General features: G+C 38.3%; 30 protein-coding genes, 2 long non-coding RNA genes and 1 pseudogene across 63 annotated transcripts; 14 read left to right on the top strand and 19 right to left on the bottom strand.

Moving 5' to 3' along the window:
- Positions 1 to 4,010: 4,010 nt before the first annotated feature.
- LOC132103221 (delta-type opioid receptor-like) lies at positions 4,011 to 8,942 on the bottom strand. Its single transcript, XM_059508142.1, has 3 exons — positions 8,575 to 8,942; positions 6,229 to 6,584; positions 4,011 to 5,846 (listed from the first exon to the last, which is right to left on the bottom strand). The coding sequence occupies exons 1-3, from the start codon at positions 8,772 to 8,774 to the stop codon at positions 5,317 to 5,319; spliced, it is 1,086 nt and encodes a 361-aa protein (XP_059364125.1). The 5' UTR covers positions 8,775 to 8,942; the 3' UTR covers positions 4,011 to 5,316.
- A 5,696-nt stretch (positions 8,943 to 14,638) lies between these two features.
- On the bottom strand, positions 14,639 to 26,285 carry LOC132103218 (transcription elongation factor A protein 3-like). 13 transcript variants are annotated; one of them, XM_059508128.1, is made up of 17 exons: positions 26,051 to 26,284; positions 25,311 to 25,373; positions 24,861 to 24,966; positions 24,133 to 24,241; positions 23,777 to 23,941; positions 23,595 to 23,690; positions 22,739 to 22,825; positions 22,092 to 22,175; positions 21,867 to 21,974; positions 21,680 to 21,769; positions 21,374 to 21,463; positions 21,109 to 21,228; positions 20,946 to 20,999; positions 20,412 to 20,471; positions 20,190 to 20,255; positions 20,033 to 20,104; positions 19,382 to 19,886 (listed from the first exon to the last, which is right to left on the bottom strand). In XM_059508128.1, exons 1-17 carry the CDS (start codon positions 26,117 to 26,119, stop codon positions 19,736 to 19,738), a joined length of 1,590 nt encoding a protein of 529 aa, XP_059364111.1. In that variant the 5' UTR covers positions 26,120 to 26,284; the 3' UTR covers positions 19,382 to 19,735. The 13 variants fall into 13 exon arrangements, with proteins under 13 accessions (XP_059364124.1, XP_059364114.1, XP_059364122.1 ...); XM_059508131.1 differs by lacking the exons at positions 23,595 to 23,690; positions 23,777 to 23,941 and having other exon boundaries at positions 19,369 to 19,886; positions 26,051 to 26,285; XM_059508129.1 differs by lacking the exons at positions 20,412 to 20,471; positions 20,946 to 20,999 and having other exon boundaries at positions 19,381 to 19,886.
- LOC132103219 (uncharacterized) lies at positions 15,911 to 17,852 on the top strand. Its single transcript, XR_009423349.1, has 2 exons — positions 15,911 to 16,198; positions 17,760 to 17,852. It is a non-coding gene; the product is annotated as an uncharacterized LOC132103219 (long non-coding RNA).
- Positions 26,286 to 44,533: 18,248 nt separating the features above from the next.
- Positions 44,534 to 50,142, bottom strand: LOC132103216 (terminal nucleotidyltransferase 5A-like). The gene is made up of 2 exons (XM_059508127.1): positions 49,739 to 50,142; positions 44,534 to 46,191 (listed from the first exon to the last, which is right to left on the bottom strand). The coding sequence occupies exons 1-2, from the start codon at positions 49,892 to 49,894 to the stop codon at positions 45,166 to 45,168; spliced, it is 1,182 nt and encodes a 393-aa protein (XP_059364110.1). The 5' UTR covers positions 49,895 to 50,142; the 3' UTR covers positions 44,534 to 45,165.
- Positions 50,143 to 60,273: 10,131 nt separating this feature from the next.
- Positions 60,274 to 71,516, bottom strand: LOC132103215 (palmitoyltransferase ZDHHC18-A-like). 3 transcript variants are annotated; one of them, XM_059508126.1, is made up of 10 exons: positions 70,816 to 71,516; positions 70,433 to 70,593; positions 70,192 to 70,341; positions 68,373 to 68,510; positions 67,617 to 67,716; positions 67,081 to 67,183; positions 66,823 to 66,932; positions 66,436 to 66,538; positions 65,102 to 65,172; positions 62,190 to 62,330 (listed from the first exon to the last, which is right to left on the bottom strand). In XM_059508126.1, exons 1-9 carry the CDS (start codon positions 71,040 to 71,042, stop codon positions 65,131 to 65,133), a joined length of 1,134 nt encoding a protein of 377 aa, XP_059364109.1. In that variant the 5' UTR covers positions 71,043 to 71,516; the 3' UTR covers positions 62,190 to 62,330; positions 65,102 to 65,130. The 3 variants fall into 3 exon arrangements, with proteins under 3 accessions (XP_059364107.1, XP_059364108.1, XP_059364109.1); XM_059508124.1 differs by lacking the exon at positions 65,102 to 65,172 and having other exon boundaries at positions 60,274 to 62,330; XM_059508125.1 differs by lacking the exon at positions 65,102 to 65,172 and having other exon boundaries at positions 60,274 to 62,330; positions 67,617 to 67,668; positions 70,816 to 71,515.
- A 1,357-nt stretch (positions 71,517 to 72,873) lies between these two features.
- LOC132103214 (GPI mannosyltransferase 2-like) lies at positions 72,874 to 75,071 on the bottom strand. The gene is made up of 3 exons (XM_059508123.1): positions 74,790 to 75,071; positions 73,436 to 74,581; positions 72,874 to 73,349 (listed from the first exon to the last, which is right to left on the bottom strand). The coding sequence occupies exons 1-2, from the start codon at positions 74,877 to 74,879 to the stop codon at positions 73,730 to 73,732; spliced, it is 942 nt and encodes a 313-aa protein (XP_059364106.1). The 5' UTR covers positions 74,880 to 75,071; the 3' UTR covers positions 72,874 to 73,349; positions 73,436 to 73,729.
- Positions 75,072 to 75,276: 205 nt separating this feature from the next.
- LOC132103213 (AT-rich interactive domain-containing protein 1A-like) lies at positions 75,277 to 106,325 on the bottom strand. 2 transcript variants are annotated; one of them, XM_059508121.1, is made up of 20 exons: positions 105,132 to 106,325; positions 94,962 to 95,159; positions 92,574 to 93,188; positions 89,931 to 90,041; positions 88,364 to 88,571; positions 87,963 to 88,052; positions 87,682 to 87,852; positions 82,556 to 82,880; positions 82,239 to 82,387; positions 81,987 to 82,090; positions 81,667 to 81,876; positions 81,359 to 81,563; positions 80,623 to 80,755; positions 80,380 to 80,543; positions 80,156 to 80,297; positions 79,929 to 80,051; positions 79,738 to 79,834; positions 78,789 to 79,623; positions 78,559 to 78,689; positions 75,277 to 78,471 (listed from the first exon to the last, which is right to left on the bottom strand). In XM_059508121.1, the coding sequence occupies exons 1-20, from the start codon at positions 106,029 to 106,031 to the stop codon at positions 76,552 to 76,554; spliced, it is 6,831 nt and encodes a 2,276-aa protein (XP_059364104.1). In that variant the 5' UTR covers positions 106,032 to 106,325; the 3' UTR covers positions 75,277 to 76,551. The 2 variants fall into 2 exon arrangements, with proteins under 2 accessions (XP_059364104.1, XP_059364105.1); XM_059508122.1 differs by having other exon boundaries at positions 80,380 to 80,537.
- Positions 106,326 to 112,819: 6,494 nt separating this feature from the next.
- On the bottom strand, positions 112,820 to 115,960 carry LOC132103212 (smad nuclear interacting protein 1-like). Its single transcript, XM_059508120.1, has 4 exons — positions 115,669 to 115,960; positions 115,364 to 115,493; positions 114,006 to 114,574; positions 112,820 to 113,637 (listed from the first exon to the last, which is right to left on the bottom strand). The coding sequence occupies exons 1-4, from the start codon at positions 115,818 to 115,820 to the stop codon at positions 113,382 to 113,384; spliced, it is 1,107 nt and encodes a 368-aa protein (XP_059364103.1). The 5' UTR covers positions 115,821 to 115,960; the 3' UTR covers positions 112,820 to 113,381.
- Positions 115,961 to 116,767: 807 nt separating this feature from the next.
- LOC132103211 (axonemal dynein light intermediate polypeptide 1-like) lies at positions 116,768 to 119,356 on the top strand. The gene is made up of 6 exons (XM_059508117.1): positions 116,768 to 117,006; positions 117,130 to 117,266; positions 118,091 to 118,260; positions 118,344 to 118,522; positions 118,984 to 119,148; positions 119,233 to 119,356. Exons 1-6 carry the CDS (start codon positions 116,926 to 116,928, stop codon positions 119,272 to 119,274), a joined length of 774 nt encoding a protein of 257 aa, XP_059364100.1. The 5' UTR covers positions 116,768 to 116,925; the 3' UTR covers positions 119,275 to 119,356.
- On the bottom strand, positions 119,324 to 160,035 carry LOC132103518 (nucleolar GTP-binding protein 2-like; annotated as a pseudogene).
- A 21,921-nt stretch (positions 160,036 to 181,956) lies between these two features.
- On the top strand, positions 181,957 to 197,547 carry LOC132103210 (R-spondin-1-like). The gene is made up of 5 exons (XM_059508116.1): positions 181,957 to 182,373; positions 185,821 to 186,012; positions 188,545 to 188,685; positions 190,644 to 190,853; positions 195,841 to 197,547. Exons 1-5 carry the CDS (start codon positions 182,277 to 182,279, stop codon positions 195,993 to 195,995), a joined length of 795 nt encoding a protein of 264 aa, XP_059364099.1. The 5' UTR covers positions 181,957 to 182,276; the 3' UTR covers positions 195,996 to 197,547.
- A 23,838-nt stretch (positions 197,548 to 221,385) lies between these two features.
- LOC132103209 (four and a half LIM domains protein 3-like) lies at positions 221,386 to 261,077 on the bottom strand. Its single transcript, XM_059508115.1, has 6 exons — positions 260,721 to 261,077; positions 228,303 to 228,482; positions 226,802 to 226,976; positions 224,261 to 224,430; positions 223,195 to 223,381; positions 221,386 to 221,756 (listed from the first exon to the last, which is right to left on the bottom strand). The coding sequence occupies exons 2-6, from the start codon at positions 228,456 to 228,458 to the stop codon at positions 221,605 to 221,607; spliced, it is 840 nt and encodes a 279-aa protein (XP_059364098.1). The 5' UTR covers positions 228,459 to 228,482; positions 260,721 to 261,077; the 3' UTR covers positions 221,386 to 221,604.
- LOC132103207 (protein dopey-1-like) lies at positions 229,731 to 660,022 on the top strand. 5 transcript variants are annotated; one of them, XM_059508111.1, is made up of 39 exons: positions 229,731 to 229,744; positions 635,188 to 635,236; positions 636,659 to 636,851; positions 636,964 to 637,145; positions 637,226 to 637,396; positions 637,957 to 638,146; positions 638,284 to 638,382; positions 638,652 to 638,751; positions 641,032 to 641,141; positions 643,537 to 643,651; positions 643,752 to 643,872; positions 643,975 to 644,094; positions 644,169 to 644,280; positions 644,724 to 644,753; positions 645,314 to 645,547; positions 647,725 to 648,277; positions 648,592 to 648,863; positions 648,946 to 649,098; positions 649,208 to 649,308; positions 649,430 to 649,695; positions 649,790 to 651,887; positions 652,885 to 652,996; positions 654,475 to 654,657; positions 654,770 to 654,895; positions 654,982 to 655,116; positions 655,234 to 655,289; positions 655,366 to 655,470; positions 655,829 to 655,895; positions 656,018 to 656,162; positions 656,276 to 656,355; positions 656,622 to 656,731; positions 656,831 to 656,980; positions 657,085 to 657,146; positions 657,270 to 657,422; positions 657,738 to 657,874; positions 657,997 to 658,052; positions 658,201 to 658,365; positions 658,639 to 658,768; positions 659,177 to 660,022. In XM_059508111.1, the coding sequence occupies exons 3-39, from the start codon at positions 636,714 to 636,716 to the stop codon at positions 659,477 to 659,479; spliced, it is 7,440 nt and encodes a 2,479-aa protein (XP_059364094.1). In that variant the 5' UTR covers positions 229,731 to 229,744; positions 635,188 to 635,236; positions 636,659 to 636,713; the 3' UTR covers positions 659,480 to 660,022. The 5 variants fall into 5 exon arrangements, with proteins under 5 accessions (XP_059364094.1, XP_059364095.1, XP_059364096.1 ...); XM_059508112.1 differs by lacking the exons at positions 229,731 to 229,744; positions 635,188 to 635,236 and adding an exon at positions 634,878 to 635,058; XM_059508113.1 differs by lacking the exon at positions 229,731 to 229,744 and having other exon boundaries at positions 634,878 to 635,236; positions 641,059 to 641,141.
- Positions 276,739 to 282,086, top strand: LOC132103679 (probable U3 small nucleolar RNA-associated protein 11). Its single transcript, XM_059508777.1, has 9 exons — positions 276,739 to 276,792; positions 276,887 to 276,958; positions 277,234 to 277,295; positions 278,562 to 278,664; positions 278,764 to 278,877; positions 278,967 to 279,060; positions 281,053 to 281,183; positions 281,533 to 281,643; positions 281,853 to 282,086. Exons 2-9 carry the CDS (start codon positions 276,899 to 276,901, stop codon positions 281,934 to 281,936), a joined length of 759 nt encoding a protein of 252 aa, XP_059364760.1. The 5' UTR covers positions 276,739 to 276,792; positions 276,887 to 276,898; the 3' UTR covers positions 281,937 to 282,086.
- LOC132103206 (POU domain, class 3, transcription factor 1-like) lies at positions 313,362 to 316,275 on the bottom strand. The gene has a single exon (XM_059508109.1). The coding sequence runs from the start codon at positions 316,027 to 316,029 to the stop codon at positions 314,923 to 314,925; it is 1,107 nt and encodes a 368-aa protein (XP_059364092.1). The 5' UTR covers positions 316,030 to 316,275; the 3' UTR covers positions 313,362 to 314,922.
- LOC132103205 (ras-related GTP-binding protein C-like) lies at positions 574,616 to 580,843 on the bottom strand. Its single transcript, XM_059508108.1, has 7 exons — positions 580,481 to 580,843; positions 579,215 to 579,418; positions 578,116 to 578,315; positions 576,253 to 576,367; positions 575,822 to 575,964; positions 575,490 to 575,638; positions 574,616 to 575,408 (listed from the first exon to the last, which is right to left on the bottom strand). The coding sequence occupies exons 1-7, from the start codon at positions 580,664 to 580,666 to the stop codon at positions 575,257 to 575,259; spliced, it is 1,149 nt and encodes a 382-aa protein (XP_059364091.1). The 5' UTR covers positions 580,667 to 580,843; the 3' UTR covers positions 574,616 to 575,256.
- On the bottom strand, positions 582,757 to 586,135 carry LOC132103204 (gap junction alpha-9 protein-like). The gene is made up of 2 exons (XM_059508107.1): positions 585,640 to 586,135; positions 582,757 to 584,634 (listed from the first exon to the last, which is right to left on the bottom strand). The coding sequence occupies exon 2, from the start codon at positions 584,624 to 584,626 to the stop codon at positions 583,130 to 583,132; it is 1,497 nt and encodes a 498-aa protein (XP_059364090.1). The 5' UTR covers positions 584,627 to 584,634; positions 585,640 to 586,135; the 3' UTR covers positions 582,757 to 583,129.
- Positions 588,313 to 593,709, bottom strand: LOC132103678 (rhomboid-related protein 2-like). The gene is made up of 8 exons (XM_059508776.1): positions 593,001 to 593,709; positions 589,999 to 590,147; positions 589,578 to 589,690; positions 589,129 to 589,229; positions 588,971 to 589,031; positions 588,789 to 588,850; positions 588,460 to 588,653; positions 588,313 to 588,411 (listed from the first exon to the last, which is right to left on the bottom strand). The coding sequence occupies exons 1-7, from the start codon at positions 593,217 to 593,219 to the stop codon at positions 588,471 to 588,473; spliced, it is 888 nt and encodes a 295-aa protein (XP_059364759.1). The 5' UTR covers positions 593,220 to 593,709; the 3' UTR covers positions 588,313 to 588,411; positions 588,460 to 588,470.
- LOC132103203 (akirin-1-like) lies at positions 597,815 to 620,783 on the bottom strand. The gene is made up of 5 exons (XM_059508105.1): positions 620,412 to 620,783; positions 603,993 to 604,139; positions 598,516 to 598,650; positions 598,351 to 598,422; positions 597,815 to 598,247 (listed from the first exon to the last, which is right to left on the bottom strand). The coding sequence occupies exons 1-5, from the start codon at positions 620,614 to 620,616 to the stop codon at positions 598,237 to 598,239; spliced, it is 570 nt and encodes a 189-aa protein (XP_059364088.1). The 5' UTR covers positions 620,617 to 620,783; the 3' UTR covers positions 597,815 to 598,236.
- On the bottom strand, positions 623,860 to 626,959 carry LOC132103677 (cannabinoid receptor 1-like). Of its 2 annotated transcripts, XM_059508774.1 has the most exons (4): positions 626,717 to 626,959; positions 625,467 to 625,559; positions 624,830 to 625,212; positions 624,606 to 624,737 (listed from the first exon to the last, which is right to left on the bottom strand). In XM_059508774.1, exons 2-4 carry the CDS (start codon positions 625,546 to 625,548, stop codon positions 624,720 to 624,722), a joined length of 483 nt encoding a protein of 160 aa, XP_059364757.1. In that variant the 5' UTR covers positions 625,549 to 625,559; positions 626,717 to 626,959; the 3' UTR covers positions 624,606 to 624,719. The 2 variants fall into 2 exon arrangements, with proteins under 2 accessions (XP_059364756.1, XP_059364757.1); XM_059508773.1 differs by having other exon boundaries at positions 623,860 to 625,212; positions 626,717 to 626,942.
- On the top strand, positions 629,524 to 633,427 carry LOC132103202 (proline-rich nuclear receptor coactivator 2-like). Its single transcript, XM_059508104.1, has 3 exons — positions 629,524 to 629,696; positions 630,245 to 630,462; positions 630,655 to 633,427. The coding sequence occupies exon 3, from the start codon at positions 630,676 to 630,678 to the stop codon at positions 631,141 to 631,143; it is 468 nt and encodes a 155-aa protein (XP_059364087.1). The 5' UTR covers positions 629,524 to 629,696; positions 630,245 to 630,462; positions 630,655 to 630,675; the 3' UTR covers positions 631,144 to 633,427.
- Positions 660,023 to 662,269: 2,247 nt separating the features above from the next.
- Positions 662,270 to 709,662, top strand: snap91a (synaptosome associated protein 91a). Of its 7 annotated transcripts, none has more exons than XM_059508099.1 (28): positions 662,274 to 663,100; positions 673,803 to 673,945; positions 677,514 to 677,589; positions 677,792 to 677,894; positions 678,996 to 679,089; positions 679,241 to 679,352; positions 679,464 to 679,570; positions 679,664 to 679,705; positions 682,342 to 682,403; positions 683,170 to 683,182; positions 684,018 to 684,154; positions 684,263 to 684,345; positions 684,786 to 684,800; positions 685,193 to 685,312; positions 686,892 to 686,972; positions 688,872 to 689,114; positions 690,510 to 690,590; positions 690,835 to 690,903; positions 698,234 to 698,305; positions 698,849 to 698,920; positions 701,235 to 701,417; positions 705,202 to 705,438; positions 705,534 to 705,558; positions 705,844 to 705,937; positions 707,176 to 707,262; positions 707,361 to 707,468; positions 707,921 to 708,015; positions 708,099 to 709,662. In XM_059508099.1, the coding sequence occupies exons 1-27, from the start codon at positions 662,971 to 662,973 to the stop codon at positions 708,005 to 708,007; spliced, it is 2,676 nt and encodes an 891-aa protein (XP_059364082.1). In that variant the 5' UTR covers positions 662,274 to 662,970; the 3' UTR covers positions 708,008 to 708,015; positions 708,099 to 709,662. The 7 variants fall into 7 exon arrangements, with proteins under 7 accessions (XP_059364086.1, XP_059364082.1, XP_059364081.1 ...); XM_059508098.1 differs by having other exon boundaries at positions 685,127 to 685,312; positions 705,217 to 705,438; XM_059508097.1 differs by having other exon boundaries at positions 685,127 to 685,312.
- A 198-nt stretch (positions 709,663 to 709,860) lies between these two features.
- On the bottom strand, positions 709,861 to 715,040 carry LOC132103200 (inactive serine protease 35-like). Its single transcript, XM_059508095.1, has 2 exons — positions 714,794 to 715,040; positions 709,861 to 712,223 (listed from the first exon to the last, which is right to left on the bottom strand). The coding sequence occupies exon 2, from the start codon at positions 712,208 to 712,210 to the stop codon at positions 710,930 to 710,932; it is 1,281 nt and encodes a 426-aa protein (XP_059364078.1). The 5' UTR covers positions 712,211 to 712,223; positions 714,794 to 715,040; the 3' UTR covers positions 709,861 to 710,929.
- A 19,057-nt stretch (positions 715,041 to 734,097) lies between these two features.
- Positions 734,098 to 824,469, top strand: me1 (malic enzyme 1, NADP(+)-dependent, cytosolic). Its single transcript, XM_059508094.1, has 14 exons — positions 734,098 to 734,255; positions 780,982 to 781,115; positions 783,453 to 783,602; positions 802,638 to 802,713; positions 803,689 to 803,850; positions 811,549 to 811,652; positions 818,258 to 818,367; positions 819,570 to 819,667; positions 819,993 to 820,106; positions 820,851 to 820,956; positions 821,034 to 821,176; positions 821,262 to 821,435; positions 823,960 to 824,058; positions 824,167 to 824,469. Exons 1-14 carry the CDS (start codon positions 734,127 to 734,129, stop codon positions 824,332 to 824,334), a joined length of 1,767 nt encoding a protein of 588 aa, XP_059364077.1. The 5' UTR covers positions 734,098 to 734,126; the 3' UTR covers positions 824,335 to 824,469.
- Positions 824,470 to 826,259: 1,790 nt separating this feature from the next.
- LOC132103676 (melanin-concentrating hormone receptor 2-like) lies at positions 826,260 to 838,443 on the top strand. Its single transcript, XM_059508772.1, has 5 exons — positions 826,260 to 826,615; positions 831,338 to 831,547; positions 836,405 to 836,599; positions 837,156 to 837,275; positions 837,984 to 838,443. The coding sequence occupies exons 1-5, from the start codon at positions 826,398 to 826,400 to the stop codon at positions 838,294 to 838,296; spliced, it is 1,056 nt and encodes a 351-aa protein (XP_059364755.1). The 5' UTR covers positions 826,260 to 826,397; the 3' UTR covers positions 838,297 to 838,443.
- A 52,102-nt stretch (positions 838,444 to 890,545) lies between these two features.
- On the bottom strand, positions 890,546 to 895,627 carry LOC132103675 (PR domain zinc finger protein 13-like). Its single transcript, XM_059508771.1, has 4 exons — positions 895,337 to 895,627; positions 893,786 to 893,917; positions 893,587 to 893,707; positions 890,546 to 892,284 (listed from the first exon to the last, which is right to left on the bottom strand). The coding sequence occupies exons 1-4, from the start codon at positions 895,475 to 895,477 to the stop codon at positions 890,846 to 890,848; spliced, it is 1,833 nt and encodes a 610-aa protein (XP_059364754.1). The 5' UTR covers positions 895,478 to 895,627; the 3' UTR covers positions 890,546 to 890,845.
- Positions 895,628 to 905,271: 9,644 nt separating this feature from the next.
- zgc:172323 (uncharacterized protein LOC564165 homolog) lies at positions 905,272 to 914,821 on the bottom strand. Its single transcript, XM_059508093.1, has 11 exons — positions 914,236 to 914,821; positions 908,463 to 908,616; positions 907,955 to 908,104; positions 907,606 to 907,725; positions 907,432 to 907,527; positions 907,215 to 907,349; positions 906,657 to 906,767; positions 906,380 to 906,490; positions 906,154 to 906,278; positions 905,702 to 905,995; positions 905,272 to 905,471 (listed from the first exon to the last, which is right to left on the bottom strand). The coding sequence occupies exons 1-11, from the start codon at positions 914,457 to 914,459 to the stop codon at positions 905,384 to 905,386; spliced, it is 1,608 nt and encodes a 535-aa protein (XP_059364076.1). The 5' UTR covers positions 914,460 to 914,821; the 3' UTR covers positions 905,272 to 905,383.
- Positions 914,822 to 922,808: 7,987 nt separating this feature from the next.
- tstd3 (thiosulfate sulfurtransferase like domain containing 3) lies at positions 922,809 to 927,784 on the bottom strand. Its single transcript, XM_059508092.1, has 4 exons — positions 927,513 to 927,784; positions 926,993 to 927,181; positions 923,847 to 924,006; positions 922,809 to 923,338 (listed from the first exon to the last, which is right to left on the bottom strand). Exons 1-4 carry the CDS (start codon positions 927,637 to 927,639, stop codon positions 923,272 to 923,274), a joined length of 543 nt encoding a protein of 180 aa, XP_059364075.1. The 5' UTR covers positions 927,640 to 927,784; the 3' UTR covers positions 922,809 to 923,271.
- A 1,410-nt stretch (positions 927,785 to 929,194) lies between these two features.
- On the top strand, positions 929,195 to 966,268 carry LOC132103195 (ubiquitin carboxyl-terminal hydrolase 45-like). Its single transcript, XM_059508091.1, has 18 exons — positions 929,195 to 929,485; positions 930,426 to 930,525; positions 930,720 to 930,889; positions 931,738 to 931,838; positions 932,421 to 932,521; positions 941,488 to 941,627; positions 943,139 to 943,234; positions 943,972 to 944,102; positions 952,805 to 952,892; positions 956,252 to 956,333; positions 959,157 to 959,248; positions 959,577 to 959,633; positions 959,775 to 959,903; positions 961,319 to 961,979; positions 964,231 to 964,328; positions 964,443 to 964,529; positions 964,617 to 964,758; positions 966,014 to 966,268. Exons 2-18 carry the CDS (start codon positions 930,432 to 930,434, stop codon positions 966,142 to 966,144), a joined length of 2,400 nt encoding a protein of 799 aa, XP_059364074.1. The 5' UTR covers positions 929,195 to 929,485; positions 930,426 to 930,431; the 3' UTR covers positions 966,145 to 966,268.
- Positions 954,022 to 954,757, top strand: LOC132103197 (uncharacterized). Its single transcript, XR_009423348.1, has 2 exons — positions 954,022 to 954,233; positions 954,324 to 954,757. It is a non-coding gene; the product is annotated as an uncharacterized LOC132103197 (long non-coding RNA).
- Positions 966,269 to 970,697: 4,429 nt separating the features above from the next.
- Positions 970,698 to 978,887, top strand: pnisr (PNN-interacting serine/arginine-rich protein). 5 transcript variants are annotated; one of them, XM_059508090.1, is made up of 13 exons: positions 970,828 to 971,168; positions 971,271 to 971,436; positions 971,606 to 971,788; positions 973,064 to 973,299; positions 973,396 to 973,564; positions 973,657 to 973,847; positions 974,269 to 974,418; positions 974,504 to 974,603; positions 975,199 to 975,252; positions 975,555 to 975,737; positions 977,128 to 978,172; positions 978,428 to 978,450; positions 978,525 to 978,887. In XM_059508090.1, the coding sequence occupies exons 2-12, from the start codon at positions 971,346 to 971,348 to the stop codon at positions 978,447 to 978,449; spliced, it is 2,424 nt and encodes an 807-aa protein (XP_059364073.1). In that variant the 5' UTR covers positions 970,828 to 971,168; positions 971,271 to 971,345; the 3' UTR covers position 978,450; positions 978,525 to 978,887. The 5 variants fall into 5 exon arrangements, with proteins under 5 accessions (XP_059364069.1, XP_059364068.1, XP_059364071.1 ...); XM_059508086.1 differs by lacking the exons at positions 970,828 to 971,168; positions 978,428 to 978,450 and adding an exon at positions 970,698 to 970,789 and having other exon boundaries at positions 971,318 to 971,436; XM_059508085.1 differs by lacking the exons at positions 970,828 to 971,168; positions 978,428 to 978,450 and adding an exon at positions 970,702 to 970,789.
- Positions 978,888 to 979,547: 660 nt separating this feature from the next.
- Positions 979,548 to 984,247, top strand: coq3 (coenzyme Q3 methyltransferase). Of its 2 annotated transcripts, none has more exons than XM_059508083.1 (6): positions 979,548 to 979,941; positions 980,096 to 980,260; positions 981,799 to 981,898; positions 982,863 to 983,105; positions 983,634 to 983,793; positions 984,031 to 984,247. In XM_059508083.1, the coding sequence occupies exons 1-6, from the start codon at positions 979,778 to 979,780 to the stop codon at positions 984,219 to 984,221; spliced, it is 1,023 nt and encodes a 340-aa protein (XP_059364066.1). In that variant the 5' UTR covers positions 979,548 to 979,777; the 3' UTR covers positions 984,222 to 984,247. The 2 variants fall into 2 exon arrangements, with proteins under 2 accessions (XP_059364066.1, XP_059364067.1); XM_059508084.1 differs by having other exon boundaries at positions 979,562 to 979,941; positions 980,108 to 980,260.
- Positions 984,248 to 984,356: 109 nt separating this feature from the next.
- faxcb (failed axon connections homolog, metaxin like GST domain containing b) lies at positions 984,357 to 997,774 on the top strand. Its single transcript, XM_059508082.1, has 6 exons — positions 984,357 to 985,374; positions 990,184 to 990,319; positions 990,610 to 990,806; positions 993,767 to 993,984; positions 995,614 to 995,730; positions 996,928 to 997,774. Exons 1-6 carry the CDS (start codon positions 985,115 to 985,117, stop codon positions 997,233 to 997,235), a joined length of 1,236 nt encoding a protein of 411 aa, XP_059364065.1. The 5' UTR covers positions 984,357 to 985,114; the 3' UTR covers positions 997,236 to 997,774.
- The last annotated feature ends 13,536 nt before the right edge of the window (positions 997,775 to 1,011,310 follow it).

The raw sequence follows: 1,011,310 nt of genomic DNA, 5'->3' as shown, positions 1-1,011,310 counted from the left end.
AAAGTTTTGAGAATTACATAAATATTAGTTTTCAAAAAGTTTGCTGCTAAACTGCTTTTAGATCTTTGTCTCGGTTGTTTCTGTGATGTACTGAAATATAATTACAAGCACTTCATACGTTTCAAAGGCTTTTATCGACAATTACATGACATTTATGCAAAGAGTCAGTATTTGCAGTGTTGGCCCTTCTTTTTCAGGACCTCTGCAATTCGACTGGGCATGCTCTCAATCAACTTCTGGGCCAAATCCTGACTGATAGCAACCCATTCTTTCATAATCACTTCTTGGAGTTTGTCAGAATTAGTGGGTTTTTGTTTGTCCACCCGCCTCTTGAGGATTGACCACAAGTTCTCAATGGGATTAAGATCTGGGGAGTTTCCAGGCCATGGACCCAAAATGTCAACATTCTGGTCCCCGAGCCACTTAGTTATCACTTTTGCCTTATGGCACGGTGCTCCATCGTGCTGGAAAATGCATTGGCACTCCGATCCCGCAGCTGAATCCTGAATCCAAGGATCGTGAATCCTTGCTGGACTTTCTTGGACGCCCTGAAGCCTTCTTTACAAGAATTGAACCTCTTTCCTTGAAGTTCTTGATGATCCTATAAATTGTTGATTTAGGAGCAATCTTAGTAGCCACAATATCCTTGCCTGTGAAGCCATTTTTATGCAACACAATGATGGCTGCACGCGTTTCTTTGCAGGTCACCATGGTTAACAATGGAAGAACAATGATTTCAAGCATCACCCTCCTTTTAACATGTCAAGTCTGCCATTCTAACCCAATCAGCCTGACATAATGATCTCCAGCCTTGTGCTCGTTAACATTCTCACCGGAGTTAACAAGACGATTACTGAAATGATCTCAGCAGGTCCTTTAATGACAGCAATGAAATGCAGTGGAAAGGTTTTTTGGGGGTTAAGTTCATTTTCATGGCAAAGAAGGACTATGCAATTCATCTGATCACTCTTCATAACATTCTGGAGTATATGCAAATTGCTATTATAAAAACTTAAGCAGCAACTTTTCCGATTTCCAATATTTATGTAATTCTCAAAACTTTTGGCCACGACTGTACATTAAATATGTTTGAGAGGGATGTCCTTATTCTCAGTATAAGGGTCTCATTGTTTCCATCATGCAGTTTTAAAAACACGAAAAGGAAGTTTCACAGCAGACAGTTCATGAATTGTTTAAAAGGATTTTCTAGAGCTCATTAAAGCTGCACACAGTATTTTATTTTTCCTTTTCCTCATTACAAAGATTTACATGTAAACACTTAAAAAAAATTAAAATTATGGACACCACATTACCAGCTAGAGCATATTGTACACACAAAATGAATTGATCAAATTATCAGTTAATTTTCTCTGGTGCAATGTAATTTCAATAGAAAGCTGTAAGACTGGGAATTTTGTGAGAGGGCTTAACATTTGTTCAGATTTTGTACCAGGTTCAAGTTGATCACCTGGATTTGACATAATGATCGACTTGCTGCTGAACAATTGCTGGTGGGCTTTGACTTCCAATTTTTTTCCCCATATTACAGAAGTCAGGGCCACCAGCAACTGTTTGGTTAATAGCCTTCTTAATAATATCTTTTGTGTTCAACAGAAGAATGAAACTCTTAAAGATTTGGAACAGCTTGAGGGAAAGTAGTGATTATCATTTTTGGGAGAACTCTTTAATTGCCTTCTGGTTGAGAGCTGTGCCACACTGACAATACATGGACCTTTTTTATCCCCAAATTTTTAGGTTTCTGACACATTTTTAGGTGTGTGGTGCTTCATTAGTGTTGGTAAAATCTGCATATTTGGTGGCCCAATTATTTTTCGTTTGAAACACTGGGCAACTGAATGTCGCGTTGGTACCATAACTGAAAACTGGCACGTCTTTAGTTGTTGGAGTTCGATATGTTTTCTGTTCTTTTAGGCATGAAATTTGCATTGTTTATAATATCAGCATGCCTTTAACCATTAGACCAGTCGTTATTAATTAGCATCTCATCTTGATGGGTGAACAACCCCATCACCATGGAACTAAACAGAGCAACCACTAGATATGCAAGGTTTGCTTAGACTGGTCTTACTGGAAATGGGTATGATTTTCATCATATTCCCCTGAGATAAATTAAATGGGAACTGCTAAGCTTAGATCATGACTGACCAAATATATAATGTTTAATAATTATACACATGTATTTTGTTTTGGCTTGTGTGGGACCATTAACAGTCAAATAAAAATGAATATAATAAAAAAGTATGTTCAAACTGGAGCATTTCCCCGTTTTTGATTTTAGTATTTTACCCTGTGGACATGTTTAACATCACTTGCCTGTATTGTGTACAACAGGGATCCTCAAATTTGGTCCACGAGATCCACTTTCCTGCAGAGTTTAGCTCTAACCTTAATCAAACACACCTGAGCATGCTAATCAGTGTCTTCAGGATCATTAGAAAGTCACAGGTAGGTGAGTTTGATCAAGGTTGGAGATAAACTCTGCAGTGCATTGACCCTCCAGGACAAGATTTGAGAAAACCCTAGTGTATAAGAATGTGAGTTGAGTGTAAAATCCACACTGACTTTCTGATTTAGGCCGCAGCTTGTTTACATGTTTCATGAGGACTCTGAATGGAGTTGAGCGTAATTTAGTGTGATGCTTCCCTCCACCAGATGTAAACAGCGCGGCTCTCTGATCCACTGTAAATGCCATTATGTAACTGACACTGCAAACCACAATCACAAGGAACCAGAGAAGCACATCAACAACATTTGCTGAACATGATGATATTCATTATTAATGCCATTTGCTTATATAAGATTCTGTATTTGTCTCTGCTGGCTGATTGAGACTCTGTATCTTTCCATAGCCATTTCCAGACTCCATTATCCCTACTATGGCACAAGGTGTACTCTATAAACCATTGCTTTAAATGTCAGGGTGCTGCTTTCAAATATAACAGGTGGATTGCTTCTGCTCCTCCCGCATGTAGAGGCAAATTACACAGGATCCCTTTTTTCAATTATGCTTTGAAAACAAACCAGCTTGGACTTATTAACCGCATAGTTCCACTCTTAGTTTGACTTCTTGTGGTTGACAATCAACATATAAGAGTTTGAGGACCTTTTTAATACCCAGATTGTGAAAAATGCAAATAAAAGTATAGGATAACTATTTCATTTGACCAAATTAATAAAAAAAAATTGTCGTAAATATGGCACTGTCTTGTTTACAGTGGATAGATGTACGTACATTTGTTGCTGTTGTAAAGCGGAAATGTTTTTGCAGAATTTCATAACCAGTGGGGGAAAAACTGAAGCCATTCATCTTTTTAAAAGTTAGTGTCTTATCAAAGTGATTTTGAAACTGATAATTCAAAAAATTAATAAAAAAAAAGTTGCTTTAAGTTTGAATGTGGGTATGATGAATAGATTTTTACCATATTGTTTTTCCATAAAATGGTAGAATGGTGACTTAATTGTTCATTAATAATAACTTTTAAACTGAATGTCTCTACTGTTTGTAATTTCAACAAAAACTTACTCAGAGAAGCACACTGGACTTGGTGAAATGACATTTTGTTTCATGGGATTAGAAAGACAACAAAAGTTAGCAAAAACACAAAATACTATGTATCAGGAGGTTTTGTCTTTACACAATAGTCGATATACAACAGCCTTTTTATTCTACCCTGATTCAAAAGCACTTATCCAGTGTATTTCATAATAGGTTGTCTTCTGAAGAGATTATGTAACAGTGCTTGAGTCTCCAACCTTTACAAGTACCTGCAGAAAATTTGCATAGTAGTTTTTCATTTCTATATTTTAAGGCTTTTGTGTTATATTTATACCAAACAAAAATGAAATCTTTAAACCCATTTAAAGGTGACATACGTATTTATCACTCAATATATAAAATGAAGAATGTACATCTTCAAGAGATGAATGTTTAACTTTTTTATCATGTGGGTTATGAACATTTTTAAAATAAAGTTTTTTTTTGTTTGTTTTTTTGCCAACATCCATGCAATCTACAGAACAATTTTAATTTTTTTTTCTTCCACAATATAAACAAATTGTGTACTTTGTGATGTCTAATTGCCATGCATCCCTTAAAAATATAAACATGAGGAAATATGCGACAGTTGCACAAAAGTACATACAGGTTCTACAGCAAAGCAATACTCACTGCTAATACATAATCCTTGACTGGAAAAAGTTTGTCTATAACAGCTCAAGAAACTAAACTCTCTCTCCTTTTACAAAACAGCTGACATTTAGAATCAAACACTAATATCACAAAATGATTCATTAAATGTCACTTCGACTTTGGAATTTGAAGAAGGTCAAAAAACAGCCATTCTGAGCAAATGACAGTGAAATGCAAGAATGGTTGCACTAAATACTTCAGTACAAGAACTAAGATTAAAATATCGAAAAGCCCATCTTTGATAATCTCAGAGCACATCTACACATATTGTATGCCCTTAGTATGAACACTGTATACTTCATAGTCAAAGGTCATCAAACACCTTTATTAGCAGCACAAATTACAAAATTACACTTTAACAAGCACCATGAAATGAATAATGTGTTGAGAGTTTATGTAACAGTGTGTTTTAACAGCCTTCCTGAGGGAAGTAACCTTGTCATTTGTGCAAATCTATCCTGCAAACCTTGAGATGAAATTTTGGTTCATTCTCTGTCTTTCTCCATATAGCTTTATCCCCAGGTTTAAAGAAATCCTGTTTTATAGAGTAGAAAAGGGCCTCTGTACAATTTCATTGGTCAGTGAAACAAGATTGAGTGAATCTAAGAGTCTTGAATCTTGAGAAAATGAATTTGTGTATTTAGTACATTGTTCGGACACTTGTATTTCAGTTACAAAATCCCAGGAAAAATGCGTTCACTTTCATTTAAAAATCTGATTATGGGAATCCACTTTGATGGCTCATATACCACTAATGAATGTAAATTTCCCGTTGACCATTCAAGACCACATATTTGATGTCTTTCCCAAAACATGATTACAATCTTGATGGTCCGAATGATCTCGTTTCCTCACTTAGGAAAAAATTTCATCAAATCATTTTAGAGCCATCCTTCGCTTTCCCACACAGTGAAATTAATTAAGAAAGGTAGAAAAATATGACTAATGAACCCACAACATGCATTTTACCTTCAGTATATGGGCTTGTCAGGTTGCATTTACCTCAAAGGAGCTTAAAACTCAGTGGTGGAGATCAGGGTGACATCAGACTTCAGATGTTTCTGTGTGCTTGGATGTGTATCAGAAGGCATCTGTTCCAGGTCTAGTCATGTGGGTGGTTTCATCGATTCAGACTTGGCGCACACCGAGATGGGCTCTCTCGTGACATTACGAGCTCTGGAAAAGCTGATCTGCTCCATGTGGGAGCGAAAGGGCAAGCAGAATTCTCTGAAGCACCTCTTGAAGTTTTCATCCAGAAATGCATACAGGACTGGGTTGAGGCTGCTGTTCATGTAGCCCAGAGCAATACACAGATGCCAGCAAGCGACCACAAGCAGATTCTTCTGGTCGATCTCCACCATGGTTTTGATGATGATGAAGATATGGATGGGGGTCCAGCAGATGATGAAGGCTGCCACCACCACCAACACCATGCGGGTGATGCGCCGAAGGTTCCTGTCTTTCTCTTTGGAGCCGGACAGCAAGCGCACACTCCTGAGGCGAAGGATCATTAGGCCGTAACAGATAGTGATGATGAAAACAGGAACCACAAAGGCAAAAATTAAAACACAGATCTTGGTCACAGTATCCCAGTACCAGTCTGGGTCTGGGAACTTCAACGTGCAGACTGTTTTACCTGTGGAGAATATATGTAAAAAGAAGATAAGAAGGTGAGTATAGACTAATTTCTTAATTGAATTTACTGTACCAATCAGTTCTAATTTGAGCGAGTCATTGAATTATTCATTTAACCAATTCTTTCAAAAAGATAGATTCATCCAGGAAATAAACACTGTGTGTTTTCTCTGGTTTTGTTTTAAACTATTATCTTAAATATTATTCAATATTAACATCTGGTTAACAGAGCTTAAACAAAATTAAATTACATTAATTTGTGGCTATGATTAGGTGCAATCGAATCGATAAATTCACTGAATAGAATCGGATACTTACGGAACGGAAACAATATAAGCTGGAAAGCAAATACTTGTGCTTTTTTCCTCTCATTTTGTCCTCACCTGTGTCTGTCACTTTAGTATTTGCCATAACCATGACTGGGAAGCCAACAGCTGAGGAGAGAATCCATATGCATATGTTGATGATCTTTGCTTTGATGGGTGTGCGGAAGTCTAGGGCTCTCACTGGATGGCACACGGCAATGTAACGGTCTACACTCATCATTGTCAGAGTGAAAATACTGGTAAACATGTTGTAGTAGTCAATAGCAATGACTAATTTACACAAGAGCTCCCCGAATGGCCAGGTGCTCATGAGGTATTTGGCACTCTGGAAGGGTAAAGTACTGGTGGCTAATGCATCGGCCAAAGCAAGGTTAAAGATGTAAATGTTGGTAGCTGTCTTCATCTTTGTGTACCTGAAGAAAACAAAGAGTAAAAGTCAGTCTAAGAGAATCAGCGAGATAAGCAATTCATAATTTTCGAATGTTGATCCGCTGCACCTGGGTTCGCAGTGATGATGTGAATATTGATAATACAGATGCAAATGAATGGGATGCACTTATTATGCATGATTTGAAGTTCTTCTCTGCTTTGTCCTTTTCATTATAAATATCAGATATGATTAACATGATGATCAGCTCAAAAAATGGGGGGAAAAGAACCATATTTGCTCTTTTAAATATTTTTTTTGTATATAGTTATTTCCTATTTTTATTATCTTTGTCTTCTCACTGTCATTCTGTTTGTGCTGTGGAAGCTTTTGGTTCAATTTTTATTTCAAGAACTTAAATGTTAACCTATCAAAATTATGTAATGCATTGGTACATTCATTATTTTTTTATATTCTGGTGATGTGATAAAACATTAAAACCTTTTTTTTCCAGAACTTGGTTTGTTATCCTATTTGCAGAGTTTTCCATTAAAAGCAAAACATTTACAAAATACACTATTTTCACAAAATAGTATTTTTTTATTTTTTTTGGTAAAAATCTTAGTGTTTATTTTAAGCTACTAATAAAGATTTTTGAGCCAACTATTTTTTTTAACTATTTTACATGCACAGAAATATTATTATTATTAAGGTTATAATAACCCTAACCCTGAATCAACAAACAGAACTAACAAATATTGCTACAAGTGTGACTGCATCATATAATAACTGCTGTTAATAATGTTCATCGTCTGGCTGACTACGTCTTTTTTGAAAAATCCTGTCATGCGCGCACAAACTGAGAGTCACCACTTATAAGCTACTACTAAATATTGTAGAAACGTAATTTTCTGTAAAGTTGCTTTGTAATGATTTGTATTGTAAAAAGTGCTATACAAATAAACTTGAATTGAATTGAATTATAATACATGATTTAACTATAATGGCTGTCAATGCAGAAATATTGATAAAGTGTAGTTACAACATCTAACAGCAGATGCTAACAACATGCTTTCATTAAATGAAGGTGTCTCAAGAGTCTCTCTGATATCATAAAACATGGGGTATCCTTTGAAAGGATGCAACCACAGCTACTAAAGAAAAGCCCAATGCTAAAGGCACAAATTGTAATCCGTTGATTATCCTCTCTGAGATTTGTCTGGTGCCCACACACTGCGAGCTCTTTTGAGGACTTGACATTTGAAGTCTCACAGAGAAGAAGAGAGAAGACAGCACATCCATTAGTGACTACAGTTTATTCCTCTCTTTGTAAATGGCTATACATGTGGTTAGATGAATAAATCCATTATAACAAGTTCCATGAAGTCTTTTGAACCGAGTGCATAACATGTTTTGTTGTATATCCATGCTGTTATTCAAAACATTTTAAAATATTATTTAATCCTATAACCAATAAAAAAAGTAACTGTGATCTGATTTGAGTATTTTAAAAAGTAGCCTAATATAAACTAATTACAAGTGTTTTTTTATGTGATTAGATAATCCAGATTTCTGTTAGACACTGTAAGGTGCAGGAAAAGGACATGAAATCAGATGATAACAGCAGTTTTCACAACTGAGCTTTGAATTGTACATGCTCTGAAAATGGTTCTTCCTCCAAAAACTACCCCTGAGCTAAACTGGTATATCTGTGAGTGATATAATTTCAGCCCTCAACCCGGTCTTTCATCTTCCAGCACTTGCTCAGATTCCTAACAAAACTCCATGTCCACAACATTCTCTGTAAATACAGGTTATATTCCAGAGGTTTTTAATTATAGCCTACCTAATATGCATATTTACATTCTCGTATTTTTCTCTTTAGACTTTGTGCACTTATTACAGTGAACCAGAAAAGTTATGGCAAAGTGAGTTTTCTGTGCTTATTAATGTCAACGTGTGGTAAATGTATAATGATCATCCCACTTTCAGAGACTTCTAAAGTACATATTCACTGAATAAACAGTTTCTCTTACCTGACCACACCGTACATAACCAGAATATTTCCAAACAGTCCCACCACGCAGATGACAGAGTACAGCGCTGTGATGCACACAGCGATAGCGACCGCAGCGCTGCCTCTAACCGCCTTCGGCTCGCTGCCTCCGCTCCAGTTGGTCAGAAGTCCAGCAGGTTCCACCATAAAGCTCAAGTTTTGCAGAATTGGAGGCTCCATGCGCTTCCCCTGTATAATGCCAAACGCCTTCTAAATAAGTGAAACGGAAAGATTATAAACGTAGCCTATATCTTAAACGTAATATAGAGAAATATAGAGAACAGCAGCTGTAAGGGCAACAACACTGCTCACTTTACGCAGCCCTCCTTTTCTCCTCTCCTCTCCTCTCCTCTCCTCTCCTCTCCTCTTCTCAGGAGTGCAGTCGACTTCCAACCGCGCGTGTTGTGCACGCGCTCGTACTTTCTCCCGATACAGCGGAATGGCAGCTGCTGCGCCCGCGCACAAAAGTGTCACTCGACAAAGCCCACTGTGCACGTGTAGACATGCCTAATGCGTTTGTTATATTTTCCATTAAATGTCTACATAGCCTAGTTCAGGTAAACATTTTAACCATGAAAATTTATTTGGCTTATTGATTACATTTATACAACCACAGTTTTACTACAAATATCATGGTTAAATTAAGGTTAGTGTAGCAAAACCATAGTTAATTTGTGGTTACCATGGTTGTTTTATTAGTTTTATTTGTGGTTAATTTTGTAAACATATGTTAACCTGGGAAAAAAAATCAGTTGTTTGGAAATCTGTACAACATGAAGCCTCTGAGTGCCTATCTATCTGTCTGTCTGTCTGTCTGTCTGTTTGTTTCTCCAGAACCACACTGCTGTAGGTCTTATCAGCCTGAAAGAGGAAATTACCAAAACACACATAAATCAGTGATGTTGCAAATTGCCAACATTATTAATATTAATGTAAATGACCCTAATCTTTGCTGATTTTGCATTATAAGGGTTATAAGTTCTTGACCTCACTGCTTTGAATGGACAGATTTGTCAAGACTGTGGTTTTGTCAGGCTTTGCTCTTGGCTTAATTTCCTGTAAAACAGGACACCTTCTGGAGGCTTTGTACCTAAGTCATAGTAGCAAGCTGTTACTGCATTTTTTTTTTGTACTGCTTAAGACATATTATTGAGTTCATTCAACTTGTAGTAGGTTTGCATTCTTTATCTACATTACGTCTGTGTTCAATACTTTCTGTCTACATCAATGTACCAAGTCACATTCCTCATAAGTACAAACTTCAACTGATATAGTCAACAACACCAATGATTATCAGGTGCTTGTAGACATAATATCTATAAGTTATTTCCCCACTGAGCTCACATAGAAAAAGAACACTGACCTTCAGGGGTCAATTTGCAATTATTCCACATTTTGATAATGAAATCCTGTTCAAGTGATTACATAATCAGTTCAATCAAGAAGAATCTTGACTATTCCATTGCTTCTAATCACAGGTGTTGTGCCGAAATGAAATTATATAACAGAGGAGAATCAAATTCAGACACTTGACACTATCCTCTCTGATGACTCTAATGGCTCTCTGCTGTTGTAACATTGTACTTTTTTATCCAAAATTCATAGGATAAATATTAAAGTTACCTTTTGTGTAAGCTTTGTATCACTCAGGAAACAAGATGATTTTTGGAGCCTGTTAAAAGATGTTTTATGATTAATCAATCTGCAACAATTTAACAGAAATCTACCATGATTTAATGTGCTATAAGATTCATTTGGAGTGAATTATTCTGTTTCTGAGTGGCATATGAGCATGTACAACTTTCAATGAGACTGAAATTACATTTATGTGACATTTATAAATGAATGACACTGTATTATGGTTGTTAGACAGTGAATTTTAGAGCAACCACAAGCTGTGATCTGGACTCTGGCCATTTTGCTTAATGCCTCATAGGTCCCCATTTTAGCTGGCCAGTAGAAATCTAAACTGAGAGAGCATCTGTTATTACAGATGGCTTTATAATATGCCTTGACGAGAGAACTGACCAAATGCCATTCCAAAAAAAAAAAAAGGCTTAATATTGGCAAAATAAAATCTTGAGCCTTTTAAAAGTTTTGAAATATTTAAAATTGTTGACGAGAGAATAACAAATATTTCTTGAATTTCTGACGGTTAACGTGCTTTTGATGTCAAGCCATAAAAACTGAAGCCTTGCCAAGAAAAAATATCACACAACCTGCCATTGTGTGCCACCATGATTGTGAAAAGAAACAATTAAAATGTCTTTGTTTTCAATATAACAGTGTCTCTTATGGTTTAACACTAGATCAAAAAACACGCAGTGTTGGGGAAAGTTACTTTTAAAAGTAATGCATTACATTACTTAGTTACTTTTTATGGAAAATAATGTGTTACGTTACTTTTGTGTTACTTTCGCGTATCTTTTTAAATATGAACAGGGCTTGATTGTTTTTTATATAAGAAGTTCTATTTATAGCAAATGTAAAGACCCTTTCACACCAAAAGGTGTAATGAATAAACCTCAGGCTGAAGGAAAAGTAAATTCACGTCTGTACAGTAGAACACAGGAGAGGAAGGTTCAACACTCTTCAGCAATAAAAACAAAAACAAAACAAAAAAAACAATGAAGCACAATTGTTAGTTTAATATTTTTGCTTATTAGTATGGTTGAATTGGATCATCAAAGGTCAGCAGCAGCAGAGAAGCTGAGTATTTGTATCATCAAGACATTTTTAACATCAAACCATTGATTCAGGCTCATCTGAATCAAGAGAGAAATTTGCACAGATCAAGCACCGTTTACAAGAGAAAACGGTACACTGATGGATTTTTACATGAGAGGACAGACTTTTTCGGGCAGAGAAAATGTTATTATGGATGATAGACTCCTATTTTGTCCAGAAGCAATGGTTTGAAGTTAAAACATTACAGTCAGGAAAGAATATAGCATTTGTTGAAGGAGAAAATAGCTTTGTGATGATAACAGCATCAAAACTTCTGAATGCTTCAATATCTTTAAGCGTAACAGCAACAGTATATTTTTTCTGCTGTTATATATCTTAGATGGATCAATATGCATTTGAGAAAGCATTCTTAGCGCTGACGTATTACTCTATTTAGGGAGTAATGGGGGAGGGGTGTAGTGCTTCTCTTTGTTTGTCTCTATTGCACATGTCTGCAAAACAATCGTGACTCATCGTTTAGTCATACTATCACAATCGTCTTATAGTTATACAATCGCAGGTGTCCTTCTATAGCTCATTAAAGTGCCTCCTCCATAAAAGCATGTTGACATTGTTGTAAGGCTTTTCATGCCATGAAATTTTAGGGATGAAAAGAGGCCTGAGAGTGGGTCAGTTATGTTCTTGTTTGTCATTCATCAGATGTGGTGGCTATAAGCATCATCATGTCTTCTAGGTGTAACTTGCAATTTAATTATTTTCATCCTTAATTAGGACTATTAATTCAGAACATCTGGTTTGTATTTCACACTTGAGATCTCGTCATCTCTCTCCTGCCAGACTCCAGTCTAGTCATAGTTTGTACCAATGATTTATAACAATTAAACTCCTTAACTGATTTTGAGTACAACAAATGTACTTATTTTCGGAACCAACTTTATAGGGAGGATTCACCAAATCAGGTTTTAATATTTTATAAAGATGAGTGGGCACTAGAGCAATCATCCACCTTCTAAAGTGATGATGGTTGAAGTCTAATGGAACACATTGGATGTTTGATAGAATGAGCCTCAGTTTTTTATTTTCATCTGCAAAAATAATCCAAGAGGTCCTAATGGATTCTCTCAGTGAAATGTAGTTGTCATGGAAACAGCGGACTCACTTCATCATCAGCAAGGGGACTTGAGCGCTACAGCTAGGATTGGTTGTGTTTGTGTGTGTGTGTGTGTGCGCGCTATGGAGATTTTTGTTTTGTGCTCTTGTGTGTGTTTTATCGTTTGTTTATTGCATTGCAGCAAAAGGTGCAAAAAATTATCAACTTTGTAACAAATATTCCAAGTCCACAACAGAGGTATTCTACCTCATAAATTTCTGAATTTAAGCTATTACATATAAATTTAAAGATTTCAAGTTTACTGCATTTGTGTATATAATGCTGTGTACTTTCTATATATCAGTTTTTACCTCAGCTAGTGGAGCTACTCCACTTGTGATGAACTTTGCTTCATGGTGTGTCTTTCTCTTTACAACCTGTGTTTTTAGGATGGCTGTCAGTATCTTTAACCATCAAGAGTGTCATGACTTTGCCAATACACCAGAAAAGGGCTGTTGGATTTACTGGTTGACATTTTTTTTAAGTTCTAAAAGGTAAAAAAAAAAAAAAAGAAACTTTATGGGTTGTTCCGTTAAGTTATTTACATATTAATAATTTATAAATTATTCTGGCTCCCAGTTTGTTCTGTAAAAACAACAGGATTAATTAATAACAGGATAATGACTTTGACTAATGACTAAAGCTTCTCAAAAAATATATATGTGCATATTATATATTGATTTTAATCTTTTTTTTTTTTTTTTTTTTACCTGTTTAGCTATTATATTAAAGCTCATTACAGTTCATTCAAACAATCTGCCTAGTAACAAGGTGAAGAACAATATTACAGTATTATTTACAATGTTTTTTTTTTATTCTTATTATGCTATAATCACGACATCACTAACTGAGTCTTAGTTGTGAACTTTGGACAGAAAAAAAAGTGTATAGGGAAAAGAAGGAATTGTCTTGCACCACAAAAATTATTTCTCGAAAGCAAAAAGATGGTTTTACGAAACTATTTTGAATTCAAAACTATCTTTTCTACTTTTACTTAAAATTTTAAGTCAACATGTTACTAGCTGTGTCTCTGTAAGCATTTGTGAAATTCAATTAGAGAAAATTGTATTAAAGTAGATCCTACACCAATTTTTCTGTGCACTCTTGAGGAGTCAGTGAGCATATTTTAGTCTTACCTTGATCTGTTTTTGTATTCATTTGTCAAAGCCTTCATATAACTACTCAATCTAAGCATCAAAATGACTGAGGAGCTTTCTTACCTGCAGGGCATCCAATTATCTCCTCAAGCCTGAGAGAAATAACTTGTGCTTTCTGGGAAGCTGAACACTGCACAGCGCTGGCATAGTTATCCACTGCTTCATGCTGTCCTCTCAGTGGCATTTCCTTTTTTACCACAGGAAATGCTGTCAAAAGTGTAACATCCATTAACAGCCTTTAATTCTATTTGTTTGTAATGAGTGAGCACCCTGGTAAACTGAGTAATGAAACTTGAGTGAGGATTCAGTGCTAAAAGGGATAATTTCACACAGACTTACTCATCTCATTTCAAACAGTGCATTGAGGATAGCAGAGACCAGAGTACTTATTAAACCCAAAATATAGTGACGGGGCATCATTAGCGTAGCTAAATGTGCGTTAGTAGGAAATGCCCATGAATAACGACACACGGGGCAGACTTTGACATTATAATGAAATAAACTTCCCACTATTATAGACGAGGAAAAATGGCTCTCACTCAAACTTTATTAGTCTTCTTTTATGCGAGTCACACGGTACAACGGCAATTTATTTCTATTGTAAAATACTAGATAATTTAGGTTTCAAAATATAGCTTGTTTTAGTAATAACGTGAGCAATTGTGACAATGGATTCCATCATAAATGTATGTTGTTTAACATACGTAGGCATTATAACCGTCTACAGAATAATAAAGTTGGATAATTTAATCTAATAGTGACTCGCTCTGTATTTTTGAGAATTTGACAGCATTATGTGGAGCTGTTGAATCAATCAGCACTGCAGTTCTGCATCTCATAATTTAATTATTTGTGTGCAGGTGTGTGTGTGTGTGTGTGTGTGTGTGTGTGAGAGAGAGAGAGAGAGAGAGAGAGAGAGAGAGAGAGAGAGAGAGAGAATGTGTGCCGTCTACATGTGTGGGATTTTCTGCTTCCATAGGGCCAGCAGATTGACAAGCACACCAATCATATTTGATGAGCTTTATGCAAAAATACTACTACTACTACAACAAAAAAAATCAATAACAATTTATTCAAAGCAATATTACATTTATTATTTGAAGTAAAACAAGTTTTTGTTTTTTTTCCCCCTCTACAATATTTTATTTTATCTTAATTTATTTGATCAACATTATTAAAAAATAAAAATACATCCATTTAAAAGAAATATTTGTGTTGTAATATATAGCTGCTACATATGAGATAGATCAGGATTCTCTTCATAAATGTCATGTTCAATTTTCAAATTCAAATTTCAGTCTTTGCCGTTTAATATCTAATTCCAATAAGATTCTGTATAATAAACGGATTAATCACATAAAAAAATGAATTCTGCCATTTTAAAAACAGTATAAAAGCGTACAATTTAAACAGATTTACATTTCCTAGGTAATGAATTTTCACTTCAATTATGAATAAACAGAACACATTCTTTGCAATGCTGTGTTCCTCTGTAAAAGTTGAAGATTTAATTTACATATTATGAATTTAGGGCCATTTGCTGGTGGAATAGAATATTATATTACTTTATCTTCAAAATAAAATAAAAAAAAGAGGAAGAATCCTACATGGTCATTGTTCTTGGAGTCCTTGCTTCAGGTTAGCAGAACTAGAAAAAAAGAGACACTTGTGTTACTTACTACTGTACAATGATTTGTTTCTAAATACAGTACATAGCAAATACATAAGCTAAAACATAATTTTCTGACCTTCCAGCGATTACCACATTCATTGCACAACACAAAGGTGGTCATTGGTTCATCAGCACTGCGGGTTTGCACCTGTGAATGTACAAAACATTTATCAATATATTTATTTTCACAACTAATGAAAGAAACAAATCAAAAATGGAAGCAGGTGTTAGTTCATAAGCACATTTCACTTCCTTTCTTATTACAAAGGAAATTTTTAATAAGAATTTTCTTTAAATGACCACAGGCTCATTTAATGGTTCAAGCAGGCTCAAGAGGACTCTCAATTTCAAAGGTTCTCCAAAGTGACAACCTGAAAAGTGAAACCTTTTTAAAGAGTGCATGACTCAGATTATGATTAGTCATTCTACTAGGTTCTTATGCATTATAAATATCTAAAGCTAACAATCGCAAGATAAGTTTGATTGATGTACCTGGTTGTAGGTGCAGTTTTTCTTCCTGCACTTGCCACACTGCAGCAGGTCAGTGGTGGTTCCTCCAGTCTTTGCCATTTGATGTTCTCGGATGGCCTCCTGGGTCAACACATTCCTCAACTGTTTCAGCTCATCACTAGCCATCTCCTACAACAGCAAGAGCACACTATTATTTATAAACAGTGGATGAATGCATTGACTTCAGATATATCATCTTTCTGAATGGAAAATATCTGTTTGACAACACAATTTCAAAGGCTAACTCCTGTGATATTGCACAGTATAAAAATATCTGAAAACACTGTTTTTATGGTTTTAAGCATAAATATAATAACATTTTGGGCAAATACCTTACTTAATTTTAAGGGTAGGTAGGTAAAATGAATACTTTCAAGAATCCATTAAATTCATCAAAAAAAAGTATTGATATTCTCTGAAAACAATTGTTAAAAAATACAGGTCCTTCTCAAAAAATTAGCATATTGTGATAAAGTTCATTATTTTCCATAATGTAATGATAAAAATTAAACTTTCATATATTTTAGATTCATTGCACACCAACTGAAATATTTCAGGTCTTCTATTGTTTTAATACTGATGATTTTGGCATACAGCTCATTAAAACCCAAAATGCCTGTCTCAAAAAATTAGCATATCATGAAAAGGTTCTCTAAACGAGCTATTAACCTAATCATCTGAATCAACTAATTAACTCTAAACACCTGTAAAAGATTCCTGAGGCTTTTAAAAACTCCCAGCCTGGTTCATTACTCAAAACCGCAATCATGGATAAGACTGCTGACCAGAAGGCCATCATTGACACCCTCAAGCGAGAGGGTAAGACACAGAAAGACATTTCTGAACGAACAGGCTGTTCCCAGAGTGCTGTATCAAGGCACCTCAGTGGGAAGTCTGTGGGAATGAAAAAGTGTGGCAAAAAATGCTGCACAACGAGAAGAGGTGACCGGACCCTGAGGAAGATTGTGGAGAAGGACCGATTCCAGACCTTGGGGGACCTGGGAAGCAGTGGACTGAGTCTGGAGTAGAAACATCCAGAGCCACCGTGCACAGGCGTGTGCAGGAAATGGGCTACAGGTGTCGCATTCCCCAGGTCAAGCCACTTTTGAACCAGAAACAGCGGCAGAAGTGCCTGACCTGGGCTACAGAGAAGCAGCACTGGACTTTTGGACAAATTTTGCATGTCATTCGGAAATCAAGGTGCCAGAGTAGAAGAAGAGTGGAGGAAGACTGGGGAGAAGGAAATGCCAAAATGCCTGAAGTCCAGTGTCAAGTACCCACAGTCAGTGATGGTCTGGGGTGCCATGTCAGCTGCTGGTTTTGGTCCACTGTGTTTTATCAAGGGCAAGGTCAATGCAGCTAGCTATCAGGAGATTTTGGAGCACTTCATGCTTCCATCTATGAAAAGCTTTATGGAGATGAAGATTTCATTTTTCAGCACGACCTGACACCTGCTCACAGTGCCAAAACCACTGGTAAATGGTTTACTGTGCTCAATTGGCCTGCCAACTCTCCTGACCTGAACCCCATAGAGAATCTGTGGGATATTGTGAAGAGAAAGTTGAGAGACCCAAGACCCAACACTCTGGATGAGCTTAAGGCCACTATCGAAGCATCCTGGGCCTCCATAACACCTCAGCAGTGCCACAGGCTGATTGCCTCCATGCCACGCCGCATTGAAGCAGTCATTTCTGCAAAAGGATTCCCGACCAAGTATTGAGTACATAACTGAACATAATTATTTGAAGGTTGCCTTTTTTTGTATTAAAACCACTTTTCTTTTATTGGTCGGATAAAATATGCTAATTTTTTGAGACAGGCATTTTGGGTTTTCATGAGCTGTATGCCAAAATCATCAGTATTAAAACAATAAAAGACCTGAAATATTTCAGTTGGTGTGCAATGAATCTAAAATATATGAAAGTTAAATTTTTATCATTACATTATGGAAAATAATGAACTTTATCACAATATGCTAATTTTTTGAGAAGGACCTGTATATGTACATTTTAGAATTATTATTATTATATTTGATCAATTTCTTAAGGAAGTCTGGATATTTTTACTGGAAAACAAGACAATGCCTTTAAAGACAAACTTAGATTTTGATTTTTGATTTAGATTTTTTAGATTTCCGATTCGTTTTAACTGACTAATGCATATTTTTTTTATTAATTTAAATTAAGAGGTCTAAAATGTGCAGTTCACCTCAGCAGTCATGGTGGCAATGCGTCTCAACTCGATGGCTCCAGCTAAGACATTTTTACGCAGATTGGGATTTTTGGGATCTTTGAGATTACTTATGCGGCTGCGAACTCTGTTCTTGTATTTCATGTCTAAGGCTTTTATCTCCTGGTAGATATGTAGCCAGAGGAAGACAGTTAAGGACATCACCTTGCAAACATTACACAATATATTCAAGAGGATTCTGCACTTAGTTTGACTTAGTCAACACATATGTTTCCTAAGGATATGATCCTCAATTTCTGCTGCCATGGCCTCACAGTTTGCCCCATATTCTTTGTAGTCATCTAAGAGGAAAAGCATATTATGAGTATTAAAACAATATATGTCAGCATGTCTGTGTGGTTGTGAAATGTTTGTCATTGTTTTGTGTACCATCTGTACGTAGAGCAGCAGCCAGCATTTCAATGCATTTGTCCCTGATGGATTCTCCAGTTTGCAGGTGAGGAGATAAAGGACCCAGACCAGAGCTCAACGACGGGGAAAGGGGGCTTGTGGGTGTTGTGGGCGTCCTTGGGGTTTCTGGTTTACTCTTGCTGTATGGGGAATACAGGAAGAAGTCTTTAGTTCTTTAAATGTCCATGTGATGTCCAATTGGCTTTCAGTTAAACCAAGGCATAAAAAAGGACAATTCTATTTCCTTTAAACTTAAAGCTGGATTACACTACACGACTTTTGTGTAAATATACGCCCCTATTATCAGTCTGGTTCAGTGAACTCTAGATGCCAAAAGACTGTGAAATTTGATCAGTTGGGGTTGACAGATCACAGAAAATCATGTCATGTATGATGGACACAGACGATTTTAATATACTTTTTTTTTCATTTGTCATGCATCTCCTAGCAATAAGTCCCATTTTCATGCATAAGTTTGTAGTCTTTGGAACAACTTTAAGGTCTGGTAATGTATGTGATCGTCAGTCGTTTAGTGAATGATGTAAAGTTTTTGTCTGCAACTAAATGATTCCTAGTGTCATCAAATCTACTCAGATTTTAAAAGTTGTGTAGTGTATTACAGCTTTAAAACATGCAATGTGCTGAAAAAAAATGTGTTCCTGGTCAAAAATGAACAGCCTTTTAAAACTAGATTGTAAATCTTGGATCTAAACTTTGTCAACTTGATTTCTTAAAAAAAAAAAAAAAAAAAAAAAAAAAAAAAAATTATATATATATATATATATATATATATATATATATATATATATATATATAATTTATTTAGTATTAATATAACATAATATGAAATGTGTCATTTTTTTTGTAGAATGGTCTTTTTTTGACAAGGAACACAAGTGTAACAAGATTAGGGGAAAAAATTCCCCCCAAAAAGTAAAAGAAATATCAGTTTTGGGGAGGAAGTTATTCTCTGTGTATGCAAAGTCAGTAAGTTTTAGTCCAATGTGATAACATTAACTAGTATTTTCGGGAAAAAGAAAATCCTCTCTGGGTTCAAATGACCAGTAAAAAACATGAGGGTTAAATGTAATCAAATTTAAGCATTTAGTGTGAAAGTCATAGACTAAAACAACAGACTTAAATAAATCACACATGCCAACAGTATTATGTATTACTGCTATCTGTGGAACCGCATTATTTTTCTGATTTGTTGATTTATCATTTGAATGGATTTTGTGGTGTATTACAACTGGGACATTGAGTCGGCAGAATTTGAAGTATATCTGAGCGCATCCAAAAGCATAAGAGTGAGAACATAATGCCACTATTGGCAGAGAACTCCCTGAAAAATAATAAAGCCATATGAAATGCTGCTGGTCACATCCAAATGATGCTTCTGTAATTTTAGTTCTTGCCTTTCACTAGATTTCTTGCCCTGAGGTGAGCTGCCAGACCTTGAGTTAGTAGAATCTCTCCTGCAGAAATAAAACATGAGAGTTTACAACAAACATAAGTGAACATGAATGAAGATGTATTTTTGTTAAAAAAAAAAAAAACAGTAAGTTAAAAAAAAACTTTACTGTTGCATTACAAAACTAGCTGCATTACAACCACGGGTTACCTCTCCAATTTAAGTTCACTTGATTGTCGTTTCAAAATGTGATGGCTTGACTTGGAATCAGTAGAGTCCTTACTGCAGTGAAAGAGTAAAACACAAATGCCTGAAAATGTCACACATCTTTTCAGCATTTTTAATGATGAGTGATGCATGAGCAGACCTGTCTCTCCGTCCATCCAGGCTGAGCTTTCTAGAATGGAGCTTTTTGGACTCTGTGGAGTCTTTTCTAGAAATAAAAGTAGAATTGGGAATAAAAGTGACAATGTGTATTGTTTTAATGAACACAAAGAAATTCGCCACCATCCTCAAACTCCCAAGTCTAAATGGGAATAATGCATGCACTTCTGCTGCCTTCACTCTGCTGCAAAACATTTTTTTGAACCTCTCAATCTTGATCTTCATTGATGGCCTTTTGAGGGGTTTACTGTCTCTTGTGTCTTTTCTGAAAAAGAAGCATTGTCTCAGTGCTATGGAATGGTGACCAATTATTATCACTACAAAAACGTAACTCAAATTAAATTGTAAAAAATTTAAATTCTGTCATCATTTACTCTCACTCCTGTAGTTCCAAACCTGTATGAGTTTCTTTGAATATAGCGCACAACTAGTATGAAATACTTTTATACTTTAAAGATGCTTTTTAAAGCATGAAAGCTCCAGTCTCCATTCAATTGCACAGAAATAGCAACAAGTGCATTGTTTAAGAATTGTCTTTTGTCTTCCACTGAAGAAAGTAAATCATACCGGTTTGGAATGACGCGAAGGTGAATAAATTATGTCAATATCCCTATTTTCGACTGGACTATCTCTTTAAATTCATAACATCAACAATTTAGTTTAGATGTAACCCTGCAACTTCAAGTTTAATTTCACTCAACAATGGCCTTTTCCAAGGCTTAGTACTCATGCTTCTGACCTATCTTTCTCATTGTGTTCAGAGGTCTGTCGCTTTGGGTCTGATGTGTCTTTCCTAAAGTGAAACAGCTTTAGTTATTTTTCAGATGATGGTACTAATCAAGTAAAAACACAGATGCACAGCCTTTAATATCAACATGCTTTTCAGTTTGCCTGACCCTAACCTTTCTTTCTCTTTGTCTTTCTTTGTGTCTAATGCAGGACGTTTTGTAGGTGTAGGAGGCTGAAGATGGAGAGGAGCAGGAGGGAGATGGAGAGGAGCACCGGGTTCAGCTGTTTCTTTTCTAAGCATAGAAAGTCACTGATTATTTATGTGATCAGGAACATTGTGCACGGTTAGAACACAGTGTTACGCTGAAATGATTCTGCAGGGACTGAAAGATTGGCAGTACTTTCTTTACTCAAAAAGACAACACACCAAGCGCTGACCTCTCTTTCTTCATTTCACGTTTCTGAGGAGGATGTAGATGAAAAGGTATAGGAGGAAGAGGGGCGTTCGGATCAGGTGCTTTTTTTGCCCTAGGCAACATATATACAATTTAAATGTGGCATTACGAAGAGAAACTTGAAGCACATGTTGTGATACTAGATCATCTAGTGAACTAAAAATGCCAATTTATCGTTTTCTATCAATTGAGCGCAGAATAATTTAGAGCAATGACTGCTATTTTAATGTATTATACTGTGCTTTATCACAAAAGAGGTCAACGATCTTGAACTCAAAGGTGCTCAGACCTTTCTTTGGGCTCTTCTTTTGATAGACGTTTGGGAGGAGGAGAAGAAAGAAGAGGAGGAGGAGGTGGTAAAGTTTCAGAAGGAACTTTCCTGTGAAGATAGATATTTGGTGGTGACTCTGTATGTTAGCTAATGACTTTTATAAAGAATACAGATTCTTAACACATTCTTGAGGGCAATCTCTGACCTTTCTTTCTTCATGTCTGATGTAAGCTTAGGGATAGGAATAGGAGGAGGAGGAAGTGGAGGATGAGGGTGATGATGAAGAGGAAAAAGAGGATAAGGTGCATCTCTCCTGCATGAAAATAAGCAAGTCTCATTGAAATGTTGATTCAACATGAAGAAGTTTGCTTATATAGAAGCTGAAGTTTTCACGTCACACAGTGCATGCACTTCTAGCACAATGTCCAACCTTTCTTTCTTTCCATCTATGAAGAGACGTTTATGAGGATGAGCCTGAAGAGGAGGAGACTGTAAAGAACCCTGAGTGTCTTTTCTGTACAAGAAATACAAACATCCTAATTCAGAATTTAAACTTGATATACACTAAAGTTTGCTGTGATCTTTTTGAAAGAAGTATCTTATGCTCATTGAGGCTGCATTTCATTTTAATATTATTTTAAAACGACATTTAATCTTGTGATGACAAAAGTGAATTTTCAGCATCATTACTCTCTTCAGGTCTTCAGTGTCACATGATCCTTTAGAAATCAGTCTAATATGCTGATTTGGTGCTCAAGAGATGTTTTTCATTACTATAAATGTTGAAAACATATTTGCTGCTTAATATGTTAAAATCCGAGATCATTTTTAATCAGGATTATAAAATATAATATTTGTACTGTCATTTTTTTTTAATCAATTTATTTGTACTGTCATTTTTTTTTATCAATTTATTTTTTATTACTGAACCAAACTTTTGAACTGTTTCTGTTCTAAATCAACTATCACTGTAGGTAATATGCAATAAAACCAATAGACTACATCAGAAAACAAAACTATTTGCACTCAAATTACATGTTTGTAATGGACATATATATGTATGCAACACGCTCTGACCTCTCTTTCTTTGCATCTATCGATGAGCGTCTTAGAGGGTGGGAATTGACTGAAACAGGAGGGAAAAAATCAACAGGAGCATCTTTCCTATATAAAAAAAAAAAAAAAAAAAAAAAAAAAAAAAAATTTCATTACTGTTTCCACTTGTACACTAGACAACTAGAGCAGCAAAAGAAATCATTACTCCAGGGTCATGCACCATTCAGATCTGAAAACAACTTTTTTTAAAGTTAATTCCTGAACTTGAATTGATGTAGCAAACATGATGCAGAACTGCAATTCGAAAAATACAAAATACACTACCTTTCAAACTTTGGGGTCAGTAAGAATTTTATTTTTATTTTTTTTATCAGAAAGGATGCATTTAATTAATCAGGTGACAATAAAGACATTTATAATGTTACCAAAAATATATTTCAAATAAACACAGTTCTTTTGAACATTTTATTTATCAAATCCTAAGCATTACAGACTTTATTCAAAAACATAAAAAAAATCTTACTCAACCCAAATTTCTGAACTGTAGTGAATGTCTAATCAGTCAGCTTAAACGTGTATTTTCAGCAAAAAAAAAAAAAATTGGTAAAAAAAAATTATGATGCAATTATTTTTGTTTTGTTGCGTTACCAATTAAATTTCTCTGTTGGGTGACTGTTATGTTGATTTTGTTTTGTAAATTCCACTACTTGTTTATTTGAAATTTAATTCAACATCCTACTGGACATGAATTGAAAAGCCAATTCTTAAATTCCCCCAACAGAAGAACCACACAGTTGCAGAAAAAGGGCATGGCTGCGTGTTTTGTTGTGTGCTATGAGTGCTTCCTCTAACCACAGTCACATGCACAAGCCCTAACCTCTCCCTCTTCACTTCCACAGACGGTGAACACTTGGGGGGTGGAGATGAATGCGTCATTGGGGAAGGAAGTTGATCACTGTTCATTTCATCTTTCCTAAACAGAATACACATAAAATTTCTCAATCTAAAGGCAGAGTTTTGCAGGGATAGAGGGGCTTTATAAAGCATCGGGCTTCTCACCTCTCTCGCTCCTTTTTATTGTCAATAGTTTGTTTCTCTTTTTTCTGCTCACTTTCTCTTTTCTCAATCCTGAGCTCTGCATCAGGTTTTTGTCTTCTGTGTTTTTCATCAAGTTTCTTGTTAGAGTTTATGTCTGGTTTAGTTTCCACTGTTGACTTTCGTGGACTGACGAGACAAACAGGTTATACTTCTTTACGCAAACAACAAGTCTTTACTCACATCCTCTTTTGCAAAAATCAATCTAAGTATAAAAAACAGATCAACCCCTGGTATGTTTAAAGGAAGAGATTCAATTACACTGTATAATAAGCCGTGTCTAGAATACTTCCATATTTTACCGTTATCAGCAAACGTACCTGGACTCTCTCTCAGGTGAGGTCCTGCTGGGTGACCCTGATGTCTTGCTTGGATGTTTGCCATTCTTCACCTCATTCAACCTCTCAGACTTCTGGTTTTGAGCTGATTCTGACAAAGACAAAAAAGCATAAATGCATAAAAACATAACATTTTAAGACAGCTATATGTGAATGGCATGATACAAATGAGGGCAGTATGAACCTTTTTAAACTTAAATTTTTTTTAAGAAGCCTAGATTATGATATCGCTGACTTTTGTCATTGTTAAGTGTTACATTAGGTCAGATCTGTTACTGTCAATCGTTTTAATCAAGTTCGGATTGTTTTATTGTGTTAAAGAAAATCTGAAAAAAAAGAAGCCTAGAAAAAAAAAAAAAAAAAATTATATATATATATATATAATTTTTTTTTTTTTTTTTTCTAGGCTTCTTTTTTTCAGATTTTTATCAGGCTCCTATATTTATATTCAGTTATTTCACTTTAATAGCCTGGAAAAGGACCTGCACATTGCAATAAAAGTAAAATGACTCAACCTAAGCATAGGAGCTTGATAAAAATCCTAATTTTAGAAGAAAATTTCAGATGGCACTTAGAGGCTTTTGCATCTGAACTCTTCATATATATATATATATATATATATATATATATATATATATATATATATATATATATATATATATATATATATATATATATATATATATATTTCTTTACAACATAAGCCCTACCCAAAAGCTTCTTCCAGTTTTTGATTAGCATCTTTGCCAAGTTCACAACATCTTCGTCTGTGCAATGCTTTCTTATTCCGTTGACAGACATGCCAATTCTTGTATCCTGGAACAAAGTAAATCTTAAACGTTAGACAAACAAAAGCAAAAGCAGTTGTCTGAGGTACCAGACAACCACTTACTGTGATGCTAACAAGAACAGCTGCATTTATGTAACAAAATGTACTAATCTAGATGATGTGTCATATCTTTCTCATTCTTTGCAAGTCTTTTAAAAAAAAATCTCTATTACATTTCAAATTTAACTTTAATTATAATTCTCTCCATATTATTCTGACATGGATTTTTAGGTTTTGCACAGTCCAAACTGATTGCTGTTTGTGATACAGCTATAATTCCCTAAAGGAATCAATGTATGTCAACACAACCGATCCAGCAGAGATACTGTACCTGAAGCAGCTTCAGTGTCATGTTGAAATCTTTCAATTCTCTCAGAAGATCTAGAGCTCCGTCCTACACAGAAAGGGGGACAGATAATTCTTTTAGTATTTTTTTTTCAATTATTTAACTACATAATAATTGCATTCATTTTGTTTTTAATATAATTTTGTGTTTTTTTTTACGTTATAATAACTCTCAGGCATTTTTGCATTTGTGTTCCAGAAATGCAAGCACTAATTCATACTGGAACAACACCAGGGTGAGTAAATTATTGTTTTCATTTTCAGTTTTGTGTGAACTATCCCTTTAAATTCTGTGCGCGGGCCCCGTGCGCGTGAAAGTATGTGTCGGCCAAAACACACACCGTCTTCACGACCTTGTGCCATTTACTACAATACATACATGCTGTTAAGAATTAACAAAAGGTGTCAACAAAACTCCGTCTGTACGGATCACCTTCGTCCTCGTTCTTGTCGCTGCCCTGAATAAATCTAAAGTAAATCTGCGCAATCCTCAGCCAACACCTGTTGTTACAAATGGATCTCTGTAGTCCTATTACACACACATTATGGTCTCTCACACTTGAAACAAAATTTAACAACACTTGTGCACGCCTGTATCTAAATTAAATATGATTAAAACAGCATAATACACATGCGAAAAAGGTTAAATTAGTTATTCTTTAGCAGCATGCACAGAGATCGCACAAACAAACAGCATAAAGCGTTGCGTCAAAATTAGGATCTCACCATGTTATTTCTAGACACCATCTTGTCTAGTTTTTTAGCAATCCGCAACAGGTCCTCCTCTCGCGTCATTATGTGCGCATTAATGTGCTTTTAGTGAAAACGTGATGTGTTTATAATACGTTATGGCACATAAATCTTAATCCAGCGTTAAATGTACTAAGTTTTGTTCACACGCATAAGTTACTCCTGCACGTCAGTTGAGCTCGAGGGGGCGGGGCCTTCGGGACAGTCGGAGGTGTCAATCAATTCATCTGGATTTACGACAACTCCTAAATATAGACGATACCAGGGGCGATAAAAGTTGTGTTTTTCAAGAAAGACATTTGCAGCAGACATTTTTTTTAACTTGGGTCCGAAGTATTTTGTAGTTTTAATCGCTAATCAGACACGTTTGTAAGCATCATTTTCCATCGGGGACACATTGTGGTGAGTTAACGCTTTATGAAAAAGACGTTACGTGTTGCTATTTTAACATTCTTGTAGTCTGTTATTTGTATGTTTACTGAATGTTATTTAAATGTTTATTGAGAAGCTCAATCTTTCACAACTCTAATTTGTCTGGACATTTGCAAGCATATCACTTGCCACGTTATTAAGTCAAAGCATCAGGCAACGTGTGAAGAATAAAGACAGTTTTGGGGCATTTGGTTTACCACACACACACACACACTCACGATGCGTTACATGAGTTGAGCAGCAGATGGCAGCACGGTGTAATATAATATCAATATCGTGCTGTAGGAAAGCACTGCAGTGAACTCAAAATACATATAAAATATTAAGTTCACCCAGAAATTATAATTTACTCACCCTCATGTCGTCTCATGACCTTATTTCTTCTGTGGAACACAAAATGAGATGCTTAGCCCTGACAGTCTTGGTACCCATTCACTTTCATTGCATCTTTTTTTTCTATATAGTTAAAGAAGCAGTCAACATCCTCTTTTGACGAATTTACATTTTATATTTCTTGTGGTAAAATAGATAATTTTCATAGACATTAACCCAGAGTATTTGTATAAAATGCACAATTTGGATTTATTTTGCAGTTTGTGGGAGGGTGATGAACCCTCCTACACTTTTCATCACACTCTTTCTGTAGGAATATTGTGAAGCAAGGCCTGGAGGTTTTATTGTCACTCACTCAAATGTGCAAAGCATGTTTGAGAAGCTAAACTAAAGCTCATTCCATATGGGGTGACCTCAGATTACATCTGTCTAAAATAAGGCAGCAAATATATTGTGGCATTTTTCCCACCAAAATGTGCACAGAATGCACCCTCACCATAACACCAGCAACATTTCATGGACCCTGTATATACACAAATATTCACAGCTTACTCTTAACTTACCTTTATATGTGTACACTTCCTGTCGTCCTCCAATGCCTTCACCCTAAATAACCTCTATGGCTTCTATGGTTGCACAAATTATATAAAATTATCAACATACATTTAAAATGTGCTGAATTACAGCAGGTTTCTGGAAAACAGATCTATCATTACCCTCCGAAAACACCCCACATCAGTCAGCAACTGCAACCAACAGCAACAGACAGACAACTTGCCTCGAAGGCCTAGTTTTCAAACCACAAAGTAAAAAGGAGGAGAAAAAAAGAAAAGACTTGAAAAATGGTTTTCGCTTTGATGACCTCCCGCTTCAATTTTATGACAAAATAATGAATCCACCAGTACCCACCTACAGTGTCTTCTCAGAGAGTTTGTGGTGTCTTTACCAGTTATAGACACAAGACGCCGGACTCCGGCAATTATGGAGAGTCTGAGATGACATCAGACCAGAAAATGAATGATTTCACCGTGCTTCAGGTTTTTTTTGGGTGCAGAGAGCCCCTGTAATAAAATGCAAAGATGCTAGGCTGGATTGCCATGGCATGCACACCAGCCTCTGGTTAAGGGTGTATTTATAAAATCTCAGCAAAAGAACATTATTTTTTTTTTGGTTACGTTGGATAGTTCTGAGCATGTTCGTGTGCCAGTGTTTTTAAAGGAAGTGATATTGAGGATTGGAGGCACTCCCACGCCAGAGACAGAACTAGTGCTTTGTATACAGCATGCCTGGTTGAAACCACAAAGGTGTGATTGTCATTACATCTGAGAACAGATGTATATTACAGGAATAGTTTACCCAAAAATAAAAATGTGCTCAAAATGTACCTTAAAGTTATTTGCTGACCAATGGATTGGGTGTCGTCAGAATGAGAATTCAGTCATCTGATTAAAAACATCAAAATAATCCACAAGTAATCCAAATGCCTTCAGTCCATCATTTAACATCTTGTGAAGTGAAAAGCTGCATGCTTGAAACAAATCCAGTATTCATGCATTTTAAATATTAACTGTTTTAGACTATTTTCACTTATGCTTGATCTGTATATTTTTTAACATTTGAACATCTGAACATATTTTTTCTCAAGAAAAGAAATCAATATTAGGGATAGAGGACTCTCATTTTAGCCTGAAGTAAGATGAATTGGTTTATTATACACACACTGCTTTTTCCTTCACAAGATGTTAAGTGATGGACTGAAGCTGTGTAGATTATTGTTTATCATTGTATTATTTATTTTAGCAGCTGTTTGAACTCTTATTCTGACATGAATGATGAAATCTGTTTGGATGAAGAAACAAACTATTCCTTTAACAATGTTTCATTCAGCATAATTAGCCTGATGTAGCTCGCATGCTGCAAACCTTTTTGAACAACAAGATCAGACACTGCAGTTCATTAACATACAATGTGTGTCCATGCAACTACAGCCTTTTAATTAAACGTCACTCACTCATGATTCCTGCATGCTGTCATTATAAGCAGTCATAGACATCATTTGCTTCAAAAAGGGAACTTGCAATTGGCAAGACATGCCTTTGTGACTCCACAAACAATAAACGTTATAGAGAGTTAAAGGCAGAAGTGTGTTAGTGTGTAAATCCCCTCTTAATCTCATTTCCCTACCTATCTGCCATTAATCCTTCAGTGAGAACATCCACATACATAGCATACAGTTTTCCTGCTGCCAAATGTAAAGCATTTTTACCACCTACAAACTCAGTTTCACTTATTTCTTAATCAGCTTAAAAGCTACTAATTAGCTTGAGAGTTTCACTAAGGTGAAATCTTTTAAACTGGCATTGAAAACAACTTCTAGTCTCACACTGTTGTCTCACAAGGCAGTTTCTGGAAATATTTATTTGCATTTTTTAATAACACACACACATATATAACATATATATAAACAACTATATGTCTTTTTTCATGGTTTCAACAAACATATTAAGAAGCAGATCTGTTTTCAACAATAATAATAAGAAATGTTAATTGAACACCAAGTCATCAAGTGATGTCTGAGGTATCATGTGACACCGAAGACTGGAGTAATAATAAAAAAAAAATCAGCTTTACCATGACAGAAATTAATTACAATTTAAAGTATATTAAACTAAAACAGTTACTTTAAATTTGAATAGTATTTTCACAATATTACTATTTTTACTGTAATTTGAAAAGAAAAATGCAGCTTTGTGAGCATAGGAGAGTGTTTTGATTGATGTCATTTTGACAAAATGTGTAGTTACTGCAATTGTAAAGCAATACAGATAATTATTATTGCCGTGTGTCAGTTTTTAATGCACCAGCTCCCGTTTGTTTTTGCAAACTTCAAATCCAATTTTGGATCTTCTTATCTGGATTCATTCAGAGAGATCAGCAGAGTTCATCAGACTTCGTTTATACTCGAGTCTGTAGACGTCTCACTGTCATTCACACAAATCTGATGGCACAGCATTTCATTAGTTGCATTAGCTCTTTGCTGATGTGAGAGAAAACTGAAAAGCTTTTCTGCCTTCTCTGGGCTGATGCCAGCATATTTTGTGTTAGGAGGATAAATGCAGACCCCTAATGCATGTGTTGAAGTTATCTGCATAGGCTAAGTATTGTACTGACCACTAAGAGAACCATTTGCTTAGCCTTTAAAACATGTGTTAGTTTTGACCACTGATGCCAATCATTTAAAAAGAGCACTTGTATCCTAGCAACACCTCGAGACTAGACGTGCCCTGTGAAAACACACTTAGCTCATTGTTATAATCTGATTAGCTCACTTTAACTCCTCTCCTGTGTTTATGACCCTGTGAACACTCTCTTCTATCACCATGACACACATCCTCCCCAAGACCGCTGTCAGGTCAGTAAAAAGGAAATGAATATTTTTATTCAGCAAGGGTGCATTAAACTGATCAAACGTGACAGTAATTAGATCAAGCAAATATGTTGTTTTGTGCAATATTATGTTTCTATTGATATTAAATAAAAATATAAAGAAGCATGACTGTTTTCAACATTGGTTTCTACAAATGTCATTCTTTTTTTTTTGAAAATTTTATAACTGTGTTTTAAAACGTTTTACTTCACTTGAAGTGGGCACTTCATTGCGCTCAATTCAACTTTTTTAATAACTACTTTTCCCTACAGAACACGGAAACTTGACCCCTGGCCTAGTTTTTGTACAATTAGAATTTTTGTGTTGAATATTAGAATCTTGAATTTGGAGTTCTATATTTCTATATTCTAAAACCTTTTAAATTTGCAGCAATTTTAAAATCAGAATATTTACAACTAATTTTAACTCTAAATATATATATTTTTTTCGTTTTGTTGAATGACACATTTAGAGTTATAACTAAAAAAACAAAACTTTTTTTGTCATTTTTCTGTCTTCCTTCGTGAAATCACTTCATACCTGGATGCTTGAATAAGAGCGTTTTGGAGGTTTGCATGGTGATTGGCAAAGACTTTTTCAACATCTTTTAGAGGCTTACAGAAAACAGACAGTTGGGAATAACTCACAAAATCCCCAAAGATACTGGATCTGTTGAAACAAAATGAGCTTAAACAGCATGCTACCTCTCTTCACAAATGATGCCTAACCCTTGTAAATCGCTGAGCTTATGACTGTGTCTAAACTTTGGCAGTAACAAAATGAAAAGAAAATGCGTTGTTGTAAAATATAAATGATGACAGGGACCCCAAACATAGTTAAACTGTTCTTTCACATTTGCACAGGATTTATAGATACCACATGATCCTTTTAGTCTAGAGGAAGGGGTCCCCTCTCCAAAATCTCTGATGGAAAATCTCCATAATGGCTTTAAGTTCGATCCCAGGTCAGAAGGAAAGAGCCTGTTAAACGGGGGTACGGGTGATGTCACTAGAGAGAGGCCCATGGTAGCTGATGTCATGCGAGAGGCTGTTGGCAGGGTAACTGTCTAAACACATCCACAGACCAGATGAGATGTAGTCCGTAGTGACTTTTGCACATTGTGCTACCTCCTTTAGCGACCCAGACGCTAAAAGACGAGGTCCTGTGACTCGCCTCCATGGTCAATTTGCTGAGGGTGTTTTCCAAATCAGCGCAAGTGGAGAAAGAGGCCACTGAGCACAGAAGCAGAACATTCTCTCAGTGCTTAAGAGGAAAAAGAAGCAAAATAATATGTTGTTAATAGCTTACTCCATTTTTCACCCTTTTATGACAGAAAGAAAGCTTTGTGATGAGGTTTTTTTACATGCCTTTTCAAAATTACATTAGCGACTAAGATTATAGTACTAGATTATTCAAGGGGCTTATGGTTTGCAGCTGAAGTTTAGATAACTTCTCTCAAGCAATGTTTCACACAATTCCATTAATGACTCATAAGTTGGCCATTGCAGTAGCTGTTTCTGGTGAAATAGTTCACAGTTGGAAGAGAAGCATCCTCTCAGTGGACCTTCCAGAACTAAAATTAGAATCAGTGGACTAATGTATAAAGCAGATTTTATTAAAGGCAGAGGTGCCTCTGGAAGCTTGACTCCAGGGGAGCAGTTAAACTCGGTTTGTGATCTGATTATAATGGTTGAAACAGTGTTCTGCTGGCCATCTTCTAGTATAAACATAAATTAAAGTTTCTGAGATGGTCATTAATTAAATCAACAGCTGCAAATTTATTATTGACATGTCGATTCATAAATAATATGTGATTTTTCAGAGTTTTCTTGTGCAAAGTTCAAACTGAAAACGTTTAAGGCCTTTCATATGCAACACATTTTTTGCATAAAGAGAAGTAAGAAGAAAAACAAGAAAGGCTAATGATGCTCTTTATTCAACGGTCAGGAACAGAAAAATAGACCTAATGGAGTCGACAAGAAAACAGGCAGAAGTAAGGATATAACAGAGGGTGATTAGAAAGAAACAGGCAGAGATGCAAGAGGGAGAGGAAGACATATCTGATCCGATCAAATCCCCCTTTGAGCTCTCAAGCGGAGGAATCCAGGGTGCAGCGTTGCATCATCACTTTGAGTCTCTTGGATATCAGCAAGTGGTCTCATTATCTTCTGAAGGCTTATCCGTTCTCTGCAACAATCACACAGCTGCAAAGACTGAAACTTGCTTGCTCTCTAATTGGCTTTGTCTGGAATGGAATTTAACCAAACTGCACTGCATACACTCTATACTGACTACTTTTTAATGTACATGAATCATGCAAAAAGAAACATTTCAAACACCAGTATATACAGTAAAAAAAATACTATAGTGTATTATTGGCACATGACCTCATTGTTATTATTTCAGCAATGGATCTATTTATTTTGAAAAGATTTTTAATTTTTTTGAAAGAAGTCTCTTAATGCTCACCAAGGCTGCATTTATCGGAGCAAAAACACAGTAAAAACAGTGATACTGCGAAATGGTATTTCAATTTAAAATAACCGTTTTCTGTTTTAATATTTTAAAATGTAATTTAATCCTGTAATGGCAAAGTTGAAATCATTCTAATTTGGTGTGCTGTTATTAATAATGGTTCTTATTATTATCACTGTTGACAATTGTTTTGCTGCTTAATATTTGTGGAAACTGTGATACATCCAGTATCCTGTGATGAATAGAAAGTTATATGAACAGCATTTATTTGAAATGGAAATCGTTTGAAATATTATAAATGCCTTCATTTTCACGTTTTATCAATTTAATGTGTCCTTGCTGAATAAAAACGTTATTATTATTGTTATTTATTTATTTATTTAATAGTAGTGAATCACAGATTCCACAAACTTATTAAGCAGCACACATACTGCTTAAAATTAATAATACAAAGAAATATCTCTTGAGCATCAAATCAACCTATTAAAATGGTTTCTGAAGGATCATGTGACACTGACAACTGAAGTAATGAATGCTACAAATTCAGCTTTGCATTACAGGAATAAACTATTTTAAAATATATGAAAATATAAAACATTATTGTAAATTGTAATGGTACACAATATTACTATATTTACTGTATTTTTGACCAAATAAATGCAGCCTTGGTGAGTATAAGAGACATCTTTCAAGTGGTAGTGTAAATACAGTGTATCAAATAACACATTTTGTGTAAACACTTTGCAGTCCAATCAAATAATGAGTTATGAAGGAAATTTAAAAAAATGAAATGAAGTAGATATTATTTCCAGTTCATTTTTTACAATAATAATGGAAGCACAAGCACATTCCATTGTGGGATATAATGGTCTGCACACTTGCAGCTCTACATCCAAAGTGCACACACACAGCAGTGAACACACACAAACCGCAAACACACACCCAGAGCAGTAGGCAGCCATTTTTATGCTGCAGCACCCGGGGAGCAGTTGGGGGTTCTGTGCCTTGCTCAAGGACACCTAAGTCATGTTATTGCCAGCCCAAGGTTCGAACCCACAACCCTAGGATTAGGATTCAAACTCTCTAACCACTAGGCCACGACTTCCCAAGAGATTCAGTGTTCCCACCCAGTTAATAGATGGACAGTATTACTATTCATACTGAAATTTTCAAATACAATATTTAATATACATACTACATACTACATACCCATTGTGTGCCTATATGGATGCCTGTCTCTTCATACATCTGTTTGTAATGCCTCAGTCCAAAACGTGAGTGTGCATGTTACTAGCAGATCGCATTTAAATGCTCCACTTTCATTTTGTACCTGCATAGGTAATGTGTTTCTATGCAGTGCTTTAACTCAAGGCTGTTTTTGGCATCTGACCACTAACTACTGCTGGAAAGAAATGATTACTGTATGAATATATATGTGTCACATATGTGTAGTGTAAAGTATTTTTTAAGATAGCAGAAGAGAGGAGCTGTCTAAGCACTTCAGATTTGGCTCACGCTGACAACGAATCTACGGTAGCTGTTTCTGTTTCTCTCATTCGTTCTGCAACATCCCGCCCGAGGCACGGAAAATCCCAGCATCAGCCAGAGAAAATATTCCAACAGACAAACTGAACTTTTCAACAAAGCATAAATTTAAGTCAGCAGGCCAAGAGGAAAAGCAGTGCAGTTCAATGCTGTAATTAAAATATGACCGGGTCAAAGACATCATTTAAAAGATTGTATGTGAAAACCTTTTCATCGGGTCTAAAGAGTTTAGCACACCTTCTCCAACTGATATCACATTTAAACAGGATAAACAACATGATAAGAGCACATTTCAAGAGGGGATATATATTTTTCTGAATTTATTACACTCTAAGCACATGTTCATATTAATCAGACTGCACAACTGCTGGAAAGGAGAAGTGTATGAACTATTTGCATGGATAACAAAAACATTTCCCTTTATTCCTGCTAAGATTAATGAAATAAATAATTCAATGTAAATTTACATTAAACCATTTAATAACACAATGTAACAAAATGTTGTTTCACTTAAGTTTTTATGGTTCTTCTGTAATTATGTGGTGGTTATTATTATTTTCATGTAGCATCAATATTTTTGGTAATAATTTAAGTCAGGTAAATTCTAAAACTTCTGGTTTAGTAAAGATAATTTTCAATTAATTAATTTATTTTATTTGGCACACACTTAACACAATACAATAAAATAATAATAATTAAATGTATGGTTGCAGATGGACTTCCCTGTAATAAATTCTGACAGTTCAGTCTCCATGGGGCTTTACTGTCATTTCTCAGCTGTCTGGCTTAGTGACAGATTTAGTATTGGCACACAAATCTTGGCAATAACCTAAAGTTAGACTTCAAATGAAAGAAATGCAAGCCATCTCTAAAGTGTCAACATTGCACTTTAATCTCACAGGTATTGAAACACTGTAGGTGGGATGCGGTTATCACACAACCGAACATTTTTTACTTAATTTATTTCATTATTTAGAATTGGCTTATTGCTAACTGGCATGTATTTTTTATGTCTTATTGTTTATGTCTTATTATTATTTTTAATTTTTTTGAAGGTATAGACCACCAGAGAGTAAACAACAAAGCTTTTGTTCCAGCAGTAGCCCCCCATTGAAAGCTGAGACCTTTTTTTAAAAAAAGAAAGAAAGAAAGAAAACCTGTTGTTCTCATCACAGACAGGAAGGGTCCTGAGCTGACCACCCTTGTGATTGACCTTCTGCTAGAGATGGGGCCTTTTAACTTCTGGTTACACAGGAAATTAATTTTTTGAGAAAAGAATTCTGGGTCTGATAAAGAATGATAAAACTGGCCAAGCTTTTGTATTTTGGCAGAATGAAGAAAACTTTCAACTATACATCAATCTTTTATGTGACAGAAGGTATGGTTTCAAAGGAAGGAACTATTTACCTCTAAGTTATCCTAAAATATCTACTCCACCCACTAACATGTCAGTCACCAATTCTCTGCGGTTTTCTTTAGTTTCCTCCACACATAGAGCTTTTGTGTGTTTTACATAGAATATAGGAAGTTCAAGCTAACAAGGGAATTGTGGGTGGACATGATGTCACATTAAAGCTAGTGTGGATGATGCAGGCTGACACAATAGTGAAATGTTGAGCTCCCTACAAACAGTCACAGGGAGATATCATTTTATTTCAGCCAAAAGTTAACTTACAATATGGACATCACATTAGGATAACACACTCCCATTCATTATGTAACACAGCATTTGACTAGTCGAAGCTTTATGTTCAAATGAAGCTCATAAAAGATCCCACAAATTCTAAATTACAGTGAGCTATAGCTGGTGCTTGCTTCTTAGTTTGCTAGTTTTGTTCCACCCTCCAAATCTATAAGCTTCAACTTACATTCTTCTGTGGAACATAAAAGATGATATTTTGAAAAAACATATCATGTTCTTCTTCAAAACAGTCAAACTATCCATTTACAAAAACCAAAACAAGAACTTAGAAGTCAATTTTAGCATATAGATGGCCTCTTTCTTTTTGAAAAACACCTGGGATTGAGATGAACAAGTGGAACTTCAGGAAAGGGACTGATGTCAGGGTGCCTGTATATTTTTTCAACCTTGATCAAGGACTAAGAACACTATACTTCCCAGCAGCCCTTTGCAACTGCTTCTAAGGAAATGGGATCTCCACAGAGTACCTCTGAAGCCAAATCCAAATCACACCCCACTTACTGGGGCTTTGCCTGTGATGAGTGATATCTCTCTATAATTACTTTCCTGTGAATGTCCTCAAGGTCACCCATCTGTATAAATGATCCGAAAATACCCCAAATCTACAAAGCTGAACAAAAAGAACAAAAACTGTGAACATACCATGGATGCACAGACAGTTCACTGCACTACTGTAACCAAACAACTCTGGCCAAAATAAGACCTACAGTGAGAAAAGGAACAGAAAGTACATTTAAATATATATATTTTTCTATATAAAATATATCATAAACTATTCAACATTTTAAATATCCGCTATAAAAGGTTCAGAAAACGGCTAAATACAAATAATTTAGAAAATTAGTAAAAGTACTTTATACTTTATAATATTTATAAAGTAAAAATATAAAGTAAATATGCATGATTATGTGAATAAAATAAAGTTTACTGTATGTGTACTATAAGTAAAAGGAAAGAAGGAACAAATATGTGCAGGCAAACAGTCAGCCAAGGAGCTACAGACAAAAATGAGCCGCAGAAACCCTCATATCCTCAAAACAAAGCATACAACTAAAACCAAACAAGCACAATACAAATTAAAAAAAAATGTGCCCATGCACAAGTGAAACAATGAATGATTTTCTATTTGTGATTCCTTCTAAATTACATTTATTTAGACACAAAGCTTTGCATGTAAGCATCAGAGTTCCAGCGTTGCCGTAAAATTGTTTTATTGTGAAAAGGGTGGATGTTGCTGAATTATGTGTGCTTTGAAACAATTTAATGTGGACTTACATCTGTTATTTATAGAAGGCGAGCTTCTGAGTGCGTTCCCGAGGTCGTGTTTATTTTGTTTCTCAGGGAGGGTAAGAAACCTTATAAAGTCTTTTGATTGAAGACAGCGAAAGAAACTTGAGACAATGGAACACTGTTGCACAGACAGTGGGATGCACTGTGACCTTGCCCATGGTCTCCGCTCCCCGTGCTGGGAACAGAGGATGTCTGAGATCATAGCTCCACAGACAGCCTTGCATCCCACCAACACACCACAGGCTGCCGCACTTGGCTCAATCTCCAGCTAGCGATAACATCCGAGGCTAATTCCTCTTAACATGAGAACTTCGTGTGGGGCGAGACGACAACCAACAGAGCATCTCTCCAGCCAATCGGCCACCCTGAGCACATCTGGCCCTGGGCAGAACGACCTGCAGCTTTCATCTGGCCTTGAGAATCAAGGGGGTGGAAAGAGTGACTTTCTCATACTGTAAGTCTAGGACAGCTCACTGTTTCCTCAAAGCATCATCTGCGTTAGCGTATACTATCTAAGGATCATGCGCTGCTTTGCCATCGTTTGTTATCCATCCTCATACAGAGTAACAGTCTCAACCAGAAACATCAAAACTGTTCTCAGATCAGCTTTTATACTTGCCAGCACCTGTCACAACAGTGAGCTTATTCAGACCGAGTCTACCCTAGATGGCTTGGATGGATGTGTCCCGTTTATTTTAAGCTCTGTCTCTCAGGATGTTAGGTTGGACAGAAAATAACTTTGTTGTTTCTAACTTTTAAGAAGGGTTCTGCCAAGTGCCCCAAGACTGGGCATGTAGCCTGCTTGGATAGCATGAAGCCATTAAAGATACAACAGGGGCTCATTCACACAAAATGTGTATTCATGCAAATCAGTAAATACAGAAAAAATGCTAGGAGCTTCCTGTATTCCTGAATTATAAACAGTCATATTTACAATGCTATATTTAGGATTAGTCACCAGTTCTATAAAAAAAAAAGGGTGGGGGGGGGGGGGGGGGGGGGTTGAAAATTTTTTGTGGTTCTGTTAAGAATTTGAAGTTGCATTCTTCCCCCAATGCAAATGGAACACTAAATACTGTGAAAATGTTCAGAGGGAAACACACAGCACAACCTGTAATGTCCAATTCCCAAGCTAATGACTCTTATGAACTGGTTCTACGACTCTTATGAGCCAATTCTTTTGAGTGAATAAGTAACATACAACACAATCTAATCTGATGCCCAAGCTAAATAGTTCATAGTTTATTTTTCTGAATCAAATGAATTGAGCACAGCCACTAAAATATGATTCCTGAATGAAATACTGTTATGAACTGGTTCTTTTCCACAAACATTTACGAATCATTCGTTTTTCAGTTATCTGAGTCACTTACTGAACAACGAGTCATTCATAATGTCATGTGAACAACAGTAAACCAAGAGCTGATACAGTTATATGTGTCAGGCTTTGAAATAAAGTAAGTTAAATGTATGCATTTAGCAGATGCTTTTATCCAAAGTGACTTACAGTGCATTCAGGCTAACATTTTTTACCTAACGTGTTCCCTGGGAATCGAACCCACAACCTTGTGCTGTTAACACAATGCTCTACCACTTGAGCCACAGGAACCCTAAAACCTTTAGAATCACCTATTTTAGAATTTAGAATGATCTAAATCAGAATGGTTACTGACTGGTTCTTCATTTGACAATTTGCAATTAAAGAGACAGTAAGGATCTTAAAAACAAATAAGTAATTAATTAAATATGTTGAAATATTGAAAATATGAATCGTTAATAAAACTGTTAATGAAATCATCAGAAAAGAAATGATTAAATTCTGAAAGTTTCCCATCCCTGGCTATATTTAGGAGTGTAACACCCTGCAATTTTGTTGTTCCAATTCAAATGGACTGCCTAGGCAAGCAGAATGAGTTAGTTTTTGCCCTTGGCTCCTAGCGGCCCATCCTCTGCCAGCACTGTGCAGTGTCCAGTCAGGCTTACAGTAGCACCTAAGCTAGGCCTGTGTTTGGTTTGGGAGCAGGGAAGTGTGGTGGGGCGGTACGATTTGGTCTGGCCGGCATTGCCCTCCCCCCTCCTCCACTGCAAAAAAAAATCCAGAGGCCTGAGGCCTAGACACTGCTGCCATTCAGCTGCCCCGTGTATTGGGGATAAAGTTGGGATTGTTTGTCAGCGGACTGCAATGTGAGGAATGCAGAGCTCCAATTCCCCTCTGGGAAAGGAACACTGAAGGATGGACATTCTGTCCTTTTCTCTCTCTCTCTCTCTCTCTCTCTCTCTTTCTCTCTCTCTCTCTCTATCTAAATAACTCTCTCTCCAAATCACCATTTCTCCTCAGAAATGATCCATATACCACATCCAGCAGCAGCCTTAGTCATAACGGTTGTGACTGAAGTGGAATAACAGATTGGATCTCTCCCTGGTGAGCTATTCTGAGTTCCTAGCAACAGTGAACTGAGAGGCCCACAAGCCCCTTCACATGAGGATTCCATATCCACAGTCCACCCCACTCCCACTGGCATTTCCTTTTGCAATCCATCATTCCCTGTGACATCACATTCCTGTCACATACTCACGCAATTTCCTCCATGTATAAACCTACTGCACACCCAGCGCCACCGGCTTTGCAGCTTGACGTATGGGACCGTCATCAAGGGGCGACGTCCTTAATGAATATATTCCTGAACTAAACAACCTCAGTGAAAGGCCTCTGCTGAGATTTTTAAAACTCCCTTTGATGTTTCTCCCCACAAATGAGCCCACAGACCTGCAGTAAGAGGCTGATATGAGGAGAACTTTCTTCCTAACTTGTTTAGAGACCACACAGCCCATAAAGAAAGATGGTGCTTGCTCACATTTGTAGGCCCACTGGGCCAGTCCAGTGATTTAGCCCAGCAGTAGCATATGTTAACCTTTAACTTTCATAGAATAATGTCACTTTATGACAATCATGTGACTACCAAAACAGTTTAATTAAAAACTGCAGTCTAACTACATCTGCTCTTCTGGCCAGCTGTGTGCTCATATGGTTAAGGAAAACTATGCTTTCTCCACCAAGACTCAAAGGCTGGAGGACACATTACACCAAGTGCTTGCAAGGTCATAGCCATTTCATATTTGAAGATAATTTGAGGATCCAGCTCCCTCTTCTCAGCTTTGCATGTGTTAATCCTTAAGTAATGAGCGTGTAATTACGTTGTGTTCGGACACAATAGTGACGCACAAAAACTGTGCAATGCAAGTATGTTTTAGTTCAATATAAGTTAAACTGAGCTTGTAAGTAGGTTTTGGGCCTAAGGCATCCTAAGCGCATGTGAGCTGTTCCAGTTTCTTTAGACAAATTTTTAGAAAGCACTCCTGTTTTTTTTTATATGTTAAAGATATGTTTAAACTTGACCCATTTCTGTACGGTCTTGCAGTACTATGTTAAGTAATGCCACTGATTTAATAGCAGATAGACTTAGAGCTGAAAGATGTCTGGTGTGACTGTGCTGACTGTGTTGTTTTGAGAGTTGGGCAGCTCTGTGCTACGTCTGAGGGTTCACTTCCTGTGCTTTATGACCCAAGTCGACACAGGCTAGACCAAAGCCATTTGGGCAAGTAAATAGCCTATCAATATCCTTCCTCCCTTGTCTGTTTGCTATATATATAAATATTTTTTTTTTTTTAAGGAGAAGGAAAAATATCAGATACTTTGCAACTAAGGAACATATGGAAACAAAGGAAAATAGCCTCAACACATAATGAGTGACCTACCTTTTGTGGTCTGTACATCTTCAAGTTACAATGTTATAGCATTCCTTCAAGAATGGAACTTATTTGGTTTCTACCTATTGAAAAGAGACTCGCCCTGTTCATTTTTCCATTTTTCTTTGTGCCCTGATTCAAATGACGAAACATGTGATAACTTTGTCTTTGCCCCCTGAGGCTTCGGTGCACATATCAATATGCATTCCATTCATGAATTTATGGTTGCTCCGCTGTTTCTCCAACAATTTTCTGGATACCCATTTCAGCGATGTTCGGTTTATAACAGTGTTAGGTTTGAAGCAAAGATTTAATGTTAAAATTCTCCATTTATGGAGCAATGGTGTTTGAGGGAAAACTTGTTCGTATGGTTTGGTGCTGAATTGGAAACTGCTTTTAGATGTTTTAGACAGGTTGTAATTCCTCATTAATGGAGATTGATTCAGCTATTTTGTGTCACACAGCATCAGAATCATCGTCTCTGATGCTGCTGTAAATGTGGCAGACGTTATCATTTAAATAGCTCATTAATGGAGAATGAATCATCTTTTTACTAACACATCATTAAAACCATTAGTTGTAATTTAGATTGAACTCTACACTGACCTTAATTCGGCATGAGATCACTGTCAGTAGGACTGCACAAGATCAGGAATATTATCCAGGATGAATACATCTGACTCTCTCAAATAGAATAAACACATTCATTAAACTTCCATGAACAGCAGTGAATATTGCACTTGATCTGTGTTGCGCCGGCTGTCCGGTTGACCTGCCCTCAGTGATTCAAGCATGAAGACAAGGAGCGTCATTATTCCAGGGGAAACAAGCCAGACAGGAATGACTCACACACATGGATGTTATTGGCATGGACAGAGGAGAAATATTTCCCAGCCCTACCAAAATATTAAACATCATATTCGTTTTAAAGGTTTTCATTTTTACAAGAGGCACTCAAACTGTGTAGAATAAACAGTTGACCCAAAGGTATTTGGACTCTTTTGGACATTTAAGTCTGACAAAATGTCTAAATGTTGTTGCATAAAAACAAAATATCAAACCAAGTGGCATTTTACAATTTATTTTAGCCAAATGGTGTCAAGGTGATTTTTAGTGGATGAATGTTGGCAAACACTTCCATTTAAAGTCTGGGTCGGTAAAAACACAGTAAAACTGTGAATTGTTATTACAATTTAACCGTTATCTGTTTTAAAATTTTTACTCCTGTGATGTGAAAGCTGAATTTTCAGCATCATTCTCCAGTCTTCAGTGTCACATGATCTTTCAGAAATCATTCTAATATGCTGATTTAGTGCTTTAGAAACATTTTATTTTAATATTATTAGTGTTGAAAACAGCTGGGCCAATTACTATTTTTGTATTAAACTGTGATGCATTTTTAGGAATGTTTAAAAGAACATTTAATTTAAAAGAATTTGAAAGAACCAACAAGTCTTTACTGTTACTTTTGATTAATTTAATGCGTCATCGCTAAATGCAATTTGTTTTAATAAACCTGAACCCAAACTTTAGAACGTTTTAGAATGTTTTATCATTTAAATCCAAACAAGCTTATTTTTATTAAATGTTTGAAAAGAGTGCTTGTTCTTTAATTTTAAAATGTGATCTTGGTGTCAAACCTTTTTGGGTCAGTGTATCACTGGAGCCAAAGTTGTTCACAATAACATCATATGTGACATATAATATTGCCATTTGGTGCCATGAAAGGACTCACAGATGAGGTGTTGTCCTCATTTTGAAAGCTGTATTAAGTTTCTGGTTTAATGTGTTATGTACTTTTGTGAACGGGATTCTGTTTTTTATGACAATTTATACTTTTTCAAAAACTTTTTTTATATTTTAACTTAATGGTTTCATCTGCCGTTACACATGTAGATTAACATAAAAATGGTAACAAAAACGGTTACAGGTAAAGATAACAGGTATAGATAATAGACAATAGCTGGATATAAATTACATCATAGGCTAAATAAATGTCACAGCTTGTCCAAAACATGTCTCAACATGTTCGAGCATGTCCTTATATATCCCTGCATGTCTGTGGTTCAAGTCCCACTGAATTAAACAGCACTACCTCATCCTAATTTTTTAAGCCACTGTCTGACGGTCTGTAGGTTTTGCCAGGGACACTGTTTGCACAGGCTGGGACATTACACATGGTTTACCAACGGCTGTGTTTTTCTTCAGGGCTCCTTAGTCTTTTAAACTTTTTATTTATATCCTCTCTTTTAATGTGAGGCCTAACATGAGGGAATAAGTGGGGTATTGTTCTCCAGTTGTTCTACTTCAGCTTTGTGACAGTAGTTGCTCCCCTAATGCATTTTGAACAGCGAGGGCCAAAAATAAAAAGAAACTTGACCTATGTCTCTCACAGACACTGCAATGACATGTCACCTTCACTTAAAAGGGTAGTTCACTTAAATTTTAATTCTGCCAGTGAATCTCACTCTCAAAAAAAAAAAAAGATAAATAAATACAACTATTGGTTATATTATAATTAAATCTTAAAGAATAATGCTAGAGGTAAAATACTTCATATTTATTCATCACTTTATTCAATTTTTTAATTGATTTAATTCATAAAAATACATATTTACAGAAAACAGGTCATATTATCTTTAAGTATGCTTTTTTCACTCAAAATTGCAAAAACTTAAAAAGAAATAATCCATATTCTCATACACTCCTAAAGTTTGTGCAGAAGAGTTTCTTAATAGATTCTTTATTGATTGATTCCCAAAAGGCAATGACACAAAAAACTCAAGAGCACAATGGTGAAAGGAGAATTCATGGATCACCACTTAAAGAAACCAGTCCAATAACTATGCTACCATCACAAGAAAAGTGATGTTGTGTTCTTTAAATTAAATAAACCTGAACCGAAAGAACGAACCAGTTGCAGTGACAACATTAAAATTAAATATTTATGTCTATTTAAACTTGTATGCATAAAGCAATTTAAAAAAAATGGTAAATTACAGCCTATATTAGACTACTACTACTATCAGTAGTACTAATTTTTAACATCACATCCCTAGATCTGTTAGCTAACATCGCAATACCAGTTCCTTGATGTTTACAAAAACAATGACATGGATATGGCATCATGAAAGGAAATCGGATTCTATCACCAGGGTCAGCATGGGTGGGTTAACAAAACAGCCTTTGTCTGCTACCTTTAGTCACACTAAAAGAGGGGCCATTGTGCTTTAGAAAGGATCCTTATGGTTCATGTCCTGGAACTGCAATGGATCCATTTCCTCAGATTGAGAGACAGCGCACATTCAGACCACAACACTGCTACACTTGCAGTTTCACCATTGACCACTTTCACCTCTTATGTCTCATGATAAACGGTCCATTAATATGGAAACTCCTTACCATTTGAAATTATTTGCCAAAATACCAACTCAGAGACAATAAATATATATGCTTTTATATAAATATAAGTAAATAAATAAATATAAGAGGTCCAGAACACAAGAAGTTAGGTTTTGTGCTTTTTTTAATCACATGGAAATACATGCCTCCATCCCTGAAAATAGAGTTTTACAATTAACATGGAGACAGAAAAATGGTTTTAGAAAGCACAGGTCTCACTTTCTTTTTTTTTGTACAATGTTTTTAGGCACTTGGAATTACAACAGCAAACATTCCTTTCTTTTTGAACAACGAAAATAAAATATATTTGGTCCTTAAAAAAACCAAGCAAAACAGAGGTTGACTGAAACCACAGTCTGGCAATAAAGGAAAAAAAAACATGTATAGCTTCACAATGCAGAATGCAGCCTTCTTTCCCCACTTACATAACCTGCAAATCTATAATGAGTTTAGAGAAGATTTTTTTTTTTTTCCTGCTACATGTGAAAAAGATCTTCATCTACTCTGCAGAACAGAATATGTAAGGATCGGCTCAAATCAGACATACAGCAGTGAGCAGTCATTCTATATATCTCACATTTAACATAAAAACAATTGCCATTGTTTGGAAAATCTCCTCCTAAACATCCATTTTTGTGTTTGCGGAAAAACAGTTTATATATTCACTTGCTTGCATATCGTCTTCACCGCATGGGAAGGTGCGAGGGCTGAACTTGATTTTTATCAGAGGTCCTTGGGTCAGTTGCAGGGCAGCCACGTTGGGTAGGAACTACTGCAGGTGTGCACCAGCGGCTGCACGTGAGCGATGTAGTAGTTATTGAAGTTGATGTCTCGCACATAAGCTGCCGGCTGGTAATAGCATGTGACGTTGGTAACTGTGGGGATGGCGTTCTGTTCAGCAAGCACCCTCAGTGCAAGCATAGAAATAAGATTTAATGTCTGCCGTCGTTCGTGTCCCATCAAGCACACTGTACTCTCATTGACCACGTGGTATAACGTGACCAGACAGTCGTACCGTTTGTGCTCCATTCCAGCAAAGTGATTCTGCAGGTACGCCTCCAGCTTTCGCTGCTGTTCCCCTATGTCCGGAAAGTCAATGAAGAACCGAGAGCACATGTATCGCTGGAGCGATTTCATCTCTGTTTCTGAGGTCGGCTGAAACCCTCGAACCAAAAGGTGGGAGTATTTTAAAAGCCCGCCTCCTCGGATCTCCTCTGGGTTTCTCGTTGCAATGACCTTGTTGCAAAGATGGCCGAGCGCTTCCTCGAAGTCCCCGTACATGCTCTCACCCAACACCGTTGGGTGAAAGCACTCCGACATGGGAGTCTCTGAGCAGCGGTCAAACAGAAGAAGGGAGTCCAAGACTATCTGGAAGGAGTCCACGCTGAACTCAAACTGGCGCCTGAGAGAGTCCACAAACTTAAGCTCAACATTCTTGCCGGTGTTGTTGGAGAGCGAGATGAGGCTCCAGCGGTCGTTGTCGTTGCAAACCTTCACTAACTTCTGTACGTAAGCCTCCTTCAGAGTAAGTGCTGAGATTCTCTCCTTGCTGACACCCTCGGGGAGGAAGTCCAGCAGGCTGTCGAGAACCACATCCTTGACCACGCGGAAGGCTTGGTCATCTGACAGAGAAACTCCAAAAATCAGGTCCAAGTCCTTGTATCCGAGCCCCGTGTCCTGGTGCAGAACGTGACTGGCAGCCGAGCCATTCAGTCGCACATCTCGAACAGTGATTCCTTGCTCCTCCAACCGTGTTCGAACCACCTGCAGAAATAGTTTAAAATCAAAATTAAAAAAAAAAGATATATATAATTTATATTATATATTAAAACACTAATATTTAATAAAACTGTTAGAAATTCTCCTTTATAAATAAAAATAATAATAAATGATTGATTGTTTTTTTTGTGCTTTGATTTAATTTATTTAGACAAAACCAGTTAAAAGTTAACCACCATAAAATTATAATATTAATCATAATTTAAATATGGGTGTATCCCTAATCAGTAACATGACCACTGCAAATATAATACCACACTAAACACTTCCTTATCTGAACAATTAGAAGATACTTTGTTTCGCCACCAATGCAATTAGATATTTACCTTTTATTATCTAAAACGCCTAATAAGACACATCATTTTATTAAGCTAGGCATCAGTGTTGTTGACTCAAAAACTGCTAAAATAACAGATTTCTTGCATTTATTCTCCCTTACACTGTGAACACCTGGGAATCACAGTTGGTTTATAGTCAGTGATTAACAACACATCGATTCACTGCAGTTATTAGCCATTTTAACATTTTCTCTCTTTGTTGCTATGATTCTAACTGTTGTGAGGTAGAATAATGTCTCCAACTAAACCACACCTGAGAGAATTTGAACATGCCACATACACACATTTAACATCATTTACTGTAAAAACTGTCAATCTTCTGTGCTGAATGCCCTTATTTGCAAATTCGAAGTCATTTAGGTTTAACATTTTTATTTTACTTAGATTTTTCATTACCTAGCATCACTATTATGTTCCCAGTAAATCTTTTCATGCATAAAGTTGAGCTGAAGCTTATCGTAAAGATCAGTATTAATCTATTTACAAGAAATGTGCACTGTAGAGATTGACACATCTGTGCATCGACAATAATACATTCACAGTGACTCACTTGGGAACATGCAGCACTGTACAGCTGCACAACATTCTAGAAGGCCGAGCTATTCAAAACTGTTCACTTATGAAAATAGATAGAGGCAGTTGCAAGACTTCCCATTTACATGAAGGTCTCATAAATCTCAAATGGTAAATCAGGAACACGTTCATAAATGCCTAATTCAATAAAGACAAAAATATTGATTTGGGGTGGATTGGGAGTCCACATTTTATGCATGCAAGAAGTTTTGTATGCCATTTATACTGTTTTACGACCATGCAGATATTAAAATGTGCTTAAATCAAACTCACTATCGCTGTCCTGAATGCATGTAACCTACATTTTCCACAGCTCTGTCAGATTAGTGTCAATCAGATCACCTACACTCACTGCTGTCAATCAAATCATTAGTCTTCTTTTTTTACACATTAGGTCAAACTACAGCAATTGACCAAGTGAACACAGTGAAACTATGCACGACGTGTGTCTGTATACATACGGAGAACACGTTATACAGTTTTACAGGTTTGCAGCACATGAATCAAGGTGAAATTGCAATATGGCCAATTGCAATTTATTAAAGCATAAAGGGTGTGAATTATTTAAACAAAAAGTGTATTTACTTTATTTAATAATAGACTATTGTCTGTATTAACATTGATCAATGGTGTTTCAAAATATATTGCCAATGACAAATAAACTCAAAGGTTCTTCAGTTTTTACCAAAGGCTTGAGGGTTGAACCGGATCACCTTGCAACACATGTAAATATTGTACGAAGATGATGCCAAGTCAAGTATACACATTGCATTTTATGGTTTAACTGTACATCACAGCACAAGGTGCAAATGTGCAATCATAACACCATTATGATGATAATGAAAACAGCTACAAAGTCCATGCAATGAGATGGTGCCGTGGCAAATCATAAAGGTTAAGGAAAACGAGGCTGTGTAATAAAACATCAAAGTTGTTTTTTACAGGATTTCCATTAAATATAATGGGCTTCTTAGTCTGGTTTTATTGACAGGGCATTACTATCTGTTCAAACCCAGGTGGATGTTGCATTATGAAACAGAGACTGACACTCATCACTGCCCACTCCATGTACAGCAGAACTGGATCAAAACAAGGGAAACTGTCAGATTCCACAGTTCATAGTTACTTTCTATCTCCAAATAATTAGAGACAATAGGGGCCATCTTTGGCCAGTTTTTAGGATCTAAGGCATGTCACTGCATAAAGCACTCACAGTATATGAGAACACTGAAATAAAAGATATCAGATGTAGACATGATTAATGGACAACTTCCCTCAAACTGCTGCCATATGGGATCGCACACATATATACATAAATGCTAAATCTTGAACACATTGTCTGACCAACTGCAAGAGCATTCTACCTAAAACACTTGAAACAAACCCTCTCTTGTTGGGTGAAGCCGCACTGAAGGAAGTGATCTGAAGAAAAGATCAATATCTGCTTGCATGTGTAGATGTAAGCCCACACTGCTTGTGTATAAGAACAAGAATTATTTTCATTGAGAAGGGGGGCACTGATGCAGGTTATCACTGGACTTACTCAAGCAGTGTTACATTGCATGGGATTAGAGTCGGTAATGAGTCACACACAGTGAGGTTTTCGTGAGAACATCCAAGTCATTAACAACTCTCTTAAATTTGCCAAGTGCACAATTTTCTGTATCTGCTGGAGGGCCAAAGGCTAAGAATGTTTTGCTTATCCTTGGGGGATTGAGACATTACACCAATAGCTGGTTGTGCAGTGACAGTTATTCCTTATAATTAACTAGCATCTATTTTTGGCTTACCAAAGATTTCTTATCTCATTAGAACTTTTTTAACTTGTAGCATCTTTTACAATTTAACTAATGTATTCGCACATTTTTGCCACTGAATTCTTTAAGAAACGGTGATTCTGATTTTAAATATTCACTTCTGATTAGTATGCATTTTAGATTTTTCTATAATTCTTCATTAGGTTCTAGTTTCTATTGTCCCTACAGGTATTAATCTTTTCCAGTTTTACTATGCATGAAACACTTATATCAGTTACAATTATTACTATTGCTTTTTACATTACAATTCAGATTTAAATGTTACAAGTACACAGTAAACTGAAATACTAGTACCAGTACACTGAAATACACAATAGTGTTTGATAAATGGGTATGTATATTCACTTAGTACTGGCACAGCTGTAATAGATACTAGTTACTTATTTAATAGTTACAAGAAACTAAGGAATAAATACTCCATGGCAAATAAATAGAAAAATTGGATTAAGTACCAGTTTCGACCTTAATACATATAGTGACTAGTAGCAAGGGTCCTATAACTAATTGAATAGTTATTCACTACTGGAATACTAACTAAACACTAATGAAAAATAGTGAACTACTGAAATGGAGATAAGAAATGCTGCTTGAATTATTCACTAGTAATTAAAAAAAAAGAAGTAAAAATAACATAGTATGATTTTAGTAGGCTATCGAGAAATGCATTTAAAAAAAATCTAGCCATATTATGAAATAAAGCAAATAAATGTCAAATATTATTTATACCCATAAATTGAAATTGTATAACTTAATGTAGTAATGCAGAAAGCATATTCAGATAAAGTTATGTGCTTTCATAATAACCTGAACAATTTGTCGCGGCTGAACCGAAAGCGTCGGGAAGTTTCCACGTCCGTGAACTGGAACCGTCTCGCCAAGAATAGAGTCCAAACGTTGCACCTGCTCCCAAGATAACACGCAAAACCGCCGACACTGCTCCGACACATCACCGGAGGACATGGCGATGGAAAGAACAACCAGCTTAAAAAGGCAAAAACTTCTGGTCTACTCCCGCACAGATATCGCTGCCTTTCAAAACAGATGAATTTCCAACGCAAAGTCGTTTGTGAAAAGCGTTGTTATTTCACAGTTGCACTCGATATCAGGTATATAGCTTATAGATCGACACGGTTTGTAAAGTCATCCAGCTGCGCTCGTGATTCACTATTCCCAATCCACGCACAACCGAGAAAAGCCTTAAGTATTACAGTAATACTACATACGCACCATCTGAATGGTCTTTATAGCCAACAGATTTGCATACGCCCGTCTTATTGGTCGAATATCTGCTCATGAATAATTTCACAGCACTCTTTAACTGGATTGGCGGAGGCGTGCAGCTGTAACACACCCACCCTGCTTGTTGACCTCGGTTATCAAAGCAGCACTAAGACATTTTGAGTGCAACTGTCTCACTTTTGAAGAGAGGAAAAAGAAACAAAACAACATAAGCATAAACCCACTTCTTTACTATGAAGTGCTCCGTATCTGTGAATTTTTTTTTACATTTAACTTACAGTCTTGTCACATACATGCATGTATGTATGTATGTATATTTATGTCATTTACCAAGCAAGACCATAAGGTTCAAAATACAAAATCTAAACGACACACACGCATGCACGCACACACACACACACACACGCACGCACGCACGCACGTACACACAAGATACAAAATACTACTCACTTGTGGATCATCCGCTAGTAACATAATACTATTAATGGAAATATATATATATAATTTATATTTTTTCTTTCTTTTTATATGTACACATTTTTATTTGTATCTTAAACGAAACCAGATTTGAATTAGCTTTTTCACAAATAAATGTGAGATGTTGAGCCCATCCAACAGGCTTTTTTTTCCCCACTGGTCCCAAAAGAGAAAGAAAAAAAAGAAAGAAAACCATAAAACCTATAAATCTGAAAATAGGGATGTTTATAGGGAACCAAGTCAGAACCATCTACTCCCACAGTACTGATGTTAAAACTGCAAATACTGTGAGACTACCCAGAAATAGCTTATTACCACCGGGACTGTCCTAAATATGAACTCTCATATCTATTGGGTATCTAATGAAGGATACATGGTTAAATATGTCTTAATTCTCAACTGTATCATATTAACAGTGTGTTTGTGTGGACTGCCTAAGAAAACATCCAAACATGTGTTCTGATTGGATTTATTTTGGTTACACAGAGGATGAAAATAATGACTCTCTGCAGCGTTGCATTAGTGGATGACTCACAGCTCGCAAGCTGTTGATCAGTCTTGGGGGCAACAGCAGCGGGGGGTGGGTGGGGTGTTTAGTCATGATAGATCAGTGTGTATGTGATCAGAGAGCTGAACTACATACCATTTCAACAGTGGAGGTTCTGGCAGTGTGTGATGTCAACCAATTTCTGTTCCCCTGGCAACAGCATCCCTGGTTGCCAAGCAGCAAGGGAAAGAGGGAGCCCTCATCGGTGTTCTGAGCAGGTGGTGATATGAGACACCTGCGTCATTGGCCTAAAAATAGCTTGCCTTGAGGTAGGAGAGCATTGTTGGTGACAATCCAGGCCTGAAGTGATTTAGAAGGGTCGCAGGACATTCAAATGGAGTGAAACCAAGGAAACACTAGATTTTCACCTCGTCAGAAGGCTCTGCTGGGTGGATGTTCTGCTGTAATAGCACCTCTTCTGGGTGTATCCATCTAACCTAATGCAGGTAGACAAATACCTTTAAGTAAAACATCTCTTTTTGCAAACAATCAGAAAGGCTGTTCCCAGTTTCACACCCAAAAAAGGTGCATCTAAATCCCGAAACTGTTTATTAAGGATACACAACTAATCTTTTTGTTTGTAAAGCAATTCTGCCGCCCTTGAATCTTGAAACACCTAAGAGTAGTGGACGTGGATTTATTTGTATTATTTGATTACACTGCACACATATTCGCTGACTAGGTGCTGCAATAGGCAAAAGTAGTCAGGGCCATAACATTGGTCAGCAAATAAGTTCAGGACTGTGTTAAAATAAGTCTAGAGTGCATCAACCCAACAGATTCAGGTCATACTGAGTTTTACAACCCACATTCTGGTCTTTTTGGGCTTTTGTGCTAGGTTCTAACAATGACTAACTCAAATCATCAAAATAATAAACACAAAGGGCATCATAAAATGTCATTTACCATAGCTAGTTTACAGTAGCCTATAGAATGCATCAGACCACATCAGGCACTTTAGTGTATTTATTGTCCAAACAAGCCATTTATGATTAAGAAAATTAATATAAACTATAAATAAGGCCATTCTTGAAGGCAGAAGGCCTGTAAAAGAACACAGATCCCTCACTAGTATGACACAAATCCTGGAGAATGTCACAAGATTGACATCTCAATGTGACTAAGCAAGGTTGACATGGTGATCTTGAGAACATATTATCCATACTTCATTAGCGCTTGGGTAAGGCATGAGGCTTTGTGAAGAACAAAAACACAGACTTGTAAGTATACATAACACTGCAATCTATAGTTGTCTGTTCATCAATTCACTTCAACTTCCTCATTCATCTTCTGTGTCTGAGTTTACTGGAGGTCAGAACCATATTTCATGACTGCAAAGCTAAAAAAAAACAAGCCGTCAGTGTGAGACAGGTGTAAAAGATGTCTGTATGTTTTCCCCTCCTTGTCTTTAAATAGTCTATGGTTTGTGGGACATGTTAATCACTGGACACATTTTGATACTACTTTTTGTCACTGTTATAATATTAGAATATTATCAGTTATATAACTAATTAATCATTTAATTGCACTAGATAACAAAATATCAAACATGTGGCATTGACTTTAAAGATAAATTTAAATTACAAACACATTTTAAAAGTTACAAAAATAAGTTGTAAAAGATAAAACAACAGATATACTGTTCAAAATACTAACATTTATTCAGTCACTTTCTGATGGTTCACTGTTAATTAATATGACACTTAGTATGTAACTTGAGAAGAACTGACTTAACACTTACAGTAATATTGTGAAATATTATAACGGTTTAACTGTTTTCTATTTTTGGAATATATTTTAAAGTGTAATTAATTCCTGTGATGCAAAGCTGGATTGTCTCCATTATTTTAGCCTTCAAAAATCATTCTAATATGCTGATTTGATGCTCAAGAACTATTATTGTTATCAGTGTCAAAAACATTTGTGGCGCTAAATATTTTTATGGAAATGGTGATACAATTATTTAATCAATAGAAAGTTTAAAAAGAGCAGCGTTTTGGATTATTACGAATGTTTTCATTGTCACTTTTGATGAATTTAATGTATCCTTGCTGAATAAAATGATTAATGAAATGCTAGTGAACAGTGGTGTATGTTTTTGTAGATATTTACTGATGCAGAGAGTATTATCTGAGAGATTACCTATGTCACCGTTTGTTTTTTAGTTTTGATGTTTCTAGGTTATTCAGCTGTTGTATGCCTTGCTTCGGTTAATGTTTGATACAATCCACAGGTTCTTATCTAGAAGTCCGAGACAACTTATAGAATCACGTTATGTAAGTTTACCTGTGTTGTAAAAAGAATGGATTCTCGCTCACTGAGGGACTTTTACGGAAATTAATGATGTTGTTTAAATTGAACATCATTTTTAAACATTGGCTGCAGTAGCTTAATATGATCTGCTTGAATAAGTATCTTGTCTTAGGGTTATCCGTGCTTTTATTTCCATATTGTTACACTACAGTCAAATGTAGACAGCCAGTCATTGAATTAGCACAGTACACACAGGCCTCTTGTCATGGTCATGCTGTACAAAACACTAATTCTCCATTAAACCATACAGACAAGGAAGAGCCCAACCCTTGATAATCTCCCTCTAGGCCCTGTAATACTCACCACTTAAAAAGTGGCCTCGCTCTGTGATTAATAACTTTTTTGTCATGTTCGCTTTACATTTGCGTCATAGAAAACAAGGTGTGTCACTCACATAGTTTCTTCAGTTAAATGGTCTTATATATGTATTTACATAACCAAGATTTGTTTTCCTCTATTAAATGATTGCAAAAATAATTGTGTAGGGAAAACAAGCTTAGCACTGGTTTTAAGACAGATTATAGCTTGTAGTTCAGCCCTATATCATGTTCAGTGTTGGTGGTGGGTGGATGGTTTGCTCTTTTTAGCTCTTTTTAGCAAGGGTCAAATTTACTGCCAGGCCTCTTGTTTTGCGTAAGGACATCTGCATTTGTATGTCGCAGTAGAAATGAAAAGTGTGGGTGGATATTCACAGATGAAAAAAAATTCTGGTGCAGACACAAGCCATTCTCGGAAACTTTTTATTCTGTCTCACAGCAAAGACAATTTATGTAATACACCTTAGGAATTCAACTGGTTATTTGAAAGAGCTCGAAAGAACCTCGAAAGAGACATGAATTTATTCTGTGCCACATATCACACATTTTACAGCACTCTTCCTAAGAATGGAGAGTGAACCTAAGAATAAGATCCCAGATCAGTGAGAGAACCCCAGCCTTAACAGGAACCATATCAGGAGTTGCGCAACAAGCGCCCATCTGTCTTCATTTGAACTGGTTCCCTGGAACAGCAGTGGTGTAGAAGGAGAAGCAATGGTGGATACTAAAGACCAGAACCTGCCATGCAATGTCATATGTCAGCAGTACAGTATGTTAAACTTTGACGCTTTTACTTATATAGTGATGCACAGACACAGATAGATACACAAACAGGCAGACAGAGGTTAAATTACTTAATAATACAGCATAATTAACTTCCTTTTTTCTTGAATTGCTAAAGATGTTCAGCCTTCAGGGTTTCTCTTCAGATCCTAAACCAGAGAGCACATCCATTTTTGTAAAGCTGCAAATGCCAAAGTCTATGACGACAATGCATTGTCTTCCAATAAAAACAGTGAGACACTGTGATTAGAGATCTGAGTTCCATCTTTAGTGGAAAAGCCATAATGATCTACAGCAGTTGCTTGGCCAATTGAATGCTTCGTAAATCTTCATAAGGCATCCATTTGCGTAGCCCCGTGCTATCTATTTCTGTTCAACCACCATGGATTGAATACATTAGATAATATATACCTTCATCATTTCACTCCTGAAAGACAAGACTTTTTAAAATCATTTTAAAATCAGCATTTTTGACTTTAGTAGTTAGCTCTGAAGTAAATTAATATATATATATATATTAGCCATTTTTCCTGGAAATCAGGACGTTTTTATGAGGTTTACGTTTAGTGAACCTATGGAAATTCAGCTGATCAGTTTGCTAATCTCTTCAAACCAACATCACGGCAGCATTGAGTTTAATCAGAAAGATATGATTAAGATATGAGTGACTTTATGAGGTCACTTTATGAGTCTTGGTACACTGTTTAGATTAATTTACTATAATCTTTAATGCCGTTTTGAATGAAACGGATACTATCTGCATGTACACAGATGAGCTAAATGCACTCACCATTAGTAGCTTGTGTTCAAGTGCAGTTGTTTGTTTGACAGGATGCTGGTCCACACATGGATTCAGCAACCACTTTACTGGAAGTTAGCTTGACTTAGCCTGTATTAGACAGCTAAAAACTAGGTTAAGGGAAACACTTATCAGGCCTTCCTTTATTGCTGTTGCCTCTGCTATTACCCATTTAATGCATAATGTGACTGTTATGTAACCTATTAACGTAACCATTATTTACTGTAAACAGATGTGCTGTTAAAAAGATTTTATCATATATGTTCTAAAAGAAATAGGGTAATAACCAGATAAGCAGATACTTAAAACGTCATAACACATGTTGGGAAATTCACTCTCACAAGCGTTTGGAAGCTGACCTTTTAAGTGTGATTTTATGAGGATTTTGCAGGGTGTTATTATGATAAGCAGATTGTTTTGGACGTCAAAAGGGAGTTTGTTTAATGTGTCACTCTCAGATTCATGAGCTGTCATCATGGAACTTGTGTGTTCTCCATGAATGCACTGAACAAAAATTCAGGAGGATTTTAATATCCTGCTGAACTATCATAATTCACCCAGCTATGACTCGCAAAAAAAAAAAATACATTTTAAAATTTTAATTAAACAAATTCTGTTATTTACTTACCCTCATATTGTTCCAAACTAGCATTCCTGACTTTCTTCTGTGAAACACAAAAGGAGACATTTTTAATAATGTGCTTGTTACTCTTTTTCAAATAATGAAAGGAGGTCAAGGATGTCAAAATTATGCTCCAAAAATGACAACTACAAAAAAATCTCATAAAAGTGGTCCCTAGGACTAGTGCACTTCTGAAGTCATATGATCAGATAGCTTTAGTGTGAGGAACAGACTAGAAGTCAAACAGTTTGAAAAAAAAAAAGGAAAAAAAAAGTTGAGTAAAATATGACTGATTATAATGTTTTTACATTCACAGACCCTAACACGTATTGTAACCGTTGTATTTACAGTTACCTTGCAGAGAAATATGTTCTGGTGAGTTCAAATGAACACCATTAGAGATGGAGGGAAAGCATATCAGCAAGAGTCTTGTGATTACAGGATCCTGATAAGATATGACATGATAACAAACCAAAGGTACGTATTCATGATTCTCTTGAGTACTTTCCACTCCTGTACAATGGACCAGTTTTTACCAAAATCTTTGTGCATTCATAAACATCCCAAAATGTTTCCCAACTCCTTAACCTATTCTATAGGGCAGTTTTACCTGTCAGACTATTAATCCAATTACAAATGAAGGGTGATTTGAGTCTCACAGACAAAGCTATTAACAAATCTGGTACACACACTGCCCCTAAACACCATGGCTTACCTTTGTCCCATTCATTAGCATTGCTTTCACTCCGATTTGGCTGAAGACAATATAGCACTAGGATCTGTTTCAGGGAAATGATTTGATAAGCAGTGCAGAAGCTGTGACTGGGTGGAAATACTATAAACTTACACATTCCTTTTTAATCCTCTCCATGTGCTTGAAGCAGGTGCTCTCCGAGCACTTATGACACATGAACACACAATGATGTGATACTTCACTCTTCCATGATTTATTGTATTTCCCTCTAGGCCTCTAGCTCACAGAAACTAATTGAAAACTCTTCAGGAAAAAAAGCATGCCGGAAAGCAACGTGATATCTTGCTACAGTAAATGAGATGGTTGTAATGGTTTTGGCAAGTATAATGTTTTCTAACAAACAGTGTTTTAATGTTTAGCGACTAGTGGTATTGTTTTTTAGGAGATGTAATCTGATTTTTGTTAACGGGGTTGTATATCATGATAAATACAACTTACTCATTCTGCCTTTGTGTTCCATAAAAGTATTTATGTAGGCTTAAAGTGACATTAGGGTGAGTAAATAATTATAGAATTTAAATGTTTGGGTTAATTTTGCAGTAAAAAAGCAGAACACTAAAGAAGTTAATTTAAAATATACAAATATTTCACAACATTACACTTATACTACACTAAATAATATATATATATATAAATAATATATATATATATATATATATATATATATATATATATATATATATATATATATATATATATATATTTATTAGGTCAAATAAATACAGCCCTGTTGATCATAAGAAATTTCTTTCAAAAACATTTTAAAAAAAATCTTTTGAATGGTAATGTGCTTATATAAAATTTACTCACCTTCATGTTGTTTTAGACATTCATTGATGGAACAAAAAGAGAAACTGCTGCCTTTTTAAACAGGGGAAAAAGTTTTAAGTACAGTAAGTTTATGTTGTTTACAGCACATTTTTCCGGAGAACAATAGCATGTTTAAAATTATCATGAAAAATTAAATTATGATTTGATTTGGCACTAAAAAACCTTGAATTACATCTGGAGGTGTAATATGGCCTTTTTAAATTGCATTTAAAATAAACCACAAATTAAATACAGTTTAAGCCTGGAATAGATGTGCTCCCACTACTGCTATTTTTAAGCAAACATTATAACCAGCCTGTTAAAAAAAAACAACAACACCAACACAAGCCTTTAAATGTGAATCTTGAATCTTCCGACACATAAACTATGGCTAAATCAATGCAGGCATGCTATCTTGGCTCAGAAAGAATCAGGGATAGAGGGCGGCATGAACTCAGATCTTTGAAGAGCTTTACCTCCAACCCTTACATACATCTGAAGAGCATTATGGTTTTGCCTTATCAATCACTGCCCTTGACATCTTCAATAAAATACTGCCCTCTCCATCTGACCTGTGCCAGAGAACCCTTTGTAGTTCTCAAAAGACTATGAAACACAATTATGAGATGAAGCATAAAAGCGCTGGTATATGATTTCTTGACTGTTGATTAACCACAACTCACCATGACATGAAATCCAGTGTGAAAACTGAATCACAACATGACTACATAAATAATTAAGTTCCAAATATATGAATCCTTACCAGCACGATTAAGATAAGATGTTTATTATGAAAAAAAAATGCAAAAATGGCTTTTTGTCAGATCACTCTGAACTTCAGGTTTTTTTGTTCAGAATCAGTCAAATTTGTATTCCTTTAGATGTTCCTGTAGCTCAAGTGGTAGAGCATTGTGCTATGAAGCGCAAGGTTGGGGGTTCGATTCCCCGGGAACACATGATAGGTAAAAATTGATAGCCTGAATGCACTGTAAGTCGCTTTGGATAAAAGCGTCTGCTAAATGCATATGAATGAATCATGGGGTGAGCTTCAAAATGCCAAGAAACTATGTGACACTGACACAAACATGAAAAGACCAGTGATTGAAAAAGATAACAAAAACAAGATCCCATTTTACCAGGTTCCTTCAGTTAATTTTTTCCCCCCACATTTTACTGTCTGTAAAGTGAAAATGCTTCATGTAGCACAAATGGTGCATGCTGAAAGTTCAATAAGGGTTAGAGGTTTGTTCAAATCCCTAGCCCCTAAGTCTAAGCAATAGAAACAGCTTTAGGAAGCGCCACTAATGTCGTAAAAAGATGGAACTTTTTTCTGTTTGGCTCGTATCTACAAAGAAGATAAACACCTGTAAGTGCCTGAGAGGAATGTTTTATACCTGATATGCAAAAATAACTACATAATGACCATTTTCATTTTGGTTTAATTGAGATTCGTGTAGGTAAAAAAAGAAAAAAAAAAGAAAACCGTTTAGGTTGAAAAATATTTTTTGGTCAAATGTACTCCAATAATCTTTGTTTTAATTAGGGGTGGCTCGATAAAAATTTTTAAGAACCGATACCAGAAATTCTGAGTATCGGACGATATACCGATATTGATCCAGTGCAGTTTTTTTTGTAGAATTTCTATACCTCATTGTGTATTGACCTGTATAGGACTAAAGCTGGTTAAACGTTACACATTGATCTTTGTATTGTAGTAAAATACATTCATATAAACAAATAAATAAATATACTATAAAATTAAAAAACATTTAATGTATAAATGTATAGAAACTGATTTTATTTACTTAAATAATTTACTTAAAAGATTTTAATTACTTAAATATTCACCTGAACCTCACATTAAACTATGGAATGGCTTCAGAAGACTTAAAATATAGTGCACAGAAACTCTATGGTGCTTTATAATGTTGTTGTGCCTTTCTTGGGGCTTAAAAATTACACAATAGTATACGCACAATATCGGATTTGAATCAGTCTCATCTGACTGATAACCCGATCCAGCAGAAACATTTATCGGAACGTTTTCATCCGGAGTCCCTGAAGGTTGGTTGGATGATGGATGGCTGTATTTTTAATGACAGAATCTTAAAGGCAAGAGATGTATTGAGGTAACTGAGGTTAGTTCATAAAAAACCACTTTGAAATTGATGACTACACCTTGGTGCTTTCTAATTAAAGAAATCTAGATGCTGAGTACTAACAGAAAAGTAACAAGCTCCTTCTAATGGAAAGAAGAGAAAAAAATGGAAACTCAGCTGATGATTGTTGTTCTCTACTGATCCCACATCTTTTTTTTTAGAATATACTAGTTTACACTGAGAGATTATACAGCCACCCCACAATTATGCATTTCCCATATCCAATCCGGTTACATCCAGCATAAACCAAAACAAATGTCAGCTTGATGGCAGTGTGGTAAAGCCAAATATCACTTTCAAGTACTAAAAATGTAAATGCTTGAATCAGTCAAGCAAGCAATTAATCCTCCCTACAATTTCCTCAAATGACACATGCAAACAGCAAGTGGAAAACTGTGCCATCTACTGTTTAAATGAATGTGCCCTGTCTGGCATGCAGCGGATCACAGAAGGAAACAAAAGACGTGAGAATGTGTCCTTCAAAATCGGATGAAAACATTCAGGCAACTAAATCACAAGTGGAAAGAACATTTGTTTATTACGTTGTCTTTAAATCTTTAGGTAAAAAAGGACAATAACACAAAACACAAGTCATTATTCATTTACTTTCCCTCCAATGCTGCTGGCAGTGATCAACTTCTAGAAGTCTAAGTTCTTAAATGAGCAAAACATTATCAAACTTATACTGTCAACTTTATGACTGTGCCAGAATCTGATTTATTAAAAAACGTGATGATCATCTTATTAATGATGATATAAATAACTCATTAGAAATCCATCAATCTCAAGGCGGAAGGTTTCAGTTACAACACTTCTTCTTTCAAGCTTAGTAGAAACACTTTAATAACAATCAGAAAACAATCTTTGACCCACCAATGAAAAGTCGGAAATACTAAAGGGTTTTTCCTAGATTAAAAATGTTTTTCGGTGGCTGCTTAAATACATGTGCAAATTTGATTATAAAAATTAATTGCATTTTGTGTAATTACACATTATAGATAATTTGTGCCATAATATGTATTCTAAAAGTAATTACAATTAAGACTGTTTGGTAATCTTAAAATTATAATGAAAAACACCTTTTGAAATAATTGATTCAAGTTAGAATTAACTAATGTTTGCTCATAATACATTATAGTTAGCTGATTCAACTTGAAATGTTAAAAAGTATTATAATGTAGAATCATTTATCACATTAAGAAATGCTGTAAAAACAATTTTCATTGTAAGTTCACGATACCTTAATTGAAATTTTTTTTATTTTCTACCTCAAAGTGCTATGGGAAGTCAACATCCACATTTGTATTCCCAAGATTACCTTTTATGCATTTAGGGCTAACTAGTTATTTAAGGTATTTGACTTCCTTGACAGTATTTTAAAGTAGAAAATTCTCAGTAGAAATTAAATGGATCACACAGGTTTTGTGGTCTGTGGTTCTTGCTGTGCTCTAACACTTTCAACCTAAAAATGCAGAACTCAAGATGAAGACTATAGATCAAATAATATTGCATTTCCTTTAAGATGCCCAAACTTCACTTGGAATGCCACCGAAAAATTTTCAATGAAGGAAAGACCCTGTATTAAAACAACACAAAATAAACCTAAATATGGCCGCTGTTAATTCATTTGAGGCCACAACATTATACAGGAGAAAATAAACCCTGGACCAACAGTAACACTGTATCACATACATAGATAACTCATTAACCCTTGAATCCCGAGCTCTCTGATACCCATTCATAACTGCTGTTAATATACTTGGCTGGTGGTGTGAATACTTTTTTTTTTTTTTTTTTTATACCAACAATGACTTCAATGTAGAGGGTCTTTAACACCACATAAAATGAACAGAAGTGACTCTAAAGTAAGGCTTTTTTAGACTTAAGTGACCTTTCAAAGCATATAATTATTGCATTAGGTCTAAATAGATGGCAAAAGGATTAAAAAAAAACAAAAACAAACTTGAGGTTCTGTTAAACACTGATCATCTGAAGGTGTTCTCTCCACTAGGTGTATGTTGTTGTTAACGGAACAAAAATAAAATAAAATCTCCAAATCTCTGTTATTTAAGAAGTCAATGCAGCCTTATTCCCATTTGTTGAAAGATGCCATGTTTCCTTAGAGGATCCTGAGTGTAGTATGTACAGTACAGTTTCTTAAAAGGTGTAATGCTGTTCTCAAAGTGTTTGACAGTGTTTGCACAAGGCTGCTGGTGGCAGGGGAATTGTGCTCAGTTTAGTGGGATAAAGCCCATGTCGGGAGCATCACTAAGAGTGATTGGACTGTGGCCAAGGGAGTAGGGAGGGCTGGATACATGCAACATGGTTTTATGGGTGTGAAGAGTGGCCTGTTTGTTCCCTCTCTGGGAGCAGGGAACGTCAATGGGGCGCCGGGCCTGGCGGCCTGAGCAGCCAGCAGAAGGAGACTTGCTGGAGGGAGAGACAGTGATAGAGACGGTACTTGGTAGACTCTCTTGGATGACTGGGGTGGTTTTAGGTGTACCCGGAGTGCAGGTGCTCTGGATCACTTCGGAGTGTGCCAATGATTCTAAAAGCTCCTTTGTGCCCTGTGTGCACTGCGAAAAGAATGGCAAAAAAAGTAAAAAAATATGACTGCTCTAATTTTGTTTTTCTGCAATATACAGTCGTGGCCAAAAGTTTTGAGAATTTCATAAATATTGGAAATTGGAAAAGTTGCTGCTTAAGTTTTTATAATAGCAATTTGCATATACTCCAGAATGTTATGAAGAGTGATCAGATGAATTGCATAGTCCTTCTTTGCCATAAAAATGAACTTAATCCCAAAAAAACCTTTCCACTGCATTTCATTGCTGTCATTAAAGGACCTGCTGAGATCATTTCAGTAATTGTCTTGTTAACTCCGGTGAGAATGTTGACGAGCACAAGGCTGGAGATCATTATGTCAGGCTGATTGGGTTAGAATGGCAGACTTGACATGTTAAAAGGAGGGTGATGCTTGAAATCATTGTTCTTCCATTGTTAACCATGGTGACCTGCAAAGAAACGCGTGCAGCCATCATTGCGTTGCATAAAAATGGCTTCACAGGCAAGGATATTGTGGCTACTAAGATTGCACCTAAATCAACAATTTATAGGATCATCAATAACTTCAAGGAAAGAGGTTCAATTCTTGTAAAGAAGGCTTCAGGGCGTCCAAGAAAGTCCAGCAAGTGCCAGGATCGTCTCCTAAAGAGGATTCAGCTGCGGGATCGGAGTGCCACCAGTGCAGAGCTTGCTCAGGAATGGCAGCAGGCAGGTGTAAGCGCATCTGCACGCACAGTGAGGCGAAGACTTTTGGAAGATGGTCTGGTGTCAAGAAGGGCAGCAAAGAAGCCACTTCTCTCCAAAAAAAACATCAGGGACAGATTGATCTTCTGCAGAAAGCATAGTGAATGGACTGCTGAGGACTGGGGCAAAGTCATATTCTCCGATGAAGCCCCTTTCCGATTTTTTGGGGCATCTGGAAAAAGGCTTGTCCGGAGAAGAAAAGGTGAGCGCTACCATCAGTCCTGTGTCATGCCAACAGTAAAGCATCCTGATACCATTCATGTGTGGGGTTGCTTCTCATCCAAGGGAATGGGCTCACTCACAATTCTGCCCAAAAACAAAGCCATGAATAAAGAATGGTACCAAAACACCCTCCAACAGCAACTTCTTCCAACAATCCAACAACAGTTTGGTGAAGAACAATGCATTTTCCAGCACGATGGAGCACCGTGCCATAAGGCAAAAGTGATAACTAAGTGGCTCGGGGACCAGAATGTTGAAATTTTGGGTCCATGGCCTGGAAACTCCCCAGATCTTAATCCCATTGAGAACTTGGTCAATCCTCAAGAGGCGGGTGGACAAACAAAAACCCACAAATTCTGACAAACTCCAAGAAGTGATTATGAAAGAATGGGTTGCTATCAGTCAGGATTTGGCCCAGAAGTTGATTGAGAGCATGCCCAGTCGAATTGCAGAGGTCCTGAAAAAGAAGGGCCAACACTGCAAATACTGACTCTTTGCATAAATGTCATGTAATTGTCGATAAAAGCCTTTGAAACGTATGAAGTGCTTGTAATTATATTTCAGTACATCACAGAAACAACTGAAACAAAGATCTACAAGCAGTTTAGCAGCAAACTTTTTGAAAACTAATATTTATGTAATTCTCAAAACTTTTGGCCATGACTTTACATCGATATGATTACTCAAATAATGATTTAGAAAAGATTAATTATTGTAGAATTAGTGGGGTGACTGTTAGGGAGTGCACCTACAGGAAATTAGTTAAAAAATCTCTTTGTGAGTTTTTTTTTTAAGCCACATTCCTATTGTTTTTGACCAATTCAATATGACTATAAAATAATAAATGTCATGATATTAATGTGATTACTAATTAGAATATTGAGATTGTGATATTATGAAACAAAGATATTGAATAAGAAATGTATTGTTCTAATACTGTAAAATAAACTGAGCATAAAAAACATTTTATACTCAATTTCTCAATTTTCAAATGGTAAACCATCAAGGTTTTATTTTAACAGGTTGCCGATTTGAGAGTGAAGTTCATTTACATGCATACAGCTGTCTCAGAAGGGCTCCATTTACAGTAAATAAACCAAGAACGTGTCAACTGATTGCTGTTAGACAGCAGAGCAAGTGTGAGTATGAGGAACTAGAACCAGATTAGAATAAAGATGAAAGTAGTTTAGTACTGTGAAGGAACTAATAAGATGAAAATGTAGTGACAAATAGAAACAAAGCGTTTCACTTCAGGGTTCCTGATTAGTTCAAGCAGTGCAGCTGATGTTAGAAGGGGATCTCCAGGGGTTGCAAAGATGAAAACACCTCCTTAACCTCAGGATGATAGGAGACCCATCATGAGAGAAGGTGACAAAGAAAACGTGTGCATGAGAACTAGTGAGCAATAACATGACCTCAGTCAACAGAATCCTGAGAGTGGACGAGTATGAGATAAGCACAGATGAAATGTGATTACGAACGATGATACATTAATTAGGAAACAATGACATAATGGAGGAAAAACAAAACAACTGCAGACCTCTTGCGAACACTAATATATGAACATGACCATTACGAAATGGACTAAAAACAGGTGTCAGCCAAAAAAACACTCATACAGGAACAAAGAAGGAACAGAGACAACAAGCCCAAGTCAAACTTCCTCTCACATGATGGACATGTCTAATGATAATGGTTTTAAAGCAAAGAAATTGAATCCAGTTAGACAGTTCAAATAAAAGTCAAAGTAAAGGCCAAGAGTCATGAGAAGGCAGCCATGGAATGGCATGCAGGCAGCCCCATAACACACCCTTACCATCGAATGTGAAAGAGCTGCAGGAGCCTTCAGGCAGTGCAGGAGTGAGCAAACTCCTGACAGTTCTCCTCCTGTGTGAAGTTCAGAACTTGAAACATCAGGGCTTGATGCAAGTCAATATCAAAACAAACTAAAACTAATCTGGAGTGGAATTTGTGGACTTCAAAATATACAATTAAAAACTTTTTTTTTTTTTTTACAAATCTATCCTTCTCTGCATGATTTCACTCGAGTCTAGCTTTGTGACTAGCAGTGACAAAAACGTCTTAAAATAGCATTTGTAACCTTGATTGACATCTTGTTTACATTTTTACTGAAACGAGACTCCACAATCTTAAGTAAAGTTGATGTGCTGTTCTTATCTTCACACATCAACAGAACAGGTGCAAGCCTCATTAACTGTAAATATGGGCTTTTCATTCATTTTCACATGCTTTTCTGTGACAATTTTTATGTTATCAGATTTTTTAAAGTCATTGTTTCTGTTCATAATTACGCAACCATTCAAAAGTCTGGGGTTCAGTGAGATCTTTTTGAGATATGTCTCTTATGCTCACCAAGAATTTATTTATCCGATCAAAAAATTGTCATAATGTGAAACGTAAACACAACAGCATTTCACTTAAATACATTTTTGTAACAATGCAAAAGTCTTTACTTTCACTTCTGATCAACTTAATGCATCCTTGCTGAATAAAATAATTAATTTGTTTAAAACAAATCTTACTGAATCCTAACTTTAGGGGTAGTGTATTGAAATGCTATGGAATGTTTTTTGACTCACTAATGTATCAGAATTTTAAATTATAACTACAATGCTTAAACTATTCAAAAAATAATTGTAGTGTTAACATGATCTTGGAACTAATGCTCTGCCTTGATAGGGTGGCCATATGCACGTCCCGGCCAGGATTTTGATATTGCCTAAAATGTCCAAGTTTAGGCTATTAGCACTGTGCAGGTCGATCATTGTGTGACGTTCGTGAGAGCTATAGAGAGCAGAGCAGACGGCTCCTTATGCTTTCGAATCGCTATCGCACCTACTTTAGTGTCTTTTTTTAATGGTGCACATCGAAGCTTTAAGTCGAACAAACAAACAAACAAACAAACAAACATGTACACAAATTTGCATCGTTACGATCATTCCCTGTAGATCTCACCTTCTCACGCAAAGCCCGACGATTGGTCGATTATGTACAATACCTGCATGTTATTGGTCAAACTGCTTTGGATGTTTTAGGCAATATTAAAATTCTGTCCAGGATGTGTCCCATATAAACGCCGCATATGGCCACCCTACACCTTAAAGACACCACATGATGAGGCACACTTACCATATTTGTGTCCTTCTTAGCCATGAAATGAGTGAGCTCAGTGTCAGAGGTCACAATAGGAGGTGCGTCATCTGGAGGTAAAAAGCCTCTTCTGTCAATCAAGCTGCAAAAGATGACAGGATGAGTAGATGACCTATTGTGACCTGACTTTCAAAACACAGCACAGAATGAATAGGGAAACATGGGCCATAATGTCAAAGATTGGTAAAATTAACATTTCAGATCTGACTTAATGTGTTCTTGTTTGTAACAGTATGTACTGAGCCAGGATGTACATCAGCCTTGAGCTAAATGACATCCTTTATTCATTCACCCACAAACAAATATTTGCTTCTTTAGCAAAATCTCAGATGTGCTATGATGTTGGTATAAGCATGCAGTACAGACCTGGGTTGCATCGGCCCACAAAGCACCACACAGCAGTTTGTGAAGATGTTGTTATAGGTGTATGGATTCCCTGATGCTTCTCGTCTTTTACTGGACCAAGAGCCTTTGATCTGCAATCGTTAAACACAAAGAAGCTGTTCTTCATTCTGACTATATAAAACACCACAATTAAATGATAATTGTTGATTACTTTCTAAAATAATTAATGATACAGCTTTTAAAATTAAACATTAACTTAGCATTCACTGTGATATTTACATCTTCATTGGTTGTGAGATTGGAGGCCACAAGATAAGTATGGAAACCTGACAGACCCAGAATGGACCAGATGGAGAAAAAACAAATGACTAGCTCGACAACAGTGAAGGAAGGGTTAAGGATGCAAATCTGCTGTAAATGTGTATTAATGTACAAAATATACATAATAGTACAGTGATTTTTGAACAATAATACAAAATCAATCCACTGTTGAACCTTCTCCCCAATCACATGAACCACAAGGAAGTTCATTAACTGACAGGTTGTGGTGGAAAACTGTGACCTCAAGCCAGTCTTAAAAAGGGACACCAGCAGAATCTGTATCTAGGGGCATACATGTTTACATCCTGACAGGAAAGCAGGGCGTGGTGGAATCCTTGAGCCGATTAGGGACAAATGGGATTAGAAAAAAGATGGAACTAACAGCAGTGGGCCTGTAAACAAATAGTGAAGTCTATTGTGTGGTCCTGGGGAAAGGGGTGGTGCAGACATCCCAGGGATGGAGACAGGGGTCTGAAACACAGTAAAAAGGATATCTGGCCGGGCTCTCCTTTATTGCCTGGATGATACCATTCACTCTTTGTGATCCTGTTAATGAGAGTAACTGATAAGAGAACAAACCTGCTTCAGACCTGACTGAAAAAAAAGTATCTGTTGTTTTTGTATTTTGAATCTCATCATATACATCTACAGTACTGCGTAAAGGTTTGGGTATTGGGTAAATACAGTAAAAACAGTAACATTGTGAAATACACTACGATTTATAATAAATGTTTTACATTTTTATATTTTTTTAAATGTAATTTATTCAGCAGCCATTACTCCAGTCTTAAGTGTCACACGATCCTTAAAAAAATAATTCTAACATGCTGATTTGGTGGTTAAGAAACATTTGATATTATCAAAATTAAAAAAGGTTTATTTTTGAAGAAACCATGAAAAATATTTTTTTTTTATGATTTAGGATGATTAGGAAATAATTTATTTGGATCTCATTATGACATTATAATTGTCTTTACTGTCAGTTGTGATCAATTTAATGCATCCATCCATGCAGAATAAAAGTAGTCATTTCTTAAAAAAAACAAAAACAAAAAAAAAAAACACTTAATTAACCATGCTTTTGAACATGTCTATATAGAACGTATTTAAAGGTTTCTTGGTTTTGAACAATCATCATTTCAACATAGATACACTTATTTATAGCTCTCCCACTTACAACTATCATAGATAAGTATTACGATTTTTTCTGATGAAGATGGAGACGGTGCAGAACGTGTTGTGAAACTTACTTAATGTGAGGTGAGTAATCACACAGCCAAAGATAAAGGAGGTCAGAAAGGATAGTGACACTATGAATGCATAAAAAAAACGATAGTTTCTCTTCCCAACACAGTTCCCCACCCAAGGACAATGATGGTCGAACCGCTCTACAAAGGGAACAGACAGGAGATTCTCAGACACAGCTACACTTACAAATAACCACTGTGCATTCTCATGTAATGATTTTAAGGAAGTGATTTGTATTAGAGGTTAAACTATTACACGTTCATTATCAAAGCAACATATTTTGTAAATTTAAAGAAACAGTTCCGTCATTATTTACTGAACCTCATGTGGTTTCAAACCAATATGACATCCTTTCATCGAATCACACTAAATGGGTACTAGAACATTTAAGCACCCTAATGGTGCTTTCCATGAGGTTAGATTATAGAAGCTGCATTGAAAGGTTTGTGAAAGAAGCTGATAGATCCAGGTATAAATGATTAGCTCATGACTCTGACTCTGGTTGTAGAGGTAAACAGCCCACTAAAGATTGGAAAAGAGCACTCAAGTTGTATGGACTGCTTTTATGGTTCTTGTTGAAGCTATAAAGCGAGTTCACTGGAAAATACATTTTGTGTTATAATTTACTAGCCCTCATGTCTTTATAAACCTGTATGATTTTCTTTCTTCTGCAAAACACAAACATTCTGTAGACTGTTGATGACCATTGACTTAATTTGTATTGAAGGGATAAAAAAAAAAAAAAATCTTCAAATATCTTCATTTATGTTCCACAGAAGAACAAATGTCGTGTCATACAGGGTTTGAATGACACGAGAGTGAGTTATAGTTATTTCTGGGTGAACTATCCCTTTAAAGCTTCAGTCCCTATTCACATTGCATTCAAAATTTCACCATATAATCTGAGATTTAGAATGATTTAAAGTTGAGTCAGTGAGAGATAGGGCTGTGCAAAAAATCGAATGCGATGTTCATGCGCATCTCATCAGTAAAGACGCTCCTGTAATTAGAAGTATATCTCCAGCACGTGCGTTCAGATCAGGGTTTCCACAACAAATCCTACCAAGTTTTATCTCAAAACTAGTCCAATCGCTTTTTCCAGAAGGTTCCCCGATAAAAATTGCTTCCCGGGGTTAAAATAGTTTTTTGGCAGGGTTGCCTTGGTAAAATCACATTTTAGAGGCTAAATATCACGTTATTGGCATTGTCGCTTCGACCCGCTGACATGAAAAACAACCACAGATTTGGCAAATCTGGTTGGCATTTACTACAGAGCTGTAATTCACCAACAATCTACACTAAATCGATTTTAAAATCGTAGGCGATTCTTTGTTGATTTTGTGTTAGTTGTCGGTAGACTACGGCTCTGTGTAGTAAATGCCACTCCACCTGAACCAGTTTTGCCAAATCTGCGGTTGTTTTTCATATCCGCGGTTTGAAGCAACCCCAATACCAATAACGTGATATTTAGTCCCTAAAATGTGAATTTTACCAAGGCAACCCTGCCAAAAAATGTATATTTTAACCCTGGGAAGCAATTTTTATTGGGGAACCTCCTGGAAACGCGATTGGGCTAGTTTTGGACTAGTTTTGAGAAATAACTGGGCAGGATTTGTTGTGAAAACCTGGCAACCCTGATCTGAACACACATGCTGGAGATATATTTCTAATTACAAAAGCGTCTTAACTGATGAGAGGCGCATGAAAATCGTATTTTATTTTTTGCACAGCCCTAGTGAGAGATAATATTTACATTTTTGGATGAACTATTTCTTTAAACACAGAAACTTTGTTTGCTGAAATATAGAGTTCCAGCCTTACCAACACAGTTATCACACAGGCTGCAATGGGATGTCCGAGGCGGACGAAACATCTTGCATGTGAAGCAGTATTTAAGCTTGACCACCTGGTCATTTATAAGGATCTCCTTAGTGCGGGGAGGTGGACGGTATGTTGAAGATCTAGAATTATCTTTAAAGAAACCCACAACTTTCATATCAACACACACAAAAATGTTAGGACACAAAATAATGAAAAATAAACACCACAATCAAAGTCTCACCAATCTGCTTCTCAATGTCTGCCGCCTCATCCGGCAAAGCCCTGGGTAAAATCCCTGGGTCTGTAAAACTGGTTTGAAGGAGGGTGATGACGACAAATAAAAATAACACCCCACCAATAACTGGAATGAAGACCGTGAGGTGATGCACCAGAAAGGGGCAACTGTTATGATTCAAACACAAAGACAACAACAAAGTTAGAACTCGAGGCGTATATTGCAAGTGTGCTTTCTGATTACTTTGTGGGAGGAACTGTTTTCAGACTGATATAATGTCAAGAAGGGCTACATCAGCTGGGGGAGATGTCTCTATTGTCAACAGTAGTTGTAGTATTGTCCAGCAGTGTGGACACTTATGTCTCTGTGTGTAAATAAACCCTACTCACTCAAATCTGAAGAAAAGGCCACTGGTCATGAAAATAAGGACGATGGTCAGCGGGAGCACACCACACTGCCTGGCCAACATAATACGCCCATCACAGTAGAAGCGGTTTTTTCCAGGGAAAACCTCCCATTTCCTCCGTACACGCTGCGAGGTTTTGTTGGTGGAGGTCTGGGTGGTCGATGTTCTGAGCGCTCGTAGGTCTATTTGTCGATACTCACAGTTTTTCATTTTTAAAAACAAAAAAAGTGACTAATAGTATAGCGGTAGGGGAGTATAGATGTAACCTAAAGAACACGTTTAACCACAAGCCAAGCCCCAACAAAGAACAAGCTAGAGTGACACTGCCAAATCACCTGGGTACTAAAATGATTCCAGCTATCGAACTCAGCTAACTCGAAAGTCCTCATATAATCCTCACATAATATGTTGCTCAACGCATTCGTTTAAAACTAGGCATCCCCTACAGGGGATATATTGACTAGCAAATACTATATTATCATGCCATGGTGTCGCTTTCGATAAATCAGGGGTCTTAGCTACGCTAATTAACTACGTTAGCTTGTTGACTAACGTTAGCTGTCAACAAGCTAACATTTCTCAGCCGACGATGTTGCTCCTTCACTGGCTGCTCAACCGTCATTTGAACGACATTCGGCTCCTCGAGTTACCAAGCCGTCAGATCGCTGTAGATATCGAGTTGTCCAACCGAAATTAATCTGTTAGGCATTGTAAATCAGATCATATTGTTGTTTATAATTCTCTAAGCGTATTAATATAGCGCAGCGTTCAACCACGGCTACGATACAACAATATTTACATTAGTGCGACCAGTTCCCGAGGATTAACGTTACCTGAAGGGACCAATGACTCGCAAGGAGTACGTCATCTCAGGCAAACCAATCAAAGATCACTTCCCAGAGCGTAAGTGACCTTTAATTTTACCTTCACCAACATTACGAATGTATCAGAATACATCCACAACCATAAATGTAGAGAAAAATGTCGAGTAAGGGGCGAGCATGATACAAATCTATATATATATCTATATATATATATATATATATCTATATATATATATATATATATATATAAATAAATAATAATAATAAATAACAAACCTATTTAATTACTTTCGTTGGCCGAAGATAATCAATTTAGTTTACCTTTTTAAAAATCATAAAACGTATTTTTTGTCTGTCTGTTTTTACCTTAGTAACTTAAGTAACAGTTACTAAAATACTATGGGAACAAAATGATTATGAAAATATTCTAAAATATTTTTTTAAGATCCAGTATTAATTCACTGTAGTTTTACAGTAGTAACTGTTTATATTAACTAAAACTATTAGAAATGTTTTTGGTAATTGAAATAAAGCTGAAAATTACATAAAATATAAATATGTTAAGAAAAACTTAAACTTCATATATTAGAAATGTTAAGTTGACAAATTATTGGAATAAGTGTGAGTTGAAGTACTAAAAAAAAAATACTTAAATACAAATAAAGATATAGACATATATATAGACATTTCTTAAAAAAAAAAATAGCCAAAGCACACAATTACCATAACTTAAAATAATAAAAGCTTACTCAATTGATACTATAATACATAAATAATACTAAAATAACACTGGAACGAACACAGACCACTTATGACACTTTGGACCGACTAGATGGTGACATAAAATCACAGGGGTCTTGCGACAAGACCATGTGCAATCCGTGCCTAGAAACCCCTTTTATTTGACAAACTGCAGTGGCCTTACTGCAGACAAAATTCTGAATGTCTCATGTTTTTACAGGTCATACCATCTCCAGTCTTCAGTCACATGATCCTTCAAAAATAATTCTAAAACACTGATGGTGTTTATGAAACATTTATCAACATTAAAAACAGTTGTGCTGCTTTTGGTCAATATAAAATGTCCTTGCTGAATATTTTTTTTTCTTAAATTGAAAAAAAAAAAAAAAAAGTACTGACCCCGAACCTTTGGATGCTAATATATAACTCCACTTTTTAGCAAGTTTCAAAAGAGAAAAATTCAAGAATAATTTTCAATGTTCCAGTAAGGATATTCATTAAATGCTAATTCAATACAAAAATATATATGCCTTTTAAGGAATACTAGAAACCATCTTATTACAATAAAATACATTAATTATAACAATGTCAAACAAGCGTAATAATTATGGCACGGAATGTCATGAAGACTGAAACAAGCTCTTCAGAGTTATCAAGTCCATGAAAGGAAGTTACAATGCAGAGCCAGACCTAAAAACCAATATGATATGAAATTGCCCAGGATGCATCGTGTATAAATGGAGCAAGTCTGCCAGTGCATCAAGAGGTAAACAACTTGATTATTTCCCCACATCCCGGCTAAATTTAAGCCGGGTTTGTTATCCCTTTGCAGTTTTATTTGGTCTGGTCTGAATAGCTTTTCATCTTGCAGCAGAGGTTCATACTGAAAAAGCAGATGGGCACTGATTCAGTAGAGAACAGGTGAGGATGAAGCAAGAAAGCGTTTCAACACCTGAAAGGACATGATATATAAAAAAAAGACGTTAGGCAAGCATACTACATATAATATATGATAATGATCCATTTTAAGAGTCTTACCTGCACATGCATGCAGAATATTCCAATTAGAAGCAGGACGGAACTGTGCACGATGTAAACAAAGACTCTTGGGTTACAGAAACCATGCATTTTTCTGTCTTTTCCACTATCCCCCAAACCCAAATACAAACAAAACACTGGGTTAGCCATTATGTACATATATGAAGCTATGAATCCAAGAATTGCAACAGGCATTGCCAAGATAAAGTTGGTAATCTGCTTCCACTGAAAGTATCGCAGGAAGCCCACATCCCAATAAACATCTTGTATGTATGAGTACAAAACTGGAATCCACTACTGGCACCAATTTGGTGTTGGAGATGCTGCATCAGCCACACGGTATCCTTTGTCCCGGGCCACATTAAGCAGCACAGGAGGAATTTGAGTTGCAGTCGGATGACAAAATGTTTGGTGGCCATAGAACTGAAACAAACAAAAAGGCAGTGCCACTGATGCTGCATAAAATGCTCCTGTGTGAGCAAAACGAATAAGTTCCCAGGCATAGTGATGATACTGAAAGCCCCCTGCTCCTTTGTGAAGAGCCCTTGCATGGACAAGACTCCATTGCAAAGTGAGATACAGCAAAAACCCAGCATTCATGAGTCCATTGGCACGAGCACCAGTAGCAAACCCAAGCAGAAAACAAGCTCCAATTGTGAATCTTGTCTCTAGTAGCCAGAGGCCTGAAAAGGTTAGCACTGCAAAGAGAGTCTCTGAGTAGCCTGCTACCATAAAAACATTAGCTGGTGTCAGACAGTACATTAAGGCCGCAACATGGGCAAGTTTACCATCTTGCAGCACCAAACGACTCAGTCTGTATAGTGCCAAGGCACTTAAGATAAAGAGAACGCTATTCCCTATAACCACAGCTAAAATTGAACGGCCATGCAATGTGAGAAATCCACACAAAAGCCAAAGGACAGTGGCTGCCAGGAATCGCAGGATGAGAGGAAACAAAGGAAAAAATGCAAAGTTGTGTTCATACAAGTAACCACGCTCTGCAATAAAGAGGAAATGTTCTGCATCCCAGTGACTAAGTCCACCAAAAAATGCTTCGATGACAGGGTCGAGCAGGAGAGGAGTCTCTGATCGTGGAGGGCTGAAGGCATCTGCCAATTGGTCTGGAATCACAGCATTGAGCACAGCCTTCAAGAGAGCACAAGATACAGTCATTTGTAATATGCCTTGTTTTCAAGTTGTGCGGTGGGTGTCACACTAATATCAATTTCACATATACGGCGGCCAGGTATTGATTTTATGGAGTTCTTTATTTCTATAGTATTTTAAGTAGGCATCAAAATACAAACACATAATTTTAGGCTATTTTAGCCATTTGTGTATGTCAATTGCTTACCTGTAGAAAAAAGGAAAGCAGCCGCATGAACGTCGCAAACCGTACAACTGTCCACGCGTCTTCATTTAAACAACTGTTTAAAGACGACATATTTGACAAAAACTAACAGTAGAAAATGTCCATTGAAGAAAAAAGTAATCATATTAATCCCAGTAAAGTATCAGTTAAGACACGGTGAGTCATCATTAAAACAATAAGCCAAAGGGCAATATGCTTTTTTTGGAATTTATAACAACTGCAAAAACCCGCGTCCAAATGCGAATAATTAATCAAAGCAAATTATATACTTATGGAGAGCTTTTTAGCGGACAATTATCTTTGAGCACTAGTATAAGAGTAATATTAAATCTTACAAATTTAGTTAATTTGTTACATGCATTCTGATTTCACCTTCCACTCATAATTACAGAATTCTAGGAAGAGGCCTGTTATTCATTTTCTTTCTTTATTATATAATCTAAATGAAAATAATCACAAACATCTTACCAAGATTTAATGTACATTTATTTTTACCACGTGGAACATATAGTATAAAGATTTCATAGCGAATAAATGATATTCATTGAGCCAAAAAGGGAAAAAACAAGGAATTTACATTAAGCTACATAGTCTGAAATACAAATATGCAGAATTCATATCACTGGAGAAAAAAATATCTCAGCTGTGTTTCTTCTTCTAGAGTTATTTTGTTGTACCAGGAGATGTAATTTTAATATTTCAGTTGTTTGATGCACTATGGAGGAACCGTGAAGGCCAAAAGATGGTTCAGTTTATATACCTAGGTATTTTGATGCAATTAACCCAACTTGAGTGTCCGCTCTCATTCTTGATAGATAAAAAGGGATAAGAAGCAATAGAGTGTGAAAGAGGGAGAGAAGGAGAGAGAAAAGGAGGTGAAAATGTACAACATCTTATATACAGTACAGTCTCGGCTGCATCTTAAGTCGAAAACCAGTCCTAGGAGGTGATTTCTTTATAGGGGGTCAATTCATACAATCAAGGGTTAAAGAGAAGAGGTCAGGGTGTTGTACGTCCTTGATACTTTGGGGGTATTCTCCTCACCAGCAAACTAATGGTTTAAAAACGGTTTAAAAACGAAGCCAACTGAGCCAACATTTTCCCCATGTGGAACAGTGCAGTACGTTTGCAGTATGTTTACAGTTGTGGAGTACTGTACAGAAAATGATAACTCATTTCTGCTGTACACGCATCCAGAAAGATTGACCGTGTAGCATCAAAATACAACCACCAAACAATGAAGAGTCCACCTTTCAATGTGAACAAGAGCTGTGTATTATTTGCACCCTCTTGGGGAGGACAAAGGAACAATTAACCCTAAAACTCACTGTAAACAAGACAGCAACTTTGGTAAATAGTTTGTTTTTTCAAGCTATTTATTTTATTCATTTATTTATTTTATTATAAAAAGTAATTTCCCCTCAGACAAGGACCCAAAAGTTGGGGTCCCTGTCCATGTCATCTAATTGGCATCAGTGTTACAGTTTGTGTCAGTGTGTTGAAGCTCTGGTTCATGATCCACAACAAAATCGTGACAACCTTCCCAAAGTGAGACGCAGAGAAAAGGGCGACCAGTTGTTGTAATATGAAAGGGCTTGCATAAATAAAAAAACTAAACAAAACGGAACAAGAAACATGAAACAGTCAGTTTTCTCTGCTTTCAATTCCCACTCGCCAATGGGGAGGACAGGCAAGGGGGAAGAACGAAAACCAGAGAAGGTGGAGCCATAGCTCCGCACAGCTGTCATGACTGGCCTATTAAAAAGAGTACATCACAGATGACATGGGACACCAGTGAGTTCATGAGCGGAGACACAGAAAGGTCCAGTAGCCGCGATTCATAGAGGGTAAACTCAGAGTGGTTCTCCTCCACCTTAGCAAGAGCGAGCAGAGCCCGAGCAGCCCGCCGCATCATGTCCACACTTGTCGGCTCAAAGTGTGACCCCTGCATGTGCAGTAGGGAACCTTGGCTCTGCTGGAACTGTGTAGCCGCTAAGCTGTCCTCCAAGAAGCCCAATAGATTCCCTACACTGGCCTTCTGTACCGCAATGGCACGGGCCACCAGGCTGTCACCCTGTGCAAGATTGGCCAGAAGCACGACCGCCATCTCCCGACAAACAGGCACCTTTCGCTCTCCAACTAGACGCACAAGGTTACCAAACAGCTTCTCTAATCTACTAAAAGGTGGCGTTGCCAGAATGAGGTCCACATTGTTGTCCTGAATGCTGAGCTTACAGAGGGTCTCCAGGACTAGTTTCTGGGGGGACAAGGCGCCATTAAGCCCGAGACTAGGGAAAGGGTCATGGGCTTCTGCTGAAGGACAAACGGCCCAATGGAGCAAGCCATCCAGCAGAGGCAGGCAGATGCTCTCAGTGTACACCGAGAAGTCAAGCTGGCCTGAGATGTTGGCAAGAGTGACCAAGCAATTTTCCCGCAGTACCTCCAAACAGTCCCACCACCACTCGTCTTTCTTGCTACCAAGACTCTCATCCACCTCCTCTTCTTTCTCGTAGGTTAATGGTGCCTGCTTGCGCTCTGGATGCTGATGGTGGAGAAGCAACAGGCGGCCCAGCAATAGCAACAGCCCTGGATGCTTTGACATCTCCGAGTCATTGCCCGGGATGAACGAGAGGCTGCGGACAATGTTGGAGACACAGATGCAGCGCCGTGCAAGGGAATCTTGCCAGTCAGAGAGTGTGATGAGAGGAGCTTCATCCTTGCTGTGTGGCTCATCTTCTAAAATGGCAATGGAGCGCTGACCCTGTAATGATGGACTTGGAGCTGTTGGCCTGAAGTCTTCTGAAGTTGTTGTCTCCGTTACTTGGTTCTCTTGATCTTTCTCGAAGTGTGAAGTCCCCTCAGACACAGTTTCTAAGCAGTCAGCAGGTCTGTCGTCCCTCAAATCTGAAATTCCATTGGTCACATTCTCAGTGGATGACTCTGGAGAGGGCTGCAGCTCCACTTCTTTCCCATGCTCTTCACTGGATGAGGGTAGTGAGTGTGCCTGGCTGTCCTTCTGAGCTCCTCTCTTCCTGTCAGGAATCGGTGCAGAAAGACGCTTCCGTTGGTGCAACAGATCCATTTTGCTTTCAAAGTGGGTCTGAATGTGTTCTGTTGTATCACCTCCACCAATACTCCAATGCAGGAGGCCGCTGTCAAATTCCTGCACACGACCAAGCTTATTTGAGCAGTCCACCACAAATGGATCCTTTTTTCGCACAATCTTCACGGGAAGCTTATCAAACTTGCTAGCCTGTTTAGGCTTTTCTTGAGTAACAGCTAACTCGAGACATGGTGGCTCTGAAGTTTTGGGTTCTGCAAATGACTCTCCTTCAGTCGCTTGGCAATCTTCTTTCTTCACAGAGTCTTCAAGTGTCCTTGGCTTTTCTTCCTGTTTTATCTGGAGAGGTCCTTGTGCTATGTGTTCCTGATGCTTTGACCTGTGCATTTCCTCTCCTTCATCTTCCTCCTCTGTTTCTCCATCTTCCTCCATGCCCTCAACTAATGCCTCATCATCCACAGCGTTTTCTTCATTTTTGAGCATGCTGGGATCTAACAAAGCTCTTTGTCCTGGATCACCAACTTCATATTCCCTCAGAATCCCAAAGATCTCAATGAGGCAACGGCGGAAATACTCAACGATTAGTTCCAGGAAACCAGGGAGCTTCAAAAGAGAACATTAGTATGTTATCCAAGATGAAACTTTAGTAATGTCAATAAACATTTTTGTAATTTCCCTAAAATGACTCACCTGTACAAGGTTGAAATTTGAAATACTGTTGTCATCATATAACAAAATGTTGATGGTGTCTAAAGCCCATGTACTCTCCGCCAACAGTCCTGATTTAAGGGACATCATGACTCTCCATGCTTCTGGAGTGCCTACAAAAGTAGTATACAGTTATCTTTCCATATCTCACAGGTTTGAACCTGATAAATAACCCAAAATGTAAATTCACTACATAAACAATTATTTCTTACCAATTTCTTTCATGGTAAGACGCCTACGTGATTTGAGAACTGGTGACGTTGCCTCTATGGAACCTGGAGGAAAGGACAGGTCTCTTCTCATCATTGGAGGCTGTACTGAAGAAGGTACAATGTGAGATGCAGGAACTGGAGGTCCCGCCTTCTGCATTTTGATATTGCTGGATATGTAGGTTGATTTGCTGGGGGAAGTCCTGCTTTCCATAGGACGAGGCATGGGCGTGGGGCTTGACACCTGTGGAATGTGGTTTTGCATGGTTTGGGGAGACTGGTAATTTGACGGCAAGGGTCTGCTCATTGGTGGACCTGTGCCACTAGGGCCATATGGGGGTTGTCGTGGCCCAGGCCACTGGCCCTCATGATTCATGCGTGGTTCAGATGTCATCATGTCTTCAGATCGATTCATTGCATGGTAGCCAGGGCCCTGACCGGGACCTGTAGGAGGTCCCTGGCGGTTGGGGTAACTGGAATAGCTCATATCACCTCGGCCCTGCCACATGCCACCTTGTGGACCGTCAGGACCAGACTGCATTGGACTGCCCATCATTTGAGGTGGAATGGAACCCTGGGAGTTTGGGACTGGGGCTGCTTGCATCCTGTCTCTTCCAAAGGGGAAAGGGAACTGATTCTGAGGGCCAGGTGGACGACGGTCCGAGCCAGGGTAGGAACTGTTATACTGGTTGTATATTTCCTGACCACTTGAGGGACCACTAGGGGGAGCCTGCACCGGTTGCTGCGGCTGCTGAGCATTGTATGGCCCACTGAACATCTCACCATCATGATGCCTTTTAGCTGGTGGGTAACCACCATCAGCTGGTCTTTTGTAGTTCTAAAGGCAACAAATTACATTTTAAATATGTGATAAGGCTTTCAGTAACATTTATTCATTATAAAAATGTCATTAAAATTAAATACCAAAACGTTTTATTAACTGCTTTCCTACCGATTGTTGTTGTGGGTACATTCCAGGCTGCTGATTCGGATAGGAGCCACCAGGAGGCACACCCTGACCAGGATACTGATTACTATAGGAATCATGCCTGCACAGAGCACCATATGCAAGAGAAATGAGAACTAGATATAGCAGATATACATATACAATCTACATAAAAATAAACCAATTAGTTGACTGACCGCTGTTGCTGAGAAGGGTAACGATTTGGTGAATACATCCCAGATTCAGCATTGGAAGTCATCATATTTGGCTGTGGCACTCCAGGCCCAATGCTGCCATCTGGGCCTATCCCTGACTCTGGTCTACACAACACAATAGAGGTTAGATTTCATTGTAGCATTTAAATAACACCAATGAAAGCAAAAGAATTAGTTTCTTTCCAAAGTAAAGAAAAGATTGAGTGCACCTCCTGTCATAGCTGGGACCATATGGATACTGGTGCCGCTGGCCCATGGGCATGTTTCCTATAGGGCCTGGTGGTCCCCTGTTGTACTGATCACCAAGACTGTTGTTGGGACCCTGCCCACCAGGCATGAACTGTTCTCCAACTATGATCACAAGCACACAGCTCATTACACCAGGTAGCTTATGAACTATAAAGGCTCATGATTACATGAGTACAATACAAACCTTTACGCATACCACCAAAGTGGTCTTTATTGGGTTCATAGGGACCCATGCGACCAGGCATCTCTGGGGTGCTCATGCCTGACTGGTAGCCAGAGTTGGGTGTCAAAGTGTTTCTCCGAGAGAAGTCGCTATCAGCAAATGGATCTTGCAGGTTTACACTGCTCCTAAGAAACAGGGCAGGTAAGAAGTGGTTCACAGCCAAATAACGCAAGCAGTACCACAAGACAAGTCAGCAAAACTCACCTGCCACTTGGCATTGGGGGCATCTGACTGTGTGGGGTGGAGGCAGGAGTAGGGGGCTTTAAGTCTCCGCTTTCCGCCATGGAGCTGCTGGTGGACTGTGGTGTTTGGGGCCCCTGGAGAGAGCCAGATCCAGCTGTGCAATGTGTGTAAAAAAACAACACACACACACACACACACACACACACACAAGATGGGGAACATTATTCATCTATGTTCATTATATTTACATGCAAGTGCTACAACAATCAGTTGTACTACAAGCCAAATTCTTTGGCAGTTAAAGTGTTATAAAACACAGGTTTCATGAACGAGTTTTTTCATGAATAATGCAGAGAAATGCTCAGAATCTAATGACATAACGCACACATTCTCCACTCTGTACAGATCTGTTAGCATCTGCAAAATGTGTTTAAGGGTTTCATGGCCTGTTTAAAGGTATACTTTGCAACCGTTCATTAGATATAGGCAATGCTTCATGTGTAATGTTATAATCTATCCTTATCCTATATTTCCTATGTGGTTCTAAATAAAGAGTTTAAATTGCACATGCAGTATTAATTCATGAACCTATGATGGTGACGCTTCAGTAACTTGTTTTTAAACTTAAAAAATATAAGCCAATTACAGTACATTCCTTAATTTTGGTATAGGGGTTTTGTTGCACTGGTTAAATTAAGATATAGCTGAACAAGCTTCCGTGCATGGTATAATAGAAATCCAAAATGCCAAAACTCACCTGGGGAGGGAGGCTGAATCTTGGCCTGGTTCTTTTTGCTATCTCCACACATAATGTCAGGTGGTGGGTCTTCTCCACGCTCAATCTTACATTCAAAAGCATACAGACACTGAATGTACTGCTTTTTCAGAGAGCTGGCAGCACTGCTGGAGGTGCCCACATTTAGATTTGTGGACAACTCCCTCCATTTTTTGTTCTTATTAACCTGCAATTACAAGGATGCCAAAGGATATAAGCAAACTCTCTTGAAAGAAAATAAGGTGAGACCTTCAACATTATCATAATGTGTATGAACAGCTTGAATATACCTGTGTCAGACCCCCAATCTCCTTTACAGACACATAGAGGCGGAAAAGATCAAGGGGTTTGCGTCCCACAGCTGGTAGGTTACTCATACCCATGGCTTTTTCTTCTATGAAAGCCAAGTAACGGTCTACCCACATCTTTCTTTCTGGCTCTGGGCCTAGCTCATACAACCGAGTGATCTTCTCATTGGTTGTTGTGGAGGAACTTGACTTCTAGGCAGAAGCAGTTTATATGGAAGGAAGGTATTAAACAGGAAGTGCAACAAAGGATGACTGATTTCTGCTGTAAAGACAATACACTTCTATCTTAATGTTAAGCAAACCTTGGATTTTGATTCTGTCTTGGGTGTCCCCTCAACTTTGTTATTCATTTTCTGGGCTTGGTTAAGTTTCCCATCCATACCAAAGTCTGGACCTGGGGACATGCCTGAGAGAGAGAGAGAGAGAGAGAGAGAGAGAGAGAGAGAGAGAGAGAGAGAGAGAGAGAGAGAGAAAAAAGGTACATAATCCGTGATTTTGACCAAGCAAGTAAAAAGTAATTCAGCTATGTTATGTATCGGAAGAGACAATCTTACCACTAGTGTTGTTAGCAATGTTACCACCCATAGGGTAGGGAGAACCCTGGGTATTCATCATCCCAGGCATGTTGTTCATGGAGGGGCCATACGGAGGTCCTGAGCCCATCATACCGGGACCAGGAGACATGTTGGGGTAACCTGGTAGCCTGTGAGGCAAAAAACAATTAACTTCTAATTACCTGACTGGATCCAGTTTGTACTCAAAAATGGAGAAAAGGCTAACAAAATCAGACATTTTAAATGTGTACTTGTTACGGAACATTGATAATGCACAACTTTAGTTCTATTTCAGTTCTTGTATTCACACAATATACCTGTTGTGTATCGAGTTGGTGGGACCGTGCTGCATTGATGCAACATCCTGCGGCTTTCTGTTGAGTCCTGGAGGCGGGCACATCCCAGTTCCCACTTGAGGGGGCATATTGGCCATATTAGGACCCATACTCTGACTCATGTTGGGGCCCATGTTGGGGCCAAAGGGACGTGCACCCATCTGTCCATGGGGCATCCTTGCAGAAGGCATTCCAGCAAACATTGGCCCTCCTCCTTGTCCAGACATAGGGTTCATAGACCCACCCATTCCAGGGCCTGAGTAACTGGCATTAGGCATGCCACTGTAACCAGGCTGCCTGGGGTAACCTGAAGAGGAAGACAGAAGTTGTTCTTTGATACAAAGTTCCCTGGATAGTGTATGAACAGAGTCAAGGCTACCAAAACAGTACTTATTCTGTTTTAAAATATATGCATGCAAAGAAATGTAAAACAAACCTATATAAGGCTCTAATAATTACAATTATACAAGGACATTTAAGGCAGTCAAGTTATCGGTGCTTCAGAATACACAATTTCTTTGTTGGTTACAACAGTCACTGTGTCAGATTATGTGATTTTGACTCCTAAAATCTTGTTGTGTCATCAATAAGAAACATGACAGACCATACGTTGCTACCAAACCATTCATCGCTTGCCAATGTGCATGCGGTCATCAATAGGACGGGACTAGACAGAAGGTGTCATGAGCGTAAACAATAGGGGTGCAACGGATCGTAGATGATTTGTATGGACCAGGCTGCGCGGTTCGGCAGGCATGTGATTCACGGATTAACTGTTAATTTTAATCAACATAGACTTAAAGGTTATCATTTGCACATGTTTTGTCTTGCCAGTTTTCACATTCAAGCAATTTTTATCTTGCACTCTGTTTTCTGTGCATTTAGCCGCTGCCACACCCAAAATGCACATGCAGAGAGAGAGAGAGAGAGATAGAGAGAGAGAGAGAGAGAGAGATAGAGAGAGAGAGACACCGTGTGAACATCGAATTGATTCCGGTTTCACATTAGAGGTCGACCGATATATCGGGCCGATATTTGTCATTTTTTAATATATCGGCATCGAGCGATATCCGTGTTTAGTAGCGCCGATTTAAAGTCAGGCACGTCGGCGGGCAGCCCCGTGTTATTGGTGCGGTGGAAAGTGCTGCTGCTGCCACTGAAGTTGGCAGCTCTAACAAACACTGCAGCGTGACGTTACCAAAGTAAACTGTCTCTGACGTTACTCCGCCCCGCTCACAGACAGCAGCGTGCTCGGAGAGACAGCTGTCCTGGAGCTGCCCAGAACAGTGAATGACATTTGTTCGGAAGCATGGTTTGATGCAGACAATAACCAGTTTTCCATCCAACTCATTTGTATTTAGGGATGTCAATATTCGATCATTTCCATTATCGATCGTCGTTTAAATTAATGATCAATTAATTACTTTAATGCTGCAAAATGCGTCTGCAGCGGTATTATTATTATGTGCAAAAGCCACTTGGAAAAAAAGCTTTCTCACCCGAATTAAAGGGGTTTTAGTCTGAATAAAATGCTAGTAGCAGGACTGTAAAATGAATAGATGTGATTATGATCATTTGATAAAATGAAGAGAGCACGCCATACGTTGGAGATCATTTTACTTTGTTGACTGTTTCCCGTCAAGGAGACCGCTGAATGCGCCTCTTTAAATGGTTTCGTGGTGCTTGTTGTTGTATTTTAAAACGCATCTGCAATGTTTTCAAATGACACACTATAGTAGTCGTGCAACGGATCATTATTGATCCGTGATCCGTTCGGATCAATATCTTCGGTTCGTCACACACGTGACCCGCGGATTGATTTATGAAAAAAAAAAAGTTTCACATGTTCAGTCCACACTCAGTGGTCATGGCGAACGGAGGAACGGAGGAGCTTGAACGGCCGGTTCATTTTGAATTCCCTGTCAGATATAATGATGAGGAAAGAGGTTGGAGTGAAAATATTGTGCCAGATCTTTATGAACAGGAGAAGAAAACAGTTGTGGATGAACTATCCCGAGCATCCTCTGTTGCGCTCACGACAGAAGGGTGGATGTCCAGGGGGACGGAGAGCTCTGTGACGATAACTGCTCACTTCATCACAGCACACTGCAAGATGAGAAGTCGGGCTATTATGTTAAAAAGAAGATATTATGTGCACTTTAAGTTGATTTCATATATTTTAATTTAATAATTTAATGTTAATAAAAAAAGACAAAACGTATGTTTATTTGTCTTGGCCTTTTTACTTTTTTTTTGCTGATCCGAAAAATTATCCGATCCATACGAGGACGAACGAGTGCGGGTTTGGCTAGATGTATTTGGAGGTTATTGCTCACGTCTCGTTCTGCACATATCCACATGTTTCCATATTCGCAATGTATCTGAATGTTAAACTATAATATTTTTTATTTATTTAATGTAAACTAGACGATAAAGATCATCCTCTACACATGAGCAAAAACCTCCTTGGCATAACAGCAGAGTGGACCGGTATACAGTCTATTTAAACTGACCAGTGTAACCTTTTATATGTTTGGTTGAGTGTTCTTTATTTTAATAATGAACAGACTGTGATGTAAGTTTGAAATTAGAATGCACTTTAGATGTTGTGTTTCATTTATACCAAATACAAATCTTGCTGGTTGCTAGTGTGTTTGCAGCACTACTGTTATTTATTTTTTATATTTTTATTTTTAAAATTGTATTTATTTAAATGTATATTTAAGTTTACATTTATGTTCCAACAAACTTGAAAATTCTACTTGATAAATGCTCTAAAACTTTTATGTAAATGATTGACTTTTATTTATATATATACATATATACATATATATACATATACATATATATACATATATATACATATATACATATATATATGTATATATGTATATATATGTATATATATATATATATATATATATATATATTACGTTTTATATATTTAATACTTGGTCAGTTTATTGATTTTGTTTGGTTAACTTTGGATACATTTTTTATTTTAATACCGTGCAGTGCACAAAATTAAGATTCGAGAGATGGTTCAAGTCAGTGCTCAATAAATGATGATAAGTTTAGAAATGTGCATCCACTTATTATTAGTATGACATTTTTGCATGCAAATGAAGGGGAAAACTTCAAGATATCGGCCCTAAAAATCGGCAGCACATATCGGCCATCGGCTGACCCTGACCTCTAAACATCGGCATCGGCTATAGAAAAACCCATATCAGTCGATCTCTATTTCACACAAAGTTGTGTTAAAATACCCGTTTTGGAAAGTATTCTAGTATCACAGTTGGTTATGTCTTAAATGAACAAACAGCTGAGAAAAAAAACAGATGTGTGTCAGTATTTATTAAGTCTGTGCATTTGGTCTTAAAGTGACAGCAGCCAATAAATACCTGTTTCTGTCTGCTAATAAAGTAACACCACAGCTCTAACAAAGATTAATCTGTATTTAACTAGTGCAATGAGCACCATTGTGTTATTTTACACTTATTACATTTCTGCACCTGAATGCTACTGTAACTAGGGCTGTCACTTTTTATTTGATATTCGAATATGCATTCGAACATGACGTGAAATATCCATAATCGAACTATAAATAAAATATTCGGTTTTTAAAATGCCATGTGTAGCGCATTTTTTACAGTCTATGATTACACCGTTTGTTTTTTATTTTATTCTTTGCCATCTTATCCAGTAGAGGGCACTCTAGACGTATTGTAGCGTAGGCCCATGACCAAATCAAGCGAATAATAGCTATTAGCCAGCCACGTCTGTGCGCTCCGAACGTGTGTTCTCCACCGCGGGGAACATTGTAAATAAAAAGAGAGCTGGACTTAATCCAGATCAAGTTGATAGACTGGTGTTTCTTGCAAACAATATTAAGAAATTAATTAGGCTAGGCTATATACCTTACTCCCGCTGCTATGTAAGTTGTCACGTTATTGTTTGTGCCTGTTCTGAATCTTTTTTCTTTTTCTTTTTTCATTTAGCCTAATGTTGTGGGATATGCATAATGGCACTTCATATAAGTTGATATTCTAAGTTGATAACCTGTTGTTTCAAACATTAAGTAAAAATAATATTAATCCAGATAGTCCTGTTTATGACACTCCATTAGGCCACGGTGTTTTTTTTTTTTATGCGCGGGGGGGGGGGGGGGGGGGTGTTGCGGGCACATAGATATTCGAATACATTTGCATGATATTCGATATCCGTTCGAATTAGATTTTTCTCAAAAGTGACAGCCCTAACTGTTACTGACTTTATTTGTAACAGTGTTTTGTTTTATTCCACTATGATTGTATTTTTTTAAATTGTACTTGTTTTATTACTTGCTTTATTAGTTAAGATAGTAGTTTTGCTGTGGAACAGAAGTACTTAACAGTAAGCTTTTACTAATTATTTATTTTTTTCTGCTGATCCAAAAATGATTCGATCAGAAAAATGAATCAAAATCCACAATATGATCTGAACCGTGAGTTCTGTAATCCGTTGCACCGCTAGTAAACAATGGCTAGCAGCGTGTTCTGCTCCGTCTTGTCATCAGAAAATCCCAAAAAAAGGAAAGAAAAACTGAAAGTGGACACAAATCTGGATTGAATGATGAGGATAGTATGGATAGATTTAATAAGCAGCCTTATCCAGGACTACATGTTGGGAATGAAACCCAAGGTCAGTTTGGTCAGTTAACAGATAGCATTGGCAAAATGTGGTGGTGTATGGATGCCTCATTGGTGGGCTTGTTAAGAGACTTCCCAGGTTCTTGAGTCTTTTAGCAGCATGTAGCGCTGTAACCCACAGTCACTGTAGCTGTTCAACTGACGTGAGCCATGCTACGTCAACTACTTTTTTTTTACTGACGCTAAAAATAACCACACTGTGATCCACTGGTCGCACAGAGAGAAAAAAAGGGAGAGAAAAAAGGATTTGGAGGGACAGCGAGAAGAGAGACAGAAGTCCAATATCTGCACCTCCACTACAGTCACTTCTCTCAACATGGGACCCATTTTTAAAATGTATATTTTTCTTAATTTTTCCAAAATAAAAGATATGTTTTGCCTTAACTTATAGTCAACTTATATCACTGAGCCACTTACCCTGTGGGCCATATTGAGCCCCTTGTGGCCCATAGTTTGCCATGGAGTTGTTCTGCTGAAAAGGGACCATTCCTGCATGCACCTGGCCTCCAGACGACTGACGAGGAGACAGCGCAGAGCCAGACTGTGGAGACCCATAGGGTGCCATTGGAGGATTTCTCTGCATATATCCTGTGCAGACAACAAGATTAATTTGTTGAGACAATAAATGAAAAAAAAAAGCATCAAGATGTAAAACAAGTCCTGTCTTTTTAAAGTAGAACTCATACAGACTGAGTTACCTCTCTCTTGGCCCATGCCAGGTTGATTCATTGAAGGGTGCATCATCCCATCAGACTGTCCACTTGAAGGACGAGGAGGCATCTGGTTCCCTACAAATGAGAAATTCAAATATAGTGGTTAAAAAAAACAACAGTAAAAACTAAAATGAAGAACGACATTCTTTAACTTGGAGAACAAAATTTTTTTTTTTTTTTATGTTTTAAGCACTTCACCATCTTCAATTAGAACTGGTAGTTGAACCACAACTTGTTCTCAAAAAAGCAGATTGCAATTAGACCCACAAAATATTATATATATATTTAATCTTTATAACTATTCCAAACCATTTTCATGATGACTGCCCCATAAAGTGCCAATAACACATTTGATTGTTTCAACATAGTTTAAGGTATAGCCATACCTGGCATCGTGGCAGGGGACAGTGGGCCAGAACGAGATGCCGAGGCACTGGCAGGTGAGCCCACCGGGGGAGAAGTGTGGGGGGAGAAGGGTGACTGTGCTGGATTGCTCTGTTCTCCTTGACTGCTGGATACTCCAGATGTGCTGACTCCAGGGCTCAGAGCACCCTCCGTACCAGTAGGTAAGTCATCAATAGAACCGGATAGGTCCTAAGCAAAGAGAACCGTAGAAGGAATGTCAGAAAAAACTAAGATTAAAAGTCCCAATGTAAGTAGTGACAGATCTTTTCTTCCATATTTTTGGTAAAGAAGAAAAAAAAAAAACAGGAGGACGGGGATCTATCCAATGATGGTTGATTAAATGAATGGCAGATCTGAACGTTAGCTTGCCATCGGGTTTAAGCAGACTAAATGATTGGAGTCTGGCATGTGTCACCAGAGAAAAGTCTGTCGTTTCACTGAAAGTCTGAGTTATGATGTTGATTATGAATTACAATAAAAACATTTGAAAAAGGAATCGGTCACTGTTAGACCAATAACATGCATTTAGAAAATGCATGTCATATCTATTTTATGCACTGCAAATATGAACATACTTGGAAAAATGTATCAGTGTTCCCATAGAGAAAACAAATAAAAAAATAGACTCAGCTGTTATCAGGTATTCCAGCATTTCTGCTAGGGCTTTAAAAATGAAGCTGTCAGCTGTCTCAAAGAACTCTTCATGGCATTATCTTATCTCACTAATATTTTCCTATCCAATCAGCAACATTCAGCTTTCACAGATTTTAAAGAATATTGCGGAAAAAAAAAAAGATTCAGAATCACAAGTATGTCTTGCAGGCTCTGAATAAGGTTTGTAGCTTAATTGTTAGTCCAATGCAAGATACATATTCTGTACTGAAAAAACAAACAAAACCAAAAAAAACTAAACTAAAATCAAAATGTAATTATAGCACAAAAATGTTTCTTCTTTAGAATAAATCTCCTGATGACAGCTTCTTCCACTCGGCAACAATGAACTCTGGTACTATTTTTTTCCCCTCTCTGAGACACACACACTTAAGTGCTCTCGGTACACATACAATCACACAACCAGAGTGCTGGCCTTATTTATCTTATCTAGGAGGTGGAAAAAAGTGAGATCACGGCGTCCCTGAGGTTGCCATGGCTACGGCAGTCGACTGCACGTGTGCTGAGTCAGCGCAGCTGGGTGTCTCTCTGTGTGTCCTTTTCAAACACAGTCTCACAAGTCATAACACACACACACACACAAAAACGGTACAGAGAGAACTGACAGCATATATTTTCGTGACAGACCGCATGAAGTTCTTCATTTAGCAACAACCCCAAAGGTCCTACATAATGACTCCTGAGATAAAGGTGCAGCTGAGGCTGAATTATGCTCACATCTCCAAGCTAATTACTTTGCTCTAAAAGTCTACATAAAATAGAGCATTTGACAAACAACTTGATTGTGCATTTGTGAATCTGTCAAATTCACAATGCATGTTAAAATGTGGTTGGACGCGGTCAACAGCTTGTGTGAAATGAAAGTGTCAGACTCACTGGTAGACTGGAGGGTCTGCCCTGTATGTCCTCTGTGCTGCTCTTCGATGCCAAAGGCGGACCGGAGGGGGGAGCGCTGGACTGGGAGCTAAATGACTCCTGGGAAATCTCCTGTGGATGGAAAAAGTCAGCCCAGGTCAGTCTATATAGGTATTTAGGGCAGTGGATGCATGTACAGATGTTTTAGCTGACAGATATTACATGTAGGTTTAGGTCAGTCTCACTGTTAGTAATATACGTTTCTGTTTTTGTACTTAATAATAAACCAGTTACAATAATGCTTTTATTACCATACAAGTCTGTAAATGTGGTAGGACTGTGAAATGAAATGCATTCCTAATTTAAAATAAATGCAAAAGAAGTCATCCAATTTAGTTCAAACAAAGAAAGTGAACATTAAACATGCTATTAACATCCCATCTTTAAATTTGCATAGGTTCACAAATAAACATGGTTAGAAGAATGAAAAAAAAAACATTCAGTGGAGAAAACTTATGCATTTACACATTATTTAGCAGATACTTGAGTAACACTAGGATAAGATTTCTTATCATTAATGTTTTAGGTTTAAGCTAACCAATATTTAATTTCATTTTGACTAATTGTTTTATTTATTTTCTTAAACTAGATAAATACTGTTGATTCAAAAATGTACCATTGTTCACTGTAAACTAATGTTCTATATATTATAAAAATATAAGAAAATACAGAACACAGAAAATATGAGTTTTTCATGTTTTTCACAGCGGTCTCTTATGCTCACCAAGACTGCATTTATCTGATCAAAAATTTTAAAACACATAGGTGTGATCGACAAAGGACAAAAAAGCAGGAAACTATACCGTGCACAAAAATCTGTCAATAACTTGCTTCTGATGTGCACGAAAACTAGCCATTTATTGGGCATTTCTTGTCCTCCCAGATGTTTTGTTTTTCCTTATTTCTATGGTGTCCTTTACATCTATTAAAAATAACATCTTTATTTGCCTCTATATTTTTGAAAGGTATCTTTTCTCATGTTTTTGTTCAGCCATTTTGTCAGTGCTTTATTATAGACTTCTATGATTGCTAATTCACAACAGAAGACGATTATTAGGTTGAACGTTCAGAATACGATTCCATAGGTTATATTTCAGCACGAATTTCGCGAATGGACAGCGACTCTTAAGTAGCACGTAGAACGCGTTCATGTCAAGTAAAGTTTTTGGGAAAAGCGCGTGGAATTGCGGCGAGCGTTTATAACCTTGCACGTAGAGAGCGCTCTTCAGAGCTAAGATACATTGTTATCGGGAAACTCGACCCAGAACAGATTTAAACATTCATTAAAGTGAATCGGTTCAAAGGAGTCATTAGTTCGCAAATCGGACGAGTCATTAGTGGACAGATATGCTCATATGCTCCGCGCATATAACGTTACTCCCAAATATATTTTTAGGTCGCACAGATTAAATTTCAGGAGCATATGCGACAAAAATGTTGGCAATTTCGAGCCTTGTAGAAGCTGCTAAACTTTCTAGCTAGAAGTAAGCAATAACCAACATGGCGTTACTTTGCTAAGTTAGCCCAGAATTGTTCAACATTAATGTCATGGAATCATGACAAAAGTGATCAATTGATTGGTCAAATTTGACAAGACCTGCATATAAAAATGAAAGACAATATATTGGATTTGCTTACATGAATCACCCGTGTTCACGGTCTTCGTCAGTCAACTGAAGCTGTTCACGTGAGTAGATGGTTGGGTGTGTGGCATTCAGAACGGTGCGCGTACACTTTGAACTTCAATCGTGACAAATTATTGGACTACTTGCGGAGTGACATGACGACATGATTCAAAGGCACAAAAAACGTTGACAGCGGTGAGCGATCATTATGTTTACCAATACCCGACCCATCGCAACCGCCTACACCCCCCCCCCCCCCCACACACACTTTTTTTTTTGCATGATTTACGAGAGCATCATTTTCGGGCCGGAAAAGCCGGATTTCCGGATTTTTCCGGAAGAATCACACCCCTGAAAACAGTAACACTGAAATACTTTTTACAATATACAATAATGGCTTTCTATTTTTAATATGCAATTTATTCCTGTTAAGAAAAAGCCGAATATGGAAAAGCCATTACTCAAGTATTTAGTGTCACATGATCCTTGAAAATTAATTAATGTGCTGATTTTTTTGTGCAAGTAACATGATCAATGCTAAAAACAGCAATGTTGCATAAAATGTATGATAAAAAAAAAATCAGGAATGAGAAATCATCTTCAAAAGAATAGAATTTACTTGGGAATAAAATAATGTTTTCCAACTCTATAAATGTCTTTAATTTCACTTTTTATGAATTTAATAAATACACACTGGAAGTATCAACCTCTTTCAAAAAAATAAAAATCTTACTGACCCCAAACCTTTTGAACACTAGCGTATGAAAACATTAACATTACCCAAAGACAATAAATGCTGTAGAAGTGTTGATCATTGTTAATTTATGATACTTAATGCATTAACTGTTAACTAAATTTCTTTGTAAAGCATTACCTATCCTTTTAAACCATTGCTGGAGGACAGTCTCTCACTTTTATTCTCTCATTTTCATCCACCCTGAACCACCACTTTAATACAAAAGCAGAAAGCTTAAGTTACCTGAGGAGGAGGAGGAAAACGCTGAAATGGCGATTGTTGCTGCTGCTGCTGCTGTTGTTGTTGTTGTGGGGGATTTTGAGAGTATGCTGTAGGCTGTCCCTGCGGCATCGGTCCGTGTCCCGCAGGCGGCTGAGAAGCAGGTGTGGGTGTCTGCGGTGGCTGCTGTGATGTTGGCGGTGGCTGCTGCGGTTGTTGTTGGGGGCCTTGGCCAGACGGGTAACTGGGTTGGGATGCAGGAGGAGCCTGGGAGCTCCCCTGCTGCGAGGGCTGGGACTGAGGCACCTGTTGCTGTGGATAGGGAGACTGGGTAGACTGGGGTGCTGCCGAGGATTGTGAGTACGGGGAGTGGGATGGGCCAGGCGAAGGGCCGGTCATCTGCCCCTGTGGCATGTGGGGTTGTTGGTAAGGAGGGCCAGCCTGTCCATGTGGGCCAGAGGACTGCGGGACATGGGGTTGCTGTGAATAAGGTCCCTGACCTCCTGGTTGCCCAGGGGAAGGCTGGGGGTATGGCGACTGCTGCTGGCCCGAGTGAGACCCCTGACCGTGCTGGCCGTAATAGGGCTGCTGTCCCTGCTGCACGTAACCGCCTGGTCCCTGCTGTCCATATGATGGCATCTGCGGAAACAAGTAGGATGGCACTAAAGATCATTGAACTCATGGCATTTCCCCACATCGATTTATATCATGCGGGTAAATAGACAAAGAGAAACACTTCCTTTTATTAACATGCTACGGACAAGGCTTCCACTTCTTTTGACAAATGAATTTGTGACACCGACTGTTTTTCCTGTTTATGGTTGTAAAACTGCTTTGAAGCAATCTGTGTTGTATTAAGCCTTCTAAAAGTAAACTTGAGTGACTTGAATATCCATTACTTCTCCAGTCGTTCTTTATTAAAGGATAGGATACAACTTATAGTTGTAAATTGCTACTTTTTAAGAATGTACAAAATGTCATCAGTAAGACAGAAAAGATGGCCTGAGATTTAAATGTGACAAAACGAAGTGTTTTAGCACTCAGCATTAGCAGAATCAACAGAAATTTCAATGGCTCTTACAAGCTGTGGAAATAATCATGTTAAAATTCCACTGATATTGTTAATATGAGTTCAAATGAATAAATATCAAAACAAGGAGAGAAAGTTTATTGCTAAAGAAGATAAGATTGGGTTTTATCTATAACCTGTACCCAATATACCTCTACAAAGTCCTACAACTTCTTACCCTTTCTATTCCCTGTATAAGGCATGGATAAATTGTAGTTATTGTACCAGAAAGTGTGACCTTGTCCAGCATCACATTTGTAATTATTTATTAAGGCTAGGAAGGGCTAAAGATCCCATGATACAAGGGACACAAAACGCTACATATTGCTAATTTATATCAAGCTTTGTAACACCAAACACTATGATACAATGTGATTTAACGTTAAATTAAAGCCCCCCAACAATCTTTTTACTTCAAATTACTGTAACAATTCTCATTCTTTCTTTCTTTTTTTCCACAAAATGGTGCATTCTGAAATTAAACAGAACATATCCAGGCAATATTTGGTGCATAAACATTTGAAAACAATGTTGAATTTAGGTTGTAATTAAATAATATAATTACAATCAGTATAATCAGAAATTATGTCTCCATTGGTTGCAACAAATGCCTTGTTTATAAAGGGTTTTTATTGTTTTTGTTTCGTCACACCGGGGCACGGCATCACAGATTGGTAAGGGCGTAACATTTCCGTCACATGCTTCATGTATTCGCCCAATCACAATGCACTGGATAGCTGTCCAATCAGAGCACACCTCGTTTTTCAGGCCAATGAGCTTTGTAAAAATTGTTTCAGAAAGGCGGGGCATAGATTAGCAACAATAAATGTACATTATACGGATTATAATGTGTTTTTTCAACTTTAAACCGCATAAACACCAAATACAAAAAAAAACTTTAGCAACATCATATTACACCTTTATTATTACTACAAAGTTTTCTATATGCATCACTGTTAATATTCCTTTTTCATTTAACTGAAATTTCGCGTTACACTATTATCAAACTGACTTCATACAAAGGTTTTCCCCCTCAATTCTTGAGAACAGTGTGTCTGTGTATGTATGCTGCTAAACTAACTTTAAAATCTTAAAAAGCTTGCTAAAGTATATATAAAAAAGACACACTGATGCCAGCACACCAAAGTCATGATAAAAGAACACCTCAAAACTCTTCTGTATTTTTACCTCGCCTCTAATAAAATTAGAAAACACATTGCAACAGGTTACAAAATCTGCATTAGTTTCACAACTTATAATTACCAAGATATTCACTCATTTAACTACAACAGTGCAGTGTAATCAAACTGTGAAGCCTTATAACATCGAGAAAGAGCACTGACCTGCTGGCTGTACTGCATACGCCCTTGCATGCCCATAGGGTATCTCTGAGGGCCAGGGGGCCCGTAGCCCTGGCCTGGGTAAGTAGGCCCCTGCTGGGGCCCTGCAGGAGGCCCTTGATGGGGCTGCTGGGAGTAAGGCCCACCTGACCCATAAGATTGGCCGCGCATTTTCCCCATTTGATCCATGGAGCCTGGAGTCTGTGGAGCAAGTGTGACAATATGATTTCAGCAAGGGTATCTCACAAATAATGACAGAGAAACATAAACTGAGTTTAACACTAGGGCTGAAACGATTCCTCGAGTAACTTGAGTAACTCGAGTACAAAAAATGATCGAGGCAAATTCCTCTGCCTCGAAGCCTCTTTTAATTTATTTTAAATCTCACGTCAGGTACTTTCGCAATGTTTTTTTTTTAATGTGACAACGCGTTTACGTCACCCACAAAGCGGAAGGAGACCAGCGCTGCGTCCGAAATCGCCATAGGAAATCGCATACTGCAAGGAGTCAGCAGTGTTTTGATTTGAGGACGCAGGCAAACGTAAAAGATAAAGCTGGCATACCACAACTAGGGCCCTATGATTTCCGCGATGCAGAAAACGTGGAGGGAATCGCGGAATCCAGTCATAAAAACGGAATTTACAGTTTAACACAGAATTGCGCGGAAATTTTGAAAGGAATTAATCAAAAATAGGTCATTGCACTTACATCAAATCACGATATGGACTAATATCTGTAAATATTAAGCCGGAACAGTCTATTTAAATATGAATCCTGCATGTTCTGTGTGTCTCTGTTAATGAATGGAGCAGAAGCACGTCTTCCTTTATCACACACACTGAAGCGCACGTGACGCTCGCGGTGATTTCAGCGTCTGCTGTCTCACTAAGTAAGGACCCGAACACATGAACCTCATCTCCAGAACTGCTCTGACAGTCACTACATGAGCATTTTATCGTTTGATTTGAGTAAAACTAGCGTCACATCACATACACAGAACTGTAAAGGTACGTCAACCTGTCAAAATAAAAGTCCGGTTAAAGACTATTGTTCAGCAGAATCAGTGTTGCCAACTTCTTTCAATGGAAAGTAGCTAAACCCTGCCTGAAAAGTCGCTAAATGTCGCTAGATGACGTCATATGCTAATTAGCATATTCATGACATAAGTGCGTCATATTATCTTGCCCTTTCTGTGCTCATGTACTGCATTTTAATGCAGCCAAAATTCTCAATAAAAGTTTTTTATTTTTATATTTTAATGTTTCTGTTGTCCGACGATGGAATTAATATTATAATGACTGAAACGCGGTCCATTAAGACTACCTAACCAGCTCTCAAAGATGTTAATCTCAGAGACTAAATAAGGTCTGTCAAAAAAAGTCGCTAGATTTGTCGCTAGTCGCTTTTTTGGAAAAAAAGTCGCTAAAAGGGTCTACAAAGTCGCTAAATTGGCAACACTGAGCAGAATGTACATAGCCTACTACTAAAAAAAGTAGTGGTACAATTTAATCACACAACATTTCTTCCATGTTTTATTTTTAATAGTCAATCCCCTTTGTTTACCAAAAAGTTAAGTTAATGTTCAATAATTAAAAGATAAATTAAATTAATGTTTTATGTGTTTAATGTTTAATGTGCATCTCAGAAAATGCTTTAGTTAAAACCCCAACTGAATGGCACTTAAATGCACTTAATTCATCTGTCAACTTTATTGTCATTGTTCACAGTACAAGTACAGACAGAGAAACAATGGGTACTAATTAAATGTTTATTTTTGATGTATGCATTGCATTCTATGAATTTAAAAAATAAATATTTTTTTTCTAAAAAAGGAAACCTAGTTGTTCATTTTAAGAGACATAGGAGTCTTATTTTCTCTTGCATAATTAATATTGCACTTTAATTAAGCAAAAACACATTTTATCCGATTACTCGATTAATCGATGGAATTTTGGTAGAATACTAGATTACTAAAATCGATAGCTACAGCCCTATTTAACACAAGGCATCTACAAATCTTTTAACTCAAGGACACATTTTCCAAAACCATTAAATCAAACCATTACTCTGTACTACTGCACTCCCACACTTGAGAATTTGATTTGAAAAAGCCAGGGTGGAAATGAAAGAATAGCTAGGACAGAATAAAAATGCAAGAAACCACAAGAGAAGAGAGAGAGAGAGAGAGAGAGAGAGAGAGAGAGAGAGAGAGAGAGAGAGAGAGAGAGAGAGAGAGAGAGAGAGAGAGAGAGAGAGAGAGAGAGAGAGAGAACTGCCAGAGGGGGAAACGATAGTGGAAAAAGGAGAAGGAAAAGGAGAGACAGCAAATAACCCTCTGCTACCGATTCCCACGGTTATTAACCTGACAGTTACCTTGCTCAGCCTTAGTTAAGGAAGTCAACAGTGCTATATATAACTCATTTCAAATGGAGGGCAGTCTGCCGAATATTTAACACATCCCAGCTGTAGCTCTGCTTGAGCCTCGGCCAAGCCAGCTTTTCCTTTTTTCAAAAAAAGACTGCAATCTTGGCACCGAATGAATGACACCAGGCTTAAATGACATGTGAGGAGAGGTCCAGCTTGACTTGCAATGAGATGAGTGCTGGTGCATAGAAGTCCAATATGAAGGGGGTGGTCAAGTAAATATTGGAGTTGGAATATCAGTCATTTTGTTGTAAGCTAGCAAATATTAGGAACAAAACAACTGCACAAACAGATGAAAAACTAAATACAGCAAGTTCCCAACATTAATTTCTGATAAATGCAAAACATGGCACTATGTTAATTGCATCAGCTTATAGACTTTCACACTGACAATGTGTCTGATTCAAACATCGATCGCTTGCGAACTCACTTTAAATGCAAAAATACAAATTAGTCTTCAGTTTCCTTTTACTTCAGTCCCCACAAGCGGACAATTTTTCTGCATGAACATGAAGTTATATTCATATTTTTGTGTGTCCTTAAACAATTACTTTTTTTTACTGCGTGTATTTAACATTATTAAAATATTAGCAAGCGAATGTTAATAAAATAAACATCCTTATAACGGCTTGACAGCAATGAGACTACATCCTGTTCTCCTCTGTGTTAAAAGTGAGTGCAGTTTAATTACTAGTGTTGCATTCAATTAGAGTATTTCATTCAATAGACTTACAACTCAACAAATACTTGCCATACTTGAGAATACAAAACTCACTCAGGCCATCCTTAAAAATAATCTTGTTTGCCGTAAACCGACCGACCCCGTCAATTTAGGACCGACTCAAATTTTTATTTTTTTTGCTTTTAGTCTGACCGACTTGCCGGTCATAAATTTGCGTTAAGTCCGACAAATCTTTTACTCTTCAAACAACTAATACAGAAACTATAAAATAATATTAATTATATTTTAGTAAGTATTGTGAATATATAAATTGCCTAGGCCTACATACAAACGAAGGCTACGCTCTTTCTTTAAAAAAAAAAAAAAAAACCTGTGACGTTATCTATGTTTACACGGATGTCACACTGTGGCCTGCCGTTCGCTTCATCTCCTCTCATTCACTGTCAGAGTCAATGGTTCGCGCTTGGTAATGATGGCTGCGGCTGCAGTTAACAAAATGTTCGCGGTCACAGTTCAAAATCATACGGGTTCGGGCACGATAATACATCTAAGAAATTCATTAAAACCCATCCCATCCCTTGTCCCGTCTAGACTAAAACCGCGACCATGTCGACTGTCACTTTATGTTAGAAAATCTATTGCACGAATCGACTGGAACAACCAACAAAAGTTTCGAAAAACGAAAATAGGAAATTGATTTTAACGACCTTCTCTCGGAGCGCGACCAGTTTTTTTTTTTGGAACACGCGTCACAGCAACTGCAGCTTCGAACACACGCATAACAGCAAATAATACTTCTGCACAATGTTTCTCTTTTTACAACAGAAATGTGAAATCTGCCGGTATTCAGACAGTTTCATGCATACAGACTCGGGCTAAAATTGATTTTTTGTTGTTGAAATTTCTAATCGTAAACACAGCGATGTTGAAGACTGCAGTAAATGTTTTGCATTATGGCAGTCCACTCTGCTTATTGTTTTTCGAGAATGTTGCACTCCTGTTTGTCATTGTGCACGAAACTTCATGCCAATAAATCATCAGAAATATTGATCTTTACCAATATATTGAATTTTTACATTCGCCCTGCCTGTTGTCCGTGGATTTACCTATATTTGGTGTTATTTGCTGTATAAAACGTATTTAGACATGCAAAATCGATTTTACAATCGATTCAATGAACACTTGTCTCAAATCAAATGACAAAGATTTAAATTTGTTTGTGGTCTATATAGCCTGCATCAAAATTAGGTTTGCAATGATGAGCCCGAAGGCACAGGTTGAAGACCCAATCAGTGACGTCACAATATGCTAATTTGTTTAAATTCATACCTACATAAATCACCAAAATTTACTTTTTTTTTTTTTTTTTTTTACATTGAAACGTGAAAAAAAAGACCTACCTACAGACCCTTTAAGTTTTTTTTACTGTTACTGCAAACCAAAATATTTTTAAGGATGGCCTCACAGAGTGAAATAAAAGAAGTGTATGCTGTCTTTTCTATCATAATTCCCCTCCGTGTATGTTTAAACAGAAAATAAATTAATAAAAATAACCTCAGAAACATGAACCATTAAGTATACTTTCATCCATAATGTCCGTTGTTTCATGATTGTTAAATCTATTCAACATGAAAAGTTAAATCCTGAAGGTCAGCTTAATACATGTTTACCAATCAGCCAAATAAACTCCTCTCCTGCTTTCACCTACACAAAACATATGATATATCTAAAAACAGTTCAAAATGCTGGGGTCAGTAACATTTGTTTTTGAAAGATATTAATACTTCTTTTCATAAAGAACGTATACAATTGATCGAAAATGGCAATAAAGGTATTTATAATGTTACAAAAAGTGTAAATGCCTTATGATTTCTATTCAAAGAACCCTAAAAATAAAAAAAATTCTGTTTTTAACATTGATCAGAAATGTTTCTTGAGCACCACATTAACTTATAATGATTTCTGAAGGATCATGTGACCCTGAAGACTGGAGTAATGGCTGCTAAAAAAAATCAGGAATACATTTTAAATATTAAAATATTATATAAAAACAGAATGTTTAAATGTTATAATATTGTTATTATTTATTTTGAACAGTAGTAACTGGGTAATATGTTGAATATTAATAATAATAAAACCTTGTGAATTTGGTGATGACTTTAAAAACCTTTTGAATTGGACAGCATCCTAAAGAATACATCACAAGTGTTTCATCATCCTTTCTGCAACTCCAAGTATAAGAGTTAAGAAAGATGTTTTTAAAAGATGTCCTGATATTTTTAAAAATGGATAATTGATCATTTTATGTACAAAATGGCTCAAATTAATATGTCCTTCTTTCCATCTTTGTATCTGATGAAACAAACACTGATTTTGGTTTTACAGTGTCTAATAACAACCTACAAACGATGCATTCATGCATAAGCTGGACAATGAAGTTTTACAATGACAAATATGAAATCCTTGTTAATATAAAGTGTTAAACTGATGGAGGCAAAACTAGGAACCAAAGTGACAACATTCAAATGTCAGTCACCACTTTAAATGTCCCTTTGTTTAGTAATATATAATCATTTTATTCTAGTAATGTAATGTAAGTCACACAGTATAAAAATGGCACAATTGTTCATTATTCACAGATGGGCACTGACTCAAACATGACCAAAGCTTAAACATCATTGCTGAACAACCCAACATGAAAAATAAGAAAATACACTGCATCATCCTATCTGATTTGGGCCAGTGAAACCTCATCTAGGATGTCTGTCTGTGTAATATCTAGGAGGCTTGTTTTGAATCTGGCTTGAGTTCAAACCTAGAGAAGAGGTCTATGGCTGAAAACGCTCCATAGTGTGAAATGACTGCAAGCTGCTCTTGACATTTTCCAGTGTCCGAATGGAAAAATTAAATAAATAAAAGCAGCACATGGCTAATCTGCATAAGATAAAGTGAGGGCTCCCTTGGCAGGAGAGGCTACTGGACGGGCGCTGTGATTGGCCATGGGGGATGGGGTGGACACCAGAAGACTTAAAGACCGACTGAAGGCAGGACGGCATTCAGCCACTGCAGTAAGCATAACTCTGTCTGAGATTAAATAAAACATAATTATAGCAGAAACTTCAAAGCAACATGTAAATGAATTGATTAAGCAAATATAATTAATAACCAAGAACTTCTGTACAAAATCTGAAAGACCTACATTAATGTTTGGAGTCAGAAAAGTTTTTTTAATTAATACTTTTATTCAGCAAGGACGCATTCAACTGATCAAAAGTGACAGTAAGTGAAAAATCTAAATGCGGCACTTTTGAACTTTTTAAATCACAGAAACCTGAGATCAATTGCATCACAGTTTACACAAAAATTATGAAGCCACACGACGGTCCTGAAGGATCATGTGACACTGACGACTGGAGAAATGATGCTGAAAATTCAGTTTTGTCACAGGAATAGATTACTTTAAAAAAAAAAATAGATATTTTAAATTGCAACAATATTTCACAGATATTACTAGTCAATTTGCTCAAGTTAAAGCAGCCTCTCTGTGAACATAAAACATTTAACTGACTCCAAACTTTTTAATGGTAGTGTATAATCAGAATTTTAGTTAGTGGTAGAGATGCACCGGTTGCAATTTTCTTGGCCGATTCCCGATTTTTTTGTTTTTTTGTTAGTGTGACCTGCCGATACCAATTTTTGCCGATTCTGTTCTTTTTTCCTTAGAACTAAAATTGACAGCATATACAAACAAAAATCTACTTTTCTTTAACACAAAGTTTTTTTTTCATTAAAAAAACACAAGTAAAAAGTCAATAATAAAATAAGAACAAATAAAAAAAATTGCAAACACCAGAACAAATTAATGCAATAGAATAAAGAGATCTATGAAACTATGTTCTTCAATTTAAGTAAGTTTTTATTCGGGTAAGAAATACTACAGAAATTAAAGTAATCAAATATAAATTATCAAACTGAATTTCTGTAGTCGTCATTGTAAAAATTGAATACAAATTAATGCTTACCATTAAAGTTATAAAACATATTCAGTCAAGAGCAGAAGTGATTTTCTTTGTCTTTTGTTCTTTGATTAACAGGACAGACAGCCGCAGGAATATTGGACAGCGGTCCTTTTAAGAATTTATCCACCGACCCAATATACTGTTACACAACTTACCTTCTCTTTCTCAACTATTTAACGTTCCAAAACTGACTGTATTTAACTGTATATATGCCAAGACAGTCATTTTGACATAATTTTGTATGTATTTGAACGTTTAAGTGCAGTTAGCCACTCATTTTGGTATGTGCTGCTCTCAAATTGTTCGAGACGGAGCGTGGCTTGTGAGCTCCACTGATATAGATCAGTGGTGATGTACGCGCTTTTGGTTTAGGCGCGAAACCTGCGGGAATGACTAAAATGATGCGTACAAGCACTATTTAACTGGAGCAAATGAGACGTGTGTAAGAGAGAAGAGTCGTCGGAGAGAAGAGAGCGAGAATGCACAGCTGACAATATTGCCTGTGCCGCCGGTAACAAAAAGGATCGACTCGAAATCGGAAAGAAGCGAGACTGATCGGCCAGTTGCCGATCACGAGGAAAATCGGCCAATTCCGATCCCTGGCCAATCAATCGGTGCATCTCTAGTTAGTAGGGTTGCTTACGTCACATGGTTTGAAAATCAATCAACATTTTTATGACGATACCTGACATATGTGTGCCCATATACAGATGATGTGGAAATTCTGAGGACCAAACCATCAAACAATATTGCAGATATTCACTGCCTGTAAACTCACAGATCAGTCTTCACCTTGACAAGGATTTCCCTAATAAACAGACATTTTCCAAGAAAAACTTATTATAAAAAAATGAGCAATCCTATAGAGATCATAATCATCTTTAACAAGAAGGAAAAATGCTCAGATTATAAGGACTTTCCCAAAGAAGGCAGGAAAAGGGGAGGATTGAGTTTCTGGTATAAAAACTATTTTTTACAGGTTCTCATTTCACAATGTCATATAGTAGGGCTGGGCGATATACTGCATGTGATTGTCACACGCAATTTGTCAGTAAAGCCGGTTCCCTGATTAACGGTAAATCGCTATCACCTGCTTTCCGATGGAGCGGCATTTAATAGACAGAACCGTAGATCACTGACTAGCTACACAATAATCATTATCGAAGGCAATTCATCTGCAATAATGAACACGATATTGCATAGCTTGTCAGTGAACTTTGACTCTATTAAATGCTGCTCCATTTGAAATAAAATGATGCCGATTTAGCGGTAATTATAGAACCAGATTTACTGACTAGATGCGTGTGATCATTGCGTTTGATATATCGCCCAAGCCCTATCATATAGTTATTCATAAAGAAACATTTTAAACAAAAGAAAACAAAATCGGGAAAAAAATTCTGGCAAAAAGAAAAACTTCCAATCCCCTTATCCCCAACAAAACTGAAGCATGTTTAGCCTCGACCTAGTATGAGAAACTAAGTTAACTGTGATAAACAGATGTTGTTCAACCTTGAAATTGCACTTAAAAGTGTTTAGACATATGAAAGATAAACAAACATGATAAGCGCCACATGAACAAGCATTTAGCATGCAGAGGACAAACAGACAGGAAACAGTGTACATCATCATACTGTAAACAACTGGCATGAGTTTAAAAGAATCCAAAAAGATTTTCTCCTTCAATATCCAACAAGCTAGAGGAATAAGACTTGGAGTATTCAAGTGTCTTCAATAACCGAAACGTAAAACCACTAAAGATTCCCAGTCACAGAGTGACATGAAACCAGAAAGCTTCCCATCACAAATGTTGCTTTGAATAAAATCTTGGTCTAACACACCATGACAACAGATATGAACAATAGGATCTGCAAAAATTTGCATTTTTAGTTAAAATTTATATATTTTTTTCTCCTATACAATAAATATTCTTGACATGATGACTGACATGCATCCTTTTTATAAATGCATATATTTGCATTTTATGTTAATATTATACATGCATTATATATATATATAATACACATTATAAAACATTTACTGTTCAAAGCATCAATGTCTGATTGCAATCCTAAGTTATTTCATTAATAAACTCCTACTTCCCAGTATGTAGAATTAAGTAATTGCATATTAAATTAATATACAATACACCAGTGAAAGGGTGAGGGAGGTAAGCAACATGAACTAATCAGCAAGTGTTTCAGTGTTACATCATATGCAATTATAAATGGCCAAGAGCACAGGATGCAGAGCCAATCAGATCTCAGCGAGCATGTCAACCCAAGACCAACTGTCTCCTGTCTTTGACAGGAGGATTTTACCTCCACAATTCAAATCCCACTGCAAACCAATCTGCACTTACTCAAATCACTGGGCTTGTGTTTACAAGCTGCGCGCATCCAGACCGACAATCAACTGAGTCCACGCTTTCAAAATGAAGCTTTTCCTCATCAAATGTGATAGTACGTCAATTTAAAGTGTGTTTAAATACATTATAGACCACAATAACGATAACTAGTATATGTTTCTCTACTACAAATGTGTGACACACGTTATCGGTTTACACAAGACGGGTTTTTCCACATAAAATATCCGCTTATATTATGTTAACCACCCTCATAATTAACATCAGAACTGACAAACAACACACCAACCGGTTAAATATAGCCTATTAGATGTATATACAGAACAATACAGCATATAAAACACAAAGGCGTATGAGGGAAAAGCTAAATGCGTTTAAGCCTTCTTGGTGGAGAAGCAGCCTGAACTAAATACGCATTTTCAATCGGAGATTTACCTTCAATTCGAGCAATAATAGTCAACAGCTTTCAACTCACAACACACGTCCTACTACGAAGCTTGTGGCTTTTCGAAAGTTTTTTTTTAACTAAATATAAACAGTAAAATTATGAGCAGCTATGGAAAATCAAGGAGGCAGCCATTTTATGGTCTCTTGCTCAGACAATAGCAAGAACAGTGCGTTTCAACCACTTCAGCAAAGCGAGAGAGAGACCGTTTTTGAAGGCAATAGGGTTGTAATTTTACCTGATTTCTACCCAAGGGTTGCCCGGTACTTCCAGGACTCATGGGTGACGGGTGATGGGTCCTTTGTTGCCAACCCGGATGGCCCCCACCGTACTGCCCGCTGCTGCTACCCATATCTGCTGGTCCCTTAGCACCGTCCTGGCTGTTGTAGTCGCTCGGTGGGTAACTCGGGTAGCCCCGGGCACTGCTGGGTGAGGTGAGGAGCTGGTTGAGGGTCGGGGTGGATGTTGGCTGCGGGTTTCCCATGTTATACCGCTGATTGCTGTAAGATGCAGCCGCTGCTGGCTGTTGCTGCTTGGCTGACTGCCCCCCTACTGCCTGAGCTTGAGGAGCGCTGCGCGGAGAGTTCATGCCGTAGCTCTGGCCCGGGTACGGGCTTCGGTTCCCGAACGGACTGTAGTTGTTGTACTGGTGGTTCGGGAAGCCGTGATCATGGGAGTTGGGCTGATAGGGGTCCATCATGCTGCTCGATAGCGCGCCTGGCCCCGCTGCAGCTGCCATGCCAGGGCTTTGTTGTCCGCCATGTTGATGAAAAGGGGCCCGGCTGTAGTGCTGAACGTAGTTATAGGAAGCTGACTGAAACCCGGGTGCGTGATGGTGTACCATCCCGGGGTGGTTGTTCCCCTCCGGTCCGGTGGTATCATTTTGATTATTGTTCACCCTCGACGGATTCCCGTTGCCGTTCTTCATATCCGACTCCCCTCCTCCCCCAGCATTTCCCACATCGGCCCGGTCCTGCAGTTCCCCGCGAGCCGGAGATCCACTCTCGAGTCCCTGCTCCTTATTTTCCTGGTGCTTCTCCCCCGGTACCGACTCCTCCTTTGGGTCTCGATCCGGTTTTTTCAGCTCGGAAGGCGGGCTGGTGTTGAGAGAGGTAGCGCTGGCGACCTGAGCGGCCATGATCTCCCCCTCTCCCTCTCGGCGAGTCGGTCACAATCAAACGCGAAACATTGAATGTAAATACAATAGTTTTACAACAATTTACCCGTGTCCCGACTCATCCCCACTCCTTACGCCGGACCGAATCCGGACCCCATCTTCGGCTCCGTTTTTTTAGACTTTATCGCACCGAGTTCCCGGGAAATGAAATTTAACCGACACGGAATTTGTGGGGGTTCTGTTGCAGAAGTAGACTACAGACGAGGAACGGATCACACCAGCACGAGGCTCACTTGGATACAGCCATTTTACCGAGGTGCGCCGAGATCAGTAAAACACGGCTTGGACTCTTCAGAGTGCGGAATGGATTCAGAGACGGGGGGCTGGGTAGAGGGGAGTGTTAAATTGACGTTGCATAACGGCAGGGTTAAAAACTGCTCCTCAAACAGATTTTGGTGGGAAAACTGTTGCTGTAGTGAACTGAATGAAACCATATAGCCAGACATGACAATTGCATTAGTTGCATGCAATCTCTCCCTGAAGGAAGCTCGTCTTACTGGTTTTGCAGATGAACTGCCTATAAAATACCAAAGTCTGCATACACACACACACACACACACACACACACACAGGCATCGTATGTAGGCCTATTTCTGGTGTTCAAGAGGTTGATTTTTGACTTGCCTGGTTAAATAAATGTTAATGAATGAATCTAACATCCCAACAACTTATTTGTTAACTGATGTTTTAGGGCAGTACGGTAAAAACAATAACAATGCAACATTTATATCATAACATACTATATGCATTTGACTATTGTAGCTCTTTTGCACTACAATTATTGTATCTACACTGTTTGTTTACTTCACTGGATTGCACTCTATCTGCCATGTGCTGCTTTATTTGATTGGATTTTTATTTATTTAATTTTTTACATGTCCTTATTTGAATAGTTGTATTATATATTTAATCTGTATCTATCTGTATTTTTATGCTCTGTTAGTGTTCTCTGTATGCACCAAGGGTCTGAGAGTAACGCAATTTCAATTGACAACAAAACAGACGTTGACTTTGACTTGATTTGATACATGAGGAAAGATAGCACAGTAAAATACATTTCTTATATATACTGTATTTCTCATAGCTTATATATTAAACTTTTAAAATTAAGGAGAAATGTTTCTCATACCTTTTTCAGGTTGTTAGAAGCTGTCCATTTGGTATTTTGGTACAAATTCATCTGTCACTTGGTAGAAGCGTATGCCAACATCATCAAAACTATGCAAGGTAAAATGAAATACACTACAGGACACAGTAAATGCAGCTTATGCACGATGGTGGGTGTTTAATCATTTTAAAATAGCAAATTTGACCTTTTAGCCAAAGTTATGTTAATACATGTATTTATCAATGCATTGCATTATTATTTTATATGAAAAACAATTTTAGCGTGGTGTTGGGTTAGTCAAACCGGTTGAGAAACACTGTTTTAGGGGGATGTGCTGATTGAAATGCGTTAGAAAAGTAAGAGAAGGGAGGGTTGGTGGTGGGTTGAGCTAGTCTGCGAGCAGGAAGTGAAAATGAAAAAGAGAGGGAGGGAGAGAGCACGAGTAAAAAAGAAAATCAGATAAACCACACAAAGTGGTTGAAAGGCAGAATACATTATCATCATTCGTCACAAAATAAGTCCATCTATTTATACGGTGGTTCAGTTTGGAATCTAAAAAGACATAGAGAAAGGATCTCTGGGGAAAAATATCTTTTTAGGAGAATAACACAGCGTCTCCCCTTCTCTTCAACCCCCCACCCCTCTCTCTCTCTCTCTCTCTCTCTCCCTGCCTGCCTCTCACTCGAGCTGAAGCTTTGCTGCTTGCAAAAGCAGCACAGCTCTGCTTTGGTATCTCAGTGTGGGGGATGGGCAGAGCAGAGCAGAGCAGCACACAACCTTAATGCAATGCAGAGTCGCTAGCCTTTCTGGCCAACTCTAGCTGTGTCCTGTGAAGTAGGGAGATCCTACAGCATATCGAATCTGGGGAATGTTTTTCTCCCCAGCAAAGAAGTTGGAAATAAATTAATTGATGGGAGCTGTGATATAGTGTTTAATATCTTTGATTTTGAGATCTAACAGCTCTTTGTTAAATAAATATTTGAAACCTTTGCCAGTCAATATTATAGTGAGATTTAATGTATTTTATAGATGTAGAGTATAATACAAAAAATACAAAAGATAATAATTATCATTTTATTTTATACATCAAATTCGCAGAGACCTAGAGACTAAATTATCAGAGCTCTTTGTATATAGGCAAAAAATGAATTAGAATTTTGAATTTGATGTCATTCTGTCATTTCCCCCCTTTTTTATTACATTAGCAAATGATTTCCATTTTATACCTTCAGCTAATGCTTATATCAAGTAGTATTTAACTCTTAAAAAAAAAATTTAGTCAAAAGTTTTGTAATTTTATGTTTTTGTCATTTATATATATATATATATATATATATAGAGAGAGAGAGAGAGAGAGAGAGAGAGAGCTTTTTTTTAAGTTTAAGGTTATTTAGTTTTAGTTATTTTAGTACTTCACATTAATCTAACCATAAAGAGAAATGTTACCTTGGCAACTAGCTGTAATAAAATAATTTAAAGCATTTATTATTATTATTATTTAAGTTAACATTTATTTAATTGCAAATAATGACAATTTTTGCTATGCAGCAAGATCTACCAGTAGAGCTACAAGAAGGCAAATCGATACAAAACACACAAATCAGTCTTGAATTATGATATTTACTGTGAGTAGACATGTAAGTTCACATTTACATGATATTTAGAAAATCTTAATATTTATTCGAGTGCTAAACAGTGGAAAATTAGTAGTTTAGATTTTCCGTCTTCCTTCTCAAAATGGCATGAAATGCTGTCATTTTAAATATGTTGCCTAAAATCGTTGGGAAAGGAATGAAATCTGGAAGACATAATGATTTTGCTGAGATTTGCAAGCGAGAAAATGAATGCCAAACAATCACGGCTTTCATCTGTCCTTGTTTGTCAACAGCTTTAATGAGGAAGAGTACAAAGTATAGCACATTTTCTGTGTAAACAAAACCATGTGTATTCAAACCCTTTCATGACCCTCAGCGCGCCAATAAGCCACATGTATACACTGCTGGTAAAGGGAGGAAACTGCTCAGCAGAGCCCTTCATTCAATCAGAGTTTCATTCAATCCCTTGTTCTCAGACACACCCCCACATGGGAATCCATAAAGTATCTTGAGCAGACACAAGGAAGTTGGTCCTCAGCCAGCAGGTTGCCGAGCAGCCTTCACACACACAAAATGACTCTGAAGTGTGCTAGGGAAGGAAGTACCACTCCAGAGAGTCATAGGAAACCATAACTGGGGCATTATTGTTTGTTCGGCACACACTCATGAAATTCATAACAATGAAAAACTCTAACAACTCTTTGTTAAAGTTTCAATATGTCACATTTCATTTTCAGCTTTGAAAAAAAAAACATATTATAAAAAACCTATATATAACTAATATATTTTTGTACTTTCTCTCTCTACACACACACACACACACACACACACACACACACACACACACACACACACACACACACACACACACATATATATATAGTCATAGGACCTTTACAAACACATTGTATTGCCTACTTTTTGAAAGTTTTGAAACTTCCAAGGATTTCATGTAGCATACAGTGTACATATAATTTCTAAAGTTAATTCAATCCTATTTTATAAATTTGTACATTCAGATCAGCAAATAAAAAAAAATGCTCTAAATTTTACAAGAATTTGTGTCCCGGTCAACTTTATTTCTTTGAATTTATTTTGTCAAAATCAAATCATGAAATTGTAGGCCCAAATAGAAGGAACTTTAGGAAAACAACTGAATAAAGAAACAATTTAATATATTTCCTATACAGCAACACTATTTTTTAGTTAAATAGTCTGTTCCTGTGACACTGAAAATATATAAACTTCTTTTATCATCCTAAATGATTTCTAGAGCAAATATAGTCTCAAGCTTGCACACACTCAGACCCTGTAAAGCAGAAACAGATTTCACATAGCCAACTCCATTCCCTGTCTGCCTCCTGTTTTTACACTGCGGATTCGACAAAAATATGGACTGGACTTTCAACTGACATCAATAACGCACTTTAGGTTCTAACGACATCGTGTATTAACAAAGTACGGTGTTTGCACTAATTACAAGAATATTATAATATTCAAATTCTTTTTCAGCTATCTATAAATGTATATCGCAGCAAATATACTCCTATTTAAATGATACTAAGTCATCTGACTGACACAAGCGTTTTTATAATGCAATATAATGATCGTACTCCATCCCGCGTTTTCCACTTTCCTCAAACCGAGTGCGCTAAGAGGCGAATCACTACTTTCTGGTTACCGAAATACTTCCGTGCCTCACTCAAGTATGTGCTAAGGTGAATGTTGTGGAGAATTAGTCCTGCGGGATGCTGTGGCACTTTCATAAATAAGCTTAAATTACTAGATCATATTTAATTGAAATAAGCAAGAAAAACATGACCAAAAAGACAAGTTCAACAAACACCGAGCACTATCTAACATAGTTGTCATGTCTCCCTCTCGTGTACAATGCATTCCTGTGTTCTTCCGCGGGTGAGAAGGCCTTTTCAAGGTCCAGACTACACATGATGGGAAAGGTGATCCGGTTTGATCAAGATTTTCTGCCACAAGTTAGCAAAATACGCACCATGTATCACGAGAGCGGCTGAGAAAACCTGTGCACACGAATAAACAAAACCATTTATATTATTTTACGAGTGTGTAGCAAATGATGAATACTAGCAGCGTTAATTGATTTCCAAGCAAATTGTTGACCATTTCACACATGTAAGCACGTCAGTAACTGGTTAGACAGTAAAGTGTGTGTCATCTGTCTTAGTTTTTAATTCAGTCTCAAAATAAAATTTCAGGCGACTGCAGTTTCTTAAAATTCAATGACAACGAAAAAAAGCTGACTATTATATTGTGTGTGCAAGTAGCCGTTACGACAGTGACCTCTAGTGGTGCTACTCTCTATTGCACTCACACTCTGATCAGCGCATAGAAGGAAGCTCAGCAATTTATTTACGCATCGTCTTTTAAATTGTTATTTAAAAAAATAAAATGAGGTCTTCAAAACCCAGAACAGTTATTCTCAGTTTCCTTCTATCACTGCAACTCAAGCTGAAATAAGTTTTTTACTGTGGACAAACAGTAATTTGCTTAGATACACATGTACAGTACAAACAGAAACAAAATATTTTTTTGTTACAAAATAAGCTTTATAGTGAATTATTCACCTTTTGAAATCACATCTGATAAAATTAATTGTCTCATTGCTTGTGTAGAAAACATTTTGCACTGCATGAATCTAAAACAACTTTTATATTTTTACAATTTTATCCTTGACACTGTAAAATGTAAATTTTAGTGCTGTCAAATGATTAATCGCGATGAATCACATCCAAAATAAAAGTTTTTGTTTAAATTATATATGTATGTGTGCTGTGTATATTTATTATGTATATATAAATACACATGCATGTATATATTTCAGAAAAAATAGGTTGTTAATATATGAAATATATTTATTTATGATATAAATTATATGAAAATAAGTATAAACATGTAAATATTATCAAAGTATACACTGTATGTGTGTGTATTTATATATACAAAATAAATATACACAGAACACACATATTATGCAAACAAAAACTTTTATTTTCTATGCGATTAATCGTGATAAATCCTTTTTCAGCACTAGATTTTAAAAACATTTGAACTGTTCTGACAATGTAAATTCTAATTTGTCGAATAAAAAACATGTATTATTTATTTTAATTATTTTATTTGCTCATTTGTTGTATTTCAACAGCAGTGTGAGTGTGTGAAATAAGACCTCTGGAAATTGTTTTGCTTTTTGTAATCAATATAAAAACAGTTATAACTCCATAACTTCATCGTTCACAGTTTCCCAGTGGCCTCCATGTATTTCCTCCTGTACACTGAGAGTTCTGAGATAAATGGTTAAGGACAGAAATGAATAGAATAATGTTAACATATCGACAGCAAATAACAACAACAAAAAACTATACAGTATGATAAGGATACGTGCTGAACTGGAAGTCTGCTTCAACAGTAGCAGACATCACGGCCTCATGGACTCCATGTGCTGCACTAATGTATGAAGACAAAAAGAAAAATCACTGAAAAAACATGATCATTTGTAACCCCTGGATTTAGTGCGAATTCTGTGAAATAATGACCTTCATGGAAACATGCACAAATGACTTGCATGCAAGAGTTTTGTATCTCTATTGCTCTTTTATTTAATAACTTTTTTGTATGTGTGTTTTAATGTAAAGTGTTAAATTGTTGCATTTCTTTTAATGCTGCTAATTAGATAGCTCATTTAACATTTGCAATGACAATAAAAACCAAACTTAACCTAACAAGGTGTGTTGACAATTTTCATTTTGTGAACTTATCTTTATTGAAGAATAAAAAGGAGCTTTAATAAGTGATTTCATAATTTAATTTTCGGATATTTATATGTTTTTATCATTATACTTAAATGTAATTTAAGTAATTGAAATAAAATATACTATACTAATATACTATAATAATGTATAAAATGTTTAATGATAAAACACTATATTCAATGCATACATAATTAGAAAGTTAGAATGAGATCACGTTCAGATTTCCTCATTTACTGTATGCTGTCAATGAAAAGGCCAACATTCATCATTATCCATGTTTATTTTACAATACAAAACATCTAAAAATCAAATATGAATGTACTGTGAGAGAAAAGAAAATATCTAAAGACGCCATCTTTTTCAATATGCAATATTCAAATGAATCTCAGATTTTTCTTCATAACCATGAGGATGATAATCTGGTGCAAAAAATCTGGTTCAGCTAACCAGGACCCAGTATGTGTCTAATCGCACAGAATACAAACTAAAACAGAAGCGCTCACATCAAATACATCCAGAATATTTACAGTAACCAAATCTGGACATTATATTCACTACTTCAAGAGTATCCAAAATATATGCTTTTTGAAGATTAAGTTCTGGCATTTGCTTTGAAGGACAACACTGTACACAGTTTGATGGGATACAAAAGCTATCCACCTGAGAATAGTCATACAGACAACTGGGCAGGCTAAAGCAAGATTCTTTCATTGTCCAAAAGGAAATTCTGAATTAAAGTCATGCTGGTTCTGATCCTACGGATGAAACGCTTTCGAAGAGTCCAGCACACAACGGGTAACTGTGGTAAACTCTGAGGCGAGAACTACTCATCCAGGCCCTCATCCTCTTCTTCCTCCTTCTTTGCGTCAACCTCAGTTGTGTCAGAGAACTCATGAAGGAGCACATACTCTCTGCTGCTGAAGCCAAACTTCAGCACATCCTTCTCTTTGAGCTCGTAGTAGCGTTGAGGTTCTATACGCTGATTGTTCAGATAGGTTCCATTCCCAGAACCCAGATCGATGATGTATGGCTTCACCCTCCGGCCCGTAGTGCCATCAGCCCGCGTGAACTCCACTAATCTGGAGATGAGAAAAGTCAAAGCAAAAGTTCAATCACAATGAGAAGGAATTATCACTTGAATTCAACAATCTCTCTTTACATTTCTTTTTTTTAAAGTTGCAATGTAGCAAAAAAAAAAAATGATGTCAATCAATTTTTTTTCCATACTGTGATGTACATTGGCCTCATAAAAAATATTAGTCAGTGGATACCATCAATTGTTTGGTTGCCAACATTCCTCAAAATATCTTCTTTTGAGCTCAACAGAAGAAACAACGTCATTCAGATTTGGAATGACATGAGGGAGAATAAATAATGACAGAATTTTCGTTTTTGGGCTAACTATCTCTTTAACCATTTAATAAATCTATTTTCTTGTTGTTCTGACCTGTACTGAAAAACAGCATGCTGTTTGGAACAAGAAGGGTGGTCGATAGGAATGTCTGCAATCTTCCTCTGTCTTCCAAGTAGATACGCACTCTGTCTGTGGATGTACATGACTGGAAGTGGCTCATCATTCTTGAACGGGTATAAACGCCATCTTCGTTTAGGTATTCGGGCCTCGGGAGGCTCATTATACTTGATCACCTCCCCCCTGAACGTATTGGTATCTTCCACCAAGGCGCCTGATAGTTCAAAGTTGGGCTTTTCCTTCTCCACTGCAGGTGCAGAATCATCTGCCTGTTTACTGCCGAACTCTTGTGCCTCATCACCACTTCCACTCTGAGCCTCTCGTCTGAGCCGATTCTCCTGCCGCAGTTCATTGTGCCGCTCCCTCTCAGCCTGCTGTTGTTGCTGTATGTGGGCATCCCGGACTCTTCCCCGATTCCTGTCCTGTTCTCGGTTTCGCTCTCTTTGCCGAGGCCTCTCTCCCTCCCTTTTCATCCTGTGATCATGCGAGTCATCCCTTCTCTCTCGATGCCTATGACTTTCGGAGCCTCTGTGATCATCTTGCTCCTGTAATGAAAGCAAAATCTCCATTATTTGAAACACATTTTTAGTTGCTCCCAATAATAATAATCATAATAATGATTATATTTTTAAAATTATTACATCGTAATAAATTTACATTTGATATAAATGTAATATAAAATGCCTTAAAATTATATATATTCTAAACAATTTAAAATGTGTAAATATATACATAAAAATATATATTTCTTGAACATGCATGTGTTTGTATTTATATATACATAATAAATAAACACATTACACACATATTATGTAAACACTAACTTTTATTTTAGATGCAATTAAATGAAATAAATCATTTGACAATCCTTTATGTATAAACATACATATTTCTTATACATATATATATATATACATATATATATATATATTTCTTATACATTTATATATATATATATATATATAAGAAATATGTATGTTTATACATTAAAAAATTTATACAATAACATTTTGTTAACAATAAAAATTGCTTAATATAATAAAATCATATACACACACACATATATATATATATATATATATATATATATATATATATATATAAGCAATAATAATAACAACAATATTAATGTTTTAAATTAATATTAAATAAGATATTGTAGCCTGATACAAATGAAAAGGTAAAATTATGTTTAATCGCATATTTCTCCATGAGGTCCCCCCATAAGTATTTGTGCCAAAGCCCTCTTTGCTCTCTAACTCTATTAATGACAGCTTTTTCGTCGATTTATGATAATGCCTAGTTTGTTAGCAAATATGTTTAGTTTAACTCACCCGCTTAAACCTCACGTCAGTGCTGCGCTGCGGGCTTCTGCTCCTCCGAGCTCGAGGTGACCTCTCCTGCTGTCTGCCCGAGGAACGCGCGCTCTTCGCGGGCGACCTGGCCTTTCTTCTGTCGGGTGATCTACAAATACAGTTCACGAAGCATTTTGTAGGAAACTTCTGACTACAGATAACTACAAAACTAAAATGTGGTTAACGTAATATCCAGTTAAAGAGGCGCACTCTTGTTTATTCGACTGAGCTGTCATGAAGATAAACACATCTGTCAGGCTGTGTGTGGGGTGTAAGGCGCTCACCTGCTGTCTCGTCGTCTCGGGAGAGGGCTGCTGCTGCCTCGGCTGGAGCCTGAACTGGATCGGCGGAACCGCGTGGGACTCTCTTTTTCTTGCTTAATTTTTGTCTTTACATCCCGGACAGGAGATTCTCTGTGTCGTCTCCTGTTGTCCATTACGAACTGAGCTTGCCTATTAGCTTCGTAAAACGTAAAAGTCGTTCATACCAAAGGGGAGTAAGAAAACAGATTCAAACCGCGTTTACGAAACTTCCATGAACACTTCCGGTTCGAAGCTTGTTCGCTGAAAAAATGTGTCCCTCCGTCTTTGAAAAGCAATTTAGTTCCGCTTTCTTCAGAGCTTTAACCATAGAAGCTTTAAAGTACAATTTTAAGATTAGAGTTTTTAGATAAATTAAACAAGATAAATATTAACAATATAAAATGAACAACATACTACAAATTTTAACTTAAATAAATTAAAGTATGTAAATAGCACAATAAAAATGCATACATTAAATTAAATTAAATTTTTAAATTGCTTAAATTTAATTTAATTTTTAAATTAAATTTTAAATATTTTTTAATTTGGAAATAGAAAATTAAAATGTGTCAGAGCATATACAGTGCTGTTCAGAAGTTTGGGATCAGTAGGGTTTCTGATGTATTTAAAGAAGTCTGTTCTGTTCATGATTCATGATTTCTGAAAGATCATGTAACACTTAAGACTGGAAATTCAGATTTGGTCACAGCAATACATTATATTTTAAAGTATATTAAAATAGAACAACATTATTTTAAATCTCAATAATATTTCACAATATTACTACTAGTTTTTCTGATGAAATAAATGCAGCCATGATGAGTAGAAGAAACTACTTAAAAAAACACACATTACAAATCGTACTGATACCTAACTTTTGAACAGCAGAGTGTACAACTTAACGTTAACTTACTTGTTAGTTGCTTTAACATTTAGTGCCACCCAGTGGCTAACTTAGTTCTGTCTCGTGCTTTAGAATCTAAAATAAACAATACAATATATTTTTATGTAAATGATTTTTGAACACTTAAAAAAAACCGTAATAATTATTATTGTTTTCCCCCGTTATTTTGACGACTCTGCTTGATGGGAACGAGCAGCAGTTGTCATAGCAACAGGAAACAACAAAACGAAACTTTTGCAGCGTGACGAAGTTGCTCGAAGTCTTTCAAAGCATAAAAAAACCCATAGAATTTGAAACATTTGTTTACATTTTCTTGACACTTCCACATTATAGCCATGATTCTCCCGACTGACTCCTTGCTGAAGTATGATAATCCGGTTCTCGTGAGCAAGAATACAGAGAGGAAGTCTCCAAGGGTAAGTACAGTTCTTGGATGTAACGTTATATGACTAAAACCTGTAACCACCGTAAAGTACACCTTGATTTTGTAATGAAGCCTGAACGTTAGTTTTTCTTATCTCCTTTCACATTTTACTCAGAGTCGCCCTTTGAAAGTGAGTCCCCAACAGATGGTAGAGAGCGGCCCAGTGCCACCTCCACCTAAACCCAAGAGCCCCACAGCGGAGGCCAGCAAACAGCAAACCGAAGAGATCCTGAATGCCATTCTACCACCAAGGTCAAATAAACGAAGAGGTTTATTACTGTATTTATTATAACATTTTTTTAAACTGGCTGCTGATACTGTGTAGCTGCATATGTGTTTAATCACGTCACACACTGCCTTTAAAAAGTTTGGAGTCAGTAAGATTTTTGACAAATAAACATTACTAATTAAAATATATGCTGTTGTCAATGCTGGCTTCCACACAAATATTAAGCAATGTTAAAAAAACCCAGTGACCACCAAATCAGGCTATAAGAATGATTTCTGAAGGATCATATGACAATTAAGACTGGAGTAATGACTGATAAAATTCAGCTTTGCCATCGCAGGAATACATTTGAAAATATATTAAACTATAAAACTGTGTGTGTTGGCTCTTGATGCCTTGACCCCAGCATTTCATGTGAAGTTTACTCAAATTCTTGAATTATTTTTGCTTGACAATCCTCATAAGGCTGCGGTTCCTTTGGTTGGTTGTGCATCTTTTTCTTCCACACGTTTTTCTTCCACTCAACTTTCTGATAACATTCTTGGATACAGCACTCTGTGAACGGATGTTTTAAAAAAAAGTTTATTGACCACCAAATCAGGCTATAAGAATGATTTCTGAAGGATCATATGACAATTAAGACTGGAGTAATGACTGCTAAAATTCAGCTTTGTCATCACAGGAATACATTTTAAAATATATTAAAATATAAAACAGTTGTTTTAACTTTAACAATATAGTTTATATTGTATTTTTAATCAAGTGTAACCTTGGTAGGTTAAAAATCTTTTAACAGACCCCAAACTTTTCAACAGTTTTATATAAATCTTAAAAATGGTTGTTGCAGGGAATGGACGGAGGACAACCAGTTGTGGGTGCAGCCGGTGTCCAGCACTCCATGTACACGCATGGATGTCATTCATTTGCAAGAACAACTGGACAGAAGCCTGCAGGCAAGGCAGGCCAGAGAGACGGGTATCTGCCCTGTGCGCAGAGAGCTCTACTCTCAGTGCTTCGGTAAAAATAGACACATTGCAAATTAAGGGTCTTATTAATAGCTCTTGAGTTTTACATGGCATTGCCTCTTTCAAATGTCTTAGATGAGTTAATCAGACAGATCACAATTAACTGCGCTGAGCGGGGTCTCCTCCTGCTGCAAGTAAGAGATGAGATTCGCATGACCATCGCTGCCTATCAAACACTGTATGAGAGCAGTGTGGCCTTTGGCATGAGGAAAGCACTTCAAGCAGAGCATGGAATGGCTGACATGGAGAACAAGGTAAATTATTACTGAAAGCATTATTCCAACTTTTTCTAACATTATTATACTTATATTCTAAAATAATTCAAAAATGATGAATACATATTTTTTACTATTCATATATACATACAAAAAAAATATACATAAGTGTAACATAACTTAACCGTAAATAATATATTTTCTAAACAAAAAAGTTGCTAATTAAAACTACAAAGCAAGCTACAAAACTAAACCTATACAGTGACACAATTAAAAAAAACTTGTATCTTACCCTATATTTATTAAATGAAAATATACTATATGTAAATCATGTTATATCAACTTGTTAGCTTAAGAGAAGTTTAGGTGATTGACGTCATCTTGTAACAGAAAACAAAAACTATTACATATACACAAAAGATATTTTGAACTTATAACAACATTAGATTCCACACATTAAATGTCCATTTTCTGCTCGCTGAGATACAAACTCTTGATAGATTTTAGAGTTAGAGAGTGAGAAGCGAGATTTGGAGAGGTTGTTGAATGAGCAGAAGGCTAAATGTGAGGCCACTGAGAGACGGGAAGCCGATCGGCGGGAAATTGAGGAAAAGAAGCATGCCGAAGAGGTCCAGTTCCTCAAACGAACTAATCAACAACTCAAGGTAAAGCAGGGATCATCATAATCATGATTTCTGACATTATTTTTAAGACTCATGTGCTTCCATTTATTTTTATTTATTTTTTAGGCACAGCTGGAGGGCATAATTACCCTGAGAAATAAGGCTTAAATATTATTAGAATAATAAAACACTGAACACTGTTTCATTGAATAAAACATTTATTAAAGCATCTGTTCTGAGTATTTTTCCCCCGCCAAATAAAAGAAAAAGAACATATGTAGATACACAGAAACATGATCCACATTTCAACACTGCAGAATCAGCACACTGACTTAAGTTAAAAAGCTTTAAAAATGCACAGTACTGAAATGAATTAGTTGTAGTCATAATGTTCAGGATGATGGCTGGTGCCACAGTATGAATAAAAAGCATTTGAAAGACTGTATCACAGATAAACTAAGCCTTCACTTTTTCACAAATCACCGTGATTCCACACCAAATGCTCCAACCTAGCCACCGAATTGACCTTGGAAACGGATTGATGTGACTGGGTATCTGGTCAGGTTTTATCGCTTAGCTCGTCTGGCTTTCTTGCCATCCAAGTGCATTTTTCTATTCTTATTCCTGTTCTTGACATTGTGCGTCTCATAATAGCGGATAATCTTCACTTTCTGGGCACACTCCAGGCTTCTTTTCTGTTGAGGTGAAAAAGTTCAACAGAGAGAAGGAGGTAAGTTTTGGTTTCAAATTTATGTGAGATGTCTGGACTGAGTAATCAAGATGACTGAGCTGGGAGAACAGTGCATACCTCTTTAGATGTGAGGTTTGTAGGCGGTGCAGGCTCCTCATCTTCCAGAGCTTTCCTCTTTTTACCCACATTCACAGCTGGAAAACCAAAACAGGGAGGGTGTCATTACTTACTTATTTGAATCTCAACACCCCTAATCATTGACACATCTCTGAAAAGATTCTGTGAACTTAACTTATTTAGTGAATTCAACTGGATTTGCAAGCCTACTTTAAATATTTTAATACTGCTGTCAATGTCAACATTTAATATTATTGTCAATTTTTGAAATACTGTGAATATACTCTTTTTAAAAAAGAAATTTGTTGTCCTTGAAATAAATTATTTTATTCAGAGAGGATGCATGTAATTATTAAAAAATGGCAGGAAAGACTCTTAAAAAGAGTTTTATTGCAAATAAATTATGTTCTTTTAAATCTTCAAATCAACAAATAATCCTTAAAATGTGTACTTTTTTCCCCGCACAAATATTAAGCAGAACAACTGTTTTTAACATTAATAATAAAAACTTCTTTTAAATCAGCATATCAGAATTATTCTTTGAAGGATCACATGGCACCAAAGACTGAAGTAATGGCTGCTGAAAAACCAGCTTTGCCATCACATTAAAAAAAAACAAAAAAACAATATATATATATAAATATATATATTTAGTTATCTCGTCCTTTGTGGTCAGAGCTTATACTGCTTCTGGACAAGCATTGTCTGCTCTGCACTCCATGGCTGTCCTGCAGGTATTCAGGCCAGGGTCTGCACAAGGGTGGTCCCAACCTGGAGCATGCAGGAACTGTGTTCAGTGACTGACTATGCCCTCTGGGTTACGAAGGTCATGTTGCAGGCTCTTGGGAGGGCGATGTCCACATTAGTGGACCAGGAGCGCCACCTGTGGCTCAATCTGGCAGAGAAGCGGAATGCTGAGAAAATGCATTCTCTCAACGCCCTATTTCTCAGGTTGGTGAAACTGTTTTGCACTGCAATCCTCCACAGTCAAAAACAAACAGAGGCCATTAAATACTTGCCTCAAACTCACCCAGAAACTCTTACTGGAGAACACGTGTGGTTGGAGGAATGAGTGGTCCCTAGGAATTCATCCGGCAGAACTACCCCTTCAACTCCCCAAGCAGTAGCCTCTGTCTGTTCGTCACCAGGGACAACCCCCTGCTAGGACTGCTGAGGCAATGCAACATTCTGAGCCGGCAGTCAAGTCTGAACAGAGGCCAGTCAATTTGGCACAGTCAGTCCTTACCTCAGGATGCTAAGAACCTACGAAAGGCTTCGTACAGAACCTGAGAAGGGCGACCCAGTAAGGAGGGACCAGCTTAGCTCCACTTCCGCTGGGAGGACTGGAGGTGGATTCTTCTGGGCTCTGGTTGTCTGCCACATGGCAGAGCAGTCACCAGATAGTCATTAAAAGAGCTATTTCCTCCTTCCCTATTCACACTACCTGCATTTCTGGCCCTTCCATTTGCGACGGCCAGGTGATAAGGTCTTGCATCAGAGCCTGTCTGGATGTAAAGTCTCTGCCACATCATATCCTGATGCAACATGTCAGAACAAAACAGGTGAGCAAATGACACACTGGTCTATTTATATCTGTGATGTCCAGGGCGTGGTCAGGTATGCAAATTTCATTGACCTTTTCATAAATGATATCAGGTGTCTGGGCCCTCAAGTGGGACCCCTAGAGTTGGAACTTTGATACACATCTCCGTTCCCTCCATCAGGGAACGAGGGTTACCATATGTAACCGAGACATTAGCTGGTTGTACCTTTCTGTTGCACATTCTTTGCACCATTCTGCTTTGGTATTGTTTCACTGAACACCTTCTCAGAAAGGCCATTAGGAATTCTGTAAAACATCAAGAAAACATTATAATATCAAGAGATAAAAGCTAAACAGTGAAAAATCTGTTAAACAGGCCACTGCTACAGGGTAAGAGTTAAAGGGATAATTCACCCAAAAATGAATGATTTTTGAGGTGGTAAATTTGCCGCAAGTCGCCTCTGTCTGTTCGTATTACTTCATAATTGAGATCTCCTACTCGCTGTGTGACCTCAAAGGGTCCTTGCCACTTTGCTAATAATTTGGAGCTGGAGGTTGGCAGTAATATGAGCACTTCATACAGCTGGCTTTGTCTGCCCTGGGCCTGAAGCAAATTCTCCATAGAGAGCCACCCCAGTGTATGGAGTTTTGCTCTCAGGTCCATGACATATTGAATTTCGTTCTTGCTATCCGAACGTCCATCCTCCCAAGTTTCTTTCAGGATGTTCAGCACCCTGCGGGGCTGGCGTCCGTAAAGAAGCTCGAAGGGGGCAAACCCCGTGGAGGCTTGGGGGACCTTGCGCACAGCGAATAAGAGGGGTTCTAGCCATCTATCCCAATTTTTTGCATCTTCTTGTACGAATTTATGAATCATTGTTTTCAAAGTGCGATTAAATCAAAACGATGTTCCGTGCTGATCGTTATAAGGGCCCGATGAGGTCAATTCAATTCAATTCAAGTTTATTTGTATAGCGCTTTTTACAATACAAATCATTACAAAGCAACTTTACAGAAAATTATGTTTCTACAATATTTAGTAGTAGCTAGTAGTTTGTGCACGTTTGACAGGATTTTAGAAAAATAAAAATAATAATACAAGACGTAGTCAGCTAGATGATGAACTATCAATATTATTAATTAATAGTAATTATAGGATGCAGTCACACATGTAGCAATAATTGTTAGTTCTGTTTGTTGATTCAAGGTTAGGATCATCTGGGGTCCTCTGAGGGTCAGCATCATCTCTTCTCAGGTGTTCTGGATCCAGACTGGAGCTTGTGTAAATCCTAGTTAGCAAAACATAGAAACAAAATAGAGACATCATTAGCATAGCTGCTGATCCAACAAAGTAAAATTAGTTTAACCCAAGCTAAAGAATAAAAATGCAGATGCAACTACACTCACAATTTAAGAGATACATTATTCGAATGCTTGGCGAAAGAGATGCGTTTTTAATCTAGATTTAAACAGAGAGAGTGTGTCTGAACCCCGAACATTATCAGGAAGGCTATTCCAGAGTTTGGGAGCCAAATGTGAAAAAGCTCTACCTCCTTTAGTGGACTTTGCTATCCTAGGAACTACCAAAAGTCCAGCGTTTTGTGACCTTAGGGTGCGTGATGGGTTGTAGCGTGGTAGAAGGCTAGTTAGGTACGCAGGAGCTAAACCATTTAGGGCCTTATAGGTAAGTAATGATAATTTGTAACAGATACGGAACTTAATAGGTAGCCAGTGCAGAGACTGTAAAATTGGGGTAATATGATCATATTTTCTTGACCTGGTAAGGACTCTAGCTGCTGCATTTTGGACTACCTGTAGCTTGTTTATTGACGAAGCAGGACAACCACCTAGAAGTCCATTACAATAGTCCAGTCTAGAGGTCATGAAAGCATGAACTAGCTTTTCTGCATCAGAAACAGATAACATGTTTCGTAGCTTGGCAATGTTTCTAAGATGGAAGAATGCGGTTTTTGTAACATTGGAAATATGATTTTCAAAAGACAAATTGCTGTCTAATATAACACCCAGATTTCTGACTGTAGAGGAAGTAACAGTACATCCGTCTAGTTGCAGATTGTAATCTACAAGATTCTGTGTGGTGTTTTTTGGTCCAATAATTAATATCTCTGTCTTATCCGAATTTAATTGGAGAAAATTATTTGTCATCCAATCTTTTACATTTTTAACACACTCTGTTAGCTTAGATAATTGGGAAGTTTCATCTGGTCTCGTTGAAATATATAGCTGAGTATCATCAGCATAACAGTGGAAGCTAATTCCGTATTTTCTAATAATATTACCAAGGGGCAACATGTATATTGAAAATAGAAGGGGACCTAGGACGGATCCTTGTGGCACTCCATATTTTACTGATGATAAATGAGATGACACCCCATTTAAGTAAACAAAATGGTAGCGATCGGACAGGTAGGATCTAAACCATCTTAGAGCCTGCCCTTGAATACCTGTATAGTTTTGTAATCGATCTATGAGTATGTCATGATCTATGGTGTCGAACGCAGCACTAAGATCAAGTAAGACTAGAAATGAGATGCAGCCTTGATCTGACGCAAGAAGCAGGTCATTTGTAATTTTAACAAGTGCAGTTTCTGTGCTATGGTGGGGCCTAAAACCTGACTGAAATTCTTCATACAGATCATTTTTATGCAGGAAGGTGCTCAATTGAGCAGACACAACTTTTTCTAAAATTTTAGACATAAATGGAAGATTTGAAATAGGCCTATAATTTGCCAGTACACTAGGATCTAGTTTTGGTTTCTTAATAAGAGGCTTGATAACCGCCAGCTTGAATGGTTTTGGGACGTGACCTAAAGATAACAACGAGTTAATGATATTGAGAAGCGGTTCTTCGGCTACAGGTAACAGCTCTTTTAGTAATTTAGTGGGTACAGGATCTAATAAACATGTTGTTGGTTTAGATACAGTGATAAGTTTATTTAGCTCTTCCTGTCCTATATTTGTAAAGCACTGCAGTTTATTTTTGGGTGCGATGGATGAAACTGAAGTGTTAGACGCTGTAGAATCTACATTCGCTATTGTATTTCTAATGTTATCTATTTTATCAGTGAAGAAATTCATAAAGTCATTACTATTTAACGTTGGTGGAATATTTGAATCAGGTGGCGTCTGGTAATTTGTTAATTTAGCCACTGTGCTAAATAAAAACCTTGGATTGTTTTGGTTATTTTCAATGAGTTTGTGGATATGCTCTGCCCTAGCAGTTTTTAGAGCCTGTTTATAGCTGGACATACTGTTTTTCCATGCAATTTTAAAAACTTCCAAGTTAGTTTTTCTCCATTTGCGTTCAAGACTACGAGTTACTTTCTTGAGAGAGTGAGTATTACTGTTATACCATGGCACAGTACGTTTTTCTCTAACCTTTTTCAATTTGATGGGGGCAACAGCTTCTAATGTATTAGAGAAAATAGTGCCCATGTTGTCAGTAATTTCGTCTAATTCATGTGTATTTTTGGGTACAAATAGCAGTTGAGATAGATCAGGCAGGTTATTTGCGAATCTGTCTTTGGTGGCTGGAACAATAGTTCTGCCCAGACGGTAACGCTGAGACATATAGTTAATATCAGTTATACGCAGCATGCACGATACAAGGAAATGGTCTGTAATATCATCACATTGGGGTACAATATCTATAGCAGTAAGATCGATTCCATGCGATATAATTAGATCTAGTGTATGATTAAAACGATGAGTGGGCCCGGTGACATTTTGCTTGACTCCAAAGGAGTTTATTAGGTCAGTAAACGCAAGTCCTAATGTATCATTTGCATTATCAACGTGAATATTAAAATCTCCCATGATTAGCGCCTTATCAACTGTAACTAGAAGGTCTGAGAGGAAATCTGCAAATTCTTTTAGGAATTCTGTATACGGCCCTGGTGGTCTATACACAGTAGCCAGAGCAAGAGATACATTAGATTTCTTTTGCATGTCTGACAGTGTAACATTTAGCAGAAGTATTTCAAAAGAGTTAAACCTGTATCCTGTTTTCTGGGTAACATTGAGAATATCACTATATATTGTTGCAACACCTCCTCCACGACCAGTCTGACGGGGCTCATGCTTATAACAGTAGTTTGGTGGAGTAGACTCATTTAGACCAAAATAATCATTTGGTTTTAGCCAGGTTTCAGTCAAGCAGAGTACATCAAAACTATTTTCTGTGATCATTTCATTTACAATAACTGCTTTGGGTGTGAGTGATCTAATATTTATGAGCCCAAACTTTAAAAATTGTTTTTGTTCATTTACTTTACATTTTTCTGGTTTAATTACGATAAGATTTTTTCTAGATCCTACATTATATTTTGACCTCACTATTCGGGGAACAGACACAGTCTTAATAGTTTTTACAGCACAAGTACTTTTATCATTTAAGCGGGTGGAACAAAACTCATCATAATAGTTATTAGAGAATTGTCTTACTAGTCACATGGAGCGAAGTGTCCTGGAGATGTTGTCAGAGAGCAGCTCCGCTCCGATTCTGCTGGGGTGTAATCCATCAGCGCGAAACAGCCTAGGACGCTCCCAGAAAAGATTCCAGTTATTAACAAATAGCAGTTTCTGTTCTTTACACCATGACAACAACCATTCATTTAAAGCAAAAAGTCTACTGAACCTTTCGTGTCCTCGTCGATACGTGGGCAGTGGTCCTGACACGACGATCGTCGCCGCGGGCGTCGTGCTGCGAACCGTCTCGATCAGGCTGCTGAAGTCCCTCTTCAGCGTCTCCGTCTGCCGCAGCGTGGTGTCGTTAACCCCGGCGTGAAGCACGACCGCTCTGGGGCTCTCGTCGACCTTCAGGATCGCGGGTATCTGCGCAGAAACATCGAGAACACGAGCACCAGGCAAACAATGAGTGTGCACTTTACCTTCGGCTAACGTAGCACTTACGTGTCGGACGATGGAGTCTCCGATGATCACAGCGTCGCGTCCTGTCTCGCGGAGGGGAGCGAAGCGGTTCCGGATGGAGATGTCGAAGGCAGGAGGGGGAGAAGTCGTCGCCCGGGACCCGGCTCGCGTCCTCCGCTGTGGATGCACCCATTGTCCGTGGTGTCCCGGCGTCGCAGTGAAGGACATCTGGGAAGATCGCGTCCTGGGTGCACCGGGCCTGTGCAGAGAAACACACGGAGTAGACGTGGTGGGACTGTTAACAGATCGCTGTATACTTACCCCGGACTTGTGAGCGTCAGCCCGGGATGATTCCAGCGCGGTTCTCCGCTCTCTCAGCTGGGCCTGCCTCACCTCCAGGTCGCAAATCTGCTTTCCCACGGCCTCGAGCTCGAGCTGCACAGAGTGGAGACATTCATCCGCCATTAAAGCAAGTAACAGTGAGTACAGCAGTGGTAATGTGTGTGAATAGAGTATTAGCAATGTTAGCGCAGTTAGCTGCAACCACGCCGCTGATGCTAACGGGCTAAAAGCTAATAGCGGACCCGGGAGATCAAAATAAAACTAGTGATAGCGAGGCGCTCTGATTGTTTTTGTTGTAGAATACAATAGAGGATATATTCACACGTTATATAAACGGAAACGATGATGTATACAATTGATTTTTGAGTTAAAAATAGTCAATGAAAAGAATATAGTGACGGAGCTCAAACGCAGTACAGCCGCCAACCATACCAATTCGTTCGAAGGGGAACTGCACTAGAGGAAGAGGGCGCAATGGCGCTTTTGGGGTGGCCGGTGGGTTCACCAACTGACATTCCCGACAAGACGCGCACCATCTGTGCACGTTCTCGTGAATGCCCGGCCAAAAAAATCGGGTCAATAGACGATTTAATGTGGCTGTCATACCTAAATGCCCTGCCATTGGATTACAATGCGCCGTCTGGAAAAGCATTTCCTGACGGCTCCGAGGTACTAATAATTAGGTGGATCTTCTTTTGTCTGAGCGTCATGGGTCACTCGATACAACCGGTCCTTAATAACGGCAAAATACGGATAAGAGAGCACGTGGTCAGGATGGAGGACCTGCCCATCGATGGAACGGACCTGTTCGAATGCATGTTTGAGGGTCTCATCCTGGGGCTGCTCCAGAGGAAAGTCATCGCGACTGGAAAGGTTTAGCCTCGCCAAATCGCTCGGTTCCCCTGAAGCTTCACCACTGGGTCCTGGCACAGATTCTCCCACCTGAGTGCTCCCCCCGCCCTCCAGCCCTCTCTTCTTCCCAGAGGCATCCACTGTTAAACACCCCAATAATTGTTCAAAAGCTGGCCAACTGGTCCCCAAGATTGGTGGATGCTGGAGGCACAGACTAACGGCCACCTCCACATAATGCTTTTGTCCCCTAAATTTGATGGCTATGGGGTTTACGGGGTATTCCACTATGTCCCCGTGCACACACCTCACTTTAACCATGCGGTCTGTATCCAATGCCCTGGATTGTATCAGGCTTTGATGGATGGAGGTCTGGTTACAACCTGAATCCACCAAAGCCTGATAGGTCCACCCTTAATACTCACGGGTATTTGGTACAACCTGGCTTGATCGGGGGCAGCCTGCGGGTCATCCGGGATCCTCCGCCAGTTGGATGGCCAGATCCAGTGGCGCCGGCCGGTGGCACTGGACCCACTGGGTGGTTCTCTTCGGGAGTCGCGAGATGAACTGCTCCAGTACCACTTTGTTGATGATGGTCTCGGCGTCGCTTCCTCCGGCCAACAGCCATTTGCGGCACGAGTCCCGGAGCTGCTGAGCTAAGACAAAGGGCCGGCCCGCTTCAGTCAGTTCTAACGACCAGAAGCGCTGACAGTGCTGCTCGGGGCTGAGGCCGACCCTTTGGAGCACTGCTCTTTTTAAGTCTGCATATACAAGGAGGTTCTGGATGGGCAGTTGTTGAGCAGCCTTCTGGGCCTCACCCGACAGCAGAGGAATCACCCGCACCGGCCAGCTGTCTGTCGGCCACCCACACGCCTCGGCCATCCTCTCAAACAGGTCGAGAAATGCTTCTGGATCATCCGTTGGCCAACCTCATCCGAACCTCCCGGTCCAGCAAGCTCTGGAACAGCTCGCGGTCCTCCTGCTGGACCTGCATCATTGCCTGAAACCGATGTTCATGGTCGGCCCGCAAGTCCAGCAAGGCTTGATGGTGTTCCTGATGCAGGCCCGCGAGCGATGTGATGATCTCCGCAAACGGCGTTCCCAATGGTCCTGAATGAGGTTGCATGGCGGTGTCGTTCTCCTTCCTTACCGGGTTTCGGCACCAGTGTGATAAAGTTCTTATGTAAGAGAAGGAAGGAGACCAGGGTCGCCATTTCTGAGGCTCGTGGTTTTTTTTATTAATCAACAAAAATAAAACAAAGTCGTGCCACCTGCGCATTCACTTAATTCAAACCACTGCTGGGCAATTCACAGTCTTGCTTTTCACGTTCCTGCTTGAGTCCCCACTAGTCCTCAGCTCTCTCTGCCCTCGCTGGTTAGCGGCTGGCTTAAATACCGCTTCCCCACGCCAATCACTGCAATGAGAAGCAGGTGTCACTCGTTTTTCACTTGACCCACTTACCACCGCTCGTCTCTTCACTCTCTCTCCCGTCACAGATCTCGCTGAACCACGCCTCCCCTGCCACACCGGAAACAGAGGATTCTTCTTCCTGTGGTTCTCCAGTCTGCTCTTCCACTTTTTCCTCATCCTCCTCATTTTCCACGTCTTGCTCATCTTCTGACCAGGAGGGATCCAGTATGTCAGGTATCTCAACAGGCACAAGGTCCTCCTCGCTGAACTCCGGAGCGATGTTTATTTTGCCAAAGTTCTGCTTGACGTTGCTGGAGATATTCTGCATCTCCTCCTTTTTCTGTCTCAGCAGCTTTTGATCTTCCAGCTGGCTAGATGAGGTCCCCTCCAAATCCTGAACTTCAAGTCTGTTTCCCAACTCCAACTTCTTGGTCTCCATCTCAGGCATTTCCAGCATTGCTTGTACTTTGTTCTGAGTAGAAAGATCAAGTGTCCGTTTAAGACTATAAATGTTTAAAAGTGCATTAGGGTCTGCCAGTATAAAGTCATAAATAAAATTAAAGTTATTTTGTTGGCCACAATGACTTAAAAGAGGATTTGTACCAAGTAATTCAATATCCATTAAAGAAGTTACATAGAAAGAATATCTTCTGAGGTCTTTAAAAACAACAAAGCTCTAATTTTAGCAAAACATTCAACAGTGATGATATTGGAAAACATTTTTGAATATTAAATTGACATTTCCAAAGACTGAGCAATTGTTTTGGCTAAAAGAAACTAAACTTTGTGGGATATTAAGAACAAATGTCCATTTACCTCTTCATCCATCTCGCCTCCTGGAGGTTTGACAAAAAAGGGGATGTGTCCCCTCTGCCAATCATTCAAAACCATTTTAGACACGGTAGACAGATCTGGCTCTCCAGCCTATAGAAGTGGAACAACACAAAATAACAATCATTACAGCACCTACATGTACAGTGTTTGGACAGAGATGAAGATGTGGACAAAAAAAATACAACCTATCCTTTTTTTAAATATCTGATTCTGTACTAAATCTTAGTGGTTTTGGCATTCGAGTATAGTAAATTGGCTATCCAAACTTAAAACTAAATGTTTTTCACCGGCTTAAAGTAAGCAAACTGTCCCATCTCAATCGGCCACTCTAGAGGAAAGAATAAAGAAATGTGCCACAAGCACCAAGCTGACAGTTCATTTTATCAGATACTCCACAATCAGGCCAGACCTTAAGCAGTTTTCCGGTGCTTTTCCAGGAAATCCTCGGCAGAGCTCCAGGACGGAATACGGTATGTCTTCTGGATGTACTCTGCTTTGGCTCTCTCCAGCACTGCTTCGATGTGATCCTCTGGATTTCGGATCTTCTCAACTTGAACCTAAATGCAACAGATACAAAGTGAGCAGATAAAGCTGCTGGGATTGCCAAATGTGAATGAAATGTTGAATTTGAGTTTCAAGGTCATCATACCACTCCCTTAAGCACAATGTCAGTCTCACTGTCTTCAGAGGGATAGACAACGTCAAGACAGTCAATGAGAAAAATGTGTCTCATTAGTGTGATATACTGCCATACCTTTCAGAAAGAAAGAAAACATTGTTTATGGCATAAAGGTTGAGCTTGAGCCATCTGACAGAATGCCCATAGATTCATCCATTAACTCCATTTAAGAAACCACAAGACCGAAAACATTTCAATATAACAAACTGCATTTGAATATACGCAATTTATAATAACTTTTGACAAGTTAGCAAGCAGTCAATTAACTTTTAAGTTTATAAAACTAAATAGATTGTTTATGAATATTGCTGCCTGGCCAAAGGCCTAAACAGTGATTCAGGCAAACGTAACATTTTAACAATGGAAAAACTAGATAAGGAAGCACAACAATTTTTTTAACTATTAAAATCAAATCAAACATATCTAGCTATCTATCTATCTATCTCATAATTAAACTAGAAAGACTGTTGTAAAAAGAAAGGACAATAGGAGACAGAAAATGTCTACTAATTGAAGAATCATTCAAATCAGGGCACACATGGGAAATTTTTAAAGATACAATTTATCATTTAAAACATAAACACAAGATTTGTTTATAATTTGATTTTAATCTGGCGTCAGTCAGTAATGTTTTTCATTTGCTGTGCACTTTCACTCGCTCTCTGAAAAACCATTTCTCAGTTCCATGTTTGTAGAATAAGAGGAAAAATTTGACAACATAAAAAAGTAATTTCACGCAAAAACATGGATACACAAAAGTAGCAGCCAAAACCAAAATGCTGAAAACTTAAGCCATCCAAAATATTGCCACATGTCAGGAGATGGCAGGTAACCTTACACTTGCTAAAAATATCTGAATCATTTAATGTCATGTACAAGAAGAATCCCTCAATCGTCTGATGTTCATGATCAGTATGTTCGTCTCATCAAAAATGAAAACTCTTAAATAGAAGATTACTTAAAAACAGTGTAATGAGTTACTATTAATAGTGTTTTTTGTCATATTTGGCTCCTGGTATACAGCTTTTGTCAACATTCATATACACTGTATGGAAAATGAACATTGTGCTAAAATTATACTTTTGTGTCTTTAGGGCGAAAAAAAAATGTCACTCAGGTTTGGAATGGGATTAGAGTAAGCAAACTGATTAAAGACTTTTCATTTTTGGGTAACTATGCCTTTGGCGGGGGGGGGGCATATAGAAATCCATATAGATATGTTAAAATCACATTCCTGAGATGGAAAGAAAAAGCTTCTGAGGTCTAACCTTTGTCTCACCAGCAAGTGGTGCCACGTTACAGACTCTTTTGGAGCGCAGGGTATTGATAACAGAGCTCTTTCCAACATTGGGGTAACCAATGAAGCAAACACTGATCTGCTTTTTGTCTGAGCTGAGCTGAGCACAAATCAATATGGACATGTCAAGACTAGGCAAACGTCATTTTGAAAAGGTAATTAAATAGAAGAAAAACACACATACAGTCAAGTCTTCTGATTTAATGTCGGTTTCATGATATCAAGGTCAGGAAAACAAGATCATCTTGGATCAACCCTTCTCCCAATAATTTGCACACATTTCCTTTCATTATACACATTTAAATAGGGGGCCCAAAAAATAAAGACTTCATACACAACCTACAAAGGCCTCTTAAATGCCATTACACCTGCAGATTTATTTTGCACCCATAGCAACCGGGATATTTTTGCACCGCTGTTTTCTAACTCTTAAAAGAGTGTCTTCTCATATAACTCTCAACAAAATTTATGTTATGTGAGCCCACTCTCCTTTTTAGTATTTCCAATTTTTTGTTTACTGTGCTCACAAAAATAGCTATGAGGCAGATGTGAAGACAGGACAGGAGCCCAGTAGCATGTGAGGATGGGGTATATCTGGTACCCAACCAAACCACTGCTTTCTACATCTGCGGCCATTCTGTACTAAAAAACAGAACGACCTTGTCCTAAAACTGCAGCTGATGTAGATTGAAACTGCTGTGTGTTTAAAACCTGTTGACCCCCACCCCAGTTTCCAAGGCACAATAATATGTATGAGCATTTAAAAAAACGCTGTAAATGTTTAAAGGCTGACCTTGCCAAACTGCCACAGGAGCTGGATAAGGAAGCCCTTGCCGAAGGAGTTGGTAAGGCTGGCATGAAAGGCCAAAGTGGGGTATTCCTGAGAGAGAACCGCAACCCAGCATTTCTACAACACAGACACAAGAATAAGCAATAATTAAATAACATACATAGAATTATCCTATAATGTGAATGAACAACAGTATTCATTAACGTTCCTATGAATGATTTATAAAATGCCTGAATGTACAAAAAATGCTCCTAAAAGCATCCCTCTTTATAAATCACATTACATCAAATTCAAAAGCACTCTAAACATATAAACATATGTGACCCTGGTCCACAAAACCAGTCTTAAGTCGCTTAGGTATATTTTGAGCAATAGCCAAAAAAAGCATTGTTATCTATCAAAATTATAGATTTTTCTTTCATGCCAAAAATCATTGGGATATTAAGTAAATATCACGTTCCATGAAGATATTTTGTAAGTTTCCTACCGTAAATATATCAAAACTTAAATTTTGATTAGTAATATGCATTGCTAAGTATTTCGATTTTTTGCACCATCAGATTCCAGATTTCAGAAAGCTTATTTATTCAGCTTTCAGATTCAGAATTTTTAAAAATTGACACTTAAGACTTTTTGTTGTCCATGGTCACATATTAGTACTTATATACTGTATAATACCTACCACTATATAGACAAATGTTTTGCAGATGTTTTGAAACATCTCTTAGAATTCAATTGTTTCTATTACTACAGGTCTATTTACAAACATTTGTGGAAAAAATAGGTCATTCGGAAGAGCTCAATGAATTCAAGTGTGGTATTGTGCCACCTTTGCATTAAGTCATTGCCAATAACGTCCATAGCATGGGGAAAAATGCTACGGAAGATAATTGGGACTACCAACAGTTTGTTTACCAACATTCTTCAAAATGTCTTCTTTTTTGTTTATCCGAAGAACGAAATTCATACAGGTTTGGAACAACATGAGGGTGAGTATAACATAAGAGTGGGCATAATTTGCCTATTTATCTTTCATACTTTTCATAATTGATGTTGAATTATTTTAATAACCGGTATGTGAGAATACATTTTTTTTTTTTACACATGCTCTTCAGATGGAATACACATATGCTTTTCATGTCAGTTTGTACCTTTAGAAATCACTTTTAATATAGGAAGAAACCCATAGGATTTAGATTCAAATCTGGAAACACGTGCTAAATTTCTACAGTCTAGATTCTAGAAGTGATCTATGAAATTGTTTTTGATAAGCAAGAACAGATTAAAACACACACACACACACACACAAGGGCACAGGCTGCCAAACAATAAACACCGCAGAATGATTAGTGATTCCGTTTCAACAACAAAATGAATGGGTTTCCCAATCATTCCCAGTCAGAAATCTAAAGGAGGTAGGCAAATGCTTTGTTGGCTTGAATGCAAAGGGCTGCAGCTTATAAAAAGCAGGTATAACTCCCTCATTCCCTCATGTTGTTGCATTTCAGAATCACCAATAACATGAATTACAAACAAGAACTACAGATGGTAAAGACAGAAAAAATATCTGGGAAGGAGCGTTTAACTGGTTAACTAAATTTTAAACAAGGCAAGATAAACATGCCTGTCTGTTCAGTGAAACAAACTCCAGAAACGGTAGAATTGATAACGACGTCTGAAGATTCGATCACCTGCACAAAACATTGTTCATTTTAGGATATAACGTCATTGAGCAGTGCTATGGTTTTTTCCCCCCTATAACTTTTAATGGTGTTGGAAGATGGTAATAGCTACCTTATAAATCTTCTTTGACTGCCTTTTCTTAAAGATTTCCTCCCGAGCCTCTTCCCTGCAGTGAAGGGAAAATTAAACAGCTTTAAATCATTTATAGAGTCTTCTCATGATATATAAGTCATGTTTGCTAGAAAAACAAGGCCTGTTTTTTCTGTAGTAAGTACAGAACTATATATTTATATAATCTCTAGAAATCATTTACTCACTTGACTCCGCTGTCCTCAAATACCAAATCACGGTCTTTGTCAGCACTGTAGCTCTGAGCAGAGACCTCTGCCTGTTCAGCAAACTCTCCCACAGAAAAGGTGGGCCTCTTTCTTTGTGCCTTTGGGCCCAAACGTGGTTTCAAACGTCTCTGTGTCCAGAATGTGCACCTTGGAGTTCTACAAAAACCAGAGGAAGATCATTTGAGAAACGGATTTCATGACAACTTTTATCATCTTCATCCGAATCTTCTTAGCTTTTGTAATTTATTTGATGATGCATCTGATATTTCAGCTCTTGCAAGCAATACGACAGCTCTCTGTGCTGCTATTAATAGGAAAGAACCCCCAATGATTTATGGTAGAGCAGAGTGTACTCACTGCACATTCTACAGCTAAGAAGAGTGTGTCATAAAATGTTGTGCCACGCAAAACAACATGATTTCTTCTATAAAGCATATACGAATTTGGCTTTTTTCACATTGCACATTTTGTTTCCTTATCTTATATTGAGGATTGACATTCTGTGTGATGAAATGGTGAAATCAGTTTGTTTAGACAGTGTAGCCTTCACTTTATCTACTATAGTAAAGATTTATACCTAACATCATACTAAGTGACATAATTCACTAAAGGAGGGTAAATTAGTGTATTTGGCCACAGCTCCAGAAAGCACTGCACACTGTTGAATCCTGGACATGGAAAACTTTAAATCTGATCTGACAGTTTAAATACTTTACAAAAAAATCAGATGGTAATCTACAGTTCTCAAACTAAATGCAGATGTAGTTTACATTTGGTAAACATCAGCTTTCATGCATTCTTTTAAATATATAGAATGTTATGTACAGTACTGTTCCAAAACTTGTGCTCAGTTTTTGTTTTTAAAGAAATTAATACTTGCATTCATCAAAGATGCATTAAATTGAATAAAAGAATATAATTCATATTACAGTTTTTACTGAATTTGTGATTAAATTATTAAATAAACAGCCTTACGAGCATAAGATATTTCTTAAAAAATACTTTTGAATTTTAGTGTATATAGAACATATACTTTAACAAAAAGACAACTAAAAATGCAAAAGTCAATGAATAATGACAAAACTTCTTACAGTTGAAGTATGTAACTGGACCAGGCCAAATTGCAATCTATAATGACCTAAAAGCAAAAGGGAAGCCATACCACTGTTGCAACAGAGGATGGAATAAAACAAGCAATTTACAGATCTTGTCAAAGCCAGTTACATTTCTCGTAAGAAATTCTACTTCTTGTAAAACTGCATTTCTTCGAAACAGTTGACGTGGATGATAAAAAAACAACCTGATTTGAGTCTAACCACAACATCACAACATGTTCAAAATATTTCTGAGAAAGAGAAAAAATGTGCACAAACAATGGGCATTATGGCACATGCTGGAGAGGAGACTCAAACACCACAAATCAAAAAGAGTGGACGAAAATCAATAACTGACACAGTTTTGCCAGCTCCCTAAAAAATAAACAAGAACATAAACTGTGTCACAGTCCTGAGACATAGAACAAAAGTAAATTGGGACATTCATTATGCATAGCCCTAAAAGGTTTTGCTCACACATGGAACAGTTTAGATGCTGAAGCAAATGGACAACATTTGCAGATGGAACAAGAAGAACAAAGCATAACCTTACATTTTATTCTGAGCTCATATTTTTTGCTCTGTTCTTTACTACTGCTAGACAGCAGGCCCTCAGGTGCCAAAGAGCAAGTTCTACCACGGGTCAGGCTATGTCCTCGCTACACCATCAGACTAATAAAATCACTGTACCATTATCATGACACAACAATTGTACTTATTGTGTTCTTACTATAGTGCCGCATGCGTTACGTAAAGTCCACAACTTACAAGATGTTTAGCCAAGAGGTGATTTGGCTAAACAGAAAAACTGTTTTCTCATTTATGAGCAAGGAATTCCAGAAATGAGCAGCTGACCATTCAAGTCAGAAATTAACTCTGTGAAGAGGCAATTTTCCCCTTGGAGTTTAATGTCTGAAACATTTTTGTTTAAATAAAGCTATATTTTTAAATGACAACACACAGTCATATCAATCATATCTGACGCTAACTTTGGAACGATCTACGTAGACAGAAACCATGTATCATAAAATTTAATTGTTAATGTCAAGTTAATGTCAAGCCCTGCTTGTGACTGTCCATAGACTGCCAAGTAAGTTACACTGTCAAGGTCCAGAAAAGTATGAAAAGCATCGTCAGAATAGTCCATCTGCCATCAGTGATTCAACCGTAATGTTATGATGCGACGAGAATATTTTTGTATGCGAATAAAACAAAAATAACGACTTTATTCAACAATTCCTTTGTCAACAGTCTCCTCTGTGTCTCTCCACATCACTCAAACTGTCTACACTCTTCTGTGTCAGCCGCGCCACAAGAATGCTGACAAAGGGATTGTTGAATTAAGTCATTATTTTTGTTTTCTTCGCTTACAAACAGTATTCTCGTCACTTCATAACGTTATGGTTGAACCACTGATGGCAGCTGTACTTTTCTGACAACGTCTTTCATACTTTTCTGGACCTTGACAGTGTAACTTACTTGGCAGTCTATGGGACAGTCACGAGCCTTGGATTTTCATCCAAAATATCTTAAATTGTGTTCTGAAGAAGAACAAATCTTTCACAGGTTTGGAACAACATAGGGTAAGTGATTAATGACAACATTTTTAATTCTGGGGTGGAGTATCCCTTTAACTTCGGATCACATTCTGAGGTCATGTGATCACTTATCAATAAAATATGCAAAACAATTAAACGTGAAATACTACTTTTTATATAATAAATAGTTTATTGTGAGCAGTGTAAGAAATGAATCAGGATCTGGATCAAAATGGCACTAAAAGAAAACAAACATATACTTAGAATATTTAAAGTGTGACAGGTATTGTAAGTGACATTGTGAAACATTGTGGTGGTAATCTAGTACGAGTTTGTAATTAATTTATTCTTGAACGCTTATAAATGTAATTTAAAAAAACGGCACTTTGGTACACAAACATGATAAGTCTTAATAATACAAGTGTCAGCAGCCATTGATAGGACACCTGAAGCATGACAGAAGTCATGGATGCACGAAATCAACGAGTAACCCTGTAAACATAGAATAAAGTTGCTCTAACAAAAGATAACAGTGAAAACAACTACAGAACGTCTCGTATTCCTCAACAAGAGTTGGCTATGCTTTAGCTATCTATCAATTAAAAGCCAAACTTTTTATTAAATCTTACCGGGATTACTGCTGGAGTTTGAGGAATTTATGGAGCTTTTTCCCTTGAATTTTTGTTGACTTTTGTGGTAGATTATTCCGGGACAGTCCTAATACTGTAAATAATTAAATATAACAGCGTCTTAGTCCACTGTAGATTTCCACGTTACAATAAACCACAACCCCGGAGATGAGTCATAATTCAGTAGACGACTATTCACTGTTTTTTCTCTCTCTCCACGATTAAAGCAAAGCTGTCAGTGTCTTATCAGACCAAAATCACAGTAAATTACAAGCATCTACAAAGCCACAATTTAATTTAGCCATATTTATGTCAATGTACGCAAGGTAATAAACCTGTCTATGGGTGGTTAACATATACCGAGGAAATAAAACCGTTTCAAACAACATTAAACGTCTTTTATAGTACATGAAGTTTTATGACCTTATAACAGTTTATTAACTACATGGAGTATTTGTAATTTTAAAAATGCCTGTATAACACAGCAGAACCACTAAATGAAAAAAAGTGGTAAAAAAAATTCTCATTGCTTCATTATTTAGCCTAACAAAATCTTGATGTTGTTAAAAAATATCATGCGCCAGTCAACATGTTTTACTTTCCAAGTCTTTTTTAGAAGACTGAAGCAGCACAAATCTGGTAACCCTGAGCTATTTGTTTTACTCAGCATTAAAGTTAAGTAAAAATATGTCTTCTTAGACAAACACAGCATCAGTACAGTTATCACTCACATATTGTTTAATTAACAGGACAAACATATTTAATTGGGAAAACTTTTATTTGCATTTTATTTTAGAATGACTTTATAATGTACACATACGATTCATGCAGGACTCCGCATACCCAGAAGAGGGCATGCCGGGATAATTGCTGCTTCAGTTGCATTGTCCTGTCCCATGTCTTTGAGCTTCGACCAGTGTCTGTTTGTTACATTGAATCAAAACTTTGTCTTATGCTTTTAGACTGATTAAAGAGAGCCATTTGAATTCTTAAATTTGACATTACAACAAGATGTATGACTTACCTGTTTTCTTACAGCACATGTTCTACTCTACAAGATTACATTCCACTCAAGGTAAAGGAAACAAATTGGAAAAAGGAACTATAAACTTCCATACTGTCAAAACAGATTTAAAGCAAACATTACACAGATGCATTTAAACAGTTTTCAGCTTGGACCAACAATACATGTTATGTTGCCAGCCAGTGTATCGTGTAAACTTAAAACCTGAACAGAGCCTGTGTGGAATGCATAGATAATGGCTTCTGGGGCGGCCCGCACAGTCAATGAGAACCAGGCATACCTTGAATAATACTAGTATTCTATAAACATACCACTGGAATCTCGGAAAATACCAGAGATTGTCTTTAATGGTTTGATGTTTTCACTAAGCTAAGATTTTTATTTACAAATTAAACCCTGTCCTTCTTTTCTTTTCTTGCATTTTCTTTTATTCCAACAAAATAAACAAACAAAATTATCATTTTCTACCCTTCTTAGGCGAAAGAAATGAATTAAAAAAAAGTACAAGGAATGAAACTCAGTATAAAGAATGTCTTAAGTTGCATAGTCTTTTAAGAGCAATGGAAACTTGTGCACTGATTTGCACTAATTTTGTAGAAACAGTGCAGTCTCTGTTTTTTTGTTTTTTGGTCATGTTTTTCTCCAATTGTTCGCTTTCACTAAAATCAAATGTGACAACATCAGATATGCACTGCAAATAGAGGTCAACCAAGAAAGAAAACAAAAACAATGCATACATTTTAAGACCCACATTTCACTGACATCCAGCTTGCTTAAACTAGAAGATGACATCATAAAAGAAAATGAGAGGCAAATTTCTCAGAGACGTTTTCTCAGAGGTCTTTGAAAGGCTGTTAAATTTGAATGGAGTTGCTGTTGCATGAAATTCTATATTTTGTTTCAAATCCTTTTATGAAAGCTCCAGACTCTTTGCTAATTTTGTGATAAATACACAATAAAAACAATCCTCTTCAAAATTGCTGTCTATGAAAAACTGTCATCAAGTAAGTAAGATACAAACAAGTAGAACTATACATGATTTGGCTGCATTGAATATTTGAATATTAAAGATCTAGATATTTAAAGAATATCTGGAGAATCATTTTTATTCCAGGAAGTTGTTGAGCTACTTTTGATGTGCAATTGTCCATTTAATACATGGTTACACTTGCCAGATATAATCATAATAAATAAAATGTAAACAAAACTGTGGTTCCCATTGCACTGGAATGGTGAATCTTTTTTTCTGACACTAAAAGTCAAGTGAGGACACCACAGTTTTAAGCACTAAATAACAGCCCAGGTTGCATTAACTCTTCTTAGATAATAGACGATACTACACAATGTTATCCTAAAAAAAGGATTCAGTATATTTTATCGAGCAATTCAGCAGCAGTTGCAAACAGGTGCTCCAACAATGGATACCAGAGTGAGAGGTATTTTTTAAGATGGCTTGCTGATAGGTCCACTTTGTTTCAGTCAGGGAGGGAGAATTTGCTTGTTTGATTTTTCCGTCAAGATTAGGTAAAGTTGCAGGGTCATGCTATCACTTCAGGTATTCACTTAATCTGTTCTCAGCACTGCCAGTAAACTGCCCGGCATCCACACGGGAGAAAGTAATGATGGATCGATACCATAGAACCTCTAGTGCTGCTAAACCAAGTCTGTTTTAAGTCTAGCCAAAACAAACAAGCTCTTCCATCTCCAAAAAGTTAGACAAGCTGTCATGAAGTTCTCGTCTTTCATTGCATCACATTAGTGCATCTGGTTTTCCGATGGTCCTCAGGTATTTGAAGGGGGGTTGGGTCTAATTTGAATGGTCAGGCATCAAATAATGAATTGTGGTGAAAAAAAATGAATAAATAAACGAATTTGAGCTTATAAAAAGCTCACATCACAAGGCAGCCCAGGAGCCACTGAGTCCAGTGGTTATCTTTTACCCTTTAACATAGATAGAGACAACAGTGCAGGCCATTTAGCTCTCAGTAATGTTCTTTCTGACTTAGACCTCTGTTCTTTGTTCGCTACCTAGGCTGTAAAGTGTGACGCAAGCCCATCTCTCCAGAGGAAGTTACTCAGTAAAGATCAAAAGGCGGCACACTACTGTAATCGATTTCATCTCCTTAAAAACATTCAGTTTCCACCCTTTCATTTAGTGGTTAGAGGAAAAGACAATCAGTTCACGTAAGAGCTTAAGAAAAGTTATTTGCTGAATGTTGATTGAGTGCATAATGTTCAAAATGAACACATCTGTGGTCAGCTCTGATCACCGGCTCTGCCAGTCTGGCTGAGTAAGAGCAGGTTGAAAAGAACCACTAAATCATGGAAAAGTTATATAATCTCATTCACTTGTAAGAAGTTAATGTGTAATTGTGTTACAGAAGCACTATAAAATATAAGAAAGTTTCAAAATTAAATTAGTCATGGAAGAATTGTTGGCTATGCTACGGAAATATTTTGAAGAACTGAGAATTTGTTTGAATGTAATTGAACCAAAATCATTACACTCCCTTTACAATATGATTCCTATTCACATAACTCCAAGAGGCCGGAAGATCTATACCCTTTTGTTTAGAAGTTACAGAAGGTCTTTAGTGTTCTTTTACATCTGAATAGACCAAACAGGTAAGATTCAGATTATTTTACCTGTACATTCAATCTCTACATCTAACTAGGATGTGAATATGTTTTCATGTATCTTGTCAAAAACTGCACTTTGTGAAAGATTTTTGATGCTTTCTCTTTTCCTTATGTACACATATATATAAAATGAGTGTATCAATACAGGCCAAAAAGCATGTTTATTTAAATATCGACTTTGAGTGTCAGCAAAATAGTATTTTTATAGGATAACAGGGAAATTTGTTAAAAAAAAAAAAACTATCCTTAGATTCCTCAACGCCTTTGACTGTGAAATCAAATGTTTTTTTTTTCCCATTTCTCTTCTCTACTCTTCACTCAAGCCCATGTATGTTTGACATCAAACTTACCAGAGATAATAAGCGTTTTGGTCTGATCATGTTTATTCAGAAAGTTTTCAGCAGCTGTTTCCAAGAGACTCATATGTGGTTAGGGTAAATATAGGTCTATGACTTGTCATATGTCATCTTCAATCCCACCTTTATATTCCTTTATTGCTGACAGAATCATAAACCAGCCAGCATTTGCAAGGTGAATCACTACATACTCCTCTTTCAGTGTTACAGGGTGGGCATGTTGTTTGTGTGCCCTTAAAATTCAATCAAGTATATGCCTAATGTAATTAGGTTTCTATGATCCTTGGCTTTAGCTGAAGAGTCTTCTGATGCACCTAGATGGCACGGTTTATCGATCCATCACACTTGATGTTCTCCTGGGATGTAAATTTACATGAGTTATGGATGCACTTTAGATACAGTGTGTTGATACCTAGGTTGTCCAGGGTAAGGGCCCTTCGTAACCACAATCCAACAATATAACAGACCATCTCCAAGGTGCTTCTGCTGCCTTCTAAGGTTACACATTCACTTTCTGTTGAGTGTTTTCACACTACCTCTCCAGACACAGGTCCTAATGTCTAACCTGCATCAGCCACAGTCAAAACAAGAAGCCAGAGGTTTGTTTTAACATCTAACACACATGGCATGTTTACCCAGCACAATACAACAAAACAATGTTTTATACTGCTGCTCTCAATTCATTTAATAAACTCGGCCAATGTGGTCATAAAAAGAGGAATTTAACTTATCATGTAAAACTACTATATTTCTTATTCATATATGAAATTTTCCAAAATTTTGAAACTTTCTGTTTATCTTCAGGAAATAAATGAGATTTTAAATGTAAGATTTTCAGTGTGGATCTGTGTTTACAGGTTTTTTCTTTTCTCTTTTACAATGATGAGTAATCTCTCTTGATCAGCTGTAGGCTAATGTAAAAAGTTAAACACAAATTAAACAAATGTTTATTTTATGTAAAAAAAAAGATGCCAAAGAAATTAACTCAAGGTTTATTGACTTTTGATTAAATAAAGCATAATGAAATAAGTGAGATTTTTTTTCCAGAATATGGATAAGGGATAGGTCTTCCTAAAAATATCAAACTTAATATGCTAAAAATAAAAAATAAAAATATAAAACATTATTATCTTGATCTGATTTGTAAAACATAAAATGTCCCTGCTGTTTTTATTTTTATTTATTTTTTTATAAAAGTGAATGTGGTCCAGAGGCATAAAAAAATTAAAAATCATCATAAAACCAGTTCAAATGAAATTAGTGTTCTATATTCTAACTATTCCATATGATAGGCTTTATGAAAAACAAACTAAAATTGTATTAGTTTTTTTAGACTCATATTTTCCCCTTTGTAGTATAGCTCTCAAATTTTATTTTGCATTTGTATTCCATTTTTTTTAAATTTTCTGTGTGCCAAGCCGAGTCATATTACGCAGTGGAAAAGTGCCAATAGAACATTTATTTTTTTTCCACAGAAAGAAGAATATATTGGCATGTAACAACATGAGGGGAATTTTAATTATTTTGGGTGAACTATCCCTTTAAACTTTCACATGGGTCAAGGTGACCTGCAGTATTAAAGGTGCTGTATGTAAGATTTTGACTCTACTAAAGTATAAAAATACCATAATATGTTTGCAGATATTTAAGAAACATGTTAAGTTAACATGTTTATCTGAAAAACAATGCTACTTAGTTATTCTCCTTTGAAAATGTGTGTTCCAGAATTTAAATTTAGAATTAATTTTAGATAATACATTACTTTTAAAAGTAACTTTCCCAACACTGATGATTTATGAACTTCCTAAATTGAATAAGTGTGTATATCAGTGTGTAAGAGTGTATTATTGAAGAAAAGCAGATTCACAAAGAACGTGCTTGTGTTTGGCTGCACAGCTTTTTAGTTATTTTCTATGCATAAACGTGATTTTGACTGTTGTGCCAAGTCTTGCTGATTTTTTTGTTTCATGTATGTATGCCAAAATGTTACTTCCATTCTGCTTCTCTCATTTATAAACAAGTACGGAGTATGCATGAAAGTGTCAGGATGTGTTCTTGATATTAAGGATGCATTGAATGCAGACTTGAGAAAAATCGAACTGTAAGAAATCCCAGAAGACGCTGCTTGTGAAAGTAAACATTTGCCGTTTTTGTTGTGGATAATTTTCATAGTCATGAAGATGTGGAGAAAGCCTGGCACACTTTTTATTGCCATATTTAACAGAATTTTAACATTGCCAAAGCATATACTGTAGGTAATATTGTATGAATGTAATTCCTCCTTACTGTTAGGAGTGACAGCTGGCTGTATCACAATGTGATTAATATGAGAGAGCTCGTCTGGCACAGCAATATTAATATATTTCCATAGAATAATGTGTATTTTTGTCATATGATAAATACTAGGCATGTACTGTACTGTGCACTCACACACAAGCTGGTGTGTGATGAGAACATAAGTATGCAATTTACTGCCACCTCACTCGCACATCTGGAATGGATCAGTTGAGAAGGTTGAAGAAAAATTAAGAAGCACAGCAAAATATTTAAATTGAGCCGGCTGATATGATGTTTGAACTATGCATGCTCCTGCTGTAGGGACGCAGCTTGTGAGAGCATCTGATGCAGATATAGTATAAGTAGGATGCACAAAGAAAGGCCATGCTCACAGGCCATCATTCAGTCATCATTCATATGATAAAGCTCCACCAGCAAGAGGTCTTATCATCATATGGAGTGTTTGTCACTGCAGTGTTTTTCATTTTGTGCTCATTAGTTACACTGGCAGCCTGCAGCTCTAGGGCATTGGTATGTACGTGGAAAGCACAAGGTCTTTGGTGTGTTTTAGTAGAACAATAAGGAGAACAAAAAAGTACAGTTCTGGTTAGTTTATAGGTTCACAAGAGTATTTGATGTTATAATGAGACAGCAGGTCCATATGGGTATCTGCAAACTTCATCTTGCCACTTCACCACACTACATGAAAATGAAAAACATCAGAAATTCCTCGAGGCATACAAGATAGATGGCTGGTGTGTGGAAATATTCCAATTAAAAAGTAATACATTAGAACATACTTATGGCATGGAGAGGCAGTATTAACATTAAATGACTTGGCATCTGATGAACGAAAACCATTGGCACATCCGGTGACACGTCCCGTTTTTACTGACATGTGTCAGTGGAGATTGGCATGTGCCAGTGACACTTATTGTGACATGTGCTGGTGGATTGTATCAGTGTCACTGACATTGTCACAGAACATGTCACCGTATTTTGCAACAGTGACACTGCTGCCAGCTGGAGTATAACGTAGACTGTGTAGCACACACACTTAATGGCAGAACGATAGCCTATTTATTTGATGATACATATTGGTTTCTGTCAAGCATATTAATTACACCGCAGATTTAATATGTATAACAACTATTCTGCTTGTTTCCTAGAATGGTAAGCAAACACTGTGTCTCCACCGGATGCAATCATTAACACATCACATCATGCCGCAATTGCTAGAGTGTTGCAAATACCTGCATCTAGTGTGAATAGAATCACTGATTACGATGGGTTCTATTGTCTTTTGCCATGTCACGCCACGCCACTTGCATCCGATGTAGACACGGAAGTCAGTTAAAATTTGCATCAGACAGAAAGATGCATTCACTTTTTGATAACTTTGATAACTTACTCTATTGTATAGACATAATCAGTATTTGTCCTGTGATAAAAATGCAAGCAGTCTCTTTGTTTCTTTTCCCAGTTTCAGCAAAGTCAGTGCCAATTCACCTGAGCCAAACGATATCAGCACAAATTCAAAACATTGCTTGTTGCGCATGCTCTAACCTTCCTTATTTCTTCTGTTGTTTTGTTGCACATTAACAGCATACAGTATTAGTGCAGTGCTGCCTCTCATTGGTGTATTAAATGTAATTGGTTCTTTTGTGGCTACTTGATTATTTTAAGTAAGCATCACTCAAGCAGTAAGTTGGTTGTCTTATTCGCTTTGAAATTAGCTGTAACTTAATAAAACCTAGTAAGCATAACAACTAAGTAAAGATGATTAATTGAATCTAAGTATAAGGTAAGCTATTAGATTTTAAAGTGTTGATAAAGGGAGACACTTTGCACATTCATCATTTGATTTGAGGGCTGTGCACTTGTAACTGCCATTATACAATATGTTACTGCCAGTGGAGCAGATTTAAACCTGCTGTTCAAAGAGGAAGAGGAGGAGGAGGAGGAGGAAAAGAGAGCCGGAAACTCATCAAAACTCTTGTTTATTTATGAACTTTTGTTCATGCTACTTAGAGCAATGCTTTTTGGAATTGTGGCATGGAGATTAAGTACTACTTGCATGCATCTAATATTCTACCAGTTTTGTCTTATCTGAAAAGAAATTAGATTTTTGATTCATGGTGTTCACTGCAAAGTGACAGACTAATTACAAGCATACTGACATTTCCAGTACACAGGGCATGTTTAAGGTCACAGATTTAAGTCACATATTTGTAAGGTTTGTCACAGTTCACATCTTTCTATTGAATGACTCCACCATTTTGACATTAGCAGGTTGAAAGGATTTATGCAATGTAGAGACATTCCCTTTGCATAATTCCGCTTGCTTTTAAATGTCAGACACAATTATTTTTTTTTTGTTGGTGATAAAAATAAGGCAGAAAATCTTCTTGTAATGTCTTTTCTTTTGACTGACACAAATAAACCATTAAAGTGGGATCTGACATCGCTTACCATAAGGTGGCTCAATAAATACACCTTTCAGATGAGACCTTTACACTATCTGTTTCAATACCACTTATCTAACAAGTCTCAAAGAATCCAGACATTTTGGGGATTGGGCTTGTGACACCCCTCCTATTGTAAATGTGATGTTTAATTATGTATTAATTCTCAATTGCACACTCATGATACCAACTACTGATTTATTGCTGTTGTTAAAAGGATTATATATATATATATATATATATATATATATATATATATATATATATATATATATATATATATATAATTTTTTTTTTTTATCATACATTTTTTTTTGGTAAAGACCTGCATTTTGGCAATGGTCTCTGCATTTGACTAAAACCAGTCCTAATTTGAGTGTATTCCTCAAGTATTTTAAACATTAGGCCGTGGAAAATCAGAATGAGTGTTTTTGGTGCGGTTATAATATTGCGTCATAATTTATTCAGGTTTGTTTTCTGGTTAAAGTGTTTTTTTTTATTATTATTATTCAAAAGCTGGATTTTGTTGAACTTCATAGAAATGAGCTTTGGAAATCATTTTTTTTTTTCATTTGGCAAAAACAAATGAAACCATGGAAATGTTTATTTGAAAGTGCTGTAAGTGTTTGAAAAGGTGAAAGTGTTTATTTGAACAGCGAGAAAGTGTTGAACTTACCCTCTCCATTTCTAAATTGCTTTTATTGGTTGAATTGTATTATTCCTTCTTCTTTGCTAATGCAACGTTAATTTCATTTATTGATGCTTTTACTGTCTTTATGTTTGTACCCTGTTTGATGAATGTTACCCATTAGTAAAGTATCAATCCATTTTAGATCAAATAATGTAACTTTTTATTGATTCCTTCTTTAATTTGATATGTAGCATATATTCTGTGTGGCAGAATATTTTGAGCATTAGCAATATGCTGATATGTGATTGTATCAGTAAAATCCTAGTCTACAATTGCTTTGGATAAAAAGTAAAAGCTAAACACACAATGTTTCCACACACTGAAAGAATATGAGCTAACTTTTTTTTTTTTTTACATTAAAAGTGTTTTGCTAGCACTTACAAAATGTCAGTTTTTAAACACTATTGGAGTATAAATCTGGTGCCATGACCCATAGGATTAATATACATTTTCATTTTGTCAAATGAAAGTTAACTCATGCAATCATTTAGATTGATCTATGATCTATGAGGATCTACACATACTAATGTAAAGATTTTAAGAAAGTATATATATATATATATATATATATATATATATATATATATATATATATATAAATTGGTATAATAGACTGGTGCAATAGTCAGGTGCAACACTTGCTCATCATCTGCCCCAGTGAAACCAGGAGACAAGGCTGACAAACTTGTTACTTCTTCTTCTTATTTCTTTTTTTTTTCTCTTGATGTCACATTAACTTATTGAAAGGTATATTTATGGAGCAAGAATGTAAGAATTGTTTCAGATGGTTTAAATTCATCCGCTCATACATCTGTTCCTGCTTCAGTGAAAAGAAAAAAAAATGCTTATCTTACAAAAAAAATGTTTATTTTGGATTATGTTTGCAACAGCCTCTCCACTCCTAACAAGTTGTCAGATATGTCCGATAACCAGATGTATTTGTGTATTTGCAGATGCTGAAATCTGCAATGTGAGCAAAGGACTTCATCTGCTATTGACTGGCATCAAGTATATTGCTCAAGCTAATGCCTTCTTTTTATAGTTCATTATATTTTGTCATATAAATTGTTTTGACATCAAAATAACAAGATTTCCATTGTGACAAACAGTTGATCAGTTAAAAATAGTTAATCAGCGAAGCAGGCAGGTAGAGTTCAGTGTTAAAGCTATATTATTTTTTTGTAACACAGACTTTAAAAAAATACCAATGACCTGAAGTAACACTTTGTGAGAAGATCACGAAATGAAGCACGAAATGAAGGCAAATAAATACATATAGATCAGTATGATCTATCTACATTTCTATCAGTATTTGTTCAGCATTACTGGCACACAATAAAACATCCTTTCTGCATCAGCAGTGTGATCTTCTTACTGGTTTGAATCTATATTTTATACACACCCAGAGCTCCAAAAACAACCAGAGCTGTCTAAAACATCTAAACAAAAAAAACAACAGCAGATGAAAACCTCAAAGTTGCCAGTCAAACGCAATGATGTTAATGAAATTTGTGAGTTGAAATCCAGTTTTTGCATTTTCTATTGAATTGGTCAGTTTAGAGTGCTGAATATTTGACTGAAAACAAAGAAAAAATGAGCTGAGGTGCAAAACTGTACAAATTCATGCAACCACATGCTCATTTAGCTAAAGCAGAATAGTTCTCGCAATCACTTCCACTTTATGTCAGTGGAGTCAAATAGCCTCGTAAATGTAAAAAGCACAAGACTTGATATAGCAGGACAGAGATGAGACAGAGTGAAAAAGAGGACACTTCCATCGATTAACACCATTAACAGCTACAAAACATCTGTGGAGAGGTTTTAAGTAAAACCAAAAATCTGTGGAGAGGTATTAAGTAAAAATAATAACAATAAATTCATGATAACATAAAAATATATATATGATTAGTCAGATTTTTATTAGGTAATACATCAAGCAATTAGATGCTCTTTGCACTAGTTATGATGTGAATTCTTGGAATTTAAAATTTATTGTATCTCCTTGGGCCTATAAATAATGTTTTGAAGAGCAAGTCTTGCCAAATGTCCTGCTAAAAGTGAATAGTGTTCATCAGTGACAGAAATGATTTGAGAACGAATAATTGGCCATACTGACATAAAAACAATTCAGTGGTTTCCAATTTACAGTAGTATAGGAAAATGTCTAAACAACAAAAAACTAACACTGCATGTATTAAAACCTTTTTAAAGTGACCACAAAAAAACCTGAATCTTTCATTTCCTTTCACAGAAATTCCTCCTTTACCGCTCCACCAGATGCCAGGACATGTGATGTACTACCCAGCAAGATAAGATGTCCAGCTTTTTCCTTTCCAATTTCACTTACCGGTATATCATTTTAAAAGATCAAAGCATTGAACATTGTTCCACTTTTCAAAGGGCTTGAGACCAGAGATTTTATTCTGTTAATAACCACACATTTGGAAGCATTAAATATAACTCAAGGATTGCAGCACAGTCTGTTCCAAGCAAAACACATTTAGGAAATATTAGCCTGGTTTCTTTGATTTTGTCTAAAGCAGTGGAAACATGATATATATAGTACAAAGAACAAAATTAGGGAGTATTAAAGAAGTGCATATTAATATACTATTTTTTAAGTTGTCTATATTTCAATAAAATAAAATGTATATAAAAAAGCAACAACTTTTTTTTTTAATATAACCTAATTATAATAGTGGTACAAGACATATAAGAGCTTTCCTACATTTTGGTATTGTTCTCATTACAGTGGTCCTACATAACTCATGTAGGATCATCTTGATGAAACAAATTTGTTTTGATTCTGGTATAGGTTATGTCTAGCCTTGTTGTATACATATTACTTTAAATTGACTTCCCTTTCACTCACTGATTATATTCCTATCCACCTTATTTTTCTCATAAGGGTGGGAGTGGCCATTTGGAAATTTTATGAGACTGGTTTCAGGTGCCGTTCGCTTCCAGTTATTTTTAGATGTACAAAACAGCTAATTTTGTTGCTTGATATTGCAAACTGAACTGGTGTGTCAAATTTCAGAATGTGCCAGTCATTTAGAAATATCCTTGCTTAAACTCTATAACACTTGCACATGGCTTAGCTGATACCAAAACTGTGTCTTAAATCTGTCTGGGACAAGTAAAACCCATTTGAGGCCATGTTTTGCCTATATTATCTTGGCTGGCCATCATCCTGCGGGAGTTTGAAAGCCAAGAACATTAAGGTCTGACCATGAATCACTTCAGTATAATTGCTCTGATACACTTTCAACAGTCAAAGGCAAGGTTTCCTTTCCTAAGCACTCAGGTCTCAAGGAAAGTGCAATAACAAACTGCTTTCAGATTGAATGTGGGCTAGCAGTCAAGAAATTGATTTGAAAATTCATGCTTGCACTACAGGAGCTTTTCTTTCGGGCTTTGATGCTATATTTACTTTACTCTATAAATATCAATCCAGAGCTATTTTCCGGTACAACTGACAAGCATAACGATTCTCAACCTGATCCCCAGAAAAGAAATCCTCAGAGTTATTTTACTTATTTTTAGGCTACATTATAGAATCATTTATAATTATCTGAAAGGGTTTAGACAAATAAACATAAAGTACACCGGTTCAATACAAAGAAACTTTAAAAGAATTTCTGTGGTGTTCACTACCTTTCTGCATGTGTCAGTTTATGATCAACGGAGTCTCGCTGATACAGGATTGTTGACTACGCCTACATCAGGTTGGCAAACAGTAACCTTAGCTATTGTTTTATGCTCCACCAACCAGTACAGATCATCCTTTTTGCACAAAAGCCAGGCAGTTCCTTAGCTTTATGGCTTCGATCTTCAAGGCCTTACCTTCACCTCAGGCTGCCTTTGCCTCCCAGAGATGAGTAGTGTTGGTGAAATAAGGGCACAACCTTTGAGATCAAAGCCAACGAGCTCATTCCATAGGACATAAATTGCACTGCTTGTTAGGGCTCTGAAAAAATATCTGTGTATCTGACTGAATATAGAAACAGACAAAACAAAAGCTAAATATTGAACTATTGTCAGTCTATGAAAGAGATGAAGATGTCCTGGAGAATTTTCAAAGATTTGCAGAAGTCTTTTCTGAGATTAGATGCCAAAACCATTTGGTCTAGTCCCACTAATAAAAGAAGCAAATATTGTATGACCGATGCGCATACCAGCAAGACAGGAATCGGCCTAAACTATAGAAATAATTAGGCTATTGATATAATTTTGGTTGTCGACTACGCCATCTAGGGACTTGCACCCTAAAAACATATTACCAGTCACCAGCTTTTAGGTACTCAAAGCACACAGGTTCGTTATCAGCAAATAACTGGACAGAGTCATGGGTTCTAAAAAAAAAACACTTTACTCAACCTACTGCAAGTACATTATAAAAGTCACCCCTCAGAGGAGCAGTATACAGAATACTCAATTGTAACTGAACCCACAAGAATTGGAAAAAAAGAAAGAAAGAAAGCACAAAAAAAAAAAAAAAAATGTCAAGAGACAGCAAAGGTAAATTACAAAAAAAAAAAAACAAATCAAAATAAAACATACACTCCAAACACCTTCATCAACACAACCATACAGGGCTGAAGGACATCTACTTCGGGCACCTCTGGCTTGAAGTGACCTCCAAAGAAAACAAAAATAAACTCCACTCAATACTCAGACCACACCACACCGGTGAAATACACTACTCTTAAGTGAACGGGAGACCAAACTACCACAGCCATAGAGCACCCGCCTCAGTGACCCTCAGCTCCTGCATAGAAATACAAAAGCAAGCAAACAATACAATAACCAATGTCACGATCAACATTATACAAAACAAGAATTAATTCAATCAAGCTGGAATAATCAGCTGGACTTCCACTCCCCAAACCCAGCATTTAATAATCTATATATATATATATATATATATATATATATTAATATATTAAATTCACCATTGCATTTTTAGGCAAACAAACCCCAACCAGGTTGACTGAAAAAAAGAAACACTTAAAATCCGGGCGAGACAACAGCGCCGACCGGGCTGTTCGCGCTACTGCCAGATGTAATGCCCAGTCACAGACGACGATTTCCCTTTTGTAGATGAACTGCAGCTGGTGTATAGCCACCACTAATGGCAACGCCACAGAACGCTGTAAAGATACACACTATAAGCGCACATACGTGAACCCTGAACCCACGTGAACACCACTCACCTGATTAAACAACCAGACAACCCCAAACTATCGGCACATCAAAGTGGTCCAACTCCTTCGCATGCTACCAGCCTATACCAGCGCCAACAAATAATATTTATAGTCATATCCCCAGCAAACAGATCGAACTGCAGCTGGTGTACAGCCACCACTAACGGCAACGCCACAGAATGCTGCAAAGATACACACTATAAGCACACATACATGAACCCTGAACCCACGTGAACACCACTCACCTGATTAAACAACCGGACAACCCCAAACTATCGGCACATCAAAGTGGTCCAACTCCTTCGCATGCTACCAGCCTATACCAGCGCCAACAAATAATATTTATAGTCATATCCCCAGCAAACAGATCAAATGCAAACACTTACACATACCTTTTCTCCTGCAGCACGTCGAGCCGGAAATAACAAACCAATAGGGCGGGTATTAGAACCGATCGCATCACCCAACTAGTGCAACCCATTTAAATACGCACTTCCTAAGTTAACATAACCAATGGGTGATCTGTACGTCACTCACACACTACATTCGCATATTTGTACTTCAATTGTACGCTTTCAAGATGGTAAGATTTTTTTAAACTTAATGGAAGTTTTAAAAATGTTCACCAAGGCTCTTATGGTCACCAAGGTTGCATTTATTTGATTGAAAATACAGTAAAAACTGTTATATTGTGAAACATTATTACAGTTTAAATAAATATTGTCTATTTTAATCAATGTTGAGGTGTAATTTATCCATGTGATGACAAAGATGTTTGTTTTTTTTAGAATCCAGTACTCCAGTGTCATATGATCCTTCAGAAATTATACTAATATGCTCATCTGGTGCTCAAGAAATATTTCTTCTTATTATCAGTATAGAAAACAGTTGTCCTGCTTAATATATTTTATGGAAACCACAATACACTTTTTCAGGATTCTTTGAAGAATAGAAAGCTCAAAAGAAAGCCATTTATTTAAAATAGTAATGTTTCATAACATAATTGTCTTTACTGTCACTCTTTGATTAAAACGTGCAAGTTTTATTTTAAATCCAAAAATAGAAAAACCAGGGCTATAGAATCAACTATCAAGCAAGAAGTCGCTGCCTCGTGACCAGCAGAAAAACAAATCTGAAAAAGATCAAGAATGGACCTGAGCCCACCATCTTTCTAGGGAATGAAAAAGAGGCTGTAAAAACTTGACTCGCTGTTTGCAGTTAGCTGGCTCCTTTTGCAAGGAAAGTTTGCATTTTGGACCGGACAATGTGGGGTTTGAATAATACCTCTGAAGAGAGGTGGACTGCGAGTGAACTGAAGCAAGTAACCTCGCTTTGCTGCCTGAAAATAGTGTGCAAGCCCAGGCCCAGATTTGGATTGAGTCTGGGTCGTGGTGACTTCTGCACTTCCATAATGCATCCCTGATCTCCCCAAAACTGATGGAGGGCACAGATGCACAGCCATTGCCTCTTCAAGAGGGGGGAGCTTGCCATATCCTGTTTTCTTCAGTGCCATCAATGGTGGTAAGAGCGGCAAAAGTGGAGGCTGGGATAACGTCACGTCCTGGTGAGTTCGCTGTGAACTTGTTTGAACTTTATAGAGATCCTCTACAGCAGTGGTCGGCACCAGGTGACCAGCCAAAACTGGCCCACCAGCAATAATATCTGGCCCATGCCCGCAGACAGATTATTTTGATAGCAGCTGGTTTTGAAATAGATCTTTCATGACAGAAACAGTTACTGACACAATCTGAGTACAGTATGTGAGTGGAGTGGAGTGGAGCGCGAAGTGGAGAGGTGTGATTTTGACTGGAGCAAGGAGCGGATTTTTTAAAAGTCAGAGCATTGTGGTTTTCACTCGCTCCTAGAGCGCTCCACCAAACCGCTCCATCACAAGTGCAATTCATATAACTGCACATGTTAAACATTTAGCTTACTTGATAGAGATGGATCACTCAAATCAGAAAGAATGTTAAAGGCTATGCTGACGGCAATGGACATGAGCGGGAAGTTATAGTTCTCAAGGAATTTGTTTGTTCCTTCTAGATACTGAATATTTTCAGCTGAAAGCATGATTTAAACAAATACTAACCTACAACACTTATTCACACGCAATCACTCTCTCAATAATGCAAGACACAATCTTTGAATGCTGACAGCCATGTTATTAGCTTGTCGTGTATTAGGAAAAAAGTTTGCACTCTAGTGTTCCGATAAGCCTCTTTGAAACTCTCCTGTTATTTTATATATTTTATTTTTTAATACAGGTTATGAACAGAACTGTGATATTTCAAACATACTGGAATACTTTAGCCGCGGAGCGAAGGCATTGTCACAGAGTTTTTGAGATCAGTGAGTGTGGAGTGGAGTGGAGCAGAGCGGGAGCAGGAAATGGTAAAACCGGAGCAGAGTGATTATTAAATGCTCAGAGCGTGGAAGGGAAATTGTTGACGCTCCACTCCACTCACATACTCTGCTGGACACCGCCACACAAATGTGCATGATGCATTTGATAAGATTTTTTTTTTTAAACCTAAGAGCACATCACTCACACCTGGCCATATTCAGTCTGAACAATTAAAACATTCATAACTACACACTGTCCATTATAACTGACACATTTATGCATAGTATTTGGAAATTGTATATTGTAAAATACATAAACAGTACACTTAACATTTCTGTAAATTAATTTAAACAATTATATGTTTTCTCTATATTTATATTTCTGTATACAGTGCATTAGTTATTTTTGTGTTTTTCTTATATTAGTGTTATTTCATCTTTACTGTGTAATTCTATGTATATCTGCATTATCATGCATGATTGCATTATGTGTGTACCTTCTTCTGCACTGGAAGCTCCGGTCACCAAGTCTAATTCCTTTTGTGTAAACATACTTGGTAATAAAGCTCCATCTGATTCTGATTCTGACAGTGCTGAGTCATTTGTGGAATGGAATGGAAACCATGATAGATTGGGTTGCATGATTAAGGCCCTTATGTTCTTGACTAGACATCAGACAGATAGGTGTTCTTAGTACATGTTTTCTAAAAGGAATCTTAAAAGACTCTTTGATTTGTATGCCTAACAAGTCATAACGAAGTGAAATGTGTTTGCAGTATCCAAAGCACATAAGCACCCCTCGACAGAACAGCACCTGAGCAACGGATGATACCCATTCATCTTAACCATAACAAACAGCTAAGTGCTACTTGTAGCCAGCCCTAATCTTGCATGGTCATATGAGTCATAAAATGGCCAGCACATGTTGGCAGTTGTGATGTTCTGGGCACATTGCTTCCAGCATGATCAATCCTTGAAGCAGTGGGAAGGGTTTCAAAGAAAATACTTCCCATAACATTCTTGACTTCCACATTTACTCTGATAGCAAGGCAGGATTTTATTTAAATGTTCTCAGTAGATTTTGGATGACTTTTGAAAAGTAAGAAAAATTGTAACAAAAGGATAATTTGCAATAAAAACATAACTGTCTTCTATATTACTAAACTTGCTAAACTTGACCTTATCCACAGATAGCAGTATCCACCGATCAGTCTGAATCTACTGCAATAATAAATTTCAGAAAAAAAAGAAAGAAAAAAAAAGATTTATTTATTTATTTACACAGGAATTTGCCATTTTCCTATAGTACCTCCCTTTACAGGTATTAGCAAACAATCTGCAACATTTAGTGAAGGTTTATAAAAGAGGTAATAATCTGAAAAATTTGCAAATGATTCATACTATAAGTATATTGTAAATAAGGGATAGCCTACCTATTGTAATATTACATAGTATGCAGATCTGGTGTGCTGAGAAATCGAGTCCCCTCGAGAAATGGGACCAAGGCGGTAGTACAGCGCTGACAAGCGGGCGGTTGAGGTGATGAAAGGCGGCGATGACATAGCAGAGAGTAAAAGTAAAAAAAAAAAAAAAAAAAAAAAAAAAAAAAAAATATATATATATATATATATATATATATATATATATATATATACACCTTTGTGGCCCATTCATGTTTGTCGGACCGATATTAATACAAGGTCACGAGGCAGGTCAGTGGAGGTGTGTTTTTTATTTTATTTTTTTCAAAGTGCAAGGTCTAGAGACGTGTTTTAGAAGCTAAATTTATTTGAATTTGAGCGCCGTGTTTTTGAATGATGTAGGCTATTTTGCAGGAGAATTATGCGCGAGAAGCTGCTAAAGACCTGAGCACTGATCTATAGGCTAATAGAGATACATAACGTTATAGATCAGCGGACCTGAGATGAGAGCGCCGTATTCAAGACGTCGGGTTGCGCATTTACATTGAAATACAACGGAAAAGTACAGCAGTGGAATGAAAAATGCTCATTGCTTCCCTGACATACACATTCATTGCAACCCATTTAACAGATGCATCATTTTAAATTAGAACAACTTGAACAACAACAAATAATAACATTACAGCGAAATAATTAAACTACGATCATCTAGACCTCTATTAAACATGAAAAAAAATATTTCATCATAGCTGTAGTGGTGCTTAGTTGCACCGCTTGTGCGGGAATCAAAGTAACGAATCAAATGTGACTTTGTGAAACAGACTGTCCTAAATTGTTGCTATAGTAAGCATCATACTAATGCTAGAAAGCTTTTGCATTCGGCAACAATACATATTTGTAACTATATATATATTTTTTTTAAATAAACCATTATATTTCATAATTAAAATCTATTTTCACACCCATCTTGGGTGAGGGGGCGGGATAGTTAGAGTGAGGGGGCGACGTTGCAAGTTGTCGTCATGCACACTGACCATCAGAAGTAGTTTTTTGGTGATAGTGGTGTGGGGAAGTTGCTGTGACTTAGTCTGCTGTGAATTCAATGAATAAAATATGCTTTCATTCAAGATTTTTGTTTAGTAGGTCATACATACCATGCAATATTAGAAAAGGTAGTTTCAAAATACTTACAGTATAAATTATTTGTGATTTTTCAGGTTGTTACCCCTTTATTACCCAAACTTCACTTACTGTTCCCTTTATACACTATAATTTAAAATAAGTTATGCTATAAATTCTGTTTACTTATGCCTTAAATCTAAATCTCTGGAATCTAAAGTGTTGTTACATTTTCTTTTATTAGGCTACGCCATTTTTTTAAATTAAGCTATTGGATCCTCTGCAGTTAATAGGTGCCATCAGAATGAGTTTTTTTTTATATATATATATTTTTGGCACTTGCGATGTAAAAAAATACCCATCACTGACATGATTCAAAAAGGTTAAATGGTCCTGAAAAAATCAGTCACACTTGTACTCCTCACGGTAAAAAATGACTGCATTGGAAATTAATGGGAAACAAATTTCATCTATAGTGTGGTACAGAACTTTAGATTTATGGGTTTGATTTTCTTGCAGTTTTTAAATAAAACATGTTTAGGAAAATATACATTTAATTTAAAATTATTCATAACAATAAACATAAACCTCTCTCTCTATATAAATTATCTACATCCCTAGCATTACTAAGCAGTACCCTTTGATTCCCACACTTCAGCATTAGATGATGGCCATGTTCTTTTTGGGAGAGGATTAACATTTCTGCAAATGCTGCAGACCCCCAGTGAGTGACCCAACTGATGGCAGACAATGTATGAACTGTGGAGGGATTAGGGTGTCTGCTTTGTACCCTGTTTATACCACCCTGCCTTTCAGACTAAATGTGCAGAAATGGTGAATCAGTCAAGATGGAATGTTGCCCAGCCATAAGAGAGCTGTAGGATCAGGTCAAACTCCTGGTGCCAGGCTGTATCACGTTCTGTAGCCTTAAAAGGCCACTTTGGTTTGATTTCAGAGCCGATTTGATTTGACTCTCAGACAGCATGCCTCTCATATACACTTCACGCTGTTGCTATTATTGGTTTCTTGGTTTGAAAGAAGAGGAGGATGGATGGGCTTTTATTTCCTTTATATATTTAAATGATACTATTGTAATGCAGTAAGAAAGTCGATTAACACAAAGTATACAGATAAACCATATTTCTTAGTAAATGTAGACAAATAAATGTATGAAATCTGAGTTCAGGAATTTCTAAGTTTATTGCATTTCTTTATCATCATAGTGGTTTGTTTGCTCTGATGTATTGCAATGATGAAAAGATAGGAAAAGAAAAGGAAACAAATTAATGGCTGCTATATAATATCAATTATTCTAAATGAGTCTTTCATCAGTAACACATGTACAAAGAGTATGTGCCAATGACTACCATATGAAGAAAACGAACAAGTACTGCGTCTGCTAAGACGCTAAGGGGAAAACTCCTTTTTCTTCTAATACTGAAGCCATTTCAATAATGCAGTATAACTTTGACTGACGTGACGACTGAGTCATGCAGCTACAGCACGGCCATCAACGCATTACTTGTTCCCGTATCTTAGGAAACGAGGTTACGTTAGTAACCGAGTACATTCTCTATCGATACTTCACTCATACTCTGTCTGATTAGATGCTATGGGGAACCAGCACAACACTGCTGTGCTATGCTAGAGGAACGACTAATACTTGAACTTACTTTGAGCAGCAATGGGGCCCAGACGGACTAAGTATTTTGCAGGGAAGCCCCACAGGAGGCAATAGGGCCAAACTCGCAGAGATAGCATCAACTATCCATTTGGAAAGTCTCTGCTTTGTGGCCAAAGACCCTTTGGTGTGGTCACCAAAGCAGAATGCTCAATATAAAGTAAATTCATCTTTTGGTCCTGCTCAGAAGTAGGGAGCAGCGTAAGAGCTGTTACCTGTGCTCTGAATGGAATGGAGTAACCATGCCTCGGCTTCAGGATGACCTTGGAGTCATTGGGCCCGAATTCAAGGCAGGTGGGGCTCACCGAGAATGCCTACAGATCTCCCAAATGCTTTACGGATGCTAACACCATTAGCAGAGCAGTTAGAATCAGGGGGCGAAGAGACTGTAGTGGCTCGAAGGAAAGGCTCTTCAAAGCCCTCAACACCGTGGGCAGATTCCTTGTGGGATCAAGGCGATTGGGGGAAATGTGTAAATGGGGGAGGTTGGGCAAGTGTGCCAAAGCATCCATGTCCTTTGAAAATATAGCATGCCTGCTCCTTGGTTCAACCTGTCCGGCACATGCGCTGCTCTTAATGAACACAAGTTGAGCTGAGCCCATTCCAGGAGGTTCTGCCAGAATGAAGAGGCACTTTGAGGAGAGACCGCCTTGGCGATTTATATATGACACCACTGTCATGCTGTCCGAGCAGACTAGCATGTGGTGCCCCCGTAGGTCTGGCAGAAAACTGCGAAGGCCTAAAAATACTACCAGCATTTCCAGAAAGTTGATGTGAAACTGACTCTCCTCTTTCGACCAATGGCTGAAAGCTCGTTTGCATCGCACAGCGCTCCCTAACCTGTGTTGGAAGCGTCTGTCGGGACCACCTTCCTTCTGCAGATCATTCCCAGGGGCATCATCCATCCATGGAGAGTCTTTACAAGGGGCCAGAGCTGCTATGCAGGCCCAGTTCACATTGACATGCATCTGTCCGTGACTCATGGTTTAAGCCAGTACTGAAGGGGCCGCATTCAAAGCATGCACAGCAAGACACAGAGGCCATAAGGCCCAACATCTTCTGAAATGCCTTCATGGGGCAAGGTGCTCTAACTTTAAATGAGACTGCGAGCTGCTGAGTAGCCAGTGCATGATCTGGTGCAACTATCACCCTCATTTGGGCTGAGTAGAGATCTGTTCCAAGGAACAATATCCAGTGCCTGTGGAACAGTGTGCAAAATTGACCCAGAGTCCCAGGCAATCTAAGTTGCTGAGGAGGAATGATCTGTGAGATAATAGCTCGTTCTCCGACTGGGCCAAGATGAGCCAGTCATTGAGATAATTCAGAATGCGGATTCCCATCTGTCTTAGCGGGGAAAGAGCCACATCCATGCACTTTATAAAAGTTTGAGGAGCCAGGGACAGTCCAATAGGAAGGACAGTGTATTGATAAGCCACTCCATTGAAGGTGAACCTCAAGAATTGCCTGTGGTGGGGGCTATCTGGATGTAGAAGTAGGCATCTAGGGCGTAATTCAGGTGCCTGAGATCGAGGATGAGCATTAGGCCGCCATCCTTTTTGGGGATGAGGAAGTATTGGCTGTAGAAGCCTGACTTGCTCTGAGCTGGGGAACCCCTTTCTATGACTCTGCAGAATGCTGGGGGCAGGATCGAGAGACAAGCCCACAATTTGAAGCAGGCAGAAATATGCCAGGTATGAGACCCCTTTGTCGCCATAGGCTTGTGCAGCTCTGCTGCTGAGCCATTGGTTTGTTTTTAATTCACTGCATGAACCAATTGCCATGCAGTTTTCCTTATAGCGTCTTAGCAGACGCAGTACAAGTGATGTATCGATAGGGAGCCATACAGGCACAACTTCAGAAACCACATAGTGGATGTACTGAGGAGCCCAAAGAACAAAAGTGTCACTTCACAATTTGTGCAAGTTCTGATGAGAAGAGCTTTTACAAGAACAAAAGAATAGTGTAGAGGTGAAGACAGGATGCAATCATGCAGAGCACAATATATCATTGGGAAAAGACAAAAAGGATGATACCATTTTGAGCAAATAGAGGATTTACCAGTTCACCCAAAAATGAGAATATTTTCCAAGGCAGTTACTGTTATGTTCCAAAAAAAAAAAAAAAAGGCACAGTTAAATTAGTCAGTATAACATACTGTATATCACATACATTCTGTAGATTTGCAAATACAATGAAACATACTATTTGGAAGCATTGACAGCATCTAAAATGTAAAATGTTAAAAGCATTAAAACACACACACACACACACACAGATTATGAGTATAAATGACAGAAAGGACTACTACTTTATTATAAAGTATGTGTTTTAAATAAATGCTGTTTTAAACTTTTTCATCAAATATTAATATTAAACAGCATAATGGTTTCATTAATTAATAATTTTATTTCATTAAAAAAAATAATAACACCAAAATGCAGCTTTGTTAAAACAAACTATTCTAAATTAAATTTTATACAATTAAAGTTATCTTAATAGTGATTTCATAATATTGCTGTTTTAATTTTTTTTGTACAATTAAATAAGTGCAGCCCTTGTGAGCATACAGTAAAAGACAATATTATATTGATATTTATTTTTATTCAAATTTGAATTCCTTTGAACAATAAGAGAAGCAAAATAAATCACATAGGACAGAATAAAATGTAGGTATATGTGTTAAATAAATGTGATTTAGAATTTAAAACTGATTAAATACAATAAAATCAACCTAACTCTATGAATTCAATGTTCTATAAAACGCCGTAGGGATAATAAACGTTTGTAAGTTTTTCATATGTAAAATGGACTACATGTGGTTATTTTCTGGTGTTATTTTAAATAAATTGCCTAATGTGATTGAAAATACGAAAACAATTTATATTTGCACACTGCAATTCTGAGAAGCAGCTTAGATTTACATATCTCATGTATGATTCAGAGTACAGAGTCACAGGTTCATGACAGACTGATGGTCTGTCTTGCTCAACAGACATTATACAACATTTCACATGGTTTTTTCTCTCCCTGGACAAACCAGAAATGTTTAATCCATTAACCAGTGACAACGGGGCATTGTACTTTATTTTATTTCTTACTCCGGTCTATTTTTCATTTCCCTGTTTTAGCCAAAGGAATGTGATGATGTTTTTTGTTTTTCATTTTTTAAGCCATGATGGATTTGAAGAACATCCATATGTTTTATTTTGACGTTCACATCCTGCTGCCATAAACCTATCTTTAAACATCATTAATCCCCAAGTCCCTCGTTAAACTGGCCATTCTGCAGTCTACCCTGGAGGTATTAAAACAACCTTAACTACCACTGGCTGATATACTTCAGCAAAAATTATTACCTTAATAAAGTCTATTGTATAATATTTGCGTGTACAAGAATCTTCTATCTGACACTGCAAAGGCTGTCTGGCTCATTTTAAGTGCTCCCGTGGGGAAGTGTCTTGGCAGGCTAAGTGATATGTGGCACTGCCATTTGGAGAGGGACCGCAGTGATGCCGTTTGAGTAAATATGGGCTTTTAACTCTGTTCCAAGTCATCTCATTGCATTTTAGGTTAAAATCCATGTAATTGCCTTCACTATCCTTGCCTTCTCCGCCATTCTCTCTCTTCTAGCTCTCTCTTTTAGCTGGAAATATGAAAATAATACTGCAACGCTGCATCATGCTGCAGACCTCTGGAGACCAAATACAGCTGGAGGCAACTGCAATCACCAAATTTAAGAAGCGTGTTGTAAATTTAATTAACAAGCACAGCAAAGCTAGTAAAATTCAATGTCCAAGAACACTGTTTATGGGTATTTAACTTTAACATTTAATAGCAATGATGGTGGGAGCTGGGAAAGCTTTTTAATTTGGCATGGAAAGTGTGAAGAATCCTGCTGATACTTGCACCACAGGTTAACAGCACAATTTCAGTTCACACCAAAAAAATTAATAAAAAGCTAATGAAAAAAAAACTGTGTCATTACTTTTGCAACAGTTGGATTACCCACATTGTTCAAAATAATTTAAAGAAAGAAATATATACAGGAATGACATTAGGGTGAGTAAATGATGACATAATTTTTATTTTTAGTTTGGACTACCCCTTTAAGTATATGTACAGTGTACACTCTTATTTGAACACCTAAGGCACTATTGAAAAAAAAAAAACTAAAATACATCTGAATAAACTGGCAAATGCAAATTAAGGTCAGATAATAAAACTTCCGTCTTTAAGATCATGACTCTGCACAAGATAACCGCACAGTCAATACTAAATCATTCCATGTGAGAATGACAAATTGTACAAGACACATGATTGCTTTGACCATTACAGAGATTTGCTTTCTGTTTCCCACTAAGGAGGAGAGTCTGAAAGGATAGCAAGCAGACACTTTGCCATAAACTTCACAAGTCCTTCTCAAATGAAAACCAAAGGTCATAAAACCTTATATGACTCTTGTTTTGCTGTTTAACTTTACTATTTTATGTTTTTTAAGTTACTGAGGTACATATCTTGTGATATCTTCCCCATGTGACAACTAGCCCCAGACTCCCCTATGTGGAATTGTATCGGGTATAAAGTAGCTCTCAGACAGGATTTATTCCCTTGAATGAACCCCCCAGTCCAGAAAACCCTTTTCCCACCATTTCTTTAGCGCTAATGCTTTCTTTAATGTCTTGCATCCACTGTGATTTCTTCACCCTTCTTGAAGACACTTATTATACTTGTCTATATAAGTGAGACCACCACTGCTTTCCTTTCACGTCTGTGTTCAAGGGGAGTGCTGGATTAAAATCCTGGGGTGTGGATTATGGCAATAACAGTTTATTAATTTCTACAGGCTCAAAGGTACAATACGATCTGTGAGAAAAAGAGAAGGACTAAAGAACTAAATCTCCTGGTGTCTGCAAGAGTCATTGCCGTGTGTAACTCTACAAAGCACCAGTGAAAAGAAACAGATGCTATGTATCTGATACTTTTAAAAACAGTGTAAATCATCGCTACCACTGAGTACATTTTTAAGATGATCAATGGTACCTATACTCAAAGCTTTTCAGGTTCCCCTGAGAACAAAGGCTTAAAGATCAGGTTTAAAGATAAAAATTAATAAGCAATTCAGAGCAGAAGAATTACAACTGATTCAGAAACGAAATTAATCAAGCAGCGATTCTGCCCATATCTGGACAATATGTTAACATAATAAACATGGATTTCTATATATTGAACTTATTTACAGTAAGATAATTATTTACAGTAAGATAACCTATTGCCAATGATAGCATATGTTGTCCAGGTAATTTCATAAAATAGATTTACTTAAGGTCGAGGGCTGTAGGGCTGTATAGTATACACTGCAAACACATTTAATCAAAAACAAAGCTACAGTCCATTTCAAAGCTTTTCAAAACCCCTAACCCCAGTAGGGCTGCGCGATATATCTAACGATATAATCATGTGCATCTAGTCAGTAAATCTGGTTCCGTGATTACCGCTAAATTGCCATCACCTGCTTTCGAATGGAGCAACATTTAATAGACAGAGCCGTAGATCACTGACAAGCTATGCAACATCGTGTTCATATTGCATATTCATCAAAGGCGATAATGAACGCGATATTGCGTAAATCCATTAATGATATTTCAAATAATTTGAATTGTTCAGTGTACTTTTCAAAACAACTGGACTTGGCCAGGTGGTTGAGACAACCACTTAAACAACCACCTAGCCTTTGATGTGTCACAATCCTCAGTGACCAGTCCATTCACTATCCTCAGCAGGGACGTGCGGTCAGGGTAGGCAGGGTAGGCAGTGCCTCACCAAAGGAAATGTTGACATTACATTTATTAATTCCAAGAGCTTTATTAATTCACCACATTATTAATTGCATTAATTTTATTCCAAATATTATTTTTTGTAACAAAAATTTTCAAGAATACACATAATATACTCATTTTGCCATTGTTTGCTCCTAAAAACCGTTGTTTCATGCAGGAAATTCAAAAGCCATGGCCATTGAGGCAGAGGTGAGCGGTGCCTCTTCGGTCCATAGAACGTAGTTTATGTAGATTTGCGCATGCGCAGTCAGTTCTCATGCTGTCTTGAATTATTAACATTGAGGCAGAGACCGAGCTTTCTTCATGTCACGTGATCTACTCGCTCTCACTCAATCCGCGCGCTTCCTGAATACTAGCATCTAGTATACTTGCATGTCGGGGTGTGCGCCTAGCAGTTTGTAGGAGCGAATAAGCTGTTTTTGTACTTTAAAGCTGTACTGCTGACGCAATGTTTTCTGACTGTAGCCTGGTGCGCCGTCACCAGACCAAAAGTGTGTGTGTGTGTGTGTGTGTGTGCGCGCCGTGGCTGTCTGTGCGCGTTTGCGCATTTTGATGGAGTGACTAGGCTGCCGCGCCGCCTCCTTCCCTGTGTCCCGCACAAAACATTTGTTTGTTGTATAAGTCATAAGATAGATGTGTCCATTAATTTGATTATTATATTTGATTGTGCATTAGCCTCACATGACTGACTTTGCTGAATGCAGACAGCGATCTGATGATGCCTGATATGAACTTGGGTTGCTAAATTAACTGAATGAATATATGAACATATATTCCACACATTGATAGGTCACAGCCTACCCATGACAAGATTTCACCGCACGTTACTGATCCTCAGTCACCAGCCTAGTCCACTGGGAACTACAGCATCCCTTCTGGTCAACACCTGCACTCAGTCAGCCATCACACCTGCCATAGATGATCTCATCAAGCAATAGCAGTTTTTTCATTTTTTTGGACAATCCATGGACACTCCTGTTTCCATCGCTCCCTCGATGAACAGTTAGAAGATTTTTCTGGCTAACCTATCAAGCTTCCCGGATAACTGCCTCGTTTCTGTATGCCAGCATAAACACCGCCACTATATATATATATATATCAGTGGTTCCCAACCTTTTCAAACTCACGGCCCACACAACCACACACATATGTTTGCGCGGCCCACTGCAAAAAAAATAACTGACCCCGCTATTGTTGGGTTAACAACTTAGTATTCAGAAGCTAGATTGTTAACTGTATTTACTGAATGAAATAGGGCTGTGTGATATGGACAAAAAAAAAACTATCGCAATTTCTTTGATCAATTTTGCGATTTTGATTTTAATCACGATTTTGACACACACAGATATGCTTTACAGTCATAAATGCATTCAGGATGAATTTGAAACATATTTAAAAAACAACAACAACAACAACAACAACAACAATTAGAGCTTTATCAAAAAGTTATAACATGTCTCTAGAACAGACATAAGTCAAAATAATCACTAAGTAAAGGTGTAATAAAATTTCTAGACTTATGGCAAAAAAATATAAATATATAAATCCCGTGTCCAGGGGCTTTTTTTTCTTTTTTGCCATGCCATGTTCATAGAGCTCATTGTTGCGGTGCCTGTTGAAATAGATTTGTTATACATTATACAGTGTAACAACAAAAAACTTCATAATCACGGGAAGAAGGAGGCGGGAACCTGCGGACAGTCAAATGAAACTTTAATAACCAAAATAAACACAAAACACAAACAAAAACCAAACACAAAATAAAGTCCAGGCCTGGTCCTCTCTCATCCTTCATGGTCGTCGCTCCTCTTTTGTATCGTTCCAATCTCCTCAGTGGGACTCGAGACCGGTGAGTGTCGCAGGTGTCACTCATTTCCAATAACTCCAACGGCCTCGCTCTGTTCCCACGGCTCTCGGCCCCGTCCCACTCATCACATACAGGTTCACACGTACTCCGTCTGCAGTGTGTATACAGTATGTGTATGCGGTGCAGAACCAGCAGCGAGAGCGCGTTATTGTAATGCGAAAGCACATTAAAATAATGCGCAAGCGCGAATCTCTCTGTTCGCGCACAGATTTCCTTTGCTCTGTCACAAAACCAGACGTTCTTGCTCAGATACACGCTGCTCTCATCCGGAGAGAGTGCAAGCACTTAAAACCTGTCTCCTCTCACTTAAACTGCGTCCTGTGCACTCACAACTATCTATGCTCATGTGCTAGATATTAATTATTTTCGCACGTTTTTATTTCTAGCCTTTTACCGCGTGCAGTGTGAACGCTCTGATCTGTTAACATGGACTCAGAAAATAGGCGCATTATAGACAGTGTGTGAACCTGAATTAGGCATATTTCCAGTCTGTTCTGTTCTTGCACTAGGCGCGTTGCATTCTGATTGGATTGGATAGCATACTGCGGGAGGTCAGGTCTATAAAGCCATTTAGAAATCGTGCATGCTCAAATCGCGATTTTATGACAATTTCGATTAATCGCACAGCCCTAGAATGAACTGGCAATGAACAGAAAATAATTTGGGTTGGTACCGCTAGCAAAACGGGAAAACCAGATCCAGGCAGAGCTCGGCAGAGGGTAGACAGTCAGCAGAGCAAGCAGTCAGGAGGAAACATGTTGACAGCCATTTATGCATGTTTGAATTTGTTGTTCTGTAGCAAGTGCAGCAAAAATATCTAAGATAAATTGGTGGTTTATTCTTAAACCAATCAGTGAGCTTGAATAGTGGAAGCATAGTTATATATATTTTTTTTTATTTAATTATATATATGAAATTATGTTATTATGTTATGACTTAGACATTTTTACATATATTAACAATATTATTATTTATTTTAATAATAATTGGCGGCCCACCTGCAATACCACCGCGACGCCACGGCCCACAGGTTGAAAACCACTGATATATATGATCCTTTAGTGTTCTTTTGTCTCCAAGAGTATGTATCCAAGAGATGGTGATTGCAATTGATTTTAATAGTAAATTACATTTTATTTACTATTAAAATCAATTGCAATCACCATCTCTTGGAAACATACTCTTGGAGACAAAAGACTACTAATGGTTTTATATCTCACTCCAAATTAAAAGACATTGCAAAGTTGTAACGGATCAAGGCAACCCAAAATACTTAACTTTAAACCTATCTGAAAGCAAATTTACACTGAATGCCAACAAAAGCTGTAGATGGGTCAAAGTTTTCATGATATCTGGTTAGAGGAATTGCCAGTAAGTGATGTTTATGGCACCCTGCTCGATGGTGAGAAAATGGAAAGTGCTTTATGATTGATGTCAGCTTCATATGCAGTCAGGTAAACACTTAGCTGCTGTGAATAGACCATAAAATACCGACTATTGATTTGAGAACTGCACACACATATTTATTTTCTTTCACTGTCTCAATGAACATTACATTAAAAGATGGAAATCAATTGATTTTAAATTATATAATGATAATTAGAGCCCGACCGATATAGATTTTTGGGGGCCGATGCCGATATTAACTCGAAAAGAGCCGATTTATAAGACGATATTTTGATTTTAAAAATAATCTGGATATTAGACCCATTTCCTATAAACTGCCCTTACACAACATTCAATAGCAAAATATCTGCCTGTTCTATGTATGTGGGCTGTATAAACCATTTTCCAGAAGGGATTATGTTAAAAAAAAGCCTTAGATTACAGTCTCAATTAGAGCCCGACCGATATAGATTTTTGGGGGCCGATGCCGATATTAACTCGAAAAGAGCCGATTTATAAGCCGATATTTTGATTTTAAAAATAATCTGGATATTAGACCCATTTCCTATAAACTGCACTTACACAACATTCAATAGCAAAATATCTGCCTGTTCTATGTATGTGGGCTGTATAAACCATTTTCCAGAAGGGATTATGTTAAAAAAAAGCCTTAGATTACAGTCTCAATGACTAAACAATTGCACATCAAAAGTATATATTTTTTAATGATCAAAAAACAGTCTGGTTTTAAACATTTAACACTTTTACTTTCTTCCAGTTGAAGCTGGTTTTAACAGTCTGTGTTTACTGTAAATAAATTATAATACTAAAGTTTAAGTATTTGCAGAAGTAGTCCCACACTTTGCTGCTACAGCATTCACCTTTTTCAGCCATCTGTAGGCAGAAAGAGAGACGGAGAAAGAATAAGCATGTGTATTAATATCACCATGTATCATTACTGATGTCATCATTAGAATTATAGTAATAATAAACTGGGATCTCCTACATAGGCAAAAATGAGAAATATATTTTTTTATTTGTCAAGCAATATGTATTACCTACTTACATTTAACAATATTATTTCAACATTTTCCTGTTATGTCTGTAAAGCTGCTTTGAAAAAATATGTTAAAAAAAGCGCTTGTTCAGCTCACATTTATTTACATGTCCCCTCTGGTTTAATCATTTCTGACGCACCTACTGTAGTTACTGTAACTACACTATATTTGCTCTCACAGACACATTCACAACAGACCCGTATATCTTCTCCTCTTCTCTTTGTGCAGTCTGAATCAAAACATTGTCTTGCCTACTATTACCGGAAGATTACGGAATCAATTCGAAGTTGAATGGTTAACGTTAGTGTCATGAACACACCGCTGTCAATTTTGAGAAGAACCACCTTCAAACAAGTTAATAGCAAGCATTTAAGGGGCCTGCTAAAAAGGAAGCTATATTAGCGTTAGAGTAACGTTACCAGCCTGAATTCACCAAATTGTTCTCTGGACCTGACGGTAGCCTCTTCTTCCTTGCTTCTCTCTTAATTCTCATCAGCAGGACTAGCGCTATCGCTCATTTCTTACAACGGGACAGATACATGTTGGCTGTGACCGAAAGGAGGAACAACAGACTATGAAAGAGCACCCGCTAAACATTTTTAAAACTCCGCCTACGCCATAGCACAGCGCAACCCAAATCGCGTTGTATCTGAAGGGCAACGCTGAACCCAGCGTCAAGCGCCGTGCATACCGCGTCCTGTGTGAAAGGCCCAATTACGCGTCATTATGTGGGAAACACACCGCAATAGAATAAGAATAAGTTAAACGCTAACGTTATAGTTTGACCTCCTATTAACGTTCGCGCTCTTCCACTGATAAACATGGTATTAGCTTTGTGGCTAATCTAATATAGCAATGCATTAGCGGCTGTAAGTGATGTTACTGAATGTTTAGAAGTGATAATGATAGGACCGTTAGCTAGAACTACCACACAGTTTTTATATACAGGGTATGAACTAAATCTACAATCATTTCACATGACGAACAACAGACTCACCGTCAAAACAGTAAGTTACATCTCCGTGGCTTAGCTGCTCGCTTTCTTCTGTAGTGGACTTCTGGCGCTGTTGTTAACTCTGGAGCTGCAGAGCTCCCTCTGGTGGGCACACTATGCAACACTCATAACATGAGTGAAGCATGAGACTCTGTTTCTCATGTTTCATCGGCCGTTATAAATGCCGATGCCGATTTAAATGCAATTAGCTTATATCGGCCGATAATATCGGCCGGCCGATATATCGGTCGGGCTCTAATGATAATCTGACTATTCTGAACCTCCCAGTTACAGATGCTGATAGATAAAAATATCCAGAAAAGCTTGTTTTAAATTCTTTCCTTTATATACCGATCCCTCTTGATAACAATAAACAGACAGGAAATGGCTCTCAATTATCTACTTTAAAAAAGCAACACCTACTCCTTGTTTAAACTCACAGACTGGGAGAAAGGAGGGAAGCTGTGCTGGGGGCTAACTGTTTTTCAGTGGAAACTTCTGATAAAACATTTATACTTGAACTAGGAAAGACTTTTAGAATGATTCCGTGTCATGCAAGATTGGTTTATATGAGGCCAGATCTGGTGTAAACAAAACATATTTTCTTTTATATTGGTTGCTGAGCCAAAACTCATAAGAAAACTCTCCTGCTCTTTATTAGACTACAGCACGCACACTAAACTTTGTCCTAACAAGCAATCTAAGGATTGGTCAAGCAGGAGACAAGCTAAAACCATGGTGAAATCTAGATGATTTAGAGATCATCATAATATATGTAAGTTGCTAACACAAACACTGCAGGCTCTTCCCCATGTGGGGGTGGACCAGGACAATACACTATCATGATCATAATTTTCTTAGATCAGGATGTTCATTTGAAAAAAAAACAAAATTTATAATTGTAAAAAGAAATTTGTAGGTTGTGTACTAATACAATCAAGCAATAGTAAGCTTTAAAACACTGTTTGTCACAAAGCAATAAGCGTTTTACTGGAAAACAGTTGGGAAACAAAAAAATGCAAACAGTTCTTTGTTTTACATTTAGTTTTATATTTAAATGTTTTATTAAAATCTTATATTGCCAAAGTAAATAAATAAATGTAAATAAATAAAATCTGGACACAATGCTTTCCATCATCCTTATAGTAGCAAAATTGTAGCTGGCAAAGGGGAGTTATGAATTAATTAACTTACTTCAACATTTCCATCACAGATTGAGTATGAGTACAGTGGTAGTCACTCACGGAAAACACTGACAGTCTTGCACTTTTTTACATCATTAGCCACAGTTGTTTATAGCAAAATGATGCTAATAATCTGCCCAGTTTCACATAAAACTATCTGGGGCTTTAAGAAGCTCTCCACACCTTTAGTCAAAGGTGGCACTGAATTGTAGTGAAGAGACACCATTGCTGGCGTGGCTAACTGAATTCCACTTATTTAAATATTTTTTTCAGCAGTGCTACCAATTTACAACATAATGACCCTCAAAAACGAGGCGAGAATCAAACCCACAACCTTAGGGTTAGGAGTCAAACTCTCTAACCATAAGGCCATGACTTCCCCACCCACTATAGTAGGGTTCCTCAAATCTTGCCCTGGAGGGTAAATGCCCCACAGAGTTTAGCTCCAACCCATATGAAACACAACTGAGCAAGCTAATCAAGGTCTTCAGGATCACTAGGAAATCACAGGTAGGTGAGCTTCATCAGGGTTTGAGCTAAACTCTGCAGGGCAGCGCTCTCCAACACTGGATTTGAGGAACCTTACTCTAGACCTCTCAAGAACAAGTACTCACTATAAAGACCTTCAAAGCGAGGGAGAGGCACTCTAGGAAGTGGATTACTCAGCATAACAACTCTTCAAATGACAGGAGTACTAATACTCAACATTCTGCAGAACAGGGCAGCGAGTACTCAACATAACAACGCTCTGGAATGAGGGGAGTATGAACATGCTTACCTTTGTAGACATTATAACAACCCTTTAAGTGAGTGGGACTATACTGCCACACTGAACCCTAAAGGCAGCTCATTAAGGAGCCTAAGCAACCTGACATTACTGCAGCACAGAGCACTAGGGAGCAGAGTACTAAGAATAACTCTCTAAAATGTGTGCATAAACCTTTCTCAACCTAAGTGCAAACAATTCTTGGTTGCAAGCACATAATGACCCTCAAAACAAGGGGAGTAAAACATGCCCCTTACGAAAGGAAAATATATTCCAATATATTTCTTAAAATATATTGTGATATATTGTAATATATTAATTTTCCTTTTTATTTTCTAAAATATTATATATTTGAATACATTTAATAATATATTGATGATACATATATTACATAATATATTGCAAAATATACAAATGATTGCCGCTTTCAATATATTGCAATATATTGGAAAAAATAAATATATATAAGAATATATGCCTAATATATTACATGATATTTTCCAATATACTGAAATATATTTTTGTTTCATAAGGGGCTCAGAGGGGAGAGGAGAGTACTGCCGAGCTCTACCTAAAGGTGGCTCATTAGGGAGGCTTTCAGGGAGCCTAGCAACCTAATAAAGCTGCAGAATATCAGGCCTGAGAAGGCCTAAGAGCCTTTAAACCTAACAACCTAACATAACTAACCTTAGCGTTGCTTAATCAGGAGGCTCTACTATAGCCTATCTACTGAAAAGGCCACTACCTGAATGAGCTCCAAAGCTTTTAGTGTAGAGGAGGCTAAAGGGAAGCCTTACTACTTGCTATTCAAGACACTGCAAAACAGTCTATCAGGTTGGCCAATGGAAGGCTTGGCAATCTGATAATGTAATATGACATTTTTTGGTTGACAGCAATTTGTCAAGGAGGCTCAAACAGAGCCTACCAACTTATCATAATGCAGTCATGTCCAAGCTTCAGGAAGACAGGGAGGCTCAGAAAAGAGCCAGCAACCTGCCATCCACAAAGAAAGAGCTCTTAAGTGCCCTGGACAAACCTTATCACCATTATGGATTGTGAAGTACTCACAAACAACTCCAAGGAGCAAGAGGGGAGTACAATCAAGCTTCTAGCCCCAGGGCACAAAGCATTTTGCAAAGCATGCTTGAGAAGTGAGGAAGTACTAGCTAAACTCAACATAGTCAACCTGACACAAGCCCCTTTCACACTGCGATTCCGGCAAATACACGGGTAAAGTGTTCCGACAATTGTTCCAGGGTCGCTAGATTTTGCACTTTCACACTGCCAGTGATTACCCAGGATATGTGTGTGCTTTCACACACATCCGTAAAGATCCCGTTACGACACGAGACATCAAGGCGTGACGTGTAATGTACGAGTCGAAAACGTTAGGCATGTTATTCTTTCACTCAAGCTAGTAAACGATCTCAGCGTCAGCGCGGAAAGTGAGGAACAAACTGATCTCTGCTTCATTAAAATTTGCACATATTTTTTTGTCGCGAACATTGATCTTCCTTCAAAACAGCCGGTAAAAGAGTTGTGTGATAACGTCATCACTACGACACGGCCTTAGATCTGGCTTTTGTTCACACAGCGCTCGTCCCGGGATTGATTCCGGCATTGAACCCGGGTCGGGGACCTAGTAACATTGCCGGGTTCAATCCCGGTGTTTGCTTTCACACAGAAGGCGACCCGGCAATGTTCCGGCAATTTGCCGGGTCCGACATGCAGTGTGAAAGGGGCTACAGAGATGCACAAATTCTGAAACGCTCGGCTGGGTGTTTCATAGTAGTCGCATTCTTAGCACGTACACAAACAAACAGTCTCCTGACTGTTGTAACCTCAAGAGGATGCAGTGCGAATTCCCATGAAAGGGAACTCTTTTGTGTCACTACTTTGTGTGATTTCTTGCCCATCAGAGTTTTGATCCACAATAAGTTTGGTGCTGTTGTAACGTGAAAAAATATTTTGCTATACTTGGAAGCATGTTATTAGATGTATTCCTGAAAGAGTTTTGTAATGAATGAGCTATCTTCTTAGTTTTATGTTAGCGTGACTTCAGTTCCCAGTAAAAAGTATATGCAGACTAATAGCTCATTGGCAGGTATAAAGTTCCTTTATTTGCTAAATGATTTGACAAAGTTTAATAATGTCACCCTTGTAACATTCTGATTATGCTGTTTAATGTGTTGCTCTGGATGCTGTCCATGTGTTCTGGGCATAGAACCATCATCAGGTGCCACCCAGAAATAAAAGCTAGAATGTGACTATGTAATAGTAACACCAAAGTTATTTGTTTACATTATGAACAGTGTGCCTTGGGGACAAAGGATCAAGATTTCTATATTGCAATATTCTATAATGTGCAAAATCAAATACATTTGGAAATAATTTAAATAAAGAGGTTGTTTAATAGCCAAAGGTTTTGGCAGTGACATAAATTTTGTGTTTTGCAAAGTTTGCTGCTTAAGGTGTTGTGGTGTTCATTCACATTGTTTCTAGATTATTGTGTAGAGTGATCAGATGCATGATAAATAATTGATAAAAGCTTAATTGGCCAAAAAATGAACTTTTCACACACAAAAAAATAAAATAAAATAAAATAAATAAATTCACTGTTTTTTTATCCTGTTTATTTTTTGTCAATAAAGCCTTTAAAACTTATGATATGCATTGTTTTTTCAGCATACCACAGAAACGCTGAAAAATTATCTACAAATACTAAAGCAGCAAACTTTACAAAACACAAAATTTGTCACTGCCAAAACTTTTGACCAATTAACAGTCTATTCATAAACAAAGGTGACATAAAAGCTACATCTGAAGCTACATATATTCCATGAAAAGGCACTTTCCTTTCTTTTTTTTTTTATTCCACATTGAGGTAGCAAATACAGTATGTTTGCAAAAAAGGAAAATATTCAGCTCAGTGTCTGTGAGTTTATAGATTCTAATGCACAGATGACAGAAACAAGACACTTGCTGTCAGAACATTGGCCACGTTTAATCATTTTTTTTAATTAAAGGTGCAGTAGGAGATCTTGGAAAATGCTAACATTATCCTGACAGCACTGAAAACGAAAAGTCCCACCCTCCCTGCAATTGCAGTCCAAAGCCACACCCCCTGAACGCATTTATGCTCACAGACCAGAATACCAGAGACAACATTACTACAATAGGCTACATCAGTGGTTCCCAATTCCAGTCCATGTTCCGAAGTGAAGTAAACCCCTGCTCAGGGAGTAGGGAGCAATGAACATGGTATAGGGATCATATCGATCGGAACACAGTTCATTCACGTAGCTCACTTCTAACAAGTTGGTCATCTGAATCAGGTATGTTAACTAAGTGAGCCATGCAAATATGTGCACGAGGACTTAAATTGGGAACCTCTGGGCTACATAATGTGTCATTCACCAGTGAGAAAACTTTAAAAGTACTACAAATCCAGGAAAGAAGACCGGGTTGTTGATGTTTGTCTGCCATTCTAGCTCTGTCTGCACAGTGTGCGTAAATGCGCTAATGACGTATTCGGTCTGCGTGAACAGGGTGCGCAGAGGTATGCAGATACATACGTTGACAGGCAGAGAGTGAGGAGTCACGTGCTGATTTAGGTTGATTTGGGCCGGGTCAGAGCCGGTCGGCCATGACGGTAGGATACGCTATCGGTTGCCAGGGACAACGCCTTAAGAACTTTACAGAGGCGTGACTAAACATTCCAGAGCTCTTTAATTTTTGTGCATTTATTATTTCGGCGGGACAGAGACGGATCTACGAATACGAGAAAGAAAAGGAAGAAAGTAAAGCAATGCAAAAAGATAAGGTGAAAGAAAAGGGACCTTACAGGAACAAGCTCACACCAAGTGCAAAACAGCGGTATTTGGAGAAGCTCTCAGGCATCCAAAAAATCGACCCATACGAGCTCCCTGCAGCGGTATGGCACAGAGACCTGGACCATGCACATATATGGACATTGTGAATTATCTTGTTTTTTTGTGTAAGTTACTACACAATGCAGGAGTTTAAAAGCCACACGTTTTTGGAAATTTACGAGGCTTTCTGCTGTGGCTGAGTGCAGAACTTGGTCATCTACAAGCCTCCAGGTGATGAAAACAGCTTGTACTGGCCAAGGTAACGTTTCTTCACATGCGTTTTAGTGTGTTGTAATTACATTTCATTTAGCAGACCCTTATTGACCAAAATGAGAAAGTAATTAACTGCGATTGTTTCGTAAACACTAGATGTTCAATGTACACAAACGTTTCCAACATGTTTTGATGTAGGCCAAAGCAGTGTAAATTAAGGTATTTAGTTGTAATTTGATTTTATCCCAATGACACATACGTTACTGTACCAAGTTTTTGTGTTGGGGGCTACAAAGTGGACAAACCAGTTCTGGGTTAGCTAGGGTGGTTAAATGTGTGATTGCAAGATGTAAATGTCCTGGTTAGATTAAAGCCATTAACAGTGTGAATGCAAGGTGTATGAGATTCAGACGAGGGTGCAGACTGATGCTGTTTCTATTTCGGGGAACCTAAAAAACTATTCCACTGTTCCTATTTTTTCCATATGTATCGTGTGAGGTACTGGAGCAGTTTTTAATGCAGCAGTGACTTTCAGGCATGGTAAAACAGTGCAGAATTGCGATAACCTCCTCTACCAAGTTAACAACACACGTAAACAATCATATTTTTCCGCCGGTATCCTGCCATCATGGCGGAGAGGGTCTTATCGAGGGGAGGGGCTCTGTACTATGACGACAACTCCTCACTCTCAAAGCTATTTAAAACGATCGAACTGAGCGTTTTGATTGGATGTACATTTCTTGGTCCTATGCCTTCCAGAGAATATATAAATTCAGATACATAAATTTACATTTACAATACATTTAGACCACTTAATTTAATGATTGGTATCGGGATGTGAAGAGACTGTCAAACAGCATAACAGAAAATGTTTCTGAAGACAATCACCTATTGGACCTTTAATTTAATAAAAAACATATTTAATAATATTCCTCAAATATTAGAATTTACTACTTTTATAATAGCTTGGAGGATTCCTTACATCATAGAATAAAGATGGTATTTGAAGGTCTCAGATGTTTTTATTTATTTTGTTGTTACAGACAGACTAAAGGTGAACTTCTACATAAACAACATTTCGACACAACTCCATTACAGGTTTTTTCTCTCTCAGTACTGTGTGTTTTTGAGGGGTGGGGACAGCTCAAACTTCAGCACTCCGAAACGGCTCTAGATGGAGGTGGATGCAAACATCGTGAGGTAGAAGCTCTCCTCAATGACTTGGATGCTGTCCGGAGTTTAAAAGTGCATTTATGTGGGATTTGCTTCAGAATTACAGCAGAGAACCGCAAAATAAACCAGGCCTCTGACGGCTCCATTGTTAGCGCAGTTTATTAGGGGATTTATCCTTGGGATTTTCTATTTTCCTTTTTTTTTTTTTTTTTTTCATGCCCACTATTGCTCAGAATACGCACTGGGACACTGATGTAAACTGTCATGATATGTTAACCGAAGTCAAAGCAAGTCGATAAGCACTATTATAATCACAGTAAACGGTCTTCAGACGCTGGTGTCTGCTAGCAGCGCGAGGAGAGGCATTACAGTCACATTTACAGTCGAGCCTCGCGCTCAGTGGATCAGTGTGAGGCTCGCGATACTATAGTAAGTAGGTTTTACGATCGGCTTACTTACGTCTGAGAGATAGCCAAGAAATACATTTATTTTAACACCTTAAATATGTCTACAGCTAATTTCAGTGGACCATGACTCAAAACGCAGAACGTTTAATTAATTTAATATCGACTTCTTTTTATTATCTGACCTAGGCTATATCATATTTTTAAATATTTTTATTTTTAATAATCTATCGACATGTTTACTTTGATTATGGTGGCTGAAAGTCTAAGTTTGAAACTTAAGTTTTATTATTATCCTTTTGTGATAAAATATTTTATACTTAGACTGATACTTAAACTCCCCTTCCTAAATATAATCATTGTAATAATAATGTTAAATAATACATATTAATAATATGTATCTTAATCTTAATAACTACGTTTTAAAATAAAAATATAAAAAACATTGATATTTTTATATTGTTTTAAAATGTTGATGTTTAAAATAACCAGTATGCCTTTTCTTAATGTTATTAATAATAATATTAAGAAAATGTATATTGTTTATTTAGAATCATTATTAATACTAAATACTAAAAATACTTTTCTTATCTTAATTACATTATAAACTAAAATATTAAACAACAACGATCATCATCGTCATCATTGTTGTAAGCAGTGTTATTGTTATTTTTATATTTTATTTAAAATTTGAATTATCAATAATAATAAGAAAATAAATTTTTAGTACTGATTATTTGGAATTAATATTATTATTATTCAGTCATTCAGATTTCTAGACCAAAAATAATGCTTATAATATTTAAATAATTAATTTTGTATTAGGGAGAAATTACGAAATAGATATAAAGACAGGTGCAGTCTGACAGCTGTACGTCTGGTGCCAGTACACAGATTCAACAGCATCATTTACTGTCATAGATAGATATTTCGATAACACTGCTGTGTTACTGATCATTGGTTAGTTTTGTAGTTTTATATGTTTGGCTGCCATGTATGCTAAAAAAATATTCCAAAAAGTACTTTATTTGCCAAATACACACTCCATTCAACCATTTTAAACACCAGCAATAATTCTTTGTCTGTGCATTACCATTTCTGATCTTGAGGCTAGTCCATAAGCTTTTATAGCAAGCCGTTTGGGAGGGATATTGAACATTTAATTGTCTTTCCTCATTTCTTTGGGTTTCCTGGAGTGAAGGATTTCCAGGGGGTCTGAGCCATGGTTCCAGAGCAGGCCAGACAGACATCCACTCTGCTTTTGCTCTGCTTTATTGCATACTCTGTTTATGGCCTGTTTACTGCTCTGACTTTTATCATGGTTCCGTCTAAATTTGCTGCCTAATACAACAGCTCGAACATATGTTCTGTGGATTAAGCAGGGCTGTTGGCCTTTGTCATACAAGATTGAAAAAGGCAGAATAAAGAAACAAAGGAAAACAGTTGTGGCTATTACTGAAAAAGACTAGAGCTGAGAACACTGGTGATCATGAAGGATTCCAGGTGGACTTTGAGTTGATTGGCTGAGTGAAATAAAATATAAATATCATATTACAGTCATATATTTTATTTCAATATAAAACATCATTATGATTGTATTTTATACAGTGACATATAAAGCTGATTCTTTTTAAATACATAAAGCATTCATGTAGTTCGAAGTTTAGTCTAATTTCTCAGAAGGTTCATTAGATGCCATTTAAATAAAAAAATAGCAGTCAAGCAAAATAACAGATCAGTTGCAGACAGTGGGTGAAAAGGAATGAAATTCATTATTGTGACGTGAAGCTGTATATTCTTAAGATAATTGCTGCAGTTTGCAATTGATGCAACGAGAGATTTTACACAACAGGCAATTCAATATATTTACTATTAAATGAGACTTGAGTTTGGTTTGTTGTTTAGCTGAATGAGCAAAACAGAAGAACAGAACTGTGTATCTGCTGTGCTGTCTGTTAATGGATGAGAGAGCAGAAATAGAGTTTAATCAAAACATGAAGAGTTGTCACAGTACCCTAAGAAAGGGATAATGAGTCAGATGGTGGGGATGCCCCTCGTGTCACACTCAGACTATAATTTATTACAGATTTTCTTGGATTCAACTTCATTGTAGATAAAGAATATTGGTAAAATAGTAAGGCTTTATGCATTGTATTTGATTTAGATGGACAACTTTCCTTTTCAGTTTTTCCTTTAGATTTTAGATCTCCAGAAATTTTTTCTATTTCAAGTTCACCTGAGCTTTCTTGCCTCTTGTGAAAAACTTGAACATCATCTTTTATTTTCTGGATAAATCCCCTTTCTTGTTCCAGGGCGATGGCATATCTGTGCGTCAGACCTAACATATCTCTCCTAATTAATATTGCTGACGAGTGCTACGAACGGCAGGCACCAGGAGGTTTTGGCTCTGTCTGATAAATATGGAGAAAGTGTCGAAGACATTGGAATATTATTCATTGTCTAAGATAAATAAACTTTGGGTAGAGAAGACATAGTAACTTTTGATGGAGAGAGAGGAGGTGGTAAAAAGATTTCTTCTTGTTCCTTCTAGAATAGAGATCATCTTTTTAATGCCTGATGTACACGATAAATATTATTTCCTTATTTTTCCTTAATTTAAACCATATCTGCTGCTACCACATCTGTGTATGTGGTTTATCAATCTTTGCTGTCATTTAGTTTTACCACATCACTGTAACCAAAAGATCATGTTAACAGCCCTTTAACAAAAAGAAAACATATTTTTGTTGTTGTTTGTGATATATATCATGCTATTGTTAGACACTATTACAGTTTTTCTTAATAATGTTTTACAATTGCATGACATATTTGCACAAAGTGTCTTTTCCACCCGCTGTACTTTCATCCATTGGAAGTCAATTCAAACCAAATTGAGGGAAAATCATGTTTGTCTTAGATTTTGGATCATAAATTACAATTTATAGACTCAGCTTCTCATATTTGAAGAGTGTTGAATTGCTAAAATGAAAAATAGATATCTGTAGAGTTTTTGTTGGCATTTAAAAGCACTTTTTGGTATGCTAAGAATGAACAAATAACATGATACAAGATCCAGAGGACCTGTGGCCAAATATGGCCCTGCTTTCCTGATACTTCCAGGCATGAGGTCTCTCTTGCGTAAATCCAGAACGCTCATCCATTTCTGCTGGAATGTGATTAAGAATCATTTTATAAACATATCTATTTGTCATAGTGAGAGGCGTAAATGTAATCACCTTCACTGCTTGAAAGACATTTTTCAGTTTATTGTTTTCTGACAGATGGGGTAAACATGTAATTTTTTTTCCATTCCTTACTTTTGGATGTGTATCGACCGAAGGTTATTGGTATTTGTTTCGCGGTGCCCAATTTCTGGTCGAATCAACTTTAGCGGCTGGACACTTCAGCTCTTGTCAGTCTTAATTGGAAATTACATTTAAAATGAAACATTAAGTTTGCTTTCCTGGCTCATGAATTTATCTGTCCAAGGAAAAAAATAAGCATTGCAGGAATATGTGGTTTAAACGGACATAATACCAGTTTCGGGTTATGTTACTCAAAATATTGTGTCCGCATTCATAGTTCCAAACCAGACTTCCAGGAATCAATTTAACAAATTGAAAGTGCAGAAATGCTGTAGTTCATTGAGAAAGAGCAGCGATAGAGATGAAAGAGTGGAGTTATGTAAACCCTGCGTAAGGCTATTTTCTTTCCGTTGCCTTTTCCTTGATTCCAAAAAGTATTTTTATGACAGTTTACTAAAAATGTAAAAGTTGCTTTTAAAGTACTCACTTTTGAAAGCACAAAATTGAAAAACATGCATCTCTTCCCCTGGGCAAGATATTTGGACTTTCTTTTGACATACTGACTTAACAAAGCACTGTTTTATATACATGTCTCATTGTGCTTTTCTCCCCCCATTCATCCACTCCTCTCCACATCCAACTCCCTCCTTCCCTCGCTCGCCCCTTCTTGTCTGTCTCTCTGCAGCAGATCTTGGCACTGAGGGATGCGTTGTCACGCGTAGGAGTCCAGAACCTCTCTCCATCTCTCCTTTTTTTTGGCACTCCCCCTCCCCCTCCTCCTCCCAGCATCCCTAATAAGACACATGCTCCTGGGCTGTGTTGCTCACTCACGTTAGGATCTCCTGGCTGAGACCACCACGAGCTGCTTTCTCGTCTTGGTTTCGCCCCCGGCTTCATGGGTTGAAGGGCAGGCTGCGTTGTCCACGAGATCTCATCTCGCCCAGTTCTGCGCACCCAAAATTCATCATTCTCATCTTCAACTTCTTGAGTGCTACGGTTTGTTCTCCAAACATGTACGGACTTGCAGCGGCAGAGGCCTCCAGCCAAGGGCGCCGCCACCGGCTGTAGTCGACTTCGTTCCACCTGCCACAGCGTGAAAGGGACCACCTCAGCTGTGATCTGTCTGCCTGCAGACGGGACCCAGTTTGACTGGGCAGCAGGGACTATGCATTTGGGACTGGTGGCGCTGGTAGTTGTCTTCCTCAGCTGCATGGGTCACGGCGATAACCTCAAGGCCTCCAAAGCAAGAAGACAAAGACGAAGTGAGTGTTGAAGTCTCTTTCTGTTTCTTTCTTAACATCACCTTAAGTAGCTCACTGTCCCTTGAGACAGAGTGCAACATTTCACATTTAATTTATATGTCAGTTCCTATTCCTTGGGGCTCATTAGAGCATTTCTTAGTTCCTTGAAATGTTTTTTTTTCACCCAGTTTTGTGGGGTTTTGCTTGTGAAGAACTTGTTCTGTAGCTTTTAATAGCAACTTTGCTTTTTAAGCATACATTTTAAATAAGCATATCATGTTCCTAAGCACTTCCAAATTTCACCCATTAGAGTTTTTTTGACCGAATACCTAAATATACTGCCTAGCACACTTTATTTATGTAATTGGTCTGGCTTCAAAGCAACTCTTGCCTTTTTATGACTTTTTAAAAATAGTTTCTTCATCTTTTATGGAAAAGTTAGTATTAAAACCAATACAGTGCAGCAGAACTCACTCTAAAATATTGCATAAGTTCTCTTATGTGTGAGTGAGCACTTATGAATTAGTATTTTTTACTTTAAAGCACAAATGTATTTTTATTGAAAGTCTTATTTATATATATATATATATATATATATATATATATATATATATATATATATATATATATATATATATATATATATATATATATATATATATATATATATATACAAGTAAATATTTTGAGGCTTTGGAGTAATGGTAGGAAATCCAAATGGCAGCAGAACTCACTCTGAAATATTGCATAAGTTATTATATATGTCTGCACACCTTTTAGCAAGAGCGCTGATATAGGTTTAGTATTTCAAATTTTAAAAAACATGGTTATGGTTATTGCAAAGTCTTATTTTTGTGCTGTTATCAGACACTCAATAATGCAATCTGTGTAATTGTAAAAAGTCAACCTGACAATCAAAATATTTTTTTTTCTTTTTCATATTAAGGGTTGAGATTATTCAGTGGAAATTGTACACTGACCACTGCTGGCAGTGTTGAGGAGAGTACAGCCTCCTCTAGAGGAAGCTGTAGGTAATGCAGTGACACTCACAGTGGCTGGACATGGATCTGCATTGCATTTGCTACTGGTTAGGCTGCTGTTGTTTAACTTTGCTATTAAGAGACAATAGTATTTTTTACATTAGTACACCTGCCAGAAACTATGAGCAACAAAACAAGCATATATTGTGTTCTGAGAGTTATAGCGTGTAGCTAAAGCTAGAAATCAAGTAGCACGAGGAAGCCTAGAAGTGCAAATCAAAACACAACGCCAGTGAGAATGAAAAACTATCTGAGGAGAAATAAACAGTGATTTACTTGGTGAAATAAATCTGTTGATGCTTCACAATCTGTTAAGACTTCTTGACCTCACTGTAAGCTGATCTGAGTAGTGCTTCTTGATAGTGGAGTTTTCTAGCAGTTTTATCAACAAAATGAAAGCAAACACCTCTGACAGCTGTTTTTATACAGTGATTGATCAGCAGTCACACTGCTTTTCCCCCCTCCCTCTAAAATATCCAAACCATTCCAGCAATCATTTTGTATAAGTGTTTATTTTTGTTCGTTATAAACTATTTTAAATTATGATACCACTCTGTAAATTCATTTAATGGCATGGCTCCTAACATGTCAAAAAAGTGATTCAGCTATTCTGCCTACTCATGTGCATTGCAATATCTTTATTTATTTATTTTACCCCATTAGCAAATTCAATTTTTTTCTTTAAGCGTAAACCTCTCTAAATTTTGTTAGGCAGTTTTAAACAAGACAAAATGTTTTTGCCAATACGATAAGAAAATTAAATCAATTAAATAAAAATCAAGATGTATTCTCTGAAAACAAGTCTGTTGCATTATATGGGATATTTATAATTTAGTTTTTTATTTCTTTTAAAATATTACTGTTTGATATGCTCTCCAAGCATATTTTAAGACCAATTTTAAATTGCTCAGTATCTACCCCAGATTCTCCAAAAAAATATGAAAATGTCCCTGTGTTTGTTTTGAAATACAAACCAGAGATTAACATGATGTAAATGCATAAACAATGAACACGCTAATGTAAAAATTAAAATAGAGCAATAAATGCAAAATCTTTAGACTTTAATTGGCTACAGTCATCTGAGAGGCAACTAAAAAGCATGGAAAATTTTCTTTGTGGACTGTGCTGTTAAGTTCAACTAGTTGGATTGATGTCAGATGTTCAGTCACATGGATTGATCCATTATGTAAATGCTTGTTTATTGATGCTGCGACTACATTGACTACTTTTATATTTTGATTCTCTGCTAATAAATTACCTTTAAAATAATGAGGTGTTTGGAGGGCATTTTAGATTGTATGATGATCTCACTGTAATTTTGGTCATAAAAAGGCCTTATGTATTACTTTCTGTCATCTTTACCTTGAAAAGGAAAATCCAAAGGGGACATTCTGGTCATAATGATATATCACTGTGTAGAAGTGCTGTGGCAACTGATGCTATCTTTTTTACTGTGCAACCTAACCAACCTTCCTGCTGTGCAAAACAATCATTCACGTTCATAATTAATAATTCTGGTTTCATATTTGTTGTTCCTGGTGAGAGACCGTTTCATTTATTAATGGATAAAGGACACCCCAGTGCCTGAAAATGATCCAGGATCCTTTCTCAGATTTTTTTGGGTTGATTTTTAGCTGAACCCACTAATTACATCAATAATACTGATATTAGTGATTAAAAGCAGTTTTTTTCTTCAGTTGTTTTTTGCTTGATAAATGATTATGTGATCTAATGGGTATTTGTGTCATGTTTTCCAGTAAAAATATTTAAACTTAAGGGTTCTATTTATCCATTACGTTGCATCAATTGCTGTACTTGCAGCTTATTTACAGTCGGATGGCCGTTTTAACACTTTTCAGCATTGACTGCCCTGTGAGAGTTTATATTTAGAGCTAATGCTACACACATAGACCCGTAAATTAAAGCAGATGACCGCAGTTTTGACTCCAGTCAGCCTACCAGGAACAGGATGTGCACTCTGACATGCTTTCAGAATAATCTTTTATTTCTTCTTGGCCTCGAACGCAGACATTTTTGGATGCTACAAGCAAGGCACGGAAATCACAAGGGATGAGTGAACTTTCTTAGATATCTGTGACTGATTTTATTTCGTCGTGTGTCAGCGTTTTGGGGCACCTGAACGGAACAAGTGCACACTGTCTGTCTGTCTTATATGAATTTATTTCTCTTGATAATTAGAGGTGATGGAAAGTGCATCTTGGTTGTTTAAGCAAAGGATATTGGTTTAAATCCAGGTAGCAGTAGCTGAAAAGTGCCATTGTAATCGAGCTGTCTATTCCTGTGGAGCACGTAACTAGTTTACTTAACTAGTCATAGTAAGCACTTGGGATTGCAAAGGTCTACTAAACTGTAAGGAAGTGCTGTCAGTGTCATGCTCACTCCTATTTCTCTTTATTTCTTCCATCAGTAAGCACTGAAGTACCACCATCGTGCTCGACTGGCTGTGAACACTGCTCAGAGTTCAACGGCTGTCTTAAATGTCGACCCCGGCTCTTCATCCTACTGGAACGGAATGACATCCGTCAGATAGGCATTTGCCTTGCTGCCTGTCCTGTTGGATATTACGGCATTCGGAATCGTGATATGAACAAATGCACACGTGAGTCTTTGCACTACTGGTATATTTTCATAGTTTCAAAACTATAAATAAGTAGGAGATAATGAGGAAAGATGTGCCAATCAGCACATTAAAATGATTTCTGAAGGATCATGTGATGGTGAAGGTTGACGATAAATTACATATTAAATGAAAATAGAACAGTTTTAAATAGTTTTACACAAAATAAATGTTTTCTATATGTATCTATTATTTAGATGTATTTGCATAAAAATTAGTAGCTGTATGTTATCACATGACAAGAATGTGCAGTTTCTTAAATTAACAGGAAGTGACACAGCTTGCCCACTGATACATCTTATCCTGCTCCCTTCCTGAAAAATCAAGGTGAATTGTCTGAACAGCACAGCGTCATAAAATGACCTTGCTTAACTCATCTACAAGGCTTTGACGTCAGTTACACAGTGTTTAAAGTCATTGGAAAGATGGCAACAAATGCAATCACATTATTCACCACATTCTGTAACCACCAATGACATTAAACTAGTGCATCTGACCCGTGGATGTCAAATGCTGATCCAGTGATCTGTTTTCTCTTACTCTGTGGGTGAAAAACAGGGTTGGGGGATGTAATGCAAAGCAAAACATTTATAATACGTGGCTGTCTGTCTGTTTCTTCTAAGAAGTCTCTGTTAATTATGCAGAGCTCATGGTAGTTCGTCCCTTTCTGCGCAAACCCAGAGCAAAACGCATTACGAAGATTTACCTTTAATCATCCTCCTTGTTTAAATAGTGCTCTCTCTAGGTTTCAGCCAGAGACTCTGTGTCCTGTTCCCATCATGTGCGTGAACATTTTTACTGTGATAAAGGCAAAGCAGGGGATCACTTTGGATAAACAAGGAAATACCTCTCGTAAATCGATTGGTGGTACCTCTTTACTGCTGTTTTGGGAGGAAATTATAGCTTTATTTAAGTCTTTTCTAACTTCAACCTACCAGATCTTTTCCAGTTGTAAATTGAACATCCTGCTCTCTTTTCAAGCATGTTTTGAAAGCCAATTAGTGTGAACTACAGCTTGGAGTCATTATATTTTGTTATAGGAAGAAAATACTTTTGTTACCAAGATACACTCTTGCATCACTCCGCCTAATACCTCTCAGATGGTTCTGATTTAAACTTCCATTCTAGATAACCTTAAATTTAAATGTTAGCATCAAGGGAAGTGAGAAATTAGCCGAGCAGTTTTTATTTCACAACCCTCTGGAGCCTTTAATTCATCATTTCTTGACTGTATATTTTACACTTGCTTTGAAATACCACATGCAGCTGTCCGCTTGTTAGTTTAAGTATTTTATGACCCACACATTGAGACCAAAATACGTAGTATCCACAGGTGTCGACTCCAAATTGCTTCGAACGTCACCAGACGTTATTGTCAACATTTCTCCTTGACGTGTTCGGTTTTTTTTTTTTTTTTTTTTTTTACATTTTGAGTGTTCTTGTTTTGAAGATGGCTGTGCATGTGAACGCTTCCTTCCTTTTAGGCCTCAGAGTGGCTGCCTCATTGCAATTATTCAATTAGCTGCGTGCATTTGTTTTGTCTCCAGATCCCCATGATGTCTTGTTAACAACATTTGTCTTGCATCAAGGGTACATTTGTAAATGCAAAAGAATTTGCTCCAAACATTACTAATTTAGTTGTCAGGCATTTAAAGTAGTAATTGAGAGCAGAGGTTATAACAAAAAAACACAGATCAAGTATATTGTTAAGCCCTCTTTAGCAAAATCTGAGATATCTGATATCTGTGTGCTGCTGCTCTCAGAATGTCCCAGGTAATTTAAGAGCCTCATTTTTGCACATTTTCGCATATGTCACAGTAATTTAGCATTTAAATCTGTTTTGCAAAGTATTTTCAGTCTTTCTTGATTTAACGTTCAGTCTATGTCAATCAGAACACTTTGAGGGGAAAAAAGGGATTTCAAATCCTATTTGAAAACGGGAAATCTGTTTTAGGATCTTAACAATTTTAAAACAAAGAAATATGACTTAAAAAGAGATACACTTACTCATGCTTCAACTGAAGTACTTTGAATAGTCTTAGATCATTCTGGATGACACGATAATCAGGTTTTAGACTTTTGGACCTAACTGAAAATTCTTTCGGGTTTTACAGCACCAAAGGAAAAGACTGAGATGGACATTTAAGAACTAGATCCCTTGTTTATAAGAATGAGATGATGAAAATTGTGAAGGGGTTATGGGGTGGGAAGTGAATTCTGTTTCATTTGGTAGGAGTCTGGTTTTCATTCTGCCAAAATCCATAATTGCCCCCAATTTGTGGCAGTTTGTATGTTTGATCAAAGACGGCAGGCTTTTAATGAGACAGAGGTGTGAGGAAGCCATATGAGAGTCCTGACATTTTTGAACTTACTACTTTTTGGGTAAGAAACTGTAGATCCTTAATAAGTCACCAGACGGTGGTCCACTTGTTCAATGAGAAAATAAGCAGAATTATAAAAAAAATTGTCTTGATAAAATCAATATGTAAATGTTATTGTCTTTCTTTATTACAGAATGTAAAATAGAAAACTGTGAGGCTTGTTTTAGCCGAAACTTTTGCACAAAATGTAAGGAGGGCCTGTACTCACACAGAGGGCGGTGTTTCTCCAGCTGTCCTGAAGGATTCACCATCAACGGTACCATGGAGTGTGTAGGTGAGTGCGCTGCACACACCAGGGGTTTACAAACTTTCATTGACAGAGAACTTATATAAGGTTGTTTCAGTTCTAATATGTTGTACAACAGCATTTCATAAGTATTTATTGCTTATGTGTCTTTTTCAGTCAGAAAAATGAGTGCCTATGTGGCATTTAAAACTGATTTGTGATGTAAATTCATGCCAACATTTTACCAGCAAACCTGAACAGCAGTTTTCTTCCTCATACTTAATCATGGGTATGTTATGCTGTTACTGCATGCTTGACAAAATTCGTAAGTATGAAAAACAAATTGTGAATGTAAAATAAAAATAGAACTTAACCATTTATTTATACTGAAAGTAATAATATTATATTTTATCTAATCTGGTTTTATATTGTATATATCCAGTATATAAGATTTTTTGTTTAGTGTATGTCATCAGATTTTGTGGGCACATGGTATTTCTGTCAAAGAATGACTTCTATATGGATATGGTTGATGCGGCTCAGTTATGCTGATGAAATGATTAAAGTTCTTGAATACCTTGTTTTCCATTTCTTCAAATTCTGTTTTCCTTTTTTCCTGTGGTTTCTCAATCGCTGTTGAGAGGAACGTTGGCACAAGGCCTGTTGGATGATCAGGGTTTTTAGTGATTTCTTTTGAAAATATTCCTGTCAGGAGCAAGCAAACACATCAGTAATAGCATTGCTCGCAATGGTGGTGCTGGCTCCTCCAGGCTGTTTGATATTTAAATGGAGAGCCTTGACTTCCAGTGTGACATTTTCTCAAAGCTTATGATGCCTCACCTGTATCAATGAGTCAGTCCACCCCTTTGTTATGTGCATTTTTCAGTCTGTGATTGTTTTTGGCAGAGATGAGTTCCCTTTGACCTTCCTGCCTCTAAACACATTAAACCAAAAAAATTGGATACTTAGAAAAGACTTGAAAAACACTTGAAACCGCTCAATGCAATTAAAAGTCTACAGCCTGACAGCTTGTCATTACCTTGAGCCTACCTCATAACAAATGCTCTGCTTTTTAGCTAAATGTAATTGGAAAATTTGAGTGATGCTGGATATTTGCAGTCTGAAACTCTGCTGTGAATTCTTTGGGGTTTCCTAATGCAGTTTCTTCAACTTTTGATTGGAGTAACTTATTTCTCAGACCCCCCGTCATTCATTCTACACTCTAAAAGAAGTAATGAAAGCTTCTAATGAAATTATGTTAAACCAAAAAACTATATTGGGTTAGAAGAACTTAATAATAAATTGTAACATAAGCACATATTTTTAAGCTGATTACTCTAAAGTACTAAAGGATTTGTGGGCCTGGAACCAATTTATATTATCTTCTTTCAGTTCAAATCCACATAATTTCATAGCACATGCTTAATGTAACTTATTTAGCATGCATATTTAATGAACAAGTAAGATATTATTTGTCTGAATTATTGAGTCACTGTACAGTTTGTTTACCTGTGGTCTACTCTTTGGCACAATGGTAACTACAAAAACTTCAACATAACAGAAACTCTTTAAAATGTCCAACACAACAGCATTAAACACTAACAGTTTTTTTCCCCTTTACTAAAAAACACATAGAATAACTTAACGTCAACATTTACTCTCCTTTTCCAGTCCTATGCAAACCATGCTGAGAACTAGAAATCCACTCCAAAGTTAACAAGACATTTTTATTGAGCTACTACAACTTAATTTTTAAAGAAATTCATTTAACACAGAAATTTGAGTTTAAATTACACACAATTTTAAGGTAACGTAATGATCAACATTATTATGTCAACTGAACGCAACAAAATATACAAAGGTTAAAAGGTTTAAATAAATTGTTAAATTAGATTTTTTAACTTGCAACCACACATTTATTTAAGTTGTGGTAACAGGTCCCCTGAATCATTTTTTAGAGTGTAAAACATTGGTTATTCTGTTGTTGTTTTTTCTTTGTGTTGCAGTCCAATGTGATCTAAGTGAATGGAGTCCATGGGGCCCTTGCATGAAGAAGAACAAAACATGTGGCTTTAAAAAGGGTAACCAGACCCGTACCAGGGAGCCCTTACAGCTTCCAAGTCCTGGCACTTCCACAGGGGCTGCTCCGCCCTCGGGCTGCGTCCCAGAGACACAGACCCAAAGATGTACCGTGCAGAAAAAGATCCCTTGCAAAGGTAATTCACAGAAAGAATAAAAGCACAGAAATATTGGAAAGTAGATAGATAGGAAAATACTTGTGCTGAATAAAATGTGTGAAATCTGTTATCCAACCTCAATATACGTGTTTGCAAATTACAGATTTGTTGATTTATTGATCATTTATATTTTTTGGCCACTCTGAAATAGTCTCCTGGATCTAATTTTATTTAGTTAATTTATGGTTTTTGACATAATACGGTGTAAATAACTTCTTGAGTGTTCCCAGTAAATACACAGAAGCCCAGCTGGTTTGTAATCTTTTCGTTGCTTGCTGCGGATCTGAGGGCCGCATTTTGTTTGTTGCTTTAGCTTACTGGAAATTTAGGTTAATATGCTCTTTGGGCTCTTGAGCAGGTAAAGAACGTTAGTGGACCTGTAGTGGACCTTGTAAAAGTCTGAATATGTTGTTTCTCTCTACCATTTTACTCTTCTGGATGGCTTGTGTAGATTTCAGCCTAAAATATAGGAGTTTGCATGAACAAAAAAAAGCTTTTAATGGCCCAAAGAAGAATTCTCAGCTCATTGGTTACATCACCATTCAAAAGTTTCGGGTCAATTAGATTTTTTTTTCTTTTGAAAGAAATGTTACTTTTACTCAGCAAAGATGCATTAAAATAACAAGTGACACTAAAGACTTTTACATATATATATATATATATGTATATATTTATATATTTATTTATATATATATATATATTATATATATATATATATATATATATATATATATATATATATATATATATATATATATATATATATATATATATATATATATATATATATATATATATATAAAATCTATTTCAAATAAATGCTGTTATTTTGAGCTTTCTATTCATCAACAATGAAAAAATGTCAAGGTTTCCAAATAAACAAGTAAAAAATTACGACCGGTTTCAGCTTTCTCATAGCAGTAATAAATTACAGTTTAAGTTAAAATAGCAAACAGTTAATTTAAATTGTATTATTATTATTATTAATAATATTATTTCAGATATATCATATAATTTTAGTCTTGGGGAGCAACTTAAAGTGCATTCAGGCTATCAATTTTTACCTATCATGTGTTCCCGGGGAATCGAACCCTCAACCTTCCACTTGATAGCGCAATGCTCTACCACTTGATCTACAGGAACACATGCAGAATGTATGCAGAAGTAATATGCAAGGAATCATTTGCCCAAAATAAAAACTTTGTGCTGCTCTACACCTGAATGAAAAGATGACCATAAACTGTTAATCTCAAAAAGCACATAAAAGTATGATACATAGTTATTATAATTTGCATGCATACAAGAATGTCTGTTTATTTATTTTCATTATTTTTGGAACCTTTATTTGTTGAAAAAAGTTTTGATGTCTGCTGGTGAACAAGATTTGAGAACTAAGCAAGGACCTTTAAGCAATATTTTCACTTATGTTTCATGAAATGTACAACTGAATAACTTGCAGCAGAACTTTCAGTGTCATTGCCAATTCTGAAATCAATCCTAATCAAAAGTGTTTGTGTGATTGTGATGGCTTTCACTCATAGTTTATTTTCAAACCAGAGATCTTCTTTAATTTAATCATGTATGTGGACACCAAATTCAAATTTTTGTCAATTTATGAAGTTACATGACTCATGACTCGGTTACTCGTAAGCTTATTGTAATATCACACTTTGAGTATTTCTTAAAATACTGTAAACACCTGATTATACTTTCTAGAGCTCTCAGTTGTATTCACACTGAGAAACAGTGCTTTTCCTGGAAATTACATATTATTCTGTGCGAACAGCCTCATAAGACCTCACAGCTCACTGTCCTTCGTTCAGGAGAATTAAGCTTCATTCTTTTGCTTTGTCAGGTGCCGTTTGAGAAATGAGAGGCAAATTTACTCTGCATGACGCCCGTATTTGTGGAAAGAATTTCCACCTGGGGTCCATAAGAATAATTAACAGTGAAATATTATAAACTGCCCCATAAAAGTGCTATGACGCCTGCCAAATTTCTAAACTTAGAGAGTCCACTTGTCGGAAAAGCTTTTGGATAGAGAGAGAGAGAGAGAGCTATGGTGAACTAATAGTCCTGGACACATGTAAAGTCATTTGTTTGTAGCTCAGTCTCATAATATCAAGCTTTCCCAAAACCATGTAAGATAGGATCAGTTATGTGCCGGCTCGAGTCAAAACATGTTTTTTCCCTGAAAAGCAAAGCAGATCTTACTTCTCAGGGCAAAAAAAAATACTCCGGCGCCTCAAAAAACTCACAGGTTATGGGTTGCATGACCCTATTGCCCTCTTTTTTTCTCAGTGCGTAAATGTGCACCTCGTGCTAAATTAGCAAGGCTGTGAATGCATCTGCAGGAATTGGCTGACAGTGCTGCTGTAAAAATCACAGGGGGCAGAGCTTGTATAACAGCGGTGATTTACTGGTCTACAGATCTAACGCTTTGTGTTGATTTAGCCAAGCCCCCCTCCCCCCAAACACTTTCTCTTCTCTTTCCTGTAGCTTAATAAATGTCTTTGCATGAAACCTGAATACGCTAAATGCTTGATTGCCTTTGTCAGGCGATGGTGTTTAGGTTGGATTGAGCAGCGCTGTGATTATTGCTGTCATAAATAAATGGATCCTCCCCAAGCACTTTTAACTGCTTTATCAAAGCTAACAAGTCTCCATGTGGATCCAAAGTTTAAGGCTCCATTTCCTTCCATGTTTTTTTTTCATTTCTCCTCGGTGAAAATCATGATTGACACCCGAGAGGCATTTTGTAAACTCTGACTCTGAATTCTTCACATGAACAGGATTGCTGTTCTCAAAACAACGAATACTAAACAACTGAACGGAGTTCTTTTGTTTGATTTATGGTAATCTTCAGAAATCTTCTCATTGATAAGACTATGATATTATGCTTTTATACAATACATACAACATTTATCTCTGGTCCTCTGATCTGACTGGATGAATCTGGGATGTTAACAGCAAGTGAATTTATGAGTGATGAGTGAGTCAGTGAATCATTAATTCAAATAATTTGTTCAAAACACTGATTCAGTCAGGAACCAAACAAGTGACTCACTGCGTTCCATTCTGAAGAGCTTATCCCAGTTTCTTGGACCCTAATCCCTTTGAAATTCCCCTCTTTTGTTTGGAAGGCACTTTGCGTCATTTTGCCAAGCCAATAAAGGAGGCGCCATCGCACAATTTAACCTGTGCAAAGAATCATGGAAGCAAAGTCTTTCATTCCGAAGGGCCTTTTGAATTTGCCAGTTTTGACCTTTCAGTATGGCAGCCATGATTGTTCTCACTCCAAATTGCCCTTCATAAGGGGATTTAGTCAATGAGTGAGTCGTTGAATCATTCATTTAGCTGATTTGTTCAAAACATACTGATTCATTGTTGTACAAAACATGCAAATGTCTTTATGAGTTAGTCACTGAATCATTCATCCAGTCGACTAGTTCAAAACAAGCTTCTGATTTGTTTAGGAACAAAATAAGCAAGTGTCTTCCTAAATGAGTCATTGACTTATTCGCTCAACCAATTTGCTCAAAAACAGTTACTCATTTATAAACAAAACACCACTACTGTGTATTACTCTGAAATGCGCAGCGGCTCTATTGTGGCTTTGTTTGAAACCATTTTCGTTAGTGGAGCAAAACGAACTAAATATTTGGCCATATTGTGTCAAGTAACATATCATTATAATATTAACGTACTGTTTATTGATCTGTTGTGTAGAAGCAAAAGCACTCCCAAAAATAATCCTGAACAGTGTTTGCGATTTCCTGAAGCAGAAAAACAGTAAAACAGAACACTTTCTCTTGTAATATTGCAGAAATATTTAGTTGTTGACACTTCAATGTAACAATTGCAAACAACATCATACCTCTGACATATATAGGCTTTTATATATTTACAGACTGAACTGCTGTTTGTGCTTTACAGGGCTCGGTAGATCTGTTAAATAAACTAAGGGAATGCTAATTATTGCTTGTTATTAGATTCAAGTCCCTTAAACTCGTTAATGTTTGCCAAAGAAAGTTGTCTTTTATGGGTTTACGATGATGCCATTTCAAATCAAAAATCTGTAAAGTGAAACTGTTTTTTATATAACTTACTAACAATCAAAGGTTTAATTAAACAAATATTTGTTTGGGTCATTTTCATTCTAATTTTAATTACGCATTTTATGTAGAAACAAATGCAACAGTTTGTGCTATAATATCAGGGCCTTGAGATGAGCAGAGAGCCAATTTCAGGAGCCACAGAGCGGCTGTGTGTGTGGCTTATGTTATCAAGTGCAGAGTGAATGCTCTCCAGCACCAAATGAGTGTTGACTTTGGTTTCCAGGGAACAATGAGACTCACAACACTAACTTCATAACAAATATCAGTCAGTCTGGAGGCCCTGACTCCCCCTTGTAGTAGTGCAAGTGAGGTTGATGGGAAACAAACCAGTCCGTTTTTCAATGCTGCTTATTGGAAAGTACTACAGTTCAGCATGACCTAATCAGTATTTATAATCATAACGTTTATGCATACATTTTTGTACAGTTGTATATATGCTTAAATGTTCACAGATTTTGAAAAATATATATTTTTTTATCAATCCTTTATTTACATTAAATAGCTACATTTTACTATTATATATATATATATATATATATATATATATATATATATATATATATATATTACATTTTTTTTCTAATGAACTTGCAATACAAAATTACATGTATTAAAGCTTAATTGTATACAGTTTATTGAATTAAGTTATTAAATTAAAAATATATAAATTTCATCAAATGTGGTATTTTAGGTTTATTCTGTAAACAATAAAAAAGTAATAATGTGTCAGAATTATAAATCTTATGAAAAAATATGTATGGTTTTGTCTCAAGTATATTTACTTATATTTATGTCGTTTTTTACTTAAAAACAAGACAATAATACATCTTGGGCTTTCTTTTATTCAGGAGAAAATAGGAAGAATCCAGAAAACCGTGGAGAAAAAAATGGCAAGAACCGCGGACGAGATTCCAAGGAAAGTGGCAAAGGGGGCAACAAGAAAAAAAAGACCCTGAACCAGTCCACCACTGTTCCCACCATTACAACGAGCATGGTGACCTAATCTTATGTTGGTGTCAGGTGGGCCTAAGAAAGGAGAATGCCTGGTCCATCTTCGTATGCTGAAGACAAACATTTTTTGATTATGACAATACCAAAATTAAGCAAAAAAAAAAAAAAAAAAAGTAATAATGCTGCTACACAAAAAACATGCTCAATGAGAACTGGAGGATTGCTGTACTGAATAACGAACTGTGTAAATTGAGTAAAGTTTTAGGGAACCAAAGAGCTAGGTTGGTTAGTCTCATGCTATTTGGAAGCACACAGAAAGACTGCACTGTGCACTGTGCGTGTACAGAGTTGTCTTTTGTAAGCCTTCCCACAGGAAATAACATTGTTTGTGGTTGACAAAATGTTCCATATGTTCCTCCTTAGACCTATCAGGAAGGTTTCTAAATTATAGACGACATTGCAAATGAGGCCCACTATCCTAACACTGTTTAAAGAACATCTAAAATACATTCAAATCTCTTGTGGTTCTCCTAATCTAGCTGTAATTGCATTTTTTTTCTCCAGAGTTAGATTGTTCGTGACAGGTAGCAAACAGTCTAGAGTCTGTCTGTGAGTCTCAGAGTGAAAAGTGATTTTTTTTTTTTTTATGTGTTTTCTTTTTTTTTCTGTTGTTTTTTAACAAAAGAAGGCACTGGAACGGTTATTGTGGTTTACAGAGAGAATATGAAGAAAGAAGAACTTTAATGATCATGAAAGTATACAAATATAATGCAAAAAGTGTTATTATATACCTAGATATTATAAGAACTGATTTGCGGCTTTACTTGTTTTAATGGTCTATGTAAAATAAAAGTCTTGCGATTAGGGGGAAATAAATACAGTATTTTCTGCACAGAAGGCATTAATATGAGGAATGTACAGTGCTGACATATGTGTATGAAAGATTGTGTCTGTGTGTGTGTCAGATGTGTTTTTGAATCTGTGTTCTTATGTGCACCTTTATGTTGTGAGGCGGGGGGAAGAGAGAGGTCAACAGAAGTCTAAACTACACTTCTTGTGACCAAGCCATTGAGGAACTAAACCAGCATAACACTTAAACTGCGTTGATTATATGCTTTGTATGTTTTTTATTGCTCCGATATCATAGTTCCAATATATTCAATATATCACAATCATTCATAATGCTTTGCAACATACAGTATCAATATTTGAGGAAGTAATGCTGTACATCATACAGTTATTTACATGTAGCACCCAGTCACACTTTTCATAGTCTGTTTTCTATAGCCTATTGACCAGGGCTGCATTTTCCAAAAGCAGAAGCAGACCGTAGAACCACTGGTGCTAATGGTTTCTATGATCTACTTAGGCTTATGATTTTGGGAAATGCAGCACAGATCGGTGGGTATTCACCATATACACCCCTAATGAGAATTATGACACTGAAAATGTCAGCTTCTGTTAATCTTGACGCAATACATATTGTTATTATATATCTATTTCTATAAAAGTCTACAAGGTAAATAAACATCTAAATAAACATTTGGTTGCAGTTTATATAAATGTTTTTTGTCAGTGTATTTAATGTATATTTGTATGGAAGACTGGGGCTTGTTGTCACATCTCTTATCTATCTATCTATCTATCTATCTATCTATCTATCTATCTATCTATCTATCTATCTATCTATCTATCTATCTATCTATCTATCTATCTATCTATCTATCTATCTATCTATCTATCTATCTATCTATCTATCTATCTATCTATATTTATTACAGATATGGATATGGATTTTAGTAGCCATGGGATATGGCCCAGGGCTGGACTGGGACAAAAAAATCGGCCCGGGCATTTTTGCCCAGACCGGCCCACTATATGATCATAAACACCACCCATCTTTGCACGCCCTTAATTATATGCATACCAACTCCTATTCATTAAAACCACTAATGCCATGTAATGAGTGAGTATAGGAACGATTGAGAGTTAACAGATGAAATAAGTCAAAATTTTATATTTATTAATACAGTTGAACTATACTCCACAGCGGTGAATCCTAAATCAAGCTATAAGCGGCTCTGGCATAGCAATACCAGTGTTTCTTACAGGATTTTTGTTAAAACTATGGTGGTGTGTCCTCGGTCCTTCTAGGGGGGTTCGGGGGCATGCCCCCCGTGAGAAAACTTTGTGCATTTTAATGTTAAATTCATTAATCTGTTGCACTTTGAGAGTTCAAAATTAAAAGCTCCAACCCATATTCAGTGTGCAAATTAAACAAAGAAAAATTCAAACCTCTTTTAGTTACAGTGTCTATTTACATTACACCTCAGGGATTCCTGTACATTGTTCGGTTCCGGCAACAGAGCCCCAGCAGCAGGGCAACTGGGTGACGGTGAGGCAGCGTAGTCGTGGGTCAAAACACCGCTCTTCTGTTCCGATCAAAACATTAAACAGGTTCTCCCCACTCAGTGATGCACCCACTGAGAAACCTGATGAAAGTGCTCTAGTTATTGGTGATTCTATTGTACGGAACGTGAATATAGAGACACCAGCCACCATAGTCAAATGTTTACCGGGAGCCAGAGCGCCTGACATCTTAGCAAATTTAAAAGTGCTGGCTAATGCTAAACGTAAATACAGTAAGATTGTTATTCATGCCGGCGCTAATGATGTTCGACTTCGCCAGTCGGAGATCACTAAAAATAACATTAAAGAGGTGTGTGAACTTGCAAGTACGATGTCAGACACTGTAATATGCTCTGGTCCCCTCCCTGCTTACCGTGGTGATGAGATGCATAGCAGATTGTCATCACTCAATGGCTGGATGTCTAAGTGGTGCCCACAGAATAACATAGGTTTCATAGACAATTGGACGAGCTTTTGGGGCAGACCTGACCTGTTTAAAAGAGATGGTCTTCATCCCTCCTGGGGTGGCGCCACTCTTCTCTCTAGAAATATGGCAAATAGTCTTAGTGTTTATACTTGACTAACTGGGGCCCAGGTCAGGAAGCAGACAGACTGGCTAAACCGACCGTCTGCTAGCTGCCTCCCGTCACAGAGGTCAGTTAATTCTCAGCACACATAGACTTTTTCACCTAGATATCACACTATAGAGACTGTGTCTGTTCCCCGAACTAGAAAAAACAAAAAACGTCCAAACCAAGTTAAGATTAACAATTTAATTGAGGTTCAACAAATAAAAAAACAGAAGCAATATGGATAAACAAATGATAAAGCTTGGCTTATTGAATATCAGATCCCTTTCTACGAAAACACTTTTTGTAAATAATATGATCACTGATCATAATATAGATGTACTCTGTTTGACAGAAACCTGGCTAAAACCTGATGATTACATTATTTTAAATGAGTCCACCCCCCAAGATTACTGTTATAAACATGAGCCACGTCTAAAAGGCAAAGGTGGAGGTGTTGCTTCAATTTATAACAACGTTTTCAGGATTTCTCAGAGGGCAGGCTACAAGTATAACTCGTTTGAAGTAATGGTGCTTCATATGACATTATCCAAAGAAACAAAAATGGAAAGCGCAGCTGGAGGAAAAAATGGAGCGCAGCTGGAGGAAAACAAAACTAGAGGTATTTCGTATTGCTTGGCGGGAAAGTAACATATCCTACAGAAAAGCATTAAAAACTGCTAGATCCGATTACTTTTCTTCTCTTTTAGAAGAAAACAAACATAACCCCAGACATTTATTCAATACAGTGGCTAAATTAACGAAAAATAAAGCCTCAACAAGTGTTGACATTTCCCAACACCACAGCAGTAATGACTTTATGAACTACTTTACTTCTAAAATCGATACTATTAGAGATAAAATTGCAACCATTCAGCCGTCAGCTACAGTATCACATCAGACAGTGCACTATAGACCCCCTGAGGAACAGTTCCACTCATTCTCTACCATAGGAGAGGAAGAATTGTATAAACTTGTTAAATCATCTAAACCAACAACATGTATGTTAGACCCTATACCATCTAAGCTCCTAAAAGAGGTGCTTCCAGAAGTCATAGATCCTCTTCTGACTATTATTAATTCCTCATTGTCATTAGGATATGTCCCCAAAACCTTCAAACTGGCTGTTATTAAGCCTCTCATCAAAAAACCACAACTTGACCCCAAAGAACTAGTTAATTATAGACCAATCTCGAATCTCCCTTTTCTGTCCAAGATACTAGAAAAGGTGGTATCCACACAATTATATTCCTTCTTAGAGAAAAATGGTATATGTGAGGATTTCCAGTCAGGATTTAGACCGTATCATAGTACTGAGACTGCTCTCCTTAGAGTTACAAATGATCTGCTCTTATCATCTGATCGTGGGTGTATCTCTCTATTAGTTTTATTGGATCTTAGTGCTGCGTTTGACACAATTGACCACAACATTCTTTTGCATAGACTTGAACACTTTGTTGGCATCAGTGGAAGTGCATTAGCATGGTTTAAATCGTACTTATATGACCGCCATCAGTTCGTAGCAGTGAATGAAGATGTATCCTATCGATCACAAGTGCAGTATGGAGTACCTCAAGGCTCAGTACTAGGGCCGCTACTCTTCACGCTTTATATGTTACCCTTGGGAGATATCATCAGGAAACATGGTGTTAGCTTTCACTGTTATGCTGATGATACTCAGCTCTATATTTCTTTGCAGCTCGGTGAAACACACCAATTTGAAAAACGAATGGATTGATGGATGGATTAACTGGATGACGAGTAATTTCTTACTGCTAAATTCTGAAAAAACAGAGGTGTTAATTATAGGACCTAAAAACTCTGCTTGTAATAAACTAGAACACTGTCTAAGACTTGATGGTTGCTCTGTCAATTCTTCGTCATCAGTTAGGAACCTAGGTGTGCTATTTGATCGCAATCTTTCCTTAGAAAGCCAAGTTTCTAGCATTTGTAAAACTGCATTTTTCCATATCAAAAATATATCTAAATTACGGCCTATGCTCTCAATGTCAAATGCAGAAATGTTAATCCATGCATTTATGACCTCAAGGTTAGATTATTGTAAAGCTTTATTGGGTGGTTGTTCTGCACGCTTAGTAAACAAACTACAGCTAGTCCAAAATGCAGCAGCAAGAGTTCTTACTAGAACTAGGAAGTATGACCATATTAGCCCGGTCCTGTCAACACTGCACTGGCTCCCTATCAAGCATCGCATAGATTTTAAAATATTGCTTATTACTTATAAAGCCCTGAATGGTTTAGCACCTCAGTATTTGAATGAGCTCCTTTTACATTATAATCCTCTACGTCCGCTACGTTCTCAAAACTCAGGCAATTTGATAATACCTAGAATATCAAAATCAACTGCAGGCGGCAGATCCTTTTCCTATTTGGCGCCCAAACTCTGGAATAACCTACCTAACATTGTTTGGGAGGCAGACACACTCTTGCAGTTTAAATCTAGATTAAAGACCCATCTCTTTAACCTGGCTTACACAAAACATACTAATATGCTTTTATTATCCAAATCCGTTAAAGGATTTTTAGGCTGCATTAATTAGGTAAACCGGAACCGGAAACACTTCCCATAACACCCTATGTACTTGCTACATCATTAGAAGAATGGCATCTACGCTAATATTTGTCTGTTTCTCTCTTGTTCCGAGGTCACCGTAGCCACCACATCCAGTCTGTATCCAGATCAGAGGGTCACTGCAATCACCCGGATCCAGTACGTATCCAGACCAGATGCTGGATCAGCACCTAGAAAGGACCTCTACATCCCTGAAAGACAGTGGAGACCAGGACAACTAGAGCCCCAGATACAGATCCCCTGTAAAGACCTTGTCTCAGAGGAGCACCAGGACAAGACCACAGGAAACAGATGATTCTTCTGCACAATCTGACTTTGCTGCAGCCTGGAATTGAACTACTGGTTTCGTCTGGTCAGAGGATTGCGGTAATCGTCAACTATGCAGATGTGGAAATAATCTACACTCATGACATGGCCTAAGTGTTTTGAAAGTAGTTATGCTTACCGCAGGCTCTACACTTTCTCATCTCTCTCCTGATCCTCCGTCCTCACTATCATCATCTGCCACAGGAGCTGATGAAGGTCAGAAAACATATATTTTGACACAGTTTACAGTGTCTGCTTTAAGGGCCTGGTTCTATTTTTTCACGCTATTTATCTGCACATTCCTTGCATTTCTTCTCCATCTTTTTTTACAGATACACACTGACACTGCTGCCGCTCGCTCACTCGTTTAAAGTTGTGATTGGGCCAGCCCAGTGTCAATCAAGAAAAGAGCCAATGGGCCGCTGATCTACGCTGATCACACTTCACTACGTTCATGGGCTGGTCTGTCAGAAAAAAAAACTAACACTGACTTTGACCAATGCATTACACCGGCACAAACCCAACGCCGCCAATTAAGCAAAACAAAACAAAACGAATGGGCCGCCGATGTACAAAATTCATACCGGCCCACCCGGTATGCCCAATGGCCAGTCCAGCCATGATATGGCCTAATATAGATGGAATTTCAAAAATACCAACACTCAGAAATATTCTCTGAAGTAAAAAGTGTGACAGCTAGTCTGCATCTCATTGAAAGAAGACAATTTCATTTTTTTAGGGAGTCTTACATACACACACAGACACACACACATATATATATTTATTTGTGAAGCATTTGGACACATACTATTACCAGGTGTTTTTAGTCTTTCAGTAGCTGTACTGAAACAGGTTCCCAAAATTTTTATAAACAGATATGCATGGACATAAATTGATTACACGCAGTACAGTAAATCAAAGTGAATCAGACCTTTTTGCAACCCCTTTGACCAATTAGATCAAAAGTGTGCTCCATTTGCAAATCTGACATGACTAATTATGCCGCCCTTATGCCGCGTTCCAGGCAACCCGTAACCCGTGTTTTTCCAACTGTCTACCCGTGAAACTGCACTGGAACAGCAGTCAAAGCCGTGACTTCCCACCCGTGAACTCGTACTAGATAGATGTACTCCGAGTTACGAACTCTGATGTCACATAGCCTGCGAAACAACAATGGCAGCCTCTACGGATAATATTGCCTATGGATGCAGTGTTTACGCAAGTGGTGCACGTTAAAAAAACGATTTTAGGACAATATAACATTGCAATAAAATTAATAATCAAATGGCGCTCAGGAAGTTTGGCGTGACTTGCCTGGAACGCTATAAAGTCGTGAGTCATGGTTTGAAATCGTGACTTACGGGCTCAAAAACATGCCTGGAACGCAGCATTAGTCACAATGCGAAGGCTGAGGTTAATTTTTTCACAGATGTTTAATGCACTCATCGATATAGACGCCAAACATAGACAGCAACATAATCACCGTAGAACCGAGTAAAAAGGACAAAATATAAAACAAACACCAGTCACACATTCAGTTACTTGTAAAACACACATCACATTAAACTAAAAAGATAACACATATGGCGTGGTTGTTGAAATATTGTAAGGGAAAACGATTCTCAGATTGATACACGTAATCTCCATTGCCATGTGAGGAATTATGAATTATATTTTACTGGGGCAGAGCACAGCAGTGTTTCACTGGTGGTCTGAGTCTCGACAATAGAGGAGACGTTATTTGGGCGGGAAGGTACGGGATTCGCATTTAAAGAGGATAGCCATTGTGGTTCAGAAAGTATGGTGGTTAGTGCCCGGCCAGGGCATAAAAAATAATGTGTCATCTCCAGGGGGAGGAGCTTAAACAGGCTCGCACCCTCTAACCACAACAGCCGTTTCTAGTTACAGAGGGGAGGGCCAGTGTTGCCAATTTAGGGATTTTGTCACCAAATTTAGCTACTTTCTCATTGTAGCTGGGACCTTTTTTAATTTATTTTTGCGTCAAGGAGCTATTTTAGCTAAAATACAACGAGATTTTTTTTTTTTTTTTTACTTTGCCACACCCAGTGACCTCTTCTTTGCTCTCAATTATGCCAACGAGTCTGCGCAATGAACACACAAGTACGCCATGTCTGCCATGACGCACACCACAATTTCATTGATTACATAAGGGCAACAACTACTCCATGCATGAACATCTTGTTTTAACCACGGACAGAAAAAATATAACCTACCACAGTTCATGCACATTCATGTCAACTAGATACTGAGAGAGACAGTGCATCGTTGTGTCATGTGTGTTGGGATGTAGTATTTTGCACTTACTTTGGAGTAATTCAGTGTGTTGACTGAAATAAGTTTGTATGAATAAAGTTTTTGTTTTTGGAGAATCATAATATCTCTGTTGTATTTGAGCTGGACAGGGATGCACTTTGGTAACACAAAACAAATTCCCAACATTATGTCTTAGCAGAATTTTTGATGCGCTTGCATATCGCAAGCATTTCCTAATTTCTCTTCAGAAAATGCAATATAATTTTCTTTACTTTTACCCAATTTACCTGTATTTACTTTGTTTTTAGTCTTTTTGTGAAAAATTTTTACTTTTGAGGGTGATTAGAGATTTTCTGAGGGAGGGGTTTTGCAAAACTGGGGAGGGCAGAAGAACTTTAGAGAGTGGACAGTAAATTCCACTTTCACTCTTCCTGACAATAAATTATTGCGCTGGCTCCTGGAGACGGAGCTCACCCTCTCTTTCATCTTTTCTCTCCAGCTTTTCATCTGTCGCATGCCTTCGGTCCCCCGCTCTGCATTTATTCAGCCACGTTTCCATTTTATCAGCTCTTGATTAATCCAGATCCTCGCGACCCCCTGCTCTGCATTTTGTGTTTTTCTTATCGCTTCAGAGTTTTGTTCCATTCGACCGGATAAGTGACGTGACATTCAGCCAAGTATGGTGACCCATACTCATGCTCTGCATTTAACCCATCCAAAGTGCACACACACAGAGCAGTGAACATACACACACACACTGTGAACACACACCCGGAGCAGTGGGCAGCCATTTATGCTGCTGCGCCCGGGGAGCAGTTAGGGAATCAGTGCCTTGCTCAAGGGCACCTAAGTCGTGATATTGCCGGCCTGAGATTCGAAACCATAAGCCTAGGGTTAGGAGTCTATAACCACTAGGCCACGACTACCCCAATTTTTTTATTTTTTAAGTGCCCTGCGAAGAGGACATCACAGGATATTCCGCCATGATTCCAGTTCAAAAGGTGTGTCCCATTCAAAGGGCATTAAAGTGCGAGAGAAATGACTACTATGCAAATCTGATTACGGTGAAAAATCCCTTCACACTTCACACAATTTTTTGTTTTCTGGTAAACAGCCAACTGAATTACTGTTTTTCATCCTTACTTAAATTATTTCTATCACAAACGTTTTGCGAGTAAACGCAAATGCATTTAAATTAGTTTTTTTTCTCCCTCTTCAAATTATTTTTATTAAAGTTTTGCGAGTGAATATAATATTTCTCGGACAAGGAACGTGCTGGGTACGCACCAAAAGATATTTGGGCTGATTCCCCCCCTTCCGACAATCCTATGTACCGATTATCTTGATTGTTCTACAGATTATTTTATCAGATTTTCCCTTGGTGTGAGGTGAGTGTCCGAACCTGATCTGAAGAACATCGGAGCCGCCCCTATTGCGAATCGTAAAAATTCAACATATTTAATATTTACGATCAGAAATCCTGATGTGTGGGGGAACCCAGAGGACAAACGCGTGCACGCTCTGGAGATTATCACGTGCAATCAGAAAGCGAGATGATGGAAAACAGAAGCAGTCATGACCAATGCTCACCTCTCACTCTTGTACAGATCATGTTCCCGCCGTCTCTACGACTTCACCCAAATTATTTTCTTTTTTTTCCGTGAATTATCTGTGAAAATAATTCCACACACTATCATTGCAATTTCTTCCTGCATTTCGTCCGCCATGCTTATTCTGAAGTCTAGCAAGATTTTGAGAGATTTCCTGTGTTCACAGTCGAGACTGGTTGAAAATCTGTTCGTGTGTGAACACTATAGGAGCAAAACGGCTAAAACTGGGATTTGTGTAGTCATGTTTGTGGTCTATCACATTTTGAAAATCTTATTAGATGTAAAAAATCTTTTGGTGTGTACCCAGCATAGCTAAATGGAAATTTTCTCCCAAGATAGCGTTCCCTTGCAAATGTATTGTTATCTCTCTAGATAGCTACTTCGTGTTCATTTGCAAAAATATGTCGGCCTACTTTTTTCGCACTAGTTAAATCACAAAGATTTCGCGAGCTAGCTAATTTCTCTTGTGGAGATCTCCAATGTTTTGCGAAAGAACGCTCAAGGAATGAAATATAGCCTAACATTTCGTCCCATCTAATTTTTCCCCCTTTCCCCTTTAGGGGCTCCGTACATTAACAAACCATTATAATGTACAATGAAAACTTCAAGACATGAAAAACATTATGCATATGCCCTCGTCTGAATATTTCACCTCGTGAGTGACGAGCATTTGTGCTTAGTCACAGAACTCCTCCCTCTCAGCTCACGGACTCCACCGGGGTAAATGAGGCCACGAGTCTCCCGCATGTCATATAGCCTACTATCTGCATATAAGCCACGTGCTTTCCCACTGTTATTACCAATTACCCAATTTCTGTCTTTCAAATCATAACCGAGTCCAGCTCTCCTTGCATGAACTCAGGGATTCCCCATAGAGAAAACCGCGCCACGTTTTCTTCTCTCCTGCTCTGAAACACAACCTCTCCCGTATGGATCGAGATCTGAGGCCAGGGAAAATGGGGGCCAGAATGGGATGTTAAGGGGTGCCTCTGGAACAGCGCGTGATGGAGTGTGGGTGGTGGGATTTATAAGCTGGCACCTTGTCTGTGGTGTCTACCAGTGAGGCGTTGTGCCAGTGCAGGAGATATCTGACCTGCTGGAACCCCAGTTTTATGAGACTCAAACATGCATGCTATATATTACCGAATAAATAGCCTACAGCACAATTCATTACATTCCAAATGGAAGCATTAAAACATTATAACGACGAAACCTTTGTTTTCGCGTGAGCATTTGAGATGATTGGCATTCACGCTAACAGAAACAGCCCTCGGTCAGCAGGTGCAGACAGCGTATAAAACTCCTGTGCGTGTCAGGATGAGAGCGCTGGAGCCAAGAACTGTGCCTGACTTGCCTGGGAACTCCAAAACATCTGTTTCCACCCATCGGAGCAGCGTTTGATTCACAATTTAGGCACTCTCTTATTTGCTCGTATTAGCTGCATTGTTCTTGTCGCTTTTTATATATATATATTTTTTAATAGCTATTATTATTTATCAACCTAAGACTGATAAAGATGCATGTTTTTCTTGTTAAAATAATTACATTCTGCCTATATTATATTGAAATGACCGTAACACAAATAATGGCCCAATTGTTTAGAGTACAATTGTTTGCTCAATAATAGGTCAGCTAATATCAACGAGGTAATTAAATAACTTACATTAATTCAGGTAATCGCAGATTTTGTTTTTCATTGTTTATCTTTGAAAGCCACCAATCCAAGTAGTAGGCTAGGCCTAGCCTAAAATGTGAAGTCCAGTTGTAAATAAATTTCTTCCGGCGACTTCATTACTTTTTAGCATTAAACTATATTGCAGATAAAGGCATTTTTAAAAAGCATTAGAAAACGCACGTTAGGTCTACCGTTTGATTGTGACGAGTGTCTTAATTAAGTTTTGACAATAATAGAAAAGTGCTGCCACCTGGTTGTTGTACTTCAGCACTAGGGGTGTTTCTTGACCACAGTTTTATATTATTTCGCGGTTTAATTATTATAATTATTTAGATTGATTTGGCTTTAACAGTTTATATGGTTATAGAACCGAATCTACCTTCTTAATAATAAAAATTGTACCAAGTATCAACCAGATTAACAAGATTTCTAAAAATAAAATAAAATAGACACTATTCTGAAGTGAAATAAGTATGCTGACAGTGTCTGACTGTTAAGCTTATTGGAACATATCCACAATTAATGGGATGATGAACCATTTATGTAAATTTGAGGGGAACTTAAATCAAATACCATCTTGCATGGGAGCATGGTTTAAGGAAAGTGCGAAAACATGGCACCCGATTTATATTGACAGCCAATTTACTTGAGGTCCCTAGAAAGTCACAATTTTGTTTGTACAACTTTAAAATTTAAAATTTAGGACAAAGAAATTTGGCTATAGGCTCTATCAGCAGCACAGAATGATAATTATTTCAAGTTTCCAATCATTGTATTCATATTGAAATGGAAATTATTTATTTCACCTTGAATAAGATGCAACAAATAACAGTCAATCCACAAAGATGCATTAATGATATAAATTTAACAATGAACACGCAGAAACAAATATTTTGATCAACAGAGGGCGCTGTTCGCTATCAGCTTTTACACGCTGTTACATAAATTTTGTGTTTTGCTAAGTTTGCTGCTTCAGTATTTGTAGATTATTTTCCACGTTTCTATGGTATACTGATTTTGACCCTTGATCGTCATAACCTCTGTAATTCACTCTGGCATGCTGGAAATGAGCTTCTGGGCCAAATCCTGACTGATGGTGATCCATTTTTGCCTTATTTGTTCTCAGAGTTGATCTCAATTTCTGGGACCACAGGTTCTCTATTGGACTGAGATCCGAGGAGTCGCCTGGCCACAGATCCAAAAGTTCAATGTAATGATCTTCGAGCCACCTCTTTATCACTCTTGATTTGTAACATGGTGCTCCATCATGCTGGAAAATGCACGGATCGTCACCAAATTGCTCATGGATCATTGGAAGAAGTTGCTCTTGCAGGACGTTTTGATACCATTCTTTATTCATGGCAGTGTTTTTGGGCAGATTTATAAGAGATCCCACTCCCTTGGTTGAAAAGCAACCCCACACATGGATGGTCTCAGGATGCTTCACTGTTGGCACATCACAGGACTCATGGTAGCATTCACCTTTTTTTCTCAGAACAGTTGATTTTACAGATGTCCCCAAACAGTTGAAAGGGAGCTTCATCAGAGACAATAACTTTGCACCAGACTTCTGATGTCCACTCCCTGTACTTCCTGCAGAACTTCAGTCTGTCCCCAATGTTTTTCTTGGAGAGAAGGGCTTCCTTGTTGCCCTTCTTGATACCAGGCTATTGTCCAAAAGTCTTGGCCTCACATGTGCTGCTATGATTAGTCAATTAATGTTAGCTGGTTATTTTGTGTCAGAATAAAAAAAATAAAAGTCTTTTTTTTTTTTTTTTTTGGCCAGTTAAGCTTTAAGAAACACCACAACAGCTAAAGCAGCAAACTTTGCAAAACACAAAATGTATGACTGCCAAAACTTTTAGCCACGACTGTAGTTTTGCCACTTTAACTGGACTGGTATGAACAATCATAATGATATTATTATCAATCATTGTGTCATAATTATCATTTTCAAAGCCACATAGATAACAAAACGTCCAATATACCTTACACGCAAGTTAACTTTTCAGACTGCGATTAATACTTTATTAACATTAATGCTAACTGAAATATTTAATCAACGTAATGAACGTTTTATTTATATACATGTCCATATTTGAATATTCATGAACTGCTAAAATCAGATTGTGAATTATTCTTTTCCCACTAGAGGGCGGCGGATCATATAAAACGAACGTTCTGATGGAGAAATTCACTCTGGACTGTTACAAATTATGTGAAAAATGCTCGATACGGTTATCATAGCCTATATTACGGGTGAAAATAATAATTATATTCTTTCCGTCTGCTTGCCAATTGGACTCATGAGACTTGATAAAGTGGGAGTAATGTTTAATTAGGAAACTCACGTTGATCGTAATGTGTGAAAACTGCCTCACTTAGGATAGAGGTCAAGACATCAATGTCTCTATTGTGTACACCTCTTGGCCTCATGACAGGTTGTCATGCAGAGTAAATTTTAGCTGCTACCAACGCGTTTGAACTCTAAAATGCTTAATTTAATGGAGTAATTAACACGACCATTCTGTTTCAATATAGATTTGGCTTCACGTGACCTGAGGGTGCACAAACCGAAGTAACCTTAAAATAGAGACAGCAATACTAAAAAAATAAAATAGAATTTAACAGCTAAAAAGAAATGTTAAGGACCTTTCCTACCTTAGAATAGTTGCTGTTGAAATTTTTGAGACAGAGTATGTTTTTTTTTTTTTAATCATTCATAAAGTGTCAACATGACACTTAGCCGAAGTCAAATGGCTTTATGGCTCCGATTATTAGTTTGAAAAATTAAAAAATTAAGATTAAACTAAGCAAGTATTAGCAAGTACAAGCTTTTGGCAAGTATTACAGACCCCTTGTCTTTAATCTCTGGCTGAATAATTTGGAAGCATTAGGGTGTTTGGTTTCACATTTGCTTTTCAATCTTACACAAGTAAACATTTGTATGTCATAGCCTTAATTTGTTACAAAAATGTTTTTAACTCCTAAAAATAGTTTTTTGCGTCACAATTGTTTTTACCTCCTAAAAAATTAGTTTTTTGCGTCACAATTCTACACACAAAAAAATTAAGCACATACACGCCAAGTTACACAAAGAATGTTGTTATTTGGATTGTATTGGTTTTCCACCAGACATTTTTTGTATTGAAATAGTTAAACTTTAGTCTCATCTGCATCAGAATCTTCTGGGGGAGTTTTGGCAAAGCTCAGTTGTGACTGCATGTGGCCTTGGTTTTTTATTTTTTTTTGCAATCCTCACATACAAGCTACATTTTGTGTAGAATTAGTGATAGTGTTGTCATGTGCACAAAATGACCTCTATATGTCACGAATTCCTGAAACTGCTTCTGTAGGCCTCTTTGACCAGTTTCCTCCTGCTCTTTCATCTAGTTTGGAGCGACGTCCTGATCCAGGGAGGGTCTGTGTTGTACCAGATACCTTCCAATTCTTAATCACAGACTTCACTGTTCTACTTGGCATTTATAAAACCTTTGAATTTTTTGTATCCATCTCCTGACTTGTGCCTGTCCACAACTTTAACCCGGAGATCGTTTGACAGTGCTTTGCCACCCATAGTTGATTGTTTGAATCAGTTGCACTACCAAGGGCTGAAACGCTCCAGGAAAGCTCTATTCATGCTTAGCTAATCAAAATGACTACAGCTGATCACAAACTAGGGTTGATTAGCTACACCTGATTGAGTTTACAAGTCATTTTTGGGAGGAGGATGATCCCTTTTCTAAGTCACTGATTCTGTGAAATTATTATTATTATTATTATTTGACGTGTTGGTGCACTGAGTAGATACAGCTGAATGTAACAAAAACTATGTCCATCTTCATTTCAGGCTGCAAAGCAACAAAATATTATTATATTAAAGGGGGTGATTCTTTTCTCTGTGTGATTACACACATAATGTAATCATCTATGTACCTATCTATGTCTGTATGTATATGTATGTATGTGTGTGTATATATATATATATATATATATATATATATATATATATATACACACATACATTTTTTTATATATATATATCAGCAATATAATGTTTATCAGCCATGAAAATAAATAATTAGCAGTTTATAGGCATCGGCCAGAAGGTCTGTGCATCCCTATATAAATATCTTAAAGGAAAGGTCTGATAAATAAGTAAATGCAAATAAAGGTTTAGTTTCAACTACTGCAGCTTGACAAAATGTTGTGTATAATATACATTGTTATATTTAGACATCACAGCCCTTTTTCACCCACAGAAATGGCTCCTTCAAGAATGGAGTGTAAGATAACCATTCAAACCATCATAGTCCATCCACAGGAAAGAAATGTCTTGACTTCAGAGTGAGAGAGAAAGATAAAGACACAGAGAAGGAAGGAAGAATATATTTTGGGGAAAGCCAAACCACAGAGGCAACTTCCAGACCTTTACCATTAAACATTGAGCCTGAGGATGTCACTTAAAGACATTGTATTTAGCCATTGAGTTACAAATTCTCTCATCTCTCATTTCGGCCTTTTGTGATGACAGCAATCGAGAGTGAAGAGGTTTTTGAAAAATGTCTACAGCAAAAATATATCTGGCTGTTTACCGAAAAAAACTTAATGATGTCGTCCCTGACAGAAATATTTTAGATACATTGACTGTACTTTTGAACTGGATTAATATTGATGGAGAAACATCCCATGCAACCACTTTTAATTCCCTCAGGAATAGATTGCGACCAAAATCATCTTTCTTTATGCGATCATAATGTTTGTCCATTAGGGTTTCCGTGGGGCATTGAAAAGCATTAAAAGTCATTAAATAGATTTTGCAAAAATTAAGGCCTTAAATAGCATTAAACGTAATTTCATTTCTATTCCTTCAGGCATTACAAGTTTTAGATGGTTCTGAAGAAAAATGCTATATTACCAGTTTTGTTTTCAATAGAGTCTACATAAATGAAAAACTTTAAAATTTGCAGTCGCAAAATATGATTATTTCTGTGATACACACGTGGAACCAGTTTGGTACTTGCCTCCGGCTGGTGTAAAATTGCCGTTACACTGGATGTTTGGTCAGCAGCAGGCTGGGGCATGGAGGAGTACATTTTAAAGCAGAGAATGTAAATTTCATAAAGTCAGAAAGAAATGGGGAAGTGCAACTGAGCAATTTCGGTGAGAATGATTCTGATTTTATTACTTTCAGAGTAAATGATGATTGATGATAATGAATAATGTATTGACAGTAACAAGGCCTCACAAGTTGAGGCTTGCATGTGTTAGAGATTGTCATGGAGAAATCAAAACAAATGAGCACAACAGAACAAATTTTTTAAGTTTATAACATATAATATAGCCTAGTTAAGCAACACCAAACGACTAAGAGAGTGCTGTTTCCCGAATATCAGCACGATTGCAGATTTGACATTGATTTTATTAATTCAATAAACGAGTAGTGAAAATTAAGTGACTTTCATTTTTTAATAGAATACATTTTAAAATAGTTAAAAAAATATCACAGCAGAACAATCCAGTAGCCACAAGAACCACAAGATTGCAGAGCACAAGATCCAGCGGGCGTGGTTAGATCCACATTCGGGGGGTGGGGGGTATGTTAGGGATCAGGGGGTGGAGACTGGTAGGTTTAGGTATAGGTGGGAGGTGTTGGTGTCCAACCACTCCCCCTGTATCTTGTGTTCTGCAGTGAGGACCACCTGAAACAATCTTGCATCTCTGAGCAAAAAAGGTTTCATAACTGAATGATTCAGTGTTCTGGAATTAATCGTTTGAGTTAGTGATTCAGTGATCCATTCATAAAGGCAGGCAGCTGGCTCAGTTGCTCACTCATTAACACATTCACCTACTGCCACCTAACACAAGTATTGCACCCCTCCCCCCCCACCCATTATTTAATAAACCAGGCTTTTTCCAGCCATGGTCTGACTTTCAGTATGTCTATCGCTCAATATTAAGGAGCCCCGCACATGACATGCAAGAAAAAAATAAATTGTGCGTACTATTTACTAATTCATTCCCTCAATGTACTAACGATTTAGCACGATTTAGCAAATCGAGGGAACGAACTAGTAAATCGTGCACGTTTTAATACATTGAGGGAATGAATTAGTAAATCGTGCACACGATTTAGCCTACTAATTTTTTCCTGCATGCCATGTGCAGGGTTCAGTACAACATCCGTAGGCTACTTTGTTAAATCAATTTTGAAATATCTGCAAATGTATTTTGACATTTTAAGTTGTCTGCTGATACATTTCTAACTTAGTTCAGACTGTGATACAGTTTATTTAAATTTTAGATTTTCTCAAATATCCAAGATTATTTTCATGGCATCATTTTCAAATTGAATGGTTATTTAAAACATATAAATGGTCAAATATGGGAAAAATTTTTTTTTTTTTTTCAAAGAAGTCTTTTATGCTTACCAAGACTGCATTTATTTGATCAAAAAATACATAAAAATGGTAATATTGAAAGTGAATTGAAAGTGAAATGACGTGTGGCCAAGTATGGTGACCCATACTTGTAATTTAACCCATCCAAGTACACACAGTAGTGAATACACACACCGTGAACACACACCTGGAGCAGTGGGCAGCAGTTGGGGGTTTGGTGCCTTGCTCAAGGGTCTCACCTCACTCGTAGTATTGAGGGTGGAAGAGAGCACTGGTTATTCACTGAATTTTCAGCATCATTATTCCAGTCATCATATTTTAATTTAAATTAATCAAAAGTGTCAGTAAAGACATTTATAATGTTACAAAATATTTTCGTTCAAATAAAGTTTGTTGAACTTTCTATTCATCGAAGAATCCTGAAAAGTAAAATGTATCACGGTTTCCACAAAAATATTTTCTGTATTGATAATAAGAACAAATATTAATAATTGAGCACTAAAAATAATTGATCATTATGCAGCAGCAAATCAGCATATTAGAATGATTTCTGAAGTATAATGTGACACTGTAGACTGGAGTAATGATGCTGAAAATTCAGTTTTGCCATCAGAGGAATAAATTACATTTTAAAATGTACTAAAATAGAAAACAGTTATTTTGAATTGAAATAATACTGTATTTATCAATCTTACTATTACTGTAGCCTGAGCGGAAGAGACTTCAAAAACTTTTTAAAGAAATTAAAAAAGAAACTCTGTCCATTATTTAATGTTGTGAGTCGCTGCTCAATTTGCATATACAATTAAGCAACTCAATTAAGCATCTTTGTCTCCAAATGTTGACTGCACAGATGTGTCTGTGGCTTAAGCAACACCAAGCACCGCGTCAAGTGGACACCCGCACTAAATTGAACGCTGATGGAGATCTGTGGAGAGCTTCTCTGGGATTATGAGGAAACCCTAGGAATGCACTGCCTGGTTTTACACGGCTCCTCTGCTGCACATGCCTAGTGCCACGTTTCACAGCGGCAACAGTGAAAGGTCATCCCTTTTTTTCCTTTCACAAGTCCTTTTTCCTCCTCCTCTTCTCGCTCCATTTCTTAAACACACCAACCTCTAAATTACAATGTTGCATATTTTCTAGAGATCTCAACTGTCCAGATATGAGGTTTATACATGAATGGGAAGCAAATAATCAACTCAGTAGTAAATTCTACTGTTTCTACCTGAGATTGTACAACTTCTAGATGGGAAGGATCACTTTCTCTGCCTTGGTACACAGAATGTGATGACTAAATGCAGATGATGTGTTGAGACTTGCTGTGTTGAGACTTTTTAAGAAGCGATGAAGTTCAAGTTTGTCATTGATTTAAGTTTAAGTAGTCAAAATTGCAGCACTGCATGTAACCTAGTCAGATGCCATTGTTTTACGATGGTAATGAAAACAAGCTGTGAGGGATGCATATGTGTTAATTCCTTGCATGTCCAGCTGAAAAAGCCAAAAACCTCTATATAACCAGTTTTGTTTAAAATCCAAAATCAAAACAATAAATAAATAAAAAAGCCTAAAATATATAACTTATAACTAAAACTATTGACCTGGCATTTATAAACTTTAGACCTTAAATTATACCATTATATTAATTACTATAGAGAGTTTAAGTCAGCAGAATCTGTAACATCATATTTAATATGTTGTAAGGAAAATGTATATCACCATATACTGTCAGAATTAAGAAAAACATTTATATCATGGTACTTCTTTTGTAAGTGTTAGAGCCTATATGTCCCTTCCCCAGCTTCTTAAAATCAAACAGCTGTGAACGTATTAGTGCCAGTAAAATCAGCAAATGTTCATGTCAGTTGTAACCACATATTACTTCATATTTTGTCATCTTGACCTTAAATGAAATCAGACTACAGTCCAGTAATTGACTTTTAAAGGGTTATTTAGGAATACTCACACAGTGCAACCAACCAAGCTGACTAATCCTGAAAGCTTGTCTAGATATCTATAGGACTCTGTCACAGTGTAAAGTGCAGCTGTTTTGTGAGTAATGGGAAATCAGCTGACATCATTAATGACTGTAACAATTATGTTTCTCTCCCTCATTGTTGAGACACATGGAAGAATTAAGCTGAAATGTGCAATCAACGTGAGTCATAAGAATTCTCACTGACTGTGAATCTTCTCAGCTCCCAGATAGGATGTTGACCTTATTTAGCCATCTTATACCCTGTTTTGGGGTTTCTGTTGTGTTTGCCTGAAGAACAAGCTGACTACTTTACTTGCAACAAGGACCTTGATTTCTCAGGTCATCCACAGATTTCATGAAAGTCATTCAGGTACACAAGATGAAATGCACTTCTTGGAAATTCATTATAACAGCATGCTGACCTTGTTCAAACTATGTTTAATTTGGCTGTCTGAAATATTGGCCAAAAATATTTTTTTAAATTGTGGTCAAGTGTTTGTTGGTGTGACCTACATGCTAGCATAACGTGGATGCTGTCTGCCTGATCTGTGCTTTATAGAGCAACTTTCTGTTGAGTCCCAGTTTCAATGAGCATTTAAGTTCCAAAATGTCACTTGAGAATAAAGTGAGATGACATCACATACTTTCTCATGGCTAGACTTTTTCTCCTGATTCTCTGGGCATGAATTTTTGCATCAGTTACATCAGTGATATTATTTTAGTTTAAAATCTATGTTTACAGCCTCCAAACATCAGTGATGTCTTATTATTTATTATTTTTTTGCAATTTCTACTTTTAATGTTCACTGTGATTTTGGATACAAACACCATTTTTTTTTTAAATATATACATTTAAGTAATAAAAGTATACAAAAAATGTATTTATATGTGTGGATATTTGCTGATTTGCTCGAACCAGTTCACAAGAGTCAACTGCCCTAAACTACACAACTACACATTTCTTCTGTCAATATCAACTAGCAATAGAGCACCACAATGACCACTAACTGTTTGGTGGTACAAGTTCCCGAAGTATTGTTTTTCTATTAATTTCCATAGGCATTTCAATTACTAACTAGCTCTAAAATTAATCCAACGACCTTGCAGCTCCTGATAGGTTTGGTTCAAAAGTCCTTTGCAATAAATCATTTTATCCGATGAGAAAACTAACAGAATATTACTTCTGGAACCAAACCTTTGTGATCTTTAAATCTAGAACACTTTAATATTAATATTATTAATTCTCTGTACTAAGTTTTTGTACTTTAAGTTTCACTTTTAGTCTGTCCTCTATTGTCTTCTTTAATCTAGTACATTATCTAGAGTACAACATCCCACACTCATTCTGTATCTATTCTCCCTTTTTTTGTGAGATACTGTATAACTAGTGTTGTCATCCCAAACCTGAAGAGATCCTGCAGATTTAAATAATTACATGTATCTTACATCTCCCTTTTGAAAAAAAAAAAGTTGGAGAGAGTTTTTCCGTCAGCTTCAGTTCCAGCAGGTTTCAAAAAAGCCTTTCCAGTCTGGATATCATCCTTGACATAGCACTGAGACAGTTCCCCACAGGTAGTTAATGACCTCTTCCTTTCTGTTGTTTCAATCTTCTCAATTTGAACAGTCAACCATGAATGGGTTTGCATGTGATACTGTCTGCAGTAATATACTTAAGCAATTTGCATCACTGACACAGTTCACTTCTGGTTCACCTCTGGTTTTTTTCAATAACACAATCCCTCCAGCCCTTCTTACAAGAGGTGTTCCCCGGGGATCTGTTCTTCATCCTCACCTTTTTGTAAACTGATAAAATATCTACTATATAATAATAAAATGTTGTCAGTTTGCAAACAATACATACAACCCGAATTCCGGAAAAGTTGGGACGTTTTTTAAATTTTAATAAAATGAAAACTAAAAGACTTTCAAATCACATGAGCCAATATTTTATTCACAATAGAACATAGATAACATAGCAAATGTTTAAACTGAGAAAGTTTACAATTTTATGCACAAAATGAGCTCATTTCAATTTTGATTTCTGCTACAGGTCTCAAAATAGTTGGGACGGGGCATGTTTACCATGGTGTAGCATCTCCTTTTCTTTTCAAAACAGTTTGAAGACGTCTGGGCATTGAGGCTATGAGTTGCTGGAGTTTTGCTGTTGGAATTTGGTCCCATTCTTGCCTTATATAGATTTCCAGCTGCTGAAGAGTTCGTGGTCGTCTTTGACGTATTTTTCGTTTAATGATGCACCAAATGTTCTCTATAGGTGAAAGATCTGGACTGCAGGCAGGCCAGGTTAGCACCCGGACTCTTCTACGACGACGCCATGCTGTTGTTATAGCTGCAGTATGTGGTTTTGCATTGTCCTGCTGAAATAAACAAGGCCTTCCCTGAAATAGACGTTGTTTGGAGGGAAGCATATGTTGCTCTAAAACCTTTATATACCTTTCAGCATTCACAGAGCCTTCCAAAACATGCAAGCTGCCCATACCGTATGCGCTTATGCACCCCCATACCATCAGAGATGCTGGCTTTTGAACTGAACGCTGATAACATGCTGGAAGGTCTCCCTCCTCTTTAGCCCGGAGGACACGGTGTCCGTGATTTCCAACAAGAATGTAAAATTTGGACTCGTCTGACCATAAAACACTATTCCACTTTGAAATAGTCCATTTTAAATGAGCCTTGGCCCACAGGACACGATGGCGCTTCTGGACCATGTTCACATATGGCTTCCTTTTTGCATGATAGAGCTTTTATTGGCATCTTCTGATGGCACGGCGGATTGTGTTTACCGACAGTGGTTTCTGAAAGTATTCCTGGGCCCATTTAGTAATGTCATTGACACAATCATGCCGATGAGTGATGCAGTGTCGTCTGAGAGCCCGAAGACCACGGGCATCCAATAAAGGTCTCTGGCCTTGTCCCTTACGCACAGAGATTTCTCCAGTTTCTCTGAATCTTTTGATGATGTTATGCACTGTAGATGATGAGATTTGCAAAGCCTTTGCAATTTGACGTTGAGGACCATTGTTTTTAAAGTTTTCCACAATTTTTTTACGCAGTCTTTCACAGATTGGAGAGCCTCTGCCCATCTTTACTTCTGAGAGACTCTGCTTCTCTAAGACAAAGCTTTTATAGCTAATTATGTTACAGACCTGATATCAATTAACTTTATTAATCACTAGATGTTCTCCCAGCTGAATCTTTTCAAAACTGCTTGCTTTTTTAGCCATTTGTTGCCCCCGTGCCAACTTTTTTGAGACCTGTAGCAGGCATTAAATTTTAAATGAGCTAATTAAGTGGATAAAAGTGTAAAATTTCTCAGTTTAAACATTTGCTACGTTATCTATGTTCTATTGTGAATAAAATATTGGCTCATGTGATTTGAAATTCCTTTAGTTTTCATTTTATTAAAATTTAAAAAATGTCCCAACTTTTCCGGAATTCGGGTTGTATCTTGTTTGCAGTTAAATGTATTTTGATACAATACATGGCTACTTTTGAATTGTTGTACCATAGTATGCACATCTATCAACAGAGGCTAACAGCATTATGTCAACCAAAATAAAATGTTATGCTCTTTGTTTGTCTTATGTTGGTCTTGTTGTTGATCTACTCTTATACTGTACCTTGAGTATCAGCCACAGTCATACTCATTTATGCTTAAGTGAAATCCATATGAGTTTCATAGTTTGAGTCAGATGTCTTTATTATGGTTGGATTGCTTATTTAATGCAGACAATATAATGTCAGACAAAACTGGATAATAAAAGAGGTTTCACCATTCGTCTGAGTGCTTTTCAGCAGTTGCTTTTCAGCAGAGTGACTATATCAGGTTTGTTGGCCTCATCCCTTGATGATTAATTAAATACAGGAGCCACTTAAGTCGGTGAAGCTTTGAAACACTTCAACTTCACAGTGTCGGGTTTTCCCACAGGCCTTCCCTGGTAATGATTCACTCACCACTCATGTGATTGTTCTAACTCTCCTCCATTGCCTCACTGCCCCCCCCCCAAGCCTCTTGACTGTGTATGTAACTGAACCCCAGTGGAAGTGCAATGGACCAGCTCCAAAGGCTTCTATCTTCCCTCCCTCTCTCCTCTGTCATCCTTTCTTTTTTGTTTTCTGGTGTTCCACCAGAAGGCCTCTCCCCCACCACAATCTACTGTTCTCCTTTTCCATTTCCTTCTTTGGTGAAAATGCTGAAAAAGAGAAGTGTTGAAAGGGAGCGGATTTGGCCACGTGTTTATTTTAAGTTCTTATGCCTCATCAAGGTGAAGAAATAGCACACTCAGCACGTTTGCACATAAACACACCCATCTAGAGGCACAAGGTAACCCTGAATAAGACTGTAGACGTAGTGGATACTAGTAGGCTCTTAGTCAATTGAATGTCTTTGACAATTGGTTTAATTTATAAAATATCAACAGACAATAAACAATTTTTTTTACATTTAAACAAAAGAAAATATAGATTTTTTACCACACCTCAAACTTACAAAGCATGAATCATTTTAATTAAGAAAAGATTACACATTAGCCAATTCTTTCTCTCCTGGGTTAGGGTTAGTGATTATACACTTATATAAAAAAATATACACAAGGTGAAACTAGTAAAAGTGGCATCAATAAAATAACAATACTTAATGGTTCAATTTGACAAAGTTTGACAACATGCATACTATAACTGTTGACACACAAATATTGTTTCATTTCATTCTCTCTTAACACGGAGGAGACATGTTTTTTTAAGATGAAAGAAATTATGACTGAAGAAGTCAATGAATTATCAAACAATTAAAAAACAGGAAGTGAACAGGAAATAATATGTAGTTTGCAAATATACAATGTAATGCATGCTGTATCTTGAAGTTTTTGTGCTTTTATATATAATTCAAGCTATAGTAGTGCAAATGCAAGTCTGTCTTCCACCTGTATACAAAATACATTTCAAACTTCATTTTCCCACATATCTCTGGACTGCAGAAAGATTTCAGCTGTTATTTTTTCTGACATTGCTATTCATTTTGGAAGACTCCCACTGAAATGAATGCATACATGTGCAATGCATCAAAAGTTGTTTGATGCTGAATTTCTGCTAAGAAAGACAAGAGGTTTTAGTGAAGTTCTAGAATAAAATGCTCACTAACTACAGAAGTCACACACATTTGTGTGACATATGGTGTGTGAATGCTTAGATGTTCAGCTTTGGGTGGCTGCTTCTCAAAGTGTTACTTTCATTGTTCCCAAAACTAAAAATCAGTCCTGTCTTCATTTATGTACACTTTGATTGGCATAGACTGTTTGGAACAATTCTACATGGGCGTTCAGTCACTTCAACAGAGCACCAAAACTTTGACCTTTTAGTGTTTATGAAGGAATCTGTTTAAGTTCTTTCACAGGCTGTAAACACAGACTACATCCACCCATTAATGACCATTACCAACCTAATGACAGTTCTGGCTGGCCAGGAAAAATAAAGATGGGAATAACTAGTAGGCAGATCAGATATTTTTATCTGTGCATAGAGACCTACACATTTATGGAGTGTTGTTTCTGGATTGTGCAGTGGATGGACTGCACTTGGAACTCAGCATTGTGTGGCTTTAACAACATCTTTTACTGGTCTTAAACCAGTAAGCCTATTCTTTGAATATTTTGATGAAACTCATTGTGTGTGGGGGCAGATTGCTGGTTTGCTGAAATCTCAAACAGCAGTACCAGCATAGGCATCTTGAGATGTGAAGTTCTCATGTGAGGGCACAGCAGTGTAAAATAGACGTGTGCATATGTATGCATGTATATGGGAAGGTAAAGTGTGTGGATAGGGGTTGCGTTCTATAAGCTGCCATTGCAGTTGCGACAGAGTATCTCATCTTGGTCAGGGAAGAAGCCAGCACCCACCAGCGACACGGAGCATCGAGAGCAGGAGAAGCAAGGCTGGTGCCATTGCCGTTCCTCAAACGAAATGTACTTTCCTCCACCAAAACCTAAAAGGAAATAAAAAAACATGTAAGATCTCTGTGACATTTCAGGTGAGTTCATCACATGACGCCAAAACTAGGGATGCACTGTTTGACCATCCATAAATCGGAACCGGACGTTTTTTGCTTAAAATACCCGATCGGCAATCGGACGGTTTTTGGTCTTTTTTCGGCCGATTTTTTCGGAAGAGCACCCACATGCACAAACTACATTCGCTATCATGTCTTTTGTATGGACGTATTTTGAAATCTGTGCGCAGGGCACGGGCAGCCGTTCAGCACTGGAAGTGCAGAGCTACATGTCTGAGGCACAGATAGCAGGAAGCGAACAGCCTACTGCACAAAATAAGAGCCCCTTTCCTGCGCTCACTGAAGTTGCACTGTACCTGTCCGCGCCCTGCACAAGCGGAGACAGTGAAGGGATGTTAAGCTCAACTTCTCGCGTGTTGGATGAGAAACGAAGCGGATTAAACTGTGACAAAACTGAAATGCCTTATTTTTTTTTTGTAAAGTAGAACTTGCATACACGTTTGAAAAGCCAGAAGTAAACGTCAGTTCTGCATTAGCATGATTATTTTTATTTTACCTTAAAATTACATTGACTTAATTTTATTTAAAAATCACCTGCTGTAGCACACTGAAAAAAAGGGTTTCATTCATCCAATTAAAACATTTTAGGGTAATGATTCATATCTGTATTTTTTAACTTGAGATAATAGTTATTTATTTTTCATTGGCTCAAGTAAAAAAATATAGAGGTGAATCATTACCCTCATTTTTTTTTAATTGGATGAATGGAACACTTTGCATCTTTGTTTTATTCTCACCAACATTATTTGATTTTAACATTTTGGTATAATTTATTTATATGGCATACTTTTATTTAGTGTCACTGGTAAAGACTTTTTTGTATTTAAAACCACATTTAAAAACTAAAACAAATACTGAATGCGGATTAAGAAACATCTTATTGAATGTGTGTTGTTTGGACTGTAGAACTATGCAGTTGTTGCCTTTAATTTCACATGGTTACAGTTAATCTTTTCATTTAAGGCCAGTTCTCTGTAGTTTCAACCCAATTCAAAAACAAAAGATAAATGCTGAAGTCTGTACCATCTATGATTGTATTGAATGCAGGCTACTTACTGTGCAGTTACTGACGTTAATTTCAAATGGTTACGGTTATTATTTTCAATAGCCAAAAGCCAGTTTGGCCTATTAAATACCAAATAAACATATTGTTTATGTATACTTTCCTTTTTTCTTGTTTATTGCTTAAAGAAAAAAAAAATTGTAATCTGTATCGGAATCGGCCATAAAAAAAAATCATGATCGGTGCATCCCTAGCCAAAACTAACACATATGTAATCCCTGAATTCAACCTGTTGCTGCACCACTATCTCTATTAATTTTTAAACCAAAATGACGTCCTTGCACATTTTACCTGTAATAGGTTTTTTGCAGGCTTCACACTTCTTAGCATACAGATTCCCAAAACATTTGAGGCAGTATGGGCTGTCATCACGGGAGGTGAAGTGCTGGCCAGCTAGTTGGACTTTACAGCTTGTGCACACAAAGCACTCCTTGTGCCATGGTTCATCCCTATAGGTCACACCACCTTTAGCCAAGGCCTGAGGTGGAGAGAGTTCATCAGAGACACAAGCGGTAACCTGTCAGCATGAGCTTCTGTATACTTGACCTAAATAAAGCTACCTGGAAAAAGGTATGACATTCAAATGTATTCATTTACCATTGTTTGTTATACATGAGTGTACATTGTGAGTGTACAGTACATATAATATCATATAATATTAATGTGTAATTTACTAGTTTCCAACAATTGAGGTTGGATAGTTTTAAATAGATTATTAAATGATTGATAATATTAGAGTGCCAAATTACATATTAGAATGAATTCTGGAGGATCATGTGACCCTGAAGAATGGAATAATGGCTTCTAAAAATTCAGTAATGCCATCAAAGGAATCAATTATATTTTATAATACATTAAAATAGCATAATATTACGGTTTTTACTGTATTTTTTGTTATCAAAAAAATGCAGCCTTAGTGAGCACAAGGGTCTTTAAAAACAACAAAAACAAACATCTTATCTATTGAATTTTAAATTCTTAAATTTTACATTTAATAGAATAGCAGCTTTACTTAATTTATTTAAAACACAGCTATTAGATGGATGTGTTTGCTTGTTGTGTTGTGTTTTGTGTTGTTTTTCTGAGCGGCCCGTAATAAATTAATTAAATTTCTTTTCTTTTTTTTTGTATTTCACAGAAGTATAGAGCCAAGACTGCAAACAGATGGTGGTGTAATTGTAATGGTGAAATTGACAGCCAGAGTTAACCAGTGACCAGCAAGAATTCTGATATGCAACAGGAAGGAGAGATGATGTCAGAATTCTGACTTTTTGTGGAGGGAATGTGTGTGTGTGGACTGATGAGTAACACATGGTTATGTATTTCAGGCAGAGAAGCTTGTAAAACCACCACTGACCTGTTTACATCGAGTACAGCGCGGTGCGAACTTGTTCTCATAGCAGGTTACACAATAGTGGTCATCTTTATCTGGGATAAATGACTTGGAGCCTATTGGTTGTTGACAGCTGTTGCAAATGAAACATCCCTCATGCCATGTGGAGCCGGCATACTCAAGCTTCCTGGATCCTGAGAGAGAGAGCGAGAGAGAGAGAGAGAGGAAAGGAAGCCTTTAAAATAAGGCTAATAAGTTTCCTTGTTTTCGACAGCTGCTCAGACCACGTTACCATAAAATCTATAACTTAGTTGGTGATGTAATTTTACATAACTAGGTCAGTGAATTGATTATATATTTGGATCAAGTTAAATCATATATGAAATCAATAAATATAATTGATTAACTGCTCTAATTATTATATATGTGATCATTAAAGTAAGCATATTATATATATATATATATATACACATACACACACACACACACACATACATACATACATACACACACACACACACACACACACACACACACACACACACACATACATACTTCGGGCAGTATTCAAAGCTAGACTATGATCAAGATACTGAAATATTTTCTCAAAACTAGAAGAAAGACTTAAAAACAAAGGCCATGATGAATAGTATTTTTTTGTGGGTAGGTTATTAAGTAAACATGTCAGTAATGCCATTGTTTGGTCCTCAAGGCAGGGGAAATGTGTGCGTTTCTAAGAAATGTCAGATCTCCCATTTTAGTAATGGCATAATTTTTGTGGAAAAGGGTTCTAATATGCCTTATTTTCTGATAAAAAGTCTTGCCACCTGTAGGACCACCATTGCATTATCCCATTGTAGGACCTGCTGATGAGCAAGTCACCAACAGTCACTTTACCTGGTTGGATTTCATGTTTCTTAAGCGATCTCACGAGATTCACACGTTACCCAGATCAAAAGACTTCTTAAAGAGGCCCCACTGCCAAAATCACTAAAGCTTTACACAGAGCAAAAGAAAAAAGTTCGCAATCCACTGAATAACAAAAGACATTTTGAAGAAATATCAAGTTACAGCAAGGCTTTCTTGCTTAAGTTCAAGACTCACCCCAAAATATATCACAACATTCATCAAAGCAAAGTATTAACAACGAAACAGAGCCCTCCATCCTTTCTCCTTCCCTTGTCATCTGCACATCACAGACAAAGGTCCTTACCACTAACAATGTGTTACATGCATGAACTGGGACTTTTGTTTTTGGAGGTTGTAATACAGCTTGATTTGTTCACTAGATTTATCTGTGAAAATAACAGCTACAAATTTTAATGCCAGAAGCCACTGGATTTACATTTCCAGGACGAAATAAAAGTACGTGCAAAATAAATGTTAAAGTAAATTTTTTTGATACACCTCATCATAGCTGCTTTCTCATTGCCATGATACTCAGTGCACAACTTTGCAGTCTAAAGGTGACTTATATCCAGTATGCAAATAAATGTCAGGAAGAAGATAAATCAAGATTCAGTATTCAAATAATATGACAACATCACATTCGGTTACATTGTCAGTGCTTAACATTCCAACAGTGCTTAAAATCTACAAAAACCAAGTAGACCAACACACCTGAGGCTAAAATGGTTAACAAAATGCCATTAGATTATAGTTCAAAAGTTTGTGGACATTAACATTTTTGTAATGTTTTGGAGGAAGTCTCTTATGTTCACTAAGACTGTGATGGTAAAGCTGAAGTTACAGAAGCCATTACACATGAAATCATTCATGCTGATTCGTGCTCAACGTTGAAAACAGTTGTGCTGCTTAATATTTTGGTGGAATACATTTCAGGATACTTTAATGAATAGAAATCTCAAAAGAACACGAAATCACTTTTATGGTGATTTGCTGAAAAAACAAAAATCTTACTGACCCCAAATTTGTGAAGAGTAGTGTGAGTGGTTCAGGCTGAATAAATTGCAGAAGTTTCATAGTTAAATTAAAAACAAACTCTAACCACAACTCTAACTGAATTTATGGAAAATCAATGCCTGGCAGGAATTTAGAAAAATACATAAAAGGACTTTCAACGCAGGGCTCACTTTGCAAGCAAAACTTCTTGGAATTGTTACCTGCATTTCAGATGGATGCAGCCTTGCTGAAATAGTTTACTGGCTTATCTCCTCCTATCATCAGATGTTTGGATGGCAGCCATGTGCAATGATTTGGCTGAGAGACAGTAAGCCAGGCTGACTGGCAATTATTTTGTCACATTTAACCTGGTCCTCACTGCTCAACACTCCCTCTCTCTCTCTATTTTGGTCATGCTGTTGGTGCTACTTTGGCAGAACTTTCCCCCTTTCTCTGTTTTGGCTCCTCCATGTTTGTGAATCTAACATTACCTGCATACCTATGGCCATGTCAAGCTGTCTTTTTCAGACTTGCAGTCTTACACAACAAAAATGAGAACAAACTGAAGGAACTGTGCCAGATTGCGAAGGGACTAGATCTGAGACCAGTCTGAACAAGATTTGTTGGGTAATGACTGATGAGGTGTGCTGATGTCATTCATACCAGGCATGACAGTTTTATCGCAGGCCACACATTTGGAGGAGAACTCATTGCAGTAACAGTCATTGCACAGAAGAGCATCATCCTGGCTGGTGAAGGGCTCGTCTGCCAGCGAACGGTCACAGCGGAAACAGCGGAAGCAGTGCTCGTGGTAGTGACGGTCCTCGTAAAATAGCTCCTGAATCACACGGACACAACACAGAGATGTTATGAACCTTTAAAGATAGAGTTCATGCACAAATCATGTTGTATGACCTTCTTTCGTCAGTGGAACACAAAAGGAAAATTGCTGAAGAATGTACTTTTGTTTTCCACAGAAGAAAGAAAGTCATAGGGGTTTGTAGCGACACGAGAGTAAATCATGATACATTTTTACAGTGAAATCTCTCTTTAACCAAGAGGTTTTCAATACAAACTTGAACTAACAGCAGATGGTGCACTGGGGTCTCCATATAATAATATTAAACAATTGTGGTTAATGTTAAAGACAAGTTGACATACCAACAGATTAGCTGTGTTTATGAGAAAAAAAAGTCAAAATAGGCCACAAATTAAACCTCTTTTCCTCGATCACAAGTTCATTTCTGATTAAGATCTCAAGTAATGGCAATTTAGCCTCTCAAATGCTAGCACATGTGCATCTAGTTATAAGTGTCTCTGTGGAGAACATGGCGCCTGGGTCAACTCCTCATGTAAAATATGTAAACACATAGTAATAAGACAGGGAGGGTGAAATGTATGGCCTGTGGTGGAAATGGCCAAGACAAACAATGACTTAATTTAGCATCTGCTGTCCCTTATTGTCAATAAGTCACCAGACTCTTTGTCTGTAAGCGCATGAACTTGCGATTTCCTGTGGGGAGTTTACTACTGTGGTAAATGAACTGCATTGTTTGGTTTTATTTCATTTTGAAGGGATTAGTTACCCTTGAAATGGGAAGGATTAAAGACTCAATTGTTAATATTTTGCCTTAGGTTTTTAACATTGTTGCTCTTACTGAAGTTGAATGACATTTCTAATTGGACAATAAATGCCTCTCTCAAAAGAACTGCTAAATGGACAGTTTCAGCCTGAAACCACATTAAAATGCTTTTACAGTGTAACTGAGCCTCAAATTTTTCCAACCACCGTGGATATGCTCCTGTAAAATCAACATTTTGCTGTAGTAAGTAAACCAGACACTATTTGCATGGCTTTTCAGGGAATAGTTTGTTCTTGGTTGTTAGGCAAATTAGTTATGTTGACCAACAGAAAGAAAGATCTGAAAGTGACTTCTTTGTGAGCTGTGCGATTGACCTTCTTGTATGCAAATTTTCATCAAAATGCGATCGCATCTTAAAGCAACAGTCCATATTTCTTTACATTGTATTTCAAAGAGCTGCCTAAACATTCTGCAAAAATATCTTCTTTTGTGTTCCACAAAAGAAATAAAGTAATACAGGTTTGGAATGACACAAGGGTGAGTAAATTAGAAGAACTATCCCTTTAATAAATGCTACTCACTCTTGAATCATGGCCAATCAGCTCTTTGCACTCATCACAGGTGTTGGCGAACAGGCTGTCGTAGCAAGGGATGCAGTAAGGGTTGTCCTCCGCCTGGATGTACTTCCTGCCGTATAAGGACTCTTTGCAGTTGTCACAGTCAAAGCGCTCGCTCATGTTGCTCCTGATCCGAGTCAGTCCCTGTAACACACATTCAGACAGATGAGCCTTCAAGTCATGGCTACATCGCACCGAGAGACAGAGTCACACACTAACAAACACAAACAGGCTGATCTGTCATGAAGCACTGTGCAAAACGTCTATTAAGTTTTATAGCTCTGTGATGACAGCTGGGAAATGAGAGGAAGGAAGCTGGAATTTTAACCAGCGCACAACTCTGTGCTGCATGTGACGTGGCAGCTGTAGCGGAGCTACAACAAGAGCCCACTTTTAGACATTTCTAAGTTTGACCCCCACTTTTTGAGAGATGATCATTGTGTTTTAAAAGCTTTGTTTGCTTGGCAACGGAGCAAAGACCCATGTTTCTCAATGTTTTTTTTTTCACTCACTGTGATGACTTTTTTTTTACGCTGTAGCAAGATAAAAGTACTTTAATAAATAAGAATATCAAAGCCTTTTTCCCCCAAAATGTTGTCTGTGTCTTGTTTTTGCATGAAAGAAAACGACACCTTATTATAGCTAGCCTTTTACATAATCAGGCCAACATTACATCAAAATTTTATATTCACAAACCAGAATTATAGCTGAATTATTATTAATAAATTTAAAGTTATTCATGAGCCCAACTTTTCAAACAATTGCTAACACATATGACTAAATAGGCTAAATAAATAAATAAATAAATAAATGTGACTTGCAGGCATTTTCCTCTTTATTATAGGTTCATCAAAATTTCTTTAGATTATAAATATCGGAAACACTTTAAAATAGGGTTCAATTCTCACTAATAACTAGTTGCTTATTAGCATGCCTATTATTAACCTATTGCCTATTGTTTATTAGTGTTTATAAAGTACATATAATGCATGACATCTATAATCCTACCCAATACCCTAAACTTAACTACCTTATAAACTATTAATAAACAGCAAATTAGGAGTTAGTTGAGGCAAAAGTCATAGTTAATGGTTAGTTAATAGTGAGAATTGGACCTTAAAATAAAGTGTGATCTAAATATCTAACCCTGACTTTCTCACTTAGTCATCCATGTGCCGAAAACACTTCTACCTTGGATGTGCAGACCACCTAAGGAGATTGTTTAGAGAACCGCAAATTTGACAAGGACTCTTCATTTTTTTTTTTTTTTGGAAAGAACAAGCACTGATCCCAAAACAACATCAGATGCACTAGGGGAGTACAGATCAGATTTGTTCACATTCGGTACAATAACATACCCCACGTTCACAATGCGAGGTGTTAAAACCAAAACAAAAACTGACAGTGTAATAAAAACACCAGCTTGACCTTAACATGAGCATACGGCTCTGCAAATAATATTGTTACAGCATTGCGGCAACGCTATCGGGTTGCCAAAACATTACCGAAATATAGGAGGAAAGCCTTATGATAAATGATAGGCCTTCCTAGCAGAGATGAGCTCAGTGTATCAGTTTCAACCCAGCTAATAATAATAATCAGCCACCACTGAAATGATGAATCTATTTGCATTTCCTGTCTTACACACGGCCACAGGAAGGGTGTAATCACAGGATGCCAGATAAAAGATATCAAGCACCATGTTTCATCTTTCCACTTTCCCCTGGCATGACAAAAGGCTTAAATGATCGTGGGTGTGAAAGGCTAAAATAAAAAAAAGGGCAACACACCTTCTGAAGCTTCATAAATAATCAGCTGACACTCTTTTACTATGATGATACCACTTACCCTCAGCTGAGAGCTGCTTTAAAAGCTTCTTCGCCTTGGATGTGCTCGTAAATTAGGGAGTGTTAATGTTAAAGGCTCTTGTGGCCTGAGGCTGCCCCTGGTTTACATCATTACAGACCTGCGTTTGAGGGAATATGAACCTTCTTCGTTCCCATCAAGGCTATCATGGTTCTGTATTTCTTGCAGCTCGATGACATCACACGTTTTTTGGCCTTTTTTAGTCAAATGTACATTTAAAATGCAAATTTGCTTTTAAAATATATTATGGCTTTTTAGAGATAAGGCAAGGTTCATCCAGGATGTAAAATGTCATGTGTGACTCTCCAGAAATCTGATACATATGAATTAAAATACTTCTCACGCTGAAAATATATTTAAAAACTTTAAAACAATGATTTATTTTACGATGTGGACACTCACATATTCAAGGTGTAAGAAAACAATATTATTACTTGATGGTTGCACCACTTATTTTAAACTTGATTTTTCCTTTATTTATTTACTTATTTATTATTTTAGCAATGTTTATACTGTTTATATGATATTGTTAATATTTTGAATTAGCTTATTATTTTTATTTTTTGTTTTAATTTTACTTTATTTTTTTTTTTTAGTAATTGTATGTGCTTTTGCCATTTTATTATTTGTTTTATTTTTATTATTCAATTATTCCTATTTTATTTAAATTTAAGCTTTATTTCAGTTAGTAATTATAGTATTTGAACTTGATTAACTTTATCTTCATTCAGTTTATTTTATTTTAGTTTAATTTCAATTAACATTTTTTTTTATGAGCACTATTTATTCATATTACACATTTAGGCTAAACTTTTAAAAAAAACTTACAGTGTACACTGTGCTCATGGCATCACAGATATTCATATTTTAATGATTTACAAAAGATGAATCACTGTCTGGCCATCTGGACAGTGGGCATTTTGGTATGGAGATAAAGGTTATAATAGTACACCATGTTGTGCATTTAAATTATCACCATTATTATTATGTTATTTTTTGTGGTATGACAGAGCGTGTATTTTTTTCTTTTTTATATTATTATTGTTTAATATTCACAGGGCACACATTCAACAGAAATATATATAACCATGTGAATCAAATTGATATAAAGCAATAAAATGAATACACAACCAAAATACAAAACACATGTAATACCTATATAATAATTATGTATATATATATATATATATATATATATATATATATATTTATATATAAATATATATAAAAGTTAACAAATATCTTACAAAAACAAATCACTCAAATGAATAACACAAAAATATAAACTTCAAAGAATAATTAGAAGGTTAGCTCTACAAGTCATAATTTTTTTCCATCAATACGACTGTTTTAACAGCAATACAAAAAATCCTAAAATTGGGCATATAATTGTAAAACGGATTAAAAAAAGAAGTCATGGAGGTCTCATAAACATATTTTAAATGTACATGAAGAAAATGCTTTGCTTATAATCAAAGTCAGCAGATCTAAGCATCTCTGTTCTTTGATTTGGCAAGCATATGCTAAATGTCACATTAAATTTCATCTAAACACAAGACAGGCTGTTGGAAGGATCACCAACAGCACATTGAAGGCCTCATCGTTCACCCAAGTAACGTCAACAATAGCCATTCTGCAGCCTGACTACAAGTGTGTTTACAGTCTCTGGAGAGACGTGAGCTTTAGTTAGAATAACTCTCCTCCTGGTACTCATTAAAGATGAGGTAGGACCCAGTCCTTCACTGTATGGAGGGAAATATTGTTCCAGCTATGACAATATATAAATACTTATTTTGTCAAGGATGGGCTTTGTTATTACGTCCTTTTTGTGCTGAGTTTCTAAAACATCTTATAAGAGCAATAAATGGAACAAGCAACATGAGAGTAAATGGGCAATTTGGACTAAAGTGGAGACCATGATGTCATCAGTGACCCCAGGGCAAGACGTCCAGAAGCTGGGAAAATGAAATGAGACCTCTCCCCTTTACTTATAAAGTCAGAGCTGGCTGTGGTTGAAAGCTAACATGATATTCTGTACAGAACCACGAGGAACCTTCTGACACACTGCAGTTGAAAGTGTAAGCAGGAATTTCCTCTTCTTTGTGTTTTATGAGTGATCTACTGGCCTGTGGTAAAATAGCAAAACTCTAAGCAAAACAGTCCTTAAAGGTTGACGATGTCAAACAAAACACCATGACCCATCAGCTCTGTTTATTTCATCTAGTCTTCAAAATATCACTGCTTTCAGACAAACCATTGGAACATATCAGGGATGGAAATTAGCACCCGCCACCAGCCAAATGCGGGTCATTTTGTGTTGTGGCGGGTAAACTCGCTTCACCTACCAGCCACCGTGGCGGGTAAATAAAAATAGCTTACTGTTTCACCCGGCCGGTGGACAAAAAAAAAAAAGAGTTAATTTTAATCCCTGGTGTGTGTACAACACGCAATAAAGTGTAATATCATCCGAAGCAGCTCCGTGGACAAAGGCGGTGTAAACCAGGCTCGAAACGGTGGCGTTGTTCCCAGTACAGTGTTTGCAGCTGAATTTAGTGCCGCTGGCGGAGTGATATATCTGTTGGTTATTTACAGTACGATTTATAGCACACGCTCATGATATACAAGATCGTGTGAAGAGTTGAATTTGTTATTGCGCACAAATTTCAGCATACTGTCACGTCTCTGTCAGACCCCGGTAAGTTCATTTTCCTCCAGAATTCTGCAACATTTTAGATTATATGGACAGTTTGAGTTTATCTTATTGTTTTTATCGGCATAATAAGTAAACTAACAAACAGTATTATCGGTCACGTGTCCAATAAATATCGGTTAAAAACAAGAAAGTGGCTGGTAAAAACATTGAGTGGCTGGTAGATTTTGAAATTAACAATTAACAAAAAAGTTAAATTCCATCCCTGGAACATATCTTCAAGTTTATGTACTTCATGGAAAACATGTTTTCTTTCTTTCTTTCTTTCTTAGGTCTATCTATCTATCTATCTATCTATCTATCTATCTATACAAACAAAAGTGTTATAGGTACACCAAAATATTATGTTTCAAAAACTGAAATTGTCTACTCTGGAAAAGTCTGGGAAATTTTATTTATTTCCTGTTCACCTGAAATAGAATTATTTTGCTTACAAATATTACATGTGAATAGACTGCAATGAATTTTATTTATTATATATTTACTAACCATTACTTAAAAGTCAGCTTGTGAAATTTCTGGTCTCTTGCCTAATAATTTGGATGATATTTTGCTTTATCCATATTGTTGTTGCAGTTCCATTATTAACTAACATACTAAGAACCTAACATACTTTAACCATACTGCTGCTGATTGCTTGGTGATAGTGAACATTCTGAGATGAAATGCAGCTTTGTGGCTTCCAGCATAGACAGTTGCCACATACAGTGTCTTTGGTCACTTTCAATGCTGTCAGGTCATCTTCCTGCACTATTATGAAGGAAACAACAGTTTTAGAGAATTTGGGCCAGCTCTTAAATATTTCAAAGCAGCTATCTTGTTGACTTATGGTCCTATCTGTATATGAAGGATATGGCGGTCCTTCTCAGAACAGTTTGTGAGATTCTTGGGGAATGACAAGGTCACAATAGCATGTTTGTCTAACTTCAGAGAGACCAGACTGAAAGGGAGCAAAGCAGTAGGGGCATGGGCAGAGTGTTCACGCAAACTCCCTTCCCACTGCAGTTTCGTAGACAACAGCACTAATCCTCTGACCAAACTCCTATCATGCTCCACTTCACTTTAAACGAGCCGGCTGTGCCTCCAGCTGGGAAACTGACCTGGACCCTTCCTGTTCCAGAGCTCGGCCTGTCAAACGTCTACCTGGGCAACAGGAGGCAATGGCTACTTGCCACCACACTATAACAGCCCAAAACCTACTTTTACTGTGTATCATCAGACAATGTTGCCAATGAATTAAATATTCTGTCAATGGAATAACATCCTGTCCTTTGTCAAGGATTCCATTGCAGAATAGATCCTGTCAGACTGTCATGATTTGCCACATTATTTCAGGCTTGTGGCTAATGTGATGAATGTAATATTCTCTGTTAGATATGAGAAAAGAGTAGTATGTTCTGTTTATGTACAATGTAGCTTTTATAAACCTTAAGGGCAAAACAGAGTGATAAATGGCGGGTTGAACCACAAAGATTTATAAATTGAACTGGCGAGTGAAAATGCAGCACATGGGTAAACAGACAGCACCATGCTGAGATCAGTCTGCCAATGAAGCAGCTCCAGGCACAGCGATAGCACTGGATTTGATTTACAGTCAGGAAAAACACCACCATCAGATACCGTTGTATATCATCTGAGGCTAAGGAAGCTACAGCGTATGTCCTATGGCAACATAGCAATTAATAATATATTTGTATATATATTTATAATACAAACACATATTTTAATGTACTAAACAAAAAAAGGTATTTTAAATTGCAATAATGTTTTACATTATCAGTTTTTACTGTTTAGCCTCGTCTTAGCCGGTATTCTTAAATTTTTTAAACCAAAAATATTTTGCCCGCAATTTTTTTGCATAACAAATACAGAGATAGTCTATCACTAATCGTACAGTAAACTGACAAGTGCTTACTTGAAGACAGTTGAGTACATTGACTCCATATTGAATTTCCGAGAACAGACACTCTTGACAAATCTGAAGTGCTAAAATTAAGAGATGACAGGTTCCAGAAACAAGATGGAGGTGATGGCTGCCTGACAAAACGCTAAAGTTTCTGTTGTAAAGTCACAGTATCAGTTGAATATGAGAAAGCTGCGGTGGAGAAGATTGCTTGGATTGCACTTGGTATTGCCTTTTAGGATTTTTCTCTTGCCACATCAGATAAGCCAAAAACAACAGAGAGGGGGAGGAAAGAGCGAGTCTTATCGGAGGAAGCAGAGAGGCAATTGCCGATGGAGAGGAGATAACATTCAAAAACAAATCTGAACGTTTGCTCTCGCTTATTCACGCATTATCTTTATTGGAGTATTCGATGCATGACAGATGAGACATAAGAATAATCTCCACTTACATTAGGTATTTTTATTCAGTACAGTACATAAAATAACAGTTCTCGATCACTGAAATAACTAGATCTGGCAGCTACATTTACTATGTAGATTTTCATCCAATATATTATTTTACAATCATTATTTAATTTATTATCTTTTGTAGATTTATTTATTTAAATCAGCCATTTTATTTTAATCTCTGGACCACTGATTATAGATTTTCTGCCTATTGGTAATGGTTGGGCTGAAATTAGGCCTTTGTTGTTTACTCTCCCTGGAGAGGATGCTTTGTTAGTAAATGATCTGTTCGACTGCCACCACGGAGTCTGAAACCTACACATTTTCTCTAGTGTGACAGTGATAACAGTTTACAGGCACAGCCATGTGAAGCAGACGTCACTGACCACAGTTATCCTTCAGAATGACCATCATCAGGAAATAATCCACACTGAGACAGCTTTGCAAAGGTTTAATGTAAACCAGACAACAACCCGTATAAACAAATGCTCTTTCTTTCTAACAATTTTTATGGACCCAAAGTATTATTTACCACTGCAATTAAGTCACTACAAGCCTCAATGACGCAAGGAGGCAGGTACTCTTGCGTAACTGATCAGTATGGATCTGTTTGTTTTATTTCTGAGCCTCTTCTATATTAGTGCGTGTTAGATGTGAGAGAGGAAAAAAAGCCAGAAGAACAGAAATACACCAGGCCTAACATGTAATTTCCACTGAGCCCTTGAAACAGCCTTTTGCCGCATGAGGATGGCAAAGTCAGGTTCACCTCGTAAACTTCAATTATAAGCACCTGCTTTGGGAGCTAACATAGTAAAGGCCCGGAGAAGGAGGACGTTTTGTTTTATTCTAAATTACAGCTCTGTATGAGCGATGCATTAAGCCAAAGTGGGGAAAAAACTAAACAAAAAAAAGGCACAATAAAACAGCTTGGCAATACAAAAAATCATCAGACACAATGCTAAGTAGTTTCTGTGGTGGTGGCAATAGTGTTGTTATGCAGTTGCTAAGGTGTTCTGAGTTTTTTTTTTTTTTAGTAGTCTGATTGTTTAGTAGTCTGCGATTATTTATTTATTTAGTTAGTGTGGTTTATTATCTACTGTACTTTAAGCAAAACTATAGGCAAAACGTATGTATACAAACACCATTGTTCAAAAGTTTGGAAATTAATACTTATTCAGCAAAGATGCATTAAATTGATCAAAGTGACGATTTTTTTGCTGTCTTTTCTTCACTTTCTGTGGTATTTGCCAATAAGTACTTCAGAGGCAAGAAGAATACAAATATAGAAATTGACAGTTTAAAGGACAGACTGGGGTGAAGTGAAAAGTTTAATACTAGGAGGTTTGTATGGTTTGAGTTGAATCGTACAAACCAGAGAAAGACCTGGTGAATTAAATGTTCACTGCTTTGTTGCATTAAAAGAAGGAGAGAAGGAGGGCAAAATGAGAGCGAGGGGGGGGGGGGGGGGTCAGAACAAGAAGGAGTCTTTAAACTGGGGTGAAGATGACTAAGGTTGGGATATTGATTGGGGAGGGGTGTTCAAAGGATAATGAAAGACAGTAAGAAGGAGGCAGTTAGTATATTATTGCTTACATAACAAACAAACACAATTGTAATCTCACGAGCCTGCTAGCTTTTCTGTTTCCCAGTGGCTACCATGTGGTATCAACCTTCTGTAACTGAATGCACCTTTGCTTTAATGTTTGAGAACTGTAACCTAAAGTCAAATAAAATCAGGTGAATATCAACAAGCATTTATAAAGCAATGATGTGAAAGAGAGGCAGTGAAAGGAAAAGGAAAGGGAGAATAAGGAAAGGAAGGGAAATAAAAGACAAAACATGGGAAAGGGAAAAATAAAAGGGGAAAGGAAAATTTAAGAAAAGAGGAAAGCATAGGTAAAAGAATGTAAATGTGAAATCAGAAGTTGATGGAAAGATAAAACCAGAAGGTAAAAGAAAATGGGAAAGGTCAATTGTAAAGGGGAAAGTAAGTAAACTGAAAAGCAAAGGGAAACAAAAGGGGGGAAAAAGGTAAAGGAAAAAGAAAAGAGGAAAGGAAAAGGAATACAGGGAAAAAAGTAATGGCACAGGAAAATGGAAATGAAAAAAGAAAGCAAGGGATAAAGGAAATAGGAAATGAAGGAAAAACAACAGGAATAGAAAAGGCAAAGGAGAAAGAAAAGAAAGCAAAAAGGGAAAGTAAAAGTAAAGGAAATCTGGTGATGAATGGATTGACTGACAAAATTCAAATAGCAAAATCAGTTACTTTCTCATTGAAGCTGCATTTAACTTGAATTGAATAGGACTCACTCATCAGATGTGAAGTGTCCGTCCCGCTCTGTACATTCCTAGAACAACCCTACGATTAGAGCAAAGTGCTGCAGAGGTTTGGCAATGCTACACGTCAGATGTCTGGCCTCGTTCTTCTCCATGCCGAGTACAAAATAAAGACACAGAAAGGTGGTCTGGCAAACACAAGGGGCAATTGTAAAGCATTTCCTTGGGCTAAGGGTGGGCTCCTAAATTTCACTGCTGGTTTTTCAACATGCTATAGCAGAGGGCTTTTTAACCTCTGGAACACTTGCCTTGATCAGATGTCTTATGATGTTGTTGATGGAAACTGCTCTTAAGCACACCGCTTCATCCTCAACATGACAAATTATTTACAATGGTTAGAATAATGGCTGGTGAGGTAGATTGAGCGTAACATTCAAATTTGACTTTCCAAACCCGGTTTATAAGGTTGCCAAATGACTGAGACACGGTTCATTGATTAAACAAAAGTATAACTGAAGAGTCCAAACTCATCCAATTACCAAGAATTTAATGTATAACTCTTTTACGTCATTTCTTGCTCTTTTCCACCTCAAATGTTTGACAGATAATTCTGAGAACCCAAGTTTGCTCCAGACATTTCTGAACAAAGTTGATATGCTCTGACCTGTTTGATGTTAGGAAAACAATGAAAACAGTGGGAACATATGGTGGAACAGTGGGAACACATTTTCCACTGCATGGAAAGCGCGGCTCAGTATGACACGACACGGCTCGGTTTGTGTTTCGTCTGCAGTTTAGTACCGCGTTAGAGTGGGCGGGATAATTCAAATCAATGTCATTATTGTTGTGCCGGCTCTACTGCTGTGACTCCTGAAAAACTTTTTAATTTCCATGTCGTTTCATCAAGCTCTCGCTGGATCCACTCCTCTGCTATCAACGAGAGGAACGTCTGTACTTCCTCAAAAGACGAAACAACCATTTTTGGTTGTTAAAAAAAGGTGTGCTTTTTCAAAACAGTTGTGTTCGATCTTTCACTGGCTGTGCTGATTTAAATCTAGCGGTTCTGTGTCTGTGTCGTATCATTGTTCTTCCATTGTTAACCATGGTGACCTGCAAAGAAACGCGTGCAGCCATCATTGCATTGCATAAAAATGGCTTCACAGGCAAGGATATTGTGGCTACTAAGATTGCACCTAAATCAACAATTTATTGGATCATCAAGGAAACTTCAAGGAAAGAGGTTCAATTCTTGTAAAGAAGGCTTCAGGGCATCCAAGAAAGTCCAGCAAGTGCCAGGATCGTCTCCTAAAGAGGATTCATCTGCGGGATCAGAGTGCCACCAGTGCAGAGCTTGCTCAGGAATGGCAGCAGGCAGGTGTGAGCGCATCTGCACGCACAGTGAGGCGAAGACTTTTGGAAGATGGCCTGGTGTCAAGAAGGGCAGCAAAGAAGCCACTTCTCTCCAAAAAAAAACATCAGGGACATATTGATCTTCTGCAGAAAGTATAGTGAATGGACTGCTGAGGACTGGGGCAAAGTCATATTCTCAGATGAAGCCCCTTTCCGATTGTTTGGGGCATCTGGAAAAAGGCTTGTCCGGAGAAGAAAAGGTGAGCGCTACCATCAGCCCTGTGTCATGCCAACAGTAAAGCATCCTGACACCATTCATGTGTGGGGTTGCTTCTCATCCAAGGGAGTGGGCTCACTCACAATTCTGCCCAAAAAGACAGCCATGAATAAAGAATGGTACCAAAACACCCTCCAACAGCAACTTCTTCCAACAATCCAACAACAGTTTGGTGAAGAACAATGCATTTTCCAGCACGATGGAGCACCGTGCCATAAGGCAAAAGTGATAACTAAGTGGCTCGGGGACCAGAATGTTGAAATTTTGGGTCCATGGCCTGGAAACTCCCCAGATCTTAATCCCATTGAGAACTTGTGGTCAATCCTCAAGAGGCGGGTGGACAAACAAAAACCCACTAATTCTGACAAACTCCAAGAAGTGATTATGAAAGAATGGGTTGCTATCAGTCAGGATTTGGCCCAGAAGTTGATTGAGAGCATGCCCAGTCGAATTGCAGAGGTCCTGAAAAAGAAGGGCCAACACTGCAAATACTGACTCTTTGCATAAATGTCATGTAATTGTCAATTGAAACGTATGAAGTGCTTGTAATTATATTTCAGTACATCACAGAAACAACTGAAACAAAGATCTAAAAGCAGTTTAGCAGCATACTTTTTGAAAACGAATATTTATGTAATTCTCAAAACTTTTGGCCACGACTGTACACAGTGGAAAACCCCCCACAAGTTAACCGTACACTGAAACATACCGTGCCATACCATGAAGTGGAAAAGCGCCAATAGTTGAATAGTGATTAGTTGAGTCTAGTTGTGATTTTCCTTCAAGTGCCATAACATAGCAGGCTGTGAGGTGGTGCAAGGCCTTTCCTATTTGCTTTTTTTGTTCATACTTCTCTCTGCTAGTCACAACTGCTATGTTTTGGCATTAGAGTGTGGCCTGTTAGGTCTAGTCTCCAAGGATTTTGGTTCTTTCTCCTACATTCTTTCATATGTCAACACAAAGCAAATGAGCTGATAGTGCTGTACTTTGCTTTTCACACTTTCCATGTCTAGTGTAGAGAATAGGCAGAAAATACGCGCTTGTTAAATTGCATTTTTCAGTTTTGCATTTAAATAATTTCTGTGATTTATTTCTCTCAGAATTGGCTCTGTTTGTGTGGCCGTGAGTTTACGTGCTGAGTTGAGGAAACGCCTTTGTGTATTATAACGTGCATTTGAAAAAGCAACACATCTTCCCATATAATGACAGCATCACTGTAACATTTCAAATAACTTCCTTTTGTGATCTGATGTGGCTTATTGTCACAGAATGAGGCAGAAAATATATTCTGTACTGTAAAAAGCCTATGTCGATTTGCAGTGGATTATAATTAGAATTACACATAATTATTATGAAAATACCTGGTATGGCTTGAAGAACACTGATAATTACATTGTCGGAATCAAGTGTTTATTGCCTTCATGTTTGGTCATTCAGAACTTTTCTATATTCTTTTCAGTGTTGCCATCTAATTTTCAGTGTAAGTTGCTAAAGGCAGGTCAATTTGTTGCTAAAAGTTACTAAATGACATTGTAAAACTGCATCACTGCATAGAATACACAATCAGATTGCTCAAATCTCAGCAAAAACTTTTTTTGATTTCATTCAGATTCATAAAAATAATTCAAATACATACTACATATTTAGAATGTATATATGATATACTTTTAAATACAACATTGAATTATTGAACACTTACACATTTTTGAACTATTACATTTGATGTACTTTCTTATTAGCTAGTGAACTATACAACTGCATTCTTAATCACAGTTTTAAACAACAGTGTATCCTATAAGTAGTTAGTGTGCTACACTCTAAGAAAGGTCAGTAAAAACAAGGCACAATATACTGTAACATGAAGAAATTTTCCATATTGATTCTTCACAGGTTTTTCAACCTGCATTGCGCATTGTGTTTTGCGTTTTCGGGTTACAGGGTTACAACTTAACATAATATCCTGGCCGAAAATTAGCAGTAACTTTTCAACTTTGTTACATATTTTTCATACAGTGTACTTAACTGATCAACAATTTCATGTACAAGCTACAAACAAGGTGTATCACAAATGAACAATTATTGAAAAAATTGCAACTACAAACTTAATTCACATAATGTGTGTACTGCTACTGTAGGTAGGGCTGTGCAATGAATCACATGAGATTGTCAAACTAGACGATATCGCATTCGAAATCGAATGCAATTAATCTGCGATTATGAATGCAATATTGCTTAATTGTCATTGAACTACGGCTCTATGGGTATATTGAATGACTCTCACTCTGAAAGCAGGTGATGGTGATTTAGCTACTACTAATGAGGGGACCGGCTTTACTGACGAGATGCACATAGATATGCACACCAAAAAATTTAATATAGTAAAACAGTAATATTGTGAAATATTTTACAATTTAAAATGGCTTTTTTATTTTAATATATTTTCAAAAATGTAATTTATTCCTAAAGCATTTTCTTTTAAATTTCAGCCTTCAGTCACATGATCATTCTAATACGCTGATTTGGTGCTCTGGTAGATCATACTGACACCAAACCTTTGGTGGTGTATATTATATTATACATACCTGTATTAATTTGTTTCATAATCTTTGACTAAAGCAACAGTATTAATAAAATATTTTTTTATTAGTGGTGGAACAGGCCAATTTAACTTGAGACCTTTTATTATGGGTTAATGTTAAATAATTTATAACTCCAGTTTGCCATATTAGTGGAAAGTGCCTTTTATATTTGGTCCAAAATGTGCATTCACACAGCCATCATTTCACCACTGAAGTATCGTGACTCTGACAAACGCTGACATTTGACATCATCTGAAGTTCTCAGGAATTAAATTATGTCATGGAGGTCCTCTCTGATCCTTATTTCTGTGCCTATAAATAATAGATTTTATCTGTATTAATAATAGATTTGCTTAACAAATGTTTCCATTCATGGCAAGCATCCTAAATTGAAGGAATGTCTTTCTACTTGTATTGCTTGTAATAATTATGAGTTTAGCACAGCTCAGTATAAGAGAACATGCTCCCTTTCACGTAATACATGTCAGTGTGTTTAAGCAGGAGGTCTTTGTCTCATGTTGTCTTTTAATAAAAATGCAATATTTTAGCAAGGTCAGCTTGAACAGAATTAGCGCAGCAGCGGTTGCGGAGTCTTGCTGAAAAATCAGCTCTCAAAAAACAAAGACACAAATTTTACTCATATAATAATACAGCCGGACTGAGTCAAATACAAAGCTTTTGACTCTACATGAAATTGTATTTGACATTGTATTTCAGAAGACAGTGTCTTCACTATTCACTAAGAATATTTCACCCCACAATTAAAATTCTGAGATTATTTACCCTGATGTTGTTTTAAATTGATATGACTTTCTTTGGAGCAAAACATTTGATATCTTAAAGAATATTCATTCAGATTTCTTATTTACCGACAATTCGTAATAGCCGTAAAACAAACAAACAAACAAACAAAAGAAATACTATATTAGTAGTATACAGTACACTAGTGTGCTATATTCTAAGACTTCTGAAGGCATATAATATTTTTTGTGTTAGAAACAGAATTAATTTTAAGCCATAATTCACTTAAAATTATTTGGATTGTTGAACTTAACTTAATAATCAGGGGTGCATTTCCCAAAAGCATAGTTGTTAACTAAGTTACAATACAATACAATTTCCCATTGCCAACCACAGATAACAGATTAGCAACTATGCTTTTGGGAAACGCACCCCAGATCAGTCCAATTTTTCCTATTTCAGAGTGAGTTGTGGACTGGATATATACTAATATATATATATATATTTTCAACTTGGGAACAATATGACGGTGAGTGAATGATGACATAGTATGAGAAATTGCTACTATTTTTTAAGGCAATGCCTTGAGCAAAAAAAAAAGCTTTTATCCTTGTGAGAACTAAATGTTTGTCTTTTGTCTTACCACATTTTATCTAAAGATTAGCAGTGCAGCAGGAAACAGACATATTCTCTCTCTTTGTCTCTGGCAAAGGCAAGCTAACGGAAAGGGAAAAAACTCATAGTGCCAAAACATGAAGGGATCCTGCTTAAATGGGAAGCATCCAGCATGATTTGCCATCAGAAGTCATTCCAGGATATTATGCTTTTATTTTTCTATCATCCGTTTATGGTTCTTCTCCTTGGCAACATGTAAACAGTGCCCTGTCTCCACAGACCAATAAAATACCCAGCACTGTTGTCTGCTTTCATCATGCGAGTTGTATAGGCATCTCTCTCTCTCTCTCTCTCTCACACACACACACACACGTTATATCTTATCCTCATGAAACTTAACCAAATGAAGTCTCACAGGTTCCAACAGCTTATGAAATGTTCCAGTACAGTTTCTAAACGAACAGCAAAAGTTTTCAGTCTTGTGAACGAGTCAATCTTTCGTTAGTTATCTGGCTCAGCTCGGTGTTCATCTTCAGTTCTCTCTTCACAGCAGTTCAGTCAGTGTACTGATTGAGTAAATGAATTACTCCGGGATAGTGTATCAGAGGGAGTGTCAGCCACATTAAATAAGTTAACAGCTTAAGTAATTTGTGGATTAATGCTTATTGAAGATACGAACGGTTTCAAATGAATCAGTTCGATTCGGTGAACTGGTTCAAGAAGATCCGGTTAAATCGAATCATTCATTCGTGAACCGGATATCACTACACTGCAGTGAACGCGCTCACAACAGACACGGAAGAGAAGACAATGGTGAATAAAGTCATAGTTTTTGCTATTCTTGGACCAAAATGTATTTTCTATGCTTCAAAATATTCTAACTGACCCTCTGATGTCACATGGACTACTTTGATGATGTTTTTATTACCTTTATGAACATGGACCGTATACTGTACATACACTTTCAATGGAGGGACTGAGAGCTCTCGGACTAAAATATCTTAAACTGTGTTCTGGAGATGAACGGAGGTCTTATGGGTTTAGAACAACATGAGGGTGAGTTATTAATGACATAATTGTAATATTTGGGTGAACTAACCCTTTAATATACGATATATAAATGTTTCCTTATACATAAATCTAAAAAAATACAGACTATACGAATGCTTCACATAATACTCTACCTACACACAATTAACCTACTGAGAGATTTTGACTTTAAATATACTATATATAAATGTTTACCTATACATAAACTACAAAATAAAAACTATACAAATGCTACACATAAACACTGTACCTATACAGAACTAACCTACTGACAGATTTTGAATATGAATTTACCATATATGAATGCTTACCTATACATAGACTGAAAATATATATGGACTATACGAATGCTTCACATAATACTGTACATGTGCAAAGAGAAATATCGTAAGTCAAGCAGCTGGCTGAGGAACAGTGCATGATGATTTGTAGTGCATGAGCATGTTAACACACATATTACTGAGTCTTTTTGGGATTATGTACATACAGGAATGTGTATGAAAAGTGTCTATATCCCTTTAGCAAGGGATCTGCCGACAGCATCTAACAGCTAGACAAAAAAAAATAATTGTCAGTAACAGACACAAAAGCAAGACAGACAGGGAGGATGATATTACTGATGCACACATGCACAAAAATGAAAATAAACACAGCAGAAGATCTAGAGACAATGGGGGAGTTGTTCAGGAGGGGCAGACACTATGAGCAGCTGCATACACACATCTCTTTTCTAACTCTGTTGGTGGTTGCTTTCCACAGCGTATAACCACAACCCCTCACTAGGCTGCTTCTAATCCAACAGACTAGATAAGATTATATATATAGACTGTCATGATTAGTTCCCAATGGTGGATAAAAATAAAATAAAATAAAAATAAATGAATAAATATATATATATTATATATATATATATATATATATATATATATATATATATATATATATATATATATATATATATCATAGTGCTCTGGAATACTTGATTCTGACTGGTCAGAATAGAAAATCTTTAGTCAACTAGGCTATATTTGTAAAATGGCTGTTAGTTAATCTATTTAGTTCATCTTTAAAAATACTAATAATGTAATAACGCTATTAAATATAATCGTTAGCAAATCTCAAAATTATAATCTTTCATATAGTTTTTTTAATATTTAGACAAAATATTATAGAAATTAATTATATTGGTTATTATGCCACAACATGAAGAAAGAATCTGAATGAAAAAAACATGAAAATAAATCTGAATTCATCAGACTGTTTCAATTTACTGCAGAGAAATAAATGCTCCTAAATATAGACTTGTGCAAACACACTTTTTCCCCCACTGCCATAAAATGAGGAAGCATATAATTTGCATGCAAACGGCTGTGGGTGTTGGTGACCTCCAGGTGTCTTTTTTCCCCATTTCATTCACAGGGTACTGAGCTCCAGGCACCAGAAAGCAGAGCACTGGCCACGCTGCTGGAATGAGCTCACTTCAAATTGACCATAAATCAAAGAGTTGTGCCCCCGCCATCCGCTACACCATCCCCCAAAATCCCATCTGTCATTTTCAAGACGGTGGGTCTGTAAGAGAAGCATTACCTCATAGACTCTGAGCTCAGTCTTCTGCTTTCAATGGCTGTGCCTGTACGGGTTGCTGCTTAATTCACCAGTTCCTTGATTGTTCAATCCAGCTACAACAAAAACTAATGCTAAACTCAAAAGCAGTCATACCTGTGGCTGTGTCCCTTTACTGGCATCTTAAGTTTGAATCTCAGAGGTACAAAAATTAGATCAAGTGAAAGCAGAAGCCCAAGTCGCAGTTGAGGTTATTGTGGGTAACTTGTCAATCTCTTGTGCAGTTCCCTTGGCACCTGTAGTTGGTTGCTGGATCAATGGTGGGTTAACTCGACGTAAAAACGGGTGCCCACTCTGGATCCTGGTTCCTCTACCTTCCTGCAAAGTTCTTCTCCAGCCCTGATCAAATAAAACTGAACCAGCCAGTCAGGATCTTGGTAATTACAGACAAGCATGTTGAAGCAGGGTTGGAACTGAACTCTGCAGGTAGGTAGATCTCCAGGAAAATGATTGGGCACCTATGTTAAAGGGATTATGCTTTTTCATGTTTTCAAATTTATTCAGTGTGTAATGTTGGTGATTGAGCATAAAAACAATCTGCAAAGTTACAAAGTTCAAAATTGCACGTTCAGACTAAATTGTGCTTCTTCCGGATATTGTGACATCATAACGTCATTTAAACAATCCATATATATGCAAAATAATCACTAAGTAAAGATGTCAAACAAAATGTCTAGACATATGGCAAAAAAATATAATAATAATGAAAAAAAAACGTGTCCAGGTGTTATATTTTTCACCCAATATATTTATTGTCAATATATTTATTATGCACTCAGTTATGTAGGTGTATGCGGTTCAGAAGCAGCAACGAGAGCGCATTATTGTAACGCGAAAGCACATTAAAATAATGCGCGAGCGTGAATCTATCCGCTCGCACGGAGATTTCCTTTGCTCTGTTAACAAACCAGACGCGCGTTCTCTGATCATAGACTGTATAAGGCTCAGATAAACGCTGCCTTAAAACGTGTCTTCTCTCGCTCAACCTGTGTCCTGTGCACTCACAACTCTCTCTGTGCTCATGCTCAAGATATTAAATCTTTTCACACTTTTCAATTCATAACCTTTTCTGTTCTCATCTTTTATCGCGTGCAGACAAACACGCATATTCATATTCATGAATGTAGAGTATAATGTACATATCACATATTCATGAATGTAGAGTATAATGTACATTATTAAATAGCTCCATTCCCATTCTTTTAAGTTAAAAAAAAATAAATCTGTTTTCATAATCATGAACAGTATGTGATTTCCACTAAACTTTTCTATTCATAACCTTTTCTGTTCTTGTCTTTTATCGTGTGCAGTGTGAACGTTCTGGTCCGTTAACATGGGCTCGGAAAAAAAATAATATTCATGAATGTAGAGTATAATGTACATTATTAAATAGCTCCATTCCCATTCTTCTAAGTTTTGAAAAAAAAAAAATCTGTTTTCATAATCATGAACAGTATGTGATTTCCACTAAACTTTTCTATTCATAACCTTTTCTGTTCTTGTCTTTTATCGTGTGCAGTGTGAACATTCTGGTCCGTTAACATGGGCTCAGAAAAAAAAGGCTACGCATCACAGGCAGAGTGTGTGATCCTGGAGTTAGGCATATGCCCAGTCTGCTCTGTTCTTGTGCTCCAATTAGGTGCGCTGCATTCTGATTGTTTCAGATAGCATACTGTGGGAGGACGGGGCCACGGAAAATTGTGCTATAAAGCGATTTAGAAATCGCGCACATTCAAAACGCGATTTTATTACGATTTCGATTAATCGCACAGCCCTAAATTAAACCGTATGTTCGAGACAGACTGGGAAGAAATAATGCGTTGTTGGAACAATTTAGCATTAAAAACTATTCTAGTACACCCCAAAACTAAATCAAGACTTTGTAAAAGGTCATAATGGGTCCCCTTTAAAAAGACACACTATATTATTGATTCCATGTGCTTCATAAGATGCATTTGTTAGCCCTTAATCTTGGAATGCTTTACCATTATAATGCTACAGCTTTTCACAGTATCAAATGGGCCAGTTGGAAAAACATTTTAATTTCTTTGACTTTGCAAAGGATAAGAAGGGCAATTCATCATGGTCTTATCTTGCTGTGTCACGTGGGACTCTCTTTATCATGCAGCCATGCAAAAACACCATTTGTCTTCTGTGCAAGTGATAAAATATATGTTCATGAGTGGAAACAAAAAACATTAGCATAGGTAGTTTGGCGAATGCATATAAGAGTGTATAATTATGCAGATATCAAATCAGAAGGCCTTAACTAACTGTCTATCAAAGTCGGGCACCTCCCTTTCAAAGCTCTGTTAGTATCCGCAGCTTTCTGCCATGATGTTTCCAACCTCATTAAACCCCACAACCCTTTATAACCGCCATCTGTTCCACTTACTAAAACAAACCTGGTTGATTTACTTGACAAACTGAGTTCCACAGTGCAGTTGTGCAGTTTTAGGCCAAGTGGAGCAGCTCACCACAGATAAATGAATACACAGACAGCCAAACAGACCCACAGCTAAATGTAAAGACGTTGGTCTTAGGTGGCGAGTGGTGCCAGGTTCTGCACATGGCGTGCTGAAAATCTCATCATTGATCATCCAAAAATATAGATTTTGTCAAGACAGCTGCATATTAATAGGAAAGACAGTTTTTTGGGGCTGAGCTTGCAGCCTAGTTGAACGTCAAGGCACCTTGCTCCACATAATATTCATGAATGTAGAGTATAATGTACATTATTAAATAGCTCCATTCCCATTCTTCTAAGTTTTGAAAAAAAAAATCTGTTTTCATAATCATGAACAGTATGTGATTTCCACTAAAAAGCTTAACATTTAGCATTTATGTATTTTTCAGAGTGAGGCAATGGCTTTTATAGAGTCAGCACTCCCTGCATTTGAGTACAGGCAATCTGGCTCTTGTTTTGTGTAATTATGCATTTCATCCTTTTTTCCTGAACTGGTTCAATATCCCTCTGTCTCTTGTATATAAAAGAATGTCAGTTTCATGCCATGGGAAGAATCAACCCAGCTGTAAACACTACAAGAGTCTCAAAATTGCAGACAAGCATTGAAGACAACACCGTTGATTATAGTGGGAGCGATCTAGTTTTGACACCATTCGCTTGTGGACATACTCCATGTCCAAATATACCAACGATTGAGAGGAGTGTTTAAAATGTAATTCATATATAATGTAACTTTATGTGCAACAGCAAACAAGTCACTGAAGCATTCAAAGGGACCCTGTCTTTGTATTCTCAAGGTTTTGCTCTAGGCAGCCTTGTCAACAAGTGTCAGAAAACGTGTCTTTGCTTTCTCATCTCTATGCTCTTATCCAGGCCCTCTGCACTAAATCAACTTAATCTTTCTATCCACTATAGCCGTTATCCTTTTATAGACACAACAAGGACACTTTCTCCCATTTATGGGCTTCGGTGAAGTGCCGAGCCATGGTCAGCGAAAGTCCTGTGAAGGTGTTCACTCACAGAAGGCAATAACTACTGTACCTCCACTATCCTATTGGTTCATGGATCATGGCAAAAGAATAAATCTCTTTAAAACCTCTGTGTCAGGTAGGAATGGCACTATACCAAAAATTAGTGGCTACCAATGTTCTCTTTACCGCTATATATCCGTTCACCTTTTCTGCGTCACACAAAGACACAGTGGTTGGAACCAAAGATCTCAAATTTGGACTCATCAGACCAAAGCACAGATTTCCACTGGTCCAATGTCCATTCCTTGTGTTCTTTAGCCCAAACAAGTCTCTTCTGCTTGTTGCCTTTCTTTAGCAGTGGTTTCCTACCAGATATTCTACAATGAAGGCCTGATTCACACAGTCTCCTCTTAACAGTTGTTCTAGAGATGTGTCTGCTGCTAGAACTCCGTGTGCCATTGACCTGGTCTCTAATCTGAGCTGCTGTTAACCTGCGATTTCTGAGGCTGGTGACTCGGATGAACTTGTCCTCCGGAGCAGAGGTGACTCTTGGTCTTCCTTTCCTGGGGCGGTCTGCATGTGAGCCAGTTTCTTTGTAGCGCTTTATGGTTTTTGTGACTGCACTTGGGGACACTTTCAAAGTTTTCCCAATTTTTCAGACTGACTGACCTTCATTTCTTAAAGTATTGATGGCCACTCGTTTTCCTGTACTTAGCTGCTTTTTTCTTGCCATAATACAAATTCTAGCAGTCTATTTAGTAGGACTATCAGCTGTGTATCCACCTGACTTCTGCTCAACACAACTGATGGTCCCAACCCCATTTATAAGGCAAGAAATCACACTTATTAAACCTGACAGGGCACACCTGTGAAGTGAAAACCATTTCAGGTGACTACCTCTTGAAGCTCATCAAGAGGATGCCAAGAGTGTGCAAAGCAGTAATCAAAGCAAAAGGTGGCTACTTACCTAGAATATGACATATTTTCAGTTGTTTCACACTTTTTTGTTATGTATATAATTCCACATGTGTTAATTCATAGTTTTGATGCCTTCAGTGTGACTCTACAATTTTCATAGTCATGAAAATCAAGAAAACTCTTTGAATGAGAAGGTGTGTCCAAACTTTTAGTCTGTACTGTATATATATATATATATATATATATATATATATATATATATATAAACACACACATACATACATACATATGTGTGGGTGTGAATAGGTCTGCCAGAAATTCTATACAGCAAACCGAATATATATTTCAAACAGAAATAAAGAATTACATATGACATAAGCTGCTAGTCTATCTGCATTTTTATTGAAAGGGAACGATTGTCCTGCTTGTTTACATTGACTTATGACAAACTGAATGTGTTTACACTTACCTAGAAGTGCATTTGACCATTCATGCATGCATCTGCATTGCACTACCAAATTTCTTCATGATGCAAGTATTTTGCAGCCATTTACTTAAGAGGGAAACACTCTCGCACAGCTGTGCACCATGTAAACACCAGCATAAATGGAGGGGAAGGAGACTTACAAATTCAGAAGCGATCCCAGTAAGAGCTGGTTTTATACGCATTCCATTGCAGTGTGCTCTGTAGGTCGGTGTGGGTGAGCCGGTTCATTGTGCTCCATAAAAGATTATGACAGCTCGTATGCTGTCGAAGTCTAGGTTTGTTTAGAACTCAGAAATCAACTGAAATGAGTCATTCCTCACTATATATAAACACAACAGATGCACAAACACGGAATGGAAACACTTGAGTCAGATTTCCTGACTCTGAAATGATGTCACAGCCATTTGCTCTCATCTCTTACAGATGTGGAGACTAATTAAGCATTGGGAAGTGATCAACACTTGCAATCCAGACTTGGCACCCTATAATGTGCTTAACCACTTCAGCGGTTATTTTGATTTTTTGAGAATTAGGCATATGCAATATTGGACCCACCGGTGGGTCCCCAGAGTTGATGTGGTTAAATGTGTCTGCCTACACATGCGGTTCTTTGCATGTGTGATTCAGAGCTTCAAGATAAGCTCTATGTAACAACAGGAACTGTAGTGGTGAATTGCACGTGTAAGATGTAATCATTTTGATTAATACTTTTAAATGGCTTGTTAGAGAATTAATGGCTCCTCTTGATGATTCCCGGCCCAGTAAAAAGCTAAATGGCTGGGCCGCTGTCACAACCAGTGGTTTCAAACCTAAATATTAGTTTTCATTTTTCCTACACTTTACATCTAGTGTACCATTCTCTTAACGCTTCTGTGCTTTTATCACTGAAAAGCCAGCAGAGCTTTTACAGAATCAAATTGACCCTACTTGACAAATTAGTCACATTTTGCTGTTTGTAAATGGACATGTGTGAAAAACATGGTGACAGTAAAAGTATTTTAAATTGCCATGTAGAGATGCTTTTGATGAATGGTTAATTGGATAGTTTTTTCAATTGTTTAATGGAACATACACTGTAAAAAAAAGAGCAAAAAATTTGATTATTGCAGTATGTTTTAAAAGAACATATTTAATGTAATGTGTTACTTCCCATTTCTTATTTCTTCCCGTAAGTGTGAAATTTACTGCCAATTTGTAAGTGTAAATTTTTTCAACACCAAATTATTTTCAGTGTAGTATAAATTAGGGCCGGGTTTTGACACAAATTTCACAATTCGTTTCTATTATCGTTTGCAAGCTTGCAATTTGATTTGATTTGATTCGATTCAATATTGGATATTTTGTGTGTGTGTATATAGTATAAAAAATATATATATAATGAATATACGTATGTTATATGGTGCATATTTCGGAAAATGCTCCTCTCCAAAGTTAATTTTTCTAGCTGACTTACGAGTTTAGCGTCAACAAATAGCCTATGTTTTCTGCGGTAAATGTGACGATATGTGATATTGTTTACAAGTTATTGTCGGCCTTACACGTTAGAAACACTGATTGAGTGATAACATGAAAGGATACAGATTTCTGTAACTTGTGCTCTTTCTTTTAACAGCTTCGGATGTTCATTCATGCTTATTTCATACTGTAACTGCTATTAAAGCGGAGAGGATCAGTTCAGCTTCATGCTGCCACTTCTAACCGAGGCACTATAGCAAACTGTCACTCCACAGCGCCAAAACAGCATTTAATATATATATTTGCAAGAACATATTGTAATTTGAAATCTGACACTTTGTTTCATATCAAAAGTAACAAATCACAAAGCTCCTTACAATGTATTGGATGTGAGGCATGCCACAATGTTCTGTTCATTATCTGACAGGTGAGACTAAACGATTCTTGGGATTTATGAATCATTTCATAAAAATGAGAATCGATTAAAATCGAGATATCAACATTTTTTTACCCAGCCCTCGTGTAAATCTTATTAGTTACTTGACCATATAAAAACAGCATTAGATGCAATATATATAAGGGAACTAATATTTATAATATTTAAACCCTAAATTTGATATCCAAGTAAAATTATTAAGTTACCACAAAGTTGAATGGCAACAGCAGCATTAAATAGTTTCCTTGCATTCACAAGAAGTTACTTGCATGAAAATGGAAATGTTTGCATTATGATACTATTTATAGTAAAATGTAAATGTTTAATATAAAGTGCTCGTGTTGTACACTGTAAATTTTAGTTTTTCTACTTAATTTAAATTTTTTTTCTTACTGCAGTTCACTCTGTGACCCCTGAATTTTTTTCTCCCCAGAAATGTTTTTTCAATACTTTAAACTGATGTCACTGATAAAGGTTCTCCATGCAGAGTGCAAAGACATGACTAATTCCATCAAGACATGGCACAACAGACGGAACATTAAAAATGGTTCGATTTATCAGCAAGAATAAATCAAGTCAAAATAATCAGTCTGCAGGTCAGATGTTTGAACCGTACATTTCCAGTATGTGGTGAGTCACCATCAGATGGGGAAAAAAACTCCCAGCCATGAAGATGAACAGAGCAGTTTGTATCAACCTACATCCCTGACTATTTATAATGTGCCATTAATGCTCAGAAAAATTGATATATTTTTTAAAGATACCCCATGTTTATAGATTTCTTTTTCTTTTTTGATGCTTTTGATGAGTTATTGGTTTCGATTATTACACATATTTCACTCTGATTCTGATAATGTTACAGTACGTTTGACAGTCATAGCTTTGAGAACGCCAACCAGACACACGTTTTATGTGACTGGTATAAGAACGGACGAGTGTTTACATTCCAATGCGGTATTCATTGTCAGGTTGAATGCATCTCTGTGACAGGCAAAAAAAATTTGGCCAAATTTCCTCTTGGGAGTTGGTGATATATGTGCAAAACAAGGGGTGAAAAAACCCAACCTTGTGATGGGACAGTCTTTTACAGCCCGCACCTCTAGGGTGACTGATTTCTGGATTCGTACAGAGATGAAGTGCATCAAAGGTGACTCAGGGACTGTAGCTGGGTGACAAAAGAGTGTGGATGGATAGATTGCACAGTTACATCGGTTGCTTGTGATACAGCTGGTATGACTTAATAAGCATGGACCTGAACCATTAGGAAAAATGCCAATTGCTTAATCCGTGTAACCCACAGAATGTTTACTGATGCAACTCATGCATACAGAAAAATGCCATGTGGCATTGCTAATCACACTCGTAAGATCAGATTCAGTAAATTCTGAATGGTTGTTTAGAATGGGAAATGTAAGGACTTTATTGATTCCCATTCCGGTTTCATCCATATTTTTTGTTTTTTTATATTTGACTAAGGCCTATTAAAACAAGATAATAAATGTAATCCAATCATTGCAAATTTTGTTTACACAGACTTTTTAAAGGACTAGTTCACTTCCAGAATAAACATTTCCTAATAATTTACTCACCCCCATGTCATCCAAGATGTTCATGTCTTTATGTCTTAAGTCGCAGAGAAATTAAGGTTTTTAAAGAAAACATTCCAGAATTTTTCTCTATATAATGGACTTAAATGTGCTAACTGGTTGAAGGTCTAAATTGCAGTTTCAATGCAACTTCAAAGGGCTCTACACAATCCCAGCTGAGGAATAAGGGTCTTATCTAGGGAAACGATTTGTCATTTCAAAAAAAGAAAAATAAATATTTATATACTTTTTAGCCACAAATGCACGTCAACAAATTCATTACGTATTCACATAGGAAAGGTCACACGCGGTTAGCTCTTCGTCTGTGTACTCTGGTTCAAAAAGGTAGGGTAGGGCGAAAACCGCCATCTTATTTTCTCCTCCTACTTCAAAAACATCTAGCATCACTGTTTTACCTTTTTTTGTAAAGAGTATGTGACTTTCTTTGCATGTTCACTTTGGGTCGGTACTTCTGCCTATGTCATGCGTGACCTTTCCAACATGACAACATAATGCATGGTTGAGCTAGTGCATGATGAGCTTTTGTGGTTACAGTATATACATTTTTATTTTCAAGAAAATTTACGATTGTTTCACTAGATAAGACCCTTATTCCTCAGCTGGGATCGTGTAGAGCCCTTTGAAGCTGCACTGAAACAGCAATTTGGACCATTCGTCACCATTTAAGTCTATTTTATGGAGAAAAAAAAAATTTTTGACCGAAGAAAAAGAGACATGAACATCTTGGATAACATGGTGCATGAGTAAATTATCAGGATATTTTTATTCTGGAAGTGAACTAATCCTGTAATTTACTTTTTGTAGTCTTTTAAAAGGCAACATACATAGATTCCAACAATTGGACATAACTATATTAAATATTAATCCTTAAATAAAAATGTTGCAACATATGTCATTCATTCATTTTTATAAAATATTAACGACATTGTCAGTAACTGCAGTGATTTAAGTCTCCCAATCCAAAAGTATTACAAAAGATAGCAAGTAAACTGCATTCGTTGAATTTTCAAAAAAGAACCAACACATAAGTGTCAATTATTTGAGAATCAGACTACACTAGTTTCCCATATATATGGTTTCGATTCGCTAAAACAAAGTGGCTCATGAGAGTAATTTTTTTGTGATTCGGAATACAATAGTTGCAGTCTATGTTTTTAATTCACTAAAACAAAGTGGCTCATTTGTTTAGGAATCAGACCACATTAGTTGTTATGGTTTTGATTACTTAAAACAATGCCACTAATAAGAGTCATTTGTTTGTAAATCAGACTACAGTAGTCACACATCCTTGTTCTGATTCAGATAAACAAAGCAGCTCATTAAGTCATAGATTCAAAAACACTGATTGCGCTATATGTTCTGCGCTATAGTATTGCAGTACCACTGAATAGTAGTGCAGAAAACATTGTCACAGTGTTTCAGTACCATATTACATTCAGATTGATGGAATAATGCAAGCCTGAGAACTGTTATCGAAATGGGTTCTGTTAATGGTAAACTTTAACAGAACCCAACTTTTTTACTAAATGGAGAAAGACATTTTTAAAGCCAGACTGTAATAGTATACCAGAAGTTGTTTAACCAGCTGAATCTTGACACCTTGGTCACGTTGAGGCAGAGCAGCATACTGGAGCACACAATAAGTGTTGTGGAGAAATGAATGAAAGAAAGACAGAAAAAAGGGTTTAACAAGTGACAAAGAGCAAGGCAATAACCATCAATGGAGGACTATAAGGCCTGCGAGAGGAAGAGAGGGGAAAGGTAAACAATCAGTACAAGTGAGCAGATAGCACACCGAGCAGAGGGTCGTGTGTCTTGGGGCCCAGGCTGCAGGGATCTGATTGCTGCAAGGATCTGATTGCATCCATTCATTCTCCTCAGTCTGGGAGGAAGCCACCATCTCACTGGATTGCAGATGCACCTGGAGTCCCCCACAGGAAACCCCCAGTAACTTCCCTTAATTCAAAGTTAATGCTCCAAACAACCAGTTATATGTTTCCATGAGCAATTTAGAAATATGGCAGTAGACAACAAAAAGTCTGAATCCTGAGATAATAATATACATTTTCACACAGCCAGCTTGTGATATGTGTGGGACAGTCCCAGAGTCGACACAGTAACTCATCATGATTTAAAGAAGACTGTAAACAGTGTACTTGCACGTGTTACTCATTCAAGATTTGAAATCACATTGCTTCATTTGGCCCTCTTTTAGAGATTAAATAAAGGGTTTGTTGTCTCTGGTTTTGTGTTATCTTACACATTTGGCTACAGAGCTGCTTTATTGATGGACAGATGTTCAGTCTAATTGATTTGCAATTTTGCATATATATGGTCTGATAAATAATAGCTTGGGACACACTTGTAAGCTCTTTTTGAGTGCTGCGCTGTGACTTGTGAATGGACAACTACATTGAGTGTTTGTTGTAACCAAACAAGTGGTAGTCAATACCACACTACTCTACATACACTATGGTATGTATGGTGGAAGAACAGTATGAAATTTTTTGTATGCATAGAATTAAATTGCCAAGTGAGAAGTATTCAACAGAGCTCACATTATGTAATACTGTATCATAAAATGCATTGTGCTCTGTCCTATCACTGATGAACAACAATCTCTGCATAAGATAAAGCTTTCCCAAAACACAGTACTTCCAAAGAATGTGGCCATAATCACACTGCAGTCACATCACCCTGACCTAACGGGGTCAGACACCATTTATATTCCAATCCAGACACCAAAAAATATACTCCAAAGTGACAACACCACACTTTATGGAATGTTTGGGACTTTATGGACCCCGCTACCAAAGAGTGCAGGGATTTTGAACCACAAGAAAAAAAGAATAACAAACTGAATTTTGTTGGCACAGCAGGACACACTTCAGAAACCACAGTTCTTATAAGAGGAAGCTCTGTTGTGGTTAATAAAAAATGAAATGCAGCCCAATTTAAGAACTTGGATTTCTTTGATTTACACCATTGTTTTAAGCCTGGAACACACCAAGCCGATGCCGACGAACTAGCGCTGATGAAAGCCAACTGTGTCGTCGCCTCGCATCGGGGTAAAAAGCTGCACTTGAACACACAAGAGAACTACTGCCGACTGTTAGGTAGAATGCACGTTCTGCGCCTGCGTGTAAATGAGACAACTGTCTATTTCTGCAGATATATTCGTCCATATGCGTCATTCAAAAAGGGAAACTGACGCTGCCGGCTGAAGTTATACAAACCGTAAACAAAGCAGTGCGTGCTTACTGTTTTGAATATTAATCCTGCTAAACACTTTCTTTATTCCACTCCTCTCGTGTTAATATTGAAATATTCGCCAAGGAACAATCAGGTAAGATGACATATCATTAGAACAGCCTCTATCTGTACCGTTTTAACTTCGCACGTTGTTTTGCTATTATTCTCGTCCACTGACTCGTTCACTAAGCTGAACAGCCAATCAGAGTTCCCTCTTTCACCGACGGCCCGACGCCGATTCAACATGTCGAATCGGCAGAAGAAAAGCCGACGAGGACCAATTTCAGCCGACGGTGCGGAACATACTGAGGAAACTTAGTCGGCCGACGCACAAAAACTGCCCGACGGCTGACCGTCGGCTTGGTGTGTTCCAGGCTTTATTGTTTTATTAGGATCCCCATTAGCGGCCCATTTAATAGCAGCTAGTCTTCCTGGGGTCCTCTTTAAAAATCTTCACAACATAAAATTACACAAAACAAACACAAATTACAATCAAGAAAATTCAAACATTACAGTTTCATTCAAAATATTACCAAGTGAAAGAACATGACAATTTCCAGCTTTCACGAGGTCATTTGCAGCAGTTCCTGGGTAACTGTCCTCTTAAATTTATATTTGTTCTGAACTCTGCGTGATGAGACAGAAAGTCGATTCCAAATAGATATTGCTCTGCAAAATGATGTGCGTTTCAGAAAATTTGTCCTGGGAAGCGGAAGTTTTATGTCACCACCTAGTGCCTGCCTGGTGGCATATAGGTGTCCACTTCCTACAAAAACAAGCTGCTCAGAAAGAAACTGTGGCTGTTTCATAAATACTGCAATATTAAAGTTAATCGTAGTTTGATTTTATCATCAACTGTAAGCCAAGAAAGGCGTGTATGCATCAGGGCCACGTTAGTCTTAAGAGAGCACTGGAAGACAGTCCTCGCTGCCCTATTTTGTGCAACTTGAAGCTTACGTAGGTCTTTTTGTGATGCAGACGACCATAGAATTGGACAGTTTTCTAAATGGCACAGAACAAGAGCCATGATGAGTTATTCACAAGCCACTTCTGATGAAGCACTTTTTACGATATATATTGAATATGGTGGAGATGGGAAAGTTGGAATAAAAAACCTTTCTATATCTTTTTAATTGTATTGCTGATGATTTATATTAAAATAATAGTTCAGATATGTAAATAATATAGTAATATTAATATAATAATATAATTTTTTTTCCAATTCTCACAAGCCTGCATTTATTTAATCAAAAATACGTAAAAAAAAAACTCATGCTTCTAGGTTTGTAAAAACCTTAATGTTGTGTATTATTGCAATTAAACAAAACTTTTATATTTTTTACATTTAATTAATTCCTGTGATGGCAAAAGCTAAAATTTCAGCAGATTTGGTGCTGAATCTTTAGATCGATGTATGTGTTCTTGCTGAATAAAAGTAATAATTTCTTTCAATTAATATTAAATATTAGTGTATAATTAGTGTATAAATTTAAAAAAGTACACATTTTAATTAATATGCATAATTTCTAATTGAATTAATATCATAAAATGCATTGAATTTTTGAATTAATTGTATATATCAATATTTGCTGAGAAAAGCCCCCAAATGAAGTCAATAAGTTGTGGCAGATAAAGCACCGAACACTTCTATAAGTGGCTTAGAAGCCAGTATATTGTAATAAATGTAATATAATGAATCACAGTATATTAACATGTTAAACTGACAGTGCTATTTATTTTGTAATTATAATTAGAGTATAAAGGACTGGCATGTAAACAAGTTTTTGGATAAAGGATTGTGTTTCATATTGCATGCAGCAATCAGTTGCTATGGTGCAGGCAGTAAAACCTCGTAAAATTTGTGGCACGTTTATGAGAGCGATGTAAGTTAAGTTTTAAAAGAATGATTTTGTTTCTCCATAAGCACCTCTGAACTCCACCTCTTGGAAAAATGAATGGGAATGGATTGGCAGAGGGCTGGCAGCAGACAGGATGGGAATCTGGCTCTGAGGCAAGCAGATTCAAAGACTTCTTAATGCACCAAAAGACACAGTGATGCACCTTAAAAATCTCCTGCACACACAAACATATGCATGCCAGCACATGCCACTTAAAACGCACAGTACAACTCACTTTAAGAGTTAAAAACTCAATGAGTCACTGAGCATGAGACAATTGTTGGGCTGCCTGTATGCGATGTCTACAGGATGCCAGAGAACAGAGGCCAGTCTCAGCAGCTGGGCTTGAAAATAGAAAAGAAAGAGGAAATGAGAGGATGAAGTTCTGTTCTTCCTGTCAGCTTTTCTGACTTACTGTAATTTTTGCCCTCGTCTGTCTTCTCAAGACTTCCTAAGATAAATATTGCTTAAATGTTTACATCAAGAGGACCAACTCACTGATGAATAAACTATTTCCACTCACCTGCTTTCAATCACTCAAGGTGTGTCTTTATGAATTACATAACTCACTGATATGCATAAACCATTTCCTGTTTTTTGTTTAACTCAAGGTTACTTTCTATAAACATGCAGTACATAATATGAAATAAATCAATAAAAAAAATGAACCATAAATATTATTATTCTCAATGGGCTTCTATATTATTACCTCACAGTACAGGCTGTAAATTTGCAACAGGAACCTTACGAGCAGTTACTCAAAGCATTCACTACGCCACGGAATGCATCATGTTCTGGGATGAGCTGTGTTCAAAGATGAGCAATCAAGTTCCAACCTGGATCAGCTTTTGACTAAACTCAGGAATATGTCAGATCCCCAAGGCATGTTTGCCTTCATTCTGTTTTTCTAATGTTTAATGCAATGAAGACTTGAGGTATGGCTGTCAAAAAAGACACAAATAACTGTCATGTCGAGACACATGTGCCAGATTCCTCTGAGAAGTGTGTAAAATACAATGAGTATAAACAATAAATGAGTCTTTCTTTCACTTAGGAATGAATGGCATAGAATGAAAAGTAAAATTATGTTTTACACTAAAGTTTATATGAGTAAGCGTTAATGCTAGGATTTTGTCTTACATGCATCTAAAGTTCAGTTGATAACTTTAAATATAGTTTAAAAAAGGTTTTTATTTATTTATTTATTTTTTATTATCCATTGAAGCAGTTTAAGAGTTAGTCAGAAAATGTTTTACAAGTAGCCTATTGAGGTAACCTAGAAATGTCTAATACTTCTTCCTGGATGAATGAAAACTTTCACAGGCTAACAAGTTATGGATGATTTTTACTCTCTGGCTATGAATGAAAAATCTGGTTGGTAATCATTAGCTCTCTGGTACGTGTATTTCTAAATTTAAATGACGGGTACAAAGAAAAGCCGAAGCACTTACCCAGTCAAAACTCTTTCAGTACTCTGTCTGTCCGTGTCGAGTGTGCTGCTGTCAGTTTAGTTGGCCTGTTTAACAGCTCTGTAGTCCTGTTGCTCCTCGCTCGCGGGTGTCCAGAAGTGCTCAGCTCTCTCTCAAAGCACCGAGTGAGAGAATGCTCGCGCTCAACTCTTCCATGCGCTGCTATAGAGGAAGTTGTGAGAGTCACAAGCTCCCGCCCCAATGGATGAAAACGGTCATCCTACTTTTCTGAAGGAAGTTTCATTGAATGATGTTTAAATTAAAAATGTTTGCATTGTTATCAGGTTTGCCGTCTGCAGTTAGTTTAGAGCGCAAGAGATGTAGCCTATGTCTGTAGCATAAAAAATGACCAGTTACTTGACACCCACATCTGAAGGGGATGAATCATGACAATAAATAACTTTTTTCCCCACCCCATAACCGCGCTGCTCAAGGGGGATGGAGCATATTTCAGACACGGTTAATTAAACAGAGCTGAAAATATTAGGTTTTTTCTAAAACAATCTAACCATTGGAATAGAGAAAAGTTTTTCTTTCTTTCTTTTTTCACTTTTCCAAAGTTGGAAATTTATCTCGTTCAATGGAGCACATATCCTGTTATTCCTGGGGAAATCCAGTTTTATGTTTTTCATTTTCAAACATATCGTTTGACATTTAGCTTTAACAGGGGTTGATTTTTAACTCATTTTTGTATTATGGTCACATTTAAACTGCAAAATGTCATCAACAGAAATTCTTGAACTGTCTTGAAAATGTCACCAGTTTATCCGTCATCACTCATGCTACTTTTTCAAATACCTTTCTACAATATGAAAATCCTTCGATATTATTACAATTACAAATATATACAATATTATTATTATTATCTATTTATTTAAAAAAAAAACATAATTGTTTAAAGTCTGCATAAAATCAAAATGTATAAAATTCATTTTGTTAGTGCTCATTGCTATTCTTGAGGTGAAAATGTATCCGTGCAAGTAAATAATAATAATAAATAAATAAATTTGTCTTGGTAATCCAAATCTGAACATTTTGCTTCCACTCTGGAATGGAATTACTTCTCTGATGACATCAGTTTGACATATCATATTGACACATGATATTTACAAAAGTTTGCTATGAAAATAACAAAGGCGTAAGTGTTACATGATGAGTTTTCACTGTGTGGTAATGTGAAAGTGAAAGTGATGTGACATTCAGCCAAGTATGGTGACCCATACTCAGAATTTGTGCTCTGCATTTAACCCATCCTAAGTGCACACACACAGAGCAGTGAACACACACACACACACTGTGAGCACACACCCGGAGCAGTGGGCAGCCATTTATGCTGCGGCGCCCGGGGAGCAGTTGGGGGTTCGATGCCTTGCTCAAGGGTACCTAAGTCGTGGTATTGAAGGTGGAGAGAGTCTTGAAATGTTACATTAATGTTTGTAATGTACTGTAATAAGAGCCACTGTCAAGAAAGTGACTTTGTTCATGTACTAATTCAGGTATCCGCAGAAAACATCAGAAATTTATCAGAGGTTATATAACTGAAACTAAATTAGTTACTGTATCTTGAGTTGACTTATCCATGATTAGCTAAGAATACATAAACTCAATGATTGTCTCAGAAGAGGTATTTAGTGGCCTCTTGAATGACCTTACCAAAGAGTTCATATGTAATTCAAATTCATTAAATTACACCCATACCAAGAAAGAGACCTCATGTTTTTCTCTTAAACGTTATGATGTTCAAGAAGTCTGATTCTCAGCGTCAGAACTCTAATGCCATTGAGCTTTTATTGCCCTCTTTAACAGTTTAAAAGAAAGGATTATCAAATTACACCAAATGTAATCAAGTGTAAATTGTGAAATACCTCCATTACAACTGCTTATGATAATCATTCCTTTTATCCCTGAAAAAAAGACCATACACACATTCCTGAAATTCTAAAAGATCCACATTTATTGCCTGAAAAATATCAATATTTAATTAATAAATACAACCAGAATATTAAGACACTATTTAGAGCTGTTACCAATCAAACTCAATCACAAAAAAAAAACGAATAAATAATAATAATAATAATCTTTGCACTCTTGCTCTTGTGATATTTCTTAATTAGTATAAAAACAAGATCTCATACAATTAATTTCTTGCAATCATATCTTCTATTTTTGGGGGGCATTTGTATTAATTTTGGTGAAATTTGTGACACAATTCAACATTAAATTCTGATTGGGGACAGCAATTTCAAAAGAATTAAAATTAGAAAGTTGATTGCATTTAAAGCAGGAAGATCATCACATGAGACCAACACTGGTCTCGAGTACTACAACACTACATTTTGTACTGCCAGCTCAAACTGGGTAAGGTAAATATTGGGGTGAGTGTTAATTGTCCCATATCCACTCTTTACAGGATTTTGTGGTTACATTTTGAGAGAACCAAACATTCAAGAGAGGCCTCTTCCTGGAAGGATAGGGTTCAGATGGTGCTGTTAACATCCTTGGTAAAACCTGCAATTATAAGTTTTAAATCTGTTAAATGGTTTTCTCGATTTTAAAATTTACTCCTCAAAAACCTTTCTCTCTGACACAGGAGTGAAACGTAAATTAGATTTCCCACAATCCAGACTATCCACCACTTTTACATCTGCCAACTTGTAAAACTTTAATAAAGCAAACTACATCCATTACTTGAATATAACACTCAAAAATGTTAGGTAAAAACTGTTAGCCTGAATGCACTGTAAGTCGCTTTGGATAAAAGCGTCTGCTAAATGCATAAAATTAAATAAAAAAATGAGATGAAACCTGATTTAAGATCTACAATATAATTCATACAAGAGCACCTATTGATTTGTATTACACCCTCGGTGTATAGAACCTTACATTGGTTAAGAAAGACATTCCAAGGTATTGAGCTCAGTTACTGACCAGTAACATTATGTTATTTGTGTGATTTTTAAATGCCTATGTATTGTTCCTCTATAACTTTGTATTCAAGGACACTACTATCAGGATGTAAGCAGATAACTTTTATTCTTCTTCTTCCTCGTAATCACTCTACACTTCAAACATCTTCAGTGCCCCACTGTGGCCATAACATGCCATTACATCTCCCCTTTTTAGATGAAAGTTTAAGTGTTTTAACTGTTTTAACAGAACCTTTAAATAACGCAATACCTTCAACAGTATGGCTACTTAGTTATTTCACTCACTTAACTTATGATTTTACGAGTTTCTTCAAATCCTTTTTCAAACTTAAAAGCGTTCAAAGAGAAATGAACAGTAGCCCTTTTTGTAGACCTTATCCTAAATTAACTGGAAAATTCAATAAATCAGAACATGACTTTTCTAATGAACATTTCACTTTTCAAACAGAAAATTACTTTTTTTTTTTTATCCTCTGTGGTGTATATACATGTCTTTCATATTCAAAGGTCCAGTCTCTCAGGAGCCTTAGACAGTCTCCCTGACCTAGTCACCGTCATATCACCTGATGCTGGAGGCACTGGAACTTCCCTGAGATGTGAACGGTTGCGTCGCAGCCGTCCTCCCTCCAGGGTCTCCACCTCGTATGAGCGTGGTGTCTGTGCCTGACAAACAACAGTCCCTTTTGTGTGTGTGGGTTTGATCCACACATGCTGTCCAGGCTGGAGAGGTGGTAAGGTTTGAGTACGGTGTCTCCGATTGAACGTTTGTTGCTGTTGCAATTTCAACACTGTGTCCTTTTCTCTGAACCTCTCAAGATCGGGCCACTGTGGTTGTAACTGCTCCGATGATATGCGGACTGGTGTTCTAATTCTCCTCCCCATCAGCAGTTGTGCTGTGGAGCTCCCGTGTGACAATGGAGTGGCCCTGTAGGCCAGCAGAGCTTTGTGGAAATCTCCCTCTTTCACTAAGAGAGACTTCACTGTTTTAACGGCCCGTTCAGCCTCCCCATTGCTGCGGGGGTAACGGGGACTGCTTGTCACATGGGCGAAGTCATAATCCTGTGCAAACTGAGCAAAATCGTGACAGGAGAATTGCGAAACATTGTCCGTGACAAGTACTTCTGGGCATCCATATCTGGCAAACACAGCTGTAAGTCTGGCAATAGTCTGTTAATCCTCAGCGGGAGGTCATCTAGTGCTCTGGATTCCAGAAGTGTTATGAGAGGCTTGTGATCAGTTCTTATGGTAAAGTCCAGTCCACTCAAGTATCCACGCAAGTGCTCACATGCCCAGTTCACAGCCAAAGCCTCCTTTTCTATCTGGGCATATCTTGATTCGGCTTTGCTCAGACTTCTAGAAATAAAGACGACAGGTTTCCACTCTCCGTCTGTCTATTTTTGTGTCAGGACACCTCCGAGTCCATATGACGAAGCATCCGCCGATACCATGGTTTCGTGATTTGGGCTCTACCTTGGTCTCTGATCCCAATTCCTTTTTTGTCTCCAGGGATGCTTTCTGTTGGGGTGCTCCCCATGTCCAGCTGTTCTCCGTCTTCAACAGGTCACAAATGGGCTTTGTCAGATCTGGCAAAGAAAATTTGCCTACAAAGTTCACCATGCCCATGAAACGGTGAACATCCGCCACATCTTTTGGCTCTGGGATCTCCAAGATTGCCTTTATTTTTCCTGGATCAGCTCTGATGCCCTGAGAATTTATGACATGACCCAGGAAACGGATCTCTGTCAGGGCAAACTGGCATTTCTCATTTAGAGTGAGCCCAACCTCTCTGAATTTCTGTAGCACCCTGAGCAGTCTGTCGTCGTGTTCTGCCCGGTCTTTTCCTATGACCAGGACATCATCAGCATGACATAGGACTCCGTCAACACCATCAATCAGTTGAGAAATCCTCTTTTGAAAGTGTTCGGGTGCCGATGATATACCAAAAGGAAACCTTTTGAATAAATAGCGCCCCCCCTGGTGTGATGAACGTAGTTAACAGCATGGAGTCTTTGTGGAGTGGGACCTGCCAGAAGCCTGATGTCGCGTCAAGCTTTGTGAAGACTCTGGCTTCTTCCAGCTTGGCCAGTGTCTCATCCACTGCCGGTAAGATGTGTCTCTCTCTGATGACGCTCTCATTCAGACGGGTTAAATCCACGCAAATACGAATTTTCCCAGATGTTTTCACTATGGGGACCATGCCCGCACACCATTCAGTCGGTTCTTCTACCCGAGCTATGACCCCCATCTTCTCCATACGGTCTAGTTCCTCTTTGACTTTGGCCCGGAGAGGAATGGCCACACGTCACGGAGCCGAGAGGGCATAGGGTGCCGTGTTGTCTCTCAGCTTATCTTTATACTCCCCTTTAAGGTTACCCAGACCTTTAAATACCTCGGGGTAAGTGGAGTGAAAGTGTTTTTCTGCATCGTCAATGCTATTGAGCTGAGGGATCATCTGTAGTCTGGGGATAGCTGGGAAGCCCAATAAGGGTATGGTCAGGTCCTTGACGATGAAAACCTCCTCCTCAATCTTTCTGTCCCCTCTCTGAATGACCGCATGCACTTGCCCTTTTACGTCCAGAGGTTGGTTGGCGGGGCCCAGCAGGGGTCTGCACGGCGCTGAGTGTCTGCCATATCTATCCTGTTTGAATTCTGTTTCTTGAATAGCCGTCACAGACGCACCTGTGTCTACTTTAAAGCGCAACGGGTTGCCATTTATGGTGAGTATTTCAGTCCATGTGGATGACTGTGGATAGTCAACCGCACCCAGATAAGCCGCCTCATCCACTTCAATTGAATCCATCTTTTGAGCTGATCTGCACACTGCCGCAAAGTGTCCCCTTTGACATTTTCTACACTCAACGTCTTTTGCTGGGCATTCAGTCCATGAATGTTTTGGGGTTTTACCACACTTCCCACACTGTTTTGGCTTTGATGAGGTAGGCTGAGGCTGAGAATAGCTTCCGTGTTGGAAAGATTTTTATCTATGAGCCAGACTTTTACTGTTATGAGACAGTGCATCCATTTGTCCTGGTGAATCAGCTGACCGCAGAACAGCTTGTTGCTTTTTCACTTCCTCGTGCTGCCTCACTTGAACTATAGCTGTAGCTAAATCCAACTTTGGGTTGAGCTGAAGTTTTTCAGACAATTAAGCATCACGTATGCCAACAACAATTCTATCTCAAATCATTTAATCACGTAAGACGCCATATTTACAATGTTCAGCTAACTTGTGCACTGCGGTGATAAAGTTTTCTGCAGATTCGCCGACGTCTTGATTGAACTTGGCTTGTTCGTAAATTACATTATGTGCTCCTACAAAATGTTCATCAAAGGCTTTTTTTACCTCGTCAAAGTCCTTTTCTTTCTCATCCGTCAACTGCAGTGAGCTCAGAATATCTTCAGCTTTATCCCCCATTGTATAGATGAGAGAATTCACCTGGTATGCGCCGTCTTTTTCTTTCAGTCCAGACGCCATTCTGAAGCGTTCAAACCTTTTTGATCCATGCGGGCCACGAGCTTGGCTCAAAGTCGAATGATCCCGGTGGTGTGATAGTGAATATGTGGTCCATCCTGTGTGCTTTTAGCTTGCCCCTAGCTGTTATTGCTCTCGCCGACTCGCTCTTTCTCTTGCTCTACAGGTCCCGCGTTTTCACTCTACACACCATTAAAGCTGCTCCGACTTCTTGTCTGTACCACTAGACTGTCGTGGGTTATTCGTCTCTGACACCATGTATTGTACCTCTATAACTTTGTATTCAAGGACACAACTATCAGGATGTAAGCAGATAACTTTTATTCTTCTTCTTCCTCGTAATCACTCTACACTTCAAAAATCTTCAGTGCCCCACTGTGGCCATAACATGCCATTACAGCCTAGGCCTATATTTAAAACCTATCAGTAATATATCTGTCAGGTGAGGGCATTCCAGAAACTCTCAAGATATCATAAACCTATAACTCCTCATTTTGTCCATTTGACATTCTGCACTCTCTTAAACACAGGTTTTGTGTGTATATATATATAGATCTAGGCTATATAAAAACCTGATTCCAAAAAAGTGGAGACACTGTACAAATTGTGAATAAAAACAGAATGCAATGTGGAAGTTTCAAATTTCAATATTTTATTCAGAATACAACATAGATGACGTATCAAACGTTTAAACTGAGAAAATGTATCATTTTAAGGGGAAAATAAGTTGATTTTAAAGTTTTAAAAAAATTTTAAAGTGAAAAAAGTTGGGACAAGGCCATGTTTACCACTGTGTGGCATCCCCTCTTCTTTTTATAACAGTCTGCAAACGTCTGGGGACTGAGGAGACAAGTTGCTCAAGTTTAGGAATAGGAATGTTGTCCCATTCTTGTCTAATACAGGCTTCTAGTTGCTTAACTGTCTTAGGTCTTTGTCGCATTTTCCTCTTTATGATGCACAAAATGTCAGGTCTTCCCTGAATGGGAAGCATATGTTGTTCTGGAACTTGGATATACCTTTCCGCATTGATGGTGCAATTCCAGATGTGTAAGCTGCCCATGCCACACGCACTCATGCAACCCCATACCATCAGAGATGCAGGCTTCTGAACGGAGCGCTGATAACAATTTGGGTTGTCCTTGTCCTCTTTAGTCCGGATGACATGGCATCCCAGTTTTCCAAAACGAACTTCAAATTTTGATTCTTACAGAGACTGTTCCAGATTCTCTGAATCTTTGGATGATATTATGCACTGTAGATGATGATGATAACTTCAAACTCTTTGCAATTATTCTCTGAGAAACTCCTTTCTGATATTGCTCAATTATTTTTCGCCGCAGCATTAGGGGAATTGGTGATCCTCTGCCCATCTTGGCTTCTGAGACACTGCCACTCTGAGAGTCTCTTTTTATACCCAATCATGTTGCCAATTAGCCTTTTGCCGGCCCCTCCCCCAAAACGGCCATTGTCCAATCACACATCATAGCAACCGTTACTATGTGAGGCAGTTCCGACAAACTTTGACTCCAAGCAAGATGGTGAAGCGGTGCGCCCACAGCGTTTGTAAATCGGACACTAGAATAGAGCTGTAATCGGGCCTTAAAAGTTAGACCCAAGCCCGACAAATTTCGGCCCGAGCCAGACAAGTACATTTTGATTGACAGCTTTTTAAAAGCCCGAACCCGTTTACAGCCCGACATTATTCAAATGTACGCACGCACACAGCTCTTTTGCCTTTTGTCAAGAATGAGTCATTTATACATGTTTTAACATAATTTATACATTACTAACGTAATAGGCCACTTGGAAGTTTTAACAAAGAAATAAAATAAGTCCTCTGTGACATCGTAATATCTCAGAACTCTAAATAGCCCTAGGTATAGACTCATTTAGCCTATAAATAGGCCAACGCACCAATAAAAACGAGTCTTTCTTAATTTTAATTAAGATAAATTTCTAAATTAAGATGGGTATTTGGCAATAATGAAATTAATTAAGATAAAGACTTATTTGCTTCGCCATAGCAGCTGAAATTTAATAAAAGAATAATGCCAACATTAGCCTACAGTATATAGGCTAGCCTATATGTCTACATTATGCATTTAAGACTCAATTAGTATTTAGTTATCATTTTTAAAACCTTTACTCACCAAGATAATAATAAAAATAGCTACTCGCAATAGACAATAATAGACCATAACATATGAAAGAGAACTTTCCCGGCAGTGCAAGAGCATGACTGGTACACAAGGCTGTGCTGGTTGCATTTGAGGTACAGGTCATGGTGTTTCTCAGATTTCGCTTTTTTTCCCTCCACGGCATACTGTAACCCCTTCTTCTTCTTCTTCTTCTTTTAGAGTTTAACTGGCGGTTGGCAGACCAACTTAAGGTGCATTTACCGCCACCTACCGGATATGAGTGTGGTCGTCGAGAATAGTCAGAGGGAATTATTCACCTATGCGCATTCCTATGATATAAATATTTACATATTAAATTCGGTAGAACAACCCCGTATTTTTGAGAAACCTCATAACTTGATTTTTAACACTTTTAGATACATCTCCTAATAGATTAACTAAAGTAAGCGCTTTCCCTTCTTTATATAGGACTGATGTTAAACAACTACGCTCTTCCATGTAATTATTACACTCTATTAGGACATGTTCAGCTGTTTCTGGCTGTCCGCAATAATCACAAACTCCTGTCTGATGTTTCCCTATACGGAACAAAGATCTATTGAGACCTGAATGGCCAATCCTTAAACGTGTCAACACTGCCTCTTCTCTCCGACTTCCATCCCTAGATCTACCCCCTCCCACATTTCTTTGCACACAGTAAAGATGTCTGCCAGTGTCATTACTATCCCACTGCTCTTGCCACATCCCAATCACTTTTTCCTGAATAATAGATTTTCCTTCAGCTTTGCACATAGGGACATTGATGTTAACCACATCCAATTTCAAGGCCTGTTTAGCTAGAATATCCACCTCTTCATTTCCATCAACACCTACATGGGCAGGGACCCAAACAAACTGAACACAAACATTCTCACTATGCAGCTGAAACAACATATGGTATATTTTGTATAATAGATCTAGTCTGCATGACTTTCCAGTTTTTATGCTCAATAATGCAGCTTGACTGTCCGAGGCAACTACTGCTCTGTTTATGCCCCCAATACAACTCATAAGCAACCAATTAAGAGCTAAAACAATGGCAGTGAGTTCCACAGTATACACTGAAAGATAGTCAGATGTTCTTCTTTTAATTTTGATGTTATACTGTGGAATACTCACTGCCGCTCCTGTTCTGCCATTGTTGGGATCTTTAGACCCATCAGTATACAGTACAAGGTGTTCTTTAAACTGCTCAAAATAATTTTGAACAACAAGCCATTCTGGGGTACCGCTACTTTCCTTTTTCAATGCCAGTTGTAGCTGCAAGTCCACTACTGGCATAACAAACATCCATGGAGGTATAGATGAACATGGTACAGTCGAACTGAACTTAAATTGCATCAGGCCTACATTCTGGGCTTTAATATCTCCAATCCACCCAAAGCTATAGTAGTTAGACTTCTGATGTTCCCAACAATCCTGCAACACAGCTTTTGCTGGGTGAACACAGCTATGACCCTGGAGATTGACCCAGTACGCATACATTAGCTTAACTCTCCTTAACCGCATCGGAAGTTCTCCAGACTCAACCTGCAAAGCAGCAACAGGAGACGTTCTAAAAGCTCCACAGCAAATACGCAACCCTTGTGATTGTTCTCTGTCCAACCTAATTAAGTGACTTTCAGCTGCTCCCATATATGATAAACAGCCATAATCAAGTGAAGACCTCATGAGAGACTGATAAATCCTCAACAATGCTCCTCTTGCAGCTCCCCAGTTCTGACCAGACAAACACCTCAACAAATTATTAACTTTTTTACACTTACTTTGAACATACTCTATATGCTGCTTCCAGGTAAGTTTCTCGTCAAATATAACTCCCAAAAACCTCACAACACTCACCTGTTCCAACTTTTGTTCATAAAGTTTTAATGTAATGTCTTTATGTCGTCTTGAAAAACAAATAACTTGAGTTTTAGTAACAGACATTCTGAAGCCCCACTTATTAGCCCATTCCTCCACCACCACAATTGCATCCTGCATCTTCTTTCCCAGGTACTTTAGATTACGTCCCCGCACCCAAAGGGCTCCATCATCTGCATATAAAGACTTGCCTATACTTCCGTCAATTCTATCAAAAATGTCATTTATCATTATGTTAAAAAGTACTGGACTGCAGACGCTCCCTTGCGGTGTACCGTTCTCTACAGCATATGTACTAGAATATGCCGTGCCAACTCTAACCTCAATTTCTCTTCCAAATAAAAAATCCAGTACCCAATTATAAAGCTTACCTCCAATACCAAGTTTCTCAAACTTCATCAACAATCCCTCCTTCCACAACATATCGTAAGCTTTCTCTATATCAAAGAGGACAGCAACCACTATTTCTTTGTTTGTCTGGGCTTTTCTCACTTCTGACTCCAAACATAAAATTGCATCCATCGTATTTCTTCCCTTACGAAAACCACTTTGAAAAGGACAGAACAAGTTTTTACTTTCCATATAATATGTCAGCCTATCTGTTACTATTCTCTCCATCGTTTTCCCTAACTGTGAGGTAAGCGCAATGGGCCTGTAATTAGAAGGGTCAGTTGCACTCTTACCAGGCTTCAGCACTGGCACTATAACTGCCTGTTTCCACCCACCAGGAATCCTTCCTGTTTCCCAAACCAGATTGAAAAGCTTCAGGACAACATTAAGAGATCTGTCAGTTAAATGTCCAAGCATAGAGTAGCAAATACCATCCTTGCCAGGTGTAGATTGTTTCACATTATATACAGCCTTCTTCAATTCAAAAATTGAAAAAGGCATATCAAGATCCCGACTTGTGATTCTTTTCCGAACAATAACTCCTGGATTTTCAGCTAAAGCCTCCTCTCTACAGCACTTTACAGTATCTGACAATTTCTCAGAACTGTGTACTTTAACTAAAGTCTCCACCAACAACTCTGCTTTTTCTTTATTACTAACAGCAGTCTGCCCATTACAAAGCAAAACAGGCATAGAATGATTCCTTTTTACACCATTCATTTTCCTAACAACTCCCCATACATCTGACAACTTAGTTTCTCTCCCAATAGTATTACAATATTCCCTCCAGAAAGCCTTTTTTGCAGCTCTAACAGTCCTTCTAACAACAGCCTGTGCTCTCTTATACTGGACTAAAGCCTTAAGTGTATGATTCTTCCTTACCTGCTTAAATGCCTTACTTCTCTGTTTAATTGCAGCACTACACTGCTCATTCCACCATGGTACAGACTTTTTAACTCCTCTTCCACCAGTCTTTGGGATTGAAACCTCAGCCACCTGAAGAATATTAGACACAAATTCAGAGTTAAATAATTCCACATCCTTCAAACACCTTTCATCTAATTCACCACACTTCCTCTCAGCTAAAACTTGAAATAATTCCCAGTTGGCTTTATCTAACCTCCATCTCGGTACCCGCACTTCGTCTTCTTTAATTACATCAATTCCAACTGTTACAATTATAGGGAAGTGATCACTACCCATAGGTAATTCACTTAACACCTCCCATGATGTAATACCTGCCATTCCACTCGATATAAATGTTAAATCCAAATAACTCTCTGTGTTTCTACAACAATCATATCTTGTACCTCTACCATCATTAATGCAAACAAGCGAATTCAATTCAAGGAACTCCTCAATAATCACACCATTTGCATCTGTATTCAGGCTTCCCCATAATACATTATAAGAATTAAAATCACCGCACCACACTATCTTTCCTTGACTCTGTCCACTTACAGCACCTAGGTCCTCAATACTCAACCTCTTACTAGGATTATAAAAATTAACCACTGAAACTTGATCATTACCTATCCAGATTTTAACAACTACTGATTCATATTCCTGCCCCATATTTTCAACTTTATACCTCAGACCATCTTGAACAAATGTTGCTACTCCCCCACCTTGTCTATCCTTCCTATCATTTCTTATTGCTGTGTAACCTTGAATAATAAAATCTAACTGAGGTTTGAGCCATGTCTCCTGAATACATATTATATGGGGCCTATCTTCCAAATCAGAGATGTACTTCTTAAACTCTTGACCATTACTAATGAGACTTCTTGCATTCCACTGGAGGATAATTATCATGAGACAGACGGTACACCACTCCATGTTTGAGGTTGGGATGAAAATTGACTCTCATTTAATCTCTCTTCCACTAATTCCCAGCTAGTATTTTTAAAACCGAGGTACTTCTGCGCTGCTTTTACAATTATTTGAATTTTTTCCGTCTTCCTTTCAGCTTGAGCAGTACAATTAATAATCTCTACCATGAACAAAACAAAGTTATCTTTTCTCATGAGAAGAGTATCTTCTTTGATTTTACTGCATCCTTGACAAGCTGAACTACATGCCTCTACAGCCATTGTTTTGTTCACCTGTACAATTGGCTGAGCAGGTACTTTCCTAGCCGCTTCCGCAAATGAGACCCCAGTTTGGATTTTAACCTTCTGTACTTCTTCAGCTCTTTTGCTAACTGTACATCCCCTATAAGCTGAGCTATGCTCACCTCCACAGTTACAACATTTCAAGGCAGCTCCTTCCTCACACTTCCCATATTCATGATCCCCGGCACATCTCCCACACCTCTGCTTCCCCTTACATACTGCTGCGACATGTCCAAACTTTTGACATTTAAAACATCGAAGTGGTGGAGGGATAAACGGCCTAACACCATAACTCATGTAACCAACACAGACTTTATCTGGTAGAACCCTCTCTTCAAACTTCAACATGACTGAAAAACTATCACTCCTTTCCCCATTTCTGTTCATTTTTAGTCGTCTAACTTCTACAACCTTCCCTCCCGATACATTGGATTTAATTTCTTCGACTGGGACTTCAGGTGGAATGCCTGTAATGACCCCACGCAAATACTTTCCACTGTCAAGCAATTTTCCACTTACATTTTCACCCAAAACTTTACTCAAACTGAGTGCTCTCTCTTTGTGTTTGGCATCATTACAGATGATTAACAAAGACCCGTCCCGCAAGACTTTTGCACATTTCACTTTTCCAACCAGTGTGTTAATCTCTTTTGTAAGCTTAACCGGATTCAACTTACTAAACGACTCGCCCTCTTTAACCAATTTCACAACTACTTTAAACTCCGTTGCTACTTCTACTTCTCCTGCACTGTGTACCTCAGCTTTATCAGACTGAGACGATTCAGTTAACTTTCTAGTCTTTTTACGTTTTCGCCTAACTTTCTGAGTATGCCATATACCATCTTTTTCATTTTCCCCGCCACCGGCACCTACTTCCATTCCGATTTCACTTCCTGAAACATCACTTCCCTCTGCCATCTCTCCGACCATCCTCCGTCCGCGTGGGACTACCGATCCTCCACCACTGTAACCCCTTTTGCCTCGATCTGGAGGATATCGCGGAGGTATTACTCCAAAAAAGGTCACTGACACGCACGGGTGTACCTCTTCCCGTCATGGCAATCTGTCGCGCTGGTCGTGTTTGACCATTTGTTTGTCGGAAGTATCAACAGTAACTAAGGGGGGCAGGGCTCGGCAAAAGGCTAATTGACCTAATAAGTTGCAAATTGGTCCTCCAGCTGTTCCTTATATGTTGATTTAACCTTTCCGGCCTCTTATTGCTATCTGTCCCAACTGTTTTGGAATGTGTAGCTCTCATGAAATCCAAAATGAGCCAATATTTGGCATGACATTTTAAAATGTCTCACTTTCAACATTTGATATGTTATCTATATTCTATTGTGAATAAAATATAAGTTTATGAGATTTGTAAATTATTCCATTCCTTTTTCACTCACAATTTGTACATTGTCCAAATTTTTTTGGAATCGGGTTTGTATATATATATATATATATATATATATATATATATATATATATATATATATATATATATATATATATATATATTATTATATTATTATTATTATTTTTTTTTTTTTTGAGAAACATATAAAATCTTATTAAAATTCAGTCAGGGAAATACTTTAAATCTGATTTTATTTTATTTTATTTATTTTTTACATGCTTTACTGTGGTTCATTTTCTGTAGGAAATGTCCAGTGGGTCACTTTATGGTGGGTTTTATGTGTCTTGCATAAAGAAGGGTTTCCTTCTCAGTGAAGAAGCTGTTCTGCAAATCTCACACATCAGATTTTTTTTCAAACATAAAAGGGGAAAATAAAGGATAGAAATGTCCTATGAGGTAATACATTGCCTTTGTCCTTATTCAGTTAAAGTATAAATGAAAAGACTTAAGTGTTCAATTTGAGGTTCCTCAAACTGAAATGTGAGTGTTTTATTTTGTAATTTCCTCTTAAAAAACACAATGGAAAAGACTTGCAGCACCAGAACATGATGTTCTGTATTTCTGAGTAATCCACAGTTTTTGTTTTTTGCAAGAAGAAAAGCTGGTTGTTATTTCAAATCTGCCCTAGCTTATATCCCATGCCCCACATGTTTTGACACATCAAATGGCTATTTCTGAATGAATGTAAAAATTAAATCTTCAAGACATCCATCAAATGTTTCTACACAGAAGATACTTCCAGATTAAGCGATCTTTAACAGACATCTTGCAGACGTACATGTGCTATCTGGGTGGTATTTATAAAATTGTGATTATACAAATGGTAATCACTAAGTTTTACTGTAATAAAACCATGGTTAATTTTCATAAGTGTGGAGTAGGACACCCTTTAAAGTCTGAGAAACACCAATTATTATTTGTTAGTGTTAACCAATCTCCTTGGCAGATTGCGGCTGTCATTATCATTGAAGTTATTTAGTGTCAATACACTGGCCAGGATATATAAACTAAGTGTCTCAGCACCCAAGGTTTGTTATTGAGTTCTTCCCTGCTGTGAGCCTGGCTATCTTCCTTATAGAAAACAGCAGACAACTCCTCTAATGGATGTCACTGATTAGATGGCCATATAAAGCTAATGTTGTGGTGTAGCCTATACTCAGTGTCAGATACAGCTTGGTATTGGAGCTTTGTGACTCTCAGAAAGTGCAGTTTTTGGAACAAGATTGAATGATTGGATTTGAAAACATAACATTTATTGGAGTCAAAAACCATTTTGACTACGACGAACTTTCAAATTTTAAAGGATCTATTTGGACGAAGCGAGTGGGTGATATGCAGTGGAGGACACTGCCATCTGCTGTCGACACAGTTTGTGTCGAGCAACATTTATTCTACATTAAAAGTAGGCATACAGCGTAAATAACTATATTGTTGTTCAGTTGCCGCGCTTACTCTGTTAAATTAATACTGATGAATATAGGCTACTGTAGACTTATATATTTTTTTAATAATTAATAATTTAATAATTTATGAATAACTTTCGCTATCACTACATTATATATATATACATATAATTATTTTTTTTTTTTACTTCTATTTTATATAACGTCCAAATATTGTTAATATTAATGTGCTTGAAAAAAAATCTTACCCGCGAATCTGCTGCCGAGAAATAACACGCTAGTGTGTACCATCGTATCCACGTGAGTTAAGAACCATACATTCGAGATTGTGCCGTGTAACTAGTTCGTGTCTAGGCTTTTTCTCCCATCAGTCACAACTGGATTTGATTTTTAGATATTTACAGCCATGTCTTCCTTTCGAAAAGCCTTAAAATCTAAACAACGAGACCACAAAGAGCGATCACAGGTAAGATTAAACATAACGTACTGGTAACTCGTGTGCTGCCTTGCTAAATAGCTATTGTTGTAAAATGACTCGAACTGTTGAAACAGTGTATTATTATATTTAATCTGACATATTAATGTAAGTATGTAGTTATGGTGGCAAATTAACCAGGTAACGTTAAAGCGAGTTTTACTGATATCCTATGGCTAACGTTACTTTAGCTTTCCCTAACAGTGAATGAGAAGGTTTAGCTTTCGCATTTCTTGTTTGTTAACGTGACTTTTCTACCATCTCAGCTCGGTTTCAGGAAACATTTGGGACTACTGGAGAAGAAGAAGGATTACAAACTTCGTGCAGAGTAAGAAATAACACAACTTAATTATTTTTTTTTATAGTTTTAGGTTTACTGATTTGGATGCTCTCCTATAAGAGATGTCAATTAAAAGTTTTGTAAACAAGAAAACACATTTATTGAAAATTAAACATTTGAAATAAATGAGTATATATAATACAGTTAGAGAACAATCTGTAAATACTTGATTTTGTTGTTGTTGTTGAAATATTGTTAATTTTCATTGCTCAAAATTTGAAGGAATATTAGCTGTGGGTATTCAACTATTATACTAACATGTGTGACAAAATAACCAAGGCATTTAAAACAACAACTTTAATTTGTGGAAAACACAGTGATAGAAATTTAGAGAACAGTAATCACTGTAGCACGAAAGATGATTATAACTGAAAGTTTAGAGGGTTACAGATGTCAGAAATTAGTTGGAAGTGTAGAGGCCCTTGCTTTGAATGACTTGAGCACATCTGCAGCCGTTGGGCATCACTAGTTTCTGAGACTGCGCTGGTGTGATCTTGGTCCACTCTTTTTCCAGTCAATATTTTGGTAACTGTAGTGGGTTTCTTAGCAATAACTTTGTTTCCAAGGATTTTCCCAGAGATTTTCAGTTGGGTTTAGCTCAGGACTCTGGCCCGGCCATTTCATTATTTCAGTGTTCTCAGCTTCAAGGAACTGCTTTGTGCTTTACCTGTTTTGAGGTGTGACGGGGACATATTCCTGCATGAAAATTTCTAGATGATTGGGAGATGCCTGCAGGGAAAGTACTGCATCTTGCTGAAGGATGTCCTGATAAACGTTTGCATTCACCATGCCTTTTATCCGCAGAAAACTTCCCTCAAACCATGACACTTGCTGCAGAATAAAATTAATTTATTAAATATGCTTTAAAAAAAAGCCCTTCTGCTCCTATTTGGATAACTTCAAAGAGGACTAAGCAGTGACCTTGAAATTTAGGAAATTGTAGGTTGTTCTAATTTTGATCTCAACTATAAGTATATAAAAATATAGATATATGTGTCTCTGTGTGTGTCTTTTGAGAGCCTTAGTAAAGAGAGTAGTGAATATAAGAGATCATAATCAGGATAGTGGTAAATATAATATACTGGTACAGGATAATAACAATGAGTTTAGATGTAACTGATCAGTTTATAAGATGAAGGCCATTATAGTTTTACTTCAGATTGGTTTGACATTGGAATATAGTTGAAATACTGCACCTAATGATTTCAGTAGAGTTTACAATCCGCTGTGTACAACATGTTATTTGTTATCCAGTGACTACCATCGGAAACAGAAGACCCTCACGGCCTTGCGCAAGAAGGCAATGGATAAGAACCCTGACGAATTTCACTTTAAAATGATACACAACCATTTAAAGGTTTGTCACCTCTTAGAACTGCTACTGCATTCAACTATCTTAAACTGAAATGGGAGCAATGAGGTTTGTGAATCCTCTGCTCATTCTACTACTGTTCAGGATGGAGTTCACGTGATCAAACCAAAAGACGAAACAATGACAGAGGAGCAGAAGAAGGTGATGAGGACCCAGGACATCAGATATGTGGAAATGAAGCGAGTGTCGGAGATGAAGGTAGGGCTGATTCTTCCTATTTATCTGTTTATTTGTGGCTTCATCCCTTTAAAGTGGAGAATAATGGCTTAAATGTTTTTATTTTTCAGAAAATCGAAAGGATGAAGTCAGAGCTCCACCTTCTTGATGTTGATGAAGAAAAGAAAAATAAGCATGTTTTTTATGTGGACTCAAAAAAAGAAGGTACCGTAATATTGCGTAGCTACACCTATTACATAGTGTAAACCTACCTTATAATAAGAGAGTATCATAATGTATTTATTTATACACCTTATGTGCCTTACATTGCTATGCCAGTAAAATAATCATTATTGATGTGATTTACATTTTAATTTGACTTAAAAATATTAATGTGGTTCGATTCAAAACATTTGCCTCTAGCTTCTTAACTTTAGCTTTATGTGAAGTTAAAGAGCAGGTCATATGGGTTTTTGGAAGAATATCTCTTTTGCAGTTTATAAAGTAGCTATCCTTAAATGAAAACAATATGCAAAGTTGTTCATCAAAAAGTGCATGATAAATAAAGTATTAAAATAAAATAAAATAAATTATTGAGACAAAATAAAATATTGTCTCTCAAATGAGAGAGTCGATTCTTAATTGCCTTAACGAGTTGTCATATTTTCGAATCTTTTCCTTGTTACCGGTATGCATCACAAGGTAACATATTTGCATAATCCCGCCTGCCCGCAAAATAGGAACACTCTGACCTGCCCACAAACACTTCTGCTAGTTAGTTTGTTTACATCATGTTGAGAAGACACTGTGTTCAAGGATACCACAGAAATAAGATTCAAACCTTTTGTTTGCATGTCATTTTAGTAATAAAAATTAGGACTTAATAAGGACTGCTTCTATAATCTGGCTTTTATCTTCTTCGGCTTTTAATCTTCTTAATTTGGACTAACAAGCATCTCTAGCCACAACCTGTAAGTAAGATTGATACGTTATGTGTAAATTTTAAATTGAGTTCTCAAAATATCATGTTTCTGTGCTAATATCAGATGTTTACCTAGTGCAACTTTAGGTTTCCAGGTAAAGCATGATATTACTGTCTTACTGAAGTATTTCTGATAATTAGCTGTGAACCCATAATTAGCTGTGTCTCTCGTGGGTTTCACAATAATGGACATGGAATGTCCATTTATCGCTGTTCATCATATTGTGAAATAAGTTGACACATTGTTTACAGTAAGTTTGCACAGCGTTTTAAATCATGGTGGGTGAGGGCATATTTGAAATGCGCCTGGCCAATCAATGTCTACTTATTTCACGGTTAGTACCAGTTGTGCTGGTTAGTTTTGGTACTATGAAAAGGTTCCTGCAGTGCTGAAGACCCTTTTATAATCATAGTAAAATTGCTGTTTGTTTTGCTGCACCGGTAGTTATATGGTTAATGTACCTGTGATACAGCTGTTCTGTGTTCCAGGGCTTAAAGTCTGCTGGGGAAGTCGTGGCCTAGTGGTTAGAGAGTTTGACTCCTAACCCTAGGGTTGTGGGTTCGAATCTCGGGCTGGCAATAACACGACTTAGGTGCCCTGGAGCAAGGCACCGAACCCCCAACTGCTCCCCGGGCGCCGCAGCATAAATGGCTGCCCACTGCTCCGGGTGTGTGTGTGTGTGTGTGTGTGTTCACTGCTCTGTGTGTGTGCACTTTGGGTGGGTTAAATGCAGAGCACGAATTCTGAGTATGGGTCACCATACTTGGCTGAATGTCACTTTCACTTCACTAAAGTTCTCTGGCACTGTGCCTGATCTCTGGCTAACAGTGTTTTGCTGTGAAAAGAAATGGTACCACTAAAAAAAAAAACATTTGACGATTTTCGCTTTCAAGTCCATGAGTTTGCTCTGAACTTGCTTGGAATGAATCGTTTCGAAATCAAATATTAAATGTATATTCTGAGAAAATTACAGTGTTTTCTGAACTTAGATGCATTTAACCTTTTGTAGTTGCTCCAACACAATATTAGGACACATTAAAATAGCATATGACCTGCTCTTTTAATACTGTATGATTGTATGTTTATGAATATTTGAATAAAAGTTTGAGATCAAATGATCCTTGGTGGACCACTTGCAGTATTGCTGCAGACCCTTTAGTTATGTAGACTTTATTTATTGTTTGCATGCTTATTCATTTTTATATTTTCAAATCTGTTTTTTTTTTAATCCTAGTGGAGGGCTTTGACCTGGCCACACACCTCAACACAGTACCTGAATTGGTGGGACGAGCATATAACAGACCTACAATAGAGACCCTGGAAAAGAAAAGCATTGTGGGAGCAGTGGATCCTCAGAGAATAAAAGTAATTTAGCCACTGTATAGCATGCTTTGTATAACCTATGTAACCTAAGTATTTTAGTGTGTGCACTGTTGAATCATTTCTTCATTAATATACCCATTTTTAATAAGAATAAGAATTTATATATTTTACACTAATTTAATAATTGTATAAATAGTAGTCATGACAACTTAGAAATACAGTCTAAATTATTCATAATTTTGATTATGTAATAATTTTTAAACCCATGAAAATGCAGATCCTGTTGTAAATAAAGGGTGAAAAAATCACTTTTTAAAACTAACTTCTCTGCATTTATTGTACCCTTTCTCATATTTGTCATTTTCTAACATGTTGAATCCCCCTTTCTCAGAAACTTGCAAAGCAGAGGGAACTTCAATATCTGAGGCTTTCACAGCGTATTGACAGAGAAAAAAATATGTTTGTCATTAGTCAAAAGATCCAGACTAGAAAAGATCTGCAAGTAAGTAAATTCATCTACATTTTTACATAAACCCCTTCAACATGGGAACTTCAGTACTTTTATAATCATTTCAATTTAGCAATGCATGGATTTACCAATGATCTTGTTTTTAAGAACCTTATCTTGTCTTATGATGAAGTATTGGTCGTGATTTCAGAATTGGTTTTCATTATTTTGTGACAATTGTGTTGTGCTTTTATCTCTGACAGGATAAAGTTAAGAAAGTGAAAGTCTGTGAGGAGACCGAAACTGCTCCAGCCGTCTATAGATTTGAGGCTAAGAGGAAAAGATGATGTCTTTGTATCAGTACACCGTGGAAACTCACTTTGTCATGTGACAACCAGTCAGCAGTTTAATCTATGAAGTGGACTCTCTTTCACTGCTATAGTGTAGTTTGAAAGACTAGGCTGGGAATCTTGCACACTATATAAAGCAAGGAGTTTTTAATTTAACAGTAGATGGCACTAAAACATCTCATCAAATCTACAACCTTGATAAACATAATAAAAAAACAACTTTCCTGTCTCTTGATGTAGGCATTCAATTTTTAAAATGCAACTACTATGCCTTCAAAATTCAGTCTCAACTCTTTAATGATTAGGTTACATACTAATATAGTTTATATTACATGGTAGATCCATAATTCAGAAATACTGTGTCTGGATATATAATTTTTTTTTTGTCATATATTACATTGTTTACTTTTTTTTTTTTTTTTTTTTTTACATTTTGCTATCATCATTACATCTTTAAATTGACTTTGAAATAGTCCTAGATAATAGTCCTATATATTACATTTATTGCATATTCTTTTGGATACAGAGTTAAACCAGGTTTTAAAAAGTCTTAAATTTTATCAAACTTAAGGCCTAAAAAAAAGTCTTAAATCGTACACTTAATCATGATTTCAAGAGGTCTTAAATGTGGGTACGAAATACCAGAATTGTGGCTGAATGTGACGATTAAACTTCAAAAGGCTGATGTTATGATTTTATTGCATAAACATGAGGGCTGCACACATTCAAAGTCCAGTGCTGTGCTATTGTGTTCTGCTGTTACCAGGGAAACGGTTATACTCTACTAAACGCTCCACCTGCTGGCAGAATGAATGAGCATTTTCAATACAACTTGTTTTGTTCAGAGTTCAGAAGAATGCTAAAATCGACCCATGTTTTTACCCTGCAAACACGCATGTGTTTATTGCACGCAGTTCCGTTTTTTTCTCAAAAAGCAAGCATTATTACAAATGTGATTTGATACAACAGTTAAAAGTAATTAATAATTAATATTACGAGATTAAGTTTTAGACCCCATATTTCCTGTTTTTGCTACCCCCCCCCCCCCCCCCCAAAAAAAAATGTTTAAATTAATATATTACTACTTTTGACTTTAAATGGCTGGCATGTAAAGTTTATCATTTTATTAAACTTTGTTTTTGTAACTGAACTGTAAATTATGATTTTTACAGTAATTTTATGTTACTTTATATGGCACTATGGACGGTTTCAACCATAGACATATAAATAACTTCTATGTCTATGGTTTCAACGGCAACAACATAAACAAACGTTACTGCGCATGAGCGCTTTTGTGGCCCTAACTTAACTTCCAGGTAGACTTCCAAATATAATCAATAACAACAGCCAAGTCCCTCTAGAGTAAATATTTTTTTAGATAACAAACAAAATATGTTTGCTGCGTAAATCAGGTGGACTTAATGAAAATGTAAATTAATTATTTCCGAGCACGAGAAATAGAGGTTTCCCCAGTAACAGCTGTAAACAAAGCAGAGCTACGCTCACAAAAGCTGCGTTATCAGGCATATAACATGCAAGTCTTCCTTCAGAAATAGTGATATAAAAGCACCTGTGCCTCGTTTTGATATTTAAACATATAAATGTAAGGAATTATTATTAAACGTGCAGTACGTTACTCGTGTTTATTCAAGGAAGCCTTTTTTGAAAATCGATCAGTTTTAAAATCGTGGCGAGTCTCCAAAAATAAATAAATGTATGGGAAACACATCACACAGCACAACCACCTGAGCCCAACTTCAGTCTACTCATCACCTTGATTTTAACTGCGTTTGTAGAAGGCACCGCAGCCAGACCGATATACACAACACAGACCGGAAGTTAACTTAGGGCCAGGCGCGTGCGCCCGATGAAACCGTCACATTGCCCTACCCCGTTCATATGGTATTAATTATATGTGTTCAGGTCTTAAAAAAGGTCCTACAGAGACCCTATTTAAAGCATAAGTTAATTTTGTCAGAACATTAAATGGCCCACTTTTAAGGCCCACACGTCTCTGCGTGACTTGATTGATCATTCAGGTGGCAGCGGCTTCATAAACAGGCCCCATCCATTACTCTCTCCTGGGAAAGAAGAGGGTTGAATCAGGAACAGGTAAATGTCACTGTGTTCAGGAGGAGAAGGCCAGGAGTCTGTCTGTGCCCACGCTGACCACAGGAAAAGCTGTTTGTAATGAATGCTGCGTGCATACTGCTGCTGTACTGTAATACACTCAAAATTTTTAATTCTTACATGCTATTCTTTATACACACACATATATATATATAAGGAATTACAAGCCAGTGTTCATAGTGACATGTGGATACATGTCCAAGTGTGGTGATATTTACAAAGCAGCTCCATGTGACATATAAATATTGACCTTCTGTATTTGCCAAAAGAAGTCACTGGCAGTGTGTGTGCGTCATGTGGTCGAGCAGTCGTCACTGCGACCGCCTCAGTTTGGAGTGGTGGGTCATGCAGCCATGTGCGCAGTTCCGCTCTACTTCTGTCTGTCATTACACAGAAAGCCACTGTTCTTACTGAAGCCTGTCTTTCATTCACATCAGCTTTTGCATGGGGTCATGGCTGCAGGTCTACCAGCGCAGTGTTGATAGTGACCCCTAGATCTAAAAGATATTGGTCAAAATCCTCCACATTGTCCCGTAATTAGGAAATGTAAAAGAGGCCTCCTGTGGCCCTCATGGAGCTCTTGAGCCGTTTGTTAAGGGTTTGGGATAGGAGTGTTGAGTTGACAATAGTTTTAAATAGGCTCATTTGATGGGATGGTATGTGAAGTCTATGCTGAGCCTCAGTGCTTTTGCTCTTTTTTTTTTTTTTTTTTTTTTTTTGGTGGTTCAGTGAAATGATTAGTGAAATCATTAAGATGTGTACTTGGGATAATGTCTCAACCTGACTCCTGAGTAATTAATATTAAGTGATTCTGAATGGCGCTAATAAAATGAGTTGTAAATGCTGTTGGAGCCCCTCAGTATGTAAGTGAGTGGGAAGAAGCATTTCATAGCAGAGTAATTTGCTTATTGCTGATAAGTATCTCCCTATTTCTTGACTTTTTGCATGAAAATAGATCACACTGTAACAATTTCCATGGATTAAACTGTAATTTCAGATGCATATAATATATAATGAATAATATGAAATCATTATTTTGTAGGCAATTAACGCAAGAGCTTTTCACAGCTGTATAGTGAATTGAGCTTTGTGAAACACTGGAATTAAGGCCATTTCTTAATCACTCTCTGTTTAAAACAGCATTGGTGACTCAGTAGTTTTGACTAGAGTATGATGGCCTTGACTGTTATTACAGCACCTGAGCCCGCTGGATGTCAAGCCCTTAGCTGCCTCTTCTCTGCTGTACCTCAAAGTCTCCTTTCATGAGTGAGGTTAAGAACAGCACTAATCGATTTGCCAATTACGGTTCAGGGTAACTGGGTGGGTGAACAGTAGAATCGGTGGGTTGTGTGGAGAAAAAAATGACTGAGGTTCTTATATCTGCCCCATTGAGTAGCACCACACTTTGTCACGCGGCTTTTGAAGTAGCAGATTGTAGTGAGAGCTCGAGGGGTGGGGGTTTGTCTCTGTGCCAGAGGGAAAGCGACTGAAGGAAAATCTTTATAACTCTCACTGCATGCGAGTGTGCGTGTATGTGTGTGTGAGGTGGGCTCACAGAGACCCCTTTAAATTGTCACTAATTAGCCATGAGCCTGTTTGGAAGAGGCACTTGAATTGATTAAATTTGCATGGGAGTCTAAATCACGCTAAGGCCTCCTCCCCAGTGGAGCTCGTTTCCCCCTCTGCTCCCCAGACATGGGGGCCCATGGGGGGGACCCGCTGTGGGTGAGAGGACAGGACAAGGCGTGGTGCGCACCCATCTGCCTGGGTATTACCGTTAGTCCATCACTCTCCCACTGGCAGCTGTGTGCCTGGGGGATGTGTTCATTACACTTTAACTACTGGATCTGTCCTTGACTGCAGGCAACCAGGTGTCATTGTCTGTCTATCGCTGCGTATACCTCCACACTCTGCTTCTCTCAGCCTTATAAAACAACAGTCTGGCTTTATGGCCTATGATGGCCCGTCAATGGATGCACCTTATTGTTGTTTGCTACACCATTGTGTCTCCCTGTAGGTTTTTGTAAACTGCTCTCCACCATTACTTCAAAAACTTAGTTCAGCCAAAAAAAGAAATTGCAATTATTTACTCCCCATCATCTTGTTTTAAACCTGCATTGCTTTCCGATGTTCTTGCTTTTTTACTAGGTACAATGTTGTTTGAACGCCAATGTTCTTTAAAATATCAAGTTTTATACATTTTAAATCTTATGAGTATATTCCCTTTAGTTTTCCCTATTGAAGCTGACCCTATCCCAAAGATCCCATTGACATGTAAAAAAATAATGAGAGGAATTTTCACTTTAAAATTATTGTAATATGTTTCTATGACGCTTGAACACTTTAAACCACATGATGACTGGAAGGGATGCGCAATATAGCTGTACCATATTGGTTATCAGCCAGTATTAGAGTTCTTTTTAAAATGCTATTCTTCTCTTTTCTTCTTCTTCCTCTTCTTCTTTTTTTTTAAAATAAAAAAATCAGTTCATATTGCGCATACCCATTTCTATTTCCTCATTTTTACTTGCATTAATATTACCTTTGCCATCATCTTATGCTCAGTTAAGTCTAATTTTTAAAAAACACTAATAATTTAATAACACTTAAATATGATCATTAGCAAATCTCAAAATAACCATATATTTTTCATACTGTACATTATAATGCTGTGGCGCCTAAATTCACTTGTAGCATTCAAAAAGATTTGTTTTTAATGTTTTAACTGTGTTGATTTGGACAAAATAGTGTAGACTTTTAATATTGACCATAATCGGTTATCAGCCATAGGATGAAAATTATTATCGGCTTATTACGATATGTCAGACTATTATTATTAGCAAATCTCGAAATAAGTATAAATTTTTCGGAATGTACATTATAACTCTGTGATGCTTAAATTCACTTGTAGCATTTAAAATAATACATTTGAGGTTTAGTGTTTTAAACTGCATTTATTTAGACAAAATAATTTAGAATTCTAATATTTACCATAATCGTTTATCAGCCATAACATAGCATCAGTGCATCCCTACTGACTAAATCAGATTAAAATATTTACTAGTAAAATTACTGTTTGGTGTTGATTTTACCTTAACAAATGGCAGTATGTCTCCAGAGATTGTTAGCACTTAAACAAGTTCTTGCTTTAAATCTGGGGTCTCCGAGAACACAAACATATGTAACATTTTTCACAGAGTATGTGTGATTGGTGTTATCACTTCGAATCTTTGTTAAAATGTTAATTATCAGCACTTAATTATCAACGTTTCTGAGGCCCCTGTGGACACCCAAGCAGAATGTGAGGGTTAAATCTTTAAAATGTACTGAATTAAGCTGTATAATAATACTTTTATATTATGATATTTGCTATATCTGAATTCCATTATTCCTATTTTAAGAACAGAGTGAATGAGCATTCCAATATATTTATCACACATTCCCAGCAAATCTTGCACACTCTCTCTTTCCCTCCCTCATGGGACTGGTCCTACGTTCTGTATGATTGCTGTAATCAGATCGTGCTGTTAATCAGAGTGTGTTCGTCAGTGTCCTGATGAGCGGCCCTCGCTGATTGTAATGTGATGCCTCTGTTTCAAAAAGGCCCCCCCTTCCTGAGCACTTACACTATATCATCCCTGTCTATGGCTGAACGGGCAGCCTTGTCACCTAGGGGATAATACAAGGTGGGATAGAGAGAACCAGTGGGGGTATGTAGTGGGTTTGGGGTCCAATCTGAAATGCTTTACAACCCTGTCTTGTCCTGTCGTACAACAAACAACAACATTCTCTGTATCTCATCTTCTTGCTTGTATTTTAATGAGGTCCAAACAGTTATACTCTTACGCCTGCCTCATCAGCCAAGTCCCTACCAGGGCTGATACAAATTAATTAACCTAATTAGAGGCTGTGATTGCAGACGTGATTGTGTGGGCCGGGGGAGGAGGGTGGCGAGGGGGGCTGCACTGGCAGGCAGGGCTCGGGCTGTAATAAGCCGCGAGGTGTGGGAGAAAAGCCAGATCACTGCGCATGGCTAATGAGCGATAAAGAAATCCGCCAACTCTCCTTTTCTTTCCCCTCAGACTCTGTAAAATCTTGGTGTCTCATAGGCCCTTTTAATTTTTTTTTGCCTATTGTATCTTCAAATCAATCATTCTCCAACGTGCAGATTTTTTCTCAGAGGAAACTCCCTCCTCATATCTATACGTTTATTTTATGTATATGTTCACAGAGCTTAACTTTCCTCAGTCTTTGTTGTTTCTTTTCTTTAAGTGTATGCTCTTTCTTATCATTTCCTCCCTGTGATTTGTTCTGCTTCTCGTCATCCTGTATTCTCTAATGTTAATACTTTAAACCCATCCAGTCCACTAGGTACTGTGATACTTATCTTAAACCTCACAATCTGTCTTTCTCTCTCACTCTCTAACCTTCCCCCTCACACACACACACACACACACACACACACACACACACACACACACACACACACACACACACACACACACACACACACACACACACACACACACACTCACCACAAGAGCAATATTTAAATTTCTTGCTGTTTGTTTTGGAAACGAACAAGGATATTCTGGAAAACGAAGCAAAGTGCATTTTTTCTTGCCTGGATCAGCAATTCTAACCTTTCTAATGAGTTGGAGGATGACTGGAAGCATTATCTGAGGGAAAAAAGAACAGTTTCTCAGGAAGGCAGAATGTTGTTTTGTGCCTTGTTGAGAAAACACAGTGCCCTCCTCATTAACAAGTCATAGTTTAGCATTTAGTAAAGAGTCCAACCCATCCAATGTCCTTTAGTTAGATAATCTGACAACAAAATTCTCTGTTGTGGGACATGGTGTTAATGTAAAATTTAGGTATTAAAAGGTTTTTTAACCTTTACAGACACAGAGACCCCTTTTTCAGGCCCAAAGTATGAGAGAGCTATAATTACTTTATAATATTGTGTAATAATTCTCTTTACTTATTATATATTTATTTGTTATTCTAAATCATATTGTTATATATTAATAAATTATATATAAGAAATATATTTAGATTTTGAGACACTGAATTTGAATTATATATAGATCTATTAAAAACACACACATATTATAATATATTATTATTATTAAAACAACAAATCATATTAATATTTTTTAAATTGTATATAATTATCTTCCCGTGGGCTCACCACCTACAGGAGGGACCGTAAGGGGCCGGTGCGTAGAGAATCGGGCGGCAGTCGAAGGCGGGGGCCTCGACAGCCCGATCCCTGGACACAGAAACTAGCTCTAGGGACGTGGAACATCACCTCACTGGCGGGGAAGGAGCCCGAGATTGTGCGTGAGGTTGAGAGGTTCCGACTAGCGATAGTCGGGCTCACCTCTACGCACAGCTTGGGCTCTGGAACCACACTCCTCGAGAGAGGATGGACTCTTCACCACTCTGGAGTTGCCCATGGTGAGAGGCGGCGGGCGGGTGTGGGTTTGCTTATAGCCCCCCAGCTCAGCTGCCATGTGTTGGAGTTTACCCCGGTGAATGAGAGGGTCGCTTCCCTGCGCCTTCGGGTCGGGGATAGGTCTCTCACTGTCGTTTGTGCCTACGGGCCGAACGGCGGTGCAAAGTACCCGGCCTTCTTGGAGTCTCTGGGAAGGGTGCTGGAAAGTGCTCCGACTGGGGACTCCGTCGTTTTACTGGGGGACTTCAACGCCCACGTGGGCAACAACAGTGACACCTGGAGTGGCGTGATTGGGAGGAACGGCCCCCCTGATCTGAACCCGAGCGGTGTTCAGTTATTGGACTTCTGTGCTAGTTACAGCTTGTCCATAACGAACACCATGTTCAAGCATAAGGGTGTCCATCAGTACACGTGGCACCAGGACACCCTAGGCCGTAGGTCGATGATCGACTTTGTGGTCGTTTCATCCGACCTCCGGCCGTATGTCTTGGACACTCGGGTGAAGAGAGGGGCGGAGCTGTTAACTGATCACCACCTGGTGGTGAGTTGGATCCGATGGCGGGGGAGGAAGCTGGACAGACTCGGCAGACCCAAACGTACTGTGAGGGTCTGCTGGGAACGTTTGGCCGAGTCTCCTGTCAGAGAGATCTTCAACTCCCACCTCCGGCAGAGCTTCGACCGGATCCCGAGGGAGGCTGGAGATATTGAGTCCGAGTGGACCATGTTCTCCACCTCCATTGTCGAAGCGGCCGCTCGGAGCTGTGGCCGTATGGTCTCCGGTGCCTGTTGAGGCGGCAATCCCCGAACCCGGTGGTGGACACCGGAAGTAAGGGATGCCGTCAAGCTGAAAAAGGAGTCCTATCGGGCCTGGTTGGCTTGTGGGACTCCTGAGGCAGCTGACAGGTACCGGCAGGCCAAGCGGACTGCAGCCCGGGTGGTTGGGGAGGCAAAAACTCAGGCCTGGGAGGAGTTCGGTGAGGCCATGGAGAAGGACTATCGGTCGGCCTCGAAGAGATTCTGGCAAACCGTCCGGCGCCTCAGGAGAGGGAAGCAGTGCCCTACCAACGCTGTTTACAGTAGAGGTGGGGAGCTGTTGACCTCAACTGGGGATGTCGTTGGATGGTGGAAGGAATACTTCGAGGATCTCCTCAATCCCGCGGTTTGCAGCCGAGTGTGAAGCGGCTGGGATGAGAATCAGCACCTCCAAATCCGAGGCCATGGTCCTCAGTCGGAAAAGGGTGGCTTGCCCACTTCAGGTTGGTGGAGAGTTCCTGCCTCCAAGTGGAGGAGTTTAAGTATCTTGGGGTCTTGTTCACGAGTGAGGGAAGGATGGAACGGGAGATTGACAGACGGATCGGTGCAGCTTCTGCAGTAATGCGGTCGATGTACCGGTCTGTCGTGGTGAAGAAAGAGCTGAGCCGCAAGGCGAAGCTCTCGATTTACCGGTCAATCTACGTTCCTACTCTCACCTATGGTCATGAGCTTTGGGTCATGACTGAAAGGACAAGATCCCGGATACAGGCGGCCGAAATGAGCTTTCTCCGCAGGGTGGCTGGGCGATCCCTTAGAGATAGGGTGAGAAGCTCAGTCACCCGGGAGGAGCTCAGAGTAGAGCCGCTGCTCCTCCACATAGAGAGGGGTCAGTTGAGGTGGCTCGGGCATCTGTTCCGGATGCCTCCTGTACGCCTTCCCGGGAAGGTGTTCCGGGCGCGTCCCACTGGGAGGAGACCCCGGGGAAGACCTAGGACACGCTGGAGAGACTATGTCTCCCGGCTGGCCTGGGAACGCCTCGGTGTCCCCCCAGAAGAGCTGGAGGAAGTGTCTAGGGAGAGGGAAGTCTGGTGTTCTCTGCTTAGACTGCTGCCCCGCGACCCGGCCCCGGATAAGCGGAAGAAGATGGATGGATGGATGGTATATAATTATTGAAATAATCAATATTTATTTAATGTTTTTAAATTAAAATATATTTATACAGGCCTATATCGAGACACCACTAAATAATGTATTTACTCATGATTGATATAGCAGTCACCTTGTACTGTGCTTTGGTGAGCTGAGGAAGTGACAATTAACTCAAATCTGTATATCCTTGCCATCTCTTTTTTTTATCTCTATATCATGCACTCACTGTCTCTTTCTCTCTTTAGATAAGTGCTGTGCTATCATGCGGAAGGTAAGTGCAGCTCTTTTGGATTCTTTTCTCATTTAGCGGTCACATTTGGTCCTTAATTAAGCCGAGAGCGATATCCCGGCAATGAGCTGATGCTATCTTGGGGCCGCCAGGGCACACTAGGTGATGAGGGCCCATGAACAGACTAGTAAGTGCTTACGTTAAAATCTGTGTGTGTGTGTGTGTGTGTATGGGCTGAGTGTTGCTTTCAGAGCTAAACAGCTGTAGAGTGGCTGATATCAGATATTTATAAGAGGCTCATGAATATGGATGGCGGCAAGATGGGGCTGATGTTTGTCCTCTAAAGGGATGAAAGGAGAATGCACTCTCCTCCCGGAATGACACAGTCAGGGCTGCTTGGAGAGGGTCTACACAGTGGAATGATAGGGAGAGGTAGGTACCGAAAAGGGATGACACTTTCTTTGCTTCCAATCAAACTGTGCAATTTCTTAGCAACTGCTTAGCATGACACTTTCAGCCAACTATTTGTTTTATAATGGGCATTTCCTCACCTTAGTCAAAGATAAAAGAAAAGGCAAGATAGAAAAATAAATAAAATAAAATAAAATAAAAACTGCAACAAAACAGCAGCACTTTATGTAGTGTATTCATGTACACACATATTAATGCATATATATATATATATATATATATATATATATATATATATATATATATATACAGTACCATTCAAAAATTTGTGGTTGATAAGATTTTTTATGTTTTTTAAAAGAAGCATCTTTTGCTTAAAAAAGTAATAGTAATATTGTGATACATTATTATTAAATATTTTATATATATTTTAAAATGTAACTTATTCGTATGATAACAAAGCTAAATTTTGAGCAGCCATTACTCCAGTGACTCCATGATCCTTCAGAAATATTTCTAATATGCTGATCTGGTGATGTTGAAAACAATTGTTTATTTTTCAAATTTGTATTTTTTTTTTTTTTTTGTTAAAAGATTTTTTAAATTTTCCTTGATAAACAGAAAGTTCAGAAGTGCAGAAGATCAACATTTATTAGAAAATTTATCTAGCATGTCTTTACAGTCACTTTAAAATAAAATAGAAAACTTTAATGTGTCTTTTCTGAATAACAATAATAAAAATAGTATTAATTTATTATTGTTTTTAGATCTTACTGACCCCAAACCTTTAAATTGTAGATTAAATTAAATTAAATTAAATTAAATTAAATGTATGCATTTAGCAGACGCTTTTATCCAAAATGACTTACAGTGCATTCAGGCTAGCATTTTTTTTATCTAACATGTGTTCCCTGGGAATCGAACCCACAACCTTGTGCTGGTAATGCAATGCTGATAAGGTAAAGGTAAATATTTTGCATGTTTGCCCGCTGCAACATGTATCACCTGAGACAGGCATTTTACAGAATCCATGTCTTTAGATATGCCAGACATGATTAGCCATCTAGCAATGTTAAAGTCATAACCGAAATGTCCCGAAAACAAATTTTGCATGAGGCCTCTGTTTCCTCTATATGATGTCAGCAAATTAGATGAGTGCAATGAAGTTAAATGAACTCAGTGCAATCAGGGTCAAGCTCTGACCAGTTGATGGGCCTAAAGCCTGTGACCCTGCACCTCTCCACTTCCTCCCCTATGCTTTAGTGGCTAATCCATTATGATTAATTGCCTGGAGCAAAGCTACCTAAAGTTGCATTAGTAGTTGCCAATTACCATAATTGTGATGTTTCAGTATGGTTAATAGGCTGACATGACCTTGCCCAAGCACTTGGCAGGTACACGTTGTGCATGAGCGGAGCCATGTGGAGTAGCCATATTTAGAATATTATTGATGGAGAGTCGGCCCCGTTGATTCATGGCTATGTTTGAAAGGAGAAGATGGTGAACCAACAAGGGACAAAAACATGCATTTAGGAACCATAAGAATGACCGAAAGATACAGTATTTAAAACACAGTAGATGGACGCAGTCACCCAACAGAGCCTCCTCTGTTTGATGGCAAAACAAGGGCCAAAACATTATGGCCTCTATGGTGGCGGCCTTGACCATTCAACCTTTGAAATACCTTCATGGTGACTTTGGCTGCGTAGGAGCACTGTTGGGACGTCAGTGTGGGCATAAGAGTGGCAGGGAGGGGGTCGGAATTTTAAAAATGCCCCCCGAAAGACCAGAGGGGTCAATGCTTTGGTTTTTGATTCTTTTGTGAAGTGGACAAATGATCCCCGATGCTGGACAATAATGTTTTTATGAGACTCTAAATTTTGAGATGAAGAGGTCCTTTGTGGGTGTGGAATAGCCAACACGTGGCCACCCTTGAACAGTGGTAGTCCTGCAGCATGTCTGCAGCAAGACTGGTTGATCTTCGAACACTTTTCTCTAACAAGAAGCCACTTTGTTCCCATGAGACAAGGGCCACTCAGAGATTACCTAGAGGACAGGGTGAATTGTGCCAGTGCGGCTTCTGGAACCAGTGCACTGGCTTTATTCTGAGAGATAATGTTTCTCTCTCATCTGGGGCTATCCACCCACCACTGGGATCCCTGGGAACAAAGAGACTGCTTCGCAAAGAGCTGATTGCTCTCTTTTATTCTCTCACTCTTACTCTTTCACTGTCTCTCTCCTTCCTTCTCTTTTCTTGCATATTTTCGTACTAAGTTATTTGTTTACAATTATACAGAGAATACACCATTCAGAAATGAAATGAGAATACCTTTTAAATTCCAATTTAATCCCCGAATTTGAATTGAAACTAAACTGAGAAAGGAAATATGCATAAAAATTCAAATTTAAATGCAAGGAAGTACTATTAAAAATAATTTAATTGAATTAATTGATATTTACATAACTGAATATTTTAATGGAATGCTTGTCAAGAAACACTTTAAATGTTGGCTTGACATTTTGTTTGAAAGTTTTGAAAAAAAAAGGTAAAGTTTGAGGGTTTATTGCTGTTGTTCTCAGCCAGGGGTCCAGGGCCTTCAGCACTGTTCCAAAGGGACTGCAATATGGCTTAAAATAATAAGCTTTTTATGTGACACATTTGCAATGAAATGTAAATTTTTCTAGTTATGTCAAGCTCAAAAATATTTTATTGGGTGTAAACTGCTATAAAAAAAAAAAAAAAGAAATAAAAGAAGGTAATTAAAAAACCCTGTAATGGCATATAAGTTCATTGATGATAAACAAAAATGTAAACCTCCGAGAGCATTCAGTTATTGAAATTATTCAGTTAATTGCATTATGTACTTATATTTAAATTAATCATTTGGTACAATGCACTTATTGTGTACATACATGTTTTTACATTGTACTTATATTAATCTCTATGTAGATATCTGCATGCAATTACATTTATAATGAAACTGTTGACCCACCCATACAGTTCATATGAAATGACAGACAGAAACCTTGTTTTGAGTACATTCAAAATTACACCTTAACCCACCCTTACCACCAAACCTGTCCCTAACCTTACCCGTATCCCACCTCAATAGCAGCAAAAGTGTTTTGCAATACTCACCTGGACATTGACTTTTATCAGCATCAGTGTGATTTATATCGGTTTGATAAGAATTCATGTTTTTTCATTCCTCTTAATTATAATTATCTGAACCCACCAGTTTCTGTTTTAGATATTGAAATTATATAGCACAGATCCCTTCTAATATATTTTCAAAGAAGCTTTATGAAACAGGCTGGCTTTCAGCCTCAGTCTACGGTTGCGTTCTCCAGAGACCCTTTACTTTTAAACTACTTTGCTTTACACTAATTACATTGTTTGCTAATTGTGGGAAAAGACACATGCACTGAAAACCCCCCATTATGGTGTCAGTGATCCACAGTGGGCCCTTTGGATCATACATTAATCTTTAGCCACGAACCTTGTTTGGTTTGATGTAAACACGTGCTCCGAGGGCAACATGAGATTCATTCAAATGAATCATTCAGATCATGCTGGGAAATGAGTTTTTATAATGTGAATCTTGATGCACTGTACTTATACTGTACTTTCTATTGTTTCTTCTCCACATTCCTTTTCACCTGCTGGGAGACTATAGGGCAAACGGAAGGGGTGCATTATGGGCTGCGGTATGCCTTCCTAATGTCCCCAGAGTGATGCCATATGTCTCCTGTTAACAGGTTGAGGGCTGCCAGACACATAATCAATAGATCAATCATAGAAAGATCGTTTGCAATCAATCATTCGCCGCCTAAGGGTAGCACTCTCCCCTCTGTACTGTTTCATTGAACGGGGCATGGTTATGACACATTTATTTCTATCCTGCAACATTTCTCTTTAAAATATATACACTGTGTTTGACAGTGTGCCGAAGCTCACAGGGTAGCAAAACCGAGTGCATGGAACAGCACAGAGGAAAATCAGAGGAGGTACACTACCCTGTTGAGCCATTCTTCACTCCCAAAGCCGTACCCACTTCATCATAAAAAATCTATGAGCCAGCCCTGTGATTTAACACACATCTGAAGGCCTCTCTGTAGTAATAAGCCTGAGTCTGCTGGGGTAAAGCCTGGTATCCGTGCGCACCAAAGATCCCCGGATAGAGGTCTCCATCACAATGAAAGTGCCACATGGGACTCCGGCGAGTAGAGAGAAAGGGATGAAAGAATAATGAAAAGCCACTGTGAGAGAAACCGAGAAAGCGAGCAGGGGGGAAGAAAGAGAGGGGTATTGTTTTGCATCTGCATGCTCAGCTCGTCAGAGTTGCCATCTTGAATTCCATCCATTCAGATGTCAGCCACTGTGTAGGCCAGGCCTCCGACGCATTTCCCTGCCGCGTTCACAACAGACGCATTGACACGGCACTGCTGCGGGACATCTGCACCCGGGCACACGCTTGCATGCTCACGCAGACACTGGGTTGCTTTTGTATGGTGGCTATGACGCAAAATTTTAGTGACAAACGCAGGGGGCTCACAGGCTCTCGGGAGCATATGCTCAGGACCGAGTGTATTGCAGGGCAGGAGGGGTTATGGGCTAGTGATGGGGGTTTTACAGGGCAGGGGTGTGCATCCTGTGGGGTTTAGAGATATGGTCTTGCGTGGCAGTGACCTTCAACATTCCTGGGTGTCTCCTCACCATGTAGTGACGTGGGTGGGCCATTCACCCTTGAACCCTGAAAAGTACCTTATGTAGAAATGGGCTGTAAACAATTCAGTTCAGATCTGATTCTGATAAACCCATTAATGTGTTTGCTGTAATTCATAAACCCTTTTGCTGTTAGACCATGCTGGTCTGCTGGTGAGTTTTATGGGGTTTTGTGCACTTTTTAGATAAACCAGCTGAAAACCAACTAGGCCAGATTTTTGTATAAATTATTATTAATATTATACATTTTTGATCATTTAATTTTTTACTGTTTTTTTATGATTTTATTTTTTGGGCTGCTATAGTTAATTCTTTAAATGATTTTGTTTTAGTTTTCAGACTCTGAAGACCAGCTTAAACCATTAAAGACCAGCAAACTGCTTTGACTGGTTTAATCGTTTTTCAGCAGGGAAATCATCATCAGTTTATGTTAAAAAGTGGGCTTTTTGCATCCAGTCTGTTTGGACAGAACCCAGAGACAGAGACAGACTTTCAGACCAACACTGTGTAGGAGCGATAGTCAATGTTATTGTTAGTGATAATGCCATGCACATGTTTTGTTGTTGTCCAGCAATCGAAACATACATAATTAATAACGGCGGGCCATGAATACAACTGTGCCATTGTCAGAGCCTTCTCACATTCTGAAGCACCAGACTAGATTATGAATGCATTCAGTGGTGAGACTTCTCAACACATTCTTCTTTTTTTCCATTATTAATGTCGGTTAAATACTAAATCTTGACCGAAAAGAACACAGGACATCTTACTCTATAGGCAACCTGCTCTTTCAAAAGGCCACCACAATTGTCACTCTCCACCAACTGGTCCCTTTTGGGGTTTCCTGGCATTTTGCACACAAGCCACTCATCTGCTGAGCGTGGCAGGATTGATGGATGGAGCTGGAGAATAGGTTGGAGGGTGGTGGGGGGCAGGTGGAGGACAGGAGCTTGCTGGACCTGCCCAAATGAGTGCAGTGGGTTCTAGAGAGGCTACATCGACAGTCATGTCAGGCTTGAGTTATGCCATCGGTCCCCCAGCAGGGTGTAGGGGGTGTGTGAAGCAGAGACTGTGATGGATGTGGTCCTAAAGGTGTTCTAGAATGTAGATGAAAGTCCGACTCTGAACACCACAACAAATTGCCTTAGCTGCATGATGCAAATTGTTGCGTTGATGCACTATGAGCTTAACTAGCCATTTCTCAGATTAATATTGTGGAGATGACAAGCACGTCTCCACTGACTCTTCAGTCCAGTATACACAGCTGGACACTCCAGCATTCAATAGCTCTTTGAAGACAACTTGAAGCACTCTGTGAGTGCACAAATACTGGCCCCAAGCCAAGGTACTCTTGTGTGTGAGCAGCCTGGTGCAATTGAAAGGCCCTTTAGCTTGCTTCCTCAACATACTTTTCATCCTGGGAGGCATAGACCAGCACCCCAGAGAGCACCCATGGATTACCTGGACAGTGTCTTATCCTAACCTTCAAACGTTTTGCTGGGAGAGAGAGTCAATGTCACTGCAACAAAGGCACATTTGAGAAAAAGCCTGGCCCTCAGAAGTTTGGGCCCACTAATTGACGGCTTGAGGGAGGGGAAGCGACATAGACAGATAGAGGGAAAGAAAGATATGAAAGCTGTTAAACCCACCCCACTAAACTATTCCTCCTGGCATATACAAACTTAAAATGCGAACTTGCCTTTTTTTTTTTTTTTTTGCTTTTTCTTCTTTCATGTGTTCAACTTCTTGCACGTCGTCCCTTCTTTCTTTTTCTGGAAATACTAAACCCAGTAAGCTTTTGAGATCCCTTATTTACTCTCTTTCCTTTCCCTACTTGCCAACTTGTAGCACAACAATCAATTGCCCCCTGGCCCTCAGAACATGGAGAGGAATTTTAGTCAGGCTAACTTTTTAACACATCAGTAATGCTGTCATGGCCTTGCCTAAACACAAACACGAGACCGGAGTGGCCCAAATTAACACGGCATTGTACGCTAATGGTAACAGAGGGCCCAGGGCCAATATTTAATTGTTGAGACCAAGCATAGCGAAAAAGGCGCTAAATCAATGAATCCTCTCCATTTCACCTCCAGTGTGGGGAGAGACGAGGGGGATGAGGCTTTCCTCCTGAGAGGATGCCGAGCTCCTTCACATCCAGCTGTCACCTATATCAGTTCATCATTCATGTTTTGGAAAACAAAACCTTCCAGCTAGAAAATGAGAGTGTTTGGAGTTGGGTTGGGAGTAACAGATTTTTCTCAGTCTGACTGAGAGAATCTGATTGTGTTTTGGACTGAGAAAGAAATCTTGGTTGCACTTTATTTTAAAGTACGTGTACTTACATGTTCTTATAGTGTATTTACAATGTATTTATCTAAGAAGGTCCTGGTAATACTAGTAACTACTAACTTGGGTTAGGTTTAGGGGTAGGTTCAGGGTTAGTACCTAGTTATTACATAGTTATTGTAATTACTATAATAAGTACATAGTATGTACATGAGGAACATGATTGTAAAATAAAGTGCTACCGAAATCTTCAAGACAAGATCTTCAAGGTAACTACCTCTATCTTGCAAAATGATCTGCAAATGGGGATCTATATGCATTCTCACATATAATAATGGAACTTCATTTAACTGTGCACTGTACCTATATTGGGCACAGAATTTACTACAAAAAGAGATTTACTATTTCTACCTGATATGACACTTTATTATTTGTTTCTTTGGTGTAAATGAATGAAGATCATTCACATTTAATGATATTAATAGCAGTTAATTTACCACACATTTTGTTATCTGACAAAAATGTTAAGATTGAACATTCATTTTTTTAAAGGTTGTTTTTGCAATTATATATTTATTCAAACTTTAAAACTATTTGTAAAAATTTTGTTATTTTTCAAATACATATTTTCATGAAAACATATTTTATTTTAACAATATAGATTTCCAATTCTAAAACACAAGCTCTTGATCCTATTACAATTCTGAATCGATTTGATTCTGATTCTTTTAGGTATGTTTCAGTTATAACAATAATTTTGTTTACATATAAATTCTCTCTGCTAATGCTATAAACTATAAAAGGCAGTTTCAGATTAATTCAAATTTTAAACTAATTATTAAAATTATTAAAAGATTAAAATATCCAGATAATAAGAGACATCCTTTTTCGGTTTGCGCTGTATGTTTTTGATTCAATAAAAAAGAACCAACTCACTTGTTCGTGAATTGGATAATTGGATGTTTATTTTGCTGTACAAATGCGTTTTCATGCAGCCACTTATACAGTAAAATGCCATTCTTGGGGTTTTAAGTATTGATATCAGGATTGTTCAAATAAAGACAGTAAACAATGTTTTTACCTCACACAGACTTCCACAGTGATAAAAATTAGCTGGGACTTAAAACCTCTGTCTCCTAAATTTGATGGTATCTTTTAGCGAATCATCTTATTTCCCTGAAACCAACATGGTCCAGACCTTAATTTGACCTAAACTTATAGATTATTCCAGAAGTATTTGGAGCTGTCACCTCTGACACCACTTGCCTCCCCTGTCGAACGCGTGAGCCCGATTAGGAGTGTTAACGGTGTGAAAGTGTCACTTGCGTAGTGCAAAGAGCAAGAGGACAATCTTCCTGACCTTTTTTTTAATTTAAAAATCAAACGAGTGCCACCAGTACGCCAAGGGAGCACCTGGCACAGGGTTGACAGGATGACCTCTGACCCCTGGTGGCGTCTTGAGGGGAGATCGGCTGGATTTTGCCCCTGAATGTGAGGCCCCTGGACAGCAGAACCTCACAAGCTTGGTAATGATTTATGGGGCAGGGGTGTCATTGATGGCTGCTCGGCCCTGGGGAGGCCCTAAATGGTAGTTTTGACAGTGCTGAAAACAGAGATTAAAGGTGATCAATAACATGGCTGGTGAGGAGGAGAAAGAGAGGGATGGAGGGAATGATTTTTTAAATGCCCACACTCATTGGTGGACTCTTTGTGTATGTCTTTCTAATTTGTGTCTTATGAGCAGATCTGTTCTCTCTCTAACTAAGAGAGGTGGATGAGTGGGCACATTTCAGTGACATTAGCATCTCTCTGCTTTCTGTTTGTCCTCTGTACCTCTCCTGTCTGCGGTTAACTCCATTGTCAACTATTTATGAAATGAAATACACTTTATTGTCCCCAAAGGGATTTATTTTTTTATTTTTTTTGGACTCAATGTTTATTTATATTGACCTACAAAAACAACAAAAAAAAGATTATACCTGTACATTGGCAGTTTGTACCGTCTTCCAGAGGGTAACAGTGTGCCATCTAAGATTGTGTCAGTGTGTCAGTGACCCAGGGGTCTGATATTACCCTTTCCCTGGAGTCAATTTTAGCCATGTTTCATGTATAATGTATGATCACCTACTGGTGTCAAAATCACCTCTTCTGTATTTTTATTATAAATAAAAATAAGATTATTTAATTCACACCACTCTACAAGTCTTGAAACCTCTGAAAAATATACTGATGGATCAAAATTCTCACACAAAAGGACTAAGTACAGCTGTATCACCTGAGAATTTCACAATGAAATACTTCTGTTTACAACTTGAACTCATTAGTATACAATGTGAAAAGTATAAAATAATAATAACCGTGCATAGGCTTTTGTATTTTCCAGATGTTTAGTGATAAAATTAGTAACCGTATTAACTGGTTCTTCTGTACTACGACCCTTAAAATGGACACCATATACTTATCAAAGCTTTTCATTACACAAGATGTCAAGGCTACTAGTCTAAAAGCATTGTTTGCACTTGAACCTGTTGTTTTTTTTTTTTGATAATGGAAAAATTATAGATTTTTTTAGAGATCACATATAGTATGAGATAGTGTCTCTTACTCACTTCCACAGTACTATGTACACATTCAAATGACCTTGCATAAACTGTAAAAAGTGATGTGCTGTTAGCTATTTCTAGCTGATCTGACCCATCATTGCTTTCATTGGTGTAACCTAACCTGATGTAGTCAGACTGATTCAGTCAGTCACACTTCTTTATTTATTTATTTATTTTTTACTTAAAATAAGTAATTCACATCAAAGCAAATTTTCTAGATCTTGTTGCTAATACAAAATGGTTTGTATTTGTTCATATTTGTTCAGTAAACTAGTTTCATAAATTACATTTTGTTCCCCCACCCCCCGAAATTAAGAATTTCTTCAAGAAAACTTTCAGATTAAAATCTTTTATTAAGGTAATTGTTTTTTATTATTTTTATAATAATTATTAAAAAACACTATTTTTTAAAAATATTTTACGCATAATTATTATTTAGAATTTTCATACAAATATAAAGTATTTACAGTTAATTTATTTTTAATAATTTCTAATTTGTATAATAATTAAAAAAAATTTTTTATTAGTTTTTAAAAAATAAATTAAAACACATTATATATATATGTGACCCTGGACCACAAAACCAGTCTTAAGTGTCATTTTTTTTTAAACTGAGATTTATACATCATCTGAAACCTGAATAAATAAACTTTCCATTGATGTATTTGGTTTATTATGACAATTTCTGGCAGAGATACAGCTATTTGAAAATCTGGAATCTGAGGGTGCAAAAAAATTAAAATACTGAGAAAATAGCCTTTGAAATTATCCAAATGAATTCTTAGCAATGCATATTACTAATCAAAAATTAAGTTTTTATATATTTATGGTAGGAAATTTACAAAATATCTTCATGGAAAATGTTTTTACTTAATATCCTAATGATTTATTTGCATAAAAGAAAAATCAGTAACTTCGACCCATATGTTTTTTTTTTTGGGGCTATTGCTAGAAAATATACCCCAGCGACTTAAGACTGGTTTTGTGGTCCAGGGTCAAACAATATATATATATATATATATGTGTGTAGTTATTATTTTATTTACATTTTATTTTGTTTAATCTAACAGATATTTTTCATTTTGCATCACTTCACCCTTAATTGACTCTTGGCAGTTGTTTTCTGAAAATGGTTCACTGTTGCCATTATTGATGTTTCCATTTTTACTTTTTCTATCTCTTTCTCTGTCTTCATCCTGTCACAGCTCTCAATATCTTTGTCACCAATCTTTTCCTGCTCTCCACCTCTGTTTTTCAAGTCTCTCCCTCTCTTTCCTGGTATCTCCCTTACTTCTTCAATCTTTTTAACTGAGTGGATGGTTTCAGTCTTGCTCTCTGAGAGTATGTCCCCCTCCCATCCATAAGGAGCTCTTAGAAGTGAGCTGATTAAGATGCTTTCCCTAATCACATCCCTGCATCTAAATCGTCTGTGTACATTTCTAATTACACAGTCGTGCGCTGCGTCCTTGAGCTCAGCGGCAGGTCTCTATTTCATCTTGCTTCATCTTGTACTCCTTCCTTGTCTCCCCTTGTTTCATCTTCCTCATTTAATTCTTTCTTTTTGTTGTTGTTGTTGTTATTTTGGCAGTTGTGAGCCGAAGGGCTCATTTGCACATTTGCTCGTCTCTCTTGTGGCAGTGCTTTGGAGGGCAAGGAGGGTGGGCCTGAACCAGAACATACAGAGAAATTAAAGAGATTTCAAAGAAGTTGGTCATCACCTTCAAATACAAAATGTAAAATTGAGTTTGTTGACGAAAGCCATATTACGTTTTGTAGCAAAAAACAAACTAACAAAAAAAATATACATTTGATTACTCTTCTTCTTTGCCTGTTAAAAAAGAAAAACCATTTGCAGAATTGTGGAAATACAAACAATTGCACAGAACAACAAGTGTTTATTTATCTGGTTTATAGTTTTTTAAAGTGCTATACAATACAACAGAGCAATTATCTGAAAGACCCTGAAAATCTCTCAGCCCTTGTTACCTTCCTATTGTTTAGTGTAGTCTTTCAGACTCTGTCATTTAATTTATTTTTTCCTAGAGCTACAGTCAACCTTGTGATTTAAGTCTTAAGAGCATTCCTTAGGATGGCTAACACACAAAGGCTAGGTTTTGAATGTGAAGTATTGGAGAACCTAGGCCTTCGGGGTGAGTTACTAACTTGTGACCTTCTTAAAAAATTACAGAGAGCTGGACATCTGTACTATAACATAATATTTGAGATGAAGCATATCAGAGACAAGTGGAATTCTGGACTGTTCTGATAACGGCATCCAACAATTTTTTTTCACCCCCCATAAGGCACTTTTATATCAGTGCATGAGCAAAAGAATGCATCCAGTATGTTTGGTTTCTCTTGTGTTTGTAATTTTAATAGTGGGAATTTTTTTAATCTTAATTCATTATTAAGATGAACTCTAACAATGAAGATTAAATGACCATCTCGGACAAAAAGTTATCAGACGAAACGGACTCAGGTGGAGTATCGTATCGCGTTGCCCCGCCCCATGTGACGTCACACGCACGCCGTTCACAGGAAGTGGTATATCATGGTTGATTGATGGCAAAAGGAGGTAAGCAGCGTCTGATATTTTATATTTTAACAGTTTTATTCAAATGTTACACTAATTAAGTTATATAGGGAAGAGAACATGCTTTTCGAGTCTTGTGTGCACGTTTAAAAAGTTATTTAGCTTGCAACTGGCGAGCTTTTATTATAAAAATTTTTATTTTTATTTTTTATTAAGTAGTAAAATTACCCTCACGAAAAATAAACATGGTTTTACTATCAAAAACTATAAAAAAATTAAAAAATAACTAAATAAAAAAAAGAAAATAAATAAAACACATGGTCGATATAGTTAAATCATGGTATCCACAGATTAACCATGGTTTTGCTACACTAACCATAGTTTAACCATGGTGTTTGTAGAAAAACTGTGGTTATACAAATGGTACGTTAATCATTACACTAAAAAAACATGTTACTACACTTTTACTATAATAAAACCACAATGCATTATATATAGAAAAACTTTGTTGTTTCATCTCATAAATAATCATAACAATTATACGTATAAAACTTACTTATTTGTGGATGTAACTTTTATGAGTATGATTATGTATAACACGCAATAAAAACCATGCTAAATCCACATTATTTATAATGGTTTATAAGTATTCGCTTTATATTAAGGGAGTTCATCCAGAGGCAGTGAGTGTAATTCACAACTCTGTTTGTGTGTGTGTGTGTTCACACAGCTATAGCTTAATGTCTTCACGACTCATAATTTGTGTTCATGTCTTTAGGTCCCCTTCCAGATGCTGATGTCTTGGCTTCTGGTGCAAAACTAAGTCAGATTAATCCCAAGCCTTTGCTGCCACACACACTTGAGGGCATGTCAAAAGTAGAGTTGTACCTCTTGGCAGTCCACTTTCATACCAATGTCCCCCTATAGCTGCAGGTGTTCCTGATGTAAATTTTCCCCCACTACCTGTGCTTGGTTTTCAGTGGCTGTAATTTTAAAATAGTCCAGACGGACGAGTGCATGATCCATCTGAAACATTCCAGTTTGGACTAGTGGAGGTAAAAAGCACCTCTGCTGAAAACATTGCTCAGGTTCCATTTATGAAAATTCAAAGAGGACTAGCCAAACTTAAAGAGGACCCATAAGTACTACTGGCAGGTACAAGGTCAAGACTGCAGTCACTGGTCTACACTGGTGTGACTTTGTGACTGACACAAAATCAGATTTCATAATACAGATGATCTGGCGAGATGATGCCTTCATAACATCAATGAAAGTACTGTTATAACGTTTACCTGGATGTGTATCTTTCAGTGGTATGAATGGACAGATTCTGTTCATATTATAGTATGAACCTAAGATTTATTTTTACATTCATAGTAAATATATACTTTATGTAGTTGAGTAGTATGTAGCATATCTTGTAGTAGATCTTTGGTAACATATTAGATACATCACAAATTATAACAATAATTATTTACATTTACATTTATTCATTTAGCAGAAGCTTTTATCCAAACCGTCTTACAGATGAGGACAGTGGAAGCAATCAAAAACAACAAAAAGAGCAATGATATATAAGTGTTATAACAAGTCTCAGTTAGGTTAACACAGTACACGTAGCATGGGATTTTAAATAATATAATAAATAAAAAGAAAACAGAATAAAAAAAAGAATAGAGCAAGCTAGTTAGAGGTCTTTACACATACACACACACAATATAAATATATAAATATATTGTACTTGCTATTAGAAATATGTACATACCAAGGTGAATACTTTTTGTATTAAATCTTCTGTAATGTATATGATATGCATATTCTTTTACTAGTTGTGTATATTTACATTTGATACATTGTATGATATAACAAAGAAGATTTTATTATATAATTACTTTTAATTGTCAACTATTTTATTGTGTCTGTCAAATTATTTTCAGGGACATTTTATTTAAATAATTTCATTATACAAAATATAAAATTTTACATTACAATAAAAAAATAAATGAGTAAAAACACATTTAATGATGGTAGGTATTAAAGGTATGCACTGCAACTAACTGAAAAGGTAAAAAAAAATGTAACACTGTAACACTACTATTGTAATAATCACAGTCATTCTTAAAAATCTAATATAATAATATACATTCACTTCTCAAGAAACATTGGTTCCTGATAATAAACCATAAAACAGCAATTATGCCAGATCTGATTAATACTTCCTGATAAGGTGAGTGGCACAACAGAATCCCAGATGTGTTTTTCCTTGACCCTTCCAATCACTCTTTCCACCAGAAGTCTGAGGCGTGCAGTGGCCTGTGTTTTTTCACAGTCCTGTTTGCTGAACTGCTTGGCACATTTGAAAGGTGGAATGATCCGACACTGGAGAGCATATATTCAATAGTGAACCCCTTGTCTGCCATAACCACATCTCCACTACACCACACAGCGCTAACCCAAGCAGACCTTTGAATGTGGTAGTGCACTTATAACTTCAGAGTGGAGTTTCAGTGATGTAGGGCTTTCACAGCAGATTTCTGTACAGTCCAGGATGACATGCAGGTTTGGATTGAACAAACGGTAATTCTCTGGCATGGAGGAGCTTATTTGTTGCCTGGACATCTAAATGGGTACTGAACCCAGGTAATCGTCCTGCTCAGCATAGCCAAGCTTACCCAGAAAATGTCAGCGATAACTTGATTGACTGAAACAAACAAATATATATTTAATTATAAGACAGAAACATTGTTTTTACAAAATCATTTAATTCAACAACTGGTGTTAGACTCATACAGGTATGTTATAATTAGACCAAGATTTCAATCTAAAAGCTTGAAAGAATTTGCTTTACCCAGACGTAAAGTGACCATGGTTTTATTATAGTAAAAGTGCAGTAACATGTTTTTTTAGTGTAATGATTAACGTACCATTTGTATAACCACAGTTTTACAACAAACACCATGGTTAAACTATGGTTAGTGTAGCAAAACCATGGTTAATCTGTGGATACCATGATTTAACTATATCGACCATGTGGGTTTTTTTTGTGTTTTTTTTTTTTTTGGTTTTTGATAGTAAAACCATGGTTTTTTTCGTGAGGGTAATTTTACTACTTGGCCAAAATAAAAGCTCGCTAGTTGCAACATGGCTAACTAACTTTTTAAACGTGCACACAAGACTCTCGAAAAGCATGTTCTCTTCCCTAAATAACTTAATTAGTGTAACATTTGAATAAAACTGTTAAAATATAAAATATCAGACACTGCTTACCTCCTTTTGCCATCAATCAACCATTACCACTTCCTGTGAACGGCGTGCGTGTGACATCACATGGGGCGGGGCAACACGATACTCCACCTGAGTCCGTTTCGTTCATTTTCGTTCCATTTCGTCTGATGACTTTTTGTCTGAGTCCATTTCGTCTGATTACTTTTTGTCTGAGTCCGTTTCGTCTGATGACTTTTTGTCTGAGTCCGTTTCGTCTGATGACTTTTTGTCTGAGTCCGGTTCGTCTGATGACTTTTTGTCTGTGTCCGTTTCGTCTGATTACTTTTTGTCTGTGTTTGTTTCGTCTGATGACTTTTTGTCTGATTCCGTTTCGTCTGATGACTTTTTGTCTGTGTTCGTTTCGTCTGATGACTTTTTGTCCGAGTCCGTTTTGTCTGATGACTTTTTGCCTGAGTCTGTTTCGTCTGATGACTTTTTGTCTGAGTCCGTTTCGTCTGATGACTTTTTGCCTGAGTCCGTTTCGTCTGATGACTTTTTGTCCGAGTCCGTTTTGTCTGATGACTTTTTGCCTGAGTCTGTTTCGTCTGATGACTTTTTGCCTGAGTCTGTTTCGTCTGATGACTTTTTGCCTGAGTCCGTTTCGTCTGATGCCTAACGTTAATTGTTTGAGACCTGACAACTGACGTCGTTTTTCCTGAGACCTAAGCTTTTCAGTCAGAGACGCGATGCCGTTTTGTCCGATGACTGAAGCCTTTTAGTCTGAGACATGACGCCTTTTCCTTTGATGACATAGGTCTGAGGATGTCCTAAAATGTACACCGTACTGGGGGTAAGCAGATAAACATACCTTTTTCATTTTTAGGTGAATTATCCTTTTAAGAATAGGATTAGTTGTTTTGTATATATACAGTTTCAAATTATACACCTTAATGGTTCATATAAAACTCATGTGATTGAATTTCCTACTAACCTAGTGTGTTCAAAGGTATTTGCAATCAAGGATTTCCAGCTCATGTTGTGAGTATATAAACCCAATCCCAGTGATCTCAAAATCCTTTCTTTGATATATATACACACACACACTTTTATATCAAAAGGATGATTTAGACTTTACAGATGGAATAATACACTTTTTATTAATGATTGGCCTTTTGACTTGCAACTGCATTACTGTAAACTTGAGATGCAACTCAAAATGCTAAAGACCTTAAGAGCACAAGTTTAATTTAACCTTAGAAATTCCTTTACAGTTCTTAGGATTCATTACATCACCAGAGCATCAGCACAGACAGGTGAAGCGAAGGATAGAAGCAGTGGAAAAGTGAGAGGACTCTGCACATGTATCCTCTGGGTCTGTATTTGAGAATCAAACTGAAGGAGGGTCCATATAGATACAAGGCCCCGGCATCATAAATAACTCAGCATCTCACTCCTCCTGTGCTCAGCCAAAGCTTTTCATATGGTAAATATCTGATCGCTGTGTGGCCACATTGTTGCTCATCTTTCATGCGGCTGTGAGGTGAAACCTTGAGGTATGGAAGAGAGAGAATTTTTGATGAAAAAATACATTTTCCCCTCCTTCCTCCTCTGATTCTCAACCACTCTGCCCTTCGCTGTCGGGGTCAGGTGTTTATTACATAAATGATAGCGAGTGGAGAGTCGAGTGCAGGCCGTGAGTGCAGGAGATGAGGGTAGACAGAACAATGGTAAAAATTATCAGATCACTTGCTGGGTAACTTTGGTGATGCAAGTGTGACCACACAAGTCCCTCCGTGTCAGTTCCTCACTGCCTTTCCATCAGCTGCTTTGAAGGGGACAAACGCAGCCTTGTGTAGCAGCATGCGCTATCATGCAAACAATATGAAATTCTGCGTAAATCGGTCATATCATGAAAAATCACATTTTCCTTTGTCTCTTGAGATAAAACAGTTCATTATGCTATGAAAACATACTGTAACTTTCAGAACTCAAGACATCCTCCACAGCTAAAATAAGAGCATTTATTGAAACTAATCTGCAAAAAATGGCTCGTTCTGAACTTATGCAGCTATCTAATGTCCCAGGGATGAACACAACTGACCATTTTGACATTTCTACAATGGTTTTCCTAAACCTGGCCTGCCAATTAATTTGGTAGAAATGAGATGAAAGAAATGAGATCTTATGATTAATCTTATGATTAATCTTATTAAACACAATAGCTAACAACAAAATAAATATAGTGCTGTTTCTCACTGTTTCTTCTCACACACAAAGAACAAGACAAATTTAAAAATACCATTAAATGCATTATTTGTCCCATTTGTTATAATTACCGGCATTGTTGTGGTGTATGTAATGTCATTAATAACAGCTTGTGCCCAAATAATACGCTTAATGTTATCTATCTGTAGATAGATACAGCTAATCCTCATTCATTTGCTCTGGATCAATGCAAATCTGTTAGCGTGAGCAAAATCCCTCCCTGAGCCTGTGGCTCCTAATGTATTTTCCCACCATTAACCAGCTATAATCCCTGCTAATCATTGCTAATCCACATCTCCTGTGTTGGATGACACTCTACTGATGGAGGAGGTGTCATTGTGTCTCAAATGCCCAGGCTCAGCCCGGGTCTGTGGTTCACCAGATGTGGGCATGAGCCAGGAAGTGATTTGTACAGTGGAGAGGGAAAGGAGCCACTGGGTTTTCAGGTAAGCCTGATGGCAATGGCCATCCCAGAGTGCATCATCCTGTTGCTTGGTGTTATTATGCATAAGTAACAAAGCTCTCATCAGACTTGCACATTTAAGTGCTCTTCTCCTATAGATTGTCTTTAATTGGTGTTTCTTATTCAAGCTTCAAGCATTTAGCACTTTATACACTAAACCCTTCGTCTGTCTCCATGAAATTTGAGAACTTGTAAGACTTTAGAAGCCAGTTTTGTGATCCAATTTTTATAGAAAGCACCAATCAATCATGTCTTACATATAGGGCCTACGAAAGGTTATAATATAATCACCATTACAGGAAGCTAAAATAATGCAGTATCATTATAACATGTAACAAACCATCATAAAATTCCTTTGTCTCACAGCAGGATGAATTAATGCACATCCTTTGTCCTGATAGTTTAACTGGTGGTCACTGGAAATATATGGTCCAGAATTTAGTCACAGTATACATCCCATCTGAACAAAAGCCTAACTCTTTGGAAATAGAGCCTGCTGTGGACATGCTATCTGCTTTCTTACAGAGCTGTTGTTCATAGTGACATCTGGAGAAACTCTGGCCCCGGAGACTCATTCCACACAGATTCATTCATGGTTTACTGTGCCTATTTATAACCACAGTGGTAAGTCATTTTTAGTAGCAGATTAGTTAATATGATGTCACATTTAGAAAAGTGCAGTTTACTTGAGTAGTTTTAATGATAAAAAAAGATGTTTGTGTGTGTGTGTATGTGCCACACACTCTCATTCCAGGTAACATTACTCTCCAATTCCATAGTTTAACCAATTCCCATTAGCTCTTCTTCACCTAGACACACCTGTACCACCTTTGCTCTATCCGGGTGGGCTAAAACATGAAAGGTAACTGCATATTCTAAGGTGCTTATCTCTTTCCTGGTCTTTCTATCTCTTCTTCTAGTAGAATTGATGTTTGCTTGAAAATATTCCTTTCGATTTCTTCCCATTTCCCAACAAACACTAGATATTAAATAAAAGCTACAATCTCTCTCTAACAAGGAAATAATGAAGTAATACAGATTCTGTAAGATTTGATCTATAGACTGTAAAGCTTTGGGAATAAGTCCCTGTTTTAGGAAGCTGATTTATTAGAAGAAAAGATGTGCCAAAAGACAACCTATCAAAAATATGGTCTAATTTCTAACAGTGAGCAGTTATTATTTGAAATAGGCCTATAAACTTTTTAGAGATAAATGTTGGCATGGGATTAAAGGAAGCACATCATCTGAGAACCAATGGATTATTAAAATGACTTTTTGAGGAGGATTGTGGAAAACTGAACCACGAACCCAATGCACCGTGGCTCGTGCATTAACTCTTCACGTCGTTAGGGGGCGTTTGGGAATCACTGTTTTCTCATAACTTCTCTTCCAATGCGATGCCTGAATAATTATACACACAGCTCGCATCAGATATGTGACACTGTCTGTGAAATCCAGGCTCAAGTCTCAAAATCTAATTATGAGATAACAAGCATCAAAGTTTGATTTCAACAATTAATCTCACTATGATTTCAATCTTTGACATATTTGACTTATCAGTATTAAAGATATAAAGGTATTTTCACAGAATGTTCATTACATCTTTACGAAGGACGATTTTATGTAGAAAATAGTAAATCACACACACACACACACACAAAATGCTTTAGCTGAGCTTTCACAGGCAGGGTCACCTATATCACAAACCATAAATGTTATTTGTCTAAGAAAATAAAATTTTTTTCTTGAATTTTAAACTTGATCACTTATGTTTAATTTATAACCTAACAAACCTTATCTCGGTTGGTACATTAACTTTGACTGCAGGCAAAGCTTGTTTAGGATGTTGAGATGAATATAAATAGATAGATAGATAGATAGATAGATAGATAGATAGATAGATAGATAGATAGATAGATAGATAGATAGATAGATAGATAGATAGATAGATAGATAGATTTTATTAATAAAAGTTGCCATTTGTATATATACGTTATACAAAAGCACCCCAAATCCAATGCGAACGGAAAAGAACCGGGGAAAAACGAATAGAAATAAAATTAGAACTGTTCAAAAAAAAAAATTACATATCCAACGACAGATTTAAAATATTGTTAACATAACTGTTAAGGACCTGTCTGCAATTTAGCAAATAGGGTAATGTAATTTTGCCAGAAAACATTATTTAGCCTACATTACTCTTTGCATTACTCAATAACACATAACATAACCTTTATAATCATAGATTTCACATGACTACGTTCATTTTCAACCAGCATTTATCAGCATCATGATACATGCTTTAATCTTTCTCAAGCGTTCTTATAACTTCTTAAACCGGAGAAATTCCTAAGATAAGACAAGAATCTTCTTCGAATTCTGATTTGCGAGTCACGGATAGAACCCGGCAAATTCCTAATTCCAAGATCATGTGAAATCAAACGAATTTAGCTAAGTCCTTTTAAGTATTTGTATTTATTATTATTAATTTTTTTTTTTTTTTTTTTTTTTAGAAAACAGTCATGAATGCTTTCGATAACTGGTTTTGGGATAAATTTACATGGTCAGTAGTATGGCACATTGATGTTCCAAAGTAAGTAACTGACACAATCCACTGGGTTTTAGAATAATCACAAATTATACTATTTACAAATGAATTAACCTAGAGATTATGAAATAAGAAACTGGAAAATTCGTGAAATTAATGATAGGCCTAGTATTAGACTTTAAAAGTTTGACATATAGCCTACCTCAATATACAGGCACTAAATGCATTATTGTAGAGCTGGTGTCGTTATGTTGTTCTCTTACACAGCTTGTGCATTTCTATTAATCGTACTTTTAATTATGTTTTAAGAGAGCGAAAGCGATTTTTTTACATTTCTAGCTGGAAAAACATAGTGTCTGTTTAAAATGTTTTTAAACTACATGATTGTCCACATTAAAATGTTGTTTCTTGTTTGAATTATTTTTAATTCATTAAATCGTGCATGAGCAAAAAAAAAAAAAAATTACATGATCATAGCATTAATCTGTGCATTGATTTAAATACATCGACCAACAATTTTAAGGTTCGACTGGCAAAAAAAAATGGCAGAAAAAAGAAAAGAAAAAATAAGACAAGGAATCCAGAGTTTTTTTTATAAACCATATTTCGTTCACCATAACCATTATATGCGTGAAAATGTGCTTAAAAAAAGACAGAAGTCGTGTTTTTGTATATATGTTTTATGTAAGTAATAAAATATTACTATAACATAAATATAAACGCGACTTTGCAGTCTACATTTTGCAATCAACATACAAACAATGTAGTAAACAAAACATTTGTAATCCACTGCAACATAATCATCAGAGCCGAACAAAAAAAGCTCCAAACACACGTAGGAAATAAATATATAGATATATAAATGGTCATAAATGAAATATTAAAATATCTTCTTGGAATTAGTAAGTGTACAAAACTGCCCGGAAAACAAAACAAAAAGAACCCAGAACAAATACATATGTTTACATATTCGACATATTTACATATTGGAAATAATCCTGACAACTATTTATTTAAAATCTTTTCTCTTCTAATTATTATTATTATTTTTTATCTTTATTACTTTTTTTTGGAAAAGGTTGTATATTCACACTGTTTCAAATAACACTGCAGAAATGAACATCTGCTCTCCAATGAAAAATGCCAGATCTTGAGAAACAACACCAAACGTTACCAGCCTCCTATTTTTCCCCCAATCCCGAAAAATAGTCCAGAAAACACATCCCTTTTTCGCAACTACTTTTCTCCGTGTCCAGGCTCATGAGTAGGACGCAAAATGTATTTCACATAAATTAAACGGGCACAGCTGACATAGAGAGTGTCAAGAGTTGGCCAATATTGAAGAAGAACTAAGAGTACAGCACGATTTTTGGGCACTGAATATTACCTGAGATATTTCTTTCTTTTTGACTCATCACTCTCAATATGTTTACTTGCTGTAATAGTGCCGGTTCAAAAAACTGTAAACAAGCAAAGCATTGATGTCGTTTACATAAAAAAAGAAAGCAATGAAACTAAAATAACATTATAAAACATTATAAGTGCCTCATGCAAAGAGGAAAAAATGAAAGCAGTAGAACTCAATATGACTAAATATAGTTTCAGACAGTGTATTCGTGTTGCCATTTTAACGTCTATGCATCTTTAGACGATAGCAGGTGCTAAGAAATGATCATTGTAAACAGTTTCTGGTGCACTTGCTTGTTTTGGAGGTTTTGAACAAGTGCCTGTACTTTACATCACGCATTTCAACCGTCTTAGTTGATATTAAAGTAAAATACTCGCTAGACAGAAAAAAATATCTTAACGTAAAAAAAAGAAAAGAAAAAAAAAGTAAACAACACTAATAATATCGGATAAATCATCGTAATAATTAATCTGATTAATCGCTTTAATACAAGCACTGTCCACTCTCCTTTGTCCAGGAGAAATTGCCCTTTTGTGGCTCGTAGCTCCCTTTGGTCGGCGGTGAAAGAATCGATTTTTTTTCCATAGTGGCACAAACGATAAGATTTTCGTAAACCCTGGTACTGATATGATAAATGCACGCGAAGCTGACGTGGTAATTAATGCATTTTCACGTTATTCAGAATTATTGGCGTCCCGTAAGCTGTCCGTGAACTCTTCCCAAACTTTCTGTCTCTGATCGCTTGGGATAAACCAAGGGGATAAACAAAATCCATTGTAGTTTCTTTTTTAAGCAAGTACATTGTTTATGATAGCAGTCACTGGACAGGACTCTGTAGCGTGTGATGGAGAGGGGGTGTCTCCGCTTGTGAGTATACGTCCTCCATGGTTGGATGAGGGACCCCCACCGGTGTCATTCTTTTCTCTTTCTGTCTTCTGTTGCAAAACCATACACGCACAACCTCTTTTTCCAACTGCAGAGTGCCAGCTAAAGAGGTGATTTCGTGAGCGGAGGGCTTGGGGCACTTTAAGAAATGGTTTTCCAGTGCCCCTTTCACTCCGACTTCGATGGAGGTCCTCTTCTTTCTTTTCCGGCCCTGTGCTGCAATCTTGTCCAAATTCGTGGGGCTGCCAGTGTTTGAATCGGTCTCCTCGAGCCATTTGTTAAGCAGAGGCTTAAGTTTGCACATGTTCTTGAAACTCAGTTGCAGAGCCTCAAATCGACAGATGGTGGTCTGGGAAAAGACGTTTCCGTAGAGCGTGCCCAGCGCTAAACCCACGTCCGCTTGCGTAAAACCAAGTTTGATGCGCCTTTGCTTGAACTGTTTGGCGAACTGCTCCAGGTCGTCGGAGCTTGGGGCGTCCTCGTCCGAGTGGTCCTGATGGTGGCTGAACGGCTGCTGAGGTGACTCCATCTGGTTGTCAAGACTACCCGCGTCGTCGTGGAGCGGGTCCCGCAAGCTGTGGTGCAGCGACGGCTGGGGGCTTAACATAGTGTAGCCCGTCTGAGAGTAAACCAGCGACTGGTGACCATTGGAGGCGGGAGAGAGCGGGGATAAGTGGTGTGTTGTGGTCGGCGCCCATGATCCGTGGTGGCTGTTTTGCGTCGGCTGGTGGACCAGATGCGATCTGTGATAGCCGTTCCCCAGGTCTTCCCTGCTCTGCACACTGCCTTTGTTGTGCTCCGCTTGTCCGATGTGGGTGCCGCTGGTCCAGTCGGTGTTGGAGGTGGGCAGCCACTGGTGGTGCGTTAGGCTCATCGGATGTCCCGTGTTGGTCGCTAGCCCTTGTAAATACTCGTGGTGCATCATTTTCTGCACCTCTCTGTAGGTCGTCCCCTGGTGCATCCTGTCCGAATCAGGATGCATTAGCGGGTTCGAAGGCAATGAGTTATTCCGCGGAATATACTGAGCTGTTGTCGCCATGGCTCCGACTTAGAAAACTGACAAGCACTTCGGAGATCTTTGAGCTTTAGAGCCCAAAACGCAACAACCTGCTCTGGGAGGTCTTGGGGAAGAGCTAAGACACGCCTCCCCTACGCGTGCATTGGTTCCTCGCCGACTACAGCCCACCAGGGTTCCTTATTACTTCTCGCGGGCCGCTTGGTTGGCTGCCGGGCGCCGTAGTCCCGGTTACTCGCAATTGGCCACTTTCACTAGACGATTTCTCTTTTTTCCCTTTCTTCTCCTCTCCCCGCTAGTCTAAAGAGCGTGAGCAGAAAAACCATAGGAAATGACTGGGCTTTGAGGGTTGTTTTGCAAATAACCACGTGGGGGAGTGTGGTACCCTTTTTGGAGGGGTGGAAGAATGAACCGTCTAGCACAACCTCCTTTTCAGTAACTGTACCGCTCCTCTTTGCAAGTAGATTAGCATTCTAAAGTATCTCAGGAGCCACCCAGGAGAAAGATGAGGATCAGTATGTACATGAAGATGTTTATATGGCAATATCATTTAAGTGTTGCCCATATACACAATTATTTATGATTATCATGTTACTGAAGTAGCACACGAAAGCACAATCACGGAAGCATGCATCGAATTAATAAAACATCATACAGAAATAGCCTACCGACCGCCCACTCTGTAACATATCAGGCAATCTTCATCATTATGCATAAATGCATAAACAATACAGCGCACCCTGTAAAATATACACTAACCTATACCCATCTAATTTTATTTAAACTTATGCAGTGTCTAGCCTACGCGTTTTAATATTTCATCTCATGGGAGTAAATTTAAGTCAAATTCCACATTAGTATTTACAAATAAGTAAGTAAATTAAAGTTGTTAGCTTAATAAACTCATATTTAAGCCAACAATTTTTTTCAAACGTACAAAGTCCACCAATATCTTAACTCGAAGATTTTTTCTAAACCGTAACTTGGAGAGAAATCCACTGTTTCTCCCTTCTGGCCTCCTCCGTATTCCCTTCCCGGCTGATCTGATTATTTTTCCCTTCACGTTTTGTCCCAATAGCAAATTACCAATTCTATGAATTGCAAAGCAGCCTCGGAGACGCTGAGGGGTAGAGAGGGGGAGATGCGAAGATTGAAAGGGATCTTTGCAAACACAATCACGTTCTTAAATGGAAATCTGGGGCTTTAAACAAATCTTACATCTCTCCTGTTCCAGTCGTCTAAAACTCCGCAATCAGGCGCACGTTCGACTCCATCTAAAACCACAGCTTTTTTAGATTTTCTTTGTTTTGGTATCACTTTTATTTAAATTATTCACCTCACTGTTTTTTTTTAGTTCAAGTTCGTGTTTGTGTTTGTCTTGCTCTTATGGGGTGTTTCCACAGGCTTTTGCGAGGAAATGTGCCGTTACACGCGGAGAATTCAGGCATCAAACCAAAAGGCTCCTCTGTGGTAAGTTTGCTCACTGCTTTTACTATATGTCCATCTGCTCGAGCTTCGCGCGTTCATGAAAGTGTAACCTAAATGATGTTCTTGGGGTCAAGTGCTCGTCACCACTCTGTCAAAGGCGTGGTTATGTAAAGCCACCAGTTATTTATTTATCACATAGCCTATAACACTTGTAGAAGAAATGTCATTTTCTAAGGAACATCTGATTATAAAGTGTAATTTATTCCAGATAAAACATGTCGGTTACTTTAATTTTTTCTCAGATGGTTTACATCTGTAGGGTAGCCTACTGTAAGTTAGCACAACCTTTATACATTTAAGTAAAGAAAGTAACATAACGTGTTATTTGATACGAATTAACTTTACATCTAAAGCTTTGGGCGTTTATATTAGACTCCATCTGCGTAATTGCTTTTGAATATATTGTTGGAATTTGATTTATAAACAATTGTAATTTTTAACCACTTTTCTTTATAATGAAAAAAAAATTAAAAAACGCGATGGTTCTGCGTTCAAGATATATTTCGTGACCTAGGGCAAAAATTAATACGTGAGCCACAATAAGTTATAGGAAAGCAGATGACAGGATTTTTATTTTTATTTTTTTTTAAATCAAAATTGTACTGTATAGCCGATTGCAATTCGATGGTCGGTTCTGCCCCAGAGAGCCGCAGTTTATGAGGATGCTTCACTGTACAGTTGCACTCATTTGGTCTATAATAAGTCTATAAAAAGAGCGGTCATTTATTCCCAGAGAGCTGCGTCACAGTAGCAGCTCAGTCAAACTCTTCGCTTAGTTTGCCAGCTAAAAAAGTGGTTCAAAAAGCGCCCAGATGCTTCTTTTTCCTTCGCAAAGAATATGGCCTTGTGGAGCGAGGTGAATTTTTCCTGGGATGCACGAGGTTGCTATGGAGAGCGGGTTGAAAGGATCACACTGATCCTTCAGATGAATGATTTGCCATACAGGAAAAGACAAATAATAGCCCTTGTTTTGTGAGATGGCAATGAAAGACAGTAGGAATCAGTTGTGGGCTTTGAGTATCCAGGATGTAGCCTACTAAATCTGCTTACAGAATTTTCTAGCTTGAGAAAAAGTTTAAGAAAAAGAAAAAGTTTTCCTTATCTATGTTATAAGTTGATTTTCTTTAGGTTAAACCAGGCTGATTTGAATTCAAACATTAAGATAATAAAAAGTATTTGCTGGAAAATGTGTTATAATTATCTCATTAATTAATTTGATTTTCAAGTAGCTCTATATGAGAAACTTTAAATTTTCATTTCCTTTCGTTTACAAAAAATATAAGATTGGTTTCTATACGGGTCTAGTTGTTTTTTATTTCTTTTTTTCCCTCACGATTCACGCGTCTGTACTCACGTGGTTTAATTTGCAGGAGGGACCCCCTCCACTTGAATATAATTAGGGTCTGGTCGGTCAAACCCTCCATTAACCATATAGGCCATACAAGTGCACAGGAGAATAAGTTCAGAAAACAGCTAAATATACACAGCGTTATCTGTGGGAGCCAAATGCTGGAACAATTCACGTGCAAACCTTTCATTATCATATTAGAGATTAAAAAGTTTCATTGTTTTGACCTTTCATTTATCTTTTATTTCATGGCTGTATCAGCATTTGCTTAGGCCTATGAGAAATTCAAATTTCTGCCTGTGTATGAATTTTATTGCATCCATCAACAGTTCCAAAAATACTAAAAATGTTTTATCAACACTCATGAAACTATTCTATAAGTTAGAAATTAATTATTCAGGGTCTTTAGCATCATTTGGTAATACATTAACTGCATACTTAATAGTGTGTAATGAACTGTAATATTTCAGTGTCATGTAGGCTTATCAATAATAAAAATAGTGTTGCAAAACAATATGTAAGCAAGGGAAAATAATTATGATGAATAATCTATATTGTTGTCTGTAATGAGGAGTAGGCCACTGCAGAGAAAATTTACTGAGGGATTTCCATTTGGACACTTTGGACAAAATTGCTCTTAAACTAATTCTGTACCAACTTTAGAAAGCTCCATTAGTGCCATACATATCGACTGAAATGAGTGTGTTAATTAAAGATTCGTTCCACTAAATATTCACCTTTCTTTCCATTCTACCTGTTTGTTTTCACCGGTTAACTTTGACAGACGTGTGTAATGGGTACCCACACTTCCTGAGAAGCCATGAATTTATAGACACATCCTGCGCTTTTTCAGGTACCCTTTTCTCTGTTTTTTGGCTAACGAACTCAGGCGATTCCGCAAGCATCCCGAGGGAATGAACAGGAATGTTTTCCTTTCTGTAAAAGGTGTGGGCTACAGTATCTCTCGCTAACTCTTGACTTATCTTTGGGCTAATTAGGCGGGGCCCTGAAGACGCAGGCATGAATATTCATGTGAAAGCACCGGTGTGCAATTAGCCATAGAGTGAGTTCCTAACTTCAATCACTGGCCAGCGCCAGGGTACTCTTCCCTCACAGCCAGAGAACAACCCTTTTTAAAACATAAAGTGTAAGAGAAACAGCTAAGAGACTAACCTGACTTCTTTTTTACACAGTTAATTCAATGCTCAGTTGGTACTTTTTAATGGCTGGCAACCCTATTTATAAATTACAGGCTACTTGCGTAAAATTTTTCCATTACCAACATTTCATAGGATTTTGAAAGGATCAGAAGTGCATTTGGTCAGTCTAGTCTTTTATAGATTAAACAATGTTTTTAAATCACCAGATTCTTACAGTATCCTAGATAGGAGTTTTCAGCCGTTACAGACCCAGGGACCTCCATGGCATGCAGAGACTTTAAGCCGACCCAGAGACCCCATAATATAGAAAGCTTTATTTCCCAGTCTGTAATATCTTTCATTCTAAACATTAGCATTATTAAATTACATATTGCTCACCAGAATTTAATGTTAATTTAAATTCTGCTCTATTTATCTTCTCCTCAGACCTCTGCAGTACCTCAGCAGACCCCCAGGGGTCCTCTGGTGCAAAAACCATCTGCCCTAAAGAGTATTCTAAACAAAATTAGCATGTATTGGATGGCATGTAATATATGCTTTATCTACAGTAATGATGAAACATTCTGTACTTTTTTCAGATTGTTGAGCCTGGCCATCCTTTACTTTTGTAATTATTTAGTGCAATTTTAAATCTCAAATCACTGGGCATTTCTTCTTTTTTACTTTTCCTCCAATTCTAATATACTCCCAGATTTTGGACAATTTAATATAGTAATTTATATCTATAATTACCATTAATTAATTAAATTAAATTTTTCTGTAACCTCTTTCCTTTTCTCTCACATGCATTCACACACAAAGTTGGGCACCATAACCTTGTCACTGTCCGTTCTGTCGGCCAAGGCTTTAATTCTTTGCTTTGAATTCAAGGTGATCTTTATCCTGCCCCCTTCTGGGTGTGCACTTGCCACTTGCTTCCATAAAGATGCATTTATGTATGTATGTATGTGTGGAAGGGAACGGCAGCTTTTGGAGGGGGGCTTGTGAGATAAGCAGTGGAATTTGTGGCGTCTGAATATGGATGGTGGCCAGACCCTTGGTAAGCAGCTGATAGAGTGGTAAACAGCTTGTGGCCTGAAGGGGTTTGAAGCATGCTCCTGAATACATTGGGCCTCTCTGCCACTGTCACGTAACTTTCCCCTCAATCCCTGTGATGCAGTGGGTTTATAATGTTGGACAAGCTGCCACTACACCCATCCAGTCACTTATCAGCAGCTTACATTAATGTTCAGGCTTGGTAGGTGATTGCTATAGCAAACATTTTCTGTTCACTTGATATCAAATTGTTCTTTGGATTTCAGGACTTGACCTCTCAATCATACACTTCTGTTGAATGTCTTGTTCACTTAAAAATATTACACATCCATATATGTGTGGCCTCTTTTTAGTCTTGCATCTTATTAAATTATAGTTTATAATATCTTTCATTCATTAAGTGGTTATTAAACATCATACAATGATGATCAGTTGGTTCACGATCACATTCACATATGAAAATATGTTTTTGTTATATATTAATGTATGTTATCAAATCATCGCGTAAACATTCTGAAATGTTTAATGATGACTTATTCATGACAGCTTCTATAAAGTGTAACCATGATGTTCTTTTTATAGATTTATGATTATAATAATACACAGCTTGACGCTGATTGAGTTCCATCATCTCTCCTGACAGGACTAATGGAGCTGAAAGCTGATGATGATGACAGAGAAAATATCATGCAAACATAATTTGCCTTCTGTGAAAGAAGAAGCAGAGAAAAAAAAGGTGATACAAATCATATAATCTAAAATAACTTTACAGTTATTTCAATAATTATATATACTTTTTGTTAAATTATATTTAAAAAATTTGTGTATTTATGTATTATAGATAATATTTATTTATTACTCATCACCACATTTTAAAGACCTAATATTTTCCAGCTTTTCTCTTCTTTTTTATTTTTTATTTGTGAATGGTTTGCAATAATCTACACACACACACAATTCATTTATACAACATTAGATTTATATAATGTATTTTTTCATTTAAATATACATTTATATATTAAATAAAAGAATTCTATATTTTTATAGATTTAATATAATAAATGCATTAATTAATTAACTAATTAATTTACTTGCATATAATTGTATTGCTATCATGTACAAAAATATACAGTATTTAGCTTTTTTTTTTTTTTTTGCAAAAACCATATATATTTATTTTTATGTATATATAGTGATGTTGCTTGAGTTGCTAACATGTCAAATTATAAATTATGATTAGTAGTTTGCCTGCTTACAGAATATTATTTACAGAGTATTATTATCAGAAAATCCACAGATGTTTGTTTTCTTTCTTTCATCAAACTCAGCTTGGCAACAACAGAATTTCTAAGAACCTTTTGTAATGGATTTAATGGTAACACTTTAGAATACTGTTTCTTACTTACTACTTAACTGATAAGGAATTATTGAAGAACTAACAGGTGATTATTCATTAACACTTAACTCACTACTGTTAACTACTAAGAAAGATGTGTTAACTAATCAGTATTTAATATAATTTTATGATTGTGTTAAATAACAGTTAGCTAATCAGTAACTAATATATTCTGTGATACCTCCTGAAGAACTACTATTAATTATTTACTAGTTAAGGTTCAAGAAAAATAACTATGAAGTAACTACTAATGAACAGTTATACACAAATAATCACTATAATAATCAGGCTATGTCCGACAATTCAAGTACTTGAGTAAAAGTACAGATACCCCAATAAAATATTACGCCAGTAAAAATAAAAAGTAGGCCTATTCATTTTCAAAATTACTTGAGTAAAAGGACAAGTACAAAGTACTACTACAGTAGCAACATTGTTACAGCCAACGTATTAGCTTATAATGGAAATGAAATATGGATTTTGTTTGTTTCTAAATGTTTAACTTTTGATTATGAAATGTTTGTTAAATTAGTTAAAATGTGGGCAGTATACATGTTAAAATGGAATAAAATATGCTGTATTAAGAAATGTTCTTATCTGAAATAAACAGATTTTAGTCAAAATGATGTAGTTTATTATTATTTACTAATAGGTTCACTTTAGAATTCTGTTTCAGGTTCTAAGTAAGTCCTGCAAAATTATCTAATAAATCTTTATTAATTACTAATGGGTTCTCTATGTTTTCACTTTAGAATACTGTTTCAGGTTCTAAGTAATTCCTACAGAATTATCTGATAATTCTTTATTATTTACTAATGGGTTCTCAAAATTTTCACTTTAGAATAAGCCTAATGTTTCAGGTTCAAATAAAGTCCTGCAGAATTATTTGTTCATTAATTATTAATTACTAATGGGTTCCCTATGTTTTCACTTTAGAATACTGTTTCAGATTCTAAGTAATTCTTCAAGAATTATCTGATAATTCTTTATTAATTACTAATGGGTTCCCAATATTTTCACTTTAGAATAGGCCTTATGTTTCAGGTTCAAAATAAGTCCTGCAGAATTATTTGATAATTAATTATTAATTACTAATGGGTTCCCTATGTTTTCACTTTAGAATACTGTTTCAGATTCTAAGTAATTCTTGAGGAATTATCTAATAATTCTTTATTAATTACTAATGGGTTCCCAATATTTTCACTTTAGAATAGGCCTTATGTTTCAGGTTCAAAATAAGTCCTGCAGAATTATTTGATAATTAATTATTAATTACTAATGGGTTCCCTATGTTTTCACTTTAGAATACTGTTTCAGATTCTAAGTAATTCTTGAGGAATTATCTAATAATTCTTTATTAATTACTAATGGGTTCCCAATATTTTCACTTTAGAATAGGCCTAATGTTTCAGGCTTAAAATAAGTCCCGCAGAATTATCTTATAATTCTTTATTAATTACAAATTGGATACCTGTATTATCACTTTTCCTCAGGCTTTGCCTTACATAAAGAAATTGAATTAATGATAATGTATATAAAATATAAAGACTAAGGTAAGTTATCGCAAGGTACTGGAGTCATGGTGGGGTTCCTAGTGGAAGCTGATTTCTTACAAAACACACTCACAAAACAATTCACTACATAGGCAAAACCTGTATAAAATGTATTGCATTTATTAATATTGCATATATTTCATACTACTACTACTATTGCTAATAACATTTATATGAAAGGGTCACAATTCAATGTAATTGTGTAAAACTGTTCATTAGTAGTTACTTCATGGTTATTTTTCTTGAACCCTATCTAATAGATAATTAATAGTAGTTCTTCAGGAGGTATGACAGAATACATTAGTTATTGATTAGCTAACTGTTAGTTAACATAATCATAAAATTATATTACATACTGATTAATTAACATATCTTCCTTAGTAGTTAACAGTAGTGAGTTAAGTGTTAATGAATAATCACCTGTTAGTTCTTCAATAATTCCTTATTATGTAGTAAGTAAGAAACAGTATTCTAAAGTGTTACCGATTTGATCATTATTCAGTCACTTAAATATTTAATGACTGATTTGGCGAACCTTTGTGGATTTCCTTATGTAAACTGTCTGTTGCACTGGAGTATTTTAAGAGCCGTCTCTCTTCCCTGGCGACTGCCACAGTGAGGCTAAGCCAGCGCAAAGCCGCAGAATTCAACATGTTACTGCACACTCAAGAGAGTCCTCACCAAACTTATTAATGAGTTGCTTCCTTTTAATTAAATAGTAATTCATGTTAATGCATGCCTAATGAACCCAAATTGTTCCCTTTGGTCATTCCGTGGAGTTCCAATGTGTTTACTCATTCTGTCTATTTATTAGGCTCAAAGAGGCCTGAAAGGACCGAATGACATGCTTTGGAGACATCTGAGAAGTCCATTGAAAGAGCTAATAATGGGATCAAGGGGCATTTTACCGTATTAAATCAAGAAAGGCTGCTTTAGCAACAGATGCATTGAGATCACCATAATACGCTCGTACTGAACTTCTAGCCACGGGGTTACATGTGTGTTTTGGACTGGTTAGGAGATGGCAAACAGCAGAGTATCCAGACCAGCTCCCGCACGAAAAGGGTCACGACCAAACACCAAGTGCTCCTGTCTCGTTGTCGTCTGTGGTCAAGCATTCACCGAATTAAATTAGACTGCTTTTAATTGAAGATTGACCGGTCTGAGAGCAGCTGGTGCTTGGGTCAGTCAAGATAGCAAAGCCTGAATTCCCCAGGCCCCAACTGCAATTTCAGCTCTGCAGGTCCTGGAATGGACTGGGAGGGAGAGGAGGTCGGAACATGCTGGGAATGCATGGCTGATGATTACCAATAAGAGTTTATAGGAAGGCTTAGATGAGATTTGGCTTGTTTGCTTGAGTGGAAAGTGTAACTCACACACTCAGAGCATTAAATCCGCTTAAGGTTTGCACCTTGCTGAAAATCTCCTCAATCGCCTGGTCGACACAATTAATCGCTTCATTAATTAACAATCGCTGCACGATACAACACCCTGACTGTGTCTTGGCAAGCGTGCAATTTACAAGCGACCCTTCTTTTTCTTCTTATGTTCCCTTCTTTCACTCTTCCCACCTGCTCTGATACTCCACTCCTCTTTTTATCTTTTTCTTCTGCACGCCTTTTCTTTTCCTACTTTAAGCAGCATTGCAGATGCAGACTCTGCTGTTATAGCATGAACAGACACACTTTTCTCTCGGCAAGCAGGTCAGAGCACTCTGCTAACATTTGTTATCTATAATCCTGCAGGTCCCCATGCAAAATGAGCGTAGTAAACTCTTGCAAAACCCTAATCCCTCCATTTCTTTTAGATGCGCTTTCTCTCTCTCTCATGCTCTTTTCTTTTCCATCTTTGGGGTGGGAAAGTGTTTTTTAAGAGGAGGCATCTTTGACTTTGGCCCTTATTTTTGAGTTCTTCTGAATTACCAAACTTCTTTAACCTTCAAAATTATAAACTTTTTCTGCCAATTAAAAAGATTTAGATTTTTTTTTTTTAATCACACTCCAATGTTAAAGAATCATTTCGGGCTGCCACCAGCCGCCCATGCTTTTATGACAGGCTTTGTTGATTTGTTTTTCAGACTCCTTGTGTGCAGAAATCTCTATGCGTTTATGGTTCAACTGTCGGTGTCAGTTAATCTGGCTTGTGCTGTTGATTCATCTCAGTAACATTCAAGGATCTGTGCAAAAAAAAAGTTTTTGCTTTTGCCATCACTCTCAATTATATATGCGCTGATTTGATTTGAGTTTGATACTATGGAAATTATGTATATGAATGCTCTTGTGCAGTTCTGCTGCATTTTGTCTTGGTCATGCACACCCACACATGCAGTGAGCACGTCGGAGTGTGTGTGAGTTTGTGTTGTATGGTGAGTAATAGCAGGGCTCGCTGGAAGGCTGTAGTGTTGACAGCATGGTAAACGATGCAGCCTGCCTACTGCAGCAGCTAGCCTGCTAATCACACACAGCACATGATAATGAGAACAACCCCTGTCCTCCAACACACACACACACACACACGACTAACCACAGCAAACAGACACAAACTCCCTCTCACACACACTGACCCATACTTCTACAGACAAATGGAAGACATAATGGTAGCCGGAGGCAGTAATGGGGCATCTCTCTCTCTCTCTTTTACTCTCGAAACAAGCACATCTCTATCGCTTTACTGTCTTAACACACATACATACACTCTTCTCTCTCATACTAACAGCTTTCTGTCAGAAGAGACTCGGACTTGAGCCACACGTACACTAAGAATGTGACTTGAGATTTGAAGTAGTATAGATGGGACTTCTGAGATTTTTAATCCAAAGTTTTTAGGTCTACAAGGCAATGTATTTTCTCTGAATTGCAAAATTGAGTAATAAAATTAGTTAGCTATTAGAAATATAGTTAGAAATATAGTTAGTATTAAAATTTATTTTCTTTTTTTTTAGAATTTAAGTAAACAAGGGATAGAACAAGTGATAAAAATATTACATTTAAACTGATTAAAAAAATATCAAATTTTTATTTGATTTACACTACCATTCAGCAGTTTGTGGTGAGTTTTTATTGTTTTTGAAAGAAGTCTCTTATGCTCATCAAGGCTGAATTCATTCACTCTAAAAATGCTGGGTTGTTTCAACCCATCTATGGGTCACATACTGTATGGACCTAACCCAACAGCTGGGTTAGTCCATATTTGACCCAAAGTTGCCATTTTTAGCATTTTTTATAGTGTTTTTAATCAAAAAATACAATAAAATAAAAAGTCTTAATAGAAAATTTTACTATAATATTGCTGTCCCCTGAAAGCTGCTTTAAAGTGTACAATACAACATATTACTTGTGATATATCACACTTTCCTACTAAGGGGATGAGGAGGACCTGAAAAAAAAAGGAAGCATGTAAACCCTCAAACTTAGTCCCATGGGTACAAGATTGTGAGTCATAGCTCCTTTCTCAAGGCAGCTGTGGACCTATGAGGGTTTTTGAGTTCAGCTCTCTCCCTCACAACCCAAAAAACTTTCAGCTGTAGATGCAATAGAGATTCCCTCGACAGTCCCTACTCTGTTAACCCATCAGGACACTATGCTGATGCATGGGGAGTCAGGAACAAAGAACAACTATTTACTGTGGCACAAACCTCAGCTCTCGAATTTTAAGATGTTTGAAGACTGTGCCAGGAAGGGAAAAATAACAGGGCAATTTGTTTTAGGTCATGTGCAGATTCATGAACGTTACCTGTGATTAACACGGGTGTAAATTAGGATATTGTTTCCTGGAAAATGTGCGCTCAGAGGAATGAAGATGTGCAAATGTGTTCGTTCATTTTAAGTGAGGTGACACTTCACACAGTCTCACATTCACACTTCTTTATATCTTGCAGGGCAGCATGTGCAAGATGTAGAAGTGAGTGAGTAAGTGAGTGAGTAAGTGAGTGAAGTGACATTCAGCCAAGTACAGTGACCCATACTCAGAATTTGTGCTCTGCATTTAACCCATCCGAAATGCACACACACAGAGCAGTGAACACACACACACACTGTGAGCACACACCCGGAGCAGTGGGCAGCCATTTATGCTGCGGCGCCCGGGGAGCAGTTGGGGGTTCGATGCCTTGCTCAAGAGCACCTAAGTCGTGGTATTGAAGGTGGAGAGAGAACTGTACATGCACTCCCCCCACCCACAATTCCTGCCAGCCCGGGACTCGAACTCACAACCTTTCGATTGGGAGTCCGACTCTCTAACCATTAGGCCACGACTTCCCATAATGGAACAGGTGTGGTGCCCATAGGTCATTTTCATACCATATGCAGGTAAGAAAAATATATATCAGTTAAAGCCATGGGGCATGATGTTACCAAAAGTGTCACATCCCCCACACTTTACTCTCTCTTTCTGTCTCTATCACACACAAACAGACTGAATTTTCAATATTTGCTTTATTATTATTAATTTTTTATTCATTATTCAGAAATATAATGATAAGCACAATAATTACAATCATTATCATTAAAATGAAATATTAAAATAATATTATTAGTATTAGTATTATTATCATTATTATTAAAAATAACAAAATGTTCTTTATTGTTGATATTGTCATTGTTTATTTTAAACAAGTGTTACAAACTCTTGATGCTTTATTATGTGTGATGGTATTATGAAAATGCCTTAAAAACAATAAAAAATTAAAGCAGTTATATTTTGTAAAAAGTGTGTTTTCTGTATATTACTAAAGTATTTAGTGAGAATTAAAGTGACTATTTGCAGAGACAGTTTCCCTGGAGCAAGGGGTGCTGTACTCATGGGTACTTGTAATATCAACTGAGATCTTTAACCCTGTGCTTGTGTTGGTAGTAAAGGTCCTTGTTTGACAGAAAGAGCAAGCAAATGTGTTTGTGTGTAAAACATGTAAAAGCCATTTAGGATTTGACCCCATGACACTACTTGGAGGCAGCTTTTCCTTGCAGTATACTTGGCTGTGAACACTCTCTCATGCTGGCTCTCTTTCCTCTTGTCACTTAGCCACACTGACTGGCACCATAGCAGTGCTGGTTTTGTATGTCTGTTCTGTCACTGTATGCTCAGAGAGCTGTTGCATCAATTACTCAAATGTGTGACTGCACTAAACTTTTTTATTTGGTTATGCTTACAACCAGGGTCCAAAATTAACAGTCACCAAGTGACAAGTGTAAGTAAAAAGGGCTTTGGCAAGTAAATAATTTAGGACTGACAACTAGCAGGAAAATTTACCATTTTAACTTTATATAAGATGCCTTTTTTTCTGAAGAGACATATAGTGTACATGCAAAATTCCTGCATTAAGCCACCAAAACAAAAATATTACAAACATAATTCAAGGGTTAGTCCACACAAAATGAAAATTCTTAAACCCAACAGTTTGGTTGACTTCCATTGCAGAGACATAAAAAGTAAATGGGAACCAAAACCAACATTCTTTAAAACATCTTCTTTTATGTTATACAGGTTTGGGAAAAGGGTTTCAAGACCTCTAAGAAAAAGGAATGGCCTGGTTTTATTTATTTATTTATTTTTTATTTTAACTATAATTTTTTTTGACACCCTGCTTACAATTGTCCATTAATTCCTCAGAGATGCTTAAAGAACAATAAAAAGTCACATCATATACAAACAGTGTCATATTTAAACTGACGTTTGATCAGAGGCTGAAGCCCTAGGATGCTGATGTTCGAGAGGTACGCACCAACTCCAAACACTTGGACTTGTACATACACACACACACACACACACACACACACACACACACACACACACACACACACACACACACACACACACACACACACACACACACACACACACACACACACTCTCACTTCCCCTTACCAAAAAAAATGAGGGGAGTGGAAACGGTTCCCGCTCTGATGAAAGGGGCCCTCTGATCGAGATGACAACAAAGGGCTCAGCCGCCTCTGTTTTAGAAAAGCTTCTCCTTTCTTCTCGCCTTCCTCCTCCTCCATCTCCTCTTCTCTCATCTCTGATCTTTCCCTCTCTCTATCTCCCTCTGCCCAGTGCCACTCTCTCTGGCAGGGCCCTGCTCAACTCTTCGTTAGGGTGGCGATACAATCGAGGGGACCGGATAAAAAATCAGTGTGCATCCTTGTCGAAGGCGCCCAGGATTGCGCACTTTGATGTCTCTCCGCAAATTTGAAATTCATATGTTGTCACACTTCATTTTATTCTCCCCTTCTTATTTTCGGGGGGCGCTGTTCTTTAGTAGCACACATGTACTATGTGAAAATGTGAATGGGAGAAGATGTGAAAGTCGTTCTCACTCGTGCCTTTCTTTTATTTTTCATGTTTCTACATCTTTTGGTGGGTGGGAAGAAATAATGAATCATTTAATTTGCTTTGATTGAAGGAGGTGTGATGGAGCTGCCGAGGTTCGGTGGGATGACAGTGTAGAGGACAGAAAGAGTTCAGAGGAAAAGAAAGAAGGAAGGGAGATTGGGGTTTACACTTTGATGACACTTCAAAAACTGTGCCAAGACTAAGCTATCAGCCCTATCTGAGAACTAACTAGCATATGTGTGCCCTCTTTTAAAGTCCCCTGTGAAAACAAAACAAAACACAACGCAACAACAAATAACGCCGGCAACAAACAAGGCCTTCTATTTCTTCAACCAACAAAACAAGAACGACGTCAACAACAGGCTGAAGTAATCTCATTAGTCTGTGAGGAAAAACATCTATTAACGGCAATTCAATACACTTGGTTAATTCACTGCACTTGTACTTTGGATCAATGTGACTGATAATTATCCCGCTTGGGTTCTCATGCAACCTATCCCACAATGCATGTTCCCCAACTTCACTGACCTCCTTAGACAGTAACAAATGAGCTTGATGGCTGGGCTGATATTTGCGTTTATAATGTGGAAGGGATTATTCTACCTCTTATGCCTAAAAACCAAGCTTTGTCATCAAACTCTCCAATATTACAATTCCTTCTACTCTTCCAAAGCCCCAATCCCCAGGCAATGGCAATCCAGACTACGACACACGGCCCAGCCTCTCCCGCTCTTCTTCATGACGGATGAGTTTTAATAAAATCTGACGGAGTGATGAAATTAAAAGTGGGTCCCATGGCCTCCAATTGCTCCAGCTGCTCAATTACAGCACATATCTCAGCACCCTCACCCTTGGTTTGCCACCATTGTCTTACATCACTATTGGCGTAATATTATTGGACTCAGTCTTCGTCAGGCCCAATTTTTGAAGTCTAAGTCGTTGTTCTGATAGATAGCCAACGAGATGCACAATGCCTGTGCGTCTTTCCCTAACTTAATAAAATCTGTCTTCCACGACCTTATTAGTATTTTGTAGATTTCCCATGCTACCTCATTATGGCAGTGATGGTATACCCGAGCAAGTGGGTAAAGAGAACAAGTTGGAAAAGTCCCATAAGCACTAAATGACAGAATCCTAATCTGCCCAGTCACCCGTTTTGGAAAATTTTTCCTTTGTTTTAGACTATGCAGCATCCTCAATCCTGCTCTCATTCTCCCCTTTGTTCTAATTTATAATAATCTTTTAGGTCTGAGTTTGAAGGGGGTAGAAGGGGTCTCTGTGTTCCTTTAGAGGACAGTTTTAACATCAAAAAGGCAGTGTTTTATATATAATAAGGAGCCCATTTTGGGAAGACAACAAATCCTCAAAACAAAGTTTTCAACATGGGCACAATGGGAAAATGTGCCTCTAACTACATTTTTGCAAAACTTCAAAGATGTACCTATACATAAATTCCTGAAATGAACATTAGTACCAGTAAAACAGCAACAATTTTTTTTTCTTACACAAATTTTGATTACAGGACATTATATGCAGAACCTGATTTTACCAAGTGAGACATGTTCCTGGGACAACATCTTTGTTGTCCCTGGAACAACATTGTGATTAACCAATCAGATTTGAAGAACCAGTTTATAGATTTTGTGAAGTTTATGCTTAAAATCACTGTTTGGTGCTTGTACATCAGTGTCATTCATCTATCATTTCCTCTGATTTTAGGGATTACTCATGGTTAGGGTTAGGTTTAGGTGTAGGGAAATGGTCAAGAATAAATTTTTGGAGTAAAATGTTGTTCCAGGGTCAACAAAATATGTTGACCTAGGAACACATCTAACTCAGCAAAATCAGGACGTGCGACATTATATATTGATATAATGAAGATTTTTAAATAATAATTGAAGATTTGTTTCCACACAGTTCCTTGCACAGTATTATTTTATGATCTCAAAACACCTTTACCATAGTGAATGATTTCTAAACTAATTAATATTCATGTTTGCATTACATAACCAGCTACATCTGTATCTTGAGTCCTGTGAAACACAACTCACAACAATCCATAAAAGGCATCTAGAAACAAGCTAAAATATTTTAATTTATTATTATTTTTTTTTTATCTTAAGCTTAAGTTAACATTATCAGTTAGGTTTAGGGTAGGGTTTATTGTAGGTGGGATGTTAATTTCAAACGTGATACAGCATTAACCTTTTAGTGACACTCACTAGAGACTTCCCTTTGAAAGTGCCGTGATATGTACAACAACCAACATAATAAAATGCACTGTAAAAACAAACTTATTGAATCTACTCAATAAAACTGAGGTAACAATTTGCACTCAATTTGTTTGGGTAGATTCCATCCTATAATATATTTCTCAATACATATCACAACTAACTATCTATAAAAACTGAGCAATATTAACTTGTTAGAAAGCAACAGTTCATTTACTAAATTATTATTAATAATAATCATCCAATAGGAATAATTACACATTATACTGTATATTGAGAAATTAATTTACCTAAAAATGTATTTCTTCATCAATTACTTTTTTTTAACCAAATAACAAACATTTTAAATGTTTAGAATAAATTAATGTATGTATACAAAAGAACCCTCATATAATCAATTTCAAGTGACATACCACTTTATATTGCTCATGTTACATAAAACTTCTTGAAGCTTCCCATTCAAAAATAGATCAATGTCTTCATCCATGTCAGAATATGCACTAAAAACAACATTCTTAAATGCCTCAGATTTTGTCATTTCAAACAATAAGAAACTGTGATTGATGTAAGGTGTGATTGATGCAATTCTGCGTTGCTAGCATGATAGCATTCTAAAGTTCTGTCAATGTTATAAAGGTAGGCCTTCCATTTGGATTTATTTTACAATCTCTTCATGAACATCTTGAAGCATCAAGAGATTTGGATGAAAAGGCTTTCCATTGCTGTTTAGTTATATCAGTTCAGCCTAAATAAATGAATGAATCAAATTACTGTGAGATCAAATTAAATGCAGTCATTGGCTGGAAACCCAACTGCCAGATGCCAACTGATGATGTTACAATTGTTAAAATGGGGTCAGATTATACTGTGTGAGAGCTTTGAGTGTTTTAAAAAATGAGACATACAACAGTTATGAAGTGAATAAATAAACTGTATTTACAATTTCCACATGGAACTTAAAACAACACAATAAAGCTAGAAAGCCTAGGCTGTTAAAAGAGTCTTTCATTTCCATACTGTAAAACAGTCCTTGCGTGCTGGAAGTTTCAGTGTGAAGGTGTCCCAGAAGTGTCCCCCGGTGTATATACAAAAGTCCACTCTAGTGTTAAAGTGTTACTTCACCCCAAAATTACAAATCTGTCATTAATTACTCACCCTCATGTCATTCTAAACCCATAAGACCTCCATTCATCTTCAGAACACATATTAAGATATTTTTGATTAATTCTGAGAGCTCTCTTACCCTTCCATAGACAGCAATGTAATTATCACGCTCAAGGTCCAGAAACGTAGTAAAAAGATTGGTAAAATCAGGAGGTTCCACTGTAATTTTACGAAGCTTCGAGAAACTTCTTGTATGCAAAGAAAACACAAATAAAGACTTTATTTAACAATTCGTCTCATCTGCGTCACCCTGGTGCCATACAACATATGCAATTTTGTGTCAGCCGCTTCACATGGATTCATTTTTATGTTGTTTACACTTTGATTTGAATGAAAACCATTTACCACTGTCCAGTCCAGAGTAATTTTTTACAGTGTGTTGTCTCATTTTCATGAATCTATTTCTGAGAAAATTTTACATATATTGTTAGAGCCTTTCACTGGACATTTCACTAAAAGTGATCAAATATGTGCATAAAACAACATAATACCTGATTTGCTGAAATGTCAACACAAGTTAATTTTTTCAACAAGCATGAGTTCTAAAGATTCTCTAAAAGTAATACCAACCTACCCATTGTTCCTAACTGCAAGTGTCACAACAAGTGCATTTTCTACATCTGTCTGAACCTACATGCAATCTATGTGTTTCATACAGCATAAACTGAAACACACATACTGTACAGCAGAGCTGAAATCTCAAAGTAGCACAGACAAAATTAATTACATTAACTCCACACCAGTAATTTGATAAGTAATCTAATTGCTTTGAGAAAAAACAAACAACACATAAATCAAAGTAATACAGGATTAGGAGGGTGGTTTACTTTATCACTTATTGTGTGTGTGTGTTTGAAAGAGAAAGAAAAAGAGAGGGAGAGAATGTATTGTGTACTTTCAGGGGTCGAGGGAATTGGAAGATGCAGCAGCCATCGATGAAATAACCTTGGAGGGCGTCCAGACTGACGGCGTGAGTGGCAATGACTTGGAGCCGTTCCACACAGGACCTTTTGTGCCAATTCCCAACACATTCCAATCAGACAAGGACATTTAAACTGTTGCAGTAATTGAAAGGGTGTCTTGGGAGCCATCTGTGAGAGCAGCTCTCTGTTACCATGTTCACAAACACTTAATACAGAAATTTATATGGGATTTTTCATAAAGGAAATGCAATACACGATGCTTTTAAAGTAAAAAATTATTTGATTTACACATACTGACAAATGACAAGCAAGATTTTTATTTTGTTGCTTTTCCATGAGCTTTTCAATGATTGATTTTATTTCCAAATATCTCACATTTTTGCATACAGATGGAAAGTGTATAACATATCAAGTGTTACTTTTTTTTTTTTTTTTCAGTAGCTGAGTAAATCAAACCTTATGTAGCTGCAATACATCAAAGTGATTTTAACTTTCCAGCCTGCATAAATGCACAATGAATAAACTGCACTCTTAAGTGGGGAGCAGTTCTTTGATTAATTCAAATTCTGAAATATAAAAAAAATAACTTTAAATGTATTATCTAGAATTGGGCTTAGATTTTCTGCTGGATTGTGTGGGCATTATTCCAGTTTGGGTTTCCTAGCCAATTGACACAGGCACAGAGCTCCCTGTAAATTCATGACCCAACTCAAACCTTTCAAAATGTATTGTTTAATGGTCTCTTCCTACATTTTAAGGTGTGTTATGTATACACAGAGAATGGATTTCTTTGAAGGACAAACGCCTCACAAAAGTCAGAGATGTACTCAAATGCAAGATGCAAATATCTACTTTACAAGCTGAACAATAATGTGCAAAAGATGTTTTCTAAGTTCTTTTTTAATTTACTGGGTCAAAACGAAGAAATAAAACAAGAATTGATCAGCTATGAATACTGGTTATCGGAGCACTTGCAGAAAATATAAAAATAACCTGTACTGGCCACAATTGACCATGTCACTAACAAAACAAGCAAATGAGTTAAAAAAAATTATAAATTGTATATATATATATATATATATATATATATATATATATATATATATATGCAGAAGGAGGAGGAGGACGATAATTCAGATGTGCTTTTGAACCTTCTGAAAGCTACTGGACAATAGATTAAATTTGTACCGGGCATTGGGGGCCACAACACAGACACTAAAAGACTGAGTGGGGTGGGATGGGAAACTGAGAAAAAGACTTAGGGAAAAGGACACAGGGAGGGAGAGTAAAAACCAGGCCTTTGGATTCAAGCATCCCTCAATCTGGCAAGCACTTTATGGCTCCTTCTTCAGAGGAACTCAAAGAACTAAAAGCCCAATGCACTTAGTATCTGTTTCATCTCTCGTTTTGTGAGGCCAAGTTTGTTTTGATGCCTTTTCTCCGAGAGCAGCAGATACACAAGGACTGAGAATCAAGCTTTGCAGGAGATGCTGTCCATCAACTATCTGACTTTGCATGATCAAAGTTATTGGCTGTGAGCTGCGTAGCAATCCCAGCTGAGGTAGGCCCAACCGTGCAGAGACAAGTTGATATGTTGGATCCACGAGGCACCGAATTGCCTTCACCACCTGAGGGGATGTAAACATAAACAGAGCAAAAGGCAGCTAAGAAACTGAACCAAAGGTCCGGGGAGGATACGCTCCCCTCTTCAAGAGAAAAATGGGACGTATCAGTTTAGGGTGTTTTTAATAACTAAGCTTGCTGTATTCGTTTATTTTTTCCCTCACTTCCACACTCCTACACTCCTGTGGTCTGTCAGTCTCTGGGGTCCACGGCGTTTCTGAAGATACTTCTTACAGGAAGAGTGCAATCCTTTGACTGGACTTTAGCATTCGTTGCCTCAAGCACAGGAAGTGCCAAAAAATAAGCACATTGCCCTCTGTCCACTTCACCTGCTCGAAACACTCCAAATCAGCATAAAAACCCCCACACAAAGCCAGAAGAAATCATCAAAGAGGAGAAGAACAATGGGAGTGTTAATTTTTGTCATCGTTTGTTGAAATTTTCTTATATTTCGCTGTCAAATTCATATTATGCCGTTTTACTGACTAAAAGGGCATATCATTTTATTCGACAAAATTACATTTTAGTTGAAAATTAAGCCAAATATTCAAACATTTACACTGCCGTTCAAATGTTAGGAGTCAGCAAGGGTGCATTCATTTGATCAAAACTGAAAGACTTTTGCATTGTTTAAATCCACTTCTTAATTCAGAATTCTACTTTGAAAAATAAATGTTTTCAACCTTAATAAAATAATAAAAATAAATGTTTCAGAATGATTTCTGAAGGATCATGTGACACTCAAGACTGGCGTAATGGCTGCTGAAAATTCAGGAATAAATGACATTTCAAAATTTATTCAGATAGAAAAAAATTCCTTGAAATTGTAATCTAATTTCACAGTATTAATGTATTTTATGTTCGAATAAATGCAGCTTTAAAAAAAAAAAACATCTTTGCCTAACGTTTTATATATATATATAAAACTGTTTATTGCTTGTTTCTAAAATATACACAAATATACATTCATAATATACACATAATATAGCTATTTCAGCCTAGATTGGTGGTCATAAATGCTTGTTTAATATGTCCACTTTAATTATGAGACCATTGTTTAGGAATATAAAAAATGTAACAAACTAAAAACTGCCAAATGTTTGCTATGTGAACACTATATATCTAGAATTGCAGATTCACTTCATGATGATGCACCGTTAGTGTTAAAGTGAGGTCAAGGCTTGTCAACAAGCTACCAAGACCCAAAAAAGATGGAAAAATCAACACACTATAACCTCTCGGTGGAGCTGTTAATGAGTCTGGTCATGTTGAACAAAAGAAAACATATAGCTCCATCACACAGGGGCCTTGTGGGGATGAAAAGAGGAAAAAGGGATAGGGAGACAGCAGGAGAGGGAAAGAAAGGAGCGCGAGAGTGTGAAAGAAACAAAGAGCAGAACAGAGCAAGCTTGATATGATTTAAGTGGAATGTTTGTTGACACTGATTCATGGCCCCGGGCCTACAGATGAATGATTGAACAGCTCGGCTGTCAAAACCAGAGGATTTCTTTGGGCTTGTGTTTCACTGTGCACTTTTAGCTGGAGGGAAGGTAACAGTCAACTAACTGACACAGAATTAAGCATGAAACACACTAAGCGTTCCCCCTCCTCTATAAGCGCATCTCTCCGCAAAGCAGAGGGGCTCACAACAGAGACTGATCTGGTTACACCACACCCACACAAACAGCACACATGAATGCTGTGCTAGCAGAGCCCAACAGGCATATACATATATGTAATCAATTTGTACAGTAAGGATCCAGACTTAACTACACTGCTCTAACCTTTTTTCCAAGGTTCCACCTACCACAATACCAGGAGGTATTTAGGGGTGTTGTGGCACCCTAAGAGTCCCTTCTAGGTCAAAAAATTACAGATACAAGCAGGGAGAGTTCTAGAATTTGGAGACCCTAGGCAAAATTCATGTTGGAGGCCCCCCCTCCCACTTCCAATAAAAAGTACTTTAAACAAATATGATTCCTAAAGTTTTCATTTATATTTTGTAATTTTGTATATTTTTATTTATACAGTACCAGTCAAAGGGTTGGACACATTTCTGTTTTTCTCTTATGCGATGTCATTCAAAGTGTCACGTCTGGGCATGTCAACAGTAGCCTGCTTATGCTCTTTTAAACTCGTAATAAACCGGTGAATGAACTGTCCAGAAATGACGCTGATTGACAGAACAAGTTTATATTTAGAAAACATTGCAATCACTCCAAAATAGATGACAACAACTCACACACCTGCATTAGGAGCTGTACTTCTTTGCATTTCTATTTAGCCTTTTGCTTCACAGCACTTGAAGGATGTGTTTGTTACATCAATCATACAGAAGGGGGGACCCACTTTGAAATGGCAACATTCATTGGTTTAATTGCAGATGAGTGACAATTCAAATATAGTCAATGAACCAATGAACAATGGGGCTAGTATGTTGCTGCCTGTCTTGACTGGTGGACTAGCTGATAGGGGATGTTACAGTTATGGAGGATCTGCCCTGAGTGCAATAACAGAATATAGTTTCTGTTAAATTAATTAGTTAACTATTATGCACAATACATCAGAGAAACAGAAAAGTTTCTATAAAAGTCCAAAAGTGGATATAGTTAAAGAAATCCTATATTTTTTTATTCAAAAGTTTTTGTGTGTACTGAGTACAGTACCTAAACCAATAACGTGAGTTTGGGGCAGGACTACTTTCTTGTCCAACCAATAAAGACTGAAAATCTGTTATCTTTTACAATTGAGTGAAGTGACACAAGTGGCACAGAAATCACAAATTCAATCAGGAAGTGCATAAAATGAGCTAAATTTCCTTCATTAAACAACAACACCAAAGGTCAACAGCATATGGTACACAGACAACAAGATGTAAGACCTGGTTGGGTGACAAAAGAAACAAATGACTAAGCAGTAGGTGTTCAAGCATATGTGTGTGTGTGTGTGTGTGTTATAGGTGTGGGAGGCCATGCAGAAGAGTGAAAGAATGCCGCTGATTTGGCCACCTCAGCTCCTGTATGTCCTTGTGAAGGAGCTGAGGAAGAGAAAGGGCGGGGGAATGGAGGGCTTGGGTCAGAGGTCTGCCATTTAATGTTGACTACCGACCAATCAGAGGGTCCCAGACTGTCAAGGACTGTAGAGGAGAGGGGGCGAGCAGCTCAGAGGCAGACCCCACAGGTCAATTATCTCTAGCAAGGAGACACCGTCTGCGAATATCCAAATCTCATTTGCGCAGCTGCGGCCAGACTACACACACCTGAGCATGCGTAGCGACATTTTGTGAAGGCAATTAATGTCTTGCCTCAGTGACATGTGTATTTGCAATGACAGCTCCTGTAATCTTGAAAAAAGGATAGATCTACCTTCTAGGTGAAGGTATGGAGAGGAGAACCTTAATTCATCTTCCCGGAGAGAATAATTTTAGGTGCTACATGTTTTGTCTCAGCCCTGCAGCCACGCATCAGGTGAGAGAGCACTGCACCTGTTAAACCACACCGCACCAGTTGAAAGTGTTCTGCTGGGAGCACCGGCCTAGACTTGGCATGAGAAAGAAAAGTGAAAAGAGTGAAGCGTAAGGGTCTTATGAGCTGAATCAAACAGTGGATTCGTTCACTACCTCTTTAAAACATAGCACACAGCCTAAAGTGCAGAAATGTTTCCAAAGATGGATATGTCAAATTCATCACGCATACACACAAACAAAATCAGTTGTGTGTTTTCTTAGATGGAGCTAAACAGAAAAAAACATTCCAGTGAATGCCTTGAATGGAGATATTCTTTAGAATGTTTAAGCTCTCATGCAATTTGATGCAATATGTAGACTTTCTTATAGCTAATTAGCCAAACATTTGCAATGACACCCCATTTGTAAGGATTCTAATTCAGATTTTTTTTAAAGAAAGTAAATTATAATATAAAATTATGACATAGTAATATTGTTTCAGTTTCTTTAGCAAAGACACTTATTTGAAGGAACTTTCATTAACAACTTAAAAAATATCCATTTGATGTTTAGATTTTACGCACATACACTGGTAAAATCATTAAAAAATATAGCATTTGTGATTAATAAATTATATGTATTGTTCAAAAGTTTAGGGTCACATAATAGTGTGAAATATTGGCATTTTAAAAGAGGTTAAATTGAATTTATTTCTGTGATGGCAAAGCTGATTTTTCAGCAGTCAAAATCATTCTAATGCTGATTTGGTGCTCAATATTCTTATTCTTATCATTATGACTGTTGAAAACAGTCGGGCTGCTTAATATTTTGTGGGAATCTCGATACATTGCTTTTTGAGATTCTTTGATGAATAGAAAGTTTAAAAGAACAGCTTTAATTTGAAAACAAACATTTTCTGTCAATTTGGATCAATTTAATGCATTCTTGCTTAAAATGACTAATTTCATTCTTTTTTTCTTCTTTTTTAATCTTACTTGGACATTTTTTGCAATATGTCTATACAAATACTCTTGTTAAAATGTCTGGCTTAGCAGCTTTTCTGTTTACTGAGTCATGTAGTTGCTTTCTACTCGGTTTGCTTTATCTGTGTTTGATTCAGAACCATGAGTAAGCAGAAAAAATGTGGGCACAACATACTGTATGATGGAAAGAAAGCGAGCAGAGAGAGATCATTCTTCCATTCAGAAGCCCCTCATAATGCTCACCAGCTTTTGCTCATTTAGTTATTGAATTACTCACAGCACATATAGCCAATATACAGTATGTAATACCTTGTGCAGCGTCTACATGCAAAGTTAATCCATGAGGGTTTACACAGCCACTGAAATGTATACTTGAGAAAAAACAATGGCATCCACCCTGCGGCACATACTCATAATAATACTTGCATACTTCGCTCTCATTTCTTTTCTTCCCCCTTCCTATATCGTTTTTGTACACTCCCCACATATGTGAGGGCCAGCACAGCCTGTCTGTTGGATGAGAATTAAACAAATGTATCAGTTGGAGCTGGAGAATATAACGCCCCTGGGACTTCATTTACCTCCCGCATGTTCGCAGGAGTTTGTCTGTGTTTTATTGGCCCATATAATCTACAGCATCCACGACTAGCACTCAGCTCATTATGAGTGGCGGGGTGAATTCCACTGAAAGTCCAGACCCCACAATTCTGCCCTCTTTTTTCGCTGAAGGTTAGGCTAGCATGCTTTTAACTTTGAACGTTCATTAAGGCAATGCCATCTGCTTGTGCTGGGCTTTTGTCTTGATTGTTAGTTGACATGTTGCTAATACAGGCCGGAAAGGCCATGTAAAGAGGCTTCTTTTGTTGTTCTATTTGGAATTGCTCTCACCCGTTGTGTTAAGAAATCATTAAAAATTGAAAGGGAGAATGCTGGGAGAGAGAAAATGCACATGTTTTGGACATTATTAATAATAAATAATCATGTTTGTCTCCTAAATTGAGAGTGGCTCGCACCACAATATCAGTAATTAGATGAATTATAGATGGAGGAGGGATGGACAAGTGGCTGTCTGAATAAATGGAATCGCCAAACCCAATTATTCCTCTTTTAAAAAAAATATTTTAATAATATAAGTGTGGCCCTATTAGGAGTGTCTCCTCAATGTTCATATGGCACTACTAATAAAGCCACAATTAGCACTTAGCCAGTTTAATTAATAGCAAGAAGATTAATATTAGAATTACTACAATGCTCACACTGTTCAATGTTTCACAGCGGAAGGTGAGTGTGCTGGCAGAAGCAGCATTTTTTTTAGATGAAGTACTCTCATTACTGAATACTCTGGACTGAATTCTGTGGTAATGTAAATACAACATGAATTCAACTTTTTTTTGAAGAACTGCTTTAGGGAAATTAGACTATATAAAGTTTATACCTTTTCCTTAATCTAAATGTTATTTTGCATGATAAGTCACCACATACAAGTCCATATCAAGACATTTAAGCCTATATATCTTGGAATGCAGACAAGTTTAATTGTTTAAGTATCAGTATAATATTAATTTCTTATTTATTCATGATATTTAACAAAATAATAATTTGCATGAAGCATACAGCAAATATTTAGTTGCTAGTTTAAGTGAATAGACTATAATATCAATATTATTGAAATACACTCAAAAACCATTCACTGTCCTCTAGTAGTCTTGTGTTTTACTATCCTTTATATGGACATTAAAGAACTGTCTCCTTAGAGTCAATAATTTGGGAATTGGTCTACATTGACTGCATGTTCGCTAAAAATAACTTGTTCATAAGAGTCATTTTATCATGAATCAGACTACACCACTTGCTTTGTGTGTTTCGGATTCACTACAAGGAAACGGCTGATTAGAACCATACAATCGGGAATTGGACTATGCTGGTTGCTTTGATTTTATGTTTTCGAGTCACCGGAATCAACATTAGTTTTGAAAGTGAAAAGACATGTGGCCAAGTATGGTGACCCATACTCAGAATTTGTGCTCTGCATTTAACTCATTCAAGTGCACACACCCAGTAATAAACACATCCGGAGCAGTGGGTAGCCAGATTGCCATGGCACCCGGGGAGCAGTTGGGGGTTTGGGGCCTTGCTCAAAAGTCGTAGTATTGAGAGTGGAAGAGAGCACTGGTTATTCACTCCCCCCACTGACAATTCCTGCCAGACCTGAGACTTAAACCTGTAACCTTCAGGTTACAAGTCCAACTTTCTAACCATTAGGTGGACATAAATAGGACTCTGTCAGAGTATTTTAGCAGGGTGTTCAGTTTGAAATGGCAGAAGAATGCATGTAAGAGAATCATTAATGAATTTGAACATTACTTAGGTTCGATAGATATTTTTCAATGGCACCACTTCTGAATAAGGCACCTACTTATGATACATTTCTAAATTAAATTAAATTAAATTAAATTAAATTAAATTAAATTAAATTAAATTAAATTAAATTAAATTAAATTAAATTAAATTAAATTAAATTAAATTAAATTAAATTAAATTAAATTAAATTAAAATATGCATTTAGCAGACGCTTGTATCCAAAGCGACTTATAGTGCATTCAGGCTATCAATTTTTATCTATCATGTGTTCCCGGGGAATCGAACCCCCAACCTTGTGCTTTTATAGGTATTTCAATAAATCTAAGGCTGCCAGGAAGTATCTATCAGCTGCTTTCTATGCCATTAATTATGTATTTCTACACTGACTGTTACCTATGTGAAGCTTCAACCCCTCCAGTGTCTCATTTGACAGAAAGATAACATTTCACCACAGCATATCAGCCTGTAATTGGACCCTATAATTAGTCCAAATGAAATACTCATGATAACTACAGGCACAGTTCTGAGCATGTGCTGTGTGTGAATGCTACGGGCAAGTAAATACAGGATGTAGAGGTTCCACTACTGCTTTCCTGATCCAGCTCTCTCTTGGGCACACTTGAACTCTCTCAGCAGCTTTTTTCCCAGAGTATATAAACATGCCTGAAGTGGTCATGAAACAGCAGAATGGCACCATGCCAGACCAGTGTTTTTCCCAAGAAACAGTTGCCCAGATGGAGAGAGGCTCCTAGGCCTGGTCCCTCTGACACCACCAGAACCACTAACGGGCACAGAATGAAGGTGACAAATGCCTCGGCTGTAAACAAAACATATTACTAATTCAATAGAAGATTTTCTATGTACATTGTATACTGGAAATATAAAATAACTGGTGGTGGGTGTGTGTTCAAGTTATCAGATAAACAACTTTCATGGATCATTTAACTTCCATCTCCTAAATTCTGTGTAATAAATCAAAGAAACACCAAGGCTAAGAGGAGCAAAGTCACCTAGATCAGGGGTTTTCAAATGTTTTGATGCCAAGGACCCCCAAATATTATGATTCACTCGCGAGGGTCCCCTTTATAAATTATAAAGACACTGTATACCATAAAAAAAATTGGGATCAGTAACATTTTTTATGTTTTTAAAGAACATGCTCATCAAGGCTTTCACTTGATCAAAAATACTGTAAGAACAATAATATTGTAAATATATATATTTTTTATTTTATATATATTAAATTAGTACTTTTAATTGAAAAATTGCATTACATCGATCAAAATTATATATATATATATATATATATATATATATATATATATATATATATATATATATATATATATATATATATATATATATATATATATATATATATATATATATAAACTTTTGATCGATGTAATGCAATTTTTCAATTAAAAGTACTAATTTAATTGAAAATCCCCAAACTTTTGAAATGTAATGAAATTATTAATAAATAAAAATAGCATAGCGTATGTATAAAGACCTGTTTACACTGTGTGAGAAAAGCATGATATTATGCAAAAATAAATAATAATATTTTACATGGTTAATGTTCATAAGTCTATATTCTGGAAAATAATGACAAAAACTATACATTTGAGAAGACATTTGACATTGACATTGTCATTTGATGACGGTTTTCATAATAAATACTGTTCCAAAGCAGTTAACTCTGTCCTAAAAAAAGAAAACAATTCTCAGAACACCTGGCCGAGACTTCAAAAAATATAGAAGAGTAAAGACATCCACAGAAAAAGGAAGGTTGACTGGAGTAAAACAGCAGAAAGCCGTGGAGCAATTGAGAAATTAGGAACGCATGGTGATGACTCTCTGAGAACCAAGCAGTGAGCCGAGACCTATTACAACACATGGCACCAGACAATTATCATCTATATGTTTAGCAGATGCCTTCATAGAGGGCATTGTGCATGGCTTCTGTCTCCACCATTTAACCAACCTATCTGAATCCCCACGGGGGTAAAGAGGAGACAGACAGGACGTCAGCCTGGGATTTGAACCTAAAAACATCTTGTATATGATCTCTGTGTGCAAGTAAATGAATCTCTCAGTGCACAATTGATAACAGTTCTTTGAAGCGCACTAGTCATAATGTTATCGTCTCCTGCTGTGTTCCACAGATGTGTATTTGGGAGCTTTAGATATAAATGGGTGTGTGAGTCCTGGTTCTCCATTAAAGACTGTGGTGTGACTAAAGCCCAGATGTGGCACTGATGCTTGGTTGCATCCAGAGGTGCTTCACCAGTCTGTCTATTGTCGAACAGCTGCACCCAACCATCTGCTTCACCTCTGTGCTCACTCGCTTCTCCCATTCTCTTTCACAGAGAAATACACAGACTGCCTATCACAGACTGCACAGGGGCATCCTGACGAAACTCAGAGCTCATTAGGGAAAGTTAAGCAAGTGGTCGTTCACAGAACACACTCAGGAAAAGACAAAGATAGTCTTAAAGGTATTGTTCAGCCAAAAATGAATATCATTAACTGACCTGTCTATCTTCTGTGTAGCACAAAATACTTATTTTCCATTTAATAGAAGTGAGTAAGGACAGGGGCTGTCAAGCTTTAAAATAACAAAAAAGTACCATGAAGTATCATAAAATACGACACATGCAACACATTCCAAGAATTTGTGAAGAAAGAATTAAATTCAAGTCATTATTCACTGATAATTGTCCAGTGCAGTAAGTATTGACCATTTTGATTAATGAATGAATCATTCAGACTGGAGCTAGAGCAGCTAAAATATTAACCTGTTCTTCGCATTAAGGTATCATGTGGCTTCAGGAGATTTGGAATATTATGAACTACTTGTTTTGGTTCCTTTTCTGTCATTTTGTTGAAAGAAACATCTTTCATTGTTTAGCAAAAGAAAGTCAAGGCAAAGTGAACTATTTAAAAAGATAGAGTAATGGAAAAGAAGGAAAGAGAAAGCATGCATGTATGAATGATAGCCAATGGATAATCTGGTGGTGACATCATGAAGGAGGTAGAAGAGGATGAGGAAGAGCATAGGAACATTCAATCCAAATGTGGCTAAAGGCACATAACAAGGCACTGGCCGATGGCCCATGATTGCCTTCCTTTCCTCTCTCCCTTTTGAAGATGGGCAGGATTTTTTTTTCTACATAAAAGTAAACAACATTGCCTGCAGGCACAATTTCCCTGGCAACACAATAAAATGTGCAGTGAATTTATGATGGTCATCCATTAGCTCTTACCAAGGAAACATCACCCATATCTGTCGTCCATCATTCTAATAGAGGGTTAATGCACCAAATTTACATAAAAAAGTCATATTGTCTGCATGAATTATTTACACCCTCAGCTGTTTTTTCCCCCTTTCTTTCTCTCCCTCGCTTTCTTTTTTCAGCAACTTGGGGTTTTGTGTTGGATTCTCAGAGAAAATTCTGACAATAAGAAAGTGGCCTTGTCAACTCTTTCTCTGTCTTTTCTCACATCAGACAGATGAACACAAAAAAAGAACCGCATCTCACTGCTGGCACAATTAAAAGCAATTGTTAAGAATTTATGTTTGAAACAGTTTACCAAATTATGAAGCAATGAAAATGCTTCAGACAGATCAATCAGTGCATGAATGGAAGTTTAGCTAAAATGAAATACAGTCAAATTAAAATCACATGAGAAAATTGGGATAAACAGCCATGTGGAAAATCAATTAAACACACCCTCAAACAGTGTATTTTGATTACTTTTATCTTATAGATCACCCCCATTATTCATAAACAAAGAAAAGAAAAGAAAAAAAGAAGAAAACCCCTACACGGAATCCCCTGAATGATGTAACTTGTTTCATAAATGCTTGTGTGGGGACATGAATTGTAATATTGCCACTAGGCCTTTAGCAATTATTACGAGCTCAATTACTATCATCACATTATCACTGCTAATCCATCGGTGTCAAAGACGTGGTGTGCTGCTCATCTTATCTTCATACAGCCTTTCCGCCACTAAACCCCTGCCAACTGACTCAAATGAACACCCCTGTGCCTGTGCCCTCCCCTCTATGCGCACTGTAAAGTTGTCGCTAGGATGAGTGCTTCCATTTTTTCTAATTTCACCTGACAGCACTACAGGCATTTCTGGTGAGCAGCGCTAATTTTTGACATGCCTCAGCAGACAGAGACTCGATCACCCGGTGTCATCTGACAGACACGCGCAGGGGAATCAGACAGAAGGATGGAAGTAAAAACACGAGAACAGTTCAGTGCTGAGTTCGGATGCTAAAAATGCTTTAAGGCACACTTCAAAAAATATATATAAAAAAACATAGATTTTCATGTGAATTCTTCAAAAGCTGGAATTCATAAGTCTCATTGAAATATCCAAGTTTAACAGTTTAATCACACATAATAATGCATAATAATTGTTTATATAAATATATAAAATGATCTGAAGTGACAGAACTTTCTATTAGTCAAAAGAAATGCAGAAAAAAATGTTTTAAATATTATTTAATTAAATGATATATATATATAAATGATATAAATGATATATATATATTCTTTAAAATAGAACATAGTTATTTTAAAGTATTATAATAGTTCACAATATTACTAGTTTTATTATATTTTTTTTTATCAAAAAATCCAACATTTGTGAGACTTTTTTTTTTTTTTTTTTTTATATTTTATAAATTTTACCAACCCAAACTTTTTAGCAGTAGTGCATATATCAGTGTAATTCAAGGAACAGTTTTATGAAAAAATGTAAATGTACTGACTCTCACATTGTCTCAAATCCCTGTGACTTTATTTCCTCTGTGGAACACAAAATGAGACATTTTCAAGCACCAAATCAACAAAACAGCACCATAAAAGTGTGATAAAAGAGACCCATATGACTAAATTCCAACACTTCTGAAGCCATACGATAGCTTTGTATGGGAAAGGAAACAAAATTCAAGTCAATATTCACTTAATGGCTGATTTTTTTAAGGTGCTTCAGTGTTGGACTGGGATCTGCCCTGTCTGAAAGCAAGGGTCAAGGTCACGACCTACTGACCTCACCACCCCTGAAATATCCCTCCTGCCTGCAAGTTCACTGCCTGAGGCACTTGCTCTCTCTCACATGCACACCAGTGATGCGCGGGTTGATCCAAAATGAGCGGGTGCCTGCAGTCACCCGTGGCTACCCGCGGTTACTAGTCATCCAAAATATTTTAATGATATTCGGGTGGCGGTCGGTCGGGTCAATTGAAATAAAAATGCCAATTAATTGTAATTAGTTGTAATTTATATAGTACTAGACACATTTTTGAAATACGTAGGCCTACACTTTATTGGCTGAATAACTGGCATGAAGATGACGCACGAGCTCAGTCTGCACGTAGAGATGGAGGCGGCAAAGAAGACTGCATGGGGAGCAACGTCGCTGTTTTTGGAAAAACATGATTTTGACGACTTCATTAAGTTTTGTTTTATAGAAAACTCTTTTTAAAAGATTTTCGTTTTGTATAAATTGTATCTTAATTTTGATCAATGTTTTATCAATCAGTTGCCCGTATTTGATAAATAAGAAGTAAATATAGGATATAGCCTAGCAGACAATGTAATAAGGCGCCGGCAGGATCACTTGCATTGCATGTGAACTAAACTCAGCGTGTGCCTCATAGATTTGAGAAATATAGGATATATATTACAGAAAGCTTGAAATGTCTTCTTTTAAACGAAAATATTCAAACCAAAATAAATGGGCTACTCTCTGATGATGTAATCCATATGAAATGTGCATTTCTCTCTGGCGTTCGTGGCGAGTCTGCATTGTCAACTTCATCTTTGCCGCAACACAGAAAACTACAGTTTATTACTAAACAATTAAATGACTCCTTGTATATTATTTTCGAACCAGCAGGCCATTCTGGGTTGAGCGAGACCCCAAGGAATGAGCGAGCGGATCGGGATATTCAGAAATGCGCTCTCCGCTCACGAGCTCTAAACGGAACAAACCCGAACCTCGCTGTCTGCTGACCTTGCAGAGAAACATACAATTAGACATAGCCAGACTAGACTATTTTAGTACAAATTATGAGCTTACTGACGATTTTTTATAATTCTTGACAAAATTATAATATATTAAGTTTTGTTGGTGTTGTTGTTTTTTTTTTTTTTTTGGCCTAGTTAGTTTTGCCCACGTTCCTATGGCCCAATGACGCTACGATGAGCATTTACTGCTTTTTAAAAATGCGGGTCAGGAAGCGGGTCGGGTACAATATTTTATTTTTATTTTTTCACGGTCCGAGTTGCGGGCGGGTTAGTTGAAAACGTCGGTCGGGTGCGGGTTATTAATACATTGACCCGCGCATCACTGATGCACAGAATATTTTGCATAAGTTTTAATTCGGCTCTGAACAATTGAATAATTTACCTAACATGGACAACACACGAAAGGGTGGTCTCGTAAAAACAATAAATGAATGAGAACGGTATTGAAACCTTGCTGGCACAACTGTTACTAAACAAATAAGAGGCCTGACTTCCTCTAATGATCCAGTTATGTAATAATAATTGCTGTAATGGCACAGTACATGCTTCATATATTACAAAGCCACCAAAGTGGCTTCTGAGTGGTATTTGCATGCTCACCACCCATAACATAAATTTACATACAGAATGGTGACTGGAATTGAAAATCAACTTTGATCCACCCTACTAATGAACAATTACAAACCTGGTGCTCTCAGGCCCTGATTTGCATTCTAAGAGCCAGGCAAAAATGTTACTGTGAAGCATTTGTCTCCTTCTGCAGAGAGAGCTTGTAATTCTTGACAGTTGGGTCAAAGTTTCTGTTTAATCTAGATCGTAATTTTTGAAATCTGCTGATCAAGTGAATTTTAATAGTATAAAATACAGTCTGTTTGAAAGAAACACTAAAAGAAGACACAACGATAGGAAACACGTCTCAAATTTTGAGTTATAGCATGTCGGGTGGATCGAGGAATGCACGTAACGCTGTATTTGTTGGAAAATGGTCTGTGCACGGCACTATCAAAGCCCTGCCATAAGGCCAGGTGCTTCTGAGGTGAAGTATAAGCCCCAGGGTATTATGTTTTACCCCTGCATATCAAAATGCCACATGCTGGGTCCCACTTATCTTGAGTTACACATGAAGCTTCGTCCAGTATCCACACATCCTTAGATTTGGGATGTCTGTGCTGTGTCTTGGAGGTTGGGCATTATTTAAATGTCTTTTAGTCTCATATAGAAACTTTACATTTTCCTACCCAAGTTAAAAAAAAAAAATGAACCCACTTTATGTTAAGTGTCCTTAACTACTACTGTACTAAAAATTTAAAATACTAATTTGATACAATGCACTTATTGTGTACACACATGTTTTTACATTGTAATTATGTTTGAAAATACCATCCTGTCATTACATTCAAAGTATATTAAAATTGTAATACAAAGTTTAAATAATATTTATATTAAATAAGTCACATTGCACATTATGAGGTGGTAATATGCTTCAGTAGTCTTAAAACAAATAAAGGCACTATACTGTATATAACAGAAAAAAACAACAATGTAAATCATTATTATTATTATTAATATTTACTTATGAGGTGGGCTTCCATAGTATTAAAAAAGCAATTAAAAAATAATCCTTTTTGAATATTAATACAATTTATCAGTTTAATATTAGTGATAAAAGAATAGCTACACACACACACACACACACACACACACACACACACACACACACACACATTTTTACCACATATTATGGACTTTGCCAATCACCTTTTCACCTGTAAAACGCATTCGATGGTGAATGACGATTAAAACGACGAGTTAAATTAAAATGAATTAAAATGACGAGTTGCTGAGCAAGTGCTTTTAAAAATATTACTGTGAAAGTGAGAGTTGTTTTGGTAACCTCTTTCAATAAAACACTCGAGGTGCCGTTTCTGGCATTCACTTAACTCCAATGGCTCTTGTGCTGGGAGGTTTCTTCCTCCCTCCATCGATCAATACTTACAAATGCCAGCATCCTCCTGACTAATGTGTTTGTGTAATAATATCTGTATCACACACAAAGCTGTTTGTCACAGACACACATGGATGCACGCAAACACACAGACATGCGGTAAAGCAAATAATTAATCAGGAGATTAAGTGGAAAAAAAGTCATTGATTTTTTGTTGTGTGCAAATAGGCATGAGAGGTGAGGAGCACTGGGGTGGAACATGCTACAGCTGTGTGCGTGCCACGTGTGTGTGTGTGTGTGTGTGTGTGTGTGAATGCACATGCTTGAACAGGGAGTGAAATGCTTCTAGCTATAGTTATCTACTGTTGGTTTTCACATAAAAACATTCTTTACAATTGAACTGATTGCCTATCAAAGTCACCTCAGAGTTTAATATACAGAATCTTCATATGGAGGATTTGGATCAAAAATTAGGTACTGACTCATGTAAACACATGATTTTAAGATGACATAAAGCTGAGTGTAAATTAAGCTTCTGCGGCTAATGAAGTTTGTTTAATAGCTTCTGTTCCCGCTGCAGAGGTCTCACCCTTCTCCACTAAGGACTGAAGTTGGGGAAAGGAGGGGCTTTATTTCTTTGCCAACTGGCTCATGTTCCATGGGAAAGCCAGCCAGCATCATCCCAGCGTGATACAGCCTGGACTGGCAGAACTCCATACATCCTGCAGACACCCCACTCGCCCTTTTACAACAGGAATCCACAGGTCCTGCTGCACTGCAAGGAACCAGGCCAAAGACCCCGTTTACACTTGTTATTACAATTTTGGGTGATATGATCACAAGTAACTAAATACATAGGCCATTCACATTGTTTCTGCCATGAACTAATAATAATAAAAAAGGTAAAAGGTAATCACAAAATTTTATTTCACATTTCTGAAATTTTTCTCGGAATTCTGAAAAATTCTGAAAAATTCTGAAAAAAAAGTAAAAAAATCTCCAAACTGTGAGAATAAAAGTCCAAATTCTGAGTCTGAATTCTGTGGTGGAAAAAACAAATCTTGAAGTATACTTTTTTGAAAACTGTGTTTACATCTCACAGTTCTTACTTTTTCTGAATTCACAGAACATTGGTAAATGTGATCGAACCATATAGTGCAAGACACAGCAAAGCAGATGTAGAAAAATCAGAGACAGTAACTGATATATATATATGTGTGTGTGTGTGTGTGTGTGTGGCACAGTGGTCAAAGACATCTGTCTTGTGCATGTTTACATAGACAAATGTAAAAAGCAGCACAATGGAACTTAAAAACACAAAACAAAACACATTTTTATTTATCACACAAAAATGTCCCCGAAATTTTGCTTGAAAGATATTTTTTGTGTATTTTCTTACTTGACAACTTGTGATGGACCACCTGAGATGGAACTTAATATCTGATGTAAATGCGCCCAATGTCTGCGGCTTGTTTTCTTCTGTACTCTAGCAAAGTATAACAGTACAACACCAAAATGCAACAATACAAATCAGATTCTGCATTTTTGCATCATAGCCATAGCTTTACCATAAAGGTGACCATGTCATTCGTTTGAGTACAGCCTTGAATCTATTTGGAGGTCTGATATACAAAAGCAAAATCCCACAATGCATTTATGTACATAAAAAGGCTCAATGCTGTCCAAACCCCGGATCCACATGCCTCTGAATGTGAAACGTTCACTCGTTCAGGCTCTGCATGGTTTACCCTCCGCGTCCTGATGGCTTGCCCTCTCCGTCACTCCACGTATTTATTTGCTGCATACATTTCCATGCCTTCGCTTGCAAAGGCCACTGGGAGTGGAAAAGGGGAAGGGGGAAGAGTGGAGTGAACAAGTGACTTAAACAGCTCCTTCTGTACGCCATTCACCTTCACTGACCGCCACAGAACACACGCACGCATACACTTGCTACCGTTCCTGACCTTACAAAGCCATCACTGTTGAGGGCAAAGGTAAAGCAGATGCAATCGTCTCATTGCTATTCTCTCAACAAAAGAGTGCGGATGAATAAACAGCGTCCATCAGGCGGACGGAAAATTGCAGAGTGAATGAGGTGTTTGGGAAGGGGTCAGGGAGAGGTGACTGTAACCATGTCAGAACCACAAGCAAGGCCATTGGTAGTCAGCAGTCCACATCAGGTGGACAGATGGTGCAACTGGCCTGAGACCCTGACAACGGACACTTTTTTTAAGCTATATTTTTTTTTACAGTGACTGCATCTTTTAGCATTTACTACTTGCGTTCTGAAACGATTCAGTTCTTCTGAGGCAATCACTGTCTCTTGTTTTATCTTTAACTGTCTTTCATTCTGTGTGCAGTCTTTCTTACATAAACACACACCTGTGCACTTCCTCCCTTTCTGCCTTGAGCGATCCAGTCTCTCTCTGACAGGAGCAACGGAAGTGCAGTGCTTGAAACAGCAGATGGTTGCTTACCTCACTTGACTCATGCACCTGCCTTATAAAATAATCATAGTCATCATGCGTACGGTTGACAAATGAAACATTTAATCATCTAAAACACTAGAATCCATGCACAGACTATACGTAAAACTCCATTCACATGCGATACTTAAAAATTAAATATGTTTATTCTGTTAACTGAGCCATCAATTATTTAGTGAATGTTTCAATGACACACTTTGCCATGTATCGTTGTTTTCACAGAGAGTATTTAAAAAACAATGGAGTACAGATATGGACCGGTTTAGTGAGAAAGGAGACTGGGGGATGTGTTTAAGCATGCGTGTGTGTTTGTGTGTGTATGCTGCACCTGGGTAGTGGTGCTACCTGCAGCAGAATCCTGATTGGGTTTGTTAAATAATGCATGGCTCTGAGGACAGGCCTTTGATTAAGTGTAGCACAAGAGCTTATGCATAAACAGCCACCATATGCAGAGGAAATTGATGGAGGAGATAAACTCCTCTCTCTCTATGTGTGTAAGTGCCAGTCTCTGTGAGTATTTAACTATATAAAGCATGAATTTTTATGTGCTGGTTTGCAAGGGCATCCTATTACCGATTATCATACAGGCCTACAAAATAAAGTACTTTGGAAGTATCATGGTACCATGTTGAAATCAGATAGAAATACCATGACAGTTTGATATGTACCATGAAACTGATAAATTAAAATATTCATATTTTTACATTTACATTACACTCATAATGAAAAGACAACAACATATAATTATGAGAAATCAAACAGAGTAAATACAGTAATATTGTGAAATATTATTACAATTTAAAATAATATATATATATATATATTTTTTTTTTTTTTTTTTTTTTTTTTTTAGAACATTTTGTTTGAATGTCATTTATTACTGTCATGGCAAATCTGAACTTTCAGAAGCTATTAGTCCAGTCTTGAGTGTAGCATGAACCTTTCAATAAAATCAATCTATATATAAAATAAAAAAAATTTGGTGCTCAAGAAACGAAGGATCATGTGATACTGAAGACTGGAGTCATGGCTGCTGAAAATTCAGCTTTGATAACACAGAAACAAATTACATTTTAAGATATATTTAAAAAAGACAAATTTAGAATTTTGTAAAATGTTGTAAAACATTTTTTTCACTATATTATAATAATAAATTGGCCAAAAAGCCCCAGAAGTCATCCAAAGAGTAGCGCCATAGTAATTATTTCTGGTGCTTTAGTTGCTAGTTTACTTGTTAGTAAGATACATGCCCCCTTGTGTATTTAACATAAAACGTATAAAAACAATAAAGCCCTCAAGAGTTTTGTCTGCATTATGAATGTTTTTAATGACACACTGTAGATAACGGCATAATCCTAAGCACATTTATACGTCCTATGATGCTATTCAGTATATCTATTTGTATGTGAATGTGTGTTTGCGTGTAGCTTTGAGCCGGTCTGTGTAACTGTAGTGGGTCAAGGGGCTGTCGCTGGTGTCAAGGACTGTTTGTACATGCAAAGATGCAGTGCTTTCTGTGGATCTGAAAAAAGAAAGAGCCGCTATCATCATAAACAGCCTGCATATGGAGATACATGCAAACTAGCCTCTATCTTAGTCCACCCACCTTATCACAGAACAGTGTCACCCTGATCTCATCAGTGCTCATTCTTCCTTTTTTAATCTTTTTTTCTGCCTTAAAGTCTGTCAGTCCATCCCGATCTTTCTTTCTTTTTTATATAAAGCTCTTCAGTTCTTTCTTCTGGGATTTTGTTTACTCGCATTAAGTCATTCATCCAGGACCTTAAGCATGTGTCTTTCTTTTAGCCCTATATTTTAATCTATCAGTCACATTACCCACAATGCACCACTGGATCTACTCTATTCTTCTTTCCTACCCTTTAACTGATACATACCCCCGACCATAAATAATAAAAAATATACTGGGGAAAAACAAACTCTTTTGTGTGTGTGATTCTTCAGCTTTAATTTACTTAGTCCGTTAATATTTCAACTTTTTCTTCGGGTGGAGACAGTGGTGGTGGGTGTGCTGAACCGTCGCACCCTTGTTGTTTAGAAGGCATAAATATTTCAGCCTGCTTGATTGGAGACCCTTGTTTCACATCCCAAAACTTGGTGGCACACAAGAACACAGAGTGTCACACATTACCTCTTTGTATCATTGTACCTCATTACCTCTCACCCTGTTTTTTTCTTTCACTAGCCTTATTTGCCTACTGATTTTTTATTATTATTTTTTATTTTATGTAACATTATGTACTGGAAATAACAAATTTCACACAAAATTAGAGCCTGCATGAAATTGATGTACACACACACACATACACGCACACACACACACACACACACACACACACACATTGGTTTCCTTGTTTCCTTGTTGACCCCTAAATTATTTACTTATTTATTTATTTAATAAAAACGGACCCCTAAGACAGAAGTTTAAAGTCTATTTTTTGCAGGTCATATTAAAGGACACAGGCACTATTTCAGCTGTAGAGTCCCAGCAGAGCTTCCCTTATTCAAATTGCCAATCTACTCTCCTCTCTGCTGAGTATTTACTCTAACAGACCTCCAATGAGGCGTTGGGAGTCAAGCATCAAACAAAAGTTCATTAACCTACCGCTTTTCTGAAGCATCTTTCTTTTTCCCTCACCTTTGTAATGCGCTCTTCCTGCCTTCCTCAGTCATTACCTTTTGCTCTGATGTGTGTGGATGCGATTGCATGATTGTGTGTGTGTGTTTGTGTGTGTGTGTGTGTGTGTGTGTGTGTGTGTGTGTGTGTGCATGTGTGTGTGTTTGTGTCTTAGTTACATCTTACCATCACAGTGTCTTGGCATGCATATGCCCACGCATGGTGCATAAAAGTGAGGACGTTATAGGTGATCTTCGGCAGGCAAATGGGAGCTACGAAGGAGTCTTTGACGAGACAAAATACACTGCCAAACTCACCACATATATTAACACACACCCAGGAGGAGGGAAAACACAGAGCAATAAGCAATTTGAAAAGTTGGAATTGGATTTTGCAAAGAAGGAGGAGGCCGTCGAAGGCTCTTTTCTCACAGGCCAGTGCCCTGCGGAGTGCACATGTGCACATACGAACCTGACGGGATGCCATATTGAAATTTGCACCGTCTCCAGGGCACTTAACCACCCCTGAAATGTTTTAAAATGTGAAGTGGGTTGTTTTTGCCCACTGACCCAATCACCTCGGCATCAACTCCAACATGGCCCCAGCTTTCCTTGGCCTCCCCCACCCCATTCGCAGAGGTCTCTCTTCTCATTTGCCTATTCATCTAAAAACACCAAATGCCCACTGAGATCCAATATGGGGCAGAGGCAGGGTGCTCGAGTGGGCCCGCAGTGGGGTAGAACTGTGAAAGAGATGGGCAAAAAGAACAGAACATCCTGGCAGAGAGGAAAAGAAAACAAGGGAGAGAGGTGGGGGATGACCAGGCATCATGAGGAAACATCTTCAGATGTCTATCTCTCACCATCTCTCGCTTCTCATCCAGCTTTCAGGGTGGTGGGTTGATAAAGTGACGTAGTCAGATAAAGTCCATTGTACACGTTGCTAAAAACACATTAAAAAGGGCAAACAGGGATTTAAAATGAAAAGCAGGAAACCTTAGTACTGATCAGAATGTCTGGAGTTACAGTAGCTGGTGTTAAAAGTACTGAGAAATTATGCTTAAATGAAATTATTAAGTCTGAAAAATCTAGTCCAAAAGATACTTGAATGAACGTGTTAAAAGATTTAAAATTTTTAACAGTATTTAAATATACGCATTTAATATTTAAATATACTATTTAATATTTAATAAGATCATATATAAGATACATATCAAAACTGTGTTTATGAATAATAAAATGAATTATGCAAAAGAAAACTTCCATAAACTAGAAAAGTTAGCTAGAATTTTTTTTTTATAAAAATAACTCTAGTAAGGAGTATTTTGATAAATATATACACTATATTACAAATTCAGTATAAGTTTATGTAACCTGTTGTCTTTATTATTTAATGTACATGATGTGGGAATAAATCTGTCATGTCAGACAAATTTGTTTTTGCAAATATGACTAAACTTTTCCCTACACCCAAGTGTTAAAAAAGCAAACAAAAATCACAATTCAATGTGATATTAAATGGCAAAACTTGTAGAATCACACTTCTTAAAAATGGCAATACTTGATCCAGAAAACAAAAACTTCCAGCTAATCAGTAAAATGTATTGTTATACGCACACAACAGAATATCTGCTACAAAATGTAGCATGTCTTTCTGAATTAACAGTACGAATATGGTAGCTCATGTGAGGACTGAACTCACCCCGCTGGCTTGATTTAACGTTCTTTAACACATGAAACATGTTTGTGTTTTCGCTTGTGTTTTCTCATACTTCCTTGTTCTCTCTCTCATCACAGACACACACACATGCACACGCAGGTTATTAGGGCTAATTACAAAGGCGATGCCACTTTCTTTACACAAACAAAATCAAAGTGGAGCTTTCCCTGCTCTTTTCTCCTTCCTTCATGAGCTGAGAAGGTATACTTGTTCCCAGACCTCTTGTTGTAAACACTTCAAGCACCTGGTGACAATAAGGTCAATTACAGCCCTCTTAAAATGCTATAATCACCATATGAAAAAGAAATGCATTGTAAAACGACTTCCTCCATATGTTAAAAGTACAGTGTTTAAGGTTAGGCCCTTCTTTTGAAGACTTAGTTCCTAACAAACTGCCAGCATAAGTTGTGTATGCCTTTGAGGCTAATACATGCAGATATGCAGCAGTTAGAACAAAAGGGCATCCCAAAGTGAGGAGCATATGCAAAAATCACTACCACATAATAGCCTTTATATCCTTAGGATATTGATAGTGAGCCACCAGTGAATACAAAAAGAGTTGCCCTACCAATGGCAACCCTTGCGGTCATGTGGCCTCGCTAATGCTAACACCAGGGCTTACGGCGCAATGCTTGGAATACCTGTACCCCAGGAGAGATAAGTGAGAGCTGTGTTCAATCCGCTGCTAAGCCAAGTATCCCCAGTGAGTTGGCCCACCTATTGTCTATGCTCCTTATCATAATGTAGGCCATGTTGTCTTCCCTATTTCACACCGACCGTTCAATTAGCCCCCATTTCCATAGTAATTGAGGCAGGCGTTCGAAGGGTCAGCCATGACAAGGGAAATGAGAAGTGCCCGACAAGACTTTTTTTAAAAGGGCTCTGTCAGAGCTGGCATGCAGGCGGGGTTTTTAATGGTATCTGTCTTTTAAGCAGTTGTTGGTCTTGTTCTGAACACTAGCATAGTAGCTGTTAGCTATTTTTAAGCACTAGGTTCTACTTCTCAGGTGATCTTATTTTTGGATCGTACGATTCAGACATTAAGAAGGCAAAGTATATTTGTTGAATTTTAAAGTTTGAGCTACAGAAGCTGTACTGTGCTAAGAATACATGTACATGGTAGCACCTTTGCTAGTGGATCTCGACTGTAACAATGAATGTTCTGCGTTTCCTCATTCATTAGATTCAAATGACTGCTTACTTGAGGACATCAAAAAGTCCTTTTTTAAAATTATTGGTTTTTGGAAATTATTTACTTTTGGAGAGTGCAAAGAAAATGGGGTAAGAAAAAGGTAGAAAAGCAATTAAGTCCAAATATTATATGCCTGAGCTAGCAAATTCTTCATTCATATAGGATCTTAAAGGAACTATTCACCCTAAATTAGAATTCTTTCATCATTTACATTTAAACTGAAAAACTGTACAACTGCCATGAGAGAGTTTTGTGGAAGGAAAAGATTGTTATTTATGTCATTATTTACTGAAATTATTATTATAGTGCTTAAATGGATTGTTCACCACAAAACTGTCATGCTTTATTCACCCTTTGTTTTTTCAAAACTGTACAACTTTCCCTTCATAATAAAATACATTTTGGTTTTATATATTTTTATATATGTATACAACAGAAGTCAAAGTTCACCAAAACTATTTGGATGTCAACATTCTTCAAAATATCTATGTTTGTTGATCAGTCAGTTTGTTGATACTGTATCCCTTTGAATATTAGCATATTCACATTTTGTGCATTATGATCATGAACAAACCATCACAAGAACAATTATTTTTGGCAACACTGAGGTCAAACCTGATGTGAGATGTACTGGCATGTGATATTTATATTTACTCACTTGTAAAATTTGATTTAAGAGCTGTGTTCTTCAATTTTGATCTTTTTATCAAACAAAACTAACATGTGACTTCAGAATAGCATCGTACAGACTACATAGTGTCATCTTTACACCTCTTTCACTGTATGAAAAAGAGCAGCTTCTACAGTATACTAAAGGTTTTTTTTTTCCACAGAAGAAAGAAAGACAAAGGGGTTTGAAACTACATGAGCGTGAGTGAATGGTGACAGAATGTTAATTTTCATGGAATTATTCATTTAAAGAAATCATGGTACATCCTGGTGTGGGAATTAAGACTGACAGATCAGTCAGTCAATGTAAATCCCATATTAAACACAAACCATCCAATGTCTTCTCTTTTTTTCCCATTTAACTGTCTCTGTCACTTTCTCAATATGTCTTTCTGCCCCTTTTTCTCTCTTTCAGAGAAAGTGTCATGCTGTCATTACTAGAACTTTGTTTTACTGTCTTTCTCCGTCTCTTCCTCTGTCGTTCACTCTCTGTCTGTATCTATCTCTCTGTCAGAGACGGTGCCAATAACACTGGCAGTCAGTGCCAAGCGCTTATGTAGTTCAATGTACACCACCCCTGTCTGGCATGAAGTACAGCTGAAAGAGAGAGGGAGGAGGTGACAAATAGAGAGAAAAGGAAACAGGGGATTGCATGCAGAAGCAAGGCCCTTCTCGTTTACAAAGATGCAAATAGTGTTGCCTTTGTGATATGCAAATGAGAGATTACAGACCGCTAATTAGGGTCAAAAGAACTGTTCACGTCAATTAGGGCGAATAAAAAATGATACCCCGATCGGCTAGGCCTCTTCCCTCCCACCCATCCACCTCCTACCCTTGCCGCTCACCCCTGCCATGGATATCCTTCCCCTTTGTCTTAAAAACAGGAGCAAAAATGAGGACCAATAAAAGAGACATTAGCACAGGGGGCAGTGAGTATATGCATTAAATCTGCAATCTTTTATAAGATCAGTCCAGCTGCACCTCTAGAGAGCCTCCTCCAACTCTTCCCTCTCCTCCTCCCTGCATTGTATTGTACCTGTCGGACGTGGCTGCAGGAAGAGTGAGGCCTGGATTTGCATTCTAATGACCCTCCCCACCATCTTCCACTCCCTTTGCCTGGTCCCTGAGAGGCGGCCCCTTGCATCACCCAGAGATCAATTAGAGCAGTTCCACTGCCTGCCGCTGCTTGTGCTGACTTCCTCACTCCCACCGCTCATCATGCTCTCCCTTCCCTCCCTTTCTGTTCTCTTCTGCCCTCTTGTTCCCTTAACGTCCGTCCCTCTCTGGGATATATTGCTGCTCACTTGCTTCCCTCGCTTCAGCAATTTCGCATCCAGTCTTCTTGCTCTCTCCTTTTCTATTACATTCAAATGTTTTCTCTGTTGTTCCTCAAGCCAGTGAGCTGCCATGCTCTCTACTGCCCACATAAGCAAGATCATGGCATGCTGCTAATCAAATTAAAATAGTTTGTCCTAATCCTGTTTTTTAGATATTGCCAAAATTGCACATTTAGCATGTTTCTCTTATTTAACACATTGCCGCCTTGGAATTATAGGGTTCTATCTGAATTCTGAGTGGTTTTGAGATATTGAGCTTCAAATATTTTGCATTCCACATAGCAAAAGTGATATGGGGAACAAGTCTCTTTCATGCATGAAAATGACAGAGATCCTAAATGTATTCTAAATGTACAATATTGAAATCCTCTCAAATTTGTAAATGGGGATTTTTGAAACAGATCAGATAGAACCTTCTAATTCTAAAAAGAAATTTTCTACAAGGAATTATAAGGTTCTATCTTGCAAAACATTAATTGAAGCAACAATTTTCAAGAAATACAAACAGTTTACTCATAATTTGTTTTAAATCTTAAAATTACTGTTGTTACAATGTATCGATAATATGTATGATAAAAGGTAAACTGAATGCTTTTTATGAAATTTATTTCATAGTTGAGGTCGAATCATTTTTTATTTTATTTTTTCAGGTAGGCTAAAGCATAAAAGGCAATGCGAATAATGTTTATCAGTGCAGATGTTAATTTTGTTGGGAATATGGTGGGTAATTAAACACATCATCGCAGGAACAATTTAAGCAGCTACTGTAATACATCTGACCAGGACTTTGGGATATATCTCTCTATAGTGATCAGTTTGGCCGAGATAATATGTTAACATTTAGGCTATTGTTGTAATTAAGACCTCATCAATTAAATTGTTGACTATTTGACCTTTAAGGCATAATCATGTAAAATTTAAGACATTTTAAGAGTTTAACCCTAAATCAGGCAACGTGACCCACGAGTCACATAGGTTTTATTGTCCTTTTTGGGGTATAATAACAATTTTTTAATTAAATCCTTTTATCATTTATCAATGCCTGGTCTGTCTCAAGTATGCTGGTCACATAATTTGCTTCAAGTTTTCAGTGGTATATTAGTCAGCCTGATCTAAATCCAACATGGCTGCCAGTGGTGGAGAACATTCAGATTTTGAAGTAGTTAATTATATATTAAACTTACTTTTCTTTTGGAAAAAAAATTATATTACTGCTAACATTAATTCTGAACATTGTCTTAGGGTGCTGAAGAAAAAATTTTAGTCATATGTTGTTTATGTTGTTATTTAGGACGTTTTGAAATGTATGTGACTCCTGAGTCACGTTGCCTGTTTTGGGTATAAAAAAGAGAATATTGAGTATATTGAGAATATATGTAACATTACACTAAATTTCAATGGTTGTAATTTAAGAATGTTTTGGAATATAGACATAAGTTTGCTCTTGTTTAAAAAAGAAAAGAAAAAGTAACTTCAAAAAATGATTACATTTACTGTAAATCAAATGTACTCTAAATATTTTATATAAAATATATATTTTACAAAATAATTTTTACTCTAAAATTACTATTAAATCAAAGTCATATGTCTAACCAATTTGTGTTCTAAATTTTAATTTGATATCACAAAATGTAACTTCCCATGAGATTTTTAGGCGTTGTACCAAAAATAGCCACTGGGTGTTTTTTTATGCATTCTCCTGTATCAAATTTATACATTTCAGTCTCAATATCAAAAAACAGTTGGCAGATAGGACCGTGAGACTCAGAACTTTCTGATGATATGTGCTTTGTCAAGATTAGAAAAGTTTTTTTTTTTTTATAAAGTAGTTCAAAAAAATTGTGTAATACAAAACCTGACACCACCCTCTAGGTGAGGAGCTTGGTAAAAGAAATTAACCCCATAACTGTCACTGTCCCACCAGTGAGACGCTTGGCACTCTTTTTTGTTGTTGTCTTTTTCTCTGTTGTCTTTTACTAAATCTTTTAGTAATCATCATAAATCATATATCATTTGAAAGCTTAGAAGTCCAAGATACATCCTGTGAAAACCATTTTGGAATCGGACATTGCTATACTATGGAAATGGTACTTTAGAATCTAATGGCGGTCACCTCCCCCTTAGTGGGCAGGGTCAAGTGTCATAAAACATTAAGCATTACGGTCTTCTAGAACCAAAACTTTTTATAATCTTGGCAACAAACATATCATTGGAAAGGTCTGAGTCTCAGGATTTCATATTTGGTGGTTATTTTGAGATAGAAGTAAAATTCACAGAGAAATCTAGAGAAAAAATCATTAAGCAAAATTCAAAATAGTTTTGATGACTCCCAGTGGATGTGTGTGGTATGACACCCTAAATAAAATCTCACATGAACCTAAATTTTTTTCATATCAACTTCAAACTTTTAACATACACAAGGCTTTAATTTTATACAAATTTTAGATTAAAACCTGTTATGTAAAATATTTATAATAAATAAAATATAATAAAATTAATATAGCGCACATTATTTACAGTACATTTAAACTTCTATAACTTTTTGATACTTCAATTTCTTGAAAAAAAAATCCACTTTTGCCAGAATCTGCTAATTTTCTTCTAGGTTTATATTCCAAAGTGTTCATAAATTACAGCAATTTAAGTTTGGATAGCGCACTTTAATGCCTATTTAAAAAATGGGGGTAACAGAGTACCATTTTTATGGTAAAGCAAGGTCCGATTTCAAAATGGTTTTCACAGGCTGAATCTTGAGTTCGTAAGCTTTTGAATGTTATGTAATTTGTCAACATTACATCAGGTAAAGTATAGGATATAATTGTTTTAAGCATGCAGTGGCAAGTAGGCCAGTAACAGTAAACAGATTAATGACTTGGTCCTTTTTTATACCCTAATCAGGCAACGTAACCTGGGAGTCACAACTTATAAAATCCAAAATATATCAAATATTTCAAAAATTCTTTTGGAAATGTTTTACTTAAGCTCAGATGATGTAAAAAATGACATGAAAATATTTTTTTGCTTATCATTTTCCACTCTTGCCTATTTAAGGGTTAAAAAACACAATGCTTTAGCAAAGTTGTTTCACAAAGTTTAACTCTTAAATGCATGAATGTTGCACCAATCATTACATATCGGGTCTATATTGACCCGCACCTATAACACGGATGGCTCTCTAACTGCTGCAGTAGCGTAAAACTCTCCTGCTATTTTAATAACAATTACAAATGAATAAAATTAAGCATATTCTGTTAACTTTTTAAACCTGGAAGGGTTCAATTTGAGCAGATATTTTTACCATTACTGTCATAGTCCGAGCGCACTTATTCAGCATCTGGCTCATTTTCGCGATCTCAACCATATTCTCAAAACGATCGTTTGCACTATCTTCAAAAACAACGCATCGGTATTCACCACATCCACCACTGAATGACTGTGACACTTATATTTCATTGGATACAGTAAGTGAATTAATTGCTCTGCAGTAAAGCCATTCAAGTCTGTTAAACTTTTGCCATGATATTTTGTTTTATGCCTGTGGTAATTATGAGTGAAACATCACATAGTCATCAGATATTTTAATTATTGTTGGACAGAAAAAAAATAGGCTAATTACACTACAAAAGCCTACCTGCGGTCGCTACAAAAATAACAAATCTGAAATTCAGAATTCCGAGCTCAAAATTCCTTAATTTTGTATTTTTGTAAAGCGCATTTGCAGCAGTACACAGCCATAGGCGAGACGGCTCGCTCGCTCATTGGCTGTTCTGCGGCAACTGCACAGCCTATCGAGCGCAGGCTGATGCAACATCAGACCAATAAGGGTGCTTCGCGCCCTTCATGCCACTTCCCGCCGAAACGGGTGTGGCCCAACCTATAAAAGGAGCTCGAAAAGGCTGACTCACCTGATTTTTCATCTCTTCAGCGAAGCTCACGCATCGCTGGATCACGAAGGAAGCAAGCGCCGTCTGATAGGCATCTCAGTGGGACGAGCCACTTCTGAAGCTGCTGGCCTTCGCCGCCTTCCACTGCCGTTCCTGCTGCGCTCTCCGGCGCACATATCCTTTCAATTCTGTTATATCCTACTGTTCTTTATGCGTGTGTGTGTGTTCACCCTGCGACACACACTCGTAAAAGAGCTTGCGTCTTTTTTAAGATGCCTTCCTGCGGCTCGTCAGAGCCCCACTCAGTGACTCTGAGGACTCGCTTGGCCTTTTTCTCTGAGCCTGCATTCTCCGCTGCGCTGAGGCGCCGTAAAAGCGCCGCTTCCAGCGGATTCCGGAACTGTCTTCAGCTCAACCGAGCTCGCCGGTTCGCCCTGCTTCACCGGCCTCCCCTGCATCGCTTCCCGATGGGCAGCGCCCGCTGAAGTCGATCTCAGGGCCGCGTCGGGGGAAGAGGACACGCGTTCTCTGCTAGCTTCGGGCAGTGAGGGCTGGGCGAGCTTCGAGGATCTCGCGCCCTCTGCTCAGAAGCCCAGCAAACGAGCTGACTTCGAGAAGGAGCCGAGGCGAGTGCTCACGCTGGCCGCGACGAGTCTCGGCCTCGAGTGGTCTGCACCAGCGCCCCCCTCTCGTTCCCGGCTGGATGGTAGTTTCCTTTTGGATGAGCGTACTTCTCAAAGCCCGCCTCATTTCTTCCTAAGCTTCACGAAGAGGTGGCAAAGGCTTGGAACGCTCCATATTCAGCGCGAACTCGTTCGTCTGTCTCACTAGCATTCTCCACACTGGATGATGCTAAAAACAGGAACTACCAGTCACTTCCGCCGGTGGAACAGGCGGTAGCGACGCACCTTTGTCTGCCCTCTGCTGGATGGCGGATGAAAGCGTTGTTGCCATCTAAAGCCTGCTGCATGACGTCACCTCTGCTTGTGCGAATCTTTTCTGCTGCTGAGCAGGCTGCGTCTGCACTACACACGATGGCTGCTTCATCGAAGCGCCGGTGTACGAGTTCCGCTGTGGCCGAGCTCTCACCCAAGCGCACCGCTGTTTCAGTTCCAGGAATTGTGACTGTCTCAGCGTTTTCTGCAACGCGCAAGCCTGCACAGTTGCCCGCTTGCCTGCACACAAAAACTGTTATCACGGCTACCCAGATATTTCCCGAAAAGGTGTAATTTCTGGTGTCCCGGCCATGGCCGATGGTGCTATAAATGTAGTGACGATGCCCACTGCTCAGTGCCCATCTCCACATATAAGCACAGCCCTTCACACAGGGCTCGCGCCCATGAAAGCGACTCAAGTCGATCGCGCGCACTGCATAGTAAACGTGCCCACTCCTCAGTGCCCACAATCACTATGTCACACGCGTCATGTGGTTTTCTGTAAAAACGAAACCCGTGCACGTTCGTCCGGCCATGGCCGATGGTGCTATAAATGTAGTGACGATGCCCACTCCTCAGTGCCCATCTCAACATATAAGCTCAGCCCTGCACACAGGGCTCGCGCACATAAGATCGACTCAGGTCGGTCGCGCGCGCCACATAGTAAACGTGCCCACTCCTCAGTGCCCACATACACTATGTCACACACGGCGCGGGGTTTCTGTAGAAACGAAGCCCGTGCACGTGCGCTCTGCCCAGGCAGACAGCGAGTCGAAAGTGGTAAATGTGCACACTTGCAGCCCACAGTTACTCGCAGACATCACGAGTACCACGGGACCCGCTCAGCCCTCCCCCAATCGGTTAAGCACAAGGACGGGGTCGAGGAGGAGCGATCTGCCCGCTGTGATCAGCGCGCTCCCCGCCTCAAATGCCACAGGCGTAACGCCCATGGTGCAGCGCACCCAAGCGCCGCCGTTGCCCAGTCAACAGAGGGCGCTTCGCATCCAGCCCTTAGCCATTCATGCAGATGCATGGTCAGCGCTTCCAGGGGTTTCGGATTGGGTGCTAGGCATTATAAAGAGAGGCTACTCGCTACAGTTTTTTCGATGCCCTCCACGCTTTTTAGCGCGCGTCGAAACTACGGTCAAAACAGAAGTAGCACACATACTTCGGGCCGAAATATCAAAACTGTTGAGCAAAGGGGCTGTAGAGCCTGTGTCTCGAGCTCAAAGCGAGGGGGGGCTGAACAGCAAATACTTTCTGGTGCCCAAGAAAGACGGGGGTCTCAGGCCCATACTGGATCTAAGACAGCTGAACAAGGCATTGGTGAAACGCAGTTTCAGAATGCTTTCGACCAGGAAGCTCCTTGCGCAGATTCACAGAGGAGACTGGTTCATGTCAATAGATCTGAAGGACGCGTATTTTCAAATACAGATAGCGTCAAGTCACAGGTGATATTTGAGATTCGCCTTCGAGGGCCAGGCATACCAGTTTACAGTCCTGCTGTTCGGCTTCTCCGTGGCTCCTCGTACGTTTACGAGGTGCATGGACGCAGCGCTCGCTCCTCTCAGACTCAGAGGCGTGCGAGTGCTGAACTATTTGGACGACTGGCTGATTCTGGCTCAATCACGAGCGGAGCTCGTGGAGCACAGGGCCGTTTTACTCGATCACCTCGAGAAGCTCGGTCTCAGTGTCAATTGGACGAAGAGTTCGCTGAACCCCAGTCAGACGATACTGTTTTTGGGTATAGCTCTGAACTCATGTTCCATGACGGCGCGGCTGTCACCACAGCACAAGTTGGGCATTCAGCGCACAGCGAGTTCTCTCCGCTGCGGCGCGACCGTTTCGCTCAAACATTGTCAGAAGATGCTGGGTCTCATGGCCTCAGCATCTCCGGTTCTGCAGCTGGGCCTGCTCTGCATGCGCCCCCTGCAGCTCTGGCTGAAAGCGCGGGTACCGCACGGAGCGTGGGTATCTGGCCGACTGCGTCTCAAGGTCGATCAGGGCTGCGTCACAGCAAACGGCTGGTACCAATCAGGTGTAAGCCTGGGGACTTCCTCGAATGTGAAGATGGTGTCGACGGACGCCTCCACTTCGGGATGGGGAGCGCTGCTTGAGGGCAGACCGTCCTTTGGCCTGTGGTCAGAACGGGAAAAGCTCCATCATATCAACTGTCTGGAAATGCTGGCAGTGGAGAACGTGCTGACGCGCTTTTGTCCCCGAGTCAAGGGCCGCCACGTCTTAGTCCGTTCGGACAACATGTCTGTGGTGTCCTACATAAATAGCCAGGGCGGTCTCGGGTCCCAAAACCTGTACAGGCTGGCGGAACGCCTCCTGGTTTGGGCTCAACGCAACTTGCGCTCGCTGAAGGCAGTTCATGTGCCTGGGCTACAGAATCTGGGTCCAGACAGGCTGTCCAGAGGCAATGTTCCCACGGGTGAATGGTCTCTACACCCGCAAACAGTCCGGCTGTTGTGGGAGAGATTTGGCAGGGCGGAGGTGGACTCGCTTTTTCCAAGAACGAAAGCGCGCTGTCACAGAGATGGCCATGCTGCCCGCTTTATGCTTTCCCTCCCGTCTCCCTCCTTCCGCAGGTGATAGAAAGGGTGAGAGAAACGAGATGTTCAATACTGCTTGTAGCACCTTTTTGGAAGAACCAACCGTGGTTCCCAGATTTGATGCAGTTAGCAGACGTCGCCCCGTGGCCAGTGCCGTTGAGGAGGGACCTCCTCTCGCAGGCCAGGGGTTCGATTTGGCACCCTCAACCGGAGCTGTGGTCCCTCCATGTGTGACAACGGTTACCCGCTGATCTCGCAGTGGGAGTGCTAAATACCATCACTCAGGCTAGAGCTCCGTCGACACGACGGCTGTATGCCTCGAAGTGGTCGGTGTTCTCCAGCTGGTGCACAGCTCGGGGATGTTCACCCCTTAGTTGTGAGGTGACGGAGGTTCTCTCCTTCCTACAGGAGCTGTTGGATAAGGGCAGAGCCCCATCCACACTCAAAGTTTATGTGGCGGCCATCGCAGCGTTTTCTGAAACAGCGCTCGGTCAGTCAATAGGAAGGAACGATTTGGTCATCCGCTTCCTTAGAGGAGCTAGGAGGCTGAATCCTCCCAGACCTCCGTCAGTCCCTATGTGGGACCTCGCGGCGGTTTTGGAGGCCATGAAGGGGTCCCCCTTTTGAGCCTATCCAATCAATTAGCCTTCAGCATCTGTCGTTCAAGACAGTATTCTTGTTGGCTCTCGCTTCAGTGAAGCGTGTGGGTGACCTGCACGCGCTCTCGGTGAGCCAGTCGTGCTTGGAGTTTGGGCCTACACTGTAAAAACGACAACTCAAAATTGTTCACCTTACTCAGATTTTTGCATTCACTGACAATAAAGTTGCTAGTTGGAACTTGAACTATCTGTTGTAAGCCACTTGAACTCACTTTCAGACGTTTCTGAGGAAAAGTTCATCTTATTTAATACATTGAGTTGATTTTATTTTGAAGTTGTAGTTGACACGCAGTTAGAGTGAGGTCAACTTATCTGCGCATGCTCATTTGAAATTTGTCATGGCAACCGGCTGCGACGGGGTTTCCAAAGATTTTCCCAGGAGCTCCCTTCGACAGTTTGAAAGTTTTGCGTCCGCCATTTTGTCACGATGCCAGCGCCAGCGGTAACTTTCCCTGACGTCTTTGTTGAAAAGAGACATCCCTTCTAACAGGTAAGCTAATCATATGAATATGTAATGTTATATGCATTTGGTATTTGTATTACATGTCATTGTGGGAAACAAAATCGATAAATCATAACCAGACGAGGCGTTTATGGCAATACAAAATCCCCCACTATAGCTAATAGATAAGATAGCTTATTTTGAACAGCTAATCTCAATATAATTATTGTCCACATATTAATTGAAAGATATGTTTGTTATTCTCGATGGCATTATGGCATTTTTTTATACACGTCTGCTTTGCTCATATCAAACCGAAGCACCGTCGGCGGTTATTCACATTACTGCTCGTGACCATGCGCTGCAACCAAGGTAACGTTAGAACTAACGTGCTGCTAAAACTGTGATGCAAAACTTCGATTTGATATGGTAGTTAACTAGATAGATATAGCTTCTAGCATGCAACCTTTGTGTAGGGCTCGCGATGTGTTGGTTTCCGGGCAAAACTCACACACGTTTGAAGGTGTTTTTATGTAATAACCAAACCAGGGTATTTTCAATAGCTCAACAGAACTGAAACAACAAAAATTGGTTTCCTCAAATTCAACACAAAATATCACCAAAATACTGTGGGAAGTGAATACTGCATGGTCAAATGTATTGGCACTCAAAATTATAAGCCCATTTCTAAAGGATAATAAACTCGATTCTACTTGAAGAAAACCTCATACTGTCCATATAAACCAACAGATATGTATAGTGAGTAAACTGGAGATTTTTGTCCATTAGAATGTGTGCTTTTATCACGACAAAAGACATTTGTGAAGGGTGCCAATACTTTCGACCATGCAGTATTCACTTCCCGTAGTATTTTGGTGATATATTCTGTTACATTTGGCGCAACCAATTGTTGTTTCAGTTGTGTTGAGCTATTGAAAACATCCTGCTTTGGTTATTTTATCAAAAAAAACTTCAATAGTGTGCACATTTTGCTTAAGAACCAACAATTCTTGAGGTGCGCCAATACTTTTGGCCATGACTGTATATGACTTCAGTTTAAAGTGTCATGCAAATATCTGTTCTTCTTTTGTCCTCACAGGCTTTGTTGCTTCTGGTCCACATAAATCCCAAACTCGTCCGTAAGATTCGTCTGACCAAAGCTCCAGAAACTTTAGAGGAACTGTACAATGAACTGCGTCAAAAATTTGAACTTGTGGGTGAATTCTGTATACAGTATGAAGACTCAGACTTTGGCCAGGCAGTTTGCAACCTGATTGACATAGCAGAGTTACCTTCAGAAAAGGCTGTCTTGCATATTCTGTGGAGCAATGAGGACATGCCATCACCACCACCTCCAACACCAACTCGGTCATCCTCTATCTCTTCCCTTGACACAGCCATCATTGGATCTCCAGACTCAATCCACAGCTCATCTTCAGTTGTGCGGACATATAGGAGGAACGTTTCACAGTGGCCCATTCCATTCCCAGTACCAGCATTCTCATATGATGTTGAACTGATACTCCGCAAGGGGAATGACACGTTTGAAATATCAGGGAAGGGTTTACATGTAACCAGAGATGTGAAAAAAGAGATTCTGGACAAGTTGGCACAAGAAATATTTTCTGTGAAAGCCTACCCTGAAAAACATGAGTTTGATTCTGTTGCTGCTGAACTTGTCAACAAACATCCCTGCCTCAAAGAGCCTGGTGGTGGTACTGGATATGCGGGATGGACAACCAGCATAAAGTACAAGATGGGGAACTACAGATCAAAACTACGTCAAGCTGGATGTAATGAGGTTAGTGTCAACAGGAGATCAAGAAGGGAGGAGGTGGATGATCATGGTGTCAACAGGCGAAGAAGAGATGATGATGATGGGGATGGTGGTCCGGAGGGAAGGTTTTCCTTGAAAAAACCAAAACGAGGTGAGGTCAACCATGTACCAGATCATCCTGAAAGCTACAATGAGGATGACTTGGAAGACCTGAGGTCTTCCCTGGTTGAAGCCATGAAAAAGAAAAACAAGGACATGGAGTTCATCAAACAGAAGATGGACATGACATTCTCCTTTAGGAGAATGGAGATTGTAGAGATGGAGCCCATGGTCTCAGAGGTTCTGGAGAGGTGGCCCGGTCTATTTCTTGAAGAACAGGTAAGGCATCTTTTTTTTTCTTGAACTTGGTGCATTTGTTTACATTTGTGTTATGTTTTTTTCATAATAGTGTATGTAGGTTCATTTGTATCATGGCTTTGAGTTTGCTGTCTTAATTATAACAATGAAATCACACTATCAGCTTGTTGTATTTTCATTTCATTCAGATTTGTCAAGAGTTCACTCGTGTGACCACCAAGGACCTGATGGGAACATTTAAAGCTGCCCTTGAGATGTTCACCCCTCGTCTGTTGAAATTGTATCGTGCCAGGAAGGGCGCCTTTAGTCGAGAGATGGAAACCCTTTTGGAAATGCTTGACAAACAGGTTGTTATATTGACTACAAGGCCTTTTATTCAGTTTGTCCACTAATATTTAAAGCATTAATCAAGAAGGAACTACCAAGCTAGCACTTTGCACTTTTGATGTAATAACTTAAAGGACAACTCCGGTGAAAAATGACCCTAGGGGTAATTAACACATGGTTACAGAGTAGATCGTTCTCTGGGATGCGTTTTCATGATAATCGAATGTAAAGAGTTTTATCTTTAAAAACAGATTAGCTTATAACGCTAGTATATGGGGCAGAGAGTAAGTTAAAGTAAATCGCTAGTTAATACCACTAACAACGCTCAAAATAACCTCACACTACCACGGTAGCATAATGAGGGTCCTTACATGCAAACCGAAGCATTGAGAACTTTGTACGTGTACAAACAGTTTAATAATAAGATACTTTATAAAGACAGTACATTACGCGTATACAGACAGCAGCCATCTTGAAAAACAGTCTCGTGCTAAGTGATATGAACTGTGACTTGGAATCTCATATGGTCCGTTGTTTCCGGAAGAAAGCACTGAACTCAACAGAGAAAAAAAAAATAACACTGAGGAAGTCACAGTTCATATCGCGTAGCACGGCATTCGTCGCTCGACTTGTCGAGACTGTTTTTCTGGGTGGCTGCTGTCATTATGCTACCGTGGTAGTGTGAGGCTATTTTGAGCGTTGTTAGTGGTATTAACTAGCGATTTACTTTAACTTACTCTCTGCCCCATATACTAGCGTTATAAGCTAATCTGTTATTAAAGATAAGACTCTTTATATTCGATTATCATGAAAACGCATCCCAGAGAACGATCTACCCGGTAACCATGTGTTAATTACCCCTAGGTTCATTTTTCACCGGAGTTTTCTTTTAATTATTTTTTTTGCATCAGCTACATTGGTGAGCGAGTTCCATCTTGATTGACTATTTAATACAGTTATATTTAAAGGATACGTTCACGATTTTGCACTTTGAGGCCCCTCTCTGGGTTGATGAAATAGTGTTTGACACCAGAATTTTGACTATTGGTCCAGTCTTGAGCTGATTTAGAATTTAGAACTGCCATGCTTCAGAATGGCTAGCTACATGCATTCACAAACCTGTCTTTAAATCAACCCTAACTGATTGGTTAGTGGGGTTCGTTGAGTGTTCGTTAAACTAGTGAACTTATCCTTAAAAGACAAAAAGAAACACTAACAAACTAACAGAGCCTGCAATTATTTAATCTGCCTACATTCACAATTGTAGTGATGGGAATACAAATGGAACAAGCACAAGTGCACATGCACAAGTACATTTCACAGAGCTAAACAAAAGTATTTGTTTGTCTTTATATTCTTCCAAAACAGACATCTGACATCACAAGTCATCGCAGACAGGCAGCTGTGGAAGGTCTTCCCATATTTCTGCGGGAGAATACTGAGAAGCTTTTCTCTAGATGCCTGGTGAGTGCAGCTTGGAAGACCTTCAGCTTTTAGTAGTGTTGTATAGCAAAGAGGCCATACACAAATAGACATCACTCTTTATTGACTATTTTATTACAGGACATTATTTCAGTAGTGTTTTTGTTTTGTCAGGCAACTGATGCAGATGACAAACAGGTGAAAGGCATCAAGATGGGGGTCCTCACAGTGTTTGATGATGATGACGACGCAGTCATTAATATTGCCCTTGTGTTGGAGGAAACCATTGTCCTGAAAGACATCCCAGACACCCCGACTGCACTTGCGTATCTTTTTGGCTTGCTTTATAGCCTCAACATGGAGTTCCCAAAAGACATCAGGTATACCTTTGAAACTATCCAGCACATTTTCATGGAAATGTCCACCAATTGCTCACAGCGTGTCCGGAGCTTCAAGACCAAGCTGTTAAACCAGTGATTCATTTTCCATGGGGAAGATTTATTTTATCCTGTCTGTTCATTTATGTTTGGATATTTTGTAAATCTTCACATAGACCACCTTATAGTTTTTATGTTGTTCCTTTATTTTGACTAAAAACAAATCTGTTATTTGTAGCTGTCATATAACTGTCACGAGACTATTGATTGTTTCTCAGTTGAAGCAAGCTTTGTTTCAGCATTGCTGTTATAGTCTGCATCTTTGCTGGTGTGTCAAGTATCCATGGGGAAGATTTCTTTTATCATGTCTGTTCATTTATTATGTTTGGATATTTTGTAAGTCTTCACATAGACCACCTTATAGTTTTTATGTTGTTCCTTTTGATTTCCCCAACTTATTGACATGTGCCTTATTTTCTCTGGACACAAGTGCTTTATTTGAACTAAAAACAAATATTTTGTGTAGCTGTCATATTACTGTCAAGAGACTACGGTATTGATTGTTCAGTAAGCAAGCTGTGTTTCACCATTACTGTTATAGCCTGCATGTTTGCATTTTTGGCTAATTTCAAAGTTCAGATCATTCAGAAAGTTCAGATAATTTGGCTTTTTCAGCTGGGACACATTTCTGCAATATTGCATTATTTGTACGGTCTCAACAAGAAAAAAAACTGCCCATATTATGGTACTGAAACCTGTATTTGCTTTATTACTTGTTTACATTGTGGAATTGTAAAGCAAAGTCGTTCAAATAAACATGCATAAATTAACTGGTTTATTGTCAGTGTATGATTTAATGGGGGAGGGGGGGGAAGGGGGGAGGGTAGTTTAAACTCAAAATAGTAAGTTATTACAGAGGATGGTAATTCGAACTCAAAATAGTACGTTTTTACAGACTTGAAAGTTCCAGTAACTTGAATTAAAAAAAATTAGTTGTCAGAACTTGAAAAACTTAGCTGACGCAACTTAATAATTGTAGTTCTTCAAAACTTAAAAAATTAAGTTGATATCTTCAACTCAAAAATTCTGTGCAGTCGGTTGCCTTGAAAATTTGAGTTGAACTAACTTTTTCTTTTTTACAGTGTAATGACTCAAGGGTCATACTCAAACCTAGGCAGGGTTATGTGCCGAAGTCCCTCAACACGCCGTTTTCAGGTTCAGGTTATTGCCCTGTCTGCCCTGTCGGTGTCAGGAGAGGATAGAGACTCGAGTCTTCTTTGCCCTGTTAGGGTTTTAAGAGCTTATGTGTCTCGCTCTGCTGTCTTTTGACAGACTGAGCAGCTGTTTGTCTCGTTCAGTGGACGTTCCAAGGGAATGGCTGTTTCGAGACAGACTCTATCCAGATGGATAGTTGACGCCATAGCATTAGCTTATGCTTCCAGGGGCCTTCAGTGCCCACTGGGCGTCAGAGCACACTCCACAAGGGGTGTTGCCTCTTCGTGGGCGTGGTCTACTGGGATCTCCTTGCAGGATATATGTACTGGCAGGTTGGGCCTCGCCGTCTACATTTATCAGGTTTTATAACCTGGAGGTTCCCACCTTGCAAGCAAGGCTGCTGTCGGTATAGTCGAATCAGGGCCCTGAGGGGAACTCTGAGTTCGTGAGCGTTATGCGCTGCCGACTGTTATATGGGCAGTATTGCGTAAGACCCGCATTGCCACATTGGTCAGGCCTTGCCTCGGCTGTGTGATGTCATATTGCCGCATCTGCGGAAGCTGCTAGATATGGGACGGAGGGCTTCCCCCCTTCCTGTCCTGGACTCTCTGTGAGTCCCTCGGGTGACTGTGCACTGTAAATACTGGGCGTTGCTTCAGGTTTATTGGTGTGTGATCCCTGCGCGCATGGCGTTTTGCATAGGGTTCCCGTAGCGTCTTAGCTAAGATGCAGTACGAGAGAGCTCTCGTAAGAGAACGTACTCGGTTACTAACGTAACCTCGGTTCTCTCTAGAAGAGCTAACGAGTAATGCGTTCTCTGCCGTGCGTACGATTCACTCTGGTTCACTTCGGCGATGAAATAAATCAGGTGAGTCAGCCTTTTCGAGCTCCTTTTATAGGTTGGGCCACACCCGTTTCGGCGGGAAGTGGCATGAAGGGCGCGAAGCACCCTTATTGGTCTGATGTTGCATCAGCCTGCGCTCGATAGGCTGTGCAGTTGCCGCAGAACAGCCAATGAGCGAGCGAGCCGTCTCGCCTATGGCTGTGTACTGCTGCAAATGCGCTTTACAAAAATACAAAATTAAGGATAATTTTTTGCTTCAGTATTTCGTGAAAAGAGACTTTTTCCCGTAGCGTCTTAGCTAAGACGCAGTACTCGTTCGCTCTTCTAGAGAGAACCGAGGTTACGTTAGTAACCGAGTACGTTTTTATTTTATTTATACATTTATTCATTTTTTTGGAAAGAAAAATTAAGAATTTTATTCAGCAAGAATGCATTAAATTATGGAAGCCAGTTTCTGCCACGGAATAAAAAAAATAAATAATAAAAAAAAAAGGTAGGCTTTTCTTGTAATTTGGAATTTTCATAATGTTTATATCTCAAAATTCTTACCTTTTAGTAAAAAAAATAAAATAAATAATAAATAAATAAATAATAATAATAAATACATAAATCGGAATTGTGGGGAACCGGAAAAAAAGTAGCAAAAACTTTTTTTTTTTTTTTTGAAAAATTCAGAATATTGAAATTATTTTTGATAGATGATGTAACCCTGAGGACTGGGGCAATGGCTGCTGACAATTCAATAAAAATATTAATAAAAAGAAGAAGTAATGATATATATTTTTTTATATATTAAAATGTAAAATAGAAAACAGCTATTTTAAACAACATCTCACAGTATCATGGTTTTACTTTTATTAGATGCAGCCTTGGTGAGCATAAGGACTTCTTTAAAAAATGTTTAAACAACTGTACTGTACTGTACACACACACACACACACACACACATAGTGGAATATACACAATGTATAAAAAGTGAATCTATGTTGATTTAAATTGCTGTTCACCTGGTTTTGGGACAGACCATTTGTCTCTCCCTCACATCTTAGATCTTTTTAAGCTGACTGTTCTGTCAATGCACTCTCCTCTGATATCCTCTGGAGAGCGCTGAGAGCAGGATGGTAACTCCATTCAGTATTGGCAGCAGGTCTGCAGAGCCACAGCTGGATTCTTCCCATACAACCCTGCAGCCTGCAAATGTGTCCTCCTTCCCAGCTCATCCTCTGCCAATCACAGGGCCTGGAGGATGAGCGGCAGATCTGGGTTTTACATAGATTTCTGATGCCATTGATCCAGCGATCAGTTAAAAAAAAAAAAAACAGAAACCAGCAGTCCCAGTGTGCAATGCAAATTTTCAGTGTTTTTAAATGCACAGTTGTGACAATTCATGACTGTTAAAGAAAAAAAAACTAAATGGACAGATTGTAAAAAACAGGTGGTACAGAAAGACGTGGGAAGAGAGGGCGAGGGAAAATGGGGCAGGTTGAAGGACAGATTAAAAGGTCAGGGCTCGGAGCAGTCTGGGCTGTATCTGCTCCCTTTCTCCCTCTCTCTCTGTCTCAGGTGGAATCATTATGGAGTTCTGGGCGGTGGATGTAGAGGTCTGCTGACTATGGAGCAGCTTCCATTAACAGAGTCCACTCCAGTCTGAGTAGCTCTCAATTACTGTCTCCCTGCCCGCGCCACCTCCAGACACACTGTCACCCTGGAGAAAGTGGGAAACCAAGAGAAAGTGGGATTATATGTGTAACAACTGCTCTAGATTGACTCAGACAGGCAGTATGGCTACCCACTCCATTGCATCCACAAACAATTGAATCAGTGTTAACACACTGTCGATATGCACAGCAAATATTTTTAAGAAGAATGGTATTATTAGACCCACAGGCATGTACAGTACAGTGACATCAAACAGAAAGATAAAGAAAATGAACACATGAAAATATAAATTCTGTTATCATTTACTCACAATATTCTAAACCTGTATGATTTTCTTTTTTCCTGCGGAAGACATATTAGGCACAACGCACCGGACGCTCTTTTCTATTCACTTACAATGAATGAAAATGGAGCTTTAAAGTTGTAAAAAAGTGATATTTTAAAATATGACGAAAGAATCATAAAAGTGAAATAACTATTTAAAGGCGTCTAAAAAGTCTAAGTTGTTATTTGCTGAAAATATTGACATAAGAAAAACACAATATTTGATTTGTGTATGAATCATTCTTTTGATTCACATCTTGAATTGATTGATGCAGTTCACAAAATTAATTATTGAAAATCACAAAGCTATCATATGGCTTCAGAATACTTAAAATAGTACACAACAGTTATACTTTTATGGTGCATTTGAACTCTCTTTTAAGCTCAAAAGCTCAAGTTCTCCATTCATTATAACTGGAGGGAAAATACATGCCTCATTTAGGGGAAAAAATGAAGAATAAATGTCATGAGTATTATTTACATTTCTTTACTCTAAGTGCTAAACAGATTTGTTATCTCTCAGAAAACAAACAAACTAATGCAAAAGGCCTATATGCATAATGTATAAAATCTACATGCATTTGGATTACACAGTTTGTTTATTATTATTATTATTATTTTCATATTATTTTCATATGATTATAATCTTAATATGATGCATATTTGTCATACATAAATTCAACAGGTAAGATTTCTGTACTCAAAACAAATGGCACAAAAGCGCTATACAAATAAACTTGAATTGAATTTTATTGTTAACCATTTGCATCTATTTATTTTTATTTAAATAATCATATTTAATTAGTTTACATTAGTTTACAACTGATTACAATGTTAAAATATATCTAGTTGTGGAACAAGCAATCACTTAGTTCAAATGAAAAAGCGTGAAAGAGATTTATTGATGATAAATATATAACTTGTTTATTGAGTATTTAAAACATTAAGTTTATCACTACTATTAACACTGAAGAATTGAGTTTACAAAAACTGGCGAGGACTGAAGAACTGGAGAGTACCTCAACCACTGGCCAACTGGATGAAGAATGAACAAAATCATTCTTCATCTAACTGCGGTGGATCAGACAGATTAGCCTCTAAATTGTGAAATTTCCCCTTATACTCAATGACCCCTATGGCTAAGGATTTGGGCCTGAAAGGGGCCGAAGATGGGGGTGTCGGGGTGTCACTGTGAGGATTAATGCTTCCCCACCCCGACACACACACGTACACACAAAAACGCACAGATTTCCCTCTCTTCCTAATGATCTGTGAACCTCGCCTCCTCTCCTGCTTCCCAGCACCTGTCAATCAAAGTCCAGATGGAAAAAGGAGGTTTTGGGGTTAAGGAGGTGGAGTAGGGCAGGCTGAGAGGGTGAGGGAGGGGGGTACGGGTGTCTGAGAGGGTGGTCATCATTCATGAGCATGGGGCAGTTCCCAAGCTATTGATACAGCCGGCCAGAAGACGGGGCAAGGAAAGGAATGGTGGAGATGGAAAGCACAAAAATGGATTAGCATAACAGAATCTGTCTTGTTAAAATGAGCATACCTCCCCTTCTCTGACACGTCTCCTCTATGAGACCATGGGCTGTTGTATTTTCTACTTCCACTTCTGGACCTCATCAAATACTCATTTGTTTAAAGAAACAACAGATAGTTAAACAAATGATAAATTTTGTGTGGTAAAAAAAAAAAAAGTTACCGATGTGAACTATTTGGCACCCATAGGAAGAAATAAATTTGATCTCATTAATATCTTGAATGTTTATATAGGCAGCACTGAGATGAAATAGAGAGCAAACAGAGACATTTGCATAAATCTTTCTGCATGTTACACCAGAGAAAAAGATTCCTGTAATTGTATCCCATATTGTTTCCCATATTGAGGTTCAGAAAAAATATAAACAATATCTCAGATTTTCTAAGATACCGAAGTCAGAGATTTCAATATAACCTCAAACCTTTCTCATCAAATTATTCTAAAACCAAATGATCAAAACTCTCAGTAAAGTCTCGAGACAGACTTTCTGAGGAACCTCCAGGTTATAAAACCTGATAAATGTAGACGGCGAGGCCCAACCTGCCAGTACATATATCCTGCAAGGAGATCCCAGTAGACCACGCCCACGAAGAGGCAACACCCCTTGTGGAGTGTGCTCTGACGCCCAGTGGGCACTGAAGGCCCCTGGAAGCATAAGCTAATGCTTTGGCGTCAACTATCCATCTGGATAGAGTCTGTCTAAATGCACAGCAAATGGAGATGTTTGCATAAATGGCCTTCTTTCTAACTGTAACTTCAAATCTTTCTCATCAAATTATTCTAAAACCAAATTATCAGTGATCTAAAATCTCTTAGACAGCAACAAGATAAAATGGAGAGCAACTGGACACTTGTGCATAAATTGCGTTCTTCGTACATATTACAACAGAGAAAGACACTGTTATTTCACATGCCTCATCCTGAGTTTCAGCCTCATTGATATCAACAATGTCTCAGAAGTCAGAGATTTCAATACAAATGTAAATATTTCTCATCAAATGGTTCTAAAACCATATTATGAGCACTGCATTTCAACAATTCAAGTGTAAAACACAATGACAGAAAAGAAGTAGATATGTCCATAAATCACTTCCTTTATTAGTCTTTTTACATCGGTAATATGTACTAGCTGCTTGAGTGAGGGTTTATGGAGCATACCAGCAGGAACAGGTGTCATGCCGACCAGAAGATGAGAGAAATCAATAGAACTGCTGATCATCTCAATCGATCTGTGGGGCCTCCAGCCGATAAGATCAATAGAGCATATGTATGCCTGCATGCCAAATGTTCCCTGCCTGAGCTCTTACTACAGATCGCTTAAGCTCCGAAACTTCTGCTGGGAAGACATTCTTTGAGTGGTTTCTTGATTATTCTGATAAATACATATTGTGGATCTTGATTGGTTTGTTTAAAACCTCAATAAAACTCTACAGAAACCTTGAATGTTGTATGTAATAAAACAACATATAAACAAATGTTGAACAAATACCTGCTAGTCCTTGCTGAATGGTCAATTCTACCTTAAAATGTCTAAGAAATTTTGTGTGAATACCATGAGTTGTGTAAAACCTGATGGTTATGTTCTGCAGCATGATTTGAGAATTATCAATGAGCCTCAACTGAAGCAAGAACAACAGACCGTCTGTACAAAGGAGTCACATTTTAAATCTCACAAATTTGCTCAAATGTATAGAAAAAGAACATAGAGAAAATTCTAAATATTTCTGTTTTACATTTTTCTTTCTGTTTATTTCCAGGTTTAAATTGCATTTTAATTCCCAGAATTTCAGTGTGGCTTCAGACTTTTGGACCCCAGTGTTTCTAATGATTAATGTAAACTATTGTTCAGAAGATCACTTTTTAAAAATAAATTAATAGGCTTCTTTTAATCAACAAGAATGAATAATCTGATCAAAAGTGACATTAAAGATATTTATACTGTTACGAAAGACTTCTTTTTATTTAAATGCCCTATCCTGAGAAATATGTGTCATGGTTTCCATAAAAATATTAAGCATCACAACTTTTTTCAACATTGATTGTAATAACATAATAATTAACAATCAGTTTTCTAGAATGCCAAATCAGCATATTAGAATTATTTCTGCAGGATCATGTGACAGTGAAGACTGGAGTAATGGCTGCTGAAAATTTAGCTTTGCCAGGACAAAATATACAGTATTTAACATTTAAATTTACATTTAAAATATATAAAGAATAAAAAAACAGTTATTCCATAATATAACAGTTACTGTATTTTTCAGCAAGACTTGGCTAGGAAAAAAGACTTCTTTCAAAAACATTACATACATAAATCTAGTAATTCTTGACTAGTATACATTCTTGAACTTTTTCAAATCTGTGTTACTGAGTTACGTAACATTGTTTACACCAACTGTGAGATGGTAAAGAATCTTTAATCTTAACACTGGATCTGTAGATTTGCAGCAGAAAAAATAGACTACAAAAAGCATTTATTTATTTATTTTTATTTATTTTTTATTTTTTTTTATGAAATTTACAAGGTTATAGTCTTACATATTTCTAACTCACTGAACCCTAATGGGTTGAGGGCTGAATGCCAGCAGTACAGCACAAGAGTCCCTTAAAACCCCGTCCTGACCCTGGGAGTCTCTCACACACTCTCTCTTTCTCTCCTGGACATGGCTCTTTGTTTACTTTCACTCTCCTTTAGCTAGCTCTGCTGGAGCGAGGAGTGAATAGCCGAGGTATTGTCTCTTTGTCATGACCCTAGGTGACCTCATTCACAACCCTCAAAAACACCATCTGCATGATCCAACAGTCAGGGCCCAAAGGAGGGTGGGATGAGAGGTGGAAAGGTGACAAGAGCTGCATGACAGAAGAAACTAAAACCAATCAAAGAGGATGGAAATGGATGAATGATGACCTAATGACTGATTGGTTTTAGACAGACAGATACACAGATGCCTTTCTTTGGTTTTAATGGAATTCCATCTACTAAATATAGTCTACAGAGAATTTATAGAAAGCATTGTAGTAAAAGCATTATACTTTGATTATTGCCATATTTAAATTGCATGGTATTTACAAGCTACTTGTTGATACTTTCAAAGGCTAGAAGGTATCATGATACTATGTTCATTTTGACAGTGCATTTTCCATTCAATCATCATTTCTCTTTCCTCTATTTCTCTCTCTCTTCGCTTCATTTGAGGTGGAGAATTCCAAAAGCCAGCCTACAGCAGGCTGCATGTGTGCATGAGGCCGTTTTTTCCCATTGGGTTGCAGGTGAAAAACCAGGACTCTCTCAGCGCCTGCGAGGGATACCATCTGTCCCCACAGCTTCGTCTGCGGGGCCCATAACCCCCAAACCACCCCCCACGATCTTTACACTCTCTCTCCCAGCCAGCCCAGCAGGGCACATTACCCTGGAATGCAATTCCCCTCTTCTCTCCTCTGCTCATCTGATTTGGATTTTTTTTTACTCTAATCTACCATCATCATAATGTACTGCACAAAGTCTTTGCAACACAGTCATATTATAATGAATGAAGTTCAGAGTCAGGAAAGTGTTGCTGTGTCTTTGCCAGTTCCTGCTCAGCTTCAGCCTTGTCTACAGACAATAAAACATGAGTACACATGAAAAACAGAGGTTTGTAAAATGCTGACTGCCACAAATGGAAAGTACTTGAGTAATTTTACTTCATTTATATACAAAAATGTTATTCTGAGGAATTGTTTTAGAATACTACTGAAACTGAATGAATTGTACTCTATTGCATGTCCAATGCAAAAATTAAAATGTTAACTCTGTATAAATTAATTTAGACCTGCAAATGAAATAGATTTTTACAGCTCGCAATTCAATAATGCAACCTTGCTAAATTTACAAGCTGAACAAATACAGTAATACTCCTTGCTATTAACATTTATTTTAACATAGCATTCCCATGCATATATATCTTTCTATATGTTCTTTACACATGAAAGGAGCAAAATTGATAATAATCTGAAATGTTTCTTGAGCAGCAAATCAGCATATTAGAATGAGAATGATTTCTGCAGGATCATGTGAAACTGAACATGGAGTAATGGTTGCTAAAAATTCGGCTTTACATCACAGTATAATAATAAATTACATTTTTCAATATATACACCAAGTTGCCATGATGCTCAACTACTGTAAACAGTTCAAATGACCTATATTACTTGTCAAAAGATATGTCTATTCTGATGATTATTAATCAAACTTGAAGTTTTTATTGAACATTGGTGTCTTTAGTAATACACCAGCTGATGCTTATGCATTACAGTATTTTCAACATTGCTTTGTGTCTAAATTAATTTTTTGCATTAATAATGTCCGCAGGTTTATGTTACACTTTTTTATGAAAATACACGGAAAGGAAGAAAACTATGAAGTTCTCACAAACGTCAGTATGTTTTTAATGTCTCATCGTAAGTATGGGTCGAATGGATGCGCTCAGCTGAGTTGGTGTAGGAGCAGGATGTGGCCGCACTAACGGTCAGATGGTCTGTGCCAGAGTGAGAGCACACTTTCACGTGGGAACCCGGCCACTGCACGCAGACAGACAACACAGGGGTAGCTAAGTGTGAAGCTTCCAAACTGTCACTTATGCAGACAGCCTCCCTCCCTCTGCCTGTCTCTCTCTCTCTCCCCTCGCGTCACACTTTATCCATGGTCCCTCACAAAAACGAGACAAGCACACAGGCACGCACACACACACACACACACACAAAACATACTGTGTCAATCTCCAGACATCGCTGATAGACAGGAGGGGGAGGAAGGAAAGAAAGAAGAGGAAAAGAGAGACAGAAAGCGAAAGACAGAGGAATGAGCTTCTGACATTCAGCAACTTATTCTTTTTATGTCCCTCCATCAGCAGAAGCACAGAGAAGAGACGGATATGGAAAAGGAAGTCAAGAATGAGAAGACAGTGAGGAAAAGCCTAGACATGAGACATAGTGTAAGAGTGTTACGATCGGAGACCCAGTGAAACGCAGGAGAAGAGAGATCCAATCGCAGTAAGGGTTTTAATGGTTAATCCAAAGAGAAATCCACAAGCAGGGGTCAAAACCAAAAATCCATCCAAACAAACAAACAAACAAACAGGAATAGGAACAGGAACGGGAACAGGAACTTGGAAGACGAGGAACTCGGAAGGCGAGGAAACTGGGTGACGGAAAGAAAGGACTCCATGCAGACAAACAGAAAAGAACTGGTTAATATAGGGAGGATACTGACTAACAAGTGAAGACACCTGAGTGCAATTAACAGTAGTGCAATTACTGTGATGAAGGGACAAGGCTTTGTGGGAATTGTAGTGCCTACGGTGAGGTGCCTATGGGGAAGTGAGACCACTAGTGGAGACTCAGGGAAACAGAGACCAGACAGCGTGACGAAGAGGGAGAGAGTTTGTGGGACAGCGCAGAGCTAAAGTGTCCCCATTCTCTCAGTGCCTGGGCGTAACAAAGCTGTGGGCAGGCTAGCAGGACAGTGGAATAGAATGACAGTGGGTTGCAGTTCGCTGGGGACCCTGTTTCCCCACGCCTCTTTTGGGTCACATTGCTGGTGACCCCACCCTGATTGTTTCCCTTGGCTCTGTCAGATCCTGTTGTTGCTGAATGGTTTAATGGGGAGAAAATAAAGGAGGGGCCGAGTGGTCTTCCTCTTCTCTGAGAGATTTGACTATTTGACCTAAATAAACAAAATATCCAAATTTTGGGAAGAAGAAACGAGGGTGTAATGAGGGCAAAGAGATACAGATCGCCCCCATCTGTCAAGGCAGAACATAACGAAGGAGGTACCACGACTGCATTTAAGTTACAATGCACATTTAATAACTGTTCATAAAACCTGTGCATGTTTTTTATACCAAAAATTATGATTATGACTTTCCATCCATCCATTCTATCTATCTATTCCGTATGTCAGTCTATCCACCCTACTAAGCATCTGTCCTATCTATCTATCTATCTATCTATCTATCTATCTATCTATCTATCTATCTATCTATCTATCTATCTATCTATCTATCTATCTATCCGTCCGTCCATCCATCCATCCATCCATCCATCCATTTGTTGATATCCACTTAGCCATTCATCTATCCTTCTATCTGTTTATCTATCTGTCTATCCATCCGTCTAGGTGTCCATCTCATTTTGCATGAGAATCAGAAGTAAACAACTTTTTTGCATTTATAAGTGAATAAGACCCAATTTTGACCTCACTATTTTCCCCCAACTCCTTTTTTTTGTCCAATGTGTTGATTGTATGACCAATATCTCTCTTCCAAATAGAATCATTCATTCTGGCTACTATAAAACATCAAAAAAACATATGTAACTACTGCTAACCACCTGTTCTGTGGTTCAAAACTAATTTGTTTAACTTCTGTCTAAAGCGTTTAAAGCCCTGTGGAGTCTTCTTAATATCAATGGTGCAAGCCCATCCATTGCAGCAGTTGCGCAAGTCAAATATCTGAACAGCAAGGGCCAGTGGCCTCTTAATTGAACAAATGGCTTGCTTAATTGATCATTGATTTGTGATCAATAAGGTACATGTGTTCTGGATCTTTACAAGTAAGTGATTGAGAGTTAGCAATAAAATCTGCAAGGTAGTTTGGCAGTTGCCAATAAACTCACTTCCTCTCAGTAAAGCAGACAAGAGGAAAAAGAAAGTGAGAGAAAGGTCACTGTTAGAAAGGAACATAGGAGTGTTTAGAATTATGACAGCCTTATTTATTCGGTTTTAATCTGGACTATACATGTTGCTTTCGACACGGAGCACAGCAGAGTGTTTCTGGTGCTCTGCAAACACACACACACACAGGTGTTGGTTTCAGAGTGGCATGGGTCCACGTGGTGTGGGGTATCACTTGGGTCCTCAATCTCCACTCCAAGGAAAACATCAATGGCTCTCTTTGATCCCCCACTCAAGGTCTGTCTTAAAAGAGCCACAGACAGATGGAGAGATGGGGAGACACTCCACATCAGTGGGCACGGCCGGCAGCCTTAGGTACCTTCTCACCACACTCATGCCATCCCATTAAATATGGAACACAAAGACAAAGGAGCCAAGATTGGGAGCGAGTGCAGGGGGAGGCGGGGGACAGCACTCCATCCCTTTGATGAGCGAGCTGATGAGGAAACCGACACAAACATACAGTACACACAGCTGACAAACAGGTTCACAGAAAAAAGGTTTTAAATGGCCCTTTTGCAGTTACAGTCTTGAATAAACTCCCAAATCACAGCGTAAGAGGGATGTTGCAACTGCCCCAGGAAAGCCAGATTAACACACACCTTAAACCATGAAATCAGCTCAGAAATGTTTGGTGATTACTGGATTTCCAGATGAAACTTCAGAAATCAGAAAAAAAGAAAAAAAGAAAAGGAAAGATAAACACTGTTGTTACAGAAAAAATAATAATAATAAAATGCAGCTCTTAATATGCACCATGCAATGGGTCACACAATTCTTTGTCCATGCTGTAAAACAATAAAATGAAATGAAATAAAATAAAAATGAAATATTGCAGTGCATAATATGCACCATGCAATTAATATTTTGTGATTTTCTCCTTTCAGACACCCTTTACCACATTCCTAATTCTGTAAATCAATACAATGTTGCTATTTTTCTATTAGAAGAAAAGATGTAAAGGAGGGCACTCTTAAGAGTGTGTGCATCTATATCCAGTGTTTGTGGTCAGTGTGGGCAGGACAGTCATTTAATCTCCATCTGTGGGTGATCCATCTCCTACAGCTCTAGCCCTTCCATTTAGCTCTGCCAAAGCGTGAAACATTTGGTCATTATATGTGTGCAGGCATGTGGGGAATGTGGGAATGATTGGCATCCCAGTGGAGTGAGACAATACACACTCAAGATCAGATCTGTTAAAAGAACATGACAGTGTTGCTAACACACACAACTGCATACATAAAGCATACACTCTGGACACACTTCAGATGAAAGGAAAGTGGCACAGTCATGTACTACTGAACTTCACTGAATATTAAAAGTTGTTACAATGGAACCAGCCTAAAATATGCTTTTCAGATAAATTAAAAAAGTAAAATAATTAGAACCAAACAGTTTATGAAATAACTCAATTGTAAGAGGTAAAGCAAATGTTAAATAACTGTAAGTATAAATGATAAATAAAAATTGCATAAACTGCAACCTAAAAAAAAATTGCACCAATAAGAAATCTGATCTCTTAGGCTTGTGAGAGCACCCCTGTCCTAAGAACACAATTTAAAGTTTAAAGTATTGTGCAGTTTACAAAGTGTGTTACTTGTCGATTCTTTTGAAAATTACTTAAGAGCACACTCACACACACACACACACACACACACACATTACATATACTTCTATTGTTTTTATACAGATAATTATACACTTTTTGTCAAAAACTAAATTAGTTTGCTATGTGAAACATTGTTACTGCAGGCAGTATATCTCAGCACCGACAAACCTTTCTTCCCCCTCAATCACTCTTTCCTTTTTTCTTTCTCCTCACTCTCTCCTGAATCTTTATGCAGATCCCGACTCCCAACCATATGCACAAACACACACACACACACACATGCAATGGCGTCTCCCCAGGGGCACAGTGGAAGGGCAGGGAGGATGGAAATGAATTCAGCGATGTTGCAAGTGGCAACACGCATCTGCATCTGTAATTAACCCCCAGAATGACACACTGAGCTCCCTACTACTTTCCTCCCTCCCTCCCTCCATTTCTTTTCTATCTCTCTCATCCTCTCTCAAAGGCTTTTTAAGAGATGCTTGGTGGGCCAATTAGGGTGAGTGTCTGTGTGTATGTGGTGCATGTATGTGTGTGAATGCCCTGGCACATCTTGAGTATGGAGGAGTGTATGTTTGCATGAATTGATCTTTAAGTGGGAGTGTGTGTGTTTAAGTGTGTAAAGTGGCATCTCTTTGTGTCTGGGACCGGGCAGATTTGCGTGTGTTTTAGTGTTCCCCTCAAGCCAGAGCTGGCTGCATCTCTGTCCGGCTCAAAAAGAGTTTGATGACTTTCCATAGGGAATATCTCTGACATCAGAACGCTAGCCAAAAGCTCAAAACACATGCTGCCATGTGCCAGTTTCAATAGCTTACACGGTTAGTCATTAAATTAAAGTCTAATCATCATCAAATCACATTAATAACACCCATAACATTTAAGACCAACTCTTTGGCAAAGTTTAGGAGGTAGGGTCAACCGCAGTGCAGGAAGGGACACTGTGCCTTACTCACGTTGAGTGAATGTAATGGGGAAGCTTGATGAGGATCAAGAGGGACCCCCTGGATGAGGTCTGGAGGAAGGAGAGGAGAGGAGGAAAGGGTAGAGAGGCCCACCTTCTGTCTCTTTAGAGGGGTGCATCACTGTGTGGCCAATTAGCAACATCCAAGACACAGGGGCTAAGCACACAAATATAACCACTGCAAAAACACACTGCATTTCTTTCAACAATTAATTTACAACTTTGAAATAGTTTTACACAAAAATCTTGCTTGATTGGGAATTTCTACTAATAATATAATGGTCTAGCTATAGGTGTTTTTACCATAGTCGAGCTACAGTCTCTGTCTGAATAACAATGCATCATTTAATATTTGAAGGATTAAAAGAAATGTCAACTCTGTCATGTTTTTAAAAGTGAGGCAGATTATATTCTGTTTAAAGTGTATTTATTCTGGATTTAGCTGTACAAAAACCTGTTTAAAAATTCTTTAAAATGTCAAATAAATCAACTGAAATAAAAAAAAACTAACTGTATGTAAAATGTATTTTCATGACTTCAGAAAGTTTAATGCTGCCTTAAATAATTAACATTTAAAATGAAATCAACTAGCACATCACTACAAGAAACGAACACTGATAGTGAAAACTAACCAAAAACTATAAATTAAACTTAAAGGATAAAAAATAAATATTATGATTAATGAAAATGTAAATGATTGATGCGTAATATTAGTGCACTGAACTTGGTAGCCTAAAATACTAAAACTAAATAAAAAAAATAATAAACTGAAAAAATATATATATAAAAAACTAAAGAGAATGAAATAGATAAAATGAAAATGAACCAAAAAAATAAATTGAATAAAAAATAAATAAAAATGATGATGATAATAATTACTACTATTACTACTACTAAATAATTATTACCAAGACTGACTGAAATTATAGTTTGAAATGCAACTGTTTGTTATGTAAAGCAAATAAACCTAAAAAAAAAAAAAAAAAAAAAAAATTTTAAGGTCTATGAGATGGTAAAGTTATTCAAATAGCAGTAATAAAAAGTAGTATAAAGTAGATTTTGCTCATATTTGTCCTTATAGAACCAAATAAGCTTTTTAAGTTTATGGACTGTCACATAGAAGCAACCTAAAAAGAAAATCCAAAAGATGCTTTCTAAAATAGGCAAAAGCAAAAGCAAAAAAGAAAATTGTTGAAAAGTATTAAAAAGATCCTCCTTCCTCACCTTCCTGATGTCTTTACATATAACCCTGAACATGCATTATAAATGAACGGATAATTAACGTGTGTGGTATGATAGGGATTTATTAGCACTATAAGGGGAGCATCTGCCATATGCACTGTGGGTAAACAGAGACGCCTGCGGGTGTTCTCTCGGCCCTCTCCTGATGGTGGGGTGTTGTGGCGTGGAATATGATGGAAAATGTGGCCTGTGAATAATGCATTACCCCGTTGGTCAACAGTTCTTGATCTGCTTTAAAGAACGGAGGACTCTTTGCTATTATGAGATTAAAATCAGCCAACTTTTGTCTGCGAAAAGCCACGCCGCCACCGAGCATGTCAACACTGCGATTCTGCCTGTCCACACGTGAAAATGCAGCTGCAGTACAGGATGTGGTGGAATTAAAGCTTGTGTGCATGATACTGCTGCCCTCTTTAGATTGTAAGGGAAGTCGTGGCCTAATGGTTAGAGATTCTGACTCATAATCCAAAGGTTGCGAGTTTGAACTGTATGTTGTGGGGAGTGAATGTACAGTGCTCTCTCCACCTTCAATACCACGACTGAGGTGCCCTTGAGCAAGGCACCGAACCCCCAACTGCTACCCGGGCGCCGCAGCTGCCCACTACTCTGGGTGTGTGTTCACGGTGTGTGTGTGTTCTCTGCTGTGTGTGCACTGGATGGGTTAAATGCAGAGCATGACTTCTGAGTATGAGACACCGTTTTTATATATATATATATTGCATGCAAATAAACATGGGTTTGCAGTCTGTGAAGACCAAAACGATGTCAGTGACCTGCTATGTTGTGTACCTTAATTAGATCTTGCCAAAACTGAATGAGCCTTCTCAAACGACGATGGTCACTGACGTGAAAAGAACACAAATATAATGAAATGGAGCAGGGGATATTGCTCTTAAGTGGTTGTGATTTTCCACACTAGTAGCTTTAGCGTGACAAAGTCTCTGCTTGAGTCCTCTCAGGTATGTATGTGTGTGTGTTTGAGCAAGAACGAGAGACATGGGTAGCTCATCCTCGCATAATCATTCCTCAGTTTAAACTCTGTGTAACAATGTTAGCTCTGGTCTGGCAGAGAAAGGTAAATATTCACGATACAAGGCAATCTACTCAGTGTTCTAACAAAGTGCCCTGCCAAGTTCAGCCATGTATGTAGAGACTCGCTGAGGGAAAGAGAGAGAGTGAGCGAGACAGAGGAAGGATCTATTTTATTATTCACATAAGGCATAATAAACCAGGGCTGCCCGGTTAGGACTTAAAATCTCAGCGCTTTAGCGGTTACCTTTAATGCGACAGCAATGATTTGAGCACATCCTATTAATAGTCCAAGAGTCTCATCTAAATGCCAGGATCCATGTTAATAAGTACTTGTAAAAAGCTATTAATAGATGCACATCTCTTTTTCTGAGCCTGTTGAATTTAACGACACATTCAACTGTGTGTTTTACAGTAATTGTGTGTGCGTAGCATCAATATATGAGCTTTGAGGTGTGTGTGTGTTTGTGTAATGCTTGGTCTCCAGCTGTGGGCCCTGGTGTGTTCAGGCTCCAGGATGCTGGCCAAGCAGGAGGGAATGAGACATGGATATTTAATGGCCAGGGACACAGATGCCCTTCACCAGAAAACCTCCCAGCCTTTGATTCCCACATTTTACTGCTTAATGGAAAACAAGACCAGCGTTTATGCTTATCAAGTGAAATTAAAACAGGCCGGTTAGTCTACAAGTCCAGCTGGATTCCTCCTCTTCAATGGTAGGATACAGAATGGATATATTTATTCACATATAAGAAAATTAGTGTATTTTTATGAATATCATATTCGGTATGATGCTGTTCAAATGGTGCTACAGAGACAAACTTGTAAGAGATAATGTTCAGATTAATGTTCATATAGCCAGTCTTTATTGCAAAATATACTCTGACAGGATGATCAGGAGTCTTACATGACAAAATTTTGGGGTCAGTAAGAAATGAATATTTGTATTCAGCAATTTTATGGGATTGACCAAAAGTGGCAGGAAAGACTTATCAACATTTATCAATTGATCAGTCAATCAATCAATCAATATTAAGCAGCACAACTGTTTTCAACATTCATAATAAATAAATGTCCCTTGAGCTCCGAATCAGCAGTTTAATAATTTCCGAAGTATCACGTTACACTTTAGACTGAAGAAATGGCAGCTGAAAATTCAGCTTTGCCATCACAGGAATAAATTAAATTTTAAAAATATTAAATTACAAAACAGTTGTTTTGAATTGTTACAAATATTTCACAAAATTACAGATTAAATAACTGTAACCAGGGTAAGCATAAGACAGACACTTCTATCAAAAACATCACAAAATATTGTGAAAAAATATATGAACTCAAATTAATGATATGAGCTGAAATTATTGATGTGAGCATGCAATTATGATTTAAGAGTATTTAGTACAGTGTATGATACTGGATTGCAGAGACAACAGTAAAATATTCAGTTTAATGGTCAGTATACAAGGATATCTGACCACAGAATGCAGAAACTAACCAGTCAGAATCAAGTTTTCCCGAAGCATTCAGAGTTTAAGTCTTGTAAAAGTTATAAAAATAACTCAATGAAATCACAATCTAGCTATTGTAAAATAAAATTTAAAATAAATCATAATAATAACGTAACGTAATTCTATTTTCACATAGAAAGACAAAAACAGCATACAAAAAGACACAACAGATCAACCAAATTAATAAATCATTTATATATGGTTGTCATGTTTATTTAATCCAGCCAATCACAATGCTGAATTCTTTAAACACACTCAGTATCTTCCAGCAACCCTCTACGACCCGACTCAACCTCTAATTTCATAATTAGGTCCGGTGGGGGAACTTGAGGGAGTCTGGGACGAGTCTCATGTTCAAGTCAAGCCTGTTTATGCTTTTCCTCATTCTTTATTTATATTATTATCAAATGGACATGCAGACTTGTGAAATAAATCAAAGGCAGAATGTCATGTCCTTAGCAAGACAAGAAGAGTTATTATTAAATTGGCTTATTTCAATTCAAAAGAATTTAACTGTGTTCAAATTTCAAAAGCATGCACTTCACTAGACTCAAAAATCGCATTGTCCTATTGTTATAAATATACAGCAATGTGTATGTGTGTGTGTGTGTGTGTGTGTGTGCACATTTCTGTGTTGGGCAGGTGTGTTTAAGAGGCGTGTGATTTCACTATCCATATTTTGACACCTACATCTACAACTAAGTAACATATATATATATATATATATATATATAAACACACACACACACACACACACACACACACACACAGCACTTAAATACACTCATGTAACCGCAAGCAATCACTGGATTTAATTTTGTTCTGATCCTGATTCTCCTTTGATCTGAATTAAATTTCTAATGATTTAATCATACTCAAATTAAGCAGCACAACACTCCAGAAACATCACTCTCAGTGCCAACGTCGTCTACAATTCCTGAAGACATTTTTATAGGCATTTAAGCGAGGGTGGGCTGCACACACTGTATATGACACCAGGGTTGTTTTGCTCTGCTGGGATATTGTTTTGTCTGGTACTCATGATAAGGGTAATTTGTTTGGTAGGTTTAAAGAGGAGCGATAATGTCGTTATAATGAGAAGGCTGACTGAGGAAATGTACAGTGTGGCAGAGAGGTAATTTGTAAAGATAGCCCACATTCTGTCAGCAGTTGAGAGCAGGAGCTGGTTATGTGAGGAGCTCTGTGAAATGAATGTATGGGCTTAGCTTACACACACACACACACACACACACACACAAAGACAAACAAGCACACTAAAGATCAATCAGAGGTAATGGATTCTTCAATGTCTTTCTTGCCTCAAAGACTTTATAATATGTCTTCACACATACAGTATAGTAAACTATATATATATATATATATATATATATATATATATATATATATATATATATATATATATATTAGGGGTGTAATGGTTCGTGTATTCGTACCGGACCATTTCGGTACAGGGCTTTAGGTACGGTGCACGTGTGTACCGAATGACCGAATGCAATATTTTGTATGCGGAACATAGGTACATTTTCGTGTTTCCAAGTGGCGGAAGTCTCCGTGTTCAGCGCAGCACGTCCTGATATTGCTGAGTTAGATGTGATCCTAGGCCAACATATTTTGTTGACCCTGGAACAACATTTTACTCAAAAAATGTAGTCTTGACCATATCCCTACACATAAACCTAACCTTAACCATGAGTGATCCTTAAAATCAGAGGAAATGATAGATGAATGACACTGATGTACAAGCACCTAACAGTGATTGTAAGCGTAAACTTCACAAAATCTATAAACTGGTTCTTCAAATCTGATTGGTTAATCACAATGTTGTTCCAGGGTCAACAAAGATGTTGTCCCAGGAACATGTCTCACTTGGTAAAATCAGGTTCTGCTACAGCGCAAATCCCGCCCTGCAGCTGATCCTAAGGCCGGTGACACACTGGCTGTGTGGCGTGAGCGTGGCGTTTCTGCTGCGTGTCAGTTGCGTGACGGCTGCTTCGCATTTTCTGTGTCTTCACACACCAGAATCGTGCCTGACGCGGCGCTGGCGTGCTGCTGCTACTGTAGGTGACATAGAGGGAGACCGCCGACAGACCAGGATCTTGTCTTGTTTGCATTTCTTTCCCTTACTGTACCGAAAATGAACAGAACCATGGCTTTAAAACCGAGGTACATACCGAACCGTGATTTTTGCGTACCGTTACACCCCTTATATATATATATATATATATATATATATATATATATATATATATATACATGTGTGTGTGTGTGTGTGTTGGGTGTGGGTGTGTCATTTTTTTAAAGAAATTAACACTTTTAGTCAGCAAAAAATAAATAGTGTTGCTTTGAACATTCTATTCTTCAAAGAATCTCGAAAAAAGCAATATTGAGCAGCACTTTTTTCAACTTTGATAATTAAAAAGTGTCTCTTGAGGGCAAAATCTGCATATTAATATGATTTTTGAAAGATCACATGATATTAAAGTCTGCAGTAATTGCTGCTGATAATTCAGCTTTGCAATAGGAATACTTGACATTTTATAAAAATAAATAAAAAGGATAGTTTAATGGTAAAAATATTTTACAGTATTACTGTTTTACTGTATTTTTGATCAAATAGATGCAGCCTTAGAATTCTTTCCAAACAAAACAAAACAAAAAAAAAACCCTATCCCAAACTTTTGAAGAGTAGTAAAAATAATTTTTGGGTTTATAAGAAATACAAATAAAATAAATAAAAGCTATTCATATACATTAGCCATGGATGGTTCTATAAATAAATAAATCATAAAAGGTTGTGCACAGCAGAATTACAGCCGCACTATTAGAATATATGTATTGGAGCTTGTGCATGTGTGTTTGTTTATAGCTGTTTATTGATACAGTATATGTGTTTCATCATAATCAGGAGACTCAATGATACGCATGTCAGGGGCCTCTGAAACTGGCTGGTGCATTGAGGGATCTAACAAAAAACTGACTGTTGTACTTTACATAAAAGACCAGAAGAAATGTATCAATTCTTGCCTGTCATAAAAGGAACAGACTTAATTTCAAATAAACATGTTAATTAAAATAATCCAATTATAAATAATTCCAAGCATCAAAAGAATACAAAATCACCCAAAAAATGACTTGACTGAAATTTCAGTTTCTCGCACAAATCTATCAAATGGCTTCAGAAAATATGGAATACATAGCATGAGTCATATGGAACACATTTAAACCATTCATTTAAGTCAAAGATTGGTGCAATTGTTTTGCTTTTGTTTTTTGTATTTCCTTTTTTCCATCCACGCAGATTTTGCAGTAAAAATTCCCATTAGAGGTAAAAGAGCTTTATACACGTACTGTAATGTGAGAGCAACTGAGAAAAGATCTATCTCAATGTGCGGATTCAAACACACAATTAATAATCGCTGTTACTGCCACCCGCCTACCGCTGACCGCACTGGAACAAAAACAAATGTTGCGAAAGGCACATCGGCTCTCTCATTAATTTGAGAGTAGGGTCATTACTTGTTTGAGGCAGAGTGCATTAGTCGTGTAGACAGGAAGGAGAAATGATGCGGCCCACCGCCGTCGGGGGATGAGGACGTTTTTTCCTGTTTTTAAGACTAGACAGGAAGTGGGGGGTTGCGTATTTTACAAGGAGCGGTCAAGAAGGACCTCACGAGCCAAACTCCCCATGCATAAGGGGTGTAATGGATGGATGCTGAGCAGTTGATGCGGTGTCTTGAATTTCAGTTATTTATAAATTGGGAGCATACTCAATTTTTCTTAATTGAATTCCCAGTATAAGCTCTTTAAAAACAACAACAAAAAAACTAACCTCGTTAAAGTTATTGACAGGGCAATGAAATAAATATCAAGGGGCATGTGGAGGGAAGGGGGAGGGTTCAATCCATGGATTAAAAAAAATAATAATAACATGTCCTCACTCTCTCTCTCTCTCTCTCTCTCTCTCTCTCTCTCTCTCTCTCTGTTCTTAGCAAATTAGGGAATAATGTGAAAAAATGCTTAGCACTTGAGAAAGCGAGCCCATGCAGACAGGGAAGTGGGTCCCTTGAGGGGGCCACCAAGCCCCACATACATAAATCTAAAGCCAGATGCAAACAATCAATTTTCAATTTTAATTATTTACCATGCCCTGCCAGATAGAGGCATTCATTTTCCTTTTATGTCTGGATTAAAAATTAAAAATTTGTAGATTAATATTTGGCAGAGTTGGCAGGAAAGGGTTCCCCCGTCCAAAAATTTTATTATTTCCCCTTTTATGGTGTGTGACTGGCATGCTGAACACTGCAATCGATAACTTAATAAATTCTCACTGACCTCCTCTGTTGGCCCCATGTTTATACATTCACACACACACACGCACACACACACACACACACACACACACACACACACGCACACACACACACACACACACACACACACACACACACACACACACACACACACCAACAACTTGCAAAGTCCATCTATTTCAACAACATTGACACACAACTTCACTACTAGCTTTCTAGCAAGACAGTTACCGGTATTTAGCTGATGATTAAAAATAATTCTTAGCACTGAAGAAATCTCACATTCATTATCGCATAAACGTGTGATGTAATATTCACATTTTCTAATGTTCAACAAAAGCTAAATGGCATGCAACAGACCACAGAAACACAATTTAAAAATTGAACTACTTTTAACTTGACAAGATACTTATAGAGCAAGGTGCTGAAAATGACAATTAGAAGTTTAGAAGATTAATCTGCTTAAAAAATATAATAATGAATCTGTATTTGATTGCAATTTTATTTGTAATCAATTTTTTTAATATACACAGCTGTTTATGTTTTTGAAATAAGTATCTTATGCAGTCAGTGTCACATGGTCCTTCAGAAATCATTCTGATATGCTGATTTAGAGCTCAATAAACATTTCTGATTATTAGTCGGAAATGGTTGCACTGCTTGATGAAGTGTTTATGAGCTTTTTTTAGGATTTTATTATTATTATTATTATTAACAGATAAACTGAATTTTTGATTAACAGAAAAAAAGCATTTACTTAAAATCATTTCTGAATTACAGTATGACTTTAATTAATTAATTAATTCCATAAAAAAAAAATCTAAAGACCCCAGACTTTCTAAATTGAATTGATTTAAAACTTGTTTTGCACATGTACACACAAATTGTAGCCAGTGAAAATCCCGGGTGCACTACCATGAAGAGGAAACCAGGGTCAGGTCAAGTCAGGTCACAGGGTCTTGTTTAAGGGCCAGGTTCAGTCTCAAATGAATACCTGTGATGAGGTCTAGTCCTGCAGCTGAATGGAAAGAACACGATCACAGCCATGACAACATTCCAAACCAGGAAGAGCAGAAAACATCTAAAATGTCGAGAGGACCACCAGTAGAAAGAAGGCTGCCAATATTAGAATATAACATATAAGAATACAGAAAAAAAGGTAAATAAAAAGCAGAAACTGTATGTGCTATTTGTTTCTTCCATTCCTTCCTTTTCTTCTTCAATGAGTTTGAGGGGCTAAAGCCAAAACACGCAGACACATAATCCATATATATCAGAAGTACATACCTAGAACATTCATTTATCATTTTCTAACAGGCTGTACCAAGATTTTGATGTAGTCAGACCATGATCATAGCCAGAAAGAGAGTTTACTTACTGCATTTAGCAAGTCAACCCACAAGAGTCAAGCTTGTTGGCAAAAGCAGTGCCCCTGTAGCTGTATATGACCTTTGACCTCAGCAAAAGAAAGGGCCATAGACACCTGAGCACTGACAGGAAAAGGTCTGACCTTCTGTGGAGTCATTCTCTGAAGTCCGCAACAACAAAGGTCAAGAGGTTGACCTTTGCCTTGGCAGGTTGACCCCCCGTGATAGGCCACTTGACCTCACTTACTGTGGAGTCCACTGGGGCCCAACCACCTCTTGGCCACTGCGGAGTGCCACTGACAAATGAGGTCAGGCCAGAAGAGAGAGATTTATGTCTCTATACACACTCACAAACACATACGCATAATAGGCTCCAGCTTTGTGGAGTGCAGAGGTGCAACTACTAATGCAGCAAACTATAAGAGAATATATGTGTGTAAAGGTACAGTTCATCCAAACTGCTCACTATCATGTCATTCCAAAACAGTGTCTTCTGTGAAACACAAAATAATATATATATATATATATATATATATATATATATATATATATATATATATATATATATATATATATATATATATATATAAAATACAAATTTCACATGTGATAGTAAATATTGGGCTTTCAAGCTCTAAAATATATTGGAAAATAGCACCCTAAGTTTAGGAATACTTGGACATACAACTCCTGCGCCATATTTTATATATATATCGACTTTTGATGATATACAACAGCTTTGTGTGAAGAAATGACTTTATTCAGCTTTCTTCATATGTAACCATTCAAATATGGCGTCTTTAGATGCAACACCCTCATTTCATTTCAGACCTGTATGACTTTCATTCTTCTCTGGAACATAAAAGAAGCTATCTCTCCACCTTCAATACCACGACTTGGGTGCCCTTGAGCAAGGCATCGAACCCCCAACTGCTCCCCGGGCGCCGCAGCATAAATGGCTGCCCACTGCTCCGGGTGTGTGCTCACAGTGTGTGTGTGTGTTCACTGCTCTGTGTGTGTGCATTTCGGATGGGTTAAATGCAGAGCACGAATTCTGAGTATGGGTCACAATACTTGGCTGAATGTCACTTCACTCACTCATATTTGAAAGAATATATTAATGTACTGTAAATACAGTTTTCAGTGTTAATTTACATGTAATGAAAGTGAAAGGGGACTATGGCTTATATGACTCCTAAATTAACAAAAAAAGGTACCCTAAAAGTTTTGTAAAACTTGGAAATACAACTCAAACACTATATTTTAAGTCTTTTGATGCTACAGTATACTAAAGTTGTGTGTGATGAAAATACTTTTTTTTATCAACAACCATATGAATATGGTGCATGGGTATCGGAAGGAACAAAAATGTGGGTGGGCCCAACATAGTTCAAATGTAACTGTTAATCAATGCAGCAAAATGATGCCTTTAAACAACAACAACAAGCAAACAAATGATGTACTTTCAGTTAAAAAGCAGCTTGTTTAGTAACAGTAGCCTATGTGGGCACATAGCTGGAACATGATTAGATGGAACATATCAGGTTTGTCAAATGCATAAGCCAAGTTCAAATATTCCCCCCAACAAATAAAAATGATGTCATCATTTACTCACCCTCATGATGTTCCAAACTTATAGGAAGTAATTTTTTTTTTCCTACGTAAAAATCAATGGTAACCAAAACATTCTTCTACCACATAGCTTTATTATGGCTTCAGGAGAGGTTAAATATAGCACACAAGTCATTTGCATTATTTTTAAATGTATTTATTTTTGTATTTTTTTTTGACGCTCAACAGACCCAGTCCTCATTCACATCCATTGTAGAAAAAAGATCAGCAAGCACATTTTCTCTTTTTTTTGTGTTCCTCAGAAGAAAGAAAGTCTGGAGCAATCTGAGGACAGGTAAATGCTAATTCATTATTTTTGGTGAATCATTTATTTAATGCAGCTTTTTTAAATTTATTTATTTATTTTTTTTGACATCTTTCCAATATCTCATTTAAGATCCAGCAGAGCCATAGCCAACATTTCTGTAAGTAAAAACATTAATTTAAAGGGTCTAGAGTTCATTTTTCAACATGTTTCCAACATCTAGTTGGAGTTCCAGCAGAGCCACTGCCAACATTTCCGTAAATGAAAACTTGGAGTGGGTGAAAGTATATTGGTGATGCAATCAGTCACATACCTGAGCTCAAGGTCAGAGCAGTCTGGAGCTGGATTCACAACCACAACAGTGCATCTCCAATATAAAATAATAAAGAACACGCAATACACACGCATATGCATTCCAGTTCGCAAAATTAGCGGCTAGGTAGCAAATGAACAATAGCTGTCTCACTATAACCTCATCCGCTCACTTTATTATTCTTTTAAGCCCAGCTAAGAAACATATAAATAAATAAACATATGCACATATCAGTCTATTTCTATCTTCCATGCTCTCTTCTTCTCTTTAAAGTGATGCTGTGGGCTTTTACTGGAATGGTGCTCGGGCAGGGTGATCATTTATAACAGAGCGGCGGTGCTAATGCAGCTTCCTCAGCTCACCCAATGTTTTATTCATGGGCTTTTATTATTAGGGCCTCACTTAAAAAGGTAAGCCTCCGCTCGGGCCTAGCCCGTCCTCCTCACCCCACGTATCTATCACCCTGACAAGAGTGTCTTCCTCTGGAAGTCTTTCAGAAAACTACAAACAGAGACGCTATTGATTTTTTGCCCAGCCCTCCTCCTCCTCTTCTCCCACACCTCCGTCACTACCCTCCACCTGGGCACCAGCATACATTTTGCCTGAGAATTTGAAAAGAAAAAGAAAAGGAGTTATAGAGAGAGTCTGGACCTGGCATAATGAAGGATACGATGGCAGGAAAGTTTGGCTTGTTTGTTGTTGCGTGTCTGACCTCAGTGGTAACTCAGAATCACATAAGCAAAGGCAGGATGCATGAATTTATATTTGACAAATTTGACAAATTGAGAGACTGAGCTGCATTCAGCAAATTATATCAGTCTACTGAAAGACATGACGTCACATGAATAAATTAACTTTTGGTTATCATTTATACAGGCTTGGTAGTAAAAGAATACAGAGTGAACTGGCCTTTTAATCACACAGTTTCACAAAACAAAATAAAACATTTTATACATTTATAGAACAAAATGATAAATAAGATATGCTTCATTTATAACAAAAGATTCAGGTTTAAAGAGTCACTTTGCAGCAGCTACAACTGCAGAAATGCCACATGCATCCCCCTCATTCTTTAAAAGAAAGAACTGTAGCTTATGCCTGGCACACGCACAATTAATTTTTATTTTTAATTAATAATACAGCTAGTAGAGTTCCATTCAGACGAAAGAGAGGACACAATATCTTCTTTGTGATGACTTCAGCTTTTGCCAGCAGAGGAAAGTACCCTTGTAATGCTTGTAATGCAGTCTTTATTCAATCTGAGAGATAATTGTTGTTTCTTTTGTACTGGTTGCATTTCCTGGAAGACACCACTGATTGCTGCTCTTTATATTTTAAGCTATTAGTCAAAACATTACAATATATAATTCTTTGCCTTTTGATTGCACAGTTTGGGGTTTACACTACTACTTTTTACTACTTTTTTCCCTGGTCTGGATAGACGGAGATTGAGATTGATCTTTGTTTTCCATTTCACTGAGTTTAGAAAAGTCTGCAAGAGTGTTTGTTATTTTCTTCTGGTTAACCCTCCTCCCCTAAAGAAAGCAAAACAAAATAAAATCCAGACAGACTGATAAAGGGAGTGAACTATTAAATGGACGTCTGTTCTCATTTATGAGATGCTAATATCTTATGGGCACAGTATGGGATACTTTTGTGAGTCTAATCAAACTTATACACCACAAAAACAGTTTGCCTTGAGATAATGGATCAATCTATTGCTCATTCAGGTACAACACTATTTACGAAGCAATTCTTAATCTTACAGTGATGCAATTCGAAAAGCATTTCTGTAACCTCAGTTAGAAATTCCCAATGTGCAGTATGAGTTATTGTGTGGGTAAGGTTGGTTCAGCCCAGGTAGTGAGAATACTAGACTTTGTATAAATACTGGCAGCTTTCATTAACATGATTCTAAAACTTTTGTTTTTGTTGCATGTAAACAGATTTATACAAACACACCATACACTGTACAAAATGTAGCTGTTTTTACAGAAAAAATGGCAGCTGTGGTTGTCAGAATACTTCTGTGAAAATACAGTAAATATGAAAACATATTTTCAGAACAACCTGTAGATTTTAATTTAAAAATCGAATTTCCAATAAATAAATAAATAATAATTTACTGGTAAATACAATAGCCCTCAAGTGTTGTACCTTCAACATATACTAACATCCACAAATATGTATATATGCATGAATATGTGTACAGTATGTGTGGGTGGGTACATATACATGAATTCATATATGGCATCATCACACTCAAAACCATGAAATCTGTATCAGTGTTTAATGATTATTGCAGTCAAATAATTTCAGACATTTCGAATAACCAAACTATTTAAAGTGAAATTCTCTAGATAATGAACTGCTCCTGCTATATTTTACAGATAAAAAAAAGCATCTGTTAAATAAAGTGGGTTAAGAGTTTGGATTTAAACAAATGTAGTTTATTCTTAACAACTGGTTTTAATTTTTGTTCCATTTAGAGCTTTTTTTAGCAGTTATTCATCAAAAGCCAAAGAAACCTAATTAATTTTCTACACGGCTGCTAGCTAGAATGTCTTTACCATTGAAAATGTATTTTCCAAAAACACTAGTGCTGTTGTTCACCTCCAAAACACACCGCCTCTGGCACCTTTCCACTTTCAGCATTTGCATGCTGCATCTGTTTTTTCTGAATTTGTTTACCAGTATGACAATCTTTAGTCTCTTGTCTCTCACTTTGAACTGCGGAGGAAGTGTTTACAGACCTGTGCTTCTCACAACTGGCAGCAAGCACCCCTATAGGTGCATAAATTAGCGCCCATGCCAGCCATCCCTGGGACCCCAGCGAGAGGTATCAATATGGGGCGTAAAGCAAGCTGAGACCCTGATTGTGGCAGGCCAAATGTTCTGACAGAGATGTAACCTTTTACAGCTGTTAGACCTTCCCACCCCAACCACCTTCCCATATTATCACACCAGCACAATCTTTTTTCTCTCACTCGTTTTCTCTTCCTAACTTTCTTCTAACATTTCCCCGTCTCCCATCTCATATGCAGGGCCTCTCTGCATCTGATTCATTGAATAAAAATTTGATGCAAGACCAAAAACAAGGAGGTGGAGAAGTGTGAACAAAACAAATGTGACACCAAACAAATGCAAACCCATTAATATTTCATTCTAATTGAAATATTCGTATGTATTGCCATGCTGAGACCTTTCATCAGTCCTTTGAGGGGTGGGGCACATGGGGTAATGGGTCGAGAGGAGGGCTGCGTATTCCACTACAGAGGGTTTCAACTCTCAAATGTCAACCTGATGTGGCACGACAGGGTAAAAGACAAATACCCAGGAGCTCCAACTAATGCAGAACAATCATAGCTCAGTTATCAAACCCCTATTCACTCAAACTGGACAATATTACAATGTTTTGTAACCCGAAACATAGTTGGTTATGAACGTGGTTTGCATACAACTACTAAAATTGTGCTAAAGTTAATCCATACAGGAATATGTATGTGGAGATGAGTTTCCAGTATATTAAATTTGATGAAAAATGCAGTGAAATAACGGTACACAATAAAAAATTGTACGGAGCATCTTTTTATTGATCTGAAAATAGGACTTTGCGCAAAAATGCAATGTGACAAATGTAGTCTGCTTCATAAACAAATAATTCATATTTTTTTAATTTTAATTGGCCAGGACACATTAAATTGATCAAAACCGACAGTAAATAGATTTATAAATAGATTTTGCTTCAAAAGATTTCTATTTCAAATAAATGCTGCCACTTTTATTTTAATCAAAGAATCCTAAAAAAAAGTATTACAATTTCCACAAAAATATTAAGTAGTACAAATGTTTTCAACACTGATATTAATAAGAAATATTTCTTGAGAACCAGATCAACAAATTAGAAATGATTTCTTAACTGGAGTAATGGCAGCTGAAATCCACCACAACTGTGGGTCTGGGTGGCTCTGAGTTCCCCTCTGTGGCGTTACACTCTACATGTCTACTCATGTTCCCCTGAGGGGGACTAACTGTATGAGGTAAATACAAAAAAAAAAAAAAAATCAATGCCTCATCTTCTTTTAAGTGCTCGATATTTTTTGTTTCTCATGCCGAAGCCTTAATTTGATGCACCTATCAAAGGTAGCGTCAAGTCTAATTTTATCTCTGGGACACTTGTTAGTGTTGTGACCTCATCCCAAAGAGGGGGGCAAGGGAGCCATCACTCCCTTCTGACCTACCCCTTGATTTCTCCACCCCAGTCCTGACTCTCCTATGAGTCAAGGACAAGAGTAATTGACATGAAACTTTCAAAAATGAGTTTGGCCACGTGTGCCACTTACGGATGGGCTTCCCACCACTCCACTGGGATCATTTGTTACTCAGCCCTGATTGGCTCTGACAAAACAATAACTTAAAAACTCACCAAAGTAAATTATGGTCTTGGTAAATTCCCAGGGGGGAACGGCGGCGGGGGCCCCAGAGCTTTGGCGCACCGCCAGGTGCAAAACAAAGTAATGGGCTTTTGATATTAATAACTGAAATGATATTGATCCGCACCGTGGCAGAGCCCTCTGCGAGGCATCCGAGGACGGCTCCTTGAGGCACTTCCAATCTCCCTGCTGAAAGCCACTTCTTCAGTGAGGCCATTTCATTTGAGTGTCTTTAATTACATGAAATGGATTCCATGGGAAAGGAAGAAACTGGTTGTGGGGGTGGGGGGCGGCGATGGAGAGAGGAAAGCACATAAGGGAGGAAAGTATGCTGGGGGAAGTCACTTCAGCTTCCAGAATAACTGCACTGTCAACGGTCGTGTCCATCTCATCTGCTTTCTTTTTGTTACGATGGATTTTTGCTTCTGCACTCAGTAATGCAATACCGTGTTTACAAATGGATATAAAGAAGGAAGGAAGAGAAAAAACAACAAGGAGACATCAAGGGCATGCTGAAACAGAGGAGGGCAAAAAAAAAAAAAAAAAAAAACCCTAATCTTATCCTATCATATTGATTATGGCCTCTGTTAACAATTTTATATATATTTTTTTATAGACAAATTGTTTTTAATTTGGCCCAAATACTCAAGTCAAAATATATACATACAAAAAGAGATATAAAAATATATTAATTTTATTAACAAAGTTGTTCAAAAAGTTGCATAAGGAAATAAAAATATTTGAATATTTGTATTCAAATAAAATATAATTATTATTTTTGTTATAATATGACATTTATTCTTCTAACTGTACTGACTCACTACACACACACACACACACACATGTTTGTTTTTGTGAAAAGTGGTTACATCCCATAGGTGTAATGGTTTTTATACTGTACAAACTGTATACAGGTCCTTCTCAAAAAATTTGCATATTGTGATAAAGTTCATTATTTTCCATAATGTAATGATAAAAATTAAACTTTCATATATGTTACATTCATTGCACACCAACTGAAATATTTCAGGTCTTTTATTGTTTTAATACTGATGATTTTGGCATACAGCTCATGAAAACCCAAAATTCCTATCTCAAAATATTAGCATATCATGAAAAGGTTCTCTAAACAAGCTATTAACCTAATCATCTGAATCAACTAATTAACTCTAAACACCTGCAAAGGATTCCTGAGGCTTTTAAAAACTCCCAGCCTGGTTCATTACTCAAAACCGCAATCATGGGTAAGACTGCTGACCAGAAGGCCATCATTGACACCCTCAAGCAAGAGGGTAAGACACAGAAAGAAATTTCTGAACGAATAGGCTGTTCCCAGAGTGCTGTATCAAGGCACCTCAGTGGGAAGTCTGTGGGAATGAAAAAGTGTGGCAAAAAACGCTGCACAACGAGAAGAGGTGACCGGACCCTGAGGAAGATTGTGGAGAAGGACCAATTCCAGACCTTGGGGGACCTGCGGAAGCAGTGGACTGAGTCTGGAGTAGAAACATCCAGAGCCACCATGCAGCAGCGTGTACAGGAAATGGGCTACAGGTGCCGCATTCCCCAGGTCAAGCCACTTTTGAACCAGAAACAGCGGCAGAAGCGCCTGACCTGGGCTACAGAGAAGCAGCACTGGACTTTTGGACAAATTTTGCATGTCATTCGGAAATCAAGGTGCCAGAGTCTGGAGGAAGACTGGGGAGAAGGAAATGCCAAAATACCTGAAGTCCAGTGTCAAGTACCGACAGTCAGTGATGGTCTGGGGTGCCATGTCAGCTGCTGGTGTTGGTCCACTGTGTTTTATCAAGGACAGGGTCAATGCAGCTAGCTATCAGGAGATTTTGGAGCACTTCATGCTTCCATCTGCTGAAAAGCTTTATGGAGATGAAGATTTCGTTTTTCAGCATGACCTGGCACCTGCTCACAGTGCCAAAACCACTGGTAAATGGTTTACTGACCATGGTATTACTGTGCTCAATTGGCCTGCCAACTCTCCTGACCTGAACCCCATAGAGAATCTGTGGGATATTGTGAAGAGAAAGTTGAGAGACCCAAGACCCAACACTCTGGATGAGCTTAAGGCCGCTATCGAAGCATCCTGGGCCTCCATAACACCTCAGCAGTGCCACAGGCTGATTGCCTCCATGCCACGCCGCATTGAAGCAGTCATTTCTGCAAAAGGATTCCCGACCAAGTATTGAGTGCATAACTGAACATAATTATTTGAAGGTTGACTTTTTTTGTATTAAAAACACTTTTCTTTTATTGGTCGGATGAAATATGCTAATTTTTGAGACAGGCATTTTGGGTTTTCATGAGCTGTTTGCCAAAATCATCAGTATTAAAACAATAAAAGACCTGAAATAGTTCAGTTGGTGTGCAATGAATCTAAAATATATTAAAGTTTAATTTTTATCATTACATTATGGAAAATAATGAACTTTATCACAATATGCTAATTTTTTGAGAAGGACCTGTATTCTATGGCCCTACACCAACCCTACACCTAACCCTAACCCTCACAGGAAACTTTGTGCATTTTTACTTTCTCAAAAAAACGTACTCGGTTACTAACGTAACCTCGGTTCCCTGAGATGAGGGAACGAGTACTGCGTAAGCTAGCTTACGCTATGGGAAAAGGTCCCCTTTTCTCGAGAATATGAAGCCAAAAATTATCCTTAATTTTTAAATAATGTAAAACGCAGTGCTGCAGCACAGCAGACCCAAGCGAAGCGGCTCGCGCGCTTATTGGCTGTGCTGCGGCAACTGCAGCAACCTATGGTGAGGCGGCGGAGAGTAACGAACCAATGGGGCGCTTCGCGCCCATTGGACGTCAGAGCGCCCCAAAATAGGCGTGGCTGGAACTATATAAGCCACCGCTTCACCATAGGGATCAGGTTTTAAATCGACTGAAGCGATCACCCGGTCCGAGCACATAGCACGGCAGGTTACGCAGTACTCGTTCCCTCATCTCAGGGAACCGAGGTTACGTTAGTAACCGAGTACGTTCCCTTTCGAGAGTACTCTCGTACTGCGTAAGCTAGCTTACGCTATGGGAACACAATGTAAAACGCCGTGCGTGCTCGGGAACTTCGACCTGTCACAGCCCAAGGCGAGAGCTCGGGGCTTTATAGCAGGAGAAATCCCAGTCCCAACAGCCAACCTTAGTGAGCTTTATATAGGGAACGAAAAAAGGGGGACGTGATAAGGCTTAGCACGTCTATATAGAAAGTACCCTGGCCTGCAGGGCAGGGACTTGCAGATTATAGAATCTAATAAATGTGGACGGAGAGGCCCAGCCTGCCGCCGCACAGATATCATCCAGTGGTATCCCGCAGGACCACGCCCATGACGAGGCCATACCTCGGGTGGAATGGGCTCTGATGCCGAACGGGCAGTGAAGGCCCTTAGATTTGTAAGCCAGCGAGATAGTGTCTACTATCCATCGCGATAGGCTTTGCTTCGTGGTGGCGAGACCTCGGGTGCGCCCACCAAAGCATATGAAGAGCTGGTCCGACCTCCTGAATAAGGCGGAGCGCGCAATATAGGTTTTAAGAGCCCTGACGGGGCAGATGAAGCTCGCGTTGCTTTCGTCGCTTTGCGAGGAAAGGGCTGACAGCGAGATGACCTGCGCTCTGAGCGGTGTTGAGAGCACCTTGGGGACATAGCCGTGTCTTGGTCTGAGAATGACTCTGGAGTCATTAGGCCCAAACTCGAGACAGTCGAGGCGCTTACAGATAGCGCATGTAAATCCCCCACTCGCTTGACTGAGGCCAGAGCCAGTAGAAAAGCGGTTTTGAACGAAAGAAGCTTCATATCGACAGACTGAAGCGGTTCAAAAGGGGGGCCCTTTAAGGCCTCTAGGACCGTAGACAGGTCCCAGGAAGGGATTGAAGGGGGTCGGGGAGGGTTCATCCGACGAGCTCCCTTAAGGAAACGAATGACCAGTTCGTTTTTTCCCAGTGATAGGCCGGCCACCGGAGCATGAGAAGCTGCAATGGCTGCCACATACACTTTGATCGTAGACGGGGATCTGCCCGCATCTAAACGCTCCTGTAGGAAGGAGAGTATCTCCGACACGTCACATAAGTGAGGGTCTAGGTTCCGTGTCCCGCACCAGGTGGAGAACACTGACCATTTCTGCGCGTATAGGCGCCTGGTTGAGGGCGCTCTGGCTTCCGTAATGGTCTTTAACACTCCCTCAGGGAGGTTCCCGGGTACCCGTTGAGGGGCCATACATGAAGGGCCCAAAGTTCGGGGTGGAGATGCCAGAGCGCGCCCTTCAGCTGCGTGAGGAGATCTTTCCGCAGCGGTATTGGCCATGGGGCTGTACTGGACAGCTGCATCAGCTCGGAGAACCAAGGTTGGGTCGTCCAGAGTGGGGCTACTAGCAGCATAGCACATCTGCTCTTCCTGACCCGATCGATGACCTGCGGCAGCATCGCGACCGGTGGGAAGGCATAAAGCGGGCGTCTGGGCCAATCGAGGGCCAGCGCGTCCCTGCTCTTTGAAAAATATATTGGGCAATGAGCGTTGTCTTCTGAGGCGAAGAGGTCGACCTCTGCCCTGCCGAAGATGCTCCACATCAACTGAACCGTCTGTGGGTGAAGAGACCACTCCCCAGGGGGAACATTCGCCCTGGAAAGCATGTCCGGGCCCCGGTTCAGGATGCCAGGTACATGCGCTGCCTTTAGCGAGCGCAGATTGCAATGTGCCCATGTCAGAAGACGCTCGGTCAGGGTGTGCAAGGTTTCTGACCTGACACCACCCTGGCGATTTATGTAGGCCACCACTGACATGCTGTCTGATCTGACTAGAACGTGATGGCCCTTTAAAAATGGGAGGAAAGCTTTCAGGGATAGTTCGACCGCTATCATCTCCAGACAGTTTATGTGTAACAGTCGCTCCGGGCTCGACCAGAGGCCGGAGGCAGACCTGCCCTCGTACAGGGCGCCCCAACCGAGGTTGGATGCATCTGTCGAGACTACTTTCCATTTCGAGACAGCGCCCGTGCTTACGCCTAACTGATACCAGTTGGCTATTTTCCAAGGGGCCAGAGCTGCGATGCAGCCGTGGGTCACCCTGATGCGCGCGCGGCCGGAAATCCAGGCGCGCGCTGGAACACGGTCTCTCAGCCAGCGCTGTAGTGGGCGCATGCGCAGCAGGCCCAGTTTGAGAACCGCAGAGGCTGATGCCATCAGACCTAGCATTTCCTGTAATCGTTTGAGCGGGTAAAGAGACCCGGCTTTGAACGACACGGCTAAATGCTGAATAGTGAGAGCGCGCTGTGACGTCCGACGCGCTGTTCATGTCACAGAGTCTATGTCTATCCCCAAAAAGGAAATCCTCTGGCTGGGAGACAGAGCGCTCTTGACAGTGTTGATCGTGAGACCCAGGCATTCTAAATGGCTGAGGATCCAGGATCTGTGTGTCGTCAGTAGTTCCTCGGAATGGGCTAAAACTAGCCAGTCGTCGAGGTAGTTCAATACTCGCACTCCCGGCATTCTCAGGGGTGCGAGAGCGGCATCCATGCACCGCGTAAACGTACGGGGCGCTACGGAGAGGCCGAATGGAAGAACCATGTACTGATAAGTCTGCCCCTCGAAGGCGAATCTCAAGAATGGCCTGTGATGGGGTGCTATTTGAATGTGAAAGTAAGCGTCTTTCAGATCCACTGAGAAAAACCAATCCCTCGGGCGAATTTGCGCGAGTATTTGTTTGGTAGTTAACATTTTGAACGATCGCGTCATAAGCGCTTTGTTCAAACGTCTGAGATCTAGGATGGGTCTGAGACCGCCATCCTTTTTTGGTACGAGGAAGTAGCGGCTGTAAAAGCCTGACTCGCGCTGCGCAGGGGGGACAGTTTCTATCGCCCCTTTTGCAAGAAGGTTTATCAGTTCGGCGCGAAGGACGTGTGTCATTTCGCTTTTCACTTTCGTTTCGACCACGGCGCGAAAGCGCGGCGGTCTGCGAGCGAACTGGAGCGAGTAACCTCGTTTTATTATATTCAAAACCCAATCTGATATGCCGGGGATGGCCTGCCATGCAGCGGCTCGTGCGGCTATGGGTTGAATGTGCTTCGGGCACTGGCCGCCTGTTATGAGGGGACCAGTAGCTCGAGTATGCTGTGCTTGTGACACTGTGGTGACAGCGCTTATTTGTAGGGTTGCGCACTGAGAAGTGGGCACGCGCGCTACATTTAGAGCACCTCCGGCGCGAGCGGGAAGGTGGGCATGAAAGGAGACCCGAGTGAGTCTTTGTGACACTTGGGGGAGTGTGTATACATGTAGGGGTGCGTACTGTGTAGTGGGCACACTGCCTACATAGAAAAAGCTCTTTTTGTGCTTTATTGAGGTCGCCGTAAAAACGGCGTTTGTGTGCAGGCGTGCGTGCATTGTAACAGGCTCGTTTACTGCAGTATAGACATCTCCAACCGCCTTTAGTGAGGGGATTGGAGGAAGCATGTGAGGTTTCTTGTGTGGTGGTCCGGCCGCAGCGGGACTTAACCACGGTCTTTTCAGCCCGAAGGTCAGGAGGGCTTCGGAGGCTCGGGGTTCAGCACAATCCTGGGCCGAGGTCCCCGTCTCTCTGGCGGTTTGCGGCTCGTAGAGCGAGAGCGGTGCTGGGTTTTGGTCGCTGGGCGAGACTGTAAGTCTGGCTGCGATGGCTTCGAGGTCTGAGGGGGCGGCGCGTTTCTACGGCGTCCCGCAGCAGAGCTAGAGCGTTTCGGCAGGAAGTGTCTCATTGCCTGCGACGTTTTCTGAGCCTCAGTGAAGCGTTCAGCGAAACCCTTAACCGACTGGCCAAAGAGGCCGGAAGGCGAGATAGGAGAGTCGAGAAAGGCGGATTTGTCAGCGTCTTTCATCTCCGTGAGCGTGAGCCAGAGGTGTCGCTCTAAAACAGCGAGGCTTGCCATGCTTCGGCCGATCGCTTGTGCTGTGGTCTTTGTCGCATGGAGGGCTAGATCAGTAGCGCTGCGGAGATCTTTAAAGTCATAGGTATCTGGGGCAGACTCGTCCAGGTTACGGAGAAGTCTGGCCTGAAAAACCTGCAGCACAGCCATGGTGTGTAGAGCCGAAGCGGCTTGACCAGCGGAGGTGTAAGCTCGGCCAGCGAGAGCTGAGGTGGTGCGGCACGGCTTGGATGGATGCACAGGCTTCGACCGCCATCCAGCGGCTGAGGGCGGGCAGAGGTGTGCAGCAATAGCCTCCTCGAGAGGGGGGAGGCTCTCGTAACCGTGGTCTCGGGCGCCGTCGACAGAGGAGAGCGCTGACGAGACAGAAGTCTTCAAGCGTGCGGAGAATGGGGCTTTCCACGACTTCGTGAGTTCATTGTGAACTTCCGGGAAGAAGGGGGCGTTTCTTTGCGGAGGGGCCGAAGGGCGCCCCTGCAGGAACCATTCATCCAGCCTGCTTTTAGCGGGCTCGTCTGGAGGAGACCAGTCGAGCTGAAGGTCGCTGACAGCCCTTGTAAGCACGCGAGTAAGCTCCGCGTCGATATCGGCGCGTTGTCCGGTGCAGCTGGGTGCTGTAGAGGGGGGGGGGTCCGCAATGGAGCCCAACCATTCCTCACTACTGGACGCGGCGAGAGAAAGGCTGTCGTGTCTGTCCTCTTCCGCCTCAGGCGCTCCGAAGGAGAAGGGGGCGCTGGTGAGCAGGGACTGGCGCTGCTCGTCCACGAAGAGGACAGGCGAAGGAGCGAGAGCGGGCGAGGCACGCGGGGAGTGTTCCGGCTCAGTATGCTCAGGCATTCTCTGATCGCGGCGTTTCTTACGCGGCACTTGAGAGAGAAGAGGCGGAGCGGGTGGAGCATCGTGGCTGGTTTGAGCTAATCGAGCCCGCAGGGTCGATATAGCCATGTCGTCGCACTCAGGGCAGCCGCCCTTGAAGAGTGCGCTCTCAGCATGCTCGCGGCCCAGGCAGGAGACACAGATGATGTGGCGGTCCTCGCTGGGCAGAGGGCCTCGGCAGGAAGCGCAGGCCCGAGGCATTTGAAACAACGCCTCGAATTCTGGAGGAAAAAAGTGTGATGCAGCGGCAAACACACTAGCTTTGAAAAGGATATAGTCACGCCGGATGGCGCAGCAGGAAGTGAGTGCTGAAGGCGGCGTCGAGATGAAGCACGAGCCGGCGTCCTCAGATCTGCGTTGCAGTGCTATCCTGCTGAGAGGCTTTTCGACGGCGTGTAGAGGCTTCTCCGGAGAAGACAGCGAAGTGCAGGTGAGATCGCTGAAGGAGATGAAATCTGATCCCTATGGTGAAGCGGTGGCTTATATAGTTCCAGCCACGCCTATTTTGGCGCGCTCTGACGTCCAATGGGCGCGAAGCGCCCCCATTGGTTCGTTACTCTCCGCCGCCTCACCATAGGTTGCTGCAGTTGCCGCAGCACAGCCAATAAGCGCGCGAGCCGCTTCGCTTGGGTCTGCTGTGCTGCAGCACTGCGTTTTACATTATTTAAAAATTAAGGATAATTTTTGGCTTCATATTCTCGAGAAAAGGGGACCTTTTCCCATAGCGTAAGCTAGCTTACGCAGTACGAGAGTACTCTCGAAAGGGAACTCATTCTGTATGATTTATAAGCGTTTTGGAAAATGGGGACATGGGTTATGTCCTGATAAGTCACCCTCTCCTTGTAATACCTGTGTCATACCCATGTCATTATACAGAGTTGAGTCCTGATATGTAACAAAAACAAGAGCACACACACACACACACACACACACACACACACACATATATATATATATATATATGCATATATATATATATATATATATATATATATATATATATACATACACATATATATATATATATATATATATATGTGTATCTTTTACACAGTTTATCTTTTTTTGTTTCAAAAGAAAAACTCATACAAAGCCTGAAGTGTCATGAGAGTGAGTCGTTTTTCAGTTTAAAGTGAAAGATGGAACACGTGATTGGACTGAATGTATTAAAACATGAGAATGCATGATTTCTGACACCATGTACCACATTTTACATACTTGTAACTACAACAGTTCTCCAGCTTAATTTTCAAAGATGCTTTGCATAGTGTATTGTGAAGTTGAATCTACAAACACTGAACTCAAAAATTGGATGACACTTTTTTACACTGAACAGTCCTTCCAACAAGATTGATTTTTTACATGACAGCAGGCGAGAAGACAACCATGATTACAATAGGCTTGCTTCTATAAATGATCTCGCTGTATACAAAGGCTAATTCTTCATAATGTAAATAGACTTTGTTTGCATTAAATAATTAGCAAAGTCTTGCTAACTGTTTAATAGTGGTAAGAGAAAAGCTGTGACTCATTCCAGACAGCAAAAGCTAAAGCCAAGCCCTCTGCTCTTTCTTCCTTTCCCCTCTATTGTATGTGAAGATGCTTTGTTCCATCATTTACATTTTACATATTAATCATGTTTTTACTGTCCTAATGAAAGATAATAAAAAGAACACTGCACACAACATATTTGGAGAAAGTTTTTTATATAATCTAACATTAGCATTGTCATTAACAGACTCACATACATATGAATAAAAGGTCTGAGGGTGATAAGCCCACTCTTACAAACTAATATTGTGTTCAGTGTCTTATTTTGGCTCATTATTTGTTCTGTATTATGTATAATATGGAAGTATTAACAGCATATAAAACACCAAAGTATTTACGTATGCACAGCTTTGGAAACACACACATATATATTTACATTCAAAATACTTTAGTAAAGCTACATTTTTGCATCCTAACCTCACCTACTTCCTTAAACTAAACACATATTACAATAGCCCATATATATATCTCTTAATGGGTGTTTTTTGGGTGTAACGTGCAATAAACCAATCAGAGTCTCATCTTCCATTCCCTTTGAGAGTCAGTTGCGCTCGTGCCATTACGGATTTGCTATTTGCACGGCGGAATTTGGCAAGTGCAAAGACAGAACGCGTCTCCGAGATGAAACAGAGCTGCTCATGTGTGAGCAAATAGATAGCCTTATTCTGATACATGTGATGACTATCCATTATGACATGTAGGCATTTATATATATATTATTAGCCTACAAAAAATTCTTGTCCATTGCAATCCTTTAATTTTTAATATTTGGCATGTTTGTGTGCTGCTGTGCGTCCCTGTGTTTATAAAGCAGCATGTACGCTCTTTAAATAACAAAGAAAAAACATTGCGCCAAACTTAAGACCAGGTTTGAGTTGGTCTATGGCGCAGTCTATTTTCAGCTTCTTAAAATAGCATTGTGCCAGCAATGCACCTGAACACACCTCTTTTTTAGACCAGCATGCCCATGGGCGCAAAAATGAGCGCAAATGCATTTGATAATTAAATGACGTGGCGCTGGACGGGAAAATGCGAACGGTGCCGGACTGAAACTAGCAAATACACTTGCGCTGCGCCTTGCGTTGCAATGCGCCGGGTGTATGATAGGGCCCCAAATGTTGATTTGAGTTAGTAAATATAAGTTAATTGATAAATAACATATAATTATAACATTATTTTTGAAAGCATCCTTACTTTATAGCATTTTTACACAAATGCAGAACTTTTCACTGCACTGCAGGAAGGTTTCTTCAAGCTTCTTGGAGACGTTGCCATAGTTCTTCTGGATTTAGTCTGTCTCTGTCTCTGGATTTAGTCTGTCTTTCTGTTTTTTCTTGTAATTCCAGACAGTCTGGATGATGGTGAGATCAGATCTCTGTGTGAAGCACTGGCTCTTGTCAGACTTCTTGAGCATACAAAAATGTCACTTGATTATTACAATTAACAGCAAAATGAATGTGTATATATATATATATATGTGAGTATATATATATATATATTTCTATATATTTTTAAATGTAATTTATTCTTGTGATGGCAAAGCTAATTTTTTATACTCCATTACTCTAGTCATCAATGTGACATCCTTCAGAAATCATTCTAATATAATAAAACAGTAGCATAAAGGTGTGTTTGGGAAGCCTGTTAAAAACTATTTTTGAATTTTGGTGCAGTAAAAATAGCACACGTGGTCAAATTTTACATCACAAAAGGTACCATATATTAGCAGGCATATAATCATTCATTTTTCCGTCCAATGCCATCAAGACTTAATCAATCCAGCATTAGCACCTTCTACTTCTGCTCCCACACAACCTACAAGAACATAAGGCAGAGAGAGAGTTGTGGGGGTCAAGTTGTGTTGGTGACTATAAGTGAGTATGTACAGACATAAATTTGTTTTGCCTCAGTCACAACATGTAAACTCACATATACATATACATACAAACACAAACACACCTTGTGATACTTTCCAATATATAAACAGATATAATTATTATGTGAAGCAACAGAAGTCCTGCCAAACCAGGAAAAAAATCACAAATCTAAATAAATAAAGTAAGAAGGAAATCAAGGTGTTTTTTCATTGTGTAGATATTAAATATTGAGTTGCTGATGAGCTGGAAGCTGTGTGTAAATGGTAAATAATAGAGAGGATGGATGCATCAGTGAGGGGCTATAGAGGCCTGATTCTTGCCTCCGTCTAATGCATTATTAATAGTGTATGTGTGTGTGTGTGGGGGGGGTCAGTAGGTAGGTATGTGGGGTGGGGGGAGGGGTGGGGAGGGGGGGTCAGGTCTGGAGTAAAGTCCACAGGAAGACTGTGGGAGAATAAGATTGCTTATTATTGTATATGATCGTATATATCTTACCTAGACTGTCATAAAAGAAAAAAAATCATGAAGAGAAACACTGCACCTTCAGCTTGTGATTGGGGCAGTTAACATTAATGCCAAAATCTTTAAAAAAATCCATCTTTATGTTAAAGGTATTTCAAGCTTCTGGAACTCTAAAACGTATTAATATGTTATATTTTATTATTATATTATTTAAAAAATTATATTTTATTATAAATTATTATCTTTATTATAGTTAATAATATACTATATTACAATCTAATATAATTAGTTGTAATTATAAAAAATTTAACAAAGTGGTTGCTACTACTGCAGTTTGCTAACCAGAAGCTCACAATTTTGGCAAGAACATTTTTTTGTTAAACATGACACTGGTGTCACCAAAAGGTTCAGAGGATGATAATGAAAATGGTTCAAACAAGTTTCCACAAACAAAAGGTTCTTTAATAAAACTAACTCAATCCAAATACGAGAAGGCAACGTAAAAAAACAATAACAGACACCAACTGAATGAAAAGCAGGAACTTAAATACACAGGGTGATAGAACTCAAATGGTGAACAGATGATGAAGTTAAAAAGGTTACTCAGAAACCTTAGTAACAAACAAGGAACTGTGAAAGGTGGTGGCACTCATTTAGGCAGCACTGGTTATGAGTTTAAAAACATTAGAGAATGTACTAGAAGGTGGCAGTGACTAAGAAGGACACATGTGGAGAATACTTTTGTGGTGTACCTAAATAAGTAAATGTTGAAAAAGTGGTGCATTTGATGTTGCCTTGTGCTGCCTTGGGCCTACACAACACAAAGGAGCATGGAGGCGGGTGTTAGGGGGAACATCCCCCTGAAGAGGTATGTTGAAACAGGGAGGTGGGGCAGTAGTGTTTACAGGATGGAAGTAGAACTGCTGCTGTCCCCATGGTGGAGATGGCAGTAAAGAAAGTGAGGGAGGGAGGAGCATTAGACACTGGAAAGTCCCTTAGCAGCAGGAGAACTGCTTGAAGTTTCTTGTGAGGACACAGTAAAACACAGACACAAATAAACTCAGAGACAGAAGTCGCAGCTGCCAGTATAGTTCTGTGATTCACTGTGAAGTGCCTTTATCAAACATCATTCAAGTATACTGACGCCAATCAGCCATTAAACCTCTTCAACGGGATTTGTTTAAAGATCCAAATTGTATATTGGGCATCAAGAGACAGCCTAAAACAACTAAATTGGTTAATATTATCCAGCACCAAAACAAAAAGTGAAAAACATACATTAACAATAAGAAAAATACGTATCCGTATCTCTAGAGGAAAAATAACTTTCATATATTTATATAGTTATTTCATGCACTTATAATTCCAGCATCAAGAAAAGGTTTATATGACATTCACTCATCCTTGGACAGTATACACTTTAAACAATTCAAAAACAAAACTAAAATGTATATGTAGAAGGAAGGAAGCTGCATCAGTTTATGCTTAGCAAAACATGGAATATTCTTGACGATTTAGTGAAGTTAAACACATTCAAGCAAACCTTCTCTTACTCAAAGTGGGAGTTCATTTATCAACCAGTTAACATTTTGGTTCCCCAGCAGTAGAATAATAAGAAAAGGACTACAAGCATCTTGCCACATATCTCTGGATCTTTACAGTAGCCTGCAATAAAGCTATGACCTGAAGGCCTGGTGGTAGTGGAGAGATGCTCTGGTGGGATATCTGCTGTGTGAGTGGGATTTAATATGTTCCTGGCTACTGCTTGGGTCTTCTCTGAATAATGGAAGAAATATTTGGGTGGTGGAAAAGGTTTCATGAGGAGTAACTCTATGAATATTATCCTAAAACTGTGTTCCTGTGGCTCAGTGGTAGAGTGTTGCATTAGCAGCGCAAAAGGTTGTGGGTTTGATTCCCAAGAAACACACATACTGGTCAAATGTATAGCCTGAATGCACTGTAAGTCGCTTTGGATAAAAGTGTCTGATGTATGTAATTGAACTATAAAACTCTAATGCTAGCTAGCTCTCAGGTGCTTTGCAGGGAGGTAGATGTCAATACATTAGAGTACTGACAGTATGTAACAAATTAAAAGCTGCAGTGTGTAATTTCTTCACCTCCAGTGTCCTAAACCATTTCTTCGTCTGCCATTGCTCACCCAAACATACACTGCTGGTTGCACCACATACATTATATCAGCCTGCTTAAACAAACAGCAATGTTTTGATTGCACCATGAAGTCACAGTATTTACACTTCCAAGCAAAATCAACCCACTTACTTACTGCTAGTGTAGGAGAAAGTATAAAAAAAATACACACATTGGTTTTAAACAGCACAACATACAGGACACCTTGAAAACAGTTAAATGTTGAATCAAATACAGCTGTTGTGCTATACCTCTCTGCTAATGGGAGTCAATTAACAAGAACAATCACTAAAAGAAAGTTTATCATGCCGCATCTGTTCCAAAACCTCTCTCACAATTCCATGCGCTTTGAAAAACTAGCTAAAGTGTTTTTCGGCAGATATGGTAGTGTAATTTAGTAGTTTGGCTATCATGCTTGCTGCAAAATCATTGCTAGCCGGGCCCGGTCACATGCACGACAGCCAATGAGACTACAGCATGCACCGCTAACAAGTGCACATGGAGGTCAGGGAGTCTGAGAATATTTATAGGGTTATTACCTACCTTCTCTCCCCTCTTCCAGAAGGTGAAATCAAACTTTGCATACAGCCTTGCAAACCTCACACTTCCCCACCTTAGCCACAACTCTTGTTTAATATAAACAAGAGTTGCTTTGAATAATCCTCTCATTTGTGTATGTGTGTGTGTCAGGCAAAGTGTAGAGTAGACAGAAGCTGACACCGGAACAGAGGAGAAGAGGAACATATGTTCAAGCAAAAATCACCACACAAGGAAAAAGCAAGGAAATCTGCATGGCATCAATAACCATTAAACATGACCATGGGTCAAAAATGACTAGCAAATAACCAAACCGGGACTTATAACCCGCAGTCCTGGTTTTGGAGAGTCTGTACTTGTTCGGACATCACCGTAGCCTATATTCAAAGGAGCTTCCCCAGGGGAGATTGAAGTTGCTGACATTTTAAGGCTATTGGAAACAAAATCTAATAGGCAGTGCAGTGCTGAAATCATGTCTGGTTCATGTTTAACAAAACAAGGTCAGCAGAGTTGTCAGGCTGTGAATTCCATAAATAACTTGATAATGGGATTTTAAAACAAGCTGTCCACCAAACCCAATATCTACCTAACAGGGCCGCTAACAAATGCGCGTGTGTGTGTCTGTGTGCCTTTCGAGAAAGGGGGGGGAATTAGAATGCAAATGGATTCACACCACATCCTCATAAACAACAGTGTTCATTTAACCCTCGACCCTTGCATTTAACTGCCCATCAAGTCATTTTTGCATGGCAAGGCACGTGGAAGTGAACTAAGATGAGGGAATGTGTGTTTTCGCAAAACGACCTGGGTTCAGAGTTTACCATTTGTAATGCTCAATTAATCTTGTCAGCATGCATTAACAGGTGAATTGAACACTTTTTAAAGTCCCTTTGTCTCTCATCTGCACCACCGTCTATCATTTGAGAACACTTCCTGGAAAATTCAACACATACTATACACGGACACATCATTTAGCTACATAAAACCTGTAATCATCAAATCAGCCCATTACATCATTTTTCCCTATTTGCAAGGACTGAGAGAATGATGAATACGGGCATATGGAGGGATGACCCAGAGGTTGGCACGTATGCTGCAAGAGAAACGGGGTCCATTTGAATGCCGTTCTCTTAATCCTGTGCCGTTTGTCGTAGCTAATTACAGCGGACAAGCCTCTTTATAGAACCCACTCCTGCCATCGGCATTAGGATGCATGAGCCACCGCTGTTGTTTTAAACGCTCTCATTTAGCACACAAATCAGAGCTGTTGACAGAGTGCTTTTGAATTAAGTGCGGAGCGCCCTCTGCATCACTGTTGCGCTACGATGCACAAGCAAGACCCAGGACAAGGAGCAATTTATAACGCCATTAACCACACTTGCCGAGGTTACAGGCATCAAAATTGTTCCCGTCTAATTATTCTTAATGGATACGGGGAGGCGGCGGCACTCGGGACAGCTTTTTCATTAGCCCTCAATCAAGAAAGCATAGTGTGTAAGGGGGGTGGAGAGGAAGAGAGGGGCCAAATGCACTGACACTTCAAGTAGGAAATCCACCAAAAAAAAAAAAAAAAAAATTGTATGCTTTTATTATTGTACTAAGAAGGACATTCTCTTCTGTGTGTGAGAAAGAGGGACAGAGTTCAAAGATGGTCTTGTGGTTTCAGAGTCGTGTTGATATTAGTTATTATGAGAAATAATTATTCTTCTCTTGCCCTGCTGCTTTGCCTTCAGTCTTAATGCTTGATTAAGAGAGGCGATTTTTCCCTGCTTTTAAAGAGACAGATTAATGTAAGGACTAAACTTAAAGAGGGGCACTTAAATGTCGCCCTACGCAGCCATTTGTTTATCAAGGGCAAATGACATTTAGGTAAGATTACTGCTCTCTATGGATGTGCGTTATTGATTGTTCATGCAGACTGTTTTAAAGGGCTCTAAAGTGCTCTGTCTTGTATTCGTCCTTAAAAGAAATAGGACACGGCAGAAGAAAAGTTGGGGAAAGGGAGGATGACATACACTAACCTTAAGCGATTTCTTAACAAAATATCTTAGATGAAAGGCCTCAAATGTCAATTACAAGCTGTGAAAGACTAAAGAAGTCAAGCTACAAGATTAAATGTTGACCAAGGATCAGATTAACCTGTACCTAAATAAGAGCATTACAAAAACAATGCAAATTGTGTGTTGAGGAAAGTATTTAAAAAAAACAAAGCAACAACAGCTCTTTCAATGTAAAAAATATTAAAATTACTCCTCAGTAATGCTAAATTGTTTAGCATGTGTTGATAAAATACAGTATGTCAAATTGTCAAAATATGCATTTTCAGACAAAGAATCAGACAAACCATGGTCACAACCCATTCAACCATTAGGGTCTCTGCATGTCCGATTCATAATGAGCCAGGAACGATGAGTCAAGTCAAGTCAAGTCACCTTTATTTATATAGCGTGTTGTACAATACATGTTGTGTCAAAGCACCTTTACAGTGTTAAACAGGGAAAATGTGTGCTGATAATTCAAGAGAACAATAGAAAGCAGTCAGTTTATCAGTTAAAGTCAGTTCATTGTTGATTCAGTGATGTCATTGTCCAGCTCAGTTTAGTTCTATTCAAATATTGTCTGTGCAGTCAAGTCAACAATTTGCCAGAAATTATGTCCTAAGCAAGACAAAGGCGCCAGTGGCAAATAACCAAATCAGTGAAAGAAATGGAGGGGGGAAAAAAACCTTAGGAGAACTGAATTGTCTGTATACAGCTCAGTTGCACATAAAGTTTTCAACAACTGTCTTCACGCCAGATTTATTTATAATATCCATATATAGGCTAATTAAATGTAAATTAGCTCCTCTTTAGTGTTTTTTTGTAGCTAACTAACGAACTGTGAACATTGGATAACTTTTTTGCTAAAGTAAATGGAAAAGTGTATTATTGGTGTCTGAAATGCTGAATGAGTGATTACATGAGATGTGATACATGGCAGTAAGTTGTACTGTATCTTTCAACATACCTTTTGATGTTCATTCATGTTTATTTTGTGCTATAACTTAAATTTCTTATATTACAGTGGAAGAGATTCGCACTCTGCGCTGCTGCTTGAACTGAAGCTGCTACACAGTGATCCTTCACGCCACATTTAAAAGTGTCAAAAACCTCATTTGTTGATTGTATTTCTTGATACAATGGACAGAATTTGAAAAATGAGACTTTGTTTCTTATCACAAGTAACAAAGCTTATAGGTCTTTGTGAATGGCCAATAGTAAAAAAAACAAAAAATTTTTATAAAATTTCTCTAAATCATGATAAGTACACTTCAGCACTGTTGAATGTAAATGCAAATTATATTTAAGTATATCTTTAACATTAAATATTTATGATCTGTAAACTGGCTACAACAACCTGAGACACAAACAGTCATATTAATAAAACTGTTAAGCCAGAACCAAACGAAAAACTTGTGTCTAAACTTGCCACGTTGAGTTGTCAGAGATTACACAGTGACATAACTATGTACAAGAATCACTGAATTTGTTTTGTTTTTCGGAAGTGGCTCATTAAAACTGTTCAAAACAACTGATTCAAACACTTAAAGGGATAGTCCACCCAACATTGAAAATTCTGTCATAATTACTTACCCTCATACAAGTATTTGACTTTCTTTCTTCTGTGGAATGTACAGTACAAGAAGATATTTTGGGTAGATATTGTATGTCAAAGTATTTTAAATTTCTTTGTATCTGTGACTTGCAAATAGCAACAGAGTAGATTGATCAGGCTGACAGTTGAGGAGGAAGTAGCCGTTTCCTTTGGCAAAAGACTGTGTGATTTCCAGCAGTGCAACCTCTGCTCTATACCTCATGCAGTTATATCCCCCGTGGTGTCCTCTGTCATAGCTCACGTGTCATCTCGCACAGACACGAAACAGACGCCAAATTCTAAGTGTTAACCATCTTTTACAAGCCATTACGTGAGAGGGCATTATCGCATAGCGGAGTCCCTTAACGAGGACTGACATATGTGAAGGAGGCAGTTAGCACCTAACATTAAGACGTGCCAGCGTACTGATGGAATGGGACGTTGTCCATGGGGAAGAAATCAGTGTTAATTAGAGGATAATCGCTGGCTGGTGAGCTCGGTCTCTTTCTCACACTCTTGCTAGCTGGCTCTCTTACGCTACTGTTCTCACTTGCTCTCACTCTCACTTTCTTTTTGAGACACTCTCCTGTCTTTCCTCTTCAACAACCCCAAAAGAGGGTGTGTAGATTATTGCTCATTTGAGAACTGGGTAATTTCTTCAGTTAAGCCTGGGAATGGGTCCCTTATTATTAGCGTGCAGAGAGCTGCAGTATAGAGAAAGACTTTGCACTGATTGTATCTCAAGAGAAGTCTTTCTGTGAGTTCATGCATCATTACAGAGGCCTTTAACTTTATTTTCACGAAGACTAGTCTAATCTAGTGAGCTGCCATATGCGGCATCTTAATGGTCATAGAACCTTGTATAAGTGTCTCGACTTACAATTGATTTGAAATCAGCTGACAGAAGAAGAAAGAAACATCTCTTTAATAAATATAAATTTTTATTTAATACAAAACTGTTTAATTATTTGAATTAAAATGATTAAATAGTAAATAAAAATAGTATGTTAATGTAAAATATGATTTATTTTCTTATTGATAATGTATTGTATACTATTATTTAAAGTCTCTTTTGCTTACCAAGCCTGCAATTATTAAATTACAGTAAAAACAGCAATAATGTGTATAATATAATATATATATATAATATAATAATAATAATAATAATAAAATAATATATATAATAATAAGCAAACATTATAAATGTCTTTCCTGTCACTTTTTAACCAGTTTAATTTGTCCTGACTGGATAAAAGTATTAATTCTTGCAAGCATATATGCGATTCCATTTGAACTTCGCCAAAATTAAACAGCAGAATTACACTGTTGGTAGGTGACTAGGTTTTTGAAAGTCTTGATTAAACTGTGACAATCAATGAGACTTCTAAATTCAATCATGCTGCTTCTTTTTATATATTTAGATGTGCATAATGATCCCTATATAATGAAAAAAGCATGTAAGCTGGAACAGTGTGCCTAATTTAGATTGGTAAAAATTGGACAAATGATTATACATAAAAAGCAGTTCTTCCAACCAGGAGTGCTTTCAAACACGTAGTAAAATCATGACATTCCAAACATCTATCCAAATAATTTACTCAACTGCAAACTTAGAATCCAGAAGAGTGTCTGAAATTACACTCCAACCACAGACGGTCAGGGGCTTGGTGGCCACCCCATTCCCTGCCTGCAGGGCAAAGACTGGCAGCGAGAGAGACAATAGAGCTATACACCAACAACACCAAATCCTCTTTTGTATGTCAATATTTGGAAACAATAGCTGTAAAAATGTCTTTCAAACCAACTCCGGCGCAAATTCACCTACTGTGTGTGAGAAAAAAAACAGAAACATGTATATGAGTTACAAAACTGCATAAAACAAGAAGCTTATCATCTAGCTGATGCTCTCCACAGAAAATAAACTAAACTACGCCTCATCATCCCGACTTCTCTCTCCAGTCACAGTGATTTACAGCAGTGGATGGGTCAGAATAATGCCCTCTGGCAAGCACGGCCAATCAGCTTGAATTATGACCCATACGTGTGGAACGGGACCCTGGCAGTCGGGGCTACAGGGCTAAACACCACAGTGTACACATCAAGAGCGATTGCCCTGAGAGACTCAGTACATCGATGAGACCCCGAGCCCTGTAGTTTTGAGCAGCATTTGCACTTGTACGCTCAATGTGTGAGCACGAGGCCAGAGGATTCACACATGGTGTGAGTTTCAGTGCCGTTTTCCTTAGAAGGTTAGCATGGCCATCTTTGTGAGCTAAGTGAAAAACTTTAAACTTCTTGAAAGGCTTCCGCTATTGTATTTAGATTTTACCACCCACATTTTCATTCAGAGAATTCATCTTTAAGACATACTGATTCATTGTTTTATGGAAATTGTCTTTTGTTTAGTGCAAACTTGATAAATATGGTTGGCTAACATTAAAATAAAAAAGTGCCCTACTAAATTAGCTTGCTTTGTTGTTTTGAAACACAATGTTGGTCTCCAAAAGAAAAAGAAAAAAAAGAAGAGAAAAGAAGTTTAAATAAGGGGAAAAAACATCCAATTAAGCATGACTAAAAGACAACGATAAGCAGTAATTAAAATTTGATTAATGCCAGAGGAATTTCTTTTAAAGTAATTAAGCATTTATTAATGCGATTTGTAACCCCTGAAGTGTCACAGGATATGCTAAATTAAATGCTAATGTTAAATTGCTCTGCCCTCCCACTGCAGCTCCTCTTATTGACGCTTAATTTAACAAATCCTTTGTCACGCTGTCTGGTCTCTGTTTCACTGAGTCTCCACTAGTGGTCTCACTTCCCCATAGGCACCTCACCGTAGGCACTACTATTCCCACAAAGCTCTGTCCATTCATCACAGTAATTGCACTCCTGTTAATTGCACTAAGGTGTCTTCACTTGTTAGTCATTATCCTCCCTATATTAACCAGTCCTTTTCTGTTTGTCTGGATGGAGTCCTTTCTTTCCTTCACCCAGTTTCCTCGCCTTCTGAGTTCCTCGTCTTCCGAGTTCCTGTTCCCGTTCCTGTTCCTATTCCTGTTTATTTATTTGTTTGTTTGTTTGGATGGATTTTTGGTTTTGACCCCTGCTTGTTGATTTCTCTTTGGATTACCCACTAAAACCCTTACTGCGATTGAATCTCTCGTCTCCTGCGTTTCACTGGGTCTCCGATCGTATATCCATCAATATCGAGATCCAGCGGTGTGGGACTTCATTCCCGTTCCCCAGCCAGTATGGTGGAGCGGAGGGTGAAATATTTAAAATTAACCACCCTCCGCCAAGAGGGCAATGAGGTGGGTGCCATCGCACAAATTTTCTGGTCCCTAGCTGAGGGGATGGGATATAATGATGCGGCCCTAAAGGACACTTTCAACACCGGGCTGGATGACGCGGCTCCTCGAATTGAAATGGAGCAGTTGGACGCCTATAATTTCTGGGAGTTTTGTATTTACAACACCGTTGTAACCTTCCAGAGTCAGGGCTAGTCACCGTTGACCTTCCAGAGTCAGGGCTAGTCACTGTTGACCTTCCAGAGTCAGGGCTAGTCACCGTTGACCTTCCAGAGTCAGGGCTAGTCACTGTTGACCTTCCAGAGTCAGGGCTAGTCACTGTTGACCTTCCAGAGTCATGGCTAGTCACCGATGACACTCCAGAGTCAGGGCTAGTCACCGTTTACACTCCAGAGTCAGGGCTAGTCACCGTTGAAACTCCAGAGTCAGGGCTAGTCACTGTTGACACTCCAGAGTCAGGGCTAGTCACTGTTGACACTCCAGAGTCAAGTCAAGTCACCGGTAATCTTCATGGGCAAAGTCAAGTCACCGGTGTTCTTCATGGGCAAGGGAAAGTCACCAATGATCTTCATGGGCAAAGTCCAGTCACCAGTGTTCCTCATGGGCAAAGGCAAGTCACCATTGATCTTCATGAGCAGAGTCATGTCACCAATGATCTTCATGGGCAAAGGCAAGTCATCATTGATCTTCATGAACAAATGCAAGTCACCAATGATCTTAATGAGCAGAGTCAGGCCACCAATGATTTTCATGAGCAGAGTCAGGCCACCAATGATCTTCATTAGTAGAGTCAAGTCAGCGTTGATATTCCTGAATCCAGTCTAAACACCACGGAATTACCAGAGTCTCTCCAAGTCTCTGTGGAACTACCAGAGCCTCCCCACGTCTCTGCTGAACTACCAGAGCCTCTCCACGTCTCTGCTGAACTACCAGAGTCTTTCCACGCCTCTGCTGAACTACCAGAGCCTCTCCATGTCTCGGCTGAACTACCAGAGCCTCTCCTTGCCTCTGCGGAACCTCCAGAGCCTCGTCACGTCTCAGCCGAACTCTCTGAGCGCTCGACTGATCCTGTGGTGGCCACGGAGGCCACCCTTTACTTATTCATGTTCTCTGTTTCAGACTTGCCTAACCAGACTTGCTCTCCTGTGTCATCGATCCCACTGTGGTGGTCTTCTACACTGCCCGGGTGGGCCTCTGCCTCGAATGCATGGATATGGTGGTCTTCTGCACCGCCCTGGTGGGCTTCTGTCTCGACCGCACGGAGGTGGTGGTCTTCTGCGCCGCCCGGGTGGGATTCTGTCCCGACCGCATGAATGTGGTGGTCTTCTGCGCCGCCCTGGTGGGCTTCTGTCTCAACCGCACGGATGTGGTGCAGTGATGCGCGGGTCAATGTATTAATAACCCGCACCCGACCGACGTTTTCAACTAACCCGCCCGCAACTCGGACCGCGAAAAAATAAAAATAAAATATTGTACCCGACCCGCTTCCTGACCCGCATTTTAAAAAAGCAGTAAATGCTCATCGTAGCGTCATTGGGCCATAGGAACGTAGGCAAAACTAACTAGGCCAAAAAAACAAAAAACAAAACAACAACAACACCAACAAAACTTAATATATTATAATTTTGTCAAGAATTATAAAAAATCGTCAGTAAGCTCATAATTTGTACTAAAATAGTCTAGTCTGGCTATGTCTATTCGTATGTTTCTCTGCAAGGTCAGCAGACATTGAGGCTCGGGTTTGTTCCGATCAGAGCTCGTGAGCGGAGAGCGCATTTCTGAATATCCCGATCCGCTCGCTCATTTCTTGGGGTCTCGCTCAACCCAGAATGGCCTGCTGGTTCGAAAATAATATACAAGGAGTCATTTAATTGTTTAGTAATAAACTGTAGTTTTCTGTGTTGCTGCAAAGATGAAGTTGACGATGCAGACTCGCCACGAACACCAGAGAGAAATGCACATTTCATATGGATTACATCATCAGAGAGTAGCCCATTTATTTTGGTTTGAATATTTTCGTTTAAAAGATGACATTTCAAGCTTTCTGTAATATATATCCTATATTTCTCAAATCTGTGAGGCATATGCTGAGTTTAGTTCACATGCAATGCAAGTGATCCTGCCGGCACCTTATTACATTGTCTGCTAGGCTATATATTTGCTTCTTATTTATTAAATACGGGCAACTGATTGATAAAACATTGATCAAAATTAAGATACAATTTATACAAAACGAAAATCTTTTAAAAAGAGTTTTATATAAAACAAAACTTAATGAAGTCGTCAAAATCATGTTTTACCAAAAACAGCAACGTTGCTCCCCATGCAGTCTTCTTTGCCGCCTCCATCTCTACGTGCAGACTGAGCTCGTGCGTCATCTTCATGCCAGTTATTCAGCCAATAAAGTGTAGGCCTATGTATTTCAAAAATGTGTCTAGTACTATATAAATTACAATTAATTACAATTAATTGGCATTTTTATTTCAATTGACCCAATCGACTGCCACCCGAATATCATTAAAAATATTTTTGGATGACTCGTAACCGCGGGTAACCGCGGGTGACTGCAGGCACCCGCTCATTTTGGATCAACCCGCGCATCACTGATGTGGTGGTCTTCTGCGCTGTCCGGGTGGGCTTCTGTCTCGACCGCACGGATGGGGTGGTCTTCTGCGCCGCCCGGTTGGGCTTCTGTCTCGACCACACAGATGTGGTGGTCTTCTGCACCGCCCGGGTGGGCTTCTGTCTCGACCACACGGATGTAGTGGTCTTCTGCGACGCCCTGGTGGGCTTCTGTCTCAACCGCACGGATGTGGTGGTCTTCTGCGCCGCCTGGGTGGGCTTCTGTCTCGACCACACGGATGTGGTGGTCTTCTGCGCTGCCCTGGTGGGCTTTTGTCTCGACCGCATGGATGTGGTGGTCTTCTGCGCCGCCCTGGTGGGCTTCTATCTTGACCGCAGGGCTCCAATTACACCTTGCTCCTCTCTGGATTCCTGCCCTGTCGGTTCGGCCCTGGGGACTGAACGTCATGTCCTTCCTGGACTTGTGTTTTGTTGTTGTTTTTGTTTTTTGTTTTTGCTCCTCTTCTCTCTGTTTCCATCTATGGACATGGCCTTCCGTCCCTCCCCCTGAACCTCCGCCGGTCCACCTCCCTCCTGGGCTCCTTGTTTTTGTTTTTCTTTTTGTTTCCATCTATGGACCTGGCCATCCGTCCCTCCCCCTGATCCTCCACCGGTCCACCTCCCTCCTGGGCTCCTTGTCTTTTGTTTTTCTCTCTGTTTCCCTCTATGGACCTGGCCCTCCGTCCCTCCCCCTGATCCTCTGCCGATCCACCTCCCTCCTGGGCTCCTTGTTATTGTTTTTGCACTTCTTGTCTCTGTTTCCCCATTTTACCTGGCCCTCCGTCCCTCCCCCTGGTCCTCCGCCGCTCCACCTCCCTCCTGGTCTCTGTGTTCCTTGGTCTCTTCTTGGGTTCGGGTGGAGCATCTGGTAGCTGCTCCGTGGAGGAGGGGGTAATGTCATGCTGTCTGGTCTCTGTTTCCCTGAGTCTCCACTAGTGGTCTCACTTCCCCATAAGCACCTCACCGTTGGCACTACTATTCCCACAAAGCCTTGTCCCTTCATCACAGTAATTGCATTCCTGTTAATTGCACTCAGGTGTCTTCACTTGTTAGTCATTATCCTCCCTATATTAACCAGTCCTTTTCTGTTTGTCTGGATGGAGTCCTTTTTTTCCGTCACCCAGTTTCCTCGTCTTCCAAGTTCCTGTTCCCGTTCCTGTTCCCGTTCATGTTCCTATTCCTGTTTATTTATTTGTTTGTTTGTTTGGATGGATTTTTGGTTTTGGCCCCTGCTTGTTGATTTCTCTTTGGATTACCCATTAAAACCCTACTGCGATTGGATCTCTCTTCTCCTGCGTTTCACTGGGTATCCAATCGTAACAGCCTTAGTCTGAACTTCATCAAGTCAGATCAGAACTTTAATCCGTGCTAAATCCAAAGTAAACTCTGACACAAGTCTAAAGTTAGAGGGACTTCAAACCCCCAACGGCAATTGTGTCAAAGAAAAAATATATATATATAAAAAATAATAATAATACAGTCAGAAAAAGACAAAAAGTTCATATTAGTTTAAAATAAAGTATAATAAAATAAAATAACATCACTCTAAGTTTGCCAGCGGAATCACAAGTCAAATAATTAGTATTAAATAATAAATAATAATTATCAATTTATATTAAATAATTTAGATAATTATAATTCATTATAAATTAATATACATTTAATTATCAAATAAAACTAAATGAAATTTAAAATCTAAATTTAAGTCAGTTTAAGTCTACCAATGGAATCATGAGTTGAATCATTTATATTAAATTAATATTAAGAATGAACAAAAAAGAGTCTGCCAATGAAATCATGAGTCAAATAATTTATATTGATTAATAAATAAAATAAATATTTTATTTCATTATGAAATAACATAAAATAAGTAATTGTAAGTTATTGTTAGTCAGTCTAAGTCAGCCAATCTACTCAGCAGTGTGAGTCTAAAAGATAACTTGTGTGTGAGAGTTTATTGTCCTGGGGTCCTAGATTTCTTGTTTCGAGTTGGATCAGTGTGTGTGTGTGTGTGTGTGTGTGTGGTCATGAGGGCTGACAGTAGGTTCTGGGGGGCGGTTGGCCATGCCAGGTCTGCTCTCCAAGCCAGCTGGAGCTGTGGCCAGCATCCTGACAGGGTCTCGCAATTCCTCTTTCTGCCTAATTTAACCCTGTTCCTCCCGCTTAGCCAATCGCGGCACCAACATGTACAGACACCTTAAACCTCCCAGCAACTCTTCTATTAACCTCTTTCTCCATTCTGTTTTCTCCTCTCCAAAGATCAGTCTATGTCACACTTCCCTTATTTTCCTTTCACAGAATAAATAACAGCTTGTGACTCTGGAATGACAAGAAGTTGAGTAAATAATGACAGAGATGTGATTTTTGGATGAACTATCCCTTTCATCGCCTGGATATTCCCCATGTATATTCATTCAATCGCACCGCTTTCTCATTTTTGCTGCCGTTACATCCTTTCATCCTGCGTGAAAGCTCTTAAACGTCCCAATCACCCTGTCTGACCAAACAGTGTAATGTCAGTTTGCCCGTGTTCTCTCTATATCTGCCTGTCTCACTGCAAATTGATAAATCTCAGAGCTCACGGTGTCTCTTCCACTTTGATTGCTGCATTTTACTGCTTGTCTTCCTTCTAACTCACCATTTAAACGTCACTGTGCTTCCCTCAATCCAGCCCACACAACCAGACCTGATCCTTCTAAGCTCCATCGCCCTCCCTCTTCTCCCTATCTTCTACATTTGTTTGACAGACAGCAGATCTGGGCTTCTCCTGCAGTTGACAGCAGTATCTGATCCTCTGGCCTGCAGGTATCCCACCTTCCCTCAGCTTATGTGGCCCTCCAAATCCCACTTTCAAGCTCTCAGTCTTGCCTTTTTCTCAGCTTTGGGGTTATACTTTGCACTAAAGCATGGGTTAATCTGACAGAGGGACACATCCTGATCCAACTATCTCACAACAGCTGAGAACTGTAAAGCTAGTGATCCCAGGACAGCTCCAGTGTAGTGCGTCAGCTTGTTGCCAGAGAACTGAGGATGGCAGACACAAGACAGATGGATTTGAATAGAGAGGTAATGGGTAAGTTTGCAGATTGTATCACATTTGTGGCACATTTTTCATCAAAACAGCAGCAGGCCAATACATTTTGGTCAGTTTATTAAATCATATGAAATTTGGCCATTGAGATGCCATGTTCAGCAAACACTTTGAAGAGCACATATTCTGTTTTCAAATATCATATGGTTAGTTTGAAGCAGTGTTGTTACTGTTCACTAAAACACATAGATAATAAAGCCAAAATATAAATATAAATATTAGATGGATGCTTAAACTTAACAAAGAAAAAAAATTAGAAATGTTGCCTTGACAACCAATTGAAATATGTTTAACTAAAACAAACAAAAAATAATAATACAGTTAATTAGAAATATTAAAATTACAATATCATATTCAAATACAAAATCATAACACAATTACTTTTTACTTTTTAGAAATTATAATAAAAACTGAAAAGATAAAAATAAAAGTTTACTTTACTGTAAATCTTAATATACTGTAACAGTATATATAAATAATACTAAAACAACACTGATTTTGAATAAATACTGTGTACAATTTAATTAAAAACAAGTGAAAATGAATAAGAATTATTTATAGGTCAACATTTAAAAAGTTCATTTTTAACATTGATAATTTTACTGTGTCCTTAGCAGAAGAACTGTACATTTGAATTGTGAAAAAAAAGTAAGATATAAAAAAGTTAAAAAGATCAAAACAGAACCATTTTCCTTTTCTTTTCTGGAACCCACAGTTTTAAAGATATATATTCAAATTATATTCAAGCCTGACTTGCAGATATAAGCAATGAATGTTGAAAACCCACATGTGTATGATCACTAATAAAAAATAAATAAATAAAACTTTGCATGACAGACATACACACAAGAATGAAAGTGTCTGAGACCTCAAGATTACAGGCACATAAGAGCATGAAAGACTCTTGATATATACAACACCACATTACATGATCACCAAACCCCAATTTCTCTTTCTTTCGCTTCATATTTTACCAAACTAACACCTTTCCCATGTCCCTCTGAAATCCCTCTGCCTCCAGCTGTCATTTAGAATTCAGTTTTCTCACTCTCGTGCCTAAAGGTCAGAGTTTAATAGGGAGCAAAACAATAGGCCTGCCATAGACACAACAAACAAAGACCCGTGGGATTTGTTTGCTTATTCCTTATTTTTTAAACCCCCCTTTTGCCTCCCTCCCTTTTCTCTCTTCTGTCCCCCCTCCTGGGCGCTAACTGGGCCGAGTAAGGCCTTGTCAATATCCTGTCGCCTGATTAGTGGTTTATACCTATTTGGGAGGTTAATTGGCGTTTCATGGGCTTGTATTTACATGAAAAAAGCCTTGTTAGACAACTAATAAAGACTGGGAGGTGGCAAGCTCAACAAATTAACAAGAGAAGCTGGAAGCAAAAGCTAATTACCACATCCAGTACACAATCATCTGTGCAAATAAACAAGCCACTTGTTTTCCTTTGATAGCTCGTTCTAGAACTTCACAGTCCGTTCACAGACACGCTAGGAAAGTAAGAAAGAAAGAAAGAAGCGTGAAGAGTGAGTCGGGTCGTCAAGAAACTGGCTGGCCCACACATATGTGGGCATACACTTTGTTAGGAGGGAGCTTCAGAAGGGTGGGAACTGTACAGGTTAGACAGAGAGAAGAAAAAAAGCATGAGAAAGAAAGAGTGTGAAAGAGAGGGGGATGGGAACAGTGTCCTCTCTTTAGCTACAAGGGGGGTCTTGTCAGCTGGAGTATTACACAGCAGTCGAGCAGCAAATTCAGGTCATTGCCTGCTTGTGTGTGTGTGTCAGAGAGAGAGAGAGAGAGAGAGAGAGAGAGGGAGAGAGAGAGAGAATGTGCTGCTGTGAAAAGGGAAAAGACACTTCGTTTAGCAAGCTAAACTTTTTAGTGCTCACTTCAGGTGCGAATGTAGCTGCAGAAGCACATCGACTTAAGTTATTTTATTTAACTTCATCAAATAATTAAGCAAATGAATCTGTAAGACATTAGCTATTGATTGTCTGGCCTTGAATAGTCTATTTAGAAGAAGCCCAGAAAAGAGGATAGGAAAGGAAATATGATGAAAGTGCTAATACCCCAACCTGGAACCATTCAATGCTTTTTTACCAAAGTAAAGATGATTGTAGCCTCTAGGCCAGAACATTTAACCTGCTTGAACCTACTGATGCCTAAACAAGAATAGCTCAAATCAGAGGTCAGAACAGTTGTCAGGTTTGCCTAAAAAAATCTAGATCACAAGTAACAACATTAAAGCCAACAAAATTGAAACAACATTTGGCACATGGCAATTTGTTTAAAATGCAAAATGAAGAAATAAATGTATCACAAATATCATGTGTAAGCGGATTATACATTTTATTTATTTATAATATGTACTTTGTGATGTCATGTTTTAAAAAAATTCCTGATGAAGGTCATCCGACCAAAACGTAGTCAATAAATAAATATTTATATTTATAAATATGATATCTTTGGCATCGATAGTGAGAGGGAATTTTTTTATTATTTATTTATTATTATTATTATTTTATTTTTTTGCTTTATAGTTTTTAACCTGGTTGGTCTATCCTATCTATTGCCATCAGGTGTGCAGAGTTTAATTGTTAATTGATTCATTTAAATAATAATAAAATAAATAATAATAATAATAATAATAATAATCATAATAAATCAAACCATGTCTTCAAAAGTAGCTTGTGGTGGAATAAACACTGAATCAAATTAGTTAATACATTAAAATCGCAAAAGACTTAACAATAATGCAAAGTGATTATTTTTTTATGAATAGAAATGTAGTCACTTACACTATTGTTCAAAAATGTGGGGTCAGTAAGATTTTAAAGAAACTAATAATTTTGTTCAGAATTAATTAATTAAATTGATCAAAATTAAAAGGTAAAGAAATTTTAAATGTTACAAAAGATTTCTATTTCAAATAAATGCTCTTTTGAATTTTCTATTTATCACATAAAAAAAAAAAAAAAAAACTTAAAGCGAAACTTGTTTTAACAACATTTCTTGAGCACCAAATCAGCATATTAGAATTACTTTTAAAGGATCATACAGAAATGAACACTGGAGTAATCACTGCTGAAAATTCAGCTTTACCATCACAGGAATAGATTACATTTCATAATGTCTTAAAACAGAAAAGAGTCATTTTAAAATGTAATAACATTTCACAATATTACTGTATTTCTAAACAAATATATGCAGCCTTGGTGAGCATATAAATCTTACAGACCCCAAACTTTTGAACGAAAGTGTATATTATTTTGCTCTCAAATCAGTAAAAATGTGGGCTGGATCTAGGATCGACCAACAACCAACACCATTTATATGGAAAAACGGTCATGGTCCAGTACCAAATGCCACCTTAAGCCTGTTGCGCCCTCCTTCACATAAACCGTAAGGTATATGCATTATGGTTGCAGGACTGACTAAGAATGTTGATCCAGGAACATGCCCAACATGGCTGAATCATTACATCACAGATGTTATCAGAATGCTTTTGAAAATGGATTCTAAACATGTAGGCATTCACATCTATCTCTGTCCTCTCACTTCCATTTCTCAAGATAAGAGGTCTCCCTCCTCCCCTTCTCCCTAATTCAGCGTCATCACTACATTTTGTCAGAGTCAGCAGCTAAAATGGATGGTTTAAAAAAATAGGAGGAGAAAAAAGAAAGTATTGATTAGCTTTCAAAGCTCCATGTGCACTCTTATCGATTAGGAGAGCTGAGCTGCTGGGCTCCTCTTTTTCGTTCTCTCTCCCTCACCCTCTTTCTCTCCCTCTGGGGTCTTTGTTCAGGGAGTGAGTGATATAATGGTTCTTTGAGGAGTAGGAGAGGGGTGATGGGGTGGGGGGGGGGTGGCGGGTTGCTGTATGGTATCTGGGAAGAGGGGGAGGCAGAGCGAGAGAAAGAGTGAGAGAGACACCAAGGAGAAGAAGAAAGTCTCAATGACAAAAGGTCAGGGCAGCCGGGCTTAGGGCGACGGGGACCAAAGACAGTGAGAGGATAATCTGCTAAAGCCCCAAAAAGAGAGATTCAGCATGTGCACCACCCTCGTAGGGCCTAAGAGCAAATTTGCACATAAATAAAGAGCCAGCGTTGCTTTGAACAAGCAGGTCTAAAAGGAGAAGGAGGGAGGGAGAAAGTGATAGAGAGAGAGAACTGCAGCTGTCTGACAGTCGGCCAACCGTCTGGCCAGTCTAAAGAACGTCACCATTTAATGCCCCTGTTGGTTTTAGGGAGTCTGGGATAGGATGTTTATCATTTTTGCCTTTCTTCTCTCTTAATCGAGTTTCATTTTCTTCTGAGCTTTAGGTATAACCTTTTAAAAATTCTCTTTGACTTTTGTATTGTGTCGTGTGTGTCCTCTGAGGAGAGATTTGCGCTCTTATACTTTAACAGATTTAATGCAGTTCTCTGTTATTTTTCAAATAAGTATCCAGAACTAAAATTATCTAAGAGAAAGAGAAGGAAAAAAATATGTGATGATATTGCAATGGTCACACAAGTTTTGCTCAGATAATTTGGTCAATTTCAGCCTTATGATTGCAGACAAAAGCACTCTCACTGCAGTTTGAGACAGATATCCTCCAAAAGCTTATTAGAGACACGTTATTATTAAGGACTTTTTCTTTAGGAGACATTCATCTCATTGATGTCTTAGAAACAAATGAGATATTAAAGGATAACATGCAAATGTTTTTAGTTAAAATACTTCTAGACTAAAAGTAAACGATTCATATATAGATTTACGAAGGTTTAAACCATGTGTCTGTCATTTATGCACTGACATGTACATTTTCACATTTAGCAGAAACTTTTATCCGAAGCAACTTACATGGAATAAATGAATTAACATTTTTTCTAGAAATAGCAATTATTTACATTTATTAAAATAAAAGGCAAGTAACACATTGAATTACATTTTGACATAGAAAGACTGAAATAGTATTTCCTTATGCAACATACTCCCATAATCATGGTTGTATTTACAACTTTGAAAAATAATTTATTACATTTTATATTTTATCAATTCATGCATTCCCTGCTGGGAATCAAACCCGTGATCTTGGAGTTGCTAACAAAAACGGTCTACTGTTTGAACAACAGAAATGCTACTTTGTCACACAAAGCATCCAGACCGGCTCTACAACCAATGGCATTAGTGTAGGGGCGGGGCTATCTGTTTTTTTGACCAATGGAAGACAAGGGGAGTGTTCAGAATTTTGTTTGAAAAAGAGTCATTATTGTGTCATTGACCTTGATTTATTTATTGGGTCTGTTTCATTTATTCAGAGTGAGTTTTGTGAATTTTCTTTGGAATTAGTTACCAATATGTATTGGAAATAACTTGTTAAATCAATTTGCTTTAAACTTCATTCAATTTGTTCTTGACGTGCAACGAAATATCTGAAACTGATAAACATCTATGACTTCCCCTGAACTCTTTCATTACTAAGTATAAACAAATAATAATAAAAAAGTATATATAAATATAAAATAATTTGAGTCAAATACTTCTGAGTCACCCGCTTAAATTCAAGAGGAACTATCCTACATATCATCTCTAATGCCTCACATTTCCTATACTGACTTGGAGCCCACGGCTAAAAAAAAATGATGCAATGACAGCCATCTAAAAATATCTCACCCACATCCTTCCACTTTTCATTCATACTCCTAAAGCAAAGCAATAATAAAAATGGATCCCAAGGTTCCGGGTTCTGATGATGATGATGATGATGATGATTGGCGATGGGGCAGTTCAAGCCCAGGAGGTGAACAGGGCATGAGAGGTGAACAGTGATTGAACATTCAGTAGTAGGTGCTATTGATCAACCAAAGTATGACTGTCAAATGAAAAGCATGTCCAAGTACTCCATCTTAAATGTATGACTAGAGAGCAAGAAAATGCAGGAGATGAGGAGCACGAGGATGCATGCATGGGCACATAAATGAGCTGAGCATCCTTCACATGTGAACATAAACATTCACAAGTAATCAACAGACTCAAAAACACAGGAATAAAGGACAAACATGTTGTTAAAGGAGCGTCTTGGAACAGCTAAGAAATGGAGACAGTATGACAAAGGAAGAAAGCAAGCTAGTAAGAGATTTCACAGAGGAGAGTTGAGCACGCAGCCCACGGCATGAGAGGGATTTGTGGTGATATGTGGCGCGTAGCTAGTCGAAGTCCGTTCAGCGATGGGCACACACTGGCCGACAGAGCTCTCTTGGATCACAGACATCCTGCCAGGACAAGCTAATCCCCAGCTCATCCCCTTTTCAGGTCCTGGGCCTCCCTGCTACACTACTGTATACGTGATTTCACGGCAGTGTTTCTTTCTAAGAAAGCTGCAAGCTAAAGGGATAAGACCGGCCCCCAAGTGACAACTGAATCTCTTGCTTGCGAACGTCTTTTCTGTCATTTCTTTTTTTTGCCCTACTGCTTTCTGTCTGTGTTCAGGTCTTTTGCTGTCTAGCTTCTTTCTAAAACAGTGGTTCTCAGACATTTTCAGGCAGCATTTTAGCAGTAAAAGAAAAAGTGCTGACTACCTGACACCCTTAATCTGGAAGAAACTGCTATCTTCGGCTGTCAAAACAATGAATTAAGTACAAATGACTTCACTTTATATTTTTACCATTGTTTGTTTTCGGTGCTTTGCAGTCTTTGGCACCATCCTTCTTTTCTTCACTCCTTCACCCTCTCCCGTCTCCCTCCAGACAGCTGGCCCTGCTCACAGAAGGGTGCCCATCTGATCGCCTCTCGCTTCTGTCACACTCGCTGGGTCTCTAAGAGAATCAGGTGGAACGGAGTACACGCCAGGACGAAGAGGGAAATAGAGGAAAGACAGAAAGAAGAGATGGATGAGGGATCTACTGACACCCCAATCCCACAACACCCCCACCTCACTGCCCTTGAGGGACGTAGGGTACATACAGCTAGAACTGTTTCATTGTGCTCTACAGCCTGCCATTTTCCTCCTGAAAGTCTGTCAGTGCGCTGGAAGCCTAAACTCACCCCCAAACTAAGCCCCACTTGAAGACTCCCCACACAAAAACCACAACTTTAAGCATGTTAGCCTCGGTGCTACCCATGCAAGCATGTGAAAGCTACAGCTGGTGAATGAAACCGCACTTGTTCGTTAAAGGAAAAGCGATTACACTGAAAGGCTAACACCCAGAGCCCCTCCCGCACAATCGCTACGCTGTGGAAAAGGTGGGAGGCACCTCACGCCTCCATGTGCCCCACAGACACACAGACACTGTGGCTTGAGGAAACCATGAAACATTTCAATAGGCAGGAAAAGAAAAAATAACGTGTGGTGTCCCAATCCACCAGCCAATGTACTGTCTGGACCTCCTTTCAAAGAGCTTTGTAAATGAAACCCCTCTGGTAATCCTTCAGCGTGTAAGTTCTCTCTTCTCAAGCTTTTCTTTTGTTTACTGTAACTGTCTCGCTTTATAGCACCTGCTTTAGGGTCACTGAAAAAAAAGGGTGTCTGCAATGATAAGAGCTTTTAAAATCCTATAAAAATAAAGTGTAAAACATGCCTATGTTAAAATATTTTTCAAAGTTGTAAATAAAAGAAAGATAATTGGAGTGTGTTTTACAAGAAAATATTATTTATTAATTATATCATATATATAAAAACATATATATAAAAAGGGTGTCTGGGAAGATAATTATTTTTTATTTTATTTTCTTTAACAAAGAGATTTTTCAAAGTTGTAAATAAAACAGTAATAAAACAAGTTTATTGGAAAATGTTACAGGAAATACTATTTCATTTTTTACTTCAATATTTCACATTTAATTGAATGTTTTATTTGACGTTTCTTTTTTTTCTTTTTTCTTTTAGTTATACATAAAAAATCCTTTTCTTCATTCAATTTAATGATGCTAAAAAGTAGTAAAACACACACACACACACACACACACACACAAATAAAGAAATGACTCTGACACACACAAGGGTCCAAAGAGCTCTTCTCTGTTTTGTAGTTTTGTAGTTTTTGGATATATTAGGGCTGCATGATTATGACAAAAATGATAATTGTCGATTATTCCCTTGAAATTGTAATTGCAATTATTAATTACGATTATCACATTTACATTGAATGATGTTTATACCATTGTTTGACGCAACTGCATGCCATGTTTTTATATGAAAATAAACAAGTGGAAAATACTCAAACTAAAAACCTTTGTGCTTTTCTAGTATCAAGGCTCAATGTCAGCAATACATCGGATTGTTTTCTACTTTAAATTATAAAACAGTAAAAATATGAATGGTATAATAATGTTATACTAAAACTAAAATTTAAATACCGGTAATGGGAAAAACCCTTAAGATAACGTAGAAAAAACGCATCTTAAGCATTCCGAATAACATAAGTGGACTTTGTACAATTACGTAATTGTGGCATCCATAATTGTTATCATGATTAGAAATTTGATTAATTGTGCAGCCCTAATATATATACATGAGGCAAATCTTCTTCTATCTTTACATATAGGAAATTTTGCTCAAGCCTAAGAGTTTTAACTTAATGACCAGTTTGAATGCACATTTAGTCTTTCATTAGGTATCCCAAATGCTGCCAACAGACTGCGATTGTTTAGTGTTAACATAATTCAGTGCATCTGTTCTAATATTTGCTTGAAAAAAAAAAAATGAATTTGTATTCTGTATTTTTTCTGATGCAGAAACATTCTTGTTGCATTTCAGTTGTGCTCTGGTCTCATATGAGCAGAGCATTTAGTTACAGCATATGGCATTTTCTTAAATATTTCATATTGTGCAACAGATATATATACAGATTTATATTTTTGCATCATATCCATAATACTCATTCCTATTATGGTGCTTGGATTATGTTAATTAAACTTTTTTCATTAAGTAATTTGTAACTGTAACAGAATACATATTTAAATTAACCCTCTCAAGCCTGTATATATATGTGTGTGTGTGTAAGAATATTTGTGTATATACTTGATGTATGTTTCTATAAGAAAATACTTTACATATATTAACAAACATTTTTTTTTATAAATCCCCAAACAGTTATACCTCTATTCGTGACTTTAATCTTCAGTGTAAAATTGGATGTTTAAGTTATTTTGTTTTTAATACCATAATTGATCCAGACAAAAAATAACTTACATCGTATTTCATTTCCAAACTTCCTTCCCTCTTTTCCCCTCTAATTCTCGTTCACCCTGCCTGGAGCAGGAAGATGAGCTCTGTCTTCCCTCCCTTTCCAATAACCAGACCCTTTGGTGTTCCATAATGTTAAGAGTAGTCAAGCATTTAAAGTAGTCAAGCATATAAATAAAGGTGAGGTGAAACAATGGCCCCTCGACTTGTCAGAATTGCTGAACCACAAAGAACACCTTGAAGGGCATGTTAACTGTCAATAGACTTCTGCGTTACCCTCCTAGCCATTAACATAAAACTAACACTCTATTTCTACCTCTCCCTCAGATACATGGCTTTCAACATTGTGGCAACATGCCCTCCATCATGTCACCCACACACGCACATTTTGTAACACTAAATGTAACACTAAACATGTGCACATATACATATTATCTAAGGCCATGTTCCACATCGCCTCTACGTGACCAGACACTAGAGAGGCAGAGGAACAGCATGTAAAGCATGAACTAGATGCATATGTAAGGCCTGATCTCAGCTCTCTCACCTCATGTGGGTTATTACTGGTGTGTGTTGGTCTAATTCTCCGTCCCAGCAGTGTGCTTCAGCTCATAGACACCTCATATGGGCTCAGACAGGTCCAACCCATAATCAGCCTCTCCGAGTGAGATGCACAGCCTCTGTGAACAACGGCTCTGAACAGCCTAGCATTTTGGTGCCATATGGACTCGCTGGGAACATTTTCATGTCATCTCTTTGGAGCGAACTGCATCACCAGGTAGTCAAATGAGGTTTTCTGATGCCTGAATATGGAGTCCCACTGTTACCGTCACACTTACAGTGCATACGAGGATAAAGCTAAATAAGATTAATTTGGCAACTGTCTGGAAGCTGCTCAATAGTTTTTCCTCCAGAGAGCAGGCCCTTTCTTCAAATCTTTTTGCAATAAATGGTTTACCACCAGGTTCTCTTTGCTAATCAGTAATTAGCACATGATTAAATATTCAGGGGATATTGATGCACATTTAGCACGCACTGGTAAGTAAATGATTGTTCAGTGTGATTCCCGTAGCCATGCATCTCTGACATTTGCCATCACTCAAGACTGCGGAAAATATCTAAATGTACCACAAAATGGAATTAGCATCAAATATCCATGGCTTTTAAACCGTCTGTCAAAGATCATCACACCCAATGACACGAAAGTACAGAATAAAGGGGGATGACACAAGAAAGTAATGAGAAGCAAAGAAAGATGTCACTGTTTTTATGCAACATAAAAAAATAAAATAAAAAAATAAAAAAACTTTGATAATTAAGTTTAATAATATTTGCAGGCAAAATATTATTATTAAATATTATTAATATTATTACATTATTATAATTATGTAATATACATACATTTAAAAACATATTGAACCCTTTTACTTATAACCATCATACAGCTTAATTATCTTTTTTATGTATGTTGCATTAAAGGGATACTCCACCCTAAAATGAAAATTTGTCATTAATCACTTACCCCCATGTTGTTCCAAACCCGTATAAGCTTTGTTTGTCTTTTGAACACAATTTAAGATATTTTGGATGAAAACTGCAAGGCTCGTGACTGTCCCATAGACTGCCAAGTAAGTTACACTGTCAAGGTCCAGAAAAGTATGAAACGCATTGTCAGAATAGTCCATCTGCCATCAGTGATTCAACTGTAATGTTATGATGCGACAAGAATATGTTTTGTATGCGAATAAAACAAAAATAACAACTTTTTTTCAACAATTCCTTTGTCAACAGTCTCCTCTGTGTCTCTCCGCTAGGGCTGCATGATTATGACAAAAATCATAATTGTTGATTATTCCCTTGACATTTTTATAGCGATTATTAATTATGATTATCAGAATTTACATTTAATGATGTTTATACCATTGTTTGAGGCAACTGCACAATATATTTTTATATGAAAATAAACAAGCTGAAAACAATAACTGAAAAACTTTTAGTGCTTTTCTATAGTATTAAGCCTCAAATGTCAACTATACATCGGATTGGTTTCTTTAAATTATAAAAAAGTAAAAATATGAATGGTATTATAATGTTATACTAAAACTAAAATTAAAATAATGGGAAAACCTTATATTAACATGTAGAAAGAAAATGTTTTTATCTTAAGCACACAGAATAACATTTAACACGATTAATTGCCACTTTGAACGATTAACGTAACTGTGGCGTCTGTAATTGTAATTGCAATTAGAAATTTGATTAAATTGTGCAGCCCTACTCTCCACATCACTCAAACTGCGCATTCTTGTGGCGTGGTTGATACAGAAGAGCGTAGACAGTTTGAGTGATGTGGAGAGACAGAGGAGACTGTTGACAAAGGAATTGTTGAATAAAGTCATTGTTTTTGTTTTCTTCGCTTACAAACAGTACAAACAGTCACTTCATAACATTACGGTTGATCTACTGATGGCAGATGGACTATTCTGATGACGTCTTTCATACTTTTCTGGACATTGACAGTGTAACTTACTTGGCAGTCTATGGGACAGTCATGTGCCTCATGTGCCGGTTTTCATCCAAAATATGTTAAATTGTGTTCAAAAGACGAACAAAGCTTTTACGGGCTTGGGAAAACATGGGGGTAAGTGATTAATAAGAAAATTTTCTTTTCGGGGTGGAGTATCCCTTTAAAGACTCTCTTGAATTTTATATACATACAGTATAAGGATTTTTTTGACAGAGTGCTTGGTTGAGTTTGAGACAGTCTTTCATGGACACTTCCATAGAAAACAGCTCTTGAAAATTATAATAATATTTCAAAACATTAAACTTAATGCATTTTTGATCAAATACACTTAAGAAATTACCAACAACTGCATCAAACATTCATTTTTTTTATGTTGCATTGAAAATACCACTCAACTCTGTGGTCAAGACACTGATACTGAATTAGTTATCTGAGTCCTATGCTGAATTTAGAATCCCTGGCTGGTAAACCAGCAAGAAGCTGACCAGAGACAACCCCTGGCCAGTATGTCCCATAATGCCAACAAGCCTTCCTTATTTCTACCAAAGGACCATTCATCCAGCCACGCAGGCGATTTAACACTGTAACTCCACCTGCCAGCACCCCTCAGCTTACTGCATTTGATTAATCATGCTCTAGAGGGGATTTATTGCATGCAAGATATTTGCTTCAGCAGTTTAATAAGCATGGGGGAAGAACAGGGAACAAGATTAATCAGGGTGGGCCTACCACTGGGCATACACCAGAAAAAAAAAATCATAATTAATGACTTTGAATATGTACATGTGTTTGTCTGCTACTGCAGTGTGGTGAGAGGATCGTACCTAAAGCATACAGTGTGTGTGGGAATGCAAGACCATGACTTGGTGGTGTAGGCAGCTAGATATGCATTTGGGATTGTGTGGAAACCCGTAACTTTTCTCCACATACTTGTACAGAGAGGGATGGACTGGCTCTGCTCTCCATTCTAAATTACTGATGCATCATCCCCGCCTTTCCCTTTCCGCCCCTGGCTTCTTCAGTATTGGATCAGCACAGGTATGCTATTCTTCCTCCTCCTCCTCCTGCAGCACCACAGCTCATAATCGCTCTAACAAGACTGGTGCACGGGGAGAAATAATGATGCACGATCGTGTTGGCCCATTTATCAGTGTGTTTTACAAGGCTGCTGCATGGAAGTAATTAAACACCAGCATCATTACAATGAACGTGCCCCTTTAATAGAGACACGATGAGACTCCGGAGCCCTCTGCCGTAATTGTACTTCCCAACTCTGCCACTGAGGAGGGGGTTTTAATTAGTGAAGAAACAAGAGTGCCCAAGCGATAAGGTCCAACCAGTGGGTTTCAAACACTCCTTGGGGTTCTGTGTTTATCAGCTCCCATTTCAGAGGAGTGCACAGGGCAAGTGAAGGCTGTCTGAAGTAAGCCGATTTCCGATGGGATGTAGCATCTGTGGTTTAGAGAACTGTGGTTACTAGACATGCTGGAGCAATGGGTGTAGGGTGTTTGGGTGTTGCCCTCTTGAGATGTCCTGAAAGTTAAAAGCAACAATTAAAACAGAGCAAATATAATTTGCTCAGCAGTGTATGCGAGTGATACAGAGTGGATCATTGTACTTGTGCAACTCGCTAAGCTAGGCTAAACTATGCTAAAATAAAATAAAGTAAAATAACAATGAATGTATATTTTATCAATATTGCTTTTTCCTGTTGTGGAACACTTCCTCAAGATTAAATTTTATACACAATTGTTTAATTTCTTCACAATTTCCATACACTATGCTGAACTGAAAAGTAAGTTGGCCAATAATGCTAAATGCGGAAGCATTCTTGCAAATTTTGAGTCCCATGATATTCATTGTAAAATGAAATGAAATGTGCAATGCAATGCAATGCAATAGGGTACCCTACCTCAGCGAACTGAGTGATATTAAACTTCTCAGAATTTAATTTGCAGACAATTTGTCAATTTTCTTACAATTTCCATACACTCCACTGAACTGGAAGTTGCCACTAAGGCTAAATGTGGAAACTTACAAAACAAAACAAAAAACAAAACACAAATGGCCTTTTAGCAACTAATCCGTTTAAAAACAAATTTACTAAATCATCACAAAGTGAGTGCAGAGGCGTGACTGCAAACACACATTATTCTAATTTCCAAACCTACTACTCAGTCCCCTCCCTTTGCTCACTCTGTTCAACTGTTCAAATAATTGCAGACTCAAAACACTACACAGTAGCATCTACACAGTCATCTGCAGATGGGCGCCATCAATTGGTGCGGCTGGCCTGTAGCTGCACTGTTAGCATTAGCATTAGCAATGTTACAGAATGAGAAAGTGGCTGCAAACATCCATTAGTCGTTAGCAGTCTCCTCATTATTCCTCCCAAAGCTCTCTCATTAACGAGGTGCTAGCTGACAGGTAAACACGGCTAATGGCAATGGCCTATCAATAATGGCATTGTGTGTTAAAGGACTGGTCTGTGGGGGGAGATATAAATAGGGCTAAACTGTGATGGTTTATCATTAGTGGGACTTTGCCACGAACAAAACGATGGTGGTTGCGAAGGTAGCGGCATGAATAGTTGTAGTTGTCATTGTGCTGTAGATATAATATAATATCAGAAAACGAGAGGTGGCACAACTCTGGTGCACAGTGTTTAAATGTTCAAAATTGCACAAATTAAGCTTGTGCGATTTTGCACTAATGAGTCTGCCGAACTGGGTGTACGTTTGTGCAACTGCATGTGTGTTTACAGAGGACAGTAAGAAGAGGAGGAGTTAAGAAACGGAAGGAGAGAGATGTTATTTATGTTTGTTCTGGGTTCATCCCAAGTTCGTTTTACAATGAGACATCCCTGGGGCAGTAATGGACGTGTTGCTGTGTTTGGGACAGTGTGCGGCTAGTAATGGTCACGGGATGTACGGACTGAAGATTGGAGGGCTTGTCAGGGATCCATTACTGGAGTCACAGAGCACTAAATCAACCTTATACCCTACATTGAAAAATACTCATGCAAGGATATCCAATACACACACACATATACTGATGGCACTTATCCAGAAGCAGCACAAAAAAAGCCACTGAGAAAGTGAAATTGTGAAAGAGAGAGTGCAGCCCATCCATAAAAACATCAATTGTAACAATTCAAGGACTCAGACATCATTTTCCCTTAACAGCACGCAAGTTTATATCATGCCAGTCACATGCTGCTGTTAAAAAATAAAATAAAATATTTAAATACAAATACATCTGGTCCTGGATTTTATTAGGCAGAAAACATGCTAATTCACCAGACAGGTAATGTCTCTTGTATTAGCTAACTTTTAATGCTATTTTGTCCCAAGTTTAACCCAAAATGAAAATGCTGTTATCATTTACTCACTTTCTTATTGTTACAAACCTATTTTGCTTTGAAACCCAAAAGGCTTTTTTTTTTATCCTGACCAAACTTTTCGATATTTTTCATAATAAAATAAATAAATAAAACAACATAAAAGTGGTGCGTGCAACTTGTTATATTCATTTGAAGTCAAATAATTTATTAAATTTAATAATTTTATTAATTATTCATTAAAAATCATCATTAAACTATACATGCGCACTCACACAAACGCATGCCTGTACAAGAGAAGTTGTGTTTGCGGGGAGGAGAGAAGTGCTTTTGCTTTTCCACCAGTCTAATTACACAGCCTGACCTCCCACTGGTCGCCCTGCACAGGCCCTTCTCAGATCAATATTCATTCTTTTAGATCTGTCATCTGCTTTTGACGCTATCGACCACACTGTCTCTCCTCTCTCCTCCCTTTCTGATTTATTCATTTATTTAGCTCTCCCGCACCTCTTTGACCCCTAAGGCTAGCTCTTGCACATTCACAAGGGTCAGTATATATGAGATGGTTAACCTGGCATTATCCCTGTTTCTCTTTCTCTGTGTCTCTGTCAATGTACTAAGGACTAGTAATAACTGCCTTTGGTGGATTCCAATGGTGGTCATTTTCTATGATAATATTTTGTAGGGTCCCACTCTGTGCAAAGTGCGTATATTGGGTTTTTTTGCTTGGCGTTATTGTGGATAAGAGCCCAGGAGCTAATGAACTAAGCGAGGGCTGAGCCAAGGTCAAAGCCTTCATTTAGGAATATCCATTGGGCATCTGCCACTCTGTGTGGACACGCATATGGTAATTGCCTCTAGCACTCTACAAGAGTTTGCTCTCAGGATGTTGTTTTTCCAGTTCTGACCCTTATTATTAATGTTCTGAGTTATGCTGATTTCCAAAAGAGGCTTTTAAAGTTCTTGGAAATTATACATGCTCTGGCCTGTTAAACTGGTGGTGGTGACTCCAGGTAATGATGATGATGATGGCACAAAGCGATAGGACACAATCAAAGATGCAAAGCTATCTATCTATCTATCTATCTATCTATCTATCTATCTATCTATCTATCTATCTATCTATCTATCTATCAATCTATCAATCTATCTATCTATCTATCTATCTATCTATCTATCTGTCTATCTGTCTGTCTGTCTGTCTATCTGTCTATCTGTCTGTCTGTCTGTCTGTCTTTCTGTCTATCTATCTCTCTATCGTATTTGTCTGTTTATCTCTCTCTCTTTCCCGCCCTCTCTATTCCATCCTTTTCTCTGTCTTTAAGACATACAAACCTTGAATTGAAATTCTGCTTTAAATTGATTCAGAATACAAAATGCATTCTTATTTCAGATCTGAATGGATAATACATCAAATTGTGCATCTTCGGGAGGTGTGCTATTTTTTAGTTCTAAGAGGTAGACTTTTCATTTTTAAGCCAGCGACTTTGGGAGTAACCACTCATATCAACCACATAGCACCATGTTAACCAGAGCCGGCCCGCGGTATAGGCGGTATAGGCAAATGCTAAGGGCGCCACTCATCCATAGGGGCGCCAGAATGAGTGAACGAGTGAATTTTTTTTTTTTACATTTTTTTTTTTATAATAGGCTACTATTTAAAAACCATTAATTCAACAACTACCAAATAAAACAAAAAAAAAAAAAGTCCGGCTCTTCAATCTTCCCCCGTCCATCGAGTGCTTGAAGTGCGTCAAAAACAGAGCGCGCGCACGATCAGTTGTTGGTAATTTGTTGTGTAGCGTGCCCGACGCCGCATCCAATGTAGACAGCACTGCTTTTGTTACAGTTTTTCTCGATTGGTTTGGCTCATTTCTTGAAACCGAGATGACATTCTCAAAACCATAAGGTCATTTGGCCAAACAGTCTTACAGTTCTGCTCAACATTATAGCTCACTAGCAAAATCAAATATCTTTCCCCAAACTCTTCTTCCATGCTTCAAAAGCAGATTCCTTTCCCATATAAAAGGTCAGTACAGTCAAAATAGCACAGATCCTTCTCAATTGCCTTGGCACATGTGCATTCATTTAGTGCTTTTGTCAAAATAACCTGGATGGTTTAGCACAACACCATGGATCCCCTGCAAAAGCTCATATCTCTCCCAAAACAGTTTATCCATGTGTCAAAACTAAATATCCTTCTCATATAAATAGTCAATGCCCCCAAAATGCATTATACCTTTGGCATTGTTTAAGCACTGCAAGTCAAAATGCTTAGACGTTTTGTCACTGAGGCACAGGTCTAACAACAGAATACCACTATGAATAAAACTAAAAGATTTTACAGTAAAATCAGCCTCCAATAAACCACTCATACTCAAGGAAACTGTAAACATTTTTATTCGTACAAAGAAATGTTAACATTAGAGAACATACTGTGAAAAGAAAACATATACAGGATTCTGTAAATGTGAACAGTTATAAACACAAACAAAAAACAAAAAAAACTCTAGCCTACCATACTGTAAATAAAGTTTCAGAACTATAGTACAGTAATATTTTCAGTGGTCGCCATTGTCACCCTCTCTTTCCTGGCCACCATCCTCATCCTCCTGGCCATCGACGCGCTGCTCTCTGTTAGGCCATAAATTCTCATCCACATCGCAACGGATATTTTCTCTTGCGATGCAGCGAGGGAAGAAACGGCGTGAATGTCTCAACCATCCCCTACATTGATCCCCTGTGATGTCCTCACATGCAGCATCCATTGCATGCAGCAGGGCCCTCTGGTCTTGAGCCTGATGCTCATACACCCTCCACCTCCAACCTGATTGATTGTCAAGTACTGTCATAAATTTATCAAATGTTCCAAGAAATTCTTTCATGGTATTATATCTTTGACTAATTTTGACAGTTGAACAGACAATTGTGCATATGATGACTTACACAATGAAACCATGCTGATATGTTTTGGAGAGAGTAACCATTTCACTGAAAAATCAACTAATCAGTTTAGATCAGCAAGATCTGATTATTTGGAAAATGTGCTAAATGTGGGCTCATTGTGCTAACTGGAGCTACTTGTACATAATCATTTGAAAAAAAGCACAGAGTCACTTGAGACATGTACTAAAGCATTTGCAATTTGATAAAACCAATGAAAAATGACATTCTGTTGTGAACAATTGCAAGGTGGTTTGGAGATTTGTCCATGTTATTTTGAGAATGTCATCTCGGTTTCAAGAAATGAGCCAAACCAATCGAGAAAAACTGTAACACACAGCTCGTAGAAATTGGCCTGGCAGCTCGCGCCAGTTCTAGACACGGTGAAAGTTTCCTGATTGTGACGGAAGGCCAAATTTACATGACACATTATAAATGAGCATAGTCTGCGATAGATACAGTACCAAAAAGAAGAGAAGAGGATAAAGACAGAGGTAAAGAGATGTAGTGAAAGAACAATTTATTGCATAGGAGTAAGATACTATAATTTCATGGCAGTTATTTTTACCTTAAACTTAATGTTAGCAGTTGTTCTGAGTTCTGAGTCCCCAGACTGTGATTTTGTAAAATCATGTCAGTTTTAAGACGCATTTTTTATTGTCACTTTTTTATTAATGTTTTAATCTACAGTTGTGTATTTTTGGGGGGATACAGTACAGGCCAAAAGTTTGGAAACTACTATTTTTAATGTTTTTGAAAGAAGTTTCTTCTGCTCATCAAGCCTGCATTTATTTGATCAAAAATACAGAAAAAATGTAATATTGTGATATATTTTTACAATTTAAAATAATTTGTTTTCAATTTATTATACTTTAAATTATCATTTATTTCTGTGATGCAAAGCTGAATTTTCAGCATCATTACTCCATTCTTCAGTGTCACATGTGACATCCTTGCTATCACATGATCCTTTAGAAATCATTCTGATATGATGATTTATTATATATATATGCTAAATCATGAACACAATGACAGGGTGAAATGGGCTGTGATGCATGGGGCGCCAGGTAAAATCTTGCCTAGGGCAGCAAATTGGTCAGGGCCGGCCCTGATGTTAACAACTACTTAGCAACCACAAACATTGCCGTGCCAACCACACTGAACACTTGGAGTTTTAACTGCACTCACATTTTCTTCAGAATTTTTTTCTTTAAATATTTGTTATGTATTTGGTGTGTTATGTATGAGGATATATAGTTGGTATCCCCTGAACTTGGACCCCTCTCTAACATTCATTGTGATTTCCCCTTTGATGCTCAATGTGACAAGCCTCTCTCTCCATCTCTGTACTGTCCCCTTCTGGTGACAGACTTCAAATAAGCCATCACTCCAGGGTCATATGACCGACAGCTGTCAATCAAGTTTTACAAAAAGGGCAAACTCACAAAATACAAAAAACTCACTTTGGATTTCTCATACACTACAGGTCAGCTTTTAGGGTTGGCAAGAATTTTTTTAAATCTTTTTGAAATAAGTTTCTTACACTCACCCACAATGCAATTATTTAACAAAAATACAGTAAATAATATAATATTTTATAAATTATAAAAAGGTCCTATTTATTCCTGTTATGGCAAAGCTGAATTTTAAGCCTCCATTTTATGCCAGTCTTCAGTGTCACATGATCTTTAGGAATCATTCTAATATGCTGATTCGGAGCTTAATATTTTTGTTGAACGCTGTTTAATGTTTCAATAACATTATTTAATGTGAAAGCCATGAAAGATTTTTTTTTCTGGGGTTTTTAATGAATATAAAGTTCAAAAGAACATTTATTTAAAATCGAAACCTTTTGTAACATTGTACATGTCTTCACTGTCACTTTTGATCGATTAAATGCATCCTTGTGGAATAACAGTATTAATATATATATATATCCCAAATTTTTTTGGAACCCGAGCAAACAACAGTGTATTTTGCACTACCACCTGAGTCAAAGATTCAAAGCCATTCCTACTGTGAGATCTCTTTCTCTTTTCCTCCATGTCTGTGAATGTGTTTCCCATATTAAGACCTCTCATCCACTTTAATATTAATATTAGGTTTCCCTTCTATCCTCTCATTTGTCCTGTCAGCAACATGTTTCATTTGACTCACCTGACTGTACATCCAATAAACTGAAAAAGAGATGTGGTTTGGGCAAATAGGCTGAGAGATTTCCACAACATACAGCCAGTTGTCAATCACTTCTATCAGCAGATCTTTGCTCCCTGGCATTTTTTTTGGGGGGGAGGATTAGGGGGTTATGAAAGCACAGTTCCTGAAGGCAAGAGAGGGAAGGGTGTGGAGAGTTACATTTTCAAAGTCAATACCCCCAACAAATTACCCTGGCTAAAAGACTGAAATAAATAAATATGTGAGTGTGGAGGATGGTGGGTGATCAGAGGCGCAGAGGGGTGGAGGGATGAGGTGAACGCAGGGCTGGCTGGAGGGGTTTACAGAAATCAATAGACAAACAAGCAATTGAAAGGAAAACAGGAAAAAATAAGCATTTAAATAAATTCCGCTCCTTTGGATGGGGACAGAGATGAGGCTATACATGGAGCGGGAAGGCTTGGGGTATGAAGGCAGAAAAGCTCCAGGGAGCATTACATGAGGCAGCCTACAATGCCCCGCAGCCTGACAGGGTTGAGTGACCATATTAGCTTCAGCAGGCAAACAAGGTAAACCTGTGGGGGTTGACACAGAGAATTATGGGTAGGCCCCTTTCCACCAATTCTCCTTTGCATCAGGCAGGTAAGAGAGTCTGTGTTGCAATGGTCAATTGCTAAAGAGCATGAGCAAAGTATTACTAATAGTCTGGTTTATATTTTCAAGTGGTAAACGGGAGCACAGGGTTGTGTGTTCGGCACTAAGGTAAACAGGTCAATAGTATTGATCTTGCTTCCGTTGCACTTCAGCCAGGGCCAGCAACATGTAATGCATTACAAGCTCCTCTTCTGCATTGCACCTCAACAGCAGTATAAGACTCAATGAGTGTGTGAATGTGTGCTTGTTTATGTTCCTACATATGCAGAGGTTGTTTGTGACAGAGTTATTGCCTGAGAGCACTTGATAAAAAAAATTATAAAATAAAAAAAAATTAAACCAATTAAATACTACACAAATTCACAATTCGGGAATTTAATGAAAGTATTTGTTTCTTGAACAACACCACTGTGGGCTATAATAACAAAAGCATCAAAACACTGATGGAAATGTACATTTCTGAATCGCCACCCGACATTAAATTAGACACAATCTGTCTCAGACGTGCTGAATCTCTTTATTTTTGGTGAAATTTGTAAGAAAACACAGGGTTTATTTTGGGATATTTGGAAGTGTTTCTTTTATATAATATAAAAATTATATTAACTCTTACTAGTTTATTTTATTTGTCTATTAACAATTTCCCTAAGTGGAAACATAGCACAAGAAAATTATATTTTTTTCTGAATCATCACCCTTCTCAATTCCCTACATGACATTTACATCCATTTCATATATTCTATGTACTGTTTTATAACATTTTGTGATGGAAATGGCATTTTAATCATTAAAAAAATGATATATTGTCTTTTATAACCACACAATTAATTCACACAAATAATATTTTGTAAATTTTGCAAAATGACAGCTAAAAAAAAATATATATACTACATATTAGTTTAATGTTTTATATTCTATACATAAAAGTAGCTAACTAAATTATTATGGTTTGATATAATTATATACTGTGTGTGTAAATAATTAAAATGTGGGTCTGTATGAAACAATATGAGAAATTACCAATGCATCTTAAAAAGGGCTGAGTAGTTCATTATATCAGATCAGAAGTGCTGCACCAACAGACATTGCTTCACTCAATAACAGAAAATGTGATGTTAGTGGAATTTTAACAAAGTCTGAAAATTAGTAAGTGGTTCTTAAAGTTAAGTAGATTACGGTGCAGAGCAGGGAACATAATGAAATAGTGAATCAAATCTACCTCTCTTTCTCTGCGGTACCTCCGTGTTACTCAGAGCAGGGCCCATGCCAAATCCATTGCATGTGGGAAATAGATGAACTCTCTATTTACACCCTCTCCTGGCTGGCAGCGGTGGCTAGCGTGGCCAGCCAGCTGATGACAAGGGGAACCCCACCTCTCCAGAGCCCATTAAGACACTCAACAGACTGTGTAACCCTAATTATTGCATCACAACATCGGGACCGGCTGTGCAAATTATGGCTGGCTGAGAAGATTGGGTATTTCCTTAATTTAAACAATAACTCACTGCCCTACTCTTGGACCTCCCATTGATGTATGGCTCTTTTATTTAATATGTTAATTATTCCAGCTTGATCTGTAATTCCCAGCACAAGGATTTACAGAGGCTGAGACGGAGAGAGAGAGAGAGAGAGAGAGAGAGAGAGAGAGAGAGAGAGAGAGAGAGAGAGAGTGAGAGAGAAATAATATGAAACGGGAACCTTGGGGAAAAATCTGTTTAATTTGCTCCTCGCCAAAAACATTGCCCCTGCATGCTTGCTTTATTGATTTACACCCCGACTCATCTTTCCATAGATTTACTTATTATTTTTCGATTCCAGCTAATTCAATTAAATTTATTTTTTTACACGTTTTGTCGCTGATGTAAATTCCACCGCAACATTTCATGTTTCTTATTCACACACTTACACTCACACTCTTAGTAACACATGCCTGGCCACAGTCTCACGTTCACGTGCTCGTACACTTGGCAGTGGAGATTTCGCAAGTGTAAATGAGCCTGTGCCTTTCTCGCTGACTGCTTCTGCTTATTATACTTCAGTCACACCCCAAGCGTCAATCAGAAAGCATAGCCCTGCAAAGTGGCGCAAAACTCAATTTCAGCTAACCATATGCTCAGCATGCACGCTTGCCGCTCACGCTCCATGTCAGCTCGTGCCCATCCAGCCGAGCATTTAAGCATTGCTAAAACCCAAACGAGAGCTTTAAATAAGTGCGCTAAGGGGGGAAGAAGTGCACCAAGCGGAGGGTCGAGTCGCTGGGCACAAACATCCTGGCTAATACACATGAACATTCTTCCACACAAACACAGTTCGGAGAGCAAATCATTCTCTCTCTCTCTTTCTCTCTCCCACATGCACTTTCGTGTGTGTGTGTTTGGTGAGAAGTAGACTGAAGTTAGCTGTGCTTGCCCTGGGGAGGACTCGTGGCCGTGGTGGTGTGACAGGCTGCTGGCAGATCAGGCTCCTGTCAGCCATGCAAGCCCCCGTTAAACAAGCCACACTTATGAGCCAGAAAAATAATTGGAGGCTGCCGCCCGCAATATGTTACCCCCACTCTCTGTCCATCCGGGTGGCTTCAATAGTGTCAGCTTCGATTAGGGCATGGAGGCCAGTGCAGAACACACTCCTTTCCACATCTATTTCCCTCCCAACCTCTCTCTCAGCTCCACAGAGTGGCCTGAACTAGCCCTATCGCCCACCTCTTCCCGAGAGGGCGAAGATATAGAGAAAATTCTGTGAGTGGAAGGGGAAAAAAACTGAAGAGGGAAGATAGGCTTTTTTCCCAGTCGGGCATGTCATGTCAGAGTCTCTTGTGAGCGAGGAAGCCTGGCTGATTCCGTTGATGTTGTCGTATTGTGTATGTGTGCATGTGTGGGACTGTGAAAGCATGCTGAAAGGGACAGGGGTGAGGATGTCACAGAAGAGCTTAGTGAGGACCGCAGCCTCTGATCTGACAGGTCAGTGGGGCCACGAGAGATACACAACTGGTCACGCACACACTACATGGCCATTATCCCCCTTGGGACGGCAGGATCGCTGACCTACTAACACCGGATCAGCCTAACTAACACACCAGATACTGTCTACAATGCCCAGTGTACTGTCAGATCGGACATATGAGGCAGAGCACATGTAACCACATCCAGCGGCAGCACGTTACACAGCAAACATGTCATACTGTTTAGACAGGGCTAAAACTATCTGACACACTCCATTGTGACATATCCCAAGCAACAGCCCGCAATGCCCACCTTACCTTCTGGCCTAAAAACGGCCAGGCCATGGTGACCACATGTAGTCTTCAGGAATTTTAGTCAAATATGAGACTCAAAACCACATTATTTAACCCAAATCAGTTTTCACGTTTCAGGGGTTCTCAGAAGCAGAAGTCGACATAGTAGGGTACATTTCTTCATGAATGGAAACTTCGACAAATGTAATTTAAAAATAATTTTTATGTTGCCATTTTCCCCAAAAGCAAAAAAGAAAAATTTACAATTGGGTTTCTATGACTTTCCAAATTAGGAAAATATAAAATATCTGAGATTAATTATCTTGGTCTGCAGAAAGAAATATGTCAAATTTGATGTCACTCCATTAGCCATTATATCAGAAACACTGGAGCAGCAGTGTTAACCAGTTTTTTTTTTTATAATGCCAAAATATTTCAATAATATAAATGTACATCATAAAAACATGAAAATATATATTTAAAAAACTTATTTCTTTTTTTATCACAGATGATGATATTCTAGTTGAACTAGATGTACTGTATGCTGATGACACAATTATTTATATGTCAGCTAAAACCCCTTGTGTAGCAGCAGATATATTAACAAGCAAAATGGAGGGAGTGTCCCTATGGCTAAAAAACAATCACTTAACTCTGAATTTGAAAAAGACTGTGTCAATGTGTTTTTCAATGAGAAGGAAAGCAAAAGAAAAGCTTATAATCAGAATAAATCAAGAGGAAATAGAGGAAGTCAATGATTTTAAATTCCTAGGTGTAATTTTGGACCCCGGACTTAAATTTGATAAACATGTCAAAAAACTATGCAAAACTGTAAAGACTAATTTGAACTGTTTTAGAATGATTAGACATTACATACCCCTCAAGGCAGCACAACTGTTTATGCATGCCATGATATTTTCCCATCTTTCTTATTGTGTTACTGTATGGAGCCAGGCTTCACAGTCAACTGTCAAACCCATTATTTCACTTTATAAACAAGCACTTAAAATAATGGACCAAAAACAAATGAAATGGCATCATTGTATAATACTGAAAAAGTATAATTTGCTCAGTTATGATAGTTTTATTAAGTTCTCATTTATTAAATTGATTTTTAAATGTGTGAATAATCTCGCACCAGCTGTACTTTGTCAATATGTTACAAAAACAAACACTAATGGAATCACCATAGGGGATCAGCAAATGGCAACTGCAGGGTGGCACAGCTCAAAACCACTTTCGGTCAGTCATCATTTTCTGTAAATTGGATACATTTTTGGAATGTCCTACCAACAGAAATAAAAACACTAACCAATCTGAAACCGTTTAATGAAAAGGTGAAACACTGGCTGAAACAAAACCAAATCTGTGATCACTGATTATGTCACTGTGCAGACACACTTATAAATGGACATATACATTCGGATAGAGAGATAGATACACGCGCGCACACACACGCACACATACAGATATATGTATATATTGTTATGTTTTTGTTGTTTCTGGTGTTTGTTTCTGTTCTCTTGATAATGGTGATGTATGTAGCCTAACCAGGGACAGGGGTTGCAAATTAGCTTCAGCTAGAAACTCTATATGCAACACATCGGTTCAAGTTATTGTAACCTGTTACAATGTGTCTCTTTTGCATTGTCCCTGACAAATAAACAAACAAATAAATAAATAAATAAATAAACTGTTTTTGTCCATAGAATGAAAGTCAATGTGGTCCTAAAAACACTGAGGGAAAAATAACAATATTTTAAATATTTTGTCTTCCACAGATACCAACCAAGATAACCTGGTTTAAAAAAACATGAGGGTGAGTAAATGATAGCAGAATATTTATGTCTGGTAAACTAGCACTTAAATAGTTAACTTAGCACTCCCTTGAGAGGATGAAATCTTATTTACTTCCTTAATTTGCAATGTTTTTGTTCTTGTTGTGAATTATTTATTACACATCATTCCAAAAAAAGAAAGAAAGACACTGAATTAACTTCAAAATCTTTCATCAAAACTTAATTAGTCTCAGACAGCTATTTTTTTGGCTTCAGTTAGCAAGTCCTCCTATTTGTCAACCCCTCACCTCATATACATAGAGGCAACTTTTAGTCCAACCAAATCCCAGTGGAAAAAACATTTAAATGTATACATATGGCAGATGCTTTTATCCAATGAGACTTACAAAATTATGAAGCTATAATTTTTATTTCCCTGGGAATTGAACCGTGACCTTGGCATTGATAGCAGCATGTTCTACCGTTTGCACTACACTATTTTGTCACATTTAATATGATGTTTCCCTAAAAACATAAACCTGATTCCAAAAAAGTTGGGACACTGTACAAATTGTGAATAAAAACAGAATGCAATAATGTGGAAGTTTCAAATTTCAATATTTTATTCAGAATACAACATAGATGACATATCAAATGTTTAAAGTGAGAAAATGTATCATTTTAAGGGAAAAATAAGTTGATTTTAAAATTCATGGCATCAACACATCTCAAAAAAGTTGGGACAAGGCCATGTTTACCACTATGTGGCATCCCCTCTCCTTTTTATAACAGCCTGCAAATGTCTTGGGACTGAGGAGACAAGTTGCTCAAGTTTATGAATAGGAATGTTGTCCCATTCTTGTCTAATACAGGCTTCTAGCTGCTCAACTGTCTTAGGTCTTTGTTGCATCTTCCTCTTTATGATGCGCCAAATGTTTTCTATGGGTGAAAGATCTGGACTGCAGGCTGGCCATTTCAGTACCCGGATCCTTCTTCTACGCAGCCATGATGTTGTAATTGATGCAGTATGTGGTCTGGCATTGTCATGTTGGAAAATGCAATGTCTTCCCTGAAAGAGACGACATCTGGGTGGGAGCATATGTTGTTCTAGAACTTGGATATACCTTTCAGCATTGGTGCCTTTCCAGATGTGTAAGCTGCCCATGCCACACGCACTCATGCAACCCCATACCATCAGAGATGCAGGCTTCTGAACGGAGCGCTGATAACAACTTGGGTTGTCCTTGTCCTCTTTAGTCCGGATGACATGGCATCCCAGTTTTCCAAAAAGAACTTCAAATTTTGATTCAGCTGAACACAGAACAGTTTTCCAATTTTCCACAGTCCATTTTAAATGAGCCTTGGGTCAGAGAAAATGCCTGTGCTTCTGGATCATGTTTAGATATGTCTTCTTTTTTGACCTATAGAGTTTTAGCCGGTGACGGCGGATGGCACGGTGGATTGTGTTCACCGACAATCTTTTCTGGAAGTATTCCTGAGCCCATGTTGTGATTTCCATTACAGTAGCATTCCTGTATGTGATGCAGTGCCGTCTAAGGGACCGGAGATCACGGGCATCCGGTTTTCTGGCCTTGACCCTTACGCACAGAGATTGTTCCAGATTCTCTGAATCTTCGGATGATATTATGCACTGTAGATGATGATAACTTCAAACTCTTTGCAGTTTTTCTCTGAGAAACTCCTTTCTGATATTGCTCCACTATTTTTCGCCGCAGCATTGGGGGAATTGGTGATCCTCTGCCCATCCTGACTTCTGAGAGACACTGCCGCTCTGAGAGGCACTTTTTATACCCAATCATGTTGCCAGTTGATCTAATAAGTTGCAAATTGGTCCTCCAGCGGTTCCTTATATGTAAATGTAACTTTTCCGGCGTCTTATTGCTACCTGTCCCAACTTTTTTGGAATGTGTAGCTCTCATGAAATCCAAAATGAGCCAAAATTTGGTATGGCATTTCAAAATGTCTCAGTTTCAACATTTGATATGTTATCTATATTCTATTGTGAATAAAATATAAGTTTATGAGATTTGTAAATTATTCCATTCCCTTTTTTACTCACAATTGGTACAGTGTCCCAACGTTTTTGGAATCGGGTTTGTACATCACATCACATGAATAAAATGGGTCGGGAACAATGTTTTATATTGTTTTTAATATTCATGATTATGCATTAAACTATTGTTTATAGAATATATTGAGCACCAAAAAGGAAAGAAAATGACTTAATCATTTTGACCTCTGACCAGTGAATCAGGCCTCTCCCCACAGTCTGCCACACACCCAGATCTGCAGCCCGGTCTTTAGGCCTCTGCTTTAGTGGAACTGAGGCTGGAGACACCGCATGAGGTGACATTGAACATACCTATGGTCTCTGTGGACGCGGGGCATCCGTCCATCCATGGACGGCGTACAAATAAATAATGCAGTGTACACCTAATGCAGTGGTCCCAAACGTAGGAACCTGCCGTCGCCTCCAGCTGCCTTTGGGGTGGAAAATAATTACAATGCAGAGAGTGAGAACAGGCTTCCTATACACAGCGTAATGGGCCAAAATAAGGGGATGGAATGAGGCTGCCCTCTACGCTTCACTGCCTTTTCCACAACACATACGCGCACACACACGCGCTGCACAGCTGAAAGTTACTACTAGCAAATTGCTTTTGCATATCCCCATTCAACACTGAAAAAGGCTTCCATCTAGGAGGAAGTGAGAGTCACTTATAATGGAGGGATGAATACACAAACAAGTAAACAAAGGCCGGGAGCGAGTAAATAAACCTGCGGAGTGGAGAGATGGAATGTCTTGCTTGCAAATAACTTTTCTATTTACCTTGTTTGTTTCCTGCTGTAATTATGCATTATATTATGCATCTGCCAGCATTCATAACAAATATTTCGTTTAATGCTTTAAATGTTTCCACGTGTTCTAATTATGCATATGAGGAAACACGGATATGTATTGCCATAGAGTTATAATGCTGATGCCTTGGAGTATTGATTGGACTAACAGATTAATTGGAAATAGAATAACAGATTCATTGATCGACTGATTACTTAAACGTGCAGTATGGAATTTTTGGCCACCAGGGGTCACTCAATCAAAATAATAACATGAGACGTACTTTGATGACGTCGGGAAAGAGCGTAGGCTCATGGGAGTTGTTGTTCATTGGAACACGCGCTCTTTCGCTCCCCACATTCCTCACTCATTTTAACTGAGGCCGGCGACACACTGGATGCGTGGCGCAAGCGTCTCAGCTGCGTGGCGTGTCAGTTTTTAATTCGGCTCCCATGGTAATAGGTTAGAGCTTGTAGACTGCCTGCGTGAGACGCGTGTCTCAGGCCCGGCTCGAGCCGCGCAGAAAACGTGTGCATGCTAGAAATAGAACCGACGCCTATTTTTCACGCGACACGCACACGTGTTGGAAGCGTTTCCAGGCAAAATATAATAGGAAAATATGTTTATATGTCATTTTGTACACAAATACATATTAATTCATGACATTTTGATGTTTGAAAGTCTATAGGTTGACATAAATTCAGATACAAATGTAATTAAAAAAATAAATAAATAATTATCGATTTTCAAATATTGCACCTGTCAAACATAGTCTATTTTGCCGTCAATACTGTTGACGGTGTCCTTTATCAGTAGGCTTTATATTTATGTTCAACATGAAGTATAGATATTGTTGTCATGAAGACTCTATGTCACCTAACTTACAGCAGCAGCAGCCGCCACGCTTCTGGCACGCAGCAGAGACGCCACGCAGCCAGTGTGTCACCGGCCTTAGTATTTTGACAATCACGTATTTTCGAACGGAGAGATATATGAATTATCAGACCCCTATCAAATCAATATTCCATCTAGCTAGTAGTAATATATGTTAAAAAAACACGGTTGCCTTTCGTTAATAATTATAATTAGGCTACGTTTATACTATGATATCGAACAAGATAGTGAACTGCATTTGAAGCTACTTTATCCAGCTAGATATAGAACACATGTAGATTTACATTATACTCTACATGAGAGCTAGTCCGTCTGCGTTTTACACAAGACATCATCGTTTCACAAAATATACGGATAGATATAGTTAGCTGAATGGATGCATACCTGTTTATTAGAATGCAAGCATCTCTCTGTAGTTTTAGCTTATCACGAAGCTCTCTCTATCTTGGAAATGCAACTCCAATATTTACCCGTGTCTTGTTTCTTCTCTTGTCCCAAAACCTTCTCAGGTCATTTATTTCACCCGTACGTTTGCGCTTCACAGAACGTGCAGGCAAAGCATAATCATGATCCATAACTAAGTTATTGATTGAGGTATAAATATGAATATAAACAATATAAATATAAAATATAATAGTCTCGATCAAGGCTAGCTACTACTTTTTCTTCTTCGTCTCGTCTTTGCTTCTGTTCACCTTTGTATTTGGCGGTTCCGCAGGAAGTTAGATAAACTAGAGGGGTCAAAGTTTATATGACGCCATAGACGGGCGACAAAACGGAAATAAAGAAATGTGCCGTGTCTTCTAATTAAACTATAATTTTCTCCGGATTTGAAAGGTCGTGGAAACTGTCGGGATAATGTAAGTACACAACAACAAAAAAAAATATATAACATAGATATAGTGATATCTGCTATTTTTAAAGCAGAAAAATTACATATTGCGCCTTTAATTAAGTTTAGCAATTTATATTCATTTACATTCTCTAGGAATTTACATATTTCAGGTGTAGGTTCTGGTGTCGGATGCATTTATAGTATGTCTAGACTAGAGATTTATATAACAGACTGTACACAATGTAGAAGCACATTGTGATCCAGTGCACACAAAGAGAACGGCTGTGCATGGGTAATAATGACGGTCGATGCAGTGCAGTTTGATTGGAGATCAACGTGTTTACTCAAGCTCTCTCAAACCTCTGTCTGGGCTGAGACATAAGCCACTGTACCCTTACCTCAAAACCACAAACTATACGCTTTTCATGTTAGATTACATTTACATTGCTTCGCTTGACAGATGATTTCTTACAAATGCAATTCATAGATTGTGTCAGTCCCTCTTTTTTTCCTGCCAAAATAGCCCTGACCCGTGGAGGCATGGATTCCACTAGACCCCTGAAGGTGTGCTGTGGTTTCTAGCACCAAGATATTAGCACCAGATCCTTTAAGTCCTGTAAGTGGTGAGGTGAGGCCTCCATGGATCGGACTTGTTTGTTCAGCACATCCCACCGATGCTCGATTGGATTGAAATCTGGGGAATTTGGAGGCCAAGTCAACACCTCAAACTCCTGTGCTCCTCAAACTATTCCTGAACCATTTTTGCTTTCCGAAAGGGCGCATTATCCTGCTGAAAGAGACCAAAGCCACCAGGGAATACCGTTTACATGAAAAGGGTGTGCATGGTCTGCAACAATGCTTAGAAAAAGTAACATCCACATGAATGGCAGAACTTAAGGTTTCCCAGCAGAACATTGCCCAAAATGTAAACTTAAAACAATCATTACATAAACCAATCACAATAAATGCCATATTTAGCTGTACACTTAAACCAAGTAGTAAATATACAGAAAATAAATAAAGTTATCAAATACTAAATGCTATATTAAATATAGATGAATAGTTAAAGATACAAAAGTGATTGACTCCCCTTCCCTTTTTTTTTTTTGATTAACAGACATCACAGCAATTGGGTTACTGGGAAATTTTAGCTGCTTTAAGAGCTGCCGCTGCTGAACATGATGAGAATCTGACACAATATTTTCCCACAACCCTTTAGCTTTTCTGGCATGCTTCAGGTCTTAAAAAATCTACTAATGAGCTGACGAGTTGAATCAGGGGGACAGTGCTGGGCTGCTCCAGGACAGTTTTCAAAACCACTGCATTTCAGAGACATGTTCTTAAGTGATTCATATATAACAAATACTCAGGGGCAGACTAGGACACAATTTCAGGCTGAGAAATCTCACACTTATCCAGGCAATCCTATGCACCCCCCAAAAATTGCGAAATCACATACAACCCTATTATTTGTATGGCAGACACAGAAATGTCTAAATCCTTAGGATGGTGCCGTGCATAGTAATTAAAGGTTCTCTCTTGAACTGCACCTTACTTGCCTTTTCTTCATTTCCCCTATATCTCTGACTCTCCCTTGTATACTATATCTGTGTGTAGAATTTTTTGTCTTGTTCCTGTCATTTCTTCACGAGCAAGTCTACTGTTATGAAAAGGACTGTGTCCACCTTGTTGCAATCACCTCATTGTAATTTATTTGCACATAATATTATTTAAAGATTAATGATTTATTATTGATTCATTCTAAAATGACAAAATCGGGGGGGGGGGGGATATTACATTAAGAAATAAGATATTTGCCAGTGCAGTTCTAGCTTTAACCACACAATTAAGTTTCCTCTGTGTTCTCAGCAGCTCCTCAAGGTCAATAAAGAGTCTTTTCATCCCACAGGAGGAGCACTGATGCCGAGGCCTACTCTTTAAACTTTGCTCTGCTCTCTCCACTGGGCACAGGAGATCCAGAGCGGGTTAAACTCATCTCAGCTGCCCACATCAGCCTCCTTTCCCCTGGGTGACTGCTGTCTGGGGTTCTGGCCACTTCCCTTTGAAGCTCTAAAGAGTTTTGGCAGAAACATTAAATGTCCTTGAGAGGCCCCACCCCACTGTGACCCTAACAGACTACAAAATCCAAAAATTCCCTTGACCCCTGTTATTTTTAGCCTCTTATCTTTGTCTAGGGCTATACTAAAAAAGGGATATATGATGGTTAGGATTCTACAGAAAAATATTGTAATTTTTTTACACACCAAATAAGGTTTAAAATGTTAAAACTGTAAGAGAATTAGCTATGTAGTTTGAAATTGTGAGTAGATCTTTGATTTGCTTTGCCAAAAAATAAAAAAATCATAAATAATAAATAAATAAAACATTGATGCCCTGGTGTTATTTTAATACTCAATGATTGAATAGTGTTATGAAAGCTAAACAGGTCCTTCAAAAACAATAGCAAAGTTATGTTTTTATGTTGTTATAAATTAAAGCTTTAAAAAAATCCTTTTCAATTGTTGCACTTTCCACTGTAAGATGTACTGTAAGTAAATGCTAATACTTATATAGCGATTTCACGGCAACATCTGAATATTGTGAATCGAAGAGAGAATATCAAGTTTGGAAAGACATTTACAGTAAATGTAAGGTGTTTTGTTTCCCAGAATGTTCTTATGGTTTATAAAAAAAGAATAATAATATACATTTACATAAAAACCCGATTCCAAAAAAGTTGGGACACTGTACAAATTGTGGGTAAAAAAGGAATGGAATAATTAACAAATTTCATAAACTTTTTCATATTTTATTCACAATAGAATATAGTTAACATATCAAACGTTGAAAGTGAGACATTTTGAAACGTCATGCCAAATATTGGCCCATTTTGGATTTCATGAGAGCTACACTGTGATGGGTGGGGCGGGGCCGAGAGCCGTGGGAACGGAGCGAGGCCGGTGGAGTGATTTGGAAATTAGCGACACCTGCTCCACTCACCGGTCTCGCGTCCCACAGAGGAGATCGGAAGGATACAAAAGAGGAGCGACGACAGTGAAGGACAAGAGAGGACCAGGCCTGGGCTTTATTTTGTGTTTGGTTTATTATTAAAGTTTTTTTTGAATGCCCGCCTACTTCTTCCGGTGATTATGAAGTTTGTATATTGTAACATACACATTCCAAAAAAGTTGGGACAGGTAGCAATAAGAGGCCAGAAAAGTTAAATGTACATATAAGGAACAGCTTGAGGACCAATTTGCAACTTATTGAATTGGCAACATGATTGGGTATAAAAAGTGATGCCTTGAAATTTAAAATCAACTTATTTTTCCCCTTAAAATGATACGTTTTCTCAGTTTAAACATTTTATATGTCATCTACATGGTGGCACTGTAGACACCTTCCCCAGAGTTGTCCACGTTAGTTGGAATTCATTACTATACCATAATCCTTTTGACAGTAACATAAAGTTGAATCAGCGTTCTCATTTACATTGGAATTGGTTGCATTTTCTTATGTCCTCTACTATACATCAATATGACTTGCATATTACACATCAAACTCCATCACCATAAGATTCATTAGCAGATATTGTGTGTAGAACAGCAGCACACATAAAAATGCACAAATAACTGAGTGTACATCATTAGGTACATTCAAGCTGTACACTGCGCTCACACATTCACTCACAAACATATACACATGCTGTCATTTTCTCAGAAACAAGCTAGGAACACACATTTGACCTGGCAGTATTTTCCACTGTCCCACCTCTATTTTCCTGTCATTATCACCCGATAAGAAGTACAACTATGTGTGTGTGTATGTCGAGACATGTCTCTCTGGCACACACAGAGTAGATTCATGCCCAGAGGCAAGTGCCTTTGAATAACGGTAGGTTAAGACATAATCATCTACACGAAGGAGAAGATTCTCTTTGACCCATGTCACCTCGCCACCTCATTCACCAGAGCTGGTGGGCCAGGAGAGAGGAAAAGCTAATTGCAGAGGGTGAAGCTAGAGGCAATAGCAGAGACACTAAGAGACAGAGAGAAAGAAAAGAGAGCACAAGAGAGACAGAGATGGGGTATCCCACTGCTTTGAAGTTAAATGAGGAGCTCTTGTGCCGCTCCAGAGACCAGGAGACATATTTTAGTCAGCTGACACCTGTTAAAGTCAGAGTTATCGGGGCGCTCCAACAGTACATCTGAGCTGAAGATACTTGAATAAAGTCATGGGAGATTTGGTGAAGGCCTTCAAGCCATCTCACTTGTGCACTCTCAAATCTTACACACACAGACCAGCATTAATAGTTGCCAAGCTAAATGCATGAAAAAGGAAAAGTCTTTTTTTTAGGTTTTCTGATAAAGTTTCTAGGTCTGACATGTGGGTAGCTAGGAAGACAAAAAAGTTTGTCCCTTTATTGTTATAAATACTTGACTGTATTGTGGCCACTAAAATATAAACACATAGAACTAAATCAAGACGTTTTTGAGTCATTTCCGCAAGAGATACTGTCATGGTTATTTAAATAAGAAAATTGAGGAGAAAGCTATCCGTTAGTACTGAGCTGTACTGCTCAGCTGGTGCAGGAACCCCTGCAAGTATAGAATTTGAAATCTGCCAATCTGCCAAAGCTTCTGCGGTTCATGTGAAATGCCATAAATTACATGTGACTAATAAGTCTGGAGCTACATCTAAATTACATAATAATACAGGTTAGGGTCAATGAAAAATAGGAGTGTCCACAATCAATCAATAAACAGAAATTTAATGTAAAAAATGTGAGCTAAGTTCTTATAAATATACTCCTCTATATGTTTTGTTTACATCTTTTTTAAGAATTCTATCCAGAGATATCAAAATGACATCATATGACTTAATTCAGAAATCATTGAAGAAGTGTATTCAAGTGTATAAGAATTTTTTTTATTGATTTTTGAATAAACTTGCACTGAAATTTAGGCAAGTGAATATGAATGAAATTTCAGGTTCAGGACAAATGGTTTTTGGGTGCAATTCACTGACCAAAACAGTGATGCTTATAATTACCGCTTCATACTCACAACATGGATAAGCTACCAAAGGTAAACATGTCAGCAGTGGACGCCTTTTACCATGAGCATAAATATGCTAGAGTAGCAATATGTAAAATTTGTTCAGCTGAAATATCAAGAGTCGGCTCATTGCTGAAGAACTTTACAACAAATGGTTAATCACCTGTGAACATGTAAAGTAGATTTTAAAAAATGTGTAATGTCATTGGACAGTTTTCCAAAAACTATTCCAAAAATTAAATGTTCGGACCTCCAGTACCTCCAGTACAGTACCTTCCCAGTACCGCTGGGAAGGTACTGTAGGTAAGTGGACCGCTTAAAACTTAAATTGAACATCATTGGTGTAGATACACCATCTACAAACAGGGGCTAAAGGGACATTGATGAACAGCAAAAACTTGGCTTAGACCTCTTAGAGAGAAAATAATTGAGATTATTGGGACAACAATTGGCAAAATTCACTTACATGACCAGCAAAAAAAAAATTATGGCTTATTCAAGTCATTCAATCACCATTAGCAGGTTCTGGACCCTTTGTACAGATGAACTCACATACCATCACAAAGAATTCTTCTCGACTGCTTGTTTTTTTTTTAGCATTTGCTGTCCCACATTTTTAGAGTTCCTACTGGAGTCCGTCTCTCCTCATGGCTTGTGGTCCACTAACCTACTTAAGAACCTCGTCAACACATCCTCTCAGGTCTTCCTGTCTCGACTGTCATTTGAGGTAACTCAAGCTTTTAATGAACTCTTAATCACAGAATCCCCTAAAAAGAATTCTATCCACAGAACAAGATGACTCTTCAAAATTCATGAATTCAAAAGGCTTAGCCGATTTGTCTAAACACAAAGGAGCAGAATCGGTTCAGGAGATCAAATCTACTGAGGAGTGTCAGTTGAGGCATCTCATGCATCTCAGTAACATGAAGTTCATTCATGAATATACACAAGCCAAATCACAGAGAGGATTCACATGGCTTGATTTGGCATTTCATCCTTCAGCTGTCCCACTGAAAACCTTTTCCCTAAAAGCTAGCATGTTATTTTTTCAATGCTTTCCTTTTTCTTTCCTCAGGCTGTGGAATGCATGATTGACCTCAACTTCAAAGGCAGGACAAAGAGCAAATTTTAACACTAGAGCTCTGTCACTTATACAAACAGATACAGACAGAGAAAGCATAAAACGACAGACACACACTCTGGGTTCAAAATTAACATCCTCCATGTGGCAAACACCATTCGGAATTGGCTTTGGTGAGAATTTATTATAAATTTTTACTCAGACTAGTTCTATGATGCTGTTCTATGATCATCACAAATATGCATAACATTTTCAAATAATTCATTTTTCAATAATTCATAATTGTCCATAAAAGTCCTAATAATTCATAAGAAATATATATTTTTTAATTTCTTTCTTTTTTTTTATCCAAATGACATATTGGGCCTCTGAAACCTGTTTACAATCATAATTCTTAAAAATAAATAAAATAGAAAAAAAAAACAGAAACAACTGAAACCACATGTAGGCAAAAATCACATACTATGGGTAGCATTATAACTTATTTCATTCACAGATATTTTATTATATTTCACAGTGTAAGTATACCACTCACACAATTTTAAGATGTATGCTTAAAAACAAAAATAAAATATGGGGTGACAACAGTAAAAAAAGAAAGAAAGAAAAAGCCTTTTAGTTCTCAAGTAAATTGATCTTAATACAGGGATGTTTATATATTTTAACCTAGTAACAATACAAAAATGCAAATGTGTCACAATCAAAACAGTGTACCTCCACAGACACTCTCTCAGCTAGCCAATGATGAGGGACAGCTTTAAAGGTAATTGATTTTTATCCGCGCCTAATTTCCCCTTCTCTTTCCTTGGAGCTTCATAAGCAGTCTGTCAAGAGGCTTGCCGGCCCAGCTTCATTCATTAGTGCCAAGGAAACGCCTCAATCATACTGCCATCACTCACATTTACACTTACACGTACATACACACACACACACACAGAGCACCTTTGCAGAAACCCTGCAGCAGAGTTCAAACACTCAGAAACACAGAAATGCTGTCATACACACATAAACACAAGATACAGGCTCATTAGAAGCTTTTGTACATACAGGCATGCTAACAGATATGGATGCACGTACTGTACACACCCAGCGCTGGAGAGTAAATCAGTGCTTGTAGCTAATCACTGGTTGATTAGCGTGGGTTGAGAGGGCTGCAGTAAAGATGGACAGTCATGTCAACATGAGCCTTCAGGCCTAACTGAGTGTCACAAGACTATAGCAACTTTACACTGACCCGCAAAAACCCAATATTACTTTGGAGATTTGTACTATTCAGACAGAAAATTCAGCCAATAGTTCATCCAATATGAAAATTTGAGATTACAAATATCAAATGCGCAAAATAATGTTCTTTTCAGCAACGTCATATATGACTCCTTTAATTTTTTGGAAAAGTATCTTTTCATTTTGAAAACGAATGTGGCCCCATTTTATATATTCCACATTAAAGCAAAATATATAGTTAAATGCTACTGTTCAGTACAATAAATTCAACTCATGTCGTTTATAGTTTAAGATTAAGGTCACGTTTATTACAGTCACCCTAATTTAAATTTATTCATTCAAAAACTCTCTTTTGTGCCTGAAAAATAAATGAAAACTAAAAATAAACTGTATTAATTATATCATTTTACCTCAATTTCTCTACTTCAGTGATATAAAGCCACATCCTGGCAATGGTCACAACCAAACACATACTATCTTTATCTATACAGTTCAGTTTTTTGGAAACACAAACCAAAAATGACCAGATTGTAATATTTTTTTTATTTTTGTCTTTGTAGTACTCTGTAATTACCATAGCATATGAAATTTTAATTATTCAAAACCATGGTTTATATCAAAGTACCATGCCACTAATGTGTTTTTGGCCATCCACCATGGTAATACTACAGTATTCTTAAAATTCACTTTGAGTGTTTACTATGGTAACTATTCATACCTCTGCATATATCAAAGTGTCATGGTAGTACCATTCACTTTATCACAGTGATACCATGCATTTTTCAACATAAACCATTATTATACTGTGGTATGCTTTACATTGGCAATTAGCATAATTATTGAGTACTGATGTACATCTCAAAGTATCATGGTAGTACCATCTGATGCCAACATTGTATCTTGGTACCACTCCAGTTCATTTTTGTAAAGCATGACATTCCTAGCAGGAGTTACCTGTTCGCTGCCATCTCTGGCACAGGAGGGGTTAATTCTATTTTGTCTGGGCATGTGTGTGTATGTGTTTCACCGACGCAGTTTGTATGTGGCTGTGTGTCTATTTGTGTGTGTGTGTCCGTGTAGAGCCCTGTCCTGCCTCTATGTATATGTAAAGGAAAAATTTGCCTGTCCTTGCCTAAGTGAATGGCTAGGATTAAGCTGACAGCCCACCTTAGTGATGGCGAAATAATTGGTTGTTCAGCTCTGTCCTTGTCACAGCGCTGACAGTTCTGCAGATGTCCTGCGCGGTTCTCCAAAGGTTAGGCTCAGCTGGGGCTGCCGTTCATTAATCATTCTGCTCTGACAGTGCTCTGAGCAGCCCACAGCTGCCACCCCGTCCCCCTCAATTTCTGTCACCGCCTACCATCACAGCCACCAACCCCCCCACGCAAACCATCCCAATGCACAGCCAGGCATGTGTACATTTAAACACACATTTGCATCCAATAAGATCATATACACAAATGCACTCACCCTATGATGGTGATGTATGAACAGACAGGGTTAAAGGTGGTGGTGTGTCCTAAACGTGTGATGTGAATTGGTACGTGGGCCACTGTTTTTTGATGGTGGGTATCTAGATCAACAATGTTACAGAATGTACGACCATTTTAAGAGGTGTGTTCCAGTGTACTAACTAAACTTTATGCTAACAAACTGAAACTACGACTTTCGTCTGAAGAATACTATACTTTCATATTAGCAGGGCTGATATAAAATGTAATTTTGCTGTTCGATTTTTAGCACGAGAAACAGATATCACGTTGTTTCACACAGCATACAGGCCCTTCATAACTAACAAATAACTAACTACAAAAACTAACCAAAACAACCATCTAGCATAACAAACGTAGCAGTACTACTATCTTAATATCATTTTTAACTACTGTAACATGACATTAGAATAGTTAGTTTTCAAAATCTAACAAGCTTTTTCAAACAAATAATGTAGCATGACAAAAAAAAAATCTTTATTCTTCAGACTCTTTCTGATTCATTTTAGTGAACTGTATTTTCAGCGGTTCAAAAAATTATTCACTGATTCCTTTGACTTGCTAGCCTGACTGTATAGTTTAACTACTTAAAATTATGAATAGCTTGTACTGCAGCAATCTACAGTTTAAGCTTTCCCAACATTGCAGCACCCAATATTCGCTTCTCATTGGCAAGCTCAGCTCTACATAAACCAATGAGCATCATTATCCCAAAAACACATTAAACAGATCTTCTTTTAAGCAGTAAGTTTTCACCAACTCCTTTTCAATCCTGCTCCACTCAACAAGATCAGACACTATCCTTCTCCAGCCCCTAAATCTAACTTCTCTCCATCTCTTTTCCACCATTTTTCTCATTTTCCCTTTCCCAGCTGTGGCTCTGTCTCTCAGGGGGCTAAGTGCTCATTCCCGTGTCTGTGTGCTGCTGTCGATTGGGCACTAAGTGCTGTGAAGACCCCAGATAAATCCTCAATTACAGCCTATCTGCTTCTTACAGCCACTGATTAACAGTCAGGCCCTGTGGCCGGCTCCCTCTCTTGCTCTCTCTCTCTCTGTTTCTCTGCCCCTTGGATGCAGTACAGAACAAGCAGTAGATTTCCCCAGCGTCTGGTCAGTTCTCCTGGGACTCCCGAACACCAGATAGATGGCCAGTGGACTCAGTGAGCCGACTGTGCTGAAGTGTGCAAGCAAGTAACAGATTCAAATGTAACATTTGTAGAGTCTGAAATCAATTCTAGAATAAAAAGAACCATGTGGGAGCAGTGAGGTGTGCCACAAAAAAATAAAAAATAAATAAAAAATAATTCTAACCCAATTTAAATAATTTCATGTTCTTTGTCATGTAAGATGATTATATATTACTGAGATTTACCTGTAAAAGGCAGTCGGAAATCAATTGGCCAACATATGCACATAGCAAGCTTAGCTGACTATGCTGAATTTTAAAATGGGGGGGGGGGATACAGCTACAGGCATCAAAGGTTCATCAAAGAGTTTTGGAAACCACTGCCACATCAATAAATTCTAAGTTTGCATGTTTAACGCCATGTATAATAGATGTTATTTGAATGTTGGAACTGAAGGTCAGATCAATACCCCTTAAAAAAAAAAAAGATTATGAACAAAATATGAATGCTTGAGCTCCTCAGGTTTTGGGCTTCTCAGTGTGAGATATTCACATTTCCAACTCTTGACTCCCTGGAGTGTCAGATCTTAGAATGATGGGACTGTGGTCGTATGTCTGAACAGATATTAGTGATCATGTTATTTCAGTGTGGTTAAGGCTCACCGACCTTTAACATCACTTCTAGAGATTTGCTCATCTGACTTGCAAGAACTTGATTGAAGATGTTACAGATGCAAAAAGAAAAAAAAAGTTCTGGTGAGAAGCTAATGCTGTTGTACATTTTCCTTACTTGCTCCCATATCTGGGTGACTTTTGCACAATATCTACGGAATACAAACAGTGAAATGACCAATACATAAAGCTTTGCAATAATCCAAAGAAATAAATACAGAGCTGGTATGAATAAAGGATCTTTTACATTCTGTTAAGGTAATGAATGCCTTTCTATATGGTTTCTGATGCATCACTGATATGTATATCTGTTAAAGATTAAGTTCATATAGGGATGAAAACCATAGAGAAAGCTAAGTACATGTCTAACGCCTGTTTCACATATAATCCGTCTGCAGTGAGTATGCAGTCTGAGTGCATTACGTATGTGGTGCTGAAGCAGCACGGACTCATTGTTTTCACACAGAACGTCTCAGGTAACGAATGTAACCATGGTTCCCTGAGAGGGAACGAGACACTGCGTCCTCTGAGGGGACACTATGGGGAACACCTCGTCGTGACCCGTGTCTGAAGCATACTTTGAAAAACGCCAACGTGTTGGCCGGCGACAGCCTCTGACGTCACTACCAGCGCGACTATAAATACGCGCACGTGGGACCCGTCACTTATCTTCTTCGTGAAGCTTGCGTCCGAAGCATGGCAGGGAGCTAGAGGACGCAGTGTCTCGTTCCCTCTCAGGGAAACATGGTTACATTCGTAACCTGAGACGTTCCCTGTCAAGGGAACTTCGAACTGCGTCCTCTGAGGGGACACTATGGGGAACAGTATACCCACGCCGCCATGCTGAGGGGAGTGCAGACCAGAATCATGGCAAACACTAAGTACCAACTCTACCATTTCACCGGGAGTCGCCCCTGGGATGGTTCGACGGCTGTCTATGACATTATCCCTTATGGCCAAAGGCCTAAGCTACAGACCCAACTTACCTGTAGGGCCCTGGCCCGGGGTAGAGCTGAAGGCTTGGAATCACAAAAGATTGCTTTAAAGGGATACGGCTAAGAACCTAGCACTTTCTTCTACCAAGTCTTGCCTGTCACACAGGGGCTACTGCTAGCTTTCGCAAAAACTTGCTGAAAGAGCTGTCCCAACAGGTACTCTAGTAGCGGCGCCCTGTTCTAGATACAGTAGGTATCAGAGGATACCTGGGTGGAGTGGTGCCCAAGATGAAAGGGGCTTTAACCGACTCAAGAAAGGGCACGAAGCAGCCGCGCAAAGCCCTTACCATATAGGATTTTAGAAAGAACGCAGAGTACTAGCGTGCGAACTTACCACAGTGTGGATTTCAGAAAGTGTGCAAAGACTTCACGTGCACACTTACCATAACATGGATTTACAAATACTGTTCTAACGAGGGGCTCTCGTGGCACTCTGATAGAGCAGCTCGTAGATGGAATGGCCCGGGAGCAGAGCAATTGGAGGACGGAATGTACAGATGAAGCCTCGGCCACATCTGTACCATGGCGTCCAGCCTCAATGGAGCTGGCTGAGTCAGAGGAAGCCAGAGGGGATAGTGCGATGCTCTCTCGAGCCGCAAAACCGATCCACCCAAATCTGGCCAACCTCTCCTAACTCTGCTTCAACACCTTGGTGTGAAGGCGCCATTCCCCGAGCCTCAGCCCCTGCCTCAGCAGGATGTCTGCTCTCACAGTGCGTCTCAAAACAGTATGTAGTACTGGAGCGCTCTGATGAAAAAACCGAGCATTCAGTCTCCTATGAGAGGAGGACTCCGAGCTCCGAGCAGCATGCTCATAGGCGACCCTTTTTCTTTAGAAAAAAGGGGGGCGCTGCTAAACTACCATGAGAATTGCCCACACTGCCCCTCATGTTGAGGGAAGTGATGCTCGAGGTGTATAACAAATACACACTGGTTGAATGAAGCCCAAGAAACCCAGGGCTAATCATCTTAAAAAAGGGAACGAAGCGGAGCGCGTAACCCCTACTGTCTTGCGTGCACACTTACCACTTACGTGGATTTCAGACAGTGCGCAAAGTGTTCACGTGCACACTGACCACCATGTGGTTTTGAGAAAAGTACACAGGTTTAGCGTGTGTACTGAAAGGTTACCTGACAACCACAGTATGTGGGAGCTCACCTTCAGAGAGGCCTGTGAAGCCTACTACCTGATAACCACAATATGTGGGAGTTCACCTACAGAGAGGCCTAGAGAGACCTACTACCTGTTACCAGATAACCACCTTAAGTGGAAACTGAAAGTTATTGGAACTCATCTCCAGGGAGGCCTGGTGAGGCCTACTACCTGACAACCACAAACCATGGGAGCTCGCTTTTAAGTGGAAACGCACAGTATGTGAGAGCTAAACCTCCAGGGAGGCCTGGTGAGGCCTACTACCTGACAACCACAGTATGTGGGAGCTTGCCTTCAGAGAGGCCCCACAGTACGTCCACACAACCCCTCATGTTGAGGGAAGCGATGCTTGAGGTGTATAACAAATACACACTGGTTGAATGAAGCCCATAGAACCAAGGGCTAATCATCTTAAGAAAGGGAACGGAGCGGAGCGCGTAACCCCTACCGTACAGGATTTCAGAAAGTGCGCAAAATCTTGCGTGCACACTTACCACTTACGTGGATTTCAGAAAATGCGCAGAGTCTTGCGTGCACACTTACCACTTACGTGGATTTCAGACAGTGCGCAAAGTGTTCACGTGCACACTGACCACCATGTGGTTTTGAGAAAGTACACAGGCTTAGCGTGTGTACAGAAAGGTTCCTAAGCATCGCAGAGGCGCTGGATCGCACGGGAGAGGCGAGCTCCAACCCTCAAGCAAGGGGAGCATCACCTGAGGCAGTACATACAGAAGAATTCCGTAACTACCACCTCCCCGGATGCACCAAGTGGCCAGACGGCCCCTCAGGGTGACCTGGCCGGACATCCATGAAATTCCCAGTGCAGTGCTGTGCCAGTTCTGACGATCAGCCAGGCTCCTCGGGAGGGGGTGTGGGATGGACAACCGCAGAGCGCTTGCCTCCCACACGCGGGTCCCACTCCGCGGTGGGTGTCGCACCCCGGGGGTGGAACCGACGCGGTGCGGCATGGTTAAAAACAGAGGTTTAAAACATCCAGAGCTACTAGGTATCGCTCTGATATCCGTCAGACCCTGCTTACCTCTCCGTGACCCGCGATTCCTCTTGCCCCTGCCCTTAGGCGGGGGAGGAGCGCGAGCCGCGACACTAGACTTCTGCGCCCGTCTCCGATCCTCAGATCGAGATGGGCCAGGACCCCTTTGTTGTTCGGGCTCGGACCTGGACCTTCGTGGAATGAAGGGTTTAAAGGCAGCTGAGCGCGCCCTTGCCTCCCTGAACTTTTCGACCACCATCTCGACGGAGGTACCGAAAAGCTCAGAAGGCGAGACCAGAGCACAGAGAAGAAACCCCCTTTCTTCCCTCCCAATGTCTGCCAGGTTCACCCACAGATGTCTCTCCGTTACCACCATGGCCGCCATAGACCTACCCATGGCGGAGGCGGCCTGCTTGGTAGCCCGGAGAGAGAGGTCTGTGGTGTGGCGCAGCTCGGCTACCTGGTCAGCTGAAAGGCCCTCGCCTGTATCCAGGTCCTTCAGCAGGTCAGCCTGGTAAGCCTGAAGCACTGCCATCGTGTGCAACGAAGCCACAGCCTGACCTGCTGCCGCGTATGATTTGCCATTTAAGCGGGATGTATCCTGGAGGGGCTTAGATGGCAAAGAAGGAGATTTAAGAGAGGACGTTTCCCCCACAGAGAGATAGCTAGCCAGTGTCGCTTCCATGGCAAGTCTAATTTTGCCGTGGCGCGATCCATAACCTCTAACAGCTCCCCATACGCAGGGCAGGAGGATTGAGAAGGCTCAGCCTCAGCTTCTTCGCCACTCTCAGACATCTCCTGCTCTTCCTGGGTAAAACCCAGCAGAGCACTAACTTCAGTGTCAGAATGGGTTAATGACAACGCATCTTCCTCCTGAAGTTTACTCTCGTTTGCCGCCAGAGAGTGTGAAAGGAAAAGTCCCTCTCTACACTCCTCAGCGAGATCCACCTGTGATCCCCACGAGCTCATTCTCCTCCGTGCTTCGGCAACGGCGGGTCCTGAGCCGCGGGATCCAGATGGCTGTCCCTCTTTCCTCGAAAAGAGAGACAAACGAGAGCAGAGCTTTTTCACAGAAAAACGCTCACGGTGCACACAGATTCCCCCCTTTGAGGACATTGCGTGCGTGCTCTTCGCCCAAACAAGAGACGCAAAGTGTGTGTGTCATCAAGTGTCAAATAACGCTGACACGGATGCACACACTGTTTAAACGGCTTGCTAGTGGATGCCATGATAACAATAATAAATTGCTCTTACCGTTTTGGTCGTTTCTCAGATGCACGCTTCAAACAAAACAGTCAATGAAGACGAAGAAGATAAGTGACGGGTCCTACGGGCGCGTATTTATAGTCGTGCTGGTAGTGACGTCAGAGGCTGTCGCTGGCCAATACGTTGGCGTTTTTCAAATTATGCTTCAGACACGGGTCACGACGAGGTGTTCCCCATAGTGTCCCCTCAGAGGACGCAGTTTGAATGCCCCCTTGACAGGGAACGTGTTTGCAGTCCGCTACTGATCTGCGGCTGTTTAAGCCACAAAACACAACATTTGTCCATTATTTTGATATCAAATCATGTAAAAAAAAAAAAAAAAAAAAGCTTTTTCAGCATTGTGCTCCTCTTTCACAGTACAGTAAAAATCTTTCATAGACATATTTAAATTCAAATATAAACAACATATTACTCATGTATTTGACTGCTAGGTTTTTATAATAAGTTGCTGAAACAAGCTGCAACACATTTAAACACAACATTAGCCTACTTTTCTTGTTAGGATATAACAAATATTTAAAATTAAAACTCACCACTGACAGAAACAGTCGACTCTCGTGCCTTTTGCATTTAAATCTTTATTACACGCAATCCAATGGGTCTTAAATTACTGTTTTTCATGCCTCTATGAAAGTGCATATATATAATGTTGCCTTGTTTCTCTAAAGTTGCTCTTTTTCTTGATTTAAATCTAGCCAAAACCCATGTGTTGCGTGTGAAACACAGTAGGCTTTAATTAGTATACATTTATTGTGAAATGACTGCATTTCCGTGTCAATCCATGTTCATTTTTACCGCGAACAATGCGTAGTCACTTTAATTCAGCACATGCAGCACAGCAAAAATAGACTCGGTACGTAAACAATCGCTGCACTGCTGCAGACGCACTGCTCCTGGAACGCACTGACGGACCGCAACCACGTGCAGTGTGAACGCTGGAATCCGTTAACATGGGTGCGTAAAAAATATGCAACGCATGCGCACTGCAGACGGAGTATCTGTGAAACAGGCATAAGACTCTAAAGTTCAAGTGATTATCAATAAATAAATAGTGTTGAGTTTATCTGTTGTGTGGCCAACAACAACCTGAGATATTTGCTTACATCAGCATGTGAGTAGATGAGTTTGTTGTGAGGGTGGGTGATGGAAGCAGTGACGACAAATTTTATGTTGGAGGTAATACCCCTCTTTTTCCCTGTTAGGTCCAAATGGTGAAAAAAATAGAAGTAATACCAAAACAAGAGTGGAAATGAAAGGCAGACAGATGCAGACCTGTTTCAAAAAATCTTAATTTGATCAGATCAACTGCGAGACAATAAAACCAGAATGGATTGTTCACAAAAATGGTTTGTAATGGTGGTATTCCAGTCTATTAGCACACAAACACACACCTTTACTAAATCCACCAGTCCAGTGAGCCCACAAACAGAGACATGTGACTGATGTGGTCATGTGACAGAGTCCTCAAAGGAGCTCATCAGCCTGTATGTAGATATGTGGTGAGTGAGTGATTGCCAAGGGTTGAAAATTGGTGTAGCGAGCTTCACATGGGAATTGCAGAACACAAATACATATACATATGCAGGCAAGATTATGGCCCTGTGCAGAGCTGCCAAGCTGTAGTTGCTGTTACCTGTCAAGCATTAATATATGGGTGGGTGCTCTTAAAGGAACAATACGCCCTGGCCTTCAGTGTATCTGAGGGCTCAAAGGCCACTGGAGCACTCTGCGTAAGTCTTAATATGCATGCAAATTAATATTGTTCATGCAAAGCACATTTTCCACAAGGTTATGGTTTTATATTTCAACTGAAATGTTTAGAAGATACACAATAGTATTTACAGAAGACAAATACATTAAAAATAGTTATTGAAATGCTAAAATTATATATACAAACACATAGATCTAAATATAAACAAATAAATTAATAATTAATGAGGAATAATAATTCATTTTAATGTCCGTCTATCTATCGTTTTTGTACTGTCTTTTTATCACTCTCAATCAACCTATCATATATACATGCAAACACATAAAAAATATTACTACACTTTTATGTATGTTTAGATTTGTGTGTCTGTATATATGCATACATATAGATACAGTAAATCACCAACTATGCCTAATAGCTAAGTTATCAGGTTTTTAAAATAAAGCCATTTTTTATATACATGTAAAAACATTTATTGAGCATTATGAATGAATCTGTGGAACAGCGTGATCTTGACCTTGAGTGAGATTGTTGAATCTTGAGAAAGGGTGAAAGGACATTTCACAGTATCACATTGCCTTAAAAACTGGTACACATCATAAATTTGCCTAAACCTATGAGACGTGACTAGCAAAGCTAAGCGACAGAAATCTGCTTTTGGAACTGCTTTTGAACACTCTGCTTTATACAAGAGACTTTGCATGCAGCCTGAATAGTCTGATCCCAGACCTGCTGATGGTGTTTAGTCAGCTCAGCCATGTTCCCTTGGTATACTGGAGTGAGGGGGTGATTTGTTACTCATCTTGGGTTGCTCATTTCTACCTCGGTGGTGTGATGAATAGCCGGCCACATGGAGAAGATCGGCCAAGCCACCTCCAAGGTTACATTAACCTAGGCTCTCGTCTTAGGCTACCTGCCTCTAATTAGCAACCCAAAGAGATGACGAGAACAAGAGATAGAGAAAAAGAAAGAGGGGGTTAGGAGGAGACCTGCTCAATGTTTATGTGCTCTAAATCTGCATGGCAATTTTCGCCCGTCTCTCAATCTCCTTCTGATTACCTGCCCCCCAGCCTCAGCCCCCTCCACTAAAGGTGGTTTGTGCCGACGTGCGTCTCTTCTGTCACTGATCACTTCCTCTGGCCTGCCTGTGGGAGATTATACACACAACTGTGATTTATCAGAGGAAAGGATGGGATGGACTCCTCTCTCACTGTCTCTGGCTGTGGAATCTAATGGCTTTATGAGCTGGAGATGCTGAAACAGAGATAGAGGATGAGAAAGATAAAAAGAGAAAGAGAGAGAGCATTTACACAGCATTTGTTAGTTATTTAGAAAGAGGAGAGATACATTGAATCCAGCCAGAAGGTATATAGAATGAGTGAAGGAGAAAATTGAGCTTAATGATGGCCGTTAAGGAAGTGTTCTAAATATTAGTGATTTTTATCTCGGTTTTCCCAATTCTCATCATTCTGAACATACATCTATAGAGACAGAGTAGGGAAAGACCTTATTAGCTTGGCCAGTAGTCTTTACTGAAAGCTACAGCCGCTGACTTCTTTACACTGGCGCATATGATCAATCCACTGCCAAAGCGACCAGTTAGCTGAAGTTTCTGCTTAGTCTTGGGGTTTTCTAGCCTGGGAAAACCCAGACTACTTCCGGCGAATTTCAATTCTCTCTACAGAATAGTCTGGCAAAGAGGACTATCTAGCTCGTTTCTGTGCCGCCGAAATCGCGGCACCAATCAGAAACGTTGAGGCGGGGTTTACACGATGACGACAGCGCAGCGACGGTAAAGCAGATTTTGTACATTACAAAGATGGATGCTGCAGAGGAACATTCGTTCGAAACTGCTATCGCGTCTGTTTTAAGTGATTTAAACTTTAACTTTGCGTTAAAACCCGAGCAAAGAACAACACTTGAAGCCTTCAAGTCTGCATACGTCATCTCCTTCATCGCTCTGATTGGTTTTAGGTCTATCCAATTGCGCCCAGAGGCATTTGAACGAGGTCCGTCGGTGACGCCCCTTTAGAAACGAGACGTCTAATAGGCTTTGCCAGACCCTAACTCAGTTTCAACTGAAAAGGGTCTGGTTTTAACCAGGCTAGGGGTTTTCATTTTATGCTACACATTCAAAATCATTGTGGAACCCTAAACTCTTTAAATATGATAATTTCCCAAAAACAAACTTGAAATGAAATGAAAACTTGAAATGAAATGAAAGCAGGGAGGGCACATTGCTTTGCTCTGGTGTCACTAAAACCTGCCAGTTACGTCTCTGCCAAGACTGAGACAGAGGCATTACAGTGGCACTTCAACCCCTGAGGATAAAGACAGGAACTAGGGAAATGTGACAACCATAGCAGAGGCACCAGTTGCAGAGGCTGAGGGTGAGGAAACAAACTTGGCAGTGTATGGTATGGCAAAGAGTGTACATTGAGGAGAGTTCTGTTTTTGGGAGGCAAATGGACTCGGCATGTATTGAAATGCAGCTACACTGTATTCCTGTATTTTACGGTCAATGCATTAAGCATTGTGTATGCCATTTTTGCAACACATAAAGTGGACCCTAAATGTATTTGGACATATTAGACATGCTTAAAATGTATGAAGTTCATTGCACTGGATAAACAACAATAAAATGAAACCGGAAGGAAGGAAGGAAGGAAGGAAGGAAAGGGATCTGATTTAAAATGCAATTTATTCCTGTGATGGCAAAGCTGATTTTTCTTGATGTTCCTTCTACCATTGTAGTATTCTGATTTGATCCTTAAGAAACATATTTTATTATTATTAATGCTGAAAACATTTGTGCTGCTTAATATTGTTGTGGACACCATACATTTTTTATCCTCATACATTTTTTTATATAATTTATTTACACATGATTCACATGATTTTAAGTCATACAAAAATTAATTGGGACTGGAAATTCTACAGTAATTGGGGAAAAAGGATACAAAAAGTGAAGTTCTGAAATGTCTGGCATGATGTGTTTGCAGATGCCACTTGGTTCCATATTGTTTTATCAGTGAAAAAGTATCCAAAAACTCCCTCTGTATAATAAGTAATTGGATATGAATAAATATTGCAACCTTACTGTGCTGGAGCATGATGTCAGGTGGTCACCCATTCCACACCTTCTCAGGTCACTAGAGCCTCATCCTGTGACACAAACATACTGTTTCTCTGTCCTAAAATATCAGTATGTCTGTTGTAGCCTTTGATTGTTCACTAATGGAAACTCTTGCTACCCAGTGCCAGTGCTAATTGCTTTTGACATTGTTTGGCCTCTTGTCGCCCAGTTTAGGACAAATCCTTCATTCATGCGGCGAGGAACGCTCCCAAGACCCTCGACCCCATCCAGAGTCCTCCGCCTCCCACTTCTTTAATTAACTGCTAAAAAACTGCAAGGACCATGGTGGGAAATTTGCACACAAAGGGGCGTTGTCTGGCCTCTCCTCCCCTCTCTCCATCCTTTGCTCTAGTGTGCTCTTTCTCACCTAACACATCCCTTAATTTTGACCCATGTTCTTGTCTGGTACCACAAAGAAAACTGACAGAGCTGTTTTCTTGTTTTTTTCTTGTCTGATCTTTCTTCTCACACTCCACTCTTTCTCGTTTAAAAAGCAGCCTTCCCTTTAACACGACTCTTTGGTAAAAGGACCGTCATTCCCTCTCCTCGCTTTCATTTCGCTCCCTAGCTTTCTCTTTCTTCATTGCTCCTCGTCCGATACTCATTTTTTTCCAACATCCACTCTGTCTCGCTCTTCCATCTTTTTCATCGCTCTGCTGAGGGTCGCGGAGGCCCTTTGTGCTCTGGCGGATGGCGCTCCAAGGCAGTTAGCTGACTGAGTTGAGTGAGAGCCCTCCAGAGAGGCCTCAGAAGAATGCAGCCAGAGCAGAAGTGTAAACAGGTGGAGATCTCTATTGTGCAGCTCCGCACAGATTCCTGTACTGCACGCACACACACATACACTCAACATTCCTCCATCCACCCACTGTCAGTTATTGTTTTGAGCTTTTTTCTTCCTCCCACTTTTTATTCAGTCCCCACCTTCCCAAAAGCAGCCTTTTGTGCTCTTGTTGGGCCACAAGCTCCCCCCACCCCCATCATCAGTTGGCGCTATTTGAGACATGGTCTGAGGGCAAAAGATGGGGTTTTGACTGGATCCATGTCTTGGTGACACAAAAGGACAGGCGTTGCTATATTCATGATCCCAGAAACCATTGCAAGACGTACCTCTATGCAGTGTGAGAATTATACTCTGACTTCCTGCAGGGTCGAACTGTTACAATATACATTTCGGAGACTAAATTCCTAGCTAGCCGTCAACTGCTAGACATCTGCTAGTCGTCAACATGAGCCATCTAAATACTAACACTACCTAACCATAAAGCAAGTTTCCACATTTGATGTACAAACGGAATGCATTTGTGTGACCTATTGCTAGGGTTACTTCTTCAGGCAACTTTTATAAATAAGTGTCTTTTTTGCGTCAAATGAAAATACTCACAATGGCCTCCTTTACACTTAGCTAAACACATTAGCATGTGTTTTTAGTTAATAAAGGTGTAACTGCTAATGTTTTTTCATTATCTGCATTCGGTTATATAAGTAATCTGCAATGTTGATGTAAGTTTATGCTAAAAATAATCATAATCATGTTACTAAGAAAGTAAATTCAAGAAATGACAGAAAACACTCTGAATCAGAAGTCGGTGTTGTTAATGTTGAAATGTTTCAGATAAATATTAGAGTATATATACTACCACTCAAAAGTAAGACTTTTTTTGAAAGAAACTTGTCATTTTATTCAGCAAGGATGCATTAAATTCAAAAGTGACTGTAAGTACACTTACAATGTTACAAAATATTTATATATCAAATACATGTTCTGATTCATGATTTGCATAAAAATGTTAAGCATGTTAGAATGATTACAAAGGATTTTATTTTTGAACAAATAAATGCAGCCTTGGTGACAATAAGAGACTTAATTCCAAAATATTAATATATGAATCAAATATATCTTTACATAATCATTCAACAGAGGGATTAGGCCCTCCAAAATATCATATAGGCTAGCATTTACACAGTTCCTGTTTTACAGCATTCATGCATTAACACTAATAAGGCTCCCTACTGCTGTATGGCAACTAGTGTATTTGCAGTTATAGATATTACTAGTACATTAATAAATCAACAGAGAGAGAAAAAAAAGGTCTTTTCGAACTGCAAGTGACCCAGTTGGCTTTCTCTTCTATACATGTTTTTAGAGTGACAAGGAAAGGAAAATGTCAGTGCATGCATGCATGAATGTGTGTGTGAGATCACACATGACTGTGTGTGTACTCAGACAATACCTGAAATGACACGATAACACAGACAATCCTAGAGCACAACCCCAGAAAGAAATGACAAGCAGAACGAAAAAGAGAAAAACTTCTGTTCGCCTGGGGAATTGGCGCTGACCCATCTGTTGAAACCGTTCCACATATTGTGACCTAGATAATAGGGCATACTTGAGCTTCGTAGGTAGATCTAGTGATGCGTCTAAGCATTGGACGGATATCGATTTATGTTTCTGAACTAGATGTCTTAAAATAGCGGGGGCTTTTGCATAATTTGAGAATGCAGACGGTAAGTCCCTACTCTAATGATGCAGGCAAGAGTTGAAATGAATGTCTCAACAAACACATTTATTTGCAAAGAATGCTCTCGGTTCTTTCCGCTGTCACTTTCCTTGAGAAAAGTCTCTGTCTAGTGAAAAGACCAAACGAAAACATGAACAAACTGACTCTCTGAAACTGCAAGGTGCTCAATTGCCCACCCATAAGCCTGCTGTTTTTTTTTTTTTTTGGCCCCACTTTCTCATTATTGAAAATGTTCCTTTTCTTTTGCTCGTTCCAAAGATGGAGGTCTTTTGTGTGAGTCCAGAGGACTGTGCTCCGCGTGAGGGGATGAGGTATATGGGAGAGAAAGTGATATCGCTAGCTCCTAATGAAGGAGCCTTTTCAGGGCCACCTGACCTCCAAAGGTACCAAGAGAAATTTCTAGAACACTAGAAGGGTAAGTGGGGAGCATGTGTATGAAGGGGGAAGGTGGGATTAGGGATTAGGAGTTGCAAAAGAGCCCACCTTCAATCACTTTACGTCCGTAAATGCACAGAGACACAGGCAAGAAGAGTACCCATTGTAGCTGGCAGTATTATGCTTGAAACAGAGGAAAATTAATTTGCCGTTTTTTGTAAAGAGTCTTTCTTCGCAGTCGAAAGGCCACTTCACGAGGGGTGGGTTAGAGAGCCCCTGGTCCAATCCACAGGTTCGAGGGGGCACATGTGTGAATGGATGCACACATTTACAAGACAAATACGCATTCAAATGTAGTTCCGATTTGGTGAACATATGAATTTGACCAACACACAAAAAAAATTGAGAAAAATAGAGAACTATTGGCACCTAAAGTCACATTTTAACTGCATTAAAAACTAGCATTAAAAAATAGAGAATTTTAAAACCAAAACTAACAAAAATGTTTTCATTTATTGAAATTAAGCTGAAATAAAACATAAATACTAGATGAATACATTAATACTTGAACATGAAAATAATAAAAAATACTTGTTTCAGCCTTACTAACTGAAATAAGTTTAAAGCTGAAGTACTAAAATTACCCTACTAAAACTAAAACTGAAATAAAAAATTAATTAGAAATGTTTAAAAAAATAAATAATTAAAAATCTAATTAAAACTTAAAAATATACAATTTAAACTAATTCAAAACTCGAACTTAACTCGTACTCCAATAACATAAATAATACAAAAATAACGCTGCCATGTTTATTTGAATTTCAAGTCTGATGTACTTCAAGTTCAAAAATGCATAATCATATTTAAATAAAGTCTCAATTCCTATTTTAAAATACCATTCAGTTTTAAAGTAAGCTTTTATATTTAGTTATATCTGAAAAAGCACACATCAGTACTTGAGATGTAATGAAGCCTTTGCTTTGTCTTTTGTGGGTCCACAGGTTGGAGGTCAAAGGTCAGCCTGAAAGCAACTTATTTTAGTACAAATTAGTACTACAGTCACCTTTGACCCATCATAGACCCTCAATCAGACACAGTTCAGGAAGGCAACTGCACACCATCACCCCGTCACATAACTTCACAAGCAGAACTGTAATCACGGTGCCTGGGCCCAGCTCCTCTTTGTCAGCCTTACTGTAGTGGCATTAAATTTTAAGCGCGAATGTGATTATCGCACCACATTAATTTTTAATGGGCTTTGCCACTATGTGTGTTAACATGCAGCAAAGCACCACCGCCAGCTGAGTCAGCCAATTTTTGTGCTGATTGTGCATATATTCGCATATATACATATGCTGCTTATTTCTGCTTCTCTCTTTATAACCCTTCTCTTATTCTTTCACCTCTTTTTCTTACTTACTGGCAAGTTATGGGACAAAGACCAAGAGAATGGTTAGTGGTGCAGTGAACTTGTGATTAAAGTTCCAACAAAAGTTTAAAATGCATATTTGCTGAGCAATGCATTCATTTAGAGATGGTGTGTGTGTGTGTGTGTGTGTGTGTGTGTGTGTGTGTGTGTGTGTGTGTGTGTGTGTGTGTGTGTGTGTGTGTGTGTGTGTGTGTGTGTGTGTGTGTGACATATGTTTTTGTGACATATCAGGACTCAACTTTGTATAATGACATGGGTATGACACAGGTATTACAAGGAGAGGGTGACTTATGAGGACATAACCCATGTCCCCAATATATAGTTAGATATATATTTAGATATACATACAGGTGCATCTCAATTAATTAGAATGTCGTGGAAAAGTTCATTTCAGTAATTCAACTCAAATTGTGAAACTTGTGTATTAGATAAATTCAAATAACACAGACTGAAGTAGTTTAAGTCTTTGGTACTTTTAATTGTGATGATTTTTCAACAAATTAGAATATGGTGACATGTCAATCAGCTAATCATCTCAAAATCCTGCAAAGGTTTCCTGAGCCTTCAAAATGGTCTCTCAGTTTGGTTCACTAGGCTACACAATCACAGAGGCCACAGAGCCATAATCAAAACAATCTGATCAACCTACAAATGGTTTTAGTTGTTATTGTCTATACACCAAAAAGCTAGGGTAGGAGAAAGTATTTCAAATTATAAACTTCAGCTTTAACTGAACCAAGGAAAGTCCAGTTTCGACAATTTGATTAAGAAAAATCTACATGTTCATAGATGTCTTTGAAAAGATGTTGAAAATAATCAGCAACAGTTTTCCTCAGGGCATCTGTTGGCTCCTCTATTTAGAGTGATAAAGAAAATGGACCCATCCTACCACTGGCAGAGCAAACGCGAACAAAGACATGATTCAACGCAGAGAAAGAAAGAACTGAAAGGTGATGCCTCATGGGAGGGAAGCAGACAGGAAGTCTGCCAAATCAATAACACATTATTAGTTTGGGTGGCATGAAAAGAGATAGGTGAACCTTAATACACCTATGATATCTTCATAATAACAATATTAAGATTTATAAATAAAAGGGGGGAGGGGGCAGATACTCAAGAGAGTGAATTCCTGCTGGCTTTATTAGCTGCCAGTCTCACTGCCAATATGTTCCTTGACTTCACTGCCCAAAATGGTAACTGTCCTTCGTCAGATCAAATTAAAGAGACTGACAGGCAATAAGAAATTTGCGACATTAAATGCATTTTCCTTTGCTGCGCATTCGTGGCTCTTTACATATCAGAGATGTGTGTGTGTGTGGTGCTGCTTCAGATAGATCTTTTATTAAAACAGGTAGAATTTTCTAACTCTAGATCCTGATAAGCACTGACAATGACACAGGAAGCGTGAAGACATGCATGTGACATCTTTTTCATGCTATTGGCCTGTGTGGTGTCCGCAGTGTTTACAGATGGTTTGGACCTGCGAGCAGCTAAACATCTGCACTGCAGACTACATTACATGACTGAAATTGTTTCAAGTGTTTTGAACTTCAATTTAATTTATTTTGCTGATAAATTTGTGTCTTTTGTTCGTTCTTATTTTCTCTTTCTTTTACATTTCTCCAGAAGCATTCTTCGATCCTGCAATCCCAATCGAGCCGACTTTTTGTTCACGGGACACACAGGGAGTGTTCTGTAGAAGCTGTTCTTGCAGAGAACTAACCCCACTTCACCATCAGATTCTGACAGAAAAAAAAAACTGAACAGAATGTTGCAGATGCCCAGGCTTTTTACATGGAGGGCTAAGCTTTACTTTAGGTGCTTTAAATCTTTTTACCCTGTTGAAATTAGTAACCTACAGTACTCTATATTGATAGTGACAATGTACTAATACAATGATTTTAAGAAAAACAAAACAAAACAAAAAAAGATAAATAAATAATATAAAGAAATTTCATTTCACAATGTGGTTTTAGTTTTGATTTTAATTTTTAGCTATTTCATTCATTCATTCAATCAATCAATCATATATTTATTTATTTATTCATTCATTCCTTGATTTCAGAGGTTGAAATGGGCTTCCACCAAGCTGTTGAGATTTTACCAAAAAGTTTGGACTCATTACAAATGAATATAGGCATAGATTTGGTTTTGACTTGATGGTATCAGCCATTAATAATTATCATGTTATGATATATATTCAATAAACAACCTAGGCTATATTAAAATTCAACCACTTTAAATGGAAAAACAAAACACTAACAACTAAAAACAATCATTTTAATGCATTTTTAGGCATCACAACATCATAATTTACAGTATAAAAAAAACATAAAAAAAGTTTAACAGTGCTGATAAATTATTAGAGTTTTAACAATTAAATTTAAATTAATGGTAGATGATGGCAAGTGCAAGTTTTTTTGAAATATAGAATATAATGGAACATTGAAATTCACAACAGATTTACTCAAATATCTGCAACATATTATTGCTCATAATAAACACTAACCTAAATATATACACTTTGCATTTACAAACACTCAGTACTTCATCTCAACATGCTTACATTACAAGTAAAGGTACTTGCTCAAATTAATGTGATTTCAAGATATTTCACACAAAATCCTAGTTGGCTAAAAATAAAAAAATAAAAAATGTTACCTCCTATATGTTGATAGAAAATGAGGAATAGTTTTTTTTTTCAAACAAAAACTACTGCCATTGCTTCAAATAACTGGGAATCTCAAGCAAGTTGCCAAGACAGGAACCCAAATTGAGACAATGCCAAGAAAACAAAGCTGTCGCTCTGAGAGACTCCAAGGCCCGTAGTTGGCACTAAACTAGCTCTGCTATAGGCTTTACCCACTGGAGACCTATATAGACGTGAAGTTCATGCCAGGAGGATTCCCTGCTTACATAACCCTGCCAACTCAGAGGCCCGTATAGGACTGAGTACACGTGGGTATATGTTTGTGCATGCTCTCTGTGCCCTCTCAGCGTGTGACATGTGCTTGGTTGCCCTGTAGGTCAGAGGTACTGGGCACAGTGCCTGGCACTGACACAGACTGGGCATCTGACTCCTGTCACTGTTCCCATTGCCCAGGCAGCAACAGCCTGGCATGGGCCGTCAACAACTGGTAATATTGGCACACAGACTTCTACATGCCATCTATTCTGCCCAGAGTAAAATGCAGTGTAAAATACAAGTGAAACAAATAATTTATGGTGAAAAACGGAAAAAGAATATTCCCAGAAGCCCCTACTTGACACATCACATGAGATTATTTGACATAAATAATGTTGTTTCTTCTAATTTTTGTTATCAGTAATGGTAGGATGTTTTTGTTACATTTTTAGTTTTTTTTATTAATGTTTATTGCATCAGTTCATTGTCATGGGTGTTACCCCTGTGCAATGTCTATATTTGAGTAGTGGCCATATTTTATGAACAGACCACTTTCAGTGAATTGTAATTAATCACATGGCTTTCTGTTTTACCACCTGTATTATTATGGGGGATATCAGTACATTTTAAGGTTCAAGGAAGGGTTTGGTATTTCAAGTAGATTGGTATATTGATATTATATTACTTAACACAATATATGGTTGTAACATTTACAGGCACCAATATAAGTAATACTATAATACCTGAAAAGCTGATATTCTGGCAACCACAACTGCAGGGTTTAACCATAAATTTAGCATCATGTTTATTTACAGTGTGACTTTACACAGAAAAGATTAGTAAGTGATTTTTTCACACTAAAATCACAACATGTGTATCATATTGATGTACTATTGAACATGATAACATTAACAGATTGGCCCCATTCACTTCCATTTCAAGTGCCTCTGTAACTGTAACCTTGATATTTTAAAGAAAACGAGGAACTACAAGTCTAAACGAACTTTATGGTCATCAACATCATGCCACAAGTGCTGTCGATTGAGCTAAACTTGTACTGGACCTGGAATGTTCCTTTAATGAAGCCCACATATTCTAATCACTCTGTGACATTTCAGCCCCTTTTCATGAGAAAACATGCTGCTATCCCAAGAGGCTTTGTGGCTATGAAGTTTTGCAACAAGGTGTCAGGTGTGTAAAATAAATAAAAACACATGCTAACAAAATTGGGTGGGAGACCTTGCATGTATGTGTGTGTGTCTATGTTTGTGTACAGAGATGGATCACCACTGCCTCTATCTTCTCCATGGCCATGCCTAGCAACACGTCAGCAGCGGGCCGATTTATATTAGGGAGATTTAAGCTGTCTGAGCCAATGGTGACAGGTCAAGGTGTTTCACTTTAATTACAGCCGGCACAAGGTCACCTCCCTCCCCTCTCGCCCTCTCTCACAAGGAGAGAAAGCAAAGAGAGCAAGAGAAGGAGCGCTCATGCATGCTTTTTACATTTATGTTTAAAGTCCACATGTTTTTGAACACAGAACAGCCTTAATTACAAACACTGGCATGCGACCAACCGTCTCTCTCGCTTTCACAGCGACAAAACAGACATGTTCACACGGAAACAGTCTGTTAGAAATAATCCCACATGACAAAATAAATGCTGAAGCATGGGAGGCTATTTCTTTAATGCTTCGAATTGCATTGTGGATGACACAATGTATTATGATGCCATAATATGACAGATGTTGCTTTTTTCAGGTCTTTGTTTTAAAATGGCTGCCTCTTACACGCACCCCGAGGCTGTTGTTCTGTAAAGTGGATATGACAGGCGCTGAGTGCAAACAGTAGCTTAAAGGTGTGAGATTTCAGACCATCAGTAGCCCTCTGCAGGATTCAAGATACTGCACTGATGAGAGGTGTCAGACAGGTGTCTAGGGGTCTTTTTCTCTCCATCCCATGACAAGTGAGAGCAAGCCCCCTGGGGAAGCTGATAGTCTACATTGCCTATCTCCTCACAAATCTGTCATTGAATCCTAGGCCTCACTTGCCCATTTTCCACCAGCAGGGGTCCTTGTGTTGGTGCCAGAGTGTAATCTAGAACCTTTCCTTATACTGCAAAAGGCAGTTCAGTGACAGAAAAATGTATAATGTACACATCAAGTTAAGAAAAAATGTCAAGGCATAAAGATGCTGAATCAAATTACTTTGGATGTTACATTATGTTCTCATTAAGACTTATAAATAAAAGTAATTTACTTTTCCTTGCTTCTGATGACATAAATATGCTGAATCAAAGAACTTTGGGTGTAAAAACGTTCTCAGTAAAATATGAAGGCTAAATGCCAGCCATTTTCCTTTCCATTTATATTAAAATAAATAAGAATAATTATTATTATTTGTATTTTTTTAGCAGTAGTTCCTATGGTTCTTTCAATCACAAAATCAATCATGGTTAATTAATTTCAAATATCAAAACTACCAGTTTTGTTAATAATTTTTTTTTTTAAAACAAGCAGGTTTGTCAACATTACAGCATAAATAATTTTATATGCAGTATTTATATTTAAGTAAATGGGGTGGGGTGGGGGGCTTTGAGTCAAAATGGCTGAAAAACACTGATATACAGGCACTAAGATAAAATACCTTGGACAATTAATGTTCTAAAAATTTAAAATAAAAATAAAAAGACCACAACACTTTTTTATATGTCTGTGGAAGTAGGTAGACATTAACATGTAAACTGAAACATTTTGAAAGCATTGCTTTTTAGAGGCACCATATCAAATTCACATGGTTTGTCTGGGACTTATCATGGATTCATGTTCACAGTCTGGCATCTCGGTTTTATCCAATATTACAGACTGAAACCCCCCACGGGATGTGTTTAAGAGCAGAGCTCACTGAGTGGCATTGAATTCAGATCTAAACGCACACAAATGCATTTGCACATGCACATACAATCAGGGAGACGGCAAGCTGTCAGTTAAATGCAGCCATACCTTTCTTATCAGCATCACAGCTTTGCCAGAGAGAGCCATGATCAAATTAAAAGGATGGGTGTGTGAAGTGGAGAGAAAAAAGAGGGAAGTGCCTTCCGGGGAAGTTATAAAAAAAGAGAGAGGGAGAAAGAAAAACAGAGAGCATAGAAAGCTGGCTGTAGTTCAAAGGGGGAGGGTCCTCGGCCTCTTAAGAGTCCAAATGGCAGTTGCTGGCAAGGCTGCAAAACACACAATGCCTCATGGCCAAATGGCAACACACAACTCTCTGACAGGGAATAGATGGGTTGGTGGGGGTGGGGGGAGGTGTGCCAAGGGGCAATGGGAGGTAACTAATTTCGTACCATTTCATGTCTAGGCAAATGAAGGAAATGACCTAAAGTGATGCTAACCCTTAACCACAGGGAAAAAGAGAAAGGGTGAAACGAAGGGTCAATGGGACTCATAATATTTATTTATCATTTTTATGACTGACTGTTATGAGAGACCAGAATCTATAGTTAGGACCTCTATATAGCTTATTATCATGATGGGCAGCTTTTAGCCTTAGTAACAGTAAATACATAGAGAGGATTATGTGAATACTGTGGTTAGAAATGTAAAAGGCAAGCAGGATACATAAACTACTGGCTGTGTGTGTGTGTGTGTGTGTCTGTGTGTATGTATGTATGTACATATATATATATATATACACACATACATACACCAATACACAATCAACTCGCTTGTATAACAACACACTAACATGTGTAGCTATATCTAAACCACCAATTTAATGAGACACTATTTCATTGCATGTATGCAGCTAAGCAGATTTATGCACAGTCCTCCTCTCCCACCGCTGCTGTAGCCCTGACAGTAGCAAGGCTGGATGGAGGAACACCCAGATTTTATTCTTAATTATACTGGTTGAACAATACAGCACATGGAGACCAGCACATCAACTCTGGTAGTACTAGAACATGTAAGAATGCAATACTGATAATACTAGTGATATAATCAAAATATTCAATACTACAAATGAAAATCACGTCAGTAAGAAAGCTGCTGTTCAAGATTTCAGTGAATGAATCACTTACTCAGAAGAGATCACTTATTTTGTTCATTCCTAAATTAATCATTTTTTGAACGAATTGAATGAGCAAATTATTCAGTCCCTCACATAAGACTGCAGCTTATTGGTTCATGATTGAATATTTGTTTTTAAGGAATCTGTTGAGTGAATGATTTAAATTCATGTTTTTTTTTTGTTTGTTTTTTTTGTTCCTGACTGAAAAAAAGTGTTTTTGCATTAATCGGATGAGTGAATAGCTCAATTAGCTATTGAAATCTGAATTCTGAACCCCCTCCCCTTTCTTGCCCCCTCCCCCCAGATGCCACTTCCACAGGTCTTTCCACTCCCCACACCCACTAACAAACTCTGACCTGCACCAGTCACTTTGTAGAGCATTGGTCTGCTCACTACCTCATTCAACTACCTCTTCAGTCAGTTTAAATAAAGAACTGCTCTCTGAGCTTTTTGTCACTTTAAATCAGTGTGAATAAGCTCTTTTGCACTACAATTATTTTATCTGCACTATTTGTTTACTTCACTGCCATGTGCCTTGTGCTGTTTTAATTAACTGTATTTTATTTTTATTATTTTTTTTTAACATGCCCTTATTCATATAGTTGTATTTTATATTTAATCTGTATCTACAATAATATATATATTTTTAAATTTGTTACATTTATATAGCGCTTCTCTGTGTACTTAAAGCGCTTTTACATGAAAGGAGGAATCTCCTTAACCACCACCAATGTGCAGCATCCACCTGGATGATGCGACGGCAGCCATATTGTGCCAGAACGCCCACCACACATCAGCTTACTGGTGGAGAGGAGACAGAGTCACTCAGTGTATGGGGATGATTAGGAGGCCATGATGCTCAGGAGCCAATGGGGATCTGTTTTTTTATGTTCTACTGTAAGTGTTATCTGTATGCACCAAGTGTCTGAGAGTAACGCAATTTAAATTCTCTGTATGTATGTGCTGTTCATGTGGAAGATTTGACAATAAAGCAGACTTGACTTGACTTGTCTATGAGATTCCACTCTGCATTAATCAATGTTTTGAACAATTCATTTCAGTAAATGATTCAGTGACTCACTACAGTCGCTTGCTCGATCCTGAATGAGTCAGTGTGTTTGAACAAATGGATTAAAAGACTCGCTGAAAAAAAGTTAATCACTTGTCACCTCCCAGTGGGATGAACATGTAACCTGCAGAAAGGGTCACAAAAACCACTAATGCGACTTATTGGACCAATTTAATATGATTAAATATCCATAAATTATATCATGATAAAGTTGATGATAACCGATGTTGCTGATGTCATGTGTATACGGAAGGCAGACTGGGATGATGGGTGTTCAATGTGAGGTGTCCATGGGCTTTGTCCCAGAACCTCATGCCTCCTCAAACAATGACCCAAGTCAAATGACAGACGACCCATCATCAATAGATTGCGGAGAGGGTCCTTCTTGGTCCATCTGTCAGATTGCAAGTGACAAAGCCATTGAAAAGTCAAATCAGAGTTTATTGTTTTTGTATGTACACTTATGTAAACATATCAATGAAACATGATTTCCAAGTTCACTTTCAAATGTATTACTGTTGTTGCCAGTTCAGTCTGAAAAAACACACTCAACATTACTACAGAACTCATTTTGAAAAGCGGCATTAAGGCTGAACAAAGCAAAGGACGCTGCGTGGTAGTTCCAGAAAGAGAGATTTGGGGTGAATAGGCCCAGATTCAGACTTGACAGCAACAGCTGCTGAAAGATCTGCAAGCTAACAGCTGCTACTTTCAAAATGCCTTTATTTCTCTTTATTTTCAATTAAAATCCTTTTTTCCTTTCTCGATCCAGCTCTTTGCTAATAACATAATGGCAGGTGGAATGCCATTGCTGGGTGTAATGCAGCTAAGTCCTGGTTGCTGTTTTAATGCCTTTCTAATTGGAGCCCACTCTCTGCCACAGCATGTGGAAGGCAAACAGAAAGATTTGTAAAATAATGACTGCGGAACTAATAACTAGCCCTTATCCTAATGTAAGGCTTTTTGTGAGGTGGAAAAAACAGTGCGAGCCCTAATTGAGTTTGCCTCAAAAAGACGCTTTAAACTCATCATTTCATTTTACAGGCTTTTTATGTCACATTTTGCTGGAGAAGAAAAACGTTGAAGAGAGAGCGCTCTCTTATCCATTTTGAGGTTAATGGTCAAGTTTCAAGCTTTTAAAACAGGGTGAAACCACGCTGAAAGGATTTGGGTTAATTAACTAGGAAGGTGTTTTACTTTTTTGCTGCTCTGAATGACTTTTCAAAGTGATTTTTTTTTCACACCACACAAAAACAAACAAGCCATGGTTCCTCCTGAAAGGTATGTACAGAAAAGGTGCATGACTCACTAGGAGATACAGCACATTAGCTATTCTAAAACAAAACTTTTCCAACATTTTCCAGATAAAATGTCCTAAATACCTAGGCCTCAATAAGAGTTTGCCTTTTACTGCTAATCAGCCAACCTCCTCAATCTAAATTCTGACGTTTACTGAGTACTGGGTTAACTAAAAGTAGCAATGTGTTACCAACTTAAATACTTAACAGTAGCTCAGCTGTTTAATGTAATCAGTATAGCTAATGTTTCTTTTTCATATATATGTTTAGTACCTTGAAAAAAATACCCCTTACGAAAGGAAAATATATTTACCAATATATTTCTTAAAATATATAGTGATATATTGTAATGTATTATTTTCCCTTTTTATTTTCTAATATTTTATATATTTGAATACATTTAATAATATATTGATGATACATATATTATATAATATATTGCAAAATATACAAATGATTGCCGCTTTCAATATATTGCAATATATTATTTTTTGTAATATATTATATATTATATTATTATATTTTGTTTCATAAGGGACAAGTGTGGAAAAAGTGCAAAAAAAGAGGGGGGGGGGGGGGTTCACAGTGATGCCATAGAATAATCCTTTTCAACTTTCAAACATAATCAACTGAACCTTTCAGTGAACTGAACTGTTAACTATTAAAATAACATTTTTCTTTTTCTTATTATGAAGGACATTTTACCCATAAGAAACTTCTGTGCAAGGTTCCATTAATGTTAAAGGTTCTTCATGGAGCCATAGATTCCAATAAAGAACCTTTATTTTAAAATGTGAATAGCTTTAAATGTAAGAGCAAACTGCTTTCCAAAAAGGTAGTTTTACTGTAAATATATTACTTAAAATGTTGAGTAACATTTATCTTAACATTTTATAGTTATCTTGTTTAAACTACATGCATAATAGTTTAACATAGTAGACTTCAGATGACTTCAGTCAGTCTATAAACAGCCCAAACAGAGCTCTCTGTCTAGCCTGCATTAGTGTCCTGACCTGCAGGTCCTGTTGAATATCTGTCACATCGTAATAACCTGTCTTTTATCTTAAACACCTCCTCTTCCCGCAGGCCATGGTAAAGCACCTGCAAGCCTGACATATATCAAAAGATAATGGTAAAAGCTGGAAAATCTTTTTTATTGGAGTCTCCCTCCGCTAGCAGGCAAGATATGGCAAGGTGTACAAATTAGCCGCACTTCTCTTCAGCTGTTTTACTCGTAGATAAACAATGTCCTTAAAAAGCCTTTTCCTAGCTTCCCTGTTACTCTGTTTTATAAGAGTTTGAAATATTATCTTGACAAAAATAGTTCAGTAGTTCAAATCATCACAGTTTACCATGAAGGATACAAAATACGCACATATTGCCAAGCTCAGTGCTCATCCGGGATCAGGTGTCATGTCATATATTGAAATCTCCTTTAGCAACAGTCTGCATAATCCTGTAACATAACTCACAGGAGATATGTTTTATGATGTCATGTTTAACAGCAATATCAGACTGAAATGGGGTAAATTGGGCTGTATGTAGCCTGTAGCTATAGGTAAAAGCCACGCAGTCGAACAGCCACATCCGAGTTCATCCGCTTTCACACACCTGCTCCAAAGCACAGCTGCAACCCTCTTCCCACTCCACAAAAACTCACTTTTACAGCTGTAGATTTTTTCTCAGAGCTGCTCTAAAGTGGTAGAGCAAATGTGGGATCAGATTGAGTTTGACAGAATTGATGATGCTCACTGAATGCTATCTTTAAGACTGATCTGGAAACAGTAGTCTCAGGTTGCCTCCTCATTTTAAAAAACCTATTTTATCATCATCTCAATTTCCATGCCAAACATCTGCTTCCGAGTTCTTTAACTACCCCTATTATGGCTAATTGCATGAGATTTTATCTGAGCACCGACTCTTAAAGTTCACTTACATCTCGTCAGCGTACAAGCCAATGGGGCGAGAAGTCTCTGTGTGTTAACATGAGGCTTATGTGACAGGTGAGAGAGAGAGTGACATTAGGGGACGTTCAGAATGGCAGAGATGCACGCTCCAGCTGGTAGTTATGTCTGTGCCAAATGTTTGTCGATGCGAGCAGCTTGCCGAAACATAGCAGTAGAGACCTGCAAGGCCTCCACAATGACCAGCTCAGAGCTACAGACTATCAGCTGCTGAATCCAGTTATTCACTCGTTCCCCACATGGACTCATACGGGCATTAAATATAGTAGGAAAAAGAAATACAGAACTTTACAGAGATAACAGGGTAGAAAGGCAAGGTTTATAAGAATGTCGGATTGAAAAAATGACAATGAATGTCTGAATGGGTTTTTACCAGGGTTTGTAACAATCAAAAATGAAATTAAACTGAAATCTGATTATAATAATTAACTAGAAATGTAAAGTTTGTGTAGACAAACTCCTGTTGTGTAGCTCTTTATCTGGGTTATATGACTAACTGAGGTTCACTGTTCAAATTTTTTTTTAAATTCTGAGTAAAAAAAAAGGCTAGTGCCTGATTACAGGCAATGTCTACAATGCATTAAATGTAATATGAAACTCTGTATTTGTATATCTGGGTGTGATTTGTTGCATAATATCAATCTTGAAAACAATCCCTGATCAAGGTTGCATGAATGAAATCATTAAATATGATCATTATCTCTTCAATATCTCTATTAACATTTGTAACTTTTTTTCTAAAGGTATACCGTGTGAAAGTTTTTGTGAGAATGTGCATGAATATTTTTTTATATTAAGGCAGTTGGTAATTGGTTGTCTTTTAGTCAAATTCTGCTGTTACTTCTATCACCATATAAATTTGGTTTTACACTGTATACCTTTGGTTAACTACTTAAAAATCTAACAATCTCAAAATTGTGTGAAATGATGCTTATTTGTGTGACATGTTGCTTAAAAATATGCTAACCTAGGGTTAAGAACAGTATGCAAAACACATAAAAGGCTTGTGCAATACAGTAAAGTATTAAATTAGAGAGTACTTTAAATCTCTTGACCATAACAACTCTAAACCATGACCATCTGAATGCTACTGTATTTATTGTATGTACTGTGTTATTTGTACATTGTCAGAAAAAACAAGCAAAAATGTTACCTAATCTACCCTTAAAGTGTGCATATTATTAATAAAAATATTATTAATTGTTGTTGTTATTTTTAATATGTTCCCTTTAGGTACAAGAGTGTCACTCTGAGGGTATTTCTACAGTGGCAAGCTCATGATGCAAATTTTGCACTTTTTCTTTATAGTATGATATGTTGATGCCACTGTATGTCAGAGCATCACTTTAGCACAGTGGTTATCAAACAGGGGGCTGGGGCCCCCTAGGGGGCCTCAGCAAACTACTGGATGGGCCACAATTTGAAAATTATTTAATTACATGATTAAAAAAACATAATTAAGATGCTAATCACACTTAAAATATAGATGCACAATATTAAGCTGGCATCACATTTTTTGTTTTATTTATATTCACAGCAGAATACCAGAAGTAGATATACTAGAGAATATATCTTGAACAAAAGTGGGCTTCTGGGCATTAAAAAGGTTGAGAACTCCCAGAAGCAGCAAGAAATCTTCTTAGTTCTTCTGGCTAATGGTGCATGGCCGCATGAAATATCGAGGCTGGCTTTCATTAAGCCAGGGCTGTTTTATTTGCCAACGTATAGCTCGGAGGACTGCCTGTTGCGTTCGTGGGGTGACTCCATCTCCAGTCTGCTGATAAAACGGAGAGTGGCACATGAGAATGATATGAAGGCATCTGATCGGAACAAAATCAAAGGGAATCTGGTGTAGTACTTCGCTGAGCACCGATTCCTGAGGTGAGTGATGTATGAATGTTTGATGAATCTACCACCATCTTTGCTGGAGCCTCCTCACACACGTGCAAGATTGAGTGCTCAGGCAGAGGTTGTGATAGGCATGCATAAGAGGGACGATGAAATACTCTCTCGTGCACACACGCAGAGAGCGCAGAGCCATCTGGAGGGGGTGTGGAGGTGGGTATGTAGAAGGATTCGGGCTGTCAGTTGCCAAGATGAGTGCTGACAATCAGTCAGTGGGAGAACAATGTTTCCTGTCAGTAGGTACTCTATTCACCTCACTAAAGTTTTAGTTAAACTGCTTTCTGCACGCACACCTCTGACACCCAAACCGCTGTTCAAAGACTACCCTGAGGGTGGGGAGTGGAGGGGGGTAGTCAGCTTCAAGACAGGTAGGAAAGTGGGAATAAAACAACTGCATTTTACACACTCACCATTTTCAAAGCACGCGGGAAGGTTGCGAGCGGCACGAAGACAGAAAAGCAGCTTGCACTTCCTGCTACACTCCAGCAGGTAGTGCCTGTCAGAACACATCGATGTCTACTAATTGGGTCATTTTTGATATGAGTACGCCGTGCCAGCTTATTGATGGGGGAGTGATCGGGGAGCCAAGCGCCTGTGAGGCCGCTCTGGCACGCGATCAAAGCCAGCGAGAACGCCGCCTGCAGACAATCTGGCACGGGCCAGGCACTGCCAGGCACAAGAGCATCTGAATACAGGCCCGGCGCCCCTGCTGCAGTCACAGGAATGTAATTTGTTACATGGCCATTTGAAAGAGGAGATGCTTAATCCACATGTGTAGTATGAAATTGGCGGTTTTGTACCAGACTGTTCCCCCAAACAGCCTCTTCTCTCCCTTCCAATGTCTCAAATCCCCCCAGGAATGACCACGCTGTTTAGGCTGTGAAGGCGGACAAGTATCTCATTGCTTGCTTTGACAAGATTTCGCTCTTTGTGTGTGTGTGTGTGTGTGTGTGTGTGTGTGTGTGTGTGTGTGTGTCTACTGGATATTCTGAAGGCTCAAGCGAGTGATGCAAAAGGGAAAAAACCCCAGGAAGTATGTGCTATCATCCTTTCAAGAACAGGAACAGGAACACACACCTCCCTCCTGCATTTGTTTGTTTGCGGAGTTGTTTCTCTTTTTTCTATCCTCAACTTTAGAGAACATGAATATATATTCCCATATGTTTAAAAGAAAAGCAATATCCTGAATTAAAGATTTCTTTAATACCTATAGGCTAATAGTTTCTCTCAGGAAGAAATGGAGACTTTGTTTACGGATCATGCTTTTCAAATGTTTATAATGAGAAAAAGACCACACAAATCCCACTTCTGACATCTATATATATTAGCAGTGTAAATAGATACATATATATGGTCATTAGTATCCATAATTACATGTATATTTAATAATTTAACATATGTTTTTAAATTTTATTATTTTTTATTATTATTGCAAAAAAAAATAACATTGTAGGCTAATGTGATCTGCTTCCAATTTTTTTGATTATTTTGATCTTTATATCTCCCACTGGGGTCCTGTTTAAGCAATAATAAGTTTAAGCCTCCTTGCTGCATATCTGACAGTCTAAGGTTGTTTGTTTATTTGTTTACATGGTGTCTCTGTTGTAATTTGGATTTAGCACCATACTGAAGCAGTTCCAGTTGGGTAATAACTGTGGGGCAAACTCCTAAACATCCAGAAAGAGGCTCACTTCTCTCAGTTTCACACACACATACAGGCACACACATCTGTTGAGTCCAGAAGAACTCTAAGACTCTTCTCCAGACCTCAGGAAACCTCTACTGGCCAACAGAGCAGAAGACAAAGGACAACTTCTCTCCCCATGCCAAGATGAATCACGCCTCAGCCTCATACATAAATCATGAGATCCGGAGGAGTCTTTAAGAGAAAGAGACAGAGATAGAGAGAGAAAGACAGACAGAGAAAGAAAGAGAGAGAGAACCCAGAGGATATTTAGCCTCTCAGATTCACTCGTGCTGTTTTGGGTGAGTTAGATTCACTTATATACACACACTTATATAATATATATATATATATATATATATATATAAATGGGGGGGGGGCAAATAAACAGGTGTAAAGCAAGTCCCTTTGAGAGAAACCCCAAAAGTGCTTGTTTGCTTGTGCATTTGCTTCCACATGTGCTCATAAGTGCATGTGTGTGTCCACGCACAAACAAGTACGGCCTTTAAATGTATGGGATATAGCAGCTCTTTGTGCTTGTTGATCCAAAGAGAAGCCAGCATCACTGGGAGAAAAGCACCTGTTCAAAGGGACTTAAAAAAGCCAGTAGAGTCCTCAATAGTCTCCATAAGGCTTGCTGAGATGCTGACTGAACTGAGAGCTCTCTCTCCTCTTTTATCACTTCTACCCGGTGCGCGGCCATCCTTACCAGACCTGCGGAAAAAGTGCACCGAAAACATGCTAAGCTGACCGTGAAGACCTTGTGCTGGCAATTTCACAGACTGACTAAAATTGTTCTTACAAGAATTGACATGCACTGATATTTGTTTAAGAAAAAGACAGGAGATGAAAACAAATAATGATTTGATATTAAATATATTGCATTAAATTATTTAATATTAGATGTATTATTATTATAATAGCAAAAAAATGCTGCACTAATGTTATTTAAATTAATAATAAATTTTATGAATTAATTCACATATTAATAATAAATATAATGATATTCTAATACTAATATATATATCAATACAATAATGATTATATAATTATAATAATTAATTAATATAATAATAATTATTAAAAAAATATATTAAACATAATTTCATGTATCTGTTTTTACATATTCACATACTCCATTAAATAACAACAAAATAAAAAGATAACAACAAGCATGTTTGTTATATTTTATGTATATTTAAATATATATATAAAATATACAATTATTCTCCAATCTGCAGCCATGAAGCAGTAGACCTGGCAAGAGTCTGGAAGGTCGCAGCATGAGAAATTGTACCTGGTCTCCTCAAGTATAGTGATATAATGAGCGTTCAGAAAGAGGAAGACAGAGGTCAGTAAAGGAGAGTGGTGGAATAGAAGATACAGAAAGAGTGAGCGAAAAGAAACCTGCACTCTTTCCGGAAGTATTGCATCATCTGACAGTATTTCCTCACAATCAGCATTACTTTTTATGAACCCAAATTTTATTACTGTCTGCATCTCCAAATTCTGTCGGTGTAATTTTGATTTGACAGTCTTTGCCAACTGTCTCATCATTTATTACACGACACCAAAGTTCTTTATTTCAGAAAAGCAGTTCTGATTGGGAAGTTGCTAATTACACTGTCACGGGGCTATCAGTGTGTTTCCACTTCATGGGAAGTAAAGTGCAGCCTCCTGAGGGACCCTCATAATGGGGAGAGCCGTGCGATCACCTCGGGGGCTGAAGTGACAGGGTGTATGGATGTCAACACCAGTTTGGTATGAAGTGTCTGACTGAGAGTACAGTTCATAGAGGGTCGATGACATCAACCCATCATCGCGTCACCATTCTTACTGTTCGCAGCCATTTGTGTGCCGCAGTGTCTTTGATTAGTATAATCATCACACTCTTCCATTAAGTCAGACTATCACACACTCCTGCCCAGCCAGAAGACATATGCTTGAAGAAACAAGCTTAAAATACAGTAGCACATAGACAATAGGCTGCTCCGTACAGCATACATAGCTATAAACTTAATTCTAGCATTAACATTTATAAAGACTTTCCAGGCCATACCAATCCCACTTAATTTATTATCCAGAACACAACCTATGTTTTATTTGTTAGTATGTTCCTATCAACTTTGACTACCAAATCATGCTCCTTACTCAATTTATACTTACACCTAAAAATAATAGATTATGTTTTCCCTAAATGTAATAAAAGCTTATTTTATATGTGCATTTAAAACATTACACTCACAAACAGCCTGGATATCATTAATATAAAATAATAAAAACAAAAGAGGACCAACCCTGTGGGACTCTGTTGTAAACAGTTTTACTCTCAGAAAACAGCCCTCCAACTTCTACCCTTTGCTCTCTCCCTGATAAATACCAGGCCAGCCATGATTTAACTATATCCGAAAAACCAATAGAACCTAGTTTTTGAACTTTATACCATCCCTTCTGGCAAAAATAAGTCCATAAACCATAATAATGCTTCCTCTAGTAAAAAAGTATGTCCCCTGTTTTACTATCACATTAAAATCCACCGACATATTGCATTTGTTTAGAACTGTTTTCAACTGTTTTTGCTCGTAAACAATGCTTGATCTTTGTATGTTTCTTTCCTGATTCAGACGAGACGACTTTTTCACTGGAAAAAGCAATATTATGGACAGAGAACTATTGTTTGAAGCTAAAAAAATCTTAATGATGGATTAGTTTCTTACAAACATGCATCTTTTTACTTTACACAACATTAATTGATAAACAGGAGTCATGTTGTGGACTACTGTGATTCTGATGGCACCCATTCACTACAGAGGATCTATCATTGAGCAAGTGATGTAATGCTAAATTTCTCCAGATCTGCTCTGATTTGAAACAAACTCATCTGCATCTTGGATGGTCAAATGGTGTGTAATATTTATAGTTAATTTTCATTTTGGAGCTACTTCTTTAATGTAATTGTCAATGCGACGATTGCCCCAGAAACTCCCTAAGCAAGCTGTATATAGAGACCTCTGGATTTATAGAACTCTGCATGTGGCACTGCTTGGAAAACTGTTTGTTTACAATAACTTGCAGCTCAAAAATGGCAAATTTAAAACACACACACACAAATACACCACAACCAAGTATGCAGAGCGATCCACGTGCAGCCCTGATACTGTTGTCCGCTGCCACCTCCAGCAGCCAGACTGTGAGGAATGAAGGGATTCAAGTGGAGGGCCGTGTATAGGGATCGATGGTGGGGGAGGCCAATAAGAGCTCTCGCCCCACTGACATGCTGAGGACCATGATTCTGTGGGTAATCAATCTACTCCCCAGGTCGCCCGGTCCAGTGAACAGCTTTGTTGCCCAGTGCCCTGTGGAGTCGTGGAGGGAATCTGCTTTATTAAGACTCATTTGTCCTGTAACAAGCCACAGCAGTGGACAGGTGATGAAACACCCCACTACAAACACATATGATTACGGTCATCATCGCCAGCGTTGTCGGTGCAGCCGTCATCTCCCCCGTGCAGTTTTGTTTTGTAGTGGCAGTCCACACCACAGAGCTCAAAACCATGTACTGTATGTCTGCATTGACAAAACAGAAAATTTTTTATCAGCATAATTAGCATAATAAAATTATTTCTGAATGTGTGTGTGTGTACTATATATATATATATATATATATATATATATATATATATATATATATATATATATATATATATATATATATATATAGAAATAGAAAACAATTATTATATTATATTTCACAGTATAACCGTTTTTACTATATTTTGATCAAATAAATGCAGCCTTGATGAGCATAAGAGACTTATCATATTTGTATAAATGTATACATTTGCATACGTTTAATATTTCTATAAATGTATTTGCATAATATAAGAAAATAACAAGTGGCATTTGTTTTAAAATAAATATTGCATGTTTCAGTCAAACAATTTTAAAATGAAATATGTATAAATATGTACTTCTAACTGAAGACATTTTTTTTTCCAAACATTGTAAAAACATGTTCATTGCTATTAGAATTAACTTTTGTGAATCATAGAAAACCTTACCAGTATCCGTTTGTCCATTCGCAGCATTAATAAATCCCTTTATAAGGCATACCATAATTAAAATCTGCTGGGAGCATATTGACATTGAAATATAATGGTAAGACAGATTTTCACTCCGGCCACTGAGTCCATATTTTTGTACATTTGTTTGACCATGAATACTTAATGATGACGAAGACCTAATCATGATGACCTGCTCGTTCTTCAATACTAGACCATAAGCGAGAAAAAAAAACTGAAACTAGACGAACTGCAAATACTATCCCCATGGGCCTTTTTTACAGTTAAATGAAATAATTAGAGCCAACTCCCCTGTGGAAGCACTTTTTTTTTTTTTTGTTATTCGTTTTCAAGAAAATAATTAGTTTTTTGTAATTATGTGTGTGTCTTGCATCTTTAATCTTTAATCATTGGGAGGCAGCTCCCTTTGGGGCCCAAGGTGCTACACTACAACTATTTGTTGGAACACTTGTAGTTTCGCAGTGTCCACATGGAGTGCCAAAAATGAGGGATGAATATGACTTGAATATGAGATGACTTGAATATGAGGGATGCATCCCAATGCTGGAGCTAACCACGCAGTATGTACCTGTGCTTGAGTAAGCCTTCGCTTAATTGGGCCACAAGGTTGAGAAGAAGTCTTTTTTGTGGCAAGTGAAAAATGTATTATAAACAGCCCTCTCTATCTATTGACGGAGAAAAAATCTCAACAGACAAAAATAAGTACCAGCATGTGTCATTGCATAGTTTAAAACAGCCTATTTTATATGCCAAACAAAGTACAATGGTAACCAAAGTATAAAAGAGAGCAGGACAAATCAAGAACGAATGCAAATTAAATTAACATATTAACTAAACAAGATTATCAAGCAAATCTTAAGAAATATATTCTACAGTAATTTCTAATTTAACAAAATACATTATGTTGCTGCACATGTGACTGGTCCAGCCAGGAAACTCTTACGAGAATGGAGCAAGCTGTCTTTGGAAGATGGATGCCTGTATAGGCACGTGGCTGGAAGGAAACAGCTCGTCCTGCCGACTAAGTATAGACAACTTGCCCTGGAGTACCTGCATGATAGGATGGGACACCTAGGCCAAGAAAGAGTAATCCACTTGATGAGAGAGAGGTTCTACTGGCCACATATGAAGAGAGAAGTGGAGGAGTATATCACCAAAAGGTGTCCATGCATCAAAGCAAAAAAACCAGTCACTCATGTCCGAGCACCCATGGGATGTATAACTTCCAGCTCGCCATTGGAACTTGTCTGCATCGACTATCTGCACCTGGAACAGAGTAGGGGAGGATATGAGTATATACTAGTGGTTGTAGATCATTTCACACGATTCGCTCAAGCTTACCCTACAAGAAACAAGTCCGGACGGACAGCGGCTGAACGGTTGTTTAATGACTACATCCCTCGGTTTGGCTATCCAGGGAAACTACATCATGACCAGGGCAGAGAGTTCGAAAATGAGCTGTTCAGAAATCTCCGACAACTGGCTGGAGTGCGTCATTCAAGAACATCTCCATATCATCCTCAAGGGAACCCAGCTGAGAGATTTAACCGGACGCTCCTGCAAATGCTTCGAACAATGGCTGAGGAAGAAAAATCAAAGTGGAAAGATCACCTACCCCAGATTGTACATGCCTACAATTGCACTCGCCATGAGTCAACTGGGTATTCCCCATTCTACCTGCTGTATGGACGACATCCTCGACTTCCTATTGACTTGATCTTCGGGCTGGTTGAAGAAGACGAGGGGCAAACACCCAGAGGTTTTGCCGAACAGTGGGCTAGAAAAATGGGTGAAGCATACCAAATAGCAAGCGAGAACAGCAAGCAGGCAAGTGCACGAGGCAAAGCTCAGTATGACCTCAAAGTCAAAGGTGTAGTGCTGAGACCTGGAGACAGGGTGTTAGTCAGGAACCTCAGTGAGCGTGGAGGCCCGGGAAAACTCAGACCATACTGGGAGAAAACTATCTATGTGGTCAAAGAGCAAGTGGCTGATAACCCAGTGTATAAGGTGAGCCCTGAGAATGGAGGTAAGAAGGGAGAACGCACCTTGCATCGAAACCTGCTGTTGTTGGTAAATGATTTACCTGTGGAAACTCCTTCAGATCTTGGGAAACCTGTGAAGCAGAAGCAAAATGGACAAAAGGACAGAGAGAGACAGAGCAAGGAGCTTACTTACCACGGGGGAGAACAGACGGATTCAGACGAGGACGACACTGGAGAGTATTGGTTGAGGATTCCTTCAAGTTGGGCCGAGCCTAGAAGGGAAAATACTTACCGTCCAAGTACAGAACCAAGTCAGGAGAATCCACTGGTGGAAGTGGTGACACCAGCGTCTGCAAGTGGAGAGCAAGATCAAATACAAGTGCCACTACATGAAGGATATACTCAAAACAGTCGTTCATTGGATGAACCTGCTCACTGCTCCATACCCTCACAAAGGAGTGAAGGAGATGGTGAAATCGAGAGTCTTTGGATAAATGATACAAGGGACTATCTAGCAGAAGAAGATCCGATGATACTGAGACGATCTGCCAGAGAGAGAAAACCAAAGAGCATGTTCACATATGAGACACTTGGTCAACCCTCGATACAAACTCAGCCTGCACTCCACAGTATAGCAGCATATACACTACCATACTTACCTGGGTGGGCAACACATTATCCCCTACCACACCCCTTTCAGACTACACCTTACACTGAAATGAACACATTTACACCTTTCCCATATACAGTGCCAGTATATTGAGCAAAATAAGTGGTATTTTGAAAAAAAAATATTGCATTGAATTGTTTGAGTTTTTGTAACTGGAGCCTTTTTCATTTTGTCGGGGAGGATGTGACATCCTAAAATGTCAATTTTGTGGTTCTGATTGAAATCATTTTCTTTCCTTTAATTTGCTCATTTTAATAGAGCATTGTGTTGGGTCTGTGAGATCGGGACTTTTATTCTAAAAAGTGAACTGATACAGGAGCTGTATTGCGCAGGCGCACTCACAGTTGCTGGAGATTATGTGCGACGCATACACGTTTGCTCCTGTCTCTTCAATTTTTCCTGTTTTCACAGGACTTTCTAATCTGTAAACAAGGCTTTCTTCACGGGGCCTGTAACACACACAAACCCTAAACCTCATCTCAGTTCTTAATAGTGGCCATATTGAGCTTGAGAGCCTTTGTTTGTATGTTCAAAAACCCTCCTCACATTCACAAACTGCACTTTAAACAGGACACAGTATTAGCGGTTAAGCCTTGAGATTGGATGTACTGTAGGATCGCCATCGGCGGTTTATATGCTTGGCCACAACATCTACTGCGTAGCGTCTTTGCTCAGAGCTCTGAGCTCCCAGGCACTTGTATTAATTGAGCTAGTAATTGAACAGTTGTCTTCATTAGTTCTGGTCCCCTGCACACGGGTCTTGGTTTTAGGATTACCAGCGATGTGTTTGCGTGAGGAAGAGGGGGGTTGAAGCCCTGAGGTGGATTTACAGAGAGTTTCAACAACCGACTGCTGGATTCAGTGAGAGGGAATGAGAGGTGACCAATGAGTTCACCCTAGCAACCGGAGCTAATCCTAATAAAAAATAAACTAAAATAAGTTGAAATAAAAAAATACATTGAATTGCGGTAACAATTAATATAATCAATACTAAACACCACAACAATGCAAGATATAGTGATATATATCTTGTATTTAAAGGTGCTATGTGTAATATTTAGGAGGATTTATTGACAAACTAAGTTTTCAGAGGTGTCCTTACACAATAAACCATTATGTTTTTATTAACTTAGAATGAGCCATTTATATCTACATTCCCTAACATGGAAGTCATCACCATGTTTGTACAGTAGCCCTTTAAGGAAACAGAGCGCATTTCACAACTATGTTGTTCTTGTGAAAAAAACTCAAACTCAAAACTCAACAAGTTACAATAATATTTGCAATAACATATTGTTTTATTGAATAATTAAGTAAATATGATTCCTTAACTTATTTATTTATTTATTGTTAATCAGAATGATTCAATGACTAGTTATAGCTTGTTTTAAAAAAAAATTAAGTCAAATAAATGAATCATTTGAACTGGTTCACAAAACCAGCCTGTATGATGTATTTATGAATTGGACTTATTTTGTTTAGAGTGGTTCTCAAATCAGCTCACCAATTCATTGAACCGAGAACTGTCACTTTCAGGTATGTCCCATTCATGACTGATGATGTAAAATAACCATTTAATAATTTATTTGAACAGGTTCATCGAAATGAACTGTTTGAAAGATCTGTTTCACTGTAATTATTCCAAAAAAGCTTTATAAGGGGAAACTGTATAGACATTTCTTGAATCATTTCTACTGTAAGAGCTTTCAACCATCTTGTTTCAAGGAGAATGAAAAATCAAGAACACAAATGAAGTAGCAAGAAACAAGCAGGCCACACTTTGGCAATGCAATGCGCTTGAGGTTGGGCAGAACTGAGAGAAACATAAAACTAAATTAACTGAACGGACCCTGACCCCCTTTAGGATAGTTTTAAGTGGTTTACAAGAGCTGCAAATCCTCACAAGATAAATAAAAAGCTGGTGTCTGACCTCATCCCAAGCTTGAAGACTGACAAAAAAAGAGAGAAAGTGAGCGAGAAAGTGGATGAAAAATTATACTTTGACTTCCAAAGAGACATCTCCATCCCCTTTTAAGATGCATTTTAACATCAGCTGCAATTTACATCCCACTCTTCCGGAAAATTATTGTGGCACGCAACGTGGAGAGGCAACAGTTCCAGAAACCCAAAATTGTCATGGAATAAAAAAATATACACACCAAATTAAAAAACAATAAATAAATAGGTACAGATCAGACTTCAGGAAGAGTGCGTTAGTATGCCTCCTGATTTGCCAAGAGGATTTAGGACAGTAGTTCTCCTCACAAAGCGGCTCTTGGTGAAATAATTATGACTAAGTGCTTTCAGAGTTACACTGAAAGTGAAAAAAGGTGGTGGTGTCCGCAGTTAAATAATGCTAATGACTCCGACTAGAAAAATGCAATGTACTTTACGGCGTGTGTCAAAAGCATTGCACATTGTTGGCTTAAAACAACCAACTTCACACAATATGGAGGGTTTTGACAGGGGGTTGGCTGGGGGTTAAGATCAAGCCACGCTTTAAATATCGTACGCAGCATGTGGCAGACAACACCTGTTTGCGAGGAGTTGAGACACCTTCCTTCTCTCGTTGAGGCATATTCAAAGATTTCCTGGTAGCTAACAGTTTCTCGATAAGGGAAGTCGTAGCACCAAATTGGAACAAACAATGGTGGAAAGCATCAGAAAGGAATATATTATGAATATTCAGTGAGGAGGGAAAACTGAATCCCTCATTTTCACCCTTCCTCCATTCTCTACATTGCAGCTTTTTCTTAACTGCATAATTAATGAGCAAAAAAGGAGTGTGAATTTGTTTGTGTTGCCAAATAAAAAGTGGTGGAAAGACTTCTTTTTTCCATTTTGTTGTCTTTTCTGAAAACAATAGCAAAATAAAAATAGTAGACATAATATATCTTGTTGCATTTTTTTCTGTAATCTGTTAAATTCAGTATTATGGATGGATGTAAATCGGATTACATTGCTAGAGCAAACAGCCTTTGGAAATAACAAATAATTACTAAAAGCTAACAGCTAAATGCTATAATTTCTTGGACAAAACATAGATGTTCTATCTGTCACTTAAAAAATCTAATGATAAATCCTTTCCACTCAGACATAAACACAAGCTTCTTCTGAGCAGACGCGAGAAGAAAATTCCCAGCATCACAATACACATTTGTTTCTCTGACATCAATTGTTTCTGCTATAATTTTCTTGACCTTTCTGTTCAATTTTTATCCGTGAGAGCGTGATGTGCTTTTAAAATGGATGCTATTTGCCTCCATGAAGACAGCTGGGCATAAAAAAGGGACAGAAGAACAAAAACTAAGAAAAGGGGGTAGCTTCATATTTGCTTGCTTAAGGGAGATGTTTCCACCCATCCCTCTTAAGGTACACAAAACCCCCAGGAATAGATTAACTGGCCTAGAATCAGCTGTCAGAGTTGGATTCATTCAGAAGTTATGCAGAGAGGAAACTAGACAAATTCATGCATTTGTGGTCCATCCCTGCTCTGGTGTTCAGAGAAGTAAGGGGAACATTTAGACATGGCTGGGCTGCAGGCAGGAAGAGAGTACAGCAGGTATATGAAAGAGGCAGCAGAGGCTAATCACGTAACCATAGCCTAAAGAGACAAACTTCCCCTTCAGTTCTGGAGCTCCATTATACTCTGTTACACTCCTGATTTCTATAGCCACGTGACAGAATCCACCGCTCTCAACAGCACACCTCTGCCCCTCAGTCTATCACCACTGTTAGATCACAAGAGGATGAGTTTCTCCTCTCACCTATAATGTGTTAAAGTAAAGGGGAAAATACAATTTGTGAGTCTATGCCAGTAACATGCAATGACAAATTTGGCACTTTCCATGAGCATGGTTTGCTTTGTTGTCCTATTACTTATTCTAAAGCTTTCTAATGATTTCCCAATGATTAAAATAGATAAATTCCATCTTTTTAACAATAATCTTTGACATAGCAATTCAGTTAACTGCGATTAAGCACTACTTTTAATCTACTAATACATAAAAACTAATTTGAATGAATAAACATAATATTTAGCTAAATGAGTCTTAATTAATTTAGTAAATTGGGTAGTTAATACTAAGATGCATTAATTGATTAAAAGTGATTTCAAAATAATGCTGTTCTTTTAAACTTTCTGTTAATCAAGAAATCCTGAATTTTTTTTCCGCAATTTCTACATCAAATAAAATAAATTCAATTCAATTAAAATTAAGTAGCACAACTGTTTTCTACATTGATAATAATAAGAAATGTTTCTTGCAAACAAAATCAGCATATTATATGATATCGGAAGGATCATGTGACAGTGAAGAGTGAAAAGGCTAATGAAAAAACAGCTTTGATATAAAAGATATAAAAGAGAAAATACAGTATATATGTTATTTTAATTTGATATCGTATCTATTTTATGTACCTTTGTCTTTTACTGTATGTATTATTATTATTTTCAAACATTTTGGCATTATGGTAACAGCATCATGTAAATAGAACATAAAACAAAACAGTAAAAATATATGCATTACTGAACGTTTTGTGAAAATGAATTTTTAGAAGTTCAGGCCTAATTTGTACCCTTTTTATGGAAAGTGCTTTTCATACCTTGTGGAGCATTAGCTGTATTTCATTGGCACCCCTCTCTTATCTGTCCCTCTTTACTGTTTATCAAAAGCATTTGCATCTCGTGTTGCATTTGCTGCACTGAAGCCTTAACTTCAGATAGACCAAGTATTGTGCGTAATATTCCCTTGTTTTCCATCTTGGATGTCTCTCTCTGCTGGGTAACTGCTGACCGCGATCTCTTTGTAAATATCTTTGATATGTATTGTGCTCAAGTTTAAGCAAATATCAGAGGACAGCAGTGTAGCTGTTTGGTGGCCATTAAGATGCAGTGAGTGCACTTCACTCTCAGACACGGTCTCTGCTCGCAAAGGTCAACTACCCAACCCCCCCAAACAGACACACATGCGTGTGCGGGTAAATAAGGGCCCGTTTACAAATGTGATGGGGAAACGGTTCACCTTAAAAAGCTATTAGGCACTGGGATTTTGAACTTTACAGCCTTCTTTTTAATTTGCTACTGTCTGGCCTCTGGTTTTATGCTTCCTAGGACTGGCAATGGCAGCAAAACAAGCAGAGCTTGTGTATCAGCTTCAGATAAATGGTGGTAAACTTGAGGTAAACATTTAAATGTCTTTCTTCCTCCATCACTGATGCTTATACCTGTATGTACCTGACTTGACATGCACCGATCGAATGGAAGACTCTAGTTGTGACTCACCCATCCTTCCAGCAGTGGACAGTGTGAAAGGTTCACTCTCTAGCTGGAAGCACTACCTGTCTCCTTGGGCTTGACAGGTATCTGCACTGTCAACATGGATCAGACCAGCAGCCTAACCTACTGTGGCAGTGCGTGACCCCGGCAGCAACACACCTCAACTCCAGCTTCATGCACGGCCCGGCCTGACAACGGCCCTGGATGGACTCATCGACTGCAAGGCCAGCAGGATTGTTCTGGGGTGAGTGAAATGAAAGTTTAGTATTGTGTTTTTGTGACCCAGGTGTTTCAAGCCAGGTTTGTTTGAATTTCAAGGTCTTAGGGGTTGTACACACAAAAAGATTGAGAGAAAAGATGGAGATTTTGGTACTATAACATATAATGAAATATACAAATGTAATATATGTGTAATAAATACATATAATATCATAATAACACTATGATATAACACTATAATCATCTTAAAATTAAATTAACAATGGCACAAAAATATTAATTTTAAACATTCAATTAATTAATAGATAATAGCACAAAAGGAATAGAATATAATATACATTACATATTATATTACATATAATATGCATTATATATATATATATATATATATATATATATATATATATATAATACAAATACATACAAATTCTATGGAATAACAATATGACAATATTTATAAATTATAATATTGTAAATAAATAATTAATAAAAATAAATTAATTAATAAATAATAATGTATAAATTTACCTATTTATTTTTGCAGTTAACAATTGCAACAATACAGACAGAAGCACAAATTAGGTGAAACTACTCAAATGCGGGACAATACACCAAACGTAGGCTTTTAAACAACAACAGTGAAAATAAATAAATCAAATACAGCCCTCTTACAGTATTCTATGTGGGAAATAAAAGGGCCTTCCTCTGCATACCCTATTTTCTCTGTGTCAGGACAACCTTGCTTCTGAGAATTATTAATGGCTCCCTTGTAAGCTGTCATATTTTTTTTCTCCCCTCATCTTGCATTTTTCTCTGGTCTCTACGAAGCAGCACCACCACCAAACAGGCCACAGATCAGCTCTATCAAACTGTGTGCAAGAACCCAACAGTCCCTTAGGGTGAAATGAGCAACCTAAAACAGTACCCAAAAAAGTGGAGCCCCGTTTTAGGAATGGTATATTATTTTGATTGTGTGCGCTGTTGTTTTGCGAAGAAGCTGAGACGAAGGGGTGCGGGGACAAATCTCAGCATTGGGAGAGACATGTGGCCTTCGTTTAAACTGAGTCATAAATCAGAGCACTGACATAGAGAAGGAGAGACGGAGAGAAAGGAAGACAGAGAGAGAGAGTCAAAACTTAAAATTGCTTCGGCTCATTTCCGACGTTTTTACGGTTTTCCTCATTTTTTTGCTTCACCTTCCTTTCCTCATGCTGGTACTTTGTTTACACACCTTTTAAAACGCAATATCTCAGATGCATTAGCCTTCCTCCCTCTTTTGCAGTCGCTCCTCTCTGGGTTAAAAGTTAATAACTATAAGCTCTTTTCCTCACGTACCTCCATCACTCTCACCCTCTCTCGCCTGCGCAGTGTCCCCCACCCTAAGGAAAGTACACAGTGCTTCCCTTGGGCTCACAACCAAATGCCACAGCCACATTAACCCCCATCCGAATTCACACCACTGCCCCTCGCTTTCATTTGGCCCTGCATACATTACGCCCTCACGTGTCCTCTGAGCATCTCTCTGAGGACGCCGATCCGCCCAGCACCCCGCCATCAACCACAGTTCACTGCCCGGAGAGGACATAAGGTCAGTGTGAAGAAAAGCAAGGGCAAAGTGGCCTTGTGCAAGAACAACAGACAAATAACATCTCAACATGGTTACTATATATGAGATGAAAGTGGTTCTATTGGTTAAAAATGAAGAACTGTTGCAAATGTGGGCAGTGATTGGACATTGCTACTTTATTTAGTTTCAGTCCTGAAAAAAAGTTTCCACAAAAATATTAAGAAGCACAACTGTTTCAGCATTGATAATAAGAAATGTTTTTGAGCACCAAATCAGCATTTTAGAATATAATTTGATATTAGAAAAGAAAAAAAATGCAACCCCAAACTTTTGAATGGTAGTGTACATGCAACAATAAAAGTAATAATAATAATAATCTGCAATATCACATCACGTTATAGTATTTACATTATTCAAACAGCACATGAGAATGGTTTAGTATAGCTGCTCGGTCTAATCCCATTTGCATCAACTGCCACTTATCAGTATCATGTAAATAGGTGAATGCTATATTACCACTTGTATAGATTTTCTGAATTAAGTGCTGAAGATGATTACAATTGTTCAATATTCATTGGCTTGTGCATGTGGAAGAGCCTAATAATACTCTTTGGTAGCTGCAGCTGTAATATTTATCAGTTTTTCAATAATCTACAGTGTTAATGTCAATCATGCAAGTACTTATGCAAGGAATCGGATTGCATTCAAATCCAACAGACAGGAGGGATAAGAACAATAATTCAAAAGTCATTACAATTAAATTTGTAATACAAATCTGATTAGATGAACGGGGAAAAACCAAAGGATGAATCTAATGTACAAAAATGTCAAAGACATCAGATCTGAGACCAGAACAGCAGTTTTTCCAGAGGCAGTGGAGGGAAGAAAAAAACTGAAAGGCTAGAGATTTTTGCCCTGCTCTGCTGTTTGCTCTGTTTGTCTGCTTTTGCATGATTAATATTCTGGTCCATGCCATCCCACTGCGCCCCTGCAGACAGCCCCCAGCCTGCAGCTCGGACATTCAATTTTCCTCCAAATTTCACGCCCGAAACTCTGAGCGGCCCGTCAACAGTGAAAAGGAAAGATTCAAGAGATGATGGTCTTAACGTGAGTCTAATGATGATGACGATGGAGGTCCTAGAGAAGTGGAAGGCCGTCTAGGGAACGTGGTGTGGGGGTGATGCGGGCGCATCATGCCAAGGTACAGAATAGCACCCCCTCCCCACCCTCAGCGGTGCTGTGGGCTGTGCCGATATACAGGGTGCATTGTGTAGCGATTATGTAGGACGAACACGAAAGGTGCTAATCTTACTGTGGGAGGGTACATGCTTTTGAATGATTGAGCATGAGGGAAAAGAAAAAAGAAGGAGATGAGAAAGAGGAGAAGGAGAGGACGAACAGAGAGAGAGAGAACCCCCTTAGCAGCGATTAAGAAATGGTCTGTCACAGATTAAAGCTGCAGGGAGGCAGGAGGGAGATGAGACGAAGCCTCCCACAGACACAGGCTCATGAGGACGCTTTGCTCAGATTACCTGCAGTCATACGCAAGTAGCAGAAAAGCAGGAGTGTGAGAGAAAATGAGAGACTTGAGAGGGATGAGATGGGGTTAAACAAACCTAAACCAAATAGTCTTGCAATTTACAGAGGGTGAGCGGAGAGGGAGGATGACAGAGATGGAGAAACAGAGAGATGCCTGAGGAGAAAAAAGAAATAAAGGAAGGATGGAGCTTGAAAAGTCGCCTTCCACAACAGCAGTAGCAAAAAAAAAAAAAGAAAGAAAGAAAAATTGCAGAGGGCCACACAGATATTATGCATCTATCATTTGTTCCTCATTTCATGTTCAAGACTGTTAATACCAACAGATAACAGCTTTTTCTGCTATTTTTAGATTTACAATCAGTCAAGTGGTCCTAACTAAACATTAGTTGAAACTCAAATGTCTGTTCCTTAAACATCTTTGACTGTACCATCCTTAAAATTAAGATTTGAAGTATTTATTACTCAGTATCGAGAGTATTCTTGCACTCAACAGAATACTGTCAAATGAAAATAAGTGTCCCCCAAAAGGTTTTTAAACATATAAATAAATAAATAACTTCTATTTTATTTGAAATAAAAAATAAAATCTAATAATTTCATTATAAATAAGTAGATATATATTATAATAATACATAAATAACTATATTGATTGATTATATAAAATCAAATTAAATGTTTAGATTTTATAAAAAGTATTTTCTTTAAGTCAATTTAGTTACATTTCATGGTGTTTGTTTTGTACAAAAAGAGAGAAACTTTTATTCTCATGAAAGTCATATAAATGAATAAATAAATAAAATAAATGTTATTTCAAATAAAACAAAATCTTATATTTTACATTACAAATAAATCATAAAAAATGTGTTATAATAAATACATAAATATATAAATTATATTTATTGATCGGTTGGTTGATTGATTGAGTGATTATATTGAGTTCCAAATGAAGGCATTATTCTAGATTTAAAACATATCATATAACTTATAACTTTTTTTCACAATCTAAAACAAAATAATAGAATAAAATAAAATTGAATTTAAAAGGTGCAATAAATGTAATTACTAATTCACTCAGATAAGAATAAATTTAGAATTTTTTTAAGTAATTTTGTAAGGGTAAATCAATTACACAATGTTTGTTTCGTACAAAAAGAGTGAAATCTTGATTTTTCAGGCAGAAAGAAAGGCCAATTATGGCTGAATTCCTCATCCCTCAAGAGTCTTGTTCTCACAGTCTACTCCTGCCATGTAAAGGTGAACATTTCTTCACTCTCTCATTGACTGATTGACACATATGAGCAGTCGCTTCCCATAATGCACCAAGCTGGCAGGTCAAGTTTCATTTTAGCTTCACACTGAGTGGAAAAGACGAAGACCTCCTCAGTTTCAGAAGAAACAAGCTCCTCTGACTGGCAGCTTGTTTTGAACTGCTGGAGCAATTAATTGATGAGCCAATTGAAACGAGAAGCCCAGGGCAGTAAGACTCAGTCCAAGAAAGAGAGAGCGAGAATTGAGTTTAACTGTTTATAACAAATGTTGACACAAGACAGACAGTGTTACAGTTTGGTTTAACCTTCACAGACAAAAAGCTCTAGTTTTCACCTGATACAAAAAAGAAGATGATGGTTGAGCTTCTACATGATAAGAGATCCTGTGATGGAATAAGAACAAATTGATCATTTGTGCTTACTCAGATATGGAAATTGTTCTTCATTTATTTATTTTATTCTGTAAAAAACATTCAGCTTTTTCGAGCATTGAAACAAATTAATATGTAAATATAAACCTCTATTTTATATATATAAAAAAATGAGACCCTTATCGGCGATAAAAAAAATATCGCCGTTAATCTATTCTCAAAGTTGGGTTGGGAGCTGGGTCTATACTAAGCAAGCTATGGTGACTTTCACCTTGATATTTTATATAACCGTCTGGCTGAGGCCAGCCGAAAAAGATGCTCAGGACAGTTGACGCACCACTGCTGCGCGTCGTCACGAAAGCTTATCTTTTTCAAGTGTTTTTAAGCCTTACCACTTGTCGATTTAAACATTAAAGCATCCAAACACAAGACGCGGAACAGCTGAACAGAGTAGCTGGTTACTCACGCGCTGTGTTCGGTGCGGAGCGAGAGAGCCGCGTATCACGGACAGCGACACTGAACCGAACTCTCTTCTGCGAAGTTCTCCTCGAAGTCCCTCCTGCACCTGAACGAACAAATACAAATCGCAGTTTGAACAAACAAAAAGATGTGAAACAGCCAAATTCAGTACTCGTGGTGTTCTGGTGTTCAGGGCTCACGCAGAGAAAGGCGTCTCAAAACACTTGAACATCGAATTTGCTTATTTTTGCTCTTGTGCCGAGAAATACATACAAAATATGTCAAAATATCCTCCTTGGAAATTATGCTTGAAAAAACTGTCAGTTATTTCTTAAGAGAAAGTAAACAGTTGAGGAAAAAAATGGGATGTGTAGCTATTATATTGGATGCGTTCATCGTCTCTTAAAGTGACCGCGCCTAATTTAGCTACTGGCTGCTGTAATGTTAATCCAAGAAAATGAAAATGAAAATCACTCACTGCTCTTGACTGAATTACTTTGTAGTTTTAACAGTCAAACCAAAATGATTCAGACACCAGATATAATTTTTGATATATATAGCAAAACTGTAATAATGTGAGAAATGTTGAAGGTGTTTGAATAAAAGTAGGTTTGATTGTATATTTCATTTTTACATTGAAGACTATCCAGTGCTATTTTACATTTAATTATTTGGTTTCTGTACCTTGACACCTACAAAAAAAAAAAAAACGTAAACATTGTGTAAATAGCACAAATAACATCACACATACTCACACTCATACATTAACACATCTGCAGTGCGTATGTAGTCCGTGTGCATTACGTATGTGGTGCAGCACGGACTCGATGTGCTTTCACACAGGACGCGTTTGCAGTTAACTACTCGGTACGTAAACGCTCCTGGAACGCAACTGGAATCCGTTAACATGGGTGCGTAAAAAAATATGCAACGGATATGCACTGCAGACGGAGTATGTGTGAAACAGGCGCAAGGTTGTTTGCACCTTGTGCAATGTGGAATTAGTTTACAGCTTTTTCAAGCACTTTGTGATGCATTTTGGAAACAGGAGATGAGCCCCTTTTCTAATGCACCACCTAGCTTGATAAACCCCTTCTCAAAGACTTACTGTTTGTCAATTTTATTTGGGTAACACACATATTCTCAATGCCTTCGGCAGAATTCGAATGAGCCATTTTAATCTAGAATAATCTAGATTAATCTAGATTAATTTCAAGATCACAGTGAGATTAATCTAGATTAAAAAAAATAATCTATGCCCACCACTAAAACAGACCAAAAGTTTGGAAACATTACTATTTTTAATGTTTTTGAAAGAAGTTTCTTCTGCTCATCAAGCCTGCATTTATTTGATCAAAAATACAGAAAAAACAGTAATATTGTGAAATAGTATACCAACTTAAAATAATAGTTTTCTATTTGAATATACTTTAAAAACATAATTTATTCCTGTGATGCAAAGCTGAATTTTCAGCATCATTACTCCAGTCTTCAGTGTCACATGTAACATCCAGTCTATCATATGATCATTTAGAAATCATTCTAATATTCTGATTTATTATGAGTGTTGGAAACAGTTCTGCTGTCTAATATATTTGATGAATAAAAGGTTAAAAAGAGCTGCATTTATTCAAAATAAAAAATAAAAAATTCTAATAATATATATTCTAATAATATATTTTCTTTACTATAACTTTTTATCAATTTAACACATCCTTGCTGAATAAAAGTATTGATTTTATTTAAAAAGAAGAAAGAAAAAAAAACTGACCCCAAATTACTGACCAGTAGTGTATATTGTTATTACAAAATATTTATATTTTAAAAACATAGCTTTTTTTATTTTTTATTTTTTTTACTTTTTATTCATCAAAGTATCAAATCAAATCAATCAAAGTCTGTACTATATATATATATATATATATATATATATATCACCTTGACATCATTAAAATTGCAAAACTGTCTCAGAAAGGTGAAGTTGTTTTGAGAAATGTAAATGACATTATGTTAATGCAATTTGATATAGTCTTGCAGACATCAGTCTGGTCTGGCATACATATAATAATATTAGTGTGATAGAATGTGTATAAATTGTAGCGATGGTGGTTTGTTTTTGTTTTTTTGTTTTTTTGCAGTGAAACATGAGTCAGAATTCTTAACTGCTGTACAGACCTTCATCGCAGCTCAAGGGTGCAGGAGAACAATGGCCTTTTGAACTGTGAGTTCTCAACCTGGTGACCTGCTGGTCCCTAGTCCATCTCCACAAGCACTAATAAAACACAGTGAGTTGTGAATTATTGCTGCATCACTCCCAACATGCTTCTGACAGGCTACGGTAGGTGAAGATAATTGCCCTTGCACTTGCTGCCTAATGAACATAATTAAATGTTATTTCCCATTCTCCCTGTGATTAATTGTTACAACATTTCTTTGTTGGGTTCCCGACAAATTGCCACTTCATAATGACACTGTTGCCTCTCTGCAGAGTACACACTCAAAAATTGTTCTGGCACTTCAGCAGGCAGGCCTGAGGACCTTGACAAGCAAAGTTAAATTGGTAAAGTAAATAGTCTTGACATTTGTTTGACAAGTAAGGCGTTATAGCTCTATAACAGAGCTTTCACATTTAAATTTAACTGTAAATCACTGTAAGGTTTTTGAGACGTCAATGATGTTTAATTAAAACATCAGTCAAATTTCAAATGTTGTGTTTGGCTGTAATAGTCAAATACATTTTAAACAGTTTCAGCAGTCACATGTAACAATTTTTATATCATTTATGCATTTAGCAGATGCTTTTTTACAAAGTAATGATTATATATGTGTACAGTATATATACTGTATATATAATTTTTTTTGATGTTTTTCTTTTCTTTTTTTTCTTTTTTTACTGTAATGAGAAATAATGCTTTATACTATGTATATCACTTAGTACAAAGCATCATGACATCACTGTTTAAGGGTATAGTTCACCCAAAAATGAAAATTCTGTCATAGTTTACTGACCCTCATGCCTTTCTAAACCATTATGTTTTTCTTTCATCTGTGAAACAGAATGTTCATTGCAATGTTATTTTAGCATTATTTATACACTACTGTTGTGCTATTAATATTATATATATATATATATTACTATTTTTAGTTTAGTTTAACTTATTAGTGTAACTAATATTTTTATACCATTTTAGACCGTCGGCATCTCGCTCAAAAATTACCTGAGTTTCTATATTTTTCATATTTAAAACTGAACTCTTCTGTAGTTACATCGTATACTATGACTGTGTTTTAGTGCCACATTGAAAAAAAAATCTAAAATTAAGAGATTAAAGTCATAATATTTCGAGAATAAAGTTGAAATACTACGAGAATAAAGTCGAAATGTTTCAAGAATTTAAATAGTAGAAATTAAAGTTATATTATTTTGAGAGTAGGCCTTTATTGCGCATGAAAATGTCCCTGATTGAGAGCACCAGGAGATGTTGCAGGCAACCGGGATTGATTCGAATATTTTTGCGTCCGAGAGACATCCATTTTACTGGGATGAGGAAGAGTCAGTTTTAAGGACACAGCTTAATATCAAGAATATGATATTTATTAACAGACTGAACGGGAACAACTTTTTATCTTAACATCAGCTCACACACCCAATCGACATTTCTTTGGGGGGGTGCTGTAGCTCTCTTATTTAATGCTTTTTTTTATACACTACAAATATATGTGGGATTATTAGCAGAAATCATACCATGTGTCATACTCGCGGGGATAGTATGCTTGGAAATAATATTTCATATCTTACATTGCATTCGTTATTTGCAGTGCGCCAGCCACCCAATAGCAATAAGATTTGTGCTTTTGATAGACCTAGTTTTAATATAAGTCTCAGCTTTCAAAATCTGTTTTATAGCGAAACACAAATTATGTGTCTTACAATAATGTTTTTCAAGCTCTTTAATGATCAGATCACTGTATTTATGTGAACAAATAATTAAATTAAAAGTTTTTTTCATGGTGAAAATTCCAAATATGTAAAAATGTATTCTCATAGTATTTTGACTTTAATCTCATAATATTTCGACTTTATTCTCATATTTAGACTTTATTCTCAAAACATTTAGACTTTATTCTTGTAATACTTAGACTTTATTCTTGAAACATTTTGACTTTAATCTCATAAATATTTCAACTATATTCTCAAAACATTTCAACTTTATTCTCATAATATTTTGACTTTATTCTCGTAGTAGACCTATTACGACTTGATTCTCGAAACATTTCGACTTTATTCTCTAAATATTACGACGTTAATCTCATAATCTTAGATTTTTTTTTTTTCGACGTGGCACTTAAACGCCGTCGTAGTATACTAAGACGGACGGAAAATGAAAAGTTGTTATTTTCTAGGCTAATATGGCTAGCCATATCGGCCCCCCAAAAAAATCTCATTTTCATCTACAGTTGGTCTTAGTACACGATGTACCTACAGAAGAGTCAAGTTTCTAATTGGAAATTTTTTTTAACACTTTGGTTATTTTGAGTGAGATGCTAACAGTCTAGCAGATTCAATGATCTATGCTAAGCTACAGCTAAAGTGCTACCGCAAAACTCAAGAGATCAGCAAAATGGATTAGAAAATGGTAAAACTCAACTGTTTAACTGTAGGGGAGTTGGAAAATGAGCCTATTTTCAAAATTAGTGGAGTGTTCCTTTAAAGCTTGATAGCGGTGGCCACCATGCACTTTCATTGTATGTAAAACAGTTTGGTGATTCTGTAACTCCTTTTGTCTTCTAAGGCAGAAAGAAAATCATATGGTTTTGAAAGACGCGCTGAAGACTAAATGATTACAGTATTTAACATTTTTTGAGTGCATTACTTAGTCCTTAGTCAATGAAAATATCATCATCACTACCAATATAACATCAGATATTAAAGTTCTTAGCAGGTTCCCTGGGGTCATTTGCAAGAGCATTTAGTTTGGTATGTTTTGCACAGAGAATTCTTAATTGTGAGGTTTTCTACCAGTTAAGCAAGGTCTTTCTTTTAAGCATTTGCTTAATAAGGCATGCGCTAATGCAATAGGGTGCTTATTTCAAATCAGCCATGAGAAAGATTAATTTGAGCAAAGAAAACGTACGGTAAAAATCAGAGACGGGAAACATAGACTTGGAGACATGAGGAATGATCCTCACACAGGAGGTAAACTGAGGAAGAGTTCCCCCCGAAATGTCTGAGGGCCGGGCCTGAGGAAGACGAAGAGCCGGTCACGACGAAGGCTCATGCTGAGAGGATATGCCTGTCTCTCTGCCTCTCTTGGTGAATTCCTGTAGGTTGATTGATTCACTTGAGTGGCAAATCGTTCATGTTGGCAAATCATCCGATGACACCCCAACAACAAAACCGGGCCCGTACCCTGACACCTAACCTGTGAGGAGAATCAGTGACACGGGAAGGAGGGAGAGACGTAGGAAAGGGGTGGCGGAGAAGGAGTGGGGAGGTGGCTGACCTAGAAGAAGACAGTGGTATGAGTTTTTTCTGTCTCTTTCTTCCTCTCACTCTCTCTTTCTGGAGCAGGGAATGATGAATTCCCCCTCAGTTCATTTATCCAGGAAAGCAAAGAGATGTGTGAGTGTGTATGTGTGTGATGTGATCCATCTCTGGGCTATTCAGGAGAGCAACACGTCCCTGATCCTAGAGCTTATCAATCTCACTCATAACCCGACATCACTGCCGCTGTCATAGACATCACTACACATACCCAGACTCTTCTCTATCTGCGCTATGTATGTTGGGAGTTCTATGGTCCTGGCACTGATAAAGAGTCTATATTGTCTGCATCAAACAGTACTTTGCAAGTTTGGACACACTTTGCCGAATCACTGTTTTTCACCATCTTAAATGAAATTACAGACAAATATAAATTGCACCAACATAATTTCTTTACAAAATAAAATACACATTAGGTATTTTTTCAGTTTTTGCAAGAATACTTTTACGCTGTCAAGGCTGCATTAATTTGAGCAAAAATAAAGCAAAAACAGTAATATTGTAAAATACTGTAATTTCAAATAACTATTTTTAATACATGTATAAGTATTTTTATTTTAACTGTATTATACCAATATTATAATTAACAATTTTAATATTTGTTTCGATATATTTATTGGTAACAAGTAATATTTCTTATTATTATTACAGCTGAAAATTGTTGTGCTGCCTAATATGTTGTGGAAATATATGATATAAATATAATATTTTTAAAAATAATAATTTTCTTTTTTCAGGATTCTTTGATGTATAAGAAGGTCAAAACAACATAATTTACTTGAAATTGTTTTTTTGTAACAATGTAAATGTCTTTCAATCTAATGCATCCCTGCAAAAAAAAATAAAAAATTACTTACTGACCCAAAACTTTTTAATGATAGTTTATTTTCTTTTAATAACAAACAAGCAATATTATAATAATTAAATAAACAAAGTTATATTTTATATTATTTTTCAACGAATTAATGTAAATAATAAATAGATAAGTAAATAGATTAAAATATAAAAATGTGTTTATTCAGGTACACTACATAATTCTGTTAGTGTTATTTTAAACTTTAAATGATTTTTCTCTTAATATAAAATGAGGAATATACTGTAGTTGTAAAAAAAAATAAAAAATTGGTGTGTCAAAACTTTTCACTGATTATGTATGTTCTTGATATTTAAGATATGCAGAAATACATAACTCTCATTCACAATATACCTGTAAAATGCAGAAAGCAGTGGACAGAAGTTTAAAGTGAGAAATCAGAACCTACACAAACACCTACACACTGAGACTGTGCACAATAGAATCAGCAGGCCATAGAAGGCCCTGTTCGCACCTGACACTTTCGAGTGATCAAATTAAGCTTGATCAAAACATGCCATTCAAGCAGGCTAGATCTAAGAGCCTCACACACACACACACACACACACACACACACACACACACACAGGTATACACACTCAGCAAAGCCCAGCTCAGGCTCTGACCTTGGGAGCAATTAGCATGACTGGTGCACCCTGAGCTGAATACTGAAACTTTCACTGCACAGCTGCACACAAACATAAACTAACATATAATCTCCGATCAGTCCGTAAAATACACACTCTTTCCATCATCTAAACCAGTGGTCATCTAAACTTTTTTGCATAATTTTGTATAATTTTATAATTTCAGTGATAGGCATTTCCTTGGTTACTGCTGTTAACAAAGCAGCACTGTGCTGTGTCAAAACTCTTCAGTGATACATTCATATAACCCTCACCCCCAATTCAGTTTTTATATTTTCTTCCTATATTTTGAGTATCTGCCTGCTACTGTATTTTCTCCTGTTTGTGTCTGTCGTCAGCGTCTCTGACTCTGTTAACGTCCTGTTTACAGAATAAATCATGACGTATTTTTCTTTATCACTGTCCCAGTAGCTCACAAAAATAAGTACAAAAAATACAGTACAAAGACTGGAGAAATCTAATGCATCAGTTCAGACGAAGAAACAAACGCATCTACATCTTCGATGATTTTTTGACATGTTTCCATTTTTGGGTGAACTATTCCTTTAAGAAGTTGAATCATTCAGGTAGACTGATTATATTCTCAGTGTTAACCGAATGAGTACCTTCATAGGATTGCAAACCAGTTACAAAAGCTGTAACTGCAGTCTGGGTCCATCTATTCCCATAAACATATTCAAATCCACCCTAGCCTGAGCATCCAAGTACACTTCAGCAGAAAATAAGCTTACATTGCTTTCTGACGTAAACTGATACACAGACACTGGATTTGAGCTGTGAAGCATGAGCAGCATACATGGACTTCTGTGAGTAAGCCTATAGAGACATGACTGTAATCCATGATTCACAAAAGAAAACTAGTATGATCTGTTCTGCTGTGGACTGAAAGTGAGTGAGCACTATTAACGGAGATAAACCACTATTATATGACATGTAGCCTTTGTTTGCTCTGCTGAATTGGTAAATGAAATAACACAAAGTGTGGGTTTATAACTTACACCTGCATGCTTCAAATGATGGTTTTGTAAATGATACGAGTGATTTTTGATATAGATAGTGTTAAATAAATAAATAGTGATTATATTTGATATTACAGTAGATGTAGTGTGTGTAAATAAATCAATAAATAAATATCATGGCTCTTTAGATAAATTAATCTACATCATTAAAATTAATAATGAATAAAATGTAATAATAATAATAATAATAGTTAGAACTTAATAATAATCAGTAAACTACAGTAAGCAAGAACATCTGTTCTTCGTCATTATTTACATGATTTAAGAATCCTTTTTATAGTGAGGGAGTAACATATGAAAACAAGCATAATGTAAAAATGTACCTTTTTCATAAACTTTTGCATATAATCAAGCACATAAATGCACTCAGCACTGGCAGTACAGCACGTGCTAGATACAAACAAAGCAGCAATATCTATCAAGTCTCTCTCCTTTTCAGTAATTCTCCTCCTCCCTTTCATCCTCGTTTGCGCTAAACCTGTGATGCTTACACGTTTAATAATGATCAAATATGCGCAAACAAATCTATATATAATACCTTTCTCTCCTTGTGTGATAACGCTTTAGTATTATGCTAAATACCCCAGCTCTAATCTGGTGAAAAGCGAAAACACTTCATCTTATTTGTCTTTCTTCTGCTATAAAAACAATGGGTAAATCCTGATTAGCGCTTTGGGTTTTCTTGGCTTGTGTTCTATATAGTCTTTATGTTCATTCAAAACTGTGTTGTGAACTGCAATTTTTTTTGCAGTTAATTACATTCAAATGTGGTGTAGAGATGTGGGGTATACATACTTTTCATTGCTTCGTTCAGATGCAGAGTGTGTTTAGTTTACTGAGCTTATAATAGCAGTGTATGTAAATCTGTGGATGGTACAATATGTGAATTCCATGAAAAGTACAATGTTCACACTCTAGCTATTCTTTGATCTGAGTGCTGTTCTGAGTGCTCTGTGTGTGTGTATATATATATATATATATATATATATATATATATATATACACTACTACTACTAAGCCACTTGGCTTGGTCGATATTTAGCAAGATGTGCTTGTTTCTGTAAGTATTTTGAAGGTCTGTATAAGTTGCCGCTCATTAGCAGTTCATAGATAACCAGGTCTAGAGCATTTTAGAGGCCTGGGAAGTACCTACAAACTCACTAAAACTAAATGAGAAGCCCAGGAAAGACTGTGGCCTTGACTAGCTGTGTCCTGCCCTGCAGCTACATTATTGAGCCATGCTAATAACCCGCCTTCACTCATTTAGACCAACTTTAACACAATTTTACCAAATTTATACACACACACTCACACATTCCCTCCTTGGCACATTTGAAATAGTCCACCTCTCTCTCTCTCTCAAGGCTGTTTCAGCACTGGTTGCACGTGTTTGCACAGATTTTAATAAGCACAGGAGAGAGGTTTTTAAAGGCGAAGCGCTGGTAGCGAGAGGCAGCAGCCACACTGTTAGCAGCGCCGCATTTTTGTTGACTTTAACCCTTTGCAAAATGTGGAGCTTGCCACATACACAGCTTCACTACTGTTAATTGGTCATTAATGGTAGTAGTTTGGGGGCCTCACTAAATCTTTAAACAGACCATGAAAAAACAGAGGAAGGCTTGCAAGTACAGGCCCGAGGAAAAGGAGAGCGATAACAGAAATGCTTTTGATCATTACCTCAGAATTAGACTGTCTGTTGATAATTTTTTCATTCTACAATTATAAACACTTTTGAAAGGATTAAAATAATGTTTTTAATCAGAATTTTGTAGTTTGCACATGCAACATGAAACCAGATTTCAATAATTAAATAACCACATGGTAGCAGTCACTCTAATTTATCTATTAAATTTAATGATGCACACCATGCATGAGGTCTGCCACAGTCTCAGGTGGATGCAGGTTATCGCCCGAAGCTATTGAGCGGAGTTTGGGAATAACATAGCCTTTTAGAAAAAGAATCTAGTAGAATTATTCAAGGATTCACTGAGCTTGCAATGACCAGTTGCTTTTTTTAAAGGCACCATCAAAGAATACATCCAAATCCCACCTCAACTCCAGGTGCCACAGTCCATAAAATAAATTTTTACAACAGCATAAAGGCTGTTGTGCACAGGCAACCTGGGCAAGAACACTCTGCGGCGGACAGGGAGCAATTCCTGAACCTGCTGATCTCCAGGAAAAGTCTGATGTCATAGGTTCATTATGCAGAATCGGGTCTCCGAAGAGCAGTACAACAGATTTGTGGTCCCACTCCTGAAAAGTTTTTAAGACAAAATGTATAGCTCTTGAGTACTGGTATTATTTTTAACCTGGTATTAATTAATTTTAAATATGTAATTTTTGGAGTTTATTAAAACCTCAAGAATTTATTTATTTGTTTAATTTTTTATCTACTCTTTTAAAAGGTTTGAGTCATTTAGTTGGTTTTTGTTTTATACTTTTATCTAGAAAGGATGCAATTTCTAGAGTAGTAGGCGATGATAGTAAAGGCATATTGAATTTTTCAGCAGCTATTACGTATATATATTCGTAATTCAGCTTTGCCATCACAGGGAAAAATTACACTCAAAAATATATATTTAAATACTGTGTGTGTGTGTGTGTGTGTGTGTGTGTGTGTGTGTGTGTGTGTGTGTGTGTGTGTGTGTGTGTGTGTGTGTGTGTGTGTGTGTGTGTGTGTGTAAATATTTACTTAATATATTCATGCATGTATGTTTGTGTTTTATATATACATATAAACAGTACACTTTTATTTTGGATGCGATCGATGATAATCGATTTGACAACACTAATATATATATATATATATATACAGTATACACAGTAGTCAACATTTGTGGATCAAAACCTTTCATTAAAAATGTTCTAAAACCTAAAACCAAAATGCGTTCTTGTCTTAAGACAGCTTTTTTGATCCACTTCAAACGTTGTACAGTCTGTTGTACTGTGTACAGTTGTGGCTAAAAGTTCTTTTCTTAACAAGATAACATCATCAGTTTCTATCTAACATGACTGTAGCACTCTCGGATATTGAAATATAGACTATACATTTATCTCATTTATAAATCAGTCGAAACAACACCTCTGTCAATTTATCTTTCAAGCCTGAAACGAGAGGCTTCTGATGTCAGGTGCTTCATTAGGAAAGGAAGAGCAGATAAATTTAAAGATAACAGCTGACGTTCAAACACGTGCGCACACACATAGGCTCCAAAAGAGTACTGATGTTGTTATACTTGCATGACTTCTCTTTTATTGATTTCAGTAATGATATCACCCCCTGCACCAGGATCCTTTTCATCCAGCGCCCCGCTCTGTCCTGTGTGGGTGTGCATATGTGCAGAATACCAGCAGTTGGTGTCCACACGGCCCGTATGGATGTGTGTGAGTGGGAGAGAGAGGGAAAGAGAGAGAAAGAAAGGGTTAGGGTGCGTGGGTAAATATGTCAGGGGGTCGCTTGGTCGCCGTGACATCTGTGGGATCCAAGGCTCATTGTTGGGGTATCAGTTCAGCCTGTCAATAATGAGGCAGTAGAGTGTGAAGAGAAGGGCGTGACCGAGTACCCTTAGATATACACACACATACGCAGACACACACACTCGCATAAACACACATACTAACCCCGATCACTGACCCCTCTGTCAACCCCCCTCCTCACTGTCTCTCTCTCTTCTGTCATCTGTGCCCCTGCACCCCAGACATTCCCTTTTCAGTGGCTTTCCCTCATTGTCCCTTTCCATCCCTCGATTGTCTCAGTTTGGGCAACTCGACCCTCACATGTGCTGCAGACAGAGGGCCCCTGTTCTGAGACTAGCATTAAACTCACCTTGAACTGAATCACATGGTTTCTTAAACATGGTTGTTTAAGTGGAACTACATGTATAGAGTAATTTTAATCATAAAAGAGCATATTTTACCTGACTAGACCTTTAAAAATATTAGTTGCATTAGCATAACCCTATATTAGCAGGTTGAATTAGTTATATTAAATATTACATTTGATTTTGATTTGATTCTGAAACAGAAAAGACATTATTTACCACATAAAGTAGCCGGGGAGTAATGTAATACCAGCAGTTTAACTAGTTAATAGGATGAAATCACCATCATATATGAGCCAGTGTCCAGTTGTAGTTGTAAGTCTATACAAAAACTAATTAGGTAAACATAAATATATAAAAAAAAACTTTTAGCTTGTAAATGTCATTTGTGATCATGTTAACTGATGTTAGATGACAGGTCTCCATCAGGTTCTCTCGTTTAATTTGATTTATAACATCCACACGTGCTTTTCATTTACACATATAAAATAAACTAGAAATATCACAGCTGGCTAGACAGGCATGGTCGAAACACTTTATACTTCTACTGGACCCACAAAGTTCCAAAGAAAAATAATAATAATTATGAAATAATAGTTTCCTATATGTTTTTCTTTTTGAAATAGCATTTCAAATAAGTATTTTGAACAAGTTAATTTCATTACCACAATAAATTAATTCATAACATTTAAATGTCCCTTGTGTTCTAACCAGTGGAACAGCAAATGCAACAGCAGCATTCTGTGCTTGACATTCATTTATGCTTTTAGGAATAAGCTGAATTTATAAACTACTTTAAATGTTTAGCAGAGCATATTACATCAAAGTCTGAGATACATGACAAAAAAAGAGCAACATACATTGAAACAAAATGTGTTACAACACTCACTCAGCTGCCATATTTTCATTATTTTTTATTATTTTAGTATTTAATATTATTCTCAAAAGCAATTTGCAGGTCATTTAATCAGAAAACCTAAATTGCTTTAGATTGTAAAGTTTAAAACTGCATAAAATAACTCAAGAGAACTAAACGTACAGTCGTGGCCAAAAGTTTTGAGAATTACATAAATATTGAAAATTGGAAAGTTGCTGCTTAAGTTTTTATAATAGCAATTTGCATATACTCCAGAATGTTATGAAGAGTGATCAGATGAATTTTATAGTCCTTCTTTGCCATGAAAATGAACTTAATTCCAAAAAAAACCTTTCCACTGCATTTCATTGCTGTCATTAAAGGCCCTGCTGAGATCATTTCAGTAATCGTCTTGTTAACTCAGGTGAGAATGTTGACGAGCACAAGGCTGGAGATCATTATGTCAGGCTGATTGGGTTAGAATGGCAGACTTGACATGTTAAAAGGAGGGTGATGCTTGAAATCATTGTTCTTCCATTGTTAACCATGGTGACATGCAAAGAAACGCGTGCAGCCATCATTGCATTGCATTGCATAAAAATGGCTTCACAGGCAAGGATATTGTGGCTACTAAGATTGCACCTAAATCAACAATTTATAGGATCATCAAGAACTTCAAGGAAAGAGGTTCAATTCTTGTAAAGAAGGCTTCAGGGCGTCCAAGAAAGTCCAGCAAGCGCCAGGATCGTCTCCTAAAGAGGATTCAGCTGCGGGATCAGACAGATTGATCTTCTGCAGAAAGTATAGTGAATGGACTGCTGAGGACTGGGGCAAAGTCATATTCTCCGGTGAAGCCCCTTTCCGATTGTTTGGGGCATCTGGAAAAAGGCTTGTCCGGAGAAGAAAAGGTGAGCGCTACCATCAGTCCTGTGTCATGCCAACAGTAAAGCATCCTGACACCATTCATGTGTGGGGTTGCTTCTCATCCAAGGGAGTGGGCTCACTCACAATTCTGCCCAAAAACACAGCCATGAATAAAGAATGGTACCAAAACACCCTCCAACAGCAACTTCTTCCAACAATCCAACAACAGTTTGGTGAAGAACAATGCATTTTCCAGCACGATGGAGCACCGTGCCATAAGGCAAAAGTGATAACTAAGTGGCTCGGGGACCAGAATGTTAAAATTTTGGGTCCATGGCCTGGAAACTCCCCAGATCTTAATCCCATTGAGAACTTGTGGTCAATCCTCAAGAGCCGGGTGGACAAACAAAAACCCACTAATTCTGACAAACTCCAAGAAGTGATTATGAAAGAATGGGTTGCTATCAGTCAGGATTTGGCCCAGAAGTTGATTGAGAGCATGGCCAGTCGAATTGCAGAGGTCCTGAAAAAGAAGGGCCAACACTGCAAATACTGACTCTTTGCATAAATGTCATGTAATTGTCGATAAAAGCCTTTGAAACGTATGAAGTGCTTGTAATTATATTTCAGTACATCACAGAAACAACTGAAACAAAGATCTAAAAGCAGTTTAGCAGCAAACTTTTTGAAAACTAATATTTATGTAATTCTCAAAACTTTTGGCCACGACTGTAGGTCCAGATCAGAGCTAATTATAATAAACGCCATTATCCTCATCCCTTTTGCTTGACTTCAAACATGTTGTACATCCCTGTAGCATGTGAATGAGTCTTGAATTATGCCTTTTTAAAAGTAGGCTACTCCACACCGAGAGATGCTAATCGGAATCTTTTAGAGCTGTCTCTGTATCTGAATGGAGTGCATGTAAATTGAACGTATAAACGTTCGTCTCGGACTCACTAACAGTCAACGGCACTTCAGCTGTGCTGCTTGCCAAGGTTCTGACTGCCATCTACAGGCTGTTTTTATTATTGCATAAATATTTTTGTATATATTTTTTTTTAAGCAGCAAGAATGTAAGAAGCGCTCTTTTTGGAAATAAAATAAAACTAGGTCTTTTGGGATACATTACGAAATTGCTTGATATAGCATAATATTAATAATTTGCAAAGTTATCATGAATAATATGACGGCACGTGACTTAACGTGCCCAACAAGACTTTTAGCCTATAAGACGAGTTTTCGTTTAATTACTTTTTTTTCTTTTTCTTTTTTTTTTAGGTAAATTCCTTATTCCATTGTGTATCTTCCCATACAGTACACAATCAAAGTGTCATCGAATGATCACAGGAAAACGAGGGAAGCTCAAAGAGTGTCCCTGATATTATAACGTTACTGTTATAAATATAATAAACCTAGGTGAATTGAGTTACACCGGGGCCCTGGGGGTTTGCTAGGATGAAGCAGTGGCTACTTAACAACTGGGAGAGAAGAGAATATGAAAACAATACAATTATTTCTCTCAATAACTAGCTACATGAGATAGTCTGCACGCACAAGTCCCTGAAGTGTTTTTTAAAGGCAAATTTGATTCTAGTTATGTAGGTAGGCCTATACAACGATAAGAAATACACACTATCTGCGAATTAACCCTAGGGAAGATCAACTACTACTGTCAACAGTTTTCTACACTAAATCGGTAAGTTGTTTTTAAGTGTGCTTAGCTAATCGTCAGCTAGCCTATCATTTGGCCCGGAATCATTTAGAAACAAAATTCTATTGAATTACAAGTTATAGAATGTCCACAATTGCTTATACAGCATAATTATTGATACAGTAGCCTATTTACCTTTAATTTTACGTACATGCATGTAATAACGACAGAGGTTTCACAAATAGCTGGAGTCTATTGAGCTTTTTTTATTTAAATATAAACGACTGATTACAGATTACTACAGTGAATTAAGCAGCAGTGTCTTTTTGCCTCCTTCTGCTCCAGATCAGCTCTCCTACCGTCTCGCTTGCCTAAAGTGACTGTCTCAATAATGTATTAAAGTGCTTGTTCATTATTTACTGTTTACACAAGCTGTGGTGGAGTGACAAGCTCAGGCTGTTCGCGCGCAGTGAGGCTCGCGGAGACGCGCTGCACGCTCCAGCGAAGCCAAAGCTGCTGGACTGCAACATGAAAGATATCTCGCTTCATACGAGCTGTTCTACACGCACCCCTAGGTTGTCAAAAGAAAAAAAAGGGGGGTAAACATGGGGGTGTTGAATATTGGTATTAATATTAATGGAATAGGGTTTAAAAAGTGACCATTGAGTCTTTTATTGTATTATTTTGCCCTTTAAAGTTATACTGCTATTACAAATGTGAGAGAAGTAAGTTTCCTAAATGCAGTACTTCACAAAATGTTGTTTCAAACAAAGCAACAGTTTGAATTTAGGAGAAAACTATTTCTATTTATACAGGATGTCATTGCAGGTGTTCGGTAAGTCATCTTTTCACTGCAAAGATAATAACTAATTTGCTTCTGAAATTGTCTGGAATGACAACAACAAGTTTAAGGTTGCTGTTACAGACATCAGAACCGCCTTACTGAGTCTAAGCTGTCATATTTAGATTGACTTTTAGGCTGTATTGTGTCTTTTCACAGGAGACAAAACTGAGACTGCACAATTTGCAGTTGCTAATGATTGAAAAAGTGTGTTTCATTGGCGTATCAAAGATAAATCAGTCATTCTTAATTACATGCAGTCCTCTTCTGTTACCTATCATGTTTCTACAAATGTGATTAAAAAGAAGGAAACATGTTCTATAGATGTATTAGAGCTCAAATGCGTAAGTAGAAGAAATTATCTCAATGTATGTTTTAAAAGCTCATTATCATCGTGTGTTGCTCCAGTTAAAAACTCCAAATGAACACAAACAACAAGACACAAAATAAACACATACACACACACACACACACATATACACTCACAAACATGCAATTTTCCAAACTATAAAACGAGGGACATCAAATGCAACTATTTGTTTGAGGCCTGTAGTCAGGGGAATAGGCTACATGACTGCTTGGCTTCATTAGAATTCTTTTCAAGTTGTGGAGTGCGGCCTCCCTGTGTTCATCTCTCTATATTCCCTGACCCTGACGATTCATCTCCATCGGGCTAAAGAAAGGGCGGGGCACACACACACACACACACACACACACACACTCAGTCACATTCTCCTCCTTCCAAAACTGTCACCCCAATGCATCACCCTCCCAGGGAATGACAGAGTTCCACCTTCACTCATAGTCTGGGGAATGTGGGATTGTGAAGTGAAACTGGCAGAGGAAGACGTGTACACAGGTACTGTGGTAGCCTACTTTGCAATACAGAAAAATAAGAGAAAATAAAAAGGATGCTGGTAATCAGGTAATCACATTGTTAACAACCACACAATTGTTTTAAGACCCTTTTGAAGTAAGTAAAATTGCAGTAAAAATGCAGATGGGCAGAAAAAAAGTCAGATACTAAGATTTTTTTATGCTTTTCAAAGTAGTCTCTTATATCACCAAGGATGCCTTTTTATGATAAAACAATACAGTAAAAACATATTGTGGAATATTATTATGATTGGTGCTCAAGAAAAGTTTCTTATTATTATCAATGTTCGAAACAGTTGTGCTTTTCAGGGTTTTATATAAGTTTAAATTAACATTAAATTATAAATCTTTTGTAATACAAATGTCTTTATTGTCCCTTTTTCAATGCATTGCATCTCTTGAGTACCTCAGTGATGCACGGGTCAATGTATTAATAACCCGCACCCGACCGACTTTTTCAACTAACCCGATCGCAACTCGGACCGCGAAAAAATAAAAATAAAATATTGTACCCGACCCGCTTCCTGACCCGCATTTTTAAAAAGCAGTAAATGCTCATCGTAGCGTCATTGGGCCATAGGAACGTATAGGCAAAACTAACTAGGCCAAAAAAACAAAAAACAAAACAACAACAACACCAACAAAACTTAATATATTATAATTTTGTCAAGAATTATAGAAAAATCGTCAGTAAGCTCATAATTTGTACTAAAATAGTCTAGTCTGGCTATGTTTATTTGTATGTTTCTCTGCAAGGTCAGCAGACATTGAGGCTCGGGTTTGTTCCGATCCGAGCTCGTGAGCAGAGAGCGCATTTCTGAATATCCCGATCCGCTCGCTCATTCCTTGGGGTCTCGCTCAACCCAGAATGGCCTGCTGGTTCGAAAATAATATACAAGGAGTCATTTAATTGTTTAGTATTAAACTGTTGTTTTCTGTGTTGCTGCAAAGATGAAGTTGACGATGCAGACTCGCCACGAACACCAGAGAGAAATGCACATTTCATATGGATTACATCATCAGAGAGTAGCCCATTTATTTTGGTTTGAATATTTTCGTTTAAAAGAAGACATTTCAAGCTTTCTGTAATATATATCCTATATTTTTCAAATCTATGAGGCAGACGCTGAGTTTAGTTCACATGCAATGCAAGTGATCCTGCCGGCGCCTTATTACATTGTCTGCTAGGCTATAGCCTATATTTGCTTCTTATTTATCAAATACGGGCAACTGATTGATAAAACATTGATCAAAATTAAGATACAATTTATACAAAACGAAAATCTTTTAAAAAGAGTTTTCTATAAAACAAAACTTAATGAAGTCGTCAACATCATGTTTTACCAAAAACAGCAACGTTGCTCCCCATGCAGTCTTCTTTGCCGCCTCCATCTCTACGTGCAGACAGAGCTCGTGCGTCATCTTCATGCCAGTTATTCAGCCAATAAAGTGTAGGCCTATGTATTTCAAAAATGTGTCTAGTACTATATAAATTACAATTAATTGGCATTTTTATTTCAATTGACCCGACCAACCGCCACCCGAATATCATTAAAAATATGATTGGATGACTCCTAACCGCGGGTGACTGCAGGCACCCGCTCATTTTGGATCAACCCGCGCATCACTGGTACCTAGAGTAGTACTGCATCCTTCATATATCCAAAAAGTTGTGTTTTATCATATTTGTAAAAGAAAAATACAGATTCTTTCCGGAAAAAGCAGAGCTCCTGGAGGCGTGCCGTGAGCGGAGCTATAATAGGCCTACTGATGTTTCGTGTCGTTTCCATTAACACATATTCACTTATGTATTGATTTCCAAAAAAATACAGAAATGTGATGCAATTGTACTTACATGAATGGGGTCTTTTATCACAGGGACGGCTCCATGTTTTAATAGCTAAACGATGTGCAAATCCAGCGTCGACTTGGGCTTTGTTTATAAAACATTCGTCACTCAAATGACCAGAACACACAAACGCACTTGATACACTCCGTTGCTGCCCCGGAAAAACAAACTGCATCCACTGTTCATGTAATGATGGGTTCTTGGGGAAGCTGAACACGGTAAACTTTCCCTCACATCCAAAAACGCACTTATTTGGAGGCATTCTCGAACAAATCCTACGGAGAACTGCCAACGATTTTGAAGCGCGTTGATGTGTGCGGTCTCACTCTCCTCTGGCCAACGTATGCAAGGGCACGCTTTTCCGACAGAAATGCTCATATAAGGAGTTCCGCTCTATGTTCCGCTCTTGTCTACGTCATTAGATCCAAAATCGAAAAAAAACAGCCGAAACTTGTACCAACCCGGAAGTAAGATTTTCGCCACAGAAAATCTCAGTAATTCTTCTAAATTATGTTTTACAACTTTGGCCATGTTTAGCATGAGAATCCATCTCTTTAACACTGTGAACAACTCTGAATACACGAAACACCATTGTAACCCTCCTTTAATAAAAAAGAAAAAAAATCTTAATGACCCCAAACTTTTGAACAGCAGGATATAATTTATATTGCAACTTATCTTAGGAGAAAAAGGAGACTTTAAGATACATTTTAATCTATTTCATTTGTTTAAATGTTATAACATTATTATATCACAGTCGACAATAATTACTAGAAAGGAGTGTGGAAAGTTGCAATACTCATTTGAAACCATGAATACGTTTTTTGCTACATTCTTTCTATATTGCTATAATGCCTGTTGCATTTGCAAATAAACCCCTTATATTCCTAATCAATATTCAGATGCTCAATTATAAGTCCCTTATAATCACAGACCATAAAATTACTGATATTTGTAATAGGCAACTGTGCTAAAATATGAGAGATCTATGGCCATAGTTGATCAAAGTTAGATAAATCATCTCCATTCTCTACTTGTAATCAATTTCTTGTCACTTGTATCTCCACATTTAGTGTATAGATCAAATATAAGGTATCAAGGATAATGCCATTGTAAGTCTTTTCCTCTTAAAATTATGTAACATTATAACATATTGCAAGGTGAAAATGAAAGATAATTCATCCACATGATCTCCAATGCAATTGTCCAATCATAAACAATAGGACTCCACAATTGTTTAGGACATTTAAGGAGGGGGTTTTTGGAAGGGACCCTTTGGTAGGAGTCACCGGATGGTCAGTGGCGAGTGCCAGGCCGCATAGGGTGAGGAGGATAAAGAAGAGGAGGGGGTTGAGGAAGGAGCCTGGGCTGCCCGTCACACCCCAATGCCTGTCTGACGGGCCAGGGGCCAGACTTGACACCCATTGAGAGAGGAGGGGGAGAGAGAAAGGGAAAGTAAAAATCTCAGTGCCCGACATTGCACATAGTGCCAAAGTGGCCCGAGGGCAGCTGCTCAGCGGGTGTGTTAGTAGTACATCAGCCCTTCTGCTACACAATCAAAGAAGAAATTAAAAAAGGCTAAAAAAAAAAACTCAAACATAATCAGTTTCCTTGATGATTCTGATAGGAGACGTTAGCATTTGAGCAGCACATGAGTTTAAAAAAAATAGCAGGTTGCAGATAACTTAATTTTAATTTATTTATTAAATTAAGAATATTTTATTTATCAAAAATAATAAATAATTTATTGAATCATTTACTCACCCTCATGTTGTTTCAAACTTGCATGATTTTCTTTGTTCTATAGAAAACAAAAAGAGACATTTAGCATAATGTCTTCAGCAGAAAGTTCCAAAAATGTATATACAGACAACTTGTACTCTATATTCTGAGCCTACTGAAGCCATATTATCTTTGTGTGAGCCAAAATAAAGAAATGAATTAATTAATTTACTTTGCACTTAAATCTTACTCAGGTTTTCATATGATTCTAAAAAAAAATGAGAGTGAGTAAATTTGACAGAATTTAATGTTACAACTTAAAAATCCAAACATTGTTTCTCAAATTTAACTGCACATTTCTCTGCATAAAACAAGATGCAAATTTTGATGCAAAAATACCTTTTCCATTCTAAATTGCAGTTTAATATGATGGCTTTGATTCACAACCGATTTACAAAGTTAAAGGGAAAAAGTTGCAAATGATGTGTGCATACACACCTTTCTGTGAGTATCTTGGAGAAAAAGGTAAATAAAAGGCAGCCAGCCGGGGGGCATATCTGTGACAGTGAGAAATGTGTTTGCATCTGTGTATTAGTGTGCTGACATAATGCCTTTCAGGGTATTTGGTTGCCAATGTAAACATGACACCCTCGCAGAAAAAAAGCTTATCTAGTGACAGTGGTGTCCGTGTCGAGTCAAAACTTTTGGATTCTCTCTCTCCCTTCAAAGTCAGTCTGCACAAGCCATTAAGTCATTAATTGGAGTTGTCACTATACTTCTTGTATGCATATTGCTGTGTGTCTCTGTGTGAGTACAAGAGGTTGGGGGCCTCAGGGGCCCTTGCTAATGAGCTATCTGTGTGTATTTCTAACAAGAACGCACTGCAGTGCTCACAGAACTGTCATCAGGGGCCGTGGCTGACCTCGCTCTGCTGCTAGACTCTTTCATTTGCTATATTTATGGCACTGGCACCTATTTTGTATGTGTGTATGTGTGTGTGTCTTTATAAGAGTGGGGAGGGAAAGAAGGAGCCCCGTTCAGGAAGCAAATACTGTGTATATCAGCATAATGAATCAAGTGCCTGAGCAGGGTAGAGAAAGAGAGAGAAAAAAGAAAAAGAGTGGGAGGAAAAGAGATCCATTTTTCTCCACTGCTTTTTCCCCCCTTCCAGTCGCAAACCCCTGCGGTTAGACTTCCTTCAGTTAGTCATTTGGTCTCTCTGTTTTATTTTTCTCTCCCTGGTTGGAACAAATGCTAATTTTGTCCCTCTCTTATCACAGGCTCTCCCATGCATTCTGTGATCACTCACTGAAGGAAGATCCTCAACATATCACTCACTTGATGGGCTCGATGGCAGGTTGTCTCGGCCTGATAACGATTTGCTCTCCAAACCCTCATGAAACGTCTCTGCGATGTTTACTTGGCATTTGACAATGATAACAGCCAAATCCGGGTGTTTTTTTCTTTTTGGACTAGAAACATGCGTGTATATTTGCGTTCATGTGGCTGTCAGTATGCAATGCATCCCAAGATGACAGTGCAGAATACTCATTCAATGTTGGCGCAACATTTTTCCTAGCGACGCCAAGAGGGACGTTCTACATGAGGTGATCGAACCACAAGAGATAGGAGAAAAAGAAACAGGCCTGGCTAAAAGTAAAAGTTTCTAATTCTGTCCTCCAGGGCAAACGCTCGCTCATCCCACCATCCCGAAAAAGCCTCTCCGTCAGAAATCTATTCAAATCACATTTTCTCCTGGATCTTATTGCATTTCACATCATCCCATCACTACATGACAAATCACCTGGAAGGCTCGTCCTGGATCCAACCGGCATGTACTTTGTTTACGTCCTTCAGCACCCGTATAGATAAAACTCTGTGTATTCAGACTCTCACCTTAAAAAAATCCATGTCTGTCTGAAAGTTTTTAAGAAGTAAAGTGATAAGACAGAAAGGGTGTCAACAACTCTACACCTGACGGAGTTCCACAAAAGCACTCACCCACACATTTCTACAAGATCCTCGTCTACTAATAAAGCCTGGCGATGAGAGTGTCGGTGAGGATAATTAGTTTATCCCGACACATGACAGCGGCACTGGCTGAATTGTTATTATTTCCCCTCTCCCGTTGCTGTGACACCAGCGACGCTTCTGTGCCCCAGCCACCTCTCCCCACATCTAGCTCGGCGCCACTTGATATATTCCTAATGTTCCTTAATATTTTCATTTTGATGTAATTTGTGGCCCCGGTTTTTTAAATATCCGCTCTGTAATAATGTTTAATTTCAAGGGTCAGTCTGCCAAGGAGTATATTAAAGCAGATAAAACTCATTTTCCAAAGCTCCAATATCGCGCCCAGATCAGGTTAGGAGGCCAGCCGCCACGAATATTTCATCTTTTATCATGCCGATAATGGGCCGATGACAGAGGCGCGTTATTACAATGAGAGAATTGCTCATTTTCCAGGAAAGGGGCGGGCTGTGGGAAGCTGGGGGGTCCGGGGTATGCGTGTATGTGTGTGTGCATGCGAGAGCGAGAGTGCAAGCCGACTCACTCAATAAAAGCCAATTCTTCCAAAGAGGAGAAGAAAGAGCGGAGAGGAGAGATGGCGGAATGAAGGGGGTGTGAGGAAAAAAGCAGCTTGCTCCAGACCGCCTTTGCTCTTATTTGATTGGGATGAATAATAAATGCGGGCTGGGTGCGGCGGTCAGGAAACTGAAGAGGGGAAGGTGATGAGAGCTGATTTGAGGAGGGCCGTCTCGGAATTAACCTCTTTAATTGAACCATTAGGAAGAAACAAAAGATGATGAGAAAGGTGTGGAAGAGAAAAGAGGGAAGGATAAACGGGGGGGGCAGAGGGGGCAGAGCTCATCAGGACTCCAGGAATTGGACCTGAAAGTGGAAGGATTATGCAAGCCATCCCTGGGACCTCAAACCCATAATAAATAGAGCCAATCGGGGGGTCCTGGGGGCCAGCTGGGTCCTGTACAGGTCAGACCCATTAGAGTCAGATTAGCCTGCTGACAGACCCATCACTTCAGCCAGTTTAAGCCACTGTCATCATCTTAACCCAATTCTGCTCCATTTATAGCCCTCACCCTGCCGAAGGAGCTGCATATACAGTGCACTATATGCAAGGACGCGTAACCCAGAGGGTGACCCAGATCATTTAACTTAGTTTGGCTTGTCTTAAATTCAACACATGGAATATAGTTGGAAAACAAATTAGTGGACAAGCATCTGCTAGTACTACTGCTCATACTTATACTCAGACATCTGAACAAACTTTTTAATTTAAGTCCTAAAATTCAGAAGCTTAATAATCACCTGGAAGACCAAAGCAACATAAAGACAAAAATATCAGAACACTCTAGCAACTACATATCAAAACCCTAACAACCACACAGAACATCTTTACAATAACCCAGCAATGGCCTATATGGCCTAACAACTAGTGCTTTTATCATCTTTAACGAATCTAAATTATTTTCATTAACTGAAAAAAACGAAATGAACACATTTTCATGAATTTAAAAAAAATAAAAACTCAAATAAATCAGCAAACAAACAAAAAACTTATTGAAAATGAAATAATAACTTATATTACAAATTAAAACCCACTCATAAGACCCTAGCAATCATCCAGAACACCTTTGCAACCACCAAACAATGGCCTAACTAGAAGTACATTATTACTTTAAATGAAATCTAGAACAAAACAAAATTAAAACATTTTCGTTAACTGAAATAAAAAGTATGGAAAAAAATAAATGTTATTCATTACTTATAAAAAAATGGCCTGAAATGACTAATTATTAATTATTTTTTTAGTTGATACATGGTCCATCAAAAAACTTTAAACCTTTACAACCATCTCCATTAATCATGAAAATGCCAGGAGATAAAATAACAATAACACTAGACTGTGTTGAAAAACATTATGCATATGCTTTTTTCAGAAAACATGAACCTTAGAATTTATATATGCATATAAGATGTCAGTACACACAAGAAGTTAAATAGCACTGTCTTAAAAAGTTGTTAAAGGTGTAGATGAGTTTAGATTAGAGCAGCAGACTGAACTGATTGTATTAGAAGGAGGACTAGGGTTGCCCCAGGTGGTTGTTCAGCTCTCATACCAGCCTTTAACAGCAGGGGATACAAGAACTAAACTCATCAAATCATCCCTCCCTCCCTTTTTAGCTCTCTCTCTTAAGTAATCAATGTACCGGCATTGTGGAACAGCACCAGGATAGTCTATCAACCCCCTGCATGCAATATTCATGCAAATATTAGCAGCTCTTCTAAGTTCAATGTACAGTTTTGTGTGTGTGAAAGATGTGTGATGTTTCTAACAGCAACTTTCAACACACTTTCGATGCAATCCTTAAGGCAACAGCATGAGCAGACATGGATAAAGATGTAAATATGTGCTCACTTTATCGAGTTGCCCCTCGCACTTGAGGCCAAACATTATTAAAAAAAAGAAAAAGACATGGCCTACCCTCAAATCTTGATGTCCAATATTGCATATGCACTTGGTTGCCACATGGTTTAAACCCAAAGCACATCATCCAAAATCAGCAGGCAGGCATATCTATGAAATATGAGTATAAGAAAGTTAGAGGCAAGTGTGCGAGCTCAGTGTTTAACGATATAGCAATCATAATTCATTTAGTATTCAACTGGTCATGTGATTCAAAATTTCTGCCCTCATTATGCACCCCACTCCATGTAAAATAAAAACGATTACTGATACAAGTCTTCAGCTCCTATGTACAAGATTTTTTTTAAATTACTATTCATTTCTTTATTTGTAAAATGTTTTAATGAGGAAAAGTGCACCTTTGAGGTGTGCAACAGATGAGGAGGAAGGGGGCAGGGGAGCTAGAGAAAAGTCTTGTCCATAGAGTTAACCAGGGGTGCCAAGTTAGTCCCCAAAAACCCCAGGTCAGGGTGGAGAGAGGGGACGAGATGGGCCAGCATGCTGGGGCCACCTTGGGGAGTTGAGGAGGAAGTGGCATGCAGCATGTTTCTTGCTCCTGTTGTTCCCTCATTTGATTTTGATGAATAATGCATGGAGGGGGGGGGGGGGGCTTAAAGGGGCACCGCTGCCACAGTGGAAGTCATTACTGAGCACAACGCACTGATGAGGAGAAAGAAAGAAAGAAAGAAAGAAAGAAAGAAAGAAAGAAAGAAAGAAAAAGAGAGGGGGGGGGGGGGGGGCAAAAGCACACAAGAAAATTATAGTAGTAAAACAGTTCTTTGAAATTTCTTCAAACACCCAAGATAAGCTTCATTTCACATCAGCTGCTTTGCCATGTCAGATTTAATCAGAAATATTTTGTTCTTTCTTTTTCATTATTATAATGTATTTGACTTATACAAAAGATTTTGCATGTTCTGGCCAGGCTGTCAGTTTGTTTATTAGTGGAGGGGATTTTTCAGTGACAGGTCACAGGTGGGAACAAGTGATTGTGTTTATGAGTGAGTCACTGAATTATCCATTAAAATCATTAGTTTAAAAAAAGTAAACAAGTCTTTATGAGTGATTCACTGAATCGTTTACTCGAACGATTCATTTAAAAACAGTGGCTGTATCAGAAACCTGAAAAATGCTGCCTCTGCAAACAACATATAGAGATTTAAAATCCAATGAGTAACATTATGTCTACCTTTATGCGGCAAATTTTCAGCAGCATAGATGTATCCTTTACTGCCTATAATATCCCAAAATTCCGTGCACTCCATTCCCTGATAGCTGAGCTAAAAAATAAAGATGGCATTTGAAAGTTGTGGTTGGTGGTCAATTTGTGTGTAAATGTACATCTTTGACCAACGTTTTCTTATTTTTGATAGAAACAAGAAATTCATTTTGTATTAATTAAGTATTCAATCACTTATCACCAAAGCTTCCTCTGGTTTGATGTAGATCATTAAACTATTATGCAGCATCAGAATGTGGTCTGAAATCAGTTTCGGGAAGTACCAAACACTGCCTGCAAAGTCATTGCCTGATAGGGCAGAGAGGCAACAAGTCAGCTGCCTTCAGAATGAAAAAAAGAAATTCACTTTATAAGTGATTCATTGAATCATTCACTTAACCGATTTGTAAAAAAAAAAAAAAAAAAACTATTCATTCAGAAGTGATGAAGTGACTGTTGTCATGAGTATTTCACTGAATCAATCATTCAAATAATTCTTTAAAAAAAAAGGATTTATTCAGGAAGTAAACAAGTCTTTAGAGACCTGAGATTCATTCAAAAACATTGATTCATTAAGAACGAAACACAAACGGTTGATTCAGCCTTGGTTTTATTCATAACTATATTCCTTGGCACAGCAAAAAAGACAAAGTATTATGTCATGTTGAATCCAAAATATAAGTGAATTAAAATGTTAAAATGAATAAAAATCTTCTTCCTCGAAAGCAAATGAAAGCCTAGCTAGCAGATCATGCTGTGTCACAATACAGTCACAGAAATACACCGGCTTTATGTAAACCAGTGATACACACAGGGGCGTCGGACTGGGGGTAAAACGAGTACTGATTACCAGGGCCCCAAAGGAAGAGAGGGCCCTTGAAACGTCTGGAATATATATTTTCGAGGGGGGGGGGGCATTAGGACTGCCTATGCATAGGGCCCGGGATCTTGTGCAGCACCCCTGGATACACATCATTCCTTAAAAGAGATGACTTACATATAGAGCATAGTTGCTGACTCACGTGAGTAAATGCATTTTTACTTGGGACCCGACACTGACTTCTGAGAGCACGTTCAGAAAGTATGGCTTTCAAGCAGAAACTGGATGCAGAGAAACAGCAGGGTAATGCTACAGAAGAGGATGCGGCAGGCATAGCGCAAGGTGTCATCACTCATTTTGATTGGGTATTACAGCATGACGGATGGGGCCCCGCGGGCCACCACACATCTCCTCCGTGCTTATTACGGCTGTTCTTAAGTGGGAGTTGATTTAGCTTAAATAGGTTGTTTCATAAGAAGAAGACACCGGCGCTGTCACCGCATCTCTGTTCCTTCGCACTGTATCCCGCCACTTTAATTGAATAATGTCTCCTCTACATATCTATTAGTGTGCTTAGCTACATACCATGCCCCTATAATTGCTTATATAACCCAGCTAATTCCACCACTCCCCTCCTTTTCTTTCTTTTCATGTGATATTTAACGCGGTTAATATAGAGAGCACGATGGAGAGAATAAAGACGGCTTGTTTAAAAGGTTATCAGGTCTGTGCAGCACCGTGTTGTCTTTTATCCGCCCTCCGTAATTATTCGTGTAATCATTAAGCTGCAGTTTATCAGGTTTAGGGCTTTTGCTAATTCGAATGCTCAAGCGATTTCATGCCACTTTTTTTCTGCACGTTAAAAGGGTCACATTATTCACGAGTCACTGTCACGCTGCCTGTAAAAGAGAGATGAACAAGGTTTTCGCAATTGCATGTTACATTATTACAAAGATTTATGTGAGATTGTACTGTTTCAATATTATTAAATTATAGACATCATGCTCATGTCACATGATGCAAACTGCTTTATTATTATATAGCTGGTTCTCTCGGGTCCTCTTAACACTGGTGATTGTACCAATAGGATGAATACGCTTCATGAGTTTAATCTACATTATACATTTGCTGTAATCCCAAATCTGCAGTTTAATAAAACATTTGCTAGGCCTGTATTCTTGCTGAGATATCCAGCTCATTTGGCCAACAACAAGGTATTTGGCCCCAAGATTTATTTGTGGATGTAGCAATGTTTTTGGCTTTCCAGAGCTGTCCAGTCAGCACCAACGACAGCTCCAAATAACCATCCTGACAAGGCCTGGAGAACATTTGGACACCTAGTAAGATATTTTGCCATACAACAATAACTCATGGGGAAAACAAGTTGTCAAGATATAAGGCATTAGTCCATACAACCTGTGTGCCATTCCAAGACTTCTGTAGCCATTTAATAACATAAATAGATGAATTTAAGTGATTTTCAATGATAATACCCTTAGCTCTCAAATTAGATATGCACATGAGGTCATGTTTGTTTTCTAATGAACCATTGGATTTTATTTATATTCATCCTGTGCGATGGATGCCTATTATTTTCTGAGCATCTCCATTTTTTTGTATACAATTCTATGAATAACCTGTCAGATTCTCACTGATCCTTTATCTTTATCTAAAATTCAAAACAACTGTAGAAGAAAAAAATTTGGGACATCCCTTCATATTAAAACTATACATTGTGTCCTATTTTATTTTTATTAAATTTTTTTACAATGTAAGGTTCAATTCAATTCTAGCATTGAACAATTTTATACAGCATTTATTTGTCTAGGTTTAAATGTTAATTTAATGTAAATTTTTCACTGATAACTGATAATGGTTTTTGTCCTTATGATAAATTAACTGATTTAAATTTCTATGGTTTGAAATGTTCAAATTGTATTAGTATACTGAATAAATTCGAACTAGTTTTCACTCAGAAATTGCTTGTAAATCATACAAATAATTACAAATAAATTGCAAGTACCAAATAAACAAAATTGAAATAAACATGAAATTCATCAGAAAAAAAAAAACTTTAGTAGAAAGACTGAAATAGTATTTTCTTGTACAACATACTCCAATTTCAAAAAATATTTTTTATAGTGTACTCTAAATAATGAAATTAACACTAACCAATACTGACAAATGCATTAAAATCATTCATTGTGTAATAAATATAACATTTATTTTAATATTTACATATTGTAAAGTGTTACCTGCTCGTCTTTGCAAACCTGCGATGGACTGCAGAGATTATGTTGCTGTTTGCTGGCACTGATTCAGTGATGCACTTTTGTTGTTTATTCTATTGGCTTCCATCAATTTACTAGTCAGAGTTCACAATGCTGATGAAGTTGCAAAACTCAGCTAAAGTAGAACTTCATTTGATCCTGTTCACAAAATAAACTGGAATTAATTGCTGATGCACTGACGCATTGAGGCGATGACACATTGCTACTGGAGCTATGATGTGTTTTAAGGAAGTCAGGTCACATATATTAACAACAAGCCAACATAGAGCTCCGCCAAAGACAATACACGCAAACAAATATGGGTGATGCCAAATATGCTGCCAGTCTTGCCCCACAAACCTAAACATTCATATTTGTCATCAAAACCCTCAACTGCACACACATATCTGCCCACCCTACACAACGCCAGCTCCGGCTGCCGGAGGTGCCCGCTGGTTCTGCATGATTGATGATGCCGATTGAGAGGCAGATCATTTGGGTGCCCCACGCTACCAAGGACGTAAATCACATCAGCCCACTCTAATGATTTCTCCCAGACCATTTGGCAGAATCCACAATAACCTATTGAGCCTTGCATGGGGACAAAAAACATCAATAAAGTCAAATAATGATTTTATTTAAGCACTTTATCAAGGATTGACAAGCATTTTTCCAAGGTTGCACGAGGGACAGAAGCTTCTGGAAACCGTCAAGGTGTCTTGGTGTGTTAAAAATGCAAGGGTCACTGCTTACAAGAGTACAGACTAAATATTTCCATTTCAGCATGGAAGAATTAGTCGTTTTTACGAGTAAAGATGTCTGCAGTGTACTACAATGATAAAAAACAACCGGCAGAGCAGATTTGGACACTCATTGCCCTGGGGGGCGACCCATTTCAACTTTTCATTAAAACGTCCAGCCCAGGCCAAACCATGATTTGCTACTAATTGATGAGGCCATTATTATCTAATTAACCACACATTTCCAAAGCCACTCTCATTTTGCTTTCTTCATAGCAGTGGAAAAGTTAATTGGCACCAGATATTCAGATAAATATAAAGAGTGATGAAATCTCACTAATTTACATTAAATATACAAATGTAAAAATTTTTTTTTGAATTTTACATTCATTTTGGCTTATTCTTCATGTTGTATTAATATACAAATACACTTGAAATACATAACAATGATAATACTAAAAAAAAATTCTTGTGCATGAAAATGTCATATTAAAATGATTTCTGAAGGATCGTGTGTCACTAGAGTAATGGAAAATTAGCCATAACAAGTTACTATTAAATTACAATACATTAAAATAGAAAGGTGTGTTTTTATCGCAATAAATTTCACAATATTACTGTTTTTTCTGTAGTTAATTAAGCATCAGTGAGCATAAGGGACTTCGTTCAAAGACAATAAAAAATTTTGCTGACCCCAAACTTTTTATTTAAATATGTTTCTCGCCATTTATAGTGAGTGTGATTATGACCTACAAAGGGTTTCAAGTGCTTTTAGAGACGCCCTCTAAGTGAGTTACCTGATTCTGTGGACACCGCAGATTCAATAAAACACTTGCCTGTCTGTTCTGTTTTTCCGTCCACATATTCTCACTGCAGCCTTTTCTTCTCAGCTCCACTCCACTCTGTTCCATTGCTGTTGGGAGCTTTAATTGCAGACGCTAAAGTGCCCTTTCGGTCCACAATTTCTAACAGGGGGGACCACATCAGAAGAAAAAAAGAAAATAAATAAATAATAGAATAGAAAAATTGCAAATAAATTTGACAGGCAAGATTAAATAGTACAATAACCATGCGACTTTGTCATAAAATATGCATTTCAATTGCATTAAAGTTCGACTTGGTTTGGTGCAAAAATATGAGGGGTGCATGATTTAGGAATTTTGCCATAACTAAACAAGCGATTTTCAGTAAGAAAAGCCACAGAAATTCCAGTGGTTGCATCATGGTAAATAAAAATTGTATTTAATAGTATCTGAGGTGTGGTCCATGAAAGAAGGAAAGAGGAGTGTATATATGATAATTCTTACTAGATTCTTAGAGGACCCCATTATTTTCCTTTAGGATCAAATTGTGACAGAACTCTAATTAGCATCCTGTAGGATTGACTCTGGCATGCTTAAAGGAATGTTTGGCACAAAAAAAATCTAAATTCTGTTATTTACTCCTATCCTTATGTCACTTGAAACCCTTTATAGGTCATAATCACACTCACTATAAATGGCGAGAAACATATTTAAATAAACGCGTTAAAGGAGTTACATCTTAAATGCAGTGTAACTCGCTTCGGGTAAAGCACCAGCCAAATCTATAAATGCAAATGTAGAAATAAATAGCTTTAAATAAAGATTTGATAACATCACATTCTTAAATCATATTTGTTATCATGAAATGACAAGGCCTGTCTTGAACCATTTACTGTGAAGAGAACGGTCTGATCCAGTGAGAGGCAGCCTTGCATGAAAGTCAATCTATGAAAGTGTATGAGCATCTCCTTATTAGTAACACAAAGCTGGATAGGGATATGTAAAGCTCTGTTCAAAAAAGCTTGCTGTCCCCAGGCCAGGGTTTTTTTGTGTGTGTGAGAGGGCTGGGAAAGAACAAGAAGGAATGGATGAATGGTTGGCTAGAGAACTTTCTTTTAATTTGAAGTCTTCAGGGAAATGTGCACATACAATTACAGCACATAAGAGTGGAGCCCGGGAACAGCACTAAAGAGAAAACAGAACATTGAAACAGAGAGAAATAAGATGATCTGGGGTGTTATCATCTCTTTCCTATTCCTATCATCTTCTACACACAGTCTATCATGCAGGAAATGATAAATGTAAGTAACGTGACTGTTATCCATTAAGTGACAGTTAGCATGAATAGGGCTCTGAAGTTGTGAGGGAGGGGACCGGGGTCTATCATCAAATTCAATTATCATCTTATTACAGGCGCTAAGTGGCCTCATATTAGGGTCACTGTCCTTAATTTCAGGGGGAAAATAATTGGTAACCCCCATAATGGCACACAGACACCATTTATCAAACCCAAGGGGGATCCTGTGGGCTAATCAATGGGAAGAGTCTGGTAACGTAATATGACTGTCAACTGATGTCTGTCTGTTTTTCTATGGTGCTAATCAAACTTAACAATGATTAAAGTGATAATTATGTAAATATAGTTGAAAGAAGACCTTATTTAAATGGATTGTCTACCTGAAAAGGAAATTCCGATCATCATTAACTCACCCTTATTTTTTTCCAAACCTGTATGACTTTGGTCACACTGTGATTTTATATTGAAGAAAAATGGAATTCAGTGAGGTCAAAAACATCACTGGACCCCAATGACCTTTGATTGCATGTAAAAAAAAAAATCTTAAAATGTCTATTTGTGTTTTACAGTATCATGAATGACATGGAGGTGTGTAAGTTATGGATTTTCATTTATAGGTGAACTATATGTTGCATTAGGAGTAGTTGAAAACTTTAAACTAAAATCGGAACAAATTTAGAGAAAATTAGCATTATATATCTTGCTCATATTGGATGCTCTGAATGGGAGCAGTGAATGGGTGCTGTCAAAATTAGACTTCAAACTGGTTGATTAAGTAGTCCATAATAATGCTTCCTCCAGTGAAACAGTCCATCCCTGATGTCCTCTAACAAAATCCACCAACATACTTATTTAAAACTGTTTTCACTTTCACATGGTGCTTTATATGTGCATATATTATGAAGATTCATATTTTAGTGTCAAATAATGGTTTGAAGTTAAAAAAAAAAAAAAAAAAAAAAACATTAAATATGGATTTGTTTATTACAAACACACAGCTTGTCACTTCACAAGTCATTCCTTTTTGGACTGGAGTTGTGTTGTTGATGATTGTAATTCTTTTATCAGTTGTTTGGATTCTTATTCTGGCGGCACCCATTCACTGCAGAGGATCCTTTGGTGAGAAAGTGATGTAATGCTAAATTGATCCAAATCTGTTACAATGAAGTCTGCAAATGATTTGCTTCAAAAGATCAGATCTGATCCTGGAAGTTTTTATTTTTAGTCAGTTTAAATTTTGGACCAACTTCAGGTATGAAATGTCCTGGAATCCAGACCACTCAACCACTGCAATTAATTTAGAAGCAAATTCTATTCCCATGAGCCAAGCAGAGTGAAAAGCTTCTGAGGGGCATATATGGGGAAATAATCTTTCTAAAGTGATACTGATATCAGATTTTTCATTCCCCGAAATATGTGGCTGAAGTCTCAGGAGGGACCAGTCAGAGATGAAATAATCCATCTGTATTGTAAAAGTAGTTTACTTATTCAAAGAGCAGCCCCTCCGGTCCTCTGTTTTGTAGATTGAGAGTGACACTGCCCATAGGGCTCCACACACTGAATGCTTTTAGAGACGCCCTCTAAGTGAGTTACCTGATTCTGTGGACACCGCAGATTCAATAAAACACTTGCCTGTCTGTTCTGTTTTTCCGTCCACATATTCTCACTGCAGCCTTTTCTTCTCAGCTCCACTCCACTCTGTTCCATTGCTGTTGGGAGCTTTAATTGCAGACGCTAAAGTGCCCTTTCGGTCCACAATTTCTAACAGGGGGGACCACATCAGAAGAAAAAAAGAAAATAAATAAATAATAGAATAGAAAAATTGCAAATAAATTTGACAGGCAAGATTAAATAGTACAATAACCATGCGACTTTGTCATAAAATATGCATTTCAATTGCATTAAAGTTCGACTTGGTTTGGTGCAAAAATATGAGGGGTGCATGATTTAGGAATTTTGCCATAACTAAACAAGCGATTTTCAGTAAGAAAAGCCACAGAAATTCCAGTGGTTGCATCATGGTAAATAAAAATTGTATTTAATAGTATCTGAGGTGTGGTCCATGAAAGAAGGAAAGAGGAGTGTATATGCAAAAACTTGTATGCCTCTCTCCTCTGAGTTGATTCTGAGCAACTTATCAATACCCCAATTGGGTTTCCTCTAAACACACTCTCTCCTTTATTTCCCAGGAGTGGGAGATCCTTGGTGCCTGGAGCTACATGACAGTATTGTGTACAACAATTAAATCAATAAAAACCTCTTTGAGGGCCTTTTATGAATCAGTATTTTGCTGCTCTCTGGCTCACCTATCCTCTCCATCGCATAGATTTCCTAAGCCTTAGGAATAATATTTTACCAAGTCGTCCTTAAAATGCTATGAAATGCTATGAAATCATTATAGTTAAGCAGATATCAATGAATCTCTTAAGATTCATACTACAAATCATGTCATGATTTTACAAGCCAGACCTTTCCACTATGAAATTAATCATAAGAATATTCTTAACATTAATGCACTATTTTAATCTTCAATTGTGACCAAAAATATGACTTTAAATTATCCCTCATCATTAAAATTATGAAGCTGATGATAAAGATGATGATGAAGGATGATGATTACTACTACTACTAGTACTACTAATAATAAATAGAAAACAAATATATATATATATATATATATATATATAATTCCTTGGTTCACAAAATGGTTAGTGTAATCTTTTTAACATGCCTGCAAAATAACAGTAGCATCATGGGGGGGGGTTGTACTTTTTTTTTTTATATAGAAAATTAAATAAAAACAAAAAATGTAACATCATGGGGATTTGTTTTCTTTTACAAGTATTTCTACTAGAAGATGTAAAAATTCAGATGCAATCAAAATTTCCCTCAAAGGTGGTCATTTTGTCTGCATAAAGTAAGGCTGATTTCAAATCTATTATTGAACACCAGTAAAAAATAAATACAAATAAAAAAAGAACCTCAAAAACCAAGCAAAATCATTCAAGTCTGAAACAAAATTGCATCCAAAATGTATTCTAATGAAAAGTCTTTCATGAATTGGAATTGCTGGCACAACAAATGCCAATGCATCTTTCTCAACCTGCCTCAACCAATTTATATTTTCCATACAAGTCTTTGAATGGTGAAAAGAAGTCATAGTGTGCTCTTCCATCCTGTGCAGGTCCCCCCAGGAGACAAGGCTGGTCAGAAGTCAAGATAATTTCAATTCTTCTCGTCTCTGTTTCTACAGGAGCACCGCAAAACAATTCACTCTTCCTCGAGTGCCATACTGGGGAAACTTTTTCTGTTCTCTGAGGGAGATGCTAAACTATTTTAAAAGGCAATTACGACAGTTTTGGGAGACCGCTGATGGGAGGCGGAGTGAAAGAGAATGGACTGAAAAACAAGAAAAAGTAAAAATATGTTAATGGAAGTCAAGAACTTTCATGAAGTAGGGGTGGTGTGTGATTGTGTGTGTGTGTGTATGGGTGATCTAATGTGGTGACCTGACCTGTGGGCTGCGTGTTTTTGGCAATAAGGGTTGGAGATGAGGTGGAGGGTACAGTGACAGTTCAGTAGTTGTAATTATTTTCAGGTTAGGTCACTGTCCCTGAGAGGGCACAGGTGAGCGAGGCTGGACATGGAAGGGGGGAGGGAAGTGTTAGGAGGTCACAGTGTGGTAACAGTACAGTTATTCTTCGTCTTTCTCTCTCTTTCTCTTCCAAACATACAGTTCTGTCCAGCTCCTGCTCACAGACATGAGAGGAAATTCAGAAATGCTTCATATTATCACACACTCCCAATGCTGGGTTGTTTCAACCCGACTTTGGGTCAAATATGGACTAACCAAACTTTTGGGTTAAAAATTGAATGTAAAAATTTAACCCAATAGTTGGGTTAGTACATATTTGACCCCAAGATGGGTTGAAACAACCCAGCATTTTTTAGAGTTAGTATATATTTTAGAGTATATTTTGCATATACTGAAAATATTAGAAAATAAGTATAATAGATATAAATAATTCAGTGACATCTGAAATTTTTAGGTTGAGTAATTTTACTCTAAAAGCAATCATTTTCTATGCAATTTAAGTGAAATAACTAAACAAATATAGGAGCCTGATAAAAATGCTAATTTTAGAAAAAAATTTCAGACGGCACTTTTGCATTTGAACTCTTCATATTCATTCTAAATTAAAATTATATACATATGAGCACACACATCAAATTTCTAAACAATGTAATTTAAATATAATTCACTTAAAGTTAATGAATAAAAGAAGTAGAATAACATGACATCTATATATATGAATTTGTTAATGAAATAACAGTGAACGATATTTTACAGCATTTATTAATGTTGATTAAGGTTCATTTGTACTAAGACATGTTTAACATTTCATATACATTATATTTATATAATTAGATTTCAGTACAATTTATTATACGTGTAAATGTATTTTGAACAAACAATGAACAACAGTATATCAATAAATTATCATTAATTCAGATCAATAATTGCTGTAAGAATCGCTGGTAATTGTCAGTTCATGATACTTAATGCATTAATGTTATTAACCAGGAGACAGCTAAATCAAAGAGCAAACTAGACATGACGGTGAACAGACAAAGACTAAGGGAGAACTGAGAGTATTTGAAGGGGAGCAAACAAAAGAACTAATGAAGTAATCAAACACAGGTGAACGAAATGACAATTAGGAGTTAAAGTAAAACTAGGTCAACGGGGAACAGGTGAAATGAAAACAATGAAAACAGGACAAAAACTAAACATAATCCTAACAATAACATTTGTTTAAAAAAGGCAAAAAATAATATTGTAATCCTAAATGTTTTCTATTCTAATTCTAATAATCTAAAATGTAAAGTGTTACTGAAATATTAAGAATAGTTTTTCAAACCTTTATTGCATAAGAAGGCACTTACTTGTACTAACTGTAATAGGAAGTGTAGAACAAGACACTTACCAATACTTTTAAAGAGAGAAATCTGCTCTTCGATCTCATTAATGTTTGCATAGCTACATTCAAATGGTAACACATGAAGAAGCATTACATAACATCAATGACATCAATGATGCTAAAAGCCACTGCACACCAGATTGAATATGTGGAAAAGCATACATTAACTTTTATTGCACAAAAAACAGCAGCCTAAATATTTTACCATGTATCTCAAGAAGAAAGTCAGTCACATTTTTTTCGAACAGAATTTCCAGAGCTATTTTAATTTTGAGTTAACTGTCCCTTTAAGCAACAGGTTTTTTCCCCCAACTGTTTTAACCTTTTCATCCAGACATGTAACTCATGAAAAAATTCCAACGCCATGTCTCTCCAACTCATGACCATGTAAACTCATCAACTCCCCACTCTACAGTTATTAGACACTGTTTCAGTTTGTGAACGTGTTGGGTTGCAAAAGAGGTTATTTTCATTTACATGAGCCCGGGCCATTGACACAAACACACCCCCACCCCGCCAAATCGCGTCTGTGGTCCTTTCCTTTTCTTTCGCTTCCTTCAAAAACACCCCACTCTTTATCAGTGCAATTACCACACAAACAGATCCATCACAGCCCCAACTGTCCTCTTGAATCGCCTCTCTTTCCACAGGCAACCTAATTAGTCCTAAAAAGAGAAAACTGATGCTGGAATAGAGAGACAGAGAATGGACCTATCATGTCCTTCTGTATGCGCTTGCAATTGTGACCGTGTTTATCCTTTTCTCCCTTGCTTTCTTTTTTCGTTGTCCCATTCTCCCTCTCTTTATTAGTGAAGAGAAAGCCTTCAAAGGAACGATTGTGCGGTGGAGGGCTGAAGTGGCCTGTTGGTAGCGGCAACAGTGAAGGCGGACAACACGACATAACAAACATGGTTGCATCTAATCAGGGGCCTCGGTTAATGTAAACAATGTCATTTTTTGGCCTTAATGAGCCAATTTTCCTTGGACACGAGAGGCTAACAATTGGGGCGGCGCTTTTGATGTTCTTCATTTGAAGGTTTGTTTGTGATTGCCGGCACTTTTGTTGGAAGCCCCGTTCCGGGCGTCTTTCATCTCGCTGAAAAGGGAGAGTCGCGGCTCACTTGGACGCAAAACAAGGAGAAGTGAGAGAAAGAAAGAGAGAGAGACACAGATAGAGTGATAGAATGATGACGTTCCCTATTTACCATACTATCCCTCATCAGCTGATCTTCCCCAAAACCTCCTCTCTTTTTTCACCTTCCTCTTCTTCTTCAGAAAGCACACACAGACACATCAAGACATAAAACAAGCACATTGGTTTGGTGTCTATAACTATCAAATGGCAGGCTCATTAAAAGGCACATCAGTGAGGGTGCATGTGTGTGCGTGTGTTTGTCGTTGACGGGGCTTAATTAACATGAGCCTGACAAAAGGTGACGCAGACCAAAGAGGCAGCCGGTGAGCCAGGTGTGTGTGCGGTGCCTTTCAACATCATACTGTGCAGACATCCCACGCTGACCAATATCAGCCATGTTGCGGATCAAGAGAGAGAGAGAAAGAAGCAGAGCGTCAAAGCAAAGATCAAGATAATTAAGCATCTACTTTCTATATGAATTAAACTATTTATAATATGTCAGCTTCCATGTGTTGGGAAAATGGTTTAATTCGACATTTAGTAGTGCATAAAACATTCACAAGAGAGTTGGAACAACAAAGAGAACAATGGAGTAAACTCTTTTCCTCAATGTGTATTTCTCCCCGGGTGTAGCACACATGTCTGAGAGATAAACTGCAAATTAAGGGGAAAAACTTCAAGGGAAAGTTTGTTTAAAGGACAAACACATTGTATATAAAAATCACAACTAATATGTTGAGAATTTTGTCTATCAGTCACACACACACACACACACACACACACAGGCCCTGTGAGTCAGGGGCCTCTGGGGCCTTGTCACCGCACCTGCTGGGCCCTGCGGAAGCCAGCTGTCAGCTCACATGTGCACCGGACTCTATATGTAAGTGTGTGTGTTCATCTAGAGGTGAGAGGTGATGATGTCCAGAGGAGAGAGGGACGGAAAGATAGAAAAAGAGAAAATGCAAATAAGAGCAGATTCTCTTGAAAGTTACAGAACTCAGTTGTAAAAACGTAGAAGAAGTGGAAGCAGAAACTGCTTTTGTTGACAACAAAATGCATACAACTACATGCGAACATTTGCTGTTTGAAAACACTAATGACAAGTGATGATGTGAAGAGGAATGACAAACAGACAGATAGACAATGAATCACTTCAGTCCATTTCAGAACACAGCAGCATTCCAAATCATTCACTTTTGAGATTCCACAATAGTTTGGATACTGTCTTAGAACAAAGCTGACTGTGCAAGCAATAAACAGCAAGGCAGCTCACTAGGTTTTGGAACAGAGCAGAGAATTCCTAGTCTCTACTAGGAAATAATCATACAATGGACAGGTGTTCTCTACATCTGACAGCAGAAAACAACAGATGCATAACCTGCTGTGAAAGAGAGAAAGAGGGAAATAGAAAGAGACACAACAAAGGCAGAGGGAAAAAATTCCCCGTTTTGGAAAAATCAATAATGTTCACTGATATGAATCATTTCCCAGCAGGACTATCTCTGCTGTGCAGTCCGGTTTTGTTCCCCTGAGGTCAAGTGTGTATGTGTGTGCATGTGTGTGTGTGTGTGTGTGTGTGTGTGTGTGTGTGTGTGTGTGCATGTGTGTGTGTGTGTGTGTGTGTGTGTGTGTGTGTGCGTGTGTGTGTGTGTTTGTGTGTGTGTGTGTGTGTGTGTGTGTGCCTTAGAGACCTCTTCCAGGCTGGAGTAGTGCTGGAATGTATTAGAGCAGTCCGTGTCAAAGCAGGCTAAAGCACACATGGCACTAGATAAATTACACTGGGGTATTCTCTCCACACATCGGACCTCTGCAGAACACTCCCTAAAGAGACCATAGATCCCTGTATGCCCCTGTCAAGTTGCAACAGGTTAGACTTTGTCTCACTGGTTTTCTTTTATCTGAATTGATGTGCCAATATGAACTGCTGCATGATGATGTCAGAACAGAACAGAAATAATGTTCTGATTCATTTTGAATGTGTTGAAAAGAAAAAATACGTTTTTTTTTCCTTTGTTCCTAAGCATTTTTAATGAGTTACACAGTAGGTCCAGTTCAAGCCAGCTTTACTGTGTGGCAGAATATTTCATATTTGGTCAAAATTGTCAATTTGAACAAATAAAACTGATACAAAACAAAACAATAATAATACAAAATCTCTCTTTTTCTTTGTAGCAAAAACATTTTTTAATTCTTAGATATAACTGAACTGTTATTAGATATATCTATATTAGATTAGATTTAATTTTTTTTTACATAATATCTTATCTTTTATCATTCTTTTTTAAATTAAACTATATTGTTTTTTATAGAAATATATGTTTGTTTTGTTGCTATGTTTGTTTTATTTGTATGCAGTACTTTGGCAATATGACTGCAAAAAAACTTTGTACGGATCCGAATGTCATTTTAACTGAAGCGTCATTTTAATCTGTATCAGAATAATTTGATGACATTTGCTCCATGTAAACTGATGATTTTAATTAAAAAAAAAAAAAAAAACGGAACTAATGCAATAAAACAGCCTGACCTTCCAACACAGCTGTGATTTTGAGCACACAACTATATGTGAAAGTTTATATGGAAGGAAGGAAGACAAAAAAGAAAAGAAAGACCTCTGAATGACTTCATATTCACATGAATATGAAACAGTATTAATGTCTGTAATGAAAGCTCGTTTAAGTCTCTCTCGCTTTGTACAATTACTGAGATTAGCGATAAGATGAAGGCTAAATAATTGCACAATAATAGCCAATAATGAGACCGAATGAGGAGAACTATGATCGACAAATGAGTCAAACTGGAGGAAGCAGAATCAGACAGCTGGCTAATTTCCACTGACCCTTCCCTTTCACACAAAATCTTCTTTTCTGTTGTCTTAGCTTCTTTCTTCCCTCACTCTCAGCCCCCTCCCTGGAGAAAGCGTGAGTGTTTTGCATAACAGCTGCGTTGTGTTGTGGACCGGGAGGAGGTGGGTCGAGTCTGGCTAGCACTGTTAGGTAAGCTTTCACTTATTCCTTCCTGACCAAACCGCCTCCTCTCTTCCCAACACACTAGCACGAGCCTCCCAAACCTACCCTCCTCCACGCTCCCCTCTCCACGTCACCCCTACACACTGGCTGTCCCCATCTCTCCAGGAGGCAGTTGTCAATCATCACCGTTTCTCAGAATCCCGCTGGAGCTCATTGTGCCCACGGTCGCCGGCGGAGGCAAGCGCTCGGAGGCAGCGGCGGGCCGCAGATGGAGAGTGCACTGTCAATCATTGTCACTAATTATTAATTTCTGTCACTCAGCCCCGTGGCAACCACGCTCTCTGGCTCCCCCTCCCTCCATTTCTCTCTTTCTCCCTCTCTTGCTGTGGCTTCTCTCTCCCAGGGTGAGTTGATTTGGTATGCCATCTCTGCGACGGAGGGTTCAACCTTTCATTATGTGTCACACACACACAGTATTCTCACCCAGGTCACTCCCCTTGACTCGATGCTTGGTTTTAATTGTATTTTACCTTCCACCACCTACTAAACCCTTTGCACCCTTTGACCTTCATCCTACCTTTGCTCGAATATATTATACCCCCCCACACACACACACACACACACATCTCCCCTGTTCCACTGTCCTATACCTCCATCACGTGAGATGCACTGTGCATTGTTAAATAACATCTAATTTGATGAGGCCAGTGATCATAAGTTTGGTTTGACAGGAGGTTGCAAAACATTTGGATTTTGCAGGGCAGTTCTAATTCTAACCAGTTTAATCTAACTGTAATTTTTGTATATTAGTTAACGTAATATAATAATGAAAACATAATATATCATTTTGTATGCTCTTCTAATTTAAATTATGAATCTTTATTTGAGGTTTAAAACACAGATTATCAGAACCTTCAACTCATCCTCAGTTCAGTTTTTGAAGCTGTGAGATATGAAAACAGGATCTTTTCTGTTTTCTGAGGTTGAAAACATCAACCTCTCACGGTCTCTGAGATTCTTCAAAAACAGCTGTCAGGTGCAAAAAAAAGAAAAGGAAAACAGCATTTAAAGGTCTGACATATAAGAATGAGTCTACATTAAACACTGCTTAAATAAGTTTTCTTTCAAAGAAGCATGTTGGAGAAATATTCTGTCCGGCTGAGCTGAGAGCAGAAACAGTGAACCATGTTTGTTGTAATACTCTAAAGAAATAACACATGCAAGGTGGCAGCACAGTTTTGAAGTGTACACAAAATGTACCAGGCTGACTTAAAAGCCCATCATATCCAGCAATAAGCATATCATGAATTCATTTTGTGTTCCCCTCTTTTTGACATTGTGACTTGAAGAGTAATGGATGTAATTGCGAGAGGAACCTAAAAGCTAATTGCACACCAATTACAGCTTACTTGTGTGTGGGGGGGGGGGATCACAGGCATTAAGACATATTTCTGAGAGGAAGAGAGTGAAATGTTCTCATGGATGTCTTCTGACCATCTACCAAAGATTTAAAGACCACGCGTTCCAAAATAAATCAAAAAGTTGGTTTCAGACATTTGATTGAGCAACAGAGAATCATTACTTGTTATTTTTCATAGGCAAATCTATGACTCTATACAAATGAATTAATTAGAATTAATATCATATTATTATAGTATAGAATATAATTATTTTAGAACAGAATTGTCTTACTGCAAAAGCAACACAGAAGTCATGTCAGCATACCAAAAAAATGTGTTTACACAGTTTAATTCAGCCTACGAACCACTATCACTGAAAAATAAAAAAAATTCCCATGCAAAATTTTGAACAGTACATTACATAAAAAAATACATTTGAAAACATAATTGAGGTATGAGTGTACATTTTTAAATAACACCTTGTTTGTTACTTTTAACACCTTACAAATAGTCATGTCACTTTAGAAACAAAATGTTTTTTGAATTACAGGAACATCCACATCCCAGTGATGTTCTTACCGGAGGGGAATCGTGTAATTTCTAACTTGTTGACACAAACCTCAAAACCCACTGAATATCAGACAGCTAAAGAAAAAACTTTGAATAGCAATTTAATTCAGAAAAAGTACAGCCTGACACTAAGGAATAAGTGAGATACAAAGGAAAGAGAGAGCGAGAGAAATGAGGCCATAGGATTAAAAGCTAATAGCCAGGGGTGCTTGTCCTGTTTGATTTGCTCTTAGTACAAAATGTTTTCACACAGTAAAACCGCCCCATCACCACAGGTGTTGGCACAATTCTGTGATTGCCCTTGACAAGAGAAAACAGTGGAAAGGCTCCAAAACCAGGAAACTTTGAAACACAAGGTCACAACTTTGCTTGACATCAAAGGTTAATCCAAGACATTTTTTAATCATAGAAATAAAAGGGAGAAAAAAATAAAATAAAATAAAATAAACCATCAAGTTTATTCGGCATCCTTGAGACATCACCTTAACCCAATGAGAATAATGGCTCTTTTGTTTTTTATATTTTTTATATTTTATATTTTTTCATGTTTCTTGGACAATGGTGAAGATTTAAATGAGAACTGCTGCGAGGGAATCTACTGGTATAGATCCAAAGCTCAAAAAACGAACGGGCTGCACCACTCTTGACTAACAGAGAAAGAATGTGTGCGATCGAAACAGCAGAAAACAGCTCAAAAAAGTTCTCAAAAAGCATGTGATGTAACTATAATGCTGTCTAGCTGAAAGACCGTTTCACAGTTTGTGCCAAAATGTCTTTTGGTGCCGCCTGCTACATCCCATGAACTCCTGCTTTAGACTCATACTGTCTTCTCCAAAACACGCTCCTTATACATTTATCCTCAAGGCATATCTTGTTTGCATCACTTGTTCTCCATGATGTATATTTCATTTGTGCAGGCAGTCTTTGCTGTAATTCCCTCCATCCTTTGCTCTTGCTTAGTTTGCAGCTTCACTGCTATGTAAGCACTCTCAAACGTACACTCCAGCAGGTCTCCGACTGTCACATTTCTTGCTCCACAGTCGTACACACTCGATCCGTCATCTGGCAAAGGTCTTAAGCCTGACCTTAAGCCGTAAAAAAAAAGGGGAGTCATCACTTTTAAATCCAGCAAAAAGTGCATCAATGAAAATGGTATCTTTGCCAGAGATCTGACATGCACTTGCACAACTGGCTGCTCAATTATGACCTTTGGGCCGATACATAAAATTCTGCTGATGGGCTCGCTGCAGCAAGATTGTAAATGTTAAAATAGCCACTTGTCATAGCCACAAGATATTAACAATGTTTATTTGTTTACATAACTTTACAGTGACAAAAAAACTTTCTTTTTCCATGTAAACTTCTTCACCATGACAATGTAACACAAACTAACACTGAAACGACTGAAAAATGATCATTTAACTGCACAAATTTTGTAATTTTAATATAATATAGCCTAATATAATATTTTAATATATAACTTTAAAAGAAAAGTGTTGCTTTTAAATTCTTGAAAAAAAACATTCTTGACTGACCTAAATTTTTGCTTTTTTTAAAAGAAAACAAGTGATGAGACAAAATTATTTTTTGTTGCCATAGCCATCATACCACACATGCAGTCAACTGAGCTTAGACCCGGAATATTCCTATAATACTTTTTACTAATACTATTTATTATCTTAACTCCAATTATGCAATACATTTGAAAAAATCTGTTCGCAAAATGATGATAATCTGTATTCCATCATATTAAAAATATATTATGTATACTTATTGATTGCACATTATAATACAAATATACTCATACACAAGGCTCATTAATTGTGTGAAGTGATTTGATTTAATCAGATTAACAGTATGAAATGTATACTACAGTACTGTTATTAGCAAAGGCCTGTGAAGAGCAGAGCACTACAGTCAGGCTGAGAGCAGAAACATGGTGCTGTGCCATTTGAAGCTGTTTCAGTAGGCCACATTTTCTCATGGAATCAGATGAGTGCTCCAGCAGTGACCATGCTGTTCCTGACCGTTTGAAAGGTGTTACAGTCTGAGATGTGGTTTCTGTGGGATTTATTACCAGAGTGGTGTGTGTCCTCAACTCTCACACTGCAGTAAAATACAGCCCACATTCTCCACCACTCTCCACCTTAAACCTGAACCAAGAAGGTCTATAAAACCTGGAGAAAGCTAACTGTTGGCATTACTATTCATCTCAATAAGAGACGCTAGGCTGCTGCAGAACTCCTCGGACATACACAACCTTCTTGCTGTCATCTTTGCTCAAGGACACTCAGTTTTGGGCACAGAATTGCTCTGAGCCAATCACCTGAGCCGCAAATATCACAACTAATCACAAATCACTAATGGACTGGCTAAAGATACAAACACGCAAAGTCTCGAAACCTTCACTAGTGACTGTCCTTAACTGTTATGTGAAAGTAAACAGAGGGGGAAGAATATACTTTAAAAAAGTACCCACCCACTATGCACAAATGTGCCTACTTCTGTACTATACAGTATGTGGAGATGTTTGAAACACAGTATTCATAAAAGGGATACTCTAGTGTTCAGTGTTATATGATCCTTCAGAAATCATTCTAATTTGCAGATGTGGAACTCAAAAATATTTCTTATTATTGTCAATGAAAAAAACAGTTGTGCTGCTTAATATTTTTGTAGACACTTTGATAATAGGATTCTTTATTAAATAAAAAGCTCAAAAGAACAGCATTTATTTTTAAAAAAAAATTGTTTTTTGTAAAATTATAAATGTCTTTATTTTTACTTTCACCCAATTTAATGAATCCTTGCTGAATAAATGGATTATTATTATTTTTTTTTAATCTTACTGATCCCAAACCACTGAACAGCAGGGTATACTTCATAGAGCATTCTTTTTTCTATAAGTTTGGTCATTAAATGCAGCATATACTCTGTCAGTGTGATTTTGGAAAAGAATAATTGGCCACTTATAACACATTTATCTAATAGAATTACATTTTAGCAATATACAAGTTGTGAAAATGAGAAGAAATATGCATCATTGAAGAAATATGCATGATGACGACATCAACCAGCAGCAGCCAAAGAACCGTGTGCTAACCAGACAAATCTTGACCCGCAGGTCTCAACAGTTATAAGAGGATGTGTATGAGTTGGACCACCTATCACTGTAGCTGTAAAACATGTATAAGAATGCAAGATCTTAGCGATCATCCTGTCGGTTTGTATGTCCGTGAGATGTCAACATCATCAGTAGCGTGTTGTATGGGCTGCCAACACACTAGTGCAGGAGTACTGAGTAGGCGAGACACTGAATGGAGGACGGGAGAGAGAAAGGGGACCCTTGGGTGGAGGATTGGAGGACGAGAGATTTCAGGAGTCTTTGATTAGTCCAGCAGTGTCAGGATAAACCTACAAGAAACCAAAAGCGACAAGAGAAAGAAGGAAGATAGTGACAGTCAGTCGGAGTGGCAGGCAGACTTGGGAAAGAACAGGACAGCATGGTCACTTCATCTGCCTATAGAGGAAGAGAAAGTCGAGGGAGAAAAAAGGCAAGAAGAACCACATTTAAATGCCAGTTCTCCTCCTTTCTGGTTAGTCTCGGCAGCTTCACATCTCACTGAGACTCCAGCAAATGACTTGATGGGTGCCAATCCACTGTCAACAGCCATAAAACTGTCCCACATCACTGCACCAAAGCGAGCACGGATCACATTTGTTATACCCCCCAAAAATGTTGCCTAATGATTCCTTCTCGCAGCCTGGGTCGCACGCTTTTCACCCCACCGCCGAAATATTCCTGCCGATGCGAGAAGAACATGTTTTAAACCCGAGCCTGATGAGGGCGGAAGGCCGGCAATATATTTTTCATGATGCCTGTGAATAGGCAATGAGGAAAGGGCCAGTTGAGCGACATGTGTGTTTGCACAACCTCGGACAGGCGAGAAGAGGAATGAGCCATCCTAGAGCCAGCGATTACGCGATCCATCATGTTCCATTAAGTTTAAACAAGCGCTCACATGCAACTTCAGCACTGGGCTGAGCTGTCCAGAACTGCGTATCTGCACGAGGCTGAGATAATAGCATCTGTCGCTGTTCCTTTAGTCACAGTCGACCCAGCGCTGCCCATTAGCCGGCTGCTGGCTGACTGCCCCGGCTCGACACGCTCTGATGGCCCAACACAAAAAAATACAGGATCTGACCGGCGCTCCTGTCTCGCTCCTTACTTCCCATTTTTTCCCTCCCCCCGTTCCTACTGTCATGACTAGAGGCTGTCTGGTGTTGGATTTTGTTGGCAAAGCAGCACTCTAATAAAAGAGGGCCCTGACAGTGCTGAGGTATGACTACTGCTTCCCTCTGATCCATACCAGAGTAGGACAGGCCAGCAGATCAGGTCCCTAATTCACAATCAGAGCACTGCTCCTGTAAGACAGATCTCTCCTCATAGGACATCTCGCTCGGATCGTGGAGCTGCCAGACAGCACTGTCTTGATGTAAAAAATAACCAGCACCTGGTGAAATGGCAACCGGAGTGGTTTCCTCAAGTCACATCCCTTTGTTTAGAAAGCTTCACAATGCACACCTACAGTGGCACAAGATAAAAGTGAATGCGCAGCTGACAAATCAGTCTCCACGCCAGTGTGGCACTTTCTAAACTTAGCATAACATCAGACCTAGCCATCAGAAAAGTTCCAGACACTTTGGTGTTAGGGCTGTAGCACAATCACGTCAACACTGCAGTCGGGAAGAGGTGTGGAGCGTTCCCAATTATTAGCCAAGTTTGGCCATTAACATCTAGAAGAGGAGGGAGTTGCACGGCCACGTCAGTTTTGATAAAGCAAAGCAATTTCAGCCACTGCTATTCAGCCAAATTACAGTTGTACATCATGCTGGTTTCTAGCTCATTGTACAAGTACATGATGTTAACATTTCATTAGCATGTTGGTCGCCACTAAAAGGGTAAGAGAGACAAGACAAACAATAGATAGAGAGGAAGACAGTCATTCAGGTCTAATTCATAAGCATTGTCGACATCTAGTGAATTGAAAACGGCATTATCAAGTGATGCGCTTCAAACAGTTGTTTGTAAACCCCTTTGACTAAAAAGCCTACTTATTAAGGTAAATATTATAAACAGTGCCAAGTTTTATTGACAATATTTATTGCTTATACATTTAACGTTTATATTTGCTGAATATTAAAGTGTTTTAAAAGATACTAACAAATCAACTTTGACCTTCTACGAAGATATAACTAGGTTATCAAAAATGTAACCATAGTTTTCATCTTAAACAGTTGTTAGTGCAACAACTGTGTTAACCTGGTACAATAGAACATTGGAATAAAAACTAATTTGAAAAAGGACAGAAATTATCAATTCTGAAAACCTCTTATGTTTGATGACATCCCATATTAATGTATTGTGGTTTTACAGTAGCCCAATAATACAAATTGTAGTAACTTTATACAACATAGCTATAAAGTTAATACATTATAATATAATTCAAAATAATTAGATATACAGTGAAACATGCACGTACCAATGTCTGACTTAATGAGCCAATCCAGACATTATTAGAACAACTTAAAAATAATTTTATATTATCCATATTATGCTTATATTCAGTACTTTCGTACAATTGTAAGTGTGATATTGCTTTAATAAAACCATAAACTGTAAAGTAATTAGGCCTAATTGGCCTTTGGAGGAAATTGTGGTTATTGTTGTAAATTAACAAGTCATGCCTTACTCTTAATGCTTGTTTCTATTGCTGTAGCATGTAAACAAATATGGTGGATAGCCTACATTTATTTTTCTATGTTTTATTATTATTTTTTAATGCACAAAAAAATCGTTTAATCTAAACCTGACTCTTAATTAACCAGAATGGTTTAAATTATTCACCCACGAGTTTCTTGTTTTGACCAAAAATTCTGAAGTGTGCCAGGGCAGTAGTCATTTAAAGGATTAAAGCAAATGTTTACAAGAAATTAGAAGCTTAATAAAGTGGACAGAAATGCTGTCAGTGTTTTATTGGCAGTAAATTGCGTAGATGTGGAGGTCTCGTAATGAGTCCTGACAGTAGCTGCGAGGCGTATCTGCTTTTATTGTCTTCTTGTGAAATTACTGCGTTATTCAAGCTCGTATTTAACAAGAGTGCTCGATTAATGGTGCCAAAGCCAATAGCTTTTCATAAAACAGAATTAAGCTTCAACACTCAGAAAAATAGAAAGATCGCCTAAATTATTATTAGACTGCTTTACATTGATGGCCTACTGTATATTGTTTAATGAGTTGTTTTAGTACTTTTTCATAAGGACAAAAAATGAAGGAAATAAAATATAAATTATGTTTAACTTAAGGTATAAATGAGTGGAAAGTACCTCAGTACCAGCACAGCATCTATTGCTATTTCTGCCCTATAAAGTTGTGGTAGTGTGATATTCCCCATTCAGCCCATGTGTTTTTGTTGGGACAATTTAATAGAAATACTCTGGCGCCCCCAACTGGCCAAAAACGTTTGTGAAAAAATTTAGAATGAAACGAAGCTAACCTTTTCTTTAGTCACTAAATTATATAATAGCCTACATCATAAATATAAATATACATATATATATATATATATATATTGTAGTAGTAGTAGTAGTAGTGCTGAAGTAGCGTGCTATATTCCCAATTTCTGTCATAGCAAACTGTCAGATATTTAAGATGTTATTTATTAATTGTTGATTTTCCACACGTCATTTTTTTTTTTCAGTATTAACAATACAATACAACAACATCTGTTTATGCCAGGGTTGATACACAAAATACACTACTAAAACAGGCATACAAGACAAACAATAACCACAAAATAAAATAGAAATAAAACTAAAACGAGACCAAATTACATAAAAGGATGCAAATTAAACATATTTAGAGAGTACAAGATCGGTCTTAATAGCCTTTCTATTTTTAAGACCTCTTACAGTGGTGCGATATTGTTTTAGCTCTGCTAAAAGGTGTTCAAAATTTGGTTTGGACTCAGCCCATTTCTTCTTATGAATATGGAATTTTCCTAAGACTAAAAACAATTGGACAAAAAAAAAGAAAAATCCTTATCTGTTCCACCATCTTCAAAGTAAATAAACACATATTTTCCCCTCAATGTTAAAGTATGTCCAGTTTTAAGTCTTATATAGTTTTCAACCTCCCTCCAAAATATCTTACTATATATACAATCATAAAACAGATGACAAATTGTTTCATCATAATTACCACAAAAGGTACAGGAATATTCAATGTCAATTTTAAATCTCTTTTTAAAGTTTTCTTTGCTGGGTATATTCTATGTACAATTTTATAAGACACCTCCTTTATTTTATTATTTAAGAGGAACTTTTATTACCCAATTAACCACATTCTTTCCCATTTGATTTCTTCAAACTGAGAAGCCCAAAAGGATCTTGCTGCAGGAAGTGTTTTAGTGTGCATTAGATTCCTAATGTATTTGTTTGGGCATTTTTTGGTAGTGATGTCAATGTCGCCAAGGAAAATTTCTTATGTAGTCAAATAACTGCAACTTACAACAGTTGAGTTATATTTTAAAATCTGAATGATATTTCTTGGCACAGCATCAAAAACGAGCATACTCCTTAGGGGAGACAGGAAATTTTGCTTTTGAAAGAAACTCGTCGTAGTAACTGACCTTCTGTGTTCATGAGTTGTTCAACTAATAGAATGTTATTATCTATCCATCTTTGGTAATATATAGATTTATTTTTATATTGAATATTCCTGTTGTTCCAAATATAACAGTTTGTGGGAGAAAAATTGTGTTTGTAGACCATTTTCCAGGCTAACAGGGCATGCTTGTGAAAGTTGGCCAACTTCACAGGTAACTTCTCAATTTTAAAATCACATTTCAACAAGTTTAATCCTCCCAGTGAATCAAAAATCTGTTTGGGAATGTGTTCCAAATGCTCTCTGCTTCCTTAATTAAATTACTTAACCATCTCACCAAAAAGGAATTACTTAAGGTTTCAAAAGTCAACACTTCAAGACCACCATCTTTCCTTAAATTACATTATCTTTACGTAAATAATGGGATCTATTCCTCCAAATGAAATTAGTTTTTTATATACACTAGCTGGCATTCCCATGGATAAAGATAGATAGACGGCACATGATATCCCTTCTGCCTTAGAAAATAAAACTCTGCCATTCAGTGACAAGTCCCTCATCAACCATATATTAAATATTTTCCTTATTTTCTCAACTATGGGGTCAAAATTGAGATTACAACGCCTTTTTTCATTTTTATCAATGATAACCCCCAAATATGTTATTGTATTTTTAACAGGAATACCATTTATGACTGATAAGTCACATTCCTTTAGTGACAACAAGGCAGATTTATTTAGATTCATTCTTAAACCCGAGACTTCGGAGAATTTTGTGATAGAATCAATTGCTTTGATAACCTCGTGCTTATTACGGAGAAATAATGCCGTGTCATCCGCTAACTGTGAAATTTTAAATTCTATACCTAATGTCAATATACCTTGGAACTGGGCATTTTAAATATGTCTGGCCATGATTTGTGTAACAAGGAGAAAAAGAAAAGGGCTAAGGGGACATCCTTGTCGTATTCCACGACCGACCTCAAATCTAGGAGTTGTGCCATGAGCAAGTTTAACTGAGCTGTTATATCCTCTGTATAGAGTTTGAATAGCCTTTAAAAACTGTTCTCCAAAACCAAAGCATTTGATCGTTTTTAACATAAATTGATGACTGTGTCAAATGCTTTATAAAAATCGACAAATAGGACAAAACTATCATACTATGTATTCATTATAATCAATCATATCCAAAATCAAACGTAGCCTATATTATTACCTATATTCCGGCCTGGCATAAAGCCTGATTGGTCTTCATCAATTATATCATCTAACCCTGATTTTAATCTTTTAGCAATAATTAGTGCAAATATTTTAGCATCACTATTCAATAAACTAATTGGTCTCCAACTTTCAATACTTAATTTATCTTTGTTTGGTTTGGGTATCAGTTTAATAAGTCCTTGTCGCACAGTTGGTGGGAGTTCCCCTTTCTTAATGGCTTCTATATAAACTTCAACTAAAAAAGGAGCTAACAATTGGTCAAAAACCTTGTAAAATTCACTTATTAGCCCATCATTCCCTGGTGATTTATTTTCTTTTAGAGGGGCAATACATTTTTGCACTTCTGATAAACAAATCTCTCTGTCACAAACCAATTTAAAGCCATCGTCAATGACATTAATATAATTTTGTTTACTTTTTAGGAAGAGATCCAAATTTTTTGCATTTTCGACATCAGTAGAGTACAATCTTTGATAGAAATCAGCAACGTATTTTGATATCTGGATCTTATCATCACAGACAATATCATTGATTTTCAATGTACTTATAGGGATGATACTTCAAAGTTTCTTTTTTCTAGATTAAAGAAATATTTCTTTAATCTTTCCCCTTTTTCAAGCCATTTCCTCCTAGATCTGACAAAAGCCCCTTTAGCTTTGTCTTCATACATCTTGTCCAATTTAAGTTGTAAAGAAGTTAGTTCTGTAAATTCACATCCAGTTAAATTAACTTTCTCTGATAACTTTATTATTCTAGTGATAACTCTGGATTCTTCCTCTCTCATGTCTTTGGCTATTTTCTTCCCTAGTTTTATAGCTAACGTACGAACTTCAAATTTCATCAGCTCCCAGCAGCTTCCAAAGTTGTTATCAAGACTAGCTTTTCTCCAATATTTTCCAATTATCACGGCGGCATCATCCTTAAATTGTTTATCTTGTAATAGCATTTGGTTTAATTTCCAATAATCTCTGTTTGGTTTGTAACTAAGTATTATTAAATCTATCTTTATATAAATGGCTTGGTGATCTGTGAGAAAATTAGGTTCTATATGAACTGAAACCATCTTGTCATCGATCTCCGAAGAAATCAACCAGAAATCTATATGGGACTTCTGTGACCTATCTTTATTACTCCAATTATATATGCTTTTGTTGGGATTTTTGTGTCTCCAGATATCAACAAGACTCATCCTTTGACATACATTATCCAACTCATCTGAAGAACTGTTTCTTGGAGGCCATCTATCCAGATTTACATCCATAACTGTATTACAATCACCTCCCCATATAATCTTGGCAGTAGGAAAAGTTGTAATCAGCTGGTTAATTTTATTTTCTATTGTTGTAAATAATAACTTGTTGTCTTTTTTGTTGTTACACGGATATATGTTTACAATAATGAATTGGGAATGATCTACATCAACAACCAGTATTACCCATCTCCCATTTGAATCTGCTAAATGTTTAATAATGTGCCCTTTAAAGTTTCCCTGTAAAATAGCGACCCCTGCTGACCGGTTACTCCCAAATGAAAACCACATATTTTTCACCCATTGACTGTCCCAAAAAGAAATATCCGATTTAGTAGCATGAGTCTCCTGTATAAAATAAAAATCAGCAACTTTGTTTTGAAAAAATTTAAATAAACATTTCCTTTTCAATTGGTCTCTAGCACCTCTGGCATTTACAGATAAAACAGATACAGACATAAAAACTCAGAACAAATTACGTTAACTGTATGAACCTCTTTGCAAAAACTGCAGAGATAACTGCTCTAATGTAATCATTAGCTGCCTCAATGCCCCTTATTACACATGGGGGGTTAGCTTAAGAAATGGTTGCACTTCAACAGAGCATACAGGATCTTTCCTTTTCAGGTGTCTTTAATTTCGTTTCCATTCACAAATGTTCTGATCCCCACGAAATAAGCCTTCTCTCCTCTCTTTCTTGCCGCTTCTACAGTTGGCCAGAGCCGGCCGCGAATGGCTCTGTCTTCAGCGGTAAGGTCTTCTTTGAAACGAAGCTTCTTGCTGCTCAGGAACTCACTCTTCTTAGATGCCCTCCAGATTAAGTCTCTCGCTGTTCTCGACATAACCCGGATGATCACTGGTATTGGTTGCTGATTGGAATTGCCATCTTTGCGTCTCCCAATTCTGTGGACAACGTCGATTGCCTCCATCACTGCTCCAACCTCACTAGCCGACAGCACCTCACGGCAGACCTCTTGCACACGAGACTTCAACTTGTCATCCTCTCTCTCTGGGATCCCGTGCAAACGTAGGTTCTGTCGTCGGCTGTATCGATCACTTTCATTTACTTTAGTTTCCATTTCACTGACTTTTCTCTGGAGTGTCTCGCATGAAGCTTTTAAGATGATATTCTGTTTTTTCAGATCTGCCACTTCTTTATGACAAAAGTCCAAAGACTTTTTCAGACCATCTATCTGGACTGTATTGTAGTGTACCGCCTTGTCTGTCTGATCCACCCGTTCGTTTATCTTGTCGATGACGGCTGAGATGATGGTATCCTGAAGTTCCAGAAGCCATGGCTGTTCTTCGTTGCCTCTTGCCTTTTTTATTTGAGGTTTTGTAGGCGTGTTAGGAGATGAGACACATTGTATATTGTGTATTTCTCGGGCAGTTCGTTTTTCCTTATTTGCCACCACTTCCATTGCGCTGTTATGCTAGCTGCAGAGTTAGCTTGAATAATAATACGCTATTTTTCCGAAAACCAGCAGAAAAAAAAACGAAATTCAATAACACTGCAGTCGAGCAACCAGTAAAAAAAAAAACTTTTATCAGCAAAATTAAATTCTAAATGTTAATTTGAGCAGAAATCTGACGCATACTTAACTTTTCAGGACCAAGACGAAACCTACTGTATTTTTTTTTACAAACTGTTCTTTGATGATTTGTGCACATATGATTTTTTCCCCTTCAGGAAGTGTGGTCCTAATTATATACAAATTAAGCATAAACATTTAAGAATATATGCAAATTACAAAACGTAAGTATTTCTAAATTAAAAGTGTGCCCAAATCAATGACAGCACATTAATACTCTTTCCTGTGTGTGTATGTTTTATTTTTTGTGAATGAGAACACCTTTGGCAAAACGCAAGAAAAGCATAATTTGTGTCCTAGATGTAGTCTGAGAAACTCGTAATCACAAGCAAGCCTGAAGATCAGTTTGTGTTTTTCATATTTCATTTAGTTATCATTAAATGACATTAGAAAAGACAGCTGATTGCAAGACGATATGAAGCATCTCTACAGACATGCTTGGAATGCATTTAACTGATTCAAATGTCCTGCCACTTTAGTTATCCTTTATTTCTTTGTTTTATAGCAGATTCTCTGAATCACAAACAACATGCTGATTGGAAGAGTGAAAGCAAAGATTAGCGAGTTTTAAATCTGAGCAAAACTGCATTGGCACCTCAGAACCGGAATGTAAGTAATTAAAGTTCATCCTACAATGTCCTCAGATTGCATGAGCTACACACCAAGAATGCGTAACATAACTGGACGGCAACAGTACAGCATAGCAGTTTGAATTTAGTTAATTAAGATCCCTGACATCCTCCAAGGTAAGTGCAATCACAGTGTCCCAGAGGTTAAATGGAACAGTACAGTCTTCGGAGTCGCAAACGCTTTCCCATGTGTAACTTCATAACATATCTGTGCCCAAAACCGGTGCATATCCCTTTCCACTGCATACATGCATGTGCACAAACACAAATACAAAACCACATTTCAATCCCTTTACTAATCTTCATACACAATACATGGGCTGTTTAGGTGACCAAATGTGTATGTTTCCACTAGGGGCTTGCATCAGACAGGCCTCCTCTACATAAGGCTTCAGAAGTGTACGCTCAAATTTTGTGCACCACAAATTTTCCCAGAAGTCTGCCACATTCACGTGTTGAGGAGTAAATCGGGTATGCATTTAAACTTGGCTACCATGTTAAGTGACCAGCAGAGTATAATACAGCATTCGTCCAAGTTGTCAGGCGGTTTGACCTGAAAGAGTGAGAGGTTCCTTTCTGTGCTTTTTTTTTTTTTTTCTCAGTGACTTGAACTTTGTTACTTGTTTTCTTGAGGAGCAGTTTGTTAATGCCTTTTAGTCACAAAAAAAAGTGTTCCACCTTCTTTTGTGCCTTTTCCCTTCCATTCATCTGTAGCTTTGCAAGCTTGCCCACATTACATTTCTGCCCCACCCACTGAGGCAAGTTTATTTTAGTGACTTTCAAACTCTTTTGCTTATAAAACATTTGGGAGCAGTAATGATGGTCGGCAAACAGAATGCGACCCATCCCGTAGTCTCTTTCTTTTGTTACCTTTCCTTTGTCTCCACACTTTTCATCATTGTCTTTATCACTATCTGTCTACACAGTGCTCCTGGGGGTTCCGTTTAAGGCAACGGTCTTCATGAGAGGGGTGCCAGCTGGCTGGGTGCTTGTCCTTGAGGTGGAAACGCCCACCTCAAACACCTCATGAATGGCTTTCCGGAAACAGTGGAAATTATAGTCTATTAATCCTGTGGCACAAATAGGAGAATTAAAAATAATCGAAAACCGCTAGCATGAAAGACACCGACATAACTATTGCTGTGGTGTACCTTTGCGCTCAAAGCTCTCTTCTCTCAAGATGCAGACCAGGGCGAGGAACTTGGTGACCTCTTTCAGGTAGAGCACTGTGGTGTTGTTGAGTCTGATGATGGCCATAGACTCCTTATCATATGCACTGCCAGTGCCATCCTCCTTTAATCTAGATAAATAAAACGAAATTAGTAGGTTTTACAAGTTAAAATAATTGGGGAATGTAAAGTTTTAAAGCACTCTCATGAGCAAAAGAAATTTGAGTCAATAGAAATGGATAGATGGACATAGATAGATTGTGTTTGTATGCATTGTGCATGTACCCCAAGCAGAAATATTATACAAGGCTCACCCGTAAATACAGGAGACGTCGATGACCACATCGATCATGTCGCAGCAGAGTTCATAGGACTGCATGTCCACCGGTGAACTGTCGGTGGCGATGTAAATCTTACTGACGACATCAAACAGGAAGGCCTTCTCAATCCCTGAATTCTATTAGCAGACACGCATACACAAACATGTTGCATAACGCCCTGCAGGGTTTGATATGGGAGCTCACAGCATAGAGAGGATAATAAAACATGCATGAGCATGACTGAATCAGAGATGGAAAATGAATAAGCCATTTCCACTGCAGCAACAGCAACAACACTATATATTCTTCATAATGATGATAAATGAGTGACCAAAGAGGGAATGGAACTTTATTAAGGTGCAAATATGATTAAGATAGCATGACCTATCTAGAAGCGTTAAGAGTCTTGAGGTAGAGACACATACCGATATAAAGATGTTGAGAAGATTCTCCAGCGTGGGGAGCTGAGGGAGGAGCTTCTGGACAACTTTACTGAAGGCCTCAAAGATGGAGTGATCATATATACTAGTCAAATAGAAACTGTAGAGGACAGAAAAAAGGCATTCGATTAGACAGGTATGTAAGATTCATTACAGCTTATATACCTAATTTTTATTTTACCAGTATTAGCACGGTGGTCCAAACTGCAGATAATGCTTTTCTTATTTTATTTATTTTTTTGTGCATTATGGCCACATTTACACAGTGAACCAATTAAGTTTTTTTTTTCTTCCATTATCTGGCACAGATCAAACCTTGTTGCACATGCATAAACAGTACAACTGTTCAAACCAAATTACAGGGTAGCTAAAGAAACGTTTCTCAGGACTGAACACTCACTCCTGACAACTGCAGTATCACATGGATATGTGTGAGTGCCGAACAGTTAAAAGCAATTCTTGATCAAAATGCTCGTCTTAGTAGGAAATTTATTTAAAATCAGTGTTATAGACTATAAATTTGGGACACAAACATTGCAGTGTAAACAGATCTGCTGCCAAATGAACAGAAAGTGAAACCAAAATCTGGCAGAACAGAAGGGGCATGAAGGCTCTGCAGTGTTTGACAGCAACCTTTAACATACTAAAAGATCCTCTAATATCGCACTGGTCTAATGTGCAAATATAATGAGCAACTTGTATGAAATGACAGTTGGTGCCAATTATGAAAGGTGACAAAACTGCAGTGTGAGTAATTCTAATATTCATATTAATTTAAGGATTATATTACTATGGTTAATTCTGAATAAATGAGGCAGCAGCACACATGAGTCTGTCCTACTTTTAAAAAATAATTTGTATTACCAGGGTTGTGTTAGCTATAAAAACCACAGAGATATCTGAAACTGCCACTGCCTGTGGGTACTGACCACTCAAGACTCCTGGAACCGCACACTCATATTGCTGTACTGAACAGAGCTGAAGGAAAACAAGCTTCTGGATTTCCTAATATCCCTTCAGCATGTAAATAATGCATTTTAAGTGTTAATTCCTAGAAAGATGCCAAAATCCAAATACACATATTGGTTAACAAAAACTATAATAACCTAAAAGGCAAAAAAAAAAAAAAAACCTTTTGGACAACTAAAAAGTTTAAAAATGTTTCACTCTTTTATGTAACAAAATTTTTTTTTATTTATTTGAGGTGATCAGAGACACCATAGCCGGACTGATACAGATAAATAATTCAAATGTAAATGCAAATATTTTCAGATAATGCACCATTGAGCACACACTCCTAGATCTGAGAATTGAGAGCTGCATATTCATCTCCATATTTGGTAAAAAAGTACCAGGAGATTCTAAAGCATTAGTGAAGAAAGCAGGAAAAAAAAATACCTTGTAATCGGATTCAGCCAAAAGTGGCACTCTTTAAAATCTGACCAAATTAATTTAGCCAATTCCTATAAATCGCTGAGATTTAACACTGAGCTCATGAAAAACACTAATATCAATTTCCTTACAGAACCACTTTTCGACATCAATCCATTACACCCATTATCAAGTCAACAGAGTGGCTCTGATTTAACAGTTTCTCTGCTTTTAGTGATGTAAAAGACAAACCGAGAAACAAATATCAATCACACTAATTTCCCTCATATTCACAAATTAATTAGTTATACTGAATAATTTTATCATTAAGAACATCACATTAAAAAAATAATAATTATGATTTGATTTAAAAAAAATAAGAAAATCACTACACATCAGTTATATCTTCTCAAATTGGGTCAAGGAGTATTTCAATCAATAAGCAGCATTCAAAATAAAAATGCAAATGTTTAATACCTGAGATGTAGTTTCTCTAAACTGGCATCTGCCAGGTCATCGTTAGCCCTCTGGTGTATATCCCGCTGGGTCTCAATCTTATGGTCATCAGACAGGCCGTCTACTTTATGGATGAAGACTTCAAAGTTGATCTCTGGGTTGACCCTGTAGGCGCGTGATACTGTTAGGTGGAGTCGACCAAGGGCCTCCACATAGTCATCCTGTGATACAGAGGAAGAATGCAACGTACAATGTCGAGGTTGGCCAGGTTTAGAGAAAATACTGTACTTGAGGTTACCAAACAAATTTTAAATTGCAATTTAACACATTTAGAAAACAGAACTATACACAAATGATTCAAGAATATTTCTTAAAATAGCAGAACTTTAAGAGCTCTTCTTGATCGTTTTTTTTTGGGGGGGGGTGTGTGTGTGTGTGTGTGTGTGTGTGTGTGTGTGTGTGTGTGTGTGACATCACACACCGCTGTAGTTGAGACTTCAATTGGTAAAAGGGTTTACAAATCTGCAATCTAATCGACCATACTTTAAAATAACCTTCAGCTAGAAGGAAGACTGAAGGGCTGAGGGAAAACAGCACGGACTTCCTTGTATCAGCAGAAACAAAGTCAATCTTGTACCTATTTTTACTTTAGGCCAATGTGATCCAATGAGCTAAGCCTTAATGACAAACAACATTCAATTAAATAAAAGCAGAATGTCTAAACTCAATGCCAAGATTTACAACCATTAAAGAGATCACCCACAAATGAAGATATTAGAAGAATGTGGTTAAACAAACAGTTTCTGGTCCCCACTGAATTCTATAGTATTTTTTTTCCATACTATGAAAGTAAAAAAATATATATTTTTTTTTTAATGACAATTTCATTGATTAATTAGCCTAGTAACAATGACTTTCTTTTTGAAATATCATATAAACACACATAGATACTTATAAACCCAGTTGTATCTGCTTAAAACTTTACAAAGCTGGTCAGTATTTATAATTATAACGTTTCACAAAAGAATCCAGCCGTCTCGAATTACTGACAGAACTACATCACAATGTCGTTTAGGTGTGCACAGTAATTAGTGTCACAGCTTTGAATTTCTTGTTTCACCTGTGCATCGATGACAAATATCAAGGCCCCAGTTCCTCTGAAAATCATCTCGTAGTCAAAGGTTGGATCGAAAAAGTCCACTTGTCCAGGGAAGTCCCAGATCTGGAAGTTGACAAAGGAGCTGCTGGAGATGTCATCTTTATAGATCTTGTTGGTGCTCTCCAGAAACAGGGTCTCATTGGGGGACATCTTATGAAACACCACCTAATAAGTCAAAGACATTTGATACATTAAAAGCATTCTCAAAGTGCCCTGTTTCACCTCCAGTGGGAGAATAATAAAGTCAGACAGTTGTGAAATCAAAGTAAAAGCCAAGTCACATGCTTCATGGACTCTGAGGAGCTTACTGGTGGCAAGACTGAAGTCTCAGAGGCTTCAAATTTTACATTCTTTAATCGTATAGGCATGCCTATCATAGGCATTTTAAAGTTGCACTCGGTAAGTTTTTTATTATTTATCTGGCAATAACTGTCCCAATAGTAACATAAGGTTATGGACTTCGTGACACCATGGGTGTGAAATTATGGATGAAAGAAGACAAAAAAAATTATACAATGATATACAAGTTTTAAAAGGGTTTTCTGTTGTTTCAGTGATAAAAGTGAAATCACAAATGAAGGTGCTTACTTCATCTGTTGCCAGATAGACATTGTCACATTGCCAGAAAAATAACAATAATAACACATTTCTCACACTTTTTTTTTCCTCCATGCATGCTTATAAGAACTCTCCTTGCAGCAGTTGTGGGTTTCACGGTACAGAAGTTATGACTGTCATGTGTTCGTGTTCAGTGCTTGATGATGCAGCATTTATCTTCAGCTGGTGGCATGGAAACTGTGGGGAGTCATGACTACAGAGACCGACAGAAACTGCTTGTTTATATGGTGTTTGTTGTTATACTTTTGGTACTTTTATAGTAATGTTTTCATTATGAAATTTAAGAAATCACGTGTCACATCAATGCCGGGTGAGTTATCACACTATTAGCATGGCACGCACATAATGCTACATGTATCCTTCTTAGCAAAATTAATGAGTGTGATGTATTTTGGTCTGTATGGCATCCAACTCCATAAACCCACTGCTGCTTAAGATATAGGTTGGTTATCAGTGCTCTCAGTGGTGCTCTTGTCCGTGTCCAGTGACAGCTAGGCGGCCCGGAGCGGCTCTGACCCGGTTCTAACGCGCTCCGATAAGAAGCCAGTAGGGGAACGACCATATGTAAACGACAACCTAGACGGACTAAATATCATCTCTTCCTCCTACCTTCTGGATAGAGGACTTTCCGCTTCTCCTCAATCCCATCAGCAGGATCCTCGGTTTGCTGTCGGAGGGAGTGGGATTATCCTCAATGTCTCCTTCTTCTTCTTCTTCTCCATATCCGAAATCTTTGGGAAACGAGTCCGCCACCCCGAAGCTGTCCGCCAGCGGTGGCTCGTACTGGATCGACATGTTAACCCCCTCCCCTACCACTTTAAAATATAACCTGGCCGATTTTTATTAATCCAATCACGACGAAATTAATGCTCGGTGAACAAACGTAAAACCTCGTTAGCGTATAAATAGGTGAGAGCAAAACTTATTATGGATTCTCCTTTAAATCTTCAGCCTCTTGTGTTTCCCTTCTGAATGAAACGCCCACTTAAAATCGACACTCGTGTGTAATTGGGTGGCGGCCCGGTAACTCGTACGCTGATTGGATAAGTAAAGTGTCATTCTACTAAACTATTAAAATGTGGGTGTGATCTTTGCAAGTCATGTGCCTGATGGTCACCTGATTTTTTTCCGACCTGTCTCCTGAAACGGTATTTCTTATCTTGAAATGCTGATTAAGATTTGTTGGTAAATGTTATATGTTGTTTATGAACGTTCTTTCTATAAATGTTAGTTAAATCCCATTTTCCAAGCTCAGTATGCCCTTTAAAAAAGAAGGAAAAAAGCAAATAAAAGTAGTAAATAAATGAATAAATAAGTATCTAGTGGGGAAACTTCTGTTATGTTTTACTTATGTTAAAATTGTTGACCAAATAGAAATCTGCAAACAATAACATATTTGTTTGTTGAACTATATTTATTATTTTAATCATTGGTTAATATACAATTTTAACATTATATATGCCGATATGTTAGTTCTTTCTTTCAGATGGGTAAACTGCAATTAACATCTCTTGTAATTTGTTATGCTCAATTCATATCTATTTACCATGTAAATATGTTCATATGACATCAAGACAGTAATTTAATTTGGACAACTATTTTTAGACTTCAAAAGCTTTAAACAGTCTGTTGTTTAATGTAATAATGAAAGTTATCCCACACATAATTAACATGTGTACCAGTTAAACAACAGGCTGATTAAAGGTAAGGTCTTCAGACAATAACAACATTGACTGACCAATGTGTCCTATGGCTAAAGCCAGTGTTGTCATTGTTCAGTTTTACTACTGTATATGCACAGCTGTGCTGAAACAGTTTCACCTTAGTTTAGTTTTTAGCAACAGAGGTCAATTAAATTGATAAAATATACATTTAAAAGTACATTTAATCAACGTAATGTTGGAAAGACAATATTTTTGTGGTTAGGACACCACCAAATAAAGTATAAAGGACTGGATCATAATTAAGTCTTCTTGAAATAAAAAAGCTTTCCATTCAAAAGTTGAGTAGGAATGTAGAGCTGTCTTACGAAACACGTTCATCTGAACAACTGTTTGGAAGACAGATGGATTGTGTTTTGTTTGTTTTGTTATGTTTTTTTTTCTAAAACAGCAAGAAAGTATAACTGATCTAGTTCCTAAAACTAAAACTAGAGCAGCATTTAATTGCTAATACATCAAGTCATAGTATAAAGTATATTTTGTGTGATGACTCAAAATACATGTCTATAGGCCCACTGCTCCGGATGTGTGTTCACGGTGTGTGTGTGTGTGTGTGTGTGTGTGTGTGTGTGTGTTCACTGCTGTGTGTGTGCACTTTGGATGGGTTAAATGCAGAGCATGAATTCTGAGTATGGGTCACCATACTTGGCTGTATGTCACGTCACTTTCACTTCACTTTTTCACTTTCACTTTATTCCAGAAGATGGTGCTGTTAGCACTTAAAATAGTCTGGTTTTGAGCTATATTATAGTCACCGGACTGTTGTTAAAATAACTTTCAAATGGCTGTTTGTCTCCTTTTAATGTGAGGTAACACTTAGCATTTATGATCATTCTCTTTACAGTTAAGTGTAAGACAAGAACAAGAATAGTTTCTAAAAGAAACTTTCTTTAGTGACAGTGTGACATGAAGCAATGACAAAAAATGTTAAGCTGACAATAACAGCAATAGACAACATAGATAAAGTACAAAACCATATTAAATACAAGAAATATTAAAATTTGAATTTGGTATGTTTATGACACTTACATACAATTTGCATAATAATTTGGAACCCAGTGTATTTAAATTTATCTGTTAATATGACATATGCACATAAAACAAAAAGAATTTCACAGCAGTAATTTTTAAAGATTTTTACAGCTGTTCTATTCCAGCACGATGTTTTAATTTTATTTATTATTATTTATTTATTTATTTTACAATTACATCATTTTGACTTCTGATGCAGGAAGTACCGAAAAAGAGAACAAGGTGTCCAGGTGAGAACAAGGTATACATCAACAAATGTACAATCTCTCTAGTGTAGTCATACTTCTATTGTTAATTAATTACTGTCAGTGTGTACTGCTAATTTGATATGTATGTAAAAAGAGAGCATAAACAATCCGTTAAGGAGTGCCACAACTTTATAGCAATGAATATAAAACATTAGTCGGAGATTGAAGTCATTTTACAGTCACTCTGGTCATTTTCCATCACCATACAACTGGTCAAATGACATGGATACCATCAATAGTGAATGTATGCATTTTTCTCATATCTGTAAGTCTGTAGGAGCTGCTCGTCTGCTACTGGAACTGCTGGCCAATGAGGCGCGATGGCTTGGTGATGCTCGTGGACTATGCTGTGACTCAGAGCTGGATTCCTCTATTGAATCAGGAGAGGTAGGCCTGCTCATTTTGGGATCAGACCTGGATGAAGTGCGTGCCCGCACAGCGGCGTAAGGACAGCGGGCCTTAGCTCCTTCCAGGGAATCCGTGTCTGAGCCATTCCCTTCTACAACCGTTGAGCAGTTCCACGGTGCACTAACCTTCCATGGCTTCTTTCCCATGCCGGATGATGTGTGAGAAGATTCCCTGGTGTGGCTCAATGAGTCTGAAGTCTTTGACTCCTGGCCTTTCTTGAGCAGAGACAGAAGGTGGACAGAATCTTCCCCTTCGTCTTGCTTCGGTGGTGTGACGGAGTTGCAAGGTGGTGAACAGGTATCACTGCTGGTGTTGTTGGAATTGCTGTTGTGCTCAGTGTGACTATTTTGCGAGAACTTTGGTGCATCAGAACCATCTTTGGCTGGTAAATCACCCTGAACAGGCAAGAAAGCAGAGGATGGGATAATCAAAGGAGGGTAGGCGGTTCCATCAGGTGGTCTCTCGAGAAGAAGGTTGTATCCACTAGTTGCAGATGCAATGGTGGCCTTGCGGCCAGTGGAGGTGCCGATGCATGTCTGATGCACCACAGAATCTTTCTTCAGTTTGTTGGGATAGTAGCTGTCATCGAGATCATCCCTCAGCTCTGGGTAGTAGTTCAAGATGACCTTTTTAAACTTCTTGTAGCCCAGGTGCATGATCTCCAGGATGTTGAGAAACAATGAGATGGCAGCTATGCATTGCATGAACGCCATAAAGACGCTTTTTTCAGTGGGTCGAGATACAAAGCAATCCACCGCATTTGGGCAGGGCTCCCGCTCACATTTGTAGAGCGGATTTAGCTGAAACCCATACAGAACATATTGTCCGGTCATGAAACCCACCTCTACGGCCGAGCGGGTGACTATGTGAGCCACATAGGTGCGCAGAAGAGACCCCCTCAATGGAGCTTTGTTCAGTTTCCCCTGGTCAATCTGCCGAAACTCACGCTCTATTTTGCGTCTTACCTCTGTCATCTCTACATCCACGGACTCGAGTTCACGTCTCAGTGCCAATTTTTTGCGCTGCCGTTCTTTTTCAAGGGCACGGAGTCGGAAGAGAGCATGGCCCATGTACACCAGCGAGGGCGAAGAAACAAAGATGACCTGCAGCACCCAGTATCGGATGAGGGAAATGGGGAATGCCTTGTCATAGCACACATTGCGGCAACCAGGCTGCTCAGTGTTGCAGATAAAGTCAGCCTGTTCATCATTCCACACATCCTCCGCTGCCACCCCAAGCACCAGCATGCGGAAGATGAAGAGGATGGTCAGCCAGATCTTCCCCACCATGGTGGAGTGCATATGCACCTCTTCCAAAACCCCACCAAGAAAGTTCCAGTCTCCCATTTTTGTGTCTGTTAAGAGAGGGATTAAGGAGCAAGAATCATGAAAATGGATTGTGGGGCTCTGCCAACACTTTTGGTTGGAGTGTGTCCTAAAGTAGCTTTGAGACTTGACTACACTAGCTATATCCAAACACCAAGAAATTGTTTTCTACTCAAATGGAAAGACTCTGGCGGAATCTGCTAACAACATACTTCAATATGGAAAAATTGCATCTGTGAAATGCTGTATTATTTGTAAGAACTGAAACATTCAGTTTAAGTTAACAACTAAATTTGGTCCCCCATTTTTTTTATACTTAGAGACTTGATTTCTCATTGAATTTCTACATACCATCAAACCCTAAAATATTTTTACAATTATTTTTTTATTTCATAATACCAGTAGACAACAGTGTGTCACCACATGCAATCTAATTTAACGTCCCCTCTATATATTTTGGGTTTGTTAGTTGTCTTTAAATTGTATCTGAAAACCTCCAGAAAGAAAATAATTTAAAAATGCAAAAAAAAAAAAAAAAAAAAAAGATTTGCATTTTAATATTAACATGCATTGAGAAAAAAAATGTAAGTACCAGATTATAAAAATTTTTACAGCATATGTCTTTCATACTGTCACTTTTATTTTAAACTCACATGAACATCTTATAGCAACCCAATATATTTATATAGATGCATAAAGCATTGGAGACTTATTTCAAAACTAGTAAGAAATAACATAAGAAATATCATTTGAATGCGAGACTGAAACTACTAATGCAACAACACAAAGTTTCCATCACACGTATAAAAATAGTCAGGTATATGGAAAAATTCAGTCATAAACGAGAAATCAACCCAACAAAGAGTAATGATAGATCAAAATGAGTTTTTCAATGAAAGATTTTTTTTTAATGTTTACAAAAGGTACTAGGTTTATGGTATAATTTGGGTATAATTATTCTTTTTTTATTATTATTATTATACTTACATTTGCAGTTGTGTTAAAAGTAAACAGAAACACCAACGTAGGCCTACCTTAAAGAAACAAGGAGGAAGTTAAGTAAATCTTCATAGTAACTCAAAAGCTACTCCAACGCCTACACTTTAAGTACAAAAAGCTAGACTCTTGCCATACTGGTCATCGTTAAAGGTCTCGACTAAACGCAAAACAAGCAGGTCTATTTGTCCCAACTTATAGTCATGCAGGAGAAATCAATACGCTAACAGAATCAGATGCCATTTCCCTTACAGCAGTATGTGCAGACGGTCGGAGCTTGAAATCCCCGCGGGTCATACAAGCGCCACCAGGCCGACAAAATATTTAAAAATCGTTGGTGACCTGCACATTTGATGCAGCATATCACCTGAACTTTTGTGACCCTTTCTTTTCTCTCTATAGGCACAAAAAAAGTAGTTTTCCGCCTACGCACGGGTCTGTTGGCAAGCGCACAGCTTCTGTATGTCATTATGTTCATGCTCGTATGTACCCGCTCTTTCGCACTAGACGTTCTTGCATGTTTGATGCTAGTTATCGCCCGTTACCCGTTTTATGCTGAGTTGTAAAAATAGCTCAACTGTAAGCGTAAGGCTGAGGTAAACTCACGCGCGCTTCTCTACTTGTGGAGCGATTTACAGAGAAATATAGATGCAACACATATGACTTGTTTTATTGGTGAAATTTTAAATAAAACCGCAAAAGCTGAGAATTATTGTACTTTTTTCCATTCATTTGTTCAGATATAAGCGCAACGCTTTCTAATGGCATTTGGGCACATTGGCACTACTTTTTGTAGTCAATAGTTCGGGAGGTAATCAATCGGTCATGTCCGATTTCATACTCTGCTAGGTCCAGCCCAATGTCTCAGTTAGCCGTGGTGATATTTTATTCCATTTAAAATAAATCAATGGTGCAATCCCCTTACGCTTACTAACTGCTGTTGGTTGATACATCCTGAGACATCTATTTAGGGGCATGTCAGGCAAGCCCTATTTAACGTAACGAGTGATCCTCTTTATTACACAATCTGATTCAGACTAGTCATGATTTTAATGAATAACTACATTAAAGCTTTGTATTTTAAAAAGAGAAGCATGTTGCCTTTAAATTTGTTTTATGCTCCCTGATGTGCTCCCAGATTAAAATGACTGTGAATAGTCATATATAGAATAGTGAATATATATGTATATGTATTTCTGCTCCTAACAATAGATTGGAACAAAGTACCTAGTGGGGGCAGCTGGGGAATGTGGTGGCGGCCAATCACATTTCAGTGTTACTCAGGGTCAAAGAACTAAACTTCTGATGAACATTTAGTTGCAAACACAGCACCCAGACAGTGTCAATTAAGTTCTAAATATAACCCAGAATTAGATTAATACATATTAGGGGTGGGAGCCTCATGCATTGATTTGATTAACAACCCAAATTCTGGATTGTACTGGAATGTTTTGTTAGTCAGAAATTTACCCAGTTGATGTGATTGGTCAGTAAAGTGGAAAATCAGCCTTAAAGCAAAAGCTCCTCTTTTCATCCTTAAATGCCCTTTGAGAACTTACAGGTCACACCAGGTAAACAATAGTTCAGTAAATTTCAGAAACATCCACTGAATACTGATGGCACAGAGATATTGAGTTTATTATGCAGCAAGGGTGAGGACTAGCATTAGTATACAGTAGGATCACTTCACAAAATAATGCTTGAACGATCAGTGAACTATTTTATACCATGTGGCTGGAGTTTGTTAGTCATTTTAACTATTTTTTCCCTGCAGAAAACACACCATTTAAATATGAAGGACCTCAGTGAAAACTAAACTGCCATCAAAATAGCTCATTTGTAATGAAAACAGTTCAAATTTATTTTTGTTAACTGAAAATACATGGAATGTTGTTTAGACTGGCAAGAACACTGTATCCATATTGGGCAGCAATCAATGCTCTGTTTTGGAGAACTACTATCAGCTAATTAGAACAGAGGAACAGAGGACAGGATGCTTTCCGTTGTAAACTCACTTCACCTTGGTTCAGCATAGCACAACATTTATTTCACAACCAAATTCATTAACCAGTTCATAAAATAACTATATGTAAAACACATAAATACTACTAAATGAAATAGACCAATATGGTTTTAAAATGTTGTACAATATCTTTAAAGATGACACGATTCTTCAAATTGCCACCACATTTCCAGCCTTAAACCCATTTCTGAATCTTAATGATGTGATAATCAATTATAAATGCATTATTATAGATGCATATCATTAGCATTGAAATGACATTTCCTTTTTATTAAAGGTCAATAACTTGCAATGCAATACCACATTTAACTACATTTGTGACCTCAGGTGGAGTTCTGTCCACATGCTGATCAGTGCTGCCCTCTACTTGTATTATTATGACATCTCAAATATTCTAAATCTAGAAAATGTGAAATACATTTAGAGTTTTTGTAAATAATAATAATAACAACTACATGCCAAGTTTATCTTTTTAACAACAAAGCTCATTTTTGGCTTCATACAAATCAAACTCAAATTGAGCTGTTTAGTCATGACAGCAATTTGTAAACAAGCTTGAAAAAGGCTCACAAATTTTGTAAATATAAAATAAATGGTCCTACCAAAAAAAAAAAAAAAAAAAAAAAAAAAAAAAAAAAAAAAAAAAAAAATATATATATATATATATATATATATATATATATATATAATATAAATGACATTTGTTTCCTTTACATATAGTGTATTAGCATTCAACCTTAAAAATCTTTAAAGACCAACAGGATATTCTGGCATATTGACCTGAGATCTTAAAAAGCCATGATTGTCCTTGTGAATTGATGCATAACTTTAACACACACATCCTCCTCATGCAGGCACTGGGGACAAGAAGATGTTGAAACCTACAGCAAAACAGAAGGCAGCGATGTATGCCAAAATGCACATCCAGAAGCGTGGATCCTTCAGGAGCTCTTTATTGAAGTTGGTGAAAAACACATAACCAATGGTCATGCCTGCTACCCCACCGGCAATATGAGCCACAAAAGAGACCTAACAAAAAAAGCCACATATGAACAACCATTCTAGTAAATTACCAAGACTATTATCTTATTCCACGGTATTGTAACTAGGTATTTAGGTATAAATACATTTTCAAAATGGTTTATGGCTCTACTATTTTCTCACCTTCATGTCAGCCTCGTGGGTAATGAATCTTCTGTAAATAGCAAATCCAACATCTGTTCCAACTGGAAAAAAAATAATAAAATTTTATTTTCCAGTACACAGTGCTTAATTTTTCCGAATATTAATAGTAGATATTAAAAAAGATGTCAGATGTCATGTATGGAAAGTGGAAATAGGCGCACCAATCAGAACAATTACCAGGATGCGAAACACTCCCAGAAGTGGCATCATCTCCCTGAAATTCTAGAAGAAAAAGACAACTTTTTACATTTGGAACTTGAGTATATTATCCGAATTGCATTTTTTTATGATATCCCATTAAATTAAAAAAATTACTCACCACCACAGCATTCATGAAGTAACCTCCTATGAGGGCATAAACACCACCTGAAGCACCCACAAGAGCACTGTAAGGATCGAAGATGGAGCTCGCGAGAGAGCCTGAAAGAGGATTGATACACAAACAGACATTCCATGAGAATTAGAAGAGGGGCAAGAGCTAAAGACTGAATTGAATGAAGCCAAACAGAAATTATAATCAACTCTTAAATGGTAGTATGAGTGTGTATATACATACAAATATATATATTTTTTTTATGACAGTGAAGTATAGATTTGGATAAATGACAACACAAAAAGGCCAGTGATTGATAATATTGTTTAGTGTCATTTCATTAATGTCAAAATGAAAGGTCAAACAGAGTGCACTGCAGTGAGATATACCATATCCTATGCAGTTAACTGTAGTTGTATATGCTATAATGGGGGATTATAAATGCAATAACCCACCTGCCAGGACTCCAGCCATATAGACCATGCCAACTTCAAAGCCCTTATGCACCAGCTCCAGAGGAATTCCCAGAAAAAGCTGCATGATCAGGTTTCCCATTATATGCTCCACACTAAACCAAGAGAGATATATTTAATAAGAGAGATATATTTAAAAGTTACCAACGGGGTACTAACATGGATGTCAGATCCAGTAATAAATTGATTTGTCTTTCAAGAGTGGAACATTAGTTTAATTATGTCAATGAAAAGTTATTATTTTATCAGTTCTTTCAAAAGTAGGGTCAATAAAATGTAAAAATAAAGGGGCTAAATATAAAGTTTTTTTGTTTATTGAGCACTATCATGTAGACAACCATAATTGTCTCAAAATTAGTCATTTTAAAAATACAGTTGAAGAAAGGAAGCAGAATGCCCTTACCCGGCATGTACAAACATGTAGGAGAGAAACCGCCAAGCCTCACCACGGTTTTCAGGTTTATAGGTAAGAGGACTATTCCAGATCCCTGTTCCCAGGGTTATCCACTGCTTTTGAGGCTTCCATACTGCATAGTAGATAAACACTCCTAACTGTAAAAGATTGAAAATTTGTGACTTCATTGTTTCATCTGCCAAAAAACAGTGTCCAAAACCAGTGCCAATGTCTCAAAAGTCAATGATTTCTACTGTAGCATCAATGTTTCAGGTAAGAATGGGAAAAATATTGGCTTTGCAGAATTTACACATATTTAGGTACATCATGTTGGTACAAAATAAATAAAATTAACAATGTTTAAATTATAACTTCTTAATCACTTAATGTAAAAAAGTACTCTTTCTAATGGCAGGTTTCATAAGTTTCTTAATTTTCAAGACACTTATTGTCAGTGACTAGAGGTCTATTTTGAGCAATGTCCATGGAAACAAGGATGAATCTGGCCTTTTAACCTCTGTGGCTAAGACTCGCCAAACAGAAATGGAAAAGTGGAACGCTAAGCTCAAGAGAATCTCAGTTTTTATAGTGAGGCACGAATGACCTACAACTAACCCCACCCCTAAACCTAACCGACACAGGGGTTTAGAAAAATCGTATAATCGTTTGTTTGAACTCAGAGGAAGCCACATTAAAAAAGTTAACATCTCAAGTCATTTGTGGATTAATGCATATTGGAGATGCGAACCGTTTAAAACGATTCAGTTCGATTTGGTGAACTGGTTCAAAAAGATCCGGTTACATCAGATGATTCATTCGCGAACCGGATATGACAAACTGCTTTGTTTTGAACTGTCTTACAACAGACACGGAAGAGAAGACAATGCTGAATAAAGTAGTAGTTTTTGCTAGTTTTGGACCAAAATGTATTTTGATGCTTCAAAAAATTCTAACTGACCCTCTGATGTCACATGGACTACTTTGAAGATGTTTTTCTTACCTTTCTGGACATGGACAGTATACCATTCACACAGCTTCAATGGAGGGACTGAGAGCTCTCGGACTAAATCTAAAATATCTTAAACTGTGTTCTGAAGATAAACGGAGGTCTTACGGGTTTGGAACAACAGGGTGAGTTATTAATGACATAATTTTGCAAATTGGGCGAACTAACCCTTTAACTGCGTTTGTAGAAGGCACTGCAGCCAGACCGATATACACAACACAGACCGGAAGTTAACTTAGGTCCAGGCGCGTGCGCCCGATGAAACTGTCTATATGGATAGATCATTGGAGCTAACATTCTATGGTAGAATGTCATTCTATATAGATAGAGCTGACTGACTCTTGCCGTATCCGGTCAGCAAAACAGTAAATTTCAGCGCTGTCTTTTGTTCCTCTTTTAGATAAAAACCCAAGTCTAAATCGTTCATTGTCATTCTATATAGATCTTTCAGATTTAGGTCTGGATTTCCATGCTACTATGATGTTGCCAATGCGTCAAAAAATATTTATCAAACGACAGTGCCCCCACCCGCCCCCCGCCCCCCGCCGATGATCCAATGCCCCACCAGTAGATCTGCTCTGACGCCGACTCTGCTTGTCCGTCAGACCAGACGACTCCAGAGGCTGACATGTTAGGCTATGTAATCATGTGGATTTTTAAAACTCAAATATAGTTGATAAGAAAGTGGGTATATTAAAGAGATAGTACAGGTTTAGCCTAACATCCATATACATCTCCACAGTGTTCCCCCTTGTTGTGTTCCTGTCTCCCGCTCCCTCAAAATGTCAATCATTTCTGATGGGTTTCTTAATAAGGTATCTGGAGGAGGAAAGTAATTATTATTTAATTAATAATTGTTTTTTATGTATTATTGTTTTGCACTGGAAAGAAAGTTAATTACAGTATAACGGATGTATAATTATATAAAGACATTTGCACTACACATCCTTAAAAGGTTGTCTAATTAAATTACAAATATAATTTTTGCACTGGAAAGAACATTCTAGAAGTCTAATTCAATTGAATAAGTTTGCACAAGGCTACAGAAAACTTGTGTGGTTATTTTTCTTCAAATGCAGTCTAAGCCAATGAGTTTTGAATGTTATAGGCTATGTTGTATTTAAGTGAAAATTAAAACGTATTATAAACAAAAAAATCCATGGTTCATTGTTGGCAAAATGATCATGATAGCCTATATATTTCACATCTATGTGGTTCAGTCTTCTATATTGATTAGGGCTACTTTGCTATTCTATAAATATATAGGCCTAATAAGTTGTATTATAATATGCTATAATGTATTAAATGTATTTATCTAAATGTATCAATTAGTTTCCACAATATTCACCAGAAGTCATCATTTCATGGGTTATTTTTAAAAAAAATTCTTCCATGGGGGCATGTCACTGGGAGAGAATTAATTTAGTAAATGCTCGTTTTGAGACCATGGTGAACTTGAGACAGTTTTGCACAGGGCACTTGACTTGAGTTCAGACCCTGAGGTCTTAAAGTGTCAGAAGCTGCTAATAAAGCTGCTGTAGCCATTTGTGTCAATGTTAATCAAACATCAGAAAGAAAGTAATTTACTGCCCTTGACTGAATCACTTGTATAAAATAAGAATGAATGTTGAATTTATAGTGAAAACTATGTATTGTATATTTGATTACTTTTTACAATATAATATTATTCAGTGCTTTAAGTTTTTCAAGTAGCTATTTTCTTAATTGTATATTGTAAAGGAATTGGCAACTTTTGTTCTGAATGATTCTAGATTATATTTATGTAAAACAACTTCAGCAGTGTTTTAGAAAAATGCGGGTTTTTTTTCTCTCTCTATAGTTGGTGACCTAAAGTGGTGTGGGGGGGGGGGGGGGGCAGTGAGCTCTTAATGCAGCCCTGAGCGTTGGTGGTGACAGTGGAAACAGCTAAAGTAATCAAATACCCAAAAAGATCATATTCCACTGGTGCAAAGGTTTATGTTTTGCAGCAAACATTTTATCGTACCTCCGCTAAACTGACGAGGATGATGAAGATTGGTGGCGGACAGCAGTTCGCGCGCTCCAAATACGTCTCCCGTAACTCCTCGGGAAGCATCCACCTAGAAACATTCTTATGAATATTCTCTACCCTTCGACTTCTTCTCTTGGGATTTCCTCGATTACCACCTTCCTCGCCCATCTGCACGGGAAAAGTGTCCTGTTCTTCGATGTCATAATCGCCCATTTCTTAAAAATGCAAATCAAAAAAGGTCTCTATGCATTCATACACAAGAATCAACTGAGAAATTGCAGTTTTTTTCATTGACATGAAAGTTATTCATATTCTTGGCAATTAGCAAAATAAAATCAAAATCATAAGAATACTAAAATATAGTCCAAATAAGCATTTATATTTCAGCTTCACATTAATTCTGTTTTCCCCTCTCTCTCTGTTAACTTATGCTATTCCTGTATAAACAAACTCATCCTATATGGAATCATTTACAGGCTATGTGCTCTTAATTTTAGAAACAATTTTATGAAAAATAATCCTCATGGGACTATAAATTAATATCAAGAGACTTACGTTTTAGACACCATATTGGCTGTTTTTGCTATATCTCGCCAACAAAAATCATTACAAACAGCCACAGCACAGTTTTGCATCTCTGAGCAACATGACAGTGTTTCGTTCCTGAATGAATCAACCATTTAAATGATTCGGTTTGAATGCCACTTTATATGCAACTTCTGCAAAGATTAATTTTGTTGATACTGATTTCATTTGTTTAGTAACAGCCTACATGTATTTTTATTATAACTGACTGATTAAATGTAAGAATAAAATATGATGCAAATTTTTGGTCAATATCGCACACCCCTAACGTTAGTTTACTGACACAAAATGATTTGCAACGGTCGCTTTATCATGTCCAGTGTAGACAGGCTAAAGCTGGTGGGGTGTTTCAGGGATTGTTGTTTTTTTTGGCTAGTAGAAGTAGAAGTTATGAATGGCCGGTTACTTAATTTTGTAACCAAACTGGCTGGTAAGAGAAACAGTTTCAATCCCTGGTTCTATTGGGCACATGCTTTCTATAAATATTTAGAAGTTGTTATTAAATGGAGCAAAATGTGGTGCCAAATTTTAGTTTTTATGCCAGAAACTATTTTGAATATGTATAATTTGAGAACAACACTCCAGTCAACTTACCCCTTTCTTCTGATTCACCACCTCAAACGAGTACAGATTTCTCTGAGAGCGCACACAGATCACTGCTCATTAGCCTAATGACGTTGGTTTTGAAATAATAAAAACGAAATAAAGACAATATTTAAAACTAAATAATTAAATATATATGTATGTACAATAACCATAAGATAGTTGTGAGACCACCACGGACTAAATGACTCTCTCCCTTGAAGATAGTTATACTCACCAGCTTCTCCGGTTACAGCCTTTCTTCCTCCAGTTTCTATGTGAAGCGTCTGCTGGATCGTTTTGTGTTTACTTTTGTTGAACGAAAAAAGCAACCTATGACCCGCCCATTTTTGGTTGACCCTACCTGCGCTTCCCCAAACCGCCACACCTTAAGTCATGTGACGCAATCAGCATTCATCCATTTTAAGCACTTAGTCTACACGAAACTTCGATTAAAATATTATGTTCTAACCACAACAAACCATGAATAAAATACTGTACTAACTACGGTATTTGAAAAGATAAGGTTCAGCAAAGGGTAATGAAACCCCAGACTACTTTTTCTGAGATTAGAGTTAGAGTTATTTGTGTTGCATATCATAAAATACAATGTTGGCATTCGATAGTTCTAACTTGCCTATTTTCATCTTCCATGTTAAAAATCTGCATCGTGTTGATGACGTCACACTTTTTGACGTGGTGAGACAGCAACGCCGCGGCCTCATACTCTGAAGACCACGCCCACCGGGGTTGGGAGTCCAACGCTTTCCATTTACTTGGAAGCTGCCTCCTGGTCATTTCTGACTTACAACAAAAAGCAGAGCAATGCTTAAAAGCTGCTATGTGACGAGGTAAACAGTAAACAAGCTAAACAAAAAAAAAACAAGCATTTAGGACACAAAAATAGAGCGTGTCATATTACTCGGAGAACTGCGCCAGAGACTTTGACTGCGCCCACTGGAAGGAAACGTAATCCGCGACAAGACCATTCAGTATTTGTAACCACGAAAAATGATTATTTCACCACCCTATGTGAATCTAAGAGGAAGAAATATATTAAGAAACTATTTTATTGGTCTATGTCAGTGCCCCTTTTCCTGACCTTCCTTTTGTTATAGAAAGGATCCAATTGAATGGCCCATCGTGAAATACCCTGACATCTACAACTATTTGTGTCCTAAACGCTCGTTTTTTTTTTAGTTGTTGAGAGGGGGGTCGACAGCTTATAAAAATTTAGTTCTGGGTGTTTTAGCTTACTGTACACCTTGTCACATAGCAGCTTTTCCTTTTTTTTTTTGTAATGAGAAATTACCTGTTTTTTATACAGTCTATGGAAATTACAAATGTATTATGTAAGTAATAAGTTTCCCGCAATAGAAAGTCAATGGAGAGCGTAGGATAGTCCAGAATACAAGATGTTATTAAACGGAGCAAAATAGTGCCATTTTTTTATGTATGCTAATACACACACACACACACACACACACCAGTAAAATAACCGGGGATCACCACTGACTAAAATACACTCTCCATGGACGATATACTAGCTTCCACCAGATTTTCCGGTTCCAGTTTTCCTTCCTTCAGTTTCTACGTGAAGCATCTGCGGGATCGTTTTGTGTTTAGTTTTGTTGAACGAAAAAACACACACCTTAAGTCACGTGACGAAATCAGCATTCATCCATTTTAAGCACTTAGACCACAAACCATGAATAAAATACAGTACTAACTACAATATTTGAAAAGATAAGGTGCAGCTTAAACCATAGACGGAGTTTCACTTTTAAGCGGGAGGGTGGGAACTCACAGGCAGACAAGCCATAACTTTTTTATATATTCTACATTTCATGTATTTATGTAACACATATTCTACATTAAAAAATAGATTTAGAATGAACAATAACTGCTGTACAAAGAGTAAAAAACAATGCAGAAAAGCCGCCTTTTTTCCGAACTGAATAGACGACCACTATCTTTCATCTTTTCTGAGAAAATTTCAGTCAGATCATTCTGTATGTGCTAGATCAGAGCCAGTTCCTTATTTCTTTATAACTGAGAAACTTATTTCTGAAGTAGCCTAGTCTCGCAGAGCCAGACCTTCAGACTGAAGGCTGAATATTGGCCAAGGCCCGCCTATGAGGCCGTTTGACTGACATGTCAAACAACCAATCACTGTTCGTTTCGTTCAGAGTCAAGTTTCGGGGTGTGGAAATGTTTTAATTCACTAATAGTGTCAGAGTCCTTTGATAGTGTTTTCTGAGTCAGTCAATGTCGCAGCTGGCAAGGATGAAGTTGCCGATCCTGACTCAGCATCTCCTCATTATGGGCCTTTAAAGAGAAGTGCATCTTTACGGATTTGGATTATAATGAAAGAATTTTTGTTTTATTTTATTTCGTTAACCTTCCTATAGATATATATTTATCATGTCTGTGAAGCATGTTCGCTGAGTTTCGGTTAATTTTTGCGAAGCGCTCCAGTTCAAGACTAGACGGCAGAAAGCATATCATGTTTGTTTTTTGTTTTATAAAAGCACAACATTTTGTTGATATTGTGAGTGCACACAAATAACAGTTGAACCTTTACGGTTACGAATGATGCATTACTCTTACCTTATGATAAAAAACGTTGCGTATCCACTGAAAATATGAACTGGTGCATCCACATCCTACAAATTGCGCTTCAGCTTCCACTCTCTGCGCAAAATATTGGATATGCACATATATATAGGTTTAACGTTTAAACATTATGTGCTTGAACTGTTTTAGATCTATAGATTTTATTTCAGGCAAATCAAGATGATTTGAGAAGGTTAAATTGATTAAACATAGGCTCACCGTCTACTCCTGGCCACTTGGTGGTTACTTTAAAAAACTAAAATTAAATGAAATAACTGCCATTACAAACAAAACCGAACCACTTTTATAGCTGAAAAAGTGGTATAAGTTGTTTTTTTAGGTGTGTGGGGGGGGGGGGGGGGCAGTATTTGCAAGCTGCAGTAGTCTGAAAATTTTGGATATTTGTCCTCCCGTAGCCTACTTCATCTTTAAGTTTCTTAAGAGTGATTGGTGATGTGATAGCACATTTTTACAAGATCCATTTTCAGCGGTCACATGCCGAGAATGAATCTTGCATACACACTTAGTAGAGGACTGATGCCGTTTTTCTCAACTGAATACTGCCTCACACGAGGCCAACGCTTATTGTGAAAATCTCCTGTCCAATTCAGCCAGCAGTGACTACCACATTTTTATTTTTGCTTACTCGTAAGCAAACCTGTATAAATTTATTAAAATTATTCTCAATTTATTCACTAATAATCTTCGTCTATTAGCAAACTTTCATTAATTCTCATTAATAAGAGCATTCACGTTCAGTTGAAAATAACAACTGAGCCACTTTTATTTAGGAGTTTTAACAACTTCATTGCCCCATTATTATTAAATCTACAGCAGATGCCAATCAGGATTTTCTTTGAAATTTCCTTTTTGTGTTCCACAGAGGAAACGTCAGATGTTTGGAACGTCATGAAGGTGAGTAAATGACAGAATATTCATTTTTGAGTGCACTAATTCAAATTGACATTCAAACAAACCTACACAATTACAAAATATCTCCAAGAAACTGAATCAATACAAATGCGGACTTATCACAGATCTTTTATTTGTCAAAAAAAGAAGAAAAAAGTTGGAGAGTTAAAAAAAAACAGACTGAAGGATAGAGGAAGAGTCCCGTATATCTGCTGCAGGTCAGTCACATTACATTATACAGAGATGATCACATCAGCCAAGCTTTTTACAGCGGTAGTTTGACATCTTTTCCCACAAATTCTTAGAGATTAAACTTCATTAGAATGCATCTATAGTTGCACGTTTGGTGTTGGGCCATCAGTAACAGTTCAGCAAAAAAAAAAATGAGTTAAATGTGGATAGACCATGGCACCCAAGCATTTTTGAAGGGAAAAAAAGAGAATCAAAAGTAGGAGGAAATTTCAAGTGAAACGAAGGGAGCTGGTTCTACAGCGATCAGATGCTGAGGGGTGGCTAGTACCATCTATAACGTTCTTCAAGACACATCTGAAAATAAAGAGACAATAATCAGAATTTGGACAAACGCATTACAACTGAAATCAGCAAAACATTTTATACTAAACAAAATAGAGGAGTTTAATATACTTACAGCTTGCAGGCCTGGCGCCATATCTTCGCATAATCTGATCCTGTGTGAATTTCACAAAGGACTCGTATTGTTCTTGAAGCAGAAAGAAAGAAAAACAGTACATTAAGAACATAATTCAGTCAGTTCAGCTAATACATTACTGTGTGGAGTCGCAGTGTGTTGAACCTGCAAGCTTTGTGTTCAGTATCTGTTCATACTCTTCACGCATCTTCTCTTCGTGATCTTTAATAAGGCGCTCGCACAAATAGCCAACCTGCCTCAGTGTGAACAGTGGCTGATCCTTCTTCAATGATGAGGCACCTAAAAACATACATGAATCTGAATATCCATCCTTGACCATGTCACTTTACTTTCAACATGTTTGGATGTATAATTTAAATAAGAAAAGAAGAAAAACTTTTTCATTCCGCATGGCCTAGAGGTGTGACGAGACACGAGACTGGGTTCAAGAGACAAGAAGAGATTTTGAAGAAATCCTCTGACATATATAGGGGAACACAGTGTTTTACAAACCTGATCCCAAAAAAGTTGGGACACTGTACAAATTGTGAGTAAAAAAAATCTTATAAAAATTATTTTTTATTCACAATAGAATACAGATAACATATCAAATGTTGAAAGAGACATTTTGAAATGTCATGCCATTTTCCAACATGACAATGCCAGACCACATACTGCATCAATTACAAACATCATGGCCAGCCTGCAGTTCAGATCTTTCACCCATAGAAAACATTTGGCGCATCATAAAGAGGAAAATGCAACAAAGACCTAAGACAGTTGAGCAGCTAGAAGCCTGTATTAGACAAGAATGGGACAACATTCCTATTGCTAAACTTGAGCAACTTGTCTCAGTCCTCAGACGTTTGCAGACTGTTATAAAAACAAGAGGGGATGCCACACAGTGGTAAACATGGCCTTGTCCCAACTTTTTTGAAATGTGTTGATGCCATGAAATTTAAAAATCAACTTATTTTTTCCTTAAAATTATACATTTTCTCAGTTTAAACATTTGATGTCATCCATGTTGTATTCAGAATTAAATATTGAAATTTGAAACTTCCACATCAATGCATTCTGTTTTTATTCACAATTTGTAGAGTGTCCCAATTTTTTTGGAATCAGGTTTGTATTCATTTGAAAAACAATGCAAAAAATGTAGGTGCATTTTGAAATCAACTTGTACTTTATGAAATTTAACTTCTATTTTAATGAATTATATGCAGCAATAAACCACACGTAAACTAGAGCTGCACGATTCTGGATAAATTGAGAATCATGTTTTTTTAATATACTGTATATAAATTTGTGATCACGATTCTGAAGAAAATTAAACAAAATAATGTATTAGTGGTTCTGACAAAATATTCATTGCTTAAGTCTTTTTAAAAAATAACTAAATCAAAATAAAATTAAATAGTGTCTCAATTCATAAAGACCTGTTTCTCAATTAGAATCTTTTGAATGAAAGATTTAATAGCTGCGTTTCCACTGTCTGGCCAAAAGCGGGTGTGCTAGTGCGTGCCGGGCCCAGTCGTGTTTCCACTGTCACTTCCGGTGCTTGATCGTGCCTCGTCGGTGCTTCCTCTGGGCCAACAGCCAACGAAAACCTTGGGCCAAAGCAGGCCAGCCGGGGCTAGAGGAGTGTTTATGAACAAAGACAGAGTTTCTCCGCGTCTGGAAAGCGTCAGCGCTGCGGATCATTTCATAAATCTAACAGCTATAACACCAGCATTAAAAACTTTTTAAAATAAGTTGAGCTTAAAACTCACTTTCAATCAGCAGCGAGTGTTTGAAATAACTTGATCCGATGTGGATTATAATCACCATACAAGGCAGAAATATTTATAAGCAATGCAAAATACTATCCACTAACCATCCACTAATACTATCCGTAAACATGGTAAATACGACCACTTAAAGAAATCAGTCGTCGGCTTATATCACAATCGTGTATTTATTTAGTAACATTTTATCCGTCATAAGTCTCGTCTTGAGAATTTAGCTCCGCGTAGCCTATGTCATTAAAAAAATGTTTTTTGTTCAGTAGCTTTTATAAAAATACAGAAATGATCATTTCTAAATGTGATGTACTGTATGTGAAAAACAGAAACAGACTCGACTGGATAAGCAGTTTTTATTTCCGCTTTATTTCTGCGTGAGTAAGTTTCAATCCTGAACATTAATTATGCTCAATGTATCACTTTATACACACACACACACACACACACACACACACATACACATACACATACACTAGAGCTGTCACCTTTGAGAAAAATCTAATTCGAAGGGATATCGAATATCATGCAATGTATTCGAATATATTCGAATATCTACGTGCCCGCCAACGCGATGCTGTTTTGTCGGATGACTGAAGCCTTTTAGTCTGAGGCATGATGCCTTTTCATTTAATGACTGAGGTCTGAGGATGTCCTAAAATGTAGTCCGTATTATATGCTTGATTTGGTCATGGGCCTACGCTACAATATGTCTAGAGTGCCCTCTACTGGATAAGATGGCAAAGAATAAAATAAAAAAATCAAACGGTCTAATCATAGACTGTAAAAAATGCGCTACACATGGCATTTAAAAACTGGTTATTTTATTTATAGTTCGATTACGGATATTTCATGTAATGTTCGAATGCATATTCGAATATCGAATAAAAAGTGACAGCCCTAACACACAAATGGAGTGGCATGGAGTCAATCGGTCTGTGGCACTGCTCCAGTGTTATGAGAGCCCAGGATGCTCTGATAGTGGCCTTCAGCTCTTCTGCATTCTTGGGTCTAGCATATCGCATCTTCCCCTTCCCAATACCCATAGATTTTCTACGGGGTTAAGATCAGACAAGTTTGCTGGCCAATTAAGAACAGGGATAGCATGGTCCTTAAACCAGGTACTGGAAGCTTTGGCACGGTGTGCTGGGGCCAAATACTGTTGGAAAATGAAATCAGCATCTGTATAAAGTTGGTAAGCAGCAGGAAGCTAGAGTGCTCTAAAACTTCCTGGTATATGGCTGTTTTGACCTTGGACCTCAGAAAACACAGTGGACCAACACCAGCAGATGACATGGCACCCCAAACCATCAATGACTGTGGCCTCTCCTCTCTTCCTCCAGACTCTGGGACCCAGATTTCCAAAGGAAATGCAAAATTTATTTTCATCAGAGAACATAACTTTGGACCACTGAGCAGCAGTCCAGTCTTTTTTGAAGCGAGACGCTTCTGACGCTGTCTGTTGTGCAAGAGTGGCTTGACACAAGGAATCCGACAGCTGAAACTAGGGCTGCACGATGTGTCGTTTAAGCATTGATATCGCAATGTACGAATCCACAATAGTCACGTCGCAGGATGTGCAATGTAGGCTGTCGTAGTTGATCCGTTATTCATTAACTGTACGGGTCAGCTGCTCCCCGGCCCTTGACGAATGTGATTCGCAGAGAGAGACAGAGACAGAGAGAGACAGAGACAGAGAGAGACAGAGACAGAGAGAGACAGAGAGACAGAGAGAGAGAGAGACAGAGAGAGAGAGAGAGAGTCCTGGCCGCACGCTCACCGTCTTCAAACAACACGAGCGCTGTCTTGCTCTCTCTCCCTCGCGCATATTAAATCAATTGACACGAGGGTGTCGACGTTTAAATCATTTAAAATGAGAATGTAAGTGTGCTCACTCCATTTTTGTTTGTAAGAAAAATTTAGAATAGATTTCATATCGCAATATCGCAGAAAAATAAAATATTGCAATGTCATTTTTTCCCAATATCGTGCAGCCCTATCTGAGACCCATGTCTTGCATACGTTGGTTCTTGAAGCAAAGACTCCAGCTGCAGTCCACTCTTTGTGAATCTCCCCCACATTTTTGAATGGGTTTTGTTTCACAATCCTCTCCAGGGTGCCGTTATCCCTATTTTCTACCACATCTTTTCCTTCCCTTCACCTCTCTATTAATGTTCTTGGACACAGAGCTCTGTGAACAGCCAGCCTCTTTTGCAATGACCTTTTGGGTCTTGCCCTCCTTGTGCAAGGTGTCAGTGGTCGTCTTTTTGACAACTGTCAAGTCAGCAGTCTTCCCCATGATTGTGTAGCCAACAGAACTAGACTGAGATCATTCAAAAGCTTTGCAGGTGTTTTAAATTAATTAGCCGATTAGAGTATGGCACCAGGTGTCTTCAATATTGAAACTTTTCACAATATTCAAATTTTCTGAGATATTTGGGATTGTCCTTAGTTGTCAATTATAAATATCAAAATTAAAAGAAAGAAACATTTGACATATCAGTCTGTGTGTAATGAATGAATATAATATACATGTTTCACTTTTTGAATGGAATTAGTTTGTTAACTTTTTGATGATATTCTAATTATATGACCAGTACCTGTATATTATAGTATAGTAGAACATCAATGCTTTTGGATTTAAATATTTAACAATGCATGCAAACAAACTGACACTTTTATCATGTTCGTTTTGTGACTGCTCTAGTTCCAGTGAATTATTTCTTATTAGTTTTCTGATAACTTCTCTTTGTTGGTGAAATGATGGGGTTGCATGACATTGTTCCCGAGAGGTGTGTAAAGGGCAGGTTTATTGAAGCACAGCAGAGCTTCTGGCCAGATGGTGGAAAGCAGCACAATTTTGGCCTCGGTGCTACAGGTCCGAGGCTATTAGCCCCGCCCGGCCTGTTTTAAGCCCTGGCCCGACAGTGAAAAACTGCTAATGACAAACTTTTTTCAAATGGGCAGCTGTCGCCACCTCGTGGCGGAAGACGATAAGCGTTACAATACATCCACTTGTTAAGATACTTTCGTTTTGATCGCTACTGTACAGAGAATAAGAGTTTTACCCAAACTATAAACTTTTATATCAGTACTTCGGTTATCTAAATGTCTGTAACACAGAAATAATGATGTGTGGTTGAAAAAACTGTTTGTGTTACTCTCTGGATCAGTTGGATCAATGATTCATTAACATGGAACACAACAAAACGTGCTTCTCACGCCAGACTGACACTCGCGATGTGAAACAGTCTTAATTGACATAGCTGAATCATAGTCATTCTGAAATAAGATTGCATGGGTGTTTGAATTGAGATCGCCATCTTTAAATTATTAATTTTGCAGCACTAATGTAAACACTGCAAATTCTCTTGCGAGGATATGGTCACATTCTCCTGAGACCAGTCGGATCTCGCGAGACGTATCAGATCTAGTCACAACCCTAGCATCACCCCCATCAAGCTCTCGGTAGATCCACTCCTCTGCTATCAACAAGGGGAATGTCTGTACTTCCGCAACAGAAAACAAACCTTTTGGGTGTAAAAAAAAAATGTAAAAAAAATGGTGCACTCGTTCAAAGCAGTTGCGTTCGATCCTTTGCTGGCTGTGCTGATTTAAATCTAGCTGTCTTTTGTGTCGCAAGTTCAGTGAGACAGGTAGTGACGATTCTCTCAAACCACTACGTGATCAGCAGTTTACACATCATGTTTTGGCAAAGGTACGGTTCCCTTGGAACTTCACCTGAGGTGGTACTAAAAAAAGTACCAGATACCAGGTACTGTACCTAGTGGTCCCCAAAAGTGAACCTTACCGAGCAATACCATGCAGAGTAAAAGCGCCATATGTTTTGAGTGGACTGACCTGTGGGAGAGCTGGGGGAGGTGAGGGCAGGACTGGAGCTCTGGATATCAGTGGAGCTGCAGGGCTCAGTCTGGTTGAAGGCCACTTCCAACTGCCGTCGCCTCTGATAACGGCTGTACTCCTGACGAATGTTCTGGAAGATCTGCTCTGTGGGGGTCAAAGAAACACAATCAAGAGTTAATAACAATGGGGGGGATAATTTTTTTTCTCTTAAATTTAAGCTCAGTTATCAAAGTATTTCTGGAAAACCATCAATTCCAAGGAATAAACTTCCTTGTGTTCAATCATCTTTAAAAACAAAGTAGTTGAGGATTCCAATAAATCACTTGCATTACTTCAAACATACACAATGCACAGAGGATATCCTGCTTTTAGCACAGATCCCATGACGAAAAGAAAAAGTGAAGAAATAAGTTTCACTTCAGTTTTATAATCAGCCACAAGGGTACATTGACAACATCATAAGCAAACACATACAAGAGAAAAAAAAATGGGATAAAGTTTAGTTTGGTTTGGCTTTAAGGTGGGTCAGGCTTATTTCTGGAAACCAAATCTGGGTAACAGGACTGCAATGCGGAGGGGAGCAATGCAACCGGGAACATCCTGAGTCTCTTTCTAGAAAAACTGGGTTTAGTCTTAACCTTCAATCAATGGACAGCACAAAATTACAATTAGAAACCAGCATGACTTTCATAAGCTAAACTCTTTAATGTGATCTTCTATAGTAGTCTTAATTTATCACAAAGGAGAGTATTTGGAGGGCGAGCATCTTAATTTCCTGAATGTAGGTCATTCAAAGCTTCAAGGGTGGATATCTATCGGAGGACGCTTTCATCACTTAACTTGGGTGGAAAGCTCAGGGTTTCCCCTTCTATTAGCATCAGCCTTCAACTAAAGGACAAAAAAAAGGAGGACAACTCCAGGGGTGCCAGCTTCTCTGTCTTGATACGAATTCATCCCAACAAAGCAGGCAGTGTGGATACAACATAACAAAAGTGCCTCACTGCAGAAGGGACTTCCTGTGTTTACAGTATAGATCTCATCTGATCTGGTTTTAATTTGCTTAAACACAGGAAGGCTTAGCGTTCCATATAAAGAGGTGTTATGACGGCTCAAGCACAACTTTTCTCCAGCGTTATCTATAGAAAGGAGTATATTAGAAGCAAAGGACTCACTAATGAAGAGTAGTGAATCTTGTAATGAGGGTTCTTCCTCACAATAGAGGGACGTGTTGACAACAGCGCTGTTAATGAACATTGTATGGTTTTGGTCCAAAACAGAAAAAAAAAATAAGACCGACTAAATAGGACAGCCTAAATTTAAAATTCTTTCAGCAGGTACTCGTCTTCTTGTCCTTCTAAAACTGTATGATTCCCTTCTGTGGAACATTTTGTGGATTTTATAAATAAATAAATAAATATATATATAAATATATATATATATATATAAATAAATATATATATATATATATATATATATATATATATATATATATATATATATATATATATATATATATATATATATATATATATATATATATATATATATATATATATTTTTGGGATTGAGTGGCATCATCAAATGTGGTTTTGCATGGTGAAAATTTTTTTGTCTCTTGCAGAATCGGGCTATAAGAACTAGGCTAAACAATAAATAAATAAATAAATAATGCAATCAATCAACATTGAACTGATTATCAATGAATAGCCTCTATGCACAACACAAGAAAAACAGTTCTCTTACGAGAGCTCTCTCGTACTGCGTCTTAGCTAAGACGCTACGGGAAAAGTCTCTTTTCACGAAATACTGAAGCAAAAAATTATCCTTAATTTTGTATTTTTGTAAAGCGCATTTGCAGCAGTACACAGCCATAGGCGAGACGGCTCGTTCGCTCATTGGCTTGTTCTGCGGCAACTGCACAGCCTATCGAGCGCGGGCTGATGCAACATCAGACCAATAAGGGCGCTTCGCGCCCTTCTTGCCACTTCCCGCCGAAACGGGTGTGGCCCAACCTATAAAAGGAGCTCGAAAAGGCTGACTCACCTGATTTTTCATCTCTTCAGCGAAGCTCACGCATCGCTGGATCACGGAGGAAGCAAGCGCCGTCTGAGAAAGCACATCAGCAGGACGAGCCATTCTGAAGCTGCTGGCATCGCCGCCTTCCATTGCCGTTCCTGCTGCGCTATCCGGCGCCTATATCCTTTCAATCCTGTTATATACAAGCTGTTCTTTATGTGTGTGTGTGTGTTCGCCCTGCGACACACACTCGTAAAAGAGCTCGCGTCTTTTTTAAGATGCCTTCCTGCGGCTCGTCAGAACCCCACTCAGCGAGGGAGACCGGTACGTCATCTGTGTCTCCTGCCTGGGTGAAGATCATGCAGCGCTCGCTCGCTGACGGCGGATGCCCCCACTGCGAGCTGTTGCCATGGTGACTCTGAGGACTCGCCTGGCCTTTTTCTCTGAGCCTGCATTCTCCGCTGCGCTGAGGCGCCGTAAAAGCATCGCTTCCAGCGGATTCTGGAACCGTCTTCAGCTCAACCGAGCTCGCCGGTTCGCCCTGCTTCACCGGCCCCCCCTGCATCGCTTCCCGGTGGGCAGCGCCCGCTGTTTGCCGGCGCGTCGTCCGAGGAAGTCGATCTCAGGGCCGCGTCGGGGGAAGAGGACACGCGCTCTCTGCTAGCTTCGGGCAGTGAGGGCTGGGCGAGCTCCGAGGATCTCGCGCCTTCTGCTCAGAAGCCCAGCAGACGAGCTGACATCGAGAAGGAGCCGGGGCGAAGGCTCGTGTTGGCCGCGATGAGTCTCGGCCGCGAGTGGTTTGCACCAGCGCCCCCCCCCCCCCCTCTCGTTCCCGGCTGGATGGTATTTCCCTTTCGGATGAGCGTACTTCTCAAAGCCCGCCTCATTTCTTCCTGAGCTTCACGAAGAGGTGGCGAAGGCTTGGAACGCTCCATATTCAGCACGAACTCGTTCGTCTGTCTCACTAGCATTCTCCACACTGATGATGCTAAAAACAGGAACTACCACTCACTTCCGCCGGTGGAACAGGCGATAGCGACGCACCTTTGTCCGCCCTCTGCTGGACGGCGGCAAAAGCGGTGTTGCCATCTAAAGCCTCCTGTGTGACGCTGCGTCGGCAACTACTAACGATGGCTGCTTCATCGAAGCGCAGGTGTACGAGTTCCGCTGTGGCCGAGCTCTCACCCAAGCGCACCGCTGTTTCAGTTCCAGGAATTGTGACTGTCTCAGCGTTTTCTGCAATGCGCAAGCCTGCACAGTTGCCCGCTTGCCTGCACACAAAAGCCGTTATCACAACAGCTTCAGCAACGCAGCTCGAGACCCCCGTTCTCGCTCTACTGGCCGTCGCCCCACGCCGCGGGGACCGCGGCAGAGGATTACGGTGAGGCCGGGAGCCCCGAAGCCATCCTGGGAAAGCCATCTACGCATGCTGCATGACGCTGCGTCGGCACTACACACGATGGCTGCTTCATCGAAGCGCCGGTGTACGAGTTCCGCTGCGGCCGGGCTCTCACCTAAGCGCGCCGCTGTTTCAGTTTCCAGAGATTGTGACTGTTTCAGCGTTGTTTGCAATGCGCAAGCCTGTACGGTTGCCCGCTTGCCTGCACACGAAAACCGTTATCACGGCTACCCAGATATTTCCCGAAAAAGGTGTAATTCCTGGTGTCCCGGCCACGGCCGAAGGTGCTATAAATGTAGTGACGATGCCCACTGCTCAGTGCCCATCTCCGCATATAAGCACAGCCCTTCACACAGGGCTCGCGCCTATAAAAGCGACTCAAGTCGATCACGCGCACTACATAGTAGACGTGCCCACTCCTCAGTGCCCACAATCACTATGTCACACGCGTCATGTGGTTTCTGTAAAAACGAAACCCGTGCACGTTCGTCCGGCCACGGCCGATGGTGCTATAAATGTAGTGACGATGCCCACTCCTCAGTGCCCATCTCCACATGTAAGCACAGCCCTGCACACAGGGCCTGCGCCCATAATGTCGACTCAAGTCGGTCGCGCACACTGCATAGTAAACGTGCCCACCCCTCAGTGCCCACAATTACTATGTCACATGCGTCATGTGGTTTCTGTAAAAACGAAACCCGTGCATGCTCGTCCGGCCACGGCCGATGGTGCTATAAATGCAGTGACGATGCCCACTACCCAGTGCCCATCTCCACATGTAAGCACAGCCCTGCACACAGGGCTAGCGCACATAAGATCGACACAGATCGGTCGAGCGCGCCGCATAGTAAACGTGCCCACTTCCCAGTGCCCACATACACTATGTCACATACGGCGCGGGGCTTCTGTAAAAACGAGGCCCGTGCACGTACATTCTGCACAGGCAGACAGCGAGTTGAAAGTGGTAAAAGTGCACACATGCAGCCCACGGTTACTCGCAGATATATCGAGTCCCACGGGACCCGCTCAGCCTCCCTCCAGTCGGTTAAGCGCCGGAACGGGGTCGAGGAAGAGCGATCTGCCCGCTGTGATCAGCGCGCTCCCCGCCTCAGATGCGCAGCACACTCGAGCGCCGCCGTTGCCCAGTCAACAGAGCGCGTTTCGCATCCAGCCCTTAGCCATTCATGCAGATGCATGGTCAGTGCTTCCAGGGGTTTCGGATTGGGTGCTAGGCATTATAAAGAGAGGCTACTCGCTACAGTTTTCTCGACGCCCACCGTGCTTTTCAGCGCGCGTCGAAACTACGGTCAAAACAGAAGTAGCACACATACTTCGGGCCGAAATATCAAAACTGTTGAGCAAAGGGGCTGTAGAGCCTGTGTCTCAAAGCGAGGGGGGGCTGTACAGCAGATACTTTCTGGTGCCCAAGAGAGACGGGGGTCTCCGGCCCATACTGGATCTAAGACAGCTGAACAGGCATTGATGAAACGCAGTTTCAAAATGCTCACGACCAGGAAGCTCCTCGCGCAGATTCGCAGAGGGGACTGGTTCATGTCAATAGATCTGAAGGACGCGTATTTTCAAATACAGATAGCGTCAAACCACAGGCGATATTTGAGATTCGCCTTCGAGGGCCAGGAATACCAGTTTGCAGTCCTGCCATTCGGCTTGTCCGTAGCTCCTCGTACGTTTACGAGGTGCATGGATGCAGCGCTCGCTCCTCTTAGACTCAGAGGCACACGAGTGCTGAATTATTTGGACGACTGGCTGGTTCTGGCCCGATCATGAGCGGAGCTCATGGACCACAGAGCCGTTTTACTCGATCACCTCGAGAAGCTCGGCCTCAGTGTCAATTGGGTGAAGAGTTCGCTGAACCCCAGTCAGACGATCCTGTTTCTGGGTATAGTTCTGAACTCGTGTTCCATGACGGCGCGGCTGTCACCACAGCGCGCGATGGGCATTCAGCGTGCAGCGAGTTCTTTCCGCTGTGGCGCTCAAACACTGTCAAAAGATGCTGGGTTTCATGGCCTCAGCATCTCCGGTTCTGCGGCTGGGCCTGCTCCGCATGCGCCCCCTGCAGTTCTGGCTGAAGGCTCGGGTGCCGCGCAGAGCGTGGGCGTCTGGCCGGCTGCATTTCAAGGTCGATCAGAGCTGTGTTGCGGCTCTAGCACCTTGGACAGCGAACGGCTGGTACCGATCAGGTGTAAGCCTGGGGACTTCCCCGAGTGTGAAAATGGTGTCGACGGACGCCTCCACTTCGGGATGGGGAGCGCTGCTCGAAGGCAGACCGTCCTTTGGCCTATGGTCAGAACGGGAAAAGCTTTATCATATCAACTGCCTGGAAATGCTGGCAGTGGAGAACGCGCTGACGCGCTTTTGTCCCCATATCAAGGATCACCACGTCATAGTCCGTTCGGACAACATGTCCGTGGTGTCCTACATAAATCGCCAGGTCGGTCTCGGGTCCCGAAACCTGTGCAGGCTGACGGAACGCCTCCTGATTTGGGCTCAGCGCAACGTGCGCTCGCTGAGAGCAGTGCATGTGCCTGGACTGCAGAATCTGGGTCCAGACAGGCTGTCCAGAGGCAATGTTCCTACGGGCGAATGGTCTCTACACCCGCAAACAGTCCGGCTGTTGTGGGAGAGATTTGGCATGGCGGAGGTGGACCTCTTTGTGTCCCACGAAAACGCTCACTGCCCCGCGTTCTTTTCCAAGAACGAAAGCGCGCTGTCACGGAGATGGCCGTGCTGCCCGCTTTATGCGTTCCCTCCCGTCTCCCTCCTTCCGCAGGTGATAGAACGGGTGAGAGAAACGAGATGTTCAATACTGCTTGTAGCACCTCTTTGGAAGAACCAACCATGGTTCCCAGATTTGATGCAGTTAGCAGATGTCGCCCCGTGGCCGGTACCGTTGAGGAGAGACCTCCTCTCGCAGGCCAGGGGCTCGATTTGGCACCCTCAACCGGAGTTGTAGTCCCTCTATGTATGGGCACTCAATGGTTACCCGCTGATCTCGCAGTGGGAGTGCTAAATACCATCACTCAGGCTAGAGCTCCGTCGACACGACGTCTGTATGCCTCGAAGTGGTCGGTGTTCTCCAGCTGGTGCACAGCTCAAGGTTATTCACCCCTTAGTTGTGAGGTGACGGAGGTCCTCTCCTTCCTTCAGGAGCTGTTGGATAAGGGCAGAGCCCCATCCACGCTCAAAGTTTATGTGGCTGCCATCGCGGCGTTTTCTGAAACGGCGTCCGGTCAGTCAATAGGAAGGAATGATTTAGTCATCCGGTTCCTCAGAGGAGCTAGGAGGCTGAATCCTCCCAGACCTCCGTCAGTCCCTATGTGGGACCTCGCGGCGGTTTTGGAGGCCTTGAAAGGTCCCCCTTTCAAGCCTATCCAATCGATTAGCCTTCAGCATCTGTCGTTCAAGACAGTATTCTTGTTGGCTCTCGCTTCTGTGAAGCGTGTGGGTGATTTGCACGCGCTCTCGGTGAGCCAGTCGTGCTTGGAGTTTGGGCCCAATGACTCAAGAGTCATACTCAAACCTAGGCACGGTTATGTGCCGAAATCCCTCAACACACCGTTTCGGGCTCAGGTTATTGCCCTGTCTGCCCTGCCGGTGTCAGGGGAGGATGGAGACTCGAGTCTTCTTTGCCCTGTCAGGGTTTTAAGAGCTTATGTGTCTCGCTCTGCTGCCTTTCGGCAGACGGAGCAGCTATTTGTCTCGTTCGGTGGGCGTTCCAAGGGAATGGCTGTTTCGAGACAGACTCTATCCAGATGGATAGTTGACGCCATAGCGTTAGCTTACGCTTCCAGGGACCTTCAGTGCCCGTTGGGCGTCAGAGCACACTCCACAAGAGGCATCGCCTCGTCGTGGGCGTGGTCTACTGGGATCTCCTTGCAGGATATATGTATGGCGGCAGGTTGGGCCTCGCCGTCTACATTTATCAGGTTCTATAACCTGGAGGTTCCCACCTTGCAAGCAAGGCTGCTGTCGGTATAGGCGAATCAGGGCCCTGAGGGGAATTCTGAGTTCACGAGCGCTATGCGCTGCCGACTGTTATATGGGCAGTATTGCGTAAGACCCGCATTGCCACATTGGTCAGGCCTTGCCTCGGCTGTGTGACGTCATATTGCCGCATCTACGGATGCTGCTAGATATGGGACGGAGGGCTTTTTCCCTTTTCTGTCCTGGACTCTCTGTGAGTCCCTCAGGTGACTGTGCACTGTAAATCCTGGGCGTTGCTTCAGGTTTATTGGTGTGTGATCCCTGCGCGCACGGCGTTTTACATTGGGTTCCCGTAGCGTCTTAGCTAAGACGCAGTACGAGAGAGCTCTCGTAAGAGAACGTACTTGGTTACTAAACGTAACCTCGGTTCTCTCTAGAAGAGCGAACGAGTACTGCGTTCTCTGCCGTGCGCACGATTCACTCTGGTTCGCTTCGGCGATGAAATAAATCAGGTGAGTCAGCCTTTTCGAGCTCCTTTTATAGGTTGGGCCACACCCGTTTCGGCGGGAAGTGGCAAGAAGGGCGCGAAGCGCCCTTATTGGTCTGATGTTGCATCAGCCCGCGCTCGATAGGCTGTGCAGTTGCCGCAGAACAAGCCAATGAGCGAACGAGCCGTCTCGCCTATGGCTGTGTACTGCTGCAAATGCGCTTTACAAAAATACAAAATTAAGGATAATTTTTTGCTTCAGTATTTCGTGAAAAGAGACTTTTCCCGTAGCGTCTTAGCTAAGACGCAGTACTCGTTCGCTCTTCTAGAGAGAACCGAGGTTACGTTTAGTAACCGAGTACGTTCTATGGACTCTACCCATCTTGCAGAGCAGTGCAGAATAATTTGTTGTGAGAAAAGCCACAACCCAAGTTGACTTAAACATAAGAATGTGTCATTAAGTGCTTCAAACAAAGCATGTAGTTTGACTCGATTGCCCTCTCACTCAAGAGCTTTCTTCCTCAGCGCACAAGGATTTTTCACAAAAACTTTTATGACTGTATCCTTCTGTAAATATCAGAAAGTCACTTAAATCTGTTACACCCCACACTTTAGTAAATATGTGCCAGGCATATACATCAAACAGACAGAGCGCAATATTAAGTGCATATTAATTCTGACTCAAATATACATTTTTCTAAAATAACTTTTAATTAATGGATTATTATTAAAAATTATTTTTGGGGGGAGAATTGAAACGAACTAAAAGAAATAAATCAACAGATTTTAGAACAAATTGATTACAATTATCAAAAAAATCCTTAGTTGAAACCCTACTGCAGTCCAAGAATTCTAACAGGTTTTGGATGCCATGATAACGAGAAAAAGATAAATTTCACTTTAGTGTAAAATAATTTTTCAGATTATGCAAAAATAAATTTGAGATACTACAGCTACAGGAATGTGCAAGAAATTGTCAGTGACAGTTAACTGGGCAACACCAGCCCCCTTGAATGACAGGTGAGCCCCTTCGCCTACATCAAATGCTGATAAATGCTGAGACTAGGTACAACAGGTTACTTAGCAACTGTAATCTTACATGGTCAGACCAAGCAATCAATCACAGTGGTTTCCTAAGAGGATGGGGAGTTATTCAAGGCCCAAAAGCACAGAACAGGGATGATACGTCCACAATGTAGGTGTGGGATAAACTGGACTGTGGGGGGAGGGGCGGTAGTATAAGTGGGTGCAGATTTAATTTAGAGCTGCACCATTAATGGAATGCCATTATCATGTGCATCTTGTCAGTAATGCCAGTTTTGTAATCAGTAGTAAATCTCCATCACCTGCTTTCAGATGGAGCAGCATTTACTACACAGAGCCATAGTTCACTGTCAATTTACTAAAAAAATAAATAAAGTATATATTAAAAAAAATAATTTGCGGACGATATAATCATACGAAGTTAGCATAGCTTCTCAATGAACTACAGCTCTGTATAGTAAGTTCTGCTCCATCTGTAAGCATGTGAAAATACCACATTTAATAACATGTTTTTACTCCAAACTGACTTAATGTCAGAGTGTTTGAAATAAATCCTTCTGTGAGATTCTGGCTTCTTACACACAATATAAGGCATGCAATATTTGGTCGTATTTGAAGCAGTGATAAATAAAGTCTTTGTAGATTAGCACTGCATTATGATTCTATACTGCAGGGGTGCCCAACCCTGCTCCTGGCAATCGACCGTCCTGCAAAGTTTGGCTCCAACCCTGATCAAACACGCCTGCCTTTAATTTTTAAGTGAGCCTGAAGACCTTAATTAGTTGCTTCAGGTGTGTTTGATTCGGATTGGAGCTAAACTTTGCAGGACAGTCGATCGCCAGGATCCCTGATATACTGTATTATAATGAAAATTATAAGACAAACTCAGATAAACCATATATTTTGATAGTTGTGTGTTTATTAGTCACGTTGAATCAATAAAAGTAGAAAAATCTGTTTATTCAGCTGCAGCGACCTCTGGCCTTTGGATGGAGATTTACTGCTGATCACAGAACCGTGCTTCACTTAGGCCCCATTTACACTGCATGGTTCAAGTGACCCAATTCCGATTTTTTCCTCTCATGTGGCACAGATCGGATATGACCGGTGAATGTGTAAGCAGGAAAAAAACGCATGCATTCTGATTTCCTCAGATCGGATTCAGGCCTCATTCATATGTGTTAATAAATCGGATATGTGCATTTGCATTAGGGCTGGACGATTATGGCCTAAAATCAAAACCTCGATTAATTGAACATTTTACCTCGATTACGATTAATAAACAATTATTTTGTTTCTGTTTTGTTTTTTTGTCCTCATAGTTCAGTGACAAGGTTTGAACTGTAAATATGGTGGTATATTTTTCCCTATTGAAAAGAGCGATCTGACATCATACCTCACTTATCTATGTTAGTAACATTTCTTAAAGATTATTGCTCAGTGTAAGAGATAAATAAAGATAAGATAAATTAGTACAGCAACCCTCTACACACACCTTGACAATATAATCGCCATTGGCTAGTAAAAAAATTTTTGTTTACTCTCCAGACTGATATACTATTTTACACACACACTTATATATGTATATATATTCTAATCAGCTTATCTTAGTAAAATGGCAAAACAGGGATGGTAATAGTTGAGCGTCAGCCAATGAAATTGCCATTTGCGTGTTAGCTCCGCCCACTACCGGAGAAACTGGCATATCTTCTGCTTGTTCAAAAAAGATGAATAATTCTAAATGACCTCCATTATTTTGACAGGAGAAGATAAAGAATATAGTTTAGATGTAGCGCGTCGATTCAGCGTGGTAAGACTCTCGCTCTCTCTCTCTTTGCATGTGTGAGAAACAGCGCTATCAGTAAAGCGACGGAGAGTCGAGCGCCTTCACACAGTTTACAGAGTGTCAAATACAGGTGCACTGTGCATCCATTGAGATGAACTGAAAAGTACAGATCACTTGATGGAGAGAGAACTCTGAAGCACTTAGTCGGTGTTCAGAGAGTAAAAATGTGCTAATCTTATAATAGCCTTGAACACACACACAGGCGAGTAAAATCCAATGGCTTACAAAAGCCAGTGATTTACTCGCAATGTAGAGGGTTGCACTGCACCAGTACGAGTGATTGCGTGTGTAAATTAGTCATACCGTCTCTATATTATTGTAAATAGTCTAGTTCCTTCAAAAGTAGAAAAATATGCTATAATAAGTTTTGAGATTCTAAGCTACTTTAGTGATAAATCACAGGACAGCGCTGACAATTAGCTTCTGCGTTCCTCTGTGCGTGCAATCATCACAGCTACTGTTTATATGAGTGTTTGTGCCACAATGCAGCTTCGCGAACTTGGTAGCTCGATATAATAATACACATCCAATCATCTAATCGCTTGAATGTCCAAACCATAAAACAAATACAACTGACAAAAGTTTAGTGAAGACGCAAGGCTCACCGCTCGTGCGCCATCACTATGTGTTGTTGAACCGGTGTTCACCTCCGTGTTTTGCTTTTATGCCACTGACTGGACGGGGCAGAGTCATGTGGCTACACACGCGCTAGTGTGCTTTTAAGGGGGAAGTATTAACAGGATTAAAAAACCGAAATAACCGACATGGGAAAATTACGTCGGTTAGGGGTTCTGAATTTCGGTTTCAATTACTTTGATTAATCGTCCAGCTCTAATTTGCGTGTGCCATGTAAGCAGACAAATCGGATAATCCCCAGTAAATGAGAGTCGTACGTCATTAAAAAAAAAGTGACGTCAACTAGGCTTGTTGCGATAGTCGGTGTTACCGGTGATACACTGTGTTTAACCCACCTACCGGTCATAGCACTTGACCACCGGCACCGTCCCCATTGTGTTGAAGTTTTAGCCTATAGCGATAAAGCACTTAATTCAGTTAGTGACTACATGCCTTCGTAATTTAGCGAAAGCGGAACGAGCGCCGCAGTAAAGCAGCAGGTGTCCGATTTCATTTATAATTTGAGGAGAGTGAGGCGAGCTAACTGGCAAAGGATGGCAGAAGATCTGGTTTCAAAGCGAACTGTTGCAATTTAAAATTAAAATGAAGGTTTTTCGTTTGTTGTTTCTCATTTAGCCTATTTATAATTTTTTTTGTACGGTGTATGCAGTTAATAGGCCTACCTCTTTTTTTAACAGCTTAACGTGAGTTTAATTTTTATATTAGTTTTTTTTTTGCACTTAAGTGTCCAGTGATTATTCGGGTAGGCTACCTTATTTAACGAAGTTTTTGATGTTCGTTCGTTTCATATTCGATGGTTGTGCGGTGTTTTTTTTTTTTTTTTTTTGCTGAAAAAGGCAGGCACTTTATTTAACGAATATTTATAATTATTTAACGAGTCTTGTTTGATACTTGCACGATGTGTGCAGTGGTTCGTTTTGTTAAATGCACTTTAAAGGTGTTTCATAAGTGCTTTCGTTTAGTTTTTGCATGGTGTGTTAAGTTATTATTCATTTTGCAATAAAGATGTGTGTAATACAAGCGAGTGTCTTATTGTTGTGTATTTTTTATTAAGAATAAAATAAATTAACCCATGATTAATTCAAACAAATGCTACTGAATTGCCGCTAATTAAAGTGAAAGTAAATTGAGACGTGTGCACGTCTGCACGACCGCATTTTCGGCCTCCCGAAATCCCCGACACGCAACCCCGGTGACACCGGGATTTTTTTTTACACGTCGATTAACCGGTGGAAAAAATCCGTCACCGCAACATCCCTAACGTCAACTCAGGTGGACAGCACCAACGGAGATTACATGACTTATTATAGGCGTGATGGAGGTTGAAGGATACACACAGTTCAGCAATGCGGAGGTTTCATGTCTTTTAAGTCTTTGGGGCGAAGAGACAGTGCATGCAAAAATGCAGGGTTGTTACAGAATTAAAGGGCTCTCCTCTTTTTTCTCCGCCATATGAGACCAATGTTTAGCTGATTTTTTTTTTTGTTGAATTTTCAAAATATCGTGGAAAGCAAAACACTATATAAATAATTTTATTTGCATCTGCATCCATTGTATTTCGTGCTGTTTACTTCCTTTTCCGGGTCAGAATGTCTACTTTTGGTAGTTTTAGCAATGTATAGTGTAAATGCAAAAATCGGATAGGGGTCACTTTTAAAAGATAATGTAAGCGGGTCGTCAAAAAAAAATCAGAGTCAGAAAATCAGATTTGGGCATCAAGACCTGCAGTGTAAATGCAGCCTTAAAGACAATCTCAGCTTTGGCCTAATCACGATTACGATTACGATTTCGACTTATCCTGCAGACCTAAGTTGAGGCATCTTATTCATTACACTGCTGAGGCTTTGCGGAGGGAATTTAAAAACCCCAAAATGGCAGGAAGTGCCCTCATGCTAAGGGACTCATGCCCATGGGGTTTCCTTCAGGGAGCATGATTCACTTTGTTTGAGATTCTGTGTGTTGTAGATGATCATGTTAATTAGTATGAAGCAAATGGCATGCGTGTTTGAATGTTAGTCTTAGAACAACAAACTGGATGAAGCAACCTCAAACATGGCATGAAATAAAGACATAGGCCAATACTTTAATAATTATTTGTCACAAATCACATTATGAAAACAAAACTGAATGAACATGTAAATCAGGGTGTCTAACTCAATTCCTGGAGGGCCAGAGCCCTGATGAGATTAGTTCCAACCCTGCTTCAACACACATATAATGTAGCTTTCAAATAAGCCTGAAGGACTTGATTAGTTGAATCAGGTGTGTTTAATTAGGGTTGCATCTAATCCAGGGGTGTCAAACTCAATTCCTAGAGGGCCAGAGCCCTGCAGAGTTGTCCAACCCTGATTCAACACGCATACCATGTAGCTTTCAAATAAGCCTGAAAAACTTGATTATTTGGATCAGGTGTGCTTAATTAGGGTAGAATCTAAACTATGTAGGGCTCTGGCCCTCCAGGAATTGAGTTTAGCACCAGATGTAAATTATTATTCATATTGCTAACCAATTATTTTAACATCTCAGAATACCAATAACAGATTCACCAGCAAACTTCACATACTAACACCCCATTAGCCCTGCTTAATGTATTCACACAGGTTACTATAACACCATTTTGTGAATAAAAAATAAATGAAAAAAATCTCAGGCAAATAAAAGGCTGCTACTTGTTGTACAAGGGGGAAAAAAAGCCATGAACACACTTATGAATTAATGAATTAAGGCCTGTTTATAACAATGTTCTGCACAAAAATTTGTTCTCATTTTCACATTCAATTTGACTACTCAGATCAATGAGTAAAAAAAAAAAAAAAAAAAAAAAAAAAAAAAAAGTAGGTTCTACTTTAGGGGTGTCGAAATTAATTGTTTCTTCGATGCATTGCGATGCAGATGAGGACGATTCAGTATCGTCTCAGTAATAGATCATAACGGATTATAACGTACTGACGCTTTTCTGAAGTCATTTGTTGCATTCGTGCTTTGTTGTGGTAGCATACATTAGGGGCATTCAGCTTGAAGCACCGCTGTGCAGAATGATCAGTGTATGAGATCAAGAACCGCTCTCAAGAGAGCAGACGGATCCTCATGCTTCAGAGTTGATATCATACACTCATCCTGCACAGCGCTGCTTCAAATCAAATGCGCTTAATGCCGGAGGGAGGCAAGATAAAAAAAATTGTATTAAAAATGCTACAACTATTTTAAAAGCCGACGATCTGGCCACATTTTGCCTTATATGAACAACCTGAGCAGGACCTGGAGAAGACACAAGCTGTGTGTAAATCATGTGAGTGTCTCAAAAACAGCACTATCTGGTGATTTCTAAAATATAGCAGCCAAAAGTCTGTGAAAGATGCTCCATAGGACGAGCCATCAACCACACATTCCACAGATCGATTCAAGTTACGTGCACAAATAAAAGCCTAACAGTGTGTGTGTTTGTTGTCTCTTAACAACACAAGCTTTGAATCGAGGCTTCATCTTGCACACCCATTTATTCTCCAGACACAAGCCGAGATGCCTCGGTTCAAATGTCACATCACTAGCAGGGGGTAATACCACTTACTTAACAGGTTTATTCACCCCAAAATTACAATTATGTTATGTATGACTGTGTTCCAAAAATAAACGGAGGTCTTACAGGTTTGGAACAACATGAGGGTAAGTTATTAATGACATAATTTTGCAAATTGGGCGAACTAACCCTTTAATGACTCACCCTCATGTCTTTCCAAATGCGCAAGTCCTCCTTAATGCTGAATAAAGTCGTAATTTTTATTTTTGGACCAAAATGTATTTTCGATGCTTCAACAAATTCTAACTGACCCTCTGATGTCACATGGACTACTTTGATGTTTTTATTACCTTTCGGGACATGGACAGTATACCGTACATACATTTTCAATGGAGGGACAGAAAGGACTAAATCTAAAATATCTTAAACTGTGTTCCGAAGAAGAACGGAGGTCTTACGGGTTTGGAACGACATGAGGGTGAGTTATTAATGACATAATTTTCATTTTAGGGTGAACTAACCCTTTAAGAAACCAGGTCAGGTAGAGTTCATATATCTGACTGCTTGTATTTATTGACAAAATTGTAAATGTGAGGTAAAAATGAAAATTGAGGATGCAGTGCATTTTGATGCATCACGATATCGAATTTAACCGAATCGATGACATGATAATCGTATCCGAACCGAACCATGAGGCCAGTGTAGGTTCACACCCCTATTCGGCTTACAGAAAAACTGAAATACAGTGGTTAACGTACCCCGGTACACAAAACAACTTTATAACTCGCTTGTCACAGAGAAGAAAGTAAACCAGCAGTTTCAAGTTTTCACTGTCTGCTAGTATTGTCTTTATCAAATCAACACAAAATACAAGAGTACAGACACAAGAAAGTATCCTCTTCTCTTCAATGTCGTTGAACAAAATAGACCATGAGCGCCACAAGTCAAAGTCATATGCTGTATTCAAAATGAAATAATGCCATTGCACGCTCGCGCACGTTCCCACCTTTCCTCTTTGTTTGGACATAATGGTTCAATCCTGCTGATAAACTAACTGCTGAACGCATAGATAAACGTTAACCATCCAGGCCAGAGCTAGACGTTTGTAGTAAGACTCTGTCATATGTATGGTTTAATCTAGTAATGGTCGACGACTGTGTGTGCATGTGTTTATACAAACGTTAAGTCATGGGAGTTAAATCAAGCTCTGTGTCAGCCAGTCTGTATTAAAGGCCGTTTTCAGCCTAGCTAGCCGAGTTCAAAACAGCTATTCATCCGAGCTGCATAATTAACTACAGCCCTAACCCACTACTTTACCATCCATCAAGATACAACCTTATACATCCGAATCATTACTCACAACAGGTTAAGGAGGAATGAAATTAACGGACTGTCGAAATTCAAATAGACACTAACGTTAGCTGGTTAACGTTAGCTGAGATTAAACAACCCCCATTCCCCTCCACCATGTAAAAAAAAGGAAAAAAGCAACGACGTTAAATGGCGAGAATCAACCATTTTGTCACCTGGGGTTAGCCGGTGTTCTCCACCCATGGACTGGGGAGACATCGAGTGTGCCGGGCTCTCTGTTGACGGGCGTAGACCGCACCTCTGCGGGGAAGGAGCAGTCGGAGTCCCCGGTAGAGGATTGCACCTCCTCCGCTTGGGGGACTGCGGGCTGAGAAGGGCCTCAAACTCCATAGATCGCTTCAGTGTCGCGCCACAAGCCATGATCGCTGATTTAATAAGACAATAGACAAAACCAACGGTAAACAGCACCTTTGCGATATTAAAATGCGTCGAATACGCTTTCAGAATCGACTTTCTCGGGTTTTATTTCGCGTCGCAGCCTCTTGCTGGCTCCCCCTCTGACCGCGCACCGGTTTAAACACAAAGTGCCAGATTTGTAGCAAAAATGCTAAAGCGACACAGCAGAGGACTGTACCATTCGCAGAGAGGGGGGTTCATGCTAAAAACAAGTTTGCTTTTTCACCCAGTATCATTAAATCATATTTAATTTGTTACTAAGCAACAAAAAGGTATAGTATAGTGCAAAGTATAGTGCATAAATGTAAAACATATATAAAAATCGTTTACTTTTTTAGTAAATCTACTATACTAGTAATCACCCCAACCTGTGATACTAGGTCTATACGAATGCCCTCTTTTTTAAACATAGTTTCCAGTGATGTATTGATCCAAATAATTAAAGTGATAGTTATACTTACTCAGGTTTATGCTTGCCATTGTTTAATTCTTTCTGTATAAACAGGCCTCTTGCACGACGTTTAATGTGCAGGTTATTTGCATATAATACTTTTAATATAAATTAACATAATCTTAACAATAAGTTCCATATACAATCATTATAGCATTTAAAACATCTTTACACGCACACTGAACTCTTTCAATTTACACCTTGTGGATCAGTATTTCATAACTCTTAGAAACAAAACTTTCAATTTGTGAATCTTTGTTCTCATATGCCCACTCCTCCAACTACTTAATCCTGATTGGTGCCTAACAGTCTTAGGACTCTGGTCAACATTTATTGAGTGCAATAGTTTTTTGGCAAATGGCCATTTTTCTGAAGGATTTGCATGTTGGTTTCTGTTTGTTTTAGCTTTCAAAGCAGTCTTTCAACTCAAAAGGAATTATTTCCTTAATGTCTCTTTACATTTAAACCACCTACATGTATAGAAACACAAAGTGGGGGTCATTCCACACTTTTGATTCCTTATGATTATCACACTCTTTTGCATGCCAATATTTGTCAATTTTGACCCAATCCAATGAAAGTACCATAAAAAGTAAAACATGAAAAATAGCAGATAATGATGTAGGCCTAATTGATAAATAGATCAATTGATATATATTAATACACTTTTCATGAATATATCTAAAACAAAACAGAGCTCCTCAAACAATGCTGTTTAAATAAATTGAAGGTTGACATCCAGAAAATGTTATTGATGCATTACAATGAAGTAGCCAGAGTAAAGTATTATTCTCCAAAATATCGGTGGGCATAATGTAACGAAGTAATAATACTTTGTTACAATACTTAAGTATTTTTGGGAGTATCTGTAGGACTACTTTACTTGAGTTTTTACATTTCTGCCAACTTTTACTCCACTACATTTCCTAATTAAAATGTATACTTTTACTCTGATACATTTCCCCGAGGCATATTCGTTAGTTAGCCTACTACAGTACAAAATAAAGTCAGAAGAATAGGCTACCGACTGCAAGCAATCAGTTTGGACAAATCAGTGGTCTGGCGCCTTCAATTTAGACTCGTAGAAACAACTTTGCTCTTGTGCAAACAAGTGCTCTCACAACCGCGTATAATTTCATTTTCCACTTAAGTCAAGGCTAGGGTGTGCTGTGCAATATACAGTAGGCTAAATATTCTGTGATAATATGGTAAGTACTGTTGTTTTAACGACAATCTGACATTACTAAATGTATCACCATCACATAGAGTGCACACACGTGATTTATTAGTCCATTAGTCTAAACTGTACAAAAATTCTTCTATGCTTTTTATATTTATATAATTTTATATAGTAAACTTAATCTATAGCACACAAAGAGTACCTTTTTTTCCTCCAGATATTAGCATGATAAGAAATTTAATAATCATTTTATAGGATGACTTACATTTCCTACACAATATTGTTTGTTTTTGCTCAATCTTGCTAACGTAAATAGTTCCAAACAAAGATCACAACACTGTTTTGCGTTTCTGAGCAATGGACAGTGTTTACTCAGTGAATAAATCAGCTTTTTGAAGGAATGGTTGAATTTGTTCCTGAATGAATCAGTCGTTTGAATGAATCAGTTGAATGTCAATGACTCACTTATTTACAGTCACTTGCTGCCACCTACTGGCGGTTTTAATTTAACATTTCGACTATTTGTTTCATGTTATAATTTGAAATATCAGTATTCAACGTTTTATGTTTAAAAGCATAATTTATGCATCTGTAACTGCATTTTAAATGCGTCCATGTCCCCTCTGAGATACATTAAACTGTGTATGCTATTTCAGATGCAGATTCCAGAAACGTTTTCTTATGTTGGAATGAAAGACACTAAGTACCAGAATGAAGTGCTTTTTATTCTTACCCAAAAATACAAAATGGAAGAAAGAGTTAAAACTGAGCTGATTAAGCTGAGTATGAACATATATTTTCTCCTTTTCCATTTTCCATTTACTTTTCATACTTAAGTACAATAAATATAATATAATTTAAGATTTATACTCAAGTAATATTAATAGTCATTTTCTGGTAAGATATCTGTACTTTTACTTGAGTATGGCTTTCGGGTACTTTATACACCACTGCTAAAGTAAAATTAAAGCAGGAGCAGGAGCCCGAGGCGGAAAGCCAATGAGCTCGGGGGATGCAGAGGATTGGGGGGGCCAGGGTGGAGCCGAGGGCTCTGGTGACCACGGCGGAAATCCAGAGATCTGCAGCGGAGCCAATGCGACTGAGGACCAAGGTGAAGCTGGTGGGAGGAAGGAGCCCAACGGAGCGACTAGGCAGAGCAAGTGGAGAGGAGTCCAGAGGTGATAGCGGGTCGACACCTGATGATGGTTGACGGTGGATGAGAGGGAGCTGGGAGCCGAGGTGGAGACGCTGGGACTAGAGGCCAATGCGGTAGTTCAGGCCTCAGAGGTTGGAGGCGGAGATGAGGGTGACTCCGACCACAGTGATGCTGAAGGATTGTAGTCCCGCAGGGCTCGCACCGCATAGATGGTGGGCTGAGGAGGCAGGAGCGGGTGGGGGGACGGGCAGGCATTTTGGAGGAACGGAGGAGGGCTGGACGGGACCAGCGGAAACAACGGAGAGAGGAGAGGAGGCAGTTCAATTTCCAGTTCCGATTCCCAGTCTATAAGATCCTCCTCCTCATTTTGTCCCTTTTGGTGTTCCATAGTCACAGGGAAAAAACACAAACAGACAAGTCCATAGTTCTGACACACACGTGTAAATTCTTAAGTTCTTTGTTAGTATACAAACATTCTTCATTTGAAAATTTCACTGCTATTTATTTGATATCCTGCAATTTCATATCCCAAAACAATGTTTTCTGGAATTTTGAAACATACAAAAACTATATACATCTATTATATTTAATTCAATGTGTGCTAACCTAAATTATAATCCAGAAGTACATTTTGTTAAATATATCAAATGTATTAAAAGTTGGCAAATGATTAATACAAAAGGACTTAAAATCATATATATGTGTTCTTTTACTGCTTGTCTACGCTTTCAGAAACAGTTTCTGGGTTACTATCACTAACAGCCTGATCTTTAACCTTTTTTCTAATCCCAGAACCATTTTGCTTTCTTTGGCCACTAGTGTTTCCCAACAAACATTGCCTGCATGCCTTGCGACATGCTAACAATGCAAACAGTTCTGCCCTCAGATCTTTGCAGCGTAGGGCATATAGAAGCGGGTTTACACACGAGTTGACCAGGCAAAGTGTGCAACAGAAAGCGAACATTCGTTGTTGTTCTTTTGTAAGGGTCACTGTGACATCCACCATCATAAAGGACAGGACAGGTAGCCAACAAACAGCAAGGATAAGGAGAATCAGACTGAAGGTACGTGCAAGCTGAATGTCCATTCGCATTCGAGCCTGTCCTTTCACGCTCTGCCTCCCAGACTTAGGTCCACCCATAGCGGTTTCATGACGATTTGCTTTCCACAGGATGAGAACATAAGCCACTATGATAGTGAAGAGCACCACAAGTTGTAGGCCCGTCCATAAGGCCAGGTAGTGACGATCCACATAAGGGTACAGACGAGAGCATGGAGGATCAAACTTGGTTTTGCACCTCCAACCCATCAGAGGAAGAAATGAAATTAAAATCGTTACACACCATAATAATACAATAGCCAGCTTGGCTCTAGTGCGTGTGAGAAGCACCTTGTAATTGGAAGGCTTGTAGATGCAGAGATAACGGTCCAGCGCTGTCAGCAGCAGGCTTCCCACAGAGCCCGTGAAAGCCATTGTGACGCCACCCAGCTTGAACAGATAGATATTAGGGCCATCCCTCTGATTAGAAAGATGGAAATCTAGAAAACTGAAGGTGAAGAAACAGCTGGCAAAGGTGTCGGCCAGTGCCAAGCTGCTGATGAACAGATATGATGGCCGTCTGCGCAGAGTAGTGGAGCTTGCAATGACCAAAAGGACCAAAATGTTTTCCAGGAATGTCACAGGGCCAGCTATGAAGCAGATTGAGCTAATAGCTGCCTTCTCTGTTTCGTTCAGGACCATGTAACACTGTAGGCTGTTGCACAAGCTTGCATCTGTAACAGTACGGATATAAATTATTTAAAATAATCAATTTACTCCCTTTTTAGGGTGAACAATGAATGTCATTTTTAATAATTGTATTACTATTTAATATATTTATAATATTTTAATTACAAATAGTTTTTAACTAAATTCAGAAGTTTGGAATCAGTACAGTTTTTATTGTTTTTGAAAGATCACAACAAAAATTGAAAAGACATGCCATGGTCACAGATAGACCTTATAAAATCTTTATGAGAAATAATACCTGGGGTTGATATGCTTGGTGTACTTCCATTTAAATAAAGCGGTGTGGTAACTTCTTGATTTTGTTCCGATTGTGTCTGCATTTTCCCCAGAACTAAAATAAATAAATGACAAATGGTTAAATAACAGCAGACACAATTATTCACGTGCCACGTGTGACTATTGCCAATAGAAACATGGTGGGGGGTGGGGGGGGGGTTTGAATTTTCTGAAAGTTCTGAATATGACATGATTAAGAGGGATAAACCACACTCACAAAACTAATTTAAAGTCAAAACATGTCTCCAAGCAAAATTGTATTAGGCTAATGCATTCTTATAAATAAAACTGCATTGTTCAGATTACATGGCTTATATTCGGAAGAGAAGTGATGTTATTCTTAATGTAAAATAATAAGTCTGTCCCACAGGTCTATTCAGAACATTTTTGAATATAAACTACAGGAAACTGAGACCTAAAGCTGTTAAGTAGTCTAGAATGTTAGATACCGTCCCGTGTTGGGCAAAAGAAGACACAAGAGAACGATTGACAAATCATTTGTATTTCCACATTTATCCATTAGAGAGAAAAAAAGAGCATAGAAAAGATTAAGAATAGGATTAAGAATTGTTTTTTTTTTTTTTGCTCTATAATTACCTTTATAGGTAGACACATTCTTTGATTAGGTATAGAATAAAGACTAAACTGTTTAGTTTAATTAAAACACCTGCTCTCTTTACAGAGGTTGTTTTTCATTGTTCCCTCCTTCCACTATCACTTTATTTATCCTTTCCGTACAATAAGCACTAATATTATTCAATTTATCCTCCCACATATTCATCACAATTCATATTAGCTCTGAGCCTTCGTTCCTCCCAATATTCCTTCCTTGTGTATTTTTTCCGAACCATTTTCACCATTGGTGGCTCACAGGGGGTCAAAAGCCATGATTTTACTTCAGTTTCTATTTTACTTTGCTTTAGAACAATGTGTATCTTAAAAAAAAAAACAGTTTTGCTTTCAGAAGCTGCTGTTATATTAAAACTTAAACATTGAAAAAACATACTGTATGAAATAAAAACGTCACAAAAACGTAATCAGGCTAAAGCTCTTTCACAGTCACAAAAACACATTTGTCATTTAAGAACACACTATGTCTTACAAATAAAGACAAGGAGAAACTGCTGTTCATTAGCACACAATAGAGTTGTTTAATTCCACACAGGATTTTTGCATATAGCCTACACATTGATCATATGAAGCGGTTCTTACCTTCGGGTTTTGCTGTTGGCAAAAATTGTCTGCTGTTGGCAGATATTGTCTTTCGCAAATCTCAAGCCTCTGATTTCAACACAAGAGCGTATGCCACACCCCCAGTAAGTGAAAGAGAGAACCAAAATTTCAATATCACATCCTTCCAGATAGCAGTTAGGGAATGCACTGTGCTGTATTCTTCATTTCTGAGCAGGTAGATGATTAAAAAGACTGAAGTAATGAGAACACGTTATTGAGGAGAGAAAAACAAAAGATTTGGAAAGTACAAAAGCTGTTTTTCTCAGAGATGAAAACTGACAACCAAAGAGGAACTGTAGTGTACAAGATGACATACGTGTAATAAATGCTGAAATATTTATTTTTTACCGCAGCTTCCCTTTGTCATTAATCATTTTACGAATTTAACAATTGTGTGTCTCAAAGGTTCTTAAATGTATTATCAAAGCTGTTTTTCTCTGAGATGAAAACTGGCAATCAAAGAGGAACCCTAGTGTCACATCACCACAGGATGACATACATGTAAAAAATTGTGAAATAATTCTCTTTACTACATCTTCCTCATCTTGTCGCTGGCCTATTTCACAAATTTTATCACGGAGAGCAGACGGTGGAGGAAAATATTGCTTACTTCTCTGCAGCTGTCCCAATTTTTATTACATGTTCATCCCTGTAATTGCTTATTCTCTGAAAGTCTTTGGTTGTGAAGCAATTTTTGTGAGGAACTGTAAAAAAAAAAAAAACACTCTGATCTCCCAGTAACACAGTATTAATGAATAAAGAACGAAATATGTTGATTTTTTTATTCTTGGGCGAGTGTAACCCACAATATAGCTACTGAACATTTAAATCTGCCTGTCATCAGTATGCTATCCAAACGGAAAAATTATTATATGCCTGTGATGGCTTTGAAATGTAATTTTCTCTTACTATATTGAGTGTAGTGTTATTTTTAAGCAACAGATGGCGCTTGTGAAGTACTTCAAATTGTATGAGAAAAGTATGAGAATGTATCGAAAGCTTGCATCTATCTATCTATCTATCTATCTATCTATCTATCTATCTATCTATCTATCTATATGAATAAATTGACTAATATATACCATAATATATACCACAAGCTCTTGAACATAAATTTGCATAATAAATACTTTTCATGATTTGTCCTTTTGAGTGTAGCAGTAGTATCATACTTAGTATTTGCTGTATATGTGTATGTAGATGTTTCTCCCACAACACTGTCAAATTTGGTCATGTGACCTCTTCTCAAATTGCCTTTGACCATCAAGAGCCTCCCACCCGACCTACTTTCCAAACATAGGCTACAAACCTAGGCCAAGCCCCCGGAAAGCTTAACCAAGGTTGCTTCCAGAGGGTGTGCACTTCCGTCACCAAATACGGATTTTCATTAAACAGGCAAACAAGTGCAACATTATGCAACAGGTTTGCTTAAGGAATAAGCAGAAGTGGGCTATTTAATCCACAGATGAAGGATTTTTAAATGAAAAAGCAATAAATTGTATAGCATAAATAGTAATGTAAACATTGAAAACTTTCAAATGCTTAAAACAAGATTAGTCTACTTCAATAAAAGCTAGCCAACTAAATGGTTTTTTCTCAACCGGTTTAGTTCATTTTTTTTATTCTCTAAACTGTGCAATTTTCTCACCCAAACATGCTTCAAAACCTAGTTCTGTGTCACATGGATAAAAATGTTATGTAAATTTATTTGTCAAACAACAAAGCTCTAACATAAAGCAACTATAGGCCTACATACTGTATTATTCTAGCTTAGATTGTTCCAGTTTGAATCTTTTAGAGCTGTTCAGATAAAACAAGGCAGGTTAACAGGTGGAAGGTTTAAATTTGGACAATAATGTTTACGTCTCTAACAGCTCAGAGTTGGAGTGCCATAAACAATCTAACTGAGCAGCCATTTAGTTTCAAGAACACCAAATGGCCCATATGCCTCCTCCAAGCCATTCACTGATGTATGAAGATACTACACCCCCAAAATTAAACCTTTGGCATATCTGTAGCTTTTCAAACACCTTTACTCCCATTGTCACTGGCAGTAGATACCACTTCACAGGTTTTTATCCACATGTCAGCAGCTAGTGTGTGATACTTCTTAAAGATTGAGCCAAGTTTCTTCTTGGTTTTCAAGACCAGACTACTAGGCCTATTTCCTGTATCCCACTCACACCTTTCCAGTGATTATGGTATTGTCTGCGAAGTGTCTAATATTTTATTTGGTTATACACGATGGATTTAACAGCATCTCGACATACGCATAATTCTGTTCTTTTTGTCTTTTATCTTCGATCACTTATCTGTTCTTTAAACTTTTCCACAACATATGGAGTGTCTGAAGGTTTACTAGATCAGATGAGTCCTTGTTTTAGGTGTTTTTTTTAAAGTAATATTTCTAAAAAATAAACCCTTCTTGTATACGTAAATTGGACATCTAATCCTTTAAAAACTGCTTCACTGTTTATAGAATTTTATAAGGCATATACACTTATACTGTATATGACGTGTCATGGGTATTTTTTAGTAAGTTAACGCTTAAGTGTTTGCGTTTTGAAATTAAACCAACCGGAAGAAACCATATTATCATTTTTATGCCTTCGAGTTATTACAGTAACTCCGAAAACCAAAATTCCCCATAAACACGTAACGCTCGGTGACGCAGGAAGGATGGCAACAGGCGTGTTTATCGCTCCTATTGGTCACACGTCGGCAGTTCTGCTCCCTGATTGGTCAGCAAACCACAAGCCTGAACTACTTAGGCTTTGTCGAGGATCCATTTTGTTGTTAGACGGAGACAAACTGGAGGAGAGTTATACCGATCCGCTTTAGCCTCGGATTCGAATAAAGATTCACATATTGGGAAACATTTTCCCCACAAACAGCTACAGCTGACAGACTATACCAAGGGAAGACGAAGGGCTTTTTCCATCAAAGCCTGAGGAAGTCGGTAGGTGGTTTTTACTGAGTTATAAACATAGGGAGTCGTCGACGGTATAGACGCCATGTTGAGTACGAGAGTCTTTGTTTTGGTCCGGGGCCAGAAATCATGATCTAATACCCCTTTCTAAAATCATTTGAAACAAATTTTTTTTGTAAAACATCATAGAAATCTGTAATTCTGAACGTACAGATTTTTTTTTATTATTATATTTTTTTCATAAATCGACAACCGTGAAGACATTGAGCATTAAAGAGCAATATTAACGTTAGATGTTTATGTAATACTATATTCACAAAGTATTTCTTACTGTCCGTAGGTTTATTATATAATTGTTTAAATGACAAATTATATGCATTATTGTTTTATTGTTGGACCCGAACATATTGTTTACTCTCGCAATTATCACTCTTTACACAAACAGCTAACGTTAGTTTTGATATAGCGACGTAATAATGGTGAAGAAAACCAATTTTTCGTTACTTCATTATATTTAAATCGAATGCATTCAGCAAAGATTTTAGGTTACATAATTTACATGGTTTCTTTTGTTAAAGATCCACGGCTTCTAGAGAACCGTGCGCCGAGGTGAATTCATGTTCAGCTCGGTTTCACGACAAAACAACTCTCACTGGCACATGAAAACTTCAGATCTTGCTGGACACAGATGTGCAGCGAGAAGTAGATCAACTACTTCGAGGACCTGGAGCCCAATTGGTGAAGAGAAATTAAAAACTGAGGACAACCACGCACTCAACTTTTCTACAACAGTGAGGTAAGTAGTGGAAGCGCGTGGGGGATGGGCGGCGACGCGCTGCCTCTAGCCCTTTGTTATTGTCAGTCTGCAACGCGGGCCGTTTAGTCGTAATTTGAGGCCCGTTTTTAAAGCAGTTTGCACTCTTTAAACATTTTAATTCAAAGTCTGTGTATTGCCCTTTCATTAAACAAGTTATTTGTCTTCCCATAGGTGACATCCAATCAAAGCAGTATGGGAGGTGGCGAGAGATACAACATTCCAGATCGCACAGCATCCAAGAAGAGCCACCAGATTGGCAGGGGCAAGCAGAGGAGTCGAGACCAGAATGGAGTGGTGCATTCCGCCTCCTCAGGAGCCTTAGGGGTGCCCCATCACCACAGCCATCGCAGGGGTGAGAAGGGCACCAACTACTCTTGGTCTCCTGAGGTGTGGCAGGCCGCGGCTGTAGACATGAAGAACGCCTCAGTTCGTTTTGCCACACCTTATGATCAGAATTGGGAGGGTACAGTGTCCCATCTGAGCAAACTTTTATCAGCTCAGTGTGGTCAGAACTATGCTGGAGCCAAGTTTAGTGAGCCCCCATCCCCAAGTGTGCTACCCAAGCCCCCGAGCCACTGGGTGTCTCTTCCCATGGGCACTTGCGATCATCGTGAGATGATGACCTTTCAGTTAAAGAGCCTCCTGAAGGTTCAGGCCTAAGAAGGTCTGTCACTGCTGCTTTCTTAAGCCAATATTTGAACGAAGGCTCTGCTTTGGCATCTCGCCCTCCTCTTGAATGCTTCAGCTGCGTAATATATTTTACAGCTATTTTTAGATTTGCATCTTAATAAGTTGATGGCCATTTGGCAGGCAGATGTTTCTCCCGATGTCCATCACCTAACTTTTTTTAAAAAGGAAACCACTCCACTAGTTATTACGTCGCTGTGGCCTTACGGGGCGGTTGAGATCTTTTAGCGGAGCCGTATGCCATGACAAATGATGAACTGGATGTCATCCTTAATAACTCATTGCTCTGTTATGCTCCTGTTTTGTTTTGTTCTTTTTTTGATGGCTGTTTGTGACAGTCCGTGTGTTTTTTCTTCTCAACCATGCCTAGAAGTAGACTAAATTCACACACCATTTGCTTTCTGAACATTTCTCGCATTGTTTTTCGCTTGCTGAGGTTTGATGCACACTCTCAGCTTGAGTTTTAATCATGCAGGGAGTGTCCGAAACCTCTTGGTGCTATGCACAGCAGCATTTGTAGCGTTATAGTGCATACTGCATTTACAGGTATCTATTTTAATTTTGCTTTTTGGGAAGTAAAAGCCACAGGACTTAGTTCTGCAGGGAGACCTAAGCAAACAGAATACGGAGGGGAACAAACTTAAGTGAACATAGGTTATTTGATGAACCCTTAAGCCTAATGAGGTGGCACAATGGACCTTGTGCTTTCAACACCTGTACTTTTTTTTTTAATGGCGCTGTGCGCATTGCACTATAGGTGTTGAAATTCACCAAGGTTCAGAAGCTCTATTGCAGCGTTAAACACTTTTTTTTTTTTTTTGCGTCCCTTATGTCATAGCTTAGAAAACTGTGTGAGAATTTTTTTTTTTTTTTTTTATGTTTACCAAAGCTAAGTAATCAGCAATTTTCTGTTGGAAGCCCCCCTTTGCTTAACCAGATTTGGTTACAAGTGCCATAAATCATCGTGTAAGGCATTAGCATATATCAAGGTTCTGGTTGACAAATCAATTTTGGATTATTTTTTTTTTTTTTTAATTCTTGGCTGTACTTTTGGAATGATTACAGAGCAAACATACGGAGGAGGGTTATGATGCGAGAACATAGGCTGGATGTTTCCTCTGGTCTCATCTCATAGCCTTGTTTGCTCTGTAATTGTTTTGATGCAAGCATTGTTTTATGGAATGTGTGTATTATGGCACAGGGGAACTGAGAAATAGGGCGCAAGTCCAGTGAGGACATGTTTACATTGTTTTATAAGAAGGCAGGCGGCTGACATCTTACACACACTGCCCTTTCTCACTTGTTATTCTTGCACTGCTGTTCATTTGTGTTCAAAAGTTTCAGACAATGTTGCTCTTTCAACTGTGGATATGTCATGGAAGCACCCCTTCCCACTTCGTTGTGAGTGTGGTGGAAACTACCTCTCTTGCAGAACGTGATGTTAATAGCTATCTTAAAGATGACAAAACAAAGCTGATGAGATTTAATGTATAATAGAGCCATGTAAATAATGAAATGTATAAAATGTTGTAGCATATTGTACATTTGTGCAGGAACGTTTGAAACCTGCAGATAAAGTATTTTTTAGTAATAACACTGAATGTAAAAGTCACGCTAAGGACGTGGCTTGTTTTAAATTGCTGAAGAATATTTTGATTAAAAAAAAGATAATTTTGCCTATAGTGCGTCAAAACCCCTGCACTGTGTGATTTGTTGCCAGTGATCTTGCACATAATACTTTTATTTTATATAAGGCACCATGTAGGGGCAGAACGAACTTTATGTGCAAGTAAACAAAAAAAAATTGGCAAAAAAAAATATTTTGAAATTGAAAGGGACTTTTATACATTGTTTTTGAGTTGCCTATGCAAGTAAAAAGATTATTTTAATATTTTTGCATTTGTTATAACACATTATTTTGCCCTTTATCCAGAGTCCATAAAGCAGTAACATTTGCCCCAAGTCATTGGTCTTTCCTCCGTGGGCCAATGCTTGAAGCCAATGAAGCTGCACCTCCAGAACTGCCAGATTATAGTTTAACCCTTTAAAGTAAAAAGTAAATAATTTTAATGGAATGTGTAAAAGTCCTTTTCCTAAATTTGGTATCCTAAACAATTGGCTATGAATTTATCCCAACCTTAAAAATGTCACTTGAAATGGAACCTGAAAGCCCTTTTGGTAAGAATTGGTTATGTACTAAAAGATTGTTTAATTTGGTTGTCTAAAAAAAATTAAAATTCCTTCCCCCTCCCCCCCAGTACTGTGCTTGTGTGCCTTTTTCTTATTTTTTTTACTGAATTTGGAGGAAATTTCACTTAAACCCTGCAGTGAAAATGAGTTTAATTAACCCCACTTAAAGGTGAACAAATAATCTTTTAGTGATGTACAAGTATTGGTTTTTGCCAGTAATCTTCAACAGAATTCGGTCCAGAGTTTTGAAACCATTTACCGTGTGGCCCATGAAACTGATTATCTGTTCAGGCTAGAACTCTGTGTCTGCTCACGTAGACGATGGCACCCATTGGAAACATTTTATAAAGGTGATTTATGTTGTGACATGTCATTAACCCAATGATTTTTAAGAATCTGAGAAAATATTTGAATATACTTAGGTACAACTTTTTAAATGTTTATATTGCATCATTATTACATAAATAAAATTAAAAAATAAAACAGGCAGATTAATGAAATATCTGTTAATAGATACTAATGTCAGACAAAAAATAAGATGGAAAAATTTACAACATATAAATGAAACAAGAAATGGTTGGTGTTTGAAGTGATGTTTGCTTAAGAATAATAATAATAAACCTGTTTGAAGCCATGTTTATTACAAACGTAAAATTCGGGCTGCGGTGAAACGGGTTTGTATCATGAACACCTAGCTTGCAATGGCCGACAATGTCAACTTCTCTATTGTTAAATTATTTACATATGCCAGTGTTTACGTTTTCACTGTTGTTTACATTCTGTGTTTAGCATGCAGTATTTGATTTACCCCGATAGCAACAGTACATGAATACAAAACGACACAAAAACTGATTTAAGAAGAAGGATAAATAAATATTTTATAAGTATATATGTTATAAATAATCCGGGGGCAATATTAACTATTACCTGGTTCAACTCAACCCTAACTTTTAGCCTGTGGATATTTCAGCTAATGTCTTAATAACTAATTAATTATTATTATTTTTATTTTTTTTATTTATTTGGAAATAAAAGTGCGCAACGTCGAATGCAGTGGTTTCTGTTTTGTTTTTCGGCAGCACCATCAGCTGGCAACAAAATTATATTAAGTTACTGGTTTTGATTAAACAGACGTTAATTGAAGAAACAACCTTTCAATATTTGAAATTGGATTCAAATCACTCAAAACAGTCTGAATAATAAGACTTTTTTAAGCTAAAAGCAGTAGTAGATGTATAATTACAAACTCCTCGGTTTGTAGTCCACATTTAAACAACAATATATTAAAAAGCACCGTTGCAGTATGAATATGTTGTGTATGATTTACATCGTAGAAAAAAACGTGAAACTCTCTTCCAGTAATATTAACCACATATCTTATTTTACTCATAAATCGAAAATCGACCGTAAAAAAAAAAAAAAAAGATTTCCGGTGTCTGGCTACAAAGTGACGTCAGGACTGTATAGCGCAACATGGGGACCTTTATTATGTAAGAGTGACGTATTTCTTTTCGTTTTTTTAAACCAGGAACTGCTCGCGCATGCGCAAAACAAAGCATTTCACCTGGTTGTCAACGACTTTCATCAAAAATGGTTTCATCCGCAGATTGTCAACATTAACGCTGCAGTTTAACAGATGGCTTTACTGAAAGCAGATATGTGATCTCGCCAGCGGCATTCGGGAAAGCGTGTATTGCTGTCAGTATACCCACCACCGACGTCGCATTTGGCCGTAACGTTACGTCGTTCATTACCTATCCGTTCAGCCATTCATCCATCTATCTATCCATCCATCCACCTGCCCACAAGACTAACAAAAACAGACAGACCCCACAGCTCAGAACTTCTAAAAAAAATCTCCGTCCGACTGACAACGGTAAGCAGCGGCAGCAGCTCACCGGAGAGGATCGGCAGCTCTACAGCGAACGCACAGTAGCTTAGCTGTTAGCGTGTGTTTATGATCGTGTTTGGATGGTTATTCTCACTGTGTGAGGGAAATATAGTACCAAGTGGAGAGATTTGGAGATATGTTTACCATGAACCACTCATTCGTCATTGTCACATTAGCTAACTGCTTTTGAGGGTCACATAGGGGCCTTCTCGTCACATAATGGTTCCTTGTTCCCTAGTATCAGCTGATCAGTGACAATCAGCCTGCTAGATGCATTGATCTTATACACAGTTTGTTGGGTTTTTGAATGTAATTCAGTTCAGGCTTCAGCTTGATAAGCTTAAGATCTTGTTTTGGTTTTGGCTGTAGTAAAACCTTTGGGATGTTATGGTGCAACTTAAAGGTGCAGTTAGTCCCCAAATAGAAATTCTGTTATCATTTACACTCCCTCGTGTTTTCCAAACCTTTATGACTTTGTTTCTTTAATAGACCTCAAAAGGAGAATCCAAGCAGAACAACAGCCTCAGTCGTCATTGATTTTTATTGTGTAGAAAATGACAGTGAATGATGACTGAGGTTGCTCTTTATATGTCCTATTGTTTGGAACAATATGTGTTCCAATTCAATATGTGAATAAGTGATGTTTTGGAGATTAACCTGTCGATTTAATGCATGGTTTTCATTTATATTGTAGTTTTAAAAAAAATTATTATTAAATTAATGTTTCCAGTAACATGGGAAATAACATAAGGGCGAATTAGAGTGCAGAAAAATATGGCAGTATATATTCTCCCCCCAGTCAGTGTTTTATTGTTGTTATTCTTTGCCCTTTATAGCTTTAAAGTGGATCACCTGCAACTGAGTCGCACCTGTTAATAATTCAGCAGCCTCTCACAGTATTTTCACCAGTGACAGTGAACGGAGCCGATGTGTTTGGTTGAGTGTAAAAAATATACCATGCACTGAAGCTTAAAGGGGTAGTTCACCCCAAAATGAAAATTCTGTCATCATTTACTCACCCTCAAGTTGTTCCAAACCTGTATGAGTTTCTTCTGTTGAGCACCAAAGAAAATATTCCGAATAATGTTGGTAACCAAAAAGTTGATGGTAGCCATTGACTTCAATAGTATTAAAAAAAAAGTACTGTAGAAGTCAATGGCTACCGTCAACTGGTTACCATCATTATTCAAAATATCTTCTTTTGTGGTGAACAGTAGAAAGAAACTCAAAACAATGTGAGCATGAGTAAATGATGATGTTGAGTATACTGGAATCTGGGTGTGAGACCTCTTTGTTTTCATTATCAAGCATGTGATCTACACTATAATATTTCTCTTTGAGTACAGTCCTTTTGATTGAGTTTAACCTTTGTGCAAACCTTTTTTTCTTTGTTCCTTTACACTGAAGGTGTGATGTTCGTATGTGACCTTGGAATCGGCTTTTAGTCCCATTTTGAAGGACGATGAATGCAGAGGAGTTGGAGCTCCTCGGTGACTCAAAATACAGGAACTATGTAGCAGCGGTAGATAAGGCCCTTAAAAACTTTGAGTACTCCAGCGAATGGGCCGATCTGATCTCAGCGCTCGGGAAGCTCAACAAGGTCTTTTTCTACTCAACTCCCCCTCCCCAACCCAAACCCCGATCACATTTAGGAGCACTTCCAAATGTAGCAGTTACTTTACTGATCTTAGTTTTATGTATTTTGTGGACAGGTCTTGCAAAACAATGGCAAGTATCAGGTTGTACCCAAGAAGTTGACCATTGGAAAGCGTCTTGCCCAATGTCTCCACCCGGCGCTTCCCAGCGGAGTTCACCGCAAGGCCCTGGAGACCTATGAAATCATCTTCAAGATCATTGGACCAAAGCGCCTGGCAAAGGATCTTTTCCTTTATAGGTAGAGATTGTGAAAGAGTGATTTTATTTTTTGTTAGTGACTTTTAGTGCCTAATATATCCTTTTCACCCTCCTCCTCAGTTCTGGCCTCTTCCCTTTACTATCCAATGCTGCTATGTCTGTGAAGCCAGTATTACTTGGTTTATATGAGACCTACTATCTGCCCTTGGGGAAGACTCTTAAACCAGGCCTGCAGGGACTCCTGACAGGTGTACTGCCTGGTCTGGAGGAGGGCTCAGAGTATTATGACAGGTAAAATAAAAGGTTTTTAATCTAGAATATACAAGTTTCGTGTTTATTTAATATGTACACTACTGTGCCATTTAAAGAAAGTCTTTTAGAATCTGCAAGGCTTAATTTATTTGGACAAAAATTTAGTCAATAGTAATATAGTAAAATATTATAAAAAATTAAAATAGCTATTTTCTGTTTTAATATATTTAAAAATGTAATTTATTCTTGTGATGGGAAAGCTGAATTTTCAGCAGCCATTACTCCAGTCTTAAGTGTCATGTGATCCATCTATATATATTTCTCTCTCTCTCTCTCTCTCTCTCTCTCTCTCTCTCTCTCTCTCTTTCTCTCTCTCTCTCTCACTATATATATTTAATAACGTACTGACCCCAAACCTTTGAACTGTATTGTATATTCTAATACTCTCAAATATTCTTCAAAAAATATAAAATATATCCTATATTGAATAATACAGATAAAGAAAAACAATCTCTACTATCAGCTGACAACTGATATGTTTCCTGATATATTGTTTGTGCATCTCTAATCTTTAAACCCATTTCATTTGTTGTGTAAAGGACCAATACCCTGCTAGAAAAGGTGGCGGCAGCAGTGGAGCAGCCGGCCTTCTACAGTGCCCTGTGGGGCAGCATCTTAACCAGCCCTGCTGTGCGCTTGCCTGGAGTGTCCTTCGTCTTACTGCACCTTAACAGAAAACTATCCATGGAGGACCAGCTGTACATCATTGGCAGTGACATCGAACTGATGGTACCCTGATCAATAGACATAATGCAAGCAAAACAGCCTTAATAATGAATGATTCAAAATATAGAAATTGTACCATTGCACACCACTGAGTTTTTCTCTCTCAAGGAACATGATGTTTATAATATTGTTTTCATCAGGTGGAAGCAGTCAGCACATCTGTACAGGATTCCAGTGTGCTAGTGCAGAGGAGCACCCTGGATCTTATCCTCTTCTGTTTTCCCTTCCATATGAGTCAGGTAACAAATGTTGATTTAAAAATTATTTTACCTCTCATTGTGTCCCAATGATATTTCCTAATAGTTCTCTCCGAGATCCAACCTTTAAAGACCTTGCAGTGTTGCTTCTCAGGTGGCAAAAATTGACCTGTCCACCTTTGAAACAGATATTTGTAGATTTGGTATGAATTATGAGTAATTCACTAGTCAGAAAATATAAATGTTAGTTTGAAGTATTTGACATAGAAATGAAACCCTAAGATGAGTTATACTCTTACTGTTCATTTCAGGCTACACGTCCAGACATGATCAGAATTCTGTCTGCAGCTCTTCATGTCGTTCTAAGAAGAGACATGTCCCTGAACCGTAGACTGTATGCTTGGCTGCTGGGTGAGATATTTACACTTCACACACACACAAACTGTATGCTATCCATCTTTTTTATTTTTGTCCCTGTTTCTAATGAAATGCCATTCCATTCCAAAGATATGCCAACAAACAGTTTTGCTAGTGTTTGCATATATACAAGCCGGTAATTTTGAATTATTATTACAAATTACCTTTTTGTTATGTCCCAAAGAAATATAATATATAATAAATATATTAAATGATATAAATATATTAAATGATATAAATATATTAAATGAAATATAAATTTTTGGTACATTGTAAATCTCTTTAATGTTTTATCAATTTAATGTGCCCTTGCTGAATAAAAGTATTCATTTATTTAAAAATGATCTTACTGATCCCAAACTTTTGAACAGTGATGTACATTAGCTCAAAAAAAATTAACAAATTTCCTTGGAAAACCAGCCAATGAGCAATTATGAAAGAATTTGCTCACTAAAGACAATTAAAGTGATAGTTCACCCAAAAATCAAAACTATGTCTTTAATAACTCACCCTCATGTTGTTCCAAACCAGTAAGACCTCCATTTATCTTCGGAACAGAGTTTAAGATATTTTAGATTTAGTCCGAGAGCTCTCAGTCCCTCCATTGAAGCTGTGTGTACAGTATACTGTCCATGACCAGAAAGGTAAGAAAAACTTCATCAAAGTAGTCCATGTGACATCAGAGGGTCAGTTAGAATATTTTGAAGCATCGAAAATACATTTTAGTGCAAAATAGCAAAAACTACAACTTTATTGAGCATTGTCTTCTCTTCCGTGTCTGTTGTTGAGAGAGTTCAAAACAAAGCAGTTTATCATATTCGGTTCGCGAACGAAACATTTGACGTAACCGGATCTTTTTGAACCAGTTCACCAAATCGAACTGAATCGTTTTAAACGGTTCACGTCTCCAATACGCATTAATCCACAAATGACTTAAGCTGTTAACTTTTTTAATGTGGCTGACACTCCCTCTGAGTCAAAACAAACCAATATCCCAGAGTAATTCATGTACTCAAACAGTACACTGACTGAACTGCTGTGAAGAGAACTGAAGATGAACACCGAGCCAGATAATGACTCGTTCACAAGTCAAGAACCGTTTCTGTCGGACGTGTCCGATTCGAGAACCGAGGAGCTGATGATACTGCGCATGTGTGATTCAGGGTGAAGCAAACCGACACACAGAGCGTCTGAACGGAACTGATTCTTTTGGTGATTGATTCTGAACTGATTCTGTGCTAATGTTATGAGCGCGGGTAAACCGAAGGCTTGAATCAAGGGCAATCATCGCTAATGACGTCATTACGTCGAGCACGAAAGAACCGGTGAACCGGTTTCTTCAACCGGTTTGTTGAATCGTACTGTCCGAAAGAACTACTGGTGATCCGAAAACGATGCAACCGGTTCTTGACTTGTGAACGAGTCATTATCTTGCTCGGCTCGGTGTTCATCTTCAGTTCTCTCTTCACAGCAGTTCAGTCAGTGTACTGTTTGAGTAAATAAATTACTCAGGGAGTGTCAGCCACATTAAAAAAGTCATTTGTGGATTAATGCGTATTGGAGACGCGAACAGTTTAAAACGATTCAGTTCGATTTGGTGAACTGGTTCAAAAAGATCCGGTGTAATGAACCCGAATGTTTCGTTCGCGAACCGGATATGACAAACTGCTTTGTTTTGAACTGTCTTACAACAGACACGGAAGAGAAGACAATGCTGAATAAAGTAGTAGTTTTTGCTAGTTTTGGACCAAAATGTATTTTGATGCTTCAAAAAATTCTAACTGACCCTATGATGTCACATGGACTACTTTGATGATGTTTTTCTTACCTTTCTGGTCATGGACAGTAGACCGTACACACATTTTCAATGGAGGGACTGAGAGCTCTCGGACTAAATCTAAAATATCTTAAACTGTGTTCCGAAGATAAATGGAGGTCTTACTGGTTTGGAACGACATGAGGGTGAGTTATTAATGACATAATTTAGATTTTTGGGTGAACTAACCCTTTAACAAACTAACTAGTTGCAGGGTACACTGTACTTAATTTGACAACTTTATAGAAACAACATAAATTTGCTGTAATTTTGTTTGGTTGACCTTATTTTGTTTCTCTTACTTGCTGTCCATACACTGTGGATGAACATTGCGGTAAGTTTGTATGTCTACAAGTAACCTGGTATCATATTCTAGAAGTCAAGAAAAGTGTCTAGGAAAACTGAACATCTTTGTGCTCCTGTCAGTGTCCTAATTGTGTTCTTGGTGGCGTTTTCAGGCTTTGATAACAATGGTGTGCAAGCAGGTCCTCGTAGCACCCGACTCAGTAACCCAGAAGAGCACGTCACACACTACTTCAACACTTATTCCAAGGACATGCTCATTCAGGTAAAGTCAAATGTATAAGTACAAAGCAGAATATAAAGTGCAAACCACGCGAGTATCCCCCATTTTTTGTATTAGTGGTGAAATCCAAATTTTGGATTGATGTGGCTAATTTTGTTGTTTTGGGCTCCTCTGAGCACCAATGGAACTTCAGAAATCTCTGTGGTTCAGTGTTCTAAACAAATATTTCCAGACATAGAGAAATCAAAAGCAATGAAGAAACTTCAAAAGTTTTCCTTCTTGTCTGAGTTTCCTTTTGTTGTAAGTTCAAACTGTTTTTGTTATGTCTGCAGTGGCACACAGGTGCATGCACACATTTTTTCAATAGGCCACTCTGAGGCTTCACTTCTCTCCATATGGTCTGTGTGCATGGTTTAGTTTGCAGTGAGACACTGGTCCCAGTGCAAGCACGGACAGTCCTGTTCAGTGCCATGCATTTAAAACATCCTGCTACCCCTTGGGTTGAGTTTTTGGCTTCATCGGGGGGAGTTTTGTTTATGGCATTTTCCTCTCTTGTTTTATGGGAGGAGGAATTGTTTGATTGTGTGCCATCTGTTTTGGGCCACTTGTTTGGATCTCCCTTGTTCGGGAAGTAGGTTATTGCAGGGACCGTCTGTTCCTCTGTCTGTGCAGTCATGCGTTAGACCAAGTGTGAAATCCCTAAAGACTTGCACAGGCATTCACAGTATAATGGAGACAACTATTTTTCTCAAGGGAAATGCAAAGGAATCTATCTTGAATACTTTGTTACATTCAGATTAACTTTGCTGTCATCTAATGCTCACTTAAAGTTACATTTTTAAGTCTGCAAGAAATGTCTATTTTGTAAATGAATTTTATAGATCTTTAGATGATTGATTGATTGATTAATGTGTGTGTGTGTGTGTGTGTATATATATTAGGGCTGGTAATTTAACGCATTAATTAGATTAATTAATTCTGGAGAAAAATAACGTGTTAAAATTATTAACGCATTTAACGCCCTTGTCCTGCCCCAGACCTATGTGGATGATCTGCCATTTCATACAATCGATTGATGACTAATATGAGGCGGATCAATAACTGCGTGATGGAGCCTAGAGAATATACCTAAAATTCAGGATATGCTAAATGCCCCTGTTTGAAATTTTGTCTCATATTTACATCACATAGTTAAGAAATATCACACGAGAACTAGGCTAAGTGCAAAATCACACGAGTGCAAATGTGATACTCATCTTATACAACAGTTCATTGAGAAGTTAATATTGTGTTATTTTAGACACAGTGTTGTCTGTTTTGCTCAATTTTACCAACCAAAATATAAAGACAAATCAGAACTGTTAATCTCCGAGCAACCCACAGTGGCATTTCATTTCTTAATCCATGTTTTGAAGAAATTTGGTGAACCATTTAGCACGTTGAACCATTGGCCATAGTCGTATTGGCTTTACGCGGCGCTGCACAGACTGATCGGTGTATGACATCAAAGTACTGCAAGGGCGATTCAAAAGCACAAGGAGTAGTCTGCTCTCTAAAGCTCTCGTGGTTCTTTGATGTCACACACCGATTGGTCTGATGGTGATGATGCGCTATAAGTCAAACAAGCCTAATGATTCAATGAACCATTCATAAAGAACCATTTACTTCACCCTTGAATTAATCAGCAATTTGAACAAATCAAAGGAATGAATAAATGACTCAATGACTTAATCATTAAGACATTTACCATCACCTACTGGCAGTTTTAGTTTATTATTTAGAGTATCGTTTCATTAAAGACATAATTTAATATTTTCATAGTAATAATAATAAAATGAAGAAAATAAATTATTACAATTATAGTTTACCCAACCAAAAAATGACAGTTGTCATCATTTACTCACATGGTCCAAAAGAGTATAATAGATTTTATCAAACAAAAAAATGCTTGCTGAACCTGCTTTTTGTAATCTCTGTTGACTTTAAATTATCTTTTCAGAGTCATTTCTCCAAATTTGATGCGCGATTAATTAGATTAATTAATCACCACATCATGTAATTAATTAGATAAAAAAATGTAATCGCTTACCAGCCCTAGTGTATATATATAGTATACATATAGTGTGTATGTATATATATATATATATATATATATATATATATATATATATATATATATATATATATATATAACCTTGTAATGTTTAATCAAAATCATCTCAAAATCCACTCTGCAACTGATTAATAGTTGTGCCTGCCCCTGTTTTTTTTTCTTTTTTTTTAAGAACTTGAATAATTTAATTAATAACACTGTTAAATGTACACTTCAGCAAGATTTCAAATAAATGTTTTTCACACTGTACATTGTTGTTTAGTTACCCTTACTGGCGAGGATTTTATCGTCAGTACATGCCTAAAGTTGTCTGTGTGTTTGTAGGCCATGGTGGGGATCTTGCAGGGGAAGGCTAGAGGAGGGGAGGAGGAGAGCATCCTGATGCACGACTTAAAGCCATTTCGCATTCTCATCAGCCTTCTCGACAAGCCTGAGTTAGGTACAGCTGTTATTACATGATGCCTTTGGTATACAAAAGCCTAGACTCATGCAATGATTGCTTGCAATTGCCTTGATACATTTTTGTCCACTTTATTTAGGCCCAGCGATCTTAGAGGATGTTCTGATTGAAGTGTTTCGCACACTGCACACACAGTGCCGAGCTGAGTTGGACCTTCAGAACCAAAGCCCCTTCAGCAAAGACCAAACTCAGCTTAGCAGGTCCGCACTTTTTTAATAGTTTCACTTATAGTTTTTACAGTTATGCAGTTGTAATGCAATATTTTCAGTGTAACTTTATCTTTTGTGGTCTTATTTTTTCAGCAAATTAAGAGAGAACAAGAAAACAGCAGAGCTCATTAAAACCGCCAACCTCCTGTTTAACTCCTTTGAGCCCTACTACATGTGGGACTATATTGCATGCTGGTTTGAGGAGTGCTGCAGGTTTGTGGGATAACGGGAGAAAAATATAATGCATTTTTGGTCCATTCTTACTTAACCTTTTTCTCTTTTTGTAGGTGGACTCAGAGCAGTCATAACCCTGGAAAGACTGTGAGCTCTGAAATGTCAGCACGCTCATTGGTTGAGTTCTGTCAGCTGGTGGACTTCTTGTTGGACATTGTATCTTTGGTTGGTAAACTTTACACTTGGATATGATAATTTAGCAATTGAAATGTTTAGATTCCTGCTTATCTTTCCCAATTACCCATTTTCTACTTTAAAAACTTGAATGTCAATTTTTGACAGCCAGAAACGTACATTTGTGTAAACATGTTGATATTTATATGGTCTAATCTCCATTGGTGTTTCTGTATGTTAGTTATAGGCAACTAAACTACTTAAACATTTTAGTGGCTAAGTTTGTCTTAGCCTCCTAGCTTAGACATTTTCTACACGTGTACAATTTTTTATGTGTTGATGTCCTTGTGAAAGTTTCAGAGATCAGTTTTAGAGTCTTAGTTTCTCTAACACTGGTTGCGATTGAACCAATCAGGGTTTCTGAAGTGTGTTTTCTGGCCTCTGCTTGCTTCTGTCTGTCTGAAAATCTCTGCTCTCTTTTTCTTCCCTCGAAGCCTACTAGAAGCATGAGGGTTATCTGCCAGGTACGGTACTGCTCTTACTTGCCTCTTCACCTCAACTTCACTTCACTCTAATTGTTTGGCTACCTTCCCAGAAACATCCATATTAAAGTGCCTGTAATCACTTCAGGTTTTCTATTTCTATTTAAAAAAAAAAAAAAAAAAAAAAAAAAATCCTTCATCTTGCTCTAGATAAAAATAAACACCACTTCAGCTTCACACTCCTCACATACTCTGATCTGAAATGCCATGAAAATAGTTAAGCGGACTGAAACAGAAATGAAAATGTCTCTGTGCTGCTATATTAAATTATATAGTTATAATACTTCTAAAATGTTCAGATAAAATTGCTCATCATGTTTATCTATGGATGTTGCAGAAGGTAGAACCATAAACTTGCATGTGCTCACCAATTAAAAAGCTTGTGACCCCTCTTTACTCCTCACATAAAGCCTAAATTCTTCTCATTTGCTGTTGCGGTTTTGTTAACCATCACTCTTAATGTATGCAGCTGTATCCAGCTGCCTTAATATTAACTTAGAACTGAACCTCACTCGTGTCTTTCTCTCTTTTTGCCTGTTTAGGAGACGTACATTGAGATCCAGACAGAGCACCTACCTCAGTTGCTGCTTCGGATGGTTTCCGCTCTTACCACACATCTGCAGGTCCTGGGCCTCAGAGAGCTTACTCACTGTCTGCGCCTCTGCTCGAAGATCCTCAGCAAAGTCCAGCCCCCTCTGGTGTCGCCCCTTGTATTGCCCTCTGGTCCCACTTCTGCTGCAACTACCCCTACCGCTAGAGACAAAGATGAGAAAAGGGTGAGAGCAGACAATTAAAACATGTTCATTGAATACATACTCCAAGCCTTTTCACATATATGACTGACTTTCTATATAAATTTAATCTTTAACAGCACATTTTAAACTTAAGCATAATATAAAGCACAATAAAGCATAATATATGCAGAGTTTATACAGTCATGACAAACCTGTCAAAATAAAAAAAAATACAGACAAACCTGGAAAATACATGAAAATGTCAATAGAATGTTTCTTTTGTTATGCGCAGCTCTAAAATATATTTTATCATCTAGAATTTTCTTTTTTGAATGCTATCTTGAAAATAAGTTTCCAAAATCTGTATCCTGTATTTGTCAGGGATCCTCCGGTCATGGAAAACCTAGAAATATATATGGGTATTTTAAATGTGTGATTTCCAGACCTGAAAAATTCAAACAAACGTTTGAAAAAGTCAGGAGAAACGAGTAATGGAAAATGCTTTGTAAATGCAGTTGCTGTGATATATATTTAAAAAAGATCTCTGTCCAGTAATCAAACCTGCAGGTAACACCAGGGTGGACCTCCTTTATTTCTATAATTTCTTTGAACATTTATTGTGAGAATTGTGAGTTTTCAGTGAACATTTGATTTAGTAATTAATATTTATTAGTTATTTAGTTATTTATTAGTATTTTTATATGTAAATGCTGACTATTTATGCTTCCCTTGGTAACTGATGAAATAAATCTAAAGAAAATAATAGAATCAAGTTTGAATTTTAGTGGTTTTAAGAAGCTTTGATTTAAACCCAACAAGGGAAAAACATTGGCACCAGTGCACAGACAGTCTGTGATGTTTGACTGAAACATAAAACAGTCACTCTCATCTCTGCCCTGTGCTTCATGTACAATGTCTTTAGGCTTTCCACACAGGGAATATGTAGTGCAGATTAAACAGTAGCTTGACTTAATTGTCAAGAATTCAATGCTGAAATGTACTCTTATCTGACTTTGTACATCACTCAGTACTTTATCTAACTGCCAATATCAACAGTACTCTGTCAACAAGTCTATGAAAGCAGTCCCTACAGCATTAGTCTGCTAAAGGCAAGCAAATATGGCCTGTTTACTATACAAGCACTGGCCTGGAAACAACCATCCTTTTGCTTGATGGTGCGTGTCTTCCACTGACTCCCTGTTCTGGAGCCAATAGACAGCATAGTCCTTCCTCCTGACATACGTTTGTTAGGGTGTGTGTGCTCCATGACCTGCTTGCAACCTTTCTAGGACTATGTGTCTCTATCTTAAGTGAAGATTCATCGAAATTATGCCAGACTTCCTGGATGGTGCCTCCACGCAGGGGGAGCAAGCAAGGGCATAGGGATGAGACATTCAAGCACAGTTGAGTTCCTTTCTCTAGTGAGAGCCAAATCTAACCTCTGAGGCCCAAGAGTCTGTCATTTCCACTCAGGTGAAATTGGCCTCCAACCTCTCAAGCTCTCGCCTTTTCCTCCTCTGGGGCTCATGCAGTGCACTGCCTGCCACCTGAGTCTGGCTCTGTGCTGCTACCCGGTTGGAACCACTTAGTTGTGGACGTCTGAATGTTTTCTAGCCAACAGTGTGATGGGAAGGGCTTCATGTAAAAGTGTAAGACTGCAAGAGATGTTCTGGGCAAGAAAGCCATTTCTTGCCCAGAACATCTCTTGCAGTCTTACACTTTGTCTTATGTAGTTTTGCAAATCCCAAAACTACATATTTTCTAATCGACTAGTTGGTAGGATGCCCGAATAGTCAGCCTTTAGGAAGCCCTTTATAATTAGGCTGCTTACAGTCTTACCTGACCAAATGTGTACGCAAGATACATACTAGTATTAAAATCAACAACAACTGCACAGAGCTTACCACAATTGAACATGTGGATGAGCGATGAAAAAAAAAAACACTCTGAGATGAAACACAATGCTTTAAGGAGGTTAACTTTAAACATGTTTACTTTGTTTTACTGTGCAAACCGTGTAGGATAACATGCTGTCTGCATGCTAACTCAAAGTACCTCCACTAAAAATATCAAAATAAATCCAATATATTTCATTTGAATGAATGAAATTACCTTGACTGTGAAGCTGTTTAGGTTTTGCACAGTGGTGTCAGGAGACCGTGTTCTGAATGCATTGCTGCAGAGTTATGAATATAAACTTTTTCCTTCCCTCTTTTCAGTCTTTACCAGTCTCCCTTGAAGTGTCTGGCAGTACTGATGTATTCGATGATGGCGAGAATGCTTCCAGCAGTCAGTTGTCAGAAAGTGGATTCACTGACTTCATCCAGTACCAGGCAGAACGTCGGGAGCAAACAGATAACATGCAACAACCCGAGGATGATGCATCCAGCCCTGAAGATGTACTTGTCCAACTCAAGCCTAAGCCCAAATCTGGGTTCAGTAGTTCAGCCCACATCAAGCCCCAGGACAAGCCAGTGATGCAGTGCTGCCTTGAGCATTTCCAGCAGTTTCTTTCTTGCCTAGTGAGGCTTTACATCACCCCAGGTGGTCAGAAAGAGTCAGGGAAGAGCTGCAGTGCAGAAATGTACACTCTAACAGTGGTGGCTGATAAAAAATGCACAAGTGGGTTCGAGGAGCAGGTATCTTCTGAGCAGATGGAGTGTCTGGCTGCATTCACGGCTGCCTGCCAGCTCTTCCTGGAGTGTTCCAGTTTTCCAGTCTACATTGCTGAGGGCAACCTGAAGTCATCACCCACTAAAGAGGAGCAGGCAGGTAAAATGATCTTCTGCTGCCATTTCTTAACTTTAACCCTTAACTTTACCAAGGTCTGATCAGGACATTGTTATCTGTCACTCTCTCTGCCACCCTGAAACATAACTCAAGAAAAAAAATGTTGGTGTCACTTCAGTATACCTTCCTTGCATACATAAATGCACAATCTGTGTTTTTCACATTGATTATACATTAATTTAATGCAAATGTTTTTAGGGGCAGTTAATGAGTAAAATTTATTTAAATGCAGGGTTTGTTTTACACTCAATCCTTTTATGTGGCATATTTGTATTGTGCCAATGCTTGTCCAACAGGTGAGAGTGTTCAGCCAGCGTTGTGGCTTCAGACCCTGATGGATGCATGCCGTTCCGCTGCTGACTTCAGTATTCAAGCAGTGGCTATCTCACTTGTTATGGACCTTGTTGGACTCACACAGTCTGTAGCTATGGTGACAGCTGAGCGTGTGGCAAGTCCAGACTCGAGCCAGCCAATGAGTCCTAGCCAGGGGCGTGTTGCAGTGGTGATTCGACCGCCACTCACACAGGGTATCTTGAAGTACATTGCAGAGAAAACCAATTTCTTCAAGGTGTGCATTATTTTCTTACTCATTTGCATTCACTTGTAGTCTTTCCTTCTATCTTGATCACCTTCTCACTTCTCTCCTGTAGAGTGTAGCGCTTATTTTATGGAATCAGTTGGGAGAGGAGACCCCCCAGCACCACAAGCGTAGTGTGGAACTTTTTTACCAGCTTCACAATTTGGCTCCCTCTCCAAGCATTTGTGAAGATGTTATTAGCCAGCAGCTTATGCATCATGAAAGGGTCAGTCATAACATGCACCCCACAGACACCCCACTAACAATTGGCAAAGAGTTGCACAATTATACATGGACAGATTTGTTTTCACGTCTATTACCAACTTTTATTTTAGAGAATACGTCTGGATGCACATGTCAAATTCTCAGTTCTTTGGCACTTAACCAGAGACTTGAATATCACCAAGTCCTCCCCTTTTAATCGGACCTTTGACAGGTAACATTACTTCTATGGTAGATGAAGTCTAATGATGCAAAAACCAATATGGCTTGGAGAATTATCTCAAGACAATATTCACTGATTGTTCAATCACATCACTGTTCTCTTCCTCTTGTAGGTCTCTGTTTATCATGTTAGATAGCCTCAGTTATTGGGATGGCTCTGCAAGTGCTGTTGGCAGGGCCTGGCTGAACCAGGTTTTGCAGAGACATGACATAGCTCGGGTTCTTGAACCTCTACTGCTTTTGCTTCTGCACCCCAAAACCCATCGTGTATCCATACAACGGGTTCAAGCACAGCGTCACTGGACCCAGGTCTTTCCCAACCCACCAGAACATGAGTGCTCTGAACCTATTTACATGACAGATATGGACTGTACTGAAAGTAAGAGGATTCTTCTAGCAGTTTAGATTTAGGATCTACATGTATTTATCAAAACAAGTATATTCTAACAAACATACATTTGTCTCCTCTGCAGATTATAGCCAGATATCAGGGAATGGCCACAGGAGTGCCCAAGCATGTAGTAGATGCCTCCCACTGGATGATATGGAACCCTTTAGTCTGACAGTTAATCCTTTGAGTGACAGTCTTTCTCTCTTGAGTCTTAGCAGTGAAAACCTGCAGCTATGTGGTGAATATCAACCTCCTGATCAGCAGGGGGAGCCCCAGAGCACAGATTCAAGCGGCTCTCAGTCATCCACTGTATACAATGGCAGCTTTGATGAACTGGAAGGAGGTGGTAGCACTGTTAATATATCTGATCTTGTAATATGTAAATCTGTTTCATTAGAGGAAGAGTCCTTGCACAAGGCAGTGTCTGCTGTGATTTTTGAGATCGTGGACAGGGTGGTGCAAATGGTGGAGAAAGAATCCTCTGAGACACCAACTCCTGATGGCTGGCCTCAGACAGACTCTGATAGTTCCAACTCATCCACTGATACGTCCAGTGGGCCATGCATCACCCTTGCCCCCTTCTCCAACTCCCAACCTAGAACGCTTCCAGAACTGGTTGCAGGGGGTACCTTGGAGTTCCTGGCTGTGGCCTCAATCGATGCTTCAGGGGAAGAGGAACATCGGGAAGGCATTGCTCGTCATAGCTCCTCTCCTTCGATTATTACACTGCCGGATGGTGGTGGCAGTGCTGCCAACGAGCAGAGTCTCCAGGTTAATGACCCGCACCGCAAACGCAGCCATAGCAGCACCCAGCTTAGCCTAAAGGGCAAGATTATGGAGCGTCTTGTTGACAAATCCCCAGGAGCCAAGCCCAAAATCAAAAAGGTCAAGAGGAAAGATGAAGAGAGACGCAAGACCAATCAGGCCGAAAAGAGCAGGCCACCCAACATCTTCTTTGGTGACAGTCTTGACCTGGAAAACTGGTACAGCTGTGGGGAAGGGGAGGTGTCAGAGATTGAGAGTGACATAGGCTCACCCAGTGGTGGGGCGGGAGGATCTCGCACCTCTGGGTCACCTGCTCGTTTTAACATCCATCCCCTATACCAGCATGTGCTGTTGTATCTTCAGCTTTATGATTCTTCTCGGACTCTACATGCGCTCTCTGCCATTGCAGCAATGCTACGTGCTTCACCAGCAGGATTTGTGAGTGCCATCTCCACCACCAGCATAAACAACACGTACACGCCACAGCTCTCTCTTTTGCAGAACCTGTTAGCACGCCATCGCGTCTCTGTCATGGGGAAAGACTTCTACTGCCCCATCTCACAGGACTCGCACTCCCACTCCTTTCGAAGTGCCATGTTCCTGGAGATCATTATCTCCCTTTGCCTCTATTTTCTGCGCAGCTATTACTCGGCCCATGTGGCCGCCACATCACAGGACCTGGCAGGCAACCATGCCATGCAACTGACCAGTGTGGAGGTGTTGACTTTGCTCTTCAGTGAGCTCGTCAAAGTCACTGGGGGCTCAGCCAAGGGCTTTGCGAGCTTTATTTGTGACGTACTGTCTAAATGCAAGGTGCAGAAGGTTGTGCTACACTGTTTGCTTTCCACCATCTTTAGTGTACAGAAGTGGCATGAGCACCGTGTCCGTGGCACCAATGTGGCTGCGGTTGAGGAGGGCCTTTCAGAAGACAGCGTCATCAATCTGTCAGAGGACCAGTTGGACAACTGCAGTGCCATACAGTCACAACTCCTGCGTCTGCTGCAGAGCCTGGTGGTGTTGGAGCACCGTGTGATGATCCCAGTGGATGAGGGTGGTGAGGGAGGTCTGGGGTCGACTGGGTCTAGTGGAGGACCTAATGGCCCCGGGGCTGGGTTTGAGCTGATTGGAGGTGAGGTAGAGCATGTCAACCCACAACAACCTATGACTTCCCTGCAATACCTGCATGGGCAACCCATCACAGCTCAGGGCATGTTTCTGTGTGCTGTGATCCGAGCCCTGCATCAGCACCATGCTTGCAAGATGCACCCACAGTGGATTGGACTTATCACAGCCACGCTCCCATACATGGGAAAAGTGCTCCGGCGAGTAGTTGCATCTGTTGCACTTCAACTGTGCAAAAACCTCGACAACCTTATACAGCAATACCGCTATGAGACGGGCCTCACAGACACCAGGTACTCATCCAGTGACATATTACAAAGCACACTAGTTCAAAAAGCTGTTTGTATTTAAAGGAGACATATTATGCCCCTTTTTACAATGTGTAATATGAGTCTCTGGTGTCCCCAGAATGTGTCTGTGAAGTTTCAGTTTAAAATACCCTATAGATAATTTATTATATTTTGAAAATGGCTACTTGAGTAGATGCAGAAACACACTGTTTTTCTGGCCTGTGTCTTTAAATGCAAATGAGCTGCTGCTCTCTGCCCCCTTTTCCAGAAAAGAACTGGGTCATTACAGCTCCAACCTGCTAAAAACATCTGTTTTGTTCTGATTATCGTGTTTATTGTACACCGTTGTTGCTTGCGAAATCAAAATGACGGCACTGTGGGTATAAACGTACATATTAAGGGGCGGTAATATTATAATGAGATCCCTTTGCCAGGTCACAAAGGGAGCAAAATCGGACGCGCTCGTTTTCTCAGAGGCTTGCAGAAAAAGGCTTACCAAAACAAAGTTACTGGGTTGATCTTTTTCACTTTTCCTTGGTTATTAAGGGGCGCTAATATTATAATGAGATCCCTTCGCCAGGTCACCAAGGGAGAAAGTGCTCGTTTTCTCAGAGACTTGCAGAAAAAGGCTTACCAAAACAAAGTTACTGGGTTAATCTTTTTCACGTTTCCTTGGTTTGTAGATGCACCAGGGACCTGATTATAGCTTTTAAATGGTTTTTTAAATGGTCAATAAACAGTATAATCACAAACACATAAAAAACAAACAGACAAAAAAAACTTGGTTATTGTTGATTGATGTCGTGTGGTAGTATATTTAAATCCACAAGAGGGCACTGTTCATCATCAGTTCTTCAGTTATTGCCCTAACAATGTCATGGCAGTTTTTAAAATGCACTTTAGGGAGTATAAATTATTATAATAATTTGAGTTTTTAAGTAATACTTTGTTTATGAAGGGAAAGCCAGTGTGTGTTTGTGAATGCTGTGTGTATTTTTAGGCCCCAGTGGATGGCACTGTGTATCCCTCCTGACCTGATTCTGACTGTACTAGAAGGAATGACAGCCATAATCCATTATTGTTTGCTGGACCCAACATCACAATATCACCAGGTGAGGGAGCTAGCTAGCCATGTTTGTGTTTCATGGCTCCTAAATCCTTAATTTGCTGAATGTAGTGGACACAAATAAGAAAATGAATGATAAGAGTAAAATATAATAAGAATAATTATTAATAATATATAATTGATGTATATATAACAACGAGTGTTACAGTTTTTCAGGATTATTTAGTTCTTAGTTGTGGGCTTTGAATGAGATTTTTCTTAAAGGGTTAGTTCACCAAATATTAAAATTGTCATTAATAACTCACCCTCATGTCGTTCCAAACCCGTAGGACCTCCGTTCATCTTCGGAACACAGTTTAAGATATTTTAGATTTAGTCCGAGAGCTCTCAGTCCCTCCATTGAAGCTGTGTGTACGGTATACTGTCCATGTCCAGAAAAGTAATAAAAACATCATCAAAGTAGTTCATGTGACTTCAGAGGGTCAGTTAGAATTTTTTAAGCATCGAAAATACATTTTGGTCCAAAAATAGCAAAAGCTACGACTTTACTCAGTGTTGTTTTCTCTTCCGTGTCTGTTGTGAGTGCATTCACTGCAGTGTAGTAATATCCGGTTTGCGAACTAATCACTCGATGTAACCGGATCTTCTTGAACCAGTTCACCAAATTGAACTGAATCGTTTGAAACGGTTCGCGTCTCCAAAAAGCATTAATCCACCAATGACTTAAGCTGTTAACTTTTTTAATGTGGCTTACACTCCCTCTGAGTTCAAACAAACCAATATCCCGGAGTCATTTATTTACTCAAACAGTACACTGACTGAACTGCTGTGAAGAGAGAACTGAAGATGAACACCGAGCCGAGCCAGATAACGAACGAAAGATTGACTCGTTCTTGAGTCAAGAACCGTTTCTGTCAGACGCGTCCGATTCGGGAACCGAGGAGCTGAGAATAGGCTCAGTGTTCATCTTCAGTTCTCTCTTCACTGAACTCAGAGGGAGTGTCAGCCACATTAAAAAAAGTTAACAGTTTAAGTGTGGATTAATGCTTATTGGAGATGCAAACCGTTTCAAACGATTCAGTTCGATTTGGTGAACTGGTTCAAGAAGATTCGGGTACATCAAGTGATTCTTTCGCAAACCGGATATCACTAAACTGCAGTGTTTTGAAATCTCACAACAGACCCAGAAGGGAAGGCAATGCTGAGTAAAGTCATAGTTTTTGCTATTTTTGGACCAAGATGTGTGTTCTATGCTTCAAAAAATTCTAACTGACCCTCTGATGTCACATGGACTACTTTGATGATGTTTTTATTACTTTTCTGGACATGGACAGTATACCGTGCACACAGTATCAATGGAGGGACAGGAAGCTCTCTGACTAAATCTAAAATATCTTAAACTGTGTTCCGAAGATGAACGGAGGTCCTACGGGTTTGGAACGACATGAGGGTGAATTATTAATGACATAATTTTAATATTTGGGTGAACTAACCCTTTAATCCTTATGTGCATGTATTCTTTAGCTGCAGGCAAATGTAGATCAGAAGCACCTTGCAGAGGCCCGTGCGGGGATTCTCTCCATCTTGCACACCATCATGTCCTCCGTAACCCTGCTGTGGGGCGTCCTCTATCTGGCTGACAGTTCTGACAGGCCAGCTGCAGCCTCTGCCTGCTCCACCTCCAACATCAACCTAGGATCCACAAAGGTACCATGAGGAGAGGAATGGACTTGTGTCTTAAGACATGTGACTGTGCTTTAATCCTGCTTGTAGCCCTTGTGCTGTGCTAACTAGAAGTGTTTTCACGGGTTGTCCACAGAATCTCAGGCAGCAAATCCTAGAGCTGCTGGGCCCAATCTCAATGAATCATGGAGCTCACTTCATGGCCGCTATTGCCTATGTGTGGAATGAAAGGAAGCAGGCTAAAACTTCATCTAGGAACAAGGTATGAACTACACCAGAAGTTATTGGTTAATTTTGTACCCTGAAACTAAAAAACAAACATCTTTCATGTGTGTCCCTATGTTTTAGGTAATTCCCATAGCTAGTGAGGAACAGCTTCTCCTTGTGGAACTTGTTCGTTCAGTAAGTGCCATGCGCACTGAGACAGTGATACAGACAGTGAAGGAAGTCCTAAAGCAACCCCCAGCCATCGCCAAAGAGAAGGTAAATAACAAATACACCCTTACTACTCTCTTTATTCCTTTCTAATCACGGTCTATTACTGCTGTTGGTTTTGTAAGGCGGCTGTAAGACTTATCATTGTCTTTCTTAATTTTACAGAAGCATCTTTCCCTGGAAGTCTGCATGCTTCAGTTTTTCTATGCCTATGTGCAGAGGCAAGTGAATTACACTAATATCGCTTTATGCCAAATGTATTCTTTAAATTAACCTCTCAGTCTCAATCTTCTTTAGGATTCCAGTGTCTAGTCTTGTTGATAGCTGGCCAACACTCTTGGCATTGCTAAAGGACTCTGTGCAGCTCAGTCTACCTGCTCCAGGACAGTTCCTCATACTAGGGTAAGTGCTTTCTTACTTGCCCAGTTTTATCACAGTTTTAAAACATATTTAATTGGAATCATTTAAAAAAAAAAATATTAGGCAACATTTTATTGAGAAACTTCATTAATGGATGTGTTAAAAAAGATTTCTCCTGGAAAAATTCTATCAATTATGAAACTGAAAAAGCTTATATAAATGCTATATCTCTTAGATAGCTGTTAGAAAATATTGCATATAATAATTGTTGTATTGTTTGTACATATCTACACTTTGTTTTTGCCATGAAAATAGCCTTTCCTGCTAATGTTAAATAATAAATAAACACTTTTATAAGATTACAAAAAGTATTAGAAATTAATTTGAATGTTTTCTTTAGTGTATTGAATGAATTTATTCTAAAGAATCCCACCCTGGAGAGCAAGAAAGACCAGCGAGAGCTACAGGTGACCTTTCATTCACTCTCTTCCCTTACTTCCATTAAAAGTGTTTTTTGAAATGATTTACATGGTGTCCACTGTTTCTCTTACACGTGTATTTTTAATTGCTCAATACCATGATTCCCCAGGATGTGACCTATAAGATTGTAGAGGCCATTGGCACGATTGCAGGCTCGTCCTTAGAACAGACCACATGGTTGAGGCGAAACCTGGAGGTCAAACCCTCTCCTCAGATCATGGTGGATGGGACAAGTCTGGAGGCCGATGTAGAAGGTCAGTAACTGTGAATCAATGTTTATGTATATCCCATGTATGTCAATTCATGTTAGCATGCACATCTGCATGAGTGTATGGCGAGTCTCTCACTAACGGTATGCGCATTTCAGATCTAATGCTCACTGTGATGGAGGCCTCCAGCTTCACGCCATCTGTGTACAGCGTTCACGCCCTCACATTGCTGGCTGAGGTAAAGGCAGGATGCCACATTCACACTCATTTCGTTCTTTAAATACACATAATCTAAATCTTCATTAACCAGTGCAGCAGATAATATCTGTAGGGAAATTGAAATTTTGTATTGGTATCAAGCACAGAAAAAACATTCACAGGTCACCAGAGGGTTGTGCCCTGCCCTATGCGTCTTGTATTTTTGCTTTATTTGTTTTGTTGTGTTGATTTGGCTTTCTGTGGATTGAATTAATGTGCTAATGTTTCCATGGGGTGTATTTGCAGGTTCTGGCTCATCTATTAGATATGGTATTCTACAGTGATGAGAAGGAGAGAGTAATTCCTCTGTTGGTCAACCTTATGCATTATGTTGTGCCCTACCTACGCAACCATAGGTATTTAGTCTTCAAAATTCAGTGTCAGTGTCTTAGATTTTGTTATTGAAAATTATTATAGTGAACTAGAGCTTGTTGCTCTGTTCTCCTTTCCTCCAGTGCTCACAATGCCCCCAGTTATCGTGCATGTATCCAGCTGTTGAGCAGCCTCAGTGGTTATCAGTACACCCGGAGAGCTTGGAAGAAAGAAGCCTTTGACTTGTTTATGGATCATACATTTTTCCAGATGGACTCCTCTTGCGTCAGCCAGTGAGTACTGTACCGCACAACGTATCCTTTCTTCTTGTTGCAGTGGCTTTACTGCCACTCACAGGGCAATGTGACCTCTAGTTGACCACACCTTTCTCTTTCAGCTGGAGAGCAATCATAGACCACCTGATGACTCATGACAAAACCACTTTCAGAGACCTGATGAGTGAGTCTTCCCTTTTTACTAAATGGGCTATCCAGCTGTGCCCATCTTATTGCTTTATGATCATCATACATTTTTTTGTGAGCTTTGTAGAGAGTAACTTGTTAACATTTTGTATATGTGCAGCCCGAGTTGCTGTGGCTCAGAGCAGCTCTCTGAGTCTCTTCACCAATCGAGATGCAGAGCTTGAGCAGAGAGCCATGCTACTCAAAAGACTGGCCTTCACCATCTACAGCAGCGAGGTGGACCAGTACCAGAAGTACTTACCAGACATCCAAGGTACAAACATCCATTGATTTCAATGAGTTCAGTTGTGCTTCCAGGAGAACCACTATGCTGTATTCCTGCTTTACTTCAAACTGACTCAGCTCTTTCCACAACCTTAGAATCAGGGGTGTCAAATTCTGCTTGCCTGTAAGATTCTAGGGCTGTATCCCTAGACACTTAGAGAACATTGTTCACTAGAAGTGCTGTGGCATCTTCTGATGAGATACGGGAATTCATTTAGCATGACACTAAATGAACCTTCAATTGCACTTGCACCCTGACACTAATATGTAATATAATACAAATAATATGTTGATGTCATTTCAGAGCGTCTTGTGGAGAGCCTACGACTCCCTCAAGTGCCCATCCTCCATGCTCAGGTCTTCCTCTTCTTCAGAGTGCTGCTACTGCGCATGTCCCCCCAGCACCTGACCTCACTCTGGCCCACGATGATCACTGAGCTGGTAAGGATATGAAACACCTTACACAATTACATAGTAAATATAATCACAAGTAACATCTCACAAGAAATCTGTAAGCTTTTTTTTTGGCAAAGTTCAAAAGGCTTGTTTGTTTCCTCCTTCAGGTTCAGGTTTTCTTACTTATGGAACAGGAACTCACTGCAGATGAGGACATCACCAGGTATCCATTATTCTACTCTGTAGCAATCCTTATTGTTTCAGATGTTTTATCTATTCGTTTTTATTTTTAAGTTAGAATCATGTTCCATGTAAGACATTATGGGTGATTTGTGCAATACTGATGAATGTTGTTTCTGGCTTTTTTTCAGGACCTCGGGTCCCTCGGTTGCAGGGCTTGAGACAACATACTCAGGGGGCAATGGTTTCTCTACCTCCTATAACAGCCAGCGCTGGCTTAACCTCTACCTGTCTGCCTGCAAGCTGCTGGACCTGGCCCTCGCTCTGCCCTCTGAGAGTCTGCCTCAGTTCCAGATGTGGGTGTCCTTACACACTGAAAGCTTAAAATGTATTTTATGCCTGTAATGAGTCATCACCCTGAGACTCTGAAATCCATTGAAAAGTAATGCAATAGCTGTTTTATTTGTAAGAGTGCTGTTCTGTCGGTTTAGGTATATTCTCAAGACTGTGTTTTTCAAAAGCCTCAGTTTAGACTGTTCCAGAACTCTCTGTTCTTCTTGATGGATAAAATCCACCAAAAATATTGAGCATATTTAATATGAAGGAAATTATATTACTGTATACCACAGGTATCGCTGGGCTTTCATCCCTGAAGCCTCTGATGACTCTGGTCTGGAGGTCCGCAGACAGGGGACCCATCAGAGAGAGTTCAAGCCCTATGTTGTCAGACTGGCCAAACTGCTAAGAAAAAGGGCCAAGGTAATACAACCATGAAACCGTTACCACAATATACATTTAGGCTGATGATACATGAGGCAGTTTTGCTGGGCAACTTTTTTTAAGCAATGTTGCTTGGGCATTTACACATTGAGAACAGATAACAAATGTCTATCTGGATACTATAGATCGGTCGTGGACTATGTGTCTCATCCTTTTTCCCATTGCCATTGCAACATTGGTTAAAAAGTTGCCCCATGTATCATCAGCCTTAAACTATGGACATCTGTTCAGTTTTGTCCTATTGTTACCTTATGGTTTTAATAGAGATTCATTTCACATCATTAGCATATAGGACCTATAACAGTTATAGATTATTCAGTAGATTTGCTAATGCTCTTAAGCCTAGGATGTTCATTACTCTCATGGGAATACCTCCATTAACTCTAGAAAAATCCAGAGGAGGATTGCTCCACACGCACTCTATCCTGGGAGCCTGGACAGCTCCTGCTCACCCTTTACGTGATCCGCAACATGGAGCAGCTCCTCCCTTTCTTCAACCTTCTCAGTCATGTCTTCAGCAGTAAAGGCAACAGCCGCTCAGGACCATATCACAGCCCTACTCCCAGAGACGGCCCATTCACTGGCAAAGATGGCAAGCTGGAGAGCCAGAAAGTCTTCTGGAGCCGGGCCAGACAGAACATTGAGGAAATGGTTGAGAAGGACTTCCTTGAGGGACTCATCAAAACATGACCTGGCTTGAACAAAAAGTGAAAACTATTGAGCTATGGCATAACACTAACACCTCACCTTTTAAAAATAGAAGAGAACAAAAAAAAAGTTTGTACATTTTTTGCTTTTCTAATTGATGTATTTGTCCCCAAAATTATACTATTTAATTTTAAGTCTTTTACTTGTAAATATAGCCCATTGTGATTATTTCTTTAATTTGTTTGAGCCCATAGGATATTATGATACTGTGCCATTCCATATTGTGGTGATTTGCCTAATAAAGAGACATATCATGTGAATTTAATAAATTTGTGAACTCCCTTATCCACAGAAAGGCTTGTAGCAGACCTCATGTCCATAACTAATCAAACTTGCACTAATATTTATTTCCTTTTGGATTAGTTTTCAGTGTTGTCAGCAAAAACCTTTTGTGTAAGAAAAAAAAATACATGGACAGTTATAAGTGATATTGCTTTGTAAATTATCAAACCCATAATGAAAAAAATATACTGTTGCATATTGGAGTAAGTGGGAGAGATAAATAAATCAGAAGTGTGTCACGTGCGCTACGGCTGTTTTTTTCCCCTTTCTTTAAACTGATTTAACTGAACATACTCATGGAAATAAGCCTTTAGTTTTACACTATACTTATGTTAATCAAACCACGCTGATTGTAATATGCCAGGTTAGTTTGTGAACTATTCACCTATAACGATTCATTGACTTGAAGGATTCTACAGTCGTGGCCAAAAGTTTTGAGAATTACATAAATATTAGTTTTCAAAAAGTTTACTGCTAAACTGCTTTTAGATCTTTGTTTCAGTTGTTTCTGTGATGTACTGAAATATAATTACAAGCACTTCATACATTTCAAAGGCTTTTATCGACATTTACATGACATTTATGCAAAGAGTCAGTATTTGCAGTGTTGGCCCTTCATTTTCAGGACCTCTGCAATTCAACTGGGCATGCTCTCAATCAACTTCTGGGCCAAATCCTGACCGATAGCAACCCATTCTTTCATAATCACTTCTTGGAGTTTGTCAGAATTAGTGGGTTTTTGTTTGTCCACCCGCCTCTTGAGGATTGACCACAAATTCTCAATGGGATTAAGATCTGGGGAGTTTCCAGGCCATGGACCCAAAATTTCAACATTCTGGTCCCCGAGCCACTTGGTTATCACTTTTGCCTTATGGCACGGTGCTCCATCGTGCTGGAAAATGCATTGTTCTTCACCAAACTGTTGTTGGATTGTTGGAAGAATTTGCTGTTGGAGGGTGTTTTGGTACCATTCTTTATTCATGGCTGTGTTTTTGGGCAGAATTGTGAGTGAGCCCACTCCCTTGGATGAGAAGCAACCCCACACATGAATGGTGTCAGGATGCTTTACTGTTGGCATGACACAGGACTGATGGTAGCGCTCACCTTTTCTTCTCCGGACAAGCCTTTTTCCAGATGCCCCAAACAATTGGAAAGGGGCTTCATCGGAGAATATGACTTTGCCCCAGTCCTCAGCAGTCCATTCACTATACTTTCTGCAGAAGATCAATCTGTCCCTGATGTTTTTTTGGAGAGAAGTGGCTTCTTTGCTGCCCTTCTTGACACCAGGCCATCTTCCAGAAGTCTTGGCCTCACTGTGCGTGCAGATGCGCTCACACCTGCCTGCTGCCATTCCTGAGCAAGCTCTGCACTGGTGACACTCCGATCCCGCAGCTGAATCCTCTTTAGGAGACGATCCTGGCGCTTGCTGAACTTTCTTGGACGCCCTGAAGCCTTCTTTACAAGAATTGAACCTCTTTCCTATAAATTGTTGATTTAGGTGCAATCTTAGTAGCCACAATATCCTTGCCTGTGAAGCCATTTTTATGCAATGCAATGATGGCTGCACGCGTTTCTTTGCAGGTCACCATGGTTAACAATGGAAGAACAATGATTTCAAGCATCACCCTCCTTTAAACATGTCAAGTCTGTCATTCTAACCCAATCAGCCTGACATAATGATCTCCAGCCTTGTGCTCGTCAACATTCTCACCTGAGTTAACAAGACAATTACTGAAATGATCTCAGCAGGTCCTTTAATGACAGCAATGAAATGCAGTGGAAAGGTTTTTTTTGGGATTAAGTTTATTTTCATGGCAAAGAAGGACTATGCAATTCATCTGATCACTCTTCATAACATTCTGGAGTATATGCAAATTGCTATTATAAAAACTTAAGCAGCAACTTTTCCAATTTCCAATATTTATGTAATTCTCAAAACTTTTGGCCACGACTGTAGTTCGTTCATAAATTGGTGTTTTAGTTATTAGACTCGAACAATTTCGGCTATTCGAGTGCTCGGAGTTCCGTTTGTGAACGAACGGAATGAACTGAAGTGTTTGTGTGTGAACTGAACAAACAAATTTAAAGGAAAGGTGGTTGAGAATGTGTAAAATGAGACCGTACAACAAAACACCACTAAAATGACGTAAGTAGCCTATTTTATTTAAATAAAACATTTTATTTATGACATTTTGTTGTTGTTTTATGTAGCCTAATAAAAGTCACAATAAGCAGATGACAAACGTGATAAGGAAATTAATGATTATTGAACATTCTTTTAATCACGGAGAGCCACTGAATGGATCTTTTGGGTGAATTGACTGAAAAGACTCGAGGCTCGAATACGAATCAAAATCCCCATCACTAGTTATAGCATAGCAATAAAAAAGCCCAATTAGTTGCATTGAGCGCAGATAGTAAAACGCAATCTGGGGTTTTAATGACGTGTGACCTGACTCATGCGTGGGGGCGGAGTGATAGCACAAATAAATAAATATTGAGTCCAGCAACAGAGCTAGGGACCGCGGTTTCCCGTTTATCGCTGCGTTTCATCCTCCTAGTTCAGCAATTGACCAAACCTGGACATAGCCACGGGGTGAAGGAAAAGGAAGGCGAGCTTTTTAGAGATGAGGAGAACAACGCAAGCCGTTTGAATGTTAGGGTGACTGCACATCGAGCGGTGTTTGTCAGGAAGATTAATCCTTGGATCTGGAGGAGGAGAGAAGGACGACTGGTCGAGCCGAGCATCATCGTGACAGCCTCTTCCAATACAACGCTCAAAGAACGAGGAACATATATTCATAAAAATCGTCTTCTATAACCTTAATGCTCATCGTTTACTCTTTATAAATAACTGTATGCGGTTGAAATCGTCATTACGCATCTTTTATATGCTCCCGCATCCCCACGAGGCGAATACACGGCTCAGGCGTTGACCTGGAATTTATATTATAGTAAACACAAAGTCTCGCTCTGTATGATTTAGTATTGCCTTAAATATGTCCGTCGCTCATCATCCATGGTAAAGTCTTTTTCTCAGCTTGGTCTCGATAACAGTCACATCATATTAATATCGGAAACTGTGGCCGAGAATCCGATTTAAAGGGCCTCATTCTTGTGGACGCGTTGGAACATCTCGACGCGTCTCTTTACACGGGAATAAGAGCGTTTGAATCCGCGAGGGACGGAGGATGTCGGGTCAGACTTTGACGGACCGCATCGCCGCGGCGCAGTACAGCCTCACGGGATCCGAGGTGGCTCGTGCGGTGTGTAAAGCGACCACGCATGAAGTGATGGCACCTAAAAAAAAACATCTCGAATGTAAGTGGGTTCAGGTCAAGATTACACCTTTCTTTGCCTTGTTCATGCCTATCAAATATATCTACACCATGGATCTTTTCACCCATAAACTTATTAATGGTTTAATTGCCCTCTTTGCCCATTACGAGTGGCTCCTCAAAGGTCATCAGATACCATTGAATCGGTTAGATGGGCCTATGGTGATGTTTTGGTGTCAGCATTGTAGACTGGAGATGTGCAATTGCTCTGTGACTAATGGGCACTCATTTCACAGTGTGTCTGTCACAAATCAGAGAGATGCCAGAGTGAGCAGAGAACATGGCTTCCATCCACTGTATGGCCTGAGAAAAAGCAGACAATTTTTCTCACTCTTCCAAGTAATTTGATTGGAAAATCATTTATTTGGTTTGAATGCATTTCATGCATTCATGTGGCAAATTATATCTATCTATCTATCTGTCTATCTGTCTGTCTGTCTGTCTGTCTGTCTGTCTGTCTTTCTGTCATCTGTCTAGCATGTACAATATAGGAAGAAATATGTACTTTGAATGCCAAGGTATTCTAACTATATACCCTAGAACCTTTTGTCTACTAACTGTAAGTTTACTGTAAGTGTACTCCATGTTGGAAGCATAATAGGAAGTGTATTCAGAGGTAAACTAAAGTAATCAACCTCCAGCAGCCGGTGGCCTGGAATGGTTTCAGTAGCCCCAGTCCGTTTTCATTGCTTCTCAGATTCACCCCTGCTGAATTATACATTCCTCATTCAGGTCAAAGGTGAGGATGTCACCAGAAACATTAAGTAAAGAATTTGATACAGACTTTCCACCCCTTTGATATTCTATTATAGTGTAAAACTCTAAATGTCTTACTGTGTGTCATGTAAAATAATTTTATGGAATGACAAAATATGCATGTTATTTACCCAGAACACTGGTAGTAAAAGGAGTTGGTAGAAATTGGACACAAAACAGGCAAACAATTTCAAGCAGAGTTTGTGTAGTAATGTCATATTTATATGAAAAATAGTACAAAGCGTTTAAAATGGGCTCATGCTGAAGTTTGAGCACTTTCTCTTTGAAATATGGTGCATTGTGTTAAATCAATGGCTTTCAAACAGTCCTGATCAGCATCACAAAAGGTCTTCGTTTGTGGCAGGTGTCCCAAGCTCCTAAGCACTGTGACACACCCACATCTGTCTCAGAGGAGCATGGGTAATCAGAACACGTCAGTTAAACCAGGCATAAGCAATTCAACTGTGTGGCTTTGGACAAAATCACATGGTTAGAAGTTTATTCTTTGGTTTCCATCCATGTGATCTTCCCATGCTGCATATTTATTCCATTTACTTATACTAGTTTAAAACCCCTCAGTATTTTTTATGCACCATTCAGCATTCAGTCAATTCCTCAGCAATCTATTTAATGTGCTGACTCATTAGTTCACCTCCCATTTTGTAATGTACACTCATTTCAGTATCATAACGTGGCTTGTCTTGATTTTTTTTGATTTTGTGTAGACTATAAAATGATTTATTTCACCTCACTTGTATTGTTTCCAAATCCTTCCTGGATTGTTTAAACATTTTAGCATCATTTTAAACATCTGAGCTTTTCTCAGAACTAACAACATTTCTTTACTAATTTCGCAATTATGTCTTACCAACTGTCATTAAGGTGATTTTAGTGGATGCATGTAGTATTTTTTCCTTAAGTTCACACAAGTGTCCTAGCAGTAACCATGTAGATCATTACATTTGGACTTGTTCTGCTATAGTGTTTATTTTGTCAGCCATTTTTAATTTAGTCTTAGCTTTACTGTTAGTCTTTTAAATTAGTCTTGGTCTTAGTCCTGGTGTCAGATGTACTTTATAGTTATCATATTTAGTCAATCTTGTTGTTGTTGTTGTTTAGTCAAGTTTTAGTCGACTAAATGTCTAAGCATTTTAGTCTAGTTTTAGTCAATGGAAACTTTTCATCACATTTTAGTCTTTCTGTTTAATAGTTAAACGAATTAAAAAAAGAAAATATATAAGTAGCACTGATTTGCGGATTTGATATCTGGCAACCGCACATATAAAAGCTTGTGTGGTAGAGGCATATACAGCAGTCAACAATAATGTTTTGTCTCCTTTTTTTGACAGAAATAAAAATAGATTTTTGCTACAGATTAAAAAAAAAAACATTTTATCTTGTTTTTTATAAACAACGATATTGCATTTTGATACAGTCAAAGTTATCGTTTATTGACCTTATCATTGTCTTGTCATCATCTTGTCTTTTTTAAAAAAAAAAATACTTTTCGAAATTACGAAATTAACTTTTTTTTACTCATTACCTCGGTTCAGTTAATTTTTCCAGTCAAAATCCAGTAATTTCAATAGGAATCCATGCAATCAGGAATTTCATATTAGGATAAAAAAATTTCACCTTCAGATATTAAATGGTCATTCAGATTTGGCATGTTCACACAGAAGGCCGTTTGAAAGTGACTTGTGTGAGCTTTGCTTACATTGCTAAACTTTTGACAATAAACAACTGATCTTTTTGTCCAAAATATTTCTCTGTGTGATATTTGATAGCACCTTAAAACAACTTTAGTCAAACAAAAAATGTCCTAATACATGAATGTGAACAAACTGTTTAGGAAATTTACAATAAGGGGTTAATATTGAATAACTTACTGCTAGTAACTTACTGCCAGTTTCTTTATGTTTGCTCCACCAATGAAAATGTTTTCAAAGGAAGCCCAGCAAAACTGTAGCGCATCCTCTAGTAACACAGTGGTGGGGTTTTGTTCCTGAACCAATGTTTGTGAACGATTTAGTTGAGTGAATAAATCAAAGACAGCCACCTGTTTCCATCTTCCAATTTGAATGATTTGGCATTTTGATCTAATCAGTTGAATGAATGATTCCAATGATTAACTCATAAAGACACTTGTCATTACCTACTGACTTATTGATGTTACCTGCAGAAAGATTCACAAAAAAATCCCAATACTGACAAGAACATGCAAACGGCAGAGTACCACAATGAACCAAACCAGTGCTGTTGGACAATTATATCAACATTTTATAGGTGAAATTTCTGCAAATGTTAGCAATGTTAAGATGCTTAATTATCTAAATTAAATGAAAAAATTATGTTTGTATTGGCTGCTGATTAGATATTTTGTTTCCCTGCTTTGTTTAACATAATCTAATTCTAATTGGATGCATATTTGCAGTACTATGTATATTTATAGATGAGTCAAGAAAAAAGGAATGAAAAATACTCATATGCATTTGGTTAATTCTGTCTATACTATTTGTGGATACTGAAGGTAGAATGGCAATGTGGGGCCAGACAATTGGCAGGGAGTCAAGCTCAAACTCACAGTTTCAAACATCAACAGTATTATGATACAGATTCATTTTGTATAATAACCATAAGGAGTTATGACTGCTAGATGGGAGGGACTAAAGAAGGAAATTGTTAATCTTTTCACAAGAAGAAATAGGCTGTTGAGGCCACCAGGGTGTCATTTCAATCAAAGTGCTGATTTAAAGAGCTTCTCTTACAGCTTAATCAGAGTAAAATTTACGTTAGCTTATGAGATACATTAAACTCACCACATTACTCAAGGGAGAATAATGCATCCTGGCTAAGATGAATTTTTCATTGCATCTCTATGAGTCCGTCTCACTCCTTTTCTTTCTCTTTGTCTCTTCCTGCCTGCGTCACTCTAGCTTGCTCTTTCTGTCCTTCCATGTCTTTCAGCAACTACAATTCAAATGTTGCAACACTGTTGATGCTCTGTCTGCAGTGTGTGAAAGTAAAAGAGTGAAAGATGGTGCTGCACTGATGCCACTCGGAAAGACAAATCAGCAGTGCTGTGAGGTCACAGTATTAAAATGTAGCTTTCAGCCAATCACGACAAGTCATAGTGGCTGGCAGAGTGCTTTCAGTACCCTGGGCAGAGACACCACCACTGCAATCAAACCAACACCTTCAATTCTTATATTCTGCCAATTGCTGTTATTCCAGTACCCTTCCCCCCACACTGCTGACTTAGAGGTCATTGCGTCCTTGGAGCCTTAATAATTGTGCATGCTAATTTTAAACTCCACAATGAGTAATTTTTGATTTCGTACAAGCACATGCACATATTTGCACCTGAATGTAAAGAGAGAGATGCTCTTCTGCCCATTCATTGCACCGATGTTTGTAGTGCTGTTTGTTTAATGGCAAAAGTGCTAAATTTGTTGCCTGGGTTAATCAGGCTACAATCACACTGGCAGTCGTGTACATAGCATCGATGGGTGCTGTTAGTACACCGCTGTGCCATGAATAATGCAAGACGAGATGTGTTTCCTGTGTAATCTGACTGCTAGGCCCCCAGAAGAGCAGGGGGCAAGGATCTTGACCAGGTCTGCCATTAGAGATTAGGCTACATAGGATGCTACTGATTCTCACATTGGAGGAGAAGTCAAACAGGCTGAGATTATAAATGTCATGCTAAATATTGAGATTAGATTTTTTCAAACGAGGAAGGGGGTTAGAATGGGTCAAGTGACTAGAGATTAGTCTGGAGAGGTATCTTATGTCAGATGCTCAGTCAAAATGAAATATGTTAGCAAAGCATTTTGCTTCCATAAAGTGACTCATTTCAGTGTTACACACATTCAAATTCTATGATTTACCATATGATACCATACAAATTATCGACTGGTATAAGAGATTTTAATTTATTGGGTGATATTTTATTTAACTCTGCATGCTTATTTCATCTGTTTTATTTATTTAGATTACATTTGCTATCTTCTAATACTCCCTATATATATATTTGCTTCACATTATAATGCTTTGATGCCTAAATTCACTTGTAGCATTTAAATTATTGATTTTTATTTATTTAAATAAAATAATCTAGAATTTTTATATTGCCCATATATTGATTATAAGTCATAACATGAAATTAAATGTTGACTTATCTGTACTGCCCAGCTTCTAGTAATATTAATGTATCCCTAAATATAGGTGCATAAAATGTCTTTTTTTATCTTTAACACAGTCACAAGTCATTTTGGATAGAAAATTAAAAATACTTTTTGGTAGCAAAAGTGACGGTATATTTTCATTTTAAAATGTAGGGTGAGACTTTATTCTATCAGTTAGGAATAATAAATGGGGTTCGTTTGGATTTCATATTGATTTGACTGCAAATATATTTTAATTGAATCACACTTAAACATTAAGCAAAATAAATTCTTATAATAATCTTTTGGGGTATGCACTCTGTGTATTTGGGCATTAGACTGTATATGTGTAGACTGTATATATTTGACTGTAGACTGTATATGTACACTGTATATATTTGCTAATATTATTAACAAAATTGTCTAAAGGAAGTAAAAGGTGATTTACTTACATATTTGTAAAATGTTAAAATATTTCCTTTGGCAGAAATAAAATTGTTAATTTGTAATATGCCCTCACGTCTGCACTACAGAAAGGAAGATATTCTCTTGTACAGGCTGGTTTATACTGGTTTCTTCTTAGCTGCTACGTCGCTACGCCTCTTGCCAGTGAGGGCACATGGGTAGGCTCTCAGTTGTTTTGCTCCAGGGAGCGTCCTATAAATAAATAGAGCTTTTCAGGCTTCATTCATCCGCAGTGGTATATGACTGTTTTTGTTCTTAAAATACACATATTCAGCTCTCATTTATTACACACTTTCTTTTAAAACCAATATTCATTCCATCACGCTCCTCAGTTTGCATAGCTCTGCAGAATGGAAATGGAGAAACTGTAAATTTCTGTAAAAACAAGCAGGTAGTAGTATAGCATCTTTGGCTGGGGATTATTGGTAAAAATATGCAAACATTAAACTTGTCTAAAACAATAAGATAAGTGCACCATGGCCAGGTTATCTAAGGTCTGAAATATTTAAGACAATCACTTGTTATAAAAAGCTGACTGTAATGTACCTTAACAGGCTCCATATTTGGTTGCTCAGTCATTGTGCAAGTTTGCAATAAAAGCTTGTTTAGTATCACATGACACTTCATTGACAGCTTAAATTACAGAAGCATTCTGTATTCAAGCTTTTATGATATGACATAATACATAGAAAATGACACTTCTTGGAGTAGACATTTCAGCAACGGTTACTCACATCCACAACATTCAATATTGCACACAATTAGGTCAATTTAACTAACAAAGAATGCAACTACACAGTCATTTCACATAATTTTTCAATCTCTGAGTAATTGGACACAAACCTAGTCAGAACTCACCCAGCCGCAGAGCATGCACTACAATAATAACAGCTGTGTTTGTTTGAAATATCACTGTTGCAGCAATATCTGACTGTGCCATTAATTATTCAAATGTGAATCTATCTCACTTTAGATTATTAGTATTCAGTTTTTGTGTCTTATTGTCTTCTCATGTCATAACTTTTATTTGGAAAATATTTCTTGGCCTGTGATTGGACAGTTGTCTAGTTATCAGGTTTGCTCTTCTGTATTTCTAGTTCACACATTTCCCTTTTCCTGTGTCTGACATTAGTCAGTGTAACCAGGTATTGATTGTTGGGTTTTTATAATTAACACTATAATGACTAAAGAAACACATGGGATAAATCAAGGCTGGTTAATCCATGAACATGACCACAGGAAACCAGCAAACAGGGAGATAATAAGCCCTGGTTGTACTTTAGAAAGTTGGAAGAGACACTATATTGTTTGTATAGGTTGGACAAAAATTTTTGTTCAACCAAAAACTCTAAAGAAAAAAATTGCAGTTGTCACCTTATGCTAGTTTGGTGTTTGTAAATAATTATCAATATATTTTATGTAAAAATAGTTAATCATATTACAGATAACCGATGTCTGGTTGGTAATTCACTAAAGCGAATGAACAGTACTCAGAATACTACCACTAGATTTGTAGCTCACTGATATAATAGTACAAAACAATGTATATAAAAATCTTATTTACAATCTTGTCATGATTAAATGTCAATCACCCATTGAAAGATTTGCTGTTCAAACTAAATAGTCTTTCTTAAGTTCAATAGCATTTGTGCATAATGTCGTGTGTTGAGTCAGAACCCAGATCAGAGCTGGTGTATGAAGCGGTATGTGTACACATGCTGTTTGATCAAGTGGAAGTGGCAGTAAGTTTTCTTTTACAGTTTTTAGCTATTCTATTAGGAGGACACTCACTGTTAAGTGGCTTTTAACTGGCCTCTTGTTTCACTCCATGGCTGTGTACATTTCTTAATTAAATGTTGCCATGTCTTAATATTCAACAAAGGAGACCTGGTTTCCTGACTCCAGACTAAGTGCTGCGGTTGCCAAGGTAACAGGCGGTTTAAGCATGTCTGTCTCCCCTCCTACTTATGTCTTTAGAAGAGTTAAAATTACTGGCTAAGTGACGGACCGCTCTGTGCATCTTGACACATGGCATGATACCTGTGTTATGTTTGGGCCTAGTTTGTAATAGCTATCTCAGTGTGCATAAATGCATGAAGCAATTACTCAACAATGGCCTTTACAGGGTGAAAATGCTTGTGTAATGACGCCTCTGAAGGTTAATTGAATGTCTGAAGTGCATGTTCTAGAGCTTTCTCTGCTGCTAATGGTCACTTCATGATACTCAAGGTGTCCAGTCCATTTATTCACCTTATTTTGCAATGCAGAAGTAAGCTATTTTCTTTGAATGTAAATTTATTAGACACTATAGGTAAATAACTTGAAGAATAATAAAGTGCTGTAAAAGATGTATTTGTACTACATTACGAGCCAGCGTGTTTATGACTCTGATCATAAATCAAAATATGAATTTGGGATTTTATTTGCTCAGATTTACAAAACAGTGACAACAAATTCATTTTTTTTCTTTCTTAAATATATATATATATAACCGTCGGATCATCAGGATGGAATGAGAGGTAGAGTTGAGTGTCATCAGCATAGCAGTGGTATGAAAAGCCATGTTTCTGAATGACAGAACCTAATGATGCCATGTAGACAGAGAAGAGAAGTGGTTCAAGAACTGAGCCCTGAGGCACCCCAGTAGTTAGATGTTGTGACTTGGACACCTCACCTCTCCAAGATACTTTGAAGGACCTATCTGATAGGTAAGACTCAAACCATTGAAGTGTGGTTCCTGAGATGCCTTTTGCCAGTAGGGTTGATAGGAGGATCTGGTGGTTAACCGTGTCAAAAGCAGCGGACAGATCAAGCAGGATAAGTACTGAAGATTTGGATTCTGCTCTTGCCAGTCTTAGAGCTTCAACAACTGAGAGCAAGGCCGTCTCAGTTGAATGTCCACTTCTGAAGCCAGATTATTGTATTTTTATCATTTTGTAATAAGAAAGACTTTATGAATATTGACTTTGACCAGTTACAAAGGTCATGGGAAGTACAGGGGATAGAAAATGAGCTCAAAATTAAAAATATAGAAGCCACTAGAAAGTCCTGCCTCAATGGAAAAACAAATGTATGTGTGGCAAATGGATCGGCCACCGATACTGTAATTTGCTCCTGTTATTGAACAGGGAAAGTGGCCAAGTTGATGGTCAATAATAGTTGGGGAGCTCAGAGGTAGTTTTTCAGTCTGCTATATGAGCTGACGGTGCAGCTGCATCTCACTGCATTTACAGTGTGACTGCTGCACTCTGATACCATTTGTGTATTGTTTGCGGTGCTTCAGCTTAGCAAGTTATTTGTTTGGCTGGTTATTCAAATTTTTGTGCATTTGTAAGCATTCCTGCCATGTGTAAATTGAGAACCGTGAGACGCTTTATATCTGATTGCCCTACTGATTCTCCAACCCAGCTTTCTCTCTTTGTAAATAATTTAGGAAGTGAAGGCTAAGTCAGTGATACTGTGTCCTTTGAAATACTACTGCAAAAAACTCAAACTTTTATTATATTATGACTCATATGTTATCATAATTTGTTTTAGGCAATTTTCTTTTTCAAAAAAAGAGAGAAAAGTTCTCTCACTCTCTCTCTCTCTCTCTCTCTCTCTCTCTCTCTCTCTCTCAGCAAAAAAAAAAAAAAAATAAATCAAAATAAACTCTCCCCAAACATTTAAACATCAGTGTAAAAAATTGAAATATACAAACAGTGACCTAAAGTATCTTAAGTATGTCATATTGTGAGAAAAAGAACTAGGGCACAACTAGGTTTTTATTATTGTTATCATTAGGTTCAGGTGACATATGAAGATGGTTCTGATCTCACATTTCATCCCAGCAGGCTGTGATGATGTGCTTTAAGGTGCCAAACCAGGATGTTTGTTCAATTGTTAAGCTTTTTAGAGGAAGCCCTATTATTGTGGTCTCTGCAATTATGTAATCTCTTCTTGTACATGAATGTGAGTGTACCCTTCCTATTTCAGTCAAGGTGACTGCATCCCTCAGCCCCTGGTGTTTTTCTACCATATTTTGCCTTTAAATAATTAATAATTTCCTATGTGATGAGAGAAGAAGCTGCAAGTCGTTCCATTGTGAAATATACATCATAGTCTCTTAATTGGATTATAATCATATATTAACTGATATTATAATTATTGAGACTCTGTTACAGTGGTTTCAGGATGTTTTGTGATGTGTAGTGCATGATGAAGGATGGATGGTGTATGTGTGGTCTGTAGGAGGAGAGCAGGCTGCTTTGTCAGAATCTCGGAGACAGATACTGATCTGTGAAATCTGTGTGTGTGCACACTTCCTCCTGTAGTGAAGGTGTGATAGTAAGAAAAAGAGAAGGACTGAGAAAATTCTCTGAATTTTTCTCTTTCTGTTTGAAAACTTATCCGTCTGTCTGTCTACCTGACTATCTGTGTATGCTTGTCTGTTTAATTGTCTGTCTCTGTCTAACTCTCTGTCTGTCTAACAAGCTGTCTTTCTAACTTTTAGTATGTAACTATCTGCATGTCTTGCATTCTCGCTGACTACTGTATCAACTATTTAATCAATTATCTTTCTGACTGACAGCCTAACTATCCAACTGCCTGTCTGTTTAACAGTGTAACTATCAGTCTGTCTGTCTAACTGTCTCTTGGTCTGTCTACATGTCCAACTGTCTACTATATCTGTGTTGATCTAACTATCTATCTAACTCTTCAACTAACTGTCTGCCTGCCTTTCTGTTTATCTATTTATTCTACTTCACTTTCTAAATTTCCCCCTTGTCTCTTTAATGCTCCCATTTAAAATATTTTGGTGCATTGTCAGATGTCACATTGAGCCATTTTGTCACTCACTGGTGCAGCACAGAATTCCCATCGCACTGCATTATTCAATGTTATGACAGTGCTGTAAAAATAAATCACCTGTTCTGTTCCTTTCATATCTGCATTATTAAGCCTAGGCTGCTCTTTATGTATTCTATATGCCATACCTACATTGAGAAGTTAAATCATAATGACTTAAAGTTGTGAACTCTCTCTTGATTTGGCCTTCTGATCGTAAATATCTTTTAATAGTATGTTTGATGTACTAGCATAAGCACAGTTCAGAAACAGAGTAAGACTGAAACTGAATGCAGGACAACACTGAATAGCACTGGGTCCTGTGTGTTACTCTTACCCTGATGTTCTGGTATGTGTTGTGCCCGCTGCTTTGTGCCATAATACAGTATAGAGAAACTGTTAAATGCGTTCAGCTTAAAGCTGTAAAGATCTAAATAAGCTCTGAATATTGTATTTCATATTCCCTGACAGACTTGATCCAGGCAACCCAGGAGTCCAATGTCAATATTCCCCAGATGGCTGATACCCTGTTTGAGAGAGCGGGAAATGCCAGCTGGATCGTGGTCTTCAAGGCTTTGGTCGCCACTCACCACCTGATGGTCCATGGCAATGAGGTGAGAATCAAGCAATTGATTACTGCAGTGTTATTGATATGATACTTGTGAGGTAAACGAGGATTAAATCCTGATATTTTGAATGAAATTATTATTATGAAGACAGAGTGTCAGGTATGGTTATGGATAGATGTTTGTGGTGCATATGCTGAGCTGAAGTCTTGTCTATGCATATATGTCAAACTGGGGCTAGTTGTCACAGGGGCTCTATCTCAGTAATTATACGCTTTTGAGGCAAAAGTCCACTTAGACAAATACGCAATTCAAAAGGTAATAAAAAAAAAAAAAAATATATATATATATATATATATATATATATATATATTAATCAGCACAACTATTTTCAATGATGATATTGCTACAAAAAAATCAGCATTATATTGTTTTTATGAATTTTTTGATCAACTAAATGCAGCCTCTGTAAGCATAATAATTTCGGTAACACTTTACCAAAAAGTTCCATTTGTTGACTATATTTAATGCTTAATTATGCATTAACTAACAACGCGCAATACATTTGTTACAGTATTTAGTAATCTTTGTTAATGTTAGGTAATAAACATACAGCTTTAGAAGTATTTTAAATTTCGTTCAAAACTTTTAAACGGTCATGAATGTTTGTTTCACTGGAAAGCAGGCAAACACTTAAAAGCTGAAAACAGTCAGACTTTTGCTGTTTGTGAAAACTACTGCACTGACCTGGCTCAAAATTCTCCCTTCAACTCAGATTGTATTAAATGGCTTGATAATGCATTAAAAAAAAAGTATGGAAAAGTGTGTTTTCTAATTGATTCTGGCTTGGTTCGCAGATGTTTGCATTTATGAAATACGTTAATGCAGGGTCTGCATAATATTTAATCTTCATCAACTGTGAAAACAAACGTTTGTGAAGTCTTGCCTTGAATTCGAATAATTTTCTGAGGAGCTTATCCCTACAGCTGACCACCTATTGCACTCAAAGCCCTCTGGCTGTCTCTTATCACTGTTATCACACCCATCAGATGCACAATAGGAGCAGAGACAGACAGACGGCAGATGCTCCAGCCCTCTCTCCCTCTCTATCTTTCTGTCAAGGTTGGTGCTGTGCGGTGACAGAGACACCGGAGAGAGATAAGGCAGATAGCAGTGGAAGGCAGAATGATTTTAAAGAGTGAGAAGAATGGATGATAAAATGAGGGAACTTGATGGAGATGGAGAACTGCAGCTAAGGATAATTGAGTAAATATGTAGCTACAGATGTGCGTTGTGTGTGATTAGACGTCACTATGTTATAAATAGTGTCAGGGACAGTTATAGAGGTTTCCACAAGTACATGCCAGTTGAGACATGATGGAATGGCCATGTGTGACAAATTCAGGGCACCTTATGATTCAGCTCCTTGTAGATCCACTTTTTAGTGAGTGAAGTGACGTTTGGCCATGTTGGTGACCCATACTCGGAATTTGTGCTCTGCATTTAACCCATCCAAGTGCACACACACACACACACACACACACACACACACCATGAACACACACCAATACTAGTGGGCAGCCATATTGCTGCGTTGCCCGAGGAGAGGTTGGGGGTTTGATGCTCAAGGGCCTCACCTCAGTCGTGGTATTGAGGGTGGAAGAGAGCACTGTTTATTCACTCCCCCCACCAACAAATCCAGCCAGAACTGCGACTCGAACACCCAACCTTCAGGTTACAAGTCCAACTCTCTAACCATTAGGCCACGACTGTCCAGCAGCAACTAGGTCTAGACTTTGCCTTGACTGCTGCAACCCCTTGATTCATTTCTTTTTCCATCCGTTTTGTTGTAGATTTGCCGGTGTGCTTAGTTTGCCACACATGGTTTTCCTACTTTTTGTTAAATAAATAATGACAGAGTGTGATTTGTCATGTGTTGAATGATGTTCATCTGAGGTTTATTGTCCAAAATTTAAGCCCTGTCGAGGACCAGATGATTTTTTATTATGTCCTGATATGGAATTCAATAGGGACTCCTTTCTTTTTCACATGACTGTATTTCATCCAACTGTCGTTCAGGGATTTTATATCACCAATGCTGATCTATTGATAAAATTTTCATTAGATTAACATTTAAACAGAAAGAGACTGATTTGTTCATCTTGTGGTGTTTCATTTTGAGTAAGAGCGTTCTATAAAATCATCCATGACTAAAAGTGATGGTCCCCCCATGCATGTGATTATGTAAAATACAGAGTGTTGATTACTCCTAAAAGCATTGCCTTTCATTCTGCTGAATATGCAATGAGGAAAAATATGTCATAACAATAATATATAACAGCTGAGCTCACTTTCCAGTATTCTAATTAAAGAGAGCTATTCAATTATGAATGTGACCTCACTGACCTGCCAGACTGCTTTTTTTCTGAGGGGAAAAAGGTGCTGCTTCATAATCTTCCCCCAATGTTTAATTCGTTATTGTGGATATGAAAGCAAGGAAAGACAGAGGTATAGCTTGATACTCAGACAGGAAGTGATTGTTATACACTCACTATGGAGGAAAAAGTCTGCAGGATGTGTTCTATTACATCAGGCTATGTGCCTCTACAGGTCACATACATTACACAAGGGAAGTATTTACCCTGACACATGGATATTTGAAATGGTTAATATTCTGACCTAGATGATTAAAAGTGTTAAGTACATTATATATAGCTTTATCTCCACAAGCCTCTGTATTGATCAGCTGACACATCAGTTAAACTCTGAAAGGCAGACGTGAAAAAGGCACAGCACACGTGTAATGTTGGGATAGGTTTGCAAAAAATCACTTTGAAAAGATCATTCACGAGCAAATACAATAATATATAGCTTAGTTTTTTCTTCCCAGAATTCATGATACAAAAATGCAATATATCAGTTTCTTTCATCAGTATTTTTCTCTCAATTTCAAGTAAAACATGAAAAAATCTAATCATGAAACACATTTTCGAAACAAATTGCATTACATAATAAGGCTTTCTCTAGTATATACCTAATTTTAAGCTTTTGTTTTCTTAAATTAAGCTTATTTTTCTATAAGCTTACCTCTTTGATTTTTTTTTCGTTTTAAGCAAAAGTCTAACAGCATTTATATTAAAATAATAATAATAAAATTGTCAATGAGCTAAGAAAAAAACAAAAAAATAATTCAACATATATTCTCTGAAATAATGTTTTGTCTTATACAGTTTTGCTTCTCAAGTAAATTTATCGTGTTTTAAAGATTTTATATATATATATATATATATATATATATATATATATATATATATATATATATATTTTTTTTTTTTTTTTTTTACTGATTGTTACTATTTTAGTTAAATACTTTATACCATGCATTCAATCATACAGCATGTTCTGTCCAATTATTTTTAGTCAATTATTTTCTGTACATTCTCTTTTTGTTGTGCTTTTTTTCCCCAGTCTTGTTTACCTAAATTTTTTCATTTATGTGCTAATCCGCATAAATTTATTTGTAAATTCAGGCTGTATTCAATGCTTATATGCAGCAAGTGTGCTGGTTTTTCTTGATAAAACCTCTGCTATTTTTCTTTATTAATTTTTTTTTCAGAGGTTCATCCAGTACCTGGCCTCCAGGAACACCCTATTCAATCTTAGTAATTTTTTGGACAAAACTGGCTCTCATGGTAAGTATTATTTCATGCAGTGAAATAATACTGATCAAAATCTTTTTTGACATTAAATCACCATGAAAAGTTATGCAAGCTATAATTAATTGCACTGTTCTTAAATTAGCCACTGATAATTTTTCTTTTGTCAACTTTGTTGTCCTGCCCAAATGAATATGTCTATGAATAGGAATGTATTCATAAATGTTTGTACTTTCAGGTTACGACATGTCAACATTTATCAGACGCTACAGCAGATATCTGAACGAGAAAGCGTTTGCCTACAGACAGATGGCTTTTGACTTTGGCCGAGTGAAGAAAGGGTAAAAGAGTCCTCTGCTACATGTCTGTACCCTGAGTTAACAAGTGTGCCCAGTGCATTGGAACGCTACTGAGCAATAACAGATTTGAGTGGGATGCTGGGAAATCAAGGTCACCCTCTAGCCCCTGTAAAGAGCCTTGTGATGCTGCTTGAGAAAAGCAGTTACATTTACCAAGTTTCCTGCTCCCTCGGTACGATTGTGTGCAAGACCTTGTTAAGTAAAATGGGGCATTACTCACAGACTGCTTACTCTATGTTGGCAACCAAGGTCTCATTTCAGGCACAGTGAAAGAGCTACAACACATAAATTGGCTGATTTAGCTTCCTCAGACGCTCACAGCTAACATCTCAAACACACGCAAAGATGATTGGAGGCTACAGGCCATTCACATCAAGGAAAATAATGAGATATACTTTAGAAAATCATTCTAAATTGAAAAGAATAACAGCAATAGTGGAATGATGTCAACGGAATTACTTTCAGAATGTGGTGATAACAATGAAAATGTTGACAGCCAATCAGAATCCTGTATGATGACAGAACTACAGCACATGCTTATAATAAACAGAACATTATAGTGTCAATGTGGCCGCTAATACAGTTATCATATAGTTATCATTTTTGGCCTTAAAAATAGTTAATTTTTTAGTCATGTTCCCTTAAAGGCAACCTCTCTTTGGTCATATTTGTCTGTAAAATTTATTTCTGCTATATACTTATACATTATATGGCTAGTTAACACGTTCATAGACGTCAGTACGATTTTAAATTAAAATGCAAACAAATACAACATTTTAGATGCTTTGGTCACAATTTCCTTTACATTTTTCACAGTTTTCACAAGCTCATTTTAAATGGTCCTACAGTGTAACAAATTAAGTTTTAAAGGTTTATATTATGAGATGTAAAATTCCCAAAAGTACTTTAAGTCATATGATCTTAACATTTATGTAACATCTTAACATCATATGATATTTAACATCATTAACCCAAGAATTGTTTATACAAGTATTGTATTATACCCGACAGTCTTCTTTGGGGTTCACTTACATATGATGTATTCTTTGCTATGAATGTCATGTGAATGTGTGTGTTTCTCAGTGCTGATGGTGTGATGAGAACAATGTCTACAGACAAGCTCTTGAAAGGCATGCCCACACTGCAGAGTCAGATTGATGCTCTGCTGGAGTTTGATGTGAGTCTGCTTCCTGTCATTATCACTGGCTGTTTTTGATCCCTGGTGTTTTTACACAGAGTTCAAACTCGACTAGTATCATGCCTTGTTAGGATACACTCTTACAAGATACGAATCGGTCACATGCTTACATTTTAGTCTGCACTTTCAGGTTCATCCAAAAGATCTTGTCAATGGGGTGATCAATGCTGCCTTCCTGTTGCTTTTCAAGGATCTGATCAAGTTGTATGCCTGCTACAATGATGGCATCATTAATCTCTTAGGCAAGTCTCAAGAATTTTATGAATGCATTAAGATTTCAAAGTCTTTAGTTTGACATCTGCAATATTTGGCACAACTATATGATTTCCTATAATTTGCTTGTTCACTTTCAGAGAAATTTTTCCAGATGAAGAAAGGACAATGCAAAGATGCATTGGAAATCTATAAAAGATTCTTGACACGAATGACCAGAGTCTCAGAGTTCCTCAAAATTGCTGAGGTAAACAATGTATTTTATATCATTGCTTTGATTATAAAATGTTCATCAAAATTGCATTTGTGATTCAAAGATTCTTACATTGTCTTTCAACAGCAAGTGGGAATTGACAAAAATGATATTCCTGAACTTACACAGGTAAGGCTCACTTTAAACAGCATTTTCCGCCTTTTTACATTCCTCATGATGCCAACACTCTCCATGTCAGTACTAACAATGCATGTCTGTGTTGAAGTGATGTGTTAATATGTGTTGCATGTGTCATAACCCTCAAATCCCTGTGGTTTTAGCCAATTGTGAGGTTGTTATTCCACTGGGCCAGTCACAGACATCCAGGTGCTACATATAAGAGGTCATTCTTCTCTCATGATAGGGCATTTGTCAGATGGCACATGTTCCATGGATCCATTCTGTCCTGTCTCCTCAGGCCGATTGACAGATTCTGTACCTGTCTTCTAATTTCAGCGGTGCAGATTGATCACACAGGCTGAGAGTGTGAGTAGTGTGTGGAGCTTTTTTCCACTTTGGAGAATCCTGCAGCTCAGGAGAGAGCAGTCAATACTCATTAGCGCTCATCAAATAAACTGCACACAAAATTTCATTTTAGAGTGAACTTGGATGCGACTGAAGGATCATGAGCAGAGTAGCAGTGATGCTTGCTGTCTGACACGAATTGAATGTTTTTCTTTTGTAAAGATTTGGGTAATTTTGGCTTTTTATGCACATACTTAACATTATTTTCAGCCTATTACAATAAATGTAATATGTTTTTTTTTGTTTGTTTGTTTGTTTTTTGTTCAAGAAGTAAAATTTGAACCCTTTCATACAGCATTGGTTTTATTTTTATTTTTTGCAAATGCTGTTGTGTTGACTGCCTCTTGACAGGCTTTCAAAACTGTTACCCATAATAATAAATCAAATATAATTTTTTTACTTTATAGGAAATACACATTTACATATACAATTATTACAAATCTAAAATATCCATAACATTTTTAATCTCCTGCCATCTTACTATTTATTGAAAAAGACTTAATTTGTATTGAGTAGTTTCAGTTTCCTGTTTTGCACCCTATTCATGGAAAATGTCAACACTGTGAAACTAATCATAAAACAGAACGATCTAATGGTTTTATGATTGTGGGAGCTCTGTTATGAGATTAGGAAGGGTTTTCATGCTGGCAGAAATGGGGGAGGCTTGCTCTGAAAGCATGCTGTTCATGATGTTAGGGTAGGATGGTTGTCTTCTTCAGATATTCTGGATCAACGGCTGAGTTTAAGCCATGCTGGAGGGAGACGTGCATGACTGCCTGGGTTCTGGATTTGGCAGTGGTTGTAATTGGGTAGCTCAAAAAAATTGATGAATTTTACATTATGTTTTTATCTTCACACAAAAGTTCACACACAATTTAGATATTCCTATTTAAAGGTCTTAAGTGTATTGAAATCCTTCAATAGCTGCATTTTGCATAGGTTGATAAATCATCTCCTTACATGATCAGTTATGTATGCGATCACAGTCGACCTAACCAAACAGAATTTTCATTTGCCTATTTGTTTTTAGTTGAGATTAGTGTCAGGAAATATTAATTCGAGAAAAGCCTGTCTCTTTCATTAAACTTGATGTAACCCCTCCCACTCTGACTGCAATTAGTAATCAAAAGACATGTTTTTAATGCTCATGCATTTTTCAGTTAAGCATTTGTGCCCGAACAAAAAACTCATTTCTTACTGGAACTAAAAAGACTAGCACTAGACAGCACTAGAGTCTTTCTAGGTTCCTAACCACACACATTTGTGTTAACAACACATTGTTTAAAGATAACTTTTATCAGCTTAGTATAAAGCACAGGGTAATTAATGGATTAATTATATGAAAATTAATCTTCATTGTAAATGTATATGATGGTGTTTAACTGTGTGTGTGTTTGTGTGTGTATGTGAGACAGAGAATGGGAAAGGGGGTGAGTGATATTGAGGGTATACCTAAGGTTAGAGGATTGGTGTATTTGACCAACACTTCAGCTCAAACCTCAGAGGCGCTTCTCAAAGCACTAATCTGTCTGCTAGAGCATCAGAATAATTGTCTGAGAGTGCTGCCCTGAAGGATTGGTTTAGCTGCCACTGCTGGAATTACTGGATGAACAGTAATAGGCCATGTATATTAATATTACTCTGGAATACTCTATTCTGATTGTTCAAACACACCTTCCTGCAGACGTATGTTTCCTAATACTGACTGTTATCCTGTGGCAGCTCTTTGGTATTACGGCACATCATTTCATATTGCCCTAGGTCAAAGTCTTTTTATTTAGCTATTTTTTGTGAATTAATCACAAAATGTTTCCATTTTTTATATATTGTTTTAATTTCTATGATTTGTCTGGCCTATTTAGCTGTTACTGCATGACATTTTTACCCATGAGATACACCCACCAACGATTATGTGGCATGTCTAACAAATAATGTGCTCTGAATCTTTTTGTTGTGCCTGAATGCATGAGTGAGCATGCTGCAGTGCATTGTGGGCCCCACTGGGGCCGTGAACTAAAGCATTGTGCTCTGCATCCAAACCAGCGTCAAGTCTATTGCTTGTATACATTTATTGTCTTAAAAACTTATAAAATGTTAGTCATTTTCTAGTACACTTTGTCCTCTTCTTGTCTTCCATTAGTATTAGCAGCTTGACTTGTCTTTTTGTGTTTTTTAGTCTGAAACATTGTGTCCTTAGTGGTAGGTCACTTTTAACAGTGCATTGTTTCGTGGCTTTGTAGGCTCCTGAGAGTCTTCTGGAATCTCTGGAGACACATCTCAACACGCTCGAGGGGAGGAAAGTGTAAGTGCTTTAATTCTTTTGAATAGCATGAAGTAATAAACTAAATGAGAGTCTGCTTTTTCTTGAATAAGCAAAGCCTTTTTACTACTAATAAAATAACTACTTTTATTACAAAGAGTAATATTTTTCCTCCTTTCCTTGTGTTAACAGTGATGAGTAAGTATTTCTTCAGAATTAACTTATATGTAAACTGATTAAAATGATTATATTTTCGTATTGTGATGGTGATTTTGTCGTCATTGTGGTGTTTAAAGTTCTATAGACTGATGGTTGAACTTCAGTTTTAATTTTCAGCATTTTAAAATGCTGAAGTTCCCTCTCTCTATAGAATGAATTATTTTTAGTCTAGCTTTATAATTAAGTTCACTCTTTACAAACTTAATCAGACTGAACTTAACAAACTAACAGTGCCAGCCCTGAATTGATTGATTTCTCAATATGAATTGATCAATTTCTCAATATTAATTTCAGTGTCGTGTGCACATTTGTATTGCAACTGAATACTCCACATTCCCCAATGCATGCCCGATGGGGTGTGGGTTATTTTAGAATTGTTTATATTTTCCCACAAGATAAAATTCAAAAAGTGCCAGAGTAAAAAGATATTTTATTTTCATTAATAATGTCTTGTTGACCTGCCTGCTGTTTGAAAATAATTGTCATGAATTATTATAATTCCATCATTTAACCTTTTAAGTATAGGCCAATGTTTTGGAATAGTTATTTTAAAAGCCATTCTTATATTCTTTACATTTTCTATCACTAGGTCACCGACTAAGGTGAGTAATTAATAAAAATTAAAAAAAATTTTTTTTTCATTTTTTAAAATGTGATTATGCAGTTTTACCCTATAGTTCGAAAGTTTGAGGTTAGTAATTGTTTATTTTTTTATGTTTTTGAAGTATTTTAAAATGTGATTTATTCCTCTAATGGCAAATCTGAGTTTTCAGCAGCCATTACTGCAGTCTTCAGTGTCACATGATCCTTCAGAAAGTTTTTTAATAAGCTGATTTGATGCTTAAGAATAATTTCTTATTATTAGCAATGTAAAAAACAAAAAGGGGCTGCTTAATATTTTTGTGAAAACCATGATATTGATGCTTTTTGAGTATACTGGGCTAGTGAAGCCCAGATAAATAAACTAGTAATGTGATAAATAATAAATACTCATATTCATAATAAACTGACGAACGCAATAATGCACTGAAATAAGAAGTATAAATAGATCATTCACTTATCTAGCTGTTGAGTTTCAGAGGAACTCTGAAAGCACATTGCAAGATGCTCTAGTGAATGCTAACCAGCCATTTAAAAATGAACCAATCAGCTTGTGCCAAGTAAGTTTAACACTGTGAATATCATTAGTTTGTGGTAAGGACTTGTCAGCCTATGCCATCTATAGTTTCATTACACATGAGTTTCACTTTTGACCATTTTAATGCGTCCTTGCTGAATGAAAAATATACATTTATTTCAGATGAAAATCTAACTGACCTCCAACTTTTGAACAGTAGCTTATATTATTGTGCATAATATTATACATTATTATAAGACATTATTAGTGTTATTGTGTATTAAATAAAATAAATGGTAACCCCAACATAACACATATAGAAGGGATCTCCAACAAATAATGGAACATCTGCTGGTACCCCTGCAAAAACTGCAGAGCCCACCGCGGCAGCAGCTGCGGTTACTGAGGCCGCCGCAGCAGAGCCTGCAAAAGCTGCACCGGCTACAACCACCATCAAGTAAGTTCAAGAAAATGTATAAAATGTCTCATACATAAACCACAAGCATCCTTGAAATGTCTTTACTGTAGATGCATCACTCTCTCTCTTGTCTTTTTCACTCTACAGTAGTGGCTTTAATGATCTAGTGGATTTCGATCTGTTGGCTCCAACCACAGGGGCTTCAGCGGCTCCCACAGCATCATGGGGAGGTAATTTGGTGTCATTTAGTTTGTGTTGTAGAGTGTTGTTGGAATGTTTTATTACATTCTTTAACACTGGTTTATCATGTCAGGTCAAGTGATCACATTTCAGGTTAAAATGTGCAAAAAATCCCAAGTTTAAGAGGTTTAGGCTGTTATCTTTGTGTATATGATTCATATCACCATTATATACGAGTTACTCCATTGAGCTAAACTGCAGGAAGCATTTTCTTTCCAAATCAGGCCAATTAGGGGAATATATATTGAGTGGGCACTCTAATGAATTATAATGACAGTCAAATAGGAAATGTTCCTCCCTTCTGCTTTTCTGCCCAAGCTTGTCAAGTCCCAGTTGTAAGCTGCAGTTTCTTTAAAAAGAAAAATTCTCCATTCAGCTAATTTAGGGACTGTCATTCTTCCTCACTCCTCTTTTTTGGCTTTGGTTTCAGATCTGCTTGGTGAGGGTGAGTAAAATGATTTTCAGATTGCAAATACATCCATAATCATAAAAGCTTTTATTTTATTTTTTTTAATCATTTCAGAATTTGAATGGTCATGACACTCTTGCATCTTGTCTACAAGGAACTTTCTGAACAAACTTTTCACTTTCCGAATCTTCACTCCACTTTTCTGATCCAGTCGTAGCTTTATAATGTCATTTTGCTAAAATCTCGCCATAAAATACTCTGAGCTTTCTTTCATCCTGTCTACACCCTTGTCTCTCTCTCCTCCTCCCCCGTCTTTCTGAATGCTGTGGTTTGGTTGTGGCTTGGCTTTGGCGGTGTCCCAGACTCTCTGGCCGCTGCTGCTGCTAGCTCTGAAGCGCCCCTTTCTGAGGCTGACTCTGCCTCCGCAGCTCCCTCTGCCACAGCCTCTGCTACTGAACCAGCAGCTGACACCATCGCTGCCCCGGCCGCTACCTCGCTGCCAGTGCCTGCCCCTGCTGCCACCATCTCAGACATGGATCTGTTTGGAGGTCAGTCAAGTCATCTCCAGGCTTAACTTACTGGCTTAATCAGGGAAGAATGGGAGTTCATAGGTTGTTTAGCAGTCAGTTTGGTCGGTTTGTGTACATAGATTGATACTGGTACTAGTCACTTAGCTGATATTTTGGTACTTCATCAAGGTACAGCAACTTATATTTAAGTAAACACCCTTTGCCATATTGGCAACCCTTTCTTTCATAGCTTTTCCAATATGTGGCCTGAAGTCACCCTCATGTACAGTAGGTAAAAGCTGTTTAGTTCAATAAACCATTGGAGCATACGTTTATATTTATTTATCAGAAGCTTTTATCCAAATGAAAACAGTACAAGCAGAAAGGTTTAATCCAAAAGAGACTTATTATCAGTCCTTCTATACAGCTGAGCTGATTAATTTTTTTTATGAAGCAAATTGCTAATATAAATAAGGATTAGCTCACTTGAGATTAGCTTGCTTGCATGGATGTTTTGTAGTATTTACATTGCCTATAGCAGACAATATGAGTGAGTGACGTGACATACAGGCAAGTATGGTGACCCATACTCAGAGTTCGTGCTCTGCATTTAACCCATCCAAAGTGCACACACACACCGGGAACACACACCCAGAGCAGTGGGCAATGTCTGTAGATCAATGTTATTTTGGTAACTTAGATACTATTATAATTTTTTAAATATCACTATATAGTTTTTATTAATTTTAAATCAGTTTTAGTTTTAGTTATTTTTGTACATTAATTTAAACTAAATGAAAATGAGAAATGTTACCTTGGCAACTAGCTGAAATAAAATAAGTAAAAAAAAAATATATATATTTTATTTGAAGTAACAGGTTTTTTTTTTATTATTCTTTTTAGTTTTAGTTTACTATAATATTAATTTTATAGTTATAAAAGTTTCAAACAAAATTACAGACACAGATCACTGAATAAATCATCCATAATTTTTTTTCCATTCAAATGTGTAATTTTTTAGCTTTGACACTTGAATGTAAAACTGGGAATAAGACGCTAAAGTACAAGCAAAAGTCTTGTGTGGAATTAATGCATTTCCTTCAAATGCAGAATAATTCTGGACGCTGGCTCATTATGTACAATGCTGTGCATTTTGTTGATTAAATATTCCTCTTATTAAATCAATCAGCAGTTAAATAACCCCAGGCTATTTTTATTTCTCTCAACTAATAAATTAATTAATTCATTCCTGGATGTGCAGGTCTCCATGGGGTTTTGTAATATCACATGCCACAATGTTCATCACTGCCTTGGCTAATAGAAACCATGCTGTCAAAGCCAAACCCTTTATTTTACTCACTTGTTGGTCCTGACGGCATTGACAGGATGTTTCACAGAGGCACAGCCTGACTTATTTCCCCTCAGTGTGTGTGTGTGTGTGTGGACGCACTGAATTAAACTGTATATAGCCCACACTGGTACATTTTACTGCCATTTGGGTCATATAGAGTGATTCTGTTCACTTGTAATCACTGACATAAAAATTTCTCTCTCTCTATTGCCTCTTCATCCCCGTTTCTGTTTCTCTGTTGGGTTGTGTTGGTCTGGTTCTGCCCAGACGCATTTGCGCCCTCCCCAGGCGATGGTCCAAGTGAGGGTGTGGCCTCAGCAGCTGCTGCCGATGCATGTGCCGGATCTGGTGGGTGCTCATCTACACAAGATCCACCCTGCTTTTTATTTGTGTGTATCTGTGGATTTATGGTTGGATATGAAAGGTTTGTGTGTATGGGTGCGTGCTTGAATGGAAACATGAAATCCAACAAACACTATGGTCTACAATCTGTGTGTGTGTGTGTGTGTGTGTGTGTGAGCGAGATGTGCATGCGATATTTGTTTGCGCTGCTTGAGTTGTCAAACCCTGCTTTTGCCCAAACGTTACAGCAAAATCATTTTGTCTGCTGCCTGAGCACACAAACTGTTCTCTCCTGTTGCTTATAGGACGTATACCCAGGGAATATACTTATTTTAGTTTTTCTTTTGGTTTTAAGCATAAAACTCAAATTTGATTTGATAAAAAGAAAATGTATGCCGAGTTTCTTCTCAAGTTATATTTATTTTGCTTTAAGGATGCTTAGATGCTTTACTTGAAAACAGGACAAAATATTTTCAAGAAAACCTGTTGTTTGCCTTTACTTTCTGCTATGTTAACCTTATTAATAATTCAGCTGCACACTTTAACCTTTTAGTTAATTAATCTTTTTAATTTCCCTTCCAGCATATATTTTCAGTATCAGTGATTCATTTTAACAACCTTAACATTTATTTTCATGAAGTCTGAAGAAAGCTTAGTGCTCAGAAGCTCAGTGGTTGTATTTCCATAATGCAGCTACTATCATATAACAAAGGATTACTTTTACCTTTATATGTGTTATTATTGTAACATTAACTTAGCTCTGCTTCAAAATTAAGACTAGAACTTAAAAAATCCGCAACCTATGGCATCCTAACTGTATTTCCTTGTTTTGTGTAATCTACTATGACTAATGGTATCTCTGTAGACAGCAAGCATCTTGAGGTATGTACAGGTGCTGGTCATATAATTAGAATATCATCAAAACGTTTATTTATTTCACTAATTCCATTCAAAAAGTGAAACTTGTATATTATATTCGTTCATTACACACAGACTGATATATTTCAAATGTTTATTTCTTTTAATTTTGATGTTTATAACTGACAACTAAGGAAAATCCCAAATTCAGTATCTCAGAAAATCAGTTCAAATATTAATAAATAATGAAAAGGTTCAATATTGAAGACACCTGGTGCCACACTCTAATCAGCTAATTAACTCAAAACACCTGCAAAGGCCTTTAAATGGTTTCTCAGTCTAGTTCTGTAGGCTTCACAATCATGGGGAAAACTGCTGAATTGACCGGTGCAAAAGAGGCTGGCTGTTCACAGAGCTCTTTGTCCAAGAACATTAATAGAGAGGCGAAGGGAAGGAAAAGATGTGGTAGAATAAAAAGTGTACAAGCAATAGGGATAACTGCACCCTGGAGAGGATTGTGAAACAAAACCCATTCAAAAATGTGGGGGAGATTGACAAAGAGTGGACTGCAGCTGGAGTCAGTGCTTCAAGAACCACTACGCACAAACGTATGCAAGACATGGCTTTCAGCTGTCTCATTCCTTGTGACAATCCACTCTTGAACAACAGAGAGCGCCAGAAGCATCTCGCTTCAAAAAGGACTTGACCGCTGATGAGTGGTCCAAAGTTATGTTCTCCGATCAAAGACATGGGGTTAAGGTATAATTCTAATTATATGACCAGCACCTGTATAATTATACAAAACAAAATAAAAACTACAGAGATTTGTTCTTCTAGGATGTTAATTTAGTGTTTAAAGTGTTTTAATGGTGGTTGCAGTACTAAGGTTATTGGTGTCTTAAAGTGTGCTTATGAAGGTAAAATCCATCTCTCTCTCCGTTACTTCAGTGGTCCTGAAGTTATGAGCTTTCAGTGTGTTTCTTTTTTTTTTGTTATTTAACAAACCTTCCCCGTTCCATTTTTACCCCCCAATCCTTCCTGATAAAGACCCCTGGGCTCCATCGGAGGGTAGTGCAAGCATTGCCCCAGAGCTTGACCTCTTTGCCATGAAGCCGGTAGAGAGTGTTGCTTCCGCAGCATCCCCTACCAGCGCTGAGCCAAGCATCTCGCCAACAGAGGCTCCGGCTACCCCTTCTCCTCCCACCACTACTGCCACCACCACCACCACGTCCATCACCACATCCGCTACAACTGAGTCCGCAGCCCCGCCAACACTAGACCTCTTTAGTGGTAATGTTTTTGCTGCAATTCTGCCTATGTCTTCTTTTACTCTGCATTGTGACAATATTAACTTGCTGAGCTAGTTCCCCAACATTATTAAGAATCTATTTTGTTTGATTTCTCTCATTTAGATTTATATTTTATTTTTTGATCATTCTAGTTTGTGAATCCTGGCATTAACCACCTTTTCAGTGCAGAGAAGTATACTTTTCCCTATCAAAATAAGTAATTTATCTCAGAAAAACATTATAATTATTGTAATTGTAAACATAAATGTACACAACCGTTCAAATAAAGTTGCAAAGTAATTTAAAGTTTTGTTCAGCAAGAAAGCATTAAAGGGACAGTACACCCAAAAATGTAAATTTCATAAATTACTCATCCTCATGTCTTTCCATTTTTGTTTTCTTTGCGCACAACAAATATTCTCGTAGCTTCATAAAATTACGGTTGAACCTCTAATGTCAAACGGACTATTTTAATAATGTTCTTACTACATTTCTGGGCCTTGGGTCAGAAAGCTCTCGGATTTCATTAAAAAATATCTTAATTTGTGTTCCAAAGATGAATGAAGGTCTAATGAATTTGGAACGACATGAGGGTGACTAATTAATGACAGAATTTTTGGGTGAACCTATCCATTGACAGTAACATTTATAAAACTGTAAAAAATAAATAAATTCAGTTCTTTCGATTTATCAAAAAATGGTATCACAGTTTCCACAGAAATATTAAGCAACTGTTTTCAACATTGATAATAATAATAGTTTCTTAAGCAGTAAAATGTTATATTGAAGAATCATATGACACTGAAGACTGAAGTAATTGCTGCTGAAAATTAAGCTTTGACATCACAGGAATAAATTTCCATTTAAGTTAAAGGTATTAAAATAGAAAAACGTTATTTTAAATTGTAATATTTCACAAATTTACTGTTTTTGCTTTGTTTTTGAGCAAATAATTCCTGCCTTGATGAGCATATGAGACTTAAAAATATTTGAACGGTATTGTAAATATTTAAAATATTTATAAAATAATAGCTATAATTGTAAATAATGCTATTGTATAACAATATCAAAAATATTATAGTTGTAATTAAAGAGGGGTGGTCAATTTCACTGATTCACATTTGGCCTCTAAAATTGCACAGCAATCTGTTAAAATCCAGGATTTGCAGTGACCACATTTGTCCTGCAATCATTTCCTGCTGTTTTTGACCAAATCTGAATGCTGTCATTTGCATTGGCATCTGTAGACTTGTTCAGAGTGATTATTGAAAAAAGCAAGCAAAACAAAATGTTTTAATGTCTTAAATGGTGTTTCCTCTCTCTCTCTCTCTCACTTAAAGCTGTCTTGATATGCTCTGACTGAAAACGTAACGCATATGTGTGTCCTTGTTTATAGATATGTTTGATTCTATGCCTGAGCAAAGCTCCTCTTCCGAGCCCAAAGCAACCACTCCTAGTGTAGACCTATTTGGTGCAGGTACAGGAGTTGATTCCCGTAGTCCTGTTGAACATCTCGTCTTTTCTAGTCTCATCTTTCTTTCTCATCTGTTTTTTGGCCCACTCAGTCTTGGTTTGTCCTCATAGTGGAACGTGGACTTGTGCATGTTTGCGCCCTCCAAAGCTCGACTCTGTGTCCTTTCTATGCTTGTGCTCCTTAGTGATTTCTCTTCTCTTACGTTTCCTCCTCCACTTCCTTTTACTGCTCTGCTTTGGTCTGAAAGATCTCCCCGCTGTCTCACGTGGGCCTTCACCTTTGCCTGAGGCCAGTGTGACAGGTGACCTCTTGTCTGGTGAGTTTGTTTGTCTCGCTAAACATAGCATGTTTTGTCTTTTACACTGAATTATTATATTATGATTAATAATGAATGAATAAATCATGTTAATTAATAATACATTAAATTATTATTAATCCTAAATATATAATATTATCTAATAATAATAGTAATGATCAGTCTTCTATAAATATAATTATTTTTCTCTTATTTTTTTGTTTGTTGTTCATTTTTAGCTCTACTTTTAACCCAAATTGTTAGAATTTAATTCTTTTCTTTTGAGTCTTCAGTGAAACTCATTTGAGAGTCAATGGTTTGATCACAGCAGATAAACGGAAGATTAAAAACATCTCGGTTACGTATGAAACCTTGGTTCCCTGAATAGGGAACGAGATGCTGCGGTGACGTCACCACGTATGGGAACCCCTTCGGTGTGACGAATGTCTGAAGCCCTATACCATCCCGCCAATCCTATTGGCCAAATAGCGCGTGGCACCGCCCATGCATGCGTACGCATATATACACCTGGTGCCGCGCACCATTTCACTCAGATTTCATGACGAAGAAGAAGAAGAAAGCTATCAAGGTATGGCACGGCCAGAACCGCAGCATCTCGTTCCCTATTCAGGGAACCAAGGTTACATACGTAACCGAGATGTTCCCTTTCATAGGTCACTTCGATGCTGCGGTGAGGTCACCACGTATGGGAACGCTATACCATCACGCCTGACGTACCTGATAGCTTGGATCCAAGGAAGCATCTGCTCAAGCGGAGAGAACCCGGGAGCCAGGACCCATCCTCACATCCAGACTGTAAGACCTGATAAAAGTGCTCGGTGAGGACCAGCCTGCCACAGCACAGATATCATCCATAGAAGATCCACTGAGAAAGGCTTGAGAAGAAGCCACTGCTCTCGTGGAATGACCTTTTACTCCTCACGGCCCACTGAGGGACCATTTATATATTCGTGGTAAGCTGAATGGCTGCCACGTAAACCTTAGGGTAGCTGGTGTCACTCCATCCGAAAAACGTTCCTGAAGGAACTCCAGTACTGACGCCACTGGGCAGTAAACTGGATCCATATTATGAGTTTCACACCAGGCCGTAAACAGTCTCCACCTGAAAGCATATAAGTGTCTCGTAGAAGCTGCTCTAGAATTCAGTATAGTCTCGGTAGTTTCAGCAGAAAGACCGGGACATATGAACTCACTCCGCTCAGAGGCCACGCCCACAGATTCCATAGATCTGGCCTCGGGTGCCAAATCAGTCCCTGTGCTTGTGATATTAAATCCTGTCTGAGGGGAATCTCCCATGGAGAACCCGCTAACAGATTGATCAGATCCACAAACCACGGCTGTGTGTGTGCCACCGCGGAGCCACCAGCAGCAGCTGTTCCACCCTGTCCACCCGTATTCTGCATAATATCGCCGGAATCAGACAGATTGGGGGAAAACGCATACAAACTGGTCCTGGGCCAGTTGTGGGCTAATGCATCCAAGCCCAGGGGTGCTGGAGGGCATAGGGAGAACCAAAGCGGGTAATGCGTAGTCATGTTTGACGCAAACAAATCCACTTCGCTTCCCCGAAAATCTGCCATAGGAGACTACTGTTTGGGGGTGCAATCCCCACTCCGCTTGCTCCAGAGTCTGCCTGGATAGCAAATTCGCTCCAAAGTCCAACGTCCGGGGACATGAACAGCTCGGATCGATAGAATTTAGTTCTGAAACCAAAGAACATGTTTCGCCAGCCTGCACAGGGGGCGAGAGCATAATCCTCTCTGATGATTCAGGTATGACACAACCGCTGTGTTGTCTGATCTGAGCAGCACATGACGGCCGATCAGCAGATTCGAGACATACTGGAGAGCCAGAAAAACAGCCAGTAATTCCAACCTGTTTATGTGCCAACTCCCTTGACAAACAGCTCCCCAGTCGGTCAAAGACGTATCCGTCGTGACAGTCTCTCGGGAAGCGCAAATCCCCAGCCGGACTCCGGTCAGGAGAATTCGGTTGACATACATAGTTTAAGCGACATCACACATCGCCGTGTCACCGGAATCGTCCGATGCGGAGACAACGGGGTGAAACATTCCATGCGTAAGCCCAGGCTGTTAAATGATCCAGCACAAGATCCCCATGAGAGTGTGCTTGAGTCTGCGATTGCGCTAAACACCAGCCAATCGCCTAAAATAGTTCAAACACGAACGCCCTGGGGCCGCAACGGGGCCAGAGATCCATCCATGCACTTTGAGAAGTACTGATACGCTTTGCTCTCTAAAGCGAATCTGAGGAACTTCCTGAGTCTCCTGATGATCATCAAAATCTTGAATTTCCTCAGCCTGAGTGCAAGATTCAGATGGTGTAAATCCAGAATGGGTCGTTTTTTTTTTTTTTTCACAAAATGACGGCTGTAAAAAACCCCGCCTCCATCTGAGAGGGGTGTACTTCCTCTATAGCCCCTATGCTCAGCAGAGTTGACATCTCCTGTCGCAGCACTGCTATTTCCATCGGCTTCGCCACCGTGGAAAGAATTCTGCGGAAAGGAGGCGGGCCTTATTGAAACTGAATGGTGTATCCGTGACAAATCGTGCGTAACACCCATAGAGAAATGTCGGGCAAGCGTTCACACATGGCCCGAGACCATACTAGCGGTCTCAAAATTTCCGCTTCCTGCAACGCTGTCATACCTGTTAAAATGTCCGGGCACGAAAAGCTCGTGGCGTTCGTGCACAGGGGAAGTGTATGTATAAGAGCCGTTGCGTCTCGTTGTGTATAATCCTGAACTGTGTCCACGGCAGGAATTAGGCCAACAGATTGAACATCGGGCTCTGCCGCTAGCGAAAAACGGCGGCTGTGCGAGCCGTCATAAATGGGTCGTCTGTGCAGGACCCTTGAATCGCCCCTCGAATTCTGAAAGCTGTATTGCGCAGAGTGTCTGAGGGAACGTTTGGCATTACAGCTCAATCCAATGCTGCTCGAAGCACCGTTTGCTGCGAGGCAGACAATGTAGAGTGTGGGGACTGCAGTGAGAGGGTTAGATGTGCATAGCAATCCAACAGCACTCTCTGGTGGCGAGCACAGTCCCTGGCAAACATTAAGGAAAATGCATGCGTCAAACTCGCTGCGTTTCGTTGTGTATAATCGTGAAGCGTATCCACGGCAGGATTTAATCCAACAAGATAAACATCGGGCCACGCTGCTAGCGAGAACGCGGCAGCTGTGTGAGCCGTCATACACTGGCCATCTTTGCCAGCCTCCGCGCCGTCCCTCAAACTCTGAAGGCTGAATTGTGCAGAGTGTCTGAGGGGGCGCGCGAATGAGAGCTCAGTTCAATGACGCTCGAGGTGCCTTTGCTGCGAGACAGTCAATGTTAGAGAACATGAAGGAAAACGCATGCATCAAACTCGCTGCGTTTCGTTGTGTATAATCCTGAAGCGTATCCACGGCAGGATTTAATCCAACAAGATAAACATCGAACCACGCCGCTAGCGAGAACGCGGCGGCTGTGTGAACCGTCATACGCTGGCCATCTTTGCCAGCCTCCGCGCCGTCCCTCAAACTCTGAAGGCTGGATTATGCAGAGTGTCTGAGGGGGCGCGCGAATGATAGCTCAGTTCAATGACGCTCGAGGTGCCTTTGCTGCGAGACAGTCAATGTTCGAGAACATGAAGGAAACGCATGCATCAAACTCGCTGCGTTTCGTTGTGTATAATCCTGAAGCGTATCCACGGCAGGATTTAATTCAACAAGATAAACATCGGGCCACGCCGCTATCGAGAACGCGGCGGCTGTGTGAACCGTCATACGCTGGCCATATTTGCCAGCCTCCGCGCCGTCCAGGGTTCTAAATTAACACCCGCCAACCCGCCAAATGCGGGTTAAAATTAATTTTGGCGGGTGTTAATTTAAATTTACTAGCCAGTTTGGCTGGTGATCCATGGCATGAGGCTCTGTTCTCGGTCATTTATCCCCCTGGCAGCACTTCCTACATTTCCCATGAACACTGTGCTGTAATGCTACGTGATGACGTTTCATATGCCCATTGGCTGCACGCAGTTTGCAGTTAAACCAGCGCGAAAAAACATGGAAACGAATAGAGCGTCCATCAGAAAACACAAGGAAGAAGAACGAATGGAGCCAGAGCAGGGAACATAGACTGAAAGAGGAGGGAGTTAGCTATTAAAGAATAAAATTAAGATTAAACTAAATGCGGCGGTGGTTGGGACAGATTTCTGGGGGCGAAAAGAGGAACGAGGCAGGGGATGAGGATATTACGGAGCCCCGCACGTCACCTGTAGGAGAAAAAACAATCAATCCGTGGCGACAGTTTTGCAATCCGTCCCCTCAGTTTATAAACCGTACTCACGAATTCATAAACCGTTCCTTTGGTTTAACAAACCGTGCCCACGAATTTCCAATCCGTGCGTTTAGATTTTGAAAACCGCACCCTCGCTTTTTTAATCTGTACCCACGAATTCATAATCTGCGCGCACACTTTCGCAATCCGTTCCCATGGATTTGTAAACCGTACTCACAGATTCATGCAGCAAGCTCCTACGTGTTAACATACAGTTTTAATGAATATTATTATGTGGAATGGGTCTACAGCAAAGTGGCTTAAGTGATTCTCTATCAAGTGTAGTACGAGGTGGAATACAAAGATTTAATAAGAAAGATGTGCATCAAAATCTTGTGATAATCTTATAATAGCACTTGATTATTATTGTACAATAAACCTGCCATTGTGACTTACTGGAGTAATTATTTTTCCTCTTTTGTAAGTTGTTTTGGATTAAAGATTCTTATGCATAACCTGTATAATAATATATAATAATGATAAAAATAAAAAGAAAGTTATTTTTATAATTTTAATTTATAGGCTAAATAAATGATTACAAGACAGTAAAAATGTTTGTCATAAAATAATTCATGAATTGCTTTATTTCTAAATAACCTTTGACAGTTTTGGAAATGCTTGTGTACAATTCTTTTTTAACATGAAGACTTATTTTTGTGATTTTATTATACTAAGCTCCATCCACCCCACCCCACCCCACCTGCCGGAGTTAGATGCATGCTTCACTGTTAATGTTATTATTAAATAATTAGGCCAAAAATAACATTGCATTCAGTTAGAGAGAAAAGGAATGAAAACATAACCGGCATATTATTTGTTTTTTTATTGCTTTTTACCCTTATTTTCTTCTTTTTAGCGTTTATTTTTTTTGGCCATTAAAAAACAGGCAGCTGTGTCTTATCCTATGGGTGATTAATGTAAAATAAACGCTAACGCTAAGACTATTTTGTGAATGCTGATCGTGGTCTTGTTGGATAGGTACTATGAAAAATAATGTTTAATAAACAGAAATGAATCTGCCGGTGGGGGCGGAGCCACAAATGCGTGCCAGTTTACAAATCCGTGGGAACGGATTGCGAAAGCGTGCGCACGGATTATGAATTTGTGAGTACGGATTCAAAAACCGAGGGTACGGTTTACAAATTCTGAGCGCACGGATTGGGAATCCGTGGGCACGATTTGTTAAACTGAGGGAACAGTTTATGAATTCGTGAGTACGGTTTATAAACTGAGGGGACGGATTGCAAAACCGTCGCCACGGATTGATTTTTTTTCTCCTACATTGACGTGTGGGTCTCTCCGTATTACGGACAGAGAAACAAAGAAAAGAAAATGTCATGCCAAATGGCTGACGGGTCATGAATGGCTTGTGTTTGATCACAAGAATGTCGTAATGCTTTGTCAGGATTGCCTCATGTAAATTACGCAAAAGAAAAAACAAAACAAGCAATTTCGTGGTGGGAACTAATAATTTTAAATTTGAGTCAGTGTATATTTTGTTGTATGCATTGTACTTTATATGTGTTTTTCATGCCAACAATGTTAATAAAATGATTAAATGCATTCAGTGGCACTCATAATTTGTTATTTTTACCGAAAAAAAAATGGCTAGTGGAAATTCTGATTGGCTGGTAACTTTAGAAAGTTTCACTACATTGGCTGGTGATCAAAAAAGTTAATTTAGAACCCTGGCGCTGTCCCTCAAACTCTGAAGGCTGGATTGTGTAGAGTGTCTGAGGGGGCGCGCGAATGATAGCTCCGTTCAATGACGCTCGAGGTGCCTTTGCTGCGAGACAGTCAATGTTAGAGTATGGGGACTGCAGTGAGAGGGTAGATGTGCATTAGCAGTCTAACAGCACTCTCAGTGAAGGGCATAGTCCCTGGCATATTAACATGAAGAAAAGTGTGTGCGTCAAACTCGCTGCGTTTCGTTGTATATAATCCTGAAGCATATCCACGGCAGGATTCAATCCAACAAGATAACATCGGGCCAAGCCGCTAGCGAAAACGCGGCGGCTGTGTGAGCCGTAATCCACCATTTGAAGAGCAAAACTGTTGATTAACGCGCTCGAGTGGGGGAGAGCGAGCACATGGAACTCCAGTGCATCACTGTATTCATAGTCAAGCCGCACATATCGCCCCTAACCAACACCTCGTGCGGGGCCTCGGCGACCACAGAAGCGAAACGGTGGGGGTTAGGCGCGAGGCGACTTAAGAAATACACTCCAGAGCGCGGATACTTCCTATTGGCGTTAGTGCACAGGGGAAGTGTATGCATATTTTACTGTAGCCATAGGCTATCAAGGAGAGAACCTGTAGAGAGGCTGCAATGAACCTCTCATAAGTGCCTCCTCGTGATAACCCATCATACGGCTCCTACCTTTCGTTGACTCATCGGAGAGGAGTATACTGCTCGTAGATGATCGCTGAGAACGCGAGATAATAGGGCACAGAAGATTCGCTTCGTACTGAAGGAATGAAATCTGAGTGAAATGGCGCGCGGCACCAGGTATATATATACGTACGCATGCATGGGCGGTGCCACGCGCTATTTGGCCAATAGGATTGGCGGGATGGTATAGGGCTTCAGACATTCGTCACACCAAAGGTGTTCCCATACGTGGTGACGTCACCGCAGCATCGAAGTGACCTATGAAAGGGAACTTAAATTTCAGTCTGTTTTTCACACAAAGCTATTGAATGACTTCAAAAAGAGTTATATGAGTCACTTTTATGATAGTTTTATTCATTCTAACTGCATGGAAAAGCCCAGTTTTTCCTAAATAAATTCTCCTTTTGTGATGACAGATAGTTATGCATGTTTTGAGTGAACGGTTCCTTTAATTATTAAGTATTGTATTTTAGTTTATGTTCCTCCAATGCATTTTTACTTCCACTATACATTACAGTTATATCCCAAACTGCCAGTATTAGCTAGATTTTATTTAGAAATGTCAAAATAACCTCATATTCTTCTCATTTTCCACTTAGACTCATTTGTTGCTCCAGCTGCTCCTGTCTCTGCTCCTAAAGCTGAACCTGGACCTGTGCTGGACCTCCTTGGTGTGTCTAAACTCATTTATATGAAACACCAATCCAGAAGACCAGTACAGATATTGTCATATTCCAGGGTTTCTGCTGTGGTGGAACCCTGCAAATTATGTTCAGGGTTTTTTTTTTTTTTAATCTGCACAAAATTTGAATTTGCTGAGCTTATTAATTTGTGCTGAGCTTTTAAATTTAAACTAATGAACTGGTAAGTATACTCCAGTGGTTTCATAACCCAGTTTTTCAGTTATAGTGGCTAGTTTACTGTGATTTGTTTTGTCTGTTAAGTGAGCAGACAATGATGAAGTTAGGAAGAGAGATATTTGTTTGAGTTTAGTGTATTTGCATGCGGTGCTGTCCTATGTATATTGTAAGTGGGGGAAGATACACCGATCGCATATCCGTCAGTGTTTGTTTCAATGTAGGAGAGTGTTGCTTGTTGTATGATCTCGGCTCACTCTCTCCATCTGCCCCTCTCTCAGTGTTTATGCAGCTTTAAGGCTGACTAATGCTTCTCCTCCTTCATGCTGCGCTGTGGGACGTCTCTCTCTGGAACAGACACGTTTGGTGACACTACTGGGGAAACCCAGTCTGCTGCTCCTGGAGCACCATCAGGTGACCTGCTTGGAGGTATGGGTCACATATCCTGATTAGAAAATGCTCTTTTTTTTGTTGATGATGAAATGGAGAAGTTAGACATGGCACCTCCAAAGAGCTGTTCTATTTATTTAATACAGTTAATGCCTAATAAACAAACAAAAATAAATAAATAATAGTAATGAATAATTAGCTTAATGAACATATATCAATAAAATTAAAATTAATAATTACTTATTACTATAATTGATGTTTTGTTGTTAAATGTATAATTTACCTAATAATGATAATAATAATTTTTCTATAAACTAAAACTAAGATATAAATAAATATAAAATTATAAATATATATAAAATACCAATAACAGAAAACCATTTAAATTAATGCACTTTTTCAGTTCTCACTTTCGTTTTGTTTTGTAAAGGAAGTTTATATTAAATTTAATTATGTTGTAACTATTAACTAAAAAGAATTACAAATAATAATTTATTATTGTAAATAATAAAATAAAAACATTAAACATAAATTTAAGTAGTTGAAGTTAAAATAAAATAAGTTACAATTTAAAATAAAGTTAAAATAAGAAATCAGTAAAATAAAAGATGAAAAACTTTTAAAACATTTTTGAAGTACTAAAAATGAAATTAAAATTAAAGGAGCTGTATGTAAGAAATCTATTTCAATTAATCATAAAATGGCCCTGATGTGTCACTAGACATTAAGAAATCATGTTCATTTCAAATACTTATATCACTGACAAGAGTAGTCCGGCCAGGATATTGTCATTTAAAAAATGGACTTGCAGCCCTCAACTGATATTGATGTTGTCATTTTGTGTTTTGGCCTGACGCGCCTCCCTCCACCTATCTACCAATCACGAAGTCAGTAGTGTTTCGGGATCCGTGTTGCCAGCTTTGCTGTAACCTACCCTAACTCCAGTCGGATAAAAAATGTCTAATGTTACTAAATCAAAAAGACCTCGTTATAATTCAGAAATTAATTGTGACAAAATCCGAAATAAAACCAGAATTTGTATTGGAGATGTTTTTGAAAGATGGAGACGCCTGAAAACGGAGAAGAATTTGAACACAGACGGCAGACGAAAATTTATTTCCAGGACAGGTAAGATTCATCTATGCTTGGCTAACTTGTACTTGATGTCAATGGACATTTCATATATTCATGACAGTCAAACAAAGTTATGCATGTTTGTGCAAAGTAACATAACATTAGCTCACATGGACGTATGCTAACATTAGCAGTGCATTATAGGAGCCCGTTTCTCTGTCATTATGCTGAGACGCTGAGGAAAACAACATTAGCACGCCCATTATGGCAGTTTGAAACGTAATTGAGACAGTAGCCTAATGTTACCTCAGTAAAAATGATTCGTCATTTGTTCTTCACGTATATCGTGGACTAAGTTACACATGCTGCAAGTTGACCTGTATGACCATTGCTAATGTAATTTAGTTACTCTAACAATATTTTCTGATGGAACTGATGACAGATACATAACGTTACAAGTTAGACTAACAGCTACCGTTCTGTCTGTCACGTACGAGCATACATCTTTACGATTATACTGTCACATACGAGCATAAATCTTTACGATTATACTGTCACATACGAGCATACATCTTTACGATTATACTGTCACATACGAGCATAAATCTTTGCTATTATAGTTAACTAATGACAATTAGTACATTTTTTAAATACTTAATTACTTATCAAAATATCTCTCATGAAGCATAAACATAATTAACAGAAAAAAAAACTTACTGTGTACGTCTGTTCGTCACTTGCCATTGGAAGCTCATTGAAGCAGCCTACTCTTCTGCTGAATCCTGCAGCTTATCTGGCAACCTCGAGTCAGGGGGTAGGGGGAGGGGATACACCGCTCTACAGTATTTTTATAGTGATTGCAGTACCAGTTTTGGCCACAATCCTACATACGGCTCCTTTAAAGCTATATAAATACTTTTAAAAATGCTCATAACAAAATTACTAAAGCACAAATTAAATAAAAAAATGTTACAATAAAAGCTTATTTAAATCATGAATAAAATAATTTATAATAATACTAAAACAACACAGCTTCTTAGAAGAAGTCTTAATCTTTTGGACCCCACTGCTTATTAAGTAAGGTAAATTTAATCAATTGATAGCCTTAGCTAGAATACTTAAAAAAAAAACTGTTTACATACATTTAAACCGTAATATAGATCAGAAATACCATGTTTTGATATTGCTCTTACAATGGACCATAACAAACATATTTAAAAACTGTTATGAATCTTAAAGTGTGCTATGGATTTGGCATCTTATCTGTTGATGTCTGCAGGGTTGATTTCACCGGTCGCCCCCACAGTGACACCAACCCTAGCACCAGTGCCATCCTCAGCCCCAGCTGACCTGCTGGAGTCTGCTTTTGATGCCTTCGGCTCTGAGCTGGTATGCACCACACCAGCGGCGGCGGACAGCGCCCCTGCCACTGCAGCGCCCTCTGGTGGCTTTGATGCGTCAGGTAACAAATCAAATGATATATGTTCACTTGAGGTTTTGAACAGATATTTATACTCTTATTAAACACTTACCTATTTGTCAAAACCGTTTTTAGTTTCTCTTAAACACAGCGATTCTTCTTTTAGGCTTGCTTGCTTCTCAGCACACTTTTGCCTTGCATGAGCACTTCTGAATCTGCTGACCTTCTTAAATAATACAGAGAGGATGTTTCGGCGCTTATAAAATACATTCTCCCTGTGCTTTTCCCCCTTTTTCATTTCATTTTGTGTTCTGTCCATTCTTGCTCTCTTACTGTAATACTGCTTTTCTCAACTTTATGATCTGTCCCATTCTTCTGTCGTCTCTGATAACTCTCTCCATGCACACTGATCTGGCTCATTGCTTGCTCCTGCTGTGCCAATGGTGAGTTGGCGAGAAAACTCAGGGCTTTGCAGCATGTATCGTTTGACCTGATCACGGCGAAGGGTTTGGGTGGTGTGAATGTTCTAGCACTGTTTGTTCTTCCAGCACACCCTTTACCCTTTGACAACTCTGTGCAGTTTTTCCCTTCACCCCCACATTGCAGATCTTGTGCATTGCTGCATTAGAATAAATTGCCTGCCTTAGTGTTGTTGGTAACGGAACATTTTGATGTGCTAGGTACTTTGACAGTGGTTTTGAACTTGTGCTTATTGGCCTGGATCTTGTTTTGAGAAAAGGTTTTTGGATACTAGTGCCATACTGTAGGTGTATTGGACAATCAGTGTTGTTTTTTATATACTTTCTGTTCTAGTCATAGGTTTTGTATTTTTAAGAAAATGTCTAACACATTTTTGAATGTTTCATCATGTTATATTAATTTTAGTCTATTTGTCTCGCAAAATGTTGCACAATTTTTGTTGATGTAAATAACGTTCACATGCAAAATTATTAGAACGTCAAACTTTTACGGAACAAACGTTTAGATACTTTACTAAATGTAAAAAATAATACATTTGTAAAAAGTGAAATTTCTTCATTTGCTTAGATGTAAAACTTGCAAAAAGTCATTGTAAGCTGAAAAAATACTTGGTGCACCTTAAGTTTTGGGTGATTGACTGCGAGGTGTCGGAACTCATCCAGCACAACTGGTTCTTTAGAAAGGATATTTTCTTCAATGCCTGACAGAATGCATCCAACCCTGTTGTAATGAAATGGAAATCCTGTTCCTATGCATGTAGTAACTATTCCTGATTGCAGTTTTGAATACCTCATGAATGAATACCTATTTTTTGTTTATTTATATATATATATATACATATATATACAGTACAGACCAAAAGTTTGGAAACATTACTATTTTTAATGTTTTTGAAAGAAGTTTCTTCTGCTCATCAAGCCTGCATTTATTTGATCAAAAATACAGAAAAAACAGTAATATTGTGAAATAGAGCTGAAACAACGAATCGATTTAATCGATTAAAATCGATTATTAAAATAGTTGTCAACTAATTTAGTCATCGATTCGTTGCTAAATAACTTATTTGCCATAAGCGGCTCATTTCGTGCATATTTCAAATCTGCGGTGACCAAAGTGTGGCAGTAATGAGCCACCGGAGGTTGTACTCAGCCAGTACAGCAGGAGAAGTAGCGAATAGCCAATAGCTGGCCTCGTTTTATGTCACGTGCTTCCCGAACAGCATCTCTGCAGCATTCAGCAGGATGTGGGAGTCCTTTATTTTGAGCCTTCAAAAAAGAAGATTAACCTGTAAACTCTGCACTTCATATCGCGTCTTTTGCGCGCTCATGTTCGTTATTTCCTATGTAGGCGCGCAGTATGCGCGCTCATAATGGAAGCGACGCGTTCGCGACGCACCCGTTTTTCCAGGCGCGTCTACACAGCATCGAGTTAAAAACATTTCAACTTTTCAGAATGCGGCAAGCGCACCGCGGGTCATGTGACAAGAACTAAATAATCAGCTTCATCCTTTCCCGTAACAACGTTAAAAGCTCAGCCAAGATGAAGGAACAGCTGATCATAGCTGTATATGGATTTCCATTTTGAAATAAATTTAGTAGCAGAGCTACTGCAAGCGATTTTTAGAGCTGCAAATCCATTTATCCTTTGCTGAAATTTCCGCGTCTTCAAGGCGAGAGCACGTCATGGTTGCTTAGATTCTGCACGAGCGCTTTGGAGAGGAGGAGAAAGCGGTGCGCCTAGCGTTTTCCACGCATTTTTAGGCGCGATATGTGAACGGCCCCTAAGACTTTTATTTGTGCAGATTCTCCAGTACAATGTTGTTTGCAAATGTTTAGTTGTAAAAGCTGATAACATTGCTTTTTAACAGTTAACATTTAAAGCTTTACAAACATGTTCTGTGATCAGTTTGTCGTTTACGAGTTCATAATTCAGTCGTGCAGCCTAATTATGACTGAACGAGAGAGGTAAATGTTTAAAGATATTTGAAATGCACTTTTTTTTCTAAGTATTCACTGCTCTTTTTCACACAGCAGGTTTTTTTGTGTGTCCGGTTTTTTTTTCTTTTTCTGGACAACCTTCTGATGGATTTTACTTTAAATTGTGAGTTCCATTCAGGTTTCATGCCATTGGCACTTTATTCGAAGGATTGTTTACAATTTCACAGCATAAGCTATAAAGCTGTTTCCCAGTAAATAATAAAATACAACGCACTGCAATCTTATTTTGTTTTATCCTTATTCTTCGTGAAAATATGTTCTGAAAGATTCCTTAATAAGCTTTGTTCAGGATGTTAAACTACTTTAGGAGCTCTAAGGACTGCCATGGTGAAAACATTATTTGAAATCTCCTTGTGAAATTTGCTAGAGTATGGGTCAGTGTTTTGGTTGCAGAAGAGTTCGACAAAGGATCACTAACACATAATAAAACAACTCCGGGTATATTTTTGATGAGGATATGACAATGCACAATGGTTAAAATCTCTTAAAAATCTATGCTGAATGATAAAGACCCTTTATTAATAATTTACTTGGGGGGGAAAATGGAAAAAAACGAAAGTATAAGTACATAAACCGATTAATCGATTAATCGTAAAAATAATCGACAGATTAATCGATTATCAAAATAATCGTTAGTTGCAGCCCTATTGTGAAATAATATATTATTTTGGTCTGTACTGTATATATATATATATATATATATGTATGTATATATATTTATTAATACAGAACTGTTCAGATGTTTAGGGCCAGTATTGTAAGTAATACAGTAAAGGGATGCATTAAATTAATTAAAAGCAAATGTGAAGATTTTATTACAACACATTATTACATCTTTTTAATTAATTTCAAATAAAAACAATTTTATATTAATCAAATAATCCAGATTTTTTTCCCCCTAAAAAAAATTATAATGCAGCTGTTTTCAACATTGATAATAATAAATGTTTCTTGAGCATCAAATCAAAATGATTTGTGAAGGACACTGAAAACTTTATGATGAAAATTCAGCCTAGATTAAAATAGAAAACAGTTACTTTAAATTGTAAACATATTTCACAATATTACTGGTTTTACTGTATTTTGATAAATAATTGCAACCTTGGTGAGCATAAAAGACTTCTTTCAAAAATGTTAAAACATTTGAACAGTGGTGTTTGTATACATACTGTATGTATGTATGTATGTGTATATATCATTTTGTTTCTGTCTTTTGTTTTACTCCTGTTACATCTGACTTGTGTATTATGGGATTGCTGACAAGTTTTCAGCAGTAAATCCAAATCGAGTCTAGGCTAAAATGGTCTCTGCTGGCTATATTAACACACTCTCCTCTGTGCCATCCCCAGTGTTTGATGGATTAGGAGACCTTCTGATGCCAGCCTTAACGCCTCAGAGCACAGGGGGGACCCCAATGGCTGCAGCGAGCACGCAATTGACACCTGGAATTGTGCCCACCACTGGGCCGACAATGGCTCCAGCCATGGCACCAGCAATGGCGCAAACAATGGCACCCACAGCAGCTGCCCAACCAATCAAAACTATTGGAGGAGACTTAGACATTTCACTCGCCAATTTGGTCGGAAGTACGTATGGAATAATGACGGACTGAGTATGTAAGGGTAATTTTACACATCATCATTGCCGACTCTAATTTATCTTGTTTGTTCCTCTCTTGTAGACTTGGGGGTAGGAAGCCAAAAGAAGTAAGTTCAGTGTCTGTTGCAGTGTATCTCTGTGTCCCTGTTGTTTCCAGACACCTATTAATCTTGTCATTTATTCATAATGTCTATTCACGGACATGAATTACTCAACCTGACCCATATTGACAATTCATTTGGATTGTTATGAAAGCTTGATTGATTTCCTCTCCCTTGGAGCACAATTTAATCATGTTCACTTTGTGTGGCCCTAGAACTGTATTCATGAATTGAGGAGAATGAGTTATACAAATTACTGAATGTTGCCTGACAGCTATTTGTTTTGTACAGGGACAACCAGTGGAATGAGAAGAAGCTAACAGGAGGAGCTAACTGGACCCCTCAGGTCGCCCCTACTAGCTGGGGCACACCTGGCGCTCAGAAGGTATGCTTACTTCTTTCTTAAAGGGATATTTCATCCAAAAATGAAAATTCTGTCATTAATTATGGTGCTTAATTATGGTACAGCTCGACTCTGCACAGCTCAGTACGGTACGGCATGGCTTGGCTCGGCATGGTTTGCGTTTCCACTGCAGTTTAGTACCGCTTTAGAGTGGGCGGGATTATTCACATGTCATTATAGTTGCGCCGCTTCTACTGATTTAAATTATTTTCTCGGTTCTTTTGTGTCGCAAGTTCAGTGACGCAGGTAGTGACGTTTCTTTCCGGCCAATCCGTGATCAGCAGAGTTTACACACCCTGTTTTGATAATGGTACGGTTCACTTGGAACCTCAACCAAGGTGGTCCTAAAAAAAGTACCAGATACCAGCTACTGTACCCAGTGTAAAACCCCCAAAAAATGAACCTTACCGAGCCGAACCGTGCCGTACCACGCAGCAGAAAAGCACCATTACTCACCATCATGTCGTTCCAAACCTGTAAGATCTACATTCATCTTGGGAACACAAAATAAGATATTTTTGATGAAATCCGTGAGCTTTCTGACTCTGCATACACAGCAATGCAACTGAAGTGATTAAGGCCCAGAAAGGTAGTAAGGACACTGTTAAAATAGTCAATGTGACATCAGTAGTTCAACTGTAATGTTATGAAGCTATGAGAATACTTTTTATGTGTAAAGAAAACTAAATAATGACTTTATTCAGCGATTTCTTCTTTCTGAGTCAGTCACCACAGCCATTTACGAAAGTACCACGACGCATACGTGTGCATCCCTCTGCTTATAAACAAGGCACAGTGCATTTGTGTTCTACGTCAGCAGCATCACATGCGTGTGTTGTGGTACTCTCGTGGAGGTCTTACAGTTTTGGAACCACGTGAGGGTGAGTAATTAATGACAGAATTTTAATTTTTGGGTGAACTCTTTCAAGTTTCAAGTTTATTTTGTATAGTGCTTTTTTTACAATACAAATCTTTAAACAATGAACAATGTTTCAGTCTTTCTACTTCAAAATTTTACATTTAATTCAATGTTACTTGCTGTTTCCTTGTAATTATTTTTTACATTTACTAGCAATTTCTGAGTAAAATTAGTTTTAATTAAATCAGTGTACTTGCCTTTCTATGTATTTGTGAAATTTTCTATCAATTTCTGAAAATAGTTTCTACACAAAATATTTTTAATGTATATTTTATTGTGGTCCTGTTGCGATTGTGTTTAGTCTGGCTCTGCCCCTGGAGCCCCCGGAGCTGCCGCCCCACCTGGAGCAATGGCACCGACCATGGGAGCACAGCCTGGCTTTGGCATGGTGAGAAATCACGGTTTAAAATGTTAAAAGAGTGTCTGTATTTTGCACGTACAGTATGTACTTACAGATGGATACTTTATTTCTTATTTTTTACTCAGGCTCCAGCTGCAGGAGCTCCCATGATGCCCCAGCCCGTGATAATGGGTCAGTCCATGATGAGACCACCATTTACTGGGCCAGCAGCAACAGGAACACCCGGAGCACCAGTAAATAACATTATATATTTATTAAAGTATATATAATTTTTTTTTATTTTTTTTTATTAAATTATTTATTTATTTATTTATTTATATAGATAGATAGATAGATAAAAAAAATATTGTATATAAAAATATATTTAATAAAAATTATTACATGTACATTTAGAATAACTGTTCTATATTTTAATATATTTTAAAGTATATTTAATTCCTGTAATGAAATCATTCTAATATGCTAATTTGGTGCTCAAAAACTTCTTGTCTTGTCTTATTATTCCCAGTGTTGAAAACAGCTACACTGGGATAATGTGAAAGTCTTAATTGACATTTTTAAATGCATTTACAATGCATCCTTGTTGAATAAAAGTATTTATTTCTTTAAAAAAAGAAAAAGAAAAAAATATACTTTTTAAATCGATTTACATCATGATTTCCTCATGCACCCTTTACTTTCTCAGTTGTCTCCAGGACCAGCTGCTCAGAGCCCCAAAAAACCTCCCACCAAGGACCCCCTTGCAGATCTCAACATCAAGGACTTCTTATAATTTCCCAGGTATCATTATCTTTCTAGTGGCTACTGAAATGAGGCACTAAATCACATAGTACCATGACATTTTCTCTGTGCTCTGTTTGCAGTATTTGTTTTCTCAAAGACTGAGCTCCAGTGAGAGAAGTCTGCTGTCTGTTTACACCCCCAGACACCTGAGGACCTGCAGCTAGATATCCACTGACCCCACCCCCAACCCAAACCCCGCCCACTCTGCCCCACGCAGCCTTCCTGTGTCATATTGTAGCACAAACCGTGAAGTGAATCATAGAGAAAACAAGCCAAAATGAAGATGTGCATATTTCGATGTTATCCTTTGTTTTGAATGAAACAGAATAAAATTAAGAAAAACACACAAATGAAAATGAAGGATTTAAAAAAGATGCAAATGTCTGAAATTAATGATGTGTGTATGTTGATCCCCTCAACTTCTGATTCCTCTAGGAGTTCTTTTTTTGGGTTCAGAGGTCCTAAATAGGTTGTTGAAGCACTTTCTGTTGTATGTTCATTTTGGAGCAGTGTGCAATGTATCATTCGCAGAAGGTACTGTGTATTTTATCCTCATTGATCAAAAAAGGTCTCTCCTCTGCTCAAATTTTTATCTGTGGATGACTTATTGATGTGAAACTGTTTACTCGGATTATAAGACATGCTGTTGTCATCTCCCATCATTGATTGACATGTTTGTTTACAAATAATAAATATATGAATTATGTATAAATTAATAACGTATCTAGGCTTCTCTATTCTAGATGACCCTGTCTTGGTGATTACGTGATTTTTGTATTTTAACTGGTATTTATTTCTCAGATATATATATGTGTGTGTGTGTGTGTATATTTTTTCATTCTTTAGTTTGAATTTTGTTTTAATTTAAATGCCAGTTCATGGTTTTTCATACTGTCTTTGGAGTTCCCCAAGAAAATTACCTCAGCAAATTTGGATTTTAATTCACTTAATCTCAGCGCAACAATTCTCAGACGATCTCTAAGAAAGGCCTTTTGCAGTATCTTGAAATAACAAATGTACAGCGACTTGTTAAACTGGTGATGTCTCCCCCCAAGATTTTACAGTTGTAGTACGTGGAATGCTGTGTTTGAGTCTCATAGTTACTTGTGCTTGTATGACATCCAAACTGAAGCTGGTACATGTAGTGTTATTTTGTATAATTGTAGAAGTACCCATTCATATGATTGGTTCTCAGTCTTTCCTGCTCATACTGTATTATGAATCCTGACCCTTGTTTGTTACATGTAACGGTTGATTCATTCTCCCTGTGGTGGTACTGTAGATTGCACAGCTAAATAGAGTGTCGAGGAGATAAATTGGATGAAAATACCTGATTTCATAGAAAACAGAGCGTAGGTTCATTAGCAGAGATAGACTCTTAAGATCTGTACAAGTTTTCAGGAGATCACTGTTAAACAGTGTTACAGAAAGGTCTGATTGACAGCCTTGTATGGCTGAGCTTCTGTAACTCACTCTCCCTGTTAGATCTCTCATGGAAATAACAAAGGCAGATCTTTTTTGGATCTCTCTTTTGCAATTCTCTTCAAATAAATTTTATTTTGATTTCTTGATTTATATTTGACAGCCCTACATAGTGCATGTAAGCCATTTAAGATGCAATAAACACTGATGGGAAGAATTGCCCACCTCTGTCCCCCTGTGTCTGTTTTCACAAGGATAGCTTTATATCAACACTTGATAATTAAAAAAAGTAATTTTTAAGCTGCAAAGTTTAAGGTATAAGTTTCTGGTAAAAAAAAAAAAAATAACAAAATCCATATAATGAAGTATATATATATATATATATATATATATATATACTTTTTCCATCTTTAAAACATCTTGTATAGGTTTACAGAGAAATAAAGAATCAAAATTAAAAGCAAACCTAAATTGGAAAAACAATATAGTCTATATATATATATATAAACACTACTTTGTCTCCTTAGACCAATACATATATATCTCAGTTTATTTGGCCCTCAAAAACATTTAGAAACAGTTGTACAAATTGAAAAAGTATGCAATCTATTTGAAAACATAAATTTTATATTAAAATGTTCAATTTATATTTTCTATCAAGCTATATTGCTTTTCTCTTTATCATAATTACAATGATATGTATCATTGAGCATATCTTAATTTAAATAACCCTGTGTATTTTGTTTAAAGAACAACAATAATACGAGTCTTACATTAAATACATACTTACAGTTCTACAGTAGACGTTACTCCGACAGGTTCTCTGATGTTTTATATTTTAAAATTAAATTAGCACCAAAAGTCAACAAGGGCATCTGACTGAAGGGTAAACCTCCAACTAATTGCTTGCACTGTAATACAAAAAGCAGAACAATTGTAAATGGAAGCCCATGAAGACAGGTTACAGTTTATGCAATCAAAGTCACGCAATCAAAACATTTAATAATAATGATAACAAGAACAAAAGGTTTCAAAGAACACCAGCACACTGATACTCAAATGTGTTCTTCAAAATTAAAAAAGGGAAGTAAAATCCACAAATAAACATTTTTTTTTATGTCAACTAGTCATCTAACTTTCTACTTCAAGGTATCCAGACAGATTACCAGACAAAACAAATGCCTCCCATATCAAACAACACTGACTGAAGTGCATTTTCTAATTCAAAATGACAGTTTAAGACAGAAACAGAATTAGTTCTCGTTAGGACAACTGAATCTAGGAATACATTCGCTCTTACTAATTCATAACAACAGTTGTCTAATAAAATAAATTAAGGTATCAATATAACCTGGAAAAGTTCAATGGTAGGTGTGTTATAGTCTTTAGTGTTGATGAATGCAGCAGTTTGTGTTGTGCACAAATGGGAGGCACAGGGGTAGCTGAGAGCCGGGACCGTGGCAGTCAGACAGGCTGCTGACAGAGTCTCTCAGGTGCCCAGACACTGGCTGGAGTCCCCATGGACCCAGAGGCAGATCTGTGCATACTTGGGGGGCGTGATTCGCACGGCTACGTTGTAATCCTGTTGATTCCCATTAACATCCACCCACTGGTGACCCGAGAACACTCCAATGATCTTTCGCTTCCACTTCTTCTTGCCAGGATCTTTGAGCCGAATGTAGACACCCGAGCCACTGGTCCCAGGCTTCGCATCGCAATATTGGTACAGCAGGTCATTGGACTCCTCGGAAATGGAGCAGAAGCGGTACACCAGGTTGTCTGGCCGATCGTCATCAAATCCCGAGAAATGTATACGTCCTGCAGGCAGATTCTTGACAGAGGGGATGACACCGAGATCCATGTATTTGGTCTTCTGCGATTTTTTTAGCTCCAGGATGGCATAGTCATAATCAGCCACAACTTTCTCCGAGATCCCTTTAAACCAGCCCTTCGGCACCTGCATCTGTTTCACCCGAGTCCATCGGAACGAGGGTTGCTTGGAGTTGGTGCTGCGGCGACTACGGTTTCTCCTGCCTTTGCCTTTTCCCTTACGCTCCTGCTTCTCTCCAATCTCTATATTTTCATTAATTATCTCCTCCTCCTCTTCCTGCTCTTCTTTATTCTTCCTCTTGCCTTTACCCTTCTGTCCTTTCCCTTTCCGTCCCTTCCCTTTTTGGCGGGAACGTTCTTTCAGCACTCCAACGCTGAGTTTCTGTACCCCATCCAGGTAGTCCGTACCATTATGGATGCAATGAGCGGCAGTCAGGACGTGTTTGGGGGACACCAGCACTCCAGAACAACCCGTGGAGATCTTCACAGATGTGGAGAAGGGATACTTCAAGGAGTACTGCTTGTCGGTGATGGTAAACCGTGTGTCCGTGCCATAGACTTCTCGTTTGCGCCGAGAACGTAACACAGAACCTCCCATCCAATCATCACTAATGTTTAGCTCCTGTATGGTGATGGTGGTGAGTGTGCGGGTTCCATTGTCGTACATGGTCTCATAGGACAGTAGCTGCTCCAGATCGTCCAGGCTGGGCTCTGGGAGACCCCTCTGGCACTCAATGCCACATATTCCATGGAGCTCAGACTGCGGCTTTGCCAAAAACTCAGAACTGCCCAGATGCACTGTTTGCTTTTCTTGTACCAGTGGTACTTTCCTCTGTGGCCATGTGTAGTCATCATCACCTGTGGGATCGTCCACTGCTGCAGACACTAGCACAGTCAGTGCTGAGATGCTAAGCAGGAGCGTTAAGGGTACCGGGCCCATTGCAGAGAGCCCCCTAAAACAGACAGAAAGAAAAGAGAATCAACATCACTTAAAATATAGTTATGTAACACATATTTTACAGATATTTATTTATTTAATCATCTCTTTAATAGAAAATCCAATACCTGAAACGTGTGTCAGATAAGGCAGGCATCCAAAAATAATATTTAGCCTGCCTTCAGGAGAAGGCTGGCAGTATTGAAATCGGGACAAGAGGATTTTATTACTACAGTCATGACCACTAGGGGGAGACAAATAATAAGGCTTTGGATAAGGATTTTCAATACCCCTGAACATTTTGGAGTGTGCATATTGTATATTTCTCCTCATTCTCCATCATTACATTCCATAGATATTTAGATCCAGTCCTAATGTACCTGTTAAGTCATAAATAGCATTCTCGCAGATTCCAAAGCATAATTTTGAATCTGCTTTTAAGAGACATGCAAAAATATTTTATTACAAAATAAATAGTTTAAACAAATGCCAAATTTGCTGCATTAGCTTTAGAGACTAAACAGATGAGTCAAATAACACACAAATGTGCTCTCATTTAAAACACAGTCCCTAAATCGTACCAGATAGCAGAAAATATCTGCCATTAGAGGAAAACGATGCTGCGTGGAGACGGGAGGTTTGTGGTGGGTACTTTAAGAATATTGACCCTGTCGGCACTGACTCGAGTCAGTGGTTTGGAAACATTTCCTACTGTCTTGCTAAATGTCAGTAATAAGTATATACTGGGGTTCTGCAGATGGTAAAGCAATTCAGATTATACAATGATAATTTACTGTAAACACACATGCACTCACACACATAAACAGTAGATGCTCAAAGTGATCTGCAGCCTACTTATGCATTCATTTTTGTGGAAACTGGAAAAAAGTTTTAGATATGAGTGCATTTTATTTTTCCAGCAGACCATCAGTTTGCGTGGAGATGAAAAGACTCTTCAATACAGGTCACACATGGAATCACGCACCACATAAATCATGCACATAAATAATGGGAACAAAGTAATGATTTTAAATGGATAGCAATTTTCCCAAAGCTTTGAACAATGCATTTCTATGACCTTTGCATTTATTCGTGAGGGCAGGATAAGGATTTTCTAAACAATATAGACTGCGTTGACCGGAGCATAAATATGAATAATACATTATCAATGAATTTGTAAATATTGTGTACATTTTAATTATGTTTCCAGGCCTAGAAAACATAATTTTATCCAAATATCATGTCAGTGAGAAACCACGTTTGCAGAAGTATGGGATCTTTCAGGGTCCTGATCAGACAGGGTGGGTTATAGATTGCTACTGTATTCTTGTTCCAGTACATTCCCTGAGGAGCTGAAATCCCTCTCCTACCACTTCACTATGGCATGCCGTCGAAGAGGATCATCTAGATCAGCTGCTCTGTCTGCAAGAATCAATCTGTACAGACAATACTGTGCAGCCTCAGTGGAAGTGTGAGGGGAAAATATGTGTGCATGAATGTGTGCAAGGAAGTTATGGATCCAGGCAATGACAAATCAGATGTATCCCTACTTGAGAGGGCCACGAGAAGTGAAACACTTAGAGGTCCGACAAATTCCAGGAAGACAAGTTCAAGCCTTAAAAAGTCTGCAAAACAGACAGACTCAGGCTAACTCTGTCTGACATGTGATCTGATCTGTCTATCAACAGTACTCTTGCTAAAATGAGCATCTGCAATCTGACATTCCTCCATCACAGCTGAAATATTGCTATGACATTTCCAATGACTTTTCTGTAATAAAAGTCATTGTAATAATGTAATAATTTGACTTACTTAAAAAAAATCTTGACATGCTTAGATTAGTGGGGTTTTATATGTATAATGTATATGTATAAGCCCCTTTATAAAAAAAAAAAATAAAAAAAAAATGGTTGTAGTAGTAGATGTAGAAAATTCCCCTCAATGCCAGCATCGGCCCATTTTTCCATTAGTACAAGGCACAGAAATTTCAATCTTGCACATTCGCTTACTTTTCAACCACCTTTGTCAACCAATCGGTGGCGCTAATGGTCCAATTAAATTTAAGACTTATTCATTCAAAGTTGACAGATCTTTAAGTCCATGTCTTTCACTCACCGTCAATCATTTATGGATACATGAATATTTGCATGAACAGTATAAGTTATCTGCATGGTAATCATCTCCTTTGCAGAAAATTTACTAATCAGACTTTCCACCCAAAAAGCTGTAAATGTTTCGCAAGGGCTCATTTAATAGTACATTTTGTTAGATGAGGGTTCTTTAACCTACCCAAGTGTCATTTATCATTCCTGATGCAAATATAGCCTATATTTAAAGTATTCAACGGATTTACAACTTTACTAAATCCCTAAACGTTCACATGAAAAACTTAATTATAGACCCTTTTCATGAAAGCTGTGCAATCAACAACTATTCTTGAGATGCTTTAAAGTGATGACAAAGATAATGACACTTAATAGGCTAGAATGATGCCAAAAGTTTTTAAACTTAATGTTTTAATATAGAGAGTAGACATTTATAAATAATAATAATAATAAAATAAAGCAGCAGTGAAATGCGCCTTACCTGCTATCATTCGATTGATGGAGATGTTCAATCCGCAAACAGCTGCTTTTTATTTAAGCAAGAACTGTCTAAAAGTTACTTCATCTCAGAGGGTTTTCTGCTGGATGTGCTGATAGTCCGTTTCTTCTCATATCTGCTCCACCTTCCAGACAAGGAGAGCTCACAGACGAAACCCCTTGGTATGAATTACACTTGACGTTTAAGGGAAAGGGAGGAAAAAAGTCCCAACAAGTTTTTCACAAAGAGTTTCGTACAGGGGAGGGACCATCATGCTCTGCATCGATGGACGGAGAAAGTGAAGTTGAGAGAGCGTTCAGCACTTGATCTTAATGAATCATGGGATTAGAATAAATCTTTATTTGACAATTCAAAGAGTCGTGTAAATCCAGAATTCGAAGGGGCTTTCTATTGATTCAGCGATGACAGCGGCTTTTTTTTTCGTGTGTGTGTGGTTCGGTTCCGTTCCCACATCACTGACACTTTGTGCGTGTTACATGATGTGGCAAAGAGGCGAGCAGGGGGTCTATCAGTTAAAAAGAAAGAACGCCTTCAAATTTAAGTGCACGTTTATGCAGGTTCTTGTCTGGGTCAATGACGTCACGTTCTGCATCTATTAGATATTTTACAAACTAAAATACAAATCATGCAAAACCCGTCTTTCTGTGCGAATTTGGTTTAAATTTCAAAATTCAGATTTTGTGTGTGTGTGTGTGTGTGTGTGTGGTTAAAGGCCTAAGCGATCACTAAAATTAATAAGGAAAATAAATAAATAAAACTAATAGTATTAATATTTTAAATCCTTTTGTTTCCTAAATCACACTGTGGCAACCAAGAAGAAAACAGGGATTTATGTATACTGTCATGAATGTGTCAAGGTCTGTAATTTTTTTTTAATACGACTTTTTGATCGTTTTATGACAAAGCATGTTTTGTCAGATCAAATTGTGTAACCCTATGAACATTTCATGATACTGTATTCATGTCGTTTGAACTCACATATCATTACATTTCTGTTTATCGTCCTTATTTGTCATTGATGTATACAAATGTAAAAGTTTTGTGTTTTTTAACCCTCACTTAAGATGTGCTGAGTGTCTTTAGAATAGTTCTAAGTAACGTCAATGCTTCATTCAGAAAGGTTTGCACTATCAAAATTGTTTCCACTGAATGAGCTGCAGAAGCTCTAAGCATTTGAATGGGTTGTATTTTTTTAAAGCGGCCACCAAACAATACTCTTGTGTGTCTTCACACTAAAGTGCACAAATGCCTTTCGTAGAATTAGAGTAATGGACCAGAAACAGGCATTGAGATGCAAGAACTGCCCTTCCATTTGATTTGTCATATTTGACATATTTGACCTTTTTTCTTGTTTCTGTTTTCTAATTCTTGTTCAATAGGCTAACAAGTCTTAAAATCACCTTTCTGTCTTGCTCTTTTTTCCTCAGAGACTGAGGGAAAGGGTCATTCTTTCAGGTTCCACAATGTAGGCTCACATCAGCACCCTGTGAGGTTCTCTGTCAAGTCTGAACAGAGAAAGGTGATCTCATTGCTTTAGACTGTGGCCTCCACCCTCCAGCTTAGATGTGCCCTTACAATGATCACCATGAGCTCATGGATCATCATCTCTCAATAGAAGGTGTATTATAATTTATTAATTTTTTTCTGCACATTGGCATTATTTTATTTTATTTTATCAGAACACGTGACACAAAATGATGGAGGCAGAGTGGGGGGATTCAAACTCTTGAGCCACTTCCCTTTGACTGTAGCACTAGCTGATCTGATTTTACTACATCTAAAATGTATGATACTTTTCTAGTATGGAACTAGCAGGTTCCATAAATCGCACTGAAAGGAATGGCCTTACGTCATATTTCTGCTCATGGTTGTGTGATACACTGGTTTCATAGAGGGTTCTTTGTCAGGAGAATCATCTCTTCATGATTTGAGGTGAACAGTAGGTTTTTTCCCATGCATTTGCAGTTTGAAGAGTGTACCACTGAATATTGCAACTATAGTGTTCATTTTAAACCAGTAGGATAGAGATGGATAGAGATACACATATTTTTTTCTCAAAAAAAAAAAAAGTTTGAGTTTCAGCTTTTTTTGTTTTTTTTTTGCTTCTTGATAGTCTTTAGGCAAAACAACAGATTAATTTCCCCTCAAGTAGGTTTGCATTGGCCATGACCGGATTCCAGTTTACCGAACGGACTTCACTCACGCTGCTGACAGTCTGTCCATGATTCCATTTATATGCTAAAGAACACATTTTGCTTGAGTCTAAGTGAACGTGAGTGTTATGTTGAGTGGCTGCTCAGGAACATCCTTAGAAAGTTGATGAAGGCGATGTACTGTAGATTAAAGAGTCCCCCTCTGCGCTGTAAACGAGCTGGAAGATAACTTTAGGGTAACCATACTGAATTTTTTGAAAGCAAGTATTTTGAAACATTCAAAAGGTCAAAAAGGTCAAAGGTCAGGCTGCTGTGTCATTATATAGCAAACATATACAAGCAGCTAAGTAAACATGCACTTCTGTTCGAAGGATTGTGGTCAGTAAGTTTTTTTTTTCTTATGGTTTTCTTATGGTCACCAAGGCTGAATTTATTTTTCATAAATACTGTAAAATATTGTGAAATATTATTACAATTTACAATAACTGTTGTAATATTTTACTTTAATTTATGCATCAAAGATATTTCTTGTGTAGAGAGATGTGAAGCAATTTTAACGATCAACTTCATATATATATAAAATTTATAGTATTTATTTCAAAGACTATTTTGGGTACTTTAACTCTACAAGATTTGTATCAAGGATCTGGTTAGAATCTGCACTGTGGTTCAAACCACATTTCCCCTCTGGAGGATTTTTTTTTCCACACATACAGGAAATTATAAGGATGTCCATTGTCTTGATAAAAGTAGCCCAACAAAACTGCTAGTAAATTGAGACACTTGAAAAGACTTTTCTAGGAGACATGACCCCCTGTGCTTGAGCAAAGCTGCCAACATACACAAGAGAGGAGCAGAACACTTCAAGCATGCAAACACCTAATTCAAATCAAACAAAAATGGTTCCAAAGCAAACACACCGATTTGGCACAGGGAGCCATTCTGCTCCGATATAGGCCCAGACTTGGTCTGGTTGCCGTGATTTTGCCAAGTAAGACATGTTCCTGGATCAACATCTTTTGATGATCCTGGATCAACATTATTGTTCAAAAATATAAACTTAACCCAATCCCTGCCCCTAAATCTAACCCTACCCATAATTTATTCCTAAAATCAGTAGGAAATGATGGCTGATTAACAAGAGTGTAGATGCACCTAAACCTGATTTTAAGCCTAAAACAGATATTTCTTGAAAGTTATATGTCAATTCTGATTGGTTGATTGGGATGTTGTTCCAGGATCAACAAGGATGTTGACCCAGGAACATGTTGTACTTGGTGAAATCACGCTCACCGTCTACAAGTCGACATGTAAGTGTTCTCAAGTCAGTTGCTTGATATAAGTTCAAAATTTCATAGTGAAAGGATAAATAAATATTGACTTCCATTTTTGATTGTGAGCTTTGGTTAGCCTGTTGCCTTCGATGTTTCAGTGTCAGTAGTTCGTAATCTAGTGTTTTAAAGCCTGGGTCCTGTTGCTCACATGACATTTAATTGTTCTGCTAAATCTTAAAAGATTTTTATACAAACCACACACGGTCAGACTCTGGAGACTTGCACTGAGTCTTCAGAGAACTTCTGTGTCAGAGGTACCTAAACACTTGCATACTTAAAACACACACATTCTTTGCTTAAAAATTTAAAATAGCTTTGCTAACACACTATGCTAATACAGAATTCATTGTATCCAGACCAGAAATCAGAAGTTAAAGTTCTTGAATAACATTATGATGTCCGCATAACTGACAATGAGTTACTTGTCTGGCATAAAGTCAGGTATTTACATATAGTGGTAAATTGCTAAATCACACTGGCCTCACTATTTGTGCTAGATCACTTCAAAGAATCAAGTTCAAAAGCAGCTCTTATTCCCCCTTGTGTGACCTTTGACTTGCCTTGCATTTTTGAGATGAGTCACATTACTGTGTATGCCTTGTTTCACTGTGCTTCTCCTTATCTCTAAGACCATCTCATTCTCTATTTTTGTTTGCATCACCTGTTCGTGTGATAGCATGCTCAATTACCCAGTCAGCCCCTGCCAAACACGTGCAAAGCATCATAGTCAATGATGAGCATGACATTCTGAGCACTAAAGAACAAGAAGTTTTGAGGGTGTTTTTACAGCATTTGAATGTTTTTGTAGTATTATTTATTATTTTATTTGAAGAATTTATTTATAATATAATTAATTTAATTTAAACATAAAGACATATTTTTTTTTATAAACTGTCAACAAATACCTTATTTTTTAAACATAACTTGAAGTATACATACATTTTAACCTCGTTTTTGATTACATGAAATTTCACCAGAAGTGACACACTTTTACAAATAACAATGTTGATGGCAAGGATTAATTTATTTTATTTTATTTTATTTTAAATCTCTTCCTATCTTTCTGCACTATTTCCTGTAACTTCTGGACAGGTTTTGGTCCAGCATCATGACACTTGGGCTTTACACCACAGTGATGAGTTTCATTAAGACAGTGTATTTATATGGCAAGTCGTTTAGACTTTTAATCATTTGCAGGATATGAATTCTTTATATCAACAATTCAGTATTATATACAGTACAGACCAAAAGTTTGGAAACATTACTATTTTTAAAGTTTTTGAAAGAAGTTTCTTCTGCTCATCAAGCCTGCATTTATTTGATCGAAAATACATTAAAAAATGTAATTGTTGTGAATTCTGTCGCTTTAAATATTAAGTTGGTTGCGTGTGTGATATTTTAAGTTGCCTTGTAAGCAAATAACGTAGTGCAGCGTTCTCAGCACATACGGACTCAGCGTAATTGGCTATTCACTAAGCTACTCCAGTTGAGCGATCATATCGCGTGCACGCATTCATGTGCAGTGTTTATGTGCAAGAGAAAGTTTATGACAAAGTAAGTTCTCCTTTCTGTATGTTGTGAATAACAGATTGTCATACTGTATCCCAACTGCGCTAATTTAGACCATGTTTGTGGTGTGGTTGATGTTTAGCGATCTGTCTGAGTGTAATTTGATACTGCTTAACGAGCGGATTATCCCGCTAGCATCGCGGCTCGTATTGTTCATGTTTAGCCTACTAGTTATTACTTTGAAGTGAATTTCTCTGTGGATAATATCTTTCACTGGTTGTCATTTATTACTGCCTGTATTACTGAGACAGTCCAATTTCTATAATCCACATTTTGGTGTTTGTCAATTTATTATGCAGTTTATTACAGACTCATACTAATATATTTCTCGATTTATATTTCATGCATCAGTGCACTTTACAGATATGTTTATATTTGGGTTTGCAATCTCTTAAGTTGTTGAATAATTTTAGACTGTGAATATTTATTTCTGTTATATTATTTGTTTCAGAGACTACCTCAAGTACACTATTATGTGTATATGGTCACTCTTGTGCAATAAACAGTTAAACTCTATCTGATGACTCCGACTCCCTGACCAGAGTTCTGCAGCGCTCAATAATATAATCCACCAGTTTCAGTGGGGCAAACCCCAACATATGGTCCTTCGAGCCGGATCTATTGACTACTGCAGTGATGTCATTGGAAGAGCGATCAACCTCTCTCCCTCATGTTGAGACGTCAGACAGACCCTCACGGCATCGTCGCACACCTAAGCATCTGGAGGAGTATCTCCTTGATTACAGCCATCACCGACCTGCTCTTTCCTCCCCACCTACAGCAGAGGTGCCAGCGGAGCAGAGAGGAGCAGCAGCCGCAGTGGGCATAATTAATCAATCACGACCAGTCTCCAGCCAGGGTGAGCATCCAGCCACAAGCTCCACAGACTTATTAAGCATGAGTTCACTGAGGGAATTAATGAAGTCTATCTCCGAGAAGGAAAGAGATGAAGCTGCTGATATGGCTGCACTTCAGAGCAAACTCAAGCAGTACGAAAAACGACAGCGTCGGCGTCAGGATCTGATGAAACATATCACATCATTCCTGAAGGAAGAAGGGGATGAAGAGATGCAAAGTGTAAAGCCTGCCACACCACCGATGAGATCACCTCCAGAAGACTCACCTCATCCGACCCCTTCATCAAGTCATTCTTCCTATTCATCACAGTCACCTGACATTGAGTTACATACCAAAGGACAAGGACATGTGAGTGCCACACGAATAAATGTAAGCACACCTACTGCAGAGGCAGAGCACTTTAACTCTGGTTTCGTACCAATAAAGCCAGCCACTTCACTCCCCTTGTACTCACCAATTTCGTCTGTTACGTTACCTGCCGCCGTGCGCCAACATCAGTATGGCACAAGAGCAGATACTGTGCCACTACTGCTTAATACACAGTTTTGCCCATATGATGATGCTGGAACTGCCTTTCAGCCTCGGGTGCAGCCACAGTTAGTAGCTCCCACGCCAACCTACCAGCATCCCAGTGTGCCTTACATCTATACAACAGTGGCACCTTCTCCTCGACAACCTGTCGCGGCTCCATCTGCACCCAGTTTTTCAGTTCCTCACTATACTACAATGCCTCCAGTAGCATCAGTGCCTCAAACCCTGCACAGTGCTTCAGTTCCTGCCATGAACATTCCTGCTCTCGCAGACACTTCTCTAAAGCCATTGAGCCAGCCACTGAAGCGACCAGAATACTCGGTGCCTCACCGCCCTTTGCATGCTGTCCCCCAGCCAAAGATTCCTGATTTTGTGAATGACAATGAAAGGGAATTCGCTAACCTGAAGTTAGCTTTGGACAATCTTCTGGAACCTCATGCAGAGCTAGATGAAAAATACAAGTATCACATCTTGCTGGAACACCTTAAATTGCCTGAGGCACAAATGATTGGCCAGTCCTGCCGCCATCATCCTTACCCGTACTCTGCAGCTATGCAAGCTCTTCAGTTACAATATGGCCAACCCCATCAGCTGGCGCAGAGCGAAATAGCAGCAATCCTCACAGCACCAGAGGTAAAACCAAACGATGCACGCAGTTTTCAGAGTTTCGCTCTCCGTGTCCACCTCTTAGTGAGCATGCTGTTATCTTTGGAGGGACCCAGAGGGATGGAGTTGAACTGCCGCTCGCATGTGGATCGTTTGCTTAATAAGCTGCCGAAGTACTTGCGAGATGGTTTCATAGAGTTTCTCCAGCTACAAGGGAAGCTCAACTCCCCCAGTATTAACCCGTACAACCTACAAGACTTCACAGGGTGGCTCGACATCAAAGCTCAGCAACAGAGATTGTCTAGTAGGTTAGTGCAACGCTATCAGTATGAAAGAGATCACAGTGGTTCAAAGGAGAAGAGTGCTGCTAAACAAAAAAGCCAAAGTACAGCCTTGTATCATGGTGCAGCACCCACTGAGGATAAAGCATTCCCCAGTCCTAAGGTGTCTTGGAAGAAGACCCCCCTCAAAGTCAACTGCCTTTTCTGTGGCAGTAAAGACCACTACATCACTCGATGCAGTAGTATTAAAGAACAGTCAGTGTCTGATCTTTGTAAGTGGATTTCAGAGGGGAAGCGCTGCTGGAAATGTGCCCGTTCCCATGCGCATGAGACCTGTAATCTGAAGAAACCCTGCAGTGACTGTGGTGGTATTCACCTTCAAGTGCTTCATGGCGTTGCCCGAAGTCGTGCAACTGATACATCATCAGCTTCCTTGGAGAGCCGCATCTACCTCTTGCCATCCATTGCATCTGGCAGAGTCCTTCTGAAAGTGGTGCCTGTGCTGCTGCACCACAAATCAAGGACAATAGAGACTTATGCAATATTAGATGACGGAGCTCAGCGCACCATGATCCTACCTACTGCTGTCCAACAGCTCCAGCTTGAAGGTGAACCTGAGACTCTAGCACTTCGTACAGTCCGACCGGACACTACTCACCTCAATGGCTCAAAGGTCACCTTCGATATCTCTCCACGAGGTAAACCAGAGAAACGCTATCAAGTGTTTGGAGCATTCACAGCTTCTGGCATTGATCTGGTGGAACAGTCATACCCAGTTCAGACTCTTCAGAGACGGTATGCACATCTAAGAGGAGTTCCACTACAGCCATTTCACAAGGTACGTCCGCTGGTGCTCATAGGTTCAGACCAAGTTCATCTTATCACTGCTAAAGAGCCTATTCGTCAAGGCACCAAAGGGGGACCCGTGGCAGTTTGTACAGCTCTCGGCTGGGCACTTCAAGGGGCGGAAATGAGTACTACCGGCCGAGGACCAGTGCAGCAGTGTTTCTTCGTTTCCACCGACCACCCAGATGATCTTCTTTACAGAAATGTGGAGCGGTTATGGCAACTGGATGTGCTGCCCTTTCGCAACGAGAAACTGGTTGTCCGGTCTAGGCAAGACAAAGAGGCCATGCAGTTGCTTGAGTCTCAAACTCAGCGAGTCAATGTCAAGGGAGTACAGCGTTACGCCACCCCTCTTCTGTGGAACTCAGGTGCTCCAGAACTTAAGGGCTCCATGCAATCCGTCCTTGCAAATCTGAGGAACACTGAAAGGAGACTCCAGAAGGACCCTGACAAGGCCTCAATCTATTCAGGAGAGATTGCCAAACTCATCGAGGCAGGTTACGTAGTCAAGCTCAACCAAACGGAAGCGACACAAACAGAGGCATGGTACCTGCCCCATCATCTCGTGAGTCATAACAATAAGCAACGACTGGTGTTCGACTGTTCTTTCAGATACCATGGTCGGTCCTTGAATGATCAGCTCCTCCCAGGTCCCACACTTGGACCATCGCTGTTAGGAGTACTCCTGAGATTCAGACAGTATCCTGTGGCAGTAAGCTCAGATATCAAGGGCATGTTCCATCAGGTCCGTCTGTTGTCGAAGGACAGGCCCTTTCTCCGTTTCATTTGGAGAGATTTGCAGAGTGAAAACCTTCCAGATGTATACGAGTGGCAGGTTCTGCCATTCGGCACGACAAGCAGTCCATGCTGTGCAATCTTTGCTCTGCAACACCATACTTGCAATTCTGAAGCCAAATATCCAGGGCTACAACAGCTAGTCCACCAAAGCTTCTATGTGGATAACTGCCTGACAAGCTTCCCTACTGTCTCAGCAGCCAAGCAAACTGTGGATCAGTTACGCAGCATGTTAGCAGAAGGAGGGTTCGACCTAAGACAGTGGGCTAGCAGTCATCCAACAGTGGTAGCTCATCTTCCGACGGAAGCCCAGTCATCAGCCACAGAGCAGTGGTTAGTGCAAAACCGTGTTGACCTTATGGAGCCCACATTAGGCCTCAGGTGGAATTGCGCAGCTGATACCCTCGGCTACCATTATCGGCTCATTGAGCATGCAGAACTGACCATGAGAGCTGCTTACCAGGTGTTGGCTTCCCAATATGATCCACTGGGGTTCATACTACCCTTTACCACCAGAGCAAAGGTGATCATCCAACAGTTATGGGCTAAAAAGAGAGACTGGGATGACCCAGATCTACCACCAAACCTTCAGGCCGCCTGGACCGACTGGGAAAGCGAGCTAAAACAACTCAGTGCAGTTTCCATTCCTCGCTGTTACACACCAGCCTCTACAACTGCAGCAGAACAGCACAGATCCCTTCATGTGTTCTGCGACGCCTCTGAAAGAGCATACGGGGCAGTGGCATATTTGGCTGTTCAAACCAGTGGTGACATTCATGTTTCCTTCATAATGGCCAGATCACGGGTTGCTCCTAAGAGGCAGCAGTCTATACCTCGCCTGGAGCTTTGCGCTGCCTTGGCTGGAGCTCAGCTGGCCAAACTGGTGAGGGATGAGCTGACACTCTCCATTAGTGAGACAATTCTGTGGACGGACTCCATGACTGTGCTAGAGTGGATTCAGTCAGACTCCTGCCGGTACAAGGTGTTCGTTGGGACACGAGTCACCGAGATCCAAGAATTAACAGACCACAGCTCATGGAGATATGTTAATACGCAGGATAACCCAGCTGATGACATTACGAGAGGTAAAACCCTCCAAAGTTTGGCCGAGCCCAGTCGATGGAGTCAAGGGCCTCCATTCTTGAAACAGAACCCAGAGCACTGGCCTAAAAGACCTGAAGTTGCACAGTCAGAAGTAGTTTCCGAATTGAAAGGCCTAACCTGCTACTCCGTAATGGCAGTTGTAACAGAGTCCAACCTCCCCGATGTTACGCAATTCAAGACCTGGCGAGAGTTAGTGGGGGCAACTCTGCGAGCCTGTCAAGGGGCAGCCGCATCGAATAGTGTAATAATGACTAACAGGGAGGCGGAAGCTGTCCTGCTGAGGGAATGTCAAGCTCAGAGCTTCCCGGAAGAGGTAGCTGCCCTTAGAGCACAGAAATTGATTCCTGTGCACAGTCGATTAGTTAACCTCGCTCCAGAGTGGGACCCCCTGACCAACATGATACGAGTTGGGGGGCGTCTAAGAAGGCTGGCAAACTCAGACCCAGAACAAATCCATCCCATTGTATTGGACCCAAGACACGCAGTAACAAAGCTCCTTATTCAAGAATTTGATGAGCGTCTGTTACATCCGGGAGCTGAGAGAGTCTACGCTGAGGTACGGAGGCAGTACTGGATTCTCAGAGGACGTCAGGCTATCAAGCACCATCAACTCCATTGTCAGTCCTGTCAGCGCTGGAGAGCGCAGCCAAAGGTACCTCAAATGGCAGATTTGCCACCAGAACGCCTCCGTCTGCTCTGTCCACCCTTTTATTCAACGGGTGTTGACTGCTTTGGCCCATACCTGGTCAAAATAGGAAGGCGGAATGAGAAACGCTGGGGCCTGATCTTCAAATGTCTCACAACAAGGGCAGCTCACATCGAGCTTCTTAATTCGATGGATGTTGATGCCTTCCTCCTTGCACTCCGCCGGCTCATAGCCAGAAGAGGTCAACCCCGCGAGATTCGCTCAGATTGTGGCACCAACTTCCGCGGGGCAGAAAGAGAGCTACGGGAAGCCTTCTTAAGCATGGAGTCAGAACTCCAAATCCGTCTTGCAGACCATCAAATTGAGTTCAAGCTTAACCCGCCCAGCGCTCCACATTTTGGCGGAATATGGGAGCGCGAGGTCCGCTCTATAAAAAATGCTCTTCAGGTAGCCGTTGGTAACCAAGCAGTCACAGAGGATGTTCTGTCCACAATCCTAGTGGAAGTGGAGGGGATTCTCAATTCAAAACCTCTGGGATACGCCTCAACAGATGTCGCCGACATCGATCCAATTACTCCTAACCTTCTCCTTATGGGGCGGCGGGATGCATCTCTCCCTCAGGTGGCGTATGCTCCAGGAGACATGGGGCGGCGGAGGTGGCGTCACTGTCAAAACATGGCGGACCAATTCTGGATACAGTTCACCAGAAACTACTTGCCTACGCTTCAGACCAGGCAGAAGTGGCATAAAGCGTCAGAAAACCTGGAGGTCGACTCTGTTGTACTGATTGTGGATCCGCAACTCCCAAGAGCTCAGTGGCCCATAGGTAGAGTTCGGAAGACATTGCCTAGCAGTGATGGATGTGTGCGAACTGTTGAAGTTGTCATTGACGGTAAAGCTTACATTAGACCAGTTGCTCGCTTGATACAGTTGCCTGCTCTAGAAGGTAACCCCAAAGACATTTAGAGAATTCCCTTGATTACCCATTTGCTACTCAAATGTGGGGGCGGCTGTTGTGAATTCTGTCGCTTTAAATATTAAGTTGGTTGCGTGTGTGATATTTTAAGTTGCCTTGTAAGCAAATAACGTAGTGCAGCGTTCTCAGCACATACGGACTCAGCGTAATTGGCTATTCACTAAGCTACTCCAGTTGAGCGATCATATCGCGTGCACGCATTCATGTGCAGTGTTTATGTGCAAGAGAAAGTTTATGACAAAGTAAGTTCTCCTTTCTGTATGTTGTGAATAACAGATTGTCATACTGTATCCCAACTGCGCTAATTTAGACCATGTTTGTGGTGTGGTTGATGTTTAGCGATCTGTCTGAGTGTAATTTGATACTGCTTAACGAGCGGATTATCCCGCTAGCATCGCGGCTCGTATTGTTCATGTTTAGCCTACTAGTTATTACTTTGAAGTGAATTTCTCTGTGGATAATATCTTTCACTGGTTGTCATTTATTACTGCCTGTATTACTGAGACAGTCCAATTTCTATAATCCACATTTTGGTGTTTGTCAATTTATTATGCAGTTTATTACAGACTCATACTAATATATTTCTCGATTTATATTTCATGCATCAGTGCACTTTACAGATATGTTTATATTTGGGTTTGCAATCTCTTAAGTTGTTGAATAATTTTAGACTGTGAATATTTATTTCTGTTATATTATTTGTTTCAGAGACTACCTCAAGTACACTATTATGTGTATATGGTCACTCTTGTGCAATAAACAGTTAAACTCTATCTGATGACTCCGACTCCCTGACCAGAGTTCTGCAGCGGTCAATAATATAATCCACCAGTTTCAGTGGGGCAAACCCCAACAGTAATATTGTGATATATTATTACAATTTAAAATAATTGTTTTTAAATGTATTATACTTTAAATTATCATTTATTTCTGTGATGCAAAGCTGAATTTTTAGGATCATTAACACATGATCCTTTAGAAATCATTCTAATATGATGATTCATTATCAAAGCTGGAAACAGCTAAAAAAAAGAAGCTATGTTTTTAAAATATAAATATTTTGTAATAACAATATACACTACTGGTCAGTAATTTGGGGTCAGTAATTTTTCTTTCTTTATTTTTTTTTATAAAATCAATACTTTTATTCAGCAAGGATGTGTTAAATTGATAAAAAGTCATAGTAAAGAAAATATATCATTAGAATATATATATTATTAGAATTTTTTATTTTATTTTGAATAAATGCAGTTCTTTTTATTCTTTTATTCATCAAATATATTAGACAGCAGAACTGTTTCCAACACTCATAATAAATCAGAATATTAGAATGATTTCTAAATGATCATGTGATAGACTGATTGTTACATGTGACACTGAAGACTGGAGTAATGATGCTGAAAATTCAGCTTTGCATCTCAGGAATAAATTATTTTTTTAAAGTATATTCAAATAGAAAACTATTATTTTAAGTTGTAATAATGTATCACAATATTACTTTTTTTCTGTATTTTTGATCAAATAAATGCAGGCTTGATGAGCAGAAGAAACTTCTTTCAAAAACATTAAAAATGTTTCCAAACTTTTGGTCTGTACTGTAGTTAAAATGCTAATTCTTGATATCAGGAGTTGGATTTTAGCTCATCATTAGGCTTTCCAATATGAGTGTGCATAATCATATATAAAAATGTACAGTGAAAAAAAATCACATACACTGCATTAAAGGTCCCATGACATGGATTATTTCCTTTTCTTTAAATGCTTTTTAATGTTTCCTTAGGTGTACTTATATTGTTAGTATGATTTTTACATTTAAAATTTAGAAATAAAAAGCATTTTTTATATCCTGATATTAGCCCTCTGGCTTGAATGCTCTGTTTGAAGGGGCGTGTCTGCTGTGAGACTCCGAGGAAACGACAACTGTTGTGATTGGCTGACATCTTTGCATTTGAAATGCGTATTACATGTGGACCCCTCTAAAATATATATATATATATACTACAGTTGTCGAGATTAACGAATCGTGGATTTGTTGATTATATAATTATTTTTTCGATCTTTTCCCATCACATGAAAGGCTGCAGTGATGAGCAGCATTGAGTAGACAGAGTCTGTTTATTGCGTGAATGCAGTGATCTCGTCATTATTGCAACACGTTTTCTCTCACAAAATCCTTTCACCACAACTAACAGCAAACACATGAATACAGTAAGAGCTTTGTTGTGCAGCATAACAGCGTCATTCAATGTAACGGCAGTTTAGGCAAGTGTGCAGATATACTCGCGATGTGTGAGAGCTCCGAAAAAAAGGGAGCGTTCTTTGATCGCTCTCTGTAGTTAAATCACAATTTAAATAACAGATTTGTTTCATGCTACTAAGAGAAACAACGTGAAGTTGATCGTTTAGTCACTGGCTTGATTCACTGATGCATAAACAGCATTAAACGATTTAGAAAGAAAGTCTGTGTGAACTTGACCTGTTAATAAACACTGTTACTCACTGTTTGTGCCGGTGCTGTCGAATCCATATCATAAAAGTCTGTTTGTAACGCCTGTGCTGACATTGCGACTGAATTATATGTAAATATTTGGGCGGGCAAAGCAGAGAAAGGGGAGGTAACATTTCTCTTTACAACGTCACAAAGAGGAGATTCCAGATCAGCCCGTTTGAGCTTCCATTTTTTCAAAGGCAGAGAAAGATAGTAAAATTTACACCGATTAAAATTTTTAGAAACTTGGGGACCACATACATGCTAGGGGGGGTCATATTAATGTTAAAAAACCTCAGAAAGTGAAATTTTCATGTCATGGGACCTTTAACATTTATAATGCAACTGCCGCCACACAATATGACAACTTATTCTGGATTATAGACATAAGTAAATGAAACTATATAAAAAGAAATCATACAGCAAAATGTTCACACTATGTTTGACACATTACATATCTGTTTTTACCACTGTTCTATAATAGAGAATATAAATCAGTGTTTTTTACCTAATTTAGTAGTAAATGTACACAAAAGCTAATCTTTACTAAATATTTTATTTTTCATTTTGTTTGTAGGCTTATTGTATTTTTTATTTGATGCATTAAAACATTAAAACAAAGTTTAATGAAACCAAAAATAAACATAACAAAAGTTATTGTTTATGTATGACAATGATAAAGCTTATGGTGACATTGAACTAGTGAAAATACAATTACAGATATCAAGAATTATATTTTACTAGTTGAAATGTAATTATTGATTTCTGCAAGTGATGATGTCATTGTTGATATCAAGAATTAACAATATGCAATTCCTGATTTTAAAAATAGCCATTGTTACTAGTAGAATCAAGAATTAACATGTTAACTAGTGAAAATTTGAATTGTTGACATCAAGAATTAATATCCTGCTAATGAATTAAAACTTAAAACGGCTTGCCATAATGTTTATGCATTTGTCTAAGTGAAACTAAACATTTGTGCATTGTGTCCAACTGCTAAGTTTTTAAAAACAGTATTTCTTTCTAGCACATAAGCCTTTATGGAACCCCAAAACCTATTAACCTATTTTTTTTTTAAATAAACACCTCTGTAAATATAATTACATAACAGGAAGCAAGCCCTGTTATTATGATCCAAATAAAAAGAGTGTTCACAGAAAATTGCATGTTTACCATTGACGTTAGATCCTCTCTATATTGTTTTAAAAAAGTGCAAGTAATGGCAGTACTAGCTTGACTAGCTTAGACTTTTGGGAACTATCATTCCTCATGCGCGAAGAAGAAGGATAGATAAAGAAAAGCAGAAACAGAGGCCTTTTCTTTTTGCTGCTAAACTGCTTGTGTTGATTATTTATAGATTATCTTGTTTTGCAATGATGTAATCTAGTTTGCATAAGGCTGTCCAGTAAAACAGTAAAACAATGAACTGAAATAATTCAACAGTTCAGAAAAAGCTTCTGTGCTCTCTAATAAAAGTATCTTACTGCTTTAATACTGTATATCTTGCACACTGCCTTTGTTTCATTAGCATTTAACATATTTTCCATACATATAGTGTTAATTTTATTTCCTTGCTTCTGTACACTAGCTTACGCAATGCCAGTGTACCCCATTTTGTAAAATATTTTGTTTAGATGTATTTTTAAATATATTAAAAAATATACAGAATTGGCCAAATGTACCTAAATATATTTCACTTATATTTCTTTGCATATTTTGCATATATATTTATATTCTCTAAAATATATATATTTTTAAAGTTTGTATTTCATTGATACCTGAAGTACATTTTTAATATATGTTTCCATTTGAAAGTTTAAAATTTGTATGCATTTTGGCCAGAATTTATAAGAATTATTTTATGGGAAATATTTTTGGCTCTTATAATAAAGTGCATGTGCTGGTTCTCATTTGTAAGTCAATTTGGATAAAAAGTGTCTGCTAAATTAGTAAATATAAATTTCCCTTTATTTACTGAATTACAACTGCATTGTTTGTATCTGTAACTGTTGTACTGTCAACAGTTATATCAACCTGCTCTGTTGGTGTGTAGAGCATAATGAAAAATGGACCGAATGTGCTCCTATCTGAGCCTCATTGTGCTTTTATCTGAGTCTCTATATCACAGTCTTGTCCAATTTATCACTCCATTTATCTGTAACTCTGTGTGACAGTGTTTGAACAGCTAGAGTTTGTCTTTTTGTCATATAATTTACAAAGCCTACGCCTCTCTGAAAAAACATACTTTTACGATATTTTTAGTAGAATAAATATTTGATAAATTTAGCAAGCTAGGATTATATTGTGACATCATCTCAAGGCTGGCACTGTCAGAGTCAGGTTTGTTCCTTGTTCTTGTAAATAATTTCCAATCTATTTCTGACATATTTAATCGTTTCATACATGGAAGAATCAAATTATGCCCTATTCATACTATTTAGACAGATACAGTTCTATTTAATTCTATAATTATAATTCTATAATATTTTCTATATCATTTTTATATATTTTAATAATGTAATAAAGAGCATTTCATATGAATAAATTAAAAATATATCAAATAATATTTGTATTATTGTATATTATGTTTGTCTATGAATGCACAGGGGTTAGCTTTTTAGGGCTAAAATAGGTACTGTAAGTAAGGACATTAATTCAGAATGAAACGGCTGTGTATTTAATGCAGCAGGAAGTGTTAAAATGCAGTGTATTCTAACTACAGTATGTCTCTGTTGTCAGTCCCCCACCCCCCGAATACACTTAACTTCAGTATTTTCCACATTTAGCCTGTGCAAGGCTAAGATAAAGTAATATGCTGGGGCTAGAAGGAATGCACTTGAACAAGGTGCCCTTGAGTCACACTTCATACATTCAGGGAAGTGTCTGAAGGTCACAGAATATCCATTAGCTTCCTAGACAGGTTCCTAGCATTTTAGATGGATTTCCTATCTACATATTTGTTCATATGGGGACAGTAATTGGTATGCCTGAGCAATTTGAACATTTTTGTCCCGGCATGCTGTGTTGGATCAGGGCCCAGTGCTCTGGCTTTTCAAAGTAGTCACAGTGACTAAGCGTCTCTGTAAGAGGACCCTAACCGCTTGTCCAAGTCTGTAAGAATGCACATAACATACTGTACGAACAAGAAATCTTGCACAATTGCACACACACTATACTGTAGGCCAGGGTTCAGCCGGAGCACTCCTCTCAGACGTGCTCATTTGTGAAACATGATCCTTCTTATCATTACGAGACAGTACAGCTAATTCAATGGCCTTGTGAACTGTAAGTTGAGTGAGGTAAGGCTCACAGTGACATAGACGCACACACTATCTAAAAGTCTATAATGAGAAGCTTTGTCAATTCAAAAATCTGATGAAGAGACGAATCAAGGCACACATGCAATAAAGTTTTGTGTACAATATATCTGATGTTGTGACTACCTTTTACCTAGATGTATTGCAGTGCATGTTGTACTCAGCAATTTTGGATAATTCAAAGCCATATTACCTCACCCAGAGCTAATTGGGAACATCTGTTGCAAACTTGTGACCTTGCATTGCTAGTCATCACCTGATATCACACCACCACACACCAGTTTGTTTCTTTAAAAAAAAAATCAAACTGTTTAAATGATATTTTTAGTAGAATTAATATTTGATAGATTTAGCAAGCTAGGATTATGTTGAATGACATCATCTCAAAGCTGGCACTGTCAGAGTCTGGTTTGTTCCTTGTTCTTGTAAATCATTTCCAATCTATTTCTGACATGTTTAATCATTTCATACATGGAAGAATCAAATAATACCCAATTTATCCTATTTAGACAGATAAAGTTCTAGATAATATTCTATAATATTTTCCATAAATATTTGTTTCTTTTTTTATATTTTTATTATCTATTAATGAGCATTTCACATGAATACATTAAAAATAAATAAAATAATATTCACCTAGACGTATAGTGCATGTTGTACTCAGCAATTTTGGATTATTCAAAGCCATATTACCTCATCCAGAGCTATTTGTGAGGTTTTGTTGCAAACTTGTGACCTTGCATTGCTAGTCATCACCTGATATCACACCACCACACACCAGTTTGTTTCTTTTCTTTGTTTTTGCAGTGCACACACACACACACACACACAAAAGAAAAAGTACTGGTCATTTTCTGCCAGGACATTATCCATTAATTTTCTGGACATTTCCATAACTCTAATGGATATCATCTGGGTGATGACATCACTGAATCATCATTGAACTGACTTGACTGGAAAGATGACTCTTTGTTATTGTCTTCTTGTATTATTGACAAACTATTTTACTGATTGACACTGTGTATAGCTGCTTTGACACAATTAGTATTGTATAACGCTCTATACAAATAAAGGTGATTTGACTTGACTCTAAAAGCAATGCAGTGCAAAATTCAAAATACAGATAAAACACCTGTTAAAAAAATACTGAAAATTCCTTCATATTAATACAGTACTGTGCCCTGTTTGTGTGTGTGTGTGAAATATTATTGTTTAAGATTAAATTGAAATACATCACAAGTAATTGTAGCGTATATTTCTTAGGATTAGACTTTATAGTCAATTTCAAAAGATTTAAAAAATATTAAAAACAGAAAACTGCTCATTTAAACGTCATGAGGGTACTTTCAAGTAAATACATATTTACTTTTATTGTACTTTCAATTTGATACAAAATAATATATCTAAAGTGTCAAACAACATTCACAATAAAGATATTCTAATTTAATAAATTATTGAATCAAATATTTAAAGCCAACATATAAAACCACTGCTACAGAAAAAAAAAGTTTTTATATCGACTAAATCAAACTCAAAATCAGCTTTTGTGACAACGAGCCCCGTCTCTTTTTTGCCCGTTCCAACCATGGTAAAGTTACTTTGAAACCATGCCTTAAAATATTATGTAAAACCTTTATATTCTGCTTCAGATAAGATTTGCAAGACTATTATCGACTTTTACAGCTAATAGTTTGGCGATAACAGCACACACGCAACCACTGTTGACAGTCACGCTGCGTAACGTCTTCCTGTCTGATCACGCGGCGCGCGCACTTGTTGAGTTCAGCGCTATTTAAAGGGGAAGCAACATGGCACACGCTTTAGTCAAACAGGAGTCTGTCGAGTGGGAGATGCAGAAGTCAGCAGACCAAAGCAAGACCTTTGTTTACACGAAGAAGAGGGGGTATGATGTTACACGCAACCCCCACTTGAATAAGGTAAAAGGACAATTTTTTAGTAACTTCACCACGCTTTTTTTTTTTTTTTTTTTCAAAACATAACATTTTGTGTTGACTGTTTGCTAATACGACAGCAAGGCAGTGGATATCAGTTTCGAGAGGAACTATATTTAGACTTAAAGGGCCACACACTTTCTTTGCTATCTTAGTCAAAAGCAAGTCCGTTTGTTGTTTAACAGGTTCTCTTGAATTGACGTTGGTCATGACGTGCTACTTTCAGGTTCAGCCCACGGAGTTTTCTTTTAACATATATAGTCTATATTTACCAGTTTTAATCTCCACATATTTTGTTATTATCCCCCAGATTGCGCTATACTTCAAAATAAAGTATAATACAAGACCTATAATCCTTATTTATAATCTTTTGATGAGATCAACAGCAGCCTCTGTCCAAGGTGCTGACAAGTCGTTGCTATGGCATCACCTCAAGAACTTAAACCTGGTGGGACAGTGATACTTCAGAGTCCAAATATTAGCTTTTTTTATTTTATTTTTTGCTCATGTGTATCATATATGCACTGAAACTAAAAATGTTTGTTTATATTAGGGTTAGAATGCCATTTTCTAATGCAAGTCTTTACATTTTATTTAAAATATCCTCTCTTTGGAACATGCATTGCTCTCAAGTGTTCCAATGATAAAATCTAATTTGTTAGTAAAATAAAATTGCAAGTCCTGCTTGTTCAGTGCTAATTTATAGTGTTATAGGACAACCATTGTCTCTTATAACTCTAAAATTTATATTTTCTGGTAACTAAAAGAAATGCTTAAGGGAAAATCTGTTGAGACTTACTGGTTCTTGCACTTTTTTTATTCTGACCTTGAATGAAAGCATTACTGAGCTTAGCCCGTTGACTTGTGTATTTATTGTGTATTTAACATTGATATTGTTTAGCTTCTGCTCTCTATTCAGTGTGATGAAGTCCAAATCTCCCTTACAACAATGAACAGCTTGGCATGAATCACATTTTTTTTTTTATACCAAACCACTAGTTGTGTGAGAAAACAGTTGGGGTAGACCATTGTTTGACTTTTGGGTCTTTTTTTCCCATTTCACATTTGACCCAAGAACAATAAATTGTCAGTTTGTCACCTTTGAAATGAAATCATAGTTCTTGTAAATAATGCACACAATCATAAAATTGGCAGGTTAACATATTAATTAATTCTATACTGTTTCCAATGCTAGATTTACATTTGTTTTAATTAGTGTTTCCTTCACTTTTATGACATTCAGAGAAGATTTTCCATAAAACACTTTGTATTCACTACACACTATCCGACAGCACCAGATCACTACTATAATTTGAAGTTGCAAACACACCTTTGAATATTATGAAATATGCAAGTATGCTTCTTTTTTCACTTTTAGTGGCAATCCCTAGTTAACTTTTGAGATAGCACAGTTTACATTTAAAATACTATCATTGTCTTTACTCTTTATCTTATTAACAGTTATATTTAGAGTTTATCTATCACCCTCATTTTTTTTTTTGACCCTCATTTGTGACTCACTGTCCCTGATCTTTGATCAATTTCTCTTTGGACTTTTCCATTCATTTGCTGCGTGTGCCTGCGTTCTGTGTAACCCCTCTCTCCCGGGTCCTCACCGCCACACCTCGCACTCCTCGAACCCGGGTCTCCGTGGAGGGAGGCGGACGCATTAACAAGGAGGCTAAATGACTGCAGCCATTAAGCGTCCGTCGCTAGTGCGCTTCTTGAGATCGGGGAGTGAGGTTAACCTGCACAGCACCCACTTGCTTTTACATCTGCACTTTTGTTTTCATTAAGATGGACCATTTGCATCAGTTTCCCATGCTAAAATTAAGGACTAGAGTCTGATCAAAGTCACATCTCTTGGCACTTTGCCACAGGTCAGGTACTGATGACAACACAGCACACTGCCTGTCGTTAAGGTTAATGACTGCACAAGAGATCTCACAGAATGAGGTCATATTTTCAATCCAGGTGCACACTACCTAAGGTTCTGAAAGGTGTCATTATGTATGAATCCATAGAGTTGGTTGAGGTATGAAGATCACGGTTTGTGTGTTGTCTTTTTTTAGTCCACACTCCAGTCATTTCAGCTTTGTTAACCCTGGCAAAAAAAAAACATTTTCATAGGTCTAAAAATCATGCAAAGTCACCCTTTAATCAAAACTGGCTATTAAAGTAAAACATTTTCAGTGACCCACTCATTATAGAGGTCATGATGGTGTTTTTAAGAATATAAAGTAGGCTGGAAGGCTGGAATATACAGAAGGTTTTTCTGTAACTGCAAGATGTTAAATATTTATATTTGACCTCGGGTCTTGAATTCAAATGCTTCTCACTGCAAAATAAGGTTTGACATGCGGCTCAGGAATGTTGTGGGCATCGTTGATTTCAGTGTATTTTCAGCTGATATGCTATTTTGTTTATCCTGCTATATTAACTTGGAACAAATTTTTTTCACTTCTTTTTTTTGTATTTAGAGGTGACTCTTTATTATACCTTCCATGGTCCTCTTTCCTGTAATCAAACAAAATCTCAGATTAATGGCTCTCTTTAATGTGGCTCCTGTGTCTGTGGTGCTGGAAGTTGCCAGACTGGTGCCACAACTTAAAGCTCATGTGGTGCTTCGGGGTGTGAGAGCACTTCTAACGCTTTCATGTTTTTATGACGTGGCTTTAAAGTTCCACCCACATCCTTGACTCGAATGAGCTAAATTCAGTGTTATAGTCTTGTTTAATAGACAGAGACGTGATTTAATGAGGTTAATTAAAAGAGAGGCTCGGGTTTTGCTATTTCTTTGTATGTTTGAGAATCAGCCTTTGTTGAAGGCATCAGGAAAATTGTGTGAAATCTCTGTCTTTATAAGGAAACAGAATTACATAAACAAGAGAATGAATCTCCAGAACAAAAGACTGTGTGATTGATATCATAATTAGCACAGCAATTAGCAAGTCATTACGTCAGACTCCGGGTGTGTCATTCAGAGATAAATTGAGAATGGATGCAGAATGAAGAATTACAATAAGTTGAATTTAAATTAAGGTAATAACACAATTTATTTTTAGAAAAGTTAAGATAATCTTTGAATCTAGCCTTGATTAGATAGATTTTTATATATTTTTTTTATATTTATATAAAACTAACCTGAATAATAAATCATTGAGGTTTGTTACTACCAGACCAGCTCCATTGTTTACCATGCAGTACTTTGGTCAAGCGCTTGCGTCTTTGTTTACAAACTTATATTTTCTGGACTGTGTTGTGATAGTTGAACATTGATAAGCTTGAGGTTTGTTTAATAAATGACAAATCAGTCATTCATCTGATAAGTCTTATTTCATGCTTAGGTAGTGCTACTCGCTTGTAAATACAGTCCCACATCGAGTAAAACATTTGCTCTTTCATGCAGCTTTCAGAATAACCGACCTCCAGAACTCATGAACCAAAACAAGGAAATTAAGAGAGAAGGTAGGAAATGACCCCTGAGAGGAGCTGTTTGAGGCTGTACACTTGGTACACTGTGGTTCTCCAGTGGTGCATTGTTGCTGTCCCGAGGGCCCGGCTATCACAGGGCTTGAGTGTTCTCCCGTTTTTCTCACTATCAGCTGCAGAGAAGCAGAGGCCAACATGCTAATTGATGCTGTAGGACTGAAAACATAGAGGTCTCACGTCCGCAAGCTGGAGTTTACCCTCAGTGCCCCTCCCTGGTATCACCTCTGACCTCCTCCCTTCTCAACAGCCCTTTCCTGTGTCTGCCCGAAGTGCAGACAGGATATTATCCATGTGTATGCGGGGAGCTTTGTGCAGTAAGAGATGAGAGTGAGGAGAAAGAGGTCTCTGTAGAGCGAAGGAGAGAAAGAGTGAGCTGCCCTGCTCTCCACAGACCTCCTCTGTGTTTCTGCTTTATCTCTCATTAATGACTGCCTGTGTGAATCGAGGCCAACAGCACTGGCCTCTGGCTCCTGGCCATGCCAAAGACCAAAAACGCAAACAACGCAGCACTAAACTCTCCTAGCATCTAAGACGAAATCCTGTTTCGCATGGGGAAATGTGCTTTTAGGAGCACAGGTGACTAACAGATGCCCATTCAACTTGCTGTGGAAAACAAGAGCTCAGTTGGAAATGTGGCACCTTTTGGGCTGAGCAGTGGAGACTTTAAGGCCCCCTTGTGGTTGTTATGTGTGACGATTGGCAAAAAGCTATTGTTAGAGACAATGGCTTTGTTCATATACTGCAGGAAAATGTGGCCCAAATCAGAATTTTTTATTTTTTACTCCTATGTGACTCAGATCGTTTGTTTCATGACAGAGTGAACAGCATAAACCACATAGAATGAGATCTTTTTGATTCTGATTTGGGAAACTTGTTTCTTACAGCTGTTTTCCCAGCAATCGTGCCTGTCCTGTTCTGTCACAAACGTGTTGTGCTTAATATCAAAGGGTTTGAGGTTTTCCATAAGACATGCAGTTTTGCATTTAAATGAAAGTAAATATGGGTGAGGTAAATAAAATAAGCAAAAAGTCAAAGTCTGTCAGTGTCAAATGTAACCAAGCACAGAGATTTGCATTTCTCCTCTGTCATAAAGAAAAGCTGGCCTTTACGTCCTATTGCTAGTGCAGCCTAGTTTAAACGGAATGCTCTTTTTCCCTTTAAGTTTGAAAGGCTTGAGTTTTTTTAATGATTCATAATAGCATCTGTTTATCATTACGTGTATATCTCATATTTGGTTGCATAATTTGTCATAATTTCATTGCATAAATCATTTCAGATTCATAAAATGTAAGTTTACTAAGACCTTGGCATTAGGATAACATGAATAATTAGAATTATTGAAAATATTTGATAACAGTATGTATAGAAATTCAAAAAAAGTTTTTTACTGTACCAGAAAAAAACACTGCCAGCCAATTTACAACAGCAACATAAGTTTAATGTAGTAATATTTTTTAATAATGTGTTATGTGGAATACCGTCTTCTCAATCCTTCATAGTTTCATTGCATTCAATTTATTAGCATGGAAAGAATGTTCCTCAATTTAACTACGTTCCTCATATAAAAAAAAAAAAAAAATATATATATATATATATATATATATATAAATTCTATTTGAGTGTTGTCATACACCATTATATTTCATCTCTGCCCTTGCCAGATTAAAAAAAGGAAAAAATGCAGGTGTTTTGCTCACAAAAATTAAATGAATGTAAGAACTTTCACCCGGATTCTAATGTTTTTATCTTCAGTTGCAGAAGGGTGCATTAAGTAAATCTCAATGGAAGATCTCAATCTCAATGGGGATTTTAAAATCTCCCATGCCAGAAACTAATGAGTTTGTTTCACATCAAGACTAACAGATGTGCAGCTGGTATCTCAGGCATTTTAATTAGTTTCACTTCTAAAAGCTGTAGAAATGTTCTCTGGGAGTCGAGGCTGCAAAATAATGTCAGCATCTGTCATGTTGTTATATTAATGCTATGAGATGACAGAACTGATGCATGTGCAAATGCATGTGGTGTGGGCGCTGATATAGTTGTATTTATTTTTATAGTTCTGGTTCTGTGTGGGTAACATTAGGATTCAACTGAGATGCTTATGATTGTGTGTGTGATGTTGGTATGCTAATGATGGAACAGACCTCGTTTTGTTGGGATGGGAGTGCATGTAAGCTGTCAGGGAAGGTCAGGTGCTGCTGTTGGTCACCACTTTCTATGGGCTCCAACAGTGTGTGTGTATTGCAGCCCAGGTTTGTCAAGGTGCATATGGGAGATACTGACCACCCACAGGGCAGCAGTATAGCATCACAGCGCCAGATATGATTGAAGTGCTTAAAGGAAAGTGGAAAGTGCTCTACTGTTCATAGAGAGATTAAGTGCCAGTCACCCATATCCAGCTCTACACAGACACATGCATGGATGCATGCACAAATCGCTCAAACTGCCTTCTGATCACAATCTCCCTGTTTATTTGGCTTTCACATTTTTCTCTTTGACAAACTGATAGGACTCTGTACAGTATTTCAGCAGAACACTGAGATATTATGAATGTCATTTAGCTTAGAAATGGTTATTCCACTCTGTTTTCCATTTCCCACTTCCTGAGTCATGCTGTATAATATATATTAGTAAAGTAGATGTGCAACAAACATTACAAAATGTTGTTATAAAACCAGCATCATGTATTCTTTGATGTATTCTAGTACAAGAATGGCAGTTGTCAAATCTCATTCATTCATTTCATTTTGACAAGGTTTTTTCTTTGGTTGTCATTTGGCTTTGTTTCTTTCTCTCATTAATAAAATAATAAAGCTAAATACATGATGCCAGAGTTAAGGCGATAAATTAATGTACAACTCTAATCTGATACATGCTGTATGCTCTGGAAAGTCTTGACAGTTGAAGGTTAATCGACATATCAGGGGTTTATAGCAGTATATTAAAATATGATGAGAAATGGGAATGATCAAAGATGTAAAACAAAGTCATGCTGTTTTTTTTCTTGTTTAGGTTTTCTTGTCTTTTATTTTGATTTTTAACCATGTGTCATGTTCTTGTTGTGTGTTTTCCTACCCTGTCATGTGATGCTGCTAATAGGTGCATTCAATTTAACGCAGCGCTGCACAGATCGATTCAATTTTGACTTGAAGCAGTGCATGCCGTTTAGAAATTTTGTCTGCCTTGAGATGGCGCCGACGCCACGTGACTTGTTATGTGTGGCATCAAAGTAACGCGAGAGCATTTCGAAAGCAGCTGGCTGACTCAGCCGCCACAGTTTCCTCTTATAGATTCACTTCAATGCTGCGATGACTGCAATGATGTCATTGCTATGGGAAGACCATATACCATCACGCCAATTCATTGGACAATAGCGTTTAGCATAGGTCACGTATGCTCATATATGCATGCTGCATGCTATTTCATCAGATTTTAATTCCTTCAGGAAGCGAATCATCTGTTGCCCGTCGGAAAGAGATTCTTGTGTTCTAAGCCATCTTTTATATAGAGCAGTTTACTCCTCTAAGGCGAACAAAATGAGTTTTCCGGTATGTATGGATGCATGTTACACAGCCTCACGAGGAAACAGGTAGCCTCTATTGTTGTATCTGTGATGTCTGTTTTTTTTTAAGTAAGTTGTGTTCTGGGTTTGCTCTCTTTCTGATGAAGGAGATCTGTTCGTTCAACCCTTGCTGTTCCAGTTCTGCCGTTGCCGAGGTGCTGCACAAGCTTGATGCTTGGGATGACGGCGATGAGCCCAAGAGTACAGAGAGTTAGAGTACGAAGTTAGAAGTTAGAGTTAGAGTACGTTGCTCTACTACCCTCCCTGGATCAAGTGTTGTTCGAAAACGTTAGTTCATGCACTTTGGTTTTTGGTGCTTCGAGCTACCAAGCATTAGTTTGCCCTACTAATTACTATTTCTTTCAGCTCCGCTTCTGCATTTAGCTGAAACAAATAAGTGGAAGACCTCACGTGTTTCACAGTATTTCTTATAGCAAGCTATAAAAGTGAGCAGGTGGTTTTCCCCTCTCTCTCTTAAGTTACTTGCTGTGCTTTACTAATGCAGACAGATTCATTTGATTGGGTGCTTAAGCTTCCAACACTTGTTTGTGTATTGTTTTTAGACGCAGACTCTGAGGAGACCTGCAGCAGATGTTTGTTTTGCACAATGATTTTGGCGGTTCGAGCTATCAAGCATTAGTTTGCCCGACTAATTACTATTTCTTTCAGTTCCGCTGCTGCATTGAGCTGAAACATATAAGTGGAAGAGCTCACGTGTTTCAGAGTATTTTTCATAGCAAGCTATAACAGTAAGCTGACGGTTTTTCCCCTCTGTCTCTACATTACCTCCTGCGCTGTACTAATGCAGACACTTTCATTTGATTTGGCACTTATGCTTCCAACACTTGTTTGTGTACTGTTTTTAGATGCAGACTCTGAGGAGTCCTGCAGCAGATGTTTGTTGTGCATTATGATTTGTCGCTTCGTGCTACCAAGCATTAGTTGCTCTACTACTTCCCTCAGCTCCGCCGCTGCATCGAGCTGAAACAAATGGAAGAGCTCATGTGTTTCAGACTATTATTATAGCAAGTTATAACAGTGAGCTGACGGTTTTTCCCCCTCTCTTTCTAACATTACCTTCTGTGCTGCACTGATGCAAACATGTTCATTTGATTTGGCGCTTATGTTTCCAACTCTTGTTGGTGTACTGTTTTTTGACACAGACTCTAAGGAGTCCTGCAGCGGATATTTTGTCATGCACCATGGTCTTGGCACTACTGATGCTACTGAGCGTTGGTCTGCCGGAGTAATATAATGTTTCTTTCAGGTCTGCTGCTGTGTTGAGATAGAACATTAAGTGGCAAGCTGTTTTCATGTTACTGCTAAAATGGCTCAGATTATAGAGTTGACCAGACGGGTTTTCCTATGTCTCTCTCTCTCTCTACTTTTGCGCTGCACTTATGCAGACACATGCATTTGAATTGGTGCTTACGCTTCCAGCTCTTATTCGTGTACTGCTTTTAGGTGCAGACTCTAGGAGTCCTGCAGCGGATGTTTGTCATGCATTAAGGTCTTGGTGCTTTATGCAACCAAGCGTACGAAGTCTTCCCGGCTGTTAATTTTTCTTTCAGCTCCGATGCTGCTTGAGCTCACATAGAGTAAATGCAAGCTATTTTACACCTAATGCCCTAGTGACTTGGGCTTCAGAGTGAGCAGAGTTTCTCTACTCCTGCACTGCATTAATTAAGGCTCGTACATTGATTTGGCGCTTACACTTCCAACTCTTGTTTATGTGACTGTTTTTAAGCCAAACTCCACAGCTGACATTTGATGTGCACTATGGTTTTTGGCTCTCCATGCTACCAAACACTAGTCTGCTCAGCTAATAATTATTATTCTTTCAGCTCCACTGCAGTTTTGAGCTGGGACAAATAGTGGACTGTGTGCTATGAGCTTGGTCTGTGGAGTTTTGCAAAACACATTTGTCATGCAACAAGGTTATTGGCACTTCAGGCTACAGGCTATTTGCACAACTAATCATTATTCTTCTCATCCCAACTGAAATGCACTGAGCTGAGCTACTGTGTAAATGAGTTCACATGAAAGAATATCTCTCATGGCAAGCTATTAATGCTCTTTTGCATTTTTGCTACCAACACTCGCTCCACATGACTGGCTGCATTATGTGACTGCAGCATACATTATTGTGCTCTAGAGAGGTTTGGTGCTTCATGCTATCCATTCCACATTTGTATGAATGTGGGCAACCTACAAGTGTGTTTGCCTCTCTATCAGCTGTTCCACCGCTGTTGTGTATAGGACTGATTTTGGAGATCGAGAGCATAGCCCTAAAGTTATTGGTGCAGGGTCTATGTTGACATCCAAGTCCCCACTCTGTGGTTGGTGCTGGCATTAGTGGTGGGTGGGATGACCAAAAATTAATAACACAGTATTTTTCAAAATTACTTGGATTTAATGGATCTGAATTGAAAAATCACAATATAATAATCAAACTTTTATAAACAGTTACATAACAAAACATAAAATATTTTTTACAATAAATATAAATAATAATTATTCTTCAAGTTTTATGTTCCATCAAATAAAATAGTTTTTTAAAAATTGTGCAAAATTTTGGAGATTTTTGCAGAACAAATGTTACATATTGCAACTTTGGTGTCCTCTCGTATAGGGCTGTCACTTTTGTGAAAAAAAAATCGATTTTTGAGACATAGGCAAAGTGTTCATTGAATCGTTAGTAAATTGCCTATATTTGGCGTTGATCCATTTTTCAACGCCAAATATAGGCAAATCCACCGACAACTAAACAGGCATTAGGGCGAACGTAAAGAGGGCGCTTGAGACGCGCACAAGTCAGCAATGTGGACTGCCATAACATCAATGAAAAACATTACTGAAGGCTACATTGATATTATGCACTAATAGGCATTGTGTGTGTGTGTGTGTGTGTGTGTGTGTGTGTGTGTGTGTGTGTGTGTGTGTGTGTGTGTCAGAACCTGCAGTTGCTGTGTGACGCGCGTTCGCTGCGAGCGTATAGTGACGAGCTGGACGCGCTCCGAGAGAAGGCCGTTAAAATCGATTCCCTGTTTTCGTTTCCGAAACTTGTGTTGGTTGGTCCAATCGATTGTGCAGCTTTTGTGACAAGCTTTTTTTGATTGTGACAGCCATTTGACATGCTTAATCTTTGACAGACGCGTGATAACAGCTCGACCGTGAGTGAAACCTAAGCGCTTGCTCACGGATGGGAGGGGCGGGTGACCTTCATTTTCGGTTTACGTTTTCGGCTGTTTTTTTTATTTCGACCCGAAACCGCTAATGCCATTTCGGACGAAAATTTTCGAAAAAAATTTTTTCAAAGCATCTGAAAGTTATTCAATCTAGCACTGAAGTCGCGCTCATGTGTGTGAGGCACGGGAGCTGATGGCAGCAGGCGGTGGATATGTGTGGCTGTCAGTGGGTATTGTAGACAAGTTCTTCTGTGTCATCACGTTCTACTAGCTCACAACTTCATTTTCAGAACTTTCACCCTTAGTAACACATACAGCTGTGTCCTCGCAACAGTGCAACTGTGAAAAGAGATCCCTCTTAAACACATTCCAAACATTATTTAAACTATACTGGTATTGTGGTATTTATTTTTGGATTTGCATCACCTAACCTTGTGCTTGGAGTAAGCAATTTCAAGATGCTGACGCAGAAGTTTATCCTATCTCTATCTGAGATATAAGGATGTATACTTCTGCGTCGAGATCATCAAAAGACACAGGAAGTTCCTTAGGTTTGCTTTTGGAATAAAGCTTACAATACTGTATTCTTTCATTGAGCTGGTCTCGAACACAAGGTAAATGGATGCGTCTCTGCCCCTGTTGTGGCTGGGTAGTCCAAGAATTGCCCATTACCAGTCTTTATGCCTTCCCGTTGACCCATTTGCTCCCAAACTATTCTGTTCAGAGTAAGGTTGGTCAGAGTGAATGTCTGTTGTTGATGGTGCCATTTTGGCCCACTCGTACGTGGTTCTCATAATTGGTCAGTCTGTTAGCCAACCCCCTTGGGAGGTTCCCCTCAGACACGACCTTCTGACTCAGGCTCAGAACATCAGGATTATTGGAACTAATAAGTGTGACCCCTGAGTGGAGTTGTAATGTGTTCTGGTCTCTTGGCAGAGATTATGACACTATTCTTAATTCTAGGGCTCCCTCCAAGAGATGCTGTATGCCCTTAAAGGGATAGTTCACCCAAATAGCAAAATCATGTCATTAATAACTTACCCTCATGTTGTTCCAAACCTATAAGACCTCCGTTTATCTTTGGAACACAGTTTAAGATATTTTAGATTTAGTCAGAGAGCTCTCAGTCCCTCCATTGAAGCTGTGTGAACGATACTGTCCATGTCCAGAAAGGTAATAAAAACATCATCAAAGTAGTCCATGTGACATCAGAGGGTCAGTTAGAATTTTTTGAAGCATCGAAAATACATTTTGGTCCAAAAATAGCAAAAACTATGACTTTATTCAGCATTGTCTTCTCTTCCGTGTCTGTTGTGAGAGAGAGAGTTCAAAACAAAGCAGTTTGTGATATCTGGTTCGCTAACGAATCATTCGATGTAACCAGATCTTTTTGAACCAGTTCACCAAATCGAACTGAATCGTTTTGAACGGTTCGCGTCTCCAATTTGGCATTAATCCACAAATGACTTAAGCTGCCATATCTGCTGATCATTACCCATAGAGGTGTTTTAGCGGGATTTCACCCTCTGGTTTCTTGCTTCATGAGATGGCTTAGGCCTTTACGCCATTCCATTTATTTTTGGGTTGGAAGGCCTGGCAGGCCATCCATTTGAACTGTTTACTTTTGTCAGATAACTTTAAAACCTTAAGCAGTTGTTGGTAATCCTAACCTCTCTTAGAGGACTGAGGATCTGCAGGCTCTGTCAGCTCCTCTTGTATGGACTTTGCCCCAAGGCTGGTTAAGTCTTACTGCTTCCTAGGCATAGTTAATCCTAAGGCTGCTTCAACTCAAATTTCACATTTAGCAAAAGGTTAGAGGCGTTCTCCCTCACTCTGTGGTGTCAGATAGTGACTATATCTCTAGCTGATGAGGCACGTGATGTTTCTTCGCCTCAAGAGGTGCATGCTCATTCTACAAGAGCAATGGGTTCTTCTCAAAACGTTTGGACTCACCTTCTCATTCAAAGAGTTTTCTTTATTTTCATGACTATGAAAATTGTAGATTCACACTGAAGGCATCAAAACTATAAATTAACACATGTGGAATTATATATGGAATTATACATAACAAAAAAGTGTGAAACAACTGAAAATATGTCATATTCTAGGTTCTTCAAAGTAGCCACCTTTTGCTTTGCTTACTGCTTTGCTCACTCTTGGCATTCTCTTGATGAGCTTCAAGAGGTAGTCACCTGAAATGGTTTTCCAACAGTCTTGAAGGAGTTCCCCGAGAGATGCTTAGCACTTGTTGGCCCTTTTGCCTTCTGTCTGCGGTCCAGCTCACCCCTAAACCATCTCGACTGGGTTCAGGTCCGGTGACTGTGGAGGCCAGGTCATCTGGCGCAGCACCCCATCACTCTCCTTCTTGGTCGAATAGCCCTTGATGCCTTCAGTGTGGCTCTACAATTTTCATAGTCATGAAAATAAAGAAAACTCTTTGAATGAGAAGGTATGTGCAAACTTTTGGTCTGTACTGTATGTAACCTTGGTTCCCTGAATAGGGAACAAGATACTGCAATGTTGGCTGTTCCATATTTTCAATAGCGCTTCCATCGTCATGTGTAAAATCTGATGAAATAGCGTGCAGCACGCATATATGGACATAATAGGGTAAGCCCTATTGACCAATGATTTGGCGTGATGGTATAAAGGTTCATTCGTCACACCGGAGGTATTAACATAGTAATTCTGTCATCGCAACATCTTGTTCCCTATTCTTGGAACCAAGGTTACATATGTAACCGAGATGTTTCTCCAGAGCGACTGCAGGTGGGCTGATGATGACACAGCTGTTTCACGATTGGCCAGATTCACTGCATGATGAAAATAATGTTGTAATAAAAAAAATAATAATAATAAATGTTTCGGGTTTATTCTAACCTTTTCAATTCAACTTTTGTAGTGAAACCAATATCTTGTGAACTTAAATTGTCTCAGTGTAGATTTTGGTGAGCTTAATAGGTATGTTTACTCTAATCATAGGACATTACACAAACAGGGTAGCACATAGTAACATAGAAGAAAGAAGCAGTTTACAGAGATACGGAGGAGTCAAACCCTGCAAAGATAGGGGTGTGCGCAGTAGAATTTTGTATTTTATTTTGGCGATATGCCACTGGAAGCCAGTAGAGATCAAACAGAATATGGGCGATGAGTGAATATTTTAGGCAGTGTTTTGAATGTATTACAGTCTGGCAATGGATCTGGCAGGTAAACCAATGAAAAGGTCATTACAGTAATCAAGATGCAATGAAACAAAAGTATGGATGACTGTTTCCGCATCTTTAACACTGAGGAAGGGCAAATATGGATGATACGATGTGAATGAGAAAAAAATGAAGATTTGGTGATAGAGTTGATATTAGCCTCAAAAGTAAAAGATGAATCTAAAATAAAACCTAGATTTTTCACTGTACTGGATGGTTTAATAAGAGTCTTAGCAATCTCACAGGTAAAGTTGGTAGGAATTTTGCTAGTAAATGATGGTCTCAGTTTTAATGAAGTTCCTAAATGAAAGTTTGGGAGGAGTGAGCCCATCTACTCTTTCAATCAACAGCCAAAGTATATAAGCAGCTGCTTACCTCTCTCCAGCCTCCTCTCATAGCTGTTCCATCCCTCCAACTCCCCAATCTCCAACTTCATCTTAGGTGCCTTGCACTTTGAGTTGAAGTTCGAGTTCGAGTTCGAGTTGAAGCTGCTTCATCAAGCCCCTCATCAGTGGACAGCAAGCCAAATAAATTAAACGTAATTTCCTGAAGTTTATATGGGCAAACAAACTTGTTAATCCACCTGGAGTTTAACCATTATTTTATTTCATTTACACAAGCAGATATTTTATCAATTTGAATGGATAGAGTAGGCCTACAGGTAATGAATCTGTGGATGTCATCAGCATAGAAATGATAAACCATGCTGATGTAAAAGCTGACCCAGAGGTAGAATGTAAATTATGAATAATGATGGAGAACTTTGAAGTGTGCAAAAGCCAGACTAAAAAGGATCAAAGAGATTATTTACAACTAGGAAAGACTGAAGCTGGGAGGCAACAGGACGTTCCGATAATTTGAAAGGTAAGAAAGTCAATGAAAGGTAAATTTGAAATAGTATAGGCAATAACTGGATATAACTGAGGGGTTGAGGTTGGGTTCATTGAGGATAAAGGGTAGCTGCAGCAGTTTTAAGTGGCAGAGGGAATGAAGCAGAGACAAGAGATGTATATGATGTTAAAAATAGGTGCAGAGATGACAGAATGGAAGAGTTTCAAAAGAGGAGTAGGAGCAGGGTCAAGTCAGCAGAATGGAGAATTAGATTTTAAGATTAAATCAGAAACAGAGGATTGATTAATCAGAGAGAAGCAAGACAAAGAATGGCCAGAGAGATTAGATTTAAAATTAAACTTTGTAACTTCATCAGAAATAGTGTCACAGGAAAATACTGAGGATATCAACACCTGATGTACAGATTAATTCAAGGATATGACCATGCATATGAATAGAAAATGCACATACTGAGTCAAATTAAAAAATCAAAAACTGACAATAATGGATTGAGTCACCAAGTACATATACAAAGTAATTTGAGAGGAACAGATGAGAGTAATCAAATTTTTTAGGGCCTCATGGGATTTCAAATCTGCTCTGATTTTGTGCTTGCTTGCATTTGACTTCCCATAAGGAACAGGGAGAGTAGCCACAGACTTTGCTCACAGAAAAAGACAAGGATTTTTTTGACTCTTAAGTCTGCATCCTTTTGTTTTCTTAAACGGGTCATTTAATGCGATTTCAATTTTTCCTTTCTCTTTGGAGTGTTACAAGCTCTTGCTGCATAAAGAAGATATGTAAAGTTGCAAAGACTAAAGTCTCAATGAGGAAATACATCAACTTTTCACTGTGGATTGCCGGATTGGCTTTCGAGTCCAGCCCGGGGTAGTCACATGTGGTTGCCACAATCCCCGGCCGCTCCTTCGTAGAATCTCAAGTTCTCAAGCCAGCCCACCTCTGCTCACTCAAGCCATGCTCCGATCACTCTAGGCTGCGGCTCACTCTAGACCTCTGACAAAATCATGTTTATATCACGTTTATAATGGGTTTTATGTTTGTCTTGTCGCTCCGGCCGGACAGGACATCACAATATGTTAAGGGGTGTAACATTTTCGTCACACTCTTGAGGTATTCACAATGCACGGGATAGCTGGCCAATCAGAGCACACCTCACTTTTCAGACCAATGAGCAGAGGTGGAAAGAGTACAAAAATATTCTACTCAAGCAAAAGTACCATTACATTAATGAAATTTTACTTAAGTACAAGTAAAAGTACCAGTCTAAAAATCAACTCAAAAGTAAAAAGTAGCTCATTTAAAATTTACTTAAGAGTAAAAATTACTTAGTTACATTTTAACAGTGGGAGGGAGTCAAAAATGGGACAGGCCATGGGTGCAAACTCAGTTCCTGGAGGGCCACAGTCCTGCACAGTTTAGATATAACCCTAATTAAACACACCTGATCCAGCTAATCTAATCATTTAGGTTTATTTGAAAACTACATGATATGTGTGCTGGAGCAGGGTTAGAACTAAACTCTGCAGGGCTACGGCCCTCCAGGAACTGAGTTTGACACCCCTGGGATAGGTCTATTAATCTCAAACTAGTTGTTTTTAATTAAAGGAATCAGTTATTTAGAATAATAAAACATTTGGGCTGTTACCAGGCAAATCAGTATCAACAAACTCATCTTTTAATGCAGAGGAAATGCAGAAGATTCATTGGAAGTGGCATTTAGATGTATTACACTGTTTAGTGCAGGACAAGAATGCATTTAACCTGCAGTTACAAATGCATGAATAATGTTTTGATATACAAGACATAAAATGTTGAATACTCATTTGAAATGATAAGAAATTAATTATTTAAAAAAAATCAAAAGATACTTTAAATGTGAAATTAAAATGGCCAGTATGTGTCAGCAAGTCACTGTTAATAAGTGAGTCATTGCGATTGAACCGAATCATTTAAACGGTTGATTCATTCAGGAACGAAACACTGTCACGTTGCTCAGAGACGCAAAACTGTGCTTTGGTGGCTGTGTTTGGAATTATTTTCTGTTGTAGAAATAGAGCTAAAAAAGGCAATATGGTGTCTAAAACGCAAGTCTCTTAATTAACTTGTTTACTGAACTGTTATATATATGTATGTATATATTCATGATGATTTTTGGTGGAAAAGACGGCATTCTTTGTGTGATTTTGATTTAATATATGAAATTATATAAATATGTGAATTTTCTGCCCCTATATCTTCAATTTTGTGATCATTCTAAATGCACTTTAGGAGACTGAAACACACAGTGAAAGAACGCACTATAAATGCGCGCGCACATCATTAAAACAAAAAATATGATATTATCGCAGACGATATATATAGCACACTCCTCACCACTGTCTTTTTGGCTAATTTGTGCAAAACCTCTTGCTAAAATGTCAAAGCTTCATTTTAACCACCAATGCAACGATGCAATTATTTAGCTTACCTCTACATTCTTGTGAAGGATTTTATAAGCTGCTAGTTTGGTCTCCCTAGGCAAGTACAGCTTACACTGCATAATAGAGCATACATATGGCCAGGGGTTCACTTCATTCCCTTCGAGTTCAACTTCAGAATATGACGGGGTTTCGTTTTCAGTGGAGTCTGCACCACTAACGCCTGTTTTGTCCGTCTGCATCTGTCTTGTGATTTTAGCACCAGTTTGCCCTCCTGCCCATTATTTACTGACGTAGTTTCCAGGGAGCGATTTATTTTTATTTTTTTTACTCAGTAATTAATGTGTTTTAAAATTTAGCGAAGTACAATACTTTAAACAAAATATACTTAAGTAAAAGTAAAAATTACAGATTTATAAAATTACTTTAAAAAGTATTAGTACACAAAAAAGCTACTCAATTACAGTAACGCGAGTAAAGGTAATTCATTACTTTCCACCTCTGCCAATGAGCCTTGTAAAAATCGATGTGTTTCAAAAGTCGAGGGCATTGAGGAGAAACAATAGTGTAGAGAATGTGGAAAGTTAATCTGTTTTTTTTTTAACCTTAAACTGCATAAACACATTTCATTAACACCAAATACACCAAATAATGTTCTTTTTAGCAGCATCATATGACCCCTTTAATGATGTGCAGTTTTTCACATGGATGGCTACCCTGTGGGTGGGCATGTAAATGACTTAACTAGATGTAAGAAGAATGTGAATGACTAGTGTCAAATTAAATTTGAGTTTGTGTCTTACAATGTGGAATTTGTCTCATGCAATTCTGAGAAGAAGTATATAAATTGTAAGCTATAATCTCGCAATTGTGAAAACAAATATCAGAATTTTGTGAAAAATGTGGCAATTACTTTTTATTTTGTTATTTTATAATGACAAATCGCTTAATAGCCGAACTAATTATTATTAAAGTGTCACTCACAGTCACAAGCCTAAATTCGCTTTAACACAGTCCATAAACCAAACGCTGTCCTCTCTGCCATCTTGCCGGGAGTTCAACCCCCCCCCCCCCACACACACACAGGGTCAGGCGCAGGGCACAGACGTATCACAGCCATTGACTTTACGATCACAGAGCTTCGGCTCCGCTGATAAATCCGCAGGTGGCACAGTAGACCTAGGCCTACTGTCTGACAAAAAGCAGGCTGCAGTCGGGATTTTCCTTTCCTTAAAATAACGGATTACTTTTTAAAAAAAATAACAAAGTTACTGATTACTCACGCACGAAACTAACGCATTAAGTTACACATTTCAGGAAAAAAGTAATTAGAGTGCTCTAACGCGTTTCTTTGTAACGCGTTACCCACAACACTGGTTGTCGCTACTAAGAGACACTGATCAAAATGCTGGCTTTGCACAAAAGCTTCTCCTGCAGCTGTAAAACAGTTTTACTGCAATTACTGTTAAATGGTGTATTACATCGTATCAAAAAATACATTAACAAATTACAAAAACAACACTCCGAAACTTACTCTAAAATCCATGCTTGCAAAGGTTCTGCACAATCTTCTTGTTTGTTAACATTTGCAGGGTCTGAATTGGGCCTGATATAGCAAAATGTATGCATTTGTTTATATTTACAGCTGAACAGATGAAATTTACAGATTAAGTAAGGGGTGTGACATGTCCAGAACATGCTCTAAATTATTTGCATGAAAGCATGAAAGCCTATTCTAATACACCCCCAAAAAACAAAAACAAATCAAGACTTCATTACAGCAATATTAAGACCCCTTTAACATTGTTATACTGCTCTGCTCTACTTGGATCAGCTTGTGCCAGAAGGTCTTATTGGTTTTATTTAACACTATCATTGGTATCTGTTACTTTGAAGTTTCATGACTGGATGTTCGTTGAAGTGTCCTTGTCATGGCACAGCTTGTATAGCAAGCGGAAAACAACAACAGACCCTTTACCAGTCATGAATGTTTTTAAATTGTCTACTTTTCACTCATATTATTAGATTAGATTAGATTAGATTCAACTTTATTGTCATTGCACATGTAAGGTACAAGGCAACGAAATGCAGATAGCATCCAACCAGAAGTGCAATAAACAGTAAGTACAGAATATACAAGGTCTACAATATGTACAATAACTATACAGATAAGGCAGTATTATGGACATAATTTACAGATTTTAAATACTATCAGCATGGTATACAGATAGGTGTACTATGAACATACTATAAAGATGAATTATGTAAAAGTGTATGTACACTATAGGCAGAAACTATGAATATATGAACATCATTTACATTAGTGCAATGGAGAATAAAGTGCATAGAAAATATTTCAGTGTGCCAATGGATTACTCGGTGTTCCTGGATGATGCAAGTAATAACAAGTTTACTGTTTTTTGCTTGTTGTAAATAAATAAATAAATCAGATGTAGTGATGAGGAGGGGTAAGGAGTCTGTGTTTATCTGATGTTTGTCATGATGGCAATTCGAGATTAATTCAGATAAACTGACATCTTCCATCTAAGCAACATCAAGAGACAAATAAATCAGTCGCCCATAATAATGGACCTATTCGAATTGACAGTTTATAGAGGAATTTAACTGACAGGCAAATGGGAATTTAATCTTTGTATTGAGGAAGTGAGGCATTTAAAAATGCCAGTAACATAGCCAAGGTTATAAAAGCTTTCCAAGGTTAAAAACAATTTTGTGACTCCCAAGTGACAAGGGAATATTGTTGCGCTCAGATGAAGGCTGGTTGTAAGTCCAGGTGCGTGAAAACCAGTAAAATGTAGAAGAGACTGTTGATGGTTCGCACTCTGAAAAACTAGACAAAGTCTTTAACAAAAAGAATCAATCATTTTATTAGAGCAAGAGCAGACGTTTCAGCCATCCAGCTATTCTCAATGCTCCCAAGTGACTCCCAAGTGAGAAAGAAATCTAATATGGCTTTGAAGCATATTTTACAAAGCAAACTGTGGCCAAAGCTATATACTGATGTTTTGCACATTTTTGGAAATTTGCATTACTGATTAAGTCTAAAAACATAGGAATGACAAGAAACAGCTCTTCATGTTCCTATAATCCTTGAGCATGAGAATGTTGAATCAAGTGTTGAACCACCTTTTGCATTAATTACAGCCTTTAGTCAGTTGAAATATGTCTCTACTTTGCACATCTAGACTTTGCAATATTTGTTCAAGTTCAGTTAAATTTGATGGTTACCACTTGTGGACCTGTCACTTGAGTTCTTGTGTACATCCATATATTCTGGGTTTCTGAATAGTACCCACATATTAAAGTCTCATATTAAAGTCCACCTATTAAAGTTCTCTTTTTTTATATAAAGTATTGTTTTTCTAGATTACATGGAAAGTTGTTTCAACATGCCTTGCCAAGTACATTCTTTCTGTTACTTGCAAACCCTCCTCTATGTGTTTTCCATTTAGTTTTTTTGTGCAGTTGTTCTGATCCTGTTCCCCAGTGGTCTGATGAAAAGATACATCTTGAGAGGTTTGTTTTTTGTTCAAAGAGAGATGATGACAGACCATTTTGAAAATGATAAAGGAAAGTGGTGCACATGTAAAAGAAATAAATAATAAAAAACTCGAGTCAGAGTTGTTGTACTTGAGAACAATTCATGAGTCTGACCATAAATTGTCCGGAGGGATTGATTACATCTTTACCGGGTCTTGACATGCTTTTATCCACGAGATCTTGGAATTTTATGTAACATCCATTATACAGTCAGATCTTTGGAGTCTACTAATTTAAATATAATAACCCCAGTCAGGGGGTGTTGACTTATGGGAATTGGAGTCTGGCTTGTGGCATGTCCCGATCTTATTTCCACTCTCTCCTGCACTCTCTCCACTCTCTTCAAGACCCACTGAAATTAAAGTTTTTGCTTTGCTTTCCTCTCACATCAAAATCCACTGATATTTTGGTTTTATGTTGCTTTGGACCGTTTTCACCTGTAAACAGTGCTTGATCTGTGCATATTTCTCTCCTGATTTAGACAAGGCTACTTTTTGAAGAAAGCAATACTATGGATAGAGGACTTTGTATTTTAGCTGGAGGCAATGGTGTGAAGTATCTTTACCTTTCATTTCACAAGACATTAAATGATGAAAGGGAATCGCCTGCTTACTTGTGGATTATTGTGATGCTTTTTGCAATTGTCTGAAATCTCATTCTGATGGAATGCTAAAGTAGTGATGACTGCACAGATTTTTAGCTGATCAAAATCTTTCTTGAATGGGAATGTCCCTCCTAGCAACTACTATGACTAGCAAGTAGCAAATCATGGTTCATGGCTGTGACTTAACTAACCTATTATTTTCCATTTTAGAACAAATGGGATGACCTCTTTTATATTATAACAGGCACAGCGACAAGTGATAAAAGCGATCTTCATTATAATTAATCTCCTTGTTAATGTCATTTTGACACAAATAGAGACATTATTTTTATTTAACAGTATAAAATTTTTAAGCTGTTAGATTACGGTATACAGTTTGTGTACCATTGTTAGAAGTCATGACTACACAGCTTCTTTTTTTTTTCACTGCAAACTCTACACCTGCTATCCAGGCCAGCAAAGATTTCACCTGCTGTTTAGAATGAACCAACCATCTTAGACCCTGATGGACTGAAAGAACATTTTACGATCTTAACAGAAACGATAGAAATCTACTGCCTTTTTACAGCTCTAGACATTATTACCCCTGTGGATCACATGGTGACTGTACTACTGAAAGTAGAATTGATTGCAGAAGAAGGGGAATTTCACTGTTCATGATCTGCTTGTGTCCCACAGCTTTGGCAACCTACCTTAACAATCATCGTACTTAACATAACATGGTCAAAAGACACAGTGCAACTTTTAACAATTAAAGAACAGCACAACAAGGAATTGTCTTTTTAGCTCTGTGTCTATTAGTAAAATCCTCACTAGCCTTGCTGGAACAGATGGCTTTGGATTGTTGCTTTTATTAAATTTGCTGCTCTGTTGCTTTGCTGGATTGTGGATTTACAGATATGAATAGTGATTAGATTAGAAGCATATTGACAAAGCTTTAAACAATGCTTCATTGTTCAGATGTGTACTTTAAGATTAGCATACCCATGTTCAGTCAGCTGCAAAAATGATTCATGAAGTTAAATATTAATTATGATATGCTGTACAGGTGTGTGTGTGTGTGTGGCTTTTTGTTTTTGTGTGTATTAGTCTTGACAAACATTAATGTATTTTTGACATTAAGAATAAAAATCTGTATAAAAATAAGTGCACTAAAAGTTTCCTGAAAAGACCATCATCTATACAGCAATGTCTAAAGGGTGTTACAGGCATGGTGACAGTTAATTTGTGCAATAAATATATCACTGTCAGGTAGTGCCAATTTGCCACTGTCTTGGTTTGTATCCTGAAAAAAAAAAAAACCTTAGGTGAAAGGAGTGGAAGGTAGATGATTTTTTTTGGCTGCTATTTTGGAAAAAAAGTCTGCAGACTCGCCTATGATTCAGCTGAGTGCAGATAGATATTGTGATTTTTTTTTTTTCTGGCTAAAGAGATAAAAAAAAAATGCATCCCTTAACTTTGAGGATAGATTGCAGCAGTAATAAATATATTTGTGCAGGAAGAAATTTGTCTTCTGGTGTTCAGGTCATAGTTTGTTTTGGAGAAGAACCAGAAGCTCATGGAACCCTTTGATTTAGAGCAGATCAAAGAACTGGGAAGAAAAGCTGTCCAGTGTCTTCATTTAATTTTTCTTTTCTCTTTTTCTTAATTTCTCCTCCACACATGAGCAAATACTTCACAAACCATTTCTGATATATTAATATCTATTAAAAATGAGTCTAATCATCAGGTTCCTTGTGGAGCTGTCAGTGTACAGTATTTTATACATGTAATGTTGTATTTTAGTATTTGACTTTTTTCTCATCCAAATGTAGCAAAATACTTTTATGATATACATATATTTCACTGCTGAAATAAATATATAAAAAGACATAGTGTCAAATTTTTACAAAGATTTTTTTCACAGTATAAAAGGGTCTGTATACACGGAAATATATAGCTGTTTTTATATTTTAGGGGATGCCTCACAAGGGGATAATCATATCTGGAGGTGTGTGCCATCAAAATGTTTGAAAACGTACTCGGTTACTAAACGTAACCTCGGTTCTCTCTAGAAGAGCGAACGAGTACTGCGTCTTAGCTAAGACGCTACGGGAAAAGTCTCTTTTCACGAAATACTGAAGCAAAAAATTATCCTTAATTTTGTATTTTTGTAAAGCGCATTTGCAGCAGTACACAGCCATAGGCGAGACGGCTCGCTCGCTCACTGGCTTGTTCTGCGGCAACTGCACAGCCTATCGAGCGCAGGCTGATGCAACATCAGACCAATAAGGGCGCTTCGCGCCCTTCTTGCCACTTCCCGCCGAAACGGGTGTGGCCCAACCTATAAAAGGAGCTCGAAAAGGCTGACTCACCTGATTTATTTCATCGCCGAAGCGAACCAGAGTGAATCGTACGCACGGCAGAGAACGCAGTACTCGTTCGCTCTTCTAGAGAGAACCGAGGTTACGTTTAGTAACCGAGTACGTTTTCTTACGAGAGCTCTCTCGTACTGCGTCTTAGCTAAGACGCTACGGGAACCCGATGTAAAACGCCGTGCGCGCAGGGATCACACACCGATAAACCTGAAGCAACGCCCAGGATATACAGTGCACAGTCACCTGAGGGACTCACAGAGAGTCCGGGACAGAAAAAAGGGGGAAAAACCCTCCGTCCCATATCTAGCAGCATCCGTAGATGCGGCAATATGACATCACACAGCCGAGGCAAGGCCTGACCAATGTGGCAATGCGGGTCTTACGCAATACTGCCCATATAACAGTCGGCAGCGCCTAGCGCTCATGAATTCAGAATTCCCCTCAGGGCCCTGATTCTTCTATACCGACAGCAGCCTTGCTTGCAAGGCGGGAACCTCCAGGTTATAGAACCTGATAAATGTAGACGGCGAGGCCCAACCCGCCGCCATACATATATCCTGCAAGGAGATCCCAGTAGACCACGCCCACGATGAGGCGACGCCTCTTGTGGAGTGTGCTCTGACGCCCAACGGGCACTGAAGGCCCCTGGAAGCGTAAGCTAACGCTATGGCGTCAACTATCCATCTGGATAGAGTCTGTCTCGAAACAGCCATTCCTTTGGAACGTCCACCGAATGAGACAAATAGCTGCTCCGTCTGCCGAAAGGCAGCAGAGCGAGACACATAAGCTCTTAAAACCCTGACAGGGCAAAGAAGACTCGAGTCTCCATCCTCCCCTGACACCGGCAGGGCGGACAGGGCAATAACCTGAGCCCGAAACGGTGTGTTGAGGGATTTCGGCACATAACCGTGCCTAGGTTTGAGTATGACCCTTGAGTCATTGGGCCCAAACTCCAAGCACGACTGGCTCACCGAGAGCGCGTGCAAATCACCCACACGCTTCACAGAAGCGAGAGCCAACAAGAATACTGTCTTGAACGACAGATGCTGAAGGCTAACCGATTGGATAGGCTCAAAAGGGGGACCCTTCAAGGCCTCCAAAACCGCCGCGAGGTCCCACATAGGGACTGACGGGGGTCTGGGAGGATTCAGCCTCCTAGCTCCTCTGAGGAACCGGATGACTAAATCGTTCCTTCCTATTGACTGACCGGACGCCGTTTCAGAAAACGCCGCGATGGCCGCCACATAAACTTTGAGCGTGGATGGGGCTCTGCCCTTATCCAACAGCTCCTGTAGGAAGGAGAGGACCTCCGCCACCTCACAACTAAGGGGTGAATAACCTCGAGCTGTGCACCAGCTGGAGAACACCGACCACTTCGAGGCATACAGACGTCGTGTCGACGGAGCTCTAGCCTGAGTGATGGTATTTAGCACTCCCACTGCGAGATCAGCGGGTAACCGTTGAGTGCCCATACATGGAGGGACCACAACTCCGGTTGAGGGTGCCAAATCGAGCCCCTGGCCTGCGAGAGGGGATCTCTCCTCAACGGTACCGGCCATGGGGCGACATCTGCTAATTGCATCAAATCTGGGAACCATGGTTGGTTCTTCCAAAGAGGTGCCACAAGCAGCATTGAACATCTCGTTTCTCTCACCCGTTCTATCACCTGCGGAAGGAGGGAGACGGGAGGGAACGCATAAAGCGGGCAGCACGGCCATTTCCGTGACAGCGCGCTTTCGTTCTTGGAAAAGAATGCGGGGCAGTGAGCGTTTTCGTGGGACGCAAAGAGGTCCACCTCCGCCATGCCAAATCTCTCCCACAACAGCCGAACTGTTTGCGGGTGTAGAGACCATTCGCCCGTAGGGACATTGCCTCTGGACAGCCTGTCTGGACCCAGATTCTGCAGTCCAGGCACATGCACTGCTCTCAGCGAGCGCACGTTGCGTTGAGCCCAAATCAGGAGGCGTTCCGTCAGCCTGTACAGGTTTCGGGACCCGAGACCGCCCTGGCGATTTATGTAGGACACCACGGACATGTTGTCCGAACGGACTACGACGTGGTGATCCTTGATATGGGGACAAAAGCGCGTCAGCGCATTCTCCACTGCCAGCATTTCCAGGCAGTTGATATGATGGAGCTTTTCCCGTTCTGACCATAGGCCAAAGGACGGTCTGCCTTCGAGCAGCGCTCCCCATCCCGAAGTGGAGGCGTCCGTCGACACCATTTTCACACTCGGGGAAGTCCCCAGGCTTACACCTGATCGGTACCAGCCGTTCGCTGTCCAAGGTGCTAGAGCCGCAACACAGCTCTGATCGACCTTGAAATGCAGCCGGCCAGACGCCCACGCTCTGCGCGGCACCCGAGCCTTCAGCCAGAACTGCAGGGGGCGCATGCGGAGCAGGCCCAGCCGCAGAACCGGAGATGCTGAGGCCATGAGACCCAGCATCCTTTGACAGTGTTTGAGCGACACAGTCGCGCCGCAGCGGAAAGAACTCGCTGCGCGCTGAATGCCCATCGTGCGCTGTGGTGACAGTCGCGCCGTCATGGAACACGAGTCCAGAACTATACCCAGAAACAGGATCGTCTGACTGGGGTTCAGCGAACTCTTCGCCCAATTGACACTGAGGCCGAGCTTCTCGAGGTGATCGAGTAAAACAGCCCTGTGGTCCACGAGCTCCGCTCGTGATTGGGCCAGAACTAGCCAGTCGTCCAAATAATTCAGCACTCGTATGCCTCTGAGTCTGAGAGGAGCGAGCGCTGCATCCATGCACCTCGTAAACGTACGAGGAGCTACGGACAAGCCGAATGGCAGGACTGCAAACTGGTATGCCTGGCCCTCGAAGGCGAATCTCAAAAACCGCCTGTGGTTTGACGCTATCTGTATTTGAAAATACGCGTCCTTCAGATCTATTGACATAACCCAGTCCCCTCCGCGAATCTGCGCGAGGAGCTTCCTGGTCGTGAGCATTTTGAAACTGCGTTTCATCAATGCCTTGTTCAGCTGCCTTAGATCCAGTATGGGCCTGAGACCCCCGTCTCTCTTGGGCACCAGAAAGTATCTGCTGTACAGCCCCCCCTCGCTTTGAGCTTGAGACACAGGCTCTACAGCCCCTTTGCTCAACAGTTTCGATATTTCGGCCCGAAGTATGTGTGCTACTTCTGTTTTGACCGTAGTTTCGACGCGCGCTGAGAAGCGCGGTGGGCGTCGAGAAAACTGTAGCGAGTAGCCTCTCTTTATAATGCCTAGCACCCAATCCGAAACCCCTGGAAGCGCTGACCATGCATTTGCATGAATGGCTAAGGGCTGGATGTGACACGCGCTCCGTTGACTGGGCAACGGCGGCGCTCGAGTGTGCTGTGCATCTGAGGCGGGGAGCGCGCTGATCACAGCGGGCAGATCGCTCATCCTCGACCCCGTTCCGGCGCTTAACCGACTGGAGGGAGGCTGAGCGGGTCCCGTGGGACTCAATATATCTGCGAGTAACCGTGGGCTGCATGTGTGCACTTTTACCACTTCCAACTCGCCGTCTGCCTGTGCAGAATGTACGTGCACGGGCCTCGTTTTTACAGAAGCCCCGCGCCGTAAGTGACATAGTGTATATGGGCACTGGGAAGTGGGCACGTTTACTATGCGGCGCGCTCGACCGATCTGTGTCGATCTTATGTGCGCCCGCCCTGTGTGCAGGGCTGTGCTTACATGTGGGGATGGGCACTGGGTAGTGGGCATCGTCACTGCATTTAAAGCACCATCGGCCGTGGCCGGACGAGCGTGCACGGGTTTTGTTTTTACAGAAACCGCATGACGCGTGTGACATAGTAATTGTGGGCACTGAGGGGTGGGCACGTTTACTATGTAGTGTGCGCGACCGACTTGAGTCGACATTATGAGCGCAGGCCCTGTGTGTAGGGCTGTGCTTACATGTGGAGATGGGCACTGAGGAGTGGGCATCGTCACAACATTTATAGCACCATCGGCCGTGGCCGGGACACCAGAAAAAACGCTGTTTTTGTGAAACATCTGGGTAGCCGTGATAACGGCTTTTGTGTGCAGGCAAGCGGGCACTCGTGCAGGCTTGCTCATTGCAGAAAACACTGAGGCAGTCGCAACTCTTGGAACTGCAACAGCGGCGCGCTTGGGTGAGAGCTCGGCCGCAGCGGAACTCGAACACCGGCGCTTTCCCAGCAGTGCTAGGATGCTTTCGGGGCTTCTGGCTTCACCGCAATCCTCTGCCGCGGCTCCCGCGGCGCGGGGCGACGGCTCGAAGAGCGAGAACGGGGTCCCGACTGCGTTGCTGACGCTGTCGTGATGGCGCAGCAGGAGGCGGTGGGCGTGACTGAGAGCTCTGTGGGGCCGGTCTAGAGCGGCTAGCTGCAGAACTGGAGCGCTTCGGCAAGAAGTGCTTGAACGCCTGTGAAGCTTTCTGGTCCTCGGCGAATCTCTCCACAAACTCGTTGACGGAAGATCCAAAGAGGCCGGTAGGAGTTAGCGGAGCGTCAAGAAACGCAGCGCGCTCAGACTCCTTGATGTCAGAAAGCGTCAGCCACAAATGCCTCTCAGCCACCGTAGCGGAAGCCATAACCCGTCCCATGGCCTGTGCAGCGGACTTAGCAGCGCGGAGGGAGAGATCCGAAGCACTCCTCAGATCCGCGAGACAGATCGCTTCAGGTCCCATCTCATCCAGCTTGCGGAGAAGATCGCCCTGGAAAATCTGTAGCGTCGCCATGGTGTGTAACGCAGACGCAGCCTGCCCAGCAGCAGAGAATATCCGTGTGAGCAGCGATGACGTCATGCGGCAGGCTTTGGATGGCAACGCCGCCTTAGTCCGCCGTCCAGCAGAGGGCGGGCAAAGGTGCGCTGCTATAGCCTGTTCCACCGGCGGAAGTGACAGGTAGCCTCTGTTCTTAGCACCGTCCAGTGTGGAGAATGCTGGCGAAACAGATGAGCGGATTCTCGCCGAGAATGGAGCGTCCCAAGCCTTCGCCACTTCTTCGTGAAGCTCAGGAAGAAAAGGGGCGTGTTTTGAGCTTGAGGAAGAGCGCTCATCCGGAAGATAGCTACCATCCAGCCGGGAACGTGAAGGGGGCGCTGGTGCAGACCACTCGAGGCCGAGGCTCGCCGAGGCTCGCCGCGGCCAACGAGAGTACACGCATCAGCTCCTTATCGATATCCCCCCGTCTGCTGGGCCTCTGAGCAGCTGGCGCGAGATCCACGGAGCTCGTCCAACCCTCACTGCCCGAAGCAAGCAGAGAGCACGTGTCTTCTTCCTCCGACGCGGGCCTGAGATCCACTTCCTCCGATGACGCGGACACTGAGCATCGGGAAGCGATGCAGGGGAGACCGGCGAAGCGGAGGGAACCGGCGAGCTCGGCCGAGCTGGAGGCGGTTCTGGTAGGCGCTGCGAGCGGCGCTTCTTACGGCGCTGCGGCACAGCGGATGATGCAGGCTTCGAGAAGTATGCCAGGCGAGTCCTCAGAGTCACCATAGGCATCAGCTCGCAATGAGGACATCCGCCATCAGCGAGCGCGAGCGCTGCATGGTCTTCACCCAGACAGGAGACGCAGATGACATGACGATCTCCTTCGCTGAGTGGGGTTCTGCACGAGCCGCACGAAGGCATCTTTAAAAAGACGCAGCTCTTTTGTGAATGTGCGTCGCAGGGCGAACACACACACAGATTATGACAGAACAAGGATTATAAAGGATATGGGCGCCGGATAGCGCAGCAGGAACGGCAGTGGAAGGCGGCGGTGCCAGCGGCTTCAGGATGGCTCGTCCTGCTGATATGCTCTTCCAGACGGCGCTTGCTTCCTCGTGATCCAGCGATGCGTGAGCTTCGCTGAAGAGATGAAAAATCAGGTGAGTCAGCCTTTTCGAGCTCCTTTTATAGGTTGGGCCACACCCGTTTCGGCGGGAAGTGGCAAGAAGGGCGCGAAGCGCCCTTATTGGTCTGATGTTGCATCAGCCTGCGCTCGATAGGCTGTGCAGTTGCCGCAGAACAAGCCAGTGAGCGAGCGAGCCGTCTCGCCTATGGCTGTGTACTGCTGCAAATGCGCTTTACAAAAATACAAAATTAAGGATAATTTTTTGCTTCAGTATTTCGTGAAAAGAGACTTTTCCCGTAGCGTCTTAGCTAAGACGCAGTACGAGAGAGCTCTCGTAAGAGAACCCAGGGTACAAAGAAAGCAATCAGGTGAAAAAGAGATCTAAAATAATACCTTTCCATGGAATATCATCATAAAACCTTCATTTTTTATTTGTGTGGCTCTTGAAGTGTTAATATCAGTTTTTCCATCACTGTTTATTTCTCCCAATTTAAATGCCTAGTTAGAATTAGAAATTATTTTTTTCTTTCCTTTTTGTTGGTTTTGAGATACAAGTGAGTGTGTGTTAGTTCACTTATTGATGGTTTTGCCATTGAGCTTTCAGTATAGTGTTGTGTGTAAACAGAGCAATCTCTGTGGAAATGATCAAGCAGTGAGTCATACTTCTGGTACCATAGTTTGCTTACCACTAAAAAGTGATACCACAATTCATAAAACACAGGGTTGATTCGTAGCCAGACAGTCTGTTGTTGATGGAGGGGGATTTCTGTACTTTTGCTTGATTTTGATGATGTTTTGAAGATGTTTCACATTGATTCTTGTTGATGCAGCCTTCACTTTATTTTTGTGCATGTGGATCATGCTCACCTCCAGCTGCTGAAGAACTGTAATTCCAGTACTTTATCATCGCTCACTGTTCAAGTTAGTGTTTCGAGTCATCTCACAAATTAATGGTTCACATATGCTTATTGCAGTTTCCTAAAAGTTCACACGTCTTTGTCTTTCTGCATTTGAGATTATTTGCTTCTTGTTTTGTCTTCTTGCCCATTTAAGTGGTGCTTCTATAGATTTTTTTAAACAAAGCAGATCCAATGAAGTTTGTTCCCAAGAGTTTTAATGCAATGTCATCATAGATCAGATGCATTAAGATATTTCACCAAAATACTGTATGAAGATGCTTTTATCGTGTACTCACCCTCATGTCATTCTAAAGCCATATGTCTGACTTTAAAGATATTGAAAAATGTTTAGCAATTTTCATAATACTGAATCTTATTTTTTGTTCTTCAGAAGAAAGCCGATGACACAAAGGAGTATAAATGATTATATAATTTACCTTTTTGGGTGAACTATCCATTTAACGTCACACAAGCAATGCTGATTTCTCATGGCTTGCTTCTTGAGGGAATATTACCAACAATCATTCCATAATCAGGCTTAACCACTACACCACTCAGTCTGCTCCACACCTGACTTTCAGCTTGTGTCCTATAAGTTCCTTTTCTTGTTCAGTGTTTGTTTTTGTCTTGGCTCTTTTTGCAGCTCTGAAATTGCTTGTGGCCTGAATTAAGAGCGTGGGAAGATGCATATGGCATTCATACAGCAATTTAAGTGACAAGGGTGTTTATGAGAATACCATGTGTTCATACATTCCCTATTTGTTCAGCTGGAAAGCTCTAGTCTGAGCTGTACCCTGTGACAGATTCTACTGGAACTGCAGTATGTATGTGAGTATTCTGGTTTCACCATCAGGCAGGCTTCTCCTGCACAAACCCACACTCATTTTATTTGGATTCGGCTGTCTCAAATGACAGCTGAGAAAAGCATCCCCTCTAATCATCAATGCCAGAGCAAACCCCCATACAGCTCCAACTGGAGCCAGAGGTGGATCATGTTATTGGTACAATTAATTGACATTAGATAGCCTGGGACTTTTTGCCTCTGTGTCTGATCGCTCGCATGGCTGTTGCCCCTATTGAAAAACAAAAAACCAGCATATGCTGGTTAGGTATGTTTTGAAACATGGCAACTGGTTTGAACTGGTTTAAGCTGGTCCTTGGTCATGAGCTGGTTAATAACTAGCTTATAACCAGCTCAGGACCAGCCTAAACCAGCTCATGACCAACTAAGGCCCAGCTTAAACCAGCTCAAACCAGCTGCCATGCTTCAAAATATACCTAACCAGTATCTGCTATTCTCTTCAATGGGGTCATCAGGTCAAAGCATTCTCTTAGCAGAAACCTTTTTTTAGTGTTTTCGCTTGGATGAAGGTGTTCACTTGGTAATAAGAGAAATGTGAGAATGTGAGAAGCACATCAGAAAAAAAACTTTAGCCTATGAACTCTGAGAAAGAGAGGCAGTTTGTGTATTTGACTGACATGAAAGATTTCCTTTCTCACATCCTGAAATGGACCAATTTTTTAAACCATGGTTTGTCTTTGGAGAAAGATGAGGGTAATGCATGTGTGATGGTTGGTCTGTGCAGATATTTATGTGGAAGTGTTTTTTTAACTATAGGCACTTTTGGCCCTGTGAAATTGTAGAAAATATATAATTATTAAATATAATAATTCAGTTCTATTTATTATTATATTATTACTATTAATTAATAATAAATAATAACATGCTTTTTATACTCTCTCAATATCCTTTTAATTTTTTTAAGTAAGGTTAATTCACACTAATTCCCAGTAATGAAAATCCCCACAGTGACTTTTCCAATTCAGCTGCATACCAAAATGTGTATTTTTGCCTTTAATTGCATTTTTGTAACATTTTAATACTTTTTGAGGTAATTTGACAATTATAGCTTGGTTGTAAATGACACCCAATATAAATAGTTTGCTTGCAATGTACCTTAGTTTTTCTGTGTTGTTTGTCTTAAGCACTTTATAAAACACACTGGCATTTAGGAAAGAATATTAGGAGAAAAATGTTCAGTGGGTTGAAAATATTGACTAAATTATAAAAAAATGTTTAATCTGTTTTCAGAAAATAAAAAAACAACCACTGGAACATAAAATTGCTCAAAGTTGAAGAAACTCCCTTGAGCAGTCTTTTGGACTCACTCTAAGAATATTGAGTCAGTCCAGAATATGTGATACGAAAAGTCACATTTCAAATGATAAAGAACAATTTTGGAAAGTGGAGGTTAGATGGCAACTTTTCTCACCAGTGAGATCACAAAATACAATGCTTCATCTAAAGCAGCTCATTATAGTGCTGTTGACACTGATGTGCTTCACAGACTCTCATGTATTCTCCATTACAGGATCAAGAAACATCACTCCCTTTGTAAAGTTCCACTGTAGAGCAGCCTTACTTTGCTTTTCTTCTGCCTTGGTGCTTTTTTGGCAACTGCAACATTTTCCGTGTACAAGTACTGGGAATTTCAGGATTCAGATTGAGTCGTTTGAGTTGGAATCCCTGTGTTCTTTAACATGACCTCTTGCTTAAAGTCTTGAAGATCTTTTGAAGGCTGTAGTCTGGCTTTTCTCAGGTCAAAAGCAAGGCTTTTATGTTTGCCACAAAGTAGTGCTATGTGTTTGGGGTGGTGGCATTGATCTTGAGATTACAGGTTGGCATGCATATCAGCTCTCCTTACTTGAATTTGTGTGGGCATAACACACGCTGGCATATAACACACAGTCTTTTTTGTGGTGGATATGCGTGTGGAAGTGTTCACACATTCCTGCTCTGCCTGTCCCATAATTGCTACAAAAAGCAAAGCCGTAACAACCTGAACCAACAAAACATGGCAGGTCCTATAATATAAGCATTTCTTTGCATTTTGACTCTTAAACAGATTGTTATGTTTATGTTTATCGTTTACTTATCATTATGTTGTTACAAACCTGCAGGATTTTCTTTATTCTTTGAAACACAAAATATGTTGTTTCAGTTGTTTGAACAATTTTGACTTCCAAAATATATTTTCTTGTCTTCCAAAGAAAGAAAAAATACAGATACTCAGGTTTGTAGGGCTGCACAATACAGTATTGCAATATGACTGAGATTTATTTAAATCCATGCACTGCGTCTTTGTTCCCACACACACACATATATATATATATAATTTCGTTGCAGCTTTAAAGGCTCCGTGCAGTTTTTTTTTTATTTTTGCCAATATATAGCATGAATTAACTATTAATTATTATTGTTATTTTACAGCTAAATTTTACAATAGTAATTTTTCTTATTTTTATCATTTTCTTGTTGTAATAATAATATTAAAAATATATTACACTATTATTATTATTATTATTTTTTTTTTTTTTGTTTGTTTTGTTATTATTTTCAATTATAATCACAAAATTTTGGGCCAAATTATGCTGCATTTTAAAACAATTAAAATATTAACAATAATCCCCCCAAAATCGTGCAGCCCTACATGTTGGAACAGAACATTTGGATTTATGTTCCCCTTTTAGTGCTTTTAAATGGTGCATCCATCTGGACAAAAGGCATTTTACTCTGTTCTTTATTCTTTTCATGTACTACTGTTTACAACATTTTTTTTTAATCTAGATAGGCGTGATACTGTTGTGTTTTATGTATATAGAGCAGGATTTGCAAGTCTCAAACTCATCTTAGCATCTTGGCTTTGCAGAGTCTCTCTTAACCAGTGCCAAGTTCCTCACCATTTCCCACGCCAGCCCCGCCAGGAGCTCCAGGACTCATTTCTCTAATCTTGCTATCCATGCGTGCCATCAAACAGACCACTTTCCCCAGTCCAGCCATCCATGGCCACAACCAGAATGCCAGTCCTGGGACCTGTGGATGTGCCCTTCAGAGTTCTGCCTGCTGCTCCATTGTCAGAGACATTAATTTGCCACTTGGGCCTGGTTCCACCAATGTCTCCATTACACGTTTGACACAAGGATCTATTCAGTTTTCGTAGAGCTGTCTGAGTAATTGTATTTGATTAGGAAGAGCTGTTCTCATTGAGAATGTCTGTTGATGTTGCTTTCGAGTCATCATCAATTTTCTCCAATCACTAATTACAGGAATATTTTGCCTAAAGACACCCTACCAAAGCACATTTATGCATTTGCATCTGTCAGTAAAGGTCAATGAAATGCATATTTAAGTCAATATTTGTTTTGGATATGTTTGGAACAGCTCTCTGTAACGACTGGGTGAATGAGTGGCAGGAAGCAAGTGCGAAATTATTGATATTTAATGAAGACAATGATACAGACAGTACTTGAGACACAAACAACGCTGGGAGGAATGCACAGTCCAAGATGGTGGTGATGAGTGATGAATCCGGAAGGCGGAGGTGAGTGGGCAGCAGGAGAGGGTGACACAGGAACTGCGGGGAAGCGAGCCAAAGGTAAGTGGTGTTGCTTGGTGGTGGGTTGCGTAGAGTGGACGGGGTTCCAGGGAGAGACGGACATCCAACGCAGAAACGCACAAGAAAGCAAAGCATAGGTCATAAACATGAAACAACGCTCTCACAAACACAAGACGCTAGACAAGCCAATATATAGGGATGAGTAATGAGTGGCAGCTGTTGCTGATGACAATTAACGTAGATGACCACAAACTAATCAGTGCTGACGTGTAACACACAGACTTCACCCACAAAGTGCAAAACCCAGAGATCACGGTTTACCAACCGTGAAAGTATTCCGTTTCCCCCCTCTAAGAACGCCTCCTGGAGTTCCCAGAAGAGCCTACCTGCTGATTGTAATCATCAATAAGGGAGTGATCCAGTATGTCCCTAGCAGGTACTCAACTCCTCTCGTTTCCCCTCTCGGTTGAAATGTGCCGCCTTCGAGAACCGGTCCACTACGGTCAAAACGACCGTCATGCCATTAGAGGGCGGGAGGGCGGTAACAAAATCTAGTGCGATATGTGACCAGGGTCTCGAAGGGACTGACAGCGGTTGAAGAAGCCCATCAGGAGGTGGGTTAGACGACTTACCACTGGCGGAAACTGAGCAAGCCAAAACAAAATCGTGGACGTCACGAGCCATAAGTGGCCACCAGAATCGTTGTTTAACTAACCCCTTGGTTCGGCTTATCCCTGGATGACAAGCAACGTTAGAGCAGTGACCCCACTGAATAACTTTGGACCGTAACTCTTCCAGCACAAATAAACGATTCGGTGGGCAACCGAGCGGAGGCGTTACCCCTTCTAAGACCATCTTGACCTTCGATTCGACCTCCCATATGAGTGCTGAGACGACTATTTTCTCAGGTAAAATACACTCGGGAGTCACCGGATCGGTCCAAACAATGAAAGGTACCCCTGACCCTTCCAACCAGTGATGCCACTCCTCTAAAGCTAATTTGACGGCCAACAATTCTCTGTTACCAATGTCATAATTGCGTTCAGCAGGAGATAAACGATGTGAGAAAAACAGGCAGGGATGCATCTTATCATCCAAGGCAGCACGTTGGGAAAGAACTGCTCCTACCCCCACCTCTGATGCGTCGACCTCCACCATGAACTGCCGTGTGGGATCAGGAGCTACAAGGATGGGAGCCGAAACGAAGTGGCTCTTGAGGTTGGTAAATGCCGTTTCGGCTGCATCCGACCACCTGAACGGAGTTCTGGGGGAGGTCAAGGCCGTCAGAGGTGAGATTAGTTGGCTGAAATTACGAATGAAACGTCGATAAAAATTGGCGAACCCCAGAAACCGCTGTAGGGCCTTATGGGAATCTGGAGATGGCCAATCTATCACAGCCTTAACCTTGTCAGGATCTATACATATTCCCTCGGACGAGATGATATACCCTAGGAAGTGGACAGACTGTGCATGGAATACGCATTTCTCCGCCTTGACAAAAAGCCCATTCTCGAGTAACCTCTGGAGCACTCGTCTGACTTGTTGAACATGTTCCTGGAGAGATGAAGAAAAAATCATTATGTCATCCAGTTAAACATATATAAACTGATCTATCCATGTCTCTCAACACGTCATGGTGTGTGCTTGGAAAACCCCTGGCGAGTTGAAGAGCCCGAACGGCATCACCAAATATTCAAAGTGCCCTCTAGGGGTTGTTAAAGGCGGTTTTCCATTCATCCCCCTTCCTGATGCGGACCAAATGATAAGCGTTACGTAAATCCAATTTTGTGAATACGGATGCTCCCTGTAACCTCTCGAAAGCTGAAGACATCAACGGTAACGGATAGGTGTTCTTTATCGTGATGTTGTTCAGCTCTCGGTAGTCAATACAAGGTCGCAGAGTTCCATCCTTCTTACCCACAAAAAAGAATCCTGCCCCCGCTGGAGAAGAGGAAGGGCGGATGAACCTCGATGCCAAGGAATCAGAAATGTATTTCTCCATGGCCTCCCTCTCCGGAATAGAAAGAGAGTAAAGCTTGCCTTTAGGCGGAGACTTACCTGGCACTAAATCTATAGCTCAGTCGTAGGGACGATGCGGAGGAAGAGAAGTGGCACGGGACTTACTGAACACCTCCTTCAGGTCCAAGTACTCTGTGGGCACGTTTGATAACACCATGGTTTCTTTCTGAAAGACAGAAACAGGCACAGCAGGACAAGCAGAAACCAGACAAGACTCATGACAATTTTCACTCCACAAGGGGACTGTGTTGGAACCCCAATCGATTCGTGGATTATGTTTGATTAACCAGGGGTGACCTAAAACAATGGGAGCTACAGGGGAGTCCATGAGGTAAAAGATATGGTTTCACTGTGGTTGCCTGAGGTGAGCAGAGTTATGGGTTCAGTGTAGTGGGTGACGTGTGGCAGTTCCTGGCCATTGAGTACGGTGACATGGATGGGATGAGACACAGGAAGGACTGGAAGGTTCAAGTGACGTGCAAGGAGAGAGTCAATGAAATTACCTTCGGCCCCAGAGTCCAGAAGGGCGTGACAGTCGTGAGTGTGGTTCTCCCACCGCAGTTTCACCGGAAGGAGAGTCGATGATGTGGTTGAGGACTTCCCGGCGGAGATCCCACCCAATAGTAGCCTCAAACTTACTACCGGGCTGGCTCTTCTTACTGGGCAGGAATGGATGGAATGCTCCGAGCCACCGCAATATAAGCATAGTCCTTGGGACCTCCGCTGCTCTCTCTACCTCCGGGAAAGCCGAGCTCTACCCACCTGCATGGGTTCGTGATTGTCGACGGGACCAACCATGTTCTCTCGACTCGAGCGGCTCCTTTCCGGAGAGACGTAATGGCGTGTAGGACTGACTTGCTGTGGTGAATGAATTGGGTGAAGGAGTGGCAGGAAGCAAGTGCGAGATTAATGATATTTAATGAAGACAATGATACAGACAGTACTTGAAACACAAACAACGCTGGGAGGAATGCACAGTCCAAGATGGTGGTGATGAGTGACGAATCCGGAAGGCGGAGGTGAGTAGGCAGCAGGAGAGGGTGACACAGGAACTGCGGGGAAGCGAGCCGAAGGTAAGTGGTGTTGCTTGGTGGTGGGTTGCGTAGAGTGGACGGGGCTCCGGGGAGAGATGGACATCCAACGCAGAAACACACAAGAAAGCAAAGCATAGGTCATAAACATGAAACAACGCTCTCACAAACACAGGACGCTAGACAAGCCAATATATAGGGATGAGTAATGAGTGACAGCTGTTGCTGATGACAATTAACGGAGACGCCCACAAACTAATCAGTGCTGACGTGTAACACACAGACTTCACCCACAAAGTGCAAAACCCAGAGATCACGGTTTACCAACCGTGACACTCTCCAGGCGGTATCGTTAGTGTTTTAACCACCCTGCAAAACAACAGAAAGGAAATCTGATGTAATCATACGGATAGTCTTGCATAAACCACCAGCTTTTTAAGCAAAAATAGAATATCCGTTTTTAATCACAAAGGTTACAATTCAGACCTGGCATGGCTCTTAAATACAGACCAACAGTTGTGGACTGAACAGTTAGTTTCAGAAGATGACAGACATGACAGAACCTACAAATAACATCCGATAGCTACTGAGTAATGATTCTGTGTTTTTGTCACTAGATCTTTCTAGAAGCCAAAAAGTGCTGTTGCATGCTGTTTATTGAGGGCTGTTGGTTGTATTTGTACTCTAGCTATCACAAAAACATTGTCTGGGGACTTTTTTAAGTTTTAATGTCAATATATATAATATATCAATATTCACATTAATATGTTGATTTTGTTTTAATATTTTTATGCACATACATATAATTATTTATAATAGAAATATTAATATAAAACTATTTATACATTTTGCTTGCCTTTCTGGTTTTGATCTCATTTGCAAAATTTGCATTGTTTTGTTCTCATTTTCCACATAAACTGATCAACCTCTGAGATAAATCAGCTTGCAGATATTACAGAAATATGGCATTCAGTTTTTATCTCTCGAAGTAGCAGCCCACTGCTCCGGGTGTGTGTTCAAGGTGTGTTCACTTCTCACTGCTGTGTGTGTGCACTTGGATGGGTTAAATGCAGAGCACCAATTCCGAGTATGGGTTACCATACTTGGCAAATGTCACTACTTTCACTTTTTCACTTCACTTTCACTTATTGCACATGTGCAGACTAGCCTTCATGTGTTTACAAGGACAAAATATTTTTTACGAACACACCAGTTGACATAACCAGATGAAAAAGGGCTGAAAAGCCAAACTTGCATATACAGTCGTGGCCAAAAATATCAGCCCCCTTGGTAAATATGATCAAAGAAGGCTATGAAAATTAATCTGCATTGTTAATCCTTTTGATCTTTTATTAAAAAAATTCACAAAAATGTATCCTTTCGTTGGATAATAAGAATTTAAAATGGGGGGGAATACCATTATGAAATAAAGGTTCCCTTTCAAGGGAACTTCGAACTGCGTCCTCTGAGGGGACACTATGGGGGAACACCTCGTTGTGACCCGTGTCTGAAGCATACTTTGAAAAACGCCAACGTGTTGGCCGGCGACAGCCTCTGACGTCACTACCAGCGCGACTATAAATACACGCCCGTAGGACCCGTCACTATCTTCTTCGTCTTCAGTTGACTGTTTTGTTTGAAGCGTGCATCTGAGAAACGACCAAAACGGTAAGAGCGATCTATTACTGTTTTCATCATGGCTTCCACTAGCAAGGCGTTTAGACAGTGTGTGCATCCGTGTCAGCGTTATCTGACACCCGATGACACGCACACTCTTTGCGTCTCTTGTTTGGGCGAAGAGCACGCGCGCGATGTCCTTGAGGGGGCGGTCTGCGTGCACTGCGAGCGTTTCTCTCTGAGAAAGCTCCACTCTCGTTTGTCTCTCTTTTCGAGGAAAGAGGGACAGCCATCTGGATCCCGCGGCTCAGGTCCCGCCGTTGCCGAGGCACGGAGGAGAATGAGCTCGTGGGGATCACAAATGGATCTCGCTGAGGAGCGTAGAGAGGGACCTTCCTTTTCACACTCTCTGGCGGCGAACGAGAGCGAACTTCGGGAGGCAGATGTGGTATCATTAACCCATTTTGACACTGAAGTTAGTGCTCTGCTGGGTTCTACCCAGGAAGAGCAGGAGATGTCTGAGAGTGGTGAAGAAGCTGAGGCTGAGCCTTCTCAATCCTCCTGTCCCGCGTATGAGGAGCTGTTAGAGGTTATGGATCGCGCCACGGCAAAATTAGATTTGCCATGGAAGCGTGCCAGCAAGGTGGCGCCACGAGGTCGCCTCGCTGAGCGGTACTTGTCTGACCATAGCCCTCCAGCCCAGGTGAGCCTTCCATTCTTGCCTGACTTACATGCAGAAGTCGAAAAGGAATGGAAGAGGCCGTTTTCCTCTCGCATCCACCGGTTTCAGCATACGAGCTATGCTAATATCGAGGGCTTGTATGAGAACGGCTATGAGAGGATGCCCCCTGTAGAAGAGACGCTGGCTTGCTATCTCTCTGTGGGGCAAACATCCTCTCTTAAATCTCCCGCTTTGCCATCTAAGCCCCTCCAAGATACATCCCGCTTAAATGGCAGGTCATACGCGGCAGCCGGTCAGGCTGTGGCTTCACTGCACACGATGGCGGTGCTCCAGGCCTACCAGGCTGACCTGCTGAAGGACCTGGATACAGGTGAGGGCCTTTCACCTGACCAGGTAGCCGAGCTGCGCCGCACCACAGACCTCTCTCTCCAAGCTACCAAGCAGGCCGCCTCCGCCATGGGCAGGTCTATGGCGGCCATGGTGGTGACGGAGAGACATCTGTGGGTGAACCTGGCTGACATCGGGAAGGAAGAAAGGGGGTTTCTTCTCGATGCTCCGGTCTCGCCTTCTGAGCTTTTTGGTACCTCCGTCGAGATGGTGGTCGGGAAGTTCAGGGAGGCAAGGGCGCTCAGCGGCCTTTAAATCCTTCATTCCACGAAGGTCCAGGTCCGAGCCCGAGCAACTCAGGGGGCCTGGCCCATTTCGATCTGAGGGTCGTAGAGGGGCGCAGAAGGCTAGTGTTGCGGCTCGCGCTCCTCCCCCGCCTAAGGGCAGGGGCAAGAGGAACCGCGGGTCACGGAGCGGTAAGCAGGGTCTGAGGGACGTGATTCGGACGAGGCAGCGTCCTCGCCCGGGTCAGAGCGGTAGGATGACCTAGTAGCTCCGGATGTTTTTAACCTCTGTTTTTTGTCCTCCCCTGCCTAATTCCCCTGTAGCCACCAGCTTTCCACCTGATCGAGGTTAGGTGGACGGTCTCTCACATAACAGTCTCCTTTCTGGACCTATGATCTTTTGGTTGGTTCTATGTTCATAGCAACCGCCTTACTGACGGTCTGGACCAGAAGGGGGCGCCCCGCAGCGGGACTCCAGTACAGGAGGGTGGGTGAGTAGGTAACCCTTGCTCTACCTGTTTATGGACGTTATGTTGCTGGTGGTTATATGTCTACTAAGAATCTCTGTGAGTTTCCTTTACAGTAGCTAGGTGGCCAAAGAATTGGCACAGCACTGCAGGGAATTCCATAGATGTCCGGCCAGGTCACCCTGAGGGGCCGCCTGGCGCATCCGGGGAGGTGGTGGTTACGGCAAGAAGCTCTGTATTTACTGCCTCAGGTGATGCTCCCCTCGCCTAGAAAAGAGGGTTGGAGCTCACCGCTCCCGTGCGATCCAGCGCCTCTGCGATGCTTGGGAACCTCTCTGTACACACGCTTGCCTGTGTACTTTCTCAAAGCCACATAGTGGTCAGTGTGCACGTTAACGCTTTGCGCACTGTCTGAAATCCACGTAAAGTGGTAAGTGTGCACGCAAGACTCTGCGCACTTTCTGAAATCCACATAAAGTGGTAAGTGTGCACGCAAGACTCTGCGCACTTTCTAAAATCCTGTATGGTAAGGGTTACGTGCTCCGCTTCGTTCCCTTTCTTGGGATGATTCGCCCCTGGTGTTCCTTGGGCTTCATCCAACCAGTGTGTATTTGTTATGCACCTCAAGCATCGCTTCCCTCAACATGAGGGGCTGGGTGGTCTCGGAGCCCCTCTCTACGGAATAGCACATTGTGGTTTTCAGATAGAAGGCTTCATCAGGTATCTCTGAAGACGAGCTCCCACATACTGTGGTTGCCAGGTAGTAGGCCTCACCAGGCCTCCCTGGAGATTTAGCTCCCACATATTGTGCGTTCCACTAAATAGCACATTGTGGTTTTCAGATAGTAGGCTTCGTCAGGTCTCTCTGAAGACGAGCTCCCACATACTGTGGTTGCCAGGTAGTAGGCCTCACCAGGCCTCCCTGGAGATTTAGCTCCCACATACTGTGCGTTTCCTAAAAAACGAGCTCCCGCGATTTGTGGTTGTCAGGTAGTAGGCCTCACCAGGCCTCCCTGGAGTTGAGTTCCATATTGCTTTCAGTTTCCACTGAGGTGGTTATCTGGTAACAGATAGTAGGCCTCTCTAGGCCTCTCTGTAGGTGAACTCCCACATATTGTGGTTATCAGGTAGCAGGCTTCACAGGCCTCTCTGAATGTGAGCTCCCACATACTGTGGTTGTCAGGTAACCTTTCAGTACACACGCTTGCCTGTGTACATTTTTCAAATCCACATGGTGGTCAGTGTGCACGTTAACGCTTTGTGCACTGTCTGAAACCCACGTAAAGTGGTAAGTGTGCACGCAAGACTCTGCGCACTTTCTGAAATCCTGTATGGTAAGGGTTACGCGCTCCGCTTCGTTCCCTTTCTTGGGATGATTCACCCCGGTGTTCCTTGGGCTTCATCCAACCAGTGTGTATTTGTTATACACCTCAAGCATCGCTTCCCTTATCATGAGGGGCTGGGTGGACTACCCACATATTGTGGTTGTCAGGTGGTAGGCTTCATCAGGCCTCCCTGATGGTGAGCTCCCACATACTGTGGTTGCCAGGTAGTAGGCCTCACCAGGCCTCCCTGGAGATTTAGCTCCCACATACTGTGCGTTTCCTAAAAAGCGAGCTCCCGCGATTTGTGGTTGTCAGGTAGTAGGCCTCACCAGGCCTCCCTGGAGTCGAGTTCCATATTGCTTTCAGTTTCCACTGAGGTGGTTAGCTGGTAACAGATAGTAGGCCTCTCTAGGCCTCTCTGTAGGTGAACTCCCACATTTTGTGGTTATCAGGTAGCAGGCTTCACAGGCCTCTCTTAATGTGAGCTCCCACATACTGTGGTTGTCAGGTAACCTTTCAGTACACACGCTTGCCTGTGTACTTTCTCAAATCCACATGGTGGTCAGTGTGCACGTTAACGCTTTGCGCACTGTCTGAAATCCACGTAAAGTGGTAAGTGTGCACGCAAGACTCTGCGCACTTTCTGAAATCCACGTAAAGTGGTAAGTGTGCACGCAAGACTCTGCGCACTTTCTAAAATCCTGTATGGTAAGGGTTACGCGCTCCACTTCGTTCCCTTTCTCGGGATGATTCGCCCCGGTGTTCCTTGGGCTTCATCCAACCGGTGTGTACTTATTGTACACCCCAAGCCCCCTCAACTTGGGGGGGCTGTGTGGGCAATTCTCGGGTAGTTCAGCAGTGCTCCCCTTTTCTGAAAGGGTCACCTATGAGCATGCTGCTCGGAGCTCGGAGTCTTCCTCTCTTGGGAGACTGATTCCCGGTTCTTCAGAGCGCTCCAGTACCACATACTGTTTGAGACACTCTGTGAGAGCAGGCATCCTGCTGAGGCAGGGGCTGAGGCCTCCAATTGCTCTGCTCCCGGGCCATTCTTCTACGAGCTGCTCTGACAGAGTCCCACGAGAACCCCTCCTTAGAACAGTATTTTAAATCCATGTTATGGTAAGTGTGCACGGGAGTCTTTGCGCACTTTCTAAAATCCACATTGTGGTAAGTTCGCACGCTAGCCTCTGCGTTCTTTCTAAAATCCCTAGATGGTAAGGGCTTCGCGCTGCTGCTTCGTGCCCTTTCTTGAGTTGGTTTAAGCCCCGTTCATCTTGGGCACCACTCCACCTAGGTATCCTCGGATACCTATCTAGAACAGGGCGCCGCTACTAGAGTGCTGTGGGGACAGCCCTTTCGGCAGATTTTTGCGAAAGCTAGCAGTAGCCCCTGTGTGACAGGCAAAGACTTGGTAGAGGAAAGTGCCAGGCTCTTAGCCGTATCCCTTTAAAGGAATCTCTGTGATTCCAAGCCTTTAGCTCTACCCCGGGCCAGGGCCCTACAGGATAGTTGGGTATGTAGCTTAGGCCTTTGGCCGTAAGGGATAATGTCATAAGGCAGCCGTCAGACCGTCCCAGGGGCGACTCCCGGTGAAGAGAAAAGCGGTAGAGTTGGTACTTAGTGTTTGCCATGATTCTGGTCTGCACTCCCCTCAGCATGGCGGCGTGGGTATACTGTTCCCCATAGTGTCCCCTCAGAGGACGCAGTTCGAAGTTCCCTTGAAAGGGAACGTCTCAGGTTACGAATGTAACCATGGTTCCCTGAGAGGGAACGAGACACTGCGTCCTCTAGCTCCCTGCCATGCTTCGGACGCAAGCTTCACGAAGAAGATAGTGACGGGTCCTACGGGCGTGTATTTATAGTCGCGCTGGTAGTGACGTCAGAGGCTGTCGCCGGCCAACACGTTGGCGTTTTTCAAAGTATGCTTCAGACACGGGTCACGACGAGGTGTTCCCCCATAGTGTCCCCTCAGAGGACGCAGTGTCTCGTTCCCTCTCAGGGAACCATGGTTACATTCGTAACCTGAGACGTTTTTCTCAAATACTCGTTGGACACAATTATTGGCTTCCCTAGAAATTCTTATGAGTAAAATATCTCTGAAGTATATTCCCATTCATATTCCCATTTTTGAGCACTCCAGCGTGATTATTAACATGAAATTATCCAGCCATGGCTACCTGTTTCACAGAAATATAAAGAGGAGGGAAAACAAAGCCCAAATTCCCTTAATCATCCATCACAATGAGAAAAACCACAGAATATATTTCTGATGTGCAGCAAAAGATAATTGAGCTTCACAAACTGGTGAAGTGGCTTTAAGAAAAGAGCTAGAGCAGTGAAAATTCCCATTTCCACCATCAGGGCAATAATTAAACATTTCCAATCAACATAAAATGTTACGAATCTGCCTGGAAGAGGACGTGTGTCTATATCGTCCGAATGAACGGTGAGAAGGAGAGTTTGAGTGGCTAAAGACTCTCCAAGGATCACAGCTGGAGAATTGCAGAAAATAGTTGAGTCTCGGGTTCAGAAAACCTTAAAAAAATATTGTTAAACAGAGCCTACATCACCACATGTTGTTTGGTAGGTCATCCAAAAACAAACTAAAGCATATTCAGTTATCAGACATGACTGGAACTTCAAATGGGACTGGCTTCTATGCTCAGATGAAACTAAAAATGAACTTTTTAGCAGCAAACACTCAAGATGGGTTTTGTGAGCACAGAGATAAAAAGTACCCCATGTGTACAATGAAATATACAGCTGTATTTTTGATGTCGTGGGCCTATATTTCTGCTGGAGGTCCTGGACATCTTGTTTAGACACGTCATCATGGATTCTATCAAATACCAATAGATAAAAAATCAGTAAGTCACTGACTCTGTTAAAAATCTTATAATGGGCCATGTATGGATCTTCCAACTGTACAATAACCCAAACACAATCCTCAAAAACAACAAAGAAATGGGTCACTGAGCTCAAAACCAAGCTTCTGCTATGGCCATTCCAGTCCTCTGACCTGAACCCTAAAGAAAATGAGAGGAGTGAACTAAGGAGGAGAAGAACCAACATGGACCTGGGAATTTAAAGGGTCTGGAGTGATTCTGGATGAAGGAATGGTCTCTGATCTCTTGTGAGGCGTCTGTAACCTCATGAGGCATTATAGGAGAAAATTTAGACCTGTTACAGTGGCAAATGGAGATTTCAAAAAGTATTGAATAAAAGGGGGCCATTCATTGTGGCCATTGTCTATTAGAGAAAAACATTTATTTCATAATGATATTTCCCCCCAATTTAAATTCTTATTATCCAATGAAAGGATACATTTTTGTGAAAATTTTTAAATAATAGATCAAAAGGATTAACATTGCAGATGCATTTTTACAGCCTTCTTTGATCATATTTACCAAGGGTGCTGATATTTTTGGCCCCGACTGTACTTGTTTAAAAAGCAAATCTTGCATAGCCTTTCAGGGTTGTGGACCTTCCTTCGTGGTTTCTCTGAAGGAGCTGCCAGAGGCGTGGCAATGATGATGCAAGTCTGTCATTGAGGAAAATATGGCTTGCTACAAATGCCACAGCTTTCAGTCCACACAGATATTCCTAAATAGGCATCCATCCCTGTGGAGCTCAACAGTGCACATGTGGAGTCTGGTAGTATAAATTCAGGGCCCCCTGGCTGTAGCATTTGTTTTTTAGAGTTCAGGGTCAGGGTAAATGTCAAGGCTCACAGCAGCAAAGTAGCAGTCTTGGCCTTTGGCTGTGCGCCACACTCTGGTGTGATTCAAACCAAGACCTCTGTGATCTCTCCTTGGCTTTGTTTGGATTACAGACTTTCTCACCATAACAAACAGTAAATTAGGTATAGAGCTATATGGGCAGCTACATAAGGCATTTTAGTCATCTGAGATGAATGGGAGGGAAATGTGGGGATTTATTTAAGCTTTTCCAAACAATATATTAATAATACAGCTGCAGAGGCTTAGTTGAACAAAGATTCATTATTGAAATTAATGCAAAGTTTATATGCTTCTTATTACTTTAATAGCCCTTGTAGAGATTTTACATACTTTAACAGAATGCAAGTTAATGTAAATGTGAACAGGAAAAATCAACAGGAAATTGGCCCTATTTAGTTTCAATTATATATATATATGGTTGAGCATTAGGGGTGTATCTATCTATCTATCTATCTATCTATCTATCTATCTATCTATCTATCTATCTATATAGATAGATAGATAGATAGATAGATAGATAGATAGATAGATAGATAGATAGATAGATAGATACACCCCTAATGCTCAACCAGCATAATTATTTCTATTATAATTTATTTAATATAAAATGTATTTTATTCTTATGAGATTTTAGCTGGCATTTTTCCACTCTTCAATTGTCATATGATCCTTAAGAAATCATTCTAAAATGCTGATTGGTGCTCAAGAAACTTAGTTTCTTTAAACAGTTATACACACACACACACACACACACACACACACACACACATTTAAGTGGTTTAAGTGCACTTTGTGCACACTGGTGTCCTGATATATTCAGTAATATTTATAATAGTTGACTGTAATGTGTCCTCTCTGCAGGGGATGGCCTTCTCCCTGGAAGAGCGCTTGCAGCTGGGAATTCACGGCCTGTTGCCTCCCTGCTTTCTCAGCCAGGATGTGCAGGTATTGCGGGTCCTCAGAAACTACGAGCTGAAAAAGGATGACTTGGACAGGTGAGGAAAAGGGATACTGGCTTCCATCCTGTTGCTCTCAGACAGTCCTGCTCCACTTATAATTTTGTTGTCTCAAATCGATCTGTTGTCCTCTGTAACTAGATTTCACACCTATCAGATCACAGAAAGAGTGTTAGATATTATTGTTATTATTGTTGCTGCCATTAGGATGATAAAAGTTGATCCTTTGTTACTTCAAGGAGGATTTTCCTTTTCTAGTTTTTTTTTTTTTTTTTTTTTTGCTTTCTCTGTTTTTCTGAAAACTGCAAAGGAAAGGGACATCAAGAGTTGAATACTCCTACTGGTTGATGGAACATAAAAGGCATCATCAAAGTATCATCTAAATAAAAATCAACAGATCTTGAACTATCTTGTTAGTTAGGATTTTCCCAGAATTCATTAGCCCCTGTTGTTAAGTCACTCCCAAAACAGCAGGGGATCTGTTTACATGTTTTGCAGGCCTGACCTTTCTGAAAATGTGTTCCTTTCATATCTCAAGGCTACCAGTCGTGTAACAGTCTTTGATTTGTCCTTTCAGACAGTGGATGTGATTTATTTCTGGATGGGTCATTTTCAGTCAATCTGACTTCGGCACGCATATAACTGACTGCTGGAGCAATGAGGGATTCTTTCCCAGGCTATCTTCTTTCCCAGTTATTTTGAAGTTCTGCTGCCTGTATTTTTGACAGTTTGATAACAAAGTACAGATAGGCCTTTGTAACCAGTCTCTGCCATAAGCAGTGGTCAACAGACAATAGAAAGGAACAGACATTTCACAACAGATACAATTCATCAAATAATACACAGCTTCTCATTCTGATCATTTGTTTGATTTATCAAGCGTATGCAAGGAAAACGTTCCTTAAGGTCCAGAATTATCACGCTTGTTAACATGTTGGAATAGTATATACTCTGTGAAAGCCATTACTTCCAAGAGTTTATTGGGAATACATACAGCTTTAAAACAGCAGTTGGCTTTGCCAAAATAGAAGGCGGCCAGTCCAGCTAGATTCTAGCATTATTGCCTAACTGCATCTCAGGAGAGTAAAGCAATCGTAATTCTTGAGACACGGCTTTCACCCACACATTTCACCCTGACAAACACTATCAGAATGTTGCATTCTAAGTTAAACATGTCTGTCACGACAGAGCTAACACTAATATAGAGTTCGATTTCTTCTCATCCCACCTTTTACAGCCCTGGTAAACATCTGTTTTCTCCTGCCCTGGGATGGTGGGCACACTTTTCCTGAGCCAAACAAGGGAGATATTATGCACTTGCCTTCATGGAAAGCTTGCTTGGATTGATGGGGAATGTGACATGGTTAATTTTTTAATCTTGTTCATTTGGATCAGATGTAGAACTTGAACATATTTCTCTAGCAAGGAATTTGTGTCTAAGTTCTCTGGGGACATTTTTGTACAGTATGGATTTTTCCTAGCATTTTGACATAAGCAGGGAGAATCCCCCATTATTCTTGAGCTTTGTTTCAAGCAACAGTCAAGACTTTTTAATGTGATAGTCTGGTCAACTCTGTACTACTTCTGTTGTCAGTTTCATGTAATTTCTGTCCTAAAATGTTCCTCTGCCCACACTGTAAACCCAAACAACTGCTGTCACCATTGTTTTAATGAATGAATATATATTAAATTTAATACTGTGTATAAGTATATTAAATATGTTACTACAATAAGTACACCATATAAAACCAAATTAAAGACAAACAAGCTTAGGTGGAAACTGTTCAGTCTGTTTTTCTCCAACATTGCCACAGTAGCCACTACAATAATATTATTGATAATGCTAAATTAAATCCTGTATAGTTAAAAGGAACATGACTATTATGATGTCCGAGAAGGGGTATGCGAGGGTGATTTCTTTAACATTCAGGGTTTTACTCTTTTTTTTTTCTGTCTCACCCATTTTCTCTTCAGTCCTCATATTTTCAGTTTCCTTTGATACCTTCTCACTCTCTTGTGGATGTGGGCATGACTTTAAGCTGGTGTCACACTAGCTTAATTGGAAACAACTCCAAAATGTGTATGAGATGTCACACTTACTGACTGTTGTTGATGAAATCTTGCCCTTTTTACCACAAACACAGATTAAGAATTAAAGAGATATGACTGATTTAAACCAATGCGTTTGATATTCCCTCTGACTTCTTGTCACATACTGTATCCAAAAGCCCCATTTTGGGTTAAACTTTAACAATAAATTTACATAAGTCTGTGACATCAGCTTTAAATGTTTTGGAAGGTAGTTTGGGTAATCATCGCTTAAATATTAAGCAATATAATCCCAGACGGTCCTATTTATATTCTGCTTTGTTGCAGATACGTCTTTCTGATGGGCCTTCAGGACCGAAACGAGAAGCTGTTTTACAGAGTCTTGACCTCAGACATCGAGAGATTCATGCCCATTGTGTACACACCTACGGTCGGCCTAGCGTGCCAGCAGTACGGCCTTACCTTCAGGAGACCTAGGTAAGAGACTGCGGAATGCAACTGAATTTTTTTTAATAAGTTCTTTCTCCTTCAACAGCTTAACTCCTTAAACAAACACATCCATCCAACTGACAGCTTTTCTTACAGCTCATGGCATTGTCCCTCTGCTTTTTGAATTGTTCTACAAATCATTGAATATCTCGCCTCCAGGCAAATGAAACCGAATAACTCTGGAAAGTTGAAACATCTGTCTGGAGAGTTGAATATACATCCTGTCATAACAGAAATCTATTGTATGGTGGAATTTGAAAGCTGTTCTGTCAGATTTTTTAGACTCCTTGAAGTATATTCCAGTATAAAGAAGCATAACCTTCAGTTAATTGACGAGCTTGGCGTATTTTATGAGATTGTTATCATTCTCAGCTTCCTGTGCTGGGTCAACTTATGATTAGTAGTCTTTATCACCCATTTTATCTATCAAATTATGCCTCTTTTTTGCCTTTTTCCCCCTCCTTCCTGCTGTACTTTGTGGAGTGAATTAGATCTGGACATGATCAAAAATAAGAATGCATTTCAAATCTTTTTATTGTTTTCAGATTCATTTTGAGGGAATTCCTATAGGATCCTCAAATGAGGGGACATTTTAGAGCTTTCCACACCCTCAGTGTTACACGAGAGCCTTTTGCAGTCTCCCTAAATGCAAAGTATTCGAAAAGAATGCCAAGCAGACTCATTTCTTCTGATTTTATGATATAGGCAGTGGTTCTTAACTGGTGGACTGCAACCCAAAAATGTGCCACAAGTCTGTTCTGATAGGGTCGAAAGACAGCAGGGGAAAATACTATGCTAAAATGCAACTAACCACTTAATTGTGCATCGTTAGGATAGTGAGATAAACAGAAGGAAAAAAGAAGGAGAAAAGCTTTCTTTTGTTGATAAGGGTCAAAGACTGAGGGCCATTCAAACTACTGTATTTTGCTGCAAATTCATCTGTCACTTGATAATATCACTTGAATATTTGACCCAGTGTTTTTTTTCCATTTCCATTTACAACCTTATATCATTCTAAAACTTTATTACTTTTTTTTTTGGAACACAAAGAAAGATATTTCAAAACTTACAAAATATAATATTTCAGATATATACCCCTTTGACTTTCATTGTTTTAGAAAAAATCTCTCAAAATATCCTATTTTGTTTTCCATAGAAGAAAGCAAGTCATACAGGTTTGGAACGACATGAGCATCAGTAAATGATGAAAATCATTTTAACTCTTTTAAGCTTAAAAATAAAAAAGTTCTGCTGTTGTTTCTGATAAGCAAGTAAATTCTCTAAGTGAATTTGCTATCTTAAAAAGTTAAATCTTTGGTATTCTTTGTTTCTCAGTGGTAAATGATCTAAATGTTTTTTTTTTAAGCAGATAACTAATAACTTATAATAACCCTATTTGAGCAAAAGTAACAAGATTTATGACACAGTTGTCAGATTTCTTTGGTGATTTCAAATATGAAATTTAATCGTAAGCTTAGTGAACAATTTTGGAGAATTTGGTGTTTCCCCATTCAAAGAGATAGGAGTTGCACATGCATGCCCAAGAGGCATTTCAAAAATGGCCGTCGAATGACATGACTTGTCTTAAAAGGACTTTATCGCAACAATGTGAAATGCACAGTGTGAGGTACTGTTGGGTATTAATACCACTCAGATAAAACACTGCCATAGTGTGTTCCAGTCACATTAAGTGCTCAGCCAGGGATTTTACACATATTTACTAAATGTTAATAAGAAAAAACTGAGGAAGTCTTTCAGAGAATTAATGGCCTTGTACATTAATGATGACAGGTACATTAATTACAAATGTATTTACCAGAAAATTATATATATATATATATATATATATATATATATATATATAAATGTAAGGTGGTGTTATATGCAGTGTTGAATAGTGTAATGTTTTTTTTTAAAGACAACACTGCATAATAAACCAGTTTCTTATCACTCTTATTCACCACACTTTACAAAAGCTTGATGAAATTGACGTCAGCTTTCCTGTGCTTTCCTGGTTCATATCAGATCTTTGAACCCCACATAGTGTCTTAGTGTGACATGATCTTGCTGACCCTCTTTTCCCACCATTGATCTTCAGACACAAGTGAACAGACTAGAGAATTTCTCATTTCTGAGGGTCCGTGGAGGCTCTTGGATTTTTGAGCTGCTAAGGAGGGGCTTAACAGTTCAGAGGGGGTGCTAAAAAACTAATTAAATTGGGTGAAAGTAATAAACTTCTATAAGCTTCTAAATAGCATGCAAATTCACCCACCTTGTGTTTTTTACAGCAGCTTCGAAAAAGGCAAATAAAAAAAATAAAAAATTCTGTGGTATTAAACTTCTCATATTCCACTGTTATTAGTAATATAACTTCTAATGCCAACTGCCAATTATGACACTTACAAATGAATACAATGTATGAATGCACATCGAAAAGAGAGAAAGTGGGGATTTAAAAAAAAAGATTTCATTGTTTTATTTATTTATTTTTTTTTTTACTGTTTAGTCATTTTTTATGACCATCAAGTGTCAGTCACTCTCAATGCCAACTGGCAGGAAAACATGGTAAATTCTAACCAAAAGTAACCTCCCCGTGTGTATTTCCAATTAATGTAGGCCTGTTGCATTATTATTATGCTACTTTTATTATTAAATTACATAAAATTATAATTTCATAGTGCATCATCGCATGACACGCTGTGAGGAATTCAAGTTTAAGCTATTAGCTTACTCCTCATTGAAAATGTTTTTAAAAGGTTTTTTTTTTGTTAGTTTTTTTTAACAGGTCTATTAATTTATAGAATGAATTATAGCCCTATAATTAAAATTAACACTGCAGTCATCAATGAAAATTAAGAGCAGCTTTATTTTGTACACCGATTTTCAAAAACAACCTGTTTAATGTGAAAAACATTTTTTCTCATGTTTTTCACTATACGGGCCACAAGAGAAATACTAAGGGAATAATTTAAGATAGTTATATACCATATGTTGAAGTAGTTTCGTCTCTTTGTCTCTGAGAATATGCTCCGTTAATAAAGCTCTGTCAGTTTCTACTTTCACTTTCTCTATAGTGAAATTACTGATGTTCCTCACCAGCTTGAAGTGAAATGACATGACATACAGCCAAGTATGGTGACCCATACTCAGAATTCATGCTCTGCCTAAACCCATCCAAACTGCACACACACAGCAGTGAACACACACACCGTGAACACACACCCAGAGCAGTGGGCAGCCATTTATGCTGCAGCGCCTCGGGAGCAGTTGGGTTCTCTGTGCCTTGCTCAAGGGCACCTCAGTCATGGTAATGCCAGCCAGAGACTCGAACCCACAACCTTAGGGTTAGGAGTTAAACTCTTTAACCACTAGGCCACAACCGCACCTTTTTGTTTTAGGTTTTTAGTGGGGTATTTTTTCTATGTTAAAGGGGTTATATGATGCGATTTCAATTTTTCCTTTCTCTTTGGAGTGTTACAACCTCTTGGTGCGTGAAGAAGATGTGTAAAGTTGCAAAGACTAAAGTCTCAAATCCAAAAAAAAAGTTAAGACTCCCTAAGACCCCATAAAACACCTCATTCAAACACCCCCCACGTCTACGTCACTATGTGGAAAGTTTTGTGTAATAACGCCAGAATATTCATGCAAAGAAAAAAGACGTGGTTTCAGTAACCACAGTTAGTGTTGAAGTAGCCAGGTCAGGGAGATGCTGTGTGTATCTAGGCAAAAACAAAAGCCCTTTATTTGGCCTTCCGCAAGTTGATGCATTAAGGAATCTTTAAGATTACTTACAACAGAACAGCAACACATTTTATGGACAACCGTATAGTGAACCTAGTATAGGAGGCAATTCTGACTTTGCTACGACAATCTGGCGCTTCTGAATCAGCTGCTGTAATTATGTTTTGTTATACTAAGGACATTATTAACTGTCTTTACATTTATTTTGAAAGATGAAGCTTGCAATTATATGGAAAGTGGCGTTACATTTCTGATGAGTGCTTGCAGTGTTCGGCCAATCACAATGCACTGGGTCAGTTGGCCATTCATAGCAGACTACGCTTTTTGCAAAATGCATATTTTTGCTTTCTTTTTTGTTTGTGAACCAGATGTAATGATAAGGAGTCTGTAGTGGTGTGTGGTGGGGGGATCAGAGGGCAGAATTCAGTAAGGCAACAGCTGTAGGGAAAAAGCTGTTCCTGAGTCTGCTGGTCCTTGTCCGGAGGCTCCTGAAGTTCCTTCCATAGGCCAGGAGGTTGAACAGTCTATGGTCAGGGTGAAAGGAGTCCTTAAGAATGAGGCGAACTTGATGTAGACAGAGTTTTCTCTGGATTTCCTCAATAGCAGGAAGTCTTGTCCCTGTGATGCGTTGGGCGGTTTTCACCACCCTCTGCGTGCCTCTGAGCAGTTCCCATACCGGACTATAAGCTGTAAGTAGATGCAAATGTGAAAGGTTTTGTGTATTACTAAGTTTACAAAATAATCTTTTGAAAGAGGCGCATCATTATAGATTTGGACTTTTCTAGATTTGAAAAAAAAAAAACTGCTAGTTTAGTTCATTTTGACTAGATTCTGAGTAACATGGGTTTGCAGTTGCAGCTCCAAAGGTCAAAACTGCAATTGTCTAATTGCTTAGGTGTAAAACACAGTCTAATTACAGTAGCTTTTTGGCCTGTTTAGAAAGACAACATACATTAAGTGTGAGGCCGGAATCTTTCCTGTTATTATTCCTGAGGTAATGACAGAGAGATTGCTTATAAGAGTTGTCATTTATGCAGAATATAGGGTGCACATCTCCTTAAACTTTTTGGCCCTCATAAAGAGGTTTTTAAACATGCACTCTTTTATTGGCCCACACACACTAAGACTGGATTGATGAGCTTTTAGTAACTCCCTTTTCCTTCATTTACCCCTTGTTTGAGGGAGCAGTTGTACCTTTTTCATAGGACTTGCGTTGAGTTCCAGAAAACCATCAGTTTAAGATTTGTTTTCTTTGTAAATTTGGAATTACAAGGATTTGACAAATAATAAAGCATTTTTGGGATTAATTCTCTTTTTTTTCTTGATTTTGTGGACATTGTGAAATATTTTGGAGCTCACATAGTATAGGCCTAGTTGGGTATAAAATCACATCCAGAGTAAACACACAGTCGTAGGTTGTGGAAAGTTTAATTTCTCTCTCTGTTCCAATTGGTGTATACTTCTTAATGTACCATCGTAATGTCACACTTTGTGACATTTTTGTTCAGGGGCTTGTCATTGTCATGCTTTGGCATTATCTTCAGTCACTAAACAGCTTCGAGATATATAGGTCTACAATATTTAATTGCATTGTTATGGACATCACAAATAATGGAAGATATAGTACTTTTGACTTTATCTCTTTGAGTGTCTGCAACACATTGCTGTTTGAAGCCACAGTGTTGTATAGCAGATTTTGTTAAAAGTGCAGTATTCAATATTACCCAATTCCAGGCCAGTGTTTCTCTGTAACAAATCATTGAAATTGGCTGTTGAAATTCCTTTTCTCCTTGTAAATTTGTAGAACTTTACATAATGTATGTTTACATGCATAATGTTGACAGTATTGGTTGATATAGTTGTTAATGATAGAGAATTTTTATGGTGTTATTTACACATGGAAGTATCCAGCAACTGAACAGTGTGGTAATTATATTAAAAAAGACTGAAAATTAGGGAACATTCTTAAGTCCTAGTGCAGATGCCAGAGCAATTTACAAAACATTTGTGTTACATTTGAGGCTCCTAGCATCTTCCTGTCCTGTGAATTTGCATGCACTGTAGTTTATTTGCTCTAGAGTATTTGAAGAACTCTAATATCATAAAACTACTTCATAAGATCCTATTTCCTAGTGGTAAGAGTTTGAATGATTTACCATTCTGTGATGGATGTGAATGCTCTCCAGTTACTCAGAAACCTTATTTTCCAACCACATTGACATGCAGACATGTTATGCTTTTTTGCTGTATCCCAAGTTGGATTTAGAATCATCTCCGTGGGATAGTTTACTTTTCGTTATGAAAATTGATCAGATAATAAGGAAACAACAACAAAAACTTCTATGAGGCAAATTATGGAAGATTTAGCTGTTTTGAGCATTTGACATTGTACCAGTTTGCTGTGTTTACTTTCTTGTCAGTTTTTTTTAGATACAGAGAATTATTAAAATGTGCTGCATGTTTGCTTTCCCATGTGTCATAGAGTTTGCTATCCTGTGGTTCTTGTACCAGAAATTTAAATTGAGGCTGTAGGATATGCTAAGTTTAGGCTGATGAAATAATTTAGCATGAAATTAATAAAAGACTTGTACAGTGGCCCCAAAAGATATTAATTCATATTCAAAAATATATGACTGAGTTTATTACTGAAAATAACTGCCACTTAGTTTAAATTTTCTTTCGAATGAAATGACATTCAGACAATTTTAGGTGTGTTTACAATACCATCTAAAAGTTCGGGATCAGTAAGAGGTTAAGAGATGAAGCTATTTTAAAAGATTGCTCTTATGATTACCAAGGCTGCATTTATTTGTTCAAAATGCAGTAAAAAATATTTAAATGGACTGTTTTTCTAGTTTAATATTTAAAAATATAATTTATTCCTGTGATGACAAAATCATGGTAAGCAATTTATAAAAAAACAAAAACAAAAAGGAAGTTACCTTGATCAGAGTTTGATACCAGACCTCTTGAATATGTATTTGAGCTATACATCCCTTTGTAGTCCGAAAAGTATTTGAGGAATCCCCCACTCAAGGAGACGGGGTCTGTAGACCCAAACCCAGCCTTTTTTTTGCTTTGCTTTTGGAGATTGTTTTTATTTCCAGTTACCTTGGCAAGATGCTTCTGCTCATTGGCTGGATTGATTATAAAGTAGTGTAGCAAATTTTAGCAGTGTTTAGCAGGACATAAATTAAATAAGCAGTCTGTAATAACATCAAATTGAACATCATGTAAATTTACAATTTTCTCCTTTTGTGTTTAATGGAAGAAAAAAAATTCATACCATAATGAATTCATGTTTAGGTGAACTTTAAACTCTTTAAACCTAATGACCAACGGGGAAAAAACCTCCTTATACAGTATGAATTTTAGTACTAAGTCAAGCACCAGACTCTGGTCTGCCTGTTTCTCTGAAATGACGTGAAGTAGGAAAGTCACAGCACACAATCTTTGGCCTAACTGTAAAGAGATCTTTTAATAGTTTGGGAATGAACTGAAGATGCCAGAGTGGGTTTAATAAGGGCTTGTGAAACACTTTGCAGCATGCTATGATTTTCTCAAGGGGAGTAAAGAACCCTCTTTTTCATGCTCTATTGCAGTGCAGAACAATATTGCAGCATTTTATAACTCTATGTGGTGTCATAATTTAAAAAGGCCCTGTCCAATAGGTCAAAATAGGACACTTCTACATTTAATTTTAGTGCCTTATTATTTTATCAGCTGCAATAAGTCCAAAATAGAATTCCAGCCTAGAGACTTTAAATGTGATTTAGTTAAATAAATAAGCCTGTTTGCAATTTTGTCCTGATCAAAAATGTGAGAAAGTAACCTTTATGGACAAAAACTCAGACTTCATTTCATTAATCTTGACTTGACATTTAGTTTTTTTTCCTTTTAGCAAAATTATTAATGTTTGGTTCCAGATACAAGTCTTTAAATAATGATGTGTACCAGGATAAGGACTTGTGGCTTTAAAAACCTTACATTTTATGGGACATTATTTAAGAATTTATGTTTCATGTTTGTGCCCTTGGAGTTTTATAACTTGGAAGGCATCAAGAGTTTGCACTCAGTACTTCAGAAAGGGTGATGTGTGCAAAATTTCTGAATAAATATCTCAGGATGTTAATCACATTTAATGAGGACACAAAAAGCCTGACTGCATGACTGGAGGTAAAAAAAAGAAATCTAACTCTTCTGTGTCAATTTACCTCTCAGTTAGTGCATATAGTCCTGAAATGTGGGAGTTTATCATCATTAAAACTTTGGTGTCAGATTTATTTTTTGCTCACATCACCATGGCGTCAAAATTTTGGAGAGATGTGATACTTAACAAATGTCATGGACCACCATGCCATGCAAGCAAAGACCAGACTAAATGGATCATTTGACTGCATATGGCAAATTCTTAAGCTGTTATTTGTTGTTTACAATAGTTTTTAAGAAGATTTTTGTACTGATCTACTGAAATTATGAAATCCTTTTTATATGCAGTGCACCTTGCCCATGGTATGTTTCAATAGACCTTTTCTTTGAATATTTATTTCCATGAGACACATAAACACAGCTGTTCAAGATAATTTGGATGCTTTGCATAGGGGAACATTCGCAGTAATCGCCGCTTTAGTAGAGATTCAATGGGCACTGTGGGTGCAGCACACCCACAGTCAACAGAGGATGCTTTGGAATATATTGTTCTTGTAATTGTTTGGAAAAAAGCTTTACCTAAATAAACATGTCATGAACAATTCAGGCTGTTTTTTTTATTTTCCTTGTGATTATAAGATTTGTCCACTTTGCACCTAACCCAAGCCTTCTTACTTGTACCCATATGCCAAAGAGGGAAGATTCACCACTGAATCACAGGTTAAATGGGGGGGGGGGATTTTCTGAACATTTACATTTTTATACCCAACAAGGTGCAATCTATGAATGATCACCATTGCGTCCTTGAGAATGACACTAAACCTTGTTTAAAGAAAATGTCCATGTACTTACTATAACGAAATTGAGATAAAATCATCAAGTAAATGACAGCTTAGTAAATTAAAAATGACCACAATGAAGGTGATGTTTCTTGTGATTGGTCACAGCTTTTACAGAAGATTGGATGTCATTTAATACATTTGCTTGGACATCTCACAAGTTTACAAAAACTTTGACTAGCTCTGCAGGACTCCGCCATGATGTAATTGGTGATTCTTAAGTATGTATCCCTTCAGATAAAAAAAAAACTTAAAGAAAATGACAAATACATATATGTTTGTATATCCATAATAATACACATTTTTATTCGTTATTAATAATATTAAAAATATAACAGTTATAAATTCATATGCTGTATCATATTTATGTATGTATTTATTTATTTATATTTTTGTATATCTGTAAGGGTTTAGAGAATCTTAAGCTTAAGATGTATTTTTCTACTACTAAATTATCAAATCATGCTTATTATACTACTTTACATGATCCTTACATTAATATTCTGTTGAAATGGGGTCCGATGAGACATCTGGATCACATTAACATTGATTTGTGTACATTCGTGCCACAAGACAATGTTAGATTTTACATGCTTGTAGAAAACGCAGTCCACATTCATCTATAAAATATAACAAATCTGCACAATCCATAAATTATAGTCACACAAGCAATATTTAATAATGCTGTAACTTTGCCTTTTATATACTTTCCAAGGCTTTCTGAATGAACTTTCCTTAAAAGAATCTCTGTGTGGTCAGACACAACTAATACTATTTTCATATGGGATGGTAGTGCAGTTTTTGCCTTTGATGTAGAGTAGAAGTCATCTTATGGCACAATGAGCCATTCACACTATTTGATGTAGCGTTTTTAGCATGTCAGCACTTTAATAGTCAACTTTACGGCAAAATGCAACAATTCCTGCAAAGTAATTGATGGAAAAATGGAGCATGGCTGTAATTTATCTGTCCGTATTAATTTGACTGCAGAGGGCTTATTCCATTAGCTTTGTGTTTCTTTGTGTGTGTATGTGTGTATTTCACTGTTATGTAAGCTTGGGTAATTTGACTCTTCTGGCTGTCTGGATGCTGGGTCGAAGAACTGTCTGTGACTCCCACAAATATAGATGGGCTGCCTACTCTGACCCACAGACATTAAAATGCAGCTGATTTGCACCACATTTTATCTAAGGAGAAAGGCCAGTACCATCTACATGCACTGCAATCATTGTTTCGTTCTAGCTATCATTTTTATTCTATTCGTTCTAGCATATCTTTTATTCTATTATGCAATGCACTCTTCTTACTGGAAAAGAGGAAAGTTTGACTGCCATCGCCAGCTGGGTGGAGAGCAGTCTATTGTTGCTGCTAGTGGCCTGCACAGAGCGGAAGAGAGGGACTTGGAAAGAATTGATGGTGTGTTTGTCCAGCTGATTCTTTGTCTTTTATCCGCATCCCCCCATCTCATTCCAGCCAAGCACTTTTCTATCCCTCAGAGCACACACACGCACGCCTTGCACACTCCCACATAGTGCCCTCACAGATTTTAGGCTCTGTTTTATTGTTATTGGATTGTGCCCACACAATGACATAAGACACAGTTGATGTTACAGAACTTATTTGTTACAGCTTGTTCTACACACATTTCAATTTGCCAACTAAATATCACAAATATTATTGTAAGGCAGTTCATTAAGGAACCTACATTTGCCCTTCCTTTCAAAGACCAAAAGTGCCCACTGATGTGCATAACAATCAGCTGAGGTCATGTTTGTGGGGTCGTTGCACAATACCTGCATATTCTTTGTCTCTCCTCTCCTCTCCTCTCCTCTCCTCTCCTCTCCTCTCCTCTCCTCTCCTCTCCTCTCCTCACCTCACCTCAAATTAACTTTCTGTCCTGTAATTATCTCATAGATCAGGATTAGGAAAGAGTCTGTGTCAAGAAACCAGTAACCACATGCTGAAAAATTGTATTACCAATGTTTTTTGGGGCCAGAAATTGGTCATATCCAGCCACATAATTTACAGTAATCGCATGCCCCATTCCTATTGCTGTCCTTTATCATCACATGTTTCTTTTTCTGTATTTATTTAAACCAGAGGATCTCTATGGGATAATTTTCTACAACCCGAATTCCGGAAAAGTTGGGACGTTTTTTAAATTTTAATAAAATGAAAAGTAAAAGACTTTCAAATCACATGAGCCAATATTTTATTCACAATAGAACATAGATAACATAGCAAATGTTTAAACTGAGAAAGTTTACAATTTTATGCACAAAATGAGCTCATTTCAATTTTGATTTCTGCTACAGGTCTCAAAATAGTTGGGACGGGGCATGTTTACCATGGTGTAGCATCTCCTTTTCTTTTCAAAACAGTTTGAAGACGTCTGGGCATTGAGGCTATGAGTTGCTGGAGTTTTGCTGTTGGAATTTGGTCCCATTCTTGCCTTATATAGATTTCCAGCTGCTGAAGAGTTTGTGTTCGTCTTTGACGTATTTTTCGTTTAATGATGCGCCAAATGTTCTCTATAGGTGAAAGATCTGGACTGCAGGCAGGCCAGGTTAGCACCCGGACTCTTCTACGACGAAGCCATGCTTTTGTTATAGCTGCAGTATGTGGTTTTGCATTGTCCTGCTGAAATAAACAAGGCGTTCCCTGAAATAGACGTTGTTTGGAGGGAAGCATATGTTGCTCTAAAACCTTTATATACCTTTCAGCATTCACAGAGCCTTCCAAAACATGCAAGCTGCCCATACCGTATGCACTTATGCACCCCCATACCATCAGAGATGCTGGCTTTTGAACTGAACGCTGATAACATTCTGGAAGGTCTCCCTCCTCTGTAGCCCGGAGGACACGGCGTCCGTGATATCCAACAAGAATGTCAAATTTGGACTCGTCTGACCATAAAACACTATTCCACTTTGAAATAGTCCATTTTAAATGAGCCTTGGCCCACAGGACACGACGGCGCTTCTGGACCATGTTCACATATGGCTTCCTTTTTGCATGATAGAGCTTTAGTTGGCATCTGCTGATGGCACGGCGGATTGTGTTTACCGACAGTGGTTTCTGAAAATGTTCCTGGGCCCATTTAGTAATGTCATTGACACAATCATGCCGATGAGTGATGCAGTGTCGTCTGAGAGCCCGAAGACCACGGGCATCCAATAAAGGTCTCCGGCCTTGTCCCTTACACACAGAGATTTCTCCAGTTTCTCTGAATCTTTTGATGATGTTATGCACTGTAGATGATGAGATTTGCAAAGCCTTTGCAATTTGACGTTGAGGAACATTGTTTTTAAAGTTTTCCACAATTTTTTTACCCAGTCTTTCACAGATTGGAGAGCCTCTGCCCATCTTTACTTCTGAGAGACTCTGCTTCTCTAAGACAAAGCTTTTATAGCTAATCATGTTACAGACCTAATATCAATTAACTTTATTAATCACTAGATGTTTCTCCCAGCTGAATCTTTTCAAAACTGCTTGCTTTTTTAGCCATTTGTTGCCCCCGTGCCAACTTTTTTGAGACCTGTAGCAGGCATTAAATTTTAAATGAGCTAATTAAGTGGATAATAGTGTAAAATTTCTCAGTTTAAACATTTGCTACGTTATCTATGTTCTATTGTGAATAAAATATTGGCTCATGTGATTTGAAATTCCTTTAGTTTTCATTTTATTAAAATTTAAAAAACGTCCCAACTTTTCCGGAATTCGGGTTGTATTCGAAATAGTTGACATAATTTTTCTGCAATTTATTTATACATTTATATATATTAATACATACTATGTAATGATTATGATTAATAATATTAACATTATTTAGATTTTTCTCTGAGTTCTGTGGTATCTCATACCATAAAGTCAACAGCACGTCCTCCAGATCCAGTATTTGAGGGGTGGTGGTGATGTAGCACGAACCCGCTTTTCCAAGCTGAACCACAAATACTTGATTTATCAATTGGGAGGCCAAGGCACTAACAGAAATTCACCATCACGCTTCTCAAACCCACTCCTTGACAATTCTAGCAGTGTGGGATGGCGCATTATTCTGTTGATAATGGCCATCACTGGCAGGAACACAGTTGCCATAAATGGGTGCACTTGGTCCACAACAAAGTTCAGATACCTGACACATGTCAGGGATTGTGCTATTGGGATAATGGGGCCTAGAAAATATTGCCCACAGCATAACACCGCCTCCGGCAGCCTATGTCTGCCCAACAGTGCATCCAGGTGCCATAGTCTCTGTTTGTAATTGGAGTATTCGTGTACTTTATTACAGCCACCAACTGTGACAGGAGATTGGACCGAAACTTTACATTTTATTATTAGTAGTATTATTTTATCTCCCTCCTTGCTATAGATGTACCAGCTGTATGTCTGCTCCATTTGGAGCAAGACTATCTCTACCTCGAGGACCACACAATGGAATTTTTAGATCTCGCCTACCTGATGCACTACATGCAGCTGCCTGTGTACCTTTTACTATGTTGGGCTCAACAACACTACAAAGGCTAAGCTGTCCGGGGAAGGTCCTCGAGAGAGTGGATGCTGGTGAATTGTGGCTTTCCTTTCACTGTCTGTCCATCAGAGGACATCACCAGCCCCACTCCTATTCAAGAGCTCATCCAGCCATCACCCCGCTCCACAGAGCGATCGCTGGAGCCCACCACAGATGGAGAGCCCGAGCTTGCCTCAATTCAAGATCAAGTGCAAAAGGAAGCGACTGACTCTTTCATCGCCCAAGAGGCTTGTGTTGAGTACAAGGGTGAGGATGAGCTGCTGCTGGCCTATAAGCCATTTTGAGATTCTGGAAGAGTCTGATCCCCTGTTTTTCTCATCTCCTCTGGCCCCGCACAGCCCTGAATCTCCTAGATCTCCACTAGTTCCGCCCAGCATACTATCTCCTGCACCTTCTATGTCTCCACTGGTTCCGTCGGTTCCTTGGCCTCATCTCCACTGATGCCTGTCTATCTCTCTGCTCATCCTAAGTCTGCTGTACCCTATTATGTGGATCCGCCTCAGGCCTTTCAGTCTCCAGCTATGCCTAGGCATGAGGATTCCAGCCTCCAAGTCCTGGACTCTATGACATCCCTCTGACCCATTGGCTCTGCCTTGGCTCCCTTGTCTCCACCATGGCCCATTTTCCCACTTGCTCAACCGGGCTTGCTTGTCCCTCTGACTCCACCTTGGTCAATCGTCAACCTGCCCCCGCCATGGGATTCCACTCCTCTGGCTTCGCCTTTGTTCTCAGTCACTCTTGCTCCACCACGGTCTTCCAGGTCCCCATCTACTTCCTATGTCTGTGTTGTAGTGTTGTCACGGTACCAAAATTTCAGTATTCAGTACCAATACCAGTGAAAAGTCAAAGTTCTCAGTACCAGTTTAGGTACCAAAGCAAAACACAAAAACACTTTTGTTACAAAATGCCTTGCACTTTATTTGTATTGGCATATATGCAAATTCATTCTCTGCCAACAGAAGGCGCTTGTATAGCGGGTGAGAGAGGTTTCTCCAGTAATGGCTGTAATTAAATAAGCGCTGAGCCAACCTTCACAAACACTGCTCAGGAATTACAGCAAGATGAAATAAAAGTGACATCCATAATTTTCTAAAGACAGCCAGTTTTCTTCAGAAATACAGTGATATAAAGACACCCGCACTAGGTTTCGACTTTGACACGTGCAGTGCTCATGTCTATTCACAAAGTCAAAGCCTTTAGAAAAATCTATTTGTGGTGGTCAGTTTTGATATTGTGGCAGGCCGCCACAAATAAATCAATGAATGGGAAACACAATGAAACTTACCAGCTTGAACTCTTTCATTTGATCTGGGTGTCTTTCTGCAAAGTGTTTTGTTAGTTTGGTGTGTTTCCTCCTTTTGATGTCGCCATCTCTCAGTGCTTTTATGAAGAGAGCGCTTCTACGCACCCTTCGGATAGTGCATCAAGAACTGGGTTGACCGGGTACTGTAAAAAACCTGGTAACGTAAAATTTTCATTTATTTAGTACTGACTTGGTACCGAAGTACTGGGTCTTTTGACAGCACTACTTTGTTGCCTGTCTGTTTTTAATTTATATATATATATATATTTAAATTATTTACATTTTTTTATATCCTGTAGGAAATCTAAGAGAGAGCTGAACTGTTTATGAGGATGATTGCAATTTCGGGGTTTTGGGGGTACATGGGAATAATTTGGCGATTTAAAATTCATGTGTGAATAAATGAATTTGATTAGACTGCTTCCAGATCCCATGATGCAGAAATGTCACAGTATGCCTGTAAGTTTGTTACATGAAGTTATACTGATTACTCCGATGCATGAACAGTTGATAACGTTAGTAAACTTAACAGTGGGTTCATTTCAGGATTGAAGTCAAAGCATATAGTATATACCAGATTTGAAGGTTTCTCATTTAATAGTGTGTGATTTACATGAGAAAATAATTTTGAAGATATTTCTTTACAACGGTGATGAAAAAAAAGAGTATATTTGCTTGATGTGCACAGAGATATACTGTAGTTAAACAGTATCGCAATATCACAATACAATCTACAGATGATTTTACAGTGATTTTGAATCTATAAAATAAATTCTGAACTATGTGCGTTTTGACTGTCTGGAAAAGTACACAGGCTCTTTTGTATTTATGGATACATTTCAGACAGAGTATAAATGCAAATTGCTCACATTTATATGCTAAATGATTTCACCTTTTTTTCACTTGTGAGCAAAAACTTGTTGAAACTATTTATTAGCAGAGCTCAGTTAGCTTGTGATGAACACAACAGTGGTTTGACAGTACTGAGTGGATGTGGAAAGTCTGTTCATGCGCTCAACAGAAATGTCTGTGATTCGATACAGTGCTCACTGCTTTAAAAACACAAGTTTGACCCGACTATCAGTGGGTACCTAGTTGATGTCAGACATAATGTGGGGGAGGTTTTGCAGGCTGTCTGTATATGATTCAGAATGGTTTAAAAGATCTGTTGTGGTTTTCCCCTCATTATGCATATGATGATTCACTGTGGAGGAGAACATCATTGAGCAATGAAAACCAGGGACTTTTTAGTTTTTAGTGTATTTGAGAGGGAAACGGGTTTCCAAGGCATCATAACATCATTTGCAATAATGTCAAACAAATTTGATATAACTAGACATAACAAAGTAAAATTTTAATGACTACTATGCTTATTTCCCGGTAGAATTGGAATCATATATTGGGAAAAAAGGGGGAAAAATAGACATTTATGAATTAAATTGCTTTAAAACACTCTTTTAGATGCCTTTTTAATACTTACAACCAAGAGTCGAACCACATTCACAGAACTATGGGACATCATAGTGAGCTTATCTAAGAGAAAGGCAACTTAGTATACTAGTTATTGGTAATAATGGGACTAATTTCTCATGTAACACCAAGTCCTTAATAGAGATTAGTATTGTAATAAAAGAGGTTTCCAGAATTTGCTATGTGTAATGGATGGTGTCCCTGAATTTGTGAGTAATATTATAATATTTCCACAATAGCTGACAAGGAAAATACTACAGTAATAAATGGCTTGTAAAGAACTCTGGGTCAGAGGAGCATGCATTCTGAATTATGTTTGTGTTTGGAGCATGATCCCTGCTCCCAGGCGTGTACTTTTCATTTGACCGTGGGTCAGTTGCTGAGCAAGAGCTCTTATGTGCTTTTTCAGCTGCACTGGAATTTTGTAGATGTCTATAAGGATGTCTAAACGTTATTCCTGGAGTCATATGATTTATTATATACTGATCTTAAGATTTCCTGTCATTGCCTGGGTTCTTCCTGTCAAAAGATGGCCTCCATTTATTTCTTCTTTAACCAGGATTCTTGGATTCTGATCAAGTTCGCCTAGTGAAGCCTAATTTCAAGATTCTCCCAGATGTAAGAATGATTTGTTTTTATGGATTCTGTGAACTCAGGTTGACTGAGAGATTGGATGATTTCCATGAATCCATGGGTGGAAGGAAGAAACATCTACAGTAGGTGTATGTCCTCAAGATACCTATGAGTTCAAGATGAAAGATGTCACAGGAATCCTGTTCATCCAGCTATGGTCAGTGGATCTCATGAGACCAGAAAAGAAAAACTTAAGACAAAAAAAGTGGTCAGTTTTGGGAGCTTGAGCAACAGAGAGAGTCTTTCCAAATCCAAGAACATGTGAAATGCCAATGTGAAGTGCATTTGTTTTTATCTACTGCATCTTCTGACACTGAAGTCTATGTAAAACAAAACTGAGCAAGTCAAGCCAAGATTGTTATTTGCATATTTATTAATCCAGTGATTTGCATCAGTTCACACCTCAGCATCAGCAACATAGACACACTACACACCCAGATCAAACACCATTCATAGACCACACATAAAACAGTTCAAACACGTGACACATCCGAGTAAATCTTGCATTAAATATGGATCAGAAAATCTGAGTGCCAGCAGTTATGTGTTTTCTAGACATGGATTGGTCAAGTGTAACCTTTACTTAAATATGATCAAAGTTGTTTTAATTTCCTGCCTCCTTCAACAAACATAATGTTCCAGACTTAATAAGGCTTTTACACTAAGCACTGGTGTGATTGGTAGACGAGTGTAGCTGTGTTCATCCAACATAGACTTGTGAAACTGGTTTGTTCTTTCTTTCTTTTTACATGTTTACAGTCTTAATTAAGTCACAAGTGGTAATGGGAACTGCATTTGAGAAGCTTTTTTGACAAACCGTTCTCCAGTAGCACAGGTATAAAGCCGTAAATTTTGTTTATTTTCAGAAGGTTATGGGTGGTTATAATGGGATAACCACCGGCACTGGGAGCTGGCAGCCATATCACCCTGGAGCCCAAGACTGGTTGCCCACTGAAGCTAAGCATGGCTCAGCCGGGTCAGTACCTGGATGGGAGACCTTCTGGGAAAACTAGGTTGCTGCTGGAAGAGGTGCTGGTGAGGCCAGCAGGGGGTGCTCACCCTGTGGTCTGTGTGTGTCCTAGCGCCCCAGTGTAGTGATGGAGACACTATACTGTCAACAAGCACCGTCCTTCGGATGAGACGTTAAACTGAGGTCCTGACTCTCTGTGATCATTAAAAATCCCAGGATGTCTTTCGGAAAGAGTAGAGGTGTGACCTCGGCATCCTGGCTAAATTCGCCCATTGGTCTCTGACCATCATGGCCTCCTAACAATCCCCATGTCTGCTGATTGGCTTCATCACTCTGTCTCCTCTCCACCAGTAAGCTGGTGTGTGGTGGGCGTTCTGGCGCAATATGGCTACCGTCGCATCATCCAGGTGGATGCTGCACACTGGTGGTGGATGAGGAGATACCTCCCTGACTATGTAAAGCGCTTTGAGTGCCTAGAAAAGCGCTACATAAATGTGAGGAATTATTATTAATAATTTTTATTAAAAAATCCTCTCCTTATTAGCACACTTGGGGATTATAGAATGGGCAGATAGACTGAAGTCGATTAGAATCAATTAATTCTTGTTCACTGCAAGACTGATGATACTGATTATAAAGTTTTGTTGGCTCAAAAGAATAATTTCCTGTGTTCTTGATGATTGGGTTAGGGTTAGGGTTATCTGTGTTATGTGTTTTCTACTTTTATTATTTTATTTTTATTCAGGGCTGTTGTCTTTAAAGAGGCCAGGCTATCTCAAAAACAAATTTGGATCAGAAAATAATTTAGAGTAGAGAAGTAAAGCAAAGCATTCAAATCATATCAGATAATATATAATCAACTTTTTAGTAAAACAATAACAGAAGCAGATAAAGATTTAGACGGAGCTCAAAGCATTTCCACTGAGCTCATGAAACAGACCAGTGTTTCAGAAATGTAATATTATTTATATACTATTATACTGTTTATTAATATTTTAATGTGCCTTTTATTTAAAAAAATTCATTTTAAATTTTAGTAATTTTTTTGTATTTGTATTATTTTTTTATATTGCTACTTAGGTTAAATTTATTTTCATTTCAGTTTTAGTAATTACTTCAACTTAAATTATTTTATTTCAGTTAGTTGCTAAAGAAACATTTATTGTTTTAAATTTGATTTCCACCTCATATTTATATTTTATTTATATTTCAGCTTTATTTCAGTTACAGAAAGGGGGTAACAGGAGAAACTGTATTTTACCAAAATCAATCAATAATAAAAAATAAATAAATAAATGAATAAATCTGTGAATAAGCCTACGGACACAAAGCAGAATCAATTAAGTTGACCATGTTTTGTCACTTACTCTGTTTTTCTGTCTTCTAGGGGCCTTTTTATTACAATTCATGACCGCTCCCACATCTCCACACTACTTCAGAGCTGGCCAGAGAAGGACATTCGTGTGAGTTTTGCCCACTCCCAATTACACCACCCTGCACTATTACACAATGTACCAGAACTCTCACTGTCACCCAAATGAACTCTCTCCAGGGTTTCACCAATTCCAAAGACACTGATTCCAAATTTATATGACTTGCACCATGAAAACAATGCCAAAAATTCATATTAATCTGCTAGTTAAACATTTAAAAGTTATTAAGGTAATGATGTACGGGGTGGTATGAAAAAAGTCATATTAAAAAGTAGAAAGTCATATTATGTCACATTCATATAATATGCTAAAAAGTAATATTAATCTGCTCGTTAAGCATTGAAAAGTTATTAAGGTAATGATGTACGGGGTGGTATGAAATGAAGCAGTAAAAAAGTTGCGTCCGGTAATGGGATTCAATTACATAGCTAATGCTGTTATTTTGAATTTGTAGTTTATTGTGAATATGTGAAAATGTGATTATAAAAGCAGAAAATCTGTTTTTGCTGGAGGGCAGTCTTACAAGCCAACCTAGCCAATCACAGATATAAATATCCTAAATAAAAAAAATGAAATTATAATCAAGTAATTTGATCATAAAGTGTGCTGATAAATTAGGTCAGCAAGCTTTGTAGAGGGGTTTAAAAAATGCAGGCTACTTTATTGTAGTTACTTTAGTATATAATGTCCAAAATATTATACACGCTGCCATTCAATAGTCACTTTAATGTGTCTTGTTAAAAGTTTTTATTTATGTATTTCTTGTAATTTTAATAATAAAAAAATGCAGTCTTTGAGCATAAAAGACTTCTTTCAAAAAAAATTTACATGTTAATTTTGCCAAACTTTTGACCACTAATGTAAGTTTGTGTATGTGTATATGCCTTTTAAAGGAATAAATGGCCCATTATTTTATTAAAGCTGGTTCAGAGGGAAAAAAATACATATGAATTGGTCATTAATGTAGTCTGTTTGTGAATTGTATTTTTGGTTGTTTTTTTCTAGGCTGTAGTGGTGACAGATGGAGAGAGGATTCTGGGACTGGGGGATCTGGGCTGCTATGGCATGGGCATCCCTGTGGGTAAACTGGCCCTCTACACTGCCTGTGGTGGAATGCCACCTCAGCAGTGCCTGCCTGTTATGTTGGACGTAGGGACAGACAATGAGGTACGCAGACCTGTGGCACCACAGCCAACCAGACCGTGACTGCTGACACACGCCTGCCATCTCGCTTACTCTGACATAATCAAAGAGGGACTTAACTATTCTTAGTCTCAACATTGCAATGTTGTAGCAGAAGGACAGAGGTGACTGCTGCAGTAGCTATAGGCTATGAATAGCCCCGTGAGTTCAGAAGTAAATTTACTGAGCATGAAGTCTGTCATTCTTAACAAGGCCAAGGGTGTGGCGCCTCAGAAATAGAAAACCACTGCCTCATCTACCAAGTCTTTGTGCCAGTGGACACCTGGCACTTCCATCTGTGCCAGAGCAGTGGCTTATCCATGTCATTGTAGATGCCAAATCTCACATGGATGGAGAGAAGGAGAAAAATGGCCCAATGGGTGGGGTAAATTGCCTCCAGTTTGACAAAGCAATTTGCTTTATACATTTACAGCTAAATCAGAGTACAGGCAGTTTTAGCTTAAAATAAAAAGAGTTGAATCGCTAATTATGAATTACAAAATTTTTAAGCTTATTTGAAAAATATTGTTAGATAATGCTAACTAGCCGCTTGGTGCTAACTTGAAGTAATGTTTAAATATAAAGTCCAAATATTTGTATTAAACCAACTAGTAATGGAAAACAAAGGATTTCATGTTCAGGACAAAGTAATTTTAGCATGCCTCCTGGGGGTGTTTTAACCCACAGACAGCTTTAGAAAAAAAAAAATTCTGAAAATGTAACTATATTCTTAAATAGCACGTACTCCCTATCTACAGGCCTTAGTGTTCTTATATCATATATACTTGTGATTTTCTACAAAAAAAAAAAAAAAAACCTTTACAACTCTTTTTTTCTTACTGCTGAAAATTAAATCACTTACTGTGAAATATGATTTCTTACAGAGTTGTGGTTCTTAAAATCAGTAATAAATCACATACTATTGACCTTCACTTGTTTAACATTTTAATTAGAGCTTTCAGTTTACTGGGTTAATTTAACCAGAATTATTCTACAACCAAAGTAATGAAAAGAATGCAGCATGCTGCATCTATTTGATTAAAACACTCTGACTGTAAAATGTTTAAATATTACAATTTACAGTTTTATTTTAATACATGAAAAAATATTCCTTTAATGTCAAAGATGAATTTTCAGCAGCTATAACATCGGTCTTCAGTGTCAAATGATTTTTTTTTCATGCTTATTCCCCCACAGCTGTGTTTGCGTTTTATAGGACTGTGTAGTCTGATGATAAAATGAGTGTTATTAAAAGATTAAGTCTACTGTTATTTCTAAAGGAGCAAGACGTCAGGCTGTCTCGTCTCTTTGAGCCCCTCAGAGGGAACTGAATGACTGCACCTGGATCAGTTTTGACTCTCCAAACACAGTCACTAACATCAATACAGACAATGAGGAATCTGATCTACTCTATGATCAGCATACATCATTTAAAGGTGTCTGATCCAGGCCCGGTACGCTCTGGTTAAACTCTAATCCGTAAAGAACGCTGCCTGTGGTCTGGGTGCTAGAGAAAGTTCAAGATGAGTAAACAACATGGAAGGGCTTTGTGCAGGCTTTTCGTGAAGAGCTTAAATGTGCTAACTGATCATTTCAGCAAACTGGTTTTCCTGTCAGAGACTATTTGCACATGCAATTTTAAGATTTTATGTAATTATTTTAATAGAGTTGTATATACTAAAATAGATACTACTAAAAATATAGTTCTAGATATTAAATCTTTTAAATTTTAACAGTAGAAAATATATTGTATACAAGTTTTAAATATAGCAATATAAGTACAATTGTTTATTTAGAACATCAACATTATTATTATTATTATTATTATTATATTTGATACATGAGGTTTTTGAGAAAAATATAGTTTATATAATTGTTTGTTTGTGTGTGTGTGTGTGTGTGTGTGTGTGTGTACATGCATGTGTGTGTTTATATATATATATATCCATCCATCCATCCATCCATCTTCTACCGCTTATCCGGGGCCGGGTCGCGGGGGCAGCAGTCTAAGCAGAAAACCCCAGACTTCCCTCTCCCTAGACACTTCCTCCAGCTCTTCTGGGGGGACACCGAGGCGTTCCCAGGCCAGCCGGGAGACATAGTCTCTCCAGCGTGTCCTAGGTCTCCCCCGGGGTCTCCTCCCAGTGGGATGTGCCCGGAACACCTTCCCGGGAAGGCGTCCAGGAGGCATCCGGAACAGATGCCCGAGCCACCTCAGCTGACCCCTCTCGATGTGGAGGAGCAGCGGCTCTACTCTGAGCTCCTCCCGGGTGACTGAGCTTCTCACCCTATCTCTAAGGGATCGCCCAGCCACCCTGCGGAGAAAGCACATTTCGGCCGCCTGTATCCGGGATCTTGTCCTTTCGGTCATGACCCAAAGCTCATGACCATAGGTGAGAGTAGGAACGTAGATTGACCGGTAAATCGAGAGCTTCGCCTTGCGGCTCAGCTCTTTCTTCACCACGACAGACCGGTACATCGACCGCATTACTGCAGAAGCTGCACCGATCCGTCTGTCAATCTCCCGTTCCATCCTTCCCTCACTCGTGAACAAGACCCCAAGATACTTAAACTCCTCCACTTGAGGCAGGAACTCTCCACCAACCTGAAGTGGGCAAGCCACCCTTTTCCGACTGAGGACCATGGCCTCGGATTTGGAGGTGCTGATTCTCATCCCAGCCGCTTCACACTCGGCTGCAAACCGTCCCAGTGCATGCTGAAGGTCCTGGCCTGATGAGGCCAACACGACAACATCATCCGCAAAGAGCAGAGACGAAATCGTGTTGTCACCAAACCTGACCCCCTCCGGCCCCTGGCTGCGCCTAGAAATTCTGTCCATAAAAATCATGAACAGAACCGGCGACAAAGGGCAGCCCTGCCGGAGTCCAACACGCACCGGGAACAAGTCTGACTTACAGCTGGCAATACGAACCAAGCTCCTGCTCCGTTCGTACAGGGACCGGATAGCCCTTAGCAAAGGGCCCCGGACCCCATACTCCCGGAGAACCCTCCACAGGCCGCCGCGAGGGACACAGTCGAATGCCTTCTCCAAATCCACAAAGCACATGTGGACAAGTTGGGCATACTCCCATGAACCCTCCAGCACCCTGTAGAGGGTATAGAGCTGGTCCAGTGTTCCACGGCCTGGACGAAAACCACACTGTTCCTCCTGAATCCGAGGTTCTACTATCGGCCGGATTCTCCTCTCCAGTACCCTGGCATAGACTTTCCCAGGGAGGCTGAGAAGTGTGATCCCCCTGTAGTTGGAACACACCCTCCGGTCCCCCTTCTTAAAAAGAGGGACCACCACCCCGGTCTGCCATCCCAGAGGCACCGTCCCCGACTGCCACGCGATGCTGCAGAGGCGTGTCAGCCAAGACAGCCCCACAACATCCAGAGACTTGAGGTACTCAGGGCGGATCTCATCCACCCCCGGTGCCTTGCCACCGAGGAGTTTCTTGACTACCTCGGTGACTTCAGCTTGGGTTATGGACGAGTCCACATCTGAGCCCTCAGCCTCTGCTTCCTCAATGGAAGACGTGACAGCGGGATTGAGGAGATCCTCGAAGTATTCCTTCCACTGTCCAACGACATCCCCAGTTGAGGTCAACAGCTCCCCACCTCTACTGTAAACAGCGTTGGTAGGGCACTGCTTCCCTCTCCTGAGGCGCCGGACGGTTTGCCAGAATCTCTTCGAGGCTGACCGATAGTCCTTCTCCATGGCCTCACCGAACTCCTCCCAGGCCCGAGTTTTTGCCTCCACAACCACCCGGGCTGTAGTCCGCTTGGCCTGCCGGTACCTGTCAGCTGCCTCTGGAGTCCCACAAGCCAACCAGGCCCGATAGGACTCCTTCTTCAGCTTGACGGCATCCCTTACTTCCGGTGTCCACCACCGGGTTCGGGGATTGCCGCCTCGACAGGCACCGGAAACCTTACGGCCACAGCTCCGAGCGGCCGCTTCGACAATGGAGGTGGAGAACATGGTCCACTCGGACTCAATATCTCCAGCCTCCCTCGGGATCCGGTCGAAGCTCTGCCGGAGGTGGGAGTTGAAGATCTCTCTGACAGGAGACTCGGCCAAACGTTCCCAGCAGACCCTCACAGTACGTTTGGGTCTGCCGAGTCTGTCCAGCTTCCTCCCCCGCCATCGGATCCAACTCACCACCAGGTGGTGATCGGTTGACAGCTCCGCCCCTCTCTTCACCCGAGTGTCCAAGACATACGGCCGGAGGTCGGATGAAACGACCACAAAGTCGATCATCGACCTACGGCCTAGGGTGTCCTGGTGCCACGTGTACTGATGGACACCCTTATGCTTGAACATGGTGTTCGTTATGGACAAGCTGTAACTAGCACAGAAGTCCAATAACTGAACACCGCTCGGGTTCAGATCAGGGGGGCCGTTCCTCCCAATCACGCCCCTCCAGGTGTCACTGTCGTTGCCCACGTGGGCGTTGAAGTCCCCCAGTAAAACGACGGAGTCCCCAGTCGGAGCACTTTCCAGCACCCCTCCCAGAGACTCCAAACATATATATATACACAAATATATATATACACACACACACACACACACACACTGTTGTATATGGTATATTATAAATTGTTTAAGGACATTATGTTATTAATGTATTATTATTATATACATTATTATTAATACAAATATTTGACTTGTGTGTGTGTGTGTGTGTGTGTGTGTGTATATATATATATGTGTGTATATATATATATATATATATATATATATATATATATGTTTGTATGTATCTATCTATCTATCTAGCTATAGTATACATGTTTTTTCAAAGTTCAGTGATTTAGTAGCTGCAGTGTAGAACCAGATTGTACAAACAAAAACAGACAAAACAGACACTAATAGCTTGATCAAACCCATTTAAACACTGTCTGTGAACTTATGTAAATACCTCCTGTTAGTGTTTCTGGAGTATTGTGCCTTGTCTAAACAGTGTTCGACTGCATCGAGATCTTTGAGATTCTGTATACACTGCAGACCTCCAGACAACAGGTTATGATAACTGTCACCACATCAGTTATGTGTCTGTGGTGTAAAAGGGGAATATGATCTCTGATGACGTATCTTATATTTATCTTATATTGACTGACAGCAGGAACACTTACCGCTATCACCTCATGTGACCTCATCCACACGCATACATTCACATACAAACAATGTGCTGCCTGTTGTGGTTGTGGGTGGCCTAGGCAAAGAGACTTATCTCTCTCATTCTCTCTCCTCTCTCTCTCTCTCTCACACACACACACACACACACACACACACACACACTAATTTTCTCATTATTCTCTGACTGTGGCTAACAGACCCTGACTGTTCCTGCACCTTAGTCTCACCTGAAAGACTACATCCACGTACAGTTCACACACACAAAGTGCAGTTCACTAAAACCCAGTATTAATCCCTGAGAGAGAAAGGCTTCCACTCATCACTTAGTGACTCATTTTTACAAAAGCACTTCTGAGTAGTTATGCAGGTCTAGGATCAGATTTTGTCCTGATTTCGCTTGCATTATCTGGATCTGTTTCACATAGAGTGGGATTTCTGTCAAGGTTTATCTGTTATTTTAGAAATAATCCTAGTTTGTAATCTGATGTATTACATTTTCAGACGTTACATTTATTACAGTGCTTTTTATCATGTCGCTTCTGGTTTCATCAAATGGTGAGAAGATGAATAGATAATGGATAGGAAATTTAATATGGAAAAAAGATTTGTGAGGATCCTTGTTGGACTCAGAACTACCTTTTCATCAGACTTTAAGGTTAACCTTAAGGTTGGGACTGTTTGAAAGCCAGAAAGCTGAATTTTCAGCAGCCATTACTCCAATGTCAAATGATCTTTCAGAAATCATTATAATATATTAATCTGCTCAAAAAACAAAAAAACATAAAAAAAACAACCTCTGAGTAAGCCATTCAAAAGAGTAACATTTATGATGTTTAAAATTGAATTATAACAGTCTTTACTGTCACGTCTGATCAATTTAATACATCCTTGCTAAATAAAAGTAATAATTAATTTGAAACAACAAGAAAAAAACTTTTAAACAGTAGTGCATGGTTTAAATTAACAATAGGGTCATGACTTGTTTAATAAACATCACAAGACATCCTGCTTGGCAAATCACCGCCACGACCAATAATTTCAACTCTTTTAGGTTTTGTACTGGTGCAGTCTGTGATTATCCTATAAATGCAGTGTGGGAGGGGCTTGTTTTGTCTCCGCCCCACAGATGGGATGACTGGCACAACATGTCACAATCCACTTCTGAGGAGGTGTGGCAGTTCGATGTTTGTTTAGTTTCCTGTGAGGTTCAAAGACGCTCCTTTTTTAGTTGAAGTTTACTTTTTTAGATTAAAAAACAAAGTCACAACAAACCAGACCCTCTTATATATATTTCCCCTCCTCTTACTGAGTGTGCACTTAAAAGTGCATTATGAACACAATAAATCTGCCTGCAGCTACCTTCTCATTTCACAGCCTGCACTTTCTGTTTTCTTCTCCCACACTGATGAATTTACTTACCGTCTGAAACCAGACAGTCATCTGTTAAGGGCACCTTTATGAGCTCACTTGCTATGTAAAAGTACAATGTAGTGCTGGAAGAAAAATATCCCTTTTGTCAATTTCACTCTTTCTGCATATTTTTTCAGCCAGCATGCATTATTATTATTATTTATGTATTTACTTTCTTTTAGAAATGTCTCAGTGTTTTTATTCAAACATTGAAAGTCAATGGTGACCAAAACTTTTATCAACATTATTCAAAACATCTTCTTTTGTTACACAGAAGAAACTCTTGCTAAATGAGAAACTATGTGTATAAATTATCTGTAGATATATATATATATATATATATATATATATATATACACATAACAGAACACAACTTCATAGCACTTGTTGCTTTTCCAATCCCACACAACCTTTTCTAATTTTCCTCTTTCAGTCCTATCAGATAAAAGACGCTTTAATCAGAAAAGATTATGCCTGAAATTTTGTGTGCTGTGTTGGAATGAGTTCTGATGAAAGTACTTTCTCATTCACCATGATCAAAACATGTGAAAAAAAGTTCAAAAATTGTTGAGAGTAATGCAGGTGCTCTGTTAATCCATTTTCTTCTCTGGTTGACTGGCACGCTGTCAGTGATGGGGCGCATAGAACTTTTATAGGACGCTCGCATTCTCTCTCTACTTTCCTTCTGTTTTTCGCATAGTGTTTGTGACTCTCAGTGTGAAGTCTGCAGATCTGTACTAGAGCGACAGCTGCTAGACTTCCTAATTGAAAATGCAGTGTAGTTCTTTTCCTTTGTATGTTGGCCTCTTTCTGTCTCTTTTTATGTTCTCGTGCATTTCTCTTTCTCTTGTTCTCAGTCTTTGTTTCCTTTTTAACATATGCTTACAGGCACTGTGGGCGGTTCAGCTGTGGGGTAACCAGATTACCAAATGTAATCTTATTAAAGAGGAGCTGTGCACATAATAAACATTCACTTTTTGAGTTTTGTTAGTATTGTACTTTAGTTTAAAAAAAAATTTTCCACTGGTTAGAGTAAAATGATGAATTGCAATGTCATGCTATTGTTCTACTTGATGCCTGGGATTATCTAAATGAAAACCTATATCTTCTCTCTTTTTATTCTTTTCTTTTAGGAACTCCTAAAGGACCCTCTGTACATTGGTCTGAGGCATAAAAGAATACGTGGACAGGCCTATGATGAGCTTCTGGAGGAATTTATGAAGGCCATCACAGACAGGTATAGTAAACCCAGTGTACTCCTCCCACACAGCACACGCTTCCTTCCACAGGCCGCTGATGGAAATGCCTGGAGAGCATAGCTGAGCCATTGCGTTGCAGGAATGTGGGGTGAAGCACGTGCCTCTAGGTTTGTGGGCTCTGAGAAACGACCTCAGTGGCAGGGACCCAAACCGGATCGCTGACTGCACGCCTCATCAGTTCTCTCCCCATATATCCTGCTCAATACTGAGCCATTCGGTGATGTAATTCATCCCATAACCAGCCCTACTGCCTGATGGCTCATTCAGCTCACTGATGCTAATGGTTCAAGATATTGTGCCATTTGTCTTCGATAGTCTTAACAGATGTCAGTTTGGGTTATTTGAGTCAATGTCGTTGTTTGTTTTATGCAGTTTTATTCTTTGACAGCTCATCTTTTAATTATTTTTGAATGATGCAAGATTAATATTTGCTGTAGTATGTTCAATGAATGATGGAGTTAAGCGTTGTTTGCATGGAGAAATAAACTTTGAGTGGTTTTAGGTCTTTTTTAAGTGGAATTTGTTAAAGCATACATTGCCATTACTTTAACTCATACTTCCGATGTGTATTCACACAAATTTTGCTACAGACATGAATGATAATTTAAATCATGTGGGTTGTTTAGGAGATTAGTGCTGTTACTTTTCGAAGTCATTATACTTTTGGGGAATTAAAAAAATCACTTGCATTGAAGTAGGGACACAAATGGGATAGGGACCAGAATATCAACTAGCAACAGCAACCGACTTGCAACAGCATGGCAACCACCTAAGAACATAGTGGGAAGTTCTGCACTTGTAAACAACATTAACATTTAAGAACCAGGGTCTTGGTCAAAGTTCTCGTAGTTGCTTTAAGTTCTGGTGTGGTCTGGTGTGACAGTGGTTGTCATAAAAACATAGACACACATCACTTCTCTTTAGTGCAACACATGGCTGTATTTAAAGCAGAACTCAAAAACCCCAGTGTCTGATTTCCCTCCAGCTGGCTGAATATTTCCATGATTCTATAATAATGGGGTGGAAATGAAACTACAGACAGCAGCATCACTTTTCCCTAAAAGTGCAGAGTTGGTGGAAAACAAATTATTCTAGGTTGCTGACTGAACGAATGATTATAGTCCTGGTGATTTTTAATAAACTCCTTTATAATTTTACATTTAAGAGGCTCAGTGCTTCAGGAAAAATCCTGAAAAGTAACATTTGCTTTCTGAATGAAGGTTAAAATACATTTATGCGTTTATCTAAAAAAGCTTTGATTGCATTGAAGGAACAAGGCCTTTTTAGACCTTTTTAATTGGGAACCAAACCATGACCGTGCTATTGTGAGCATCAAAACCTCAACAGTTATTCACACTAAGGAATCAGAAATAGTTATCACATGGAGAGAACCATTTTCTGCTCTGTGAGGTACGTGAAAATTTCTAAACTTCTTTCAGTACTACAATTTAAGTTTTAAAAGAAACCGCACCCAGCAGTTTATTGGGGGATTGCTCTCCAGCTGTTCTTCTTAGGGTCATTGAAAGGCAAAAGGCCATATTTCACTGCAAATTAAGAGTAGCAATAAATAGCATTTGTGCAAAATAGCTTTGGCTGTTTGAAACAAAATGTGAAAAGAAGACAAAGCAGAACCATGAAATGCATATGGTAAATTCTTTAGCTTTCATTGTTGAGGTTCAGGCTCTCATACTGTAAATTTGTAAGTCAGCCCACAGGTGCTCTGTTTCCCATCAAACCTTTTTGTAAGTCCGGACACAAATGATGAAGAATAATGACACCAATCCCCGTCAGGCCACTTTTCTGTCCCACAATGTCTTTAGCAAGGAGAACTGGAGCTAATGGTATGCACAGACACTCAATGAGGTCTTTATTTTGGTTATAGAGTGTACAACACCATATAAAGAAACACACACCCAGAAGAAAAGCAGCATTTTATGCGGGAAATGCTGGGATTTTTTTTTTGTTATGCTTCTTTTATGATTTAGTTAATTCAAGAATATATTTTCTTTCTCTTTTTTTTTTGCTTCTCAGGCTTTGTTTGCTGAAGTAATTTGTTGGGGGTTGATTTTGTTTTCGGTCTTCTCCCAGAACAGACTGAAAAGTTTTGGTCTCCTGTAGCCTCACTGTGTGTACCGGTACAATTCCCATGTCAAATGATTTCATTAGAGCTCGTCACTTTCACAGAGCTGCAGTGGTGGCAGTGTTTCATCTCTATGGTAACACGGGCCATCTCAGGGCAACGTTACAAGCCATGTTAGGACAAGGAGTAGAGGGAAATGTCGCTTGATTTTTGTCTGCAGATGGGAATTGATAAATTGTGTGTTTAACAGAAAGAGCAGCCTGTGAAGCCCCATGGGCCCCATGGGATCCTGCAGAGAAGCAGTGAATGCTCACCATGAGTCAATGGCCTGTCCTACATAACCTTGATGGGAATAATTACCCTATATGAGGTCTTTCTGACATTTTGAAATAGAATGGCTTGCATTTCAAGAGTGTTTTGATCTAAGGTATCATGGATACAGTAATCTTTGTAAGTTTTCTTATTTTTTTTAATGATCTTTCAGTTATATTCTGATCCAAAACTGTTTTTATGTTGCAGAAAAAAAGTTTACTTTATCAGTATCCATTTTGTTTCCAGTATTATTTTTTTGTGTTTAATTTACATAAACTATATATTATATAAAAATAATTTTATATATATATATATATATATAAATTTGTGTTTAGTTTATGGTTGGAAAAAGGGCTATAGAATAGAATAATATAATATACTGTACTACCATTCAAAAGTTGGGGCAGTAAGATTTTTTTTTTTAAATCTTTTTTCAGCAAGTTGCATTAAATCGATTATAAGTGACAGTAAAAACATTTGTGATATTATAAAAGATTCCTGTCTAAAATTCTGGATAATATACGATCTTATGAATCTCAAAACGTTTGTGGATATATCAGTTTGACTTTAAACCTGATAATCTGGGCAAACCTTTCTGGAATCCTAAAAAAATATTATGTGTATGTGTGTGTGTATTGAAGTCTCTGGTTGAACAGCTGTGTTTGGACAGAATTCTCACCATGACCTTTAATTTGAAAGGCCTGTAGGCTGCATGGTAGTCATGCGGGTAAAAGATAATCTTTAAGAGCTTTTCAGCTACTCCAGAATTCTTAGATCCAATCTCAGCAAATATCCTGCGTGTGTGTGTGGTCAGTAATGGCCCGGCAGGATTAGGCTAAATCTACACCCTAGTGGCTGTGTTTTTTGCCTCCCTTTTCTATTTTCTTTGTTGTGCACCACTTTATGAGAAATGCTTAGTTCCCAACAGCTCTGTTCCTGTTACAAGTGTACGAATGCTGAAGTGCCACAATGAAATTTTGACGGTTAGCATCAAATCTCAGTGATGTATGGAAATAGACTCAATCTACACTTTTGTTTGGGTCAAATAGTTTATATTTGAAGGAAACAACTAATAAATGATTGCTGAATTAAACAAGGAGACAAAGGGCCTTGTTGTGTTTTGTTAGTGATGGCGTAGAGATGAGTTTAGCAGTCTCTTATGGGATCTGAGTGCATTTACTGCATTCCTCTTTAGGAATGATGAAGCCTGGTTTACTTACTAAAACCATTTAGACAGAGACTGAAGTGTCTTATGGTTTGTATAGAATTTGCTGGCTATAATCTTCAGCTTCAAAATGCCTGACAAATAGATTTGGAAATTGTGAAATGTGGTGCATGGTAGAATTTAGAAAATAATAAATGTACAGGTGTTTAGTTGTTATTCCAACCTAGGAAGTTTATTCATTCTCAGATGCTGATCTGTTGATCTAGATAACTCTTACAGAATCAAAGCAAGTAGCCATTTGTGCAGCCTGGTCTGAAAAGCATGGCACAGCTGTCCTAGAGGACTGAGCAACATTTTTTGTCCTGTCTGGAGGTAAAGGCAAATAAGAAGAGACAGAGTTCCAGCAGCTCTCAATGTGCTTGGGAGTGTCTGTCATTGTCTGGCCTGAATTTTGGTGGAGAGGACCAGTGACGCTGATCCCCAGCCAGCTCTTTGTTTGAGTTTTACAACAGAAGCGGAGGTGCATTATGGATCTCATTGAACATGGCGCCAGAAAAAAAACAACAAGCTTTGGTGAGAATGAGACCACAGTGCACCGAATGGGTGCTTTGTTTTGTAGGCTAGTAGTTTCTGTCTTTTTCTGTCTCTCTCTGTCTATTACATTTATTCAAAATAAACCCCTGAGAGCCATAGTTAACTCTGTATCACCTCAAATATTAAACAGTATTTAGTTGACAGCAGTTTTTCTTGTTCTTATGCTAATATTGACATATTTTACAATCATTGTTGTGCTAGATCAGGAGGTTACGATTTCATCATTCATCTTCCAGATGATGCACTTCAACAGATCAGAGAGCATGCTGTGATTATGACTCACTTTCTCTACGTCCTATTTATATTTTTCAAGTTCTCTTCCAAATCCATTAGCAATAACTCTGTCGGTCTCTCTTGACTGCTTTCCTGTCTCCCGCTGCAGATATGTCAGAGTTTAGACTGTAGTTTGATTAGAAGGACCAATCTGAGCCCGGGTCTCAGGACAGAGTTTCCTAAAACTTTAGATGAGATTCTGAACTCAACTAAACTTGTTTACCTTGAGTTCTTTGGTGCTGGAAATTCTCTGGAGACGATGAACACTTTTATTGCATTTTTCAGTTTTTTGTAGCAAGTCTGAATACGCAAAACCAATTTATATTACTTAAAGGACTAGCCAAAAGGATTTTTTTTTTGAATAATATAATGGCTACTCTTGGAATGTTTAAATGTCATAGAAGCACCATTTAAGTATAATAAAATTATTTATTGTATATGAATTCCTTTTAGTCTTCTGAAGTTATACAATAGCTTTTGTGGGATCTGTTCACTAAATCTCAACAACCACCAAAGCTCTGCATTATGAGTTCATGAGAGAAGTATTGATGTCTGATTTGTGTACAAATCATTCTTAAAACTTAAGTAAATTGATCCAATTTACAGAACTGCTCAGTGGTAAGTTTCCCAAAGCATCACTAGCCAATTATGGTTATGGTTATGGTTAGCAACATAATTGAATAATTCTGTGTTTTCAACGAACATTTTCAAACAGCATTGCAAAGTTTTGTGGTTGAAGCTCTCGACCTGTGTTTAGAAACATAGTTCTAGCATCACATGGACTTGATCATGTTCTTGACCAAAATAAGCAAGCTAACAAGCGGTACAATCTGTATCTCTTATTTAATATATACACAGATTTTTATTCTGTGTCTTTAAGTTTGTCAACAGAATGAAAGTGGCATTTAAAAAAAAAAGCTGAGGAAAGAAGTAGTCAGTAGTCAGTAGATTACATTTTCATTATCTACAGCAAACAATTTATGTAATTTCTGCACAAATTAATTATAAAAAATAGTTCTAGTCATAATCTATTTTTTTTATACAACATAATGGATTGAATGACAGATGTGCAACATAGTTGTTAGAAATTCACCCCTGAGTGATTCATTCACAAATCGGACTGATTTAGGCTCGATGAGTTTAGAAGACTAATTATTAGAGGGGGAGATTATTACTGAATAACAGCTTTACACATTATGTATTGATGCATACATGTTGATGTTGTTGTTGTTGTTGTTTTTCATTTTGTATTTTCTCTGATTTTCTTAATAGAAATAAAAAAATAAAAGAAAAAACGACTGGATCCTTCAGACAACTGTCATTGTGAATACAGTCAGCGATTTTCACCCTTGTGTGTTTGAATGATATGTATACACGACAGCTCTTGACAGCAATGCAGATCTCTGTTCCTCTTGCATTGGGTTAAGTGACAGGTCAGCTCTCTATGGAGCCACACTGTGTTGTTTACCCATCCTGTTTCACATGTCTAGGTGTCTGGGACCTCGAAAATTGCATCAAAATATGATGGACCTGAATCTGCTCTCTATATTCCACTGGGAAATCATTTGGTTGCTCTGTACTGTTCTTTCAATTGTTCTGCTGACTGGATAAATAACCAGAGAAACCACTGAATTGGCGCTGCAGTTTCTACAGTTTTTCTCATGAAGATCTGTCCTCAAGAGAGAGAGGATTGTGGGCGTGCAGATCATTGGCTATTGATTTTGAATATCATTTTGGTAGGTTTTTATTTACCAATGGGAGAATTAGAGGCCATGGTGTTACCACATAATTTGCTGACTGATCACACAAGGGTTGTTATTTGCTTTTCTGACCGTTAAGAGTTGTGTTTGGCTGTGGAAACAACTAAAGTAATGATAACAGTCTTAGGCCCACACTGAGAAGGAAAAAACCTTCAGGATTGAACGCCCACAACCACCCCATCTGTGAAAGGCTTAAGGAGCAGTTGGATGGCCCCCTCTGCAGGCTGAAACAGAGTGCATTTAACTAGTCACTTAACATGAAATGGTACTGTGAGGATTTGGACCATTTTGTAAAGATTCTTTGTACTTAAAACAAATGGCTTTGAGCTTGTCTTTTGTTTTTTTGTGTGTGTTTCTGCATTCTAAAGAGATATACACTGATTTTTCTGTTATGTACAGATATGGGGTGAACTGCCTTATCCAGTTTGAGGATTTTGCCAACATCAATGCTTTCCGTCTGTTGAGCAAATACCGCAACAAGTACCTCACGTTCAATGATGACATCCAAGGTATGGGCACAAAGAGAGGTTTTAGTAGCACACTGCTTTTTAGGTTTTTCTCTTGTACAAAATGTATTAAAGCACACAGAACACATTCAGTCTGGTCTAGGTTAATAAAAAGAGTCATAATGTTAAGCTTAAGCTGCTTCTCAGTATATAGTGTAGTCCAGAAATCAATGATTGGAAGTTATTCTTTCAGACCATATCTCTCACTCTGATTTTCCTTCCTACTGTTGCTTAATATCCCTGTTATATTTATGGTTCAGTAGCAATGAGTGGTTATCTTGAGTGATTTTTTTTTTTCTATTTTCTTTTTCTACCATCCTCCCTTCTCAGTCTTTACACTTTTTTAAACAATCATTGCAGGCACATTCCAATCAACAACTTGAACACAATCGCACTATTTGAAATGTTGAGTTAATCTCACAGTTCACAGAGTTAACCATTTGTCCACTGGAGTGGAGCCGAGTCTGTTGAGTGGGTTTTTCAATTTATTCTATATGGGAGCTACTGATTTAGGAGTTTCTTGTGCTCATATCGCTTGTTTCATATTTCATACATATTCACATTTTTGATGCATTTAAGGCAATGGTTCTCCATTTTTTCACAAGGTCACAATACTCACCCCCAAATCCACTATAATTTTATAAATAATACTGTTTTTGTATCATGGAATGTAGTTTTAAGAGTTTTTTAGGTGATCACATTATAGCCGTCATTGAAATTCAGTTGTGCAACAGTCAATCGGCATGTACGGATGTCATCTCCTGGTTGAAAACCACTGGTCTAGGCTGTGACAGTTGTATATAATTTACATTGTAAATATATGGGCAATTCAAAAATAAGGTTTACAATTCTCCAACTGCTGTCACGGATATCTATAATGATTTATAATGATAATAGTCTGAAGTGTTTGAAGACAGCCACACTGCTGTACATTTAATTGACTCACCCCCAAATCAGCAGATCTCTAGCAATCTTTAGAGCGGATTTCTTCTTTGACAGAATATATAAACATCTGCTTATTCCACTCCTTTGACAATTCCTCTGGAAATCCATCTCCATATTGATTCCATCTTTATGTCTACAATTACTAAGCTTCCAGAGTTGAGTCTCAAAGCTCAGCTCATCTTTTTATGAACGGCCCTGTTGTTTACCTCAGAGATAAGATAATTCCTAAGTGAAATATATTTGTGTTTCCTGTCCCATAGGTACTGCTGCTGTGGCTGTGGCGGGACTGCTGGCTGCCCTTCGCATTACCAAGAGCAAAATGCACAACCATACCATTGTATTTCAGGGTGCAGGGGAGGTGAGTGTGTTGGCTGCACAGATCCACAAATAACAGTTTTAAATGCCAATTTTTCAGTGTTTTGATGATTGTTAATCCATATTAAGTGAGCAACAGCAGTGCAAGGACAAAAATATGCCACAGTTCGTCTTTTCTGTCAATAAGACTTTAAAAATGTCTTAAATGATTCGTGTCTATGGAATGAATTCATTAAAGATTCATTATTTGAGTCAAGCTGTGAGATTTTTATTGAAATATTGCGAAGTGCACAGAGTTCACACATCTCTTTAGATGTGTTCAAGTCTATGTAAAATGTAGATTTGTAACAGGATTTTTATGTTTTCAGGCTGCAATGGGCATAGCGGAGCTCATCATTATGGCAATGGAGAAAGAGGGGCTTCCTCGTGAGCAGTGTTTAAAGAAAATCTGGATGGTGGACTCTAAAGGACTTATCGTTAAGGTGAGGTTATCATTAAAGGTTTTTTACATTTACTGTTGACATTCAAACAAACCATGTGGTTTGTATTGGAGTTTATACTCTTCTTACTCAATCTTGTTAATTGATTGTCCATGAATATTACTGTAGGTCTTCATTAGCAGTTCAGTTGAACAGATCATTTTGCCCATGTTACATTATTAACGACAAAGAGATCAGAGAGGTTTTGATAGTGACACATCATCAAGACGATCTCTGTTACACCAGTTGCTTTCCACTTCCCTAGAACTTCTTGGAACAAGAATCTTGCTTTAGGGCAAGATGGTGATGGAGGCGCTCTGTGATCTTAGCAGTTTTCACGTCTTACTCCTTCCTGCCCCCCTGCAGCCTGGTGCTATGTCTTCAAAATTTTACTTAGATGTTGTAAAGCATGAAATAACCAATAGTATTTGGGTATTATACTTTTTTTATTGGTTTTGATTGTACTTTTATTTTTAATGAAAAGTGCATGCATTTAATCGCTTTAGATAAAATATCAAACCAAATGCCATGTGCTAGTCCTTCTCAAGAATCTTTCGATTCTGGAGCTTTTGTCAGTCCTAACCTCACTTTTGTGTGTCATTTCCTATTATTCTCGACCCACTGGTCTCTTTGTGCCTTCATAATCTGTGTTCTGTATAATTGCGGCGAGGTGTGCTATAGTATGTTTCCGATACACTTTCATCATCTGTCATTTTCTCTGTTGTCATCTCTCTGTCTCCCATTCAGGGCCGGGATCACCTCACCCATGAGAAAGAGAGGTTTGCACATGAGCATGCTCAAATGAAAAAGCTTGAGGATGTAGTAAAGGAGCTGAAACCTACTGCTATAATTGGTATAAACTGTATATAAATAAATTTACACTGCTGTTTTCCCAGCACTATTGTAATCAATTTCCTCTCTTCTCTTCAGGGGTGGCAGCTATCACTGGTGCTTTCACAGAGGAGATAATCAAGGCTATGGCTTCCTTCAATGAGAGACCTATAATCTTCGCTCTAAGCAACCCCACCAGCAAGGCAGAGTGCACTGCTGAGCAGTGCTACACACTCACTGAGGTGCTTTTGAGGAGTCACATATGTACATTTGTGTGAGAGAGTGAAACAGTTGGGTTCATTTTCTACTCTGTGTTTTATATTACAGGGACGGGGGATATTTGCAAGCGGAAGTCCCTTTGATCCGGTAACCCTTCCCGATGGGCAGAAGTTTTACCCTGGCCAGGGCAACAACGCTTATGTGTTTCCTGGAGTGGGGCTGGGGGTCACCGCTTGTGCTATGAGACATATCCCTGAGGATATATTCCTTGTTACGGCTGAGGTGATCGAATCTCTCTTGCTTTTTTCTGTCAGTCTCTAAAGCCCCATTCAGACGATAATAGTTTCTCATGGGGACATCTGTAAAAATAAGTCTGCATAGTTCCTCAAAACTTATGCGTTCAACTGAAGATAAATTTACAGTGGAGGTGTGTGTTTGTGATCCTACAAACCTGGAAATGTGCTTCTCATGTGGTCAGTTACATGTTCAGTTAAATTGCTTGGACAGTTATTTAATAATAAGAAACAAGGTTGTCAAAAGTACCGACTTGGGTTAGGGTTAAAAAAAATAAAAAATGTGATGATACCATCATTTCCTGCTAGCATTTTGAGTGCTGTTGAGTGAATCCTCTGATTGACCATTGTGTTCACACACTCAACAGATATGTCTGTGGTTCACTACATCGAGTGCTTATACAGATACACACGGGAGTGTTTGATCCGTCTATCAGCGGATCCCTAATATATATCTGCTCTTAGATGGATCCGCTGATTGAACTACTCTAAATTTACATGCTTGAAATAACCCATGAAATCTCATTACAATATGCAAACATCTTCCATCTTATCACTAGGGTGACCACCTGCTAATAAGCCCAAGGGGGGACAAGGGGTATGTTTCTGAGGGACAATGTGGGACACTGCCTTGTGCGGCGGTGCACCCACCCCATGGGCAGACTCACTGATAGTGGTTTACCCATTTCTAGCACATACCACCTTACATGGTATATTAATAATGCCATATTCCCCTAAACGTGTAACTGCTGATGTATGCTCATGACAGAATTGACAGATGCACTTCCACTTATGATTTACTTTAGCTATTTAATTGTATTTATTTTTCATTACAATTTATTCACTTTAAATAAATTATAATATAAAATTATAGGATTAAAATTAATTGTAGTTGCTCAACACCACAGGAACAGTTAAAAAAAAGTCTAAACTCACAACTCCAGAGGTTCACGGGGAGGAAGGATTGTGAACTCGCATGTTAGTAAAGGCAGGCACATAAAAAAAAAGTTTGAAACAGGACACACCTTCTCTTTTTTAATTGGTGATGGCGGTGCCTCATTTTCTCCATTTTTCGAATTGGAAAGCGTGCATCTTAAAGGTTCCTTCCCAGTGTGTCTGGTATGCACGTGCGTGCGCTGTCATGACAACAACGAAAAAGTTTACAACAACCTAGTCAGCAGTTCAACTGAGGGGTGGGTGTGGCAACAGTAGTGTGCTGAACTGTCAAGTAATGTTCGTTTGGCTGCCTGGGGATCGAGGATATAGAGCGACCAACTTTTTTTGAGCAAGCATTAATTATGCGTGACACAGTCTCAATTTGTGGGACACATGAATTGGGCTTCAAATGCTGTCCGCGCACACGCTACGCGGGACGGGTGGTCACCCTACTTATCACTGTGTGCAATGTCATCTCGTATTTTGCTGAACTTATCTGTCTAGCTGTCTTTCGTTCTTCACCTGATATCAGCCAGACAGTGTTGTAGTCAGGTACTGTGGATGGTTGCATCAGACGGGGTAAAAAAGAGAGCTGCTTTGAATCTCAATGAACCACTGTCCTGTTCTGCTGGAAACAGAACTGATGCCCATTGCAACCTAAAAGTTCAGTCAAGGCCATTCAGCCCCACATGTCATATCAGCATGTGCCAATGAAGGAGAATTATCTCTTTAGGACCACTCAGAGTGGTGTGATGTACTCTGAGCTTGAATTGGATTACTTCTCCTGCTCCAGTGTAGCTGCAGTGTGGATGTCTGAACTTCAAACAGCATTGGGCAGCAGGAGGGAATGCTTAATTTCTCAATCCCTGCTGGTCCTACTACCCTTTTGTGTATTTCAATAAGTTATGGTTCAGGATTATCGAGTCTCAGGAATGGAATGTGAATGTGAAATGGCAAAGTGGTACATAAAGCAAACTAACTGAGAGAAATAGAGCGAGAGATGGGGATTGATGTAAATAAAGCAATAAGATAATGAGCAACAAGAATAATGACTGACTACAGCTGATGGTGGCTGGAGAATTTTGTTGTCTATTATTAATTAGGTCTAACAAAAGCTTATTGTGATGTATTATGCCTTGTTGTTATTGGTCAGTGTCGCTGTTGTAGAGCCAAGAGGTTTGGAGACTGTTAGTATTTACAAAAATGAATTATCTTGAAATTATCACAATGAAGCACCACATCTGTGTTTTGGTTTTAGATTAATTAATGCTGCAAGAGCTTCTGGCAGCTATTTAACCAGTTGACCTGTTGTTCTAATTCTGCATCACTTAGTGTTGTTTAGTGTTCTTTAAATACTATTATAGAATTCATCACTTTTGTATGTTTTCATTTTAGTTTAAGTTTTAATAATCTTGTGTGCTTTTGTCATTTTTATTAGTTAATTGCAGGTACTTGCCAGGGCTACATTTCTTATTTCATCTCTGTATTTTATTTCTGCTGACCAAACCAGAAATTAAGGTTATTTTATCATTTACTCATCCTCATGTAAAAATCATCAGTCTTACCTATGTTTACAGACTATAGCGGAACTGGTGACTGAGAAGGATCTTGCAGAGGGGCGTCTGTATCCTCCTCTCAACATCATCCAGGAAGTTTCCATCAAGCTGGCTGTGAAGGTGAGCATGACTCTCAAGTTACAAACATGATTCATGCATGTCGCTATTTACAGATTCTTTGTGCTTGTGTTTTCTTTTTACGTAATCATTTTATGTGCATCATGACAGATTGTGGAGTACGCCTACAAAAACAAAATGGCAACGCTGCATCCGGAGCCGCACGATAAAGAGGCTTTGGTTCATTCGCTCATATTCAGCACAGACTACGAAGAGTTTGCAGTGGATTCGTACAGCTGGCCTGAGAATGCCATGGCTGTGCAAGCGTGCAAACTGTGACGTCCCAAGCAACACAGACCAGAATGTGATTTAGAATATGACAATTCTGTTTTAAATGTGATTTCTTGACATGATTATAATACCGAACAGTACTGTAAGCAAAAGAACTCTTAAATAAAATGCATAATATATATATATATATATATATACATATGCTTTATATATACATATGCTTTATCAGACCATAATTATCAAGCCCCTTTCACCACTCTCTTTAATAAAATCTAAATTATGCCTCCAGATTTATAAAGCAGAGATTCTTGCATCATGCACTTTATTTTAACACCATAACAAATTGCTGTAGATGTTTCTGCAACTACTAATTCGTTGGTACACTTCCTGTGGCAGTTACACTGAATCTGTTGAAGTGCTTGTGTTGAAAACATTGGCAGAACTTAATGAGCCATCATTGCTAGTAAAATAATTTTTTTGCGCATTTGCCAAGTGCTGAGATCTGTGCTGCTGGAACATGATGTTTCTTCAGGAATACCCTCAAAATCTTTGGTATTTTAAGACATGATTTTTTATAAGCAATGTTCGGGAGGAGCATCTTCAAATGATCTACCCAGTCAGCTTGAGAGGAGGCCTATATATATTCATAACCGACCCATCTACATTCCTCAACAGTTTTCCACATCCCTCCCCTATCACATCTCTTCACTCTTGGCTTGATCCTCTTCCCAGCTAGGGGCATGGGGGTAGTAATCTGGGTTGTGGCCAAATTCTGACCTCAGAGCCCTCCCCTCAGACAGGACACCAAATATGAATAACCTTAACTCTATCTCATCATGTGTAAGTGTAAACTTGTGAAACAGAAATTATAATCTAAGAATATATTCTTTAGTTGCACATTTATGTCATTCCTACAGTGGGAAACGATGGTATTTGCATGTCAATCATGTTTAATGAGAAGTATCCATACTTACAACAGCCGCCGATAAATGTTTAAAGAAATCTAAAAAAAAAAAGATAAGGAACCCACACTGTGAGATCTACAGCCCTGATAAGAAAAAGGCTTTGATTAATTTTTAATGTACTCAAAACAAGTTTTCTGTCTCTCCCTGTCATTTCATATTAACTAATGTATATGCACAGTTATTGCTTTAGTACATGAATGTAATGAAAATTTTTCATTTTTCAAAGAAAACCTAGTGATGACACATCATACAAATGTAACCAAGGTAACATGCAGGAACACTGCATGATAGCACCATTTGCTTTTCATTAAGGCTCCTTCATTTAAAGAGGAATCAGGGAGTTTGCTTACAGCTATGCCAATGAATCTCATTAATACTTTTTCTCATCCAAAAGTTTAAATGCTGCGAAGAGCAAAATTTCCCTACGAAAATGATAGTGTTTTTTTTTCTTCTGTAGTCCAAACAGTGTCATTCTAGCAACACAGAGGTCTTTGTTCAGTTGCAACGAAATGCATATATTAATTAAATAAACCTTGAAAAAAACAATTTAGAATAAATTGTACAAATGCATATATATTATTATATATAATTTTATTTATGTATTTGCCAATTAATTCACAAGGTGAAATAAAAGTAATAGAAATTTTTAAAAATGTCATTTATTCCTGTGATGGCAAAGATTAATTTTCAGCAGCTGTTACTGCATGTCACCAGTGTCACATGACCCATCCGAAATCATTCTAATATGCTGATTTGATTCTAACGACAGTTAAGCTATATTTGATGTCTTTTGATATGTTTCAAATTCAAATAACTAAATTATGACACTGTAAATGTATCACACTCTTTCCACTTAAAGAATGGCACAATTGCCTTAGTACAGTTTGATTGGCTATTGTAGAAGGAACGAATGCGCGACAAAATCTTTAAAATCCTTGTCAATATTTTCAGTCAATGATATCGAGTTGGAGTGAGTCACTACTGGTAACAAGTGGCTGCGTGCGCGCTGGTGAGAGTGGAGACGCCGGTGCGCACTGTGTGTGGTATGATGAGGATGCTGAAACCTACCAGGATTTTCCATGCACATACAACTACGTGTGATGTTGCCGCATTCAGCGCATTCTCGTCGATCAGAAAGAAACTCAAATGATGAGCGCCATGGTGGAGTCGGATCCTGTTGTTTGGAACTTTACGCTCAAATCAGACAACAGCACGCTCGCTAACGAGACAGTAGCAGGATATCCAGCAGATGAGTATTATAATATTGTTCACGTCACAGAAACCAAAATTCTTCCTGCATTTGTTGGATTTTTGTGCTCCACCGGGCTTGTTGGAAATATTCTTGTTTTGGTGACTATTTTAAGGTGAGTTTATAGGTTGACGAGGCAAAACTCTATTTTTAATTAATTTAGCCTACTTAGCATTTGTTCAAATATAAAATAAATAAATATAAAAAATACATTTACTTAATGACAAGTTAAATTCGTTACTGCTAACAGAATATATTCTTCCCTCAAATTGCAGGCTATACCTTTACATGGAATGGTATTTGTGGTTGACGATTTTCTCTTTCTATATAGACAAATATACCTGTGTATAGGTAGTTAGAAAGAAATATGACAAAAATCACATCATAACAAATAATAATAATTCATGTTTATGAAGATTTAAAAATTTTTTTTTGAAATCCTTATTGAAAGGATAGAATTGGATTTGATTTTAACAACTGGATATCCTAAGTGAGATACTGCCACTATACATTTAATATGTGATTCATTTGTCATGCAAGTTTAATTATATATGACAATAATAGATATTTTAATTTGATAATTTGACAATTTTTTTCTTAATCAAAATGTTTTTTTATTAGCCAAATCACAGACTAAAGAAATATTACTTTCAATTTGCCTGATTTCTTTTCCACTATATCATTCAAAACATATATATGTATATCCAGTGCATATTTGTTCATTTGCTTTTCATTATGAACATAATCACTGAGCATCAAAATTAAAATTAAAATGTAAAACTGATTCAGTATCAATTAATTTTGCTTGTACATACATACATAGATGTTTGTAGTCTACGTGATAAAGGGGCGGTCACACTGCACTTTTCGTTCCATTGACTAACATTCATACGCATGCGAATGCGTCAGACCGGAAACGCAGGCTCATGCGAAAAATTTCGCATTTCGCTGCGTTCGAAAGTTCCAAGTTTGGTGAACTTTGACCTGCGAATTCGCATCACGTGAAGTCGTGTGACCAGTAGATGATCGATACGTCACTGCTTGACCTCTCTGTACAGAAATTAAAAAATGAAGGAAGTGCTAATTTTAGCCGTAGCGCAGCATCCTATTTTATATAATACATATTTAAAAGATAATAAAAAAGAAGCTGCATGGTTCGCAGTGTCAATGGAACCAGGAACAGATGGTACATTTGAATGAGGACATTTTTTATTGTTTAGTGTGTATTGTGTATTGTTTAGTACGGAGAGTACAATATAATAAGATGCTTTCGAAGCCGTCGCAAAATACACAGTACAAGCACAGATTAATCCATGTTGTGATAACTGAGGGGAAACCGTTATATCTTGCTCCCGCCCATATTCGCAGCGGGGTCCGAAATAATTTCGCACGTTCAAAGGCTAGTGACCGCCCTTAAGCCGTATACGCATTAGGAGGTCGAGGAGTTCCGTATACTCACTTTAAAAAGCGCGAAGCCAACATCATTTTGTGACAGAACTTTCACACATTCATTTATAAATTCACCCCGAAGCACTGACTGTTTGAAAATCAATCACTTTCTGTTGCCAATCAATGCAATTGCGCAACTCTTGCGCAATAGCCTATCGAGTGTGTGCAAGACGCAAGTTTGAAATTGACTCATGTGAATCAATAAAGAAGATTTGAAACCAAAGCAAACGTTAACATTACAGAAACTACATAAAATCAGGCCAGATGAGGCTGCTACTATATCCTACGCGGTACAGAAAACCATAATATATCGTAACGTTACATGGTTGGTAAGTAAAATATAGCATATGTGTTATTATTAACCGCAAGAGATTGATGGTATATAAGAACAATTAGTAATTTTTTCTTTTCCAATGGATTAGCATTAAAAGACAGACAACAGTTGGTAAAAGCGGTCACTTTAATGCACGAATCCAATAGCTATTGATCCACATCCGATTTATTTCTCAATAATTTGTTCACTTGAGTTTTCGCTGATATTAGGCATGATGTCATGTATTATTCAGAGACACAACAAAACTGCTCGTAAGCACTGGATAGTTCTTTCATGTTATCTTATATTTGAATGGTGAAAAATCGCTTGCATGTTTTAATTGGCAAGTCATAAAACGTTGTGAAAAACATGCATATGACAATTTCGTGAGGAAGCACCATTGCCCCGATGGGAGAAGTGACAGATCATCTGTCCCGAGTCTTTTACATTAGACATTATTCTCGAGTCCTAATCTGGTCACGATCCAGTATGTTAGCTTTGCTTGGGAGCATAAAGGAAATGCATGCATTTATTTGTAAATTGAAGGAACTGAAAACGAAAGTAAATGAGAGTTGTAAGATTTCTTATCCTCTATGCTCCCTCTAGTGGACTGCAATTGTCTTTTAGAGGGGGCAGTTTTGCTTATCCAATTTAAGACGTCTATGGGAAATGTTGTATACTTGATAATTATTTATACGAAAACTGTAATGCTGTGTTCACACCAAACGCGAATAGAGCGTCAAATTCGCGTCTACCGCGTCTAGTTTGCCGCTTGAACATTTTGAATGCATTTGCGCGTCTAGAGCGAAATAGAGGCGAAATCCGCTTCTTGTGGGAGGGGCAAGTGCTAGGCGGTTGTCTGTTTGCAAGATGGCTGATGTTGATCGAGCATTCGGGGCTTTTCCACTTTTTCCTGCACACGCCCGAGGCGAAGGGAAGTAAAAGATGTGGTAGAAAAAAGTGCAATAGGGATAACCGCACCCTGGAGAGGATTGTGAAACAAAACCCATTCCAAAATGTGGGGAAGATTCACAAAGAGTGGACTGCAGCTGGAGTCAGTGCTTCAAGAATCACTATGCACAGACGTATGCAAGACATGGGCTTCAGTTGTCGCATTTCTTATGTCAAGCCACTCTTGAACAACAGACAGCGTCAGAAGCGTCTCACCTGGGCTAAAAACAAAAAGGACTGGACTGCTGCTAAGTGTTCCAAAGTTATGTTCTCTGATGAAAGTAAATTTTGCATTTCCTTTGGAAATCAGGGTCCCAGAGTCTGGAGGAAGAGAGGAGAGGCCACAGTCATTGATGGTTTGGGGTGCCATGTCACCTGCTGGTGTTGGTCCACTGTGTTTTCTTAGGTCCAAGGTCAACGCAGCTGTATACCAGGAAGTTTTAGAGCACTTCATGCTTCCTGCTGCTGACCAACTTTATGGAGATGCAGATATCATTTTCCAACAGGACTTGGCACCTGCACACAGTGCCAAAGCTACCAGTTACTGGTTTAAGGACCATGGTATCCCTGTTCTTAATTGGCCAGTAACCTCGCCTGACCTTAACCCCATAGAAAATCGGTGGGGTATTGTGAAGAGGAAGATGTAAAATGCCAGACCCAAGGTTGCAGAAGAGCTGAAAGCCATATCAGAGCACCCTGGGGTCTCATAACACTGGAGCAGTGCCACAGACCGATCGACGCCATGCCGCCTTGCTGCAGTAATTCAGGCAAAAGGAGCCCCAACTAAGTATTGAGTGCTGTACATGCTCATACGTGTCATGTTCATACTTTTCATTTGGCCAAGATTTCTAAAAATCCCTTCTTTGTATTGGTCTTAAATAATATTCTACTTTTCTGAGATACTGAATTTGGGATTTTCCTTAGTTGTCAGTTATTATCATCAAAATTAAAATAAATAAACTTTTGAAATATATCAATCTGTGTGTAATGAATGAATATAATATACAAGTTACACTTTTTGAATGGAATTAGTGAAATAAATCAACTTTTTGATGATGTTCTAATTATATGACCAGCACCTGTAATTTCACGAACTGTAGTGTGGTGGATCAGTGAATGCGGGAGAGGGGAAGAGATAACTTAGATACTGTGTATGTGTGTGTCTGTGTACAGAAGTAAACCGAATACAATGTTTATATCTCCTTGTTTCAGATGATGAGAGAGATGAAAGTCAGGCTAGGGATTTTAAAAACAGGCACTCTTAAATGTGCATAGGAAATTGCCAGGAGATAAAACCTATGCTCCTGGGACCATATTCATATAACATCTAATGATAAATGTAGCTCTTAACTGGCTTAGATGATTAGATGATTAACACTAAACAGTAGAAAATCAGTACAGTCTTCCCAGCTGTAAATGTTATTGGCTTGGATTTCATAAAAAATATCTTAATTTGTGTTCCAAAGATGAACAAAGGTCTTAAGGGTTTGGAAAGACATGAGGGTGAGTAATTATTGTCAGAATATTCATTTTTGGGTGAACTAACCCTTTAAAATCTTGTATTGCTCAAAAACAAAATTGACATGTTGATATCCCATAAGCAGTCTTTCAGAATGCTCTCAGTTACATGTAGATATAATGTATGCATTAGTGAGTGTGGTGGTGCTTATAGGGTGTCGCTCTGGGAGAGGTGAGTATGAGGCTGGGAGGGAAATACTCACTTAAAAACTAGACTACACCACTGCATACATACATAGGTTACATACATATATACATAAATACATACACATACTGCATACATGAATAAAATATGGCACATAAGGGACACAACAAAACAATATTGAGGCTGATGTGAAAAGTGATGTGAGCAGTGAACCATGACTATTCGAGTAGCCTCTTTAACTAGCTGTGGGGGAATTCCTCAAAGGATTTTCACAGCTCCATTGGATGGATTCACTCAGGAATTAGCCATGACCCACCCGCACTGGAGCTGTCACTCACTGGAGGTTATGTAACCCTGTTTGCAACTTGCAGTTTTTATTTTCACACATTTCTTTGTTGTTTCTTTAGCAGTATCTGATCAAGAGACCACAGATCACAAGTTCTTTCTTGTCCTTCTTGCAGGTCCGCCAAAAAGACAGTGCCAGATGTGTACATGGGGAACCTGGCTGTGGCCGACCTGGTCCACGTGACTGTCATGCCATTCCTGATTCACCAGTGGGCACGTGGAGGGCAGTGGGTGTTCGGCAGTACCCTTTGCACCATTATCACCTCTCTTGATAACTGCAACCAGGTGGCGTGCGCTGCAGTCATGACCGCTATGAGTTTGGACAGGTAATCAGATTTCCAGAAAAATGTCTTTAATAAAACAAGCATTAAGTGGGTTTTTCAGCAAATATATCAATACACATTTTACAAGTAATTCATTTTTCATTTAAAGAGTCCTTTTTATTTGTTAAAAGTATATCAGTTTAAATCACAATTTTATCCTACTCAAAACATCTCCAAAAATGCATTCATATAGACTCCTGCACCTAATGTGATGAGAAATGGTTGTGACTCATCATTTGATTCGGTGTCCTGATGCGTGATATTAAAAATATTAAAGAAAAGTAGCCTTTCTGAATCATTGATGTTAAATTTAAATTTGTTCTCTTCTGAAAACAGCAGCTCATGTTATGAGTTCTGAGAAGAAGAAAAGGAGACAGATAAATCTGAGGCAGACTGCCACAGGGAGAAGTTTCTAAAAGGGCATTATCTCTATACTGTAGGTTTTGAGAGAAAGGTTTTCTTTTACAGTGGTTTTGTATACTGGTTTCATCATAAATATGTGTAAATGTTGTTCTTAAAGGATCACTTCACCCATTTGCATTTAGCTTTGTATTGTTAGAAACCCAGTCATATATTATAATGATCATGGATTTTTCCTTTGTTTTTCCCTGAGATGGGAGAAATAAGGATTTAAGTGTTTTACTTCCTGCTTATTATGACGTAAAAATCGTCATTTTGCGTCATAATAAGCAGGAAGTCAAAATTCATTGAAAAGTGTAGAGACTACAGACACTAGCTTATTATTATTCCAGGGGATGGGACCCACTCACCCTACAGGCCTATTACAGATCAGTGGGTGGGACTAAACTTACAGAAACGAAAATGAAAATCCGCCATCTTGTTTGGAAGCTATGTAGCTAAGCAAACAAGCGCTTATGGAGTCAGATTTACGAGAATGGCTGGAGGAACAACTCATGATACGGAAGAAGAGGATTTTCAAAGTCTGTTGCTCGAAACAGATGTTCGTGGCTATCTATACGAGCCACAATATGGTGGTGCCTGTGCTCTCGTTGTGCGCCTACGGACACAGAGCTCGAGTCCGTCTGCTGCAAGAATTTGAAAGATGCCAATTTCTCCTCGAAGAAATGTCTGAGGCAGACAAGGACACGGATGTTTGCGTTGTGAACCATCCTAGTTTCGCCCCGCATATGGACAGAGGCGTCCTGGAGAAACGCCAGCCGAAGCCTGCAGGGACAAATGGACGTCTAACTGTAAAATAAGTGTTTCAATTTTATTTATTATTCATTTCGTGAAATGTAAACAATTTCTTCAAGCATTATTATCACGAAATGATTCCCGGTTAATAAGTTACGTAACGTCAACTGTAAACTGTTTGTGCAGTACCTTTTTTAATGCACAAAAAGCTTACTGTGGCATTGTTTACTACTGTGGCACGTAAATACCATACATCGCTAACTGTGTCCTCAATGTCTTGTAGACAATATCGCCTAACAGCCTAACAGCGGTTTTCTGGATTAGTGGGAGTGGCTTGTGGAGCTGTGCAAATGTGTTGCATTGTGGGAGTTGTGGTTTTACATACAAATGAGCCCTAAAGTTACTTTCTGTAATAACTCGGTCAAAAAGGCACCAAATTCGAAAGTTTTAATAGATTTCGACTACATATATGACCCACTTTCAATGAAGATCAATGTTCCCACGGGTGAAATGCTCCTTTAAATAATAGGAAATTATTATCAGGAAGGAAAATGTTATTATTGTTTAAAATAAGTACTTGTGGTATAAACAGGCAGGGTTCAATCACCGGTTACAGGTATGTAATAGGCAAAGCAGAGACATAATCACAAAGCAGGCAAATGGTCAAGGCAGGCAGGAAACAGTTCAAACATAATCCAGGTAAACAGGGCGATTCAGGTCAGGGCAGGGGCGTCGGACTGGGGGTAAAACCAGAACTGATTACCAGGGCCCCAAAGGTAGAGAGGGCCCTTGAAAAGTCTGGAATTTGCCCATTAGGACTGCCTATGCATAGGGCCCGGGATCTTGTGTAGCGCTCCTGGGTCAGGGCCCCTGTTATGGTTTCTGGGCCCCTTGAACTGCATAATGACTTAAGGATCTCCCTAGGTAAAAATCACGTTCTGGGCCCCCTCTCCCTCAGTGGGCCATTGGAATCCTCCCAACCTTCCCCCCATCACTAGCTAAACAAACGCAAAGAAAAAATAGTTCAAGCAAGAGTACAGCGCGGACTGCTGTTACCCGGATGAGCCTGTGTTATCAGCTTTTACCGGTTGTTATCTAGGGATAACATAACTTGCAATGTTGCAACTGACCAATCAGAATAAATATCACAGAGCTGTGTAATAAATAAGGAAAAACGTTCAGAATTGTCAACCACGGCAAAACAAAACCTTGCAAAGAGAGTGTGTGGGCATGCTGGCCAAATATTTCATGGGATAGGGGACAGTTGTGAGTGAAATCAGCACCAGGTACAGGATGATTGGAAATGAAGTCCATAAAATGATTAGTACTCTGGCTACAGCGCCCTCTGGTGGTGATCAGAGGGAGCCACACAGGCTTGATTTGCTACAACCACTTTCATCAGCCATTTTGTTTTACTTTTTTTTTATTAATAATTTGTATAAGTTCAAAAACAGCAACAGTAATAAAAATATAGGCAAAGATGTAACATCATGAACTGAAATATTAAAAAAGCTTTCATGAGAGCAGAGTTAAACAAAAATTTCAATATTGTATTTTTAACTATTGAAAAATTTTAGAATATTTACATATTGACACATAAGTGTGATAAACTGTATATTTTTTCACAGACGATTATGATGTAAATGTTTAATGGCCTATTTTGTAGTGAATACTTCAAAGTTTGTGTATGCCTTTAATCGCAAATTAAATAAATATATTTACCTATGAGCCTCAATAAAGTTAATGAATAGTTACTGAATTGTTAGAGCTACAATATATAATTTGATGAAAGCTGATTAGGTTTTGATTATGCTTCTCCATTGGGCATTGCAAATGATTTTTGAAATGTGGCTAGTAGTGCAGTTACTGTGTTTTTATGCAGCACAAAGTTTAAACCAGGTGCATTAGTGTCTCATTTAAAGTTGTGACACTGTGGACTCACCACTAGAGGCCACTCTTATCACAATTATAAATTACATAAATACACATGTATGTGACTGTGCTTATTTATTATGTATGTATAAATACACACACATGCAGTTTATATTTTTTAATATTTACATGAATATAGATTTATCTTATTATATTTTATACTATATAAATATATTAAATATATAAACAATTTATATATATATATATATATATATATATATATATATATATATATATATATATACACAGTGCACACACATAAAAAAAAAACTTTTATTTCAGATGTGATTAATCACTATTAATTATTTGACAGCACTAATTTAAATACAAATACAGGTATTTTGTTTTTTGAAAATACACAAAATACATGTGAAATTGGCCATCCAATGCAGGAATTCCTATAGGCTGAAATCTAATACACAAATACACATGTTTCGATGTGTACAACTGCTTAGAAACTTTTGTTTTTATTTTGCATACCTCTTAGGAATTGCAAAACTACCAAAAAAAAAGAAAAAAAAAACATAGGCTGATTTATTTAATGTTAAGTTTATTTTGTTCTATTATAAAGTTTATTCTAAAATGTAAATTTTTAAATTAGAATTAATTTAGATAGTATTTAACACTATTTGCTCAAAGGTTTTTTTTTAAACAAACGATAAAACCAAAACCTTAAGACTTTTTTGTGGTGAACCATTCATTAGTCAAATTAACAGTTATTGATGACAGACTAATAATTTTGTCTCTACATAAATATACATTTGCATAGATGAGTGAACACAATTACCTAATTTTGTAAATGTGACAAGTTTTTTTATTATTAAGCACCAAGGCTGCATCCAAAAACTCTAATAAAACTCTGTAAATACATACATACAGTACAGACCAAAAGTTTGGACACACCTTCTCATTCAAAGAGTTTTCTTTATTTTCATGACTATGAGAATTGTAGAGTCACACTGAAGGCATCAAGGGCTATTTGACCAAGAAGGAGAGTGATGGGGTGCTGCGCCAGATGACCTGGCCTCCACAGTCACCGGACCTGAACCCAATCGAGATGGTTTAGGGGTGAGCTGGACCGCAGACAGAAGGCAAAAGGGCCATCAAGTGCAAAGCATCTCTCGGGGAACTCCTTCAAGACTGTTGGAAGACCATTTCAGGTGACTGCCTCTTGAAGCTCATCAGGAGAATGCCAAGAGTGTGGAAAGCAGTAATCAAAGCAAAAGGTGGCTACTTTGAAGAACCTACAATATGACATATTTTCAGTTGTTTCACACTTTTTTGTTATGTATATAATTCCATATATAATTCCACATGTGTTAATTCTTAGTTTTGATGCCTTCAGTGTTAATCTACAATTTTCATAATCATGAAAATAAAGAAAACTCTTTGAATGAGAAGGTGAGTCCAAAATTCTGGTCTGTACTGTATATATGTATATAACTGTATATATATATATATATATATATATATATATATATATATAACTCTCTATACATATATGTATATTAACTCTAATATTAAAAAAAGCTTTTAATAAATATTAAAAAAGCTTTCATGAGAGCAGAGTTAAACAAAAATTTCAAGGCTGAAATCTATCTGGACCTGGAAAAAGAAAAAGCTAACAAACACATACGTTTCGATGTGTACAACTGCTTAGAAACTTTTGTTTTCATTTTGCATACCTCTTAGGAATTGCAAAACTACCAAAAAAGAAAAGAAAAAAAAAACATATGGAGAGTAAAATCTATATTGTTTTTCATTGATGTACAGATACCTGGCCCTTGTTCATCCATTTCGTCTGTTGAGTCTCAGAACCAGATCCAGGACTATCCGTATTAACCTGTTTGTGTGGGCGGCCTCCTTCATCATGGTTCTGCCGGCCTGGGTTCATGCTAAAGTGATCCGCTTCAGGGACGGTCTTGAGAGCTGTACCCTTAACCTGGTCTCTCCCAAAGAATTGCTCTGGTAATTGGTTCTGCTTTACAAGTATATGCAGCAGGTAATACTTGCATTATAACCTGCTGCACAGGTCTATTATCCTTCCTTCTCTCAACCCTCTGTTTATTTTTATTGACATAGTTCTGCTTTAAAGTCTGAATTCTATTCTTCTGTTACTCTATTGTTACACAATCTTCTATTGAAAAGGAAAAGAAAGTGGCTCACAAATAAATAGCTGTTTTTCACATACCATTTTCAGAATTTTGTTTGAGAACTGCTATAAAGCCTACAAAGTTATATAGATTTTTTTTTCAGTGCAGTACTCTAAAAAAAAGAAGTTATTTTCTGTTATCTGCTGTGAAAGCTGCAATTCAGTATAGTGGCTCATAGGCTTATAGTCACTTAAAAGCAACACAATAATTTTTTCTGTCAGTATCTTTTCCCCTTCACTAAAAATTGCATGTACAGAAGTCTGTGGCTCTGAGGAATCCAGCCTTCTTGTTTAATTAAAATAAGTGGGCTGTAACATGCTGTAGAGAGGGAGTTGTGAAGGGTTTAAATATGTGTCCTCATATATCTGTAGGTATACACTCTACCAGACTGTGACCTCCTTCTTCCTGCCATTACCTCTGATTCTCATCTGCTATATACTGATTCTTTGCTACTCCTGGAGAATGTATCGCAAGAACAAAAAGGCTAACAGGTGAAGTTACCTTCATCATAACAAGTATGTGATATAAAACTGGCAAATCTGCTAATTGAATTGCTTGTGAAGCCTGTCACAAGCTTGACTATTCTAGAATAGGTCTACACTGGTTTCGTTCATTAATGTTTAACTTGCCATCCATAAAGAGAATATCTACTGCAAAGTGAATAAGTGAATTTCTTGTATGAAGCTGTCAGATGTGATATCCCGTTCAAGAGTTATCCGGCTTATACAGTATAAATGTTTTAGTTTAAGATTGAGAGTGCATTGTGATGTAGATTTTATGGGCTAAACCATGAATTATAAGTCAAATCTATAAAAAATATCCTAGGTTTTCTAAAAATGACAAAAATGCAAAAAACATAAATGCAACAAATTTTGCAGAAAGTTTAAGCTAAGAATTCTTAAAAGCACTTAATTGTTTTCTGTTAAACGTATATTATTTGAGCTGTAAAAAAAACTTAATCATTTTAGACAGTTTCAGGGTTTTAGGTTCTATGGCATTATATTGCCATACCTCACTGTAACCAAGTGTTGTCTTTATTAAAGATTTTTTGCTGTGTTAAACAACATGCCACAAATGCTATTGAATGCTAATGTCTAATGTCTGTGAATCCAGCCCTGAGTGTAATTACCCTAAACTTAGAGTTAATGTTTAGGCAACTTACTGTATGACCAAATCCCTCATTCCCTACTTTTTCTCAGGTATAACACCAGCCTGCCTCGGGAACGTGTGGTCCGTCTCACTAAAATGGTCCTGGTTCTGGTAGCGGTTTTCCTGGTCAGTGTTGGGCCATACCACGTGTTGCAGCTAGTTAACTTAAGTGTACCACGCCCCTCATTAGCATACCACACCTGCTACTACCTGTCTGTGTGCATAAGCTACGCCGCCAGCAGCATAAACCCCTTCATCTACATTCTGCTGAGTGGACACTTCCGCCACAGGCTGGTCTGTCGGGATGCACCCAGCATGCCAAGTGTGGAACGGGAAATCCAGGCCCCCCGCTCCAGTTTTTAAACTGAATTCACACTGAAACACACATAACGTTGTAAATGGATGAATCAATCTTAGGCAAAGTACACTTGTTTTGAAGAAAGATTCTTGTTTCTTGTTTTCAATTGTTGTTATTGGGAGTGATTTTATAAAGGAGGCATGAGATGTTTTCTATCTATCTATCTATCTATCTATCTATCTATCTATCTATCTATCTATCTATCTATCTATCTGTCTGTCTGTCTGTCTGTCTGTCTGTCTGTCTGTCTGTCATTATGCCTATAAACCTTCAAACATTTCTCAAAAATTTTAAACAAGGCTTTATTTTGCCAACATTCAAAGTTAGTTTTTTCAAACTTCACTTTTCTACCTAAAAATTACATTAAAATGTATCTAGTCTTGACATTTCAATGCTTTTTTAAAAATTCTATTTCCTTTCATTTCAAATTTGAATTGCAATTATGCCATTCCAATTGAGAAACTGAAACTGCATTCTCAGTTGAAAATGCATGTTCGATTCAATTCTGAATGACACACAACCCTGCCTTCAATTGAAATTGAATTAAGGTTTTGAAGGACATTTTTCCGATCCAGACCACATTAATTTGTGGTCTGCAGTATTCATCATCTGAGAAAATAAAATGTAATAATAACTGTTACGTGTATAATAATATGTTACGTGGTTGTCTATTATAGTAGTGTATATTCCGGTGTTTTGGTGTTTCTTTTCTCTTCGTTTCTCTCTGCTGCTCTACCAGGTGCAGGAGAGAGAGAGGTGATTGCTTACACCTGCTGCTCGTTACTGTGGAGAGTTAAACTCAAAAGAAGCTTGGAGTAACATTTAAACTGAAGCTTACCTTCCAGAGTGCTGTGTCTTGTACCTGCTTTCTGCTTGTTGCCCTATGTAGAGTTGAGGCTGTGTAATTTTTTATTTTTTTATTTTTTTTAAATATTAGGCTTATTGTAGCATATAGAGTGTTACCATCATTTCTCATTGTTGTACTACCTTCATGCTTAAATATGCTGGAAGCTGTAGGGAGGTGGGTGTCTGTTTAATTTTTGTAATCTATTTTTCTTCTGGTTTTGGTAAGTTGGTGTATCTTTTATTTTATTTTTTTGTAGCAGTTTTAGTTTTACTCCTTAACTTGTCAGAGGGTACTTTTTTTGGCATTACCCCCTCCTGAAGTCTGCTTTGCTTCCTTTTGGTTTTCTTTGTCGATTTATATATCTTGTAAGTAAATCCCTGTTGAGCTGAAATTTAATGTGTCTATCGGGCAGGGGATGGGCATACTTGCCTCTTTTTTTTTTTCCACTTCTTTTCACAGTTTACTCCCTTACCCTAGACAAACCTTACACCTGGGAAGTGACAACAATTGTGTTCAGGGCATTTTAGGATTGTATGGTGTGAAAGTGGATGTTATGATGTAGTGTCTGGCAGCTCTAAAAAGTGGTCACCGAACAGACGGGCAGGATCTGTTTGCAGCCCAGCTCCCAAAGAGGAATCAATTCTCAGACCAGAGACAGACAGGGACCGTGTCTGACCTATGCCTGGCGACAATGGCTGGAAACTCACCCCAATGCTTTGTCTCTGTCTCAGTTGTACCTTTTATGGCCTAGTAAACCAGCCAGAGGCAAAATACCAACTGATGTGTTAAAATACTTGTCAAAATTTGTGTTTCAGTGTCAACGTAGCTTGTTGAGACCCTGCGTTTCAATAATACTACTCAATACAATAATATACAAACTGTTTGTCAATAATTCCAGTGCAGCAGTAAACATTCTGCCTGGGCAGCAAAGTGGTTTTACAATCTTCTGTTTCTACAGTAACTCTGTTAAAGCACGTTATGCTAAGTCTTCACCCTGTAAATTCCCCATTACGTAATTTTTTTTTTTTTTCTTTCTCAAACTTTGAATTGTCATTCTGGTCTCAGAGGAGGCATAAGGGTTACTCCACCCCAAAATGAACATTTTGTCATAATTCACTTACTCTCATGTCGTTCAAAAGCCGTAAAAGCAACGGGAACACTTTTTGTAAGAATAAAATCATTATTTTTGTTTTCTTCGCTTACAAAAAGTGTTCCTGACACTTCATATAACCCAGACTGCACATCTGATGTCAGCTGGAGTATTCTGACAACAACTTTTCATACCTTTTATGGACCATGAGACTGTTATTTACTTGGCAGTCTATGGGACAGTCTCAAGCCTCCGGGTTTTCATCCAAAATATCTTAAATTGTGTTCCGAAAACGAACGGAGCTTTTACGGGTTTGGAACGACATGGGGTAAGTGATTAATGACAAAATTTTCATTTTGGGGTGGAGTAACCCTTTAAGTCAAAACCTATACAGATTTAGAATAGTACTGTGTATAGTAATGTATCAGATGTTTGTTATACAGTATGTTAGATATATTTGTAAATTTTTATCTCTTTTAGTGGCATATTTTAACTTGAGTTTTTATTTTTGGATGAACTAACCCTTTAAATTGAAAATTCTGTCATAATTTACTTATCCAAATGTTGTTCCAAACCTGTATGACTTACTTTCTAATGTGGAAAACAAAAAGATATTATTTTGAAGATTGATTTAGTAAAAAGTAATATCATAACAAATATGCCTTTTAAGGCTTTTTCTTCCACATAAGAACTACTCTCAGTTTGTGTGAGGTAACCATGATGTTTAGTGGATGAAAATGTTGATTTGACAGAGTTATTTGACTATGCAAAAGCATGGTGCACATTGGACATTTCCCGCTCCCACAACTGCAGCACATGCTCGTGTGGCTTGTGCTGATTATCCAGTCTCCACAACTCCAGATGGATCAACACATGCTGAAAATGCGACAAACCAAGGTGCAGTTTTCCATTTGACATCAATCTTTCACTTCTGTTTGGCTCAATGCCTGTATAAATGTCTCAGAGGTGGAAAGAGTACAAAAATATTCTACTCAAGTAAAAGTATCATTACATTAATGAAATTTTACTTAAGTACAAGTAAAAGTACCAGTCTAAAAATCTACTCAAGTAAAAGTAAAAAGTAGCTCATTTAAAATTTACTCAGAGTAAAAATTACTTAGTTACATTTTAACAGTGGGAGGGAGTCAAAAATGGGACAGGCCAAGGGTGTTAAACTCAGTTCCTGGAGGGCCACAGTCCTGCACAGTTTAGATATAACCCTAATTAAACACACCTGATCCAGCTAATCTAATCATTTATGTTTATTTGAAAACTACATGATATGTGTGCTGGAGCAGGGTTAGAACTAAACTCTGCAGGGCTACGGCCCTCCAGGAACTGAGTTTGATACCCCTGGGATAGGTCTATTAATCTCAAACTAGTTGTTTTTAATTAAAGGAATCAGTTATTTAGAATAATAAAACATTTGGGCTGTTACCAGGCAAATCATTATCAACAAACTCATCTTTTAATGCAGAGGAAATGCAGAAGATTCATTGGAAGTGGCATTTAGATGTATTACACTGTTTAGTGTTTAACCTGCAGTTACAAGTGCATGAATAATGTTTTGATATACAAGACATAAAATGTTGAATACTCATTTGAAATAAGAAATTAATTATTTAAAAAAAATCAAAAGATACTTTAAATGTGAAATTAAAATGGCCAGTATGTGTCAGCAAGTCACTGTTAATAAGTGAGTCATTGCGATTGAACCGAATCATTTAAACGGTTGATTCATTCAGGAACGAAACACTGTCACGTTGCTCAGAGACGCAAAACTGTGCTTTGGTGGCTGTGTTTGGAATTATTTTCTGTTGTAGAAATAGAGCTAAAAAGGCAATATGGTGTCTAAAACGCAAGTCTCTTAATTAACTTGTTTACTGAACTGTTATATATATGTATGTATATATTCATGATGATTTTTGGAGGAAAAGATGGCATTCTTTGTGTGATTTTGATTTAATATATGAAATTATATAAATATGTGAATTTTCTGCCCCTATATCTTCAATTCTGTGATCATTCTAAATGCATTTTAGGAGACTGAATCACACAGTGAAAGAACGCACTATAAATGCGTGTGCACATCATTAAAACAAAAATAGCACACTCCTCACCACTGTCTTTTTGGCTAATTTGTGCAAAACCTCTTGCTAAAATGTCAAAGCTTCATTTTAACCACCAATGCAACGATGCAATTATTTAGCTTACCTCTACATTCTTGCGAAGGGTTGATGTCTTATCGAGATTTTATAAGCTGCTAGTTTGGTCTTCCTAGGCAAGTACAGCTTACACTGCATAATAGAGCATACATATGGCCAGGGGTTCACTTCATTTCCTTCGAGTTCAACATCAGAATATGACGGGGTTTCGTTTTCAGCGGTGTCTGCACCACTAACGCCTGTTTTGTCCGTCTGCATCTTTCTTGTGATTTTAGCGCCAGTTTGCCCTCCTGCCCATTTACTGCCGTAGTTTCCAGGGAGCGATTTATTTTTTTTATTTTATTTTTTTTACTCAGTAATTAATGTGTTTTAAAATGTAGCGAAGTACAATACTTCAAACAAAATATACTTAAGTAAAAGTAAAATTACAGATTAAAAAAATTACTTTAAAAAGTATTAGTACACAAAAAAGCTACTCAATTACAGTAACGCGAGTAAATGTAATTCGTTACTTTCCACATCTGAAATGTCTTCATGCTTCCACTCTCAGACTCAAGGAGTAAAACATAATCTTGTTGTCATCTTCAAAGTAATTTTAACAGCCTCATCAGAGTTTGTTTGCATGTTAATTGAATCTGTGTGGGTGGACTTGCTTTATAACCTGTTGTTGTGTATCTTGTTGAAACACTTCTGCCTTGGGCATACTGCCTGTAGTCTTATAAGAGTATTGTTTACAGGTTAATTTCAGAGCTATACTTTGGATAGAGGCCTTTTATATTTACCTTTTTGGATAAAGACCTGCATTTGTAGCTTTGTATGGTGCAGTTAAGGATGTACGATCAGATTAACCTTAGAAGCAGGTTAGAAGACAAAGGGCGCAGAAATCACCTGTACCGAGCACGAGACGTGCCGCTTTAATGGTTTTAGAAATGATTGCATGCATTCTAATGGAGGACATTAACATGCATGTGTTTGAAACAATAGCGTCTCTCATTGTTTCTCCATTCTTCATTAATGCTGTAATTCAGTGCAAAATGATTGACTGCCAATCTTCATGAACATCAAAGCTTTTTTTAATATATAATTTGCCCCAACCAGAAACCCTATTAAATTAACATGCATTCTGAATCTTTTGCCGAGGAAGTTGCTTAATGAATTGTGAGGGGCATTGACAGTGAACAAGGCCTCACATTAATGTCAGAATTAGCCATTTAAAATATTGTGTGTGTGTGTTGTCCATTTCGAATCAGGCTGAGATAGTGTGTGTGAGATATGAGTGAGGTCTCCAGTGCTCTTCATGCCCCGTTAATAACCTGGTCTGCTTTGATGTGGCAGTGTGGAGTGGCTCTTTCTCTGCTTCACTTGTGGCATGTAAATCTGGCCAGCATTTTATCTCCTTACCTGCTCAAGGGCGACTGCATTTGCTCTGGCTGCCTGTATATGCATTCAGTTGTAGCATGAGTCATGAGATGACACCTATCCAACAAGCCTCTCACAAATACTTTTAGGAAGAATGTGCTTCTGTTTGCATTTGCTTTTCTGCTCATTAGATGTTATTGATTCTCTTTATATGACATTCAGTTAATGTAACACAAACATGAATATGAACACTGCTAATGCTCTATTTCTGAAGGGCTTGTCTAGCTTTAGGCTAGAATTGCACTTTATTTAGCATAAATGTGACTTCATATCTCTCACTTGTAATTTTAGGTCTCTCAGTGTGACTTTATATCTTGCAGTCGCATATTTACATCATGCAGTGTGATATTTCTCAATTTCAGTTTCTTGTAATTTCAACTTTGTATCTCTTATTGTCAACTGGTTCTTGTAATTTCATCTTTTTGAAACGGCAACTTTTTTCTTTTATAATTGCAACTTTCTCACATACATCTTGCAGTTGCATCTTTGTGTCATTGTTTTGTCTTTATCTGTCACAATGTGACTTTATATAAGCTACAATTTTATTTCTCATATATTTGAGTTTATATCTCATCTTTATATCTCACAATTACATCTTATTTGTCTTGTAGTGTAACTTTATTTCTCGTAATTTCTACTGTGTTTCTTTTAATAAAATTATCTGTTTAAACTTTTTGATGGATATCCTTTTTATTTTTATGCTGAGATGGCAACAGGCCATTCCATATGCTTGTCTGGTCAAACAAAGTATAAATAGTTTAATTTAGTTATTTTAGTTTAATTATTATAAAAAGTATAATTTAGTGTTTATATGTGTGCTATAAATTATAGTGTATGCAATTACACTGTAGCAAATCAGCTCAAAGGGGAAATATGAATAATCAATCATAACTAGTTATAAGTAATTATTAATATTTAGATCCACTGTAAGTATTTACTTGACCTTTCAATGTCAACTGTCTGTCAACTCTAAGAACGTTAATTTCCTGGTTAAGGAAAATAACTTTCTTACTATACAATACCACTCAGAGCATGTAGCAAAAATCTGTAGGATTAGGGACTTCAGTTATGAGCAAACAATGAACAACCTCAAGTGTGATACAAGTAAGACTTTATTAACTACATAAACACTTAAACTAGTCTAACACATAGGAAAAAGGGTTAAAGCTTAAGCAGTGAAGAGAAAAAGAAATAAAGACATGAAGCTATGGTACAATTTGATATTCAGCAGATCTACAGCCTGAAGGAAAGTTTATTAGTTCAAACACACCTTGGTAAAAGGTGCATATGATACTTAATGTATCAATTAATAAGACTAAGTTTGATACTTGCAAGTCTTGCCTGTTTGATAAAGAGTCCTGATGCACTTTGGGGCTCCAGCTGGTTTCTGCTGAAGTGAGTTTATGAGTAAGACCAGTTCGAATCAGTGGATCTTGATGAATGAATAGTCAAGGCCGAAGGCCTAGCGCAAGTTTAGCGTGGTTTTTAAGGCTCTTAGCTCAGCATCTTCTCCTGGAATTCCTGAATCTAAAAGATAACACCCTGATCTGCTGATCAGTGATCTATAAAGGGGGATGATGTCACACCCTCAGGATTTGAGTGAGCCAATGAGGAATGGTACCTTTTGGAGGGAAGTTTTACAACTCTTTGTCTCTACTCTGGTTTCTTGCATATGAAATTAGATTGGGGGGTTCAAGAGAAGAATATTTAAGATTCATATAAAACTAATGTGTTGCATAGGCATCAACATATAATATACACTCTCATTTAGTTCATGAAAATACAAACTCATAGATACCAAACATCATATAGATGAGGTTATATTAACTATTATTATATTAACTAGTGATCCATCATATATATACATATCATATACAAGAACAGTGACAGCATACACAATGCCCGAAAGTATATGTGAATTAATTCAAAGAAAGGGTTTTCTATGAATTAATTAGAGAAGAGTCCCTTTTTATGTGCTCTATGTGTCTGTTTCTGAGAGACTTGAGTTAAGGGTTGCTTAGCCACATGGCCGTCGTAAACCTAGTGTTATCAGATAGTTTGCCTATGGTTGCTATGGAACCAGAGGCCTGTTCTGCCCTTTTTGAGGTGATAGTTGCCTTTTTGGGGACGGGTTCATATACCCTTTGGTTAGATGAGGAGGCGTTAGATATTATTTGTTAAATGTAACAAATAGTTGTGTGTCTGATTGGTCCAAATGCTACACACCTGCTCTGATTTCTGCTCTAATATGATTGAAACTTAACTGCTTTGGTTCATCACATGCCAATCATATATATATATATTTTTTTTATATATATTTTTTTCTTTTTTTTATTGACCGGTTCTGGCCAAAAAGCGTCTCCCATGCAATCATCATAGAGTGTCAAAACTGTACTCCATTGTGCATTTGGTTGGTTAAAAACACATTTGTTGTTTTGCGCTAACCCAAAGAGAGCATGTGTGATAGCCCTCTTGACCTTGAGATGAATTGCTGCCCAAACCAGTCCCTGTTGCACATTACCATTTAAATTATCCAAGGGGAAGGTTAGGTCAGCTCATTTGATGCTGAAATGCAAATAGAGATTAAAGGAGAGAACTTGCAGTGGCCTATATTTACAGTAGTCGGTCTTGTATTGGTGTGTTCGGTGGCAGAGGTGCAGTGTATTGTCTGTGTGCATGTGTTAGACAAGAGAGTTTTGTAGGAGGGAAGAGCACATTGTCTATTTGTTCTGCTTGGTCCTCGTGGGTAGGTAGCTCATTAACCATTGTAGCCTGGCACAATAGCCAAGAGCATCTGGCTGTATGGGTACAACAAGTAAAGCACAATACCTGTAAACAGCCAGCAGCTTAATTGGAAATGGCCCCTGGGATCACCAGGCTGTCATAACAATAATAGACTTGTATAGGTGCATAATATCAAAATTTCAGAGACCTATTGGTGGAGAGAGTGTGTGTGTGTGTGTGTGTGTGTGTGTGTGTGCTCTTGTTTTTGTGACATATCAGGACACAACTCTGTATAATGACACGGGTATGACACAGGTATTACAAGGAGAGGGTGACTTAGGAAGACATAACCCATGTCCCCATTTTTCTTAACACTTATAAACAATACAAAATGAGTTTTTTTGAGAAAGTAAAAATGCACAAAGTTTCCTGTGAGGGTTAGGGTTAAGTGTAGGGTTGGTGAAGGGTGATAGAATATACAGTTTTTTACAATATAAAATCCATTATGCCTATGGGATGTCCCCACAAGAAAACACTGAAAGATCGAAAAGAAGATGATGAATTGACCACAGTGTGTGGTAATAAAACTAATCAAATCAGATAAAAGACTATTGGAAAGGGTGGGAGTCAGTAGGGACTTTGGAGTGCTACAGGTGCATCTCAATAAATTAGAATGTTGTGGAAAAGTTCATTTATTTCAGTAATTCAACTCAAATTGTGTAACTCCTTTATTAAATAAATTCAATGCACACAGACTGAAATAGTTTAAGTCTTTTGGTTATTTTAATTGTGATGATTTTGGCCAGCCCAGGTTTCTTTGACAGTGGCCTTCAGCTCATCTGCATTTTTTGGTCTCTTGCTTCTCATTTTTCTCTTGACAATACCCCATAGATTCTCTATGGGTTTCAGGACTGGTGAGTTTGCTGGCCAGTCAAGCACACCAACACCATGCTCATTTAACCAACTTTTGGTGCTTTTGGCAGTGTGGGCAGGTGCCAAATCCTGCTGGAAAATTAAATCTGCATCTTCAAAAAGCTGGGCAGCAGAAGCTGGGCAGAAGGAAGCATGAAGTGCTCCAAGATTTCTTGGTAAACAGGTGCAGTGACCTTGGTTTTCAAAAAACACAATGGACCAACACCAGCAGATGACATTGCACCCCAAATCATCACAGACTTTGGAAACTTAACAGTAGACTTCAAGCAACTTGGGCTATGAGCTTCTCCACCTTACCTCCAGACTCTAGGACCTTGGTTTCCAAATGAAATACAAAACTTGTCCTCATCTGAAAAGAGGACACTGGAGCACTGGGCAACAGTCCAGTTCTTCTTCTCCTTAGCCCAGGTAAGACACCTCTGACGTTGTCTGAGGTTCAGGAGCGGCTGAACAAGAGGAATACGACAACTGCAGCCAAATTCCTTGACACATCATGTGTGTGGTGGCTCTTGATGCCTTGACCCCAGCCTCAGTCCGTTCCTTGTGAAGTTCACTCAAATTCTTGAATTGATTTTGCTTGACAATCCTCATTTCAGCTGGTTGTGCATCTATTTCTTTCACACTTTTTCCTTCCACTCAACTTTCTGTTAACATGCTTGGATACAGCACTCTGTGAACAGCCAGCTTCTTTGACAATGAATGTTTGTGGCTTACCCTCCTTGTGAAGGCTGTCAATGATTGTCTTCTGGACAGTCAGATCAGCAGTCTTCCCCATGTTTGTGTAGCATAGTAAACCAAACTGAGAGACCATTTTGAAGGCTCAGGAAATCTTTGCAGGTGTTTTGAGTTGATTAGCTGATTGACATGTCACCATATTCAAATTTGTTGAGATGGGTTTATATTAAATGTGAGCAAAAATCATCACAATAAAAAAAAACTAAGACTAAACTACTTCAGACTTCAGTCTGTGTGCATTGAGCTTATTTAATACACAAGTTTCACAATTTGAGTTAAATTACTGAAATAAATGAACTTTCCACGACATTCGAATTTGAGATGCACCTGAACATAATTTTGATATATCATTAAATGATAATACTGTGTTCTTTTAATTTGGTATACAGTCAGAAAAAAAATGTGCAAATATTGTCACTTGGACAGGGCCCTTTTAAGGTACATATTTTGCACTATTTACCCCTAAAGGGTGCATATTAGTATAATTTGAAAGGGTACTGCCCAAGTGACAGGTTGTTGTTTTGAAAGTGTGTAATTGTGACTCTTTTTTTAAATTGGATCCAGTGTTTGTTAATTTAACAAAAATACTGATCCTTGGTGTGAAAATGTTTATAGAGTATTATGAGCTAAATAATTAGATCTAAAATAGCATGCTTTAAAGTACTTTTTTTTCTCCCACCTGTAACTACTCTACTATTTAGGTTTACCTTCATTTATCAACTTCTGTGTGTACAGCAAATTTACTGGTTGATCTCCGTCTACTTATTGGTTCCTACATTAATTTGTAACATGATGGTGAGGACCTTATTTCTATCACCTTTAGATTCTTAGTTGTCGGTGCCATTAGACTCAAAGATACAGATTCTTTTAATGCTAAGTGGGAAATGAATCCCATTTCTGGCTGCAATTGTTTTTAAACAATTATAATTCTGCTTGTTGGAAAGATTCTCTATGGTATTTTTCCTCCTTAAAGTTCACCACTTTAAAATCTCCTTCTGCAGATAAGAGTATAAGTGCACTGTGTAATCTTCTTTTGTGGCTGATTGCTAAGGTGTGGCACCTCCTGAAGAGTTTATTCACAAACACCCTTGATGAGACCCACCAGCTGTTCTCAAGAGGGTTGTGTGATAGTGTGGCTGGGTTGCTGGTTTCGTCCATCTAAAGATGACCTCTGGCCATGACCTCAGGCACTGGTAAACTGAGGCAGGTATTTGGCCCAGCAGTGCCACATCACATTTAGGTAAAGTCCATGTGATAGACCCAGATATAGAGACTGCAAGTTATTGGTCTGAATAATGTCAGGAATCATACGACAATTTAATGAACAGCAAGTAGACCAAACCGAATTGCTGGCAGACAACGGGCACCAAGCAGGTCCTAGGAAACACGACAACTGCAGTGTAGACTCCAAGCAGGCGAGAAATGTGATGTGCTGCGATGATCCTCAAACATAGGCAGACCACAGTTCAAGCAGACATATAAGCTGGATCTCCAAGCAAACCAAGAGCGGGACCAGAACTCAACAGAACTGATCAGAACAGAGACAGCAAACCAAACAATCTGACACTGAACCTAACTGACACAGCCCTACATATAGGGCTAATAAACGAGACACCTGCGACTGATCTGACTGCTAGTCAGCGCAACTGGCGCTGATAGGCAATCAGATCAGTGCAGTACACACAAAATGAGCAAGCAAACCTGTGAACCGTGACAGACGGTGGTGGTGGAGGTGTGGAGTGATGATGGAAGGAAGTAGCGTAGATTCCGGAAGTGATCCGGAAATGGAGGATGTGGATAGTGGAGGCGGCGAGAATGGAAGTAGTAAGTGGAGTGTAGTAGAAAATCGGAAAAGAAAGAAACAATCTTCAGAATCGGGTAGTGAGAAAGGAAATCTCCAGACTAGAAGAAGGAAAGAGGAGTATAAGGTATTGTTGAAGTTTGTTGACTCTGTAAATACGATTAATCCGTTGAAGCTGACGAAAACATTGAAAGAAATGATAGGGACAGTTGAAAGCATTACGACTTTGAGGGATGGCAATCTGTTGTTGTTTTGTAAAGACAGTAGGCAGCAAAAATCAGCTCTGGGTATAAAATCGATGATTGGACATAAGGTGTTGTGCTCGATACCGGAAGAAAAGAATTGGGTTAGAGGTGTTGTAACAGGGATTCCGACAGATGTCACGGAGGAGAAGATTAAAAGAAATATCACGGGAGCAGCAGTAAAGTTTGTTAAACGGCTCAAGTGTGTTAGAAATAACGAGAAGATGGACAGCCTCTCAGTAATGATAAACTTTGATGAAAATAAAATGCCAGAGAAAGTTTATTTAGGATTTGTAAGATATGCAGTAAGACCATACGTTCCACCGCCGCTAAGATGTTATAAGTGTCAAAAATTCGGTCATGTAGCGGCAGTATGCAGAGGTAAGCAGAGATGTGCGCGGTGTGGAGGTGAACATGAGTATGGCAAATGTGGGCAAGGTGTAAATCCTAAATGCTGCAACTGTGGTGGGGATCATAGTGCAGGATACGGTGGTTGTCAGGTACGGAAAAAGGCAGTCAAGGTTCAAAATGTTAGAACGACAGAAGGAATAACATACGCTGAGGCATTGAAGAAAGTAAACCAGATTCCTAAAACAAATGAAACTATGAATGAAGAAATTCATTCAAAACAACAGAGTAAAGAACAAAGAGATGAAAAGGTAGTAGTGGATGATAAGGTGGCATTTGTAACATTTATCGCTGAAGTAGTGAACTGTTCAGCTCAAACTGAAAGCAGGACTGAAAGAATCAAAATCATTATCAGAGCTGCAGATCTGGGGAATGTTACTGTTGACATGATAAATGAAAGGCTCAAGATTCCAACATTAAATAGTCAAGCAGTAAATAGTCAGACAACATGTGGTGGATCTTAATGGTGTTATATATCTTGCAATGGAATGCAAGAAGTTTGATTGCAAATGGACAGGAGTTTAAGAAATTTATAGCAGACCAAGAGAAAGGCCCAGATATTATATGTATACAGGAAACTTGGCTTAAGTCACAATATAACTTTCTAATACATGGATATACTACTATTCGGAGGGATAGACAACATGGCAATGGAGGTGGAGTAGCTACTTTTATAAAGCAAGGAATTGGGTATAAAACAGTTGAGGTAGATGGGGAAGTAGAAGTTGTGGTGGTGGAAATATGGGAAGGATCAAGGTGTATTAGAATAATTAATTTTTACAATCCATGTGATAGGTTAAGCAAGGATATTCTAGAAAGTATAGGAGGAAATGAAAGTCAAAAAACGGTGTGGTGTGGTGATTTTAACGCTCATAGTTCAATATGGGGAAGCGCAAAAACAGATTATAATGGTAAGATCATTGAAGATATGCTAGATTGGGGAAGATTAGTGTGCATTAATGATGGAAGTCATACTAGAATTGATTTGCATAAGGGAAGGCATTCGGTATTAGACTTGACAATAGTATCTGAGAGTTTAGCGAGTAAATGTGAATGGAAAGTACTAAAACAAAGTACAGTAGGAAGTGATCATTTTCCTATTTGCAGTAAAGTTGGAGTAGATATAGAACAAAGAGTGGGGGAAAGAATGCCTAGGTGGAGGTTCAAGTCAGCGGATTGGGATAAGTATAAGGAGTTATGTGGAAGCAAAATGAAGGACATTAGTAAATGTATAGAAGATGTTGATGTTTTTAATAATGAAATATGCAAGGTTCTTCAGAGTACAGCAGTAGAAGTAATAGGTAAGAGGAAGGCAGGCAGCAGGAAGAAAGTTATGCCATGGTGGAACGAGGAGTGTAGTGAGGCAACAAAAAGGAAAAATAAAGCACTCAAGAAGGTAAGAAGGTCACTTAATTATAATGATTTAATAAGTTATAAAAGGGCACAAGCTATAGTGAGAAGAGTCATTCGGACGTCTAAAAGAAATTATTGGAGGGAATTTTGTAATAGAATAGGGGAAGACATTGAAATAAGTGAGTTATGGAATATGATACGAAAGATGGGAGGGATACAAAGAGATTACAACATACCTGTATTAGAATATAATAATAGACAAATTATATCTGAAAGCGGTAAAGCAGAGGTATTTGCAGAAACATTCGTTAAAATTCATAGTAATTCGAATTTATCAGAGGATGCGAGGAAAACTAGGGACCAGATACTAAGTAAATATCCTCATTTATTGGAGGAAAAGGGACTTTCAGGAAGTACAATGGATTCAGAGTTTACTTTGTACGAATTGAGAAAAGCGCTTGCAGGGGTTAAGCAAACATCTCCAGGCAGAGATGACATTTGTTATGAGATGGTAAAACATTTATCAGAGACAGCATTAGAGACAATTTTGAGGCTTTTTAATAAGGTTTGGGAGTTAGGAAAGTTACCAAATGACTGGAAGCATGGTGTCATAGTGCCAATTCCAAAACCAGGCAAAGATCATACACAGCCAAATAATTATAGACCTATAGCTTTAACGTCTAATCTATGCAAAATAATGGAGCGTATGGTCATGAGTAGATTAGTATATGTCATTGAAAGGGATAATATTTTATCACCTTATCAAAGTGGATTTAGGAAAGGACGTAATACAATGGACTCAGTACTGTGCCTGGAATCTGAAATAAGAAAGGCTCAGGTAAATAAGGAAGCTTTAGTTGGGGTATTTTTTGATGTTGAAAAAGCTTATGACATGATGTGGAAAGAGGGACTTTTAATTAAGTTAGAAAAAATGGAAATTAAAGGAAGAATGTATAACTGGATCAGGGATTTCCTTTTTAACAGAACTATACAAGTAAGAGTAAGTAATGCTTTTTCTCAGATACACACAATAGAGAATGGAACACCTCAGGGAAGCGTTAGTAGTCCAATTATGTTTAATATTATGATTAACGACATCTTTACAAAGGTTGATAGGGGCATTGGAAGATCTTTATATGCGGATGATGGAGCACTGTGGAAAAGAGGGCGTAATGTAAAGTATGTGGAAAGATGTTTGCAGAATGCCGTTAAAATGGTAGAAAATTGGGCAAATGAATGGGGATTTCGGTTTTCAGTAGATAAAACTCAGGTAATTTGTTTTGCAAAAAGGAAAAGTAACCCTACCATTAACATCAGATTGTATGGACAAGAAGTGAAGCAAACAGCAGTTGTGAGGTTTCTGGGTATATGGATGGATTTGAAATTGAATTTTAGTATGCATATCCAGAAACTGGTTGACAAATGCAAAAAAGCATTAAATATCATGAGGTGTTTAGCAGGAGTTGATTGGGGAGCATGTCGCCAGTCTCTTAAAATAATATATTGTGCTCTAATAAGATCAGCAATAGATTATGGCAGTATGGTATATTGCACTGCATCCAAAACACAACTCGTAAAAATAGAGGCAATTCAGTCACAAGCTTTGCGAGTTAGTTTAGATCCTCTCCAATAACAGCAGTGCAAGTAGAGATGGGTGTAATGCCTCAAGTAATTCGTAGGCTCAAGTTAAAGATGAGGTATTTTATAAGTATAAAGGGACACTTGGACAGTCACCCAGTTAAAATGGTGTTGGAGGATTGTTGGGAATATGGACATAAAAAGTTATCAAGTTTTGGATGGAAGGCCAGTGAGGAAGCCCGGAGAATGGGATTAAGTGACTTCAATGTTGCTCCTACTGTGGCTAGGTCAGCAATTCCTCCTTGGCTTTTCCCAATGCCTTTGATTGATACTCAATTGCTTAAAGAAAAGCATAACAATACAAATGGATTAGGAAATTTTAATATACAGCAATACATTGATCAAACTTATTATAGTGCAGTTCAAATATACACTGATGGTTCAAAAGATCCAGAATTTGGGAAAACAGCAGTAGCGGTATATATTCCACTTTTTAACATTAGAATAGCAAAAAGAATATCAGATTATCTTTCAGTATTCACTGCAGAAATTATTGCAATATGTCTAGCACTTCAGTGGATAGAAGAAATCCAACCAACAAGGGTAGTGATATGTACAGATTCTTTATCCGCACTAAATAGCTTGGAAAGTGGAACATCATCAGCAAGGCAAGACATGATAAATGAAGTAATGCAGAGTCTTTACAGAACAAGACAGTATGGACTTCCGGTAAATCTTGTATGGGTTCCATCGCATATGGGTGTGAAAGGAAATGAGGAGGCTGATAATCAGGCTAAACAGGCATTAAATCATTCACAAATTGACATTGAAGTGGCATTAAGTAAAACAGAAATTAAAGTGATAATAGCTAAACAAATACAGGAAATTTGGCAGAAAGAATGGAATGAAGGAAAGAAAGGTAGACATTTTTACTGCATTCAAGGAAAAGTTGGGTCAGAGAGAAGAAGATTCGGAAACAGGAAAGAGGATGTTTTAATAACAAGAATGCGTATTGGACATTGTTTATTAAATCAAAGCTTACAAAGAATTGTTAAACATGAGAATGGAAATTGTGACAAATGTGGGTTAGTTGAAAATATAGAGCATGTCCTTTTAGAATGCGAAGCTTATGAAAGAGAGCGGTCCCAGTTAAGACATGCTTTAAGAAGTGTGGGAATCAATGAGTTGACACTTCAGGTTCTCCTAGGACAAGGTGCTAAACAATCAAGAGTTTATCATGAGTTATTTATATTTTTAAAGGAAACAGGATTATTTAATAGGATTTAAAACTCCATTATGTGTAAATTTTATATGGATATATATATATATATATAATGTTTTTTTTTTTTAAAAGAGTTGATCTAGTTTAAACTTCCTTTCCAAATATGCGCTTCACACTCCATTTCAGTAGGTGGCGGGAATGCACCTTTTAAGTTGGTTTGCCAACCGCCATTAAATCCTAGAAGAAGAAGAAGAAGTGAACCATGACAAATAGTGCTAATATACTGGGCTGGAACTATGGTGACCCATTAATCCTGGCTGGGAGAATTCTATCAGGTTAGAAGTTCAGGCTTTCACTTTGGACTGTTCTGAAGTAATATGATCTGAAGGTCTTCTCTATAGTGATTCAGCACTGCATTGAAGATTGTTAGAATTATATACTTGAATTATTAAAGGAGATGATTGCCTCAATGCCTGTAACACTTTGCTAAGAGGAGGTAAAATAGAATATAAACTGTAGGATTGTGGTACTATTTAAGTAGACGTAGGTTTTAGTATGGTCTCATGACTGCTACAGCTTGAAGGCAATTGAATTAATTTCCACATATAACAACAATCCAGCTATAGACATGGTAAATAATTCAAGAAGTCACTCATTCACCTATATGACTGGTGTACTGTATATGTTGTGTTGGGTAAATGTCTGTTAAGTGATGAATTCTAAATATGCTTATCTATTTATTTTTTTGCCATCCAAAATTAAACAATTAAAATAAAAAAATTTGGAGTCACAAATCCAGCTTGCCTGATGTATAGACCCTAATGGAAGCTGGTGTCTAATTCTATTATGTCCCCAGGACATGTCCCCTTTAGGCCCTGTTTTTTTGAGGGACCGGCTCACAGTGCTAATTGGGTATTGTCTCACACCAGGTTGATTGGACGTGACACTTAGTGTAGGGCTAAGGTTCTTAAATTCACTGGAGCAAAGAGAGGAGGTAAAACAATCAAAATTTAATTACTGACCAGTAAATTTGTTAATTATAATCCATTAGCCAGAGCACAGCAAGGTGTGAAGGCAATCCAGAGCTTCATGGCTCAATGAAACTCCTGACATTTTGACCTAGATTACCCAGAGGATGTGTATAATATTCACATCTATATGTTTGTGTACTATAGGCATTTAAAATACAAGAAGAGTAATTTACCCACAATTCATAAAATGACTACAGTATCAGTAAACCATTAATATATGTCCGTGTATGAAGTTTGTTAAAAAATGCATTAAAATAGTAATGTTGTGAAATATTATTACAATTTAAAATACTTATAAATATTACTTATAATAATTATTATTATTGTTATTTAAAAAAGTAATTTGTTTCTGTGATGGCATGGCTGGAAATCCAGCAGCCATTACTCCAGTCTTCTGTGTCGCATGATCCTTCTCAAATCATTTTAATATGCTGATTTAGTGCTTAAGAACCATCTATAATTATGATCAATATTGCAAAACAACACAGATCTTAATATTCCTAATATTTCAGTCTTTGTTTTGAATAATTTCCATGTTTCAAATTTTGATGCCTATTTAATACGTTTACTAAACCTTGATTATAATTTTTTTTTTTTTTTTTTAGCAGAGTTAAATGGCTAGAAAGAATCTGGACCAGACAGCTTTCCACACATGATCACTCAACCGCAACCACGTAGCGGCATAAAAACTTCCGTCATGAAGTAAATAGTCATGAACAAAGATTTGGTTTTCAACACCTCTGCATATGGCAGGTAGATGGGTTGTGAATTGGGTGGTGTAAAGAACAGGTCATACACCAGCTACCCCCAAATGTCAGCATTATGTATAATGAACTAAAATAAATAAATGAATACTGAAAATTGAAATCTTAAAAAAAAAAAAAAAAATTAAATACACTTTAATATTCATTATTCGCCTTGGAATAAATTATATATCAAATATAAAATGTATAAAATTAAAAAAAAATTCCCTCAAGGGTGCAAAGCATAGCTATTTCAATTTATGAGTTTTTCTGATTTAAGAGTAATAGTTCAGGAGAGCCACTAGTACTTTTTCAAGTACATTCTGCTATGTTTTGTAGCATCTTCCTAATCCGTTCTGGCTGGGAAGGATGTGTTTTTGTTTTATACACCTTGTGAGTTGCAAATCTAATTTAATAAAAGGTTTGACGTGCTGTATTTGCTTCTTGTCAAGGACAGAGGAGGAGGAGACCAGCGATGATTGTAGGGTTAGTTGTCAGTCTAGATTCGGCGCTCTAGGACGAGTTAACCACATCAACTCTGGGGACCCACCGGTGGGTCCAATATTGCATATGCCTAATTCTCAAAAAATCAAAATAACAGCTGAAGTGGTTAAAGCCATGCCTACAAGAACATTGCTTTATTGCTCAGAGGTTGCTCTGTCATAGCCAAGGAGCCATTTGTGGACATACAGTAAAAGTATAGAACATTAAATAAGAGATAAGCCAGCAAAGGATAAGCCCGTTGTTTGGGAAATAATTTGATGAGAAATTTGTTCATATTATTGTTTGTGGAATAACTGCAGGGGTAAAACCACGCTCCCTCATCTGTCGTTTGGTCTCCTCTGCACATTGCTTGACGCTTCAGGTATTGTAAACTCGGCTGCAATGGTGATGGGTCTTTATCCATAACATTGTGTGCCCAGCTTGAGATGACTTTGCAGATAGGGACAACGAACTGGCCTGAAGTGACTCCCAGAATAGTTAGGCTGCTGTGGATCCTTGGCATTAGAAAGATTATTGTTTATCCCTCTCCTCTCACAGTGACATCTTCACTCTTGTGAAATTATGAACGCTGCACTGTTCCCCTCCAGGTTGCTTCTCAGGTTTGTGAGGTGTGAACTTGAGCGTAGGTGGAGTATTAAAGATGGTCTTTGAAGAACATCATTAGATAAGCCATGACCTAGGGAAGCAGATTTGACCCTTGAGGTACAAACAAATGCAATGATCATTGTTATTTCCTAGACCATTTGAAGACACTATTAGTAATATTTCTCCTTTCTATTAATATTTCCTTTTTTCCTCTTGTTTAATTTTGTTATCCATAGTAGATTATAATTGTGATGCATGTAACTGCATCATCATACTGATCATATGTTACTGGCAGATATATATATATATGCTCATTTCACCTATTTATACATTTATCTTTACCATCAACTAACACTTAAAGTCATTTGTAATCTTGAGCAAATCTTAAAATAAATAACCTCTTTTTTGACTGTACATTACATTGCTGTAATGTCTAAATTCACTTGTAGCATTAAATTTTTTTTTAGTGCTTCTTAAATTCATTTAGAAAAACAAATCATTTCAATGTCAGCAGTTTATTGGTTTCCCACCATTACATGAAAGTAATTATTGATTTATCTGCCAGATTTTTTATATTGGTGTAACCCTATGGATTGTATACAGTATTTCTGATTTGAATATTTTTTCTCATTAATAATTGCTGTAAATAAATGAATTAAATTAATGAAACAGTTCTGTAGGGCGATTATAAATTGAAAGTTTTATACTGTGGACAAGATGTAATTGTATATAAGGTGTAATACATTTAAGATCTGTTCTTAAATTTATTATATTCATCCATCATATTTTAACCTGGATTTAAACCGTGGAATTAGCTATAGCAGTGGTTCTCAAAGTGTGGTACGTACGCGGGCTCTCTCTAGTGGTACGCAGAGGTACTAAATTTCGATGAGTAGAACGTGATCAACTGCTAAATTCTTATTTTAAAAAAATTAAACAAATGTAATCATCATAAAGGCGATATCAATGCTATAGCTAACAAATTTGTGATTATTTTTAATAAAAAAATAAAAGTAGATAATCAGTCATTGAGTGGTTGTGTTCGCAAGACACGCATCACCATGGAAACCAATATCTATAACGGTCGCCTTGAATAGCTTACGCTTACTTTTTTTGTGAACCGGTTAAATATAAATTAATGTTAGGTGGATTAAACTTTAAACTATGAAAAGTTTAATAGAGTTGTCTTGTGACGAAACGTTGAAGGTAGCTTTCAGAACGCAGACACTGCTGGACTTTTGGATAAAGCAGCACAGTGAATACCCTGTGCTTTCTGACAAGGCCGTGCGTTTTCTCCTTCCTTTTGTGACCACGTATCTTTGCGAGAAAGGATTCTCTTCACTAGTTGTCATAAAACAAAGTACAGAAGCAGGGTGGACGCTGAGCCAAACCTGAGACTGAAGCTGACCTCCATTGACCCAGACATCTCAGGACTGTGTTCACAGAGGCATGCGCACCCATCACATTAAGCTCATGTAAGTTTTAAACAACATGTACTTGTTTTAAGTACAATACATTTTCAGTTAATCTGTACAGTTTGTTTTTCCCTTTTAACTACATGTTCCTGTAATCTGTTAGTACAGTTTTTATTTCACTTTTAGGTGCAATACATTTTAATTTAATAATTAAAAAAACTACCTGTATGTAGGCAGCACAGTGTTGATGTTAAAACTGTGTTGTTACAACAATATGTTTAAAGTGGCTGACAATAAATATTCTTATTATAAATAAAACTGCCTGGTTTTTGAGCTGTGCATAACTGTAGCTGAATAGTTAGGCCTACTATGCTACTGTATTTTAATATTGGTCATTATGGTGGTACTTGGAGAGCCAAATATTTTCTGAGGTGGTAATTGGTGTAAAAAGTTTGAGAACCACTGAGCTATAGAATCTGGCATGGTGGTAAAAAGAAATGTGATTGTTAGCTTTGGAGGGATGTGAGGATAAGCAAACATTTCCAAAAAAACTGACCTTGTTTTAAGTTCCCTAATTAAATGCCTCCTCCTGAGTCGCACTATTGGGTAAAAAGACTGCCATGATGAATCTTCAAGACACAGCTGTCATTCAGTCAGATCAACTCAAAAACCCAATTATCACGATGAGACACAGGTTGTGATGCTGGTTAAAGTTGGTTTGGTTGCATGCGCTGGCTCATATTTTAAAAAGTACATTAGAGGGAAAGAACTGAATTTCCAATTATCATAACAAGAACATCCTCATATAAGGGCAGACCGCAGCAGCAAAAGTCCTTTTTTTATTCTGCATGATTTGGCAACTTAAGGAGGTCGACATAAATGTGCGTAGCCTTGAGCTATATTAAGTCTGCACAACAGCAGGAAGGGGGATGAGAGCTTTGTCTTTTAACATGTGCACTGGATGTGGTTGCATGTATTCTGGTGTGCTCAGTGTGTCTCCCAATCTCCCTTCAGGTAACAAGAGCGCATGGCCTTTTAAATACCTCGGGGAATGTCGATTTACAGTGAGTTTATTAGTGCATTTGATGCCAGAACAAATTTAGGAAATAAGATGTCATTAAATCAACTATGTTTCGAAGAGCACCTAAAAAGGGAAGCAAAACAAATATGCTGAAGGAGCACTTTTTGTACTTGGTGCTGAAATTGTATCCAAAGCAGGCATTGTTTATTTTTATTTTTTTTCCACATGGTGGAATGGAAATAGAGGAAAAAAGAACTTAAGACATTTGATTAATACAGGGATTTTTGTTATCTTTTATCAACAAAGTTGTAAATAAAAGGTTTAAAGATTAGAAATATTAATAGAAATAATTTTTTTGATCGGTTTTCATATTTCTGCCACTACTTGATATTCAGTATATATCATCCAATATCAATATTCAATGTCCATAGACATTTTTGAAAGAAATTAATACCTTGATTCAGCCAAAAGGCATTATATTAAGTTATTTAAAAATCTATTTAAGATAAATGCTGTCCTTTTGAAACTTCTATTCATCAAAACAAAAAGGAAAATAAAAAAAGTATCACAGTTTTCACCAAAACATTTTCAGCTGTATTAAAAATAGGAAATGTTACTGTCACCAGAAGCAATTCCTTGTTTGTGCAAACATACTTGGCATTAAAGCTTTTTCTTATTCTGATTATACTTTAGCATCGAATTAGATTATTTGAATTATTTATGAATGATCACATGATATTAAGGACTGGAATAATGGTTGCTGAAGATTCAGGTTTGCCATCACAATTATAAATTATATTTTAAAATATATGTAAATACAGAAACGCAATATTACTGTTTATACTTATGTGTTTTTGATCAAATAAATGCAGCCTTGGAGAGCATTAGAGACCAAAGACAAAGTTTGGAATGATAGTGTAGGTGGAAACATATTTTGTGTGTAGAGGGGCAGGATTTTGTATTTTTTGCACATGCTCAAATGAATTAAAAAGAGCCCGGTCTTCACTCTGCTGCACAAGATTCAAGCCCTTGGAAGAACAAGCCAGATTCCCTGCACGCCGTCTCCACTGATCCTGTCATTGTCAGAGGATCCCAGGCTCATCATCCTGAAAAACAGCAAAGCCAAGCAGACAGTAGTGTGCACATATCTGCCCACCAAACCCCAGGCTTTTCATTTGGATCCATTCTGTAACCCCAACCTCTCTCTCCAAGTCATGCCTCCAGTCCATGCATGACAGTTTACAACATCCTCTGCCAAAAATGTTTCCTGGATGCATTGTGATGCATGACGCTATCAGCTTCCTGACCTCTGAGTTCTGCGTCTCCAAAATTTGTTTTATTCTTTTCTTCCAAGTATGTTAGCAGTTTTTTACTGGCTTGCGGCACACTGCCCCCACAGTGTGTGGTCTCGTGCATGTGTGGCCTCATGAGGTTTGTTTGCGTGTGTATATTTGATTCCACTCTATGAACACATTAAAATATGCACTCCATAAGATAAAGAGAAGCACAGGGTCTTGTCATTCCTCCACAGTTTAATAAAGAGCTAAACAGAGGAGAGGAGCACAGCCGCACGGACCTACCTGATCATTGTAATGAGGACCCCTGGCAATATAGTCAGCGTAGTATAATTGACTTGTTCGTCTCTTATCTTCATAATAAGACCCAATAAGACTTACTGACCCAGGGCACATTTAGTTTGCTATGAGAGACATCAGAAAGCATTGGAAGATTCCTCCGCACGGCCATTAAATCTGAAAGCATGCCACCCTGTCTCCAGTCAGCCAGTACTCTCATTGGCTGCCAAACTCATTATGCAGATGGAAAATGTAAGTAAATGATTCCAAGACTGGCTGAAAACCTTCCTTGCCCATGCACAACCTTCCTCTGCCCCCTGGAGCCTTTCAAGTCATCCAACCAGCACCCCCCCCCCCCCCCCCAAAAAAAACCATAAAACAAAAAAACAGTTCTGTTCTTCTGAAAAAATACAAATTCTATATAAATAATAAAACCGCAGCAGTACCTCTTGACGTGAAAACCTGGTGAAGCGTGTGGATGTCATTGTTGTTGCTACAACAAGGCCTGCCATCTACCTTTCAGGACCAATTGAAATCAAATTACATATTTTTTTGCGGAGGTAAGGTTTAGCCAGTGAGGGTGAGCCTCAGATCTCTGTCCCTGCTAGCTGATATGAAACAGAACAGCTGTAGATATCAGTGCCCCCGCGCAATTCTCCACTGACCGTGACTGCTGTGATTTTTAGAGCTGTCGCATTCATTGCTATGGACAGCCGTAATGGGATACATCCTCATACATCTGGCATTGAGAACACAGAATTAGATCATTATCACTTAAGCAAACCTACTTCTGGCACATTTTAAAATGTCTGCAAGTAATTTACTGCATTGCAAGTATTCAACATCCTCTATTTCCTGGCACATACAGAGTCCTAGAAAATATTCCTTCTCTAATAGGATTTTTACATTATATGTGGGAGTCTCTGTGTTTGTAGTGAGATGATAGTGTCTCCCATGTGCCTTCACTGAACTTTTATTTTGTGGTCGGCCTTCTATTGCTCGTGGCGCGACGGCTGAGATGCAGGAACATCATTAAAGTAATTTCTACAAGCTCTAGTAGTTGCAGGAAAACATTTTCGCCAAACATTCAGCACTGCCATGATTGTTAGGACAGACAGGACCCATTGCATTTCATGGACCGGTTATGGAAATGATGGAAAATCTCATCAAGAGATGGAAATTCTGGGTGATGGATATGCTTTCTATTAAGTTATTGTCAGAATACGGTTGTCAGCCCTGTTTTAGAGTGCAAATTATGGTTATGTTCTCATACAGTTCTGTTATAAACCAAAGTGACAACTGTATTCTGTAACTGAATACACTCTCCTAAATTCTCTGCATTTTGAGGGACGTTTGTTAAAACTGGTCTGGGTGAATGCAACTGTACTGAACAACAAGTTTTCTGTCATGTCATATAGTGCAGTAGACACTCATAGGGCTGCCACAGTGAAGGAATTTCCCTTGCTGTAATTTTAAGTGGTTCAACAGAGCAATATGCCGTTAATTATGATATAAATATATATGTGTGTGTATGTTATAATTTAACGAGGTCATATTCAGAAACCAATGAATCCGAAACTAAATAACATACTAACATACTATTGACAATCCGCTGACTTTGTGAATGTAAACCTAAAACTGCATCCTGTTCATCTTTTGTATATCTACAATAAAATCCATATTTCAATTTGGCCACATGACAAAAGACAAATTATATAGCGTATATGAAGCGGAAAAATAAAGACATCGCTTTACAGGTAATAGTGACATACTCTTGTGACACATGCTGTTGATATAACTGTAGCTATTGTATATTCTTGTTTAGGTAATAGTTATATGGTTAAAGGTCTTTGTTGTTTGTGTATGCATTTGTGTGTAAGATGAAGAGCATAAAGACCATGTGTGCGAGAGAGAATAAATAGACAATCTGCATGCACTGAGCTTTTTTTCTCATTTCTCCTCAAGGTTTTGGCCTTGATGCAGCTTAGCAGTACAGGTCACTCCCTGCTTTGTTTCACCAGCACTTTTCGGTGGCTTATTTATAACGTCCTTGAAATTGAGTAACACTCACATAAGACTTTGTAATAACTGGGCATTTTAAAGAAATCTGCTATTCTGAATCAAAAATGCTTCTCTCACTGTAACCACATTTGCATGTGACCGTTTGTCCTCTGGAAATATTTTAAATTTAACTTTTTAGTCTGTTTGAAAGCGCACTACAAGCATAAAGGAGCCGATTCAGCAGAGGAGGGTTTGCATTCACTAACCGGAGATGAAGAAACACATTGCATATTAATTAATGACTTGCATTGACATTGAACTGAATGTTGATTGGAATGCAATCCACTACCATGCATGATTTTAAGCAGCTGATCTTATTGAACCTCTGCATAATAAAGATGTTCTGTCAAGTGTTTGTTAACCAGTGAAGTAGGGCTAGCGAGCAAGAAGGGCTCCTCAAAATATGCTAATGATACAGGAAAAGAAAACCATATTTTTCTATGCTCTGCATTCCTTACTGCAAGTATTCTTCCCCCTTGAACTGTCAATTTCAACAATAAAATGTCTGCTTTGATTCAGTCACTACATTCTTTTCTCAGATGTGAAGCTGTTGATTGATATATCCCCGGTTCTGTTGTGGCGACCACTTCCTGTGACTTAGGAAATAAATAGGAAGTTCAAAATAGCAGCATTTATTTGAAATAGAAATCTTCTGTAATACTGTCAATTCCTTTAGTGTCACTTTTAATCAATTTAATATATCTTTGCTGAATAAAAGTCCTAATTTTCAAAATATTACTAAACCCTATACTTTGAATGGTAATTTATTTGTTTTTATACATAAAAACTTAGATTAAAAACTAAATTTTACTCTCTGAGGAAAAAAAATTAGGTTACATTGTACAGGAAACAAAATTAAATAACTGTTTCCTAAATTAAATAATTAGATGTTATATTGTCTTTATAATTATTAATTAATTGCTTTTTATAGTTAATTTGTATCGTTTAAAACTTTTTTTGGTTAATATCTATAATATTTTTGGGCTAACACATTAACTTTGACAGCCCTAAAAATACATATTATCAATTTGTTAATTTTTTTGTTTTCTTCTCTAAAATTGCAGGTCCCCTTGTTGCCCCCTGGGGGTCCCCTGAGCCCAGTTTCAAAAAGTCTGTCCTACAGGGCCGAATTACCCACAGAGCGCATGTGTAAGTAGTTGACTTTGTTTACTGGAAATTGTTTGTTGAGAGACATGCTATATTATCCCAAAGACAATATGACATCTTAACCTGACCCCCTGCAAATGATATAGGACACCCCACATACATAGAAACAAATAATCAAGACCTAATTATTGCAAAAACAGACAAATGAATGAGAACTATTGAAAAGGGGTGCACAGGAAAGTGTCATTTTGAACTCTGTGAATCCCATTGCTTGGTTGCAAGGGCTTGTTGCACAAAGGAGACCATGGCTGACAAAGCTGGCTCCTCGCAATGTGAGCTCAACCTAAAAGCATCTGGCTAATAGGCTGTTCATTCACATGTTGAGAATACAGCGAATGAGAGGGCTTTTTCCTCCTTGGCCAGGTTAAAACACAGGCTTCAGTCCCTTTATGTACTAATCATTGTCTATTTGCAGGGGATTACGGGGGCCAGCCCACCTTTTATCAATGGGTGTGGTTCAGCTATAATCATTCCTAATTTTCCTTTTGTTCCACTGGTTCGTCCTCACTCATTCTAATTCACCTTCTTTCGTGGCCACACTAACATGCTCTAAATGGGTGTTGCTAACATGTACTGTCAATCAAAGGTCCTTGAGAGTGAAGCGGTTTGAATTGACACTCATTTTTTGTTTGCCAGTCAGTGCTTATATCCCACCGCAGGTGGATGGTGCGACTGCGCTCTAGAGGTCTTTTTATTTAAATTTAGACAGATTAGTTTAAGTTTAAGGATTAGGGTAGGGATAGACCCTTAAAACGTATAATTTTTTTTTTTTACATTTTTCATTCTATGGGCAATACGAAAACAAATAGCCACTATTAAAGTTCTGTACTATTGTCTAAATAAATGTAAAACTAAACATTAAAAACGAAAAACCATTCAAGTGCTACAATACGTTACAGGCATTCCAACATTATTAAATCTCAGAAATGAATATTTATTTTTCATGCTGTACACTATAAAGATCACATTTAGTAGAATCATTAATTTATTCGTGTTTTAAAGATGAATTTTGAGTGAGTTTTAAATTACAACATGTGTAAAAAGATAGGAAATCAGATTGATTAGGATTCTTTTGATGATTAGGAAGTTCAGTGTTTATTTGAAATGGCAAATATATCTGTAAAGTTACAAAAGATAAAAATAAAAAAAAATCACTTTGATTATTGTGATTAGAATACTATTTTATAATAAATGAGAAGGATATTAAATGTGATATTGTAAAAGCAACAAAAGTAACTATTTGTTTCCAAAATGAAATAATTAAATTTTATACTGGTTTTGTCAGTTACTTATTAATTGTTTTATTATAATTGTTAAAATGTTTCATTTTAAACATCAGAAACATAAGATATTAGCACAATTTGATATCCAGTAACTAACAAACACACACAAAAAGTGTAATATCATATTTCTAATAACCTATGCTATAGATTAGGTATGGATCACAAAAAAAAAAAAAATCCTTACACTTTGACCTCATTGTTAAACTTTTCCATTGTTGTGTTCTGTGCAAAAAATAATAAAATAAAATAAATTAAAAACATTGTATTTAATCTGTGTAACTGTGTTTGAAAGAGAGTGCTTGGAAGTTTCAGAGCTGCACAGAGAAATGGGTGCAGTGTTACACCATTGGCTCTGATCTGCCTCCAGGAAGGACACTATAGAAGCTATAAAAGAACTGCTCAAAGCATCTCCTGTTGACTCCCCAAGGTATTTAGAACAAGTTTCTGTAGCAGTAGACAAACAGTTGAATACAGAATCCATTTATCAACAAGGTCATGATTTTAGCTCTCCCAGAAACGTTCAGAAAATGATCTGTGCAGAAGGTAATTTAAATCTGAGGCAAAAATGCATTGGTTTGCCCTAGGGTTGGGCGATATGGGCAAAAGAAATATCATGATAAAGTTTTGTCAGTGAATATCGATAATTAGAAACCAGACCTTTAATTGTTGTTTTAAACTATGGTCAGAACATGACAAAGATGTCACGTTTTTGAATTCTTGACACTTTTACAGTTATTTTTCCTTCGCAAAATAAATATCTTTATGTAAAAAATGTATTTCTTAGTTTCTGCATGTTCTAATGAATGCAATATTATTATTTTTTGTCACTCATAAACGAACATTTGACAATAGCTTGATTTGACAGTAGTAGCTGAGTTAGAATGCAGCTGTAAATTTATGTTCATCATCAAAAACAGTAACATCTGTAAAAATTGTTACAACCTCATTTTTATATGATGAAATGTAATTATTCTGAGTTTTATTCAAATTAACTATCAGTCTTTCATAATATTGAACATACATCCAACTCTTGTTATTTCTTCATCGAGAAAAATTTAATCGTCATAACAATTGTTAGTGTTTTATCGCCCAGCCCTAGTCTGCCCATAGATTTGTTTTTGTAACTATATACTCTTTGTGATGCATTTCAGTTGCTTAGACAAACGCGTTTTTTTTTTCTAAACTGCATTAACTGTAGTATACATTTAGTACTTCCACAAGACCAATCATGTATATGGGATGAGAATTAATGTTTTTCCTTGTATTTCATCATACCTTTTTTTTTGAGAGTGAGCACACAAATTGGTAAGGTCACACAAATTCAACTTATTTTTCAATCATTAAAGCATTCATGCATCTAAGGAAATGTCTTTCAAAAAGAGTGAGTGATGTGGAGGTAACTAAAAGTGCATTGGATTGAAGAGATGAAAGATTCTGTATGCTGGTGTCCCCGAGTTGAGAATACATTTATCCGTTAATAAACTTGTCTGCATACCTCATGCAATCAAATTCACCATGCATGAGCTCCAGCTTTATCCACTCGACAATTATCTGCTAACAGCAATTACTCCGCTGAATGGAGCCATCTGAAGCGGGGTTTTGAACCCTAGCCACGGTGTGTAGACTTTCTCATGGTGTGTGTTGGTGAGCGCAGAGCTCCTGTGAGGCAGGATCACCTTGTGTTTATATGGAGATGTAGGCGACGATAGGCCATCACAATAGAGGCTTTTCTGTTGGAGTGTGCGAGTCTGAGTATGAGCACGATTGAGCGTTTGGTGTGTGAAATTTTCCTTTGGTTCAGTCGTGTGTGTGGGTGAGAGCGGGCACGTGTGGAACATGTGGTGGTGTTCTCAGAGGAACAGCGGGGCCTTAATGAGGACTAGCCCTGGATGGCAGCTGGTAAAGTCCAGCCATAGAATAGGTGGCTCTCCGTGCCCCTTTATGCATGCACAAAGGAATGCTAATGAACTCCGCTGCTGAGTGGAGACTGGGAACCAGCCCACATGTCGCACATACACACTCTTACTTGAAGGCCTTTTCACCATAACTTTCCACCAACATCTACAAAACACAAGGGGGACGAGTCTTGTGGCAGCTTGCCTTTGAGTATGTGTGTGTGTGTGTGTGTGTGTGTTTGAATTACAAAAATGCATTGCTGCCTACCTGCTTCTCTGTGGTCAAATTTGGATTCTCATATCTGGTCTAAATAATTTTAGTGTTATAGTAGTGGCTGGAGTTTGAGGACCCCTCTCCTGTAGAGACCAAAAGCCCTTCATTCTAGAGCCCACCTGAGACCTGACCAAACAGATCCTGTTCTCCCTGCCTAGGCAATTAGACTTAATTTTCTAATTATTTGTCTTTTCTTTAACCACTGTAATGCCCTTCAGAATGCTGCATTCTGACAAAATTAGGCCAGCTTTTCATCATTTGCAGTTCATGTGTTCTTTAGTAGGTTTCAATCATCATGAGGCAGTTGCATTTTCTTTATCTCCCTTTTCCCTGTGTCTGTTATCAAGTGTATGCATGCTGCTTGTGCATAAACATAAAATATCTTAACTCCGTATTCGAGTCCCTTTGTGAAATCCAAGGTCTCACAGGGGAGAGTAAGTGCTCTTGCCTGTGACCATGTGTTTGTGTATGTCCATGTGGATGCATGTGTGAAACTTTGTGCTGCTTTGGTCATGTTGCCATGAACAGACAACGAGATGATATATATATATATATATATATATATATATATCATCTCGTTGTCAGTAAAGCTGGTTCTGTGATTAGTAGTAAATCTCCAGCACATGCTTTAAGATGGAGCGGCATTTAGTCTCCTACACAGAGCTGTAGTTTACTGACAAGCCATATCACGTTCATTATTCAGGGATGTATTACATGCGATAATGAAAGCTGGTTGCATAGCTTGTCAGTGGACTATGGCTCTACGGCACAGAACCGGCTTTACTGATGAGATGCACATGATAAACGCATGTGATTTATAGTGAAGATCTAATATATTAGTGCTTTATAGGAAATGACACTGCAGAAACTCAGACATCGAGTTTCACTTAATCATTGCTTACCTTAAATTGATTTTTTTTTGTCAGCCTCTCCATTTAAAAAGAAGAGCTTTAAATGGCAGAGCCCTGAAGAGTTAGCATTAATTAAAATCGACATTAACCATAACTATTCTTTAGATTTACAAATGTGAATCTGCATCAAGAACATCATCTGAGACATTTGTGATATAACAATCTAAACTGAGACACAGCCATGACTGGATGATATCTTTTAACCAGCAATAATGGAATTCCATGGGATGCCATTTTGCTACATTTCTTTCAGATGTTGCCCATGCACCTATAGAGAGCATTTCAACTATGGCAAGTTTTAATGAAGCTGATCTCAAAGATGAAATAGTCGGATCATGACCTTTCTCTCATCTCAACCTCAGTTCAGGACAGTTGTCAGGGTCACATATTATGCCAAATGACAGTTTAAGGAATATCAAAGTGTTGTAGCTGTTTTCTTGAGTGTGGAGAGATTCGTTGGGGAGCTCAGGAGGAGCACTTTATGGAAGGATGCTTGTTCTCAGACAGGAAAGTGAGATTTCATTAGTAATTACGCCGAACGCAAATCATAATCGAAAAGGGTCCTAGAGGCCCGTATGGTGCCACTTCGTCCAATCAGCCAGGATGACTTCAAGAATATCTCCATGATACTTCAAAACAAAAGTCTCATTACAGGTAATTATGGTTTGCCAGTCTTGGAGCAGAACCTATTGACCCCCCTTCCTCTTCCTTCACTCCCTCAGCACTTTCATCCCCCATTCTGTACAAGAGGCCAAAAGGGTCTGGAGAAGAGAGGCTATTACCTGAACGTGGTGCATCCAACATCACGGGCACTGATGTTCTTCCTCCATTCATCTGGAGTGGCTCACTTTCCGTAGCAATTACTGGCCGTGAGATCAAAACTGGACCATCAGGGGGAATTGCAAGTCCTCTGGCAGACAGTTGCATGCATGTGAATAGACTAGCCGATGGTACTTGGCCATTGAGTGCACTGGCAGAGTGACTCGCAGAGGAAATTGGTAAACTGACCGACTGATCGCACATGATGAAACTGTGGCCAACTGTTACGAACATCCATAGGCTTTAAGGTCATGTACATTTGCAAATAACAGTACAGTATTATTCAGGTGCTATGAAATTTAACTTTATTATATCCTGTATGCAGACTAGTATTCTGTATTTAGTGTGTCTGTTTGTGTTGGTCCACTGTAGAGCTGGTGCAGCAGGCCCTGTCATCTGCAGACCATCTCACAATGAAGGCCAGCAGAGCTCACTGTCATATTACTCCGAGACATGTAATTATTAGCCTGTGTCACATTCAGCTGTTTCCTCTGCTACAATTAAGAAAAACAAAAGCTACAGGGAGTGGAAAATAGAAAGAAAATGGGACTGAGAAGATAAAATGAGGCTTGTAGACTTGTCTTCATGTGTTCATCTGTAAATATTCTCTTTTTTGTTGCATGTGGTAAAACCCTAGGATATGCTAGTGTCATTAGAAATCATAAAGTTCTTTATTTATATTCTGCTGTGTGAGGTATTATTTAGGCCTGGGTTCTTATAGTTAACTATAAGACTTTTAATAATTAAAACCATAAAAAAACTTAAATAAAATATAAAAAGCTTGTTATATTTACAGCTAGTTGCCAAGGCAACATTTCTCACTTTCATTTAGTTGAACTAAACTAAAACATAACTTTTTATTTTTTTAAAGTTATGAAAATTTGTACAATTTTAATGCAATTGGGAAAAAAACTATATAAATAAGTATATAAAAAGAATAAAAACTATATCGTATCTCAATGATACTAAAGTAACACTTGTTTACACTGCAGGGATTATACAAACTAGCAGTAATTCAAACTGATAGTTATGTCCAGACCAGACCAGACCGTGGTGAAAATCTGATTTTAATTCAGTTTAAACCAACTGTGTGTGTGTGTGCTCTTGTTTTTGTGACATATCAGGACTCAACTCTATATAATGACATGGGTATGACACAGGTATTACAAGGAGAGGGTGACTTATGAGGACATAACCCATGTCCCCATTTTTCAAAACGCTTATAATTCATACAGAATGAGTTTTTTTGAGAAAGTAAAAATGTACAAAGTTTCCTGTGAGGGTTAGGGTTAGGTGTAGGGTTGGTGTAGGGCCATAGAATATACAGTTTGTACAGTATAAAAACCATTACATCTATGGGATCACACTTTTCACAAAAACAAACGTGTGTGTGTGTGTGTGTATTTATTTGTTTATTTATTTATTTTTATTTAAAAAAATTCTTGTGAGACTTTTAAAAAAGTTTGATTTAAAAACAGATTTTGCTGCCTGGCCTAGTTTGCCAAGTTTAAATGAATGCAACCAAGAACAAGTTTTAAACCTGTTTTCCACCACTTTCATCCTTGTAAGCCTGCCAATAACCATCATCATATAAAGACTCAACTCCTACTCACAAGTGTTTTCAGTTGTAGAGTATGCAAGAACGATGAAGCACGCTCATATTTGTTTGGAAAACATTTTTGGCACATTATTGCACCATTTTCTTTTTTAATGTAATGGCGAAAGCATGAAGAAAGGCATCTAAATTAAAGTCTGTCCTTTTGTTTACAGCTGGAAAAAAATGAAATTAAGTTGAAATGTTTGGTCTCACTGCCTGAAATGATTGTTGTCTAGGTGAATAGATGTCCTTGAAGCACAAAGAAAGGTCTTGAAACAATGTGAGGAAGGTATTTGTCACTGTTATTTTTCTGAAAGGTGCCTGGTTTCAAATTTGTGCTTTTCGTAATTAGTTATTGCATCTAAAATTATCACATTTTTACAATAATTTAATATTATATAACATAATATATTTAGGGCTGTCAGTTTAACACATTAACTTAATTAGTTATAAAAAAAATAACGCAATTAAAATATTTTACCGCAATTAACGCACTGGCCTCGCCCCCAGACCTGTATGTCATCTTATATCAAGTCAAGTCATTTTTATTTATATAGTGCTTTTAACAATACAGATTGTCAAAGCACTTAACAGTATTAAATAGTAAAATAGTGCGTCAATAATGCAAAAAAGACAATAGTAAACACTAAATTTTCAATTAAAGGCAGTTCATCACTGAATTCAGTGATGTCATCATCCAGCTCAGTTCAGTTTACATAGTATCTGTGCAATCAAGTCGACAATATCGCTGGATATTAAGTGTCCCCAGCTAAGCAAGCCAGAGGCGACAGCGGCAAGGAACCAAAACTTCATCGGTGACCAAATGAAGAAAAAAATATTAGGAGAAACCAGGCTCAGTCATGGAACCAGTTCTCCTCTGGCCAGAGGAAACCAGCAGTTTAATTTAGTCACATTGTGCAGATGACTCATCTGGTTCCTGTGGTCTTGTGCCGGTAGCCAACTAGGAGGCAAGGTCTTGACTGTGTATCTGTCTCTGGGGCTCATCTAGTTGTCCTGGTCTCCACTGACATTCAGACATGTCGAGGTCATCTCTAGGTGCTGATCCACCATCTGGGCTGGACACGTACCGGATCCAGGTGACTGCAGTAACCATCTGATCTGGATACGGACTGGATCTGATGGCCACAGTGACCTTGGAATAAGAAAGAAACAGACTAATATTAGCATTGATGCCATTCTTCTAAAGATGTAGCAAGTATATAATGTGTTATAAGAAGTGTTCCCGGTTCCGGTTGTCATAATTAATGCAACCTAAAAATCCTTTAACGGATTTGAATATTAGACATGTTTTATGTGTAAGCCAGGTTAAAGAGATTGATCTTTAATCTAGATTTAAAATGACAGAGTGTGTCTGCCTCCCGAATAAAGTTAAGTAGGTTATTCCAAAGTTTGGCGCTAAATAGGAAAAGGATCTGCCACCTGCAGTTGATTTTGATAGGTATTATCAAGAGTTACCAGAGTTTTTTAGAACGTAGCAGACGTGGAGGACTATAATGCAATAAGAGCCTGTTCAGATACTGAGGTGCTAAACCACTCAGGGCTTTATAAGTTAGAAGCTATACAAAGTTTAAAAGGGAGCCAGTGGAGTGTTGACAGAACTGGGCTAATATGGTCATACTTCCTGGTTCTAGTAAGAACTCTAGCTGCTGCATTTTGGACCAGCTGGAGTTTGTTTATTAAGTGTGCAGAACAACTACCCAATAAAGCATTATAATAATTTAAGTTATAATAATATAACTCATTAATAATGAGTTAACGTTTCTGCATTTGACATTGAGACATAGGTCGTAATTTAAATATATTTCTTAGATGGAAAAAATGCAGTTTTACAAATGCTTGAAACGTGACTTTCAAATGAAAGATTACTATCAAATAGCATACCTAGGTTCTTAACTGTTGACAAAGAATTGACAGAGAAGCCATTGAGTCTTAAACAGTGTTCTAGGTTATTACATGCAGAGGTTTTAGGTCCGATAATTAAAACCTCTGTTTTATCAGAATTTAGCAGTAAGAAATTACTCGTCATCCAGTTTTTTATATCGACTATGCATTCTGTTAATTTTTCAAATTGGTATGTTTTGCCGGGCCGCAAAGTTATATAGAGCTGAGTGTCATCCGTATCACAGTGAAAGCCAACACTGTGTTTGTGGATGATATCTCCCAGCGCTAACATTTAAAGTGTGAAAAATAACGGCCCTAGTACTGAGCCTTGAGGTACTCCATACTACCTCTTCATTCAATGCTACAAATTGATGGCGGTCAGATAAGTATGATTTGAACCATGCTAATGCACTTCCACTAATTCAAACAACGTTTTCTAGTCTTTTCAAAAGAATGTTGTGGTCAATAGTGTTAAACGCAGCACTAAGATCCAGTAGCACTAATAGAGAGATACAACTACAGTCAGATGAAAAGAGCAGGTCATTTGTAACTCTAATGAGAGCATTCTCAGTACTATGATACAGTCTAATAAATGCAGTTATGCCTACAAAATTCAAGATATTGGTACAAAATGCTTCTTTAAAGCCATAGCAGAATTGTTGTGCATCTCCGAGCAACACAGCAGTGTTTAATTTCTGAATGAATCGCCATTTTGAACGAATCTTGTGAATCAATGAGTCAAAGGCCCAGTCATAAAGAGAGAATTTTACTTAATTTCTGAATGAATCAGTCGTTTGAACGAATCAAATGAAGACATTTACCATCACCTGCTGGTAGTTTTAGTTTGTTATTTAGAGTTTCTTTAAATAATAATAATAATAATAATAACAAATAATAATAAGAATAATAGTACAATCATTAAAGGGATCGTTCACCCCCAAAAAATAATTCTGTAATTATTTACTCTCACGTCCCTCATGTCATTTCAAACCTTTCTTTTGTTGAACATAAAGAAAGGTATTTTGAAGACTGTTGTTGACAAAGCTGTTTTGGTTACCAATGACTTTCATTGTATGAACAAACAATACTGAGATGTTTCTCAAATTATCTTCTTTTATGTTCCATAGTTTACATTAGGCTGTTGTAGCCTAAATGTTTCTGTAATAACTTTTTTTGTTGTTGAATCAAATCAAATATTTATAAAGATACAATTTGTAATGTATACTTGATACTTTCTCATTTAACACAAAAATTTCTTTAAATAATCTTTTGTAGGTATATTGACAGTTACATTTATTTTGTGATTAATTGAAACATCATGTAATTAATTAGATTAAAACTTTTAATCGACTGATAGCCCTAAATAATATAATATACTATAATATAATATCTGTACATTTTGTATATGTACAGCTGGTGACTTGATTCCTGGCCATGTGAAGTGCTCTACACAGCTTTTGGTTCACACACCGCAACATATTTCCTGAAAATTATGGAGATATTCTTCCTATTGATTGTATTAGTTTTCTGTGGTATCGTGGTTATGCTATTATGATGGGGTTTTTCTCCACTATTGTGCAATAGACGGGTGTGTCATTCATAGAGCAGCTCTTTTCTTCTTTTTTGAAAGGACAGCCATCTTTAAATTACTTCCTCTGAAGTTAAAAGGCTTTGCGGCTAATCAGCCTATTATTCTCCACTAATAGATGACCAGTAATTGCAACTAATAACTTATTACTCACCTATACAGATATTCTAATAGCATGTATTTAGGGAACAATTTATTCAATAGAATGAGACCTAGAGAAAGGGAGAGGAAAAGAGTCTATTCAGTGTTCAGAAAAGAGGTGTAAAAAAGCCCACTTACAAAAGGAGCTTAAAAGGCTACCTGTAGCATTTTCTTTTTCCCCTTGCCAGGATTAATATGTAATCTCATTCACAGACACTGAAGCCCAGGGGACATCTTCATCTCAAGATCAGACTCTGGGGCTTTGTTTGCTCTCGTCACATGAGGAGGCTGGGAAGAATTAAATGTGTGTTTGAAATGATGGGCAGCAAGGAGCTTACTGACATCATTCTGAGCTATGAGAATATGTTCTTTAAGTCTTGGATGGCTATAGACAGAACGATATGTGAGCTTCTTGTGCCTAGTAAAGGAAGCTTATGTTGATGCATTTATTGTATAATTTATTGAAATTCTCTTGCACAATGTTGTCAGATTGCTTTAACGAATACAATCAAAAAGGATTCTCAGTAACATAAAAACTACATTTGAAATGAATGAGGCTTCAGGAAATGGGTTGAAACCTTCAGGAAAGCGAGAAACTATTCTGTCTGCTAATCCAACCCGCTGACCAGTGTCCACATGATTTCAAAGGCAGCAAGACCAAAGGGCCATTGGCCTTTTCAGACTAGCTATAAGAAACCCAGCACCAGACGTCCAATAAAGAGACTTCTACTTCATTTAAAGGTAATTCATATTCTCTGTCAGCCTGACCACTTTCTTTGGAGTGGCAGGTCCAGGCACGCCCCCATGCACTGTAATGGACTTGACTGGTTAACTTTGTGTTTATGGCTTGTGTGCTGCTGCCCGGGTGAGTGCACTCAAGCACAGCCAGACAGTCAGTGTGAATGGACCGGTCTCATAGCCCACTGCACGCCAATAGACCTCTCTGTCTCTCGCTACCTCTCTTTATTTCTCTGTTTTTTTTTTCTTTTCGGCCTCTGGTTTTAAGATTCCATCTGTTTCTAATGTTTTCTTTTTTGGCTGAGAACCTTCAAAATGTTACATTTTTAATAATGTCACCAAGAGAATTTTTAAGAGGCTCTAGGTATTTTTAAAGCATTAAAAAATTAAAGACAAAATTGAGTGCCATTACAAACATCAAGGACGGACAATTCATAATATCATGGGAAAGAAATGACTCTTTTGGGAGAAATTGGGCAATGTTGAAATTTAGGAATTTACTGATATTAATATTCCCAGCCAATACTGATAATCCAATACATGTAATTCAGTGAAGAAAAAAAAACTAATAATATCAGCCTGATAAACAAAAATGGTTATTTTTCTTCTTCTCCTCAACTTTCACTTTCACTCATAGTAACCTAATAGACAAAAATGTCAAAGAAGGATGCTTTGAACATGTAGAGCTGTTTTTTTATCATAGTGTCCTTAAGCAAAACCCGCACTCTAGGTTGGTCCATGGGGACTACTGGTGCAAATAGTGTACAGGAAGTCACTTTTAATGAAAAGTTTGTATTACATACGGTCTAGTTTTGAATCTGTGTTTATGGTATAGTTCATGCTGAATGTTTGTAATCTGTCAATTTCCTGAGCTAACTGTAGTGATAGTTAAATGGAAAAGGGTGTGTTGTAATTACTGGTACATTAGCAGCCTGGTTTGACTGCTTGTTTACTAGGCTGAAGATAATGAGTAAATCAATGGAACACATTAAGCCAAACTTTAGCTGCTCGACAGAAAGCATTGCCACAAGTAAACTAATTTCCATTAATCATTCTGGCCCCTATGCATCTGGCTCAGTCCCTGAAAGTGAGGAACATGGACAGACCTGAAACTTGCTCTTCTAGATCCAGGTGATCAGGATTAGGTTTTTTTAATTTGGTGCACATTTTAGGAAATAGCTTTTCTCTAGTTGTTAACCCATCTGTCCGAAAGAAACAGCCAGTTCAGCCAGCCACTGAGTTGTGAATCATTTAGACCAGTTTAGTCTGATTTGTTATTTAAGAACCGGTTCAGTCCATTAATTGAAATGATCTGAATCAAAACTACATTCATTTGCAAATCAGATGACAATATAGTGCCTCGTTTGAGAGAAACTGTAATTGTATTATTGTTCTGCATAGAGCTGTCCCATGCATGGTTTGCTATACAGTATTATTCTCAACAGGGCAAGTCACGATAGACATGAAACCCTAATGTTTGCATTGTAATACCATGTCTAAAGTATTTCTTTCATTAACCAAGCCTTTTGTACATTTTTGCAGTTGAGCTAGGATCTCTATTGAAGGCCACACTCACAAAGTGGACGGTGGCTGATGATGACAGTGTTCATCTCACATATTTCTATGTTAAATTCCTACAATTCAAACTAAACAGGAGGGTTTATTTTTAAGTCATTAAATATGTGATACTAACATTATTAATTGGACCGTAGTAAACACTGTTCTAAGAGCACTAGCTGGACTAGGTCTGATGGACATCTCTGTTAGTGTGAATAGGGAGAAAGAGGTCAGTGACCTTGAAGGACAAGAGCTCTGGGTTCTTGACCACTACCTCTGAAACACAATGAGCCAAGGTTAATGGAGTTGTAAGAGACATCCAGAAAAAATTGTGTTGTAGATTCATTGTGTGTGTGTGTGCATAGCCAGTCTAAGTTAAATCCTTCATGTCCTTGTCCATCATGTGGATGTTGTGACCAGCTGTATGTGTGTTCTACCTGTGTTGGCCCTCTGGTTTTACCTGCTCCAGGAATACAGACTATCAACTTCAACCTTGGAGAGCTGTCACATCCACTTTCAGTAACACACAACACAACAAACTATCCCCTCAGCTCAAGAAAGATGTCAGGAGAGAGGAACATTTAGCCTGCTATTCTGACATGGCTCATTTTTCCAAAACCATCTAATGCCATTAAATAAAAACGTCCTTATTCAGTCCTTTTTGGTCTTTTAGTGGCAGCATAGGTTACAATGGTTTTGAGAAGTGTACGGGATCAAGAGGAAGTGAAACCCTCCAATTTGATTAGGTCCAGTGTCCCTTAAAGGTAGTTTTAGCAAGAGTGTACATGGATCTGCTTTGGAAAAACAGCAGTGTGGTATGTTGACATAATTTTTTTTTTTTTTTTTTTTTTTAAAGGAATCATGGTTAACTTATGGTCTTAGGTGTGTATACAGTATGTTCAGGTCTGCGTATGTTATATATATATATATTATATAGTATTTTATCATATGCAATTACTTTGTGGCCTAAAGTGTAAGAAAACTTAATTTTCCAGAATGCATCTGCTAGTTGATGTGATTTACTTTCTTAAAGTCTATATAAAAGCCATTTAAAAACTTTAAAATGCGGCTTGTTTCTGAGTGAGACAGGCTATCCAATAAGAAATTGAAAATCATTATTTATTGAACCATTGTTTCAGTGTCAGCCCACTTAGAGAACAATGTTTTAAAAACTCCACACAATAACAGTGTTCACACTTTTCAAGGAAAATTTGAAAGTGTTTGAAGCATCATCTAAAAAATGACCCGTGTCAGTTTTTAACATATTTCAGGCATTATTGTCTAAAGCTTAAATGTATGATTAGAACCGAGTGGAATGAGAATTTAATGGCAACGTTCATAGTGGGACGTTGAGCTGCTTTGCAGGTGACAGGGCGTCCGGGTGAAGTTAACTGTGTGTCTGTCGGCTGAATGTCCTTGTGTCAGTGTGCTGTGATTTTAATCAGCTGCAGGAGACATGGCTCTGATGGCTAGACAAAGATATAAGCAAGATCACAGCTGGAGGCATGAAGAGGTGGAGGATGAGCACCAGACATTGACCGAGAAAAGGGTTGTTATTAATGTCCAAAACCTGGAAATATTTTAATCTCATCTACCATTGGGTCATTCACTTGTTATAAGGAATGTTATAATTATATATATGTAATGCTGAAAATGAAAATTAAATCTAAACAAAATATTTTATATTGGTAGTTAACCCAGAATGTCATTCCTAACCTTTATCCATTTCTCTCTTCTGCATGTAGAACATTATTTTCAACAATGTTCTGGACCAAGCTACACTGAACCTATAGACTTTAATTGTTTGAACAACAAAAAAAATTTTTTTTAAGGTATCATCTTTTTTGTGATCTGCAAAAGTCACAATGAGAACAATATGAGGGTAAGTTAATGATGACACAATTTTCATGTTTGGGTGAACTCCTTAAATAATAATTAAATATTTAATCTCTTAACCCTACTTGATTTTGTCCTAGAACATTGAACAAGACACTGTGGTTTGTTGGACGCTAGTCAGAAACCTTAAGTTTCCTTTATACAAAAACGCTATCAGGTCATTCACTCTATCAGCTGATCTTTGTTCTGGACACATCCGATGTGTGTGTTTACAGAGGTGTATACAAACACGAAATGTGCTAAACAAGATGTATTTAAAGTATAGATTGTCTGCTCTCCGGTCACCCTAACATGCCATCAGTTTAGCCACAGTACAACATCACCTTGCAACTCCACAGCCATCTCGTTCCCCCACTGTCACAGAATGGCTTTATGCATAACTCCTTTAAGGTAGCTCATTCTTAACCTGATTGGCACTGACATCCCTGTTGCCTTAGAAACGAGTGGATATCTGATCCCAAAACAGAAATTTCTTTAGAATCCCTGCACATCACGCACAAAAAGCGTGGCATGCCTGGAAACCCACAGTTGTTTCACCAGCACACAGACTCTTTCTCAGACAAAGCCACGCAAACCAGACAAAAGCCTCAGAAACCTGACTAAGGCTCTGTGCTCTCAAGCTCCTCAGAGTCTCATTCTTTTTTTCCCTCAGTTAATTTTCAGCATTCAGTCAGTCAGACTCAAAAAGGGCTATGTGTTTACGCCAGACAGAGGAAATTAATGTTTTGGATTTGGATTAAGTCTTTTTGCGCACAGTACAAAACTTTTCTCTTTTTGGTCTAAGCACAACCTTTATTTTTCAAATCAGCTCTGTTGGAGACTTTTGTTTTCTCAGCAATAGTGAAGTTATTGATATTACATTCAGCTTGTGTGTTGCTTGATAAAACAAGTGCATGTATAGTACATGTCTGATAAATGCAGCTAACCTGCTTGTGTTCCTCTACTCTTTTGCCTATGACTGCTTCTTAAGCACTGTCTTGTCAGTGATTCAATGATGCTGTGTAACGTCTCAAGGTTACGAATGTAACCCTGGTTCCTTGAAGGAATGAGACGCTGCGTCGAGCGCTTTGGGGAACGTCCCTGACGAGACCGACTCTGAATATCGTGTGCAATCTGTCCAACGGAAGGGCGTGACGTCACGGGCGGGGTGACGTAGTGACCAGGAAGCTATAAAAGCACGTGCCGTGCAGCTGGCTTCAGCTTCGAGTAGGGAGTATGGCTCTGCGACGCAGCTTCTCGTTCCTTCAAGGAACCAGGGTTACATTCGTAACCTTGAGACATTCCTTTTCAGGAAGTCAAGCTGCGTCAAGCGCTTTGGGGAACGATGTGCCCATGTTGTTAGACTTCCAAATCCCTGCCTAGTGTGTATCCGAAGAGCACAGCTAAGGCAAGAGAACAGAAGAGCCCGGAGTGGCTCGCATATCAAGGTCATAAAATCTGACAAATGTAGAGGGCGTGGACCACCCCGCAGCGTTGCAGATGTCCAGAGGCCGCCATACCCCGAGTGGAGTGAGCCTTGGCTCCCAAAGGAAGGGGAAGACCAGAGGACTTATAGGAGACGTTGATAGCCTTGACTATCCAACGACTTAGGGTCTGCTTGGAGGCAGGAGACCCCTTTTTAGGAGGACCGTGGCAAACAAGCAATTGGTCGGATTTTCTCTTTTTCTTTTCCTGATAGGTTGTGGTGTAACAGAGGGAACCTTCGGAACATAACCCGCTCGAGGGTATAAGAATGCTTTGGCCATACCAGGGGCAAAGTCTAGTAAAGTAGGGGCCACCGAAAGGGCCTGAAGATCTCCAACTCTCTTTAGCGAGGTGATTGCCAGTAACAGGGCAGTTTTAAGCATCAGATGTCTATCTGAGATGTCTTGTATTGACTCGAATGGAGCTTTACAAAGAGCCTCTACAACCACAACCAAATCCCAGGGGGGAACACGGGATCGTACTGGAGGTCTCAGCCTCAGTGCACCGCGGAGGAGACGTGTAACTAGGGGGTGTCTACCCACTGACTGATCATTGAAAGGGACATGGTAAGCAGCTATGGCTGCCACGTACACCTTTAAGGAGGAGTGGGTTAACCCTGCAGAGAGCCTAGCTTGTAGAAACTCCAGAACTGTACCAACTGGGCTGTTAACAGGGTCAAGCTAGCGGTCTCTGCACCATGAGGTGAAGAGTTTCCACCTCAGGGCGTACAGTTTCCTCGTAGAGGGAGCTCTGGACTGGAGGAGGGTCTCAACAACCTCAGTTGAGAGACCGGATTAATAATAATAATAATAATAATAATAATAATACATTTTATTTATGGCGCCTTTCTGGACACTCAAGGTCACCTCACAAAACATATTAGTACAATACATTTATAAATCAATTAAATTGTAAAAAACAATAATTACAGAGCATAAAATCAGGGTACATAATTCTATGAGCTGTGCCCCCTCAGGGGCCAAACCCACAGTTTCAACAGCTCCGGGCGAGGGTGAATTATCGTGCACTGCGCCTGTGAGAGTAGGTCTGTCCTGATCGGTATCTCCCACGGAGAGCCGTCGAGGAGCGAGACTAGATCTGTGAACCATATTCGGCCCGGCCAGAACGGGGCTACTAATAACAAACGGACCCCGTCCCGGCGTACTCTCACCAGAACTCCCGGGAACAGAGCGATAGGGGGAAATGCGTACAGACGAAGCCTCGGCCAGGTCTGTACCATAGCGTCCAGTCCCAGAGGAGCTGGATGAACTAGAGAGAACCAGAGGGGACATTGCGATGTCTCCTGAGTCGCAAAGAGGTCCACCTGGGCTGTGCCAAACACTCTCCATATCTGCTTCACCACCTCAGGGTGAAGTTTCCATTCCCCGGGCCTCGGCCCCTGCCTCGACAGTATGTCTGCTCCCACATTCAATCTCCCAGGAATATACACTGCTCTGAGCGAGAGGAGTTTGCCCTGGGACCACAGAAGGATCTGGTGTGCCAGCTTGTACAAGGGGCGTGAACGCAGACCCCCCTGGTGATTGATATTAGAGACCACTGATGTGTTGTCAGTGCACAGCAACACATGGTGACCTCTCAGGTCTGGGAGGAAATGTTTCAATGCTCGATAGACTGCTAGCATTTCTAGGCAATTGATGTGCCATGTCAGGTGATGACCACTCCACAGACCGCGGGCAGGGTGGCCACTCATTACCGCACCCCGACCGGTGAGGGACGCGCCTGTCGCTAGCGTTACACGGCGACAAAGAGCTCCCAGCACCGGGCTCTGATTGAAGAACCAAGGTTTCTTCCACATGTCTAAGGCACGAAGGCATCGCCGCGTGACCTTGATAACTCGAAGTGGATTCCCCCTCTGGGAAAAGCCCTTGGACTTGAGCCACCACTGCAGGGGTCTCATGTACAGCAGGCCAATAGGTATCACGTTGGACGCAGCTGCCATGAGACCTAATAATCTCTGAAATTGTTTGACAGTGAGTGACTGGCCTTCTTTGACTCTCTCGACTGATGTGAGGATCGACTCGATCCGAGCAGGAGACAGACGTGCCTGCATCGTGGTCGAATTCCACACTACGCCTAGATAGGTGGTTCTCTGAACTGGAGAAAGTACAACCCGAATTCCGGAAAAGTTGGGACGTTTTTTAAATTTTAATAAAATGAAAACTAAAGGAATTTCAAATCACATGAGCCAATATTTTATTCACAATATAACATAGATAACGTAGCAAATGTTTAAACTGAGAAATTTTACACTTTTATCCACTTAATTAGCTCATTTAAAATTGAATGCCTGCTACAGGTCTCAAAAAAGTTGGCACGGGGGCAACAAATGGCTAAAAAAGCAAGCAGTTTTGAAAAGATTCAGCTGGGAGAACATCTAGTGATTAATTAAGTTAATTGATATCAGGTCTGTAACATGATTAGCTATAAAAGCTTTGTCTTAGAGAAGCAGAGTCTCTCAGAAGTAAAGATGGGCAGAGGCTCTCCAATCTGTGAAAGACTGCGTAAAAAAATTGTGGAAAACTTTAAAAACAATGTTCCTCAACGTCAAATTGCAAAGGCTTTGCAAATCTCATCATCTACAGTGCATAACATCATCAAAAGATTCAGAGAAACTGGAGAAATCTCTGTGCGTAAGGGACAAGGCCGGAGACCTTTATTGGATGCCCGTGGTCTTCGGGCTCTCAGACGAAACTGCATCACTCATCGGCATGATTGTGTCAATGACATTACTAAATGGGCCCAGGAATACTTTCAGAAACCACTGTCGGTAAACACAATCTGCCGTGCCATCAGCAGATGCCAACTAAAGCTCTATCATGCAAAAAGGAAGCCATATGTGAACATGGTCCAGAAGCGCCGTCGTGTCCTGTGGGCCAAGGCTCATTTAAAATGGACTATGTCAAAGTGGAATAGTGTTTTATGGTCAGACGAGTCCAAATTTGACATTCTTGTTGGAAATCACGGACGCCGTGTCCTCCGGGCTAAAGAGGAGGGAGACCTTCCAGCATGTTATCAGCGTTCAGTTCAAAAGCCAGCATCTCTGATGGTATGGGGGTGCATAAGTGCATACGGTATGGGCAGCTTGCATGTTTTGGAAGGCTCTGTGAATGCTGAAAGGTATATAAAGGTTTTAGAGCAACATATGCTTCCCTCCAAACAACGTCTATTTCAGGGAAGGCCTTGTTTATTTCAGCAGGACAATGCAAAACCACATACTGCAGCTATAACAACAGCATGGCTTCGTCGTAGAAGAGTCCGGGTGCTAACCTGGCCTGCCTGCAGTCCAGATCTTTCACCTATAGAGAACATTTGGCGCATCATTAAATGAAAAATACGTCAAAGACGACCACGAACTCTTCAGCAGCTGGAAATCTATATAAGGCAAGAATGGGACCAAATTCCAACAGCAAAACTCCAGCAACTCATAGCTTCAATGCCCAGACGTCTTCAAACTGTTTTGAAAAGAAAAGGAGATGCTACACCATGGTAAACATGCCCCGTCCCAACTATTTTGAGACCTGTAGCAGAAATCAAAATTGAAATGAGCTCATTTTGTGCATAAAATTGTAAACTTTCTCAGTTTAAACATTTGCTATGTTATCTATGTTCTATTGTGAATAAAATATTGGCTCATGTGATTTGAAAGTCTTTTAGTTTTCATTTTATTAAAATTTAAAAAACGTCCCAACTTTTCCGGAATTCGGGTTGTACACTCTTCTTGGCGTTTAGTCTCAAACCCAGCTCCCCCATATGTCCGTGAACGACATCTTGATGTCGAACCGCCATCTGCTCTGATTGAGCTAGAATCAACCAATCGTCGATATAATTTAGAATGCGGATGCCCTGCATACGGAGGGATACCAGAGCCGCATCTACACATTTCGTGAACGTGCAGGGTGAGAGTGCAAGGCCGAAGAGAAGTACTCGATATTGATAAGATTTGTCCCCGAAAGCGAACCTCAGAAACTTCCTGTGTTGTGGAAGGATGGATATGTGGAACTATGCGTCTTTGAGATCTATTGTGACAAACCAGTCCTCGGATCTGATTTGAGCTACAACCTGCTTGACAGTGAGCATTTTGAACTTCAGTGGCATAACTGAGCGGTTCAGGTGTCGTAAGTCTAAGATTGGACGCAACCCCCCATCCTTATTTGGAACTATGAAATACCGGCTGTAAAACCCGGATTCCCTGTCCTTCCTTAATAGGGTATTCACAGCCTGCCGGGGGCCGACTACTGTCGGTGTAACCCCGTTGAACTTCGGCGGTGGATGACCGAACTGAATGCAGTAGCCTTTTTCTATTGTACGCAGGACCCAATGAGATACATTTGGCAGTAGTTTCCACACTGCTAAATAATCTACTAAAGGAATCAGTCTCTCGAGACTGACCTCTGGGGTAAGAAGCCCCCTGAAGAGGCGGTGAGCATCCCAGCTCCGCTCTCTCATGGGCGGAAATAACTGGGAGCGGCACTTGCTAGAGGCTGCTGTGCCCTGAAACTCTGGCTGGGTTGGCAGATCGACCTCCTAACGGGAACTGAGGTGAGCCAGGCACCGTTTAATGAGGTGGACCGCGCTCTACCCCAGTAGGGGCTACCCTCTATATCCCTGTGCCACTGGCGTCAGGATTTCTTTGTCGAGGACTTCCGGGCCTCGATAACTGTTCTTAAATCGGGCTTGGATTTGGAAGTCCCCGACTCAGAGCGTCGCTGAGGCCCTCGGTCCCGACGTGGGGGAACACGAACGGCGACACTCTGTTTTTGCACTTCCCTATATGAGGAGCCGGCATATGGCGTGGTCATCTCCCGCCAAGATGCACCACGAGAGCGACGAGGGAGGAAATTCTGGAATGCCGCCGCCTGCCACTATTGACTGTGTCGCCAAACAGGCCAGAAGGCTGAAGCGGGGCGTCCAGGAGGCAGACCCTGTCTCTTTCTCTGATTTCTGACAGGGTCAGCCATAAATGCCTCTCCGTGGCCACTAAGGCTGTCATAGGCCGCCCAATCGCGCGAGCGGTCTCTTTAGTGGTGCGGAGGGAGAGATCAGCAGTCTTCAATATCTTCAGACTTGATCCCCTCCCCCTCGTCGATATCTCCCAGCAGGTCGGCCTGAAATGCTTGTAGGACTGCCATAGTGTGAAGGCAAGCCCCAGTCTGACCTGCTGCCCCATTACCTTTGCCCACCAGCGATGATGAAACTCTAAGAGGCTTGGTGGGCAACGTTGGAGCCTTTAGAGACGATGCCGACCCGGGCGACAGATAGCCCGCGAGCGTCTGTTCGACCCATGGCACCGCTCTATAACCCCGCTCTCCCTGCCCCATCACGTTGCCATAGTATAGTGAATCGGGGCCGAAGAGGCGGGTCGAATATGGATGATTCCACGATCTCGATATTTCGTCGTGGAGATCGGGAAAAAATGGTAGGCTCCGATGTGGAGGTGGTTGCCTCGGCCGCAGAAAGCGTTCATCTAACTTGCTTCTCTGCGGCTCAGAATGTTTTTCAGCAGGCCATTCGATGTTTAATCTATCAACTGCACGTGTAACCACCTCCAAAAGCTCCTCATATTGGGGCGATAGGGGTGGCGAATCCCCAGCAACAGTCTCCACATCGACCTCCTCGGAGGAAGAGAGGTGAAGAGCTGATCCCTCACCCTGGGGAGAAGAAACCGACGTGCGTGCTTCCGAACCCAGGGTTTGGGCGCCGGATCTGGCAGATGAGGAAGGAGATAAGTACTGGCCCGTGTCCTTTCCCTCTGACAGATCCACCTGCGAACCCTACGAGTGCAGCAGCCGTTCTGCCTCGGCAGAAGTGAGGCCAGCACCGTGGGAAATGCTGGTGAAGGCTCCCTCCTCGAAGAGAGCCCTCCGGATCCCAGGCAAGCCACGCACAAATTGTGTGTATCCCCACTCGTAATGTAGCGAGGGCAGGGAGGAACACACAATCTGTAACATGGCTTGGAATCGCCCTTAACATGTTTGGTCTTAGCCTTAACTTTAGGCATATTGAGCTGTTCTAGCGATCTTTTTAATGCATAAGAGACAGACAACAATAAATAGGACCAACGGGACAGACTTTTGACATGCACACACAGAGCGCTTGCTGACAGACGCGAAGCTGAAGCCAGCTGCACGGCACGTGCTTTTATAGCTTCCTGGTCGCTACGTCACCCCGCCCGTGACGTCATGCCCTTCCGTTGGACCGATTGCACACGTTATTCAGAGTCGGTCTCGTCAGGGACGTTCCCCAAAGCACTCGACGCAGCTCGAGTTCCTGAAAAGGAACTATATAATAGCCATGAATGGTATTTATTTGCTCTTGATATGCTCAAGAATTACCCTTTTACACTGCACTTCAGTGCACCAATAAAGCAAGCAAGTAGAGTGTGAGTGAGTTGAATAGAAATTACAGAATAAAGACTATTTCAAAATTGGTTAAAGATGGGATGTTAACCTTTTTCACAGCTTTACATCATATGAATGTTCACACTAAAGAGCAGAAAGTTTTTAATTTTAATTTGCTTTTGTAGCTTGTTGTATTTATTTATTTATTTAGCATTCTATTGAAGTTTATTTTATTGTTTTTGCTTTGTTTTGTTTTTTATTTGCATTTGATTTGTATTTTATTGTAGCTTGTGTGTGTGTGTGTGTGTGTGTGTGTGTGTGTGTGTGTGTGTGTGTGTGTGTGTGTGTGTGTGTGCATGCCCAGAGATGTATGGTGACTTGATTACCTATCTTAGCAGTCACTTATATTTGTATCTGACTAGCCCTACAATGCAGCACAGAGATTTCAATCTTATGGTGGGTCGAAGAGGGTGAAGGATGAATGAGATGCCTTGTTGGCTTTCTGTGCTGTAACGCTTGTGTCTCCCCTTCACCTGACAACTGTTTTTCTATACTTCTATGTGTTTCATGGTTAAACAGTATTTAACAAGCCTCTACAAATCCAATAGGTGTGTGGTGGATGGGTGGCGAGGTACAGAAGGAAATGGAATCATTCTGCGAGCCTGTTCCTTGACCCAGCTGTCAAGGACTGCAATACATCTTGTTTCCTGTTTGTATGTATTTGTGGTCTTTTCTGTACGAGCTATACACCAAAAACAATGCCACTTTTGCTGAAGTAGCAAGGCAAGTCAGTGTCCATTCTTACTGTTCATAAATTAAACTGTCATGTTATATTTAAAATGTTATTTGTAATTTGTACAACTTGTAATTTGTGTGAGATGGCAAAATCGTACAATATACTGGGTGAATTATGATGACTTGATTCATTTACATTACATTTATGTATTTAGCAGACGCTTACAGTGCATTCAGGCTATACATTTTTACCTGTACCTGTGTTCCCTGGGAATCGAACCTACAACCTTTTGCGCTGCAAATGCAATGCTCTACCACTCAGCCACAGGAACATTCATAACATATATTTATATATGTAAATAATTACATTTATTTACTTAGCACTGGTCGATTCAGAGAATCTTATTTTAATTTTCAGCATAATGCTATTATTAGTGTCTAGTAGATGTCGTAAAGCTTTTGCCAAACTTTTCCAACTCCCAGACTGTGTGAAAAGCCAACAGTCTCTTTATCAATCCCTCTTTCTGGTGTCTGTACTAATCAACATCACTAATTGATTTGAGCGCTGGTGGGGATGGGGGACTGCAGGGGAGGGGATGAGTGGGTCATCTCTGGCCCGGATCCAAGATCTTTCATAATAGCAGAGAATGAATAAAGAATAAGTGAAAAAAATTAAATATAAATTATATAAATTCACACATGTACAGTAGAAGTAATCATATAAGTAATAATAACACAAGCATATCCTCTTTCATTTGATCCAAAATGACAAATGAAAACAGTCATGGTCAGGTACTGATGCCATAACTTATAGTTTTTCTTGTGTTGTCAGTTCTTTGAATGCAAATGACTGGTACACTCTAAAGATTATTTTATTAGCTCAAAAACAAAACTTAATGCAACAGTTTGCGTCATTTCATGATTTATGCAACTTGTAATGAAATTGTTCAACAAGAAGTTGAGTTAGAAGAACTAAATAATTTGTAACAGAAACACATTTTTAAGTTGATTATTAAAAAAAAAGAATGTGCTTCAACCAATTTTTTGTTCTTTAAATTAAAATCCACAGCTATCACAGCACATGCTAAATGTATTTTATTTTGCATGAATATTTAATGAACAAGCAAGATGTTTGTCACTGGCATTAGTGCACCATTACTAATAGAGTCAATGTTGTGTTTACCTTCATGTGGTCCACTCTTCAGCATAGCAGCCCATGCAGACTGCAAGAGAACGTCACACATGTTTGTGCCATACGAAGAGCCAAGGCATTTTCACAAAGGAGAAGAATGCACCATATCAAGGACACACCAATATGGGGAAGGACAGAGAAAGAAATAAAGCAAAGAATTCTGTATGGAGAGAGACTGACTGCTTTTTCAGATGAATGCAAAATCCACATCCCCAGGCTTATTAAATGTGAATGTGAAATGTTAATTTATTCATAACTTGGAAGACTTCACTTTATTCATTCAAAGTGTAATTATTGATTTGAGGTATATTTTTTTGTTTAAATACTGTATTATGGAGAGAGATATGGAGATGTCAGTTAAGGTAAACTGAAAAGGGGCTTTGTAACATCCAAATTAACAGGTTATATTCATGCCAAAGATATTTTTATTGACTGAATTAACGTGACTACGTTAAGTAATATAATTAAAAGCAATTTTTAAAAGTTAGATCAGGAAGAAACAGAGCTATATAAGATAACAGCTGACTGTAACCAATTCTGAGAGTGTAAGAAACGTAGATAAAATCGAGTTGCTGAAAAGCATTAACCGCTGTAGGATATGCAATTACTAATCTAATATCAAATCAGAGAAAGCGAACAATGTGCTGCAAGTAAATACAGAAAAATTTGTTATACGCAAAATCCACCCCCCTCCCCCCAACCTTAAGGGCACATTTCTATAAATTGAGAAATATAGAAAAATACAGAAAATTTAGATTTTCCCATAGTTTCTTTATGTCTTCTAAATTAGTATAAATATTAAAGTCAGGCGATTATGTTTCGTGTCATAAAGACACCCAGTCTAACCTTGACCATTTAAAGAATTTATCTTCTGCGATTTAATTTAATCTTAAACTACTGAAACACATCTTCGAATGATGGAGCGTATAGGCCAGCAGTCATTAATTCCTCTCGTTCTTTTCAGGACACAGACAAGTGGTCAGCCTTAAGAAAGAATTTTTTTTATAAATCACTGAAAGTAATTTTGGCTTGTTTGAAAAAAAAATCATACAATATTGATGAATATTATTACGTATATTATACGTATATTAATGAGCTGCCTTACAAATGCTTTTCGACTAAATAAACACCAATATTTCTTTGAAACACCACTTTATTTTTATTGGTATTTGCAGTAATTCTGCAAAACAAAACAAAAATCAAAATCCAGTTTTTACAGAAATCATGAAATGCTTATGGTAATAAAAAGTGCGGAATTGACAGGTAATTAAAACGGTCAGACAGGTTTGTTTTTTTTAACAATATAACGCAAACGCGTCTGTTGTATGAAATAAACCTGTCTTTATAAAGTGCAGCTCCATGGGGTGCCGTGATGTCCTCAATACCAATAAGCATGTTCTTCACGAGTGCCTCCTTCACAAAATTATTTAATTTACTAGGGGAACATTAGCTTCTGCAAGATTCTTTTAACAATAATTTTATAAAATAAACCAATAATTCATAACTAATATATATATATACATGCATAATTTAGCTACTTAACAGCAAAGTCTATTTCAATAGGTTATGTCCAGCAATTAGTCCATTAATCGTGTTTACTCAACTCTTGGTCGCTCTGATCATCTGTAAAGCAAACGTCGACGTCGCTGTCGTTGTCGCTTTTTTGTTCTGCATCTTCGAAGATGCCTTCCATTTTGTCGTCGGATTTTTTGATGCTTTGACCAGGATGCCTCGATTTGACGTGCCTCTCTAAATCTCGCCTGCGCACGAGCACCTTCCCGCAGAACTCGCACCTGTAGGGCGTATTGCCCTCCGCATGCAGTCGGATGTGTTTGTTGAGATTGCTGGGATCGCCAAAGGGCCTAAAACACACTTTACATTTGAGTGGTTTGTAGCCTGTATGAGTCCTCATGTGAATCTTCAGTCCGTATTTTCGAGAGTACAATTTGCCACAATATAGACACAGATGTCCCTTTTTTGGCTTGCCCGAGTTTGGGTTTGATGCGGGCAGAGACTCAAGTCGTGAACGGTTCTTCTCTACGGCGATTTCAGACAGCTGTTGCGTGTGCATCGCTATCTCCCTGTCGATATTCGTAATGGCGTTTAGATCTGGATTCAGAGCTGGTGCACCATAGTAGTCTGGGTATTTAAACAGGTTACCGAAGTGAAATTTAAGAGGATAGTATGGGGAACCATACAGGAGCTCTCCGTTGTAAACCGTGAATGGCATGAGGGGTATGTTGCAGTCCCCGTTGTAGGATTTCCCCCCATCAAACTGTGGCAATGAGAACCTCTCAAAGTGAAAGCCGGCCGGTAGCTGGGAGTAGCGCGAGGGGGACAGGGCAGGGTGCATGCGGCTGTCAACGTGCTTGAAAGCAGAGGTCTCCTCGAAATGTGGTAAAAGAGGAAAGCCACGGATGCTGTTTGCGCAGGGGATCTCGGGAGGTGTGCTCTCCATGGAGTGCGCGCATTTTGAGGGCTGAACGTTAGGTACAGGTGACTTGATGTTCCCCAGTAGTTTGCTAAACCCGATATTGTTTGGTTTCCCATTAGGCTCATCTCTCACTATCTCAGCCGGTGAGATCTTCGAAAGTCCCATCGGTTTGAAAGCAGAGCGCACGCCGGGATGGAAGCCCATGCTGTTGAGCACAGAAGATGTACCGCCGAGGCCCAGGATGTGTCCGGGGTTCCTGGTGGAGGTCACGCTCATGTCAAGGGCTCTGTCCTGCTCCACTGCGCTCGCTTTTTTCGATAGTCCCGTTTTATTGGCGAATGGTGAGGTGGACACGACCCGTTTCACTGCGTCTGACATGAAAGTGCTGTGACCGTTTCGTGGAGAGGAGGACGTATTTGGGATGTCCCCTGATTTCGGAGATCTGTTAAAGTTGTCTGTGGCTCTAGCTTGCTCGTTGTTAACCAAACTTCTGCCGTTGCTTAACGCACAATGGAAATGCACGTGAGCTTTCAGGGTGTTTGGATATTTGAATATTCTCCAGCAGTACCAGCAAATGTAGCGCTCCTCGCCTGAAACAGAAATGAAAAAGCAATTAAATGGCGTGATTACATAGAGCCTTTTTGAGTTCACCAAAAATAAAAATCTAGTAGGAATATGTTATAAATATGTTTTTAATGCACATCATTTGCATGCATTGCAATTAATGTTTTAAGGCAACTCACGAACGAGTATAAAGTAATTTCTCTATCAGAAATGGTCCTGAATATAACCTTTTTTTTTCCTGACTTTTTATCACCACGCCTTGGTCACGTTGGCATAACACCATTTGGGCAGTCTGGGGTCAATCTTATAGATGTAATGATTTTGTAATCTGCAAACCTCCCTTGTTTATTGTCACCATCAAAAGAGCAAGCGCCGACCCAATCTGGCGCTTACAAACCAATACATAGTGACTTTCTCTGTGCACTTTCCCGTGGAATTGACGGCAGCTGTTGCTTGAAATCGCTAGTCGCATAAGACAATGAGGCTGGCCCATCTGTTGACGCTGGAGAATAGGAAGCGTATGTCAAGGAGCGCACCGAGTATTGGCCAGAAAGTAGAGCTCACAGCACAGCGTCGCAAATCAGGGCAATATACTTCCCACATAAAAGTTTGCATTCTCTAGCCAACAATACATTACGCAGCCAGCTAATTTACCGTAGAGCACCTTTTTGAATTTATTAGCTTTTGAATGCATGAATAGTAATGACTAGATGACATTTGTTAACCTCTTACCCTCGCAAAACTTGATTAGTGAATGAATTAAGAGAAATAATACTGCCTTAGTACGGAGTCTATGATCAATCATATATAGCAAATACAGTAGCCTTGTATTTGTGTGTACTCAGCTCGATAGCTAATTCTCAACCAGTCAATAGAAGTTCCTGCCCCAGACGACAGACTTTTCGATTTACTAACTAAACACGGTTAATCTGACAACATTTTCAGATAAGACTATTAAATCGGATTTGAATAGAATTTGCCCTGATTCTGCTGGTGGTAGCCTTGCTTAAAATCCGTTTGTTGCTAAACAAAATATTTATACCATTAGAATTTAAAATATTCTGTTTAGAAATGCTTAATTCGATTATACCAAAATTGCTTGAGTTACCTTGGGGGGAAAGGCAATTTCATTTCAAAATAATTTCATAATGTTAATGACTACAAATAACCTGTATTTCTGAAATTTATTCAATGAAAAAGTCTGAAGTGTATTATGCATATATATATATATATATATATATATATATATATATATATATATATATATATATATATATATATATATATACACACACACACTTTTAAATAAACGAATTTCTAAGTCTTACCTTTTTCGTCATGTGTTGGAGTTGCAGTCGTAGGAATGTCAAACCATTGCGCCAGCGCGTTGGAATACCAAACACTCAATTCTTCTCCTGCCTGTATCTCTTTCAGCACACGGTAGAATATCTTTTGAAAGAAGTACAATTATTAGAAATTGTCTGTAATTTAAATTGGATCAAATGCATTCGTTTTTGCTTAACTCACCTGTCCTCCAGGTAAATCAGAGAATGCCTCGAGGTTCTGTTCTTGACTGTTCCTGGCCGCGCGTATTAAACCGATCCAATCTTGGATTGTACTGCCAGACTCATCCACGAATTCTCCCCTCACCAGTCGAATCTACAAATACACATTTTAACATAAACAACCTGTATTCATTCGTTGCCTTGGCTTATAACGAAATGTAGCTAAACCAAACTGTTCAGCTTGCTTTAAAGCGGTTGATATTATTTAAGAATAGTATTTTAGAATATTTATCTAAAAATGTTTAAATATATTTTATATATATAAATTTGAAATGCTAATCATTTCAGATTTTTTTTTTCTTTTTTCTCACACTGTTAATTATCACCGCAAGGTATTTCAAACAAATACGCGTTAACCATCCTTTTATTCGGTCTATTAGGCAACAGCGACAGTTTTCAAGGAACATAATTGAGTTGATATGAGAAACGAATTTGAAGAGTGTCAAAGCATTTCTATTCTGTTCAAACAAATTAAAGATTAAAGCGTGACATTTGACACAGAGATTGCACCTGATGATCGCCCAGGGCCCGCGGGGCTGCATTTACGCGCATCAATCACAGAAGCAGACAGCGTAAAGAGTTCCAGTCTATTTACAGCTTATTTAGGAAAGTAAATGCCATTTATATGTGACGCCTTTTACGCCCCTTTGATTTACGAATATTCCGCATTTTAATAGTAGAATAAAACAATGTAAAATATTTTCTATAATTTTAAACCGTATCAATAATTAATATTGTTTTTAATAAATTGATTTAGCCTGTATTTGAAGAAACGATTTATACTAATAATTAGTAGTGTTTCCAGTTAAATTTTATTTACTATTTGGTTACTATCTGGTTTACGGTTATCTTTTCTAAAAATGAAATGGTACTTGGGTATAACCAGCCATCAAACCTTTGAAATTTAAAGGGGAAGAGGGCATGAAATCTCGCGCAGAAACCCAAGGCACCCTATTAACGCGGTTAAGTAAAAGGCGTAGAATGACATGTTGTCCTGCTAATATAACTAAATTATTTCCAAACTGACAGCACAAACCAACTAATACGAGAATGCTTTATGAAGAGTGACAGGTCAGCTCTTTACTTTTTTTTTTAGCTGCATGTTTTTTTTTAGATAAAACCAGTGGTAATAATAATAATAATGATAATAATGAATATTATGTTAATAATAACATGACGGTTATCTAAAATTAAATAATAATTATTATTATCTGTTATTATTGTATATTTTTAAATATATGTGCATTTGTATGTAGTTGTCATTCAATAAACTGAACAAAAAAAATAGCTGCAGAAAAAAATACGAATGTTAAAGGTATATTTGCATTCATTAGCCAGTCTATATTCTACAGTACTTTGCATGTCTTGTTTAAAATGTCACGAATGCATAATCAGCTTGTAATGGGAAAAAAATCGCATTTGTCTCACGGTACATTTTATATAGGCTAAACCAAATTTCTAAAGTCATAATAAAAAGACACTGTCTTCAAGGAAATAAATCAATCTAACTCACCTTCTTTTTCACTCCAAGTTCCTTGCGGTCCGAAACGTACTTCCCTAGTTTGAAGATGCCCGGGACCGGTCCTATCCGAAGCCCGGCTGGGATGCTGCAGTCGGCGACCACACTGATAGTGGGTGTCCGAGTCGCTTGCATGGCTGACTCTGTGTGGGGCTGCGCTATCAGAACCAGGAAGTCCAAGCAGGCACTGATTGAGATGAGCAGAGAGTCTAAGATGATGACAGACTAATATCCGCCCGCCAAGTGACGCGGTGGCGTGTGTGATCCGGCTTTTCTTATGGCGCTGTCAGGTACCCCCTCGGCACATTGATGCGCAAGGGCGGGCAGCGCGCTATGAGAGAGTTGCGCTCTTCAAGCAGCTGTAGAACCCTCCGAAATGATCACATGGAGACTTTCCCTCACCCTCACACATAATAAACCGCTCCAAACGGTCAAGAGACAATAGGCCCCAGCGACCTTCCCATCCCCAAAATCCAATTTGTCAAGGGCAGAGAAAAGAGAGTGCAGAATCAAAGGTCTGGCGCAACCATTAATCCTCAGCATGTGGCTTTGTCCGCCAGACAGTTCCGATATTTTAAGTGACAAATCCACTGTATAATTTCTCCATAAATTCTCTTCCCTTTTATTGTTCCTATACAAACCAGTTTTTGGAAATCAGTGACTACTTTAAATCTACTTGGCTGCATCCTTTTAGGTTTTATGTACTTCAAAGCTCTTTATTCTCTCCCTGGCTGAATTGTCTGTTGCCGTTTCAACAAAAGGAGCAGGAATGTTTTGGAGACTTGTTAACTTCTATTGACTCCCGGCGTGTGCCGTGCTGGGACCGGACAGGTACTCAACGGGAGAACCAGCAAAAAATTAATAAATAAATAAATAATAAGAGCCGCTTTCAGAATTATCATTTCATACTTTTTGACAACAGGTCACGTATCAGGACTGTCGCATTCAGTTTTGAAGAAGCGCCCTGCAGGTCTCTAGAATCTGAGAGTGTGGGGAAAGGGCAAAACATGAAATTGTGTACAAGACAAGAGTTGCTGCTTTCCAGTAGGCTATTTAATCTCGTTTATACTGAATGTTTTCAAGAGGAACGAGTTTTTTTTTTTTCGTTTTTTTTTCATGCTCAACAATCAGATCAAAGAGATTAATTACTTGATCCATTTAACATAAAGCATTGTTCGATTTAATATGCCACCAAATTAACTAAACAGCTAGTTTAAATTTCTAACATTTCGAATATAATGTTTTATTTAAAGAAATATATACATATTAGTATTATTATTCAGACATGTGGCAAGAGGACTCCACTGCTTTCCCTTAGGACCCTTGGATGTAATTTGAAGTGACTTCAGTTGTATTGTTACCACTGGTTTTAAAACTTAATTTGACCTCTTTGATCTTGGTCCTCAATTACTGAACAGAGGGCGAAGGTAAGATACAAGAATTTGTGGGCGATAAATTCAAGCCATGAACATGTCCTGCTCTGGCCTGGCGACTCTTCGATGACACTCCGCTTTAATTGGAGAAGCAGAGGTGGGATTTCTTTCTTCAGAAAAAGGTATCCCACTGCTCCTTTCTGGGAGTTTTCTTTTTGGGCTCCTTAATGAGTCAAAGAGCGTGAACGACACGCGAACATTTTTGAATAGGCTCAAGCAAAGCCCGGCTGTGCGGTGGGTTATTTATTAAAGTTGCCATTTGTGACTGGTTCCCATCCGCTCTGCAACAGCGGGTCCGGCCTCTACAGCTTTCACACCAGCCGGGCACATTCTCATTCTTGTCTTGTGTCTTTAAAGACGAAATTTTCCAACTAATAAATTGTACACAAAGGTGGAAACGGGGACGTTTTCTTTTCTGTCCGTCTGACTGGGAAAAGCAACGAGTGAAAGTCATCCCAACGCTCATTGGAGCACGGTTTTTTGGGAACTAAAGCAGTGTTTAGAGCAAATGGGATGGAAAATTAAATTAAATCCAATAGCTTGAACGTTCTCAATGTCCGCTCTCTTTTAAATGGTACATTAATTACACGGCAGAAGCTTTATGTCGGAGCAGTATCATGGACCCGAACGGAGCATTCCAGAACATTTTTACGCGTCGGATTGTGTCATGTGGTTGAAAGCTTTTTCTCAGGGTCTCAGCGTTACAGTTCGAGCTAAAATGCGGGATTTGATTTAACAGGTTGCCAAATAATGAAACATGAATGTAGGGTAACAGCGACTGTGTGAAGAACTGCAGTGTCCCACCAGGGGTTTCATTCACGCGTCCAAACAGGGCTTGAGTTCCAAGGGTTCACCACTTTATCTCAACGATGAACAATGCCCGAGCTCTCTAGAAAACTTTTTTTCACTAACCGCTCCGCCATACAAATTCCCTTCACGGGCTCTTATTTTTTGATTGTTTTCCTTTAATATATTCCCATTGTAAATAGAGAAAACAACTCGTTTTGTATACAAAATCATTTGCAACATTTCTTCGTACTTGTACATCGATTTCAACAAGACGCATGACTTAGTCTTTTATAGCCTACCTTCGACTAGAGTAATGTCGGGGGGAAATATTATTAATAATATTTGTATTTGTTTAGCACAGGGGCGATTCTAGGATTTTGATTTTAGGGGGGCTCAGCCCCCAATAAGGGTATGATTAAAAAAATAAAATATCATTTGACTATTAGGGTAGGGTGGTATGCTACTAACTTTACTGCAATCCACTATTCCATTGTATTCCCTGTATTTCATATATGGGAGTAGGAGTACTGACTGAGCCATATACAACACTGTAATAAAAAAATAATTATTGGATGTGACCACTAGAAAATAGGGAATGTCGATTTTTTATTTTTTTTTACAATGAAGACCTCCTGATTCATTCACTGTACATACACACGTACATATGTTTCCAGTACAAACACAACATTTGACTGTTTGCATTTCTATGCTCACATACAAACCTCAGATAGGAATTTTTTCCTTTGACGATACCACTGCTTTTTCTTATAAAATGTACAGGGAAATTGGCAGACAATTAAAACAATGTCAGAGTTCAATGACTGAAATGAATCTTGGGAACACAGTGGTATTGTGTGTGTGAGAGGCTGTCTACGTTCTATTCTCACCTGACTGTTGCTCATTTGCAGACCTACTCCCGCACGACAAGAAAAAAATTTGTACATCCATCTACAATGAAATATAAATTATTTTAGTTTTTTAGCTTTTTAGCCTTTATAATCAACAATACGGTTGGATATTCATAAAGTCACCCCATGAAAATTGATGTAATTTTAAGTATTTTAACTAACCAGCTAATATTCATTAAGAATATAGACAAACCATGTATTATTGTAATTGTCTATTGGCAATATGATTAATCTGTTCTATATTTATTTCTATTTATTAAAAATAATAACATGAATTATCAATTTGCCACTTCTATAAATCAAGTACAAATCTAGTATAAATAGTATAAATCAATAAAATCAAAAATCCCTTTACTCTACGCTTACTCTAATTTATGTATCATGATACTCCTCCTGATTCATTATTACTTAATACAAAACTATATTTAATAATACAAAACAACTCCACATTGTCTCTCTGGGCCATCTAGTGCTTTCAGACAATGATGTGTGTCTTTAATCATTTCTGTGCATGGCTGCATAATGTAATGTCAAAATACATAATAATATGTCTGTAATTTTAAAAAGTAAATGAAAATAAATCATGATCGTTTTCTGAATCTAAAGTATGTTTTCATGGGTGTTAATCACTTCATTTTTGTAGGAATAAAAAACAACTATCACACAAGGGCTGAAGGTGAACGCAGCGAAACGTATTGGTATTGGATGAGAAACCGAGCCGTCCCGTGTGCTCCCAATGCTCCAGTAACATTACATTATTACATTATTACACAAAGAACTGCACCGGTGCAGATGTAATATCATAGCATTAGCAATCTATCAATAAATGCACGCACACACGACACACACCTTGTGCTCTCTGATGTTCGCTCTGCTCGGCGCCCCTGCAGATTAGTGATGTGTCGTTCGTGAACGAATCGTTCTTTTTGAACGAATCATTTTGGTGAACGAACTGAAAATGAACGAATCTCTAGAAAGAATTATCACTACTGCAGATTGAAAAATGCGCTAAATCCAAGCAGACTCAGATAAGGGGAGGAGCCGAAACTTGACGCAGCTTGCTGCCGTTTCAAATGAGTTTTTTTTAAAGGGGACTGAAGCGATCAAAAATGTATTAATCAAATATTTTTTTAAGGGGGCTGGGCAGATGTTTAGGGGGGCTGAAGCCCCCCTAAAAAGGGCCTAGTGACGCCCCTGGTTTAGCATGAACAAAAATATGTTTTTCTACGAATATTAATCTTACATGCCTATTTTAATGTACTTAACCTACTCGCTCTTGTTGCAAGCCTCACAAAGGACGGACCAGCTGCGTTGCAGATAGGGGATGCGGGTGGGACATTAGTGACGCGATTGAATAGTAATTATGCTTGTATGGGAGTCCCACCAGATGACATGATTGGGATTTTAACCCAGACTAATATTCAAAGTCGCATTAGAAAGTGGCGAGATAAGTGGCTACTGATTCGACTCTGTTCATGCGTGCTACCATTTCTAAATGCTCTCAAAAGAAAGGGGGCTGCTTCGTTTCAGTATTCAAAGCCTAAACAAAGTTAGCTCTGCCTTTTGAACCGAATTTCCCCAACTTTAACTCTCTTGTCCCAGTTGAAAGGCCTCGCATAATGGGATGTAAACTTGTCTGAATTGAAATGTTTCGGTGTACCTTATAAATTCATACCCTTTTTCACTCGAGCGCGTAAGAATGAACCTTCAGTCTATCCGATTCTCTCTGCTGTCGAACGCCTTTACCACGAGCTCTATTTGTGTAGTTCATTTTCAGGCAAATTTATTCAGAGGAGGTTTGCAGTGAATAGCTCTGCGTGTCAGCCGGGCCTAATTGGGATTAAGGCACTAAAACCATATGCAAAAAGTGACAGAATTTCTCAGGTTTTAGAGAGCACCAACTTTTGCCCTCTTTTGATCCTCAGATAATTTAAGTGGACGGTGGGAAAAAAATAAACTGAGTGAGTTTAGTGTGTACAGACGGATCATTAGTTATTCCATTGACGGAATTATTTCAATTCAGTCATGAGTTGAAAACATTTCGAATAATTTGTCTGTCTGCAGAATATTTTTGATGAATCTAAAATTGTTCTTTGACACAATATTCACATTTTTTATTCATTTTGAATGAGACGTTATTTGTCAGTATTTCTTTTAAATTAAAATTAATGGAAATATTTTTAAAATAGGCCTGACAAAAAATAAATAAATAATAATAATAATAATGTTTTGTAATGACCACATTTAAGTTCCTTTTCAGCTGCTTTAAATGTTTTTTGTGAGCCTGGCAGGACCCTGGATAGCTCCCGTCTTTGGGAGGTCAAATGGCCACTCAAGTAAACGCCAGCTAATTATATTGATAACGCAAGATGCATGAATCAGATAATGCATGAGGCCGTTCTTTTTTTTTATCATGTCGTAATACATATCTCCAAATTTACAACGCCTAGCTCGAGATACGCATTACAAGACTGGCAAAAAGCATGCTAATGAAATGAATCAGCAACCATCACTGGAGACTGTCTGTAGGTCCTCATTAACGGCCAGGATTGACATTTCTGGGTTTTTCATAATGTTCAGTGGATTTCTGCAGAGAAAAAATGCAAGGCAAGTACTGCCCGTTAATTGCGCCTCCGTTTCGGGTGGGATGAGCTTGTGGAAATGATGAGCGTATAGCCAAAATAGTAATGAGGGGCTATTGATTAACCCGATATGTTCAAGACCCTGAATCGTCCCAGTGCTGTCAATTAAAAAATATCTAGCGAACTGGCCTGAGATGGAAATATTAATAATAACAATAATAATAACCACTTACAATGTTAAACAGAAAGTCACTGAGGCTGGTTAATCATTTGCGCTGAACAATATAATGCATAGTGATAGTGTCTAAATAATACATTTTAGTGTGGTGTAGTGTATTTTATAAAATTATATGAATAAAATGTAAAATATGAAGAAAATAAATGCATTTCACTTCTTTTTATTGTCGCCAGACATACTAAAATTCACATAAATCATATGACAATGTGAGCAGGGCCCGGTTCCCCAAAACGTTCTTATCGCTAAGTAGTTCTTAACCTATTCCTTAACCTCTCTCTTAACCTTATGGCACGGTTTCCGAAACGTTCGTACGCTAAGTATATCTTCTGTAAGTCATACTTTCGTAAGGTTGGTCTGGACCATTCGTAGCTCTCTCTTAGCGTTATTTGAGCTCATGACGCTACTGTACAACAGTCTTTAGAAACTAGCGCAGCGAAGTACAAGTCAAACTATGGTATGTTGACAATTTTGTGGCTCAACAATGATTTTCTGTTATTTTTTAAGACTCATAATAAATTATGTTCGCAATGGATACAGGCCTATTTATGAAGTTGACTTTATGTGGTTACAGAACTAATAAGGTGGTAATTAGCCTAGGCTTTTTCGTAATGTAATTAAAGCGAATTGGCAATCATTTTTTTGATAATTAAAATCTGGCAAACAATTTGGCTCTAAATGGCTAAGATCTTTAAATGGGTAAGCATGGTCGTGTCCAGTAAGCGACCAACTATGGCAGCGATCCAACGTGTTCTTGTATTGAATCAAAGACGGAGTCGGACTCGGAGCCGTTTAGTCCATGTCAGTTTTTTTATTCGGCAAAACTTAAGCCCTTTTGACATTTTGCCTGACGTGGCTATATTAAAAAAAATCCCCTCCCAAGACAACTCATTGTGGAGCAGCTGGACCTTTTTTTTTTTTTTTGCTACAGAGAGATTCATCGAGGTCGTGGGACAGGGCTACAGCCTAATCAAGACCTCTGTGTGGAAGTGCGTCCACACTGTCACCAACGCCCTTCTGCGCCATGCCGGGGATTGCATCCTGGTGGATGGCACTCATCCCTATCGCCAATCCATCATTAAATGTTCAGGCGTAGGCTACTTATCGCGAAAGGAAGACGCGGCCATAAATGTGCAGGTTATAGTGGACCATAGGGGTGTGATATCTTACCTGGTGGCAAGGTCCAGCAACACTTCAAGTTCCTCTGACGAGAGGCTTGGTGCCCTTTTTTACGTTGCTTCCCCAGCATATTTTGTATCTAACTCTCTCTCTCTCTCTCTCTCTCTCTCTCTCTCTCTCTCTCTCTCTCTCTCTCTCTCTCTCTCTCTCTCTCTCTCTCTCTCTCTCTCTCTCTCTCTCTCTCTCTCTCTCTCTCTCTCTCTCTCTCTCTCTCTCTCTCTCTCTCTCTCTCTCTCTCTCTCTCTCTCTCTCTCTCTCTCTCTCTCTGTTCATTGTAGAGGTTGCTTTTTATTTAAAACATAATTGCAATCAATACCGCATTAAACAGAAGTAACTGCAGCTGCTTACCAATCAATTCTAATTGTAAAGTACCTTGCCATTAATATAAAAGTGTATTATATAATTTTTATAAGTCGTTAAACCCATGTCAAGAAGCGGCACAAGTGGCACAACGGGATGGATGATTAGCGAGGGATACCCGGTTGTCTTACCGTCACAACATATCGTGTGAACATTACTGACCCTTTGATAATTTAATTTATAGTCTATATTTTACTGATAACTTAAACTATGTTAAAATAAATATTACTGTAATAATTTGAGGAATGTTTCATTTGCATAGAACGTGTAGTCTTTCTTAACGCTGTATTGCACCTTCGCGTAAAGTGGAAAATCGATTCATGAGCAATCGATGCCGACTAATTCAGCACCCTGACTTTGGACAGCGCTCTTGTAACGTCGGACGTAAGAGGCAGCGTGCTAAGAAGCTTCCTAAGGGACACTTCGGGGAACACACTTAGAAACATCAACAACTTTGGTAAGATATATCTTTCGATGTCTTCTTAGCGCGCTAAGAGTGAACGTTATCGGGGAACCGGGCCCAGGCCTTTGAATATGGGCTTACTTCAATATTTAGATTTCCTTGTCTGATTGTCTTCACTGAATTTTCAAGTTAATTATTATGTTGTGTTTCTAATGAGGACTGTTATTATATTTACATTACCATTCAAATGCATTTTATGATTTTTAAGAAATTACTTTAATTCAAGGATCCATTAAATTGATTTAAAAAAAATACAGTTAAGTACTTTTTACAGTAAATTATCTGAAAATAGTGTTTTATGCATGTTGGTGATTTTCATTGCTACAGCTTTGGTGATCACTCTTCCCCCAAATTTTAAGAAACTTGATAAGAGTTACTGTTAAGAATATATTCACAGGGACAGTTTTTACAAAATATATTTTAGTTTGTTCTTCCGTTCCTTGAACTCTTAAACACCCGTTTACTGTTTGGATGTTTTCAAATAGCTTTCAGTGGAAAATAATAATATGTATCCCTTGGTATCCCCTTGTTTCTGATATAGCGGATATGGTAATTTTGGTGGTTAAATACGACATTTACACAAACTGAAGAAATGAAAACCCTCCTTTACTGTATTTCATGATTTTGTGAGAATAATTCAAATTTTGCTTACAAATACTTAAAAAAAAAAACTAAGCAGAAAGATGGGAAACATAATATTCCTCATTTTCAAAACAGTATTTTCGTGCTCTTCTGATTTCTATAAAATTTCAAATCTTGCTTTTTGTCAGTGTGGTGTGCCAGCGATAATAAAAATAATAATACTAATAATAATAAATGTTTCTTGAGCAGCAATCAGTATGATATCAGAGGGATCAAGTGACAGTGAAGCCTGGAGTAATGGAGATTTAGCAGGACAGGAAAACACACACACACACACACACACACACACGTTTGTTTTTGTGAAAAGTGGGGACATCCCATAGACGTAATGGTTTTTATACTGTACAAACTGTATATTCTATGGCCCTTCACCAACCCTACACATAACACTCACAGGAAACTTTGTGCATTTTTATTTTCTCAAAAAAAAACTCATTCTGTGTGGTTTATAAGCATTTTGAAAAATGGGGACATGGATTATGTCCTCATTAGTCACCTTCTCCTTGTAATACCTGTGTCAAACCCATGACATTATACAAAGTTGTGTCCTGATATGTCACAAAAACATGCACACAGACACACACAGACACACACAGACACACACACACACACACACACACATATATATATATATATATATATATACATAAATACATTCATATAATTAAAAGCAGCTAAGCAGCAAATAAAAAGCATTCATATGCTATTATTTTTTTCTAAACAAGAAAAAGCAAAGGCTACTGTGCTTTATCGTGTCTTAATGCTTTGTTTGTTATTGTTTTCACGGGAAGTCCGGCAGCTGCGCTACAGAAAGCTGAACGAACACCTAAACTGCTGTATAAACTGCTGTATATGCTAAAAAAAAGATTTTAAATATTTAGTGCTTTATATGTTAGTGCCTGTTTTGTGTCACATGCTCAGTGTCTGGCTTCTGTAGTTTTATGCTCAGGTACTCCAGTGCACGTCTCTCACACTTCCAGACAGTTCTAGTGTTTGGCGTGTTCCAGTGTGAACCGATCAGGATGGATCAGATGCAGACGAGGAGGGCAGATTGTGATAGAATGGGGCCATACAGTGAGTGTGACTTCATGTTGTGGCAGTACCATTCTTATGACAGTTTGCATGGGATTCCCCTTTGGCCAAAGAATCGAGGGTGATACACTGAGCGTGGAGTGACACAGTCACACTCCCTGCCTTTATCCTAAGTTGTTTTCATGTCTGTTTCTTTCCTCATCACCTGTCTCCAACACAATCATAATGTGCCCTGCATTTTACACCTGTTGTTGTTGTTGTAGATTGCAGCACAAACAATGGAGTAACAAAACCCTCAAAAAGATGTAATGCTCAGAGCTTTATTTCCAGTAGTGGACAGGCAATGCAAGACGCAAGCTGATTTCTGGTTTGTAAGACACACACATCTGAAGGCATGATTGGTGAGCAGAAAACACCACTACTCTTCATCATCTGCTGCTCCAGAGATGGAATAAGATTTCTCCTGTGTGTTGCTCTCCAGTGTGTCGTCCTCAGTTTTAACGGTTCTGTGGGAGAAAGCAAGATCATACAGATCAATGCAGGATCTAAGTGGCCTGGAATGAAGCTAAAACATTTATTATACACTTTTTTTTTCTAAAGAAACAACATGTAAAGACAGATACGGGGATGGGATAGGAATATGACTTGATAGGAATATGAAGTTCTTGTGCAGACACCACAGAAAGAACATATATATAAGTCACGGCTCTGACAGAAAGCTTGATTTTAATGCTACCTGATAAGCACAGTCTTCCTCTCTGTCTTCTCCACAGCCTGCTCTTGAGTGTAGTCAACAGTGGTGCCTGGGCCGCCAACCCCACTGGTGATGCCATTAACAAGACCTCCGCCATTACCACCTCCAAGACCTGATGCAGCATCACCACCAGGACCTCCACCAACTCTATCAACAATTCCTGCAACACCTGCGGCTCCAGCACTGTGAACACTTATGCTGCCACTCATGAGGGACATAGTTTGCATGCTCTGCATCACAGAAGTAATACGAAAGTCTTCACCCTCAATGAGCTTCCTGTGAACAAAAAATTTAGAAGGAAGGATTGATGAAAGTGGCACGTTTTGAAAAAATTATTAAATTCTGGTATGTTTTAAACCTGAAACCTACAATTGTTTTGGGAGTTGTTGGTATTTGTTTGGATTTAAACGGTATTTCAAGTATCTAAAATCTACCTGTATGTGGTAATTTCAATCTCGAGGGCCATCTTCACATTAAGTAGATCTTGGTATTCACGTAGGAGCATTGCTGTCCTTTGTTTGGAGGATTTCAACTCAAGCTGCAAGGCCTCAATTCTTGCCTGAAAAATAAATAAATAAATAAACCTGTTTATCCTCAGATTTCTTTCTCTGATTTTACTTTGTAGGCCAAAGCATGATTATATGTGACTTGGTTTCTCACCTGGAGTTCATCCAGTTCTTTTCTGTACTTTTCTTGAGTCTCACTGATCTGTGCTTCCAAAGCCTCATTTTTGGTTTTCAAAGAGTTCAAATCACGCTCCTTATTTTGAATCTAGTAATGTGCAGAATATTTCAAACAAGAGGAAACAATGAATGAATGTTATACTGTAATCATTTTGAATATTATGTTATTTTTACTATTGTTTATCATATAAAATGAACATGTCAGAGATTTGGTACCCAATTTAAGCGTGTTAAGAACGATCATTATTACTTACGTCCTTTTTTGCAGTTACAATTTCCTCTCGTACGCTTCGCACCTTGTCAACATGTTTTGACGATTTGTTGTTGAGATCATCAAATTTGGTTTTGTACCAAGAGTCCATTTCCTGCAGAAAAAAAATAGATTTTGTTAATATGCAGTCCAGGGAGTCTTGTAACATTTTATTTAAACATGATTTATTTATTTTTATTTGTTTTTTTCTTCTTTTTTTACTTTTTGAAGCATAAATATAGGATGGGAAATTCACATATTTGTGCTTTATATAAAAGTCTTAGAAATTGTTTATACAACTGTGCGAATTAAGAAAAAATATTTTTTTTTTCAAACAAACTTGCCCCCAAAAATCTAAATAGCCTAATAAAATAATTACATTTTATTTTAAACGTTTCCATTTACAAAGAAACATTTAAACTCAAAAAAAAAATTTATATTAATAATAATAACACAGTTTTCCAACTACTCACAGATCATGTGTACAGTAGCCTACAACGCTGCCCGTCCTGCCCTATAATTCAAACATTGTTAAAATGACTTATTACGTAAAAACCTTCACCTGTAAGTTCTTCGCGGCAATATCATCATACTGGAGCTGGATCTGCTTGATGGCGCTGGAGAGGTCTGGGAGGCTGTAGGCATCTGCTGCTGTGGCGTGGGCCACATATATCTGTTTCATAAGCTCTTCGATTTCCTGAAAACGTGCGGTTTTGAAAACTGAAAGATTTAGCTTTTTATTTATGAAGGACAATGTAATTATTTTGCTTTTTAATTACCTCTTTGTGTACTCTTCGATGGAATTCTAGTTCCACCTCCAGGTTTTCCAGCTGCTTCTCCAAAGCAATGCGCGCGGCGGTGGCTGCGTCCACATCCTGAGAAGATAAAAGATGTTCATCTCAACACTTTTTTTTCCTACCGGACGGAAGGTCCTATGATCCTATTAATCATACCGGACGGAAGGCTTCAATATCAAGCTCCGCTTTCTTCCTCATCTCTACGGCCTCCTCATATTTCACCTTCATCATCTCCAGCTGACCCGCCATAGTGTCCTTTGCGGCAATAGCGAGGTCCTTTAAAAGTAGACTAATTAGAGGTATTGTCATGCATAGCCTGTCTAAGTCTGATGCTATTTTCTCCACAATACCTTAGAAAAGTCTTAAAATAGGCTAGTGTGGCATAAATATAAATCATTAATGTAGCCTAATTATTTTACAAATAGACGTTAAGGTGTTTTCATATTATATTGTAGACTGATGCTTAAGATCTGCCAAAGGATCCCTCAGATAACCATCGCTATACCCGCTGTATCCTCATCTGTTCCACCAGCCTCTTCAGCTCCTGGAGTTGCTCCTCGTACAGCAGGCGGAGGCCGGTGGGCTTTAAGTATCGATTCTTTAGGGCCTCGATTTCCGTCTCCAACAACTTGTTTTGCTGCTCCAGCGATCGGACCTTTGTTGCGACGGGAGAATAAGAGAACACAGTATGCACGTCATGTGCTCTGTCTGTATGCTCACAGAAGTGCGAATAATGCGCTTTATCTCGCGAGCCAGCGGTGGCATTTCATGCCAGTGCGCGCGACAAATGCTGCCTAAAATGCCTCTAAAAATGAGGCTTGTTTCCAAGAGCATTAAGAGCATTTTTTAATTATTGCATAATTGTTATTTAGTTTTTTTACATTAATTACAGTAGGCTATAGGCTATTCATAAAGTAGGCTATGACTATGACATCACTGACATTGTGATCTAATCGCATCCAGTGTTTTAAATATGCACCAAGGGCATAATAATTTTGTGTGAGTGCGCTTGCCTTCTCTATGTATGCTGCCAGTCGATCGTTGAGCAATATCATCTCTTGTCTCTCGCTGGTTCGTGTGCTCAGGAATTCACGGTTTTCTGCAGCAGCCTGGTCGAGATCGACCCCTGGACCCCCTCCGCTAAGACAGATGGCTCTCATTCCGACACTGCAATTAAATCAGATTTTTTTCACAACGTGAATTCCGGAGGTAAAACGCCATGAGATTAACTGAGAAGTGAATGAAAGGTAACGTGTGGCTGATTTGGCGAAGATGCAATTATTTGTCACTTTGGGTTCCCTCTCGAGGCGGTAACTCAACATTACGTCAGCTAAGACGTATATGGGAACTCCTCCCTTCTCCACTTTCGCTGAAATCTTATTGGCTAACGCCAGCTGGGGGCAGCTGGCCAATTGACGCAAAGCATCCAAATACTGACAGGTCAGCGGGCAGTATAAAATGCATGGGCGCGAAAATTACGTCAGAATCTCTTTCTTCACGCTAGAAGTCTTATCTTAGTCATCGTGGAAGTTGCAATAGAGGACTACTCACCCTGTTTTTTGCTGCTAATGCTTGATTCGGACCTTCACCAGTTCTGTGTGACCTGGCTGGGAGCCTCACACGAACCACACGTGCGCCCACTGTTCCGAGCTGCCAGTGCACGCCCTCAGAGCCAGAGTGGCTCAGAAAATGGCGGGAATGAGACCCACTGCCGCCAGCGAGCCGCTGGTGGGCCCTCCCCCGCCCGAAGACGAGTTTGACATCGGCGTGGTGGACGATAGCTTTTGTCCTCTTATGAGCTGGCGAGGAAAACGACTCCATGTCGCTTTCGACGTCGGAAAAGGTTTGGGCCTCTCAGTTGGACCGCCCGACCAAGAGGGCCCTCCAGACCTCCAGGAGGAGCTCGTCAGGGTCTTCGGAAAGGCCGTCACGGAGCTGGGTCTCACTTGCCATGCACCTGACGAGCCTGTGAAATGTAGCTGGACCCGTGGCTCCTCCAGTCGAGCTGCTGCCAGACGGCATTGAGGCATGCAAGAGCTCGTGGTGAAATCGTAGGCTGCACCCCAATCGGCGCGCACCCACTCTGCCACGCAGGCCATGTTCACGCACGTGGACGGGGCAGAAACCCTCCCCCCCGTGAGGAGACTGTTACCGCGCACCTGTGCCCATCTCCCTCTGCATTGGGTTCAGACCACAGCCGTGCGGTTCACGGCCCATAGACGGACAAAGCCTATACTTCTGAGGGAAGGCAGCTTCTGCTCTTCATGCCAGGGCAATACTCAAGGTGTTTCAGGCAGATGGCGGCACAGTAGCGCTGACGTCATCAGGGATCTGCGCGCGGCAACTGACCTTGCGCTGATGGCTACTAAGCGCTCTGCTCAGCCGTTTCATGGGGCTCATGGTCGTCCTTACAGGCACCTTTGGCTTACCATAGCTGACCTGGAAGACGTGGACCGTAGGACGCTCCTAAACGTTCCAGTTGCTCCCTCCGGCCTCTTTGGTGATGCCATGGAGTCATGGAGGGTTTCTCAGAGACGCAGAAAGCGCGCCAAGGCGATGAGCCACGTGATGCCCCGTCGCTCACTCCAGTCATCATCTGCGAGGTTCCGCTCTTCTGCACCTCGTCAGGCTCTAAGACCAGCTAAAACAGCCCGTTGAAGTTTTTCTTTCTCTCACACTCAACACTGTGTCACTCGCCCTGTCTCATAGCAGCGCTGAGCCACAACCCATGATTATGATGGCCTCGCGAGGGCGCAAGAGTGCCAACACCACATAAACACGGTGTCACTCTCCCTGTTCAGATGCATCATGTCCCTCATGTTCCTTCGGGCGACGATTGCTACGTCTGTTTAAATGCTGTTTGTGTGAGTTCCACAATAAAAGCATGTATACAATCAACAAAAGAGCTTTACTTCCTCTTACACTCAACACTGTGTCACTCGCCCTGTCTCAGAACAGTGCAGAGCCACAACCTATGATTATAATGGCCTCGCGAGGGAGCGAGAGTGCCAACACCACAAAAACACATGCATCATGCATCATGTCCCCAACGTCACTATGGGTGACGATTGCTATATGTGTTTAAATGATTTTTGTGTGAAAATTTTTTTTACCACAGAAGCATGTGTCCAAATTCTTGCACCCAACACTGTGTCACTCGCCCTATCTCAAACCGCGCAGAGCCACAACCCATGATTATAATGGCCTCTGGAGGGCACAAGAGTGTCACACCATTATATAGCCGACGCGAACCGCCCTCCCGCCAGTGCTTCTAGCCTCGTGGGGGCGGGGCCCTGGTCAAAACAAGTCGTCAGTGGCTGTAGACCTAACGTGTCCGCGGTGTCATTTCATGGACGGTAGGAGGGCTATCCCGGGCGTTTCACCGTGGATACTGGGAATAATTCACAACGGATATTCTCTCCAATTCAAACACAGACCTCCCCGCTTCATTGGCGTGGTCCTGTCATTGACTTTGCCTCAAAACCGTCCTGTTCTACGACAGGAAGTTCTCAGTCTGCTCGAAAGGGAGCGATAGAGCGAAATTTCCCCTCAGATCGAGCGGAATACGCATGTTGAATTATCTGGACGATTGGCTGATTTTAGCCCACTCAAGAGATGTGCTATCAGTCACGTGGAAACAATGTTTCGCCGTTTGGATACGCAGGGACTGCGTGTGAATATGCAGAAGACCGTGTTTTTACGAGTCAGACTGTAACAAATCTGGGAATATGTTTGGACTCGATGGCGATGCGAGCCCATCTCTCTCTAGAGCATTTCATCAACTCTGCGCTGTTTCAGACCGGGCAGGTCGTTTTCACTGAGGGAATTTCAGAGACTTCTGGGACTGATGGCGGCAGCTTCTTCAGTGTGTCATCTGGGTCTTCTACATTGCGGCCGCTACAGTTTTGGCTGTAACTCGAGTTCCGCGGAGGGCGTGGTCTTCGGTCCACAAGCACATACGGTCATTCACAGTTGCGTCAGCACTCTGATACCGTGGAACAGCCCGGATATGTTCAGCCCAGGAGTTCTTTTCTCTATGAACGCGTCTACTTCAGGCTGGGGAGCAGTAAGTCTGGGTGTACCTGCCTCAGGCCTGTGGTCGGAGTCACAGAGAAGGTGGCACATAAACCGTTTGGAATTGGAAGCGGTGTCCTTAGCCCTGCAAGCCTTTAGGTCGAAATTGGAGCGGCAACATGTACTGATTCAAACCGACAACACGTCTGTGGTCTCGTACATAAATCGCCAGGGCAGCGTGCACTCCAGAGCTCTATTCAAACAGGCAACGAGTCTCCTGTTGTGGGCGGACCGACACTTAATCTCCATATAAGTGTCGCACATCCCCAGTACTTTGAACCGTGGAGTGAGCATGCTTTCGAGGAACGGGATTCCTCAAGGAGATGGAGGTTTCACCCAGGATCAGATCTAATGATTTGGGAGGGAGGAAGTGGATTTGTTTGCCACGAGCGAGAACACACACTGTCAGTCGTTCTTCTCGCTATCTCACTCCCCCCTGCGGGGAGATGCTCTGACATCGTGTTGGCCGGAAGCCAGGCTTACACGTTCCCTCCGGTGAAGATTCTACCTGTGTTGTGCAAAATCAGGGAGGAGAGAGCGTCAGTTACACTCGTGGCCCTGAACTGGCCGAATCAGCCCTGGTTCGCGGACCTGAGAGAGTTAGTGATGGCTCCCCCATGGTGAATCCCCCTCAGGCAGGACCTGCTGTCTCAGGCGAACGGCACAATATGGCACCCCAGCCCCGAGCTGTGGAACCTTCATGTGTGGCCGCTGCGGGGACCCTAATAAGCGGGACGCTCTGCACTCACGAGTGCTGAACACACTTACAAAGACGCGCGCACCATCAAACAGTCGCTGCTATGCGCAGAAGTGGGGAGTTTTCACAAAATGGTGCGAGGACATTTATATTGACCCGGGGACCTGTTCCGTGTTGGATGTTTTGCGCTTTCTACAGCACAGTATGGATAGCGGGAGTTTGAAACCATCCTCGCTGAAGGTGTATGTGACCGCTATTGCCGCTTTTCGTTCCCCAGTTGACGGGCAAACGATCGGTAAGCACGCTCTGGTAATCAGTTTTCTCAGGGGAGCAAGGAGATTGTGTACTTCATGGCCGCCCTCCGTTTAGCTCTAGTTTTGAGGGCTCTATCTCTTACTACCGTTCGAGCCCTTAGCTTCGATTGCGGTTAAGGAGCTTCCCTGAAGTCTGAAGACCTGAAGGCAGGTCATGTGTGGCAAAAGGGTGGTTGCCATGGTTGCGAGAGAGTGACAGTCGCCTAAGCCAATCCTATGTTTCGTCCCGAAATGGAAATAATGAGCTGTGTTTAATACAGATTAAACGGTCTAAAGTCACTCGATTTTTATACTCTTTTTATCAGAGTACTTACATTTTAATTATGCATTGATATATATAGAAAGTTTAAACAAATTTGGAAGAAAGTTGTTTATACATGTATTACCTACCCTGCCTTTAATGTTCTGGTTATTTTGTTTCAGTGTAAGTGTTAATATTGTGCAAAGTATACAAAGTAAACTTCATCATTCAGCTGAACTGTGCACATTTATTGTAGACACTTCATATCTTATTTAATTCATGCGATAAACGCATGTCCCTGCTGAGCTGGGCTATGACTAATTTCACGGGCAAAGCTGAAAAAAAACTAAAATTTTCGTATCGTCAATTTTTTTTTCTTCAGCTTCATATTATAGGAAGCATACATTATACGACCTATCCTGCAGTCATCATGGTGAGATTAGGTTCCTTTTAATCAAAAAAAAAAAAAAAAAGATTTGGAAAAGATTCGAAACCAATTCAATTCTTGGTATCGATTCCATTCGATTCCAGGACCAAAGATTGTGGAATCGAACAGCCCTAGCGTTCAGTCGCACACATGCATTTTATACTGCCCGCTGACCTGTCAGTATTTGCATGCTTCGCAATTGGCCAGCTGCCCCCAGCTGGCATTAGCCAATAAGATTTCAGCGAAAGTGGAGAAGAGAGGAGTTCCCATATACGTCTTAGCTGACGTAATGTCTCATTCCCGCCTCTCAGGGAACCGAGGTTACGATAGTAACCGGAGATGTTTTGTTAGGTCACACACTGAGAGCGGTCGAGTTTCCTAGAGGCCGTGTGTGATTTATAACGGATCAATAAATACAATTAAAAATAAACTGTTCTAATATGTTTTAACAAAGACATTATTTGCCACTAGACAAAAGAATAGGCTTAATTAAAGTCGGCAGTCGAAAAATCTCTCTAAAAGTTACACTAGGCAAATATTTATAGTAACTGTATAAATTTAATGAAATTAATATTTTTATTATATGTTTGTTAAATTGTTATATATGCCAGTTATGTGCAATCTATCTATCTATAATTCATGTATTTTATTTATATATATATATATATATATATATATGCATTCAGCATCATTCATTTTATTTTATAAGATTTGTTATTGTTTAAAAAAAAGGCAGAAACGTATAACAAAATAGAAATACATACTTTTATTTTGTTGTATATGTATATGCATTTCTTTAATAATAAAAAAACTAATATTTAGTATAAGTATAATTTTTCTATTTTATTAATTTTATATTAATTGTTTATGATTAAATATATGGGTAAATGTTTGAATATTTTTTAAATATCTTTAAATATTTCCTTAGTTTAACAATATATATGTTTAACAAATTGCATTTAGTCTAATGTATGTGATGATGTTCTGCATTGTTTCTTTATTTATCTGTGCATGCAGGATGGGTGATGCTTACCCGGTCATGAGGGGCTGACTGCGTGAAGATGAGATGGTCCTCCGGCCCACTGCCATGCTGCTGCTGACAGCACTGGCTTTACGGGTATAGCTGGCTGAACGGCACCTCCCGACATCCCGTCTGATGGGAGAAGGGCTGCTGACTCTCACCTGGTAAGAGGAGGTGCTGGCATCCTCGAAATGGCGGCGATAGGATGAGATCCTTTCTTGGCTGTGACTCATCATGGATCAGGAGCTAAACTTTAAAGCCTTACTGGGTTGATTTTCCTTGTGAAAGTTCTGCTCACAAATTCAGACTCCCAGAGAGCCAGGCGTTTTATACTCCGCTATAAACATGAGTTAATGCTATGGGAATGTTGAGCCTCTGCACCATCAAGAATTGGGCCTGTCACTCAAACATCTGTCATGGTCTTGAGAGGTGTTGAAAGGAGGGGTAAATTATGAGACAAGACTCCATTAGTCTGGAGATGGAGTTGTGATGTGATGTGGTTTGATATGTAGGGATTTAATTACACAAGCTTCTAGACAGGGCAAGGAATAATGTCACAAGGTCAATCAGTTCAGAGGGCTACTGATATGTGAGAGATGACACTAATGTGGTCACTATTTACATGGCAGAATGTGTAAAAATGAGAAATGCAAAGGGAATTAACTAGTGTTTTTCTGTGGCCTGTCTGGGATTCACACTTGAAACGACTAAAGGATTTAAGTGGGAATTACAACAGTCCTTTTAGTCTCTTCAGGATCCAAAGAACAGCATTTTATCTTCTTAAAAATGGTGCAGATTTTATTAGTTTCAGCTGAATTATAGTCTAATCTTTAAGCATTAAAGAACTTTTTTAATTTAATTATTATTATTATTTTTTTTTTCTTTTCTTTTTTTTGCTCACTAAATATGGTTTATGAGATTCTTTCTGACTATCTAAGATTTGCCAGGCATGTGGGAGAAAGGCTGGGTCTGCATCTCTTTGAGATGTGAACAGTGGCTAAATGAGCTCAAACGCTAAGGCGTTATTTTACTCCTGCTATCTCATTCAATTACAGTACATTAGTCACTCATCCCTATAGCAGTGCTCAGAAAAAACTATGACAGCATTGGCAAAGACAATAGACTAGCCTCTTTATTGGCAATAATAAACCACTGTTGTCTTTGTCCACTTCTTCTGCTTTGCTTACTTAAATTTAAATCAATTTTCTAAATTTCAGATTAATGATTGAGAGACAGCTTTGTCACATCCACATTAATTGCAATTTTACACATAATTCTTATAATCATACATATGGCTCAAAGATTAATATGACTACTAAGACTAACAGTTCATTCCCAGAAAAAACAATGGTGAAAATGCTGAGATGGTATTAATATGTACACTTTAGGATTTATATTAGTAACAAAGGACAAAAGTTTACTGACCCAGTAACAGATTTTGTACATTTTGTTTTCTGAGATGATTATATAATGACAGTTCCATGTACAGCTCTTGTTGCCATTAATCAAGGATTATCCTGAAACATGTGTAAGTAAATAACAAAGGCTTATGAATTGCCAACCAGATGATATATGGCAGGTAAGATCTAATTTCTATGGTTGAAACTGTTGAACTTTTACAATATCATTAAAAGTTTAAAATGTAATTTAGTCCTGTGATAGCAAAGTGGTCCTGCTTAATGTTTTTGTTTTATTTATATATATATATATATATACACACTCACCTAAAGGATTATTAGGAACACCATACTGTAATGACCCGGAAGTCAGCACTGGCAGCCAGGTGCATTATGGGTATTTGTTTAGCGTTCAATTATGGATTATTTAAGCAAGATGGTTGAGTTCTTGTATTAGTAATGGTATGTGTGTTCATGTCTAAGTTAATTTGAGTTGATTTGGGTTCATTTACTGCCATGTCATAAAAAAGGGGTGACTCTCACCGTCATGGAGAGAGATGTGTAGAGTAACTTGTGATATGGCCTTGCCTGGGTAAGTTTTAAAATTGAGTTCCGAATTAAAGAATGCCAGATACTACTGCCTCCTGTTGGCTGGTTTGTTAATAACTCTGCTCACATAGACACTCACGGTCGTGCGGTGTATGGGACGTGAGTGCTCGCTCTGCCCGCTAGCGAAAGTAAATCGCGTCGTATAGATGGTAGCACCCTGCTAGCCGTTAGATTAAAAAAACAGTCTAGCTTAGCTCTAGTCAGCCCACGTTAATAGAACAACTGCTAGTTGTTACATACTGTAGGTGTCAGAAGTGGGATTTGTTGTCCCAGGGTCCTGCACTTCAGGTCCTCATCGATCTGTCTCCTGAAGAGCGGCGTGATCTCCAGGCCCTCACCGCTGCCCTTAACAGCCGCTTCGGGCAGAGAACCTCTGCAGAGCAGAGCAGGGAGGAGCTTACTAACCGACGTCGACGTGAAGGAGAGAGTGTGGGTGCATTCGCCGCTGATATACGTGTCCATGCTAGGAAAGGCTACCCTACCTTCCCAGCCACAGCGAGGGAAGAGCTGAGCCTCCACGTTTTCCTGCGGGGCCTTACACCTGAGCGGCTATGCCAGCATGTCCACCTGTCATCACCCCAAGATCTGAGTGAGGCACTGAGAGAAGCTGAGCAAGCTGACGAGAGCAGCAGAACGAGAGCTAGACGGGGTCCAGCCTCAGGAGGAGGAGGTCAGCCGGGCTCAACCAGTGACCCCCCCGACGGAGGTTGAGACTAGACCGCTGCTTCCGCTGTGGAGAACCGGGGCACTATGCCAGGGACTGCCCTGCCCCGAGTCCCCGGCCCTGGGCAACATCACCCCCGGGAAACGACCTTGGAGTGAGGCAGTGAGGGGACCCTCACTCCGTTCTTTGGCACCCCTCCACAATGACTGCCCTACTGTGGGGCGCTGTGGGCTTACCAGAGGATTGTACCTTGACTGTGTTATTGACGGATAGCCCTGCAGCGCCCTGGTGGATACAGGGTCCACCATTTGCTTGCTATGAAAAGGATTGTTGCCAGGGACGGCCGGTCCTCTTCCAGGGGACTGGACCCCCACCAATACCGAACTCCTCACCGTCACGGGTGAAAAGACAGTAATGCCTGGGAAGAAGTTGTTGTCTGTAGTGGTGGGGATGAGCCAAACAAGCCATGAGTTCTGGCTCGCTGACATCAGAGATGAGTGCATTGTTGGTTTGGACTTGTTGGCCCACTGGGGAGCATGTGTCGATGTGCCGGTGCCCACACTCTGCTTAGGTAATGAGAGTGTGCCACTCCGGTCGGGTCGGAGCCATCATGGACAGGCTGCCGCCACGCAGCCACCACTTAGACACCAGTGTTCACTGGCTCCGGCCCCCAGCCGCCATACAAGATCTGCAGAGACTCAAGGGGTGCTCCAGGGAAGTATTGCAGCTCAGACCAGTGCATCCCAGTCATTATCACTGCACGCTCCTTTCACCCATCCATCACCTGAGACTGTTGCTGCTGTTGAGGAGTTGGGGCGGCGAAGCAGTGAGCATCTGAGCGTGCTGCAGCAGGAGCAGCTGCAAAGCCTATTGAAAGACTTTGTGGACATTTTTGCTGCCCGAGAGGAGGACTGTACTAGGACAGCTTTGGTGCAGCATCACATTGACACTGGCCCCGCTGCTCCCATTCGCTTGCGGCCCCACAGACTGCCTCTCGCCAATAGCTAGGTTGCTGAAGAAATTATCTGAGATAAGGTAGCTAACGGCATTATAGAGCTCTCGGACAGTCCCTGGGCTGCACCTATGGTCATGGTGCGGAAGAAAACGGGGGGGTGGCGCCCTTGCGTTGACTTTCGGTGGATAAATTCGGCCACCCGCAAGGACTCATAGTGTCAGGTGGAAGGTGGCTGGAGATCCTCCAAGAGTACGGCAGCATGCCAACGCTGATGCCCTCTCCAGACGTCCATGCCTTGCTGATGAATGTCGGTAATGTGCTCGCCAGGAAGAATGAGATCTGGGCCCATCTTCGCAGCAACAGAGCCGGGTGGCGGTGGTGGAGATGGAGGGCCATTCACCATCGAGCAGCTGAGACAACAGCAGGCGAATGACCGAGTTCTGGTGAAGGTGAGGGGTTGGCTGGAGGCTCGAGCACGTCCGGACTGGCCAGCGGTGTCCTCAGAGGGGCCTGAGATCAAGTCACTTCATTCTCAGTGGGGCAGCCTGGAGGTCCACGATGACGTGATCTACAGGCGGTGGCAGGCACCCAGGGGGGGAGTTGACTGTCTGCAACTCCTGGTTCCCCACGCTCTGTGACCAGAAGTCCTCCATTGGGTTCATGGGGCAGCTAGAGCTGGCCATTTCGGGAACTCCAAAACAGTGCGGCGGCTGCGGCAGCGGTTCTACTGGCCGGGGTGTCAGCAGGATGCAGAGCTACATGTTCACTGCTGCGATATCTGCACGGCACAAAAGGGACCCAGCAAACGCTCTCATGCACCGTTGCAGCAGTACCTAGTAGGGGAACCCATGGAGAGGATCGGAGTTGATATCTTGGGATCCAGCAACCGCTTTGTCCTGGTAGCTATGGACTATTTTACGAAGTGGCCTGAAGCATATGCGGTGCCGGATCAGAGTGCTTCCACGTCGGCACAGCGACTAGTGGATGAGATGTTTGCACGTTTCGGGGTGCCGGATGAACTCCACAGTGACCAGGGGCAGAACTTTGAAAGTCGGTTGTTCAGTGAGGTGTGCCAGCGGCTGGGGGTAAAGAAAACAAGAACCACTCCCCTCCACCCTCAAAGCGATGGACTGGTTGAGCGGTTCAACCGCACCCTGGCCACCCAACTTGGCATCTTGAATAGTCAGCACCAGAGAGACTGGGACCAGCATCTGCCCCTGGTCCTGTGGGCATATAGGACAGCAGTGCAGGAGTCAAGTCAGTGCACACCGGCAGCGCTGATGTTTGGGAGGGAGCTCCGCACGCTGGTGGACTTGGTGTTCGGGTCGCCCCCCGAGCCGGAGATTGCTGGTGGACCAGAACTGGACTACTTCCGGCGATTGAAGGAGCGTCTGGGCACAGTCCATCAACTGGCCAGGGAGGCTCTAGAGGACCCTGGAGCCTGCCAGAAGCGGGCGTATGATACACGGGCCTACCCTTAAGCCAGGGGACAGAGTGTGGGTGTTCTGCCCCCAGAGAAAGCATAGGTTGTCACCCAAACTGACTCATCATTGGCAGGGACCCGGAGAGATTCTAAATCAAATTTCGGAGGTGGTCTTCCGGGTCCGAATGCCTGGACAGGGTAGGCGGGTGGTGCTTCACAAGGATCGGTTGGCACCGTACCACCCACTGGCCCCAGAACAAGAGAATGGTGAAGGCCAGGGAGGCTCCCCACCATCCACTCCCAGCGCTGCAACGGACAATAACGGACTAAGGGTTGAGCCTGGCGCTGGGGGTAAAACGTCAGAGAGGCCGAAGCGTGTTCGACGTTGGCCAGGACATTTGTTGGATTTTGTTGTGGGAGAATAGGGTTGTGGGGACACTAACCCTCTTGGGGGGGGGGGCATATGTAATGACCCGGAAGTCAGCACTGGCAGCCAGGTGCATTATGGGTATTTGTTTAGCGTTCAATTATGGATTATTTAAGCAAGATGGTTGAGTTCTTGTATTAGTAATGTTATGTGTGTTCATGTTTAAGTTAATTTGAGTTGATTTGGGTTCATTTACTGCCATGTTATAAAAAAGGGGGGACTCTCACCGTCATGGAGAGAGGTGTGTAGAGGAGTGACTTGTGATGTGGCCTTGCCTGTGTAAGTTTAAATATTGAGTTCCGAATTAAAGAGTAACAGACACTACTGCCTCCTGTTGGCTGGTTTGTTAACTCTGCTCACAGAGACACTCACGGTCGTGCGGTGTGTGGGACGCGAGTGCTCGCTCTGCCTGCTAGCGAAAGTAAGTCGCGACGTATAGATGCTAGCACCCTACTAGCCGTTAGATTAAAAAAACAGTCTAGCTTAGCTCTAGTCAGCCCACGTTAATAGAACAACTGCTAGTTGTTACAATACTAATACTGTGTTTGACCCCCTTTCACCTTCAGAACTGCTTTAATTCTACATGACACTGATTCAAAAAGGTGCTGAAAGCATTCTTTAGAAATGTTGGCCCATATTGATAGGATAGCATCTTGCAGTTGATGGAGATTTGTGTGATGCACATCCAGGGCACGAAGCTCCCGTTCCACCACATCAAAAAGATGCTCTATTGGGTTGAGATCTGGTGACTGTGAGGGCCATTTTAGTACAGTGATCTCATTGTCATGTTCAAGAGACAAATTTTAAATGATTTGAGCTTTGTGACATGGTGCATTATCCTGCTGGAAGTAGCCATCAGAGGATGGGTACATGGTGGTCATAAAGGGATGGACATGGTCAGAAACAATGCTCAGGTAGGCCGTGGCATTTAAATGATGCCCAATTGGCACTAAGGGGCCCAAAGTGTGTCAAGAAAACATCCTCCACACCATTACACCACCACCACCAGCCTGCACAGTGGTAACAAGGCATGATCGATCCATGTTCTCATTCTGTTTACGCCAAATTCTGACTCTACCATCTGAATGTCTCAACAGAAACAGGTGGGGTCTTCTGCTGTTGTAGCCCATCTGCCTCAAGGTTGTGCATGTTGTGGCTTCACAAATGCTTTGCTGCATACCTCGGTTGTAACGAGTGGTTATTTCAGTCAAAGTTGTTCATCTATCAGCTTGAATCAGTCGGCCCATTCTCCTCTGACCTCTAGCATCAACAAGGTATTTTCGCCCACAGGACTACTGCATACTGGATGTGTTTCCCTTTTCACACCATTCTTTGCAAACCCTAGAAATGGTTGTGCGTGAAAATCCCAGAAACTGAGCAGATTGTGAAATACTGAGACCGGCCCGTATGGCACCAACAACCATGCCATGCTCAAAATTGCTTAAATCACCTTTCTTTCCCATTCTGACATTCAGTTTGGAGTTCAGGAGATTGTCTTGACCAGGACCACACCCCTAAATGCATTGAAGCAACTGCCATGTGATTGGTTGATTAATGAGAAATTGAACAGGTGTTCCTAATAATCCTTTAGGTGAGTATATATATATATAAAGTTTAAAATAATCACATTTTGTTGCTTTGCAGTCTGAAATGAAGACACACAGAGTTTTTGTTTTATCCAGCTATATTTACTCAGTGCAACTTATAACATCCAAGTGAAAGAGAACACCAACATGTCAGAAAAGGAAAAAAAAGAAAACAAGAAGAGTTGAATCAGAGTTGGAAAAAGAATCAGCAATTCTGTTAAACCACCTTTTGCATTAATTACAGCCTGTAGTCTGTTGGGATAGGTGTCTTCTAACTTTGCACATCTAGACTTTGCAATATTTGCCCACTCAGGTTTATTTAAACTTAAGTTCAGTTAAATGTTTATGATGACCATTTGTGGACTGCAGTCCTCAAGACATTTCACAGATTTTTTAGTGGGTCTGGGCTTTGACATTCACCTTTTTCTCCTTCAACCACCTTCTGCTCAGTATTGCTGTGTTCTTTGGGTCATTCTCATGTTGGAAGGTAAACCTTCTTTCAATTGACATCTTTCTGGAAGAGGGCAGCAGATTTTTCTCAAGAATTTGACAGTATTTTGCACCATCCATTTTTCCTTCTAAGTGCTTCAGTCCCTGCTGCAGAGAAACACCCCATAACAGGATCTTACCACAACAATGCTTTACTGTAGGAATGCTGTTATTTGGATGGTGAGGTGTATTGGATTTCCACCAGACATATTGTTTGGTGTTAATCTCAAATAAATTCAATTTTAGTCTCATCTGCCTCAGAATCATTAATGTGCGTTTTGGCAAAGCTCAGTTGTGACTGCATGCTGCCTCTCTTGAGGAGGGGCTTTTTTCTTGCAGCCCTCCCATACAAGCCACATTTGTGGAGAATTTCTGATACTGTTGTCAAATGCATACAATGACCACTCTTTGTCATATTCCTGCAACTGTTTCATTGCTGTAGGCCTTTCATCCAGTTTGCAGCAACATCCTGATCCAGGGAGGGTCTGTGTTGTATCAGATACCTTCCACTTCTTAATAACAGACTTCATTGCGCTTCTAGACATTGATAAAGCCTTTTAATTTTTTTCTATACATCTCACTTGTGCCAAGGACTGAAATGCTCCAAGAAAGCTCTTTTCATGCTGAGCTATTCAAAATGAACACAGCTGATCACAGTCGAAAGTCTGTGAAAAGTTGATTAGCTACACCTGATTGAGTTTACAAGTCATGTTTAGGAGGGGTGTGATTCTTTTTCCAACTCTGTTTTATGTATATATATTTTGTGTGTGTGTGTGTGTGTGTGTGTTTTATCTCACTAAATAACAGATATGTACATCAGACTTTTATCTTTAGTGAAGTAATTCTTTCCAGTCCAAAACTCAAGGCACACCATTTAACATTGATATTCATATCTATAGCACAAATAATAAGGAATGAGTTATATCCTGAATTTTTTTAAATATTAAGTTAAAATTTAAAATTTAGCAATTTTATCTACAATGACAAATGAAATAATAGGACAGCTATTTTATTTAAATAACACAAAATGCACAATGTAGCATCAAGTTTTATTTTCAAGAATACAAAAACATAACTCTCCAGCTAATTTTATTCAATGCTATGTTGATTTCATAAATCACTGGATAAAATATATACATTTTTTTCCTGATATTTGGATTGCCTGCTCAAAATATTTAGCATTAACTAGGCAAAAAGCCAAGAGCCCTTTGAACAGATGTTGAACATACACACTGTAGGCCACTGCACTTCCCATTCAAACTGACTACATCAAATAGAATATCAGCATAGCATGTGCACTGCTCGCATCATCTAACAGTGCATCTTTTCAGGCTTAAAATATAATCACACCATTCTTTTATTTCCAATCAGAACCATTAAATGATTCAGTCTTAATGGCACACTTTGACTTGGTGTCAATGGTATAATTCAGACTGCAATACAAGTCAACCAAACTTCTATCACAGTATTAGCATTGACAATCACTGTCCGGTGACGATCACTGTTTGGTTTTTATTAACTGACGTTCTGCCCATTCTTGCCATCCACCTGGATAATGCTGAACCCTACAAGAGCAGAGAGTACATTAGACAAAGCAAACAGAACACCAATATACAGTGCTACAGACTATTGATCTTAAAGTGGATTAATTGTGTAATTTCTTTTATTTCTTCTTCAGAAAAAGAAAAATCTATTATGCATTCCATAAAAACATTTAGCTTACACATGCCAATGAAGAAAATGTTTATAGTTTTTATTCTACCATTTTTTGATTGAAATATAAGTGAATTGCATTTCAAAAATATTTTCATAAAATATAGTTAGGAAAATGCAACATTTTCTTTTGGCCTAGGTCCCTCAATCAGGATTGATTTTGGCTCATCATGGTAAAAATTCTGGGCAGCTCTGCATTAAAATATCATTATATTCATATAACCTGCTTGTATCTTATAACTGAATGTTACTTTTAATACATTTTAATGTATGATAGAAGTCCGTCCTTTTCGAGAATGAAACTTTGTGTAAAGAGGCAAAGAAACAATCACTTGTTGTGCAATAAGCATAAGTGCTCACTTGGTGTATCCTAAAGATGCTGCAGTTTCCAGGGCTGTTTTGCTTCTCACACCTGCTAGGCAGGTGAACACTATATTTTGAGATTGTGATGGCATGTCTCCTCCGTATTTCTCCTTGAATTCATCAGGCTCGAGCTGGAGCGCTGTGTTCACCTGACCCACTGCAGAAGAGAGGATGGTACAGTATTCTAATTTATATAACGTGCCTGCAGAGGTGGAAAGTAACGAATTACATTTACTCGCGTTACTGTAATTGAGTAGCTTTTTTGTGTACTAATACTTTTTAAAGTATTTTTTTAAATCTGTAATTTTACTTTTACTTAAGTATATTTTGTTTAAAGTATTGTACTTCGCTACATTTTAAAACACATTAATTACTGAGTAAAAAAAAAAATAAAAAATAAAAAAAAATCGCTCCCTGGAAACTACGTCAGTAAATAATGGGCAGGAGGGCAAACTGGCGCTAAAATCACAAGAAAGATGCAGACGGTCAAAACAGGCGTTAGTGGTGCAGACACCGCTGAAAACGAAACCCCGTCATATTCTGAAGTTGAACTCGAAGGAAATGAAGTGAACCCCTGGCCATATGTATGCTCTATTATGCTGTGTAAGCTGTACTTGCCTAGGAAGACCAAACTAGCAGCTTATAAAATCTCGACAAGACATCAACCCTTCGCAAGAATGTAGAGGTAAGCTAAATAATTGCATCGTTGCATTGGTGGTTAAAATGAAGCTTTGACATTTTAGCAAGAGGTTTTGCACAAATTAGCCAAAAAGACAGTGGTGAGGAGTGTGCTATATATATCATCTGCGATAATATCATATTTTTTGTTTTAATGATGTGCGCGCTTATAGTGCGTTCTTTCACTGTGTGATTCAGTCTCCTAAAATGCATTTAGAATCATAGGCGCCGATACCGTGGAGCACCCACGGAAAATACCGAGCACCCACGGAAAATGAGCACCCACGTGTGCCAGTGCCAGACTGCCAGTAGGCTACATTTATTTAAAATTAAACATTGCAGTTGGCGCTATGAAGCGTCTGCCACACTGTGATTGGTTATGTTGTTGTCAGTGACAGTGACATAACCAGTCGCATGCATGTTCCATATCCTATCCACCAATCACAGCGTCTCTGAAAACGTCCCATCCCCCACTATACAGTGCCGTGCGAGTATGTAATCATTTACTGCTTTCCGTAATCACTAATCATTAATCAGACTAAAATGGACAGATTTGTTATAAAAAAAAGCCAAACCTATTAATATTGATATATCGACATTATTTTACTGGATCTAGTGGCTTTGGCTTTTTGTGAATAAACGTCCAGTATTTTTTCTCTTTCAAAGTTTTGTCTGTCATGTTCTTCCACCTCATTTCATACCCAGCAGTACGTTAATATGTAAATGTTACGGTACATTCCCTAGACTCCTTAAAGTTCGTAACAGGGTTTAAATGGGAACATTTTTCTGCTCAAGTATAGGCCTATATACGGTTTAAAAGAGGAAAAACTAATGGACACAAAAGTAGCCTACTTTTGGACAGAATACAAGTTCTTTGTTAAATACATAAAATAAAAAAATATTTTTTTAGCCTATATGAATAATGGATTCGAAACCTCAAAGAAAAGCCATGCCACTATCAAAAGAAACCTCGAAACATAAATGAGGTAGACATTCCCAGAAACTCTGGGAAAGGATTATTTTAGTCGCAACAATCGGTTAATGGAAACGCTGTCCTTTCGCAATAGTCTTTTAATCAATATTTACAAAACATTAATTTCCCAAGAAGCTGAACGCATTAGCGGTTACGTGTCAGTTAAACTTTTCATCTCCAATCCTGTTTGTATTTTTGAGAAGTGACGCTGTTGTGTTTGTATCGGCCGCTGTCCATTAGCCTAAGGTTCTGAAATGCAATATTTTTTTAATAGCCTAGTCTATTTTTTTATTTTTTAAATGGCTTGCGCCCTTGAGCACCCACGGAGAAAAACATAAATCGGCGCCTATGTTTAGAATGATCACAAAATTGAAGATATAGGGGCAGAAAATTCACATATTTATATAATTTCATACATTAAATCAAAATCACACAAAGAATGCCGTCTTTTCCTCCAAAAATCATCATGAATATATACATACATACATATATATATATAACAGTTCAGTAAACAAGTTAATTAAGAGACTTGCGTTTTAGACACCATATTGCCTTTTTTAGCTCTATTTCTAAAACAGAAAATAATTCCAAACACAGCCACCAAAGCACAGTTTTGCGTCTCTGAGCAACGTGACAGTGTTTCGTTCCTGAATGAATCAACCGTTTAAATGATTCGGTTCAATCGCAATGACTCACTTATTAACAGTGACTTGCTGACACATACTGGCCATTTTAATATCACATTTAAAGTATCTTTTGATTTTTTTAAATAATTAATTTCTTATAATTTCAAATGAGTATTCAACATTTTATGTTTTGTATATCAAAACATTATTCATGCATTTGTAACTGCAGGTTAAATGCATTCTTGTCCTGCACTAGTGTAATACATCTAAATGCCACTTCCAATGAATCTTCTGCATTTCCTCTGCATTAAAAGATGAGTTTGTTGATACTGATTTGCCTGGTAACAGCCCAAATGTTTTATTATTCTAAATAACTGATTCCTTTAATTAAAAACAACTAGTTTGAGATTAATAGACCTATACCAGGGGTGTCAGACTCAGTTCCTGGAGGGCCGTAGCCCTGCAGAGTTTAGTTCTAACCCTGCTCCAGCACACATATCATGTAGTTTTCAAATAAACCTAAATGATTAGATTAGCTGGATCAGGTGTGTTTAATTAGGGTTATATCTAAACTGTGCAGGACTGTGGCCCTCCAGGAACTGAGTTTGACACCCTTGGCCTGTCCCATTTTTGACTCCCTCCCACTGTTAAAATGTAACTAAGTAATTTTTACTCTGAGTAAATTTTAAATGAGCTACTTTTTACTTTTACTTGAGTTGATTTTTAGACTGGTACTTTTACTTGTACTTGAGTAAAATTTCATTCATGTAATGGTACTTTTACTTGAGTAGAATATTTTTGTACTCTTTCCACCTCTGCGTGCCTTTAAATAAACAGTATACGGATTAGGCCGAGCATTGACTTACATGGCACGTTAATTGACCCCGATATGTTCCCATATTCCCGGAGTTCCCACGGCTCACGGACGTCTATAACCACACTGGATTCGGACAGCAGCAGTTTCTTCAGCTGCTCGTAGGACACATCTATTGAAGGCTGACTTGAAGAGCTGAAACTTCGTAATGAAGTACCTTCATAACGAATAACACGCATGTCTGAAAGACAGATAGACACCAACAGTCTTTGATTTGACCAACAGAGGCCGTTCTTCTGCTACACGTTGTTGTCGTGATATTTTACCATTAAAAAGAAAAGTGTCAACCTTAGAACAATTTGTACAACCTCAGTTTTTTTAGTCACTTATTATTAATTAGTTTAAGTCACTAATTACAGTACAAACTTTTCCAAATACGCAGAGACAGAAATCATATGTCAAATCGGTAAAGATAAATGGAAGATTCGCCGTGACATTTCACTATCTATCGATGCTAAGCACAGTATATTACATTTAACTGTTAACTATCAATGCAATATTTCAACACTTACGCTGTAAGCAACGCAAATGTGTCCTGCATGAAGTGGTTACCATTCGTCTTGAAACAGGAATGACACTTCTGCTCGCTAAAACGCGGAAAATACTCCTCGTCAGCCGTGAAGAGACATTTAACGCCATGCTAGGATTTATGGTAACGAAAGCTGCACGCTGACGATGCTCCTTATTTCTTGTTTTGTATTTAAAAACACGGTGGGACTGATTGTAAGTCACGTAGCAGGACTGCAGCTACCCACTTCTCTAGCACGCATGAGCACAACTACAACTACGTGTTAGCAGTGACGTAGGCTACTCTTCTTTTGAGCTCCAAACTCGAATGCAAAACTGGTGATACAAACAAATTATGGGTTAACTTAAGCATTTACTTTTCTAACGTTACAAATGTGTCCCATAGTTTTGTCCTCAAAGATGTTATCTTTTATTATTAAAATCCAAAGCTATTATCTGTTGAATATGTTGTTAATGTTCTTATATTGAATGCAAAATTCTTCATTCATAAACAGAAATGGCTTAAGTCTCATTTGTCTTTCCACCTTTTTCTTGTGGAATTGAACTCTCTTGTTTCATCTCTTAGACTTACAAATAACAAAAAGAGTGGTAAGTTTTTTATGTATTATGAAAACTTTTCCAAAAGAATGTAAGTTTATTTTTGCATTGTTATGTATCAATAATAGTATAATTTGATATGCAAATCCAGAAAGTCTGTTTTTGTATTATGATTGCTTCTTGTTGGAGTGAATTTATGTCTTTTTTTTTGTATGTTTGTACAAGTTTTTTTGCAATAATAATAATAAAAACTCGCATGCAAAACCTGTTCGTCATGGATTTTATGGCATGACTGTTCAGCATATATGTAGAGAGAGAGAGCGAGGCTTATATACGTGAGGCTTATAAAGTTGTTTTATGACCTCCATTATATATATATATATATATATATATATATATATATATATATATATATATATATATATATATATATATATATATATATATATATATATTCATTTTTCGTTTAAATTAAAATATTTCTTTGTTTTCTTTTTCCTATTTGTTACATATCTGTTTAACAATGTATTATAATGTATTTCGATATATTATTGTAATGTTTATTAATTTTAATTTAGCTGGCAATAAAAATGCAACCCCACAAGTACTATGTGCTTCTAACTAATATAGCACTTGCTATAGCTACTTCCTAAGGAAAGCTTTTATAGAAAATATAAAAGTGTTTTATTTTTATATGAATAATACAATATATAATAATGCATCTATTAAAAATGCAAGTAATTATGCAGATCGCAAATATGCCTATTAAAATAAGTGGAATATGCATTTACAATATAATATATAATGTATAATAAATATGTAGCAAAGTATCACCGATTAAGTTTGGCAAGCAATACAATTAAAAATAGTGTAATAAACCAAACAGGAGGAATGTTATGTATATTATATTTAACAATTATATTGCCTGCTCAAAATAGACCTTTTTTGTTTACACACACACACACACACACACACACACACACACACACACACACACACACACACACAAACATACATATATATATATATATATATATATATATATATATATATATATATATATACAGCTTTTTGTAACTACAATAGATATGCAAAGGAGTTTGGCCATACAAGCTTCCGTAGTGCGTCGTTGAGGATATGACCACGTGACACAAGTGATACTTGTGCTTTCTGTTCTTCTCCAAATGCCACCAAATACGATGACAAACTCTGTTAATTAAAATGTAAACTGTGTCTCAGGATTACGCGATTCCGGATTGTTGAAGAGTTAGATCCGAACACATAAATTACCGACAGAAATTCTTCCGTATTTATAAACTTGGAAGCATATGTAAGTTATCAGCTTCGCTCTTCCACCTGGCCACTTGACAACTGACATTTACTTGGTAGTGAGCCTGGAGAGGAGGGGACCATACAAAGGGTGAGTTAGATTTATTACTATAAGCCAAATATCTGTTGACGTTTAAAGCAACTATTTTTAAAACAACCTCATTATATGAACCTTGTTATATGAACAGATCTGACTTGCTACCAGGAAAGCAAAGGCCTTTAACCAGCCGTTACCGGCTCTCAGTACTTGTATCAGTTACGTTAACGTTACCTGGGCCAGTCTCGTGTGTCGTGCTCTTGTTTGCTGTGCTACAGTGGTCGTGCTAACTAATTCTCTTGTATACCTTTATTTATTAACTTACCCTCTCTTACTGATTCGTCAGTTATGGTTATGTGGTTGACAGTGGACTATTTCCTTTCTAAACTGTATTCAAATGCTGTCCTCTTTGGTACAGTATACATGTAGTTCATATAGCCTAGGACAGGTACTGACTGTAATGTCTACCCACTGAGATGGAAAAATACTTAGGAGTGTAAATAGATTATATTAATTCATGGTTTTGAACTGTATGTTCTACAGTTTAAATTATAAATAAAAAAAATTGTTGAGGGGAAGAATCTGAATATGAAATATAATGTCCGTTTACATGTTGTGTGTCCTGATTTTAGCAGGTTGTAACCTTTTAGTTAGATTGGATTGTTTTAAAATAATTATTAAAAAAATTTTAGGCATAGTTTTTAGCTTTTTAGTTACATTGGAATATCTTAATACGTTTTATTCTTATTTTAGTGGTTTTTAGCCTTTTATTTACATTTTAAAGCAGTTTTTAGCCTTTTGGGTAAACATTGGACTGTTTAAATATAATTATTTTAAATTGAAAGTCATTTTGCACTCACCTTGGAAGTTTGTGGAGCCCCTCTTGTGAGCCTCCAGACATATGTGTTGTTTGATAATAGCGTTTTAAGGCTTTAAATACACAATTTTAACTGTAGTGTGGGCTCTCATACTTAGTGAGTGACTTTTTTCCTAGATACAAATGCGGCTGAAAGACCCCTTCTCTTTAAAAACCGCAGACATGACCAAGCGGTCTAAGAAGCCTCGTGATGAGGACTCATCTGACGAGGTTGGCGGTAAGGAAAGGTTTCAGTGTAATTTCTCATGCTTGGTACTCATTGTAAAAATCACAGAGAGGACTCCGAAGCATTTATCAGTCATTAAGGATTTATCATGCATGTAGTTTATTATGATTCAGATTGGGGATTTACCAATGCTCGCATAGAATTGTAAACTCTATAGTAAAGATGTATATTTTGGTGTCATCTAGGATTGACGTGCCAGCATGTGAGCAGAGCAGTGGACCTCAGCTCAGTGAAAAAGGCAGTAACAGGCAACCATTGGTCGGTGTGCTCCGATTGCCTTAAAGAGAGGAACATGCTTGAGGGAGAAGCAGCAGGAGCACATGACATTCTCGTGTGCCTCAAGTGTGGGTTCCAGGTGAGATCTTCTCACCCTGCAGCACTAATATATTCTGTTACAATTTGGGCAGTTTTGTGCAGTGACAGGTTGTTTGCGGCATATTCACATTACACAAACATTTGAAACTTGTCTTCCATTACAGACAATTTATTAGAAGATATTTGCACACAACAAAACACTTTTAAGGCATTTATAAATGCTTAAATTCACACTGATGTGTCAAATTTGGCTTAGTTTTTTTTTTTTAATCTCTTCTGCTCATCATACCTGATTTCATTAGATTAAAAATAAAATGGTAAAATAAATTGTAATAAAAAATTATTACAATTCAAAATAACTGTTTTTTATTTTATTATATGAGATATCAAAGGCCTATAAATATCATCCTTCAAAAATCTTTCTAATATGCTGATTTGGTGCTCAAGAAACATTTATTACTTTTATCAATGATGAAAAGAGTTGAATTGTTTTGTAGAACCTGCAATCCAAATCAGGATTCTATGATGAATGGAATGTTGAAAATAACAGCATATATTTGAAATATTTCCTGGCTGAATAAAATAACTAAACTTTTGAACTTTGTTTTAAAAAAGAGACATTAAAAAATGTAGGCTGGGTATGCTTAAAAGGTCATATTATTCACTGGCCATGCAGCTTTTTCTAAAAGCAATTAAGGAGAATTGCAGAGGTTTGTTTGGCCTTGCATTGACAGTGAAAAAAAAAAAGAGTTGATTTTGGCTGACTGCAGAACTGGAAACAATGTTTTACAAAGAATGATACAAAAACTTGCATGAATCCAAAACTGCTTTTTTTCCCCCACAGGAAATAATATATGGAAACCTTGATATCATGTCTCTCTATTTCAGGGTTGTAACCAGGCGAAAACTCAGCATTCCACAAAGCACCAGCAAGCTCATCTCTCGGACTCTCACTGTATCACCATCAGCCTCAGTACATGGAAGGCATGGTAGGAAACATCAACTGATGATGCTGTATTTTACGATTATATATCCTTATGCATTTTGTGAAAGATCTCCATACACAAAAGCTTGGAGTCTGAATGATCTTTTTAAAAATGAAATCAATACTTTTATTTAGCAAGTTTTCTTCAAATTGATAAAAAGTGACAGTAAATACATTTACATTTTTACACATTTTTATTTATTTTTGTAAATGCTGTTCTTTTGAACTTTTTATTCACCAAAGATCATGGTTTCCACTGAATTATTAAGCAGTACAACATTTTCAGCATTGATAATAATAATAAAAAACAATTTCTTGAGGACCAAATCAGTTTATTTAAATTATTTCTGAAGACTAGAAAAATGGCTCTGCTTTGCCATCACAGAAATAAATTGCATTTTAATATCTGTTTAACTAGAAAACAGTTATTTTAAATCATAAAATATCTCACAACATTATGATTTTATTGTATTTTTGATGTTGATAAATGCCTTAGTGAGCATAAGAGAAAAGGTAGTGTATTATCTTTTGACATAAAGGGCATGATAGACTGTATTTTGATGATTGTTTTACTTTTCTTTAATAGGTGCTTTGAATGTAAGGAAGAGCTCTCCACTTACTGCAATAAGAAAGCTCTGGCTCAGACACTGGACTTCCTGCAGAAGCACTCAGCAAAGGCAACCTCTGGTACTGTATTTATTTCACAGGAAAACAAGCAGAAGTGTGACTTTATCTTTAATTATAGGAAAACACTTTTTTTTTTAATCTGCTTTCTTTAAAGATTAAACTAGAAAATGTCCTTGTTTAACAGTGCTGTAGGGAGCTCAAATAAGCGCTGATTTCTTATCTGGCTCTTTTAGAAGCTCCTCATTGTTCCTCTGTACACAGCAATGCCATGTTGGCTCATCTGTCAGTCACTGACCTTTGTTCTGGGATCACTGGTCTTTAGTTTTCTAGAAACAATAAGGGGACATACGGTTCATCACACAGTCTTTAGGCAACCTGAAAGCACTGTGATATTTCAATGACAAAAAAATATCTGCTGTGTTTTCTTTAGTGTCCTCTCCTGTGTTCACTGTATTACTATATCAGTTTTTTGTTTGTTTATAGCACTTTTTTACGATATATGAGTATTTATCAGGGACAGGGTCATTCTTAACCCTGGGTAAATGGAGTCCTGAGTTGTTTTGTCTCACTTTTCACATCGCTCAAACTTTATTTATAATCTGACATTTCACACAGTACATTCCTAATCCATGCCACTGTGCCAGCGACCATGATTGAATCTGTTCAGCGTGCAACCGGTTCATATAACGTCTTGTCTTTTTGTGCTTTCATATTAGTGAGAAGAATAATCTTGGAGAAGGAAAACTATCAATGTTGATTGTTTACAACAAGCTGTGTTTCCGTTACTTCTTATTCATTTTAGCATTGATTAGTGTCAAACTTTTGAACCGTTAAGACTTTTTTTTGTCTTGTTGTTGTTATATTTTTCATTTTGTTTTGTGAATTGAAGTGAATTATGACCTCAGCATGTTCTTGCAAGTTTTAAGATATTCAGTTATGTAAATCATTAATCTGGTAAAGACTATTTGAAATTATGAGGACCAACATAAATAATGGAGTGTGTTCATGTAGTTGTGAAGGGATTATTGTGAAGAAACCATATTAATACTTCAGTCACAGCTGATGTTGTTTTATTTGAGTTTCAACTACATGCTATAAACGACAGCTTGGATTCTCTGGTATGCTAGCTTATATACCTTCTCCATTTGACTTTGACGGTAAATGCTGAAGCGCAGTGTCTTTTAAATCGTCATTTCCCTTTTCAATGATCAGCAAAAGCTAGTGTATAAAATTTCACATAGCCGTGAAATATGCTACCATCTTGTCCTTGCATGATGCTTAACAGTCACTGAATCTGTTTCCGTCCCTGTCCATGTCCTAATGCTCTAGTTTAGCAAAGTTGATCTCAGTTAAGCCCAGCCTAACTGGTCTACTGCCACTCCAGGGGCAGCCAGGCTCTTGCTGGAGAAGCTGCGCTCCAATTCCGTTACTGCCGCATGGCTACGCTCATTAATTGCATTAGGCGCTTGAGTGGTGCTCCCCGGATTCCCTGAAGAACGGCTGCAGCTGTGTGGCGGATCCTGAGCTCTGCTCCTCCCCCTGATCTGCCACATCGCCCACTCCGAGCTTCAGGGAGAGGGTCTACTTTTCTTCAGGAGGGAAGCTTGTTTCAGATATAGAGCATCCTCTTGAAAGGCAGTTGATGTTGTGAGGAGGACTATTTGGTTATGAAATAGCTGTGTTGTCACGTTGACTCCATACATATGATTAGTTCGCAACTATGCTTGGGAACAAACTTTTATTCTTTCTTGATGTGGAAAACCAGTCCAATCCAGACAGACTCCATAATCTTTGCAGTATTGCCTTGAGAATGATCAAACATCTTGGTGTTCGCCAAATGATAATTGTATATAGTCTCTGTCCGATCCAGCCTGATAGACCCTCCAAATTAATAAACTCAAAGACAGAAAAGGGAAAAACCATCACCTACTGGGTGATTTTTCTTCTGGACCAGAAGGTAGCTGGTGGTGGTATATGGTATTTGGCCAGAGTTGGGCCACCTCCTGCACACATCCTTCTTACCCAGCTCTTTCAATTACCTGTTGCTATTCTTCCATGCTCATTGTTCCTGGCTTGCTGACTAAATGAGGGAGAAACGGGCAGCCATTGTGGCTGTGAAATGGACTGGCGGAGCTGGTGAAATTGCATTTCTGCAATATTTGAAGGCCAGGGTTTTTTGTTTTTTTAGACAGAACCTGTTGTTGTGTTCATTTTTTCCCAATGACTCATGACACAAAAGAGCCCCAGCAAGAATTTTCCAGAATCCATATTAATTTTTCAGAACAACAGCAGGGAGAAGAAAGAAAGTCTATTAACTGCACTCTCTCACCAAAAAGGCCTTCAGCTCAAGTGCCAGAGTCTTGCTAGAAAGAGACTTGACCTCAGAGAGCCAGGCTTGCCCTTGAAACACAGCTGGGAAGGCTTTGTTTGAGCAAATTAAAATGTTTTTGCTTCAATAGGTATCAGAGGCTGGCACATGCAGCAGTTGAATCTTCATTTTCTCATATTGATTTTCAGTCTCATTTCATATTTCATGAGGTGAGGGTTCAAACTAATTTTGCTTTACATTGCTCGTTTTTATTCAATTAGTCTATTTCTAACACAGTTGTAAGCAATTTGCATGATAATCTTATGCATGATATAAGTGGATAATATTAAAATAAGCATAGAATTGTACATTGTACTCAAGGTCTCTTGTGTAATCCGTTATGGTTTCTGAGTGTATCTGTTGGTAAACCAGTCTAAAACAACTTAGCACTTGGAAAGTAACATTTGGAGGAAGAAATGCACCTATGATTTAAAAAAAATGTATCAGTCATATTTAATTGGGCATGTTTGTTTTCTGTATTTTTAAATTCAGGTTACTTTTTTAGTGGTTAAATGCTTTTGTAAAGTAACTTACTGAATTCGATGTTGCGGGTTTTACAATTAAAGCGCCCCTATTTTTAAGTTTGTGAATATTGTTTTATGAGTCTCCTAAAACAGGTTTACATGCATGCAAGGTCAAAAAACATGTTCGTTTTCTCAGAAAATAGATTTAATTTTACCTAATTTCTAAATGGTCCATAAACGACTCGTGCAAAGCAGTCAAAGAATCAGTCTCTTTAAACCCCTCCTTTCCGTGAGCCCTCACTGCTGTGATTGGTCAGATGGCGCAGTCCTTTGTGATCTCTCTACGACTCTGGATTGGTCTATCATACAGCGCATGCCGGAAACGAAACGCTCATTAAACGCTCTTAAAATGAACAACTTAGTTTCCTTTTTTAGAAAAAATATATTTTTATTTTTTAAATGCATAGAATGCAATGCATACATCAAAAATAAACATTTAATTATTACCCATTGTTTCTCTGTCTGTACTTGTACTGTGAACAATGACAATAAAGTTGACAGATGAATTAAGTGCATTTAAGTGCCATTCAGTTGGGGTTTTAAAGCATTTTCTGAGATGCAAATTAAACATTAAACACATAAAACATTAATTTATCTTTTAATTATTGAAAATTAAGCAAACTTAACTTTTTGGTAAACAAAGGGGATTTACTATTAAAAATAAAACATGGAAGAAATGTGTGATTAAGCCTTAAAAAAATTATGTTTGATTGACAATAGTAATACATATCTGGCAAATACTTGTCTTTTATTTTGACGGGTTGACGTACCTTTACAGTTCTGTGTATGTGCTAGTTTTACTCGTATCAAACGGTCAAATGCTCATGAAGTGACTCTCAGTGCAATTCTGGAGATGTTGTGCATGTGTTCACATCCTCATTTAGTGAGACAGCAGACGCTGAAATTACCGTGAGCCTCACACGCGCCTCAGTGTGCATGATAAAGGAAGTCGTGCTTCTGCTCCATTCATTAACAGAGACATGCAGAACATGCAGAATTCATATTTAAATAATAGACTGTTTCGGCTTAATATTTACAGATATTAGTCCATATCGTGATTTGATGTAAGTGCAATGACCTATTTTTGATTAATTCATTCAAAATTAGGCAAATTCCGTGCCATTCCGCATTAAACTGTAAATTCCGTTTTTATGACTGGATTCCGCGATTCCCTTCGCGTTTTCTGCATCGCGGAAATCATAAAGCCCTAGTTGTGGTATACCAGCTCTATTTTGCTATGGACACATGCCACGACGTTCTCTTTACGTTTGCCCGCACCCTCAAATCAAAACACTGCTGACTCCTTGCAGTATGCGATTTCGGATGCAGCGCTTCTGTCTCCTTCCGCTTTGTGGGTAACTTAAACGCGTTGTGTCACAAAAAAAAAATAATTGTGAAAGAACCTGACGTGAGATTTAAAATAAATTAAAAGAGGCTTCGAGGCAGAGGAATTTGCCTTGATCATTTTTTGTAATCGAGTTACTCGAGGAATCGTTTCAGCCCTACACTGACCCAACAAGGCAAGTAGAATAAATCCTTAGCATTGAGCCCTGCACTTGATTCAATCCCTTTCTGTAAGCACCAATGAATAGTAGTGCTAGTCTTATGACCTTTGGAGTTATGTAGCCTATACAAAAAAGGTTATGAATAATTACTTCTGTCAGTGTGGTCTATCACCAAGTCTAAATAGTTCACCTGAATTGAAAATGTAGTTATTTACCCACCCTCTTGTCATTTCAAGTTTCTTTCTTGCACTAAACATAAAAATATATTTAAGATATTTAGCAGCACATCCAAGCTGTTTGGACAATATAAAGAGGCTTATACTTTTATACATTTAATTGGTTAGGCTTACTTACCCAATTTTTACATTGAGATTATCTTTTTCTGTCTAACACTCAAATAAAGTTATTCTTTAAAACATTAATAATATTTTCTATAATCTTAAACAAGTTCCGTTATAGCTTTCAACAATGATTGAGTTTAGTTTTAGTGTTTTATTTTTCCATTTATTTAGACAGAATAGTACAGAATATTAGTAAGGCCAGAATGCAGTGGTGTTATTGTTAAAGTGGACATTGGATTAATTTTTTTTTTTAGGGCTCGCAGTGAACAGAGCTGTTTTTGACAAGGTAACCAAACAATAGAAAAATATGGCCCTATTCACAATTAAGTACTAAAATTAATAAAACTGAAACTGAAATAAAGCTAAATAGAAATATTATTAGCACATAACAATCACTAAATTACTAAAACTTAAACTACAATTAAAATGACAACCAGAATAATAAAAATAAATCCTAATTTGAAACACTAATAAATATTTTAATAGTGATGTATGTATGTATGTATGTATGTATATGTATGTATGTATGTATGTGTATATATATAAATTACATTACTGCCAAAATGTTCCATGAATGTGAATGGTGGCATGGCCAAACTGTGGTCACTGTTTGCTTTTATTGTATAGAAAAGAGCAGCTTAGACATTCTGCTAAATATTTTTTTGTGTGTTTCACACAATAAATTCTTACTTGTTTAGAACAACACAGGGGTTTATGGAAGATCTCCCTTTTTTGATACATCGTTAACAGGAGGCCACATCCCATTCACTTTGGCACTTGTTCGTTTCGTTTAGAGCTGGGTGGGGAAGAGTGGATCGCTGATCATTTAGGCTGCCCCGGGGACATGCTTTACAGTGTCATTCCTGCCCATATTCGGTGGCTGAGCAAGGAGAGCCAGGTGGTGGTGCCGAGTGCAGGACAGTCAAGCGTGGCCGTGGTGCATGCTGACATTTGCCTTTGCTAACTGCTGCAGGGAGAGGAAAAATCTGTTTTTCCATATGCTTGTTCAGGGCCCCCCAGTCCCCTCTACGTATCTCCTTTACTACCACGCTGGCAGATGGCTCTCTGAACATTGTTTACCTTGATCAGTGAGCCCAGATGCGATGTAACTCCATAGGCATTCCCACTTCGCATGTTTATTCTCCTGGTCCATTCAAAAAAAGGGGCGGACATGATGCAAAAAGTACCTTTTTTTGCCATCACTCTCACTCATTCTCCTATTTGTTCATTGTATGAGCTGAGTGTCCCCGTTGTCCACACTTGTTTGCACCACAATGTTCCTGGACATATGGGCTCCCTCTCAAATGGCTGTATGGACACAGACACAGTTCCAGATGTTTTTATGTAGTGCTCCAGATGCTTTTGGCTCCACTTAGGAATAGCAGCACTCCAGTCTATTGTTTTGATGCCTGATTAACTCCTGTGAGAAAATCATAGGGGCATAGAAGCTGTCCACTTAAGATTTTAATGGATTTTTTTCCCTGAACAAGGCTTAAGTCTGGGCCAGTTTTTACAGTAAGTTTGTTTGGATCTGCATAACATTCAGGGCAGCTCCGGAGAGAATTATTGCACAAAGGAAAACCAATTTACTTCCTGAATTGGAGAACACTGATTGACCTTGGGCTTTCACTCAGATGTGGCAGTATGACAATATGGATCCAGAAGCAGGGCTAAACAAGGCGATCCTGAGGCCACAATGTCAGTTCAACCTGAAAGATAATCCAAAACATCTTAGTTGCTTTCCTGCTTAAAGATATTACTTTTTCCACCCCACAATATGCCAATAAATTGATTGAACTTAAGAGTTTATATTGCATCCATGGAGACCGAAGGGAATCTATGTGTCAGCTTATGTATTTATGAAGACCACTGGTGTTGTCCAGCTGAGATTTGTCAAAGGCTGAGTGCAGAAATATCCCCCATCTGCACAGTGATTCCACAGCCTAACATGTCTATTATAATTGTTCATTTAAAGGATAGTTCACCTTCAGATGCTGGTCGCCATTGACTTCCATAGTATGGACAAAATATAATAATTCGTATGCAACTCAGTGGGTACCAGACACTCAATGTGAACTATACCTTTAAAGTGTCTTTTTTCGCAATGGTTTTGATTCTATTGGGTATACAAGAATGTGAAGGGTTAATCATATAAGTGCTTTGGTTTTGTGTAATTTGACTAAAAGATGACCTCCAACGTGTCAAATTCTATGTTCACAGCTCTTCAATGTATGTTGTCATCTTTGTGGATCTTTCCAGTAAGAGGTAGCGTTGAATAATTAGGGAATCAATGCACACTAAGGCTTGTAACTAATTTTATCCACTTTTCTAAACAGAGATCATTCATGCATGAATAAACCAATTGGGACACAAGAATAAGGCATATTATTCCACTTGAGGGCAGAACAAGCTGTGGATACATACAAAACCTGCAGTCATCTATATGATATGAATTACTTCAGGTCATTTTGAAGCTGTTTAGGGTACATTACATGAATACAGTACTCTAGTGTCTTCGCTACATTTTTTTAAAGCATTGGAGGAATAAAGAAAGAAAATCATTTATGGCAAAGACAGTTTTATCAATAATTACAAAACAACATTTGAATCCAGCTGTAACTTGTGTGCATGTTTTTTTATTTGATAAATGTATAATTAATTTTGATTGCTAATGGGAATTGGGAACATAGGGCTGCTTATTTACTTAATACTCTTTAAAAATGGTACAGTTGTTTTCCTGCTCTTTCCTGCATAAATAGTACTGCTGAAGAGAGTGTAAATAGCAATATTTAGTAGTGGCAAGCAGCACCATGCTGACTTTCTTTCTCATTCTCAGTGCCTTGGGTGCTTGTAGTTGTTAATTAATGCTTAATTTGACAGAACACTTGTTTAGTTCATTCAGTGTTTTTAAGGCTCGTCCACCACCCAGTTTGACAACTGCTCCACTAATTAAAAAGTCTAAACAAATAAATAAATAAAATCTCATATACAAAAATTGCCAGTAAATTTCTGTTGTATGTGTATAGTCTACAGCATTGAGTTGCAGCTGTTTTTATTTCTTTTTTTTTCAGTGGAAGATGCATATAGTTGTTTTATGCATATAAAAGATAATATCTCATGAAGGCTATTAAGGGCTGTACTTCATAATATTTGTGAATAAAAACTAATAGTAAAATATTCATCCACCCTTTGGAGATTTCTGGCATTGGGAATGGTGTGTTTACTCTCTTTAAGCTAGCAAATGAAAAAGAAATTTAATGGGACATAGCTGTCACATTTTCAAGTAAATGCGATTATATTCTTAAAGTTTATTGTTTTATGGCTTTTTTTGACCATGAATTCTGTATGTTATTGTGTATAGGATATTATTTTTGCACCCTTTTCAGTCTGACTTATTTTCAATGACCATCATCTAATTATCATATTATGTTTATTTAGAATTTAAATACACATATACAATATAAAATATGTATTTATTGGCTGATGGAAGACAGTACCCACTACAGAACATAAAAATATTGAATAAATACTGAAGTTGATGTTCAGTAAATTTAAATACAATTTGTGACCTTCATTAAAGTATGTATATAAAAGTCAGTGTCACTTAAGATATTATTATAATTTTTTAATATATTTTTTAAAAAATGTTAATATCTATATATATATATATATATATATATATATATATATATATATATTTCAAATGTTTTTGTCATTGTTGAATAAATGATTGCAGAAAGAAGTAGCCTCTATTAGAAATCATTGTTAAAATAAATCGCATCATTGTATCTGTATTGTTAAAAACCACAGGCGCCTTCGGCCTCGCTCTGAATTATCATGCAGGTTGCTTTCATGTCTCCTGAGTGTTTAAGGCAGTGTACCCGTCATTTCTCTGGAGTTTTGCTTTTTTGCACAGAAAAACTCTCTCTTTCCCTCTCTGCGGGCCTTGTGTTTAGCCGTCTGGGCCAAGAATCTCCCGCAGAGTCATGGCAGTAGCGGGGAGCAGCTGGGCTTGTTCCCTGCTCCCTTACCAGCGTAGTTTTATCCAGCTGTCATCTGCAGCCTCTCCCAGCTGCTACCCAGCATGTTAACCCATTTCTGCTGCAGAAAATCAGGAGCACTCTGGGACCAGGCTCAGTCCAGATCTTCACATAAAAGAAGATCTGTTTTCATTTCTCTAAATCTAAGTCAAGCTTTCTGCTTTTTGTTATTGCGCTGAAAAGTTTTTTGAATGTAGATAACCTGCTTTACAAAAATGTATTCGCTTATATTCTCTTCTGTCTTTCAGGGACAACCTCAAAATTTATCAGTCTTAGAGAGGATCCTGTGGACACTCAGAGAGGGAAAAGTCCAGTGAATAGCACACTTATCCCAGTCAAGGGCATCAACAACCTGGGTAACACCTGCTTCTTCAATGCTGTGATGCAGGTAAAGTCATGTCCAAGAGCTCACATCACTCACCTGACTTTTGGTTTGTGTCAGTTCTGTGTGTTTTGGTGGAAGCCAGTTGGTTTATGATCTGGGCCATAAATCAATTCAAATACATTATGTGGAAGTTTTGCTAAGACTGCCGCTTTACCCTTGTGGCCTTGAGAAAGCACTTGACACTTGCTTGTTTCAGAGGGACAAGCTGTCAGTATTCAAGGACACTTCAGATTCAGATACTTTTCTAACAGTTCTCAAAAGAAAACGTAATCAAAAAGAACATTTCCAATAATTACAATTATACAGAAATATTATTGGTAACACTGTACAGTAAGGTCCCATTAGATAACATTAGTTAATGTGTTAACTAATATTTGCTAACATATAAGAAATATATTTGTTATAGTATTTATTTTATTAATCTTTGTTAACCTTAGTTAATAAAAATATAATAGTTAGTTCATGTTATCTCAGGTCCATTAAATTAAATTAACAAATCTAACCACACACTAGGTATGTTCATTTTAACCGGTTAACCGACCATTAAGAATTTTGACTGATTAATACAATCAGTTTAACACAAAAAGTCATTTATTTATTTATTTTCAGTAATTAATCAAAATATTTAAAAGTTTTGCTGCATGGTTAAAATATGCTATGCATATAAAAAAGTGTTTTTTAAAGAAAAAATAAAGCATAAGTTGCGTATAATAAGTTGTGTTTTATTAATATGAAATGTTTACAAATATTATAATAAATACTGTAAACATAGCTAGCCTATTTTAGTTCCCCTCACTCCACAACACATCCTTTCAATAACCGTATTTAGAAAATAACTAAAAATACTTTTTTGAAAAGTTATAGCAATAGACACAACAAGCCAAAATGAATTCATTTAGGCTAAAACGAAACTGAAAACAACGTTGGATTCGTGCGTGCGTGTGTGTGTATAGTCTGTAGCTTTTTGCGCATATAAAATTAATACCCGGGAAACAAATGTTAATCTTTTTAACGGGTCACAGACACTTATCCTTTCTAATTTAATTAAATTCTAATTTAAAATAATCTTGTCGATTAATGGTTAATAATCGGTTAACGAGCGTCAGTTGTTGGTTAGGAAAAATAACCAAAATGAACATCCCTAATATACACACACACACACATACACACACAAACATGCGCATATATATATATAGAGAGAGAGCGAGTGTGTGTTTGCTTTTTTGTTTTTGAAAGAAGTGTCTGATGCAAACCAAGGCTGCATTTTTTTAAATCAAAAATACTGTAAAAACAGTGATAATGTGAAATATTAATTACAATTTTAAATAACTGTTTTCTATTAACATTTTTTTTTCATGTTATTCATGTTATCATTCCAATGTGTTAATTTGGTGCTCAAGAAACTGTTTTTATTATTGATGATATAAATATTATAAAAAAATATATTATTATATGATATTATAAAAAATATAAAACAGAGAAACTGTAAAAGCTGTTTGTGTGTTTTGATTTAGAATCTTTCCCAGACCCACATGCTGAATGATCTGATTCAAGATGTCAAGGAAAAAGGACATAAGATGAAGATCTGCCCCCCTGCTGAGACTAACTTGGTACGTTTTAACTACCGTATTTTTCGGACTATAAGTCGCACCTGAGTATAAGTCGCATCAGGCCAAAAATACATCATGATGAGGAAAAATACATATATAAGTCACACCGGACTACAAGTCGCATTTTAGAACCAAGAACCAAGAGAAAACATTACCGTCTCCAGCTGCCAGAGGGCGCTCTATGATGCTCAGTGTAGACTACAGGAGCACTAAGCAGCATAAGAGCGCCCTCTCGCACCTGTAGACGGTAATGTTTTCTCTTGGTTCATGTCTCTTAGTTCATTTCTCTTGGTTCATGTCAAAATAAATTTTGATAAATAAGTCGCACCTGACTATAAGTCGCAGGACCAGCCAAACTATGAAAAAAAGTGTGACTTATAGTCCGGAAAATACGGTATTATGGACTGAACTAGGGCTGGGCGATGTCGCGTTCATTATCGAATGCGATTCATTTGGGATAATGAACGCGATATTGCGTAGCTTGTAAGTGATCTACGGCTCTGTCTATTAAATGCCGCTCCATTTAAAATCAGGTGATGGCAATTTAGCAGTATTCACAGAAACAGATTTACTGACTACATGCGCATGATCATATTGTTAGATATATCGCCCAGCCCTAGACTGAACTAATCCAGTCACAGTCATAATCTCACTCATATTAACTTTTAAATATGCAAAATGCCTCACCACACTATACAGTATGATAGATGTGATATGAGTACTATGCTTTCTTACAGGGGCCACTAACAGTGACGTTGCCTAGCCCAGAACCCCTCACTTCAGCCATGTTCCTGTTCCTCCAAAGCATGAAGGAGCCTGGGAAAGGGCCTGTCTCCCCCAAGATCCTTTTTAACCAGCTCTGTCAGAAGTATGTCTACACTGCCGCCATTTGTAAATATACACTGTGAAAGTCTCTACAAGCTCTGTGGGTCAGGAAATCTAAACATGGCTAATTGTTCGTCAATATACGCCAAGCTGTTTCAAGCCTCTGTTTAAAACCCAAATGACTGGTTGGATCCTTGCTCTCAGGGGTTGATTTTTATGCCATGTGTAGACTAAACAGTTCACTAGCTGTTGTTTAAATGTTGTTTGAATGTGCTGAATGGTTGGGTGGCTCAGACAGAAGCCTGCCGGGCAGTTGGGTGTCTCTCTGGTGCTTCTGTGATATTAACTCAGGTACTGTGGCTTTATCAGACCTGTGGGTTTGCATATGAGTACATGTGCATTCAGCTCACCTGGCAATTCATTTTAGCATATACACACACACACACAAACACATCAACCATTATGAATGCATAAAACATGTACAATGCTTTGGTAAAGTAAACACATCACATGAAAAGTAAAAATTTATGAATACCTTTTTTGGTGTTTTTATAAAGACAAAATAACAGAAAGACAAACTTTTCACTGAAAAATACAACATACACAATTTTACAGCCTTGGGTGAAGTCATTATGTTCATTAACCCCAATTTTCTGGACAAATATAATGTATTTTAATTTAAATCTGCGTGAATGGTGCTCTGCCTCATCGGCTGAATCATATAAGTTTGCTTTTCACGTCACAGCTTTAAATCTGCAACATCGCTGGCTAACTAATGCATTAATGGGACAAAATGGATACACTAATGCAAACTTGCATGTGTTTTGGTTACATTGTTTTAACCATTTGAGGTGCCTCTCAGCCTTAAAAGCAAGATGCTACTGTCTTTTCTGTAATATTACAGCAGCTAGTCAACAAATTAATTTCTTAGTACTGATACATATAAAAACGTGCACTGCTGTTTAGCTGTCTGTGTTTTAAATGCCCATCTGAAGTGTCCCACTCTGTGCAGCACGTAGTGTCAAAACAAACAGCACATGGTGTCCGTGATTTCCACCTCTAGAGGTCACATTACTGTATAATGACTGCGGACCTTCTCAGCTGGTCCAGCAACAGATGCAAGCCGGAAGAATTATCAGCATGGATTTTTGCAAGGAGTCCACTATCTGTGCCGATTAATCAGCAAAACCGATACATCGGTCAACCTCTAATCTCTCTGTCTGACATACACCTTTAATGTAATTTCCTCTCTAGGGTCAAGTGAAGGCTTTCTGTGCTGCACGGTTTATGCCTGCATGCTTGTGCAATCCAGCATGTCCTTGACAGGAAAGATCCTGTTTGTTTAATGCGTTTGTTAACTGGCAAACTATGGGCCACAGCTGTTGGTCTGATAGGGTACTTGAACTACTTGAGCACCATCTTGTACATTTGCAATGTTGGACAATGTGGCAGAATGGCATCTTTTGAGACATCATGCTTTAAAGGACAGTGTTTTTAAGGTGGGATGAACACCAACCATAAAATGGGTGAAGAACAAGTAGCCTATCTACGTGTTCGTGTGCTACACTTCTGAGTGCTATTGGCATGGTTGATCGAGGGCCAGGTCACGCTGCCAGCTGGACAGATCTGAGCAGCACCAGCGCCAGCAGTGGTCCAAAGTGCAGTCAGCAGCATATCCTGCTCACCACACACTGTTCCTGGTGTAAGTGAGAGTCCCAGCTTGTAAACACACACACTGACCCTGAGCCCAGATGTCTTTATCTTCCACTTTCTTTAAATACATTTGATCTGTACTATATTTAATTATGTCTCAAACCTTTTTGCATATTTCACATTGAGATGGAATGCCTCAAGTGGAGGAGTTTAAGTATCTTGGGGTCTTGTTCACGAGTGAGGGAAGGATGGAACGGGAGATTGACAGACGGATCGGAGCAGCTTCTGCAGTAATGCGGTCGATGTACCGGTCTGTCGTGGTGAGGAAAGAGCTGAGCCGCAAGGCGAAGTTCTCGATTTACCGGTCAATCTACGTTCCTACTCTCACCTATGGTCATGAGCTTTGGGTCATGACCGAAAGGACAAGATCCCGGATACAGGCGGCCGAAATGAGCTTTCTCCGCAGGGTGGCTGGGCGATCCCTTAGAGATAGGGTGAGAAGCTCAGTCACCCGGGAGGAGCTTAAAGTAGAGCCGCTGCTCCTCCACATCGAGAGGGGTCAGCTGAGGTGGCTCGGGCATCTGTTCCGGATGCCTCCTGGACGCCTTCCCGAGAAGGTGTTCCGGCGCACGTCCCACTGGTAGGAGACCCCGGGGAAGACCTAGGACACGCTGGAGAGACTATGTCTCCCGGCTGGCCTGGGAACGCCTCGGTGTCCCCCCAGAAGAGCTGGAGGAAGTGTCTAGGGAGAGGGAAGTCTGGGGTTCTCTGCTTAGACTGCTGCCCCCGCGACCCGGCCCCGGATAAGCGGAAGAAGATGGATGGATGGATGGATGGATGGAGATGGAATGGAACTTTTGTGTCTGTTAGTGCAGAGATTCAAGCACAGATGCACCAGAAAGAAAAAAAAAAAAATTTTTTTACACTTTCAAGTAGAGCCCTGCGCGAGACTGTTTTCTTAAACCCACACCCACCCGCTCCCACTGAATGTATGACCAGGCCCGCCTGCTCCCACAACCTGTGTGTTCCACTACCACCTGCATTGTTTGTGTCCACTTCCGCCCTCTCCCGTGGACTCAGATCTTGTGAAAATTTACACAAATAGGTAGTCAAGCTTAATATTAACATCCAGAATAACAGATTTTAAACATGATTGCATTTAAATAATATTAAGTAACCAGTGCTTAACTAAAGCACCACACATGACAAAAACATTGGGTATTTTTTTTATTAGCGTTATAAAACATTAACCGTTAAAACAAAACCGCAACCAGCGTCAACTCAGTTTTTAGGTGCAGGCTAGGCCTACTGCATAAATGCACCAAACAATTAACTAGGAAATAACTTTGCCATTAAATAAACACAGAGAATTTTGAAAATACGCTAATAATAATTTTAACAAAATAAATACAAAACGAAATAAAACAAAATAGAAAGCTTTTAAAAAAATCTCACAGATTTCACATTCACAGTAGCTTGCTTAACAGGCTATTGCAAAAAAGAAAATGAACAATACTTATAAATAAATATATAAAGCTTAATACAATTATACAAATAAAACGTGAATTTTTAGGGGACAGTAAATCGCTCTTTCCCATTTTTTTCTGTGACAAATGAGAATTGTTTCCAGATGTCTGACTTGCAAGTAAACTGCAGCTTTAATTTTCTTCTCAACTTCTTGTGTTGACTCCATTTCTACAACACACTACCGTTCCCCGCAGGTCTCCCGCGGAATTTTGTGACTGCCCACTCCCACCCGCAGCAAATGTAAAACCGCCCGCTCCCGCGAGATTTGCGTTGGGTCCCGCGGGAGCCCAAACCCAATACAGCCTCCTACTTTCAAGAATATTCTGGTTGGCAATGTGAAATAATAGGCTTTAGTTACAGTCACTGCTAATTTGGTTCTCATATCTCATACATTTTCTCCCGCGTTACTAATAATTTTTTGGGTTTCAAACTGAGGGGCAACCTCCCGCTCTCTCTGCAAATAATTGACTGGCTGCTAGAGGCTGGCTCCAAAAGGGAGTCAGTCCCATAGACTCCCCATGTTAAAACTTAATAGCAGAACAAACACGTTTATAGCCTGGTACAAAAAGTGGTTTTGGTCTATATAGCTAATTTTACTCTTCATGACAACTGTAAGGGGGGTGAATTTTTTTATCTTTTCAAAGTGTATTAAGATTTAAAGTTTTGCATAATTAAGGGCGTGGTCAATTGAGTGACAGGTGGATTGCCGCTGCTGTCAATACAGTCTCGCTAAGTGATCATGGTTTTAGCAACCAGCTCCTGCCTTTCTGCCCATTTTCGATTATCAAGGAGTGACGCGCTCCCAAGATGGCGATGGCCCGCTCCACCCACTTTGAGCTTCAAAAGCGCTCTTCAGGAATCTACGGGTGATGTCATGTACACTACGTCCATGTTTTATACAGTCTATGGTTCAAAACTATTATGCTTTCTTAGGAGGTTGCTTCTTTAGGGTTCTATGATTTCCGCGATGCGGAAAACGTGGACGGAATCGTGGAATCCAGCCATAAAAACAGAATTCACAGTTTAATCGGAATGTCATGGAATTTATCAAATTTTGAATGAATTAAAAAGTAGGTCATTACACTTAAATCAAATCGCAATATGGACTAGAATCTGTAAATATTAAGCCACAGAAGGCAATTTAAATATGAATCCTGCATGTTCTGCATTTCTTTGTTAATTCATAGCGCAGAGGCAGGGTTTTGTCATATCCATAGACTGGTCATATCACATTCACCGAACTGTAAAGGTATTTACAGCAACCTGTCAGAATAAAAGTCTGGTTTGATTTGAAGACATTGTGCCTATTACTATTAATATAGTAGTATTAATATAGTATTAATAGAATATACTTAAAAATATGGTGAGGAGAAAATAAAACATTTCATAGGGCCCTAAACGTAATTTTTGTTAAACTTTTAATAAATTGATGTGAAAATGTACAAGTTTCATGATTTTATAGACAACCTTTTTGATGAATACAATTTAATTTAACTATTAAAAAGGAGTCAAGAAAAAAAAACAGAATCCAGAAACATTTTAACTGAATTTAGGAAAAAATAAAATGTATTTCATAGGGCCCTAATTCTTTTTGGATTTAAAAATACTTTACCTGTTTAGTAAATTTTTTGTTTTGTTTCTAGAGCTTCTGCAGCAGTATTCTTGCTCTTTGCATTTAGTTTTTTTTTTGTCTAAATGGGAAGAATAATGTAGAGTTAGCCAGTTTTTATTACTATATATATATATATAATAATTTTTTTTTTTTATATATAGTTTTTTTTTTTTTTTTACAGTTTTTTTTAGTTACTTATATAGACACTAATAGTTACTGTAATATAAAAAAAAATGGTTTGAAAACAAAACAGCAGTCATTACAGCAGCCTACGTGAAGAAGCATTCTAAAATTAAAAAAGATTTGTGGACAGCTTGGGACCTTTAAGTCAAAAAGATTGAGAACCACTCAAATAGCTTAAAAGTTTTTGGCGTAATTCTGCTGATATTCCAGGGGATAAATAAATTGCTTAGTTGCCAAAATCTGTGCTTAGCTATGATATATATTTATGAATGTGTGAGTCTAATAGAACTGTTTGCTGTGTATGTTTTATGCTCAGCATAAGATGTGTGTATGGCTGTGTTATATTTGTCTGATGTAGTATGCTTGTGTGTGCCTGTGCATTGCAGCATTGTGCTGGCACTGTCTGGCGTCTGGTACTAACTCATCCGCTGTTAATTGTGTTAGTGGTTACAGCTGTCCATTTGTGGCAAGGCCATATTAGGCACACTGCTACAGGCTCCTTCAGCCTTCTCTTCCAGTGGAATGAGCTTCCAGAACATTCTCGGTGTCTCTCCCACTGGGGCACATCTCACCCGTCAGCTTCCCTCCAGAACACATTCACTCCATTCCTGGCTGCCCTTCTGCAGCTTATGTTGTGCTTTTACCAGCCTGATCTGTCTACTGTAATATAATTAACTGTGTGTGTGTATATGTATGTATATATATATGTGTATATATATATATATATATATATATACATATACATATACATATACATATATATACATCCTGCCCAGTGTTGTCCAATTTAATGTTTATATTAAAGGCAGTGAAAACAAATATAGTGAAAGGTTAAAATCACATTACATTGTAACATAACAATATACTTTTTAAGATGCACACAGCGGTGCTCGTTCACTGAAGTCTATAAAGTTTTTCCGGAGACTCGCATGCAGAAGGCACATTCACTCCTGACAGCAAAATAGCAAATAGCTGCTTTAAACTAGACATGTTAATTATATCTTATGAGGTATTTTAAAGCTCTTAATATAAAGTATGTCTCATGTTTCTGACAAAAAAATCTCACTCTGTCCACTATTTTTCAGATGTGCTCATATCAAACTACTGTATATCAATATAGGATTTATTGCCTCATACGATATTGATAAAAATATATTAATATATCGAACAAACTCTTTATTCTGCCCAGCCATCCAAATCTACTATACATACACAGTGTAGTTCAAAATAATTGTATTTTTTTTTTAAGGTTATTTGTTGAATAGATAGTTAAGGAGACTGCATTTATTTGTTTTTATTTTTTATTTTTCATTATTTGTTTAAAGCATTCATTTTGAAAAAATCTAATCTTTAAAAAAAATGAATAACAATCAATCTTACTGACCACAGACTTGAATTTATAAAATTAATATATTATTGTTTTTCTTCATTAAAAAAATAATAATAGTTAAACATTTTTATTTCCGGGTTTTAAATAATCCCAATCCCAGATTTTACATTTGGTCTCAGACTTTTAGACTCCACTGCAGATTGCTGTGGTATTTTTATGCTGTAAATTCTTCATGCATGATGCTACTGAATGGTAGTGCTGATGAGAAAAGAAGCAGTGAGAAACCGAGAAAGGGGAGGAAGGCCTTCTGTGCAGACCCCCTGTTCATGACCCGTGTTAGAAGCAGGTGGCTGGACATTCTTAAACGCACTATGACACTATTACACAGAGCCAGTCAAAACTCAAAACTCAAAACTCAAAAATCAGCCTATGGTAGTGTTCCAGACTGTCTGACCATCCGTCCTGCCAGTGCATCCATTCACTCAGCCTGCCCTCACAAACACAGTGCTTGTTAGCTTCGCATGTAATAGAAAAATCATTGATGAGCATCTGGACAGCCTCAGGGGTCCTAACCTGACCCAACACCTTGACTTGCCCCTTTACTCTTGGGTTCATCACCAAGCCAAATGGCCTTCCCATCAGCTTGACCAGCTATCCAGACTCCTTGCACAACAGGTTGATGCAGGGCTGGCTCCAGCTGCCCAAATGTTGCCCACAGCTGGCCCACATCTGGCCTGGGCTAACCAGCAGAATGTCTAAGGAGATATTTCCTAAATGCCCAACATGTTTTTCCGCTAGAATTACCACAGGGTTATCTGGGAGGAAGGACAGACTTCTCTCCACATTTCCACTGTTCTCCATTCTGGCATATTTAGGGTGATCACTTATCCCATGAGATGAAAAGAGACATGAGACTGGGTTCACGCGAACGAGACGAGACCAGATTTTTAGACTTTTTTTTTTTTTTTAAGAAATCCTCAATGATGAAATATATAGGAAAAATTGTCTTTTATTCAAATGAAAAACACAAAATGCAAAACATGTAGGTGCATTTTGAAATCAACTTGTACTTTATTAAATTAAACATTTATTTTAATTAATTTTATGCAGTAATAAACATAATGTAAACACTGCAGAAGGTTTCCCCACGAACTCAACTGACAAGTAATTGCACAAAAATTATAAATAGTATAAATAAAAATAAACAACACAAATATCCCTTTAAAGTGGAAGTGAAGCAGTCAGTCAAGTTTATTATTTAGTAAACTGATTTCCACTTAAATAAAAATGTATATATAATAAACACGATTAATGTATCCATTTAAAAGAACAAAGCAGTGGTTCCCAAACTGGAGGGCACAGCCAGGCCGAGGGATAGTTAGGGCCCTATGAAATCCATTTTATTTTTTCCCAAATTTTGTTTCATTTTAATTGTTTTTAAAATATATATTTTTTCTGTTTTAATTCTGTATTGCTTTTTTTTTTTTAGTTAAAATTTTTCTCATCTCCTTCTTAATAGTTAAATTAAATTTTATAAATTAAAAAGCATGTCTAATTAATCAAAATCGTGAATACATTTTCACATCAGTTTATTAAAAGTTTAACAAGAATTAAAAGTTTAGGGCAACTGTTTATGTTCCCTTAAGACCTAATTGACTGTGTTTATGATGATACTTGCAAAGCCAGTATAGGATGCATATTAAGTATTTATGCAATCGTTCAAAGCCAATAAAGCATCAAAAATGCTCACGAGCTCTATTAGCAGCTGATGTGGGGAAGTCGTGGCCTAGTGGTTAGAGAGTTTGACTCCTAACGCTAGGGTTGTGGGATTGAGTCTCGGGCCGGCAATACCACGACTGAGGTGCCCTTGAGCAAGGCACCGAACCCCCTGCATCCCCATGTAATGCATGTAAGACTGCCGTCATTCAAATGATGCAAAAGTATTGCCGTAAACAGTGCATTTTGCATCACCACAAAATAAACAATAGAGAATGATATTAAATTATAGACTTTTAATTCGTCCATCCAGTACATATCATCATATCGCCCAGCCCCAAGTCAGACTGCTTTATATATCTGTTTGTGTATGAATGTGTATGTGTGGCTGCATGTGTGTGAACGACCTCAGCTGGTTGAATGATGAAATGAGAAGTGAATGAAAGTTGTCAGGGAAAAATAATAGCTGGCTCTAAGATCCTTAAACCTGCCGAGAGACAGCGAGAGTCACCTCATGCAGCATCAGAGAAAAGGCCTTGAGAGAAGATTATTTCCATTCTTCTCTCATCTTTCCTCGTCTATCTGCTGCTGATTGCTTTTTGTGTGTGGCTTATTGGTGTTTGCTTGGCTTTGGCTCCTTTTGTCCCTGTGGATGTACTTCCACTTGTGCCAATGTGTTTGTATCACAGTAATTCTCATTCTGTGTTTGTGTGTGTGTGTTTAGGGCCCCCCGCTTTAAGGGTTACCAGCAACAGGACAGTCAGGAATTGCTGCACTACCTCTTGGACTCCATGAGAGTGGAGGAGACAAAGGTGAGTGTGATGTGATTTTATTTTTTATAGTAACTTTTTTTTATTTAAAGAGTACCTTTGGCCCTGTTTTCATCTGGGATCGATAATCTGTCTCGCGTGATTCATTCGCAGATAGTCAGGTGAGACCGCCTTCTAGACCTGGCAGTAATGTGCATCTTATCTAATCTCTTTTTTTTTTTTGGCTATATATAAAAGCAGACATCCCAAGTCTCCCGGAAGTTCCGGGAGTCTCTCGCTTATTGAAAGCGGCTCCCTGAGACCCGCAAATTAGTTAAAATCTCCCGGAATCTAGACCGAGCGAGCAAAAGCGCGCATGCGAAACAGATACTGTGTTTCAAACCGTGTAGCGCACGCACGGCAGAGAGGGAGCGAGAGACCTTGCGTGTGTGTGCTAATGTGCGTTTGTGCGAAGTGCATGTAAGACAGAGAGCATCCTGATTGGCCTGTTTCTGCAAATCAACCAATCAATTGTCAGTGTGGGCGGGCTTTTATCTCTTGTCCTGAACAAAATTAATCAGTTATGTCTATCTAGAAACAGGAGCACCATTGCAGAGGGAGAGTGCCACAAAACAAAAAAAGTATAAGACACATTTTACGGCAGACTACACGAAAGTGTACTACTGTCTTATAGGTGTCAAACATAATGACAGTCTTGCTCAAGCATTGCCCATGGAGGGTTATATGATTGCAAAAGGCATGTTGAGATGAGTTGACAAGTTTAATTTCATCTGCATATTATTCAGGCTAGTTGCCAAGGCTACATGAAAACAACCAACTCCTTAGACCTGTTTAAAGTTGCAATGGAAAATAAATAAAAGCAGTTTACATAAATTGTATAAGCAGATTATATAAATAGTAAAAGTAACATATTTAAACATAATTAAAGAATAATTACATAGGCCTATAGCTTATAGAAATAATATTTTATGCTTTTATATCTGTTAGGGACCACAACATGTTAGGGAGGCTAAGCGCAGGGAAGGCTGCTCCAATATATCTCAGTTCTCCCATTCAGATAGGCAAAGTCTCACTAAGAAGGTGACTACAGCTGAGATGTATTTCCTTCCTTTTTGGGGGGGGGGGATACCTCCCTGAAATGACTTTTTGCAGGTTGGGATGTCTGTAAAAGTATTGCTCAATTTAGGCATTTACACCTGAAGTAAAGTGTGCTAGAGGTTTACACCCTGTTTATCTGTTTACCTTTGTCCTGTTTCCATTGGAGTGGCCAGAAACTGTTAATCTACAGGGGGTCTTGTTCTCAGCCTTACGCCCTTCGTCCTCCTCAGTATGTGTATATAAACTATACCAGTCACTGCAAGGGGCTGCATTTGCAAACTGACGGTGGGACATTGACCTCTCTTGGGCAGATGCAAAGAAGTCTGATAGGGTGGTTCTTATAGAATAATACAGCTTGTGGCTCTCTTAATGCAGACGTGCCAGGGGCCAAGACCAATGCAACCCCACCAGTGGCCCTAACTGGCCTAAGGAAGCGGGTGCAGCATCGGGCGATGAGCCCCGGGGCCAGCCAGACCCATTCAGACTTGTGAATGTGGACAGTTGTGCCACTTTGGAACCTTACAAGTGGCGCGACTGGCCTCATTGTGCATCCTGGGAAACAGTCAGCTGCTTGTTGAAGCTTTGTGATGGAGGACCATCCCCACCTCCCTCCCTTCCTCCAAACTTAGGGGAGGCAGAGGGGGAGAACACAGGAAACAATCTGGTTTAAATATTCCTCAGTATCGTGTACTTCAGTAAATTTACAGACGGCGTGTACTTTGATAAATGTGCATAGTTTTTAAGACATAACAAATAAAAAAAATATTTATACACTACTGTTCAAAGGTTTGGGTTCAGTATGTTTTTTTTTTAATATTTATAATGTGTAAGATTTATCTTTCATAGAAAGCCTATAAAAAAATCTAATAGAAAATCATAATTTCTGCAATAAATTATTAAAAATGACAACTATTTTCACATGATAATAATATTTGAGTACCAAATCAGCATTTTAGATTGATTTCTGAGAGATCACTGAAGAGTGGAGTAATGACTGGTGAAAATTAATTCACTGTAATAAATTACATTTTAAAATATATTAACATAGAAAACCGCTATTTAAAATTTTTGTACTAGTCATAATGTTTTTATTATATTTTTGATTAATACTATTCATAGTCTTATTGTTGTATTTTTTTTTTTTATTAAATAAAAGCAGCTTTGGAGAGCATAAGATATTTTAAAACATGAACACATAAAAATATTTATATTTGAATTTGTTTACTGATTCGGAGATCTAAACTTGCAAAAGTAAAATATACATACAAATTTTTTAACAAAAGTGATTATCTTCTCAACTGTAATAATAGTTGCGGTTACAATCACTATGATTTATTTATATATATATATAAGCATGCTTCAAAATATTTTATCCCAGAGCTGAGACCCCTTAAGCCAGTCACCAGACATTGACACAACAATATTTATGTTGATTAGCCAGTAGAATCCCTGCTCACAATATGCTAATTGACATCAATGAATTATCACCAATTAGCTGTTGAATAAGATTGGGGCGCGCAACTTCTTCAAGTGAGCTCAGCTTCTTGAGGTAGTCTGGTGGCCTAGTTATTTTAGGGTTTGTGTGATTAATTAGTGTGTGTTGCAGCGGGATACGATGCAGATGGAGGTTTGGGGGGTTGAGTGGCTGTTGGGGAGGGATTAACCAGGCTTTTGACCTAAATATCCCATCCTGAGCGTGGGGACGGGACAATGGGGGAGACCGGTCGAGCCCCACAGACATCGCCACCACGGCCAATTATCTATTGATTTGTGTTTTACTGTGACTGTGTCTTCTAACAGCTCTCTCACCAACACAGTCACTGACCATGTCACCTCTCATTAAGACCACAGGGACACTCGCTTTCACAAGTCTTTATGCCCACACATATATGGGATATACAATGCATGTGTTGTGGAAAATGTGTGAAGCACACATTTATTTTACACCACATACACGTGTTCATGGCCTTGCGTGAACAAAAACCTGAGAAAAAAGAACACGTTCAAGGGTGAAGATTTTAAAGTCTGAGGTGGAAAAACGGTCGTGACTTATCTTATTTGTTTATGGATGTCAAATATGTAATGTCAAATAAGTAATTTTTCATAAATAACAAAAACATTGACATTTAGTTTTTCTTTATTATTTAATTCAAATCTTAACTTCTCATTGTTTTAAGATAAGAACGGTGATGATTCTGCTGTGCCTGTTATATTGAGCACGATAAAGGAAGCCTTTTTTTGACAGCAACTGTTTGAGCTTCATTATCTAACAAAGTGGCATCACATTGTGTTTACATTGACAGCGCATTAAAGCAGGCATCCTCAAAGCCTTTAACAACCCCACGGAGAAGACAGCTGATGAGGAGACCAAACGACAAGTGAAGGGTGCTCCATCTATGCTTCCACCTGCTTTTCATATCATTCAGAACAATATTGCCATCTAGTGTCAGCTTGCATTCATTCTAAACACAATGCCTCTATTTATATGAAAATATAATTTTAAAAAGGATCTATCATTTGTGTTCTGAGTTGTTTAAATGTGTTTTATATATTCATATAACATATAAATATATGATATATATCAATAAAAAAAAAAAGATGAGAAATTGTTTTTTTTTTTCTTCTTTTTCTTCTTTTTTTTCATCGGATCTGGGCTGAGGAGTTCTTTTTACAATTCCTGTAGTACCAACTCAATTCTGTACCTGCTCGAAGTATTTAAATAATTAACCCTACTAAGCTGTTGGGCTTATTTATGTTTTTAAATTACATAAGACTTTCTGACTTCCTGCACTTGCTATACTTCATAGCCTTTTTATAATAAATCCAAAAGCAAGAAGTGAGAAAAGCTAGGCAGTTGAAATGCTAATGAGTGATCCTCTGCTGCCATCTACTAGATATAATGGTAATTTCATGTTCATTTTCATCTTAAAGTGTTAGTTCAACGAAAAATTAAAATTATGTCATTAATGACTCACCCTCATGTCGTTCCAAACCAGTTAGAATTTTCATTAGAATTTGTTAAAGCATCGAAAATACATTTTGGTCCAAAATTAACAAAAATGAAGACTTTATTCAGCATTGTCTTCTCTTCCAGGTCTGCTGCTGACGTGTTTTCTGGCGTGCCCAATATCAAATATAACACGTCAGCAGTGTCGTACGTCAACAGTCACAGCAGTCGCGCTCAAAACAGACCCGGAAGGGAAGACAATGCTGAATAAAGTCGTCATTTTTGTTATTTTTGGACCAAAATGTATTTTCGATGCTTCAACAAATTCTAACTGACCCTCTGATGTCACATGGACTACTTTGATGATGTTTTTCTTACCTTTCTGGACATGGACAGTAGACCGTACACACAGCTTCAATGGAGGGACAGAAAGCTCTCAGACTAAATCTAAAATATCTTAAACTGTGTTCTGAAGATGAACAGAGGTCTCATGGGTCTGGAACGACATGAGGGTGAGTTATTAATGACATAATTAGAATTTTTCGGTGAACTAACCCTTTAAAGTCTTTGTTTTTCATCAAGAGACAATTTTTTTCCTGTCATCTTCAAGAATGAAAGTGAATATTTAAAGTCAATTTTGTCAGAGTTATTAATAAAAGCTTTAAATTACTATAATTGTTTAAAAAATGTAGGGTTTTATTTTTACTTTACAGGTCCTTTTCAAAAAATGAGCATATTGTGATAAAAGTTCATTATTTTCCATAATGTAATGATAAAAATTTAACTTTCATATATTTTAGATTCATTGCACACCAACTGAAATATTTCAGGTCTTTTATTGTTTTAATACTGATGATTTTGGCATACAGCTCATGAAAAAAAACAGCTCACCCAAAATTCCTATCTCCAAAAATTCGCATATTTCATCCGACCAATAAAAGAAAAGTGTTTTTAATACAAAAAAAGGTAAACTTTCAAATAATTATGTTCAGTTATGTACTCAATACTTGGTCGGGAATCCTTTTGCAGAAATGACTGCTTCAGTGCGGCGTGGCATGGAGGCAATCAGCCTGTGGCACTGCTGAGGTGTTATGGAGGCCCAGGATGCTTCGATAGCGGCCTTAAGCTCATCCAGAGTGTTGGGTCTTGCATCTCTCAACTTTCTCTTCACAATATCCCACAGATTCTCTATGGGGTTCAGGTCAGGAGAGTTGGCAGGCCAATTGAGCACAGTAATACCATGGTCAGTAAACCATTTACCAGTGGTTTTGGCACTGTGAGCAGGTGCCAGGTCGTGCTGAAAAACGAAATCTTCATCTCCATAAAGCTTTTCAGCAGATGGAAGCATGAAGTGCTCCAAAATCTCCTGATAGCTAGCTGCATTGACCCTGCCCTTGATAAAACACAGTGGACCAACACCAGCAGCTGACATGGCACCCCAGACCATCACTGACTGTGGGTACTTGACACTGGACTTCAGGCATTTTGGCATTTCCTTCTCCCCAGTCTTCCTCCAGACTCTGGCACCTTGATATCCGAATGACATGCAAAATTTGCTTTCATCCGAAAAAAGTACTTTGGACCACTGAGCAACAGTCCAGTGCTGCTTCTCTTGTAGCCCAAAGTGGCTTGACCTGGGAAATGCGGCACCTGTAGCACCTGGAATTGGTCCTTCTCCACAATCTTCCTCAGGGTCCGGTCACCTCTTCTCGTTGTGCAGCGTTTTTTGCCACACTTTTTCCTTCCCACAGACTTCCCACTGAGGTGCCTTGATACAGCACTCTGGGAACAGCCTATTTGTTCAGAAATTTTGAGTAATGAACCAGGCTGGGAGTTTTTAAAAGCCTCAGGAATCTTTTGCAGGTGTTTAGAGTTAATTAGTTGATTCAGATGATTAGGTTAATAGCTCGTTTAGAGAACCTTTTCATGATATGCTAATTTTTTGAGATGGGAATTTTGGGTTTTCATGAGCTGTATGCCAAAATCATCAGTATTAAAACAATAAAAGACCTGAAATATTCAGTTGGAGTGCAATGAATCTAAAATATATGAAAGTTAAATTTTTATCATTACATTATGGAAAATAATGAACTTTTATCACAATATGCAAATTTTTTGAGAAGGACCTGTATTTTGTGGTGTATAATATATATATATATATATATATATATATATATATATATATATATATATATATATATATATATATATATATATATATATATATATATAATTTTTTGCTTGTTTTCATGTTCTTACAGCTTATGGGAAGGAAGGAGTGAAAATGAATTTTGTCGATCGGATCTTTGTTGGAGAGCTGACCAGTACGATAATGTGTGAAGAGTGTGAACATGTAAGAATTTCTCATATGTAATATACAATGTCCACATACAAAGACTATATAATTTTTTTAAACTTTTTTTTTTCATTATTATATTTTTATAAATTAAAATTATGAATTTTAAATGTTACAATATTTTAAATTTATTCATTTAATTCATAATATATTTCTTTAAATTTACTGTATCATAAACTGTGATATATTACATAAAATGTAATGTGTAGAATATATATTATGTAATATAAAATTGGTTTTAAAGTTTATGAATATTTGTATTTATTTTAATAATAGAGTGACTGCTAATTGTAATGTGTAACATGCTTATATGCGTCACTCCTAGATTTCCACAGTGAAAGAAGCTTTCATTGATATTTCCCTTCCCATCATAGAGGAAAGGGTGAGACCAGCCTTAATTTATTGTTCCACAATTGTAAAACATCTGTTGCTTTTTTTATTTTGCATTTAATATTCTGTCCATGTGCTGAGTTGTCTTGTTTCGAGTGATGTCTTTTGAGGGTTTGTCTGTTTTTTTGTCCAGATCTCTAAGCCCACAAACCCTGCTAGACTAGGGAAAAGTGGGCGGGAGCAAGATGGTCTGGCCTCCCATGATGACTCATCCGCTGCCCTCTCACACGCCAATCGAAACAGCCGAAGGTTAAGTGGACAGGTAGATGGAGCCGTTATTATAAAAGCATTCTTAGTTCTTATACACTAGTTTTCAAACGTGTGTAGTCTGTACGATTTTTTTAAATGTTTTTGAAAGACGTATCTTATGCTCACCAAGGATCCATTTATTCCATTTATCCAAAAATACAGAGTACAAACAACAATATATTTTTGAATATTTTTACAATTTAAAATAACTGTTTTCCATTGGAATGTTTTAAAATGGGGAAATCAGGTTTTTCAGCTGCCATTACTCAAGTCTCCCGTGTTACATGATCATTCAGAACTCATTATAATATGCTGATTTGGTGTTAAAGTGCCCTTTTGTGCCATTTTGATTATTGCCTTTCATGCAGTGTGTAATGGTGCTGTATGTGAATGTAAGTTATTGTCTCCCAAAAGAAAGAATCGACTCTGAGCAGCCTAAACGATTCATCAGTACACATCAACACTGGGTAACACATTTGCATAATGCCCGGTGTCATGAGAAATTGAGTCCCTCCTCGGGTCTGCTTAGGACCAAGGTGGTAAAGTTAACTGTTTTAAATGCCTGATCGATGCCTGAAGATGAGTAGGCAAAAAACAAACAAACAATAAAACCGAGAAAAGTTTGATATCAAAACCTATAGGCTATAGCTTCTGTTGTATACTAGCGTATGAATCATGTCATTTAAAAGACATTAATGGTAATTATAACAAAGTTCAAAGAACATAAATCAAAGCTTGATTTTGCAGGAATTGTAATCAGGCACTAAAAATAATACCCATTACACGTTGAGCCAGTGCGATCACTCCGGGGTCCTAAGCGGACCTGCTTAGTTTGTTTCCCCCCTTAGTGCGGATCTTTTGGGCAGGTGTGAATACAGCACTCCGGAGTGGCCAAACAACAGCACCGAGACCCAGCTGAAGAGGTGCTCTCGGTCCGGTTCCAAATGAACTCTGATATTAGTAGTAGTAGCCCTCTATTGTATGCATATTAACATTGCAATCGGTCCAGACCAGAGCAAGTGAACTAGCAGACTTTCCTGGTGTGTGAATCATTAGAGAATTATTGAAAACTGATGTGATATTAAATGCATATATTTAATGCAGAGAAAACAAGTGTTTTTTGACTTTGCATGCAAAGTAAACCTATTGGGGTACGGGTAGACTCCCAAAACAATATTAGGAACCTTAAAAATGGCATAATGGGGTACTTTTAAAAAACATTTATTATTATCAATGTTGAAAACGGTTGTGCTGCTCAATATTTTTGTGGTAATCATGATAAAAAATTTTACAACATTTATGATTTTACTGTATCTTTTGATCAATTTAATGCATCCTTGTAGAATAAAAGTATGCAACTTAAAAAAAAATCTTACTGACCTCTTCCTTGTTTTTGTTTTGTTTCCTTGTTATTGTTGATGCACTCAGAAGCTGCAGGGTCACCCTTCGTCCACTTCTCATGATGAAAGAGGTGCAGATTTGGTTTCTAGCAGACATGAGGAGGAGCTCTGTGTGGCTGGGCGTGGCCTGGCCAGTTACCAGGCGGATACGATGGGCAGCCAATCAGACTGCAGCGAGAAGGATTCCAACCTGCAGGACAGCAGTAACGATGCAGACAGCGAGGCCTCAGAGAGCGAATGGTCTCCTCGGATCCCATCTGTGTCCAGTCATAGTAGCACATCAGATAAAGTCTCAACCACCACAACTTCAGCCTCAACAGCACACAATCCCAGTCTAAAACCTAACCTGAACCCGAGTCCCACTCCCTTAGCTTCCATTAGACCTCAGCAGGGCGGCGTTGTAGGGCAGCTTGTCAGCGCTGTGTCCAAGCTGGGCCTGGTGCACACTTCCACAGACACTCTATGTCTCAGTCACAGCCCAGAGGAACCGTCCGAATTCCGGGAGAGAGACCGTCAGCACCATCAAGGAGCCTTCCAAGCTCTCTGTCACAGTTACACCCCCAGCTCGAAAGAGTGTTCTGTACAGTCCTGTCTGCATCAGTTCACATCCATTGAGCTGCTGATGGGCAACAACAAACTACTTTGTGAAAACTGCACTGAAAGGAGGCAGAGAACGATGAAGAGGAGTGGTATGTATGCGCGTACATATTCTACAGATCTTTATTCTAGAATCTATAAAAAAAAATTCATTACAATCTGGCACTATATATATATATATATTTATATATACAGTACAGACCAAAAATTTGGAAACATTACTATTTTTTATGTTTTTGAAAGACGTTTCTTCTGCTCATCAAGCCTGCATTTATTTGATCAAAAATACAGAAAAAAATGTAATATTGTGATATATTATTACAATTTAAAATAATTGTTTTTAAATTTATTATACTTTAAATTATCATTTATTTCTGTGATGCAAAGCTGAATTTTTAGGATCATTATCACATGATCCTTTAGAAATCATTCTAATATGATGATTCAATATCAAAGTTGGAAACAGTTCTGCTGCTTAATATTTTTTCAGAACATGTGATACTTTTTTATGATACTTTGATGAATAAAAGGTAAAAAAAAAAAAAAAAAAAAGAAGCTATGTTTTTAAAATATAAATATTTAGTAATAACAATATACACTACTGGTCAGTAATTTGGGGTCAGTAATATTTTTTTTCTTTCTTTTTTTTTTAAATAAAATCAATACTTTTATTCAGCAAGGATGTTTTAAATTGATAAAAAGTGATAGTAAAGAAAATATATTATTAGAATATATATTATTAGAATTTTTTTTTTTTAATAAATGCAGTTCTTTTTAACCTTTTATTCATCAAATATATTAGACAGCAGAACTGTTTCCAACACTCATAATAAATCAGAATATTAGAATGATTTCTAAATGATCATGTGATAGACTGGATGTTACATGTGACACTGAAGACTGGAGTAATGATGCTGAAAATTCAGCTTTGCATCACAGGAATACTTTTTTTTAAGTATATTCAAATAGAAAACTATTATTTTAAGTTGTAATAATATTTCACAATATTACAGTTTTTTTCTGTATTTTTGATCAAATAAATGCAGGCTTGATGAGCAGAAGAAACTTCTTTCAAAAACATAAAAAATAGTAATGTTTCCAAACTTTTGGTCTGTACTGTATATGTATATATATATATATATATATATATATACATATATATATATATATATATTAGGGGTGTAACGGTACGCAAAAATCACGGTTCGGTACGTACCTTGGTTTTAAGTCACGGTTCGGTTCATTTTCGGTACAGTAAGGGAAAGAAATGCAAACATTAAACTGCAGGTTGTTTATCACTATAAACTTTTTTTTAACAATTTGTTTTGTTTTTAAATACTTTTTAATAAAATATCAAATAAAAAAAGAATAGGAATTAAAATACTGCTGCAAAGTTCTCCACTAAATAAAATACTCTCAGTCTCAAACCAATATCATATAATAAAATATAATGAAAAATAAAAATAAATAACTATGATTACAGTGCAGCATTACCAATCCCAGCTTGTAGGCCTGCTCATATTTAAAAAATATATATAACTTTTCCACTTTTTTCAAGTGTAAAGTGCAGCATCAACAGTTTCAGTTTTAAGACCTGCTCAGATTTCGTTTTTGCGTTGCGTTGGAGGTCTGTTTAAATGCCGACGGGAGCTGCGTTTGAATTACAATCGTTTTTTTCCTAGTTGTAGTGATGTTCACACTCGCGTGATGCCTTTTGAAAACCTTAGGCCGGTGACACACTGGCATATTGCACCTGTTAAACATAGTCTATGTTGCCGTCAATACTGTTGACGGTGTCCTTTATCAGTAGGCTTTATATTTATCCTCAACATGAAGTATAGATATTGTTGTCGTGAAGACAAGATCCTGGTCTGTCGGCGGTCTCCCTCTATGTCACCTACAAAAGGAGCAGCAGCGCGCCAGCGCCGCGTCAGGCACGATTCTGGTGTGTAAAGACACAGAATACGCAAGCCAGCCGCCACGCTCTTGACACGCAGCAGAAACGCCACGCTCATGCCACGCAGCCAGTGTGTCACCGGCCGTAGAATCAGCTGCAGGGCGGGATTTGCGCTGAACGCGGAGACTTCCGCCACTTAATATGTTCGTTTGGAAACACGAAAATGTATATGTTCCGCACACAAAATATTGCATTCGGTCATTCGGTACACACGTGCACCGTACCGAAAGCCCTGTGCCGAAACAGTCCGGTACGAATACACGTACCGTTACACCCCTAATATATATATATACCCCTAATATTATATATATAATTTTTATTTTTTATTATGGCCTATAAGCATATGTTGATCAGCATATGTTGCATCGTATTTATCTATGTTTCAGATAAGAAGGCTGAGAAGGTGTACACCAGTGCCCGTAAACAGATGCTTATCTCGGCACTTCCTCCAGTGGTCACTCTTCACCTTAAAAGATTTCACCAGGTCTGAATCCTCAGTATACGGCAATAGGGTGGGGGGGGTGGGGGGGGATCATATAATCAAGTTATAGTCTTGTAGTGTGATGGCACAGTGATTGACCTTTCTTTACCTTTGCAGGCCGGGATGAATCTGAGGAAAGTTAATCGACATGTGGATTTTCCTCTTGTGCTAGACCTGGCACCTTTCTGTTCTGCTGCTTGTAAGGTAGTGATTGGAGTTATAAATATCAGTAAAGACCAATGATTTATGAATCCGTGTACAGTCTTGATTCAGTATTTATATGTGTGGCAGAACCTCGGTTCAGGAGAACGTGTGCTTTACAGCTTGTATGGTATTGTGGAACACAGTGGATCAATGCGAGCTGGGCACTATGCAGCCTATGTGAAGGTCCGCACCTTCCTGCGTAAACCTGAGCTGCGCCGGAACCAGTCAGGTACAAAACCGCCAAGACAGAATACAGTTCTCATGTGTTCTCATCAATGCGTTTCTTTGCAGCTGGTTCTGAAAGGCCTGAAAAATCTGTGGGTAAACAAAGGGTTGTTTGCATAATGGCATTGGACCGCAACCTTGAAGACGCGGCTTGTTTAGTAAAAGCCAAGCGGGATTTGTTTGTTGTTGATCTATAGATGCATTCTTCTCCACTCTCTTCTCAACGAGAGAGCCAACCTTTCAGCAGTGTTTGGAACGGAGTAAAAAACCCACAGAAAGCTGTGAGAAACCATTGCAAAGATTGGTAGTTAACTGTATCAGTGCACAAATTGAAGCTGAATTTGTTGATTATAATGAAGGCCACAAAAGCTCTAGTCAGATCAGTAGGGATGTGTAAAAAGCTCCTGTAGTATGAGGAGGATTGATTCTCACATTAACATATTGATCTTAAGTCATTTTTATTTATCATGAAAAGCTTTGAAATGGAGAAAAAAAAGCAGATCACTCTACAGGAGATCTTTAATAAAGGCAAAGCTAAAGGTGGCATTTTATTAGAATAGCTTTATGATTGTGATGATTAAGTTTGTTGTAATTAAGAGTTGTTTTAGGATTGATTGTGTTCTGTAATTTTTAATCATTGATAAATATGGTAATTGGATGTCTTGAAGTTAAGAACTAAATTATTGATTTCAAATATAATGTTGAAATGCTATAAATACTCAAAATCTAACAATCAAACAAAAATTGAGTTATGGAAAACAGTGCCTGATGATAATTTTGCATTAAAATATGATTTGCAGGCGATTGCAGTGTTCAGGATTGTCTGTTTCTATTAGATTATTTGCATTTCTTTATCAATACACACCTATATCTATGATTTACTAGAAGTTGTGGTTGCATTTTATTTATATCTTAAAAATTTTAGAAAAAATGAAATATTAGAATTATTTTAAATACACAATACTTTGATTGATACACATTTAATTTCAGCGTGTACAAACAAGTTTATTATTAGGTGTGATTAAAAAAGACAATCAGTTATTTTTTGTTAAATACACAGACATAAATTTGAATCAGCACAACTCTATATATTTTTGCATATGGTATTGCCTTTTTATTTTCGTGTACAAAAGCCCTTGTTATTGTTTTTAAATAAATTTACGCTTAGTTGTGTTTGATGATGACAACTGATGACTAGTAGCACAATATGGATTTTTTTGTGGACGTTCCTCTAAATACCAACATCTTTGTTTTTTTAGGTTCCAGAGAGGCCAGTTCAGCCCCTCAAGGTCAGTGGGTGTATGTTAGCGACACCAGTGTACAGACTGTACCGGAGTCCAGAGTGCTGAACTCTCAAGCTTATTTACTTTTCTATGAAGAACTGCTATGACGAGCATGGGAATGTAAGATGATCCAAATGAATGCAACCGGCAATATCAGCTCAGACAACAATGAGCGCTTACTGCATGACTATATTACTGTATTTTAATGTATGAAGGATTCCATATACTAAAGGCTTGGTCTTATGGCTCATTCATTACTCAAGGTGACCTGAATTAAAATTGGGAGCCATTATAATTGATGTAAAATAGTTTTCTGAATTGAAGTTATTAAGGTTTTACAGCTAATATTTGAGCTTAACATTTATTTTTGGGATGTTCATTTTGCAGGAGAAATTGCCAAAGAGAAATGTAGGATGAACTTTGCCAAAAGAGACTATAAGGGAAACTCAGCACAATATGCATCTGTTGCTTTCAGAGCCATTTAAAGCTGTTACATCCAGTGCCTACAGTTTATGAGTTCTGAGATGGTTTTGCATGCCTTTAGTAAAGTATTCAATTCATACAGGAGTATAAAGAGAACAGTATGTGTATATACTGGTTAGAAATACATAATTCTATGTAAAATATATACTATTTATTCTGTTCACCTGGCAGATACTGTAACACCATAGATTTGTGTGGTGTATAAGGCTTCAGGGTTCCTCAAGCTGCTCTTTTGCTTGAATTTTGTGAACAAATTCAGTATAAATCATTTAAAAGGATTCTTTAAATACATTTAGATGAAGTAAATCTTTGAGTGTTTTTTATATATATACTTTATTTGTTTGACAGATTTTCTATTTAAGTAAACATCAAATACAGAACATAACAAAAACAACAATAAAACACACCAGAGTTAAAAAAGCAGATACCAACAACAGTTACTTGATGTCTTGCAAGAAATCAAGAGCCACATTGGGAGGGCTTCTCTGAGCCAACATTTAGTAACAGCTTTCTTACATGCAACCAAGAGGTAATTATCACTTTTGCTCAAACCCCTCCGGAGTAACCCCTAAAAAAAAATATATTAGAAAATGACACATTTAAGTTAAAACCTGCTACCCTGGACATTAATTGTCCCGCCCTAACCCAGAAAGGCTGAAACCTTTGAACAGGTTTGAAATGTTTTGGGGTCCCTGGCTCTTTCTCTTTCTGGAGATGTTGTGGGCCATTAGTATCCCCTGTCGCCACAAATCCCAGGGTGCCATTTTCACTCTCCTTGGCTGAAGATTCGGCGTGACGGGTGCAAAGGCGTGCTGTTTTAGACCATGCTGCTGACTGGTGAAGAAGAAGTGGGTGTGGAATCAGAAAAGAAAATGTCTGAAACAATTGCGTCCTCCTCTCTTCATCCCATGACATTCGAATCAAGCTGTTAGATGGTTATCAGTTACAATCGAGAGCGAAAAACAAGAGTGTGCAATCTTTGCAAAGCATGTCTATTTTTATAGCAGGGCTGTCTTTCAGTGACGTGCAAGTGATTTAATGTGAGTTAATGATAGGATGTGTTTCCCTCAGTCTGAACTGACAGAGAAACCTGGTCTGAGGGACTGGTGGAGCTGCTTTTGCTTTCTAAAGAACCCGTTGAATGTAAAGGGAGAAATTCAGAGGTTTTTTCCTTTTCTTCATGCCTTCAGGGCAGACATAAGTTGTTAAAGATGATGCTTGTTATCTTTTTTGACCAAGCTGTGTTTGTGGATTACTCTACAGCATGTAACCTGTTCTGTCAGTCTTTCAAATGTGATTCTGTCTTCACTGACATAGACATCACTAAAAGTGTATGATATGAATCGGTATGAGGATATCAAAGCTCTACTCAAGTAATGGCCATCTCATTTCTTGGTTTTGAACCAGCCCTACTGTATGCATTTATCAGCTATTATGTGTTGAAGATGCCAGAGAAGATATCTGAAATGTTTGGTGTACCCAACTCTGTTTCTCCTCAAAATTCCTTAATTCCACAAAAGCTTCAATAGCAGTGTGGTATTAAATTGCTCAATGAAATATCAACACAGTGTATTTAAGAATCATTTAAGAATAATAAAAAAGTAACCGGAGAACCTAAAAGGAAAGACTATTACATTAAATGTTTTATAACAATATATGTCTTGTATGTTCATTGCCATGGGAGCTGGTTCAGAATTCAAACCCTCAAGCATCCTTCAGGACAAATGTTGGCAAAATCATTTTTCTCTCTTTTTTTTTTAAATCGTTTGCTTAATCTGAGCAGTGCAAGGCTTGGCTACTTTTACTAAGTTTGCCATCTGAACTCTCTCACACACACAAATTAACTTGATTCAACAAAGTTGTACTCCATAAATTGTACTTTGTGGACAAAAGTGGGCACCCATAAGAAATAAATGGGAAATACTATAATTCAGAGGATTTTTTTTTTTATTTGTCCAATAATAATCAATAAATCCAACACAATGAGAGATGAGCCTATACAACATTCTCAATGTGGCAAACACTCACACACATACCCACAAACAAAGCACTGCATGAGCTTATAACAGGGTGGTATTTTCTTTTTAATTTTGTAAAGTAAATACAGTGACTCACACTCAAAAAAAAAATAAATAATAATAATTAAATGAGAAATAGTGGCTTTTTATATTACGTTTCCAGATGTCACCAAAGCCATCAAATTTTTAGGTTTTGGCTGTCTGAACTTACTGGAATTCTATATATTTTTTATTTGCAGTAAATAAAAAATAAAAATGTAATATATTCTACATGAAAAGATGGTACTTTTAGAGGTAAATAAAAAAAGTTATAGTTTTTATTTTATCGAAGATAGTGTTATGACAAAAAAATTGTGATCACACCTGAGACCTTTGTGTCTAATAAAGGGCTACTACGAAGGATGATTGAGGGTTAAGATGTTCATATTCATTTAAATGGTCCAGTGGTACGGCTTTTTTAATTATTCCATATTTCTTTTAATTAATATAGAGCCTACAACTGTTTGCATAATTAATATAAATATATCATACAAAATGCATGTTATTTTTTATTTAGTACTGTCCTGAGTAAGATATTTAACATAAAAGTTGTTAACTACACAGGATGAAAAAAAGCTGAAATTATTAAAATAACCCCATTCAAAAGTTTGGGAACCACTGCTTCTTAATACTATGTGTATTTATATGTGAATGATCCACCTGAATGATTTTACTTTTTTTTTTTTGGTGATGGTTGTTCGTGAGATATACGTGGTCAGAATTGTTGGTACACTTGAGAAATCTGATCAAAGAAGGCTGTGAAAATAAATCTGCATTGTTAATCCTTTTGATATTTTATTTAAAAGAAAATAAAAAAAATTCTCTTTTCATTGATCATTATAAAACCGTGTGTGTGTGTGTGTGTATTAACCTATGTTAACTTATATTACTTATTAATTACTATTTTAAGCGAATGTTCATTATCAGTCATTAAAAAAAAAAGACTCAGAACTGGTTGTCATCTATGTAACGACTGGGTGAAGGAGTGGCAGGAAGCAAGTGCGAGATTAATGATATTAACCATGAAGACAATGATACAGACAGTACTTGAGACAAAAAACGCTGGGAGGAATGCACAGTCCAAGATGGTGGTGATGAGTGACGAAACACACAAGAAAGCAAAGCATAGGTCATAAACATGAAACAACGCTCTCACGAACACAAGACGCTAGACAACCCAATATATAGGGATGAGTAATGAGTGACAGCTGTTGCTGATGACAATTAACGGAAACGCCCACAAACTAATCAGTGCTGACACGTAACACAGAGTTCACCCACAAAGTGCAAAACCCAGAGATCACGGTTTACCAACCGTGACAATCTAGGGGCCGGGAAAAAAAACACCTTTGAAATAGACTAAAATAACTAGGTTAAATCAAGATGTAAGCTAGCTGAAATAGTATTTCTTATTTTAATATGTTCTCCCAACGGCTGTCAAATTGTTATATTTATTTTATAAATCTTAAAAAGTCATGGAAATGTTTTTTGTTGTTGTTTTTTTTTCTAATAATGTTAAGGTCAAAAACATTTGAGAAATTGCTATTAATAAAAAATAAATCAACTCCATAATCATGAACAAAAGAAGTCCAAGTGTCACAGAATTGGTAATAAAATGTTCAGTTATTGAAATTCTGTTATTATAGAATTCAATTATTTTGAATACTTAGAATTAATTAGCCTATGCTAATACATTGCCATTCTAGTTTTTGAAGATGGTTATTAATTAACGGTAGTATCTTAAATACCTTGAAGGGCCTTGAAATAGGCTAATAATAGTCTTTTACAATGGGAGACCTTGCAGTCAAAACAGGAACCTTTGAGTTAGATTCATCCTATCGCAGACTTGAAAACATGCAGATTTTGTAAATGCAACACAACTATGAATTAAAATTACTATTACAATTTTAAACTTTTAAGGGCTGTCTATTAATGATGGTTCCTTGCTAGGTTCAGACCATTTCGGTTACTCTTCAGATTTTTTTAGTTTCTAGAGTGGATTATTATTTTTATTTTAACAACAATAAAAAGTGTGTATTTAAAGTGTTTTTATAATTATTATTAATATGATCTTCACGTACTGGTCGCGACGCGAGTATCCACCTTTTATGGTATCCACTAGGGCCTGTGTGGTGAGGTCACTGTTGCTGGCATTGTTTCCGGGTCATCATTTCATCGCCATTTTACTGGTCAGAATCAGAGAAGTGGAGAGGTAAGAGATCGCAACGTGTCTAGAAATCTTCAGCTAACTAATTCATAGCCCTGCGCTTCTCAATAGAATCAGCTGCCGCGGTCGGTGAGCTGCAACACCCTGTGCGTTTTAACTGCTGGATTAAAGTTTTTAATAAGTGTCGATATTGTGGACGCGCGGCCTAACGCTCGCACAGCTAGCTTTGCGTCGACGTTATGTCATTTTAGTTAATGTCGTAATTATCTTCAGTGAAACGCATACATGTAAATGCACAGAAAGACGCTGTAAAGCCTTCAACGTGCATTTTAAGGATGCATGGCCTATCGTAGACTAGTTTTGCAGCAGTCTGAGTGCGATTAGTGTTTACCCGCTGTGTGTCTCCGGAACTGCAGCTGTGCGGGTTATGTTACAGATTTAGGCGTCCACAATGAAAAAAGCAGTGCTTGTTTTCCATGTTCTTATAAATAAATCGAGTTTGAAATTCTGAATGCATGGTTTGCAGACGCTGTTAGTTATGTGCAAATAAAATACATGTTTCCTACACATCAGGCTTCTGGCACAGGAATCATAAAGAGAGATGTGGGACCAGGGAGGACAGCCCTGGCCTCAGTGGCCTCTAAGCTCACAGCAGCAGTGGATGCAGTCATTTCAGCATCAGCAGGATCCAGGTTAGAGCGATGTTCTTATCTAATTGAGCTAACACATACTAATCATGTAGTAGTTATTTGTTTGAACTGCTCAGGGCTTCGTTTCCCAAAAGCATTGCAAGTTGATTGTAGAACTAGTGTCACCAATAGAGCTACTATCAGCTTAGCCTTATTATGCTTTTTTTTGCAGGTCAAGTGGACTGGGCTGCTTTAGCACAAGCATGGATTGCACAGAAAGAATCCACCGGAGGGGTTGCCAGCCAGCAAGGGATTCAGCCCAATGGCCAAGAAATACAACACATGGAACCTCCAGGCCATAATAACCATGGTGCCTTTCCCGGTGATCACAATTTTGGCAGAGGTTGGCAACCAGGTAAGGCAAATTTATCAGTTTGACTGAGCATTTTGAATAGATCTAATAACTTGATGTTCTGCTGTAATGGTAGACTTCTCTGTGGCTCCATATGCGATCCTTCTCAAATCTAATCAAAATATTTTTAATAAAACCACGACCTCACCCTTTTTTGATCATCCATTTAATTTAGACATGCATCATAATATGGAAGAAATAATCTGTCGCTACTTCTGTTAAATTGTGACTTAAAATATTAGATAATTAATCAGACAGTCAACAGAAAGCACAAGTAGGCCTTTTCAGAAGGCCGCAGCAGAATTTTTGCATGACCGTTTTGCTAGATATGACCCTTATTCCTTGGCTGGGATTGTGTAGAGCCCTTTAAAACTGCGTTGAAACAGCAAATTTGGACTTTCAACTCGCTGGTCCCCATTGAAGTCCACTGTATGGAGAAAAATCCTGGAATGTTTTCCTCAAAAACCTTAATTTCTTTGCGACTGAAGACCGAAAGACATGAACATCTTGGTGACATGGGGGTGTGTAAACCATCAGGATTTTTTAATTCTGGAAGTGAACTAATCCTTTAAAGAAATAGTTCACCCATAAATAAAAAATTGCTGACAATTGACTCACTCTCAGACCATTTAAAATGTAGATGAGTTTGTCTGTTAAAAGTTTCATCATCGGAACAGATTTGGAGAAATTTAGCATTGCATCATTTGATCAACAATGGATCTCTGCAGTGAGATTGCAAACAGCTGAAGAATGGATCGATGGACTGGAAGTGTATTGAATTACTCATGGATTATTGTGATGCTTTATAAACTATTTAGACTCTCATTCTGATGGCACCCATTCACTACAGAGGATCCATTGGTTAGAAGTTGATTTAGTGCTAAATTTCTCTGTTGTGGTGATGATTTTTTTTTAGCTGAAATATTTAGTAGTGGTTTGTTACCATAGAACTACAGCTGGTTTATTTCATCACCTGAGAACGTGACACCCTGAACTGCATATCAAGTTTAATTACCCAGTTAATGGAAACTTTGTCTTTGCTTTTAAGCTAAATGGAAACTTTAATTTTGTCATTTTAATTCTATCATTTTGGTGCATCGCTAATCAACAGGCCGTTTGCATGCATCAGCAAAAAATAAATAAAAAGTGCATTGCATGACATTTTTGACATTTGATGCATGAAAAAGTGGGAAGGGCCAATGTATCTGACAACTTATTTAGTGCACAGTTGATATCTTAAAAGTTTAAGTTATGACCTTGTTTGCTGATTGTTTACAGAGTGGGGGATGCATAGCCAGCCTCCTCCTCCTCCCCCTCCAGAACAAGCATGGATTCCTCCTGGGCAAGGACTGATGGATGTCGTCAACGCATCAGAAGACAGTAACAGTCAAGATAGTTTGGAATTTCCTGGAGACCCACACCACGGAGGCTTTCCTCAAAACAGTCATGGGTTTGGGGGTCAGCCTGAGCCTTACCCTATTGGCCCAGTTGGCGTCAATCATTTTGACTATCAGGTATGCTTGCCTAGGTCTGGCTTATCAAAGGTTATTTCTAAAATGTTATCTCCAAACCTTTCAGTTTTAGTCACATTTATTTCTGTTTCCTCTTAGCATGGAGCAGCGCCAACAGGGACAGTGTATGGACCACCATCCACCGGCTTTCATGCACCTTATTGGCCTGAAGGACCGCAGAACAGAAGAGACCGGCTCCCTAGCTTCAGACCAGAACGGCCCAGATCCCCCAATCAGATGGAAATTAAACCAGAGACGCCTACTCTTGGTGCATATAATTATTGTTTAATGTATATACATAAGAAAAACTGCGGTTATTAAAAGATGCACATTGTGACATTGTCTTGGTTCCTGGTGTAGATGCTGTTAAACGGAGGACTTTGCCTGCATGGATTCGAGAAGGCCTTGAAAAGATGGACCGTGAGAAACAGAAAAAGTTGGAGAAGGAGAGAATGGAGAAAGAGCGTGCTGAAATGGCAAATAATGAAAGGGCTAGCGATATTGTAGAGGAGGAAGGTGATGGTCCTCGGTTGCCACGCAAGAGCAAATTTGTAAGCATCTTTTTTAGAATCTGTTTACAGCGAAGGAATCTGCTGAGGTTACTTTGGCAACTGTTGTCCCAGGGTTCACTGACATGCACAAATGTTTATTGACATGATCATTATAATCTTAATTCAAAGACCCCATGAAATGTCTTGACGGGGCAATCCTCTGTACATTTGAATGGTAGAGTATGTCAGTTGAAAGTAATTTTTTTTGGATAACTAATAGGAGCAATCTAGTACATGGGTGATCTTAAAACTCTCTGATGTGGACTGAGCAACGAAATTCCAATTGATTTCATGGAGTCTTTTAAGTTTATTTACTTTGCTTGTTAGCTTTTGCACACTAACACTAATAATTCCTCTCGGCGCTTATGTCAACCACTAGCGTATGTTCTCTGGTCCAATCACCTACTCCTCTTTAATTTAGGACAGTGATGATGAGGATGGTGAAGAAGGTGGTGCTAGGGAGGATGGCGTTTCAGGGAGAAGGCTGGAGTTTGGTGGTAGAAGTTCTCCTCCTGTTCAAGAAGAGCAAAGTGAACCAGAAATGACAGAAGAGGAGAAAGAGTTTCAGCTGGTGTGTACACACACACTTCTGTCTTAGCATTCATCTGTCCAAACTTGACTTGTGATCCTTGACATTTCCTATTTGCTTCCCACAGATGCTGATGACTAAAACTCTTCTTACCGAAGTCCTCCTTGAAGTCACAAATGAGGAAATCTTCCAAGTGGCCAAAGAGACTCATCGCAAAGCCACTAAAGGTCTGCTCCTGTTCCCTTGTGTCCGTGCAACTGTGCCTTCCAGTTTAATTCTGAGGAAGAGCCACATTTCCACAGATATTAGACTTGGCTATGTTTTGACTGATATATATGAAGCCTTTTTGTCTGACTGATGCATCATGGTAATATTTTATAAGCAAAAGTGCAAATCTTCATTGGCCATTCTCTGCTAATGCAACAGAAGATGAAAACCTCAGAGGGAGGGTGAAAATGGTCACAGACGCAGTTAAATGGAATCTTTCACGGGGTTCCCAGTCAATTCTGTTCTTAAATTTATTTCCTGTAAAACAAAACGACTTCCTCACTTCTATTTTTGGCAGACAGCTTCTCATTTCGAAAGTGACACTGCATTAGTACAGACTGGTTCTTTCCTCCTCCACTGTTTGCCTGTTTGACGGACTTTGTGTGATAACCTTTTTCTTCTCTCCATCTTTTTTTATTTTTATTTTATTTTGCCAAAGGCAGCTCTTGTGAATAGTGCATATGTGTACCCTCATCTCTAGAGACTCTTGCCTATGCGAAAGTGGTGGCTGTATGTGTTTTAACATGTTGTTCCTGTTGTTGATGTGAATCAAAGCTCCTGCAAAACAGCTGGCACAGTCAAATGCACTGGCTTCTCTGACCGGCCTCGGTAAGTGTCTTTACATTTTGGCCCGACGGGGGTGGGGGGTTTGGGAATAAAAAAAGTGTGGGGGGGGGGGCATTTTCAGCTCTCTAGTGAACTTTTATTACAAGCCCAAGAGCTCAAGCAGCAGATCTTCTCAATGGTTAGCTTCCAGCAACACAGATTATTAAAAAAGCATGCTTCATTTATTAAGGTGGGCTTTAGTAAAGAATTATGTAGTCAAGTGGGTGAGAACGAGGGACTGTTAGCGTGCGACTGAGTGCCATGCGCCAGCTGTCTATTATAAGAAGGGGGCTTTGTTGCCGCAGGAGGGCTGGGAGAGTATGGCTCAGATGAGAGTGAGGATGAGGAGCGAAGTGCGAAGGGGTCGGACTCCTCAGACACAGACGATGAGGAGCTGCTGCACCGCATACGCCAGAAACAGGACGCCTTCCGTCGCAAAGAGAGGGAGCAGCAGGAGAGGCTGGCGCTGGAGGTACAGACTGTAAAAGGTGGGTGCATCTAGAGAAAGTGACTATTTTTATACTTTTTTTTTTTTTTTTTTACTGTGTTTATTTTTTTATTTTTTTTTGTATAATATATTTTTTATTAAGCAGAATTTTAAATGACAATGTGCATGACATAAATTAAAAACACCACAATCTGCTTTTTTAACATCAATAGAAATGAATAAAGAAAAATTATACAAATATACAGAACACTCTTAACACTACCCAACCCAAAACATCCCAAACACACAAAAAAAAATAAAAAATAAAAAAATAATAATAATAATAATAATAATAATGAAAAAAATAAAAAAAGAGGGAAAAAAAAAAAATAATAATAATTCAAATCTCCAGTGAAGGTGTTGTCTCAACAAAGGAGATAATAGGATTCCACACTTTATAAAATGAGTTAACAGAGTCCCTGATGGAGTGTTTAATTTTTTCCAGGTGTAGGAAGGACATTAAGTCTTTCAGCCAAGAAAAATTAGAAGGGGGGCATGAGGATTTCCAATGCAACAGTATTCGTCTTCTGGCTACCAATGAGGCAAAAGCAATAATATATTATATAGGACAGGTATAAAATGTATGAGTATGATCTGCTGGGGAGAGCGAACATCTATTGCACCTATCGTCTGCTATTAAAGAAAGTTTCTTCAATTTAGCTTTGGTGAAGTGAATTCTGTGAACAACTTTAAACTGAATAAGATTCAAGCTAGCACATGCAGACAGAGTTAATTTTAGCTAGAGCCTTATTCCACAGTCCCTCGTCAAGCTCCAGTCCCAGCTCTCTCTCCCAGGTTCCCTTGAGTGCAAAGAGAGGAGGGAATAGCGAAGATCGTAACAAGCCATAAATTGAGGAGATATGACTATGCGATTTCGGGAGAGACATTATATCTTCAATTAAAGTTTTCATTGGCTGGTGAGGGAAGGTATTAAAGTGTGCTTTAGCAAAGTCACGCAAATGAAAGTAGCGGAACAAATTGGATCTAGATATTTTGAATCTACTCATCAAATCATTGAATGACGCAAATACATGATCATCAAGAAACAAATCATGAAATACTGTCAGTTTATTAACAGAACAGCTGAAACTATTCTTAACAAAAAATACATAGCTAGGTTATAATTTATTAATTAAATCTATTTTAATAATCTATTTGTATAACTTATTCATTGATTCAGTTTATTAAATATTTGCCCTTTATTTTTTTATATTATATGCATTTATGTAGTTTGTGTGCTAGGTTTCTATTTGCCAAAAATGTGATCCATAGACCATTAAGTTTAAAAAATGTTTATTTCATTTATATTCCTTTGTAAGTTCTATATTGTTTGTATGTTTTTGTTATTAGTTGCAAAAGGAATACAAGTCTTGTAAAATTTGTGTTTTCAGAAGATTTGGCATCGGACAGAGTGAGCAGAGAGAGGGCAGGTTATGAGGAGGAGCAGACAGAGTTGAAACACAAACAGGAAGTTAGGGAAAGGGAGGTGGAGCCTACCTTAGAGCGACGCAGGTCACGTAGTGAGCCTGAGGTCAGTGAGGTCAAGCGGGCCAGCAAAGAGCACACGGGGCGTAACGGAGGAAGTGCCAGTCCCTCCCTAAGTGAACACCATAGCCGCACATCCAGCTCCAGTTCTTCCAGCAGCCGGTACTCTTCATCCTCCTCTTCCTCAGCCTCCTCTCGCAGCTCCTCCCGTTCCTCATCTCCCAGAAGGAAAAGGCGACGCAGCAGCTCCGCCTCTCGTGGGACTCGCAGGCGCAGCCGAAGTCACAGCTCTCGCAGACGTCAGTCGGAGCGCGACAAGGGCAGAGACCGGAGGCGGAGCAGTCGCGCACAAAGCACCGACCGGTCCTCTCGTCACAGGAAGCGCAGCCACTCGCGGCAGCGCAGGTCCAGCAGGGGCCGCAGGAGCAGGTCCAAGGCCAGTCGCAGCCGCAGTAGAGAGAGGCGGCGCAGCAGGGACCGCAGGCGCAGCCGAAGTCGCAGTACGAGCCGCAGCAGGAGGAAACAGAAGGCCTCCAGCAAGGACAGAGACAGGAGGAAAGAGAGGAGTCAGAGCCACGAAAAGGATAAAAAGAAGAAAGAGAAAGATTTAGATAAAAAGACAGACAAACAGAAGGGCAAGGAGAAAGAGGGTGAGGGCAGTTTAGTAAGGGATGAGGAAGACGATGCCAAATCAAGGAGAAAGAGTGAGAGGACAGACTCTCACAGTAAGAGATTTTCCCGGCAAGACAGTAAATCTAGCAAAAAAGGCTCCGCCAAAGCTAGCAAGAAGTACTCTGATTCAGAGTCCAGCAGGAGCAGGTCCCCTTCCCCTGAGGTTAGCAAAGAAAAAAAGTCAAAAAAATCAAAACGTAGTCGATCAAGGTCAACGGAAAGGTCTCACAAGTCTGGTAAGAAGGCAAGCCGCAAACACAAGTCTAAGTCGCGATCAAGGTAGTATCCATTTTCTTTCTTTCTTTTTATTTTTGAAGTGTTTAAATTGTTTGTGTGTGAATGATCAATAGTATTTAGAATATCACAACTGTTGCAATCCGAATGATCCTGAAGTAGTTTTTAAATTAACGTGTTAAATTGAAATCCGCAGTCACATAATGTTGAATGAGTAATAGCTGAATTGTGCACAAATGGTTGGACTGTGCTTCCTAAGTGCTACTAAGATTGATATAATTTCCTCCTCTTCTCATTCAGTGTTGATCCAACAGCAGTTTAAGGTGTGTGTATGAAGTTCTAGATGTGATCTCTACTAGTGATTGCACTAATAGTCTGTCAAACGTTTCTCTTGCAGGTCAGCATCTCCCAGCCGCCGCAAGCGTTGAGGGGCATTCTGCCTCTGATCTGTGCACCACTTTTAAAATTCCACGAGTTAACAGGCTTGTCTCATTATCGAGGCAACGTTGTAGGTGAACTCCACTCCAAACCCCCCCCCCCCACCCCACTCCCTCTTTTTGTAAATATATGGTATTTTTAAGTGTTGTCTTCAAAACAGGAGATTTTGAATGATAGTTTCTTTTTTGCCTTGTATTATGCAAGACTAAGCATTCAAGTAGTCAATAGAAGCTTGATACTGTAACATTTTAAAACTTAACACCAGAGGAAATAAATTCTCATTTCATGTAAATTGTCAAATAAAACATGAATGATTCTTTCTGTCTGACATGGCCTGCCTCTTTTATTTTTAAATCTGCTGCTTGAAATGTCTGAATGAAGATCAGATATATATGGAATAAAAGTAAATTACGGGCATATTTATAATAGCTCTAGCTTTTTATTAAACTATATTCACAGTTTCCTTTACACAAAAATGACCATTTTGATAATTTACACGTTCCAAAGAAATATTCTGAGAAATGTCCTTCCACTATTTTCAATATAAGTGAATGGAGAAAATAGATGTCATCTCGTGCATTATATAATATATAATATAATACTATATTTTATTATTACTATACTGACACTTTAATGTGTGAAATATAACGTTTACGTTATTCACTGATGATATGAGCTGTTAACCGTTGCTACCGAATCGATTCACTCGGACTTGACCGTCTGATTCGTCAACAAATGACTAAAACTAGTGTCTGAACGGAATTATTCTTCACACAGTAGAAATAGTCATACAGGTTTGAAGTGACACGAGGGTGATTTAAATGAACTCCCTTTAAGTGAGACAAAGTAAGACACTTTATTTTTCTTGTTTGAGAGGTGCATAGAGAGCAGGGAATATTGAGTGGTTTTGAAGTCAAGCACACTTTGTATGTGTTGTATATGCAGATTTATGGTTTAATTTGAAACGTGCGTCTATATAGTATTAAAACGGAATCCCCCTTTTCAGATTATTGTTTTAAAAGATAATTAGTTGATAAAGAGTATTAAAAAGTAAATGTATTTGTCACTGTTATACAGGATAGGAACGCTTGATTCCATACCGAGTTTCTGCTCGGTCAGAAGTTCTGTGAACACGCCACGGTCACTTTGGGATTGGATTTACTCTGAAGTCAGTGATAATATAAAATATATTTGACGCAATAAAATGCAGTTATGTACTACAAGAAATTAGCAGGATTAGCTTTCGGGCTGTTAGCAGAATCTAAGTTTAAATGCCCGTTAACCCGAGGCGCGTCCTCCAGAGTGAACGCAGTGCGGTCTGTGTGCAGCTGGACGGTGTGCCTGCATCACAGACAGAAGAATCAGCTGTCAGAAGGGTGAGACTGATTTATCGATTTAACAACAGTGCATGCAATTAAATCCATGATTTTACTCTTAATAGGTCAGCGTTGCGATCTACTCGTTTCCTGGGTTTTTGTTGACTAGACTAGAGAATCATAACGACATATGATTAAAAGATTTGAACATTAGTTTCTCCCGCAGATTGACCTGTAGAAATGTCCGCACGGTATCCCAGACTACTCTCGACCCCAACGAAGTGCGGAAGTTTCAGGCCATGGCTAGTAAATGGTGGGACTTGCAAGGAGAGTTTGCTGCCCTGCACTCCATGAATGACCTGAGAGTGCCTTTTATCCGGTGTGTAAATCTACGCTCTATTCTACTGATAAAAGTGCCATGCTATCACTGTAGTATTTTTTTTAACAGCAGTAATATTTTAGCTTATTTTATGGATGTATCTCCACATTTTTACCTTTACTAGATAGTTTTAAAAGGTCTTAGTTTCCATGTGACACATTACTTTTTAGAAGTAATGCTAATAAATGTGATGACATAAATGTTGTATACATAATAGCTTAAATAAAAAATGTATGAATGAACAAAATAATGTTTTATTTAGGGATGCAAAGTATCTGTTTTGAGCCAAATATTGAGATCTTTTTGATTTATTGGTTGATATTACATATTTAACTGTGCATTCTCTTTACCTTTTACATTTAGATGGCATCCTCTAATGCTTAAGCTCTAAAAACCTTATTTAATCACACAGTCTCAAAAGTTTTGACTTTCATGGCAAATGTATTCAATATTCATTATGTATTCATGATATATAAAATCTGCTGTTTTGGCTAGATTTTTAATATTGGTGCAGCCCTAGCCTAGAATAATGCTATATGGAGTATAGCATGTCACACCTACAACTTTCTAAAAGTATTTAATATTTAGGGTTGGTAATAATTTTAAAATGTTTTTGAGAGATTATGCTCAGTAAAAGCTGCATTTAATTGCTCAAAATTACTTTGGGAAATTAAAATTGAGAAATATTATTACAGTTTAAATTGTTTTCTATTTTTATGTATTTGTGTATAAGTGTAATTTATTCTTATGATTGTAGAGCTGAATTTTGATGCATATTTCTCCCCAGGATTCTTTGATGAATAGAAAGTTTGAAAATACAGCATTTATTTAAACCAGATTTTTGATCAATTTAATGCATTCTTCTTTGAATAAAAGTATTAATTATTTTCTTTAAAAATGTCTTGATAATAATATTATCTGAGCAGATTCTTCTCTCAGCAGCTGTTTCCATGCGAGTCAGGATGGATATTGTGATTGTCATTGTAAGCCTTTCCCCTCGCCTCCCGGAATCATTCAGCGCACAATTTCTTCCCCTTCCCTGAACACGGGATCAGTTGTAGTATACAGCACATATGGCTGTGCCCCGGGGGCTTGTTTAAATGAGGGACCTATGTGCTGTTGCTGGTTATTATGTTGTACTTGAGGAATGTATGTTTGCTAGACGTTGGGGTTTGTTGGCAGAGATGGGCTGAGTTAACAGGATTGGCACTGAGCACCTTAGGCTGCTTTGGTCTGCATGGCCTGTCCAAGCTTTTGAGGAAGAATGTAAGGATGTTGCCTTTGAGTTCAGTGAGATGAGTATTGAGGATGTACGATTGCTTCAAGATGTCAGAGGCATGTGTCTAGCCAGAGGGACTAGACGTGTTTGGGACTCAGGAAGCGCATTGAGGAATTGCATCGCTGTCATTAGCTTTGGATTTTCTGTTTCACGTCAGTCTGATGTACATCATTTTATAATTCTGCATGACTAGAGGTGATATGTTTTCTAGCCTAGTGCCTTCTTAACCTCATTTTGTGACCTTTGACCCCATTTTCAGGGATAATTTGTTGAATGTGCATGGCATCCAGGAGCTGGGCAAACCTCTGGCTGGACTGAGAATTCTGGATGTTGGCTGTGGTGGAGGCGTGCTGAGTGAGGTAACTAATGTTAATTATGAAAATGATTCTATAATGACGGATAAGTATTGAGCTAGTTGCACTAGTTAGTTTACTGTGTGATATTCCATCATTTGAGAGATCTGGTCTGGGTGTGGTAGCAATATAAAGCTGGTCTCACGTTTGTTAGGTTTGATAGCGTGCATGATTATTTTTAGCTGGCCTCAAATGATAACTGAAAACTTACTAAATGAACTATATGATTAAAACGGACCGCTTCACGCCCAGTGGTTTCCTCCACTGAGATAAACACACTTTCTCCAGGCTGTCTCTCTGCCTGATATGTCATTGTTGTGTTTTGTTGAGTGTGATGTCTCTTGAGTGTCCTGTCATGCAAAAGCTTATGTCGAAAGATCCCCTTTAAGGCACATCAGTGGAACAGACAATTTACTGGTTTACTGCAGCTCTATTTCTGAATAAATGCCCTGAATGACCAGCAGAGGAAGATGTGCAGAATTCTTTTTTGTTTTTTTTTTGTTTTGTTTTTGTGCTACTGTGTTTTTACACCTAAAGAAATATGACATAAAACTGAACTTTTCCAATAAAATATATTTACCATACAAATCTAATGCAAATTCAAAATCAACAATGAAAAATGTATAGTTTCTGTCCTGTGGGTCAGTGTTGTTTTAGTATTATTTATATGCTATTATAGTATTTATTGATATTTTTATATAATATTTTAATTTAATTTTAATTTTAGTTTAGGTTTAATTTAGTTTATTATTATTATTATTTAAATATTTCTGTTCATCTTAAATTTTTATTTTAGTACTTTTAAATTAAATGTATTTCAGTACATTTGCCTAATAAGCATTTCTATTTAGGTTTAAGTTTTTCATTTAATATTTTATTTTGTCAGATTTCTTTCAGTGACTAAAAATAAGTTTAAGGTTTAGTTTAAGACGTGAATATCAATAAACAAAGTAGCACTAATCTTTCTCAGCCACTAGGGAGGTTAGGAGCAGACGTCCTGGGAATCGACCCAGTGGAGGACAGTGTGCGGACCGCAGAGCTGCACTCCTCCTATGATCCAGATTTACGGGAGAGAGTTCGCTATCAGGCCTGCACCCTGGAGGAGCTTGCCGAAGAGGAAGTAGAGGGATTTCATGCTGTAGTGGCATCTGAGGTGGTGGAACATCTGGCCGACCTGGACGCCTTTGCCAGCTGTTGCCAGCAGGTGTTGAAGGTGTGTCCCAACATTGCTGACATCTGAAACAATGACAATACATAAAAAGTAACAGTGGGATTCACAGCAAAAAGAACTGAATGCACTGCTTTAATCTCCTGGGTCAGTGTGTCAGAGGACAAGAAGAGTTACTCCAAATCCCCATAATCTCTCCTAATGTTTTGACATCCAGCCACTTACATTAGCCTGTTTCTGTTTTGATTTATTTTATTTTCTTTTCAGTTTATTTTTAGATGGTTTATTAGTTAGAATTTATAAAAAACACCAAAATTAGAAAAAAATTACTGTCTTAATGTATGAAATATTTTATTTGTAATATTTTATATAATATAACAGATATTTATTAAACACATTTTTAAGATTTTTTTATATTTTAAATATAATAACATTTAATTCAAGGAGGGAACACTTAAAGGACTACCATGTACATAAAATTCTATAAATATCAAAATGTTAATGTATAACATGCAATTAAAATTTGTCATATTTTTATGTAATGTATTATGTAAATTTGTATTTTTTTTCCAGCCTGGTGGCTCTCTTTTCATCACCACTATTAACAAAACCAACTTGTCCTACGTTTTCGGGATTGTGGCAGCAGAGCAGCTGTTAAGGATTGTTCCGAGTGGCACTCATGACTGGGAGAAATTCATGAGCCCAGAGGATCTGGAACGACTTGTGGAGTCTTGTGAGTGTCGTCTCTGACTTCCATTTCTATCTCACTATCATTCATTGATCAGTTTCTGAGTATTACCCCTCCTCTATCATGGATTTCTTTGCCATTTTAATAACAGCTGTTGTTGGAAAAGCCTGGTATACATTACATAATTGTTCAGTATGATCTATTGTTACACTGCTTCAGTGTTTATTGTATGGCAGAATTTGTTACTTGCTTTTATCGTTTTCCTGTCTTACTGTATCCCAGTTGGTTTCTACGTGGAGGCTATCAGAGGCATGATGTACAATCCTCTCAGAGGAGCGTGGAGCTGGCAGCAGAGCACGGCCATCAACTACGCATTGCATGCAATCAAATGCAAAGAAGAACCCCAGCCTGGACAGGTCTGGGCTGAGAGTAAGAATCTGGATGAACCCGGTCAAGCTACAAATTACAGTTAAGCCATTATAATGTTGAAACTATTAAACAAACTTAAAAAAACACACCCGGTATCTCAAAATATTTTGCATAGTGAAGAATTGCTGAACCAGTAATAAACATTCTTTACATTGTATTCCTTGCTAACATTTAAGCTCTTGTTCAGTTGAGAATTGGAATTTGAGATTAAAGCACTTTTGTTCCACTCAGTTCACTTCAAAGATTCATTTACTTGCATGTTTTGTGGTGTTGGTTGGTTCATGTCAGAGGTCAAACAGACAAAGAAAATTATATAATGATTTTTGACTTGGCACTTAAAACGTGTAGGTACTTAATAAAATGAAAACAATTGTGTCATAATTGAGATGGTTTTTTATTCAAGCTAAACAATTCTCTAATTTTGAATACCATCCTTAGAATCACAACAATTAAGTGCTTGTCTGTTGTCATCCTAACTTCCAAATATAATTGAAACAAAAAAATAAAATAGCAAGAAGTGTTTGTGTGTGTGTGTGTGTGTGTGAATTATATATAGGATTCTTTTCTTTACAGTAACTCAAATTTCATAATGTAACTTAAGGGTAAATTAACGTGCACATACACACATTTATTTCTATTTCTTACTGAAATCTATTGAAATCTACTGAAATTGTTTACATCTGCGTCTGTATTTTAGTGAAAAGCGTGAATGTTTATTTGCCTCGCTTCCATGTGTGATGCGTCGTGACGTCACTCGGGTCTAGCACAGCAACAAAGGAGGATGCGGAGCTGCGTGCGGAAGCCAAATCCCGTTAAACGGCACTTCTTTCGCCTTACGAGACCGACATAACACGTAACCATGTAAACAGTTGTCCTTATTTATATGTATAAATGAAGTGGCGCAGGTTTCGTTGGAGGAAGCGGGGTGAGAGAGAGAATGTACTGGGTCGCTGGTTTCGCCTCCTCCCGGTCGTTCGTGGTTGATCTTGGCCGGAATCAGAGCCCGTCCATCGGGTTGTGTGGCTCTGATGAGCGTCACTTATTTTATGGGTACATAGTTGCCGTCCCTGATCAGGATTTCTGCGGGATCATGTCGGGATTGGTGTCGGATTCCTGGTGGAGGAAGACGCTGTACATCACCGGAGGTGCCCTGCTGGCTGCGGCTGCATATCTGCTGCACGAGCTGCTCTCCATCAGGTCAGTGCTGTTGCCTGTTGTGATTTCAAACGATATATGAAATGACCTACTGTCATTGTTTAGAATATTTAATCACACATGCAATATACATTTGAAGCTGTCTAGGAGAAGATGTAAATATATTTCAGTTTAACAGTGCAAGTGAGGTTATCATTTGTTTTCCTTGAGCTCGCATATCAAGTCACGTTTTCTAAATTACATGCACATGCTGTGTTTGGCCGCACAGGAGCATATGAAAACGCCCTGTAATCAAAACTCAGCCGGAATTTGCCTTGTTTACATTCGCACAGAAAAACTTAAATACATTCGTTTTTAATTGCGGTACGTGATCATGAGTGTTTACTTCACTGGATCGCGAGTGTGTCGTACGAGCGACATTTTTATTGGCTCATCTGCAGGCCTACTAAAAATTCAAGGGGGGCTGCAAATCTGTTAGCAGTTATAAATTACTTCCCTTTTATTGTTTGTTTGGACCTGCAGCCTGTTTTACAGGCACCAGACGTTCTCATCCTCATTTAATACTTTGCTGGGTGGATTTCAGCACCCTACGCCGTGGACAGCGTCACGTTTAAGTATTGAGCTCTAAAACTTTGGGGTCAAACTGATGCTTTACACTTTTTTTATTTATGCAGTTTGAAAGAAATGGAAATAAGTCTTTGTTAAACATAAATATGTGCACTAAATATAGATTAAACATAAACTGACGTTGTTAGGGTATCAGAATGTTAATTTCATTAATTCTTAATTTTGTCAGGAGAATCCTAAGTAATGATTAATAACAGACCCATAGGTCTAATACTCTGAAATCATGTTATGTAAGCAATTGAATTATTATTATGCAAAGGAACACTCACAGAAATATTTCACCCAAAATTTAAGATTTATGTAATTTTATTACATAACAAATTCCCATTTATATTTTTTTCATAATTTTAACACAAATCTACCAAATAAACTTTATACGATTTATTTTCATTAGGATAATAAAACCTATTTATTTTAAATGCATAATCCTCAGGGTTTATGTAATTAGTTTATGTAAAGTGTAATTATTCTTAATTAATAATAAAAAGTTTATTTATTTAAAATACATAAAGTTTATTGTATAAATTGCATAATAATTAAGAGAACTAAATCAGGATAATTAAAAAAGTTAAATAACATTTATTTGAATCATGTTTAATGTATGCTTATATACTAAACCAAATTACATTTATTCACTTAGCTAACGCTTTTATCCAAAGCGACTTATTATTATTTAATAATAAGTTATTTAACTTATTATTATTGCCACATATGTCAGAGGTCGCACACCTCTGGAGCAACTAGGGGTTAAGTGTCTTGCTCAGGGACACATTGGTGTCTCACAGTGGATTCGAACCCGGGTCTCTCACACCAAAGACATTGTCTTATCCACTGTGCCAACACCACCCCATCTCCAAATTAAACAGTGCATCACATTTATGCAATTGTTTCCACATCGTATAAAAAAAAATAGAATTAGACAAACACAAAAACAACTCTATTAGGTTATTTGTGAACTTACCCACTGTGCAAAGTTACGTCCAGTGGACGTCTTTTTATGTCTTTGCAGACGTTGAAAAGATGTCCACTGAGGAGCCAGAATGAAAGTTTTTATGACGTCTTTTTTTGACGTCTTCTGTACGTCCGATTTAGACGTTCACAGAACCTCCTTACAAGGTTAAAAACTAGTTCAAAAGTGGTCAGTGGAAATATTTCAACATCATTTAAGGTTCATTTAGACATAATTTATACTGTTTCTGGACCAAATCAACACTCTCAGGATGCATTAGATTTAGACTCATGTTATTTCAATGTAATTTCCAGACACTGTGTTTGTCCTAAAATCAAGAAAATAAAATAATCTTCATGAAATAATGGAATAACTGATGATTGAGCATGTGGTAAAATCAACTGCAAATCAAAGACATTACATCTCTGAAGATCTCAGCAGAGGAGGATCAAACATCTCCACAAACAGCTTCACTCATTAGATTGACTTTATTTCTGTCAGACATCTAGAGAAGCTCTTATTGAGAATTAACAGAGGTTTAAATGTTGATATTTGATTCATTTGAAGTCACCATTGTGGTGGACAGTGTTTGGTTTAGTTGGGATCTTGGTCCTCATACTTCTTGTGTTAGCTTGTCTCTGGCTGTTATAACTGTGTATTTGTGAAACACTGTTGTTGTAGCAAAGACAAATTTAAGAGAGCTAAGTTGTTATCAGCTCTTTGTTGGTGATGATAAAGTCATCACATTACAAGTATCTGAGGTCATGAAATAAGTGTTGTTTTGTTTGTATATATCTCCTAAACCTTTTGACTCTACAGTACAGGCACCAAGAGCAAAATACTTATTTTGAAGTTGGACAAAATGCATGCATTTGAAATATTTTGAGCAAAAGCATCAGGTACTCACACACACAGACATCTAGATTTAGCATATGCATCACAACAATGGTGACAATCAAAACGGCTTCATAGCACAAACTCATCCTTATTTTCCAGACCTTTTTAGTTTTAATTGTCACCATTGATGTGATGCATATCCACAATCTTGATGTCTGTGTGTGACTACATGAAGTGTTTCTTAAAAATAAGTACATTCTTTATTTCTACAAAGTGTCTGTCCATGAAAATAAATACATAGTTGCAACAAAACATTAAAAACTTATTGTGCTATAGTTTAATCAACATTAAAAGAAAGATGTTAGCACTTGAGCTTTCATTTACATTTAGCTCTCTCTGCCACAATAAGAGTGTTTTATAACACACAGTTACAACAGCCAAAAATAAGCTAACACAAGAAGTATGAGGACCAAGATCCCAACTAAACCAAACACTGTCCACCACAATGGTGACGTCAAATGATGTTGATGTAAATGATGTAAATTGATCCTCCTCTGCTGAGATCTTCAGAGATTTAATGTCTCAATCATCAGTTATTTCATTATTTCATGAAGATTATTTTATTTTCTTGATTTTAGGACAAACACAGTGTCTGGAAATTACATTGAAATAACATCTAAATCTAATGCATCCTGAGAGTGTTGATTTGGTCCAGAAACAGTATAAATTATGTCTAAATGAACCTTAAATGATGTTGAAATATTCCCACTGACCACTTTTGAACTAGTTTTTAACCTTGTAAGGAGGTTCTGTGAACGTCTAAATCAGACGTACAGAAGACGTCAAAAAAAGACGTCATAAAAACTTTCATTCTGGCTCCTCAGTGGACATCTTTTCAACGTCTGCAAAGACATAAAAAGACGTCCACTGGACGTAACTTTGCACAGTGGGTAAGTTCACAAATAACCTAATAGAGTTGTTTTTGTGTTTGTCTTATTCTATTTTTTTTATAAGATGGGGAAACAATTGCATAAATGTGATGCATTGTTTATTTTGGAGATGGGGTGGTGTTGGCGCAGTGGATAAGACACATGTCTTTGGAGTGAGAGACCTGGGTTCGAATCCACTGTGAGACACCAATGTGTCCCTGAGCAAGACACTTAACCCCTAGTTGCTCCAGAGGTGTGCGATCTCTGACATATGTGGCAATTGTAAGTCGCTTTGGATAAAAGCGTCAGCTAAGTGAATAAATGTAATTTGGTTTAGTATATAAGCATACATTAAACATGATTCAAATAAATGTTATTTAACTTTTTTAATTATCCTGATTTAGTTCTCTTAATTATTATGCAATTTATACAATAAACTTTATGTATTTTAAATAAATAAACTTTTTATTATTAATTAAGAATAATTACACTTTACATAAACTAATTACATAAACCCTGAGGATTATGCATTTAAAATAAATAGGTTTTATTATCCTAATGAAAATAAATCGTATAAAGTTTATTTGGTAGATTTGTGTTAAAATTATGAAAAAAATATAAATGGGAATTTGTTATGTAATAAAATTACATAAATCTTAAATTTTGGGTGAAATATTTCTGTGAGTGAAGAAATCTGTAGGAAATGTCTGTTTCTTTTAGACATTTTGGTAACACTATGTGTCATGCATTATGAAGGTATTTATAATGTATGTTGTAATGCATTAAAATATATTTACAGATTCCTTATGTCAGAAATTGGTTGTTTGTCATGTGTTTTAATGCATAATATTTTAATAATTTAGTTTTATGGATTAAAACACACAACATTTTATATGTGTGTGTGTGTGTGTAAATATTTGTATAAACACAAATTCCATTATTATATAATGCATTATACATAAAAGCTGTAAGTTAAGTGATACCTACATTTCTGTTTTTGTATTAAACACATTTGCCCTGACAGGGTCTAATAAACATGATAACTGTGTTATTATTTGGATATCTGTATTTGTTATTGGGGCTTTGAATGTAGAAATCATGACTGCTTTTTATTAATAATGATGGATAATGTGGACGGATTTGTCCTGTTGTCCTCCAACACACATCCTGCCGTTTTCTCATAATAATATTATATTGCCTTTTACCCTGCACTCCACATGATTTTGGGGTAAATAGCTACTTTTAAAGTTATGTTCCTGTAAAATCTTGGTAAAACATGATCTGATGGATTCTCCCAAAGAAAAAATATGCTGATAAAATGCATACCATGAATATACTGTGAGTAATGTTTAGAAAAAATGTATGCCAAATAAATACAAATGTTTTGTTCCATTATGTCTGACTGTGGTGTTAACCATCATTGTTTTGAGTGGCCTATTATAGATCTGTTCATACTGAAATCTCAGACAGATCTTCTGATTTTACCATTTATTGTTGATCTCCTCAAAGGAAAGAGCAACAGTTGGATTCTAAAGATGCCATTATCATTCACCAGTTCTCCAGGCCAAAAAATGGGGTGCCAAGCCTGTCACCTTTCTGCCTGAAAATGGAGACCTATCTGCGCATGGTTGATCTGCCCTATCAAGTATGCATAAAGAAGCAGTTTGGACTTTTGAGTCCATTTCCTTTGATCAGTGGTTACTTGCTGTTGAAATGTCAATGAAATTCATGAAAGCCCTTGGAAAATAAGATTCCGGGTTTTTTTTTCAGTTCACATCTAGATGCTCTAGATTATTTTTAATCAATAATAATAATTATTATTATTAGCAACAATAATAATACGTGTTGTTATTATTATGATTTTCAATTGCTAAATTAACATTTTATTTATGGTTTACATCTTTTCACCCTCAATATGCTTCTTTTTTTTTGCAGAATTACTTTGATGGAAGCCTCTCTTCCGAGGGCAAGATGCCTTGGGTTGAGTATAATTACGAGCAGGTGTGTGGAACTGAATTTATAATTGACTTTCTGGAGGAGAAACTTGGTATGAGTCTGAACAAGAGTCTGAGCACTCAGGAGCAGGCAGTAGCTCGTGCCATCACCACCATGGTGGAGGAACACTTATACTGGTGAGTCATGTGCTGCCATTGTGAATGAGTCACTTTTCTGCTGCTGAGCAGGATCAAATATGCAGCTACTAGAGTCAGTAGAGTTCTGCAGTTTTTACATTTGGTTTTGGAGTTTTCAATTTTTTGGACCTTAAGGGAATATGGAAAAATGAAAATTGCTCAAAATGTGCACACCCTCAGGCTGTCCAAGATGTAGATGAGTTCTTGTTTCTTTATCATTACACATTTGTAGAAGCTGCAGTGAATGGGTCCTGTCAGGATAAGAGTCCAAACAGCTGATCAAAGCATCACAATAAATCGCATGACTTCACACGACTCCAGTCCATCAATTAATTTGCTTCTTTGTGTGTTTGCTCTAAACTTCAAACCGTATTGCTTTCTTATATTGCTTTTGTCCAGTGAAAAGTCATCTCATCTGAATCAGGAGAGAAATATGCACGGATAAAGCACCGTTTATTAGTGAAAACCGTCATAAAATTATGTTCGTGGATTTTGATATTAGAGGACAACAGGGGTTGAACATTTTCACTGGAGGAAGTGTTATTATGGATTATGGACAAAAGTAATTATTTTAAATGAAAATTCCTAAACAATGGATTTTTTTTTCTATTAAACATGTAGCTTTTCACTTCACAAGATGCTAGCTGATGGCCTGTTACTTTGTGTTGTTTTCATCAACTCTTCCGAATCCATCCATTCACAGAATTACAAAATTTCTTTGTGGACAGTTTCTTAAAGTTTTGAAGCATAGATACAACAATTAAGATTGATTATCACATTGATCAACAAACAAATAAATAAATATATACATACATAAAATACATAAAATATAGTATATTTAACTACCAAATTATGAATATACCATGTTTTTAATAATTCTATATTAATGATTTATTTGTCTGAATTTTAGACCTATTTTGTACTTTTGTGCATCCTGTCCAGCAGTACAAAGCTGCCATGCACATGACTGCTTATAACTATATGTCAAATACTGAGATTTATGAAATGTTTCATTCCAAATGATTCTTTAAGTTTTGAACTTCTCTTGAAATATAGCCATACAACCTATTTATTTGCATAATAAACATGAATGAAATGTTGTATGAGTCCATAATCATAAACCATTAAAATAAAAAAATTAAAGCTTGGATTGGACTGCTGACATGATTTGCAGTGCAGGCAGCAGATTTATCAAATAAATGACTAGTGCTGAAACATTATCCTACACATTGTATACACTTACTTACAACCTAAATTTTTCGTCATCATTCATTTAGCATTATTATATTCCTTCAAATGAAATACATTTTTTGTTTGTTTCATTTTCTCTTGCATTCTGTCTTCACATTGTCTAGAAGTGCTTTACACTGTGCTTTATACAGTATAGCATCCCACATGGCTATTGATGGAATAATTCATGGGTTTGAATATGTGTCCACTCCAGAGTAGTGCTGTTTATGTCAGCCGAAGAGCTTGCTGAGCAAGAACATTGATTAAGCTATAAATAAGATTGATGGATGTCATGCTGGGAAATCTGGATTATGACACTGGTGGGTTTTGATCAGAAAATGAACCTTCTAACTTATTTGACCCATTTCAGTAAAAAGACATGTAATATCAGATTAAAACTCAGAAATGTAATTAAAGCGTGTAGCCTACAATACTGTTTCATGGAGTTCATGTATTATGTCCTTACAAATTAAAATGCGATGGTGGTCAATGCAATGTTGAATTTAGTAGTTATTTTTTGTGCCGAATTTACACACTGCAACTTTGAATCTGATTTAAACTTGATGAAAGTTTGATTGTAAATTCCAATTGTAAATACTGGTGGCATTGTAAAGAGGGAGATGTACTGTCACGGCATTGGCTGCTTTACTCAGGAAGAAGTTTACACCCTCATGGAGAAGGACATGCGCACATTGATTAAGCTATAAATAAGATTGATGGATGTCATGCTGGGAAATCTGGATTATGACACTGGTGGGTTTTGATCAGAAAATGAACCTTCTAACTTATTTGACCCATTTCAGTAAAAAGACATGTAACATCAGATTAAAACTCAGAAATGTAATTAAAGCGTGTAGCCTACAATACTGTTTCATGGAGTTCATGTATTATGTCCTTACAAATTAAAATGCGATGGTGGTCAATGCAATGTTGAATTTAGTAGTTATTTTTTGTGCCGAATTTACACACTGCAACTTTGAATCTGATTTAAACTTGATGAAAGTTTGATTGTAAATTCCAAGTGGTGAGTTCAAAGCCATGAACCCAGAGAGCTCTTGAAGCCATTTTGGATGAATGGTTTTTATTAATGCATTGCCTACTGTGCAAAGAAGTTAATTAGAAGACGGCTTTAATTAATTTGATTCAGATAATCACAGAGCAGAGAATTAATTCAAAGTTTAATCTCAAAGGCCAAACTGAGTTTGTTTTCTGTGTGATACTAAAGCTGCACACAGTTGTAATAAACTCTGAATTGTAATTAAGCCCATATTATGGTTAATTACTTGTGTTGTTGATCAATTATTTGTTGAAGATTTCCTTCTTTGTAAGGTTTTTTTTTTTTTTTTTTTTTTTTTTTTTTTTTTATAAAAGCAGCTGAAAATAAATTTATGCAAGTTAAATAAAGTACATGCATAAATATTACAGCACAGTAAAGTTCTGATATATTTGATGGATGTTGTAATGTGAATCAGTAAAATTGTGCATCTGCATTTTGTGAATTGTTCCTCTCATCTCTCCTTAAAACTTTGCTTGCTTAAGAAAAATGACCTATAAAAGCCAAACTATAATAATGATAATAATTATTATTATTGATGTGTTGTCTTTAAAAGTGACTTTTTATGACTTTTCCCCACACAAATATGGCTTTTATACATAAAAGCTATAGATTTAGGAAATCTTTAGGAAATGAATCATGACCTAATTTATTCATCTCTTTCTTGCCACAAAAGGACCATTGCATACTGTCAGTGGGTGGATAATGTTCAAGAGACTCAAAGGATGTTGGACCTTCCTGGGCCCCTCAGTGACCTGCTGAAGTGGATCCTGTGTCAGCTGACTGGTGGCATTGTAAAGAGGGAGATGTACTGTCACGGCATTGGCTGCTTTACTAAGGAAGAAGTTTACACCCTCATGGAGAAGGACATGCGCACACTGGCCACACTGTTAGGTGAGGAGGACAAAAGATAAGGTTAATGTATTATATATATATATATATATATATATATATATATATATACAGTACAGACCAGACCAAAAGTTTGGAAACATTACTATTTTTAATGTTTTTGAAAGAAGTTTCTTCTGCTCATCAAGCCTGCATTTATTTTATCAAAAATACAGAAAAAAATGTATTATTACAATTTAAAATAATCGTTTTTATATTTTTTTATACTTTAAATTATCATTTATTTCTGTGATGCAAAGCTGAATTTTTAGGATCATTATCACATGATCCTTTAGAAATCATTCTAATATGATGATTCATTATCAAAGTTGGAAACAGTTCTGCTGCTTAATATTTTTTCAGAACATGTGATACTTTTTTAGGATACTTTGATGAATAAAAAGTAAAAAAAGTAAAAAAAAGAAGCTATGTTTTTAAAATATAAATATTTTGTAATAACAATATACACTACTGGTCAGTAATTTGGGGTCAGTAATTTTTTTTTCTTTCTTTTTTTTTATAAAATCAATACTTTTATTCAGCAAGGATGTGTTAAATTGATAAAAAGTGATAGTAAAGAAAATATATTATTAAAATATATATTATTAGAATTTTTTTATTTATTTTGGATAAATGCAGTTCTTTTTAACCTTGTATTCATCAAATATATTAGACAGCAGAACTGTTTCCAACACTCATAATAAATCAGAATATTAGAATGATTTCTAAATGATCATGTGATAGACTGGATGTTACATGTGACACTGAAGACTGGAGTAATGATGCTGAAAATTCAGCTTTGCATCACAGGAATAAATTATGTTTTTAAAGTATATTCAAATAGAAAACTATTATTTTAAGTTGTAATAATATTTCACAATATTACTGTTTTTTCTGTATTTTTGATCAAATAAATGCAGGCTTGATGAGCAGAAGAAACTTCTTTCAAAAACATTAAAAATAGTAATGTTTCCAAACTTTTGGTCTGTACTGTATGTGTATATAAAGATTTTTGTCTATCATGAATCATGATAAGTGATTTGTTAAAACTGTTGGTTTTATATTATTAAAAAAATATATACTACATTGAATAAAATACTTTTATTCAGCAAGTATGCGTTAAATAGATCAAAAGTGAAAGTAAAGACTGTAAAATTTGTATCCATTCCATGTGACACTGACATGTCATTATGAGGGGGGGGGGGGGGGGGCTTTTTTATGTTATTCCTCTGGTAATTGAATAAACTGAAAATCTAGATATTTTAATATTTTCTTGTATTTTCAGTTTGTTTCTGAGACCATTTTCTAAGAAGTCTGTTATTTGTCCTAAATTATGGCTGGGGGTTAAAGGATTAGTTCACTTCCAGAATAAACATTTCCTGATAATTTACTCACCCCCATGTCATCCAAGATGTTCATGTCTCTTTTTCTTAAGTTGCAAAGAAATGAAGGTTTTTGAGGAAAACATTCCAGGATTTTTCTCCATATGGAATGTTTTCTTCAAAAACCTTCATTTCTTTTTGACTGAAGAAAGAAAGACATGAATATCTTGGATGGTAAATAGTAAACTATCAAGAAATGTTTAATTTGGAAGTGAACTATTCCTTTAATAATTATTTTCTGCACCGTCAGGGGATAAGAAGTACATCATGGGTCCCAAGCTGTCCAGTGTGGATGCCACAGTGTTCGGTCACCTTGCACAAGCCATGTGGACACTACCTGGCACACGGCCCGAGCAGCTCATTAAAGGTGAGCAAGACCTCACAACTGCAGTTTTGTAGTCCTAATAGGGCGATTTAAATAATTGGAAATATTTGGGGAGATTCATGCATGGCTTAATGTTTGATGTTGTTGTATTTTAAGGGATAGTTCACCCAAAAATGAAAATTCTGTTATCATTTTTGTTCCAAACCTGTATGACTATTTCTTTCATTAAAAACAAAAGGTTATATTCTGTACAATACTGGTGGTTTGGTACTCAAAAAAGAACAACAAACTAATTTTCACTGAATAATGTTCACATAGTTTTAGAAGACTTGAAATATAGTGCACAACAAGTCATATGGATTTCTTTTATGGTGCTTTCTAGCATTTTTGGAACTTGACAGCATACAAAAAGTGCAGTGTGAGTATTCTGTCTAACATCTCCTTCTGTGTTCCAAGAAGAAAGAAAAATAAATGGGTTTGGAAAGTTATCCGAATTTTCATTTGGGATGAACCTATTTTGTGCAATGGCATGACAGTTTGTTAAATGTCCACTAGATGGGATTACATGCATTTATTTGTGCTTTTGCAGATTAAAGTTCAGTCACACATAGAATGTCAAACCACCTCAGCAGAATAGAGAGCATCAGTTAGGTTCCAGAATAATAAAAAAAAAAAATCCAGATTTTTTTTATCTGATTTTTAATGAAAACTACATTACCCATGAACAAAATTGCGCCATAAGAGTTCATAGCAACCACTCACTCTCCATGAAGCACTTCGATTAATGTAATAGAGTCAGTCTTCCTCTCAGAATTTGTAAATATTTATAAAAATATACATATATTTTGCAAAAAACTTAAAATATGTAAAAGACTTTCAGTACGCAGTCTTGTAGGTTTTGGCAACTTTCAGTTTTCAATATTCAATTTTTCTTTTTTTTCAAATCAAAGTTTCTAAAGTTGTGAATTCCCCTTGTAGCTGCTTGGTTCACTGCTTAAAACGCTTAAACACTTTTTAAAAAAAAAACCTGTAGGAAAAATGAATGGGAAAAATACTTCAGGAGCTAAGCCTCTTAAAAAAGTGGATGGGTTTTATTACACTTTACAGAAACTTGTAGCTGTATTCTTCATAAAAATTCATTATTCTGAGTAGAGACGGAATGGAACAAAAACCAGCCATTAAGCAGACCATGTTTGACAGGTTTCAAGCTCCACAATGAACAACTATGTCTGCCCACAGGAGAACTGATCAACCTCGCCATGTACTGTGAGCGCATACGGAGGAAGTTCTGGCCCGAGTGGTTTGTGGACTTAGAGGACTTCTGTTACGACAGCGACAATGACACCAGCAGCAGGACGCCCACCTGCATGCTGGACCTTGGTCTATTTTCCAGGACAGACACTTTAGAGGAAAGCGATCTAAGCCTCCTTTCACACGGTAATACACACTCGGAAGACTCTGACCACTCCGGACGCTCGCTCTCAGACTCTGACATTGAAGCAGATGGCTCGGATGTGGAGCAGCAGGTCAAGGGTCAAATCAAATAAAGGTTGCTTTTCATCTGGTGTAACAGCATTTTGTGATGTGTAGTGGCTCCAAAACTCACATTGATATGTTTTCGCACTATGATGAACCTGAATTAAAAACAAAATGTGTGTACACAACGTTTACATCACAACGTTTAAGATTTACACCACAGAAGTTGGACGCATGTTAAAGATCATTCCTTCTGCCTTCTCTCTCAGAACTGTTTCTATGTCCACAGTTTCAGTATGATTTCTAATTAGTTTTCATTTCAAGGAAACATACATTTCGTGATTTTTCACTCCAATCAATACGTCTAATTTCTCTCAAATTATAATCAAACATTTGCTCCGGAACACAATCATGTAGCTAAAAACTAGCTTGTATGATTCTAGGATGTTTGTGCGAAGTTGACAATTTACCTTTTTTTTTTTGACAGACTGATTGATCCTTTGTGCCAGCTTGAAATCTGTGTGAATTCCTCCCTCCTGTTGAAACATAATAACTCCTGCTCCCAGATCAGCTCAAGTACATAAAATACAAATGAAGATGGATGAAAGGATTTACGAAGCATGTAATCCCTTGTTTTACACAAAAAAAATAACAAAATGAGAATCCAGTCCTCTTGTATATTTAGGCTAATACAATATAACTGAATCCCTTTCTGTCAATTTTATTTGTTAGGGCTCCAGTGTGTGTCATCAGTGTCAGACTCTTGATCAGTCTGAATGGTGCTTAATGCCTGTGTGCCAGACTGCAACCATTTGTGCATGTGTGACAGCCTTTCCTCTTCATTCATCCATCCCTGTGTCTCTTTCTGTTCGATTCTGTAATACAGACCTGTTTGCGTGTCACCACCAGAGAGCACTGTGACCATTCACATGTTGAGTTGGTCCTATGCAGCCACTTGTATTGGCATTGCGAGGGTCCCTCGCTTCAAGCTTCTGCCTTACAATAATGTTTTAAATTTTAATAACAACAGTGAACCTCTAGTGAACACAAAACGGTCAACTTTAATTGCTTAGGAGTCTGATTATACCTTTTTTTTAATCCATGTGTATCGAAGTGTAGTTTGTGCATTCCTGAGCAGATTTGCCTTAGTTGAGGGAAAATTGTTGTGATTAATAGCCGCATGATGAGTTTACCCTCTATCTGTTGAATTTACTTGAAACCCTAGCCTATACTGTTATGCAGAATTCTCTAGTTTACTTTCCATATTGTTGTTTTGCACATTTTAGATTACTGAAAGACTTTGGATAATGTAAAGATATGGATTGAAACATTAGAGTACTTCCATACAATCAGTGAGATATGCTATATGTGTGTATGTGTGTGTGTATTTATACTGTAGTTTTCTGCAATACATCATTTACCTGCATGTGTTTGTGTGTGTGTCTATATGTGTAAGCTGGTGTAAAGTTCATCAGTGGAAATCTTCCATCAAATATTTATTCCCTGTATAGAATTGAGGTTAAAGTCTCTTATAAATTTTGTGTTAATATTTAATTTGCGATTTATTTTTGGGTAAATAGTAAAAAAAAAAAAAGAAAAAGGAAAAAATATCACTGACTTAAGGAGATATATACCTAAAAATCTGTATTTTCTATCCGTTATAAATAATATTTGCAGTAAAACTCCCATTCAAATACATGCACTAAGCAATGCATTTAAATTTTACCCTGTGATGCATGTTTATTATAGACTTTCAGAGATGTGTCTGTGTGTTGGGAACATAGCTGGATTATGTTCTCATAAGATTTCAGTTTTGCTATAGATCTGATAGTAGATCTTGAAGCCATATTAGAGAGTCATTTTATTGTTTGTGGAAACAAAATGATGGTTTTATATATATGATTCTACCTAATCTGAATAAGCTATAAAATACTGTGCTTAACTGAGACTCTCTCGTGAGTGCTTAGTTATCCTGAACTGAGTGGTTGTTTCACAATGATTGCTTAAAAATATCAATTAAAATAGCTGTGGCAATTTAAATGTATATTTATGAGAAATATTTTATATAATATAATATCTTTTAAAGATCTCAGTTGTTATGTTGTTTGGTAGTGTGTTATAAATTAACTTTTTAGCTTTAGTTTTCCACTTCTGCTTTTATTGGGTATTATGCACCAGTTCTGGCCCTCAAATTTGATTGATCAAGTCGTGCTCTCTTAAACTTTTACTTTTTGTGTCACTCTGTTTGTCTCAGTAAAAAAACTTGATTTATGCAGGAATGAAGCAAGTGACTGTTTTTACGACTGATTCATTGAATCATCACTGTACAACACAGATTCATTTAGAAACTGAAATTTAGAAAGTGATTGTTTTTAATGAGTGAATCATTAACGGTACCGATTAGTTCAAAACACTGATTCATTCAGGAATTAAACAATGTGACTATCACATACTCTCGGAGTAGGTATTTCCATCAGAAGTCATCATAACTTTTGCTTGTGAATCTGTGAATTTACTTCTCTATTCACATTCTGTTTTTCACCTATAATGTGGTAGGGAAGTATTTCAGAAGCAGTGACTGTTTTTATGAGCATCATTCATTGTACCAATTTGTTCAAAACACTGATTCATTCAGGAACAAAACTGGCAGCTTGTTTTTAAGAGTCAATGATTCATTCACTGTACTGATTTGTTTGAAACCTTGCTTCGTTCACAAACGAAACATACTACTGAGCTTTAAGTTACTCGGTCTTGTTTTTTAAACTTTAGTTTTATCTTTTGTGCTGATATTCAGAACAACAATGCTCTTGCTCGCATGATATTGCTTAAATATAGGATTTAATATTCAAAAAGTCAGTGTGAATGTTTTCCAACCTGTGTGTGCATATGTGTATGCGTGTGTGTTTAGCATGAGCTACCATCTTTTCAATCAGGCTAATGAGTGGCAGCCATCCATGCGCAGAAGAGGGCTGATTAAGGCGTTTCCAGGCACTGGAGACTGCAGAGGAAACAGTAGGGGGGAGAGAGAGAGATACAGGAGAAACAGGAGAGGGAGAGGGGCCACGGATCAGGAACCAGGATCCCGCGGGATGGAGCAGGTGCAGGCTGCGAGCAAGGCCTTTGGGCCTGACGGGGCAGCCAGAGCTTAAAACAATCTGCATAGTACCTTCTTTTAATTTAGGCTCTGCTACACCCCATCTCTCTCTCTCCTCCTCGCTCTTAGTGCTGTTTAACAGATCAGTGCTCCACAAAGAGGGGTAAACAGAGAGAGGCAAATTAAAAGGGGAACTCCCATGATACTCCAAAACAAATTAGTGCAAACAAATTACACGGAGTCAACACACAAACACTGCAGCATCTGTGGCTTTGGACTGAGGATGGCAGCGGCAGGCACAGCCTGTGCACCCGCTCGGAACCAAGACAAACATCCAGCAATAGGGAGATTTTGGGTCATTCCACTTTCAGACCCTGGAGCGAATCCCTTTTAAAGCTTCTGTTTGTTCCTGCTAACAGATAGAAGCATCTTGCGCATTTAAACGCGCCCCCTCAGATAATTGAGCCCAAAATATTTGCATTTTTTACAGTTAAGTAACAAATAAAATGCATTAGTAAAATTGGCATCGTCTACCTACTTTCGTGTCAATCCAAACACTAAACACACAAAAAAACCAAACATGAATATTATGAAATATTAAAATTTAAAATAACTCTTTTCTATTTTAATGTGTTTTAAAATGCAATTTATTCATGTGAGTGTCAGAGACTTCAGAAATTATTTTAATATGCTAATAATATATTTCTTGTTATTATCAATGTTAAAAGCATTTGGGCTGTCAATTTTTTTTTTTTTTTGGAAACAGTGACATCTTTTTAATCAAAAGAACAGCATTTATTTGAAATGTAAATCTTTTGTAAAATTTAAATGTCTTTACTGTCACTTTTGATCAATGTACTGCACCCTCGAATAAAATAAAGTTCTGAACATATAGCTATTATGTACTAATTACTAATTATGTGCAGTTACTTTGTGTGTCACTCTGATATGCAAAACAGAACAGATAAGTAACATATATTCCTTCAAAACTGAGTTTTCAAAAGAGTTTGGGTGTGTTTAAATGGTTTAGAATAAAACCTGTCTTATGGGTAATCAGCCTCCAGGAAAAGGCAGAGACTAATCTAGACTCTCTCTGCCAAACACTTTCATTTATTCATTTAGTCATCTGTTCACTTGTTTGCGCACTGGCTCTTTCAAAAGTCACAAACACAGTTGAAAGTCAACACATTTATTCCACACTCCATATGGAACATACTTCCTTCACATCTCATGGAATAAACAAGGAATTGCAAGGCTTTAAATCAGGATATCTGGAATCCAGCACACATTATGCCTCGATCCCATTCTATTTGCCTGTCTCTCCAATCTGTCCTATAAAATTAAATGCACAAAGCATATAACCATAAATCTGAAGACTATCTATAATCACTGCCCATTTCTTTGAATAGTTATGTGTATGCTTCTGTTTCTGAGTCTGTGTGTGCGTGTGTGGGTTATATACATAAAAAAACCTATCTGGCTTTATCCTCAGGCCACCTGGCAGAGACAGTGACCCTTCCATCTGCCCCCCGCTGTCTTCCTGTTTGTGTGTGTTTTGTGGATCCAGAGAGAAGGGAATAAAGCGGCCCACACGGGCCCAGAGTGCAGCGCTGCATGTGCCAGGTGACTCCCCAGGCCCTCTAGAAGACGTCGCTCCCCTCATCTTTGGCAGCTAGGCTCAGGTGCAGCTCATAAAGCCTCTACTATGATGCCAACAGGTGGCGCTGTATTCTTCCCCAATTACGCCTTTGTTTTCTGGTTGGCATCCAGTTGGTTTTGGATGAGTCCCCTCACCAGCTGGACAAGAGCCAGGGGGAGTTTTGTATATGTGTGGGCTGGCCTTTCCACCAACATCGCTTCTCAAAACCTCCTTGGACAGAGCCAGAACCGATAAGCTCACGGTAAGCTCCTGTTTTGAATCAAATGTGAATGTGAAACGTTCCTGATCATATTATCTGCAAATACCCACATATGTCGGACCATTTGTCTCATAAACAGATGACGACAGAGAAGCCGCTCTCTCTTTTGTTGCTTGTGACTTACCGCCAAGGGTACGTGTTCACTGACCTACAGCTTTTCAAGATCTGCTCTGCAAGGACGTCTTTAACCCCCGTCGTCTTGGTGGATTAGAGCAGGTACTTTTTCAAAAGAGAGAAAGAGAGAGGGCGAGTCACTTTTTTGATACCTCCTGACTGAAAGGGGCATCGGTGCAACAGAGCGGGCCCCCATCCCAGAATCCCCTACTTTTCCCTCATTATCTCCTTCCCCAAGCTGCTGTTCCTCTTCCCTTGGATGTTATCTTCAGCTGCTTATGCCCTAATACCACAATTGTTGTTCTCTAAAAACAATCATTAGCAATCCCATTGAGGCTGAGGGGTTTTTAGCAGCTTTCTTTTTCTCTCTCCTGATGGTTTCTCCTAGCTCTTTATCTCTCCCTCCTCTTTTTTCCCTCCTGAAAACAGAGGGATATTGACAAAGCCTCTTTAAACTCTCTAGCATTACGGTGGATTATTTTGTGCTGAGACCCTTGGACATGTTTTTTTTCTTTATCTGCCTTTTATTATTTCCCTCACTTCATGGCTGAGGCAGACAAGCTAGGTAAACATTTTGGCGTCACACTCGATTGCGTCTCAGAAATTAAAAAAAGCAGAAACAATGGGCCCGGGACACTGACACGCTAAGACCTTGGCTCTGGGGGGGACGGCTTGCACGCCACATGACAGCACGGCCCTGGCGGGAAGAACAATGCCGGGCTGCGTTCTTTGGTGTGTGCGCTCGGAGCGGCACGCTTTAGACTATCTGCTCTAGGCCATCTGTCTATCCTCCTCCTCTTCTCTCACCCCACTGCCACGGCGGATTTGAACTTGGCTCAATTATTCATCTGTTTACAAACATGAGCGCAAACAGAACAGTTGGATCAGTTGGGTGTGAGCCTTTTTTGGGGGGCTCTGATTCTGAAAGTTTTCCCAGGCGGCGCAGTGTAAGAGATTTATTTTGCAGTTGCAGGTACTCAAGCGGCGACCTGCTGCAACAACGGCAGACGTGCAACAATATGTGTTGTTCTTATGAGCTTAAGTGGACGGCTATTTATGGATACAAGTCAATAGTTTCACTTAAATTGTGAGAGAGAAAAAGCTATGACACTTTTTGTCTCTTACTCCTGATTTATTGATCTTATTTGTGACAAATAAGAGTTGTAGTGGTTGACCTATTGCTGGGCTAGACTGCTATTGCTGACACTCCAGAATAAGACCCCACAACACATTCTCTAGCCTATAGAGGGCACTACAACATTATAATTAATTGAAGTTTGGGCTCTGTTTGAATAATCAAAAGTCAAAACTTTTTTCATTCCCAACAGTGACATACTGTTACTATTAATGCTAAGGCCAGTTTTCCATTCAGTAAATATTATGATGCATTATTTTTAGTAGATAAGAAATAATAATAACCTGTTTAGCATAACATTCTTGTTGCTTTTTCATGAAAATAAAAATACATACACTACCATTCAAAGGTTTGTGGTCTGTTATATTTTTAAAACGGTTTAAAGAAGTCTTTTAAACTCACAAAGGCTGCATTTAATTGATCAAAAATAAATACATAAATAAATAAATGCAGTAATAATTGTATAATTGTGAAATAATATGTAAGTTTAAACAATATGTCTGTCTGTCCTGTCCTGTCCTGTCTGTCTGTCCTACATTGTAATTTTTTTTTTCCTGTGATGGCAAAACTGAATTTTCAGCAGCCATTATTCCAGTCTTCAGTGTTAAATGATCCTTAAAAAAATATTGTTAAATGCTGATTTCTAAGGACTCAAAGTAACAGCATTTATTTTAAAAAAAAAAAAAAAAACATTTTTTGTAACATTATAAATGTCTTAACGGTTATTTTTGATTCATTTAATGTGTCTTTGCTGAATAAAAATTTTAATTTCTTTCAAAATACAACAACTACTTTTTTTGCCTTTATGAATATGTGAATTGTCATTTACTGAGCAAAAACATTTATTAAAGGCATAGTTCACCCCCCAAAAAATTCTGTAATCATTTACTCACCCCCATGTGATTCCAAACCTGTATTAATTCTTTCTTTTGATGAATGCAAAAGATTAAGAAGGTATTTTGTGGAATTTTGGAAACCAAATAGGTGATGGTAACCACTGACTTCCATAGTATTTTTTTTCCTTAATATGGAAGCCAGTGGCTACCATCAACTGTTTGGTTACCCACATTCTTCAAAATATCTTATGCTCAACAGAAAAAGAAACTCAAGTTTTTTGGAACAACTTGTGGGTGAGTAAATTATTACAGAATTTTCATTTTGAGGTGAATTATCTCTTTAAGAAAGTAAATAGAATCAGTTTTGATGAAATTGATGTTTGGTCAATGAACCAGAATCTCTGCCCTTGTTGCACTTCAAGTCAGAAATGCTTGTAATAAACTTCATAATCCAAGTTCTCATTTCTCATAAAGCATTAATAACTGCTAATAAGATCTTTTAAACAAAGTTGCTAAACACCAGACTGATTTTATGAACCCTCAACAAAAACTGTTGTTTTAATCAACCCTCTCAGCTCTCGCAGTCCACTTCTGTTTGGTTTCGTGTCTTGAGACTCCTAAAACTCTCTCTTGTAATCCCAAACACAAATTTGCAATAGACGATTTGTACGTCCCCCCTTATTCTTGGCGTAACGCAGAGACAGATTGCACCATAGCTGTCAGTTCTCTCACTTCTGTCCTGAGAGACAGAAAAGGTCTGCCCTGAAGCAGCAAGTGTTCCTCCCCACATATAAGCTGCATTGTCACTGTGTACTAAGCCATTCCTCTGAGAGCTTATAATGTTCATTAATCTAATTAAATATGTCTTATTGCCCAAATGAAAGGCTGGAAGCTTTGCTGTAGGATAAGTGTAGAGTAAAACTGGGTCCCAGCAGAGAGGCACACAGTCAAGTCGCACTAACGGTGCTGTGCTTCATTAGACTCCTAATTACCTATTGTTTCTCAGTAGTTTGTGCTGTTTTAATGAGAATCTACAGGCATTTAGATCTAATCTGAATTTTCTAATCTACTGGTCCATTCCCGGAGAGTCAAAATGTTATTGGTTTATTTGTAATCATACTTTTAAATGATGGAGATATGACTCACCCTGGGGCTATCGCTGGGTTTTGAGTGACTAATTGAATTCTTGGCTCCCAGAATTCTTGGCTTCTTGGCTCTCCTATACTTGGGTGTGAGTCAGAGATGAGTGCTCAGTGAGTGCTCAGTCAGTCAGTTAAGTGAGAGAATGTGTGTGCAGCTTCGGTTATGGTCTTTCGTGCTGGATCAAACCCTCAGAACTCAACTTTTAGGATCTCCATGGCAATGCCTCTCTCTAGAGGGGTGGAGGTTCAGTGTATGTAAATAGCTCAAACTAAAGCCAGAATGTGGCCAGCAATATTCTTAATCCTTGACAAAGTGATTGTTAATCTTTTTGAGGTCCATGACCACATAAACATAAAAAAATTTAAAAAAAGAGCATAAAACTTCTAAAAATACTTGATTTGACCTTTATTCTTTTGTGGAAGATATTTTGAAAAAGAAAGTCAGCCCAAAACGACATTGGATTGCAATGACTTTCATTGTATGGACAAAAACTCTAAAGGCTGGAATACACTACAAAAAATTTGCCCAGATTTTTGCCCCAATTTACATTGTGGACATGTTGCCGAGTTGGTCTACAGATTTGAGTTGACAGATTTAAAGGAAAATTGTATAGTGTATTATAGTCATACTCTTTTTAGCGGCATGATTCCATTCCATCCATCAAACAGTTGCTGGTAGCCATTGACTTCCACTGTATTTTTTATTTTCCATACACTGTCAGAAAAAATGTGCCCAGTGACTAGCTGTTATACTCCTAAGGGTAAAATTTTGGGGTGAATTATCCCTTTAAATTCATAGCAAAAAGGAAGAAACAGATACTTTCTATTGTCTTGTAATGAAGTGAGGTGAAGTGAAGTGACATTCAGCCAAGTATGGTGACCCATACTCAGAATTTGTGCTCTGCATTTAACCCATCCGAAATGCACACACACAGAGCAGTGAACACACACACACACACTGTGAGCACACACCCGGAGCAGTGGGCAGCCATTTATGCTGCGGCGCCTGGGGAGCAGTTGGGGGTTCGATGCCTTGCTCAAGGGCACCTAAGTCGTGGTATTGAGGGTGGAGAGAGAACTGTACATGCACTCCCCCCACCCACAATTCCTGCCGGCCCGGGACTCGAACTCACAACCTTTCGATTGGGAGTCCGACTCTCTAACCATTAGGCCACGACTTCCCCCCCGGGTCAATGCACATGCGAGTGTAAACTTTAAATTCTTTCAGACCTCTGTTGATGTTGGTGATGCTGCAGGGAACATTATGGAATAATGTGCATACATAACTATATTAGCATTTTTAATGACAAAACTGGCTCTAAAAATAGAAAATTAAAAGTGGACCCAAACACCTTACTTGTGAGACATCACAAATATGTGTATTCTATATGCCAGATGGTCAGAATATACACTCTTTTGGAATTTTCATTTCTTTATTAGTGTTTGGTGAACTGTGTATGTGCTTATCTATTAGCCAGAGTTTGCAGTGCCAAAGTACTCATTCGATATGTGACCTGCCACTAAAGAGTCAGGATATTTATCATCTGCTGAACTGCCTTTGTGTGGTGCTGCAAAATGGCAGCAATACATTCTCAAATGAAACTGCTTGAAGGTTAATGAGTGGCAATTGCCCAGTGAGGACTAAATCTATTAGCGTTTCATAGAGGAAATCAATCAACATGACCAACTCTCACTGATTTGTCATTTTGAAACATTGCCCGTTTGATTTCAACAGCACATTCTGTTACATGCGATCATCTGTGATGGTTTGATGTGCTCTTCATTAGGGTGATTAATGGACTTTATTCTGATTTTGGATTAGTAAACAAGCTCTTTCATCCTGTGGTGCTGTGCTGTATTAAGTCACTTCATCTCCATGTTTGACGTCTGTCAAAGATAGAAGTATAAGTCTATAACCAGATAAACCTTAGTGCTAGACCTTTTACCTCCAACATTGGCAAGTATCTATAGTGTTAAATTTTTCCCCCATTCATTCCAGACATAAAACATCAGTTAATGTAGAATTTTCACTGAAACAACCTCTACATCAAAAATGGAACAACCTGGGTAAAAGACACCACTCCTAATGAACAGAGGAACTTTGCAAACACATTTAGTCTATCTGCTTCAGTTCAAACCACTGAGCCCACACACACAAACACAGTAAAAATGTGGTGGGAGATTTGAGGGCTGGCAGAGAAGGAAGATTCTGCAGACTGTGTGATGATGTAGAGCTCTGTGCCGGGAAATCTCCTGTTATCATATGTGCTCAGACTGTGTCTCCCTCTCACTCCTATACGCTGCGTGTATTATTGATTGATGCGCTGTGTAGCTGGGGTTTCATTTGCCCTGTGGGCTCTTGAGAGTATGTACGGCCAGACGTACACTCAATCAACGACTCAAACCACAGATGGGTGCTGCCTTACAAGATTCACTCTCTCAGTATTTTGCTTGTCTTATCTGCCTTTTTGGAAGGAAATTGCTTCATAAATTATTATATATACAGTTCTTGTTTTTCAAATGTGACTGATTACTGAGCTCTTTTACAGTATAAAAGAAAAAGTATCTTTTTAAGCTTCCAAAACCTATTTAGCTATGCCTATTTTTTAGATGTAAAATATTTTATTGAGAAACAATCTTACAAAACATTTCTGTTTCAAAGAAATTCTGTTCCTAAAAAAAAGTATTACAGTTTCTGCATAGATATTAATCAGCACAACTGGTTTCAACATTGATAATGATAAGAAATATTTCTTGAGTACCAACTCGGCATATCAGAACATTTTTTTAAATGTCACTGCTTGTTTCAGAACGTTCAGAGAATGTTACAAAGTAAAATCTTGAGTAAATTACTTTATTTTAATTATACAGAACTATTTGTTTGATACTTTTTTCAAAACAAGCCATCTTGAGGCATCGTCTATGATGCCTTAAAATGCCGTCTTCATAGGCAACTCTGTAGGTTTTGGGACACAGCAGTTGTAAAATTTTTGCCTAAGATAATAACACAGAGATTCATGCCTTTTTTATAGCAGTAAACTGCATCCATCTTTGATTGATGACAGCTTTCAGACATGATGGGCTTGTTTTTTTATCACGCTGGCGCAAAGTGACCGGGGACAAAAACAGGCAGAAGAACCGCTTCAGTGGCTAATGAGAGGCATTATTCAAGCTCCTGCTCATGTCCTGCATCTCTCACAGCCGCTGCATTAGTACAGGAAAGCAGCCCAGTTACAGTGACAATCAAAGGTATTCATCCATGCTTCATTTTAGTGAAGAAAAAAAAAAACACATATGGATAACATGGCAAAATTAGGTGCAAAACAGTGCCAGTTGTCAAGACATACCGTCATGCCATCGGTTTGTCTTTTCGATCAGTTTCCTTTACTGAAAGTAATGGGACACTTAGTAAGACAGGTAACTCTGCTGTGGAAACCGCTGTCGAACTTTACATCTTTTAGCTTTGTGTTCAGGCTGCCTCCGTCACAAGCCATTGACACTGAATGTGAAAGTGTTCTCGGACCATCAGGCCAGAACGGCTCGAGGTAACGGCAACATGTTCTTGTCTAAACTTTTTGATTGAGTCTCCCTTTTGTGTGTTTATCACTGAGGGAGGATGAATTTGGGGCAGCTGTGGAAAGAGACAGGCCACCACACATGACAGGAGAGAGAGAGAGAGAGAGAGAGAGAGAGAGAGAGAGAGAGAGACAGAGAAGGAATGAATGGAGAGAGGACACCGTGGAGGAGAGAGGTGCCCGTGGTGTTGGAGGGAGCTCATCAGACAGAGCCCTTCTCCATCTGTCACAAATAATTTCTGCTCTGGAAGTAAGGAAAGGCAAAATGTCAAAATATTTGAATACATTCCATGGGAGTGTGTCACGCTCACAGAGAGAGATGCTTGGCAGCGGTGGGGTGAAAAGAGAAAGGGTTGTGCAGTGGATGAATTGGGATATTATAGCACTGTAAGAACAGTCAATTAAAAATAAGTGATATATATGATATGTATTTGTGACCCAGACTAAATAGTATGAATAGATAACAGTAATGACTGAAATTACTTTCAGACACCTTAAGTGTTTGGGATGCAATGCTCTAAGGGGCTGATAGTCATTATTTTAATAGTATAACACCTGGAGTGTTTATTTCACAATAATACAGTTTTCATAGAAGTGACAATTTGGTCAGTGTTAAATTAATTCAAATAAAGAATTGTATATTTACTTAGAAAGTGTTGTTTTTTACACATAGATTCTCTCAAACATAATTTCCCTTTGCAGTGTTTTTGATGACACTGCATGGCATTTCACACAAAATATTAAGCAGCACAACTATTTCCAACATAATTAGATAGTAACGTCTTTTTTCTTAAGCATCAAATCAGCAGAAAATACTGCTTTCTGAATGATCATGTAACACATTGAAGATGGGAGTTTTTACTGTATTTTTGATCAAATTCATCAGTTTGGTGAATAAGAAACTTCTTTCAATTTAAAAAAATCTTACTGCCCCCAAACTTTTGAATGGTCAATGTTTGAAGCAGCAACCTTGTTTCCTATCTTTTGAAAAAGTGTGATGCAGTGAAATCGTTTATAAAGATTTGAAGGACTAAGCTTTTAATTCAGCTGATATCTTCTGAATCTTTATATACAAAAACAAAACCCTTGATCTTTCACTAGCTGTTCAGACATCAGTGGCAATTTCTCATCATAGTTGTTCTTATAGCTACAGTAGTCTCAGTCTCAGACATCACACTCATGGACCGTTGGCAAACGTCTGATGCATATGGGACACAAAAGTGGAAACACTTCAGGAGTGTCAAAGTCGTCGTCGGATTGGTTGAATTATACAGGATTTCCGAGAGTTTTACACACCAGTTTGTTATTGTGGTGACATTTCCACACCTTGAAACACGATGCTGAAAGAAACACACTGTGATTGGTTGTTTGACATGTCGGTCAAATGGCCTCATGGGCTGTCCTTGGCCAATGAAAGTTGCCATAGACTCCAGACCTACAGCCGATCAGGGGATAAAAACTTTTCATTTTTAATGCGTTATTTAAAGAACACAGGATTATATAATAGAATTTAGTGAAGATTATGGTCCTGATCCACACTCCTAATCAATAGTTGGGGGTAATGCACCTAAAAGTTGTACGCTAACCGCCATTAAACTCCTAAAAGAAGAAGAAGAAGACCTCAGAAGAAGACCTCAGAAGAAGAAGACCTTCAGTCTACAGGTCTGGTTATACAAGACTTTACAGTAGCGTGTGTCAGTCTATGCCACTAGATCAGTGCATCTCTTGTCTCTGGGCCACTAAAACACTGTGATTAATTATTTCTCTCTTATCAGAATCGCAGTGGAATAAAACAATGTTTGTCTGTTTACACTTGCCTCTGGCTGAGCCTGAAATCTGCATGCATTTGATGGCGAAAAAATTAATCTCTTATCTGGGGGAAGATCAAGGTTATAACTTCCTCAAAGCAGAGGATACTGAATTCCTGAAACCAATTAAACTCAGTGTAGTGAAGTTCAGCTGGAGGACAAAGCACTGTAACAATAGGAGAACATGATGACAGCCAACACCACTGTCTCCCTTCTTTTCCACCCTTGCTAATTATATTTGCAGATTCTGTCATTTAGACAAAAGGCGAATAACTTTGGTAATCATCATGAAACATTTAAATCACTCCCTGGCCGGTGCAAATAGTCGACCTTTCTAAATGAAGTCAGTTGCAAGATATATGTGGGGTTAATCAAATATAATTTTGATAAGCTGAAAATGGATATTAAATGGGAATAACTGTGAGCCGTGTTTACAGCTACTATTAGCGGCAGGTATGATCTTCATGAAAAAGCAACGAATATGCCTTTTGAATGCCACTAGGGATTTGAAAAGAACCAAAAC

The sequence above is a fragment of the Carassius carassius genome, chromosome 24 (genome assembly GCF_963082965.1).
Source record: "Carassius carassius chromosome 24, fCarCar2.1, whole genome shotgun sequence".
NCBI lineage: Eukaryota > Metazoa > Chordata > Actinopteri > Cypriniformes > Cyprinidae > Carassius > Carassius carassius.
The sequence above is the reverse complement of the archived record's forward strand: the minus strand, read 5'-3'. Positions and strand labels throughout refer to the sequence as shown.

What these genes read in the sequence shown, in the direction of transcription:
- LOC132103221 (XM_059508142.1), bottom strand. Translation starts at nt 8,774, where the DNA reads ATGGAGCCTCCAATTCTGCAAAACTTGAGCTTTATGGTGGAACCTGCT. An exon ending in GTTATGTACGGTGTGGTCAG is followed by an intron (nt 6,585 to 8,574) that starts GTAAGAGAAACT and finishes TGTTTTCTTCAG; the next exon opens with GTACACAAAGATGAAGACAG. An exon ending in TACTAAAGTGACAGACACAG is followed by an intron (nt 5,847 to 6,228) that starts GTGAGGACAAAA and finishes TATTCTCCACAG; the next exon opens with GTAAAACAGTCTGCACGTTG.
- LOC132103218 (XM_059508128.1), bottom strand. Translation starts at nt 26,119, where the DNA reads ATGACGCGAGAGGAGGACCTGTTGCGGATTGCTAAAAAACTAGACAAG. An exon ending in GTGGAAGTGAAGAGGGAGAG is followed by an intron (nt 22,826 to 23,594) that starts GTTAGGGCTTGT and finishes TTTTTTATATAG; the next exon opens with GAAAGATGCTCCTGTTGATT. An exon ending in CGTGAAATGAAGAAAGAGAG is followed by an intron (nt 21,229 to 21,373) that starts GTCAGCGCTTGG and finishes TTCTATGCTTAG; the next exon opens with AAAAGAAACAGCTGAACCCG.
- LOC132103216 (XM_059508127.1), bottom strand. Translation starts at nt 49,894, where the DNA reads ATGTCCTCCGGTGATGTGTCGGAGCAGTGTCGGCGGTTTTGCGTGTTA. An exon ending in AGCCGCGACAAATTGTTCAG is followed by an intron (nt 46,192 to 49,738) that starts GTTATTATGAAA and finishes CTATTTCTGCAG; the next exon opens with GTGGTTCGAACACGGTTGGA.
- LOC132103215 (XM_059508124.1), bottom strand. Translation starts at nt 71,042, where the DNA reads ATGAAAAACTGTGAGTATCGACAAATAGACCTACGAGCGCTCAGAACA. An exon ending in CCTGTGTGATAACTGTGTTG is followed by an intron (nt 68,511 to 70,191) that starts GTAAGGCTGGAA and finishes TTCCCTTTGTAG; the next exon opens with AGCGGTTCGACCATCATTGT. An exon ending in ATAAAGGAGAGCCCGGCCAG is followed by an intron (nt 67,184 to 67,616) that starts ATATCCTTTTTA and finishes CCCTTCCTTCAC; the next exon opens with TGTTGTCGAGCTAGTCATTT.
- LOC132103214 (XM_059508123.1), bottom strand. Translation starts at nt 74,879, where the DNA reads ATGTCGTCTTTAAACAGTTGTTTAAATGAAGACGCGTGGACAGTTGTA. An exon ending in TGCTTTCCTTTTTTCTACAG is followed by an intron (nt 74,582 to 74,789) that starts GTAAGCAATTGA and finishes GCTCTCTTGAAG; the next exon opens with GCTGTGCTCAATGCTGTGAT.
- LOC132103213 (XM_059508121.1), bottom strand. Translation starts at nt 106,031, where the DNA reads ATGGCCGCTCAGGTCGCCAGCGCTACCTCTCTCAACACCAGCCCGCCT. An exon ending in GGCTCAATATGGCCCACAGG is followed by an intron (nt 82,881 to 87,681) that starts GTAAGTGGCTCA and finishes CTTCCTCTTCAG; the next exon opens with GTTACCCCAGGCAGCCTGGT. An exon ending in CTTTGGTGGTATGCGTAAAG is followed by an intron (nt 80,298 to 80,379) that starts GTTTGTATTGTA and finishes TTGTGATCATAG; the next exon opens with TTGGAGAACAGTTCATGCCT.
- LOC132103212 (XM_059508120.1), bottom strand. Translation starts at nt 115,820, where the DNA reads ATGGACAACAGGAGACGACACAGAGAATCTCCTGTCCGGGATGTAAAG. An exon ending in CCGAGACGACGAGACAGCAG is followed by an intron (nt 115,494 to 115,668) that starts GTGAGCGCCTTA and finishes CTGTATTTGTAG; the next exon opens with ATCACCCGACAGAAGAAAGG. An exon ending in CTGACGTGAGGTTTAAGCGG is followed by an intron (nt 114,575 to 115,363) that starts GTGAGTTAAACT and finishes CTTTCATTACAG; the next exon opens with GAGCAAGATGATCACAGAGG.
- LOC132103211 (XM_059508117.1), top strand. Translation starts at nt 116,926, where the DNA reads ATGATTCTCCCGACTGACTCCTTGCTGAAGTATGATAATCCGGTTCTC. An exon ending in AATGCCATTCTACCACCAAG is followed by an intron (nt 117,267 to 118,090) that starts GTCAAATAAACG and finishes TGGTTGTTGCAG; the next exon opens with GGAATGGACGGAGGACAACC. An exon ending in GCTCTACTCTCAGTGCTTCG is followed by an intron (nt 118,261 to 118,343) that starts GTAAAAATAGAC and finishes CAAATGTCTTAG; the next exon opens with ATGAGTTAATCAGACAGATC.
- LOC132103210 (XM_059508116.1), top strand. Translation starts at nt 182,277, where the DNA reads ATGCATTTGGGACTGGTGGCGCTGGTAGTTGTCTTCCTCAGCTGCATG. An exon ending in AGCAAGAAGACAAAGACGAA is followed by an intron (nt 182,374 to 185,820) that starts GTGAGTGTTGAA and finishes TTCTTCCATCAG; the next exon opens with TAAGCACTGAAGTACCACCA. An exon ending in GAAAAAGATCCCTTGCAAAG is followed by an intron (nt 190,854 to 195,840) that starts GTAATTCACAGA and finishes TCTTTTATTCAG; the next exon opens with GAGAAAATAGGAAGAATCCA.
- LOC132103209 (XM_059508115.1), bottom strand. Translation starts at nt 228,458, where the DNA reads ATGAGCGAGCGCTTTGACTGTGACAACTGCAAAGAGTCCTTATACGGC. An exon ending in TGATTGGCCATGATTCAAGA is followed by an intron (nt 226,977 to 228,302) that starts GTGAGTAGCATT and finishes CGTGTGATTCAG; the next exon opens with GAGCTATTTTACGAGGACCG. An exon ending in CGATAAAACTGTCATGCCTG is followed by an intron (nt 224,431 to 226,801) that starts GTATGAATGACA and finishes TCTCTCTCTCAG; the next exon opens with GATCCAGGAAGCTTGAGTAT.
- LOC132103679 (XM_059508777.1), top strand. Translation starts at nt 276,899, where the DNA reads ATGTCTTCCTTTCGAAAAGCCTTAAAATCTAAACAACGAGACCACAAA. An exon ending in AGCGAGTGTCGGAGATGAAG is followed by an intron (nt 278,878 to 278,966) that starts GTAGGGCTGATT and finishes TTTATTTTTCAG; the next exon opens with AAAATCGAAAGGATGAAGTC. An exon ending in TGTGGACTCAAAAAAAGAAG is followed by an intron (nt 279,061 to 281,052) that starts GTACCGTAATAT and finishes TTTTAATCCTAG; the next exon opens with TGGAGGGCTTTGACCTGGCC.
- LOC132103206 (XM_059508109.1), bottom strand. Translation starts at nt 316,029, where the DNA reads ATGGCGACAACAGCTCAGTATATTCCGCGGAATAACTCATTGCCTTCG.
- LOC132103205 (XM_059508108.1), bottom strand. Translation starts at nt 580,666, where the DNA reads ATGTCGATCCAGTACGAGCCACCGCTGGCGGACAGCTTCGGGGTGGCG. An exon ending in GAAAGTCCTCTATCCAGAAG is followed by an intron (nt 579,419 to 580,480) that starts GTAGGAGGAAGA and finishes TTGACTTATTAG; the next exon opens with GTGGTGTTTCATAAGATGTC. An exon ending in TTCTCAACATCTTTATATCG is followed by an intron (nt 575,965 to 576,252) that starts GTATGTGTCTCT and finishes GTCTGCTAATAG; the next exon opens with AATTCAGGGATTGAGAAGGC.
- LOC132103204 (XM_059508107.1), bottom strand. Translation starts at nt 584,626, where the DNA reads ATGGGAGACTGGAACTTTCTTGGTGGGGTTTTGGAAGAGGTGCATATG.
- LOC132103678 (XM_059508776.1), bottom strand. Translation starts at nt 593,219, where the DNA reads ATGGGCGATTATGACATCGAAGAACAGGACACTTTTCCCGTGCAGATG. An exon ending in ACTTCATGAATGCTGTGGTG is followed by an intron (nt 589,032 to 589,128) that starts GTGAGTAATTTT and finishes TTTTTCTTCTAG; the next exon opens with AATTTCAGGGAGATGATGCC. An exon ending in CCCACGAGGCTGACATGAAG is followed by an intron (nt 588,654 to 588,788) that starts GTGAGAAAATAG and finishes TTTTTTTGTTAG; the next exon opens with GTCTCTTTTGTGGCTCATAT.
- LOC132103203 (XM_059508105.1), bottom strand. Translation starts at nt 620,616, where the DNA reads ATGGCTTGTGGCGCGACACTGAAGCGATCTATGGAGTTTGAGGCCCTT. An exon ending in AGAACACCGGCTAACCCCAG is followed by an intron (nt 604,140 to 620,411) that starts GTGACAAAATGG and finishes TGACCCCCACAG; the next exon opens with AGCAGATCTTCCAGAACATT. An exon ending in CTCCCCCAGCTCTCCCACAG is followed by an intron (nt 598,651 to 603,992) that starts GTCAGTCCACTC and finishes GTATGTTTTTAG; the next exon opens with GTGCCTCATCATTGAAGAAG.
- LOC132103677 (XM_059508773.1), bottom strand. Translation starts at nt 625,548, where the DNA reads ATGCAGACACAATCGGAACAAAATCAAGAAGTTACCACACCGCTTTAT. An exon ending in ACCAAGCATATCAACCCCAG is followed by an intron (nt 625,213 to 625,466) that starts GTATTATTTCTC and finishes GTACTGTTACAG; the next exon opens with ATGCAAGCTTGTGCAACAGC.
- LOC132103202 (XM_059508104.1), top strand. Translation starts at nt 630,676, where the DNA reads ATGGGAGGTGGCGAGAGATACAACATTCCAGATCGCACAGCATCCAAG.
- LOC132103207 (XM_059508111.1), top strand. Translation starts at nt 636,714, where the DNA reads ATGAATGCAGAGGAGTTGGAGCTCCTCGGTGACTCAAAATACAGGAAC. An exon ending in TTTAATCGGACCTTTGACAG is followed by an intron (nt 649,309 to 649,429) that starts GTAACATTACTT and finishes TTCCTCTTGTAG; the next exon opens with GTCTCTGTTTATCATGTTAG. An exon ending in CACTTTCAGAGACCTGATGA is followed by an intron (nt 657,147 to 657,269) that starts GTGAGTCTTCCC and finishes GTATATGTGCAG; the next exon opens with CCCGAGTTGCTGTGGCTCAG.
- snap91a (XM_059508097.1), top strand. Translation starts at nt 662,971, where the DNA reads ATGTCGGGTCAGACTTTGACGGACCGCATCGCCGCGGCGCAGTACAGC. An exon ending in TAAAAAAAAACATCTCGAAT is followed by an intron (nt 663,101 to 673,802) that starts GTAAGTGGGTTC and finishes ATTCCCTGACAG; the next exon opens with ACTTGATCCAGGCAACCCAG. An exon ending in TGGTGGCTTTGATGCGTCAG is followed by an intron (nt 701,418 to 705,201) that starts GTAACAAATCAA and finishes TGCCATCCCCAG; the next exon opens with TGTTTGATGGATTAGGAGAC.
- LOC132103200 (XM_059508095.1), bottom strand. Translation starts at nt 712,210, where the DNA reads ATGGGCCCGGTACCCTTAACGCTCCTGCTTAGCATCTCAGCACTGACT.
- me1 (XM_059508094.1), top strand. Translation starts at nt 734,127, where the DNA reads ATGGCACACGCTTTAGTCAAACAGGAGTCTGTCGAGTGGGAGATGCAG. An exon ending in GGCCAGAGAAGGACATTCGT is followed by an intron (nt 802,714 to 803,688) that starts GTGAGTTTTGCC and finishes GTTTTTTTCTAG; the next exon opens with GCTGTAGTGGTGACAGATGG. An exon ending in ATGAAGGCCATCACAGACAG is followed by an intron (nt 811,653 to 818,257) that starts GTATAGTAAACC and finishes TGTTATGTACAG; the next exon opens with ATATGGGGTGAACTGCCTTA.
- LOC132103676 (XM_059508772.1), top strand. Translation starts at nt 826,398, where the DNA reads ATGATGAGCGCCATGGTGGAGTCGGATCCTGTTGTTTGGAACTTTACG. An exon ending in ACCGCTATGAGTTTGGACAG is followed by an intron (nt 831,548 to 836,404) that starts GTAATCAGATTT and finishes ATTGATGTACAG; the next exon opens with ATACCTGGCCCTTGTTCATC. An exon ending in AAGAACAAAAAGGCTAACAG is followed by an intron (nt 837,276 to 837,983) that starts GTGAAGTTACCT and finishes ACTTTTTCTCAG; the next exon opens with GTATAACACCAGCCTGCCTC.
- LOC132103675 (XM_059508771.1), bottom strand. Translation starts at nt 895,477, where the DNA reads ATGCAAGCGACTCGGACACCCACTATCAGTGTGGTCGCCGACTGCAGC. An exon ending in CTGATTTACCTGGAGGACAG is followed by an intron (nt 893,708 to 893,785) that starts GTGAGTTAAGCA and finishes TTCTTTCAAAAG; the next exon opens with ATATTCTACCGTGTGCTGAA. An exon ending in TCCAACACATGACGAAAAAG is followed by an intron (nt 892,285 to 893,586) that starts GTAAGACTTAGA and finishes TTTCTGTTTCAG; the next exon opens with GCGAGGAGCGCTACATTTGC.
- zgc:172323 (XM_059508093.1), bottom strand. Translation starts at nt 914,459, where the DNA reads ATGATGAGTCACAGCCAAGAAAGGATCTCATCCTATCGCCGCCATTTC. An exon ending in TTGCCGCGAAGAACTTACAG is followed by an intron (nt 906,768 to 907,214) that starts GTGAAGGTTTTT and finishes TTTTTTCTGCAG; the next exon opens with GAAATGGACTCTTGGTACAA. An exon ending in TTGTAACTGCAAAAAAGGAC is followed by an intron (nt 906,491 to 906,656) that starts GTAAGTAATAAT and finishes GCACATTACTAG; the next exon opens with ATTCAAAATAAGGAGCGTGA.
- tstd3 (XM_059508092.1), bottom strand. Translation starts at nt 927,639, where the DNA reads ATGGCGTTAAATGTCTCTTCACGGCTGACGAGGAGTATTTTCCGCGTT. An exon ending in ACATTTGCGTTGCTTACAGC is followed by an intron (nt 927,182 to 927,512) that starts GTAAGTGTTGAA and finishes TCTGTCTTTCAG; the next exon opens with ACATGCGTGTTATTCGTTAT. An exon ending in GCATCTTTAGGATACACCAA is followed by an intron (nt 923,339 to 923,846) that starts GTGAGCACTTAT and finishes CTGCTCTTGTAG; the next exon opens with GGTTCAGCATTATCCAGGTG.
- LOC132103195 (XM_059508091.1), top strand. Translation starts at nt 930,432, where the DNA reads ATGCGGCTGAAAGACCCCTTCTCTTTAAAAACCGCAGACATGACCAAG. An exon ending in TGAGAGTGGAGGAGACAAAG is followed by an intron (nt 952,893 to 956,251) that starts GTGAGTGTGATG and finishes TTACATTGACAG; the next exon opens with CGCATTAAAGCAGGCATCCT. An exon ending in TTCCCATCATAGAGGAAAGG is followed by an intron (nt 959,634 to 959,774) that starts GTGAGACCAGCC and finishes TTTTTTGTCCAG; the next exon opens with ATCTCTAAGCCCACAAACCC.
- pnisr (XM_059508086.1), top strand. Translation starts at nt 971,346, where the DNA reads ATGTGGGACCAGGGAGGACAGCCCTGGCCTCAGTGGCCTCTAAGCTCA. An exon ending in GGCTTCTCTGACCGGCCTCG is followed by an intron (nt 975,253 to 975,554) that starts GTAAGTGTCTTT and finishes TTGTTGCCGCAG; the next exon opens with GAGGGCTGGGAGAGTATGGC. An exon ending in AAGTCTAAGTCGCGATCAAG is followed by an intron (nt 978,173 to 978,524) that starts GTAGTATCCATT and finishes TTTCTCTTGCAG; the next exon opens with GTCAGCATCTCCCAGCCGCC.
- coq3 (XM_059508083.1), top strand. Translation starts at nt 979,778, where the DNA reads ATGTACTACAAGAAATTAGCAGGATTAGCTTTCGGGCTGTTAGCAGAA. An exon ending in AAGAATCAGCTGTCAGAAGG is followed by an intron (nt 979,942 to 980,095) that starts GTGAGACTGATT and finishes TTTGAACATTAG; the next exon opens with TTTCTCCCGCAGATTGACCT. An exon ending in GGAACGACTTGTGGAGTCTT is followed by an intron (nt 983,794 to 984,030) that starts GTGAGTGTCGTC and finishes ACTGTATCCCAG; the next exon opens with TTGGTTTCTACGTGGAGGCT.
- faxcb (XM_059508082.1), top strand. Translation starts at nt 985,115, where the DNA reads ATGTACTGGGTCGCTGGTTTCGCCTCCTCCCGGTCGTTCGTGGTTGAT. An exon ending in TGGTTGATCTGCCCTATCAA is followed by an intron (nt 990,320 to 990,609) that starts GTATGCATAAAG and finishes TTTTTTTTGCAG; the next exon opens with AATTACTTTGATGGAAGCCT. An exon ending in GCCCGAGCAGCTCATTAAAG is followed by an intron (nt 995,731 to 996,927) that starts GTGAGCAAGACC and finishes GTCTGCCCACAG; the next exon opens with GAGAACTGATCAACCTCGCC.